Source organism: Panthera onca, chromosome B4, assembly GCF_046562875.1.
Source record: "Panthera onca isolate mPanOnc1 chromosome B4, mPanOnc1 haplotype 2, whole genome shotgun sequence".
Taxonomy (NCBI): Eukaryota; Metazoa; Chordata; class Mammalia; order Carnivora; family Felidae; genus Panthera; species Panthera onca.
The window spans coordinates 17,479,337-18,364,828 of NC_138345.1; the positions used below are offsets into that span (position 1 = coordinate 17,479,337).

At 36.4% G+C, this 885,492-nt stretch overlaps 1 protein-coding gene, 2 long non-coding RNA genes, 1 other non-coding gene and 1 pseudogene across 8 annotated transcripts; 2 read left to right on the forward strand and 3 right to left on the reverse strand.

The window, feature by feature from the left end:
* Positions 1–24,194: 24,194 nt before the first annotated feature.
* MALRD1 (MAM and LDL receptor class A domain containing 1) lies at positions 24,195–800,622 on the forward strand. 2 transcript variants are annotated; one of them, XM_078450377.2, is made up of 41 exons: positions 24,195–24,541; positions 43,848–43,988; positions 59,864–59,958; positions 60,047–60,208; positions 69,757–69,853; positions 89,169–89,270; positions 89,911–90,057; positions 103,846–104,012; positions 109,258–109,350; positions 112,846–113,053; positions 123,310–123,456; positions 130,174–130,271; positions 138,170–138,343; positions 147,708–147,828; positions 150,259–150,399; positions 203,950–204,102; positions 204,512–204,617; positions 205,304–205,671; positions 209,132–209,544; positions 280,820–280,907; positions 291,181–291,357; positions 294,573–294,735; positions 349,922–350,078; positions 353,866–353,976; positions 358,353–358,566; positions 389,139–389,386; positions 393,082–393,373; positions 467,717–467,962; positions 469,548–469,705; positions 539,664–539,847; positions 569,310–569,435; positions 578,742–578,903; positions 607,541–607,698; positions 633,331–633,532; positions 649,091–649,354; positions 660,412–660,537; positions 667,767–667,833; positions 761,954–762,033; positions 762,127–762,223; positions 797,504–797,579; positions 800,308–800,622. In XM_078450377.2, exons 1-41 carry the CDS (start codon positions 24,364–24,366, stop codon positions 800,386–800,388), a joined length of 6,588 nt encoding a protein of 2,195 aa, XP_078306503.2. In that variant the 5' UTR covers positions 24,195–24,363; the 3' UTR covers positions 800,389–800,622. The 2 variants fall into 2 exon arrangements, with proteins under 2 accessions (XP_078306503.2, XP_078306504.2); XM_078450378.2 differs by having other exon boundaries at positions 150,301–150,399.
* Positions 136,223–147,095, reverse strand: LOC132695043 (uncharacterized). Of its 4 annotated transcripts, XR_013556952.2 has the most exons (7): positions 146,850–147,095; positions 145,102–145,292; positions 143,034–143,242; positions 142,437–142,500; positions 141,767–141,845; positions 140,361–140,431; positions 136,223–136,995 (listed from the first exon to the last, which is right to left on the reverse strand). It is a non-coding gene; the product is annotated as an uncharacterized LOC132695043 (long non-coding RNA). The 4 variants fall into 4 exon arrangements; XR_013556951.2 differs by lacking the exon at positions 140,361–140,431; XR_013556953.2 differs by lacking the exons at positions 140,361–140,431; positions 146,850–147,095 and adding an exon at positions 146,234–146,437.
* On the reverse strand, positions 337,777–346,222 carry LOC132695196 (ribosome biogenesis protein NSA2 homolog pseudogene; annotated as a pseudogene).
* Positions 602,666–602,768, forward strand: LOC132660447 (U6 spliceosomal RNA). Its single transcript, XR_009601797.1, has one exon. It is a non-coding gene; the product is annotated as a U6 spliceosomal RNA (small nuclear RNA).
* Positions 749,923–766,461, reverse strand: LOC144616972 (uncharacterized). Its single transcript, XR_013556954.2, has 4 exons — positions 764,375–766,461; positions 763,536–763,634; positions 750,964–751,057; positions 749,923–749,967 (listed from the first exon to the last, which is right to left on the reverse strand). It is a non-coding gene; the product is annotated as an uncharacterized LOC144616972 (long non-coding RNA).
* Positions 800,623–885,492: the final 84,870 nt, after the last annotated feature.

The window sequence follows — 885,492 nt, forward strand, 5'->3', positions numbered from 1 at the left end:
TACACACACATTAGAATTTTATCAAATGAAGTACTACACGTGCTGTCTTGTATCCTGCTTATTATACCAACATCCTTTCGTGTCCATTTTTATCAGGGTTCAGCAAACTTGTTTTATAATGGGCCAGATAGCAAGTATGTTATTTAACTTCATGAGATATGTGCAGGCTCTGGTACATAGTGGTTCTTTGTTTTGTTGTTGTTATTTTTTGTTTTATATAGCTACAAATATGTAAAAACCACTTTTTAACTCACAGGCCATACAAAAACAGGCCTCGGGCCAAACTTGGCCTGCAGCCCATATTTTGCCAACTCTGGTCTATATAATGATTTTTCAGTAACTGAAATGTATGTGTGTATCCTATTTATTTATTTTATTAAATTTTTAAAATGTTTATTTTTGGGAAAGAGAGAGAGAGAGAGAGAGACAGAGCATGAGTGGGGGAAGGGCAGAGAGAGGGAGACACAGATTCCGAAGCAGGCTCCAGGCCCTGAGCTGTCAGCACAGAGCCAGATGCAGGGCTCAAACTCAAGGACCGCAAGATCATGACCTGAGCTAAAGTCCGATGCTTAACCGACTGAGCCACCCAGGCACCCCTGTAAGTATCATGTTTATTAAACTCTTTCACTATTTACATTTCCTCCTATTTTAAGAAATACAAAAAGTTTTGAACAGTTTTGCTCTTGCCTTAGAGAAAATTGTAGAAATGGTATGCCTTGGTTAAAAAAAGATTTTTGGCACGCATTGAAAATGTTATCTTTTAAGCTGAGTAGAAGACATTAAATTAGGAACCTGATTCTGTCATCTACATTATTAGCTATTCTCCACAGCTTCTGGTTATTGAAGAATGTCTTCAGAAGTCCCTCATCTAAGCAAGTAGTAAGGTCAAAGCAGAGTAGAACAGCATGCAATTACCTATCTACTTTTACTTTGACATCATATATTTTGGAATTGTTTGGAACATTTTTTTAAACGAGAAGGGAATTCTAAATAACTGTAGTTCACATCAGACACACATTTTTCTCAGCTAACTCCCGATATCAGAGGTTATCAAAGGACTAGGTGAAATCAGGACTGTTTTCTTCCTTAATGGTCATTACACTTTCTCTCAGCTATTCTAAAATGTTTTCCTGGATCGATATCAAACCCTAGCCTATACTTTGTAGAGTTGCCATTGTTTATTAGTTGTGAGTACGTTTTCTGTGGGGTTACTCTGTCATTGCACTGAGGACACACTGAGGAAGATCTCATCCTTGTCCTCAGTTCTCCTGGAGAGCGGGCACGTGGGTCGTTGCATGATACATGATTATATGATTACTGAGAATTAGCATGAGATTAATACTAGGCAAGGCTTCATTTGTGTGGCAGCCACATTGAAGCACCTGCCGGCTTTAAGTCTCTGCAAGATGACCAGCTGTAATGTCTTCCTTGAGTTGTCTCAGTATTCTGGGAGAGTCAAACTGACTTAGAGGCATTAATTATCTCACTGCCATCTATCAGATGGGTGCAGAGCTAAGCTTATGGGTGAACGGAAGTCTTAAGACTTACATGGATTTAACAGAAAACCCACAATATAGACTGATATACTTTTAATTAAGTAAGGTCACAGCAATAATGCTTCTGGATTCTAAGACCAGAGTGTGGATTTTCTGTTTAAGCATTAATTAAGCAAGAAAGATAAAGAAAATTGGAACATTTTGACATTACTAGAAGTGTTCAAAAGTCATACTTCAAGAAACTTTTGAAAGCGTCATTACTTAAAGAAACTCTGTGACTCTTTTCATTTGGTCTGGTGAATTCCTAGTTTCAGTAGCTGACTGCATTTTGTGTACGGAGTACCATTTATGTCACTCAATGGAGCTAAATCATTCAGAAGTTTTAAAAAGTATTGCCCTGGGCATATGTTGTTATAACCCACTGTATTAGCTTCCATATCAGGGAGACAGAGTAAGTCCTAGACTTCAGTAGATGGGTTATATAGGGGCTGTGATGGGGATGAAATCAAACTTCTTTCCTGTGATCTATTTGAGTCTTTGAGACTGTATTTCATCCCTTGAAAATAAATTTGCTGCCATATAAGTGTTTCCCTTGAGCTAGAATCAGATTCTCAGCACTAACTCAGACTTCCCTTGCTGCAATGATTGTCATTTCTTCAGATTAGATTTTGTATCGTGCTTTTAGCTACCTCGTGTAATGTATAGTTTGTAACATTATTTTTATTTTGAAACGTATTTATTAATATTTGCAAATTTTTAAAATCACACGAGTGAAATAAAAATTATCCATAACCTACCACCGGGAGGGAGTTTTAAAAGAGAGAGATGAGGATGTCATCTGCCCTTGCAATACAGCCTGCAGAGATGAGAGCCACTTAACAGTGTTGTTGATGTCCTTCTAAAAGAAGTATTCTCTGTGTCTTCCACAGAGTTCATACGGATTCTGAATGTAGACTGAATCCATCAAAATACATCCTTTATGGGATAGATTGGCGTGTGGGTCTTGAGTACTTACTGTTACTTCCATGAAGTTGGGAGAGTGCCGTAAGTAGCTTTGTATACCTAGTGCCAAGCTGAGTGCTTGGAATAGCAGGTATTTCTTACGTGGTAAATTTACAGATTTAACGTACATTTTTCTAAACTCACAAGCTAACTTCCATTTTTTGTTAAATGGGATTCTTTTTCCAAAATGGAGTTTTAGTATTGCCAAGTTTAAGGATTTCATATACCCACAAGCTTTCTTTGGTACAGATTTTACCCGGGAATATCTGTTTATATGAAAACGGAGCATTCTTTCCCTCTATAACATTCGCAGTATAATACAAAATTAATCGAGTCAACCTCAGATAAAATAATATCGGGCATGGATAACTTCCCAATTTTCCCACCTTACCGTACCGTATCCTAGTTGTTACGTGATTGTGTTGTCTTGCTTGTGGGAAATATGGAGAAGCTTCTCTTCCAGCTTGTCTCCTGTTCCAACAGGAGATCGCGAGACTTATACTTGAACTTCAAGTACTGTACTGTATTTTCTCCTCTTCTAGGATTCGTGACCCAATGAGCACCTGCTGGTTGCTCCGTCCTGCTCACAATGAAACTGAGTATGACACGGAGTGCACCCCTATTAGGAGAAGGGGCCCTATCACCTTCATCTTGTATTTACTACTTAGGTTCTCTACCATCATACTTTATCAGAGAGTCACTTTCAACTTCCAAAAACCAAAAAAATTTACATAGCTATGAGATTAGATTTTCTATGAATTTCCAGCAAGCCCATGAGTGTGCTATTGACATTCTCATTATATCGTAATGTAAACTTATCTTACGCAAACCGTTCTTTTATGTAGCCTCATATTGAAGGCCGTGAGATAAATCTCTGGCTTGGTTATAATTTTTAGGAAATAGAGAGAAACTGAGAACTAGGAGAGATTTATTTAGAAATATGTCTTTTTCCTTAAATTCAGAATCAATATTAAATATATTGAAATAAAATTGTATGTACTAGTCCAAACATTTTTGGTTGACTAGGAGAGATAGCCAACTAAATACAAAATTCTCTCAGCTTATGTAAATGAACAACCTCGGGTATGGATTCAGCTTTCAGCATGGCTGTATTTAGGAACCTAAGCAATGACACAGAAATGTATCCATTTTCATCTCTGGGCCCAGCTAGTGTCTGTATTGGCCTCAATCTAAAAGAAGTTTTCTTCAAATATTACCAAAGACAGCCACCGGACAATCTGGCCTATGGTGTCTTGGCCTAGCCACTTCAGCACAAGGAACACCCTTTTTTTTTTTTTTTTTTTTCTGATAGTTTCTGAAGTCTGGGACTTGCTCCTCCTCCATGGCTTAGCTTGGGTCACATGTTTGCCCTGCCACAAATTGCTGTGGCCAGGAGGGAAGCCGGGTCTGACTGTCCAGGACTGAGTCCTCCATCTACATCTCCAACTCCTATGAAATCTCAGGAGCTCAGAATTAGCTTGTGTGGTTTCTCAAAGGAAAAAAAAAATGAGTCTGCTATCATCAAAAGGGTGAAATGTATGCTAGGCAGGTAAACAAAAATCTAAAAACCCAGTAAGAATTAGAGGCAGTTATTTTTATAATATAATGCTTATTCATTCATGTATACATTCATTGAATATTTATAGGGCACTGATATGTGACAAATGCTATACTTAGCAGTGAGGATACGTAGATGAATAATTTCAAAGTCCTAAAGAGGTCACACAGTTTAGAGGAGAGGGTCAGACTTTGAAGCTCCCAAAATGGAGTCTAGAACAGAAATGTAAGCTGGCTGTCACAGAAACAACTATACAACAAACAAACTATAAGATCTCTCCAAAAAGTTAAATAAGTAAATGGGTACCGAAGAAACAAATTGACAGGTGAACTTGGAGGGGAGAATAAAGGGGCCCTCTGACCTCTTTTGCCTTCACCTCAGCCTGTGCTCCCGAAAGGACCATGTTTCTGGCTCTGGGATCATCCTTTCTTGGGGCAGCTGATTGGGCCATGGAGTACCTCCAGACCAGACCCACCATCACTAGGATGGCTCCTGACATGACTTTACTGGGCTGGCAGAAAATGAAGAGCTGGGCGACTCTGTTTAGGAAAGATGGGTTAATCAGCATCAAGACTGAACGAATGAAGGGATAAAACTACAACTGAAAGCTTCTGGCATCTGGGGTGTCAGAGTGGCCCAGAGAGGGATTATCTCTAAGCCACAATTGAACAGCTGAGGAAGCAAAGTCTATGCATAAACACCTGAAGCTCCCAGGAGAGAGAGGGGAAACCTGCAGCTCTTTGGCCTGAAAACCTCCATGTGTGCAAACTACCAGGGTGAGAACAAGAGAGAGAGAGTGGGAGAAGTCGTTCATCTCCAGAGACATCTCCGCTCTTGAATTTCTATCTACCTCCTCCAATACCCACGCAGACTGCCCTCCATCATCACCTTTGTCCCGCTACAGCCTTCCGGGTCATTACTCTGCTTCCACTCCTGTTCCTCACCTACCCATTCTCCAAACTGGAGCCAACATGACCTTTTAGAATGTAGATCAGTTGATGGACCGCTTCTGAAAAAAAAAAAAATTCCCCAATGGCTTTCCTTTGCTTATACACTAAAGGCAAAACTCCGTCTGTAATTTAGCTCCTTCCCACCTCTCTGGCCTCACTGCTGGCCCTTCTTTTCTTTCATCCATGGACTCAGCTGCACTGACAGGCTGCCTGTGCCCCAATCGCACTGCATTGTTCCCTCTTTTATATGTCCTAGGGGCTCATTTTTATTCCCACCTCAAGGCCTTTGCCCTTGCCATTCTGTTTGGAATACACTTCCTCCAGATCTTCCCATGGTGCCTCTTTAACCCTCAGATTAAAGGGCACCTTCTGAAAAATCACCTTGCTATCTATTTTCTGTCACCATATCTTGTTTCTTTCATAGAACTTAATAGTATTTGAAAACTTCCTCCCCCCTTCCTTCCTTCCTTCCTTCTTTCCTTCCTCCCCCCTCCCTTATTTTCTTCCTTCATTTTCTCTCTTCCCATCCCTGCCTGCTATTCTCTCTTTCTTCTTTCTATATTAACTGTTTTAGTTTTCTTTGGATGACTCCTCTATTAAAATATGAGTACACTGGGACACCTGGGTGGCTCGGTTAAGTGTCCAACTCTCAATTTCAGCTCAGGTCATGATCTCATGGTCATCAGATGTCAGAGTGGGACCCACTCTGACAGCTCAGGGCCTGCTTGGGATTCTCTCTCTCCTTCTCTCTCTGCCCCTGCCTGCTCGTGTGTGCATGTGCGTGCTCTCTCTATCAAAGTAAAATAAAATAGTGAAGAAAACGCCTTTGGGGAAAAAAAGGGATTACCTCTTTCCCTCTCCCTCTTCCCCTCCTCTGCTCACACACACTCTCTCTCTCTGTCTCAGAAAAAAAATACAAGCACACAAAACATGAAATTTGACTTATTTATCATTGTGTCCTTAAAACTTAGAAAAGTGCTTGGCTATCAGTTAGAAATGGATTGATTGAATTAACTCCAGTCCTAATAGGTATTTCCAATAAATCCTTCTTCCTTACCCATCTTTGGAGGTGACTTGAATAATGCTGTTACTGGCAACTAACAGAACTGAGATTGAAATAATGCTTGTGTTATTCTTGATATTTTGAAGCAGTTTCTTCACCTATGTTACAACATTAAATGAGTCTGGTTGTATGAGAATTCCTCTTGATGGAAACGGTTTCCCCCAAACAGCCAGAGATCCTGACCCTTTTCAATATTGTTCGAAATTCAACACCTTTAAATACATTATTTTCTTTTTAAGCTCCATTAAACGGTGCAAATTCGCTGGGAGATCCATTGTTTTCTCAGGGTGAATTAACTTATCAGAGGGTAGATGTCTTAGCACTTGGAAGTATCAGAAAGACATTCTGAGGGCAGAGTGAGGTGATTTAGGTAACTGGGTGTTGTGAGGGTGGAAGGCCAGGTGAGGCATTGCAGTGACACAAGGCTATGTATCTAGGGACAGAATGGAGGAGGTGAAAGGAGAAAAGGCCAGCTTGTAAACTCTGAACAGAACCGCCTTGTCAACCAAATACACTTGTTCCGTTACTGGGTAGTAATAGAAATGGGAGGTGTGGAAGGGGTTTCAGGAGAGAGAGGAGGGAGGAACCACAAAGATTTAACATTCAAAGCAACTCAACATCTCTTCCTTCTTCTCTTCTTATTCACAGGTTGATAGAATCTATGGAATAATTTTTTCTTGGGCCTCTGCCTTGTGGAGTGAATGCCCCCAGTCCAGAGGCCCAGTGGGAGGGGTGGTACTGCCCAGATCAGCTTCTGGTTTTTCTGGGGGGGGGAACTCAGGTCAGACGTACTGGGTTGGTGCAGGTCATGTCTTCTACTGAAGAAGAAAAAAGTCAAAATTCTAAATGCCCCGAGTGAGAAGGGGATGGAAAAGTGTAACTGTGTGCTAATAGATATCTTGAAAAGAGAAAGTCTAATATGTGTGGGAAATCTGACCTCTCTTACACTCTCTTCACTTCTGCACAGTTAGCTCTCTGTAGAGTTATATTTACTTTATGGCAGAAACCAATAATAACAGACACCCACCCCACTGCGGAGGAAAGCGGTAGAATTCCACAGTCTGAGAGATCATACAATTTTGATTACTCCAGAGTCTCCGGATGGCTCTTCTTCAACTAGGAATGTGATCATTGCACTATATGCCCAAGTCCTGTGGGAACGAAATCATCAACAAAACATTTTCAAGTCTTAAAGGCAAAAATTATATGTTTAGTTTGGGGGAAAAATGACTGTTATAATACAATACTATTTCTCTAAGGTGGTTTCATTAGGTAGTTATCACATCTAAACAGTTAAGAGATGGTTTCTGAAAATTTCTCTGTGCAATAGTCTCAGATCCTTGCTGCCCAGTCCCCTTCCCCCTTCTCTGCAAGGTATTAGAAGACACTTCCTTCTTCTCCAGCTCCCAGCCCTTTATTTATTGGTGCCCTAATCAACCTCTTGTCCTCCATTTTAGTATCTACTCCTAGGGTACCTGAGTAACACATGGTACTGTGAGTGGTCTAAGAAGACAGGTGGTAAGATGAGGTTTTAAATACTTCCAATGCATTTTCTTCCTCAAGTTCCCGAGCTGATGCATTTTCTCTCACAGAGCAGGCAGGACAGCTGGAGCGGGCTGGGGGGCAGAAGCGTTAACCCTCTTACCAGTGTGGAAATGAACAAAGATCACCCAAACGAGAACAAAAGAGCCTGTTTATTCAGAGCTTGCTATAGGAAGAGAGTCAGCCATTGCAGAGAGACTCAAAGGCAGGCAGAGGGGTAGGGAAGCTGTATAATGAAGAAAGAAGAAAGGGCTTCAGGCTTGCCCTGCTTGGACATTGCTGGCATGGGGAGGTGGCCTAGCTAAGAGTGAGGCCTGTTATATGATTGGTTTGGGGAACATACTTGACTATCTCTGGCTGATCCCCGCTTGGAAGCAGGAGCAAAAAAGGAGTGAAGCTGGTGGTCGTGGAGCAAGTCCTAAGCAGTCTGTGTCAGTCACCATGGCAGTTGTGGTTTAACTTCCTGGGCCGGTTCCTGCAGAAATGGTGGGTCAGACTCTACTGTCTTCTATGATATGGCCACCATCTCCTTGTTCGCTCAGTCACTCACCAGGGTGGCTCCAGGGGGCTCCTGTCCGGGCTGCACCGGCTGCACTTGGTGCGCTCTCTTGTCCATGGTGTCCCTTTCCCCACATGCCTTCCCAGTGCCCTCCGCCACGCCCTCCAAAATTGGATTTTGAAGGTGGCAGGATGTAAGGCCGAATAAGCAGTAATCCATTGACTTGGGTGAACTTTTTCAGAACACAGGATATTTAACCCTAGCAAGTAGCCCAGGGGATGGGGAGAACTCATAGCTAGGGTGACCCTTACAAGCCTGGAGAAAGCGATGGCCAAAGGCAGGTGGAGTGCAAGTGCCCGAGTCTCTCCCTGGTAGAGGATAGAAATGGAGAGAGATGCATTAGAGGGTTCTGGGAGGACACAGAGGGCACATCACCTGCCAAGACCGTGAGGAATGTGCTGCTGAGTAATACGTGAGCACGTTCAGTGGCAGCTCTCCTCTGCAGGCTGGAGCTTTTGGCAGGAGAAGCGGTCACAGAACTGGGCTCATTCGTACCCACGGGCATGATGAGGTCCTGGAGAAATGGAGACCAGGTGGCAGATTCCGACTGCCAGGAGCCCAGAGGCTGCAATTGAAGGTCCATAATGATTCTCAAGGTCAGAGAGGCAGCCAAGGGGTCTTGACCCACAGGGAGTTGTGAACACGGTCAGTAGGACTTGGCATCCTAAGGGGAAACACAGATGGGCAGCCAGTGAGGGTGCTGCTTAACATCTACCAATAGGGAAAGCAAACATGGAGACGCAGAAGGTTGAGGGTGGTTGGCACAGTAAAAATCATGGTCACTTGCTCAGTTCCTGAACTCATGCCAATATTTTTTTTTGTCTTCATAGACTTTATTTTTTATTATTTTTTTTTATTTTTTATTTTTATTTTTTTTATTTTTTAATATATGAAATTTACTGTCAAATTGGTTTCCATACAACACCCAGTGCTCATCCCAAAAGGTGCCCTCCTCAATACCCATCGCCCACCCTGCCCTCCCTCCCACCCCCCATCAACCCTCAGTTTGTTCTCAGTTTTTAACAGTCTCTTATGCTTTGGCTCTCTCCCACTCTAACCTCTTTTTTTTTTTTTCCTTCCCCTCCCCCATGGGTTTCTGTTACGTTTCTCAGGATCCACCTAAGAGTGAAACCATATGGTATCTGTCTTTCTCTGTATGGCTTATTTCACTTAGCATCACACTCTCCAGTTCCATCCATGTTGCTACAAAAGGCCATATTTCATTTTTTCTCATTGCCACGTAGTATTCCATTGTGTATATAAACCACAATTTCTTTATCCATTCATCAGTTGATGGACATTTAGGCTCTTTCCATAATTTGGCTATTGTTGAGAGTGCTGCTATAAACATTGGGGTACAAGTGCCCCTATGCATCAGTACTCCTGTATCCTTTGGATAAATTCCTAGAAGACTTTATTTTTTAGAGCAATTTTAGGTTCACGGAGAATTGCACATTGCACAGGAACTATAGAGAGCTTTGAGATACCCTCTCTCCCCTACCCTATAGTGTCATGTATCCCACCGTTAACAGTGTTATATGGAATAGTTTCAGCACCCTGTAAATTCTCTGTGCTCCAACAATTCGTTCCATCCTCCCTTCCTTCCCTGGAACCCCTGGCAACTACTGATCTTTTATTATCTATACAGTTTTGCCTTTTCCAAAATGTCATATAGTCAGAATCAAAGAGTGTATAACTTTTAGACCTGCTGCTTTTACTTAGAATAAACATTTAATTTCCTCTGTGTCTTTACAGGGCTTGAGAGCTTGTTTCTTCTTATCGCTTAATAATATTCCTTTGTGTGAATATACTACGACTGGTTTATCCATTCAGCTATTGAAGGACATCTTGATTATTTCTAGGTTTTGGTTATTATAAAGTGCTCTGAATATTTATGTGAAGGAGTTGTGTGGACGGTTTTCAAGTCATTTAGTTAAATACCAAGGAGTGTGCTCGTTGCATCATATGGTATGAGTATGTTTAGTTTTGTAGGAAACTGCCAAACCGTCTTTCAAAGTGACTATACCATTTAGCATTCCCACCAGCAGGGAATGAGAGTTCCTGCTATTTTGGATTTTGGCCATTTTAATAGGTGTGCAATAGTATATCATTGTTGTAATTTGCATTTTTCCAAACACATTGTTGATCATCTTTTCATGTGCTTATTTGCCACCTGTATATCCTCTTAGGTGAGGGGTCTGTTCATGTCTTTTGCCATTTAAAATTTTTTTCTAGCTTTATGGAAATAAAATTGACATAACATCGTGTAAGTTTGAGGTATAGAATGTGTTGATTTGCTATATTTATATGTTGCAAAATGATTACCCCTGTGGCATTAGCTAACCTCCCCATTGTGTCACATAATTCCCATTTATTTTTTCAGGATAAGAAGATTTAAATTCTTTCTTAGCAACTTTTAGGTATATAATATTATTAACTATAATCACTGTACCGTACATCAGATCACCAAAACTTATTTTTCTTATAACTGGATGTTTGTACTGTCTGACCAATATCTCTCCATTTCTTTTATCCCACAGCCCCTGGTAGCCACCATTCTTCTCTGTTTCTATGAGTTTCGCTTTTTTTAGATTCCACATATAAGTGATACACAGTATTTGTGTTTCTTTGTTTTATTTCATTTAGCATAATGCCCTTGTCCATCCGTAGTGTTGCAAATGACAAGATTTCCTTCTTTTTCATGGTTATAATAATATCTTATAATTATTTACTTTATTAAAAATTTTTTAATGTTTAGTTTTTGAGAGTGCGTACATGCGCGCACACATACGTGTGTGCACGCGCACCCGTGGGGGACGGGGAGAGAGAGAGGGAGGCACACAATCTGAAGCAGGCTTCAGGCTCCAAGCTGTCAACACAGAGCTCAAGCTGTCAGCATAGAGCCCAAGGTGGGGCTCAAACTCACGAACTGCGAGATCCTGACCTGAGCCCAGGTCCGACCTAACTGACTGAGCGCCCCAGGCACTCCCCTTTATCCATTCATCTGTTGATAGACACTGAAGTTATTTTTAGATCTTGGATATTGCGATAATGCTTAAATATCTTAAATGCTCAATATCTTGTTTTTTGTTTCCTTTGGATACATTCCCAGAGGTAGGACTACTGGATGATATGGCATTTCTATTTTTAATTTTTTTGAGGAAACTCCATACTGTTTTCCAAAATGGTTGCACCAATTTGCGTTCCCACCAACAATGCACAAGGGTTCTCTTTTTTCCACATCTTCAACACTTACCTCTTGTCTTCTTGATAATAGCCGTTCTAACAGTGATATGTCATCATGATTTTGATTTGCATTTCTCTGATGATTAGTGATGTTGAGTACTTTTTCATGTACCTGTTGCCATTTGTGTATCTTCTTTGGGAAAATGTCTATTCAGTTCTTCTGCCTGTTTTTAATTGGATTGTTTTGATATTGAATTGTATGGGTTCTTTACATATTTTGAATATTAATGCTTTATCCAATATATAATTTGCAAATATTTTCTCCCATTTGGTAGGTTGCCTTTTAGTCTTGTTTTTTTTTTTTTTTGCTTTTCAGAAGCTTTTTAGTTTGAGGTAGTCCCACTTGTTTAGTTTTGTTTTGTTCCCTTTGCTTTTAGTGTCAAATCCAAAAAACTTATTGCCAAGATGGATGCCAAGGACCTTACTCCTATGCTTTCTTCTAGAAGTTTACATTTCAAGTCTTTAATTCATTTTTCTTTTGCTCATTTTTGAATTTGATTATTTGTTTTCTCATTAGTGAATTTTAAGAGTTCTTAGTTTGGATACAAGCTTTTACCAGATATGTGCTTTGCAAAGGTTTTCTCCTGGTCTGTCACTGGTCTTTTAATTTTCTTAACAGCATCTTTCAGAGAGAATAAGTTTTAATTTAATGAAATCAAACATATCTATATTTTTCTTTCTTGCACACTGCTTTGGATGTTGTATATTAAAAGTCATTGCCAGGGGCAGCTGCCTGACTCAGTTGGTAGAACATGTGACTTTTGATCTTGGGGCTGTGAGTTCGAGTCTTACATTGGGTATGGAGATTACTTTTTTTAAAAAAAAGAAAAGAAAAAGCCATCATTGCCAAACCTTAGGTCACCTAGATTTTCCCCTGCGTTATTTTCTGGAAATTTTATATTTACGTTTTTAACATTTAGATTTATGACCCATTTCGAGTTAATTTTTGTGAAAAGACTAAAGTTTGTATTTATATCAATATTTTAAAAGTATTTTTATATTAATATTTTTCTAACCATTTATTGGAAAGATTATCCTTTCTTTATTCAGTTGCTTTTGCCCTTTTGTCAAGAACCAGTTGGTTATATTAATGTGGATCTATTTCTGGACTCTCCATTCTGTCCCATTGATCTATTTGGGTTTATATGTCTATTCTTTCACCAGGTCCACGCTGTCTTAATTACTGTAGCTTTACACTAATTTTTGAAGTCAGGTATTGTCACACTTCTGACACTTCTTCTTCCTCAGTATTGTGTTGGCTATTCTGGGTCTTTGCCTTTCCATAAGAACTTTACAGTCACTCTGTAGGTAAAATAACTTGCTGAAATTTTGACAGTGCTTGTGTTGAATCTGTACATCAAGTTGGGAAGGACTGTCAACTTAACATTAAATTTTTCAGTCTATAATCATGGGATATCTCTCTGTTTAAATTTTCTTTTATTTCTTTCATCAGAATTTTATTGGTTTTCTCACATTGCTTATGTACATATCTTGATAGATTTGGACTTATACCTATGTATTTCATTTCTGGGGTGCTAATAAAAATAGCTTTGTTGTTGTCTTTAATTTCAAATTTTATTATTCATTCTTGGCATATAGGAAAGCAGTTTCATATATTAACCTTGTATCCTGCAACCTTGCTATAATCATTTAGCTTTAGGGTTTTTTTTTATGTGATTTTTAAAGATATCCTATATAGAAAACTACATTACCTTTGAACATGATAGTTTTATTTCTTCCTTCCCAATCTGTGTGTCTTTTATTTATTTTTCTTACCTTACCACATTAGCTAGAACTTCCAGTATGAGGTTGAATAGGAATGGCAAGAGGGGATATCCTTGCCTTGTTTCTGATCTCAGGGAGGAAACATTTATTTTCTCATCAATAAGTATGATGTAGTTGTAGATTTTGGGTAGATATTAATTATCAAGTTGATAATTCTCCTCTGTTCTTAGTTTTCTAAGAGTTTTTATTGTAAATGGGTGTTGGATTTTGTCCAGTGCTTTTTCTTCAGTTGATATGATTATATGATTTTTATTCTTCAGACTGTTGATGTGATGGATTAAATTAATTGATTTTGAATGTTGAACTAATTTTATATACCTGAAATAAATCTCACTTGGTCATGATGTATAATATACCTGAAATAAATCTCACTTGGTCATGATATATAATTGTTTCTACATATTGATGGGCTTTATTTGCTAAAAGTTTGTTGAGGATTTTTACATCTATGTCCATGAGACATATTGGTTTGAATTTCTTTAAATGTCTTTGTCTGGTTTTGGTATTAGGGTATTGCTGTCTTAATGATGAATTAGGAGTTATTTTGTCTGCTTCTATTTTCTGGAAGAGTTTGTAGAGTATTAGAACTATTTCTTCCGTAAATGTTTGGTACAGTTTGCCAATGTTATCATCTGGGCCTGATGCTTTCTGCTTGGAAAGTTATTGGTCAATTGTATTTCCTTATTAAATATAGGCCTGGTTTGAGTCAATTTTCATATCTGTAACACATTGACTGAAAAAGTGTCCAGATCGCTGGGAAGAATAATTGTGCTCACAGGACAAATACGGGCTATGATTATTCTCCAAACTCTTCCTCAAAGTTCCTATGAACATTAACTTAGGTGTACTTTATATTGGGTGTGTTAATCCAGGTCCTTCAAAAAGTAGACTCCAAGACAGAATTGTGATTTTGGAATCTGTGAGTTATTCCTAGAAATGCCTTGTGAAGTTTACTCCTTCAGCCCTTGCATATTATTTTGAAACTATCTAAAAGCTTATAATAAATTACTTCTGCTGAAACCAATGGAATGCTTTCTATTGTTTGCTACTGATCCTTAGTTGGTAATACACTTGTTCACAAGGATGGTTGCCAACTGTAGTTTCTAAAATAAACTACTCCTAGGCTGGGGTATCTGACCTTGTTTGGGGTTTAAAGCAGTGAAAATCCTGTTAGCGTTAGACGTGGCACTAACATTTTGTGGCAAAGAGTGGTACAATTTCATCTTTGTCAATGTGGACTGTGGGACATACTGAAGGTGATCAGGTCGCTTTAGCAGATCAGGTTGCTGCTGTGAAAACCATTATGGTTGAGAATGAGGAATTCAAGAATTGTAGTATTGGGTGGGTACAATTCTTAAAAAAAAAAAAAAAAAGGGCCAAGGCATAGTGAGAGGACCAGGAAACTTTATGGTTCCCTAAAATAACCTCTGTAGGTATTATTGCTGTTGTTGTAGACTGAGTTAGCTTTTGCAATTTGTTGATTTCCAATGTAGTTTGAATTGAGAGACTCTTTAAGCCTCTTATGAAAAAGCTAGGGCATTGTTCATGAGAATGTGAGATCCTAAGAACTGGAATGGAGAATCGGGGAGCATTTGGATGACTGGAAGTTCCTCTAATGCCTGACACCCTCACTACCAGCTTCCCTTGATAAACGAAGTAGCCCTTCCTCCTCTGATAAGCCTGGTTCCACCTTGTCAGGAGATACGCCACCACCTCATTTGAGGATCACCTCACATGTGCCTGCGAGTTTTCCTCATGTCTCATTCTCACCATCCTCATTGCTCTCCAAACTAGAAGCAGATCTGTGAAGGGCAAACTAACACGCAAAAAGGATTTTGATTATTTGCTAACTCATATCAGTAGAAAATGGGAACCATGTGTGCAAATCAAGAGCCTGGTTCAGGTACGCAATTTCGAATTGGGTTGAAGATTTCTTTATTTTTGAGCATTTAGAGGGGCTTCTAATCGGTTGCTCAGTTCAACTGACTGGGATCTGGACCTTCTGGAGGTTTACGATAAATGAATTTGAGACGCTAATAGTGAAGAGACAGAAATTCAAGATTTGGGAAAACAGGAATGTTGGAGTGGATTGTCTGGTAGCCAATACCAAATGGTAACCAATAGCATTTTTGGTGTAGTTTGTTTATTCTCCTCCTATTCCATATAAACTGAGATGTCCTGCAAGGCCACGGGTAGGAAAACATTTAGAAGTAGTTTGCTGAGGAGACTGTCAGAATTCTTACGAAATGCTGTAATGGCTGACCTATTCAGATCTCACATAAAGTGGAGATGACGGTATCTCAAAGTGATGCTGGCCAGTAACAAAACGCGATTGTTAGGGGCCATGTTAGCATGGTTACTACAACGTTATCATAGTAGTCAGCAAAGCCAGGTACTCAATTTCGGGACCTTTGTTGGTGGCTAATGGAACTTGAGATCCATAGCAATAAAAGAGGTGGGCCACTTATGAAAACCCTACATGACCTGATGTACAAACAGCAACAAAAAACTCTTCTGAGTCTGGTGCCCATGCCGTTGGATGGTAATGGCTGGCTGGAAAATGGGAAATACTCCAATCCTAGTTCTAAGCTGGTATTAGTTCCTGGATATCTAGAAAATCACCATGGTTCTATTGGTCAGAGGTGGGACATATGAAGGTTAGGTGATGAGTGGAATTTAGGTCCAAGTCCACTTCTCAGTGGCTCACAGATTCTATAAAACCATGCTGTGGTTGTTTTTCTACTAGCTGAATGAGTAGTTGGAGCAGATGTACTCAATATTTGGTAGTATCTTCCCACTTATTCCTGATCCATTAAATGACTTCTGTTATGGTAGTTGTGTCAGGAGGTCCTCAAAACCCAGTTCAATGATTTTCTAGGGAGATGCACTGGACTCAGCCTACAGTTGTACTCATGGCAACAGTGAAAAAATCCAGAGCAAGATCAACAAAGGGAAAAGATATACGGGGCCCTGTCTAGGGGGAACCAGAGGCACACCTCCAGAGTCTTCTGCCAGTGGAGTCACACAGAACACACTTAATTACAGCAATGAGTTGTGACAACACAGGTGGAATGGTGACAACCAGAGGAGATCCTAAGATACTCAGTGCCATGGACTTTTTTATTGGTGGTTGATCATGTAAGCAGTTTCTGCCTGGAACATATTAAAATTCTAGACTCCCAGAAGGAAAGCAGGTGTTCAGCATAAATTATATTTTTGTTTGTACAAACAGTTTAGGCAGAGTGAGCTCCTCTTAATCGGTTAGAATGGTAGGAACTGGTAGTTCTTAGATGCTAGCCAAGGGCCAACATTGAAAGTATGCCTTTTGGACATGGATGTTAGCTGGTCCTGCCATGTTAACTCTTTCTTCATAGGTAGGAATAAATAAAGTGAAACCCCACCTCTGGGGGAACTGCAGAGATTGGTACCACCATGGGCACTAATTCCTGTCAACTAATTTGACTTGCCTTTTGTCCTTTGCAGAGGTGGCTGAGCCTTGGAAAGTAATGGATGATCGTTGAAAGGATAACCAGATGATGATTTTGATAACAGTGCTCTTTAGATGTAGTTTCTTTACTGAAGCAAGCCAGCAAAGCCTCTGTGTAGCTGTGTCTGTGGAAGATGTATGGATTTGTTCTATTCCAATAAGCAGAGAACTCTAGACAAATTTTGTTTTCAGTCAGGAGGGACAACAATATGCCTTCATTGTTGTACTGCAGAGCACGATCGACTCACTTGCTCTGAGGCATATATGGTCTGTAGATGCCCGGATTGTCTCACCATTGCACGACACATCATGCTCATTCACTGCAGACATGGCAATAATCTGACAGAATTTGATAAGCACAGGTGGGCAGCTTTTTAAAATACTTGGGAGAAGTTCATATAGGATGTTCATATAGGTTGGGTAATAAACCCCATAGATATTCGGAAGTTCATATAGAAGTTCATATAGGTTGGGTAATAAACCCCATAGATATTCAGAGTGCTAACACATTCATGAAGTTCCTTGGAATAAAGAAAGATAACTCTTACAGTGAGAGAAAATTCACCTCGTCTTGCATTTTATACCTCTAAGAAAGATACCTGATGTTCATATAGGTTGGGTAATAAACCCCATAGATATTCAGAAGTTCATATAGAAGTTCATATAGGTTGGGTAATAAACCCCATAGATATTCAGAGTGCTAACACATTCATGAAGTTCCTTGGAATAAAGAAAGATAACTCTTACAGTGAGAGAAAATTCACCTCGTCTTGCATTTTATACCTCTAAGAAAGATACAGGAAACTTGGTTGGCTTATTTGAGTTTCAGATACAAGCTATGTATAAAACAAAACATAAATCTGTGTAGTACCTAATACAAGGCAATGTTCTTGAATTTGTTAAGAGCACAGTGAAAGAATCTGTGAACATTTAGTCGCCTTGATAAGAGTATGTCCCACTCTGTCAGTGAATCACATTACAGGTTCCTATCATTTGGGAGTAAAGCCAGCGCATAGGTATCTTCCTCTCAAGAAGTAGCTGTTGGGCGCAGATTGAGACTAAATTCCTGAGCAAGCAACAGCAATGACCCTGCAAGTTGAGCCACTTGAAATAAATTGAAGGTGATGTAATTTGAGTGTGCCAAGCAGCAATCCATCATCAGGGAAAGCAGTATATACAAGACAGAGTTGAGTAGGGCCTGAAGTCCCAGATAAGCGCCACAAGCAGATGGCTCACACTCCCAGGGCGTCTGTTCACAATGCTGTATCCTTCATGGCATTTTTAAAATTTGCACCTTTATTTTTTTTTAATTTCTTTTCAATTTTCTGATTCTTCACTGAATGTCATTGCCAGCGGAGAAAGTCATCTGGGTAACACTAAGTCTTTGAAATATATTGAAATTAGTGTTATGGGACTCGTATTTTATTTCTATGTATTCTTGTTGGGTACAGAATTTAGAATGTATCCATTGCTCAGGGTGTGTTGAAAACAAAGTCCGTCAGTTTTCAATCATTTCAAAATTATTTTATCCCCTATCCTGAATAAACATTCCGGTCACGGCTAACTCTTAAGTTCCATTGTGATTTTTTCTCATCACTATAAAACCATCATTCCATTATCTTACATTTGTTACAGATGCCACTATCTTATTGGCTTATATCGTTGCTGTTGAAAAGTTACCTGCCAGTCTATGGGGTGCCTGGGTGGCTCAGTTGGCTAAGTGTCTGACTTCAGCTCAGGTCATGATCTTGTAGTCTGTGAGTTCGAGCCCTGCGTCGGGCTCTGTGCTGACAACTCAGAACCTGGAGCCTACTTCGGATTCTGTGTCTCCGTCTCTCTCTGCTCCTTCCCCCCCACCCCCACACTGTCTCTCAAAAATGAGTAAGTATTAAAAAATTAAAAAAACAAGTGGCATAAATAGGAAATATACATATAGTATATGTATTCATTGTTTTTATTTTGAGCGATTTTATTTTTCCAGGTCACTTCTGCAAAATCATACCTGGTCTTTTCTTCCCTGTGCTTATTTTTAAAATTTAATCTTGTGTATATTTGGTACATAATTTTTTTTATATTCATTATCCCATAATGCCAATGTATGAAACATCTGGGTATCTTATTGTGCCTTCGTTCATTTGATTATTTGTGCTAGCTCTGAATCATGAGCGATGTGTTTGTCATTTGCCAGTTAATTTTTCACCATGAGCCCTTATTTGGATGACTATAATTTATGGAAATTCTGACATGCCTTACGAAGGTGCTAGGGATTTTTTTTTCCTAGCAGATTCTTCCTCTGGCTTTATGCAAACATGTCAGTTGTAGTTGCTTATCTTATGCAGATCTCAATTCTTTTATTACCCTTCTCAGTTCCACGTTCATGACTGGGGTTCTAGCTTGCTTTCATCTGCAATACAGCTTCTGTCTTTCCTCACTGTTCTTGCATTTGCTAACATCTCCCAGTGATTATTTTGCATCAATTCTGGAGTTGTTCTGAAAATGTTATTGACGATGGTCATCCAGTAATAAACTGTCTATTGCGTTGGCTTGGTCTCCTCTCATCTCCCTTTCAGATCTTGGGATTTGCTTTATGTTTTACAGCCTCACGACTCAGTTATACATTTAAAGGCATTTTATATTCCACATCTAACATTTTTATAGTTAGTTGGCTTATATGTTTTTACAGAAAAAGAGTCCATTGTTGTTGCCAAAACTGGAAGCAGCATGTGTCCGTTTTTCATAAATGTTTTAGATCTCCATTCCCAGGTTGTACATTCTTTTAAGTCTGGACACTGTCTTACTCTCTATTGTACCCCTCCTGTCTTCTTGCCCCCATGCCCAGGGTCTAGTATAAATAGGTGCTCAGTCTTAAAAAAAAAAAGATAAACAGTGTATCTACTTGAAAATGAATTTGCTGTGTCACTTTTGAATATTTTGCTACTTGGAAGTCTCACTCAGAAGTTTTTAAATGCCTTGTGAAAATTGTTGGCCATATAATTCAATTAACATTGAATGGTCGTTTTTCTTCTATCGTGGATCATAGCCAAGCCCCATCATTTAAGACTCATGTGATATTGGGCAAGTGAGTGACACTTTTAAAGCAAAAGTAGGCAGCACAAGAGGGTGTTTGGGACATAATGAGACAATACGTATGAAGCACCTAGCTCAGGGATAGAACATTGGGATCTACAGGGCGTTCATCCCTTCCTCAGAAAAACAGGTAGGGAGAACCTTGCTGTTAATATCTATGTATTCCTTGTCCTTTTCAGTGCATGTAGAGAAAAAGTGATAAGGAAATATCAATTGAAAATAATTTTATTTTTTGGCAACAAAATATAAATTTGCCTTATAAAATATTATGCTACTGGATTATTCTGCTTTATTTTGGGCGATTCTAGTTCATTTCTTGTCTAAATGATGAATGCCACTTGAAACAGTATAGGGTAATGTTATTTTTAGTAGGAAGTAACAGTTAATAAAGGAGTTTTCCAGCTGAAACGAGGCAATAAACAGCTATGGCAGCAACAAAATATGTGATTTCTTTCTTCTAAATGGAAAACAGTGAACGTATACAATGTCACAGGGCCTGAATTCAGAATCAGGATATAAAATTGAAATGTTTCTGGGTTTGTATGTCTCTTTACTCTTGTTTCCCTTCCCTCTTCCCCTCTTGTCTTCCTTCTCTTTCTCCTTTATTCCTCTCTCTTTTTCACTCTTTCCCTTCTTTCCTCCCTTCCTCACTTTCTGCCTTCCTCCTCCCTCCTGTCCTTCCTTCTTTCCTTCCTTCTTTCCTCCCATCCTCCTTCTTTTCTTCCCTTCCTCCCTCCCTCCCCCTTACCCTCTTTTTTTCCTTCCTTCTTTCCTTCCCTCCCTCCTTCCCTCCCTCCCTCCCTCCCTCCTTCTCTCTTTCCCCCCTTCCTTCCCTCCTTCCTTCCAGAGGGAACCTGAAATGAGCTTTGACATTTACTTAATTAGTGCAGGGAGGATGGTGGAGCGCTTTGCTAACGTAATACAAAATTGCAATTTCAAAATCTGAAAGGCTTTTTAAAGTAGCACAAGCTTCATAGATCGATTGCTTTTTTACAATGCAACTATTACAGTACCATTGATTATATTCCCTATGCTGTACTTTTGATCCCCATGACTTAATCATTCCATAATTGGAAGCCTGTACCTCCCCGTCCCCTTCGGGAATGGAAAAGCAGCAATAAACACAACAATATAAATCTTTTATGTACCGGTGTTTTAAAGTTTCACATCTTCATTGCATGTATTTATATGTGCCTAGCACAAGTTAAAATGGTTGTAAAGCTCTCATTAATTCCATTCAATTAGCAATTACTTATGGAACAACTACTATCTGCTGGGAACTGTGCTAGTAACTGGGGATATAACAGTGAAAAAGTCACTGTCCTGCTTTATTTCACAGACTAGCAGAGGCATCACTGAAGTAAACACATAGTGACCATTCCAGAGCTGTAGGTCCTGGGAACAGCAGCCTGTGAGAGAATCCAGGAGTCAAACTTAGCTCGGCCTTGGGGAATCAGCCAAGATTTAGAGAAAGTCCCCAAAGCTGAAAAATAAAGAAAAATTAGTATTAATTTTCTTTCTGGTGAATGGAGTGGGGAAGAGATCTCAGATCAGGAGTCAAGAGATGGCATGTTCAGAAAAATGCCAGTACAGTAATTCAGTAATATTATTTTTCATTTTAGAGAGAGAGAGAGAGGACACAGTGGGGGAGAGGGGCAGAGGGAGAGAGAGAGAATCTTAAGCAGGCTCCATGCTCGGCACAGAGCCCTATGTGGGGCTCTAGCCCATGACCCTGGGATCATGACCTGAGCTGAAAATAAGAGTCAGACGTTCAACCAACTGAGTCACCCAGGTGCCCCCATAATTCAGTAATATAGTGAGTGAGAGCATAACAGAGGGCATAACAATGAACCTAGAAAGACAGGCTATGTTTCTAGGTCATGCTAAGGAATATGGCATTTATACTGATTTCAGAGGAAAATATGTAGGAATATCTTTGTGCTTTAAAATGATGATTCTGACTGAGGGATGGAAAATGAGTGTGGGTAGCAGTGACTTTTGGTTCATGGTGTTGCTGAGATGAGATTTGATAGAGTCTTTAACTGAAATACAGAATGCGGAAGACTTGATGATTGATAGGTGGAGTGGGCAAGAGTGGTCCAGGAACAATGCATAATTCCCTGGTTTGGGATGGAAGAAGGTGCCATTCACTGAAATATAGAAGGTGGGTATTAGCTAGCTGAGTGGGTTGGGGAATGCAGAAGAGCTTACTTTTGCATTCTTATGCCACCTGGCTATGTGGTGTGTGTGTGTGTGTGTGTGTGTGTGTGTGTGTGTGTTCGTGCAAGCACGTGCACGTGTGCACTAAGAAAGAAGACTTACGGTATATGGGGCACCTAGGTGGCTCAGTCTGTTGAGCATCTGATTCTTGATTTCTGCTCAGGTCATGATCTCAGGGTGATGAGGTTAAGCCCCACATCGGGCTCGGTGCTGATAGCTTGAAGCCTGCTTGAGATTCAATCTCTCTCTCTCTCTGCCCTCCCCCGCTCACCTGTGCATGCGTGCACTTTCTCTCTCTGTCTCTCCCTCTCTCTCTCTCTCTCTCAAATAAAAAAAGAAAGGGGCAGCTTGGTGGCTCAGGTGGTTAAACATCAGACTTCGGCTCAGGTCATGATCTCACAGTTTATGAGTTCGAGCCCCACGTCGGGCTCTGTGCTGACAGCTCAGAGCCGGGAGCCTGCTTCGGATTCTGTGTCTCCCTCTCTCTCTGCCCCTCCCCGCTCACACTCCATCTCTCTGTCTGTCTCTCTCTCTCAAAAAATAAACATTAAAATTTTTTTTAAAAAAGAAAGAAAGCTTACAGTATAGATTTGAGGAACATATCATATCAGCCTTCAGAAATAGATTTGGGACAATACATAGATGATGCTCAGAATCACCATAGTGAAGAAAAAGCCTAGAAAAAAAAAGTATAATCTGAGCAAAGAGAAAGACTGGGATGGAACTATGAGGATAATCAACATTTAAGAGACACACAAAAGAGAGAAGTAGGTTAGGTATGAATTAATATTCATGTATAAAACAGAGGTAAGAAGAAGAAGTATTTCTGAAATTGGAGTAAAGCACAGAGCAATGAAATGCCAGATTGAGCATGGGGTGCTCAACGATAGGGCAAAATTATGGATTTTCCTCCTAGAATCTGGAATGCCCACACATTAGACCTTTATATATACAGTGGGTCCTTTTTCTTGAATATGGAGAAAATCTTACTCTCCCAACATTGTTATTCAATGGGTGGATGCATCCCTGCCCTTGATCTGTGGTCCTTTTCACTCCACATTCCCCATTTGCTTCTTACAGTCTCATGGAGTAGCTTTTTTTTTTTTTTTTTTAATTTTTTTCAACGTTTTTTATTTATTTTTGGGACAGAGAGAGACAGAGCATGAACGGGGGAGGGGCAGAGAGAGAGAGAGGGAGACACAGAATCGGAAACAGGCTCCAGGCTCCGAGCCATCAGCCCAGAGCCTGACGCGGGGCTCGAACTCCCGGACCGCGACATCGTGACCTGGCTGAAGTCGGACGCTTAACCGACTGCGCCACCCAGGCGCCCCTCATGGAGTAGCTTTGTTTCTCGTGGTTATATTGCAGAAATGACAAAGTGGTTGAGAAAGAGCTTCAATATGCCTTTAAGAAATCAAATGTAAAGGGACATTTTGAATATTCAACTTCATATGATTTCTATGATTATTCAGCTTCATGGAATTTTATTATGAATACATCAGTGTGTCCCAAACTTCAGAATACTGTTCATTGTGAATATGCATTCTGCAATCATGTTTTGGTTGTGCAGCAAATTAAGATGAGCTGACAAGAGGATCAGGGTGCTAGACAACCAAGAATACTGCCCTCGGCCGTCAGAAACTTGCCTTCTAGTTTCTAACCCCAAGTTACTGTATTTCCCCATAAATACCCTTAACTTCTTTGGGCGCCCAAGTTGTGTGATATCTAAAACAATGACTTCCAATGTCCCTCCCGCTTTTAAAATCCTATGGTTCTCAATTCATCCAAACAAGCAGTACAGGGTTTCTGTCTAATAGCTAAGGATCTGCATTTCATGCTCACAGAGAGATTCTAATAATCAGGCCTGAAATATTTTAATAAGTTTCAGCAACCACAATGATGTTCTAAATTACATGAATGCAATTAAAGAGGCATAGGAATTAATATAGCACATTGCTATGTGACGTATAACTTTATTGTAGCCCCACACCATTTATGTGCCTGCCCTTTGGTTCTTAAAATTTTCTTTCAGGAGATAGCATGGTCATAAAGGCTGACATTGTTTACATAGGACATACACAGGGCAATAAATATCCATGTTTAGCTAGATACAGAAATGGTGCAATTGCTCAGGTTAAATATTTTCTAAAGACACTCCTCTGAAAGAGTAAGTGAACTGCTTTGGGAGTCACTTGTGAGAGTTGCAGGCATTTACCAATAGTTACCCGCTCGCTCGTAAGAGTAAGAGGCAAATCTGGAAAAGAAAGAGTAGGGAAAAGAGAAACGATGTTTCTGATTATGGATTCATCCATTACAACTGCCTGATCTCCCAGAGACCTATCAAGTGCTGCTCTTCTGCTTGGCCGAAATGGTAGCATTCCCAAGGAATGAAGCTTTTTGTTTCCTTTGGATTTCTTGTGTTTTCGTCTCTCCGTGGATTCAGCAAGGAACCGAAGCCTTTCAGTGTAGCAATGGGTTGTCCTTGCCTCCTGACAACGTGTGTGACTTTACAGATCAGTGTGGGGACAGGAGCGATGAACAGCAGTGTAAGTGTCATTCTTCTCCTTTCTCCGGTTTCAGTTCCACCTTCAAACCAGGGGCTGATGGGCAGTCCAGGGAGATTCGGCTAGATACCTGGCCCGTATGGACTTCACGGACACGCCTCTAGTGTCAATCAGAAACTAAAATATACTTTTTAATAAAGAGATGGGTTCATACATCAAAATGACTCTACTTAAACAATATACAATTGCTAAGATTCCAGCTGGAGGGAATGTATTTTAAACCAGTTTTTACAGATTATACAAAAAGTGATAAGCAGTAATATCACTTTTAATGTATTAGGGAAGCAAAATTCAAAAGAAGCTCATTGCTGAAGCTTAAAAATGCTGTGATGGAAATGATGAGCTTAAACTTAGATTCAATATGGAAATGTTCAAAATGAATTTTAGGTTGGATGAGTAGATTTTATTTTTGCTCATAGGACACTAGCTCCAAGTGAGTTGGTACGGATTTGCACACACAGCACAACTCTGGCCTGTATCCTTTGATTCTGGGGCACAGGAAACAGCACCAGCTTGCGAGTGCAGGACCTAGATTTGGATCCCGCATAAACCATGTGCTAATTGTGTGATCTTGTACCTCCTTCTCATTACAAATGGTTGTAAAGGAAGATACATTGACTCTCAGCAGTGGGAAGATGCTCCATTGCTTACTGGTCTAGTATGAAAAAGGAGCCTGTTCACCAAGGAAAGACATGGGCAAAGATGTGTATGTTTCTCTGGTTTCCCTTGTAATGTGACATCTTGAAGGAATATTGCATGTCATCAGTGGAACTCGTGCTTTTCTTACAATACGATCACCCTTTGTAAACCACATTTTCATCAAGTTAAATTGGTTCACTGTGGTTCAGAGTAACTATTGAGTCAATTACCTGGAGGCACTAATTCTAGTATTTTAGAGCACCTTGTGCTTTTCTTTTTTTTTTTTTTTTTCCCCCGGATGCTATGTGAATCCATGTTTATAGAATTGTTCATTTTCTTCTGCTAAAACAAGTTTCTATATATTCAGTTTTGCTATTGTTGTCCTCCAGTTACATATTCAGTTGTTATGATCTTAGAACAAGAACAGTGAATAGTGAAAAATTTCTTCTCTGCAGAAGAAAACGAGCTATTGATCTGTCTCCCATAGTTTGGGACACCGATGGTGCTGTTAGTGACTGTTAAATACAAAATGCAGCCGAAGACAGGGATTCATCTATATGTGTCCAATTTACCCAGAGAGGCTGAATGTGGGTGTACTGTCCGTCTCTGACCTGCCTAGGAAAGCCCTCACTGCTCTTTGGTGAGCAGCAAAGAGGAACCACTTGGCTGGTTTGACAAGTGCAAAGTCCCTTCCGCTATTAATCTCTACGCAGCTTCCTTTAGCACGCTTGCTGTGATAACATGCACGGGCCTGCTTCAGGAAAGGTTAATGTGAAAGAAGGAGGAAGCAGCTGAGTGCGAAAGGTCTTGACTGCATGAAAAATTCTAATAACTCATGGCTGTGGAGGAAAATGAAGGAACAGATCTGTCGAATAAACAGATTTCGTTTTCAGCGTTACATTAGGAGATCACCTTTTGGCGTTTCGCTTTTCATTTTCATTTCTGAGAAGTTTCCACTTTGGTATTTTATTTCAAATGTGGACCATAACCTGTAGATAAAAATCAAGAATCGCTTTGAAGTGCGAGTTTCTTTTGTACACCACAGTAGGGGGGAAATACTGTGAAGGAATAATGATGGCCAATTTTTCCCCTAAAATTTTGTGATGCGAAACTTATGGATGAGATATTTTTTTTAAAGCTAACTTTATAATGATGGTAAAATAGCTACTTTTTGAAAAAAAAATCAGTCTGTGCCCCTTTTTAGCATCCAAATGGTGTGACCTTTAAAGAAATAGATTACTATGTTGACTTTCCTTAATGAAATTGGCATAGTTGAATTTCAGATGCAACTGATCCTATTAATAGGTTTTTGAGAATTTTCTTATTTTACATGATGGGTCTCTTTTTTCAGAGTACTTGAACCTGTTGGTTTGACTCACAATTATTTTTTTAAGATATGAGGTTTATTTAGAAAGACTGAATCTTCACAATGAAATAAATTCTATTTATATCAAGCACTTAATATATAGTGATCAAGAAAAATAATTTTTAGGTATAACAACTGTTTGGCTCTAATGTTGACAAGAGTTCTTCTTCATTATAATTTATTGACATCCTGAGTCAAGGAAATAAATGCTGTAGTACTGGGTATCTTGTTTCATTTTTAAAAATTTTTAAAAATTTATTTATTTGTTTTGAAAGAGAGAGAGAAAGAGAGAAAGGGAAAGAGAGTCTCAGGGAGGGGCAGAGAGAGAGAGAGAGGGAGAGTGAGTCTCAAGCAGGCTCTGCACCATCAGCACAGAGCCCAACGTGGGGCTCGAACTCACAAACAAAACCATGCAATCATGACCTGAGCCAAAAGCGAGAGTCAGACATTCAACTGGATGAGCCACGCAGGTGGCCCCCGGGTATTTTGTTTTAAAATCATGTTCCAAGCATTGCATTGTCTGCTTTCTTGCTGACCCCCATTGCCCATTTTCCCTCATTCTCTTTGATTTGTATGTTTATTTTAATATCAGAATCATATCAAGTATAGACAGAGTCTAGCTTCTCTCCTAGCAATTTCTCAAAATTATTTGAGTACAAAGGCTTTACTCTTGTATTTTTACTTGGAGATAAAGATAGTAGTCTTGCTTATATTGCTACCATTCAGATCCAAGTCAACCAGAAGATTATAAACTGTTGATACAGTGTGGAGATATATCCCATGCAACGGATCCTCACCGCTGAAGTGTTGTCAGAAAATATTCTTAGATAATTACTTTTGCATACCAGAAGTTCGTACTAAAATTCACTGTTATATATTCACTTGCAGAGGTAAATTGACTGTGACTCAAAAGAAAAACATATATATTCCGTTAATCTGGCATTTTTTTCTCCTACCTACATGTCATACTTAAGAACTTCCCATTTGGTCTAGTATTTTTTATAGGGAATTGGTGTCTATTTTTAGACTTTGATTGGATGGGATACATCACAAGGTTTTGAGGTTTTACTTTATTTCTTTTGCACACTTTTTCAATTTAGAAACAAGAGTTTTTTTCAAAAGGTACTGACTTTTTATAAATCTAATTTTTTATGTGAAATAGGTAAAGATTACCTTAGAGGTGCGTTCTCAAAATCCGAGAGGTGACAGGGTTTAATCAGACGATGTTAAGTATAAACATTGCTTCCTCAATAGGGTGACATGTCAACTACCTGAAAAAGGAATTGGTTCATTGAAATACTTGAAGTTAAAGCATTAATAGAGTGAAATGTGAGATTTCACCTACAATGTTTAAGTTACTACTGCATTGTATGCAAAATGTTTGATGCGTATTTTCCTGAAACAACTAAAAATCCTAAGCAAAATGTCTTAGTTTGAGCTTCTATAACAAATACCATAACCTGGGTGACCTAAACAAAAAGAACATTTAATTCTTAGAGTCTAGAGGCTGAGAAGTCTAAGATCAAAGGCTGGCAGGTTTCATGTCCAATGAAGGCGCTTCTCCTGGTTTGCTGAGAGCTGTTTTTCAGTGTCCTCACCTGGGGGGGCGGGGGGGGGGTTGGTGGTGGAGAACTCTTCCTTTTCTGTAAAGGCACTAATCCCATTATGAAGACTCCATAGTTGTGACCCAATCATCTCCTAAAGGCTCCACCTCCGAATACCATAACACTGGGGATTAAGGGATTCAGCATATGAATTTTGTACTTTGTTTATTTTGAGAGAGAGAAAGAGAGAATGTGAGCAGGGGTGGGGAGGCAGAGAGAGGGGACAGAATTCCAAGCAGGTTCTGTGCTTTGAGCACAGAGCCCTATGTGGGGCTCGATCTCAGGAATAGCGAGGTCATGACCTGAACTGAAATCAGGTCAGATGCTTGACCGACTGAGTCACCCAGGCGCCCCTCAACCTATGAATTTTGAAGGGATACAAATATTCAGTCCATAGCACAGCAAAATTATATATGTGAGAAATCTAATAATAAATCTATAGAGCCTAGCTGAAGAAAATTATAAAAAATTACTGATGTATGGAAGACTCATGATAAGATTGTTTTCTTAATACGGTGTTTCAACAGTGTAAATAGATACATTTTAACGTTCATGAAATCAATCTAGTTAAATTCTAATACAGAGTATAACCAGGGTAAATTTTGGAATCTGATCAAAGGGACTTGGCAAGGTCATCCAGAAAAACGAGTGAGAATAGCTAGAAAGGGGGAGAAGAATTTGATTAACAATAGGGAATAACTTTTATTAGTAGGTTTGCAATAGGTATCATGTAAACTACCCCAACATTGTGGCAGTTCATGTTTAGAAAAGAATCTGATCACTAGAAATATTCAGCTTTCCTATATATAAGAAACATTAAGAAATATATCTATAATGTATTAAAAAATAATGGTGGCATTCCAAGTCAGTTTATAGTACTTCTTATAAGCCAAGCACTGTTAAGAAATTTCCATAGAGTATCTCATTTAATCTGCACCAAACACCAAGATAGTAGGAACTAATATAGGTCCCAACTTATAGCTTTATAAAATAAGGCTCAGGTAAAGTAAACTAAAATGCCAAAGGACACAGAGTTATTCAGTGGAAGGACTGACATTCACAGCCAATTGTCTGATTCTAGAACGCTTAACTCTAACCACCATACAACACTGACTGTGTTTTTATATGCAACAAATGAATATGAGGCAATTTCATGGAATAAATTTCTTATTTACTCCACATATCAAGACTTCCAAAAGGTAAAGTGTTAAATGTGAAAAGTAAAGCCATAGTCTTTATTATTCTTGATGGTAAGTTTTGAAGTCAGGTAAAGTTTCTCTTTTGCTTTGAGGTATAATAAATCCTCAAAATATATTTGTTGAATATTGACATTGTATAAATATTCAGATGAGGAAGGGCCTTTTTATGCTTTACATGTAAAGAAGAAAGTACAAAAATCAGTAAATCAGAATATATAAAATGTAAAATAACAATTTCAGGGTATCAAAAGCATTGTAAATAAAATGAAAGAAGAACAATGTTTTCAATGTATTTGACAAATAGTTCTCTTCCAGGTAAATATGTCAAATGAAAGATGCATTCTCTGATAGAAATATGGGTAAAAGTCCTGAAAAGGCAACTTGTAAAACTTACAGAAAGGGAAACAACCACCTATGATCAACTTCACTGTCAATCATATGTCACAGTCGAAAACCAAAAGCTCCCAATATTTTAAAAATCAATTATACATAAATTACAAAAAGGAATGTCCATGTTTGTGAAGGGTATGAGAACATGAGAATTTTTATATACTGTCGGCAGGAGTAGTACAAACTCTTACATTTTTGATAGTGTCTTTGAAATATGAATAAGATGTTTAAAGTGTTCATACCCTTTGACTAGTAATTTCACATATAGGAATTCATTCCAAGAAAGCATTTAGAAAGAGTTCATGTCAAAGGTGTCATCACAGCATTATTTAAGATGGTGGGTGGGGCACCCGGATGGCTCAGTGGTTGAGCATTTGACTTCGGCTGAAGTCACGATCTCATGGTTTGTGGGTTGGAACCCCATGTTGGGCTTTGTGCTGACAGTGAGGAGCATGCTTCAAATTCTCGGGGTTCTCTTGCTCTCTGCCCCTCCTCTGTTTGAGTGCGTGTGCGCTCTCTCTCCCTCTCTCTCTCAAAGATAAACATACATCTAAAAAAAATGCTGGAAATTGCAAATAATGTAATTTCATAATATTAGGTTAATGCTTAAAGAAGTTAGGATACATCTATACTTTGGACATCTGCGTGCCATCTATCAATTTTCGATACTACTTAAAAATGGGGAAAAGCTCATGATATATTGTCAAAGGAAAAATTACCATTACTGATCAATACATACACTTAAAAATATAGTATGGCATTGCCTATAAAATATTAGATAGGATAGGCGCACCTGGGTGGGACAGTCACTTTAGCATTTGATTCTATTTATTTATTTATTTATTTATTTATATTTTATTTATTATTTTTTGTTTTTAATATATTAAATTTATTGTCAGATTGGTTTCCATACAACACCCAGTGCTCATCCCAAAAGATGCCCTCTTCAATGCCCATTACATCCCCTCCCCTCCCTCCCACCCCCCATCAGCCCTCAGTTTGTTCTCAGTTTTTAACAGTCTCTTATGCTTTGGCTCTCTCCCACTCTAACCTCTTTTTTTTTTTTTTTCTTTCCCCTCTCCCATGGGTTTCTGTTAAGTTTCTCAGGATCCACATAAGAGTGAAACCATATGGTATCAGTCTTTCTCTGTATGGCTTATTTCACTTAGCATCACACTCTCCAGTTCCATCCACGTTGCTACAAAAGGCCAGATTTCATTCTTTCCCATTGCCACGTAGTACTCCATTGTGTATATAAACCACGATTTTTTTTATCCATTCATCAGTTGATGGACATTTAGGCTTTTTCCACAATTTGGCTATTGTTGAGAGTGCTGCTATAAACATTGGGGTACAAGTGCCCCTATGCATCAGTACTCCTGTATCCCTTGGGTAAATTCCTAGCAGTGCTATTGCTGGGTCATAGGGTAGGTCTATTTTTAATTTTTTGAGGAACCTCCACACTGCTTTCCAGAGCGGCTGCACCAATTTGCATTCCCACCAACAGTGCAAGAGGGTTCCCGTTTCTCCACATCCTCTCCAGCATCTGTAGTCTCCTGATTTGTTCATTTTGGCCACTCTGACTGGCGTGAGGTGATATCTGAGTGTGGCTTTGATTTGTATTTCCCTGATGAGGAGCGACATTGAGCATCTTTTCATGTGCCTGTTGTCCATCCGGATGTCTTCTTTAGAGAAGTGTCTAGTCATGTTTTCTGCCCATTTCTTCACTGGATTATTTGTTTTTGGGGTGTGGAGTTTGGTGAGCTCTTTATAGATTTTGGATACTAGCTCTTTGTCTGATACGTCATTTGCAAATATCTTTTCCCATTCCGTAGGTTGCCTTTTAGTTTTGTTGGTTCTTTCCTTTGCCGTGCAGAAGCTTTTTATCTTCATGAGGTTCCAATAGTTCATTTTTGCTTTTAATTCCCTTGCCTTTGGGGATGTGTCAAGTAAGAAATTTCTGTGGCTGAGGTCAGAGAGGTCTTTTCCTGCTTTCTCCTCTAGGGTTTTGATGGTTTCCTGTCTCACATTCAGGTCCTTTATCCATTTTGAGTTTATTTTTGTGAATGGTGTAAGAAAGTGATCTAGTTTCATTCTTCTGCATGTTGCTGTCCAGTTCTCCCAGCACCATTTGTTAAAGAGACTGTCTTTTTCCATTGGATGTTCTTTCCTGCTTTGTCAAAGATGAGTTGGCCATACGTTTGTGGGTCCAATTCTGGAGTCTCTATTCTATTCCATTGGTCTATGTGTCTGTTTTTGTGCCAATACCATGCTGTCTTGATGATGACAGCTTTGTAGTAGAGGCTAAAGTCTGGGATTGTGATGCCTCCTGCTTTGGTCTTCTTCTTCAAAATTACTTTGGCTATTCGGGGCCTTTTGTGGTTCCATATGAATTTTAGGATTGCTTGTTCTAGCTTCGAGAAGAATGCTGGTGCAATTTTGATTGGGATTGCATTGAATGTGTAGATAGCTTTAGGTAGTATTGACATTTTGACAATATTTATTCTTCCAACCCATGAGCACGGAATGTTTTTCCATTTCTTTGTATCTTCTTCAATTTCCTTCATAAGCTTTCTATAGTTTTCAGCATACAGATCTTTTACATCTTTGGTTAGATTTATTCCTAGGTATTTTATGCTTCTTGGTGCAATTGTGAATGGGATCAGTTTCTTTATTTGTCTTTCTGTTGCTTCATTATTAGTCTATAAGAATGCAACTGATTTCTGTACATTGATTTTGTATCCTGTGACTTTGCTGAATTCATGTATCAGTTCTAGCAGCCTTTTGGTGGAGTCTATCGGATTTTCCATGTATAATATCATGTCATCTGCAAAAAGTGAAAGCTTGACTCCATCTTTTCCCATTTTGATGCCTTTGATTTCCTTTTGTTGTCTGATTGTTGATGCCAGGATTTCCAACACTGTGTTAAACAACAGCGGTGAGAGTGGACATCCCTGTCGTATTCCTGATCTCAATGGGAAAGCTCTCAGTTTTTCCCCTGGAAATGAGGGGATGATATTTGCTGTGTGCTTTTCATAAATGGCTTTTATGATGTTTAGTTATGTTCCTTCTATCCCGACTTTCTCAAGGGTTTTTATTAAGAAAGGATGCTGAATTTTGTCAAATAGCATTTGATTCTTGATTTCAGTTCAGGTTATGATCTCACAGTTTGTGAGATTGAGCCACCAGTACAGTTCTGCACAGACAGTGTGGAACCTGCTTGGGATTCTCTCTCTCCCTCGTCTCTGCCGTAACTCTGCTCTCACTATCTCTGTCTCTGTCTCTCTCTCTCTCTCTCTCTAAAATAAATAAGTAAACTTTAAAAAGCACTAGACAGAATAATGGCTATGTGTTGGACTTATTAGTGACTTTTTTGTGCATATTTATATGTCAACTTTTCTAAAATGGCATATATTGTTTTTAAAATGAAAATAAAATGGCATTTTACAAATAATAAATAGCTTTCTGTTAGCTGCTCTATTGTGCTTATTATAGAAGTGAAGCAAAGTCATATTAGACATGTAGGTGACATGATGCTGATCAGAATTCCTTTAGTCTCTTTCTCCTATCTCTTTTTTCCCTCAAAACTCAACTGTGACTTATGATTGCCAGTGAAGTTGATCACTTCATCATGTGTGGTTGTTTCCCTTTCTGAAAGTTTTGTGAGTTGCCTTTTCAACTTTTACCCATATTTCCATGAGAGACCACATCTTTCATTTGATATATTTACCTGAAAGAGAACTATTTGTCAAACACATTGAAAGCATTGTTCCTCTTTCATTTTATTTGTAACACTTTGATATACTGAAACTGTTATTTTATATATTCCAATTTACTGCTTTTTCAATTTTTCTTCTGCCTGGGCATCACAGGCATAACTGTGGAATTCACCAAAATACACAGTCACAGCATCGGGCTCCACTGGGGAGCAAATAGTGAGACTATGAAGAATTATCTTCATATTCCAAAAGTTGGAATTTGTGTCTGAATTTTTAGGTAAGCCCAGAGAAATACTCATTTTGGGTGTGGGGCAGTGGGGCTAAGATACAATATTCTGATTTGGTTTCAGATGGGAACAGGTCCTCATTCTAGAATTCTAGTCCTTAAGATGACCCAAGAGGGTTGTAGGTTTTAGATTCATAAGACCTTTACGAAAGCACCCCAAATCTTCGAAGGCTCCAGTCTTTGCCGACATGGGTGTGAGCCTTCCAGAGCTGCCAACAGTTTCATTAATATTTTGAAGGAGGTCATGGAAAAGCAAAATATTAACTTCATAAGGAAAGGAAATTTGCCTCGCTCACCCCATTTCCTAGAAGACTGATTGACACATAGAGTCCATAAATATTAGACTGGCTAATTACTGGTTTGCTAACTGGTTGGATTTATCTGCTGCACTGTTTTCTTTCATCGTGGAATTGGATGAAACTACTCGGTCTCAGAATGCAGTCCCTGCTTGTTCTGCAAACCCAAGTGTGCAAATTGACTTTGTCCAAGAAAGACATTTGGTTTATGAGTTCCCTTAAACATTTTCTTTGTTTTTTTTTTAACGTTTATTCATTTTTGAAAGATGGAGAGAGACAGAGCATGAGTGGGGGAGGTGCAGAGTGAGAGAGGGAGACACAGAATCAGAAGCAAGCTCTGGGCTCTGAGCTGTCAACACAGAGCCTGACAGAAGACTCGAACTCATGAACTGTGAGATCATGACCTGAGCTGAAGTCGGACACCCAACCAACTGAGCCACCCAGGTGTCCCAGTTCCCTTAAAAATGTTCAAAGACACCTGATGACACCAAATAGAAGACTGTTTTTTCCACAAGCAAAATATCTTCTGAAGCCAAAATATATACATAGTCAGAACTCCTGCAATTCTTGTCATCCTACGTACCTTCTCTGTCAAAAAACACCATTTCTACACGTGCATGTTGACACTAAAGGCTTGGCTAGGAATCCTGAGAAAAGCTTTGCATTCTGTTTTTAAAGTTACCAAATTTATGAAGGCAATAACCTTGAATCACAACTTTTTAAATAAGTTTCCATAAAAGATGGAAATAAAATATAATGTTCTTTACTACCCAGAAATAATTGTGACTTTCAAGTGAATGCATAACTCTTGAAATGCTTGGTTGGATTTGGAAGAAAAATTTTGCTTATTTTGAAAGAAATTGAAAACCTATTTAGGGAAGGAAAAAAACATGACAGGAGTTTATTTGTTCCCAAATTAGTTTATGTCATGCAAAGTTCCTTCACGCAAGATGATATAACTTCCTATTAGAGTCCCTGTATTCACCATTATAGATACTACTGAAAAGCCATAAGACGCTTTGGCTAAGCTACTACTCTGGAATAGAAAATTATATGTAAACAGCTATGCGACATTTATAATACTCTAGTGAATACTGCTGTAGCCCGGAGTTAATGCCATGCCCTGTCAATATTTCTACAGAAATCACCAGGCACTCACAAACATTCCTTTGAACTTCTTTGAAGTTTACTAATCCTGAAACAATGTTAAAGTTTAAACATGGTTTGGGTATCCTTTTCTCATTGTCTTGATACTGTCAATGACTCAATTCTTATCAAAGACAGTCTCAATGACTTGAGAATAAAGGTGATTATATGACAAGAATCTAACCAAAATAATATTGGATAATTCTGGTGTGAGCTCTGAAAGTGCTAATTCCATTTGCCATCGTGTACCTTTGTGAGTTAGGATTTTTCCTGTTTCTGTCTCAATGAAAATATTAAAATTAATTCAGTATGAAAGATAAATATTTCCTTATAAAGATTAATTAATATTTTCAATTTATGAGGCCAAATAAGAGCAAACTCACTGAAATTTACTTTTCAGAATAATTAAATTTTACTTTTATTTAATTCGAAGATCTTAGATTCCTCTCATCCCTTGTAGGAACTGGCCATTGATTTTTATGTTAAATGAGAGTGAGGGAGATAATTTTTGTGGACAATGTTTTAATATGTTATCTACATGAAGGAAATAATTCTCTAAATAGTAAAATAAGTGGCATGTAAAATTTTTTGGCTATGTAATCCAGAGCTTTGCTCAAACGGGGAAGGAGTTAAAGACACTTAACAAACTTAGAATAGAAGGAAATTACCTCAACACAAAGTTTATATATGAGAAACCCACAGCTAACATCATACTCAATGTTGAAAGACTGAAAGCATTTCCTCTAAGATCTGGAACAAAGCGAAGATGCCATATTTCATCTCTTCTATCAGTGTACTACTGAAAGTCCCAGTCAGAGCATTTAGACAAGAAAAGTATTCAAATTGGAAATGAACAAGTAAAATCATCTCTTCACAGAAAATGTGATCTTAATGTAGATAACTCAAAGGTTATTTTAAACAAACCTGTTAGAACAAATAAACAAATTTAGCAAAATTGCAAGACACAAAATCAATACACAAAAACCAGTTGTGTTTCTATATACTAACAATGACCAATCTGAAAAAGAGATTCAGAAAACAATTCCATTTACAGTAGCATCAAATGGAATAAAATACTTAGGAACCACCTCAATAGATGAAAAAAAAAAGCACTTGGCAAAATTCAACATCCATTTATGATAAAAACTCTTAACCAAATGGTTATAGCGGGATTGTATGTCAACATAGTAAAGGCTGTATGTGATGAACCCATACTAACATCATACTCAATGGGAAAAAACTGAAAACTTTTCTTCTAAAAGCAGGAAAGCTTTTCCTCTAAGACAAAGATGCCCACTCTTGCCACTTTTATTCAGAATAGTGCTCGAAGTGCTAGCCATAGCAATTAGGCAAGAAAAAGAAATACAAGGCATCCAAGAACTAAGATTGTTACTCTTTGCAGATGACATGATGCTGCATATAGAAAATCATAAAGACTCCACCAAAGGAACTATTATACCTACTAAATGAATTCAGTAAAATTGTAGGGTACAAAATTAATATACAGAAATTAGTTTCTACAAACTAATAGCAGACTATCAGAAAGAGAAATTAAGAAAACAATGCAATTTACAATTGCATCAAAAAGAATAAAATACTTAGATAAATAACTTTACCCAAGATGTTGGAAGACCTTCTCTGAAAACCACAAGACATTGATGAAGAAATTGAAGGTGACACAAATAAGTAGAATGATATATTATACTCATGGATTAGAAGAATTAACATTGTTAAAATGTCCATACTACCTAAAACAATTTACAGATTCAATGCAATCCTTATCAGAATATCAATGGTAGTTTTTTTTACAGGACTAGAACAAATAATCCTAAAATTTGTGGGGAGCCATAGAAAAACCCAAATAGCCAAAGCAGTCTTAAGAAAGAAGAACATAGCTGGAGGTATCATGCTCCCAGATTTTAAACTATACTACACTCCTATTACAATCAAAACACAATGGTACTCATGCACACACACACACACACACACACAAATCAGACACATAAATCATTGGAACAGAATAGAGCACCCAGAAATAAATGTACACTTATATGGTCACTTAATGTATATAAAAAAAAAACAAGTATATACAATGAAGAAAAGATATCTTCAATAGATGGTGTTGGGAAAATTGGGTTGCAGCATACAAAATAATGGAAATGGACCACTCTCTTACACCATATAAGCAAATGAACTAAAAATGGATTAAACGTTTAAATGTAAGACCCATAACCATAAAACTCCCGGAAGAAAACATAGGCAGTAAGATCTTAGACATGTCTTATAAATATTTTTTTTGATCTGTCTCCTCCGGCAAGGACAACAAAAACAAAAATAAACAAATGGGTTGACATCAAACTAAAAAACTTTTGCACAGTGAAGGAAGCCATCAACATAATGAAAGGACAACCTCTGAATGGGGGAAGGTATTCTCAAATGATATATCTGATATGGAGTTAACATTCAAAATATATGAAGAATTCATACAACACAATATCAAGAAACAAAAACATTTCAGTTAAGAAATGGGCAGAGGTGCCTGGGTGGCTCAGTCCGTTAAGTGTCCAACTTTGCCTCAGGTCATGATCCCACGGTTCGCAGGTTTGAGCCCCATGTTGGCCTCTGCTGACAGCTCGGAGCCTGGAGCCTGCTTCAGATTCTGTGTCTTCTTCTCTCTCTCTGCCCTTCCCCTGCCCACGCTCTGTCTCTCTCTCTCAAAAATGAAATAAACATTAAACATTTTTTTTTAAAGAAATGGGCAGAGGTTCTGAACGGACATTTTTCCAAACAAGACATAGATTTGGCCAACAGGTACATGAAAAGAAGCTCAACATCACTAATTGTCAGGGAAATGCTAATCAAAACAAGGAGACACTGTCTCACACCTGTCAGAATGGCCATTATCAAAAGACAATAAGTAACAAATGTTGGTGAGGATGTGTAGAAAAGGGAATCCTTCTGCACTGTTGGTGAGAATGTCAATTGGTATGGTCACTGTGGAAAACAGTGTGGAAGTTCCTCAAAAAGCTAAAAATAGAACTATCATGCGATCCCAAAACTCCATTTCTAGGTAGTTATCTGAAGAAGGTGAAAACACTAATTTGAAAATATATATGCACTGCTGTGTTCATCATAGCATAATTTAAAATAGCCGAGATATGGAAGCCACTTGTAGCAAGCAATAGATGAATGGATAAAAAGATGTGGTATATAATGAAATATTACTTAGCCATAAAAAAGAATGAAATCTTGCCATTTGTGATGACATGGATAGACCTAAAGGGTATTATGCTAAGTGACATAAGCTAGGCAGAGAAAGACAAATGCCATATGATTTTACTTGTATGTGGAGTCTAAAGGGCAAAACAAGTGAATAAACAGAATAGAACAGAAACAGACTCATAGATATAGACAACAAACGGATGGTTGCCAGAGGGGAGAGGGACGAGGAGATAGAGGAAAATATGTGAAGGGGATTAAAAGGTACAGTCTTCCAGTTATAAAATAAAGAAGACATGGGGATGTAATGTATAGCATAGAGAATATGTAAAACAATAATGTAAAAATTTTGTACAGTGACAGATGGCAACTAGACTTTTGTGGTGATCATTTTGCAAGGTGTATACATATTGAATCACTATGTTGTACACCTGAAACTCATATAATATTGTATGTAAATGATACTTCAACAAAAATACATTTCTTCTTCCTCTACAAAATAAAACATAACCAAGGAGGCAAAAGACATGTGCATAGAAAACTAAAAATTATTGCTAAAAGAAATTAAAGAAGAAACAAATAAATGGAAAGACATCTCATGTTCACAGATTGGAAGAATCAATATTTTTTTAGATGTCAGTATCATCCAAAGTGATGTACAGATTCGGTGTAATTCCTATCAAAATCCAGAGAATATTTTTTGTGGAAATAGTAAAATCCATTCTCGAATGCATATGGAATCTCAGGGGACCCCAAATGACCAAAACGATTTTGAAAAAAAAAACCAAGCTATGGCCCTTATACTTCCTGATGTCAAAACTTGTTACAAAGCTACAGTAGTTATAAGAGTGTAGTGTTGGCATAAAGACAGACACATAAGCCAATGGAATAGAATAGTGAGCCCATAAATAAGCTTTCATATGTGCTCAAATGATTTTTGACAAGGGAGCCAAGACCATTCAGTAGAGAAAGAACAGCCGTTTGAATAAATAGTGTTGTAAAAACTGTATATCTCCATGCAAAAAAAAAAAAAAAAAAAAATTAAAGTTGGGTCCCTACCTTACACTGTATACAAAATTAACTCAAAATGGGTTGAAAACCTAAATGTAAGAACTGTAAGTATAAAACTCTTAGAAGAAAACATGGGAAAAGCTTCACAATATTGGATTTGGCAATGATTTCTTGGATATGACGCCAAAATCATAGGTACCAAAAAAAAAAACCAACTGGATAAATTAGAGTTCATCAAAATGAAAAACTTTTGTGTATCCAAGGACACCAGCAGAATGACAGGCAATCCATGGAATCAGAAAAAAAATATTTGCAAGTCATATATCTGATATGAAGTTGATATGCAGAATACATAAAGAACTCTCACAACAACTACAAACAACCTGATTTAATTTTTTAATGTTTATTTATTCTTGAGAGAGACAGAGTGCGAGGAGGGGAGGGGCAGAGAGAGAGGGAGACACAGAATCTGAAGCAGGCTCCAGGCTCTGAGCTGTCAGCACAGACCCCAACTCAGGGCTCACACCCACGAACTGTGAGATCATGACCTGAGCTGTAGTCAGACACTTAACCGACTGAGCCATCCAGGTACCCCCAAACAACCTCATTTAAAAATGAACACAGATTTGAACAGATATTTCTCCAAAGACAATATACAAATGTGAGTGAGCACATGAAAAGTTCAATATCACTGGTCACTAGGGAAAAGCAAATCAAAGTAAAAATGAGATTATCAGCTCATACCCATTAGAATGGCTATTATAAGCAAACAAACCCCCAGGAAATAACAAGTGTTGGCAAAGATGTTGAGATATTGGAACGCTTGTGCAATGTGGTGGGAATGCAAAATCTTTTAGCTTTTCTGAGAAATGGCAGATAATTAAAAGCAGAATTATTATATGATACAACAATACTATACTATATACTGTATACTGTATGGTGGGTGCCAGTAGAGTGGTGGGGTCAGGAAGGAGATAATGGGAAGTTAGTGTTATTGGGTATGGAGTTTCAGCTGGAACAAAAAAAAGACTCTGGGGTTGGATGGTGGCAATGGTTGCATAGCAATGTGAATGTATTTAGTACCATGGACCAGTACACTTAAAAATGGTTGAAAGGTACATTTTGTGTTGTGTATTTTGCCACACTTTTTCAGAAAAGAGCAGGACTCATCATTAAGACTACAATTGTGCCTCGTAGACCTTTTAGGAGGAAGAGAGATGTGCACTATTAATATAGGCCCAAGCAAAACTGTGAAATAAGTGGTTTGCTTTTAGTTTCTTCTACCTCTCCCTTTCTAGATTTTTCCTAATTCTGATATTTTCCGTCTTCTAAGAACTTTATATTGTGATGATATACCCAATCCTGAGGTCTGTACCAATTTCTTCACCATTACCACTGTTAAAAGTTTATTCTGTTCCTTCACATTTTCTCAGAAAAGTGCCCTACGTCAACTATCACTGAGGAATATAAGTTAATATTTTTCTTTCTGTGATGGTGTCAGTGATTGATTCTGAGGAACACTTCAGCGAATTTTTAATGCGAATCTGGCACTGTGGAAGACAATTCAGGGGATTATTGGGCCTTCTAAGCACCCTCAGATCACAACATGGAGACAGTCTCCTTCTTTGACTACAGCATGTCTGACCTTTGAGATCACAAATTGGAAAAATGATGAGTTCCACGCACTCAAATAGCCCAGGAACATGGATTCTACTGATAAGTTCTTGCACACTGCTCGTTATTGTTCCATATCCTGTCCAACTGTGGCCTTACTCAACACCATTTAGTGATGGCTGTGGAGGCAAAAATCTCTATGTAGGCAGATTTTAACAAATAGTTTCAGACTTGAATGTAGATGTGTGGCATATGGAATAAAAAGGCAAATCAGCTACAATTCAAGAAACATTGTTCAAACGGTTTAAAATATACAATTCTCTGTTGGGGGAAATAAATTGAAAATTTTCGGATGCAATTTTTGAATAATCCAGTGGTTATTAGGAGTTTGTGATTTTTATAAGAGTTACTTGAAAGTGTGTGCTCATTAGATTTATTTTATAACAAAAAGAACCCCTGTTGAGACTATTCCAAAGGAAAAATGTTCTATTTAGCTATTTTTCTAGTTTTAACACTTCCAGAAATCATTATCATAATCTTTATGTGTTAAAAAGAACAAAAGACATTGCAAATAGACATCAACGAAGTAATTGTAATGCAAAGTAGTTTCTTGGTATTTAAAAAATGTCTGACACTTACGTGAGAATGTATGTACATTTTATACACACAATTGCTGAAACCTGGTGATAAAAACAGTTTAGAATACTTTAGAATCACATATAGATTGTTGTAAAAATTGCTGGGAACTACAGGAAATTTGAAAATATACTAATGCAGATACATGCATAGTTCATTGAATGACACGCACACATTTATACAAATAATTATATAGTTTAGTTCCTTTTTTGTTCAATCAGATTCTCTGGGTTACGAGAGGTCCATGAGGTAATAATTGGCGTATTCCGGTTATTTTAAATATTTCAAAGGCCTTAAGGCAATTGTAAATTTAGCCATGGTATGATTCATAGACTAATCAAATTTCTTAGCTGTTGGATGGGATGACATCAATTCTGTCTGGAAATACTGGTTCCCTCAGGCCGACTAGAAATTCTCATAGAACTTTGTAGGCTTTTGATAAAAATAGAACAGCGGACTAATAATTAGGCCTCAGAAGATGAGCTTTAAGAACTCATGTTCTGAGGTCAGAAAGACCTGGGTTCTAATGTTAGTGCCAGCGCTCACTAGCTAGTCTGTCTCGGGCGAGCTACTTTATGCCTTGTAACGACACATGGCCCAAGTTTCCTCACTTTTTAAAATCGAAGAAAATGCCTCCTTCGTAAGGTTGATGTAAGGAATAAATAAACTACTGCAAATAGAATGCCTAGCACAGAACAAACTATTGTTTGTTCTTGATAAATTGTAGCTATTAAGATTCCTGTTATTACAGGGGCGCCTGGGTGGCGCAGTCGGTTAAGCGTCCGACTTCAGCCAGGTCACGATCTCACGGTCCGTGAGTTCGAGCCCCACGTCAGGCTCTGGGCTGATGGCTCGGAGCCTGGAGCCTGTTTCCGATTCTGTGTCTCCCTCTCTCTCTGCCCCTCCCCCGTTCATGCTCTGTCTCTCTCTGTCCCAAAAATAAAATAAAAAACGTTGAAAAAAAAATTAAAAAAAAAAAAAAAAAAGATTCCTGTTATTACAGAATATAGCTGGACCATGAAATTTTTCAAAATAAGGGATCTAGGCGTAAAATAAATGAAATAGACCACCGGCAAGAAAGCACGTTTACTTAATGTCATTAAGTGATATTTCTAAATCAGCTTTGAGTACTCCTGTATGATCTCAAGAACATGCACCAGATCTATTATTATTATATAATATTTTGCCCATAAGGAGCTTAAGTCAAATTATGATTTCGTGACTGGGTTGCCAAGCACAGCCTAACTATTAACCAGCATATCTATTCCCACAGTGGCTAATGCAACCAGTCAGGGCAAGAACAAACTTGTCAAAGGAAAATCTCCACAGTTGCTGAGAAGTATAGTCCAGCAGGGGCTATTTGTGGTTGAGATAATCTATTTTTTAGAGAGGGACCTTTGCAGATGTTGGATAATGAAATAAAGCCCTACCTGATTGTTATTGTGAACAACCAAATGTCCAAACCCTTCAGCTTCTACCAAGCCTCTTGGATCACTTAAACTCAGGACAAATACAAAAAGGGCCAGAAATCGCCTTTGTTGTGATAAAAGCACCCAGAATTCCAAGAACAATGATATGTAACAGGAAGGTGCTCTGTTTAGTTCCAGGAGTGCATCACAGCTATGGATCTTTGAGTTTCAGTCCTGGGTGATTTGGTCTGCCCACTCCTGAAATTCTGATATGCCTGGGGCATATCAAGGTGGAGTTGAAGATATAACAATCATAATTCCTCATATTTTATGGTTCTAAGAGTTGTATTTTATATGAATTATGTCATTAGATTCCCATAGCAATCATTTGAGCGAGAGAGGGCAGGATGTCATTATTCTAATCTTACAAGGGAAGAAAAGGGCTTGCTGTGGTTAAGTGGTTTAGCTAAAGCACTCGGGTAATAGGAGACAAAACCGAGCTTAGGTCCTCAGTCTTCTGACCCTAAGTGGCCTTCTTTCTGTTTGACCACACGGGCTTCTGTGTGTGGTGATTTATTGGAATGTCATCTGCAGAAAAAGCTCTACATTAATAAAGTAGACTTAAAATGGGGAAAATAGTCCTTATGTTAATCTACTTCTGCCATTTGTGGCTAAGCTTTTTTTTTTCTATTATTGTCTGATTTCTTAAGCCAAATGGGGTTCTGAAAGCTCATTTTTTTCCTCTCTCAATTAGGCTCCAATTATGAAAGATGTGATTTTGAGAATGGGCTCTGTAGTATGACACAAGATCGGAGTCTGCAACCTGGTTGGACAAAGAGAAATGGGATGGCCGGTCACTCACTTCCATTTTATGATCACAGTGGTAATATGTCTGGTAAATGCTTCGAATTTCTTTCTTTTTTCTTTTCTTCTTTTTTTGTTTTGGTCAAGTGGTTGATTATTTATATAGCAATTATTGGGTGATTGTATTTATCAATTATTATAATGTCTAACTTTATGCATTCTTTAACCACTTTCAAGATGTTTATTATATAAAATATCACATTGGATTCTCAAAATTGGGTTCCTGGGGTCCTAAAGGTCTATCTAAATAATCCTTGGGATTTTCTAGCTATTTTGACTCTTCATGGAAAATGTAAAATTTAATGTGATAATGCTACATAGATTAATTAATCATATTATTTTGCTCTTGGCTATGCTGATTTCAGCTCCCATGGGCTGCTCAGTAGTCCTTAAGGTGGCTCTGGGGCCAGACATTATTCATTTCTTTATTTGATAACTAACCAACTTCACATTCATTCGCCATTTTGTACCAGGTGATTAAGATATTTTAGTGAACAAAAATCAACTGTATGCCTTTCCTCATCTGATGGGCTTATACTTGATATGAAAAGAGGTCGTATATTGCCTGGCATAACTAATTGAAGGCTGGTGATTTTTTTGTAAAAGTGATGCTTTTCTCAAATAAACACAATCAAATTTTAAATGTGAGTATTTCCCTAGAGATAATTTAAAGCAAGCCAATCTTTGGGTATTAGGCATTAATTCTTTGGAAACGTTTATGTATGTTTACAAATGTTTACATGCAATTCCACGAATACTTATACATGTGGAATTAGAATCCTGGCTCCATCATTTACAAGCTATATGATCTTGAGCAATTTACTTTTTTAAGCTGTGTTTTTCTCAGCTCTGAGGAGGGGAACAATGATCCTTAGTCTGTAGGTAGTTGATATAAGAGCTAAATGGGATGTTGTTGGTAAAACTTGCCATAAAACATCTGATATTCAAAAAAAGTTGCTATTTAGTACATTTCTGAATAATTTTGGTGTTCCTGACTTTAACTTCGATATAAGTGAACTGGAGTTTGTTACTTTGCTTGGCTTTGTTATTTTGTTTGGCAAAAATACTTTTTCAAAAATAACTGTTAACAATTGTTAGGAATAAGCCAATTTTATTCAAACAAGGGACCAACTTCACAAACAGGAGCAATGACTCACTGCAATATATAACATTTTTATTACATATCCAGTTATGTTAGATGGTGATGATATTGAATCTGGTTCCCAATTTTTAGCCATTGCAATACCTTGCCAGTTGTTTGATTCTGTGTATCTCTCCTTTAGAATCTCCCTGCTGCTTCTTTCTTTTACTTAAAAACTTTTCACAGCATACATTTACTTATCCTAGTCTTCTTCATGGACAGAATATCTGATATTTTATCTTTTTGTTGCCTATGGCTCTTGTTCTATTCTTCTTTTGGGCCTCCTCATCTTGGGAGTTAGACAACCAGGATCTCTGTCATTCTGCTTCCGGCTTCCCTCTTTCCTTCCCTCCTCCATTTCCTCCCTTTTTCTTTGTTTTTCTTCCTACTCTTCTCTCATGCTGATTTGTTTGATAGTCAAGAGATAAAATGGGGGCAATTCACATCAAAATTGTGATGTTATATAGACAGACACCATTGTAGTGAGATCACTTGGTCTGAGTTCAGAGCTCTGGAGTCAGGCTAGATGGGTTTGAACCCTGCCTGTCAAACTGCTAGTTATGTAGTCTCAATTTCCTTGTCTGTAAAGTGGGAATAATCATAAGAAAAGCCTCATAGGAAAAAGCGGCAAAATATTGCCTGGCAAAGTTATTGAAGGCTGATGATTTTAATAATAGTGATGCATCTCTTGTAACTACAATTAAATGCTAAAATATGAGTATTGTCTACATATAATTTTAAATAAGCAAATGTTCTGCCTTTAGATATTAGCTATTTGAAGATGTTTATAGAAAAATAATCTTATTGGAATCATGTCTTCATTCAAAAATCCTTATTTCATGAGTATTAATAAAATTTTTGATTAATTTACTCTTGAAATAATTTGGTAGTGCTCCAAAATAATATTTTTCATCGTGTAATCAATGCCTTGAGAAGTTTTCAGAGCTAAGTTTGAAAATCTATCAGAACATTAAAAACATCACTGTGTCAATATTTGAAGTCTACTAAAGCTCAGGGCACAGTGATTAAAACATAATATTGATTTAAAAAAGTATATAGCATCACATTTAGATGAAATGGCATCACTACAAAAATTCAAATACATCTTTTCAACAATGGTAAAACTTTAATTAAAAAAAGAATTAAATATGAGTTTTTCTTGGAACTTATCAGAATATAGAGTTTTAAATAATTCTGAAGTTCAGGTGATATTAAGGGTGATACATGAGGTTGTTTTTTTTTTAATGTTTATTTATTTATGAGACACACACACACACACACAGAATCTGAAGCAGGCTCCAGGCTCTGAGCTGTCAGCACAGAGCCTGATACGGGGCTCAAACTCATGAATGGTGAGATCATGACCTGAGCCAAAGTTGGTCGCTTAACTGACTGAGCCAGCCAGTGCCCCTGTTCTCTATGGCCGCACCTGCAATGACCCATTGCTGGGCAGTTTTTTGATCATATGGGATTGCTGGGTAGCATATAATAGCTTTGAAAGTTTTGTTTACACTGTGTTTCTTAATTCATGGCCATATTAACTCTATTTTGCCTAGTAAGCTATAAGCAGGGTCTATATGTCCACTTATTTTTTATTTGTATGGCCCCTATCCCAGTTTATTACAGTTATTTCTAGCATATGAAAAGTTTCCAGAAAACTTTACTATAAATAGCCATATACCCACAATTTAGGTTATATATCTAAAATTACTGTATTTGTTTTATCAAATATCTATCTATCCATCTGCCAATCCATTTCTCCATTTATCAATCCATCATATTTTCAATGCATTCCAAAGAAGTTGCAGGAATCACTTTGCCCCAAGTATACGAGTATCTAGACACAGCGGTCAACAAAACATGGCCTGTGGGTCATTTGCCTGTTTTTGTAAATACAGTGGGTTTTTTATAGCCTTTTTCTTAAAGTTTATGTATTTATTGTGAGAGGGAGAGAGAGAGAATCCCAAGCAGGCTCTGCACCGTCAGCATGGAGCCCGACTCGGGGTTCAAGCTCACTAACTGTGAAATCATGACTTGCGCCGAAACCAAGAATCAGTAGAGACACCCAGACACCCCGGAAGAAAGTTTTATCACAACCCAGGCCCTCCTACTCATTTACAAAGTGACTGTGGCTGCTTTTGTGCTATAACTTTGGAGTTGAGTGGTTGTGACAGAGACCATATGGTCCACAAAGCCTAAACTATTCGGCACTTTAAGAAAAAGTGTGTTTGCCCTGTGCTAGAATTCAATATTCATTACAGTTTTTTTTTTTAATTTTGAGGTCATATTTACATTATATGCAAACACAATCATAAGTGTACTATTTGATAAGTTCTGACAAAGGCACTCACCTGTGCAACCTAAGCACCTCACAAAATGTAGAGCCTTATCGTCACGCCACAGAATTCCCTCATATACCTTCCTAGTCAACTTTTGCTCCCATCCTCCACTCCCAAGATAATCACCGTTTTAATTTCTTCTGCTGTGGGTTTGTCTTGCCTGTTCTGGAACTTCATATAAATCAACTCATAAAGTATACACACTTTGTTCAAAGTTTTCTTCACTTAGCCTAATGCTTCAGATTCATCCATGTTGTGGCATGTATCATGTATCATGAGTTCTTTCCTTTTTTATTTCTAGGTAGTATGCAATTATATGAATTTATTCATCCATTCTCCCATTGAAGGACATGTATGGTTTTTTCCTGTTTTGAAATATGATGAAGAAAACTGCTATAAACATTTCTATATAAGTCTTTGTGTCTTTCTGTTTTTAAATCTCTTGGGTAAATACATAGAAGTGAAATGCTGTGTCGATGTATGTTCAGTTTTACGAGAACTTCCAGATCTTTCTCTAAGGTGTTTCTAATTTAGTTTAAGTGGCTGGTTAATTTGCTTAGCCTCCAATGGAAGATGTTTTGTTTGTTGTGCACAGCAGTTCAAATATCAATTCAGTTCTTTTAACCTTTACTAGAAGTACACCTTCCCTGTACATGCATGTTTTAATTTTAGCCAGAGATTTGGGTAGTTTTTTCATAGAACACAGGCTACCTCTTTTTCTGGCTCTCCTCTTCCCAGAATTCTTCCCTTTATTCATTGCGGACCTGGCTGTCCTAGCTTCCTTTGGTTGATTCTTCTGGCCAAGAAGAGAACAGTCTTTCTATCAGGATTTTAGCCGCAGGGCGCCTGGGTGGCTCAGTCGGTTGGCCGTCCAACTTCAGCTCAGGTCACAATCTCGCGGTCCTTGAGTTCAAGCCCTGCATTGAGCTCTGCGCTGGACAGCTCAGAGCCTGGAGCCTGCTTCCGATTCTATGTCTCCCTCTCTCTCTGCCCCTCCCCCTCTCACACTCTGTCTCTCTCAAAAATAAATAAACATTCAAAAAAATTAAAAAAAAAAAAAAGAATTTAGGCTCACACTCCAGCTACCACTGCAGCCTAACCTCAGGCCATAGCCCGAAGGAATCTACCTTGTTCTGATCCTTTCCTCCAAGTTTCTGTTCTCATAAAAATATGCCGCTTCGGTTTATCTTTAAAGCCTCCTGAGATCTCAACTTGTAGGTTTTTCTGTATAAGCGTTCTGTTTATCATTGGGTGTTCTCACATCAGCATATCTAAATTGTTCCATGCTGCCCTTTGTGAAGGGCACTAGGAACCATAATGTATTTCTGAATACTTACGTAGCGAGCTGCATTATTTAGACAGTGAGTTGTATTATTTTACTAATAAATAGCAGGAGACAAAAACTGGAAAGAACCTCCTATTCACTTCCTAGATCAAGTTTTCTCAGTCTTTATAGTCTTCATCTCTGAAATCAGTGAAAAGTTAATGTTTACTTGTTATTTTATATATTTATTATTTCCACCACTTTTTACTGAGGATCTACATTGCTCTGCATATATTATAGGACCTGCAGGTATAAGAGTGTAGAAGAACACAGTTCTTGTCCCAGTGAACTCGCAATCTAGTGATGGAGACATAAACCTTATACCTTTTCTGTTCTAGGAATCTGCATATTTTTTCCTTCAAGGACCAGATAGTAAATAGTTTTGGCTTTTTAGATCATGCAGTTTATGTCCCAACTACTCAATTCTGCTATTACACTGTGAAAGTAGCCATTGGTAATACATAGAGATTAAGCATGGCTGTGTATAATAAAACTTTATTGATGGACCCTGAAGTTGATCATTCATATAATTTTCACGTGTCAGAAAATATTTTTCTTTTAAACTTTTTCAACCATTTAACCCATGTAACAACCCTCAGCTCTCAGGCTATACAAAATCTGGTGGCAAGTGGGATTTATTTTTTTTATTTTTTTTATTTAAAAAAAAATTTTTTTTAATGTTTATTTATTTTTGAGACAGAGAGAGACAGAGCATGAACGGGGGAGGGTCAGAGAGAGGGAGACACAGAATCGGAAGCAGGCTCCAGGCTCTGAGCCATCAGCCCAGAGCCCGACGCAGGGCTCGAACTCACGGATGCGAGATCGTGACCTGAGCTGAAGTCGGACGCTTAACCGACTGAGCCACCCAGGTGCCCCGGCAAGTGAGATTTATATATGAGTCATAGTTTGCTGTCAGTAAACATTAGTTGAGCATTTTTGCATCTGACAATATGCACTCCTGGGGATGTATGAGTATAAAATAAAATTCCTCCTCCAAGAACTAACAAATAAATTATAATCTTAATTTTAGTGGTTAGTGTTCACTTTTGTAGCAAACATAGGTGAGGTATACCTTGATGTATACTCTGATTCTGTGTAAGAATCAGTTTCATTATGCTATTACTTAAAAATTCACCTGAATTTTCAATTAAGGAGGAGATTTTATTTTAGTAGTTAAGCCTGTTCCCTACAATAAAATAAAAACAAGATTTGTATTATGGATGGAATTCAGTATATTCTTTTATTTGCTCCATTTTTAATATTGTAGTTACACCATTTTAAAAGTAAAAAAATAATTAAACATGGAAAATTTATGCTTATGTACATGTATTTATAAAACGTGGTGACAATTGTGAATTTCAGTTCAAAAGCTTTTTTTAACCCTAGAGTGGGTAAGCCATCATGACAAATGCTGTGAATACTATAAAGACTATTGAAATATATGTTGCATATGATATGATCTCTTTGGAAAGCATTCTTGAGAATAAAACAATTAATTATAATACAGGGGAAATTTGAAAAATGCTGTGATGTTAGTCGGAGCGTATTATTCTGTGGATGTAGGCAAATTCTGACCCTGGGAAAAAAGCCACTCTAAATGGGAACTGATGTCATCACTTTTTTTTAAGTTTATATTTATTTTGAGAGAGAGAGCACATGCACAAGCGGGGGAGGGGCAGAGAGCTAGAGGGAGACACAGAGAGAGAGACAGAGAGAGAGAATCCCAGGCAGGCTTCACACCGTCAGCACAGAGCCCGATGTAGCGCTCAAACCCATGAGCCCTAATATCATGACCGGAGCTGAAATCAAGAGTCGGACACCCAACCAACTGAGCTACCCAGGCACCCCCTGATGTCATCACTTTAAGACAGGGCTTGAGAAGGGACTTGAGAGATGAGTGGTGTTCCAGTGAATAGGGAAGTGAAAGACATGATATTCGCTACTGAAAGAACCACATAAGGACCATGTAGAGATGCTCGGTGTATCGGTGTGCTCAGGCAGTGATATACAGTCTGTTCTGGCTAGAGGATACTGTCTTTGGAAATGAAGATTAGGCCAAAAGTATATTTGGGAATGTCAAGAATTATGTCACCCAAAGGTCACTGATTTCGTGCCTCAGTACCATTGCCTTCCCTGTTTTCCCTCCTCTACCAACTCCTTCACAGTTGACGGTCCTCTTTCTGCTGCTGGCCAACCAGGCAGCAGAAATGAAAGACATTGATGGATGTGTGGCAGTGTCTGAGAAGTTGCACAAAGAATTTCAAGGGCATACATATTTGGTACTTAGTGATTCATTCTGCCTCCGGTAGTATTTTGCAGAGAGCTTTATTTCTTCCACAAATTCTTTGATTGTCAAGCTAATAATATCAAGGTCCTGGATGTGCGCCTGCATGCATGTGCATTTTAAATTAGTGAGCTACGTGAAGTTTTCAGAATTCCTGAACAAAATTGATGTCTATTTTTTATTAGATAATATAATATCTGTTTATTTTCCCAATTCTTTTATTTCAAATTCAGAGTAATACACCAGTCAGGTAATCATAGTTGACAACTTAGATGATTATTTGAATTAACTGATAGGACATCAATGAAATTTTTCCATTTAACAATAAGTAGTCAAGCTGTCAAATTTTTTTAAGGTAAGCAATATTATTCCACTGATTGGAGCTAAAAATAACACATTCCATAATTTCTCTGTAAAAATACGGAATTTTTTTCCTATGTATCATTTGTTTTTCTTTTGGCAGGAATCTTATCTTTACAGGCAGATGGCTTGTTTATTTGTTAAATTTATGTGGGTATATATTCTTCAAATTAATTTAGCCATAAGTGAAAAAATATATACTCAACAGAAATTCATAAAATCAAATAGTAGTGTATTAAAATAAATATAATACACATTTCAAAGAATATATCTTTTGAACCACAGCCAAATGGCCAGTAGCTGGCTATGTTCCCAAATGAAAGTGGGCAGGGAATTTCACCAATTAAAGCAGTTGGAAAGGACCCAGCGGATTTCATTTCTTTGCAAATGAAGTCTGGCAACACTGATGAGTAGATACATTGATTCAGTGTGTCCTACAACTGAATTAGTCAAGGAAGAATTTAGAAGAACTCAGCGAGTTTAGGCTTCATAGACTGGTCAGCCACCCTAAAATGTAGTAAGTGGAACAGGAGAACCAAACTAATGCCTACCTAATTGTGGTAGGCAGAATTCTAAAGATGTACCTCCCAAGATTCCCAACCCTTGGTTTTTCAGTCAAAACTAATCTAGGTACTTTTGTGAAAAGACTTTATAGATGTACTATGGTTGCTAATCATCTGACCTTAAAATAAATTTAATCTGGACTGTTCAAGTGAGCCCAGTGTAATCACATGGTTCCTTAGGAAAGTCTATGTGTAAGATCATGTCATTTGCAAATAGAGATAGTTTTACTTTCTGTTTCCATTCTAGATTCCTTTTATTTCATTTCCTTATCTAATTGCCTGGCTAGAAACTCCAGTGCAATGTTGAACAGAAGTAGTAACAGATATTCTTATCCTACTCCTATTAGGGGGGATATTTTTCAATCTTTTACAATCAGGTATGATGTTAGGTGAGGGTTTTTTGTGGATGTAATTTGTTAGGTAAGGATGTTCCCTTCTGTGACTCATGTATCGAGTGTTTTTATCATGAGAGTTTGTCACATGTGTTTCTGCATCTGTTGAGACGATCATGTGGTTTTGGCCTTTCCTTGATCAATGTGGTGTTTTATAGTGATGGGTTTTCATGTGTTGAGCTAACTAAATTCCTGAGATAAATTCTACCTGGTCATGGTGAATAATCCTTTTCATATCTCGCATGATGAGGCTTTCTTGTATTTTGTTTAGTTAGTATTTTTACATTTATATTAATTAGAGTTATCAATCTATAGTTTTGTTGTCATAGGTTGGGCTGGTTTTGATACCAAGGTAATAATGGTCTCACAGAGTCGACAAGTCTTCTCTCCTCTTCCAATTTGTGCAAGAGTTTGTGAAGTATTGGTTTTAATTCTTGTCTAAGTGGTTTATAGAATTCACTGGTGAATCCTGCCGTGAGTGAGAATTTCTTTGTGGGAAGTTTTTTGATTGCTGATTCATTCTTTTTACTTGTTATAATTTATTCAGATTTTATATTTCTTCTTGAGTTAGTTTTGGTCCTGAGTCAGTGTTTGTGTCTTTAAGAATTTGTCCATATCATTTATGTTATCTAATTCGTTGGCTTGCAAATGTTGATGATATTACCCTACAGTTTATTTCTATAAAGTTGGTAGTTCTGACCCTTGTTTGACTCTTCAGTTAGCAAATTGAGTCCTTTTGTCCCCCTATTAGTCAGTCTAGTAAAAGGTTTGTTAATTTTGTTGATCTTTCCAGGAACCAACTTTTGGTTTAATTGGTTTCTGTTGTCTATTTTTTATTTCATTTATCTCTGTTCTAATGTTTATTATTTTCTTCCTTTGCTGGCTTTGGGTTTGGTCTGCTCTTCTTTTACTAGCTTTGTAAGATGGAAGGTTAGACTGTGTTTAAAACTTTCTTTTTTTAAGTTTAATAATTTAGAGCTCCAAATTTATTTCTAAGCACCGATTTAACTGTGTCCCATACATTTTGATACAATGTATTTTCAATTTTATTTACCTCAAGTATTTTCTTGTTTTAATATATTTTTTTAATGTTCATTTATTTTTGAGAGAAAGAGACAGAGTGTGAGCAGGAGAGGGGCAGAGAGAGAGAAGGAGACACAGGGTCTGAAGCAGGCTCCAGACTCTGAGCTGTCAGCACAGAGCTCAACAGGGAGCTCAAACTCATGAACTGTGAGATCATGACCAACCAACTGAGCCACCGAGGCTCCCCTTTAATATTTTTTTAATGTTCATTTATTTTTGAGAGAGAGACACAGAGCACGAGCAGGATAGGGACAGAGAGAGAGAGGGAGACACAGAATCAGAGCAGGCTCCAGGCTCAGCTCAGAGACTGGGCTCAAACCCAGGAGCTGGGAGACCATGACCCTGGCTGAAGTCATATGCTTAACCTACTGAGCCACCCATGTGCCCCTATCTCAAGTATTTTTTAATTCTCTTCTGGTTTCTCCTTTGACCCATTAGTTCCTAGGAGTATGTTGTTTGATTTCCACATATTTGGGATTTTCCCACGTTTCTTTCTGCTCTTGACTCAAATGACTCCACTGTGGCTATAGAACATTACTTGTTTAATTCATATCTTCTTAAATATATTGAGACTTGTTTTATGGCTAAAATGTGGTCATTCCTGGAGAATATTCTGTGTGCACCATAGAAGCATATGTATTTTGCTGTTGTTGGATGGAGTGTTCTATATGTCTGTTAGGTCTAAGAGGAGTATCATGTTGCTCAAGTTTTTTATTTCCTTACTGATATTCTAAGTATTTTATCCAATCTTAAATGTAAGGTACTGGAGTCTCCAACTTTTATTGTTGAATTGTCTATTTTCGCTTTGTTTTTATTGACTTTTGCTTCATATACTTTAGGCTCTATTTTGAGGAACATATGTTGGTAATTATTATATTTTCTTGATGGGTTGATTCTTTTATCATTATAAATTGTACTTGTTTGTCCCTAATAGCAAATCTTTTTGTGCACGTTCATTTTTTTCCTGAATTTCCAGATCTTCTTTAGTTATTATTTGTATATTATGGTTTTCATATCCCTTTATTTTCACCCTCTTTGGATAATTATATTATTGGATCATACTTTTATACAATGTGTCAACCTTGGAGTTTTGACTGGGGACTTTCACCAATTTACATATAACATAATTACTTATGAGATGGACTTCACAGCTGCCAGTTGCTATTTGCTTTCTGTCTGTCTCCTGTTTTTCTTGTTACTCTTTTCCTCCATTACTATTTTCTGTTACACAGATATTTTGTAGTATATCATCTTAATTTATTTTTTCACTATGTATTTTTTGAATTATTTTATTAGTGGCTGCCTAGGGATTACAACAAACTAGATTGGATTCATACCAATTTAATTGCAGTAGTATATTAAGGAAAGTTGTCTTATCTATCTCCATTTTCCATACCTTTACTGCCTCAAGTACATCTTTATATATTGTGTGCCCATCAACAGTGAATTCTAATTTTTATTTTTATCAATTATAACAACCAATTATAATGATTAGTTTTTGATTTTTATGGTTTATATTTCTTGATGTTCTCAATCATCTATTTTATTGATATTCTCTATTTCGTGAGACATCATTCATACGGGGTTTTTTTTAGTACTTTAGATATGGTTTCCATTGGCTCTTTGAAAGATTTAAAATAGCTGATTTAAAGTCTTTATCCATGGGGCGCCTGGGTGGCTCAGTCAGTTAAGCAGCCGACTTCGGCTCAGGTCATGATTTCACGGTCCGTGAGTTCGAGCCCCACGTCGGGCTCTGTGCTGACAGCTCAGAGCCTGGAGCCTGTTTCAGATTCTGTGTCTCCCTCTCTCTGACCCTCCCCCGTTCATGCTCTGTCTCTCTCTGTCTCAAAAATAAACGTTAAAAAAAAAAAATTAAAAAAAAAATTAAAAAAAAAAATAAAGTCTTTATCCAGTAGGTCCAATGCCTTGGCTTCCTCAGAGACACTTTCTATTGATTTGTTTTTCTTCTGCACGGGTCATATTTTCTTGTTTCTTTATATTTCTCACAATTTCTTTTGCAACATGGACATTTAAAACAGTATAACATGACGAATCTGAGAGTCTTGCTTCCTCCCTTTCACATTTTGTTGTTATAGTTGTTTGTTTGTTGTTTTTTAGTTCAGTGACTTTTCTAGACCAATTCTGTAGTCTTTTTTTTTTTTTTTTTTTTCATGTGTAGCCACTAAATTCTCTGCATGGTCAGATTAGTGGTCAGTTAATGATTGAAAAGAGAGTTCCAGGGCACCTGGTGGTTCAGTCGGTTAAGCATCTGACTCTTGATTTTGGCTTAGGTCATGATCTCACAGTTTGTGAGATCCAGCCCTAATTGGGATTGTTTCTCTCCCCCTCTCTTCACCTCCCCTGTACTCTTTCTCACTCTCTCTTTCTCTCAAAAATAAATAAATAAACTTAAAAAAAAAAAAAAAAGAAAAGAGAGTTCCTTAAATCCCTGGAATCAATAAATCCCCCAGTGTTTGTTGAGGGACTTTGTATGCGTGTTGGGATGCACCTTCAGTAAAACCAGGAAGTTCACAGCTCTGTCTTAGTTTTAACTTTCTGCTTTCATAGAGCCTCAAAGTCAGCCAGAGATGAGGGCAGAGGGCCTTTTCAGGTCTTTCCAGAGCATGTGTACAGCCCTGTGCATGAACATGTCTATCTAGATTTGCAGGAAAAATAGGAGCATTTCAAAGCTCCTATGTGACATCTCATTCCTCAGAGTTTGCTTTAAGCTTTTTGGTTAGCCTACTTAAGCCCCAACTATTATTATCCACAGCCTCAGGCAAATGTACAGTTAAACTACTTACCTTGGGTTTCCTCCATTTCCCATGTTGTAAGTGATTACTAGGAATGCCTGGGAGCAGAAGTAACATAAATCTACTGCATGTCACAGAGTGACCAACTAGCTCGAATGCTTGCTGCAAAGAAGAATTTTTTCGGTGGACCGGGTATTAATAGGGTGAATTTCAGACAGCCTCGCAAGTGAGGTCCTTCAGGAAATGCCACACATGTCAAATGATGACAATTATTTGGTAATGGAGGTTTGACAGAGCTCTAACTCTATTCTGCTTATTGTTGTGGATGCCATGCTGGGCTGCTACTTCTCAAAGTTGTTCTGGAGCTGGCAGTGGACGACGGGAATAAGACGAGTTAAAAAAAAACCATGAAACTCACTGTTTTTACTGAGATTCCACTATTTCTTCAATAAAAGCTCTCCAGTTTGCTAAGCCTTGCTATGACTATTTTTTTTTGGGGGGGGGGGCAGTTTTTTTCCCCATTGCCTTTATAGAGGAGTAAATTTTGAGGGGTATTTTCATTGGCATTTTGGTTAACATCACCCTCATGTGTATAATCAAGTTTTATGATGCACTAAAGTGATTCCTCTAGCTCCAGATCACTGAGGCAGGCTTAAATTGATATGGCTGCGTTCAGTTATACGTTGCCAGCCATTTTAAGAGATTAGTATTTGAGGACATCCTTTAGGAGATACAGTTTTAGCAAATATTATGTGGTTGTGATGAGCTTGTTAGTTTAACAAGCAGGTATGAGACAAACTTACGATTCAATGGAAAGAGAATTTAACACATAGAACTTAACAACTTGAAGCAGTTTATATCGAAGACTATTATTTCTTCTCTGTTATCTGAACTTAGCCACATTTCTGTCATAGAAGAGAACACTTTTGCCTTTCCAAAAGTTTTGGCGCTTTAACCTTTGCTTCGGGCCTTGGACCTTGTCATGATGATCCATTCCTGCAGACTGATTTTTGGGGAAATGTTTTTGAGAACTGATATTATCTCACTGTCAGAATACTCAATTTTTTTAAGTTCCTTTGAGCCAGTTGGTTACTCTGTAACATGCCAGTAGGATTTATGTTCCTTCTGCTCCCACGCATTCCTATTAATCACTTAGAACTTGGGAAAAGGAAGAAATGCAAGGCTGCTGTCAATAATAGTTGAAGACGGTGACACTGAAAATTCTACGTTATCTTTTCCTGAGGATCAAGGCTGGTGAAATGCACTGCTGAAGTTATTGGATTTAGCCCTGCAGACTTGATTCATGGTTTTTGTTGCTTTCATATTTTATATACTTCCTTTTTTTTTTTTTTTTTTTTTGGTCATCAGTCTTGGGTTATGTTAGGATTTTATTCCAACACTTACCCAGCAACTGAGAAAAAAAAATTTTTTTGAAAGCCCTTTAATATAAACATTTAACATTATCAATAAAATGACACTATTGTTATTTTGTCATTTGAATAATTAGCAATTTGCCAAGAGATTCTTTGAAATACGTTTTAAAGATATGCTATGCAGTGGCTTTTATGGATGCAGGTATAAAATGGGAATTTATGAATGATATCAACAAACTGAAATGAATATGGTAGAGATTAATAGACAATTTACAACGGTGACAATTATATTTGTATATGTGTGTGATGTGATTGCTCATTGGGCTACTATAAGGGATGAGAGGGGTGTGTACAGAAAACATTGGATACATTTTTGGTTATCAGCTTCTTAGTCTCTTCTCAGTGGTCGGAAGCAGCAGTAGGAGGGGGTATAAGATGAAAGATGGGACATGTGGGAAAAACTTATGCTGCCAAAAATGTGCTTCTTTCTTTTATACCCGTAGACATGATGACTAAGGTCCTATGGAAAACAAGAGGGAGTTTTCTATAAGATGGTATTTGTCCCTGAGGAACATCTTCATCTATGAATTAAAGAAATTCTATACTCACCATAGGGAGCAAGGGAAAATTGAGTGTGCATTTCAAAAAATGCTTCCTATTGCCACTAAATTGGAATTGAAGGTAGAAAATAGATATTGGTATTGGGTGCATTTTGAATGCTGTTTTTGTTTTCACCCATGAAAAGAAAGTTTATTACTCGATAAATGTCAAAAGATCTCAAGCTGTTTTCTGAATTTCAAAGTTTTCTTTTTATGATAACCTGAAGATGAGTGTTTAGGTTTTTTTGACAAAATACAGAATAATTTACAGTGTTATGTACCAAATGATGTACTTTATACTTATAAAACATGCTACTTAAGTATTGAAATAATTTATTATTTTATTGTAAATGCTACCCTATTGTTTAATAGAGTCAAATCTTATTTTTAAGCCCAAACTCAAGTAATTGAGTAATTTCCTTGAAAAATGAAAATTTATCTCGAGTAATAATAAATGAAAATTACCCAAGTAATTTCCTTGATAAATGAAAATTTTCTGTATATCTCATCGATGGTTTTAATAGGTGAATACTTATAAATAATAACTTAGGGCCTGTTGAATACTATTACCGTTTGTATTGCTAATATTATTTACATAACACTTGTATGTAAATAATAATATAAAATAAATATAATATCTCATACGCTTAGTTGATTATTTACTTGCTTGACATTTGCTTTACCTTCTGAAAATGAAGCAAGAGCCAACTAGTAATTGTCCACTTGTATCGCTGTGATACCAGCAGCTCATCTAAATTATGTTTATGTCATTATTCCAGGGAATACATCCTCAGAATGGTTTTCCGTTATTGCAGGGACTTCATTTATGCCTCTGGCCATATTTATAACAATCATTAATGTCATTATTTTCTACTTAATTAGCGTACAGTTTTGGAATAGGTGTAGAGAAGAAGAGGTTTTTTAGGTTTCTTAATTTTGCTATCGATTCTCGCAACGATGTGATAATTAAATTTGATTTCCAATCCAGCTTTAAACTACCATGAATAACTCAGTAGATAGGTTGTCATAATCATGAATATCATTTTGTCATTCCTTTTGACAAATAGCAAAACGCCAAATAGAGTAGTAGAACACAGCGGTTCCCCAATTACACACTATAACCTTGTCAGGCACTGTGGAAATTTATGAAAGCCCAGGGAATGTTCTACATTTATTTTATAGTCTTCTAAACAGTAACCGTCCGCTGGCATAGTCCCTACCGCACTATGCGGGAGAACGTCAGGGCTCTGCATTGTTCTCTATGATCCCGGGGAAAGCTACGACTCTTTGATCCAATTCTTTCTCGAGAAAATCACAGCAAACAGTGAACCCCTTTGCATCTTTCATTGAATTGCTTACTTTGGTGGGCAGTCCCAGTATCATGCTCTCCCTGGATACCATCTTTGCAAGGCTCTAACTTTCTATGTGACAGGAGATAATTTGGGTTGTGGACTGCAGCCGATAATAATGTCATAGGGAGTATAATCACAATGAGCTATTTTGCTGGGTTACCTAATGAAGTAAAACTATCAGTCAGATCATTTGCAAAAGCAGATGATGTGGTTACATGTTTCATTCTTTAAACAGAAATATATTGACCTAATGTGCATATGGGCCTGAATTTTTGCATGGTGTGCTAAATAAGTTTGCCAAGGATTGCTCTGACTGTAACATGCTGACTATTGTTGCTAACAGCCCACTTCCTGTCACTGGTCTCCAAGGTGGATTCTACTTCCTCAAACTTAAGAAGCAGAGTGTTTCTTCCCACGAATATCCAACATGCCTGTCAGGTATTTGAAAAGACGCAGAATTTTCAATACTTTTCACAGTTGGGAACTTCTGTTTTATAATCATTTGGACATTCCTTATTTTTCACAGATTACATTTTATTACTTCTCCAGTCAAGTGGGTGGCAAATTAAGAGCTGGCCTTCAAACTACATGTGGTGGGCCCGTTCGGCATTTATGGCAAAACACAGCTGGGCTCCAGAATCAGTGGGAGAGAAATGTCATGAGCATCCAGAGCAACCAGAAATTTCAGGTATGTGTGGTATATTTGCTAACCTTATCATTGAAGGAAAAATGATAAAATACAGATATTTATCGGTAGGTGAATTAAAAGTAGGATGACCCCTGCCCCAGTTGGTCAAGGACTGAGGGATTTGCCAGGACTTTTGAAGCACCAAAACCAAACAGTCTTAGGATATTGCGATGGCCAGTCACCCTAAAAAACACTTTTAAAGGTAGGTTTTAGGGGCACATGGGTGACTCAGTTGTTTAAGTGTCCGACTTCAGCTCAGATCATGATCTCACAGTCTGTGGGTTCCAGCCCTGCCTCGGGCTCTGTGCTGACAGCTCAGAGCTTGGAGCCTGCTTCGGATTCTGTGTCTCCCTCTCTCTCTGCCCCTCCCCGGCTTGCACTCTGTCTCTGGCTCTCTCTCTCTCTCTCTCAAAAATAAATAAACATTAAAAAAATTTAAAGGAAGGTTTTAAATATGTGCATAAGAACTAGAGTTGATACATACTAACATATTAATATTTCAGTAAAATATAAATTTTTTATGATATTTCTCTTACTATTCCAACCTTCTCTTTCTTTTCATTCTATTCGTAAGAATTACTTGTCTTCTCGACTTCTTTCATGCTTTTGAGAGAAGGGGGTTATATTGTGTAATGAGGAAATAGACGATTTGATTTAAATACTAGTTCCAAATGCTGTTGAAGTAGAATAATTGTCATATTCATTTCATGGTTAGTCTCAAATTATTCAATACAGCCTTTATTTTCCAAAATAATTTTGAGAGTGAAAGCCTAAGCAAGCCCATAAAAGACAAACTTATTTATGCAGCCTAATAAAACTTATGTATGGTGGAAATTATAATCTAATGATTATTACCAGAGTTCTTGGTAAAGCATTGCATATTTTTACATTTGGGAAAGCCAAGAAAAATTTCCCATTAAAAACAGGATCTTAAAGCATTTTATTCTGAATGAATTTGCTTTTTAAACCTGGTTTGCAGGCCAATTTAGCCAACTCGGCTAAAGCAGGTTTCCTTTATAATCTATTATTTGAATAGTATAGTAATCATTTTTATAGTTTTGATACAGAGTAGAAAATCATCTGATATGTGATGGATTTAGCACTTGCTTAAGAATAGGGATTGAATTGGATTGAATTTTAACTTCAGTTATTTTGAGTGGCTAAGAGGAAGGATGGGAGAATGAGCAGGATTTCTATTACAAAATTGTATTGTTAGATATGCGAATGGTACATTTTCTTAATTGATCTGTCATAAATTCATTGGAGTTTGAAATTTCAGGCTTTTGTAAACTAAATGGGGATCCAAAGAGGATCAAAGAAAATCACTTAGTGAATGGTTAAATGACACGCAGAGGATAAGCCTTTAGAGGAACAGTATGGTTGGAAACACAATTCTGTCATTAGAACTTTGCACTCTGTGGAAGTCAGGTATATTGGTGTGTGTTGGGCAGGGTATCTTAAGCCATTAGGCAGTTAAGTCTTCCTGTGAATGACCAATTCATTAATTGAACAAAGACTCGCTTGGGACACTCAGGATGCACTAGGTGGGATTCAAGGAATGTTCTTAGTACATGTAAAGAAAAGACTTTTCCCCCAGCTTTATTGAGATATAATTGATATATGTGTAAGTTTAAGGTGTATAATGTGATAATTTGGTAAACCTACAGTGTGGCATGATTACCACAATAAAGTTAGTTAACATATCCATCAACATCACATAACGACAATTTTTTTCATGCAGTAAAAACATTTAAGATCTATTCTCTTAACAACTTTCTATTCTCTTAACTATTATTAGCTATATTCACCATGCTGCTTATAAGATACCCAGAACTTACTCATTTTATGGTTGGAAGTTTGTACCCTTTGGCCAGCATTTCCCCATTTCCCACACCATGCAGGCCCTTGCAACTAAAAACAACTCTTTTGGGAGGCACCTGGGTGGCTCAGTCAGTTAAGCATCTGAGTCTTGATTTCAGCTCAGGTCATGATCTCAGGGTCATGAGATCAAGCCCCATGGTGGGCTTGGTACTGGGCGTGGAGCCTGCTTAAGATTCTCTCTTTCTCCCTCTGCTTCTCTCTCTCTCTCTCTCTCTCAAAAAAATTGCTCTCTGTTTCTATGAATTTGGCTTTTATAGATTCCATATATAAGTGAATCATAGAGTATTTGTCTTTCTCTGACTTATTTCACTTAGCATAATACCATCAAAGTCTAGCCATATTGTCATAAATGACAGGATGTCCTTCTTTTCTTGGCTAAATTATTCCTTTGTATGTATACACTAAATTTTCTTTATCCATTCATCTGCTGATGGATACTTGGGTTGTTTCCATGTCTTGGCTACTGTGAATAATATTTCAATAAATATGAGAGTGTAGATATGTCTTTGAGATAGTGATTTCATTTCCATTGATTATATACCTAGAAGCGACTGCTGGATCATATGGTGGTTCTAGTTTTAATTTTTTGAAGAACTTCCATACTGTTTTCCATAATGGTTGCACAAGTTTACGTTCCCACCAACAGTGAACTAGGGTTCCTGTTTCTTTACACCCCTGTGAACACATTATCCATTGTCTTTTTGATAACAGCCATTCTAAGAGGTGTGAAGTATATCTCACTGTGGTTTTGATTTGTATTTCCCTGATGATAAGTGATGTTGAATATCTTTTAATGTACCTGTTGGGACATTTGTATGTGTTCTTTGGGATGATGTCTATATCTTTCCAGTGATGTTCTTTAACCATTTTATTTGTGTGTGTTGGGGGGGGGGGGGATCTTTTCTCTCTTTCTTTCTTTCTTTCTTTCTTTCTTTCTTTCTTTCATCAAGTTGTATGAGTTTCTTATGTATTTTGGGTATTAACCCCTTATCTGATAAATGGTTTGCAAGGAGAAGATTTTTGTTAGGCATGTGGAAGAAAAACTATGTGTTCCTGGCTTTGAGGGTGTGTGTGCAGAATGAGAGCCTTGAGTACCAATAATGCATCTAATTTGTCGTGGATGTTCAGGTGTCATTAACCACTAGAGAAGTTTCTAGTTTATTTCTTAACACTTCTCTTCCTACTCCCCTATGGCTCTCTGTCTTCTCTCAACAACAGCAACAACAACAACAACAACAACAGCAACAACAACAACAAAGCAACAGAGTAGAGCCAAGAGTGCTTTTGAGGGGATTGAGTCACACTGACTAGATGCTAAAGGATGAACTTGCTGAAGTCCCTTCCGCCTGTGTGCCCATATACACCTGAATGGCAGAAATGGAATTTTGTCTGTGTAGGAACCTTGTCAGCATTTACACATATTTTCCAACTTTGAAACAGAGTGGATGGTAAAAGAGTCTTAACCTATCTTCGCCAAGCTTTGTGCCTTCTTATCTCTGTCTCTAACTGAAGGTCAGGGTCTTTCCTAGTGAGTAGCCCAACAGAGATTTATTTGGATGTTGGCTAGAGTTGGAACCTGCTGAGTCTTGAGCGTTAAACCTTTTAAAACAACTTCCTCATTTTTCATAGCTATCCATTCCCAAATGGCACATTGCAGGGGTTGATGATTAAATATGTGTAGCCACTAGATATAAAACTTAAAACTCCCAAATATATCACCTCCAGGGCCATTCAGCTGGAGCTGAGGCAGTGTGGTTATTCACTTGAGTGCTTTAAAATACAGCAGTGGCTCCAACGAAAGCAGATGCATGTGCAATATATTAACTTGTTTGCCAAAATACTTTATTGCTGATATGAAAACAGTGCCTCTACCTTAGAGGCTTTGTAAAACTTGGGAAGCCGTATGACTCTCTGGGGATCCTTGGGCTACACCAGTCCTTAAGATGGCAGGTATGTTTTAGTTCTCTCCTGTCAGCAGGGAAGCAGAGGTTCACATGCTTTTTTTTAGCTGAGCCACAGAGATGTGCTATGTGTCTCATGCTGCCCGACACCCTCTCAAAGCTTGGTCCTGAACAGCTTTAGCAAGAGGCTTATTTGAGGGCATTTTGTAATCAGCATCTCCAGACAATATCTGCTGCCTCATCACTTTGCAAGCCTCTGAGAATTCTTCTGTTTTCTGCAATTTCTCCTCCGTGATGCTTTCTGACAGTTTCAAAGCCATTCGTGTGTTTCCTTTAGAAATGTCCATGTAAGAGACTTTAGTTTCAGCTGGACCCTCACTTAGCAGGGGTTTCTGAAAAAAAACTCTGGGGGTGCCTGAGTGGCTCAGTCGGTTAAGCCTTCGACTTCTGCTCCGGTCATGATCTCTCAGTTCGTGGGTTCGGGCCCCATGTCAGGCTCTGTGCTGACAGCTAAGGGCCTGGAGCCTACTTTAGATTCTGTGTCTCTCTTTTGTCCCTCTTCTGCTCATGCTCTCTCTCTCTCTCTCTCTCTCTCTCTCGATAAATAACATTAAAAAAAAAAAACCCTCCTTTGAAAAAGCCTCTGGATCTAGCTGCCATGTGAGGGCTTTATCACCTTTATCTGTAAAGTACTAAGTTCATCCCTTAATAAAATTGAAGCGCGTTCATTTCTGAGGGAATACTGCTACATAAACAAAGAATGGTGTTTATGCATTTAGTCAACAAAGATAGCAGCATCGAAGAAAATTTCAGAAGGTGCTTAAGGAATAATGACATCTAGTATTTACTGAGCACTTACTATGTGTAAAGCACTACGTAGTCCTTTGTGTATATTATTTTATTGATCCTTCATGGCAGTCCTCTGAATCCAAATTATAATATACCCCACTGTTTACATGAGGATTATTAGCTTTAGAGAGTGCAATAGCCTATTAAATCACATCCAGATTAGAACCCAGTATAGTGTGATTTCACATCTCAATCATTTACTCACTGAGCCATGATAATTTTTTTTATCATATTAAAGCATTATAAGGCTTTATAAAAGAAAAAAAATCCAACTTCTAGATTTGGTCAAATACGTGGCATGTGATTCATTAAGCATTCCTTTGTCTGCTGTGTTGGATAAAACATTATTAAACATTATTCTGCTAATTGACTGCAATTGCATTACTCAAAATTGTAGACTTAAGCAGTTAATTTTGCTATTGCCCTAAAATATTTGCAGAAGCAAAGAATAAACCACGCTCAACCTGTAGCAGAAATGTGGGCTCAGATGCAAGTGACACCTTCTCTCACGCTCCTTTTCTTTGTTCTTGAAAAGAGCTTAAGTATTAGTTTTATGGGTAGGAAGGAAGGAATGCTGTACTACTAAGTGCATCCCTGACCGTGGCTTTCAAGTTGAATGTTTGGATTCTTAAAGTAAACGAGAAGTTACTGCCTGAATTTTAAAAAAATGCTGCAACATTTTTCATATGCAATTATCTGCTTGTCAGTTCTTTGATATTCCATTTAGACACGCCAAAGGGTGTTTAGCAGTGTCCTATTCAGAAATAGTACATTTTATTAACACAGACAAAAGAGAAGTTATTCATAAAAATAGATACAAATCGTTAACTGAAAAAAATTTCTACTTGCAAACTTTTCTAAGGCATAACTGAGGCATTTTACCTCGTAATTTAAGAATATTGGGGCACGTAGGTGGCTCAGTCGGTTAAGCATCCAACTTTGGCTCTGGTCATGATCTCACGGTTTGTGAGTTCGAGCCCACCATCGGGTGAGCTCGAGCCCCACTCTGGGCTCTGCACTCTCTCTCCCTCTGTCTCTGCACCTCATGGGATTCTCTCTCTTTCTCTCTCTCTCTCTCTCTGCCCCTTGCTCACTTGTGCGTGCTCTCTCTCTCTCAAAAAAAAAAAAAAAAAAGAAAAAGAAAAAACATTTACTATGTGAACACATGATGGTGAAAAATTACTTTCATCTTTTTCTGTTTCACACGTTTGATAATTATATTGAATGTACACTACTAATTAAGAAAAGTCTAATACAATAAATACAGCTACAAGAGTTTCTGTTCATGCAGTTACGAGTGTCATTCAAGTCAGTTTATGTCTGTTATTTCGCTACTGTCAAAGTTTCATCGGGAATTTAAATCAAGTGGCTTGAGCGCTGACCCCTTGCCTCCCTCAGAGGCCATCTTCTCTTAAAATGTTTGGCGTGAAAGCAATTTGTGTCTTATTTACTATTGGATCAGTGCAGGCCATACTTGACTTCTGTGATGTTGCCCAACTTCTAACTTCATTATTTGCTAGTTTGCTACTCTTTCTTGATTTCCCCTAAAACAGTTAAAATGAGGTAGATGTTTGGAAAAACGTATTTGCCAAAGTTTTGAGGAAAACAAGGAATGGTAGGCATCACTTTTCTTAGAAATAAACTATCATACGCAAATATGGCTTCCGACCACAGATCTGGCTTTTTAAAAAACATGATCTCGAGGTTCCACTTTCTTGAGCTAGTTCAACCCATCCTTCTTTTCAGGATCCCAGCCAAAATCTCTGGAATGCCTTTCTGTTTAAATATGTTTAACTAGAGTATCAAGTTATGCCCGATAGGTCTTATGTTTTATAGCTACACAGACCCAATGGTGAATTTCCTACATTTGGAGAAATAACGTTCTCCCTAAGAAAAACATTTCCTCTTGCTGGACCAGTGGGCTCAAATGGCAGCCAATTTTCCCTCTAACTTTACTTCAGTTAGACAGAATTAACATATAATTTAATTGAACCAAACAAATATACATAATTGCAAACCGATGGAGAGAATTGAAGGCGAGAAGGTAATTTAAAAGCCTTTTCATTAGATCAGGTGTGAAGATACAGGAGTAGAAGTAGGAATGGAGCGGAGAGAGGGCTTAAAGCTTAACAGGTGTTGATGGACTGGAGATGTGGCTGGAAGAGAAAGTGGTTCTGCAAGTCGCTTTGGAGTTCTGAGCATTGAAAAGTGGCAGTCTTCTGGTGCCATTGTCAGAGAAAAGGAGTCAGGGACACGTCCAGTTTGAGGGGAAAAACATTTAGAAGTGACTTTGTGTCATCTGGTAAAAATGTCCAGAAGTCTGTGGAGATATGTGCAGAGAGCTCGGGGGGGGGGGGGGAGGTTGACTTTTGGGATATAAATTTGTGTTTTATCAGCCTGGGTGACAGTTGAAACCCTGAAGATTGATGGGTTTGTGGGGAGAGTGTGGAGAAAGAAGGAAGAGACTGGTGATGAGTTAACACTTAATGTTTGCTTCTGTCTTTAAATATGGCTGCTACAGGTGTGTTCTTAGTTTGGCAAGAACAAAGGAATGTATCCAACGGGAAATCTATAAACATTCATGTAATACTTAATACTTTATAAATATTTTATAAATACTTTATTACTTAAATACTTTAATAACTGTGTTACAATAACAGCTAATACTTATTTAATGTGAACTATGTAATAATTCATTTGTCCTTGAAAATCTTTTCATATAGGTAAAAACTTATTATTTTTTATCAGTACATTTTTACAAAGAAGAAAACTGAGGTACAGAGATGTTAATAACTTCCCCAAGGTCCTCTTGTTATTAAGCGGTATAGTTGGGATTTGAACCCAATTAGTCTAGTTCCAAATACATACTTCAACCACTATGCTCTACTGCCCTCACATAAAACCATTCCTATATAGCAGTCTTTTTTTTTTTCTTTCTTACCCTCTGAAACAGCTTTTTATGAAACAGCAAAGCAAAATTGCAACATGATTTTAAATGTTTATAAATTAGGTCACAAAAGGGATGCAAAATGGTTGAAGTATAACTCTTAGATTCACATAACTAAAGTCATTCATTGAATCTTACACCAATACCAAAATAAGATTATTCCATGATGAAGAGTAGCCCAGGGACACCTGGGTGGCTCAGTCAGTGAAGCATCTGGTTCTTGGTTTCGGCTCAGGTCATTATCTCATGGTTCATGGGTTCGAGCCCCGCATTGGTCTCTGTGCTGAAAGCTAGAGCCTGCTTGGAATTCTCTCTCTCCATCTCTCTCTGCCCCTACCCCGCTCCCCAACCTTGTCTCTCTCAAAATAAATAAATAAACATTAAAAACAAATAGTAGCCAAAATCTAGTAACCAAAACTATATATTAACATCAGAAATAATGTTCAAGCGTTAAGTTGGAAAAGAAAATCCACTAATTTTCTTTCCAAATGGAATCTACAAACTAAATTTTTAGAAACTGTCAAAGAATGACTAAAACTACAAACCTAGGAGTTGGGTTTACAGAGAATTCTGGAAGTGGTGAGAAAAAATACATACTGAGAAAGTATCAATTAGTATGCTTGCAAAACTCTCCCATTGTACTCATGATTCTGATACTAATGTACGATGAAGGGATTTTGCAAACGATCTGCTGGGTGCTACAAATAAACCTTGAGACTAAACTCTTTGTAACTCTTGTCTTCTAGATGTGGTATAAGGTTAGTCACACTTAACCTACTTGCATATATGTATTCCCCAAAAGATCTAGTCTCTACCAGAGATCACACAAATCTGGAGTGAAAAAAACATTTGGAGTTGGTTACTACTGTTTGCCAAGTACTTTTCCCATTCTATTTATTTTTGCTCAAAATTTTCTATTTCAAATGTATAACCAGCGCTCACCTTTTTAGATACCAAGTGGATGATTTTGCCTACACAGCAATCTTTGATAGGTCTTTTCCAACATGGTCCTGCTTTACAAGTAGTCACGTGGTCATTCTGTTTTATGTGAAGAAAAGTTGACTTTCTTAGGGCTACATATTGACACATTACCCGATAGGTTGTGGGTGTTTCACATCATATTTTTAATAGTCTAGTACATCTGGTTTGAAAGGAAATATATCAGTACATCATGTTGTACAGGAAAGAAAAGAGAATGCACCACAGCAAAATGATCTACTAGGGTCAGTTGTATTCACTGTATGCAGACTAATGGTTAAGTTAAAAAACAGTGCTGACATTTTGAAATAATAAGATGTTTATGTCATAAACAAGGCTAAACAATGCCCACAAGTTTAATGCATCCATGGATTAAGACTCAAACATCATTGGTATTCATTAGTGAGGTTGGGATAAAACTCTCCACCCACACACCAATTTTCAATGGATTTAAATAACTAGGAAATTGGAGAGTAGTTTCTTTCTAAGGTTCTAAGATTTATTATACCAGAGTATTTCCTCTTGGGGCATACTTGGGTTGCCTTCATGTCCCAGTATCACGTTCACTCATTTTAATAAGAAGTCGCTGAACAACCATATCCAGTCACTGTCCCAAGTTTTGTTTATATAATAGCAGAAAATGCACAGGAGGATACAGCACAAGGACATCCAAGTCTGTGAGCAAAATTTAGAGAACCAGAAGTGGAAATGGGACACAGTTGCAAAATGGCAAAAAACCAGAGATCAAGAGGCAGCTGGGTCCAAGATCTGGTAAATACTAAAGAGCTGGTGTATACTATTTGAGATGCATGGATGACTATATTTTCTTGTCCTTAAGAGTGTATGCTTAGATCTCTTTCCACTTGGAATTGGAATGGTCACCAAAATGCTTCTAGGAAGTGATAAGTTTTTTATTGGTAGGTTCTGTGCTGTAAGACTTCGAGACAGTGATGTTCCTTGCTTTGTGCTTTCATCTTGTTTTTCTTGTGCAGGTTGTTTTTCAAGGTCAAATAATTTCAACTCCTGAACAAGATGAAGTCATAGCTATTGATGATATATCTTTCAGTTCAGGCTGTTTGCCTGCAAATGGTAAGAACTTTTTCTCATTTTGATCCTTATTGTGTACATAAATTCAGTGCAATTTAAACATTGTGTAATGACTTTCATCTGCTCTTTCTTTCTTTGCTTTTTTTTTTTTTTTGGCCCGATGTTTTAAAGTGGGCTATTTTACATTGTATAACAATGTCTAGGTTTATGCTAGAAGTGAAAATAGGCTATTTTTCCACCGATTCTGATGCTATAGAGACCTAAAGGGGTAATTTAGTGTCAGATTTGAAACTTTGTAGCAATGTTACAAAATTCAACTGGCCAGTTAAATCACCAAGAGAGCTTCCTGCCTTCTGGGAGACTAAGTGAAAGCTGTCCTCCATAGGGTTGAAATTGTCTTCTTGGGGAACGGACTTGACTTTTCCACTGAAAGACACATATGGAGAGAGATATTAGCTATAATCTATTTTCTTTTGAGACAAACAACTCGATCAATAAGCCACATGTATCAGGTCTAAAAAAATTATCCATTATTGGTCATTTGATTATATTAACTGAATAATATTAATTCACCATGCACATTGGTCTCAATAGAACAGTTTAATGTTAAAATTATCCATTGGTCAGGATAAAATTAATTTAGTCTAATATTCAAACAAGAATCATATGTATATGATCATAGGTAGTTGATAGATCTTTTTTCCTTTTTAAATGTTATTGTACTGTAGTATGATGTAGCATAATAAAGATAGCTATTTTTGTAGAGAGGCTTCTAAATTCTAATTTTGTAGAAAGTATGATAGTTGTGGTAAATTATATTTCAAGATGAGTTGGTCTACCTAAAAGGAGACCAAGGAATCTTGATAAAGGCTGTCTGTATTATGCTTGGATTTTGAACAGCAGTTCTGCTGGTCTGATAAGAGTGTTTATAAGAATGTGTATCTTGCCACTTGGACCACGGTAGGGTTTTATAGGAGCCAATGACAGCCCCTTCCACACTGGAACACATACAATTTTTTTTCATCTTTATATTATCAGTTCTCAGTCTATATTAGGTAAGAAATCACTATATGATAAATTGAAATATAGCTACATTGAATTGCAGAACTTGAAAGGAGCGGATGGTAACCTCCACCTGTTCCTAGAAGTAAATAGTTGAAGTAGGAACCTTAATGTCTTTTTGCCAACAGAAGATAACGTTTACTGGCTTTAACAGAAGGGCAGCAATGTATCAGTATAGAATACACTGTTGACTACAAGCAGCACAGACTCAACTATTGACTCAGTTGTCCCTTATGTCCCTATAACTCAGTCTCCCTTAATCCTCTCTCTTCTGGTACCCTGCATGGTATTCCCGGGTCCAGAGAGCAGCCAGCTTATGCTTGATTTTTATTGAGGCAGCTAGTCCCTAACTGTGATCATTTTAGCAGTATCTTTATATATCCCATTTTTATAGTTTCTGCAGAAACTGAGGTCTGCCAAACTAAATGATCCCCAACTAGTCCTATTTATTGCTCAGGCTAGCTTAATCAACCCGAAAGAAAATAAGGAATGAGGTCAGCTGTTGGCTGGACTTGCCTCATTGCAAGGAAAATTAGGAACTGGCCGCTGCTATGAAGCTTTGTTTGCATTACAGACGTACACAGGAGCATGCTGGGGTTGTGCCTGGGACTTGACATCGCCTGTAATAGGACTCTGCTATCATTTCAGATATGACCTTTCTCTGCATCTCTGGACCTGGGAACCAAAGCCATTTCCTTAATTACCTGTGATCCACATACTGGGACAAAGGCCAATGTAGATGGGCCATGATAAATATTCAGAAGACAAATGCCAGGTTTTTAGTAAGCACTTAAAAGAGCTCTATAAAATCACTATAGAAGTGAAAAAACAGTAGTCACAGGAGTGAGAGCATCAGCCAGCTGGACATTCAATGAAAGGTTGTGGCCAAGTAGAAAAATATTGGTGTCTGCAATTTCTAAGACAATAGTTCCAGATAATATTATAACCATATTGTTTTTGAGGTGGTGGGGAAATAAAGTTTACTGAAGATGAGGCATGAATTTTAAAGCTAAGTTATCGGCTAACCTTTTCACATGGCTATTAAATTTGTACAACATTACTGGGTGTGGGGCTAGAGAAGATTTTGACATCCCAAACTGAAGTCTTCCATGAATATGGATTCATGAACCTAGATCTAGGGAAGTAAGTTGTGTGTTAGGAGCCAAGATATTTCTACACATGGAAGAACAAATGAATCGACACTGGGGATTTAGAAGAGTGGCAACTTTAATTGTAGGCCTTGTGTTTTATGGGGCATTGGGAAAGGATGCCATCCCTTGGGACAATTGCAAAGGAATTAGTCTGTTGTTAGAAAAAGCCAGTATATTGATCTCACTGCTCGTGGGTTCGAGCCCCACCTGCATGGGGCACCTGCATGGGGCTCCGGGCTGACAGCTCAGAGCCTGGAGCCTGCTTTGGATTTTGTGGACCCCTCTCTCTTTGCCCCTCCCCTGTCACACTGTGTCTCTTTCTCTCTCTCTCAAAAAAAAAAAAAACATTAAAAAAATTAAAAAGAAAAAAAGCCAGTATTCATTTAGGTAGGATCCTACCTATTTATTTAGGTAGGATCACACAGTATGTTCTTTGAAGGTGAGGGTGCAAGGAGTTTTATTTTTTGTTCTTCAAATAGAATGAGGGTTGATGGCACAATTAAACTTTTGGGAGGAAAACACAGCAGCATGAGGATTAATAACGGAGAAAAAGAATAAAGTGTCATGGAATAGGATTAGCACATGGATGGAGTTGCATTTTGCACATGGTAGGAATGTGAGATACGGTAAAATTATATAACATTAAATTTGCAAATGATGCTCTCCAGTCAAGTTCAGATGCTATCATGATAGACTAACCCTAGTCAGTCACCAGAATCACAAAGAGGAGTGATTGATTCTGGGCTTTACTCCAAACCTGCTAGATGGGAATCACTGAGGATAAGGCCTACATTTTAAATAAGGCACTCAGGACACTTTTGGTGAAGCCAACTGACCTTGGGTTTAAGAACCAAACTAGCATTTGTATCCCACACAGCCTGGTCCCTGGGTTGCTACACTCACAGTGACTGCTCTGAGACAGAGTTCCAGCTGACTAGAATCAGTGGTTTCAGTCTCATGCAGTCCTGATGGTGACGATCAGCGTGCATCTAAGACATGGGGGCAGAAGCCCACTCAACGTCTTCCAGACATCACCGTCAGAAATCTTAATCAAGTGGAGGGTGGAGTTAGGAATGCATTTGGATGCCAGAAAAAAGACAAGTTTTCCTAGGTGACTTAAGAAAACAGAGGAGATGGACAGTTATGGCATAGATTTTCAACTCTAATACTATTAAAGTCAAGGACTAAGGGATTTCCTTGGTATTTGCTTCATGCTTGTCACCTTATGTTCTTAAAGTGACTGTTGAGATTCTATACATCTCACATCCAAGCTAGGAGGAAGACAGAAATGGGAAAGGGCAATGTGTTTGGCCATGCCATTGGCTAGGTGATTGTCACGTGGTAACCTTGGTTGCTAGGGAGACTAATAAAATTGAGTATTTGGATTTAGCCTCTGTAACAGAGGCAGGCAAGGAGAACAGGTTTATGAATTGAGTGAGCAAACATATTTTCCAGAGAAACTCAACGTCAGCTTATTTAGAAGTAAATTTCAGTTTTCTTCCAAAATATCTTGCCTTGCCTATATTTCCCTTTTTAGATTATTGACATCTGGTCTCACTTAGTAGTCTAGGGGTCGGTCATTCTTAAATCATTCTCCTCTCTTCTTTCCCCTGTATTAATTTGGTCAAAAAATAGTATGGAGGGCATGCCCTTATATTTTTCAAATTATCTGCCCTGTTTATTATTATTATGTATCCAACCACGATTTCATTTAAGTGCATATTTTTTTCCTGCTGAATTTTAAAAACTTCTGGTTTCGATCTATTCAACTCTACCATCCAGTACTAACTACTGTCCACCAGATTATACTTTCTAACATACAAATATGACCAGTCTCTACTTTGTTAAAATCTGTCAGTCACTCTCATTGCCTCCAGGATAGAATTCAGATTTCTACGGATTCTCAAAAATTCGAATTTCTAAGCTCACCGTGACCCTGCTCTCGCACACCAGTCCAACTTCCTCCTTTACAGTCCTCTAAGAACCCAACCATTCAGGAATTCAAATAAATTCTTCTTTTCTCTGAGCTATATATGCTCCATTTCACAGAACACAGATTTAAATAGAGTATCATGGGACTATTTTTTTTTAGCAGGACTTATATTTATGCTAAGAATATATGTGATTTTTCAGTTTCTGTTTTAACATAAAAAATGAAGGTATGTCCCCAAGCTACTTAATGTGATTTTATCTGAGATTTAATCTGGACCAAACATTTTCTATATTTTAGTGCAAAATAGACGTTTTTGTCATTTTGTAGCAGAAAAATAGTACTTAGGAAGGAGTAATAGTTGGAAATGAGTGCTCTAATATAGTTATCTTTTGATAGATTATTTTGGTTTATAAAAAGGTTTTTGTTTAAGATGGTAAGGTATACTGACAAGACTTCCTTATTTTTTTTTATGTCTTCAAGCTATTGTGCTTTCAAGATTTTGTTCTGATTTTTTTTAAAACTCGAGAGAATTCGATGAACCATGCCTTTTATTTTCCATATTCTGATGCTTTGATATCTGAGGGCCTTGCTGACCCTGGAGAGAGTGTCTCTTCCAGGGTTAGCCAATTCCTAGAGCTACAAAAAACAGCTCACCCTACAAATGCAAACCAACCCATCCAGGGCCCCTATCCCCAACCACCTCTTCAGGCTCTCACACTCTGGGCACTTTGCACCTGCCATAATCACCCCAGGGTCGCTGTATTAGTATCCTTGGGCTACCATAACAAAATAACTCCAACTGGGTGGTTTAAGCAACAGAAATTTATATTCTCATGATTCTGGAGGCTAGAAGTCCAAAATCAAGATTTCAACAAGTTTGCTTTCTTTTGAGTCTTGCCTCCTTAGCCTGTGGATGGCAATCTAGTCCCTCTTGTCACATGGTATTCCCTCTGTGTGTATCTGTCTCTTAAACTCTTCTTCTTATAAGGACAGTCATATTCAATTAAGGCCCACCCACATGACCTCATTTTATCTTAGTTACCCCCTTACAGACCCTGTCTCTAAATATGGTCACATAATGAGGTAGTGGGGGGTTGGACTTCAACATATGAATTGGTGGGTCATGGGGAGATGATTCATCTTATAATAGCAAGGTACCAGACAATAAAGGACAGTCCCTTCTGCCCCAGAGCATGCTGAAATTATTCCCACCAGACAATTCTAAGCCTACATACGCTACCTTACCAGTTCCTTCCCAAAAATCCACAAGAAATGCTCTTGCCCATATTTCCCCTCTCTCCCTCTGCCTCCTGACTAACCCTGGTGTTTTCCCATGTACTTTCTCCCACCCCTAACTCATTGCATAGTGTACCCCATCTTCTTGGAGTCTGTGAGGAAAACAAACTATCTTCTCAATGGTAGTTATCTTCTGATGTGTTGGCCTTTACATTCCTAAGTAATAATGAAAGCTATATTTTAAAGTAAGAATGTTAGAATCAGTGGGAGGAGAAATTAATAACTGCTCAAATGTAATAATCACTTATTGTCTTAGTAATGAACTAAATTGTAGCAGTGCTGAAGGGCTCAGTGTGGCATGGGAGCATATCATTAACGCAGGTCAGATAGTTTTTTTTTTCCACCCTGCCTCAACATTCACTTCCTGCTTGTGCAGAGTCTCAAGGTCACCCACACATGGGAGAATAGAGTCTTCAAGGGTCTTTCCTGGGCATGTGCATAAACTTGCACTTTTTCTCTGCTTCCTATATATCCTGGGATATGTCAGAGCTTCTCAAAGCCCCCCTTGGAGACGTCTCCTTCTATGACTTTTTCCTTTAAGTTGTTTTGGTCAGCTCTTTGTTTGCCCCAGTTTGCAACGGCTGTCTCCAGGTAGCTCTGGTATCAACTAATTGCCTCTGGGAAAAGGCTCTTTTTGATGAATGAGCTCAGAATCAGGTCAAATAAAGCCAAAATGAAGCTCCTGGGCTGCTGGTTTTCATGGCCATCACGATTCCAAGGATTTCTCAACAAACCCCAACCAGGAAAATTGAAATAAAAACCATGCCCACACACATCATAATCAAACTTCTGAGAATCAACAGTACAGAAAAACTTAAAAGTGAACAAAGATAAATAACACATGCCATTCAGGAACATATTCTTGCTGTTATTATTGTTTTTATTGTTACTGTTTGTTCAGTGACTGTTATGAGCCGAATTATGTCCACCCTCCAAAATTCATATACTGAAGTCCTAACCCCCAGTACCTCAGAATGCAAATGTATTTGTAGATGGGGTCTTTAAAGGGTAAATTAAGTTAAAATGGGGTCACATGGGTGGGTACTAATCCAAAATGACTAGTGTCCTTCTAAGAAGTGGAGATTCAAACAAACACACAGAGGGAAGACCGTGGGAAAGCCCAGGGAGAAGATGGTCATCTGCAGACCCAAGGGAGCAGCCCTCGGAAGCAACCAATCTTGCTGACACCTTGATCTTGGACTTCTAGCTTCCCAAATCATGATAAAGTAAATTTACATTGTTTAAGCCACCAGATCTGTGGTGCTTTGTGATGGCAGCCCTAGCAAACTAATATAGAGGCTTTCCTGAACTAATTCTATGACATATGAGTTTTTTCTCATCTGTAGCCACTGCAGTTTCTTCTTCGGAGACATGGTAGTCTGTACGTTTTCTGTAAGCCTATAGTTTTTCCATCAGTATGGAAGCCAGAATATAGGGATGCATTTTTTAAATGCTAAAACTAAGTAACTCTGAATTCTATATCCATTGAAAATATCCTTCAGGAATTGGAGAAAAATAAAGACATTCTCAGATCAAGAGAAAGTAATAGACTTCATCACCAAATTTATTTTGAAAGAAATGCTAACGCAAGTTAGTTCGCAGGCTGAACAAAGAAAATATCAGAGGTCAATGTATCAGTAGGAAGAGAGAAAGAAAGAAAGAAAGAAAGAAAGAAAGAAAGAAAGAACAACTGAGGGGCGCCTGGGTGGCTCAGTCAGTTAAGTTTCTGAATCTTGATCTCAAGGTCATGAATTTGAGCCCAGTGTTGGGCTCCATGCTGGGTGTAGAGCCTATTGAAAACAAAAAACAAAAAAGCTGAAGTTATAAATATCAGAGTAAATATAATGGAATGTTCTTCTTCTGTAAAGATTTTTAATGTACACGGGACTCGTGAAAGCAGATATTTGAACACCCTTTTGGTGGGTTCAAAGCATGTAGATGTAAGATATGTGACAAGTATATCATAAAGTTGGGAGTGTAGAAATCCATAGGTTTAAGACACCTACATTTTATTTAAAATGTTAACAAACTCTATGTACAGTGTTAAACTGAGGTGTGCATATTATTGTGCCTGTAGTGAATGCCAAACAGGCATATATAAAGGACAATAGATACATTAAAATTGAGCATAAAAATATTAAAATATTGAAATAATCCATTAGACAAATAAAAACAGATGGTGAAGGCAGAAATGATAGCAGGGTGGTGACAAAGAGAATAATGGGTAATAAGTGCAGAAGAGACAAACTGAAAAAAATAATTTTAATTATTATTATATTATTAATGTTATATGATAATAAATTACTATTTAATAATTTAAATAATAATAAATTAGTTATGATGATAAAATAATTACATTAAACATAAGTGGCATTTATATTCCTTTTAGAAGTCAGAGATTGTCAGATTAGATAAAAGATAAGAAATAACTACATTTTGACTACAAAAGCTCATTTAAAAAATAATGATATAGATTAATTAAAAGTTAAGGGATTCAAATATAGTTAATGAATCTATGTCAAAGGAAGGAAGAATATGCAATGGGGAGAAGATAGCCTCTTCAATAAATGGTGCTGGGAAAACTGGACACCTACATGCAAAAGAACGAAACTGAATCACTTTCTTACACCGTAATACAAAAATGAACTCAAAATGGAGTAAAGACCTAAATAAGAGACATGAAGCCATTAAATTCATAGAAGTAAACATAGGTAGTAATGTCTTTGACATTGGCCTTTGCAGTGTTTTCCTAGTTACGTCTTCTTAGACAAGGGAAACAAAAACAAAAATAAATTATTTGGGCTACACAAAAATAAAAAGATTTTGTTCAGTGAAGGAGACCATCAACAAAATATAAAGGCAGCCTAATGAATAGAAAAAGATATTTGCGGGGCGCCTGGGTGGCGCAGTCGGTTAAGCGTCCGACATCAGCCAGGTCACGATCTCACGGTCCGTGAGTTCGAGCCCCGCGTTGGGCTCTGGGCTGATGGCTCGGAGCCTGGAGCCTGTTTCCGATTCTGTGTCTCCCTCTCTCTCTGCCCCTCCCCGGTTCATGCTCTGTCTCTCTCTGTCCCAAAAATAAAAATAAAAAAAGTTGAAAAAAAAAGAAAAAGATATTTGCAAATAATATATTCAATAAAGGGTTAATATCAAAATATGTAAAGAGCTTATACAACTCAACAGTCAAAAAGACAAATGATCCAATTAATAAATGGATCATTTATTAATGATCTATAATAAATGGGCAGAGGACCTGAATAGACATTTTTCCAAAGAAGACATACAAATGGCAAACAGACACATGAAAAATGTTCATCACTAATCATCCAGGAAGTGGAAATCAAAAACTGTAGTGAAATATCATTTATACCTGTCAGAATGGCTAAAATCTAAAATGACAAGAAATAACAAGCATTGATGAAGATGTGGAGAAAAAAGAACTCTCATGTGCTGTTGGTAGAAACATAAATTGGTGCAGCCACTGTGGAAAACAGTATGGAAATTCCTCAAAATATTAATATCAATATTAATATTGATGGGTCCATCAATAAATGGATAAATATGATTTTATATGTGTATATATATGAATATTATGCAGCTATAACAAAGGATGGTATAACATATATAAAGATGATTATATATATTGATCAATATATATATTGATTTATATATATGAATATTATGCAGCTATAACAAAGGATGGTACAACAAAGGATGGGATCTTGCTATTTGTGACAACATGGATGGAACTAGAAGGTATTATGCTAAGTGAATAGTCAGACTAAGAAAGAAAAATACCATATGATTTCACTTATATGTAGAATCTAAGCAAAATAAAACAAATGAATAAAAAAACAGAAAATATCCATAAATACAGAGAACAAATTGATGGGTGTCAGGGGATAGAAGGACGGATAAAATGGGTGAAGAGGAGTGGCAGGTACAGGCTTCCATTACGGAATGAATAAATCATGAAGTTAAAAAGTACAACAGGGAATATAGTCAATTGTATTTTAATAGTGTTGTATGGTGACAGATGGTAGCTACACTTGTGAGCATAATGTAGAGAGTTGCTGAATCTGTGTGTCATACACTTGAAACTAATGTAACATTGTGTTTCAACGACACTTTTAAAAAAAGAATAAACGAGCAACTAAAAAAACCTAAAGATATTAAAAGAGATACATTAAGCAATGTAATTAAAAGGAGGGTGAATGGCTATATTAATGTCAAAATGTGCTTCAGGACAAGGAAAATTAATAGGCATAGAGAGGAACATTATATAATGATAAAAGGGTAAATTCATTAAGAAAACAGAAGAGTCCTAAATATGTACGCACCTAAAAGCAGTACTCCAAAACACATGAAGTAAAACTGTTAGAACTAAAAGGAAAAATAGACAAACCACAATTATACAAGGAGACTTGCATACACATCTTTCAGGAATCAACAGAAAAAGTATACAAAAAAGTCAGCAAGAATTTGCAAAACCTGTGGGGGAAAAAAACCCTAAAATTTCTGTGGAACCACAAAAGAGCCCAGATAGCCAAGGCAATTCTGAGAAAGAACAGCAAAGCATTATACTTCCTGATTTTAAATTATACTACAAAACTATACTAATTAAAACAGTTTGATACGGGCATAAAAAATGACACACAGACCAATGAAACAGAATAGAAAACCCAGAAATAAAACACTGCATATCGATCAACTAACTTTTGATAGTGAGTCAAGAATAGTTAATGGAGAAAGGATAGTCTCTTCAATAAATGGTGCTGGGATAATTGAACCCTTATAGCACTAATGAAAATTAACCCTAAATTGATTAAAGACTTCTACATAAGACCTGAAACCATAAACCTCTTAGAAAAAAGCATAGGAGAAAATTTCTAGGACATTAACCTGGCAACTTTTTTTCTTGTTTGGATGTGACACCAAAATCACAAGCAACCAAAGAAAAAAATCAGCAAGTGGGACGAGACATCAAACTAAAAAGCTTCTGCACAGCAAAAGAGACAAACAGGAAACAAAATGAAAAGGCAATCTATGGAAAGGCAGAAAATTATCTACCTACTTGATATAATTGACATTTTAAACAAGTCATTTAAAACTATAGCAGAATACTTCTTCTTTTCAGTGCATGCTGAACGTTCACTAGTAAACTAAGACTATAGCCTGGGCCCAGTGGCAAGACTCAAGGAGGCATGGGAGATCCTCCCCCAGATGCAGAATTTAAGGGGACACTAAAAATTTGTTGTGGACCAAATTGTGCCCCGCTCCAAATTTCATATGTTGAAACTCTAGACCCCAATGTGACTATATCGGTGATAGTGTCTTAGGTAGTTAAGATTAAATTAGGTCATACAGGTGGGGTCCTAATCTAATAGAACTGTAGCCTTATAAGAAGAGGAGATCTCGCTCTCGCTTTCTCTCTCCCTCCCCGCCACCCCTGTCTTTCTGTCATCCTCTCTCTTATTCTCTCCCTGACCTTCTGTCATGTGAGGGTCACAGTGAGAAGGTAGCCAAGTGCAAGCTTGGTCTTCGTAAGAAGACCCTTACGAGAAGTCAGACACGCTGGCAACCTCATCTTGTACTTCCTGCCTCCAGAACTGTGAGAATGTAAATTTTGCTCCTTAAGCCATCCAATCTAGGTACTTTGTTATAGCAGCCCAAGCAGGGTAAGACAAGCGCTAATTAAGATAAGTAATATTTTAATACCACACATTAAAAGCTCACAATTAATGAAAAAATCAATGATAAACAAAATATAAAAATGTTAAATGACGATGGTATTAGTATTACTGAATTTTCCAGGCTCCAATATGGCTTAGCAGTACTACTGGGGCCACAGAACAAACCTTAAGAATGTTAAAACAATTGAAATGGTATAAAATATATCCTCTGAGCAAAATGAAATTAAACTACAAATCTGGGACATCCACAATCACTTGGAAATTAAATGTCACAAATTTAAATAAAACATACTTTGAAAGAACCAAATATTTTGAACTGGAAGAAAATGAAAATATAACGTACTAAAATTTGTGTAAGATAGCTAAAGCAGTGCTGAGGAAAAAATTAATAGGTATAAATTTTTTTGTTAGGAAAGAAAAAAGGTCTCAAGCCTGTAAATTTAACTATTCATCTAATGAAAGCAGAAAAAGAAGAACATATAAAAGCTAAATCAAACAGTGGGAAAATAATATATAGAGAGACAATAAATAATGGAATTTAAAATGAGAAAGTTGTAGAGAAAATTATTGAAACCAAAAGCGGGTTCTTTGAAGAGGTAAATAAAAAATGATAAAGTTCTAGCTGAATTGACCAAGACAAAAAGAGGAAAGACACATATTACCTAATTTGGAATGAAATAGAGCTAACATTAAAGACTCTACAGGTATTAGAGGATAATAGTAATTAGGAAATACTACAAAAACTCTGTACATAGATCTAACAATGTATGTGAAATGAACAAATTCCCTGAAAGTCACAAATAATCAAAAGCCATTCAAGAAGAAAGTGATCATTTGAATAGTTTTATGTTTATTAACAAAATAGGACACGTACTTTAAATCTTCCATTAAAGAAAACTCCTGGACCACGTGGTTTCACTGGAAAATTGTATAAAATATTTAGGGGAAAAAATAACACCAGTTTTATACATTCTATTTCAGAAAATATAAGGGAAGATAATACTTGTTACCTTATTCTAGAAGGGCAACTTTGCCCTAACACCAAAACTGAACAAAAATATTATAAGAAAAGAAAGCTACAGACCAACATTTCTTTCACAAAAAAATCTTTATCACAATATTAGCAAATGGAATCCAGTAATACATTAGAAAGAGATTACATTACAGTCATCCAGGAGATTACATTATAATCATCTAAACTGGTCCAATGTTTAGAAAGTAATCAATGTAATTTACCATGTAATCAGACAAAAGAAGAAAAGCATGTGATGATTTCAGTAGATACAGAAAAAGCACTTGACAAAATTCATCAAACAGCCATGATTAAAAACCTCAGCAAACTATTAACATCTTTAACCCAATAAAGAGCATATACAAAGGTCAAACAGTTAACATCATACCCATAATGAATGAGTGCTTCACCTCTAAAACTGAGAAGTAGGCAGTGATGTCCGCTCTTACCACTTGTATTCAAGGCCTACTGGAAATCCCAGCCAATGCAATAAGGCAAGACATGTAAGTAAAGGTATACACATACAGTTGCAACAGAAGAAATAAATCTTGCCGTATTTGCAGATAACGTGATTGTCTATGGATAAAATATCACAGAATTTATTTTTAAATAAATAAAAATTATTTTAAAATTATTTTATTTTTATCACAGTAGCAGTATACAAAGTCAGTATAAAATCAGTTGTATTTCTATCTAATGGCAATGAACACCTGAAAACTGACATTAGAAAAATGACGCCATTTGTAATACAATCAAAGTAAATTTTTATATATAAATCTAACAAAATACGTGCTGGATTTGTATTCTGAAACCTACAAAATAATGATCAAAGACATCAAGAATACCTGACTAAATAAATGGAGTATTGATTGATTGAAAGATCATGGGTCTATGTTTGTCAAAACTCATAGAACTGAATAACCCAAAGGATGGATTTTACTGTATGTTAAGTTAAATAAATTTAAAGAAGAAATAGTACTTTTTAAAGCTGAAAAGATTCTCATGGTGAGGAAGCTGCTACACAGAGCCCTTGGTAGTATTACCGTTAAGGAAAAAGCACGACTTTCTAGTTTTGTTCTACATATTTCTCTTTATCGTAAACATGTAAACTTTATATAAGTGCTTACAGTATAGGTATAGGCATCTTTATGGTTTCAGAACACTTTGTGAGTTGGAAAATTCAACTAAATTCTTTCTCTAATATTAGGGAAATCTTTTAGATTATGCCCACACCTTCAAACAGTATCATGCTAAATACTGCCCTTTTCCAAGAAAATTCGCTGCACATTCATTGAAAGGAGAATCTTTTTAGACTTTACCAAAGTGGCACGTGTGAAAAAAAGTCGAGCTTCGTGACTGTGAATACATATGTGTTTAGTCACTGATTCTTGAATGACACTGATTCTTGAATAAATTGCTTATTATAATTTTTTATAAAAATTGCATGCTATGGTTCATAATCAGAATATTGTGAATATTCTCTGAAGATTTTTAGATTGGTTTGCCAGGACACTGCGTTAGTCTCATTTATGAAGGCCCCAAATATACAAATCATCTTTAATGAGAACCTGAATGGTGCATACATATTATCCAGCTAAATAACCAAAGACCTAGTTACCTTTTTTGTCCTATTAATTTCTAGTTACCTTTTAAGATCTAATAACTGTCCCTTGAAATTCATTATTAAGAACATTGACAAAGAAATTGTCCTAAGTCCCTGGAGTCAAAAGTGGATGTCAATTATAACTTTTACTGCAATGGCCTTGAGACTTGCGCTTCATTCTCTACCATCTGAGAGAGAGTCTGGCCAATTTTATACAACCTGCTTGTACAAGATAAGGTTTGAAGGAAATGTGGCTTCATTGGTATAGAGACCTTGAAACGTTGGCAAAGCTGCATCCTGATGATCATGTATCATGGATGGAGGATTTTAAAATCCTCAAAGTAATTTTCTGCTGCTAGACTGTGGTGCAATGTAAGAATGAGATAGAAAGAGGGTGGGGATGTAGGAAAAATGCGTATGAATGTAAATATAGATAACTGACTTCTTGAAATAGTATTGAGCTCTGAAATTGAATGCACTGAAAGAAAAAGAAGTGTCCAGAAGATTAACTGTCAACTTATACCCCCATCTACTGTTTTTACGGTTACAAATTCCAGTTTGGGGAATGAAGGTAGTAAAAATGGTTGACATTGGTGAAAGATATTTCATACCGATTGACACAAGCTATGTTGTTAATATCATGCAATTGATACTTGACTATTTTGCTATTTTTGTTCATAGTACCTTTGTGAATTTTTTTTCTTGTATAAATAGTGAAAAATTAGAGATAATATACAACACTTAATTGAACTATGGCCAATACTTAATTATTTAGCTCCAGGAAGCAGAAGATCTGCAGCTATTATGTGAATCAACAAAAATTACAGTTTTAATTGTTTCATGTTAATTGTTATTGTGCAACCTTAGCTTCATTTATTACCTACACTCCCTTAATTGCATATGCAGTTTTATTTTCAGAGGATCTTACATTCAAAGGCTTTGCATATTCATTATTTGTAAGCTCCTATTATAAGAAATCAGCTTATGGGTGTTATTCATAAATTGTTTCATAACCAGTGGCTTCAATTGTTTTCCAAATAAAAACGTAAGCACTTTACATAGGATCGATGATATTGTCAAGTATTCTGTTGAATTATATTTATTCATTCCTTAAACAACTATGTATTGGATACTTACGTTGTGCCAAGAGTTATTTCAGACAATGGGGAGACAGCAACGAAAAACAAACACCAATCCCTGTGTTCATGGAACTTACATTTTAGTCAAAGGGAGAAAGATACTAAGCAAATAAAAAAAAAAAACTATGTCAAGTGGTGATATGTGCTGTGGGGAACAATAGAGCAGAAAGCCAAGATAAGAAGTGCCATAGATGAAGGTAAAGTGAAGTTTTCGTCAGGCATGGTCACGTGGAAAATATGTTTCTAAACAACAACAACAAAAAAACCCCAAGGAGTTGAGGGAGAAAGCCATGCATATTTTGGAAGGAACTATAAATACAAAGGTCTCAAGGCAAGAGTCAGCTTTGTCTGTATGAGGAAGATCATGGTGAGGACTTCTGTATTTATTTCATGAGGGACAGAAACCCATGTAACGATGTTGAGCCGAGGAGATGTGATCTGACTCATATATTTAAAGGTCAGAGGGAGACAAGGGCAGCAACAAGGGAGCAAAATACAGAGTTATTACTGTAATCCAGAAAGAGTGATTTTCCTTGAGTCAGAATTGGTAGTAGTAGCAGAGGCAGTAGGATGTAATGAGATTCTGGATGTGTTCCATAGAGAAAGCAAAGCTTTGCTGATGAATCGCGTGATGGGTGAGAGCGAGAGAGGGGTCATGGATCCAGATTTCCTCCTGAAATAGGTTGGATGGAATTATCACGAACTGTGATGGGGAGGAAAGTGGGAGGAGAAGCTTTGGAGGAAAGAATCAGAAGTTTAATTTTAGACCTATTTCTGTTGAGATACATGTTAGCTCTTCAAGTGAAAGGGCCAAGACAGCAACAGGATGTCTATATTGGAGACCAGTGAAACTAGGCCTAAAATATAATTTGATAAGAAGGAAATGTTTTAAAGGCATGAGGTGAGGTGATATTAACAAGGTTGTGGTGTAGAGAAGAGAAGGGAATCCAAGGACTGAGGTCTAGAGCCCCCTCATGTTTGTGTAATGTGGAGATGAGGAAAAACCAGCAAAGATGACTGAGAATGAACAGCCAGTAATTTAAGAGGAAAACCAGGGGAGAATTATGTTCTAGAACCTAGTGAAGAAAAAGTTTCAAGAAAGATTGAGTGATCGACTAGTTTCAATATTACTGCCATGTCAGGTATGATAAGGAAGAAAAATTAAATGTTGGATTTAACAATACAGAGGTCATTCTTGATATATGCACTTTCAGTGGAGTGGTAAGGGTATGAAAAAGAAAAAAAAAGTTCTGATATGTGCTACAACATGAAGGAACCTTGAAAACATTATGCCAAGTGAGAGAAGTCAAGCACAGAAGACCATATATTGTATGATTCCATTTATGTGAAATATCCAAAATAGGGAAATCTATAGAGATGGGAAGGAGATTAGTGGTTGCCAGAGTCCAAGGAGGAGCAGAGAAAGGGAGTGATATATAATGGTTATGGGTTTTATATAATTTATGGGTTTTATATATAATGGGTTTATGGGTTATGGGGTGATAATGTTTTGGAATTAGTGGTGATAACTGCACAATTATTATGAGTAAAAGCCCCTGAACTGTATACTTTAAAATAATTAAAATGGTTAAAATGGTGAATTTTATGTTATGTGAATGTTACCTCAATAAAAAAAACTTAAAAAAAAAGACCTCACTAGAGCAGGTTCAAGGAAGGATGTGGGGAGAATTGGTGTTGGAGTCAGTGTGAATAGGCAGAACTTAGAGAAGTTAGTTGGAGGGGGTTGGAGGGTCAGAGGGCTTTCCTAAGATGGATGAAATTTTGGCGCCTTTGTGTATCGAAGGGAAAAGAAAACCTGTTGATGTAAAAGAGGGGAGGAAATTACTGGAATAATTCCTAAAACAGGGAAGAGGAGATGATTTTTTGTAGAAACAAAGAGGGGCCCAGAGAAGAGCATGGCTGGTTGACCCACAGTTACAAGAAGAAAGGTACTCAGGCAGCAGTTCAGGGAGATAGGTAGTGGGACTTGTGAGGTTTTCTGCTGTTTCCTCTCATTTTCCCGATGAAATGTGGAGCAAGAATATTAGCTGAGAAGGATGATAGGGGAGGAGTTGGAATTTGAAGGAGGAAGTAAGGAGTTTTGAATAGTTGTCTAGGAGGAAAAGGAAAGAGGAAATGGAGGAAAAGGAAAGAAGGGGAAACATGGTGGACGATGAGGTGGAGTGAGTAGTCACAGACATAAAACCATTTTAATCAGCATGGTGGTGGGCTCCATCACTCATCTTCAGCCCCACAGATGCAGGCTGGAGTGGGTGACCAGTTCCCTGGTGGTCTCAGCCTACCAATAGCCATGTCTTGGGCTGGAAATGCCTGGGGCAGTCATCTGAGCCCACGCTGCTTGTGACGAGCCCCCACACATGTTTCCTTGATCAGAGCCCATGTTGTGGCTGACCCAGACCTTGTGGTTCTTGTTAGGATTGCAGGATACACCTCAGCAACAACCATCAGGGAACTCTGAGAAAACAAGTTTCATTACACATAGGTCCTGGAGGATGTACAGGGTGTCCAAGGGCAACACAGCAAGGTTGTGGAGAGAGACCATGGATCCAGGGGTCTGCCTTCATTGAGTTCAAGAGGTTCCTGATCTAGTTGTGTGGCTAGCAATGTGTTTATTCCAGATGGATATCTTTGAAATGGCGCCCTCAGCCATCAAAAGTTTAATATCAGGCACTCTCATCTGTTAAAAAGAAAACCACAGGCCTAAAATGGTGTCACTTGAACTAGGCTAAGTCACCAAACTGGGGCTTAATGTCTAACCTAATTACAGTTTCAACTTCTTCAGAAAGGTCTGTCTTAACCTGTCAATCCGGAACCTTCTGATCAGTACTAGTGAGGTATTCTATGACATGGGCCCTCTCCATCCTCCAAAGGAAGATGATGTAATCCACCTAGTAAGATCCCTTGACCTTCTCCAAGGGAACGTGACCTTGCCTGGAACAATCTTTTGTTTTCTTTTGCTAATAAGTGTCTTGTTCTACACTCCTTCCTATAAAAACCTTCCATTTGGTATGGCTCCTCAGAGCTCCCCTCTGCTTTCTACTTGGGGTGCTGTCTGATTATTGCTTTAATTTATTGCTAATGAAACCAATCAGATCTTCAAATTCATTTGGTTGAATTCTTGTCCTTTATTTTTTATTTTTTAAATACATTATTTAAACTCTTTTTAAGTTTATTTATTTATTTTGAGAGAGAAAGAGAATGAGATGGGGAGGGGCAGAGAGAGAGAGGGGGACCGAGGATCTGAAGCGGTCTCTGAACTGACATCAGAGAGCCCGATGTGGGGCTCAAACTCACAAACCACAGGATCGTGACCTGAGCTGAAGTCAGATGCTTAACCGACTGAGCCACCCAGATGCCCTGAATTCTTGTTCTTTAACACATTATGATGTAAAAAAAAAAGTGAATTGTCAGATACCTACAGTACCTGTAGGGTTGTACTTACCAGAGTTTTTGCCCTGAGAGTATGAGGAAGCACAGGAGTGCCAGAGGGAGTGGCTCTAACGTCTGTGAGAGAGGAAAAGAGAACATGAAAAAGGATGAAAGGAATTGGAAAACTGTCGGACCAGTAGCTTGTGGGACCTCGTGCTGTCAAAAAATTGTTAGCACTGATACTAGGAGGAAAGCATGGAGAGAGGTGATGGTTGAGGAGTCGGCCACTTGTAATTAAGATAAAGGAAACGTTACCACTTGTAATGATGGTACTCACAGGCGTGGTGGCAGAGGTCATTTTTCCTCAACCTTTCTTCATGACCATCAATACGAAAAAAGCAAGAGATGAAGAGACAAGATGAAAGTAGATATCAAAATGACGATGACTGCCAAGAGTCAAAATCCTCGAGGTGGAGGGGTGGTGCACCAGTGTCTGTAGGTGACTGCCACAAGCTGGCACAACGAGGGATGTCATCTGATGTCGGGAGACTCAAAGCTGAGGTGGTTGGGGAGATGGGACTGAGAATTGTGTGGAAGTGGCAAGGGAGCAGGGAGGATACCCAGTCCACTTTCCAGCCCTGTGTTGGGCGGGCAGTGGAGGGAAAAACAGACACCAAGCAGGGAGAGGATTTCAGGGACCGCGGTTCCAGGAGATCAGCTTCCAGTTAAAGAGGACAGCATATCAGCATATGTCATAGTTGACACAGGTACAATTATCCTTCTAATAATAGGCTCCTTGTTTCCACATTAGGCCATGTTACTTCCATGGAGACATGGACGGTTTGGTTTGGGGGCTTGGCGGTCACCACAGAGATCCGATTAAATCCCAGAAGCACTGGCATAGTTGTATTATTCTCTCTGACTCTCTGTGTGATGGAGCTGCCTGGGGAGCGATGCTGTTACAGAGAGGAGTTGGGTGAAGAGTGCTTTCTAGAACAAATGCTAACATTTTAGGAAATGCATGAGTCTTTCCAGTTGTACCTACATCTCCCTTCTTGCCTCTCTTTAAATTTAACAGATGAAATTTTACCATGTCAAGAAACACTGAATACCGAGCAGGAACTGTGCCATCTAGATTCACGTCTCTGCAATTTTGATTCTACAGATGAAGGATTGAGCTGTAAGTGTTAAATCGAGATGCCCACCATGATGGTATGTAGCCATCCATGAGACTTGGACCACTGCTAGGAATTCAGACCACTATGAGGGATACTCACCTGCCAACCTTTGGTGACATTTATGTCCTAATTTTAGCTGGAGTGTTGTTGGAAGTCTATGCTTTATTCAAAACATGAAAGATACTAAATATGTAATTTTAAGGTGATGTTTTATAAAGTAGTTCCATTAAAGACCAGCTTTCAATTATATAGAGTGTTTGTTCTTTAAAATTTCCATGTGATTATGAATAACAAGTGATTTAAACTAATTTCATAAGGTAGGTAAGGTCAGATTATATATGTGCCATTTAAAACGTTGTAATAGGAGCAGTGTACAAGAAAAAAATGGAAACATCTTTTCACTTTTGAATGGCAGTGGTTTCCATTTGTGAGGATGCCTATCTGGATCAAGGGAGGAACTTCTGAAAAACACATTTGCTGGTATATTCTAAGGCTTATTGAACCAAAATTTGTAGGTATGAAATTGTGTGTGTGTGTGTATGTGTGCGCGTGTTAAGCTTTGATTATAATACATAACTATGGCTAAGCAGCTACTCTAGTACACTGTGATGGTTCACCAAGATCTTTTTTGGCTTTCTGTAGTATGTCACGTCTGTGGATTTGAATCTGACATGTGTGACTGGGCATCAGAAACATCTGCTGGGCGAATTTCCTGGATGCGCACAAAAGCAAGAGAGGTTCTTGCATTAGAATCTATACCTCAGCAGGATCAAAGTAGTGATGATGAAGGTAGGAAATAAAAAATAATCTTCTGTATATATGATTTTTAGGATTTTGACTTATTGTGGGTAGTATGAAGATATTTCATCAGGGATCTTGATGTATATACTGAGTGTATTTTATTGAAGCTATATTTGCATAGATATTGAAAGTAAAAAAATCATATTATTGACAGTGTAAAGAAAGAATTATACTAGGTTAACTTTTAATTTTGTAAGTTTTATTATTTAATCATCAACAGATAGTAGATATTGTGGGAAGAAAAAGGTAAAGTATTAAAACGTTTTTATAAAGCTGACTAGCTCTCCTTTTCACTAGTGTTATCGATGATTTTCTTTCTTTTCATCTAACATTAAATTTGTGGTGTCTGTTTATTTTTCTTTCCACTGCTTTTTCTTTCTTTCTTTTTTTGAGGAGGTATTGTTAGTCTTTTCTTAATTTAGTAATTTAAAATTTTGTCACAGCAGAAAGTAATAGCTATTTTTTCTACTTCCATGTTGGTTTACTTTCTCCATAGTTTTGCCTTTTCCAGAATGTCATATAATTGGAGTTATACAGTTGGTAGCCTTTTAAGATTCGCTTCCTTCATTTAGTAATGTGCATTTAGGGTTCCTCTCTGTCCTTTTCGTGGCTTGTTGGCTTATTTTGTTTTAATAGTGAATTATATCCCATTGTCTGGATGTACCAGAGTTCATTCACCTCCCGAAGGACATTTTGGTTGCTTCCAAGTGTTTGGCAATTATGAATAAAGCTGCTATAAACATCCATGTGAAGGTTTTTGTGTCAACATAGGTTTCCATCTCTTTTGAGTAAATACTAAGGAGCCTGGCTGCTGGATCGTTTAGTAAGAATATGTGTAGTTTTATAAGAGACTCCTAAGCTGTCTTCCAAAGAGAATGTATCATTTTTCATTCCCATCAACGATGAATGAGAGATCTTGTTGCTTCACACCCTCTCCAGCATTTCGCTGATGTCAGTGTCCTGGATTCTGGCCATTCAAATAGGTGTGTAGCGATTTCTCTTGGTTTTAGTTTGCGTTTCCCTGATGCCTTATGATATGGCACATCGCTGATGCTTACTTGTCCTTTGTATGTCTTCTTTTGTGAGGTGTCTGTTAAGGCCTTTGGGTTTTGGTCTTTTATCTTTATCATTTTCTTTATTCACCATTGTTTCTTTTATTTCATGCCCTTGATTCCTTTCCTTCTTGAATAGGTTCACTTAGTAATTATTTTTTTATTCAGAAAAGATCTGTGGTGGTGGTCTTGCTAAGCATTTATAAGCTTCAAGTGTTTTTAATGGCCTCACTCCTAAATAATAATCTATTTAGTCATACAATTTTTGAATGAAAATCTGTTCATTTTATTTCTAAGTACATAGTGATGGTTCTTCTTTAGCTACTGATATCTACTGTAGTCATCATGAAGTCTGAGCTCATCTAATTTTTTTCCATTTTATGAAGATTTAATAAAATGTTTATCTCTACTGTCTGAAATGTCATCGTGATTAGTAAAGATGTAAATATATTTTATTTAAAATTTTCAGTGCTCAAAATGCATACATGTTATCACTTGTGGACATGGTATGTTAACTCTTTTCTGGTAAGTTTCTTTCAGTCCCTCTGTTCTTGTCCTCTTGAGTTCCTATTAAATACATGTCCTGGGGGCCTGTGTGTTAGTGTTTTTTAGTTGTTGCCCTTATTCTTTGTTCTTATTTTTGTCTCCCATTCCTGTTAGGCCTTTGTAGTTTTAAATGAGGATTTTATATGCTTCTTTTTTTGTTTCCTTCTTTAGTATCTCAATTATATTTCCATTTTTACCCCTTTTTTTTAGTGCTAGCTGTGAGTTTATGAAATATATTTACAACTAATCCAACTCCACTTTGAAATAACTTCATACTTCTTGGGGCACCTGGGTGGCTCAGTCGGTTAAGCGTCCGACTTCGGCTCAGGTCATGATCTCGCGGTTTGTGAGTTCAAGCCCCATGTAGGCCTTGTGCTGACAGCTCAGAGCCTGGAGCCTGTTTCAGATTCTGTGTCTCCCTCTCTCTCTGACCCTCCCCCATTCATGCTCTGTCTCTGTCTCAAAAATAAATAAACGTTAAAAAAAAAGAAATAACTTCATACTTCTTCACAAAGTGCACGTTATCTTATAATCATAAAATATTCCTAATTTCTCCCTCCTGTCCCTTGTGTCATTGTTATCACTCATTTCACTTATATGCAAACTATAATCATCAAATACATTGTGGCTATTGCTATTTTGAACTGTTCTCTTTTAGATCAATTCAGAATATTAAAAATAAAAGGTTTTGCCAAAATTTGAAGGTAACTGATTTGCTTTATTTATTGCTTTCCTAGTACTGTTCCTTTCTTTATTTAGATCCGAGTTTATGACTAATCTCTTCCCTTCTCTTTGAAGAATTTCTTTTAACATTACTTATATTCAAAGCCATTGTTTCCTTGTTTATTTTCTGTATAGGTGTGATCTGTCCATTGATCTAAGTGGGGTATTTAAGTCCCCTACTATTATTGTATTATTATCAATTAGTTCCTTTATGTTTGTTATTAATTGTTTTATATAGTTGGGTGCTATCATGTTCGAGGCATAAATATTTAAATTGTTTTGTCTTGTTGTATTGTCTCATTATAATTTAGTACATTTCTTCATTTCTTGTTACAGTTTTTGCTTTAAAGTCTATTTTGTCTAATTTAAATATTGCTGCTCTACCTTTTTTCTGATTTCCATTTGTGTGATAAATTTTTCTCCATCCCCTCACTTTCAATCCGCAGGTGTCTTTAGGTCTAAAATGAGTCTCTTGTAGGCAGCATATAGATGGGTTTTGCTTTTTTTATCCATTCTGATGCCCTGTGTCTTTTTATTGGAGCACTTAGCCCATTTACATTCAAAGTGATTCTTGATAGATATGTATTTATTGCCATTTTATTACTTGTTTTGTCATTGTTTCTGGAGATTCTCTCTGATCCTTTCTTGTCTTTGTCACTCTTAGTCTCTCCTTTGTACTCAAAGAGTCTCCTTTAATATTTCTTGCAGGGCAGGTATAGTGGTCATGAACTCCTTGAGTGTTTGTTGGTCTGGGAAGCTCTTTATCTCTCCTCCTCTTGAATGATAGCCTTCCTGGATAGAGTATTCTTGGCTGCAGCTTTTTCCCCATCAGCACTTTGTATATATCATGCCCTTCTGGCTTTCCAAGTTTTCTGCTGAGAAATCTCCAGCTAGCCTTAAAGGTCTTCTCTTGTAAGCAAAGGACTTCTTTTCTCTTGCCGCTTTCAAGATTTTTCCTTTGTTGCTATATTTTACAAATCTAATTATATGTCTTGGTGTTGGCCTGCTTTTGTTGATTGTAATGGGAGTGCTCTGTGCCTCCTGGATCTGGATGTCTGTTTCCATTTCCAGATTAGGGAAATTTTCTGCTATTATTTCTTGATATATATTTTCTGCCCCCTTTTCTCCTCTTCTAGGACTCCTATATATGAAAGTTATTATGTTTGATGGGATCACTGAATTCCCTAAATCTATTCTCATGTTGCATAATTTTTCTCTGTTGTTCAGCTCCATTGTTCTCCCTTGTTTTGTCTTCTAGGTCACTAATTCATTCCTCTGCTTCTTCCTGCCTGCTGTTTAATACATCAAGACTGTTTCCAATCTCGTTTATTGTGCCCTTTGTCCCTGATTAATTCTTTTTTAACTTTTATCTCTGTGGTAAGGGTTTCCCTGATGTCTTCTATTTTTTCCCAAGCCCAGTGGGTATCTTTACAATTGCTGCTTTAAATGTTCCATCAGAAATGTTACTCATATGTGTTACTGAGATCTCTTGTGTGGCCTTAGCTTGTACTTTCATTTGGGATCAATCCCTCTGTCTTTGTGTTTTGTCTGAATCTCTGCCTTCTTCTCCGTGTTAGAAAAGCCGATTATGTCTTCTGCTCCTGATGATAATGGCTATATGGAGAAGAGGTCATGCAGTGTCCAGGGATGGTGCTTTAGTGTGTGTCTCTGGTATGTGCTGGATGAACTCTGCTGTTGTGTTTTGGCTGCTCTGTCCTTCAGGTCAGTCATCTGCAGAGGCTCTTCTCACCTGCTGCGTGTGGGCAGTGTTGGGTGTCTGGCCTGAATGTGGTGAATTTAAACTATGTGTGCTCTCGGCTGCTTGTGAAATGAAACCTGACACCACTTCCACCAGAATTGAAGCCCCGCAGAACTCCATGGTCGGGAGATGTGGTGTGGGTAGGGGTTTGTGCTGGTCTTCTGGGGGAGGGGATGCCGTGCTGGGACCAAGACAAGCTTCACTGAGAAGGGCAGTCTGCCAAAGCACAGGGGGCTGGGGCTCAGTGTAAGCTGGTTAGGCACCCAGTGTTGGAGCTGCACTGTTTCCTGCAGGTGGCTCTGTGTTTATGTTGAGGGCAGGGGAGGAAATGGTGCTGGCCAGCTCCTTTGTCTTCACAGAGGGATCTCTGTGAACACTGCCTCCCAGGGATGTACTCTGAGAAGAAGGAATAATCTCCTCCCTGTGTTCCCTAGGTGTTTTTGGTGCTGTCTGCCCTCAGGTTGTTTGCCTGCCTTCTCTCCAGGAGCAGTGCAGTGCCCTCTGGGCTCTATCCCAGCTAAGCTCACTGACCTTTAAAACCCCAGGCTTTAAGCCCTCCTGGTTGCAAGAACTCACAGAATTCAGCTCCTTTTCTTTTCCAGGCCAATGATTCTTTGCAACTTTCTTCTCGTGCATTCCCCTGTGTGCTCCTCTCTTGCTTGCCCTTCTCTGTGACGGCAACTCCTTTCCCTCTGCAGCACTTGTGGTCTCTTTCTCCCCTAAACTATGTCTCTGCACTTTCTACTTTATTCCATGTGGTCTCATCTCTCCCTTTAGTTGTGGAGTGTGTTCTGCCAGTCTTCGCCTCAATTTCTGGGCTGTTTAAGATGATTTGATAGTTACCTAGTTGTGTTCATGGGATAAGATGAGTCTAGGGTTCTCCTAGTCTGCTGCCAACTTCCTCTCCTAACATTACTTACAAAGCAGGTCTATTGGCTACAAACTCTCTCAATTTTCATTTGTCTGAGAAAGTTTTTATTTCTCCTTCATTTTTTGAAGAACAGTTTTGCTGGATGCAGAATTCCAGATTGGGTTTTTTTTTTTTCTTTTCTTCTTCTTCTTTTTTTTAATGTTAGTTTTGAGAGGCAGAGACAGAGCATGAACACAGGTGGGTCAGAGAGAGTGGGAGACACAGAATCCAAAGCAGGTTTCAGGCTCTGAGCTATCAGCACAGAGTCCACTGTGGGGCTCCAATTCACCAACCACAAGATCATGAACTGAAGTTGGACACTTATCAGACTGAGCCACCCAGGCACCCTTCCTTTTTTTGTTGTTTTTTTTTTTTTGTTGTTGTTGTTTTTTAAGGTTTCTTCTTTGTTTTTGATCCTTTGCAGTTTGAATATGACATGCTTACATGTAGGGCTTTGGGTATTTATTTTGCTTTGTATTTTCTGAGCTTCCTGGAACTGTGGTTAAAATCTGATATTGAGGAACAGGGAAGATGGCGGCGTAGGAGGACGCGGGGCTCACAGCGCGTCCTGCCGATCACTTAGATTCCACCTACACCTGCCTAAAGAACCCAGAAAACCGCCAGAGGATTAGCAGAAGGGAGTCTCCGGAGTCAAGCGCAGACGAGAGGCCCACGGAAGAGGGTAGGAAGGGCGGCGAGGCGGTGCGCGCCCCACGGACTGGCGGGAGGGAGCCGGGGCGGAGGGGCGGCTCGCCAGCCAAGCAGAGCCCCCGAGTCTGGCTGGCAAAAGCGGAGGGGCCGGAGGGACTGTGTTCCGACAGCCAGCGCGACTTAGCGTCTGGGAGGTCATAAGTGAACAGCTCTGCTCGGAAAGCGGGAAGGCTGGAGGACAAAGGGAGGGAGAGCTGCTGAGCCCCCGGACGGCAGAGCTCAGCTTGGCGGGGAACAAAGGCGCCAGCGCCATCTCCCCCGCCCATCCCCCAGCCAAAATCCCAAAGGGAACCAGTTCCTGCCAGGGAACTTGCTCGCTCCGCGCAAACACCCAACTCTGTGCTTCTGCGGAGCCAAACCTCCGGCAGCGGATCTGACTCCCTCCCGCTGCCACAGGGCTCCTCCTGAAGTGGATCACCTAAGGAGAAGCGAGCTAAGCCTGCCCCTCCAGCCCCCGTGCACCTTGCCTACCCACCCCAGCTAATACGCCAGATCCCCAGCAACACAAGCCTGGCAGTGTGCAAGTAGCCCAGACGGGACACGCCACCCCACAGTGAATCCCGCCCCTAGGAGAGGGGAAGAGAAGGCACACACCAGTCTGACTGTGGCCCCAGCAGTGGGCTGGGGGCAGACATCGGGTCGGACTGCGGCCCCGCCCACTAACTCCAGTTATACACCACAGCACAGGGGAAGTGCCCTGCAGGTCCTCACCACGCCAGGGACTCTCCAAAATGACCAAACGGAAGAATTCCCCTCAGAAGAATCTCCAGGAAATAACAACAGCTAATGAACTGATCAAAAAGGATTTAAATAATATAACAGAAAGTGAATTTAGAATAATAGTCATAAAATTAATCGCTGGGCTTGAAAACAGTATACAGGACAGCAGAGAATCTCTTGCCACAAAGATCGAGGGACTAAGGAACAGTCACGAGGAGTTGAAAAACGCTTTAAACGAATTGCAAAACAAAATGGAATCCACGATGGCTCGGCTTGAAGAGGCAGAGGAGAGAATAGGTGAACTAGAAGATAAAGTTATGGAGAAAGAGGAAGCTGAAAGAAAGAGGGATAAAAAAATCCAGGAGTATGAGGGGAAAATTAGAGAACTAAGTGATACACTAAAAAAAAATAATATACGCATAATTGGTATCCCAGAGGAGGAAGAGAGAGGGAAGGGTGCTGAAGGGGTACTTGAACAAATTATAGCTGAGAACTTCCCTGAACTGGGGAAGGAAAAAGGCATTGAAATCCAAGAGGCACAGAGAACTCCCTTCAGACGTAACTTGAATCGATCTTCTGCACGACATATCATAGTGAAACTGGCAAAATACAAGGATAAAGAGAAAATTCTGAAAGCAGCAAGGGATAAACGTGCCCTCACATATAAAGGGAGACCTATAAGACTCGTGACTGATCTCTCCTTTGAAACTTGGCAGGCCAGAAAGGCTTGGCACGATATCTACAGTGTGCTAAACAGAAAAAATATGCAGCCGAGAATCCTTTATCCAGCAAGTCTGTCATTTAGAATAGAAGGAGAGATAAAGGTCTTCCCAAACAAACAAAAACTGAAGGAATTTGTCACCACGAAACCAGCCCTACAAGAGATCCTAAGGGGGATCCTGTGAGACAAAGTACCAGAGACATCACTACAAGCATAAAACATACAGACATCACAATGACTCTAAACCCATATCTTTCTATAATAACACTGAATGTAAATGGATTAAATGCGCCAACTAAAAGACATAGGGTATCAGAATGGATAAAAAAACAAGACCCATCTATTTGCTGTCTACAAGAGACTCATTTTAGATCTGAGGACACCTTTAGATTGAGAGTGAGGGGATGGAGAACTATTTATCATGCTCCTGGAAGCCAAAAGAAAGCTGGAGTAGCCATACTTATATCAGACAAACTAGACTTTAAATTAAAGGCTGTAACAAGAGATGAAGAAGGGCATTATATAATAATCACAGGGTCTATCCACCAGGAAGAGCTAACTATTATAAATGTCTATGCGCCAAATACCCGAGCCCCCAGATATATAAAACAATTACTCATAAACATAAGCAACCTTATTGATAAGAATGTGGTCATTGCAGGGGACTTTAACACCCCACTTACAGAAATGGATAGATCATCTAGACACACAGTCAATAAAGAAACAAGGGCCCTGAATGATACATTGGATCAGATGGACTTGACAGATATATTTAGAACTCTGCATCCCAAAGCAACAGAATATACTTTCTTCTCGAGTGCACATGGAACATTCTCCAAGATAGATCATATACTGGGTCACAAAACAGCCCTTCATAAGTTTACAAGAATTGAAATTATACCATGCATACTTTCAGACCACAATGCTATGAAGCTTGAAATCAACCACAGGAAAAAGTCTGGAAAACCTCCAAAAGCATGGAGGTTAAAGAACACCCTACTAACGAATGAGTGGGTCAACCAGGCAATTAGAGAAGAAATTAAAACATATATGGAAACAAACGAAAATGAAAATACAACAATCCAAACGCTTTGGGACGCAGCGAAGGCAGTCCTGAGAGGAAAATACATTGCAATCCAGGCCTATCTCAAGAAACAAGAAAAATCCCAAATACAAAATCTAACAGCACACCTAAAGGAAATAGAAGCAGAACAGCAAAGGCAGCCTAAACCCAGCAGAAGAAGAGAAATCATAAAGATCAGAGCAGAAATAAACAATATAGAATCTAAAAAAACTGTAGAGCAGATCAACGAAACCAAGAGTTGGTTTTTTGAAAAAATAAACAAAATTGACAAACCTCTAGCCAGGCTTCTCAAAAAGAAAAGGGAGATGACCCAAATAGATAAAATCATGAATGAAAATGGAATGATTACAACCAATCCCTCAGAGATACAAACAATTATCAGGGAATACTATGAAAAATTATATGCCAGCAAATTGGACAACCTGGAAGAAATGGACAAATTTCTAAACACCCACACTCTTCCAAAACTCAATCAGGAGGAAAGAGAAAGCTTGAACAGACCCATAACCAGCGAAGAAATTGAATCGGTTATCAAAAATCTCCCAACAAATAAGAGTCCAGGACCAGATGGCTTCCCAGGGGAGTTCTACCAGACATTTAAAGCAGAGATAATACCTATCCTTCTCAAGCTATTCCAAGAAATAGAAAGGGAAGGAAAACTTCCAGACTCATTCTATGAAGCCAGTATTACTTTGATTCCTAAACCAGACAGAGACCCAGTAAAAAAAGAGAACTACAGGCCAATATCCCTGATGAATATGGATGCAAAAATTCTTAATAAGATACTAGCAAATCGAATTCAACAGCATATAAAAAGAATTATTCACCATGATCAAGTGGGATTCATTCCTGGGATGCAGGGCTGGTTCAACATTCGCAAATCGATCAACGTGATACATCACATTAACAAAAAAAAAGAGAAGAACCATATGATCCTGTCAATCGATGCAGAAAAGGCCTTTGACAAAATCCAGCACCCTTTCTTAATAAAAACCCTTGAGAAAGTCGGGATAGAAGGAACATACTTAAAGATCATAAAGGCCATTTATGAAAAGCCCACAGCTAACATCATCCTCAACGGGGAAAAACTGAGAGCTTTTTCCCTGAGATCAGGAACACGACAGGGATGCCCACTGTCACCGCTGCTGTTTAATATAGTGCTGGAAGTTCTAGCATCAGCAATCAGACAACAAAAGGAAATCAAAGGCATCAAAATTGGCAAAGATGAAGTCAAGCTTTCGCTTTTTGCAGATGACATGATATTATACATGGAAAATCCGATAGACTCCACCAAAAGTCTGCTAGAACTGATACATGAATTCAGCAAAGTTGCAGGATACAAAATCAATGTGCAGAAATCAGTTGCATTCTTATACACTAACAATGAAGCAACAGAAAGACAAATGAAGAAACTGATCCCATTCACAATTGCACCAAGAAGCATAAAATACCTAGGAATAAATCTAACCAAAGATGTAAAAGATCTGTATGCTGAAAACTATAGAAAGCTTATGCAGGTAATTGAAGAAGATATAAAGAAATGGAAAGACATTCCCTGCTCATGGATTGGAAGAATAAATATTGTCAAAATGTCAATACTACCCAAAGCTATCTACACATTCAATGCAATCCCAATCAAAATTGCACCAGCATTCTTCTCGAAACTAGAACAAGCAATCCTAAAATTCATATGGAACCACAAAAGGCCCCGAATAGCCAAAGTAATTTTGAAGAAGAAGACCAAAGCAGGAGGCATCACAATCCCAGACTTTAGCCTCTACTACAAAGCTGTCATCATCAAGACAGCATGGTATTGGCATAAAAACAGACACATAGACCAATGGAATAGAATAGAAACCCCAGAACTAGACCCACAAACGTATGGCCAACTCATCTTTGACAAAGCAGGAAAGAACATCCAATGGAAAAAAGACAGTCTCTTTAACAAATGGTGCTGGGAGAACTGGACAGCAACATGCAGAAGGTTGAAACTAGACCACTTTCTCACACCATTCACAAAAATAAACTCAAAATGGATAAAGGACCTGAATGTGAGACAGGAAACCATCAAAACCTTAGAGGAGAAAGCAGGAAAAGACCTCTCTGACCTCAGCCGTAGCAATCTCTTACTCGGCACATCCCCAAAGGCAAGGGAATTAAAAGCAAAAGTGAATTACTGGGACCTTATGAAGATAAAAAGCTTCTGCACAGCAAAGGAAACAACCAACAAAACTAAAAGGCAACCAACGGAATGGGAAAAGATATTTGCAAATGACACATCGGACAAAGGGCTAGTATCCAAAATCTATAAAGAGCTCATCAAACTCCACACCCGAAAAACAAATAACCCAGTGAAGAAATGGGCAGAAAACATGAATAGACACTTCTCTAAAGAAGACATCCGGATGGCCAACAGGCACATGAAAAGATGTTCAACGTCGCTCCTTATCAGGGAAATACAAATCAAAACCACACTCAGATACCACCTCACGCCAGTCAGAGTGGCCAAAATGAAGAAATCAGGAGACTATAGATGCTGGAGAGGATGTGGAGAAACAGGAACCCTCTTGCACTGTTGGTGGGAATGCAAATTGGTGCAGCCGCTCTGGAAAGCAGTGTGGAGGTTCCTCAGAAAATTAAAAATAGACCTACCCTATGACCCAGCAATAGCACTGCTAGGAATTTACCCAAGGGATACAGGAGTACTGATGCATAGGGGCACCTGTACCCCAATGTTTATAGCGGCACTCTCAACAATAGCCAAATTATGGAAAGAGCCTAAATGTCCATCAACTGATGAATGGATAAAGAAATTGTGGTTTATATACACAATGGAATACTACGTGGCAATGAGAAAAAATGAAATATGGCCTTTTGTAGCAACATGGATGGAACTGGAGAGTGTGATGCTAAGTGAAATAAGCCATACAGAGAAAGACAGATACCATATGGTTTCACTCTTAGGTGGATCCTGAGAAACATAACAGAAACCCATGGGGGAGGGGAAGGAAAAAAAAAAAAAAAGAGGTTAGAGTGGGAGAGAGCCAAAGCATTAGAGACTGTTAAAAACTGAGAACAAACTGAGGGTTGATGGGGGGTGGGAGGGAGGGCAGGGTGGGTGATGGGTATTGAGGAGGGCACCTTTTGGGATGAGCACTGGGTGTTGTATGGAAACCAATTTGACAGTAAATTTCATATATTAAAAAATAAAAAAAATAAAAATAAATAAAAAAAAATAAAAAAAAAAATAAAATCTGATATTAATTTTGGGAAAATTGTCAGTCGATATTGCTTCAGATACTGCTTTTGTTCCTTTTTGTCTTTCTCATTCTTGTATTCCCATTAGGCATATGTCACTTTTGTAGTCATTCCCCAGTCCTTGAATATTCTATTCCTTTTTTTCCACTTAAAAAATATATTGGCTTTTTAGTTTTAGAAGTTTCTGTTGACATATTTTCAGTTGTACCAGTCTACTTAGTCACCCCATTAAAGACAATCTTCATTCCTGTTGGAGTGGTTTTTGTTTTTTGTTTTGATTTTTTGTCTCTAGCATTTAAAATTTTTTTCTTAGAATTTCCAGCTCTTTGACTACATTTGTCAGTCTTTTTATTTTTCATATTTTCTACTTTTTTTTTCCATTAGAGCTCTTAACTATTAATTACAGTTGTTTTAAAGTCCCAGTCTGACAATTCCATATCTGGGTCTGGTTCTGATATTTGCTCTTTCTCTTCAAACTATGGCTTTTCTTTTTCTTTTTGCCTTTCAGTATGCTTTGTAATGTTTTGCTGAAAGCCAGACGTGATGTACTACGTAAAAGCAATTAAGATCAATAGGTATTTAGCATGAATGACCTTTTATGTTTATGCAACTAGAGATTAGACTTTTTACTCTTTGCTGCAGCTGTAAATGCCTGAGGCTAAAAATTCACCTGGTATTCTTGATTTTATCTTACTTGTTGTCTTTGGGTTTCCCTGGAGACATATTCTTAAATGAGGTCTGAGACCTACAGTTCTTTGAATAGTATTCCCTTGTAGGGGGATCCCCTTTTATATGGTAACCAATTGTGAGGTGGAGGAAAAATATTCTTCAGTCTTTTAGTGAAATTGTTCCTCTGTTACAAGATCTTCAAAAATGCTTCCTTCCCCAACCTTAGATGAGACAGGAAAGCTAGACAGGGCTGGATCTGGGTATTTTCCTCCTCTCCTGTGGAAGGCTAGAGCCTACTGGAGTTGGTATCTCTCTTCTCCTAGGTCAATTAGGCTCTAGTCAAACTCCAGTTAGTAACGTGGTGGTAAAATAGTTACTTTTGAGTACAAACCTTGCTATTAATACCTGAATAATCCAGGTGTATTCTCAGGTGTATTTCCTTAAGACCAACCTTAGTAACAATATTAGTTTAGGGTTTCGTACTTCGCGATAATGGTTGGAGTTTTGCATATGCTGTCACTTAGTTGTAGCCCAAGGTAGTGAATGTTGGTGTATTTTCCACCTCAGATTAAGAGCAGAATTCCCCAACTCTAGTCTTCAACTTCATTGAGAGAATTTGACTGTTCTTCCAGCTTTTTTTGGTAATACTGAAATTAGTCAAAATCTAAGCTACCAGAGCTTGAGTCTGGTCTCAGAGTTCAAGAGTTCTGTGGGTTCAACCCTACTCACCATACTTGTTCTTTCCTTATCTTTTTAGATATGTTTTTTTGCAATGGATCTGTCTCAACTTTTATAAAAATGTGTTTTTTATCTTATTTATCATTTCTTTGTTTAAATATCAGAGGCAAAGTATTAACTTGCTATGGTATTTTGCTTAAATTCTTACATTTTAAATAAATAAGAGTTTTGCTTAAATTCATAGTTTTTAGAAATTGTAGGAATATTTACTAACTTACAGAAATAAAGAATTAAAAGTCTTCATTAATGAAAGGTGAAGTTGTAAAATCATAGAAATAACTTCACCTTGTCTATATTATTGTATTTAAGAACAGTGTAAATTGGTTTTAAGTATCAGATGTGTTAAAATTGACTGACAATATTTTCACATACTATGAAATTCATAGGTGCAGATTAATGGGGCTGTAGATATCTGATACTTTCCTGTGGTTTGGTAAGAAAGAGGGCAGTTCAAATTAAAGTCCCTTGAAACTATTAGGGTTTTTCTAAACCTAAAAAGTAAAAGAGAAATAAAAGAGGAAAGAATTCTGGGAAGAAAGGTGTGGAATTCTTGGTTAAAGAAAGGTTGAATTGTGACATTTTAAAGAAAATGGTAATGATTTGTAGCATAGAGATTTTTATATCAGCAGATTTATTTTTATAAGAATAATGAATTGAAATTTCCTAATTTCAGGAATTAGGAGCCAATTTCAATGCATTTGAAAATACATATGGAAATGAAAACCTATAATTTGTAATTGATGTAATCATTTACGACAGCATAGCCTTTTAAATACAATCTTTGTCTTTCAGGCCTGATTTTGGAAACCCCGGGAATATAATAATTTTGTCCAAACAGAAAGCAGCTGATTTTTCTAAATTGCTTCATTTCCCTTTATTTTTCAGGTTACTATATGTGGATAGGAGCTAAGGATGCTTCTACTCTTAACCGTTTAGACAGCAAGGCTTATTTAAATAGCTCTGTGTGTCACTGCCTGGGCAAGAGATGCCATCTTCAATTCTATTACTCTATGGAAAACAGTGTTCTGAGAGTAGGACTATATAGTAATAAGGTGAGAAGAAACTTGCATTTATTTCAGATTCATTGAATAAGCGAAATTTCTCTTTTGGCAATTTGTGTTTCTATTTCTCAGTTGTGCGTAGGCTTTAGATAGTCTTTAACTTGACTCTATTTAGTATAGCTTTGAAAAGAAATGTTAAGAACTAGCTTAAGAGATACGGTCACGTAGACAATTTCGTGTGATGATTTGCACCATATTATTTTACAGAATTGTTAAAATTCATGGAGATATATTAAAGAAATAATAGATCTAATAAAAATGAGATTTTTGAGATTCTGTTATGTTGGCTCTGTGTTGACATTCTGATGGGATCTGTTTTGGATTTTAGATCCACATATCTAGAGCTATAATTACGATGGAAACAAATTACTTGTTATGGTACCAGTAGATACAGTTTTTAGAGACTGGTAATTACTGATTAAATATAAACAAATGAGTCAATGGAATGGGCAAAGAAAGGCTCACTGGGTAGAGTGAAAGTTGCAGTGGTAATATTAGCAAATAGAACAAATTCAGGCCTTTTTTCTAAACCTAACTTGAAATGAAAACAATCTGCCACCAGTGGGAAAATATCTGAGATGCTTTCAGAATTTCTATTGTGAAGAAGAATTTATTTATTGATAGAAGTAAAAAAAAAATCACAGGGGTAAATAGTGGTCATTCTAGCGATGGGAAACATTTGATAATAATTGCACGAATTCTTACATAGGAAAAAGACAGTAGAAGCATCCAAGTCAAATTCTTTTGGCTTGAGGTGCTTTGAATAAATCTAGTTGTAACTTCCTCCTGACATCAGCCAAATGCATTTTCCAAGAAAAGTTTATTAATTTAGCATTTGTTCTTATCAAGTATCACTAACCATCTGTCAATAGCATTTTTTTTTTGGTTCTATTTTCTTCTGAATTCTGAAGTGCCATCATAATTAATCCTCGGGTATTGCCTATTACCTATTACTAAGAGATCTGAAAATTCCAGAGAAATTCTCCTTTTTATCCTAGTTCTATCACAACACCCCTTTCTTTTTCTTTTGTATCATTTTCTTCTTATCCAGTCTTTTTTCTTTGACCTCTTCTTTTCCAGAACATTCACAGAGTTCTAAAGCATAAAATTGGATGAGTGAGCTCATTAGATGGCCTAATATATTTTTTTCATGGATGGGACACAATTTCTAGCATTCCGTACTATGTTTTATTTTTGTGACATTTTTGCAGTAGTATTTGCCACTAGAATAGTTTTGTTGAATTTATATCATAGTTAAAGATGCTTTAAAAAATATATGATCTTATGATACTGCTTTTCACAGGTAATTGATATTCACTAAATGTTGACCAAGTTGTCTTAGAGTAGAAATTTGTGTAATATATATTCTAATACTAAAGATTATTTTAATCTACCCGGAACAACAGTGATGGATTTTAAAAGTTTATATATATATGTTTATATATATAAACTTATATATATTTTATATTTAATATAGATTATATTCATATAAATATTTTATATTTATATATTATATATAAGGGAGTTATGAATCATTGAAAGTGAACAATATCAGTGTTCTGGTGACTTTGGGACTGTATAAGAAAAGATTATAAACAAACTGACTTCAGATACACCATATAATAAGAATAGTAATCAAAACTCCATCTCCCACATTATAAGAAAAGAAGTTAATCATGGAGAACTGATCTAATGTATTAATCAGAACCAGATGGGTGTAAATCTTGGAGTACTGAGTGATGTTTGGTTCATTAGTTTACCTAGTATTCTGCAAGGCAAGATGCTATCTTTTCTCACACTCTATTTGCTCTGCTCTATATACATAACATATAACATATTGGTCACCAATGAAAAATCTGCATCAAAATACATTTAAATTACATGTTGATGTTTTATCACAGACTTAAAAAGGACTCCAATCCTATAATTAAAAAAAATAGCTCTTGATGAAAATGATCATTTATATCTTCCATGAATAGAATAAAGAAAACAACCCTTAGGATATATGCAGGTAAATCAAGAAATACCTAGTAAAATGCTGAAGGTGGTTTTCTTTATTTTCAGAGGACATTAGAATTTGAGAAGTAGAAAATACAGGGAAGTTGTTAAATAAAAAGTTGACTCTTTTTAGGGTCCCCTTACGTGTGTAGGAGTTCTAATTTCTACCATATAGAGATCCTTGAGATTAGGTCTTTATCATCTATAAAGTAATAGTCATAGTAACAGCCTGTATTTTATTCTGAAGAGAGTTTCCATTATCAATGAACCAGCCTGTGGTGCGTTGTACATATTCTGATTAACATTAAAAACCACTGGTTATTCATTAGGATTATAGCTAACAATATGGTTTTGTATATTTGAAATTTGCTAAGAGTATGGATCTTAAAAGTCAGCACAAGAAAAAAAAAATTGTAACTTCATGATGTTTTGGAGGTTCACTAAATTTATGGTGGTAATTATTTCACAACATATATGAAATCATTATATTGTACACCTTAAACATATGCATTGCTATTTGTCAGTTATAACAATAAAACTGGGAAAAAATGAAAAAAATTTAAACTGGTAAACAAACAAACAAACAAACAAACAAAAAACCTCCCAAATGTCAAATGGGAAGAACACATAGCTGGGGCAGGCAGGGACGAAAATGCCTTAGAAAGTAGTTTAAAAAGAACAAAAACAACAACCTTGAGTTTGGTACCTTTGATTTCTTTACTGGAAGAGGAAAGGAGAAGCTGAGGTCTCCAGGAGATATAGTCATTCTTTCCTTGAAAGGTAAAATGGCATTATTGATCCTGGTCTGGGAGAGTGAGGACATTTTCAGAATTTGTATTGATTGGTTGATTGAATGATTTTAAGATAACGGAAAATTAGAACTTCACGTGAACGCTTTTTCTGAGCCGAGGGTTTCTTTTTTACATTGGCACCTGTTGAAAGTAACTACATAAGAGTCTGAGATTGAAGAGAGAATAAAATAAAAGCTGACTTATTTAGTTGGAAGAAATTATTTTTCTTTTTCATTACTTGTGCTGTCAGACAGGAAAATGTGCTAGAAAAATCTGTATTTCATACACAACATACCGTTAACTTAGTGTACAAAAAGCCATGTAAGTTTAAGAAGAATGCTGCACACTTTTCAAAAAACTGTAAACACATTCTTCTTCAGGTAGAATAGAGGGGAATTAACTTGTCATTGCAAAAAAAGCAGGATTGCTCTAAGTTATCTTCCTAAATGAAAGTGAAGGGACGTGCTGAATGCAACTTGCCAAGCAGTGTCACTAAAACCGTCTGTGGAGGACGTTAAGTGTCTTGATGCTAAATAACTGAGGTTGTGTAGGAAATTATTGAAAGAAAAATTAGTTGTGTGTCCCAACTTTGGGTCGCTCTGGTTCATCCTGAAGTGACCTGGGGGCTGTCAGCTGAAAATACGTCTGCCGTGGATGTTTCACTGTCTAGTGGAAGTCTTAATAGTTGATATGAATAAGTAATAAAATGAAGTACTTTTTTAATGGGTTTAGACTATCTTCTGAAATATTCAAGACTTGGAAATTGGAGCAGACATCAGAGGGTAAAGGACTGAGTTGAAAATAGATTCGTTTTTAGAAAGTGTTGGCTATGAATGAAATAAGTGAGGCTGAGGGGAGACAAATGCTTACAGGAGTCTGAAAAAGTGTGAGTGTCATGTGAAATATGAATTACAACGAGAAGTTATCTTCCGGTGCTGTTTTCTATCTCACAGTGGAAGGAGGGCACAGGCAGTCGCAGAGCTCAACCTGAGACATATTTATGCCACTCTGCATATTCACTCTATTGAAATTTGAAATAATCAATGCATCTTACGGGTAAACATTATGAACAATCTGGTCTATCTTTAGCAGGGAACTGTCAAATTAACTTGCATGTTGGACAGAATCTAAAGAAATACGTTATTTCAGTGTAACAGCATGGTCACAAGTCATAAGGCACAATAACATAGGCCACATTTTGGAGTACATTATAGACTTTTACCTCATAGTGTATAGGAGCATAATTTTGCATGTACTTTGTAACCTAGAAGATGATCATTTTACCAATGCATGACAGAGCATTGTGCTCTAGAAGGCACAAAAAGGTCTTTGAAAGAACAAGAGAGTCGAATGGAAATATAATCTCCAGACAATAACTGTATTGTTTGGAACTTGGAGTGAATTCTCCCATAGAAAAAAATATGTTGAGATTGTGCAGAAGAATATATCTGATAACATCGTGGTTTTTATTAATGTTTGTTTATTTATTTATTTATTTATTTATTTTTGAGAGAGAGAGAGAGAGAGAGGTGCGAGTGGGGGAGGGACAGAGAGAGAGGGAAACACAGAATCCAAAGCAGGCTTCAGGCTCTGAAGTGTCAGCACAGAGCCCAACGTGGGGCTGGAACTCATGAACCCTGAGATCATGACCTGAGCTGAAGTCAGCTACTTAACTGACTGAGCCACCTGGGTGCCCCTAATGTTGTATTTTAAACTTTCATGTTTAGTGTCTTCGTGTTCTTTCTTTCTTTTCTAATGTCATGGCAATATCGTAAAGTGTAGTAGTGTTAGCGGGATCAACATTTAAATAGCTGGCATTATGAATTTCTATTTAGAGTTGTATTTTTGAAGTACAAAACTTTATTTAAGATTCTGTTCAAATTTTTGTTCTGTCCTTACTCTCCATTGTTAAAAAATAAATATATAGACATGCTTTATTTTCTTATTTGTTTAAGACTGTTTTTATAGAGCTGTTTTAGGTTCTTAGCAAAATTAGGGGGAAGGTACAGAGATTTCCCATTTTCCCCCTGGGACCACGCGTGCACAGCCTTCCCCCTTATCAACATCCTCCATCAGAGTTGTACCTTTGTTATAAATGATGAACCCGCATTGACCATCATCATCATCACCCAAAGTCCATAGTTTACATTAAGGTTCCCACTTGGTGTTGTGTATGCCATGGGTTTGGACAAATATACAATGACACGTATCCACTGTATGTTATCATCCAGAGTATTTTCACTGCCTTAAAAATCCTCTGGGCTCTGCCTTTTCATCTTCCCCTGCCTCAATTTTATTGTTCCTTTAAAAAATATTAAACACCTTTTTACCAGTACTTTAGGCTTCCTAGTATTTTCATATCAACTGAAATGTAATTGAGAGAGCACATACGCGAATATGAGAGTAGAATTTGGGGAATTAGTAATGTCATTTTCTTTGAATCAAAGGAAGAAGAAATATTTTGGACATACAGCGCATCAACTGACAGAAAATGGGTGAAAGCAGAGGTGTTAATACCAGAAGGACTGAAGACATTTAAGGTACAAAATGGAAAAACAAGCACTTTTTTCTATCATAAGTTTAATTTGTAGTTTGGCAGTAGTGAATTTTGTCATCCATTTCTAAGTTTAAATTAGCATTTAAATTAATGATATAGATTTCTATATTTGGGGAGAGCCATTGCCTGCTTCTTTTCATTGTACTTAGCCCTTCTCAGGCCACATTTCCTCTGAGTAGAAGAGCCAGAGTGTGACTCCTCATGTTTAAAGCGTCCTCATTTTACACGGGCTCCCTCTCTAGCACCCCCCACCTCCAACACCATGCACTGAAAACAAGGAAGCAAACTGCATTACGAAGCAGATAAATAATAAATTGGTATTGAAAATCAGTGAAGACTATGCAAATGTTTTGAATGCAGTAATTTACATCTTTATGAAACATGGATAACTCTACCTTTGCAAAGATATGTCTGCAATATACATGTGCTCAGTGGTAATACTATCTCTTAAGCACATTAACTCAAGATTCCATGTTGTGTATAGAGTTGAGATTGTGCAGAAAAGCATATCTGATATTTTTTTACCTTTCATATTAAATATTTACCTGTCATTTCCTTCTTTTCTAATATAGCAATATTGTAAAATGTAGTCATGTCAGTAGGATCAACATTTAAATAGCTGGTATTATTAATTGCCATTCATAATTTTGTTTTTGAAGTGCATTATTTTATTTAAGATTCCTTTCCTATTGTATTGTATATAGAGTGTATAAATATTTTTTTGCTGGGCTGTGAGTATAAAATAATAAGACTGATTGTACATGTGGCTCATGAAACCAATTTCATTCCTTTATGATAATACCACATATGTACATCTTTCTAGGTTTGAAAGGGAGAACCCGAATGAAACTGAAGTATAACCATGCAGATTTTTAGAATCCCATTTACTGCTCAGATTGGAATTTCTGAACCATAGCATTTTTGTATTAATCACAGCAAAGTTGAGGTTTATATCATAGCCTGTTGCAATAACATTTGGCACTGTTTTAATTTTCTAAGCGATATTTATCTTTATAACTTCTGAAAGAGGTACTAAATGATTAGAGTTTCATTCTTTTTACATAAACTGAATATTAAAGTTTGTTTTGTTATTTAACTCAGAGATAAAACAAAATATAAAGGGAGTAATTTGGGAGCTATTCTAGATTTCCAAGTGCATATTAAATGTAATTAACTTTTCAACAATAGCACCCTTTTGAGATCTAAGTTTAAACTCATCAATTTTGAAACACAAACTGATATCATTTATGCACATTTGATCTCTTGCTGCTGTAAAAATATACAACTGTAGATCCAATAATTTATATATATTTATACTATACATATATAGTATATTCATATGTAGAATGGTATACAGCAGCATACAAAGTTTTTCTATTATTAGATATGATTTAAGTTTAATATTATTTTCTAGGCTAAATTGTTAGCTATATTTACAAACTGAAACTTGATCATAAGTAATTCTTTTGTTTAAGTTTTTATTTATTTTTGAGAGAGAGAGAAAGAGGACAGAGTGTGAGTGGGGGAGGTGAAAGAGAGAGGGATACACAGAATCTGAAGCAAGCTCCGGGCTCTGAGCTGTCAGCACTAACTCATGAATGGCAAGATCATTACCTGGGCCGAAGCTGGACACTCAATCAACTGAGCCACCCAGGTGCCCCCTTAAGTAATTCTGAACAAACAAATATGTGTATATACATATATATATGTATACATATTCATATTTTTGCATATATATGTGTATATATGTGTATATATATGTATATATATATACATATGTATACATACATACATATATGTATAGCATTATACACATATACGTATATATGTATATACATATACATATATATGTATATGTATACATATTCATATTTTTGCAAAGGAGAAAATATATTCAGAGACTTTAAGCTGTATACATATGTATATGTATATGTATATACATATGTATGTATACATATGTGTATATACATATGTATGTATACATATGTATACATACATACATATATGTATAGCATTATACACATATATGTATATATGTATATACATATACATATATATGTATATGTATATACATATATACATATATATGTATATGTATACATATTCATATTTTTGCAAAGGAGAAAATATATTCAGAGACTTTAAGCTGGAAGAAAGTCAAAGGAATTAGTCTTTATTTCTAGTATCTTACACATTAACAACATCTCGTTCACTGCTGTTCAATAGTATTTTCTGTCATAAGGGGAAATTTAAGTATCTGTGCTCTCCAATATGGTAGCCAATAGCTACCATACACGTGGTATGGTAGTACGTGTGGCTACTGAACACTTACAATGTGGCTAGTGTGGCTGAGGAATGGAATTTTAATTTTGTTTTCGTTAACTTAATTTGAAATAGTCCTTTCTAGCTTGTGGCTACCATATTGGATGGCAGAGAAATAGTTATTTAGTAGAGTCAGGTATTCATACCTCTTGTCCACTCTGGTGGACAGCTAGCCATTGCTCTTGATAGAAGCTCAAGGATAATACTTTGATATTATCTTACATTGGACTGGCAAGTATGGTCATTGCACTTGCTAATACCGTATACTTTCAAAAAACCTCGCAATTCAGCTGGAGACAATGAGACTTATTTCTTTTAATTAGCACTTGTTTGATTATTACAGAAATTCTTCTTCTCTGAAAATAGATTTTTATATTTATTATTTTAAATGTTCTATTCTTCTGTTGTGTCCCCTTACTATTTGCCTAACATTTCCCTTCTTGCTTTCCAATGCTGATATCAGTAGTTTAAAAACCAGATGCGGTTATAGCTTTTGGTCTCTAAGTAGTGATCATATTTATTCTTTTCCCTGAATATTAAAGAAATAGAGCAGTGAAGATGATGCTCAAGTAACAAGTTTGCAGTCAGGGACATTGCCAAGGGTGAAGTGGCATGTAGTATTTCTTTTGCTCATGGGTGGGTTCTCAGAGGTGTCAGTGGATCACTGCTGTGCCCATAGTCTTTGTCCTGGTCCCTTGGGAGGCATATATTATGGACTGCTGACCTTTCTTAAGTGTAGGGCTTTTTTCATTCAGACCAATTATACATGTGGGTCAGGCTTCTCAAGTAGGAACTTTATTGGTTGTATTTGCTTCTCTTTCAACAGGTGTTTTTCTCAGTAACTATTAAATGTCTATTCTTTTTGGAGGGTTATTTTTTTTAATTATTTTTTTTACATTTACATTTATATATTTTTGATAGAGACAGAGCACAAGTGGGGGAGGGGCAGAGAGAGAAGGAGACACAGAATCCGAAGCAGGCTCCAGGCTCCGAGCTGTCAGGACAGAGCCAGACGTGGGCTCGAACTCACAAACTGCGAGATCATGACCAGAGCCGAAGTCGGACGCTTAACCGACTGAGCCACCCAGGTGCCCCTGGAGGGTTCTTTTAAAGGAGATTATCAACTCATAAATTGTTCATGTTTTGCCTTTTGAAGATTATCTTTGAAGGGACCATTCTGAGCCAGAAAGGTTTTATTGGGCTGGATCAGCTCTGGGTCTATGCCTGTGCACGTGCTCCATCCAGAAAGCTTTGCTCTACAGAGGAATTCACTTGTGCTGGTGGCCAGTGCATCGCCCAAGAATTGGTCTGTGACTCTCAGCCAGACTGTTCTGATGACAGTGATGAAGACCCGGCAACTTGCTGTAAGTGAATTAATGATTTACTTCTTCACATGCTCACATTAACGACTGTGGTTGGATTTAAAAGTCTTTGCACCGAGTGAGGTAAAGTTAACATGTATGAAATACGGTGAATGTTTATTCTCACTCTGAAGCTATTAGCACTATTCTTTGTGGGGGTCTCTAAGCTAATTTAAGGCTTTGGTACTTTTTGTTAATACTGCAAACTTTGTTGAACAAGTGCGTAATTGTATTATGGTATGTGTGCGTTTTAAAGAGGAAAATGGGTGGGAAGGGCAACCCCTTTATACTTTTCCCTTTGGAGACATATATTATGGATTGCTGACCTTTGTTAAGTGTAGGGCATTTTGCATTCTGACCAATTAGACAGAAAGCTGTGGGGAGGGTTTCAAGAGGAGGGCTGCCATTGCCTTCTAGGCAGCCATGATGCCTGTAGAAATGTCAGCCATGGTTGGTATTCACGACTGGGCAAAATTTAGGTCCAGCACCTCCCTTTTAGGATTTTTATGGAGAGGCTTTGATAGGAGTGATGACAAGAAGTCCCATTATTATTCAAGTCTAGTTGTATTTGAAAGGAAATATAATTTAATTTAAAACCCAAATGATGGTTCCCATATGAGGTAACTTAGCAACTAATATACTTGCGTCTCTTTGGAAACAATGAATTCTAACTAAATGAATCCAAATCCCATATCACAAACGAGTGGGTTTTCTTAATTATTAAAAATTTGCCATTTGTTTTGCTGCAGTTTTAGCGATGTATTATGTTGAAAGAAATATTGCAACGTGTCACCTTTTAAATGAAAAGTTCTTTGTACAAAATGCTTCTGTTGATCGGTAGAGATTTTATTAAGAGCAATGGAACAGGATGCAGGAAAGAGGAGATGGGAAAGTGAGGGAGAAATCCTCTGCCTGTTTTTATTTTTTTTAAATTTTTTGTTTTTAACGTTTATTTATTTTTGAGACAGAGAGAGACAGAGCATGAACAAGGGAGGGGCAGAGAGAGAGGGAGACACAGAATCTCAAACAGGCTGCAGGCTCTGAGCTGTCAGCACAGAGCCCGACACGGGGCTCGAACTCACGGACTGTGAGATCATGACCTGAGCCGAAGTGGACGCTTAACCGACTGAGCCACCAGGCGCCCCCCTCTGCCTGTTTTTAAACAGCAATTCCATTAATGCCTCAGACACTTGGTTTTAATACTAGATTAAAAAAAAATCTACTTACCAGTATAATCTTGGTGGAATTTTTGGGTACAGTCTTTTTTCACTCAAAAAATATGTGAGGACAATTCATTTTCTCTAATGTGTCAGTTTCTTTTCTTTTTCAAAAAAATGTATTAAGCTTATTTATTTGAGAGAGAGAGAGAGCGCGCAGGTGCGTGCACACAGTGGGGGATGGGCAGAGAGAAGGAGAAGCAGAATTCCAAGTAGGCTCCACACCATCAGCACAGAGCCTGATGCAGGTGTTGAGAACTCACTGTGAGATCATGACCTGAGCCGAGATCAAGAGTAGGTTACTTGACCGACTGCGCCACCCAGGCACCCCGTCAATGTCTTTTCTGTGCCTTAAAATTTCTTACAAACAATTTGGATCATTTCTTTTGGAGAAATTCACCTTACTAATAGTTTGCATTATTCCTGGGTTCATTGGCTGAAAGTAAATATATTTCTTTTCTTTTCAATTGCACATATTGGCACTTAGCTTTTTTCCTCCCTTTTTCCCCCTCCAGTGAAGGGTTTTTTGTGTTCTCCTTGTAATTGTTTCTTTTTTTGTAAATCAAATTCCACCCGGAGTATCAGTAGATATTTTAGCATTTGATTTTGAACATATTTTCCCATTTCTCTTTTATTCTTGTAGTTTCATTGGTTACATAGTTGGGATTTTTCCAGGGGAGTGTATCTTGATACCATTCTGCTATTTCCTTTGAGCGAAGGGACAGATGTCTGTGCTTTTCAACAAATAGTGTTATTTCCTAGTGTGTTAAATTTTCCAAATTATGTCATTTCATTTGAACAAAGAAAACCTGACATGTTTGCTTGATTGAGACCAACTTCATATAGAGGGTGTGACATACAAATGTAGCCATATTACATATTATGAAATATTTATATATTGATGCATACATGTCCATATATTTTGATGCTGACATGAGTATTTCATGTACATATTTGTTCAATCATTTTTGTTTTGAGGAAGTTATAAAGCAATCCAATTACTAGAATTTATATTACACTACTTTGGGTGCTAAAATAATATATTTGTGCATATATACACATGCTTATATATATTGTTACACACGCTTATATATATTGTTCCCTTTGAAATTTAAAACCACCTTGAAACATTCTACACCTACTTTAAATTTGTATTTTACAAATTGAGTTTGTAACGCAAACTTTTCTTATGGTTTCCCATGTTCATAAAGCACAAGCAACATGCTTTTATACCTTCCTTTTATCCCATTTTAGGATGGATCTGTAGGACTGTGTAGCTTATATATGCAGTTCGAATAGCACGAGTACTTACTGGAGACTCAGGAAATAGTAACTAAAGAATACTGTTAGTTGGGATTATGTAGTCAGTGTGCTTTTCCCAAAAGTCACACTCACTCAGGTGTTCTTTCATTACCAAGTTCCTCTTAATTTTAGATACTTTTAACAAGAGTAGTTGACCGAGCCTCTAGCCCCATTCCTTTTATAAAGCAGTTAATTGTTAAGTGAAAAGGAGTGTTGCTAGAGTTTTGCTACTCTGGTGTACTTTGTGGACCAGTGGCATCGGAATCATCTAGGAGCTCTTTTGAAATACAGAACCTCAGGCCATAGCCCAGTCTTACAGAACCCAAAGTTGGCCATTAACAATGTGTCAGGTGGTTCCTCTGCATATTAAAGTTTGAGAACCGCTGAGCCAAACAGTCTTCAGAAATGGAGCCACAGCTGAGAGAGAAAACAAACGGCATATAAAAAGTAGACTTAAGGCAAACTAGTCAAGAGACCTTTCACGACAGAAGCTAAAACTCCCATAACTAATTCCTAAGAGCATCACTATAATGCCAAACGATAGATTTTATTTTTTAAGTTTATTTATTGAGAGACAGAGACAGCACGAGTGGGAGAGGGGTAGAGAGAGAAGAAGAGAGAGAGAATCCCAAGCACACTGTCAGCGCAGAGCCCGACCTGGGGCTCGAACTCAGGAAAGCGAGATCAGGACCTGAGCCAAAACCCAGAGTCTGATGCTTAGCCTACTGGGCCACCCAGGCACCCCAGAACGATAGATTTCAAAAGCAGTTCTATTGAAGAACAATGGACGCACAACAAATGCACATACTTAATGTCTGTGATTGTTGAGTTATACACCCGGTCTTTGTCCAGGAGCTTTTCTGTGTCCTTCTTGTAAGAACAGTGAACGTGAGAGTTTTACCCTTTCAACGTGGTGGGGCGGCACGTGTGGCCGCACACATGGGGACAGACGCTGGCCGGTTACCGTAGCGTGCGCCCCCTACTCGTACCCGGGCGGCTCGCCCCGCCACCTTTCGCCGCCCCGGGCCCGGGGCGCAGCGGGTCGGGCGGCCGGCGGCACCTGGGCGGGGACTACCCTCCCGCTTCCTCTTCCGCGGCCTCGCGGTCTTCACAGGCCTCCCCGCGGCGGACGGCCGCCCTGGACTTCGACAGCTCGCGGCGGGCGGGCGCCGCTCTTGGCCCTCCAGCAGGTGGGTACTCCCCGCGGACCCAGCAGCCGCCCCCGGGCCGTGCCGGTGAACCGGCGCCGCGAGGTCTAGGGGTCGTGTTCGCTGGGAAGCACTTAACGCTGCTGTGCAGGGATCCCCGCCCCCGCCCCCGCGTTCGCGGCGGGCGGCGGCGGCCGAACGCGCCCCCCCGCCCCCCGCCTCGAGCTCTTCCCGCGCGCTGTGGCCGTGGCCTCGCCCGTGGCCTCCTGACGCCGCGCCGCCTCCCGGAAGGGGGCGACCCCGCGGCGAGCGGGCGCAGGCCGGGGGATGCGGGGAGGCGTGGCGGCCCCCAGCGGCGGGCGCCCGCGCGCTCGGAGCCCGGGCGGGCGGGAGGGCCCGGGACCGCGGTGACAGCCCCGAGGGAGCGAGGCGTCCCGCCGGGCAGCCCCCCGCCGGGCCGGGAGCTCCCGCGCTTCCAGTTCTTCGAGCAGAAGTGGGGCGGTTACTGCAAGGACTGCAGCAGCCGATGGCGCAGTGCCCAGGTATGTGGGTCCAGGGCACCCCCAAGGTTTCCTTCAGGCAGGATTGCAGAACTTGTCAGACAGAAGTCTTAGAACTCTTCTCGAGTGGAAGAGAGCACCTGTCAAAGTTGTAAACAGACTCCATGCCTCTGCTCCGTAAAACTTCGCCGCGCCGACCCTAAAAGTCCCTGTCATCGAGATTTGTGGGGGCAAACACCTGTGACAGCACTTTGAGCTTCAAATACATCGTTTAAACGAGGGGGGAAAACGGTCCTGCCGAACGTGTCTTAGCGAGCAGCTAAGTGAGGTGTTTTTTTTTTTTTTTTTCTTCCCATGTCCCTTTTCTGTCTCTCCGTTCTGAAAATAATTTATGAAAGGCCGTATTTTCGACAAAACCCTAAATAAAAGTATTGCAAAAAAAAAAAAATGCACAGTATTGTTGACTGTGTAGTGTGCAAGAGACTTCTAAACGAATTCATCTTGCATAGTTGACGCTATACCCATTGAACAACAACTCGCCATTTCCCTGTACCCTTGGCCCCTGATAACCACTGATCTGTTTTCTGCTTCTAGGAGTTTTAATATTTTAGATTCCTCATATAAGCGGAGTCATTATGCTAGGTGAAATAAGCCAGTTATCGGACAAATACCGCATGATTCCAAACAATAGATTTTTGACATTTACTAATATGGTCCTGTATAAAAGAGGGACATTGCATTGCAATGTATTTTTAAATATTTCTTTTAAAAACTTATCTATATATTTTTGTGAGAGAAAGAGCAAGCATGAGTGGGGGAGGGGCAGAGAGAGAGAGAGAAAAAGGGTGAGAATCCCAAGCAGGCTCTGCACTGTCAGCACAGAGCCTGATGTGGGGTTTGATCCCACCGACTTGTGAGATCATGAACTGAGCTGAAACCAAGAATTGGACTTCTAACAGACAAAGCCACCCAGATGCCCCTATTTTTAAATGCTTCTAATAAAATAATTAAAATATACCTTGTTCCAAACATATCTAAAGGCATATACATTTGCAAGCTGAACAATTTACATATAAAATATACCTAATTTCTAGACACATTCCACGTGGATGAACCCTAAAGCCATTATGCTAAATAGCACAAGCAAGTCACAAAAAGACAAATATTGTATAATTCTACTTACACAAGGTACACAGAGGGGTCACATTCATAGAAACAAAGCAGAATGGGGGTTGCCGGGATGAGGGGAGGGAAAGATGGGGAGTTGGTGTTTACTAGGTATAGAGTTTCACTTTGTAAAGATGAAGAAGTTTGGACTATGCCTGATGGTGATGGTTACACAACAGTGTGAATGTACTTATTCTGCTGAACTACACTTAAAATGGTTAAAAAGATAAGCTTTATGCCACCTATATTTTACCACACAAAAATACAATAATTTATATACCCTTTTCAATCATAACATGGAAAAAGACTGCATATGTGTTTCAAAAAGGATGCAAGGTTGGACAGATCTGTGTCCGAATCAAATAGTATGGGAAACTCTGGTGGAAAAAAAAGTTCTTTTAATTGTAGGATTCTTCAGAGCATTTAAAATGCTAGTACTTTAAAGTACACTTTAAAGGAGAAGTCAGAAAAAAATAAAGGAGAGGTTGATACAGTGTTCAAGTGAAGGAAGTTTTAACCAAGAATCCAATGCAGTGCATTTAATGTTCACTGTGGTGCTGTCTCCGGATGTCTTTCATATTTTGAAGAAAAATGTTATGCTAAAAATTTCCTGCAGGCAAGGGAAATAATATATGTAGTGGAGAAAAGATCCTTGTGGGTTTACAGTAAGTATTAAAATGTTTACCTAATATAATCATATTAAGATCTAATATATGCTTATGGAATGCAACATTCCCCATTTATTCCCATACATACTTTCCCCCCCTTATATAACGGAAAAGCGATTTACTTCTGAACTAGAAGATTCATAAATATTTTAATTTTTGTAATCCAGAAGAATTTTCCTCAGCTGCTACAGTGAAGTTTTTCTTTGGCCAATATGCTGCAGTGGTTAAATATGCAAGAGAAAGCTTTGTCATAATTTTAAAATATTACTCTGATGAACTCAGCAAAATTTTGCTAAAATTATGAACAGTGCCATTTCTCATGCTCTGATTAGAAATAGTGAAGTGTGTTCTATAATCACAGGAAGTTAAAATAAAAGCAACCAAATAATCAAAAATCACTGTAATGAACACTTATAATATGAATAGATGATTTTTTAGATTTTATAAATACTTAGCGTTTAACAATATGGTGTCAGGCATTTATTAGTGGCCAAAATGTGTTTGGCTCCCCTGGTTTTCTTCAGATATTTATAATTGCAACTTAAACTTTTTGAATTATGTAGGGGAATTTTAATGGAAAAACCTAAACTTTGGTGACTGGAATTTGATTTATATTTTATAGCACAGATAAATTCTAGAATACTTTAAAAAATGTCCTTTGAAGTGTACTGGGATAACTGTCATTGGTAGAAACAGCTGAGCAATTCAGCAAGATTTTTATGGAGGTGACTGTACCATTTTGCTTCCACATCCACCTATCTTTAGGGTGATGGATTTCAAAAACAAATGTTCATTTTTCAAAGGACAGGGTGTTTCTCATGTTTTGTGGAAAGTGCAACGATTGACATTTTAACTGGTGAAACATCCAGATAATGAAAGAGATCAATTTTTCTCCCAGTGCCACATTTCAACATTTACATGACCCAAAGTTATTTTGTCTTGAAATCCTCTTTATATCTTTGCCTTTCAGCGACATAGACACAGTTGTGAAGAGCCTCTGGAACAGTGGGGTGATGTTTGGGTCACATTGTACTTTCCATCCACAGTTATTGGTCTTCTTGCCAATTCACAGTATTGCCTAGTTGGGCAATAGGATGGTTACTGGTTAAATCAGTGGCTACCTGCAGTGAATAAGATTGCTATTTGCACGGATTTATTTCCTTTGTATATTAATATGTATTGCCCAACAGGGCAATGTTGAATTTATTACCCAAACAGGAATGCTTGAGAGGGAGAAAAAAAGAGGTTTTAATTGTTATGCTAGGACAACAGGCATAAACTGTGGCAACCCAGATGGGTGGTCACCCCACCCATGGAAGATTTTCTATTCCAGGGAGGTGTATTCCAGGGGAGAATTTTGGGTACCCTTGGGAGTAGGTGGAAAAGTTCCTTACCATGTCCAAAACCAAGGATTTGGAACCTTTAAGCACATTTCAAAGGTCAGATATGTATTTTGAGTCTTGTGTATTTCTACACTCTACCAACTGAGAAGAGTCTGAGGTCACCTAATAAGTGGCAAAGTTCATAGAGAACCAAGGAATTAGACCAGAGGATTTTCCAGATGGGCCAGGAAACAGTCACAGCTTGTTATTGGTGCTTAAGACTGTCAAAAACCAGAAGAGATTCTTCTTTGAGGATTAACTTTATATCAGTAGTACCCTCTGAACTCTGTAGCCAGAGCTGAGTAAAGAAAAACACATCCAGAAGATTTCCAGTTAAGTTTATGGGTGAATGGCATTTCCTTGTCATGTGGATTCACCATTAGGTAGTATGCAACATCTTTTCATTATTATAATGTAGTCGTGTTTGTTTTTTGGGAAATCCATTTCAGGGAGAAGACAATATTTGCTTGTAAAGAAAAAAATAGCATTATATATCAGTTATATGACTGTCTAAACAAGCCTGCTCTGAGATCTAAATGTTTACATGTAGAGAAAATTTAAGTGGTAGTGTTACTTGCATAGTGGACTTCAGTGTTTTAAGAGTTGACACGTTAGTGATGAACTATCTGGTCATGAAACCAGGCATCCCTGTTTATAGAAATTTGAAGATCCTTTGATTATTAAGATATAGTGAGCTCATTCAATATACTGGTCACTTTGGTCATATTATTTAAAATTGAAAATAATGGTTAGGAGCACGCATATGGTAGTGTAGTCCCTGGTTTAGGGAGGCTTCATAGTTAAAGAGCTTTGTTGACAGACATTTCAAAGCCCAGATGTTCTGTTTACTAAATTTACCACAGACAAGTACTTAGAGCTGCTTTTCTCTTTGAGGGGTGATTACACTTACTGTGTGGGGTAATTGAGAGGACTAATGGTACTGTATGCAAAACCCCCGGCACCACACTGGGTACTTCCAGTCACATGTCTGTTGTTCTTATTACTAAAGATGATAGGATTAAAAATTTTATTTTTAATGTTTGCTTATTTTTGAGAGAGAGAGACAGACAGAGCGCACGTGGGGGAGGGGCAGAGAGAGAGGGAGACACAGAATCCGAAGCAGGCTCCAGGCTCTGAGCTGTCAGCCCAGAGCCCGATGCGGGGCTCGGGCACAGGAACCACGAGATCATGACCTGAGCCGAAGTTGGATGCTCAACCGACTGAGCCCCCCAGCTGCCCCAAGATGATAGCATTTTGATCCTAGGGAGCTTGTTAAAACTTGGAGTTTGTCAAAACTTTGGGTATGTTTTGACCAAGAATTATTTTGTCCCAGTGCTGTAAAAATGCATATGCATGAAAAGGAGTATTTGGAAATAAATTCTTAAATTGTATTAATTTACTCCCCAAGCTATTACCTAAGATAGCCTGATACTATGATTCTTATTGTAGGTAAAGGGAATTTAAGCTCATAAAAACTAATTTCTCAAAAGCACAAGTCAAGTTGTTGGAATTTCTAGTTTACTGCCCAGTCTTGCTGCATTTTTCTTACTAATTTGGTGGCAAAAGTGGTAAAGATCCTATGAAGCTTACCCCAAACATTGAATTAATCTAGAACTAGTTCTTTTTTTTAAAGTTATTTTATGTATGTATGTATGTATTGCTTTTTTCCCAAGTTTTAATTTAAATTCAAGTTAGTTAACATACACTGTTATATTAGCTTCAGGTGTAGAATTTTAGTGATTCATCACTTACATACAACACCCAGTGCGTATCAGGACAAGTGCCCTCCTTGATATTCATTACCTATCTAACCCCTCCCTCCACCCACCTCCCCTCCAGTAACCATCAGTTCTCTAGATTTAAGAGTTTGTTTCCTGGTTTGCCTCTCTTCCCCCTACCCCGTTCATCGGTTTCTTGAATTCCACATATGAGTGAAATCATATGGTATTTGCCTTTCTTTGACTGAGTTATTTAGCTTAGCATATTGTCTAGCTCCATTCATGTCATTGGACATGGCAAGATTTCATTCTTTTTGAAGAATACACACACACACACACACACACACACACCCCATATCTTCTTTATCCATTCATCAGTTGATGGACATTTGGGCTCTTTCCATAATTTGGCTATTGTAAATAATGCTTCTATAAACATTGGGGTGCATGTATCCCTTCAGGTCAGTATTTTTGTGTCCCTTGGGTAAGTACAATTACAATTACTAGTGCAGTTACTAGGCCATATGATAGTTTGATTTTTAACTTTTTGAGGAACCTCCATACTGTTTTCTTTTGTGACTAATGTAGAAACATAAGTATTTCCTGACTTTTTAGTTGTGTATTAAGAGGGAAACGAAAAGCAAAGTTTAGAATGTCTAATTTACCTGCAATTCCACTGTGACTAGGCAATTTTTTTTTTTTTGAGAAACTATTAAAATAGTGTAACAGAATGAATACCAAGGCACCAACCATAAACTGTTTGGGTGTCCAGAATCAATTCCCCTCTTTCAAATGGATCTTTTTAAACTACTGACTGAGCTGTTGAATCTTGTTGGTCTTGGCAGAGGAATCAGTTACTCCCTGCAAAGAAAGCTCTACTTTGATGGTACATCACTGAGCACAGTAGAGATGGCCACAGCCAGAATGAAATGTGCCAAACTTGTAGTTAGAAGAATGTAGAAGGGCGATGCCTCACACATCACGTGGAAAACTCTGAGGGAAAAGTAAACTATTCTGATATTCAGAAAACGATTATTACTAAGTGGAATGATTGTTCTGCCCTCCGAAGTTAATTGGCTAATATAAAGTCTGTATTTCAGGAATTAAGTTTCCTCCTTAATTTCTCTTCATCTGTTTTTTCCCCCCATGCATAACAGCACAACATCTCACGTGTGATTTTGAGTCTGGTTTCTGTGGTTGGGAACCATTTCTCACAGAAGATTCACACTGGGAGTTCATGAAAAGATTGGCCAGTGGAGACAACCACCTACCTGATGCTGATCACATAGCAAACACAAATAATGGTAGGACGTTTTCCTCTTAAAACAATGTTTGTTGTCTTTCATGTTGCAGAATGGTGCTACTATGTATTTTCATTTCTAGCTATAGACTATATGCATAGAACTCTGGTTTGTCTTGCTTTAAACTGTCATGATCAACATGATAATTTGTAATTAATTGAGTTTCCTGAAAAGAACATTGTTTTAATAACCAATGTTTTTCTTGCCACATTTTTTTACTTTTTGTTTTATAATTTTTTTAATGTTTATTTTTGAGGGATAGAGCGCATGAGTGGGTGAGGAGCAGACAGAGGGGGACAGAAGATCAGAAGCTGGCTCTGTGCTGACAGCAGAAAGCCTGATGTGGGGCTCAGACTCATGAACCATGAGATCATGACCTGAGCCAAAGTCGGACACTCCACTGACTGAGCCACCCAGGCACCCCTGTTGCCACGTTTTTTACAGGGTTGAAGGCATGAGGGTGGCGGGGGGGAGTCTTCTGATAATATTCTCTAGTTGCCAGAACTCATGTACAACAGGTGTGCCTTCTTTTTAGAGCAATCCAATTTTTTCAAAACAGAAAGAAAAATAGTTTAATCTTCTTTCTGGAAACAGAGAACAGAGATTTGGCACCAGCTATAAAATAAATTGACAAATACTTGAATGCAGTTTAATCACTCTTAAAACTTCTTTGTGACAATCTTCTTTCTCATGTATTTTTAAGCACCATTACAATTTTCATATAGCATCTTAATATAGAGCAATTATAACAACACATGGCATTTCAATCAAGGTTTGGGAATCTCCAAGGAAAACAGAAGGGTTTTGTTCTGTTTTCTCTCTTTTGTGTAGATGTCATTGCCTAGGTATATTAGTATCCTATTAAAACTTTATACTAACACAACTGTATTGTCAATCCTTTTTAAGCTCATACAACCCTCTTGAACATTATTCTGTCTCTCCTTTGAGATTTCCAAGGAAGTATGCCAAACTAGCAGTGTTGACTGTATTTTAAATTATAGCCATTGCAAACTGGGGTTGGTGGGGGGGCATGTCAATGGATGGAGAGAGAGACTTTGGTCGTCCATCTGTTGTCTAAAACTATAAACCCAGATTATTATTTCACAGTGGAGTAAGGTCCTAATTTGTGTGTGTGTGTGTGTGTGTGTGTGTGCGCGCGCGTTTGTGCATGCCTGTTAACCTTATTTTTCCTTTAAGATTTTGTGATGGAGTGGATTAAAGTTTGAAACAGAAAGGACAACTCATTGTCCATCTGTTAAAGTGTAATTTAAATGCAGCAACATTCAACCTTTTTGGTGTACCGTTCACAGAATTTGAACAAACATATGTAGTTGTATAACTATCAGAAAACTCCAGATCTGAACGAGTTCCATTCTCCCCACAAATGCTATGCCACTTTGCAGTCAATGCTCATCTCACGTCTAGCCACCGGCATCTAACTGATCTGATTTCTGTCCCTATGGTTTTGCCCTTTCCATAATGTCATATAAATATACTAATGTCCTATGTAGCCTTTTGAGTCGGTCTTCTTTCAATTAGCTTAATGGATTTGACTTTTATCCTTGTTGATTGCAGCTCCTTCCTTTTTTACTACAGAGTAGTATTCAATTGCATTGATAAAGCGCAGTTTGTTTATCCATTGATCAGTTGAAGGATATTTTAGTTTCTAAATGTTGGTGATTATGAACATGCTATAAGATTTGCATACCTTTTTTTTTGTTTTGTTTTTGGACATAAGTTTTCATTTGACTTGAGTACTCTATCTAGTTCCTTTGTTTAATTAATGTTTTCCTTCTGGTGTTGAGTGAAAGGGCCTCTGATTTCTGGCCCTTTTTGACCTCTGGGAAATATTCCAGTTGGGCCTTTTAGAAGTTGAAGTTCCAGTTTCACTTAAGTTTCCTGACCTCCATGCACTGGTCAGTACTCAGGTGGAGATTTGGGGGAGGGGGAGACTGTGTGGATCTCTGGATCTCTCTCTCTGCAGCCCTGTCCTCCTGTCCTCTGCCTTGTGGACTCTAGCCACTTGAGTGTCCCCAAAGTAGCACGTCCATCTTTTCAATTTGAAGAGACTGTCACACTCCTTCTGGCTCCCCACTCCGTACACGGCAGCTGGAAACTGTTTAGGCAGTAAGCTGGGGAAATTGTATGGCATAACTCGTTTATTTTCCCTGTCTTAGAGATCATTATCCTGTGATCCTACATAGTCATTGTCTTACATTTAAAATTCTTTGTGTTTGTTTGCTTCATTTCTTTGGTCTGGATATGCTATAACGTATCTAGCTATCCTCTTATTGAGTGACAATATCATGACGGTGCTTTAAAATCCAGGGGCGCCTGGGTGGCTCAGTCGGTTAAGTGGCCGACTTCGGCTCATGTCATGATCTCGCGGTCCGTGAGTTCCAGCCCCGCGTCGGGCTCTGTGCTGACCGCTCAGAGCCTGGAGCCTGCTTCAGATTCTGGGTCTCCCTCTCTCTGACCCTCCCCCGTTCATGCTCTGTCTCTCTCTGTCTCAAAAATAAATAAACGTTAAAAAAAAAATTAAAATCCATTCTTGTACACACCTTCTTATATAGGGGGCTTTTAGTTCTATGCAGTGAACAACTATGAGTGAGACTACTAGGTTTTTACAGAAAGATATGTACTTTCCCTTCAAATCTTAACACTTAAAATTCCAGTAGCAAAAGAAGAGTGCTTTTTTCCCATTTGTCTACCAGCAGCAGGCATTATAGTCTCTTAAATTTTTCTAATCTGTGGGTATAAAATGGTTGCTCATTTGTAATCTTTATTGTATTTTACTGAAAAAGATCTTTTCAAATATTTCTAATCTCCTAGATTATTTAGAGCTTCTTTAATTTCTCTAAAATTCTGAAGCTTTTAGTGTATATATTTTAAAAATGTTTTGTTACATTTTTTAGGTTTTTGATAGGTTTTCAGCTCTTATAATATTTTAAAAACTGTTTTTGTTTGCTGGTATAGAGAAATGCCATTGTATTTTAAATATTGATCCTGTACCCAATGACCTTGCTAATTTTATTTATTATAGCTAAGTGTGTGTGTGTGTGTGTGTGTGTGTGTGTGTGTGTATGAACCTAAAATAATTGTGAATATATATGCATATATTATTTTATCTGCAAATAATGACAATTTTATTTCCTTCTATCTGAATGTGAAGCCTTCTGTTTTCTTTGTGTCATTGCACTGGCTAGTTATTCTGGGGAAATGTTGAATAGAACAGGTGATAGCTTCTAAACTTGTTCTTATTTCAGAAGAAAGCTGTTAATAACTCAACCTTAAGTGCTATATTTGCTGAAAGATTGTTTTGCTTTATCAGATAGCGATGTTCCCTTCTATTCATAATGTGTTTTTTTGTGTGTATATATATATGAATGTATGTTAAAATTTGTCAAATGTTTTTTGAATATGTGATAACCATATGGTCACCATATTATCTTTTTTGTTTATTTATAACGTGAATTTTTCAAATATTAAACCACCCTTGCATTCATGAACCAAATCTCATTTGGTTGGTTTTACTTGTTGTATTCTGACTTTTTATTCTTTATGGTAATATTTGTGATATTTATATCATATTTGATTCATTATCAAGTCCTCTATCTAATATTTTCACATCATGTAAGTAGTCCCTTCTAGACCATTACGTTAAAAGCGGATGCATGCTTTGCAAAAGATGAGGTTGAGGCTGGCATGGACAGTTTAACCCACAGAGGCTGATCTCCTCATTGTTTAATTTTTATACTGTGTTTTTCCTGTCACCCCTCTTGGGTGTGTATAAGTGTTTTACAATGAACCATGCAGATTACCAGGAACAATTTACTTGATATACTGTAATTCCATAGTTCTCTTAGTACATTCTGCAAACCAGACTTAAATCCAGAGACATATTTTTAGAAGTCCCTGGGTCTGGGTTCAGAGTTCATATTCTCTTTACTCCTTACCTGCCCATATAAATATTAATACTGTATTCTATGTTTTCAAAATATTAAAATTTTCTTAGGATTTCATTTAGCTTGCAAATAAATTTTCACTAAATTAATAATTTTATAATATCTTTCCATTTAAAAATATATTATCTATTATCTCTTTCTATTTAATAACAGGGTTTATGGTCTTCTACAAGTTTTTATAATGTTCTTCATAAAAGTTCTGTCCTTTTCTTGTTAGACTTATTCCTACATATTTTGCATTAATGTAATTGTGAAGAGAGTATTTCTCACCATTTCTATGTCTAGGGTTTTAGTGTTAAAGTTAAAAAAAATGATTTAACCTTACCAAATTCTCTTATTAATATTTGTCATTATATAAAAACATAAGTCTTGGGGATATCTACTGTTAGGAATATATTATTGGCAAAACATGGAAACTGTCTCTATTTTTTCTATTATGATTACTAAATATATTATTTTCTTGACAATTGCATTCATTAGACCTATAAGATAATGTTAGTCTAAGATAATTAATATTATCTGTTATTAATAATCATGACATAAATCTCTACTTTTTCATTTTAATGAAAATAACTTTGTTGTTTGCCATTTAGGATATTTATTTTGGGGTTGACCATTAATCTTCATTTAATTGTTTACTTTTAATATTTTTTTATTTAAAAAATTTTTATGTTTTTTTATTTTGAGAGAAAGAGACAGATTGTAAGTGGAGGAGGGACAGAGAGAGAGGGAGACACAGAATCTGAAGCTGGCTCCAGGCTCTGGGCTGTCAGCATAGAGCCCGATGTGGGGCTTGAGCTCACGAGCTGTGAGATCATGACCTGAGCTGAAGTTGGACACTTAACCGGCTGAGCCACCCAGGTGCCCCTACTTTTAATATTTTCTTAAGGTTATTTTCTTTGCAATGGCTTTTTTTTTTTGCCACAGGATTTTCAGTATTTGTTGGTACAAGTCTGATTTTACCCTTTAATTTGTTGATCTATTTGACTATGTTGATAGAGTGGCTAGATTAAACCAAGCTTCCATTCTTGGAAAGCACTGATTGGTCAGGACATATTTTTGGATAAGGGTTTCGAATGTAATTGATAAGTTCTTAATTAGAATTTTATACTATGATCATGAGTGACGTTGCTCTGCAATTTATTTTTTATGTTCCTATTTCTATAACTTTTAAATTAGAGCTATCTGGCAATGTAAAATGAGTTGAGCTCCATATATCTCTAAGACTTAAGATCCCTTGAATAATGTTACAAATATTCCTTAAAAATTGATTAAAAGTCACCTGTGGTGCCAGACATTTCCATAAGATTTTTTTTCATCACTTTACGAGTCATTTTTGTGGTAAAACCAATTTATTCAAACCTTTTGCTTCTTTTAGATTTTGCAGTTTTAGTTTGTACGTCCCATCCTTCAATTAACTGCTTGTTTGAAATTGTGCATATTGTTTTTAAATGACCAGGGGACCAAGATTTTTGAGTATTTGTTAATTTGTAGAATTTTGGTTGTCTTTTAAAAGTATTCAATTGAGTTTTGCTTGAACCTGGGGATTTTTAAGCTGGAATAAGTTTTTCAAAATCCTCTTTTCCTATGCTATTCTTTTATAGGTGAAACCATTTAATGAGCTTATATAGTTTGTATCACTCTTAGTTTGAAATTAGGGAATAAGAGGTTTTATTCTTTCCTGTTGGTTTTGGGATTTTAAACCCTGTATAAGGGTGGTTGGCTGGCTCAGTCAGTAGAGGATGTGACTCTTGGTCTCACGGTCATGAGTTTAAGTCCCACATTGGATGCAGAGACTAGGTCAGGGTAGAGCCTACTTAAAAAAAAAAAAAAAAAGCCCATATAAACTGTCCTATTTTTCTCATTCAGAGATGATACTGCTGATTTGCAGCCCTGGTTGTTTGGTTAAATACATGGTGGTATCTATAAAATAATACATTTTAATTATGAAATCTTTTCCTTTCTGCGTACTTGTATCTAGGAAAATCACCTTCTGAATATGGTATTTTTCAGTCAAAATAGTTGGCTTTCCAAGTTGCCCATCACTTCATGATTATCAAAGGGCAGGATCAGACCTTGACATTGTTCTGCGTAGCCTTCCTTGTAAATTTTCAATATTCAATGAGGCTACCCCTGACAGCAGTTCAGACTATGTGATCTTTTGAGCTGCTAAGAGATGTTATCTCCTCGTACATTTGCCATGAACACATCTACTGTAGTTAAAATCTAAAAGCAGTTATTTTGTTAATGCTCAGATTAGATCTTTAATTAAGCTTTCATCCCCACTAGCACAGACAACAATGTCAAACATGTAAGCCCCAGGAGAAACCAAACTCCACAGGCTGGCATCCTTCAGTACTTTGTGAAGAAACTTAAAAATCATGCTCTCGTGAGAATTTCATAAGGGCATGTTGGATGTCCAATTGTAAACTTAGAAGCTTCATTTAATTTCATTTGATTTCAGATTCTACTTATGACACGACGTAAGCCAATAAAAATATTTGTTTAAGGGGGTTAGACCAAGAGTTGATTTTAATCCATTGGATTTTATTTTAGATATTTAATGTTATCCATTTGAAAGAACTTTTGGTTATCTACAGAGCTAAATGGTACATAAGTAAAAATGTAATTTTCTTTATCTGATTGACAGTTGAATGTGTACAAGGATAAGGTGTAAGAGCAAAGAATTACTAATATACGATAGTAGAATTTATATCCATGTGCCTTTACAGTTTTTTTTTTTTTTTTTTTGTAGGATCATTCATTTATTTCAGGTCACGTCAATTTCCAGGAGTGGCCAAACTTGGAAGTCCTGTTCTTACAAAAGCACACACTGCCTCTACCCCATGTCAGGTAACCAGTTATTGGGATTTGCGTTGACCATTCTGTGGTTGTAAACTTTTGGGCGTGGGTTACTGCTGCCAGTAAATGCCTGCTATCTTTTACTACTGTTTTCATGATGAACTGAGAGATTTATATGAGCTATTTCAGCATGAAATGTCATGTCCTTCCAAAAGACCATTTGCAACATACAACTTCAACGGTTCTTTTTGGGGGCCTATTAACGAATTTTTCTGTCATTTTGTATTCTTTCCACGCAGTCCTTTCAAGAATCCCAAACTGGATACATGCTGCCAAAACTGCTGATTATTTTGGCCAACAGTGTTAATTGAGTAAAATAAAATAATCTACACAAGTGCTTGTTGAGAGTAAGATGAAAGGGTGGAAAAAGGGAGATAAACATGGGCCCAAAAAAAAGAATTCCATTTTGTGCAATTTTATTTTTTCATTTAGTCTTTCTGGTGCCAAGTAAACACAGACCAAGTAATACTCAGGCCATTTCAACAGCACAAGAGAGAAGAAAGCAGAGAAGGGCCCTGGAGGCAGACCTGGTTCAGATCTCAGTTTGTAGCAGGATTCTCGCACAGTCGTGACACCGAGGCTTTTCTTTCCAGGAAGCAACTTTATTTGTGCGGGCACCTCTCGGTTGGGTGCGTACCGAAGAACTGAGCCCCAAATGCCATGTGGCGTAGTTTTTTATATGGTAACACACAAACATGTAGTCTGATTAAGTGGTTTCATGTTACAAGGTCCTGAGGGATGGTGTCACCTATGCATATAGCCAGGTTGCCTTGTGTTTTTTTTTTTTTCCTTAGGGTAGGGATCCTACCACAAGTTCTGCCACAGATAACATACTCTCCTGGAGAGCATCCACACTGGAAGCCTAGTATTAGCTTTTTCACAACGCTTTTTCACAGGGTTGTCAGGATTAAAATGTCATTAAATAAAGTACCGGACAAAGGATCTGGCACATAGATGTTTACTAAACAAAATTCCTTTGTTTTCCACAAGATGAACACCTATGTTAGACGTTTCTGTTCAGCGTGCCTTGTTTTCAGTCCTTTTGAGAGTTCTAGCATGCCCATAAGCCCTTTAGGATTCCAGTTTATTTTTTTAGTTATCAGAAAGTAATGGAGATCGATACTGCAGCACACTAAATTCATCATCTGTAAGTGTAGGGGTACAGCAGTTTATTCCGGTATTCCTGGTGACAAATTACGTATCATTCAGAGGTATAAATCTAATTATATGTTCAGCTTGATATAAATCTGAATGGGAGTGCCCAGAACTCCTAATGGATTGTCCTCCCTCTTCCCCCTCCTGCCCCCTCCCCTTGTTATTTCCTGCCCATTTCTTTATGGGGATTATATTTAAAATACCTGCCTGGACTCCCCTTCACCCAAATACACTCTACGCTTGCCCACCTTTGTTTTATTTCTATTAAATCCTATGCAATAGATACGGAATTTTTTTTTTTTTTTTTTTTTTTTTGAGAACTCCTGAAGCAATTATTCGATCTGTAAAAGTACGTCACAAACTTGCTTAGCTTTAATTCAAGGCCATATACTGAAGTGATGTGATCGTGGTCACTGTTGTATACATAACACATGGGATGCAAAACAATAAAATGTATTCTTCCTGTTTTGCAGAAATTCGGAAGTAAACATTAAGAGCTTATTAGTAATTCCAGAGACTCAATTAGAAATCATATACATTTTTTTCTTTGTGAAGATGACCTACATTTCCTATTGTTTTGCGCTGGTAGCCATTAGTTCGTGGTCAGTGGGATTATGTATCAATTTACGATTGCTTCCACTTGGGAACAGTTTTCTCTATTGTCACTTAAACTTGGAGCTTAGCTGTGGTGGGGCCTCAGTGAAAGCCATGGGCAGTTTAGACACTTGATTTATTTCTCAGAACCAAGTATTCAACCCCCCAAGGCTTCAGTGTTAATGGTTTTCCTTGCTTTTTGGAAAAGGAAGAGTGTTTTAAGGAGCCATTACAGGCTGCCAGAAGAGGTATCTGTTTTTTTTCTTTTTCTTTTTTTCCCCTTTTGTCTGTTTCTGCTTGAATGTTAGTGCTTTTGAGTTAGAGGAAGGGATATTTGGGTTATTTTATAGTACTTTTTGGTCTAGGAAGTAGAATTAGCTAGAGGAGGAAGGTTATTTATAGTCTGAGATACACAAAGCTAATGTTCTTTCCCAACAAAGTATTCTAAGAATATAGTATTACTTTTTTATAAGTCTGTGGTAATGTGTGGTACTTTACAGAACAGCGAAACAACCAAATTCGTATCTTCTTGAGTAATGAGAAAATCTTGTCAATTTTCCTAACTGGAACATATTGATAATAGTTATACTTGTGGAATAGCACTGTTCTTCATTATAACATGGTAAACTGAGGCAGTGAGCTAACTATAGTTGGGTGCTTTGATACGACTAATGTCTTCATTTTATGAAATGACACTTTTCCCTACATAATCATATGAAGCTGATACACTTGAGAACATTTTTTTCGAAAGGACTTTAAAAACATGAGGCTCTCTTTTGAGTCTTCTTTTCTAACAACAGGCTTGTGGAGTCATTTTGCACAAGTTCCCTTGTCCTTAACCTATAGCCAGCACATGGCATCAACATGCACAATTTTTCTTACACCTCCCCCCGCTCCCCCACCTTGCTCAAGATGTGGACTTTAATTTAAAAGTATCAGAAGTCCCTTCAAGTCACTGTTGGAAACTCAGCACGTTTCCTTGCAATAGCCGGGATATAGGACGAACAACACATGGGAACCAGAGGCTCCCATTTCTTACTGATGTTGAAGTGTAGTTACTGTTTTGAATTAATTAGGAAATATCAAATATGAAGGATATTTGTGCTAGGTATTAATATTTTCTGAGTTCTCATATTTGAGTTACTGTACTAAATTACTTTTAGGACTTTGCAATTCATCAAAAGCAGGAAGATTGAGAATACAAAGCTTCTGCTTTCGAGCTAGTTGGCATATTCATCTGTTTAAAAAATAAATTTCAGCTTGTTTTGCACTTATTTTAATATTCTTGAACTCAAAAGAAATCGTAATTTTTTTTAAAAGTGAATGAGAATATCAGGGAAAAGATAGATGAAGCAAGAGATGGGTTGGTTCCACAAATAAAGTTTATTAGAGCCAGGCTACACGTTCGAACTAAGTTTTCCAGCAACCAGTAGAGACAGATGAGCCATCATTTGGTTTAGATTCAAGGTGGTAAAAATTACAAAGCAAAAATAGTTCTTTGGGGAATTCTCTCCTGAGTGTACATGGTGATCACAACGTAAACCTTTTTTCTCTGACTCAGTACACACACATTGCTTACCTGCTCACAGCCTGGATGCCTGGAATGCAATAGGGACCACCTAAGTATGCGCTTGCCCCAGTGAAATGTCGGTTTTAGGGATTCTGATGGCAATTCAGTGTTAAGTGCTCTAAGAGGGTGAGTACAGCATAACAATCATAATCCACTTATAACAGTTCTCTCGACAAGTTTTGAAAGACCATGTCTTGTAATGTTCTCCCAGTAGAGTGATGAACTCACATTCAACGAGAAATTTAGAAGAAAAAAAATCAAGTAATTACGGAGTGGGGCTTGGAACGGTGCAACCACACTTCGTTCCCTGATCGTTTTGTTTAATCCAAGGATAGATGTTAGCATATGGGATGGATTCTAGAGGAAACAACATGGTATGGGGGAAAGTAGAGCAGGTACTCTCTCCACCTGTGCGTGAGCAAACCACATGGAGGCTAATCATATAAATTAAAACCACAGATTATATTTAAAATATATATATATATTAAAATAAAAACCACAGATTATATTATATTATAAAACTGAGCAAAACACATGGAGGCTAATCTTATAAATTAAAACCACAGATTATATTTAAAAAAATTTGTTTTTTAACATTTATGCATCTTTGGGAGACAGAGCGTGATTGGGGGAGGAGCAGAGAGAGAGAGGGAGACACAGAATCGGAAGCAGGCTCCAGGCTCTGAGCTGTCAGCACAGAGCTCAATGTGGGACTCAAACTCACTGACTGCAAGATCACAACCTGAGCCAAAGTCGGATGCTCAACCGATTGAGCCACCCAGGCACCCCGACAACAGATTATATTTTACTGGAGATTCTAAACTTCTAATTAAGCTTATTCAGAGGAAGAATACTCAGGCAAAAACATAATTATGACTAGGAGTCAGAAAAATCACTATGGGTGTGTGTGTGCGGGCGTGTGCGTGTGTGATGAATGATCCTGTTCCCAGCACGGACCTAACTCCCAGCTGAGTTTGGAGGAACTAAAGATGTCTTCTTTTTTCTCTCTCCTCTCTCTTCTTTTTTTCTTGCCTCTTTTTTCTCTTCTCTTCCTTTCCCTTTCCTCCTTCTTCTTCTTTCTTCTATATCTTGAAGATAAGACAGGTATTGCACATACTAGGCAGGGTCCGATATGAGGCAGAGAAGGCAGGGTAGCCAAGCATTTGGAATGCAGCTTGGAAAGGGCATGAAGATCCGGCCAAGGAGTTCTAAGATGGAGGAGCCGTCGAAAGAAAGTTTCTAGGGAAGTTGAGGAAAGAAGCAGAATTTTTCAAGAGTAGAGATTCATTTGGGCACAGACCAAAATCAAATGAAACAAATAGGAAGAAATCGTTTTAGTAAACTCTTAAATAATGCCCCGTTAGGTCACTTCACAGAGTTAAGTATCAGAGAGCCTAATTACTCCTTTGTAGAGCTGGGCACTCTTCCGGAGAATGTCACGGGGCACTGTAGGAACCAAAGAGCAAGTGGTGTAGCCAAGGCCATTACCCTTGCAAGCTTAGTTGTTCACCTGTACTCATAACTATTAGCGTAAGTCACCTGAAAAGCTGTCCTTTCCTTTGGTAATAAAAATGATGATTGGAAAATTTTAAAAAATATAAATAATGCACAGAGGATGCAGTTAAAACCAATAAAATAGTTTGAGCTTCCCCCTCTTTTTTTTCCCTCTCCAATTTGCAATTAAAGGAACTGCTTTGTTGGAAGCTCTTTTAACCACATGAAATTGTCCTGAATACACTAATTCAGTGCCTTGCCCAGTCACACTCCATATAAACCGTGCCTTAATGAAAACCAAGAGAAGTAAAACATTTCTAAATATTAACATTTATCTTACTACTTTTTACTGAATCAGGCATGGATGACAAGAATAATTTCCTTTTAGAATTGTAAGTAGTAAATACATTTTAAATGGTTGGTATAATCTTAACATACCTGTTTTTGTAGTTCTGTTTAATAGAATTTTCTATGATAATAGAAGTTTTTCTTTGCTATGTCCAGAATGGTTGCAACTCACTACATATAACTCTTGAGCATATGTTGTAATGACTATAATTGAGGAAGTGGATCTTTCATTTGGTTTCATTTTAATTAATTTGTGTGTAAGTAACCACACTATGTTCATATCTTTGCCACTGTATGCATTCTAGTTAATTGTTCCCTTTTCTTTTCATTCTCCCCCATAAAACTCTGGAGTCCCTAAGGACACCTCATGCTTTGTACCTTTTCTGACACAGAGCAGTGTTTTTCATTCTCTGGTGAAGTTTACAGACGTTTACGTAAGCACTGATGCTAATAGTCCTGCTCACCTCTTCTTCTTTTCCAAAAAGTACCTATTAACAAAATCTGAATACAAACTGCCGTAATGTATTCTGCAAGGAATTCGCGACACGCCTGGTGATTTGACGTTCATGACTTAGTGTTCTAATCCCAGTGGGTAGCAGATTGAAAGGCACAGAGCTTGTGCATTTGACAGGTGCCTATCTGAAATCACAGTTGTATTAATAACTTTATTCAATGATTTCACTCTTAGCAATATTAAATTTGAAAAAAAAAAAAAAAACTTTGGAAGGTTTCTTTGTCTGTAATAAGCTGAAGAATTCTCCTTAATTCTTTACAATGCCGAGTCTGTTAAAGTAGTAAATTAAATATAAGTCTTGAGCTCTTATCCTGTGAAATATGGATCCCATTGGTATTTACTCTTAATACACTGTTGAAATACCTTAGCACTGGTGATGTACTGAATGACAGTTTGACAGCTTGAAATTCTGATAGGGCATGCATATCTCTTGTACTACTAAGTTTAAAGCTCTGTTTTGCATATTTACAAGCTAGGAATAGGCTGAGACTCTAACAGGGATCTAAAATTTAATTGTCCGTGAGGAACGTAAATCCTCCCTTTCCATAAAATCTAATCAAACACTCTGTTTGCCTTTACATTTCTTACTTACCTGCCTTGCTTACCTGAGTTTAGGGGAGCATGGTAGTCATGTCTAAAATGAAGTGAATAGCCAGAAAGAATTTTTTGATCAAGTTGTGGCCATTAAGTGGACACTGGAAAACTGTGCACTACATTGGAACAGAGAATGCTTGATCTTTTAAAGCTGGACAACTTTTTAAAAGAGCATATAAAACTTTTCACCTTTAATTTCCACTGGAATTGGTACCAACTATGAAATAAATGGGTAGACCATACATGTACTAAAATCTGTCCATGTAACAAAATAAAACGATAGCAGTGAAGGAAAAAAAAAAAAAAACAAACAACCGAAGAATTTAAAATATGGTGAAACTGAAAAGGAGTCTGTTTTAATCCAAAGAGAAGGATTTTATTTCTGAGAGGCCTCATCTCTGAACGTTGTGTTTTCTTCGAATCCTAAGGCTGCACTTTTCAAAGACCTAATGAGAAAAAGAAAAAAAAATGCCCTGTGTCTGAACTTGTTTTTATGGAGATTTTGTTGACGTGTTTTATAGAGTTAATCATCCAATTATTGAGGTTGGTCCTGCCTCACACAGTACCTGTTACTTAGTAAATGCCCACTAAATATGTGTTTGATAAATGAACGTCCTGAATTCGATGTTGTTGCTACTGCTGTCAGTACCCAAAATAATTCTCTCTTTACATTTTCTTTACTACCCAGTTAACTGCTCAAACCCTTAGATTAATTATGTCATCTTTGATAATGACTAGGAGGTGAAAGGATCACTCTCCCACTCCCAAAAAAGGATGTTTTCTTTACTTGAATTAAATTATGAATTAACAGTATTATAGGAGCTCCCAAGTTCTTTGATAATGTCCCCATGAGAAGAAATTAATGAAAAGTACTCATTACAGTTTTCTTTTATTTGAGAAAATAATTTTTCAACAAAACTTTTTTTTTGGTTTATTGTTTGAGACAGCAAAGGGAATGCATAAGTCAAACCTGATCTTGTACACTAAGAATGTGTACCTCCCCAGATTCATGAGAAGCAAGAGAGAAAGGTTCTTTCATAGAAGGAAAGAGCATGGAACCTCCTCTGGAAGCAGAGTGGAACTGCCCGTGGTGATGTGGACAAATACGTGTCCTCAAACTTGTCTTGGTTGCTAGTGTCCCATTTCCCTAGACGTCTTTACAGTAGGTGTTAAACCACTTTACCAGATAGTAGGGCTACCCTGAGCCTTTTCTTAAGGGCAGAATGCAAAGGACAGAGTTAGCATTTTCTGGGCTTGCGTGTTTGGAGGAAAGGGGAATTGGGGAGATTCTATTGAACACCAGAATGGTAGGTGATATATATATATATATTTTCAATATATGAAATTTATTGTCAAATTGGTTTCCATACAACACCCAGTGCTCATCCCAAAAGATGCCCTCTTCAATGCCTATCACCTACCATTCCCTCCCTCCCACCCACCCATCAACCCTCAGTTTGTTCTCAGTTTTTAAGAGTCTCTTATGCTTTGGCTCTCTCTCACTCTAACCTCATTTTTTTTCCCTTCCCCTCCCCCATGGGTGTGATATTTTTAATTATAGAAAAGCTCCTGGAGACAGGTAACTGGAATATTGATATCATTCAAAAACATTTTCAACAGGTGCGATTTTGGTATTATTTGTCTTGGCATTCACATCTCTTGGTTTTTACAAGAACATCACTGTCTGGAGATTTGCAAAAGCAAGGTGATCTGATTGGAATCTCCACATCTCAGTGGAAACAAGCAAAAATCAATCTCTATGTGAAGCCTGGAGAATCTACTCTACCTTTTCAGGTAAGCATGTAAGAAATTAATACAACTCAACAGAGGATGCTAATTTAATACTACTTTTTTTTTTTTCCAGAGAACAACATACATAACATATATAAGTTGTTCAGATAGTAATACAACAGGCACATTCACAATCAGGGATGAGTACAGACGTTAAACTGACTTGAGTACTCAAGACGTACGTGTGGAGGCTTAGCAAAAGTGGAGATAAGAATTGAATAGGAGGAAGAAAAGAACACAAAGAATTGAATAGGATGGCATGGCAAAGAGAAGAATAATAGGAAAATATTTATTTTTTAAGTGAGGGTGGTGGATTATATGAGGTAGTGAAAAAACCTGACCATGCTCACATTTTAATTCTGGTGCTTTATTTTCTGCTGCCCATTGATACTGAGGATTTTTTAAAAAATGATTTTTATTTGAGAGAGAGAAAGAGAGAGTGCACACACAAGACAGGGAGGGGTAGGGAGAGAGGGAGAGAGGGAGAGACAGAATCTTGAGCAGCTTCTGCATGCTGTCAGTGCAGAGCCCGATCGGGTCTCAATCTCATGAACTGTGAGGTCATTACCTGAGCCAAAATCAGGTGTCGGATGCTTAACTGCCTGTGTCACCCACCTGCCCCGATATCGAGGACTTTTAACCAAACTTTTATGTCACTTTCTTGGCTAATAATAAAAGAAGGGAACTGTAGCTAATCAAATGGATGCCCAAATGGGCATGGCTACCTTCTGGATGACGTTCGAAAGGAGCGATTATAGAAACTAGATTGGATGATATATTATAGATGAAAACACAGAGTTTTTGGAGTAAGGTGGTCTGAGTTCTGATCTCTGTTCTGCTCATGGGTTGCTAAGTGATTACAAATTACATCCTTGAGCCTCACATTTCTCTATCTGTGAAAACACATAGTGATGATAAGAGCAGTACTTTTGGGGAGTCTGAATATTAAAGAGAAAGTTAAAATGGTGGCCATGAACATGGGCTCTGGAGTCTGGGGTTCAAGCCAGGTGTATAATCATGAGGTAAGTGCTTAATCCCTCTACATTTGTTCATTCTGTGAATGGGGGTGAGGGTCATTGTTGGAGTGTTGGGAGCCCCTGATAACATACCTTATTGGTCCTCATTTCTGTACCAGTTAAGATAAATATAGATGTCAGACAGAGAGTAAAAATTTTAGAGAAGATGCCTTACAATTTTCAGCCATGTGTTTAAATAACAGTTCACCTCAGAATAAATAGATTCACCCAGAGAACAACGGACTCTGCCAGGGAAATCCAGAACTCACACACTTTGGGAGAAACCTTTTCCTATTAGCCAGAGCTAACATCAGGATGCATGCATCTAAGAGTGGGAGTTGAAGGAGAGGCAAAGAGCATGTTTAGCACATCCGGCTTATTCTAACATCACTAATTGGTTAGATCCTCCTCTCCATGGGAGAGTCATGGGTAAGTAACAGCAGTGTTACTGCAGGGAAGTTCCTGTCCCTAGAAGTTGGAGGAATAGGGAATAAGTATGGACTCCTGTCAGTATTCTTTATAGAACTCCTGTAAGCATTGAATGATTTATACACATAAAGCACATAGGGGGTATTCTGGCATAAAGTGAACACACAAAGGTAGCCATTATTATTCCTGTGATTATCACTTGGATGTCGTCTAGGAATAGTAGGCACTCAAGAAATATTAGTCTTCTTTATTTGGAAGAGGAGTCTCCTCTTCATCAGGACTCTAGGTTCAATGATTAGAAACTGCTTCACTCAGTGAAGGTCTCTAAAATCCCTGATTCTCAAGGATCGTATTTATGATTCCCCTACAATATTTGGTGGAAGGAAATACTATGAGTCTAGTGATTCTTCATAGGAAAGCAGTAAAGGCCAGTCATGGAATCGTTTAAGCATCAATCCCCATCACATGTGACAGGACAGACAAGATCAGAACAATCCAACCCTTTGCTTCAGTTATTTATATTCTGTGTTAACAGTTTTTTCACTAGGTTTGCTTTTGGTTAGAATGAAACTTACTGTGAAGACCTTTGAGAGTCCATTGTTAATTGACTTCTTGGGAATTAGAATGTCCTTCTCCACAGAAAAACCTGCACATGAATAATTATTCATGAGTTCCTTGTGATTGCCCGAACTTAGAAGCATCCCTGTTCTTCAGTAGGTGAATGGATAAACTGTCATACATCCAGACAATGGAATATTATTCAGTGTTGAAAAGAAATGAGCTATCACCTCATGAATAAACACAGGGGAACCTCAGGTGCATATTTCTAAGAGAAAGAAGCCAATCTGAAAAGGCTCCATGCTCTGTGAGTCCAACTATATGGCATTCTGGAAAAGGCAAAACTGGGGAGACAATAACAAGATCAGTGGTTGCCAGGGGTTGGAGGGGTGCAGGGAGAAAGGAGGGGTGAACAGATGGGGCACAGAGGATTTTTTAGGGTGGTAAAAATACTCTGTATGACAATACGATTATGGATAAACGTTATTTTACATTGGTCCAAACCTACAGAATGTACAACATCAAGAATGGACCACGATATAAACAATGGACTTTGGGTGATTATGAGGCTCATCAGTTGTAACAAATGTCCCGTGCTCATGGGAGATGATGATGGGGATGCTGTGCATGCGTTGGGGCAGGGGGTGTAGCACAAAACTCAGCATCGTCTCCTAAGTTTTACAGTGAGCCTAAAACTGCTCTAAAAATCTTAATAAATGAAACCAGAATGTCTTCTGTTAGAACTGGTTATTTGAGAAATATTTGGAGTTAAAATACATGCCATTCCTTTCCAGGCCTGGAGGCACTCATTAACCCATCACGTTATTGAAGAGATTCAGCAGTTCATTTTGTTTTCCTCTTTAGTATTTCTTCCTTTGGGGTTCTGGTTGTTGTTTTGTTTGGCTTTGTAGTGCAAAGTGAGATTACTTTTTATTACCCAGGGCGTATTAACTGCTTTGTAGGTTGACCAGTGGTTTGATAGGATTTTATAATTTGGCAGCAGTGGATTTGTGATGCTGTCTTTTTTTTTTTTTTTTTTTGGTATGTTTGTTTCTTTTGAGAGAGAGATTGCGGATGAGCATGACTGGGGGAGGGACAGAGAGAGAGAGAATCCCAGGCAGGCTCCATGCTCCACGTGGAGCCCGCTGAGGGGCTCAGTCTCACAACCATGAGATCATGACCTGAGCCAAAATCAAGAGTCAGGTGCTTAACCCACTGAATCACCCAGGTGCCCTAATTTGTGATGCTTCCTAAATAAGCCTGGCTCTGCTGTGTCCTTATCCCTCTCCTGGCGTCTCAGCACCTTGTGTGGGCTTCTCTCTCCAGGTGGGGATCCTAATCCACATCAATCAGCCTCAGTTTTAATTGTGGTGGCTTTTGAGGGGAGGGAATGGTCCTGGGTTCTTGCGCGGTCTTAATTCACCCTGGAGAAGTTTTTATCGTCTCCGCTTCTGTCCCCCTTAATCCTGTTACGTGGCTGTAGGACACATTTGTTTTAGAAACTGCAGGTGAGTTAAAAGAAAAATAAGAATCTTCTCAGCTTTCATCATTAAGAAGCCCGTTATGGGTCCACGATCTCTAATCAACAATTTGGAAAATTAAAATTTGGAGAACAGTAAGCTTTTGAAAAACGAATTTAGAGATCACACATGACCTCCCCTGAAGAGTTCATTTAGTGAGCTGTTTGCATGTATAGTGCCACCCTGATCTCCCTGAGAGTATCATGTGATACACACAGTATGTGTTAGATTAACATTCTCCACTCTGAACTATTCAAAGTTCAAAACCCAGCTGGCCCCAAATACTTGAGATAAGGAATCACTGGCCCGTGTTCATATTTTGATGTGAATCAGTCCAGATTTTATACAGACACACAAACACGTGATATGTAAAAATACACAGTCATACATTGATAGTCACTCAAGATTAGTTGTAGTTAATACAACTAATATGCACGTGGTAGTACTTAATACATTGTTATTACGTGTATGTTACATATTTCAAACAAGGAGAAAGTGCAGAGAGAGGCAAACATCTTTGTGTTCACACCACGAATGAACTGTTAGCATTTTGTTTGCTTATAATGATAATACCTGTTTGCATGTAAGAAATACAGCTTTTGTCCTCTTTGTACCCATTTCTTTTCCTTGTCCTCTGCTGGAAAAAAAATTGCAGATATTATGTTGGCTTTAATCTGATTTCTGTAAATGCATTTTAAAAATACGAAATATGCATAAGGATTCTAGGTAGGTGCAATTTTTTTTTTAATGTTTATTTATTTTGAGAGAGAAAGCAAAAGAGCGAGAGAGAGGGAGAGAGCGAGAGAGAACATGAACAGGGGGAGGGGCAGGGAGAAAAGAGGGAGAGAATCCCAAGCAGGCTTTGCACTGTTAGTGCAAAGACTGATGCAGAGCTCAGTCTCACAAACCTTGAGATCATTATCTGAGCTGAAATCAAGAGTCGGACACTTAGCTTACTTAGCCACACAGGCGTCCTTAGGTCGCTGCAGTTCTCTTTCATTCTTTTATCAACAACAAAAACAGAAGGTACTCTACCTACAAATAGTCTAGCTTTTAAATATTCAAATATTTAAAGTTTATATCTTGGAAACCAGCTTCTTTGGCACTTTAGTAGACAGTCATTTAAGAGTGACCTTAGTCAGCACCTAGTTATCCTGCCATGTGACTAACCTCTGAATATATTTATACAGTGTAATCCAATCTGAACACTGGAAAGGAGAAAGGCATCAAACTGTGTGACCTCTGTGTGCCCTTCAAGCCATGAACTTCTGGTGCAGTGTGGTCCTTTTACTGTTTCTGGTAGACATCACAGCAGAGTACAAATCACTTTGAGTTTCTTAGGAATAAACACCCCTAGTTAGGTAGGTTTTTCATTCTTCCTGGTGGAAAAAGAGAAAGCTGACTCTTTATTCTGTAAGAACAGCAAATTAACAACATTTCAATATTCTCTCCATTTCCTGTGTGGTTTTTATTGGAAGAATGGAAGTCAAATGAAACTTAAAACTTGAAAAATTGAGAAGAATCTTATTAACTAAGTTTTAAGTTGGCCTGCTTGCTCGGTATGTTGAGCTTTTACAGAAATCTATTCGTTTCATTTACACTTTCCCCCCTAACTGCTGTTCTTAGTTTTAATATCTAAAGGTGGTACTTCTTCTGAGTACTGCCCATTGATTTCCAGCTGATTTACTCTGAGTTTCCTATTAATACATAATTGTGTCATATTTTAGACTTCATTTTAAAACAACCCTTTTGTGAAATTTTCCACAATGATTGATGCCATGTTCACTCTGTATCAGTCCATGATATAAATCAATAACAATTTCCTGACATTATTTGAAGATTCAGGGAAGAGTAAGATTTATAGTACAATAGTAAAAGCTGGTCTAGTCTCCGTAACATTACAATGTCCTCGGCCTTCTTAATTTAGGACTGCATTGAATATTGTTTCACCAGACAGCGCTCTTCTGCAGTATCTGCTAAAGACCAGTTATCTTTTTATTTTATTCTGGCAATGCAGTATAGCGTAATCATTAATGGCACAGGTTACATATTTTTCTTATTAGATGTGTGACCTTCAACCAATTGCTTTACCTCTGAAACTTCTGTTTCTTTTGCTTTAAAATGAGGATGAGCACTGGGTGTTGTATGGAAACCAATTTGACAATAAATTTCATATATTAAAAAAAACAAAATGAGGATGAAAATAGCACCGTCTTCACAAGGCTAAAATAAGTGGATGTTCTTGGTATGTAGTAAGCTTTAGAGAAGTTTGTGGTTGCTCTTACTATTGATAGTACCATCATCCAAAACTTGCTATATTCCAGTTTTTCTTTACTTGGTATAATCCTACGTTCTCCATTTCCTCTTAGATTTGTATTTTTTTTTTTGTTAGTCCTTTTTCTTTTAAAACAAGGTATCAAAGAATCAAAATCTCAATGTGCTAGTTGAGTATTTCTCTGGAAAGGCTTACCTTGGCCTTTCAGATATAAAAAGTAATCACTTGGTTATAAGCAACATTTATAGGTTGTTTGGTTCCTGAAAGCAAAAACAAGAAATGATTTTGCTTTTTCAGGGAGTAATAGAATATCACTGAATAAAACAAGTATCAGCAAGATCCTGAAAAATAGTTTTAGAAAGGAGAGACCTCTGCCCATCCCTTGAAATTTAAATTTGCTTGAGAATCTTCCAGAATGAAGTTTTCGCTTTTCCTTCATTCATGGTTAAAATACCCATGGTTGAAACATTTCTTCTGAGTGAACTCTTTCTCATTTACTGATTATTAATTGGTTCTATATTTTCCCAAAAGGAACTGCTTTTGGTCACAAATCAAAAGATCAGCTTAGCTGAAACAAGCAATACAAAATAGAAATAGCCAAGATGATTTTGGAATCATCAGATGGTATTATTTATAGATATAAGATACATTTTTAAAGGAAGGGGTCATTTTTCTTTTTAAATGTGGAAGATTTTAATTCATGGTAGAATTATAATTTTTCATTTTATAGTTCTGAATTTAATTCTATAGAAGTAAGCAAGCAGAGGTGTAGATGACCTAAAATGATTTTTATTTGGCTTTGGAAGTAAAATATTATACTAACATTTTAATATGAATGTTCAAAAGTCTAGTGGTTCCCTTCAGACAAAAAGATATAACCATATCGAACAGACCTATTCCATAGTGCTATTTCAACTTGTCCCAGGGCCCCACCCACTTTATTCAAAGAATAGGAACATGTACCTCTCTAGAGGCATGGAGAAATACCCCAAACATTCTTTTCTTCAGCTTTCCTTTAAGTTGTGCAGAGCTTCAAATATGGTGGTCAATAAAGGTAATGAGCCTGAAAAATTATGATGGTCAATAAGGTCTTGTCTAATGAGTCCGAAGAATTAAGCATCTGTATTTTAGTTGACTTTAGTTCAAGATGAATTCTAATAATGAATAAAAGGAAAAAAAGTTTCAAAGTTAGAGCTGTCCAAAATAAATTACAATAACTTAATGTTGTTCAGCGTACTGTATTTCTCTATTACAGTGCCTGTATATGTTACCTCAACATCCTTTTTTAAAACCTGTTATTATTTTCTGCATTTTTATGAAGTCCAAATTTGTTAGTTGGTTAAGAATCTACAAAAAAAACCCAGTTCTAATCAGAATTTGAAAAATCATTAAAATTATGTACATCTCATTATAAAGTATCAGACATTGCAGATAAGGCAATAGTCCCTCCTGACCGTGGAGTCTTTATCTTGAGGTTAGTATAGACATTAGTTTATTTTTACTTCTGGACTCTGTTCTATTTATGTAATATATATGTATGTACTACATATATCTAGAAATAAAAACCATTATGATTTTAGCCTAGTAGAATCATACTATAAACTTTTTTGTGTAATTTAATTTTTCACCGAGAAACACATATTAAGGTTCTTTCCATATTAGCACATAGATATTATTTTTAACGGGCATGGTAATCCATGGTTTATATAACCAGCCATTTATTTATTTTTTGATTCACGTTTACATTTTTCTATTCATTTGCTATCAGAAGCAACATTGAAGTAAACATTCCAGGACAGGCCTTCGTGTGTATTCGTATGAATGTCTCTCTAGCATGAATGCTGAGAAGTGAGCTTAATCTTTGTAGTGTGTGCTGTTTTTCTTTTTAACAGATGACATCAACTTGCCCTCTAGTTGGGCTGCACCAGTTAATGCAGTCAGTTTGTTCCATTACTTAATTCATCGCTTTCTTAAAATCCTTCTACGTGTGGGAGGAAAATGTTTCCCTCTAACGGTTCCTTGCTGGGTCTGAAAATTAAACTAACAAAGCAGACTGAAGGAGAAAATGTACAAAATTATTTAAGGTAAATCTTACCTGACACTGGAGCCTTAATAAGGACAGAAAGACCTTAAGAAGCAGTTAATCCTGAGCCTTTTACACGAGGTTTGATGAAGAGTGGACAGCCGTGGAAAGATGTGATAGGGCAAAGAGTGTGAGCTGTGTGTAGTAAACAGGGAGAAACTTAGCAAGGCTTGTTCATCCAGGTTCCTCTGTGTGTGTGTCGTTTTGTTTTCCCAAATAAGGATGCTCCTTTCCTCCAGTTACAGAGAGGGCGGGCACCTCTTCCATGAAGGCATTGCGATCTGCTTCAGGACGCGATCAGAAAGTCAGGTCCTGCACATGCCAATTCTTAAATTCCTCCAACTTGAAGTATGCCATATGCCAAGGTGTGCCATGTTTTGGGAAAGCATGTCTGGAACCCCATAATCCTACAACACCCAGAGTGTTCTAGTATATGTGCTCCAGAGCAAGCCGTTCACCCAGAGCATTCTAAATTATTACCATACACTTTCACATCTCCTTGCTTTTGCTTGTAACGTTACCAGTTTCTCCAACAAAATCCGAAACAGCAGTTGCAACTGAGGTAATTAATTATTGGCTATTAGGTAATTAATATTTTTACCAACTTTTTTTCCATATTTTGTCTCACCTGCTTGACAGAAATAATGAAGTGTTTTCCTTTGATTCTCCTCGTATCTTATACATACGTGTGTCTTTGTAGACAACTTGCGCTGTAGTTGAGTTGTTAATGCATCACACTAAGTAAATTGTAAGATCGTTGGGATCTGAGGTCTTCGCTGATAAGATGGGGATGGGTCACCTATGGTGTCCTAGACTGGCAGTCCCGCTACATATCTTTAAGACTCCAGACATAATTTCTCTCTCTCTTTTTTTAAAATGCTGGATTAACAACAGAATAATGTGATTAACAAGAAAGAAAACAAATTATATCAGTCATTATTCAGAATGTTAGAATAAATTAAATTTAAATGCCTCTGAGTGTTTTAATTTATGAATATTAACTACTCTATGTGTGGTTATTGATTCTGTTTTACCTCATTAAGTGGGTTTCTCTATATGTATACATAATATATATTAGTATTTAAATATTCTGATTCGAAAACGAATCACTGCCTCCAGCAGACCCATTACAAATGAATTCATATCTCAATTAAATTGAGTTGTAAACCACACAGTTGATTACCCCAAAGAGCTCATTTTAAATGCATATGACTCTTAATGGCTCCAATGGGAAGGCAACCCTTCAGTCGTGATGAATGTTTCAACTTTTAATTGAAACAAGGTTACCTAAGACATTAAGGTTACATAAGATGCTGTCAGAGCCGTTATGACTTTATAAATTTATAATTTGAACGTTCTGGTCAAAACGGTTTTCTAAAATTAGGTTGAAAGGTGGGACAGATGCAAATGAGCTTCTCTACACAAAGATATAGGATTGTAAGACACTTATGGCATATTTTTAATGATTGTTTTTCTGTAATTATAGTTGATTTTAGAAGCTACGGTTTTATCATCAAATGCTACTGTTGCTCTAGATGACATCAGTATATCTCAGGAATGTGAAATTTCAAATAAGTCACTTCCAGGTACCAGCATACTAAAGAAAGGTGAGTTGGTTTTTTTTGGTTTTGTTTTTTTTTTTGTAGTTCCTGCAGTTTTAAACATTAAAATAATTAGTTCCTCCTGATACCAAAATTTAAAATATATTAGAGTCCTTCAGTAATATGGCTCACTAATAGCTAATACCAGGATGTGGATTATATCACATATCCTTCAAAAATGAAACATATTTTTGAAATATGTATGTGCTGTTTCACAGTCTAGGCTTTAGAGACTCTTCCAATAATATTCTATCCTTGTGGCTAAAACTGTCACATGCGGTTTTTTAGTTATAAAATTATGAAAGAATTTTAATTATTTTGCGTATTATAAAAACACTTATGTAAGAATTTAATTCTATCCTAATTTTGTTTGGCACTTCAAATGAAAACACAGAGAAATTCGTGTTTCAGAATTACCTAGGAGTTAAAAAAAAAAACAAAAAACTTACTGGGTTTGGAAAAGTAATTTAAGGCCAGCCAAAAATTTAAATGCTGACCCTAAAATTCTCTGTTTAAATTCAGAACATAGTATTTTCAAGTAACAGATGGAGTTTGGCTAATTCTTTGACTAAATATTTCATAGACCGTTTCAATTAAGGTACAGAAAGATTGTCATAAAAATCATATAGGCATTTTTGAAAATCGAACCATTATTTCGGCTCTGAGAATGGGTTGAAACAGCATACATTATGCCTGTGGATACTTTGTCATCCTAACACTGATGCCTTTGATCCCTCCTACTCCAGAGGGAGTAAATAGACAACATTAAAGATTTTGCCTGCAAACCACCGCACTTTATTTATTTATTTTTTGTCTGTATACACGAATATTATTTGCATTTAGAAATCAGGCACATCACATATTCTGAAGTTATGTTTCATTAAACAACATACTTAGTAAATGGAAAGTAGCGCTCTTCCAGGAACCAGGTGCAGTAATCAAGGATAATATAGGAGAAACAGTCCTGGATTGAGAACTGGATTGAAGAATTTTAATTAATAGTCCTTTTTTCTAAAGACATCTTTCACTGGTAAGATTGTACAAGTCTGTGTACTAACTTTATATGGTGCCATATATTTATTCAGAACATGTGTTCTGAACTTACAGTAAACCTTTCTAAGCTCTGTATGTGTAGTGGTTTTGATATAGACATTGAGGAGTGCAAAGCAACAGATTTAATGATTAATGTTTTTGAGGGTTTAACCAGAATTACCTTATTTATGTTATTTGATTAGCATTTTCCTTCCCCGAATCAAATACCACATGACCAGAATTGGAATTGCAGAAAGTTGACATTGAAGAGAATGCAACTGGAGGCAACAATGTGGTTAAAAGTTTTAAATTATCACTAAAATTAACATTAGCAGAAGTCTCTGAGAGTACTTGATCTCACTGACAGAGAAATCTTTTCAGAAAGGAAATCAAAACTCAGTTTATGTGTTCTTCGATCCAAGTATCATCTTAGTTGGTTAGAGCATAAATCTTTTTTTTTTTTAATTTTTTTTGATGTTTATTTAGTTTTTAAGGATAGAGACAGAGTGTGAGCGGGAGACGGTCAGAGAGAGAGGGTGACACAGAATCTGAAGTGGGCTCCAGGCTCTGAGCTGTCAGCACAGAGCCTGACATGGGGCTCGAACTCATGAGCTGTGAGATCATGACCTGAGCCGAAGTCAGACGCTTAACTGACTGAGCCACTCAGGTGCCCCATGTTAGAGCATAATTCTAATTCGGACAAAATTTTATGACTTTTTCCTGAAAGGCCAATTGTTTTACACAAAGAGAAAAAAAAAAAAAACCTTTTTTACTGTTTGTGTAGATTTGTTCAATAGGTAATTATAAGATCTCCCTTGTGGAATTTAGTGTTATTACTGGGCAGAAACTTAGGGATGGCACTAGAATAGGTCTTAAACAATAAGGCAAGTCCCACTGGTAATGAATTATGTTATATTTGTGGGGCAGGATGGCCAGAGATTTACCTAGACCCTGTGTTTGAATTAACGCCTTGGAAGGCTTTAATCAGCATGCAAATGGCTATAACAGTTGAGAGCAATTCTTAGTGCCTTATGTATACATTTGAAGCACCATCCACGGGATGAAAACAGAATTCTGATTTGGCCTTTTTTTAAAAAAAAATTTTTTTTTAACGTTTTATTTATTTTTGAGACAGAGAGAGACAGAGCATGAACAGGGGAGGGTCAGAGAGAGGGAGACACAGAATCTGAAACAGGCTCCAGGCTCTGAGCTGTCAGCACAGAGCCCAACGCGGGGCTCGAACTCACGGACCGCGAGATCATGACCCGAGCCGAAGTAGGCGGCTTGACCGACTGAGCCACCCAGGCGCCCCTGATTTGGCCTTTTTATCTAGCTTCTGTGTCCTTAGCATATTTAAAAACTAGTATTCATAAAACAATTATACATTCCATTTATTCGCTGAAGGGGAAGAGTACGTTTTGTCCTCTCCATCTCTTAATTTTGAAGCTGGATTTGTGCCACGTGAGGATGCAGGCTCTATTTCATCCAGCAAGTTCTGTGATTTTACGTCTGATTCCCCAAATGGAGCAGATGAAGCCAGCTGTGGTGAGTCAGTACTTTAATCACTTAGTCATTTGGCTGAGATTTATGTGCACAGTGGTCCCCACTTATCCATAGAGGATACTTTCCAAGACCCCCGGTGGATGCCTCAAACCACAGATAGTACCAAATCCTGTATATTCTATGTTTTTTCCTATACATATGTATCTGTGATAGAGTTTAAGTTATAAATTAGGCACAGGAAGAGATGAACAATAATAATAAAATAGAACAATTATAACACTGTACTATAATAAAAGTTGTGTGAATGTGGTCTTTCTCAAATACCTATTGTACTTACCCTTCTTGTGATGATGTGAGTTGATAAAAATTCCTCCTTGATGGGATGAAATGAGGTGAACAATGTAGTCATTGTGACATAGTATTAGGCTACTATTGACCTTTTAAAAAAATTCCAGTGTAGTTAAAATACAGTGTTATATTAGTTTCAGTTGTACAATATAGTGATTCAAGATTTCCATACATCACTAGGTTCTCATCACAACAAGTGTACTCCTTAATCCCCATTATCCATTTTACCCATCTCCCCATCTACCTCCCTTCTGGTAGCCATCAGTTTGTTCTCTGCAGCTAAGAGTCTGTTTCTTGGTTTGTTCCTTTCTCTTTTTATTTCTTTGCTCATTTGTTTTGTTTCTTAAATTCCACATATGTGTGAAATCATATGGTATTTGTCTTTCTCTGACTTATTTCACGTAGCATTATACTCTCTAGCTTCATCCATGTCACTGCAGGTGGCAAGATTTCATTCCTTTTTATGGCTGAGTAAATATAGAACAAATATGTGTACGAATATACCGCATCTTTTTTATTCCTTCATCAATCAATGGACACTTGGGCTACTTCCATAGTTTGACTATTGTAAATAATGCTGCTATAAACCTAGGGGTGCATATATCCCTTCAAATTGGTGTTTTCGTATTCTTTAGGTAAATACCCAGTAGTGTGATTGCTGGATCATAGGGTAGTTTTATTTTTATCTTTTAGGGGAACTTCCATACTGTTTTCCACAGTGGCTGCATCGGTTTGCATACCTGTCAGCCGTGCATGAAAAAAGGGTTCCTTTTTCCATGTCCTCGCCAACACTTGTTTCCTGTGTTTTTGATTGTAACTACTCTGACAGATAGGACATGATACCTCATAGTTTTGATTTGCATTTCCCTGATGATGGGTGATATTTTGGATACTAACCCTTTATTGGATATGTCATCTGCAACTATCTTCTCCCATTGAGGAGGTTGTACCAAAAATGATAAGATACCTAGGAATAAACCTAACCAAGCATGGGAAAGACTATAAAACTATAAAACATTGATGAAAGAAATTGAAGACAACACAAAGAAGTGGAAAGACATCCTATGCTCATGGATTAGAAGAACAAATATTATTGAAATGTCTATGCTACCCAAAGTAGCAGATTTAATATGGTCCCTATCAAGATTGTAACAGCATTTTTTGCAGAACTAGAACCAAAAATCCCAAAATTTATCTGGAACTACTAAAGACCTCGAATAGACCTGTTTTTCTTTTGAAAAAGAAAGCTGAAGGTATCACAATTCTGGACTTCAACTTATATTACAAAGTTGTAGTAATCAAAATAGTATGGTGCTGGCACAAAAATAGACACATAGATCAATGGAACAGAATGGAGAACCCAGAAATAAACCTACAATTATGTGGTCAGTTAATCTTTGATAAAAGGGGCAAAAAAAATTAATGGGAAAAAGACCATCTCTTCACCAAATTGTGTTGAGAAAGCTGGATGGCTATGTGCAAAAGAATGAAACTGACCACTTTCTTACTCCATACACAGAAATAAACTCAAAATGGATTAAAGACCTAAATGTGAGACCTGAAACCATAAAAATCCTAGAAGACAGCACAGACGGTAATGTCTTGGACATCAGCTGTAGCAACATTTTTCTAGATGTCTCCTGAGGCAAGGGAAACAAAAGCAAAAACGAAGTATTAGGACTCCATCAAAATAAAAAGCTTCTGCACAGTGAAGGAAACAATCAGCAAAACTAAAAGGCAACCTACTATTGACCTTTGGGCAATACATCAGAAAAAGGATCATCAGCTTCCTAACTGTGGTTGACCTTGGGTCAACGTACGTATTTACTCTCTGAATGTAAAGTGCGCACTACTCGGGTGAATATTGTTTAATGAAGACAGCCAGAATGGAGACCTCTGTACAACTGAAATGACTTGTGCTTGAAAGCAAACCAGATTAGCTTTAAAACAGTAGGAAAAAAAAAAATGAAGAGACCTCTGTAACCCTCAGTTTTGCTGTGTTGGAGTATAGAATTTGAAATAAATGCAAGATAGAACTCAAAAGACAGGAACAGGAGTGTGTTGAAGACATTCCTTTACTAAATTCTTTTTGGATATGTACTCTTCCTCTAAATAATTGCCATTCTAGTAGCAGAGGACTGTATAATGCCTAAGAACGTTCTTTCAAACTATAGTACCAATAAATTGGTCCTAAAACTATAGATCTTGGCTAGTTCTGCATGTTTTTAAATCTTTAAGAGTCTACTTTAATTTTTTCTTTTCTGAAGGCGGGGCATCTGTTCTTTCTGCATTAAACTTCTATGAGTCTAAAGTTATCCTACCATCCTTGGAAAATTATTAAAGAAGGAAAAGAAGGGGATGGTGTTGGTGGACAATATTTGCAAAAGTATTTAAAAAACTCCTGTTGAAGGGGCGCTTGGGTGGCTCAGTCGGTTAAGCATCTGTCTTCGGCTGAGGTCATGATCTTACCGTTCATGGGTTCAGGCCATGCATCGGGCTGTCTGCTGTCAGCACACAGCCTGCCTCGGATCCTTTGTCTCTCCCTCTCTCTGCCGCTCTTCTGCTTGCACTTTGTCTCTCTCTCAAAAAATAAATTAATGTTAAAAAATTAAAAAAAAAAAAAACTGTTGAAGACAATGAGGTCAGAAAAGAGGGAAGGTTATAAGAATATCACATTCTATTGATCACCCATACCTGAAATGAAGCTCAAGTAGTTTTCAGTCAAGACAGTGTAGGGTCATGGGCATTTTTATGAGCCTTGATGGAGCATCCAGTTGGATAGACTCTTCCAACAATCCATGCAGAATATAGATCAGATTGGGACACCTGGGTGCCTCATTTGGTGTCCCAATTAAGTGTCCCAGTTAAGTGTCCCAGTTAAGTGTCTGACTTTAGCTCAGGTCATGATCTTACAGTTCATGAGTTCGAGCCCCATGCCTGGCTCTCTGATGACAGCTCAGAGCCTGGAGCCTGCTTCAGAATCTGTCTCCGTATCTCTCTGACCCCTCCCCTACTCATGCTCTGTCTCTCTCTCTCAAAAATATATAAACGTAAAAAATAAAATAAAAAGAATATAGATCAGATTTATGAGAAAAATCAGGGACATTGTTAGGTTATGATACATTGGCAAGGGAGCTGTGCTATGACTCATCGCCCACTTATATCGAGCATCTATTTTATACCAAGAGATTCACTAAAGAATAAAATGTGATGATTTCCCTCAAGAATCCATTGGAGGAAGAAATACATTGTGTATAATAGTGTTGCAGTATAATTAGGTGTATAAATTTCTGTTACACCTCTAAGGATTGGAGATCATATTCCTTAGAAGGTAGATCATTTCTCAGCAGAAACTTCTTAAAATGTTTTGTTTTATCTTGCTATATCAGAAGAACTGTCCATTGAAAGTTCTGCCAGGGAGTAACAGTTGTAAGCCTGTCTCTGAATACATTAAGACTGTTACCAAAGGTACATGGTTTAAGAACTTTTTCCATATGAACTCCTGTATCATCAAAACAAATCTAAGATGTTACTATTATTAGCCTCATTTACAGACTTTCTTAACGATTAGTGTCCATTCAGGAGACAGAAACCACACTAGTAGTTTGAACAAGGCAAGTGTAATGAAAAGAGTTATTATGTAATTTTAAAAAGTGGTTATCTACAGCAAGAAATAAAAGAGCAATAAAGAAAGGAATGGCGAATGTGGACCAACTACTACCTTTAGTGCTGAGACAGAGAATCCAAGGGAGGAGTGAATTGGATGAGTGCAGCCTCCCCATATCCCAACAATGACATTTATACTTTATTGGAGAGGGTGTTACTGGGACCCATTGGAAGGTAGAGAAACTTGCTGGGATGTTGTGAGCTAGATTTGGTTAGTAGCTGGTAGGCCAAGGAAGAACTTATCCATCAAGATGCCTGCAAAACTCATTGAAGGGTGACTGTAAGTGGGTCACTTTAAATTGCGGGAAGGGGTGGGGCAAAAACAAACAAAATCCCCCAAAGTACTTGGACCCCAAAAGAGAAGCTTCTTACCCTACTGTGCTTTGTGGTATCCATCCTGTGTTGCTACTAACAAAACCAAACATCATATGAGCAGTTCAAAAGAGAAATGTTTACAAAGTCCAGCAGGGCAAGAGAGGGTAGATTTGGAACTGAGGCTAATAAATTTATGATGTGCATACTTGCCCAGCATTGCCAGGTCTGTAAGCGGTGGAAGCTCATAGTGAATCTAGGCAGTCAGCTTCCAAACCCCAAACTTAAAAAAAAAATTTTTTTAATGTTTATTTTTGAGAGGGGGAGAGGAGCAGAGAGAGGGAGACCCAGAATCTGAACCAGGCTCCAGGCTCCAAGCTGTCAGCACAGAACCTGTCACGGGGTTCAAACTCACAAACTGTGAGATCGTGACCTGAGCTGAAGTCAGATACTCAACCAACTGAGCCGCCCAGGCGTCTCCAAACCCCACACTCTTAACCACACATCATACAGCCTTTCAAAGGCATCATTAAGACTGGTACTTTTCAGAAACGAATGGTTGCCCTCATACCCACTTTGAGCAATCGGAATTATGAAGCCAGTGATGAAGACTTCAGTTTTGGAGGAGACATCATGCCCTCAGGCCCCTAGGATATCAAGTGGTCATTTTCCAAAGGTCATTTACCACTGGAATGGTAAATGCTGACTATAACTCTAATGTTCTTTTTCTTTTTTTCCCTTCAGTTTTATTATTAAATAATTGACATGCATCATTGTATAAGTTTTAGGTATATAGCATGATCGCTGCTTGATTTTCATATATTGTGAAATGATTACCACAGTAGGTTCAGCTAACACCCATCTTCTTAAACAGATGCAATAAAAAGAAAGAAGAAAAGAAAACCCTTTCCTCTTTGTGATGAGAAGGCTTAGAATTTACTTTGCTACCAGCCTCTCTTATATCGTACGACAGTGTTAGCTATGGTCATCATTTTGTACCTCAGATCCCTAGTGGTTATTTATCTTGTAACCAGAAGTTTGTTCCTTTTGGTCAACTTCTTCCAGTTCTCCTCCCACCCCCCTCCAACCTCCATCTCTGGGAGCCACAAGTCTAATCTCTTTTTCTATGAGTTTGTTTGTTTTGCATTGTACATCTAAATGCGATCATTCAGCATTTGTATTTCTCTGACTTGTTTCACTCGGCGTAATGTCTTCAATGTCTTCTCCATCCACGTTGTTGCAAATGGTAGGATTTCATTTTTTTTGGTTATGAATAAATAATATTCCATTCTATATATGTATATGTGTGTACGTATGTATGTATACCACAACTTCTTTATACATTCACTCATTGATGGACATTAAAGTTGTTTCTATGTCTTGCCGGTTGTAAATAACGCTGCTGTGAACATGGGGGTGCAGATATCTTTTTGAATTGGTGTTTTTGTTTCCTTTGGCTATGTTCCCAGAGGTGGGATTGCTGGATCGCATGCTAGTTTTAGTTTTCTGAGGATCCTCAAAGCCATTTTCCATATTGGCTGCACCAATTTACGTTCTTGCCAACAGTGCGCAACTTTTCTCCACGTTCCCTCCAGTATTTGTTCTCTTGTCTTTTTCGTAATAATCATTTTAAGAGGTGTGAAGTAATATTGTGGTTTTAATTTGCATTGCCCTAATTACTAGTGATGTTGAACACCTTTGTATATCTTCTTTGGAGAAATGTCTATTCATGTTCTTTGCACATTTTTTTAATCGATTATTTATTTTTGCCCTTGAGTTCTTTATATTTTGTATTTTAATCCCTTGGGAGATAGTTTACAAATACGTGTTTTTCCCATTTTGCAGGTAGTCTCTTCACCTTGTTGATGTTTTTGTTAAGTGTGCAGAAGATTTTTAGTTTAATGTAGTCCCACTACATTATTTTTGACTTTGTTGCTTGTGTATAGGGTGTCATATCCAAAAAAATTATCACCAAGATCTATACCAAGAAAATTAAGTTCTATGGTTATTTTAGGAGTTTCATGGTTTCAGGTCTCAAATTTGTCTTAGTTCATTTTGAGTTAATTTTTGTAAGTGGTATAAGATATGGGTCCAAGTTTCATCATTGTACATGTGAATATCCAATTACCCCAGCAGCATATATTGGAGATATTGTCTTTTCTTCATTGAGTATTCTTGTCTTCTTTGTCAGTAATGGTTGACTGTCTATGCTTGGGTTGATTTCTGGGTTTTCTGTTCTTTCCATTTGTTTCTTTGTTTTTAGCCAGTACCATATTATTTTGGTGATTGTAGCTTGAAATCAGGAAGTGTGATGCCTCCTGTTTTGTTCTTCTTTTTCAAGATTGTTTTGCCTATTTGAGTTTTTTTTTTTTTTTTGATTCCATTTTAGGTGTGTTTTTCCTACTTCTATAAAAAAAAAGGCCATTGGAATCTTGATAGGGTTTATATTGGATCTATAGATGGCTTTTGGTAGTATTGACATTTTAGGACTTAATTTTTTCAATCCATATTTTCATTTATTTGTGTCTTCCTCAGTTACTTTCATCAGTGTCTTAAAATTTTCAGAGTAGAGATCTTTCACCTTCTCAGTTAAATTTTTTCCTAAGTATTTTATTGTGTTTGATGCAATTGTAAAATGGGATCAATTTCTTTATTTTTCAGAAAATTTGTTGTGAGTGTATAGAAACTCTATTGACTTTTTCTTTTATTTATTGTGACAAGGACTAGGGCACAAGTAGGAGAGGGGCAGAGATAAGGAGAGAGAGAATCCCAAGCAGGCTCCCTGCTGTCAGTGCAGAGCCCAGCACAGGGCTGGAACTCAGGAAATGTGAGATCATGACCTGAGGTGAAATCGAGAATCAGATGCTTAACCTACTGAACCACACAGGTGCCCCTCAATTGACTTTTAAAGTATGTTGCTTTTGCATTTTGCAACTATACTGAGTTTAGTTGGTTGCCCTAACAGGTTTTTAGTTGAGTTTTTAGGATTTCTTCTATATAAAAACCTGCCATCTGCAAATAGACACCGTACATCTTCCTTTCGAATTCTGATGCCTTTTATTTCTTTTTCTTGACTGATTGTCCTAGCTAGGACTTTTAGTACTATGTTGAATAGGAGTGGTGAGAGTGGGTACCTTATCTTGTTCCTGATTTTGGAGGAAAAGTTTTCAACCTTTCACCATTAAAGGTGATGTTAGCTGTGGATTTTTCATATATGTCTTTTATTATAGTGAGATATGTTACTTCTGTGCCTGATTTCTTAACTGTTTTTATCATGAATGACCGTTGAATTTTGTCAAGTAACTTTCCTTTGTCTATAGAAATGATCATATGAGTTTTTTTCTTTCTTTCTATTAATGTAATGTATCACATGGATTCATTTCCATATTTTGAGCCATCTTTTCATCTCAGGGATAAATTCTACTTGATCATGGTGAATTATCCTTTTAATAGGCTTCTGAATTCAGTGTACTCGTATTTTGTTGAGAATTTTCACGTCTGTATTCATCAGTTTATTGGCCTGTAATTTTTTTTCTAGTAGTTCTTTTCTGATTTTGTTGTCAGGATAGTGCTGGCCTCCTAAATGAGTTTGGAAGTATTGTCTCATAATTGATTTTATGGAAGAGTTTGAGAAGTATTGATGTAAATTCTTTCTTAAATGTTGGGTAAAATTCACCAAGGAAGCCGTTTGGCCCTAGACTTTTCTTCTTTCAGGCATTTTTGTTTTCATTCAACAAATATTTATTGAACACTTTTTATGTGCCATGAGTGAGCATTGGACAAAGTGACAAAAATTCTTTGCCCTAGTGGAATTTGAGAACTGGAATGTAGGGGTGCCTGGGTGGTTCAGTCAGTTACGCATCCAACTTTGGCTCAGGTCATGATCTCAGAGTGGGTTTGAGACCTGAATCAGGCTCTCTGCTATCAGCATGGAACCCGCTTCAGGTTCTGTCTCCCTCTCTCTGCCTCTCCTCCCTCTCTCTCTTAAATATACATAAACGTTAAAAAAAGTGGGATATAGACAATAAACAAGAAATAAGTAAAATGTTTATCATATGAGGAAAATTAATCAGGTAATGGTAATGGGAGATGCCCATGTGGGGATGGAAATTGCAATGTTAAAAAATTTATTTAATTTTAAAATTCTACTGTAATTAACGTACAGTGTTAATTTCAAATGTACAATATAGTGATTCAGCAATTCTATACATTACTTAGTGATCATCATGATGAATGTTCTCTTCTAAGATTTTTATGGTTTCCAGTCTCCCAGTTAGGTCCTTAATCCGTTTTGAGTTTATTTTTGTATATGGTATATGAAAGTGGTCCAGTTTCATTTGTCTGCAGGTAGCTGTCCAGTCTTCCCAGCACCATTTCTTTAAGAGACTGTCCTCTTCCCATTGCAGATTCCTGCCTCCTTTGTTGAAGATTAGTTGATCTTATGGCTGTGGGTGTATTTCTGGGCTCTCTATTCTTTTCTTTTGATCTGAGTGTCTGTTTTTTGTGCCAGCAACATGATATTTTTGATGACTACAGCTTTGTAGCATAAATTGAAATCTGAGATTGTGCTACTTCTAGTTTTTTCTTTTTCAAGATTGCTTTGGCTATTTGGGGTCTTTTGTGACTCCATACAAATTTTAGGATTACTTGTTGTAGTTCTGTGAAAAATGCTGTTGGCATTTTGATAGAGATGTCATTAAATCTGTGGAGTGCCTGAGTAGTATGGTCACTTTAACAATATTTATTCTCCCTTGGGTCATTTTTGATTACTGATTCAGTCCTCTTACTAGAAAATGGTCTAGTCAGATTTTCTATTGTTTTCTGACTCAGTCTTGGTAATTTGTGTGTTTCAAATAATTTTTTCATTTCGTCTAGGTTGTCCAGTTCTTTGGTGGATAGTTGTTTATGACAGCCACTTATGATCTTTTGTATTTCTGTGGTGTCCCTTGTGATGTGCTTTTTACGTTTGTAATTTTAGTTATTTGTTTCCTTTCCCTTTTTCTTTGCTTAGCGTACCTAAGGGTTTGCCAATGAAATGTATGTTTTCAAGAACTAACTGTTAGTTTGGTTACTCTTTTCTATTGTTTTTCTATTCTCTATTTCATTTATGTTTGCTCTAATTTTTATTTCTTTTCTTCTATTACCTTTGAGCTCTATTCTACTTTTTTTAGTTGCTTAAGGCATAGAGTTAGGTTACTTATTTAGGATCTTTTTTGCTTCTTAATGTAGGTTATTTACTATAAACTCCCTTGTTAGAATTGCTTTTATTAAATCCCACGAGTTCTGGTATGTTGTATTTTCATTTTTGTCTGTCTCAAAAAACCTTTCTTTTCAATTTCTCCTTTAGCTTTTAATTTGGTCAAACGGCTTTTAGGCTAGTGTTGCTTAATTTACATGTGCTCATGAATTTTCCAGTTTTCCTGTTAGTATTGATTTCTAGTTTCATGCCATTGTGGTCAGAAAAGATATTTGGTGTGATTTCAGTCTTCCTGAGTTTGCTAAGACTTCTTTTGTGGCATAACATGTCGCCTGTCCTAAAAAGTATTCCCTGTGTGCTTGAGAAAAATATCTGTTCTGCTGTTGTTGATGAGAATGTTCTGTGTATGTGTCAGGTCTTTTTGGTCAGTAGTGTTTTCAGATCCACTGTTGTTGGTTCTCTGGATGATCTATCCCTTGTAATATGGTTTATTTCTCCTTTTAGCTTTGTCAGTTTTTGCCTTATATATTCAGATGCTCCAATGTAGTGCACAAAATATTTATAATTGATGTGTCTTATTAGTGTATTGACCCCTTTATCATTATATAATAACCTTCTTTGTTTATTTTATTATTTTTAGTTTAGAGTTTGGTATCTGGTATAAGTAAAAGCTAGTCTTTTTTTTTTTTTTTTTTTGATTACCATTTGCTAACAATGTCTTTTTTCATCCATTTACTCTCAGTCTGTGTGTCTTTGAGAGTAAAGTGAGTCTTTTTTTAGGCACATAATGTTGGGTCTTGTTTTTTAATCCATTCAGCCATTTTGTGCCATTTAATTGGAGAAATCTGTTTACAACTAAGGTATTTATAGGTAAGGACTAAATATTGTCATTTTGTTCATTTTCTGGTTGTTTTGTATGTCCATTATTTTTTATTTAAACCTGATATTTTTGTGTGTGTGTGCTTTGGTGCCTGTTGGCATCAGTATGCTTTGAGTTCTTATCATGTCTTATGTAATTACTATGGGATTTTCCTAGTAGTTACCATGAAGCTTACATAAAATATATTTTAACACCTCATTTTTGAAAAAAGTGTATTTATATGTTTTGAGAGAGAGAGAGAGAGAGAGAGAGAGAGAGAGAGAATGAACAGGGAAGGGGCAGAGAGAGAAGGAGAGAGAGAATCTCAAGCAGGCTCCATGCTATCAGGGCAGAACCCAAAGCAGGGCTCAAACTCACAGATCGTGAGATCATGACCTGAGCTGAATTTGAGAGTTGGATGCTTAACTGACTGAGCCACACAGGCATCCCTAACAACTCATTTTAAAATGGTAACAACTTCAATAAAATTTATAAACCTTATACTTTTACTCCCTCTCTTCCTTTTTGGTTACTGCTGGTATAATGTACATATTTTTACATTGCATAATTAGTAACAGATTATAGTTATGGTTATTTTTACTACATTTTTTAAACTTAAGCTAGAGTTTTAAGTGAATTCACCACCACCGTGACCATATTGCAAAATCTATGACTGTATGTTTACTATTACCAGTGAGATTGGCACTATCTTTTTATGCTTTATGATGTTAGTTGATGTTCTTTTACTTTTACTCAAAGAACTTCCTTTAGCATTTCTGGTAAGGTAAATATATGTATGGAAGATTCCCAATATGTGAGCCCATAGTTTCTCTGCAATCCCTGTGCAGGTGTGAGATCAGAGTCGGGGCTCCCACAAAGCACCTCCAGTGCTGAGTTGGGGAGTTAGTTGTTGTGCCCGGGCTCTTTTTGAGGAACCAGCGGCTCAGGGGAGACCTTTGGGTGGTGCTGAGCTGGCTTAGGGGTAGGGGGAGCAGTGTGGTCAGTATACAGCTGCCTCTCTTCCCAGGCACTCTGAGGGGCAGGGAGTGCTTCAGCCTCACTCCCTTGTTCTAGGATTCTCTCAATGATGTTCTGTTCTTCATTTCTTCTTAAGTTTATTTAGGAGAGAGAGAGAGTGAGCACATAGCAGGGCAGGGGCAGAGAGGGAGGGAGAGAGAGGATCCCAAGCAGACTCCCCTCTGAGCCACCCAGGCAGAATAGTTGTTAGTTGTAATTCTTACGAAGGGGGTGAAGTATAAGGAATAACCTATGTTCCCATCTTGATGACATCATTCCTTGTTTTGTTTTATTTTTTATAAAAAGAATACTTTATCCTCTTGTAATTATTTGTTTAATCACGCTGCATTTCATAAGATAGTTTTATAGACATGGAAAGACGATCGGAGACCACGGTTTGGCAATGGCCCCATGATCATAGTGAATAGAATTAAAAAATTAGTAAATGAACTCCAGCCTTCTAGTGTCTTTGTTTTCATTTCTTTGCCTGCTTTGTTTTTGCAGTTAATTTTACACTGTGAAGCTGTTTATTTATAGAAATTCTTTTCCTTTACCCCATTTTTTTGAATCTATGCATTAAAATTTCTGATGCCGAGTTGAGATGAGGTAAAGACGCTAAAAAAATTTAGGGGGGTAAGAATGGGTAGGGATCTTTTTTCTTTTTTGTAGCAAAAGGAGAAAAGGAAGCCTGTGGATTTTAGGCAGAGAGGCTGGCACTGCACTGACTAGCATATCAGTTTCCCCGTGGAGAACTTAATTGCTTGACAAAACACACGTTTCCTCTGAGGAGAAAAATACAATACCACTCTCAGGATTTCTCTTCATAAACATGAATCCTCCTTAAAAGGAATATCGGTATTCTAGAATTTCAGATACTTAATATTTTAATGCAATTTATTCTAATTTTCTCATTTTCATAAGCATCTCTAACCCAATTTGATTTCTTTTTTTTTTTTTTTAGATGAGACCAATTATGACTTACCTCAAAAGGGTTATTAAACTTCAATGAATTTAGGTTTTTAGTGCCTCCAAAATCTCTTCAAATTTTTTAGAAAAAAAATACCAAATATATGTTTTAACTCGATTTTGGTAAGGGAACAAAGTTAGTATTTATTTGAAGGTTGGGAATGTGTAGAGGTTATGGCATTTTGCAGATTATTGGTAATCTTGGATCATTTAATGAAATGTTTCCTTGTTTATATTATAATATAAAATTACAACTACTTTGGTTACAGTGTAAGTATACCTAATGAAGCCTGTCTTCCTGCCTTTTTTTTTTTTTGCCTAGGGGTTAAAAAATAGTCATACTAGCAAAGTTGGAAGTGTTCCAGTTTCTCTGTGCTTGAAGTGCATTTTAAAATTTGCTTTTCCTTCTCTCATGGTCATGAAGATACTCTTCAGAAGTTTCTATTTTTGTGAACAAATGTTAGCTTTCTTAAAGACTAAAATAGGTAATATTACTTTACACAGAGCTTGCTTTAAGTCTGGAAAGTAACTTACAGAGTGGAAAATGAAGATAGCATCAGTGGTTCCTGTTCTCAAGTCCACATTGTATCAAAAGGACATATGTAAATTATTTTGTCCTAATCCACATTATGTAATATAGATGAGATAGCCAACATTTCATAAACAACTCCATACATAGTAAAGATATTTTAATATTCCCAAACAATATTTTTTAACACTGTAACTTATTTTTGCCTACAGACTTTTATCACGTGAGATTTTTTTGTTTTGTTTTTAAAGATCTAAACCATTTCTCATGTTCTACTTTCTGTCTGCTCACAGGAAAAACCACCTAAGTCAATACTTAGTATTTGAATTCAGTAAAGACTAGGCAAAGACAGGTTGAGCAGTATAGGAAAAAGGAAAGATTTATGATTTTTCTGATTTACTTTTTCAAACTTAAATACCGGTTGTGTATTTCCTCCAAACTACTATATCTGCTAAATATAGAAATGTTGGTTAGCACATCTGCAGCTGAGATATAAAATAGAGACTTAATGAGTTTATGTGTTGGTGTTTCAGAGGCCACCTCCATGTGTATCAGAAATTCGTTACACTCCAGTAGGAGCTTTTGTATTGTGCTTTGAGATTTAGCAACTTCTTTTAACTCATGCATGCATTGGAAGAAAGCTTGAATTACCCCTAGCTATGTTTCTTTTGCTGTGTATTTTATTGAGAATATGAGTGTGTGTGTGTGTGTGTGTGTGTGTGTGTGTGTGTGTATCTTGATCCTTTAGGGCTGGCTTTTTCTGCATGTATTCTGAAAAAAAAAATGTTTTCAGAAGGTGTTTTTTTTGTGTGTGTGAGATTTGACATATTTAAACTTATAGAATTAAAGACTTTCTAAAATGCACCTCTCCTTATAACTACAAACTGCTTTTTGTTTTAATAGAAATAGAAGCTACTATTTTCTCCTTTCCAGCTCCTGCTCTTTTCTGTAGGCCTAATTACAAAATAAACCTAAATTTTCTAATTATTTAACATCTTATTTTTTTTATTAAGTGTATATTAGCAAATAAATCCTTGTAGAAAAAAGGATATTTAGTTATGTTTTTCTTAGTAAACAGAATTTTCACTGTTTTAGTCATATTGCCCTCAAATTATAATTTAGACACTTTTTTGCAGTCAACAAACACACTTCTCTAGACAAAGGCAGTTGTTAAAGACTGGAATGAGAAATTGTTGCGGTAAAGGCTCATCATTACTGTGACATAAAACCAAGAAGTGAGTGGAGAAAAAGTCCATTCTCATTTATGGAGTCACTGATCCCTGGGGTGGTGGGGGGGAAGATATTTTTGCAGACAAGTAAAATCTGGTAAATAACCCATGGTATTATGAACAATCTTTGCTGCAGACAATTATGTTGTTAGATTAGAGAAATTCAGGACAGTAGAGATAAAATAATTAAATAGATAATAAAGTACATGATAAAGAGCCAAGACAAAAAGAAATAAAGGTTTTTTTTTTTATTTCTCAGTTGAAAATTCTATTGAGGATAAAATCTGTATTTAATAATACAGTATTTTTCTATGAGTATTTAAGATTAAATTTCAATGAATTATATTAGGCATGTTATGAAGAGAGTAGGTTTTTTATCTGTCATTACTTTGAGCTCATTTGGATTTTATTTTTCTGCAGATCATTGTTCTTCACTCTGAAAATTATAAATTAGAACCATAATTGGCATTGTTTTGCTTGTATGTCAAAACTTCTTGAGTCCTTTTCTCCCATAAGTACTGCTCTTGTCCATTTTATTTCTCTTTTCATAGTAGCAATGTGTGTGATGAAAAGTATAAAAATGGATAATGATCCTCCCCTATTCAACACCACATGCTTTTAGCAATCCGTATCTCCTAGCCTTGTAGAACTTTATCACTGTAGACAGTGAAATTTACATTTCCTTCCAGTGTTGATATAAACCTCTCTCTTTGGGATAGATATTTAAAGACACTTGACATCTATGCCTGGGGTATAGATTTAAAGATGCCTAAAGATACCATGTGATAATAATATAAATACTAACACACAGTTAGCTATAAAACACTTATTTTGTACCTGACATTGTTTGGAATGTATTTATATGTGTTAATTAACTTACAGTTAGGAGAAGTAAGGCATAAAGAGAATGAATGTCGTGGCACTTCTTACACAGTTACTTCAGGGTTAGGGGTGGGAGTGTGAAATGGATCTTAGTGTTGTTTTTCCTTTCACTAAGTCTTCCAGAACAATTAAATGTGTATGGTTCACAAACAACATAAACCTCTTTACACTCATGGGATTTTAAAAGGAAGGCTTTTAAGTAGGCTAATATATCTTCATTTCCACTGACTGACTATATTTCAAGAGCGTTTGAACATTTCTGTCATTTTGCTAGGTTTGTATGTTAGACATAGAAAGGAGTTTTTCCTTTAGGGAAAAAGAATCTCGAGAGAGAATCTAAACATATGTGCATAAAAGAAGCCATAATAATCTATTGCCCTTCAAATATAATTGTTAATAATAATAATGATAAGAAGAAACTTTTTATTTATTTATTTTTAAAAATTTTTTAATGTTTATTTATTTTTGAGAGAGAGAGAGAGACAGACAAAGTATGAGTGAGGGAGGGGTAGAGAGAGAGAGAGGGAGACACAGAATCCGAAGCAGGCTCCAGGCTCTGAGCTGTCAGCACAGAGCCCGACTCGGGGCTCGAACTCACGGACCATGAGATCATGACCTGAGCCGAAGTCGGACGCTTAACCGACCGAGCCACCCAGGCGCCCAAGAAGAAACTTTTTAAATACCTGCTGAAAGAAATTGTGTAGAGTATGCAAAGACGTGAAGATAAAAAATATACACAAAAAAGTAATGACTGGAAAAAGCTGGTTTTGTTCCATGGACAATAAAAGCTGGACTAGGACAGGAATCTTTAAGAGTCTAAGATAAGGATCACAAGGAGGGTATTAATGAAAAGTTTAGGAATAAAGGCATTTTTGACATCATTTGGAAATTCTGTAAGACACAGGGGAATTGGCTACAAGCATGGTTTCAGTTGGAGAATTGAGTTGCTGAAAATGAAAGTGAGGCAGGTTGGTTAGAGTAGGTTTACCTGTGAAGTTAATTTTACATCACTGTGGTGGAGGAGTGGGTACTTGAGGAGGGTGCCTGGAAAGATGGGATAATAATAGGACGCAGGTGTTATAAAACCCTTGTCCTCAGGGTCACTTCATTCACTCATTCAATAAGTATCAAACAGTATATGTGGGTCTATAACTGTTTACAGAGAGAACAAGACATATGTGGATTCTAACTTCATAGAGATTACAGTCTATACCAACCCATATGTAATTCCAGTTTTGATGCACAGTATATAAGGTTACAGAGTCGCCCGTGAAAGTTATGATTACTCTATGATTAGCACTAGTGTGGAGATAGCATGTTTTAAAAATGCATTAACATGGGATGCCTGGGTGGCTCAGTCAGTTGGGTGTCTGACCTCAGCTCAGGTCATGATCTCATGCTCGTGAGTCCGAGACCCGCATCGGGCTCTGTGCTAATAGCTCAGTGCCTGGAGCTTCTTGGAATTCTGTGTCTCCTTCTCTCTCTGCTCCTTCCCGCTTGTGCTCTGTCTCTCTCTGTCTCTCTCTCTAAAAAATGAATATACATTAAAAAATAAAAAAAATATAAAAGTGCATTAATGTTTCTTCTTTCTTTTTTTAATGTTTATTTATTTATTTTGAGAGACAGGGAGTGAGTGGGGGAAGGGCAGAGAGAGAGGGAGACAGAGAATCCCAAGCAGGCTCTGCAGCTGTCAGCGCAGAGCCCAGTGTGGGGCTCAAACTCACAAATCGTGAGATCAAGACCTGAGCTGAAATCAAGAGTCAGTCAGATACTTACCAGACTGAACTACCCAGGGGGCTGTAATGAAGACTTTTTTTGGAGCAGTTTTAGGTTCAGAGCGAAATTGAGGGGAAGGTACAGGGATTTCCTATACAGCCTCTGTCCTGACTCTTGTAGAGCTTCCCCGTTATCAACATCCCCAATCAGAGTGGGGCCTTTGTCACAACTGATGAATCTACTTTGACACATCATAGTCATCCAAAGTCCACGATGTACCTCAAGGTTCACTCTTGGTATTGTACATTTTGTGGCTTTGGACCAATGTACAACAACATGTGTACATCACTATGGTATCCTACAGAGTATTTTCACTGCCCTAAAAATCCTCTGTGCTCTGCCTGTTCATCCCTCTCCTGCCCCCAACCATTGGCAACCACTGATCTTTTTACTGCCTACATAATATCTATTGCCTTTTCTAGAACTTCATGTTGTTGGAATCACACAGTATATAGTATTTTCAGATTTTTTTCCACTTAGTAATATGCATTTAAGTTTCCTCCCTGTTTTTTCATGTCGCATAAGCGCATTACTTTTTCACTGAGTAATATTACATTGCTCGATATTCCAAATAAATTAGGCTGCTATAAACATCCACGTGCAAGTTTTTGTGTAGACAAAAGTTGTTCATTCTTTTGGGTAAATTCCAGCAAGCATGATTTCTGGATCATATTTTAAGTATACTTTTAGTTTTATAAAAACACTGCCAAAATATCATCCAAAATGGTCCAACCATTTTTGTATTCTCACCAGCATTGCTGGGTTTCCTCACCATCATTTGTCGTTGACAGTGTTCGGGATATTAGCCATTCTAGTAGATGTTTGGTTGTATCTTGCTTTAATTTGCATTTCCTAGATGACGTATGATGTGGAGCATCATTTCGTATGCTTATTTGTTATTTGTAAATCTCTTTTGGTGAAGTCTCTGTTCAGGTCTTTGGCCCATATTTTTTTTTTATTAAATAGTTTGTTTTTGTATATTTTGTATGACAGTCCTATATCCGATGGGACTTTTGTACATATTTACTCCCCATCTGTGCCTTGTCTTCTTATTCTTGTGGCATTGTCTTTTGCAGAGAAGAAAATTTTAATTTTAATGAAGTTCAGTATGTCAGCTATTTCTTTCATGAGTTGTGCTTTGGTGTCGTATCTAAAAAATCTTTGCTTTACCCAAAGGCCTCTACATTTTCTCCCATGTTCTCTTCCAGAAGTTTCATAGTTTTGCATTTTATGTTTAGAACTGTGATCTGTTTTGACTTTATATTTGGAAAGGATGGGAAGTCTGTGTCTAGATTCAGTTTTTTGCATGTGATATTCAGTTGTCCACTACCATTTGTTGAAAATACTTTTTTTCCAATGTATTGTCTAGTCCTTTGTCAAGATCAATTGTGACTATATTTGAGTCTCATTATCTTTTAAAAGAATGGTGATAGAATATACTTGAATAGCTAAGTGAACATAAATGGGGGGTTCCAAACAGAAGAAATGGTCTGTGGTAAGGCATTGAAATGAGTGAGAAAGACAGTAGTCTTGATTTATTAAGGAAACTGTGATAATAGAGTTCGTTTAAGCATAAATGCAAGAGAAGCACAGAGATTGTTGAATATTAGCTTAACCATGGTAAGGATTATTATACTTAAACAATAGGAAATCCATTTAAGGATTTTTATTCAGTTTCATGATCAAGTTTGAATTTTAAATGTCTTTAAGTGTTTATACTTTGGCTGCAGTGTGTAGAATGAATTGAAGGGGAGAGAATGGAAATAATGGTTTCAGTTGGGAGGGTTTAAAAGGAAGGGTAAGAGATTATCAGGAACAAAAGTGACATGTAGAGATATGTCATAATAAAAATTTAAGTAGAATAAAGAAACACTTTGCTGAGTTTTGGGAGAAAGGGAAAAGGGATGTTGTAAGTAATACTCCTTAGTTTTTGTCTTGAATTAAAAATGTAGAGTGGTGGGGGGGAGCAGGATTTAGGGAGGAGATCATTATTTTCTGTTGTTTGGAGTTCTAACAAGAGAACACTCCGTTAGAGAAGTAATTTTTGGATTTATTGACAGAAAGTAATTGAAGCTTTGATACTATGCTGGGTTTACTTGGGAGAGAGTATTGAGAAAGATCCAATGTTTTTAACCACAATTTTGGCATGGTGGCACCACTTGAAGTTTTCCATTCTGGCTGAAGTATGAAAGATGAAGTATCCTCTCTTCAGAGGAGAGTGATAATTAAGGTAAATATAAATAAAGAAGTATAAAGGTTCAAATACCAAACCCTAAGGAGAAACTCACAATCAGGGAAATATGAGGAAAGATAAACCTTTGAAAAAATTAGGAGTGAATGGACTATTAAGTAGGATTGTATTGGGGTACCAACTAAATGGTCTAACTCTCTAATAAAACCAAGAATTTTGGGGAAAATGAGAAAGGAAAAAAATTCATACTGGAAAAAGTAAAGTCGTTAGTGCTCGTAACAATGCCTGCTATGTGCCAGGCATGATCTGAGATCCCCCTGCTCTTAGAGCTTGCTTCCTAATTGGGGAGGTACTGAAACTATAATAAATGAGTAAATTACACATTATTTTTGAAGGGCATATGTGCCAAAGAGAAAAACAAGGTGGAGTAAGGGTAATGGGGCAATGATGTGGTGGTTGACAAAAGACTTTGCAATTTTAAGTACGGTGGTTATAGTAGGTCTCAATGACAAAGTGATTTAAAGCAAAGACTGGAAAAAGTAAGGAAATAAGCCTTGAGGATATTTTAGGTAAAAGTGTGTCAGACACAAAGAAGGAATTGAGACAGAAACATACTTGGTGAGTCTGAGCAATAGCAAGGGGACCAATGTGATGGAAGAGAGTGTTTATGGGGAGAAAAAGTGGGATATGAGGTGAAAGGAATAAGAAGCCCATCTAGAGCTGTGGTTCGCAATCTTGGCTTCTTTTGAAAAGCTACCTAGAGAACTTCTAAAGCTCTGGATGCCATAACCAATTAAATTACAACGACTGGGAGGTGGTACCCAGGCATTTGTCAGTTTTAAAGCTCCCCATGTGAGAACTGGACAGCAACATGCAGAAGGTTGAAACTAGACCACTTTCTCACACCATTCACAAAAATAAACTCAAAATGGATAAAGGACCTGAATGTGAGACAGGAAACCATCAAAACTCTAGAGGAGAAAGCAGGAAAAGACCTCTCTGACCTCAGCCGTAGCAATCTCTTACTCGGCACATCCCCAAAGGCAAGGGAATTAAAAGCAAAAGTGAATTACTGGGACCTTATGAAGATAAAAAGCTTCTGCACAGCAAAGGAAACAACCAACAAAACTAAAAGGCAACCAACGGAATGGGAAAAGATATTTGCAAATGACACATCGGACAAAGGGCTAGTATCCAAAATCTATAAAGAGCTCATCAAACTCCACACCCGAAAAACAAATAACCCAGTGAAGAAATGGGCAGAAAACATGAATAGACACTTCTCTAAAGAAGACATCCGGATGGCCAACAGGCACATGAAAAGATGTTCAACGTCGCTCCTTATCAGGGAAATACAAATCAAAACCACACTCAGATACCACCTCACGCCAGTCAGAGTGGCCAAAATGAAGAAATCAGGAGACTATAGATGCTGGAGAGGATGTGGAGAAACAGGAACCCTCTTGCACTGTTGGTGGGAATGCAAATTGGTGCAGCCGCTCTGGAAAGCAGTGTGGAGGTTCCTCAGAAAATTAAAAATAGACCTACCCTATGACCCAGCAATAGCACTGCTAGGAATTTATCCAAGGGATACAGGAGTACTGATGCATAGGGGCACCTGTACCCCAATGTTTATAGCGGCACTCTCAACAATAGCCAAATTATGGAAAGAGCCGAAATGTCCATCAACTGATGAATGGATAAAGAAATTGTGGTTTATATACACAATGGAATACTACGTGGCAATGAGAAAAAATGAAATATGGCCTTTTGTAGCAACATGGATGGAACTGGAGAGTGTGATGCTAAGTGAAATAAGCCATACAGAGAAAGACAGATACCATATGGTTTCACTCTTAGGTGGATCCTGAGAAACATAACAGAAACCCATGGGGGAGGGGAAGGAAAAAAAAAAAAAAAAAAAAAGAGGTTAGAGTGGGAGAGAGCCAAAGCATAAGAGACTGTTAAAAACTGAGAACAAACTGAGGGTTGATGGGGGGTGGGAGGGAGGGCAGGGTGGGAGGGAGAGCAGGGTGGGTGATGGGTATTGAGGAGGGCACCTTTTGGGATGAGCACTGGGTGTTGTATGGAAATCAATTTGACAGTAAATTTCATATATTAAAAAAAAAAAAATAAAAAAAAAAAAAATAAAGCTCCCCATGTGATTTTAATATGCAACCAAGGGGGAGCCTGGGAGCTCAGCTGGTTGAGCTCCTGACTCTTGATCTCAGTTCAGGTCTGGATCTCAGGCCCCATGGTGGGCTCCATGCTGGGTGTGGCGCCTACTTAAAAAAAGAAAAAAAGCAACCAAGGTTCACAGTCATTCACCTAAGGCCTTACAGGTCATTGTAAGGACACTGGCTTTTAAATGAATGAGATGGGGAGGTACTGGAGCATTTTGTTTTTTTTGTTTTTTTTTTTTATTTTTTTTTATTTTATTTTTTATTTTTTAATATATGAAATTTACTGTCAAATTGGTTTCCATACAACACCCAGTGCTCATCCCAAAAGGTGCCCTCCTCAATACCCATCACCCACCCTGCCCTCCCTCCCACCCCCCATCAACCCTCAGTTTGTTCTCAATTTTTAACAGTCTCTAATGCTTTGGCTCTCTCCCACTCTAACCTCTTTTTTTTTTTTTTTTTTCCTTCCCCTCCCCCATGGGTTTCTGTTATGTTTCTCAGGATCCACATAAGAGTGAAACCATATGGTATCTGTCTTTCTCTGTATGGCTTATTTCACTTAGCATCACACTCTCCAGTTCCATCCATGTTGCTACAAAAGGCCATATTTCATTTTTTCTCATTGCCACGTAGTATTCCATTGTGTATATAAACCACAATTTCTTTATCCATTCATCAGTTGATGGACATTTCGGCTCTTTCCATAATTTGGCTATTGTTGAGAGTGCCGCTATAAACATTGGGGTACAGGTGCCCCTATGCATCAGTACTCCTGTATCCCTTGGATAAATTCCTAGCAGTGCTATTGCTGGGTCATAGGGTAGGTCTATTTTTAATTTTCTGAGGAACCTCCACACTGCTTTCCAGAGCGGCTGCACCAATTTGCATTCCCACCAACAGTGCAAGAGGGTTCCTGTTTCTCCACATCCTCTCCAGCATCTATAGTCTCCTGATTTCTTCATTTTGGCCACTCTGACTGGCGTGAGGTGGTATCTGAGTGTGGTTTTGATTTGTATTTCCCTGATAAGGAGCGACGTTGAACATCTTTTCATGTGCCTGTTGGCCATCCGGATGTCTTCTTTAGAGAAGTGTCTATTCATGTTTTCTGCCCATTTCTTCACTGGGTTATTTGTTTTTCTGGTGTGGAGTTTGATGAGCTCTTTATAGATTTTGGATACTAGCTCTTTGTCCGATGTGTCATTTGCAAATATCTTTTCCCATTCCGTTGGTTGCCTTTTAGTTTTGTTGGTTGTTTCCTTTGCTGTGCAGAAGCTTTTTATCTTCATAAGGTCCCAGTAATTCACTTTTGCTTTTAATTCCCTTGCCTTTGGGGATGTGCCGAGTAAGAGATTGCTACGGCTGAGGTCAGAGAGGTCTTTTCCTGCTTTCTCCTCTAAGGTTTTGATGGTTTCCTGTCTCACATTCAGGTCCTTTATCCATTTTGAGTTTATTTTTGTGAATGGTGTGAGAAAGTGGTCTAGTTTCAACCTTCTGCATGTTGCTGTCCAGTTCTCCCAGCACCATTTGTTAAAGAGACTGTCTTTTTTCCATTGGATGTTCTTTCCTGCTTTGTCAAAGATGAGTTGGCCATACGTTTGTGGGTCTAGTTCTGGGGTTTCTATTCTATTCCATTGGTCTATGTGTCTGTTTTTATGCCAATACCATGCTGTCTTGATGATGACAGCTTTGTAGTAGAGGCTAAAGTCTGGGATTGTGATGCCTCCTGCTTTGGTCTTCTTCTTCAAAATTACTTTGGCTATTCGGGGCCTTTTGTGGTTCCATATGAATTTTAGGATTGCTTGTTCTAGTTTCGAGAAGAATGCTGGTGCAATTTTGATTGGGATTGCATTGAATGTGTAGATAGCTTTGGGTAGTATTGACATTTTGACAATATTTATTCTTCCAATCCATGAGCAGGGAATGTCTTTCCATTTCTTTATATCTTCTTCAATTACCTGCATAAGCTTTCTATAGTTTTCAGCATACAGATCTTTTACATCTTTGGTTAGATTTATTCCTAGGTATTTTATGCTTCTTGGTGCAATTGTGAATGGGATCAGTTTCTTCATTTGTCTTTCTGTTGCTTCATTGTTAGTGTATAAGAATGCAACTGTTTTCTGCACGTTGATTTTGTATCCTGCAACTTTGCTGAATTCATGTATCAGTTCTAGCAGACTTTTGGTGGAGTCTATCGGATTTTCCATGTATAATATCATGTCATCTGCAAAAAGCGAATGCTTGACTTCATCTTTGCCAATTTTGATGCCTTTGATTTCCTTTTGTTGTCTGATTGCTGATGCTAGAACTTCCAGCACTATATTAAACAGCAGCGGTGACAGTGGGCATCCCTGTCGTGTTCCTGATCTCAGGGAAAAAGCTCTCAGTTTTTCCCCGTTGAGGATGATGTTAGCTGTGGGCTTTTCATAAATGGCCTTTATGATCTTTAAGTATGTTCCTTCTATCCCGACTTTCTCAAGGGTTTTTATTAAGAAAGGGTGCTGGATTTTGTCAAAGGCCTTTTCTGCATCGATTGACAGGATCATATGGTTCTTCTCTTTTTTTTTGTTAATGTGATGTATCACGTTGATCGATTTGCGAATGTTGAACCAGCCCTGCATCCCAGGAATGAATCCCACTTGATCATGGTGAATAATTCTTTTTATATGCTGTTGAATTCGATTTGCTAGTATCTTATTAAGAATTTTTGCATCCATATTCATCAGGGATATTGGCCTGTAGTTCTCTTTTTTTACTGGGTCTCTGTCTGGTTTAGGAATCAAAGTAATACTGGCTTCATAGAATGAGTCTGGAAGTTTTCCTTCCCTTTCTATTTCTTGGAATAGCTTGAGAAGGATAGGTATTATCTCTGCTTTAAATGTCTGGTAGAACTCCCCTGGGAAGCCATCTGGTCCTGGACTCTTATTTGTTGGGAGATTTTTGATAACCGATTCAATTTCTTCGCTGGTGATGGGTCTGTTCAAGCTTTCTATTTCCTCCTGATTGAGTTTTGGAAGAGTGTGGGTGTTTAGAAGTTTGTCCATTTCTTCCAGGTTGTCCAATTTGCTGGCATATAATTTTTCATAGTATTCCCTGATAATTGTTTGTATCTCTGAGGGATTGGTTGTAATCATTCCATTTTCATTCATGATTTTATCTATTTGGGTCATCTCCCTTTTCTTTTTGAGAAGCCTGGCTAGAGGTTTGTCAGTTTTGTTTATTTTTTCAAAAAACCAACTCTTGGTTTCGTTGATCTGCTCTACAGTTTTTTTAGATTCTATATTGTTTATTTCTGCTCTGATCTTTATTATTTCTCTTCTTCTGCTGGGTTTAGGCTGCCTTTGCTGTTCTGCTTCTATTTCCTTTAGGTGTGCTGTTAGATTTTGTATTTGGGATTTTTCTTGTTTCTTGAGATAGGCCTGGATTGCAATGTATTTTCCTCTCAGGACTGCCTTCGCTGCATCCCAAAGCGTTTGGATTGTTGTATTTTCATTTTCGTTTGTTTCCATATATGTTTTAATTTCTTCTCTAATTGCCTGGTTGACCCACTCATTCGTTAGTAGGGTGTTCTTTAACCTCCATGCTTTTGGAGGTTTTCCAGACTTTTTCCTGTGGTTGATTTCAAGCTTCATAGCATTGTGGTCTGAAAGTATGCATGGTATAATTTCAATTCTTGTAAACTTATGAAGGGCTGTTTTGTGACCCAGTATGTGATCTATCTTGGAGAATGTTCCATGTGCACTCGAGAAGAAAGTATATTCTGTTGCTTTGGGATGCAGAGTTCTAAATATATCTGTCAAGTCCATCTGATCCAATGTATCATTCAGGGCCCTTGTTTCTTTATTGACCGTGTGTCTAGATGATCTATCCATTTCTGTAAGTGGGGTGTTAAAGTCCCCTGCAATGACCACATTCTTATCAATAAGGTTGCTTATGTTTATGAGTAATTGTTTTATATATCTGGGGGCTCGGGTATTTGGCGCATAGACATTTATAATAGTTAGCTCTTCCTGGTGGATAGACCCTGTGATTATTATATAATGCCCTTCTTCATCTCTTGTTACAGCCTTTAATTTAAAGTCTAGTTTGTCTGATATAAGTATGGCTACTCCAGCTTTCTTTTGGCTTCCAGGAGCATGATAAATAGTTCTCCATCCCCTCACTCTCAATCTAAAGGTGTCCTCAGATCTAAAATGAGTCTCTTGTAGACAGCAAATAGATGGGTCTTGTTTTTTTATCCATTCTGATACCCTATGTCTTTTAGTTGGCGCATTTAATCCATTTACATTCAGTGTTATTATAGAAAGATATGGGTTTAGAGTCATTGTGATGTCTGTATGTTTTATGCTTGTAGTGATGTCTCTGGTACTTTGTCTCACAGGATCCCCCTTAGGATCTCTTGTAGGGCTGGTTTCGTGGTGACAAATTCCTTCAGTTTTTGTTTGTTTGGGAAGACCTTTATCTCTCCTTCTATTCTAAATGACAGACTTGCTGGATAAAGGATTCTCGGCTGCATATTTTTTCTGTTTAGCACACTGTAGATATCGTGCCAAGCCTTTCTGGCCTGCCAAGTTTCAAAGGAGAGATCAGTCACGAGTCTTCTAGGTCTCCCTTTATATGTGAGGGCACGTTTATCCCTTGCTGCTTTCAGAATTTTCTCTTTATCCTTGTATTTTGCCAGTTTCACTATGATATGTCGTGCAGAAGATCGATTCAAGTTACGTCTGAAGGGAGTTCTCTGTGCCTCTTGGATTTCAATGCCTTTTTCCTTCCCCAGTTCAGGGAAGTTCTCAGCTATAATTTGTTCAAGTACCCCTTCAGCACCCTTCCCTCTCTCTTCCTCCTCTGGGATACCAATTATGCGTATATTATTTTTTTTTAGTGTATCACTTAGTTCTCTAATTTTCCCCTCATACTCCTGGATTTTTTTATGTCTCTTTCTTTCAGCTTCCTCTTTCTCCATAACTTTATCTTCTAGTTCACCTATTCTCTCCTCTGCCTCTTCAAGCCGAGCCATCGTGGATTCCATTTTGTTTTGCAATTCGTTTAAAGCGTTTTTCAACTCCTCGTGACTGTTCCTTAGTCCCTCGATCTTTGTGGCAAGAGATTCTCTGCTGTCCTGTATACTGTTTTCAAGCCCAGCGATTAATTTTATGACTATTATTCTAAATTCACTTTCTGTTATATTATTTAAATCCTTTTTGATCAGTTCATTAGCTGTTGTTATTTCCTGGAGATTCTTCTGAGGGGAATTCTTCCGTTTGGTCATTTTGGAGAGTCCCTGGAGTGGTGCTGGCCTGCAGGGCACTTCCCCCGTGCTGTGGTGTATAACTGGAGTTGGTGGGCGTGGCCACAGTCAGACCTGCTGTCTGCCCCCACCGCTGGGGCCACAGTCAGACTGGTGTGTGCCTTCTCTTCCCCTCTCCTAGGGGCGGGAGTCACTGTGGCGTGGCGTGGCCCGTCTGTGCTACTTGCACACTGCCAGGCTTGTGGTGCTGGGGATCTGGCGTATTAGCTGGGGTGGGTAGGCAAGGTGCACGGGGGCGGGAGGGGCAGGCTTAGCTCGCTTCTCCTTAGGTGATCCACTTCAGGAGGGGCCCTGTGGCAGCGGGAGGGAGTCAGATCCGCTGCCGGAGGTTTGGCTCCGCAGAAGCACAGAGTTGGGTGTTTGCGCGGAGCGAGCAAGTTCCCTGGCAGGAACTGGTTCCCTTTGGGATTTTGGCTGGGGGATGGGCGGGGGAGATGGCGCTGGCGCCTTTGTTCCCCGCCAAGCTGAGCTCTGCCGTCCGGGAGCTCAGCAGCTCTCCCTCCTTTTGTCCTCCAGCCTTCCCGTTTTCCGAGCAGAGCTGTTCACTTCTGACCTCCCAGACGCTAAGTCGCGCTTGCTGTCGGAACACAGTCCGTCCGGCCCCTCCGCTTTTGCCAGCCAGACTCGGGGGCTCCGCTTGGCCGGCGAGCCGCCCCTCCGCCCCGGCTCCCTCCCGCCAGTCCGTGGAGCGCGCACCGCCTCGCCGCCCTTCCTACCCTCTTCCGTGGGCCTCTCGTCTGCGCTTGACTCCGGAGACTCCCTTCTGCTAATCCTCTGGCGGTTTTCTGGGTTCTTTAGGCAGGTGTAGGTGGAATCTAAGTGATCGGCAGGACGCGCTGTGAGCCCCGCGTCCTCCTACGCCGCCATCTTCCGGAACCCCCCAAGTACTGGAGCATTTTGAACAGAGGATTTATTTACAGGATCTGACTTAACAGAATTACTATGCTTGCTGTAGGGGAAACAGGAGAGCATTAATGTGCATTGAAGACCACCAATAAAATACCTGTTACAAAGTTGGGTTTATTGATACTTGGTAAACAAGGAAAATGGCTTCCCTTGGGGATCTGTGGAACACTCAGCAAGGAAGTGTTGCGAGGAACTTGTAATAGCATTTGAGCTTTTGTCGCACGATTTGCGGGAGGGTGCAAGAGAGCTGGAATTCACTCTGGATTGGATGTTTACAAAACCAGGATAATTCTATGATTGTGTGTCTAAATAAATTTTATATGGAAAGTGAGAGAAATGAAACAGTAAAGATCCAACAGTTACTCATGTTAGTCGGGAGAGTGGGATATTTACACAGTTTTTGAGTTGGCACAGTGATCCTTTTGCCTGTGCTCCAATATGATTATAGAGTGGTCCTCTTTTTGTCTGTTTTTTTCTTATTCGACATGATGTCCTTGAGGTTCGTGGTATGTGACAATCATGTTCAACAGAAGAGCACGGTAGCCCTGCTGTTATTGCCAGGCCAGCTTCTGGTAATGCCAAGATCTAGCTGACATGGCCAGGAAAGCTGACAACTAATGACCATCAGGGGCAAGGTTAGGAGCAAGAAGACCAAACAGGAGGATATTCTAAAATTGAAGACAGATATGATGGTGACTTGAACCAGCATGATGCAGTGGAGGTGGCGGGAAATGGGAAGATTCAGGATGGATTCTGCAATAGAAGAAAAAGGATTTCTTGATTGGATGTGGGGGAAGAACAAGAGAGTGGGGTTAAGGTGTCCAACCAAGGTCTTTGCCTGTAGAAACTTAGAAGGGTGGTGTTGTCATTTCTGACCTGGGAAAACTACAAGAATAACTAGTTTGAAGGAAAAGCTCAGGAGCTTAATCCTGGGTGTATTACATTTGAAATGTCAATTAGATACTCAGGTAAAGATGTCTAATAGAGAATTAGACATATGAATCTGGAGTTCAAGTGAGAGGTTCAGGCTGGAGATATAAATTGGTGAGACATCAGCATATAGATGGAATTTAAATCCTGACCCTAGAATTCTCTGAAGTAATGAATGTAAAAGATCTAAAGGTCTAGAAGCAAGGGTAAAAGGAAGAACCAGCAGAGAAGATGAAGAAAGTAACAACTAGGGAGGGAGGAGGGAAATTCAGAGGATTTACTCTCTTGGAAGCCAAGTATGCACAGTGTTTCAAGAAGTTGGAAAACATGGTTAACTGTCACCTGTTGCTGATCAAGATGAGGACTGAGAATTGACTTGGGATAATATGTGATGAGGTCATTGTGGCTCTCGATATGAGGAGTATAGCCTGATGGGAAGGGGCTCAGGAGAAAACTGGAGAAGAGAACAACTTTCATGAGTTTCTTTCTAAGACTTTAGGAAGGAAAATTGAGAAATAAAGTGGGTGGTGTTCAATGAAATGGGGTCAAGAGAGTTTAACAGCATGTTTCTATGGGCTTATGGGGAAGATAGAATAGGGAGGGATAGTGTGTGACATGAGAGAAGGGAGGATTTTCTGGAGAGATGCAGTTAGGTAGCCAACAGAGGATGTCATCTAGCGCACGAGAAGAAAATGGCCTCAGCTAGGAACCCAAACAGTTTATCTGTGGTAACAGAGGAAAGATGGAGCATATAAGGTTAGACACTGGAAGGTGGGGAGGAGTGGTGATGATAATTGTGGAAATTTTGTTTTGGAACCTGGGAATAATGAGGAAGTAGAAGCTTCTTGGGTAATACTAAGGACTCTGATAATAAAAAAAGAAGAGCACATTTTTTTTCACTCACTGGATGAATGACTCCCAATTTGGACTCCTAAGCCCCTAGGGTCCTTCAGGAAAGAGGAGTCAATAGGCTACTGCAAATATTTCAAAAAAGCTAAGTGAGAATTGTACACTTCTTCATCTTATTTTTTCCAGTTTTATTGAGAAATAGTTGACATGCATCACCGTGTGAGGCTTAAGGTACACATTATAGCATTTTCCTTTCTCTAGCTTACCTTGTTGTAAGAATACAGTATATAATTCAAACTATGTGTTAATTGACTGTTTATGTTATTTGTAAGGCTTCCAGTCAATGGTAGGCTATTAGGTTTTTAGAGACTTGAAATTTATATGCAGATTTTCAGATGTGTGTGGGATCAGCACCTATAATCCCTGTTTTGTTCAGGGACAGCTGTATACACCAAAAGTTCCCTATCCATTCATGTATCGATGGACACTTAGGCTGTTTCTCCATTTTGACTATTATAAATAATGCTGCTATTTATAGGGAAGTGCATTTATCTTTTCTAGTTAGTGTTTTCAGTTCCTTTGGATATATTCCCAGAAATCGAATTGCTGGATTGTATCTAGTTCTATTTTTAATTTTTTGAGGAACATTCATTCTCTTTTCCACAGTGGCTGCACCAATTTACAATCCTGCCAACAGTGCACAGGGTTCTCTTTTCTCTGCATCCAAGCCAGCATTTGTCATCTTTTGTCTTTCTGACGATGGCCATTCTAACAGGTGTGAGATGATATCTCATTGTGGTTTTAGTTTGCATTTCCCTAAAGACTAGTGATGTTGAACATCTTTTCATGTGTCTATTGGCCATTTGTAGATCTTTTTTTGGAAGATATCTTTTAAGTTCTTTGCTCATTTTTAAATTGGGTTATTTGTTTTTCTGCTGTTGAGCTATGTGCATTATTTATGTGGTTTGGATGTTAAGCCCTTATCACATGTATGGTTTGTAAATATTTTTCCCCATTCTGTAGGTTGTCTTTTCACTTTGTTGAAGGCTTTCTCAGGTGTGTAGAGCTTTTTAGTTTGATATAGTCCTACTGACTTATTTTTTATTTTTTGCTTATCCTTTAAGTGTGATTTCTAAAATATCATCACCAAGACCAATGTCAAGGACCTTTTTTCTTTTGTTTTTCTTGGGAGTTTTATGGTTCCAGGTCATTAAGCCTTTATTTAGTGTTGAGTTAGTTTTTGTGATGGATGTGAGATATGGGTCCACTGTCATTCTTTTACGTGTAAATGTCCAGTTGGCCCATCATTATTTGTTGAAGAGACAGTTCTTCGTTGAGCATTCTTGGCTTCCTTGTCAAATATTAGTTGACTGTATTGCTTGGGTTTATTTCCCTCTCCTTATTCCATTGGTCTCTTTGTCTATTTCTATGCCAATACCCAACTGTTTTGGTGATTATGGCTTTATAGTATATCTTAAAATCAGGAAGTATGATGCCTCCTGCTTTTTTCTTTCTCATGATTTCTTTGCCTATTGGGGTCTTTATTGGTTCCACATAAATTTTAGGAACATTTTTTCTACTTTTGTAAAAAAAAAAAGTGCACTAGAATCTTGATAGTGATTACATTGACTCTATAGATGGCATTTGGTAGTACTGACATTTTAATAATTTTCTTCCAATCCCCAGACATGGGATATCTTTCCATTTATTTGTGTCTTCTTCAATCACTTTCATCATAGTCTGTTTTAAAGGTAGAGATTTTTCACTTCCTTAGTGAAACTTATTGTTTTAATGCATTTGTAAATGGGATTAATTTTTTATATCCTTTTCAGAAAATTTGTTGTTAGAATATAGAAACTCTATTGATGTTTGTATGCTAAATTTGTATCCTGCTACATCACTGAGTTTTTTAATTAGTTCTAATAGTTTTTTGGTTGCATTTTTAGGATTTTCTCTGTATAGAATCATGTCATCTGCAAAAAGAGGCTATTTTACTTCTACCTTTTGAATTCTGATGCCTTTTCTGTTTGTTGATTGTTTGCTCTGGCTAGGAATTTTAGTACTGTATTGAATAGGAGTGGTGAGAGTAGGCACCTTATCTTGTTCTTGTTTTTACAGGAAAATTTTTCAACCTTTCACATTGAGTGTGATGTTAGCTGTGTACTTGATATATATGGCCTTTTTTATATTGAGATATGTTACTTCCATGCCTAATTTGTGAACTGTTTTTATCATGAATGACTGTTGAATTTTGTCAAATACTTTTTTTATATCTATAGAGATGACCATATGATTTTTTTTCTTTCATTCTATTAATACAACATACCACATTGATTCATTTCCATATTCTAAACCATCCTTTCATCCAAGGGATAAATCCCACTTGATCATGGTGAATGATCCTTTTAATAGGCTGTTAAATTTGGTTTGCTGATATTTTGTTGAGAATGTTTGCATCTCTAATCATCAGGGGTATTGGCCTATAGTTTTCTTTTCTAGTAGGGTTCTCATCTGGCTTTGAGTATCAAGATAGTGCTGACCCATAAGGATTATTTGGGAGTATTCTCTGCTTTTTGATTTTTTGGAAAAGTTGGAGAAAATTGATGGGTTAATTCACCAGTGAAGCCATCTGGTTGTAGGCTTTTATTCATTGGGAGATTTTTAAATTATTGATTCAATCTCCTTACTAGTAATTAGTCAAGACAGTTTTCCTATTTCTTTCCAATTCCATTTTAGTAAATTGTGTGTTTCAAAGAATTTTTCCATTTCTTCTCAGTTGTCCAGTTTGTTGGTACATAGTAACCCTTATATATTTGTACTTTTATGGTATCCATTGTAATGTCTCCTTTGTAATTTTATAATTTGGGTCGCCCCCCCCCCCCCCCCGCTTCTTTTAAACTTGTTAAAAGTTTGTCAGTTTTGTTAATCTTTTTTTTATTAAAAATTGTTTTTAAAGTTTATAAATTTTTGAGACACAGAGACAGAGTGCAAGTAAGGGAGAGGAAGAGAGAGAGGGAGACACAGTATCTGAACCAGGCTCCAGACTCTGAGCTGTCAGCACAGAGCCCAACACAGGGCTTGAACTCACAGACTGTGAGATCATGACCTGAGCTGAAGTCAGATGCTTAACCAACTGAGCCACCCAGGTGCCCCAATTTTGTTAATCTTTTTAAAGAACCAACTCATTTTGGTTAATTTTTAAAATTGTTTTTCATTTCTCCATCTTTTTCTGCATTAATTTTTATTTTTTACTTTTCTTCTCCTAACCTTTGGCTCAGTTTATTTTCTTTTTCTAATCTCTTTCTTTTTTTTTTTATAATATTTTATTTTTAATTTTTTTTTCAGTATATGAAATTTATTGTCAAATTGGTTTCCATACAACACCCAGTGCTCATCCCAAAAGGTGCCCTCCTCAATACCCATCACCCACCCTCCCCTCCACCCCACCCCCCATCAACCCTCAGTTTGTTCTCAGTTTTTAACAGTCTCTTATGCTTTGGCTCTCTCCCACTCTAACCTCTTTTTTTTTTTTTTTCCTTCCCCTCCTCCATGGGTTTCTGTTAAGTTTCTCAGGATCCACATAAGAGTGAAACCATATGGTATCTGTCTTTCTCTGTATGGCTTATTTCACTTAGCATCACACTCTCCAGTTCCATCCATGTTGCTACAAAGGGCCATATTTCGTTCTTTCTCATTGCCATGTAGTACTCCATTGTGTATATAAACCACAATTTCTTTATCCATTCATCAGTTGATGGACATTTCGGCTCTTTCCATAATTTGGCTATTGTTGAGAGTGCTGCTACAAACATTGGGGTACAAGTGCCCCTATGTATCAGTACTCCTGTATCCCTTGGATAAATTCCTAGCAGTGCTATTGCTGGGTCATAGGGTAGGTCTATTTTTAATTTTCTGAGGAACCTCCACACTGTTTTCCAGAGTGGCTGCACCAGTTTGCATTCCCACCAACAGTGCAAGAGGGTTCCCGTTTCTCCACATCCTCGCCAGCATCTATAGTCTCCTGATTTGTTCATTTTGGCCACTCTGACTGGCGTGAGGTGATATCTGAGTGTGGTTTTGATTTGTATTTCCATGATGAGGAGCGACATTGAGCATCTTTTCATGTGCCTGTTGGCCATCCGGATGTCTTCTTTAGAGAAGTGTCTATTCATGTCTTCTGCCCATTTCTTCACTGGGTTATTTGTTTTTCAGGTGTGGAGTTTGGTGAGCTCTTTATATTTTGGATACTAGCCCTTTGTCCGATATGTCATTTGCAAATATCTTTTCCCATTCTGTTGGTTGCCTTTTAGTTTTGTTGGTTGTTTCCTTTGCTGTGCAGAAGCTTTTTATCTTCATAAGGTCCCAGTAGTTCATTTTTGCTTTTAATTCCCTTGCCTTTGGGATGTGTTGAGTAAGAGATGGCTATGGCTGAGGTCAGAGAGGTCATTTCCTGCTTTCTCCTCTAGGGTTTTGATGGTTTCCTGTCTCACATTCAGGTCCTTTATCCATTTTGAGTTTATTTTTGTGAATGGTGTGAGAAAGTGGTCTAGTTTCAACTTTCTGCATGTTGCTGTCCAGTTCTCCCAGCACCATTTGTTAAAGGGACTGTCTTTTTTCCATTGGATGTTCTTTCCTGCTTTGTCAAAGATGAGTTGGCCATACATTTGTGGGTCTAGTTCTGGGGTTTCTATTCTATTCCATTGGTCTATGTGTCTGTTTTTATGCCAATACCATGCTGTCTTGATGATGACAGCTTTGTAGTAGAGGCTAAAGTCTGGGATTGTGATGCCTCCTGCTTTGGTCTTCTTCAAAATTACTTTGGCTATTCGGGCCTTTTGTGGTTCCATATGAATTTTAGAATTGCTTGTTCTAGTTTCGAGAAGAATGCTGGTGCAATTTTGATTGGGATTGCATTGAATGTGTAGATAGCTTTGGGTAGTATTGACATTTTGACAATATTTATTCTTCCAATCCATGAGCGGGGAATGTCTTTCCATTTCTTTATATCTTCTTCAATTACCTTCATAAGCTTTCTATAGTTTTCAGCATACAGATCTTTTACATCATTGGTTAGATTTATTCCTAGGTATTTTATGCTTCTTGGTGCAATTGTGAATGGGATCAGTTTCTTTATTTGTCTTTCTGTTGCTTCATTGTTAGTGTATAAGAATGCAACTGATTTCTGTACATTGATTTTGTATCCTGCGACTTTGTTGAATTCATGTATCAGTTCTAGCAGACTTTTGGTGGAGTCTACCGGATTTTCCATGTATAATATCATGTCATCTGCAAAAAGCGAAAGCTTGACTTCATCTTTGCCAATTTTGATGCCTTTGATTTCCTTTTGTTGTCTGATTGCTGATGCTAGAACTTCTAACACTATGTTAAACAACAGCGGTGAGAGTGGGCATCCCTGTCGTGTTCCTGATCTCAGGGAAAAAGCTCTCAGTTTTTCCCCATTGAGGATGATGTTAGCTGTGGGCTTTTCATAAATGGCTTTTATGATCTTTAAGTATGTTCCTTCTATCCCAACTTTCTTGAGGGTTTTTATTAAGAAAGGGTGCTGGATTTTGTCAAAGGCCTTTTCTGCATCGATTGACAGGATCATATGGTTCTTCTCTTTTCTTTTATTAATGTGATGTATCATGTTGATTAATTTGTGAATGTTGAACCAGCTCTGCATCCCAGGAATGAATCCCACTTGATCATGGTGAATAATTCTTTTTATATGCTGTTGAATTCGATTTGCTAGTATTTTATTGAGAATTTTTGCATCCATATTCATCAGGGATATTGGCCTGTAGTTCTCTTTTTACTGGGTCTCTGTCTGGTTTAGGAATCAAAGTAATACTGGCTTCATAGAATGAGTCTGGAAGTTTTCCTTCCCTTTCTATTTCTTGGAATAGCTTGAGAAGGATAGGTATTATCTCTGCTTTAAACGTCTGGTAGAACTCCTCTGGGAAGCCATCTGGTCCTGGACTCTTATTTGTTGGGAGATTTTTGATAACCGATTCAATTTCTTCGCTGGTTATGGGTCTGTTCAAGCTTTCTATTTCCTCCTGATTGAGTTTTGGAAGAGTGTGGGTGTTTAGAAATTTGTCCATTTCTTCCAGGTTGTCCAGTTTGTTGGCATATAATTTTTCATAGTATTCCCTGATAATTGTTTGTATATCTGAGGGATTGGTTGTAATCATTCCATTTTCATTCATGATTTTATCTATTTGGGTCATCTCCCTTTTCTTTTTGAGAAGCCTGGCTAGAGGTTTGTCAATTTTGTTTATTTTTTCAAAAAACCAACTCTTGGTTTCGTTGATCTGCTCTACAGTTTTTTTAGATTCTATATTGTTTATTTCTGCTCTGATCTTTATTATTTCTCTTCTTCTGCTGGGTTTAGGCTGCCTTTGCTGTTCTGCTTCTATTTCCTTTAGGTGTGCTGTTAGATTTTGTATTTGGGATTTTTCTTGTTTCTTGAGATAGGCCTGGATTGCGATGTATCTTCCTCTCAGGACTGCCTTCGCTGCATCCCAAAGCGTTTGGATTGTTGTATTTTCATTTTCGTTTGTTTCCATATATTTTTTAATTTCTTCTCTAATTGCCTGGTTGACCCACTCATTCGTTAGTAGGGTGTTCTTTAACCTCCACGCTTGTGGAGGTTTTCCAGACTTTTTCCTGTGGTTGATTTCAAGCTTCATAGCATTGTGGTCTGAAAGTATGCATGGTATAATTTCAATTCTTGTAAACTTATGAAGGGCTGTTTTGTGACCCAGTATGTGATCTATCTTGGAGAATGTTCCATGTGCACTCGAGAAGAAAGTATATTCTGTTGCTTTGGGATGCAGAGTTCTAAATATATCTGTCAAGTCCATCTGATCCAATGTATCATTCAGGGCCCTTGTTTCTTTATTGACCGTGTGTCTAGATGATCTATCCATTTCTGTAAGTGGGGTGTTAAAGTCCCCTGCAATTATCACATTCTTATCAATAAGGTTGCTTATGTTTATGAGTAATTGTTTTATATATTTGGGGGCTCCGGTATTCGGCGCATAGACATTTATAATTGTTAGCTCTTCCTGATGGATAGACCCTGTAATTATTATATAATGCCCTTCTTCATCTCTTGTAACAGCCTTTAATTTAAAGTCTAGTTTGTCTGATATAAGTATGGCTACTCCAGCTTTCTTTTGGCTTCCAGTAGCATGATAAATAGTTCTCCATCCCCTCACTCTCAATCTAAAGGTGTCCTCAGATCTAAAATGAGTCTCTTGTAGACAGCAAATAGATGGGTCTTGTTTTTCTATCCAAATTGATACCTTATGTCTTTTGGTTGGCGCATTTAATCCATTTACATTCAGTGTTATTATAGAAAGGTATGGGTTTAGAATCATTGTGATGTCTGTATGTTTTATGCTTGTAGTGATGTCTCTGGTACTTTGTCTCACAGGATCCCCCTTAGGATCTCTTGTAGGGCTGGTTTCGTGGTGACAAATTCCTTCAGTTTTTGTTTGTTTGGGAAGACCTTTATCTCTCCTTCTATTCTAAATGACAGACTTGCTGGATAAAGGATTCTCGGCTGCATATTTTTTCTGTTTAGCACACTGTAGATATCGTGCCAAGCCTTTCTGGCCTGCCAAGTTTCAAAGAAGAGATCAGTCACGAGTCTTCTAGGTCTCCCTTTATATGTGAGGGCACGTTTATCCCTTGCTGCTTTCAGAATTTTCTCTTTATCCTTGTATTTTGCCAGTTTCACTATGACATGTCGTGCAGAAGATCGATTCAAGTTACGTCTGAAGGGAGTTCTCTGTGCCTCTTGGATTTCAATGCCTTTTTCCTTCCCCAGTTCAGGGAAGTTCTCAGCTATAATTTCTTCAAGTACCCCTTCAGCACCTTTCCCTCTCTCTTCCTCCTCTGGGATACCAATTATGTGTATATTATTTCTTTTTAGTGTATCAGTTCTCTAATTTTCCCCTCATACTCCTGGATTTTTTTATCTCTTTTTCTCAGCTTCCTCTTTTTCCATAACTTTATCTTCTAGTTCACCTATTCTCTCCTCTGCCTCTTCAATCCGAGCCGTCGTGGTTTCCATTTTGTTTTGCATTTCGTTTAAAGCGTTTTTCAGCTCCTCGTGACTGTTCCTTAGTCCCTTGATCTCTGTAGCAAGAGATTCTCTGCTGTCCTCTATACTGTTTTCAAGCCCAGCGATTAATTTTATGACTATTATTCTAAATTCACTTTCTGTTATATTATTTAAATCCTTTTTGATCAGTTCGTTAGCTGTTGTTATTTCCTGGAGATTCTTCTGAGGGGAATTCTTCCGTTTGGTCATTTTGGATAGTCCCTGGAGTGGTGCTGGCCTGCAGGGCACTTCCCCTGTGCTGTGGTGTATAACTGGAGTTGGTGGGCGGGGCCGCAGTCGGCCCTGATGTCTGCCCCCAGCCCACAGCTGGGGCCACAGTCAGACTGGTGTGTGCCTCCTCTTCCCCTCTCCTAGGGGCGGGATTCACCGTGGGGTGGCGTGGCCCGTCTGGGCTACTTGTACACTGCCAGGCTTGTGTTGCTGGGGATCTGGCGTATCAGCTGGGGTGGGTAGGCAAGGTGCACGGGGGCGGGAGGGGCAGGCTTAGCTCGCTTCTCCTTAGGTGATCCACTTCAGGAGGGGCCCTGTGGCAGCGGGAGGGAGTCAGATCCGCTGCCGGAGGTTTGGCTCCGCAGAAGCACAGAGTTGGGTGTTTGCGCGGAGCGAGCAAGTTCCCTGGCAGGAACTGGTTCCCTTTGGGATTTTGGGTGGGGGATGGGCGAGGGAGATGGCGCTGGCGAGCACCTTTGTTCCCCGCCAAACTGAGCTCTGTCGTCCGGGGGCTCAGCAACTCTCCCTCCCTTTGTCCTCCAGCCTTCCCGCTTCCCAAGCAGAGCTGTTAACTTATGACCTCCCAGACGCTAAGTCGCGCTGGCTGTCGGAACACACTCCGACCGGCCCCTCTGCTTTTGCCAGCCAGACTCGGGGCTCTGCTTGGCCAGCAGGCCGCCCCTCCGCCCCGGCTCCCTCCCGCCAGTCCGTGGAGCGCGCACCGCCTCGCCGCCCTTCCTACCCTCTTCCGTGGGCCTCTGTCTGCACTTGGCTCCGGAGACTCCGTTCTGCTAGTCCTCTGGCCGTTTTCTGGGTTATTTAGGCAGGTGTAGGTGGAATCTAAGTGATCAGCAGGACGCGCGGTGAGCCCAGCGTCCTCCTACGCCGCCATCTTCCCTATTCTCTCTCTTTCTAATTTCTTAAGGATAGAGTTAGGTTATTTATGTGGGATCTTTCTTCTTAATATTATGAACTTTCCTCTTAGAACTGCTTTTGCTCCATCCTTTAATTTCTTTTATGTTTCCATTTTCATTTGACTCAAAGTACTATTATTTCCCCTTTAATTTCTTCTTTGATTCATTGGTTGTTCAGGAATGTGTATTTAATTTCTGTGTATTCATGAATTTTCTAGTTTTCCTTATTTTTGATTTCTTTCATACCATCATGGTCAGAGGAGGTATTTGGTATGATTTCAGTCACATTGAATTTGCTAGGATCTGTTTTATGGCCTAACATATAGTTCATGCTAGAAATGTTCCACGCACACTTGAGTGAATTCTGCTGTTGTTGCATAGAATGTTATGTATAGGCCTATTGGGTACATTCAGTCTCTAGTGTTGCGCAAATCTATTAACTTATTCATTCTCTGGATGATCTATCCATTGTTGAGAGTGGGGTATTAAAGTCTTCAACTGTTATTGTATTGATGTTTTTTTCTCCTTTTACCTCTGTTAGTTTTTGCTTTATTTATTACGATGCTTTGATGTTGGGTCTGTAAATATCTACAATTTTTATATCTGTTGATTTTTTCCATTCCAAAAATTGTTTTTGGGTTGTTTTATAGATGCATTGTTCCATGCTTTGTATATCCCTGTTTGGTTTTGTGTTTTAATGTCTTTTGATAATAGTATACTTTGTCTTCTTTGTCATGTTTATCTGTGTATTTGGTTCAGGGTTTTTTCTGTGGTTTTCATGAGGCTTACATAAAACATCATAAAATTATAAACCCTATTTTAAGCTTATAACAACTTTCCTTCATAAAAATCCTTAAATTATCACTTCTGTTCTTTTCTCCCTCATATTTATGTAATTTCTGATACAATTCACATATTTTTTATGTGTGTAACTGATAACAATTACGGTAGTTATGGTATTTTTACTACATTTATTTTAACTTTTACATGAGAGTTGTAAGTGAATTATGCACTATCATCACCATCTTACAGAATCTAACTTTGACTCTGTATTTACCATTACCAGTGAGTGAGTTTTATGCTTTCTTTTTATATTTTTATGAAGTTTATGTTATTTTACTTTCACTCAAACAATTCTCTTAGTCTTTCTTATAAGGCAGGTCCAGTGGTAATGAACTCCCTCATCTTTTGTTTGAGAAAGTATTTCTTCTTCATTTATAAAGGATAGTTTTGCTGGGTATAGAATTCTTGGTTATATTCTTCAATATTTTGAATATGGCATCCCATTCTATCCTGGCCTTAAAAGTCTCTCTTGAGAAATCTGCTTATCGTCTTATGGAGTTTCCCATATATGTATCTTTTCTCTCTCTTTTTTTTTTTTTCTTACTGCTTTTAAAATTCTTTCCTTGGCTTTGGCAATTTAATTATAATGTGTCTTGGTGTAGCCCTCCTCAGGTTCAGTGTATTTCTGGTACTTTGGGAATCGTGGATCTGGATGTCCGTTTTCTTTCCCAGGCTTGGGAAATTTTCAGTCACTATTGCTTTAAATTTACTTTCCATCCCTGTATCATTCTTTTCTTCTGGAATTCCCATTGAGTCTGTGAGTCCCATAGGCTTACTTTAGTCTTTGTTATCTTTTTGTTATTGTTGTTGTTGTTTCTCTGACTGGATAATTTCCTATGTCTTATTCTTTAGGTCACTAATTCTTTCTTCTGCATTGTATTTTTGAAACTTTCTGTTGAATACGTCAGCTTAATTATTTTTCCAGCTCTAGGATTTCTATTGATTTCTGTATTTTTTGTCAAACTTACTGTTTTGTTTATGCATTGTTTTCCTAACTTCATTTAATTGTCTATGTACTCTTATGGTTATCTAAACTTAAGATAATTATGAGAAATCTTTTCTGATAATTCATAGATCTCTATTTTCTTTGAGTCAGTTTTTGGAACTTTATATGTTTCCTGTGATGGTTTTTTTATTGTTGATTTCTTCCGTTGGTATCTACACATTTGAATAATTGGGCTTCTCTTCCAGATTTTACAGATTTGCTTTGGCAGACACAGATCTTCAGTAGTCAGCTCTGTTTGGATTTCTAGGTCTGTGACTTTGGGCAGGTGTGGAATGCTATTACGGTCTATTTTTTGACAGGGCAACTGTCTGAGCTCTAAGGTTGGCTGTGGGGAAGGAGTTGTGCTACCGTCTGAGAACAGTTAGGACTACTGACTTGGTTTTCTAGACAAGTGAGTCTTTGGATGGTCTCACCAGTTGTCTGGATTTTCTGGTCAGGCTGACTAGATGGTCTGTAATGGGTACTATATTTAGTAGTAGATAGAGCTGTGAGTTAATTTCCCTTCATGAGCAGGATAGTAGGACAGGATACAGGATCTGTATAGCTCATTTTGGGGGGGGGGGCTGAATCAATGCAAGAGTGCACACTGAATTTCTTGGTCATGTAAGGCCAACAGTTTTCTCTGGAAATGGAGAAAGCCATAGGCTGTTCTCTCTTTTAAAGTGCAACTGGAAGCAGGGATTTTGGATGGACTATGTGGCAGTTCCCCATGTGCTCTGGTTAGGTTCCCCAGTCACACAGGCTGAAGGCTATATGAGCAATGATTTGGGCCTATGAATTTGTTTCTCTGCCCAGGAGCATTGGGAAAAGCACCTCTAAAGGCAGTAAAGCTCTTTGCTTGTTGTCTTAACTTGAGCTAAGCTATGCCCCAAGTTCCCTGGCCAAGTAGAGTCATTGTCTTTGCTCTGCTGACTATTGGCTCTGCCTGTCTGTCTCTTAGCTGTAGCATTGCTGGCTTTCTATGGTTCCAGATATTTTCACCAGCCCTTCTGATCAGCTGGGGCTGGAAGACACTATCTACAGTGGTGGGGCTCTCTCAATTCCCTTTTCTGGATGGGAGAGTGGAGGGCTGCTCCAGGCTTCTCTGCTTTTCTCAGTCTTTTCAGTCAGCAGGGGTCAGGAACTACCCTCAATATTGGCTTTGAATTAATCCCCCTGCCTAGGGATAGCAGGCCACCCCTTTACACCTGGTGCTGGCTTTGCCCTGCTTTGCTCTTGACTCTGCCTTTCTGCTTATTGGTTTAAGCATTGTTGGTTACATAGCTTTCAGGTGTCTTGCCAGCCCTTCTGGTCAGGTGGGGCCTGGGAGCCACAGTGGGTATGGCTATGTTTCAGATCACTTGCTTGGGTAGGATTGGGAGGAGCCACTCCTGGCTTCGCTCACATTTTCTAGAAACAAGCTTTCCTTTTGAAACCATGGGCCACGAAGAACCCTCAACCTTGGCTGTGTGTTGTAGTAGGGGAATTCTTCATACGCTGTACTGGCTTTGCTCTGGGAGCTATCAGCTCCATCCACCTCCCTCTTGGTTGGAGTATTGTGGAGCTGTACAGCTTCCATGTGTTCTTGCCAGACACACTGGCCAGATGGAGCCAGGAGACACTGTCCCTGATGGCGGAGGAGGGGGGGATATGACTCCTCGCTTGGGCACGGACAAGCCAGGATCTACGGTCAGCAACACTCCTTGTGTGAGTACCCAAATCAGGCAGATCTGCCCTTCAGTGAGTTCTCTGGTCAGAGTATGTCCCCGACTTGTTTCTGGTGATGATGATCAAAGCTACTGGTTGGGGTTACTACTTAGATTACTACTTTATTTGGGGTGCTGTAGTCAGAAACTACATCTGCCAAGATCTGTATGCTGGTTGTTGCAAGCTACCCTGCCTTCACTGTCACTGTCAGATTCCTGTGGGAGAACCCCACAGTTTCCCCTGCGATTCTAATGAGGCAAGGCTAGAGTAGGGGCTGTCAGGAAGTGATCCACAATGCAAGGGGGTGATTAGCCCCCTGTGTCCTTTTTTCCCATTGGAGGAATGGAGGCTCCAGGAAGACTTCTCCATGGGTTATTGATCTTGTCTGGGAGAGGGGCAAAGCCGTCAGTGTGTAGTCTCTTCTCTTAACCATTGAGTGTAGTCTGTCCTATCTCTGTGGTGCAGGGGATGTTTCATCCCCGTGTTCTGGGATTTTCTCTTCTTTATGAGTAGTTAGTTGTTGTTTCTGTGAGGAAGAGTGAAGTCAGGAATGGCCTATGTCACCATCTTGGTGATGTCACTACCTCTTGAATTTTTAGGCTTAGCAAGAACCTGCATTTATTTTCTTTGGGTTATATGTGTGCGTGTGAGTGTGTGTGTGCATACGCATGTGCTATAAATATATATTTAGAAATAAATGTAACTTAACTCAGGCTCATCATCCCTAAGGGTCACCATATTTACATTTCGATTGTGAAATTTCATTAATGAATACATTTTAATAATAGTCATTACTATAGTTAAACTTTTTAGAAGAGTGTTAGTGCTCTGGTAATGTGGGATGGGTTGTTATTGACTTACTAGATGTACTCGATAGGGCAGAAGTGATGACCAGGATTTTGTTACAGAGGTGAAGAATCAAGTTGGGAAGCACTAAATGGGAACAATGCTGTGATCTACCAGAATGTGAGCCAGTAGGGGATACAGAAGTTTATAGTTTGTTTTATCTCCAGTCCCTATTTTAAGGCCTAGAATGTACTTGATATCCAGTAAGTAATTGTGATGCTGTCAGAGTTTATGTGCTCGCATTTCTGGGTAGCCACCAAGCACTGGAATTGGAGTGGCTACAAAAGAGATAAGAAACTATAAGTGACTGTCATGTGGCTCATGAACATACAGTTCTTTTATTTGCTTTATTGTTCATCAGACATTGTTTGAGTCCTTATTTAATTCCCTCGACTAGATTAGAATTATCATGAAGTAATAGGGAGTCTGTGTCATCAGGGAGATATATAGGAGAAGTATAAGTGAAATAAAAATTGTACACATTTGGTATGCACATTGTCTCATGTGACACAGAGGACTTACTAGTTAGGAACCAAGTAGAGAAGAGTAGATTTGGGAACTGAGAGGAGAAGAACATGTGAATCAGAAACCTATTACGGTTGTAGACAGAAACTCTTCTTAGAAGAGTAACAGAATGGATGAACTCTGTGGTTTTAAGAGGGTTGCAATGGCTTTCGTGCCCAACAAGACATGTGGGTAGTGGTCAGGACATCAGGAGCCCCCTTCTAGACTTGTGCCTCTCCTTGACTGATCCACCTAATTCTACATTTTTTTCCTGCCTCAGTTCACTGCTTTCCTAAAAGACTACATGAACTCAGCTTTAAGATTACTGATGTGGCATCCTTTCCTTCTCATTCCCCGTCCACTACTGTTTTAGTTTTTTGATTTCTTTACTTTTTCAAACTACTCAGTCTTTTTTATGTGGGGATTTAGTGAGGATATGATCTCTTATTGCTAATGTTTAAAACCTAATAATCATGTGTACTATTTGGGGACTTATTTATTATGATAGTGTGCTAGATTATGCATGTAGCATGTTTCCAGAAAAACTTAGAAATTAAAATTTAAATTCTTGCTCAAAAGACCACTTTGAGTTTCTATTATAATGAGAATATTCTTGTGTTTCGTTTTTAGTTTCAAAGAAAAAGCTAACTTTAAGTTTTGGTCATGACTTTTTTTCAGTTGATCAAATACATGCCCACAACCATTTTAGAAGGCACTGTTTTTGCTGCTGGTATTTGGGGCATCAGTTTCCTTCCAGAAAAACATGTTAGCAAGAGATGAAAGCTTTGAAATGACATTAATGTTGTTAATGCCCCCATTCATCTTTCAACCTGCAATGGCAGACACTTACTCTTCCAACCTCTCTGAATTCTGTGATCATTTAGAGACAAATGCTCTCCTAAAGGATGTATTGATTAGGTTGGCTTACACAGATATCTTCACATATCGTAAGGTCAACTGATTAGTAACCTTAGTTATGTTGGCAAAACTCCTTAGCCGTGTAACATAACCTAATAAACTTATAGCAGCAGGGGTTTGAGACCATGAGGGCTGTATTATAGTTCTTCTTTACTATAGTTTAATCTCTGGTCGCTGTGATTTCTCTCATATGCAAAATCTGTTCACCATCTCCCACGATTTCCAAGGATCTCAACCCATTAGAGCCATAGTGAAAAGGTCTAAATGCTCAATTAAATGTAGTGAGTTCAGAGGTCTAGAAATCATCACTTAAGTATCTACTCGGGTTTAGATGTGGTACGGCTTCTTGGCATCATACCTTCCATCTGTTGAGCTGTGAAATTAAGGATGTAAGTGATCTGCATCCAGCATTCTTAACATGCAGTTATAAGACAGGCATCAGGACAACACCTTACATTTTACTTCAAAAAAGAGAAGGAGAGAATGGAAGGTAAACAAGGCACTGGCTCAAAGCAGTTTTGAAATTTCACCTGGGAAAATTTTAGCTGCAGTTCCTTGATTTGGTTGCAAGATCTGGGTTCTTTTTTCCACATCTGGACTACTAGTTTCTCCCTCTGAATCATTTTTCCTCTTTCATGAAAGGTAAAGGTAACATACACACACACACACACACACAAAATACTTATGTATTTTATATATATATATATATATATATATATATATATATATATATATAAAATACTTATGCATGTGTGTATATATATATAATTTAATATATAATTTGATGTGTGTTGAGAAATGTGAAAGGTCTGACATTTACCCTTCTTACAAGCTAGCCTGCCATAGTTTCATGGATGCTGGCAGAATGGGTGAGACTCCTGGGTCAGAGACAAAGGGTGTAGTACTACTTATGGTATAACACAGCATAAACATCCTGTTTGCCTTGGTTCCTCTTGCTCCCTGAGTCCCAGGAGCAACACAGAGGGGCCCAGGTGGATGAACTGGGTTTTGCATCACAGCTAAGAAAGCCTGAGTTTATAGAACCCAAATCTTTTATATTGTGATTCAAGCAAATGTGTCTGACCTTTGTTTTAGGGGAAGACATTTTCCTTATTATATCATACAAGATAATTTGCTCTCTGTTATAGACAGAGTCACTACCTCTGTTTTTCATAACTGTTTGCTATTTAAATATCCTTGAAAAGATGGCCTGGAACAAAGGGGCAGTTAATGACAGTTTGTAAGACATGCAGAAACATAAGAGACCCATTGTGAATTGTGTCCCAAGAGTGTCTCTGTTGGTTAAATGACAGGAGACCCTTAAAACCATATGTAGGGTAATGTTATTAATCATTTTCATTTCAAGTTCAGTATTTTGAATGCCAAATGTTATTGTTATTTATGCATTGGTTCTCCTTTAAACTATTTCATTACTTCTGTTTATTTATATAGACATCTTTTATTTCATGGCAATTTTGTAAATATTTCCTTACTATTTTATGTTTTAAATAACTGATGAATATTAACTATTGATGACATCTGTAGTTCAATTATTTTAACATCATGACTCTGAACGTATAACCATTTGAATGCATGAAAAGCCTGAAACTCAAAGAAATACTATTAGTAGAGAACATGTTCTAAAATAGTATATACAGTATGAATGCCTTTGAAGTTTATAATAACCTCAGCTTAATCGAATAAAGTACAACCTCAATGAACTTAAGCCAGTGTACTGGAATACTCAATTAACTTTTGTCCTCCTTCATGCAACTTTCAGGAGGGTCATGTAATCTAGAGAGACAAAAAAAAAAAAAAAAAAAAAAAGACCTAAACAAGGAGAGTTAATCTATTGGACTTACAGTTATTACAGACATGCCTCAGAGATGTTGTGGGTGCAGTTCCAGACCACTGCTGTGAAACAAGTAGCACAATAAAGCAAATCAAATTAATGCTTTGGTTTTCCAGCACATATAAAAGTTATGTTTATACTTTATTGTAGTCCGTTAAGTGTGCAGTAGCATTATGTCTAAAATAACAATGTACATACCTTAATTAAAAAAATGCTTTATTGCTAAAAAAATTGCTACCATCTGAGCTTTCAAGGAGTCTTTCTGCTGGTGGAAGGTCTTACCTCTGTGTTGACGGTGATTGATCATGTGGTAGTAGGTGAAGGTTAGAGTGGCTATGACAATTTGTTAAAACAAGACAACAGTGAAATTCGCTGCATTAATTGGCTCTTCCTTTCCCGAACAGTTTCTCCGTAGCATGTTGATGCTGTTTGATAGCATTTTACCCCCAGTAGAACCTCTTTCAAAATTGGAATCAGTCCTCTCAAACCCTGCTGCTGCTTTATCAACTAAGTTTGTGCAGTAGTTGAAATCCTTCGTTGTCATTTCAGCAATCTTCACAGCAGATTCTCCATGAGTAGGAGTAAGTTATGTGTCAAGAAACCATTTTCTTCGCTCATCCATAAGAAGCAACTGCTCATCCATTAAAGTTTCATCAGAGATTGCAGCACTTCAGTCCCATCTTCAGGCTCCATGTCTAATTCTAGCTGTCCTGCTGTTTCCGCCCATCTGTAGTCACTTCCTACACTTAAGTCTTGAACCCCTCAAAGCCATCCATGAGGACTGGAATCAACTTCTTTCAAACCCCTGTTCATGTTGATATTTTGGTCTCTTCTCATGAATCACAAATGTTCTTAATGGCATCTAGCATGGTCAGTGCTTTCTAGAAGGCTTTCAATTTATTTTGCCCAGATCCATCACAGGAATCATTATATATGGCAGCTAGAGATTTATGAAGTGTATTTCTTAAATAATAAGCCTTGAAAGTTGAAATGACTACTTGATCTGCAGGCTGCAGAATGGGTGTTGTAATAGCAGGCATGAAAACAACATTCATCTCATTGTATGTGTCCATCAGAGCCCTGGGATGAGTGGAGGCGTTGTCACGGAGTAGCCATATTTTGAATGGAATCTTTTATTTTTGAGCAGTAGGTTCAACAGTGGGCTTAAAATATTCAGGAAACCATGTTGTAAATAGTTGCATGGTCATCTAGGCTTTGTAGTTTCATTTCTAGAGCACAGGCAGAGTAGATTTAGCAGAGTTCTTAAGGGTCCTAGGATTTTCAGAATGGTAACTGAGCATTGCCTTCCACGTACAGTCACCAGCTGCATTAGCCCCTGACTAGAGAGTCGGCCTGTTGTTTGAAGCTTTAAAGCCAGGCATTGACTTCTCCTTTCTAGCTATGAAAGTCCATAAGCATCTTCTTCTACTATAAAGCTGTTTCATCTACATTGAAAATACACTATTTATTTTTTTAAAGTTTATTTATTTTGAGAGAGTGAGGGCGAGTGTGGGGAGAGGCAGAGAGAGAGGAAGAGAGAGAATCCCAAGCAGGCTGTGTGTTGTCAGCACAGAGCCCTACATGTGGCTCGACCTCATGAATCCTGTGCCCATGACCTGAGCCAAAATTAAGAGTTGGAAGCTTAGCCAGCTGAGCCACCAGGCATCCCAGAAAGTCCCCTGTTTCGTGTAGCTCGCTTCATTGATTATCTTAGCTACATCTTCTGGATAACCTGCTGCAGTTTCTACATCAGCACCTTTCGCTTCACCTTGAACTTTTATATGATGTAAATGGCTTCTTTCTTTCAACCTCATGAACCAACCTCTGCTAGCTTTAACCTCATCTGCATCTTCCTCACCTCTCTCAGCCTTCATAGAATTGGAGAGAGTTAGGACCTTGCTCTGGATGAGGCTTTGGCTTCAGGGAATGCTGTGGCTGGTTTGATCTTCTCTCCAGACCACTCCGACTTTCTCCACATCAGCAATAAAGCTGCTTTGCTTTTTTACCATTTGTGTGTTCACTGGCAGCACTTTTAATTTCCTTCAAGAACTTCTCCTTTGCATCCACAGCTTCGTTAACTGTTGGTCTCAAAAGGCCAAAATTTTTTGCCTATCTCAGCTTTTGACATCTTCCTCACTAAATTTAATCGTTTCTAACTTCTGACCTCAAGTAAGAGACGTGTGGCTCTTCCTTTTGCTTGACCACTTAGAGGCCATTGTAGAGTTAGTAATTGGCCTCATGTCAGTATTTTGTGTCTCAGGCAATAGGGAGGCCAAAAGAGAAGGAGAGAGATGGGAGAATGGCCGGTCGGTGAAGCAGCCAGCACAGACGCATTTATTAAGTTTACCATCTTGTATGGGCATAGCTGATGGTGCTCCAAAACAATTAAAATAGGAACATCAAAGATAACTGATTCCAGATCATGGTAACAAATGTAATTGATGAGTTTGAAATACTGTGAGAATTACTAGAATATGACACAGAGACATGAAGTGAGCAAATGCTGTTGGAAAAATGGATTCAATGGACTTAATCACTGTAGGCCACAAGGCTTCAGTTTGTTAAAAAAATGCAATATTTGTGAGGCATAATAAAACAAGGTATGCCTTTAGTGTTATATAGTTTAAAGTCTACTTCCAGAGCGTGTCCTGTCCTTTGATTATACATGTTTAGATTTTATATGATCTTGCATGAAAACACATAGCACAGGGCATGGCCTGTAACAGTTCTAAAATTGTTAGCTATCATTATTATCACTCTTTTTTAACTACAAGAAGCAGCATACTTTTTTAAAAGCACAGGCTTTGACATTAGGTCTGGGTTGGAATTTTGTCCGTAATAATGAGCACTGAGAAATTATATGTTATTCCCCTTTCAACCTTATATTTCTCATCTCTAAAATGGGGAAAATAATATCTTCTGTATTTCATGAGAGTTAGGTAAGATGTGACATTTGTAGTAAATGGATGTCCCCCACACTGCAGTTATGTCTTTACTGGTTTAGATCTCTCTGCAAACCACAGTTTGGCCTTTAGCTGGGCTTCAGGTTTAATTTTTATAATTAACCACTTACATGTTTAGCCACTTTCCATTTTTCCCCTAAAATCTGAGAATTTTTTTGCTGATGTGACTAAAAACAGAGGGAGTTTGGGGTTCAAGTACATGATGTATCAGAACATATTTTTTCCTATAAATTTTTGTTTTGATTTTCTTTGTAGTACTTACATTAACTTATTAGGTAATTATTAATACTTTTTTTCAGAGCAGTTTTAGAGTCACAGATAAAGTACAGAGTTTTCATGTATACCTCCCACCCCCCCCCCCCGCCCCATTATGTGTACAGCTTCTCTGACTATCAGCCTTTCCTCCCAGAGTGGGGTATTTGTTACAAGTGAGGAACCTACACTGCTGCATCATAATTACTCGAAGCCCGTAATTTATATTAGGGTCCACACTAGCTGTTGTACATTCTGTGGGTTTGGAAGAATAGAGAGTAAAATCCATTTGTCAGCATGGTATCATACAGAATATTCTCACTGCCATAAAAATACTCTGTGCTCCGCCTAGTTAGCCCTCCCCCCACCTCCAACTTCTGGCAACCACTGTTCTTTTTACTGTCTTCACAGTTGGCCTTTTGAAAAATGTCATATAGTTGATTTATTTATTGGGGGGGGGCAAGAGAGAGAGAGAAGGAGAGAGAGAATCCTAAGCAGGCTCTACACTGTCAGCACAGAGCCCCACAAGGGGCTCAATTTCACGAAACATGAGATCATGACCTGAGCCAAAATCAAGAGTTGGACGCTCAACTAACTGAGCCACCCAGGTGTCCCTCAGAATGTCATATAGCTGAAAGCCTACGGTATAGAGCCTTTTCAGATTGGTTTCTTTCACTTAGAAATATGTATTTAAGATTCCTTCGTGTCTTTTCATGGCTTGATAGCTCATTTTTTATTTTTTTAAATAATTTTTTAAATGTTTATTTCTTTTTGAGAGAGAGAGAAAGAGAGACAGACAGACAAAGCACAAGCAGGGGAGGGAGGGGCTGAGAGAGAGGGAGACACAGAATCTGAAGCAGGCTCCATCCAGGCTCTGAGCTATCAGCACAGAGCCCCATGCAGGGGTTGAACCCATGAACCATGAGATCATGACCTGAGCTGAAGTTTGACACTTAACAGATTGACCCACCCAGGCACCCCACTAGCTCATTTTTTAGTGCTGAATAATATTCCACTGTCCAGATGTATGACAGTTTATTTATCTATTCACCTATTGAGGGACATTTCTGTCGCTGGACATTTCTGTTGCTTTCAGGTTTTAGCAATTAGGAATAAAGCTGCTGTAAATATCCATGTGAAGGTTTTGTGTGGACATAAGTTTTCAGCTCCTTTGGGTAAGTATCAAGGAGGACTCTCGTATAAATTTTTAAGTCTTTGTGTGAGACCCAAATTATCAGCTCAGACGCTTTGTACCTTTCATGTTTATTTCTTACACATGACTGCTTTTAGGCACTATCCCAAACCATCAAAGAAGTTCAACAGTGATTCTGATATGAGACAGACTGATTCTGTATTTTTTTCCCCTCTGCAGGTTCCTTAGCTCCTATATAAATTTATCTTCTTCTGTCTCAGTGAAAAGCTGTCAACACGACAGTGATAGTGTAGGATGATGGACCTGTTTGTCAGTCACCAAATATCCTCTAGTACCCTTTCCTCAGGGGCAGCTACTGTAATTATATTTAAATAACTAAGAGAGGCAACGAAGATAGTTTTACTCAAAATAATTTCAATCTGCTTTAGAGTCACTAGCTTTTTTTACCCACAGCCATAGAAACAGACAACTAATTTTTAGAAACTTTATGTCAACAGGTATCCACTTATGAACGTACCAGCCCCTAGCACAAAGTCGGTACACAGTAAACCCTGAGGTAGTGGTAACTGCAAATGTTCGTGCAAATTATGTTGTTTCTGATGATGAGGATAATTGAGAAAGTCGATAATGATGTTCCAAAAAAAGTGAACAATCCTTGAACCTCAGTTCTTAAGACGTATCCAGGATATTATATTTCTAAGACAGAAAAAGACGTATGTGGGCACCTGGCTGGTGCTGTTGGTTGAGCGTCCAGCTTTGGCTCAGGTCGTGATGTTGAGGTTCATGAGTTCAAGCCCCACCTTGCTTGCCGCTTTCAGCGGGAAGTTTGCTTCAGGTCCTCTTCCCCTTCTCTCTCTGCCCCTCCCCTACTTGCGTTCTCTCTTTCAAATATAAATAAACATTAAAAATAAGACATATATAATTTTCAAAGCTGTCCTAATAAATCTATATTTGGTTAACAGCTAACCAGATCAATTTCAGCTGATTATTACATTCTCTGATTAACTGAGGTGAGATTTTAAAATGTGTGTAGAAATCTAAATATTTAGGAACAAAATATATTAAACAGGCATATTTGAATTTAAACAACATAATCTGTTAAAAGTTGTCATCTTTGATGGACCTTATCTAAGAGAACTGGCAAATTGCTATAATGGTTTCTAAAATTTTACTCTCACTAGAACATTCATTTATTTCTACATCAGTATTTCTCTGGATAGGAGTCAACAAGGCTCCCTTTCCAGGAAGCTATGTGCAATAGCTATTATACAGCAGCAATAACTTGTTTCCTTTCTATATTTGCATAACAAGAACTCCTGGATCCTTTATTTATTTATTTATTTATTTTTTTTTGGATTGTCTGAAATAGGAATCAAAAGCATTGCTTTCCCAGGGATTGAAATGGCAACATTTGAATACTGAACATTGAAATGGCAACATATTTTGAAACCACGGGAATCTATGTATATTTATGGGTTATTTATTTATTATGCATTTGCAAACAGAGATGGCTTTTAAAAATTCAAAGTCTTCAATATTCTTAACATTTATCCCTAACTTCTCATAATTATCATGATTCTTTTTTTGCTCTTAAGCAGCATTTAATTTTGTTTCACCATAAATTTCTAAACTTGACTTGGGAGATCCTCATTCTAAATATAGCAGTAATTTGTTGATTTTTCTGGTTCCTAATATAATGAAATGGAGTTATTCCTTGCTTATTAAAGTTGATGCAATATTTAAAAAAGTATTTATTTTTAAAGGTATTTATTTTTATACATTCTCATTGACTTTTGGTCACATTTTGGGTCAGGAAACCTGACAGAAAGCAGGTATATTTTTGAAATCAGATATTTTACAGAAACTTAAGAAATAATATTGATTTCTAGTATTTGTAAATCATTTTATAATATTTTGTGTTTATAATGTTACAATTCACCTCACCTTCCTCTCTGTGTCGGTATAGCATTTTCAAAATTGAAAATGATTTTTTCACTAGGTTAAAATTCCCTTGTGAGTTTGAATTTTATAATCTCATTGAGTGATTTACTTTATACTTTTATTCCCTAAGCTTCCTGCTTTCTTCCTAAGTCTTTTTATAAAGGCACATCTATGCAGTTTAGTATTCTTTCCTTGGATAAAAATAACTAATGGCCAAGGATTCCAGTGCAAAATCATCAGATCTCATTTTGCATTGGGATATATAGTAATATCTGAATGTCCACACTGAACAAACCCAGGTTGTGCCTTTTGGGTTTATCTTTTTTTCCAGTCTCACAACAATTAACAGTTATTGTCAATAGTTGCAGAAAGAATATTAGATTTGGAGTGAAAATATCTGGATTTCAGACCATCTTACATCTTCATAATTATAGGACCTTGGTTAAGTTAATAACTTTCCTGAACTTTCTTTTTTTCTTCTTTAAAACAACTACAACAATAACACTTTCCTCTGGGCTATTGTGAAAGTTTGATCTATATAAAGCACTTGGTTCAGAGTCTATGACATAAGGTATCTGCTAAATATCAGCCATAATTTGACACTATTATTATGACTTCCCAGTCCTTCTCTTTCTTTTTTTCCTTATGGCTTTGTGGAAATTAACTGTTTCTTACATTTTTACCTGAAAAGTGGGTCAAATTCTTCTGCCCTGCACAAATTACGTAATGCATACGATGCTTTGGTAAATAATTCAGCTCTACAAAATTGCTGGTGAACATTGTATTAAATATAATCTGGAATTCTCAAATACTAAAAATTTTTAAAGTGGCTACTTTTCATGTTTTAGTGTTTAATAATCTGTAGGAACAATTAAATCTTCCAGGTGATGGAATAGTGGCAGAGAAGTAACATGAGTATCAGGATAAATTAGGCAAACCTTGGCAAATCTGTAATGAATATGGCTGACTGATGCTGTTTCCTTGAAAAAATATTTGGAAAAAAGTTTAATTTCTTGGTAATTCTGCTTTATCGATTTCCAGTATGAAAAGAACAACTCTGTTGCGTTTTAATTTTTTTAGATCAGATAGGATCCTTTTTTTCCTCAAATGTGTCCTTTAAAGTATTTAGAGAAGTATAATAAGGTGATTTCAGTTGATCTCTATCCTTTCTAAAGCGTGTGAATACTTTGGAAAGCCACCCTAAGAGTCCCATTTTGTTCTTCAGGTTCCAAATGTGACTTTGAAGCAAATAGCTGTGGTTGGTTTGAAGCAATTAGTGGTGACCATTTTGACTGGGTATGGAACTCTAGAAGTAACATTTCAGCTGAATTTGAACAACAGGCTCCACCTTGGGATCATACTCACAGAACAGCTCAAGGTAAGACACAAGGAGAGGTTCTTAGTTACTACTTCCATTCACCCTTGGTCAGGTCTGAGAAGAGAAAGAGAAGCATTTAAAGTTCTACGTTACTACGACAAATTGTATGACGTTTGAATATTGGCAATTATTCTTACGTTGTCAATATGAAATGACTCCTTTATGGGTGGTGGGGAGGGAGTCCAGTTCTCTTTTTGACTGAATTCACTGAAATTATTAACTTTTGTGGACATTTTCACCTAGATGTAGATACTAGTTTAGTATTTATAAGAGTAGACTTGACTCACAATCACTGTTATTGATTTTTAATTGTAAAGTCTTAATTTTTGTCAGGTGTAGAATTCAGTGTAGGGTTAAAAGGCAGGTGTTTCAACTCAGTTGGCTGATTTACGTATTTGTATTTCAATAGGACATTTTATGTTCATTCTGAAGAAAAGCAGAAGCTTGTCACAAGTTGCTAAACTCCAGAGCCCAACTTTCAGCCAGGCAGGACCTGGATGCACAATTTCCTTCTGGTAAATATTAAAATCCGGGATGCCTGGGTGGCTCAGTCATTTAAGCATCTGACTTCGGCTCAGGTCATGATCTCATGGTCCGTGAGTTCGAGACCAGCGTCAGGATCTATGCTGTCAGTTCAGAGCCTGGAGTCTGCTTCGGATTCTGTATCTCCCTCTCTCTCTGCCCCTCCCCCATTCATGCTCTGTCTCTCTCTGTCTCGTAAAAAACGAATAAACGTTAAAAAAAAATACTAAAATCTGTGGTCCGCTACCCTTGCAGCCCAGTGGTTGCAGGCATACTCCTGAACTTACTGGACTTTCAGATTTGCCCTCGGTTTGGCTTTAAAAATAGCTATTGCATTTGATTTACACAGTTAGCATTTTACTTAGGAGTATATTATCCATATTTGTTGTGTTCTTTCTTTAGATGAAAGGGACTCTTCCCCTCCAACAAGGGATTATAATTGAGTTAACACTGCTTTGATTTAACACTGGATTGACCTCCTTGAGACAGGCTCCCGGATCCCGCACTCCAGAGAATGCACCTCAGCAGATATGAGCAACCACAGTTACTGCAAGAAATAAAGGCATCCGTTACAATAACTAATAATGAATTGACTTTTAACCAGGCGCGAGAGTCTGTAAGTTAAATATTTAGTCGATCCCATGAATCGTTTCCATTTCTTGTGTTTGCTCTTTTTCAGGTTTTATAACTATGGTCTGTCAGTGGGAGCAGCTGAGCTACAGCTACATGTGGAAAATTCCAGTGACCCTACAGTACTCTGGAGAGTATTATATAACCAGGGCAACCAGTGGTCACAGGCGACTATTCAGCTTGGACGCCTTACTCAGCCCTTCCATTTGTCACTAGATAAAGTCAGTCTTGGCATTTATGATGGGGTCTCGGCTATTGATGACATCAGATTTGAAAATTGCACTCTTCCCCTTCCTGCGGAGAGCTGCGAGGAGCCAGATTTTTTCTGGTGTCGACACAGCAAGGCTTGCATAGAAAAGCTTCTGTTATGTGATCTGGTGGATGATTGCGGTGATCACACTGATGAGGTCAACTGTGGTAAGTTTTTTTTTTTTTTTGCTTGTGTGTTTGTTTGGGTTTTTTTTTTTTTTTTTTTTTTTTTTGGTCCTTATTTTGATAGTGGTGATCTTGATCAGGTCACTGTTTTCTAGGCAATCAAAGCAAAGACACTAAGCATTGTTCCAAAGTTGATGACTGTTCAGTTAATTGGGCTACCAGTATTTGTTATGCAGACTCATAAAATCCATACCAGAGATACAGTGATGAAACACAACTACCGAGTCTCAGACCTCATGGAGCTTACTGTTTAACTGAGGAGATATATATTGTTCAAATAGTTAAAAATTAACTACAAAATGGCAGCTTAGATAGGAATTACAGAGGGAGATGCTCTGAATTTTTATAATGTATTGAATTTTTTAGAGGTGATGATTTAGCTGAGATCTGACAAATAGTCAATTGAAGCATATATGCAAAAGCCCTGATATGTGACTGCATGGTGGGTGGAGGCCAGCCAGTGTGGCTGGAGTCGAGAGGTCAAGGGGAGACAGAGTGCAGCATAAGGACAGAGATGTGGGGGAGGCTAGGTTTGCAGATCTCGGTAGTCCATATTAGGGAGGTTTTTCTTCATTTGAAAGTTTTTGGTAAGGATGGTAACATAATAAAATTGGGCTCGTAAACCATGTCACTGTAAATACATTGTGATGAGTGGATTGGAGGAGAAAGGTTTCAGGAGACCTATCAGGAGGCCATTGTGGTAGTCAACTAAGGAGGCGGCAGGCAGCCTGCGTCCCAGCGATAGTGATGGTGATGGAGGGACTGATGTTTGGGGAGATATTTAGGAGGGACATCTGATGGTGTTTTGGCTATAGGGAGCAGAGAGTGGCATGTCAAAGATACGTCCTGACTCTTTGGTTTAAATTAACCAAGAAGTTTATGGTATCTGATGATCGTATATGGTTTGCAGTTTAATAAACCTAGCTCCAGATATATCGTGCCCAGTGTACTTGATCTTGAAAATGAATTAGAAGCTCAGAGTTGGGTTTTTTTTTCAGATTTCAAAAATCAGTCAGAAAAAGAGTTTGCATCTTTCCTTGTCTAGAAATAGCAACAGTTCTTAAAATTCAAGCTATTTGCCTATTAAATTGTGAGGCTAATTATAAACCAAAGGGAAGCCATAATATGCTCGGTACATCATAGGAAACACTGCATCAAGAAATTTCCATATAAATTATTGTAGAGAGTGTTGCATATATGTGATTTTTGATATAGGTAGATTGAAGTCAGAATTACCATGCGTCTCATTACACAGCTAATACCTTGAGTGGATATAAATAAAGTTGATAATTTAGACAGGGGCTGACATAAGAAGTGTTACTTTTCATTGAGGCAATTTATTTTTTGCAAATTCAGAAAGCTTTTTCATCTTTTCCAAGGTCTCCACATCCTACTCCTCCACAAAATGTTGATCTGTTGCTGGAAAGAAGCAAATTATCCTTCCGACTACCCAGTAGTAACTTAGTAGCAGGGAATTATGGCCGTACAAGTGTAATAGCAAAATACTTTCAGTGACTAAGTATTAATGAAAGGAAATCATAGTGGCATTAGACTGTCAGTTTCTCCTACAGCTCTCCATATAGACCTGTTACTTTATTACATAGAATGCGTTAGACATCCAGAAATCTGTGTTGTATTTCCTAAAGGTTCCTATGTTTAGAGACATAGTATTTTATTTGAAGGTGGAGCTACGTGTATTCCCTTTTGAAGCAAAGACTGAGCATGCAGTCAGTATGAAGACAGGCAGTATCGAAATCTCCTGGCTTCAGTGCCAGTTATATGTCGAAAAAGCTCACAGCTTGACGTTCTCCTTCTGCTCCGCCGCCAAAGACTGACACCTGGCGAGTGCACCGTGGGGCCCCAGTTCACGTCACAGCTGGGCTTGATTAGTCACAAGTGAGGAAATATCAAATGAAAGCTCATCTCCCATTTGACATTTACTCACTTGGTTCCCTTCAGTAGGTCTAAGCCCCTGTTCTGTGGTTTTCAAAGACAGATGATTTGTTCTTGCCTGGCTGCATTTATCCACATATGCTTGTATTTATTGTTTCAGCGTATTTATTCACCTTTGGCACCAAGTGCGCTCACTAAGATGAATAGTTAAAAGATAACTGACATTTGTTTTTTTTTTTAAATATTAGCTTATGTAAATGAAACTAAAATGTAGAACTACTCGTTAATTCTAATTCCTATTTTTTTTTCCTCCCCAACTAACGCTAGATGTACATTCTGTTGCATTTATTCTAAACCAATCCTTGGTGTCAACAAAATGCTCACATCCTGAGAAATGAATCCCTCTATTATCCTAGAAATTAATCAGCTAGTTGACAAGGGACAAGTCAGTTTTTCCTAAGTGCTTTGAATCCTTCTAGTGACTGAAAGGAGTTTAAAGTTTCAAAGCTCCGGCTCAAAGGTGCTACAATCCAGTGAGAAGAAAAAAAACGCCTCCCAGGAGACACAGCCAAGAGTCCACTGGGCACACAGCACAGCAGGAGGCATGAATAGAGGAAGGAGAGAGGGGCGAGGTGTTTAAGGCACATGTAGAAGATGGCCTATGCCAAGGGGAAGGGTATGAACAGGAAGTTCACTTGGGAAAGGTGAAGCTTGAAAGATAGAGGAATTTAGGCTTAAGTCGAAATGAGTATCTATGGAGGGATTTTGAACACAGAAGGAAAATGATAAACTGCCATGGAAGAATGGTCATTCTGGCATTGGCGTGTTACTGTGGCAAGATGGTGCCAGAAAGAAGAGTTTTTCAGCATGGGGTCTGGAAAACACTGGCATCAGGATCATCTTGGGTGCTTATTAAAATATGGATTCCTGGGCTTCACCCCATGTCTGACAAACGAGTAGTTTGTACAGGACTTCGCCGTGGACTAAGCAATTATACCATGCACCTCAGGTGATTCTGAAAGGTCGAGACCTATGAAAATATGACCGTTCTCAGTTCCGTGTGTGAGAATCACCAAGGGAGATGATGAAGTATCCTGAAGTCCAGATGCACTGTTTGTACCAATTAAATCAACGTCTCCAGAGACGAATTCTCCGCTTTAGTGTGTTTTGTTTTGTTTTGATTTTTCATGTTCACTGGGGATTGAAACATTCGGCTAAGGTTGAAATCAGCTGAACCAGAAGTTTGTTGTGTTGGGTCAGCCATGGTGTCGTGACCATTTGCATAGAGTTATAGTGCTAGAAATGATGGTGGGATGGGCATAAAAGGCATTTGGAAAATAATGGCTGAAGTGATGCCACCTTCAGTCTATAAAATATGATTACTTGATTTAAGTCTAGGATTTATTCACTTTTTAAAAACTTTAGTGTTGCATTTGAGAAAAAAGTTAAAATGGCTAACCTTGGCAGGAGCAAAATATCAACTGGTATTTTTAATCATAGTTATTTTTGTCCGTAATTCTCTTTTGCTCTCTTTTAATGCCGATTTCAGTACCTGAGCTACAGTGTAACTTTGAAAATGGAATTTGTAACTGGGAACAAGATACAGAAGACGACTTTGATTGGACCAGGAAGCACGGTCCAACCCCAACACTTAATACAGGGCCAATGAAGGATAATACTTGGGGCACAGCTAAAGGGCACTATCTCTACATAGAATCTTCGGAGCCTCAGGTTTTCCAAAACAGAGCCGCTCTGCTCAGTCCTGTCCTTAATGCCACTGATGCAGACGGCTGCACCTTCCGCTTCTATTACCACATGTTCGGGAAGCACATTTACAGGCTGGCCATCTACCAGCGGGTCTGGAGTAACACAAGAGGACAGCTGCTGTGGCAGATATTTGGGAACCAAGGCAACAGATGGACAAGGACACACCTCAACATTTCCAGCAGGCGGCCTTTTCAGGTATGGATAATGGATTTTGTAATATGTATTTAAAATGCATCAGGATGTCTAGGGAATATGAAGGATTGCTGTGTTCTTGAATGAAAAGCAAGTGGAATTTGATCAAAGTTACTTCAGTACACATTTATCATTCAATTAAGGGGGTACCAGAGCTTGTTGCTTTCCTCCCTGAATACCCCTAATAATGGGTGATTAACATTTCTAAAGGTGGACACATGTCACTGGAAGCAGCTGAAGGTCCCTCTGACTTTAAGTAATTTTTCTACTGAAAAAAAAAAAAATCTGGAGGGAAAAGGAGTTTTGCACAAATTCTGGTATTGTGCCAAAAGTTCAGATTCTTCAATCTGTTATTTTGAATACTTCATTTGACTTTTCCCACATTTTATAGGTAAGCAACAAAAATTCAAGAAGAGTGCATGCTTTGTTGGAAAAACACACAGCTACTCTGGGGCATAAAACACACAGCTAGTCTAGGTCTCCTTACACCCGGTGGAATATTCTTTATTCAGATTCTCACCTACCTTCTCCTACCTAAAAGGAAAACTTGGAATGGCAAGTTTAAATGCTTATGTGGCTTTTTCCATTTTGCGAAGGAATTTAGCATCTATTATCTATCCCTTTGATTCCCTCAGCAATTCCCTGAAGTGGGTAAGCCAGAGATCCTTTTTGTCAGTTTTACAGATACAAAGAAAAAAAACTCAAAGAGGTTATTTATATCTAGCCAAATAGATATTGAGCAGCAGAATGGGGACTTGGGCTGGGACCCACATTTCCAATTAATTCACGTTCATTCCCTTTGTAATATATCATACAGCCTGTCACATGGAGGAGGGTTGAATATTCTTTTTTTCCCTTTGCTCTAACAGATCTATGTATAATATACAAGGAGAAACTTCTTACCTATCCAGGCAAAATTGTTTTTTCCTTTTTACATGTACTAAATTTCTTTGGTACCCTAATTTAAAGCACTGTCTCTATTTTTTATTTTTTAGTGTTAATTTATTTTTGAGAGACAAAGAGAGACAGACTGTGAGCGGGGGAGGAACAGAGAGAGAGAGAGACACAGAATCCGAAGCAGGCTCCAGGCTCTGAGCTGTCAGTACAGAGCCCAACGCAGGGCTCGAACCCGTGAAGCGTGAGATCATGACCTGAGCCAAAGTCAGATGCTTAAATGACTGAGCTACCCACGTGCCCTGAGCACTGTCTCTATTTAAATGTCTTGAGTTAACAGTTTTATAGCCAAGAACTTAGCTCCAAGCCACCCGTTCAGAGCCATGGTAGATATGTATTGTACTTGGCTCGCTAGAGAATGCATTGAGAGTGGTGATTTGTCCAGACAGACATAGGCTGTAGTCATGGGAACTAATCTGCCATATGTACAGTGTTATCTTCCTGTTAGCCATAATGGTAAGATGTCTGTAATGATATGAAATGAAACTGAAGGAAGGTTCTTTGACTTTCATTTAATAATGGCTCATCCACTGCAAATTAATATTTAATCAGATGAATTGTAATTTGGGTCAAACTGGCATTCAGTAGATAAACTCTCCTTCTGATATTTACTCAAGAATCGGTTGCCAGGAGAAAATAACCTTGGCAAGGGGGCTGCTTCACATTCAGATGAATATGGAACTTTCCAAGAAATGCTTTGGTTGTGAATCTAAAACACAGAGATTGAAGTTTGAGACTCATTTTGGATTATACATGGAGTGCTCTGTTTGATTTTATGCAATGGTTCTTCTCGGCTTTTTATTTTTTTCAATGACATTCGGGCATGAAAAGGTGAAATCAGATTGTGCATGCTTTGTAGATTAATTATCCAAGATAGTAAACATTGGGTCTAATTTAAACAGCTAGATATTTTTCTTGATTGAATAATGAGTATACATAGTTGTTGCAACAGCAGGAATAAGCAAGATTTTATTTAACTCCGATATTGTAGGTGAAATTACCTACTATCAGTCCAGCAGACAACAGGTACTCATTTAATGTTTGTTTAAAAGAAAACTTCAAGGACGTATGTTGACATCCAATATTACATTAATTCCAGGTATACAACATAGTGATTCAACAAGACTATATACTGTGTTCACCACAAGTGTAGCTACTACCTGTCCTCATTTATTGCTGTTACAATATAATTAACATGTTCAATAACTAGAAGCCTGTATCTCCCACTCACCTTCAACCATTTTGCCCCGTACCCTCCCCTCTGGCAATCACCAGTTAATAGTCTGTATTTATAGGTCTGATTCTGCTTTTTGTTTATTTATTTTTTTAAAAAAATTCCACTTAGTGGAATTATATAGTTTTTGTCTTATGTATTTCACTTAAGATAATTCCCCCTAGATTAATCTATGTTGTCTCAAATGGCGCATCTCATTCTTTCTATGGCTATATAATATTTCATTGTTTGTATATGTGTGTGTCTGTGTGTGTGTGTGTCTGTATCCCACTTCTTATCCATTTGTCTATTGGTGGACATGTAGTTTGCTTCCATATCTTGACTATCTTTTGAAATTAGTGTTAGTGTGTTTTTTGGGTAAATACTAATGGAATTATTGGATATGATATTTCTATTTTTAATTTTTGAGCAACCTTCATACTATTTTCCACAGTGGCTGCTCCAGTCTGAATTCCCACCATCAGTGCATGAGGATTCCTTTTTCTCCACATTCTCACTAAACCTTTTTATTTTTTGTGTTTCGGTTTTAGCCATTCTGACAGCTATATAGTAATATCTCGTGATTTTAATTTGCATTTACATGATGATTAGTAATGTTGAGCATCTTTTTGTGTGTCTGTTGGCCATCTGAATGTCTTTGGAGAAATGTCTGTGTATGTCATCTGCCCATTTTTTAATTGATTTGTCTTTTTTTGGTATTGAGTTGTATAATTTCTTTATATATTTTGGATATTAACCCCTTATTGCATATAGCATTTGTAAATATCTTCTCCCATTCAGTAGGTTTCTTTTTGTTTTATTGATGGTAAACTTTGCTGTGTAAAAGCTTTTTATTTTGATGTAGTCCCAATAGTTTGTTTTTTATTTTGTTTCATTGCCTCAGGAGATGTATTTTAAAAAATATTGTTACAGCTGAGGTCAGAGAAATTACTTGTGTTCTCTTCTAGGATTTTTATGGTTTAGGTCTCACATTTAAGTCTTTAATCCATTTTGAGTTTGTGTGTGGTGTGAGAAAGTGGTCAAGTTTCATTCTTTTTCATGTAGCTGTCCAGTTTTCCCAGCACCGTTTTTGAAGAGACATGTTTCCCCATTGTTTATTCTTGCTTCCTTATTCATAGATTAATTGGCCGTAAATTCATGTGTTTATTTCTGAGCTCTCTCTTGTTTTTCATCGATCTATATGTTTATTACTCTACCAGTACCATACTGTTTGGATTACTACAGCTTATCTATTTTGAAATCTGGGATTGTGATACCTCTAGCTTTGTTCTTTCTCAAGATTGCTTTGGCTATTCTGAGTCTTTTGTGGTTCCATACAAATTTCAGTATTATCTATTCTAGTTCAGTATTTTTTATTCTAGTTCTGTGAAAAATGCTGTTGCATTTTCATAGGGATTGCATTAAATCTGTGAGGTGACATTTTAACAATATAATTTCTCAAGTCCATGAACATGAAATATCTTTGTTTTTTGTGTGGGTCATCTTCAGTTCCTTTTATCAGGGTTTTATAGTTTTCAGAGTACAGACCTTTCACCTCTTAGGTATTTATTGTTTTTGATACAATTTTAAATAGTGTTGTTTCTTAAATTTCTCTTTCTGCTACTTCATTTAGAATGTATAGAAACACCTCCAATTTCTGGATATCGATTTTGTATTCTGCAAATTTACTGAATTCATTTATTGCTTCTAGTAGTTTTTTGGTAGTGTTTTCAGTATTTTCACATAATCTGCAAATAGGGAAGATTTTACTTCGTCTTTACCAATATGGGTCCCCCTCATTTCTTTTTCTTGTCTGATTGCTGTAGGTAGGACTCTGGTACTATTTTGAATAAAACAGAGAGTGCATCCTTGTCTTGCACCTTATCCTAGAGGAAAAGCTCTGTCTTTCCCCATTAAAATGACGTTAGATGTGGGTTTTTCATATCTGTCCCTTATTATGTTGAAGTATGTTCCCTTGAAACCTACTTTGTTGAGGATTTCCATCATGAATGGATTTTGTGTGCTTTTTTGGCATCTATTGAAATGATCATATAGTTTTATCCTTTCTCTTATTGATATGATTTATGACACTGATTTGTGAATGTAGAACCACTCTTGCATCCCAAGAATAAATCCCACTCGATCATGGCAAATTATTTATATTGATTGATGTGAGAATAATGAACCACACTCACATCCCCGGAATAAAATCCACTTAATTGTGGAGAACTATTTGTTTAATGTATTGTTGAATTCAGTTTGCTAATTTCATGTATATTCATCAGAGATACTGACCTGTAGTTCTTTGTTGTTGCTGTTGTTGTTGTTGTTGTGTCTTTATCCGGTTTGGCTTCATGGAATGAATTTGTGACCTTTCCTTCCTCTTTTATTTTTTGGAATAATTTGAGAAGTATATTAACTGCTTGGTAGAATTCACCTGTGAAACCATGTCGTCCTAGACTTTTGTTTTTTGGGAGTTGTATGATTATTGATTCAATTTCATTGCTGGTAATTGGTCTGTTCAAATTTACATTTTTCTTCTTAAATTGGTTTTTGGAGGTCATATGTTTTTAGAAATTTATCCGTGTTTCTAGGTTGTCCATTTTGTTGGCATAAAAATTTTTATAATATGCTTTTATAATCCCTTGTATTTCTATGATGCCAGCCATTATTTCTCCTCTTTCATTTCTAGTTTGAGTCCTCACTCTTTTGGTGGGGGGTGACTCTGGATGAATGTTTATTAATTTTGTTGACCTTTTCAAAGAATCAACTCCTAATTTCATTGATCTGTTCACTTTTTTGGTTGTTCTTTCATTTCATTGATTTCTGCTCTTTGCTATTTCCTTCATTCTCCTGGTTTTGGATTTGTTTATTCTTTTTCTAGTTCTTTTAAGTGTAGGGTTAGGTTATTTATTTGAAATTTTTCTTGCTTGTTGAGGTAGACCTGTATTGCTATAAACTTCCCTGTTAGGACCACTTTTGCTGTAACACAAAGATTTTGGACTGTTGTATTTTCACTTTTATTTGTCTCAATGTATTTAAACATTTCTTTTTTTCTTTGATTTTTTTGGTGGGCCAAGAAATTGTTAACAGCATGCTATTTACCTTCCATGTATTTGTGTAATCTCCAGATTTTTTCTTGCTGTTGATTTCTAGTTTCATAGCATTGTGGTCAGAAAAGATGCATGGTATGACTGTCTTTTTGAATTTGTTTATTCTTGTTTTGTGGCCCAACACATGATCTGTTTTGGAGAATATCCCATGTGCACTTCAGAAGGATGTACATTCCACTCTTCATATGTTCTGAATTATCTTTTAGATCCGTCTTGTCCCTGTGGCATTCAAAGCCAATATTGCCTTCTTGATTTTGTCTTTGGATGATCTGTCCATTTATGCAAATTGACTGTTAAAGTCCCTATTATTGTATTACTATTGATTACTTCCTTTATGTTTGTTATTCTGCTTTATGTCATTGGATTCTCCCATGTTGGGTGCATAAATATTTATAATTGTTCTGTCTTCTTATTCCATTGTCTCCTTTATTATGATATAGTGTCCTTTATCTCCTGTTTTAAAATCTATTTTGTCTGACATCAGCATTGCTTCCCCAGTTTTCTTTTCAATTCCATTGCATGATAAATGCTTCCATCTCCTCACTTTCAATCAGTGTATTTCTTTGGGACTGGAATGAGTCTCCTGTAGGCAGAATATACATTGGTTTTCCTTGTTACCTATTCCATCACCCTATGTCTTTTGATTGGAACATTTAGTCCACCTGCATTTCAAGCAATTAATGATAGGTACATAATCATTTGCATTTTTAAACTTATTTTATCATTGTTTTTGTATTCTCCATTACTTTCTTCTGTTGCTCTTTTCTCAGGGTTTGCTAGCTTTCTTTAGTAATGTACTTGGATTTCTTCTCTTTATTATTTCCATATCTATTACTGATTTTTGATTTGTGGTTATCATTACATTTATCTATAGAATCTTATTAGGAGTCTGTATTAAGTGATGGTCACTAAGTTTGGCCCATCCTAAAATCACTAAATTTTTACTCCTTTCTCTACCACATGTTAAGTATATGCTGCCATAGTTTACATCCTTTTATTGTGAATCACTTGACTGATTTTCTATAATTATATTTAATTTTTCTGCTTTTGTGCTTCCTACTTTTCTTAATCCTGCTTATGGTCTTTCCTTTCCACTCAAGGAGTCCTTTCACCTTTTTTCTAATGCTGGTTCATTGGTGATGAAATTCTTTTATTTTTGGTTGTCTGCAGAACTCTTTATCTCTCCTGATATTTGTCATGATAGGCTGCTGGATAGGTATTATTTGTTTCAGGGTTTTGTTTTTTTTCCCCGGCACTTTGAATATATCATGCCACTCCCTTCTGTCCTGCAAAATTCTTGCTGAAAAAAATCAGCTGATAGTCTTATTTCCCTTGTATGTAGTTTTTTTTCCCTCTTGGTATTTTTAAAATTTTCTATTACTATTTTTATCATTTTGATTCTTATGTGTCTTGGTATGAACCTCCTTGGGTTGATTTTGTCAGGGGCTTTCTGTGCCTCCTGGGTCTGAATGTCTGTTTCCTTTCCTAGATAAGGAAGTTTCAGCTATTATTTCTTCAAATACATTTTCTGCCCCCTTTTCTCTCTCTTATTTTTCTGGGACTCCTATAGTATGAATGTTATCATGCTTGATGGTGTCACTTGACTTCTCTTAATCTAATTCTCATTTCTTCTTATTCTTTCTTTTCTCACCTGTTCAACTTGATTGCTTTCCGTTACTCTGTCCTCTAGGTTGCTACTTCCTCTAATCTATTTATTCCCTTTTGTGTGTTTTTAATTTCAGTTATTGAGTTCTTTATCTCTGATTGGGTCCATTTTTAATATTTTCTGTCTCTGTTGAAAGTGTCACTGAGGTCCTCCACTCCTTTCCCAAGTCCAGTGAGTATCTTTATGACTATTACTTTAAATCCTCTATTGGGCATATTACTTATCTTTGTTTCATTTAGCTCTCTTGCTGTGATTTTGTTGTGTTCTTCATTTGGGACATATTCCTCTGTCTCCATATTTTTCTAAATCTGTGTCTGTTTCGATGTGTTAGGGAAATTCTGCCTGTTTGGGGCAGAGTTTGTTCCTTTTGTTTTTATTGAGCCAGTCTGGGGCCACCTAGGGCTTGAGTTGAACCAGACCCAGTGTTTGCCAGAGCTGCATTAGCACCCAACTGCAGGGCACTCTTCCTGTGTCTTTTCAGAAACTTTCATTGGTGGGTGAGGCCTGTAATCAGATCAGATGTCTACCCACAGCCCACCGCGGTTGGTCACGGTCATGTATGTGTGGTTACCTTCCCCTTTTCCTGGGGCATGAGTCACTTTGGAGTGGTGCTAGCTCCTGTCAGGTCTGATTGCACCCTGCCATGCTTGTGGCCCCACTTTGGATGGTCTTCTGCAAAGGGCATTTTGAAGGGCACATGTCCATAAGACAACATGGAGGTAGGGTGCACGGTGCCAGGCATTGAAGGGGACCTGTAGCCCAGTGGGAAAACCCATGCTGAGGCCAGGCCATGGTTAGGGGGTGAGCCTACAGACGATCACAGAGGTTGGGTACACTCTTAGGAAGCTAGATGGAGAGTGTTTGCACTGCACTGAATCCTGCAGGTGTCCATATATCTAGGCTGGGTGCTGGGCCAAGGAAATCTTGCCCATGAGCTCTTTTATTCTTCGAGTAGTCTTCTAAAGATCCCTACCCTTTAGCACATGCTCTGAGATTAGTAAATAAATCTCCCTCCTGTATACCCCAGGCTTTTTTCAAACTTTTGCTTTTATGCTGTATCTCAGTGGGGGCTGTTTCTTGTGCTGTCTTTTTAATGGCAGGGACTTGGTTTCCTGCACTTTGGGTGGCTCTCCTGGAGCTGGATTTGCTGATCTTTAAAATTCAAGGTGTTAAGCCCTATTTACTGTAAGAACTCACAAAATTAGCCCTCTCTGGGTTCTAAAACCAAATGTTATGGGGATTTGTCTTCCCAGATGGGTCCCCTGTGCCTGGGGTGCCTGGTGTGGGGTCTGATCATCTCCCTTTCTGTGTCCTGGTGTCTTTCCTTTTGCAGACAATCCCACCAGTCAGTTGGGCTCCTGGCCACATTTCCACTCTTTCTACCTTCTCAGTGTGACCTCTCCTCTACATTTAGTTGTGGAAAATCTGTTCTGCCAGTCTTCGGGTCATTTTCTGGTTCATTTACTCTGATATAAGTGTTATCTAGGTGTATCCATGGGATGAAGTGAGCCTGGAGCCTTTCTACTCTATCTACTTTCCTAGGTCAACAAGGGATTCTCTTTTCTTTAACATTTGACATTTTAATGAATATACGTGGTGGTGCAGACCTCCTTCAGATCATCTCATTTGGAATTTTGGTTTTTGGGCTTGGATGTCTATTTCCATCCCTTGGTTAGCAAAGCTTTTAGTTATTATTTTTTCAAATCAGTTTTCCACACTTTTTTCTTCCTCTCCTGGGACCCCTATAATGTGAATGTTTGTTTGCTTAATGTTGTCCAAGAGGTCTATTAAACTACCCCCCCCCCTTTTTAAAAGTTCTTTTAGCTTTCCGCTGTTTAGTTTGTGTGCTTTCAATTCACGATTGCTCGTTTAAAGTGAAATACATAGGATAGAACTAGATTGTGCATGTAGGTATAGGAACTGTTCGGTTTATTGATGTCAGTTGAAGTAACTGACCACTGCTATTATGTGTGGCATGGTCTGTAAAGGCTCAGCTGGTCATTACATGTAAAACTTCATGCCAAACTTCTAACTGATTTTTATTATGATCTTTATTGAAGTAAAACTGACATATAACAAACTAAAAATATTGAAATTTTAAACCATCACCACGATCAAGATAATAGATAAATATGCTTCACCCCTAAACGTTTCCTTATGTCTCTTTGTAATACCTCCTTTGGGTCCTCACTCCCATTCCTTGACAACCACTGAATTGGTTTCTCTCAGTACACGTTAATTTATATTTCCCAAAATTTTATATAAATTATACAGTATGTACTTTTTCTGCTTACTGCATTCAGAAGATTCTTTTATGTTACACAATGTATCTGTAATTCATTTATTTCTATTGTTGAATAGTATTATATGGATGCAGCACAGATTATCTATTTAATTATTGATCAGTATTTGGGTTGCTTGTAGTTTGGGATATTATAAGTAAATCTGCTGTGCACATTTGCATATAAGTATTTATATAAACATTTGTTTTTATTTTTCTTGGTAAATACCCAGGAGTGGAATGGCTGTATCACATGCTAGAATTGTGTTTAACATTTTAAGAGACTCTTAAACAAGTTTTCGCAGGAACTGTGTTTTATCCCCATCAGTGGAATATATTAGTTCCAGTTCCTCCACATCTTACCCAGTGCTTGTTATTATCAGTCTTCCTAATTTTAGTGTTAGAAGTATATATTATCTTATTGTGGTGTTAATTTGCATTGCCCTAAGCATTAATTATGTTGGTTATATTTCCTATGCTTGACGAATGGAACATAATTTGAAGTGTGTATTTAAATCTTTCACCCTATTATTATTATTATTTAAATCTTGTACCCAATATTTAAATTGGATTTTTGTTTTCTCTATAGAGTTTTGAGCTTTTCTATATTTTCTGATGCAAGCCTATTTTTTTAGATATGTTAATTACAAGCTTTTTCTCCCAGTCTGTAGCTTGTGTTTTAATTCTTTTAATAGATTCTTTATAGAAGAGACTCTTTTTAATTTTGAGGAAGTCCAATTTATTACTAACTCAGATCCCCTAAGCTTTCATCTCCTCTTTCTCCTCTCCTTTGTGAACTTTGATTACATGTAAATTAAGCTGCTTGAAGTTGTCCCAGAGCATATTCTTGCTCTGTTCAGTTTTTTTTTTCTAATTTTCTTTTCCTTCTTTGTTTTATTTTGTACAGTATCTACCTTTATATCTTAATGGCTAATCTATTAATCCATTCCAGTGTATGTTTTCATCTCCTACATTGTCAATTTTACACCTAAATTTTGATTTTTGGCCTTTATTTCCCCTGTCTCTATATTAGAATATATATATTAGAATATTAGAATATATTAGAATATATAGTATATATATATATTAGAATATATATAATATATTAGAATAGTTTTAGTAACTGTTTTAGGTGTTTGAAGTGATAGAAACAAGATATAGGTAAAGGAGATTTCCTGCTTGTACCCCTCCCAACAATGATTTGGTAATCATCCAAGGACAAAGATGACTTTGAGGTAGCTTTGGGATCCAACTTCAGGCTGGGAACTGTCCTGTCTGCTCAGCGAGCTGCCAGAGGTTACATCCATGCCCCAAAAAGTTACCCCACCAATCTCAGTCCAACAATAGATCCTGAATCCGCACTATAAAATCTCCATTCCCTCTCAGTCATGGTACAGGAGTGATCCTACCTGCCCAGGGACTCACCAGGATTGTGTCCATCCATTTTCCTGGAGGTAGGCCTTCCAACTTTGGTCTAACTGTAACCCAGTTCTAACTGCTCACAGTCATGCTCAGGAGGTGTTCCTTTCCACCCAGGGACTTTCCCAGTGACCTGACAGGGGAGCCTTCTGAAGAACCACGTGGGAACCACATTGATCTGCACCCCTGGTAACAGGCCCGCATTTACAGTCCCAAATACAGACCATGAGGCAGACCTCGGTCCTGTGCCAGCCATACTGATCAAGGTTCTGGAGGAAGTTCTTTCCAATCAGGAACCAGACGTGATCTATGTCAACCCAGGCCTCTGGTAACAGGCCTGACAACTGCAAAACCCACTGAGGATTCAGGGGCAGCCACATGACCTTGCTCTAATTCTGGCCAACTGTGATGTTGGAAGCATACTGGAAGCCTGAGGACCTGACAGAAAGAGGTCTTTAACTGCTGAAAACAATCCATAATGATTGGAAGAGGGTTAGGTTTTTCAAATGCACAGATGGAAAGCAGGGCCACATGGATCATGAAGATTCAGGCAAACGTGATGCCACCAAAGTAAATGAATAAACCTCCAATAATTGACCCCCAAAGAAGTGGAAATTTACAAATTTTCTGACGAAAAAATTCGAAGTCATCTTAAGCTCACTGAGATTAAAGTGAACACATTTACACAACTAAATGAATTTGAGGAAACAGTGCATGAACAACATTAGAAATTTAGTGAAGAAATATAAATCATAAATATAAAACAAATAAGTCTGAGGCTTAAGAATAGTGACACAACTGAAAACTTCTTTAGAGAGCTTCAGCAGCAGACTTGATCATGCAGAAGAGTCAGGGAATTTAAACATGAGTGTTCAGAATTAGCCACTGAGAGGAAGAGAAAGAAAAACAAGAGTGAAGGAAGCATATGGGAACTGTGGGACATTCAACTAGAGAAAAATATATGCATTATGGGAGTCCCACAAAGGGAAGAGAGAAAGGAGCAGAAAACTTATTTAAAGAAAAATGACAGAAGACTCCTGTATCATCAAGGGATTTGACCATTCAGATAATGAAACTCAAAGGATTCCAAAGCAAGATTATCTCAAAGAAGATTACTCTGAGACCCCTATATTCAAGTTGCCAAAAGGTAAAGACAAAAACTGTGAAAGCAACAAGAGAAAAGTGACTTGTCACACACAAGGGAACTCCCACCACATGGCTATCAGTGATATTCTTAGCAGAAACTTTACAGGCCAGGTGCGAATGGGATGATATATCCAAAGTACTAAAAGAAAAAAAAAAAAACAACCTGCCCACTACTAATACTATACGTGGTAAAGCTATTCTTTTAAATGAAATAGAGACAAGACATTCCTAGATAAAAAAAAGCTGAGGGAGTTCATCTCCAGTAGACATGCCTTACAATAAATGCTGGAAGGGGCTCCTTAAATTGAAATAAAAGTATGATAAGTAACAACATGAATACAGATGGAAGTATAAAATTTACTGTAAATATAAATTTAGTCAAATTCAAACTGCTCTAATACTGTAGTGGTGCACAAATCTAGTATCACTAGTACAAAATCATAAAAATGTATTAAAAATAACTGAAGCTACAATAACTTGTTATTGGATATGCAATATAAAGAGATACAATTTATATGCAATATAAAACATCAATAGCGTAAAATATGGAGGGAGAATAGCAGTAAGTTTGGAGAGTTTTTTTTTTTTAATTTTTTTTAACGTTTTTATTTATTTTGGAGACAGAGAGAGACAGAGCATGAATGGGGGAGGGTCAGAGAGAGAGGGAGACACAGAATCCGAAACAGGCTCCAGGCTCTGAGCTGTCATCACAGAGCCCGATGCGGGGCTCGAACTCACGGACCGCGAGATCATGACCCAAGCCAAAGTCGGCTGCTTAACCGACTGAGTCACCCAGGCACCCCTGGAGAGTTTTAAAATGCAGTTGAAGTTATGGGGTGCCTGGGTGGTTCAGTTGGTTAAGCGTCTGACTTCAGCTCAGGTCATGATCTCACGGTTCGTGAGTTCGAGCCCCGCATCGGGCTCTGTGCTGACAGCTCAGAGCCTGGAGCCTGCTTCGGATTCTGTGTCTCCTCCTCACTCTGCCCCTCCCCTGCTCATTCTCTGTCTCTCAATAATAAATAAATGTTAAAAATATATACATGTATGTAATAAATAAATAAAATGCAGTTGAAGTTATCAGCTTAAAATAGATTGTTGTAACTGTAAGATGATTTATTCAAGCCTCATTGGAAACCACAAAGAAAAACTTCCAGTAGATACACAAGATATAAAGAAAAAGAAATCAGAACATACCACTACAAAACATTACAAAGGAAGACAGCAAGAGAGGAAGAAAGGAAAAGCAAAAAAATAGTAAGAAAAGAATGAAAAATTAAGTCCTTAACTATCAATAATTTTTTAAATTATTACAGTGGACTAAATTTTTCCATCAAAAGCATAGAGTGACTGAATGGCTAACAATAAGATGCAAGATACCATAATATGCAGCCTATGAGATTTGTGTTAATTTTAGGACACACAAAGGCTAGAAGTGAAGGGTTAGAAAAAGATATTCCATTCAAATGGTAACCGAAAGAGAACAGGGGTAGCTAGCTATACATATATCAGATAAAAACTCTTACAGTCACAATAGCCAAATACAGTCATTAAGTAGTGGATAGAGGGGATGATTCTTTGGGAGCATATAGCAATAGTAAATATATATGCACACAACATTGGAATACCTAAATATATAAAGCAAATAGTAACAGGATGGAAGGTGAAAAAACATGAATATAATGATTGCAGGGCTTTCAAATCCCTACTTTCATCAGTGGATAGATCATACAGATTAAATCAATAAAAAAGCAATGGGCTTACCCTACATCAGATCAGGTGGACTTAGTAGACATTTATTCAGCTATGTGTACATTCTGCCCGAGCACACGTGGAACATTCTCCAGGATAAATCATATGTTAAGTCACAAAACAGTTCTTAGTAGATTTAAGAAGATTCAAATCATGTCACATATCTTTTATAACCATGATGCTATGAAACTAAAAATCAGAAACAGGAAGAAAAGTGGACAGTTCACAAATCTGTGGGAATTACCACACTTCTGAGCAACCAATGGGTCAAAAAAAATTAAAAAAGGAAATAAGGGGTTATCTTCACACAAATGAAAATGGAAACACAACATACTAAACCTTAAAAGATGCAGCAAAAGCAGTTTTAAGAGGGAAATTAATATTGATATAAATACATATTGGAACAAAAAAAAGTTCTTAAATAACCTAACATTATTTCAAGGAACTAGATAACAGTAACAACAAACAAACAACAAAAACAACTAATCCCCAAATTAGTTGAAGAAAAGAAATAATAAAAATAAGAGTAGATATAAATGAAGAAGAGATTAGAAAAATAATAGAAAAGATCAATAAAACTTTGACCTGATGTTTTGAAAAGAAAAACAAAATTGACAAAATTTTAGATAGATTAAGAAAAGAAGACTCAAATAAATAGAATCAGAAATGGAAGAGGAGACATGGAAGTGATGCCACAGAAATACAGTTAAAAGAGACTACTATAAACAAATATATGATCAATGTTGGATAACCTAGAGAGAATGGATATGTTCCTAAAAACACACAACCAAAGAAGAACACATCATGATGAAACAGAAAATCTGCACAGACCAGTAATGAGGTGACTGAATCAGTAATCAAAACCTCCCACCAAATAAAAGTTTGGGACTAGATGTCTTTCTGGTGAATTCTAACAAACTTTGAAAAATAATACCAATCCTTCTCAAATTCTTCCAAAAATAGAAGAGGAAGGAATATTTGTAACCTTATTTTGCAAGGCCAACATTAATCCTTTTATCAAAGCAGAGACACTTTAAGAAATATTGGCCAGTATCTTTGATGACTATTGATGTAAAAATCCTCCTAAATGCTACCAAACCAAAATTAATAGCACATTGGAAAGATACAACATGATATTAGCAAAACTAAAAGGCAACCGACAGAATAGGAGAAGATATTTGCAAATGACGTATTAGATAAAGGGTTAATATCCAAAATGTATAAAGAATTTATCAAACTCAACACCCAAAAAACAAATAATCCAGTGAAGAAATGAACAAAAGACATGAAGAGATACTTATCCAGAGAAGACATCCAGATAGCTAATAGACACATGAAAAAATGCTCAATATCACTCATCATCAGGGAAATACAAATTAAAACCACAAGGAGATACCACCTAACACCAGTCAGAATGGCTAGAATTAACAACTCAGGCAACAACAGATGTTGGCGAGGATGCAGAGAAAAAGGATCTCTTTTGCCCTGCTGGTGGGAATGCAAGCTGGTGCAGCTACTCTGGAAAACAGTATGGAGGTTCCTCAAAAAATTAAAAATAGAACTACTCTATGACCCAGCAATTGCACTACTAGGTATTTATTCAAGGGATACAGGTATGGTGTTCCGAAGGGGCACATGCACTCCCATGTTTATAGCAGCACTATCAACAATAGCCAAAGTATGGAAAGAGCCCAAGTGTCCATCAACAGATGAATGGATAAAGAAGATGTGGTGTGTGTGTACACACACACACACACACACACACACACACACACACACACAATGGAGTATTACTTGGCAATCAAAAAGAATGAAATCTTGCCATTTGCAACTACATGGATGGAACTATGCTATGGAACTACGTGGAGGGTATTATACTGAGTGAAATTAGTCAGAGAAAGACGAATATCATATGACTTCACTCATATGTGGAATTTAAGATACAAAACAGATGAACATAAGGGAAGCAAAAATAATATAAAAATAGGGAGGGGGACAAAACAGAAGAGACTCTTAAACATAGAGAAGAAACAAGGTTGCTGTAGGGGTTTGGGGGGGGGTGGGCTAAATCGGTAAGGGGTATTAAGGAAGACACTTGGAATGAGCACTGGGTGTTATACATAGGGGATGAATCACTGGAATCTACTCCTGAAATCATTGTTGTACTATATGCTAAGTAACTTGGATATAAATTTAAATATATATATATATATATATATATTTTATATATATATAACAAAGAAAAGATACAACATGATCAAGTGAGATTTATCTCTGGAAAGCAAGGATGGTTGATTTTATGCAAATTAATGAATGTGATACACCATGTTAACAAAATGAAGACTAAAGTCATATGATACAAGTCATACTTATAGATAAAACACTTGACAAAATTCAAAATCTTTTCATGATAAAGATTTTTCAAATTAGCTATAGAAGAAATGCAACATAAGAAAGGCCATATATGGCACATACACAACTAATGTAACAATAGTGGAAGCTGAGAGCTTTTCTTCTAATATCAAGGAAAAAACACTGAGAATGCCCACTTTCATCAATTCTATTCAAGTTATTACCAGAAGTCCTAGCCAGAGCATTTAGACAAGAAAAAAATAAAACACATCCATATCAGAAAAGAATAAAATTGTCTGTGTTTGTTAGATGACATGCTCTTAGACAGAAAATCCTAAACAGTCCACCAAAAACTTTTAGAACTCATAAATGAATTCAGTACATTTGTATGATGTAAGTCAACATACAAGTCAGTTGCTTTTCTATACAAACAATGATCTGAAAACAAAATTAAGAAAATCTTATTTACACTAGCATCGAAAAGAGTAACATACTTAGGAAAAATTTAACAAGAAACTTAAGCATCTATACATTCAGAACTGTAAAACATTGATGAAAAAATTTATAAGAGTAGTAAATTGAAAGATACACTGTTTCCAATAATTGGAAGCATTTCTCTTGTTAAAATGTCCATACAGATTCAATGCAATTCCAATAGACATTTATTGGCACTTTTTATTGAAATAGAAAAAAAGTCCAAAAATTTGTGTGGAACCAGTAAAGACTCCACATAGCCAAAAGAAAGAGGAACAAAGCTAGAGGTATCACTGTTCCTGATTGAACAACTCTTCATAAACCTACTGACCATCTAACATGCTTTCTTTAAAAAAAATGTCTGTTCAGATCCTCTGCCCATTTTCAATTGTTTTATTGGTTTAACTGAGATTCAGTTGTAGGCGTTCTTTAAAATATTTTGAATATTAACCACTTATCAGATATGTGGTTTGTAAATATTTTCTCTCATTCTATAAGTTGCCTTTTCATTTTGTTGATTGTTTCCTTTGCTGTGCAAAAGAAAAGTTTGTTATAGCCCCACTCATTTATTGCTGCTTTTGTTGCCTGTGCTTTTGGTATCTGATGAAAAAAGTCACTGTCTAGATTATTGTCAAGGAGATTTTTCTCTGTGTGATAGAAATTTTATGGTTTTAGGTCTACGTATAATCCTTTCATCCATTTCATGTTAACTTTTGCAAGTTGTATATGATAAGGATTCAATTTCATTCTTTTGCATGTGCATTAATCATCAGGAAATACAATTCAAAACCATGATGAGATATCATCTGACACCGGTCAGGATGGCTTTTATCAAAACATCAAAAGTTAAAAAGTGTTGGGTGTGGAGAAAAGGAAACTCTTATACACTGTTGGTAGGATTGTAAATTGCTGCAGCCGTTTTGGAAAATAATGTAAAAATTACTAAAGAAATAGAACTGTCATCTGATCCAGCAGTTTCTCTTTTTAGTATATATATATTGAATGAAAATGAAATCGGTATTTTGAAAAGATATCCCCATTCCCTTGTTTGTTGCCACATTATTCACGATAGGCATGGGATGGAAATAACCTATGTGTCTGTCGGTTGATGAATAAAGAAAATATGCTATATATATAAACTATGTACTTTATTCAGCCTTAAAAAAAGAAGGATATCCCATCATTTGTGACATAAGTGAACCTGGAGGACATTATACTAAGTTAAGTCAGACAGAAAGTCAAATACTGTATGATCTCATTTATGTGTGGAATCTTAAAGTGTAAACTCAAAAAAACCACACACACACACACACACACACACACACACACACACACCTGGGAAGTGGAGGAAATGGGGAAATGTTGGTCAAAGAATTTAGTTTCAGTGACGGATAACTTATGGGGATCTAATAAACAGAAAGGTGACTATAGTTAATACTGTTATATACTTGAAATTTTCTGAGTGATCATATGTATATTCATCATACAGAGACACATACACACATGGTAACTATGCGAGATGATAGATGTTCTAATCACTTCACAGTGTGTGTGAGTGTTAAGTCATGATATAAACCCTAAATCTATAAAATTTTTGTCAATTATACCTCAATGAAGCTGGGAAAACATAATTGTTTTAATGTCCTTCACCAATATTTTTAGCAATGGTTAGTGAATAGTACCTGTTCTGGGTCACTTTCAGGTGAATACTTTTCTTCTCACCATGGGCCATATTTTCCTGCTTTTTAAAAATTCCTTGTAGGGTCACCTGGGTGGCTCAGTCAGCTCAGATCATGATCTCACAGTTCGTGAGTTCAAGCCCTATTTTGATAGTGTGGAGCCTGCTTGGGATTATCTTTCTCCTTCTCTTTCTCTGCCCCTCCCCTCATCTCTTTCTCTCTCTCTCTCTGTCTCTCTCTCTTTCTCTTAAAAATAAATAAATAAACTTAAGAAAAGCCTCCTAATTAGTGTCTGGATGGCAGATATGGTAAATTTTATCTTACTGGATGATGTGTGTGTGTGTGTGTGTGTGTGTGTTGCAACTGGCCAGGGTAGGGTGTGTGTGTGTGTGTGTGTGTGTGTGTGTGTGTCTGTGTGTCTGTGTGTCTGTGTTCCTGTGCTTATGCTGGTATGCATTTAAATTAGTTGGAAAGAGTTTGATCACTTCTGGTCTTGCTTTTAAGATTTATTAGGTGAGATCATATCAGTACTTAGTTTAGGGCTAATTATTTCCCACTACTGAGGAAAGACTCTTCTGTGTTTCCTGGAGAATACCTTGCAAAGCAAAGTTTTTCTAGTTTGGTAAAAATAGGTGCTATTCCTGGACCTTTGTGAGTACATGAAGTGTTACCTCTAATTCTTTCTAGTGGTTCTTCACCAATATGGTACTTTACCTGTTCTTTCTGACTGGTCAGTTATTCACTGCCTTTTTCCATTGCAGTCATGTGAGAAAGGCAGAGTATTAAAAAATGCAGTTTCCTTGAGGGAGCCTCTGCTAACTGGTTATGCAATACTCTACCTTTCTCTTTCTCCTTAAGATTTTTTTCTTCCCTCCTCACTTTTATCCTTCTCCCTCCCTTTCCTTTCTTTCTTATTCTTTCCAATTCTCAAGACTTGGTGAATATTTCTTGAACATTAGTTGTTATTACAAAATGTTATTTAATCTTCAAGTAACAATAAAAGTTCAGGTTCAGGTAATAGGTTTTTTTAAATTCCTGTATTACAGATGTAGAAATAGATACAGGGGGAGACTAAGCCAATTGCTCTTAAGTTCATTCCCTCAAATTCATTTATTTTTTTTAATATTAAAAAAATTTAGTGTTTATTTATTTATTTTGGGAGAGACAGCAAGCGCGGGTGGTGGGGCAGAGAGAGAGGGAGAGAGAATCCAAAGCAGGTTCCATGCTATCAGCACAGAGCCTGATGTGGAGTTCAGTCCCACGAACTGCAGGATTATGGCCTGAGCTGAGTTCAAGAGTCAGATACTTAACTGAGCCACCCAGGAGCCCCGTTTCCCTCATATTTCTTATCAGTAGTTTCACCTCAGTTGAGGTTGTCTCCAACCATGGCTAATTGTATTAGTCCTCTTTAACTGGTACTGCCATCATTCTTGTACCTACTCACTGAAACAAAATTGATCTTTCTGAAATGAAAACCTGATCTTGATACTTCTTTTTTTTTAAGTTGTTTTATTAAAACATACAGTGCACACAATGCATATATGCAACAATGATTTCAGGAGTAGATTCCTTAGTGCCCCTTACCCATTTAGCCCATCCTCCCTCCCACGACCTCTCCCGTAACCCTTAGTTTGTCCTTCATATTTATGAGACTCTTCTGTTTTGTCCCCTTCCCTGTTTTTATATTGTTTTTGTTTCCCTTCCCTTATGTTCATCTGTTTTGTCTCTTAAAGACGTCATATGAGTGAAGTTATACGATATTTGTCTTTCTCTGACTAATTTCACTTAGCATAATACCCTCCAGTTCCATCCACGTAGTTGCAAATGGCAAGATTTCATTCTTTTTGATTGCCGAATAATACTCCATTGTATATATATACACCACATCTTCTTTATCCCTTCATCAGTGGACATTTGGGCTCTTCCCATACTTTGGCTATTGCTGATAGTGCTGCTATAAACATGGGGGTGCATGTGTCCCTTCGAAACAGCACACCTGTATCCCTTGGATAAATGCCTAATAGTGCAATTTCTTGGTCATAGGGTAGTTCTATTTGTAGTTTTTTGAGGAACCTCCATACTGTTTTCCAGAGTGGCTGCACCAGCTTGCATTGCCACCAACAATGCAAAGGAGATCCTCTTTCTCTGCATCCTCGCCAACATCTGTTGTTGCCTGAGTTGTTAATGTGAGCCATTCTTACAGGTGTAAGGTGGTATCTCATTGTGGTTTTGATTTGTATTTCCCTGTTGATGAGTGGTGTTGAGCATTTTTTCATGTGTAGGTTGACCATCTGGATGTCTTCTTTGGCAACCGACAGAATGGGAGAAAATATTTGCAGATGACATAACAGATAAAGGGTTAGTATCCAAAATCTATAAAAAACTTATCAAACTCAACACCCAAAAAACAAATAATCCAGTGAAGAAATGGGCAAAAGACATGATCTTGATACTTCTTACTTATAAACCCTTAGTGGTTTTCCATGACTGATGGGATGGAGTCCAAATTCCTATATGTGTCTCCATATTTCGACTTTCTCTCCTTGTCCAAGTCTACTCCTGCTTCCTGAATGTCAGTAGTTGTCAGGAGTGCACTAAGGTCATTCTCTTCCTATGGTTGGGAAGACTTCATCTTGCACCTTTCCTTCTCCCCACGTACTTGAAATTTAGCCACTGATCTTTTTTAGATTCAGATTAGCTTTCACTTCAGTTTGTTTTACTGTTTTATGAGGTTTTTCCTAATGGCTCCATACGCCTCCATGGAATTGGCCACTTATTCTCATGTACTCTTTGTAGACAGAGTTTCATCACACAGTTTTCATGTGTATCTATTCACTTGACAATGAAATCAGTCAATGCAAGAAATATGTCTCTGTAGCCACAGCATATAGCACAGTACATCAGATCTGGCCGATGTGTAGGAAATGTTGAATAACTATTTGGCTGCATGAATGAGGTTCTGTTTAGTGAATAGAGATCCAGAACTCCTTTCCAGTTCTTTGGAGGTTTTTTGTACTTAATTTTGGTTTCTTTATTGTGTATTTATGATAGTTTCTTAGTGATTTGAAACTATGGAGCTATTATGTCAGATTCATTTAAAAAGTGATTGGCTTACACATGCAAGGGGCTTTCATAATTTGGAATTTTTATTAAAGTTTCAGTAATTGTTCTGTTAATTGATTCCCTATGTTTTGGCTTATTATGTACATTTAAAATATAAGATCAAGCTATGTTTCACCTGAAAAGTACTCGTTTATTATGGCAGGTGAGTATCATTTTAGATTTACTTTGAAGTAGTAAAAGTTCTGTTTAGACATTGACAATGCCTTCCTTTTTTCTTCTGTGCAAGCTACTGTGTACGTATAAATTATTTGAATCTTCTTCAGACATGTAAAAATTGTTGTACTTATTACTTTTAGTTCTATAGTATTTTAGAATTCCTGTGACACATGCACTTAAGTCCCTTAGAGCCATTGACTTTAATATTCGTAAGGTTAATTTCGTAAGACATGGTTGTCTTCATTTCCATCATTAATTGGTGTAGAAGATAGACTTTGTTTTCTAGGTGAAGCTCAATCATAGATTTAGAAAACTTACAGGCAGAAAGGGATTTTTTAGGACAACCCTTTTATTATATAGGTGAAAAAAAGAAGATCCAGAAAAATCTCTCTAATGTCTTTACAGGTATTTAAAAAGAAAGAGTAGACAATTCAACTCAACAGTCTTGATACTATAATACTCTAATCAACATTACTCACATAGTTAAACATAATTTCATATTAAATGAGCAAAAGTACTAAGAGATATTACACTGTGAAATATAATGTTGCATATTTTGATCTCCAGATTCAGTATGTAGCAACTCAAAGATCAATAATTCCAGTGATTCCTTGAGTAAACCATTTTTCCAATAAATGCAACAATTTTGTAAAGTAATAATTTTGACTGTTCCAGATGCTGCCCTTGTGGTCTGAAAAATGTGTTTATATGCCATAGAGAATTTATTTATCCCAAAAGGCTAATTTGCAAACATAGTTTCTAGATATATTTTAGAGGGCATTTTCAGATTTTCATGATACAGAAAAAATTATGGTATAACAGCCATATGAAGGAGAATAATGGCATTTATGATAACTTCTGGAGCTCCTAGTTATTTCTGGGATGTGTTTGGTTGTTGTAGCACTAGTTATTTGTAGTAGTTATATAATGTACTATGCTAATATTAATAGTACACTAGACTGAATTGTTTAAATCCAAATTAGTTAATATATAGTGTAGTATTGGTTTCAGGAGTAGAATTTAGTATTCATCACTTACATATAACACCCAGTGTTCATCCCACCTAGTGCCCTCTTTAATGCTCTTTACCCATTTAGCCAATCTCCCTGCCCACTCCCCCTCCAGCAGCCCTCAGTTTGTTCTCCGTATTTCAAGAGTCTCTCATGGTTTTCTTCCCTCTCTGTTTTTATCTTATTTTTGCTTCCCTTTCCTAGGTTCATCTGTTTCATTTCTTAAATTCCACATATGAGTGAAGTCATGTGATGTTTGTCTTTCTCTGACTGACTTCTCTGAGTATTATACACTCTGGTTCCATCCACATTGTTTCAAATGGAAAGATTTCATTCTTTTTGATCCCGAATAATATCTATTGTGTGTGTATATGTATATGTGTGTGTGTGTTGTGTGTGTGCGTGTGTGTGTGTATATATATATGTATATATTGTATATATATAGTATATATATAATATATATGTACATATATATAATGTTATATATACACAAACATATATATGTACATATATATATTATATAATGTAAAATATAATCTAATATATAATATACATATAATATATATGTACATATATATATGTACATATAATTTCTTTACCCATTCATTAGTCGATGGACATTTGAGCTCTTTCCATAATTTGGTTATTGTTAATACCACTGCTATAAACATTGGGGTGCATGTGCCCCTTAAAATCAGCATTTTTGTATCCTTTGGATAAATACCTAGTAGTGCAATTCCTGGGCTGTATGGTAGTTCTATTTTTAATTTCTTGAAGAATGTCAATACTGTTTTACAAAGTGGCAGACCAGTTTGGATTCCCATCAACAGTGCATAAGGGTTTCCCTTTCTCTGCATCCTCATCGACAACTGTTGTTTCCTGAGTTATTAATTTTAGCCATTCTGACAGGTGTGAGGTGGTATCTCATTATGTTTTTAATTTGTATTTCCCTGATGATGAGTAATGTTGAACATCTTTTCATGTGTGTGTTAGCCATCTGGATATCGTCTTTGGAAAAGTGTCTGTTTATGTCTTCTGCTCATTTCTTCACTGGGTAATTTGGTTTTCGGGTATTGAGTTTGATGAGTTCTTTGTAGATTTTGGATACTAACCCTTTATCAGATGTGTCATTTGCAAATATATTTTCCCATTCCATTGGTTACCTTTTAGTTTTGCTGATTGTTTCCTTTGCTGTGCAGAAGGTTTTTATCTTCATTTTTGGGGTCCCAATAATTCATTTTGCTTTTGTTTCTCTTGCCTCCGGAAACATGTCTAGTAAGATATTGCTGTGGCCAAGGTCAGAGAGGTTGATGCCTGTTTTCTCCTCTAGGATTTTGATGGTTTCCTGACTTACATTTAGGCCTTTCATCTGTTTTGAATTTATTCTTGTGTATGGTGTAAGAAAGAGGTCCAGTTTCATTCTTCTGCATGTTGCTGCCCAGTTTTCCCAACACCATTTGCTGCACATACTGTCTTTTTTCATTGGATACTCTTTTCTGCTTTGTTGAAGATCAGTTGGGCATACGTTTGTGGATTTTGGATTCTTTATTATGTTCCTTTGATTTATGTGTCTGTTTTTGACACATAGACCAATGGAATAGAATAGAAACCCCAGAACTAGACCCACAAACGTATGGCCAACTCATCTTTGACAAAGCAGGAAAGAACATCCAATGGAAAAAAGACAGTCTCTTTAACAAATGGTGCTGGGAAAACTGGACAGCAACATGCAGAAGATTGAAACTAGATCACTTTCTCACACCATTCACAAAAATAAACTCAAAATGGATAAAGGACCTGAATGTGAGACAGGAAACCATCAAAACCCTAGAGGAGAAAGCAGGAAAAGACCTCTCTGACCTCAGCCGTAGCAATCTCTTACTCGACAAATCCCCAAAGGCAAGGGAATTAAAAGCAAAAATGAACTACTGGGACCTCATGAAGATAAAAAGCTTCTGCACAGCAAAGGAAACAACCAACAAAACTAAAAGGCAACGAACGGAATGGGAAAAGATATTTGCAAATGACGTATCAGACAAAGAGCTAGTATCCAAAATCTGTAAAGAGCTCACCAAACTCCACACCCGAAAAACAAATAACCCAGTGAAGAAATGGGCAGAACACATGAATAGACACTTCTCTAAAGAAGACATCCAGATGGCCAACAGGCACATGAAAAGATGCTCAATGTCGCTCCTCATCAGGGAAATACAAATCAAAACCACACTCAGATATCACCTCACGCCAGTCAGAGTGGCCAAAATGAACAAATCAGGAGACTATAGATGCTGGAGAGGATGTGGAGAAACGGGAACCCTCTTGCACTGTTGGTGGGAATGCAAATTGGTGCAGCCACTCTGGAAAACAGTGTGGAGGTTCCTCAAAAAATTAAAAATAGACCTACCATATGACCCAGCAGTAGCACTGCTAGGAATTTACCCAAGGGATACAGGAGTACTGATGCATAGGGACACTTGTACCCCAATGTTTATAGCAGCACTCTCAACAATAGCTAAATTATGGAAAGAGCCTAAATGTCCATCAACTGATGAATGGGTAAAGAAATTGTAGTGTATATACACAATAGAATACTACATGGCAATGAGAAAGAACGAAATATGGCCCTTTGTAGCAACGTGGATGGAACTGGAGAGTGTGATGCTAAGTGAAGTAAGCCATACAGAGAAAGACAGATACCATATGTGTTCACTCTTATGTGGATCCTGAGAAACTTAACAGGAACCCATGGGGGAGGGGAAGAAAAAAAAAAGGAGGTTAGAGTGGGAGAGAGCCAAAGCATAAGAGACTCTTAAAAACAGAACAAACTGAGGGTTGATGGGGTGGGATGGAGGGAGGGTGGGTGATGGGTATTGAGGAGGGCACCTTTTGGGATGAGCACTGGGTGTTGTATGGAAACCAACTTGACAATAAATTTCATATATTAAAAAAAAATGATTTATGTGTCTTTCTTTGTGCCAGTACCATACTATCTTGATGATTACAGTTTTGTAGTACAGCTTAAAGTCTGGAATTGTGATGTCTCCCGCTTTGGTATTCTTTTTCAATATTACTGTGGCCATTTGGGGTCTTTTCTGGTTCCATACAAGATTTAGAATAGTTTATTCTAGCTCTGTGAAGAATGCTGCTGTTATTTTGATAGGAATTGCATTGAATGTGTAGATTGCTTTGGGTAGTTTTGACTTTTTAATAGTATTTGTTCTTCCAGTCAATTCATGAGCAGGGATTAGTTTTTCATTTCTTTGTGTCTTCTTCAGTATCTTTCATAAGCTTTCTGTAGTTTGCTGCTTATAGATATTTTACATCTTTGGTTAGGTTTATTCATAGGTATCTTAGGGTTTGGGGTGCAATTGTAAGTGGAATCATCAATTCCTTGATTTCTCTTTTGCTGCTTCATTATTGTTGTATAGAAACAGAACTGATTTTTGTACATTGATTTTATATCCTGCAACTTTGCTGAATTCATGTATCAGACCTAGCAGTTTTTTGGTGGAGTTTTTGGGTTTTCCATGTACAGTATCATGTCATTTGCGAAGAGTGAAAGTTTGACTTTCTCCTTGCTGATATGGATGCCTTTTATTTCTTTTTGTTGTCTGATTGCTAAGACCTGGACTTCCAGTATTATGTTGAGCCGTAGTGGTGAGAGTGGGCATCCTTGTCATGTTCCTGACCTTAGGGGTAAAGTTCGCAGTTTCTCCCCATTGAGGATGATAGTAGCTGTGGGTTTTTCATATATGGCAATTATGATCTTGAGCTATGTTGCTTCTATTTCTACTTTCTTCAGGGTTTTTATGAAGAAAGGATGCTGTGTTTTGTCAAATGCTTTTTTCTGCATCTGTTGAGAGGATCATGTAGTTCTTTTTTTTTTTTAATGTTTATTTTTGAGAGAGAGAGAGAGAGACAGACAGACAGACAGACAGACGGGAAGGGACAGAGACAGTGGGAGACACAATCTGAAGCAGGCTCCAGTCTCTGAGCTGTCAGCCCAGAGCCTGATGCCAGGCTCAAACCCACGAACCGTCAGATCATGACCTGAGCTTCAGTCAGAAGCTTAATGGACTGAGCCACTCAGGTGCCCCAGAGGATCATGTGGTCCCTTTCCTTTCTTTTATTAATGTGATTTATCACTTTTATTGATTTGCAGCTATTGAACCACCCATGCAGGCTTGGAATAAATCACACTTGATCATGATGAATAATTCCTTTAATGTACTGTTGGATTTAATTTGCTACTATCTTGTTGAGAATGTTTGCATTTATGTTGTTCATGGCAATTGCTCTGTAATTCTCGTTTTTAGTGGGGTCTTTGGTTTTGGAATTAAGGTAATGCTGACCTCATAGAATGAGTTTGGAAGGTTTCCTTTCTTTTTTCTTTTCTTTCTTTCTTTTTTTTCTTTTCTTTATTTGGAACTGCTTCAAAAGAATAGGTATTAACTCTTCCTTAAATGTTTGGTAGAATTCCCCTGGGAGGCCACCTGGCTCCTGGTTTGTTAGGAGATTTTTGATTACTGATTCAATTTACTTACTGGTTATGGGTCTGTTCAAAACTTTATTTCTTCTGGTTTCAGTTTTGGTAGTTTATGTTTTTAGGAATTTGTCCATTTCTTCCAGATTGCCCAAATTGTTGGCATATAATTGCTCATAATATTCTCTTTTTATTGTTCAAGTTTCTGCAGTGTTGGTAGTGATCTCTTTCCTTCATGATTTTATTTATTTGGGTCCTTTCTTTTTTCTTTTGATAAATCTGGCTAGGGTTTTATCAATTTTGTTAATTCTTTCCGTGAACCAGCTCTTCGCTTCATTGATCTCCTCTACTCTTTTTTTTTTTTTTTTAATATCATTGATTAATTTCCTAATCTTTATTATTTCCCTCCTTCTGCTTGTTTTGGACTTTATTTGCTGTTCTTTTTCCAGACTCTTTAGGTGTAATGTTAGGTTGAATAATATACTATACTAAATTATTAAACAATTTATATATACTGTTTATATATATATATATATATATAATTTATATATATAAAAATTTACATATACTTATAAACTAAACTAAATATTAAACAATATATTGTTCTCAATGAAATCATACAGAATATTGCAGAAAAATGGTTTGTATATGTAGGGCGTATCAGCTGTAGGGCATGTTTCCTTTACCAAAGATATTCTTCGATATTTTGTATTTCAAATGGTGTACTCTTAGAAGTGTGGATCTGAGGATGAGATAGTACGTGTAAATCTGTGATCCTGCATACTAATATCGTGGGATACTTTCGGATGTGATAAACAGATGTTCCATTTATTTCAGAATACTACCACCAGAAGAATATAACTAAACTCTATCACTAAAACGTTGGGTCCAGAGGTGTCTAGGTGGCTCAGTCAGTTGAGCATCCAACTCTTGGTTTTGGCTCCGGTCCTGATTTCAGGGTTGGTGGGTTCGTGCCTGGCATCAGGCTCTGTGCTGACAGAGTAAAACCTGTTTGTCCCGTTTCTACCCCTTCACTGTCTCTCTGTCTCTCTCAAAATAAATAAATAAACTTTAAAATAAATAGGTAACTAAATAAGTAAATACATACATACATAAATACATAAAAGTTTGGGTCCACTACAGATTACTATACTTGTTATCCTAGATTATTCTTGGATTGGTCGTCTTAAATTTTTGAAGTCCAGACAGCTATTATTTTTTTCTTTTGAAAGATTTTTATTACTTTATCTATGCTGGTTTTAGCTAATGTGTTCACTAATACTTGCTTCAATATTTTGGAAGTTATTTAGAATTTCTTAAAACTTACTATTTCATTTTTCCAGAATGATTCTTGGATAGGAGATACCTCTCTTTCTCTTGAGTCTGTATTACTAGCATGCATTTTCCATGAAAAATCAATATAGCAAAGCAACTTGTTATAAAGTACCCTATGTGTTGAACATTCATACATCAAAAAGGAAAGGTATTTGAGTCATGCTCAATTGTAGAAGCTATTGAATGAAAATAAGAGAGAAATGATACTTTACCACAACTATTTTGAAGAAAATTTCCAGTTATAACTTTTAAAGAGGTTTCAACTCTTGTGATAGTGAATTTACTACTGACTTTCTAAAAGGACTGTTTCTAACAAAGGAAATACAGTGAGATTCTTTATTATATCTGGCCTCATTTATACTATATATTACATATTTGTCTCATTTTTACTAATACTTAAATGAGAGTCTAGGTACATAATGAAAACTGACGATCTCACACAAGTAGCTGTTGTCTGATGTTCTCAATTGATGTTATTGTCGATACACCACAAATTTTACATCAGAATCATAAAATATTCTTAATTGTGCCACAGCCAAATTAGCCTAAGCACTTCCTTTCTACATATTTGACCCAGATGTATTCTAGTACCTCTAGTGTTGAGAATTTATTACATTATGGTGTTTTCTATCTTACTCGAGGACACACTGACAGAAAATGCTTTATTCTGCAGAATTGAAATCTGCCTCTCTTTGGCTTTTCTCTTGGATAATTGAGTTTCTTGGCATGAATTCAGTAATTGTAGTATTCGCTGATAAGTATTACAAAAAAAACCACTTTAATTCAACTTATTAATTCTTTGGCACCAGAGAAACTGGGACTTACTATCTTGAGCTCACTTCTTCCTAACATGACCTCTTTTCCTCAAGTGTATATTTATGTATGAGGTAAGCCTCTCGGGCTTTCAAAGAAAGGATTCTCCAGCTAGACTTTTCAATGCCATAGAACTCTCTGATTAAATCTGAAAAAATTCTGTTGTGTTCTGATAACATCCTTCAGCAATAAAGAAAAACAGACTTTTCCCAGGTAGATTCGAGGTGAAAGATATAAAAAAAAATCTTAATCCTAATTTTTTTGTTTGTGGCATATGCCTTTAAATTTTAAATGGTGCATCATTTTTCATTACTTCTAGGAAAAAATGTTTCTGGAGTTATGTTGTAAATAGAGCAGGATCGTATTTAATATTTTTTGCTTGATCCCACTTTCTGTGAAATTACACACAGAAATGCTAAAAGTATAAATTATATATGCAGCCTCATAAAACATTTTTCTTCCAAGTGTGTGTAGTTTGCTGAAATTTGCATTGAAAGGTTTTGGATGGAGTCTGCTGGCTTGAAGCCTGTGTGAGCAATACTCAAAGATTTGTTGCTTACCGAACAGCATACTAAATCTTCTTTCACAATCTTCTGTTTCTCACAGGCTATCTTCTTCAGCTGAATTCAAATGTCCACAGCTTAATATGTCAACTCTATCAATTTCTGACGCAAATTAATGAGATTGCTTTCCAGTGTGAGGAACAAATTAAAAGGGAGAAGAAAAGGCTAGGTAGAGGTTATTTACAAGAGTGTATGGACTAGAAAACCAGTCTAATATGCTAGCAAATCCATTATGTAAATTCTACTGTTATTTGTTATGACTTAAAAAAATTTTTTTTAATGTTTATTTCTGAGACAGAGAAAGACAGAACATGAGTGGGGGAGGGGCAGAGAGAGAGGGGGACACAGAATCCGAAGCAGGCTCCAGGCTATGAGCTGTCAGCACAGAGCCCGACACGGGGCTGGAACCCACAAACCGTGCGATCACAACCTGAGCCGAAGTTGGGCACTCAACCGACTGAGCCACCCAGGCGCCCCTGTTATGACTTCTATAGTACTAAATGGCATCTAATGTTTTGACCCTCCAAAATTACAGTAGAATATTATTATGGGTCATTAAATATTGGAAATATACTTTATATATATATTAATAATATATATTAATGTAGGTCATTAAGCATTGGAAAATCATAAAAATTAGTGTATCATCTGGTAATATCCAAATATTTTTATAACCCATGTTGAAAGAAAGAAAAATGAGATTTTGGTTGTTGGGTTGAATTTTTTTTAATTGGCAATTGGTTTGTAAAACAAGAGTTAGAAAACTATTAAGTACAAATGAATGCTTTCATTCCAGTGTTTCTTATCCTTTTTCAGTTTGTGCCCTATTTTGAAACTTCATGTAACTATGTTTTTGTTTGTTTCTTTTTGTCTCTGGTGTTGCAGATATAAACTGTTTGGGCCCTTTCTGCTCAGGAATACTTCCAAATCCCTTTACTGTGCCTTCTGGCTAGATTTAGTAGAATGGAATGAGAAAACATTGACCCAATTGGGGAGCTGCCATATTTGATTTTGCAAATTTTGCCGCAGCAGGGCTGTCCAGCTAAGGGGCCCAGGGTGGGCTTGAAGTCATCACTTGTGGAATTTACATGCCATTTTGGAATTTATGCAAAAGTGTTGGATATGCTAACAGCTGCCCTCCTGGCCTCTTTTTTTACAAGGAGGTATTTAACTGTACTTGTGTGAAGCTGCCATATGAAGTAAAGTACATTAGACTATTAAGGCTGAATTATTTTGCCAAAAATTATACATTCACAAAGCACACTGGATATGAATCTTCTTATTCAGATAGTATCCCTTTATCGAGCTAGGCAAATAACAGCCACCATTTATTCTCCTTCAATGTATTGTTGACTCTGTAGTAATAACCTATATGAAATTTCTTTTAAAGGTATTTTTCCTCTGCTGATCTAAACTTGTTTAATCATGTGAAATGTTTCCAATTTACCTTTTTCCTGTATTTTTTTTAAGTATAACATATCGAACCAAATAGTTTTGCTTGCTTATATTGATGACACATGATTTTGGCTTTTATCTTCAGTAGAAAATCAATGTGTCATAGTGTTCACTAAGAAAAGGTATGGGACCTTTTTTTTTTTTTTTTTTTTGTAGTTCTTTGTCAGATGATTGCTTTATCTTGATTTATGCCTTCAAACTTTTTCTCATTCAGCAAAAAATATTGTGTTGCTATGAGAGCAAAGCGATCTATATCAATTTATGCTCTCAGTGCAGCCTCCTTCCAGAATTGCTTATGGAACTTATCAACTTTATAGATTAGGAACACAATGTTTTTTTCTTTCTTAAATATTTCAGCTTGATGATTTGGGTTCATATCCATTTTTTTAATTAAAATTTTTCGTAAAAATACTTCTTTATAAGTTAAAAGGAGACTGTGGTGATTATTACTCCAACGCTTCCCAGAATTTGAAGGTCTGAAAAGAAACTCAGTATTCTTGGTCTTAACAAAATTTCTCTTACTTATATTGGGATTGCCATTTGGAACTGCTCTGGGGGCTATTCTGAAATTATTTTCAAAACAGCTTTGTCAACTATTGCCAAACTGAAATCTGATTATAAACTTTTGAAAACTAATTTCTTGAAGTGGAATTCAAGATATTATCTTTCAAGTACATTTTTACTCAAATACACATTCTAGTTTGCTTTATGATGTCATTATTTCTGTTGGAAACAGATTATTTCATTGTTACCATGTTGAACTTTTTATTGAACTTAAAAATTATTAGTCCTGCTTTGTACTTATATAGATGTTCTTTATATTTTATGATGTAAAGCCTTCTGCCAAAGGTAGAACAGCAAATATATGACTGAATGCAATTCTGAAATGTTTAGTGTTCAACTTATTTATGGATTTCTGAGCCAGTCTCCGGGAGGATTAAGAGTAGAGAATAAAGACAGAGGAAAGTCCCCAAAATGATAAAAATAGAAGTATGACTCAACATAACGCTGAACCCGTGATCTTTTGGGGGGAATTTCATGATGTACCTAAAGCCTCTGTTTGCACTGAATATCTTAGAAAGGACTTTTTTCTCCCAATATCTGTGTGAGTTGCAGTGTTTGGAAATTTCATTTATGTTTGGATCCATTAAATTTCCAGGATATTTGAGAGGTCTCTAGAAACTTCTTAGCCTATTGAAGTGAAGATTGTTCTGGAAAATCTGGAATGCATATCCCTGTACATAGCAATCCTTATTAGGTATGGCTATTTCCATATTCCTGTGTCTCTAAATTCACAGTTGTGTGGTCATCTGTATGTGTGTAAATACATACGTTAGTATTTTCTTTGTCATTAGCATGATAACCATGATTTTGACTCATATGTATTATTAGTATGATTAACCTTTTAAAGTGTTCCTATTGTTGCTTTCATCAGTCACAGAGCAGACCTTCACCCAGTGTCTCTGGCTGTAACTTCATCTAAATTATAGCACAGCAGTTAAAAGTGCCAAATCTCCAGAGAGCCACCCGGATTCTATCTTAGGATAAGGCTTTATGTTTCCTTATCATAGACATAACTACTTGTTTTGACCTCTAAGACCCCATGGCTCCTCCTGTGTTGTTGTCCCTGGCTTTCTGATCTTTGATCACATTTTAAGATTTATGTATGCTTCTCTCTTGGCTTCTCTGCTGTCTTTGCTCTTATAGGTAATGACAGCCTCCTCGATAATTCTTGACTTTATCCCTGCTCATACAGCTGCTAATAACAGAAGTAGATGTTCTACATGAGTGTCATTCTAAGTAGGCCTTATATACCTTATAACTACAGTTTGTAGTATTATACTTACATTACAAATTACAATAGTATGCTACTATTACAACTTATACAATGTCATAACTTTACATCAACTTGGAGCTACTATTGTATTTTTGGTACAATAAATTTTAGTTTTTACTTTATTATAGAGTGAATTCAAGCTATTGAACAAGATACCATATGAACTGTGGAATAAAACTACTAAAGTGTAACTCCTTTATGTCAGTAATTAGCTACTGTAGCCTTAGGAAAATTATGTAAGCTCTCTCTGTGTTGCAATTTCTTCACTCGTAATTGGTTATAGCAGTAGTACCTACCTTACATAGTTTTTGTGAAGATTGCATCTACTAATATATGTTACATATATTTATATTTATTAATACATATATTTATATATACTTGGAAAATAGGCAGACATACAGTAATTACCAAAATGTTAACAATAAAATAAAATAAAACAATAACATATTATATGTAAAAATAATAATAGATATTAATTAAGTTGAAAAATGAAAATCAAAGATTGTCACCAAACTAGAATTAACATTATATGTCTGTTCCCTTTCTAAATGGTTGAGGAGATAAAAAGCATTTCTTCTCTCTTCATGACTAATTATTCTAATTAAAGAAAGAATAGCATTTCTTTTTTTTTTTTAATTTTTTTTAACGTTTTTTTATTTTTGAGACAGAGAGAGACAGAGCATGAACGGGGGAGGGGCAGAGAGAGAGGGAGACACAGAATCGGAAGCAGGCTCCAGGCTCCAAGCCGTCAGCCCAGAGCCCGATGCGGGGCTCAACCCACAGACCGTGAGATCGTGACCTGAGCTGAAGTCAGACGCTTAACCGACTGAGCCACCCAGGCGCCCCAGAAAGAATAGCATTTCTTGATGGTAGCCAGAACAAACTGCTTGTTCCTTTTCTTGTTATGTATAAATGATAAAAGGTCAATGTGATAATAGTACTGAATGACAGTTATGGGGGTACATAATGACAGAGTTCATTCAAAGGACAGTAAAGGAATATTAAGAACTTTATACCGATTAATTGGACCATTTAGAAGAAATGAACACAAATTTCCAAAACTGACTCAAGAAAAGCTAGGAAACTCAAAAGCACCCTGTATTAACGAAATTCAATTCATGTTTAAAACTTCACACAAGGAAAATTCCAGGCCCAGGTATATTCATTTATTAAATTAAAGTCTTTCAAAGAAAAAAAAAAAAAAAAGGAGGGCCATTTCCAGCTGAGACGAATATTATCCTGACAGGAAAAACAACCAGAGACGACCTGGGAGAAAAAAATGGGAAGGCAATATCTGTAATGAAAATCTGAAAATCTATCACATTAAGAGAAGAAAGGAGACAAGATCGTCTCAATAGATTCATAAAAAGAATTTACAAAATGCAACAACCTTTTACCTTAAAATTTCTCAACAAATTGACAATAGAGAACGTTTTTCTTTTTTCTTTCTTTTTTTTTCAGAATTATGATTGACATATAGCACAATGGTTTCAAGTGTATAACTTTTTTTTTTGAGAGAGAGAGAGATTAAGAAAGAGAGCATGAGTCGGGGAGGCACAGACGGGGAGAGAGAATCTTAAGTAGGCTCCCCACCCAGTGTGAAGTCTGACATGGGCTCCATCTCATGACCCTGAGATTGTGACCTGAGCTGAAGTCAAGATCTGGACCCCCAACTGATTGAGCCACCCGGGAGCCTCAGGTGTACAACATTTGATGTATGTCTATATATATACATAGATTAGATGGATAGATATATAGATTTTTTTTTCTAGAACGTGTGTGTGAGCTGGGGGCAGGGGGAGAATCTTAAGGAGGCTCCCTGCTTAGAACCAGATTCAGAACTTGATCTCATGACCCTGGGATCATGGCCTGAGCAGCAATCATGAGTTGGATGCTCAACTGCCTGAGCCAACCAGGCATGTCTCATATAATCATCTCAATAAATCTAATTAACATTCATACCATACATAATTATACATTTTTTTCTTGTCATGAGAACTTTTAAGATCTCCCTTAACAACTTTCAAGTATGCAACATAGTATTAAATATGGTCACCATGCTGTATATTATATCCCCAGGAATTATTTTATAATGGAAAGTTAATATTTTTTGACCACAGAAGGGAATATTTTTAAGCCAATTATATGTGTTTACAAAAAATCTTAGGGTGCCTCAGTGGCTCAGTCAGTTGACGGTCTAACTCTTGGTTTCAACTCAGGTCATGATCTGATGGTTTGTGGGTTTGAGCCCCGCATGGAGATCTGTGCTGACAGTTCCGAGCCTGCTTGGGATTTTCCCTCTCTCTCACTTTGCCCCTCCCCTGCTTGTGTTCTCTCTCTTTCTCTCTTGCTCTCTCAAAATAAATAAATAAACTTAAAAATAAATCTTCAGCTAACATAATATTTAATGGTGAAAGATTTACTGCTTTCTCCCTAAGACTGGGAAAATGCAAAGATATTCTCTCCCCCCGGTTCTTTGAACTATTGTTTTAACTATTGTACTGAGGCTCAAACTAGTGCAAAAGGGAGAAAGAAAAGAGGGAGAGAGGAGGGAGGGAGGGAGGGAGGGAGAGAAGGAAGGAAGGAAGGAAGGAAGGAAGGAAGGAAGGAAGGAAAAAGAAGAGGCATACATACAAGAAAGGAAGAGCAACACTATTCTCAAGTGATATGAATGTATACAAAGAAAATCCCTAGTAATTTGAGGAAAGCTCTAGAACTAATAAGTAGGTTTAGCAAACTTGTTGGATAAAAAGTTAGTAATATTAATTGTATTTCCATATATAATCAATAAGAAATTAGAAAATAATGTAAATAATTCCACTACACTAAGTGAAAGATGATAAAATAGGAATACATTTAAGGAAGCAGGTGCTGGTATGAAATTGATAAAACACTGACATATGATATTAAAGAGAGCCTAAATAAATGGAAATATATATTGAGTTCATAGATAAAGGCTTAATAGTTACTAAATGATAATTCTCTCGAAGTTGATCTCTAGAATCAGCGCTCTCTCAATCTGACCATGTGAACCTTTTTGGAAGAATTGCAAAGTTCACTCTAAAATTTCTATGAAAATGCAAAGGTCTTAAAATAGCCAAAACATGTTTTTTAAAATAAGAACAATGTTGGAGGACTTCACATTCTAGATTTCAGGGAATAAATCTGAATTAAGCAATATAGCTTTGTATTGACATAAAACATCTGTATCAGTAAAACAATAAAACACTTAGAGATTCACCCTTATATAGCCAACTGATTTTCTCCAAAGTCACCAAAATAATTCAGTGGGGGAAATCATCTTTTTTAATGGTGCTGTTAAACTTGAATATTAAATGGAAAATAATAACTTTAACACTTATATCATAGGCTCAAAGTAACTCAAGATCTTTCATATACATAAATGTAAATATAAAATTATAAAAATTATTGATGAAAATGTTTTTATGATTTTGAAATAGGAAAATTTTCTAATTAAGAAAAGCAAAGATAAATCATAAATTAGACTTTTCAAAATTAAAACTTTTGCTATTGAAAACACCATTAGGAAATGAAAAAGCAAACCACAGATTAGGAAAAAATAATTTCAAATATATCCCAACGAGTACATGTATCTGGAACATAGGAATAAGTAACAACTCAATAATGAGAAAACAACCTAATGAGCAAATTATCTGATATTTTATTTAAAAAGACATACAGATGGCCGATCAGCAAATGAAAAGGTGCTTAACGTCTCTCATCCTCTAGGAAACGCAAGTTTAATGCAAGTTAAAGCCACATTGAAGTACCGCTTCACATCCCTTGGAATGGCCAAAATGAAAACCTACCATGCCCCATGTTGGTGTGGGTCTGAAGCAACTGGTATTCCCCATTGCTGATGGAAATTCAGACTGGAACGGCTACTTTGGATAGCAATTTGTCAGTTTATTGTAACATTAAATATGCGACTGACCCTATGGCCAAGCAGCTCCACTCCTGTGCAAACATGTCAACACAAAGCTATAAAAGCATGACAGCACAAAGGAATGACGTGTTGAAAGTTCATGACAGATAGTATCTATGAACAGATGAAAGGATAAACCAGTATTATTGAGTATACTCCCTACACTGTATATCATATCCCCTATGACTTGTTTATTTTACACTAGGAAGTTTGTACCTTCCAACCCCCTTCATCTATTTCACCTGTCCCCTCCACCCCTCTCTCCTCCGGCAACCAACAGTGTGTTTCCTGGGTCTGAGACTATTTCTATTTTGTTCGTTTTGCTTTTTAGATTCCACATGGAAATGAAATCATAGGCTATTTGTCTTTCTGTGTCTAATTTATTTCACTTGGCATAATACCTTCTAGGTCCATCCATGCTGGTGCAAATGGCAATATCTTATTCTTTTTTATAGCTGAGGGATATTCTATTGTGTGTGTATACCACATTGTCCTTATTCATTTATCTATCAGCAGGCACTTAGGTTGCCTAATATCTTAGCTATTGTAACTAATGGTGCAGTGAACACGGGATGCATATATATCTTTGAATTGGTGTTTAATATTTTTTGAATAAATACCCTGAAGTGGAATTGCTGGATCCTGAGGTAGTTCTACTTTTATTTTTTTGAGGAAACCCCATACTGATTTCCATAGTGTTCGCAAAAATTTACACTCGCGCAAATAGTGCATACACAAGAGTTCTCTTTTATCCACATCCTCACTAACACTTGTTTTGTTTTGTTTTGTCTTTTTGATACCAACTAATCTGACTGGTATGAACTGATATCTGATTGTGGTTTTGATTTGCATTTCCCTGATGATGACTATTGTTGAGCATCTTTTAATGTGCCTGTTGGCTATCCTTATGTCTTCTTTGAAAAAATGTCTATTCAGATCTTCTGCCCATTTTGTTAATTTTTTATTTTTTGATATTAAGTTGCGTAAGTCTTTAAGTATTTTGGATATTAATCCTTAACTGGATGTATGATTTGGAAGTATCTGCTCTCATTGAGTAGAATGTCCTTTTATTTTGTTGATGGTTTCCTTTTCTGTGCAAAAGCTTTTTAGTTTGATATAATCTTATTTATTTTACTTTTTATTGCCTTTGCCTGAGGAGACATACAAAAAATATTGCTAAGATTGTTGTCAAAGAGCTTACTGCCTATGTTTTCTTCTAATAGTTTTATTGTTTCAGGTCTTACATCCACATCTTAAATCTATTTTCAATTTATATTTGTGTGTGTTGTAAGATAGTGGTCCAGTTTCATTCTTTTGCATGTTGTTGTCTAGTCTTTCTAGCACTATTTATTGAAGAAAATGTCTTTTCCAAATTGTATAGTCTTGCCTTCTTAGTCATAGCCAGTCATAGACTGACTAGGTAAGTATGGGTTTATTTCTGAGTTCTCTAATCTGTTCTATCGATCTGTGTGTCTGCTTTGTGATGTTAACGTACTGTTGATTACTATAGCTATGTAGCTATGTTTAAAATGGGGAGAATGATGCCACCATTTTTGTTCTTCTTTTATAAGATTGCTTTGGCCTTTGAGGGCCTTTTGTGGTTTCATACAAATTTTCAGATGATTTGTTTTAGTTCTGTGAAAATGCCATTGGTATTTTGATGGGGATTGCATTGAATGTATAAATGGCTTTGAGTAATATGGACATTTTAACAACATTAATTCTAATTCAAGTGCATGGTGTATTTTTCCATTTGTTTCTGATTTCAGTTTTTTATTCATTGATGTTTTATACTTTTCGGAGTACAATTCTTTCACCTCCTTGGTTAAATTTATTTCTATACGCTTTAATCTTCTGGTGCAATTATAAATGGGATTATTTTTTTAATTTCTCTTACATCTCATTGTTAACATATAGAAATGCAACCCATTACTCTCTGTTGATTTTGTGTCTTGTGAACTCAATGAATCTTTATTCTTTTTATTTTATTTCATTTTATTTTATTTTATTTTGGTGAGGTCTTTAGGGTTTTCTACGTATAGTATTGTCATAAACAATTAGTGACTGTTTTAATTCTTGTTTTCCAATTTAGATGCTTTTGTTTATTTGTTTCCATACCTTATTGCTGTGGCTAGAACTTCCAATATTATGTTGAATAAAAGTGGTGAGTTTGGGCACCCTTGTCTTATTTCTAATCTTAAAGAAAAAGCTTTCATATTTTCACCAGTGAGTATGGTGCATTTGACATACATAGCCTTTGTTATATTTAGATATATTCCTGCTATATTCAGTTTGTTGAGTTTTTACTGTAACTGGATATTGAGTTTTGTCATTTGCTTTTTCTGCATTTATTGAGTTGATCATAAGAGTTTTATTCTTCCTATTGTTAATGTGGTGTATGTTGTTGATTGATTTGTGGGTATTGAACTATCCTTCCATCCCTGGAATAAATCCCACTTGATTTTGTTGTATGATCTTTTTTAACATATTGTCAAATTCCATTTGCTAATATTTTGCTGAGAATGTTTGCATAAGTTTGTCAGTGATATAGGCCTATATTCACTCTTTCTTTCTTTCTTTCTTTCTTTCTTTCTTTCTTTCTTTCCTTCCTTCCTTCCTTCCTTCCCTCCTTCCTTGTGTGTGGTGTCTTTGGTTTAGTATCAGGGTAATGCTGGTCTCAAAATGAGTTTGGGAGTGCTCCTTCCTCTTTAGTTTTTTTTTTTTTTTTTTTTAAATAATTTGAGAAGGATATGTCCTAAATTTTCTTTAAATGTTTGCTGGAATTCAGCTGTGCATCGGTTTTGTCCTGGACTTTTGTGTATTGGGAGTTTTTAAATTACTGATTCAATTTCATTACTTGTAATCAGTGTATTCAGTTTCTATTCATGGTTCTGTCTTTGAAGGTTGTGTGTTTCTGGGAATTTATTCTAGGTTTCCAATTTATTGGCAAATACTTCTTCATAATAGTGTTGTATTTCTGTGGTGCCAGTTGTAACTTCTGTTTTACTTCTGATTTTTATTATTTGAGCCCTTTCTTCTTTTCTTAATGAGTATGGCTAGAGATTTATTGAGTTCATTTGTCTTTTCAAGGAACTAGTTTTAGTTTCATTGAACGTTTCTGTTATTTTTTTAGTCTCTATTTCATTTATCTCCACATTTATCTTTTTGATTTCACTCTAACTTTAGGCTTTGCTCTTTTTTGTATTTCTTTAGATAAAAAGTTAGATTATTTATTTGAGATTTTTTAAAAAAGATTTTATTTTTAGGTATTCTTTTACATCCATTTTGGGGCTCAAACTCACAACCCCGAGATCAGAAGTTACATGCTCACTGACTGAGACAACCAGGTGCCCTGGGAGGTTTTATTTTTGTATTTTTAAGGCGGGCTTGTATCACTGTGAAATACCCTCTTAGAATTGCTTTTGTTGTATCCCATAGATTTTGGAAAGCTGTGTTTCCATTTGAATTTGTCTCAGGTATTTTTTGATTTCCTTTTGATTTCTTTACTGACCCATTTGTTGTTTAGTAGCATGTTGTTCAGTCTCCCTATGTTTGTGTTTTTCCAGTTTTCTTCTTGTAATTGATTTCCAGTTTTGTACAATTGTTAGGTTAGAAAAGATGCTTGTTGGAATTTAAATCTTGGATTTATCGAGACTTGTTTTGTGGCCTAACACGGTGCTTTATCCTGGAAGAATGTTCCTTGTGCACTTGAAAAAAAAAATGTTTATCCTGCAGTTTGGGGATGCAATGTTCGGTATGTATCTATTTATCTGGTCTAATATATTGCTTAAGGCTTTAAATTGTTTTTGTCTAGATGTTCTATCCATGATGTAAGTGGGGTATTAAAGTCCCCTGTCATTGTATTATTGTCACTTTCTCTGTTTATATATGTTACTATTTTCTTTATATATTTAGGTGCTTCTGTGTTGGGTGAATAAGTATTTATGAATACCATATTTTCTTCTTGAGTTGACCCTTTTTTCATTATGTGATACCTTCTTTGTCCTTTGTTTCTGTCTTTGTTTTAAAGTCTTTTTTGTTTGATATAAATATTGCTACTCCAGCTTTCGTTTCCTTTTCATGTGGTATTTTCGATCTCTTCACTTTCAGTTTGTGTGTGTCTTTAGATCTGAAGTGAGTCTGTTGTAGGTAGCATATATTGGATCTCTCTCTCTCTCTCTCTCTTTTTCTTTTTTTTTATCTATTCAGCTAATCATTATCTTTTGATTGGAGCATTTAAAGTAATTAATGATAGGGGCGCCTGGGTGGCTCAGTTGGTTAAACGTCTGACTTCAGCTCAGGTCATGAACTCGCGGTTCATATGTTTGAGCCCCACGTCAGGCTCTGTGCTGATAGCTCAGAGCCTGGAGCCTGCTTCCAATTCTGTGTCTCCCTCTCTCTCTGCTCCTCCCCCACTTGCAACCCGTCTGTCTGTCTCTCTCTCTCAAAAAATAAAGATTTATTTATTTATTTATTTTTAATATATGAAATTTATTGTCAAATTGGTTTCCATACAACACCCAGCGCTCATCCCAAAAGGTGCCCTCCTCAATACCGATCCCCCACCCTCCCCTCCCTCCCACCCCCCATCAACCCTCAGTTTGTTCTCAGTTTTTAACAGTCTCTTATGCTTTGGCTCTCTCCCACTCTAACCTCTTTTTTTTTTTTTTCCTTCCCCTCCCCCATGGGTTTCTGTTAAGTTTCTCAGGATCCACATAAGAGTGAAACCATATGGTATCTGTCTTTCTCTGTATGGCCTATTTCACTTAGCATCACACTCTCCAGTTCCATCCACGTTGCTACAAAAGGCCATATTTCATTCTTTCTCATTGCCACGTAGTATTCCATTGTGTATATAAACCACAATTTCTTTATCCATTCATCAGTTGATGGACATTTAGGCTCTTTCCATAATTTGGCTATTGTTGAGAGTGCTGCTATAAACATTGGGGTACAAGTGCCCCTACGCATCAGTACTCCTGTATCCCTTGGGTAAATTCCTAGCAGTGCTATTGCTGGGTCATACAGTAGGTCTATTTTTAGTTTTCTGAGGAACCTCCACACTGCTTTCCAGAGCGGCTGCACCAATTTGCATTCCCACCAACAGTGCAAGAGGGTTCCCGTTTCTCCACATCCTCTCCAGCATCTATAGTCTCCTGATTGGTTCATTTTGGCCACTCTGACTGGCGTGAGGTGATATCTGAGTGTGGTTTTGATTTGTATTTCCCTGATAAGGAGCGACGTTGAACATCTTTTCATGTGCCTGTTGGCCATCCGGATGTCTTCTTTAGAGAAGTGTCTATTCATGTTTTCTGCCCATTTCTTCACTGGGTTATTTGTTTTTCGGGTGTGGAGTTTGGTGAGCTCTTTATAGATTTTGGATACTAGCTCTTTGTCCGATATGTCATTTGCAAATATCTTTTCCCATTCCATTGGTTGCCTTTTAGTTTTGTTGGTTGTTTCCTTTGCTGTGCAGAAGCTTTTTATCTTCATAAGGTCCCAGTAATTCACTTTTGCTTTTAATTCCCTTGCCTTTGGGGATGTGTCGAGTAAGAGATTGCTACGGCTGAGGTCAGAGAGGTCTTTTCCTGCTTTCTCCTCTAGGGTTTTGATGGTTTCCTGTCTCACATTCAGGTCCTTTATCCATTTTGAGTTTATTTTTGTGAATGGTGTGAGAAAGTGGTCTAGTTTCAACCTTCTGCATGTTGCTGTCCAGTTCTCCCAGCACCATTTGTTAAAGAGACTGTCTTTTTTCCATTGGATGTTCTTTCCTGCTTTGTCAAAGATGAGTTGGCCATACGTTTGTGGGTCTAGTTCTGGGGTTTCTATTCTATTCCATTGGTCTATGTGTCTGTTTTTGTGCCAATACCATGCTGTCTTGATGATGACAGCTTTGTAGTAGAGGCTAAAGTCTGGGATTGTGATGCCTCCTGCTTTGGTCTTCTTCTTCAAAATTACTTTGGCTATTCGGGGCCTTTTGTGGTTCCATATGAATTTTAGGATGGCTTGTTCTAGTTTTGAGAAGAATGCTGGTGCAATTTTGATTGGGATTGCATTGAATGTGTAGATAGCTTTGGGTAGTATTGACATTTTGACAATATTTATTCTTCCAATCCATGAGCAGGGAATGTCTTTCCATTTCTTTATATCTTCTTCAATTACCTGCATAAGCTTTCTATAGTTTTCAGCATACAGATCTTTTACATCTTTGGTTAGATTTATTCCTAGGTATTTTATGCTTCTTGGTGCAATTGTGAATGGGATCAGTTTCTTTATTTGTCTTTCTGTTGCTTCATTGTTAGTGTATAAGAATGCAACTGATTTCTGTACATTGATTTTGTATCCTGCAACTTTGCTGAATTCATGTATCAGTTCTAGCAGACTTTTGGTGGAGTCTATCGGATTTTCCATGTATAATATCATGTCATCTGCAAAAAGTGAAAGCTTGACTTCATCTTTGCCAATTTTGATGCTTTTGATTTCTTTTTGTTGTCTGATTGCTGATGCTAGAACTTCCAACACTATGTTAAACAACAGCGGTGAGAGTGGACATCCCTGTTGTGTTCCTGATCTCAGGGAAAAAACTTTCAGTTTTTCCCCATTGAGGATGATGTTAGCTGTGGGCTTTTCATAAATGGCTTTTATGATCTTTAAGTATGTTCCTTCTATCCCGACTTTCTCGAGGGTTTTTATTAAGAAAGGGTGCTGGATTTTGTCAAAGGCCTTTTCTGCATCGATTGACAGGATCATATGGTTCTTATCTTTTCTTTTATTAATGTGATGTATCACGTTGATTGATTTGCGAATGTTGAATCAGCCCTGCATCCCAGGAATGAATCCCACTTGATCATGGTGAATAATTCTTTTTATATGCTGTTGAATTCGATTTACTAGTATCTTATTGAGAATTTTTGCATCCATATTCATCAGGGATATTGGCCTGTAGTTCTCTTTTTTTACTGGGTCTCTGTCTGGTTTAGGAATCAAAGTAATACTGGCTTCATAGAATGAGTCTGGAAGTTTTCCTTCCCTTTCTATTTCTTGGAATAGCTTGAGAAGGATAGGTATTATCTCTGCTTTAAACGTCTGGTAGAACTCCCCTGGGAAGCCATCTGGTCCTGGACTCTTATTTGTTGGGAGATTTTTGATGACTGATTCAATTTCTTTGCTGGTTATGGATCTTCTCTGTTTTAAAAAAAAACTAGTAACATTTCTTGTAAGGTTGATTTAGTGGTGATGAACTCCTTCAGTTTTTGCTTCTCTCCTTCAATTCTGAATGATAAGCTAGCTGGGCAGAGTATTCTTGGTTGTAAGTTTTTTCCTTTCAGTACTTTAAATAAATATCCTGCCACTCCTTTCTGGCCTATAAAGTTTCTGTTGAAAAATCAGCTCATAGTCGTATGGGGTTTCCCTTGTATGTGACTAGTTTTTTGTTTTTTGTTTTTTTTCTGCCTTTAAGATTCTCTTTATCTTTAACTTCTGTAGTTAATTATAACATGTCTTTGTGTGGATCTCTTTGAGTTCATCTTATTTGAGATCCTCTGCATACCCTGGATGTATGTTTCCTTCTCTAGATTAGGGAAAATTTCAGCCCTTATTTTTTTGTATAAGTTCTCTGTCTTTTTCTCTCTCTTTTCTCATTTTGAGAGTAGTATGGTGTGCATGTTAGTTCACTCGATATTGTCCTGGAGGACTCTTAAGCTATCCTCAGTTTTTAAAATTTATTTTCCTTTTTATGTTTTTGATTGTGTGATTTCCATTATTTTGTCTTAAATAGCTGATTTGTATTCTGCATCCTCTAATCTTCTGTGGGTTACCCTGGTGTATGTTTTATTTCAGTTATTATACTCCAGCTCTGATTGATTCTTTCTGAAATATTTTAAGTCTTTGCTGAAGTTCTTGTTTCTCTATTCTTCTCACAATTTTAGTGATCATCTTTATGACCATTACTTTGAAGTCTTTATCAGGCAAATTACTTGTCTCTGTTTTATTAGTTTTTTTTTTTTTTCATTCCTCCTGGGGTTTTATCTTATTCTTTGATTTGTAGCCTATTCCTCTCTCTCCTCATCCTGGTTCACTTTCTGTATTTGTTTCTGTTAATAAGGCAGAACAGCTACCTCCACCTCTCCTGGTTTTGAAGCAGTGCCCTTGTGTAGGGCCATTCACTGTGGAGATTGTATGTGCCTGGTGGCTTTGGCCAGCCTGCTGGAGCGGGAGGAGGCATGGGCCAGGGGAATAGGCCATGACAATGGGGGCATTGTCCTGGAGCACACTGTGTTGGGGCTGCTGGGTAGGTTGGCTGGAGCTAGAGTGGGTGTGGGCAGGGTTCTCAGGTCATGCCACACCAGGACTGCTTGGTGGGACAGCACAGGTGAAGTGGGTATAGGCTGGGGGGGGGGGTGCTGTCCCAAGGCACCCTTCACTGAAACCATCTTTGGGGATGGCTGGAGCTGGTATGAAACAGGGACCAAGGGCACACTAGGGTGGCCCTTACAGGCCTACTAGAGCACCTGGACCCTGCTCCCACTATCAAAATGGAGAGAGAATGTAAAAAAAATGACATTCGCTGGTACCTCTGCCCCTGGTGAGAGTTAAAACTTTCTTGCCCATTTGGTAGATGCTCTGGGTTTATGAAATGGATGTCTTTCCTTTATAATATAGTTGCCCTTTAAACTGCAATGTTTTGGTTGTATTTTAGGGTGGGTGAGTCTGCACATGGGCTTCTCAATGCTATCCCTTCCTACTGCAGGTTACTGTAGTATTGAGGGTTGGAGTTCCTATGATTACCTTGTCTTTTCTTCTACCTTTTTTTTTCTGTGGTCCTTGTATTGTTTGTTGTGCAGAAGCTGTTCAGTCAACCCTTAGGTTTTTGTTTTTCTTTTGTTGGAAGAATGGCTTTGTATATAAGTGCAGACTCCGTGTGTCCATGGAAATAGAGTGAGTTCAGGGCCTTCGTGCGTTGCTGTCTTGGACTTCCCTTCTTGCATGACTTGATGTTGTGTAATTTTTAAATTATGTTTGAAACAAAAATGAAGGAGCATGCTAAAGGAATTTGTAAAAGGTTTGTTTTGCCTGCATAAGTGCATTCTTTACCATACATCATTAACTCATGTAATTAAATATAAGAAAGTGTTGGGTAAAGAAAAAATAAACTGGCATAGGAAAGCTATATGTTTCTTAGAAGGGACCTGAGTTTAGCTTTACGTATTTTTTTCTGAAATATTTAGAGGAGAAATTTCTACCAAAATCTATTACCAATGATTAATCAAGTTATTTCAGAATGTGCTTGTTTTCCACTTATATGTGATAATACATTTCTCTTTGAGTTCCATTTCATTAGCTTTGGTAATAGAGAAGGCACCTGCTTCCAGGACTTCTGTAGCCTCTCTGGGTGTGGCATTTTCATTGTTCCTCTGGCTGATATTTAGTCTAATTACTGCCTTATATTTGCCTTCCAGGACTCTATTGGACTTGCATGTAATGCGTGACCTAAATTTATTTCATCAGTAGCTTTCACCTACAAAAAACAAGTTTTTTCTTCTCCTCTTAACTATGACCTCCAGTTTTTTGTGGTCCACGCATGACCAAAACAATGCAGCAACAAAACAAACAGCTTCTATCTGTGGTCATCGCATCATTCACTTTGTTCTAAATATCTAGATTCAACCTTTATTTCCACTACTCATAAAATTTCTTAATGTAACCCAAAGACTTCTTTGCCCGTTGAAAAAAAAGCCTAGCTATATTCAATCCACACGTGTCATCAGTGAATGCTGACAAAGTTTAGGAGGCTTAAGATCTTCAATGGTCTTGAGTTCTGGACACGGTTGAGAGAATTAGCCTCTCTCTTCCCCTTACTCTGTGCTGTTCCGTATTAGATTAGCAATTATTTCTCTGTAAATGTTTTAAACAAATAAAGAAGAGCAAAAGAAAGAAATCATAGAAGAAGACAAATGTTTCAGCCAACTTTGAGGAGTAACTTACAGATTTCAATTTATCTTTTTGATGTCTGTCACCTAACAGAAGAGATGTAGTTTTGATTCACTGGCCATGAGTTAGCTCTGCCCACAACGAAGTGTGTTCTCGTGAAAACTTTGTCCTGGATAGTTTGTTGTGCATGACCCAAATGCTGTTCAGGCGGAAGTATTCCTCCCCCAAATACTGTGATTGTTGGTAGCTAGTGTCTCCCAGCTGATTTTCTTTAGAAATTTCCCTCAAGAGAGTTGATTTGCCAAGGAGATGCCTCTCTGTGGAGACAGCCCATATCTGAAGGATGGCCATTGCCAGGTGTAAAAGTTCATTACTCTTGCTTCAGTTTAGGGCATCCCAGTTCCTGAGCTCCCTGTGTGATTGGCTGATGCGTCTGTTGTGACTGTATAGCAGCTGAACTCCTTCCACCCACTCCTCTTTCTTTCACTCTCTACAGGCTTTGATGCCAAGGGAGTTCTCTGTACCCAAATTTCCATCTCAAACCTCTTTTTCAGGAATCTGGCCTGAAACATATTTCTGTTAGATTTTGGCCATAACCTTAATTAGTTAGAAGCTCAAATCCGGATTATGGAGTTTCACCTTTGTTTTTCTGTCTAGCCTCTGTTTCTACCAAAGCTTTACTCCTGTAGGCATAAAACAAAACAATTGCCATAGCTAGTACTTAACTCTTTCTGTGTGCTATGTGCTGTGTTTGGACATTATCTTTCCATTATCCTTCTAAAGTCCAAGACAAGGGTTCTGTTTTTTCATGGAGAAAATGAGGATTGTTCACTAAAATGTTAACCTTAGGGGAAGTCGGGAGAAGGACATAAGGAGACTATTTGTGTTATTTTTGCATCTTTTCTATAAGTTTAAAATTAGGACAAAATAATTTGTTTGAAATATTGGGTAGTAGAACCAGGTTTTTAAGATTTAGAATGTGGCTTTCAGAGTTAAAGTTCTTAATTACTAATTTAAATTGCTTTTAAAATAAAAGTTCTCTTGGACTCAAACCAGGACATTATGACATGAATTTGTGCCCTTTTTTGCACAGAGTGAAATGGAGTGTGTATTCAGACAGTAGTCAGCTGAAATGTTCTGTAATGGATATTAGTTTTTATGCAAATTATCAGTCTAATATTAGCACTTAGATTATAATTACCTAAGAAAAGGGACCAATTTCTTTTTTTTTCTTTAACAGGGACCGATTTGTTTTAATTTTGCCATATCAGCTAGAATCAAAAGTATGTATGGAAGCATGCAGATGAATTTCAGTGAATATAGTGGTGACAATGCCCAAATAAGTGCCTAAGTAAATGACCTCCAACCTCTTACCTCTTGCTTTTCAGTGTTCCAAAAATGGAAATGCCAGCTTGTCCTGCCACATCTATAGTTAATAACATGATATTTTTAGCACTTTGTCACCTTTAGCATGTTTTTTCCTTTTCCTTACAGACCTGAGTTCTTGGGGTAAGGAAGAATCATTTTGTTTGAATAAAGACGTTCAATTATAAAACCTTTGTAAGAAGCTTTAAAAAATTTTAGTTGGAAACAAATAATTCTTCATACTGATTCCAACATGGTGAACCTTTGTAATTCTAGCATGTGTTAAGATGAAAAATAGATTTTATATCTTGTATGAAGCATAATGTAATGAAAACAAGATTGTAATGAAAAATGAGAATAACTCCAAATTGAATTTGCTTCAGTTTGAAGCATTGAATTAAAATGAATTGGCTTATATTGCGTCATGTTTATAAAGAATTTATCTTATTTCTTCAATGTTTCTTTTTTGGGGGGGGGAGAAAAATACCTTTGTAAGAAGTTTTCCTATTTGATTACCCCATTAATTACATTCATTTACTTTAAGATGCTTTTAATATGGAATTTTCTTCTTTTGTTTTTGATAAATACATGATTGTTATGCCTTTATGCTGAATTCAATATTTGGTGTTATACATGTAAAGCAAATTGAAGTTCTCATTTTTATAAAGTATAACTAACATACATTGATATATTAGTTTCAGGTGTACAATATAATGATTCAATAATTCTATGCATTTCTCAGTGCTCATCTAGATGAACATACTTCTAATTCCCTTTATCTGTTTTACCCATCCACCCACCCATCTCCCATCGGGCAACTACCAGTTCTCTGTATTTAAGACCGTTTTTTTGTTTGTTTGTGTGTTTGTCCCCTTTATCCTTTGTTCCTTTGTTTTATTTCTTAAATTCCACATATGAGTGAAATCATGTGATATTTGTCTTTCTATTACTGACTTATTTCACTTAGCGTTATACCCTCTAGATCCATCCATTATGGCTGAGTAATATTCCATTATATATGTATATACACACACAACCATATAATATTCCATTATATACATACATACCCATACCACTTCTTTATCCATTCATCTATGAAGGGACACTTAGGTTGCTTCCATATCTTGGCTAGTGTACATAATACTGCAGTAAACATAGAAGTGCACATATCTTTTTAAATGAGTCCTTTTCTGGCCTTTATTCAGATACTGAGCAGTGGAATTACTGAATCATATGGTAGAATTATTTTCAATTTTTGAGAAACATCCATACTGCTTTTCACAGTGGCTACACCAATTAGCATACCCATTAACGGTGCATGAGGGTTTTCTTTTCTCCACATCCTCACCAGCACTCGTCATTTCTTGTATTTTTGACTGTAGTCATTGTGAGAGATGTATAATAGTATCTCACTTTGGGTTTTAATTTTCATTTCCCTGATGATTAGTGATAGGGAGCATCTTTTCATGTGTCTGTTGGCAATTTGTATGTCTTCTTTGTAAAAATGTTTATTCCGATTGTCTGCTCATGTTTTAGTCAAGTTGTTTGGTTTTTATTTATTTGTTTTTTGGCATTGAGTTGTATACGTTCTTAATACATTTTGGATACTAACCCTTTATCAGATATGTCATTTGCAAATATCTTCTCTCATTCTGTAGATTGCCTTTTAGTTTTGTTGATAGTTGCCTTTCCTATGCAAAAGCTTTTTTATTTTGGTATAGTTCCAATAGTTTATTTTTTCCTGAAGAACTGTGTCTAGAAAAATGTTTCTGTGGCTGATATCAGAAAAATTACTGCCTGTGTTCTCTTCTAGGAGCTTTATAGTTTCAGGTCTCACATTTAGGTATTTAGTCAATTTTGAGTTAATTGTTATGTAGGGTGTAAGAAAACAAACTTTCATTCTTTTGCATGAAGCTGTCTAGTTTTACTACCACCATTTGTTAAAGATACTGCCTTTTTTTCATTATATATTCTTACTTCCCTGTTGTAGATTAATTGACCATATAGGTATGGGTTTATTTCTAGACCCTCTATTCTGTTCCATTGATCTTTGTGTCAGTTTTTGTGCCAGTACCATATTGGTTTGATTACTACAGCTTTGTAATGTATCTTGAAATCTGGGATTGTGATACCTTCAGCTTTGTTATTTATTTATTTATTTATTTATTTATTTATTTATTTATTTATTCATTTTTTCAAGATTGAATTAGCTTTGGGAATCTTTTCTGATTGATGTGGTTCTGTGCAAAATGTTGTTGGTATTTTGGTAGGTAGTGCATTAAAGTGGTAGATTGTTTTGGGTAATATGGATATTTTAACACTCTATTGGTTTTTCCAGTCCATGAGCATGGAATATCTTTCCATTTGTTTGTGTCGTCTTCTATTTCTTTCATCAACGTTTTGTGGTTCACGGAGTACAGTTCTTTCACTTGCTTGGTTTAGTTCATTCCTAGGTATTTTATTATTTTTGGTGTGATTGTAAATGGAATGGTTTCTTAATTTCTCTTTCTTATTAGTATATAGAAATACAACAGATTTCTGTATACCAGTTTTGTATCCTGTGACTTTACTGTGTTTATTTATCAGTTCCAATCAATTGTTGGTCTAATCTTTCAGGCTTTTTATATGTAATCTCAAATAAATATCAATACATTCAAGAAGTTTGAAGTCACGTTATGCCCCTTTTTTGAACACAAGTGTATGAAACTGCAAATCAGCCACAAGAAAAAATTTGGAAAGAATACAAATCCATGGAGGCTAAATGATATACTACTAAATAATTAATGTATCAACCAATAAACTGAAATTTAAAAAGTGCATGGAAACAAATGAAAATGAACACATAATGTTTCACAATCTTTGGGATGCAGCAAAATCTGTTCTAAGATGGAAAATGAGAGCAATATAGGCCTACTCAAAAATCTGGAAAAATCTCAAAGCCCTTAACCTTACACCTAAAGGAGCTAGAAAAATAAGAATAAAACCCCAAACCAGCAGAAGGAAAGGGATAACAAATATTAGAGTGGAAATAAATGAAATAGAGACTAAAAAATAATGGAGCAGATTAGTGAAGCCAAGAGCTGGTTCTTGGAAAAAAATCAACATAATTGATAAACTCTTGGAAGGACTTATTTAAAAGGAAAAAAAAGAGCACTTAAAGTCAAATGAAGGAGGAGAAATAACAACTGGCACCACAGAAATACAAAGGATTCTAAGAAAATATTATGAAAAATTATATGTCAAAGAATTGAACAACCTAGAGAAATGGATAAATTCCTAGAAACATACAACCTTCTAAAACTGAATCAGGAAGAAAGAAAATTTGAACAGACCGATTACTAGCAGTGAAATTGAATCAGTAATCATAAAACTCCCAACTAAAGTCTAGGACAAGGTGGCTTCACAGATGAACTCTACCAAACATTTAAAGAAGAGGTAATACTTATTTTTCTTAAAGTATTCCAAAAGTATTCCAAAGAAGAGGAACCAAAACTTCCCAATTCATTTTACAAGGCTAACATTGATCCTGGTACCAAAACCAGATAAAGATATTACAAAAAATGAAAAACTGCAGGCCAGTATGTCTCATGAACACAGATGGAAACATCCTCAACAAAGTATTAGCAAACTGAATCCAACAATAAAAATACGTTGACTATGATCAAGTGGGATTTATTCCTGGTATGCAAGAATGTCTCAATATTTGCAAATCAACCAATGTGATACATTAACAAGAGAAAGGATAGAAACCATATATGATCATCTAAATGGATATAGAAAAAACATTTGCCTTTTTTTAAATGTTTATCTATTTTTGAAAAAGAGAGAGAGAGAGAGAGACAGACAGAATCCAAAGCAGGCTCCAGGCTCTGAGCTGTCAGCATAGGGCCTGATGTGGGGCTTGAACTCATGAACTGTGAGATCATAACCTGAGCCAAAGTCCAATGCTTAACTGGCTGAGCCACCCAGGTGCCCGTAGAAAAAGCATTTGAGAGTATACAATATCCATTCATGATAAAGACTCTCAATAAAGTAGGTTTAGAGAGAACATACCTCAACATAATAAAAACCATATTTGAAAAACCCACAACTAACATTATACTTAGTGGTGAAGAACTTAGAGCTTTTCTTCTAAGATCAGGAACAAGACAAGGATATCCACTCTCTACTTTTATTTATCAAACAAACAAACAAAAAAAGAAAAGGCATCCAAATTGGTAAGAAAGAAGTAGAACTTTCACTATTTGCAGGTTTTTTTTAAAGTACTGGAGAAACAATATGATAAAGTGGAAATAACTTTAAGCCAGGAATTACCATACTTCAATTCATATGTTTAAAGTTTTTACTAAGGGACCTTGTGATCTTATAGATGTTCCTTAATCTTTCACTTACTTAATGCCTCATTAGAATAATGAAGTGATCTACAAACTATTTCAATTATAAAATTCTATAAATTCCAGTTGTTAAATTCACAACTGATAATTTTTTTTGTATATTTTAAGTCGCAACAATCTTTACTAGAAACTTAAACTTAGCTTTATCATATCTTTAAAGAAAGCTTTCCTTAATTTCTAGTATAAACTACTATAAATTCCAATTATTTTTAAGTATCTATAAAATATACTTAATATCACAGTGTGTTTTTAATTTCCTTTCAGATAATTCAAGTTTTATTCTTGGATGTCAAGAACTCTACTTTCATAGTCTTAGATAAGGCCATTATACTTCCTCTTTCTTTTTTATATGTGAAAAATATTGATATAATGAAAGGAAATAATTAATTTTCTGAAAGAAATGGAACATAAATAGCAAAAAATAACTTTTGAGGGGTGCCTGGGTGGCTCAGTCATTTAAGCATCTGACTTCAACTCCGGTCATGATCTTGTAGTTCATGAGTTTGAGCCCCGCATTAGACTCTGTGCTGACAGCTCAGAGCCTGGAGCCTGCTTCAGATTCTGTGTCTTCCTATCTCATTGCCCTTACCCCTGCTCATACTCTGTCTCTCTCTGTCTCTCTCTCTCAAAAGTAAATGAACATTAAAAAACTAAAAAAGAAACTTTTGAGTATAATCTCCCTGTATAAATTTTAACTTAGTTCAAAGGTAACCTTTTTATTTAAGTGTTAATTCATGTCTGTTGATACATTCATTTGTTCACTGATATTAGGTCCTACAATGCCCTAGGCACTGTGCTATTTGGCGAGGATACAAACATGAATGCTAGATGATTATTGTCTTCATAGTGCACACAGGGGACAAAGTGAGACAGAGACAAGCAAATAATTAAAATAAAAAAGGGAGTGACATCTGACTTAGCATGCTGGTTTCCATGAAGATGTTGTATGACTTATATCTTAAAGTATTAGGAGAAGACCATGTTGGGGTGGGGATCAGGGATTAAGGAGACAAGGAAACCTATGCAAATATACACACACTGGGGATAGCATGTTCAGGGCACCTGGATGGCTCAGTCTGTTAAGAGTCTGACTCTTGATTTCGGCTTAGGTCATGGTCTCGTTGTCCATGAGATTGAGACCCATGTTGGACTCTGTATTGACAGTGTAGACACTGGGATTCTCTCTCCCCTTCTCTCTGCCTCTCCCTGGCTTCCTCTCTCTCTCTGTCTCAAAATAAATAAACATTAAAAAATTAAAAAAAAAAAAGCATGCAAAGCATGCTCTTGTGAACAACCACTAAGCAGTTCTAGAATTCATGGTGCATAAAGCTTGAGGCAGGGAGAAGTTTACAGAAGCCAAATCAGGGAATGTCTCACATGTTGTGTTCAAGAATGAATGCATTGATCTGCAGGTGATGGGAGCCATTAAAGCTTTTAATCCATTAACTGAGTTAATCAGAAGAGAATTTTATATAGATTCACTTTAATGCCTGTGAGGAGGACATGTTTGAAGTAGGGCTACCATTAAATATATGCAGGCATATATAACATTAAATATACTATTAAATATATATCATAATATACTATACATACCATTAAATGTGTTATATATTTATATATTATATATATATAATGGCATATATATAGTGTACTATATACATATACATAACATATGTAATATATGATATGTATATTTTTAATGTATATATACACAAATATATATATTCGTCCAGGTGAGAGTCAATTTGGGCCTAAAAAGGGAACATAAGATAAAGATGGAGTGAAAAGGATTCAAGAAATATTTAAAAAGTGATGTCATTGAGCTTGCACATGTGACATAAATGAGGGGGAATGGTCAAAGATCATTCAGGATTCTGGTAGAGACAACTTTAGGAGCCATTGGTTGAAAGAATAGAGAAAGGGAGAGGGAGTTTTAGGGAGGAAGATGATTCGTTTCAAACATTTTAAAACTTTGACATTTCTGTGAGACATCAAAGTGGAAATGCCCAGCAAGTGCTTGGGAGAAAAGTCTGCAATTTAGGGCAGAGATACCTATGAAGTAAGATTTGGGATAATCATTCAGCATGTCAGTGGTAGTTGAAAATACAGAACTGGATCACGCAGGGAGAACATAGAGAATACATAAAGACAGCAGAAACAGGTGACTTTTCAAGCACACATTTTGATCTCAGGCTTTGACCAGATGGTGTCGGTATATATGCTTGAACTGGCCCCCATCTCAGGGTTCTGTCATAGTAGGAGGTGAGATACTCCTACAGGTGCAGCCCAGAAGTCTGGGAGAGTTTGTGCCCATGAGGCCATTCATGAGTGGGATGAAGCCCTTTTCTCCTCCCTGATTGAGAATTCTTAAATCATTTCTTAAGGTACCTCAGAAGGCCCATTAGGTCCTGGCACAGTGATAGACAAGTAATTAATCCTTATAAGCCACCCTTTCTTCCCTGTCTCACTCTGCCCATCATTCTTTCTGCCAGAGTTAATCTCTCAGATAAAATGCCATCTTTCAATACTTTCCGTCACATTAGGGAAAATAATTTTTTAATTCAATGTTTATTTATTCTGAGAGAGAGAGAGAGAGACCAGGGGAGGGGTAGAAAGAGAGGAAGAGAGAGACAAGCCCGGCACTGTCAGCACGGAGCCCAACTCGGAGCTCGATCCCACAGCATCATGATCTGAGTGGAGACCAAGAGTTGGATGCTTAACCGACTGAGCCACATAGGTGCCCCAAGGGTAGAGAAAATATTTTGATATTTTAGAGATATTTATATTTGGAGATATTTATATCTCTAAAATTAGGGCTAGTTCTACCTACAAAGCCACCACAAGCACATGAAATAGAAGATTGCTATGTAGAAAATTTGGCTTCACAGATGAAGTTGTAGTTTTCTAAAATAACTTAAATAGTATTGCAGATATCCTTTTCCTTTTTTGTGTGCCTCACCTAGGAGTTGCTTTCACCTAAGTGTATATTATATACAATGTATTTTTCATTTCACAAGTTTAGCTAGGAGTCTTAAAATTGCAAAGATCAACAGATATTTCCAATGCTTTTTTTTTTTTGCAGTTTTTCAATTGAGTTGAACACAAAGCTCTTAAATTTACTTTGATAGAAAAGAAATATGGATCCTAAAAGGGCAACTTTAAAAGAGTGTAGCCTTAATTATTCAACATTAAGCGATTTGTTAGCATATTTTTATATTTTTCAGTTATTTACTTAAAAACTCAGAGGTTCTAAAGGGCTTTTTCATTGTGTGATTGATTCTGACAGTCAAAACAGTTGTAATCTATAGCAGGCATTTGTGCACTTTTCCTACCAAGAGCTAGGTAGTAAATATTTTAGGCTCTACGGCTCTAGAGTCACTGGTAGGACTGTTCAACTCTGTCACTGTAGTATGAAAGCAGCTTAAGAGAACACAAGACAAGTTGGTATGGCTATGTTTCAATTAAAGAAAAAACTTCTTTTTTCCCCATAAGACTTCCAGTTTAAGAAAAAAACAAAAAAATATTTACAAGTTTGCTGAGCCGTGATCTTTATAATGAGTCCCTGTGGATTCCACAAGATTATTATATTGTTTCAATATATAATAGAAGAAGTGTGTTTTGCTGTTGTTGATGATCTTAGAAATTCTAAGTCATCCGTAGTCATGATTCTTTGTTGTTTTTTTTCCCAGGTTGCCACATTATCGGTTACTGCTTTCAACATAACTTTTGAATATTTTCAAGCATTATGATTTGTTTAGATTTCTTTCTTGTTTTAAAATTCTTTTTAATGTTTATTTGAGAGAGAGAGAGGGAGACAGAGTCCAAGCGGAGGAGAGGGAGAGAGAGAGAGGAAGACACAGAATCTGAAGGAGGCCCCAGGCTCTGAGCTCCAAGCTGTCAGCCCAGAGCCCAAGGCTGGGCTCGAACTCATGAACCATGAAATCATGACCTGAGCCGAAATCAGACATTTAACTGACCGAGCCACCAGGCCGCCCCTGTTTAGATTTATTTCAATGGTTTCATAATCATATAACCAACACTTGTAGGCCTTTTCTCTCTTACCTGGGAGAACAGAACACATTCATTAACTGAGAGGTATGTTGCTATATCAGTACCTCTTTGTCATCTAAGTTTGGGAAGACAGTTAAGCCTTGAACAACATGGATTTGGATTGCACAGATCCACTTATTCGTGGATTTTTTCCCATAAATACAGTAGAGTACTGTAACGGTATTTCTCTTCTTTATGACTTTCTTAATGTTTTCTTTTCTCTCGCTTACTTTATTATAAAAACACACTGTCTAATACACATAACATACAAAGGATGTGTTAATCATCTGTTTGTTGTTGTCAAGTAGTAGTCAAGGTTTAGTAGTCAAGTTTTGGAGGAGTCGGAATTTCTACCAGGATTTTCAAATGCAGAGAAGTTTGCTCCTCTGACTCCTGCACTATTCAAGGATCAACTGTATATACTAAGAAGAAACGGGGTAGAACCACTTTTCTGGTTCAGAAGGCTAAGATGTGGAGTGGCGGTTCTCTGATGAGCACATCTGTTTTATTTTCAGAAAGTTTAATAGAATAGATTGGAAAGAGGTCACTAACACAAGGATGAAGGAGATGGAAGAGGGCATAAAAGTGAGGGTTTGAGAAGGGAAACCTTCCTTTTAGCACGAAGATTCTTACGAATTACATGCAAGTGAATGTCCTCTTCTTAAGTTAAGCTGAAGGAATCCCTTTTAATCCGTTTGTTCTCCTACCTAAAAATGCATTCAAAACTAATCTGTAGTTTTCTAAGAATAGCCCTTTTACCCATATTTTAAAACACGTTAGGTGACATTCTTTTTTAGTACCACATTATGTCATGCTGTTCATGTATGATTTACTACATTTATTCCCCCACTGATTTCTTCCTGTGGTATCACCTTTCCTTGAATGCTTAGATGATTTTATGTAAAAATAGTTTTTAAGGGATTAGTGAGAGGTGAAACTTCCAATTTCCATGCAATTCAAAATTAGGAGAGCTCCAAGGCTAATGCCTTATTTTAAAAGGCCATTGCTTACTTGCATTTTCTTTCTTTTTTTAAAAAAATTGTTTTTAACATTTATTTATTTTTGAGAGAGAGGGAGACAGAGCATGAATGGGGGAGGGGCAGAGAGAGGGGAAGACACGGAATCCAAAGCAGGCTCCAGGCTCTGAGCTGTCAGCAGAGCCTGACGCAGGGCTTGAACTCACGGACCACGAGATGACCTGAGCCAAATTTGGACACTTAACTGAATGAGCCGCCCAGTATTTACTTGTATTTTCTGTAGAACTGGCAGACATGTCAATATGTCACTCAAAAGCCAGTTAATTTATATATATACACTTAGATTTTAGACTTACTTTGAGACTTAGTTATTGCAGACTTCATCTGCCAGACCAAATGTCAACTGATCATTCTGGATCTTGGTTTCCTTAGCACTTATGAAACTCTTGCAGCCTTGGGTGTGAGATGTCCCTGTCATCTGTACCTTCCTCAGGGAACAGTGAGCTGGGATGATCAGGACCCGGGGGGTGACGATGGTCTCTCAACTGATTTTAGTTAGCATTTCGGTAACTTGTGATTTCTGTCCATGAGCTTGAAGCATAGTATAAGTAAGTGTACCTTCAAAATCTTGGGAATGAAAAGCACATCTAAATAAATTCTATATTAAGTAGCTTTCATATTGTGTTAGTTCTAATTTTGTTTCAGTTTTAAAATGTCATTAAAGGAGATTGCTATTCCTTAAAAGCTTAAATGCTAAGAGCTCACTGTGAGACAGTATTATTTTAGGTATACTATAGGCAGCAGTGGAGAACTAGAGAAAACAGAATGGATTCTTAGGTAGTAGAAACTGAACAGGGAGCTTATCTAAATGGAAAACAGTTTTCTCCTAAGGCTTTAGTTGGCATGCAAGAGGCTACAAGATACAACTAGGAATCCTCCAGAGTTTAGGAAAAAGACAAAAAAATCCTTTTGAGCAATAAATAAATCTGTGCATAATATATGCTTTCTGGTAACATGATTGAATGGACAAAAATCTGGTTTAAGAGGCAGTCTTGGGGCGCCTGGGTGGCTCAGTCTGTTAAGTGTCAGAATTCGACTCAGGTCATGATTTCACAGCGTGTGAGTTTGAGCGCCGCATCAGGCTCTGTGCTGACGGCTCAGAGCCTGGACCCTGCTTTGGATTCTGTGTCTCCCTCTCTGCCCTACCCCGCTCACACTCTGTTTCTCTCTCTCAAAAATAAATAAACATGAAAAAAAAAAAAAGGCATTCTTATACTATGTTTTATCTCTACTATAAGGCAGACTATGTCTCTAGGGCATTTGTCTGTGTTTATATTCATACCCACATACATATATAAAATGCATATTAACACCTCATCTGGCAAAGGGCTTTAACTTTTCTAGGAATTTACCTTGTCCTTTTAAACACAGAATGTGGATTAGATTAGTAGTTCTGAAATTTTCCTAATTATCAGAACCATCTGATATTTTCTTTTAAGAAAAATACAGATTCTCAGTCTTTACACATATCATACCAGAAGCTCCAGAGGGAAGTCCTAAGAATCTGTATTTTTAACAAAAGCCCTTAGTGATTCTGATGGTAAAACAAGTTTAGGAAATATTGGATTAAATGATGTCTAAATTAGGAGCCACGGTTATTTTCACGTCTGAGTCTATTTTTAAAGTACCTGGAGATAACTTGTAAATGTGATTATTCCATTTAGCTTATCTCTCAAATGGCATCAAGGGGCCTATATTCTCTCTTAATTGCCTTAAAAAGACACTGACTTAGATTTAGTTAATGGAAGATAGTTGAATTATAATAACCTGATGTTTTATACTCCTAATACAAGCTTCTGTTACTGGTGAAGATTTTATCTGTGTGCTACACAAAGGACGCTATGCCTTTCAATCAGGTGGACAACTGACTATGTTAGCTTGGTGGTATGGTCTCTCCAGAGTATTCCACACCACCTTCCCTCTACTCTGTATGCACACTAAACGTGCTTCTGATCTTGGTTTTGTTCAAGTTGATTTCCTCTCCTGAAAACCTTGTTTGATGACCAGCTGACATAGGTATTGAGGCACATTTCCAGTTATGCTGCTGAATTTTATATTAATAAATTGGCATTTTTTGGTTTCTATTCTTTTTCTGTGACAAATGCCTGGGTCACTAAAGACCAGACTCAAGGTGACTGTACTGAGTTGCAGATATTGAGAGAAGGCTGGCAAGACCTTACTGTTTGTTTTCTTCGGCTATGGAGTGGCTCGGTATGAAGGAGAAAACCCAGATGTAAATTGATCTGGGATTTCCGACCCAGCACTCTAAAGTAAATTATTATTTGAAACACTGCTGGACACTAACTCGTTCTCTTGCAAAGAAGCCCCAGGGTAGAGACTGGCCACCAGAGGGAAGAACAAAATAGAGAACAAAGGAGAATTCAGGCTTATTTCCCATCAGTTGAAGCCGAGGTGTCTTGTGCTGGGGTATTTTCCTCAAGCAGAACTGGGACAAAGGGCCATCCAGCTGACCCACCTGAAAGTGCCGTCACAGAGGTTTTGATAACGAATTCCCTGTGTTCAAGGGGAGGTAATATACTAATTTGTCAGAAATTGATATCTCCTTTTTATTTTTATTTCACTTGGGTTGCAGGGACTTCCCGGATGTAAAATACAGTGTGGATTTTACTCTAGGTCTCTGTAGTTAAAATTATCCACTTTTCCAAGCATTTAGGGAGGGATATTTAATTACTGTGTGAAAGGGTGTGCAACAGCTGTGGATATTCCTGTCTGTTGTTCTTGTCATTCTGTGGTTTAGTGAGGTCCATTATATATTTTAGCCGAAGCATGAATATATGTGAAATCAGGGATTTTGATGAACCAGATTCCCCCTGCTGAAGCTACATTATAATGCCCATTATGTTAAATTTACCAATCCCAATACTCTCAAATATCTATTCAGCAATAAATAGTTGGGATGGTTACTCACATTTCCACATGTGGGTAATAAAGATGACTTCAAAATCAGATTTTAAGAGCATCTGCAAAGTGCCTGTGCGCCTAATAGTGGCAAACACCTAAAGCTATGTTGCAAATGGCGTATTACGTTTTTAGAGAGAAAAAAATGTAATTCAAAGCATTGGTTTCAAAAGCAATTACTATTTTAACTAACGTTATATTTTAAAATCTAACTTGGAAAAAGTGTTGGTTTTGAAGTATAGTGTAGAGGAAATCTCATCTATGGTAGGACTTTGAAGTATAAATACATAATGAATATAATGTACCATGAAAATTAAAGTATGACATGTTTGGAAGACATTATATTAGTAGGGTAACAGTGCTACATACTCAGTTGTTACAAATTTGTAATCAGAATTAATAATTATCTAGATACAAAGAACTATCTAAATTGATCTTGTATTATTTTCATGGATTCCCCCGTTCTTTAATTCCTATCAGTCACTGATTAGTAAACAGAAAACAAAAACAAAAACAAAACAAAACTTAGAAGCCTAATAAAGGGAAAAAGAAAAATGAAAAGTTAAATTTTGAGTAAAGTTTTTGAATTTTTAAAACTAGTTAAGAATTAGACTCTTTTGTGAACGTTTTGGACATCATTTTCCCTACAGAGTCTATATGTGGACCTATGGGTGAGTTATTTAAACCTTCTGGGTCTCATTTATTTAAATAGAAAATAAGAGTTTTGGGTTCCAGATGCTACGTGCTTAAATTATAGAATAAAAAAAAAGTTGCAAGACTGTCTGCAATTGAGATAGCTAACAAATACATGGAAATAAAATCCCTGTAACAAATGGAATGTATACTATTACAGAAAGAAAGTAATGATTCCAAAATGACTGAAGGTTAAATGGAAGAACCTGAAAGTGCAGATATATCTGCATTAGAAATGGAAAAGGGAGAAAAGCATAAGAAAGCTATGCAAATACAGGTAGAAGTTGAATTGGAATCTGGGAACAAGGCTGTGTAAAGAAGGGAAAGATCTAGGGAGTTGTAAAAGAAGAAAGAAGCAGAATTTGTCTATAACTTAGATATGTGGTGTGAAATACAAGGACAAATCAATATGTACTGTGCTTTTCTGTTTATATGATAATCATGTGTCATTTGAAACATGTGGGCAGTATGGTATTACATTATGAGTAACATCAATAGTTTTATTTTAATTTAAATGTAGTTGACATACACTATTATGTCTCTGGTGTACAACGTAGGGATTCAACATTTATATATACTACAAAGTGATCAACATGATAAATCTAGCTACCATCTGTCACTGTATAAAGTTGTTACAATATGATTAACTATATTCTCTATGGTGTATATTGCATCCTTCTGTCTTATTTTATAACTGGAAATTTGTACCTTTAATCCCTTTCCCCTATTTTACCCATCTCCCACCCTTCTCCCCTCTGGCAACCACCAGATTATTATCTGTATCTTTTTTTTTTTTTTTTTTTTTTTTAGATTCCACACATACATATACACACCACATATTCTTTATCCATTTATCTATTGATGGATATTTAGGTTGCTTCCACACCTTGGCTATTGTACATGATGCTACAGTGAACATAGGGGTATGTATATCTTTTGGAATTAGTGTTTTCATCTTCTTCACATGAATACTCAGAAGTGGAACTAGGGAGTCCTATGGTAGTTTTATTTTAAATTTTTTGAAGAACCTCCATATTGTTTTCCATTGTGTCTGTATCATTTTGCTTTCCACCAGCAGTGCACTAGGGTTCCTTCCCTAGGTTTCTCCGCATATTCACCAACACTGGTTATTTCTTGTCTTCAGTAATAGCCATTCCAACAGATGTTATGTGGTATCTTATTGGTGTTTTGATTTGCATTTCCCTGATGGTGAGTGACCCTGAGCATCTTTCTATGTGTGTGTTGATCATGTGTTTGTCGTCTTTTGAGAAATGCCTATTCAAGTCCTTTGCTCATTTTTTAAAAAAGATTTTTTGGGGACAGGGTATTGAATTGTATGAGTTCTTTATATATTTTGGATAATAACCAACCCCTTATTAGTTATTCCATTTGCAAACATCTTCTCTGATTCAGTGGGTTGAGCTTTCATTTCCTTGATGGTTTCTTTCACTGTGCAATGTGTGTGATATAATCTCATTTTTGCTTTTGTTTCCCTTGCCTGAGAAGATAGATCTAAAGAAATATTTCTGAGATCAGTATAAAAGAGCTTACTGCCTATGCCCTCTTCCAGCAATGTTATGGTTTCTAGTTTTACATTTAAATCTTTAATCCATTTGAGTTTACTTTTTAACATGGTATAACAAGGTGGTCCTGTTTCATTTTATGTGTAGCTATCCAGTTTTCCTAACACCATTACTCGAAGAGATTGTCTTTTTTCCCACTGCCTATTTTTGCCTCCTTTGTCAAAGATTAATTGACTGTATAAGTGTAGGTTTATTTTTGGACTCTATTCTGTTCCATTGGTCTGTGTGTCCATTTTTGTATCAGCGCCATACTGTTTTGATTACTATAGCCTTGTTGTATAGTTTGAAATCACAGAGTGTAATGCCTCCAACTTCCTTTTCTCAAGATTGCTTTGGGTATTGCAAGTCTTTTGTGGTTCCATGCAAATGTTAGGATTTTTGTTGTAGTGCCATGAAAAAATGCCATTGGCATTTTGATAGGGATGGCATTGAATAACATCAGTAATTTCAGTTGAAATTAGAAGTTGCATTTTTCCCTAAAAATATTCCGGTACTTGTTAAGTGTGTTTACAATGCTGTGTGTCCTCAATGAACCTCATGAAGCCCGTCCCTCAAGTCTCCTACAGGAGACAAACATTTAAATGTACAAATACTGATACAATTAAAAGTTATGAGAAATTTGTAAAGGGAAATTTCTTGAGCTTGTGTGAAGGCTTCTCTGAGGAAGTAACATTGAAAAAGGATTTTTAATTCGCAATAACTACTAGGTGAGTATTAATGGGATATTAAACCAAAGCAAAAGGCAAATGAGGGTTATTGTTTGGGTTTTAATCTGTGACCTAATTTTTGTTGCTTTAGGCCTGGGTCAGTTCTAAATTGCCACATAGAAGTAGGGGTTATTATTTGGAGCCTCCTTTCACACAGGAAGAATGAGGGATAGATGACTAGTGTTGCAAAAAGACATTGTATATGAAAATAATAAATTGCAGCATCACTTATTTTCCTCTAAGTATTCTCTTTAGTGGTGTAGGGGATGAAAAACTTGCCTGATTATTGGGTAAAAAATAGCATTTATGAATTTTAGACCTATGCCATTTAAATGAGAATTTCACTCTGGCATGTATGAACCAGTCACGAGGACAGTATTGTGTTGCATTCTATTAAAATCTTATTATACATATTGTATCATTTTTAAATGATAAAAACCTATTTTCATGAACTTTTAAATTAATAGTTCCAAACCTTCTTGACTTTTTTCTCTCTAATACCGACCAGGCTATTTTCAATTAAATGCTTCTTTGTAACCTCCAATCCAATAGGTTCCATAAATTCTTAGGACTGAAGAAATTGAGTACCATTTGTCCTCTTTCAAATAATAGATGAGATGTGAAATGGGTTGGATGGTATATGAGTCTCTGGAGGATACTTTAAAATAGGATGTGGGTTTGTAGAGTTTCAAGTAGCAAATTAGTTTAAAACTGATTAACGTTTCTCTTTTTTAAACTGAGGCATATTAGGCGACTGTATTGGAGGAGGGGGGACTCACCCAAATTTTGGCCCTTTTTGTACATCTGAAACCACCTGGAAAGAAATGTATCAGAGCAATTGTAGTTTGCCAACCCTTTCACAACCATGGAAAGCAAATCAATTTCATATGACTTGAATATTTAGAAATTATTTTTAAGGTTTCTGTTTCTTTCATTCAAGAGTAACAGAAAGAATTCTATCTAAATAAAGAAACATGAATGATATTTTGAATGACCTTATTTCCTCAACCACATTCCCCTTCCTTGATTTTTTTTTAATCTCTACTCTCAACACAACAGAAGCTCTGACGGGAAAAGATACTGTGGGTGTAAAAGGAGCTAGGCCAACGGCAGGTGGGTGGCCTTTTCTGGAAGACTACAACAAATTATGCCCATTTTGTTCCAAATAGTATGAAATTAGGTATTATGTAAGAGAAAAGGAGGCTGAGTTGATATAAACATTTTAATTTACACATACATTAAGGGGAGTCATGGTGCTTCCGCAAATTAAATGTATCAGCAGTGTAGCAACCATCCGTCTTCACTGTTGTAAGACAATTCTCCATAGATTTCTTATGTTCTTCACAGCTCAGCCTCTGAGTAAAGAGTGAATAGCTTTTACCCTGAGACATTTGCTCACTAATTCCAGATTAAGCATCCTCTCTTCCTTCCTCCTATCATCTCTCTCTGGAGTTGAAGAGAAGCAGGTGTACCAGCAGTTTATAAGAGCTAGGCTCCTAATGTCTGGGATCCTTCTCTATGGTACTACCCACTTCACGTGGAGGGGACACCTGGGCATCATCATGTTGCCCCTGGGAATTGCGGAACCAGTGGAAGGTATTTTTCTGGCTGGTGCTCTTTGCTGTCCCTCTAAATCAAGGACCTGGTATGTGTCTGTGAAACAGTGGCAGTCTGCCTTGTTAGTCTGCAAATAGGGTAAACTCTCAGATCCTTCATGGTCTTTGACCTAACATGCACAAGGAATTGCAAACTCAGATGCCTATAGGAACCAGGCAAGGGACAGGAATCGGGAGTCTGTCAGGTGTTAAATAATAAATGACAGCTGACACTCAGCCTCAGAGTTATGTTTTTGTTTTTGTTTTTAATTATAAAACTGAGCTTTATTATTGCTGCTTTCAAGTCCTTCACAAAGAAACATTAGTCATTATAGTTGTACCAAATAGCAACTCTGTAGCCAAGGATTTGCCAGCAGTTCCATTTTAGACCCTATTTTTGAAGATTTTTATATCAAAAGTAAAATATTTGCTTTAGGGTAAAATTGCAATGAGTATTCTCAACCCAGGAGCATGTTGCTTTGCTTCCTATTTTAAGAAAATCTTCCTAAAATGTTAGTTTTCCCTGAAGACTTTCATTTATATCTTACCTGATGTGAAGATTCTCAAAATTAAGGTTCAATTTATTAATTATCTAGACTCTAATTATAAAAAAGTGGCAATCTCCTAAACTCAAAATTCTCCTTCTAAGCTGTATGTGAATCATCCATGAAAATGGGAAATGAGGGTAGCATGGATAAATAAAGGACCTCATAAATTCCAAAACTTCATGTAGATTAGTAATTTTCTTCTTTCATTTTCCTGTTATTTTTTTAATATAATTTATTGTCATGTTCACTAACATACAGTGTATCCAGTGTGCTCTTGGCTTTGGGAGTAGATTCCTGTGATTTGTCGCTTACATGAAACACCCAGTGCTTATCCCAACAACTGCCCTCCTCAATGCCCATCACCCATTTTCCCCGCTTCCCCCACCCCTGCTTCCTTCCACCCTAGTTGTCACCATTTAGACTTTTCTGTCCTAGATGGTGAGAAACCAGCAGGATGGACTTTTTTTTTCTTCTTTTTGGTTACCATGGAAACACTTGGCATAATACCGAAGCACACAGTCATTGACGAATAAAAAAATCTTAGCAGGCCATATATGACATTGCCTGACATTAGCTCAAAAGAAATATGGTGAAGTATGGTAATAAGAAATATGGTGAAAAGCCAAAATAACAACAAAAATTTTGCCATGATTTTTTTCCCAAATAGGGTCTTACACAGATGAGTCAGACATCAGATGTTTTCTTTTAAGTAATTCTTTTATAGTGCTTGTCCTACTAACCTGTGTCCCAGCATGTTATTTCATCTCTGCTAGTGCTGTTATTTTATTTTTTATTATCCATTTCTGTGTTCAATGTATACACAATTTAGTTAGAGCTTTGTGGCCCATGTCTAATGATAAATGGTTTTCACATGTATATACAAATATACAAATTGGAAAACTCTAATTATTTTGCACTTTTTTTTGTATGTGATGTGGCCAGAAACATACAAGAAAAGAGATTCAGAAAACTAAAATTTGCTGGGAAGAAATCTAAGTTTTATTTCATAGAGTTTAGTTTCAAGGTTATATAAAAACTCCAACAATGATTTAAAAACCTTTTTACGTTGGGGCACCTGGGTGGCTCAGTCAGTTGACCATCAGACTCTTGATATCAGCTCAGGTCATGATCCCAGGGTCATGGAATCAAGCCTCTGAACATGGAGCCTGCTTAAGATTCTCTCTGTCCCTCTGCCCCTTTCCCCCACTCATGCTTTGTGTCTAAAACAAAGACAGCAAAACAAAACAAAACCCTTTTTTATGTTGAATCTATTTCCCTAAGTATTAGCCTAGAAAGTTTGGGATCCTAAAGTGGCTTTCTATGAGCCCCTAAAATTATAGGTTATGTGGTAAAATATTGGTGAGTTGTCTGAATGAGTTTATAGGAGTTTGGCTACCTCAGCTGTTAGTCAACTATAAAATGCATGGGAAAAGAGAATTTTATAATGTCTTTCATTTTCTTTGTTTCTGCATTTATAATTATGGAAATAGTAAATGAAAATAAGTGGGCATACTAAGAAGAGTAAGGAAAAACAGATACTCTCTGGAAAATTATTAGTGGATAGCAAGAGAATTTTCATAGCTAAATTTAAAAATACATTGAGATACTTGGGATTACTACGTGCTAATTATAAAATGCCATGCACGAAATTAGCAATTCAGGAAACAGTGAAAATACTACTTAAGATAATGATGATTTATGGCAATAAATAAAATAGAATAGAATAAATGTAAAATAGTATAGAATAGAATAAATGTAAAATAGTATAGAATAAATGTTTTTATTTGTTTATTGAGGTAGAGTGCATGTAATTAAAATTCACCTGTTTAGGTGAGCAGCTCTATGAATTTCAGCGAACTTACACACTTGTGTAACCACCACCACAACTAGGACAGTATTTCCATCATCCCCCCAGATTCCCCATTCCTTTTTGTCATCAATGACCTTCCTCCCCACACAGCCCCTGGCAACACTAATCTGATTTCTTTATCCGTAGTTCTTCCTGCTCTACATTGTTGTATAAATGGTTTCATCAAGCACGTAGCCTTTTGCGTCTGGCTTCTCCCACTTCGTATAATGCTTTTGAGATTCACAGCTGTTGTTATATGTACCATTAGTTTCTTTTTATTGCTGAGTGGAATCCCGTTGTAAAGATTTCCCATAAGTTGCCTTACTGTTTACCAGTTGAGGGATATTTGGATTGTTTTCAGCTTTTGGAGACTATAAATAAAGCTTCTATAAACTTTGTGAACAGGTTTTTGTTTGGTATGTCTTCATTTCTCTTGGATAAGCAATATTTATGTGTGGGATTGCCACATTATAGGGAAGTGTGTTTAATTTTAAAAGAAAGTGAAAAACCATTTTTCAAAGTGGCTGTGCCATTTTAGATTCCCATCAACAATGCATTGGAGTTCTAGATGCTTCATGTTGGGGGTGTGTGTGTGTGTGTGTGTGTGTGTGTTTGTATGTACACACATTTTAATTTCAAAGAAGTCCTTTCTTTCAAGTCTTTCTGAAGATGCATTATAGTAAAAATTGATATATTCTTGAATTTTGTGTTCTTTTACAAACACGGGATGGCTAAAGTAGTAGGTGTCAGGGGGAGTTAATGCCATTTTTTCTTTCTTATGAGTTAATTCACCCACATATATACATAGATGTGTCAGTAAATTGAAAATATTATAGTAAGATTATGATTAAATTGTGTGTTACACATATACAATGACAGTAGTTTCCAGATCATTTAAAATGTTTGGTCAGTAATTCAGAGATTCCTAAATATAGAGACAGATGAGTTCAGGCAAGTCTTTAGACCCTTGTTAATCTTTGGTTATAGTAAAACTAAAAGTTGCAATATAGTTGACAAGGCCATTCTGTCTTTAGTTGGAGCATCTAGATGTGGCAGCCCATGAAAAGAACAACTTAGAAGGGCTGGATGACTTTACAAAATTTCCAAGCCAGTGATAGTTCTAATGTAAATAGAATTGGTCTCTACAGATAATTCGGGTCATTTAGACCAAACTGGAATTTTCAGTTGCCCTTTAAGTAATTCAGTAAGGTACTAATGGCACTTAAGAGTGAAATGTGGCTTCTCTGATTTCTAAAATGGCAATACCGCCCTGCATACAATAATGTTTGTGTTTTAATATCCTTCCATTTATTCTGGGAAAAACACCAGAAATGAAAGTGAATTTTCCAGAACAGAGACACTTGGGTTTGTTCTTTTTTTGTGTGACTATTTTCTTAGGACTAGTTTCCTAGGCTAACATGCCAAGCTTTTTGCAAGACCACATTTAATATAGGGCAAAGGTAGAATTAAGCTTGAACATTCGTAACTTTTTCTCAAGATGTGATGTGTTATCAAATAGGCTTTTTTTTAAATGTCTGACTTAATTTAATATTCAAAAGAGGCTGGAACTGCAAATATACATGCAAACTGAGAGTTTTAGTATTTTAAGTGGAAGCTATTGTTTATTCTCAAGAATGCTAACATTTAGAGGGTTCAGAAATTGAATATATTTTGGCAAAAATTGTGATTACATTGTGTCTTAGTGCAAGACCCAAGTGTCTTCTGCCTCAAATTATTTTTGTGTCTTCTTATTGGTATCTAAATGTGAGACAAGCACTCTCAAAATGCTTCTCACGTAATATACAGTGAACTCCAGAAAAAAGCTTTGTGCAAATAGCATCCACTCGGATGCTACTTACCTGGTACGGCCCACAAATGAGAAAATTTGTAATTTTCACAAATGGCCCATTTAGAAAAAAAATTTTTTTAATGTGCATTTATTTTTGAGAGAGAGAGACAGAGTGTGAGCGGGGGAGGGGCAGACAGAGAGGGAGACACAGAATCCAAAGCAGGCTCAAGGCTCTGAGCTATCAGCACAGAGCACGAGGGGTGAGATCATAACCTGAGCCCAAGTCAGATGCTCAACTGCTCATTCGACTGAGCCACCTAGGTGCCCCTCAAATGGCCCAGTTTTTAAGTTTGTGGCTACATAATGGCAAAAAAAGAAATACTTTGGAACAGTTGAGCCCATACTCTCATGTGGAGCTATGTATGTGTATATCCTCCAAGTTAGCTTACAGATACTTTTATGTATAAGAATGGTACTTTCCATAAACTTTGAGATTTTGATATCAATTTTCTATCCTTTCTCAATAAGCTATTCTATTCATGAGCAGTGTGACAAAAGCAGTGTTTCTTATTATTTACCCTAATTTTTCCATTTTCTTGCATCTTCTGAGTCTTTGTTACAATGTCCTATGTTGTATTGCAGTGGGATAGACATACTGGTCCAGGGAATTTGTTAGTAATCAGTCTTTGCATATGCTTTTTTCCTATTGTTTACCCAACTGCAGTCTTTGTTTTTAATAGAACAAAAAATATTTTCTTACAGTGTGTTCTGCTAAATCCTGACTGCTGGTTTTTAGTTTATTAGAATAATTGTATGATTTCGTACTGAGTATTCTTTCTGCATTTTTGTTTTCCTGGCCTGTATTATTCTTTGATTCATGATTGTGGATAGCACTGCTAAATAAATGTTCCTCAGGCAATATTAGGTGGGTTATATTTGCCCATTAGTTGGATCCATAAACTTTTCCCACGTTGATTGATTTCCTTACTGACAAATTACGGAGAAAATTCTGGTAGTTCTCAAGAAACACTAGGAAGTTGGGGGAAGATGCCAAGAGGTTTGGGGTCAGTAATTTGATCTTTTAAAACTTTCTCCAAGTGAGACATCAATAAATCATGTGAGATAACTTTGAATAGAAGCACAGAATTTAAAAAAAAATGAAATAAAATTTCAGCTTCTACATATAGCATCTGTGAGGAAAAATGAAAACAGGAACGTATATTCACATAACAGTGGAAGAAAAAAATGTTTTTTAAGTTTGAGTTTGCTTGAAGTTCTTCATTATTAAACTATAGCAGGATTCCTATTCAGTATGCAACTGAATTTGCATAAGTATTAAAATAATTTATCATGATTAAGTCTATTATAGTAAATTTCAGCCCTAATCACAATCTGCCATATACTGTAGTGGTTTGTCAGTATTTCATATTTTACTGGAATTTTGGTGGAATTGCAGCTCCTGTAACAGCACAGATGTCATCTGAGTTCCCCATGATTAATGTGGTTCTGAAGGAGATCTAATAACCATTAGCCAGTTTCATAAAGTGTTACAGAATAAGGTCAGTATGGGAAAAATTTTAAAGTCTTAAGAATGTACGTTCTAGCAAGTACCTGTGGCCACAAATTGGATTCCTTGAACAATGAGGAGATTTAACCTTGGAAACAGATGAACTCCTTGGGCAAAGGTGGGAAGAGGAGACTGTGATTTGCCTTCAGATACTTAAAGGATCATGAAAAAATATGGCAAGTCTAGAACTAAAGGTTGAAAGTTATAGGGAAGTAGATATACATTTGATATGTTATAGTTTCAGAAAATCGCCGGAAACACGCTGGGCTTCATGGGTCTAATGGGCCCAAGAAGCAAAGGAGCTTCCTGTTGCTGGAAACATCTAGGTAGAGCCAAGGTGCCGACTAATAGATACTACTGGAATTTTTGTTTTCAGTGGTTCAGAAGAAAATTTTGTTTAAGTAAATTCTGATTTTTTTTCTACCATGAGTTTCCATAAATTAAAATCCTTCACAATATCAACAAATTTCTTATATTTTTCTTAGATTTTGGTGGAGGCTTCAGTAGGAGATGGCTTCACCGGAGACATTGCAATTGATGATTTGTCATTCATGGATTGTACCCTTTACCCTGGTAAGGAAGAATATTTAATTTTTTTAAAGTTTATGTATTTATTTTCAGAGAGAGAGAGAGAGAGAGAGAGCAAGCACGAGTTGGGGAGGGACAGAGAGAGAGGGAGAGAAGGAGTCCTAAGCAGGCTCTGCACTGTCAGCACGGAGCCTGACAGAGGACTCAAACCCATGAACTATGAGATCATGACCTGAGCCAAAGTCGGGTGTTTAACTGACTGAGTCACCTGGGTGCCCCAGGAAGAATATTTTAATATATGAGCATTTTCAAACCTGTTTACTTGGGAAAAAAAACTGTCAAGGAAATCAGTATTTCATTTCTGTAAGTTTTCTAAATATACCCTCACTTCTGTTCTACTAATCTGTTAACCCTGGGAGAAATTATTGAGAATCTGCTGGTAATTAGTCTTAACGTCTTTGCAAACATAGTACAGAGGTTTGAATCAGCTGTGCTTATGTCTCATCACATGGAAAACACTAGGAAATCACATCTGAAGTTAAACAGTAACATCATTATATTTGAGGGGTTATATAACCCAAACTGGTTGCCTTATAATTACATTGTTTTGGAGACTGTGTTAATCTCAGTTACCTTCAGAGATGTTTTACTGTCAGGTTACGTGAAATATTCCTAAGGATTGTTGTGAACCATTTCTTCTCTGTATCACACATTTCTTTTATTTAAAAACAAATATATGTTTCCCATATTTATATCTCCATTCTCAACCTTTAACCTGAAATCCATACTTCTATACTACCTACCTACTCAACATCTCAATTGAGATGTTTAGTAGACACCTCAAAGACGATAAAGGAAAATAGCCTAAAACAAGCTATGATAAACTCAAATAAAACTAACACCAACACCCTGGGTGAAACCCATTCCAGGCCAGTGCATAGTGCTCTAATAGGACTGGGCATCAAGCTCTTGGTGGATAATCCTGGTGCTGAGTTGGAGGCTCTTACATTGCATGGCAAGAGGGAGCAGTTTCCTTCCTGAAGGGATCAGAAGCATGTTCATTTAAAAATCAGTTGCAATAATCCATGTAGAGAGCACGCTTGAGTGCTGAAAAGTTCACCTTCATCCCTGAGCCATCACTGTAGTGTTATCGGTCAGAAGGGCACCAGCCTCTCCCAGACATCATCGGGGGGCCGATTCCAGTTGTCTTAGTTGTGTACATGTGACTCAGCTCTGTTCCTCTATCTCATCATCCTGGCAGGTTTAATGGCTTTAACTCCTCTGTGCAGTGGTTTCCACAGAGCTCTGCAGAAAGCCAAATCCTTCCCCGGATAAAGCCAGCAAAAAGGAGATCAGAATTCAACAATTTACCCTCATCTCTCAATGGCTGCAAGTAAATTCTTGATTACTAATTGGCCGCTCGATCCTGCCATTCTTCCATGCCTCCCTCTCTCAGTAAATGACAGCCTCTTTCTAGTTGCTTACTTTCATTACAAATCTGGTTAGCCACTAGCTTCAAATATATCCAAAGCTGACTACTTCTTAGTACTCTTCCCTTAGTGCCAGCCACCATCGTCTCTGCATGGATTGTTAGATTGTCTTTTAGATGATCTCTGCTTTTACCCCTGAACTGTATAATCGATTCTCAATACAGCAGGCAGAATGATCTTTTTCACACTTAGATAAGACCATGTCATCCTGTCTTCAGAGTCTACCAATAACATCCTATCACCTTCAGAGCCAAAGCCAGACTTCTGCAGTAGCTTCCATGACTGGTCCCCTCATCCCTTCTGGAATTCGCCTTCTACCACTGTGCCTCCACTTGACTTCTCTCCACTACAAGGCCTCTTAGCTAATCCTTCAACACTCTAGTCCATTTGTGCCTCAGGGCATTTACACCTTCTTTTCCCTCATCCTGGATTGTGCTGCACCCAGATATGCACTTGACTCCCTTCCTTACTTCTTTCTGATCTGCCCCAAAGTTTCTTCTTTAGTAAAGACCTCTCTGAACACTACACTACACTACATTACACACACATATACAGTTCACAGTCTCTTCCTTGTCTAACATTTTCTATCTCCTTCCCCTGTGTTATTTTTCTCTATAACACCTATCACCCTTATAGTTTTATTTCTGTTTTCCCCAACAGTGGTAACTGCATGACGGCAGGAATTTTATCTGATCACTGCCTTATCTCCAGAAACTTAAACAGTATCTGGCATGTAATATTACTCAATACACATTTGTTGGATAAATGGGTGGATAGATAGATGCTTTTATCTTTTGAAGTACTTTATATGCCTTTGGTATGTATTTTAGTTTATTATTGCTAGAATATTAATTATTTTTATGTGCAAGATTCTGTTATATGCCAGATTTGTTGAAAGCCAAAGCTCAGTGGCTTATAACTACAAGCATTTAATTTTTGCTCTCAACTATGTGGGTGGGCATAAAACAATAATGGAAAGAGTATATGTTTCTTGTCCATAGCTCTTTATAAATCTATAAAGCGAGCTTCAAGCTGTGTATTTCTGTTGCTTGTGTTTATCTGGGACCAAAGCTAAAGGATGAGGGTCTTATCTGACATTTTGTTGTCGAGCAGAAGAGTGGGAAAAAAGAAAGCGCACTTAACGCTTCTGGTGAGACGTGGTATGCATTATGTCTGCTCATGTCCAGTGACTGGAGCAAGTCATGTGGGCAAGCCTAACGAGGGGGAAGCATCCTCTACAATAAGAAGCTTGGCAAGGGTAGGGAATACAGACGGTCCTTATGAGAGAGAGAGCGAGAGCTGATAAATGGCACAATAATATAGTTTACCACTCATATGTATCATCTTATATAATCCTCTAACCTTTTAAGAGTCTAGAATAATGTCTAGTCCTTTGCAGGTGAAGAGATATTAAATGTTGGATAGGATTGATGTTTCTGTTATCCCAGTTTTATGGAGCAAGCTGAGAAGGGGATCATCCGCCCAAGGCTACCTAACTAGAAAGTGGCAAAGTACATCTGCTTCTTTGGACCACAGTGCTAACCACTGGCATACCACACATCAAATACACTAACCTCTAAAGGAAGACAATACAATTTCTACTTTATAGATACGAACAATTAAACCGCACAAGAGACCTGGATGAAAATACCCAGTTGAGGGAAAGAATGGGAGTTTCACTTAAGTGTGTTTGGTTTTAGTGACCAGGGTTTTCCCACATGGCCTCCAACTCTGAACTTATGGAGCATCACTGTGACCCCCGTGGCAGAGGGGAACATGAAAGAATACAGAAAGGGAAAACAAGTTGTGGTTGATCCTGTTGCTACTCCAGTTATCTTGATAATTAGATTCTGTGACCAATGGTTCCAAAGGAGAGGGAGAAGAGCTGCCAGACCTAGGGGCAGAGATGAGAAATATCAGTTACAGACCATGAGTCCTGGTTTTCTCGTTCAAGTTTTGGAAGAAAAATATGGACTTTAAAAAGCTGCCTGAACTGTGTGGTTTTAACATTGGCTTCATAGCAAAAGAAACATTGGGTTGAAACCACAAAGCCTGTTGAAGCTATAGGTTCCATAGAGGAATTTGATGTAATCTTGCCATCAGATGAAAATAAAAGCAAAAATGGTCAATAAAAATATTGCTCTTGATGATTACCAGTTTTTTTTCTCCTGTTAGCTGACATGGGATCAGCACTTACAGATTCACTTACAGACGTTGATTTGTTTTCAATATAAACTGATGATTTATTTACAGCATTTTTCCTCCTTGGCTAATAAAACAAAATAAAGCAAAAACTTATAAAGCACATACACACAGATGCAAAATATTGACCTGATCCCCCAGTGTGTGGATTGGCTCATTCCCTACAACTTTTATTTTATACTCAAAGTGACCGTAAGGAGTCACTTATTTCTTTTTTACCTGTTCCCTCAAAATCAACCTCTTTCCTTCATTCCTTCTTGTTCCTTCTAATGACATCACTGTTCTTTAGCAACCCAGGCTTGAAATTCCACAGCATTCTTTGCCATTCCCTTTAAAACTGCTCACTTGCAAATCCTGCTGACCTGTCTCCAAAATATTTCTCCCATCTCTTCTGTTTTTTCCCCTTGTTACCTTGGTTCAGAGTAGCGTTGACTTGAATGGTAAGCTTTTTAACCGCAAACTTTTACTAATTTTACCCCCAAAGTATGTGTGCTATAAATTAGGTTCTTCTCACTTTTTCCCAGAACATCAATTATGCACTTTTCCAGGTCAGCTCTTTCTCCTTTTCTAACTTCTGGTTGTTTCTAACTTAATTTTCAAATCCATTCTCTATTATGGATTGTACCTTCTTTGTTTCAATACTTTGATGAATATAGATTCTTGTTTTAAAACTAATCCAGGAGGATACTGGAGAGAAGACTTTTTAGGCAAGGTTAATCACATTTCTAGGGAAAGTAGACAAACTTAGCCATGCAATAGAATCCTGTGAATTTTTTGGCATCAGTGTATGATGATGTCACTCATTTCCAGAGTATGTAATAATGGAGAATGATGGCAAGGTGAAATCCCCTCACTTTGAATCCGATCTTCAGAGTAGATCTTAAGTAAGAATTGTTGCCAGACAACATTCAGATTTAAATATAAGTATCCCAAAGAATTATCTGTTTTGCACTCTTCTTTTGTCCAAACTACATTAGAAAAGCAAGACTAGTGTTCCCTTCAGAAGAACACATATGACAGTTTTCTATCTTGCACCAAGGGTTATTCGTGAGATAATTGGGTCATTTGTAAAACTAAAGCCATAACTACATGGCTTCACAACATACTGCTTACAAACTGGGAAAAACACTGCCCAAACACTTTTCATCCATCCTATTCTAAAAATTTAGACTTCCACATTATCAGAATTATTACTTGCTACAAATATCAATTATTAGAATGAATATCAGCATCCCAAGATTTTAGTGTTTTATTTCTCTCAGGCAAATTGTTACTAAGTCAGCGACATGTCTTGCAACTGATGATGGCTTAAAACTGAGAAAAGGGGCGCCTGGGTGGCGCAGTCGGTTAAGCGTCCGACTTCAGCCAGGTCACGATCTCGCGGTCCGGGAGTTCGAGCCCCACGTCAGGCTCTGTGCTGACGGCTCGGAGCCTGGAGCCTGTTTCCGATTCTGTGTCTCCCTCTCTCTCTGCCCCTCCCCCGTTCATGCTCTGTCTCTCTCTGTCCCAAAAATAAATAAAAAACGTTGAAAAAAAAAAAATTAAAAAAAAAAAAAAAAAAAAAAAACTGAGAAGGTAACCGTAGGATGCTTCAGCACAATTTTTCCGATGTCTTCTCCCACCCGCTGAATGGTTTTGGTTGTTTTCGTTGTTAAACTGATTGATTTGGTTGAATTCTTGGCATCCCTCCTCATTAACCTCAATGTCTCATCAGCTTTATCTATAAGTGCTTGTTGAAGGCTCCTTTCTTTCTGCAAACAGTAATGTTTGTTTCAGTGGGAATGAAAAGGCAAGGGAAAAAGTATGGGTACTTTTGTCTTCACTTTTAAGATCTCACCAGCAGCTTTTTACCTTATAATATTAAGCTGCTTGGTGTGTTTGTTACATTTGCCTCAGAACAATACATCCCATAAAAGCACTGGTGTTAAGGTCTTTCTACCATATTTTTCTAAAGGGAATACAATACATACCCCGAAAAAATACAAATTATTGGAAATATTTACAGTTTGATAAAAGACTTCAAGGGAACATCAAGAAATTTGACACTCATGATTGCAGTCTTAAATATTCTGGTTTTAGCATGTTTGGAGTAGTCTGGCAAAATACAGGAAGTTTATAGGAATATTAGCAATATACAGAAATATATAGAAAATATATAGGAAAAAAGTTGGCCAAAGCCTGTGGTCCATTCAATTTAGTATTTTAATTGTGCTTCTAGAAAGTGAAATTGGACAACTAAGTAACTTAATCTATTTTAAAGTTAAAAATTTACAATTTTGTCATCTTTTGTCTGAGAGAAATGCTAAATACCAAAAATGGACAAGGCTGTTAAAATACTTAGATTTTAGCTTGAAAATTGTTCAACTACTACTTCAGTCTATTTGTAGTCACTTTGATATACAATATAGTGTCTGTAAAGATGGCAAATACTTTGTACCACCTAGAAAATTTCATTGAATGCATGGGTGAAAGCACCAGTGTTTCTAAAGAGCTGATTTGTCGTTGCAGACGAGAAAAAAGACACCTCCAAAATATGTGGCAAACAGTGTATCACATAGCGGTTATAAATTCTATTCAAAGAATAGCTAACTTTTAGCAAAACCTACTCCTGGAAAGGAGACCTTATACGGACATTCAGTACGTTTATGCTGAATGTAGTTGTTTCGCCTTGTGGGTAGGACTATATTACTGTGTTCGGTGCAAAAGAAAAAAAAATACACTTTTACCCTGGAGATATTTCAGATTTTTAAATTTTCTGAAGATTGATCATGTTTAAACCTCAAGTAGACTTTTAGATTTTTTAAATTAAATATATATCTTACCATCAGAAGTCCCAGGAAAACCGTAGACATTGTTCCCTGGAGATAGATGAAGATCAACTAGACATATCAGTCAAAAAGTTCACATATTTATGGTATGTTGAAGCTGGCAATAATTTATTAAGGACTAGAAGTGTTAAAATACCGGTTTTATTTTCTTAATTACCAATGTGGGAATGGCTGTAGGGAGTGGAGTCTCATATAAAATAAATGGAAAATCTGTTTTATCAGAAAGATTACATTAGGGTAGCACGAAGTATACTTGCTACAAGCATTCACAGAGCAAGAACTTAGAATACTGAGTCCCTCTGGAGCCTGAGTCATCTACCTATGAGGACAGGTGCACAGGTGCGTTGGTTTCCCTGTGGCTTAGGGATGTGGAAGAAGATCAGCTCAAACCAGACTAATCTCTGCTTCTTAGTGTAAATTTCAGTCATTTACATTTCACCTTTGCAGTTTTGTTTAATATGCAATGTTTTTTGTGGTATTTTGTTCAAAGACACTGAACTCTATCATTGCCATCAACTCTAGCCTTTTAAGCAATTATAGATTAAAAATAACTGTCATAGCTTTTGCAATGGACTGAATGTTTGTAGGCTCCCAATATTCATATGTTGAAGCCCTCACACCCAATGTGATGGTATTTGGAGGTGGGACCTTTTAGGGGTAATTAGGACTAGAGTAGGTCATGAAAAGTGCTGCCCTCATGGTGGGATTAGTGCTCTTATTAGAAAAGGAGAGACGTAAGATCTCTCTCTCTCTCTCTGTCTATCTCTGTCTCTCTCTCTCTCTCTGTCTCTCTCTCTCTCTCTCTCTCTGCATGAGTATACAAAGCCATGAGAGGACATACCCAGAATCCGAGAATCCAACCATGCTGTCACCCTGATCTTGGACTTTCAGCCTCCATAACTCTGACAAATAAATTGTTGTTTAAGCCACCCAGTCTACAGTATTCTGTTATAGCAGTCCAAACTAAGATAGGCTTATTGTTCTAGATATGTTTCACTATTAAAATTGTTCAAAATTCATATTTAAAAAATTAACAAAACTTATCCATATACTACATGAAGTAATTTCTAGTATCCCCTGAGTTAGAGTATGATACTTTAGGAAATACTGCTTGAGGTCATTGCAGAGTAAAACAAGTTGACTTTCATGGTCGTTAGATGAAAGTCTGGGCCATCTTCACAGGCCGGAGAATGTGTCAGAAAGCTTGCAATCCTTTACATGCCTCAGTTTCCAAACTGAGTCTTGGCCTAACGATGTTTCAGGCCTCTGTTTTTCTTGTGCATGCCAGATGCCAAGGAATCAGGCACACACAACTCCATACTTATAAACACCACCGTTTCCAAAGTTTGGCTCAGGAGTAAGAGACACTTCCTCTGTTTACTCTTAAATACAAACATATTGGACTTACTTGGTTTTTAAGATGTACTCATTCTGGCAGAATAACAAGGAATAATGAGGACAGGACAAAGAATTTCAGGATCTTCCAATTTCTTTTTAACAGTACTGGTCCTTTTACCTATCATTCCTGGCTCACTTCTGATAGACTAAATGAGCTGTCTCTGTTTATCCTGAGCATTGGCTCATCAACCATCTTTTTCTAAGACATCCACTCATGTTCATGATATCTTCTTAAGGGGAACTATTACCTCATTTAAATTGAAATCAGGCCTAAGAATGCAAATATGACAACTGGTTTTAATAATATGGCAGACCAGGTGATCTGAACACTACGATACTGTATACACCTAGAAATGTCAAACACGCATTTATTTAAATGTTAAATTGGGCTTAAAAAAGAGAAATCTCCAGATGAGAGGAACCAAATATGGAAAAATAGAACAGGAGACATAATATGACTGTCAAAATTAAGAAGAAAATATAGAATAGATGAGAGGGAGGAAAAGGGTATAATGAAACCCAAGAGTGAATCCTAATGTCAGTTGTGGAAAACCAACAATGGATTGCTGAGTTTGCAAGGAAGGCCTGGACATGCATACCTGTTCTCTTAGTTTCCTCTTTTCTTTTTGGAGCTAGTTAGCTAAAGAGGGCATGAAATCTGCTTCGCTTCTTGCTGTAGTTCTCAATGGTAAGCTTCCGTACAGGAAGAGCTGGAAGTTTTCAGCACAGGTTATAACCTAGGCTGTTTCTTTCATGAGTTTTATACGTTAAAAGACCACTTGTCTATAGGTATAAATCATTTTCATCATTATCAATTTCATTATCAATCATTATCATTCATCAATATCATTACCAATATCATTATCATAACAAGTTGATATTTTGATCTCCCATCTGCTTCAGTCTTAGCTCTTAATTACTGCAAAACTTGAGCTAAGAAAGAAAGTACTACTTATTGGATTTTCCTCAGATTCCCAATAGCACCTGAATCCCCAGTCCTCTGGGTACCGGATGTTTGATATTGCTCAGGTCTCTGCTCTTTTCTCCAAACCCTGTGCTTTGGTTTATTAGTTCCCTGGGATTAAAGTAAAAGATTCACTCTTCTCTTCTGTGTCAGAACCACCTGCAAATCATTCTTCACACTAATGCTAGAAAAGTATTTCTTACAGTGGAAATTGTATACCTTGGCATTTCTCTACCAGTTTTTGTATTTATTTCAAGCCCTAAATTGGACCCACTTAGCCCTTTATGATGTGGTAATTGTCTACTGTCTAGTTCCACATCTAGTGACTATCTTATGCATTCTTACTCTATCACGAGATGTTCTCTGTGCCAAACTCTCACAGTTTTGTGAAACAAAAAACAACAGGCCAGTATATTTTTCTGCCTTCACACAAATCTTCTCTTATCATCCAAAAAGACCTTGTACCTTTTTTCATCTTGGCAGTAACTCATCATCCTTTAAAGCTAAAAACTTTTAACTTAAGCGTTACTTTTCTGGAAGTCTTCCATTTGTCCATCTGTTCATTTACTGTGTCATCCATTCATCCATCTTTCCACCTGTCTCTTAACTCATTCTACAGTGATTGTCTACCCACCATGTACTGTGGTCTGGGAATTGTGCTATGAATGCAGGAGTAAAAGGGTAGGTGTCGTTCTTCCCCCCATGGCGTCATAATCTGTATCATAAACATATCCCATGGAACCATAATGAAAGATTTACCCAAGTGCCTTATCCACTAGTCAGTAAGTTATTTTACAGCCATGATGGCATATTTGGCTTTCAATGCATTATACCTACATGTCCGTGGCACAGGGTGTTTTTAATAAATGCTGATGGACTAACTTGCTGTGTAAATTCTATAAATGTCTTCTAAGTTCTGTAATGTCATACATTATTACCTTAATTATGTAAATACATCCAGGTGACTACTTCTGGTTTAGTTCTCTCTTGCAACTTTGAATCCTGAATATCTGAAGACGTTTGAAACAGGGTGAGGAGATGTTGGATTAATTGTAGCAGGTGGAAGAACAAAGTTTCTTTACCTAATGGCCTAGAAGGTTTAACCAGGCCTTGACTCTGGTTCCTAATGCTAGCATCTGAGACTCCCTTGGTTCCCAGTGATCCTAGCCCTGCCCTCGAGCCTTCCATTTATTCAGCAAGTTTTGAGTAGTTTTTCTGTAATTTCCATCTGTACCTTCATCTATTTATATCCAGCTACTTGTTTTGCTAAGACCTAGAACTCCAACTTACATGCTTACATAAAGTTCAGCATATCACCAAAGGCCACCAAACATTCTTCATAATATTGAATGTGAAACATCTGTAGAAAAGCTTATTGTGTGAAATCTTACATGAAAAACCTGCTAAATGATGCCTGTATGTTATCTCTTATCAAGGTAATTTGCCAGTGGACCTCCCAACTCCACCTGAAATGTCAGCTCCAGTCACATTACCTCCACACAACTGTACAGACAGTGAATTTGTTTGCAGGTCCAGTGGTCACTGTGTTGAAAAAATCCAGAACTGTGATTTTAGATATGACTGTCCTGACCATTCAGATGAAGCATTCTGTGGTAGGTGAATTCCTATTTTGTGTTAAATATAGCCACAAAACAGACAGTACTAGTATAATCTCTAAGTAGCATGGCCTAGTGTCCTAGTTACAAATTTTCAACCTGGCTTAGAGCAGGTTTTAATATAAAAGCTATTCATATAGGAAATTATAGTAGAAGAATCAGCATTCATTCTTCTGTGCTGCTCAACAAGAGGTAAGTGTTTTTAAATTGAATTTTTTGGATTCAAAACACTTGTTTTTTTTTTTTTAATTTTTTAACATTTATTTATTTTTAAGACACAGAGAAAGATAGAGCACAAGTAGGGGAGGAGCAGAGAGAGAGGGAGACACAGAATCCGAAGCAGGGTCCAGGCTCCGAGCTGCCAGCACAGAGCCCAACGTGGGGCTCGAACTCACAAACCACGAGATCATGACCTGACTTGAAGTCGGACGCTCAACCACCTGAGCCACCCAGGCGCCCCAAGATTAAAAACACTCGTTTCATGGACTGTACTTGACTCCAAGACTACAGTTTACTAGTTCTTTTCTATCCATCCCTGTTTGTTTCTCTTCTACTCCTCACACTCGTGAAATGGGAATGTTTAAGGTGGAAGTATTATAAAACCCTCAAATTAGATGAATTTGTCCAAGTTTTCCATTGCCAAAATATAAAATGAATACTATGTTAAATGTGTAGAATTCATATGAACCAATACAAATGAACGCTTCAGTACCTGTGTCTCATTGAAAGATGGTTTTCATTTATTGGCATCTGCCAATCCATGGCATTTAAGGCAAATTTGTAATTTAAGAGTGAACTTCTTAGCAAAGACACAATCTTAGAGGAGAAAAATTAATCTGTGTCTGAGTGGACAAAGCACAAGATAGAGCAGAAGGAGTGAACACTTTCCCATGATTCCCCTTTCCTACTGTATATTGGATAGTATATGAATTTACTGTAATATTTCTCAAGTGTCTTGATGATATTAAGGGTTCGGGCCATGCAGAAAATACAGAGTATAGCTGAAACTGTAATTTGTCTTCTGTCAGCATTGTCAAGAAATTCTAAAACTTACAAAGTCAATTAAGGTTCATACTTAATTTAAGAAGAGAAATGCTTTTTAATGTACAAATATACAATAAATTAATCTAGACCCCAAAACTCATAAAATCAAAGCTAACTCACTGCGTGGATAAGAGGTTCTTAACCCTTAACTCAAGTTGGCGAGGAATATAGGCTACGCTTTGCAGATGGAAGATAAAGTAATGGAAGATTGTGTAGTATTCAGACTTCCTCATGGGGAGACAACATCCTCTCAGGATGGTACATAAGTTGTGGCGTTTCTAAAAGTTTACACAAAATCTAGTTAATTAATGAATGCCTTTAGCGAATACTGACTTTCTTCTTAGTTCAACTTTGTAATTTTAGTAATGTAATTTATGATGGGGTGGGAAGATTTGAGAAAGTTCTTCAAATGTCCTGACTGAAGGGCTCCTATTAAATTATTATTTTAAAAGCATGGTGTTATTTATTTATTTAAAAAAATTTTAATGTTTATTTATTTTTGAGACAGAAAGAGACAGAGCACGAGCAGGGGAGGGGCAGAGAGAGAGGGAGACACAGACTGCGAGGTAGGCTCCAGGCTCCCAGCCATCAGCACAGAGCCTGACGCGGGGCTCGAACTCATCAACCGTGAGATCATGACCTGAGCTGAAGTCAGACGCTCAACTGACTGAGCCACCCAGGCGCCCCTTATTTATTTATTTTAAATACCCATGAACTGAATTATTAAATTCTGAACAAATTATATGCTCTTGCCTCCACCATCTTTCTGTAAGATGAACTATAACTAAAAATCTGCCGGTTATGGTCTTACATTTTCCAATGTTTTTTTTTATTGTGTATAAAAAAACACAGCATGAGACCTACCCTCTTAACAAATTTTCAAGTGTACAATGCATTATGGTTGACTCTGGGTACAGTGTCTTGCAGCAAATCTTTGAGCTCATTTGTCTTGCTTGACTGAAACTTTATGCCTTCTAATTAAAAAAAAAAACAACAGTGATTCTTTTCTTTTTTAATGATATGAAAAACAAAATTCTACTGAATTTTAAATCTCTTCATAAGGGGCGCCTGGGTGGCGCAGTCGGTTAAGCGTCCGACTTCAGCCAGGTCACGATCTCGCGGTCCGGGAGTTCGAGCCCCGCGTCAGGCTCTGGGCTGATGGCTCGGAGCCTGGAGCCTGTTTCCGATTCTGTGTCTCCCTCTCTCTCTGCCCCTCCCCCGTTCATGCTCTGTCTCTCTCTGTCCCAAAAATAAAAAACGTTGAAAAAAAAAAATTAAATCTCTTCATAAGATAAATGTAATTATATGATCAATATTAACGTCAGAAATTAAATAACACACCTGAATGTCAAGATTAAAAATCACTTTTTATTTTTGATGGAGTGTTTCCTTCTCAAACTTTACACTAAATCATGAACTCAGCGATTTGCTAACACTGCTAATTCCATTTAAAAGCTGATGTGTCCACTACATCTTCTATGGCATACACAAGAACAGTGGATAATTTAAGACAGACCAAAAGGCACATGAACATGTTCAGAGAGAAAGAGGAAGAAAACATTTCGCACACAACCTATGTATTTCAAAAATCAGTGGACTTGTAATTTCATGTGATATTACAACATAGTCATTACAAGAATATTGAGAACTTTCAAGGAAAGAGGTCCAATATAGAAGTTATTGTAAATATTATTGCTTGGAACTTGAGTAGTTTGGAATTTGGACTAATTCCTTCAGAGACCAAAGTCAAGTTTAGCTCTATAATAATACTGTGGTTACAGAACAGACTTACCAGAACTTGGGTCGTGTAAGCAATGTAGGTATTATGTGAGAAGAAACTGCCAATGCTTAGATTGCTGCTTTAGGACCTGACTGAAATCTCACCTCCTTATCAAATTCTTTAGTTTTTGCATTTATTCCCATGTTATAGCTACTATAGATATTTGAATATAGTACACGCAGATTTCTTTAAAACTTTGCTAGTAACTATACAAATCATTTGCCTAATTATTTTAATGATGCTTAAATGATATAATAATAATAATAATAATAATAATGATAATAAAGAAGCCCAACAGTAAGAAAGTGCTTGATACAGGTAGAAATTGCCATTTATTGACACATTTATTGTGATTCGCTCATCTTGTCTTTATTCTTTTCTCTTCAAGCCATGAAAGTTTGCAGCTTTGAAAAAGGAAGCCTGTGTGAATGGTACCAGCCGATCCCAGAAAATTTAATTCGAGATTCAAACACATTCAGGTGGGGACTTGGCAATGGAACCAGTATTCATCATGGGGAAGAGAATCACAGGCCATCGGTGGATCATACAACGTAAGTGACTACATATTTTGAACATGTCTCTTAAGAACTGTGTGTTAAGCAGTTCCCAAATTCCTGACATACCACCTTACCGAAAGCCAATGCAATTATAAAGATGAATGTTTAAGTTACAGAGTAAGTGGGCTAAGTGCACTCTTTCATATAAAATTGAAAATAAAACCAATTATTTAGTTAAAAAAAGCTGTAAATACTCTTGTAAAAGTCATAGAAACTTGAGAAAAGTATAAGAAAAATAATTTGTAGTATCACTACTCGTTGAAAAGCACTGTTAATATATTGTTCAAAATGATCTGGGGCATCTGGCTGGCCCAGTGGGTAGAGCATGTGACTCTTGATCTCAGGGTTGTGAGTTCAAGCCCCGTGTTAGACATGGAGCCTATTTAAAAACATTTTTTTTAATTAAAAAGAATAAAATTATCTACTCTTTCCTTTCTCCCCTTCCCCCCACCCCGTGCCCCAAATCTGTTTTCCCTATTTCCTCCTTTTCTAGCTCATCTTTCTCCTTAACCCTTTTCCTCCTCTTCCAGTCTTTGATCTTCATTTATCTTGGTCTTTTGTTTCCAAGGCTTCATAGCTCATACCTTAACCTGTTTTGGAGTCCACAGATACGTTGAGTGCTGACTTCCTTAAGATCCCATCCTTCATTCTTTCCTTTTAGTGATTTCATAGAAGGACTACCGAAGACAACAAAGGGATCCCCATTTGTATTACCAAGAATGTTTTCAAAACCTTTGTACCTTCACACCTCTTTGTGGTTAAAGTTTCATGAGCCCCACTTCTGTGGCTTCTGTTTCAAAGAAAACTAATGGTGTGTCCACTGCCAGTCCATCGTTGCCTTGCCCAACGTGACCTGGTACTCAAGGAGAGCTACAATGTCTTCTGGGCTGACTTTTGCACTCTGATTTTCTGAGTTCTCTTTTGTGGTTTTGTTTTGTTAAAATGGTTCCAGTTTTACTATCATTCGATTTCAGGATTAGCAACCATGTTGCCCAAAGTATATATATATAGTAGCAGATATGAATACCAAGTGTTTTGATCATGTTTGACAGTTGGCGATTAATTTTGGAAATTTCAGTATACAAATTTTCCTTGGGCTGCTTCTAATAAAAAAGCAAAGGATAATTTCAGAAAGTTTCTCTGGCACCTGCAAATAAACCACACTGAGTCAATCATCTGTATTTCCATAAAGAAAAAGGCAGACTAGAATCTCACTTGTATGTGGGAAAGGTATACATAGAAATGTGGTAGCTTATTATAAACACAGAAATATAATTTGCTTCTAACTTGTTTGTCTCTCCCCTCCCTGCAACCCCCAATAGACTGCACATTCTCTGAGGTGTCGCAGGGTCTGTGACTTCCCTTTTTATTGCATTATTTCTAAGTGACTGATATATAAAAAGTCTCCATAATTATTTGTTGAATGAATTAGTTGATGATAAGAACTTATGTATTTATGCTTTATACTTATATGCTGCAAAGCAAAAAATTAAATATATTTTATTTTATTTTTTTTAATTTTTTTTAACGTTTTATTTATTTTTGAGACAGAGAGAGACAGAGCATGAACAGGGGAGAGTCAGAGAGAGGGAGACACAGAATCTGAAACAGACTCCAGGCTCTGAGCTGTCAGCACAGAGCCCGACGCGGGGCTGGAACTCACCGACCGCGAGATCATGACCTGAGCCGAAGTCGGAAGCTTAACTGACTGAGCCACCCAGGCGCCCCAAAATTAAATATATTTTAAAGGAGAATATTTAATAATCAGATAATGTTTAATAGATGTGTTCCACATGACAATGAATCAGGAGAAGGGAGCAGTCCCTAAGCTTGTATCTCCCCTAGACTTCTCCTCTTTTTTCCAGGCTCTTTGTGCAGCCAGGGAAGGTTTGACATTTTTTCACTTTGTCGTAAGAAATAGTTTTTATGCACCAAATATCCAGCCTGCTCACTGGCCTATAGTAGATCTCCAAACTCTATTTTCCAAATTTTATTTTTTACATTTAAAGGAAAGCTTTTCTAATTTAGAAAATGCTTTTCTCTCTCAGATGTGTGGCTCCAGAAATTTAAAGCCAGGTTTTTAAGACCATTGTGTTAGAAATCGTTTTCAAGACCGATTTTGAAAATCAAAAAGCTCTGGGGCGCCTGGGTGGCTCAGTCGGTTAAACGTCCGACTTCAGCTCAGGTCACGATCTCGCGGTCCGTGAGTTCGAGCCCCGCGTCGGGCTCTGGGCTGATGGCTCAGCGCCTGGAGCCTGCTTCCGATTCTGTGTCTCCCTCTCTCTCTCTGACCCTCCCCTGTTCATGCTCTGTCTCTCTCTGTCTCAAAAATAAATAAAAACTTAAAAAAAAAAGAAAATCAAAAAGCTCTGCACCAGTTCTTTCTCCGTCTTCACATTCTGTGATCCCAGCTTTCCTTGTGGCAAAGATTGATTCAGGCTCAGGTTGGTGAAGATCATTCATAAACAAGTGCAAAAGAAAAAGAGCACATTATTATATTTCACAATATTCTCTCACTTGACATGTTAATGAGGCAATAAAAAGTCTAGAAAAGTTATGGTGGTGTGGGATGATGTAGGGAAGTTTTCATTGTGTAGTCAGATCTTAATGTGTGTGTTTCACGCATAAACAGATGTTCCAAGTGAGATTCTGCTGTTTTGCCTTCAGACTTTAATGAACCAGTAAGCTTTGTATCTCAATATCTGAAGTGAACTTTGCGGTCTAACAAAAAGTGTGGGTGGGGGGTTTACATCTTTATTTTTCACCTTGGGGAGGGTTAACACCATTCCATACAATTGGTTTATTCAACATTTTGACATGACTTAGAAAAAGACACCTCTTCTTCTCCGGCTGGGGATATGTAGTCATGGCCTTGGCACAGGAATTGATGAGTGGATTCTTTCTTCACCTTGCTCAGCAGGGCCCAAATAAAGGCACCAAGCATGATTTTTTCACAGGATTGAAATCAAGGCATATAGAAATAATACTATTCTCAGCTATACTCTGGTGACTTAATAAAGTAAAATTCATTCATTGTAAATATCATCGATTGCAATTTGCTTGTTTTTTGAGATTGGGTATGGGTAAAATTTCCATTTCTTTTAACTTACACAGTAACGGAACATTTAATTGAAAAGTTATTTTCTTAGTATTTTGAAAAAAGAAACATTATATAGTAAAAAAAGAAAAGAAAAGCAGAAGAAAAGTGAGTATATATCCATTCTTGTTCCAGGAACTACTAGGGAACTTAGCAAAAACATTAGTCCTACTCAGCTGAGAATTTTTTTTAATTGTTATTTGCTTAACATTGGATTAAGATATTTGATCACTTAGCACCTGAGCTTTGTAGCTAATTGAGATTTAAATATGTTTAGGATATTGTACATTTGGAATTGTTGTGTGATGATTTCTCCCCATTTGTAGTTTTAGATGATCTCTGACTTCTGGACTCTTACCTCTAGAATCAGTTTAATTGGCCTAGTCTTTTAGCCCGGCCATTTTACCATAATAAATAAATTGGTTCGTAGCTAAGTACCATAAATTTATCATTCTTTTTGTGTCCTGGAAAAAGCCTTTGATTCAACTTACTGATTTTTACTACTAGAAGGCAAGGAGAGCAAAGTTTTCAGTTCGTGGCCCTCATACCTATTTATTTGACTAAATGCCCATCTGTTGGTTGAATGAGGTTTAATATTAAGATTTATCAGGAATATAAAATCATCCCTTCAGGCATAATTAAGTTCTCCACACTTCACTGTTGATATGGAATGATGTCTAGGGGAATATGGGTGCCTATTCTACATTGGTGATTTCTAACTGTGCTCATAGATGCCTTACTTAGGGAAGTTTCTCAAAATGGTGATCAGGGAACACTGTCAGTCTGTTTAAAATTTTTATTTAAATTAAAAAAAAATTAATATATTTTATTTATAAATGATAAATAATATTTAAATTTATAAATTTATACTATATTTTATTTAAATTAAAAAATTTAAAAATATTATATATATTTCATTACCAATTTTTTAAACATTTATTCATTTTTGAGAGACAGAGACAGAGCGCAAGCGGGAGTGGGGCAGAGACAGAGGGAGACATAGAATCTGAAGCAGGCTCCAGGCTCTGAGCTGTAAGCACAGCTGAAAGACAGGATGGCTTTCTCACTTTGCTTTTCCAGTTTTGTTCAGAGCAGATTCATTTTTCTCTAAATCTAGTGACTAGTTAAAAAAATAGGACAAAATGTTTCAGGAGAAAGAAAAACATTGTTCTAAGGGAATTGCATTTAAAAATAAGATTTTTGTCTTGCAAAATAACTATTATAATTGAGAAATAGTGTGCGAGAAACTTTTTCCCCCAGTCTAGAAGACATAATTTCAAGGCCCCCTCTATATTGCCTCATTCATTGTCTAATACCCAACATTTTTTTCTCAGGCCTTTTTGCCTATATGGAAAAGACAGATACTTTAAAACACACTAGATTTTAGAGTTTGCTTACAGATTGTTGAGAAACTATTTGAATACGAACTATCTCATTAAAAATGCAGATTATGTATAGAACACAATTTCTTCAGTGTTTTCTTTGTCAAGTAGAAGTACTTTCTCTTAGATTTTTCCTTTTACTTCACAACACTTGTCATTGTCTTTCAGGTGGAAATGAGTTATAGTCCTCACTGTTGCAAATGTACCTACATTACTGTATGTATTATGCATTTGTGCAGAGTTAACCTCATTATAAACTAAAAGCCACATAAATAATGCAAACTGTCCCTGTGACATAACTGTGCATATCATAATGTATCTAAGTGCTGGATGTAAATGTGAATAAAAGGTTCAGTGAGACTGAAAATATTTTAATGTTTTCTGCTCTGCAACAATAACAATTTTCAAAGCCTTAATCTCTTAGACATTCAATACCAGAATTACTGCTTTCTTAGAGCCTTCTCTGGTAAGAAGATAAGCTAGTATTTTATAGGCCAATTTAGATGCCTTAACACTCTCTCAACATAATTTCTAAAAGATCCAGTTTTATAAATCTAGAATAATGGTTAAATACAAGGCTTTAGGAACAGTTTTGCCGAAATAAAAATAAAAGTGCAGTCAAAATCTAAATTAACTGTAATTATTTTCTTTTAACTGTTGTAATCCTTGTGGGAAACAGCATTTCTGGCAGTGTGACCACAGGACTTGAGTATGAAGCAAACCTAAAGCACAAGCAAAATTGCTTTTATTTATATTGTACTTGAGTTAACTATTCTTTATATTTGCATACATATTAATAATTTGTGTTAATTAAGGGAATTAAATCATTTTAAGTGTAATTTTATTCCGTATATTTTAGCTTGATAAGTAATTTTTAAAAGTTGACTACAGTGCCTTAAAAACATGGAATTTAAGAAAAAATCTATGCTGAAAATAATACCTGTAAACCAAACCTAAAATAACATATATAATGGTTAGGTAGTATATTTGCTATACAAGGTAAAGTTTGAAGAATATATTCATCATACAGTGTATGATGTTGTTACCAAAAATCACTGTTTAATAATAAAATAATTTTATATCATGGTTATAAATGCATTCAGAAATTAAAAATGCTTTTTAATTGTGTAATTTTTTAAATATGTGTTTTGGGGCGCCTGGGTGGCTCAGTCAGTTGAGCGTCCCACTTCGGCTCAGGTCGTGATCTTGCAGTTGACGAGTTCGAGCCCCGCGTCGGGCTCTGTGCTGGCAGCTCAGAGCCTGGAGCCTGTTTCGGATTCTGTGTCTCCCTCTCTCTCTGTCCACCCCTGCTCATGCTCTGTCTCTCTCTGTCTCAAAAATAAATAAACATTAAAAAAAATAAATGTTTTGACTACATTAAAATGTAATGAATATACTTTTATTCTATCTCCTGCACAGAATTATTATTGTTATACATAATCTAGAAGAAACACCAGAGAACTTTATGGCCTGAAAGATGCAGGGGTAGCCCTGGTTAGAGCACACAATTTGTTATATTAGGCATGTATTTCCTGAGAATAGAAAACTTAATCACACATGGAACCGACATACTCATGAATAGATGTGTAATGTGTAATGGGAAGGGTTACTTGCTTGACAGAGAGGTCCACTGGGAGGCTCAGAAAAGATCTTATCAAGTCCTCAAGTCTATCTTGGTTGTACATATGTCTTTAAATTTTTTTTCATGTTTATTTTTGAGAGAGAGAGAGACAGAGTGCAAGCGGGAAAAGGGCAGAGAGAGAGGGAGACACAGAATCCAAAGCAGGCTCCAGGCTATGAGCTGTCAGCACAGAGCCCAACGGGGGCTCAAACTCACCAACTGCCAGAGCATGACCTGCGCCAAAGTCGGATGCTTAACCAAGTGAGTCGCCCAGGTGCCCCTGGTTGGGTATGTGTCTTTAATAATACCTGAGGGGAATCTCTATTTTTGGATGTTATTGGATAGTACAAATAAACTAAGATATTACTCTGGGTAAAGACCACGTACTGACTCCCTTAGGAGTTTCTTAATTTCTTAGGAATTTCTTAATTTTTTTTATTTCTACAAGAATTTTTTCCTTTTACCACAAAATAAGAAATTCATTTTTATTGTAGGAAAATGTTTAAATATAGGTAGGAAAGATAAACCACATCAATGATAATTAAACCATCCTGATAAAAGCATTGTGTGTATATGCATTTTTAATAAAAATCACCATATTGTCTTCTAATCTGCTTTTAATTTTATATACAATCTGTAAACAACTATTCACCAATACTTTTTTTTTTAATTTTTTTTTAACGCTTATTTATTTTTGAGACAGAGAGAGACAGAGCATGAATGGGGGAGGGGCAGAGAGAGAGGGAGACACAGAATCTGAAACAGGCTCCAGGCTCTGAGCTGTCAGCACAGAGCCCGACACGGGGCTTGAACTCACGGACCGTGAGATCGTGACCTGAGCCGAAGTCGGCCGCCCAACCGACTGAGCAACCCAGGCGCCCCTCACCAATACTTTTAATGAGCCAGTAGTATTCCATTAAATGAATGTACCATCATTCACTAATTCATTTCCTCACTATTTGATTTATGAGTTGCTTTTGATTATGCACAAATTTAGTCTTTCCTGAACAATATACAGGTTTTGTACACATTGCAGATTATGTCCTAAGAATTAAAAAAAAACAGGGTAGAATTTTTATATATTTTTGAAACATTTGATTTATAATTTAATATTTTTTAATGTTTATTTATTTTTGAGATGAGAGAGGGACACAATTCATTCCCAAAGAATTTTGTCAAATGCTTTATTCATGTATTATGAAGATCGTAGGATTTTTATCCTTCATCATATTAACGTGTATATCACATTTGTTGACTATGTTGGGCCTTCTTTGCATCCCAGGGATAAATCCCACTTACTCACAGTATATAATCCTTTTAATGTGCTGTTAACTTGATTTGTTAGTATTTTTTTGAGAATTTCTGCATTTATGTTCAACAGGAATATTGGCCTATAGTTTTGTTGTCTTTTAGTGTCTATATGGCTTTAATATCAGGATGGTGCTGATCTCATAAAATGAATATGGGAGTATTCCCTCCTCTTCAGTTTTTTGGAAGGGTTTCGGAAGTGTTGGCTTTAGTTCTTTAAATTCACCAGCGTTTGGTAGAATCCCACTATTGAAACCATCTGCTCCTGAGCTTTTCTGTGTTGGGAGACTTGATTACTGGTTCAATCTCTTTACTCAGTATTAATCTGTTCAGATATTCTGTTTCTTCTTGATTCAGTTTTAGTGTATTGTGCGTTTCTAGGAATTTAACACTTTCATCTAGATTATCCAATTTGTTAGCATGCAATTGTTTGTGGTAGTCTCTTTTGACATTTTGGAATTCTGTGACTTCAATTGTAATGTCTCCTCTTTCACTGATAATTTTATTCATTTGAGTCTTATCTCTTTTTTCATGGTTAGTCGAGTGAAAGGTTTGTCAATTTTGTTTAGTTTTTCAAAAAAATTAACCCCTAGTTGGTCCTATTTTCCTTATTCTATATTTCATTTATTTTTGCTCTAATCTTAATTATTTTTTCTTCTGTTAAATTTAACCTTAGTTTGTTCAAGTTCCTTGAGGTCTTGGGGTGTACAGTTAGGCTGTTTATTTGAGATCCTTCTTTTTTTAATGTAGGTGTTTATAACTGTAAACTTTCTTCCTAGATCTGCTTTTAACACATCCCATAAATTTTAGCATGTTGTATTTCCATTTTCATTTGTATCAATGTTTTTTTTAATTTTCCTTTTGATTTCCTCTTTGATCCATCATTTGCTCTATTTAAGAGTGTATGTTTGATTTCTATATATTTGTAGATTCCCAAAATGTCCTCCTGTTTTGCTAATTTCATACCATTGTGGTCAGAAAAGACTTGTGATACAATTTTAATTTTCTTGAATCTGTTAAGACTTTTTCGTGGCTGAACATATGATCTATCCTAGAAAATGTTCTGTGTGCACTTGAGAAGAATATGCATTCTTCTGCTATTGGATACAATGTTTGTATATGTCTGCTATGTCTGTTTGGTCTATAGTGTTGTTCTATTAACACTATATAGTGTTAACTCAAATAATGTATAGTCACATTACATAGTCAAGTGTTATATACAGTCATATATATACTCAAATAACACTGTAGTGCTGTTTTCTTATTGATTTTCTGTCTGAGTAATCCATCTATTATTGGATGTAGAATATTAATAATAATAGTCCCTATTAGTGTATTGTTTATTTCTCCACGCAGTTATGTTATTATTTGCCTTATATATTTAGGTGTTCTGATATTGGATGCATAAATATTTACAATCGTTAGGTCTTCTTTATGAATTAATAACCCTTTCATCATTATACAATGACCTTCTTTGTCTCTTGTGACTATTTTTAACTTAAAGTGTGTTTGCTACAAGTATAGCCACCCCTCTTCTCTTTTGGTTACCATTTGTATGGAATCTTTTTTATCCCTTAGCTCCCAGCCTATGTGAGTCCTTAAAACTAAAGTGAATCTCTTGTAGACAACTGTCGCAGACTATGAGTCTGGAGTTCTTTCTTGTCCAGCAAGAGAGTGGACGCAGAATTGAATATGAGAGAGGCCAATGTCTGGGAGAAGACAAGAGCCCCAAACAGCGGTTCTGTCTCCGTATTTATTGAGCCCTCAAGATCTTACACACATGGTAGACGTGAAGAAAACAATCAGATAGTAATCAATAACTTGTGTGTGTGAGAAGCTAAGGGTCTGGAGGGCAAGTGGCATTTGGAGTTGTGATCAGGGCACGATAGTATATTGGCGCCAGATGGAAAGTAGTTTCCTGTAACAAGTTACTCATGATCCCTTTATAATGTCTCATTCACTAACCTTGGGCGCTTTCATCCTGTGGCGGCAGCTTTCTGCCCTAAGCTTTTTTTAACCCTTAAGTGTAAGGAATTCTTGAACCTATTTCCCCACAGGCAGCATATTGTTTGATCTAGTTTTTTGCTTTTTAACCATTCGGCCTTCCTAAGTCTTTCAATCGGAGAATTTCATCAACCTATGATAAAGTAATTGATAGGTAAAGTACTGCTAGGTAAGCACTTACTATTGCCATTGTGGTAATTATTTTCTGACTGTTTTGTAGTTCTTTTATGCTGTTTTCTTTGTCTCTTGCTCTCTGCTTTTTGTGATATAATGACTTTTGTAGTGGTTTGCTTTGATTCCTCATCTCAATGTTTTGTTTAATCTACTACAGGTTTTTTTCTTCATTGTTGCCATGAGGTATACATAAACTATCTTCGAATTTCAGCATTCTCTTTTAAGCCAATAATAGCTCACCTCTGGGCTAGGATGGGTCAGATGGTAGTAATTGTGGGTAGGAGAGGCTTGCTGTCAGGGTCTCTAATTAGGTGAGGCTAGTGTCTGTTCGTCAAGGTGGGAGTGCTTCTGGCTAAAGTCTGCGATTGGGTGAGCCTGCTGACTCAGCTTGGCTTTCAAACTGGGCTGCTGGCTGGCTCCCTTGTCGAGTGGCTGTTGGTTTGGCTCCGTGGGCAGGTGGAACTACTAGCTGCACTCAGCATTCACCTCTGATTGGCTGGGGTCCCAGTCCGTGTTCCCCAGCAGAGTAGTGCTACCGGATGGACTCTGCATTTAGGTGTGGCTGCAGGATGGGTTCTGCAACTGGCCCCGCTTGGGTGAGGACCCAGCTTGTGCTCCCCATCCAAATGTGCCCCTGGCTTGACTCAGCATTGAGGTAAGGCCACTTTGAGATTAGGTGGGACCTCAGGCTGTGGTCAGCAATCAGGCAGGGCTGTGGGCTGGGTTACACTGCCGTCCAGGGCATTTGGCCATGCTCTGTGTCCGGGCAATACTGTATGTTGAGCTCTAAGGCTGCCCATGGTCACTATTCATATGTCCTGGTTAGGCAGGGCTGTAGTCTTTGCTCAACAGTTGGGAAGAGCTACTGGCTTGGCTCCCTGTCTGGGTGGGGTCATAACCTGGGCTGTGGGACCTTTCAGGGCTCAACAATTAGGCTTCCTAGTCAGGTAGGGCCAGAGGCAGTGTTCAGCCATTGGGTGGGTTTGCTCACTTCCTTCCCTGTATGGGCAGACTATAAAATTGTCTCTGTCTATAGGGACCATTGGTTGGGGACCCAGACCCAGCCTATTGAGCTCTTTTGCCAGAGTGTTCATGGTCTTGGTTCTGCAAATGGGAAGAGACACTGGCCAAGATGTCTGGTCAGGTGCTGCCCCCAGCAAGACTACAGCTCACCATGATCCCTCCCTTAGGTGCTATGAGCTCCTTTTTCCTCTCTGTTCTGATACCTGGAGGTCTAACCCCATTTATTTCCCCAGTGATCCCTGTGAGCTGAGACTGAGGTGGGCATTCTTGGAAGCACTCGTAACACTGAGAAAGCTGAATGCCCCCCTTGGGCTCTTTTTCTCACTGGAGAAACCAGAGGTCCTAGGGATACGTTTTGGTGCCATGCTGTGCTGGCTTTGGGAAGGGGTGATCGGGTCAAGGTGAAACTGCTTCTTTTACTCTTCAAATGCATTTTTTTTCTTCTTTTGTGAGCCAAAGGGGTAGTTGAGCCTCACCCTCGGTTCTGGGATTCTCACAAAGGTGACTTGTCTGTGGATACTTGCTGAAAGGTCTTTCTTTGAAGGGGACTGAACAAACCATTTTTCCTGCCATCTTACTGACATCACTCCATCTTTTATGCTTAGAAAGGCCTTCTGTATCCATGTTCATACCAAATTCACCTGTATTTTCTACTGTATTTGAGTAGTTTCAGTGTTTTGCAACTATGTACTTAATTCATCTAACAACTTATTTTGGTGAATGTTATGAGAAAAAAAAATACCTCTTTTTCCTTAATAACTGATCAGTTTAACACTTTTTTAATATGGGCATAGACATACCTCATTGTGCTTTGCAGATACTACTTTTTTTTTTTTTAAACAAGTTGAAGGTTTGTGGCAACCCTGTGTTGAGCAAGTCTATTGGTGGCATTTTTTCCCCCAACAACATTCTTTCACTTCATGTCTCTATGTCACATTTTGGTGATTCTTGCCGTATTTCAAACTGTTTTCATTATTACTTGATTTGTTATATGGCTCTATGATCAGTGATTACAACCGGCTGGAAGCTCATAGGATGGTTTACATTTGTTAGTAATAAAGTATTTTTAAATTAAGATATGTACATTGTTTTTTTAGACATAATGCTGTTGCACACTTAAGAGAACAATATAGTGTAAACATAACTTTTATATGCAGTGGGAAACCAAAAAAAAATGATTTGACTTGCTTTATTGCGATGTTTGCTTCATTGTGGTGGTCTGGCACTGAACCCCCAATATCTCCACGGTGCTCCTATAAGTTCAATCTGATTTAACTCACTATACTTTGTCACGGAAAGACGTATAGCCCTGGGTGACAAAATCTACATCTTATCCTGGTGTCTTTGTATTGATGACGCTTATTGATACATGTTGAATAGCATCAGTCAAAGCCACAGCCAAAGCTCTGTCACATGCAACCAGGGCTCTGCTTTTATGTTGCCACTTGTATGTTTATCCGGCAATGCATGCATGTGACTACATCCATCCAACCTACCTCACTAGTTTGCTGTTACATGGAAATCTCCCACTTCAGGAACAATCAGCTGTTTCCATCTTGTGGGATTAGCCCTACGAAGTTCAAGAACCAACTTTTCTTTCAGTAGAACATCTAAAGGAAGCTAACGTGAGTATTTAGGGTTACTCCTGGCCTATGTCTTCTTTGATGCCTCTCTAATTCTAATTTGATGAGTGTTCTCAGCCTGTGGGCCCCCATTTCCTTCATGTTTGGGCTGTTTGATTTTTCTCTCCAGGCTACTACACACTTGGAAGTAATGCCCTTGAACTTAGTTCTGTGGCCATCATTCTAATTCCTACGGAGATTGATTCTGACTTGGGAACCAGAGGGTTTGCCTGTAGGTGGCAGTGTAAAAACAGGGTTTCAGTTCTTGTGTTAGTTTCCAGTGGCTGCTGTAACAAACGCTTACAAATTTGGTGGCTTTAAACAACAGAAATCATTTTTTCTCAGTTCTGGAGGCCAAAAATCTGAAATAAGTATTCCTGGGCCAGAATCAAGGTATTGGCAGGGTACTCCCGCTCTGAAGGTTCTGTTGGCTGCCAACATTCTTGGTTTTGTGGCCACATCACTCCATTTTATGCCTCCATGGTCACATTATTTCTTTGTCTTCTGTGTCAAATCTCTCTCTGCCTCACTCTTAAAAGACACTTGTGATTACATGAAGAGTTCATCCAGATAATCCAGGATAATTGTCCCCACCTGAAGACTGTCAGTTTAATCACATCTGCATAGGCTTTGCTGTATACGATCGCAAATTTTATAGGTTCCAGGGTTTAGGATCTGATATCTTTGAGGGACACTGTTTAACTTACTGTAGTGAACAAACGAAGTTAATACTAAATTTAATCCCAGAGCCAGCATTCATTAACTGTGTGGATATAGGTGATGCTATGAACTCTCTCCATTTTGGTTTCTTCATCAAAAAAATGGGCAGAAGAGATTTAGTTTAATATTGGCAGGAGTGGGGGATAGTTGGGGCATACAGGAATCATTTAGGCTTCATGCAAATGAGTCAGAAGATAATAGAAGGGCATTAACAATTCTGTTGTCTGAGTGTAAAGAGGATTGAGAAAAGAAGGAGGGAAGCAAATTAGTTGAAATTATTGAGGGCCTTTTATTGACATGAACTAAAGAAAAACGGTATCTCTGGAAAGTAAAGACCTTTTGTGTCTTCTCCAGATCATAAGCTCCAGGAAGGCAGAAGCCATGCCATTTTTTTTTACCATTAATTATGAATGATTGCCTCTCCAGAGTACTAAAGGAGAATTTTCTGTTTTAATATACATTCATCCCCAATACGTTATGAATTACTATCAACCCTAATGGGAAGAGGATGGGCTTCTAAAAGGCAATAAAGAAATTCACAAAAGTAAAGGGTGCTACTTAGAAAAGACGGAAAACGAGTTAACAAGGGAAAGAAGTAAAAGGAACTTTTGCTTCTGGGGTTGGCATCATATCTCATGGTATGGAAGACAGCGTAAAAAAATACTATGGACCAAATATGTCCAGATAATAACGCTACTGATTCCCCAACGCAATGGCATTATTTTAAAGTCTAAGGGCACTGAATATTTATATCAGAATTATATTAGATGAGAATCTTGACTAGAGGTTGCTGGGATAGTGGAGAACATATTTTGCTATGGTCATGATGCTAAGAAGGAAATGAATGGTAGCATTTAAGCTTTGGAATGTTTGTCAAGTAAGCTGTATCTGCAAGTGGAGTTGAGATGGAAAGAGAGAACTTTTTTCCTGACTTTGGAATTATAATTTATTTCAGTAATATACTTTATGGCTGTCCTTATTGTACAGATACTTAGCATTAATTCCATCAGTTGAGTTTTCTGCATATATCCATGTGGGTTTATTTTCTTTCTCCTACTAGGTTGCAAGTCTCATTAGAATCCAGTAGCCTTAATATTTTCTTAAAACTCTTTTTTAAAAAAAATATTTGAGAGAGCAAAAGAGAGAGAGAAAGTGAGCAGGGGAGGGAGGAAGAGTAAGAGAGAGAGAATCGTAGGCAGCCTCTGTGCTCAGTACGCAGCTCAATGTGGGGCTCGATCCCACAACCCTGGGATCATGACCTGAGTTGAGATCAAGAGTTGGACGCTCAACCAACTGAGCCGCCCAAATGCCCCCAGTGGCCTTAATATTTTTCCTTTCCTGTCTTTCTTAAATATCAGCACTAAGAAAAGTGTTTTGAAAATGCTTCAAGTTTACTTTATAAAGTGGCTTCCTATTTAGCCAAGTGCATCTCTTACTATAATCTGCATTCTTAGATGATTTTATTCTGATGGGAACATTTCTTCACCTGCACCTGCTTGATTTAGTTCTACTTGCAATCTGACATTTTAATCTTCATTATAAACATTATTAATTTAGTTTAATATTTTCAGTCATCAAGTATTACCATAAAAGTAGGTTTTTGGACTTCTGTCTATTTAAAAGAAACTCAGTTGAATTGAAACTTTATTGAGGATTTTGAGATACTATAATAAATTGAGCAAAAGTTAACAAAATCTACATGAGGCTTAATATAAGAAGTACAGGGTGAACTTTAATAAGGCAGAAAAGAAAGCTCTATTATCTCCTCCATTTGTTGTCTATGCATTCAGTAGGCACAGAAATACAGGTAAGGGAGGACATTGCATTTTCTTTATGGAGTGAAGGTTTTTGCTTAAATCTAATGCTCATGTTTTGCATATTAAAAAGATATTTATTTGCAGGATGGTATGACTTTAATGCAGCCATCCAAATATCACTGACATTAAGAATATAAATTATTCCTGAGAGTTTATGTGATATTTAAATTAAACCATAAACTAGGAGCAAAGGTAGTTTTCATTTAGTAATCCTGTCTGGCACAGACCTTTTCTCCGAGGTACTATTTGCATTGATCTTACAAAGTCTATCTTTTAGAGCTACAGTCATAATGAAATTCAAAATATAGTTCGTTTATCTCATGGATAAATCTCATGGATTTTTTTCAGCAGAGTTGCTATTTAGAACTAATTTTCTTCAAGTTTTTAGTGACATTAGTATACAAGAAGAGTGGTATTGCCTTAGTTTACCAAGGGGTCAGATCAGATTAGTTTTTTTTTTTTTTAAATAGTCGATTACCAAAAAGGTTTGTTTATATTCTTGTTGTTTTATATATCTGTTCTGTTTGTAACCAAATAGAAGATTGAGGTGTGACATAATAAAGATTATGGAATATTATTTTTCATGCATTCATTAATAGATCCATAGATTGACTCGCTCTATAGATTGGCTACAGTATTTATTTAAAAGGTATCCATGAAAATATTTGCATGTGGGCTCCTGGGTGGCTCAGCTCTTTAAGCGACTGACTCTTGATTTCGGTTCATGTCATGATCTCATGGTCTTGAGATTGAGCCACAGTGGGCGTGGAGCCTGCTTCAGAGTCTCCCTCTGCCCTTCCCCCCTCCCACTCTCACTCATGCTCTCTCTTTCTTATAAATAAATAAATAAATAAATAAATAAATAAATAAATAAATCTTTGTATTTGTAAAAAAAAATGCATAGTCTTGTACATAATAGATACTAGCACCAATGTGCTTACCAGTTCATAGAAAATATAACTGTGTTGGCTAATGGAAAGAACTATATTAACTCAAGTATTTCTGCTTTAAATTATTTTCCTCTGGAGACTTAAAGTGATTTGTCAGTAGCAACGTTAAAATAGAATAACAATAAATTATGTCTGTGGTTTATACTTAAAGCCTACCCTTACTTTGGCTATTTCAAAGAATAATACCCAAACAATTAACTGAATGATGTTAAAGAAAATGGGGGGAAATGCCAAGTTTATAAGTAAATTCTGATAGTCAAGTAGGTGTATGTCTTCCAGCATGCCCTCTCAGATGACGCAAAGCTAACAGGTCTGATATGTGAAAAGTGGTGGCTTTCATATAATGAAGCATCTTCGAAGTGAAAGCAATACTAATTGAGTGTTTACTACATGACAGGCTTTGTGTGCATGCCTTTCATACATAATCACGTCTATTCCTCATAGGGAACTTGTAGAGGTGGTAAAATTATTCCTGTTTTACATGTGAGCAAATCCAAGTGTAACGTTAACCGGCTTGCCTAGGAGCCCACAATTCAGTCGGCTTGTGAGCTGGAACCCTTAAATCCAAATCTCACAGATGCTGAAGTCTGTGCTCTTAAACACAGCCCTACATGTTGTCGTGAATCTCTCTTGCTTAAAAGCTAAGCATTTAAAAGATTTATGACGTGATTTGCTTTCAGTTTTATGCCCTGACAGGAGACGGGAAGAGAGGAAAATGGTAGTCTGTAGTTCTGAAGAAAAAGGCAGATAAGATCAGTGAAGTGTTAGTGATGGTGACTTGAAGAGAAAACAATCATCAGGAAATGTCCAGCACCCAAAACCATTTTTGCCTTCCTTCTTTCTTAATGTCAAGACTTCAAATTTTATGGCCACCAGCCAGTCAAGGTGATCTCATTCTTCTTTGCCAAGGATTGTTTTAGTCCTGTGGTTCTCGAGCATGCATCACAATTACCTGTAGAGCTTATTAAAACACAGGAATCTTGGGCTCACTCCAGAATTTTTGATTAAGTGGGTCTGGGGTAGACTGTAAGAATTTACATTTTTAACAAGTTCCCAGGTGACGTAGTTCCCTGCTAGTCTGGGAACCACACTTTGTGGTCTCATTTATTTAGTCAAGATACTGTTCTCCCAACTGGCAGCTCATTGGAATTACCTGGAGACAGAGTTAAAAGATATGGATATCCAGGCCTCATACAGATAAAACACAAGCTCCAGGGACTCTTTCCTGCCCTGATTCTCATACAGGAATGGGCTTCTAATTGATCATGTTTCACGATTACCAACATTCTATTGTATTGAGAAATGCAGCCCATCAACAGTGGGTGTGTGTGTGTGTTCCTGACTGTAAGAATTCACTGATGCCAAAGGGCTAATGCAGCCTCTTCAGTTTGGGGTTCCCTTGAGGCTCCGAATTCTCTTACTCTTTTATGCCCCCCTGATCATATGAGCTCATAGAAAGCTCAGAATCACATATTTAATCTCATGTTAGTGATTCTGTAAAACTTAGAGAATGCATTTTGTGACCTGGTTTTATCCGGGGTTCCTTTTAGTGTTTCAACTCTTATTTCCTTTTAGTCTTACCTCATCTGTATATTTGTGTATGTGTGTCTTTTAGTTTACAGTATCACACTTTATCACTTGTATTTTTGTAAATAGCGTTATATTTTTATAACAAGGTGAGATTTTTAAAGTAACAAAAAGTAAATTGAGGAAGTGCAGGTGATGTTAATGCTCCCATGGGAAATATACTAATTCTGTGAAGTTTGTTTTAATTGAAATACCTTATTATTTACTTATAATTGTTTTCATTGTGATGAAGTGATTTCATTTTCCTCATTATTCAGCATAAAATAATTAAAAAGAGTTCTTAAAATTATACAATCATAAGATTAAAAGAGCGAGTATATGTGGATGATTTCTTTAGGCAACTGAAAATGCTTTGGTACTGTTGTGGCACAACAATACACGTAATGCATTTATGGGATAATGAGGTTTGGGTTCAGATTTTAGATTTTAAAAAGTGTATCATCTTTGCCATTTTTTTTGGAATTGTCTCTATATATCTAGTCAAATTTTTGTACGACTGTAGTGACTACACAGGCAGCTTCATAAATATGAAAACTGTAACATTATATTCCCTAAGAAACGTTACTTCTAAAGACTTGTTAAAATGTAATTTAAGAAATAATTCTGTACACGAGTTACCAGAAATGCTTTATATAAGTAACAGAAGGAGATGCAAGAATCTTAAAACTTAGGAGTACAGATAAGATAGATTTAAAAAATTCCGTATCATTTAAAACAAAATTTAAAGACCTTAAAGAAAGTACCTTGTTATCTGGCACAGAGGAGGGATCCTTGATAGTGTACAAAGAAGAAAAGCATTGTGAAAAAGGTAATTTTTGAGGTGGCTTTGGAGAGCTGCACAGAATTTCATCAAGCCAAGATAAAGTAGTGGTTACACCCCTTATGGAGGGATGATAAGCATGAGTTTTGTTATATACAAACTTAATAATTCAGAGCAAGTGGCTGGCAGGGAAATGTTTGATTTCCCGGTTCAGTGCCTTGGTGACTGGAAGAGTAGTGATAACAAAACCAGAAATAAAGATCTCATGAGGAGATGATTTGCAAGACAGCAGATAAGAAAGACAAAGAAAGAAAAATGTTATCGGAGAGGGAACATTCTACTGTATTAAGAAACATAAACCCTTAGGAATATGTGTGTATATTCTCTGTGACTATTGGAAATCATCGATGCCAAAGGGTTAATGTGGTCACTTTGTTGTAAGAGAGGAACATGACTATAGAGTATCTTCTTTTAGGATAGCAGGGCTAGAAAAGGGAAAGAAAATACATATATATGGGCCACATATTTTATAATTCCACTGATATGAAGTGTCCAGAATCGGCAAATCTGTTGATACTGTATGTAGTTACATGGTTACCCAGATGGGGGCAGGTGCAATGCAGAGTGACTGCTGATGGATAGGAAGCCACTTTTGGGGGTAATTAACATGTTGTGAAACTGAATAGTGTTAATGGATTCACAGCTCGGGGAGTGTATTAACATTCTCTGAATTATGTACTTTATAAATGTGAACTTTATGATTTGGGAGTTACATCTCAATAAGGCTATTGTAAAAATAAACAGGAAAGGGGTAAATTTATTTTAGACTCCCATGTTCAGTAGGTCTGAAGTGAATTTTTAAAGACACAATTGAATCAAGAATGTTTTAATCTCTAAAAGGATGTTAAAATTAAAAAGATATTATAACTGACAGGCTAATAGAGTGGAGGAGGAAGCAGAATAAAAAAAAAAAAGCCTTGACTAACTCAGTAGAAGGATGAAAGGAGGGAAAAGAAATGTGAAAATGTTGGAACAAAGGAAAAAATGCTCTGGAGGTAGATTAAAGTAGCAATGTTTAAATTAAACATGTGCGGACTAAATACTAAAGTCAAAGAGAAGGATAGTCAGACTGGATAAAAGGGAACATAAAACAAAACCCAACTATATGGTACATATAAGACAAATGCATTGAATAAGAATTTAGCAAGTTTAAAAAGAGTATGATTGAAAAAAAACAGACTTATGCCATTCCAAGACCAAAACAAGAAAGCTAGTGTGGCGATACTAACATTTGAGAAAATAGACATTAGGTCAAAAATGCTACCAGAAGTAGAAGACCGTTTGATAATGAGTAGATAGACATTACACCAAACATAGACTGCTGTTCTAAGTTTGTGTGTTTTATAACTTACCCTTAAATGTATAACTAAAAATTTGCAGAGTGATCAGAAGGTACAAATACACAAATTTCTAATTAAAATGGTAGATTTTGACACAGCTCTCTCAGAAGGACATTGAGCAAAAATCAGTAAGTATGTAGAAAATGTAAGCCATATAATTGACTTGAACTTATCCATATATTTAGAATGCTATTCTAGTGCTGTCCAGTGGAAATATAATGTAAGCCACATGTGTAATTTAAAATTTTCTGGTTGTCATATTACACAGAAATAAAAATAGATGAGATTATTTCTGATATATTTTACCCAGTATGTATAAACTTTTCATTTCAACATACAAGAAATATAAAATTAAGATATTATATGAGTATTTTTATGATCAATTTTCAATACCAGTGTGAATTTTACATTTCACATTGCAATTTGAATACTAAATATCTATTGGGAATAGTTTCCTATGTAGACTTCACAAGTTTTATAGTTGAAAAAGTAAATTCAGATACTCAAGTTTTTCCAGATATACTTGAGTTCAATATGAAAATACTATTTTCCTTTCAGGTTGTCATATTGAGAAATTGGTTCATTGTTTTTACAATAACCACTTTAACCTTAAAGCAACAGCATATCATTTCAAAACTTCATTTATTCAAGTTAAATACGTTCTCTAACCCTTTTACCAATGTAGTGTTATTAACATCAGTTTCAAAGAGGTATATCAGAAATTTAAAGACAACTGTATTTTTCTTAGGTGTTTTAAAAATGGTTATTTATTTATTTTGAGAAAGAGAGTGCTTATGTGCATGCATGCAAGCAGGGGAGGGACAGAGAAGGAGAAAGAGAATCCCAAGCAGGCTTCACGCTCAGTGCAGAGTCTGATGTAGGGCTAGATCTCATGACTGTAAAATCATGACCTGAGCCAAAATCAAGACTTGGACCCCTAACTGACTCAGCCACCCAGGTGCCCCTTTTAAGTTTGTATTTTAATTTCTGTTAGTTAACACACAGTGTTATATTAGTTTCAGGTGTACAATATAGTGATTCAACAGTTCCATACATCACCCGGTGCTCATCACAGCAGATGCACACCTTAATCTCCATCACATATTTAACCCAACCCTCTACCCACTTCCCCTCTGGTAACTATCGGTTCTCTATAATTCACAGTCTGTTTCTTGCTTTGTCTCTGTCTCTTTCAGTCACTCTTTTACCTTTGCTTATTTGTCTCTTAAATTCCACATATGAGTGAAATCGTATGGTATTTATCTTTCTCTGACTTAATTTGCTTAGCATTATACTCTCTAGCTTTTATCCACATTGTTGTAAATGGCAAGATCTCATTCTTTTTTAAGGCTGAATAATATCACATTGTATGTATATGTGTGTGTGTATTATATACATATACATATTATATATAATAATATAAACATATATAAAACACACACACATACATGTCTTTATCCATTCATCAATCAATGGAGACTTGGGCTACTTTCATATATTGGCTATTGTAAATGCTACTATGAGCATAGGGTGCATGTATCCCCCTTTTTTTTTTTTTTCAATATATGAAGTTTATTGTCAAATTGGTTTCCATACAACACCCAGTGCTCATCCCAAAAGGTGCCCTCCTCAATACCCATCACCCACCCTCCCCTCCCTCCCACCCCCCATCCACCCTCCGTTTGTTCTCAGTTTTTAACAGTCTCTTATGCTTTGGCTCTCTTCCACTCTAACCTCTTTTTTTTTTTTCCTTCCCCTCCCCCATGGGTTTCTGTTAAGTTTCTCAGGATCCACATAAGAGTGAAACCATATGGTATCTGAAAAACAGTGTGGAGGTTCCTCAAAAAATTAAAAATAGACCTACCCTATGACCCAGCAATAGCACTGCTAGGAATTTACCCAAGGCATGTATCCCTTTGAATTAGTGGTTTTGTATTCTTTGGGTCATACCTTTGCAGTGCAGTTGCTGGGTCATAAGGTAGTTCTATTTTTAACTTTTTAAGGAAGCTCTATACTATTTTTCAGAGTGGCTGCACCAGTTTGAATTCCCACCAACAGTGCACAAGGGTTCCTTTTTCTCCACACCAACACCTGTTGTTTCTTGAGTGTTGATTTTAGCCTTTCTGACAGGTGGGAGGTGATATCTCATTGTAGTTTTGATTTGAATTTCCCTGATGGTAAGTGATGATGAATATCTTTTCATGTGTCTTTTTGCCATCTGGATGTCGTCTTTGGAGAAATGTCTCTTCGTGTATTCTGCCTAGTTTTTAATTGGATTGTTTATTTTTTGGGTATTGTGTTTTGTAAATTATATATTTTGGATACTAGTTCGTTATAGAATATGTTATTTTCAAATATTTTCTTCCATTCTGTAGATTGCCTTTTAGTTTCGTTGACTTTTTCCCCTCACTGTGCAAAAGCTTTTTATTTTCATGTAGTCCCTATATTTTTGCTTTTGCCTCCCTTACTTCAGGAGGCATATCTAGAAAAATGTTACTATGACCGATGTTAAAGAGGTTACTGCCTGTGTTCTCTTCTAGGATTTTTATGGTTTCAGGTCTCATATCTAGGTCTTTCATCCATTTTGAATTTATTTTTGTGTATGGTGTAAGAAAGTGGCGCAGTTTTCCTAACACTTTTGTGGAAGAGACTCCCCATTGGGTATTTTTCCTGCTTTGTTGAAGGTTAATTGACCATATAATTGTTGAGTTTATTTGTGGGTTTTCTATTCTGTTCTTTTGATCTATATGCCTATTTTTTTAATTTATTTTTTAAATATATGAAGTTTATTGTCAAATTGGTTTCCATACAACACCCAGTGCTCATCCCAAAAGGTGCCCTCCTCAATACCCATCACCCACCCTCCCCTCCCTCCCACCCCCCATCAACCCTCAGTTTGTTCTCAGTTTTTAAGAGTCTCTTATGCTTTGGCTCTCTTCCACTCTAACCTCTTTTATGTGCCTATTTTTTATGCCAGTACCATACTGTCTTGATCACGACAGCTTTGTGATATAACCTGAAGTCTAGAAATGTGATGCCTCTGGCTTTGCTGTGCTTTTTCAAGATTGCCTTGGCTATTGGGGATCTTTTGTGTTTCCGTACAAATTTAAAAACAGTTTGTTCTAGTTCTGTGAAAAATGCTGTTGATATTTTGGTAGGGATTGCATTAAATGTGTAGATTGCTTTGGGTAGTATAGACATTTTAACAATATTTGTTCTTCCAATCCATGAGCATGGAATGTCTTTCCATTTCTTTGTGTTGTCTTGAATTTGTTTCTTCAGTGTTGTATAGTTTTCAGAGTACAGGTGTTTGACCTCTTGGTTTATTCGTAGGTATCTCATTATTTTGGGTACAATTGTAAATGGAATTTATTCCTTAATTTCCCTTTCTGTGGCTTCATAATTGGTGTACAGAAATGCAACATATTTCTTTACATTGATTTTGTATCCTGTGACTTTAATAAATTTGTTTATCAGTTCTTACAGGGTTTTCATGGAGTCTTTCAGATTTTCTCTATGTAGTATCATGTCATCTACAAATAATGAAAGTTTTAATTCTTCCTTACTGATTTGGTGCCTTTTGTTTCTATATGTTGTCTGATTGCTGAGGCTAGGACTCCAGCACTATGTTAAATAAAAGTAGTGAGAGTGGACATCTTTGTCTTGTTTCTGACCTAAGGGGAAATGTTCTCAGTTTTTCCCAATTAAGGATGATGCTGTGAGTTTTTCATATATGGCCTTTATTCTTTAGAGGTATATTCCCTCTAAACCTATTTTGTTGAGGGTTTTTATCATGAATAGATGTTGTACTTTGTCAAATGCTTTTCCTGCGTTTATTGAAATGAACATATTCTTATCCTTTCTCTTATTGATGTGGTGTATCCCATTGATTTGTGAATATTGAACCATCCTTGCAACCCAGGAATAAATCCTACTTGATCAGGGTGAAAGATATTTTTAATGTATCATTGGATTCAGTTTGCTAGTATTTTTTGAGGGTTTTTGCATGCATGTTCATCAGGGATATTGGCTGGTAGTTCTCTTTTTTAGTGCTGTCTTTATCTCATTTTGGTACCAAGGTAATGCTGGCCTTGTAGAATGCATTTGGAAGTTTCCCTTCCTTTTCTGTTTTTGGAATAGTTTGAGAAGAATAGGTATCAACTCCTCTTTAGATGTTGGTGGAATTCCTCTGTGAAGCCACCTGGTCTTGAACTTCTGTTTGTTGGGAGTCTTTCAATTACTGATTCAATTTATTTGTTGGTTATGGGTCTGTTCAAATTTTCTATTTCTTCCTGTTTCAGTTTATATGTTTCTTGGAATTTATCTATTTCTTCTACGTTGTCCAATTTGTTGGCGTTTAGTTTTTCATACCATTCCCTTACAATTGTTTGTATTTTTGTGGTGTTGGTTGTTATATCTCCTCTCTCATTTGTGATTTTATTTATTTAAGTCCTTTTTCTTTTTTTCTTGGTAAATGAGGCTAGAGGTTTATCAATTTTCTTTATTTTTATCAAAGAACTGACTCCTGATATCATTGCTTTGTTCTATTGTTTTTTCAGTTTCTATACCATTTACTTCTGCTTGATTTTTATTATTTCCATTCTTTTCCTGGTTTTAGGTTTTGTTGGTATTCTTTCTAGCTCCTTTAGGTGTAAAGTTAGGTTGTTTGAGATTTTTGTTCTTGAGGTAGCCCTGTATTGCTCTAAACTTCTTTCTTAGAATCACTTTTGCAGCATTCCAAAGGTTTTGGACCATTGTGTTTTCATTTGCATTTGATTTATGTACTTTTTAATTTCTTCTTTGATTACCTGCTTGAACCATTTATTGTTTAGTAGCCTATTGTTTTACATTCATATATTTGTGATCCTTCCAGATTTTTTCTTGTGGTTGACTTCTAGTTTAATAGAAGTGTTGAGGTCAGAACAAACTAGCGTAGTGGTCAGAACTAGTGTTGTGGTCAGAAAAGATGCACAATATGACTTTGATCTTTGTGAATTTGTTGAGACTGGTTTTGTGAGCTAATATGTGATCTCTTCTGTAGCATGTTCTATGTACACTTGGAAAGAATGTGTATTCTGCTATTTTAGGATGGAATGTTATGAACATTATCAGTTAAATCCATCTGTTCCAATGTGGCATTTTATTTGTTTGTTTGTTTATTTGTTTATTATTTTTAATATAATTTGTCAGATTGACTTACATATAACACCCAGTACTCATCCCAACAATTGCCCTCCTCAATGCCCATCAGTCAATTTCCCCTTTCCCCTACCCCCCATCAATGCTCAGTTTGTTCTCTGTATTTAAGAGTCTCTTATGGTTTGCCTCCCTTCCTCTCTGTTTGCAACTATTTTTTCCCATTCCCTTCCCCTGTGGTCTTCTGTTAAGTTTCTCAAGATTCACATATAAGTGAAAACATATGATATCTATCTTTCTCTGACTGACTTATTTCACTTAGCATAATACCCTCCAGTTATATCCATGTTGCTGAAAATGGCATGATTTTATTCTTTCTCATTGACAAGTAGTATTCCATTGTATATATAAACAACATCTTCTTTATCCATTCATCAGTTGATGGACATTTAGGCTCTTTCCATAATTTGGCTATTGGGGTACATGTGCCCCTATGCATTAGCAATGCTGTATGCCTTAGGAAATTCCTAGCAATGCTATTGCTGGGTCATAGGGTAGTTCTGTTTTCAGTTTTTTGAGGAACTTCCACACTGTTTTCCAGAGTGGTTGCACCAGTTTGCATTCCCACCAACAGTAAAAGAGGGTTCCCGTTTCTCCACATCCTTGCTCTACAGTTTCCTGATTTGTTCATTTTAGCCATTCTGACCAGTGTGAGGTGGTATCTCAGTGTGGTTTTGATTTGTATTTCCCTGATGATGAGTGACATCGAGCATCTTTTCATGTGTCTGTTGGCCTTCTGGATTTCTTCTTTGGAAAAGCATGTTCATGTTTTCTGCCTATTTCTTCATTGGGTTATTTGTTTTTCAGGTGTGGAGTTTGGTGAGTTCTTTATACATTTTGGATGCTAGCTCTTTATCCAATATGTTATTTGCAAATATCTTTTCCCATTCTGTTAGTTGCCTTTTGGTTTTGATTGTTTCCTTTGCAGTGCAGAAGCTTTTTATCTTCATGAGGTCCCAATAGTTCATTTTTGCTTTTAATTCCCCTGCCTTTGGAGATGTGTCGAGAAAAATTGTTGCAACTGAAGTCAAAGAGGTTTTTTCCTGCTTTCTTCTCTAGGGTTTTGATGGTTTCCTGTCTCACATTCAGGTCTTTCATTCACTTTGAGTTTATATTTGTGTATGGTGTAAGAAAGTGGTCTAGTTTCATTCTTCTGCATATGGCAGTCCAGTTTTCCCAGCACCATTTGCTAAAGAGACTGTCTTTTTTTCCATTGGATACTCTTTCCTGCTTTGTCAAAGATTAGTTGGCCATACATTTGTGGGTTCAATTCTGGGTTCTCTATTATATTCCATTGGTCTATTGTCTTTTTTTGTGCCAATACCATGCTGTCTTGATGATTACAGCTTTGTAATAGAGGCTAAAGTCTGGGATTGTGATGCCTCCCACTTTTGTTTTCTTCTTCAGTATTATTTTGGCTATTCAAGGTTTTTTGTGGTTCCATACAATTTTAGGATTGCTTGTTCTAGCTTTGAGAAAAATGCTGGTGCAATTTTGATTGGGATTGCATTGAATGTGTAGATTGCTTTGGGTAGTATTGACATTTTAACAATATTTATTCTTCCAATTCGTGAATACGGAATGTTTTCCCATTTCTTTATGTCTTCTTCAATTTCCTTCATAAGCTTTCTATAGTTTTCAGCACACAGATCTTTTACATTTTTGGTTAGGTTAATTCCTAGGTATCTTATGGTACTTGCTGTCATTGTAAATGGGATCCGTTTCTTGATTTCTCTTTCTGTTGCTTCATTATAGGTGTATAAAAATGCAACCAATTTCTGTACGTTGATTTTGTACCCTGCAACTTTGCTGAATTCATGTATTGGTTCTCGCAGTCTTTTGGTGGGCTTTTGGGTTTTCCATGTAGAGTATCATGTTGTCTGAGAAAAGTGAAAGTTTGACTCCTTCTTTGCCAATTTTGATGTCCTTTATTTGATTTTGTTGCCTGATTGCTGATGCTAGGACTTCCAACACTATGTTAAACAACAGTGGTGAGAGTGGACATACCTTTTGAGTTCCTGATCTCAGAGGGAAAGCTCCAATATTTCCCCATTGAGGATAATATTAGCTGTGGGCTTTTCATATATGGATTTATGATGTTAGGTATGTTCCTTCTATCCTGACTTTCTCAAGGGTTTTATTCAGAAAGGATGCTATATATTTTGTCAAATGCTTTTTCTGCATTGATTGACAGGATTGTATGATTCCTATCATTTCTTTTATGAATGTGATGCATCACATTGATTGATATGTGAATAGTGAACCAGGCCTGCAGCCCAGGAATGAATCCCACTTGATGATGGTGAATGACTTTTTTATATGTTGTTGAATTCGATTTGCTAGTATCTTGTTGAGAATTTTTGCATCCATGTTCATCAGGGACGCTGGCCTGTAGTTCTCCTTTTCTTTGGGGTCTCTGTCTGGTTTGGGAATCAAGGTAATGCTGGATTCATAGGATGAGTCTGGAAGTTTTCCTTCCATTTATAGTTTTGGAACAGCTTGAGAAAAAAGATATTAAATTTGCTATAAACATCTGATAGAATTCCTCAGGGAAGCCATCTGGTCCAGGACTCTTATTTGTTGGGAGATTTTTGATAATGGATTCATTTTCTTTACTTGTTATGGGTCTGTTCAAATTTTCTACTTCTTCCCGCTTGAGTTTTGGTAGTGTGTGGGTATTTAGGAATTTGTCCATTTCTTCCGGATTGTCCAGTTTGTTGGCATATAATTTTTCATAGTATTCTCTGATAATTGCCAGAAATATAAGTAGACACATGTTGGTAAAAATTCCTTGTCTTAAAAGATGCATAGTAAATAATAGAAGTAAGTAAACAAAGAAAATAAGAGATATTATAAGTCGTTAAATACTGGTCGCTGTTGTTCTTTGGAAGTTCTAATTATAAAGTCAAGAACACCATGTTAGAGAAAATGCAAGTTCTACTCTGATTTCCATGTATTCATAAATTTAAGTTGCACACATCTCTTCTGTCGGAGGAAATACATTTGGCAAACAGAAACAATAGAAATTCTGGTTCCTTTAACAATTATATAACAACCGTTAAATTTAGAATTATGGCAATAGGAAGGAAGACCTTAAACTCTGTAATTTCCAGTTGTTTGTCTTTCATAATTCTGACTTGCAATTCAAGCTCAAAACCAGGATTGCAAAGTGTAGCATCACTCCTTCAATGTTCTAAAACAAAGCAATCTTATTTCATATATTAGCTCATTGCATTGCTTTCTTAGTTTAACTTTACTTGATTTATCATATTCTTAGTGCAAAATAATTTTTTCTGAAGATTAAATTGTATTTTTTTAACTCTGAATTTGGAAATTTACATTAGCTGAGCTCTTTTGTTCCAAACATTGTATTGGAATCTGAGGTGCCTGAGACAGAAAAAAACACATCTCTACCCTTAAAGGGCTTACAGTGTAATAGGAAAAATGGGTTCTATGCTAGTTGTTACTGCCAAATACGCAGTTGGCCTCTCTGATGTCATGATGAACTCAAGCTGGTCACGGGCAGAGCTGGTGATGCACCCAAAGACCAGCCAAAAGAAACCATTATCATCTCTAAGCTTGAAGGGATGAAAGAAGGAGACTGGGTCATAGAAATCTAGGAAAACCTGGAGCTGTAGAAGAGGCATTGCCACAAAAGAGATAAACCCTCAAAAGAGCACAGTTTCTTACCATGGTGAGGCAGAGAGAAAAGTGGTTGGGGTTATGGGAGTAAATACCCTGAAAATTTTTCCTCTCACCCTCCAGTCTCCTGCTAATGTCTTAAATTAGCCAAATAGAATTGGAAGTCAGAAGCTAATGGAGCCTGGATGATGCATTCTATAGAGATCCTCAGAGTTGAGACCATTCTTCAAACAGTAGAGTGATAAGAGTTCATGAACGAAAGATGTGCTTAGATTTTTTTAAACAGAAGTCGTTGGTAACATTGATTGGGGTAGTGTATTACTTTGTGCCTGGGAGCTATTTTATTGTTGAAATACTCTAAGTGATGAGTAAGGGGCAAAATTAGGAAGAACAATAAAGAAGAAAGATGATATAAGTTGATAGGATACACAGATGAGTAAATGCAGTGCAATCTGATGATTAATTGGAAATACAAGGTGAAAAATAGCCACTAAAGAGCACCATTAGTTTTTAACTTGGAAACCTGGGTTCACAGGAGCCCAGTTAGGAATTTTCTGTGGAAACAGAAAAACGAAACCTGATTTTATTTTTGAGTTCTTTAATGCACCCAGCAGACATCCACGTAGATGTTCATCGTCTCCAACTTGGGCTTGAGATCTTTGTTTTGCTTCCAGCTTTAGTGAAATATGCTTGTCATAAAGTACTGTATAAGTTTAAGGTGTGAGAAATAGTGGTTCTATAAGGTATATTTTGCAAAATGAGTATTATCACGATAATATTGGTTAGCATACCCGTCATTAGGATCTTTACTTGTTGGACTCAGCCCTCTTATTTTGGCCTCATCATGAGCCCACTCTCCCATCCATCCAACAAATCTGTTTATTCTCAAAGTATTTCATGCCAGGGTGCTTTTGTTCAACAATTGCCTAACGTTTGAAACTGACTTGAAGGTTCTTCTGGGAGACTTTTTCTGGTCCCTCTCCTTAGTCTGATTCAAGTTCTTCTTCTCTGGGTATTATCTGTATACTACAGCATATGTCCCAGAATACCATCTACATGAATTTACTTGTCTAACTCAAAGGAAAGGCATTGACTAAGTTTACTGTTTTAGTTAACACCTAGCATAGGCCTTATCTTTTAGCAGGTGACAGTGAGAAAAAGGGATACTATCAATGATGAAAAGACAACAAAGATGAAACATCTAACATTTAGACGAAAAGAGAAGAGTACTTGAAGAAGAAAGAGCCAAAGGCAAAGCCGAAGGAGATTGGTGACCATAATAAAATCTTGAGGATAAAATTAGTTTTCTTTCCTAAGCTGCTATCGATATAACTGTAATGCCTTTATGAATTATTTCCTTATATGTTATAGTCTTAACTCATGCACAAATATATAACTTTTATTCACTTTGGATATATTTTACATGAAATATATGAAGTTTCTTGTTAAAAAAAGGACAAAGAAAAATGTTTTGAGGTAGAATTTCTTTGGGGAAGTCACTAGGTTTAAAATTAAATTTTCTCATATTCTCTTTAGAGCGGAGATCTAAATTACCTACCAGGGATTACATCTCAGTCTCGTTTAGATTAAACACAAAGTTTTCCAACCAAACACAGTCATGCTGTTGGCTAGGATATCATGAACTCAAAATAGTACTCTGGGAAAGCTTTTAGTTAATTAAAAAAAGGTATTTTAAAAATTAAATTTTATTTGTTTTATTATTACTTTAAAATATTAAATCAATACTTTTTATCAACACAACTTCTAGAACATATAAATATGAATAGCCAGTAGTTCCAGTCAATAGAATCAACATATTTCAAAGCCCAGTCTTCAATGAAAGGACATGGTAAGCTTTTTAGGAGATGGAAATATCTGGTTCTAAATTATCCTGGATTTCATCACTGTCCATGTTCAAATTAAAAAAAAGAATTCCATTTTAACAGTGCTTAACTGTTGTAGCTTGTATCATTTCCATTCATTGCTAGTTTTGCCTTTATTGTAGTTTCCAGTTGTGACATTCTGTACTCACATCATTAGAAAAACAGAATCAGCCACCAAACACTGTGGTTGGTGCTTGTTTACATTTTTAAATACTTCTTACATGATCTACATATTCAGTATATTCAGAATTCAGACTGGCCTTTCCACCGCACACCAACGATGCTATAAATAACCGATAATGGCAATTGCTGATGAGGAATGCTGTAGAATAATATAAAGGTCAAAGTATGATAATTCACTTTCATCCTTAAAGTATACAAGGCATTAAAATACTGATATTAAACCCTGGTGGCAAAGCACGGGGGAGGAATGGCATGACATGAATCCCCTAAAGTAAATGTGAATGTGAGGAGGTTAAGAACTAAAACCAAATTATCTGCTCTTTCAGTGAATGTCTAAATCTGAGGGTCAGCTTTCTGTGTATAACACAGGAGAATAGATAGTAACCATTGTAACATGATTGCTGTTAGTTACTCCTGCTCTATTACCAATTTAATCTCTGGTTTAGTATAGCACAGCTGTTTTAAAAACATGGTGTAAAAGTAGAACTGTTTTGAATCACAAGACCTTTCACATCTTGAAAGATATTTCCATTTGTGATTGTTGAAATATAGGAGTCATTTACATTTTGAGTATGTGACACTTTTTTCCCCCAGACCCCGGTAATATTGAAAGAATAAGAATCTGACTGGAAACCCTTGATTCATTTGCATACATGTGATTGTTATTTACATCTGACAAGTCTATTACCTGCTAACAGACTGTACATTTCTTTTATGCCCCTGCACTAGCAGGTTTATGCCGATTTTAGATTATGGAATAAGCAATAGTAGTTTTCTTTCTTTTTATTTTAATATTAAATTTATTGTCAGATTGGTTTCCATAAAATACCCAGTGCTCATCCCAACAGGTGCTCTCCTCAATGCCCATCACCCACTTTCCCCCCTCCCACCCCCCATAAACCCTCAGTTTATTCCCAGTTTTTAAGAGTCTCTTATAGTTTGCCTCCCTCCCTCTCTTTTTCCCCCACTTCCACTCCCTCATGGTCTTCTCTTAAGTTTCTCAGGATCCACATAAGAGTGAAAACATATGGTATCTGTCTTTCTCTGTATGACTTACTTCACTTAGCATAACACTCTCCAGTTCCATCCATGTTGCTACAAAGGGCCAGATTTCATTCTTTCTCATTGCCAAGTAGTATTCCATTGTATATATAAACCACAACTTCTTTATCCATTCATCAGTTGATGGACATTTAGGCTCTTTGCGTAATTTCGCTATTGTTGAAAGTGCTGCTATAAACATTGGGGTACAAGTGCCCTTATACACTTATGTGTATACATACATCAGCACTTATGTATCCCTTGGGTAAATTCCTAGCAGTGTTATTGCTGGGTCATAGGGTAGGTCTATTTTTAATTTTCTGAGGAACCTCCACACTGTTTTCCAGAGAAGCTGTACCAGTTTGCAATCCCACCAACAGTGCAAGAGAGTTCCCATTTCTCCACATCCTCTCCAGCATCTATAGTGTCCTGATTTGTTCATTTTAGCCACTCTGACTGGCGTGAGGTGATATCTGAGTGTGGTTTTGATTTTATTTCCCTGATGAGGAGTGACATTGAGCAACTGTTCATGTGCCTGTTGTCCATCTGAATGTCTTCTTTAGAGTAGTGTCTATTCATGTCATCTGCCCATTTCTTCACTGGATTATTTGTTTTTTGGGTGTGGAGTTTGGTGAGTTCTTTATAGATTTTCGATACTAGCCCTTTGTCCGATATGTTATTTGCAAATATCTTTTCCATCAGTTGCTTTTAGTTTTGTTGATTGTTTCCTTTGCGGTGCAGAAGCTTTTTATTTCCATGAGGTCTCAGTAGTTCATTTTTGCTTTTAATTCCCTTGCCTTTGGAGTTGTGTCAACTAAGAAATTGCTGTGGCTGAGGTCAGAGAAGTTTTTTTCCTGCTTTCTCCTCTAGGGTTTTGATGGTTTCCTGTCTCACATTCAGGTCTTTCATCCATTTTGAGTTTATTTTTGTGAATGGTGTAAGAAAGTGGTCTAGTTCATTCTTCTGCATGTGGCTGTCCAGTTCTCCCAGAACCATTCGTTAAAGAGACTTTTTTCCATTGGATGTTCTTTCCTGCTTTGTCAAAGATTAGTTGGTCATACTTTCGTGGGTCCAATTCTGGAGTCTCTATTCTATTCCATTGGTCTATGTGTCTGTTTTTGTGCCAGTACCATGCTGTCTTGATGATTACAGCTTTGTAGTAGAAGCTAAAGTCTGGGATTGTGATGCCTCCTGCTTTGGTCTTCTTCTTCAATATTACTTTGGCTAATCGGGGTCTTTTGTGGTTCCATACAAATTTTAGGATTGCTTGTTTTAGCTTCAAGAAAAATGCCGGTGCAATTTTGATTGGGATTGCATTGAATGTGTAGATTGCTTTGGGTAGTATTGACATTTTAACAATTTTTATTCTTCCAATTCATGAACACGGAATGTTTTTCCATTTCTTTGTACCTTCTTCAATTTCCTTCATAAGCTTTCTATAGTTTTCAACATACAGATCTTTGGTTAGGTTTATTCATAGGTATTTTATGATTCTTGGTGCAATTGTATGATTCTTGGTGAAATTGGATCAGTTTCTTTATCTGTTGCTTCATTATTAGTGTATAAGAATGCAACTGATTTATGTACATTAATTTTGTATCCTGCAACTTTGCTGAATTCATGTATCAGTTCTAGCAGACTTTTGGTGGAGTCTATTGGGTTTTCTATGTATAATGTCATCTGTAAAAAGTGAAAGCTTGACTTCATCTTTGCCAGTTTTGATGCCTTTGATTTCCTTTTGTTGTCTGATTGCTGATGCTAGAACTTCCAACACTATGTTAAACAACAGCAGTGAGAGTGAACATCCCTGTCATGTTCCTGATCTCAGGGGGAAGGCTCTCAGTTTTTCCCCATTGAGGATGATAGTAGCTGCAGGCTTTTCATAAATGGTTTTTATGTTTTGGTATGTCCCTTCTCTCCTGACTTTCTTGAGCGTTTTTATTAAGAAAGGAGAAAGGATGCTGAATTTTGTCAAATGCTTTTTCTGTGTTGATTGATAGGATCATATCATTCGTATCTTTTCTTTTATTAACGTGATGTATCACATTGAATGATTTGCGAATGTTGAACCAGCCAGGAATGAATCCCACTTGATCATGGTGAATAATTCTTTTTATAAGTTGTTCAATTCGATTTGCTAGTATCTTGTTGAGAATTTTTGCATCCATATTCATCAGGGATATTGGCCTGTAGTTCTCTTTTTTTGCTGGGTCTTTATTTGGGGAATCAAAGTAATGCTGGTTTCATAGAATGAGTCTGAAGTTTTCCTTCCCTTTCTATTTTTTGGACCAGCTTGAGAAGGATAGGTATTATCTCTGCTTTAAATGTCTGGTAGAATTCCACAAGGAAGCCATCTGGTCCTGGACTCTTATTTGTTGGGAGATTTTTGATAACCGATTCAATTTCTTCGCTGGTTTTGGGTCTGTTCAAGCTTTCTATTTCCTCCTGATTGAGTTTTGGAAGAGTGTGGGTGTTTAGGAATTTGTCCCTTTCTTCCAGGTTGTCCAGTTTGTTGGCATATAATTTTTCATAGTATTCCCTGATAATTGTTTGTATTTCTGAAGGACTGGTTGTAATAATTCCATTTTCATTCATGATTTTATCTATTTGGGTCCTGTCCTTTTCTTTTTGAGAAGCCTGGCTAGAGGTTTATCAATTTTGTTTATTTTTTCAAAAAAACAACTCTTGGTTTCATTGATCTGCTCTACATTTTTTTTAGATTCTATATTGTTCATTTTTGCTCTGATCTTATTATTTCTCTTCTTCTGCTGGATTTCAGCTGTCTTTGCTGTTCTGCTTCTATTTCCTTTGGGTGTGCTGTTAGATTTTGTATTTGGGATGTTTCTTGTTTCTTGAGATAGGCCTGGATTGCAATGTATTTTCCTAAGGACTGCCTTTACTGCATCCCAACACATTTGGATTGTTGTATTTTCATTTTCGTTTGTTTCCATTTATTTTTTAATTTCTTCTCTAATTGCCTGGTTGACCCATTCATTCTTTAGTAGGGTGTTCTTTAACCTCCATGCTTTTGGAGGTTTTCCAGACTTTTTCCTGTGGTTGATTTCAAGCTTCATAGCATTGTGGTCCGAAAGTATGCATGGTGTGATCTCAATTCTTGTATACTTATGAAGGGCTGTTTTGTGACCCAGTATGTGATCTATCTTGGAGAATGTTCCATGTGCACTCGAGAAGAAAGTATATTCTGTTGCTGTGGGATGCAGAGTTCTAAATATATCTGTCAAGTCCATCTCATTCAATGTATCATTCAGGGCCTTTTTTTCTTTGTTGATCCTGTGTGTAGATGATATATCCATTTCTGTAAGTGGAGTGTTAAAGTCCCCTGCAATTACCACATTCTTATCAATAAGGTTGCTTGTGTTTGTGATTAATTGTTTTATATATTTGGGGGCTGCCATATTCGGTGCATAGACATTTATAATTTTTATTTCTTCCTGATGATAGAACCTGTAATTATTATTATAATGCCCTTCTTCATCTCTTGTTACAGTCTTTAATTTAAAGTCTAGTTGGTCTGATATAAGTATGGCTACTCCAGCTTTCTTTTGACTTCCAGTAACATGATAGATAGTTCTCTATCCCCTCACTTTCAATCTGAAAGTGTCCTCAGGTCTAAAATGAGTCTCTTGTAGACAGCAAATGGATGGGTCTTTTTTTTTATCCATTCTGATACCCTATGTTTTTTGGTTGGAGCATTTAGTCCATTTACATTCAGTGTTATTATAGAAAGATACGGGTTTAGAGTCATTGTGATGTCTGTATGTTTTATGCTTGTAGTGATGTCTCTGGTACTTTGTCTCACAGGATCCCCCTTAGGATCTCTTGTAGGGCTGGTTTAGTGGTGATGAATTCCTTCAGTTTTTGTTTGTTTGGGAAAACCTTTATCTCTCCTTCTATTCTGAATGACAGACTTGCTGGATAAAGGATTCTTAGCGGCATAATTTTTCTGTTCATCACATTGAAGATTTCCTGCCATTCCTTTCTGGCCTGCCAAGTTCAGTAGAGAGATCCATCACTAGTCTTATCGGTCTCCCTTTATATGTTAGAGCACATTTATCCCTAGCTGCTTTCAGAATTCTCTCTTTATCCTTGTATTTTGCCAGTTTCACTATATGTTGTGCATAAGATTGATTCAAGTTATGTCTGAAGGAGGTTCTCTGTGCCTTCTGGATTTCAATGCCTGTTTCCTTTCCCAGATCAGGGAAGTTCTCAACTATGATTTATGCAAGTACACCTTCAGCCCCTTTCTCTTCTCTCTCCTCCTCCTCCTCCTCCTCCTCCTCCTCCTCCTCCTCCTCTTCTTCTTCTTCTTCTTCTTCTTCTTCTTCTTCGATATGGATATTGTTCCATTTGATTGCATCACTTAGTTCTCTAATTCTCCCCTCATACTCCTGGATTTTTTTTATCTCATTTTTTTCTCAGCTTCCTCTTTTTCCATAAATTTATCTTCTAATTCACCTCTTCTCTGCCTCTTCAATATTTTCTATGGCTGCCTCCATTTTATTTTGCACCTCATTTATAGCATTTTTTAGTTCCTCATGACTATGTTTTAGTCCCTTGATCTCTGTAGCAATAGATTCTCTGCTGTCCTCTATGCTTTTCTTCAAGCCCAGCAATTAATTTTATGACTATTATTCTAAATTCTTGTTCCCTTATATTGATTAAATTGGTTTTGATCAATTAGCTGTTGCTACTTCCTGGAGTTTCTCTTGAGGAGAATTCTTCTGTTTCATCATTTTGGGTATTCCCTGTGGTAACTCCAAACTGCAGGGCACTTCTCCTATGTTGTCCGAGAAACTTGTGTTGGTGGGCAGGGCCACAATCAGACCTGATGTCTGCCCCCAGCCCACCGCTGGGGCCACAGTCAGACTGGTGTATACCTTATCTTCCCCTCTGGTAGGGGCAGGACTCACTGTGGAGTGGTGTGGCCCTTATCTGGGCTTCTTGTGCACTGCCAGGCTTGTGGTGCTGCTTCGATGGGATCTGGCATATTAGCTGGGGTGGATCCGCAAGGTGCAAGGGACGGGAGGGGCAGGCTTAGCTAGTTTTGCCATGGGTAGTCCCCTGTGGGAGGGGACCTGCAGCACCAGGAGGGAGGCAGGCCCGTCGGAGGGATGGATCCACAGAAACACAATGTTGGGTGTTTGTGTGGTGCAAGCAAGTTGGGTGATGGGAACTGGTTCCCTTTGACATTCTGGCCAGGGGATGGGAGAGGGAAATGGCGCTTGCCAGCGCCTTTGTTCCCCCACCAACCTCTGTCCTTCTGGGGCTTAACAACTCTCCCTCCCCACATCCTAACGCACTCCCTGCTCTCCAAAAGCAGAGCTGTTGACTTACAACATTCCAGATGTTAAGTCCTGCTGGCTGTCAGAAATCACGGAGTCCAGCCCCTCCTCTTTTGCAAGCCAGACTTTAGGGGCTCTGCCTTGCTTGGCAGGCTGCCCCTCCACTGCCCCAGCTCCCTCCCACCAGTCCTTGTAGCACGCACTGCCTCTCCACCCTTCCTACCCTCTTCCATGGGCATCTTGTCTACCTTGGCTCCTGAGAGTCTATTCTGCTAGTCTTCTGGCATTTTTCTGGGTTATTTAGGCAGATATGGATGGAATCTAAAAGATCAGCAGGATGAGGTGAGCCCACCGTCCTCCTCTGCTGCCATATTCCTATCTCTAGCAATAGTAGTTTTCCATAATATCTCCATTACAGATATTACTTTTTTGAGACCATGCTGTATCTCTGCTCCCTTCAATTTCTCCTTTGACTTTTATTTCATATATTCCTACAATTAAATTAACTGGCCAATTAATAGGAAAGGAGGCTTGAGTATAACTGTACTTTTTTTAAGGCAATTTTTGAATTTTTAAAATGTTTATTAATTTTGAGAGAGAGACAGAATGCAAGCATGGGAGAGGCAGAGAGAGAGGAAGACACAGAATCTGAAGCAGGCTCCAGGCTCTGAGCTGTCAGCACAGAGCCTGATGGGGGGCTCGAACCCACAAACTGTGAGATCATGACCTGAGCCGATGCCAGACGCTCAACAGAATGAGCTGCCCCAACACCCTGTACTTCTTAATCCTATAGGAACTGATAATACTAGTAATACTTTGGGTAAATTACAGGAGATTTGAGGGTTTATTTATATATATAATATTTAAGATAAAATGTCTATGTTTATATTATTATGGTAAGAGAAGTAAAGTGAAATATTGGAAGATATTAAATATTGGATTTGAATAGAACTAATGCTTTTTTGAACAAGTATAATAAAAACTTGGCATCCTGGTAAAATAATTTAAAATTTTCTTAATTAAAATTTTCTTTCTTAAAATATATGTAACATAAAATTTCGCATATATAACAAGTGTTCCTGTTCTCAACATCCTTGCCAACACTTATTTTCTGTTTTGTTTTTGACAATAGCCATCTTATGCATGTGAAGTGATTTGTGGTTTTAATTAGCATTTCTCTTAGGATAGTGGCATTGACCATCCTTTTATGTGCTTATTGGTAATTTGCATGTGTGTTCAAGTCCTTTGTCCATCTTGAATTAGTTTTTATTTTTTTTGTTGTTGAATTGTAGGAGTTCCTTATATTATGGATTTTAATCTCTTATCAGAATATGATTTGTAAATATTTTATCAAATTCTGTGGGTTGAATTTTCACTTTGTTGGTAGTGTCCATTGATGCGCAAAAGCTTTAATTTTGGTCTAGTCCAATGTATTTTTTTTGTTGTTATTTTTATCTTTACCTTTGGTGTCACATCCAAGAAATTGTTGCCAAATGCAGTCATGCGGTCTTTCCCCTCGGTTTCTCCTGAGAGTTCTTTAGCTCTTGCATTCAAGGCTTTGATTCAGTTTCAATTAATATGTATATGATATATACTGATGCATATATACATATTATGTGTACATGATATAGACTGATACATATCAGTCTTGAAACCATCCTATCTGATATTAATATAATTTGTTTAGCTTTCTTATGCTCGTAGGTTACCAGTATTTTTTTCACAGCTATTTACTTTCAGTTTACATTTGTCTTTGTATTTAAAGTGTCTTGTAAATGATATATAGTGGTTTCTTGCTCTTTTATTCTAACCAACAATCTCTGTCTTTTGATGGGATATTTATTCCATTTACATTTAATGTAATTATTGATATGCTTATATTTAGGTTTTTTATTTTTTAAATGTATCTCAGTTTTTAGAATTCCCTCTTTTTACCTTTCCGGTTTTTTTTAATTTTAATTCAAAAATTTTATCATTCTATTTTTACTATATATCTTTGCAATTTTTATTGGTTGCTCTAGATGTTACAGCAAACATCTTAAATTTGACCCACTGTACCTAGTGTTAATATTGAATTAGTCAAGGTTAAATATAGGGATTTTAGTACTGTTTATTTCTATTTACTCCTACTTATTCTTAGTGCTATTATTGTCATATATATTGTCAATATAAATTACAAATCTATCAAAACGGTGTTATTATTTTTGCTTCATTCAGTCTTTTTGTCTTTTAGCAGGATTAAGAGAAAAAAAAGAACACACACACACACACACACACATATATATATGTTACATATATAATTTAAAATATATATGTGTAAGATATATAAATTATATATACATATACTTTAATATAACATATTTATCATTTTATTCAATCTGATTCCTAGCTGGTGTTATTTCATCCGTCTTTCTAAAGATAATTTCTTTAGTATTTCTTTTAGTAGAGGTTTGCTGGCAAATTATTCTCCCTGTTTCCTCAATCTAAAAATTTATTTCCCTTTCAATTTTAAAAGAAGGCTTCACTGGGTATAGAATTAATTTTTCTGTTTATTTTTATTCAGCACTGTGAACATATAATTTCAGTATCTATACTAGTTTCAGAAATAGCTGTTGTTAGTCGTATTGTTGTTTCTCTTTATGCATCATTTTTCTTTGTTTTCTTTGTTCAGTTATAAGATTTTCTCTGTATCTTTGGCTTATAACATTTTGGCTATGGTGTATCTACTATTAAGCTTACTAGATCTTTAATTGTTTTCTACCAGACTTAGGAACTTTCCAGGCACTATTTTTTCAAATACTTTATCTTTCGTCTTCTCTTCTTCTGAGATTCCACTTATATCAATTTTGGATTGTTTCATATTGTGTTACAAGTCTCGAATGGTGTTAATTTTTGTCAATCTTTGTGATTCTTGAGTTGATAACTTCACTAATGTATTTTCATGTTTACTCATTCTTCTTCAGTGATCTCCAATCTATTATTCAACCCAGCTAGCATCCTATTTTTTATTTTCTGTTATTGTAGGTTTCAGTCTCTGAGTTATAATTTGGTTATTTATTTTAGAATTCCCATTTACTCTTGAGATTATCTATGCATCCATTGATACCTAATGTTCTTCAGTTGGTTAAATAATTTTTCTTAGTTTTTTGAATGTATCTATGACAGGTACTATCAAATCTTGGTCTGATACAGTCAGCATCTTGACCCACTTGGAGTGATTTTCTATTGGCTGTTTATTTTTAGCCGATAATGATCATACTACATTTTTTTCTGTATGTCTAGAGGTTTTTGATTGAAAACTAGATATTACTGATAATACATTTTAGTGACTCTGGATTCTGTAATGTTCGTGTTAAGATTTTTGTTTTCTGTTTCCATACATAGGTAGTTAATGTACTTGGTTTTAAACTGTAAACTTGGGGCGCCTGGGTGGCTCAGTCGGTTAAGCGGCCGACTTCAGCTCAGGTCATGATCTCACGGTCCGTGAGTTCGAGCCCCGCGTCAGGCTCTGTGCTGACAGCTCAGAGCCTGGAGCCTGTTTCAGATTCTGTGTCTCCCTCTCTCTCTGCCCCTTCCCCATTCATGCTCTGTCTCTCTCTGTCGCAAAAATAAATAAACGTTAAAAAAAATATATATATAAACTGTAAACTTTATCTAGTGCACCGAATGTAGCTACTCCTTTCTCTGCTCTGTTTTTATCATTTTCCAGTGTTGCTTTTTTGTGCATTCCTTCTTTATCCATGCTGTGTCAGTTTCAGACTCTCTTTTCTGAAACTTCAAGTCCACAAGGACATAAAGCTTTGTGCCTTCTGGTGTTTGAGCTATATACGGTTAAAAACTATACTGTTAAAAAAAACCTTAACTTTGAAGATTGTGTCCACATAGCTCTAATCTTTCAGCAGAGTTTTTTCTCTGGTCCCTACCTGCATTTTGCCATGCTTCCTGTTGTCGCCCCTGTAACTGTATAGCTTTGCTGTTAGGATTTCTAGGATTTCTCTTTTAAATTTTCTTCTGAACTCTGATCTCTCATTCCTTTAGCCAGTAAGACTGTCATTGTGTCAGTTTTTACAAACATAGCCAAAGGGTAAGGTAGATTGTCAATTTTTTCAGATCAAAAAGACACAAACTCATTGTTCTCACCACTTTGAGTTGCAAGTTTGTATGTGTATTATGCTTTCCTCTGATTTTTGTCTGCTTTGGAAATTTTCCGGTTTGTATTTTAGAATTAACTTTATATATTTTGTGCCATATTTACAATTGTTATCTCTGGGGAGAGGGAGTGCACAGCCATTTCAATCCCTTCTCCTACTGGGATTTCATCTATAATATGTTTCAAAGTAAGTTTTGGCTATGTCTTGTATTGATTTCACAATCCCGAAATTTTATAAGTCCATTTCATAAAACTGGATACAGTCATGAATCTAGTGAGCAGAATCCAATTTGCTAGTTTCATTACAGGGAAATTTCAAAATCCCGGTGAGGTTACAAGTAGAATTTTGAATAAATAGCCTTAGAGATCAGTGCTGGAAAGATTGATTTCTTTTTTTTTAAATCAGGTCAGATTAATAAATAAATGTATTTACTGCAAACATGGCTAGCGCATATTGTTTCAGAAAATAGTAAGAATTCTCTCTTAGGGACGCCTGGGTGGCTCAGTTAGTGGAGCGTTCTACTCTTGATTTTAGCTCAGGTCGTAATTTCATCGTTCATGAGTTCAAGCCCTGCTGCTGGCTCTGCACTGACAGAGCAGAGCCTGCTTGGGATTCTCTCTCCCCCTTTTTCTCTGTGCCTCCCCCACTGTCACTCTCGCTCACTTTTTTTCTCTCTCTCAAAAAAGGTAAATAAACTTAAAAAAATCCCTTTTAACTTATTTTTGCCTCAAATTGAAATCAATGAATAATGGCTGTATCATTTGTGTAACAGATTGAAACTTATCAAGTAGTTTTCTGTCTTTTATTTCATTTCTGTTTGTAATGCCTCTTGCTTTGTATCAGCTTCTGTACCTTTAGATTCTTCCCTTATGTGCAAGGAGAACCCTGCTTCATTCTCTAGAATTAATGCCAGTATATTTCTTACAATTGATGATCCTACATGACATCCAAACACTCAGAATCCATATTTTACACTATAGTTCACTCTTGGTGTTATATATTCTATGGGTTTGGACAAATGCATAATTGCATATATACAGAATTATAGTACAATACAGAGTACTTTCATTGTCCTAAAAATCCTCTGTGCTCTGCCTGTTCATTCCTCCCTCCCTTTTCCCTGCCAAAGCCCTGGCAACTACTAATGTTTTACTGTTTCAATAGTTTTGCCTTTTCTAGAATGTCATGTGGTTGGAATCATAGAGCATGTAGCCTTTTCAAATTGGCTTCTTTCACTTCATAATTAATATACACTTAAGTTTCTTCCTTGTCTTTTCATGGCTTGATAGCTCATTTCGTTTTAGTGCTGAATAATATTCCATTGTTGAATGTACCAAAGTTTATTTATCCATTTGCCTACAGAAGGATATTTGCTTGCTTCCAAGTTTTTGGACTAATGAATGAAGTTGCTATAAACATCCATGTGTAGGTTTTTATCTGGACATAAATTTCATCTCCTTTGGTTATAAATACCAAGAAGCCTAATTTCTGGATCATATGATTAAGAGTGTATTTATTTGTAAGAAACCTTATCAAACAGCCTGTTAAAGTGATTATACAATTTTGCATTCCCACCATTAATGAATGAGAATTCCTATTACTTCACATTCCTACCAGCATTCGATATTGTTGGTTTCTGGATTTTGACCATTTTAATAGGTATACAGTAATATTGCATTGTTGTTTTAATTTGCATTTCTCTGATGACATATGTATGGAGCACCTGCTACCTGTATATTTTCTTTCATGAGGTGTCTTTTCAGGTGTTTGGTCTCTTTTCTTTCTTTCTCACCATCTCTTTCTTTCTTTCTTTCTTTCTTTCTTTCTTTCTTTCTTTCTTTCGGTTTATTTTTGGGAGAGAAAAAGAGAGCATGAGCAGGGGAGGGGCAGAGAGAGAGAGAGGGAGACACAGGGTCCAAAGCAGGCTCTATGTGGGGCTCAAAGTCACAAGCTGTGAGATCATGACCTGAGCCAAAGTTGGATGCCCAACCTACTGAGACACCCAGGTGCCCCTCTCTTTTTCTCTTTTTGTAAAACTGGGATGTTTTAATTTATTTCTTTTACAATGGAATAAATAATTCTGATGACAGCAGGTATATAAGGCTATTTGCTAGTATTCAGAACGAGCACAATCATAGTGGTTTTCCTGATTGGTGTGTAGTCTTTAGTACTTATGAGGAGTTATTTGTCTGAAACTGCTGTTGAACTAGCAAGACTGCATTTATGCATCCATCATTTTCAGGATTGTGTAACCTGGCTGTGTTTCTCCCATACAACCTTGCCTTCTTGTGTCACAAGGCCCAACTCACTCACACCTCAGTGATCGTACCTTTGGTAATAATACCCAAAGTTGTGTATAGTGTGGGTGAAGGATTTTTTTATACCAAGTAGTGGCAGGCAAAAAGTGGCTTTCAATTCAGGATGTGTTACATGGGCCTTTTTGAAATGTAAGGCCATTAACCTAATGAATCACTCTTATTTAGGTGATTTTCGAATAAAGCCATCTCCAGCAAAGCAATTTTAGAAACCATCTTCTACCATGCCTGCTTTTTTTTTCTTTCCTGTTCGAATAACTGTTAATACTTCCATTTGTCCCTGGGCATGAACTTTGGGCAAAGGGAATTCCCATTTTCCTGCTTTCTCTTTGTTTTTATTTAATCATGTTGGAAAGTACTTTAGCTGGGGACTGTCCCTCCCTGTCCAGAAGGTATGCAAGTAGTGCTCCTTGTAGAAACTTTTCATCATCCTTTTGTTTACTGTTTTTATTTTCCTGCATGTTGATAGTCTTTTTCATTTGTATTTTCTCAGTATGGCACTGTTTATAGTAAAGCTTGGCGTTCAGACTAATCATCTTTTTTTTTTTTTTTTTTTTTTTTTTGGCCTTCTTTGAACATTCATGAGCCTCGCCAGCTTCCTTCTTTCCCTTTTTCTCGTGGTAATACAAAAGAAATCCACTGTGCTTCGAGTATTTGTTTTGTGGCTTGGAGACAGCCACATAGATGCTGGGTGCAGCTGCTTGGGAGTGAAGCAGCTCTCAATTTTTGGGTCTCACAGACCCACGAGCTCACTCTACAAAACCCGTGACGGGAAAGAGACAACTCTAAAAACCTGGCCCATTTTTTTTTAAATTTGTTTAAATGTTTTATTGATTTTTGAGAGAGAGAGAGAGAGACATTCTGTGAGTGGGTCAGAGAGAGAGGGAGACACATTCACAGCAGGCTCCAGGCTCTGAGCTGTCAGCACAGAGCCCCACGTGGGCCTCGAACCCACAAACCGTGAGATCATGATCTGAACTAAAGTTCGACGCTCAACCAACTGAGCCACCCAGGCACCCCAAACCTGGCCCGTTTCTTAATCAGTTGTCTGTTTTCTTATTGTTAAGTATTAAGGATTTTCTGTATGTTTTGTTTAACAGTCCTTATTAGACGTAAATGTTCGCTGTAAGCTTGAGAAGAATGTATAGTCTTATGTTATTGGATAAAGCAGTGTTAGGCATCATTTACATCCAGCTGATTAATGATGTTGAGTTCACCTTTGTCCTTACTGATCTTTTGACTGTGAAATGTGTCCTTTTCTGTAAGAGGGGTGTTGAAGTCTCTAATGATGATAGTGGATTCATCTGTTTTTTGTTTTTGCTTTTTGCTTTTTTAAAAAATTCTGTTAGTTTTTGCCTCACATAGTTGGACACTCTGTTTTTAGGCTCATAAACATTAACGATTGTTAGGTCTTCTTGTACTATTGACCTCTTTATCATTATGTAATAAAATTCTTTATTCCTGATGATTTTCTTTGCCTTGAAGCCTGAAAAAAAAACATTTCTTAAACAAATAGAACTTTCAATTCATAGTAACATGGGAATACATTTTGGATTAATAATGGTCATATCTGATAAAGTATTTTTTTAATTTTAAAAATTATTTTTAAAATCTCAAAAATTTAAATTACTAAATTATTTTTTGAAATTTAGGTCAATAAGTTTTTGTTAGAAGGTATTGTTTATCTAGTAATTCTCAAAAATAAGCCTTCAGTTGTTTGTTTCATTCACTCACTTGACAAATATTTTGAGTACTTATCATGTGACAGACATTTTTTTTGGTCAAATACATTAAGGATATGTGAGTTATATAAAGAAAGAGAGAGTATAATGGAAATTGATTACACAATTCCTAAAGAATTATTTACATCAAATTCTGTGTGTGTGTGTGTGTGTGTGTGTGTGTAAATGGTACTCTGGAATTGTCCATTGAGTTTCTCAAATATATTGGACTAAGAATTCCAAATTATACCCTTCCCAGTCAACTCTTTTTTTTTTTTTAAGTAAAATGCAGTGCCTATGTTCTACACAGTATGTAATAGAAAATAAGGTGCCAGAAAAACAAGTGTAAAAAATTCTTTAATCTTACAAGTATTTGTTTTCCCCAGAGTGTTTATTTTGGGAAGAAAAATTAAGCTTGAATGTCTACTTTTCTTTTTTCTTCTTCTTCTTTTTTAATGTTTATTCATTTTTGAGAGAGAGAGGCAGAGTGTGAGTACGGGAGGGGCAGAAAGAGGGAGAACAGAATCCAAAGCAGGCTCCAGGCTCTGAGCAGTCAGCACAGAGCCTGATGCGGGGCTCAAACCCACAAACCGTGAGATCATGACCTGACCCAGAGTCGGTTGCTTAACTGATTGAGCCACCCAGGCACCCCATGAGTGTCCACTTTTCTAAGTATTCCTTTTGGATTGGTATCTTGGTTTTGCATCTTGGACTTGAAGGTACTATTTTAGCTGTTAGCATAAGTGGTTTTGAAGAGTGGATCTCAAAACTTAGCATGCACAGGAGTAAGTTGGAGAATTTGTTGAACAGATGGCTAAGCTCTGGCCCAAAGTTCTTTTTTTTTTAATGTTTATTTATTTTGAGAGAGAGAGCACTCATGGGGGACGGGCAGAGAGAGCCCGAGACACAGAATTCAAAGCAGGCTCCAGGCTCTGAGCTGTCAGCCCAGAGCCCTACTCGGGGCTCGGACTCACTAAGCAGGAGATCATGACCTGAGCCCAAGTTGGACGCTCAACTGACTGAGCCACCCAGGCACTCTTAGCCCAGAGTTCTTGATTCAGTATGTCTGCATTAGGGCCCAGGAACTAGTGACTAAACTAAGTTCTCAGGTAATCCTGATGTGCTGTTTCTGACCCCATAGTTAGAGGACAACTAGTTGAGAATATAAAACATGGGAGAAGGATAGCACTGACAAGTTACTTAATTTTACTTCTCTGTGAAGTAGTAGTGGTTATAATCCTGCCTCTCAGATTTGTTACAAATATTAAATGACAAACTATTACTTAATACTCTCTCATTGAAAGATCATTTAAAGACTGATCTAAAAACCTCAGATACTTTAGTTTATGTATCTCAGAAACTAATGGGGTTTTGGCCTAAAGTCTGTTTTACAAAGAATATAATTACTTTAATGAGCCTTTAAAAATTCTGTTTTGAAAAGAGAAAATAAATAAATAAATACAACCACATTATGTAATTTCTTCAGCTTTAAAATTTATCCATTGTTATTTTGTGTGTGTGTGTTTCTATTTGACTCGCAAAGAGTTTTTCTGTGGTGAATGTCATACAATATTGAAACAGGAACTGTGGGGGAGCCTAATTAAAATAGTTGGCTTTGATACATTTGATATTGAATTTTGAGTTGGTAAAGCCCCAGGTGGTTATATAAAATTTCAGCAAATGTTGTTCATTACTTCATTTATATTTCATGAGACTAGGAAAGAAAAACCCAAAAGCATTCTGCTAAAATTGTGTGTATGTTTTTTAAATTGAGATTCCTTGCACTTGTAAAGGAGAATTTTGATATAGAAAAGCAAGAATTCTCTAACACTTTTATTTAATCTTAAGCAACAGATTCAGGAAATATTTATTGAGTACCAGTTGAGTTTAAGTCGCTTTACAAGGCTTTCTGGATATACAAGGTGAGGTAGATAAATAAGTTAAAATCTGTGCCACGATATGGGTAGAATCTACTGGGGAATAAAGCTTTATATTCAGTGAATTAAAACGTAACATGAAAAATACATTTAAAAAGTTGTGTATAAGTGCTCTAAAATTCTTCCGTAAGGGGGTAATTTTGAATCAAGGAATTTTGAGTGTAGGCATCTAAAAAGGCTTGGAAATGAGAATATACTTGAGATATGTTGTGGAGATATGTTGAGAAAGTAGTATAGAGGAAAGACCAAGAGCACAGGTTATAAGAGTGCTCAGAAGAAGGCAGATAAAAGGGAGACGGAGAAAAGAAAGTGCATGATGTATTCAAGTAATTACACAAGCATATGCATTGGGTATATATCCGAGTGTCTGAGTAAAGTAATGTATGAAAGTTGCTGCCAAATTTTTTTTAGAAAGTTATTCGTCAGATCCCAGTGAATTGAGGCTTTATCCATAGAATGAATAGTGGTGACCAAAGGATGGCCTGTGGGCCAATTCTGGCCTGAAGCCTGTTTTTTGCAAATAGAGTTTTATTGGAGCAGGAATGTGACAATTCATTTAAGTAGTCCATGGATGCTTTCATGCTACAAAGACAGAAGTTTAATAGTTGTACCAGAGACCTTATGTCCCATAAAACCTAAAATATTTACTATATGGCCTTCACAAAAAAAATCTGACCCAGTTATGTAGCGTTGCAGTGTGGAATATCAGTCTGTGGACTATTAGTTACAAATACTTGACGATATAAGGAGCTTGCACTAGAATGCAAGTTAGTTCACTGCTTCTTTTATCAAGAAAGCTGTGCTCTGGAAAAAAAAATATGTCAGCTGATCTGGACAGTGTGTGTAGTAAGTAGATGTATAGTTGTAGAGTTCACTAAAGCTTTTTACTGTAGTCCAATAGCATACAGTTTAGTTCAAGGGTCTTACTTTGAGTTAGTGAGGATATATTGAAGATTTCTAAGCAGGATGGTAGGATCAGATGTGTATTTCAGAAAGGCCCAATAAAGTCAATGGAAACTTTTTTTTTTTTTGGACTCTTCTTCTGCATCACTAAAGCATAGTATAGACAGCCATGTGTGGAGTTTTGGAATCAGAAGGAACTGGTTTCACAACTTGGGGAGTCAGCTAGTAAGATTTGACACTGAAGAGGGAACGTTCCTTTTCCCTTTTTATATTCTAAAAATCCCACAGGAGAGGGGCGCCTGGGTGGCTCAGTCGGTTAAGCGTCCGACTTCGGCTCAGGTCATGATCTCGCTGTCCGTGAGTTCGAGCCCCGCGTCGGGCTCTGTGCTGACAGCTCGGAGCCTGGAGCCTGTTTCGGATTCTGTGTCTCCCTCTCTCTGACCCTCCCCCGTTCATGCTCTGTCTCTCTCTGTCTCAAAAATAAATAAATGTTAAAAAAAAAATTAAAAAAAAATTAAAAAAAAAATCCCACAGGAGAACTCTGATTAGTCTGGCTTGCTTAGGAAGCCTACCGCAGCAGTTGGTGGGTCAGGGATTTTGTCTTCTACAGAGAAGTTGGCGGCTGAGGTGAGGGAACAGTCAGTTTCACACCACGAGAATGGTTCACTACAGATATTAGGGTAGTGCTACGGAAACTATTATAAGAGCTGCACTATTGAGCACTTTGTATTTTCTGCTACTCACGAAGCTAAAAAAGTCCATGACAACTTTTAGTAGATTACATCTCACTCGTTATGCTAAAAAAAGGCCTATAGTGGGGCACCTGAGTGGTTCAGTTGGTTAAGCATCCGACTTCAGCTCAGGTCACGATCTGGTGGTCCGTGAGTTCGAGCCCCGCGTCGGGCTCTGGGCTGATGGCTCAGAGCCTGGAGCCTGCTTCCGATTCTGTGTCTCCCTCTCTCTCTGCCCCTCCCCCGTTCATGCTCTGTCTCTCTCTGTCTCAAAAATAAATGTTAAAAAAAAATTTTAAAAAAGGCCTATAGTATCAGAATGAATTAAAAGGTATTTTTCAACCCAAAGAATACACCTGGACAATATGTCCCTGATGTTGTATACGTACAGGATCACAGGTCAGTTTATCTCACCCAGAAATAATTTGACTTGTCCTTGCAAGGATATTTTTTTTCTTACTAATTTATTTAGGGTGAATACCCACGAGATTCTCAAATAAGGGAAAATATTCAGTATTTTAATTGGTTAATTTATGTCATGGTTAAGACTTTAGAAACTGATTATCCTATGAGGCCTTGGAGACTTTTTAAAAAATAACGCGGACAGTAAGTAAGATCTCTTTTTATAATCACTTTTTAACTGACCTGTACATCATCACCCAGTATCTTTCCTTGTGCAACTACTCGGTGTGTAACACTTTCTTTGTCTTATAACACTTCCTATGTGGTTTACGATATGTTTTATTAGAAAATATATGTGCCTATAAAACATCCTACTTCCTACCTTATATGAGAAAGGACAATTTTAAGGCCAGTAGAGAGATACTGATACTTTGTGGGTGACAGCATTGTTAGGTGTGGTCATAACTGCTTTGCCCATTCCATGGGGTGGGTTGATTTCCTCTGCAAGTACGTGCTTGGATGATCTCATCCCAAACACAAGCAAGTGTTTGTGTAATTCTTCAAGTTTCCACTAGGAATCATGCATACATCATGTGCCCACAATTAATGCATGTAATATTGGTGACCACAGGATGCAGTGCTGTGTTCTGTGTTCATAGTACGACGTGAAGACACAAATGTAGTTTTGTTGTTTGTGGTTTGCAAGTCAATCTCCTGGTATGTGTCCCTTTTTTCTTTTCCTTGCAGATGGGGGATATTTCAGGGATATATACTTATAAGGAATTTCTTTAGTAATTTATATATATCTTTGTGACTGAATTATATCAAGTTATATTGGATTGGGAAAATTACACATGAATAGTTTTTAATTGTGTTTAATTCTGGGCAATTCATACAGAGACCTCCAGTTGAAGAATTGTTGATAATTTTATCATTGCCAGAATTAATGACTTTTAGTCACTTCGTTCCTCCATGGTCTCCAGATCTGTTCACTTTGTTTTGTCTTATGTTGTTTTTCTCCCCCCAGCATGAAACACATTATCAGCTTTTCGTGAATGATTTGATCTGAATCTATAGTTCTGTCACTCCATTGGTCTTTTTATTTCCACATTTGTTCTACTAATTTTGAACTCATTTATCAAGTTTTTATCAAGTATTTTTTGAGGGCCTATGATCCAGTTTGCTGCATAGGAAACAAAATAGACATGGTCCCTACACACACACACACACACACACACACACACACACATTGTTGAACATCTAGCATAGAGCATGGTACATAGTAAGCAGTCAGTACGTGTTATATTCTATGTATGTGATATGTATGCTTTCCTCCCATTTGCTAATGATGATTCAGTGATGATTTTGATCATCATTTTGGCATCTTTGATAAACAGAAATCCTTAATTTGAATATAGTCCCATTTTTAAATATTTCCCCTATGGTTAGCAATTTTTATATATTATTAAAACTTTCTTCCACATCATAAAGATATTATTAGGTTATCTTCTTTTTTCTTTTTTTTAATGTTTATTTTTGAGAGAGAGACAGAGCATGTGTGGGAGAGGGGCAGAGAGAGAAGGAGGCCAGAATTCAAAGCAGGCTCCAGCCTCTGAGCTGTCAGCACAGAGCCCGACCTAGGGCTTGAATTCACGAACCGTGAGGTCATGACCTGATCTGAAGTCAGATGCTTAACAGACTGAGTCATCCAGGTGCCCCTATTAGGTTATTTTAGAGAAACTTTATTGTTTCACCCTCTATATTCAAGGTACAATCTACCTGGAATTCATTATTTTTTAAAGCTGTGAAATAGAGGCAAGTTTTGTTTTTCCCCCCACATTGCTACCTGATCTATTCAGTCCACATTGAAAAGCTTGTCTTTTCCTTCAGTGCTTTGAAGAATCACACTTTTCAAAATCAGGTGTACAAATATATGTGAATTGGTTTCAGGAGTCTTTTGTCCATTTATCTGGTCCATTTTCCTATCTTTACTTCAGTACTGCTCTGTCTTGATTATTCCACATTTATAATGAATTGACCTATTAAATTCTGTTTGTTTTTCTGTACATTAAAATTTGCTATTCTTAGTCCTTTAGATTTCTAGATGAAGCTTAGAATCTGTCAATAACTAGGAAGAAATGTCTGTGGAAATTGTGCTGGGTCTCAGTGAATCTATGAATAAATTATATATTCATTTCTGTCCTTGTTATCCCTAGGATCTTGGGATATTAAACACACAAGGAACAAAACTGGAAGTGCTTACTTATTGAGACATAATTCAGACTAATAGTTCTGCCTCTTAAAACGGTCTTAATTCATACCCTCTGTGGTTTATGGGACACTAAATCCTTTATTCTATTAGCAGCAACTAATGACATAAACATAACTGCAAATCACAACTATAATTTATTAAATACATAGAATGGGCCAGGTACTCTTTTAGATATTCCCTTATTTTATTTCTGATTCTTATTAAGACCATACATGGAACATCTCATAAATGAAGAAACTAACATATTCAGCAGGATTCACTAACCTCTCTAATATTGTCTACCCAGTAAATGATGAGGCCAGAGGCCACATTCTGTTGTGGGCTTCTCACAATCATGTTCCCAGTGACTTGGGCAGGCAAGACGCAAAGATCCACTCAATAACTATGTGGTAACTTCTCCATCCATTTGCTATTGGTGATTCACATTTCTTTCCTCAAAAAAGAAAAAAGATACAACTTTCAAAATAAAAATGGTTTTAATAAGTAGCAAATTTACATTCTATAGTATCTAGCATAATCTGTAGGTGAGAAAGTGGTAAGAAATCTAATTAATCAGAGTGCCAGAATGCCCATACTGTGAGAAATCACCTCTTCACTTAATACTTCGAAAGGCTGCGTATTACCTAGATGTCTTTAATGTTTTATCTCTTTTTTTTTTGAATTGATATTTAAAGTGGGAGTATAAACTCTGTCTTTTATGGCAAGATTACATTGATATTTAATTGTTTTCATCCTGATTCTTTCTCTTTGACTTGGAGCTAGGAAGGGAAAGACACATTTTAAAAATTATCTATAAGCTTATTAAAATATATTTAAATAAAATTGACCTAAATTAATAGAGACTAAATTTGAGACTTGAAAACCTTTTAGACCTATAAGGAGAACCCCAGACCAGTTTCCTGTCTATTTTCCATGCTTTATATATGTATGTGTGTGTGTGTGTGTGTGTGTGTGTGTGTGTGTGTATATGTATATACAAATGTATACACATATAGACATGTATATATGTATACATTTATATGTGTGTGTATATATATGTATATATATGTATGTATATAATTTCTTCTTTATGTGCCTCTTCTAAACATATTCAGTTCTTTAGGGCCCATTTTACCCACATGAAAATATGATTTCGCTCAAATGCGGAATCTATAAAAACGAATGAACAAAAAACAAAATGGACTCCTAAATACAGAGGACAAAGTGGTGGCCACCAGAGGGGAGGTGGATGGGGGCGGGGAATGGACAAAATAGGTGAAGGGGGTTAAGAGGTACATACTTTAAACTTCTAGTTATAAAGTAAGTAAGTCACAAAGATGAAAAGTACAGTTTAGGGACTATCATCAATAATGTTGTAATAATATTTGGTGACACATGGTGACTACATTTATCATGCTGAGCACTGAGTAATGTATACAATTGTCAAATCAGTATGTGGTACGTCTGAAACTAATATATCATTGTATGTCAATTATACTACAATAAAAAATTAAATGTTAAAAAAAAGAAAATACGCTGTACAAAGCTGACCACATTATTGGCAGTATTATTGTAAAAAAAAAACCCACACAACCAAATTATTACAGACTAGATTTGGTAATTTCAGCCTTTATCATAATTTGTGCACATTGTACCAATGATACATGGATTTAAAATCAAAATAGTAGAATAATTATTTCTTTTTTTTTTTTTTTTTTTGGTTTCTTTGATCCCATCAAATAACTTTATTCGCCAACATTCCTTAATTTACAAAGCCTTAGTCATTCATACACATTAGGGGGATCCACAGTGTTCAAGGAATTTAAATATAATGTATCCTACCAACCCAAGTAAACTAAGTACAAAAAATATTCACATAAAGTTGTTCACATGTAGGTCCTAGATTACCAGCTTCTGTGCCAGAAAAAAAAAAATAAAGAAAAATAGATTTATTAAGTGGTATTTGAAACTAACTTTGAGCCTGGGTCAAAACCTCTCTTGCACCCAAGTCAGCCGCACACGAACGTTAAAACTCTGCCACATAGTCCCTTGTTTTGAAGAAGGAGGCCCAGGGGGTACAAAAGATTTCTTTAAAATATTCTTCAATAAAGTCCCTCCCTTCTGTGGCCTCTCGTGGAAACAGATGTGGGGACCTGCAGGCGATGGGTGGCAGTGCATTCACCTCTAGATGGTGGCTGAGGCAGCTTATGATAGCCAACCCTCAAGTCCCACCTCCTGGTTTCCCCTCCGAAGGCTTCTCTCTAGACAGGAGTCCCTGTCTTCCAGGTCTAGCCGGCAAGATCAGAGACGGGCCTGGCGTCCTGAAGGCTGTGCCCCAGCCAGGTGTGGAAGGTTCGCCGAGGCACCATCTCTGGGCCTCAGCCCCAAGCTTGGCCTTTGTCAGGTTGCTGGTTCCTAAGCGACTCCAGTAGCACTGTGTCTGTATGGCCACCACACAGGCCAAGGAAGGGGAAAGGAGTCAGGGGGGAGCCATAACCCAAGAGCCAGCGATGCCCCAGATATGGGGAGTGCGCACCCAGGATTAAAGGTGAGAGATGCACTTGGTGGGCGGGGCCGGAAGCCCAGGCAACATGGAGCAAGGTGAGGGCAGAGAGTTAGGGGTCTCCCTCCTTAAGGAGTACTTTTACCAAAGGTACTCTGAGGTTGAAACTCAGACATCCATCCTATTAAAATCTCTCTTCTTGAAGAGGTACACCACAAAGGCATGGAAGGAAGATTCCCACAATGCCCGCTCTTTACCTTTTCTTAGAAAAAAGGCTGAAGCAAAAATAATCATATTGCTCCAAACACTGGTTTTGTAGGAGTCAGCCAATATGTCAAGGAGTTGAGAATCTTGGAGGAAGGGAATGATAGAGGCAGGGAATGTCCAGGCGCAAGAAGGCTGTGAGAAAGTCTGCTGAGTGATCTTAGCAACCCAGAGTTAGGGAGCAGAGGGAATGCTGGGTGTGTGCCCTTCTCTGCCATCATTTGCTCTGGGACCACTACTGGCAGGGCTGTGAAGGAGGCCAGGGACCTAGTGAGAGTCAGATCTCCACCAGTGTTGGGCACATTTCTCTTCCAGCTGTAATTAGGCTATTTCTTTAAACATTTTTTATTTATTTATTTTTATTAAAAAAAATTTTTTTTTAACGTTTATTTATTTTTGAGACAGAGAGAGACAGAGCATGAACGGGGGAGGGGCAGAGAGAGAGGGAGACACAGAATCGGAAGCAGGCTCCAGGCTCTGAGCCATCAGCCCAGAGCCCGACACGGGGCTCGAACTCACAGACCGCGAGATCGTGATCTGAGTTGAAGTCAGACGCTTAACCGACTGAGCCACCCAGGCACCCCACTTTAAACATTTTTTTAAAAGTTTTATTTATTTTTGAAAGAGCGAGAGAGACAGAGGACACAGTGGGAAGGGGCAGAGAGAGAGAGAGACAGAGACAGAGACACAGAATCTGAAGAGGCTCTGGGCCCGGGCTCCAGGCTCTAAGTTCTGGGTTCCCAGCTGTCAGCACAGAGCCAGGGGCGGCACTCGAACTCGTGAACCACAAGATTGTGATCTGGGTCGGGGTCGGTCGGATGCTCAACTCACTGAGCCACCCAGGTGCCCCCAAATAGGCTATGTCTTAAATGAACATTCAATACACTCCCTTAGAAAGGCATCCGTGGGGGCAAAACTCGTCTGGGTGGGAGGAAAGAATTCCCACTCTCCTGTCCTAATGTCTCAGGGATGAGATGAGGCCAAGGCCTGCTACCTTAGTCCCCAGTGCCCAGAAAGGGGTCAGATGTAGCCAGTCTTGAACAGACTGTGGCAACCTCTTGGCTACAAGTAAGAGGCAGTTGAATAATTATTTCTGTTGAAGATTATGAGTTATCATTATGCTATAAAACATTATTATGCTTTAGGAAAACTTACAGAGCAATAAATTGTGGTCAATGATGAACTATATAAAGTATACCCAAAAATGATGAACTGTATTATAGTTTATGATTCTCTTCTGTTTTATTGTTTTTTTTTTTAATCTGATAAATGCTTTGTACTTTCCCCAGAAATACCACAGATGGCTGGTATCTGTATGCTGATAGCTCAAATGGAAAGTTTGGTGATATGGCTGATATACTCACTCCTGTTATTTCACGCCTGGGACCAAACTGTACTCTGGTGTTCTGGACTCACATGAATGGGGCGACGGTTGGTTCTCTCCAGGTATTACTTAAGCAATTGCACTTTTTAAAACTTCTCTATAAAAACTCATACAGTACAATCTAGTGGTATTAAAATATAGTTTGCTAATATGTGACAATGGATAATTGTCAGCACCTTACTCGTTTCACCATGGTATGATTGAAAGAGAGCTTTAGCAGAATGGGACCTGAATGGCTAGTAGGATATTGGTTTTACTATTTGGTTTATGGTTATTATCTTTACTATGAGGTTACAGCTTCTGTAATACAGTTTTGTACTTGAAATGTTTCATGTAGGCTTTAGTATCAATGTTCTAAGAATACCAATGTTCTGAGAATAGTGCATATGGATTAGACACACTTTGGTGATGTTTGAATGTGCATTCTTCATACTGATGGTATTGCTGCTATGTTTCCCAATTATCTTTTTTCAATTTTTTCCTTGTGAAAAAAATTAAACTCTTTTCAGAATTACTGTTTAGACTGTCTCAAACTGTTTCAATAATCTCACAGATAACTCCAATATAACCTTTACTCAGAGTTCCTATTTTTTTTTTTTTTTTTGGTCCATTGTCCCAGTATTATCTTTTATAGGAAACATTCCATACAGGATCACTTATCGTACCCAGTTATTTCTTTGTAGTGCTTTTCAAATTGGAATAATTCCTTAATCTTCTCTAGACTCTTAGGACCTTGGTATTTTAAAATATTATAGTCTAATCCAGTATGTAGAATCTACTCATTTTAGATTTAATGTTAAATGTGTATGTTTGTTATAATATCATCAACATTGTGTTCTTTTAATTGCATCCTAATGGTAGTTTGATATCTATAGGTCTCATTATTTTTATACCCTGTGTTATCAATAAATATTTTGTGAAGAGATATTTTGATGGTATGTAAAATCCTGTTCTCAAGTCAATTTTACTTGCTAGTTTTTGCATTCTTTAATATTTTTTGCTGGAATTAATTTGACTATGATGATGGCTTAATTGTGATTTTTTAACTCCATTATTCTGTTTACATTTGTACATTGGTTTTCTATTGTACAAAACACCATCACCCACACCACCACCAACAAAATCACTTCTCCATTTAGCTCTCCATTTATTGACTTAAATCAGTGTGGATTCATGGGTTCGTTTTGTATTCAGTTTGTTATCATCTATTATTATTTATTGATTGTTACCTTGCCCCAGATATGCTCATAGGATACTCTTTAAGCTGACTTTTTGTCTCTTTGACAAGCCCATCAGTCTTTGAGCATTTCCTTCATGTCTGTCTAAGCAGATGTTCCAGACTTCTGTTACTTTTATCCTGTTCCATCCCTGGAGTTAACTGTTTTTCCAGAGGGTCCTGGTTTCTTTTAGAAGACCAAGTTATACAAGCAAACCAGAGAGAGGTTCTTGAATCTCAATGCAGATCCCTAGATCCTGTTTTCCCATATTGGCTGTGCCATATATAATATATGAGGTTTTAAGTAGTATGTAGAGATGCATCACTTACACAGAATAAGCCAACTCAGTTTTCAAACATCTCCATTTGTACCATTTCATAGCCTTTGTAGCACTTTCCAGAGAGCCATGTCTGAACGATAAATCCCAAAGTCCTAGAATTGTTTAGCTCGAGCAGTTTTAGAGCAGGGATATCTTGCTAAAAGCAGGCACAGAAAAGGGCTCTCCCCTTGTCAAATACTATCAATTTGTTTGCCAAGAAGTCCATGTTTAGCATATTTGCCAAGAGTTTACAGTTAGGTTACATGCTGTCCAATGAAGAGAGAGAAACAGACTGCAGACCAGCTGCTTAATCACGTCTTCCCCATACCTTGAGTATAATTTTAATATTAGGTACTTTGGCTCTCCATTTGATCACTGTATTAATCTAAGATTTTCCTGACTGCATTAAACATTTATTTTTCCAAATAAGTTTTAGATACACATATTTCACAAATATAGGTAGTTTTTATTGTTTACTTGTTTACCTGGAAATATGTTAAATTTATATATTGGCTTTAGAAGAATTATCTTGTTCATTATAGGTCAGACTCCTTACCTGTAATGATTTAAAAATAAACTTGTTTGTAAAGAAGTATGTGTGCATGTTTAATAATCTAAAAGCATTCAGCAGTTTTAGGAATTAAAGTTACAACTTATTTTTTTTTCTAAAAAATTTTTAGATGCTTTTATTATTTTTGAGAGAGAGAGAGAGAGAGAAAGAGCATGAGCAGGGGAGGGGCAGAAAGAGAGAGAGAAAGAGAGACAGAGAGAGAGACAGAAGATCCCAAGCAGGCTCTGTGCTGACAGCAGAGAGCCCGATGCAGGGCTTGAACTTACAAACTGTGAGATCATGACCTGAGCTGAAGTCACACACTTACCCGTCTGAGCCACCCAGGCACTCCACAGCTTATCACTTCTTTTACATTGGCTTTCAAAAAATGGTTTTTGGCAAAATTGTACAACTTACTGCAGGGTTCTCATCAGAAAAAATGAGAATTATTTAGCTGGTATATTTTATGATTAAGAATTAATTATCTGAAAATTTTTTTTTTCAGGTACAGGTTTGTATTAGTAGGTGAAAAATTATAAGATATTATTAAAATATCATAAGTAATTAGTTTTCAAATAATTAAAATAGTAATGTGTGATATTATTTTTTGTGCATGAATACATTTTCATAGTGATTTATATATAGAGTGGTATGTGTATCAAGATCTATTTCCCATATTTTTTAAAAGTATTCATCAAAAATGATTTTTATTTTTTTAGAAATTGTATTTTCTTGACCTTGATAATACGTTGTTTTAACTTAAATTATATATGTAGCAAAACTTTTGTGATATTTTTGTTAGTCTCATATTAGAAATTCTAAAGGGTCTAGAAACTCTACTTCTATAATAATTTGTTAATTATACTCCAAGAAAAATAACTGTTTGAATTTAATCATAAATAAAGCAATAACAAAACCATTACAGGATTACCTCCACTTTCGAAAGTCAAAACCCTCACAAACCCTTTACCAGAATGATTCTTTTGGTTGTACACATTGTATTTTTAAAAAGTAATGTTGTGATATAATTAAATTAGCCATCTAAGTCAATTAACTTTAAAATGTGGAATTGTTTTATCCTGTCCCTGTTCTCTTCAGTTACTCTCTTGTTGGCTCATTTTGTAGCATTCTAGGAGAGCCATGATAATTTGTCTCCTAAGACAAATCTGAATTTCCCTTTGGAATAAGGATATAGTACTGGGGAGAATTTGGGGTTTCACGGCTCTTGGGTAGGGAGCTCTTCCCATCACAGCATGAGTCAGTGCCCACACACACCACCCACGTGTGCTGTTAAAAATATTGAATGGGCTCCCACTATAACACCACTGTCCCTATTGAACCCAAGAGGATAAGGAAGTAAAGTCATCTTGAAAAAAGCGCTTTAGTAAGTAATAAGTGAAGTAATAAGTGCTTTTTAGTCGACCCCATGAATATTATTTAATTCATAAAATTCCAATAGTTACTGCTGTCAGGTTTTTAACAGCTGATGTGGTTAAGAGCTCTTAATTAAATGTTGCCCAGATCCTTTGGACTTGACTGACAGATATTCGTGTACACTTTTATTACACAAAGCTTGTGAGGTACCCTGGAGACACATTGCTGTACGGAAAACAAAGACATCTAATGAAAAATGTCCCCGCTTTTCTCCAAGGGAATTCATGTTGATATTAAAATTTTAAAAAAAATCACTGGGAGAATTCTAAATGTTTAAAATTTATCAATACAGAATATTTTAACACCTCTTACTTGATTTATTTCTGTAGGTACTCAGCAAGAAAGACAATGTTACTTCTAAATTGTGGGCTCAAAGTGGACAGCAGGGTGCACAGTGGAAAAGAGTAGAAGTGTTTTTAGGCGTTCAATCACATATACAGGTTTGTAATCCAAGTAGTTGGGTGATGAAGAAATTCTGTTGATTTTTTTCTCTAATCCTACTTTATTTCCTCTGCTCATGGCCTTCTTGCCCTCCCATCCCCTTTCTGATGTGTTACATGAATACCTCCCACTCCATGTAGAATTTCCGTAAGGAACTTACAGCTTCAGATGTCCTAATTCTTCCTAGTTAGACAACCATATTCTAGGAATATGTAATGCCAACCATGCTCCACTTCATAATCGGCCTACCTCATATAAAGAACACCTCCCCCTATTAACAAATGTATTCTCAGGGACATTGGAGTAATTATGTAAATTTATTTCAAACCTAATTAAAACGACAGACTTTTGAAAGCACATTATGTTGTTGAAATTTATTAGAGATAATTTACTTAATTCAAAAATATTTTGGGGAGGCACGAAATTGTGTGATGCTGTATTTTTGCCTTCATGGAGATGACAATAATATTAGGAGGATAAGACCTATATGTATCTAATAATTAAAGCAAAAAGAACACGTAGGGCATAGATTAAAATGTTTGAACTGAAGATAATTACTTGCCAAGGTAATTGGTATGGGTTTTGTTTTTTATGGATTATCAAGAAAATAAGAGCTCGTGGACGTGTGTGTGTTTGTGTGTGTGTGTGTGTGTGTGTGTGTGTGTGTGTGTGTGTGTGTTTCACAGAAGAGGGGTTTTATTGGAAGATAAGGCTTAGCTATTAAGATTTTTAAGACCTGGATCTGGAGAGTGAGAATCCAGAGGTATTTATGCTGGGAACATTTCTTAGTCTTAACTGCACAAAGCTTAATCTCATGAATTTAAAACCATTTATCTCTAGATAGAAGATACAATATCTTGGCTAATTATTGTGTTTCCAGTCCTCTGCATAAGTAGAAATAGTAGCCAGTTCTCCTGTGAATATTCAAGAGGTACAGTCATGTGCTGTGTCTGATAGATCAGCCCTTCTCAATTCCAGTGGAAGCCCAGACTAGCTACAGCTGTCTAAAGGCATTGATACAGAGAGCATTGTCCCCAATTTCTTGGAATGATAGGTGTTATAAATTCCATATATATTTTTTAAATGTTTATTTATTTTGAGACAGAGTGCAAGTGGGCAAGGGGCAGAGAGAGAGGGAGAGAGAGGGAATCTCAAGCAGTCACCACAATGTCAGTGCAAAGCCCAATGAGGGGCTTGAACCCACAAATGATGATATCATGACCTAAGCCGAAGTTGGACGGTTACTTGACTCAGCCACCCAGGCACCCCATGAATTCCACATATTTTTGATCTCTCACTGAAGTCCACTTTTCTTATGGGTCATTTGTATTTAATTTAGTAAACTGAGAAGAAATAAGTTCACCCTGAAGGTGTAATTTTTGGACGGCAATTTCATATTACACAACATGAAATTTAATATCAAAATGATTCCACCTGTTCAGTGTCCAAGATCTTTTAACTGAGCCTCAGCAAGAACATGTAGAAGATTTTGCTGCTGCCAGACATAGGCTCTACCCTACGCAATGAATTCTTACCTAGTTCTGTGCAAGCAGAATGCTTATATAGTAAAATCGTGTTCAAAATAACAAAAGAGATTTCAGCAGGAAGAATTAATTATTAATTTAGCCTTTCTGAAATTTGGTTTGTCATTTATTGAAATTTTATTGAAGAGGAATATGCCCATGTTGTTTGAATCTTAAACTTAGATATTAATGGCTTGTGAATATTTGATGTTTTTTGTGATTCACTCATTCCTACAATACAAACTTATTAAGCACCCTACCATGGGCAAAACTCATTCCCATGCACTGGAGATAGAGTGATGAGCCAGGCATACTCTCCATGATTCTTCCATTTTTACAATACGATTCCCTTTCACCTCAGAAAGAGGAATACCTCTAACCGTTGAGTAAGAGTAGAAGATATTTTTTGAAATAACTGAATCAGTACTGGGTGGTTTTCAGAGTTTTATTTGGGAGCCCTCAAACTTAAACAGAGTATTTATTTAAGATATTTTGTATATAACTAGAACAGTCATTCACATAGCTCTTAATAAATGCTAAGTACTATACCATGACTCTGAAATGTTTATTCCTTTAGTGTTTCCAATAATTGCATAATCACTCTCTCCATTTTCTAGGTTAGAATACGGAAAGACCTGCACATTAGGAAACTTACTCTAGTTGTATTTTACAAAATGGCTTAGATAGGCTTTAAACATAGACAGTTTTTTTTTTTTTTTGTTTTGTTTTTTAAATTTTTTTTTTCAACGTTTTTTATTTATTTTTGGGACAGAGAGAGACAGAGCATGAACGGGGGAGGGGCAGAGAGAGAGGGAGACACAGAATCGGAAACAGGCTCCAGGCTCCGAGCCATCAGCCCAGAGCCTGACGCGGGGCTCGAACTCACGGACCGCGAGATCGTGACCTGGCTGAAGTCGGACGCTTAACCGACTGCGCCACCCAGGCGCCCCTAAACATAGACAGTTTATCTACCAGTCCATAATCCAACTGCTATGCCATATTGCTTCCCAGCTTTTCCAAGATAGTTGACCCTGCTTTTATTCTACTGAAAAAAATATATAATTACTCTTTTAGAAAAGTGTAATCAGTATTCAGGTCTATGGACTCTTAACATTTTATGGACCATTGGGATCATAAGCAATGATTTGATCATTTGGACATGGCAGACACCTGAGATTCTGTCTATAGGACTGCACATGAACAAATTAATAAAGGAACACTTATCTGATTTCTTATTTACAGAACATTGCATCACATATTTAAGTGGTTAGATGTATCCAGACAATAAGGAACCCTTTTCCTTTTGTGTATCAGTATTTCCTTATAAAAACATTGTAGTCCTTATTATTTTTTCCAGTTTTGCCTCTTTTTAATAATTTCCAATCTCTCAATCTATCAAATTTATTTTTCTTTTCCAGCATATCTGTTATGAAGAACAATTTATATAAATTTGTTATATGAATTTTTGAAATTTAATTTTTATTTTTTGTTTTGATAATTTGAGAGACATTATTTGCATTTATTCTATCGTCTCATCTTAAAAGGAAAACACATAGGTTTTCATATAGTCATATAAAAGGATAACACATCTTAGGGAAAAATGATAATTCTTTCATGAAAAATGATTGTTTAGATTTGGTCATAAGGTGCTCTTGAGTTTGCACAATAAATATTTGTATAAAATCACTGAGGTAAATCTTTAGTCCTTGTTAACTCATTTCTAACTGTTCTAAATTTTCTTTAGAATATATGAATACTTCTGGGGTGCATGGGTGGCTCAGCTGGTTAAGTGTACGACTTTGGCTCAGGTCATGATCTCATAGCTCGTGAGTTCTAGCCCCACGTCAGGCTCTGTGCTGACAGCTCAGAGCCCAGAGCCTGTTTCAGATTCTGTGTCTCCCTTTCTCTCTGCCCCTCCCTCTCTCACGCTCTATCTCCTTTTCTCTCACAAAAACAAACAAACAAACAAACAAAACTTAAAAAACAATAAAACTTATGAATACTTCTTATCTTAACACACAAACAGATATTTGGCATGCAGAGAAATATAATAGAAGTACTCTGAGTTAATCTCACTCAGAAATTTGAAACTAAACAGTTTGTGACTATTTATGTTCCATGAAACAGTGTTCATTGTTCGTCTAAGCAGTGGTAATGTCACAAACTGAAGGTGGGATTTCTAAACATTTTAGCAACTCCTGTTATTATTTCTAATCATTTCTAATTCTTTTGGATTCCATATAAATGGCAGCTCGCTGTCAAACAGTGGAACACATAAGGATTTTGTTCACCACATACGTTAATCAAAGGCAAATCCAAATCTTTTCAATTTCAAAGATGTGGGAAATTAAAAAAAATAAAAACAGCTCATGTTATTGAGGTTTGATATCTTTGCTTTCACATAGTTGGGATGGATAGATCTGAGGAGTGGCAAGAATTGGGCAGAACAGAGGGTGTGTCACATCCTCATTCTCTTGGTGCTCTCTGTCACCGGATTGGCCTCCTCTCCATATGCAGTGAGGCTGTGTAAGAAATGAGCAGGTATTGTTTTGGATCAGAGAACCACAGAGGCAGCAGTGGGTGGGTTTGTGGCTCCTACAGGTTTTCGGTGCCACCTGTCCTAAAAATCTAAACAAGAGGCACTGATATTGCCATTTTCACATTTTAGGTGTTGAGGGTGGCACAGATATCACATGACCCTCAGACTTCCTGGGTCAGTTTCATTATGGGAGTATCGTTACGAGATTCCAGCCTGATAATCCTGTATTTAATGTTTGCCTCAATTTTTGAATGCTTGGATGGCTCAATTGACATCTTTCTTTTTCTTTTTTTCTTTTTTTTTTTTTTTAAAGATTGTCCTCAGGGCAAAGCGTGGTGTCAGTTACATGGGAGATGTAGCAGTGGATGATATTTCCTTTCAAGATTGTTCCCCCCTACTTAGCCCAGACAGAAAGTGTACTGCTCAAGAATTCACGTGTGCAAACAGGCACTGCATTGCAAAGGACAAGCTGTGTGATTTTGTGAATGATTGCGCTGATAATTCAGATGAGTCTCCTTTCATTTGCAGTAAGTGGAAGTTTTCTGTTTCCTTGCTTTTGCCTTTATCTCCTACAACCTTGCACTGTATGTGGTGTGTTAATTGCTGAAACATAGAAAAAGTATGTATGGTTCAGCACCCAGAGCAGGTAAGGTGATTGACCTATTTAAATATGTTTCTTTCTTTCTCTCAGCACTAAATTTAGAACTGTAATTCATTTTAAAATGAGTTGGTGGGGGTGCCTGGGTGGCTCATTCGGTTAAGCATCTGACTTCTGCTAAGGTCATGATCTCATGGTTCACGAGTTCGAGCCCCTCATCGGGCTCTGTACTGGCAGCTCAGAGCCTGGAGCCTGCCTCGGATTCTGTCTCCCTCTCTTCCTGCCCCTCCCCCGCTCACTGTCTGTCTCTGTCAAAAACAAACAAAAACATTAAAACAAGTTGGTGGGGGCACCTAGGAGGCTCAGTCGGTTGAGCATCCAACTTCAGCTCAGGTCATTATCTCACCATTCATGAATTCAAGCCCTGCATCGGGCTCACTGATGTCAGCACAGATCTTGCTTTAGATCCTCTGTCCCCCTCTCTCTCTGCACCTCCCCACTCATGCTGTGTCTCTTAAAAATAAATAAACATTTAAAAAATCGAGTTGGGAGCTTGGTGTGTTTGAGATAATTGGCTATAGATTGGGAAACAAGCGTCTTCAAAGACAAACAGAATGGAAACAAATATTTTTCATGTGAAGGCAAGTTTTGGAGAAAAGACAAGCAAAGCGTCCTTTAAAGCCATGCAGGGCTGACAAATTCATGCAGGGCCGACAAGCCTCTATCCTTTGATGCATTTTAGAGTTGTCATTCCTTTATGTAAATTATGAGATGTGATAAATTGTTAAAAAAATAAATATCCAGATAATATATTAGACAAAGTGATCTTCTAAAGGATGTACGTATCAATTATATGATATTGTAGGAGACCAACTCGTAATAAACAGCACCTATTAAGATATCCTCAGCTAAATGGGCCATATATGCTCATTTGGGTAAGTCTGTAAATTGTGCAATGCAGTCCAGTGATTACCTCATCTCATCGCAAATGAGCTGAATACAGATTGTCAAAATGAAGGTTGACAAATTATTCCATTTGTAATAATTTCTGAGCAAGAATATTATAGTTTGAGCCTTTTATTGTTTTGTTTTTGTTTTTGGTCTGTTGAACCAAATCTGGAATATCCAGAACAACTTCAGTATAAGAAGAGCTCACATTTGTATAGAACTTTTACATTTCAAAGCCCTTTTATCTACTAATCTCTACCTGATCTTCATAGAAGCCCTGCAGGGTGAGTGGGACACATATTATTAGTGCATTCCATAGATGAAGCTCTTAACAGACATGGTTATGTTTTGTCAGTTTTAAGACTGATGTTGACAGAATTGCTCATAGAATCAGGTATTTTATGATTCACTTCTTTGTCCAAGCTCCCCTTCCAGCTATGTGTAAAACCGAACCTTAAAAATACATATAAAAATGTTATACATGTAGAAGTCCTATTTATATCATGTAACAGTTCCTTTAGTTGTGGATTATTTCTTACATCTATTACCACAGATGAACCAAGCAAAACTATTTGGTAACTCTTGAATTCTATATTAATATATATCTTTACCTTATAAATATTTTCTGCATATTTAGTTACTTTCTGCATCACATGCTTTTACATTTTCTTCATTGTCATTTTCATTTCAGTTTCACAGAAATCTCTTAGGTTATCAGTCAAATAGAACAGACATTTTGCTTTTGAATTTTATGAGTCATGTGGCAAATGTATCTCTTTCTCGAGATCAAATTTGATGCCATTTTTTAATAGTTAAAGTATCGATTTATTTATGGTTAAGTTTTCCCTTTACTCTGTGTATTTATGTTCTAAGTTTGTAAATATTTCTAGGAATGCTTTATCTGTATTTAGGAAAGGATGCTGATGTACTAAGAGAGTCTGAAAATCTGGGACCTTACTGTCTTGGTAGTGTTTTGTTTTGTTTTGTTTTTGTAACGTTGGCACATACTCTTAGATTAGTTTTAGGTGTACAATATAGTGATTCAGCAACCGTGTACAATATGCTGTGCTCACAAGCTACCATCTGTCACCATACAAGGCTGATACAATACCATCGACTATATTCCCTATGCTGTATTTTTCATCCCCATGACTTATTCCATGATTGGAAGCCTATGTCTCCCACTCCCCTTCACCCATTTTGCCCCTCCCCCTCCCCTCCTCCCCTCCGGCAACCCTCAGTCTCTTCTCTGTATTTATAGGTTTGACTCTGCTTTCTGTTTGTTTCTTCATTTGTGCTTTAGATTCCACATATAAATGAAATCATATGGTATTTATCTTTCTCTGACCTATTTCACTTAGCATAATATTGGTAGTCCTTTTGTATGAAAACAAAGAAAAAAGTAATCATAAGCCTTTGGAGGGAAAGTTGTACCAGAAGGTGCTTTTTAGTGAATTGATTGCCAGATCACTCTTGTGAAAAGTTTGAGTGGGGTTACTTGTATCAATAATATTGGAGCATGATGGCTGAATTGCTTCTAGATATTACAGCATATAGAAAAAAAAAAAAGAACAACTTTTTCAGTTCATTAGAATGAATCAACGGCAACAAAAAGTCAGAACAAACCCTAAAAAGAAACCCACATTTCGATATTGGTTCTCATACGTTAATATTTTTTTTTAATCTTTATTTATTTTTGAGAGAGAGAGAAAAAAAGCGCAAGATGGGGAGGGGCAAGGAGAGAGGGAGACAGAAGATCCTCAGCCCCTGATGTGAGGCTCAAACTCATAAACCCTGACTGAGATCATGGCCCGAGCCCAAGTTGGAAGTCTGACACTTAGCTGACTGAACCACCCAGGCACCCTCATGAGTATGATTTTTTAAATAACATTGTTTATTTTTACCACGTATTATTTTTTAAGTTTATTTATTTATTTTGAGAGAGACTGAGAAAGAGAGAGAGAATCCCAAGCGGGATCTGCACTGTCAGCAGGGAGCCTGATGTGGGACTGGAGCTCACGAAACCAGGAGATCATGACCTGGGCTGAAACTGACTCAGATGCTTAATCAACTGAGCTACCTGGGTGCTCCTATTATGTATTTTTTTAAGTTTATTTAATTTTTTTTTTTTTTTTTTTTTTTTTTTTGTCATCGCTACACATGATGTGGGGCCTGAACTCACAATCCCGAGTTGCATATTGTCCCTGCTAAGCCAGCCAGGTGCCCCTTTATTATGTAGTTTTAAAAATTCTCCTAGGGACACCTGGGTGAGTCAGTGGCTTAGGCATTTGACTTTGGCTCCGGTCATGATCTCACAGTTTGTGAGTTTGAGCCCCCCATCAGGCTGTTTGCTGGCAGCGCGGAGCCTGCTTCGGATCCTCTGTCCCTCTCTCTGTCTCCCCGTCCTCTGCTCACAAGAGGAGCTTGTGAGGAGCTCTGCTCTCTCAAAAATAAACAAACATTTAAAAAATTCACCTATATTCCCATTCTACAGGATTAAATGTTTTATTTATAGAGTGGCTAGAATATGCTATATGAATTATGAGTTATTATCCTGTGTATAATGTAAACTTTGATGCTTTAATTAGACCCAGGAGAATAGGAAGAAAAAATCTTGACAATTACCATAGCAACTGATTTCAAGAAATTTGGCTGGTAACTAGTCAAATATTTAGCCTGAAATTCCACTGTATTTGGGGTGTTTAATTGTTGGTTTCTTGAGAATTCTAGGTAAAGACTGATCATATATCATGACTCTAAGAAAATTTCCCAAGTGTCCTTAAGTAGAAATACACCATGGAGGAATAGTGGCAGGAATTTAAAAACTCTTTTTACAGGAATGGATTATCTCTGATAATGTAATATTTTATATCATTTTATAAAAGAATCCTTTAAAAAACAAAAGCACTTGCTGCTTTAATTTTCTGTAGATTAGTATAGACTCTGAAAACAAAATTTGGCAGAAAGATGAAAATGTTATTTTTGGCTTTATTTAAATAACATGTCTAAAATATGGGATATGGTCAAAGAAGAAAGTGATTTGTACATCCAACAACTCTAAAATCTTATCTGAATGTATCTTTGCCACTGATATAGATGCACCTTTGGAAAGCAACCATATTTTTTGTTTCACCATATACTCCAATTAGCATATTTATTGTTCATACACAATTAAGAGGGTCTCACGCATACTGGAAATAATTTAATTCTATACCCTAATTAGTAAGGATGCTGGATATTTAATCAACACAATTAGTAAGTAATCTGAACTTAATGGGCAAATGTAACACTGTATTTACTATCTGCAGATATCGATTGTTTGCAAGCACACACAGAATACTTACCAAAAAAGAGAGATTATATTATTAAACATTAAAGCAATTGCAATTGTTTTAAGTGGATTAAAGTGACATAGACCCTGTCTTTTTAATTAGGCTTGAAATCTATTGGAAAACAAAAGCAGGAAAATACCTATTGGTTGGGAGAAACACACTTTTAATAATAACCTATGCTTCCCCTCCAAAAAAAATTACAGTAAAATAAGAAAAGGTTTTAAATAAATAGTAATAATAACAATGCTTAAAAATCTTGTGCCATTTAGCTAAGCAAGTACTTAAAGGAAAATTTATAGACTCAACTCCTTATATTAGAAACTAATTACCTAATAGTGCAAATTAATGGTATAGAACTTAGTTGTTAAGATGGAGAGGGTTGGAAAACACATAAAATTTTAAAACCCTGTCAAGAATGATCAAGGGAAGTAGAGAAAACAGAAATAGCAAATAAATTTGAGCATAAATTTATTGAGAAGTTATGTGTCAAGCAGTGTTGAAGACACCTAGTTACATCAGTAAGTAAAATAGACAAAAATCCTTTTCCTCATTTTCTTGATTTAAACAGAAAATGTTCTCCCTCCCCTTCCCCCTGCCCCACCGCCACATTTGTGTATAAATTACAGAGTTTGTTAAAAGGTGACAAGTACTTTGAGAAAATACAGTGTGGGCCACTGGGTGGCTGAGTCCCTTGAGCCATCAACTCTTGACTTCAGCTCAGGTCATGATCTCCCAGTCATGGGATCAAGCCCTGTGTAGGGGTTTACACTGAGCTGAGCACGGAGCCTTTTTGGGATTCTGTTTTGCTGCCCCTCCCCCACGCTATTCGTTTTCTCTTTCTCTCTCTCTCTCTCTCTCTCTCTCAAAATAAATAAACTTAAAAAAAATACAGAGTAAATTGAGGGACACCATAAATGGAGGGAGTGCAAATTGCAGTATTAAGGAGGTGATAAGAATAGACCTGGATGAAAAATGTACAAGCAAATCTTTGAGGCAGGTCTGGGACTTAGTACATGTTCTTTACCTTAAAAAAAAAAAATTATTATAGCCATCTTAGTGCGTATAGAAGGGAATCCCATTATGGTTTTGATTTATTTGCCTTTCTCTACTAACTAATAATGTTAAGCCATTTTCATGGCTTTTCTTGCACTTATTAGCCATTTGTATGTCTTTTTGGAGAAATGTCGAAATCCTTTGCCCATCTCTTTAGTGGATTATTTGTCTTTTATTGTTGAGTTGTAGGAATTATTTATATATTCTGGATATTAACTTGTTATCAAATACATGATTTGCAGATTTTTTTCTCATTCTGTAGGTTGCCATTTTTATTTTACTTTTTATTTTTAATAGAATTTTTTTAAAAGCAGTTTGAAATTCACAGCAAATCAGAGCTACCGTACACATACAGCCTTGCCCATTATTAGTGTGTCCCCACCAGGGTGGTGATTTGTTACAATCAATGAACCTACATCGATGTGTCCCTCACATTCCGTAGTTTACTTCAGGTTCTCTCATGGTAAAAGGATGTTTGATAAATAATGTAGTGCACTCTTATACTCAATTACAAAATAACGGTTTCATTAAAGTCATTACAAGTATTTTTAAACACATTTTTCCTACTGAATAAAATCATCCTCAAAATACCATTTTTTAGAAATATTATATCAGCGTGCAATTTATCTGTTAGAAAATAATCTAAACTCATCTACTCAAATCTGGGTCTGTGGACAAACAAATCTTTTGTTAGAGTTCAGTACCCACCCCAGAATTATAAGTTGCATTGTAACAACATTCTTCGGTGAGTCGTATGTGCATTAAAATTTGAGAAGCGTGAAAAGGCGGGCCTACGCCGGCCGACTCCATCTTGTTCCGTGTCCTCCACCTTGAGTGACTATGTCCCCGACATGACCCCTTTTCTGGAAAAATCGCAGAAACCTCAGACCGAGCCTCCTCCCCTTGAGTAACCTCTCGCTCACCCGTTCAAACTTCCTGATCAAAACCCGCCCAGCGACCTGCGTAACAGGACTCCGACCCTTCCCCAGCCAATCGGCGGAGGCCACGACCCTTCCCCAGCCAATCGGCTGAGGCCACAGCCATTACCTCACCAACTGCCCCTAGACCCCTATAAAACCTTTGTGCTTTTGAAACTCGCTGTCTCTCCCTGGTATCTCACCGCTGCGTCGGTGCAGGTAGGGGATTGAGCTCGAGCTAGCTCGAATAAAGGCTCTTTTGCTTTTGCATCGGACTTGGCTCCCTAGTGGTCTTTGGGGATCATGAATTCCGGGCATAACAAGCGCTAATCTAAACAATACACAATTTTGAAAAAGTTGTTGATGAAAAGAGAGAACTGTTATTTTCTTATTGACACATGCACATGTATCAGGCTTTTAATCATTGGCAATAACTAGTGTTTTAAAATAATTTTGTGTATATCTTCTTGATGAATTTAATTGGTACAGTTATATTGAAGTCAGGATTTAGTGGTTATGTATGTATTTGATTACCAGATATAGTTTTTTGGAGAAACTAAGAAAAATTTTAAATGACCATTCATTCATTCATTCATTCAGGAATATTTATGTAACATCTATTATGTGCCAGGGTTTGGATGCAGTGAATGATGTAGACAAATTTCCTGCATCCATGGAGCTTCCATTGGTTGGGTGGTCACTCTGGTGGTGCGGAGGGACACAAACAAACAAAATAAGTAAAATGGCACAATTTATTTCATAATGGTAAGTGCTCTAGCAAGATGTTAAATAAAGAAAAGTAGAAAAAATGTCGGGAATGGTGGCTGTAGTTTCAAATAGGGCAGTCAGAGAAGTCCTTATTGAGAAATTAAAATTTGAACAAAGTGAAAAAAATGGATTAAGCTAAGTTATATCAGGTATTTGTGACTGAATTTTTTAAAACAGTCAAAAAATATTTTAGAAGTCAGCAGTAATGAAAATAATCCTTTCTATATTTTCACCATGTCAATAACAATGTCCTTTGATTTCTATAAATGTGTGACTATAATTTCCCAACACAGTTATCCTTTAGGATTTTGTTTTGAGTTGACTTATTTATATCCTGACTTCCCTCTCTCATTTGTTATAGCAGAATTCGCACATTTTTTATGAATTTTGGGGGACCAGAGGGTGTGGTTTGATACTCTGATATATGTTTTACTTTTTGCTGACTGTAAGATTACATATAATAATTGCTTATCTACCATATCCAGTTGAGTGCTCCATACGAAACTTTTTAGCATATCAGAATTTGTGTTCATTTGTGGCAAAAATGCAATTCAAAGTGTAGGGTCCCCCAGTAGGAGGGTGACAGTGCAGTAAGGCACATCACTGAAAACCACTGACCTAGACAATTACTTCATTCTTTGTCAGTGATCATATAAAGTCTAAACAAGCACTTTGTAATTAACACTTGTAATTAAAGCACTTTGTAATTAACAAGCACTTGTAAATTCACACAAATTTACTTTCCATTTGTTTATTTGGTAAACATTAGGTACCACTGATATAAATGGCCCTGGAGCATAAACAAACAAAAACAAGATACAACCTAAATAATTGTGGCACTGCTTGTCTAGTAAAAGAGACAGGTACAAACATTTGCATTATGAATGAGAGTCAGAATAAGTACAAATCACTTTTGGAGGGGATAAGGGGAGGTAATTTAGTTATATATGAAATACTAATCCCAGCTTGACCTTTCAAAAGTAATACATCAGCTTGAAAACAACTAGTGTGTTTTTAGAGACTTTATTAATCATAGATTGTGAATAGCTTTTGGTTTCTTTGGGAGATTATGTGAGAAGCAGGCCAGGTATCATAATGTGTTAAAAAAGCAGGCTTCCTGTGATGTCTTAAGCATCAGAGATTCATTATTGTAGACTGTAGCTGAATGGGGCTCAGAAAGCTCTCATTGTCTTGTTGCATCCACGCGACTCCTGAAACAGAATGCTACGGGCACCAGTGACAGTCAAAACAAAGTTTATTACAATGAGAGGCAAGGCCGACCAATAGGGACCAACACTCTTGATAAGAGGGCGGCCCCGAACAGCCGGGGTACAGAGTTTTTATAGCCGATCACATCGTTTTATCATCACCTAGGAACAGAACAAAGAAACAGTTTCCAGATGAGTCAGAAACAGTTGCCAGATGAGTTAGAAACAGTTGCCTAATGAGGTGTTTATTTTAGACCTTCTGCCTCTAAGTTGCAACCAGTGGATCTCCTTGACCCTGCCTCTGATGCTCTTTTCTTTGAACTTTTGTTTCCTTAATTGGTGAAGCCTAATTTACAAGAGTAAAGCAAGGCTGTTATCTCTTAACACAAAGCTGTTATTTTTCAAGCTAAGCGTTAGCCCTACACTACAATTTAACCCTTACAGTCTTTCCAAAATTATCGATACTGGTCCCTGCTCTCACTATCCCAGTGTTTTAAGAGACGTGTTAGGGTAGTATTTTTTATATTTTGAAATCAAGTAGTTGTCAGAAACAATTTCTGTGTTAGGAGCATTGTTCAATCAATTTGTGCATTGCAAATTCTCAAAAGGTTGGTACTATCAATAAAATTTTCTAAATTGTCCCCCAAACCCTTTTTGTATGGGAACAAATATTTTCTGTACTGAACATTTGTTTTGTGAAACAGTCTGGAAAATTTTTCTTAGAGAATTTATTATTATTAGTTGATAGAATACGGAAATACAAAGGAAGTTAAATTCCTAGTGATGTCATCCAATGAAAATTGGAAAATGATGTTTTTTTTTAACTTTGAATTTTGAAGTAATTATAAACTCATAGGAAGTTACAAAGATAGTAGTGAGAAATCTTGTGTACCCTTCTTGCATTTCCCTCAATGCTACTATAATATTAAAACTGGGAAACTGACATTGGTTTCATATGTGTGTGTAAATTCTATGGAAATTTATTACATGTGTAAATTCATGTAAGCATTACCACAATCAAGATATCCCATATTCATTAAAAAAAGATACTCCATCTTCATAAAGATCTTCCTTGAGCTACTCGCTCATAGTTATACTTACTTCTCCCATCTCCAGCCTTGGGAAACTACTACTTTGTTACCCACTTTTATGGTTTGTCATTTTGAGAAGGTTATGTAAATGGAGCCATACAGTAGGTGCCCTTTTGAAACTTTTTTTTTTTCATTCAGCATAACCTCTTGTGATCAGTCAAAATTGTATGTATAAGTCATTTTTTATTTTATTATTTTTTTTGGTCCTGAGTCATGTCTCGTGGCATGGATGTACTATTTTTCAGAGCAGCTGTGTTATTTTACATTACCACCAACAATGCATGAGAGATGCAGTTTATATGGTTCTTTGTGAGTATTTAGTATCTTTACTATTTTTATTTTTGCTGGCTTTCTGGTATGGAGTAATAATACCTAATCGTGGTTTTAATATGCACTTTTGTGACAGCTAGTGATGTTGAATGTATTCTTGTATGTTTCTTTGCCATCTATATATCATCTTTGGTGAAATGTTTCCTCATGTCTTTTGCCTGTTTTCTAATTTAACTTTTTTAAATTGTTGAGTTTTGAAGGTTTTGTAAATATAGATATAAGTCCTTTGACAGATAAGTGAGTGGCAAATCTTTCCCCCAGGTTTTAAATTGTCTTTTCATAGTCTTAATAGGAAAAGAGCAAATGTTTATTTTTATTTTGGTATAATCCTTAGATCTTTCCTTTTAGAGATCATGATTTTGATAATGTATCTGAAAATACAAAGTCTGAAATCTCTAATTTTTTTCCGTATTTTGTTCTAAAACTCATATAGCATTATATTTTATATTTAAATTTATTACTTATGTTTTAAATTTTTATTTAAGGTGTGAGGTTTAGGTCAAGATATTTCCCCCCTATGACTATCTAATTCCTGCATCATGAATGATAAGACTGTTCTCCCTTCATTTTAGTGTTTCTGTACTTTGGCCAAGTATTGGCTGTACTTGTGTAAAGCTATGTCTGGGTTCTCTATTCGGTTTTACTGATCCAGGCATCTATTCCTCCATCATTACTATAGTCTTGTTAACTAAAGCTAGCTATATAATTTTGAAATTGGGTAGAGTGATTCCTCCTAATATTCCTCTTTTTCAAAATAATGTTATTCTAGTTCCTTTGACTTTTCATAAAAATTTTAGAAAAATCCTGTTCTATACAAATAAAATTTTGTTTAGCTTCATAAAAATTTCATGAAGCACATATATCAACTTGGGGATAGTTACATACTTTATATGTTGAGTCTTGCAGTCCTTGAGCACAGTATGTATGTATGTCCCTTCATTGTTTAGATTTCTTTTTCTTTCTTTCATCAGTGTTTGGTAGTTTTCATCTTAAAAGTCCCATACATACTGTTGAGGAGTAAGAATTTCCTCTGCCTTTCAAGGTTCTTCTGCTGGACCAAGAATCAAATTGACATGAGGCAGATTAACAGGAGAGAATTTTTTGTGTGTGTGTACAATCAACACAGACATGGAAATTCCAAAAACAGAGAGGCAACATGATGCTTCGGTGAGCTAAGGAGATGGATAGAGGTTTGAGGTTGCAAAGGTGAGAAAGAACATTAGCAGGAGAGTGGGAGAAGATGTTTGGAAAGCAAAGGTTGCCCTATTATGTAGGTGAGTTTCTTAGGGAAGGAGGAATCTCTGTTTATAGCTGTCTTCATAGTACAAGCAGGCAATTGAGGGGCAAGAGGTAAAGAGCGTTCCCTGAATCTGCTGGGTTTTTGCTTTTAATGCAAAATAATTTTCCTGCCAGAGTGGCCCAACTTGGGGTGACTTATCCTTGTCCTCTTTATAAAATAGACACCTAAATATTTCATTTTTTGAAGGATTATAAATGCTATCACATTTTTTGTTTTTTATTTATTTTTGAGAGAGAGAGAGAGAGTGTGAGTGTGCATAGGAGTGAGAGCCAGGGAGAGGCAGAGAGAGACAGAGGAGACAGAGGATCCAAAGCAGGCTTGATGGACTGAGCCCCCCAGGTGCCCAAAGGCTATTACATTTTTAATTTTGGTTTCTATGGGTTCATTGTTGGTACATAAAAATACAACTAATTTTATATATTGAACTTGTATCCTGCAACCTTGCTGACTCATTTATTAGCTTTCAGAGTTTTACAATACATTCTTTAGATTTCCTCTGTAGACATATCATCTGAAAATTGGGACTGTTGGAAGTCTTCCTTTCTGGTCTTTGTACCTTGAAGATTTGGTAGAAATGTCCAGCGATTCATCTGAGCCTAGAGATTTCTTTTTCAGGGATTTTTAAATTATGAGTTCAGTTTCCTTTATAGTTATGAATTTGTGCAAATTATTTTGTATTGGCTAAGACTGTGCTTTGCAAAGCACGGGTCCATTTCATGTCAGTTGTCAAGTGTGCATGTAGAGTTGTTTATATCATTGTTGTGTTATCTTTTTGATACCCACAAGGTTTGATATATCCTGTTTCATTCCTACTATAAGTGACTTATGTCTTCTTTCTCTTTGCTTTGCTAATCATTTTTTTTAATTGAAAATGCCAATTAATTAAAGAGGAGACATAGCTACTAACCCTTTTATAAATACAACATAAGTAATTTGTCAAAATATGATTCAAAGTTCAAGTAGTTGAATTATAAAAACAAAGAATCTTAGAATTTGAGAGGGTAAAAGAAGTTAGTCCAACCTCTTTGGAATAGGATCTAACACAAAGACTTCTGCTAAGGACTCATTTTTCTCAATTACAATTAGTCCTATATCTCCATCCTACCACATATCACACTCTATTAAAATGTGAGAGAAATCCACTAGGACATGTTTGTTGGTGGATCAGCCCCAACATTTAAATTGCTACTGCTAGTGATAAATGAATTACCAACAAATAAAGGAATCATTTCTATAACTTCCCCAACCTGGCAGACAAAGTAGGTGGGTAGGGAGATTCACCTAATTCCTGCTTAAGCGCTTTCATACGAAATAGTACACTACCTCTTTTCATCTAAAGGAAACCCTTGTCATAATGTTTTTCCTAATATTGAATCAGTATTTCCATATTTGCACAGTATGGGTTTTTAATGATAATCTTTCTTATTACTTGTAATTCTCTATGATAAAACTTGAAGAATTGGCAACAGATACCATTGATTCTGCACATCTTTTCTTATTCTTCTTTCTCATGTTTGTAGTCATAGTGTCTGTGTAAATATTCTTGAATTCTTTAATAACATCATATATGCATGATTTTAGAGCTCTACTCTCTGGCCTTCCTCTTAATGTATGGTTTCAATTCTCAAATTTTCCCTTAAACATGAGAATTAAGTATTCAGAAAATACCACAGTACTCTAATTAGAATTAGACCATCACAAAAATATTCAGTATCCCCCTTTTTTCATCTACTGTAACAGATTCATACAGCCTAGGAATTTTAGGAGTTTAGTTTTTATTCTTTTAGTTAGTCTTATGTTGATCATGACTAAGAACAATGAGTAGGAAGTTGCATGAATAAATAACAAATAAGGAAGGTTCCAAATAGTAAGAATTACAAAGATAGTAGGAAAGACTCAAAGGAAAGAGAGACCACCTGGTGAGTTTGTGGAATAGAAATCTTAGCATCTGAAGCATTTAGATTAAGAGGGGGAAATGGCTAGAAATGAGTTCAGAGAGACAAGGAGGGGAATCTGGTAGTCCACGTTAAGAAATTTGTGTTTTAACTTAGAGTAACAGAAAGTCATTTTAGGATATTAAATAGGGAAATAATATAATAAAATTTAGTGTTTAGAAAAATCACTCTGACAGCAGTGTAGTTGACAGTAATTATGAATGCATGGGGATTAGTCAGGAAACTCTATTAGTATTCCATTAAAGAGATAATAGTTTCAGGGTATATTCAATGAAGATGGAAAGAAGTGAATACATGTTTAGAAGAGAAAAATCTATAAATGTGATTGTTAACTGTGGAGGATTTCTGGGTTGGATAAGTGAGTAACTGGAAGTTTCATTTACTCTTCTTAATTAATGAAACAAGAGAATGAGGTGTTTTTAAAGGTCATTATTTCACTTTTTGATTTGTCTAGTTTGAGATATGTGTGGGTCTTCCAAATGGAGATCTGTCCAATAAACAGATGGCTAAATAGATCTTAAGCTTGGGAAGGCATTTCTGCAGCAGACATAAAATTGGGAACCATCAATATATGGCGGTAATTAACATAATCGAATGGATAATATCACATAAGGAGGGTATGTACAATGTGAAGAGAAGAAATTGCATAGGATCAAACCCTGAATTTACCAATATTTATGAGGGAGAATCTTATAAGAGAGAGAAAGGAAGTAACTAGAAGGAAAAGGAAAGAAAAAAACCCAGATCCTGGTGTCATAGAAGACAAGGAAAGTTATAATTCTGAAAGGAAAAAGTGGGTAACATTACCAAAGAAGCAAACATCAAATAAGTACTGAAAAATCTCTATTAGATTTAATAATAAGTGGGTAATTGGCAATCACCAAGTGTCATTTTCAGAAAGTGATAGAAATACGGGATTGGAAATTACTGTTAACATGCAGTGGTTTTAAATCTATTCCCCACCTGCAGTCATTCTGGATGATACCTATCTCATCCATTTACATTTAAACTGAAAAGTAGGAATTGCCACTTATTGATATTAAAATTCCATTATCAAAGTTTCTACCAATCATTGAGCCTATCCAAACTCATATAATCAGTGTAAACAGACAATCTAGTTGAATGGTTATATGCCTTCCCCATATCTTCATTCTATCATCAATCAATTTATTCCAGTTATATTAAGAAATAATTGACTTACATCATTTTTATAAGTTTAGTGTGTACAGTATGATGGTTTTATTTACATATATTGTGAAATGATACCACAACAGTTTCAGCTAACATATATCTTCAGCTAACATATATCTTCTTATTTTATTTTATTTTATTTTATTGAAATGTTTATTTTTGAGACAGTAGGAAAGGAAGAGGGAGTGGGGGGAGGGGCAGATAGAGGGAGACAGAGGATCTGAAGCAGGCTTTATGCTGACAGCAGAGAGCTCAATGTAAGGCTTGAACTCCTGAACAGTGACATCATGACCTGAGCTGAAGTCGGATGCTTAACTGACTGAGCCACGCAGGTGCTCCTGTTTTGATATCTTTTGATGTCAATATGCTTTAACAACTTTTCATTTTCTCTTGTGTTTTTACCACAGAATTTTGTTTGTGGTTACCATAGGGCTTACATAAAATTTCTTAAATTTTAGCACCTTATTTTAAACTGAAAACAACTTAACTTTTATATAATTAATAAATGTTACACTTTTGATTCCCCCCCAAATTTTTAAAAAATGTTTCTTTATTTTTGAGACAGCTAGAGAGAACAAGCAGGGGATGGGCAGAGAGAGAGAGGGAGAGAGGGAATCCAGGGCAGAGCCCAATGCAGGGCTCAGCCCACCAACTATGAGATGATGCCTTGAGCCAAAATCAAGAGTTGAATGCTCAGCCAGCTGAGCCACACAGGTGCCCCCTCCCCTTACATTTTCAAATCATTTATGTCATAATTTACATGTTTTAAAAATATTATGAAAGGAATAACATATTATGGTAGTTATCATGATTTCATTATATTTTTTAAACTTCTAAACTAGAATTGTAAATGAATTATGCATCATTATTAGCATATTGCATAATCTGACTATAATTACATAGTTAACATTACCAGTGAAATTCGCCTTTTATGTTTTGTGTTTTGTTATTAATTAGCTTTCTTTTACTTCCACTCAACTCCCTTTAACATTTCTTGTAAAGCAGGTCTGGTGGCAATATACTCCATCACATTTTGTTTGTTTGGGAAAATCTTTGTCCCTCCTTCATTTCTGAAGGACAGATTTGCTGGGTATAGAATTATTTGTTGACAGTTATTATTATATTTTTTTCCAAAATGTTAACATATGTTATCCCATTCTCTCCTAGCCTGAATAGTTTGTGTTGAGAAATACACCAAAGTCTTATGTAGATTCCCTTGTTTATATCTTTTCTGTATTCTCTTACTGCTCTTAAAATTTTTTCTTTGTGTTTGACTTCTGACAATTATAATTAAACTGTGTCTCAGTCTTGCCCTATTAAGGTCCAATGTATTCACAGTCTTTTGGGTGTTATGAATCTGAATAATTTCTCTCCCAGGCCTGGGAAGTTTTCAGCCATTAATGCTTTAAATATACGTTCTGGTTTTTTTTCTTTATCTTCTTTTTCTGGAATTCCCATAATGTACATACTGTTTCTTTTCAATGTGTTCCATATTTCCATAGACTTCCATCACTCTTTTTCATTTTTTTCTTCTTTCTCTTTTGACTGAATAATTTCTGCTGTCTTATTCTCCAGGTGGCTGATTCTTTCTTCTGAATGGTTGAATATATTTGAAACTCTAAATTGAATTGTTCAATTCAGTTATTGTATTTTTCAACTATAGAATTTGTGTGTGTGTGAGACGGCTGTTCTTTCTCTGTTGAACACCTCATTTTTGTTCATGCATTGTTCTCCAAATCTTGTTTAGTTATTGCCTGTGTTTTTGTATAGTTCATCAAACTTTCTTAAAGAATACAGAACATAATGTAGGATTAAGTGGAAAATTTTAATATACCTAACCAAAAAATAAGCCTGATTAGATGAAAAGGATCTGTCAAAAATTAACTGTTTGTAAAAGATATAACACATTTCTAAGGAGCATGACATAACTCAAATTTGCTATAATGTGCCATCTACAATTTCAGCGTATAAGTAAAAAGAAAAAAAAATTACACATGTCAAGAAACAGGAAAATTAACATACATTTGAGAGAACAAAAATAGTCAATAGAAATTGAACCTAAGATAATGGAAAACTTAGATTTAATAAACAAGGGATTTAAAGCAGGTATTACAAATGTCTTTGAAGATTTAAATAAGAATATAGCTGTAATGAGCAAAAATATTTGGAGGACCTCAGTGGAGAAATTAAAATGAAGAACGAGGAGAAGAAAAATAGGGTGAGGAAGAAGGAAGAGGAGGAGGTAAAGGAAAAAGGAAGAATACTAAAATAAATAAACAAAGGGAACTTCTAGGGTTAAAAAATGCATTATCTAAAATAAAATTTGCTCGATGGACTTAGTAATACATAGACAACAGAAGAAAGATCATTGAACTTGAAGACAGATCTAATTAGAAGTTATCTAATTAAGAAGAGAAAAAAAGAAAATAAACTGATCAATGCCTTAGTGATCTACACAACTCCATCATATATTCTTATGTACATGTACATGAAACAACACAAGGGAATGAGGAAAAATGAGGCAGCAAATTATTTGAACAAATAATTATCAAAATCTTTCCAAATTTGTGGAAAACATCACCTTAAAGTGATTAGGATGATCAAGACAACATAAACGAAAATTGGTACATCTTGGTACCTCCTAATTCACTGATAAAAATTTATTTTAAATGAAGAGAATATCTTGGAAGACACCAGAAAAATAATTCATATATAATCTAACAATCCTATGATTGAAAGCTTCTCATCAGAAAAACAACAACAACAAAAAAGGCCTAATTATATTGGAAGAATGAATTTAAATACTCAAATGGGGGAAGAGGAAAGGACGTACCAACATAGAGTTTTGTATCTACAGAAAATACCCTTCAATAATGAAGGCATAGTGAAGACGTTTTTTTAAAGACATTTTTAAATAAATGAACAGCAAGAGATATCAGCATTCATTGTAAAAGATGTTAAAGGACGTGTTTATGGCTAAAAGTTTCAGATTGAAACTTGAATCTTCAGAAAGGAATGAAGAAAAATATAAATAATAATTATGTGGGTGAATATACAAGACCACATTTTCTCTTTTCCTAACTTCTTTAAGAGGTATGTGACTTTTCTAAATAAAACATACATATTTTGTAGCTTTTATATTCAAGTGCAGATAAATATGACAAAAATTGCTCAAGGAACAGGAAGTGAGTGGAATTAAAATGTACCAAGGTTTTTAAATTTTGTATGAAGAACAGTATGAACTCTAGATAGTGATGGTAAAGTATGCACATGCAATCACTCGACCAACACTAAAATGTAAAGAGATACAGATAAAAACCAAATAGAAGAATTAAAATGGAGAATGAAGAATTAAAATTAAAAACACAGGAGAAATAGAATAATAAAAAACAAATGCGAAAATGTTTTTAAATACAAAAATATAATAAAATGAAAGATAAATCTTTCTATAACATTAATTATATCAAATGCAACTATTCTAATCATACCAATTAAAGTGTAAACATTTCTGATTGGTTAAAAAAGCATGATACAACTATTTGATAAATATTTTTCTAACCTTTTACTTTCAAACTATCACTGAATTTATATTTGAAATGGTTCTGGCGGTGCCTGGGTGGCTCAGTCAGTAAGCATCTGACTTGATTTTGGCTCAGGTCAGAATCTCATTGTTCATGGGATTGAATCCTGCATTGGGCTCTGTGCTGGCAGTGCAGAGCCTGCTTGGGATTCTCTCTCTCCTCTCTCTGCCCATCCCTTCCCCACTCTCTCTCAGAGAATTATTATGAGAACAAATAAAATGAATTAAATATATAAATAAATAAATAATAAATAAATAGAATTGTTCTGTTACAAATAGTGAGTATAATATGTACAGATTATCCAAATTGATATACGAGTTTTGAAAAATTACAAATAGTAAAACGAAAATTGTATTATCACAAAGTAATTATCAAGTTATGTCAGAAATGTGCATGTATAATAGAGTTTCAAAATGCATGAAATAAAATACGAAAGAATTAACATAAAAATAGAAATATTCACAAGTATAGTCATATCACAATCATAATCTCTGTCAATCTTATAACTATGAAAAATATTCACTGTGTTAACACGAATACCACAGATATAATCATGGGTCCTTCTCAGTACATCATATCAGGAGTTAGGATATTGATATGTCCCAGTATTCTTGGTGTTTGGACACCTGCTACTAGAACTTTCAGGACAGTTGTTGAATAAAAGGGGTGCTTTTGGACTGCCTTACCCTATTTCCAGTCTTTGGGTGAAATTATTCAATATTTCACATTTAAATATGACATGACCTGTATGTTTTTCACAGGTCACTTTTTTTCAGTTTGAGGGAGCTCCCTTTTATAGCTTGTTTACATCAAGTTTTGCATTAAGAAGTCTTGAATTTTATCAGTGCCTTTCCTGCATCTAGATGAAAACATCATATGATATTTTTTCCTTTTGTGTTAAAGTGATGAATTACATTATTTGATTTTTGAGCAGTAAGTCAAACACATTTCTTGATAAAATGTATTGTTAAAGATTTTGCACCTATGTTTGTGGGGGATATTAGTCTCTAAATTTCTGTTCTAGTAGTTGATTGTCTGGCTTTGTTATGGGTATTATACTGGCTTCTTAAGAGAGTTGAGAAGAGTTCTCTTTTCCTTATGTCCTGAGAGTTTGTGTCAGTTGGTACCATTTCATCGTTAAATGTTTGGTAGATTTTACCCATCAAGCCATCTGAAATGAAAGTTGGGTTTGTGGAAAAAGTTTTACTTTGAGTTCAATTTTGTTAATAGAGTGTCATTTAGATTTGTTTCAGTTTTAAGGTGTTTTTACAGGTATTTTTCTCATTTCTTCCAAGTTGTTGATTTTTTAGAATAAATGTATTATTCATGATGGTTTTTCCTTTCTATTATTTAAATATCAATAGGGTTTCTGGTACTGTGCTACCCTTACAATGTTTCTTTAAATATGAGTTTATTTAAAAATAAAAACTTATAAGAAATGAAATAATATTAAGAAACTGAGAAAAAAGAGAAAAAAAGAAACTCAGGAGAAAGAAGTACTAGTTTGGAAGACAAAAAATTCAAATCATAAATAGAGAAGTATGTTGTTTTTTAAAGTAGACAGATGTTAAAACACCAAAGTTTAGTTTTAAAAAGGAGGAAAACATTTAAATAATGTAGTCTTGTTAAAGGGGAATTAATAACCATGTAGAGACCAATAACTCTGTGAAAGTTTGAAGATGTCAATGAAATAGTTAATTTTCTATGAGAAAAATGACCAAAATTAACTAATGAAGCAGAAAACCTCAACAGACTATTAACTATCAAATAAAGTTATCAACAAACGTCCTTCAGTTTTGTCGCTCGAGATAGATACTACTGAGTTCTATCACATTTTAATGACCTGATAATGGCCAAAGAAGCTATTCTAACCATATAAAATGAGTAAATTTATTTTATGAAGCTAATATATCACTGATAATGAAGCCTCCAAAAATTAGAAAAGTAAGAAAACTATAGTTCAAACTGCATGTGAATATAAATGTAGAAGAACTTAAAATGCTAGCAAACCAAATTCAGCAACAGAATCATTATATCATACTCTTTGAGGTGAGGGTCTTACCCTATTTAAAGGAAGTAGTGAAAATATCATAACTGATATGAATGTGAAGGAATGAATGGAAGTATTTTCATTCAAATCAAGGTTATATCAAGAGTACTTACTATTGATGTTATTATTTAATATTCTTGTTCTGGTTCTAGTCAGTATGTAAGGCGTAAAATAAAATATAGTAACACTAAATCGTAATAATTTTCTAAAGATATGATTATATATCTCAAAAGCCCAAGAGAATAACATAAAACAATGTAAACATTCCAGCCCTGTATAGTGGCTCCCCCAAACTCATGTCCACCAAAGACCTGTGAACGTGACCTTAGTTGGAAGCAGGGTCTTTGCAGATGTACTGAATTAAAATGAGTTCATGCTAGATTAAAATAAGCCCTGACCCAGTGACTGGCATTCTTTTAAGAGGAAGGAAATTTGGACATAGGCACCCAGAGGGAAGATGGGGGAAGATGGTGTGGGAACACATAGGGAAGAATTACATGTGATTGGAGGGATGTATGTACAAACCAAGCCAAGGGATGCTCAGATTGCTGGTAAGCAAGAAATGCAAAGAGACAAGGAAGGGCCATCAGGGAGATCATGGTACTGTAGACACATTGATATCAGACTTCTAACCTTAGCAACTTTGAGGGAATAAATCTTGGTTGTTTAAAGCTGCCCTTTTTGTTGTACTTTATTATGCGAGTGCTAAGAAACGAATGCATTCCCTAAGGTCACAGGGCCCAGAAGTTACCCCATTTAGAACTGGAAACTAATTTCTCAAATTATGCTTTTTTTCTTTTTTCTTTTAATAATAGTATTTGTAAAACTTGTCCTATGCATCACCACGGTAGCAATCGACATGATATTCTTGGTTCTGTTAAACAAATAAGTAAAAAAAAAAAAAAAAAAAAGAAAAAAAAAGTACATAGCCTCCTTAGATAAGTTAAAAATATTTTTTTTATATAAAGAAATAGTTTCCTGGGGCGCCTGGGTGGCGCAGTCGGTTAAGCGTCCGACTTCAGCCAGGTCACGATCTCGCGGTCGGTGAGTTCGAAACCCCGCGTCAGGCTCTGGGCTGACGGCTCGGAGCCTGGAGCCTGTTTCCGATTCTGTGTCTCCCTCTCTCTCTGCCCCTCCCCCGTTCATGCTCTGTCTCTCTCTCTCTGTCCCAAAAAAAAGAAAAAAAAAAAAAAGTGAGGGCTGACTTCTTACACAGATTACTATAAAAAAAAAAGAAAAGAAAAAGAAATAGTTTCCATACTGTGGGAATTCTTAGACTTAGTGTGTTAATAATATACTAGTGTGTTTTTAAATCTCCCAAAGAGGGATATAATTTATAGGATTCATCATACTCATTTGACTGCAGAAACTTCTTCCTTTGGATGGCAAATTGGCATCCGCAGGACATTCATATTTAAATGTTTATTTATTTATTTATTTTGAGAGAGAGAGAGAGAGATAGAGAGAGAGAAGGGGAGGGGCAGAGAAAGAGCGAGACAGAGAACCCAAAGCAGGCTCTGTGCTGTCAGCGCAGAGCCTGAGGTGGGGCTGAAACTCACAAACTGAATCATGAGATTATGACCTGAGCCAAAGCCAGATGTTTAACTGACTGAGCCACCCAGGTGCCCGAAGACATTCATATTTAGATGAACAAAGAATTGATAAACTATGCCATGCTATCTCAAGAAAAATGAAGCCAAAGTGGATAACCGCCATATTTTCATGGGTGCCTACCTATAGACAGAGATCCCTTCAAGAATTTCCTCATAGACACATTCTCTTATCCTGTAGTAGTTGTCAATTTTTTTTTTTTTTTTGGTGAAGCCTTCACCCTGGAGTGCTGCATACCACAGTATAAAGGGGAGTAGTAGTACAGGGTTCCATCATTGTCATTATTCAACTCATAGCCCTGCTACTTACAGTGTGATACTTTGCCTAGGATCATACTCTGAACTTCAGCTTTCTCATCAAGCAAAAGAAGAATAACGACTATTATATTCAGATTTTGTGGGACTTAAATAAAATAACACAAATAAGGAGAATGCTTAGCACCCGACACACATGGTCAGTGCACGGTAGCCCCCCTTCCAGTCAGTGTTTTTATCTTCCTAAATGTGTTTTACTTATAGCATATGCTCAATAAATTTATATTAAAAGAATGATTGAATAGAATGGTGAGAACTTAATTTTAGGAATTCGCTAGTTGGGTCTTAAAAAGAATTAGGTTATGGTCTTCGAAAATTAAGAATTTTTTTTAATGAAACTGATATTTCATGCTCCTGAAGATAGTGATAGATGGAAAAATGATAGCATTTAGAAAGGTAGAAACTGGTTTGATTGATGATACAGCTGTAGACAAAGGTGGTCATTTTCTTCTTGATGGCACACCTGCCTGGCACTGGCATTAATTGCTCCGTGAAATGACAGGAATTGGCATCTTCACAGAAGACTGTTTGCTGCTTTCCTCCCTTGGCATCCATGGGAAATTGTGGAATATGAAATTATAAGTTATTCCCTCTCGCCACAGTGATGTGAAATCCAAAGTACTTAGGCCTGCTTATTGTATTTTCCCCACTGATAGGTTACAATTAAACTTTCCAAGGAAACACATCCTCAAAACTATAGTAAATTTCAAAAGAAATACAGAATTTAAATGATAGAGATTCATGTAGCAGCATTTGTATGATTTTAAAAACAGAACAGATCTGTTTTTCAACAGCACACATCATTTTTTATACAAGTGGCCTTTCTAGATGCTGGTCTATATGGCAATCTAGTCTTCATGGGCTGCTAAATTTTCCAATACAAGGTCAACTGAATTAGTCACTTCATTTTATAATGCTTAAGATAACTATTCAGATTCTAAACATGATGCTGAATATTTTTACCTCCCAGATCTCTGAAAAGATACATAGGAGAACTTTAGTATTCTGAGCTAACAGGCTGTTTACAGTCTATTCTCAGAAAGAGTAAATTACCGAAATAAGTTTCAAATGTAACTTTATTTTATTTCTTTTTTTTTAAATTTATTTATTTATTTTGAGAGGGACAGAGACAGCACAAGTGGGGGAGGGGCAGAGAGTGAGGAGAGACAGAGAATCCCAAGCGCATTCCATACCGTCAGCACAGAGCCCGACATGGGGGCTTGAACCCACGAAACTGAGATCATGACATGAGTTGCTCAACCAACTGAGCCACCCAGGTGCCCCTCAAATACAGTTTTAAAGTTGAATCAGCAATTGGATTGTAAATGCCATCTTGTTCATTTGGTGACAGAATTATGGCAGAAAATTCTGTATCCTTGAAAATATTACAAATCAGTGTTAGCCTGGCTGTTAAACTATTTTTAAAAGCACATTAGTCTTGATGCCTTTTAACTTTGTTAATTTTTAATTATCTCAAAAACTGAAAATGGTATTTTCATTGTTTGGCAAGTGTTTTTTTTTTTTTCTTTTTCCTGGAAGTTGTGATAAAGTTAACTTAAAAAAATTTTTTTTTAATGTTTATTTTTGAGAGAGAGAGAGAGAGAGAGAGAGAGACAGAGTGTGAGCTGGGGAGGGGCAAAGAGAGAGACACAGAATCCAAAGCAGGTTCCAGGCTCTGAGCTGTCAGCACAGAGCCCAATGTGGGACTTGAACTCATGAAGTGTGAGATCATGACCTGAGTTGAAGTCAGATGCTTAACTGACTGAGCCACCCAGGTACCCCAAGTTAACTTTCATCTTAGTGGTCTTTACACTCCAAAATGGTATTCAAATAATGATAAAGCCCATGTGTTTTAAAATTTTCCACCTTATTAGGTACAAATAACATAGAAGGTATTTTGTGTATTTCATTTATTCTGACCTATGCTAATTGTAAGAATAAGTCCATAAAGACGTAATTTTGATGCCTAGCATAATTGGAAATTCTTAAAGAGTTTTTTGTTATAGAACAGTGTAGGGGGTGCCTGGGTGGCTCAGTCAGCTAAGTGACTGACTCTTGATTTTGGCGCACGTTATGATCTCAGGGCCTGTGAGATCAAGCCCAGGGTCTGGCTCTGTGCTGGCAGTGCGGAAGCTGCTTGGGACTTTCTGTCTCCTTCTCTCTCTGTCCCTCTCCCGCTTGTGTGCATGCACTCTCTAAATAAATAAACATTTAAAAAGAGAAGAAAAAGAATAGTGTAGAATCTTTGTCCCAGAATGGCTGTGGCTTCAGCTGGGATGTGCACCTGCTTTCCTTTGGCATGTGCACTTATGAGCACAGGTCCCTGAGAGCTTTGTTGCCAGAATCATTCCTATTCTCATTTACGTTAACTTTCCGGAGATTTTTTGGGTACTTGTTCAAATAAGCTTTCTTTTTTAAAAAATTTTATTTTTTATTGTTTATTTATTTCTGAGAGACAGAGACAGCACGAGCAGGGGAGGGGCAGAGAGAGAGAGAGAGGAAGACACAGAATCTGAAGCAGGCTCCAGGCTCTGAGTTGTCAGCACAGAGCCCAACACCAGGCTCGAACCTGCAAACCCTGAGATCATGACCTGAGCTGAAATTGGATGCTTAACGGGCTGAGCCACCAGGCGCCCCAAATAAGCTTTTTTTTTAAAGAGATAAATCTTTATATAAATACTTATTGATGTGTTACAAGTTAGGTTCTTCTTAAGTATTTTTAGTTTTTGGGTACCATCTCACCTATAATTATGGTTTTCAAGATTTTCATTTTCAGTTTAATATTCAGGGAGAACTTAATAAAGAATTACTATTATCAAAGAATTCTAAATAGTTCATTTTATTACGTATGATCAAATGAATCACTCATGGGCTGTATGCTGCATCATGCATATATATTTAAAAATAAAGAACATGAAAAGTATCCTGAATATAATTTTATAAGATACAAACTCTTAGTAGCAGAATGCTCAGTTTTACAACATCTTCACTTAACATTATTAGCTTTATAATTTACCAGCAAAATTATAGGAAGATGTTTGTGTAATTCCTATAGTCTAGCTTGGTGTATGATGAGATTGGAACTCACAGCTCTCTTCTAACAAGGCAAAGCCTGAACAGACCGAAAGATCAACAACTCTTATTCAATCCATAAAAGAGGGGAGGACACAGAGCAAATTGCTGTCCCAAGATCGGAGAGAGGCAAGTGAACACAGGGAGTCACATATTATCAGACCTGGCACTTAGGAGAAGAATCCACTAAAGGAACCCGCACCTGGGTAGGAAAAGGTGAAATGATGCTGATGAAGTTCTGGCGTTGCCGTGTGGACAAGCCTGAGTGAAAACCTTCAGGAAACCCCCTTCTAGGGATACCTTATAAGGTGTGGCTCAGTTGGTTGAGTGTCCGACTCTTGATATCAGTTCAGGTCATGATCTCATGGTTTGTGGGATTGAGGCCCATGTCAGGCTCTGTACTGAGCTTGGAGCATGCTGAATATTCTCTCTCCCTCTGCTCCTCTCCCCTGCTCATGCACAGTCTTTCACTCTCTCTCTCAAATATATATACATACATATATATACATACGTATATACATACATATACATATATATACAAATGTATACATACATATACATATATATATACACACACATATGTATATATACATATACACACACACATATATATATATATATATGTGTGTGTGTGTGTGTATATATATATATATATATATATATATACATGTATATATATATTAGACAGAACTCTGTTGTTCCTAACAAGGTCTTCCCTCAGATAATAAAATTCTAAACTGCCAGGGTATTATCAGAGCCTAACTGACTTTGTGGAAGGGAAATATCCAGTGCTACACCTTTCTAGTTATACTGTTCCATGTAAGGGGGGAGAAAAAAATCTGAGAAACACTTGTGAATTTCATAGTCCAGAGGTATAGGTTCATTGAAAGACTGAGAACTAATAACAGAATCCTAGAATATCCCCTTTCCCCACATTAAAGGGCTATTTAAAGCAGTTTCTTTTACCCAATATATCATGTCCAGCTATTAAGAAAATATCTCAAGGCATATACTGAAAGGCAAAAAGCAGACAAAACAAAAAAACTATACTTTGAAGAGACAGAAGAAGCATCAGAAAGAGACATGGCAGGGGTGTTGGAATTATCAGACCAGGAATTTAAAACTGTATGCTAAGTCCTCTAGTGGATAAAAGAGCATGCAATAAAAGATGGGCAATGTAAACAGAGAGATGGAGATCTTAAGAAAGAATCGGAAAGAAATCCTAGCAATCAAAAACACTGTGACACCACACATGAAAATGAACTCAAAATGGATGAAAGACCTAAATGTGAGACAGGAAACCATCAAAATCCTACAGGAGAAGACAGGCAGCAACTTCTTTGACCTCGGCCACAGCAACTTCTTACTTGACATGTCTCTGAAGGCAAGGGAAAAAAAGCAAAAATGAACTGTTGGGACCTCATCAAGATAAAAAGCTTCTGTACAGCAAAGGAAACAATCATCAAAACTAAAAGGCAACCGACTGAATGGGAGAAGGTATTTGCAAATGACATATCAGATAAAGGATTAGTATCCAAAATCTATAAAGAACTTACCAAACTCAACACCTGAAAAACAAATAATCCAGTGAAGAAATGGGCAGAAGACATGAGTAGACACTTTTCCAAAGAAGACGTCCAGATGGCTAACAGACACATGAAAAGATGTTCAATGTCACTCATTATCAGGGAAATACAAATCAAAGCCATGATGAGGTACCACCTCACACCTGTCAGAATGGCTAAAATTATCAACTCAGGAAACAACAGAAGTTGGAGAGGATTTGGAGAAAGGGAAACCCTATTGCACTGTTGGTGGGAATGCCAACTGGTGCAGCCACTCTGGAAAACAATATGGAAGTTCCTCATAAAATTAAAAATAGAACTAACCCTACGACCCAGGAATTATACTGCTAGGAATTTATCCAAAGGATACAGAAATGCTGTTTTGAAAGGGCACATGCACCCCAATGTTTATAGCAGTACTATCAACAATAGCCAAATTATGGAAAGAGCCCACATGTCCATTAACTGATGATGAATGGATTAAGATGTGGTCAAAATATACAATGGAATACTACTTGGCAATGAAAAAGAATGAAATCTTTCCATTTGCAACAACATGGATGGAACTAGAGTGTATTACGCTAAGCGAAATAAGTCAGAGGAAGATAAATATATAATTTTACTCAGATGTGTAATTTATCCAGTGAGAGGGAGAGGGAAGGGAGAGGGAAGGAAAAACAAGATAAAAACAGAGAGGGAGGCAAACTGCAAGAGACATTTAAATATAGAGAACAAACTGAGGGCTGCTGGGGCGGGGGAGGCACTGGGTGATGGGCATTAAGGAGGGCACTTGTTGGGATGAGCATTTGGTGTTATATGTAAGTGACGAATCACTGGGCCCTACTCCAGAAGCCAAGTTAACTCTATGTTAACTAACTTGAGAATAAAAAAAAAAAATCATCTGATCCAGTAACAAAAATAAAGAAATAAAATAAAATAAAGGGGAAAAAAAACCCCACTGTGACAAAAGTGAAGGACGGCTTTGGTGGCCTTATTAGCCCGGACACAGTGGAGGAATACCTGAGCTAGAAGCCATCACAATAGAAACTGAAAAGTGGAGAGAACAAAGACTGAGAACACACAACAGAATATCCAAGGACTTTACAACAAAAGGTGTAATGTGCTTAGTGGGAGTATCACATGGAGAAGAAAGAGAGAAAGGAACAGAAGAAATATTTGAAAGAATAATGACTGAGAATTTCCCCCAAATTAATGTTGGATGCAAAACCACAGATCCAGATGTGCAGAAACTATGAAGCGGGATAAATACCAAAAACCCCCCACAACACCCCCCCCCAAATAAAACACAACAACTACACCTAGGTATATCATTTTCAAGCCACAGAAAATCAAAGTAAAATCCCGAGAGAAGTCCGAAGGATGAGACACTTTAACTATAGAGGAACAAAGGTAAGGATTACACTTGATGTCTCAGAAATTATGCAAGTAAAAAGAAAGAGTGAAATATTTAAGATGTTGTGTGTGTGTGGGGGGGGGGGAACAACAATAACAACAAATTACCAACCTAGATTTCGTATTCTGAAATTTTCCTTTGAAAGTGAAGAGTCAACAAAAATTTTCTCAGACAAACACAGACTGAGGGAATTTTTTTTTTTTTTTTGCCAGAAAACCTTCTTTGTTTTTAGAGGATTGAAAAACAGTATAGATTAGAAACTCAGATTTGCATAAGGGAAAGAAAGCTTTGGAGAGTGAAGGTAAAATAAAAGCTTTTAAGAGTAACCAAGGGTAAATAAAGGTATTACATAATAGTAAAGGAGTCATTCCCCAAGGAGGCATGACAATCCCTAATGTGTATGAACCTGACAATAGAATGTCAAACAACATGAGACAAAAACCTAACGGAATTGCAAGGAGAATCGATGGGCTCACTATTGTAGTTGGAGGTTTCCACCCTCATGTATCAGAAATGGATAGATCCAGCAGGCAGAAAATCAATAAGGTCATAGTCGAACTCAATAATTCTTGCTATCCTGGAAGTGGAAGAAAAGACTTAAGCAATGTTAGTAATGAAATAATTTTAAGAACCTGGGAGATAGTTGCTATTTTGTGCAAATTAACATTTTTAATTTCTGCAGCTTATTATCATAAATTCCAATTAATACACTCTTTACCTTTCTGTTGCACAATTTTCTCATCTCTAAAATAAGGATTATGTTTTAAAAACAATTGCAATGATTAATAACTTTTGCTTTAGGCAGCAGTTTCCAAGCCAAGCTGTATTGAGTAGAACAAGAAACTTCCTAAATTCTCTACCAGGGCCCGAGGAGCAAAGATGAGAAGAGAGAAGAAATAAATTACATTGATCAAATAGGTGTTTGGGGGAAGAAATGTGTGTGTAATGCTAAAGTATCTTCTTATTGATTTTGAGACTGGGAACCAGATTTGTAGAGAAATAGACTTGTACAAGCCACGGAAATAGCTTTCTGTAGGAAACTAAAATAGTGTGTGTGTGTGTGTGTGTGTGTGTGTGTGTGTGCACGTACATGTGTGTTTGTGCGTACGTGTGTGTGTGCGTGCACATACATTTTTTTTGTAGTCAAAAAGACTTTACTGAGAATTTTAAATTTTGGGGAAGTTTGTTATAAAATATCAGAAGGTTCTAAAGCACATGCCTAAATAGGATCAAAGATCACTATAAAACTTGTTTCATTATTTATTTAACCAAGCTGGCAACAAGAGATTCCAAACGCAAAAGCATTGGCTTGTCTCGCTGTTAGCAAAACTTTGCTCCTTTTATTTTGCTAAGTTTTAACCGTTTCATGTAATTAAAGAACTGATAAAGACAAAACAGAAACTTTACTTACAGTTTCTTATTAAGAACAGAGAAGTAATCCAAGAAACCTATTTGGCAGAGAGAAAGCCAGATTTCAAATTTATAGCAGTGTACTTTAAAAATTCATTTATTCTGGGGTGTCTGAGTGGCTCAGCTGGTTGAGCATCCCAATCTTGATTTCATCTCAGTTCATGATATCAACGTCATGGGGTTAAGCCCTTTGTTGAGTCCACATTGGACCCCGCGTTGGGCTCCGCACTGAGTGTCAGTCTCTCTCTCTCTCTTTCATTCTAACCCTCTTCCATTCTCTCTCCCTCTAAAATAAAATGAATAAAATAAAATAAAATAAAATAAAATAAAATAAAATAAAATAAAATTCATTTATTCCAATTATTGTCCATTCTAACCCTGGATAAATTTTTTTCCAAAGATTCCCCTTCACAAACGTTTCACAAGTTTCAATTCAGATTTTATTGTAAGCCTTCTCTATTTAAATAGCTAGTCTCATTTTAAGACAAAACTACTCTTTCCCCTTAACGAAAATATATTTCGTTGCTTATGCGTTTCTTATGCATCTTACTTTCCAAAATACATAGTGCTTCCCTTATCCATTCTAGAATTTTAATTACACTTACCAGAATTTTAACTGTTAGAAACCTTAGTTCCCAATAAAAACTAAGTAGTAACCAATTGTGAGCTGCTCTACTCCTGTGTCTCCCCAAGCCTTTCTGGATAATCAGCTTTTATTCTATCTGAATTTATTAGTTGAATTCATGTTGTACCTGGTACAAATTGCCAGCAAAAATAACTTAAGATAATGGTTTATTTTGTCTCAGGACATTTTCATGGGTAATTGTTAAGAACTTGAGGGTGGATGGGCACCTGGATGGATCAGTTAAGCGTCCGACTTCTGCTCAGGTCAGGACGATCTCAAGGTTTGTCAGTTTGAGCCCTGCATTGGGGTTTGTGCTGATAGCCTAGAACCTGCTTCAGATTCTGTGTCTCCCTCTCTCTCTCTCTGCTCTCCCCCTGCTTGCACTCTGTCTCTCTCAAAAATAGGTAGACATTAAAAAAATTTTAAAAAAAGAACAAGTGGGCTGAAAGATAAAAAAAAGGTTTATAGACTGTTAAATAGCTTTCAAAATCTTTGGTAACCTAAAACTTGGAAGCTTTGCTCAGTTAAATGATAAATTGGGTTAAATTCATTGGATATTTAAGTCTTTTCCAAATAAGATAAAATGCTGAAACATCAATTACTAAACATGGGTTTAAAATAGTCTCTTTTAATGCTAGTGTCAGGATAATATTCTTAGGTATTGAATATTACATGATGTGTCAATATCACTATAATTTGCATTGTATGTCCTAAAGTCAACTAATTTCCTTTTTCTCTCTACCATAAATTGGGAAATGTTTTCCAGGTACCTCCAGTGGGCACTGTGATTTTGAATTTGACCTTTGTTCCTGGGAGCAGGAGCAGGATGATGACTTTGACTGGAATCTGAAAGCTAGCAGCATCCCTGCTGCAGGCACGGAACCAGCTGCTGATCACACCTTCCGGAACTCCTCTGGTCATTACATCTTTATAAAGAGCTTGTTCCCTCAGCAGCCCATGAGAGCAGCCAGAATCTCAAGCCCAGTCATAAGTAGAAGAAGCAAAAACTGCAAGGTATGGAAAAAAAATGAAGCAAAACAAATACTGTAAGCGACTGCTGATAGAGCTAATAGAGAAAAATGGAATGGCCAGGACCAGGCAAAAGCCGACTTTAAATTTACTCAACCTGGGATATGTATGGGAAGGAGAAAGTGAAGTAAGGAGAAAAGGGAAGGATGCTTAGAACGGTGGAAAGAATTTATCATATCAATCAATTCCATAGATATTCTAATTTCGGAAACCACTGGGAAACTTCATGGGTATTATCCGTCACTATGGATAGTAGAAAAGTAAAATCAAGTTGCTTCCACTCAAGGAATTTAGTACTTATTGGGAATATGAGAATTCTGTCATCGGAAAATTCAACAACAAGTAGAAGATAGTTACATATTTCCAAGAATGAGTATCAGAGGTAGTTGGAGCTACTATAAAATGGTTGAAGAGTCTTTATGGAAAAGGAAAGGCTCAAGTTATCCCTTAAAAAGGGAGACTTTCTTCTGTGTCTCCCTCTCTCTCTGCCCCTTCCCTGTTCATGCTCTGTCTGTCTCTGTCTCAAAAATAAATAAACGTTAAAAAAAAATTAAAAAAAAAAAAAAAAAAAAAGGGAGACTTTCTGTAGGCAAGAAGAAAAGATGGTTTGGCCACTATCCTAGGGAAACTTAAGGAAATCATTTGTACTATTAAAATCATAAATAGGATTGTATGGTTCTTCAGGACAAGCAGCCTCCCATGATGAGTGTGTATTTTCAGGTCCTCTACTTTTTCTTTATTGATTGGTGGTCTTTAATTTCATGAAGGATTTGAGCCAGCTGAGTTAGGAACTAAACTTAGCTTTACATACAATGTAAATGAAACATTCAGAGGTGACTTCTCAAGAATCTTGCTTACAGGAGAATGGTACATGAATGAATGTGCCATTTATTTATATTTACAATGAGAAATATGATCTCCATAAGATCTGAACGCATGTATTCTGACTGGCGTGTTCTCCAGTGTCTGAACACTGAAAGGAAAGCAGATTACGTCCAGAAAGTTGATCAAAGAATCGGGCTGGGAGACAATAATGTGATTTAATCTTTGTTGTCTTCAAATTATAATATTCTTGTGTACCTGACTCCACAATAGTGAGAGCCCTACCCCTTGGAAGGAGTTGTTTTTAGCCTTTGCTCAAAGGCTCCCCACATTGCCTGCACCCATTACAGATGCTTGCTCCTCTGTTTTGTGCTGATCAGCCTTCTCTTCCTACCATTGTCATGGTCTTAATAGAAGTTAAGTCTTTAGCTTGTATTGGAAGTTTTTCTGTCTCGTCTTAAGTTGATTTTATAGTTTAACTCTCAGGGGGTAACCTCATTTCTCTTATCTCTTCAGGTGCATTTGATAGAATTTTCTGCAAGAGAGTGACATGATCAGATCAGAGTTTTAGAGAGATAACTCAGCAGTCTCGAGCAGATATAACAAATCATACAGAATAACATTAAACTTTATGTAATTAGTTTGGCCAAAGAAAATGAGTTTTAATCAAATACATTTCTTGTTTGTTTTTGTTGTTTTCCAAATTACTTGGTATTTTCTCAAAAATCAAACCCAAACACACCAGATTTTATATGCCTAGTCTTTACCTATAAATCCCTCTTTCTAAATCTGTAGATACTCTGAAATTTGCAAATGTGTTTTAGTCTTAGAAAGCTAATTAAAAATTAAGCATAAACCATATAGAATTCTAGCTTAACTTCTCAACTTTTCTATTTAGACTTTGTCTGAAAATGCTGAAAAGATTTGTTTTTCATACTGTAGCAAATAAGGATTTCATCCATCTCTCTCTTTCCCTGGTCCTGGAACTGTAGTCCCCACTGTTTTAAACATCTGTGTGAGAATGATGAAATATGCCTAGAAGAAATGTCAAAAAATTAATGATGAATGGTTCATTTTATGAATATTTATGATATAGATTGAATACAAAGAAGTGAGGAAAGGTCATGCTGGGAATGATTGTGTCTCTCATATAAAAAATATGTATATTGGGTAAGCAGAGTGACCTCCTGGATTTTCATGAAAATCCTTTCTGTCACTTGACCTTGTGGAATACCTTCAAGCAGAAAAAAAATCAAATTGAAGATTTTTCTTCCTTTTGAGGGATAGGTAGTGGGAGGGATGAGACAGATCGAGGAGGGAAGAGATGGGGACCTTTGAGTAACTCTGAAATTTCTAGTGAAAGAGCCTCGTCAGAAGAATTTGGTGCTTAGAAGACTTTTATTCCCTCACAGTGCCCTGCAACTAGACTATGTTGTTGTCAAATGTTTTCTATAGAAATGGAGGTGTTTTTATGCTTGTTTGCATGTTAACCAGATGGGATCATTCAACAAATGTCCTCAAAAAGGTAGGGAAGTGTTTACTGTGACATGAAACAAAGACCTCAGATTTGTTGTTCAAATCAGACAAAACAAGGCAGAGCACTAGAAAGACCATCTCTGTGGCAGCAGGGGCTCCACATAGCCGTGTGTGATGCCCATCATACCATTTCTTCTGGGGCTGGTTGTTGCTGGTCAAGAGGTTGTCCTTGGGCCCCTTATGTTTCTTAGTCAAGTCACAGAACCCAGATTTCATGGGTCCTCTCCCAGAGCATGTCATAATGGTCACAGAGCTGATGTTGGAAAGGTCTATCAACAGAAGAATAATTTTGGATCCTAGAAGAACACCATCAACTAGGAGATCTGAGTAGAGTCACTTGCACATGGCTTGCCTATGTTAAATTGATGCTTTTTGAAGTATGCATTGCATATATTATTTAATCATATACTTTACCCTTTAAGCACATTCATTTTTTTTCTTTCTCTAGAGAATAACATCGCTGACTGCTAGTGTTCAGAAATGTCTTTTTCCTGTGTGGAGATCACTCACCTTTGCTGTGTTCCCTCATTCATACAAATGACAAGACAAAAGCTTTAAAATGCTCTGAGTTCTTACTGTTTCTAACCTGCACTGTTTTTTTCGCCTAGAATTTCTCCCTGAATTTTCCCTTCAGTGTAACTGTTAGTAAAAATCTGGTGAACTCCACCTTTGAAACACTGAAATGTTAATCCTTGGAAATATTTCTGTTAATTTTTCTTGGGGGGAAGTGCCCAAGGTTGCTATCCTAGATCATGTTCCTAGCATTTCAACTAAATTTGGATAGCTGCTGTTTGGTGGTTTTGTGGTATATGGTGGAGCCCTAAAGATCTTGTGGAACTAAAAAATGTGTTCCAAGTACAAGAATGTATTAGAATAAGCAACAGAATACTGTTTCAGAGAAAATGATTTAAGATTTATGAGACTGGAAATGTTCTTCTTTAGTTCCTGCTATTGCTTAATCATGAAAAGTCTTTAAATGATGGATCAATTTTTAATGCTATTTTATTCCTTTGACAGTGGAGTTTAAGAGTTTATTGAGGAATTATGCATTTAGAAGTCAGAGAAAGAAAATAAAATCTGCTCATTTTTTTCCCACCTAAATTTCTATTTGATTCTGACTACACTGTCTCCCATGTATTATAGCTTAGGATTTAAGGTGGGCCTAACCTCACTCAGTATTAGAGTACTCACAGAACATTAGGATATGCAGATCTCGTGTTCCTTTGACTCTGTTAATGAAGGAGAGAACAATATGATATATTTGAAAGTAAAATGGAATCAATTGTACTATTTATATATAATATTCCTGTTTTTGGTTACAGATAATTTTTCATTATCACTTGTATGGAAATGGCATTGGGGCACTCACCTTGAGCCAGGTGTCCATCTCAAACCAAACGAAGGTCCTACTTAACCTCACTGTAGAACAGGGCAATTTCTGGCAGCGGAAAGAAATATCACTGTCTGGCGATGAAGACTTCCAACTCAAATTTGAAGGTAGAGTTGGGGAAGGACACCGTGGTGATATTGCCCTGGATGACATTGTGCTTACAAAGAGTTGTCTGCCATCCCATTGGTCCATGAAAGAAGAACCAGCAGCACCTCTCCCAACAGGTACGTTTTAAGTTGTGACTGTTTGGTATTTTCACAGAATAGAAGGTGGGAAGGAAGGAAAGAAATGGAAAAGAAATGATATAAACACCTAGTGATTCATTGCTTTCATAAAGAACAAAATCTTTCTGAATCTAACAAAAAAAATCTTTCAAGCTCAGACTCATCACACTGTCTTCCAGGCTTTCTCCAAGCCTCAGTATGTTGACCAGTGTCTGAGTTCTCTGTTGAGTCAGCTGCGTCTTAGATCCGTGAAATAAGAGAAATCTCCTTTGTTTGTTGTACGATTCAGAATTCAATCCTTAACAAATACCAATTTACTCAATAAAATATAAGAACATCAAGAACAGAGTTATTCGATTTTAATTGGGCATTTCTATGGATGGACCTTTTACTTTATCCTTTTTAGACCAGTGGACATTGCGATTTGAATGGTTGAGTTTACATATTTAAATAGTTTAGGGGATTGAATATGCTCCTAAAGTCTTTTAAACTAAAATATCTTGTGGTAATTTGCTTAAAGAATTACATTAAAATGTTGAGTTGGTAGATGTTCAATATACACATATACACAATATACACATATAGTGACAGCATTGTAAGCAGTGGAAATAACAAGCACCATTAATCCATATGATATATTAGAGGGATGGAATGAAAACAAATATGGTATATATATTAAAATGACAAGACAGCAAATTTTGTCAATTGATATGACATATTAATATTTAAACCATGAGTTTCGTGTAGATACCAAAAATGCCATTCCTTTGGTATATAAATTTTATCTCTTATAATTGGTAAAAAACAATAGTGCTTTAAAAAGAATGAAAGTTTGTTCTGGCTTTTAGCATGGCAGATGAAATAAGGAACATTGTGTTTCTTCCTTGACTTCTCCATTCATGCCAAAGGGAGTATTTTAATTTGGTTAAGAGAGCATTCCCCAGTAGACAACTAGTTGAACAGTCTTCGCCTGACCTGTTTCTAGCAATATGTGGAATACTATAGAGAAAAACAAACATATTTCAAGGCTGTTTAGGGATTAGTATCCTTATGTAAATGTAATGCAGGAGCATTTCAGATACCTCAGACTTAATCTACTTCCTTGAGAAAAGCTTTACTTTCCATTCTGTGTTGACTCTTTGGATGGCAGCTGTATCAGCTTGGGTATAGATCCAAAAAACCAAAAAAACCCTATCATATAGGCTCTGAGTACTGAGGGAGCAAGTTTTACATTGAATTGCTTCCAACTTTAATGAACAAACAAAATGGAATGCATGAGGAAAAAATCAATCTTGTTGGGAATATCATTCTTAAATTTGTGAAATCCCCAATAAAATTTATTTTAAAAAATTTCCAAAGGAAAATTTTGAAATATCTATAAACTGGTATAAAATATATGTTGATTATCAAATGAAGGGCACATATTAATAAAGGTAGAGTTCTTTTCATATCCTTACAATATTTAAGGTACTATATTAAATTTTTTTGAAGAATGGAAAATAAAAAGAAGGTCTGCTTTTAAGACCAACTCAGTATTATGGTGAGGGAGAATACGAGTAACACCTCAAATAACTCTAATATGTGGTATGATATAATTAAATGCCGGGAGAAATATGTAAAACTTTACGAGGGTGCAAAGCAAATGAAGAAAACACCCAGCTGAGGACATCGGATGTGAGATTTATTTATAGGGCATGCAGGAGTTTGGAACCATACCTGGGGCTTATTTGAAGGAAAGACTCCTTCAGTTTGTGGGATAGGGACACCAAGTGTGAGCACAGTGGAACAAATAACAAATGTGGGGAGGAATAAGGGCATGAGACAGATCAGAGATGGTGACACACAGGCTGCCAAGGTGGCCTGTGAGTGGGTGATTTGGTTGAAGCAGGAACCTAATAGCGCTGATTATCTGAGATAATACTACAAAGGAAGCAGGGAGCTAAACTGGGACCGCGTTGAATATTAGTTTGTTTTAGTTTCTTCCCCAAATGATCATACACTGAAAATGTATTGACTGCTTGGGAAACAAATAAAAAAGAAAGAAGAAAGGAAGGAAGAAAAGAAAGGGAGAGAGAGCAAAGAAAATAGTACAAGGTAAAAAGGAGGCACAGTATTCATTTATACAAAGTATGATCATTGGTAGAAATGGCTGCAGTAGAAAGACCCCAAGAGGAAAAAAACAAAAACAAAAACAAAAAACAAAACCCAGAGGTCTATACTATTATGAGTGCTCAAGTATATGCTTTCTCTTGGTAAAAGTGAAAAGCGAAAGTTTGCTTAGACTTCAACTGTGTAGTGATTCTGACAAACTATGACTTCATCATGAATTTAGAGGACTCTATTGGAGTCACTGATGATTTTATTTTTATTTATTTATTTATTTTTTAATTTTCATTTTATTTAGCAAATAGTTATATAGTTTTTGTCTCTCTCTTTGTATAGGTTTTGGGGGGTGGAGGAGGGTGATATCCTGAACACATCACTGATATCATGAATGTCTAATGGAAGTATAAAAAGAGTCACAAATGTAAGCGACGTATGTAAGTTTGCATTTTCTGGAAGTTATATTTTTAAAAGTGAAAATAATTTTAATATATTTTCATTACTTCAGTATATCAAAACTATCATTTTATTTTATTTATTTATTTATTTATTTTTTAATTTTTTTTTTAACGTTTATTTATTTTTGAGACAGAGAGAGACAGAGCATGAATGGGGGAGGGGCAGAGAGAGAGGGAGACACAGAATCAGAAGCAGGCTCCAGGCTCTGAGCCATCAGCCCAGAGCCCGACGCGGGGCTCGAACTCGTGAACCGCGAGATCGTGACCTGAGCTGAAGTCAGACGCTCAACTGACTGAGCCACCCAGGCGCCCCAAAACTATCATTTTAATATAAAACAAGACAAATATATTAATGAGATATTTTTCATTCTTGTTTTCATATTAAGTCTTTAACTCCCATGTACGTTTTACACTCACAGCACACCTCATTTGGGATTAGTTACAGTTCAGTTGCTCAATAGCCACTTAGGGTAATGGCCACCCTAGTGGACAGTACAGGAGGTGAAGTGAATATCCTAGGGCACTTTCGGGTCCGTTCCTGACAATGGGGTTCCATTAGTTAGGTTGCCATTTGTAAATTCCCAAGAATTGCAGTTGTGTTATTATTTAAATAGAAGCACAAATAGGTACCTCAAGACCACGGGTGTCATGTTTGAATGCACTAGATACTAATCTCAGACTCCCTTCTTACTAGCTGTGTATTATACAACTTTTCTGAGACCGAGTCTCCTCATCCATAAAGCAGAGAGAATATTACTTACAACTTAGGCCCTTGAGAAGAAAGAGGTCACTGCCTATGGTAATTTGCCTAGTCTCATGTCTGATACAGGGTGGATGTTTATTCAATAAAGTCAACTCATTTTATATGATTCTTTATTTTGGGTATCTTTGTCAGTATTCCTTAGGTGGTGTAGATATTTGAGAGTAAGTCTCCATTATTTGCAATTTATTAAGAACATGTTTCTACCATTGGTTTTGACAAAATTGTTTTTCTTGCATAGAGCACAAGCATCTAATTTTTTTATTGCATTGTTATCATCCAGTCTTATCATTTATTGACAACCTCTCTAATTAGGTATTTTCAATGTGTCATGGAAAATGTGTGTGTATGTGTGTATCTTTGAAATACTTAATGGTTGTTAATTACTCTTTACTGCAAAAACACCTGGAACTTGCAGAGATAGAAGAAGGGTAAATGGCATTATGTCCCACAGACAGTGGCTACATCCATTAGACTTTTGGAGATGACTCTTGTTCACCTCCTTTTCATCTGTAGTCATGTGTGTGGGCTAACAACTCCATCAAGGATAGCTTAAAATAGGGAAGACAAGAGGAGGCAAAACATAAATATTTAGGAAGACATAATTGAACTGAATCTGCTATCGGTGATTCTAACTAGTCAAGTAAGACCCAGGGCTTTATTAGCAAAAGTCATATTAAATCATTATTAAGTCTTTAGAAGTTATATTTAAGAGCTTATTATGATGGCAGTTTTGTTAATTGCTTAATGATGATGGATAAAAATAATTGTTTAATGAATTTTAGTAAGAAAAAGTCAACCAAGATTCCTCTTCTAAATGTCCACATGCAAATTTAGCCAATGTCATATTCTCTATATTGGCAGATATTTACTAAAAATTCCAAGCATAATGAAGGCAGAGACCAGGCGTGTGTGTGTGTGTGTGTGTGCGCGCGCACGTGTGTGCATGTATGTTTTAAATCCCCACAGTTATTTCCAAATATGAGTTATACAACAAATATATTTTGGGATATCACATGCTAATCAACTTTTGCTTTAAAAAATGTATGTAAGGCAATGAGGACTAAATGGATTAGCTCCTCTTTGAGGTCACTCATTTCCCTGAAATATTTGGCAGTAGTTTAAAAAAAAAATTTTTTTTTCAACATTTATTTATTTTTGGGACAGAGAGAGACAGAGCATGAACGGGGGAGGGACAGAGAAAGAGGGAGACACAGAATCGGAAACAGGCTCCAGGCTCTGAGCCATCAGCCCAGAGCCCTACGCGGGGCTCGAACTCACGGACCGTGAGATCGTGACCTGGCTGAAGTCGGACGCTCAACCGACTGCGCCACCCAGGCACCCCTTTGGCAGTAGTTTAAAGGGCTGCTACCTACTGATGAGAATGCCGGCACAGCAGCTCAGGCAGAGTCTTGAGTTAGGAAAATCCGACTGATTGTGCTTGGCTCTAATTTAGTGAACCCTGTACACAATACTTAGAGCAAAGTGTGTGTGCCTGAGGTTTAATGACATAAACTTGGATCTTTGCAAGGCCAACTACATGTTATGATTTCACCTGATCTACTTAACCTCTCTAATTCTTACCTTTCTTGTCTAAAAATGGGACTGGGGCACCTGGGTGACTCAGTCATTTGGGCAGCCAACTTCGGCTCAGGTCGTGATCTCGTGGTCTATGGGTTCGAGCCCCGCATCAGGCTCTGTGCTGACAGCTCAGAGCCTGGAGCCTGCCTTGGATTCTTCGTAACCCCCTCTCTCTGCTCCTACCCCACTCGTGAGCTGTCTCACTCTGTCTCTCAAAAATAAATGTTTAAAAAAATTTAAAAATGGGACTATTGGAATCTACTTATGAGTGATTTGAAAAATAGTTAAGATAATTATATAATGCATTTTAAACAATACTTGGCAAATAGTTGGTGGTCAGCAAATATTATTTCTTTTTTTTCTGTTAATCCTCTTCCCTGCTAGAGAGACTATGAAATTTAACTCTGCATACATTGAAATTTATTGAGAGCATATTGCCTACTTGCTATTTTCTCTCCATCATGTTCTACTTTTTGCTCAAAACAAGGGTTCAGACCTCCTCTTCCCTTCTCATTTCCTTCAAGGAAATTGCTCTCACAAAAGCCCCAAATATCTAATTGCTGAGTTTTCTGATTTAATTTTATTATTCATAGTAAGCAATGGAGAGGAAAGAAATATTAATGAGAATCACAGAAGTGAATGACTCGGTTGGGTATGATGTGGGGATAGGGAAGAGGAAAGAAGTTCTTTTTGAAATATACAGGCATACTCTCCAGAATACTTTTCAAAGTGAATGTTACATTAGAACACCTCAATTAAAAAACTGAGTTTCTAATACTCAAATTCATAGAATGCTTGTATCTCTTCTTTCTCGGTTTTTGTTGTTAGGAGGGGCACTAATATTTACACTGGAAAATATATTTACATCATCCCCAAACTCATTAGAATACTCTTTAGGTAATATATTGTACAGGAAGAGTCTCAAGTCCCATTCCAAATACAATTGGTAGACAAAGATGTTTTCAAACATCTTTCATGCAGTAGCAATACAGAATTTCAAAATTTCATGCAGTAGCAATACAGAAGATATTCATCTTGGACATTTTTATGGTTAAGAGAAGGCTATCACAGCAGCAAATGCACCACAAGCTATTATCTCATTGTATGTTTGTCGCGACTATGTTTTTTCAGTGACTTTCACATGTAGTCATGCTTTGTCCAATTTGGATAATGAATGCCCCTGGAAATTGAGAAAGTATTGAAGAAATTTGTGGAGAGAAAAACAAAGCAAGTGAAAGAGATTATGATAGAAGAGAAATTAAAATACAACAGTTTGACTAAGAGCTGGCTTTGAAGAGGTAGACCAAAAAATTAAATACATAAAACAGAGAACTCTTAGAATTTCTCATTGATTGATTCGCTTCTAAGTCTGTTCATACAACATGTAATGTTAGTCTCAGAAGGACAAAAATGAAGGCTCAGAAGACCAGCTAATCAAACTGATAGACATTGCTGGCTCCAATGAACTTATGGCTCTCAAAACACAGTAGTAAATACAATACCTTCATTGGTGTTTCACTGTGTTTCATTTGCATTTTTAGAACTTAGTTGTAGATGGATGGGTTTATGTGTATTGCATTGTCATTTTCCCCTCTGAATAATGGAGAATTGGCTATGGATGTAGCATTTTAAAACCCATTATCTGCCTTGTAGGAACACATTACTGACAGTGTGCATGAAGGGGCTATGCTTAGCTTGTTTCCAGTGGGACACAGTGATGGATACAGTTAGCCCGCGCTTGGACTTGTGAGTTCAAATTTGAGCAGTCAGGGATGGACTGGGCCTTTTCAAGTTTAAAAGTTCTGCTTTATTTTGTGCCATGTAGGTCTTTTGAAAAAAAATACCTGTCTTCATGGATGTACCAACTAATAGTGTAACTAACTCCATCGCCTCCCCTTTCTTCTTTAATACAATTAATTTTTCTGGAACCCTCCTTCTTTTTTCTATATTCCAGGAAAAACAAAACTTTTCTCATTATGGCAGCTAGGTGTCTGCGTGGCCTTCCGCTTTCTCACGTCCCACGTTTCTCTACTGCTGGCGACAGACTCTAGTTTATGAATGTTCCTTCTTCCAACCTCACAGGTTATACAGCAGATATTGTATAAAACTCAACACAACTTGTGTAAAGAACCTCTCCGGAAATGCTAGCCAATATGTTTAGAATACTTGAAATCAGTTTGGGATATATCATAACATAGTAAGCAGGTTTATAAATATTTATTCATCAGCTTCTTCCATATTACTTATCCCATGTATCAGTTTTCAGTTCATGAAATCAATACTTCTTACAAAATTATAGAATGTGTTAGTAGAAATTAGTAATGTTATGTATTGCAAATAATATTACATGTTTGCTAATATTGGCATTGTATTAATTTAAATTTTCTCTTTAGGGGTAGTTGGCTGGCTCAGTTAAGCATCCAACTCTTAATTTCAGCTCAGAGCATGATCTCAAGGTCATGAGAGGGAGCCCTGCTTCAGGCTTTGGTTTGGGTCCAGAGCCTACTTGGGATTCTCTCTCCTTCTCTCTCTGCCCCTCCCCTGTTCACATGCATGTACATGCACATTCTCTCTTAAAATAAATATTTAAAAAATAAAAAGAACACATTTTCTTTAATTGTTAGGGCAACCAATGAATATTTAATTTTTTTAAAATGTTTATTTATGTTTGAGAGAGAGAGAGAGACACACAGAGCATGGCCCGGGTGGAGTTGCAGAGACAGGCGGACCCAGAATCCAAAGCAGGCTCCAGACTCTGAGCTGTCAGCACAGAGCCTGACGCAGGACTCAAACCCACGAACTGTGAGATCATGACCTAAGCTGAAGTTGGACACAGCTGACTGAGCTACCCAGGTGCCCTGAGATAACCAATGAATTTTTTATTGAAAATTTATTCTTTCATAAAGGTTTATTACACTATATTTTTACACAAATTAACTATATAAAAGTAAGTGCTGCTGTGAAACCAAGGTGTTATTTTTTTAAGGAATCACCCAAGATTGGAGGTGTGCTAGTCTGCTATTATTCTGAAACAGACATTTTTTCTGTGTCTTATAGTGATAAAACTCTCAATATTTAGTTAGACACATAACATTTCTCTGTTGTAGTAAATGGAAAAACATGTTATTACCATGGATTGAAAGAGTTAATAGTATATTATGGTTTCATGGTAAAGGCATTTAATATTTTTATGCTGATGAAACTAATGTTTTTGTAAGTGGTATCTTTTTGAAATTTCATTTTTAGTTTTCCATGGTGTACAGACAAGCAATTAATGTTTTATAACATTAACCTTGTATATGGCAAGGGTAAGTACATTTATTTAGGTGATTTTTACTTTTTCTCAGTAATGTTTTGAAGTTTCTATACATTTTAAATATTTTTTAAATGCCAAAACAAGAATCTCATTATTTTTTTTTGTTGACATACGCTGTCATATCAGTTGCCAGTGTACAAGATAGTGATTCAACAATTCTGTGCATTACTCAGTGATGACAACTAAATGTAGTCACTCTCTGCTGCCATACAATGTTATTACAATATTATTGACAATATTTCCTGTCCTGTACTTTTGACCTCCTTATTTATTTTATAAGCGGAAGTTTGCACCTCTTAATTCTCTGTGGCTATCTTGCCCATCATGCCACTCACCTCTGGCAACACCCAGTTCTCTGTATTTAAGTGTGTTTGTTTTTGTTTGTTCATTTGTTTTGTTTTTTAAATTCCACATATAAGTGAAATAATTTGGTATTTGTCTTTCTCTGTCTGACTTATTTCACTTAGCATAACATCCTTGGGTCCATCCATGTGGTTGCAAATGACATAATTTCATTCTTTTTTATGACTAAGTAATACTCCATTTGTGTGTGTGTGTGTGTGTGTGTGTGTGTGTGTGTGTGCGTGTGTGCATTCATGTGTATTTGTATCTCACATCTTCTTTATCCATTTGTCTATTGATGGACACTTGAGTTGTTCCATATCTTGGCTTTTGTAAATAATGCTGCAATAAACATAAGTGTGCATATATCCTTCCAAATTAGTGCTTTTGTTTTCTTTGGGTAAATACACAGTAGTGGTATTTCTGGATCATATGCTATTTCTATTTTTACTCCTTTGATGGACTTCCACGGTGTTTTCCATAGTGGCTGCCCCAGTTTACATTACCACCAACAATGCATGAGGATTCATTTTTTCCCCACATTCTTGCCAACACTTGTTATTCCTTGTCTTTTTGACACTATCCCTTCTGACTGGTGTGAGGTGATATCTCATTTTGGTTTTGATTTGCACTTTCTTGATGAATAATGCTGTTAAATATCTTTTCATGAGTCTCTTGGCCATCTGTATATCTTTGGAAAAAATCCCTATTCAGGTTCTCTGCCCTTTTTTTAAAAAAATTTTCTTTAATGTTTACTTATTTTTGAGAGACAGAGACAGAATGCGAGTGGGTTAGGGGCAGAGAGAGAGGGAGACACAGAATCCGAAGCAGGCTCCAGGCTCCAAGCTGTCAGCCCAGAGCCCGATGTGGGGCTCGAACTCACTAGTTGCGAGATCATGACCTGAGCGGAAGTCAGACACTCAACCAACTGAGCTACCCAGGCACCCCAGTTCTCTGCCCTTTTTTAAATCAAATTTTTTGGCTATTGAATTGTATGAGTTCTTTATATATTTTGGCTATTAATCCCTATTGGATATAAAGTTTGCACATATTTTCTAAAATTCCATAAGTTGCTTTTTTGTTTGTTGATGGTATCATTTGCTGTGCAAAAGCTTTTTATTTTGGTGTAGTTCCAATAGTTTTTTTTTTTTTTCTTCTCCTTTGTTTACCTTTCCAAAGGAAACAACTATAAAGATGTTGCTAAGGCTGTTGTCAAAGAGATTACTGCCTACGTTTTCTTTTATGAGTTTGATGGTTTCAGGTCATACATTTAGGTCTTTAACCTGTTTTGTGTTTGTTTTTGTGTATGGTATAAGAAGGAGAGCCAGTTTCAATCTTTTGCTTGTAACTGTCCAGTTTTCCAACATCATTTATTGAAGAGACTGTTTTCCCCCCATTCTGTATTCCTGCCTCCTTTGTCATAGATTAATGTACCATATATATGTGGCTTTATTTCTGGGCTCTCTCTTATGTTACATTGATCTTTGGGTCTCTTTTGTGTCACTTCTTTAATGTTTTGATTAATATAACTTTGTAGTATTTCTTGAAATCTGGGACTGTGACACCTTCATCTTTGTTCTTTTCCCTGCCCCCCCAAGATTGCTGTAGCTGTTTGGGGTCTTTTGTGGCTCCATATAAATTAAAAAATTTTTAAGTGTTTATTTAGTTTTTGAGACAGAGAGAGATGGAACATGCGTGAGGGAAGGGAAAGAGAGAGAGGGAGACACAGAATCCTTAGCAGACTCCAGGCTCTAAACTGTCAGCACAGAGCCCGATGTGGGGCTTGAACTCACAAACTGTGAGATCATGATCTGAGCCCAAGTCAGACACTCAACTGACTGAGCCACCGAGGTACCCCTCTATATAAATTTTAGCATTATTTTTTCTAGTTCTGTAAAAAATGCTATTGGTATTTTGATAAGGATTGCATTGAATCTGTAGATTGCTTTGGATGATATGGACATTGTAACAATATTAATTCTTCCAGTCCATGAGCATGGTATATCTTTCCATTTGTTTGTGTCATCTTCAGTTTCTTTTATCAGCATCTTATTGTTTTCAGAGTATTGGTCTTTCATCTCCTTGGTTAAATTTATTCCTAGGTATTTTCTTCTTTTTGATTCAATTGTAAATGAGATTGTTTTCTTAATTTCTTTTTCTCCTACTTTATTTCTAGTTTTAGAAACATGACAGATTTCTTTATGTTAATTTTGTATTTTGCTTTGTATTTAACTTTACTAAATTCAGAGGTTTTTTGTGAAATGATTAGCCATACACACACGCACACACACACAAAAACATACACACACACACATATGTATACACACACAGATATATATAGTTTGGCATCTGCACATAGTGATAGTTTTACTTTTCCTTACAAATTTGGATCTTTTGTTTCTTTTTCTTGTCTGATAGCTGTGGCTAGGACTTCCAGTAGTATTGAATAAAAGTGATGAGATGGGATATCCTTGTCTTCTTCCTGATCTTAGAGCAAAAGTTCTCAGGTTTTCATCATTGAATGTGGGGTTTTCATATATGGACTTTATTAAGTTCAGGTATGCTTTCTCTAAACCCAAGTTGCTGGGAGTTTTTATCATGAATGGATATTGTATTTTGTCAAGTATTTTTTCTGCATTTATTGACCTAATCATATGTTTTTGTCCTTTATTTTGTTCATGTGATGTATCACATTGCTTGATTTGATAATATTGAACCACTCTTGTATACTTGGAATAAATCCTACTTGATCATGGTGAATCATTCTTTCAATGTATTGTTGAATTTAGTTTTGCTGCATTTGTTAGATGCTGCATATTATGTTTATCTGCACATTGGCTTGTCTTTAGTTATACTTAGAAGATCTCTAGTTTTCCACATGTCACCAACAAAGATGTCCTATGATTCCTGTGTTGGTAATTGGCTTCTTGGAAAGTCATTTCTGGAGTCATTCCTGGGGGACCACACAACAGATAACTCCTTTAACTATTTCAATAATTTTTAATATTTATAATTCTTTCTATAAAATCACCTTCTGTTTAAAGTACTTACAGTAATTTATCTTATCCGCCTTTAAAGCCTGATTGATCAAGCATTTGGTACCAAAGGTTTTATGTTATTGTTTTGATCACCTGTGGTATGAATTTTCTAAGTGTGCCATTCTGATTCTGAGAATATGGGCTAGTGTTTTTGCAAATAGAATTATAGCATATGATGGGAAATGTTGGAAAAAGATACTTAAGTTAAAAAAAAGAGCATAGGGGAAGAAGGGAAAACCATTTTTATATGAGAAAATAAGAAAGGATTGGACATTAGAAATCACTGGTTTTTGGATGAAGTGTTAGGAAATGATGAAAATCGAGAATGGAATTAACTAAAGACTGTGTTCTGTGAACCTTGCACAGGTAGCACTTTATACTATATTTGTTGAATTAGTACTGAAGTAATTTAAAGTGTAGTACCCAATAAACCAGTTTATAATGATTATTTCATTTCTTGTTAAATGATCAGTGATAGTGATAGCATTACATAATTCTCAAAAATATGCTTTTGTAACTTAAGTATGTTCCTTTGCATTAACAGTTTGGTTTTTAAGAACCCTACAAAAGAACACTACATTTATGATCTCTTAAGTAATGTATGTGTTTGTGTTTTTTTGTAAACTTGATCCTGATTGGAATATTTATATTATAATCAAATTTAGAAATCATAACACTATCAGCATATTATCTTGGTTATCAAAGTAAAATTAAGCTATTCTTTTTGTTTGAGCCCCCAAAATATATTTTAGTTAAATAAAAACTAAGAACGGTCATATGATAAGCTGTTTGAATGGTTGAGCGTAAGTGAAACAACAGAGATTATGTTTCTCTTGGAAGAAAAATATAATTATGTGAAATCAAATATATTTCACGACCCAATGAACTTAATATGTCGGGAAATTTCAGCCTCACTTGAACTGCCAATTGGCTCTACCCTACTTATGTAGTAATGGAGAGATGCAGTTTAAAATACTTTAACTTTTAACTATAGTCCAACAAAATGTCCTGTATTCAATTTAGGATTTTTTCCACATGAGCCATTTATTTTATTTTGTGGAAAGAATACTGAAAATTAGGATATCTGAGGGCTATTATTTTAACTATATTTGGAATTTCCAATGAACATTATCTGCTTTAACAGACATATGGATAGACAACCAAAATAAAATTACTTAATCAGAATATTATTTGAAATACCACATTTGCTAATGTAAAATTGTATGCCAGAATGCCTTTTCTATCTTTGAAATCTTTTCATCTAAAAAATGTTTTCAGAAAGAAGCTGTAACAGTTTTAGATCCAGACTTCTTGTTCATTTATTCCTATTTACATCTCTGATATTGTTTTCTGAGATTATTTACTTGTTTCCTAAAATATATCTGTAAGAAGTCCCTTTAATGATGGTCTTTTGATAATAAATTCTAATTTGATTAAATGCTTTAATTTCAACATAATGTTTGAAAGATAGTTTCATTGGGCATACAGGTTTAGTTTGGCTATTATTTTCTGTTAAATATTTTTAACGAACATTTCCCATGGTATTTTGGCTTCTATTGTTGAGATTAAGAAATCAGCTCTAATCTAATTGCTATTCCTTCATATGTAACATTTCTTTCCCTTTCTGTTCTTAAGATTTTCTCTTTTTTTCTGGTATTCCACTAAATTGTGTGAATTCAGGTAGTTCTCTTATTTATCCTGCTTGAGATTCATTGAACTTTCTGAACCTGGGGATTGATGTGCTTTCTAAATTCTTAAACATTCTAAGCTATTATGTCTTTGAATATTGCTTTCCCCCATTCAGTCTTTTCTTTCTAGATCTCTGGAAACTTATTTTGGATATTTTCATCTCTTTTTCCTTTTAAAAAATGAAGTACAATTTAGATATAGTGAAATGTGCACATTTTAGTATATAATGCAATGAATTTGGACAAATGCATACCTGTATAACCCAAACCACATCAAAATATGGAACATTTCCATCACCCCAGACATTTCCTTGTTCTCCTCATTAATATTGTCCCCTAAAAAAATACTTCCCCTATCCCGCCAGTCAGAGACAACAATGCTCTGACGTTTATCACTATATATTTTTCTGTCATGAGTTTTCCATCAATGGTATATCTGACTCCTTTTTCTCAGAATAGTTTTTAATGTTTATTTATTCATTATGAGGGAGAGAGAGGGAGAGGGAGAGAGAGATTGTGAACAGGGGAGGTACAGAGGGGGAAGGAGAGAGAGAATCCCAAGTAGGCTCCTCGCTATCATCACAGAGCCCAATGCAGGGCTTGATCCCACAAACACATGAGATCATGACCTGAGCTGAAGTCAAGAGCCAGACACCCAACCAGTTGAGCCACCTAGGGATTCCTCAGCATAGATTTTTGAAATTTATATTGTCAAGTGTATTCCTCATTAGTTTATTTTTATCAATGAATAGTATTCTATTATGTGAATATATTGTTTTTTTAATGTTTATTTTTGAGAGAGAGAGAGACAGACAGACAGAGCACGAATGGAGGAGGGGCAGAGAGAGAGGGAGACACAGAATCTGAAGCAGGCTCCAGGCTCTGATCTGTCAGCACAGGGCCTGAAGTGGGGCTCGAACCCATGAACTGTGAGATCAAGACCTGAGCCGAAGTTGGACACTTAACTGACTGAGCCCCCCAAGCGCCCCTGTGTGAATATATTTTTATGTGCTCATTCTGTTGATGAACACATGGGTTGTTTCAGATTATTGAATACTGTGCATTAAGCTGCTGTTGAAATTTGTGTATACATCATTTTGTCGACATGTGATTTCTCCTTGTAAATACCTGGGACTGCAATTGCTTGGTCATAGGACAGATGTATGTCTCATTTTATAAGAAACAAGAAAAAAGTAATGATTATATTATTTTATAATCCCAACAGCAGTGTATGAGATTGCAAGTTGCTCCTTATCCTCACCAATATTTGGTTTGTTTGTTTTTTTAATCTTAGCAGTTCTAGTGGGTGTGAAGTGATGTTTCATTGTGTTTTCAGTTTACTTTAACCTGATGGTTTTTACCTGTGCTTATTGATCCTCTGTATATATTCCTCGATAGAATGTCTGTGTATTTTTTTATCCACTTGTATGTTTAATACTGAGATATATATATATATATATATATATATATATATATATATGATGTATATATAATATATATACACATGTATGTATATAATATACATATATATTATATACTTATATTATATATATGTATATATATATATATATATATATATATATATATATAGCAATTTTTTCTTAGTGTCCTACTTCTTTACTGGTATCCAATTTCTTTAATGAGAAATGTCCAATTTATCAATTTCTTCTATAATGGTTCATACTTTCGGCCTTACGAAGGAACCTTTCCTTACCCAACGTCACAGAGATACTCTTCTATATTTTCTCATATATTTTAGGACTTTAGCTTTTATATTTAGGTCTCTGATTTATCATGAATTAATATCATGTATGTGTTCCAGAGACATTTATTGAAATGACTTTTATTTACCTATTGATGGCCTGAAAGCCTTTGTCAAAAATTAATTAATCATATAAGTGTAGAACTAAAACTGGCACTTTATTCTCTCCCGTTGGTCTATTTGTCTACTCTTACCACCTATATTCTACATCCTGTATATTTTTATCTTAATCTTAGAGTCTACTGGAACATTGGTTGTGATAGCATTATACCTGTCAATTAGGGGAGGATTGATATATGAATAATACTAAGTCTTTCCATCCAGGGGCATGACCTATCTCCAATTATTCAGATATTCTTTCATTTCTCTCAGCACTGCTTTCTAGTTTAATTGTATAGGTCTCGTCCTTGTGTAAAAAAGTTCTCTCTAACTTTTTAATGCTATTGTTGGTGGTACCGTTTTATTTTACAGAGGTTCATTGTTAGTATATTTGACTTTGTGTGATGAGTTTATATCTATGGCTTTGCAAAATTCACATGTTAATTCTTTAGTCACCTTTCATAAATTCTTTAGGACTTAAACCCATTGAACATGATAAAAGACAGTGTTATTCTTTTCCAAGCTTTGAAAGCTTTATTTATTTATTTTTCTTGCTGGCTAGAACGGATATCCAGGACAACAGCAAAGTAAGTGGAAGGCAGATACTTTTTGCCTTGCTTCGCATTTTAGGGGTAAGCAGTCTGCCTTTTTCCCTTAGGGGTGATGTTAGCTGTACATTTTTAAAGTAGAGTCCTTTTCTAGTTTGAAAAAGTTTCTTTCTGTTCCTGATCTTCTGAGAGATTTAATCATGATCGGATAGTAAATTTTGTCAAATGTTCTTTCTGGATTTATGAAGAAAATTGTGCGCTACTTCTCCTTTTATATCTGTATTTCATTAACTGGTTTTTAAATCTTGAACAAGCCTTGCATTCTTAGATTGCACCTCACTTGATTAGAGTGTGCTGTCCTGTCTACATTTTAGATTTTAGTTGAAAAGTTTCGTTGGAGATTTTGCGTATATATAAATGAAAAGCATTGTTCTGTAACTTTCTTATTTTGTACATTGTCTCCAATTATCTCATCTTTTATAGTCCATATATCACATTCATTTATATATTTCTATATCCTCTCCTGTAATTTTATTGCATGTTTTCAGGCAATTTAAAAATTCCTTCTCTCCCCCCCTCCTCCGCTTGGCACGTAATTGGAACTCAATAATTATTTTCTTTAAAAAAATTTTTTATGTTTATTTATTTTGAGAGAGAGACAGAGCACAAATGGGGGAGGGGCAGAGAGAGAGGGAGACACAGAATCCGAAGCAGGCTCCAGGCTCTAGGCTGTCGGCACAGAGCCCGATGTGGGTCTCCAACCCACAAGCCGTGAGATCATGACCTGAGCCAAAGTCAGATGCTTAACCGAGTAAACCATCCAGGCACCCTTCAATAATTATTTTCTAAATGAATTAATGAGAAAGGCAAAGGGAATTCCCACAGATGTGGGTATGGAGTTGCTTCACAAGGCAGTCAGCCAAGATTGGGTCAGGAGGAGGCATAAACTTCAGAAGCAATATCTTCAAGAAAACATACAAGTGAAGAATTAAATCATAGATTTGACTATATTCAGAGGAGATTGTAACTCTATTTTACAATCAAGTGAAAGAGAAATAGGGAATATTTGAGTACAGGGAAAGTAATAATTGTATAAATTAAGTGTAATAAACTTAAATATATATGTGGTTAAGTCAAGGACAATATGTATTTATTTTCAATAATAATGAACACCGAATATGAATTTAACCAAAAATTATAAAAACCTTTGAATATATGAGTATATGTGTTGGAGAAAAGAGTAGCGTAAGACTTATGTCCTTATTTCCCAAAGGACAAAAGCAATAGATTATACCTAAAATTAAAAAAATCAAAGATTAGCATAAATATTCTATTTATACCCATGCAGAAAATACCAGACAAAATAGATAAAAAAACTGAAAATGAATCGATCTAAAGTAATAGTAATAGACTTAGTGTGGAAGGAGACATGAGTTATCTGATATAGTATTCAACTTTTAAAACTCCATACATGTATTATTTTAATAAAAAAACAAAATTGATTCAAAGTAAATTTTATCTAGATAAGAAGGTTATATATAATGAAGATAAAACTTGTCTAGTTTATAAAAAGTCATCAGGTTTCTTAAGACTGGGGTTGTCAATCAGACAATGTATTTTTCCTTGTCATTATAGTGTTCATAAATAATCTAAGATCATTTAATGATGTAAAAATCAATATTCTTGTGAATTAAAGTCCTCTGGCCAAATGAATATTTTCAAGTGGTCTTTTAAAGATTAAATTTCTTAGAAAATGTGAATTTACACTTTTTGGAAAAAAGTAAGTCATTGCTAAAATATATGCTATTTCAGTAGAACATGAAGATAAAAGTTCATCTCATTTTTGTTTACTGAAGGTTTCTTTTGCATTTTAGTAAATACTAAATACAAAAAGAAAGAAAGAGGATGATAATGCAAAGCATGAAGGAAACATTTCTGTAAAACTTTTTAAGGAAATGTGTTCTTATAAGTTTCTTACTTTTTTATTGAAGTATAATTGGCATACATTATGTTAGTTTCAGGTGTAAAACATCAGGTTTGACATTTGTATATATTGAAAATTTATCAGCACAATGTCTCTTCAGCATCTGCCACCATACAAAATTATAACTTTTTTCTTGTGATAACTTTTAAGATTTATTTTCTTAGCAACTTTTAAATATTACTGACTTTAATCACCTTGCTGTATATTGTATCCTTATGACTTATTTATTTTATCACTGGACATTTGTGTCTCTTCATCCCTTTCACCAATTTTACCCACCCCCTCCAACCTCCTTTCTCTCTGGCAGCTGCCAATCTATTCTCTATGAGTTTTGTTTGGTTTAGTTGTATTTGTTTATTTGTATTGCCTTTTAGATTCCATACATAAGTGAAATCATATGTTATTTGTCTTTCTGTGTTTGGTTTATTTCACTTTGCATAACATTCTCAAGGTCCATCCATGTTGGGAGAAATGACAAGATTTCATTCTTTTTAATGACTGGGTAGTACTTCATTGTATGTATACACTGCATCTTTTTTATTCATTCATCTATAAATAGGTTGTTTCCATATTTTGGCTATTCTAAATAATTCTGTGATGAACATAGGGGTGCATATACCTTTTTTGACTTAGTATTGTGATTTCTTTGGATAAATACCCAAAAGTGGAATTTCTGCACTGTGGCAGTTGTTTTTAATTTTAAGGAGCGTCCATAACATTTTCCACAGCTTCTGTACCAATTTACATTCTCACCAATAATGCATGAAGGTTTCTTTTTCTCCATGTCTGCACCAACACTTAGTTATTCCTTGTCTTTTTTGAAAAATAGGCATTCTTACAAGTATGATATCTCATTATGGATTTGATTTGCATATCCCTGATGGTTAGTAATGTTGAGCATCTTTTCATGTGCCTGTTGGTCATCTGTATGTCTTTGGAAAGATGTCTATTAAGACATCTGCTCATTTTTTAATTGGATTGTTTGTTTTTGTGTTGTTCAGCTATATGATTTCTTTATATATTTTGGATATTAACCCCTTATTTGGATATATGACTTGCAAATATCTTTTCCCATTCATTAGGTTGCTTTTCGGTTTGTTGATGGTTTTCTTCACTTTGCAGAAACTGTTTAGTTTGATGTAGTCCCATATGTTTATTATCTTTACTTTTATTGTCATTGCCTTTGGAGTCAGGTAACAAAAAATGTATATTTATCACCAAGGGCAGAGCCAAGGAGTTTACCCTCTATAGGTTTTTTCTTTTCTTTTCTTTTTAATGTTTATTTATTTTTGACAGAGAGAAAGGAGGGGAGGGGCAGAGAGAGGGAGACACAGAACTCAAAGCAGGCTCCAGGCTCTGAGCTGTCAGCACAGAACCCGATGCGGGGCTCGAACTCATGAACTGTGAGGTCATGACCTGAGCCAAAGTTGGACACTTAACTGACTGAGCCACCCAGGCGCCCCATCTATAGGTTTTTTCTAATAGTTTTATGGTTTCTGGTCTTACATTCAAGTCTCTAATTCATTTCGAGTTAGTTTTTCTGTTTGATGTAAGATAGTGGTCCAGTTTCATTCTTTTGCATTGGCATCCAGTTTTCCCAGCACCATTTGTTGAAAAGACTGTCTTTTCCCCATTGTGTATTCTTGCCTATGTATCACAAATTGTCTCTGTCTGCTTGTGTTCATTCTGGACTCTCTGCTCTATTGTTCTGTGTTTTATGCCTATACCATACTGTATTGATTACTATAGTTTTGTGATATAGTTAGAAATTAGAGAGCACAATGACTTCATCTTTGTTCTTTCTCAAGATTGCTTTGGCTACTGAGGATTTTTTTTGTGCATTTCTATACGTAGTTTAAGATTGTTCTATTGTGTGAAAAATGTCATAGGGATTGCATTGAATCTGTATATTGCTTTGGGTAATATGGACATTTTTACAATATAGTCTCTGAATCCATAAGCATAGAAGAATCTTCCATTTATGTGTCTTCTTCAGTTTATTTCATCAGTGTCTTATAGTTTGCAGAATATAGGTCTTTCAGTCCTTGATTAAGTTTATTCCCAGGCATTTTATTCTTTTTGAAGCAATTGTAAATGGGGTTATTTTCTTAATTTCTCTTCTTGATAGTTTTTGTTAGTATATAAAAACACAGCATATTTTTGTATATTAATCTTGTACCCTGAAACTTTTCTGAATTCATGTATTCTAACAGGTTTTGTTTTGTTTTGTTTTGTTGTGTTGTGTTGTGTTGTGGAGTCTTCTTTCCTTTCCAGCTTGGTCCTAATTTCTTTTCCTTGCCTAATTGCTCTGGCCGAGACTTCAAATACTATGTTGAATGAAAGTGGGAAGAGTGGAGGTCCTTGTTTTGTTCTTTGTCTTAATTGAAAAGCTTTCAGCTTTTCACTGTTGAGCATGATTTTAGTGTGGAGTGTCATGTATGACCTTTATTACATTGAGATATGTTTCCTCTATACCCACCTCACTGAGAGTTTCTGTCCTAAATGAGGTTAACATTTTATCAAATGCTTTTTTCTGCATTTATTGCGATGATCACATGATTTTTGTCCTTTAATTTGCTGATGTGCTGTATCACATTGTTTGATTTGCAGATGTTGAAACATCCTTACATCTATAGAAGTCGTATTTCATGATGATGTATGATCCTTTTAGTGTACTGTTGATTTCAGTTCACTAATATTATGTTGAAGATTTTTGCCTCTATTTTCCAGGATTATTGGCCTGTGATTATTTACTTTATTGTTATTATTATTATTATTATTATTATTATTATTATTGTGTGTGTGTGTGTGTGTGTGTGTGTGTGTGTGTGTGTGTGTTTGGTGTCCTTGTCTGGTTTTGGTGTCAGGGTAATGTTGGCCTCATAAAATGAGTTTGGGACTATTCCTACTTCCTTGGTTATTGGAAGAATTTGGAAAACATAGGTATTACATCTTTTATGTTTGTTAGGGGCACCTGGGTGGCTCAGTTGGTTAAGCATCCCACTCTGGATTTTAGCTCACGTCATGATCTCATGATTTGTGAGTTTGAGTCTTACATAAGGCTCTGCACTGTAAGAGTTTGAGTCTTACATAAGGCTCTGTACTCCCTCCCTCCCTCCCTCCCTCTCTCTCTCTCTCTCTCTCTCTCAAAATAAACTTAAAGACTTTCATGTTTGCTAAACTTTACCAGGGAAACCTCCTGGTCCTGAACCTTTCTTGTTTCAAGGTGTTTTAATTTGTCATTTAATCTCCTTGCTAATATTTGTCCTATTCAGATTATCTGTTTTTTCATGATTTAGTCTTGGAAGATTGTTTCTTTCTAGGAATTTATCCACTTATTTCTTAGTTGTCTGATTTGTTGGTCTATAATTATGATCCTTTATATTTTTATGGTATCAGTTTTAATTTTTCCTTTCTCATTTTCAATTTTATTTATCTGGGCCATGTCTGTTTTTTTTCTTAGTGAAAAAACTTTGCCAATTTTATCTTTTCAAAGAACCATCTTTTACTGACTTTTTTTCCAATGTCTTTTTAGTCCCTATTTGATTTATTTCTACTCCGGTCTTGGTTATTTCCTTTCTTCTACCTAATTTAGGCTTTTTTTCCCCTTAGTTCCTAATGTGTAAATTTGGATTGCTTATTTGAGATTTGTCTTGTTTTAAAGTAGATCTGTGTTGTTATAAACTTTTCTCTTAGAACCACTTTTGCAGTGTCCCACAGATTTTTTTGCGGTATCCCACAGATTTTGGCATGTTGTATTGACATTTTTATTGTGTCAAAATATTGTTTGATTTCTCCTTTGATTTCCTTGTTGACCCATTGGTTGTTTAGTAGCATGTTGTTTAATCATTGTATATTTTTTATTTTTCCAGTTTTATTCATATAATTGGTTCGTAATCTCATACCAGTGCAGACAGAAAATTACTTGGTATGATTCCAATCTTAAATTTATTGGGGGCATCTGGGTGGCTCAGTCGGTTAAGCGTCCAACTTCGGCTCAGGTCATGGTCTCACGGTTTGTGATTTCGAGCCCTGCGTCGGGCTCTGTGCTGACAGCTCAGAGCCTGGAGCCTGTTTCAGATTCTGTGTCTCTCCATCTCTCTGCCCCTCCCCTGCTCGTTCTCTGTCTCTCAAAAATAAATAAGCATTAAAAAAAGTTTTAAAAATCTTTAATTTATTGGAACTTGTTTTGTGATAAGCATGTGATATGTTCTGGCGAATGTTCTATGTGCACTTGAGAAGAAAGTGTATTCTGCTGCTTTTGGGTAGAGTGTGGTGTATTTATTAAGTCCTTTAGGTCAAATGTGTCGTTTAAGGCCAATGTTTATGTTTCCTTATTTATTTTCTGTCTGGATGGTTTACCCATTGATGTAAGTGGGATACTAAAGACCTTTAATATTATTGTATTGCTGTCAATTTTCCCCTTTAGGTCTGTTAATATTTGCTTTATACACACACACACACACACACACACACACACACACACACACACACATATGCTTCTGTGTTAGGTGCATAAATGTTTACAAGTGCTATATGTTCTTCTTGGATTGACCCTTTTTGTTGTGTAATACACTTCTTTGTTTTCATCACAGTCTTTGTTTTGAAGTCTCTTGTCTGGTAGAAGGGTAGTTACCCTAGTTTTCCTGTGGTGTCCATCTGCACGAAACATCTCGTTCCATCCCTTTCCTTTCCATCTCTGTGTGTCCTTACATCTGACACTGTCACTTCTAGGCAGCATATAGTTGGGTCTTGTTTTTTAATCCATTCAGTCTTTCTGTGGCTTTTGATTGGAGGATTTAGTCTGTGTTTAGTCCATATGGAGCAATTACTGATGGTTATGTACTGATAGGTATGGTATTGAGAAGCCCATTCTGTTCAGTTTTCTGGCTGTTTTGTAGTTTCTCACTATCCCTTTCTTCTTTTTTCTTCTTTTGTGGTTTCATGACTTTCTATAGTATTATGCTTAAATCTCTTTTTCATTACCCTTTTATGTCTTTTTAGATTTTTGCTTTATGATTACCATGAAGGTCACATATAAGAAGGGGAGATACACTCACACACACACACACACACACACACACACACACAAACACAGCAGTCTACTTTAAATTAATAGCAAGTTAAGTTTGAATGCATTCTAAACCTGCATTTTCACTTCCTCCTATCAATATGTTTTTCATATTACATTTTACATTTTTATGTCTCCCCCATCTAATTAAAAGAGTTATTTTTTCTACTCTTTTTTCTTTTTAACCTCTGTACTAGCTTTATAAGCAATTAGTCCACCTCCTTGCCTATATATTTACCCTTGCCAGGGAGATTTTTACTTTATGTTTTGTTATTGGTAATTTAGTACCCTTTCTTTTCAGCCGAAAGCAGTTCCTTTAAACTTCTTGTAGGGCTTGTTTATTGGTGGTGAACTTCTTTAGTGTATGCTTGTCTGGAGAACTTTTTATCACTTTTCCAATTCTCTTTATAGGGTATTCTTGGTAGAGAATTCTTGGTTGCAAGTTTTTTCTTGTCAGCACTTTGAATATATCATGTTTCTCCCTTCTGGCCTGCACAATTTCTGCTGAGAAATCTGTTGATAACCTTATGGTGTTTCCTTGTATGTAACAAGTTGTTTTCTCTTGCTTTTTAAAAGAATTTCTCTTTTTAACTTTTGACATTTTAATTGTAATGTGTGTTAAGAGTTTCTTTTGGTTCTTACTATTTGAAACTCCATAGGCTTCCGGGAACTGAATGTCTGTTTTCTTCCCCAGGTTAGGGAAATTTTTAGCCATCATTTCTGCAAATATGTTTCTGTTTCAGATTCTGTGTCTCTCCATCTCTCTGCCCCTCCCCTGCTTGTTCTCTGTCTCTCAAAAATAAATAAACATTTAAAAAAAGTTTTAAAAATCTCTAATTTATTAGAACTTGTTTTGTGATAAGCATGTGATATGTTCTGGCGAATGTTCTATGTGCACTTGGGAAGAAAGTGCACCCCCCACCCTGCTTTCTTTTCATGTATCCTTCTGGGAGCCCTGTAGTATGAGTGTTACTTCATTTGATGTTGTTCTATAAATCCCATAAGCTGTCTTCACCTTTTAAAAGTTTTATTTTTATTGTTTTGTACCTCATTTGGGTGAGTTCCACAGCCCTGAATTCCAAATCACTGATCCGTCTTGTGCTTCATCTAGTCTGCTGTTGAATCCCGCCCATGTATTTTTCAGTTCAGCTATTATATATACTTTAAACTCTGTCATTTCTGTCTGGTACTTCTTCATGTTTGCTGTCTCTTTGCTGAAGTTTTCTCTGCATTCAACCATCCTTCTCAGTGAACATTCTTTATAACAATTACTTTGAATTCTGTATCATTATCAAGTAAATTACTTCTTTCCATTTCAATAAAGATTTTTTTTTTCCTGGGGATTTATCATATTCTTTTATTTGTAACATGTTCCCAGTTCCTCATTTTGGTTGACTCTGTGTTCATTTCTCTGTATAATATCTATCTTTCCCATTCCCGAATAGGTGGCCTTGTTGTGAGAGCTGTAACTTACTATTTGATCTTTTCCTTGGTTGTCCCTCATACTGTCTCGCTGATTGATTCAGACCCCTTGGGTACAGAAATGCAATCACACCTGTCCACTACAAGCTGGTGGTCAAGGGGTTAGCCCTTGGGTGGGCCCTGCATGGGGTGGCTTTGGGGTGCCGCAAGGGCAGTGGGTAGACAGAGTGTTTGCCTGCTGCCTCTGGCAGGTCTGTGTGAGTGGTGGGGGTGAAGCACTCACCTACTGCCTCTGGTGGGGCAGTGTGGGGGAGTGGGGTGCTCGGGGCTGTGGAACTAGGACGTGGGGATGTAGTGCTCACGGATTGCCTCTGGCAGGGCCACGGCACCTGGGCAAAGGGCGGAGGGGGTGGGGAAAGGCAGCGGGCACTAGCTGGAGAGAATGTGCAAAAATTGTGCTTGGCAATGGCAGCACTGACCAGATCAAGGGAGAACATAAAAATGGTGCCTGCAAGCATCTCTTTCCCTGGGTAGTGTTCCAGGAGTTCTTTGCCCCTCTTGCGGTCTCTTTAAGATTCGTGAATGAGTTTCCTTCGCATATGATTCAGATTCTTTTCAAACTACTGCTTTTGCACTGGGTCTTGAGGCTGGTGAATCTGCGTGTAACCCTTTAGGAGCAGAATCTCCATTCTTCACCGACCTGTAGTTCTCCCAGATGTTAAGTCCAGTTGCTTTTCAAATGCCAGACATTTTGGAGGCTTGTGTTTGTCACGTAGGTTTCGAGGCTGGGGGTGCCTGACGTGGAACACAAACCCCTTGTTGCAAAGGGAGAAGTTCCATATTCGAAGATCCCTCACACTTGTGGCAATCTGTGCCGAGGGTGGGGATTTGGTGAGGTAATGTCTGTGCCTCTTCTCTGTCTGATTGTGGCCCTTTTGTCCACTTTTGTGGAGGAGCTGGTTAGCTCGTTCTCACAGGGAATGGTTTCTATAAGTAGATGTACACGTGTCTATGGGAGGAGGTCATTTCAGGATCTTCCTATGACCCCATTTTGAACCACCTCCCCAACAGTGATTTATTGAGCTCCTGCTTCATGAGGCAGTTTCTACTGTAGGCCCTGGGGATACAGTGGAATGTAAAACAGACTCTGCTCTCATGGAGCTTGCATTCAGGGTGTGGCTTCCAGCACAGGTTTCACCTCTCCGGTCCTCAGTGTTACCATCTGCTTTAATGTGGGCCTTCTCTTGTTCATTGATACAAAGGAGTTGCAATGCCAATTTTTACGTTTTCTTCAGAGGAAGCTGTACCATATGTAGCTGCCTTTTCACTGTGTTTGTGGGAGGAGGTGAGTTCAGGAATCTCCTCCACGGCCATCTGAACTGGAGCCCCTCTCACGCTTTTGTATGTACTGTTCCTCACTTTGAATTGCCCTTGGATCCGTGGGCTGAACATCATTCACAGTGTTTTCCTAAAAATTACAAAGGTCAGTAAGCCAGGGGGCTTTGGAAGTTTTTTTGCACTGTTTTGTGGCTGTGACCCAGACATCAAAGTAAGAATATAGTTCAGCATGGAAATAGAAAACTTGGAATCGTCTGTCAGATTTGCACTGAATATTCAAGAAAACACATTTATTAGTTCGAAACAATTTGTGACCAGCATGTTTCTTCTTCATGTTGGACGGTGCAAAAGCGATTGAACTGAATGAAATGCAGTTCTTTACTGCTCACTTAGCATAAATTATTGTTTATACTGGTAAATTGAGAAGCTATTTGTGAAGGGACTTTAATTTTGACATCTTTATTGCCTTTTCAAAGAAAGCTCATTTAAACATGTGCATGCGTTAGCTACTTTTTAAATGTTTTCAATGACTCAGACTGCATATATAAGCACACACTACTATTTTTTACACGCTTTCGATAGACTGCATGCATAGTACAATAAAGTACTGATGTAGAAATCCATTTTCTTGTAATATAGAGAACATTTTAATATACTAGAAATTATATTGTATAATCTTTCTGGGGCATATAACTGAGATTTCAATTTATATTAATGCTATAGTTTATTTCAGATAAATTAAAAATTCTAATGTGATATTTTTCATGATAAATGTTCACATTAGAGATTTCACAATTGGTACGAAGCCCAGTAGCACAGATGGTGTCAGCTGTTTTCTATAAGCTGTCACCAACTTAGTTAGCATTTCTGAAGTTCTGTGCGATTTTTTGAGACAGTTATAAGCTTTTATTTAGTATCATATATTATTTCGTCAGTGATTTGAAGAAGCACATGCATAATATGTGTATCTAAGTATATATGCACACACATATATACATACTTTTATAGAGAGAAGGAGAGGGAGTGAGAGGGAGTTTTCAACCAAGGGAGTAGGGACCCAAGTTTCTTCCAAGTCACTGCTCTCCATTTAAGGCAATTGTTCATAGTCCTCAGTCTTCATGATCCAAGATGGTGGTAGTGAGATGGTTGGAGAAGTGGTGAAAATGACGGATGAAGAGATAAAGAATATTACTTTAAGGAACATTTTTGGAAGTTGCAACAGCACATTTGGGGTTACCTGACATTGGTGAGAACCTAGTCACATGATCACACTAAAGGTTTCTGGGAAATGGACTTTTTTTTTGGGTAGCCCTGTATCCAGCCAAAAATTATACAACAGAAGCAGAGTACAATACGTGGGGCAAAGAGGGCTGTGCTACAAAATCGTATATTGTAAAGTAAGAGTCACCACAAGAAATTCATGCCCTATAGTATTCCACACTTTCTATAGGCAAACCAGAAATGTTATCATAAGCCTCTTTTTGACCGAAAGGAAAATAAAATTATGGTAAGATATAGCATCCATAGCTGTAATTGATAATCAGTTCAATAGCAACATCGTTTCCCTTAGTTCTGGGCCTGATAGTGTCTTCCCCTGGCATACATTCAGAATTCCCAGCAGTAGGTATAATAGGTGACTTTAATGTTTCAGTTGTTTGAGTAATGCTTCTCAGTATATGCCAAGGGGAAGTTCATCAATAGCAACTTCAGAAGAATAAGAAATAAGGCAGCTGGCATAGATAGATATAGGAGGGTGCAGTTTGATCTAGTGTAATGTTTATTACAGAGAAAGAATTTTACTGTGATGGTGAGAGAAGGGGCTGTTGGGAGAAGAGAAGGCTGTTATCATAGAAAAGTATTTTGGACTTTATGATAATAGTTGGAACTATGTTGACATGACAAAATAACCTGCAAAACCTTCTAAAAATACAGACATTCTGCCACACTGACCCTTTCCTCATATCCCCTTATTAAGTTGGAAGGCCTGAAGCCCAGCCTGGCTAACTGTGTTTTTTTAAAGGATACATTGGTTGTTTTGATACATGATGTGGCTGAGAATCATTGGTATAGATGTCAGAAATTTCATTTCCTTATTATAAGAAGGGACAGAAGTCAATTCCTTGAATACCATAAACTACCAAAAGTCAACCAATATGAAATAGAAAACCTGAATAGTCAGCACTATAACCATTAAAGAACTTGAGTTAATAATTACAAAGCTCTGTAAAGTGAAATCTTCAGGCTTTCATGGTTTCCCTGGAAAATTCTTCAAAGTGCTTAAAGAAGGTCTCTTTCTTTTCCCTATCCTCATGCCCTTCAAATTGTAAGTGTGAAATATTTTATTTCATCAAATTCCTACCCCAAATTAATCTGGGCCAATGATTCTGCAGTTAATACAAGGATTTTCAGGTTGTATTGCACTGAGTTTCTGCTTATCTGAGGAGCCCCTCAAGAAGCAATTACATGTGGTGGCAAAAGAACGTCAAAAGAGAGGTCTCCAGACACCATAACCTTACTTTCCCTACAGCAGCTTGCTGGATATTCTTTGATGTGGGGCACTGTTCGAACAATTGAGAATAAAAAGGTTCTAAAGCCAAGGAGCTGATGTATTATCCCATTCAAGGGACAGTATTTTAAAAGGGAGGAATTCATTTCATTCTTTTTTTAATTTTTTTTTAACGTTTTATTTATTTTTGAGACAGGGAGAGACAGAGCATGAACGGGGGAGGGTCAGAGAGAGAGGGAGACACAGAATCTGAAACAGGCTCCAGGCTCTGAGCTGTCAGCATAGAGCCCGACGTGGGGCTCGAACTCACGGACAGTGAGATCGTGACCTGAGCCAAAGTCAGACGCTTAACCGACTGAGCCACCCAGGCGCCCCGAGGAATTCATTTCATTCTTATGAAGAGAATGTACTAACTTGATCTATCAAGAAGAAAACTACATAGAAATAGAAGAGGGACTCTCTTTTCAAATTTTATTAAATCTAAGGAGAAGATTGGCATAGTAAGATACATAAAACATATTCTACAATTCTTGCAACATGATTCTCTGTTAGTACAAAATGGTAAGTTAAAAAGTATAACATATTGGGGCACCTGGGTGGGTCACTTGGTTAAGTGGCTGACTTTGGTTCAGGTCATGATCTTGTGGTTCGTGGGTTCAAATCCTGTGTTGGGCTCTGTGCTGACAGCTCAGAGCCTTGGGCCTGCTTCATATTCTGTGTCTCCCTCTGTCTCTGCACCTCTCCTGCTCATGCTCGCTCTCGCTCTCTCTCTGTCTCTCAAAAATAAGTTAACATTAAAAAAATTTAAAAATACAGTTTAACATATTGTTGCCAAATATGTTGAGGCATAAACAAAACTAGGCAAAATGTTGGAGTTCAAAACATTATTCAAGCACTTTAATTTTTTTGGCTATCTCCATATAACTTGTTAATTAATGTTCGTAAAATGGAGAGAAAGCTTAGGGCCATTTCAAAAATAAAAAAAAAGGTGGTTTGATATTTTATTTTAAAAAAAAGGAAAAATTAAAAGATATATTGGTGGTTTTTATCCATTAAGTAAACATTAACAAGTATATGTTCCTGAACTAAAAAATTTTTATGAAGACACATTTAATGACAGGCAAGCAGCAATATGCATTGTGTTTAAGAATATGGATTTTCAGGGGCTCCTGGGTGGCTCACTTGGTTTAATGTCTGACTCTTGGTTTTGGCTCAGGTCGTGATCTCACAGTTTGTGAATTCACGCCCCAGATTGGTCTCCACACTGCTGGTGCGGAGCCTACTTGGGATTCTCTCTTTCCTTCTCTCACTCTCCCTCCCCAATTTGCATGATTTTTTCTCTCTCTCTCTCTGTCTCTGTCTCAAAATAAATATACAAACTGAAAAAAAAAGAATATGGATTTTTGGAGGCATATGGGTGGGCACATGGGTGGCTCAGTTGGTGAAAGCATCTGATTCTTGATTTTGGCTCAGGTCGTGATCTCACAGTTTGTGAGACTGAGCCCAGTGTGGGGGGGTTCTGTAAGCCTACACTTGGGATTCTCTCTCTCTCCCTCTCTCTCTCTGCCCTTTCCCCAATCTTTGTCTCTCAAAATAAATAAATAAATATTTTTAAAAAAAAGAATATGGATTTTTGAACCACATTACTTGGATTCACCTCTCACAGCTGTGCTCCTTACTAGCTGTGTGGCCCTGAACAAGGCACTCTACCCCTGTTCATAATATTTTTCACCTGTAAAATGGGGTGACTAAGCAAATCAACTCCGTGGTGTTGTAAAGCTTGAATAAGGTATGTAAAGCATTTATAAGAATGACTAGAAATTTGTAAATTCTTTTTTAAAATTTTTAATATGCATTTATTCTTGAGAGAGAGATAGAGAGAGTGAGTGGAGGAGGGGCAGAGAGAGAGAGAGGGAGAAACAGAATCTGAAACAGGCTCCAAGCTGCGAGCTGTCAGCACAGAGCCCAACATGGGGCTCGAACTCATGAGCTGTGAGATCATGACCTGAGCTAAAGTTGGATGCTTAACTGACTGAGCCATGCAGGCACCCCTAATTGGTAAATTCTTTATAAGTGTTAGTCATAATTATTGTTTTGTTATTGATATTAATAATTACCATTCATCACTTGACTCTTGTTGAATTAGGGCCAGGTTTGTTACTGTGAGCATTTATGTTCAAAGAAAGTAGCGGGTATAGTTTAAATGTGATTTGAAGAAATAGTAGATTGTGATTTCCGAGGGTTTTTTTTTTTTTAGTACTGTCAACAGTCTACAGACAAATTAATAAACCCAAAGTTGATAAAATTAATATATAGTTTATTTTTAGTAGATTTTTAAATATTCTTTGAGCATGGATTTGCTCAGTTTTATGACATTATTGGTAATTGCCAGTAATAAAATCCCAATGCAATTTAATTCACATTTTTCCCCGTTTTGTTAACCTATGAATCATCGGGGATTTCATGATAAAATAAACGTGATATACAGATTTAAAAACTTAATTTGATTAATTGACACTATCTTTCCCTACCACCCATTACATAGCTCATTAGAAAACATTAATCATTTAATTATTGAATGTGTATGATGTTTTCACACCAAAATTAAGATTCCTGGAGACCAAACACTAGAATTTATATTGTATGGAAGTCACCTCTGTATCTGGAACTAAAATTACACGGAAGCTTTAATAATATGTATTACATTCATTGAAAGACATTTAATAATTTTGAATTTCCCAAAGCCTCATTGAACAGAAGAGATTTCTTCACTCTGATTTCCTAGATGCACTTTATGATGATGCTGATGATGGTAAGATACAGTCCACTGGTAGAAGCTGATTTGCTGGAGGGAAATGTGTTTTCTAGACTCCCTTTGTACCACCTTACCAGCAGATGCTTTCCAGTTCAAATATGTATTTCTGTAGCTGCCATGGAAGCGTACTGATTTGCAGAGGCAAAGGGACAAAAGAAATGAGAGCCCATGGCGTTGTGGTGAGTTGGAAGAGAATAGAGCCTGTCACCAGCTGTGTCATCTAGCTCTTGCCCTGATACGTGTAAGATATTTTCCTGAATCTATTAAGATTTTGTGCTTTTTATTCCCCCATTATTTTGTGTGTATGGCCATTTATGTTAACATTCAGAGAAATTCCGTGCATCCTGGCATCAACATGTTCATTATTATATATATATCACTGGGTTTTATCCACTAATTTATCAAAGAATATTGTGCCGTGTTCATGAGCAATATTGATCTATTATTTTTTTGGCATTATAGTAATACTGATTTCATAAAATACACTTCCTCTTTTTCTTTTTGATGGAAATATTGGATTGATAGTCTTTTTTCTCTCTAAGTATGATATGATTCATCACCTAATTTTGTCTTAGGATCTTTTTTGTGAATAGGATTTAATTATTCAGATAAACCCTATTATCTTTTTTTTTTTTTTTTTTTTTTTGAGAGAGAGCACATGTGGGCCTGCCTATGCAAGCAGGGGGGCGGGGGCAGAGAGGGAGAGAAAGAAAGAGGGAGAATCTCAAGCAGACTCCATGCTAAGCGTGGAGCCTGTTGTGCATGGAGCCTGATGTGGGGCTGGATCTCACAACTGTGAGATCATGATCTGAGCTGAAATCAAGATTGGGATGCCTAACTGACTGAGTCTTCCATACCCCCCTAAATCCCATTATATTCTTAAAAAAAACCCCTTTTTTAAAATGTTTGTTTATTTTTGAGAGAAGGAGAGAAAGGGCGAATCAGGGAGGGGCGGAGAGAGACGATCCGAAGCAGGCTCTGTACTGACAGTGGGGAACCCGATGGGGGCTAAAACTCATAAACCGCGAGATCATGACCTGAACTGAAGTCAGGTGCTCAAACGACTGAGCACCCAGGCGCCCCCAACCAATTATCTTCTTAATGTCTGCACAGCACACAGGGATAGCCCCTCTTTCATTTCTCATGTTAGTAATTTGCATCTCATTTTTACTTTTTTCAATAAATGTAAATGGCGACTATCAATTTTACTGATACTTTCAAAGAAATAGCTTTTTGTTTCACCAATCTTTTTCACTTCTTTTTTCTTTCACTGGCTTCTCTTTATTATCTCTCTTCCTTTACTTTCTATAAGTTAAATTGCTTTTCGTAGCTTCTTATAGTAGAAACTTAGACAATTGCTTTTAGACCTTCTAAAATTTTCTAATGTAAGCACTTAAAGGTATATATATACCTACTCTGCTTTAGCTGCAGCCCATCAATTTTGAAGAGCTGTTTTCATTTTCATCCAATTCCAATATATTCGAAATGACCCTTGTGTTTCCTTTTAGACCCATGGCTTATTTATAAGCATTTTTTTTAAATTTCAGACATTTGGTGGATTCTCCAGATATATATTTGTTCCTGACTTCTAATTTAATTCTGTTGTGCTGAGAGAATATACTCTGTATGATCTCCTTTCTTTAAATTTTTTCATGGCCCTGCATGTGGTCCTACTTGGTGACCCTTCCAAATGCCCTTGAAAATAATGTGTATTCTGCTCTTGTTTGGTGCACTGTTCTATGAATGTCAACTTGCTTGATAATGAGTTCAAGTCTTTTATATCCTTAAACTTGTTCTATCAATACTAGAAGAGAAGTGGTATCATTCCCAACTAATATTGTGATTTGCCTATCCTTTCTCCTTTCGGCTCTGTTCCATTTTTGCTTTATTTAATTAGGTGCACGTACACTTAGGATTGTTATGTTTTCTTGATTAAATCAGCCTTTACCATTGTAAAATGTCCCTCTTTGCGTTTGGAAGTATTTCCCAGCTTGAATTCTACATATTCTCTTTATCCTAATGGGATGGAATCATAAGATCTCCCAGATCTGTAAGAGTAAAAAGATTTGTTTTGCGTTTTGCTTAGCCTTTTATTTAAAAAAAAATGATTTTTAAGTTTACTTATTTTGGGTGAGAGACAGAGAGCGAGAGAGAGAGCACGAGCAAGTGGGGGAGGGGTAGAGAGAGGAAGAGAAAGAATCCGAAGCAGGCTCCATGCTGTCAGCTCAGAGTCTGACGTGGGGTTCTGTCTCATGAACCATGAGATCATAACCTGAGCTGAAATCAAGAGTCAGACATTTAACTGAATGAGCCACCCAGACACCCCTAACAAAAGGATTTTTAAATTTTATTTTACACAGTTTTTATCCCTAGCTCTTTGGAAAATATACACTGAATTTAGACTAGAATTTTACTGTGCATGTATTATGTTTAATTTGATATATTCTGAATATTACATACAATTTAAAATCATTTAACCCCCATTTCCCTTCTAATCACTTACATAAAGTTGTTTTCAAGTGCTTTCTATTTTGATATTTTTACATCAAAATTTGACCTTATTGCTTTTATTGTTTTGTAATAGTTACCCTCCCTGTAGCATTTTCTTTATGTTTCTTCTCACATCTCAGATTTTTCTTCTAGGATCATTTGACTTGTTCCTAGAAAACAGCTTTTAGTATTCCATAACAGGGGTCTTTAGATGATAAACTTACATTTTACCTTAAAATGTCTTTAATAAGCACTCATTAAAATTTTTTTTGTTATGATTTTTTTTAATTTAAATTCAAGTTTGTTAATATACAGTGTAGTCATGGCTTTAGGAGTAGAACCCAATGATTCATCACTTATGTATAACCCCCCAGTGCTCATCCCAATAAGTGCTTTCCTTAATGCCCATCACCCATTTAACCCATCCCCTCACCCACCGCCCCTCCAGCAACCCTCAGTTTGTTGTCCGTGTTTAAGAGCTTCTTATGCTTTGCTTCCCTCTCTGTTTTTATCTTATTTTTCCTTCCCTCCCTTCACTCATTTTTGATGGCAGTTTCAGTGGCATGCAATTCTGGGTTGACCACTATTTTCTCTCGGGGTTCGAAGATGTCATTCCACTCATTTCAGGATTCTGCTGTTGCTGTTGAGAATTCATTATATTATTATTTATTAAGTAATCTGTAATTACTGCAGGTCCTTTTAACGTCTTCTGTTTGTGTGGGTGTGTTTAACACTGATGGTATTTATTTTTATTTAACTCTTCTTTCACCTGGAATTTTGATTAACTGTTGCCACTCTATCACTTTCTTTCTCAAACTGTTTCATGTTTCCATTTTCTTGTCTTTGTTTCATTTGAGACGAGGACTTCAGATTTGCATTCCTATTTAATTGCTATTTCACCCGTACATAATCTTCTCCTTAGTCTTTCTCTTGGAGTTTAAGTTCAGGGTCTATAAATTTTACTAATTTTTTTTTTCCCCGGACAGTTTGGATAGTGTCATGTTTCCAATCTCCTCTTTTATTTAAATCTTATTAAATGTATTTGTCTTATGTTCTGTTTTTAGTAACATCCATTTTGAAGTCTTTGTGAGTCTGTTTCAGATGCTTGGTGATTGTTTCTGCTCACACTGGCTTAGGATATGTTTTGAATTTTGATTGTGAACTAATATTTGGTAGAAGGTCACTTGTGTGATTTCTCTGAGGCTGAGGTTAAGTCTGTGTTACCCCAAGCAGATATAATTTTGCTCACATTTTGTGCCTGTGTGGTTTCAAATGTAGTTTTCAGCTTGGTCTAAAGGACTGGCCAGATAGTGTAGACAGTCAAACACACACACACACACACACACACACACACACACACACACACACATATATATTTAATTGTCAAGGAATTTTACTTCCATTTATATCTGAGGTCTAAACACACAATGATTTTTATGCTGGTTTTTCAAAAACAGTGCATTTTGTTCTCTTGAATAGTGTTCTTCTTGGCTCCAGCTTTATGAGCTTTTGTCTGTTTCTTAGCTCCCGGCAACTTCAAAGGGCCAGGGTTGACTCTAGTCTTCTTCACTACAAAGCCCTTGGCTAAAGCTTCCCAGCTGGCCCTTCATGGTACGTGGGTGTGTTTTAATCGGCTTAGCGTGTGCCGAGCCGTTGATCCCCTTAACCCTCAATTCAGACAGAATTGGACTGGGTGTCTCAATCAGCTCTGGCTTCTCTCACAAGATACCATGAAATGGGTAGCTCAAACAACCAACATGTATTTCTCGTGGAGATCGGAAGTACCAGATCAGGGTACCAGCGTAGTCAGGTTTTTGTGAGGGCCCTACTCTTGGTTCATAGAAGGTTATCATCTTTCTGTGTTTTCACATGGCTGAAAGACAACTAATTAGCACTCGGACTTCTTCTTTTGTTGGACCTTAATACTCTTGATAAGGCTCTACTCCCATGACCTAATTACTTCCCAAAGGCCCTACCTCCAAATGCCATCACATGGGGATTAGGGCTTGAGCATATACAGTTTGGGTGCTCACAAGCGTTCAGCCTACTGCATTAGGCAAGCCAGAGCATTTAGGATGGTTGCTTCTACCAGTAAATAGCCAACCATTTATCACGGCAAATAAATAAAATTAATTTTTGCATGTGTCGTGAAGTAGCAAAGTTGGGAAACATTGATTTACTCCACATGGTTCTCTACATTTCCTCAGTGGATTTAGCAGCTTCACTGCTGGATTTTCTTTCTGTTCCCTTTCTGACCTCAGTGGGTTCGACTTACATGCTGTAAAGGCTCATCTCATTGTAAGAATGGGTCTATGTATGTGCATGCTCTTAATTTAATTTTCAATTTATTATTTAATAATCACTGTTAAATGCTGTATCGCAGTAGGTTTTCAGAATTTAAGGTCCACAAAATTTCCTAGAAATAGAAGTGCCACATACATCGTTCAAATGTTAGTTATGTACATATCAGCATATCACACATCTTTACAAGTGCCAGGAAGATGTTTCCGCAGAATCTGCAGCCACAGGTATGCAAACAGGGGTTCTCAGTCTCAAAACTCAGCATCCAGCTAAGAAAAATCTACTTGTGTTTCTTCTGTGACTTTCTTTCCACATTAGGTATTTTCTACATTAGTTGTTTTCATTGTTCACATCTCTGAGTTGAAATTAAATTAATGTGGCTTCTTAACTCAATGTACAGATAACACCATTACAAAAGATTAAAATCTCAGCCTAAGGAGAATAGCATTTATAAAGAAATGTAAAAAAGAAAAAAAAAACATGGAGCTTTTTCTGAAAGACTATAAATGTAAATAGTATGTGAAATATATTGTAAACCAAACTTTGATCATGAGAAAATCGTGGTGACATCCCAGTAAATAAGTGAAAATTAAACATTCCCTGCTACCATATGACATTTCTCTCTGGTCCAACAGGTTTCAAACTCATATAGTGTAAGTGAATCACCCCTTTGCTTGGAGAAAAATACAGACATGAGATTATGACTAATCATTTGTCTCCTGATTTAAGATATAGAACAAAGCAGTATTTTGATTGAGACACGAATGACTTAAGAAATGAGGTAACCTAACAAAGCCTTGCATTTCAGAGATAATAAAATTGAGTCCTACAGCATTTAAATGACTTTTCCAAGATTACGCATTTAGTTAGTAGCAAATCTGTGACTAAAATCCAGGTCTCCTGATTCCATCCTCAATATAGGAGCACTGTTCATTCACTCTTCTATTTATTTGTTTACTCATTCAAAACCATTTTGGCATATGTAATGTGTTAAGGACTAAGTTAGGTAATTAAAATAATTAAATTCAGCATGTTTAGGGAGGCAGTGGTTGTGCTGTTGGTATACCATGGGACTACAGAGAATGAAGAAACACTTAGCACAAATTAGGAATAAAGTTGTCAATAAACAAGTGATATTTGAGCCGAAACTTGAAGAATGCATAGTAGAAACACGAAGGAAACCAGACCACAGTGAAAGAAAGGAATGCTCAGAGATCTGGATGCAGACAGGGAATGTGTTTGGCTCATGGCGGGGAGACCTTGGATATGAGAATGATAATTTGGATACACTTGAAACAGGCCTTTAATGATATGGTAAAGAGCACGAACATTCATGTTGGAGTCGATGGAGCTCATGAACCTTTGGATAGCATAAGGCTTTTTAGATCCTTGGGGGTGATATATTTATTTGTTAATTAGAAAAATTATAGAGATTGAAAACATGTAGGATGAATGAAGAGGAAGGGAAAAGCTAGCAAAGTATTCTAGATGAAAGATAAGGAATATATGAATCACGGGAGTGTGATAGGATGGGGAGAGATATTTGAGAAGTGTTGGGTAGAAACAACACAGTTTGGGGACTAGAGACAAAAGAGGATTGACCATAATGAACCTATGATTTCTCTTTGGTCCCTTTGTATAACCTAATATGTGGCAATTGGGATCAGAGGCCCAGGGAGTTCTAGACATGTTGAGTTCTAGATATCTAAGGAGGTTTCAGGTAGAGAAATATGTTAAGGAGCTATATTATATATATATATATATATATATATATATATATATATATATATATATAGGGAGTTATATATAGGGAGTCTAAAGTTCTGGAAAGACAAGGTGAATACAGGCTTTGTCTTGACTACAAATTCAGCTGCATATTCAGACAATGAGTGAGAAAATGTGTTTATTGATGATGAAAGTATAGATTAAGAGGACTAAAGACCGATCATCATAGTTTGGCTTTTATTGTCAAGGATCTGTTTTCCACTCTGTAGGATTGTTTGAGGTTTCAGAATGTTATAGAAAGTGTGGAGGAATTGAACTCAAGCCTTAACTTAATCATCATATACAGCCAGTGTCATTACTTCAAATTTTGACCCTGCATTTACATAGGAGAAACTGATTCTCTGTGATCAGTGGATATATCCTATCACAGCACTAATATTTTCCAGGCAGTTTGCTCATCAAGCGCTAGGCCAATTCCCTCTTGCCACAACACCTTGCACAGTGCCCAGAGGATGGTCTTACACATGTCCATACATGTATGGTTTATACGTAGCAGTCATGTCTTAGGGAGCAAGGTCGTTACCTGGCCCCCGGCGAATTTTGTGGTTTGTGAATCCTCTAGTTCTTTGGAAAAGATTCTCTATGGTGAATATCTAGTATCATTCAATTCTGATCCAACTGCCACCAAACTATCTAGTTCTTGCGACACCTTGGCGTATTACTTTTGTATCTCATTGCCCAAGTCCTGTACAATTTCAGTAACTTAGGATATCATATTGCACAATATAATGTACCCGATTTTTTTACGGCCTAACAACTCATTATGCCTTAATATCCATGCACTTCACAAATGAGTTTTAAATTTTTGTCCCTACACATTTATTCCTATCACTCATAAAATTGTTATCTATTACTTCGGGCATGAACCCCAAAAGGCCTTCTGTATTATATTTCTTGTAAAGGGAACCCTCACTGCGTGATTTTTACAGGAGGGATAGGGATTTTCCACAGTGGTGGTCACCTCTTTTTAATAATTTGAGATTTTTTCTGCTTTTTTTTAATAGTGGAAAATGGACAGAAAATGTCCACTATGAATGGGTCTTTCTTACTTACTGAGTTCCCCGAAAAAAAAAAGCGCATGTAAATTTATATTATAGCAACAAAATAGGATACAAGACAGTTATTTATAAATAGTTAACTTTATTTGTTATTGTATAAATTATATGACCATATAAACGTAGTAGTATAATTTCTTGTTTTCTAAAAGGACTTTTAATACTAAAATTGGGTATTATCCAGTTGTTTTTCCACTGTCAACCATTTGAAAAAAATTAAGGGAACATAATTAGCACAAGATAGCAAAGAAAAGAAGAAATGGTACCAACTCCACTTCTTACTTGATTTAAATTTTCCGTTATAGAATCTATTTCATTTTTATCTCAAGGGCTAATGTATGTGAAATCAGAGTTAATGGAAGAAATAATATCTTATCCACATTAGGAATTGTAGCCATTCTATCTTAGTAAAATATTCATAAAAATACAATATAGATTATACTATGACTGCTACTTTCATAGTATTACATTTAAGATTGAAGGTATGTAAATCTCATTTACATATTTCCCCAAGAAGATGAATGCACCTAATCTGATGGAGAGAATGCTGAACAAATTCTTGCATTAAATTTCATCTCACAGTAGTCAATTAAGTTACTGGAACTGTTGCAGGCACATTAGTCAAATGTTTTATCTCCAAGTAGTTCTCCTTAAAGATCTATAGTGTATCTGATTTTCTATAATTTTCCTTATTGCCTCTGTTAAAAATAAGGTTATTGTTAATTTCCTGGAACATAACGCAATATAAGAGTTCAGGGAAAAACATGTATTTCTATTTGAATGAAGTTTTAACTAAATTGTCTGGTATCTGTTATCTATTAAAACATGATCACAAATGCTATATAATTTGTATGTATATATATTCAGGTGTGTGTAGTTTTGAAAAATAGCTTATAGATTATTGAACTTAAAAACACTTCCCTTCTTTTAAATGCATCCTGACTTTAACAATTAAGGAAAATGATAGTCTTAGATCTCACTGCATTAAAAAAATCCAAATAACTGAAGATCACTTTCACAATGTGCTAGTTTGATACCTTTTTCAACTTGTACAATATTGTGATGTATATAACATCTGATATTTGACAGAAGTGTGTGTGTGTGTGTGCGTGTGTGTGTGGTATGCATGTCTATTTGTCTGAGAGATGGAGAGAGAAAGGAAGAGTGTGTAAAGGAGCATTGGCATAAAGTCATATTAGCCGAATGGTTTTATTCTTGGCATATCTGCTAAGGTTTATATGATTACATCCTAGGTGCCATATTTTCTTATTTATGTCTCTTAATTTTCATAACTCTGATTTTTATAATACAGTTTCATTTGTCCTGTTTTGGGTTTATATAATATAGGGGTGATGAAGTAATAACTTGGGATTTTCACCTGCTGTTTAATTCAGATAAAGGCCCTGATCCTGGCTTTGCTCTACATATGTACTTTGTGCTTTCCATAAACTTTCTTGGTCTGCTGTGGGAGTCCTTATAAAGTCAGGGAACCCTAACCTCAATTGGCCAGAAGGTACAGATAGTAGGACCCTTTTGTACACATGAATGTCTAACAATCTAGAGGCTTGCTTGTATAATGAAATTCCATTAGGAATTTCAATGTTTCTCCAGAAGTTAAAAGAATGTATACTATGTCTTCAATAATTAGAATCTTACCACGTTTCAGAAATAAATTTGTTTATAGGACCTAATACATGTTACTGAATCTTTTGGCAACAATCACTAGTATCAGAAATTAAAGAGGAAACATTGCAATGGATCACATGGACATTACAAGGACAATAAAAAATATTATAAACAACTCCGTTCCCAAAGACTTGATGACCAAGATGAACTGGACCAATTTCTTAAAAGTCAGAATCTTCCAAATTCACATAAGAAATAGACAATTTGAGTAGGCCTGTATCTATTAAAGAAATTGAATCAATAATTAATGACTTCCCAAAACAGAAAGCATTATGATCACATGGGTTCACTAGTGAATTCTCCCAAACATTTAAGGAAGACATTATACCAATTCTCTACAGTCTCTGCCAGAATATAGAAGTACTTCCCAACTCATTCTTTGAGGCCTAACATTACACAAATATCAACCCAACACAGAGGCATTACAAGAGAACTAAAGATCAATATTCCTCATGAACATAGATGCAAAAATCCTCAACAAAACATTAGATGAGTATTAGAAAACATTATAATCCAACAGTGTATAAAAAGAATTCTATACCCTGACCAAGTGGAATTTATCCCAGGTAAGCAAGCCTGGTTCAACATTCAAAAATCAATTAATATAATCCATGACATCCACAGGCTAAAAAGAAAAATCACATGATCAACTCAACAGATGCAGAAAAAACATTTGATAAAATCCAACACTCATTCATGAAAAAACTCTCAGTAAACAAAGAATAGAAGGGAATTTCTTCAGCTTGATAAAGAACATTTACAAAATGTCCTAGAGTGGTATCATAACTAATGATGAGATAATGGAAGATTTCCCGCTAAGATCAGCAACAAGGCAAGGATGTCCTTTCTCACTATTTCCTTTCAACATTGTACTAGAAATCCTAGTTACTAAAATAGGATAAAAGTATAATAAGACAAAAAAAAATGAGCAAGGAATAGATATCATGATGAGATTTGCTTTTTAGATCTATCATTCCAGCAGCGGTATTGGAAACCATATTAAAATGAGCAAAAAGATTGTTATCATCATCACAGTATAATCTTCAAAAGTTAAAAACACAACTCATAGAAATTTGGAAGGGATAAATCTCATAGAAGGAATAAAGGTTAAAGTTATTTAACAAGTTAATGAGCAGTTCAGCAAGATCTTAAAATGGATTCAATCAGCATTTTAGAACTGAGTTCTTCTCCTCCTCCCCCTCCTCCTACTCCTCCTCCTCCTTCTTCTTCTTTTTTAAATTTGAGGACTAGTCTGGTTAACTTCCAACTGGACAAAAAAGTCTAATCTTTGTTTGCATCTATCAATCTATATATTTTTACCAAAATTCTTTGTGTCTCTACTGGTTGCAAGTTTACATGTCACCATATACTGTCATTGAGTCTTATCCCTTAATAATATATAGCAAAGCGAAAAATTAAATAATTTTTGGATGAGCTTATTAATATTACAGTAGGATACTGAAAGTATGTATAGCCCTCTTTTGTGTTTTATTCCAAAATATTGGATAGTTTTCCTTAACACAATAGCCCAGAATATATTTGACCATTGCCCACTGTAGTGAGAAATGAATTAAAGAGATAATTGGATCGCAGAAGCTACTGGACATAGAGAATGGTAGAACCTGGGATATAATCAAGATAAATCTTGGGATTCTGGATTAAGAAGCAAAATAGTCAGTATTATAACTTCACCAGAACAGGCAGAATTTATGTAAGTGGAGAACTGACTAATTAAAAATGTTTATCATCCAGAGAAATCTTGAGGAGGGCTCTGGATTTTCCATGTTACATGAGATGGATGCTTGATCTAGTCTCTTTTCTCAATACTAGAGGAAATAGTGACCCCCAAAATCTGGGTACCTTGTAGACAACTAGATTAGAGCAGTCTGGATTATATCATAACAGACATGTACCATCCCCATCATAATGGTGGTTTGAGGAGAAAAAATATGAGTAACTATGCCACAAACATTGCTAGAAAGCTTACCTTTATTAGTCCTTACAAACATGCTAGTGGGTTACAGTTTTATTAAAGACATTTTAGTGTGTGTCAAACAGTTGAAGAGAGACAGGATGGATGCAAAAGCCACAATTCCAGTCCAAGCATATTCTTTAAAACAAAACAAAACAAAACAAAACCCTTTGCTAATGCTGTTGCCTTCATGATAGTTGAGTATGTGTGGCTTCTTGCTGACATACATGCTTTGTATATAAGGCACACAGATGTATTAAGAAGTTGCACACATTTTAAAAAAAAGCTTAAACAATTTTGTAAACATTGACCTTTAACAGGTGACAGAAGCACAAATACACTTACAAAACAATTGTTTTGAGTGGGTTATTTGCCTAGTGAAGGCATGCCAAGCTGAAAGGATGGGTCAACTTGACTGGAGGTCTAAAGTGAAAGCCACAAGAATAAGCTGAAAATAGCCAACACTCCACACAAAACAGACACATGGGGATTTAGTTACCAAAGGCTCAAGAGACAGTCAAATTTTGTAGCTATTTTATTTCTCACAACGAGTTGAGCCTTTCACTGAGGCCATCAAGGAAATATTTTGCATCCATGAAGGGCTGTGTGGCATAATTATTGAAATGTAGTCATATGCTTTAATCTCAGACATGACAGCATTAAAAATAACTATCAGAAATATTTAGGGCTGAATGAAAACAAGATGTTGTACACAGAAATAATTCTTGTTGCAATCCTCAAGATGCTAGAGAAATCTAGTTCTTTTTTTAAATGGAGTGTTTTGTATTTCTAACCACTGTGCTTAATATTGTCCTGGGCAAACACTAGGCCTAAATAAAGCATTCGTTGCAGGGACAAAAGAATGAGGTTAATAGCAAAGGGTTACACTTACTTCCTGGCTCTTTAATTCAATAAACATGGGAGTATCATCACAATTTAAAGTTAAGAATTCTTTTGCCAGAAAAGTGCACATACATAAAAACTATAGCATAATCTGAAAATGAAAAATAAATGGACACACAATAATGCTGAGGGAATTGAATATAATGATATAAAGATAAACATTCCGCTATAGGTACAAAAATAAGAACTGACTTGCGCTGAGATATTAAAGACACCAATGCAAAGTCAGTGAGACACAGGGAAAAATAAAAAAAAAGGCACATAATTAATATTGGGTTAGTTCCTTTTTCTGGAAAATTCACCAGGGATTATTGTGCTTAATAGAAGTAGTTATTTCTAATTCTTGTAAGCTAATTTTATTGAGAAATGGAAGAAGCAGCCAAGTCTCAGGTACACTGGTATATGTAGATAAAACAATGTGGATATTATGGACCAGATGTTTTTACACTTATTTTCCTAAATGATATTTATATATTGTGTATTTGTTAATAGATTTTTATAGTTGTAGTTATTTTTAATACTTTGTCTTTTAGCTTTCATATGAGAATTAATAGTGATTTACACATAATCGTAACACTACGACAGTATTCTGTATCTGTCTATATATTTGCCTTTACCATGGAATTGTATACTTTTATGCTTTACTGTGGTTTATCACCCTTTCAGTTTTATGTGAAGGGCTCCCATTAGCATTTCCTGTAAGTCAGTTCTAGTGGTGATGAATGCCCTCAACTTTTGTTTGTCTGTGAATGTCTTTGTCCCTCCTTCACACTTGAAGGACAGTTTTATGAGATAGAGTATTTTTGGTTGGCGGGGTTTTTTTCTTTCAGCACTTTGAATATATCATTCCATTTCCCGCTGACCAGTAAGGTTTCTGCTGAGAAATAGTCTGATAGTCTTATGGAAGATCCCTTATATGTAATGAATATTTTTGCTTTCGAAGCTTTCAAATTTGTCTTTGTGTTTAAATTTGACAGTTTACTTATAATGTGTTTTAGTGTAGGCTTCTCATGAATCATCCTCTTTGGAGTCTTTTGGGTTTCAGGAATCTGGATGCCCATTTGTTTCCTCAGATTTTGGAAGGCTTTTTTTTTTGCCATTATTTCTTTATATAAACATTCTGCTTCCTTCTCTTTAGACTCTCCTTATAGGACTTCCATAATACATATGTTGGTTGACTTGATGTTTGTCCTATAAATCCTCTTTCTCTCCTCTTTTTCGTTATTTTTCTTTTTGCTTCTCTGACTGGATAATTTCAAATTACCTCTTTTGGAATTTGCTGACACTTCTGTCTGAGCAAATCTGCTGCTGAAGCTTTCTGTGGATGGTTTTTTTTTTTTCAGTCTATTATTGTATTATTCAGTTCTAGAACTTCTGTCTGGTTCCTTTTTATACTTTCTATCTCTTTGCTGATGTCCTCATTTTGTTCAAGTATTATTTTCTTGAATTCATTTGTTTGTCCATGTTCTCTTGTAACTCACTGCACTTTAAGATAATTATTTTAAATTATTTGTCAGTAAATCCATAGATCTCCATTTATTACGGTTGGTTACTGGAGATTTATTTTGTTCCTTTGTTTGTGTCATGTTTTTTTTTTTTTTTTTTTGACTCTTCATGTTCCTTGTAACTTAGTATTGGTGTCATTTGAAGAAAACAGTCACTTCTCCCAGCTTTATAGTCTGGCTTCAACAGTGAGCCCAATTTGAGATTCCAGGAGCTACTCATTTCTTTTCAATGGATTGTACTCTCTGGATTTATGAGTATAAATTTCTAAATATAAGGATATCCTGTTTTCTTCTTTTTTTTTTTCAAGATCCCATGATCTCTTGCTCTTTGTGGCATCTTCCTGCTATGCTGGAAGATGTGCTAGGCACATTGAAGGCATTCAATGTGCTAGGCACATTGAAGGCATTCTCCACTTGTCTCCTTTCCTCTTTGTGGCAAAGGTGTGTTGGGCACAGTACAATGCTGACCATGTTTTCTGTCCTCACCAAACCCTGCTACTTCCATTAGCATTTCAAGTGAGGTGAGATAGAAACCAGTCCCTAGGGCTGTATACTGAAAGGATGGGATTTTGGAGGCGTGCTCTACCATTCTCTATTCTGCCTGGGGGAGAAGCCTCAAGGTTTTGCATCATCTTACAATCTTTTTTTCCCCTTCTCCCAATCTTAAAGAACCATGCTGGGTTCAGTAAGCTGCCCACACCTTTACTTTATTCTGATCTGTCCCTAGGCGTCTAAGCTATGCTAATTCCCTCAGCACTCCAGGTAAGAAGAGATATAAACTGGTTCCTAGGGCAGTGCACTGAAAGACAGGATGTTAGACAAGCTCCAATATTTTTTATCTCCTAGGGGAAAAGCTACAAAGTTTTGCACCTTCTCCTAGCCCTACAGAATCATGCAGGCAGCAGTAAGTTGCTTGCCTCATTGTTTTCATCTTAGCTGCCACCATCTGTCAAAACCATTCTGGTTCCATCAATGCTCCATGTGATGTGAGTTAGGATCCAGTCTCTCAGGCAGTGTACTAGACGGCTGGAACATTGGATGCGTGCTCCACTCTCTTTTCCCCAAAGAAGAAATTGAAAGTGGATACATTTTCTCCTTGTACTCAGCTCTGCCATGTTGGGGGAGGGGCTGATGCAGCTAGAGTGAAATTGCTCTTCTAGTCCATTTTAAGTCAATTATTGTCAGTTTTGTGATTGTCTGGAGTACTGTAACCAATTAACTGGGATCTAGACTTCTCATAAAGGTATTTTGGTCCATATATTTTTGGTAAATTGTTTGTGTGGTAAATTGAAGTGTTTGTGTGGGTTGACAAGGATGGGACTTCCTATTCTGCCATCTTGCTGATGCCCCTCTCAAGGCCAGACTTTTTAAATGAAAGAAATGATAGGATAATCAATAAAGTTATATTTCCAATGCCCATTATTCCACCAGAAGTTGCTAGATATGGCCAACGCACACACGCACACTACTAAAAATTAATCAATGGTAACAAAAAAATAGAATCATAGAATCATTAATAGAGAACAAAATTAAGAAAGTAATTATAAATATAATCAAAGTTTTAAAGAAAACTATGAACATAATCGGGAAAAAGTAGAATATATATATAGAAAAATACATGGAATTTTTAGAGATGAAAAATATGAAATAAAAAATTCAATCAGAGAAGTGTCTATTCAGATAGCCAACTGACACATGAAAAAATGCTCAACATCACTCATCATCAGGGAAATAGAAATCAAAACCACAATGAGATACCACCTCACGCCTGTCAGAATGGCTAACATTAACAACTCAGACAGCAACAGACGTTGGCGAGGATATGGAGAAAGAGGATCACTTTTGCACTGCTGGTGGGAATGCAAACTGGTGCAGCCACTGTAGAAAACAGTATGGAAGGTCCTCAAAAAGTTAAAAATAGAACTACCCTATGATCCAGCAACTGCGCTACTAGGTATTTATCCAAGGGATACGGGTATGCTGTTTTGAAGGGATACATGCACCCCAATGTTTATAGCCGCATTATCAACAATAGCCAAAGTATGGAAAGAGCCCAAATGTCCATCGATAGATGAATGGATAAAGAAGAGGTAGTATATACACACAATGGAGTATTACTTGGAAACCAAAAAGAATGAAATCTTGCCATTTGCAACTATGTGGACGGAACTGGAGGGTATTATGCTAAGTGAAATTAGTCCATCAGAGAAAGACGAAAATCATACGACTTCACTCGTATGAGGACTTTAAGATATAAAACAGGTGAACATAAAGGAAGGGAAGCAAAAAGAATATAAAAACAGGGAGGGGGAAAAAACATAAGAGACTCAAATATGGAGAACAAACAGAGGGTTACTGGAGGGGTTGTGGGAGGGGGGATGGGCTAAATGGCTAAGGGGCATTAAGGAATCAACTCCTGAAATCATTGTTGCACTATATGTTAACTAACTTGGATGTCAATTAAAAAAATAAATTAAATTTAAAAAAAATGAATCTTCACAAAGAATAAAAAAAAAAATCAATCAATAGGATTAACAGAATGTTAGTGCAGACCAAAAGGCCAGTAAACTTGAAGACATAGCAAAGGGAATAATCCAAATTGCAGCAGAGAGAGAAAAAGATTAAAGGAAAAAAAAAAACATAACTTTAGTAACCTGCAAGACAATATCAAATGAATTAAAATACTGCTAGTTTGAATCCTAGAATGAAAGGGAAAGTAGAAAATAATTTGAGGAAATGTCTATATCCTCATATATATATGTATATATCCTCATATATCAAATGTATATATCCTCTATATCCTCATATTTGATCAATTCTATATACCCACTGACTCAAAATTTTAGTGGACACCAAACAGGGTAAATAAAAAGAAAGCCTCTAAGATAAGCAATCTAATTGCTACAATAATGTTAAAAGAGAATTGTAAAATTAGCCTTAAAAATTAAACTGAAAGATCTTTTGTAATTTGAGAGAATTCTTCACCACTCTGCATGTGCTACAAGAATTGGTCATGGGATTTCTACAGGTGGAAGGAAATGATATCATCTAGAAAGTCAGATCTAAATAAGAAATAAAGAACACTTGGGGCGCCTGGGTGGCTCAGTCGGTTAAACGTCCGACTTAGGCTCAGGTCACGATCTCACGGTCCGTGGGTTCGAGCCCCGCGTCAGGCTCTGTGCTGACTGCTCAGAGCCTGGAGCCTGTTTCAGATTCTGTGTCTCCCTCTCTCTCTGACCCTCCCCTGTTCATGCTCTGTCTCTCTCTGTCTCAAAAATAAATAATCGTTAAAAAAAATTAAAAAAAAAAAAGAAAGAACACCAGAAATGGTAAATATGTTTATAAATATAAACATCATTTTCTCATTAAAAAAAACCTTTAAAAGATAATTGTTCAAAGGAATAATACTTAAAATGTATTGTAATAAATTTACCAAAGCAGTAATAAACGAGGAAAATATTGACAGCACAGGCACAGAGAGGGTATGGGTGAGGAAGTATGTATGTGTTTATGATTCTTACTTTTGTTTATTGACAGAGATGACAGTAGCTGAGAGTAGACTGTTATAAGTTAAAGATGCATATTTTAAATCAAAGAGGAATTCCCTAAAAAAAAAAAAAGACAGTAAATCAGTAAGCCGGGAGAGGTGATAAGTAAATTATTACAAATACTCAAAAGAAGCAAAAAAATAAAAAATAGGGGCACCTGGGTGGCTCAGTCAGTTAAGCATCTGACGTCAGCTCAGGTCATGATCTCACAGTTTGTGAGTTCAAGCCCCACATCGGGCTCTGTGCTGACAGCTCAGAGCCTGGAGCCTGCTTCGGATTCTGTGTCTCCCTCTCTCTCTGCCCCTCCCCGACTCACACTCTGTCTCTCAAGAATAAATAAAACATTAAAAAAAAAAAGAAGCAAAAAAGGAAGAAGAAGAGAAGAAGGAATGAAGGACAGGCGGAACAATTACTGTAAGAGATGAAATGCAAAATAATGCTGAATAACATGAAAAAATATAAAATAGAAGGGAACAAATATGTGGAAGAGGTGGGAACAAGGAATCCTTAGGGCAAATAGAAAACAGTTGCTAATAAGGGAGATTCAAGTTTAATCACCAACAATTTACCCTAAACACTTCATTCAAGTATTGGATTAAAAAGCAAGATTCAACTGCATACTGCTATAAGAAACCTACTTTAGGGGTGCCTGAGTGGCTCACTTAATTAAGTGTCTAATTCTTGGTTTCAGCTCAGGTCATGATCTCTTAGTTAGAGCTCTGTGCTGACAGCATAGAGCTTGCTTAGGATCCTCTCTCTCTCCGTCACTCTGCCCCATCCCCTTTGCACTCCCTCTCTCTGTCTCTCTCTCTCTTTCAAAATAAATAAACTTTAGAAACCTACTTGAAAAACAAAGAAAAAAAGTTTAAAAAAAAAAAAAGAAGAGAAAAAGATATAGAGAGCAAACACTAATAATAAGAAATCTGGAATGACTGTAATAATTTCACACAAAATAGATTTTAAAACAAAAAAATATTACCAGAAAAAAAATATTACCAGGAAAAAAGAATTTATCATAAAAGGGTCAACTCATCATAAAGGCATATATTTCTAAAAGTGTATGCTCTCAACAGCAAAGTTCCAAAATACATGAAAACACGTGAAAAACTGACAACTGGAAGGAGAAATAGAACAATTATATATGTACCAGATTTTAGTGTTCTCAGTAATTGAGAGAATGAGAGCAAAATCAGGAAACATCTAGATTTGAAAAAATAGCAACTGTATTGTTACAATTCGTATCTTTAGGACACTTCACCTCGTGTGTCACTGGCAGAATTCTGATGATGTCCTTCCACCCCATCAAGATTCCTGTTCCCTGTTTGTTCAATCAAACACGAATCCTGGTGTTTTGTCTACAAATGCAAGCTTCAAGTCAGTTGACGTGAAGATAAGCCTCTGGAGTCCCACTTAGATGACCCTTTAAAAATATAGGGATTTTTCTGGCGGGAGGGCAGAAGTTGTTGCTGGCTCTGAGAATGAAGGAGGGAGCTCGAATAGGAGCTGAGGAGCAGTCCCTGGCTGTCCCTGAGGAAGGAAGCCTGGGACCTCACACCTCCAGTTGCAAGTATTTGGACTCTGCCAACAGCCTGAATGAGCTTCCAAGTAAATTTTTCTCCAAGTTTCCAGATAGGAGTTCAGCCTACCAATACCTGGATTTCATTTTGTGAGACCTGAAGCAGAAAACCCAGTATAGCCGATCCAGACTTCTGATAACCCAAACTTTCGGATCATAAATGGGTCTTGTTAAGTTGCCAAATTTCAGGAAATCTGTAACATGACACTAGGAGGCTTATATGCAGCTATAGCAGAAACACTGATTTCAAGTGCACATAAAACATTCAACAAGATACTGAACCCTATGACTAGTCTCAGTGAATTTAAATGAATGGAAATTATGCAGCTAATTATCATAATCCTATAGCATGTTCTCTAAACATAATGGGATTTAATTAGGCATTAATATTATCATACTTGGAATATCCCAAATACACAAAATTAAGTCATAGTCTTCTAAATAAATCGATCATCAAAGAAGAAATCACAAGGGAAACTTGACAACGTTTTGAGCTGAAAATACAGCCTATCCGAATGATCACAGTAGGTGCTCCTTGCGTGGACCTCTTAACCAGCTTTAAATAAGTGTCACGTTTACCTCGATTTTCTTAATCCCAATCCTTTCTGAAAATAAATTGTTTCTAGACTTTGTTCTACAACCCGTTGTTGGGAGTAAGAGTGCTTTCGTATGCTGCCCTGCCAAGCGAGTGCACAGCCCAGAGGCCACTAATGCTAAAGAAATAGGAAGAGAAGAGCCACATAAATGAATTGCTCCACTGTGACTTTAGGCAACAAGGAGAGCTCTCAGCTCTTTGTTTACAGACTAGCCACAGAGTTTGTTTTACACACTAAGTCCAGTCCGTAGACTTCCACATAAATACCTGGTTGAAGTCATGCTGCCATTCATTTCCTTCCCTGGAAGAACCTTAAATGATGGTCATGTTTATAGAGGAGAAATATTTCTCTTTGGTGAGTACGTAACAGAAAATAGCACTAAGCGTCATGTGCCTGGAGAACGAGGAACCATAAAACACACCAAACACCAAAACCTTAACTACAGGAGCGACAGGCCTAAGGGGGTTGGAAGACCAGGATTTATGAGCACGTGGTTGTGTACCAGGTCACCATTATTCTTGGTTGTTAATATTGTTTGTTTCAGTAACAAAGAACTAAGAATAAGTGTTTTAAAATAAACTTCTTCCTCCTCCTCCTTTCCTTCTTTCCTCCTCCCCTCTCTTCATTTTAAATAATATATGCTTTATGTGGATAGTAAAACTGGAATCATAGCCTGTAGCCACGCAGGGAATTGCACTGAAAGCACATCTAAATAAATCATAAGATTTTCCCCAGCTGTCTTTGCTCTCCAAAAGCAGACCTCTCAAGGTGGACTTCTCTATGTCTGTAGCACTACTTAAAACATTTTTGGTCGTTTGACTAGTATTCATTTTATTTCATTTTGTTCATTTTCTACCTATATTCTGACTGCTCCAAGACAAACCTATTCATACGTGAGCAATTCTCATCAACACGGTAGATTATTCTTAGAACAATAATGTGGTTCAACTTAAGTACTTAGAATACCTACTACCCACAAGACGTGTGTGGGCTGTGATTGCTATACAATTACAGTGCCATTTGGTATTTACTGAGTCTCCATTTTGAGTGAATCAGATGATTCCCTTTACAGATGCCGTTGTAAATCTATGAAACATAGAAGGTATTGCTTAAGGTATTCAGAACGAGAGGCTCAGGTGACTGAGCATATGTAAGTTGTCTTATGATGTAAACGTGAGAAAAGGACAAAAGTTCCTTTCTGGCTTTTGTTTATTTTTCATGTTCTTAGGGGCAAGGTGCCATGGTGGACTGGCTGTGAAGGGGGGAGTGAAAGGGGCACATCTCACATGTGCAGTGATCTGTTACTCCCTTCAGCAAAAGGCCAGCTCTGTATACTCTTGAGTTTGTTTTTGTTGATAACTTTGCATCCTTCATTAAAAAGCAGTTCCATTAAATCAACTTATTATTAACTAAAAGCTACAGCTTGATTTCAAATTTACAGGTGTCTATTTTTACTGGCTTTACTTTGCCATATCAAAGTTTATCAACTTTATTACAATAAATAGTGTTAAAATCCAGAAAAGTGGGGTGTATAGAATATGCATCACATGATACCAGTTGGTTCCATTTTATCATTACTTCTAGAAATAATTCAACTGCTACTTTTCAGTTTTAACGTATTATTGGGACAGAAAGTGTACCATCAGCCCATCTCATGTTCTTGACGAGTGTACCAGACTGTCCCTTGACATTGAGCGCTCTCTGTAGCTAGTCACAAAGGCAATGAAGTAGGGCAAGATGACCAAAGAGTGACTCTCCTGTGACTGATTTCTCCCTAGGGGAGAAGAACTGGCTTGTTGGCTGCTTATCACAAATGGGATGAAGCCTGGGATCTTGGGTACCTCAGATGTGGCGCAGGGAGAGCCATCACTGGATGTCAAAGTGCCCCTTTGCTACTGAGGTGCTGATATATAATTAGGCAAAGAAAAAGGAAATCCAGGACCCCTTTAGATAAAAGACTGCAGAGATGTTAGAGCCTTGGCTGATGCCTCTGTGAGAAGAAGCAGTAAAAAAGGGTTGTGTTCTTAGAGGGCAAATGGCAACCACCTCACACATGACCTTATGCTTCAAGCTACTGTTATTCACTTGAGGACCAAATCTGCCCCGCAACAGAGCTTGCTACTTTGGATATCTGTTTCTATGATTATATTATAGCTAACACAGGGACACTTCTCCAAGGCCAGTAAAATTCCATGCAATCCCGTAGAGGATGCTAGTGAAAGCTGCTTCATTCTGGCTGTATAATTTGACAGAATGACAGCTCTGAACATGAGTCCCTCATACAGAGAATTTTTAAGTTTTAAGGTTGCTGCACCTATGGAGGTGCACAATACTCCACAATATGGAGGACTTCACTAAACGTGTTGCTAGTACCAGGAAGCCCTGTGTAGCAGGCCGTCATCATTTTGAGCCAAAAGATGCCCAGGGCAAAGATAGACTCTTCCCTAAACCAAGCAAAGCATGGAAGACAATCCAAGACAATCAGGCAATTATGCAACTAGTTGAAACTGAAGGCACTTGTATAGAACCAAATTCTTCCATAGAAATAAATCTTCCTTTACTGGAGAAACGAAGGGTGTGGCTCTTAGAATAAATTAATCTTTGGGCTTCTCCACTATCTGACCTTTGGACGTCAGTATTCTCATTTGACAGCCTTTAAGGAAAAGGGAGAACCAGGGTGGACCTTAGGTTTCCCAACTACAGGTGAGACAGAAAGCCTGAATTCCCAGTGAAGTTACAGTGGGGTAGGGGCAGAAAGTGATAGATACAAATATTTGTGCCCTTTGCATATCAGGTTCTTCTGCGAGTGGTAAACCAAGCATTCAATTGGCTGGATTTGGAACTGGAGTGATATCAGCAAGGGAGGTAACTACAATCATTTGGGTTACGATCGTTCTGACTCTTACATCTTCTCTTGTGCATGCTACCGAACATATAATGGACCTTGATGTTTTACCTGCTTGTACTATGAATGCTCATCAAGTCCAAGTGGGATTTTTCTGATTACAAAGAGCATCTCCTAGGGAGGCAGTAGCAGGACTAGTGCCCATAAAACCACCAAATAGGCTTCCTGTTTGTGTATAAAAAAAAAAAGAATATAACATTCTAAGAGGAGAAAAGGAGGTCACAGAGCTCCCGGGAGTTGCTCAGAGTTCCTCTCCTTCAATGCAACCCAGTTCTTGTGCAGGTGCCATGAACTCTTATTCACCTCATCCCACGGAAATTGAGACTCAGGGAGCTAACACACTTCACAAAGTGATAATGCTCTGGCTACTGCTATTACTGTGAATATTGAACTGTCCTTCATCTCTGATCCCAGAGTCCTGTGTTTTCTAATAACATCCATAAAACTATGGCAGGATAACTTACTAGCCTGCAGTGAGGGTAAACTTGCAAACCCTCCACAGTTCTTGACAACCAAGTCAGATTCTAAGGAGCAATATAGGTTTAAGGATCAAAGCTTGATCTCTGAGATAGGACAGGAAGATTTACTTGGCCCCGTGGCCCTCAATACCATAAAGGAAGCCCAGCACCTAATCAGGCTGTTTGGATATTAGAGCATATTTGCCTCATCTGGGGATTTTGTACAAGCTGACCAGAAAATGTGCTCCGTGTAGCTGGCATCTTGAGCAGCACACAGCACTGGAGGCAGTGCAACAGGCTGTCTCAGCAGCATTTGCCTTGGGGCCTAAATTCCCCAAGGTTCCTTCTGAACTGCAGGTGTCTGTTATTGATGACTACAGTGATTGGAGCCTCTGAAAAAAGGAGGCAGCTTCTGCCTGGTGGTTTCCTGTAGGTATTGGATGCATTGCCTCCCCAGTAGGCCTACCGCTACATTCATTTGAGAAATAGGTACTGGTCTACTGCTGGGAAGTCTTGGAGACCACATACCTTTCACAGGATTTCCAGGGGAAACATTGTGCCTGGATAGTCCCATGTTGGGTTGGGGGACACTCAGGTGCTAACTGCAGACTTGGAAAGGTTCAGCGGTCTTCTCTTACTAGATGGAGACGGTACATTCAAGGGAGAAGCCATCTCTGCAGTTATTCTTCATGCAGAATAGTCACAGGCACATCATTAGAGGCTTTCACTTCCCCCTTAACCAAGAACAGAAGTCTTTGACTACCTTGGGAGCCTGCTTCCAGGAATTTCTTGAGGATGCTTGGACTTGGTTTGTTGATGGCTTGGCCAGACTAAAAGTTGCTGGTGTCCACTGGGTGGCAGCAGTCATCCAGTCCCAGTAACTACGCTGAAAGACTATTATTCTTCCCTTAGACCAGTAGTCTGCAAACCGCGGTCTTTATTGTGTATGTTTCACATACACAATAGATTGGTTTATTGATCTATTAAAAAATAGATTTTTAATCTGTTAAAAAATAGATGATTTATTTTACTAGGAAGATTTTAAGCTCATAGCAGGTAGCAGTCAGATCTTACATATCACATGTTTCCATGCCCGGTCCTAGAATTGTCTCCTGGTTCAATATACATATTTTAAAAGAATTTATCATTTATTATAGATGAATTTAAGTCGAATCTTAATTTTTTAAGAATATACTTTCATTTTGTATCTTGCCTCAATGCATTTGAAGCATGTCGTCTTAGTTCACTCATTTGAACAGCTAACATCCAGATCAGTTGTTTAAAAAAAATAATCATGCCTGGGTGGCTCAGTCGGTTAAGCGGCCGACTTCGGCTCAGGTCATGATCTCGCGGTCCGTGAGTTCGAGCGCCGCATCGGGCTCTGTGCTGACAGCTCAGAACCTGGACCCTGTTTCAGATTCTGTGTCTCCCTCTCTCTGACCCTCCCCTGTTCATGCTCTGTCTCTCCCTGTCTCAAAAATAAATAAAACGTTAAAAAAAATAATCATAAGATCACACAACAGTTCACCTTATTGTTAGTAGAATATTTAGATGACTCATTGACTGAAGGTTGGGTGTAGCTAATGAGTGGTGAATTCTTGCTGTGTCCTGATGCAAATCCCCATGGTCTATTTGTCCCAATCAGATGCACTGAGAGAACGGACCGGTGTGGGCTCCTGAGAGATGGGTCTCTGATTCAAAGAATCCTGTTAGCCTGGATGATCCCTATCCATAGATTCTGCCTCCAGTAATGATTGTATTTGGTTCCTCATGAGTCTTAATGTTATTGAGTCTTATGAGACCTAATGTAACCGAAAGCTACTATTGGCATAGATCACAGAAATATCTGCATAATTTTATGTCCAGCTTCAGCCCCCTGAATCAGTCCTTCCTTGCAAAGTAAGCTGGGCCAGGGAAGGCTGTCCCTAGTTAATTTTCCATTATACTTTGGAAACTGGATACTGTTTGCAGGTGATGTTGCTTCTCAAGTTTCTGCATTAAGTTCACCACCAGACTCTAAACCATGTGTAATAATGCTATACAGCGGAAAAATATTGGAGTTGATTTTTTAATGAGTTTTAGCCCTTTGTCTCCTCAGAGCTAAAAATGTAGCCTTAAGTAAGTGACTTCAGTCTCTGCCAGTTTTCTAATGTGTCAAATTTCAAATGAAAGAAACTAATTGAGACCTAACTAGTCTTACTGCCTGTAGCCATTCCAAATCTCAATTCATTTTTCACTTTTAAAAGATTAAACTTCTTAGAACAATATTCTGACCACATCACCCCCCTGCTGAGAAAGGAATAGCTTTCCTTTGCTAAAAGATAAAAGTTCAAGCTTCTCAGATAGGTATGCACTTTGGTTCAATTCACCATACATTTATTGAATGGATACTATGTATATAATAACATTCTAGGCTTTACTGATGCAAAGATGAATGCCATAAACTTTTTCCTTTTTTTTAAGAAACTTACAGTTTCTTGTTGTTAGGCGAGACATCCTTGTAAATGAATAATTATTTAAAAAATATCACACTATGTGCAGTAGTACTGTGATAAACATAAGCATTATGAAGATCCTCCAAAAAGAAATAATTAAAATAATAATAATAATAATAATAATAATAATAATAGCATCATTTGTTGATAGCCTGCTATGTATTGTGTACCAGGGCACTGTTTGGAATTTTAGATACATTTGTTTGTGAAAGATTATCTTCTTTTTACAAATGATATAATTTCATGAAAACATGACTTACCAAATCATATAAAGAAAAGTGGGATTCATGCTCAGATTTGCCTAATTACAACATCCATGCCCCGCTGTATTACTTTTATGTGGTTGCCATAAGAAAATATCACAAATTTGGTCAGTCAGAGAAAGACAAAAATCATATGACTTCACTCATATGAGGACTTTACGAGACAAAACAGATGAACATAAGGGAAGGGAAACCAAAATAATATAAAAACAGGGAGGGGGACAAAACAGAAGAGACTCACAAATATGGAGAACGAACTGAGGGTTCCTGGAGGGGTTGTGGGAGGGGGGAAGGGCTAACTGGGTAAGGGGCATTAAAGAATCTACTCCTGAAATCATCGTTTCACTATATGCTAACTAATTTGGATGTACATTTTAAAAAATAAAAAATAAAATTAAAAAAAAATGTGGTATCTTTAAATAACACAGATTTACTATCTCATGGCTCCGTAGGTCAGCGGTCTGATTCAGGTCTCACTGAAGGAAAATCACAGTGTCTGGGGGACGCATTCCTTTCTAGAGGCTCTAGGAGAGAATCTGTTTCTTTGCTCATTCAGGCTGTTGGCCGGATTCAGTTCCTCATGGTTGTAGGACTCAGCTCCTTGTTTCCTCGCTGGCTGCCATCTGAGGGTTATAGCCAGCTTTTCAAGGCCACCCACCTGCCTTGGCCAGCGGCTCTCTTTGCTCAATCTCCGAAGCAAGTAACAGTGGACCCAGTCCCTCTCGTAATTTGAATATTTTCCGCCTCTCAGTTTTCCGACTTCACTCTTCTGCCTTCCTCTTGGACTTTATAGGATTTGTAAGATTAGGTTTCCTAGGAGAATTCAGGATAATATTCCCAGTTCAAGATCCTTACCTTTAATCACAACTGCTAAAATCACATTTTCCCCCCCACCATGTGAAGTAACACATTTGCAGAGATTTGAGCAGGTATTTGTATTCAGACTACCACACTCAGTTCCTTTCTTTATCTCTTTTCTCTAAAGAATAAGGTAACTGGTAACGTTCATTTATTTGGATCTAAAAGTAACCTTTAAATAGAGAAAGATATATCTAAAACTGGGAAGAAGATCAAGGACTCAGGTACATCAAAGTCCATTTAAAGAAAAGCGTATTTAAAGAAATGGAAAGATGCCTAGTGTGAATGAAAGGTAGATGGTGTGGCAAAGATTTGGAATAATGCCAGAAAGATGGGCCTGGCTTGTGAGTGGCTTTGAGTAATATACTCAGGGGGTGAGAATCAATAAATCCCAGTGAGGACGGGGATGAGGAAATGCTTTGGCCGTGAAGCAGACAACTAAAAATCCTATATGGTTTTATGTCCATGAATTCCGTACATGAATTTTGGAGTCTCTGAGAGGATATGGAATTTGAATTCCAGCTCCAGTACTGACTGGTTTGTTCTCTCCATGGTCGCTCTTAAAGTCTGATGCAGAATAAGTGTGATCATACACTTGTGTATGTACATGCACGTACATGTGCATATATTTCTACACATGCACGCAGATCGGAAGTGCTTTGTAAATTATCAAGTGCTATAAAAATATTAGTTTGGATCTCAAACAAGATTGATTTGATTCTTAATCCACAAGTATGCTGTGAATCATGCCTGTTTTTATTAGTCATGTCAGTTTTCAATTGCTGGAAAGGCTTTTTCTATTCTCTGTATTTCTCCCATGAAGTCTAGTCTTCTTATTAAGGCAGTTTAGCATCTGCTGCCTCTGTGGAGCCATTGCCGTGACCCCAGTGACCTCAGTGTTGTGTCTTCTGGTGTCAGCGGTCTTTTACGGCGTTGACTGTCATTCAGTTCTCTCCCCATATATTGAACTGTGTTATTAGTGAACCTTTACTGTAACTGCATACACGGGTGTTATTTTTTAACTCCGTTAGGACAGAGATGTAACCATTTGTGTCTTGTTACTTCTTAGTTTTTCTGTTTGGCCTAGGATTTTAGACAATGGACTATAATGAAAAAGAACACAATTTCAGTGTTAGATCCATTTGAGTCTAAATCCCAACTGCCCCATGTGCCAACAATATGAATATGTCCAATTTAATTAATTTTGGTGTAAAATCAAGGTAATATTTACTTTTCAAAGTTGTGAGTATTAGAAATAATATATGCAAAATGTCTGGTATTGGTTGGCATTCAATTAATTTTAGCTATGATCATGAAAGTGATGACTACTAATGAATATTTTCAGTTTTTTAATGAAAACATATATTCACCTAAATTTCTTTTGATATAGTCATTTAAGTTGTGATCTGGGGTTTTTTCCCCCCAAAATATTTTATAATTATATACTTAGACTTCAAAACAGCTTTGTAAGTGAGGTCATTTGTAATAACTGTTTTAGTAATGGAAACATTTTTATACAGAAAAGTTAAAAGAACTGATTAAGATTAGACATTGAGTTGCTGAAGCTCTGTGAATTGACCTCAGTGTGGTGATTTTTGGTGCTAGGCTTAGTTAACTATTGTGCTTCCTCCAAAGCCTTCTTATACCAAAAGTGAAATTTGTGGTGCTGAAACTATCTGGCATTTGTACATATTCATCAAAATTATTTGGTGTTTTGATTATGCAGCCAAAAATCTTTCAAAAAATAGCTTTTCTTTACATTGATTGTTATTTGTAAAAGTTTTATATTTTTTAAAAACTTTAAAAGGAAGGTACCTTTGATTACCTTCATTACTTTCTCCTTCAATTAATTTCTCAATGTATTCTTTGTAATTTATGACTATTTCCCTTTCTCTTTATAAATACATTATATATATATGTGTGTGTGTGTGTATATATATATATGTGTGTGTATATATATATATATATATATATATATATATATAGTTACTCATCAGCAAATTTCAGGGAAAGTTCAGCATTATCCTTCTCCAGAGATTACAGTTGAATACGGTGGTATAGTCAATATTTGCTAAGGCATAATTAGCTGTGATAATATACCTTGGCTGATTTATAGAGTTTGAAGCCATTTATATTTACTACCAGCTCCATTTTCTCATCTATACAAAAGGATCCTGGTCTCTACATCTCCTTGGAATTGAGATGAGACTAATATAAAATAATATATGTTAAGGGCCACCTGGGTGGCTCAGTGGGTTAAGTGTCTGACTCTTGGTTTTGGCTCAGGTCATGATCTCATGGTTTGTGAGTTCGAGCCCCGTGCTGGTCTCTGCCCTGACAGCCTGGAGCCTGCCTGGGATTCTCTCTTTCCCTCTCTGTCTCTCTCTGCACCTCCTCTGCTCTCTCTCTCAAAATAAATAAACTTAAAAAAAATTAAAATGATACATGTTAATGTCCTATAAATGTGTTTTATATTATTTTCCAGTATGATCCTAATCTCTCTCTTTTTACATATAATAATAGAACTTTATTCTGCCTCAAACTTCTCCCCTCCCCCAACTTGAGTAAAAGTTTACATCATTCACCCAGTTTCTTATGCCATTTTTGATTTCTCCCACTCTGATTGTGTGTCTGCAATCTATCAGCAATTTCTGTGGATTTTATCTTCAAAACATTTTCAAATTTTAATGCCTTTTCACTATCAACCCTGTAGTCACTCTAACAATAATAATATCTCACATTTATTGGATAATTACTATATTCCAGGCATTGCCTACTTAATAACTCTTAATACTGCTAGTGTGAATCTACTTCATTGCCTAACTGGGTTACTATAATAGCCTCTTAATTTGTCCTTTTTTATGTATTCATGTTACTCTCTATTGTCCACTTTCCATGTGCCAGCCAATTTTTTTTTTTTTTAGAATTTTTTATGCTATTTATTATCCCATTATTCTAAGTAAGAATTGCCAGTAGCTCCCATCACAGAGTAAAGCCAAAGTCCTCACAATGGCCATGGAGCCCCTCTGTTGGTCTCCTCTCTCTCTCTTCCCATGACTTAGAACCATTCTCATTAGGATCTAGCCACATGGGCTTCTTGACAGCCCTCCATAACTCCAAGCTTTTTCCCACCAGAAGGCCTTGAACTTGTGATTCTCTTGGCCTACTGTGCATGGCTTTCTGCTTTCACTTTATTCATGTTCTTTACTCCAATGTTACATCCTTAGAGATGACTACAAAGGACCACCTCCTCTTCCCCCCACACATGATTTACTGTTACTTCTTCTGTGTGTGTGTTCCATCATTATCTTTCTCCTTGGAGGAGAAACACCATGGGGACAAACACGGTCCTCTTCAACGCTATGCTCCCTATGCCAGAGCACAAAGGAGACAGTTGTTAATTCTTGATTGTATAAAGGAATAAGTGAAGCAATGACATGAAAATTCTTGTGGTACTTTTGGTCTCATCAAAAGCTTTAAAAAGCTTAATTCCCTTGGTTTAATGTTGTCATTGCCTTCTTCTTCTCCTTTTTCCTCTTCTCCTTCTTCCTCTCCTCCTTCTCCTTCTCCTTTTCTTTCTGATATGCACTTTACAATATTGAAGATCCATGGGAGAAATTTCTTTGCAGCATAGTGTCAAGGCGTGCTATGTTTCTCCTAAGCAAATAGTGTGACTTTATCTTACAGATACTCAGCTTTATAATTCCTTATGCCTCCCTTTGTATTACTCTGAATGATCTTGTATCCTAATTATTATAATTGCAGGATGATTTTTGTGTTCTAAGTTTGTATCTAGATTCATTGTACTAGTCTCTCCTTATATAGGGGTGATTCAATTAATTTACCCATTTGATCACTTCAGTTCTTATGGAAAAGAAACAAAATATTAAAACATATCTATGCTAATCTCTGAAATCATGTTTATTCATTATTTGACATGTGTACCAACTCATCTGGATTTAAGACACTAAAAGACTTGCTTGATACAAGAGGCTGGAGTTGGCCAGATGAAATCTTTGGTGATTCTAACATGTTGACTCCTCAACCTGTTTTTTCTCACACTTTGTTGAAAGATTCTCCAGCAAACCTGAATTCAGTGTACTCAAGGTTCCCATGTTCATGATAGTTGCTACCCATTCAGTGTTAAACAAAGGGTTCATATATTCTTTCCCTTCTCCTTACCACATAAAGGAATGGAAAAATCATAGTCTTTGCATTATTCTGAGAGTCACGAGTGGGCACAGCAACCAAAACAGGGGCATAGTGTGTGAATTCCCAGTTCAAATGGATATGTGACACTAGGGCTGTTAGCCCTTCCCTGGAGCATATTGGTTTGGAGTGGCTTAATCAGATTAGATGACTGATAAAGTGAGATAAATTGTCCAGCCCTAGCACAACGCCATGATAGATGTTCTTTGTACCAGTGGTATCCCCTTCATAAGGTGATTTTGATAATTACATGACATAATATATAGCAAACACCTACGACAGGGCCAGACAGAATTAAATACTTGATTATTATGTTATTGGCTATTATTGATATTTTATTATTTATTTTGTACATGTTTGATAAATTTTAATTAAGTTAGGGAATTTGGAGTCAGGCATACTAGATATAATCTTGGAAACTGCACTTGAATTTTCTTTTTAAAAATTTTTAAAAACTTTTTAAATGTTTATTTTTGAGACTGTGTGTGTGTGTGTGTGTGTGTGTGTGTGTGTGTGTGAGAGAGAGAGAGAGAGAGAGAGAGAGAGCAAGGGAGGGGCAGAGAGAGAAAGAGACAAAGGATCTGAAGCGGGCTCTGCGCTGACAGCAGAAAGCCCAATGCAGGGCTTGAATTCACAAACCGACCTCACCAACCTGAGATCATGACCTGAGTCGAAGTTGGATCCTCACCCTACTGAGTCACCCAGGCTCCCTGACACTTAAGCCTTCTTATCCTTAATTGCCATTTTTGAAAACAGAGGTACTAAAATTGTGGAAATAGCCCAAGTGTCCATCAACTGATAAATGGATTAGGAAGATGTAGTATGTGTAAATATATATATACAATGTATGTATATATGTATATAATAATATATATAATAATGTATATAATACACACACACACACACACACACACACACACAAAGGAATATTATTCAGCCATAAAAAATGAAATCTTGTATTTGCAATGACATGGATGGAGCTAGAGAATATAATGCTAAGTGAAATAAGTCAGAGAAAAACAAAAATCATATGATTTCACTTTCTTGTGGAATTTAAGGGAAAAAAAGGAGGAAAAAAAGAGGGAGAGACAAACCAAGAAAGAGACTCTTAACTATAGAGAATGAACTGATGGTTACCGGAGGGAAGGTGGGTGAAACAGGTGATGGGGAGGAAGGAGTACACTTGTTGTAACGGGTACCAGGTGTTGTATGGAAGGGTTGAGTCATGATATTGTACACCTGAAACTAACATTCTGCCGTATGTTAACTGGAATCTGAAAACTTAAAAAAAATTTGTTGAGGTAATTAACATTTCTTACAATGTTGTTATAAGGATTAGAGATAATATTCATAAAGTACCCAGCGAAAAGCGTAGCGTGTAGGAGGTGATTATCATCATGAAAAAGTAGTTTTCAGCCACTTTTCCATTGCTCTGCGGTGATTTTACCGACATCATTTATACATGTGCGAATTCATGTATGTAATACTCACACGCATGCACAACATACACATTTGTATGTAATATGTGTGAATTATGTAACACACACCCATAAATAATGTGTGTGTATACACACATACACACACACAAATACTGGAGAACACTCTTACTCTATTTTTGATAGTACGTTTTAAGGAAAAAGAGCCCTCCTAATCCTGTTTAAAAGAAGTCTGTGCTCTATTCATTATGAATGATGAATACAAAGTAAAAAATATATACCTTGAATCAAATTCAAATATAATTTATCACAGTTAATTGTGAACATACTGGAGTGGTATGTAGGCATACAAATACCATGCATTTGTTTCGCCTCCTTTGAACAGAATTTAGCTTAGGTGACTTGTTTTCTTTTATTTTCCGCTTTGAATTAGATAATTGTCTTGGTTACATTACATAGAATTTGTTTTCACCAGGTCGGCAAGGTTTAAAAATGGAAATTGCTTTGTTATAGATCAAATTATACAAAGGTATTATTAAATTGGGATTGTGACTGTAGAATTCTGTCTACAGACATAATAGGGAAGTCTTTGCTGAAAGTGTTAGAAACGCATATTTTGAACAAATGGAATAGCTGCTGTTACTATCTAAAACAGAAGAAAGAAACCCAGAAATGTTGGTCAATTTCATCACAGTAAATAAGTCAGAGGTGGTTGATTCTCTTTCTCTAATACCTTCATTCTTGACATCTCAAAGTTCAGCAATCCAGACACAGCTCCATCCCTGGCATTTTTGTCCAAAAACCAAAATGGCGACTTATCTTCTAGTGAGCCGTCTCCTGGGAGTCTCTCATTCACTCACTGATACATGCGCCTCCTCCTTGCTTTCTTCAGTTCATTCATTCATTTGTTCCTTCATTCATTTCTTTGTTTACCCAGGAGAATGTATAGTGCACGCTTTCTAAGTACATGGTAGTTTCTATCTCCCATGGGCCCTGTGGACTAGCAGAGGGGATAGTCATTATGCCCATAACCATGTAGACAAGTATGATGCTGAATGTTACAAAAGTTGTGTAAAGAAGAGTTACCTGGTATGGTGAGAGACTGTAATGGACGGTGTTGACCAGTCAAGATTTTTGCAGAAAGTAGCTATTGAGCTGAAATCTGCAAGATTTTCAAGGAGAGATTTCTAGAGGCAGGTGGCCCAGCATATGTAAGGTATCTATGGTTGGAGGAGCTATAAGAAGGTTAGTAGGTTTTTGTTGTGGGGAGGTGAGGGGTACCATGACAGGAGATGAGGCTGCAAACATGAGTAGCACACAGACTCTGAGTTGAATCTGTGTCCATTAGCCCATTAACACATTTGATCTTTATCTTAACTCTGGTAGGAAGCCATTTAACGACTTTCAAGCAGCATAGTGATCCAATTTGCATTTTGAAAACTACTCTGTTTACAATGTAGGATATGAATTTCAGGAAGACTAAAGTGGATGCAGAGCAATCAATTAGGAAGCCATTTCAATAGTCAAGGAGAGACATGAGTTTCTCTCTTGAGAAATGCGTGATTCAGGAAATATTTATGAAGTAAAATAGGATGGTGTTAGTGATTGAATGAATATGGGAAACGAAGGAGAAGCAGGGATTGAGAATGACTAACCCAATTTCTCCTGAATTATTTTACCACTACCTCCCTTCTCTCTTCTACCTGTTGCAGTTCATACTCCACTATCAATTTAGTACAGATCTTAGATATTTCATAGAGTATTTCATTCCTTATATCTACTTTTCTAAACTGGAATTTGGTTCTTCCTTAATTTCGCTATTTCCTCCACGGCCCCCCTGGAGTGGAGAGCGTGCAGGCTTCCACTTGGCATAAATCATGGTTTCCAGAAAACTGTCAACATTCTTGTCCCTCAGTCCAGGTTAATACTCATCAAAGGAGCTTCAGCCTGGTTTGAATTCCCCAAATGTAACTCTACTACTTGAATCCTTCCTTACCGTAGGTAGAGACCCTGGCATGTTGTTTTTAAATAAAACAAACGTTTAATTAAATACACACACATAGTATTGTCAAAGATGGGCTAGATTAAAAAAATTTTTTCTTCTGACTTCCATTTTTATGTTGTTTCCAGTGGAACCACTTATTTCCTATGTATCTTTCCAGAAACATCCACTAAATACACCAGCATGTGTGTATCTTGTGGGTGTGTATGTATTCCTCTCTCTCACTTTAAAAATATTGTCAGTTATTCTATATACCAAGTAAATTTCATTTGTCTCAAGAGTTTAAAATATTTAAAGAAAAAATGAAATTATACAGTAATCACAAGTACTAGAAAAAATATGAGAGAATTTCATTTACTATTGGATTGTCAAAAAACATAAAAGGAAAGATTGACAAAGTTGACTGCATAAATGTACAAAATATAATTTTCCTGAAGTGTTTTGATCTTGAGATTCATCCCTATCTCAGACTTCTAACTCTAGTTCCGCCTCATGGTAGCAGCTCCATTTGAAATGTACTTAGAGACATAACCATTTCTCTTTAAATATTCAAAGCGTCTATCAGGTATATTGAAAAACAATAAAAGATTATCATAATCACTGGAGAAAGAATTCACTCGACTGTCTTCATGTTATCCCTGGTAGTTGAATTTGAAACTTCAAAAAATAATTATTTTTAATGCTCAAACTCATTACCTTACATTCTTAAATATGATACACTAGAAACCCAGGTACGCAAATTGTTCACCACCAAAACATCCGAAATTTCCTCCAAGTCAGAATCATGAAAGAATATAGATTTTTTTTTTTTAAATAGACCTTTGGATTTCTTGTTTTAGTGCTTTTACAGCAGAGAGTTAGAACTAGTTGAATGTTAGCATGCAATGTTAGCATAACATTTCTTAACTGTTAACTGTTAAAACTGGGTAATTAAAAAACTGAGGAATAAACCATTGTTTCTGGAAATACCTTTTTGAATGACAGGAGTGGCAGTGTAGTGTAAATTTTTGCCATGCTGATCAAGACTGTAGAAAGTGTCCTTTGAATATTTGACTTGGAACCTTTTGGAATGAAGATGGAAACTGAAGGAACAGTATTTGAGCCAATTTGCAGTTTGTTTTCAGTCAAGGGCTGAGCCCAGGGCTAGTGAACATTGCCTAGGAAACATAGAAACAGAATCCGCTGTCCTCTGAACGAGAGCCTCAGCCACATTGCAGTAGTAAGCCAGTTGGAACTGTGGTAGACCTTTCTCCTCAAAGCTTAGGGGCTTCTTTTCTGCCTAGACTTCCTTCTATGTTTTTCTTGTTTTCTTAATGTAGATCACAATTCCTCTCCCTGTTTTCTTTGTCCATTCCTAATGGCTAGGATTATATTTTATGGAATTTCTTTCCACATATTACCTCCTTTTGTGCTAACGTTAAAGAAAATGCGATAGCACCTTCACATTTTCAGGTTTTTGCTGCAAACTACTAAGGGGAAATATATAGGGGCTTAAAAAATAGCAAATATGAAGGCCTTTCAAATGGTTCAGGATCTCTCAAAGCAACTGGTCTACCTTTTTTTTTTTTTTTAACCTGCCACAAAAAAAAAAAAAAAAAAAAAAAAAAAAGCACCATAAGAGTTTTATATTCTATCCTTATATCCCTTAGAAGGGTTGGCTGCTCCACAGAACTCTCTTGCTACATAAGTAGAATTACAAAGTGAGAGCAAGAAAAGCAGCTCCTGGAATCTGGGACCCGGCCTACTACTGTATCATTTAGGCTTCAGTGTTGCTATGAGCTGGTGGTTCTCCTGTTGAACATAAACAATTTCACAGAGCATCAACGTCGGACAAAGCCACTCTGGAACCATGGATCACAGTAAAAACAAGATCACTTTTGTAATTGTGACTGAGCACAGATGATACACAAACACTGTCCCAGCCACAGAAATGACCAAACATCCCTGTGTCTTGACTCATAGGAGTGTTTCCAACCAATTACAACTTTAGCCTATTCTAGTCTTCCCTTTGTTAGGTAAGAATCTTTAAGGTATCCAATCACATAATTATTTTGCTTCCTGATAGCACCTAATCTGGATCAAAACTCCATTTCCTTCGACCCTTCCCCAAAGCAACCTAACCAAAGCCCTAATCCCATAAATCATTTTTCATGCCCTCTCACTGAACGGCCCCATGGTTCCCCATGGTGTTTTTTCTCCATCACTGCAACAAATGATAAACCCAACTTTATTCAACTACAGTGTGCCTAGTAGTCTTTGGCTGGAAGACAATTAAGAGAGAATGGGGTCAAGATTATGGAGTCCTTGTGGGCCATTTTAAGAACTTTGGCTTTTACTCTGATTGAGATGGGATGACACTGGAAGGTTTTATTTTTTTAACTTTTTAACTTTTATATTTTTAGAAAATTTGGGGATAGTTTCCAATTCATGGAAATATTACAACAACTATACAGAACTTATATTTCATACAGATTTGCAGATTATTATCAGTTTGCCCTTTTATTTTATATATAATCTTACTTTCTTTCCAGTCATCTCAGAGCAAGTTGCAGATATCATCATGCCGTTTTACTTCTAAATAATTCATTGTCTCTTTCCTAAAATAGAGGACGTTCACTTACATGTATAATCAATTAACATTGATAAGTGTTATTATTCAATTTATAGGCTTCATTCATAATTTACAAATTTCCCTCAAAATGTCCTTTATGTAATTTTTGTCTTTTGCCTGGTTCAGGATCTCTTCAAGAATCATACACTGCTTTTAGGTTTTAATTATCTTTATATTTCTTTAATATACAGCAACTATTAAGCCTTTCGTTGTCTTCTTTGACATTGACATGTTTGAAAAGTATACACCTTTTATTTTGCAGAGTATCCCTCAGTTGGTGTTTGTTGATTTCTCCTTATATCTAATTTCAGTTCATTCCTTTTTGGTGAAAATACTACATTAATTTGTCACCTTTCCTTGAGAATCCATTAATCGTGTTTCTCCTTTTAATTTATTTTAAGTTTATTTATTTTGAGAGACACAAGGACAGCATGAGTGGGGGAGAAGTAGAGAGAGTGAGAGTGAGAGTGAGAGTGAGAGAGAGAGAGAAAGAGAGAGAGAGAGAGAGAGAGAGAGAATCCCAAGCAGTCTCCACACCATCAGCGAAGAGACTGACGCAGGGCTTGAACTCCTGAAACTGTGAGGTCATGACCTGAGCCAAAACCAAGAGTCAGATGCTTAACCGACTGAGCCACCCAGGTGCCCTGATCATATATTTCTGAATCCATTTCTGAATGATATATCCTGATTCACTGGTCGCTTTGTCTATACATAAATCAGTACTACACAGTGTTAATTATTATAGCTTTATAGTATTTATTGAAATCATGTGTTGTATATTTGCTAACTTCGTAGCTAATCTAGGTGCTTTACCTTTTTGTATATATTTTAGAATCATTTTGTTAATTTCTACAAAATCCTACTGAAGTTTTGATAGAGGTTATATTGAAATTATAGATAAATTTGAGGAGATGTGAGTTCTTAACAATATTAAGGTTTATGATCCATAAACCTGATATATATGTCCATGTAATTAGGGTCTCTTTCCTATCAATATTTTGTAGTTGTCAATGTAAAGGCCAGCTATCTATTTTTTTAAATTTATCCCTATAATTTCATGTTTTAAAATGCTCTTTTAAAGGACTTTTTAAAAATTTCAGATTCTGGTTGTTTACTTCTAGCATACAGAAGTGTGATTGATTTTGTATATTGATGACATATAATCTTGCTAAAATTATTTGTTATTACAAGAGCTTTCTGTAGATTTTGTATTATTGTTAGATTTATGTATTGAGCACATTTATGCTTTGCTTTCTTTGCCTGATAATTCCATCATCTTCTTTGTATCTATATTTACTTTTATTGACTAATTTTTTTCCTGGTTATTGATCACATTTCCCTGCTTCACAGCCTAGTAATCTCTAATTTGATGCTGGAATTGTGAATTCTCCGTTGCTGAGTGTTAAGACTTTGTATATTCCTTTAAAAATAATTGAACTTTGTTTTAGAGGTACTTAAGTACTGTTTGGGTCCTTTGTGATTTATTTAAAAATTTTTTTAAAGACAGGTTTAGAACAGAAGTCAGCATTTTTTTTAATTTTAATTTTTTTGAAGTATAAACACACAATACGATATTAGTTTCAGTTGTGCAACACAGTGATTTATACATTACAAAATGCATAAAAGTGTAATTAATATACATTACAAAATGTTCGCCACAATAACAGTTACCATCTCTCATCATATAACTTTATTACAATATTATTGATTATATTTCCAATGTTGTACTTTTCATCCCTGTGACTTATTTATTTTATAACTGGAAGTTTGGGGGCACCTGGGTGGTTCAGCCAGTTAAACATCCGTCTTCAGCTCAGATCATGATGTCATGGTTCGTGAGTTCGAGCCCCGTATTGAGCTCTGTGCTGTCAGTGCAGAGCCTGCTTCGGCTTCTCTGTCTCCTTCTCACTCTGCTCCTCCCCTGCTCTCTCTCTCTCAAAAATAAATAAACATTAAAAAAGACCTAAAAAGTAATAACTGGAAGTTTGTACCTCTTTATCCGTTTCCTCTTCACAAATTTTTTTTCTGTATTTTTTTTAACTCAGGAAACTTAAGTCCTCTTTTTAAAGTAATCTACTGTAAAAACAAGTTGAGGTTAAAAGAATATGTTCAGAGAGTGAATATGTTCAGCTGTGCAGGCCATATGGTCTTGATTGCAACTACTTAACTGCCATTTTAGTGTGAAAGTAACCATAGATAATGTGTAAACAAGCGGGCATGGCTAAGTCCCAATAAAACATTATTTACTTAAACAGGTGGTAGGCCAGATTTGGTCCCAAGACTGTAGGTTGCCAATCCAGTGCATAGTCTAGAGTCTATTTCCTTCAAGAGTTACTTTGCCCCATACTAAAATGTACCCTTCTGGAATTCATACTGAATGCTCTGTGTATTCACCAACGACTCCACTCATTCTGGCGGGTAGAAACTCAAAGCTATGTAACCCTTTGTGGACTCTGGTAATTTTTTTCAGTTTATAGCTCCTAGTTATTATTCTCTTAGTTGTTCTCTGTCTCTATTTTTGGATTTTATCCTACAAATATAAAAGCTAGAATTCAGACAAAGACTTAAGCGTCTCTTGATCTCCTTTTCTATATAGCTCCCTTTCCTCCCACAACCGAACATTGAAAATTTTAGCTGTCCCAGACTGTATCTCCTCAACTCAGTGTTACTCCATTTTCTGATGGGCTGACCCTTGAGAGTTACAATCTAGAACATGCTTCCATGCAGAAATCTAGGGGTGATCATAGGATGTGTCTTTTTTTCATTTTTCTAAGGGATCACCATCCTGTGTTTCCTGATGTCCGATGTTTGAAAATACTTGTTTTATATGTTTTGCCCTGGTTTCTAGTTGTTTATTGCCGAAGGATAATTTCATACTTTATTACTGTTTCTTACTGTGTATATGCTGGGAGCAGGTCTTATTACTTACTTTGATACTCAATTTGTCTCTGATTTGGCCAGTAAGTTTCTCTAAAAGCTGGCTCCTTAAACCTTTCATCATAATGCTGTAATATTTGAGTACTTTGTTATTTTCTGTGACAAAGAATATCTAGGCTCATCTTGAAAATTTTTGCTCTTAGCTCCAAATAGATCATTTTCCCAAGGAGACCTGGTTCCTTTTAGTGGGGAATATTAATTAAATAGAGTTTGGGACAGAGGAGTGATATTCAATTATGTTAAAATATCACATGGTTCTTTTTTATTTAATGGACCTTAAGGGTCACGGATAGGACACAAAGATCAGAAGGGAAAGAATTGTAATAAACTCACATAAAATGTTGGTTGCTTGGACCAAAACAGTAATTGTGAAGGAAGATTGCATATGAGTTATAATATTAAAAATTATGTATATATATGTGTGTATATATATATGCACACACGTATATATGAGTTATATATATATATAAACTATATATATATAAGCTATATATATATATACACACACACACACAAACATATATATAGCATAACTCATATGCTATGTATGTGTATAAAACTTGGGCCCATCCTCAGTTACAAGGTGGACCTCCATTCAAAATTTGGTGCAGATGTAGGGGTGCCTGGGTGGCTCAGTCAGTTGAGCCTCTGACTTCAGCTCACATCTTGATCTCATGGTTCATGTGAGTTTGAGCCCAGAGTTGGGGTCTGTGCAGACAGCTCAGAGCCTGGAGCCTAGTTCCCATTCTGTGTCTCCCTCTCTCTCTCCCCTTCCCCTACTCATGCTCGCTCTCTCTCTCTCTCTCTCACTCTCTCTCAAAAATAAATAAAATCACTTAAAGAAAATTGATAATGAAATTGGGTTCAGATGTTAAGACTGACAATACTAAGAGGATTGAAAATGTCTATTACATAATTAGGCTTCCTGGGACATTAGAGTAGCTTCAAAGCATGTCTAAAAGTAGTTTTAGAGAGTGAGAAAGGAAAACTGGCGTAGAGTTTCATTGTGGTTGATGGGACTGGGGTGAGAATTTCTGTGCACAGGTAAGGGCATGTAATGATTTGAACCTCCTGCCAATAGGGGGAGCACTGGGACTACCTTACTGTGTTTCAGCAATGACGTCAAACATCAAAAAGTAGAATCAGACTCTACTACACTACTACACAGAGCCCCTTAGAAGATTTGTAGTAACTGTAGTTATAGAATTGCCATAAACCCAGTTGAGGAAATCTGTTGGCTGGAAAAGTTTGGAGGGGAAGAATCAGAGTTTTCAGTTAACATCGTTAAGCTTCAGATGTCTTTAAGATTTATTTACATTGTAGGTTTTTGGCTTTTATAATTTGTTCTTTTTTATAGAAAGAAAGTGCCCACTAAGAAGGTCTCTGCCTAATTGAAATAAGAATATATTTTTACTAAAAATCAAAGTTATACAATTGCATAAAAGCTTTCATATCACAATCACTTAAAGATATACACTCTACCTGTAAGTAGCTGGTTTCTTTGAACAAAACAACAGGCATGGAAAATAATTTGGAAATAAGTAAATAACATTCACTGATAATTTTCCTTGATATTTAGCAAAAAAAATATTTTATGGGTAGAACACATGATAGCAGTGAAAAGGGCTTTCTGTTCAAAATTTATCTTGTGTAATATTTGAATTATTGTGTTTTTTTTAAATTGTGTAGCTATTTATGTTTTAGAAATGTAAAAAACAATCTTAATTTTTATGATTCTATATTGATTGTGTAATATATTGGGGTCTATGGTGTGTTTCCATTTTGAAACATGTTCAAAATATTTTCTTGTTTGTCTTGAAAGAATTAAATTTTAGCTTGATTTGGTCCCTTTGAAGAAAATAATCTTAGAAACCAGTTTTGCTTTTACTCCCCAAACAAGTTGGAATTGACAGAATCAATAAAAATGCCAACTTGTGTAAAACTAAATGATCTAGTAATTTTGCAGAGTCTCAACGGTCCCCTGAGAAATAATGCATCTGGTAGTCAACACCACCACTTTTGTTCCTTGGTGGGCTTGTCTTGTGATAGTTGACTTGTATCATTGCTCTTCTTTTCAAGTCAATAGATTTAAAAAATAGATCAGAAGACAATAGACCTGTGTCCAAATTGTACCTCTGCTCTTGAAAAATCATCAAGCCATTTAACATCTATAATCTTCATTTATTTTTCATCTATAAATGAGAGTTAATGTAAGTGATATCCATTTCTGTGTAGCTCAAAAATGCTTTAATGTTATGATTCTGAGTCAAGTTCTGTGATTGAAACATTAAAGGTCTTTTGCTTACCCCCAGTCTGCTAAAACTGAGTTGGGAGCCTAAATAAAAATAGCTTAATCCCACACTGCAAGAAAGGAAAATGTTAGCAATTAACCCAGACAAAAAAGTTTTGTTAAAGGCAGAATGCATGGTTGAAAGTTATTTTCAAAGGCTTTGCAGGTGTAAAGGGCATTTAATTAGGCAATTTTTTAAGAAACAACCCAGAAACAGCTTAGCACACAAAATGGCTAGAAGCCTTTGGAATACCATTCTTCTCCCTAGCGGTTTCTACATGGCATCCCACCATCTCCTCCCACTTCTTCCCTCTTAGCCGTCTATTTTCTAAAATGTGAGACTGATCTAGGACATAAAATCTTCTTTATGAGATTTTATCAGCAGGAGTTTCCAGCTCCCAGAACACCTTCGAATAAATCCCTGAGTCACCTCCCAGCTCTAATCCACACCAGTGGATTAGACAGACCAGGTGGTCTGTCAACCACCAGACAACACCAGGCTCTGGAAGCTACCATGTAGAAGTGAAGTAGGGAGGCATTATCAGCTTCTCTCCCTAGACGGTGGGGGGGACAGGAAGGAAGAAAATTTCTGATGCCATAGTGTCATAGAGCAGTTGGGAAGTGGATATCCCAAGTTGGATCTTTGACCAACCTTTCCTACTGAAATATTGGGACACTGGTGCTTATGCTCTGTTGTAATACTGGAGCAGGATAATAACAATACCTTTAATGTGTATATTGAACTACTTTGCTGTTTCCAGAGCCCTGTATTTCACACATTCATTTATTTGACTAATATTTTCTGATCCTCTACTCATGGCCAGGCACTGTTCCAGGTACTGGGGATATAAACAATAGTCTCTTTAGTTAGTTTACCTTCTGTAGGTTTTACTGTCCTTTTTTTTCTTTTTTTCTTTTTAGAAAGCTCTTCAAGTATAGGTATGATCCAAGTCTCATAACTGGGAAGTATCAATACCAGAGTTCAAACTCAGATCTTCAAAAACATTGCTTTTTATTTTAAGCTTTCTGGAAAAAAAAGTCTTTATTGTTGACATTGCTTTGTAGGGAAATTGCTTCTAAAAATCGAAACAATTGACAGGTATATATGCATTTTGGAGAAAAAAATCTGTTAGAAAGTTGAATATTATTTATATATTCATACCCCTGCTTCTGAAAAAGTACCATATAAGTATTTGGCTTCTGATAAATATTGAAATGCATGGGTGGTAATGGAATTTACTTCCAAATACACCATAATACATAAGCTCTTAATACCCTAAAGATTTTGTTTCAGGCTAAAAAAATGGAAAGCCACACTTTGGCTTTCAGATCTAATATATATTCTTGAACTCAGCTTACAGGAAATGCTCTATTTGAGGAGTCTTGGGGTACTTTCCTCGATCAGTAAAATGATACTTGATTTTTTTTTTTTTCATTTTGAATAATCCTTGTGAGTGATCTATTGGCCAGAACCCTGAGGGAGATTAGAAAAGAGATGGGGGTCAGATAACTCAAACTCTTAAGAATACCATGTTTTGTTATATGTTAAAGTAAATCCATTCTTACTAGCTATTAACCTCACTGATGTGTTAGTAGTGTCTCCTCATCTTCATTTGTTTTCTGTTTTTTAGGTCCCTGCCCTCATGGCTATCGGGAATGTCAGAATGGCAAATGTTATAAACCAGAGCAAAGCTGTAATTTCGTAGATGACTGTGGAGATTATACTGATGAAGCTGAATGTGGTACCTCCTGTACTTTTGAGAAAGGCTGGTGTGGCTGGCAAAACTCCCTGGCTGAAAACTTTGACTGGGTTTTGGGGGTTGGCTCTCATCAAAGCCTACGACCTCCCAAAGACCACACACTTGGAAACAAATATGGTAGGTTATTAGGCTGTTACAGCAATCCTAATCATATTCACAGTGAGCATCTCATTGTTTCCCCAACAGCAACTGGAGAGCTCCAGAGAGACTACCATAGTACCATGGCCAGCAAGTCAGGCATTTCACAAATATATTTGTCTCCTGGGACTGCTATAACAAATTACCAGAAATGGAAACAATAGACATTGTCTCACCCTTCTGGAAGCTGGAAGTCTGAAATCAAGGTCTCAGTAGAATTGGTTTCTTTTGAGGGCTGAGAGAGAGAATCACCTGTACCATGCGTCTCTCCTAGCTTCTGGTAGTCTTGGACATTACTTGGCTTGTAGATGATGTTATCCTGTGTCTTCACACTGCCTTCCCTCTATGCATGTCTGCCTCTTATGTCCAAATTTACCCTTTCATTACAACACAATCTTAGTGTGGACTAGGGCCCCCCTGATGACTTCATTTTAATTTGGTCATCCACAAAGGCCCTATATCCAAACAAGGTCACATTCACAGAAACTGGAATTAGGACTTCACCATCTTCGGGGGGACACAATTCAACATATAACGGGGAGCAACCACATTTTAATATGACTCTGATCATTGTAGATACATGGTAATATCGATAGAGGCACCTTTCCTCAATGACACGTGCTTATAATTAGTATCGCTGAATTCTGCCACTTCTTTGATCATTAGCACATCATGTAGCTCTTCAGATTTTCAAAACTCCCATCTGCATAGGGAGAGAATAAAGTTTTCCCTGTGTACCAAACAGGGATTACAGAAGCGAGATGACATGTATGGAGGGAAAGCAATTTGAAAACTAGAAGTGCCATGCAGATGTAACCGTAAGATCACATATGTCAGAAGTGTTGGGAGTGCCTCATTTTTGCAGTAAGTAGATGAGGTCAAGTCTCAGACTCATTGGTCAAAGGACAGAGGACGTTAGCAGAATGAAGAAAGGACCCTGAATTCCTGGATGCTACAGAATAAGAGAAGAGGTATCTAAGGGTGGAAATTCCACAGGCCTCTGATAAAACAAAGCCATCTAAGCCAAAATAACCACAACAGAGAAAGGAAGGTCTGAGTCCCATGCAAACACTCAGCTCTACATATGTAAAATGTTTTGAGTATTATATACATAAGTATAATGTACCTTTCATGTTACATATTAAAATTCTCAACATTTTATTTATATACTCAATAGATGAGTGAAGTTTTGAAAAGTACATCATATTCCTTTATTTATATTTCATAGGTAGTATCTTCCCATTGTTTTACAAGAACTCGATAGTTGGAGGAGTCCATTATATGATTTCTCTAACTATCTTGTTGATTCAGCGGCACAAATATCCTGTCAGATCGGTTAATTTGCATACTGTGAAGTCCTTTGCTAAAAGCACAGACAGTTGGAAATTGTTCTGTCAGCGAGCTAGAAGCAAGGCTATTAGATTTTGTTTCTGTTTCAAATGGAAATGCCTTTGGCACCTCATATCATATGAAATATAATTAAAAACCCTAACTAAGATGGAAAAGCTAAAATGATCCCCTCGTTGTTATTTCTGTCCTATGTGAATGCTATCCTTGTTCCTAGGGCACTTCTTGTATCTGGAGGCTACTCCGGTGGGCCTTCAGGGCGAAGAAGCACACCTCAAGAGTGCTGTGTGGAAGGAATCCAGTGCTGCCTGCACCATAAGCTTCTGGTATTTCATATCTGCAAAAGCTACAGGGTCCATTCAGATTCTCATTAAGGTAGGGTATTCATCTGTGATGCCTCTGAGCTTAGCGAGGCTTCCTACAGGCAGCACATGGCCAAAGGGACTTTATCATAGCTCTGCTAACTTGGCCAGAGGAAGCTTCCTTTCATCACGGGGAGCTTCCACTTGTGGTTCAAATGCTCGGCGGGGTTTGATAAGCGGGGCATGGGAACTAGCTTTGAGCTCAACATCATACCCTGTGGTTATGACTGAATCCCAGAGTCTCCTCTTATGATAACAGTTAGTCTAAGACTCATGAATTTCTCCTTTCTGTTTAGGCATCTCCTTCCCTAGCCTTCTCAGTAAAAGAAAATAGATTATTTGTACATCCGAAAGGAGAGTGACTATCCATTTTAACTCCTGTATGAACGATCATTAAGGGAACTAATATTAGACAGTTTGGTTCTAAGCACGCCATGCAAAGGACTGAACCCACTCAGGAGCATGATCAAGGTGTGATTACATTGAACCGCTTATTAACGATGACACAATAACGCATTTTCTTAGTGAGGATTAATTGGATGTTTCTGTCAGGGCTTTAATTTAGTATAACAAAGTGACAGTGTTCAGGGAGCAAACTAACAAAGTATATATTAATATTAATAAGACTCGGTTCATATACCTTTATTCTTTGGCAAGTTAAAACGGCAGCAAAAAAGGAGATGAGCGTGCATGCATGTGTGTGTGTGTGTATGCGTGTGTATGGCTGATTGTGTGTGTGTGTGTGTGTGTGTATGCGTGTGTCTGTTCATTTCTAGAATCTAGTTAGAATTCTGAGAAAACTCACTTTAAAAACACACTCTAGAGGCCATTGCTGTTTTATCACACACGAAGTTTGCTGAAGTGCCTTGCACTGATGGAAAATGCCTGACCACAATACCAAAGGGCTCTTACATCTGAATGGCTAATGACTGCATCGTCCATGTTTTATCTGAAACTTGAGTTAACTTTATAATTTAGGGTTCTCCTATAATCAGAAATGCCTGCCTAATAAAATACATGCAGCAAATACCACAATGATTTCTTCTTATATTTAAATAGGGAAGCTTAAATATAATGCCTAAAGTTCTCACAAGAGTATTTTGCTGGCACTCCTTTGAATGGGATACTTGATGATGTGGTGTCTACCATGTGAAGGACTTTGTACCACTTTGTGGGCTTTGCTTCACTCATAGTCACCTTTAATCTCTCTTATATCCTAGTAGCAAACTTTATATTACTATAAAATGCAAAATTAAACTATTTTGAGATACATCTTGTTATCATGTTCGGTTGAATGCCTATGGTTCCTCCAATGGAGGAATGTCTTACGGACATTTAACAGCACTTTAAAGCAACTGTCTTCCTACCATATTGAAAACAAACAAATAGTCACACTTGTTTAAAAAAACATGCTTATCCTCATTTAGTGTCATTTACTGCAAAAGAGAAATCTTTCATAGCATAGATTGATTTTATGTTCAGGAATTTTAGGGCAATCATTTTATTTTGGTAATTAATATGATACATATTTTTGATCATCATTACAAAGTACTTCTTAGGCTAGTCTCTGTGTGGAACCATGCTGGATTTTAACCTGCTCATTAATTTGAAAGCATCCTGGCCAGATGGCAAACACAATAGGGGCAGGGATTCTGCCTTTTATTTCTTTCTTTCTTTACTTCTCATCTTTTGAAATGGTCTCAATTTATGCATGTGTTGCCTCTGGCTCAGTCTCCCCTGTCTATTCTCAGGAATGCCTCCTTCTGTGTTTCCTTCTTTTGCCTCCACACCAAGCCCAACACAATCTGGTAGCTTCAGCCCTTCACAAAACTTTCCTTGACCACTTTTGCTTGTCATGATTAGTCTTTCTCAGAGTGTCCCTCACAGCTCCAGAAATTCCTCCTTCTCACTGGATGTTCAACTGTCTTTCAATAGACAGGTCATTAAATCTTGAGAGCAAGACCTTGAGGTTTTAGTCTTTATGTCCCTCTTATCTCTTCAGAGAAAGGACTGCAGGAAAAAAAGTGGTGGCCCCCTAGAGCCCACTGCCAGTCTCAGGACATCCCTTCTGGGGACAGTTCTTTTGAAAAAAGTGGCTGATTATGTGTTACATACAAGATGATAAGTTCTATTCTGGGAATGGGGGGGGGGGAGGTTCAAGATGGTGGTGTGGGAAAACCCTGCGTTCAACTCCTTCCATGGATAAAACAAACTTATAGCTACATATGTAATAATTTTTCTCTGAAAACAAGCAAACAAACAAAAAACTTGAGAATTATAAGACTAACACTTTCACAACAAAAGACAAAAGAAATACTTTGAGAAAGATAGGAGAGACAGAGACATGGCCTTCCTGAGAACCCACCCCAAATGTAGTGACCCCACAATTGGGAAAGTTCTCCAAATTTGGAATTTTCCCACAAGGAGTAAAGAGATAGTACCCCATATCAGGTACTCTTACCTTGAGGGCTAGCACTGGAAAGATGAACCACCACACACACAATGCCTGATTTAAAAAAGAAATGGGGATGAAGACCAGAAGAATCATAGAATTCTAGAGGACATATATCCCACTCTTAAAGGGCTCATATGCAAACCCACTCACCTGAGATCTAGCACAAGAGAAACAGATTGAAAAGTACCTTACTGATTTTAAAGGGACTATCAGATTTTAAAGGTTCTTGCCTTACAGGAAGCAACCTGTAAGGACTTTATCCAGGGATGGAAGTGCTGGTACAAGCCATTTTTGCAACTAAGTTCCTGGTGATGGAGTAAATGGCTGCCATTTTTGGTGCCCTCCCTCTAGCCTGCTAACACATGGAGGGCGTGTTCTGCCCTCCCCACCACATAACCAGGCTGAGAGAGTACCCCACATTTCAGCCACCCTGGGCCATACGAGAGCTGCAAAAAGACCATCCTCCCCATGCAGCAGCCGAGGTACAGCTAGATCAGAGGAGTTCTCTGAGCCCTGCCCTCCCTGTGCAGAACTGGGATGGGTAAGTGACATAAGCCCTCACCTCCCTGCACAGCAACCATGCCATGTCATAGCCGGCAGGCACACGCAGGCCATACAGCAGATGCCCATAGAGTGGGGCCGTGGAGTGGGGAGGTTGTGGGGAGTTTGTGCTTCTGGCTCACACTGTACAATGCCTACACACGACTACTCTTTGAAGACTGAAGGGGGGGAGCCACTGCATCTAATATATACAGAGAAACCGAGAGAGGCAAAAGAGGAGAGAGAGGAATATATCCGAAACCAAACAACAAGGGAAATCCCCACAGAGAGACTTTAACGAAACTGAGGTAAGCAACACAATAAAGAATTCATAGTAACGGGTGTAAAGATGCTCACTGATCTTGGGAGGAGAATGGATGAGCACAGCAAGAACTTCAACAAACAGATAGAAAATATAAGAAAATACCAAACGGAAGTTTAAAACTGAACTGAGAAATACACTAGAGGGGTTCAACAGCAGAACTGATGGAATAGAAGCATGAATCTGTGAACTGGAAACAAAGCAATGGAAAGCACCCAATCACAGCAGGAAAATAAAGGAAAAAAAAATGATTTTAAAAAGACAGGATGTCCCCTTAAGGGACAGTGTCAAGCAGATTAACATTTTCATTCTAGAAATTCCAGGAGGAAGAGAGAGAAAGAAAAGGCCAGAAAAATTCTTGAGGAAATAATGGCAGAAAACTTTCCTAATTTGGGGAAGGAAACAAATATTCCAGTCCAGAAAGCCCAGAGAGTTCCAAAATAGGATGAACCCAAAGGGAAACACACCGAGACCATTAAAATTAAAATGGTAAAAATTATGGGCGCCTGGGTGGTTCCGTCAGTTGAGCGTCTGACTTCAGCTCAGGTCATGATCTCATGGTCCGTGGGTTCGAGCCCCGCATTGGGCTCTGTGCTGACAGCTCGGAGCCTGGAGCCTGCTTCCAATTCTGTGTCTTCCTCTCTCTCTGCCCCTCCCCCAATTGCACTCTGTCAGTCTCTCTCTCTCTGAAAAACAAACATTAAAAAAATAAAATGGTAAAAATTAATAATAAAGAGAAGATATTAAAAGCAGTAAGGGAAAAGCAACATATTGTACAAGAGGGAACCCTCATAAGGCTATCAGTAGGTTTTTCAGCAGATACTTTATAGACCAGAAGGGCATGGCATGATACATTCAAAGCACTGAAGGGAAAAATTCCCAACCAAGAATTCTCTACCTGGCAAGGTTATCATTCAGAATTGAAGAAGAGATTAAGAGTTTTCCAGAAAGCAGAAGCTAAAAGAGTTCACCACCATTGAACTGAGCACACAGGAAATGTTAAAGGGGCTCTTCTAAGGTAAAAACAAACAAACAAAAAAACAAACGAAAAAACAAATGAAGGTTAAAAATCTAACTGGAAAAGACATGTAATCAAGGTTGTGGATCAACAACATTACAACAAATATGAAGAAGAAAAGGAAAAGTAGTAAAATTAACTAAAACTACAATAATTAGTTAAGGGATAAATAAAATAAAAAGACGTAAAATGTGTCATCAAAAATGCAAAATGTAGGGGAGGGAAGTAAAAATATAAAGCTTTGGCATATGTTCAACATTAACTTTCTATCAACTTAAAAGAGACTTTTATATACATAATATATATGAACTTCACAGTAACTACAAAGAAAAATCTTATAGTTAAGAGCACAACAATAAAAGACAGAAGAATCTAAATATGAAGAAAACAAACAAAATATGAGGAACAGACCAAGGAAAGAACAGAGATGATCAACAAAAACAGCCAGAAAACAATTAAAAAGATGACAGTAAGTACATGGTTATCAATAATTACTTTAAATGGAAATGGACGGTTCTTCAGTCAAAATACATAGGGTGCCTAAATGGATAAGAAAAAGCAGATTCTTCGATATGCTGCCTTACCAAACCTCAATGAGACATCACCTCACCTCTGTCAGAATGCCTATCATCGAAAACACAAGAAATAACAAGTGTTGATGAGGATGTGGGAACCCTCATGCACTCATGGTGGGAATGCAAACTGGTACAGCCACTGTGGAAAACAGTATGAACTTTTCCTCAAAAAATTAAAAATAGAACTACCGTATGATCCAGCAATTCCACTTCTGAGTTTTTATACAAAGGCAGCAAAAAAAAAAAAAAAAAAAAAAAAAAAAAAACTAATTAGAAAACATATATACATGCCTACGTTTATTGCAGCATTATTTACAATAGCTAAGATATGGAAGTAACCTAAGTGTCCATCGATAGGTAAATGTTAAAGAAGATGTGGTATATTTATAGTTTAGCCATAAAAAAAAGAATGAAATCTTGCCATTTGTGACAACATGGATGCACCTTGAGGGCATCGTGCGAAGTGAGTAAGTCAGAGAAGACAAGTACCATCTGATTTCACTTATGGGTAGAATCTAAAAAAGCAAGCAAAACAAAACAAACTGACTCATAGATACAGAGAACAAACTGATGGTTGCCAGAAAGGAGGTGGTAAGGGGACAGTTGAAATAGGTGAAGGGGATTAAGAGGTACAAACTTCCAGTTATAAAATAAATAACTCATGGGCATGAAATGCAAAGCATAGGGAATACAGTCATAAGATTGTAATAATTTTGTATACCAACAGATGGTAACTAGACCTCTTGAGGTGATCATTTCATAGCACATAAAAATATTGGATCAGTATACTATAAACCTGAACCTAGTATAGTATTGTATGTCAGGTATAATTCAATAAAAAGTCTCATCTGGAGACTTTGTTATCGAACTCCGAAATATATATATGCAATCTCATGCCAGACACATGCAACCATTGAGCAATAATTTAACAACAGTATAGATTTATTCATTGAACACCAACTATATACCAGTTGTTGAACATGAACGCTTAATACTTAATGCTATTTCATGTAATTCTTTTTTTAAAGTCTGTTTATTTATTTCAGGGGGAAGGGGCAGAAAGAGAGAAGGAGAGAGGGAAAGAGAGAGACAGAGAGAATCCCAAACAGGCTCTGAGCTGTCAGCACAGAACCTGAAGTGGGGCTTTGAACCTGCAAACTGTGAGATCATGACCTGAGCTGAAATCCAGAGTCGGATGTTTAATGGACTGAGCCACCCAGGCACCCCGATTTCATGTAATTCTTATAGTGCAATCCTTGGAGTTAAAAATGTGAACCCTATTTTACTGAAGGGTGCCCAAAGGGGTCTCATAGAAACAACCTAACCCTCTTATGGCTACATAACCAGTCAGTGACAGACTCCTGTAATAAAGGAGTGAATTTAGGGGAATACCAGCACAGCAAAGCTGTTTTTTAGGAAGCATTTAGTAAAGAACATTACAGTTATCCATATTGTATATATTATACCTCTATATTTCTTGCTTACAGTCACATGAGAACTAATTTTCTCTAAAGAGATGTATCTGGAACAAATGTAATCTTTGTGTCTGGAAGTGCTGGGTGAATTACAAGAAGATGGAGAGAGTATTTCGTTGAGAACGTAACTTTATTTTGTTCTTTCCTTTGAGTTTGGCTTAGTTACATTTGTAAGCACACATACACATAATAAAATGGATTTTTCAAGAGAAATAAATTTTTAAAATATAACTAATTTTTATAAGATTGAGTAATTTACCACATAGAAAATTTGACTATCAGTCATCTCTTGGGCCAAACCACTTTGTGAGTGGGATTTAGTCCATGGGAACTGGTTGTGATCTCTGTTATTTCATTGCCTTCAGTTAGGGTGAGTCAGTCAAAACTTAGGTGGACTTAGTTTATTAAATTCAAGGTTATAAGTGGATGAGCTAGGACCTGAACTCAGGTGATATAAAAATTAAAAATTAGAATGTTATACAATCAGTTTTGTTTCTTTCTATAGAGGAAAACTGGATGTGGATAATTACATTAAAATGCATTGGATAGGTCTTTTTTAAATGTTGCAATCCCCCCTCTTTTTTAATAATCTTGGGGGCGCCTGGGTGGCTCAGTAGGTTAAGCATCTGACTTCAGCTCAGGTCATGATCTCACAGTTTGTGGATTCAAGCCCCATGTTGGCCTCTGTGATGACAGCTCAGAGCCTGGAGCCTGCTTCAGATTCTGTGTCTCCCTCTCTCTCTACTCATGCTCGTCTGTCTCTCATGCTCAAAAATAAATAAATATTTTTAAAAAATAGTAAGCTTATTCTTGATATCATGTTCACCTATTTTATCTCATTTACATTCAGTATTAAGTATCTCATTAAATTTAAAAGTTTTGCTTTTCAGACTAAGATTTAAAACACAAAATGAAATAAGTGCTTAGGGGTAGAATAAGAGTCATATGGCATAGAAGTTAACTTGTTCTTACATATATATTTAATTTTACCTATTTTTCTAGTGACTCGTTTTCTGATGGGGTTAATTAAAGATGAGTAATACGCAGATTTTAATGCACTAAAAGCAATGTTATAGGGATTTTTAAGTTTACTTGTGTTTGACAGTTTGTTTCCATAGGTAAAAGTCTATCTAGCCTCATCAGGAAACAAAAGACTTTTGCATCTTTGCAGCTAGCCATTTGAATAACACCCAGGAACACCTGCTACCTGAAGAGCATTATCATGTTTTGGAACTACTCCATCTGTAATAAACTGTTGATATTTTAATCAAGATGACTGCGTGCTGTAGGGAATTTTAATATATTTGACTGAAGGCATTCAGGACTATCCGTTATACTGTTATGATAGAAAAAAAATAATAAATTCAAGCCAGAAGTGGAGAAAAAATAATGTATTTCAGGAGAGGCCTCCTGATTATAGCAAATGAGTTATGCTGAAAAACCATTACTAAATGAGTTCATTGTTTTATCTTGCTTAGTGGTTCAGAGAATTTTGGAGCAGATGGGGTTGCCTGTAATTTGTTCGGTCTTAACTCTTCATTTACAGATGAAGGGGCTAAGATTATGGAGGTTATATTTCCTGCCCCAGCTCACATGGTACTTTAAGAAAAAGAGTATGAGTCCAGTTTTCTTCTGACTTCTGATTGAGAGCTCTGATATTTGTCTACCTGGAAATTCTCTGTAAAGATCATATTCAATATGGAAATACAGATTTTGTTCAGTGAAAAATGTCAAATCAATGAACGGAAGGCCGGATTCCTTTGTCTGCTTAGAAGACTGTGGCTGTTCTGGGTCTGCCTTTACCCTCAGTCTAGTAAGCAATGCACCTCAGTTGTGTGTAAGGGTTAACCCCCAGAAGTGAACATTCTCTGTCCTTCCTAACTCACCATTACCCCATCCCCCTACACATATGCTCACTACAGTCTTAATCTGTGCAGATTTACAACTAATTGCTAACACTACAGGTGTCTAACTATTGGAGTGTGTCAGATGCATTTTCAGATTTAGGCGTATTTTCATCTCTTCAGCCTACTGAGCATCTGATACTATTTTAGTCATCTTGGCATATTATTCATTATTTCAGAGTTAAGGATGTAGAGAACATGGACAGAGAGGATACATAGAATCTGGATATAGAAAATTGATTTTTCAAAGACTGTCTTGTAGATTTTGGACTGTAAATCAATTAAACTGAACCTTTAGTGCCAGAACTTCACTTGCTATTCCAGAATTGTTTCAGCATGTTAACAATTCAATCTACATAGTTTGGACTGTATTATATTATTGACCTGGACCAAATTGAGAGAGAAAACAGTTTGACTTTTGCATTTTAAGCTATAGCATATGAGATATCGGTACTTCCAGAGTTTCATTAAATTTGTTGTCACAAGCTTACAGTGCCCTGATTTATATAAAATCATTGTTCCTTTTTTATCAGCTTGGAGAATGTGGCAGTATTTGTTCCAGGCATATTGTTGACTAAGTAAGATTTTCCTAAAGTTCTTGCTTTTATCCCCACATCCTTTACCCTCTTTCAGATGCCTCTAATGCTACCCACCAGGGCTCTGAGCAGCCAGTGCCCCTGGACCCCCTTGTGTCGTGAAGAGAGGGTTCCTGTTAAGATGCTAATAATTTTAGGGGCACCTGGGTGGCTCGGTCAGTTGAGCTTCCAACTTCGGCTCAGGTCATGATCTCACGGTCTGTGAGTTCAAGCCCCGCGTCGGGCTCTGTGCTGACAGCTCAGAGCCTGGAGCCTGTTTCAGATTCTGTGTCTCCCTCTCTCTCTGCCCCTCCCCCATTCATGCTGTGTCTCTGTCTGTCTCAAAACTAAATAAACATTAAAAAAAATTTTTTAAAGAGATGCTAACAATGTTATTTAATTGATTACACTAGTTTCTCTTTCAAGAGAATCATATGGCCAATTCTAAAGAATATTTGTCCACACCATATCTGCTATTTTCCTTCCATTTCTCTTCCCACTACTGCTGCTAATCTTGTGATTAGCTTCCAGTTATGAACTGATTCCTTTTTTTCCATATGATGTGTTAATTCTTTTACACTTGTTAGCTCATTTAATGTTCTTCAGAATAAATTTGCGAGGTAAATATTTTGTCCTAATTTTTTCAGGCCACAAAATTGAGACCCAGGTCACGTAAATGGTAAATGGTATAATCAGCATTAAAAGCCAATTCTAACTCCAAAATCCATCCTCTAAACCACTACATTCAACTTCTGCTATTAAATTGAAAACATTCTTATATCCAGAAAGCAGTGATGTTGCTATCAATGTTTTCCAGTGGGTCTGAACATACAAATTAGAGATTTCCTTCTCTCCATATTAATCTACAGTATTGATCTACATATGTTAGAGAGAGGAAGTGATTACTTTATGTTCAGCAACCATTATAGTTTTATTTATTTTCTAACTTAGCTTGTCAACAGCTAGTAATAATATATATTTCTCAATCATTCTTCCTCACCTCTATAATTCAAAAATTACAAAATCATACTTAATAGCTGCACATTAATGTTAATGAGGAAAGAATGAATTAGAAATAATATAATTTGATTTCTATAAGAATAAAACTATAGAAAATCCCTTAATTATGTTAATTTTTATTCAAACATGAAAACTTTAAAAAGTTGCACATATAGGGGCGCCTGGGTGGCTCAGTCGGTTAAGTGTTAGACTTCAGCTCAGGTCGTGATCTCGCGGTTTGTGAGTTTGAGCCCCGCTTTGGGTTCTGTGCTGACAGCTCAGAGCCTGGAGCCTGCTTGGGATTTTGTGTCTCCCTCTCCCTCTGCCCCTCCCCCGCTCACGCTCTGACTCTCTCTGTCTTTCAATAATAAACAAACAAATTTTTTTAATTAAAAAAATAAATAAAAAGTTGCACATATCTATTCTTTGGGAGTCTTCCTCTCTCAGCTTTTTTAGTATGGTCAAACTTGGTCAATGACAGTTTTCCCCTCTGAAAACAGAGACATTCTAATTTACAAGCAGAATTAATCATGTGTGTGTGTGTCTTTCTGTGTGTCACAGACCTCTTTGGCAGTCTGAGAACTTCTTAGTTCTCATAATACTGTTTTAAATGCATAAAATAAATGCTAGCATTACAAAGGAAACAGAATAATACCAATTATTAAAATATTTTTCAAAATCCCAAATTTAGACTTCGTAAATGTATGTTAAATGACAAGATATGAAGGAGGATAGAGTAACTATAATATTATTACGTTAAAGGACTGATAAGCATATATGACATTTTTGAGATATTCCCAGAACTGTAATGTGATATTAAAATATTTGCCATTATTATTTGTTAGAGAGTCACAGGTACTACTAAAACAATGATTTGTTGTTTGAATTCATGATTGAAGAAAATACCAAATTTTAACTGAAGCTAGTGAAAATAAAGACATAGTTCTCTCATCCATGTTACAACCTCTTGAAAACCAGTATTTTATATGTAAGGGGCCTTGAAAATTTTTAATTTTATAAGGGTATCTCTTATATGTTCAGCGTTTACAATGATTTATTAAGAAAAATCAGTGTGCCTCCCATTCCCAATACGATAAAACCTTGGATTGCGAGTGACGTGTCCTGTGAGTGTTCTGCAAGACGAGCAAACGTTCCAATGAATTTTAACTTGATAGAGGAGCCATGTCTTGCAACAGGAGTAGTACCTGACACTGAATGTCACATGATCACAACTGACCCAATGGTTCTTGAAATTCATTTTGATATGCGAGTGCTTTGGATTATAAATGTGTTTCTGAAATGAATTATGCTCTCAAACCAAGGTTTCACTGTAATTGAAGCACAAAGGCACCAAAGATGACATTCTATCTGAACCAAGTTCCAAACAGGCTAATTGTAAACAGGTGTAGGTGATGTCATGGCAAAGAACTAGTGCATCAGGCTTATAGCCAGGTACAGTCGGTTAATATGTTGAGATTTGTCATCCGAATTTTCATTTTTTCAAATGTCATAAGTAGCCATAGCTGTTGAGTTTTTATGTAATGTAAGATACGGGAGAAGGCAGAGAAGAAAAACAATATTGTAATTTACCTAGTTTAAGGTATAATTAGCTCATTGCTTCATGGGGTTACTGATCACTTGTCCACAGAAAAGTCATTGGCGCAGTTTTGTACAGAATTGCCTTATATAGGAATCCTGTGTGCTAGTTAATTTCACTTCCACATTTGTTTATTTCCTGATGATTGCATTTTAACTGTTTCAAACAAACTTATCGTGGGAAAGCAGCCCTTTTTCCTCTCACTACATTTTTTTTTAAGGACATTGACTGGAAAATCATAATAGTCTTCAGCACATGATAGTAAGTCTTTCTGGAACCCATAAGTTCCAGAATTAACTGTGCTATTAATTTTTAATAACTGTGCTGTGAATTTTCTGTGCAGTTTGTGACACAGCCTTCTGTGAAAATAGGTTAGAATTGCTTGTCTGTGGGCTGATTATTCTAATTGAATTGCATCTCTGACTCAGAGGCTGCTACAAGATTTCCAATCTGTGTTTACTAATTATAGATCACAGAACTGTGTTTACTAATTATAGATCACAGATTTTTTTATAGAGAAAACCCCCATGATTCACCCTCATATGCATTATCAAAATAAAATTCTAATAATGTTAGCAATCTTTGCTCTGTAAGACATGAATGTATCAAATAATCCTATTTGTAATCTCTGGTGAATTTCAGTAAAAACCAATGTTTAAAACCTATTTTTTAACAATGAGTAAATATTTATGCTTAAACTTACACTTTACAGATTAGTGCATCTCTTCACATCTTCACATATTTTCTATTGATGTTTAGTTTTTTTCAATAATGGCCTTTTGTAAATTCTGCTGTGATTCCACTTCTATGGATAGCATTATGTGAGAGAGAAAGAAAATCAGGGTACCTTGGGATATACTATGCACTGATTTATATAGTCTTTTGCTAACTAACAATCTCTTTAGTTGAGGACTACAGCTTTCCTTTGCAAACACCGAGTTCTAGCCCAGTCCCCACATTTTCCACCACTTGCTTCCAGTTCATGCATTCGAACACATCTTTAGGGAGCTTCCACTAAATACACTCCTAGTTGACATGGAGCTTGTGGGTTTAGAGTGAAATTAGCTGTTTGCAAAAAGCAGCAGTATGCCACTCAGCCTTTCTATCAGAAACAGTCAGAGCTCTCCCATTAGTCCCTGGATGTTCTTCAATATTTAATTGTCCTCTTTCTGAAATTATGCTCTTTCTGAGAAGGTGAGTTATGACTTCCTGTGCTCCATTCCTGGAACAGGAACCGCTCCAAGCTTCATGGGATGGGTCCTAATTGAGTGGCATAGTGTTCCCATATCACCGGGTCTTTTTTTTGTGGTCCTACTTCACTGCACGATGACCTTGTGTATAAAGTTCTATTTTCCAATGACCAGGGAGCTTTAATGACACATAGACTGCATCTGCCTTGTTTACTGTCCTATTTCTAGCCCTAGCATAGTGCCTTGTGTACAGTAGGTATTTTAATTGAATGAGTGAAAGTATGAGCAGTGCATAATTAAATGCCAATTATATACAAAAAACATTTAACATCTTAGGAGTTCAAAAGCTATTAACATGTTTATGAACTGAAAGTGTTCAGAGGAAATACAAAAGTGAACTAGATCTTAACAATCAAGAAGAATTTAAATAAATAGAGGAAAGAAGAGAGAGCATTTTTTTTTCAATATATGAAATTTATTGTCAGATTGGTTTCCATACAACACCCAGTGCTCATTCCAAAAGGTGCCCTCCTCAATACCCATCACCCACCCTCCCTCCCTCCCTCCCCCCATCAACCCTCAGTTTGTTCTCAGTTTTTAAGAGTCTCTTATGCTTTGGCTCGAAGAGAGAGCATTTCAAATGAGAGAACACATAAAGGTAGAGAAGCATAAGGTGTATTGAGTAGGCCCTGAGTTTACCAATTATTAGGTAATAAAGACATAATATTAATGCAAATAATAAAGTAAGCATTAATTAACTCTTCAGTTTATATTTAATCATGTGAAGCTACTATATTTAACACAGTATTGCTTAAATTTACTGTATTTATAATTTACAGTTGTTTCTGATGTATTAACTTATATTTTTGTCTTTTGGGGGGGATACTATATTTTATGAATGTATTTAATTTTTATTAAAGTATGATTGATATACAAAATAATAGTAGTTTCAGGTATATATGTTTACATGTTAAAAAATCATGCCCATGATAGATCTGGTTATCATCTGTCACTACACAAATTTATTATAATATTATTTATTGACTGCATTCCCTGTGCAGTACAATATATCCCCATGACTTATTTATTTTGTAACTGGAAGTTTATACCTCTTAATCTAGTTCATCCGTTTTACCTGCTTCCCCCAACTCATCTCCCTCTGGTAACCTACATTTTGTTTCTTGTACCTGTGAGACTGCTTCTGTTTTATTTTGTTTGTTTTGATTTTTAGATTTCACATGTAAGTGAAATCATACAGTATTTCTCATTTTCCGTCTGACTTATTTCACTTTGCATACTACCCTTCAAGTCCATCCATGTTGTTGCAAATAGCAAGAGGTCATTCATTTTATTTTTAATTTTTTTTTAATCTTTATTTCTGAGAGAGACAGTGTGTGAGGAGGGAGGAGCAGGGAGAGAGAGGAGACACAGAATCCGAAGCAGGCTCCAGGCTCTGAGCTGTCAGCGCAGAGCCTGACGCGGGGCCCAAACCCACAAACCCTGAGATCATGACCTGAATCGAAGTTGGACACTCAACCGACTGAGCCACCCAGGTGCCCCAAGATGTCACTCATTTTTATGGCTAATATTCCATTGTATATATATACCACATCTTCTTTATCCATTCATTTATCAGTGGACACTTAGATTGCTTCTGTACCTTGGCTATTATAAATAATGCTGCAGTAAACACAGGGTGCATATATTTCTTCAAATTGTCATGTTCATTTTCTTTGGATAAATGAACACAAGTGAAATTACTGGATCATATGATAGTTCTATTTTTTTTTAAGTTTATTTATTTTGAGAGAGAGAGAGGGAGGGAGAGAAGGAGAGAGCAGGAGAGAACGAGAGAAGGGGAGAGACAGAGAAGAGGGACACAGAGAAAATCCCAAGCAGGCTCTGCACCAGTAGTCCTGGACCTGATGCAGGGCTTGAACCCACAAACCGTGAAATCATGACCTGAGCCGAAGTTGAGTCAGATGCTTAACTGACTGAGCCACCCACCCAGGGGCCCCCATTTTTAATTTTTTTAAGAACTTCTGTAATGTTTTCCATATTGGCTGCTACCAGTTTATATTTTCACCAGCAGTGCATTAGAGTTCCCTTTTCTCCTAAGACTCACCAACGTTTGTTACTTTTTTGTCTTTTGGGTAATAGCCAGTCTGACTGGTAACATCTCATCACAGTTTTGATTTGCATTTCCTTGATGATTAGTGATGTTCAGCATCTTTTCATGTGCTTGTTAGCCATCTGTATGACCTCTTTGGGGAAAAAAATGTCTATTGGAGTTTTCTATGCATTTTTAATCAGATTGCATTTAATCAGATTGCATATACATACATATATACATATATATATATCGTGGTATAAATTCTTAATGTATTTTGGATGTTAACCCCTTATTGAATGTATGATTTGGAAATAGCTTCCCCCATTTAGTAGGTTGCCTTTTTGTTTTGCTGATGGTTTCCTTCACTGTGCAAAGTTTTTGACTTTGATATAATTTCATTTTTTTTTATTCTAGTCTTTTGTTGCCCTTTCTTGGAAGACTGATCCAAAAAATTTTGCTAGGACCAATGTCAAAAAGCTTACTGCCTCTTTTCTTCTAGGAATTTTATGTTTTCAAGCTTACATTCAAGTCTTTGATCCATTTTGAATTTATATTTGTATATGGTATAAGATAGTGGCTAAATTTCATTCTTCAAAATGTAGCTGTCCAGTTTTCCCAAAATAATTTATTGAAAAGAATGTCTTTTCTCCATTATGTATTCTTGCTTCCTTTGTCATAGATTAATTGACCATATACGTGTGGGGCTTTTTCTGGGCTCTCTATTTCATTGAACTCCATGCCTGTTTTGTGCTAGTACCATACTGTTTTGATTACTATAGCTTTGTAGTATAATTTGAAATCAGAGACCATTATACCTTCACCTTTGTTCTTTCTCAAGATTACTTTGGATATTTTGGGTCTTTCATGGTTACATACAAATTTTAGGATTATTGTTCTAGTATATGAGAAATGTCAGTGTTATATTGATTGGAATTGCATTGAATCTGTAGATTGCTTTGGGTAGTATGGAAATTTTAGCAATGTTAACATTGCCAATCCACAAGCATGGTATTTCTTTCCATTTGTTTGTGTTATCTTCAGTTTCATCAATGTTTAGAGTTTTCAGAGTACAGATCTTTCACCTCCTTGGTTAAATTTATTCCTAGGGATTTTATTTATTTTGATGTGGTTGTAAGTGAGATTGCTTCATTAATTTCTTTTTCTCATAGTTATTAGTGTATAGAAAGATGATGAATTTCTGTACATTAATTGTGTATCCTACAACTTTACTGAATTCATTAATTAGTTCTAATAGTTTTTTGTTGGAGTCTTTAGGGTTTTCTGTATATAGTGTAATGCCATCTGAAAAGAAGTTTCACATCTTTCTTTCAGTTTGGATTTTTTTTTAGTTTCTTTTTACTATCTAATTGCTGTAGCTAGGACTTCTAATATGTTGAATAAAAGTGGCAAGGTTGGGCATCCTTGTCTTTTTTCTGCTCTTAGAGGAAGAGCTCTGTTTTTCATGACTGAGTGTGATGTTAGCTATGGGTTTGACATATATGTCCTTTATTATGTTGAGATATTTCCTGCTATACCAACTTTGTTGAAAATTTTTATCCTAAACACTTTTTCTGCATATGTTGAGAAAATCATATTATTTTTATCCTTCATTTTGTTAAAGAGGTATATCATGTTGATTTGTGGGTGTTGAAGCATTCTTCCATCCCTGAAATAAATCCCACTTAAGCTTTGTTTGTGTCCCTTTTAATGTATTGTTGAATTAGGTTTGCCAATATTTTGTTGAGGGGTTTTGCATCTATGTTCATCAGAGATATTGCCACATAATTTTTTTTTTTGTATGGTGTCTTTGGATTTGATATCAGGGTAATGCTGGCCTTGTTAACTGAATTTGGAAGCATTCTTATTTTCCTTCAGTTTTTTGGTATAATTTGAGAAGTATAGGTACCAACCCTTCTTTAAATATTTGGTAGATCCATCTATGAAGCTGTCTGGTTCTAGACTTTTGTTTTGGGGTAGTTTTTATTCCTGATTCATTTTCATTGTTTGTAATTGGCCTATTAAGGTCTTCTATGTCTTTTTTATTCAGTCTTAGAAGATCATGTGTTTCTAGGAATTTATCCATTCTTTCTGGGTTTTCCTATTTGTTTGCATATAATTGTTTGTGGCAGTCTTTTATGGTCCTTTGTATTTTGTGGTGTCAGTTATAACTTATCCTCTTTCATTTCTGATTTTATTTGGGCCCTCTTTTTCTCTTGATGATTATAGCTAGTTTGTCGATATTGTTTATCTTTTCAGAGAACCAGCTCTTGATTTTATTGATCTTTTCTATTTTTTTTGTTTTTGTTTGTTTGTTTTTAGTCTCTCTTTAATTTATTTCTGCTCTGATCTTTATTATTACCTTCTTTCTATTAGCTTTGGCCTTTTTTTGTTTTGTTTTGTTTTGTTTTGTTCCTTTAAGTGTAAAGTTAAATTGTTGACTTGGGATTTTTCTTGTGTGAGGTAGACCTATACTCCTCTGAACTTGTCTTTTAGAACAGTTTTTGCTGCATCCCATAGATGATTGAAAGTTGTATTTCCATTTCACTTTTCTCAAGGTATTTTTGATTTTTTGATTTCTTCGTTGACTCGTTGGGTTTTTTTTAGTAGCATGTTGTTTAGCCTACATGTTTTTGCTTTATTGTTTTTTTTCTTCATGCAAACTATCCTGGAGTATGTTGCCTGTGCATTTGAGAATGTATATTCTGCTTGTTTTGGGTGCAGTGTTGTCCATACAGCCATTAAGTCAATCTGGTGTAATGTGTCATTTAAGGCCAATGTTTCCTTATGGATTTTCTGTCTGGGTAGTCTATCTGTTGATGTAATTAAGGTATTAACATTGTCTCTGTTATTGCATTACTGTCAATTTCTCTCTTTATGGCTGTTAATATTTGCTTTATATATTAGGTGCCCCTGTGGTGAGCACATAAATAGTTACAAATGCTGTATCCTCTTGTCTGATTGACTTCTTTATTATAATGTTCTTCTTTGCATTTTGTTACAGTCTTTGTCTTAAAGACTATTTTGTCTCTGTGAGTATTGCTACTCCAGCACTCTTTTTATTTCCATTTACATAGAATATTTTTTTTCCATCCCTTCACTTTTAATCTGTGGGTATTTTAGATCTGAAGTGCATCTCTTATAGGCAGTATATAGATGGATCTTATTTTCTTTTTGTCCCTTCAGTCACCTAATGATTTTGATTAGAGTATTTGGTCCACTTATATTTAAAGTAATTATTGATAGGTATGTGCTTACTGCATTTTGTTAATTGTTTTCTTTCTTTCTTTTTTTCCTTTTGTAGTTCTCTGTTCCTGTTGTCTTCTCGTGGTTTTTTCATTTGTGGTTTGATGGTTTTCTTTGGTGTTATGTTTAGGGGTTTTTTCCCTCTGTATTTTTTGTGCATCTATTGTGTTTGGTTTGTAGTTTCCATAATGTGCATGTATATCAGTCTTTACATAGAGTATCTGTTTAATTTGATAGTCACAAGTTCAAACACATTCTAAAAGTACTACCTTTTCACTCCATATTTTTGATGTCATATTTTACATCTTTGTATTTTGTGTATCCTTTCACTACTTTATTAATTTTAGGTACTTATAGTTGATTTTACTGTTTTTGTGTTTTAACCTCAACCCTAGCTTTTTAAGTGACCTACCTACTATCTTTACTATATATTTTTCTTTACCAGTGAATTTTTTAAATATACTTCTGGTTTCTACTTATGGACTTTTCTTTTCCACTTAAATAAGACACTTCAACATTTCTTATAAGACCTGATTAATGGCGATGGACTCCTTTAGTTTTTGTTTATCTGGGAAACCCTTTATTTCTTTCTGAGTTATAAATGATAACCTTCCTGGGTATAGTATTTCTGATGGTCTTTCCATTTCAGTACTTTAAATATACCATGCCTCTCCCTTCTGGCCTGCAAAGTTCCTGCTGAAAAATCACCTATCTTATGGGGTTTTACATGTTTGTGACTATCTGCTTTTTCTTGTTTCCTTTAAGACTATCTCTTTAATTTTTGACATTTTAATTATACTATGTGTGGACCACTTTGGGTTCATTTTCTTTGGGATGCTCTGTGCTTCCTGTATTTGAATGTCTTTTTCCTTCCCCAGGTTAGGGAAGTTTTCAGCAATTATTTCTTAAAAGTACATTTTCTGCCCCTCCCTCCCTCCCTCCTCCTTCTGGGACTCCTATGATGTGAATGCTCATATGCTTAATGTTGTCCCAGAGCTCCCTTAAACTATCTTCATTTTTAAAATTATTTTTTGTATTTGTTGTTCTGATTGGGTGACTTCCACTACCCTATCTTCTAGATCACTGATTTTTTTTTTTTTGCATCATCTAAATTGCTGCTGATTCCAACTATTGGTTTTCCATTTTAGTTATTATATTTTTCAGCATTGATGGGTTCTTTCATAAACTGTCTAACTCTGTTCAAATTCTCACTGTATTCCTCTATTCTTCTCCTGAGTTTGGTGAGCATCTTTATGGCTGTTACTTTGAACTATCAGAAAAATTACTTATTTCTTTTTCATTGTCTTTTTTTTTCTGAGTTTTATCTTGTTCTTTTATTTGGGACTCAGTTTTCTGTTTCCTCATTTTGTTTGACTTGTTGTTTTTGTTTCTAGAAATTAGGAGTCGCCTTGGGTAGGAGCATCCCCTGTGTAGATTGGGTGTCCCTGGTGGCTTTGGCAGGCAAACTGGGTCAGTGCCACATTGATAGGACACCTGGAGCTGGAGTGGGTGTAGGCTGTGAGGTCACTGGGTGCGCTGTGCCAGAACCACCTTGGTAGGATCTCAGGTCACATTTTGCTGGATGTACCTTGGCAGGCCAGCTGGAGCTGATGCAGATGTGGTCTGGTGAGAGAGTCCCATGGCACACTGTACCGGAGCCAGTTTTGCAGGATATTTAGAGATGGTATGGGTACTACCTGGGGTATCCTCGATCACTTCACATGAGGGTCGTATTTGTGAAGAGGCTGGATTGGATGCAGGCGGGGCTGGAGGGTTCCAGAGCATATGGTGCCTGGGCCATCTGTAGCTTTAACTTAACTTTATAACCATGTTTATAGAGTCACAATAAGTAAATTGTAATGCATCAAATTATAATTGGAAATTAGCAATCTGTGTAAACACTAGTAAACACTTGAAATCAAATTTAAAGATAATTCAAACTGCTTTTGGAAGAGCAAAAGGATAACACTTGAAAATTAAATTCTTAAAGATTGTTTTTAATGAATTTAACTGTTAAATTTTGCTTGATATGAGAAAACAAATTTCAACTAAGGTGTTATATATTCCTCCAAGCGTTGTTGAAATTTTATTTTAGTAATTGACATGATGGTTTGAGCAACTTTCATAGAATTAAATTTAAAAATGTATAAATTTTAGTTCTCATAGTTCAAATTATGGGTAAAATCTCCTAAGATCAAATATAAACAGCATTGATAAAAATAGGTAGTGGCAGCCAAAGACACACAATGCCTACTTTTCATGATATGACTTTAATATTGAGAAATCAGTCAATAGAGGATTCTCTAGTCAGAGCCACCCATTTACCAACATTTTGTAACACCCATCTTGTATACATTTTATGTAATTTTTAAGAACTCCATGTCAATGCTGTTCATGTGATTAAAAAACAATAGGATTAAGCAATTAATGAATAAGATTTTTCTGGGTAACATTGAGCTTTGGAAGTCCTCAAACCTTTGTGATATCTAAAATTTTAATCCCCAAGAACCAGTTTTTGGCCACGTTAAAGAAGCATGTTATACTCTTTTACTTGCCTCTCTGCAGATCTCAATTATGATGCCCCTCCTCCTCTTCTGTGGGCCATCTTTTTCCATCTTTTCTCAGGACAAGCTTTCTAACTTAATACCATTGCTAAATTTATTTTTGCTCTTTAAATATTTTTCATCTGGAAAATACAGCCACATATTATCATACAAATTTATCTTTTAAAAATAAGTGGGGTGTCTGGGTGGCTCAGTCAGTTAAGCACCTGACGATCTGGCGATTCATGAATTTGAGTCCCACATCGGGCGCTGTGCTGACAGCTCAGAATCTGGAGCCTGCTTCAGATTCTGTGTCTCTCGCTATCTCTGCCCCTCCTCTGCTTATGCTCTGTCTCTCTCTCTCCCTCAAAATAAATAAACTTTAAAAAAATTAAAACATTTATTTATTTTGAGAGAGAGAGAGAGAGAGAGAGAGAGAGAGAATATGAATCCCAAGCAGGCTCTACACTGTTAGCTAAGAGCCTGACATGGGGCTTGAACTCACGAACAGTGAGTTCATGACCTTAGCCAAAATCAAGAGTCCAGTGCTTAACTGACTAAGCCACCCAAGCATCCCCATACACATTTATCTTTTATGCTCTTATCCATGCCTTTTATTATTCATAATTTAAAAGATCAATGTCTTTTTCTACATTCTGCTGGTACTTGTCACTTTTTACCACTATCTTGAAGGTAGGATAGAACTACAATTTCTTTTATGTCCTTCATAATGAATGACTCATTGTAGGTATGTAAAATACTTATTAGAGGAAATACTTATTATTTACCTTATGTTTATTGCAGCATTATTACAACAGCCAAGGTATGGAAGCAACCCCCATCCCCATCAGTAGATGAATGGGTAAAGAAGATTGTGTGTGTGTGTGTGTGTGTGTGTGTGTGTGTGTGTGTGTGTGTCTATGTGTTTATCTATCTATCACCACAGAAAAAGAAAGAGATCCTCCCATTTCCACTAACATGGATGGATCAAGAGTGTATTTTACTAAGTGAATAAGTCAGGAAAAGACAAAACCATATGATTTCACTTATATATGGAATCTAAACAAACAAACAAAAATAAGTGAACAAAGAAAACCCAGACTCTTTAATACAGAGAACAAACTGGTGGTTGCCAGAGGGGAGGTGGGAAGGGGGATGAGTGAAATAGATAAAAGGGATTAAGAGGTACAACTTCCCAGTTATAAAATAAATAAGTCATAGAGATGAAAATTACAGCATATGGAATATAGTCAATAATACTGTAATAACATTGTATGGTAACAGATGGTAACTACACCTGTCATGGTGAACATTGATTAGCATACAGTATAGAGTTGTCAAATCAGTATGTTGTAAACCTGGAACTAATACAACATTCTATGTCATCATCCTCTAAGTGAGGTAAGGGAGAAGGGAAAGGCCTATATCTGTTAGGTTTCTAGAAGATCAGTGATGGGCCACCTGTCACAAATATCACCTCAGCATCAAGACCTAGTGCCCACACCCACCCTTTCCCAAATAGGTCTGAGATACTCTACGATCTGTGTGCTCTTCAACCTCATATCCATATGGTTTTTATATCAACCTTTATCATAATTGTTAACATTGTGTTTTTCCCTGTGTGATTTCCAGTCTTCCTGCCTTGATTTTTAAAATATCAGCTCTAGATTAGCATTTTGTTGTTCAGGTTAAGACCACTGCTATAGAGAAGACTTAGATTAGTCCCTAACCACGGAAGTCTGATGTATGTTCGGAGTGTGATCATAGCACTACTTCAGAGAGATTTGCACAGACTTGTGATAGACATAGGATGATGGAAATCTGTTTTACATGGGACAGCTGCTGTGTAACCTGTCCCCATGTAATTATCAGTAGCTGCCCTTTCATTCTCAAAAGTATCCCAGCTTAGGTGATAAAGTGTATGATTACCCCAAGTATATTATTACCTAGTACATCAGTGAAATGTTTAAATTAAAAAAAAAAATGTTGGAAAAAATAAGCCAGATTCTCAGTGTCTCAAAAAGCTTAAATATAGGCAAGGAGAACACTATATAAATACATAATAACAGGAATTTGCAAAGTGGAAGATTTGGGGTAAATTTTGAGTGGGAGCGAAGACAGAATCACCTATGCAATCTAGACAGATTGTTCATGCTATATAAAACCACTACTTTTGTGGCCCTAATTTAAAATATTCTATCATGTTGTGGTTAATATCCTTCTCTTAAGAATGGAAAAAATAGATATTAAAAGTATATTTAGCTGGAATACTGTTCTTTTTATTAATTAGACCATCTATTGGCGGATTTATTTTATGGATTAGATCATGCATATAACATTTCCATGAATGACTCATTGAAGACTTTGATATGGGTTCAAACACTGGTAAATTGTATTTTTCACTCAGTACACGCCATTTACTATGTCCCGTAGATGATCATTCTGCATCGCTCTGTCCTCTTTTATGCTAACTTGCTGGTGGCAAGAGAGAGTACTTAGTTCTTCAGTTTTATGAGCTGAGGGATCATTATTCTGAGTGCTAGTGTGGCCGTGACATAGATACTTGAGGTTAAAAAGAAGGGTAAAATAATATTTTCTGTGAATTCATGGATTTCTTTTCATCAGCATGCAGGACCCCTAAGGATTTTAGGGGTCATATTTTTAATCAGTTATCTTGACTCTTTAACTTCACTGGGGGTCAGTCAGCAAGTAAAATCTCACCAACATTAGAAGTGCCTATGGTTCCTGAATGACAGAATGGTGATAAAATTCTTCAAGTTATAGGGGGAGGACTTAATTGGTGGAGGCGATGGGGGTGGGGAGAGAGTTCATTGAAATTACTTTTGATAAAAGCTCTAAATTATAAGGTAGAATGTTGAAGTTAATAACTGTCTTAGCTACATTAGAATTGGAGCTAACTTTCCTTTGTAGTCAAAAGAATATATACATCTACAAACACATAAATTGAAAACTAGAAAATATAACTTTAAATGGCATTAAATAAGCTAAGCTTTTGAAAACAATTTTGTTCCTTTTGAGGGTTTTTTTTTTATTCCAAAGAATGTCTGAAGCGAAGATACATAGAAAAAGAAATAGTCAAAATTATAGGAAATCTTTTTTTGTTTTCATTTTCTTCCTACATTTGAGCATAAAATACGATGGGCCATAGAAATGAATTTTTTTTGCAATTTATTTTGTTTATTTAGATGTGAAGAGATTATGAACAGGTTTATTTTTATACGTATGCAGGTAGTAGTGATTTTAGAGTGTATTTATGCTTTTTTATTATTATTTCTTACTTTCCCATCCATGCAGTAATAAACATCACTAGGAAAAACTCATATGATACTTTTAAACAGATAGTTCAGTACTTGAAAAATGTTTTTGTACTTTGTAAAACAATTAAAGGCAAATTATTGAACTGGAGCTCCAGATAACTTATCTGTAGCCAAGAGGTAGTACCTTCTATTTCCTATGAGAAGTTTCTGATATATCTTGCTTTTTTGAAAATATCTCATTTTTTCCCTCCAACCTATCTAGTTCCAAATATATGGAGTTTTTTAGAGTAGTTTAGACACTACACAAATTTCTAACAAAATTTTATGAATGCAGACATAGTCAGACATTGAGCTAAAGACAAATAAATGGCAGGATGTTATTCTGACTGACTGACGGATTACTGTAGATTCATTTTGTTTTCCTAGATCTCTGGGGGAATGATAGCTCCATATTATATTTTATATTGTACACACATAATGTAAATTACTTATATTTTCTTTTAAGTTAGCACTTATAAAAGTTCTGTCCAATTTAATAACTTCAATGTGAATTGCTAAGCTCAGAATCATTATACAAGGCACAGTACTCAGTCCCTTTGTGCCTTCTTATATGTGATAATCACTGCAAATATATATGAAATTCTATATACAGAGAAAAGAAAGCAAAGTTACTGATTTTTCCTTATAGTTTCCTGTGAATGTATTCATAAATACAAAGTCTATATATGCATTCATGAAAACAATTAGCATCTTATTGAATAGGTATTTTATAATGACAACAAAAAATCAGTACTTTGGTAAAATTTGTGAAAGTCAGATTTGAAATAAGGCATTAGTGATTATTTTGTATATATTCACGTTACTCTAATTTTCTTTATATATGTGAATTTTGTAAGATACTTGAGACTCCTTCCTTGTTATTTTTGATGAAGGAAGGGGGTACTATTAGTATGTATAAGAAGCTATATGACAAATTCATTACTTTTGTAGAAATTTATGTTGGACAAGAAAGGCCACCCCTTTAAAAGGTAACAGTTTCCTAGTATTTTTGGTATTGTTTTTATATCTACCACTGGGTTGCTCACCAGGAAGCTGCTTCTCAGCGTTATGTAATTCTACTTGTAACTCTCAACAAAATTTTTGGCCATTGATTATTTTCTTCAAGTTGCTATCTGAGACTCAGGCCCCTGGCTTGATACCCTTCTGCAGTCACCTTGCTGTTTTTAACCAAGGAAGAAAATTACATTCCCCTTTGATCCCATCCAGTAATTCAAAACTAAACCACCAACACAAGTCTTACGTGTATGTCATAGATTTTACAGAACATTTGAATCTAATTTGAATTTTAGAACATAGGAAGGGAAACAAAACTAGTTCAGAGCCTTATTTTTTGCTTCACTTTTGACATTCCTTTGAGCCTTTTAAAGAATTACATGATCTATCCTTCCAGTGCACAGATAGATTCCAGTTTCAAATAACACCATCCCCTAAACATAGCAATTGATCTTGACTTGGGATGCAATTTCCTCCCTTTTTCCAGAGCAATTAAAAAGTGCCATGACCTATCTCAGCTCATTTCCAAAGTATGAGGTGTTTATCTGGCAAGAATGTCACCGTGGCCTTCTGAATATGATAAAAGAACGTTGGACATGTAGCCAGAGAGGGAGAGACTTAGATTTGAATCCTAGTTGTGCCACTTATTACTCATGACCTTGGGCAAATCACTTAGCATCCATGTTCCTCTATATAAAATGATAGTCATAACATGAACTAAAATAGTTTTAGGATCATTAGATGCTATAATAATGGGTGAGAATGTGCTTTGGAAACTCTAAAGCATTTGATAAGTTTTAGGTCATTTTTAAAATTTTTAATGGAAAGTAAGCGTAAGAAAGATAGAAATGAATAATTCAGAATTATTTATTTTTGTTACTTTGTTAAAAATAAGGTGTATATATATATATATATATATATATATATATATATTCCAAAAACTGAGAGTTTTTATTATTGGTACCATTTAAGTGTCTTTTTTTTTTTATGTCAGAACTCATTATCTGTGTTTATTCTCACACATTGTCTGCTTGGATGGGTGTGCATGGAACCTTGTCCCTCTGCTCACTGATAGCTGAGCCCTGATGAGATTCCGTCAGGTGTTAAGCTTAGAGTACAAGCTTTTATTGGTTGCTTCCCATAACCTGGCTAAGGATGTCCACCAATTAGGAGATAATGTTAAAAAAAAAAAAGCAGAATGTTGTCGTGGGGTGGGTTATTCATGACAAATAAATACCCAGGTAAAAATAAGATGTTTGCTTTTAAGGTAAAGTGAGGGCATTGAGGTATGTCGACATATCCTATTAAAAAAGCATTATTTCCCTTTTCTCACATGATGCATTTTCAAACAATCACCACATCTCACAGGTAGAAGAACACTAACATGACATGGTGCTGTGGACAACTCTTTCAGTAGCTCTCTACGCAGAAAAAACTACAATGCTCACATGTTATCAGAATGCCAGTGCTTCATAAAAGCACTGAGTATGAGAAGGATAATCTAATGATTAATTTTATTTTAGATTTTTTTGTTGGTTTTCCATGTATAACGCTGTGTCCATCTTCCACTTCCAAATACATGTATGGCTTTTATTCCTGTCTTAAATGGTGAAGGGGTATCTCCTCCTGATGTAGGCTAAGTCCTCCACCTTTGGTCTTGATTGTACCCCCATCCTAGAACCTGGCTTGACCTGAGCCTGGATTAAATCTCCAAATTTAAGCTCTGGAATCTTCATTTTTAGCCATCATACCCTATTGCATCTATAAATAAATAACTCCTAAAATTGTTGAAGGATAGCCAGATGAGCAAAAGTCATAAGTGGGTATTCCACCCAAGCAAAAGTACAAAATGGCCACTGAACATATGTAAAGATGCTTACCACTGTAGTAATCAAGGTAATGCAAATCAAAACATGGGCAGATCTTATTTCATACTCATTTGTTGAGAAAAAATTCCAAAGGCATCTTAGAACCAAAATGACAGCAATAACAAAGCCATACAAAAACAACAAATTTAAAAGGCAGTGCCACATATTGCCAAGAATGCAGAACAAGCAATGAAAGACTTTGAACACTCCTGGTGGGAGTGTAAATTGGTATAACAATTTTGGAAAAATAACTTGGTTGGATTAAGTAAAATTGAAGCTGTGCATATTCTCTTGGTTGTGTTTCTCTTTTAGACATTTTCCACAAAAATACTTGCTCATGTGTCCAGGAGTCATGAAAAAATAATTCAAAGCCAAGAGCTTATAGAAGTTGTAAGCTGGGACCGACCCAAGTATCAGACAGTAAGAGAATGATCAAATATGACTATTCCCTTAACGTAAAAGGAAAAATAAATATCAAACTTTCACACATGGATTCCCTCTTTGAGAACGTTCTGGTTCTCAGCCTTGCTCCTTTACTGCGGTTTTGACCCTCCTTTGAATATTTTCAAGGAATTACCTAACCTGTCCTCTTCATGCATAAGTAGACTCAATTAAGTAATGAGTGATATGTAAACACAATGTTAATACATTAGTGAAATACATTAACATACAAAATACTCAACTATCCAATTAGGCAACAGGCAAAAGACGTGAAGACATATTTCACTGATGAACATATATAGATGGGGAAAAAAAGCACAAGAGGGTTTTCACTGTGACTTGCTATTAGAGAAATACCAGTTAAATCCACAATGAAATATCACTGCGCACCCATCAGAATGGCTAAAATAAAAACAAATAATGTCCACACCAAATGCTGAGAAGCATGTAGGGATACTGGGTCAATTCTGTGTTGCTGAGAATATGAAATGGTACAGCCACACTGGAAAACAACTTGGCACTTTCTTGAAACAAATTGACTATAAAAACATACAACTACCATATGATCTCGTCATTGAACTTTCAGGTATTCATCCCAGAAAAAAGAAAACTTATGTTTACGCAAAAAGTTGCACACAAATGTTTACAGCAGCGTTACTTGTAATAGTCAAAGCCTAGGAATCATTCCTGTTTCTTTTAGTGGGCAAATGATTAACTGAACTGTGGCCCATCCATGGGATACTGACTCTACAATGGAAAGGAACAGATTATCGATACATGGAGCAAACTGATGTATCTCCAGAGTTATGCTGAATGGAAGAAGACAATCCGCAAACTGTATAAACTATATGATTCCATTTATATGATGTTCTCAAAGTAACAGAATTATAAAAATAATGATTAACAGATGAGTGGTTGCTAAGAGATAAGGAGGGCTGGATGTGGGAGAGAACAGTGAGGGGTAGGAGTGATCCTTGAGGTGGTAGAAACATTCTGGATCAGCAGCAGTATCCTGGTGAAGGTACTGTGCTGTAGTTTCTCCCAGAGGACCTGGGTAAAGGGCATCTGTACATTGTGTCTTAAAACTGTATGTAAACCTATAATTATCTCAAAATAAGTTCAATTAAAAATAACTATAGGGGTGCCTGAGTAGCTCAGTTGGTTGAATGTCTGACTATGGCTTAGGTCATGTTCATGAGTTTGAGCCCCATATCAGGCAGTGTCAGCAGCCTGCTTCGGATCTTCTGTCCCCCTCTCTCTTTGCCCCTTCCCTGATTTCTGTCTCTCTCTCTCTTTCTTTCTCTCTCTCTCTCTCTCTCTCTCTCTCTCTCTCAAAAATAAATAGACATTAAAAACATAACTGTAAGCTGGGGGGCAGGGCACCTGGTGGCTCAGTCAGTTGAGTGTCAGACTTGATTTCAGCTCAAGTCATGATTCCAGGGTTGTGGGATCGAGCCCTGTATTGAGCTCCTTGCTAAGTGTGGAGCCTGCTTAAGATTCTCTCTGTCTCCTTCTCCCCTCTCTCCTCTGTCTCTCTCTCTCTCTCTCAGCCCCCGCTGTTTCTCACCCCTAGTGGAACAAACACTCACTCTCCCTCTAAAAAAAAAACAAAAAAGCAAAAACAAACAAAAAGAACTGTAAGTGTTTAATTCAAATCCTAATGGTGGTTGTGTTTCACCTTATGTACAACTAAGATATCTCTGCCATTTATACAATTTGAAGGTATTTCCATCTTCTTTTTATGTAGAAAAATTTAATGTTTAGTTTTGAGAGAGAGAGAGAGAGAGAGAGAGCGTGCACACAAGGAAGGAGCAGAGAGAGAGGGAGATACAGACTCCGAAGCAGACTCCAGGCTCTAAGCTGTCAGGACAGAGCCCGACCTGTGTCTCAAACTCACTAACCACGAGATCATGACCTAAGACGAAGTCAGACATTTAACTGACTGAGTCACCCAGGCACCCCAGGATTTCCATCTTCTTAATTGTGACATTAGAGTTAGCTCTGTAGGATCTATAGTTCATGATATCATAAAATGGACACCCTAATAATTTTAGCTTATGGTATTCCAGATTTTAGTTAATTGGAAGCTTGCTCTGTGTATGTTACAGGTCATGTCTCGAAATTAGTACACAGATAATATCCCTGGCTACTTATAGTGTCTTTTCTATTTTACCCTTATCTCAACAATTCATATTTACAAATGTATATTTTCACACTCTCTGCTTTTCATATTATCTATATTACCCTGTATGAAGTTTTAGATTTTAACTGGTAGATGCTAAATGGTTTTGATATTTCATGGCCCAAGTTCAGTTTGGAAATTCTTTTTTTTTTTTACATCATTACATACAATCACTCTAAATGAAACTTGAAGCAGTTGTCACAAATGTGAAGTCTAGAAAACAGACATTTTTCTCAGTTCTTTGAAATTTTAGGTGAAATAATTCTCACTTTCTGATGAATCTGTAGTCAGGTAATTCAAACCAAAAGAATTGCATAGTACAAGCCTATCCCTTGACCCCTGGAAATCTAAATTAAATCTCTCAGCTAAGTGTGAATATTGTGCACTTCAGGAAATAACCTTGGTAATAGATGTGGGAACGTGAAAACAGGCAGAAGCTAATGAACTGATCACCTTCCTTCCTTCCTTCCTTCCTTCCTTCCTTCCTTCCTTCCTTCTTCCTTCCTTCCTTCCTTCCTTCCTTCCTTCCTTCCTTCTTCCTTCCTTCCGGTGTTTTAATGAGGACCTACTTTAAACTAGGCACATGTGGCAATAAATGTCGCATGGCAGCAGCAAATAGATGACAGATTTAATATTCTAAGAATTATTTTTAGTTCCTGGGGTACTTCACAAATTTCACACTTGGATCCCACTCTATCGAAAACTGAATTTGTGTAAAAGAACATAAAAAAGAAAGAACCTTCTTGGTGACAATATTTCCTAGCAACATAGTCTCTCATGATAAGTGATTTGGCCATAAGGATTTTTCTTCCAGGTTTATTTTACTGACTCTCTCATAACTGGGCTTTTTTGGTAAATGTGCTACCATTTCATTTTCAGAGAAGTATTATGAGTGAATACATGATTTAATATGATATCAGAGTGGACAGTTTTTTGCTTAAGAAGAAGTTGAATATTGGGTCACCCTCTTAGCCAACAGCAAGTGGAAGAAGGACATTTTTTTTTAACATTTACTTATTTTTGAGACAGAGAGAGAGCATGAACAGGGGAGGGTCAGATAAAGAGGGAGACACAGAATCTGAAACAGGCTCCAGGCTCGGAGCTGTCAGCACAGACCCCGACGCGGGACTCGAACCCACGGACGGCGAGATCATGACCTGAGCTGAAGTCGGACGCTCAACCGACTGAGCCACCCGGATGCCCCAAGAAGGACATTTTTGAAGTGTGCTGTAGCAGTTGTCTACAGGGATGAGTGGAGCAACCCTCAATGTCTCCAATTCAGGCTTGTAAGAAGATACTGTTTAGACTCCTTCCGTTTACCATTTTGAGCTAAGTAATGATATGAAGAACATAACTTGAAATGTTTGGGTTTGCGAATAGATAACGCCTAGTTCTAAAAACAAGTAGCAGCGTCAGCAGCAGCTAGTATTTATTTACCCAGTATTGCTATCACTATGGATATCTAAATTACCCAAAGACTTCCAAACACTTAATAGGCAATGAATAAATGTATGCTTAATGGAACAGTGGTGGCTAAGTCTTACTCATCTGTTCTTACTAACTGAACCCTCTTTTAATCCATCATCTCATTTAATCCTTACAATCACTCTAAGAAGAGGGCATTATTATTATATTCTTACTTCGATGGAATAGCTTACAGAGTACTCATTCACTTGCTCAACTTAGTAAGTGTTGGAGTATAAGTCGAAACAGTCCAACTTGAGGATTCAGGCTTCTAACCATCACCGCAGCTGCCTCTCAACTTGTAGGACTTGGAGATTTACGCATTCTGCATACAGCCTTCACTCAACATCTAGCAAACAGCCAAAGGGCACTAAGTACTTTCCTAGAATTCTTTGAGTGTGATAGTGAGTTGTAGTTTGGTAAGAAAACATTTTACTACTAAACTTTAGAACTATATTAAAGAATTTTAAACAAAGTATGAGCTGTGTGGGAGATATACACACATTTTTCTGATACATTTATGATATCTTTATTTCACAATGATTGTTGTGTAAGTAAAATTTGTAACTCACACTGTATTTAAAGAAGCTTAGAATGGAATCCACACTTTTAAAGAAGGGTAAGAGTTTGGGCTCATATAATTAGCCCACATATATTGCATTAACCAATAATCAATAAAAATTGTACAAGTAAAAGTACATCAACTAGCAAGGAAAGGCAACAAAAATGTTTGCCATCTCTCCGGAGGTGTGTGGGGCCTAGAAGGTCTCTGAAATAACTTGAAAACCCAGATTTGTAAAATGCTTCAGTGTTAAGTCTCAATGCACATTATCTGCATAGGGGGAGACATACTGAACTGAAAGATAAGTACCGAAAGGAATGTAGGACAACTTGAAACTTTATGTTAATGTCCTAAACTTAATGTCCTACAAGGACGTGGTCACAATTTAAACACACAACCTCCTGCAAAGGATGGATTTGCAATGAAGAAATGACAAACCAAGATAGTAAGTGAGCCACCACAAGTCTGTATCACGCATCATAAAGCCAAAGAACTATCATGCCATTTCAGTTCCCAAGATTATATCTTTCCATGTTTCTCCATGAAAATTTGCCTACCATCTGGGGAATTCCATGATTGGCATATCACTGTTCTCTCTCATGGTCATGTTAAATGTTAGATGCTTAAAACATTGAGCAAGTTCGAAGTTTACAGAGAAAGGGAAAAAAGTCATTTCTGTATGATGCATTTTATTTTATTTTATTTTATTTCTTTAATGTTTATTTTTCAGACAGAGGGAGACAGAGCATGAGTGGGGGAGGGGCAGAGAGAGACACACACACACAGAATCTGAAACAGGCTCCAGGCTCTGAGCTGTCAGCACAGATCCCATTGCGGGTCTCGAACCCACGAACCGTGAGATCATGACCTGAGCTGAAGTCGGATGCCTAACCGACTGAGCCACCCAGGAGCCTCCTGTATGATGCATTTTAGAACATAATCTTATTCTTACATGTTAAGCCCACTTGATATACCCAGACTGAAATCTTTGAATAGAAAGTCATAGTAAATACCAATTATGGAGTACCTTCTCTGTGCGGGCACATTGCACAATGTATGTAATGTATTGTAATTTCCTTAAAAACATTATGAAGCAGTTATCTGTTACGTTTTACAGATGTGGAACTGAACACAGATTTTGAATGTTTTTTTATTATTTATTTTTGAGAGAGAAAGAGAGAGAGAGAGAGGGAGAGAGAGAGAGCGCCTCAGTAGGGGAGGGACAGAGTGAGAATGAGACACAGAATCTGAAGCAGGCTCCAGGCTCTGAGCTGTCAGCACAGAGCCTGATGCGGCGCTCGAATTTATGAATTGCGAGATCATGACCTGAGCCAAAGTTGGACACTTAACCAACTAAGCCACCAGGTGCCCCAAGACACAAAGATTTTAAATCTCACATCATAGCTTTTGATAACAATGAACTACTAAATAGTTTTGAAATTTGGAGCTATTGATAATTTTATGCTGGAATTTTATAAAATCCCTTTACTTCTTTTATCATTTTGCAACACTACTTCAGTTTAGTTCTGAGACATTGATAGATTAAAATTCTCAGAGAAAGCACAATGATATTTCAATATTAATCCTCAATTTACTATGCTTTCCAATTCCCTATTTTCTATTAGGTTGCTTTTGAGAGATTCTCTTTATTCACAATTTTTGATATGTGCTTAGAAAAATATATACTGATTTTCTATTTGGTGCACACATTTCAATTGTACTATTTCTCTTTTAATCATGAAAAATGTAAGAATTTTAGAAAATGTTTATTTGCATTCCCAACTTTCTCCATTCATCTGTTGGGTTACTATTCTCTGGTTTCTCCTTGTTTTTCTACTCCAGTATACAATGAGTGGGTTGGTTTTTTGTTTGTTTGCTTTTTTTAATTGTGGGTTTACCAATTTCTTTCCTCATCACTGCTTCCCACTCCTTCCCAGTGAGCTAATTTCCTTTTAAATGGAGTTTATTATTCAGTATTTTTTTTCAGCTCTCCTTGATGGTATAGCCTTTATATGATAACATACTGTGTTCAGTAATTAGACTTCTGGATAAATATCTCTACTCCTTTTCTAGATGGTTGTTCTAATGGTAGCACGTGGGATGAACTTGAAGGAGAGAAACAATAAAGTCTGTTCAGGTGTAATGTAAAATTCATGAAGTAATTATTGATAAGCCATTTTGTCGCAAATAGGATGGGAATTAGATTTTAAAATACATTGTTAAATAAGTGTTTTGTGACTTGGAATTGGAAAGGCACGTAAAGAGAAGTATAAAATTCCTAAGTTTTGAATTTGAGTGGCCAGGGTAAAAATTGTTAAGTAGGAAGAAGAGAGAAATCAGAGGAGGACCAAGCTAATTTTAGGAAGGAAGATGATGAATTAGTTTTAGGTTTTGTCTTAGTGCTTATATGACATGGAACGTGTAATTTGAATTGTGCAGCTGTGGCCAGGAAGATGCTGAAGTGGGAGGTGAAAAATTGGTAGTTAACTCAGAAACGTACTAAAGTTGTGGCAAGGGACATAAAGGTTAATAAGGGACAGCTATTGACAATCAATATTGTAATCAGCATCTTCTGAGCCACGTATCCCTCTAAGAACTCTGTGGGTTAGCAATTTTCTGGACCATCGTGGGTCTTATAAAATTTCTTACAAAATTTATAAATGGCATAACTTTCTACATAAATGTAAGAAGAGAAGAAAGCATCTTGAATACACCGTAAGTCTTTATACTACAAGCCAGACCTTCTTCACATTGATGTTAGGCAGCCCCAAGTGCGCGGATGTTTTATTTTTCAAAAGATCATCAGTAAATCAGCTGAATGGAACTTGCAACACATTTTTCTGTAGAAACAATCTTGTAAATCATGGCTTGTTTCAGAAACCAGTCTATAAAACCCTATTGAAATTATAATGCAGTTCTATACCTGAAGTTAAAATAATAGGTATAGAAAACATCTTTTTCTTGTTTTTAAATACCAAAAATATGATGAAGCACATGGGACAGACAAAATAACCTTCAATAGATACAATAATTTTTAAAAGTGTTGAATTAGAGATAAGTAAACCAAATGGAAAATATGCCCTGAGTAAAATGGGTTTGGAGATTTACTTTTGGATGTGGGCAATTGAGAAAAAATTAAATTTATTTTGGGAGTGATAAATTAAATAGAGAGATATGGAGACTAACAGGAATTTGTGGGCAATCTCAGAGTCCTTGAACGTTTACTGTAGTTTTCTGTTCATTTAATTTTATTTCAGTACTTTCAGCTTTTTTTTCCTTGGCTTTTGAATATTGCCAACACCAACAGTTGGGTTCATTTTAATTATTTGAATTATAATTAAAGCAAATGTTTTTATTTGAAAGCACCAAACTTTTCTGACTGTCTCTCCTAACGCTTTGAGGTTAAAATTTCTTCTAATTCTCCGGTGGATTAATTTTCTCTATTTTACGTTGTTCTCTTTTCCATATTTATTTTTCTCCTTGCTTCCACAGCAGAAGGTCCTTTCTGACCCATCATTCTTCTTTTTTCTGTCACATATTTGTTTGTTTTACTTTGTGTCTCCGACTGGACTTCAGTATCTGAGCTCAGAGTCCCAGGTCTTCACATTGATGACACTGCCCTTTTAATTGACAGATGTCTCTCACTGAGAAACTCAAATCATGGCACTTCCTAGTTCTGTGTTCAAATTCATCTACCCCAGAGCTGTGGACAAAACCATAGGACTTAAGATGTTATGAAGGTTTCAGTGAACTGCTTTAAACTATTGATGGTGGGGCACTATGGCCTCTTACCAAAAATGATATTATATCCTCAAAACCAAGGAAGTAGGATTGGGATGGGAAGAAGGCCTATGAATCAATCACGTGTTGTGGGCATGGAAGATGGCTCATCCAGTCTTCTGATTCCAATAGCTAAACTTAAGAGAATGCCTGACAGGAGATGGACAGGGTATGCAGAACTTGGGTGAAGATGATAAGAGCCTTAATAGCTACCCAGATGGATGACCGACCAACTAAGCACACATACTAACAAGACACAGCCATAAAAGCATTTTTCTTTTTCTTTTTTTAAGTGTTTATGTATTTTTGAGAGGAGTATGTGCGCATGCACGCACAAGAGAGTGTATGGGAGGGGCAAAGAGAGAGGGAGAGACGGAGAATTCCAACCAGGCTCTGCACTGCCCAGAGCCCAGTGTGGGGCTTGAACTCATGAACTGTGAGATCATGGCCTGGGCCAAAATCAAGAGTAGGATGCTTAACCGACCGAGCCACCCAGGCGCCCCATAAAGGGATTTTTCTATTTGGGCATTGATCGTGTCTTCAAATCAATATAAGATCCGTATTCATTTAAATGAAGGTTAGTTGCATAAACTTTTTGAAAAATAGTTAATGGTATTGGGATTCCCCCTTCTGAGTTATTAAGCAAAATCAATAATTTAAAGATACAATCCAATTTCTGAGACTCTGTTAGTTAAAATGATTTGTCTTCTCATAAATAATGCATTATTACATGGTCTACAGGCTAATTGAGTTGATTCACATATTTAAACGTGATAAATGGCAATCAACATGCATTTCTACATGTAGATCAGACAGGAAAGCAGAATTGTTTCAATAGGACTTACACCAATTACCAGACCATTTTAATGGCTGTTTTTGTTTGTTTTCTAATTCATGAGTGTGCTCTTTTAAGAAAGAGATCCTAGGGAGTAGGTGATTTCTGCAGACTTTCACATGAGAATTACCTTTTAAAAGATCCTAGGATAGTTTTCATATTTAATAGGGATAAGAAAAGAATTTTAAGAAGTGAAAAACCCTGGCTATGTAATACTGCCAGTAGGAAAGGGCATGCTCATGGTTTTTATGATCTTTGAGCAGTTAACTTGTTTTGACATAGTCAGGGATTTTTTTTGTCTGTTTTGGACATCGACAAATTCCAAGCATCAGGAAATGCATGTAGTAAAGAGAGACACTCACCTACTTATTTACTAAACGAATAAGGCTTTTAAGGAAAAATAATCTAAGGGAAGTTTTGTTGTTTGTTTCCAGCTATAAACAAATTGTCCATATGTTTGTAAGAAAGCACTGATTGCATGGCAACTAGTTTGCCCAAGGGAGCAAGACAGAAGTCTTTTACCATCTAGGTGGGGGGGATTAGGGGCCACTCGGGAGGCTAGCTGCCACAGGGAAGGCCTGATAACCTCTACCAGATTAATCTACATTGATGTAAATTCTAACAGTTCTCGTTTGCTTATATATATTCATCATTGCCTCCTGCCCAGGTGAAAAAAAAAAAAAGGAAAATTCAAACCTGTAATCCTTGCAAATCACTCTCAGCGGTTTGACAGAAATCATCGTTCACCTCCTCATCTCAGACAATTGCTCTCATCTCCATCCAAGTATTTTTTTCTGGATTGTAATCTTTCTCCTCCTCCCTCTGTTTGCTTCCTTGACAGCATCCATTCTCCTGTGTCTTTAGTCTCACCCTCTCGCTGCGTCATCAAGTCAGCACGCAAATGTCTTCTAAAAATCCTCTATCGATCTCGTTTCTTACTTCAGTTACCATCTCTTTATTTGGCTTCCCTGCTGTCACTTCTCCAATGTGTATTCACCCCTTGAAACTTCACTGAATCTTCTCTTGGAAAGGTTACCAGTTTTATCTCACTGAAGCCAATTAACACTTTTCTATGCCCAAATCGCTTGTCTGCTCGGCAGTACTCGACATCTGTGTCCATCCCTTCGTAAAAACACTCTCTTTTTTTCTTTTCTTAGCTTACAGGATGCGATACCTTAATGGTTTTAATCTAACACCTCTATCTTTTCCTTTTCATATCCTTTTCCAAATTCTTCTGTTTCTGCTTAACTTGTAAAATACTGAGCGACCTCAGGGCATAATCCTTGTGTCCTCATTTTTTCTCTTCATGTATCCTTATGTTGTTTTGTCCTTTCATATAGTTTAAATGTCCACTGTTTTGCTGGTCTCACATCAAACTACCTAAAAAATTTGATTGCCAATAAGTTTAGCATATCCAAATTAAGCTTTGATTTTGATGTATGCTTTTATGCTCCCTTATTTTTATAATACCTTCATGTATATATGACTTATCTTCCCCAGAGTGGTTGTAAATACTTACTTTTGAAATTGGATTTTACACTTTTATATTTGTCATGACATACAACACAACCAGAAGGAGAAATTGGTGCTTAATATTCTTCTAATTCAATTAATGTATCAATATGGCAAGGAGGAATAAACTCTGTAAAATAAATGCAGTCTTAGCTCTAGGCAATGAAACAAATTTACTTCTAAGTACAGTTGTTAATTAACCTTTCTGTAATAATTTACATAGGCAGAAATATCTAAAAAGTAAGCGCATGTAACAGATTTGAATGGAGACAATATGCTTTCATGATAGGCTTAAATGAGTAAAAATTGCTTTTCCTAGATTGACCCCATTTGTTTTTATTTATGCCTTGTGCAGTTATTTTTACTGCTATTTTTATTCATTTCTTTGCCACAATGTAGAGTATAGGGATCTCATTTCAAAGTTATGACAGAGAGATGATAGATATATCATACATAGTACATACATAGTAGATACATAGATAGATAAAATAGACGACATATATATTACAATACATATCACATCATATACATTGGTGGTGTAGTGTTAATATTTAGTGTTAATATCATTTCCTTGTGTTTCAATGAATGTTTACTAAGTATTTACAGTGTGCCTGGCACTGGGGTTACAGCAAACACATACATGCATAGACCCCTGCCCTCTGGATTCATTTTTCTTAAGGCAAATAGAGTCACCTAAGAAAGATCTTACCAATTTTATATTCATGACCTCATGAATATTATGATCACAAAGAATGCAAAGATTCAGGATAAATGTAGTTCACCCTAGATAACTATCATAATGTAGGTGCTTATGAGATATATATATATATATATGTATATGTATATATATGTATATATATGTGTATATATATGTATATATGTATACATGTGTGTGTATATGTACACACATGTACACATGTGTGTATGTATATGTACACATATATGTATATATATTCAGGGATGATGCCTCAGTGGCTCAGTTGGTTGAGTGTTTGACTCTTGATTTTGGCTCCGGTCGTGGGATTGAGCCCTGTGTTGTGCTCCATGCTGAGTTCGAGCCTGTTTGAGAGTCTCCTTCTTTCTCACTCTGCCCTTCTCCCTTCTCCCCAGCATTCATTCTCTCTCTCCCTCAAATTAAAAAAGAGAGAGATATTCACCTAGCTAGATAAAAGAGACAGATGGATAAAATACACATCACTTGCCCCTATACATACATGTGCACTGGTTCCAAACATTAATGCCATAGCTTAGAAGATTCTGAACTAAAATAAATAAATAAAGAAAACAAAGATGATAGTTTTCAATCTCAGTCACTATTTTTAGGTATATTTTATATTTTGTTTGTATATTACATATTTTGTTTGTTAGCATAAGCATTTTGGAGGTTGGGGTTAAGGTTTTGTTCTCCGAATAAGCTCCAATACCCACGCTAGCGTCTAGTGTGTGATAAAATTACAATACCTGTTGGTTTCTAGTGCCCCCCTGATGTCCAAGTAGTTTCGTATCACGGATAATAATTCCAGAGTAGGATGGTAGTCACGTTGTTGTGGTCATTTGGCTTTCCTTACGTACATCTCTAGTTACTAAAATTACTATAAAATGAAGACTTGTCATATTCTATACATTAAACATGATGAAAAGCTTCTTTCCAGAGTCATATAGAGAATGTCTCCTTATCCATGAATGTAAGGAAAACGAATGTATATCTCATTTCTTAAATTGGTCTCGATTTTCTATTAATTTAATCCACAAACCTTTTATAATTTCCTCCTTCCTTATGGCCAACATCTTAGGTCGGGTCTTCATCACACAGAGACTCTGAGACTAGCCTCTCTATGTTCTGTCTTCGCATGTCCCTCAACTGCCAGGATAGCAGTCTCTGTCCAAAATTTGCCTCCTGATCCATCCACAGAAAGCAGGATTCGGAAACACATATGTGATCCGTTCATTTCGTTGTTCAGAATTGTTTGGCAGACTCCTGTAGCCCTAGAGATGAACTCAAATGGTTTTAATGTGCACAACCTTCTCTAGCTAGCTGCTTTGTTTTCCCAACTCTCTCCACTGCCAGCTGAGTCCCACACGGTCTATACTCCAGCCTCTCTGGTCTATTAATACGTACATCTCCCTCAGCAATGGATGTTCATTTGCGGTGTTCATAGTCTTATGTAAGGTCCTTTCAGAATGATATTATTTCTTTCAAATGAAAAAAAAACCCATCCCTCTTACTCTTCAAAACCAATTCAGTAGCACCACTTCCATGAAATACTCCAGCCCAAAACACAGGTGGCCTGTACCTTTTACTCATACTTCAGTTGTATTAGTTGTAGTATTTTATATTATATAAAATGTTTATATCTTCTCCCATAGTCTCTGAATTCCTAAAGCCAGTGAACTTTCCATAGTCATAGGCTCAGGGCCAGGCATGATGAATGTTTATTGAATGGGTCAGTGGACTAAATACAATGCTGTTATTAGGAAGGGAAAAAATAAAAAGAAGACCTGAAATGAAGTGTTATTTTCCCTGCCCTCTATTAAATGTAAATAGAGAAGTTATCTGCAGAAAGAGGAGCACTCATTTGTCTCCATGGTATCTTATTTGTGGAATCCCTGTTTTCTTCATCAAATATGAAGAAGAGAAGAACCAGTTTTCTCTCACATCATCTCTGTCTTTAACTAATGTTCATCAGTGAATCACGGTCTGGGTTACAAGTCATTTAATCAAGTTTCAGCTAGAAATGGAGCATGTTGTCTTTAAAGCCCTGTTATTATTGTGTCTGTTACAGTCTTCTCTGCATTTGTTCTCTTTGCCTGGATCAGATCATTGCTGTCCATGTTGGATAGCAATACTGTAAAATAAAAGAATACATTTTCTTTGCAGAAGTTTTCAGGAATGAAGATTTAAACAACAAATGTAGTGTAAAGAGGGCAGTGATGTGTCCAAAGGCTCACGACATCCCTCCTATGAGAAACTACAAAGTATGTGGGAGTGTGAAATCATCTTCACCGCTAGTATCAAATGTGTACATTCCATTTTCTTAAAAAAAAAAAAAAGTAGGGCTACTTTTATTTCATTTTTATTTTACTCACATAACTTAGCTGAGGACCCTCTGTTATACTTCCAGAATGGCTCTATCTATTGGTCCACTATGGATTCTCAAAGATGAAGATAAATCTCACTAAAGATATGAAGGGCACAATAGCTAAGTTAATGGAAAAGATCCTGTGCTATTTCCATGTCTCACAGGGCTTCCTTTCCAAACCTATCAAAACAATGATAAACTAGTATTATCTTTTTCTGTTCACTATAAATGTTTCCGGTGTGTGTGTGTGTGTGTGTGTGTGTGTTCACTCATGTGTGTTTGCATGTGTATTATTTGAACCTGGAATTTGTAACACACTGTATTCTAGAAATTCTGCTAATAAGAACCAGGATTTGAACCCTGGCTCTCTAATGCACTCTGGTTCTGAGCACTGACATTATAATGGTGGCTTTGGAGATGTGCAAAGAAACTCACTAACTTAAGTAAGGAAAAACAAGTAATACCTAATTCACTTGGGGTCGTTGTAGGACAAGACAGTCTTAAAAGAGGGCACTTTTAATTCTTGGTTAGAGGCCACAGTGAAATAAGTACAAGACATTATAGACACCAAAGTCTTATAATTACTGTGTCCCTGGATAATTACTCCAGGGTTAGAGAATGTTTAAAAGCTTTATACACTGAAGGGTATAAGAAAGAAACACATCTTATCATTGCAAATTTGACCAAATGCAGCAATTGCTGCTCTGTTAATATATCCTGTATATCCTATTCAAATTAATATGGTTAGAAATTCACCGATTTTCATCCACGCTCAGAGTGTTGGCTTGTCAGTAATTCATAAAGAAGATTTTTATAATTCATTGTATTCCTCCCAGTCTTCAAAGGCAGACGGTTATTGCATCGTCTTTCCTTTCTTTGAAACCAGGACAGGGTTAAAACCCTCAACTTGAAAGACGTGTAGAAAGATTGGCTTAGTTACAGGGATTTCAAAGACCAGAGCCAAAGTTAGTATGTTTGTGCCAAGAAGAAGGATGGAAGGAGCATATGACTGGACCCATCTGTAGCAAATTGCCTTTGATGATGCAACAAAAAATAATTAAAACACAACAAAGAGCAGTGAATGATCCCAGTAGTGAACAAAATCCTCTGGAAGGCTGATAAAGATACTGGTGCAGAAAAACAGCGTTTCTTCCAGGAAGAAATTTGGAGAAAGGAAATCCATTTGTTTAGCCTTTAAAGAAGACTCACTGTTTCTATGTGAGCTCTGCCCAATTTATATTCTCTTCTAACCTCATGCTGGCGCTAAGAATATTTAGTAAAATTGACGATGAAGCCCAGTGAGATGGAATGTCACTGTGCAATATCTTTGCAATTTTATGATCAATAAAATACCCTTATGCCAGAACATAGTAATCAATGCATGAGAAATGAATTCAAACAAAACAATAATAAAAGTATTAGCAAGATAAATATCTTAGATATTTAAAATGTCATATACAGAAAATAAACATAACAAGTAGACTACAACCAGAAGACCTACAATACTTGGAGAGGTCATGAAATGAAAACCTGAACGCTTCTGAGACAACACTTTAGAATGTAAGAATGACAAAGATAATCATTACCCCATAATATTTGTGCATATTACCGCATAGTATTTGTGCATAGAGTGGTAATTGCTTTCTGAATCCAAAGATTCAGATTTAGAGCGAAATTTAACAAATGAGAATTGCATTTTTATACCCAATGATGAGATGTAGAATATTCTGGATCTATGGTTTATTGGAACAATGTAGAATAATGACTACATTATATAATCTTCTAAGCCAGATTTTACTTCTTACCCAGAATTCTTTCCTAAAGTTTATTTGCCTGGGTTTCCATTTTCCCTTCAATGTGGGAAGTTGATGAAGCCTCACTAATTGGGCTGGAAATTTCTATGAGAAATGCCACATGTGGAATAATGATAGCATTTTCATTCTTCACTCTTGTACTTCAAGTATACCCCCAAGGGAAGTAGTTTGGGTCTGCACTCTTCTTTCTGTTCCACTTTAGGGCAATTCCATCATTAACCAGGCTCTGCCCTCACTTGTGATCAGAACTAATCTTCTCCTAAGCACCAAAGCCCCTGATGAGCTTTGCAAGCCCTTGCCGTGCTCACTCTGTATTCAATGGCTGCTGGGTTATGCTCTCAGATTGGAAGAGGCCCCTTAGGATGGAAACAATGAGAGATTCAGCCAAAAAATAATGTGCTCCTTCCAATTGAAGAAGTTTTGTGAAGCCTAGTGTTTGCTATATGAAGTTCAGCTAAATCTGGCTTGGAAGACTGTATAAGGTGTTAATTGTTTATATTGTTCCAACAAAGCATAGATCTACATATTTTATACTCTTGCCATTCTGTGGTAAAATGCAACCCTATTTCCTAAGTTTTACTCTGAATCTGTTTCTTTGGAGACAGAAATTTACTATAACTCTGTGAACAAATACCATAATAATTATTTCTACTACTTTTAAAATAGTCTATCTTAACTCAAATTGACCATGATTTAGGAATAGTAGGCTTTAAAGTTAATATGATGCAGAAGCAACCAAAAACAAACACCCTACAATGAAGTCCTCTATGCAAAAGACGATATCAAGGTTTAAACTAAATGCATTAAATCATGAGCATCCTGCTTGCAAGAAATGTAGTGCAGGTGGCACTCTGAGTGCCCACAGAAGAGTATCACAGTATTGAGAGACCCCAATGGCAGGTCGCCATGTGTTTACAGCTATGAGACAACCAACCGCCCCTGACGCCAAGAATGAAGAGAAGAGAAATCAATGGAGTGGGGCCATGGGAAGAAGGGCGAGCGTTCTTTCCACACCTGATGCCCAGAGCCTAACTCTTAACAAAGCTGAAGGGAGACTTGTATAATTGGCAGCTTCATGTCACCCTGAAGCACCTCTTTCTGCTGTTCATGAAGGCCAGGATCCAGCAGGGAATCTGATTTCAATCAGCATAAGGACAACCATCCTACCAATGAACACAGTGTGACATAGGAAGAGGCTGACAAATATCACAAGAATGAAATGAGATGACCATGTCATGTGGATCATTTATGTTTGGCATTAATCTAATTAGGGATGACAATGTAAGAATATAAATGAAACGAGTCAAAGAAGAGATTGATAGAACGTGTAGAGTCTAAAATAGAGCAAAAAAGAAAAAAAGGAAATCAATTTGTTTGGAATATATATTTAATTAAATTAATTGAAACAAGAGTTTGGAAATCTAGCTCATATTTCTGGAATTATGCCAATTGTTCCTTAATGGAATCTTAACTAATTTCAACTCAAGAAGTACCAAAAGAGAGGGAGAGAGAGAGAGAGACAGAGAGAGACAGAGAGAGACAGAGACATTACTATGAGATCTGCCTCTTTACAGAGACATTCCAAAAAGTTATTTTCAGTATGCAATTAAAATATTACAGAAATGCATTTGATACTTTTGTGAAATTGGCAATTCACTATTTCTTCTTTCGTGTTTAGAAGTTCCTCTAGTTGTGCTTGGTGTTCAGTATTAACATTTGGCTTAAAAATCACAAGTTCTTGCTCTCTAAGTCTTGAAATGGCCTTCATCCAAAAGCGACAAAATTTGAAGCTTAGTTTCCTTGGCCAGAAAACAGATTAACATCAGATACCAGAGAATTTTGGGGGTGTGGGTGAAAATGGGTGGCTGTTTAAAATTGGAGGTCGAGATTCCAAGAGTGGAATATAAAAAAAAAAAAAAAAATGCCACATAGGGGAAGAGGATAGGACTAGAACAGGAAGACCACTTTCCATAAAAGATATTAATGGTTGACATGAATTGCTTTTGAGGTTTGTCTTTTTAAACACTGTAGTTGTATATATAATCACATCATTAAAAAGTGATTGGGGGCTATGTCTTTCCTTTCTTCATCTGCCAGAGTCGTTTCCAAGGCAGTAGTGATCTGCCCTAAAACAGCTGTTAAATGACAATGTAATCTACCCCCCTCTTTATCGGTCCTTTAAAAAATCAGTCTTATTCCTAGCCTCAATAATAGATTTTGGGCTGCTTATTTTTATTTCACCCCAGCTTGATCTTTACCTGTGACTGATGATCTCTCTCTTCTTTCATCATTAGTGACTTACCCTTAGGAGAAAGCAAATGGCTTTGGTGACCCTCAAGGAACAGTAGCATTGAAAAGGCTCTGGTGGATATACATATGTGTGTGTGCATATACACGGTGTGGTAGTAGATATATACACGTGTGTACATACATGGTATAGTAGATACATATATACACATGTGTCTGTTCGTACATGTATGTATATACATGCCTACACATAGATATACTTTCAGTGGATCCGAACGAGTGGATCAGAGGGAGGATATGAATGTTCTTAGCAGGTTGTGGTAAACTGCAAGCATAGAGCAGAAGTGAATGACCTGGTGCCTCTTTGGTCTCTTGTTGTAAAGGAGCTGCAGGCATTCTCCTGAGACGGTTAGAACTGTAGAAGGAAGTAAGAGGGAAAAGATATCCAGCTGACGTTTGGCTCTCCTTCTTGACAGGACAAATGTGCAGACCTCTCTGGTCCAGGGCATCACGCAGCAGGCTGATTGCAGGGTAACCGTTTTGTCCTTAGAGTGACCTTCAAGTCACAAGCTACCAGCTCATTCATTAGTCTCCTCCCCCCCCCACCCCCCCCACCCCCACTGCCAGGAATGCTAGGGCACTAATCTAATCCTCGAGACTGAGGAGAGATCTATAGATCTCATATTTATATATTTGTACTTATAGGTTTTTCTTATTTTTCTTCGTCTCTCTCCCAAAACATCTCATTGGAAAGAAAATAGGATGAGAGATGACGTTGTTTACACAATGATAATTTCTGTTTTATAAATCTATTTTTCATTTACTAATAATAATCTTAAATATTCATGTGTGAATATGTTGGTAAAATGTTCATGCGTTCTACATGCCAGGCATTGTGTTAAAAGCTTCAAATGCTCCATCTCTAATTCTCACAAAAGGCAAGGTAATTATGACAGTTTTCATTTTTCACATAAAGAAGAGGAGGCTCACAGTGGTTAAAAACATGTCTAATTAGTAGAGAACTGGGTTATTTCTGTTACACTCCATTGAACTCAAAATAAAGCTCAAAATACTTGAGTCAGATTTGAAAAAAGTGAGAGATTGCAATTCCTCTATCGTTGACCATGTGGTTTAGGGGAAACAGCAGCACTACCCTCCCATCCAAGTCTCATGGAAGGCATCACTAATTGTTTTTTCTGCTAAGTCCACATGTAGTTTTGGAGTTTTCAGCTTTTGATAAATGAGAAGAAACTTTGGCATCTCAACTCTATGGATAGAACTTTATATCACTTTTATTCTCTTTAATATATTCACCTAATATGTTTCTAATTATGTTCCTCATTTCAGTGTGTGTGTGTGTGTGTGTGTGTGTGTGTGTGTGTGTGTGTGTCTATTTGCAGCTTCTTTTCACTAATGAATGTGGCCATGAGGAATGTCAACGGCTGACATCTAGGTCAGTGTACTAGGATCTACTTAATTTTAAATACAATTTTTTTCTTAACCATAACATTATCTCTTAGTTTTATCTTGTTTTACCCTAGTATCTCCATTTTTAAATTTTGGAACAAGAATGTGAGTAAATAAATGCTATAATTATTCCTTACATGTAGTGTTCTTCTCCTAGTAAATTTCTTACCACCTATCGCTGAGTAATTAACTCACAACAAATGGGCATTTGTGTCTCAGTGCTGTTGCCCAAGAATTTAAGGAACACACACAGCTCTTTAATATTAAACCTTAGTATGGCTCTCGGATTATATTTATATATAATGTATGTATTTTTACATATATAAATTTATATATATGCATATATATTAAATTGAAAGGCTAAACCAAATCAAACTTTCATTGTTAGTTCTCACTCTAGCATTTCAACAGTTAAAGTGCCCAGATAATAAATCACAGAGTGAATATTGTTACTATCTTTTTAAAGAGAAATAATACATTTGGCTTAGAAAGGGCATAAGCCATGTCTTACAGATGGCCTCTTCTTAGCATAGCTCTCCAATTCCAGGTAGTAGGCATCAGCATGGGCATTAGATTCAGACAAATCTGAGTTATACCCTTAAATTGCTTGCTTCAAGGTTCCTAACCACTAGACTCAGGTTTCTTATTTATAAAGATAATTAATAAAGTGAATTAATATGGTTGTTTTTATCATTATAAGACTGAATCTACGACCCCAGAATAACTACAGCTATTATTATGTTAATATTATTATAATTCATGTATAGCATATACATATATGAGAGCAAAAACTTCAATTTATTTATAATTCTATGTAGGAGATATTTTACATGCCATCTTTGATAGAAGAACACGAAAAATAAGACATGGAATTTCCCATGAAGGAATTCATCCCAATAAGATAAATACATATATATATATATATACTATATATATATAGTATATATATATATATTTAGTATATATATATTTAGTGTATGTATATATATATAATATATATATAGTATATATATTTAGTATATATATATTTAGTGTATGTATATATATATATACTAAATATACACTAAATATATATATACTATATATATATACTATATACATATACTATATAAATATATATATATACTATATAAATATATAATATATATATACTATATAAAATATAAATTATATATAATATAATAAATATATAATATATATACTATATAAATATATATATACTATATATATACACTATATATACACTAAATATATATATACTAAATATATATATGCTAAATATATATATACTAAATATATATATGTGTATATATATATATATACACACTAAAATTATATGTATACACATACAAGCAGACAAAATATCAAATCACATGCAGTAATTTCCTGAACTAGAAACATCAGGAGCTATAAATACTTAACCTGTTTCTCATCACCTGTCCAGAATCTCTGACCAGTATCAACTGTTCTAGGTCATTGTTCCTACCTTGTGGGCAGAATTCTGACCCCACATTACTTTCCTTTACTTACTTTTATGTCTTCTTGGGGTGAGGAGACAGGCTTTGGGAGATGAAGTACTGGCAGTATGGAGGTGAGTGGGTGTTTTTGAAAAGATTTAGTGGCCATTAACTGCAGGCTCCATATTTGGTGGATTCCTTCCTCTTTTCCCTTCTCTTTAAATTTCCCACAAGGCAACTGCTCAAAAGGCATTTCTTTACCTCAAATTCCTCTAAGTCTCCATTCTTTAACTCTGAAGTTCTAATCTCTGATTACTACCATCTGTCATTTTCTTTTTCAAGATACTAAATATTGTCTTCTATTCCTGGTGACCCCAAATCCTCCTCATTCTCCTAATCTCTGCCTCTTCTTCTCCATCATGACCACCACAGGCATCCTCATCATAAGAGGATCGTTTCCCACATGCTTGGTGGTCTACAAAATCCTTTATATGTATTATCTCTTTTAATCATTATAACCTTACGTATTGGATGCCACAGGTCCACGCTTCTCTAACTGTAAATTCAAAATCTAAAAAGCTCTGAAAATTAAAAACAATGTTTTTTACTAATCTGGCATCAAAACCTGACACAAACTGAGAAGAGGCTATTTGTAGTCTTTAATTATTCATTGAACATAAATAGTCATATTTTACTTTGGAAGTATTCATATATCTTATTATGGAATTGACTATACAAACTCACTGGCTATATACCTAAAATATGGTATGCGTACTGTAATGTCTTCCTAAAATCTGAAAAATTCTGAATTAAAAAACATGTTCGAGCACAAAAGTTTGAAATAACAGACCGTGAATGAGTATTGCTGTCATCTCCACTCTACAGCTAAGGAAAGAGAGGCCGAAATAAATGGAGCGACCTTCCCAAAGTCACACACTAGTAAGTGACGTAACTAAGATTCCAAAGTCACTCTGGAACCTGATCTCTAGGTATGCAGCTTCTGATAAATGCTGTAGCCATAAGTTTTCTGAACTCTGCCGTATGCATTTTACCTTCATATTTTCAACAATCTTTGTGTGATTTCTAGTTCTTAGTTTCAGGCTACTGAGAAATCCATGCACTTATATTGATCTGTTTCATAACGAATTTATGAAATCCAATTTCAGTTGGGTCATCCATGTAGCCCTTCCAGTTTTCTGTTTGTTATAAAGCTCTACCTACTCCCCGACCTCTCAGCCATTGTTCCTCAAGTTTCATACCTTCGTGATAACCTTACCCTATCCCAACCCACTTGTAATTCTGTTTCTTTTCTCCATAACTCCATGACTAGTTCTCATTAATCCATCCTGGATTAATGAGATTTAAGGGAGTAATTTAGATTACTCCCTTACTTAGTAGCTATTAGTAGCTGCCCATTGGCTATAGGACTGAGTCTTAAATTCTCACAATAGCATTAATGACTCTTTCCATGATATGGACTTGGTCTATATGGCTAGTCTTGACTACTCAGTCTTTTTATTTGTTTTTTTCTTTTTAAGAGAGAGGAAGTGCATGATTTGAGGAGAGAGGCAGAGGGAATGAGAGAGAACATTCCAAGCAGGCTTCATGCTCAGTGAGGAGCCTGACTCAGAGCTCGATTCTACACCCTGGGATCATGACCTAAACCAAAATCAAGAATTGGGTGTTAAACTGGTTCAGCAACCCAGGCATCCCTTTAATTCCCTTTTGATATTCTAATTACATCAGACTATTCAAGCCTCCCCAAATATTCAAATAGTTCTATATAGTAGTGCTTTTAATCACGTGGTAGTTCTTTGCTTGGAATGTTCTCATATACCTTATATACTTAGTGGTAGCTTGCTCAGTTTTCAAAGCTCAATTCAAATGCTACATGGTTTAATGCATCTTGCTAATTTCACACAGCCCCTTCATTTCACTACAACCTCTCCAAAGCACTGTACCATTTTCTGTCACACAAGGGAATTTGTTCACATTCAAGTGCAATATAGTGTTTTTCTTCCCTTTTTATTTGTGAGGCCTTTAAATTTTCACTTCTTAGTTTTCTTGACACTCAGCTGAATTAATGGCATATAAAAGATAGCTAATAATAATTGATTGAAATTAAAATACAGCATTCATGTGAATCATATCTGTTCAGATTTCATTACTTGTCCTCACATGCATCAGGGAATATTAAAATGTAGTTAGCAATTTAAACATGCCTCCTTTGAGTTGATGCAAAACAAACTTAAAATTTTTGTTTCTGTCATTATAACATTTTATCAGCAAGTAGAAGGATGCCTGATTTAGAGTCAATGCTCAATATATGGGTTAAGTAAGTAGAAAAATGAGTAAGTTCATATTATCAAGTTGGGGTTTTAATCTTTAATTAATAAACCATTGTTTATCCAATTTAATTCCTACCCTGTGTGAATTAATGGCTAGTCTTATCTCTTTTATTATTGACTTAATTTTCATAGTAGTTTGGTCTTTCATGTTTGGCCTCACATTTTAGGTTTATAATCTTTTTTTCAATCTATCTTTTTATTTCCTTATTATATACTTTGAGAGTAAAAGTTTGGGCATTTCTTTTTTACTTGTCTGTTAAATACCAAATGTTCTTCTTGTTTGGGGGAATCCATTGATTTATTCAGGCAAGAAAATTCTCCCATTCTTTATATATTCATAATATATACTTTCCTGAGTAGTAATACTTTCATCCATTGTATTCTGTGTTCATTAGACAGTATTAATTTTTAGAGGATTTTGAATTGAGGATATTACTTTTAATACTCTACTGAAAGATTTGTATTCATATTTTATAAACAGTGTATACTGGTGTCCCTTTGGGGTGAAACATTTGTGCAAGGATCCTAGCTCAAGTTTGCTATTCATTTGCACATTTGCTGCTTTACACTCATATATTTGTTTTATTTTCTCTCTCGTTATTCCCCACCCCTCAAGGAAGACAGCAAACTGAGTTATGTCCAATAATTTTGTCATAAAACGCTGTTCCTCTGTTTGCATTGAATGGTTATCAACTCTCATGAATAGCACTGTGCCAGGGGACAGATACAATCATTCATGACTGACATTTTGCTCCAGACCTTGCTGCCTCCTCTGATTATTCTTCCTGTCAGATGCTTCCTAAGGACTTCTCATTTTTATTTTTTCCCATTGTTCTTCTGTGTTCAACCACATGAATGTTTTTCTCCTTCAAGAACCAAATGTAGCGTGAAAGACAATAGAAACCAGCCATCAACCACTAAGTAGGAAATCACCTTGAATATCATAGACTGGGAATTTTAATTGGGTTAGTGAGCCTTTCCTATAAAGAGAATGGTAAAGACCTTGCAAGGATCATTGTGAGGATAACTTTGTCAGCTCCCTGGCCTATTCTTTATTATGGATAATTCTTACTCCTCTGTGTATCACCTACAACTTGGAATAATTGTAGTATGTCTCAGGAAAATTATATGAATGTAATAACTCACTGTCTGGAAAACATACATTTGGGTGAGTTTTTAAATGTTTATTACAGTAAGTTATGCAATTTAAACATATTAAAATTAGTTTTTACCTGTATCAGAGAATCTGAAATTGACTAGAAGTTTTATAGGGAAATTTTGAGCCAGTTTTCAGCTAGTACTAGCAATTCCACGCATATCTTAAGTCACCAAGTTGAAATTAAATATGTATTAATTAATTAAAGAAATGCTTTTTTTAGTGCCTACCCAATGCCAAGCTCTGTTTTAGGCCTTAAGACACAGAGGTGAATAAGACGGAGAAAGCTCATCCCCATGGACCTTAAATTATGGTGGGAAAGACCCGACAATGAGCAAATATTGAAGTAATTAAAACATAAGCTGGTATTGAAAAATGAGAAGTCAAAGTTACTATCAACGACAAAGTAGGGTGATACTACTGAGTGAGGAGAGAACCCACCCTGAAAGTCCTGTCCACTTCTCCAAGTTGATCCTGGAAGAAAAATATCCAATCACTAAATACAGCATTTCTGTAATTCCAGGAATTGGATTCCTGATACAGTTTTTTTCCTTTCTTCCTCCCCCAAACTCAAAATATTCTGGGTCTTTGCCAACAGTTTGAAAAGGAAATCAAAATATATTAGATGCTTTATAACAAAAACATTTTCAGAATATATTCTATATATTACATACTCACTTCGTATCAGTAATAAGGTGCTTTTGTTTCCTTTTCACACAAATATGTCTACATAGACACATGCATTCCATTTGTGGTTGTTCATTGAACACCTACTATAGGCAAAGCACTGTGCCAGGTACCGTTTATTGGATTTTGCCCAGCATTGAATTCCATGTATCTGACGGGAGAGACAGATATTTATCTGATCATCACACTTGTGACGATTTTATATATTTAAAAGTGTGGTAAGTGCTGTGAAGGAGGAGTGCGTAGATCTCTCAGAGTCTGCGGCAGGGAGGTGTGATCCTAGTTGAGATCAATGAGGGCTGCAGGAGGAAGTGATGATTCCATTGAAACATGAGTGGGAATTAACTAGATTGAAAGAAGGAAAGAAAAAGAGCATTTCATATACATGTGTTGAAATGGGAAGGAGTGTGGGCCATTAGAAGACTGCTGAAGCGGAAGGAAGGAAGAGAAGCCTGGTGGGAAATCAGGTTGGGCAGGGCGCCTCTGAGCCACTTTAATGTTGACCCTGAAAGTGTCTGCTAATCGAGCATAGCAGCCTCCTGATGTCATCATGTGAACACTGATTTTATGAGATCATTTGATAGGGCCAAATTTTATTTAACAGCATGTCAGCCATACTGCTTATTTTTTTTTTAATTTTTTTTTAACGTTTATTTATTTTTGAGACAGAGAGAGACAGAGCATGAATGGGGGAGGGTCAGAGAGAGGGAGACACAGAATTGAAACAGGCTCCAGGCTCTGAGCTGTCAGCACAGGGGCCCGATGCGGGGCTCGAACTCACGGACCGCGAGATCGTGACCTGAGCCGAAGTCGGCCGCTTAACCGACTGAGCCACCCAGGCGCCCCATACTGCTCATTGAATGTATGCACTGCTTCTCATAATCTTCTCTACCATCAGGATAGATGTGTCCATGTGACAGCTGGCCTACAAGATGGTGCACTAGCACTTCATACTTTCTTGGTTAAAGAAGTTGTTTTGTTTTGTTTTGAGAGAGAGAGAGAGAGAGAGAGAATGGAAGTGTGAGAGGGGCAGAGGGGTGGGGTGGGGGGAGAGAATCCTAAGCAGGCTCCACCCAGTACAGAGTCCAACACAGGGCTCAATCTCACAACCCTGAGATCATGACCTGAACTGAAATCCGACTTGGATGTCTTAACCAGCTGAGCCAGCCACATGCCCCTGGTTAAAGAATATCTTAATGACCTATTCACTGGATGATAAAATGGTCATGGTTCAGATATGTTGTGGCACTCTTGATGTCTAAACCCAACGAACAGGGACAATTCATTTTAGGCCATTGTCGTAGAGAAATTCCTTAGCTCTGCTAACTATATCTGAAGACCTAAAGACAGTTGTTAGGTTTCACTTTATTGACTTTCAGCAATGAACGTGAAAGAAAGTGGCCTTGTGAACATGGAAAAAAATAATATTTGTGTGGAAAATGGAAAAACTCAAGTAAGAGTCATGCATGGGATTTTGTGATCATTCTGTAAACAAACAGGGGACAAACATGGCATGAGCTTCTCTAGATTGTGTAAACATGTGGCTCCCAGTCCCAAAGGAAGATCCTGGAAGAGCTTTCAGCAGCTGTGATATGGCAAAAATACATAGGAATGTAAATAAGGATATTTATATCAGACTTATATGTTTTTACAAATGAAAAACTAATTTTCTGTGTTGTATACTGTAAATAACTTTATGATTGTAATTGGAAATCATGGAAAACAGAAGAATTGGTATGATAAAATGAAAGTGATCATAAGAAATTAATTATACAATTTCAGCTTCATTGCTCTCTATATTCGCATTAAACTGTTTACTTAAGTGGCACACATTGGTTGCCTAACATTTTAAAGAAATTTGTCAAGAAATGCATGTTTTGGATTTAAAGGAACAATATTCTAGCAAAAAAATGTAACAGTATTCTTTTTAAAATGGTTTCACCAAATGTACATTTAAAACCGCATATGTCTACCCAGTGAGTATATTGATCTAATTCTCAATATTATCACCGCCCCCCAGCAGAAAACTTTCTCTAAACACAAAAGCCACTGACTAAAATTATTACCCCAAGTATAATGACTGTTTGTAAGATATTTCTGTGGAAGAGATTTTATGCAATTTAAAAATAGCCTACACATGATTTCATTCTATTTTTGAAAATTCAAAATAGCATTAACCTCTATATAGACTATAAACAATATGTTTGCAGTTGTAAGGAAATTTCCAGCATTTATTTTTAAATACTGAATATTTTAGAAAATATTTTCTATTTTATTTTACAGAACTATATATATTTATCTGCTTGATACAGGTATTATTCTAAGTTTCAACCATTCCTTTCCATCCCTGAAAATATATTTTAAAACATTATAACTCTGGAAGGTTTTAATACCAGTAAAATCATCCATGTGGCTTCAAATTTTCAATGTTTTACTGTTGTCCAGAGGCAAAGGATGAAACTAGGCTGCTATGCCAGTGATTAGGGCCAGCCATGTATTAAATGATTTTTCTTTTATTGGTTAGGTTCAAAATGATTCCTATATGACTTTTCATCTTTTAACCTATCTTTTATGTGCTCAATCTTTTATGAGCATAATGATTATTTAAACATGTTTAAATTTTTTTTGACTGATAAAATTAGAAAAAAAGTAGCAAAAAAAAAAAAATCATGGATGTACCAGACACAAAAAGTTTAATTAGAGTATTTGGAAACTGTGCTTTGTTATCTTACAAATGAGTAAAGGTCAAATAGTTCTTACAGTTATTTTTTTTTTCTGGCCTCATAGATTTGATTCGATAAATTCTAGTTTCTCATGGGAATTATATAAAATTATATAAAATACTTAATATATATTAGTATATGCAGATATAATTACATTTATGTATATATATAGAGAGAGATTTTTAAAATTGCATTTATTAAACTGTATTAGAATAGTTTTAGAGTTATGGTAATTATTGCAAAGATAGTATAAAAAGTTCTTGTATACCCACACCCTAGTTTTTCCTATTACTAATATCTCATGCTAGTATGGCACATTTGTCACAATTAACTAACCAATGTCATATATTATTAGTAACTGAAGTTCACCCTTTATTCAGAATTCTTCAGTTTTCCCCTAATATCATTTTTCTGTTGCAACAGTCATGCCTTCTTAGCCTCCTCTTGGCTATGATAGTTTCTCAGGCTTTCCTTGGTTTTCATGACCTTGATGATCTTGAGGATTATTGGTCAGGTATTTTATAAAATGTCCACCAATTAGTATTTAACCTGGTGTTTTTCTTATGATTAGGCTGGGCATAATGTGTTGTGATTAACATATTATTATATTAAAGGTATGTATTATCAAAAGGAAACATCACTGCGTTGTTAATTTTGATCACATGGCTTGAGGTAATGTTCGACAGGTTTGGCAGGTGAAATTTACTCTTTACCCCCTTTCATATGGTAAATTTGGAATTGCACTCTTGCAGCTCACATTAAAGAAGGGAGAAATTAGTGTACTCCTTCTTAAGGGTAGAATATCTACATTAATTATTGCAATTTTTCACTATAGATTTGTCTAATTTATTCAACCATTTATTTATATCAGTATGGACTAATTGATATTTATTTTAGACTGTGGGTTATAATCCAGTACTGCTTTATTTTGTTCTCACGCTGTTCCAGCTTTGGGCATTGGGAACTCCTGTGTCCCTTTGACATGCTCCCATCATTGTGGGTATTCTGTTTTTGTTTTCCTTTTTTTGGTGGGGGTTGTGGGTGAGTATTTCTTTATTTCTGGTACTACAAGATGCCCCAGGCTCATGTTGTATATTTTCTGACCCAGTCCTATAATCACCAGTTTCTCCAAGGACACTTGGTGCCTTTTATTAAAGAAACTAGATCTGGACACTAGGCATGCTCCTTGCTAATGGGGTTTTGTTGCTTGTAGGATCTCTTAGCTGACAGAGCTAGGAGATATGTGTGTGTATACTAATCTGTACATATACACTTATCTATAAATATTTCTATTTGTGACCATCTATATCTGTATGAATCTAAATACAAATTTATATTGTCTCCAATATAATCAATCACTACATCTTTATTCTAGCCTTCTCACTTAGCTTATATGTAGCCTCTCAGTCCATGAGAAACCTGACTCTCACCATCTTCTATACATTTAATTAATTGTTCAATTGTAGAATACATGTGTAGTAGCTTAGAATTGCTCACCCCTACTCCCACAGGAAACAACTAGGATATAGTGCTAATGTGCAGTTCTTTCGCATTAGTCATTGTCTCTCTTCATTTCCAAATTAACTTGGGTGAGCACCTTATTCCCCCATCCCTTCAGTGGGCTTTTTCCATCTACTTGTAATACATTTAGGTTGTTTTGTCACATTATGCATTCTTTCCTAGGATATTTCAACCTCTTACAGGATTTTTTAAATTACATACATTAAGGTTACTCTTTGTGCCATAAAGTTCCATGGGTTTTAACAAATGCTCAATGCTCATTTACCATTATACCATACAGAAAAATTTTTGCTCTAAATAATTCCCTGTGCTTCCCCTATTCAGTTCTCTCTACCACTGACTCACTGACAGCCACTGATCTGTTTGCCATCATTATAGATTTGGCTTTTCCAGAATGTCATGACAATTGTCTTCTACAGAAGCATTTTGGAGTGACTATAATGATTCTTTAAACATTAAAGGCATTATGAATATTGGGAAAAGGGAGTGTGTGTGTGTGTTTTTTTTTGTTTTTGTTTTTGTGTTTTTTTTTTTTTTTTTTGCTAAAGAGTTCCATGACAGGAGGAAATGACAAGCACTTCCAAAGGACAAGAACACAATAATGTGCTTAAATCTTTGTAGTTGACACAAAAATGATATGTTGGCTTAGCTGTAGGTTCTAGGATCACCTTTTTTAATTTTTTGTCTTGTCTTGCTTTTTCTTTTTCTCTGTGACTCTCAGAGGCCTGAAAATTTTGTTCTATTTTTTTACATATTTAATGTTTCATTTAAGAAGACCCTGATAACAATATAATGATCATTTTTTGGTATGTAAACTACTTCTTATTTCTGGAAGTTTGTGACAGTTTCTCTTACATTTAGAGTTTAGAGGTTGCACAAGAATGTTTCGATCTTAAAATTTTGAGTTGTTCTTTAGCTCGGAAGTTTTCTTTTATTATTTTTTCTGATTATTGCTTCTCCTCAATTTATTTTTTCCTTTCTTTTTGGAACTCTTATATTCAAATATGGGTTTTCTAACTCTTTCACATCTCTTGTCTTTTCTTTCATTCATAATATTCAATTATTTACATTTTTGCTCAAAAAATAATGGTAAACATTATGATATCAATAATGAATGTAGCAGCTCTATTAAAATTACTTCTTTTTAATCCCCACAACAACCCGATGAGATAAACACATTTACTATGCATTTTATAGATGGAATAACTACTAGCACCAGGAAGAGCTGAGGTTTAAACCTAGGAGTCTGATTTCAAAGCCTGGAGACACATAAGTATTCCACATCCTGTATTTTGAGATAATTCCATTTCATATTTTGCATAACATATTTGGCTTCTAGAAATATTAACGCTCTGATTTAGTTTTAGCTTTTTCCTGAAATGACTTTTGAATATCCCCCAATCCTTCATGTTCTCAAATTACCCATTTCAATTACTTAATGAACTTCCTTAAGATTTTTGATAGTTTCTTGTTGTTAAGAATTTATTTTTTAAAGCAATTTTTAGTTTATAATACAATGGAGAGGATGGTACAGAGATTTCCCATATATACCCTGCTCCTACATATGTATAGTGTTCCCCATTATCATTATCACTCAACAGAATGGTACATTTTTGACCAAGTATAAACCTAGATTGACACATCATCATCATCCAAAGCCCATAGTTTACCCAGGGTTCACTTTTGATGTTGTACATTCTGTAGATTTGGACAAAAGTTATATAATGACAAGGAACATTTATAAAACAGAGTATTTTCACTGCCATAAAAATCTTCTGTGCTCTACCTATTCATTTCTCACTCCACTAGCTGCAGAAACACTGATCTTTTTATTATCTCCCTAATTTTGCCTTATTGAGAATACATATTGTTAGAATCATACAGTGTGGATTGGAGTCTTTGAAGACTGACTTCTTTTAATGGTAACTTGCGTTTAAGTTTCCTCCATGTCTTTTCATGTCTTTATACTCCCCTCACCCCATTTTTTACCACTGAATAATATTCCATTGTCTGGATGTACCAGAGTTTATCCATTTACCCACTGAAGGGCATCTTGATTTATTCCAAGTTTTGGCAATTAAATATCCATGGACAGATTTTTATGTGAACATAAATTTTCAACTTATTTTGTTAAATACTAAGGAACACGATTGCTGGATTATGAGAGCATGTTCAGTTTTGGAAGAAACTGCCAAACTGTCTTGCAAAGTAGCAGTATCATTTTGCATTCCCACAAGCAATGGATGAGAGTTCCTATTGCTTACATCCTTACCATCATTTGGTGTTGTCGTGTTGTGGATTTTGGCCATTCTAATAGATGCGTAGTAGCATCTCACTGTTGTGTTAATTTACATTTCTCTGATGACATATCATGTGGAACACCCCTTCATATACTTATTTGCCATCTGACTATCTTCTTTGGTGAACTATCAAGGTCTTTGCTATTTTTTAATTGAGTTCTTTATTGTTGAATTTAAGAGTTCTTTGTATAATTTGGATAACAATCCTTTATCAGAAGTATCTCCTGCAAATAATATTCTCCCAATGTGGGCTTGTCTTCTAATTCTCTTTTACAGAGCAGGTGTTTTGAGTTTTAATGAAGTCCTGCTTATCAACTAACTACTCTCACGGATCTTGTCTTTGGTGTTGTATCTAAGAAGGTATCACCATACTCTAAACTCATCTAGGATTTTTCCTATGTTATCTTTGAGGAGATTTTTAGTTTTACATTTTACATATAGGTCTATTATCCATTTGGAATTAATTTTGGTGATGGGTGTAAGGTCTGTGTCTTGGTCCATTTGTTTTCATATAGATGTCCAATTTGTTCCAGCACCATTTGTTGAAGAGACTTTTTGCTCGATTGTGTTTCTTTGTCAAAGATCAGCTCACTCTGTGGAAATCTACTTTAGGAGTCTGTTCTGTCCTATTTATCTGTCTATTCTTTCATCAATACCATTTTGTCTTGATTACTATAACTTTATAGTAAGTCTTTAAGTCAGATAGCATCAATCTTCCAAGTTTGTTCTTCTTTAATATTGTGTTAGCTGTTCTAAGTCTTTTTATGAACTTTATAAATAGGTTTGTTAGTATCCACAAAATAACTTGCTGAGATTTTGATTGGGGTTGCATTGAATTTATAGGTCAAGTTGGAAGAAATGACATGTTGCCAATATTGAGTCTTCTTATCCATGAACATGGAATATATCTCAGTTTATTTAGTCCTTTGACTTCATTCATCAGAATTTTGTAGTTTTCCTCATATAGATCTTGTATGTATTTTGTTAGACGTGTTTGGGGGGAGTGGGGTGCAGTGCTAATGTAGATGGCATTGTGTTTTTAATTCAAATCCCACTTTGTAAGAAAGCAATAGACTTTTGTATGTTAACCTGATATCCTATAACTATGCTTTAATCATGTTTTTTTTCCAGGAAGTTTTTTGTTGTTTTTGCTTGTTTTTTTGATTGGTTCAAGTTTTTCACATAGACAATCATGTCATCTATGAACAAAAGCAGTTTAATAACTTCCTTCCCAATCTGTATTATCTTTTATTGCCTTTTATTGCCTTATTGAACTGACACAGACTTAGAGTACAATGTTAAAAGGAATGGTAAGAGACAACATTCTTGCCTAAGATACAGGATCTTAAGTGGGAAAACTGAGTTTCTCACCATTAAGTATATTTCCTGTAGATTTTTTTGTAGGTATTCTTTATCAAGTTGAAGTTCCCCTATATTCCTAGTTTACTGAGATTTTTAACATAAATGGTTGCTGCATTTTTGATATAATAATGTGATTTTTATTTTTTGTCTATTCATGTGATGGATTATATTAATTTATTTTCAAATGTTGAACCAGCTTTGCATACCTGGGATAAATTATACTTGGTTATGGTATAAAATTCTTTTTATACTTTTGTGAGATTCAGTTTGCTAATATTTTGTTCTGGATTTTTGCATTCATGTTCACAAGAGATATTGGTCTATAGTTTTCTTTTCTTATAATGTCTTTGTCTGTTTTGCTATTAGGATAACCCTGTCCTCATAGGATGAATTAGAAACTATTCCCTTTGCTTCTTTTGAAAGAAAATGTAGATAATTCATATAATTTATTTCTCAAGTATTTGGTAGATTTCACGAATGAAATCATTTGGGTTAGTCTTTCAGTTTTGGTAGGTTATTAATTATTGATTCAATTTCTTTCATAGCTACAGGCATTTTTAGATCATCTGTTTCTTCTTGTGTAAGTTTTGGCAGATTGTGTCTTTCAAAGAGTAGGTACATTTTATCTAGGTTGTGAAATTAGTGGGCAAAGAGTTACTCATAGCATTCCTTTATTATCTTTTTAATTGCCATAGCCTCTACAGTGATGTCTCCTCTTTCATTTCTGGTATAAGTATTTGTACACTCTCTTTTCTGTCTTACCATGGCTAAAGATTGATCAGTTTTTGGTTTTGTTTTTAAAACAAAGCTTTTGGTTTCACTGATTTTCTCTATTCATTTTCCATTTTCAATTTCAATGAATTCTGCTGAAGTTTTTTTTTTTTTCTTCTCTGTTTTTTGGATTTAATTTCCTCTTCTTGCTCTAGTTTTCAAGATAGAAATTTCTAGGCCTAGTCACAGCAATCAGACAAGAAAAAGAAAAAGACATCTATATTGGTAAATAAAAAGTTAGGTTATTAGTTTTAGATCTCTCTTCTTTTCTAACACATGCATTTAATGCTACAAATTTCCATCTAAACACTGCTTTCACTGCATTGTACACACTTTGATGTTTTCATTTCATTTAGTTCAAAATATTTTTAAATTTCTCTTGACATTTCTTCTTTGACTCATGTGTCACTTAAGACTGTTGTTTAATCTCCATGTGTTTAAGGATTTTTTACTATCTCTCTGTTACTGATTTCTAGTTTAATGCCATTGTTGTATGAAAACATACTGTATGATTTCTTTTCGTCATCATTTTTCAATTTGATAGTTTTGTTTTATAGCCCACAACGTGATCTGTTTTGGCGACTGTTCCATGTAAGCTTGAGAGAAATCTGTGTTCTGCTGTTTTTGGATGAAGTAGTCTATAGATATCATGTGTGTCCAGCTGATTGGTTCTGCTGTTGAGTTCATCTATGTCTCTACTGATTTTCTGCCTGCTGGGTCTGTCCATTTCTGAGAGAGGTGTTGGTCTCTGTCTATGAGAGTGGATTCATCTATTTCTCCTTGCAGTTCTATCAGTTTTTGCCTTGTGTAATTGGGATGCTCTACTGTTAAGGACTCACATGTTAAGAATTGTTATGTCTTCCTAAAAAATGTATTCCTTTATCATTGATAGTTTCTTTGTAAGAACACTTCTGCTTCTGCTTTTTAATTTAATTTTATTTTAGAGAGAGAGACAGAGAGAGAGAGAGAGAGAGTGGGGGGCAGGGGGGAGAGGGAGATTGAGAATCCCAACCAGGCTCCATACTCAGCACAGAGCCTGATGCAGGACTCAATCCACAACCTTGGAATCATGACCTGAGCTGAAATCAAGTGTCAGATGCTCAAATGACTGAGCCACCCAGGTGCCCTCCCTCTGCTCTTAAATATACCTCAATAGGGCCTTTGATATGATTTTTTAAATTTATTTTTAAAATTGTGGTAAAATACATAACACACAAAATTTATCTTAACAGTTTTCAAGTGTACAATTCAGTGGTACTTAGTACATTCACATTATTGTGCAACCATCGCCATCATCCATCTAAGAATTCATGTTGGAAAACTGAAACTCTCTGCCTGTTAAAAAGAACCCCCTTTTCATTCTCCTCCAGCCCTTGGTAGCCACTGTTTTACTTTCTGTCTCTTTGGATTTGACTTCTTTAGATGCCTCATATAAGTGGAATCATACAGTATTTGTCCTTTTGTGATTGGCATATTTCACTTAGTATAATGTCTTCAAGGTTTATCCATGTTATAGGATGTGTAAGATGCCCTTCCTTTGTAGGGCAAATCATATTTCATTGTATGTGTTACTACATTTTATTTATCCATTCATCTGTTAATAGGCACTTGGGTTTCTTCCATATCTTGGTTATTGTGAATAATGCTGCTATGCACATGGATATACAAATATTTCTCTTCAAGACCTTGATTCCAAGATCTATACCTTTCAGTATATACCTAGAAGAGAAATTGCTGGATGATACTGTAGTTATATTTTTAGTCTTTGAGGAATTGCCTTACTGTGATTCATGGTGACTGCACCATTTTCACATTATCAACAACAGTTCACAAAGGTTTGTTTTTCCACATCCTTACCAACATTGGTTATTTTATTTATTTCTTATTCTTTTATTTAATAGTAGCCATTCTAATAGTGGTGAGGTCACCCTAATGTTATTTTGATTGCTCACTTTAATATCCAGCTAAGCTAATGAGTCCTCTTCAATGATGAATGAGTTTTCCTTGTACTCACTAGACCCATACCAGCTCATATAGAGAGACAACCCATTTTGGAAATTTCAATGTGAATAATGGTCCATAAAAACTCCCACAAGGTCTGTCCAATGTCCTCCTGGGTATGGGGAAGATACATCCAACTTCCACTGGCAGGTCACTTTTTCCCTGACACCACTGATTGTCTATCCTCACGGTTATGCCTCTTCTTCAGGGAACCCGGGGAGTGATTAAGTCATGAATGTGTATTCAAGGTGTAATTTCCTCAAAATTTTCACAGGTTATACTTCTAAAATACTTACAGATTAAGCTTTTGTTTGTGATAATTTTTATTTCTTTTAAAGTGGCTTGAAACAACCACTATCATGCCCATTATTTGACAGTGTTCTGGAAGTTCAAGGCAGTGTAAGAATAACATAAAAAGACAAAAGAACTGGGATGCCTGGGTGGCTCAGTCAGTTAAGCATCCAACTTCGGCTCAGGTCATAGTGCATGACTTCCAGCCCTGCATCAGGCTCTGTGCTGACAGATCAGAGCCTAGAGCCTGCTTTGGATTCTGTGTCTCCCTCTCTTTCTCTCTGCCCCTCCCCAACTCACACTCTGTCTGTCTCTTTCAAAAATGAATAAACATTTAAAAAAATTTTAAAGACAGAAGAATAAATATTATCAAGGATCAAATAAAACCTATGTAAAAAGAAAATATGATTGATTACAAAATGCTAATACTGTATATTGAGAAATTAGTACAACTACTTAGAATCAGCACATTACCCAAGGACAATATAGTTATATAAAAATAAACTCATAGGGGCGCCTGGGTGGCTCAGTTGGTTGGGCAACCGGCTTCGGCTCAGGTCATTATCTCACAGTTTGTGAGTTCAGGCCCCGCGTCGGGCTCTGTGCTGACAGCTCGGAGCCTGGAGCCTGCAGCCTGCTTTGGATTCTGTGTCTCCCCCTCTCTCTGCCCCTCCCCTGCTCACTCTCTGTGTCTCTCTGTCTCTCCATGATAAATAGACCTTTAAAAAAAAATCATAGGTTAGCCAACTTTTAATTTATGTGTGCTATTGTTTTGAGTTTGCCCTTTCACTGTGTATTGTATCAATTTTAGTTATTTTTTTATCTTCATTTTTTGTCTCATTTCTTTTCCAGGCAACCAGTCTAATATATACGCTTGGCTAAATGCATTTTATAATATGTGTCCTATTTTTTTTTTTAGTATGTCCTAACTTTCATTCTGTTTATTACTCTTTCCCCTTCAATCTGTATCTTAAAGATCCATCTTTGTTTGGGTATATGCATCCAGCTAATTATCTCCTACTGCTGCAAAACACTCTGTGAGGTGTACTCATCATATTTTACCAATTCACCCTGCCATTACCTGATTTCCACAGTCTGAGCATCTCCCTATATGTCATTTGATCTTTAAAGTTTCTTCTTATGTAAATTGTTCGTAAATATCTCTTAGATATTTTTTTTCTGCTCTTTCATTTTTCCTATTGACTTTATGGAGCTATTTTTATGATTTAGTTTTAGTCTTTAACCTTTTTATATTTCTATTATCGTTCTTATGGTAAGTCTTACTGCTATTATTTCATTTCTCTTTAAGTTTTACATTTGATTTTTGTTTTTCGGATGGTTTTGGCCTTTGAGTTAAAAACACATACTTGTGTTTATTTACCCCCGTTAATTTCTTCCTCTTAACTAGATAAGCCCTTTATAATGCTCTCATGACAATGTTATCTCTGTCCTTTCCTTTCCTTTCTCTTATGCTCCTTTCCACTGTCACAAGAACTGAAAATGTTAGTAATTTCTATATCTTTGGCTCTGGAGTATTTGTGATGACTTTCTGTATTCTTTGGTCCCAACTTTTGTATTTTAAGACAACCCTTACTTTCTATATCTTTTGCGAGATTCCCTTGGATTTCCTTTCTTGTTTTAACATCTCCAGTATTTGTAATGTGTTTTTTTATGACCAATTTGAGTTCTTGTATATCTTATGGTAATTTTTTTATGCTTTCATATTTGACAGTTTGGCTGGATATAAAACTCAAGGTTCAAGATCATTTCATTCAGTTCCTGCAGTTATTAGTTTATTATCCTCCTGTATCCAAGGTTACTATGAAGAAGTCTGATTTCCATATAATTATTGACCTTTTATTTTCTGGAAACTTTTTGCATTTTCTTCTTTCATATCCTTAAATTTTATCATAAGCACATAAGTGCATTTGTCTTCCTTTTCTATCTTGTTTGGCATTTCATGATCTCTTTCAGTCTTCTCTCACTTCTGAAGTATTATCTGTATTATTTTTATATGTTTCCATTTCTCCTCTTATTTCTTAATCTTTATAGAACTCCTTTTATATATATAGGGGCCTTTCTATTTTTATCTTTAAAATACTCTTTAGATTTTTTAAAACAATTCCTACTCTTCATTTTGTTGCTGGCTTCTCTGAGTTTCAGAATTGAATCTTTCTACTCATTTATTAATTCTTCAGTTGTAACCATCTTGCTATTTTATACCTATTTGTTCTTTATGTACATATTATATTTTTCATATGCAATATTTCTAGTTACTTTTATTATTTCCAGTTTTATTTTATATTGCCATGTCTTCAGTTCTCTTCTTAGGTGTATGCATGAAGCCTTTTATTTTTATTTTTTTAATATATATTTTAAAGTCTTTACTTAAAATCTAGATAGTTCATATATAGTGTAATACTAGTTTCATGCATACAATATAGTGTACAATATAGTGATTGAACACTTCCATACAGTACCCAGTACTAAAACTCTGATTCCATCTGTTTTTAAAATTCTGCATTAGGTATTATATTGTTCAGCTTATCGTCATCTTTTAATATTTATTTGGCCTCTCGGAGACTCGTAACTGTGGCCTATGAACTCACGCATCTATAGTGATGTGTGTTGCTGTCTCTGGTAATTTATGAAAAGGAAGAAGGCCAGTCATTTGCTGTATTCCACTCACCATTGTAAAACACGTCGTCATATGTCTAAATAAACATTATAATAAGTAGGTAACTTATTTATTAAAAAGACTAAAATTTTAGTAAGTGGCAGAGTCCTGAACAAGTCAAAAAATATATGATATCTCAGGGTAAAACAATTCAATATTTTGGTTATTCATTAAATTACTCTACGATTCATTTTGGGAGAATGAATATATGAGAAAAACAAAAGAAAAAAATTGAGGATGAAAATGTGACCTATTATAATGTAACTTTAAGACTTAATAGACTCAAGTGTAGACATTTTACCTCCCTTTATGTGTTTACTCTCTTGTATTCATAATGTTTATACCTTAACTCTTTCCTTTACATACATTAAGAACCATATTAGACAGTGTTTTAATTTTTACTCAACCATCAAAAATTATCTATCATCTATCTATCTATCTATCTATCTATCTATCTATCTATGTACTGTTTAAGAAAAAGCCTGAAATCAATACAGCTTTTATTATATCATTAAAATATCACAAATAAGTCTGAAAAATCATCTGGCATCTTACTGTTTCTAGAGCTGGACAACTTAGATCTTACTCATCAACCTGAGGAATTGTTCCTTTTTTTAGAAACATAGATACCGTCCAAAATTTTTCTGATATCCTTGTTTTTAACTGTTGTTGCTTGCTGAATCAAAGAAACTGAGCTTGATGTAAGTTCAATGTCATTTCCTTCAAGAATTAACTCATTTTCTGGCCTTGAGATACAGAACAAGCAACATCTGCATTCATCCAAACCCTGTGGATAAGAAAATTTATTGCATTTACTCATTTTTGCTGTGTGTGTGTGTGTGTGTGTGTGTGTGTGTGTGTGTGTTTGTCCCTACTTGATAGCATAAGATTCATTCTTTTATCATTTCTTTTATGCTTAAAGAAATTCCTTTAGCCATTCATTTAAGGGGTGTCTACTGGTGACAGATTTTTAGTTTTCCTTCATTTGAAAAAGTCTTGGGAAGAGGGGTCTTGGGGTCCCTGGGACCTGATGTGGGTGGAAGTCTAGGCTCTCTGCCTAGCCTTTGCTGTTGGGTTTGGGGATAGAGTATACATTTTCTATGATGTCTGGCTGTTACAGAACAGTCATTATCAAAATGTTTTCTTTCTTGCTCGATTTTCTTTTTCCTGGCCCTCTGCCTAGAGAGAGTAGTCTATGCCTGTTGGATTTTCATGTTGCCAGATTCACATACTCATTTGGCAATATATGAGACAAAAAAAAAAAAAAAAACAAAACTTAGGAAACTCACCATTTTATGATTCCTTGAGTCCTGATGTTCCCAGGTAGTCTGTCTTCTCTCTACTTTTCAGAACTTTCTTATGTTTATATAAAACTATATGTAATGTTCAGGGTTTGAATTGTTATTATTAGGAGGAGGGATATGGAAAACAGATCTGTTCAAATCTTTACAGAAAAAGAAAATATGGTAACTAAGTAAGTATGACATTGATGGAGCAATTGAGAGATTAGAGACTGATACAGAAACTCCAGAAACAGATTCCAAATATGAAAAAGATGTCAGCTGATAGAAAGTTGTTGATCCATGGGTTTTGAAAAAATGGCTAATATTTAGGGAAATTTTATATATTCACCTCAAACCTCTGAAACTAATATTCTAAATGGTATACCTTATTAATGTATATCTTGAAGGTACTCTATCATTTTAGTATTTCTTACTACTTTTCTTTTCATAGCACAAAAGGGAAATGCTGACATAAAATATGTGGTCAAATACATTGCCATAATAAATATGCAATATGTAAGATAAAGAGTCAGTATGTGCAATACATGGAATATCGGTTCAAAGTTGAGTAAAAGGCTAAATAAGAAGAAGAGAGTATTCCTTTGATTTCTATAATTTGATCATTGTTGTATTAATGTCTATTTTTACTATTATTAGCGTGGCCAATCATTTTTAATGTTTATTGCCTTGGGTTCTTGAATTGAACATCCTTATGAATGAATGTAAGAGATAAATCTTTGGCCAGTGGCAAAGTCATGAGTTGAAAGCCAGAGGTTTTTCATTTCTTAATTTAGAAACAATTAAAATAAGAATATTAGCTAAATAAATAAAGCAACAATGTGTGTGGAACAAAAATTAAATTGATATTTAACTTCTTTTTTAAAAAAGTACTCTGGGGTACCTGGGTGGCTCATTCGGGTAAGCGTCCAATTTTGGCTCAGGTCATGATCTCACAGTTCGTGGGTTTGAGCCCCACGTCGAGCTCTGTGCTGACAGCTCAGAGCCTGGAGCCTGCTTCGGATTTTGTGTTTTTCTGTCTCTCTGCCCATCTCCCACTCATGATCTGTCTCTCAAAAATAAATGAACGTTAAAAATTTTTTAGAAAATAGTCTGGTATATATTGATATGTATCAGAAAATAAATATATTAAATAAATAAAATTTATATTTATATTGCCCTTTTATAGTAAGTTATTTTTATGACTCTCTCATAATAGATCTTTACCTCCACAGGTTAGACTGTCTTTATTTTTCCACCTTTTTATTCCTGATATCTAACATTACAGTATGTGTGAACATCAAATGTTTGCTGAATAAATGAATAAATGGACATATAGGTCAAAAAGTAAATCTCTATTTTACATTTTGATGAATAATTTTGATAATTATGTGGATAAGATTTTATATGTTATATTTAAAGTGAAATAATAGTAAATATATTAGAATGATATTCTCCAGTAACCTGCCATTAGATTGATCCATGGTTGGTTTCCAAAAGAATTCACCCTCATTTTCATTTCTTCCTACATAAAATGCTAATGGATATATTATTCAAATATCCTTTTTTATTAGAAGGTCAGTTGTAAGATTTAAGAAATGGTTTTTATGTCATTGATTAAAGTGATCACACAATCTTCTGTGATGGTATTTGTGGAAAACCCTTTGGGGGCTTGTCGTAGTTAATGAGTAGCGCTAGAAACTTCAGAAGTTGATTAATAGGAAATATTAGCAAAGTGAATTGAGTTTGTAAATTAAGACAGACTTTATCAATATCTATGGCTGTTATGTTGCTATGTGTCAGACAGTCCCCCTCTACTTTAATCTTTAATTTAACTAATCATTCCTTTGATTCCACATCACCAACACATCGTTGACGTTCAAAGATTAACTTTTAAAAAGACTTCTCTTCTTTAGTCATCAAAAAAGATATGAAATTCCATTAATTAGGTGTGAATTTCCCATCCCCTTCAAGGCAAAAGTTACATGAGTCTCTGGGTGTGAAGATTTGTCATCTTTTTGGGAAAAGATGTTCAAAGATCTATCTACACACTGTTAGTTGTTTTTGCAAGGTTAATTTTGTATTAACTGATACGTGGTTCCACTTTCTCTGTAATTCAACCGAGGAGGAGCTGCTCGATTGTGTCTCCCTCAGCAGAACAAGGTGTCAGCCATATTTATCAACATTAGTGCCCTAAAAGCACAAACCTATAAAAATATAACTCCTTTGGATCTTCTTTTTGCAAATATTTCTCTTTTTCTTTAGCCTATATTAAAAAAAAAAACAACCTGTATATTATGTATTTCATAGCTGTTTGCTATGAATCTGTTGGAACAGCTTGCTTGATTTTCTGATTGCCATTCCCCTCAATACATCTTTCTGTTGAGATAGTAATTATTTGGGGGTAACCATAAACATAATCATATATGGATGGATGAATGGATGGATGGATGGATGTGTGTGTCTGTATATATATGTGTAATGCTATATATAGTAAATGTATAGTTTATTTATTTCTCTTTCTTTGCTATGTGTCCCTCATCATGATTTATGAAAACATCTAATTCTCAGGAGGAGCTAGGCCCAGAATAGCAAAGAACAATGAAACCAACCTTAAACATTCAGAGGAGATACTTATATAATTTTTTCAGAAAATTTATTTTTCCTTTGCAAGTGAAAAATGTGGTGTAGAGATAGTTGTACTTGATGCTCACATAGAAATCATATTATAATAGATTTTTTAAGCCAAAATAACAAATAATAGTATTTTTGAAATCCTACGGATCTTAGAAATCATCACTTTGCCACCATGGCTCATTTCATAATTCCTTTGTCATATCATCAGGGATAATGATTTCTCCCACACATTCTTCCTTTCATCTCTTTTTTCTCTTTGCGCATGTAAGTTATTTCAGCTCTTTGAAGGGCAATGCAATCTAAATAATTACAGAATATGAATAGACGTTTAGGTGAGCATCCCAAGCTAAAATCCAGGGCTTCTGTAAAATGTTCAGATCCCATCAGATATCGAGAAGCTTGTGTGCATACAAAAGAGAGGCAGAATGGACTGAGTAGGATACTTTTAAATAATGGTGTCTCTGAAAACACTCAAACAGAGTTACCAGTACGTCTGCTAGGAAACACTATGGAAAGTGTCAGAGTTCCAGTGTCTGTTTTTCCACCAGTTTTCACTGATCAAATACTTCCATTCTAAACGATTGGCTTTTTTTCTTCTTTTTCTCTGATGCAAACTTGTTCCCTTCAGACGGAGAAAGGACTGTCAAAAGTGTGGCAAGAAAGTGAGCGGAACTCCGGTGATCATTGGCAAAAGGCAGTCATCCTGCTGGGCAAGTTAAGGAATTTTGAAGTCATATTTCAAGGCATCAGAACAAGGGATCTGGGAGGAGGAGCCGCCATTGATGACATTGAATTTAAAAACTGCACGACTGGTGAGTTTCTGGAATTCGTTTCTATTTGGACCCACTTTCCTCGTCCAGCCATTTTATCTTCTCATTTATAAAATGTCCTGCTGTTTGTATATTTGGTGCATCCGTAAAAATCAATTGAAAGAGATAATCTCCTAATTGTCGAACTGACATGTTGAGAGAGGATTGCTTCCCCATTCCGCAACTGCCCACGCTCTTGATTCCTTTCTTCCTTTCAGACCATCCACTTTCCATCATGTAGAAGTGTTCCCTGTTGCATTTATTTTTCAACACGATTTAAAGTGCATGCCTAATATTTACATATATTTATCCAAATTAATTTGAAGTGAACCAGTAAAAACTTGTCAGAGAGCTGTCACTTAGTGGATGCATGAGAAATGAATTCAACCAGGTGTAATTCAGGCAGATCTTGTGAGAGCAAGGCTTTGGATATTTAAAATGCTACTCTAGCAAGTGAACAGCAACTTGAAAAACTTGACTATCATTTATCACACTTCCAAATGTGAAGTATAACTATACTTAGATTTTCTTTACGGAACTACCCAGAAAATGTCAAAAATAATTATAAATTCACTTGCACAATTTCACAACTGGCAAAAAGTTCTTTCTGAGAAGGCACTATTCCATCTGATTTCCAAAATAGTGCCATGTAGTGCACCCCGCCAACAAATTCGACACTGATTCACTTCTAGGCGAGCTCCTGGGACTGAGAGCTAAACTTGAGTACTGTTTAATTTTATTATTGCTCTCACATTAAAGTATCATGTCACCGAGGCAGGTCAAAAGTGTGATTCGGTATTTGGTGATGTTACAGCGGCTGCTCTTTTTATGAGCAGGGCTGTGTCAAAGATCCCAGGTGATCTAGGGAGCACAGAGCTCTGGGCATGCGCATCAAGAAGGGGATGGGATTTGGGCTCGGGGATGTTTGGAACAGGGTGCTGGACAACAGAGAATGAGGTTCTGAACATTTATTGTGAAAATGTATCTTAGAAGATATCTGCTTATTCTAGAAGAGTGTGCTTCCTCCACTCTTTGCCAGTCACCTTCCTAGTAATTTGCTAAATTTCTATTTTAGTTAGTTCTTGATCCTGGTAACTTCAAAAGAAATCTTCAATTCCCTTTTCTAAGATTTTAGAAAGAAAGAAGCTTTTATTAAACAGGAGAGATTCCTTTCCTCCCACGGGAGGCAGAATGGTTATTAGATGGGTTGATTCAGGACAGAAGAAATCTGAGAGTTATTATTCCAACTTTGCCAGTTTCATGAAGTCTGCACTATTTTTCCCCCTTTCTTGTAAAGTCCTTTGAGATTTTACTTGATTATAATTAATTTTGTTCAACTCAATCTAATGCTGAGCTTACTGAGAAATATTTTAATATCTTATGTTTAGTGGTCAACTTCTTTTAGGTCTATAGTTCTTTCTATGTCATCAAAATAAAGAGGTCAGTGGTAACCAATTGTATTTAAATATGGTCAGTTGTATATCAAATATGTTTTAGGACAAAGTAGCCATTGCTTTATCGAAAACAATTAAAACCCCATCTGCTACAGATAATGAAGGCTTTCAAATTATGTTGTAGTTAAGATAGAAGAAAAAGGCACTATAGGAAAGTTTGAAAGAATATTTATGGAACTAAAAGATTATGATTATTTTGTCCACTTAGGTTTAAATTATTTTCCAGTAAAATATCAATTACTCAGAATATGTTACCCTAAACTGCTCAACATTATCCCCAATTTAGAAGAGAATGGCATTTAACTAAACACCTAAAACTCAGGCACTATAGAAGAGTGGTTAAGAACTAGGAGACTTGAGTCAAACTATGTTTGGGATCAGCTTTGCCACTGACTAATTTGGGTGACTTTCTTTATTTTGCTTTGCCTCTGTTTCCTTATCAATAAAATGTAGATGATAATGGTAGTACTTCCATCATAAATGTCTGCGAATGTTAAATACATTCGTATATGTGACGTGCTTGGAATAGTCCAGATACATAGTGAAACTTACATATCACATTTTATAGTTACAGTTATGTCACCATTCGTATTGATCATGCTATATTTTCAAATGGTGTTTTATTGTCCTGCACTAGGTAACAGACTTCAAATCATATGCAAACACGTTGCCATAAAAAGTCTATCATGGAATTGTTGCTATTTGCCATTTAAAGTAAAGAACTTAAAACATGACGTCATATTTGTTTTCCTGCCACCTACTGCCACTAACAAAAGAGCATATATTATATGATACCATTTGGAGGGAATATCCATAACAGGCAGATGCGTAGAGGTAATTGCTTAGGGCTGAAGGAAAGAAGGGTGGGGAGTGACTGCTAATGAATATGGCCTTTTTTTGATAGGATGATGAAAATACATTTTTTTCTTTTTCTATGTTTATTATTTTTGAGACAGAGAGAAACAGAGAAACAGAGAGAGTGTGTGCGTCCAAGTAGGGGAGGGGCAGAGAGAGGAGGGGACAGAGGATCCAAAGCAGGCTCCACACTGACAGCAGCCAGTGCAGCGTGGGGCTCGAACTCGTGAACCAAACTCATGACCTGAGCCAAAGTTGGACGTTCAACCAGCTGAGCCACCAGGCGCCCCAATATTCTATATTTTTATGGCAATGGTTGCACAACTTCATGAATATTCCAAAGCTATTAAATTGTAAACTTAATATAGGTGACCTTAATGGTATGTAAATTCTAAATTATAAATCAGTGAAGTTTTTAAAAAATATATAAAGCAGGAGAGTTACGGGGATATGGTGGTGGTGGTGGTCATCGTGGTGGCAGAGTAGTTTTGGGATTTTCCCAAGTTCGCACATCTAAACAGACCACCTAGTCAGTGAGTCACGGAAAACGTAGACAACAAAATTAAGTGAAAATGCGTCCCTACCAACCCAGTATACAAGCAAATAGGGGCAAACCACCAACAACCACACGACTTGTGTTGTATTTATGTCTGTAAGGGAGAAGAGGAGAATCATCAAAGAGCCAGCAGCTATTCACTGGAAAATGCAGCCAGGTGGTTTGAGAATAACAGCTAGAACTGGAGAGTGTCACTCACTTATAGAATGAGTGGGCCCGAGGGCTCTGTGGTAGGTTCTGAGGGGTTGGAGCAGTTGACGCCATCAGCTCTCAAACTGGAGCCACCGTGAGTCTCTTCCATTCCAGCAGTTCGCACACAAAAACCAAGCAAAGAAAACAGGAGCAGACACGGCACTGAGTAGGGAAAAATGAAGGCAAGAGAAGACCCACGTCAAAGCAGGGAATGGGGACAAGCTAGAAAAATCTCAGAAAGCAAGGCACCATATGTTCTTATAGATTTATATAGCTTCTATAGACTTACAATCTTTTTCAGGGGTTTAGCAATAATCCTCTAACTTTGGCTGCGTTGTTACAGAGCTTCAGTTTTCTCGTTTGCAAAATGACAGGATCATGATAGACTATCTCTGAGATTTTCCTGGGACCATCTGACAACTCTAGAATCTATGCATATTTTTAAAGTTTCAGAATAATTGAGAACAAAGTTTAAAATTGATTAAAAGTGGGTGTGGAAGGAGTTAGAGAATATATATGGTATTTATATTTATATTTATATTTATATTTATATTTATATTTATATTTATATTTATATTTATATCTGGTGGTTATCTACTTTACCTGCAAATAAAACTTTTTGAGCTTCATAGTTACTTTTTACTTTCCATTCAAAAACTTACAATTCAATTTATTAGATAATATTTAGTACATGGCCCACATAAAGCTCTATGCGTTATTTTTTATTTCTTTACATTCAGAATACATCATGGCACTATCTTCAATTTACTATCAAATCTATTGTGTTTTTCTAAAAAGAAAAATATGGCAAAAGCATAGGCCTAGTCCTAGTCTTTGGTCTGTCCAGGGACACATCTCCTTTTTGGATAAGGTAACAAGGAAGCAAGTAGCTTATTCATAGAAAAACAAGTGACAGATTATGAACTTGATATCTCCTCTTTTTAAATTCAAGTTGATTTAAAATGGTATTTTTTAATCAAAGTCTTATAAAATGAAACTGCCATTCTATAGAAGAGAGAAGTAGGAATGAAATTTATATTGACGGGAAAGAAATAGTCCATTGTTGTAATTATAAAAGTGTCAATTCTCAATTTAAATAGTTACTCAGTTTTCAAGCGGAATATTACCTATTAAGTATAATCATTCAGCCAATACTTACAGAGTTTAGCATGAATACTAAGTAGCATTTATGTCAGCTCTTGGGAGCCTGTTCTTCAAGACCTCTAGGTGCAATCTAGGTTTCCCTCTTGCTATTTGCTTTGTGGTTTGGGGAAAATCACAGGATCTTCCTTTGTCTCATTGTTCTCAGCTCTAAAATCATTAAAATACTGCTTCCATCTCATAGACATCTCACAGAACTAGGTTGTTTACTTTATGCAAAGTGCTTTCAAGAATGCATGAGATACAGTAAACACCGAATATTTGTTAGCTGAAAGCATAAAGGAACAACAAGAGTAGAAGACTTGATAATTGTTTTAGGCAGAACAATTTTTGTATCATCGTTTAAGATCTGGTTCTGTTCTGTTCACATGTTCAGCAAACATTTATCGATTTCTAGGATTGCAGAAAACTCTGTGCAATGTACTATGAACATCTCCTCACAACAGGGCTGGAATGCATGTGTTATACAGTGTTTGGCTTTATTGATTTACCATTTCTCCTCTCAGTGCCCCTTTCTTGACTGCGGGCATTTCCCTATATGCCCCCTGTGCCTTGTATTGCCTGGACTGCTCTGTGATTTGTCTCCAAGAAACTCATAAATCTCATACCTTAGGGTGGAAGCCAGTAACAGTGTAAGATGTTGCCTTTTCACTAAAATATCTAGAAGATTGAACTGAATGATGACCAGATTTTAGTTCAGGGAAAAGGAAGGAGTAATTTAGGGAATAGAAAATGCTTCCAGAAGTCAATAAAATCTTCTAAGTAGACAGTAGCACAGTAGCTACTCTGTCTTTCTCTAAACTCCTACAGAGCAAAACACATCATGCTCCCCAAATAATCCTCAATGTGAATGGAAGGAAATACCTTGGGAGTAAAGTAAGAGAAGCCAGCATCATTATAATTTTAGATGTCTAGTGAATTGTCTTCACAGAAACCTGAAAAGGCTTTCTTTTTTATTATAACCACTTTCACACCTTTCATTTTTTTCCCCTCAAAAACTGTATGTATGACTCCTAAGTGTCCTTTAAACAGTAATTGATCTGGAGTGAAAAATAGTGGCTTGATGATAATGATTTCAGTGCAGCATTACTCTGGATTCAAATTGAACTTGGGAGATCACAAAACAGTGATTGCTCTATATAAAGTTCACGAATACATAAATCTATAAACAGAAGCCTGTAGAGTTTGACTTCAAAACTTAACCTTCTTTACTTAGTTTAGATGAAAAGCTGTTGTATTTCTGCTCAACATATGAGTGCTGCAAGTGTTGCTTTTAGATCTCAAACAATTTTCTTTTAAAGTATATGTTTCCAGGAAGAAAAGGAAAAAAAAAAAAAAGAAAGCCATGATGGCAATGAGTAAAAAAATAATAATAATGAAACACCTCACCCTAATGAAATATGTAAAAGTCACCCATTTTTAATAACTAATGGAAAGATAATTTGGAGCACCATAGAACAGAAGGATGGATGGACGGACGGCTGGATTGATGGGCAGACAGGTTGATTAATAGAAACCATTTACTCAAATCTTGGTATATGTGTGAAAATTCAGATCAGAGCGAGTTTCTGCTTCATTGAGTTACGTTCTGGTGGCAGTTGTGGATAATAAAGAAAGTAATATGTAATATTGTGTCATGTGATTACAGATGCTATGAATAATACAGGGAGAAAGTGAGGGAGAATTATTACCCTGACTAGAATGGTAAGAAACAGTCTCTTTGGAGGTAACAGTAGAACAAGGTCTTAAATGAAATAAGAGGTGACCGTGCAAACATCTCAGTGAAGCATTCCTCAGCCTCAGGACCTGCCAGGCAATTTTACTAGGAGAAAAGCACATTGCTGGAGCAGAAGGAAAAAAGGGTAGGAGGATAGCAGTGGGTCTCAGCGTTCAGAAATTTGTCATCAGAAATGCCTGCTCTGTACTGGGGATCTTCTTACAGTACGGGAGTTAAGCAAGCAGGCTGGAGTGGGTCTCCCTAGGGTTAAGTTCTGTCTCTGCCATTTACTGGCCTTGTGACCTTAAATAAATGCTTATCAATTCTGTGCCTCAGTTTCTCTATGGCAATAAAAACGAGACCTACTTTATAGGGTAATTGTGAGGATTTAACAAATTAATATGTGCCAAGAGCTTTGAGGAGAAACTCTGTATGTTGACTAGTCAATAAATGCTAAGCATATGATTATCGTCATAATCATCATCGTTGTATTTAGTTTAATTTTCAGTAAAATGCCAGAAAATTGAGGTACCCAGAGGTTGTAATAACTAATACCAGACAGGTAGATTTCCTTACTGATGCTTAACAGCATAGGACCTTAGCTATAGTGAGCCACAACAGCATGGAATATTACTAAAATCACGATAAATGCCTTAGGGGTAAAAGCAGTCACCCCGGACCTGTCATATCTACCTTCTCTATAATTTCAAATGCTCTTAAAATATCATATCAAGCATATCAGCTGATAGGAGTGTTTCAGTAATACTAATTTAAGTATCTTAAAACATTGTAAAACCTGTTTTTAAAGTTTTTAATATTCAACAAATTCTTATTGTTATGGGCTTATTTTATTTTGGATTAAAAAAAATCGATAAGGAGGGGGAGGGAAAATAAAGTAAACCTGATGTACAAATGTTACAGAAACTAAACCAGTTCCAGTTCAAGGCAGTTCTTTCTTTATCTGATTATATCTGCCTATTTTTATTCTAGGTTTCCTTATAACTGCATCATATCTTCTGTGTCTAAGGCTAAAATTTTCTGCCAAGATTTGACATAAATTTATTAAATATACTCTTTTGGTGGGGAGAGCGGTGGGATGCTAATCCTATTCTCTTTTTTGAGCTTTTACTTTAAGTCTAATTAATATACAGTGTTATGTTAATTTCAGGTGGGCAACATAATGATTCACCCATCTGCCTCCCTACTTCCCCTCTGGCAATTTGTTCTCTGTATTTAAAAGCCTGTGTTTTGTTTTGTTTTGTTTGTTTCTTCTGTTTCTTTGTTCATTTGTTTTATAAATACCACATATGAGTGAAATCATATGGTATTGGTCTTTCTCTGACTGACTTATTTTACTTAGCATCATACTTTCTAGGTCCATCCATGTGGATGCAAATGGCAAGATTTCATTCTCTTTTTATGACTAATATTCCAGCACGTGCATGTGTGTGTGTGTGTGTATGTGTGTGTGTGTCTTCGTGTGTGTATACCACATCTTCTTCATCCATTGATCTATAGATGACTTGGGCTGCTTCCATATCTTGTTTATTATAAATAATAAACAATAAACATAATGGTGCATATATATTTTTTTCAAATTAGCGTTTTCATTTCCTCTTGGCAAATACCCCAAATTTGTTAAATATACTCTTTATATCAGCACAGATAATATCTTTAAACCTGGTACTTCAAATTAAACTTTACCTATTGGCTAAGTAAAATGCCCATAGTTTCTTAAATGGAAAAATTAGCTTTATTTAAAGTAAATACTTCACATTCCTGCAAATATCTTTTATTAAAAACAAAAAGTGTGGGGGTGCCGGGTGGCTCAGGTCATGAGTTCACGGTTCAGGAGTTCGAGCCCCGCTTCAGGCTCTGAGCTGACAGTGCAGAGTCTGCTTGGGATTTTTTCTCTCTCCCTCTCTCTCTCTGCACCTCCTGTTCTCTCTCTGTCTCTCTCTGTCTCTCTCTCTCTCTCTGTCTCTCTCTCTCTCTCTCAAAAGAAATAAACTTTAAAAAAGTGTGAAGGGCAAATTTTAAGATATTTTGTCATAGTTTATATGCTTCCAACTTAAATTATCAGTATTAGTAACATGGACATATATAAATGTGTATTTTATTTAATATATGCCATAAAATGTAAAAACTCATCATTTTGACTCTGCAGTCAAATGAAGGTAACTGATTTTTATGGACTCAAAAATTTTGATTCTTCATCAATACGGAAAAGTGATATCAATTTGCTGACTTATAAACAAAGACTACAGATTTTTTAAGCCTATCATTGTTTGTTGTGGAGATTATTTACTGTTTGCAAAATATCCATTTCTTCCCATGTTTCCCAGACCCTTCTGGGTAAGTGGATTAATGTGAAAAGATGTGGCCAATGTGCTCTCAGTAAGTGACATGTCATTTCCAGGCAGAGGCGTTGACAAGCTGGTGGACAACCCTCTGGGTCTCCCTCCTAATGCTGTGGTAGAGGAGGCCTTATTTTCCGGATGTTTTGTCTCCATCTGCCTGGTCCCAGGAGAAAGTCTCTCTCACACTTTTTTTTTCAGATATGTATACTAAGTGACCCTCTAAAAATGGTGTTTCTGATATTTGGGGGTTATTTTTTTTGTGTCCTATAATCTACTTAGTCTTACCTAACATGCCATGTGATTTCCTGTATTCCAGAGGGGAATACTTCTATAGCTAGAGCTATCATAGAATTCTACTGTACATATGCAGGGTTGTATTTGACATTGGGTTGTCCAACATTGTAACCTTGGGAGCAGATACGTTTCTGTCTTTGAGGTTACATCCTGAGGATTGTGGTGGCTTGAGTAATGAGCAAAAAGAAATCACAACCAAGCTATCAATCCTTTGCAGATTTTCTCAAGCTGAAGATGTAAAAAAGAAGGATACTTACCTTTCCAATTCTAATATGCTAAATATTTTAAGAAAGAACTTTCAGCAACCCTGGCTCTAGACTTGTGGGGAAAGTAGTCAGGAGGAAAAAAGTTGACACTAAGCCAAATTCAGAAGCAAGAGGTGGAGAGTCTTTGTGGAACCAACCCCCTGCTCCCAATCATTGCCGGCTATGGCCCTCATTTTGTTTTATTGCTTGAATTGATTTGAGAAGGCCTCAGGAGAGACGCTTCATTGTCACAGTCAACCACCAACATAGTTCTTCAATAAGCCTTAGAACTGATTTATTTGCTTCTTGTAAAATCAGGGCATAGATTCTTGTTCTTGGTCCCATGCCCATATTTTTAAACACCGAACTATGCAATTGAGTTTATTATATTTTTAATCAGCTATTTTAAATTAAAAAAAAATCAAAGACATGGATAGATCCAGTTACTTCAATATTATATTGAAATCATTTATTACATACCTAGAAAATAATCAGATATTTAACTTTTAGTATGACTGATAAGATTAGTGTTCCATTGTCAAAAAGGTCCATATTTAAAGCTGTGATTATAATCATATCACAGCAATAAACTAAATATTATAATTGATGTGATTATACTTGATTATGATCCAGGCACAATGATATAACTTGATTCATTCATAATATTAAGGAAAAATAATTATTTGAGCATACATTTCCGTATGGTTGAAATATCCTTTGAAATACCCCTATTAAGGCCACTATAAATCTGAAAACTAACATTATACTTGGTTCATGTAGTTTCTAATTAGAATCTGTTTTAATTACAATGAACATTTCCACATTTAGTATCTTGGCCAGTAAGACCATTGCATAGAGTATTTATGATGATATGGCACTTCAATTTTTACTGAACTATATTTTAACAATGATTTTCTATTCAAAATTAATATTCATATCAATAAGACGTCCATTTTAAATTAATGATAAATCTTTTTTAATTTTTATATTACTCAGTTGAATGGTATGTTCTTTAGTTTTGAAACATTATTACAAATATATATACAAGCTACAGGTGTACTTTAAATAAATAGAGGTAGAACTCAAGAAACTTAATTGGATCAAACATAAAGAACTAGGTTTCAATAAAATTTGTATGTATATATTAAGCCAAGGCTAGAAACGAAATTTCTTGTCTATTTGATGGAACACATATACACAGAGGCATATATGAGTTTCTGAAAAACCTCATATTTTGAATAATCACATGAGAAAAAGGACTTATGGGAAAATAGGATTGGGGCAAGCCACTATAAGCATAGGTAACTGAGTTGTAGACTGCTAATATAAACAATAACCACCATAATAAAAATACTAGCACAGTATAAAGCATTTTAAGATTATAATAGAGGAACTTTTCAGTAAATGTATTACTTTACCTAAAAAGGGGGTTGAGTTGGCAAGCAAGAAATCGTGATGGAAGGGTGGTATAAAAAAAGCTTAAGGGGTGTCTAGGTGGCTCAGTTGGTTGAGCATCAGACTCTTAGTTTCGGCTCAGGTCATGGTTTCACAGTTCATTTCGTGACATCAAGCTCCATGTTGGGCTGTGCACTGACAGCATGGAGCCTGCTTGGGATTCTCTCTCTCGGCCCCTCCCCACTCATGCACACTCACTCTTGGCTGTCTCCCTCAGAATAAATAAATAAACTTAAACATTAAGACCATTTAATTTTGGAGACAAGGAAAAAGTGCCCAAAGACTGGGAAAACTATGCAATACATAAGTACTTCCAAAAGAGAGCATGTGGAGAATGAGTGGACTAGGTAAAGAACTTGCTGAACAGCCTGTATCTTTTCTTGGCTCTCTGGCTCAGCTGTGTTGCTATACCTCCTTGGTGGCAAAGACATTAGTGAAGAAAATCATGTAGGAATCAACACTACTTCTGTGTTGTATTGGCCCAATTCCCTCACTGGCCACTTGCATACAATCTCCATTGTTCTACGGAAACATGCATTGCATATGTAAAAATGGAGACAGTAAAAGGAAACTGATACATACTGGACACCTAGTGGGTGCCAAGGTCAAACCAGACCCCTGCACATACATAGTTTCTTTTAAGAAAGGAATAAAGATGTTTAATACAGAATGGGTTCTTGAAGGATTTGAGCAAAATAAGTCACACCAATTGTCTGGAGAGTTGCCTCAGCAGATTTGGGAAATACAAAGTTTTAAATTGTTGATTCAAAGGTCAGGAAAGAGCTCAGCAAAAGAAACCAAGTGTGGTTTGGATTTCTTTCCACTAGTTTGCTTTTTGGTCTTTTGGTCTTTATACATTCTCATGATAATTTCTGGGAAGTCTCTAGATTAATTAGGTCTAGTTTAATTGCCAATAGTATTAAACACAAAGGGAGTTTATTTAAGGATAGCAAGAATCTGAGGAAACCCAAGATCAGGAACACAGTCCAGCTTCAGGAACATTCTAAAACCAAGATTGAAGAGGGATCTTGAGTTGTGCTTTTTCTGGGCCTCTTGTCTCTTAACTGCATCTCTCTGTACATCTGTTTCACTGCCCTCACTCTGTGGAACCAGCTTTCTCCGCTTCACCATGCATAGGCAGAACACACGACTACACCTCATAATTGTTGCAGAAACCCATTAGTTATATTTCTAAGTTCTCTGTTAGGGGACTCTGATTGACTGAGCTTGTGTCAAATGACCATCATCAGACTTATGGTATACATAAGCCTACTGGGACCCCAGCCTGGTGACCATTTGGATGAGAGGGAATCATCACATGAAGGGAATGAGGTAAACAATAAACAAGTCCATGGGGAGCACATTGACAATGTATTCTTAGAATGTTCACGCAACAAATCACTCAAGCAACAAATATTAACATAATACTTCCCACAGACAAGTGTTGAAGTATAGTACACAGATGAATACATTATTCATTATCGACTTAGAGTATGCAGTAGGAACAGAGAAGGGGGGAAGGGTCTATGGACAATTGTGGGGAAGATGACAGTTCAGGATAGGCACTTTTACCTCTAGTCTTTATGTGTACCTTTCAGCTGGCAGGGAAGAAAAAAAGGTGGAGAAAGAGGCAAAGAGCATATACCAAGCGTAATTTAAAAGACGGGGCACCTGGTGTCTCAGTAAGTTGAGCATCTGACTCTTGGTTTCAGCTCAGATCATGATTTCATGGTTCGTGGGTTCAAGCCCTGTGTCACTCTGCCCTGACAGTGCTGAGCCTGCTTGGGATCTCTCTCTGCCCTTCCCCCACCCATGCTCCCCACTTCTCTGTCTCCCTCCCTCTCTCTCAAAATAAATAAAATAACCAAATAAACTTTAAAAAATTTTTTTAAAGTTTTCCTTATAAACATTGCATATCAATTTAACTTATAACTAATTAGCCAAAATTCTGTCGCATGTTCAAACCATGAGGAAATCCAAGGCATGTGTTTATTTAAAACTAAGGAAGAAGAAGGGAGTGAGTATTTGTTTAGAGACCTAATAGCCTACCAGAAGTTCCTACTAGGCAATTTCTCAGCCTAAGAGCATACAGAATTATGACTTTAAAGGTATATTGTCAAACCCTTCTTCACAACATCCTGTTCTTTGTTGTTTCTCCATATGCTCTCTGCTAAGGGTGACTACTGCTTAGTTCTCAGAATTTGGGTGTCTCCCCATAAGTCATGCCCTTAAACCTTTCTTAAACCCCCCTGTCTTCCCTCAAGATTGTTTTCCTTTTTCGTAATTTCTTGACCAGGAAATATTTTCTAATTTAGTAAGTGAATTGATAGAGTGTTTTAATTTACATACACAATTAATACTGAGGTTAAATCTTTTTTTTTAACCAATATGCTCATTATTGGTCATTCATATTTCTTTTGAGAATTGCCCATTCAAAAAAAGACAGTCTGTTTAACAAATCGTGCTGGGAAAGTTGGACAGCAACATGCAGAAGAATGGAACTAGACCACTTTCTTACACCACACACAAAAATAAACTCAAAATGGATGAAAGACCTAAATGTGAGATAGGAAAGCATCAAAACCCTAGAGGAGAAAGCAGGCAACAACTTCTTTGAGCTCAGCTTCAGCAATATCTTACTCAACACATCTCCAAAGGCAAGGGAATTAAAAGCAAAAATGAACTATTGCAACCTCATCAAGATAAAAAAGCTTCTGCACTGCAAAGGAAACAATCAACAGAATTAAAAGGCAACGATGGTATGGAGAAGATATTTACAAATGACATATCAGATAAAGGATTAGTATCCAAAATCTATGAAGAACTTACCAAACTCAACACCCGAAAAGCAAATAATCCAGTGAAGAAATGGGCAGAAGACGTGAATAGACACTTTCCAAAGAAGACATCCAGACGGCCAATAGACACATGAAAAGATGCTCAACGTCACTCATCATGAAGGAAATACAAATCAAAAGCACACTGAGATACCACCTCACACTGGTCAGAGTGGCTAAAGTGAACAAATGAGGAAACTACAGATGCTGGCGAGGATGTGGAGAAATGGGAACCCTCTTGCACTGTTGGTGGGAATGCAAACTGGTATAGCCACTTTGGAAAAGAGTACGGAGGTTCCTTAAAAAATTAAAAATAGAACTACCCTGTGACTCAGCAATAGAAGTACTAGGAATTTACCCAAGGGATACAGGAATGCTGTTACATCGGGGCACTTGTACCCCGATGTTTATAGCACTGCTTTCAACAATAGCTAAATTATGGAAAGAGCCTAAATGTCCATCAACTGATGAATGGATAAAGAAGATGTGGTTTATATATACAATTTATACTACTTGGCAATGAGAAAGAATGAAATCATGCCATTTGCAGCAACGTGGATGGAACCGGAAGGTATTATGCTGAGTGAAATAAGTCATGCAGAGAAGGACAGATATCATATGTTTTCACTCATATGTGGGTCTTGAGAAACTTAACAGAAGACCATGGGTGAAGGGAAGGGGGAAAAATAGTTACAAACAGAGAGGGAGGGAGGCAAACCACAAGAGACTCTTAAATACAGAGAAAAAACAGGGTGGATGGGGGAGTGGGGGAGAGGGGAAAATGGGTGATGGACAATGAGGAGAGCATTTGTTGGGATGAGCACTGGGTGTTGTATGTAAGCCAATTTGACACTAAATTATATTTTAAAAAATCTACAAAAAATAAATAAACCACTCTATTGGGGTATGATTGACGTAAAAAAATAAAATCAGAAAAAAAAAAAGAGAGAGAGAGAAAGAGAGAGAGAATTGCCCATTCATTTCCTTGCCAAAGATTTCTATTTAGTTGTTTGCTTTCTTGTGTTATTTGGGACATGCTCTTTCTTCACTGATTATATAAACCATTTTATAAGATATATACTAAACATGTTTTTCATGCTTTTAATTGTCTTTTCATATTGTTTATAGAACTTTCACTGAGAACATTTCATTTACTTGGTTTAATTTAATTCTGTTCTATTTAATTGAATTTAATTTAATGAAGGTTTTACTTTATAGGTTTGCTTTTGTCATTAAGTTTAAGAAATACTCTGAAATTAAAAATGTTCTTCATGTTTTTCTGTTTTTCATCTTTATATTTTAGTGCTTATATTGAAATGTCTTTGCACCATACTTCTCCATCACCATATTTTGTCTAACTTTTATTATGCTTTATATATTTTGTTGTTCCTTTTTCCCAAGTTCCCTACCCAAACAATTCACCATGTTGTTGTTGTTGTTGTTGTTGTTGTTGTTGTTGTTTTCTTTTTTACAACATGCTGGTAACATTTTACTTTCCTAGTAGTGTGATCTATTTTATTTTTTAATTTGTTGTGCTTTGCACTGAGGGAACACCCTAGTTTCATTTTAGTTGTTTATTTCTTAGTGGTTAATTAGAATTCTCTTAATTGTCTTACTCTGGTGGAAACTAAAATGTGGAATTAGGTGATTATCCTGATTATCAAGGACTCATAGGAATTCATTTGGAAGGGTGATGCTTTCATTTTCTTAATTGCTTTAAATATAAGCATAGTCCAAAGTATTAAAAGGTTCTTTTATTCTATACTAAAGCTAAATATGTTGACTGAATTATAAAACAAAGAAAGTAAACCAAAAAGAAATGAAAATGTTAAGTTCATCATTTTATTATTCACTAATCTGTTACTACTGTTAATATATCTCTAGATCATCATTAGCATGAGCTATTTTATGCCAAGATATACTTTTATGAGTTGAGTCATTGATTATTATCTCAGTACATATTAAATATTGTAAGTACTTTGAAATGAAGTTGAGTGGAATACAGTTTTTGGGAGGCATGGGGTGCACTTGCCCATAAGTTATGGAATGTCTTCAAGAGACCATGAGGACATATGCACTGTGAGGCAGGTGGAGTCCTTGTACAAAAGGTCAACTGTAGCCAGTGATCAGATGACCTGAAAAATTTAGAATCTCCAGTTGTCCAGGATCCCAGAAAGCCCATGTGCAGAAATCAGTCCTCTCCCTGCATAATTTTATAGCCTTTTTTCTCATTGTTTCTGTTGCTAATGTTAGACATAGTCTACTATGAAAACTGTGTTTTTGTGAGAAGGCAAACCTTTGTTTTCTTTCCTTTCTCTTTTTCTTTTTGTGGTTCTCTCTTGCCCTGCTCTTTCTCTCTAATTCTTCTTTGCTGAATTTGCTAAAACAATTTTACTTCCTTTTGTGAAATGCATCAGTGATTGTGGCACTCAACCCTGGCAGCACACTAAAATCTCTTGGGGAGCTTAAAATAATATCTCTACCCAGACCTCATTCCTGACCAATTAAACTTTTATCTCTGGGTATGGAGTTCAGGCTTCCATAATTTTTCAGGCTTTAGGTAATTCTAATGTGTAGCCAGTAATGTGAGCCCTTATTATGCATATAAAAGAAGAGTATTTTAAATTATATCTTCAGCTTAATGTTAGAATAAAATGATTCCCCAAGTTACTGTCCACAAATTAAGCGCATTATCTATACTTTGGAAATTTCTTATGTGTACTTAAAATGTAAAACCGTTTCCAAATTTAAGTTGAACATAAAGCCAGGCTTTGCATAACACCTGCTCCTAGCACGGTGCCCAGCCTTCAGTAGACAATCAGCAAATATTTTTGCCTTTAAACATTTTCTTAATTGTGGTAAAATCCACAGAACATAAAATTTACCATCTTAATCGTTTTTAAGTGTACAGTTCAATGACCCGAAGATATTTACATTGTTGTGTTACCATCGCCATCATCTATCTAATCACTCCTCATCCTGTAAAACTGGAACTCTGTACCCAGTAAATAGTAACTCCCCATGTCCCCCCATCCCTGGCCCCTGGCAACCAGCATTCTACTTTCTGTTTCTGTGCATTTGATTAAGTGCCTCATATAGGTGTTGTGATTTGCTTACTTCACTTGCATAAGATGCTTCTCCATGTTGTAGCATACAGCAGAATTTCCTTCATTTTACGGCTGAATTATATTCCATTTTAGGTATATAACGTATTTTATTTATCCATTCTTCTGTCAGCGTGCACTTGGATAACTTCCACCTTGTGGCTCTGGTGAATGCTGCTATGAATGTGGGTGTATAGATACCTGAGGCCTCGATTTCATTTTGGTTTTTTTGTTGTTGTTGGTTTGTTTGCTTTTTAGTTTTATGTCCAAAAGTGGAATTGTTGTGTCATATGGTAATCATATTTTAGTTTTTTCAAGGCCACCGTTCTGTTACTTGTGGTCACTGAGCCATTCTCAACAGCCGCACACAAGCATTCCAATTTCTCCATATTCCCCCCAAAACTTGATATCTTTAAAAATTTATTTATTTTGAGAGAGAGAGAGAGAAAGCAAGACTGGGGGGAGGGGCAGAGACAGAGGAGAGAGAGAATCTCAAGCAGCCTCCTTGCTGTCAGCACTGTGCCTGACATGGGACTCGATCTCACAAACGGTGAGATCATGACCTGAGCTGAAATCAAGAGTCGGTCGCTTAATAGATCAGGTGCCCCTGATTTTTTTTTTTTTTAATAACAGTCATTCTAATGGGTATGAGGTGGTATCTTATTTTGGTTTAGATTTGCATTTTTCTAATTTCCATTAGTGATGGCCAGCACCTTTTCATGTGCTTATTGGCCATTTGTCTATCTTCTTGTCAGTAACATAATTTCTTTGCTCTCACGCATAGATTTTTTTGATCTCCCATAGTCTGTGACACAGTCTGTTGAACAGTGACTTCTGATATTCATTCTTCAAGGACAGTGATGTCATTACAGAGAATCAGTTTTGTGAGGTGATGAACTTAACTTCCAAGTTGTAGTTACTAGTAATATAGTGAGCACTTTCATTTTTCCATAGATGTGTCAACTTCTCTAGCTTTTACTGTATGCAGTGCTGATTTGTATAAACTTCCAAAGGCAACGTGGATGAGAGCCTGTAAATATCAAACTTATTCACATTTGTATTTCAGCTTTCTCAATTAAAAAAATAGCTTTATTTTTAGTGATGTGCTTTGGCAGTAAATCCTATTGTATAAATGGTTTCATGCTAATTTTTTAAATTTCAATCTCATGAAATTCCGTCTAAAGCATTTTTTTTGAAAATAGGGGCTAAAACGTGTGAGACATTAAATGAGCTAAAAATATTACATCTCTACTGCCACAGCCTGCCCATATATATTTTTGAACATCAAATAGAGAGAAAGATGCAAAGGTCTGTCTTCTGTAAAGTGACAAGGATGGTTCCAAAATGAAGTGCACAAAGGAAAGCCGGGCTGATCACAGGTGCATTCACGGGCACGTCCATTTTAGGAAGCTTCATATTTAGAAATGGAGTTCTAAAGATCCGTTTCCTTAAAACTCTGTTCCTTTATCCCTATTGTAAAATCTTTACGTACTCTCTGATGTCCCTGTGCATTCCTCTCCTTCCGATCTACATGTCAGGTCTGCCAAAAATCAAATTCCTAAAGACATGAGGCTTAGTTCTAGGTCTTTTTTTATGCTTCAGTGGTCTGTCAGTCTACCCCTTTGTTATTTCCACACCAGCTTGCTTATTATAATGTTTAATTAAGTTTATTTATCTGAAGTATATAGTCTCTTGACTTTGATCTTTCACAGGAGTGTCTTGGCTTTTTGTTTGCCTTTTGTTATTCATATGTATATGATACTGGATATCATAGACATATACATACGTATACATATACATATACGTATACATATACATATACATATACGTATACGTATACATATACATATACATATACATATACATATACATATACATATATTTGTATGGCCATATGTATATGCATCCATATTCATATCCATGTATATCCATCTACCACTTCTCAGGGGCAGGTTTCCCATTAACTCTAAGGCAGCAGGTATAAGTCGGCTATTCACTTTTGTGTGGGAGGCTCCAATAAATCCCTGCCATGAGTAGGTCCTGAGCCAGTGAAGTTGTCTGCAGATTTCAATAGCAGTTTCCAGTTGGCTGAATCCATTCCATTTCTGGCTTTGAAGACTCCTATATGTGAAAACATATTTCAATATTTTGTTACACAATGTAGATATTTCCTCTTAGATGGTCTTAATAAGGTGACTAAAATCTAACACTGCCAAAACTGCTAGTCGAAAAATGATTTTCTGTCCATAATATTTTTTAAAAATGTCAAATACAGTATTAACATGAAGGTGTTTGGGATGTTTTGTAACATGTATTATGAAAAATTATAATATATTTTTTTGAAAGCTTAGCCATATAAAATGTACATCTTTTCCCCAGATGTCAGTCTTGCTTTAGTCTTTAGGAAATAATGTACTGTTTGGTGAGCTTTTCTTTAAAATAACTTATGAAACATATTAAGCAATTTAAATACAATGTTGAGTTTGACAGTGAATCTATTGATCACCCAGGTGTTTCTAGTCTAAAAGTATTATTTTGTGTTCTAAGAAAACCTCTACTATTAAATATTTTTATCATTTTCCAAATTTCCTTAAAAGTATAGAACATGCACTTTAATTATATTCTCATTTTGATTTCTTTTGATTGGAAAACCAATATCTTAGATATTATATAGCCTGATAGGCTTTGAAATCATTGCCTGAGTTTGAATTTTAATGCTACAATTTCTCAGCTGTGTGGACTGGGACAAGTTAGTTAACCACACTGTGCCTCTTCTATAAAATTGATTTACTGTGAAAATGTATTGATTTAATCTTTGCAGAGTAATTAAAACAATACATAGCATATTGTAATCAACAATTAGTACAATCTGTTAATACTGATATCATTTTCTAATTCTGTTTAGAAAGTAAATGATAATATAGGGGTGCCTGGGTGGCTCAGTTAGTTAAGTATCTGTCTTTGGCTCAGGTCATGAGCTCACGACTTGTGAGTTCAAGCCCTGCATGGAGCTCCACACTCACAGTGTGTAGCTTGCTTGGGATTCTCTCTCTCTTCTCTCTCTCCCTCTTTCTGCCCCTCCCCAACTCGTGCTTTCTCTCTCTCTCTCTCTCTCAAAATAAATAAACTTAAAAAAATGTTTTAAAAAAGTAAATGATAATATAAAATATTATTAATGTTTTCACAAATAGTGTTTTGTTATAGAAAGAATGCTGGCGTAGGATGAATGAATTACGACTTCCAACACCTATAAATCAAGGACAATTTCACCAGCTTTATATATTTTATTTCAGCTAAATCTTATAAGAACCCATTTTATACATAAAGAAATTAAGGTTTTGAGACAGCAAGCAGTCAATAATCAAGAAAATATGGAAACGCTAACATTAATAGAACATTTACCAAACTGTCCAGCATATACTGAAAACTCTGCATACATTATCTCATTTAATGTTCACATCAAATCCATATAGGAACTTGAATATCTGCATCCGTCAGAGAGGGTTCTGCTCCTCAGAAAGATCAAGTAATTTGGGGTGGCTGAGTGGGTCAGTCATTTAAGCATCTGACTCTTGATTTTGGCTTGGGTCATGATCTCACGGTTTGTGAGATCTCACGGTTGTTTGGGATTCTCTCTCTCTGCCTCTCCCCTGTTCTCTCTCTTTCTCAAAATAAATAAATAAACTTAAAAAAAAACTTAAAAGAAAGATCAATTAATTTAACCAAATCACACAGCTATTACAGATTTTACTCAGGCAGATGTTAAGATTTTGTTAAAAAATATTTTAAATATTGAAATTTTTTGTAAATTAGTTTATAATTACAGAGTACCTCCAAATGTTTGAGTCTCAACTTTAATAATCATCATCGGTCCACAGTGCTCCTATTAAATTCTGAAGATCTGATTGAAATACTCTATTGACGATAGAGCGCAGAATAAAATTTTATACATCTTACAAATATGAAGGAGTTCAATAGCAAGGGTCAAAGATAATACTGTTATTAGACTTGTTTGTATTCATTTTATGCAGAAAAGCATAACTTGATCATTGTTTGACCCTAAAATTTGCACATAAATTGAAAATTATATAACAGTGTCCTGGAGTAACCTTACTACATAAATAATAGACAAGATGAGCTAATTAAAAAGTCTGAATTAGATTGTTCAGCATTTCAAAATCTCTTATTCTTCATGAAAGTCCATTAATGATATAGAAATCAGAGAGGCGCTAGAACCTTATAAATTTAGGAAGGCTGTATATTTTTTTACATGGGATTATTTTTTATTACGTGTATTATTGGCCATTGTTGTAGTCCTCCTCCTTCTACAGTCAGACCCATACAGATCAATAATAGATGCGATTAACTGCTTATATTCTTTTTGAGTTTCTTTCTCTGAAACCAATTTTACCAACCTTAAGAAAATCAAGGTCATTTTTGCTAATGATTATGAGATGAGTGCATAGAAACGTAATAAAGGCAAAAATGGGTGAAAAAGATGTGCATCTGTGGACCATGCATAGGTGAGCATTACGAGGTATATTTGTGAGGCCGGAAGTAGGGAAAGATAAAGTAACAGGCAAAAGAAGGCAGGATGTGCATCTTTTTGTCATGTTTATCATGTGTGACATGTTGTAGAAAAATCCAACAGACAATGTATCGTAAGGTTCTCAACTCAGGAAAACATTCAGATTGAGATGTGGATAGCAGATTATCAGCCCGCAGGTGGCAAGTAAAACCATGATGCCCAAGGAAGAGCAGAGCAAAATAAAGCAGGGTTACAATTTGTCCTGCTAGCATTTAAAAGACTTGCCCTGGAAAAGGAGCCAAGATGAGAAGGAAGGTGAAGAAATGGCAGAGTAGCGGGAAAAGGATTCATTCGTTTAGCCAAGGAGCTAAAGGAACTGAGGGTTTAGAAAAAGAAGGCATTTTTGGCATATCAGAGGCAACTGTGAGGTCCAGAATGGAAAGGGTTGATGCTTCTTTTAAAATGGCAATCAGGTACTCATCAGATAGCTGAACAAGGATATGAAGGATAGAAAAGAGGTGGGAGAGAGTGAGGACGTCTGAATCACTAAACCACTGAAAGTGTTTGTTCTTGCATAAAGGTATCACATTCTGAGTTTTGTTGGTGGTGGTGTTTTGTTTTCTTCTAATTTCTCCCTCCTTCTTCTCAGGCCTTCTAATAATAATTTTTGTCTAAACCGTTAAGTCACTGATTTGATGTGTGTATGGCATAGGGTTCAGCAATCCTTGTTCTTTTTTTATTTTAATGTTCATTTATTTTTGAGAGATAGAGAGACAGAGTATGAGTGGGGGAGGGGTAGAGAGAGAGACACACACAATCCGAAGCCAGCTCCAGGCTCTGAGCTGTCAGCATAGAGCCCGATGCAGGGCTCAAACCCATGAACACTGAGATCATCACCTGAGCTAAGTCGGATGCTTAACTGACTGAGCCACCCAGGTGCCTCTATTGCTCTTAAATAATATGAAGAGTCCATAAAGAAAACTGGATATTTAACATATGTCTAGATCTAAGAAAAAAAAATCTTAAAAGTTGAAAATCTGAGTCTCATGCCTAGGAGCAGTTTATAAAGTCGCCTTTTTGCATACAAACATGAAAAATCAGTCTTTAGGATATTTCCCATTTAGTGTGCACCTTGCTTCTGTGTATCACCAGTCAAATCTCATTTTTTATGTGTCCCCAAACACTAAGACATGGCCGAGTAACTCTGATAACACTTCTGATCATTTCAACGCGAGATCACTGAGGTTGCATTTTCAGAAGTCCTGCTGTGAATTGTCTGATATGTGCACTGACCTTCTTAAAACCTAGCAATTTTTCTAACATAAGATGGATTTAAATGCTCCTGCTGAATAGAAACTATGGAAGGTATTGTTAATTTCCGGATGCTTGAAAATACAGGTCAGGCGATATTAAGCCCTCAGCAGTGTTGAGATCTCCTTTCACTTGCAAACTTGCCCCTGATAGCATTTCTAGAACCAGAGAGCACTCAAGCGAAATACGCAGTTCATCTGTGAAGGGAGGTTTGAGGTGCATGATTTTTTTTCCAAAATACTCTTTAGCCTATTTCTTCTCTACACCAGATGTTGCTCTTTCTTCAAACAGATCTGAATCTTCCATATTTTCAACATGTTGCCAAACTGACGTGTTAGGGAAACCAACAAGGATGGAGTTTTAAAAAGGAAATTCATAAGAAAGTACTTGGTCTCAGTCAGGTGGTCTGGTCTATCTTTCTAATTGGTTAAATGACCAACTGAGATGATAGACACTTTGAAAGGCCATCAACTGAATTAAATCAACTGTATTAAATATTTATTAATGCAACACTATAAGCTAGTACTACTTTTTACTGTTGTCTGAGAGCAACACATGCATACGTTTAATTATAAGGCTAAACATGTATAACTAATACGCTTTTATCACCAGGCTGTAAATTCTTTGAAGGTAAGAACTATTGCAGTATCCACCATGTTGTCTGGCAATTGCTCAATACGTGTTTCTAGGATGAATAAATAAGATTCCAAATTGATAACATCGCTGGATGTAAACATATAGTCATTATAGCTTAGGAACAATGACACCTTAATGGCAAGAAGCAATGTAGTCCCCAGAGATTGGTTTCTGATAGCATGTTCCATTAAAAAGAATCAAGGCTTCTTGGAGAAATTCTAGGACTGGGCCAGGAAACACACAAGATGAGCGTGAAGCAACCGATAGTGCTAGAAAATAAGGTAGTATGTAAAAAGAAAAGTCTACGTTGTAAAAAAAAGAGAAAAGTTTACATTGATGGGGTGTGTCATAGGGACAGAGGAGCCAATTAAAAGAGCTCCTCTTGGCCAAAGCTTGAACAGTTTGAGCAACAAAGTTGCCTTCTATTATGACTCAAATTATACATGTTCTTGAGTCCATAACAATATAAATATTGACTGAATAAATACATAAATGAGAGAGAAGAGACAACGTTCCCATGTATAAGAATTCCAAATAATTAACTTAGATTAATCAATGTAGATTCTGTGCCCTGAAGGAAGAGAGCATAGTTCACCTTAGATGTGGCCTGCACCCAGTAATTTCCTTCCAAAGAATGCAGTATGGAAAGGGATAGAAAAAGAGTAACTATACGGTGGAGAATCATGGTTCACCAGACAGGGGAACAAGGTCAACAGAAACAGTGCCAAGTCCTATTAATAGCGTGTACCCTTGTCATTAGGTGATGAAAATAACACCTCTGTATTCTTTCTTCCCCAAACCCATTAATTCTATCAAGAGGAGGAAAATAATGCCACTAGAAAGGTATCCTACAAAATACTTGGCCAGTACTCTCCAAATGTAAGTCATCAGCAACCTGGGAAACCTGAGAAACTGTCAGAGTGAAGAGTCACCTAAGAAGACATGACATTACCAACTCAATAGCATGGTCTTCAAAGGCAGGGAATATGCCCATTATGTCTTTTATGTCTTGCATATGATAAGTATATTCTGCATGAAAAATGAAGGTGCTTAAAATACACATGCCCACGTGAAACTTACTGTCTGAAACTAAGAACATATTGAATATCTTGCCTTGAAAAAGATGATAAAACTAGTGTTTGCCCACAAATATAGTCTATAGAACGATTATATCTAGTTATGTATAATGAACCCTGTGTATAAAATTATTTTAATCCATACATAAAATTAAAGGTACAAGAGCTTCTTGGTTGTAAAGTCTGTTTCAGAGCAGAATAAAATCTGTTTTAAATTGGAATTATTTTCAGGTTGGTGGCAGTTTGTTCAAATCCACAGTGGATTAGTTTTACATATACATCATGCTTTTATGGGATCCAATATTTTATGTTACAGCTATAGTATATTATAGACCTGTTCTTCTTTCTAGGATTTTTAAGTTTAGGCTTTAGTTTTAGGTCTTTAGGACTCTGTCAGGTTTTTTTTTCTAAAATAAATATTTAATCTAGTGGTTTTTATATGCCATTTTCTGCCAGCCAAATTGTCTTCAACTCTCTATTCCGAACACCAGTGTTCTTTCCATTCTTACATTATTAACTACAGAATATGTGGGATTATCTTTAATTTTGTATATTTGTCAACCCGGTTAGTAAATACTGCTTTTATCAGTTTGTCTGAATTAATAAATTGAAAATGGCTGAATACATGTAAGACATTCTCACTAAAATAATCTACCTTTTCTATTTACTGCAATGATTTTGGTAGCAACTGTCTGATTATATTCTTGTCTTAAAGAACATCTACCTTTTTTAAGAATTATAGGCTCTTTTTTGTTTTTTCTTGGTAAGACTCATATGCTATAGAAATTAGTCATTGCTTGGTTTGCTGCAATTCAAAGCTCTGACTTGATTTCTTTTCCTGTCTTTGCTATTCCGTATTGTTAAGGAAATAAGCCTCATTGAGTTATGTAGTCTATTTGAGTCATTTTTAAAAACTAAAGAACTACGTATTTAAAGTCAAAACACATTTCCTCTGTGGGATAATTATATATGGCTCCACAGCCTATGGCATGGAAAAATAAAATAATCTCCAATGCTCAGACTTGCATACTAAATAATATCCACATACTGCTCTGGGTTAACTGTAAATTCTCACTAGTGTTAATTAAAAATTATGTGGCAAAGATTCTAAACCACTCAATGAACATGACCTTTAGTTCTTCTTGTTGATGCCCACAGTTAATATATTTGCTGTTTTCTCAGATGCCTTCTCTTCATTCTTTATATTTATACTGCAATTTACTGGTAAATTATTTCTAGAAATTATACAGGCTTTAACTATTGTATTATGGGGATGATTCCAAAACTAGGGAAATGAATTTTTATCAAATCCTTAGAGATTTACCGAACCTTGAGAAAATTACCCTCCCCTCGAATGAATTACCCTCCCCTTAGGCACACCAGCTCTAAACCTATAATAATCTATGTAACAAAGGGATTGCTGAGCTTTATTTAATTTGTTGAATTAGGCAAAAGTAGTTTGGGACCTTTACTGCATACTTCTTTGAAGGTACAAAGTATCATCATTGGACTTAATTTCATTTACAATGATATTCAGATATGTGAACTGCTGTAGATTGCTTTGGGTAATATGGACTTTTAACAATATTTGTTCTTCCAATCCATGAGAGTGGAATATCTTTCCATTTTTTGGTATCATCTTCAACTTCTTTCATCAATGTTCTATAGCTTTCAGAGTACAGGTCTTTCAGTTCCATGGTTAAGTTTCTTCCTAGGTATTTTATTATTTTTGGTGAAAATTTTTTTGCTTTTTTTAAATTCTATTTATTAGAGATAGATAAAGGGGGAGCAGCAGAGAGAGAGGGAGACAGAGAATCCCAAGCAGGGTTTCACTGACAGTGCAGGATTCAAGCTCACAAACTGTGCGATCATGACCTGAGCCAAAAGCAAGAGTCAGTTGCTTAACTGACTGAGCCACCCAGGCGCCCCTATTTTTGGTGCAATTGTAAATGGAACTGTTTTCTTAATTTTTCTTTCTGCAATGTTATTATTAGTGTATAGAAATGCAACACTTTCTGTATATTAATTTTGTATGCTGTGACTTTACTGAATCCCATCTATTCTAGCAGGTTTGGTGGAGTCTTTAGGGTTTTCTATATATAGTATCACCTCATCTGCAAATAGTGAAAATTTTACCTCCTTACCAGTCTGGATGCTGTCTATTTCCTTTTCTTGTCTGATTGCTGTGGCTAGGGCTTTCAGTACTACCTTGAATAAAAGTGGTGAGAGTGGACAACCTGTCTTTTCCCTGATCTTAGAGTGAAAGCTCTTAGTTTTTCTCCATTGAGTATGATGTTAACTGTAGATTTTTCATATATGGCCCTTATTAGGTTGAAGTATGTTCTACTCTTTGTTGACAGTTTTTATCATGAATTTATGTTGTACTTCCTCAAATAATTTTTTCTGCATCTGTTGAGATGATCGTATGGTTTTTGTCCTTTCTCTATTTAATGTAATGTGTCATGTTGATTGATTTTTGAACATTGAGCCATCCTTGCATCCAGGAAATGAATCCCACGTGATTGTGGTGAATGATTTTTTTAGTGTATTGCTGGATCTGGTTTGCTAATATTTTATTGAAGATTTTTACATCCATGTTCATCAGAGATATGGGCCTGTAGTTCTCTTTTTTGGTATTGTCTATATCTGGTTTCAGTATCAGGGTAAAGCTGGCCTTATAGAATGAATTTGGAAACTTTCCTTCTTCTTTATTTATTTATTTTTTGAATAGTTTGTTTGCAAAGAATTGGTATTAACACTTCTTTAAATCTTTGGTGGAATTTGGGGCGCCTAGGTGGTTCAGTTGGTTAAGCATCTGACTTCGGCTCAGGTCATGATCTCATGGTTTGTGAGCCAGAGAACTGTGTCAGGCTCTGTGCTGACACCTCAGAGTCTGGAGCCTGCTTCAGATTCCATGTCTCCCTCTCTCTCTGCCCCTCCCCCACTCACGCTCTGTTCTCTTTCTCTCTCAAAAATAAATAAACATTTTAAAAAGTTTTAATGGTTGAATTTACTTGTTACAATTGTTAAAGTGGCCATACTACTCAAAACAATGTACAGATTTAATGCAATCCCTATCAAAATACCAATGACATTTTTCACAGAACTAGAAAAAATATTCCTAAAATTTGTATGGAACCACAAAATACCCTAAATAACCAAAGCAGTCTTGAAAAAAAAACAATGCTGGAGTATCACAATCCCAGATTTCAAGATATACTGCAAAAGTGTAGTAATCAAAATAGCATGGTGATGGCATAAAAATAAACACATACATCAATAGAACAAAATAGGAGAATCTAGAAATAAACCCGCAGTTATACAATAGAGGAGGCAACAATATACATTGGGGAAAAGACAGTCTGTTCAACAAATGGTGTTGGAAAAACTGGACAACTACATGGAAAAGAAAGAAACTGTACCACTTTCTCACACCATACACAAAAATAAACTCAGAATGGATTAAAGACCTAAATATGAGACCTGAAACTAATTCCCAGAAGAAAACATGGGCAGAAATTTCTTTGCTATCAAGCATAGAAACATTTTTCTCTATATATATATCCTGAAGGGAAGATATATATATATATAGTCAAGGGAAACAAAAGCAAAATTAATTATTGGACCTAAAAGCAAAACAACAACAACAAAAACCCACAAACTTTTGCACAACAAAGGAAACCATCAACTAAACAAAAGGCAATCTACTCAATGGGAGAAGATATTTTCAAATGATATGTCTAATAAGGGGTTAATACCCAAAATATATAAATAACTTACACAACTCAACACCAAAACTGAATAATAAAAATAATAATCATATTTTAAAAATGGGCAGAGGACACATAGACATTTTTCCAAACAAGATATACACAGGGCCTGAGGACACATGAAAAAAGTGTTCAACATCACTAACCATCAGAAAAATGCAATCAAAACAATGAGCTATCACCTTACACCTGTCAGAATGACTCAAAGGAAAGGAAAAAAACAATAACACAGCAACAGAACACAGAAGAAATAGCAAGTGTTTTTGAGGATGCAGTGAAAAAGAACCCTTGTGCATTATTGATTGGAATGAGATTGGTGCAGCCATGGCAGAAAACAGTATGGGGTTTCCTCAAAAAATTAAAAATTAAAAGTAGAACTACTGGGATGCCTGGGTGGCTCAGTGGTTTAAGCAGCAGACTCTTGATTTCAGCTCAGGTCATGATCTCATAGTTTGTGAGTTTGAGCCTCACATCAGGCTCTGTGCTGATCGTCCAGGGTCTGCTTGGGATTCTCTCTCTGTTTATCTCTCTTTATCTCTCAAAATAAATAAATAAACTTAAAAAAAAATAAAAATAGAATTACTGTAGTATCCCATAATTCCACTACTGGGTATTTATCCAAAGCAAATGAAAACACTAATTCGCAAAGATATTCACACTTATGTTTATTGCAGCATTATTTACAATAGCCAACTATATCAAAGCAACCCAAGTATCCATCCACAGATGAATGGATAAAGATGTGGAATATAAATAAAATGGAATATTACTCAGCCATGGATGGACCTAGAGGATATAATGCTAAAGACAAATACCATATGATTCCACTAAGATGTGTAATTTATTAAACAAACCAAGCAGACAAAAAAAGAGACAAACAAAATAGCAGTCTCTTAAATACAGAGAATAAACTGATGATTACGACGGGAAGTGCGTGGGGATATGGGTGAAAGACATAAAGAGGATTAAAAGTATACTTACGTTGATGAGCACTGAGTAATGTATAGAATTATTAAATCTTTGTATCATATGCCTGAAACTAATATAACACTGTATGTTAATTATGTTCAATTAATTTAATTGAACCCTGTACGTTCAATTAGAAGGTGTGGATTGCTTTGAAAATTGTGTGTTAATTCACTTTCCTAAGCTTCCTCGAGATGAAACCATTATGTCTTCAATTATTATACCCAGCATTTATTAAGTACAAACTACAGATTAGATGCTGGGTTTGGCCTCAGAAAACACATCCACCACTTGGGTTTCCAAGGGGTTTGGAGACTGGAGGGCAGACAGACATGTGATACAGCTCTTATATGAGGTGGTAAACATTTCACATAAGAATAGAAAGGTTCTTAGGGGACATTAAACGTAGGTACCCAACCTGGGGCTTGGATGACAAAGAAAAGGCAAAACAAGGGGACAGAGCAGCTGTTTCCTTGAGTCTTGAGGTTGAGCAGACCACCAGGGGCACAGGAGGGAATGGTCAGGGTAGGTAAAGGAAGCAATGTATGTGGACACGTGGAAGGATGAAGAGCCAGTGATCTATCTGTGAAACCTTATACGGTAGTTTCGTTGCAGGTGCTCGTGAGGACAGTTGCAGAAAATGAGACTAGAAAACTAAGCCAGAACCAAAGCAAAACATTTTTAGGGTCTTGAATAAGACTTATTTAGATAATAGATAATGGTCAACCCTCGGCCGATCAAAGGTGATTTTGAAAGTGCAATCCACATAAACTTACTGAAAAATTGGATGTGGTACTGAGGTGGGTGGGGTTGTCTAGAAGTCTGCCTTGGACAACTATTAAAAATCAGTCATTTATTTAAGTGTGGAATCTATAAAACCATTAAGAGACCACTAATATTGAATAACATATTATAAAAATGACTTTTTGCTTTTATCTTTTTCCCCAGTGGGAGAGACTTCTGAGATTTGCCCAGAAGCCACTGATTTTTTGTGCCGTGACAAGTGTGTTGCATCTCACCTTGTCTGTGACTATAAACCAGACTGCTCCGATAGGTCTGATGAGGCTCACTGTGGTAAGTGGACTTGGCTGCTCTAATGCAGCCCATTCAGCACAGATTTGCATTTTATTAGGAAAGTAACATATCGGCATTGGTGACTGAGAGGACGTGTTCTTTTCATGCACTGGAGTAGATTTAAAGTAGCCAAAATGTTGGGTTTTTTTTTCTCCAACTTCTCTCTCCACATATCTAAATTTCAGCTCTCTCAACCATTTTACCCCCATACTAAACACTGCAGCAAATCTCGTCACAGAAATTTCTCAACATGTCATTGTGCAGAACTGTGTCTGGGGTCAGAATTTTAATTGCCAGAAACTGACCTAGCCATCTACATTTCTTCATTGCTTTTCATTTCCTTTTCCATGCCTTTTCCAAAAGATGGTTGATTTTATACATGAGGTTAAAAATGAGCACTTTAAATAAATACTAGTTTAATGATTCATTTTATCAGTTACATTGCTCTGGGAAAAGACGACTAGATTGGCCACATTGTTTTTGTTTTTGTTTTTGTTTTTTCAATTGAAGCTTTAATTCAAGTGATGTCTAAAAGTCATGTATAAAAGCAAGTACGTAATTTTAAAACGTGAGTATGTATTTAAATCCAAAGAAGTTTTTTTCATATGTCTTACTGACGAGCGTTCAAATGGAATCTTGGTACCACACAGGCTACCTGTTGCAGTGTTTGCTGCATAGGAAACTACGCTAAAAGTTAGGGGCCTATAAAAGTTTCATTTGGCTTTTAATTTTGTGGATCATTAACTGCGAAAAGAATCAGCAATGCCAGTTGTCTCTGATTTACATGTCTTCAACTAGTATAGCTGAAACAGGAGAGTCACTTTAAAGATAGCTTTATCCCCTCCATGTTTGGCACATTGGTTCTCTTTGGTCTCTCTGTTTGGTTTGACATGGCGTCTCATCCTCCAGGGTAATCAAATGTGGCTTGGGTTTTCCATAACATAGCTATCACAAGATAATCAGATATCTTGCATGGGACTGGCTTTTACCAGAGTAAATGATCTCAAGAGCAAGCATTCTAGGGGCGCCTGGGTGGCTCAGTCGGTTGAGCGTCCGACTTCAGCTCAGCTCATGATCTCACGGTTGACAGGTTCTAGCCCCGCATCAGGTTCTGTCCTGACAGCTCACAGCCTGGCCTGCTTCGGATTCTGTGTCTCCCTCTCTCTCTGTCCCTCCCCCGCTCATGCTCTGTCTCTCTCTGTCTCAAAAATAAATAAGCATTAAAAAAAATAAAATTAAAAAAAAAGAGCAAGCATTCTAGGATCCATAGGAAAAAAACAACAAGAATTCTTATGGCTTAGCCTTGGAAAGTCTAGAATGTCACTCTTGGTTCTTTCTAATGACCATTCAAATTAAAAAGTCTAGCTTAGAGTCAAAGAGAGAAAGGGTTCAACTCTACCCCTGGGAAAATGTCATGCATGTATAGGAAGGGAGAACCACAGAAGTCATGTTTAAGTTTTTATTTTAAACTTAATATCGTTTTCATTCCTCAGCATCTTATAGTAATGATGCTTCTGAAGTGTTCATTTTCTCTTTGTTTTCATTTATTACATTTATTAAATTGTGGTAAAGTATACATAATATAAAATTTACCATTTTAACCATTCCTAACTGTACAGTTCAGTGGCCTTACGTGCATTCGCATTATTGTAGACTTCCCCACCATCCATTTCCAGAACTTCTTCATCTGGAGAAATCGAAACTCTATGCCCATTAAACAATAATCATCTAGGGGCGCCTGGGTGGCTCAGTCGGTTAAGTGTCCGACTTCAGCCCGGGTCACGATCTCGCGGTCCGTGAGTTCGAGCCCCGTGTCGGGCTCTGGGCTGATGGCTCAGAGCCTGGAGCCTGCTTCCGATTCTGTGTCTCCCTCTCTCTCTGCCCCTCTCCCGTTCATGCTCTGTCTCTCTCTGTCTCAAAAATAAATAAACGTTAAAAAAAAAATTAAAAAAAATAAATAAAATAAAATAAACAATAATCATCTATTTTCCCTCTCCCAGCCCCTGAAAGCCACCATTTTCTTTCCTGTTTCTATGCATGTGACAACTCTAGGTACTTGACACAGTATTTGGAATCCTACAGTAATTGTCTTTCTGTGACTGACTTATTTCATTTAGCATAAATTTCTCAACATTAATCCTATACTTTCATTTTAAAATCAAAATATAAAAGGGAGTGAAAATCATAGGCACTTCCTAAAATGGTACTGTCAGTGCCACAGTACTATAATAATCTTGATTTTATAAACTATTATTTATTTCCCTTATAATATATATGCAATCTGCAACAAAATTTATAATACATTGAAAAATACTTTCTAGTATTCTTTTTTTTTTTAAGTTTTTACTTAAATTCCAGTTAGTTGTTCTTTCCAGCTGTTTTCCTTAGGTGCACCAAAAAATATTTTTTTGATACTGACAGTAGAGAACTGATTCCAATGGTGCTCTAAAACAGTGCTCCAAACCATTTGTGAAATCACTAATTTTCCACCGGACCTAACAAGTAGAGTATTTAATAACCGCCAGCAAAACAAAGATTCTAAGGAAAAATACTTGGAACATTATGACATTGATATACATAATCCAGTGAGGAGAAAGGACAGCTCTCACATGCACATAGAAAAATAATTACTTAATTAAATAATTTAAAGTAATTTAATTTAAAGAATTAAAAATTTTTCTTCGTCTCATTTTAAGAGAGGAATGTTTTGAAAACATTTACATATGGAATATGTTCTTCCATTTATTCCTATTCTTAGTATGGGCTAGGAACAACTTTCTAAACAACGAATGTATAAAAATGAATAAGACTTTGTCATAAACTTCAATAACCGTAGTAACGGTGGAGGCAAAAACTGGTGTGTTGGGGGGGGGGGGGGCAGGGCAGGGGGAATATAGTAAAATATAGTGTTCTTTGTTTTTTTTTAAAGTTGGTAATAAATTTTAAAAATTCTTATTACTTTTGAAATGTAACAAGTGATAATAATAATAAGGTTATCATGGTTTATTTTGGAAGTATAGTTGCAGAATTACATGTGCCCATGCAATATAGGCTTATAAAACATAAATAGTTATTAGGTATTTTGGTTTTCAAATATGAATGTTGCTTTTGTTTCCTTGCCTTCACTCATTTTTCTTCTCGGACTGCTTTATGTGATTTTGATTTTCCCACAGTACAAAGGCCGTTTTGATTTTCAGAAACTGAGTCCGTTATGTACTTATATTTGTTCGTGTTACCTACAACTTTGGTGGACAACTGCAAGCTGTATTTGAATTTAATAAAATTGAAACAATATGTTGACAAATGAAATAGTCACTTTCCTAAAGACCTTTTTGATAGGCGTTGTTCACATCCACACACAGGAGTATACAGGTGACTTATTGATTCTGCAAATTGACTTCATCAGAATTTTATGTTGATAGTCTTTGGGATACATTGGATGCATCAGGGTTAGATTCCTGCAATCCGATAATCTATTGTGGATGATGAAATAAATGACAAAGTTTTTTAAATGACCTTTGGAGAAATAGAAGGAAGAAATGGACTTTTGGTTTATTAAACTGAAGACTTCATTTTGATATTGACCCTCACATGCTGAATGATTGTTTAAATTCTCAGAGACTCATTTTCTCATCTTTATATTAGATATAATCACATCCAACCTATAGAGTGCTTTGAGAATTAAATGCCATAAAGAACATATTTGTTCAGTCTTCAAGGATTAATAATGTTGGCCTCTTCCATTTCATTATTTTTATATTCTCTTGAAACTTATCAGTCATAGTGTATATATTTCATGGACTTTATACTTACTAGAAGTTAAATGTAGCTGTTCCTCATGAGTAAATTTTTACTGCAGGTTATAAATAAAGCTAAAATTTTTGTTTGCATCTCTAACTTCTGTTGCAAAAATGCACCATTTAGAAAAAATGAAACCACTTCTTTTTAAAATAAACAGTTGAGTTTAAAAATGTGCTCTTTTGGGGGCACCTGGGTGGCTCAGTCAGGTAAGCGTCTGACTTCAGCTCAGATCATGATCTCACGGCTCCTGAGTTCAAGCCCTTGTCGGGCTCTCTGCTGACAGCTCAGAGCTTGGAGCCTGCTTCGGATTCTGTGACGCCCTCTCTGTCTCTGCCCCTCCCCTTCTCATGCTCGGTCTCTGTCTCTCAAAAACTAAATAAACGTTAAAAAAATTGTTAAAAAAAATGTGCTCTTTTCTTACATGGAAGAACATTGTCACCTAAAGCTTGTATTAAGTGTGCTTTGTATTCTAGGCTAGGGATGTGCAAGGCGTGGGTGAAAACATTCTCGCCTGCCTTTACAACAGTTACAAACATCATTATCCAGTCAGATCCTTCTTTCCCACTGAACCGAGACTCTTTGAGATTCTTATCGATGTAGTGCTCTATGAAGCAATTTCACACTAAGGATAAAGTATTAAATATTCAAGTATGATACATTATGGTATAGCAAAATAAGGCAAATATGTGGATATGAGTAATGAACAATAATCAATTACGGGGCTAGCTCTTAAAAAATATAAATTGACCAAAATTTACACTAACCATACAACCATGTGGCTGAATACCCTCCTACTGGGAAAATGCCAGTAGTTTAAATGTTGTTAGTAATGCTTTGAATCTATTCGAGGAATCATGACAAAGGTCACAATTTAGAAAATATTTTTTTCTAAAACAATAACCATTAAAAAATACTGACCACATAATCATCACCAAGGAATATTACAGAGTTCCTTGTATCATCTATCATTTAATAGTTCTATATGGAAGCACTTATGGTTGTAACAGGGTTAAGTAGTAATACCACTCACATAGAAATGTTTTTAGTAATTCAATGGTAAACAATTACGATGACGATCTACAATGAAGAAGTAATGAATTTCCAAATGAATTCTAATGACTATAGTTGCTGTTAAGTGCCATAAACCACACATGTACACATAATTTCAGAGAACTGAAATGGTCTGAAAAGGAAAGATAAGACATAAATCGAGCATTCAAAGGTGAGTAGGATTTGCTAGGTGGAATGGAAAAGATACATTAATTAATATGCTTGTAGCAGAAATTTCGACCTCAACAAGTTTAGACATCATGGTAGTTCCTATTAGTTGCCTAGCACCCCTTTTTGTTTCTTAAAAACAGAACTCTGGTTTTATTTGGGGCACCTTTGTGACCAAATACAAATGCCATCTTTTCCAGACTTCCCTGCAGCCACCAGAGGCTAATGAGATATACATGGAAATTTTGAGAAGGTATCCCTTTTAGAAAGAAAAGCCCCAGGATAGTTAAAAAAAAAGGCTTTTCTCCTTTCTCTTTCCTTCCTTCCTTCCTTCCTTCCTTCCTTCCTTCCTTCCTTTCTTCCTCCCTCCCTCCCTTCCTTCCACCTTCCTTCCTTCCTTCCTTCCTTCCTCCCTCCCTCCCTCCCTCCCTCCCTTCCTTCCTTCCTTCCTTCCACCCACCTTCCTTCCTTCCTTCCTTCCTTCCTTCCTTCCTTCCTTCCTTCCACCTTCCTTCCTTCCTTCCTTCCTCCCTCCCTCCCTCCCTCCCTCCCTCCCTTCCTTCCTTCCTTCCACCTTCCTTCCTTCCTTCCTTCCTTCCACCCACCTTCCTTCCTTCCACCCTCCCTTCCTTCCTTCCTTCCTTCCTTCCTTCCTTCCTTCCTTCCTTCCACCTTCCTTCTTCCACCTTCCTTCCTTCCTTCCTTTCTTCCTCCCTCCCTCCCTTCCTTCCTTCCACCTTCCTTCCTTCCTTCCTTCCTTCCTTCCTTCTTCCTTCCTTCCTTCCTTCCTTCCTTCCTTCCTTCCTTCCTTCCTAAAGAGAATGAGCAGGGATGGAAGCACAGACAGAGAGGGAATCAGTCTTAAGCAGGATCCACACACAGTGCTGAGCCTGATGTGGGTCTCAACCCACGACCCTGGAATCATGACCTGAGTGGAATTCAAGAGTCAAATGCTCAACCAACTAAGCCACCCAGATACCCCTCCTCTTCCCACTTCTTTTAATGCCTTTAATATATGTGATACTGGTAAGAACAACAGTCATGCAACCATGAAGAGCCTGAGGATGACGAGATGACAGAAAAGATGGAAAATATATGCTTTACAACCACACAGTTGAACCACAATGCCGTGTTTACATGGACAACTTCCTGACTCATTTTTAATTGAGATGAGTTAATTCCTGTGTGTTTTAGCTACTATTACTTGGGTTTAGTAGTATACTTATTAGTTGGAACCAACTGCATTTTTGATTGATATAATAAGGAAAATGTGTTATCTGAAATAGCAAGAAGTGAAAAGCAAGGAGCCTTAAAGTTGGTGAATGCAACAACTTTTCTTATCAAAATATTAGAACTATATGGACTCCTTCCTTCTTTATCCTTGCCATCTTCATATAACTGACTTTTTAATCAAGTCACCTATCCATATAATCTCTTCAGTCCCAAGGATAACATGTTTATAGTGATATCCTCAGAAAGGATAAACAGATTCTCTTTCTTTTGATTGGTTCTTAAGAACAAGGCAAACTTTTCCTAGGTCCCTTTTTCACAATATGGCTCATTGTCTAGAATTGTATCCCAAGACTATGGCTAAACTAATCCGTACAAGGAAAGAAGAGAACATTGCACCTCACAATTGCTTAAATAAATTATAAGTCATCTCTAGATATCTGAGTGAATGAAGATGAGCAGTCAAATGCAATGGCAGTCTGTCCTCTACAAGAGAGGGAAGAAATGACTGATAAATGAGCATCCCACTGTGAGAGAAACATTCGTAAAAGAGAGAAAAGTAGTCCTAAACATAAAAGTTGAAAAAAAAATCTGTTTTTATTTAAGAGACAATTTTATAAAAAAATTTGTCTGGCATAGAGGCAATTTTGAGATTGAGTTTCAAGAACACTTTGCATCATAGGAAAGGTTGTTGTACGCAAGGCGAGGGGTTTAAGAGAGTATATTCAAACAATGTGAAAAACAGGATATTTTGAGCAATGGAAAAAACACAAGAGCTTTCTTAGAGATAACTAATGTGGTTCGGGTTTGTAAAGTTGATATGATGAAGGCTATACTGAAAAAAAAAAGTAGACTCTTAAAATAAACCAGGGGCTTGAACCAATGGAACTGTAATAGGGGTTATGAACTTCAAGGAAAAGAGTGAGTAAGTTCTCGAAGGGAGAACCTGCAAGTGTTGGTGATAGATTGGACATGGAAATGAGGAAAGCAGAATCAAAGATAGCTCCAAAGTTAACATCTTTAAAAAGAGAGAGAAGATTCATGCTCTGAAATTAAGCAATAATCTCAGAAGAACTAATTTCGAGAGGTGAGTGATGAGTTCACTTTAGGCTTTTTGGTTTTGAGATGATAGTTGCAGATTCCAAGTGGAATATTCAGCCCACATTTGAAGATAAACATCTCCATTTCATCCTGGCTGCAGATTTGGAGGCTATCTGCATGAAAGTGTGAAGGACCATGGGCCAGGGTGAGTGAAGCTATCTATACAGAGTGAGAAATTTAGGCATGTAAAATTAAATCAAGAGGGGCACCTGGCTATGTCTGCAAGTTATAAGAAAGGAACTGGTAGAAAATATGAGACTGAAGGGCCTGGAAAAGTTTTCTAACTGAAATCACTGAAGCTGTGGAATGCTAATAGCAGTGTTTGGTAAGGTGTTGAGATCATAAACTGAAATTAGCTCTAGAAAAGAGAAAGGAAAATGACATAATTTGAGTTAGAGAGAATGAAATATAAGAGAAATTTTATCTTGATTGTATAGATCTCTTCAGAGTCATACATAAAGTCATATATTAGACAAGGTGGGACAGAAGGTTCAAGAGTGGTTACAGAGATTCAAAAAGGATATAGAATAATTATTGTAGGTCGTATGTGTTAGGGAGTCAGTTACATAGAAATGCAATAGTGCAGAAGCTGTATGTGACATCATTCTAAAGAACACATATGGCTGTTTTTTGTATTTATATTGGAATATTCGGCATGTTTGTGGTTGTGTTAGCTAAACAGCTGGAGAACTGGATTTCTTTTAGCCATATTGTATACCATAATATAAACCTATTTTTTCACAATACTGGAATGATAAACATAAAAAGGGGATATAGAGAGCCCATAAATAAGAATATAGAATTAAATACATTATATGTCATGTAGAATAAATGAAAGAAATGTACATAATTAAAAATGATTCTAGAATTTAGGGATAAAATGCAATCATGCCTGAGAAGTAAAAATATGGATATTTAGTGAAATATTTTCAGGGATCCAGAAAATTTTCTGAAGAAATATTAAAGCTTTGTTTGCTATATGTTTGGCATCCATTTGATGCCGAGTTCTTCTTCTGATAAAGTTTCTATATGCTAGTATTAATTTTATGTTAAGAAGAAGTTATGAAGAGAAACCATCCAGAGAAGAAATATTAAAAGTAACTCAAACTTCATCTTTCTAAAAAGGAAGGAAAAAATCAATGACAATCTCAATAGATTCATACTGATTAAATAACCCAATCATTCTGTCTGTACAACAGTTTTACAGTGAATGCTCAAAAATAATAACTGTTGTGCAAAGAAAAGAAGAAAAAAAATAAAGAAAAATGAAAGTATATATCACCATGTTATGATGGTACTTTTCATAGATGACTAGGTAGTAGACATTCAGTTATTAAATAGTAATTTTTCTCATTGTAAACAACTTAATTTTTAATGAGTTATCAATCAACACTTAGAAGAGAACTTTTTTCAGTATTTCGTGACTAGCTCTGAAATGTATGTGGGTGATTGGTATGGTATGCCGAGAGCATCTGTGTCCTCTGCAGTTTACTACTTCTCCAAAGGCACCTTTTCTTTAGTTAATGACTTTGCCCCTCTAATGGTCTGTGCTGTTCAAACACCGGAGTAAACAGAGGGACTGAATTAAACATCTAGACAACTGGAGCTGTTGATCTATTTGACCTGACTTATCTGCATTATCATAATATTATGTTCATTGCTCATATGTAGACACAGTTTTATCAATCATCTATAATATTAGTCAACCCATATAACTCCTTCATGGATAAATGACAGTATTCGTGCACCACTTCTAGACTTTATGATGAAAAAAGAAAAAAAAAACCTACAGTGGACAACTGATATTACCAATGAGTGCAAATGTCCTGGTTCTTTACGTTTATTAATAAATAATTAAAATATGCAAGTATTAATTTTAAATAATCACAAGTGTAGTGTAATAAAGTATATAATATATATTTTCAGAACATTCTGTTGATATTTTCATTTCCTTAGGCCAGTACACGAGCACAATAGGAAGTTGTAATTTTGAAACAACTTCGGGAAACTGGACCACAGCCTGCAGTCTTATTCAGGACTCTCAAGATGACTTAGACTGGGCCATTGGCAGTAGAATTCCTGCAGAGGCATTGAGTCCAGACTTTGATCACACACCAGGTAAGTCTACCAGAGGCACACAGGCCAAATAATCCACTCATGGAAATCTGTATTAACAATTTGGATGAGTATCAGAGAATATTCCTTATGTCTGTGTGTGGGTAGAACTCATGAAAAGAAAGTTAGTCCTTGTTTTTAAACTCTGGATTATTGAATAGACTCAGAACTGACATTGCCACACCAAGGAAATCCACGACTCATATTTTAAGAGCCTCAAAGATTTTATTTACTATCCCATAAAGGTGGAGTCAAAAAGTGTCCAGTTGGGGCAGGAACAAGTAGGGGCATTCAGATTAATGCATATAATAGGCAAAGATGTACAATTAGCAGTAATAAGAGTTCTCCTGCTGCTGATGCAGCCACCCATTCTATTTCAGTCCCTCTGAAATGTAGGGGCAGAGACATAAAGTGATGATGGTTAAGAATGAACATCAGCATACTTTTCACAAGTTTTGCCTCCTTCCTTGTGATTTGAGGTTAATGTAATCCTTCATGGTCTTATGGGTAATAGAGTCAGAGTGGAAGTCAACTTTTATTCTTATTTACTTTTACCCTGAAGTCTTGTGTACTCTGCGATTTTCCCCCCTTAGGAATCTAACTTTTCTTAGGGGATAAACCTTTTCTAAATTCTCTTAAGGATAAAATCTAGCTCTTCTAGTGATAAAAAATGACCTTAGATATTTGCAACAGTTACTTTTCTGTGTCAACTTGGATGGTGTTTTTGGATGAGGTGAACATTTACATTTTTTTTAACGTTTATTTATTTTTGAGACAGAGAGAGACAGAGCATGAACGGAGGAGGGTCAGAGAGAGAGGGAGACACAGAATCTGATACAGGCTCTAGGCTCTGAGCTGTCAGCACAGAGCCCGATGCGGGGCTCGAACTCACGAACCGCGAGATCATGACCTGAGCCGAAGTCGGACGCTTAACCGACTGAGCAACCCAGGCACCCCGGATGAGGTGAACATTTAAACCCGTGAACTTTGAGTAGATCACCCTTCATAATGTGGGTGGGCCTCACCTAAGCAGTTGAAGGCCTAAATAGACCATAAAAGACTGGCCTCCCTGAGCAGATGTAATTCCCCACAAGCCTGCCTTAAGACTTCATCTGACACATTGGCCTTCCTGAGTCTCCAACCTGCCAGCCCACACTGCAGATTTGGGGCTTGCCAGCCTCTATAATTATGTGAGCCAATTCCTTATAGTAAATGTCTTTCTAGATTCATACATATTTTATCGGTTCTGCTTCTCCAGAGAACTCTACTTAATACAATATCGGTCAAAACAATTGAAGCATAGGTCCAATGAAAAAAGAACAAGGTTTTATGGGATTAATTAAAGTGACTTTTCAAAGAAAAAGTATGGGCAATTGTCTCCGCCGTTTTATGGTAGTAAACAGAGAAGAATACTTTTATTTCTATATTTGGGCAGCTTGAAAATAATATGACCTTCAATTACAGTGTAGCTGTCCTTTTTTGTTTTAAATTTGGTCCCTAATTCATATCCAAATTGAATATTCTTATTCCTTTTGACCTGCCAAGTTGTATTTACTCTTCCTCACCAAGTTTTTTCTTTCTTTCTTTCTTTTTTCCTTAAAAAGCATGAAGTTAGTATACACTAGATTGTAAGTTAACAAACAGGATAGAAAATTAAGACACTGAGGTCAGTAATTAGGAGACTTTAATATATAACAAAGGTCAATTATGTGGGGTAAAAGATAGAGTCTTTAGTGTGGTTTTGGCATATCTGGTTATACAGCTGAAATAAAATGAAATTAAACCCCAGGTTTTCTTTTGTGTCTTTTATATACAGAAATTCATTCAGATGGACTAAAGGCTTAAATGCAACAAATAAAAACAATAAAACTCTTGTAAGAAAATAGAGGGTAAAACTATATGCACTGTGAAGGCAGGATCTCACTTCTAAAAGCCCAGAAGCTACAAAAGAAAAGATGTACATATTTGATGGTATAAAATTATAGCTGTGGCCTAAAAATTCCATAAACAAAATCAACAGGCAAACGATAGTTTAGACAAAAAAAATGGTGCCAATTACAAGTAGGATACATATGGATAACTTACAGACTTAACTACAGGTGTCAATTTCAACAGCCAGAAAAGATTTGCATAACTGATTCACAGATGATCAAATTCAAATAATCAACAACAATATTAAATGATGCCCAAGTCCACATGTCATCAGAAAAATTCAAATCAAAATAAGCAGCTGGGAAAGGTTTTCAAAAGCCATCAGTAGATGGCTGAGCAATGGAGAGTCGGTAGCTGGAGAAGGATACTCATACATAGTTATGGGGAAATGTCCTTTTGGAAAGCATTCTGGCCATAGAGAAATAAAAAAACCAACACATAAGCACATGTGTATAATGATATTGACTTCAGCATTGTTTCTCATTCAAAATAATGGAGGGGGCACATGGGTGCCTCAGTGGGTTAAGTGTCCAACTCTTGGTTTCAGCTCAGGTCATGATCTTGCAGTTTCGTGATTTCAAGCCCTACATTGGGCTCTGTGCTGGCAGTGTGGAGCCTGCTTGGGATTCTCTCTCTCTCTCTCTCTCTCTCTCTCTCTCTCTCTCCCTCCCTCTCCCTCTCCCTCTCCCTCTCCCTCTCCCTCTCCCTCTCCCTCTCCCTCTCTCTCCGTGCCCCCCACTCTCCACCCCTCCCCCACTCATGCTGTCTCTCTCTTAAAATAAATAAATAAAAACTTTAAAAATTTTTAAAATAATGGGAAATAAAATGAATGTCTCTCATTCATACAATCATTTATTTGTTCTCTTATTCATTTATTCGCCTATTGCATACAAGGCACTGTTCTAGGTACTGGGGATACATTAGTGAATATAAAACACACCTTCCACAGTAGAGTTCCCATTCTAGGAGAAAGGAAGAGATCATTGAACATATATCATAAGTAAATAAATTATGTCCCCCATTAGAAGCTGAGTGGAAAAAGGAATAGACTAAGTAGGATTGAGTGGGCATACGGATAGTTGTGTGTGTTGCAGTAGATAGGCTGGTTAGATAGGTGGCAGTGAGAAGATGCCATTCAAAAAAGACTTGAAGGAGGTGACAAATGAGCTATTTGGATTCCTAAGGGAGGAGGATTACAGTCAGAGAGACAGCCAATGCCAAGTGCCCTGAGATCAGAATATGGTCTGCGGGTGTGCCCCATGGCCACGAGTGATGTTTTAGGTAATTTAATTAATTTTTGAGATGCTGCCCTATACACTACATAGTGTTTGGCAGTATTCCTGGCCTGTACCCACTAGATACTACTAGTGTTTTTCTCTCTGGTATTGACAGCTCAAAATGTCTTTAGAAATTGGCAGCTATCTCCTGGAGACAACATTGCCCCCTGTTGGGAACTAGAGGAACAGCCTGGAGGCTCCTGTAACTTGTTAAATCCAAGCATACAACATCATGCAGCCACTAAAAAGAGTGAGTTTAGCACTATACAGTTGATTCATAGGGATTTACAAAACGTATTAAAGGCAAAAAGCAATATGCAAAATGATTATAGTATGATACAATTTTTTTCTAAAACAATGACTCATGCCCCTTTATTTGTGCACGTGTATAATTCTACATAGATATCTCTATGAATAACTAAGCATGAAGAGAAAGATTTTTTAAAAAGGATATATATATATTATTAACTTGGATTACTTGGATGAGTGATAGGGTTGGAGTAGAGGAGAGGGAGAATAAGTCTAAAAAAAAAAAAGAAAGAAAGAAAAGAAGTAAAAATAGGAATTGCACCTCAAAAGAAAATCTAACATACATGATGGTAGCACCTACATGTGTCTGTGGAAAATTGTCATAGCCTCTGGGTCTGGAGTTCTCTCTTGTCCGGCAAGAGAGCAGGACACAGGATTAAAAGTGCAAGAGAGGCTAACGTCTGGGAGAAGATGAGAGCCCTGAAGAAGCATCTTTGCGCTGCTTTTTATTAAGATCAGAAGGCTTACAAGCATGATGGGTGTGATGGGCATGCACAGAGAGACAATGAAACTGTAAACGTTAACTCATGGCCATGAATATTAACTCATGGGCATGGAGAAAAGGGGTTTTGGAGATATGCGGTGTTAGGGGTTTGGGTCAATACAAAACAAGATTCTAGTGCTGGGTGGAAGGTTGTTTAAAGCAAACATGAGGCCCCACTTCTGATTACCTAAACTGGCCTAGGGAACAAGGAAGAGCCTGCTACCTGAGGGTCAACAAGGCATCTTTCTTTTGCTAATTAACTCCCCTCTGGGAAACTTTGCCCTGCTATGGTCTTTGGCCTTTTTACCTGTTTACCTAATTTGGTCCTTCCTTCCTGTGAAAACAGCTTTCTGCTATTGTCCTATACTGTTGTCCTACACTGGAGGCCTTTGCCCCATTTACCTAACCTTATTTACCTAATCTTGTTTACCCAAACTTGGGTGTGTTCATCCTATGCCTTTCTAATTCTTTATGCCTTGTTAACCCATCAGTGCCGGCTCAGGGAATTCCTAAGCTTGTTCCCCACAGAAAATGAGCTGGATATTTTTAATTTTACCACTTAAAAACAATGAATGATCATCTTTTCTACTCTTTTAATATTTAGTTTTTCTTTATTATTTCTTTTCATCAATTTTACATTACTAGGTAACACATCTTTTTCTAAAATTTTAAACATATAAATAAGTAGAAAAAAAAGAAAAAAGTTGTCTAGTAATTCCAATAGAGCAATATAATCGTTTATAAGCTTTATGTTTGTGTATCTTGCCATTCTTTCTTAATATACATATTTTCAAATAAAAATAGGTTTCTACTAGATTCCGTGATTTGATAAATGTCTCATGAACAAGTTTATACATTATGAAATATTTTTAACATGATATTCTACTTTTGGGATATCGTGTAATTTATAAAGTGATCTAATGGTAAACTCTTAAATTATTTCCCAACACTTTCACTATAGTAAACATCACAACAGTGAATATACATTTAGCTGAATATTTGTTTTTTTACTTTTATGATAGTTCTTGAGGATAAATCCTTGTTTCTCTCCCATGAGAACTTATGAGAAAGAAGCCAATTTTCATTTTTGCAACCAAGATCTAGACAGTGACATTTCCATACAATGTCTGTGAGGTCTCTAGATAACAGTATCTCCTTATCTTAAGACAGTATTTGAAAATTCCAGAGCATGGGTGCTAGTATAACACTTGCTAATGGCCCAAAAGTATCCTAGGCTCAGTTTAGGAAAAGTTAATAATATAATCGGTGGACATGGGAAAAGTTCTGTGCATTGTTCAAAAGAAAAGAAAACAGACATAAGTGATCAGTTAATACCTTTTAATGGAATAATTAAAGACTATTGATGGCTATATTTTCTTTTTTGAACTTTTGTAGCTTATGTGAGTTCATTAGAGGCCACATGAAAAGTTTTGAATCTGGTCATTATGCAATATTGTACACAAGTAATGTCCGCAGATAAAGAAAAGTAATCATTCTGACAGAATACTTTATTATCCCCCCCTGTTAATCAGTACTTGAGACAGGATATTTTTACAGAGCAGTCTCTTCAAAGCAGCCTGATTATATCATCCTTGATACACTAATACGGCTCACTGAACTTGTTTAGGCATCTCTGAAACAATGGGCTGCTAAATAAATTGTAGGGACATTAATTAATTTTGACCCTCTGGGAAAAACAAAATTCTTTATGAGAAGGCCAAACAGATTCAAAGGGCCTACAGTCTATTTCTAAACATCTCAACGTTGCTGTTAATTAAAACTGTATTTATGGATCTTTTCACTTATTGTTACCAAGATGAAGAATTAGATCCATAAGGAGGACATTTTCAATGCCCATCACGGGCCTATTTATGAGTCTTTTTGGAGCCATTGCAGAAGCTGTGGAGAGAAACTACAGACATTAATCCACTCTCGTGCGCCCATGAATAGTGTTTAGGCTTAGTATATATGGGACTTAATGGCAAGAGTGACATTTGGGTGACATGAACTAATGAAGGTATAAAACAAAAGCTTCTGTCTCTTTTTTTCCCCCCTTTCTTCACTACTTTATTTTCTTTTTAATGGTATAATTGAGCATATCCACAATTAAACTCTAAAATCTGGTAGGATAGGAGTCACATATTTTGCTCTTTTTATATTCCCTCCAGCATTTAAGACTGAAAACCACTTGATAAATACTTATGCAGGTCTCACGTTCCCTGTCTGTCTCTTTCTGTATTTATTAACAGCAATGTATTTCGGACTAATGAATGCAACAAGCACTTCCTGAGTGCCCGCTAAATACACAGCGCGTTGCTAACTGAGGGTATGAATTAACTAGATGTTTGTAAAGTAACTGGGATGAAATATGCTGGCTGATTATAGCCCACATGCAGTTACTATTGTGCAATTCAGTATTCACCACACAAGGTCAAAAAATACTCCAAAACAATCTTAGTGATACTAATGCCTTGATGTGTACAATAGCAGTTTAAGGTACTGAGTGTTCAACAAATATAACTTACTTGATACTTGGTTGACAGAGCCTTGGGGGCTAGACGGAGGATAATTGTACTTCCTTTTCAGTAGATGGTACAGGCATTATTATTATTCCTACAGATGACGAACAAGAAAAGCTAAATGACTTGTGTAAGCCTGTATCGCAAATGACAAACCCAGAACTGAATCCCTGGTGTATGGAGCCTAACCCAAGGCCACTCCAGGACATCTGGTAGCGTGCTTTGTCCTTAATGGGTATTAACGATTGTGTTGTTTACTGTAGTGAAAGTGTTAGGAAATAATTTAGGAGTTTACCATTACGTAATGTTATAAATTATGATATATCAAGCTCTTGCTTGAATCTCCTTAATCTCTATATTTAGGGCCACTTAATCTCTATTTTGGTCTAGGTGATATTACCATCTCACTCTGGTCTCCGACAGAGTAGAGGGAGACCCTCATATTCATTTCCTTGGGATGGTTAGGGCTTGGTCAAGGATACAGTTAGATATATAAAACTCAGCCTTTGTGGGGTGCCTGGGTTGCTCAGTCAGTTGAGCCTCTGGTTCTTGATTTTGGCTCAGGTCATGATCTCACTGTTTGTGGGATCGGCCCCACATTCAACTCTGTGCTGACAGCACAGAGCCTGCTTGGGATCCTCTCTCTTGCTTTCTCTCTCTCTCTTTCTCTCTCTGCCTCTCCCCTGCTTGTGTGCTTGTGCACTGTCTGTCTGTCTCCCTCTCTCTCTGTCACTCACAAAAAATAAAAAAATTTGTTAAAGCCAATCTTAATTCAATAGTTTACTAGACTCACTGATCTTACTCGCATACACTCATGTACACACACACACACATGGTTATCAGTTATTAAAGAGACTATAAAATAACTGTACTGTATCACATTTTTTAAATAATCACATTTCAAATCTAATTATTGGACCAGAAATTTTTGAGATATTCCAGGAAGAGGCAGGCAAGATGGGATCAGGATGAATTGAGTAAAAACAGCAGAAATTCCAGCCCAGGAAAGCATGGTTCACTACACGTCTTTCCAGGGAAGCTACACAGATATTCTAAGATCAAAGTAAAAAATACTGTTCTGGACAGAATTGTGTCACCCCAAAATTCATATATTGAAGCCCCAGTGCCCAATGTGACTACATTCTGAGATAGGACAAGAAGGTGATTAAGGTTAAATGAGGTCTTAAGCATGGGTCCCTAATCCAATAGGACTAGTGTCCTTATAAAAAGAGTAAGGGGCACCAGGGATATGCACACACAGAGGAAAGACCATGTGAGGCTATGAGGAGGAGCCTCCAAGCCAGAGAGAGAAGCCTCAGGAAAATCCAACCCTCTAGCACCTCCATCTTGAATGTTAGCCTCCACCGCTGTGTGGAAATAACTTTCTGTTTTTGAAGCCACCCAGTTTGTGGCATTTTTGGGGGGGTCAGGCTGAACTGACATACAAATACCAACAAAGGTGGTGAAGAGTTCTTCAGAGGAGCTCCCTGAAAACCAGCACTCAGGTCCCGTTGTGTGCCCCTCCCATGACCACAGAAGCGCTTTAACTCATAAAGTAAAATCAGATCCCTGCCATCTAAAGATAATCGGACATGGGCCTAGGAAGAGATTATCATGACGTAATTACAACATAAAAAAGAGGCAAAGTCATGTTTGGATTTGCACAGGATCAACACTATAGGTTTGCAGGGGGAAATAAAGAAAGAGAACCTCATCCAAGAAGAAAAAATTGGGGCATCGCTGTTTGCCTGTCTGCTTGCTTACTAACTTACCCCTTAGTCCCCCCACCAAAGAACGTGGTTCTCAAATGTGGGTTCCTATCAGAACCATATGAAGAGTTAAAAAAAAATACTAGTATCTGTATCTGTCCACAGAGATCCTGGTTAATTGGTTAGTATCATGGCCTAGGCATCAAGATTTTTAAGACTTAGTCACAAGATTTTAGTGTGTAGCTGAGGCCAGGAACTACTTCCCTACAGGAAAGCATACACCCCCAGCCCACCTCTATAGCACCTGCTTTTCCTTCTCCCAAAGGAGAAGGCTTTCAGGAAAACAGTTCTGTATTAACAGCAGTGGAAATTCTTTCAAGTTACCTACATTAAGCAACAAAATCCTTCATTCAGCACTTTCACTGAATAACCAAAACTCATCAGGCAATTAAAGACAAGCAGTATCACAAAAGAGAGAGATGAAAATGTGAAAAGAACAGTTATCCCCGGAGGAAATGGATGACTCAATGTAGTGGACATTTGTTATATTTTCTTCTTGCTTTCAGGGTTGTGAGTTCAAGCCCCACATTGGGCATAGAGCCTACTTAAAATAAAAAATTTTTAAATAATAAAATATGCATACTATGGACCAAAAATGTAATTATAAAAAGGAAACATAGTTATTTTTAAGTATAAGATGCTAGTTATGAAAAAAGTAAGTCTAATCTTGTAGAACTATATACTGATGTGCTTAAAGGAGATCTAATTTGACATCCAGGATTACTTCAAAATTAGTGGTGTTGAGGGTATAGGTGGTAATACAGAGGAAGCAAGACAGACTGTGGGTTGAAATTACTGAAGCAAGGCCTTGAGTAGGTGGAAGTTCATTATAATATTTCTTCTACTTTGGTAGAAATTTGAGATTTTCCAGAAAAGATGTTTAAAAAAAATTGTTCCCTCAAAATATGAATATGACTTAAACAACCAATTTGGCAATAGATTTCATATTAAAAAAATAAAAAGTCAAAATATAAAAAAATGAATAGATATGTAAGAAAATAAATAAACAAAGTGAGAGATACTGACAGTATGACATCTAGCGTGAAATAAGAACTGGGTAGTAGGAAAACAACAAAGGAGTTGGAAACAGGTAGAAGAGAAGACACAGAAATGATAATAATAAAACTAATCTCTTCCCTAGATCTTCAAATTATACTGAGATAGATCAAAGACTGTAATTTGTAAATCCTTCTTTTATCTAATCCTTCAGTAATACATTGGACTTTATTATGATACCAAGTCAGAACAGATTTCTGTTTAAAATTGGATGTTTTTCGGATACTCCAAGGGGAGTTAATTACTAATGTACCGTAATAATAATAATCACATTAAAGTCTGAGAAGAGTATTAAGAGGAAATGTGATTTGTGTGATGCTTCAGCCACCACTTTAAAAATACATGTGACTAAATGGAAAACAAAATGCTATTCATTGGCATGGTGAAAAAATGGCTTTTTTCCCCCGTTCATTCATTTAACAAATAATCGTTGAGTCCATTTTTTGTCAGCCACTGTTTTAGGTACTTAGAATACATGTAGGTCAAATCAGAGAATGATCTCTGCCATCACATGGCTAACATTGTAGCAGAGGGATAGAAAATCAATATCAAGCATTATAAATAAATTATATAATATATATTAATATATAATACTTAAATATATATTAATCATATTAATATCAACTAATATATTAATTATATTAATAGATGTTAATTAATTATATTAATTAATTACATTGTGTTATAATTAATATAATTATATCATATTATAATGTGTTATATTAAATATATTAATTATACTAATATATTTATATTACATTAATTATATTGTATTAATATATTAATATTATATTAATTATATTATATTGATATGTTAATATTATATTAATATATTATATTAATATTATATTAATAGATGTTAATTAATTTATATAATATATATTAAATATACAATAATTTGTTGGAAGTTGATAAATGCCATGGGGAGAAAATGGAAAAAGTAGAGTGGTAAAAGAAGAATCGATCAGGAGCCAGAGACCGGGGCGGGGGAGGGGGGGGAGGGGGTGGCTTAGGAGTTTTGGGCTTGGGGGAAGGGCAGGTAAATTAAAGGAATGTTCATGTGGAGCCACTGGGATGAAGGGGCCTGCATTACTGCTTTCAGTTTTATAAAGGGTTGAATGGGTGTTGAATAGTTGCTCTTTTTATCCATTCATTCCAGTCCAAGCAAAATAATTTTTTTAAACAAAATGAGGAGAAATTTCAAAGGGATATAGAAAAAGGGTATTAAAATCAGTTAAATGTCTCCTAAGAGTCAGGCAGTGTAAAAGAAGATAGGCATGTTGTCTGATTTAATATTTTTAAAATATTGTGATGTGGAAGATATAAATTCTTAGAAAGATTTAAAAAGCTGATGAAGTCCATGGGCGTGACTGAGCAGGGGGACTTGAATATTAAACTCTCTGACTCAAAAGACTTTTCTTCTATTGCCTACACTGTCCAATATGATAGCCACTAGCCACACAAACTGTTGAGCCCTTGAGCTGTGGCTGGTCCAAATTGAGATGTGCTATAAAAGTAAAACACACATTGGACTTCAAAGATGTAGTACAAAAAAACAACATAAAAATATATCAATAATTTTTTGTATATTCATTATATATTGAAATCACACTTTGGATACATTGGGTTAAAAAAATATATTACTAAAATGTCACCTATTTCTTTTACTCTTTTATTTTTTTTAATTTTTTAATGTTTATTTAGTTCTGAGAGAGACAGAGAAAGAGAGAGACAGAGTGCAAGTGGGGGAGGGGCAAGAGAGAGGGAGACAGAATCCAAAGCAGGCTCAAGGCTTTGAGCTGTCAGCACAGAGCCCCATGCAGGGCTCAAACTCATGGACACTGAGATCATGACCTGAGCTGAAGTCAGACGTTTAACCAACTGAGCCACCCAGGAGCCCCTCTTTTTACTCTCTTAAATGTGGCTACTAAAAATTCAAAGACTCCATATATGGCTCACAGTATGTTTCTATTGGACAGCCCTGTTCTGTAGTACACACACATAGGGAAGACTTTCTTGTATACAAAGTGACTAAAACACTAGCCTCGACTAAGGAAATACTGGAAAGTACACGCCTCTGGATATCTTTGAAGATGAGCAATCTCTTGTTCATGAATTCACACTCTGCCAGCTAAGACCTGCAAAGATGATCTATTCAGCTTCCAAGCTCCTTTAAGAGGAAGCTGCTTATAAAGCAAAGTGGTGTAATTATAATAATTTAGTCCAATATATTATCTTCAGAATATTTCATTATGTATATTAACAGAGTACATCCATTAAACAGTGACACAGTCTTCTTATGATATCAGCAATTTCCACGTCCAAAAATAATGGTTTTGGCATTATTGCTCAAATATGATACTACCTTGTTCCATAATTTTCAGGTTCATTATTTCATCGTTTTATAAGTATCTGGGCATTATAGTTTCTCTAAAAGGAATTTACCAAATTCATATTTATTTATAGACTTTATTTCTCAGTAAAATAATGAACCATTAAACTTATTCCTTTCTATCTTCTCAAAAACTTTTCTCTTTGTATTAACTCCTTTTTTTCTAAGTGTTCTCAAACTGCCTCTCTATTACCATATCATACTTTTTGCTTTCAAGCATCACAATTCTCTTACCTTGAAAAAAAAAAACCAAAAAACTAATCTCTTAACTTCACTTTAAAGTACTATTGTTTTGTTTTTGGTTTTTTTCTCATATCTCAAATTGCCTTTCCCCACACATTGATTTATATTCTATACCAACTTACATCTTTGGTGGCCTAAAATCTGTTTTCTACAAAAATTATTTTCTCAGCAAATAATTATTGGCCACCCCCTCTTGATCACTGATCTTCACACTGTAGTGAGGTGTGTTTACTAAATATAGTCCCAGGTCTCATGGAGCTTATGTCCTAGCTTCTTTGAAGACTTCGTGATTTTATAACCATACTGACCTGATTCTTCTCATGTTGCACTTTATATTACTGATATAGCACACCTTCTTGAAGTTTCCACCTGCAGTGGACTGTGATGTGTATTTCCTAATGTTACGTATGTCTTTGATGCTTTCTCTTCTTCCTTCCAAAACCTAAATGTGGGTCTAACCCTGTATTCTGACTTTTACTTTTTATACCTCTTCCTATACTTTTTGCTGGCTCAGGGTTTTTATTCTTTCCATGCTCAAAATTTGCAAATTTCTGCCTGCCTCTAGTCTCTATTTCCATGTTCGGCTCTCACATTTTCAGTTGTCAGCTGGATAATTTCTGACGTCTCCAAGTCCCATATCCAAACTCAAACTTACCTTCCTTTAAGAAAGAATCGCCTCCTCCTGCTCCTAATATTTCTGTGATTGACATTGTTATTGTTTAACACAATTCTTCCTCATTTTCACGTTCATTCACCTCTTTATTCTCAATTTACATGTTTTTACTTCTCTGCATTTTCACTTCTATCATCTTAAGTCACTCTTGGGCTATTGCAAATGTCAAAGAAACTCATCTCCAATGCAAATACTCTCCTAAACCAGGCCACTCTTCACACAGATGCAGAATTAATACTCTTGAATGGTGACTCCTGATCCTGCAAATGATCAGAAGCCCTTCATTGACTTTTAGGGCATCATTAAGGGCTTTCCAAGTTCTTCCCCAAGTTGAATTTCTGATTTGTATTCTCCCACAAACTCTGTGTTCTTGTTCCTCAGATATGTTCTGGGTGTTATAAATGTCAATTTTCGGTCATATCATTGTTTTAGCATGACTTGTAATTTGTGGTTGATAGTGGATGCAATGTGCCAGGTAAAAGGAACTAAGGTAAACAGGCCTACTTTGTGAATTTTTCTGTTTAAGGAAGTAAGGTCATGTTTAGTATATTCTGTTTACACTATTACTGCAGGAGTCAGAAAGTATAACGTCCTCTGACATCCTGGTTCCTCTGGCATCTCCCTTGGGTTTTGGTTTCTCTAGCAACTTTTATTTCTTTTTATTTTCTTTTCTTTATTTTAGAGAGAGAGTGTGTGTGTGTGCGTGCACAAGCAGTGGGGGGAGGCAGAGGGAGAGAGAATCTTCTTTTTTTAATTTTTTTATGTTTTTTTTTTGTGGGGGGAGGGGCAGAGAGATAGGGAGACAGAGAATCTGAAGCAGGTTCCAGGCTCTGAGCTGTCAGCACAGAGCCCAACCCAGGGATCTAACTCATGAACTGCAAGATCATGACCTGAGCCTAAGTTGGATGCTTAACAAACTGAGCCACCCAGGGACCCCAAGAGAGAGAGAGTCTTAAGCAGGCTCCATGCTCAGTGTGGAGCCCAACACAGGATCTTATAATCCTGGGATTTTGACCTAAGCCAAAATCAAGAGTCAGATAGATACTCAACCAACTGAGCCACCCAGGTGCCCCTCCCTAGCAACTTCTTCTTAAATAAGGCTAGAGAGGGGTGCCAGCGCGGCTCAGGAAGTTAAGCAGCCGGTGGACTCTTGATTTCAGCTCAGGTCATGACCTCAGAGTTTGTGGGTTCGAGCCCCGCATTGGGCTCTGTGCTGACAGTGCAGAGCCTGCTTGGAATTCTCTCTCTCCCGTCTCTCTTTCTGCTCCTACACCACTTGCTCTCTTTCTCAAAATAAATAAATAAACTTAATTAAAATAAAAAATAAGGCCTGAGAGATGGAGTTATTTCCATTGCAGCCCCCTGCTAATATATAGGATCCTATTGACGCGGTGGTAAAGACTAGAGGCCCTGAGTGGAAAGGTCATCGGAATGGAAGCCTTTCAGGATTCTATGTTCTTTCAGTCTTCCAGTGAGCTTGTGCTCTCTCATTGGGACCTTCACACGTGTTTCCCAGTTCTCCCGCCCTCTTAGGTAAGATAGGAAGTCTAGACCTTTTTTTTATTTAAAAAAAATATTTTTTTAATGTTTATTTATTCTTGAGGGAGAGAGAAAATGGAGGAGGGGCAGAGAGAGGGAGACACAGAATCTGAAGCAGGCTCCAGGCTCTGAGCTGTCAGCCTGATGCGGGGCTTGATCTCATGAGCCATGAGATCATGACCTGAAGTCAGACACTTAACCAACTGAGCCACCCAGGTGCTCCGCAGACCATTTTAAGAAAAATAGGCACATGTCAAAATGGCTACTTTTCCCCTCCCCACGGGAAGGAAACAGAGGGGATTTTTACAGTCTTCACTGTGGGAATCTGGTAGGGCTTCTGGAGATAACACTTTGGAGATGCCCTTTAGACTCATCCCCAGGGAGTTCTTATCTCTCAAGCTTTTCCACAATAAGCCTCCAGCAATTTCTTAATTACAGGTTAAGTTTCCCTCACCCAGGGCTGGCTGGCTCCATTAGTGGTTCCTGCTCCTGTGGTTTTGCTGCACTAAATTCTGATTCTCTGTATCTGCCTTTCTGTCTCCAGTGGTTTCCCTGTGATGTCTACTCTAATTCTCTGCTAGATCTAAGAAGAGTTTTTAATTTTTATTTTGTCTGGCTTTTTTGTTGTTGTGAAGATGAGACTGTGCTGCCTAAGCTTCTTACATGCTACAGTGGAAACCACTGTAGTGGAAACCAGAAGTATCCTCTTACTCATTTTTTTTTAAGAATGAACTTTTGCCACTCTAAACTGTTTTCTTTGCCTATTACAATCTCCATTATATTCTTTAACATGTTAATAAAATGACATGTTTTCTATAAAGTCTACTCTGAGTCTCCCAATTTAAGCCATCTTTTACCAGTTGAACTACATGGCATTTACAACCTACATCAACATTTAGTATTATAGGCTCACAATAAACCCAGTGAGCTGTTTTATAATTATAATTATTATTATTATTATCATCCTACCTGATAGATGATGAATATGAGACATAGTGGGAATTCAGTGATTTTCCCAAAGTCACAAAGCTTGCAAGTATCAGAGTTTGGATTTGAACCCAGATAGTCTGACCCAGAATTTGTCTTCTGAATACTACCTGCTGCTAGCTTTTTTGTTGTTGTTAGATTCTTTCGGGTGTGTTTCATATTTTCCCAGCGATAACTTGTCCATATCCTTAACATCCAAATACAGGACTTGGTGCCTTCTCTGTAGTAGTTATCCAATCAATAACTTGTGATGGGTTATCTTTCTTGTACTACTAGAATCATCTTTATATCCATTTTCTGAATTCCCCAGGAGAGTAGCAGTAATTTGCACCTTTGGCCTAAGCACTTTACATGTAGTGTGTCACATATAAACCCCATGAGGTCAAGTATCTACTTACTATAATAATCTCTTTTTGCTTCTCAGTCTGAGAGAATTTGCATAGGTTGCCTAAGGTCACATACCTAATAAGCGGTGTAGTCAGGATTTGAATGGAAACCTTCAGCTAAAGTGCCTGCAAGCTTAACCATTGGACAACACCGCCCACAGTTTCTGCTCATTACATATTCATTAAAATAACCGACAGTACTGTTTTCTGTTTCAATGAAAATAAATCTTCCTCTGTTCTCATATGCTTTTCATGCTCTTTCGGGTAAAATGGCTGTGAAATTGAAAAATGGCAAAACTCATACCATTTCTCAATTACCTAAAGGGATTATATTATGCTTTATTAATTCTGCCTTCCTACATGACTAGGAAACAAGTTTTCTTTTTAATCTCAATTTGGCAAATAAAATCAAGTTACATAAATGCTATTAAGCAAATGCACGTTTCTAAAGGCATCTTGACAAGACAATGATATATAAAGAGGTTCTTCAGGGTTCTTTCATTATGAACATTAAGAGATTCAGAATCCTTTGTCTCTACCTCGACTTATAGGAAGTGCCAACTAATTCGATTCATATAGCACCTTCATGTGATTGAGGTATTCTTGCTGCTGAGCAAATTAAAAGCTTTCACCATAGACGGATATATCCCATTTTGGCATGTCTCAACTATAAGCTTCATTTTTATATCAGATCAGTGATTACTTGAGAGGGGACAGTTTATAGAACCAAAATTTGGTGAATGGTATTAAAATGCTACATCCCTGTGAAAAGTATTTTTTTTAAATAGGTGATAATTACTCTCAACAGAGAGTGATGCCTGAAAAATAAACTGTTAGAAAAGGTAGAAATAAAGAAATGCCAAATCTATTCATTATACAGCTTTTCAAAAAGCAAATCGAAATGATATATTGAAAGACATTTTCATCAAATACCATGAAAAAATTTCATTTGACTCTAGAGTCACAGTATCTGTGGTTGCCATTTTGACAACTTTAAGGAAATTTTTGTTCTCTCTCTGAGCATGTTTACATTTCATAGCCTTTAAAACTTGCAGACGAAAAGAGATTGAGGGCATTTCAACAGATAATCATTGTATCCCCTCTGTTGTAGATTGAGGGACAGGCAGAAATTATAGAGGATTTGGAACCAAGCTAAGTAAGTCTAACTCTGAACAAGGGAGCATTTGCTGTTTTGAAAGAGAGGCATACTGCATCGCATTTTAAAAAACCATTAGGCAGCTTTATTTTATGAGCAAGAAAAAAAAAGACTAAAATTGCCTACAATTTAAAGCTGGAAGTGAATTCAGATCACTTGAAGTGGGAAATTGTCTTTTATGATGTGACCCTAGTACAAGTGAGTATGATTCTTCTGAGGGCACTGGAGCTGAAAAAAATATGGTATTAACTGTCTTTTTATAAAAGAAATGTCAAATTTATTACCTTATGACATAATAACCTGATGAAACATTTTCAAAAACTCAAGATTGTAGCTAATAACATCTAAAAGACAAATTGGAGTCTTTACTGCATGCCAACCCCAAAGTGAGAAAGAATGGCCATGAAGCACGCTGATAGATTCTGAAGGTGGCTAATATATTTTGGAACTCTAACGTCAAATAACAATGGTATTCCGAACAAAGTGATGCTGAATTTACACTATTTCACACTAAGTGGCCCCAGTTTTTTAAAATGTGTGTAATTCTTTACAGCTTTTAAGGTAAAAATTGCATATTAATGAGAAATTTCCATCCAGTGCCTGATTTTAACTAATTAAGATCTGACATATAAAATCTGTACACTAGGAATCTTAAGAATTTGTAATCCTAAAACCTGTACAAGCAAAATTGAAATATTACACTGAAATGTAAAGAAAATGTCAGGAGGCTGAGTGTAGAGAGAGGTTAACATTCAGACATGGATAATAAATGCCCACATTCCAGAGTACTACATCTGGCAGTATTTAATTCCAGTTTTACAAACCTAAGTGAACACTTTCTGATACAATATGTCAGAATTAAGTAACTTTTAAAATGGCCAGCCGAAAGCTGTAAAACTGCCTCAAACCAGCAATCAAAAAATTCTGCTTCCATAGAAGTGTATTTCATGAATGTTGGGAAAAGTAAGCATTGGGGAAAATAAATGTAGTTAGTATAGGAAATGAAGGTGGTTGATCATTCCAGAGTCACATATAGATAAAGTCAAGTGGTTCAATGATTTACCATTAAATCCTAAATATGTTGTGGCAGTTGAGACTTTTAAGTTTTATTATCTGCTTTAACAAATTCGGAACTTTGTGTGGGAAGCTAGATTGACCTTCCCCAAGGATTTTGCTACATATATAAATAGGTGGCTCTCAATGGAGCAACTGAAAGTTTATAAATGTTTGAAAGTGGGTCTAGTCTGAGTGTGCTAGATAAAAAATGAGTCTATTTCTGAAAATATAATTCAATGTAAGCTTTTATAACTTTGTGATACAGTACATAGTTCCTGGATAATTCATATATTTCTATTAATAATTTCAAGAGGCTAAGCAACTTTTCACCTTTATGATTCTGAAGAAAAAATACGGCATTGCAACACATCCATTCCCCTTACAAAACCAAGCTTGGATATGCTAGAGTTCTAGAATTAAAAATCCACAATGACTATATTTGCAATGGTTGCTTCTAAATTGCCAGGCATAGTTTTGTATTCTTAAATTTTAAGATGGATAAAAGTTCACATTTGCATGCATTAATACATCAGCCAGGAACTAACTTTGGTAATTTTTGTGTTTGACTGCAGGATTTTATTAGACCAAATTGAATATGCAAATTAGACGAGGCTAGGTGGAGTAGACTTTGAAAACTCACCCAGAGTCCCCTAACTAATAATCGGAATTGCTGCCTTTGATGCTGAGTCTTACATAACACTGTTTGTCTTGTGCTGAAATAAATATACTGCAGTGAATGGATGGATTATTATCATCCCCAGTGAATTTACTTTTTTTTTTTTACATTAAGTACGTATGTATGATACAGCCCTAAATGCAAACATTACATTGTTCTACATTCCTTTCAATGGCGTCATATCTTTACCAAGCTGGTTTTCAGTAGTTACTATGATAAAAGTAAGTACTTGGGAAAATAAGAGTGAGATAGGAAATAAAGGTGGTGATGTTCACTTTGATTTCAAGGATTGAGAGTTCAGGCCATGCCTAATAAGTACACTCTCCAGGGGCAAGTGATTGTAGTTATTTAGGAATGATTTTTTTTTTTCAATCTGTGTGTATTAGTCTTTCAAATGCCTGCAGTGTTGTTAGAATATTAACAAGTATTAAGTCGTTTGGACTTACTTAATAAACAAAACCAAAATATTGCTTCCCACCTGGGGTGCCATGAAAAAATTACTGAGACCCTGAGGATGCTGGGACCAGAGTTACATGAGGAGCCCATAGGCAGTGACAAAGGATGGAGAATTCGGGTAGACTGCATTCGGGTTGCCATGCAAACGTAAAACCTACCTTTTAAAAATAAATATCACATGATTAAAATTATTCAAAAGAGACATCTGAGTTAGTGAAAGGTTAATGCATTTATGCAATTAAAGGAAGAAATTTACCAAAATACAAGGTTTTAAACCAGAATTCCTAATTTTTAAAACATATTAAATTTGTGCCCATGAACACAATCATTTCTTTTTCCATTGCTCTATTTGATTTTCAACATCAGGTTAGCAGTAAAGCATGGAAAGATATATATTTAAAGTCTGAGTTATACATGATTTGCTTTTGAGATAGAAGTATATTAGTTCTCATTATGTATGTCATACTAATTAAGAGCTGAGCTATGAAATGCAGTTTTATACAAACATACTTAAAGGTAATTTGCCTTATTTGGAATTAGGTCAGAGCTATTTCTTCATACCCAAAATAGGATGAGTAGATTCCATGATATGCTTTAACTATATAAGTAAAGTTATAATTGAGCTAGTTGGGCTATTCTGTATTATCCTTATTCAGGATAATGTTGTAAAATTTGTCTGATATTGTAGTCCAGATGCATTGGGAATCCTTAAGGGTGTAAAAGGCAATAAAATGAGGGAACATTTAGATGTTCTTATTTAATCAAAGATAGCATAGATTTAAAGAATGGATGTTCTTAATGAATAAGCCATAGTTTTTAGTAGATTTGACAGACAGAGTCTAGGTGTATCTAGGCTGTGCATGCCATGTGTATGTTTTCATTTTCCAAATAAGAAAACAAACATATGACATCTTTGGAAAGAAATAGGAAAGAATACCTTTCTGTGGCTGCACTAAAAATTGTGTACAATTTTCCTAATCCAATATTTGTTAGTACATGTGTTTCATAAAACAGTGAGGATAGAAAACAGTTCACTCATGCAAGCCAGGAAAATTTTCAACTTGTTTCCACCACTATTTTATATTGAGGAAAATCTTGCAGCAATAATTCACATGTCATGTTCCTTGGTTATTTTTCTTGATTTTTTTTTTATTTTTCCAGACTTTATGAAGCGTTCTAAGTGAAGAAAATATTTTCAGTAAGGAACTTTAAAAAAAAAAAAAATAGATGCAAGTTTCTTCCAGTGTCCAGTCTGGCATTTAAGGAGTTTGGAAGTCATTATTCCCTTCTTCCTAATAAGAAAAAGTTATAAAAAAGCTGAATGAACTAAAATCAACAACTTTTTTTAGATTTATTAGAAAATTGAGGTCTCAAGGCAAACCACAATCCCCAGCTTGGAGATGAGAAGGTGGAAACAGAAAATCACAACTTACTGGAGGAGGCACCCATGAACAGAAACCTCTACAGGAGTCAGTATGGGGCAAGAAATCCTAAACTGTAACCAATGGATTGCTGCAGTCTCAATGTGGATAAGTTGGAGAGATAGTCCAGGGGGATTCAGTGTTAGGGAGCCCCCACACTTTTCTCAGTTTTGATTTCAGGAGTCTTATTAGTTTCTCACAGTGAGGATAAGAGGAAAGTCCTTTCTACTTTCAGAAAGTGGAGGGGAAGAATAGCCATTCTGAAAATTTCCCAGAGCATTCTGCACTTCATAACAAAGCCTGCCTTCAAGAGAAGCTATTTTACCAGCACCTAACTGACCTCAGGGAAGAAATACCCAATAATGTTTAAGAGATGGGAGAGATTACTGGGAAATTCTGTTGTTTCTTGTACTGTTCATGAAGTGGCATAGTGATATTTTAAAGAGAACTTGGGTTAATTGTAATGTATATTGCAAACCCACTCTCAACTACTAGAAAAAGTTTAAAAAGGTTATAAACAATTGGTATGAATAAGAGATGATAAAAAATGAAATCATATGCTCAATTAAATTCAGAGAAGACCAAAAAAGAGTGAACAACAACAACAGAACAATAGCAGTGATTCGCAAATAATAAACAAATAAGGTAAATGTTAATTCCAACTATCTCAATAATCAGCTTAAATGTTGCTTATCTATATTTACCAGTTAAAAGACTGAGACAGAGAAGATGAAGCCAAAACAAAACTAAAGAACCACATATCATCATCAGTAGGAAATCCACTTGCAGTATAAATACATAGGTAAATTAAAGGTGAAGAATGGGGGAAAAAATGAAAGAATGGAAAAAGGTGTAGTATGTCAACATTAATAAAGAGAAAGTAGCAGTGGCCACGTTAATTTCAGACAAAGAAGACTTCAGAGGAAGGAGAATTATCAGGGATAAAGGTGGGGATTACAAAATGATAAAAAGGTCATTACTCTAAGAAGACCAAACACCCTTCATGGTGTAAGCACGTGACATCAGACCTTCAAAATACACACAAAAAAACCCTAATAGCACTGCAAGGAGAAATAGATGACTCCACTATTATAGATGGAGACTTCAACACCCCTCTGTCAGTAAATGGGCTACCAAGCAGAAATCAGTAAGGACATAGTTAAACTGAACCACACCATCAATCAACCGGATATTTTTGGCATCTATAGAATACTTCATCCAACAATAGCAGAATATACATTCTACTCAAGTTCACATGAAACATTCACCAAGATAGACCACATTTGGGCCATAAAACACACTTAACAAACTTAAATCCTAAATGTGTGCTCTCAGACCACACTGGAATTAAGGTAGAAATCAATAACAGAAATATAACTGGAAAATTCCATGATACTTGAAGATTAAACAAGTAGCCTTCTAAATAACATGAGTCAAAGAAAAACATCTCAAGAGAAATTTTGAAATATTTTGAATTAAATGAAAAAGCAAATACAACTTATACAAATGTGTGGGATCCAATGAAAGTGGTGTATAGAGGGAAATTTTTAGCATTGAATGCATATATTAGAAGAAAGATATAAAAATCAGTAATGTGTACTTAGGAAACTAGGAAAATAAGAGTAATTTAAATCCGAAATAAGCAGAAGAAAAGAAGTAATAAAAATTAAAGTAGAAATTAATAAAGCTGAAATCAGGAAATCACAAAATAATCCAGTTAAGAAATGAGCAGAAGATATGAATAGACATTTTTCCAAGGAAGACATCCAGATGGCTAGCAGACACATAAAAAATGCTCCACATCACTCATTATCAGGGAAATACAAATCAAAATTACAATGTGATACCACCTCATACCTGTCAGATTGACTAGAATTAACAGCACAGGAAACAACAGTTGTTCTTCAAGGATGTGGAGAAAGGAGAGCCCTCTTAAACTGTTAGTGGACATGCAAACTGGTGCTGCCACTCTGGAAAACAGTATGGAGGTTCCTCAGTTACAAATAGAACTACCCTATGATCCAGAAATTGTATTACTAGGTATTTATCCAAAGGAACAAAAATATTGATTCGAAGGGGCACATGCACCGTGATGTTTATAGCAGAATTATGAACAGTAGTCAAATACGGAAGGAGTTCAAATGTCCATCAACTGTTGAATGGATAAAGAAGTTGTGTGTGTATATACATACATTTATATATATATAACAATATTACTCAGCCATGAAAAGAATGAAATCTTGCCATTTGCAATGATGTGGATGGAGCTAGAGTGTATTATGCTAAGCAAAATAACTCAGAGAAAGACAAATATCATATGATTCACCCAAGTAGAATTTAAGAAATGAAAGAGATGAGCACAGGGGGAAAAAGAGAGAGAGGCAAACCATAGAATAGATTGCTAACTATAGAGGACAAACTGAGGGGTACAGGTGTGGAGGTGAGTGAGAGGATAGATTAAATGGGTGATGAGTATTAAGGAGGGCACTTGTGATGAGCACTTGGTGTTATATGTAAGTGATGAATCACTAAATCCTACTCCTGAAACTAAGATTGCACTATATGTTAACTAACTAGAATTTAAATTAAATCTTGAACTTTAAAATAAAATAAAATAAAATAAAATCATAGAGAAAATCAAAGCCAAAAGCTAGTTATTTGAAAAGATTAATAAAATTGAAGAGCTTCTTGCCATACAAACTAAAAATAAATTTTAAAAAATTTGTAATTATCAGAAATAAAAGGTAAACCATCATTACCTACCCATGGGCACTAAAAGGATAATAGAGAAATATTATGTACAACTATATGCCCACAAATCTGATAATCTAAGTAGATGAATTCCTTCAAAGACACAATCTACCAAATTCACATGAGAAATAGATAATCTGATGCAACCCTGTATCTAATAAAGAATTGCATACATAATTAAAAATCTTCTAAATCAGAAAGCACTAGACTTAAATGGATTCACTGGTGAATTCTCCCAAACATTTAAAGAAGAAATTATACCACCTATATATATTCCGGAAAATACAAACAAAGGGAACATTTCTGTCCTTATTCTATAAGACCAGCATTTCAAATCAAAAACAAAGGCCTTACGAGAAAGGAGAACTAAAAATTAATATCTCTCATTAACACAGATGCAAAAATTCTCCACAAAATATTAGCAAATCGAATCTAATGAAAACAAATATGTGCAGCACAACCAAGTGGGAATTATTCCAAGTATGTCAGCCTGGTTTAATATTTGAAATGCAATTAGTTTAATCCATTACATCAACAGAGTAAAGCAGAAAAATGTAATGGTCATATCAATAAATGAAGAAAAAAGCATTTGACCAAATCCAACATTCATTTGTGATAAAATACCTCAGTAAACTAAGAATTAAGGTGAACGCGCTTAACTTGATAAAGAATATCTTCAGTGCTTGCTTCTGCAGCAGAGTAAAATTTAAATGAAACAGAGAATATTAGCATGGTCCCTACATAAAGATGACACATGAATTCATGATATATATATTCCATATTTTTATGGTGACTATCATTGATAATACCATATTATATATTTGAAATTTGCTGCGAGAGTATATCTTAAGTATTCACACACACACACACACACACACACACACACATAATAAATATGTTTGGTGATGGATGGATGTGTGAATTAACTCAGTTGTGGGAATCCTTTCACAGTGTGTACGTGTATCAAATCATCATGTACATTTTAAATATATTTCAATTGTGTAGTCAGCAAGGCAGTATGGTACTGGCACAAAAACAGACACATAGATCAATGGAACAGAATAGAAAGTCCAGAAATGAACCTACAACTATATGGTCAACTCATTTTCAGCAAAAAGCAGAAAAGAATATCCAATGGAAAAGAGACACTCTCTTCAGCCATTGGTGTTGAGAATACTGGATGGCAACATGCAGAAGAATGAAACTGGACCACTTTCTTAACACCATACGCAAAAATAAATTCAAAATGGATGAAAGACCTAAAAGTGAGACAGAAAACAATCAAAATCCTAGAGGAGAACACAGGCAACAGCCTCTTTGACCTCAGCTGCAGCAACTTATTACTAGACACGACACCGAAGGCAAGGGAAACAAAAGAAAAAAATGAACTATTGAGACTTCATCAAGATAAAAAGCTCTGCACAGCAAAGGAAACAATCAACAAAACTAAAAGGCAGCCTATGGAATGGGAGAAGATATTTGCAAATGACATCTCTAATAAATGGTTAGTATCCAAAATCTATAAAGAACTTGTCAAACTCAACAACCAAAAAATAAACAACCCAGTTAAGAAATGTGCAGAAGATATGAACAGACATTTTTCCAAAGAAGACATCCAGATGGCTAAGAGGAACATGAAAACATGCTCAACATAATTCATCATCAGGGAAATACAAATCAAAACCACAATGAGATATCACCACACACCTGTCAGATTGGCTAAAATTAAGAACACAAGAAACAATAGGTTTTGGCCAGGATGTAGAGAAAGGGGAACCCTCTTGCACTGTTGGTGGGAATGAAAACTGGTGCAACCATTCTGGAGGTAGGGAGGTTCCTCAAAAAACTAAAATAGAACTATGCTATGATCCAGCAATTGCACTATTAGGTATTTGCCCAGGGGATACAAAATACAGATTCAAAGGGGTACCTGCACCCGAGTGTTTACAGCAGCAGCAATATCAACAAAACCAAACTATGGAGAGAGCCCAGATGTCCATCAATTCATGAATGGATAAGGAAGATGTGGTATGTGTGTACACACACACACACAGAATGGGATATTACTCAGCCATCAAAAAGAATGAAATCTTGCCATTTTCAATGACATGGATGGAGCTAGAATATATTATGCTAAGCAAAGTAAGTCAATCAGAGAAAGACAAATACCATATGGTTTCACTCACCAAGAATATCTAAATAAATAGGAATGCATTCCATGTTCATGGATAGGAAGAATGGATATTTTGAAGATATCAATTCTTCCTGATTTGATGTATACATATAATGTAATTCCAATCAAAACTCTAGCACACAATTTTGTGGATATCAATAAACTTACTTCAAAGTTTACATGGAGAGACAAAAGACCCAAAATAACCAACACACTATTGGAGTTAAAAAACAAAGCTGGAGGAGTTATAATACCTTATTTCAAGACTTACCATAAGGCTATAGTAATCAAGACAGCGTGATATTAGCAAAATGATAGACAAATAGATAAAAGGTATGGAACAGAGCGCTCAGAAATAGACCTACACAAATAGGATCATTTGATATTTGACAAAGGAACAAAGGTAATTCAATAGAGAAAGTATTGTCTTTTCAACAAATGGTGTGGAAACAACCGAACATCCATACGCCAAAAAAAAAAAAAAAAAAAAAAAAAAATCTTGACACAGAACTTAAAATTTTCATGAAAATTAACCAAGGTGGATTATAAACCTAAAAGTAAAATGTAAAACTATAAAACTCCTAAAAGACAAAATTGGAGAACATTTAGGTGTCTTTGGGTTTGGTGATGATTTTTCAGATGCATTACCACAGTTGTGAATGAAAAAGAGTTTGTGAGTTGGACTTCATTAAAAGTAAAATTTCTAGGGGCACCTGGGTGACTCAGTCAGTTGAACATCCAACTCTTGATTTTGGCTTAGGTCATGATCCCAGAGTCGTGGGATCAAGCCTTATGTCAGGCTCTGCAAGGAGCATGGAGCCTCCTTAGGATTCTTTCTCTCAGTCCCTCCACCCCTTTCCCCTGCTCACATGCACTCTTTCTCTCTCTCTCAAAATTAGAAAAAAGATAAATGAAAACTTCTGGTCTGTATAAGACACTGTTAAGAAAAATAAAAGATAAGACAGCAACTGGGAGAAAATTTGCAAACACATATCTGAGAAAGCACTGTGCCCAAAATATAAAAAGAATGCTTAAGCATAACAATAAAAAAACAACCCCAATAAAGCATAGACTAAAGATCTGAGCACATACCTTATTGAAGAACATATACAAGTGGCAGAGAAGTATAAGAACAAAAATGGTGACAAGATGTTATCAGGAAAATGCAAGTTGAAATGAAAATGAGATACCAGTGCATACCTATTACAGTAGCTGCAATCCAGAACACGGACAACACCAAATGATGATGAGGATAAAGGGGAATGAGGACTCTCCTTCATTGTTCATGGGAGTGCAGAATGGTACAGCCAACTTTGGAAGACAAGTTGGCAGTGTTTTACAGAACTAAACATACTCTTACTATCAGATCCAATACTTGTGCTCCTTATTATATACACAGACGAATTGAAAACTTATGTTTACACAGAAATGTGCACACCGTGGCTCTCAGAGCTTTATTCATCATTGCTAAAGCTTAGAAGAAACCAAGATGTTCTTCGTAGGTGAATGAATAAACAAACAGTGGTATATCTATACAAAGGAGTATTATTCAGTCTGTGATAAAAAGAAATGAGCTAGAAAGCCACAAGAAGATATGGAAAAACTTTAGATGCATATTGCTAAGTGAAAGAAGCTAACTGTAAAGGCTACATACTGTATAATTCCAACTATATGGCAGAATAAAAAGATGAAACAATGGATATACTTGAAAGATCAGTTGCCAGGTGTTTGGTGGGGAGAGAGGGAGGAAAAGATGAAGAGGTGGAACACAGGGGATTTTAGAACAGAGAAACTATCCTGTACAATACTGTAATGGTGGGTGCATGTCATTATAAATTTGTCAAAGTCCATGGAATACACAAGGGAAAGAATGGACCCTAATGTAAACTATGGACTTTACTTAATAATTATGCATCAATGTTGGCTCATTCATTAACTGTAACAAATGTACTGCACTAATGCAAGGTGTTAATAATAGGTGAATTACATGTGGTAGGGGGGAGGAGGAGGAGGAGGGAGTATAGAGAACTCTGTGATTCCTTTCAACTTCCTTTAAGCTTAAAACTGCTCAAAAACATAAAGCCCATTATTATTACTTTTTTTTTAATGGGCGCAAGATCAAGCAATCCCTTAAGACTTTCATCTCTATTTAGGCTGTATAAGGACTACATCCAGGCTGTCTCATTTGCCACATATTTGTATTTACCAACAATCCATATGGTGAAGTAATGTTCTCTATGAACATGAACAGGCAGAAACTCATGGCATCAGTTGGTGCGAATGTGGTCACCTAACTCTCCTTTGCAATTCACTCTGGCTACTTCTATTTTTAACTCTATTCAAGGGTGTAATGCATGAGTGTTCCTTCCATTGAAGAATTCAGTGTTGGGGCAGATAAAGGTAACTAACATACTGATTCCTCAGAGGGTACTAAATTTACCTGACAACCAGCTCTTAAATAGGAAAGCTTCATAAAAGAAGCCTCTTTTACTATTAACTCACAATTCATGGTTTGAAACCACGTATCTCAGTAACAATACCAAAATGTCACAGGAAAAAAGGAATACGTTTAATTAGAAAATATTTTAATAGCTTTGATTTAAAGCTACAAATATTTAACCTAAGAAAAGGTTTATATATAAATATATATATTTATATATAGGTTATATAAAGGTTTATATATATATATTTTTTTTTTTCATTCTTTCATAGTAAAAGCCATGAAGGGAATAGCAGCTATGATGAATTATGACAATGATGTCTGTAGGAAAAAAGATCCATTGGTGTTTAAATGAAGAGATCTTTCACATACTGATGCAGTTGAGGAGAATAGAAGTTATCACTCAGAAAAAAATAGTATGGTCACTTTTAGAATTATATATATATATATATATATATATATATATATATATATATATATATATATATGTTTTTTACTGGTACTCCATTACATTCACTACTATTCTGATCAGTGTGGGAATCAGAGCAACTGAAAATGAGATACAGTACCAATCAGCCTCTAATACCCTGTGTCCCTGCTCTACTCACAGCATACAAAATATTTTACTTACTTGAAACTGACAGGTTTGAGCAAATTAGAAGAAAAGGAATAGACCTTCAGAGTCAACAGAAATATCTGATCACTTAATTCAAGAGTCACCTATTGAGGTGAATTTTGTGAATCATATAATCGTAGTGACTTTCTTTTTCTTCTTTTTTGGTCCAAAAGAATTGAACCCTATTGATATATGACTCCACAGAAAGAAAATGAGTTGTGTTTAATTGTGTGTTGGGGGGGTGAAATTTGCACATGGTTTAAATATATTCTTCCTCATGCTATAGCACATATCATTGTACTGATAGTGTTGCATTCATCTGTTTCAAGGTAGTGGCCAGCACTTCCTGTATGTCAACTCATCTGGCCCCAAAGAAGGCTACACGGCAAGAATCACTACTTCCCAGTACTTTCCAGCAAGCCTCGGAGTGTGTACTGTTCGGTTCTGGTTCTACATGGTTGATCCCAGGAATATGGGGATATTAAAGGTACAGAAGGAAGGGAGAGATTTCTGTTTCACTGAAATATTCATAGAATGTGTTTAAACATTTTTTCTTGTTAAATCACACAACACCAATGCTGATTCCATTAATCTCTCGTTTCTTTCTGGGACAGTGGGACTCTGGCAAGCAGTCCTGTCATTCATCTTAATCTCATTCAAGATTTATCTCATTCATGGCTGCCACCTGAACTCAATTATGGTGCATGCTATTTAAAAGATCATCTAGAGATAAAAGAGTATGGGCATATTGTGCATGAGTCCTCTACTAACAATTTAGATAGGGAAAATGAAGAACTGTGATGGGAGGGATAATGATAAAAAGAATTTTCTTCCCCAAACAAGGTAAAGGCAAAGACATTTAAGATCTTCAGCATATGTCAGCTTACCCTAAAAACAGTAGGCTTGCTCCCTTTTTGATTAATTTAAGACAAGAATCTGCCTCAAACACAAATGTCTTTGAAGAAGCAGGTTGCTACATTTTTAGTTCATCATATGAAATATCAGCAAGCTTTTCAATCAGCCAGAAGCAATTTTGAAATCTTGATTTCTAATTGAAAGATTATACATCAGAACACAGAACCTGGTGTTATTGCTTTGTAATTATACAACCACCTGTTGTCTGAATAAATATAATTGGAATCATTGACTTTATCTCAAACATTGTCCCTTGTAAACAATAGCAGTTGGTAAGTGATTCCTATCTTTCAGGCTGGGTATTTAAACTTTGTGTGCACTCTCCCTTTTGATTCTTCCATTCACCTCATGAAGTAGAGTATTTTCCCCAATTTTACAATACAAAAACTAGCCGTTGATAGAAAAGAGAGCTTTTCAAGTAAAAATATAGAGAATTTGTACTGATTCTACATGGATGTCTATTTTCCTAAAGAGAAACCAGTAAAAAACAACAGAGAGAGATTCATTATTAACAGTTTCAGAAGGTGAGTAAATGAAGATCTTGTGAGGATTTTGGATTTTTTTTTTCATTGTTTTTATATACAATATATGAAAACTCAGTAGATTGGTCTATTGTTTATGTTAAAACGCTCTTTATTCAAAAAGAGCATCCTTATTTCTTTTTTTTTTTTTTTAATGTTTACTTACTTTTGAGACAGAGAGAGACACAGCATGAGCAGGGAAGGGGCAGAGAGAGAGAGAGGGTGACACAGAATGTGAAGCAGGTTCCAGGCTCTGAGCTGTCAGCACAGAGCCTGACGCGGGGCTCAAACTCACGAACTGTGAGATCATGACCTGAGCCAAAGTCGGACACTTAACCGACTGAGCCACCCAGGCGCCCCAAGAGCGTCCTTATTTCTTGTAGCCGTTCACCAGCTAGTTAGTACTACAGACTAAAAGTACCCCCCCACCACCAAATTCATATGTGAAATCCTAAGACAGCTATTTCCATTACCCATTGCTTTTAGCCATGTTTCTATAAATATGTAAACTTTGAAAAGAAACATTGCCCTCAAGTCTTGATTTTTGAGACCTTGCTCTTGGTGACTATCGTTTTTTCTAACCAGAGAGCGGCAGGTAAGTGTAGCAATGCTTTTATGCTCCAGGTAATCTTCAGACAGGTCTCCTGAGAAGAAGAGGGGAAATTATAAAGCCTGACATCTGCCTCTTGTGGAGAAATCACCCTCCCGTACTACAAATTGTTTTGATAGGGTTGACCATCATTGTAGGTTGCTTTTCCCACCCCGACAGCTGACTCAAGGCATAGCCTTCTCCAATAGTTGGTGCAGGTGATAGGAGGATTTGTCTTTCTTCTGTATTATAAGGCACAAGGTTGTAGGCTGGATTTGGGTTATTGGAGGCCATCTTTCCCAACATGGGGAGAGATATTGAGAAAGAAGCTAATATAGAGAAGGACTCCGACTGAAGAAAGAGGAAGAAACAGAATGGTTTTTGCTCTGTTCAAATCCTGGATCCTACTGTGTCTGAGCCAATAAAATTCTCTTTTTGTTACTTGCTACTGAAAAGTCCTAAGTGTAACAGAAATCTAAGAGAAATTGTTTTCATGATGTATCCTTATGTCGCTGATGAGCATAAGGATAAGTCTCACTTTCTCAACTATTGGTCTGGAAAATCTTGTGTGTATATATATATGTGTGTGTGTGTGTGTGTGTGTGTGTATACACATAAACATTTATATATTTATATATGTATATGTATGTGGTTCTGAAGCACATGGTATAATTATGCTCGTCTGAAACTTTTTTTTTAACATTTTTTAATGTTTATTCTGGACAGAGAGAGAGAGACAGAACATGAGTGGGGGAGGGACAGAACCAGAGAGGGATACAGAATCTGAAGCAGGCTCCAGGCTCTGAGCTGTCAGCACAGAGCCCAACGCGGGGCTCAAACTCACAAACTGTGAGATCATGACCTGAGCCGAAGTCGGATGCTTAACCAACTGAGCCACTCAGGTGCCCCTGAAACTATTTCTTAAGTTAATTACATAAATCCTTTAGAAAGGATATGGCAAAGAAAATACCTAAGGTGAAGATTTTTAGTAGAGAGCCTAGGAGGCAATACAAATAGCAAGGCACTCCTAAGAGAGATTTAAAATTGTAGTTTGTGGTAGGATGCTTTCTGGTCCGCACAAATTTTATGTAATTGTATTAAGCGCTAGGCATCCCTAGCCCTTCTGTGTTTTGTTCTGTATCCCAGAGAACTCCACTTCCCAAGCTCCTTTGCTCTCTGCTTTCCTGCATGGGTTTGGCCAGAGGAAGGCACTGGCCAAAGATCTGAGAGCAGGAAGACTAGACAGGCCTTTCTCTTCCCCGTATCCTTTCCTCCCCCTCTTCCTCCTTTCTCCCTCCTCTTCCTCCTCCTCCTGTTCTACCCTTCCCCTCCTTTCTCATGTCCTTTGTCTAGGCTGAGTTTCTAACTGAATTCCATTTATGACCCAGACAAGCCCTCCCTCCACTAAGTGTGGCTGCCAGACTCCATCTTCTAAGCAACTCAGTTTCAGTGATTACCTCCCTTTGACTCTAGTTTTAGAAGTGAGACTATGTTCCTAGAATACTTCATGATTTCCTTGGTGATTTCTCACCTTTTCCATAAGCTTTGTGACCAGTTCTCTACATTAAGATTTCTCTAATGAAATCCTGTCATTTGCAGCAACATGGATGGAACTGGAGGGTATTTTGCTAAGTAAAATAAGTCAGTTGGAGAAAGACAGATATCATGTTTTCACTCACATGTGGAGCTTGGGAAACTTAACAGAAGACCATGGGGGCAGGGAAGAGGAAAATAGTTTCAAACAGAGAGGGAGACAAACCATAAAAGACTCTTAAATACAAAGAGCAAACTGAGGGGTGGGGGGGGGGTGGCGGGGAGAGGGGAAAATGGGTGGTGGGCATTAAGGAGGGCACTTGTTGGGATGAGAACTGGGTGTTGTATGTAAGCAATGAATCACAGGAATTTACCCCCAAACCAAGAGCATAGTGTATACACTGTATGTTAGCTAACGTGACAATACATTATATTAAAAAAAATTAATAATAAATTTTTAGAGTGTCAAAATAAAGAAGAAATACATTAGATTAGTTTATATTTTCTAGTTTGGCCCTATCTGGTATAAGTGCCCGCCCCAAAGAAAACACAAATCTTTTGAAGATATTAACTTGTAACATAATGAAAACATTTGACTGAAGCCCAGTCAGTTTAAATTTGTCCTCCTTATAGTAACTTATTAAAAACTTGCCCTTCAGCTGGGGAAGACAGAAAACACAGTTTTAAAAAATGCAAATATGAAAACCTCAATTTGTGATACAATACTCTGGAGCAAATAAAACAGTTTTCTGTAATAAATAGTTACTCGTGGTCTGCTGAGAGAGTTATTTTACACTGAATGGTAGGAAAGTCTCTCTGAGAAAGAGGACATTTGATTTTAGGCTTAAAAAAAAAGAAGGAGCCAGCCTTGTGAACATCTGGAGTAAGAATGTTCTAGGAAGACAGAACAGGCTAGTGAAAAAGCTCGACGTAGAAGGTATCTGAAGGCCAGTATAGCCGGAGCAAAATAAACAAGAGAGAACGAGATGATGAAACAGGCAAGATCCGGCTCGTGTATGTGGGGCCTAGTAGGGACACAGGAAATTAGATTTTATTCTAAGAACCATAGGGAGTCATTGGAGACGGTCTTGGTCCTCTTGGACTGCTATTACAGGTTACTGCGTACTGGGTGATTTAAACAACAGAAATTTACTTCTCACGATTCTAGAGGCTGAGAAGTCCAAGTTTGAGGTACTGACCAATTTGGTGCCTGGTGTGGACCCTCTTCCTGGTTTGCAGATGTTGCTTCTCGCTGTGTGCTCACCTGACACAAAGAGAGATCATCTCTCACATGTCTCTTCTTATAAGGACATTCATCCCATTCATGGGGCCTCTACCCTAATGACCTAATTGCCTCCCCAAAACCCCACCTCCAAAAATCAAAACATTGGGGTTTGGAGCTTTGATACGTGAATTGGGGTTGGGGGGACATGTTCAGTCTGTAGCAAGAGTATGAAATTGTGGAATAATGTAACCTCATTTGAAAGTTTAAAAGATCTGTCTGGCTGCTGTGTGGGAAGGGGTGGGGACTGGTGGGTGGGAGGAGGCCAGACGTAGCAGGGCAACAGGAGGCGAGTTAGAAGACGATTTCTAGGAGTCCAGAGCAGAGAAGATGTGGCTTCATTTACAGTGAAGTCTAGGGATAAACTGGTAAGCAATTTCTACACATGATGAATATTTAGATCTTCACTGGCATAGATTATTTTCTAAATAAAACACGCTCTAATTTTATTAGCGTATTAATGAAGAGTAGCATATAAAGCCAAAGTAGATAAGACACGTACAATGAGATCAAGGTGAAATTCAATTATGATTTTTATTATATTTTAGGATAAAAAGTCAAACAATTCAGATTTATCCCAGCCTGATAAGTTGGCAAAATAGCCTGCATAAAGAAGGCGTGTGTTTTATAGAAACTAGGAACCCTGATCTAAAGGAGTAATATTTGGAATAGTAAATGGATAATATTCGGAATAATAAAATGTTCATATAGACATCAGTGTTCTTTGATTCAAAGTCTTGGGAAATAAGAGAATAATAGTAAAACATACTTTATTTTCTAGGTCAGTTTTTTTCTGTCTTTCAATTACCTACCTACATACAAAATTAAAAGCACTCCTTAAAATGGTGCTGGCCACATTTTGATCCACGTTGCTAATAGAGCCCTGAGTGAACCAGATAATTTCCCGTGAGATTACTTAGTTCCATTAGTTCAGCTTCCTAGCTTCTGGCTGGTTTTGAAATTTAGCTAATTCAGGTGAGTTATTTAATATCTACAAAAAGCAGTAAAGTTTGTCACAGGAAAAGAGAATTTCTTTAAAAATGACCGATATCCTTTTATTATTCCAGACTCATTTTTAAAGACACAGAAAGGAAATGAGGGAACTTTTGGAACTGATACTTTTCATAACATTTTTTTGTCATTTACAGAAATTTCTAATTGCTCAGGGGGAAAAAAAAATGAACTACTTCCTAAAACTTCCTTCAGCAATAACAGATGAATTAATACATCTGAATGGACTTCAAGAAGCCGATTGTTCATATTTCAGAGAAGTTGGCCTACTGTGATAAGATGATCTTTACCTTAGAGTTGAGTTTTAGACCCAAATGATTTCTGCTAAAACCTATGGAAATTACCGTGTAGAAGTTCCACTCAGGAAACTATTGTTCTTGTGGGACCATGCTTGTGAATTTTGTCTTGTTTTTTTTTTTTTCAATTTTTTTTTTTTAACGTTTATTTATTTTTGAGACAGAGAGAGACAGAGCATGAACGGGAGAGGGTCAGAGAGAGCGGGAGACACAGAATCGGAAGCAGGCTCCAGGCTCTGAGCCATCAGCCCAGAGCCCGACGCGGGGCTCGAACTCACGGACGAACTCACGGACCGCGAGATCTTGACCTGAGCCGAAGTCGGCCGCTTAACCGACTGAGCCACCCAGGCGCCCCTGTCTTGTTTTGTTTTAATGTGACATTTAGGAAGATAGTAAGAGCAGAGGGAAAAAAAAGACTGGGAAAAATATCAGATGGTTACTATGTGCCATACACTGAAGTCCTAGATAGATAGATTAGATAGATAGATCAATCTAATCTTCACAACCTCCAGTGAGGCAGATACTGACATTATGTACATTTTAACACAGGAGGAAAATGAGATCAAGAAAGCTCCAGGAACTTGTGAAAGGTCATAGAGCTAGGAGATGGCAGGCCAGGGTGTCCCCAGATCCAGTGGCTCCAGTCTGCACTTTTAATTACTTTGCTACACTGCCTCTTAGAACTAGATGGTTACTTTTACGGTACATTTTATGCTCTATATTTTTATTATTAAAACTCATATTTTCAGGGCACCTGGGTGGCTCAGTTGGTTAAGTGTCGAACTTCGGCTCAGGTCATGATCTCACGGTTCATGGTTGGAACCCTACATCGGGCTCTGTGCTGACAGCTCAGAGCCTGGAGCCTCCTTCAGATTCTGTGTCTCCCTCTTTCTCTGCCCCTCCCCTGCTTGCACTGTCTGTCTCTCTCAAACATTAAAAATGAACATTAAAAAAACCCGAAGTCATATTTTATTTTACACCAATAGTTATTCTCTAAAAGGTACTTTGCATATTTTATAATTCTGCATATTGTATTTTTCAGAATAAATTCAGATTGAATTGCAAGTTTTACAAAAAAATGACACAATCGTTATTTAAATGGTCAGATGTGCCTCCTTAAATGTGTAGTGTGTGTGAGATGCCATGGGGGATGCCTAAGGTATTTGTCTTACGTATCATTTAATCCTTCTTTTCTGTTGTTTCTAGTGATTAACTTTTATTTTTTAATTTTTATTTATTTTTGAGAGAGAGAGACAGTGTGAGCAGGGGAGGGGCAGAGTGAGGGAAACACAGAATCTGAAGCAGGCCCCAGGCTCTGAGCTGTCAGCACAGAGACTGATGCAGGGCTCAAAACCACCAACCGCGAGATCATGACCTGAGCAGAAGTTAGCCGCTTAACCAACTGAGTGAGCCACCCATGCGCCCTGAACCGTTGTATTTTTTTAACAATGTCCTCCCTGAGAATAGACTCAAGTGTCTTCCTATATAATATCAGTATCCTTTATTTTAATTTGATAGGTCTCATTGATTAGAAGAGAAAGGTAAGATTATATCCGTGTGCCAGGCATTTTGTTAGGTAGTTTACCACTTAGGCCCCTGTGATTGGCTACATATAGGAGAGTGGGTCAAACACACACGTGTTACCTCTCACATAGTAAGAATCACAGGCTTATGTGAACAGCCTAGCAAAGGTAGGCATGCAGATGTTTACAGCAATGATACTTTAAATAAATTTTTTTTAATGTTTATTCATTTTTGAGAGACAGAGTGTGAGCAGGGGAGGGGCAGAAATAGGGAGACACAGAATCTAGAATCTGAAGAAGGCTTCAGGCTCTGAGCTGTCCACTCAGAGCCGGATGCAAGGCTCGAACTCACAAGCCGTGAGATCATGACCTGAGCCAAAGTCGGACGCCCAACCGACTGAGCCACCCAGATGCCCCAGCAATGATACTTTGATAGCTCTGTGCTGACTTGTGCTGTGTATCTTCCATTGTAGAATACAGAAAAATTAACTTTGGGATGGTAAAAACACTTGCCTAAGTTGCTGTTAAATTATAAATGATGAGGCTGGAAAATTACCACAGAGAATGCAATGGTTGACGCTTGAGAGTTGGAGCTAATCTAAGCTGACCTTCAAATTAGACTTTCCCTCTAGAATATAATAAGAGCATCAAAAGAAGAGTGACCTCAAGTCAAAGAGCTGTGCTGCTAAATATTAAAATCAAGTCACAGTTTTAAGACAGAGATGTGGGAATTTGCCGGAGAAGGTATTTCTTACACCTGCCTGCGAACGGACTCGGTGCAAAGTCACCTTGAGGAAGAACCAAAAGTCAGCTTTGCCTAGAAGTCTGAGTCCCAAGCTGAATATGACTTCTTAAAAAAAAAAAAAAATTAACATAGTCAAAGATAAAGCAACCTTCTTTTACATTTTTATTTTGAGAAAGCTGTCAATGTCTTATAGACCCTGACTTTAATGCTTTGCTTAGCCCTTTCCTGTCATAAAGTAACAAAATATTCTCATTAGTTTTAGTTATTACTACGTAATTTTGATTTCTAGACTTAACTAATTAAGCCACTTATAATTCATTTTGTGTATATATGGCGAGAGGTTAGAAGCTCATTTTTGTTTGAGAAGGTATATTACTTTGCCAGGGCTGCCTTAACAAAATACCACAGACTGGGTGATTTATGCAACAGAAATTTATTTTCTCACACTTCTGGAGGCTAGTGGTCCAAAATCCAGGTATAGGCAGGTTTGATTTCTTGAGTCCTCTCTCCTTGGCATACAGATGATTGCCTTCTAGACATGGCCTCATGTTGTGTTTCCTCTGTGTGTGTCCCCCATATGTCTTCCTGTGTCCAAATTTCCTCTTCTTATGAGGACACCAGCAAGATTAGATTAAGGCCCATCTTAATGGTCTCCTTTTAATGTACTCACCTCTTTAAAGGCCCTATCTGCAAATACAGTCATCTTTTAAAGTACTGAGGTTTAGGGGTCAATATATGAACTCTGTGTGGGGGCCTATTCAGTCCTAACATGTTTTGCTCATACATTTCAGAAACTGTGCATGGGTGGTACACTTTTTTAGTTCCTTATTGAAAAAAAAAATGTGTATGTGTGTATGTGTATATATACACATACACACACACACCTATATTACAAGGGTGATTTGATTGTTCTTGGTCCGAAATTAGTTTTTCTTAAGTAATTGAAGGCATTGCTGCGATGTATTCTAACATCCATTATCCACCTGCCTTAATAGAAGACCAATGTCTGATTATTTCCCCACCAGGATTTTTACATATTTTACTTTTCTCTCAGGAAGTGGGTAAATATTCTTTTTATCCTTGGAGTTCATAAATCCCTACAGAAATTGGATGGGTCCTTATTTTTCATCTCAGGGAGATTTTCATCTGTAATTTATCTGATTATCTTCTTCTAGAAAAGTCTATGAAATACATGTGGAAAATTCTGTATCTATCCTTGCTAACCCTTCATAAATATTCTCAAAGTTTCTCTGTCTTGGTTCTCTGGTATTGTGGTCTTAGAAGGATCGCTTTGTTTCATTTTCCAATCTACTGTTTGGAATTTAATCTGCATTGATACTGCGAGTCAGTTCTCTGAGGGTTTTGTTTTAGCAATAATTTTGTTAATTTCTAGGAACTCTAAATGCTTCTTTTTCCTATCAGCCTGTTCTATCTTATAGAAATGATGGATGCCCAAATATCACAAGGAAATTAATGATATTTCTTTATTTTCTTTCCCATTTATTCTGTTAGCAGCCATCCTCATGGTGTTCAGTATTCTGTTGAATATAATGTCTCTCCTTAAGAATTTTTCTCCATTCTCAGGTTATTTACTATCAGTTTTCTGTTCCTATATGTAGATAAATCTAGGCTGAATACTATTACTGTATGTATTTTATTGCCTCAGGCTCAATAAGAAACTTTGTTCCCCGAGCAGGGAATACGTGTTCTGATTCAAGATCTCTGGTTTTTTGCTCTAGTGTAAAGGTGCACTGGTAGCTTCTTTATTTGTTGGAGGAGGTAAACTTCTTCATAGCAGTCATAAGAGACTATCATCTCACTTCTGGGGTCCCTTTGTCCCCTCGTGGAAACTCATGAGTGAGTTTACCCGCCCTGGGTGTTCTAGCTATGAATGCTAGAATCAACAACTTCTCACACAAAGGATTGACCTAGGTTTTTATTTATTTTTTATTTTTATTTTTTTAACATTTATTTATTTTTGAGACAGAGAGAGACAGAGCATGAACAGGGGAGGGGCAGAGAGAGAGGGAGACACAGAATCTGAAACGGGCTCCAGGCTCTGAGCCGTCAGCACAGAGTCCCATGTGGGGCTCGAACTCACGGACCGTGAGATCGTGACCTGAGCCGAAGTCGGACGCTTAACCGACTGAGCCACCCAGGCGCCCCTAATCTAGGTTTTTAGAAAGTTCTTTGAATAATTTGGTGACACATGCACAGCTCCTTCAATTTGTTCTCCACCAGTTCGGGTTATTCTGAAATTCTGCTGGGAACACTTTCTTGTTCATCTTTATTTCACCTATGTGTTTGTAAGTGTCTCAATTTTGTGTATTTTTATCAGTTTCCCTTTGGTTTAAATTTTTTTTTTTACATTTATTTATTTTTGAGAAACAGAGTGAGACAAAGCGTGAGCAGGGGAGGGGCAGAGAGAGAAGGAGACACAGAATCTGAAGCAGGCTCCAGGCTCTGAGCAGGAGGTCAGCACAGAGCCTGCTGCGGGGCTCGAACCCACCAACTGTGAGATCATGACCTGAGCTGAAGTTGGACGCTCAACCGACTGAGCCATCCAGGTGCCCCCAGTTTCCCGTTGGTTTAAAACTTGCAGAAAGTCATTAAAAAACTATTTTTTTTTTGTATATTGGTACCTGTACCCATGATTTTCCAGGTTCTGTGGATTTATTTCAGGATTTTTCCTGTCTTTGTGGTGGAATATTTTTGAGGAATATAAGGTAAATATATGTTTTCAGTTAGCCATCAGAACCAGAGACCATTTTTTTTCCATATATTTACAATTTTGCAGAATACTCTAAAAGTAAATCAGGTCACAGTTCCATTTTTTTCCTCTTTGCTGTTCTGCAGGGTAAATTCTCCTTCACTTTGAGAGAAGTTATTTGGAAAGCATTTTGAAGTTGATCTGTACGGTGATACTGTTAGGTGAGAAAAACATGTGTGAGCATCAGCCTAATACTGAATGCCACCCAGGTCATTCTGCTATTAAGAAACATTTGGTTGTTTCTTTATTTCTGATTACTCCTAAATAGTCTGCCCCTTTCAAAGAAAGTGAAGTTAATGTTGTAGAACTACATACAAATCAGCCATTTCAATTGCTACATGGATAGTAGCTGTAATTTTTCTCAGCAAATCCTTCTCTGATGTAGCCTGTGCTGTTTATTGAAAACTGAGTGATTTTCAGGAAAAGTAATCAACTGGAATATAGGAAACCTGTGTCCCAGACCCAGCTTTCTAAGTTACTAATGACTGGAAACTTAGAATATTTCCAAAACTCTCTGGTTCTTGTTCCCTTTATTTAAAGTGCTTTTGTAAAAGATCTGAAAAACCTGAAATTGCATCCTGAAATCATTTTTTCAAATTCCATGAAAGAGTATCAGCTTTTCATAATGGAGTCATCCAGTTAACATTCTCTTTAACATACTTATCCTGATACATTAAATCTTTTTTTAGAATAGGCAAAATAGGGTATTTAATAGCACACACATGAATAATAAATCATAAAAAGGAAGGGTACTTACTTTATATACATTATTTTAATTTGTACTTATCAAATAAGGATTAATATTTCTTCTGCTTAATAGAGAAGAAATCAAAGTTGAAAGAGATTAAATAATTCAGCCTAAGACATCCAATTAATATTGGCATGGCCAGGATTAGAATCGGGTTCTAGCCCCTGATCATAATAAGAAGGTTCAGCCTTCTTATTGCTAGGTAACTTAAACACTAAAGCAAGGCTTTATGCTTTTTAAATATGAAATAGATGACCAGAAATGCCTCCCTATAGCACAAATAATCACCAACCAATTTTGGGTAGTCCTTTTGAATTTTAACAATGACTCCATGTGAATGAAGTTATTTTATTTTCTTTGAGATATTAGATAACAGGCTGGGGTTCTGTATCTCCTATCTCAAATGAGAAAGACAAAGAGAAAAGAGTGATATGTTTCTTCAACTTTTAAAGACAGAGCTGAAATGTAGATTGTTCTTCAATTCAAATTCTGATTGTTCCAAGTTTTTTTTTTGGGGGGGGGGAGGGGTTGTTCATTGTTGTTGTTCATTTTTTAGCCACTCATTCCTCTACTTAACCTATGGTAAATTCCATGTTTTAAGACACCATAAGTTATTTATAACTCAGTGACCTCCAAGCCCAAAAAGCTGTGGTGATGTTTTACTGTGAACAAGCAATTTTTTGTAAACTTAGTGATGAGAACATTGGTAACTCTCACTGCAGTACCTGAAAACACTTGGTTCTTATAAGTAGATATATTTCTTTTTCAGATAAAATAGTGAATCTGCTAAGGTAGAAACTGCACAATGAGAAACATGGGATTCTGCTTCCATCACTGACTAATGAGTCAGGCGTTCTCCCTGGTCCCCTCTGAAGTTATTGACTAGCAAGTCTCTGAAATGGCTTTCCAACCCTAAAGTTCTTAAATCTTGAACTTTTCTATTCTTTCATTTTTAGCAAATGTTTACTGAGCACTTACTATGTGCAGGACAGTATTCTAGGCATACCTAAGTAAACAAAACAAATTCCCTTCCCCAAGAGGATATGCTATGATGAGGAGACAGACATTAAACAGGAAATGTGATAAATAAGTAGGTTGGGTAGTCTTTGCAAAGACCATGTAACAAAAGTGTGGCCAAGTAAGAGGATTGGTAGAGCTGGGTATAGTCAGAGGAGGCCACACTGAGAATGTAAATTTTGACCCAACTCTTGAAAGAGACCAGGGAGTGAGCCATGCAAATATGGGCGCCGAGATGGGAGAACATTTCAAACAGAGAGAGAGAGTAAAAAAAAACCAACAGTGCAACACTCCAAGTTGGGAGTGTCCCTGGTGTTTAGGAGGAGTGGCAAGGGATCCTCATGGAGAGAGTAGTGAGATGTGGAAGAAGGGGTGGGGCAGAGAGAGCTTGAAGAAATTTTGATTCCATTGGAAGGACATTTTTATTACCTGTGTTGTGAGGCTCAGTTCTAGAAAACTGCTAGCTTAACATACCTGCTACTTTGATCAGGGCAATCTGCCTCTGATCAGGCAAAGATGCTTGGTTTCTTTAGAGGAAATTGGGGTAAGTAGTTGACCTTTGTAAGGTAAGAGATTGTGTGCCACCTGACTTTTTTAAATGTCCAATACTGGAAGTAGAAAGCTTGATGGAATGAGACAAGGGAGAAAAGAACGAATGTGTTTAGAAGACCAAGTGACCATTTGAATAGTGCTTAATTGGTGTTGAAATGAATGAGACATTTATGTTTTTCCAATAAAATAGGTAACTGAGTGGGGGCATCTGGTGGCTCAGTCAGTTAAGTTTCTGACTTTGGCTCAGGTCATGATATCACATTTTGTGAGTTCAAGCCCCACTTCAGGCTCTCTGCTGTGAGCACAGAGCCAGCTTCAGATCCTCTGTCCCTGTCTCTCTCTCTCTCTCTCTCTCTCTGCCCCTCCCCTGCTCTTATTCTCTCTGTCAAAAATAAACCTTTCAAAACTAGGCAATTGAGTGAATTAAAGAAAATAAGGAAAATTCCATATTAGCTCCATAATTTCTATACTGTGTATAGTTGTATTTTTTAGTATTTTGTAAATTAATACTTTATTTTTTAGCAGTTTTAGGTTTACAGAGAAAATGAGCAGAATGCACACAGTTCCCATATTATTAATCAAGTTTCATGATTATTAATATTTTACACATCAAGTTTCCATGTTATTAATATTTTACATTACTTTGGCACACTTTTTTGTAATTGAGGAGTCAGTATTATTATTTATTTATTATTATTATTATTTTAATTTTAATGTTCATTTGAGAGAGAGAAAAAAACGCGAGTGGGGGAGGGGCAGAGAGCGAGGGAGACAGAATCTGAAGCAGGCTCCAGGCTCTGAGCTGTCGGCACAGAGCCCGATGCGGGGCTCAAACCCATGAACTGTGAGATCATGACCTGAGCCGAAGTTGGAGGCTCAACTGAGGCCCCCAGGTGCCCCTTAACACTTTATTATTAAAGTCTGTAGAGTACATTAGGGCTTACTCCTGGTGTTGTACATTCTACAGATTTTCACATATGTGTAATGACCTATAGCTACAATATTATACACTATAATTTCATTGCCCTGAATATTCCCTATGCTCAACCTATTCAACCCACTCCCTCCCTCCCTCCTTCCCTCCCTCCCTCCCTCCCTCCCTCCCTCCCTTCCTCTCCCACGTCCCTGGCAATCACTGATCTTCCTTACTATGTCTATAGTTTTACATGTTCCAGAAATTTATAAAGTTAGAATTACCCTTGAAACTTTATTTACCTCACCATGTTGGTGTGGTGGACGGGGTGTGGGGGACACATTTTCCAGACACAGAGGTCCTACTGAGTGTATTCTCCCCCTTGTTGCTTTTAACCCCACATCACCCAGGCCTCCACCTCCCCAGGGAGTCTCCAAGACATTTGGCCCTTTGTGTCCCTGTACTCCTGGAACAACTGTTCCATAGTCTAGGAAACCACAGGGAAAACGTCCCCTGGCTTCAAGGAGTGAGGAGATAGAGTGAAGAGAATGAACACTATGAGAACTGAGGCCCATGCCAGCCCTGCCCATATTCTAGGTCTCTAGGGCAGAACTGGATCTGAAGCCCATCGACAGGTGCGGAGGCTGGTCCTGGCCTCTTACCCATTCGGCTTTGTTTTCCTGTCCCTCTGTCTGTCTGTCTGTCTGTCTGCTTATCTGTCTGGACTATTCCTGTCTGTTTGTCTATTACTGGGAAGCTCATTACTACAAGCCCTGACATCGACCCACTCTGTTCCATACTATTATCCATAAACTTGTCTCTTACTCGAAAACTAAAACCAGCAAAACCAAAAACAACAACAACAACCCCCCCCCCCACACACACACACAGAAACCAAAACCAAAACCCAAGGTCACCTAGATTTTTTCCTACATTACCTCTAGAAGTTTTATAGCCTTTTCCAATTAGTTTCTTTCACTTAGAAATATACAGTTAAGTTCCCTCGTGTCTTTGTGTGGCTTGATAGCTCATTTTTCTTTTATCCCTAAATAAGATTTCAATGTACACATGCACCAGTGTTTGTTGGCCCATTTACTTATTGAACCTCTTGGTTGCTTCCAAGTTTTGACAATTATAAATAAAGCTTCTCTAATCATTCAGGAGCAATTTCTTGTATGGATGTGAGTTTTCAACTCCTCTGGGAGCAGAATTGCTAGATCATATGGTAAGAGTATGTTCAATTTTGTGAGAAATTGTAAAATTGGCTCCTAAGGTATTTATACCATTTTGCACCCCCATCCACAATGAGAAAGAGTTCCTTGCTGGGATTTGATGTTTTCGGTGATTTGGATTGTGGCTGTCCTCATAGGTGTTTTAGCTGTTTTAACTTGTATTTCCCTGATGATATCTGATGTCGAGTGTTTCTCCTCTGCTTTTTTGCCATCTGTATTGCTGCTTTGGTGAGGTGTCTGTTCAGATCTTTTGTCCCTTTTTAAATTGGGTTGTTTGTTTTCTTATTTTTGAGTTATAAGAGTTTAGTGTTTTGGATACTAGGCCTTTATTAGATTTGTATTTTAAAATATTTTCTTCAGTTTTTGTGTTGTCTTTTTATTGTTATAAGGGTGTCCTTAACAGAGAAGTTTTTAATTGCTTTTTTAAATGTTTGTTTGTTTATTTATTTAGAGAGCATGTGTGAGTGGGGGAGGGCCAGAGAGAGAGAGAGAGGGAGAGAGAGAATCCCAAGCAGGCTCCCTGCTGATTCAGGGCTCTATCTCACAAACACTGAGATCGAGACCCGAGCTGAGATGAAGTGTCAGATGCTCAACCAACTAAGCCACCCAGGCACCTCAGAAGTTTTTAATTTCAGTGAGGTTCGCCTCACTCATAGATCACGATACTGGTTTTATAGCTAAGTCATCTCACAACCCAAGACCACATAGAATTTTCTCCTATATAATCTCTTAGTATTTTTATAGTTTGCCAGTGGGCATTTAAGTCTGTAAGCCATTTTTTAATTAATTTGGGTGAGATATGGAAGTTCTGTATCTAGGATTGCCTTTTTTGCAGTTGGAATCAGTTGTTTTGGTATCATGTGTTGAAAATACTAATCCTTCTCATTGAGTTGCCTTTGTTCCTTTATCAAAAATCAGTTGACTATATGGGGGTCTGTGCCCAGGCTGCCTTTTCGGTTCTGTTGATCAATTCATCTGTTCTTTCACCAGTCCACCTTGCCTTGATTACTGTAGCTTTAAAATGTCTTGCAGTCGGGTAGTATCAGTTCTCTGACTTTGTTTCTTCTTCTCCAATATTGTATTGGCTGTTGTATGTCTTTTGTCTTTCCTTATAAACTTTAAAAGAGTTTGACAGATGCCTCACACTTACTTGCTGAGGTTTTGACTGGGATTTTAACGTATATATCAAGTTGAGAACTTACATCTTGACAATATTGAGGCTGCCTCATGGAATATCATGCATTTATTTATACCTTCCATGTTCTTTTCATTAGTTTTATAATGCTCTTCATATGAATCATGTACTTTTGTGCTAATATAAATAGTATTGTCTTTTTAATTTCAAATCCAGTCGTTCATTGCTGGATTATAAGAAAATCAATGACTTTTGTATATTAACCTTGTATCCTTCAACCTTGCTTTATTATAAATTACTTAGTAGTTTTAGGAGTTTTTTGTTGTTATTGATTCTGTGGGATTTTCTATATAGTCAATCATGTCACTGGCACACAAAGGCATTTTTATTTGTTCATGATCAGTATATCTTTTTTTTTCTTATTGCATTAGCTAGAACTTCCAGTACAATGTTGAATGGAAGCAGTGAAGGCACCTGTTTTTGCTTGTTCCCTGATCTGAGCAGGAGAGTGTATAGTTTCTCACCATGAAGAATGGGGTTTTCACTAGGTTCTTTAAAGATGTTCTTTAGGGGCGCCTGGGTGGCTCAGTCGGTTAAGCGTCCGACTTCAGCTCAGGTCACCATCTCACAGTCCGTGAGTTCGAGCCCCGCGTCGGGCTCTGGGCTGATGGCTCAGAGCCTGGAGCCTGCTTCCGATTCTGTCTCCCTCTCTCTCTGCCCCTCCCCGTTCATGCTCTGTCTCTCTCTGTCTCAAAAATAAATAAACGTTAAAAAAAAATTTAAAACAAAAATAAAGATGTTCTTTATCAAGTTGAGGAAGCTTCTTTCCTTTTTCTAGTTTCCTAAGAGTTGTTATCATGAATAGGTATAGGATTTTGTCATCTGCTTCTTGTGCATCTATCAATATTATTATATGATTTTTCTTCTATAACCTGCTGACATAATAGATTACATTAATTGATTTTCCAATGTTTGTCAGCCTAGCATACCTGGAATAAATCTCGCCTAATGTTATTTATGATTTTTTTACACAATACTTGACTCAATTTGCCAATATTTTGGTGAAATTTTTGAATCTATATGAGATCTCGGTGTATAGGTTTTATTTCTAGTGATGTCTTTGCCTGGTTTTGATGTTAGGGTAAAACTGCCCTCATAGAATGAATTTGGAAATGTTTCCTTTGCTTCTGTTTTGTGGTTGTGATCGTAGATAATTGGTATAATTTCTTAAATGTGTGGTAGAATTCACCAGTGAATCTGTCTGGGCTTGGTGCTTTCTCTTTAAATAATTCATTTCATTTCTCTAATATTATAGGCCTAATCAGATTATCTATTCGTCCTTGTGTGAAATTTGAGAAGATACGCCTTTTCGAGGAATTAGTACATTTCATCTAGTTTATCAGATTTGTGGACATAGAGTTGTTAATAATCCTTTCTTATCTTTTTACAGGATCAGTAAAGATAGCTCCCCTTTCATTTCTGATATTTATTCTTGCCTCTTCTTTTTCTTGCTTAGGTAGCCTGACTAGAAGTTTTATCACTCTTTTCAAAGAAGCAGCTCAGATGCTTGATTTTAGATCTTTCTTCCTTTCTACTACCCGCATTTAATTCTATAAAATGACCCCGTAAGCACTGTTTCACTGTGTCCCACAAATTTTAATTAATTTTACTTCCATTTTCATTTAGTTTGAAATAATTTTAGGTTTTTTTTTCCTTGTAATTTCTTCTTTAACCCATGTGTTATTAAGAAGTATGTTGTGTAATCTCCGAGTAGATTTGGGTTTCCCAGCTATTTTCCTGTTACTGGTTTCTAGTTAAACTCCGCTGTGATCTGAGAGCATATATTGTATGACTTGTATTCTTTTAAATTTACTACAGTGTATTTGATTGCTCAGAATGTCATCAGTCTTTCTGAGTGTTCCCCGTGAATTTTAGAGGAATATGAGTTCTGCTGTTGCTGAAGTATTCTACAAACGTAAAGTTGACTGATACTGCTCAGTTCAGCTATAACCTTACCGATTTGCTGCCTGTTGATCTGATTGCTGACAGAGGGATGTTGAAGTCTCCAACTGTATGAGTGGATTAATCTATTTCTCCTTGTAGTTCTTCCAGTTTTTGCCTCAGGTATTTGATGTGCTGTTAGCTGCATACACATTTAGGATTGTTATGTCTTCTTAGAGATTTGTCCACTGTCTTCGTTATGTTATACCCTGTTTGTCCCTGATAATTTTCCTTTCTCTGAATTTGCTCTGTCCAAAGTTAAGATAGGTTTTCCAGATTTGTTTTCATTCATATTAACATGGTGTATCTTTATCCCTTTACTTTTCATCTATCTGTGCCTTGATACCTGGGTTTCTTATAGAAAACATATAGTTGGGTCTTTTTTTTTTTTTAAATTCACTATAACAATCCCTTTTAATTGGTATATTTAGAAAACAAACATTTAAAGTGATTATTCATACTTGGCTTAATATCTAGCATATTTATTTCTCTTTTATACTGGGAGCTGTTGTTCTTTCTTTTCTTTCCTTTGCCTCTTTCTTTTCTTTTCTTTTCTTTTTCTTTCTTTCTTTCTTTCTTATCCTCCACTCTGTTTTGCTTTTGTCTTAATTGAGCATTTTATATGATTCCTTTTTTTTCTCTTTTCATAGCATATCAGTTATACTTTTTAACTTTTTTTTAATTTTTGGCCCATGAGTTTGCAGTATGCATTTACACTTGTAAATCTAGGTCCACTTTCAAATAGCACTATGCCACTTTATAGGTAGTGTAAGTACATTATAAACAATATTCTCAAGTCCTCCTTTCCATCTCCTAGATATGCTGCCATTCATTTATTTCACTTATGCCAAAACTAAAATCACTGAATACAATATTGCTATTATTATTTTGCACAAACTCTTACTTATTAGATCAATTAATAATAAAAAATAAACTATTTTATTAACCTCATATGTTCCTCTCTAACATCCTTCTTTATGTAGATCTGATTTTCTGACTGATATCATTTTCCTCCTCTCTAAAGAATTTATTTTAACTTTACTTGCAAGGCAAGTGTACTAATGAAAAATTGCTTTAACTCATGTTTGAGAAAAATTTTATTTCTTCTTTATTTTGATAAATAATTTTATTGGATACAGAATTCTAATTTGGAGTCTTTTTCTCCATCTCTCTCTCTCTCTCTCTCTCTCTCTCTCTCTCTTTCAGCGTTTTAAATATTTTATTCCACTGTCTTTTTGTTTGCATGGCTCTAAAGAGAATTTGATGTAATTCTTATCCTTGCTTCTCTATAAGTAAGGTATTCCCCCACAACCTGGCTTCTTTCAAGATTTTCACTTTTGTCTTTGATATCTGCAGTTTTAATATCATATGACCAGGTGTAGACAAATATTTGGTGTTCAGAGATCTTCCAGGATCTATGGTTTGGGATTTGTCATTAATTTTGGGAAAGCATCATTCATTATCACTTGAAATATTTCTTCTTTTCTTTCTCTTTCTTCTCCTTTTGGTATTTACATTATGCATATTATACCTTTTGTAGCCATTCCACAGTTCTTAGATATTCTGTTCCATTTTTTTCAGTCTTTTTTTTCTTTGCATTTCAGATTTGGGGGTTTCTCTTGACATATCTTCAAGCTGACTGATTCTTTCCCGTGTGCAGTCTATTGATGAACCCATCAAAGGCATGCTTAATTTCTTTTAGTGTTTTTATTTATTTCCAGTATTTCCTTTTGATTGTTTCTTAAAATTTCCATCTCTCTGTTTATACTATCCATCTATTTTTGCCTACTGTCTACTTTTTCCATTAGAGCCCTTATCTTATTAATAATACTTGTATTACTTCCCTGCTTGATAATTCCCATGTCTTTAGTATATCTAAACCAGTTTCTGATGCTTGCTCTGTCTCTTCAAACTGTGTTTTTTGTCTTTTTTGACAGACTGCCATGATGTACTGGGTAGAAGGAATTAGGCCTTTTATGTGAGGTTTTATGTGTATCTGGCTAGAGGTTAGGATATGTTTACTCTCTGTTGTAACTATAGATGTCAGTTATAATTTCCTCTGTTGTCTTTCTTTTTGTCTTCCCTGTTATCTTGGGGTTCCCAGAGAGATTTATTTCTAAACAAGGCCTTCAGTGTGCTATTATTTCATTGTATTTCCCTGTTCTTACACAGAAGCCCTCCTCATGTGTTGGTAAGTTTGGAGCCTATGATTAGGTCTCAGTGAGTCCTTTAGTATCCGTGGGTTGTATCCTTCACAATTGCTTTTCCAGTTTTTGGTTTGTTTGTTTGTTTGTTTGTTTGTTTGTGTTTCCACTCCTGATGTAAGACAGGAAGGGTAGACGTGGCTGGAATTTCTCTTTCCCCACCTGGAAAGGTACCAGGAGTTGGAATTAGGTATTTTCTTTTCTCCAGTGAGGTTGTTTTCTTTAAGTAGTTTGTCTTAAGGGCAAGTCTTGCCAGGAAGAACAGAATGCTTTGTGCCTATTTCAAAATGGCTACTTTTCCTCTTTATTTGCCAGAATTTTCTCTGATTTTCGACGTGAGAGACTGGTAGGGCTCCTAGAAGTCAAGTTCACAAAAGTGTGGGATCCCTTCAAGAATGTTTGCCTTTGAAACTTATCCAGAGTGACAAGCCCAGCAATTCATCAATTTCAATCCAGGTTCTCCTACCCTACTACTGGTCCCCACAGGAGTTTCTTTGCCTGGGCTTCTGCCCTGGTAAGTTGTGATTCTTTGTGTCTGCCTATTTTTCTCCCCAAATTGGGAGGCAGTGGTCATGATTACTCTGTGACAATAATTATCTGATGGATCTAAGAACAATTGTTGGTTTTCAGCTCAGCCTTTTCCTTGTTGCGAAGACTGGAATGATGATTTCTAATCTCCTTACATGCTATATGGAGGACTGTAAGTCTGTGCTGTGTACGACTAATGAATTGTTTAATATCTCTCTACAACTCGAATCCAGATTTGTAGAGGGCAGTCAATAGGCCCACATGTGTAGTAGGGTTCACATAACATAATGTATGTGAATGTACTAAATTCTCATTAATATGGATTATTTCTATCTTTAATTAAATGAGTTTATAGCCTCTAACTTCTTTTTGAGGCAAATTTCTGCTTTCATTGCTTTTGATTTTTTCTTTCTTCTATTATATAAATTAAAGTGTTTGCAAATGAATCAAGAGAAACTGCACTGATATGGACTAAGTGTAGCTCAGTTCACTGCTTTGTGCTATCAGTGGTGATTAATGAACAGACATCTAGCAGAATAGCTGGGAATTACTGGGACCATGTATAGGCAAGGTTTCATCTTACTGATGCATTTCATGCACTAATTTCGATAAGATAAATATATAGTGAAATAGATAAATTGTTTCTAATATCCAGAAGTGTCCATTAAGAGAGTTTAAGTCAGCATCAGCCTACCTTCTGTGTTGTAGGCCCTTAGAGATTGTGACTGGCTTCAGGAGAGGAACTTCAGGAAAATCTACTATTCAGACTCTTCCAATTTTTTTACCTGGAAAACCTACAAACTCGGACATTATCGAAATGGCTTCTCTCTCATTTCCATACTGTCCTGTAATTTAATTATTAACACTCATATTTTCTATTACTTCTTTATATCTGTTGATATTTTCCTCCAAAGGTATGCTTGTCCTAAATAAATGTTGAGGAGTTTCCTCCTCAAAAAACTTAACATAAATTTAATTGGATATTATTATAATATTTGTATGTATATGACACATAATTCTATTCTGCGTTTTGATTTAGCAAGTTCTCTTCAAGTTTCCCCTGCCCTGTATCATAAATAGTTTCAGTTATGACATCATCTTTGAATACAATATAATCTTGATTATAATGTCTAAACATAATATGCTTATATATTTCTTTGAATCCATTTTGTTTTGTGATAAAAATCATGATAAAATGTTTTATAACGTATAATGTTGACTATTATGATATCAATGGGTAAGCATCCAACCAAAATTTAGAATATCAAAATAGAAGTAGCCAAATTATTTGTCCAGTTGCAGATTTGAGAAGCTATTTCAAGTAGTAAGTTATTATTGCAACATAAATTGTTTTTCAGTAAAATATGTGTAATAAACTATAAAATTAGGAACAAATTAAACTATTTTTCAAGGATATTAGCCATTCTACTTTTTCAAAGAAGTAAGTGTTTTAAAAAAAAATTTAAGTTTATTTATTTAGAAAGAGTGTGTGCATGTGCATGCACACTAGTGGTTCAGGAGCACAGAGAGAGAGGGTGAGAGAGACCCCAGGCAGTCTCTGAGCTGATCAGAGCCCGATATGGGGCTCCATCTCAGGAACCATGAAACCATGACCTGAACCAAAATTGAGAGTTGGACACTTAACTGACTGAGCCACGCAGGTGCCCCTAAAAAGTTTTTTAAACATAATTATTTTGCTGATGGTTATCACAACAATTTTTCTGGACAGCGAACATTATTTTCATTGAAAGACAGAAATACATAATGTTATCCTTTTGTGGGTTTCTCATTGGCCATATAAAAAAAAATCACCATCTGGAATCTTTACATGATCCTCTTACTTTTACCATTGGCCATTGTGGCTACAGAAACACTGGACATAACATGCAATTATTCAATTTAATAATACATGTTACGATTGAAACAGCCCGTGAGATTGTCAAAAAGTTTCACTGGCATTAAATAATGAATTGGTGAAATTGCTCAGAATTAATGTGGACTATACTAGGGTGAAATAATGAGATGACATGGGTTGAAGTTTATTGGAGAGTTGATAGGCTTGATGGGGCGCAGGGGGAGGGAGAACGGGCAGGGATGTGGTGGTGGATTTGGGAGAAGCAGAGTAAAAGAAGGATGGAGGAAATGGAATTTGGCATGAGCACGTAAGATCAACTGAAGATTAAGAAGACTGAAAGCAGAGAGAAAAATGAGGTGAAAAACAATAAAAATAGATATATTAATAAAATACATTTATACTAGGGTTTTGAAAAACAGGAAGTATGGGGTTTTATTTTCATGTAATTTGATCTTCTAAATTGGTTTTTCCAGAAAAAAGAGTTATAAAATAAATAAAATAAAACCAACCCCTTTTAAATCTTTGTGATGTAACCTAGGATTTATGAAGAAAAAAAAAAGAGAGAGAGAGACTGAGACAGTTCAGTTTAGGTTGATTTTGTAAAGTTGTCCTGGTATTATATTGAATTGGAAGCTTCTTACCTTTTTAGTTCTTTTTAAAAATTTTAATTTAATTTTAGAAATAGGTACCCACCAGATCCTTAAACTGAATGCTCTTTGGGATGAGTGTTTGCTTATGTGTGAGATGGGAAACACTCAAATGACCCAAATTCCTTTCATATTGATTCAGCTTATTTCGCTTATTGAGGAATCAATATAAAAAGTGATTTTTGCTAGAAAATGTGTGTTTTTCCACACTGTTGATGTTAGATCTCACTTTTCATGTTTCCTAACCTTGGGCAATTTTTTCTGTTTTTCTTTGTCTATGATCATCTTGATGTATTTTATTGTTTTAGCTTCCATTAAGAGGTGGATTTTTTTGAAACTTAAATCTGAGTTGGTTAACATATAGTGTTATAATGATTTCAGGAATAGAATTTAGTGATTCATCACTTACATGTAGCACCAGTGCTCATCCCAGCAAGTGCCCTCCTTAACGCCCATCTCCCTTTTAGCCCATCCCCCCACCCAGCACCTCACCAGGAGCCCTCAATTTGTTCTCTGTATTTTAGAGTCCCTTAAGGTCTGTCTCCCTCTCTGTTTTTATTTTATTTTTGCTTCCCTTCCCCTATGTTCATATGTTTTGTTTCTTAAATTCCACATATGAGTGAAATCATATGATATTTGTCTTTCTCTGACTTATTTTGCTTAGCATTATACTCTCCAGCTCCACCCATGTTGTTGCAAATGGCAAGATTTCATTCTTTCGGATCACTGACTAATATTACATTGTGTGTGTGTGTGTGTGTGTGTGTGTGTGTGTGTATAGCACATTTTCTTTATCCATTCATCAGTCGATGAACATTTGGGCTCTTTCCATACTTTGGCTATTGTCAGTAGTGCTGCTATAAATATCAGGGTGTGTGTGCCCCTTCGAATCAGCATTTTTGTATCCTTTGGATAAATATCTATGGATTTCAGACTTAGACTTTTTGTAATAGTGAACATTAGCAGCGTGCTAATTTCTGACTCTAGATTATTTAGTGGCTCTTGGGAATATTTGTGGAATGCCAGTATTAACATTACATGCAACAGAATGAGTGGTATCATTTTTTCCTGGTAGTATAAAATTTGGATAAACTTTTATAGGATAAATTATCTTTAGATATTAAGAGAGAAAGTAAGACTTTTTTAGTAGGGAGGAATTTCATTGGACAAAAACACCATTGCGATAGAAGAAAATTACTGTCCATGGGTTTTCATTCCTCTGGGTCATATTTTTTTCCCGTGTAAAAGAAAGAGTTGTGTAAGTGATTATTAAATTATATTACAAACTATAATATATATAACTATCATTTCTAGGGAAATGATAACTGAAAGTTAGGTACAAAAAGGTAATACAGAAAAATATGTTTACAACCTTACTTGTTTTTGTTGTCGTTTAAAATACAGATTCTTTTGAAGAGCACTAGGAAGTGGCATTTTTTGTTTTGTTTTGAATTGTTTTTACAGTTTAAAAAGATTATTGGGACTTGGCATGGTGGTTGGTTTTAAAGCTAACTTTATTGCTATTTCACTTTTTATTTGTTAAATATGTTAGTCCTTGCACTTAAAAAAAAAGGTCTTAGATACTGATGTTAGTTAATTCAGGAAGATTTCCTGTTTGTGAAAATAATATGTTCTGCACATTGTTTTGGCTTCTGAAATACGTATGTATATGTACATACATAGGTACATATACATAAATATGTATACGATCATGTTCACTTACTGTAAGCGTTCTCTTCTTTTAAAACAACCTCAGTGAAACATGGTTGAAGTCCTTTAGCAATGAGAAATTCTAGTTTAATATTTTCTACAGCTCTTATAGATTCTTAAGATTGTTTAGGTTTTGGCCATACCTAATATGATACACGGAAATTGACATGACAAAACGAAACCAAACGAAGATCTAACAACTTAAAGAAAACACAACTCACTTTGTAATCCCCATATGTACAGATAGAAATATCATAGTCAAGGTGTTGTGTTGTCACGTTGGCAGACTCCATTCTTTCATTAAACCTGGATGCCATATATGTACAACATGCAAACCATAAAAGGGTGCCTTTTCTTTTCTTTCTTTTTTTTTTTTTCCATCCCATTATTAGGTATATACCATTGAGGAATCTGGGCTGAACATCCTGGTGTGGTCAGTGATTGGAAATAAAAGAACTGGTTGGATGTATGGATATGTACCGCTCTCTAGTAACAGTGCATTTAAAGTGGCATTTGAAGCTGATTTGGCTGGAAGTGAAGACGTTTTTATAGCCCTTGATGACATCTCTTTCACCCCAGAATGTGTCTTTGGAGGTGAGTAATTTCGTCAGTAGATGGGATGTGCAAATGTTGCTTTTATTATCTAAAAATAGAAGAACTGGCAATTCCTGATGAATAACATTTGTGTCCAGGTACAGTACCATTCGTCCGTTGAAGGAAGAACAAAATATGTTGTAGGAGGTAAAGTTTTTCTGGCAGTGAGCTTAACCATAAAGTTTTCATGTCCTCTAGGCAACCAAATTACTTCAATTACAGTTCTTTAAGAGACATAGAGGAAAGTTAATTCTATTAAAAGAGCATTATTGTCTGCTTTCTTTATTTCTGAAGGTTCGCAATAGTATACAAGGTAAAGATTCTTCTGGTCACCCATCGTCTTCCAAACCATCATTTCCATCCACATTCACTTTCCCTCATTCTCTAGGCTATTTCCCTTCTCTTCAGTGTTTCTACTGTATAATCTAGAATTCTAGAATTCTTTATTGTATAAAGAATCCTAGAATCTTGTCAGTAACTCTTTTTGTAAGAAATCATTCCCTGAACTGAAATCTGAATTTCTGCTGTTTACGACGCTCCCACTGAAGTAGCCATATGTTCTTTATAAAGTCTTCAGATTTTCAAAGTTAAATAATAGGGTTATTGCCTTTATGGCTATGCTATGCCTCTTTCAAAAAATTTTTTTTATAGAACCATTTAATAGTTTCTTCTTTTGAGGATCCCTGGCTGGCTCAGTCAGTAGAGCATCCAACTCTTGATCTTGGGGTTGTAAGTTTGGGCCCCAATTGAGAGTAGAGATTAGTTTAAAAAAATAAAAATTTTTAAAAATTTAAAAACATAAAAACGTTTCTTCTTTTTAAGGCCACAGATATGGGTTCTTATCCTTCTAATGGTTTTTCTCTGGAACCTAAATCCTGGGCAATTTCACCTTCCAGGTTATTCAGCCTGTGTGAAATATTAACCTTCTCAATTCTAGTCACCTTCATAAGTCTTCCTCCTCCATAACCAGCTCCCACACTTACATCCTGAGTCCTATCATTCCATCTGAAATTTTAGGGCTGAAAATCTCATCTGATCATTATATCCTCTACTTCCTGATTACTCTTCCTAAACCTGTTTTCCAGCATAATAAGAAAAAATATAATCCCAGATTCTCAATGCTTCCTGCTTCCCGCCCCCCCCCCCAGTAAAACAGCTTCTTTATACTTTTCCCGCTAATAATCCCAGATCTAATGATCCAAATCTCAATACCACTGTCAGTCAGCACTTTGAATTATTTTATGTCCAACTTTTTAGAGATAAATTTGGGTTCTAATTATGTGCCAGGCATTGTGCTGACTACTTTGCATGTATTAACACATTTATTTATCAGACCAACTCTGTAGAATAAATACAAGTATCTATGTCATTCTCCGTCATAATGACCTTACCAGTCTTCGAAACTGGGTTACTATAACCCTTTGCATTTTCCAGGCTGCTGCTAGTCATGCTGTTGAGGCCATTGAAAATGTTGGTTTATCACCTTAGCTGGGCAGTCCAGGGTCCTGCACACATCTTCTTCCCATTCCTGGCACTGCTTTTCTACAACAATTCTCAAATCTCCCAGCTGCTCCCTTGAACTTTGTTCACTCTGCCAATGTTCCCGTATCCTTTGAATAGAAAATAACTGCCGTTTGTAACAAACTCCCTTAAACCTCTTTTCCACCTGCAAATGTGCCTGTCTCCACAACCACACTCTGTGTTGTCACCATGTGTCTGAGGGAAGGAACAAAAACAAACCTCTGTCTTTCCAACAGTAAATGTGCTTGGTCATTTCTATTCTTAGCTCCTCCCAGTCGCCATTCCATTGAAGCCTTCTCTGTCCTTCCTTCCGTTTCTTTCCTTCCCCTACTTATTCTTAGCTCTTGTCACACACATGCGAACATGCCTTTATGTACGTACACATACATGCGTTATCACTTCCGACTAATTTTGAGCTCCTCAAGAGCAGGAGAAACATGTCTGTTTCATCTCCAGAACCCATCACAAGGTGTAGGAAACATGGGCTGAAACATCAGTATTCTAAATAATCACAGTAATGGTGATAACTGATCGTATGAGCAGGATCTCTAACATTTGCATCAGTATAATTGGGTTGTTGCCTACTATATTACAGAACAGATTATACTTTCAAGGGTAGTAAAAAAAGAAACAGTAAGACATTTGGCATTAAACCACAAGTTGTCTTCTTTCTGTACATTTCTGTAAAAGAAGTGCCTCCACCAACCCCCCCACCCCGTCCCCATCCAAAATCCAGAATCTCTAGGCATAGTTTTTACAACAGTGCTTCATGGTTGATTCAAGCAGATGTTTTTAGAAAATCCTGCATTAAACCAATGTTTCTCAAATGGGGGTATGTGGAACCCCATAGTGACATGCCAGGGAGCATGCAACACCACCAAATAAACAGTTGCAACCTCATTGGATCTACTTGAAGGTATGGAGAGAGTAGTTACCTAAAGTGTTATATCTGACATTTGGAGCAAACATGTATTGAGTGGTGGAGAGGTGACAAATGGACTAAAATATTGGAGACATGAGTCTAATCATGCCTAAATGTATAATTTTGAGAAAATCATTTCAGCTCTTGAGACCACGTTTTATCATCAGGAAAATGAAGTAGATGATCTCTTAAGTCCCTTCCAAACCTGCCATTTTATGATCAGGACTGGATTTGTACAAGAGAATCAGGAAAGCAGAAGGAATGCATAGAGAATGACCAAGAGAGGGAGAGAGTCCAGGGAGAAGGAGGAGGGGTGCAGTTAAGGAGGTTTCAGGGGTTAGGGCCGGCAGGTGAAAGCAGAGGTGTCATTGTAGTTAGAGAAGACTCATCACTGCACAGTGTGTTGTGAACTTGAGCAGGCCTGCCCTTTACTGAGTCAGTGTTTGTTGAGAATGTGCTGTGTGCTGTCCTGGATTTGGGTTGGAAGGGAAGATAAGAATATAAGTTTTTTTGTTTTGGGGTGTGTGTGTGTGTGTGTGTGTGTGTGTGTGTGTGTTTACCCCTGCATTCCCTTACTGTAAACACACCTCAAGCAGCGAATTCTATAGATTTTGCCTTCTTCCCACGCCCCACCCCCTGCTTCCATTTTACTGCCCAAACTCTAGTTCAAGGCATCCTTATTATTCACAGGAATCTCCATAATGGCTGCATAACTGATTTATCTAATTTACTGTCACATATACTGCTACCAAATTCATCTTCTAACACCTATTATAAAGTAAGTTCCAGAAAAGTAGACCTTACATCTTTCTTATTCAACACATCAAAAATAATTTTTTTTTATTACAAGCCACACAATCTGACTGGGGCTAACTTAAGTAGAAGCTAAGTTTATTGGAAGGATTTTGGGTAGTTCCAAAATTAAATGTAATACTGAAAATCTAACACAGAAAAATGAGAGGGAAGCAAGTAAGATGAACTAAATCAGAGGGTAAAACTGGCTAATTCCACGGTCTTTGAAGATTTGTTTAGGAAGCTGGTCTATCTACTCCCCTGCCATGCACACTATGAACAATCTCTAATGGTCCCTGTGTCACTCCATCATAATTAAAAGAGCTGGTTGGAAGCATAGCATTGACCAAGCCCATACTTCAGAGTCCCCTAAAAGTTATACTCTTTCATATCTAATCTCCACATCATTCATGTCTGCATGATGGCCATTCCTCTTCTTGTTTTAATCATAATCAAGCTTGGATAGTCTGCAGTATATGGACCAAATTATAAAGCTGACCAGGAATAATAAATTATCTGTCTGTACTTCAATGTAGAGAGAAGAAATAAAAGGGAAACTAATCAAAATATACAAACTCATACAAGTTATAAAGAAGAAGAAAAATCCATAGCGGCTCTCAATTGCATACTCAATATATTTCTTATCCTTTAGTACAACTCTTGGCTTATCTTTCTCTGTCCATAAAATAATCCCTTAAAGTAGGACCTCCTGCTTCTATTCAGCTGTGCGCCATATTCTCTCACTTCCATGATTTTAGTCCTACCACTTCTCTGGCTGGGAATGCCCTGCCCTTTATCTCCTCTTGTATAAATGCTTTTCCACTTTCAAGGGCAGATCAAAGCCACCTTTTATCATGAATTTATCCTTAATACTCCCCACAGGAAGCCAGCCCCTTTTGCAGATTCTCTTAACTTGAACTTTGCAGTTCTCCTCTAATATATCTTACATGGTATTTTGTGATATGCATAGCTTATTTTCTGTCATTTTTGGGGTCCTCTATGTTGAAAAATCCCCATTGCCATTATCCTGTCATTGTTGCTGTTGTTGTTGTTGGTGGTGGTGGTGGTGGTGGTGGTGGTGGTGGTGTGTGTGTGTGTTTTAATTCTAGTGACAATGAGTGATCTTTAACTTTTAGGTTGCTGGGGAAAAATATAAAATAAATTTAAATCAGTATATGATACAGAGTAGATATTCATTTTATATCAGAAGTGGTAGAGCAATTGTAGAGAAATTACTTAAAACACTTTAATGTGTGGTTCATTCTTATAATTTTGATTCATTTAGTGATCATGGGTCTAATTTTAAAATTAATAGTGATTAATGTACAAAAAGCCGAAAGAAAATGAAAATCAGTCAACCCCAGTTCACTTACTGGCTTTTGGATATTGTTAGCCTTTATATCTATTATTGTGGGCCATGAAGTCCTCATAGTTTATCAAAGGATGGGATAATTCCTTTTTACTCTGGGAAGGACATTACATTTAAAGGAACACACACACACACACACACACGCACACACACAAGAACCAGAAAATGGCACTAAAAGCTAATACCAAGCAGGCTTGTGGGAGCAAGACCCGGATTCCCCCTTCACTACATTTGGAGAAACTTGAATATTATACTATGCAATGGTTCTTGCTTGATTTCCTGCTGATGGTCAGGCCGGAAGGAATGTTTTAAATTAGGGGGAAGAAATCCAAATGAAAACCATAGAAAAATCAGTCCCAATATGAACCATACTCCATTAGCCTGTTTTTGACAAGTACCTTATACTGAACCTGAAGATAAACCACAAGTTACTGTTCTAACTCTCTGTCTTAAAGATGAATGCTTTTATGTAAACACTGATGTTGTCATATAAACGTATTTATTTATGATCATATAAACATATGCATCTATGTATGTATGACATATAAATGTATACATAATATTTAATGTATAAGTTTTATATATATATATTATATATATGTGTGTGTTTTATATATATATATATATATATATATATATATATATATATATAATCATGGTGTGGTGATTTAGTAATTTCTCTATCATATGGAAACAATAATCAATTCCTAAATTCCTAGTCATTTTTGGAAATTATCATAACCTTTGCTAAATCCTTTCTTTTCACTCAGAAATACTCAGCAGGCCAACTGTTTTACCAGGCCAAGTGTGTCTGAGAGATTTTGTGAGCTTTTCATTGCCAAGGTCAATTTGGCTCTGTTTTGTTCTCTTGGGCTATTAGAGTCTACTTTTATTATGGTTTTCCTGATTCCCTGGAACACATATGTTGTTATCTGGAAAATATCCAGACTTTATGAAAACAAGTTTGTTTGTTTGTTGCCTAAGAAATTGAATAAGAAAGTGACACTGCTTCACTAAAAAATCTGTTTTAAGAAGTTTTTTTAAATTAAAAACCAGGTGACTTCAACAATTCTGATAACAGTTTTTCTGATAACATCTTACTGGCATGTGAGAACATTTTACCCAGAAAGAACTGGTCACTCTTTGTGGAAACAGTTGGAAATGGGAAAAATAGAAAACAAACAAATAAAACACACAACTTTCTTGGTTTAACAAAGAATAAATGGGTTTATATGTATGAGTTATTTTTCACTAATATAAACTTACTCAAAATAGAAAACATGAAGTTAGAGAAATAGCCAGGTTTTGGTAAAAACAGGTCTAAAGAAATGGTGGGCTAGATTGTTTATGCCAGATGGAGCACATGATTAATCAATTAGGAAATCAGTCCAAGTTCTAAAATATACTGACCTTGCTTTTTTGCCCCTTCTGGTCTTTTTGATTGTAATATAATTAACATAATGTTAGTCATGCCTTCTGTAGAATCGCGCATGGGACAAGATAACCCAATATATTTTAAAGTAATCACTTTTTGTAAAGATTTTATTTTTAAGTAATCTCTACACCCAGTGGGTGTCTCATATTCACAACCCCAACATCAAGAGTCACATGCTCCGCGGACTGAGCCAGCCAGGAGCCCCTAGTAATCACTTTTAATCATTTTATCAGAAAGGCAAAAATTAGTCTTAAAAATTACGTGTTTTTTAAGTAATGATAATTCAACACTACAAACTTTAGGTAAAGCTACTTATTAATATTTCTCAAAAGTTAATACTGATTCAATTAAACAGCTATGTTTATCTCTGTCTTTAGTGCCAGTGCCCTATTAATCGGAAGTTGTGGTATCACAACCACTTTCTCTGGTTGGCTCATAGAAGTGGTCAAGATACTACAACTGAGAGGTCTCTGAAAGACCACGTAGAATTATATTTGACTCCTGAGTGGTCTTCTCTACCACCAGCCATCATCTCTCTCTCCTTTGACCTTCCCGAGACATGTACAGCAGCTATTTCCAAAGTGTGCGTGAAATTGAACAATATTCCCTCACAGGTTGCTTAAAACTCTTTATAGATGTCCTTCAGTTGTATATGGAGTGTGATGGAGAGAGAGCTTCCCACTCTCTATCTCAAGCCTTCTGCACTTAGAGAAAAAATCTAGTAACTGATCGGTGCCAACATACTTAAAATTTCTGTTAAGTAAAAGTTTTCCCACTCACAGGATTGACAATGACATTTTCTTTCCTGGTCCCTTCCCAGCCAGCAAAGAGTATAATACCGTCATATCTGAAACATTCATTATTCCTTGGCTGTTTTAGATTTGATAGGGAGAACACAGGTGAGGCTGAGTCAGGCATTAGGACAGTGGTACTTCATCCTGTAAGGACAGTGGATTTAATCCTGTAAGGCACTAGAGAACCATTTTCGAGCAGGAATCTTCCTTTGGGAAATGTATACTGGAAGCAATATGAAGCATGAATTTAAAAAGGAATGCATTTAATAATAATGGCCCCGAATTTAGAAGTCAAGAGTTCAGCATTTGGGGAATTTTTAAACTATTAAATAAAGTTGCAGTTAATATGGGATAGAGCCATCAAGTGAATAGCATTAAATTAGGTCAAGTACGTAACCTGGTCCAACATCGTGTGTAGTAGAGGTCACGCTAGCATAGATATATCTGACCAGGAGCGTAGCACCATCTGGAAATGATAAAATAGGAATGAATCTGTTATCCACTAGGGTCTCTCTGGGTTCCAGGCTTCATGACAAGAAACAAATGACCAGCAGCAACTCTACCATTTTATATTTTTATATATGTTCCCACATTCACACACGTTTTAGATTATTTGGGGTTATATGATGGCAGAAAATTCTTCATTTATGCAATTTCAGTCATTTATCGTGCTATCACTGTTTTTGTAGTTAGGAAGCGGTTTGATATAATCGTAGCAAACCTTGATGTTGAGTAGAAGTGATAACTCTTTGGGGGCCTCTGAAATATGTTCTGTTTCCTCAGCTCTTGATTTTCCATAAATATCTTCTTGATTTTCTTTCAAGTCTGCAACCTCCATATGAGCTGGGGGAGAGCAGGAGATCCAGCGGTGGGCTATTCACTCCTCTATCACAGTCTCAGGTTTTTTGTTTTTTGTTTTTGTTTTGTTTTTGTTTTTGTTCTTGTTTTTTTGCTTCTGTTGCTCAATATCCCCTGCCAGGCCTTCTCCACCTTTCTATCACTAGTGAAGAGCTTCATGGCTTCAAACAACCCTCCGGTGTGTGCATGTGCGTGCCTGCGCAAAATTTATATATAAATTTTGAATTTCTTTCAGCTTTCTCCTGTATTTATCTTAGCTTTGCCTTGAGTGGCTATAGCTCTTCACTTGGAAAATAATGATTACTTTCTGTTTGGCATCTGGCATCTCGGGTTCTTATCAGCTTCCACACTGGATCCAACTTCTGGAAAATTTTAGATTTCCCTTACTTTTGTCTCTTCTGTCAGACTCTTGACTTTGCTCTTTCATGTAGCCCTTCTGACAAGCCAGATTAGCCCTCCTGACTTATCATATACTCTGCATGCTCCCCACATGTCTCTATAAGTGCCACACACTTCTGTTTCCTTTAGACCAAACAAAGGTCACATTCCATCTTTCTGGGAATATTTCAGCTATCAGATATTGAAATTAAATAAGACCAAAATGATTCCGTTATACTCCCAATTAGAGATAACTATTATTAATGTAAAAAGAAATGGAAATTTTTGTACTTTATGAAGGGTACTTCAGGGAATAGGAACATAAAATTATAAGTCAAAATATCCTCCAATCAAGAATTCTGAAGTATTTATATATATATATATATGTGTGTGTGTGTGTGTGTGTGTGTGTGTGTGTGTGTGTGTGTAAAATCTTTTCCCCCTCCTATAGTCCTACAGTGATCTTTTTGTGATATTTTTGAGTATTATTAATGATATATGTTGGAGACAATTAATTACCAATTTATATTTGATATATTTTGCAATGAACATTTTACCATTTATGTCATTGAGTATGGCAATATTTGGCAAGAGCTTAATTCCTGCCCTTTAAAACTGAAGTTCCCTTCAAAACAGGAAATCAATTTTTCTTTCATTAAACATATTAATCATAAAGATAAAAATCCATCAGATTATCCTTGAGACTTAAGGTTCTTATTGAACTTCTATGAAAATCATAAAAGCATTCATTGTGTTTCAGTGTAAATTATCAGTGTGAAATAATTTTCATTGCTGTAAGAAAGGTATTTCAACTGCTTCCCAAACTAAGTGAGTGAACAGTGAAACTCAACATCCTGTAGGACAAAGAAAGACCCAAAACGTCAGGAATCGTAACTTTCTGTAGAGCACAGAATGAAGCAGAAGGCGGTGATCAGAGGACTGTCTTAGTTACTGGGAATATGGAAGTTAGTTAACAATGCCAGTTCCTCACCCCTTATCTCAGGTGTTTTAGTTTTAGTTTTTGTTTTTCCTTTTCCCTATCCTGAGACTTACTACAAAACAAAAAGAGCAGATTTATTCATATCTGGAGAGAGCATTGTTTGCAAAAGTCCTTTATGTAAAATTTCATGAAATTACTGAAGCAGTTGGTAAAAACCCATAATGTCCATATGAATGTATGATAGCTTTAATTGGTAAAGGTTTATTAAAATCCATTGGGAGGATATTTTTTAAATAAGTTCCCAGTTTCTCTTTTTCTGATCTACCCTATTTTGTGGCTTATTAAACCAATGGAAATAGTTTGTCAACTCATTCATTATTTTATCCATTTTTGTTATTTAACTGCCTATTATCAAGGAAAGTAAAATTTCCTTGATTTAGTATTCATCAATTTGAGAACTATTTATTGAATACATACCTCTTGCCATTAACTCTTTGGACATTAAGATGTCACTGTATTTTCAAGTTTGAAACTTTTGCATCTCTGACTTGGAATGTCCAAACTCAACACGAAATCACAAGTCAGAGCAAGAAATGGGTAAAGACCTGGAAAATATATGGTGGCAAGGATGGAATTGCTATTTCTTGATGGAACTAGTATGGCTTTGATTCTGGGATTTTCTGCCAGTTTCAGATTCATTCTTTCTTTCTTTCTTTCTTTCTTTCTTTCTTTCTTTCTTTTTCTTTCTTTCTTCTTTCTTTCTTTCTTTCTTTCTTTCTTCTTTGTTTCTTTCTTCTTTCTTTCTTTTTTTCTCTCTTTCTTTCTTTTCCTGGTTTCAGTTTATTTCTTGATGGAACTAGTGTAGCTTTGATTCTGGGATTTTCTGCCGGTTTCAGATTCTTTATTTCTTCCTTTCTTTTTCTTTCTTTCTTTCTTTCTTTCTTTCTTTCTTTCTTTCTCTTTCTTTCTTTCCTTCTTCTTTTTTCTTTCTCTTTCTTTCTTTCTTCTTTCTTTCTTTCTTTCTTCTTTCTTTCTTCTTTCTTTCTTTCTTTCTTTCTTCTTTCTTTCTTCTTTCTTTCTTTCTTTCTTTCTTTCTTTCTTTCTTTCTTCTTTCTTTCTTTCTTTCTTTCTTTTCCTGGTTTCAGTTTATTTCTTGATGGAACTAGTATAGCTTTGATTCTGGGATTTTCTGCTGGTTTCAGATTCTTTCTTTATTTCTTCCTTTTTCTTTCTTTCTTTCTTTCTTTCTTTCTTTCTTTCTTTCTTTCTCTGGTTTCACTTTACTTCTTGATGGACCTAGTATAGCTCTGATTGTGGGATTTTCTGCTTGTTTCAGAATCACTTTTCTCAAAATCAGCTTGCCTACAAATCCCCTGCACTCTAAAGCAGCCTTTCTAACTTACTTCCTGTTGAAACACACAGAAGCAAGTGCTCATGTGTTTATCATACTCCTCATGTGATACAGACAAGAGAGCAGTGACTTATGTATAATTTATAATGCTCTCTATAAAGGCACACCTATTCCCCACTAGAGGAAGCATACTTGGTGGGGTACAGCGAGTGAGTGTAACTTTATTGTTGGTACAGCTTTGAATCAGCTCTAACATCCAGAGAGAAAATCCATTGCAAGCTACAACTTGAGATAGACTTTATTATTGATCCCAGCACACTTTAGGCTTGTAATTCATTTGAGAACCATTCCCCTACAGCTAGTATGAGAGAGTATATTAGTGTGTCTACGTGTGCGTGTGTGCATGCATGTACACTAAATTTTCACAGCAGCCTTTTACCCCTTCCTGCCCCAGCATCAGATCTGGTCAATATCTCTAATCAGATACAGCCTCAGGAATGTTGGCTTAACAACAACAAGAAGAAACAACGTTAAATTCAACAGTGAATTGTACTGTCAAAATGAGTCCACATTTTCTTGGAGTGTCTCTTCCTGCTTCTCTCTCTCCCTCCTTCACAGTCTCCAATTTGTGAGCAACCGCCCTCTATCTCTCTTACTTTCTTTCATTTTTTCCCCTATTCTAACAATGCTCCTTGGGGCATATTAAAATGACACTCTGGGCACTGAATGTGCTGTTTCAGCTTGATTTCCTGGTTTCACTTTTGCCCTTATCACGTTATGCTGTCCCGCAGAGTAACTCTCTCACATAGTGAACAACATACATTTCCAAGGAAGCTTCCTAGGGTTGGGGCTGATCTGGTATTCCTCCCCTCGTGTGTTCACTGGCCTTGCACTTCAGTTCCATTGTTTCTAAACAACCCGACTAAATAGCTCACCGGGCGTGGTAAGTCATGGGCCAGTGTGATTGACCTATGCACCCTACATTTGTCAAAGTATCGCATATTTTAAATGTTGTATTTTATTTTCAGCGCTTTTATTTATTTTTGAGACAGAGAGAGAGCATGAGTGGGGAAAGGACAGAGAGAGAGGGACAAGGATCCGAAGCAGGCTCCGCACGGACAGCAGCGTGCCCGTGTGGGGCTCAAACCCACGAACTGTGAGATCTTACCTAAGCTGAGATCAAGAACAAGACGCTTAACTGACTGGGCCCCTAAATGTTGAATTTTAAAAGGGATTTGGAGAGGAGCAGCTGGGTGGCTCTGTCGGCCAACTTCAGCACAGGTCACGATCTCCCAGCACGTGGGTTCTAGCCCTGTATTGGGTTCTGGGCTGGAAGCTCAGAAGCTGGTGCTTACTTCAAATTCTGCCTCCCCCCTCTCTCTGCACGTCCTCTGCTCGCTCTCTCTCAAAACAAAATAAACATTTAAAAAAAATTTTTAATAAATAAATAAATTAATTAATTTAAATTAAATTAAATTAAAGGGATTAGGAGAAATCAGAACATAGAAATTTCAGAAGTCAAACATCAGATATGAGTTACTGGCTAAAATTCAGATTCTGAGGTATATTGTGGCTGTTTTCTCTTAGATGATGCCTTCTTACTGTGTCCTCACTAGGTGCAAGTAGCAAGAGCTATTTTTATATTCATGAGGGTTCTGCCTTCATGAGCCCATCAGTCATGAGCCAATCACCTCCGGAAGACCCCACTTCCAAATATCATCCCATTTCAGCATGAAATTTGGGGGGACACATTCAGCCTATGGTGTGGCATGTGTCCACCCTTACGGTGTCATACAGAATAATTTCACTGCTCTAAAAATCCCCTGCGCCCCTCTTATTTATGTCCTCTTTCGCCTCGTCCCCTGGCAACCAGTGATCATTTTTCTGTCTCCACAGTTTCACCTTTTCCAGAATATCATACGGTTAGAATGTGGTAATATGTAGCCTTTTCAGATTGACTTTGTTTGTTTTTTTTTTCTTTAATTTAGTAATATGTATGTAAGGTGGTACTGAGAATATTCAGTTTATAAAAGAGAACAATTAATATTGTTCATTTAAAAAATGTTTAATGTTTTATTTATTTTTGAGAGCGAGAGAGAGACAGAGTATGAGTGGGGGAGGAACAGAGAGAGAGAGAGACACAGAATCTGAAGCAGGCTCCAGGCTGTCAGCACAGAGCCCGACGCAGGGCTCGAACCCACAAACTGTGAGATCATGACCTGAGCTGAAGTCTGACACTTAATCGACGAGCCACCCAGGCACCCCAATATTGTTCATTTTTTACAGAATTATATGAGAATTACATTACCTGTAATGATTAGCTAACTCCATGGGTGACACCCAAGAATAAATACATCGTTATTAAAATTTTAGGAGAACTTTTTTTAACTTCTCAAAGGGATTATAGAGCAGAATGCATTGAATTCAGAAGATTAATACACTATATCTTCCCTGAGTACTTGTTTCATTTGAATACCTGGAGGAAGTTTTTTTTTTTTTTTTATATGAAGAAAGCATGGATATATTATGTAGTAGAATACAGAATTTTCATTAGAGAAAACAAGAGACTTAAGAGAAATGCTGAGCTTGTGGAGAACTGCTTCTGGCTAAGAGCCTATTTAGACTCCCCTAGGGATGCAAGTTCATGTTCCTCTTGCATCAGAAATACTTCAGTGGAAAATCTGAGATGTGATTTAGGGGAATTCAATTTAAAACAAAATACATTTTGATGGCTGGAGAGTATCTTAGGTCGGGTTCCCAGGGAAGCAGACTCGGAGGCACAGATTCTCATGCACAAGGTTTATTGGAAATTGTGTGAGCAGCACCCCCTGCGAAGTGGAGGAAACTGGTCTGGGTAGGGGGACAGTTGGGCTGAGATGCAGGTGCAGTAGGGGCCTCAGACGATGTCACGGGAGTTCTGGGGCTGCACCATCCCTTTCCTAGATGTCCCAAACCGAGGCTTAGGGGCCGGGCCATTTTATCCCCAGAGCACTAGACAGTGAATGGAGATGATCCTCGGAGGGTGTATAACTTTAGAGGGAAATTCCTGGGGCTGGACTCAGTTGTGAACTGTTGGGAAACTTCCCAGGAGCTGTGGGAATTAACACCTTGATCTTGCTGTTAGAACCTGGGAAGCACAAGACAAGAGTCCATGAAAGTCAATATAAGCCCACCAGCTTCCCTGTAAAGAAGGACCTAGGACAAGTGAGTTCTGACTACCTTTTGATATAAATAATTCTAGAATAATGGAATCACTGCCTCCACATAAAAGAGATTATTTTGTATTTCTGTATCTAATATAAAGAAAAAAGTAACAGAGCACACACACAAACACACACACACGCACACTGTTTTGAACAGGAGAGTAAAAAATCATGAAGGGAGTAAAATTACTTCCTTAATGTTTTTTTTTCCAGAAAGGGTTAGTACCTTAGCTAAGTATTAGATGTATAACTAAATCTGATTCTGAATTTTTATCATACACAGAGTTTATCCAAACTTCTCAACCTTCAGTGAGTTCATAAAGATAAGAGTTCAGTGTATAAAATATTTTAGAAAAAAATAAAAGAAAGGATTGTCGCATTTTCTGAAATGTGAGATTAATGGAAAGAAAAAAAATAAACTATCTGACCATGGTTAAATACTATAAGAGCTGTATTATATAAATATAATTATATATATAGGGGTATAGAAAAAATATATAAAGGGATACACACACACACACACATACACACATACATACATGAAGGTGTAAAAATTTAAATCTAATTTACTTTCTCAGTTTGAGTTTAGGATGTTTACACTGAGCCCTACAACTGTATGTGCTGCTGTGACCTGTTAGTCGTTAAATAAGAACATGGTAATAATGTCTCAAAGTCACACTTTTACCCCAGTTAAATATGCTGGTTTCCATGAAAGGATCTCTGAAATATATGGCTTTCACTGCAGAGTTTGGGTGTAAATATATTCTAGATACATTACCACTACTGAGTGAGTGAGGAGGAAGAGGAACTTGGAAATTTAAGTTCAAATGAATTCACAGCACCATCTTCATGCATCAGACAGATCATTCTTATATAATATTAAATAGAATATATAGCTTACATATATATATTCTATATAAGACATATAATCTTATATGTAATTTAACTAATATATAAATAAAAGTTGTTTTAAAATGTAAAGAATACAAAGCGATTCCTGAACTGATCCCCGCTATTACCTATTTGTTTCCCTTAATATACTGATGAGCCCATCAACAACTGTCACAGAGGCAATATGAAGTGTAAGGACCATTCCACTAATAATGGTCCAGCATGTTAGTGTAATTATGTATATTCTCTGACCACGGAAAACAGCAGCAAGTCAACATTCTTTGCTCATGCTTTAAGTTTTGGCTTAGAGTTGATTTAAACCTTTGCTACAGAATACTTTCATGTGTCAAAAATTTATTAAACTAGTATTATGTCTTTGGACACCCAAAATTTATGGGACTCAGTATCCTCATTTGTAACATGAGTCAGTTGGATTTGAACCACATTATCTTCAAGGTTTTAAAAACTTTTGTGCCTCCAACTTGGGAAATTTGGCTTCTGACACCCTGGTCAGGGCTGAGTCACAGAAGTAGATGTCACCTTTGGGTTTGTCACACTGCTCTTTGACCTTCGGTCCTGATGACAGCTCAAAGGTCATGCGTTGCCATATCTAAAGCACCAATGAAATCATAATGGATGGCAAGATGAAATCCTGCACTGGCAGGAACCTTGAAGATAATGTGGCTCAGATCCAACTGACTCATTTACTAGTATGACAATCCCTTCACAAAACTCTAAAATGATGAATTCAGCTTTCCAAAGTGCTTAACTTACTGTGTAAAATGTCTTTACTCTCAGGGAAAACCTGACTCAGTGGTCAAATTTAAGATGCACAAACCAAAAATTCTTCTTTAATTTCAATGTGTCATTTTTAACAATGTTGTTTCAAAAAAAAAAAATGTTGTTTCTGAGGTTAAGACGAGGCATATTCTCTAATAGCATCTGGATGTTTTGTAGAGCTCATATTATTCCTCACTGGAAATTAAATTACTTAAATTATCAAAATGTTTCATTTTTACCCAAGAACAAATGTATCCTATGATGTTTCAACACTAAACAGGGTGATGATTCTCCTAATACGAAAATGACTTGCTCTCTCTTTAGGTCCTGTGGCACCACAGCCATCACCTTGTGAAGCCGATCAATTTTCTTGTATCTACACACTCCAGTGTGTCCCTCTCTCAGGGAAATGTAATGGACAGGAAGATTGCATAGATGGCTCTGATGAAATGGATTGTTCTCTCAGCCCCCCTTCTCAGCGTTGTGGTGAAATGGAGTTCCAGTGCTCGAGCGGTGAATGTATCCCATCCCTCCTGCTTTGTGATGGAGTGCCTGACTGTCACTTTAATGAAGATGAATCCAGCTGCTGTGAGTTATTTTCACTAACTCAGTGTGCCAGGGAAGAAATGCAGTTTAGAAATTATAAAGAGAGCTTGACAGGTGAAACAAACTTGTCTATAGTCTTACCATGATCCTAGCATCCGTAACATAGTGGTTTGTATTGTATTACTAAACAAAGCATGTAGACCTTGCTTAGCATATCTGGAAACATTCCGTTTGTAGTCACTCTAATCTCTGTTAAACTTCTCTGACTTCCTTTTGTATTTACATCTGGGCCATTCATGTGGGGGAATGCTACTATGTGTTTGTTATCTTTTTTTGTGGTTGCTATGACCATCTTTCACCATGCAAAGTTGTTATTATTAACTTTATTTCCTGTACTTTTCATCCTCGTGGCTTATTTATTTTATAACTGGAAGCTTGTACCTCTTAATCCCCTTGACTTACTTTGCCCAACACCCAAACCCCCACGCCTCTGGCGGCCAGCAGTTTGTTCTCTGTGTTTATGAGTCTGTTTCTGTTTTTATTTGTTTTGTTTTTTGGATTCCACATACGAGTGAAATCGTATGGTATGTGTCATTCTCCATCTGACTTAATTCATTTAGCATTAATACACTCTATGTGCATCCATATTGTCACAAATGGCAGGATTTCATTCTCTTTTATGGCTGCATAATATTCCATTGTATATATATACATCTTTATCCATTCATCTATTGATGGGCTTTTGGTTTGTTTCCATATATAATGGAAACATTGAAGCATTGTATATAATGCTTCAGTAAACATAGGGTGCATGCATTTTTTTGAATGAGTGTTTTTGTTTTCTTTAGGTAAATACCCAGATGCCAAATTACCAGATCATATATATGATAGTTCTATTTTTAATTTTTTGATAAACCTCTGTACTGTTTCTTGGGAATTTTTTTGTGTTGTTGTGTTTTGTTTTATTTTTTGTTTTATTGTGGCTGCACCATTTTACATTCTCACCAACAGTACTCAAGCATTCCTTTTTTTCTGTGTCCTTAACAACACTTGTCATTTCTTGTCTTTTTTACACTAGTCATTCTGACAGGTGTGAAGTGGTATCTCATTGTAGTTTTGATTTGTATTTCCTTGATGATGAGTAATGGTGAGCATCTTTTCATGTGTCTATTAGCCATCTGGATGACTTCTTTGGCAAAAATTTCTATTCAGGTCCTCTGCCCAATTTTAATCAGATCATTCGTGTGTGTGTATGTGTGTGTGTTGAGTTGTATATTTGGATATTAAGCACTTATCAAGTATATCATTTGCAAATATCTTTTCCCATTAAATTGATTGCTTTTTAGTTTTGTTGGTAGTATTCTTCTCTGTGCAAAAGCTTTTTAGTTTCCTGTTGTCCTAATGAATAATTTTTGCTTTTGTTTCCCTTGCCTGGGGAAGCAAATCCAGAAAAATATGCTAAGGCGAATGTCCAAAAGTTTCTGCCTATGTTTTCTTTTAGCTGTATGGTTTCAGGTCTTAAATTTAGGTCCTTCATCCATTTTGAGTTTATTTTTGTGGATGGTGTAAGAAAATGGTCCAGATTTATCCTTTTGCATGTTGCTGTCCCATCTTTCTGTGCCCTTTATTTAAGAGAGTGTCTCTTCCCTATTGTGTACTCTTGTCTCCTTTGGCATGGACTAGTTGACTGTATATGCATGGGCTTACTGCTAAACTCTATTCTATTCCATTGATCTGTGTATCTGATTTTGTGCTGGTACCCTACTGTTTTGATTATTATAGCTCTGTAGTATAGTTTGAAATCTGGCATTGTGATATCTCCAGCTTTGTTCTTCATTCTCAAGATTGCTTTGGCAATTTGGAGTCTGTTGTGGTTCCATACAAATTTTATCATTATTTGTTCTAGTCTTGTGAAAAATACTATTGGTATTTCGGTAGGGATTGCATTGAATTTGTAGATTGCTTTAAGTATTTTGGACCTTTTAGCAATATTAATTCTTTCAGTCCATGAACATGATATATCTTTCCATTTATTTGCATTGTCTTCAATTTCTTTCATCAATATCTTATAGTTTTCAGAGTACAGATCTTTCACCTCCTTGGTTAAATTTATTTTTAGAGGGGCGCCTGGGTGGTTCAGTCAGTTGGGCGTCCGACTTCGGCTCAGGTCATGATCTCACGGTCCGTGAGTTCGAGCCCCGCATCGGGCTCTGTGCTGACAGCTCAGAGCCTGGAGCCTGTTTTGGATTCTGTGTCTCCCTCTCTCTCTGACCCTCCCCCATTCATGCTCTGTCTCTCTCTGTCTCAAAAATAAATAAAACGTTAAAAAAAATTTTTAAAAATTTACTTTTAGATATATTTTTTAAGTTGAATTTTATTTTAGAGAGAGAGAGAGCATGATCAGGGGTGAGAGGCAAGGGAGCAAGAGAGAGAATCTCAAGCAGACTCTATGCTCATCCCAGAGCGTGATGCGGGGCTCCATCCCATGACCCTGGGATCATGACCTGAGCTGAAATCAAGAGGTGGACACTTAACCGACTGAGCCACGTAGGCGCCCCTTTAGGTATTTTTTGATGCAGCTGTAAATGGGACTTGATATCATTTTAACAAATGTTTATGGAAATGGATTGTAGACATGTAGTTATTAATATTTATGAAGATGGCTCAAGTACAGGACTCTAGGCAAATATTCACTTTAATATATATATAATTTATATATATTTATTTCACACACACATATATATGTATGTATTATATGGGGTATGTAGTTAGGGGTTGGACCTGGACCACTATGTAGGTAGATATCATGTCATTATGAGTTCATGGAGGGATGGAAGGGCACCTGGGTGGCTCAGTCAGTTAAGTGTCCAACTCTTGGTTTTGGCTCAGGTCATGAGATCATGGTTTATGAGTTCTAGTCCTGTGTTGGGCTCCATGCTTACAGTGCAGGGCCTGCTTGGGATTCTTTCTCTCTCTCTTTCCATCTTTCTGCCCCCACCCCCAGTCTCTTAAAATAAATAAAGAAACTTAAAAAGGTTCATAGAATAGGAGCACCTGGGTGGCTCAGTTGCTGAGCATCCAACTCTTGATTTTGGCTCACATCATGTTCTCATGGTTCGTGGGATCACGCCCCATGTCGGGCTCTGCATTGGCAGCCTGGAGCCTGCTTGGATTCCCTCCCTACCTCTCTCTCTCTGTCCCTCCTCTGTCCCCCCTCTCTCATAAAGCAAATAAACATTAAAAAAGAATAATTGTTACAAAATTCAAAAAAAAAAGAGTCCATAGAATAGTAAATCCTAAGGTCATAGGCTTGAATCTCATTCTTGTCACCTATTACCTATGCAAACTTGGAAAAGTTATTAGAATCAGTCATCATTCATGTAATACCTACCTTATAGGACGGTGAGGATTTGAGAGAATACATGAAATCCTCAGTCCTGCATTCTGTACTTTCTACTTTTATTATAACTATCCTATTTCATATAGGGAAGGAAGAGTATTGGTTATGAAGTAATTTCACAAATCATTAAGGCGATCATGAAAGCATGGTGAGTCACAGCACCACTAACATTTAATTATTTGTTTGGTTTTATATTATACTATATTATATATTTTGGCATAGTTGGCAGTGATAGAACTACATAAACCACATGCTAATGGCCACTTTTTATTTTTAAGTAGTAAAAAGCAGCTTGAAATATGAGTGTTAAGAGTGGATACTGAAAGAAATATAAGGCTATTTCGGTGTCTTGTTTAGGTTGGACATCAGGAATTAAAACTATCGGAAAAGGAGTACAGACAAATTCAAGAAAGAGGAGATAGCGTTTGGATATTTAAAGGTTTCAGTCTTAAATAAGTGAACTTCTTTTCCTAGTTTAGGCTGAGAGATTGGTTTTCCATGTTCCTGTTGTTTCCTGTGACATTCTTTCTGTAATAAAGCCAACCTGTCAAGTTTTAGAATATTTTCTTAGAGAAAGGTAAACAAATGGAAGAGAATGAAGAAGAGAAAGCCTGCCAAATTATTTATCCCTATTCCCATGAGGACTCTAATGTAATTTGGTTGATAGAAATCTTATTAAGTTCAATATAGTCATATGATATTTGACTTCAAATAAGAATGCTATTTAAATAGAAGCTTAGGAAAGTACAGTATCCTTATACTTTCAGACACTCGTTGCAAAATTGGCATTTGATGAGGTAGGAACATAGGAAGTTCTCTTCCTAAAGGGAAATAAGCCCATGCTAGGAATAGACTGGTATCATGAGAGTATTGCTTCTGTCCCTCTCTAAAATATTTAATTAAGTTATGACTCTATAGAAAAAACTGTGTCAGAATAAACTGCAGTAAAAATGCTAGGGCAAATTTACAGAATAAAAGCCTCTAATGATGACAGTTTACCAAACAATTAAAGGTATGTTTTTTGGTTTTTGGTTTTTGTTTTGTTTTGTTTTATTCTGGGCTTACCTATTGATTTAGAAGGGTATGTTTTGTTTTGTTTTTTTTTAACTCACACTCATTTATTCATTCATAAACTCTCATTTACGTAATTTATGCCACATATTGTATTGGCCATTAATGATACAGATGGATGTGGTATTAGACCAACTCAGGTTGTAAAGACAGTATATATTCCTGAAGGAGACTAGTAAGCGATAGTTGAAAATAAAATGTGATAAGTTCTGTGACAGAGATAAATGCAGGGTTATTGAATACATAGGGTATTTCCTAACCGTGGTGCTGGGGAATCTGTAAATTTTAATAAGAAAAATGTTCACAGAGGCAAATTTGGAAAGACGGTTGTCATTAGGCAAGTGAGGTAGAGATGCTTGATTGCCCTAAAGAATGTTCCAGAAATAGGGGTGCCAGGGTGGCTCAGTTGGTTAAACATCCGACTTCAGCTCAGGTCATGATCTCACAGTTTGTGAGTTCGAACCTCGCATAGGGCCCTGTGCTGTCAGCACAGAGCCCGCTTTGGACCCTCTGCCCCCCTCTCTTTCTCTCTGTCTCAAAAATAAATAAACATGGAAAAAAAGTATTTAAAAAAAGAATGTTCCAGAAATAGAGAAAAAGTTGTTTGCCTGAAGCATATTTGGTATAACTAGTGTAGAGTTTATGGTGAGAAATGTAGAAATAAGTCTGGAGAGATGAGCAGGACTAGATCTTGAAGGGTCCCTCCTCGCCCATCATGCCCCTACCAGCTGCGGTTCAGGTGGTACATAGAATACACTGGAGTAAAGGAGGGGGCTGGTTAGGAGGTATCACAACTGAAGTATAAAAGAATTGACTGGGTAACCCAATGTGTAAAGATTTTGACTAGGCTTTAGAGACACTCAGGTGAAGAGAAGAGTGTGTGATCAAGAGTTTCCAAGTTTCTGATTTGGGCAATAGGACAGCTAATGTGCCATTTCTCCTGAGCTGGGGAAAATGGGAGGAGAAGTACCTCTTAGTGGAAGATTGTGACTTCATTTTTAAACATGTTGTGTTTGTGACATTTGTGGCACATCTGCACAGAAATGTTCAGAATGTATTCAGGATGGATATGTGGAGCTCTGGAGAGAGAGAGGGGAAGGCATAGAAGACACATGGCCTTCAGTATACATACAAGGCTTGAAGCTGTGGGTGTGGATGAGATAATATAGAGAGGAAAACATAAGGTGACGGACAGTTTAGAAAAAGCAAACATTGAAAGACACTGAGATGTGGTCACAGACACAAGCCAGAAAAAAAAGAGAATAATAACCATAAATGAAATTTAGAAAGCCTTAAGTACAGAGAGTATTTACAGGTTGGAATATTTCTGAGAGATCATGTAAGCTTAGGCTTAAAAATATATAAATCGAGAAAAGCAACACATAATTCCTGGTGAGCTTGGAGAGAGAACTTGCTGTGGATGGAAAGGGCAGAATTCTGATGCCAATCTTTTGTAGAGAAAGTAGGCAAGGAGAGAAATCAACTGTAGACAACCCTTTCGATAAGTTTGCACCTACAGTGTGATCTAGGACAAAATAAGAGGTTTTTTGGTTGGTTGTTTGGTTTGGAGAGGCCTGCACATGTTTAAATGTGGTGTAGGAATAAGGATTCTGAAGTGGTTACAGTTTAAGCAGAGAAATCAATAGCAATTGGTTTTTAAAGGCCTTTTATTCTTGCAAAGATAAATATTCCAGTTATAAGAACGTTTATGCAAACCTGAGATGAGTTCAACATTTAAAAATAATTCATATTCCATAGTCTTTCCTGTGGAAACATGTTTTTTTTTAAATAAACTGAAGGGGTACATTTTTACCAAAAATATCTCCTTTCCCTTAAAAAAAAGAAAAAAGAAATAAAGAAGGGAAAAATAAGTATGGTTTAATTATATGGGAACAGAGTACCTAACTAGGGGCACTCCTCTTACCCATATTCCTCCATTTCATCAGATCTTGTGTCAGTCAATATCCTGACAAGACATACATGGCACATAGATGTTATAAAATTTGAGAATATTTTCATAAAGAGGTTGTACATAGGGAACTAGCATGCATAAAGAAACTGCAACAAATGGTAAAAGCAGGAGCTGTTATCACCCATAGACCAAAGCGTGTGGGAGAAGGGAAGATGTGTCTTAACCTGGAATCAGAGAGAGCTACTTGATAAAAGGTGTGGCTTGCAAAACATAAGAGACTCTTAAAAACTGAGAACACACTGAGGGTTGATGGGGGATGGGAGGAAGGGGAGGGTGGGTGATGGGCATTGAGGAGGGCACCTGTTGGGATGAGCACTGGGTGTTGTATGGAAACCAATTTGACAATAAATTTCATATTAAAAAATAAAATAAAACTAGAACAAATTAAAAAAAAAAAGGTATGGCTTGATAAAAGGTTGGGGAACAGCTAGCGATCTTCCAGTCTCTTCCCTCCATGTTATCTCTTGCTGGTTCTACACATCAGCCAAACCCAACTAGTAGCTAGTGGGCAAGAAGCATGCTGATATATCTTTATAGTTCATCCTTTAGATCCGGAACAGAGAGAGGGGTTGCAGAATGTTTGAGGAGAGGCACATAGAAGCTATCCGTCACTGACGGATATGACTGTGAAAAGGATAGGGAAGTGGACAGTCTGCCTGCTTTCTAACTTTAACTTATATTCCAGTAGTAGTTGATGTGTCTTATGTAGTTGAGTGCCATTTAGAGGATTTACAATGGGTCACACTCCTCAGATTTATGAATCAACCTTTATCATCAGGATATTTTTATTATTAGCCTTTAAATATACTAGCTGGGATTCCAGCATCCTATGGTACTTTTCAATCAATGATACTGTAAAGATTATCCCTCTGCATTCGACAGCTTCTTACAAAAGCGTTGCTCAGTTTTATTCAGCATGAAAATCGTGGTGATTGTCTCTTTTACAGAGATACTGAAGAATCGGATGATTATGGTGCATCGCATAATACTCATAATAAATTAATACTCTTTCCCCATTAAATTGTTTTTAGAGTTTTACAAAATTTACTCAAACTGCTAAGATAGTTCAGTAAGAGTAGTAGTTTGTTTTAGTTTAAGGAGAGAGTAAAAATCCATCCTTCCCTGTACTGGGTACGTATATGCCTTAAAGGACCGATGGCCTTCATTCTCAGGTTTCAAGACCACATCGCTCTGCTCTTAGAAATGTGGGCTGCATACGTGAGTTTTCATCTTAATAGTAAATGGACACACACCCCTAGTCACATGTACTTTACTTTTGCGTATATTTTGTAAGCAGCAATTATAATCTATAAAAGGAATTTTGTTTTAGGGAAATTTAACTCCAGTAAACGATTCATGAATTGCTTCTGTTTAATGTATCTCTAACACTTGAGTGAAAGAACTAAAAGCCACAGCATGCTCTGTGTTACCTGGCTTATTTTTGTATGAATGAGTGTCAACCTCTATGATGACAGATTGAAATAAGTGTTTTTATAGACATTAACTATGTTTGAATGTGGCAAAAGTAGATATTGTCCAGGGAAACGTTTTGAAATCCTGGTTTCCTATAAATTTTATATATAGATTATTTAGGCTATTTTTTGTCCTTGTTGTCTATGCGGTACGTGAAGGAGAGAAGGAAAGTAATGATTTAATTTATTTTCTGTTTTCAGAACAATGTCCATTGCTGTGTGGGTTTCAATAAATATTGATTGCATTCATAATTTGCCACCTGCTTTTAGAAGGAAGTTGATAAATATCCATTAGCTTTAATGTTATAGTGTTTTAAATGCCATAGAAACTACGATTTTAGTTTTAAATTTCATAATATTTTTTAACTCTTAACTGAAAACTTTCTATAAAAGGGAAAAAGTAAAACTTTTTCTAAATCGAAACAGTTTATTTGCTTACGTATTTTTATGTATTTCAATCCTATTTGGGCCAAAGTTGAGGACTTACACCTCATACAGTTTAGGGCTCTTCACTGTACAGCTAACTTGAAAACTAAACTATCAGTCACCCTGGAAATTGGGTGAAGGAATATGGATGGATTAGTATTCTCAAAAGTAGATGTGTTCAAAATAATGCTTCAACACTAGATCTGTATTATCAGCTTTGTATGCAAATCTCAACCTATTATTTAAAACCTTAAAACTGCCATCTTTTATGAATGCTCAGCCCCTTGCAACGCAAAATAATGGTGATAAAATTGTGTGTATATACACAAACACACATATAAATGCATGAATATATATATATATTTATATATATATATATATACACACACATACGTTTTCATTTTTTTTTTACAAATACCTCTTATAAGAGTTAGATTATTCGATATAGTAGTTCACTTGGTTTGCAATATCATCTATCTTGCCAATGTATATCTTAAAATTATTTGACCTCTTGAAAAAGCTTAAAGATCATCTCTTCTGGGATCTTAGCCATTTCTACAATCTGGTTTCAGCCTTGTTTTCTAAGTTTGTCTGTGCTGCCTCCTTACACAAACTTCCCAGTGAAAGGCAAACCGCTTTGCTCACTGTTCCAATGCCAAACTTACTGATGCCCCATTTATAGATCTAATCTCACTCTGCTGAATGAGTTTTTACTGGACACATGAAAATTTAAAACATTTCAAGACTCTACTCTTTCAGTCTTTATATACTTCCATGCACTAAAGGAATCTCTTATTTTTATAATGCTTATCTGTACCAATGAAGCCTGGACTTATGGCATTTCTGTTGTTATTATTTTGAGCTGTTAACTGCTTTCTATTTTCATTTTGCTTTCGTTGCTGTGTATGTCCTGATCACTCTTTCTAAAAAGTGTCCCCTGTACTCTCCAGTTAAAGGGCTAAGCATAGTCTCACATGTAGCACCAGCTCAATAATAATATTTATTAGTGGGAATTGATGTTCTAGTACCTCAGGAAAGATGACTCAATGAAAAGCATCACTTTAATTTTAATTTTCATTCATTTTTAAAAAAATTTTTTTAATGTTTATTTTTTGAGAAAGAGAGACAGAGTGTGAGCAGGGAAGGGGCAGAGAAAGAGGGAGACACAGAATCCGAAGCAGGCTCCAGGCTCTGAGCTATCAGCACAGAGCCCGATGCGGGCCTTGAACTCATAAGCTGTGAGATCATGACGTGAGCTGAAGTCAGACGCTTAACTGACTGAGCCACCCAGGCACCCCATCACTTTAATTCTCAGAGCTGGTATTTTTAGTCAGTAGAAAGACACACTCTTAAAAGCATCATTTTATTCCAACTTGAAAATTAAGTTTGATAGACAATTGTCAAACTGTATCAGTAACCTATGATAACTCAACAATTCCAGCCCATAAAAATACTTGAAGAAAGAAAAGAAATCGTGATGATACTGACAAAATCTGCAAGACCCGTCCATGAGGATATTTATTCCCAAGTGTTCTAAGCTATCAATTTAGCTTGAGAAGTTTAAACTTAATTGTCTTTGTTTCAGTAGAAGTGACTTCCCAGGTAAATCCTTTCTTGAAATTGTCACAGCAGGTTTAGATTAAAATGTTCAAATAAGGTATTATGAATGACACTACTAGATAAGTCGAGAAAAGCACAGCCATTCTTGTTGGACTTGGATTAAGTTTGTTAATATCATTATTATTTAGTACTTTTCAAATCTATCCAGAACTCCTGGTGAGATGGTGCAATGGGTTCATGCTTCAACATTCCCTCTATTCCAAACACAGAGCAATGCTAGATAGAACAGCTGGCACATAAAAAGGCTCAGAGGCATGACAGACACCAGCATGGGACAAAACTGGAGTAGAACCAGAGAGCAGAGATCAGGACTGAAACCTAGGCCTGCTGGTTGCCAGGTTCTTGAGCAAACAGGAGACAAGAGACGCCTGATGGCAGCCTGGAGTGAAGGGCTCTGATTCAGCTCTAACTTGTAAAAAAAAAAAAAAGCCTAAACATTATGACTGCTTTAGGAAATTGTAGTCCTAATGAGTAAATGAGAGAGGAAGACAGAAATACAGTTTCAGGACTAAGAGTAGCGTCCAGGGGAGGTTGAGTACTTGGCAGGACTAGTTTGCTATTGAAGGATCAGCCCTCTTGATCACCATCAGTGAAGTCATCTTTCTGAAGCAACCCAAATGTGAAGAGCAAGACCTGTTCTTGTCTCTTGAAGTCAGGCTGACAAGAGACTCTGGAATGAGCCCAATGCACCATGCTATAAAGGCACATAGTCACACTACATTGAGCTGCAGTGACCTACGTCATGTACCCAGTGACTATCCATGACGTCCAATCTGGAAATTGATAAACATTCAAACAAGTAATGGTTGCTGTCATTTCAGTTGCACATAACGTTAGGGACATTAAGGGAGCAATAGAAGCACAGAGAACTCTGCCTTGGAGTAAAAATTTAGTCTAAAAACAATTCAGACTACATAGTGTGCACAGTGTAGTGTATACATACATACCTGTATGATACTGCAGGATGCACAGCTGGGAAACAATTCTATCAAAAAACTTCTTTTTGAAGAAGCAAGAACAACTGTAATATATAATTTAAACAGGGGACTAGAAAGATGAAGGGTGATGCAATAAACTGTCTTATTATTTCATTAGAAGAAATTCATTTAAAAAATGGTTATTGTTCTTCTTCTTGCAGCCAATAAGAGCTGTTCTGATGGCGCGTTGAGGTGTCCCTCCTTGAACAGCTGTATCCCAGTGCACGAGCGCTGTGATGGTTTTGCCAGCTGCACGGATTTCCAGCTTGATGAGTCCAGCTGCTCAGGTATTCTATTTCCAGTAAAATATTCTTTACAATATAAGCCATTAACTTAACCTTGTAGATGATGCAAATATTAAAACCTGAAATTCTAAATAATTGCAAGCATGGGATAACTGAATTCCTAGTATTGGTTGGGGGCAGGAAGGATATTAACATGGCTACACGTATAAAAACTTGTATAATATAATGGACTCATGCTTACTCTATATAAACAATGTCTCCAAGTAAAGAAGAATCACACCCTTAATTTTAATTCAATATAACTTAAAGTTATTGGTATTTGATAGTCCCTTTGATGTGAATTGCTTGATTTCTGAAAGAAGGAAGCACAATCTAACATGTTAATTTTTTTCATTGTAATTTTTCCCACTTCATTAAGAGCCACCTTTTGTATGATCTAGTCATGATTAAAAAGCCAATTTATTAAGCTTTAGACTGACTTTTAAACATTTTTCTCTCATGACTGGAATATTTATAAGAGTCGATAATGGATGTTTGTGATTATACTTTTATCAATACTGCTTTTAAATTCTCTAATTTATTGTAGTCCATTGTTAACATCTCTCCTTAGTAATTGAATTTTTATTTCATGCAGGAGGCACAAAATAATAGATAGGGTCAATATAAATCTCTCACAACTAATAGGTAATATAAATTGGTAATAAAAGATATATTCAATCGTATTTTCTAAACAAATTGGAGATATTTAATATCGAAACTAGGTGAGAATATATTCTTCATATCTTTCAAGAGAGAAGACTATTATAAGTGACAAAAACATGGTAATTACAATCAAATCACAGTGCAAAAAAAATCTTATTTTTTTGTACTGTTGAAATGAATACTCACAGAGCACTGAATTTTATGACTACAAAAGGAAATCAAGAAGCAAGCAAATCTGGTCCCATAAAATATGCAAAGATGAATGCTCTTTGCCATTATTTCTGTACCAGGCATGCTTTTCTATCAGATTGATGCCCGAAAGGAAACGCTTTCGGTTTCTTTTCAGAGTAAGAAAGATACTAATGAGTTTCATTCTTTGAAACTATTAAGAAAAAGCACTGATGTCCAGCATCCAAATTTATTTTCATAAAGATGGGATTTTGTTCAGCGGAGTCCTCTAGGAGAACAAATATATCATACCATGATATGGTTTATTGTCTGATTTTACCTATTCCACCTTTAAAAATGTGGCCAGGAAAACAGAAGAGTGACTAGCCTTCCTGAGTGATCGACAACCTGTAGGTAATAACAGAGAACACGTTCTGGCTGCCCCATCTATTTTAGTCATTCACCAGTTCACTCACACAGTTCATTTACAAAGTATGGGTCATACTGCCCCAGGTACTGGGTTATAGTAATATGAAGAACTAATGAAACACTTTTCAGAAATAAAATCCACATTATATTTTTTGTTCTCTATTTATATTGCATGTACTTCTTAGTTTGCCACACTAACATGATGAAGTCAACACTTCTGTGTTTAAGAAGGCGTCTAAGCTTAATCCATGCTAAAATGCCCATGACGCCTTCCTCTTTCTTTCCAAACATTATTTCCCTTTATGGTCAGCATTTCACAGACTTTATAAGACCAATCCTGACAGCGTCCAATAACATCTCTGGTCACACAGCAGGTGGTGAGCATCTGGTCTCCCCTCACCTGAGGTTTAAGTCATTAACAGTAACATTGACCTCAGACTCTGCGTAGGTGTTTCAGGTTAAGTAGATTTCAACAAGGCCTGTGTGTCCCCAAGTTATGTTATAAAGGCATATTATTTTCAAGTTCTGGTTGCTTATGCAACAGAAAATTATTGAGCAGGATGTGTCTGGCCTCATTTAAATAGGGAGTCACTTTCCAGTCATCTGCAGTAGTAGAGGTTAATGAAAGTTATGTTAAGGTGATACTACAACTATGATAACTGTCCATTTGAAGGAGAATTAGGAAAAGGCATTAAAAATATAAACTTGTAGGATTGGGTATTATGAATGCAATACAACAACAACAACAACAACAACAACAACAACATAATGATAATAATGCCTAAAACCGTTTCAGAAGGTTTTTTAAAATTTTTTTCTATCAAGTTTTTTTTAATTTTAATTCCAGTATAGTCAACATACAGTGTTATATTAGTTTCAGGTGTACAATATGGTGATTCAACAATTCCATATATGACTCAGTGCTCATCATGGTTAAGTGTACTCTTTCATTCCCATCTTGTTTCACCCAACTTGTTTCACCCACCCACCCCCACCTCCCCTCTGATATGCTCTATTTTAAATGGGTACCCTCAGTTAAAATTATTTTTTTTTCAACAAGAACATTTTTGTACTTGGAGCATACACCAAACCAAAATAAAAACTTCTCATGTAAAGTACTATGGAGCTATTCCAAATTTCTAAGCCATAGTTAATCTTCCCTGCAGTCCCTGTGCTGGGATTTCAAGATAAAGAGAACAGTCTCTGCCCACTGGGAATTTGGTTTCCTGCACCAAAACATTTGGTTTTCTGGAAGACTCTTAGATCCGTACAGCTCCTGAAACTATGCAAGTTATTGTGTTTGCGTGTATTTAATCCATGACAGTGCATAAATACCTTACGATTCAGAGAGGTTTATGATCATAATATCGGGAACAGTAAGGGGTTATAGAAATTCTGAACTGAATAGCATCAGATCATTTGAAATGTTTAGACTAACAGGCTTTGGAGTTAGAGGACTGGAATTCAGTTCACTATTAGCTGTTCCCTTGCTGTTCACTTGAGCAAGTTATATTATTTACCATTTTACTTGTATGTAAAAAAGGGTATATATGGGATATATCACATAATGCTATGAGGACTGAATGAGGTAATGGCAGTACAAGTCTTAGGACAGTCTTGACACAGAGCAGGTCTTCAGTAAATGGAGTGGTAATGGTGTTCCTGATGGTAGAAGGAGAAGAGGAAAAGATGGAGAGAGCAATGGTAATGAAAATGAGGTTTCATGGGCAATTTAAAGAACTTCCAAATATAGAGAACTGGGTGAGAACGATTATTTAATGTGTTATGCATACCATTCAATAGTATAGAAATATTATAAATACATTTCATTTTAGTCTCTCAGCAGCCCTGGAAGGCAAGGTGATACAATCCTCACTTTAAATACATAAAACTTTATACTTGAAGTACCTAGCCCAAAGTTCCATAACACATTAACTGAGCAAGGTATCAATGAGGGAAAACCAGGATTCATGTGACTATCAGTCTTCTCAGCAATCCACAATACAATAGCTGTCACTTCCTGGGTTCCATATACACTGAAAGAGACACCCCCCTCCCCCACACACACAAAGATAGGTGTCCAATTTCTATGTTTTCCTGCTTTTCCAGAGTGATACACCAGAGTGGAATTGAACTTGAATTCTTTACAGAATGCTGTTTCTAGGCAGTCAGTTGAATCATATTGGCCTCCAGATACATGGTCATAATAACCAATACAAGAGGGTACAAGGCAGTGAGACACTGACGTGGCTAAAGAGCCTGGGAACCCATACTGATTCTAATATCAACCCCGTAGATCCCTACTTCCCATTTGAAACTCTACTTATCTACTGGAAATATTACATCTCTTCATTGCTAACTACTCATATGTATCTCCTTCCTCCATTTTATCTGTTCTCTACTTTGAATTGTTCTGAGTAAATTAAAGGTGATATTACATTGTACTGTGCCTTTCCATCTTATGGACAAAGAACCTGGGTTTAAGCAGAAACTGGAAAGAACTTCTTGTAGAGGTAATCTACAAATTGTCTGACCTCCAAAACACCAAGCATTATTCCTTGTTCTGGCCAACGCATGTGTTTTTTCCACTGTGTTCTATTATCTGGTGTAAGAGGTTATATATGTAAATTTCCACAGAATTATTTTGATGTAAAGCAAGCCTCTGTTTTACTCTCAGCAGTCAAAGTAAATATTAATGACCCCAGGAAAAAAAATGTGCAGCTGTGTATATTTTGATGTTCTGCAGTTTCAGACACTCTACTGGTTTTTCTTCAAAAAAAGCAAAGCCCTTATGTGAGGAAGACTAAAATTGTACTTAAGACCAAACATGAGCATAAAATGGTTTATCTAAAAGGTTTTTAGATATTTATGCTTTATCATCCTAGTGGGCTATTTTTAGTCAAACCAGCTAATTTCTTGTTTATGAAGGAAATTTCACATCTGTTCTGTTCAGTAGAGCATGCCCCGGAAGCCTGAGGGATGTAGCTGTATTCCCATATTTAATACCACACTCTCCTGTTGTAATTAGTTAAATAGGGAAGAGTAAGGGAAGGCAAGATGAGATACACAGTTGACTCTTGAGCAACACAGGGTTGAACTGTGTGGGTCTACTTATGCGTAGATTTTTTACAGTCCTGTAAATGTAATTTCTCTTCCTTATGGTTTTCCTGATAACATTTTATCTAGCTTACTTTATTGCAGTAATGCAGTATATGATACATTTAACATACTAAATATGTGTTCCCTACCTATCTGTTAAGGCTTCCAGTTCACAGTAGGCTATTAGTAGTTAAGTTTGGGGGGAATCAGTAGTTATATATGGATTTTAAAATTTTTTAATGGTTATTTATTTTTGAGAGAGAGAAAGGGAGAGAGACAGAGTGAGAGCAGGGGAGAGGCAGAGAGAGAAAGTCAGAGCAACTGAAGCAGGCTACAGGCCCTGGGCTGTCATCACCGAGCCTGACACGGGGCTATAACTCATGAACCGCGAGATCATGACCTGAGCAGAAGTCGGACGCTTAACTGACTGAGCCACCCAGGAGCCCCAGTTATATGTAGATTTTTAACTGTGTGAGGGTCAATGCTCCAAACCCCCTCATTGTTCAGGGGCCAACTGTGTACCCCTGGAAAAGCAAATCACTGGAAACTTTTAAAAACAAAAAGGACACCAGACATATGGCATATTGTGAGTCTGTTCCCACACTGCAACCTCTCTGCTTCCTGATTTTTCCTCTTTCCTCCTGCCCCATCCGTCCCCTTCTAATATTCAATGACTGGCTCCACAATCTGACTCTCTGTAGTTGACCTTCAGAGTTTTCCTCCAATGGATTATTTTCCTGTATAAAATTTCTGTTTCTTCTTATTACTTTTCTACTACTGTTCATAATCATCAGCCTTTCTCTGCCCAAGTAAATGGTTTCTCTCTCTGCTAAGGTTTGTATGCTCCTGTAAAGACAAACACTGTATCTTTGTAACACCATGACACCTAAAAACATGATACCAAGTGATTTGGGGAGAGGAGGGGGCAAGCCTGAAAGGCAGAGGAAGAAATCCGAGGCCTCAAATCCATGCCCTAGGCTGTGTTTTACCTGGAATTCATACCTGTAAATCGTATTGTCCAAGGAATACTTCCACTTTGATGTCCCCTTAGGCACTTCAAACACAAGTGTCTTTCCCTTTAAATTCTCCATTCCCCTAAAAAAAAACATTTCTCCATTCCCCACAAATCCCCCAATTCTGTGGCCCAGCCAGAAACTTGAACATCATTCTTGACTCCTCCAAATGATCACCAGGATGTTTCAATCTCAGCATTTCAATATCTCACAAATCCCCACAATTCTCAACTCCCTACCCCACCCCTTTCATTCAGGCAGCTATAATTTTTTATAGGACTATTACAAAAACTCTTAACTGGGCTCCCAAATTTTAGTTTTAGCCCTTCTGTTAACTGTATATACTGGATCCAGAATTGTCTTTTTAAAGCGTGAAACATCCACTTCCTGTCTTAAAATTATGGCCTCCTAGGTTAAAGTTTAAACTCCTCACTGAGCCTATATGATCTGGCCCCTGTGTGTCTGTGACCTTCTCTCATACTTGCTTCACATTATCAGTCCAATCAGGCTGAACTTCCTTCAGTTCCTCAAACACACCACACTCTCTTCTTGGGCCTCTGAGTCTTTATGCTTATCTTTACACGCACGCACACACACACACACACACACACACCACCTACCTTCCCCAGATGAATGCCTGATTCTCTTCTGGAAAGATTTTCTTTATTCCCCAAATTTGATTTAGGTGCTCTCCTTGGTATTTTCGTAAACCTTATTATATCCATCCCAAATTATATTACCCTCACTACTGTATTTTAATGTCCTAGTCACTTTTTTGCATTTTCCATGAAGCTGGAAGGCCAATGAGAGCAAAGACCACACTTATATCTTTTTTTAGGTCGACATTGCCTAAAAACTATGAGCTGGCTGTTTCCGAACATTCTCAGCAACTCTATGAGATGGGTACTCTTTTTAACCCTGTTTGACAGAGAGGAACCAGAGGCATAGAGAAATTAACAATCTTAGCTGATATTACACAGCAAGTAAATTGAGTCGAGATTCTTACTCAGACAGTCTGTCTCTGGTGCCTGCAGCTTTAGCAACTATCTAAACTTCCTAGATTATTTAATGGTACATATCCAGTGCCTAGCCTAGTACCAGACATTAATAGGTGTTCAGAATCGGTGTGTTGGCTTACAAATTAAAGGAAGTGGAGGCTTCCATCGAGTATTAGAGTTAGGATAGCCCAGCTAGGGAAAAATGGTATCCTGCAAGAGAGGAGGTGTCAAAAAAGCCAAGGAGAGCGATCTGGGGGGTAAGTGAGTAGAGAAAGTGATAGGTCTTTGTGGATCAGAATGGTTTGTTACAAAGAGACTGTAAAGAACCCTGAAGACCTAAAGGCACTAACCACTTCCAGAGTCATGACTATGGGACAATATCTACCTTCTTTTTAGTCTATAAGCAAACTACCTTTGAAAATAAATGTTCATGCTAACCTGGAAGTAGGGAATGATACAAGCAGCAAAGAGCAGGGCCGGGGCAGTGTCCGCCATGATGGTGGCTACTGTGTGGAACGGAAGACAATCAATGTTCCACTAAAGAACAAATTTCAGTACAATTAAAGTATGTCGTGCAGACGTGTTCTAAATAAGTAGATTTTCCTTAATCCAGGGGAGAAGAAAAAAGTCTTCTCTTGTGGTCACTCAGGCATGTGAAGAGAATGAACACATCAAGGGCAGCAAGGGCCACTGAACAAATTTGTGGGGTACAGGGAAGTAGTCTGGGAGAATTCTTGTGCTTGTGGCAAATGGGAAGAAATACTCTCAATGACTAGATTTAATGCAATAACTAACAGTAATGTGTCCTCCTCCTTCCTAATAATATTTATAATTAACTTGTTTTTATGACGCTTCCTTTTAGAATGTCCATTGGGTTACTGCAGAAATGGTGGGAATTGTGTAGTGGAGAAGAATGGCCCTATGTGTCGGTAAGGAACATCATCTACTTTTTCTCCTACCAGTTATTGCCATTGGCTTACTTATTTTTTCTTGAAGCTGATACAGTACATCATAATGAACATGAAGTTATTAAGGTAAACATAGTGGATAATGGCATTTTATGCATTTGTCTGTCTGAACAAGAGAAGGGGAGATATGAGTATATTTTAGAAAAAAAATTCAATTACTTAACATGATTTTATATCTTAACATTTTGTATAGGACATAGTTTTAATAGTAGCCATTATTTCTTGTTTTTAATACTTATACGAGGCTATAAAAAGATTTTTTATATGGGTGTCATCCTATTTCAGATGAACTTAGTGTGTGTGTTTCCTGACTCCCCTTTTATTTTACATTTCATATTTCTCTTTTCTAACAACAAAGGATAAAATTAATTCATAAATAAGATCTTTTTCTAGTTTATGCAATGGATGTTTTTGAGCAGCTAAAGTTAAGGTACAGATAAGGAATATATCTGCATACTTAAGGCAAACATAAACAAAAACAGTCCTTGTGATTTCTTTGGGGAATTATTTATATTGCATATCAAAGATTGCTTGATTTTTCCCTCACCCTTTAGGGAATTGTGCAAAACAGTTTCATAAATTCCAAAGGAAATGATGCATAGTCCATTATATTTGTGTTTATGACTTTTTAATCTAGCAGACCAATGGATATATTGCTCTGCTTATTAGACAACTGATTGTAGGTTGATACTCAAGTCATAACAAAACACATTGCAGTATCTGGAAAAGACTGATTAATAGTTGTTTAAATACTTACATCCGTCTGAGTCAACACTCATATTTTAGGAAAAGTTGTTTATCCCTTAAAAAAGCAAAAATCTCTACCAATTAAAACAACAAAAATTTTTTATGAGGAGGTAAGTTCAGACACTGCCTTAACATTGTTGACACTGAATTATTAGTGGGTTTCTGCAAGTGTTTTGTCTATTTCATGATGTAATTTGTTTTACATCTCCACAAGATTATACTTTCTCCTGTATCAGTTTCCATGGAAATTAACTTGTCACAAGCTGCATGTTGATGGAAGGACAGGATACATAGTACTAATTTCTAAATGTCTTCTGAAAGAAAGTGCGAATGATGCCATAAGTAACGTTTATTGAATGTCAGCTGAGTGGATAATGTTATTTAGTGTCAACTGTTTACAGTAAGGAGGTTTGCATTTTGGTCTCCTCTAGCCCAGATAGACAATAAAGTTCTCGACTGTAGCTAGTCTCAGCTGAGCAAGCAGAGTTTTGCATTCTTGGCAACATCCTCTTGTACTTAAATAAACTTTAAAACTTGAAATCCAGATGGTGACATCTGAAATGTGTTTCTCTCACATGAGAAAACTCTAACGTGGGGGAGAAGATTCAATGGGAGGATTAAGAGGCAAAGGGACTAGAGGCAGGAAATCGATGCAGCAAAATGTGGAAAGAAATCCACCAATCACATATTTTAAAATCGTATTTTTGATAGTAAATAATGCTTTTCAAATAGTGAAATAACTAATGACCATCACACGAACAAATGTGTGGAATTAGTGTTCTTTACAACATAGGTGTGAAAAATGACTTAAGGGTTTTTTTCATATTATATGTAATATGGTAATTTCTCCATCCAAACTCTAATAACATTAAAATTGTGAACTGCAAAAGTAACTATGTGTATATTATAATAAATTTTGGAAGATGTTCAGTAGTGTATCAGGCAAAAGGCAGAATCCCCGATGTTTAAATCCTACTCATTAGTATTATGGTTTATATCCACTTGAATATGGTTTTCCTTTCAGAAACACATGTGCACGCATAAGCATGCATTTGTTTCTTGCAGAAATGTGAATTATACTTTACACATTCACTTTGCACCTTGTTTATGGGTTTTTCTTTTCTCTTCATAAAATATTTTGCTGTTGTTGCACGTGGGTACATATGGCTCTAGACCTCTCACTTCCTGGCTGTGTAGTATTGGGCAAGTTTCTTAATCTGTGTTTCAGCTTCTTCTTTGGCAAGTTGGAGAAAATAATAGCACCTGCCTCCTGGAGTAGTTGTGAAATTTAAAGGGGTTAAAATGTGTAAGATGCTCTGTGCCATGCCTGACATACAAAAGATACTACAGGAATACTAGCCATCAGAACTATTATATAATTTTAAAAATTCTGTGTAGTATACAATGTGTAATATATAGGGTGTGTCATCATTTAAAAACCTCATGAATCCTATTAATGCTTGTTTAGTTCCAATATTAAGTATTTGCTTTCACAGATAACATCCATCCTTTGACTAATCCTTGCACAATTCTTTAAGTGTAACATATCTTACTGAAATGCAAAATAACAATGTAAATTATTTCTAATTGCATTTAGTATCAAATTCATTTCCAATTAAATGTCATATCCACGTCATTTGTCACACACAGGTGTTCTTTTTTTGGATTTAAGGTTAAATGAGGATGGCTTTAGAATACAAAGTTTTAGAGTGAATATAGGGCATCATGGAAAGACAATGGCTTTATGTCAAACCCCTATCATTCCCAAATGTGGGAATTCTAGATCTTTGTCACCCAGAGATGTAAGGCCAGAAAACTCAAGCCCACCTCTCATCTGGGATATTGTGAATATAAGAACGTCATGGTCACAAAGAGGGGGCCTATCACCAAAGCCTCTGGATTTTCTCTTTGGATCTTGGGTGCCTTGAGAAAGACCTTCAGTTTTTACCTATGATCCTGGAGAAGAGACTTTTAAAAATACCATTTGGGATGCTAGAAGTTTATAATTATCCACAAGAGTAGAAACTACTAGATGAATCATGGTTTTCCATTTCTTGAGGAACACCAATAATGCGGCATGTTTGAGGGCTGAAGAAGCAAACCATGAACCAAAAGAGGGAAATTATCCCTCACCTAAGGAGGCTTGATTATTACATTTTTTTGACATATCGATATGTTTGGAAAATAAACTGAGCTACGTAATATAAATTCTAAAGGATTAGAAAGATGTTACAAGGAAAGAAAAACAAAGAAAAAAAAGTAAGGTAGTTAGTGAAGGTAGGAAGAAAAATATTAAAGCTTGGGTTAATTTATAGACTTTGAAGACAACTTGTCTGCAGCCACCCTATCCCACTAGACTCTTTGCCCCTCCCTACTTGCATGCATGCTGTCTCTCTCTCTCGCTCAAAATAAATGCATAAACTTTAAAAAAAAAGAAAAGGAAAGCAATGGAGTAACTCTCCTCTTGTTAAAGCAGTATGGTACAGGCACTTGAAAGCATTTAGAGGAGCGGAGTAGAAAATCTAGAAATATATTCAAGTGCATATGAAAAGCTAATAAATAATAACAGTGGCATCTCAAATCATTGGACAGGATGGACTTTTTTGCAAGAAATGTTAGGGCAACAAGTTAGCTATTTAGAAAAGGTTAAATTAGAACCATACGTCACATCATACACACACACACAAATAATCTTCAGGTGGAGCAGAATGCAGGCTGAAACCACATATATACTAGAGAAATACATGGTTAAATTCTCTATATTCTGAATGTAAGAAAATGATTTTTTTCAATGACTCAAGCCTAAATGCAATCAAAGGTAATATTGATACATTTGACTACATAAAAAATTTGACTAAAAAGAATTTTTTGCATTGTAAAAAATACCATAAGCAATATCAAAAGGCAAATGGCAATCTGAAAGAAAATACTTATGTCAGATATCTCAGGAAAAGGACAAATATCCCTAATATTTAAAGAACTATTTTAAGACATGGGAAAACACCAACCTTCATATTAAAAATTTGACAATTATTTTTGAAATACATAAAATGATGATCAAACATTTGAAAAAAATTCAACTCATAACAGCGAGGCACATTTAAATGGTACTAACACGCTTTTTTCTCACCTCTCTGACGAGTAACATATTCTGTGGGTAAGGATGTGAAAAAACAAGCATTTTGCCAGGAGAAGTGTAAATTGGTATAATTTCTATGGAGATGATTTTGGCAATATCTAAAAAAACTACATATCCATATACTTTTTGACTTAGCAATATCATTTCTAGAATTTATATTACTGGTACAGCTCCAACACTACAAGAATGTATGTCCACAGAATTACTCACTGTAGCATTTTTATAATTTCAAAATATTGGAAACAACCTAAATGCCCACGTATAGCAGAGTAAACCACATGATGGAGTCTAACTGGAATATGGGTGGTTAAGGAGTGCTCTGTAAGCCAGCTGAAGAAAGGTATTGCCTGGGGCAGCATAAAGGAAAATGAAGAAATGTAGAATTGTTCCTGGAACTCTTCTGTAGTTCGTTCATTTGACTTAAATGTTAAAAATCTGGAGGGGATGTTATTGTTGACAATAATATGTCAGAACCTCTTAAGCGTTTGTCATGCCTTTGGCCTTCACATAAACCTACAAGGTACATGACCGTGTACTAACTGAGCAGTAAAGGAAATGAGACTTGGAAATATCTAACAAAACTATAATTTTTGGAAAAAAAATATTTAAAAAGTGAAATTAAGTAATTTTCTCAGATACAAAAAGCAAGAAAATGATGGAGTTCAGATTCAAACCTAAGTCTTTTGCCAAAGTCTATACTCCTAGGTTATCACCCCCTGTGGCATGTTTCCTCTTTGGAGATTTGATGTGATGGCTCCTGATTCTATGATTGCAAGATTCTATGAGTAGAGATATTAATCAAATGCTTAAAGAAAATCTAGGGGTGCCTGGGTAGCTCAGTCAGTTAAACGTCCAACTTCAGCTCAGGTCATGATCTCACAGTTTGTGAGTTTGAGTCCTGCGTCAGGCTGTGTGCTGATAGCTCAGAGCCTGGAGCCTGCTTCAGATTCTGTCCCTCTCTCTCTGTCCCTCCCCCACTTACTCATGCGCTCGCTCGTGCTCTCTCTCTCTCTCTCTCTCTGTCTCAAATATAAAATAAAACATTAAAAAAGTTTTAAAAATCTAGAACTAAGCTTTATTTGTACTTGGCCGTTTGCTGCTTTTTAATACACTGTGCACTTTTATTCCTCTGAATGTTCATATTGTTCCTTTTTGCCCATTTTACACTTTCCCACCTGGACTACCTGAAAAAATTCCAGATTCATCTATCATGTCCAAACCTCCTCTCTAGAACTTTCCCTGAGCCCACATGCTTATGACTCATATCCTGTATGCCATGTAGAGATATGAATCTAAAAACATATGTACCGGGGCACCTGGGTGGCGCAGTCGGTTAAGCGTCTGACTTCAGCCAGGTCACGATCTCGCGGTCCGTGAGTTCCAGCCCCGCGTCAGGCTCTGGGCTGATGGCTCGGAGCCTGGAGCCTGTTTCCGATTCTGTGTCTCCCTCTCTCTCTGCCCCTCCCCCGTTCATGCTCTGTCTCTCTCTGTCCCAAAAATAAATAAAAAACGTTGAAAAAAAAAATTAAAAAAAAAATAAAAAAATAAAAAAAAATAAATAAATAAAAACATATGTACCTGAGTTTAGGTATGAATTCCATCCACCACTTACTAATGCCATGAATTTGAATAAATTACTTAACCTTTTTCTATGGAGAAAAAGGAAAATGACTATATACTAAGGAACTAACGTTCTCTGCCACAATGCAGCTATAAATTGAAAAGGGCTTCTATATTACTGAAATGTACAATTTGTAATTGTTTTATTTACTTAAGAACATTTTTAAAATGTTGTATCTAAGTGGGAAGCATTAGTAATCTTTTTGCTAATTTCTTATTTAACATCATCAAAATCATCTCCATAGCAACCAACAGTAGTTCTTTACGAGGTCAAAAACAGAACAAGGCATAAACATTTAAGATCATGGCCTCTGTTGTTATTTTTTCACACACAGTACTCAAGTGCTAAGGACTAACAAATATTCATAGTAAACTTGAATGTTTTGGAAACGAAAATCATTGCAAAATTTCAAAAAGTCTATTTAAAGAGGAGGACATTTAGCTGTCTTTTGTGCAATAAGCTTGAGAGGCCATGAGAGTGTATGTTTTTCAAATCCAACACACGGAAGAAACAATTTCATGGTTAAATATAAATTACCAAAATTGTCCCAAGAAGAGGAGATGTTAAAATTGAGTAGATTGAGTGACATAGTAGAAATTTTAAAAGTCAAAAGTGTAGCCCCTCTCTTCCAAAAAATTTAAATGTGTATATCTATTTAAAAAACTCAAAGCATTTCTCTTAAAGCCAGGAGTAAGAACAAGAACAGTCTGCTATCACTGGGATTCTTCTATTTGCTTAAGAGGTTTTAGCCAAAAGAACAAGTGCAAAGAAATAAGAGTTAAACGTATTGAAAAAGAAGCAACACAAATACTGTTGCATATTCTCACAGCCTAGGAGATTCAAGTAAATTAACTGTAATACTTTTAGAATGATATATTTAAAAAAAGGTTCAGAAAGATAGATGGATATATGAAAAGTATGCAAGACTAGGTAAATTTCCTTTTTACCAGTAGGGATGATGATTGAATAAGATAATTGGAAAAGAACTCAATTCTGAAATGGCAGCAATTATTATAATATATACAGGCCTACACTGAACAGTAGATGTTGAAGACCTACATAAAGAAAAGAGAAAAGCTCAGATGAAGGATGTCCAAAGACCTGATTCCATAGATAGGAAAAAGATATGGGTGAATTTACTTTCTAGAATTAGAAATATTCAGTAGTGTACAAATGACAACCAAAGAACATTCTCAGGGTTTTAGGTTTTTGCTTGTTTTTCAAATAGACCAGTGGATTTTAATGTTCGCCTGAAAACACAAATATAATATTTAAAGACAAAATTAAGAATTGGTATTTATTGTACTTGATAATTAAAGTTTGCTATAAAGTCATGGGTAATATATGTTGAGGAGCCAGGACACAAAGACAAAGAGGATATTGCAACAGAATAAAGCTTCTGCAAATAGATTAATGTAGCTATGTGAAATTAGGATAAAATAGGTAGCATTTCAGGTAGATGAGAATGGGTGGGTTGGACTAATAATAATTCATATTAGGACGACTGGTTAGCCATTTATTTAAAATAGAAATTATTATTGATATTTCATGTGAGGAATTAATCCCAGACTTAATAAAGGGATGAACAGGGAAAAAACTATAAAAATTTTTAGAGAAAATACAGAATAAAGGACTCTTTTTAAATCTTGAAGTATGGAAGTCATTTTTAAGTTTACTAGCAGTCATAAAGGAAAAGATGAAGAGATTTGAAAATTTGACCACATGGATAATTCTTAAGCAGAATGAAAACTGCAGTATGGTGAAAGATCATAAATTTTATTAATAACACAATAACAGGCCACAAAAATATACATAAGGTATATACTATAGATAGGGATTCATTATTGTATTAATTATTTACTTATATGTAAAGTGTTCCCTCAAAACAATAAAAATTAGGTAATAGCTAGGCAAAGGTTATTCACAGAAGAAGGAATATAAATGGTCAATACATACCTGAAAAAAATTCAACCCTCATTAATAGGTAAGTACAAGGTAACCCTTGAAAATCCTAGTTTTACCTAAAGTGGCAAAAAAAATAAGTTTAATAATATCCACTATTTATGAGAGTGTAGAAGCCCTGGCACTTTTATACATAGATTATGTGAATATAATCTGTATATTTAGGAAGCTAAATATACAACATTTAGGTAAAGAAATTTTTAGGAAAGACAAATGGAAATACCCATTCAAGATTTTAATATTCACAGTGTTTAACTCAGCAACCTCCATCCTAGGAATCTAGCCTGCCGACATACTTACATGAAATATGTACGTAAATGTGTTGAAATTGGTATTTTATGGTAGTGTTTTGGAAACAAACTTCAGTGTTCAAAATAGTGTAATGGGATATGATAGAACCATTTTTTTTAAATGGAAAATAAAAATCCTGACATAGAAAAGTATCTACATTGTTAGGTGAAAAATGCAAATTCCACAATAATATGCACTTTAAAATTCTATGGGGGAAGAAGATGAGTAAATGTGAGTGTAGAAAATGAAAAAAAAATGAGTCTAGCAGTGCACACATCAAAGTATTAACAGTTGTAAGTGACCTCTTCAGAAGGAGATTAGCTTTGGGAGAGAGAGCAATTTCATATTTTAGCTTCTCCATTTTTATTTTAACCAATACTCCTTCTGTAACTTAGAAATGCAGTTTTTTAAAAAGGCCTTAAAAACAGTTACAGTATTAAAAAAATAATAACATCGCTTACAGTAAAAGGCAGAGCCAACTGGCTGCTTTTCACAGTGTCTCCAAGATAAATGGGCCTGTCCCTTGGTTTTTTTCCCCTGTTGTCAGAAAGTATTACACACTTTCTGCCTCGTGCAGAGCCAAACAAGCCAGACAGACTAGGAATGTGATTGAAGATGAAGCAAATAACCCCTCTCACCAAGGCTCCCTCCCTGTCTCACTCCCAACGCTGGATCCTTCTCTCGTCACCTATGCCAAAAGAGTCATGAAAATGAAAAGCACAGTAATACCTAATTTTCCCTCACTGCCCCTTTCCCAGAAAGAAAGCATTGTGACGTGTTTGTACACTTGAATTGTTTTTGGATTTTTCATGCCAGGCATACGTTTTCACAGCTGAAAACTGCATTGCTTTGACAATCTGATGTAAGTGCCTCTTGAATGACCTGTTGACTCATCCAGGGAGGGCATTCTGCAAGGACGGACATGGCCCAGATTTCGTTTACTGGTCATTGGTGACAAGGGATTTGTGATCCAGATATTTTCCAAAGTCTCTGGTATGACCTGACTGTTAAGTAGATATTTCTTTCCTCCTGGAAGAAAAGTGGTGGGTTATTTCTGGGGCAGTATCTAATGCCAAAGGACTTGCTTTAAAAGAGAGAACAAGAGATAGCTGTCTATATTATAAGGAGCAGGAACTTGAAAAACCGCCCCTAAAATAGCTGTATAGGAAAATGGTTCCTGTTCATCCACACAGTTTTCATTTGATCAGTTTTCCTAGCATGTGCACGACCACATTTTCATGGGATAGTTGATTGGAAATGGCATCTTTTCTTTCTTTGCTGTGCATGCTGTGTATGTGTGCTCTTGAATGGGAGAGTAAAGCACAGCCCAGTGGAGGTGCTCAGAGACCCGAGCCTGGAAGAATGCTGAGAAAAAGTCATTCCTCAGAACGGATTTCACAATTTCCCAAACCAGGCTCCCTAGTGGCACGGGAACTGCGGGCCATCCAGCTCTGCCCTGATCCTACATAGCTTTTCTTCCTGCTCAGCCAGCATGAGTTTAACTATGTCAGAGTAGAATCTTTTGTGCTGTTGCTAGGTGGCTGATCTTTGCCTTACAGAAGCAAAATCTAGCAAATGAGGTAGAACTTTTTGAACCTATCCCTCTTACTAGTGAAATGTTGACAGATCTAAGTAGTTCAATGCATTTTAATTTTGAAACCCCCGTGGGACTTTTCTTACCCTCTGAAAGCCCTAGTTTATGTTTGCCATTGCCTTAATCTGCTGTTCATCTATACCTCTGAGATGTAGGGCATCTCTTTGTTTTCTTCATAGACTTAGTTTATTTTCCTTTTTTTCATGAGGAGGAAGAAGGAGGTAATGGAAACTGTTTATGTCTTCAAGTTTAAGATTAAATTATGACTATTCATGATCAGTGGCTAGACTTTATATGATCTATCCATCTATAGGTCCATATTATCCTTCTGTTTACTATGTACTGAAAAATAAAGAATTTTGAGGGACACATATACAAAAATCGGAAAATTTAACACACAATATAGAAAAATAATTGTCTAGAGATTACAGTGGTAGTGTTGATAGAACTCGTACTTGCCTTTTCATTCTCTATGTGTAGAGGCAATAACTGAACACACAAATGCATTGTAGCAAATGCCACAAGAGCAGCAAAAAACAAAAAGACAAAACGAGAGAACACGCATTTTAGTATTGAACAAAGAGAAATGCATACCTTTTGAATTTACGGCTCCAGGATCCAGAATAAAACACATAAGATCACTTCGCAGCCAATCTTTTCATTTTAGGGTTCCCACCATCTAACAATGCTGAGAACTAAAAGGGCATGCTTGCTGCACATATACATGGAGAATTCTAATTTTGGAATAAATATCTTCTAATAATTGCATTTTTCATTTTGTAGATAAAAAATAAAAAGCACCATTTTCTTGTTAGAGTGTCGGACTGAGAATGCGTTTAGTGTGAAAACAGATTTCAATATGGGAAATAAGGCTTTACATATATTATTCTTTTCCACTCTGTAGGAATTAAAAGCGATATTATAAGAATTTTCTCTGTAATAAGGTAAATTATAATGCATTATGTTTTCCTGTTATGCATTTTATGATGCTGAGGGAATACAAGCTATATACATAAAAAGGTGTACGTTGATAAACAGTGTATGTTATATTATTTTTAGAATATATTGCTTACCAGGATAGATCACCCTAGTGAACACATATGTATTCATATTGACAAGTATTTTGCCAAGTCCCTTTGTTTTTTTTTAATGGTAAAACATCACAATATATAAATCTTAGTCATTGAAAACCAGTTTATGAAATACTGTGTGGTGCAAGGAAAGGAAGAATAGGCTTGGAATTACAAGTTCTGCCTTGACTACACTTAATACTTACATAGCAGTGTCAGTCAGGGACCCACCAGGAAAGATAATTCATCCCAGATGGCTAACATAACAAAACTTTGAAGAATACTTACTTTAATGAAGGTACAGGCAAGATTGAAGTAATGACAAGGGATGTTGGGACTCCAAGAGACTGGCAGCAGTAGAAAGCCAAAATTGGAGGGCCAAGGGGTAGATCATGGGTAACCAGTTCCCAGTGAGAGCTGGAACTGTGTGTGGGGGAGGAGGGGGGTGTGGGTGTGTGCGCGGGTGGTGGGGGCAGTGCCGAAGGAGGAAGGGTAGTTGGGGAAGGTGCTGCACTGCCCTGGCAGAGAAGCTGAAGGAAACAGACAAAACATACTCAAATTTTCTCTCGTTCTACCATCCAGACTCCAGTTTCTGTCCTCCATTGGCTAAACCCAAAAGAAAGGCAACAAGGAAACAGAGATAAGGATGCACCCTGAGCAATTTTCTCCCAGGCCACAGATTAAAGCATAGAAAGGTGTCTGAGGCAGCAGACGGACCTTGGCAATTCTCTGAACCTCTCTGTATGTGTATCAGTTAGAAAGCCCATTCAGCTTCTAGTAAAAGATACCTAGCTATAGTGAAATTAAAACCTAAGGAAAATTATTTTTCTTATAAAAATTCTAGAGATAAATGATTACTGGCATCATTTCACCTATTCAAGGATGCCAAAAGCAAATCTGTGATTCTCTTGACCTTGCAGCCTAGGCCTGGTACTCTATCACAACCCCTTCCTAGACAACTCAAAAAAAAAAAAAAAAAAAAAAAAAAAAGAAAAGAAAAACGGCAGAAAGGAAAAAGGAGCTTAACCAGAATCTCACATGACAATTTCCACATATATCTCATTTTCCTAAGAAATGTACTGTGACAGATTTTTCAGTGGAAGTTTGGATTAAGAGGTAAAGATCAGTAAGAATATCAAATTATAAGAGGCTGATTTTTGGACACCTTGTGCAACACTGAGGTTATTAAAAATGTTTAGAGAGGACTTTCGAGGGAGTTGATTTATGAAGCTTTCTTGGCCATACTGAGTCCCACCCTATTCCTCAAGGAAAAGCACAGTGAGATTGGCTTCAAAGAGACCTCTCAGAGAGCACTGATATAGTTCCCTTAGTCATAAGAGTCATGGGACTAGTGTTTGTCATACACACGAGGTACCTAGAGGTACTTGGTGGTGGCTATTGCCTTATAATGGCAGGCAGTGAAACAGTAGCCGGGGCATTGGAAAACAACTGTATGCCTTCCCTAGAAGTAGGTCAAAAGTACACAAATCCTGGAGACAGAATTCTACTCAGTAATGTTACTCTGACACACAAAACAAAACAAAACAAGACAAAACAAAACAAAACAAAGCAAAACATGTTTCCCCAGAGTGTTTTTGCCAGAAGATGAGGGAACCTGAAAGTAAAGGGACAAAATAGCTTTCTGAAAAATCCACAGATTCTTTAAAAGCTTGGTAGGCCCAGAGAACTGGAAGCACAGCCCAAGGAAGGATGCTTTTTATCTGCTTCCCAGACTCCAGTGCCAGATGAACCAAAGTAGTTGAGGGAGAAGGAAAATGCCAACTCAACCTGCTCCCAAATTTTGGCAACCCTCCAGCCTCCTGGCTGGCTCCTGCTAGGAGAATGGAAGAAATACAACTTTAAGTTTAGGGTTTTGATTATTACAGAAAATTGAGCATTTAAATTGCCAACATGATGATTTTATCACTTAAAGTGACCATCACATTACTAATTTACCTAAACTGAGCAGGAGAGTCGTGAGGTCTATTAGTATTTTGATGTATATGTAGATTTGAAGACTATGGAAGACAAAATGGGTTTTATTTTTACTATACTCCAAAATCCATGCTTATTTAAGATACAGGTTTAATAATTTTTCAGCTAGGAGTTTTTCAGGGTTCTTCTGGTGAGGAAGAAGGAGAAAATGGATATGGCTAGGTAGCAAGAAGTCTCTTAAATAGAACTCATCTACAAATGGAGCAGGATGAACTAGACAGGGGACCTCAAATATGACTGCACAGCTATAAAAAAAATGATGAAATAAAAAATTAAACTATAAAAATTTACCAAGAGCAGTTTGATTCCAGAGACCTGATTGGACAATGGACAACAACCTAAGAAAGGTAACCTAAAACAACTCCATGGCAAGAATCATGAGAGAAAACTCCAATGCGAGATGAGCCCCCAAAGTGAAGCTGAAAGGCAGTAAGAAAATCTAATGATAGAATAGACAGTAAGCAAAATCAAATACTGGGAAATATACTCCTGGTAAAATAAAAAGAAAAATACAATTTAAAATATGTTTAAAATAGATATGTTAAAGGTTCTCAAAAATCTAAAGAAAGGAATACAATCCATAAAATGCAAAATAAGTTTTTTAAGTAATTAGGCATCTATGATTTTTTAAAAATTGGACTAAAAAGTAGTCATGGAAATTAAAAATAAAATCTAATTCTAAGTTGAACACAGTTAAAGGGAGAATTTATAATTGTAAGGTATTTTAAAACAATTACTCAGAATATAACACAGAAAGACAAAAAGTAAACATATGAAATAATTGTTAAAATATATAAAGAAATATAAAGGACAGATTAATGAACTTTAGTAATGCCACTATAATATCTTAAAACATAGAAAATAGAATATTAGAAAAGCAATATTGAAAGAATAAAGTAGCTAAGAATATTTCTGATTTAATAAAATCATGAATTCAAATCTAGCACATAAAATGCTACACACACATGTGCATGCAAAACAAAGCAAAAAACTAAAATCCACACGTTAATGTGGCATGAAAAAGTTGTAGGATATCATGAGAAAGGGAATATTTGAAAAGTATTCAGAAGAAAATCTACATAGTACTGATGAAGTTTTAGCAAGTAAACTGATCATGGAATTCTCTCAGGAATATAGACATCAGCTGATAACAGAGAACGCTAAGGGAACATAATTGTCAAACTAGAATTTTACACCTGAGTAAATTGAGATAAAAAACACTCTCCATCATAAAGAGATTAGGAATATTCACTACACATAGACTTTCCAATAAAAGAAATAATTCCTCAAGCATCTGGGTGGCTCAGCTGGTTTGAGCAACTGACTCTTGATTTTGGCTCAGGTCATGATCCCAGGGTAGTGGAATTGAGCCCTGTGTCGGGCTCTGTGCTGAGTGTGGAACCTGCTTGGGATTCTCTCTCTTGCTCCCTGTACCCCTTTCCCCAACTCACACACTCTCTCTCTAAAATAAATAAAGTGGAAAAATTATTTTGTAAAAAATAAATAATTCCTTGGGAAATACTTAAGCAAAATGAAATGTTTAGCCCAAAGTGAAAGTGAGGATGCACCAAACAGTGATGATTAAAGAAACAGGTAAAGTCTTCTATATACTTATTAACTATTAACTCTAAAAATAATAACCCATTTTTAAAATTTGTTTTAAAAAGGCAGAACTAAAATCTAGAAAGGAATAGCATGAAAAAGAGGAAAGAGTTGAGTTCAGAGTGTAGTTACATGTGCTGCAATTCCTTTTTCCTTTCGGAAGATAGACATTCCAAAATTAGAATCTGAGAAATATTATATTTACATAACATTTATAAAGATATTATAAATACATTTTTCATTTTTATTGCAGTAAAATATGTATAACATTAAATGTACATTTTACAATTTGTAAGTGTAGAGTTAGGGACTATTAAGTCTATTCACACTGTTGTGCAACCATCACCACCATTCATTTCCAGAACACTTTTTATTTTGTAATACTGAAACTCCCACTCATTAAAAAATAACTCCCCACCCTACTGCCAGCCTTTGGCAACCACCTTCTACTTCGCCTCCTGTAAATGTGACTACTCGAAGCACTTTATGTAAATGGAATCATATAGTATTTGTACTTCTGTGATTGTCTTAGTTCACTAAGTATATACACCTACCACGATTTCATTTATCCAATCCTCCATCAGTGGGTACTGCTGGTGCTTACACCTTTTGGTAATATTGCCATGAACGTGGGTGTAAAATATCTTTTCAAGTCCCTGGTTTCAAATGTATGAATATATTTTAAACCTTAAAGATTACCACCAAAGAATAAAAATAAAACGTATAATTTCCAATATTAGCAGAAGAAAAGGAAAGGAAAAAAATAGCCTACCGGCCAGAGAAACCATGAGAAGAGAAAAAAAAGAAACATAAAAAAATATTAAACAGGGGTGCCTGGGTGGCTTAGTCTGTTAAGCGTCCGACTCTTGACCTCACCATTGGTGAGTTCAAGCCCCGCATCCGGCTCTGTGCTGACTGGGCAGAGCCTACTTGGGCTTCTCTCTCCTTCTCTCTCTGCCCCTCCCCTGTTCACATTCTCTTTGTCTGTCAAAGTAAGTAAATAAACTTTAAAATATTTAAAAAATACTAAATAGGAAGCACAAAATAATATAATAGAAATATTAAAATATCAGTAATTACAATACATTTAAATGGGTAAAAAGTAGCTATCTAATGGTATCAATTATATTATTGCTTTAAAAATAATCAGTTATCTGCTGCTTAAAGAGATACATACAGACAGATTGAAGAGAAATTGGTTGGAAAACATATCCAAGAACAAAATAATAAGAATAATGCTGCTATAGCAGTAGACAAAGTAAAAATGAGGCAAAAATTAATTTAAGATAGGAACACAAAGGCTAGGAAAACTATAACAGGAATAAAAGTGGATAAAAGAACAATTCCTCATGAACTTAAACACACATGACAACACAACATCAAAATGTATATATTAAAAATTGATCAAAAGGAAAATTTATTTCCCTGATTGAAAAAAAGAATATAAGTACAGATAGAGTAGATATTTTTCAAAGTATGAGATTACTATATTACTTTGTTAATCATTTTTAAATATAAAATTGGGAATTATCTGGAAAAAAATTAAAAAATGACATGAAGAAATAAAAATAATCACCTTTAGATAAACTGATAAACAGTGTCCCTATCAATTGGCCATTGAAACCAGACACATTTTTCTTATGTCTTTTAATGTGAAAGATGGCACAAATAATAGACACATAGATCAATAGAACAGAACAGAAGACCTAGAAATGAACCCACAACTATATGGTAATTAAATCTTTGACAAAGCAAGAAAGATTATCCAATGACAAAAGATAGTCTCTTTAACAAATGGTGTTGGGAAAACTGGACAGCAACATGCAAGAGAATGAAACTGAGCCACTTTCTTCACCATACACAAAAATAAAATCAAAATGGATTAAAGACCTAAATGTGAGACCTGAAACCATAAAAATCCTAGAAGAGAACATAGGCAGCAATGTCTGACATCAGCAATAGCAACATTTTTCTAGATATGCCTCCTCAGGCAAGGGAAACAAAATCAAAATAAACTACTGGAACTATATTAAAATAGAAGTCTTCTGCAGGGCAAAGGGAATAATCAAGAAAACTAAAAGACAATCTACTGAATTGACAAAGATATTTGCAAATGACATATTTGATAAGGCATTAGTATCCAAAATATATAGAGAACTTATAAAACTCAACAAAGAATGAATAATCCAATTTAAAAATGGGCAGAAGACATGAATAGAAATTTTTTCCAAAAAGGACATACACATGGTCAACAGATACATGAAAAGATGTTCAGCATCACTGATTATCGGGGAAATAGAAATGAAAACTACAATAAGATATCCCCTCACATCTGTCAAAATGGCTGAATTCAAAATATAAGAAACAACAGGTATTGGCAAGGATGTAGAGAAAGGGGAAGCATCCTGCCCTGTTGGTGGGGATGCAAACTTGTGTAGCCACTGTAGAAAACAGTATGGAGGATCCTCAAAGAGTGAAAAATAGAACTACCCTACGATCTAGCAATTGCACTACTAGGTATTTACCCCAAGAATACAAAAATACCAATTAAAAGGGATACACACACACCCTGATATTTATAGCAGCATTATCTACAATAGCCTAATTATGTAAACAGCCCAAGTGCCCGTTAACTGATGAATGGATAAAGAAGATGTGGCATGGAATATTTAACACAATGGAATATTACTCAGCCATAAAAAAGCGAAATCTTGCCAAGTACCGCAACACAGATGGAGCTCGAGAGGATTATGCTAAGCAAAGTAAGTCAATCAGAAGAATACAAATACCATATGATTTCACTCGTGTAATTTAAGAAACATAACAAATGAGAAAAGGGAAAAAAAAAAGAGAAACAGAAAGGAAAACCAGGAAACAGACTTTTTTAAGGGTGTCATTATCTATAAGGTTGCAATTGTTTATTGTGCTGCTTTTTTTCTTTCTTTTTAATGTTTCAAGTTTTTATTTAAATTCTAGTTACCAGGGGCTCCTGGGTGGCTCAGTCGGTTAAGCGTCCGACTTCAGCTCAGGTCACGATCTCGCGGTCCGTGAGTTCGAGCCCCGCGTCAGGCTCTGGGCTGATGGCTCAGAGCCTGGAGCCTGCTTCTGATTCTGTGTCTCCCTCTCTCTCTCTCTGCCCCTGCCCCGTTCATGCTCTGTCTCTCTCTGTCTCAAAAATAAATAAAACGTTACAAAAAAATTAAAAAAAAAATTCTAGTTACTCAACTTACAGTGTAATATTGGTTTCAGGAGTAAAATTCATCACTTACATGTAACACTCAGGGCCCATCATTTAAGTACACTCCTTAATCCCCATCATTCATTTAGCCCATCGCCCCATTCACTTCCCTTCTAGCAACCTTCAGTTTGTTCTCTATAGTTAAGAGTCTGTTTCTTCTAGACAGCAGCATGCAGAAGAAAGAAACAGATTCTTAATGTAGAGAAGAAAATGATGGTTACCAGAGGGGAGGTGGGGGGGGGGGGTTATGGATGAAAAGAGGTGATTGGGATTAAGGAGTGCACTTGTACTTATTGTGATAAGCACTGGGCATTGTATGGAAGTGTTAAATCACTATTTTGTACACTTGAAAGTAATATTACACTGTATGTTAACTGGAATTTAAACGAAAACTTAAAAGAGAAAAAAGAAGTGTTAAGGGAGACTCTGTAAGTAGAAAAGAAAGAAGCATAAGAATAAGAAAACTAGCAAGCACAAAAGCCAAAAAAAAATACATCTGTAAAAATTAGTAAAGCAAAGGACATAATTAAAGGATATAAAATATTTAAAAAAGGGAAACTGAAGAAAATATATATGTTAACTTCATAAACAGTTACAAAGCAAACTCCCATATCTGGTGATTTTTAAAACGAATTTTACTAAATCTTCATGGAACAATAATCCCTATTTTATACCAATTGTTTCAGAAATGTAAAAGGGAGAGTGAAAAACCATCCTACTCATTTTATGAGACAGGATAATGTTGATACCAACAGTGGATAAGGATAGAGCAAAGAAATTATAGACCAATTTGACTTCTAGACACAAGAGCAAAAATCCAAAATGAAATATTTGCAAGCAATTTATCAATTGTTACCAAAGTAATTAGTCATAGAGAGGTTCAGGAGCTTGCCACCATGCTAGTGAGTGACAAGACTGGATACTGGGCCTACCTGGGTCCAGAATCAGAGTCAAAGGGGAGTCATTGATGGTTTATTACCACATTAGCCATATCGTCAAAATTCTATTTTAGGAAGGTCAATGTCCCATTCCCTTCACAGAAATAGCAAATGAATCCACAGATATACCAGCCATATGATGTGATAAGCACCTGGCGTTAAGTCCTAATACTGGTATGCCTGGATAGATGCAATCTCCAAAACAAGTTTAAGATCACTTTCATAGAGAGGAACCACATAGTGCTACAAAGACAGTAGCACATGACAGGTCAAAGAATTCAGGAGAGAAGGCAAAAGTGTTAGTCCAGCAGCATTTAGACAAGGCAGTGCACAAGGCCATGTGCCTTCTTTTTTCCTTCTTGGTTTCTCTCCACGGATTATGAAAACATGTCAAATGTGTTAAAGGCACAAGATAAACAGAGTGGAGACGAAAGTGGAGAGAATGTTTAGAGAGATTGAAATTAATCATAAAACTTAACAGGCACACCGCTAGTCTAAAAGTAAAGTGATACCGTGGTAAAAGAGTAGCAGAAGATTAATTTTGGAAAAGATATGTTAGAACTTAATAATTAATTGAATATGAAGTGAGGGATGATGAAGAAGGAACGTTCAAATGTTATCCTAAACCCTTTCTAATAACTTGGAAAATGGTGGCACTGAAGCCGGAACTTGAATGTCTGGAAGAAGAGTTGTTTTTAAGAGAAGAGACCTACTATTCTATTAAACTATCCAGGAAGTAGATTTCCAGCTACTTCAGGAATGTGAACCAAGCAATCCTTCACCAGAGCTAGGGTTTGTTTGCAATTATTATGGCATATTTTTTTTTTTAGCCTTTGCTCTTAGATTCCAGTGAGGTCACCTCCCACAAAAGATTGTCTGTGGAAGCTGAGTGTTTGGCAAGACTCCTTGTGAAGGAAGCCCAGACTCAAACCATGAGAAACATGTCAGCAAACAGTTCAACTTCCTTTTTGTCATGTGGGTGACCAGAGTAACAGGAAGGTTGGTTGTCTGTTGTTGTTGTTGTTGTTGTTTTAATAGAAGCCTCATGAAAACTAAATTCCTAATTTGCTTTATCTGAGGGAAAGAAAGAAAGAAAGAAAGAGAGAAAGAAAGAAAGAAAGAAAGAAAGAAAGAAAGAAAGAAAGAAAGAAAAAAGAAAGAAAGAAATAGCTCAGAGCTTCAAAGGTATACAACTAACAGAAAGTAAGTTAGGAAATAGAAGTAAGGAATGGCCCAGCAGTTCAAATACAGAGACAGATAATAGTGTCAAAAACATGTAACGTTTTTCTCCTCATTAAAAAAAAAAAAGAAACTATAGCAAAGAAAAAAAATTAGTCTTAAGACTGCTTTTATTTCAGAAAAAGCATCCATTATATCACCAGGTAGGGTTCAATTATATATAGATGGATGAAACTTACATGTTTATTTTTCTGTAGAACCGTGGCATGGTATAGTCATCTTTAAATGGTCTTGATTAGGAAAATGGCTGAAATGAAATAGTTCAACGGACACATCTCTTAGTCAAAGAGATGACTTGTGGAAGCCATCCACAAGAATCCTTTGAAATAACTCTCTGCCCACCACACATGGAGGCTCCCATACCCTTTTGAAGCAACTTTCCCCTAGCTCATACTATACATTTTGGGAAATACACAATCAACAATCACTAACAGAAATAAAATAACACTTCAAAATCAGAGTTTGGCCTTCCACAATATTCCTGAAGGAGCCACTGATATCTCAGTGTTCCATTCCTTTAGTGCACAGAAATCAGCATGCATTTCTAGTCTTTTAGCATAAAATCAGGGTGAGAAATGCCTTACTAATTATTTTATTGGCAGAGGGATTTAAATAAGAGAGTATGAATGTATGACAATTGAACATTAATATTTTCTCCTATCATATTTGCAATGTACATGACTCTGGCCAGAAGCTAACCACTGTATTACTTTCAGAACACAGATACTTTAAATAGTTTCAACTCAACAGGGCAAGCTATAGTTTGAGTCACCATTAATTAAACCTTAGAGTTGCTACTGCCTTAAAAAGTCAATGTGTGGTTTTGTATCAATATATCAGAAAATATGGGGGTTTTTTTCGGGGGGGGGGGTAGTGGCAGTAGTGGTGATAGAGTCTATTTCTACAGCAAAGCTGCACAAATTAAATTGAAATTAGCTCAGGTCACTTCCCTTGCCCTCAATGCAGTAACTCCCCATTGAATATGATGCCCACCAGAGGGTACTGCTTGTCTTCTCCTCAGCTGTTACTTCTGACGTCTAAGATTGTAGTACCAAGGGTGTCTCCAATCCTGAAAAAGGAGAAGGAGAAGAAAAAAAAGCTTAGTTTTTTTTTTAATAATTAAATGTCTATGAAGTCTTCAAAAAAAATTGAAACTGAATATCCAACATTTTATTAATATTCCTTGCCACCCTAAACATATCTGTATCACATTCTTTTGTGGGGTTTCATAGCACTGGACTATTTTGGAAAATGTGGTATCCAACAGCATCTAATTCTAATTCATATCTCTCTGGGTCACTATTACTCTGTGGTTAAAAAGTTCCTTTCATTTCATTTCTTGCACTTTTCTCATTTCTACCTTTCCCCTCTCTACACAATCTAGAAATAACCACATTCATGTTATTACACAACAAAAGAGCTGTGATGTGAAAATTATAGAATAATTTTTTGTTTTTCAAATAAAAACAAAAAAGACTAATAAGGAACTTGTGACAATAATGGAGTTTTGTTTAAAAATCATGGTGCTACATAGTTTTCATATCCAACTAGAAGTCATCTAGGAATTGCTTTCTACTATTATTATCATCTTAATGCCATGTGTATTTATTTTTCTTGGATATTCACTTTTATTAATGAATAAAAGGAAGAAAATATATAGGCTTAAATAAGAGGAAGAGGCTAAAATTATCAGATTTAAATATCCCAAAGTTATGTTTCTTATAAATTTATAAGACTTAAACATCCCAAAGTTTGGGGTTTTTTTAAATTTTTTTTAACGTTTATTTATTTTTGAGAGAGAGAGAGACAGAGCATGAACGGGGCCTCCCCGTTCTCAGAGAGAAAGCGAGACACAGAATCTGAAACCGGCTCCAGGCTCTGAGCGGTCAGCACAGAGCCCAACGCGGGGTTTGAACTCACGGACCGCGAGATCATGACCCGAGCCGAAGTCGGACGCTCAACCGACTGAGCCACCCAGGCGCCCCCCAAAGTTTTTTTTGAAGTACAGTTAACATACAATATCCTATCAGTTTCAGATGTACATCATAGTGATTCAATATTTTTATACATTACAAAATGATGCCCACAATAAGTTAGCTACCTCCTGTCACCATACAAAGTTGTTACAATATTATTGACTCTATTGCTTATGCTGTACATTACATCTCCATTCCTTATTTATTTTGTAACTGGAAATTTGTACCTATTAATCACTTTGTTCACTCCCCAAAGCCTTTGCCGTCTGGTAACCAACAGTTTGGTTCCTGTAGGTACATGAGTCTGTTTCTGTTTTGTTTATTTGTTTTGATTTCTAGATTCCTCATATAAATCAAATCAAATGGTATATGTCTTTGTCTGTCTGACTTGTTGCACTTAGCATAATACCCTCTAGGTACATCCATGTTGTCACGAATGGCAAAATTTCATTTATATTTTATGGCTGAGTTATATTCCTGTGTGTATGTGTATGTGTCCATTTATTTCTCAGTGGATACTTAAGTTTTCCATATCTTGGCTATTATAAATAATTCTTCAGTGAACATTGAGCAGTATATATGTCTTCAAAAGTGTGGTTTTGGGGGCACATGGGTGGCTCAGTCAGTTAAGCATCCAGCTTTGGCTCAGGTCATGATCTCACAGTTCATGAGTTCTAGCCCCACATCAGGCTGTGTGCCCTCTTCAGATTCTGTGTCTCCCTCTCTCTACCCCTTCCCTGCTCACACTCTGTCTCTCTCTGTCTCAAAAATAAATAAATGTTAATTTTTTTTTAAACTGTGTTCTTGTTTTCTTTGGATTAATACCCAGAAGTAGAATTGTTGGATCATATGGCATTGCTATTTTTAATTTTTTGAGGGACTTCTATTATATTTTCCATAGTGGTTGCACCAATTTACATTCTCACCAACAGTTCATAAAGGTTCCTTTTTCTCCACATACTTGCCAGTACTTGTGATTTTTTGTCTTTTTGATAATAACCAATTTGACAGGAATGAGATGATATTTTATTGTGGTTTTGATTTGCATTTCCCTGATAATTAGTGATGTTGAGCATCTTTTCATGTATCTGTTGGTCGTCTGTATACCTTATTTGGGGAAAAATGTCTATTCAAGTCTTCTGCTCATTGTCTAGTGATATTGTTTATTTTTTTAAATTAACTTGTATAAATTCCATATATTTTGGATACTAACCTCTCTTTAAATGTATGACTTGCAAATGTCTTCTCCCATTCAGTAAGCTGCGTTTTCATTTTGTTGATGGTTTACTTCACTGTACAGAAGCTTTTTAGTTTGATATAATCCCAGTTGTCTTTGCTGTTGTTGTGTTGTTGCCCTTGCCTGAGGAGACTGGCCCCCCAGGATATTGCTAAGACTGATATCAGACAGCTTACTACCTGTTTTCTTCCAGAAGTTTTGCGATTTCAGGTCTTACATTCAAATCTTTAATGAATTTTGAATTTATTTTTGGATATGGTGTTAGGTAGCGGTAGTGAAAATAATTTCATAATTTTGTATGTAGCTGTCCAATTCTTCCAGTACTATTTATTGAAGGGAATGCTTTTCCCATTGTATATCCATGGCTCCTTTGTCATAGATTAATTTACTGTATATTTATGAGTTTATTTCTGGGCTCTGTTCTATTCCATTGATCTATCTATGTTTAGATAGATCTATGTTTAGATAGATCTATCTATGTTCCATTGATCTATCTCTGTTTTTGTGCCACAACCATCCTGTTTTAAGTACTATAGCTACGTAGTCCAGTTTATAATCTGAGATGGTGAAACTTCCAGCATTGTTCCTCTTAAGATTTATTTATTTATTTATTTATTTATTTATTTATTTATTTATTTTTTTGGCTATTCAGGATCTTTGTGTTTCCATATACATTTTAGGATTTTTTGTTCTAGTTCTGTGAAAAACACCATTGGTATTTTGATGACAATTAGAATGAATTTGTAGATTACTTTGGATAGAGTGGACATTTTAACAGTATTAATTCTCCTAATCCGTGAGCACAGTAAAGCATTTCATTTACCTGTCTTTTGTTCACTTTCTTTCATCAGTGTTTTACAGTATTGAAAGTATAGGTCTTTCACCTCCTTGGTTAAATTTATTCCTGGGCATTTTATTCTTTTTTGTTCAATTGTAAATGGAGTTGTTTTCTTAATTTCTCTTTTGCTACTTCATCATTAAGTGCACAGAAATGCAACTGATTTCTGTATATTGATTTGTATCCTGCACCTTTACAGAATTCATTTATTAATTTTAGGAATTTTGTGATGGAGTCTCTAAGGTTTTAATTTTTGTTTTTGTTTGTTTTGTTTTATTTTGTTGTTTGAGTCTTTGGTGTTTTCTGTATATAGTGCCATGTTACTGCAAATAGTGACAGTTTTACTTCTTCCTTTCTAAATTAGATGCTTTTTATTTCTTTTTCTTGCCTCATTGCTATGGCTAGGACTTCCAGTGCTGTATTGAATGGAAATGGTGAGGATGGGCATCCTTGTCTTGTTCCTTAGAGGACACGTTCTCAGTTTTTCACCACTGAGTATGATGTTAGGTGTGGGCTTGTCTTATATGGCCTTTATTATGTTGAGGTATGTTGAGGTACATTTCTTCTATACCCACTTTGATGAGAGTTTTCTTTTTAATGTTAAGTGGATGTTGAATTTAGGTACTTCCCTTTTTCTACATATATTAAAATCATATGATGATTTTTATCCTTCATTTTTGCTAATGGTATATATCACGTTGACTGATTTGCAGATGTTGAACCATCCTTGCATCACTGAAGTAAGCCCTGCTTGATCAAGGCGTATGACCCTTTTACTTTATTATTGCACTTTAGTTTATAAATATTTTGTTGAGGAATTTTTCAACTATGTTCATCAGGAATATTGGCCTATAATTTCCTTGTTTGTGGTGACTGTCTGGTTTTATCATCAGGGTAATGCCTATGAAATGAGTTTGGAAGTGTTCCTTCTTCAATTTGTTGCAATAATTTGGGGAGAATAGATACTAACTCTTCTTTAAATGTTTGGTAGAATTCATCTGTGAAGCCATCTGGTCCTAGACCTTTGTTTCCTGGGAGTTTTTAAATTACTGATACAATTTAATCACTTGTAAATGATCTATTCAATTCTCTATTTTTTTATGACTCAGTCTTGATAGGTTGTTTATTTCTAGGAATTTATTAATTTCTTCTAGCTTTTCCAGTTTGTTGGTGTGTAATTGTTTTTAGTAGTTTCTTACAATCATCTGTATTCGTGTAGTGTCAGTCGTAACTTCTCTTTTATTTCTGATTTTATTTGGGCCCTCTCTCTTTTCTCTAGATGAGTGTGGCTAGAAATTTAGTGAATTTCTTTAACTTTTCAAAGAACCGTCTTTTAGTTGTATTGATATTTCCTTTTTTTTCTTTTGTCTGTAGTTCATGTATTTCTGCTCTGATCTGTATTATCCTCTTCCTTCTACTAACTTCAGGTTTTATTTTCTCCCCCTCCCCCTTCTTTTTTTTTTTTTTTTTTGGTAGGCCTGTATCACTATAAACTTACCTCTTAGAACTGTTTTTGCTATATCTGATAGATCTTTAAAAGTTATATTTCCATTTTCATTTGTCTCAAGACAGTATTTTTTTCTTCAATTTCTTTGTTGACTCATTGGTTGTTTCATAGCATACTGGTAAGTCTCCACATGTTTGTGTTTTTCCAGTTTTCTTCTTGAAATTGATTTCTAGTTTCATACCATTGTGGTTGGAAAAAATGCCTGATATGATTTTAGTCTTCTTAAATTTATTGAGACTTGTTTTGTGGTCTAACATGTGATCCGTCTTGGAGAATATTCCATGTGCACTTGAAAAGAATGTGTATTCTGCAGTTGTTGGATGAAATTCTCTGTATATATCTATTAAATCCATCTGGCCTAATGATTTAAGTCCAAATTTTCATTACTTATTTTCTATTTGGAAGATCTACCCATTGATGTAAGTGGGGTATTAAAGTCTACTGCCATTATTTTATTACATCAGTTCTCTCTTTATGTCTATGACTATTTGCTTTATATATTTAGTCTTTATATACATATATATATACTTTATATATATATATATATACACACATATATAGATGTGTATATATACATATATATACTTTATATATATGTATAATATATATTTATACATATAAATGTATATGTTGGAGTACATCAATATTTACAATATTATATCTTCTTGGATCGAACTCTTTATGTACTATCCTTGTCTTTTGTACAGCCTTTGTTTCAAACTCTTATTTTGTTTGATATGAGTATTACTATTCCAGTTTTCTGTTAGGTTCCATTTGAATGGAATATCTTTTTCCATCCCTTCACTTTCAGTTTGTGTGTGTCTTTAGATCTGAAGTGAATCTCTTGTAGCCAGCATAAAAATGGGTCTTATTTATTTTATTCATTTAACCACCTTATACATTTGATTGGAGCATTTAGTTCATTTACATTTAAAGTAATTATTGATAGCTATGTACTTATTGTCATTTTGTTAATTGTTTTCTGGTTGCTCCAAAGATATATTTAGTATAGTTTCTTTGATGGTGGGCTATGTTTTGATATGGTAGCATACATAGTATGATGGATGTGATAAGCTGCAAGTAATGCATAGTGACATTTAGAACATTAGAACATTCAAAATATTATTGTTAGATAAAATGATGAAAGTGAATAATGCACAACACTGAAAATATTATAAATAAAGTATACATATTAGGGTGCCAAGCAATAACTATATGCACATTCATTGCCCTTTTCTCATCAAAGACTTTGCATGAGGGGCGCCTGGGTGGCGCAGTCGGTTAAGCGTCCGACTTCAGCCAGGTCACGATCTCGCGGTCCGTGAGTTCGAGCCCCGCGTCAGGCTCTGGGCTGATGGCTCGGAGCCTGGAGCCTGTTTCCGATTCTGTGTCTCCCTCTCTCTCCGCCCCTCCCCCGTTCATGCTATGTCTCTCTCTGTCCCAAAAATAAATAAAAAACGTTGGAAAAAAAAAAAAAAAAAAGACTTTGCATGAAAAAGGAAAAGGTTTATTCTAAAATACAAATAAAATGGAAGTGGATAATACTTTATAAAAAAGTGTGGTACTTATAAGCATAGAATCTTGAAACCTATTAATAATTTTGTCTTCCTGTTGAAGATATTATTTTTCCCTTCACAACATTAGACTTTGCTTAGGATTTTTTTTGTTAGGGGTGCTCTAGTTCTCCATTATAGATTATAGGACCCAATAAAAAAAGGATGCAACAATAATAATACCTTCAAGGAATCTTAGAAACCATTTGCTACATTCCTAGAGTGGAAAGCTTTTGTTAGGAGAGAATGAACCTTGCAGCCGTGTTCCTCTACTTACAGTCTAATGTGAATTTGCCTGTTTCTTATGCAAGCTCATTAGTTGATTTTATTCCTGTTATAAGCAGCCTAAATTTTATGACAAGTGTGCTTTACAAAATATTTCCCAATCACTAGGCATAAGTTTCCCAAAGTTAAATGGTAAATTCAATACTCATGTATGTGAAATAACACAAGTTGTGTTGCAGTCCATATGTCCACACCATGTCCTTTTATTTTTGGTAATAACAAGTAAGCTCATAGTGGTAGGAGTTGGAGATTATCTTTGAGCAAAATAAAGATTAATAAGTACTCTCCCTCAAAATGAAAACTGATGTTGGTCATCTGAAGCATATTTTAAAAATAGATCTTCAAATGATGGATTTTGAGCTTAATCCTATACTAAATTTATCATTAACTATACAATATAGTTTGTTTTTTAAGGGTTATGTCAATCAAAACAATTGTTTTGGTTTCTGTATGCATCTCCCTATATTGGCTCAGTTCACTCAGGAAACAGGTAACAGACTACTTCAGAAAATCTGTTGAGATGTCTTGTCATTCTGCTATACTGGTATATCGGATTCCATGATTTTCAGGGTTAGCAAAATGTGCTCTTGCTTTTGAAATCCACTTAGAGACACAGAAAGTACTTATGCTAAGCTAAGCAACCAATAATAGTGAGTTTGTTTATTAAAACTCAACCTACCTGCATAGTTGACTTTCCACTTTATCAGTAAAAGAGAAAGATAAAAAGAGAAAGTAATATATATTATATAATAATATATAAATTATATATTATTATACATAATTATATAATATAATACACATAATATATAATATAATTAATTATATAATAATTTATATTTATATTATAAATTATATATAATATATTAAATATATATTAATATGTTTATATTAATATATAATATAATATAATATACAATAATTATATAATTAATTATATTATAATTAATTTAATGTGAGTAATTAATATAATATATAGTATATATATATAATTATATAATATAATATATATAATATAATATATATATTATATATATATATATATATATGAACAAGCTAGAAATGTACTGAGCAGAATGGAAGAGGGGAGATCAAAATAATTAGTACTGTAAATACACATATAATCCAACTAGACAAGCCTATATTTAAGATAGGCACCATACTCTGAATAATTTAGAAAGATCTAAGAACAACAAGAGCAACAAATAACAGAAAAACACAATCTATATAGAAATCCTGTAATTCGATTTAGATAAGATTCCTTAAAAATGTGGGTCCTTTAAAATTTGAAGTCCTTTGTTAGGTGCTCAAGTTTGAGAGCCTAAGGTGAAAGAATCCATCATTTCTGGCATCCATGTATTACTAATAAGGGATATGAGACTGTGAGATTAGAGGGAAACCATGAGAGAAAGTGTTTCTGATTGTCTTTAGGGAGTAGTCTCAGATTTATGTAAACACAGGTGTTACCGTAATTGACTCCAGAGAGCTCCTTCTTCTTGGGGCTTTCATTGAACTTGATTCATAGTATTACTTAATAATTATAATGATTTTGTAGTTAGCTATCTCTCATTCCCTTGTGGACAATGATCACGTCCACTCTGCCTTTGCATTTCCTTTGTTTATTCTTATTTGTAGGAAAATTTTCTGTATACCAACTAGCATAATTACTAGTAATCCTGGTAAAATAAAAATTTTAAAAAACTCATCATAATAAGACTGTGCATAATATTTACTGAGTTAACCACAGTTGTACTTGGCTAAACTGGCCAATAATTTTAACGTATTTTTTATAATGGAAACTTCTATTAATTCTGACAACAGAGGGGAGAAATCAGCACCCATTCTTACAATTTTAGCCTTTGACTCCACTAGCACATCAAATTAAATTTTGACATTATGATTTTTCCAAAAGATTTTTTTTATTAATATGCAGTATCAACAATAGAAATATGCATATTCTGTCCCCTCCTTGAAGCATACATTCCATCCCCCACCCCCACTCTATTCTCCACCCTCTTTTCCCACACTGTGTGCCTGGGATGCTGACCTCCATGGACTGCATCAACAGGTACCCTTGCCCTTTGGCTTCTAGTTGAATTCGGCCAGTGGGATGCACTAGTGGGGATCAGAGGGTGAAAGGAGTGTTTTCCCTGGCCCACTCCCTCCTGGGATCTTGCAGACTGACTACCGTTCTGAAACATAGTTTCTGACAGGGGGCCCTTCCTTCCACAATTCTACTTTTGAGCTCAGCAAAGAGCTCCCTGCTTCTGCCTCTTCAAACTTTCTGCTGGTACTTGTCCTCCTATACTGTTCCACCCCTTGTTGCTTTGCCTAAGCCTTGCCTTCACTTTTACAAAATTTCCCTTTAACAAACCCTCCTTAATAAACAAAATTGTCTATGTCATCTGTTTCTTGGGACACCCCTGACTGAACACTTCTCCTCCAAACTCTTGATTTGAAGGAGTGAGAACACTCAAACGTAGTGCTTGTAAGCTTATAGGGCCCCTAAGTATGGAAACCAGAGATCTGGTGGGATAGTACCTTTCTGAATTCATTTTAGATACCTGGTCTGGTAAAGAAGCCTTATTGTTACTCATTTGACAAAGACATTGAAGTTTGTATCAAGGTTCAGCAGATGCTCACCATAACTGCCTATCAGCCTGCTTTGCTAAAAGGAAATTACACCTCCCAGTGCTTTGCTTGTGGGTGTCAGGGTTGGACACAAGGAGACAGTTCATTCATTTGGGCCATATGCAGTGATGGAAGGCCATTTATACTGATGTAAATATGTATACCCATATGACTTTATGCTTACATGCAAGACATCTTCAGATTCTAAGTGATAAAATCCTTAAAATTAGCATTTTCCAAGAAGATCTTAACTTCATGACAAGACCGAAACATTTGTGTTAGTAGACGGTATTCATCTAATTAATGATGATGATTTTCTATAATACTTTGGGTCAGGTAGCACTGACCTATATGAGATGGACTGTCTCATTTAAGAAAAAAATCCATGAGGGTGTTGTTCTCAGATATTGGACCTGAGGATCAAACATTTTATTAACTTTCTCAAATCATGTAGCAACAAGGAGCAAAACTGGAATATAAACTGAAACTGACTCTAAATAATAATCTCTTAATAATCAACCTCATGATTAGCGTTTTGGTGCATTTGTAGAAAAGCAACTGTTTATAAAGCCATTCATTGTCCCTTTAGGGGTAAGTAACAGAGCGTATAAAATAAGTTGTATGTTGATAGCTGGATGTAAACAGTTATCTGGTACTGATTAGAACTTGGCATAAATTATATATCAATTCTAACTCAAAGACATTTTCAAATAATTTTCATCATTTTTGTATGTTTAATAGTTTCATTGTATCTTACAAAATCTTGGACAATGATTTCTGAATTCAGTAAATAAGACATGGGTAGGAATCAAATTATTTTCTTAACTCTGAAACAGTATGTTAAATAACAGTGTATCTTCTTTCCTACAAAAACAGATTCTGATTGTCCTTCATTTGCATTTCTTTTGTTAACTACATACAAGTTTTGTAGCTCATGTAAATAAGGAAAAGCAAAGTTTTGTTATCTGGAATGTGGATGAAGTCATCCTGTACTTTTTCTTTCTTTTCTTTTTAAAAATATGACACTGTTTTTCTTTTATTTTCTCTGGGACACATCCAAAGGTTAGTATTTCCTTTTTCAGCAGTTTTCATTAGGAAGGGTACCGGCATGTGGCTTTTGGCTGGGATTATTAATAGGGGAACTCATTCTAATGTCTCATCTACTGCATTGTTTCCAACTTTTGGTTAACCATTAGTCCAAAATATTTGTAGAATATAAAATATTTTAGCTTTAAAGTAGGTTTTAAAGCTTCCTCTGTTAGTTTCTCAATTACAGGGCTGAGTACGTGTTTATGTCTGTGTCCCCAGCATTCAGGACAGTGTTTGGCACATGTGTGCTTTAAAAAAGTAATATAGAAAATCATAATAATAATAATAATAATAATAATAATAGACAAAGAAGAAGAAGAAAAGAAGAGGAAGAAGAAGAAGAAGACGACGACGACGAAGAAGAAATTTTTTCACGAATTTCTTTTTTTTTTTTAAATATTTTTGAGAGAGAGAGAGCATAAGCAGGGGAGGGGCAGAGAAACAGGGGGACAGAGGATCTGAGGTGGGCTCTGTGATGACCACAGCAAGCTCATTGACGGGCTTGAATTCATTATGAGATCATGACCTGATCCAAAGTCAGATGCTCAACCAACTGAGCCACCCAAGCGCCCCCTAAAGTTGTTTTCTGTATTGAATGAGATAAGCTTAGGATAGCCTTTCCCTCTCCCTGGTTCAGGAATACCGGGGACAGAAGTATGCATTGCTTTGTTGTTGAAGACATAAAATGTGCTGGGTACATATGTAGTCTTTAACAGAAAAGTTATAACAGCTGTGCTGACCACTGAGTGATAAAAGACCTATGAGAGGTTATTGGGCAGAGGAAAAGCACAGAGAGAATTAAAAAAAATTTTTCTTAACGTTTATTTATTTTTGAGACAGAGAGAGACAGAGCATGAACGGGGGAGGGTCAGAGAGAGGGAGACACAGAATCTGAAACAGGCTCCAGGCTCTGAGCTGTCAGCACAGAGCCCGACGCGGGGCTTGAACTCACCGACCGCGAGATCATGACCTGAGCCGAAGTCGGCGGCTTAACCGACTGAGCCACCCAGGCGCCCCAGCACAGAGAAAATTTTAAAAGCTGGGTAGGACTTGAAAAATACCCTCAAATGACCTAGAAGTAAGTCTTCCTTAATTTTTTTTCCCCACCAAAAGACTTCTAGTAGCAGAAAGAAACAAATATGTATCCCTTGAGAAGTTTTAGGGGTACAGCTTGGAGCAGCTCATTTCAAGTGTGTCATTTCCTGATAGTCTCCTGCTTTATTTTTAAAAAGAGCAAAAATTACAATATGTACCATATTATATCTGTTTTCTGTCTATGTTATAATGTTTTCCAAAACTCTTTTAGTATAATTGATGCCACAAAGTTAGATATGACATTTCTATCATGTTTAGCATACCAGTTTTATACCAATGTGTTTGAATAAAACTAACCTAAAGGAGTCCCACATGCCCAGTCTCTTTGGGCATACATGACAATTAAGCTTTACATTATTAAAAAGTCACTACTATGGATTAACTACCCATGAGCAGGGTTATATCGCTAAGTAGAATATAATTTATAATTATAATTTATTCTCCTAACTAGAACATGTTTGAATATCAAAGAGGGCACACTTGGGCAAGATAAACTAGCCAAGACTGTCCCAGGTAAACCAGGCCTGACCTGTTTTTGCTCACACTTATGGCACCAATTGTGTGGGTATTTTCCTCACACCAACCATTTCTGCAACTCTTCAGACACTAGCTGGGTGTCTAACAATTCAGTTTCCACAAGTTAAAGGGCTCAGTCCCATAAGATGGCCCCCACTACAAAATTCAAAAAAAAAATTTTATGTTTAATATTTTTGAGAGAGACAGAGAGCAAGCAGGGGAGGGGCAGAGAGAGAGGGAGTCACAGAATCTGAAGCAGGCTCCAGACTCTGGAGCTGTCAGCACAGAGCCTGACACAGGGCTCAAATCCATGAATTACGAGATCATGACCTGAACCAAAGTCAGACACTTAACTGACTGAGCCACCCAGTACCAAGCATAAGTGCTGAGCTTCCCACACTTCTTACCAACCAGCTGTAAATTGGGGCTTTCCACAACCCCCTCCTCAGTTTCAATAATTTTCTAGAATAACTCACAGAACTCAGGAAAGCAGTTTGCTTACTATAAACAATTTATTATAAAGGATAAAATTCAGGAATAACCAAATGGAATATATGCATTGAACAAGGTATGGAAAAGAGGCATGGAACTCACATGCTTTCTCTTAGTGTGCAATCCTACAACACTTCAATGTGTTCACCAACTCAGATGCTCTCACAACCCCATTTAAGAGTATTTTTTATTTTAATCAAGTTTCTATTACACAGTCATGATTGATTAAATCATTGGCCATTGGTGTTTGAACTCAATCTGCAACCCTTGTCTCCTATGGTCCAGGGATGGGGCTGAAATTCGCGTGGTGGGTTTCTTTGGCAACCATATTCTAGGCTGAAGCTATCTAGGAACGTACCAAGAGTTACCTCATTAGGATAAACTCAGTTATGGTTGAAAGAACCTGGTTATGAATACCAAATGATATTCCTGTCACCTGTATTACTCAGGAAATTCCAAGAGTTTTAGAAACTGTGTCAGGAACTGAGGACAGTGACCAACATATATATTTTCTACTGTATCACACCAGAACATATAGTAATCTAAGTTATATATGGAAATTCTCGGTACAGCTGCTTAAGCAAGAAAGTCATAGACTGGAATGTAGACATCTTATATATCAAAAATACTTGCAGGAAGTAGACTAGGTGGAACATCTTAATCAACAATATAAAATATTAGGACTTTTACTTTCAGCTATTCTGGATGAACTGATACCAAACTAGCCATCTCATTGTAAGCAATGATACAACTGGGCAAAAAATATGATGGAAATATTTTTTTCAATACTGGCTTAACAGGCAGCACAAGTCTATAATACCTGGAAGAAGGGAAACTCATGAGGTAGGCCTCATGATTTCATACACTCTCTGCCTGGACATAATTTCCCAACTGTGGCACAGGAAGCAGGCGTCTAAGCAGAGCATGATGTTTAGAGCATTTGAAGCTACTGGCATTTGCAAAGTAGGGCACCACTTAAGAAGAAGCTATGAAGGGGAGAGGTCCAGAAATCTGTGAATGTTGTACTCTATAGGCACAGTGTCAAACTACTTAAGGATTACCAGAGAACAATTGTTAAGGGGTCAAAAATGGAAGAGAAATTATAGAGGTCAAGTAGTGCTGGCGGCAGTGTCATGAATCTGGTTCAGCCACAGTAGAAAGACCTTGTTAACACCTTGTTAATACCACTGCATTCATCTGAAACACATACAATCAGATCTGAGCTAAAACCTCAATATATTTTATTTTTAATATAATTTATTGTCAAATTGCTGTACATCCAACACCCAGTGCTCATCCCAACAAGTGCCCTCCTCAATGCCCATCATCCATTTTCCCCTCTCTCCATCCCCTCCCCCCCCATCCACCCTCCATTTGTTCTCAGTAAAACCTCATTTTAGGATTAAGGACCACACTCCCAAATGAGGCCTAATCTACTCTATTCTAACAAAGTCAAAAACCAAACCTTAGCAAATATGCCAAGGAGAAAGTTTGAAGGTAGAGACATGCCAAGTTAGAGGAGCTTGGGAAATTCTTTGAGGAGCAGATCAGCTTTAACATACCTTAAAACCAAGACTTTACAAGTTTAAAGGTAATGAAACAGTAATTGAACTGTCTTCTAAAAAAAAAAAAAAAAAGAAAAAAAAGAAAAACAAAAGAAGATCAACACTCTTCAAAAGAAAATTACCAGGGTCTCTACAATATGTGATGAACAATCATACAGTATACAAAAATGCAGAGATAAAAAAAAAAAAGATTACCCATAGTCAAGGAAAAATGTACTCAGTAGAAACTAATTCCTAAATACTCCAATTGTTGCACTTAACAAAGACTATAATGGAACTATTACAAATATGTTCAAGAAATTAAAGGAAAATATGGTCTTAATTTGTAAACAGACATGGCATCTCAGCAGAGAAATGGAAGCTACTAAAAAAAGAACAAAATGGAAGTTCTAGAACTTAAAATTCCAATAATTGGAATGAAAAAGTCCCTGGGTAGTAGAAGTGGCAAAAGAAAAAATTCAGTGAGGATAGAAATTATCCCCTTAAAAAAAAATAACAAATAAGATGAATAGAGCCTTAGGAACATATTAAGTAACCTGACATATGGAATGACTTCACATACTTGTAACAAGAATCCAAGATGAAGAGAATTGGAATTGCGCATAAAAATATTTAAGTACATAAGACCAAAATATTACCAAATTTAGTGAAAACCATCAATTTACAGATTCAAATAACTTAGCAAACGCCAAGTAAGATAAATATGAAGAAAGCCACATCAAGTACATCATAGTAAAAGTGCTGAAAATCAAATTTAAAAAGAAAGAAAAAAATCTTGAAAACTGCTTGAGAAAAAAAATGCATTATATATAGAAAAACAGTAATACAAATTAAGGCTGACTTCCTGTCAGAAGTAACAGAAGGAAAAATAATGTTGGGCCAAAATCTAGTGATGAAATAAAAAGAAACTGTTCAGTAAAAAATATCATTCAAAACAGAGGTGAAATACAGTACATTTTCAGATAAACAAAAATTGAAAATTGAAAAAAATTATCACCAGCCATGCAGTATAAGAAATATAAAAGAATATCTGTCTGAAGAGAAATGGGATGGAAATATGGGATGGAAGCTTGCATCTATAGAGAAAAATAAGGGTATCAGGAATGGAAAATAATAAATAAAAATACAATGTTTTTCTCATTTTTCCTTAAAAGACAACTGACCGTTTAAAGGAAAATAGTAATATTGTGAGGTAGGAAACTTTAAAAAAATGGGAGTGAGAGAAATAATAATGGCAAAAGGACAAGTTGAAATGTGTAAATGAAATTATACTGTTTTGAGTTTATTACATTTGTAAAGTGGGGAATAAGAAGTTTAAGTGGGAAGTAGAAGTGTGAAGCTTCCCTAATTAGAATTGATAAGAATGCATTATTTGTAGTCCTAGAAAAATTACTAAAACAATATAAAAAGGTATAACTAGGGGTGCCTGGGAGGCTCATTCAGTTAAATGTCTTAGTCTTGATTTCGGCTCAAGTCATGATCTCATGGTTTGTGAGTTCGAGCTCTGTACTGGGCTCTGCACTGACAGCATGGAGTCTGCTTGGGATTCTCTCTCTCCCTCTCTCTTTGTCCCTCCTCTGCTCGGGTGCATGTGCTTACTTTTTCTCCCTCTCTCTTTCTCAAAAATAAATAAACATTAAAAAATTTTTAAAAAGGTATAACTAAAAAAATCAATAGAAAAACTAAAACGTACCACCAAAAAATATTCAATTAACCCCGAAAATCTAAAAGTAGGATTGAAGCATTACAAGAATCAAAAACAAACAAAAAAGCAAGAAAAGCAATGAATGGGAAAAAATGTCAATAATTGTATTGAATTACATTAAATGTAAATGGACTAAACACTCAAATTAGAAGCAAGATTCTCAGATTGGATAAAAAAGCAAGACCCAACTGTATCCTGTCTACAAGAGATACTAATTCTAAAGGCACAACTATATTGAAAGTAACAGAATAGGAAAGGATATATTATACAAACAGAAAGAATGAGAAAGATGGAATGGCTCTATTAGTAGGTAAAGAAGACTTTAAGTACTGCAAGAAATAAAGAGAGACATTTATGTTGATAAAAGGGACAATTAACTAAGAAGGCCTAATGATATAAATAATTTAACTGATAACGGAGCTTCAAAATTCATAAATCCAACAGTGGCTAAAGTGAGAAATAGATAAATTCACAACCATAGTTGAAGATTTTAAATGCCAGTCACACAGTAAATGATAAGTATACAAAAATTAAGAATAAAGATTATCTGAAAGTGCTATCAACCAAATTAACTTAAATGATATTCATAGAACATACACTCAACAACTACAGAACAAATATTTGGAACCTATACTAAGTTAAAAAATTGAGATGAACTAGGTTATAAAAAAAAGCTAAATGCTGAACAGACTGAAAAATGAACAGCTCTTCTTGGAGCCACAAGAGAAGGTAGGACACAAAGGAAACTGATGCTCCCAGGATTGAAGAGACAGGCAGATACAGGCAGGCTAGGTTTACTAGAGCAGAGACTTAAGAGCAGAAACCACTGCAGAAATCAGTGCTGGTAGAGGAGAACCTGAATTATGTTGACACATTGCTAGAGGTCACTGTGGACAAGGCTGAGAGTTGAAAACTCTAGGGAAACACAGTCATATCAAATCTTCACAATATTCTGAGATTTACCTCCAGGAGATTGACATGGTTCCCATGATGAATGTCAGAGAAATCTTCCAGCAGGGGTAGGGGAAAAAAAAGAGAAACTATTTTAAAATACCCAGACCATTCTATTCTTAACAAGGACTACATTCAGGAAAAACTAGTTAAACAGAGTCTAACTGACCTGGAGGGAGAGAAATCTCCAACTCTAGCCCATTCTAGCTATCCTGTGTCACATTGAGTAAGAAAAACAACCAAACATCTGAGAAACACTTGTGAAGTTCGTAAGTCCAGAGACCAAAAGACAGAGATGTAACCATAGGGCTGTAGAATGCTTCCCATTCCCCTATGCCTCTCTACCTCATTGCTAAAGGCCTATCTATATGCAGCAGTTCATTTTACCCAGTATATAATGTCTGGCTCTGTGGAAGAAAAAAAAATATAAGGCATACCAAAAGGCAAAAACACAATTTTAAGAGACATAGCAAGCATCTGAGCCAAACAGGACAGGGGTATTAAAATGATCATGCCAGGAATTTAAAGCAATTATGATTAATATGTTAAGGGCTCTAATGCATAAAGTACATGATATGCAAGAACAAAGGGGAAATGCAAGTAGAAAGATGGAAATTCTAAGAAAGAACCAAAAAGAAGTGCTAGAAATTAAAAAAAATAGTAATCATAGAAATAATGTGTTTGATGGGCTTATCAGTAGACTGGAAACAGCTGAGGAAAGACTCTCTGAACTGGAGGATATATCATTAGAATCCTCAAAAAACTAAAAAACAAAGAAAACAAAGACTCAAAAAACGGAATAAGATATCCAAGGACTATAGGACAATTACAAAAGTTTGTAACATATGCATAATAATGATACCCAAAGGTGAAGAAAGAAAGGAACAGAAGAAATATTTGAAAAAGATAATGGCTAAGAATTTCCCCAAGTTAATGTGAAACACAAAACCATGGATCCAGGAAGCTCAGAGAACCCTAAGCAGGGTTTATATATATGTGTGTGTGTATATTTAATGTGTGTGTATGTATGTATGTGTGTGTGTGTGTGTGTGTGCATGTATATGTATACACATATACATGTATATATGGTGTTTTACAGCACTGGGCACTTTTCTGGGCCCTTTTTATGCATTATCTTAGTTAATCCTCACAGCTTCTCTACGAAATAATACTATGGCTATCCCCATGTTAGGGAGGAGAAAATCAAAACTTTTGGAAATGAAACAATTTAAGTCATAATATTAGCAGCAAGCAAAGCCAGGACTGTGATCCAATTTGGGCTTGAGATTCAGAAGGGCCAATCCACATTGTCAGTGCACCTCAGAAATCTTGTGACAAAGATTTCTTTTAAAAATTGGTGTTTTGAACAGTTCATCCTTTGGGCTCTTTGTGTATCATCTGGGTAGCCCTACAATGGTATTTGAATTTGAGAAAGATGCTTTGTTTTGAAAATCAGTTAAGTATTTTAGATGTTTATTATGTTTAATAAATAACATTATCATATATATTAGCATTAATTAAAATTTTAAGTTTGCATATGTTTATTGTCAGCTATGATCATAGTACTGTTAAATTTTTCACATGCTACAAAACCAAAGCAAAATATTGCTTAGCATTTCTTAGAATAATAAAAGAAAAAAAACTGGTTAAAACAATATAGAAATCACTGGAAAGGATAAAGTGGATATTATTGAATAGTCTCTAAACCATTAAATGGGTCATAGAAAAAAAAATGAATTGACTTGTAGAAAGCAGCTTTTAAACTGTAAGAATTGGCCTATGGGCTTTATCTTAATCATGGATTATTTACTTTTAAAAATTTGCCAAGCATAGTACTTATTCTTAGAAATATGAAGATGAATGACAAAATCCTACAAAATTCTTATCCTCAAGGTAGAAACTGTGGCAGAGACAGACACATCAATTTATAATTGTAATACAGAGTTGTTTAAGGTCAATGAAATTAGATTTCAGCCTCAACAAATATCTTTGTAATAGCCTTTTGGTATTTCTTAACAATCCAGATTCCCAACCAATTCATATGCATCTTTTTAAGTCAGCTAGGCCTCTACTAACTGCTTCCTCTGTGTCCCATTAGGTTAAATCTGCAACAACAGTTCCTACTGAGAGTGAGAATTGGTGTTAGTTCAACCTGACAGTCAGTCCTGACAGTAGACTGTACTGGGTGTTGTTTGTAAGTGTACTGAGTGGTCAGTAGAAAACCGTTTCCTCATCCTCTCCAGGAGCATTGTCCATATCAAAGGGCAGTCTCTATTCTTGAACCAAATGGAATAATTGAAGTCAGTAATGGAATACTTTCCATAATCCATTTCTCTCCTTTTCCTGTTTAAAAAAAAAAGTAAATGGTCACAAGTGCAAATAATTTAAGCATTAGTGTAATTAGAGTAATTTTTAAAGTTAACTATCATGGTTAAGAAATTGATATTTCTAGTTAAGAAGAGTTGGTAAAACTGATTGGGACTGGAACACCTTTGAATTAGTTGAGATGTCCTATGTTAATCTGTATCTTAATTTCAGAAACATTTTTTACAAGATAAACAGTGTCGTTTGATTTCTCAACTTTTTGTATCTTTAGAAAACACTTTAAATCATCAGATTCAATGTAGGCAGATTGAGCTTACTTAGGCTTCATTGTTATTTTTAAAAGAAGGTCATTATTTGAAGGAGAAAATGCATAAAGTAGAAAAGCAAACTACTTCAGAATCATAATTATTCATTAAATAGTATCCTCATTCAAAACAAACAAACACTTAAACACTTACTGAACACTATTACGTATCAGGACCTGTGATAGGATGTAGACAGAAACATAAAGAAGGCAATTATCCTAGCTTCAGAATGATTAATATAGTGGAGAAAACAGATGAGCATGAGAGACACAATATAATGAAAGATGTGCATAACAGCTCTGCAAAAAAATGCTATGAGATCAGGGTAGGCTTACTTAATTCTGCCTGGGCATGACAATCAAGGCTTTTAGTTGCAAGCAACAGAAATGACTCTGATAAATTTAAGTAGAAAGGAATTTATTTTTAAAATATTGCATTATCTACAGAAACGCTTGAAGGGCTGAAGAACACTGCTCAGGGGCTATGAAGCCAGGAACAATGGCCAACTTAATGAGCTTGAACTGTTGGTAAAAGGGCATCATCATGGCTGCCATGCAAAACCAGTGTTGAGCCTATAGCACTATTGCACAATATTGTCCCAGAAACTAACAGATGATGAAACTGCCAACACCTCCAGCAAGGGTGCCCATGATGCATCACTACCTCCAAATTCAAAGTCTAGAGTGAGAGCCTCTCTTCGGCAGAGCCTAAGTCATAGGCTGACATCTTGGCTGCCATGGAAGCTGGAAAAACAAGCATCTGGAGTGTTCAATTTCTATAATGGAATGTGGGTTCTGCCTCTCACTTATGACAGGAAGCACTTTTGAGGTGAATCTTGAAAAATAAATAGATATTTACTAAGCAGACAAGGAGTTATATATTCTAAGAAAAACAGTTTTCTCAATGTGCTACAAGAACATAGCCCATGTGTGAGAGGCATGGAAGGTAAAATTCTAAAGGCAAGCACTATCAAGATTATGAAAGTTCATATATGCCATGATAAGAAGGGTAAGGCTTACCCTCATTTCTCAATGAGGAGGGATATTCTTGGATGCTAATATTGTAAAACCCCATATGCACAGTGAAGGATGCTCTGAGAGTGGAGTTTGGATGAGTACTTCACAGAAGCAAGAAGCATCTTTTAGGAAATTACTGAAGTAAATTAAGGTGAGGAAAGATGAAAGACTGGATGATGGTTAGTTATAACTATGGGAACAAAAGATGATATATAGATGTAAGAGTAATCAGTAAGATTTGAAAACTGATAAGGTATAAGGATGAGTGAAAAGAAATGGCTTAAGATAATGCTCAGATTTGCACAGCTAGGCTGCTAGGAGTGACAATCTCTGAAAAAAGTGAGGCAGATATTAGAAGGTTTTGCAGGGTGATGTTGAATTCAGCCTTGAATATAGTGACCCAGAAGCACCTGTAGAATAGCCACATGGAGGTGTCTTCTGGAGAGTTCAGTATAAACAGCTTAGACGAGATGGTTGATCAGAAGCAGTGCATTGTGGTGGCAAGGGCTGATGGTTTTGGTCAGACTTCTTTTGGTTTGAGTCACCACAGGCTGTGTGACCTATGGGAGTTACCTAAACTCTCTGCGTTTCTTTTTTTCAACCATAAAATGGGAATAACTTCTACCTTTAGCGTTCATATATATGAAGAAATATGTATCAATCACAATCTATACCTGCTAAGCAAGTAGCTCTTAACATTTAGAACTAGAGGTTTTAATTTTGAAGTTATCAGAATATAATGCAAGGGACAGAAGGAGTGTAGAAAAGAACATAAGGAACAATCTGAGTAAAGGAGGTAACTGGGAGAGTTGGTGTCATGAAATCCTAGGGAAGATTCAATAGGAGTCATCTGAATTGTCCAAAGAGCCCAGAAAGATGTCCACTTGTGAACAACTACAGTGCTATTAGCAACCTGAGAGCAGTCTCAGTGAACTGGGGAGGTACGTGGGATATAGATGTGATAAATGTTTCAAAAAATGTACGGAGTAAACATGAGAGGTTAATAACGATTTGTTAAAAAGGAGAAAACTGAAAATTTCTTTCAGCTTAAAAATGCAAAGAATCCTCTAGATCCCTGGCGAGAATAAAACTAAACAAGTAATGAATATTATTTTCCCTCAGATCAAAGTTCCATTTTCCACAGGTTTAAAAGCAGAAAAAAAAGGTGGGGGGGGGGATAGAGATGAATCCTTGGGAAAGAGTTTAAAGTTCATTTCCCCCTTTCTATTCAAGTTTTTCTTTGTTCACTTGTGATTTTTTCATAGTACTCTTAGAAGACTTTGTTCTTCTTTACCTCTACGCAAATAATTCAAAGGCAACTTCTAAATAGTCTAATCTTCAGATATTATCTCAGCTATTCTTTGATGGCCCATGGTGATCTATTTTAACATAGTTTTTCCATTATTGAGGCACCTGGGTGGTTCACTCACTTAAGTGCTGGACTCTTGGTATCAGCTCAGGTCATGATCTCGTGGATTATGAGATCAAGCCCCATGTTAGACTCTGTGCTGACAGCATGGAGCCTGCTTGAGATTCTCTCTCTCCCTCTCTCTCTGCTCCTCTTCCACTTGTGCTCTCTCTCTCTTAAAATAAATAAACTTTAAAAATTTTTAATAGTTTTCCATTATTAATAAAAACAAATTCTATACCACTGTGTGTGGCTCCTAATTACCCTTATGAATATATATATATATATATATATATATATATATATATGTATGTATGCAAATGTATGCATAAAGTTTTCAGTTGTCTAAAGACTTAATCCAGTCTGTTTTCCTGTGACATCCTTTGGATATTCTACAAATTGTAGACATCCTACCCTTAAACCTCTGTGCCTTTCAGTTCGCTAAAGTACCGACTACCCATGAAGATAAATATGACTTCTTCACCGTTACAGCTCTCACACTTAGTTTAGGGTTTAATTAATTAACTGATTAACTTTGTAATGAGAGGAACAGGATAGTAGAAACAGAGAGAAAAATAGGGATGATACAAAGGAACTTTCAGTATCACTTAGGCCTTTTCTCTCTTGTCTATTTTTTTTTTTTTTTGAAACCTTAATGAGGATATGATTTGAGCACTCTTCTGCTCCTGAGCAGCAATCCCAGATCCCAGCAGTCGCCCAGAGGGTCAAATCCAAGTAGAACTGTAATCACATGTTAACAGTTTAATTAAGCTTTTTGTTAACAGTGAGTAGGATTATCATTGATATACTGAGTGTCCTCCTGACATGTATAGCATTAGTAAAAGGCAGCCACAGACTTTATAGCATAATATTGTCTCCTGTGGGAGCAGATGAATTTGTGATTTTCTTGAAATGACAAAATGATTTATCACCTCCCATATGCACTGCCATCCACCTGGTACGAGTAATGCTTCCCCTGGCAGGCTCCCTCCAATAAGAAAAAACAAAAGAAAACAATTTTGATGGATAAAAACTAAACCAAGATTAAGAGAAGTGAAAGAAAAAATTTTATCAAAAACTGTGGTTTTTTTATGCATCTTATTAGGATGTACAGCATAGTACATTTCATCAGACACAGTCATAATTCAAGCCTTTAAGTGAAGGCTTGTTTATCAATGCTTTGCTGATTTATAAGGTAAGCATCAGTAAGGAAGATATAAGAAAATAGATAGAAAGGCTGTCTTTGGCTGGGACAAATGACCATTATTCATATTTCTACATAGATGAACTCAAAAGAAGAGTCCTATTAAATAGTGCAGTCTCTTGTTCTCACTATATTCTGGAAAGGAAACCTTTGCTGTAATAAATGGCTGACTTTCTTTGCATTCACTACTCCCAGTTGCAAACAAATAACTCAGTTGAATCTAAAATTCAATGTTCTTAAAGTAAAAAGAGGTTAGGGAACAAAGTTCCCATAAGAAACTACCTTTGTCGTTGAATACAGTAAAAAAGAAAATGAGATAGCATGAAAATTGAAGCTGAAAATATCCACAGACAGAGGGGAAATCAGGGAGTGACTATCAAGAGAATCAGATGCAAGAAAGAAATGTGAAAGAGAGACACAGCAGTGTGTACTGGGGCTAAGTTCTTGAATATTTATGGATGGTTGCAGTTCCTGCCACACCTACTACATAAAGGTCTTAAGAAGATTTGACGTATTTGGCTTAGATGAAGAGTAAAGAACTATAACATTTTCCGTTTTTTTTTTTTTTTTTTTTTTTTTTAACACAAAGGAATAGTCCTCCTCTGATAAATAACTTGAAATTAAACTCACAGAAGTTAGTGAAACTTCAGACTCATTTTAGAGAGAAGGACACATGATGCAATTGGTCAATATTTTGCTATGTTCTGTGGGATAAAAATCACACATAGTGAAAATGTGTAGACAGAATAAAGCTGCAAACATGGGAAGAACTGTATTTGAGATTTAAAAAAAGTAACCTATGCATCTGTTTGGGGATTTTTTGGTGGTGGTTATTCTCCCAGTCTTCTGTTCAAATTAATTTTTAAAAATGCAAATTAAAGAATGTTTTAATTTCTCCAATAAGATTTGAAAGAAGGGTCGTTTCTAGGAGTTTGCCATTTATACACACAGAAAAGTGATTTGATAGACCATTACTGGCCCTACTTGCTCCATATTATTTATTACTCTACGCCTGTCCTTCAGTGTAACTACAGTTGACTTTTGAACAAAATAGGGATTAGGGTTGCCACCCCCCACACGGTCAAAAAATTTTGACTCCCCCAAAACTTTACCAATATAGTCTATTGACCAGAAGCCTTACTGATAACATAAAGTCGATCAAAACATATTTTGTATATGTATTTTATATTGTACTCTTACAATAAAGAAAGCGATAGAAAAGAAAATGTTATAAAGAACATCATAAGGAAGAGAAAATACATTTGCAGTGCTGTATTGTATTAATTGAAAAAAATCTGCCTTTAAGTGGACCCAAGCAGTTCAAACTCATGTTGTTTAAGGGTCAGCTCTTTTGATGATTTGAAGATACACTTGATTTTATTTATTTATTTTAATATAATTTATTGTCAAATTGGTTTCCATACAACACCCAGTGCTCATCCCCAACAACTGCCCTCCTCAATGCCCATCACCCACTGTCCCTTCTCCTCCACCCCCCATCAACCCTCAGTTTGTTCTCAGTATTTAAGAGTCTCTTATGGTTTGCCTCCCTCCCTCTCTGTAACATTTTTCCCCTTCCCCTCCCCCACAGTCTTCTGTTGGTGAAGATACACTTAATATTAAAGAACCCAGAGATCTAGAAAGTCATTATATTTGTGGAAATAAGACAATGAATGGTGTTATCCAAGATCATTCCTGTTATACCTGAGATAAAATGGTTGCTATATGAGATACATCTAGACATATGACATAGGCATTGCTAAAAAATACCAGATATAATTTTTTTAAGGTAGGTAGTGACTCTAATAGGAAGACCTATCACATTTCTGATTTATCTTCTTATAATTTCCACAGATTCCTGCTTTACTAGAGAGTCACAATACTGAACTAACTTGCAAAAAATCTTGATTTAAGACAGTAGAATATCATGATTGAGTGCATAGAGTTTGGGATTTAGGGTGTCTGAATTGATATACCCTGGCTCTTATGCTAATTGGCTACATAAGCTTGGGCAAGTTCATTACTACCTTTAAAATTATCATGTGAAAATTGAAGACTGTAATAGAACCTACCTCATAGTGTAGGCGTGAAGGCTAAATGGGTTAATGTTGGTAAAACGCTGAAAACAATGCCTAGCACATATCAATTCTTGCAGCTATTATAATTATTTTGGTGGATTGGCATTAAGAAAAAGTTCTGTATTACAGAGGTTATGAAAAAACAGAGAACTAGATCTGATATCCTAACCCAAATTTATTAGACCTAATATATCCTAGAGTGTCTAATGGTTCCAGGTCATTTTTATGTTTAATTATGCTAACCAGATTTAACATCATATTTGAAAAATATCTGTACAAGATAAATTATCTTAGAATGCTTTATTTTATATTGTTCACAATAGTCAATATAGTGCTGTTATAATTAATATTTGTGAGAACAATAATCAGGCATATTCACCAAAATTTTCCAATTTACTAATTCTATAAATAGATATTTTTTCTTTATTAAATAGAATTAAAATAATATTAAGGGCCAATTACTTCTTGCTGAATTACCACTATTCATTCTCAGTATTCCTTTTGCTGGTTGTGGCCCAGAAAACTCTGGCAATATTTCACACAACAAACTTTGTTTTTTTCTGTCTGACCCAAACTAATCTTCAACCCTATGCATTTATTTATCTGCAGTCTCCATGTAGTCTTATAAAAAACTTCCTAAAGAGACAAAAAATTGGCATTCTAGGAAATGTTTCTAAGCTATATACTTTATGAGTAACATGATGATTTTACAGCAGGCAACAATTTATTCATTTGTTGTCCCTCAGATTGCCCAATATTGCTCTTGACCCTGTCTTCAGGAAACATTTTCCTTTGGGACTCTTCCCTTTATGACATCCTCAATCTTTTGCACTCAGTGGCTTTCCTCACTCTGCTTGCAAACCCTTGTAGTTCTGTCCTATTGCAAACCAGCTCTTAGATTTTTTTTTTTTTTACTTTGTAAGATGTAAGTGGATAGTTGCTGCCAAATCTGTATATTATACCAATATAGATATGGATCAAATAATATTTGGCCAAAATTGTTATGTTTTTGTATACCTGCTACCTTCCATCACCAAATGCCTCCATTTGTAGATTAAACCTGCTACCCCACATCCCCTCACAATCTTTTCCCTACTTTACCTTTATATTTTCGTATATTTTTGATCACAGTTGTCCAACCACTCTTGGTTATCCAATTCAATCCTTTTTCTCTTTGACCTGTCCAGCCTCTGCTTTATTGTCTGATTTGGCCTTTACACTTAGATTTTTATCCTTCGTTGAATTAATTCCGTTCTTCCACCTCCTAGCAATGTATATTCTTCTACACAGTCCTCGGGGCTTTATTTTTCTCTTTCTTCAGAATGCAGAGTTCAGAGCAACTTCCCCCCAAAAACCAAGAGAAAGCATATTCCAGTGTCTGTGTCAGCAGCCTCTGCATCTAGAGATCTGGCAGATCTAGTCAAAAAGGAGCCCTGCCTAGTCACCAAGAAATGACTACAAGGACAGTATAGTGTTTTGTTTAACTGTAGAAGTAAAGGAAGTAAGAAAGTGTAATCAAATATTACAGATTATATACATATTTATTCAGTAACTGGTTAAATATACCACTAATTTCAAAATGAACAAGCCATGAATCATTAAAAATCTCCATGGTCACCTAAGAGCTTAGGTGATTATTCCTGTCTTTTGCTATTATTATTTGTGAGACTTCTGTAAATATTAATTTCTTTATCTTTAAAATGGGATGACAGTGTTTGCCTTGGCTGCTTCATAGGGCTATTCTAAGAACTGAGTAAAATAACATGTACAGAAGTTCTCTGAAAATTCTATTATGTAGATATAGGACATCAAACAGATGATAGGTTTTGAAAGAGAAGAGTCTATTTTTTTTTTATACTTCTTGATATCTCTTCCACTCCGCTCATGGTGTTCAGCCAGTATTTGTTGATTAAACTCACATTAATAGTATATGTGTATTATATTTTGATACTCAGGTAAAGGATATTAAATTTTTAAGAAAAGATCAAAATTTATTTGAGAATCCTATGTACAATGAAAATAATAGTACTACCTTATAACTGTATGGTCATTTTTCCTGGATCTTGTAGATAAATTGTTGATATTCTTGTCAGTCCAAAATAAAACCTGAGAGTATAGACATCACAGACACTTAATTGTGAGAGGCAGAAATGTAATGAGCCACAATGAATGTTAGAAAAGGTCACTGAAATTTTCTTGTCTTTGTGTTCCATTTTCAAACAAAGGACAATTAAAGCATTCAACACTTTGGAATAGTAGAGAGATCTTGATTCTTAAAGAGTTGTGGGTTTTGATGGCTGCTCAGTCACAAGCTGGGTCATTTCTACCTGCTTACTTCACTTCTCTGATCTCCAGTTTCCTTATATGTAAATGGGGATAGAGGTATTGACTTAGACCAGAGGAGCAAGCAGGGCTCTTTCAGTGTATACTTTTATCACTCTCTCCTATATACCCACCATGGTACTTGGCATAACCTCTAATTTTGTATCATTTATTTTTCACTGTAATGTTAGCCACAGTTGAAAAATACTCTAGGTCTCTCTTGGTGGTTTACCTCTCAAAATAATCATATTGCTGCACTGATTTTGTTAGAAAGATGGCATATAAAAAAACGTAATTTTTTTAGGGAAAAAATGAAAAATCAGCAGATCTAAATGTTTAATGTGGAAAACAAATGGTTTGATATCTTCTGTTTTAACTTGCAAAGTGGAAAACTGACTGTTTGCCAAACTGACCATAAAAATGACTTGTCTGTGTATTTTCCTCCTTTCTCCTTCTAAGCCATCGGTATTATTTTAGGGCAGGGAGCTCTCCCCTACCTGTTTGGTATTTACTCTTCCAGGCATTTGATTAAGTTTTTATTAATATGTCAGTTGCTTTAGCTTTTGTATTTCTAACAATTAGCACTGCTCACTGCATACATTAGGAGCTTAATAAAATCTTTGTGATAATAATACCTAATTTTAATAGACTTCTTTAATATGTGCCAGGTACAATTATAAGCACATTGATATATATTGGTTAAGCTCTATAATACAGGTGTTATGTTTATGTATTTTATAGATGAGGAAACCGAAGCACAAATAGATTAAGTAATTATCTTTATGTTCTACATAGTGGATGAGATTTTTGAGTTTACTCTCCACCAATAAACTATTTTTTGAAATATCTATTTCTGGGGCGCCTGGGTGGCTCAGTCGGTTAAGTGGCCGACTTCGGCTCAGGTCATGATTTCACGGTCCGTGAGTTCGAGCCCCGCATCGGGCTCTGTGCTGACAGCTTGGAGCCTGGAGCCTGTTTCGGATTCTGTATCTCCCTCTCTCTGACCCTCCCCCGTTCATGCTCTGTCTCTCTCTGTCTCAAAAATAAATAAACGTTAAAAAAAATTTAAAAAAAATATCTATTTCTATATCCACTACCTCCAATATGTATTCTAATTTTAATTTTTTTACTCTTGTTTTAAATTTCCACATAATCTTCCTTATCTTATACCTCTATTTCATTTTCTTCTCTCTTCATCAATGGTCTGCTTCATAGAAGCCATTTCTTCTTTCAGCAGATCATTCTCTGGATCTTTAGGATACTGTTCTCTTCAGCTTTCCCTGATGTAATTTTTTAGGAATATTTATTTTTCCTTGTGGATTAGGAACAATAGAGTATATAAGTTGCCCTTGTCCCCTCTCCACTTTTGCCCCGATGATTTGAAATCCATTGCAAATCAAACTGTGAACATATTGATGGGCACAAACAGTCTGGTTTCTGGCTTCCCCTCAGGTGCTAAGCTGAATTTCCTATCCTTGCCAGCTGGCCCTTGGATCTGTTGGACTCATGAATCACAGTTACTGAATTGTGTAAGGAACAATGCATATCCTGAGTTATTGTGAGGATTTTCTCCCCAACTCCATCCCTGCCTTCAGTGACTTGAGCTGTGGCGACATTATCTCACAGGACACAATGTGCCCCAATCGGTATCTTTGTGTCATGTTGCTTTCTGGGGGTGGGGGGGGATCACGCAGAAAAAGACAGAGATAAAAGCACACCGTGGCAGTAACAGAATGACTCCTTGTTCTCTGCTAGGCACATACCGTGAACTCACAGTTCAGGTCTGCCTATACAAGATGTTAAAGCTTGGGTATGTTTGTCTCAATCTGCCTGATTTGTTACTTGAGCAAATTTCTCCCGGTCTCTGGCAATAGGTGGGTTATCAGTCTTAGTTTTGGGTTTCTGAATTTTCTTCTTTTTCTGAGTCATCAGAGATACCAAAAAAGAAGTTACAAGCATTTAGAATAGTTTAATTTAAAATGTGTATCCTGGATGACCACAAAGTGCTTCTTGTCTCAGGCTGTGGTGAACAAACCAGTAAACAAGACAGACTTTACTGCTGCCTTCATAGGCTTTAGAGGTTAGAAGGGAACAAGAAACAAAACCAAAAACACTGTTAATAAGTTGTTATATCTGAATTCTGACTATATGAAAATGGGAGAACAGGACACTAGGCATATTTATGGTAGTCAGGTATCATTTCAAAATGTCCTAATTATTTTATAAGCTACCTTCATCTTTCTCCATGTGAAAAAGTTGTTTTATTTTTCTTTCTTTTTAATTTTTTTACTGTTTGTTATTTTTGAGAGAGAGACAGAGTGCAAGTGGGGAAAGGGCAGAGAGAGAGGGAGACACAGAATCTGAAGCAGGTTCCAGGCTCTGAGCTGTCAGCACAGAGCCCCACGCGGGGCTCCAACTCACAAGCCATGAGATCATGACCAGAGCTGAAGTCGACCCTCAACTCACTGAGCCATCCAGGCCCCTCGGTTTTATTTTTCTTTGGTTTGCTTTGCTTTTGAGAGTCCAAAGCAATTGTAATCACTTGCTTGAAATATTGAATATTTTCAAATTCAAATTTCAAAATATTGAGTATTTTCTCTCGCAAGCACTTGATTAAAAAAATAGCATGCTATAAAAACAGTGGCATTAATACTTCTTTACATTTTTATGAAAGAGAAACCTAATTAGGAACAGTGATCACTGTTCTTTAAAGAACTGTTCTTGCCTGTTAAACTGTCTTTCCATGCAGGAGAGGCGGTAGAGGCTTCAGTTACTCCAATCCCATCACACCTACCACACTTAACAACTTTTCTTTGGTAGAAAGACAAACAAATCCAGATTAATATTTAACAACAATGTAATCACAGAGAACAAACCAAGGAAAAGAGTGTCACGTGCTTTTGTGAGAAAATCCGAGGTTTCGAATAACTTCCTAATGTGAGAACAGATTCAGTGTAACACCCATTTTTTTACTCTTTCTTTATTCTTTACAGTTTTAAAAATGTGTCAAAAATGTAGCATCTGTTAACAGAATCACAGATTACTTTAATATGAAAGAGTATAGTAATTAGTACCTACTACAGTCAGTTCTGGAGAGAAAAAAGTTAACTGGACAAGGCTTTGTCACATATTTTTGCTACTGATTAGGTACTATTCAATAGCAGCACTATACTGTATTTAGAATTGAATACGTGTAAACGAACTTATTATTTGAAGCAAAGTGCATACAGTGAAATGGTGGCTTGAATGGAACTTAAAGAACATTAAAGGTGAAAGTATTCATTTAGTCTGTGCCTAACCAGCTCCGTGTGGAGAAGGACAAGGCACAACAAGTACATTTCAGAGTACCAGTGTGCAGCCGGAAAAAGGCAAAGAGAGAGAGAGAATCTTTTTATTCATCACTCGTTACTGCACGAAATCATACATTCCTATTGAATTTATACACTGTCATTCTTTTTGAAATAGAATAGTTTTCCACTCTTGAAACAATTATATATTCATAGCATTTCTGGGACTTTAAAAAGTATACTGTAGGTATTTGCAGACAAAGGTAGAGAGAGTTTAAATGATTTACTCAAGGTCATCAAATTACCCAAAGAAAGAGAAAAGTCAAGTTTTAACATTTCCAACTGCTTGTGCTTTAGCACTATTTTGTGCAGTTCTGTATATAACTTAGTAAAACATGATTCCTGATTACAGTTCATCACAGGCTTTTCCTGTCACCTAAGTCACCTCTGTCACAAAAGCAGTAAGGGCAAAGAAAGTGAATCAGTTAATCTGAAAACTCTCCATGATAGCCTTTAATTTGTAGATAAATGAGGTGAAGAGGTGACTAGGTTTTTCTAGAGAATGTCAAGGTGAAAACCCTCAAGAGACAAGTCTTATATTCATCTAATATGACAGCCCACAGAAGAGTTTGATCATGGCGGGGGGGGGGGGGCAGGGGGCAAGAGCATGATCACGGTTGGGCTGAGTGGGTCCTACTACAGAACTTTTAATGGAATCTCAAAAAGGAAAGCAGAACCCGGGTTTCACAGCAAAGATTATATTCAGTGTCCAGAGGACTCCCCCAACCCTCAGAGAGACATTGGCTCCCCAGCTCACAATCTGGGTGCTTTTAGACAATTTCAAAAGAATTCACCCCATGGGATGGGGAAAGGGCACAATTTCTTCCCTGGTATTGGTCTAGGCAACAGGTCGGTATGGTTAAAAGGTTTTTGTTCTGCTGGGCCACCTTTGGCCAGTTTTGTGAATAAAGAGAGAGGAGGCTTTGCAGGGAGTCTTTACTGATTAAAACTATGGATATTTATTTATGGGGTTGTGGTCTTTCCTACTTCCCAGTCAGATATATACCAGAGGCAAGGAAAAAATAAACAAAGCAATAGGAGACTCATCTCCACGGGGTGACTCCATCCCTGGCTCCTTAGCCAGACAGCCTTCTGTTCTTTTCCATTTACAATCTTCTGAAGGTGACTCTGGTATTTGTCCACAGTTTTTTCTTGTGGTAAGCTGGAGGAGTAAAATGACATGCCTTTACTCCACTTAAGATTCTAGTGTTAAAACAAAACAAAACAAAAAAACAAGAAAAAAGGAGGAAAAAAAAACACATGATAACTAGTTCAGTTTACCTGCTAATTAGATCATTAATTAAATGATTCATTAGATTCAATACAATTATCATTTTATACTGTATTTCTTCATTTTATGTTGTTTTATAACAGCATTCCAAAATGCTAATCATCAGAAAGTTACCTCACTTCAGTAATTCTCAGGTGAGGCCATTAGATAGTGCTCTATTTCTCTCGTTTAAAAAAAAAAAAGTTTTCTTAGTGACCCTGATGTTAAGTCCAGTTTGGAAATCATTGATTTAAAGTTCTTGTTCAATGTTATGATGAAAGTGTCATGACCTTTGTGTATCTCAAAGTGAACTGGTTTATTAATCTGAAGGTTTCACACAGTAACTTTTTTTTTTTTTTTAAGTAAGGCCGTATCTAAATAAAAGATTTAATTTTTAAGAGTCTTATTGTTTGGCTCCCTCACTCTCTTTTTTTTTTTTTTTCCTTCCCCTCCCCCGTGGTCTTCTGTTAAGTTTCTCAGGATCCACATAAGAGTGAAAACATATGGTATCTGTCTTTCTTTGTGTGACTTATTTCACTTAGCATCACACTCTCCAGTTCCATCCACGTTGCTACAAAAGGCCATATTTCATTCTTTCTCATTGCCAGATACTATTCCATTGGGTATGGTGATGGGTATTGAGGAGGGCACCCGTTGGGATGAGCATTGGGTGTTGTGTGGAAACCAATTTGACAATAAATTTCATATTAAAAAAATAAAAATAAATAAATACATAAATAAATAAATGATTTAATTCATGGTGTGATATGTTTTTAAAGATTCTGGTTGTTTCTTTTTAAAATTCTTTTTCCCCCCAAGATGTTATTTACATTCAAGTCAGTTAACATATAGACATATAGTACTGGTTTCAGGAGTAAAATTTAATGATTCATCACTTACATATAACACCCAGTGCTCATCATAACAACTGTACTCCTTAATGCCTACCACTCATCTAGCCCATCCCCCACTCATCTCCCTCCATCAACCATCAGTTTCTTCTCTAGAGTTAAGAGTCTCTTATGGTTTGCTTCCCTGTTTTTATCTTATTTTTCCTTCCCTTCCCCTATGTTCACCTGTTTTGTTTCTTAAATTCCACATTTGAGTTAAATCATATGGTAGTTGTCTTTTTCTGACTTATTTCACTTAATACACTCCAGTTCCATCCATTTCATTGTAAATGACAAGATTTTATTCTTTTTGGTGGCTAAGTAATATTTCATTGCATATATATACCACATCTTTGTCCATTCATCACTCGATGGACTTCTGGGCTCTTTCCATAATTTGACTATTGTTGAAACTACTTCTATAAACATTGGGGTCCACGTGCCCCTTCAAATCAGTATTTTTTAACCCTTTGGATAAATACCTACCAGTGCAATTGCTGGATCGTAAGGTAGTTCTATTTTTAACTTTCTGAGGAACTTCCATACTCTTTTCCAGAGTGGCTGTGCCAGCTTGCATTCCCACCAACAGTGTAAGAAGGTTCCCCTTTCTCCACATCCTCACCAACACCTGTTGTTAACTGAGTTGTTAATTTTTATCCATACTGATAGATGTGAGATGGTACATCATTGTGGTTTTGACTTCTATTTCCCTGATGATGAGTAACATTGAGCATTTTTTCACTTATCTGTTAGCCAGTTGTAAGTCTTCTTTGGAGAAATATCTGTTCATGTCTTCTACCCATTTCTTACTTGGATGATTTTTTGGGTGTTCAGTTTGAGAAACTCTTTATAGATTTTGGATACTAGCCCTTCATCCAATATGCCATTTGCAAGTATCTTCTCCCATTCCATAATTGCCTTTTAGTTTTGTTGTTTCCTTCACTGGGCAGAAGCTTTTTATCTTGGTGAAGTCAGTAGTTGATTTTTGCTTTTGTTTTCCTTACATCTGGAGATCTGTCTAGTAAGAGTTGCTACAGCCAAAGTAGCTACAGCCAAGGTCAAAGACTTTGGTGCCTGTGTTCTCCTCTAGAATTGTGGTGGTTTCCTGTCTCATATTTAGGTCTTTCAATCATTTTGAATTTATTTTTGTGTATGGTATAAGAAAGTGGGCCATTCTTCTGCATGTAACTGCCCAGTTTTCCCAACACTATTTGTTGAAGAGACTGTCTTTTTTATGCTGGATATTCTTTCTTGTTTTGTCAAAGATAAGTTGACCATATAGTTGTGAGTCCATTTCTGAGTTCTTTATCCTGTTCCTTTGATCTATGTGTCTGTTTTTATGCTAGTACCATACTATCTTGATGATTACAGTTTTGTAATACAGCTTAAAGTCTGGAATTGTGATGACTCTTGCTTTACCTTGCTTTTCCAAGATTAATTTGGCTATTCATGGTCTTTTCTGGTTCCATACAAATTTAGAATTGTTTGTTCTAGCTCTGTGAAAAATGCTGGTTTATTTTGATAGGGATTGCATTGTATGTGTAGATTGCATTGGATAGTAAACACATTTTAACAATCCATGAGCATGGAATACTTTTCCATTTCTTTGTGTCTTCTTCAGTTTCTTTCAATAAGTGTTCTATAGTTTTCAGAGTATAAATCTTTTACCTTTCGGTTAAGTTTATTCCTAGGTATCTTAAAGTTTTGGTGGAATTGTAAATGGGACTGGTTCCTTGATTTCTCTTTCTCTTGCTTCAATATTGAGGTACAGAAATGCAACAGGTTTCTGTATGTTGAATTTATATCCTGCAGTGTTGTTGAATTCATACATCAGTTCTAGCAATTTTTTGGTGGACTCTTTCAGGTCTCTCACATAGAGTATCATGTCATCTGTGAAGCATGAGCGTTTGACTTTTTCCTTGCCAATTTGGATGCCTTTTATTTCTTTTTGTTGTCTGATTGCTATGGTTAGGACTTCCAGTACTATGTTGAATACCGGTGGTGAGAGTGGACATCCCTAATGTGTTCCTGACCATAGGGGGAAAGCTCTCAGTTTTTCCCCACTGAGTATGATATTAGCGGTGGGTCTTTCATATATGGCCCATATGATCTTGAGGTTTATGCCTTCTATCCATACTTTCTTGAGGGCTTTTATCAAGAAAGAATGCTGTATTTTGTCAAATGCTTTTTCTGCATTTATTGACAGGGTCATATAGTTCTTACTCTTTCTTTTATTAATGTGGTGTGTCACAATGATTGATTTGTGGACACTGAAACACCCCTGCAGCCCAGGTATAAATCCCACTTGATTGTGGTGAATCATTATTTTAATGTACTGTTGGATTCTATTTCATAATTTTTTCCAGATTGCCCAATTTATTGGCATATAATTTTTCATCATATTTTCTTATAATTGTATTGCTGTGGTGTTGGTTGTGATCTCTCCTCTTTCATTCATATTTTATTTATTTGGGTCCTTTCTCTTCTCTTTTTGATAAGTCTGGCTAGGGGTTTATCACTTTTGTTAATTCTTTCAAAGAACCAGCTCCTATTTTATTGTTGTTGATCTGTTCTATTTTTCTTTCTTTTTTTTTTTTTTTTTGGTTTCAGCATCATTTATTTCTACTCTAATTTTTACTATTTTCTTTCTTCTATTGGTTTGGGCTTTATAAAGCCCAATTCTTTCACTCTTTTGGCCATTCTTTTTCAATCTCCTTTAGATGTAAGCTTAGTTTGTATATTTGAGACTTTTCTTGCTTCTTGAGGAGGACCTGTATTACTATATACTTCCTTCTTATGTCTACTTTTGCTGCATCCCAAAGGTTTTGGACTGTCATGTTTTCATTTTCACTTGCTTCCATGTAACTTTTAATTTCTTCTTTAAATATCTGGTTAACCCATTAATTCTTTAGTAGTAAGTTCTTTAATTTCCATTATTTCTGGTCTTTCCAAATTTTTTCTTGTGGTTGACTTCAAGTTTCATAGCATTGTGGTCTGAAAATATGCATGGCATGATCTGTCTTTTGGTACTTGGTGAGGCCTGATTTGTGACCCAGTATGTGATCTATTCTGGAAAATATTCCATGTGCAGTCGAAAACAATGTGTATTCTGCTACTTTAGGATGAAATGTTATGACTGTATCTGTTAAGTCCCTCTGGTCCAGTGTGTCCTTCAAAGCCATTGTTTCCTTGTTGATTTGCTTAGACGATCTGTCCATTGTTGTAAATGGGGTGTTAAAATCCCCTACTACTATTGTATTATTATCAATGAGTTTATGTTTGTTATATATCTATATCTATATTTTTAGATTTATTTATATAGATATATGCCAAGTTGGGGACATAAATATTTACAATTATTAAATCTTCTTGTCATATAGACCCCTTTATTATGATATAATGCCCTTCTTCATCTCTTATTATAGTTTTGTTTTATAGTTTTTATAAGTATGACTACCCCAGCTTTCTTTTATTGTCTATTAGCATGGTAAATGGTCTCCACCCCCTCACTTTCAATCTGGAGGTGTCTTTAGGTTTCAAATTAGTCTCCTGTAAGTAGCATTATCAGTGGGTCTTTTTTTTTTCTCCATTCTGGTACCCTGTATATTTTGATTGGAGAATTTAGAGCATTTACATCCAGAGTAATTATTGATAAACATGAAGTTAGTGCCATTATATTACCTGTAAAGTCGCTGTTCCTGTAGATTGTCTATTCCTTCTAGTCTTTGTTGCTTTTGGTATTTCTGCCACTCAGAGGGTCCCCCTTAATAATTCTGGCTGAGCTGGTTTAGTGTTATGAACTCCTTTAGTTTTTATTGTCTTGGAAACTCTTTGTCTCTCCTTCTATTCTGAAAGACAGCCTTGCTGGATAAAGTATTCTTGGCTACATATTTTTCCCATAGCACGTTGAATATATCATGCCACTCCTTTCTGGCCTACCAAGTTTCTGTGGACAGGTTTGCTGTCCTGGTGTGTCTTATGTGTCTACCCTTATAGGTAAGGACCTTTTGACTCTAGCGGCTTTCAGAATCTCTCTTTTTTGCAGGTTTCACTATGAAATATCTTGATACTGACCTCTATTTGTTGATTTTAATGGGAGTTCTCTGTGCCTGTTGGACTTAAATGCCTGTTCCCTTCTCCAGATTAGGGATGTTCTCAGCTATAATTTGTTCAAATAAACTTTCTGCCCCCTGTTCCTACTCTTCTGGGACTCTTTTGATACAGATATTGTGCTTTATGGAATTGCTGAGTTCTCTAAGTCTATATTCATGATCTAAAAGTTTTCTGTCCCTCTTCTTTTCAGCTTCATTATTTTCCATAAGTTTATCTTCTATATCACCTATTCATTCCTCTCCTTCTTCTCATGATTATATCCAATTGGTTTTCCAACTTAGTTACAGCATTTTAAACTTCAGCCTGACTAATTTTTACGTCTTTAATCTCTGCAGCAAAGGTTTCTCTTTTCAAGCCTAGCAAGGCTTTTTTCAAGCCCAGATAGTATTATGACGTTGCTTTAAATTCTTGTTCAGATGTATTGTTTATATCTGTTTTGAGCAAATCCCTGGCTGTAGTTTCTTCTTGATCTTTCTTTTGGGGAGAATTCCTCTGTCTTGTCATTTTGTCTAGGTTTCTATCTTTCACAGGTCCTGAAAGCTTGTTATGTTTCCTGCTCCTGAGAGTAATGCTATGTTAAGAAGGGGTGATACACTGTCCAGGGCCTAGCACTTCAGGAGTGTTTCTGGTGCATGCTGTGTGCACTCTGCTGTTCTGATTTGGCTGCTTTTTCCCACAGGTGAGTCCTTTACAGAACTCCTCCTTGCTTGCGGTGGGGAGTGTTTGACCTTTAACTAGGTGTATTTTCATTTGTTTGTTAAAATAAGACTTCCAGGTTCTCTCTCTCAAATTATGTAGATGGACCTCTTAAGCCTCAGATCAGTTTCCTAGGTGTTCAAAATGATTTGCTGTGCTCTCACTGTGTTCCAGGGGTGAGGCAAGGCCATGATCCTCCTACTATTCTGCCATCTTAAGTCCCTCCCCCTGTATTTTTCTCTTATAAAAAAGTAATATTTTAATGTATTTATTGTAGAAAAATGTAAAATTCAGAAGTGCACCAATAAATACATTGATGTATCTTTACTTTTAAAATTAAAATCATACTGTGTACTATTGAAACGTTTTTACTTTTCATTTTATTATAAACATTTTATTGCATTTTATTACAAATATTATTTTTAAATAATACTAAGATTTCATGTATCATCAAGAATTTAGATTTAATCCAAAGGTCATTACCAAAGTCTTGGTAGATAAACAAGCACTTACTTGGATTGATTATGTTCATTCCCTTCCTCCCCTAAGACAGCTCATGACCTTACACTATTGAATAGAGCAGCTGCCTTGAACTCTATCAAAACTTAGTCATTCAAGACATTAGCTTAAACTTTAACTTTTTTACATTTTGTCTTCCATCTATTATGACCAAGGAATTTCAATCTCGTTTTGTGAAATATATTGGCTAATTGAAATCAAACCCCACCTCTCTCTATTTTCCTGGGTTATTTCCTTCTGTTCCATCTGCAGAGTGTGATCAACAAACTTTCCCATGACCACAACATCTTCTAGAGTGATTTTTTTTTTTTTTTTTTTTTTTTTTTTTTTTGTGCTATAACAGAAAACAGACTGTCCCTTGACAACTGTGCTATCTGGCTTCGCCATTGGCCACTCTGCACTGTTCCTGGCATCTGCCTCCCTGAAGAGGTTTGGCTTTTAGCTGTATTCATTTACATCCCCGTACTCATTCTTGGTGAGCTAAGAGTCAGTGAGTGTATCTTAAAAATACTCGCAATCCTTTCAGTTTTCTGAGTTCTCCCCAATTAGCTTTTTTTTTTTTTTTATACTTGCAGATCTATTCATTTTTATGGTCACATTCTGTACATTGTCACCACCTACAGCTACATTATTTAGATTTCAAATAACACTCTTTTTGACCAGTGCCCTATAATGTCCAGACCACAGAATCTACATAGTATATTCACTCCAGTATTCTCTATTCTTATTCAGATTCCCAAACCATTGACCTCAAACCAGTTTTTACATCCTTTATCATCTTCCTCCTGTCTTTACTTCCATTCTTACCAAATTTAAAATCCCATGGTCCATTATTGAAAGTATTTTCTCCGTGATATTGTCAATTCCCTTTCCAACTTTCTTTCTGAATCATTTTTTGGGAAAAAACTCACTTCTGAGTGAAACTGAATATGTGTCTTTTCTATGAGTACACCAGAGCAGATAAATGTAGATGAAGAAAAGTTATAAAAGCTGGTAGGTCAAGCAGATGCATTTATCCCATCTTCTTTCCACACCCACCAACATAACAACAATAATGCAAATAAGAGCCCTATAAATCTGGGGTGCCTGAGTGGCCCAGTTCATTAAGCATCTGACTCTTGATCTTGGCTCAGGTCATAATCTCACGGTTTGTGGGATCAATTCCTATGTTGGGCTCTGTGCTCAGAGCATGAAGCCTACTTGGTATTCTCTCTCTCCCTCACTCTCTGCCCTTCCCTGACTCTCTCTTTCAAAATAAAATAAATTATACATAAAAAAAAATTAAGGTGGAGGGTGACTTACCTGAGTGGAACAAACTGAAATCTAAGCACATGCAGAAGAGGTCCCAATGACATGCAAGTGCATTCACTCTACAAATACCCTAGAATGCCCAGTAGTTAGAGGTACTGAGTACCTGAGTACCTCAATGTCAGACTGGAACACTCAGTTGGAAAATAATTGTGAAATAACTTTTTGAAAGTCTGTGAGGAGTTCTTAGAGACTCCTAAATACAGAGAACAAACTGAGGGTTGATGGAGTGGGGGTAAGGGAGAGGGGAAAATGGGTGATGGGCAATGAGGAGGGCACTTGTTGAGATGAGCACTGGGTGTTGTATGTAAGCGATGAACCACGGGAATCTACCCCCAAAACCAAGAGCAATCTGTACACACTGTATGTTAGCCAATTTGACAATAAATTATATTAAATTTTAAAAAATCTAAAAAATACAAAGAAAAAAAAAGATGTCCAGACCCCGCAGCTGCATACTCCCATTCAGGAGATCTAGTCTCTGAAGAAATTGTGCCAAAGACTCTGGATACAGGAAGAACAGGTTTAGCAGAGAGCAGTCATGAAGTGCTACTCCTAGAATGGCCTGTTTTGCATGTTTCATGGTGAAATCCCCATTTTTCCTTTCCTTCAGAGTCCAGAGCAGCAGCAGTTAATCTTATATGTTCCCCATGTCAAATTCCCACCCTCACCACAATGTGAAAGATTGAAATCTCTCTCAAGTGAGAGGCTAAATGGCAGCAGAATAAAGAACTATAAATTCTACAATAGGGCAGTGCCAAAAAAAGGAGGCTGTAGCCTTAAACTTTAGCTCCCTCAATGAACCAGTTCAGTCAATGCCAGACACCCAGCTTTCATCTTGTTTAGGACTTTACTCTTAAATACACCTAAAAAGCTGGAGAATAACCAATGTGTAGCAAAGACACTAATATGAAAGACAGAATCAGTAGATTCAAATAGAAAAACAGAACATATATGAAACAAACAATGTGGAGATCTAAAGAAAATGTTTAATTCTATTCAGTGTTCTCAGAAACTAAGGAAATATAGTATGCATGATATCTATAAAAATAGAGAAAAACAGCTTTAGGAAATATAATTATTAAAATTTTTGAACATTAATAAAAATGTAAAATCAGAGCATTCTTCTAAAATAAATATATATAAAAACAAGGAAGTAAGTGATAAAAGTAAGAAAATTTAAGGATCAATTCAAGATGTTCAATATCCAAACACAAAGAGTTCTAGAAAGAACAGAGAAAATAAAGCAGAGAAAAAAGAATTTTGATGAAATAATGCAAAAAAACCTGTGAAGTATCAGGTACTGTGAATGAAAAAAGAATTATACTAAGATTCTCCATGGGGAAATTTCAGAAAACCTGGGATGACAACACTATATGTGAATGTAAAGTTTGCATACAAAGAATGAAGAATAATCAGAGAAATACTGGAAACTAGAAGATAATGGAAATATCTAGAAATTAGTAAATCTTCTGATTGAAGGGAGGACATGATTTTCAAACCTGAGTTCCAAAACCAGCCAAACCAAAAACTGAATACAAGTATAGTATTTCAAACAATAGATTTTTAAAAATGAACATCCCATGCACATGGTGACGTAGTGAAATGAGGGAGGAAACTAAAGAACAGGATAAAATGGGATCCAGGACACAGGGTTGATGGTGAACAAAAGTCTTAGAACTTCTTGAAAAGCAGCCTACACAGTAAGTGGTCCAGGCTGGCCTAACAGAAGAGGGGGTTTTGGAAGTTTCCAAAAGAAATAGAGTACTAATAATCTATCTGATATTTTAATCTGGTGGAAAATTGTATTGAGAAGTTGTTGGAGGGCTGGAGGGTTCAAGAATTAGCCACAAAGCACAGAAAACTAAATAAATGTAAATAAACTGGATAATTAATTCCAGAAAGAAAGCAAAAAAAGGAAATGGATGTTTACTCTTCGTATGCTATTGGCTCAATGATGAACAGCAATATTTACTTAGTAATAACATTAAAAATTCTGAATATGGATTTAATTATATTGAGTGGTGGAGGGAGGTCTTTAAGAGGCAGTGAGTAGGAGTAAGGAGATGCTGGTTATATAACGCAATAAAATAGATAAATAAAAAAACACATATGTATATTAATAATAAAAATGGAAGTTCACACTGGAAAAAACAGTTACAGAAATTGAAAGTATTTGTCTTAGGACAATACTTGGGAGCCTAAGTCTGAGTTTCTGAACAGTTTGTATGCAGTAATTTATGAAAATCTACATATAGCAAAATGCCCACTGTTCTTCCCCTCTCTCTCTCTCCCTCTCTCTCCCTCCCTCTCTCTCTCTCTCCCCTTTCTCCTCTCTCCTCTCTCTCTCTCACACACACAATTTTGACCTCGAATAGGCACTCACTACTGCATGAAAATACCATTGTGTTTCTAGATTGAGTGCTTTCTCAAAGTCAGAAATTACTCCAATTTTATTCTTTCTCCCCTGACTCTCCAGTCCCCACCCCCATTATATCATCTCTGTCAATTACCCTCCAATGTCTTTAAAAGATTCATTAACAGAGAACTCCCAAGTTGTTCCATCAGCAAATGATCTGTTCTCATGCTCCAGGTCTTCTCTCAGAAAAGACCCTGTTCCTCCATGGGCTCTGGAACCCATTCTGTCTCATCCCAGGGATTTCTCTTATGTCACCCCTCTCATCAAACACCAACCCCTTCTTGTTTACTTCATTACTAATAAACAATGCTCTTGTAGGTATACTCTTAAAAAAAAAAAAGAAGACAACTCTCACTTGTTCCCACTTTCTGTTCCAGCTTCCAGCAGTCATCTTCTCCAACTCATAATAAAAATTCTCAAAAGAGTTGTTCATATTCACTGTTTCCAACTCAGTCCTTCCATTGGCATTGCAACCTCTCTGACTGCATCATAGTTACTTATAGATTTGCTTATTGTCTTTCTCCACACACCTTCCGCAATAAAATATACACTTCATGAGTTCAGGACTCTGTCTATTGTGCTGCTATCCTAACAGTTAGGACTTAGCATCACCCCCCAATAAATATTTTTAAACAAATGAATCAAGTATAAAATCCTTATTTCAAAACAACTCAAGGATTTTTTTTAAAAAGATGTTTTAGTACATAATGTGTGGTGCAAAGTAGAGAACAGTGCAACAGTTACTTGAATAAAATTTTTCAATCTATGCTTATTTAAAAATCCCTAAACATCTGAATTTTAGCACATCTTTGTTTCCTTGCAAATGTGGTAAAGTGCTCAGAAATAATTAAAACTAAACATTTCAAATTTAACAGGAAATACCTGTTGCTTTGTAGATGGAGGGCAGTAAAATCATTAGCAGGATTTATTGTAACAAAACTGCTGAAACATAAGACTCTAAGACAATGTCTCTAGTAAAGATGCATCAGCATCACCAGCTGGCTCTTGACTTGCGTCTTTTCTTTTTGCTTTTTCTTTTCTACACTTTCTCTTTCACCCTATGCACCTAGCATATCCCTGGCCAGGTGGTTAATGACATATTATCCTTAAGTTTATGAGATTTGTACAACAGGAAATAGTCCCTAAAAGTAATTTTTCTTCTACTGGCCACACCACCCTTTATTTATTTATTTTTAACTCTGGTGTAAAATATAGTATTATATTTGTCTCAGCTGTACCATATAATAAATTCAACAGCTCCACATACTATTCAGTGCCCATCAAAATAAGGGTACTATAAGTGTACTATTAACAGTATATCCCCTTCACCTCTCACCCATCCCCCTCCCCCACACCTCCCTCTGGTAACCATCTATTTGTTCTCTATAGTTAAGGGTCTGATTTTTTTTGTTTGTCTTTTTTTTATCCTTTGTTCATTTATTTTGTTTCTTCACTTAGCATTTCACTTAGCATTATACTCTCTAGCTCTATCCATATCATTGCAAATGACAAGATTTCATACTTTTTTATGCCTAGATAATATTCCATTTTATACACACACACACACACACGTATATAATATGTACATATGTGTGTGTGTGTGTGTGTGTGTGTGTGTGTGTATACACATACCCACTTCTTTGTCCATTCATCAACTGATGGACAGTTGGGCTGCTTCCATAATTTGGCTATTATCAATAATGCTGCAATAAGCATAGGAGTGCATGTCACTTGAAATTAGTGTTCTGGTATTCTTTAGGTAAATATCCAGTAGTGTGATTGCTGGATCATAGGGTAGTTCTATTTTTAATTTTTGAGGAATCTCCATACTGTTTTCCACAGCAGCTGCACCAGTTTGCATTCCCACCAACAGTACAAGAGGGTTCCTTTTTCTCCACATCCTTGCCAACACTTCTTGTTCTGTGTTTTTTATTTTAGCCATTCTGACAGGTATGAGGTGATAATACATTGTGGTTCTTATTTGCATTTCCCTGATGATGAGTGATGTCGAGTATCTTTTCATGTCCGTTGGCCATCTGTATGTCTTCTTTGGAGAAATGTCTGTTCCTGTCTTCTGCCCATTTTTAATTGGATTATTTGTGGGTTTGGTGTTGAGTTGTATAAATTCTTTATATATTTTGGATACTAATCCTTTATCGGCTATGCCATTTATAAATATCTTCTCCCATTCAGTAGGCTGTCTTAGTTTTCTTGATGGTTTCCTTTGCTGTGCTGAAGGTTTAAAAAAAAAAAAAAAACTTTATTTATTTTGAGAGAAAGTGTATGGGGGAGAGTCAGATAGGGGAGGAGAGAGAGAATCCCAAGCAGGCTCTGTGATGTCAGCGTGGAGCCTGTCCTGGGGCTCGTCATGGGGCTCAACCTCACAAACTGTGGTATCATGACCTGAGCTGAAATTAAGAGTCAGATGCTTAACCAACTGAGCCACCCAGGAGCTCCAGAGAAGCTTTTTATTTTGATATAGTTTCCATAGTTTATTTGTGCTTTTGTTTCCCTTACCTTAGGAGATACTTCTAGAAAGATGCCATTATGGCAGATGTCAGGGAAACTATTGCCTGTGTTCTCTTCTAGGATTTTTATGGTTTCATGTCTCACATTTAGGTCCTTGGTCCATTTTGCACTTATTTTTGTGTATGGTGAAAGAAAGTAGTCCAGTATCATTTTTTACATGTAACTGTCCAGTTTTCCTGATACCATTTGTTGAAGAGACTTTTTCCCATTGCATATTCTTGCCTCTTTTGTTGAAGATTAATTGACTACATAATTTTAGGTTTATTTCTGGGCTATTCTGTTCCACTGATCTATGTATCTATTTTTGTGCCAGTACCATACTGTTTTAATTACTGCCACTTTGTAATATGACTTGAAGTTTGGAATTGTGATACTGCTAGCTTTTTTTTTTTTTTTTGGTATTTTAACATTTTTTATTTTTAAATTTAGTATTTTTAAATTTAGTTTATATATATTGAAATATTGGTTTTAGGAGCAGAATTTAGTAACTCATCACTTACATACAACACCAAATGCTCTCTCAAGATTTCTTTGGGTATTTGGAGGGTCTTTTGTGTTCATACAAATTTTAGAATTGCTTGTTCTAGTTCTGTGAAAAATGCAATCTGTAGATTGCTTTTGAACAATATTTCTTTTTCCAATCCACGAGCATGGAATATCTTTCCATTTTGTTGTGTGTCATCTTCACTATCTTTCATCACTGTTTTATAGTTTTCAGAGTACAGGTCTTTCACCACTTTGGTTAAGTTTATTCTCCAGGTGTTTTATTATTTTGGTGCAATTACAAGTGGGGTTGTTTTCTTAATGTCCCTCTCTGCCGCTTCATAATTAGTGTATAGAAATGAAACAGATTTCTGCATATCGATTTTGTATCCTATGACATTAGTGAATTCACCTAACAGTTCTAGTAATTTTTTGGTAGTGTTTATTTTGTTTTCAAGTTTATTTATTTATTTTGATAGAGAGACAAGTAGGGGAGAGGCAGAGAAAGAGGCAGAGAGAGAATCCCAAGTCGGTTCCATGCTGTCAGCATGGAGCCTGATGTGGGTCTCAATCTCATGAACTGTGAAATCATGATGTGCCCTGAAACCAAGAGTTGGATGCTGAACCAAATGAAACACCCAGGAGCCCCAAGAATTTTCTATAGATGGCATCATGTTATTTGAAAATAAAAAAAGTTCTACTTGTTCCTTACTGATTTTGATTCATTTCTTTTTGTTGTCTAATTGCTCAGGCTAGGACTTCCAGTAGCATGTGGTACAAAAGTGGTGAGAGTGAACATCTTTGTCTTGTCTTTAGAGAAGAAGCTCTCAGTTTTTCCTCATTGAGTATGATGTGTACTGTGGACTTTTAATATAAGGCCTCTATTATGTTGAGGTGTGTTCCCTCTAGACCTACTTTGTTGAGGGTTTTTATCATGAATTGATAATGCACTTGATCAGATGCTTTTTCTTCAGCTATTGAAATGATAATGTGGTTTTTATCCTTTCTCTTACTGATACATTACATTGATTTGTGTAGAGTGAACCACTCTTGTATCACAGAAATAAATCCCACTTGATTGTGGTGAATGATTTTGTTAATGTATTGTTGGATTTGGTTTGCAGTTTTTTATAGAGGATTTTTGCATCTATTTTCAACAGAGATATTGGCCTATAGTTCTTTTCTTTTCTTTCTTTCTTTTTTTTTTTTTTTTTTTTCTTTTTGGTGTCTTTATCTGGATTTGGTATCTGGGTAATGCTGGCCTCACAGAATGAATTCAGAAGCTTTCCTTACTCTCCTGTTTTTGGAAGAGTCTGAGAAGAATAAGTATTAACTCTTGAAACGTTTGGTAGAATTCACTTGTGAAGCCATCTGGTCCTGGGCTTCTGTACGTGGGCACACCGCCCAATTCTTATTCAGAGATTCTGCATCTGTGCCAACTCCAGCTGGTTACCTAAAGTTCCATCAACACCAGAGCTACACATTAAGGACTACCATTCTTCATTTTCTCCAAGAATGTGTAGTCCTAAAAGATCATCATATACTCTACCATATTTATAAACAATGGAATTATACACACACACACACACACACACACACACACACACACAGCTGTCCACTGTTTAGACTTCTTAATAGAATTTTTTCCCTGCATTTTGCATCTTTGAGTGAGATCGATCTATGCTTTTATGGATATGCTAGATGTTATTTATATACCAGATACATGTAGCTTTATGAAACAAATTAAATAACCTTCATCTTTTCATATGTTTAGAAGGGTTTATACAATCTGGGAATTATCTGTTTATTAAGAAATTTGAGAGAATTCACCAAGAAATTGATGTAAGCCCAAGAAATATGTTAAAGGATTTTTCATTAATAATAAAATAGTTTAATGCTATTACCAACTTTATATATTTAGGAGAATTTGTATAACACAAAGATTATTCACTTAGCACCTGAGAATATTCAGTAAAGTGACTTCAAGATGGAAACATTATTGAAAGGAATCTCCTGGTAACATAGAACAGTGGGTTTTCTGCTATATTTATACTACTAACCCACAATGCCTCCTGCTCCCTATACAGATTGATTTGTCTATTCTTCATGGATTATAACTGCATAACCCAGGGAAGAGGCAATTTTTACTAAACCTTATAGCACAGTGTATTTAGATTTCTGGGAATTTATTTAGGATTTTAACATCTATAAGTGACATTGTTCTTAGTTTCTCTTCTGAGAAAAATTATTTCTTGAGGTTCTGTTATCAGGCAAACATTTGCTCTATGAAGTAATTTGGGTAAATTTTTATATTCTGAAACAGCATGTAAAGCATGAGAATTACCTTTTCCTGAAACGTTGATAGAACAAAACTGCAAAATGGCCTCAGCTTGAAACAATTTTTAAGACTTTTTCAGGATCATGTGTTATTAAGTGTTATTGAACTCTGAGTTTTTACTGCTAACATTAATTTTATAATTTATATTATCATTGCAAAATCATTCATTGAGATTTTCAAGCTTCTATTCATATAATTTAACATAATATATAAATTTACTTTTCATATATATTACATATAATGTGTACTTCCAAATTAATACTTACAAATACATTTTAAATGTTTACATATAGATGTACATGTGTGTGTGCATAAAATTGAGGTAGTAACAAATGTAATGACGGAAATTAATTAAGGTAAGCAGATTACTGGAAAGGCATGGGGTAGGAATGATGGCAGTGGTGTATATTAGATAGACTTGTTGATTAAGGCCTTTCTGAGAAAGTATAATGTGAGCCAAGAACATAATTCCATGAAAATTTAAGCTAGTCCATAATTTGGGCAAGCTGCTTACCCATCAGACGAAGCAGAAAACATGAAGTCTCTGAGACAAGAACAAACTTAGTGTGTTTAGGGAAGAACATTACCATATTGTGAGTGAGTGAGTTTATAGGTCAGAAAGCATGGGATTTAATAGACAGTGATGCACTGAGAAAAGGCCTAGCAAACAGAAGACACTCAATAACGACTTAGTGAATAAAGAGTGCAGAGTGTAGTCTTTTCTCTCAGTTTGATGGAAAGCCATTAGAAGATTCTTTGTTTTGTACTGAGCAAATAAAGGGCCTTGTTACTTTACCAAAAGGTCACCGTGAGTCTTAGACACCCATGGATGCTAAACCTGGCCTTTAAGGATACTGTGGTTAGTGGAAGTTCTTTCTAGAGCCCAACAACCCATTGCCTTTTCTTCCCAATTTTGAGCCCTACCATTTGTGCTTGTGTGTGTGTCTGTAGGTATTTCAGTGTGACAGTTCACTGAGAAGAACCATGAAGATGATCTTGCTGGACCTAAATTACAACCTGTGTTTTACAGAAAAATTCTTTCATACTCTGTATGATGACAGAGAAAATTTTCAAATACCTATGTCTTGCTAGTACTATATTCCACAGGAAAAAAAAAAAAACACCAAAATAACATCTTTAACCTTCTTCATCTTAGAACAAGACTACTTTCTATTGATTTGTAACCCACTTTCAGTTGCCCAGTTTGTGAATTATCTAGTTTCCTTGCTATTTTCTTCCTTTTTTTCCCCCTTCCATTCAACTCCAGGGAAATATTACTTCATAACAGATGAAGAAAAAAATAAGTAGAAGTGGAAAACTCAAAACATCAACTTGAGGATTTTTCTTTTTTTGTATTACATTAGCTACAACACCATACACCAATCTGTTTGAACAAAAGGAAAACCAAAGAACACTTCTTATCTGCTTGGTTTTTACTCTGAAGCAATTAGGGTTTTCTGTGGTGCTATAATTTGAAATAATTAAGGTGCTTCCTTCCTACATTTGCAACCCTCTACCACTTGACTACCAGCTGAAGTGGAATTGCAATAGAAGTCACACAGGACAATGTCATTTGCATTATCAAATTTTTCTCCCCTAAGGACCGAATCTGATATTATATATACTGCTTTTTATGAGGAAATGGAATATAGTATTTCACAAATGTTCATATGGAACAATGACCAGATCACAACCTAAGCAGTTCCCAGAAACCAAATTCACCACTTACAAAGCCATTGCTCTCTGAGCTTCAGTTTCTTTTGTAAATTGGGGATAATAATATTTAACCACACAGGAACGTTCTAAGGCACTGGTTCTGAAAGTGTGGCCCTGCACAGTTAGCATCACCTGCAAATTGTTAAAAATGAAATTCTTGGGTCACCCCAGACCTACTGAATAAGAAACTCTGGGGATTGACTGAACAATCTATGATGTAACAAAACTTCCAGGTAATTTTGATGCATCTACAAGTTGTAAGTAACTGTCCCAATGATCCAACAAAATAATGCATGTGAAAATAAAAGTACTTTGATCACTGTAACACATTATCCACATGTTAACTACTATTATGATGACTGTAAGGAATATTTTCAGCAAATATCTATGAGAAGAATTGTGCTAACTATACAAGAGTATAACAGGTACAGTACTTCCCTTCAATAATTTAGCATTTATAAGAAAACGGACAATTGCTGTACTGTATGGTAAGTGCTGTCATAGGAGTTTGCAGGGTGCCATGGGAGCAAAGAGGGTACACTTAACTCAGGGCACAAAAGAAGCTCTTCAAGGGTAAATGCTGTTTGGTCTATGGCCTTATTGGTAAATATAAGTTAGCCAGATTGATAAGGAGTGAAGCCATTTTGGCCAATAAGAATAGATGTCATGGCAAGTCCTAGAAGTGTGGAAGATTATATCTCTCAGGTGAAGGGGTTTCAAATTAGAGTAAAGGTTTGATGAGCAAAAGGAGAATTGAAATCAAACCAGCTGTGCTATCAAGAGGTTGTATCAGATATGAGCCTCTGTGTAAAACTGCTTTATCTGGACAGGATTCTGAAAATCATGAGAAAGTGGTAAAGGGCTTAAACTAGTAAAATTATACAATGTGACATCAGTCTGAAGGCAAGGCATCCAGTTATGAACCTGTTACTAGTGTGATGAGTGACTTTGGCCACATGGTCAGAGAAGAATGGGGCAGGAGGCCATACATTAGACATTCAGGAAGTAATTTTATGGAATTTTTGTGACTGAGATGATGAAGTGGAGAAATGGATATGGGAATTCAAAAATTGTGTTTATACATATTTTTTAGCATAAAATTCTTATTTCTGATGCTTTGAAAGTCCTATTTCAGAATCAGATTAAGATTCCCTTTAGTTTCATAATTGTTAGGAAAAATGCAGTCAAATGCATTCTCCCCCTTATCCTGAATCAGTGAAAAATACTGGATCACATCAGCTAATTTATATTTATAATCTCCTCTAAATTTGAATATGCAGTATCTACAATTTTATGAAATTACTGTGCCTCTACATTAGCACTTGATTTGTCTTTTTATTACTTTATACTTATCAGAACAATGCAAATAGTTTAAAAAACAGAGTAAAGCCTCTACCAGTTCCCACCAAATTATGCCATGAACACATGCTTAGAAAATGTATAGGTCCTCGTTTGTTTTCCCTGGCAATGAGACATTTAAGCTAGGCCTGGCACACAAATAAGGATGGAAAGAGCTTTTTTCAGGTGTTAGTGAGTGATGAATGGGTGTTACCAAACAGACCGAGAAGTAAGTTGTTTCGTAACTCCTTGGTTAGAACCTATTAATAGCAGAAGACCTGTTCGAATTTCGAGAAGAGTAAGGTGTTGGCTCTGACTGAAAGAGTCTCATTATATTTTATTTCTCCTTCTCTCCTGTTTGTGCTAAGAAAACAGGCCCTTATGCATGAATGGGGTGGGACATTTATCTTTCTGTTTCAGGTGGACTCTACCTAATACTTAATGTTTAAAATATGCTGGAGCTAATTAATCAAGAGGAAATTAGTCCAAACAAATTAATCACCGGTGCTCAATGTGGAATTTCAGAGCTTTGTGGCTCAGAGATTATTTAGGGGCTTTTCCTTTTTTGTTGTTGTTGTTTTCTATTAAAATGAATTCACCCATGGTAATAAGGAGGTCTTTTAAGGATGTACCTCAACTGTCCCATTCCCCTTCTGCTGACACAGGCTCAGCACATGACCCAGAAAACACTTGGTTTGAGCTGATGCTTTCATGCTACGTTGAGATAGCACTCCTGTCTCCTTGCCTGCAGTACTCTAATAGGTAGAAACCAGAGGGGGGTATTGGGAAGAGGAATGAGCATGGCAGGCAGTGAGCATCTTCAACACCTGCTTTTTCTTCCCTTGTATGGGATGAAGAATCTTTAGGCATATTCATATGTAAAAAAATGGCATAATTAATAAGCCACAAAAACAGAGTCTGTGGCAAAGGCTTTTCCCTGTTTCCTAATTCTTAACTGATGCTCAGGCAACAATGGGAAATAGGGCAGGTATGTGGAGGACCAATCTGTTTAGGGCATGTGGGCATAAAATCAGCAGGAACAGGCGTGACCATGATATACACTAGAAAGTAAAAGACTGGGTGTCGAACAACTTGGCATAGATAACACTTTACAGTTAACAGTATGCTCTCTTGTCACTGTTTTATTTAATTTTCATCTACATTCTATGAGGTGAGTTGTAATTTTTATTGCTTACAACAAGAAACTGAAATTATCTGACTCTTCCAAAACCAAACTGGCAGAGTCTAGCCTCAAATCCATTTGCCCTGATATTATTATTTACTTTCTTTTCCTGAGCCACTTCTGTGCCCTCTACACCTAGAGATGCTTCCAGAGTGAACCTTAATGTGAAAATGGACATTTTCAGACCATTAAGACAAAAAATTTCTCCTAGTGTTTCTGTCCTAGCAGACAAAAATTGTCAGGTTAACCACCATTATAAATTTCAGGAAGAATAATGGGAAGGAAAGCCAGGCAGTGAACAGAGAATATCCTGATAAGCCAGAGACATAATGTAAAACTCAGAATATACCTCTGGGTGACTTCCTACTCAACCTCTCTGTGCCTTTATTTACTCAACTATCAAATGGGGAAATAACTCCTATCTAGTAATATTACTGTATTATAAATATTAGAGTATTTAGAAATTTTTAGCATGTGGCAGGCATTCAATACATAATTCCTATTGGGCTTTGTATATTGGAGTTTTCTGAAGCATGGAATGTAAATGTAGAATTAAACATGTTTCTATAAACAAACAAAAATATAAACATGAATTTAATATACATGATGTTATGACAGAAATGCCTAATAAACAGAAAAAAAAGTCTCATGCTATTATGCTGTAAATCTAATCTGCAATATATCCAAAATGCATGCTGCTTCTGAAGGGATTTTCTTTATTATTAAAAAAACTGTAAGATTAGAGTAAGTCTAGCTGAAAAAATATACTGCAATAAAGGATTGGGAAATCTAGATTAGTTTAGGATCCCATTAACAATTTGAAACCAATTTGAGCGTATCTCTTCAGATCCCATGAGTATAGATGATTTATGTATATATTACATAACCAGTTTTTCTGAGACAGTTATATAATACATATATAAGCACTTCATTTTTGGAATAAATATTATCACCTATTCCATAAAAGTCTAGTTGAGATAGCACATTTTAAATTTTCTGGGTCTGAGAAAATAAAGATTCTTTAAGCAATTCTTTCATTTTCTCCTTCAGCAGTTTTTTTTTTTAAAGATTTCTTATAGTCATATATATTTTTTACTTTGTCTTAATTTTTAAATTATTTTATTTCTTTAAATTTATGACGCTATAAATTCTCAAACACATCTTCTCCATTCTTTACATATCTAGTCGAGTACCCTGTACATAGTAGACATTCAATAAATATCTTATCAATATTAAATCATTGATTGATTAAATCACTAAATCAATATTGATTTAATGAAGAAAACTTTAGAGATCGAAATGGAAAAGCAGAAAAATTAAAGTTCTATATGTGCTTATAATAGAAGACCCAAATCAAACTGACATAAATAATAAAGAACACTTACTAATTTGTATAACAAAAAAAGTCTAAATGTACAGCAGCATTGTTGAAAGATGAACTGACTGAGATGTTTACAATGCCATTAAGGTTTTTCCTCCATTTCTCAGTGATTCCCCAGTCTCTATCTTCCTATTATTTTATCTTCAGGCTGGCTTGTGTTCCAAAATGGTAACAAGAGTACTTCCTGAGCTTAACAGGGATACATGCTTCCTTTTGCACATCAGAGTTGGAAAGAGGTTGCCTTTTACCACAATTATGCAACAAAATGTACACCTGACAAAACTGATCCTGGAAAAATGTATGTCTGTGTCTATGAATGAATCCCTATTTTATTTTTTTTAAAACAGCTAACACACAATGCTACATTAGTACATTAGTATCAGGTGTACAACACAGTGACTCAACCTCTCTATATGTTATGCTACATTCACAAGTGCAGCTACTATCTGTCACCTGACTATGCAATTACAGGATCACTGACTATATTCCGAATGTTATGGTTTTTATTCCTGTGACTTATTCATTCCATACCTGGAAGTCTATAGTGCTCACCCTCCTTAATCTATTTTGCCCATCCCTCCACATCTGTTATGCTCTGTCAACCATCCATTTGTTCTATTAGTTTCCTTTTTTAGATTCCACATGTAAATGAAATCATATGGTATTTGTCTTTCTCAGTCTGACTTATTGTGCTTAGCATAAAACACCCTAGGCCTATCCATGTTGTCTCAAATGGAAGATTTCATCCTTTTATATGGCTGCATGAAATTCCTGTGTCTGTGTATACATCACATCTTTTTTATCCATTCATTTCTCAGTGGACACTTGAGATTGCTTCTATAATTCAGTATTGTGAATAATGCTGTAATGAACAAAGAGGTGCATATATCTTCTGAAATTAGTATTATCATGTATTTTGGGTAAATACCCAGTAGCGAAATTACTTGATCATACGGCATTTCTATTTTTAATGTTTTAAGAAACCTCCACACTATTTCCCACATTAGCTGCACCAACTTACATTCCTACCAATAATGCATAAGGGTTCCTTTTTCTCCACATCCTTGCCAGCAGTTATTATTTCTTGTCTTTTTAATTTTAGCCATTTTGACAGGTGTGAAGTGGTATTTCATTGTGGTTTTGATTTGCATTTCCCTCATGAGGTTGAGCATCTTTTCATGTGTCTTTTGGCCATCTGTATGTCTTCTTTGGAAGACTGTCTCTTCAGGTCCTCTGCTCATTTTTTAATTGGATTTTTGGGTGTTGAGTTGTATAAATTATATATTTTGATATTAACCCCTTATGCATTATATCATTTCCAAATATCTTCTCCCATTCAGTAGGCTGCCTTTTTGATTTGTTTCTTTTGCTGTGCAAAAGCTTTTTACTTTGGCACAGTCTCAATAGTTTATTTTTGCTTTTCTTTCCCTTGCCTCAGACTTATCTAGAAAAATGTTGCTGTAGTCAATGTCAGAAAAATTTATGCCTATATTCTCTTAATAAAGACTTCAAGTCTCACATTTAGATCTTTAATCCAGGTTGAGTTTATTTTTGTGTATGGTGTAAAAAAGTAGCCGAGTTTCACTTTTTTCCATGTATCTGTCCAGTATTCTCAGCACCATTTATTGAAAACACTCTCTTTATCTCATTGTACATTCTTGCCTCTTTTTTTCATAAACTAATTGACCATGTAAATTTGGGTTTATTTCTGAGCTCCCTATTCTGTTCCATTGATCTATGTATCTATTTTTGTGCCAGTACCACACTGTTTTGATTAGCACAACTCTGTAATGTATCTTGAAATCTGGGATTATGACACCTCCACCTTTGTTCTTTTTCAAGATTGCTCTATTTGGGGTCTTTTGTGGTTCCATACAAATTTCAGGATTATTTGTTCTAGTTCTGTGAAAAATACTATTGATATTTTGATAGGGACTGCATTAAATCTATAGATTGCTTTCCATAGGATGGACATTTTAACAAAATTATTCTTGCAATTCATGAGCATGGAATGTTTTTCCACTTGTGTGCGTCATCTTCATTGTTTTCATGACTATTTTATTGTTTTCAGAGTATAGGTCTTTTACCTCCTTGGTTAAATTTATTTCTAGATATGTTCATGATTTTGGTGCAACTGTAATTTTTTTTTTTTTATCTTTCTGCTACTTTGTTAGTGTGTAGAAACTGTACTTATTTCTGAAACTTCACTGATTCACTTATTAGTTCTAGTAAATTTTTAAATATTTATTCATATATATACAGAGAGAACATAAACATGAGTGTGGGAGGGGCAGAGAGAGGGAGAGAGAGAATCCCAAGCAGGCTCTGCATTGATGCAGGTCTCAGTGTCACGAACCATGAGATCATGACCAGAGACAAAACCAAGAGTCAGATGCTTAACCAACTGAGCCACCCAAGCACCCCACTTCTAGTAATTTTTTGGTGGAGTCCTTAGGGTTATCTATGAATAGTATCATGCCATCTACAAATAGTGAAAGTTTTACTTCTTCTTTACCAGTATGGATGCCTTTTGTTTAGTTCTCTTGTCTGATTTCCATGGCTATGATTTCCAGTACTTTGTGGATCAAAACTGGTAAGAATGATCCATGTCTTGTTCCTGATCTTAGAGACAATCTCTCAGTTTTTCACCATTGGGTAGGATGTTAGCTATTGTTTTTCATATATGAAATATTATATTGAGGTATGTTTCCTCATTGCCACTTTGTTGAATCTTTATCATGAATGGATATTGAATTTTGTAAAATATTTTTTTCTGCATCTATTGAAATCATCATATGATTTTTATCCTTTGTTCTGTTGCTATGGTATATCATGTTGACTGATTTGTGAATACTGACACATCCTTGCATCTGAAGGATAAATCCCACTTGATTGTGGCAAATAGTATTTTTAATTTATTTTTAAATGTGGTGTGATAATATTTTATTGAGCATTTTTCCATCTATGTTTATCAGAGAGATAGGTCTGTAATTTTCATTTTTGTAGTGACTTTTCAGTTTTGGTTAACACCTCTTTAAATGGTTGGTAGAATTCATCTGTGAAGATATCTGATCCTGGACTTTTGCTTGTTGACAGTTTTTGATTATTTATTCAATTTCATTACTAGTAATCAGTCTTCGCAGATTTCCTATTTCTCCATGGTTTAGTTTTGGAAGTTTGTATTTTCTAGAAGTTTGCACATTTCTTCTAGGTTATCTAATTTGTTGGCATATAATTTTTCATAGTTTTCTCTTTTAATCCTTTGTATTTCTGTGGTGTCAGTTATTCTCCTTCATTTCTTATTTTATTTGGGTCCTTTCTCTCCTTTTTCTTAATGAGTCTAGATAAAAGTTTATCAATTTTATTTATCTTTTCAAAGAACTAGCTGCTGGTTTCTTTTTTTTTTTTTAATTTTAGTCTCCATATCATTTATTTTTGCTCTGATTTTTATTATTTCTGTCTTTCACCTTGGGCTTCATTTCTTCTTCTTTTTTAGTTCCTTTAGGTGTAAGGTTAGATTGTTATTTGAGCTTTTTTTTTGTTTCTTGAGTTAGGCCTGTATTAATATATATATTCCTTCTTAGAGCTGTTTTCACTCTGTCCCAACAATTTTGTACCATCGTGTTTTAATTTACACTTGTCTTAATGTATTTTTTTTTTAATTTCCTCTTGGATTCTTTGTTGTCTCCAAAGAGTCATTGGTTGTTTAGTGTCACGTTGTTTGGCTTCCATGTGTTTTTTCTTTTTCCTTGTGATTTATTTCTACGTTCATACAATTGCGGTGGCAAAGATGCATGGGATTATTACAATCTTCTTAATTTGTTGAGCCTTGTTTTGTGGCCTCACATGTGATCTATTTTGCAGAATGTTCCGTGTGCCCTTGAAAAGAATCCTGTTGTTTTTGGATGGAATGTTCTGTGTGTGTGTGTGTGTGTGTGTGTGTGTGTATGTTATGTCCATCTGGTCTAAAGCATCAGACATTTATATTGACTTTCTGCATAGGTAATCTATCCACTGATGTAAATGAAGTATTAAAGTCCTCTACTAATATTGTATTACTATAAATTTCTCTCTTTATGTCCATTAATACTTGCTTTATGTTTAGGTGCTCCATTGTTGGGTGCATATGTTATATCCTCTTGCTGGATTGATCCCTTTATAATTATGTAATGCCTTTGTCCCTTGTTACAGTCTTTGTTTCAAAGTCTATTTTCCCTGATATAAATAATGCTATACTGACTTTTATTCCCTCCCACTTGCATGGTAAATATTTCTCTATCCCTTCACTTTCAGTCCACTTGTGTCTTTAGGTCTGAGGTGAGTCTCTTGTAAGCAACATATAGATGTGTCTTTTTTTTTCTCTAATAATCATTCTGCCAACGTGTTTTTTGGTTAGAACGTTTAGGGCATTTAAAGTAATTATTGATAAGTACGTACTTATTGCCACTTTGTTTTCTAATGATATTTATAGTTCTCTGTTCCTTTCTATTCATGTGTTCTCTTTTCTTTGTGATTGGTGGGTTTCTGTAGTGTTTATGTGTGGCTTTCTGGTCTGTGTGTATGTGTGTCTATTACAGGTTTAGGGTTTGTGGTTAACATGAGGTACATACATAACACCCCAAGAATATAGCAGTCTGTATTAAATATATGATCATTTGAGCTCAAAAACATTCTGAAAAAAAGCCTCTTATTTTTAAACTCTCCTCCACATTTGATGTATATGTTATTACACCTTACATCTTTTTATTCATAACTTTCTTATATCTGATTATGACCATTTATTTTCCACTTAAAGAAGTCCCTTTAACATTTCTTGTGAGGCTTGTTTACGGATAATAAACTCTTTCACTTTTTTGTTTAGGAAACTTTCTTCTTCATATCTGAATGAAGCCTTTCTGGGTCCAGTAGTCTTTGTTGTAGGTTTTTCCTTTCAGGCCTTTGAATATATCATGTCACTTTCTTCCTGCGAAGGTTTTCCACTGAAAAATCAGCTGGGAACCTTACTTGGGTTTCCCTTGTATGTAACTTTTTGCTTCTGTATTGCTGCTTTTAAAATTCTCTAACTTTAGCCTTTGACATTTTAATATGTGTTGTGGTGTGGATTTCCTTGTATTCATCTATTTGGAATTCTGTGCTTTTTGAACTTGGATGTCTATTTCTTTCCCCAGGTTAGACCAACTCAGTTATTTCTTCAGATAAGTTTTCTGCCTCTTCCTCTCTTGTTCTGGGACCCCTAGAATGCAAATGTTTGTTCATTTGATGTTGTCCAAGAGATCCCTTAACCATTCCTAATGTTTTAAAATGATTTTCTCTTTGCTGTCCAGCTTGAGTGCTTTCCATTTATTTGTCTTCCAGACAACTGATACATTCTTCTGCATCCACTAATCTGTTGATTCCCTCTAGAGGATTTTTTTAATGTTTATTTTTGAGAGTAGGGAGGGGCAGAGAGAGAGGGAGACAGAGAATCCCAAGGAGCTCCACAATGTCAGGCTCCACAAAGCCCAACACAGGGCTCTAGCCAACGAACCATGAGATATCCAAGCTGAAGTCAGGGCTCTTAATTGACTGAACCACCCAGATGCCCCATAGAATATTTTTTTAATATTCTTCTACTATGATTGTTTTTTTTTTAATGTTTAATTATTTTGAGAGAAGGTGCATGTGTGTACGGGAGAGTGGGGGGTGGGGCAGAGAGGGAAAGAGAGAATCCCAAGCAGACTCTGCATGGTCAGTGCAGAGCCTGACCTGGAGCTCACTCTCACAAACCGTGAGATCATGACCCGAGCCAAAATCGAGTTAAGTGCTTAACCAACTGAGCCACTCAGGCACCCCTGATTGGTTATTATATACGTGTGTGTGTGTGTGTGTGTGTATAATTTTTATTGAAGGTCTTTCTCCCAGTCTTCTCTGCAGCCCAGTGAGCATTTTTATAATCATTACTTTTAAGTTTTTTTATCAGGTACATTGCTTATCTCCATTTCACTTAGTTGTCTGAAACTTTGTCTTATTCTTTTGCAGAATATTCCTGTTTTCCTATACTTTCTGTTTTTCTGTGGATTAGGTAGAATAGCTACTTCTGAACTTAAAGGAACGGTCTTGTGTATGGTCATCCCCTATGTAGACTGTGTGTTCTTGGTCTCTTTTCCTGGTTGGCTAGAACTGTGGCTGGCATGGGCTGGGGATCCTGGAGCTCTCCACCCAGTGAGCATCCTAGTATGGCAGCTAAAGTTTAAGTGGGCACAGAGCAGTGCAGTCCCTGGGCTCTCCAAACGGTAGGTGCCCTGGCAGGACAGCTAAAGCTAAACTGGATGCGAGCTGGGTGCCTCTAGGCTCTCCATGTAGAGGAAGCCTTGGCAGGATAAGTAAAGCTGTGAAGTGGGTGTAAACCAGCATGTTCCAGGAGTCTCCACACAGAGGGTTCCCTGGAGAGGTGGGTGGCTAGAGCTGAGGCAGGGTACACACAGGGGGTCCTGGGGCACTCTGTGTAGGGGGCACTCTGGCAAGGCAGCTAAATCTAAAGTGGGTATGGGCCAGTGTAGTCTCTGAGCTCTTTGTGCAAAGTCTGCCCTGGCAGAACAGCTGAAGCTGAGTGATTGCAAGCTGGCTTGTCCTGGGGCTCTCCACTCTGAGGGTGCCCTGACCGGCCACCTGAAGTTGAAGTGGATAAAAGCTGAATGTCCTTGAATGCTCAGCACAGGTGGTGCCCTCGCCATATGATTGGAGCTGAGGCCACTGTGGATGGGAGTGTCCCAAAGTACTCCACACAGGAAGTAACCCCCTGGCTGGGTAAAGGGAAATAATGTAGGCAAGGGCCAGGGGTTCTTGGGGTGCTTTATACAGGGGTGCCCTGGCAGCACAGCAGGTTCTGGAGCACTTTGAACCAGGGGTGCCCTAGCAAGCTGTCTGAAGTAAAGTGGTGTGGGCCTGGAGTGTTCCATGGTGCTTTGTGCCTGTGTCACCTTGGCTTAAAGGCTGGATCAGTAGTAAGCACTAACCAGGGGTATCCCACTGTGTATCGCCCTGTGGCCTTCTTGTGGCATAGCTGGAGCTGGTGTGAGCTAGGGGTCCAGGGTTCACTGAGGTGCCAGGCCAGTTAGGGCGCCTGGGTTGTCCACTGGTCCCTGCTGTCAAGGTATAGGGGGAGCGCAGATTGTGTCCAGCAGCCCCTCCTACCTGGAGAGAATTTCAGCAGCTTCCTCCACTTGATTGAGTTCTAGGGCTGGCTCTTTTATATGCTCATTATTCTTTTAAACCCTGGCTTTTTTGTTTTTCTTTTCTTTTTTTTTTTTTTCTGTGCCTTGCCACAACCAGAGCTGGTGTGGCCTAGGGGACTTGGCCTTGTTGAAGGTCAATCAGGTTAGGGTGTGCTGACCCTGCTCCAGTATGCACTTTCAACATGGGGTGGGGGTGGGCGCATAAATTATGTCATTTTCCAGTCCCTTTGACCCAGAGAGTTCTAGTAGCTTCTCCATTTGATAGAGTTCCAGGGTTGGCTCTTTTATAAACCAGTTGCAGCTTTTTTTTTTCTTTTTCCTGTGCCTAAGGACAAAGGAATCTCTCCTGTGTCCCTCAATACTATCCCTCCCCACTGCAGTTTGCAGTGTTAAAGGTGGGTGTTCCCTTTGTTAGCATTTCTCCATCTCTCTTGCTTTTCTTTTTTTTACTCTTCTCCCTTTCCTTGTGTATAATTGGGTAGTACTGTGAAATTCCATAGTTGTAAAAATAAAAGTGAAATACCCCAATGTCAGTATATATTCATCAGGTATGTGAAATAAATGACAAAATAGCCCTATATTACAATAAATTACTTTCCTCATATACTTTTTCCTTATGGGTGCTTTCTGAATAAATTAACAACTGATTTTCTTCCCTTTTCTCAAACTTAACAATTAATTTTATTGATTAAATTGGCTCTAATGACTCACTATGAAAATAACAGCCCTCCAAAATAACTGTATCATGTCCAGCATTTATTTTCATTCTTCTTGACATTAAAACAAAAAAAGCATTCTAATTCAGATTGATGCATTTCAATCTTAACACAAGTATTATATAATGTTCACGGTCTTCATGGATCCTTTTGGATTATATGAGGTAAAAACCACAATTGCATTCATCCTTGTTTAGTCCTAAAATAGCCAGGAGATTACCTAGAAAGGATAATTCTGGTTCTTAACTGTCAAGCAAATAAGGTGAATCTCATTACCCCATTCTTTTAGGTACCTCAGTGGTGGCATTAGACAATCTGCAGCAGTCTCCACACCTACCCTACATTAATGGCCACCCAGCTCCGTATACATGTGTCTAGAATGCACACTCACAGTCTCTGGTTGGCATTCACAAAGCCACAGCCCACCAAGTTCTGTTCAATACCTCATGTACTCCCCTACCCTATTTCTCCTCACAAGAACCTTTACCCCCAACAAGTCTAAAAACACCCAACATGCTAGTACTAAAGGGAAAAATTTTTGCATTCTCTCTTCAGGATTACAAATTTTCTTAATTTTCATTTATTCTGATACGGCTGATTTGCTAAGCAAAAATGAAGTTGATTATGATATCTTTTGCCACCAAGATTGCATGTGAAAAATAACAGAGAAAAAGACTACCCTTTTCCTTTGAAAACACCTTAATGATTTTTAATAGACATTTATGGTTACCTTGGAGGAAAAGAATCCACCAAACTGTAGTTACAGCAGACAAAATTTTCTGTTTTCCCCTCCAGCTCATAGTCCCAAGGGGTGGATTGGGGGGAGTATATTAGTTTCATCGTTGTTGCTCAAAGGATGGATGGAACTTCAGTGTGCTATTCTTGTATCCCATTACTGCTGGCCTCACCGCTTCATTGCAAGGGTTGAGGACCTACCTACCCCTTTCAAGGATGTTTTTAAAGAGTCTAGGGTTTAGACAGCTGTAATTACTTTGAACACTGAATAACCTGTGGAAGAGGATTAGGATAAAAATAGATGAAAATGTTAAATATTCTTACCTGCCTCTTTCTGCAGCCCAACAATTATTTTTCTACTTTCTCCTCCTTTTCATCCATCCAATATATTGGGGTGAAGAGGGAAGGACAAGAATAAGAGAAAGATGGAACTAAAAATGTATATATAATATGCTAATTTCTGAAAATTTCATGTCTATATGGGTTGTTTATATAGATACCTGACCTCAAAAAAGTCCACCAAGAATTGTTCCAAGTAAAAGCTATTTAAAGAGAGGTGTAGATGTTTCTGTTACAATGGACACACACACACACACACACACACACGCGCACACACAAACACCCATATATATACAATGCATGTGTGTGTTCTACGACAAAGTGAAAGAAGTGGAAGGAGGCATATCTGGCTGTTTATAATATATTACATCAGGAGGATGAAAGTGCATATGGGGATGATGAGTAATGTTTTAACATGTTTGTGCATAACTTCATTTAAGACTTGAAGCATGTATTATTTTTAATCTGAGAAATATCAATTAACTGAGAAAAAAGTAATCACTTGAGAATCACTTGGGTGTCAAGATTATAATTTTTACTTCATTTATATTCACACTTATTGATTAGATTATACTTCATGATATAATTTTTACTTTCCAGTAATTTTTACTATTTCAAAATTAATTGAAACCTATCAATATTTACAGAAGATAAGCCCTGCTGAAAACATGCATAGAGATAATTTGTTTCAGGATGGCAGACAAGTGAGACTTTTCTGTAGTAGCATACTCAATTTCCTGTAATATAATCATCTTCTTTGAAGGATTTTGTAGTGTAAGTGCCTAAATCAAAATTTCATTCATAGTTTTTAAATTCAAAATTCCTTTGGCAAAGGTGACAAAATTCAGCATATTTTGAAACTAATTTTGAAACTAATTTTGACCCTTAAACTACATTCCTTCCCATTACTTTTCTCATATTAGCTGAGATGATTACATGACTTTGACCTATACTTTAACAAAATTGATCTTTAGTAATAAATAAGTAAATAAACAAAAAAAATCAGTGATATATTTATGTACTTACTGAAAGGAAGATTATTTCCTGTTATTTTCATAGGTAAACTTTCAACTGAATCTGTTTTTATTTTTCCTTTTATCCATCACATTTATACCTGTTTCTGAAAAAGAATTAACATCAAAATTTTTTCAGTATAAACTCCTCAAAGAAACATCAAAGAAGAGGCCATGCGATATTCCCATTTGTTCACCACCAGGTTTTATATATATAAATCTATAAATACATATGCATAGCTAAATATAAAAAAGATATAGATAGGTAAGAGGTGCACAGGGAGGATACATAGTACTTCCCCATATGGTTTGTATTTTCTCCCTTTTTTTTTATTCCCAGTACAGTGAATGTATACTGTTATATTAGTTTCAGTTGTACAATAGAGTGATTCAACAATTCTATACATTATTCGGTGCCTATCATAAGGGCACAAATAATTCCCTTCACCAATTTCTGTATCCTTCCCACACACTTCCCTCTAGTAAACAACCACCAGTTGCTTTTCCTCATTTAAGAGTCTGTTTTTGTCTTTTTCCTTTATTCCTTTGTTTTGTTTTTCAAATGCCACATGAATGCAATCATATGATATTTTTCTTCCTCTGTCTTATTTCAGTTAGCATTATTCCCTCGAGGTACATACATGTTGTTGCAAATGGCAAGATTTCATTCTTTCTTAAGGCTGAGTAATGTTCCTGTGTGTGCGTATGTATCTTGTTTATCCATTCATCTATGGATGGACAATTGGGTTGTTTCCATAATTTGGCTATTGTAAATAATGCTACAGTAAACATAGGGTTGCCTATATTTTTTCAAATTAGTGTTTTCATATTCTTTGGGTAAATAATCAGTAGTAAGATTATTGGATCCTATGGTAATTCTATTTTTAATTTTTTGAAGAAATGCCATACTGTTTTTCATAGTGGTTGAACCAATCTGCATTCCCATCAACAGTGAACAGGAGTTCCTTTTTCTCCACATCCTTGCCAACTATTTCTTGTATTTTTTTTAATTTTAGCCATTCTGACAAGTGTGAGGTGATACCTCATTGTGGTTTTCATTTGCATTTCCCTGATGATTAGTGATGCTGTGTATCTTTTCATGTGTCCATGGACTGCCTGTATGTCTTTTTTGAAGAAGTGTCTGTTAATGTCTTCTCCCCACCTTTAAACTGGATTATTGTGTTTTTGGTGTTGAGTTGTAGAAGTTATTTATATATTTTGGATACTAACCTTTTATCAGATAGATCATTTGTAAATTTCATCTTCCATTCAGTAGGTTGCCTTTTTGTTTCATTGGGTTTCCTTTGCTTTATAGAAGCTTTTTATTTTAATGTAATCCCAGTAGCTTATTTTTGGTTTTGTTTCTCTTGCCTGCACTTTACCTAGAAAAGACTCAATGACCAATGTGAAAGAAATCACTGTCATTGTTTTCTTTATGAATCTTATGGTTTCAAGTCTAAAATTTAGGTCCTTAATCTATTTTGACTTTATTTTTATGTATGCTGTAAGAAAGTGGTCCAGTTTTCCTAGCATTATTTGTTGACTTCTTTTTCCCATTACATATTATTGCCTCCTTTGTTAGAGATTAATTCACCATATAACTGTGGGTTTATTTCTGAGCTCTCTATTCTGTTACACTGATCTATGTATCTGTTTTTGTGGCAGTAACATACTGTTTAGATTACTACCCTTTGTAGTATATCTTGAAATTTGTAATTGTGATACCACCAGTTTTTTTGTTTGTTTGTTTTTTCTTTCTCAAGGTCACTCTATTTAGGGTCTTTTGTGGTTCAACACAAATTTTAGGATTGTTTGTCCTAGTTGTGTGAAAAATGATGTTGGTATTTTCAGAGGGATTGCCTTAAATCTGTATATTGCTTTGGGTAGAATGGACACTTGAACATTTGTTCTCCCAATCCATGATCATGGAATAGCATTCCACTTGTTTGTGTCATCTTCAATTTCTTTCATCAAAGTTTTAATAGCTTGCAAAATTCAGGTGGCACCTGACTGGCTCAGGTGGTAGAGTATGTGACTCTTGATCTCAAGGTTGTAAGTTCAAGCCCCATGTTTGGTGTAGAGGTTACTTATGAACAAGCAAACAACAACAAAAACAAAGTACAAATATTTCACCTCATTAGTTAAGTTTCTTTCTAGGTATTTTATTATTTTTGGTGTAATTGTAAATGGGATTGTATTCTTAATTTCTCTTTGCTACTTCATTATTAGTGTGTAGAAATGCAACAGATTACTGCTTATTGATTTTGTATCCAATGACCTTACACAACTCAGTTATCAGTTCTAAGGGTTTTTTTTTTTTTTGTTTTGTTTTGTTTTTTTGGGTGGAATCTTCAGGACTTTCTGTGGATACTATCATGTCATCTGAAAATAGTGAAAGTTTCAATTCTTCCTTACCAATATGAATGCCTTTTATTTCTTTTTCTTATTGATTGCTGGGCTTGGACTTCCACTACCGTGTTGTATAAAACTGATGATGTGTTTTGTTCCTGATCCTAGGAGAAAAGCTCTGGTTTTCACCGCTGAGTATAATGTTAGCTATGGGTGTTTTTACATATGATCTTTATTATGTTATGTTCAGATATATTCCCTCTAAATGTAGATGGTTGAGCGCTTTTATCATGAATGTTGTACTTGGTCAAATGATTTTTCTGCCTCTGTTGAGATGTGCATATGGTTTTTAACCATTCTCTTGCTGATGTGATGTATCACATTGATTGGTGAATAATGAATCATCCTTGCATCCCAAAAATAAATCCCATTTGATTGTGGTGAATGATTTTTTTAATGTATTGTTGGATTCACTTTGGAAGTATTTTGTTGAGGATTTTTGCATCTTTGTTTATCAGAAATGTGGACCTGTAGATCTGTGTCTTTATAGTGTCTTTATCTGATATCAGGGTAATACTGGCCTTATAGAATTAATTTGAAAGGTTTCCTTCCTCTTCTCTTTTTGAAATAGTTTTAGAAGAATAGGTATTAACTTTACTTTAAATGTTTGACAGAATTTACCTTTGAAGCCATCTGGTCTTGGACTATCCTGATTCATTCTGGGGAGGTTATTTGTTTCTAGGAATTCATCTGTTCCTTCTATGTAGACCAATTTGTTGGCAAACAATTTTTAATAACAAATATTCTTATAATCCTTAGTGCTTCTGTCATATTGGTTAATTTTCTGCTTTCATTTCTGATATTGCTTGAGTTCTCCCTCTCTCTCTTTTTGATTAGATTGGCTAATAATCGTTTATCAATTTTATTGACAAATCAGCTGCTGGTTTCATTGATCTGTTCTATTATTTTTGTTTGTTTTTTAGTTTCTATTTTTTTAAAATTCTGTTCTAATCTTTGTTATTTCCTTCCTTCTACTAGTTGTGTGTTTTCTTTGTTCTTTTTCTAGATCTATTAGAAATAAGGTTAGGTTGTTTATTTGAGATTCTTTTTGCTTCTTGAGGTAGGCCTTTCTCTGAAAACAACTTTTGCTGTGCCCTAAAGATTTTGGACCACTGTGTTTCATTTTAATTTGTCTCCATGTATTTTTTTTTTATTTCCTCTTTGCCCTTTTGGTTTACCCATTAATTGTTTAGTAGTATGTTATTTAAACCCCATGTATTTGTGTTCTTTTCAGATTTTCTTCTTGGTGTCCATTTCTACTTTAATATTGTTGTGGTCCAAATTTCACATGGTGTGACTTCAATTTCTTGAATTTGTTGAGACTTGTTTTGTGGCTTAATATGGGATCTATTCTGGAAATGTGCCCTTGAAAGAATGTGTTTTCTTCTGTTTTAAGATGGGATGTTCTGAGTATATTTGTTAGATCCATCTAGTCCAGTGTGTCATTAAAAGCCACCATTTCCTTGCTGATTTTCTGTCTGGATGATCTGTCCATTGATACAAGTGGGGTGTTAAAGTGCCTTATTATTATTGTACTATTGATTACTTCCTTTGTGTTAATAGCTGCTTTAAATACATGGGTACTTTCATGTTGGGTGCATAAATATTTACAATCATTATATCTTCTTGTTGGATTTTTCCCTTTACATACTATCCTTTTTTGTCTTCTGTTGCAGTCTTTATTTTATAGTCAATTTTCTCTGATACAAGTATTGCTATCCCAGATTTCTTTTCACTCACATTTTGCATGACAAAAGCTTTCCCATTCCTTCACTTTCAATGTGCATGCATCTTTAGGTCTGAATTGAGTATCTTGTATGCAGCATATAGATGGGTCTTGCTTTTTTATCCATTCTGTCAAACTTGTGTGTTTTGATTGGAGCATTTAGTCCATTTACATTCAAAGTAATTATTGATAGGTACTTATTACCCTTCTGTTACTTGTTTTATGGTTGTTTTATAGTTCTTCCTCTGTTCCTTCTCTTGCTATCTTCTCTCATGCTTTGCTGGCTTTCTTTAGTTGTTTGTTTGGATTCCTTTATCTTTACTCATGTATCTATAACCAGTTTTTGATTTGTGTTTACCAATAGGTTTATATATAACACTGATGCATATAGCAGACTGTATTCAGTTGATGGTCACTTTAGGTTTGAACCCATTGTAAAAGCACTAACTTTTTACTCATCTCCTCCACACATTTTAGGTATATGGTGTCATTCATGCTTTACATTCTTTCATTTTGTGAATCCATTGATGGATTTTTATTAATATACTTAATTTTATTGCTTTTGTGCTTTCTACTTTTCTAACTGCTGCTTATAGTCTTTCTTTTCAACTCAAAGAGTCCGAATTTAATATATCTTGTAAAACTGGTTTAGTGTTGATGAACTCCTTTAACTTTTGTTTGTCTGGAAAACTCTTCATCTACTTGGCGTGATAGCCCTGATGGTTAAAGTATTCTTGGTTTTAGGGCTTGTTTTTTTGTTTTGTTTTTTTGTTTTTTTTCCTTTCAGCACTTTGAATATGCCACGTCCCTTCTGGCCTGCAAAATTTCTGCTAAAAAGTCATCTGATAGCTTATGGGGTTTCCTTTGTAAGTACCTATTTTCTTTTCTCTTGCTGCTTTTAGAATTTTCTTTATCACTACTTTTGCCAGTTTATTATGTATCTTGATGTGAAGCTCCTTGGGTTGATTTTGTTGCAGGTTCTCTGTGCCTCCTGGATCTGGTTTTGTTTCCTTCCCCAGATTAGGGAAGTTTTCAGCTATTACTTATTTATATAGATGTTCTTCTCCCTTTTCTCTTTTTCTTCTAGGATCTCAATAATGTGAATAGTATTACACATGATGGTGTTGCTGAGTTCCCTTAATCTATCTCACTTTTTTTCTCCTGTTCAGCTTCATTGCTTTCTATTACTCTGTCTTCCAGGTCGCTAATCCATTATTTTGCTTCCACTAGTCTACAATTTATTCTCTCAGGTGTATTTTTAATTTCACATATTAATTCATCTCTCATTGGTTCTTTTATGTTTTCTATCCCTTTGTTGAAGGTGGCACTGAGATTCTCTACTCTTTTCCTCAAGTTTAGTATCTTTATGGCCATTATTCTGAATTCTTTATGAGGCATATTATCTCCATTTCGTTTAGCTCTCTTGCTGAGATTTTGTTCAGTTCTTTCATATGGGACATATTTCTCACATTTTGTCTAACTCACTTTGAGTCTGTTTCTATGTGTTAGAAAATTCAGATACATCTCCTTCTCTTGAAAGTACTGGCTTTATTAAAAAGAACCCCTATAGAGCTTTATAGTACAATGTCCCCCATTCATGAGAACCTGATGCTTCAGAAGTGTATCTGATATGTTATATGCTTCCTACCAATATGTCTGAACCACATTTACTTTCATTCCAGTTGCCTGCAATGGTTCTCTTTTCTTGCTATGCACAGGAGTTGATCCTTCTGTTTAAGGGCCAGTCTAGGGTCTCCTTGGGCTTCAGTTGGATCAGACTGGGCATTTGCCAGAGCTGTGGTATCACCCTGGTGCTGTCCCCACAGCAGCTTTCATTGGTGGGCAGAGCCTGAATCCAGAGCAGATGTCTGCCCCCAGCCTACGGCTGTGACCACAAAACTGGTATGTTTTGTTTTCTTTTTCCCTCCCCACAGTGCAGGACTTTGAAGTGGTGCTGGTACCTGTCTGTGCTGCTTGCACAGTGCACGCTTTGGTACAGCTTTGGATGGACTCCAGTCAAGTGCATGTTGAAAGGGGCAGGTCCACAGGAGAACACAGTGGGAAGGGAGGGACATCAGTTTTAGCAAGGTTTGTACAAGTTGGCTGTAGGAGGAGACCTGAAGTTGCTTTGGAAACTCCTGCCAGCACCAGTTTGGAGGGAGGAGGTGGGTACAGAGAAAAATGCAGGGACAAGGTGAGTGGTATTAGCAAGGTTAGCACTGGTCAGCTGTGGGAGGGGACCTGTGGCTGCTTTGGAAAACTGCTGAGTGAGTGGGGGTAGAACCACTAACTAGGTCGTGAGTGTTCAAGCTGTGCTGGTTCATGGAGGTATCACTGTTATCTAGGCAGGGGATGGTACAAGGAAATGGTGCCACCAGTTCTTTTGTTTTTGGAGTAGTCTCCCAGATCCCTGTCCCTCCAGCAAATGTTCTGAGATTAGTAAACAAATCTCCTTACCATATACCCCAGTGTTTTTCAAACTGCTGCTTCTATGTTGTATCTCAGGGAGGTTGTTATGCCGTCCCTTTAAGGGCAGGGACTGAGTTTCCTATAGCCCTCTGGCTCTCCCAAAGCCAAACCCACTAATTTATTTACTTATTTTAAATTTATTTACTTTGGAGAGAAAGTGTGAGTGAGGTGGGGGGGGGGGGGGGGGAGGGAATCCCAAGCAGGCTCTGCACTGTCACGCAGAGCCTGATGTGGCACATGATCTCACAAACTGTAACATCATGACCTGAGCCAAAATCAAGACTTAGACACTTAACAAAGTGAGCCATCCAGGTGCCCCAAAACAAAATGATTTTTAAAGTTTCAGATGTCGAGCCCCAGTGATTGTTAAAAAACTCATGAAGTTAAGCCTATCTAGTTTTCAAAGCCAAATTTTAAATGGATTCCTCTTCCCAGTGAAGGTCTCCTGTCTGGGTGTCTGTTGTGTTCCTCTCCCCTCTCCACACCAGCATCCGTCCCTCCCACATACATTCATGGATCAGTTTGGCTTCCAACCTGATCTCTGCCCTTCCTACCCTCTTCAAAATGACCTTTTCTCTACATTTAGCTGTGGAGAGTCTGTTCTGACAGTCTTTGGGTCATTCTCTGGGTTATTTACATTGATATGTTGTTACCTACATGTATCTGTGGGATGAAGTGAGCTTAGGATCTTCCTACTCTGCCATCTTACCCAGAAGTCTCTCCAGTATTTTTTTGAACTGGTATTCCAAGGTACTTCCCACTGGAATTTATCTTAAAAGACACATTCAAGCAGACACTTGTCAGATGTATTATTTGCAAATTTCTTCTCCCACTCAGTAACTTGCCCTTTTGTTGATGGTTTCCTTTGCTGAGCAAAAGCTTTTTAATTTTTGTATAGTCCCAATAGTTTAATTTTGCTTTTGTTTCCCTTGCCTGAGGAGATTTATCCAGAAGAATGTTGCTAAGGTCAATGCAAAGAAATTATTGCTTATGTTTTCCTCAAGGAGTTTTATGGTTTCAGGTCTCACAACTAGGTCTTTAATCCATTTTGAGTTTATTTTTGTGTATGGTGTAAGAAAGTGTTCAATTTCATTCTTTTGCTTTTAACTGTTCAGTTTTCCCAGCACCATTTATTGAAGAGACTGTCTTTTCCGCATGTATATTCTTGCCTCCTTTTTCAAAGACTTCTTGACCACATAAACATGGGTTTATTTCTGGGCTGTCTATTCTTTTCCATTCATCTATGTATTTTTGTGCCAGTACCATACTGTTTTGATTACTACTTCTTTGTAGTACATCTTGAAATCTGGGATTGTGATACCTGCAGCATTGTTCTGTTTTAAGACTGCTTTGGACATTCAGGGTCTCTTGTGGTTTCATATATATTTTAGTATTATTCTAGTTCTGTGAAGGAAAAATGGCATTCTAATGGACTTCCTTGAATCAGTAAGCTTTCTATATTGAAAGAAGCTACTGCTTTTGTGAAGGAATTGCCATTAAGCCTTCAAATTCTAGGGGCGCCTGGGTGGCTCAGTTGGTTAAGTGTCCAACTCTTGGTATTGGCCCAGGTCATAATCTCATGGTTCATGAGTTTGAGCCCCATATCGAGCTCTGTGCTGACAGCAAGGAGCCTGCTCAGGATCCTCTGCCTCCCTCTCTCTTTTACCCTCCCCAGCTTGCTCTCTCTCCAAATAAATAAACATTAAAAAGCATTCAAGTTTTCAAATTCAAAAAGATTGAGGGAAAATACAGTAACTGTGTACTGAAGAAGCATTGCTTGTAACACACAGCTTTAAAGCACAGAACATTCAAAAGCTACTTTTTAATCCTGTTTTGTGGCATGTACCATGAACTTGGCAGAAAATTCAACCAAACATAAATACAAATAATCATTTCTATTCTGATATTTTTGGGAAAAAATGAGTATGTAAGTTTTCACACTTCCATGCAAACACATTTATACCAGAAAAAAAAAATGACATACTTACTGCTTAAGAATAAACCTTATTTCCCTTTGATGTACAAACTAATCCCATTTCTGAACATTCAGAAAGCCACCCATAAAAGAAATACTCCCCGTGTTCTAGGTTTCATTATGACATCCCTAAATAAAGCAAAGTTAATTAAATCCTAGTAGTAGTATAGGTATATCCAATGAGATTATTTACCTGATTTCAAATCTATGTACTTGGAGGATCATCCTGATTTTTGGGATAAATATTCTCTCCGATATGTAAATCTTCAATTTGAATATTCCCATCAGTATTGGAAAACAGAAATCCATTCACTACTGAAAAGAGTGCTAGCTTTAAGGTTTGAGACAAATGATCAATAAAGTAATATTGGATTGGACACTGGTAAAAATCAAGTAACTTTTTTTGTTTTTAATTTACATCCAAGTTAGCATATAGTACAACAATGATTTCAGGACTAGATTCCTTAATTCCCCTTACCCATTTAGCCCATCCCCCTCCCTCAGCCCCTCCAGCAACCCTGTGTTTGTTCTCCATATTTAAGAGTCTTTTATATTTTGTCCCCTTCCCTGTTCTTATATTATTTTTACTTCCCTTCCCTTATGTTCATCTGTTTTGTATCTTAAGGTCCTCATATGAGTGAAGTCATATGATATTTGTCTTTCTCTGGCTAATTTCACTTAGCCTAATACCCTCCAGTTCCATCCGTGTAGCTGCAAATGGCAAGATTTCATTCTTTTTGATTGCCGAGTAATACTCCATTCTTTATATATACCACATCTTCTTTATCCATTCATCTGCTGATGGACATTTGGGCTCTTTCCATACTTTGGCTGTTGTTGATAGTGCTGCTATAAACATTGGGGTGCATGTGCCCCTTCAAAACAGCACACCTGTATCACTTAAATACCTGGTAGTTCAATTGCTGGGTTGTAGGGTAGTTCTATTTTTAATTTTTTGAGGACCTTCCATACTGTTTTCCAGAGTGGCTGCACCAGTTTGCATTCCCACCAGCAGTGCAAAAGAGATCCTCTTTCTCCGCATCCTCGCCAACATCTGTCATTGCCTGAGTTGTTAATTTTAGCCATTTTCACTGGAGTAAATGGTATCTCATTATGGTTTTACTTTGTATTTCCCTATGATGAGTGATGTTGAGCATCTTTTCATGTGTCTGTTTGCCATTTGGATGTCTTCTTTGGAAGTGTCTATTCATTCTTTTGCCCATTTCTTCACTGGATTATTTTTGTTTTGGGTGTTGAGTTTGATTAAGTTCTTTATAGATTTTGGATACTAACCCTTTATCTGATATGTCGTTTGCAAATATCTTCTCCCATTCTGTCACTTGCCTTTTAGTTTTCCTGATTGTTTCCTTCGCTGTGCAGAAGCTTTTTATTTTGATGAAGTCCCAATAGGTCATTTTTGCTTTGGTTTCTCTTGGCTCTGGAGACATGTTGAGTAAGAAGTTGCTGTGGCTGAATCAAAGAGGTTTTGTCTGATTTCTCCTCTAGAATTTTTATGGCATCTTGTCTATGTTTAGGTCTTTCATCCATTTTGAGTTTATTTTTGTGTATGGTGTAAGAAAGTGGTTCAGGTTCATTTTTCTGCATATCACTGTCCAGTTTTCCCAGCACCATTTGCTGAAGAGACTGTCTTTATTCCATTGGGTATTCTTTCCTGCTTTGTCAAAGATTAGTTGGCCATACGTTTATGGGTCCATTTCTTGGATCTCTATTCTGTTCCACTGATCTGAGTGTCTGTTTTTGTGCCAGTACCATACTGTCTTGATGATTACAGCTTTGTAATACATCTTCAAGTCCGGGATTGTGATGCCTCCAGCTTCGGTTTTCTTTTTTGGGATTGCTTTAGCTATTCAGGTTCTTTTCTGGTTCCATACAAATTTTAGGGCTGTTTATGCTAGCTCCGTGAAGAATGCTGGTGTTATTTTGATAGGGATTGCAAAAATCAAGTCACACTTTTGAAAACAACAAAGGAGAATGTGAAAGCTGAGCTCCTATCTTATAAATAAAATCAAGAAGGTGATAAATATATATTTTTAATTTATTGATTTATTTTGAGAGAGAGAGGCTCAGGTAGGCTCCATGCTGTCAGTGCAGAGCCTGATGTGGGGATCAATTTCATGAACCATGAGATCATGACCTAAACTGAGATCGAGCCAGATGCTTAACTGACTGAGCCACCCAGCTACCCCAAGGAGGTAATAAGTAGTTTTATGAAAGTCATCTTACACAATTATGAAAACAGAAAAATTTTGCTTTTGCTTTGGTTTAATATTTTTGGTTTCTTATCAAAGTTACTCATACTCCCTTGTACGATTATTGACATTCATCATTTTATTCCATGATAGTACTGCTAAACTATGTTTCCACTTATTTTTTTTTTAACTTAAGTTTTTATCTTATTTTCAGTTGTGGACAAGGATGGAAAGGAAATCGATGCCACATCAAGGTTAACCCTTCTCCTGCAGATTTCATATACCCTCAGAATAGTAGGTGACATTGTGACTAAATATTTCCTTCAATTTGGAATTTGTAATGGTTTTCACTACATATTTATCTTTTTAATTGGTTTGAAATTCCAGACATATGGACTTTCCTGGGCATTGGATCAGCTTTCTTGATGATTCATATTACAGTTGCAGTCTTGTGTTTTCTTGCAAACAGAAAAGGACCAGTCAGGTAAGCCTTTGATTACTGAGTAAAAGGTACTGTGGTAAAACAATTTTCTGAAACATTTCATTTGCTCTATTTTTCTTTTACTCCATTTTATATGCAGGTAACTTTGTGTTTCTATACTTTATGGATTTTTTTTTCTTTCTGGGCATAATGTAGGAGCTCCTTAATAATAATCATTTTTTTTTCAGTAAAAAGCCTTAAGTTTACTTTTCACATTATGTTAAAAGCAGTTTAGATAATGACATGAAAGGGAAAGTGGCATTCTGCACAGATTAAAAGACATGAGTGTCCCACTTGCTGGTGATGCCTGGGGAACTGCACAACAGATATTTTCTTGGCTCTCCCAGTGAACTCTTAACATCAGTGTTTCAGGCTAAGACTCCCATGGTCCAAGTAATATACAGAACAGAGACCAACAGCTGCCGCACCTAAAGGAACTAATGCAAAACCAAGAAGACCCCAATTGGAAGGAGAGCCTGGGAAGACAGCAGAGAAAGAGGATCCTAAGTCCACCTCCTCCCATGGATATACTTACATAATAGCCACATCAGTACAACTAACTCAGAAAATGACCCAAAGAATGGCAGAAGAGGCCCCATGCAGTTAATTCTAGAGCAGAGGCCACATTAAAAATGGCAGAAAGGACAGAAAACAGTCAGGAACCAAACTCCCGCAAGATTAACCACAAACAGGAGGGATACCACAATCACAAAGCAGGTAGATGAACAGACCTCACAATAGGCACCCCAGATATGGTGGTCCTGCACTGGAAACACAAGCCCCCATAATATTTGACTTTGAAAACCAGTGGGGCTTAACTATTGGAGTTTTTATAACCAGCAGAGCTTAAAATTGGGTGCTTTAAAAATCAGCAGGCTCTACTCTGGAAGAGCTAGAGGACAGTATGAAACTGACTCCACACCCTTAAAGACAGAGTGTAACAAACACCCCTCCAAAATATACAGCATAGAAGCAGCAGTTTAAAAAGTACCTGGGGTATGCATAAAGTAGGTATCTTTACTAATCTCAGAATGGATGTTGGAAGGGCAGGGATCATCAGGAGACTTATCCAAGAAAATAAGAGCCAGAAGGTGACATTTTTCCCCCCTGACATCTTAGACAACCAGACACCTTCAAGAATGAGTATGAACACTCTTTACCTAGCTTTCTAACACTACATACCCTGCCCCAGTGTCCTCCTATGGATATGCCTCATCATACCTGCACAACTGGGCAGGAGTCACGCCAAAGCAGCGACTGTCAAGTCTCATTCTACAAGTAGCCCTGCTAGGAACCGGTAACACTTTCCACTTACCTTGCTAACACCACACACCCTGTGTTCTACTGAAGACTCACTCCATTCAACCTGCTCCACTGGGGTGGAGTCTCTCCATAGCTTCTGATGAATATCACCCTGCAAACAACACAACTGTGAACAGCACCACTCCGAAGTGACTCCTGCTCTGGGGAGAAGGGAAAATAACCACACACATCAATCCCACTGCAGCTCTAGCAGGGCACTGTGGGCAGATATCTACTCAGACTGCCAACACCACCCACCAACACAAACCTCACAGGGGACAGCACAAGGAAAAAGCCCTGTAGTTCAGGGTAACTGCAACCCTAAAAGATAGGGGGCAGAGATTTTGTCTCACTGAAGACCCCACTCACCAATGAAAAGCTCTCAGGGGACAATGCAGGGAGAGTGTCCTGCAATCTCATGATTCCACAGCCCCAGAAAATGGGCTGATGGCAGGCATTTGGTCTAACCCAAGTTCATGTCCAGGACAGACTCAGATTAGCCTCTTAACAGCACAAGGACCAAATCCTACCCACAAAAGAGAAAGGGGGCCACTGCAGCTGAATGGACAGAAGGCAAATGAGGCTCAGCCACAACAGTGGGGCATATGCAATACACAGGTCACCTCTATAGTCACTGGCTCTGGTGAACAGGAGACAGTGCTGTACAAAGCGCCACAGGACCTCTTCTTCATCAGGCCCCAATTTCAAGTCAGAATATAACTGACTTTCCTATTACATAATAAGAAGTATAAAGACTTAGACAAAATGAGGAGATGGAAGAATAGATCACAAATGAGAGAAGAGGACAAAATGACAACAGAAGAGCTAAAGAAATGGAGATAAGCAATATACCTGATAGAGGTGGTCATAAAGATACTGGATGAGAGAAGAGAGTGGAGGATCTCACTGACACCTTCAACAAAGAGACAGAAAACCTAAAATAAGCAAACAACCAATCAGAAATGAAGAACTAAATAACTGAAATTAAAATACGCTATAGGGAGGGGTGCGTGTGTGGCTCAGTCGGTTGAGTGTTGGACTCTTCGTTTCAGCTCAGGTCATGATCTCACAGTTCCTGGGATTGAGCCCCACGTTGTTGTCCATGCTGACATCACAGAGCCTGCTTGGGATTCTCTCTCTTTCTCTGCCCTCCCCCACTCACTCAGTCTCTCAAAATAAATAAACAAACATTTAAAACTACATATAGGAAATAAATAGTAAACTAAAGAGGAAGCAGAAGAATGGATCAGCAGCCTGGAGGACAGCAACCAGCTGAAAAGCAATAAGAAAAATAATAATAAAAATGGAGAATAGATTAAAGGAACTCAGGATCATTATCAAGTGTAATAACAATCACATTATAGGGATCTTAGAAGGAGAACAGAATGAAAAGAGGGGAGAAAATGTATTTAAGGAAATAATAGCTGAAAACTTCCCTAATCTGGGGAAGGAAACAAATCCAAATCTAGGAGGTACAGAGAGACCCCAACAAAATCAACTCAAGGAGGTTCACACCAAGACATATAATAATTAGAATGGCAAAAAGTAGTGATAAAAAGTGAATCTTAAGAACAGCAAGAGAAAAGAAAACAGGCACCTACAAGGGAAACCCATCAGGCTGTCAGCTGATTTTTTTCATCAGAAACTTTGCAGGCCAGAAAGGAGGGAGATGGATCTATTCAGAGTGCTGAAAGGGAAAGAACCTGCAACTAAAAATATTCTACCCAGCAAGGCTATCATTCAAAATACAAACAGAAACAAAGAGTTCACAGACACAAGTTAAAAATGTTCATCACCACTAAATCAGTCATACAAGAAATGTTAAAATGGACTGTGAGTGGAAAGAAAAGGCTATAAACAGAAGAAAATATGAAAAAAACCTGGCATAAGCAAATAAAAACAAGAAAAGTACCAGATTTGAGGCACCTGGCTGGCTCAGTGGGAAGAGCATATGACTCTTGATCTCAGGGTCATGAGTTTGAGCTCTGTATACACTGTGTGTAGAGATTAAATAAATTTAAAAATAAAGTGAAATAAAATACGTACATGTACTAGATATGTACATATGATACAAATACAGAGATAAAACAGAAGAACAGTGAAATCAATTATATGTATAAACATCAGTTAAGGGATTCACAAATAAAAGGATATATAAAATATACACATAAAACTTGGAGGGGGGTAAAAATCTGGTGCTTTTAGAATGGATCCCAATTTAAGCAACCACCAATCTAATGTAGATTGCTGTATGCGTAAGATGTTATATATAACCAAATGGTAACCACAAATCACAAATCTATAGCAGATACACAAAAAAAATAAAAAGGAAGGAAGACAAGTATATCATTAAAGAAGGCCAGAGCACCACAAGGGAAGAGAGCAAGCAAAGAAAGAAACAGGGAAGAACTACACAAACAACCATAAAACAAGTTACAAAATGTCAGTAAAGACATACCTATTGATAATTACTTTGAATGTAAATGGAATAATAACTCCAATCAAAAGACATAAGAGTGACTGGATTAAAAAGCAAGACCTATATACATGCTGCCTACAAGAGACTTACTTCAGACCTAAAGACACATGCAGATTGAAAGCAAAGGGATGTAAAAACATTTACCATGCAAATGCAAGCACTAAAAAAAATTGGGTAACTGTACCTGATATTAGATAAAATAGACCTTAAGCAACAACTGTAACAAGAGACAACAACATTAGCTAGTTAATGATAAAGGGAGTAATCCAACAAGAGAATAAAACAATTGTAAAAATGTACGTACCCAGGGTGCCTGGTTGACTCATTCAGTTAAGCATCCTACTTCAGCTCAGGTCATGATCTCACAGTCCATGAGTTCGAGCCCTGCGTCAGGGCTCTGTGCTGACAACTCAGAGCCTGGAGCCTGCTTTGGATTCTATGTCTCCCTCTCTCTCTACCCGCCCCCCCCCCCCCCCCCGCCCCCTGCTCATGCTGTCTCTCTCTCAAAAATGAATGTTAAAATTTTTTTTTAAATAATAAAAAATGTATGTACCCAACACAGAAGTACCTAATACATAAAGCAACTATTGAAAGATATTAAAGAAAAAAACTTACCATAATAAAATAATATTAGGGGACTTTAATACCCCATTTATATCAATGGATAGATCATCCAGACAGAAAATCAACATACAAACAGTGGCTTTGAATGACACATTGGGCTAGATGGATCTAATAAGTATATTCAGAACATTCTATCCCAAAACAAAAAAACAAATATTGTTTTCAAGGGCACATGGGACATTCTCCAGAACAGATCACATGTTAGGCCACAAAATAAGTCCCAACAATTTCAAAAGAACTGAAATCATATCATGCCTCTTCTCTGACCACAATGGTATGAATGTATAAATCAATCACAAAAAAATCTGGAAAGAACACAAATACATGGAAGCTAAATAACATGCTACTAAACCAATAAATCAAATAAAAATCAACAAGTACATTGATACAAATGTAAATGAAAACCCAACAGGCCAAAATATTTTGGATGCAGCAAAAGCTGTTCTAAAAGGGAAGTTTATAGCAACAGAGGTCTACCTCAAGAATAAAAGTCTCAAATAAGCAACAACCTTACACCTAAAGAGCAAGAAAAACAAAGCCCAAAGCCAGTAGAAGGAATAAATTAATAAAGATGACAGCAGAACTAAGTGAAAGACCAAGAAAACAAGAGAACACATCAATTAAACCAGGTACTGTTTTTTGAAAAGATTAACAAAACTGATATACTTTGATCCAGACTCTGCCAATAGAGACAGGACTCAAATATATAAAAGCAAAATGAAGAGGAGAAATAACTGAAACCACAGAAATACAAAGAATTATAGCAATTATGAAAAATTATATGCCAACAAATTGGACACCTAGAAGAAATGGATAAATTCCTAGGAACATGTAACCATCAAATCTGAATCAGGAAGAAATACAAAATTTGAACAGATCAATTACTACCAAATAAATTGATTCAATAATCAAAAAAAAAAAAAAAAAAATTCCCAGCAAACAAAAGTCCAGGACCAGATGGCTTCAAAGGTGAATTCTACCAAACATTTAATGAAAAGTTAATACCTAGTCTTCTCAAAGTATTCCAAAAAATAGAAGATGAAAAAAAGATTTCTATTCATTGGACAAAGCCAGCATTACCCTCATAACAAGACCAGCTAAAGGCACTACAAAAAAACCAAACTACAGGCCAGTCTCTCTGATGACATAGGTTTAAAAATCCTCAACAAATATTAGCAAATCAAATCCAACAATACCTCTAAAAATGCATTTACCATGATCCAGTGGGCTTTATTCCAGAGATAACTGCGGTTCAGTATTTACAAATCAATCAATATGATCTATCACATTAACAAGAGAAAGAATAATAACCATAGGATTATCTCAATAAATGCAGAAAAACCATTTGACAAAGCATGACACTGACTCATGATAAACACTCAAGAAAATGGGTTTAGAGGAACATACCCCAACATAATAAAGGCCATATATGAAAAAAACCCCACAATTTACAACATACTCAATGGTGAAAAACTGAGAGCTTGTCCCATTAGATAAGGAATAAGACAAGGATGTCCACTCTCACCACTTTTATTCAATAGAGTACTGGAAATCCTAGCCATAGCAATCAGACAGGAAAAAGAAATAAAAGGCATCCAAATTTGTAATGAAGAAGTAAAAGGTTCAATATTTGCAGATGACAGGATACTATCTATAGAAAACCCTAAATACTCCACCAAAAACTAATAGAAGTGATAAATTAATTCAGTAAAGTTACAAGATACATACTTAACATTTGGAAATCGACTGCATTTCTATACACTAATAATGAAGTAGCAGAAAGGGAAATTAATAAAATAATCCTGTTTATAACTGCACCAAAAATAATAAAATACCAAGAATAAACTTAACCAAAGTGAAAGATCCTTACTCTGAAACCTCTTTTAACACATTCATGAATGAAATTAAAGATCACAGAAACAAATGGAATGACATTCCAAGCTCATGAACTGGGAGAACCAACACTGTTAAAATGTCCATACTACCCAAGTAATCTATAGTTTTAAAGCAATCACTATCAAAATACCAATATCATTTTTCATGGAACTAGAACACATAATCCTAAAATTTATATGGTGCTACAAAAGACCCCAAATAGCCGAAGTCATCTTGAAAACAGAAGAAAACTGGAGGTATCACAATCCCAGATATCAAGATAAACTACAAAGCTGTAGTAATCAAAACAGTATGCTACTGGCATAAAAACAGACACATAGATCAACAGAATAGAGAGCCCAAAAGTAAACCCATTCTTATATGGTCAATTAATCTACAACAAAAGTAGACAAGAGGATACAGTGGGAAAAAGAACATCTCTTCAATAAATGGTGCTGGGAAAACTGGACAGTTATATGCAAAAGAAAGAAATTGACCACACCAAAAACAAACAAAAAAGACAACCTCAAAATGGACTGAAAATCTAAATGTGACACCTGAAACCAACAAATTCATACAAGAAAACATAGGCAGTAATCCTTGAAGACAGCCATTGAAACATTTTTCTAGATATGTCTCTTCAGGCAAGAGAAACAAAAGTAAAATTAAACTATTGGAACTATACCATAAAAAAGGCTTTTGCACTGCAAAGGAAACAGCTGACAAAATAAGGCAACTTACTGAATAGAAGATATCTGCAAACGATATATGTGATAAAGGGTTAATATCCAAGTAAATAAAGAACTTCTATAAATCAACACCCAAACAACAATCTACTTAGTAATGGGCAGGGGATCTGACCATTTAGGTCCTCAGTGTCAGGTCATGACATTTTACCAAAGGAGACACAGATGGCCAACAGACACGTGAAAAGATGTTCAACATCACTAATCATAAGTGAAATGCAGATGGAAATCACAATGAGATATCACCTTATAGCTGTCAGAATAGTTAAAATTAAAAAAAGACAAAAAATAACAAGTGTTGGTGAGGATGAGGAGAATGAGGAACCTTCATACACTGCAGGTGGTAATGCATGTTGGTGCAGCCACTCTACAGTATGGAGGTTCGTCGAAAAAAATGAAAAATAGCACTACCATCTGATCCAGTAATCCCACTACTGAGTATTTACCCAGTAAAGGTATATGCATCTTTATGTTTACTGCAGCATTATTTACAATAGCCAAATTATGAAAGCAACCCAAGTGTCCATCATAGACGGACAGTATTCTGTCCACACACACAATGGCATATTTCTCAGCTGTAAGGAAGAAGTAAATCTTCCCATTTGCAACAACACGGATGGATCTATAGGGTATAATGCTAAGTGATAGAAGTTTGTCAGAGAAAGACAAATACCATATGATTTCACTCATATGTGTAATTTTATAAACAAAACAAAGAAAAAGGAAACAAAAAATCAGACTCATACAGAGAACAAACTGGTGGTTGTCGCAGGGAGGTGGGTGGGCAATGGGTGAAATAGATAAAATGGAAGAAGAGTACACTTATCCTAATAAGCACTGAGAAATGTGTAGAACTTTTTGATTCATTATAATATATACCTGAAACTTAATATAAGGCTGTATGTTTTGCATAATTGAATTCAAAATCAAATCAAAACAAAACAAAACAAAACAAAAAACCAAGAAGAGCTTACAATCTACAGTGCCACTGAGGACCCTGGGAGTTCTTACCCAATACCCATCTATCCACCCATATGGGATACAGGTCACCTCGATAATGAAAGTGATTGACTTTTCCATGAACTGAGCAAGATAAGGACTCAGAATTAGATTTAGTGAAATTTTAAGAAATTAAAGAAAAATATATCATCTCTTGCATGCCAGAATTTGCGATCAAAGATTTAGATTTGCAGCAACACCAATGTGTCACAGAATACTGGATAACTGCATTTGCGTTGGTGCCAACTTGTATGACTCCTACTTGATGAATTCTTCTCAGATCTCCAGCCTGCAATCATGGTAATTAGCAGGCACCAATCTTGACATCATCAATTAAGGAAGTTATTACAGAATTATGGTGTTCATCAGAAAAAAGAGATATGACATTTTCAATCTATTACTATCAAGAAGATCTTACTCATCTATTAATTCTTTAATTTCTTATGTGCCTAAAATATACCAGACAAAATGGATACAAACATGAATGAGAAACAGTCTGGACTTAAAGGAATTTGTAATCTAGTGAGAAAGATATACACAAAGCTATTAAATGAAATACTGACTTTGTGCTAGAATGCACACTTATATTAGGGTTCTCCAGAGTTCCAGAAATAATTAGATGAGTACTGTAATGTTTCTCTTTGTGTGTGTATATGTACATCTTTAAATATCTTAATATATTAACATATATAATATAGGACATTAATACATAAACATATTAATACATTTTAATAGAATAAGATATATTAAGATAAACATATTTCTATAAGATATGTTCATTTATATCATACTTATATAAAAATATACTTATGAAATAATCTTTTAAGTGTATTAATATAATTTGGAATACTAATATATGAAACAGATTTATCTTAAAAAATTCTCTCATGTGATCATGGGGGCTGCCAAGCATGAAACTTGTAGGGCAGGCTGGTAAGTCGGAAATTCATGTAAGAGTTGATGGTGCCAGCTTGAGTCCAAAATCTGTCAGGCAACTATCAGACTAGAAACAAATATAGGTTTCTATATTTGTAGAATATAGAATTTGTAGCCCTGAGGCAGAGTTCCTTCTTTGGAAACCTCAATCTTTGCTGTTAAAGTCTTCAAATGATTAAACAAGGTCCACCCACATTATGGAAGTAATCTGCTTTACTTAAACTTGGCTGATTGAAAATGTTAATCATACCTAAAAAGACCTTCATGGCAACATCCAGACCAGTGTTTGGATAAACAATTGGGCATTACAGACTAGCCAGGCTGACATATAAAATTAAACATCACAATATGTATAAGTTCTCATATTAACACAACCCATGAGAACATTCAAAAAGCAGCCTAAATTTCACTCCTACAGATGTGTGTTGGACAGCCTGTATAACTGGGGCTATGGAGACATCTCTCAAGCAAATTCCGTTGGCATTATGCCACAGCCTGACAGCCATTTCTCCTTTTCTTTCCCATTTCTGTCCTTCAGTTTTATACTTTCCCTTTGTCCTTGTTCTTCATACTCTTTCTTCAAGGAACTCTATTTCTGTGTTCCCTTCATCTGTTTCTTTGTTCATTCTCTTTTTTCTTTTTTTTTAAACATTTATTTTTAGGAGAGAGACACACACAGAGTGCAAGCGGGGCAGGGCACACGAGAGAGGGAGACACAGAATGTGAAGCTGGCTCCAGGCTCTGAGCTGTCAGCACACAGCCCAATGTGGGGCTGGAACCCAGGAGCGGTGAGATCATGACCTGAGCCAAAGCTGGACACTTAACCCACTGAGCCACCCAGGAGCCCTTGTTCATTCTCTCTTAACCTTTCCTCTGCTTTTTTTTTTTTTTTTTTTTTTTTTTTTCAACTTCTGGTCTCTTTTCTCCTTCTTTCCAAACCTTATTAATGCTCCTCTTGCCTCTATATCTGCTTCCCTTCCCCTTCTACACATTCTCCATGGAGATGTCATTCATTTCCAAGGCTTTATGCCGTCTATATGTTAATGGCTTCAAATCATCTTTCTCTTCCTGAAATTCTGTTCCAAGCTCCAGATCCATATTATGTTTCAACCATTTCCTACACTTCTACATAGACTTTTTTTTTCTAGATACATTGACTTTACACATCGTAAGACATTAGTATCCGTCATTTCCATATTCTGGAACCTAACTTTGAGGTCCCCCAAATAAAGGGTAACTTCATTATTTAAGCTGAAAAGCTTAGATATAATTGCCTTTATCACCCTGTCTGAACACATCGAACTCTTAGGTGACAATAATAACCCCTCTCACAGAAGAGTCACAAGAAATTCAGTGAAACTGGCTACATTCCGCAAATAAAAGGTCCACAGAACACACATTTTGAAGAACTTTCAAAGACTACTGATAATTGGGGTCAGATACAACCCACTGAGGCTTACTAATGGAAGAAGTAGAATCATTTATACTGCCATTACCCAATCTTTCATCTCTCTAGTCTACCATAAAGAAAGGACTGGAAAGAAGAGAGAAAGGCATTCTTGGAGTCATTGTCTTTGGGGTAGTGCAATATTTATGGTAAGAGGTTTTACCACTTTCCTATGAAGAAAGGGAGTGATATACAACCACTAGCTCTACCCAATATCAAACGATGGGAGGCTCCCAAGAGAATCAACAGTTCAGATTGGTAATGCCCAGAACAAAGGTGAAAAATCTTCAAAATTTGCTTCCTAGTGCTCATTAAAGCGAAGTGTAGAAGAAAAAAAGTTCTTAGGAGTATTTGACACATGTACCTTTTGCAGAAAGACACTAAGATAATTTTTGGCTTAGTGTTCTGAAAATAGATAGCCATGTGGGAGTATTCTGCATCTGTTGGCCTTAAAAGGTCTGTGGCATAATATATCCTGGAACAGTAAGAGGGCAGGAGATGGGAATAGAGATTATACTGTATCACAGTTATGCATGACCCTCCAAAGGAATGGAAGAGAACCCAGAACTTCCTTCTTCAGTCCATTTGAAAAAGCACAGAGAACGGAGATAAACTGGAGTTGTAGGGTTGTTTGGGTACCTGTCAGTTTAGGTGAGGTAATGCCCCTCCTGGAAGGGAAGCAGGGGCCAGGCTGAGCTGAAGGCTGACACAACTGTCTTTCTTTTCTTTCTTTTATTTGATAGATATTTATGATAGAAGGGGTCCAAATGAAACTGACTTATACACACACAAACACACACATACACACAAACACACATAATCCATATACTATCACCATGGAGTCCATGACAGGGGAAGTCCACCTAAACAAGTCAGAACTACATAAACTCATTGTGCAATGGGCAGGGGTGGGGTGGGGGCCCCCTACTGATAGTTGACTAGATATTAAGAATATTCCAGAGGTGCTTGGGTGGCTTAGTCGGTTAAGTTTCTGACTTGATTTTGGCTCCAGTTCATGAGTTGGAGCCCTGTGTGGGGCTTAGTGCTGAGCATGGGACTGCTTGGGATTCTTGCTCTCCCATTCTCTCTGCCCCTCCCCAACCTGCACATGGTCAATCTCTCTCTCACACAAAATAAATAAACATTAAAAAAAAAAAAAAAGGATATTTCAGCCTCCCATTTCCTCTCTTTCTGTGTCCACACCAGAAAGTTAACCCTCGAGAAAAGGGATAGGGGGTCTTAAAGCCAGATCATGACCTTCATCATCTTCCTTACTGTAAGCAGTGTCTCATGGTCAAATGTCAAGTGTGAAATGGGAAAGGAGCAGGACACAAACTGAGGTTAGAATCTGATATTACAGCTTTCAAGTGGACTGGACTATGTTTCAATCATTAAAAACTTTTAATCATTAAAAGCGACAATATAGTTATAAAATTTGCCCAAGATATGTGAACTGGACCAAGATCAAAGAATGATAGAACACAGTAGAAGTAAATGACTGTAAACGAAAACAAGCACTTTGATGTTTTTAAACTACCTCCCTGGAAGAGGCAGGCAAGGTCCAGTGCTTGAGGTTCCACAGCATCTCTGTCTGTGACCCTCTGAATTACCTCCCTGTCCACTTTATCGTAGTACCTTCTCTTCTATTTCCAAAATCTCAAAAGGTTTTATTCCCTATTACTGCCTAACAATAATATCACTCAGGACTGTACTCTCAGTCTGGTTAATGCTCTTCTGAATTGCTCACTACACATCTGCCCTGAGGTCACTTGTGGGGCTGAGGAGCCCCTCAAAGGAACCAGAGAGAATAGAACTGGAGTTGATCCCGTTCTCTCTACCAGGGGTCTCCTGACTGGAGGATGCTTACCAGAAGTCTCAAATACTTCTCTCCAAGGTACATGCCACAAGCAGTTTCTAGGTGATGTTCAAATTTCACATACTTTCTTCCGACTGAGAAAGGTACATCCGGCCTGCCACTTCTCCTCTCTCATTTCTTCTTTCACAGGTGGTCGCTTTACCTCACACCTATCCTGAATCTCTTTAAAATAAATTATAAGGGGGAGGACAGGGGAGGACATGGGGGGGGGGGGGGGGCAGACAAATAGAGGCATGACATGAGAATATAGCCTCCCAAAAAGAGATTCGTGTAGCAAGATATTGTAGTTAAGAAGTACTGAAAGGGGGAGCAGAAGAGAAATCTTTTGCCAAGTTACTTTTCTCTCTCCTTTCCCACTTAGAATGTGAAATTTCAATTAATTGAGATGATTGCTCTGGAACACATTTTAACATATCTATTTGAGTTGAACAATGAAGTCCGTCTTTTTCTGAAAATCAAGTTTTATTTGATTAGAAAGCAGGAGTGACTTTGTCATTTAGATTTCATGGCAGACAAATTCAATAATTTGAAAGAGCTCACCTAAAATATTTCAGAAATTATATCCTTTGCAACCACGAAACTTACAATAAAGATTTTAGATGCTAGCTTAAACATATAAGAGGAGATGCATAGTTTTTCTCTTCTAAGTTACTTAGAGAAACTCAAGTGACAGTGTTCAAAGACCACTGTACCAAGTTTAACTTTCCACCACCCCGCCCCTTCCAGCCCCTACACTTGACTAAAGTCTCACCTTTTCCCCAAAACACGTGGCTTTCCACACCTTCTGCCTGGCAGAGCTATCAAAACCCATATATTTTGGATACCAAGCAAAAACATCCTGGCATTCCTTCAGGTTTAGTCACTGAGCTGTCAGAATGTCCTCAGGAAGACAATTACAGCATCATCATGTAGTGTTATTACTTAACTATTTCCATATTAACCAGTCTTTATGTCCCCAGTATCTACCTCTGTATGCATAATCGGTGCCCAATACAGGACACTTTATTGACCATCATTTCTTCTGAGCATCACCAAAAACACTGCTTCTGTCTATTGATTACATTTAAATAAAAAAGTTGCATGTCAAATTTTAAGTCTGTTGATTCTCCCTGAAAATAATACCAAATTGAGTTGCACAGGAATAAATGTAAGTAGGAAACTTGTCACTCTCTCTAAATAAAACTTATGATTTTCCATTAGATTTTATAAAAACAATCTGTAGCATAAGAAACCCTTCAATGACTTGAAAGAAATTTTATTAATTTTTTTAAAAAATATAGGATGGAGCACTGCAGGCTCAGTGCTACATACAGCAATAAGCCTCTTAAAGTTGTTTTTAGAGATTTGTTTCCTAGATTTTATTATACATTCTGTGATCCTTCTGTTAGCTACTTGCTACCAAATATATTAGTGAGGACCCTTTGCAGGGGAAGAAAGAATCCCAAGCTAGCTTAATCAAAACAAAGAATTTAGTGTAAAAATGTACATTTCCCAGGGCTCAAAGACAGCAATGAATGGGGATGGGAAGGCCTGGACCCAATGGTATTCTTATCTGCTTCTCATCTCTGCTTCTTTTTACTTCTCTGCTTGGTGATTCTCTCTCTGATGACATATTTCCTCTACTCCCTGTCTTTATTACTAAATGGTTTCTCCTAGTAGCTAGGTATCAGTACCCATTACATGTCCAGACATGTGGAGAAACTAAATGTTTATCTTTTTGTCCCCAGTACATATTCCAAAGGTAGATCTTCTGATTAGCCTACTTGGGGTCAAGACTCCATTTCTGGTCAAATTAACTATGGAAGAGATATGAGGCAGGGCCAGTACTACAAACATGACTGCAGGGACTCTATACAAGGCACTGTAATGTGGGGCCATATGGGGGTCATCATGAAAGGCCTCTGTAAGGTATCTAGTATCCCTTTCCCCATGGCCCAATATCTACCAGATTTATACTCCTGCTACTTTAGAGGAAGTAACAAATATGGCAGCCTTCTAGAGTTGTTTCACTAATCAAAAGAGTAGATGTAATAATCAAACATGTACTTAAAAATCAAGTATAAAGAATACAAATGGTGGACTATTTATTTTTACCTTACCTGAAGCCACATAATACACCCACTTCTTTTCTATTTTAGATGATATCTTCTTTACCTGGGGAAAAAATGGCAATATAGCTGTTTATTATGCTGCACTGTGGTAGTTACTCATGAAAGAATGTGTTAATTTAATAAATACACTAATTAAAGTTAAAAATAAACAATGTGACCTGAATGCGATCTTGGGAATGCCTCATGATTCAACTCCACAAACATTTATTAAGATGTGCTAATCTTGAGAAAGTTCCAAGATATATGATACCCCTGCTTTCTGACTCATAATACATGTTTAACTGTGATGAGTATAATAGAAATGTAAACCAAAATATTTGGGGGGTAAGATGGAAGGAAAGAATAATCAAGAGAATGGCTGGTATTTGTATTTCTGATAAGAAAGGAGGTGATTAGGATCCCAAAAGCTGAATCAGCTGCCTGTAACCCCATGGGAGATGCAGATGTTCTTATTATTTGAGATGGGTGAATGAGTGGCCCTGGCCCCTAAATAACGTATCTATCCCTATAATATTATATCCTGTCTACCGGACCTTTTGCCAGTACAAACACCATGTTGATAATGTGTACCTTTGGAGGAAAGTTTAGCTCTTCTAGTTCGAAATCCCTGGATAGACCTAACTTGGGCCCAGGAATGAATACTTATCCTTAACAAAAATCAAAACCCCACTTACCCTATGCCTCAAGGAATTCAGTTGCTTTTACAGCTACGGTGTCACTATTGAGCCTGCCCTGGTCCCGGGGCAACAATCAAGGTCATTTCATAATTCTTGCAAACCTTTTCTCTTTCCACTGTGCATTTGCCCACAAGAAATACTGCTGTTAAGATCTAGGAACCTAACTCCCCAATCTCAGTCCCTGTGTATACTGTAGCCATGTCCTGCCAATCTTGCTAAGTGTTTGCTTTGAGCTAGAAAAGGGAAATTGAGAACAGGGTTTCAAAATCCTCCCCTTCTCCACAGGGAGCATGGAGCCTGCTTGAGATTTTATCTTTCTCTCCCTCTGCCTGTCTCCCTTGCTCTCTCACAAATGAATGAGTCAATCAATGAATACAAAATCCTCCCCTTAAAAATGGTATTGGGTCACATGTGATTCCTCCTCTTCTGCCTCTCTCTTCTTCTCTATTTTAAAGAGAAGCCTAGGCCACCTGTTCCCTGATACTTTTCCCCTAATTCTCATCTGTTTTCTTTTCCTGAAATGGTAGAAAAGAGACAGAGTATTTAGAGGAAAAAGTATTTGTCCCAAGACTGTCACATTTCTACTCCTCTTGTAACCCACTTCCTACCCTGTGACCAGAGACTTCCTGGAGCCAGAGCTCCTCTCACGTGAGTGGAGTGAGTGGTATACAGGTCAAGTCTTGAGCCACCACATGGAGGCAGCATATTCAAGGGAGCTCGCAATTCAGATGGATAGATGAAGAGGGCTACAAAAGGGATATGGAATTTGTATGGGGACTTGAAAGATAAACCAGGTGGAGACGTGGAAAGGGGTTCAAAAAAAAAAGAAAATGTAGAAACTCATGGTTTAAAAAATGGTTCATGTAACTATAGAATATGGGAGGGGAACAATAAATTACAGATAGTAAAGTATGTTGTATAGAGAGGTGATTAGGGTTTTGAATACCTACTTATGAGATTTCAATTCACTTAAGAAAAAAAAAAAAAAAAGAGCTGAGTGCTGGCCATTTTGTCTTTCCCCTCAGGTCCACCCCTCCACTCTTTTCCATTAAAGAGGGTAGAGAAAGGTAGAAGGTGCCTCTGGAGACTTGGCCTTCAGGGATTGCATTTATGGACTTCTTTGTCATCTGAATTTACATTATGTTTGGCCAAAGTGAGGTACTTTGAGGGAGGAAAAAGAGAAGAGCTGGGTTTTCATCACCCTGGCTGCTTCCTGCAGTGAAGTTCCTGCTGGCTGCTAGAAGTCACAGGGCTGTCAAAAGGCCCTATGCAAACTGCAGCTACCTTCTCCAGTACCTCTCTTCTTCCTCCTTCCAGCCTACGGTGATAACAGGCCTGATGACTGGCCCAGTCTACTGTGCTATTGCTTACTGTTTCTCTACACCCTGGCCATACCTTTGTAAACTTTCCCTTTATCAAATATTCAATTTCCCAATTTGAGTATGTCAGCTATTTCCTGGCAGGGCCTTAACTGATACAAGCTAGGAAAGTGTTTTAAGCAGAAGAATGACAAGATCATATCTGTGTTTAAAAAAAAAAAAAAAAAAAAAAAAAAAAAAAAACGCAGAGCATGAGAATAGATTAGAAAAAGATCTAATCTTTTGGGACATAACCCTTCATACTCAAGAGGTTTAGATGAGAGATGATGAATACTTGAACCTGAACAGTGATGAATGCCTTAATATAGGAGATGAGGAAAAAGCAATTGTCAAAGTTGATTTGAGGGTATTGTACTTAGGCGCTGTGTGATTGGTAACACCACTAACAGAGATCCAAAAACTCAGGACTAAAGATGGATTTGGGCAACTGGAAGAAAACTATTTTGATATTCTGTATTTTCTTATGTATAAAAGCCCAAACTATAATCATTTACAGGCTGCCCCCACAATTTAGGGCCTATGTATTATGTTTACTATCACTCTTATTTATATATTTATCTCTAGTTAGATTTATTTATTTTTTTTTTTGTACTGAGCCTTCTCCTAAGAAACACTAATCATGAAAGCATGGTTTTGAAGTGCCATCCATATATTTTTGTCCCACCTTTAATATAAAATATAACTATAGGGTTAAAATGTTAACATTGCACAAATTACTCCTTCTTATAACCCACGTTACACCTTCTACATAATGGGAAATAATAAATTATTTTAAAGTTTTCTCCTATCTCCAAAACTGCATTATTCAAACAGAATATTGAACTTGGTTCTTTAGGCCCTGATTATTCTCTGGTTGTAATGTAACTGTATTACACCTTCACATATTAGGGTGTCTTCAATCTGAGTGGTGTCCTACCTTTATATTTGTATTATAATTCCCTGAGATAGTTAATGCTTAAATTTGTTTATTTATTTTTGAGAGAGAGAGAGTACAAGTAGGGTAGGGGCAGAGAGAGAGGGAGACAAAGAATCTGAAGCAGGCTCCAGGCCCTGAGCTGTCAGCACAAAGCCCAACACAGGGCTCGAACTTACAAGCTGTGAGAAGATGACCTGAGCCGAAGTTGGACGCTCAACCTACTGAACCACCCAGGCACCCCGAGACAGGTTAAGGCTTATTTTAAAAAATTCCTAAATGACAATTCAACTATTAGACAAGATAGTTGACAAATCTATTTGTATGGTGGTCTTGACCAAACAACAACTGATGGTTAAAAACAACAATGTCTGGAACTCACTCATAATTCTATTTGTAGATAAATCTCTGGAAAGCAGGGACAGCATTATTTGTTTATCCTGTACCCAGCCTAACACAAACTATGAATTTCATAAATAACATGTAGGGCAGATGAAAAATCAGATGGTTTGGATCTGTAGGTTTACAATAATATATGAGTCTTCGGACTGAGGCTCTATGGGCTAAATACGCCCAAGACATAGAATGAGTGATTCCAGTTGCCATCTTTCCAGACTATAATGGCCAAGAACTTATTAGTCAAAGAAATATAGGGCAAGTTTCCAGAAATGCTATGTTTACTTCTTCCTTTACCATAGAAATAAAATGTAAAAGGGAAGACTTTCAAAGGCTAATCACAAAAGTGGTATTCTGTGAATCTTCCCAGATCACCTTGGACAGAAAGAAGTAACCACTCCTAAGCTTTCAAAGCTTTGTTCTTAGCCTTGTTTTTCACTTACCATATTGACTTTTGGTTTGATGCCTCATAACATATTTTGAGCCTCTTGATGGCAAGATCTTTGTTCTATTCATATTTATATTCCTAAATTCAACAAGTAGCAATTAGGAATTCATTTCAGTAATGATTTTATTGAATTGAATCTTTCAAACTATTTACCATAGGGTGTTGGAATCCAAATGAACATTTTATATTCCAAAGCAATATTTTACTTGCCTTAGTGCTCCAGAATTTATTTGTACTAGAATCCTTGCAGAAGACTCTAAACATTGGGATATCATTGTTGGGTTTTCCTGAAGAATTTCCATCCAGCTTGACCGAATTGTATCATATTCTGTGGAAGCTGAAAGCAAATAAAGGAATACCAAATGATGCCTACATGTGTAACCCTTGGAAGACTCATTAATGAGGCCCATGATGGGCTACAAATTCAGTCCATAATCAGAAGCTTAAATCCTAGAATATTAATAACAAACATTAGAGGATACCAAAAAACCTACAAGTATAATCATTTAAAATTTATGGAAAAAACTGAGCATCCAAAAGCCTGGGAATTTCAGGAAACTGAATTTAATTGAAAGAGTAATCGTGTCTGCTCTCAATACTGTCCTCATACTAGACCATTTCATTGAGATGTCTATTCATATGACAGATTTTGCCCTGAAGTTTCTGAAAACACTACCTGGTATCTGACACCTAATCTTATCAATCTGATTGGTAATCTGATTAACAATTTTATTTATATTATTACTCTCATTCTATTTTCTTAGAGAAATCTTTTCCAAATGAGTGTATAGATGAACTCTTTTTAAGAAAGTAATATTCATATTTTATACAGGAACAAAATTAGAAATTCCATTTGAATTTATAATACATTTGCTATTTGTACTAAATATCTAGTAATTCTTTAAATAACTAATTCCCTGATCATTTAAGATACTGACTAAACAAAATCAGTTTATATGCAATTATGAGTAATACAAGTCTTGAACAATGCAAGCTTTATGGTATAAGTGTATATATTGCTGTTGCTAACTATCCTATTTCAAATCTATAGTCATTGGACACAGACTCCAAATAGTCTAATAAAATCTGTGTAAAACTTATAAAGTGCACTCTACTGCATAACAGCCCCATGTTCTAATTATTTGATCTGAAGACAGGCATTTTGCCATATTAATACAGGTGACTGTTTGGTAGAAATAGTCCCCAGGGAAGGATTCAAACCTTCACAGCAACCTGTCCCTGTTTACTATAAATCTTACATAGCAAGAAGACCTTGTTTCATTTGTTTTCTTTGTCCAAGAAATCAAAGTGGATGAAAGTGTTGTATGAAAATCAGAGTTGCTCCTCGAAAGAGGGAGCCTGTTTCAATGAGAAAGGACAGGATGCAGAAGATAAGTGAGGGGGTGTGTTATTAGTAAATCCTATAGCTTTACCACGGCATGCAGCAGACACATTCAGCACCTTTGGAGAATCAGAATGCTAAATGTTTTTCTTCATTAGAGTTTACTAAAGGGTAGGATGGGATCAGTTTCATAATTTTTCTTCAATAATCGCTTTGCTATCCTCCTGAGAGATTCTTTTCTGCTTTCAAACCATATTTCACACGATTTCCCCTTAAAGCATCCTTAGGGATACTCTTACTAGTTCAACAATCTGTTTACTGTGTTAAAATTTCTAGCTAACTAATGAATCAAAAGACAGAATGACAACAGAATATAAAAGACCAGTTTATATGCATCTTTATAAAAACGAAACCCATAATTCATAAACTGTTAGCAACCCATCCATGTATTTGTTGGCAAACATTTATTAAGCACCTATTTTGTGGTAGGCATTGTGCTAAAGATGGGAATACAAAAATAAATAATAATTTATACTCTGGTGAAGAAGGAATATAGAAAAGCAGATAATTCCAATTCTTCAAGAAGCATATATTAAGCACATACAGTCACTTCCTACCCAGCAACGGAGAAACACAGGTAAAGAGGCTCACGTTGCTTCAGAGGTGAGAGTAATGTGGTGGAGAGATTGAAGGGTGTGTTGTATTTATCAAATCTGAATTCATGAACTAAAATCTACCAGATGGAAAGGAGGAAGAACATCACAAAGACAGAACAACTTGTGTAAAGGCACAAATTGTGACAGAGAACAGCATGGTTAGTGTGAATAAAACACAGGTAATGTAAGAAAAAATGGTGGGAAATTTATTGGGCATCAACAGGGAATGATTATTTGCAAGAAACCTATATAAAATGCTAATTTGTATGCTTGGGTGCTTATAATTTCTAATTATGTTTTTAAAATAGGTTGTTTGAGAATAAACAAAATACAATTTTATTTTTCTCCTGTTTTTTAAAGTATAAGCTAAACTTATTCATAGATCTGAGAGCTTTAACTGTATATATTAATAAATCCAAAATAGAGTACATATATATTTTTAAATGTTTATTTATTTATTTTGAGAGAGAGAGACAGCAAGGGAGGGGCAGAGAGAGAGGGAGACAGAGAATCCCAAGCAAGCTCCACACTGTCAGTGCAGAGCCCGACACAGGGCTCGAACCCACGAATCATGAGATCATGACCTGAGCCAAAAACCAAGAGTCAGACACTTAACTGACTGAGCCACCCAGGCATCCCCCAAAATAGAGTATATTTTTAAAAATTTGTGGAAACTCATGAGTCATAATAAAATAAGCCCATTTTTTTCTAGACAGATTTTCATATAATGCTGTAAGTTTTAAATTGTCTAAAAAGATTTAAAAAGCGGTAAGTTGCTAGGTGATTGCTAAGGGAAATCATGAAGACTGATAATTAACTTCAACATTGCAATCAGTTTCAATCAAAGAGATTATGTATCTAAGAGAATTCAATAAGGAAATTAGAGAGAGTTTTCATATACAGCAATTTACATGGAAAAATATTTCATTCCAATTAAAAAAGTACTATATGTTCTGACAGTAAAACGCACCACACGCAGCGGAATACAAAGAAGAGAAGTTTATTTGGCTCCAGAGTGAACGAAGGGTCTGGCCAGTGAAGAGAGCACTTAAGAGCAAAAGCAAGATTTATGAAAAAGCACAGCCCTCCAAAAACTTTAAGTAGTGCTGCAAGGCTGAACTGTAAACTTTGAGAAGAAATGCTAACAGAGGACAATCAGGAAAAACTGGTGAGGGGGGCAGATCTTAGCTTAGGTAAATGACTTCCCAGGGGTTGGGGCAGGGTGGTACAAAGCTCAAGCAGGGGAAATGCCTCCTGGTATCCTCCAAATTGTAAAACCATCTCACCTCCCCCAAGAATCTTAATACATAACAACTTAATGAAGATCAACTGGGAAATACAACAAAGTGCCAGAAAAGAATTTAAAATTATCTTTAATGTCACATTAAGAGGGGCGCCTGGGTGGCTCAGTCGCTTAAGCGTCCGACTTTGCCTCAGGTCATGATCTCACAGTCCTTGGGTTTGAGCCCCGCCATCGGGCTCTGTGCTGACTGCTCAGAGCCTGGAGCCTGTTTCAGATTCTGTCTCCCTCTTTCTCTGACCCTCCCCTGTTCATGCTGTCTCTCTGTCTCAAAAATAAATAAATGTTAATAAAAAATAAAAAATAAAAAAAAAATAAAAATAGTAACGTCACATTAAGAGATACATATGGTTACCATTTTGATGGATCTTCTTCCAAACTTTTATCAGTGTGCACACACATAAACACACGTACACACACTTGCATCTTGAAATCTGAGTTGTTGTCTGCAATTTTCTTTTTTCCCTATGCTGATCATTCTCAAATATTTTACTTTCAAGATACCTTTTTTACATCTTTAAAAGTTATTGAGAACCCCAAAGAATTTTTTATGTGGTTTGTAGCTAGGGAAATTTATATTAAAAATTAAATTTGAGAAGAATTTTAAATTATGTTAATTCACTTTAAAATATATCCACTAAATGTTAAGAAAAAACACATAAACATAATTATATATATACATATATGTTATACACATATAATATACATAGCATTTTATGAAAAGTGACCTTTATCAACTGTAGGACTTATGGCGTCACATTTATAGAATAAAGAAAAAGGAAATATTTTTAGAAGAGATAGCAAAATCTTACTGAAGGAAAAGTATGTGTTAGCAAGGTAAAGAATTCAATCTTACATATATCTGTGTGTGTGTGTATATATATATATATATATATGTGTGTGTGTGTGTGTGTGTATATTTTTTTTTTTTTGAAAAGGGAGATATATTTTCATAGCTTTTTGAGTAATCATGGATAGTTTTTACTACACCAAAACTTGACATTGTGGTAGTTTCTTGAAGTGTAGTTGTAAAGTGGAATCTGAAATACTATCAGTAAAGTTTTTGCATTGTTACATTAAAAATTCATTGGTCTATCTAGCACTTTGTATAGATCTTTTACCTATGTATGATTTTGTAGTGCCAAACATTTTTCATTTAGAAAATTACCAGTTCAGTGAGTTATGTAGCTTGTCAAATGTTGAAACAATTCATTAGGCAACTTAAGAAAAAAATCTCATCAGACAAGTCTTAAAAATGATGGGAAGCTGTTGTGCTCATGATAGAAAACGTAAGTTTTTCAAAATTCTAATTTTTGTATGAAAGTTCAGATTTCATCATTAACAAGAGATATTGTCAGGTATTTTCTCTGAGATTATCAGCCTTTCTTGTTCATTTTCAATAAAATGTCTGCCAAATGCTCTAGTCTGAATGACCACAGGTTGTAAGACATTCTTTTAAATAAAAATGTTATTCCATGAAAAAAGAAGTTAGTTGAGCATGCAACTCAATCTTGCAGTGCTTTCCATAAGATAACATGCACTTTAATATGGCATAAAAGTACTTTATGCATACTTCTCATAATATTAAAAAAAATTACCTGAACAAGTTGAGATTCAGTATAATCAGTTTTTGTTGTTTCATCAAGGTCATTTTGAAATGAAACTGACTTTTCAAAAAGTTTACTCTGAATATATGGTGGTGAAGAATGCAATGTACATGTGGGTACCATTGCCTCATTTCCTGCCAAGGCCACTGACAGTTTTACCCATCACTGCATTTACACCATCTGTGCAAATATCAACACGATGAAAAAGTCTGTTAAAATAAAAATTCATTGATCTAGCTCACACTTTGGATCTTTACCAATGGGTATTATTATTATTATTATTATTATTATTATTATTTTGAATTTGTACACCTCCTTAAGAGGTCCTAGGACCCCTAGTAGTTCACAGACCATACTTGGAGAAACATTGCCCTTAAACAATTATTACCTGAAAGAGCTATTTAATGTCCTCTCAAGTATATGTATCATCATTTAACCATTTTCCTATTATTAGACATTTAAGTTGTATCTAATGTTTCATTATTACCAATAATTTGTGATGAGCCTCTTTCTGTATAAATCTTTGTCTTCCTCTCTATTTCTTAAAGATTGACTCCTAGTAATTTTACTAGGTCAGGAGAGATTCTCAGAGTGTGCTATCAAACACATTTCCACAGGAACCCCAGCTCTGCATCTGGTTCGCATTAGGCAGCTGTGAATGTGCTAACACTGCACTCAGATGAGGAGAAGCCGAGTAGAGACTATCTCACATTGGCAGCATGGGGTCTCCTTAAGGTTAAGCTACAGGAACCTGGGTCAGCTTTATTCATACTAATCGTGTCCATATTCCTGGGCATGTTCCCATTTAGGCACTCTGCCACAGCAAGATCGCGTTGAACAGTGACAGGTTTTGTAGTCCGTGATATTTATTTCCTGCCTGAAAAGAGTAGGAGAAAAATATGGCAGCTGCTGTATCATGTGAATGAGTTTAGCAAAATTCAGTGTCCCAGTTGTTTGGTTTTGTGACCCCAGATGATTAATCCTTTCCTCTCCTTTTTGTGGCATTTCTGGTTATGTTTGCAAACCCAATTCTTTCTGAACTTTTTCACCCAAACATTTGGTTCAGCTTGTTCCTTAAAGAGTTGGAAATGAAAACTTAAGGTCACAGACATTCCCCCCTAATTTATTCCTGCTTTTTAAAAATTGGCTTGGTTCTTCTTTTTCCTTTTTTCCCTCCTAGTTTGTCTTCTTAAAAAAAAAAGTCAATATATTGCTAGAAATAGAGACTATTATATCGCTGAATATTTCCATTTGCCACACTTCATGATATTTTTTCTTTAGCAGTAGTCGGATTATATAGTATTTTATAGAAGTATACTTTCAATAAAAAAAGTTGATTTAACAGACTCAACTTATTCTTATAATGCCTCATGGTGTCATGTGATTTCATTCTACCAACAGATTCTTATAACACATTTAATGTTTGCTCTGTAATTACCTACAACAAAAGTAATCTCGGTGTTGACTTTTTTTGGTAATAAATACAAACATATGAAAATGCTCCCCAAAATCAAATTCTCTGAGACACTGTAGTGCTTCAAAAATTCCATAAAATTCAGCCCCCTCCTTGCTACCACCTTCTTCTAGATAGTTTTTACTGAAGCACAAGTTGGTATTCTCGCCTAGACAATTTTTACTGAAGCACATTTTGGCATTCAGTATGATTATTTTGAAAAATATCAACTGAAACAACCTAGTAAAACCCATTATGTCCTCTCTTAAATAATGTTGTGGGGACTTGTTACTCTTTTAGCCTAGATTACACCAAGAAGATACACAGATATTTATGTCTTTCTCCTGAGTTAGAGATGTGCTACTTAAGTACCTGGTCTGTTTCTTCTTGAAAGTACTACCTATGTAGCTGATTGTCCTGTTTAAATTTAAATTTAAATAATTTAAAGAAGAATCTGAAAGTCAAAGTTGTATCCTTCAGTTAGTAAATATATTGACTCTCATGATATCCATTTCATGTACTGTCCATCTCCTCACCTCTGGCTCTATTTTCCAGTTATCAGAATTCCTTTCTTCAACTTCCTATGTACTTCTTACTTATTTTACATTCTTCTATTGTACTTATCTTTGCACACTGCAAGGAAAATATGTCCTTACTACAAAAAGAACAAAATAAGGTCTAAATTTTATAATTTGTAATAATTCTCCTTAAAAACAGTTTATTCAAACTGGCTAAAATTTGAACTGGAAATGAACAGATAGCAGGTATAAAATAAAACTTGTTTAAGGCTTTGAGAGAAAAAAAAAGATGATATATGTGAATCATATGGCACTGACAACTCCATAGGAAACACAATACATCAATCTAAAATCAGGAAGCAAAAAAAATTATCATTCATTAATCTGTATGATGGGACAGAGAAAAAAATTAGTGGTACCCAAATTAAGAAACAAGTATTTCTTTAAAAAGATCTCTTCTTGACAGAGAGAAATGTGTTTAATGAAATTAAAAACAGATGAATAAGGGGTGCCTGGGTGGTTCAGACAGTTAGGCATCCAACTTTGGTTCAGGTCATGATCTCGTGAATTTGTGGGTTCAGGCCCCGTGTCGGGCTCTGTGCTGACAGCTCAGAACCTGGAGCCTGCTTCAGTTTCTGTGTCTCCCTCTCTCTCTGCCCCTACTCCACTCACATTCTGTCTCTCTTGCTTTCAAAAATAATGAATATTTTAAAAAGTAGATGAATAAAAGTGGTAACCCAGAAATACTTTATTTTATTAAGATTTTATATTTTCCTTTTATCTGAAGATTAGCACACTCAGAAAGGCTGAGGCATACTAACAAAGTCTTAAGACTGGGAACATTTGGAAAAACCAAATTAAAGAGTTTTAAATGACAGAGGTGGAAACAGGGAGAGTAGAGTTGAGATTTACCTTTGTGGGACACCACAGATTCACCATTCATCAGACTAAGCAAAATTTAACAAAATAGGCATGATTCCCAGAATAAATGAATTCTATTTCAATCTCTTAAATGACTGTATTTCATAATTGAGATGGATCCTTTTTTTAAAAAAAAGGTCACATGTACTTTTATGGTTAGAAAACATTTTTCCCCAGCAGTAGCAAATCAAATACTTCATAGCCTGAAAATTTATTTCAAGATCCTCGTATTTATACATGGATGTTTCATACCTCTCATTTTTCAGAGATACATATGACATATGAGGAACTCAGACCTGTACTTTTCAAATACTTTAATATGAGTTATTTGTACCAAATTATTTTTTCTCTAATCATATGACTGTTTCAGTTTCTATGTCATAGAAGGAGATAGAAGGTCCACACCTATCCTTTTCCTCTCATCTTCAGGGAAGCCCCCAAATTACTCCTCTGGGCTGGCCCTTAATGAACTGAAAAACGAATGCAAAGAGAGGGCAAAAGTAGGCCCCTGGCTCACTTAAAATCTTGGGCTAAGTGGAAGGCTCCATGACAACAATAGTAAAAATGATTCCCTTTTCTCTCTGGGTATTGATGAAGTGTATTGTTGGGAGTGGACATGAGGGAACAGAACAGAGAGCAGGTTAGTGGATTTTGTTCCATCATCATTAATGCTTTGGAGTATATGCATTCACTAAGTTATTCTTTCTATAAATATTCAGTTGATTCCTACTGCATTAGGTACTGTGATAGAAGAGTAAACCAGACAAGACTTTATCCACCAGAAGACTTGTGGTTTAGTAGAAGAGTCTCACCTGCCCTATCTGTAAAATAGGTATGAACAAGATGACTGCAAAGGTCTTGCTAGCTCTTAAAATTAGTAAATTGATATATTTTTTAAAAAGTATTACACTGATTATTACTAATTTGATACTTCCTTATTATTTTTATTTATCCCAACACCCCTTCATTGAAATCAGGCTTTGAGGTCAGGAGAAAGAAGCAGGAAACTTAAAAGAAAGATACAGATACAAAAGGAGGGAAGAGTAAGAAAAAAAGGTAAAGAGAATAGCACTCAACTATTACTGGGCACCTTCTTGTGGTAGGCACTGTGCAGACATGTAATTTCATCTGAGAGACAGAAGTCCAGTAGCTGCCACACTCCAAAAAAAGTTCTAGAGGCAGGAACCATATACTGAACAACTCTGTAAGTCCAGGAACTAACACAATATTTTAGTACATAGTATGTGTCCTAGAATTATTGGACACGTTTAAATAAATATAAAATATAAACAACATCATCAACATTCTATCATTTGAACATCTTTAGAAATGAGTCATCACTTTGTAGAGCACAATTTTCCTTCAGGCACTTAACTCAGAATGATCATTTCTTGTATTTTAGAATATTCTTCAACATTTTGAAACAATATATACGAATAATTTCATTGGTGGAAGAATGAGAACAGAACACACACACACACAAAGAGCAATATATTTGGTAAATAAATTATGTTTATTCCTTCAAATCACCTTGATAGCTGCATTACCTCAATTTCAGAGATCATAGTTCTCCATACTTTTTAGCATAGAGGTTTGTACAACAGAGTTTTATGATACTGTCCACATATATGTAACAGGAATCATCATGCACTGCCATCTCAAATGATATTTCCTTTTACTTTTGTAATTTGTACTAAAGTTTTGAGCTCATTTTCCTCTATGCATTTTCTAAGCCTTTTTTTTTTTTAATATGAGAAAAAAACTGTGACAGCTTGTTCCCATGAGATAGTAGTGGGGACTAAGGTGTTTGATTGATTAGACTAAGAAGGCTGACTAGTTTGTCAGACACACAAATGACATACTAGTAGCTTAGAGAAAAACATGTCTGTTGTTAATAAAAAGAAATTAACCCACTGATAGCCAAAAATAGCAATTAATTTAGTAAGTAATATAAGACACTCCCAATAAAACTAATTATAAAAGTAGATTACAATTACTAATTAATAAACTTCTGATGTGTGTAAACAGATGTTCATTTTGAAACATGGACTTTTCAGCAGAAACACCTTAGGCACTGTCTTTCCTATCATTTTCCTGACAACCATTCTTCAACATTCAGAGTGATACTTAAACTCACTGTCACCTTTACTTTCAACCTACATAAAGGTTACTACTCACTTATCGAGTCTAAAGATGGTCACATTAAGTGACAGTCAGACTCTACCATAACACTATGCAACACTGCCATAATAATCTTTCTACTACAGTATCATTACAATTTAGTTTTATATTATTAAAGGTTTTATAGCCCCAAGAAGCTAGAGATAAATGTATCTATCAATAAGAAACTTAAACAGAGAAATTAGACAAAATAATTGGAAAGGAAAATATTTACCTATCTCTATTTACAAATGACATGATCACAGAGAATCCTAAAGAATCCAAAAAAAAAGCACCTAAAGCAAATAAATGAATTCAGCAATGTTGCAAGATACAAATTCAAAACACAGAATCAGCTGTGCTCCTAAACCAGCAACGAGAAAGCAGAAAAAGAAATTAAGAAAGCAATCCCATTGACAATGACATATAAAAGAATAAAATACCTGGGAATAAATCTAACCAGGGAAGTGAAAAATTTCTACACTTAAAATTACAAAGCATTACCAAAAGAAATTAAAGAAAACTTAAATAAATTGAAAGACATCTCCAGTTCACAGAAAGACTTAATATTGTCAAGATGTCAATGCTACCCAAAGTGATCTAGATTGAACATAATCTCCAACAACCTTTCTTTGCAGAAATGGAAAACTGATCCTCAAATTCATCTGGAATTGTAAGGGCACCAAAGAATCATAACAGTCTTGATATAGGACAAAGTGGAGAACTCATACTTTCTGATTTCAAACTTACCACAAAGCAAGCAAGCAAGCAAGCAAACAAACAAACCTTACCACACAGCTACAGCAAACAAAATACTTGGTATTGGCAAGTGAATATACATGTAGATCAATGGACTAAAAATGAGAAGACAAATGTAAACCAAACCCATTCAACGGGGAAAGAACAGTCTCTTCAACAAATGGTTCTGGGACAGCTGGATGGCTACATGCAAAAGAATGGAGTTAAACCCCTACCTCACATCACACAAAAAAGTAACACAAAATGGATGTAAGACCTAAATATAAGAGCTAAAACCATAAAATATTTAGAAGAATATGTAAGAGTGAATCTTCAAGACCTGGTATTTAGCAGTGCTATTTATTTAGATATTTATTAATTCATTCATTCAAACATAATTATACAGTGCTATATTAATTTCAGGTGTACAACATAATGATTCAGCAATTCTATGCATTTCTCAGTGTTCGCCAAGATGAGCATACTCTTATTCCCCTTTTATCTATCTATCCTCTCACTCACCAGCCCTCTAGTAACTACCAGTTTTTTCTCTGTATTTAAGAGTCTGGGTTTTTTGTCTTTTTTTTTTTTTTTTTTTTCATTTTGTTTCTTAAATTCCACATATGAGTAAAATGATATGGTATTTCTCTTTGTCTAACTTATTTCACTTAGCCTTATACTTTTTAGGTCCCACATGGTTGCAAATAGCAAGATTTCATCCCCCCTTTTTAAAATATTTCATTCTTTTCTTTTATGGCTATGTTACTCCAATATATGTGTAACACACACACACATTACTTCTTTATCTATGTATGGACACTTGTGTAGCTTCCATATCTTGGTTATTAGAAATTATGCTGAAATAAACATAGGGTGCATGTATCTTTCTGAATTAGTGTTTCTGTTTTCTTTGGGTAAATACCCAGTAGTGGAATTACTGGATCATATAGTAATTCCATTTTTGTTTTAAGTGTTTTCAGGAACATCCGTACTGTTTTCCCACAGTGGCTATCCCAATCTTCATTTCCATCAAGAGTGCACAAAGTTTCCTTTTTCTCCACATCCTTTCCAACAATTGCTATTTCTTTTCATTTTAGCCATCCTGACAAGTTTGAGGTATTATCTCATTGTGGTTTTAATTTGCATCTCCCTGGTTATGTGATAGAGACCTGACACCATAAAAGTCCCAGAAGAAAACATAGGCACAGAAACATTTTTCTAGATGTGTCTCCTCCAGCAAGGGAAACAAAAACAAAATTAAGCTATTGAGGCTATGCCAAAATAAAAAGCTTTTTGCATAGCGAAGGAAACCATCAACAAAACAAAAAAACAACCTACTGATTGGGAAGATATTTGCAAATCATATACTCTGACAAGGGGTTAATATCCAAAATATATAAAGAACTTCTACAACTCAACATCCAAAAATCAACCCAATTAAAAAATGGTTAGAGGACATGAATAAACATTTTTTTCAAAGAAGACATACAGATGATCAACAGACACATGAAAAGATAGCAATGTATTCTTAGGTATGACACCAAAAGCCCAAGAAACAAACAAACAAAGATAAACTGGACTTCATCATAAGCTTTCATATATCAAAGGACATTATCCAAAAAGTCAAAGAACAACCTACAGAAGAAAATATTTGAAATCATACATCTGATAATAGTTTAATATCCAGAATATATATCAACTCCTACAACTCAACAGAGAAAAACAACGTGATTAAAAGAAGCAGACTTTTATAGACATTTCTTCAGTAAAGATATACAAATGCAAACACACACATGAAAAGATATATAACTTAAATGGGGACTCAAACATTTTTTTGCCAACATTTGTAACATTATTCACGATAACCAAAAGGTGAAAACAACTCAAGTGTCTATCATCTGATGAATGAGTAAACAAAGTACAACATATGCACACAATGGAATATTATTCAGCCATAAAAATCACTGACGTTTATATACATGCTATACAATATGGGTGGATCATGAAAACATTATACCAAGTGAAATAAGCAGACACAAAAAGATAACTATTATAATGATTCTATCTATGCAAAGTACCTAGAATAGGCAAATTCATAGAGACAGAAAGTAAAGCAGGGGTAAAGAAGGAAAAGGGGCTGGAAGAAAAGGAGAATGGGAAGAAATGGGAAATCATGGTTTAATGATTACAAAATTTCTATTTCTGGTGATGAAAACATTTTGTGAGTAGAAGTGATGGTTGCATAACACTATGAATATAATGAATGCCACTGAATTATACACGGAAAAATGGTTGAAATGTCAAGTTGTATGTTATATATATATATATATGTGTATATATATACATATACATATATGTACATATATACACACACCACAGTATTTAAAATAATAAAATTTTAAGAAACATTTAATTACATGTTTATATGTGTAAATTTTTATGGTGTATGAATTATAATTTAATAAAGCTGTTAATAAATACATATAATAAACATTTACCTCAAAGTCATGTTTAACTATGTTACATCCAGTAACATAGATGAGTTTTTTAGTTTTTCTTCATTGACCATTTACAATAATTTCAGATACCTAAGATAAACACTTCTGTGTTTTTTTTTTTAATTTTTTAACATTTATTTTTATTTTTGAGAGAGACAGAGCATGAGCAGGGGCAGGGCAGTGAGAGAGAGACACACACAGAATCTGAAGCAGGCTCCAGGCTCTGAGCTGTGAGCACAGAGCACAATGTGGGGTTTGAACCCACGAACCACCAGATCATGACCTGAGCAGAAATCAGATGTTTAACCAACTTAGCCACCCAGGTGCCCCAATACTTCCATGTTTTTAATCAACACTAAAACAATTTTGTTAGTTAATAAGCCATGAAGTGAATTCCTTTAGAGTTATACATATGCTCACTAAATTTAAAGTCGAAATTTCCATCAGAATTATCCTAGTTCTACACTGACATCTCTCTTTAGCCCACTCAAAATGCCACTGTATACAGTGTCTGTACATATTGGATACAGAAGCTTAATAATAATTTAAGGGAATGAAAGATTAAGTTATAGATGGAAAACTCATGTGATCCATGCTACCTTTTCTCTCTACTCTGAAATTCTAAGTCAATTCCTTGCTGATTCCTGAAGGTGGTGAGATTCTTTGAAACCTCAACTTTATTAGAGCCGTCTGCCTATTAACAAATACAGTAAGTTAAACATAGCATATTTTAGCCTAATACAGGTTTATCACTGTACCATACAATGTTAGAAATGGCAGAAAACTTGATAATCAAACATTTTGTTTTCCTCATTTTAATTTCTATCATTTCTATCATTTTTTTTTCAATATATGAAGTTTATTGTCAAATTGGTTTCCATACAACACCCATGCTCATCCCAAAAGGTGCCCTCCTCAATACCCATCACCCACCCTCCCCTCCCTCCCACCCCCCATCAACCCTCAGTTTGTTCTCAGTTTTTAAGAGTCTCTTATGCTTTGGCTCTCTTCCACTCTAACCTCTTTTTTTTTTTTCCTTCCCCTCCCCCATGGGTTTCTATTAAGTTTCTCAGGATCCACATAAGAGTGAAACCATATGGTATCTGTCTTTCTCTGTATGGCTTATTTCACTTAGCGTAACACTCTCCAGTTCCATCCACGTTGCTACAAAGGGCCATATTTCATTCTTTCTCATTGCCACGTAGTACTCCATTGTGTATATAAACCACAATAAACTCAAAATGGATAAAGGACCTGAATGTGAGACAGGAAACCATCAAAACCCTAGAGGAGAAAGCAGGAAAAGACCTCTCTGACCTCAGCCGTAGCAATTTCTTACTTGACACATCCCCAAAGGCAAGGGAATCATTTTTATCATTTTAAGATTTCCTCATTTCTATCATTTTAAGTAAAATTATGTTTGAATATCAAACATAGATAACTGATACAGATGGAAAATTATAGTACTTAAAATAGTAAACGTATGGAGTTGACACTAGCTAGAAATTTACTTAATGGAACTCTCTATGGATGATGGGTAATATTTTACCCTATAAACAGGAAAGCTATTAAGAATTAAGCCTAACAATTCAGAAGTTTCTAATGTTGGGAGACATAGCTTTGATGTGGGAAAAATAGTCGTCTGTGATTGCTAATAAACATAATTTAAAGTAGGAAGAATTTACCATTGCTCACATACTACTCATACTGTGACCCTTTCCTCTTTTACTACAACTTCACGTCCTTAAGTATCACCTTTTTTTCTTTGTGGTCACCCAATCCCCAAAGGCTAGGCACCTATAGTTGTTTGTTTTTTTTTTTTGCTTTTGTCATTTTAAGAGAACATTAGTTAAGACCTAAAATTCTCTCAGAAGTAGCTCCCATAGCTGAATTTAACAGGACTGGAAGATTGATCAGTTTACCTTCCTTCTGCCTGCCAATCTTGGTCTAGGTCACCTGGGGTCCCAGCAAAGCCAAAAATAATTCTCTCACATCAAGATCTTTAGTGTTGCCTGTACCTCACTTCTATCCAATTGACTTCCAAGCCTATTCCTTCAGTTCCTGGTTGTCTGCCTGGCTTTTGGATCATCTGTCCTGTCTGACCCTATGGTTTAGATTTCCTCTTGCTTCCTGATTCCATGCCTGATTTCAGCTGAGATTAATTTTTCTGAGCTGTGCTGAGCTGTGTCTGCAGTTGTCTGATCTTTATCTAGTTCCTAATTTCCATTTTGTTTTGTTACTCCCTACCCCCATGTGCTCTCTCTCCAGCCTTCGTTTTGGCATCTTGAAACTTCTCTTCAACTCCCTACCCAGTCTCAACCCTAAAAGCAACCCTGCCGAGGCCTGTGCCTAACTACATCACTTACTGAGCTTACTACTCTGAGAACTTGGATTTACTAGTCTTGGAGGAGGGAAAGGCAAAGACTCAAATACCATTTATTCAACCTAACTGTAGCAACTCATAAGTATTCACTTGATACAGTTAAGGAATTAACAGATACTTGTTGACTCACTAATAGTGTCTCTATGATTTCTTTCAAATAATAATCCACAAATATAGATGGTATATATGTCCCTATGCATTGATAGCCACAGACACAATAAGTGTGAACTGGTTAAGCTATTGAATATTTAAGCCAGTTGTATAGAAATAGTGGAAATTAGGAAGCTTTGAAGACTGAATCCACAGGAGAAACGTATTGCCAGTCAAACACTATTACCCAGATTAGGCTGCTGGACTCACTAATACTGTTCTTTCTTAGAAGAGGATTATGTGGTTTGGTAAATGACAATAAGAGGTTATAACTCTGACAATTTCTTTTGAAAAAACAAATAAGTAAGAGTTTCGTCTTCATAACCTTTTCCCTTAGGATTTACAGGTATATTATTGACAGACTTATTGCCATTATACCCTGACTAGGCAAAAATATTCACACACACACACACACACACACACACACACACATATTTATATATGTTTGTTTTTTCCCTCCTGGCTGCCTTCAAGACACTGGCAAGTATCCTACAATTGGTCTTCCATTCTCCATTATGTGTGTGTGTGTGTGTGTGTGTGTGTGTGTACATGTATGGGATCTTTCCAGGAATCTTTAATGAAGTATCTTTAGTTATCTGGTTATATTTTTTTGTTCCTGTCATGAATACATTTTTTATTCCATTTGTGGCCAACTATTCCAGGGCTTGTTGTCTTCTAATAAGTCTATTGACCCTTAAGTAATTAAGAATAAAAAGAAAGTGATCATCAGGAGTGCAGTTAATCAGAGTAAATTAAGCAGACCTAGACCACTATGTGAGATTATCAAGGACATTATCAAACACATATTTCTTATGATTCATTAAAGAAAAAACACTAACATTAAGAACTCTTCAAAACACTCATATTTCCATTTGCTATTTAAAATGTTAAACACTGATTCATTGCTATAGATCTTTGTAACAGACACTGTCATGAAAAATAGTCCTCAGGATTTGGTGGTTTGGTACTTTTGAAATCTAAGGTGGCCTTTCCGTATAGGCAGCACTTTTTAAAGTTGTATCCTTTGTATTACTTGAGTAACATTTTAAGAAATCAACTTTAATACTGATTTATGCCACTTTTTATTTGCCTGTGTTTATTTGGATCTAAATATCCAGAGTTCAAATTACATTTGCTTTCAAGAATGTGGTTGCCTTGGTGTCCTTAAAAAAAAAAGAAAAGAAAAAAAAGAAGTTTACTTATGATAATACATTCATAAAAATAAGTATGCTGTTTAGACAATGTGTCTCTCAAATATGTCTATCAGATAATAACCTGAAAAAGGACGGTGCTACATTTAATACTTCTTCTTCTTCTTTTTTTCTTTTAATGGCCCTGTGTGCTTTAAGGAAAACTAAAGCAAGTGTTAACCAAGCATTTGTTAATCCAGTTTATGGGAACTGGAGGGACCCAGAGAAAACGGAGGTAAGTGCTAATGGTGAACTGTATTGTTTCAGAAGCAGAAACACACACACACACAGGGTCATCTGGACATGTTTCCACATCATGGCTAAGAGGAATGTTTTAGCAGAGTCAGTTCATTGGAAATGGGAAGGAATTTCAGTTGCTCTAAATGTGCAGTGAGAATTTTCCATTCCAGGACAGATTCAATCTGCTTGTAAAGTCAGTTCACTGTTAAGTGGCTTTGTGGTCACTATTCATACTCAACGAGAGCTGACAAATCTGGAAAATATCAGTTTAACCCAGAGTATTAGTCAGCTACCCATAGTAACTCTTTATTGACTGTTCTTTGTATTCTATTCCCAAAGACAAAAGGGAGGATAGCATTCTGTGCTCCCTTTAAATTTAGGTGTGAGCAGTAAAAGGCAATTACCTGATAACTCAGAAGACTAAAGGAAAAATTAAAGTGTATTACATCTTTCTTGGGCCTTTTTAGGGTCATTCCTTATTTAGTGCAATAAGTAGTCTAGAGAGAAAATGGGCAATAAAATCTTTTTCATCTCTTTAAGTAGATAATATGAGCATTCATTTGGGTATAAAATAGGATTAGCCTGACATGTCACTTCTTATCTATGAAAACCTCCTTACATCCGATTTTAGAAATATATCTGATTCATTCTCTTGTCAAAGTGAGCATATAGAAAACAAAAGTGTTGATCCCCCCCCTATTTTTTTAAATGAAAATAGGCCATGAACAGTTGTTACCATTACTGAAATGAGTAACAAGGTGCCAGATCAGACAGTTTCTAGTAGTTCTGGAGAGTTGGTTGATATGGCTGAAGGTTAACACAACACTTGACTTTTTTGTGTGTTTTATTTACTAATGATGTCATACATACTTTTAGTATTGTTTTGGTAGGAATGAAAACAAGAAGATATTTCACAGAGCACAGAGAGAATTAATTTGGATGATACGTCAAGTTAATCAAGACACAGCAAAAATTAAAATGTAGCCCCTCCAATGAATAAATAAATGGATATTTAAGAAGCCTAATGTAATTTATCTTCTTGGCAAAGTAGATAGGCGTAACACAAAGCTACTTCATTTTTAGTAAAGGAAGGAAAATTTACTTTTTTTAAATCTTTAACATTTAGTATCTGAAAGATATAAATGATATAAAATGTAGTCTTAAATTTAGCATTTTTATATTAATATCTTATAAACTTGTAGTAATTAAAAAGCTGCTAGGAAGGTGTTGTACATCTTTTCTTTCTATTGAGAAATGGCTTCTCTGGCACACAGGTGGGGGTTCATATCAAGACCCACCCTTCAAGGTGCTTTCAAGACTCTACTATGTATGCATATGAGTGCAGTCAGTGACTCTAGAGAACCTTGGAAACAATTTCCTTTTCTCTATCCTAATTAAAAACAATTCCTCTTTCACATTTTTTTTCCTTTCCATTAAGAAAGGCTAGAGAAGAAATCTGTCACAGTTCTTGAGCTTTGTTGCTGCTTTGATTTCTGTTGTTTCAGAAACAATAACTTTATTTTAAACCAAATGTACCTTTCCTGACTTTGTAATAGTGAAATTGACCTCTCCAAAAAATACTCCTCTAAAAACTCAGAGAACATTCTCATATCCTGATATAGAGAGAATAGTATAATGAACTGCTGTATATCCATCACCCGACTTCAGTAATAGCCAACCCATGGTCATTCTTGTTTCACCTCTACTGCTACCCATTCCCACTACACATCAGAGCGGTGATGGTGGTTTGCTTTTTTTTTTTTTTTTTTCTTAAGACTTTGTTTTGTTTAGAGCTGTTTTAGGTTCATAGCAAAATTGAGCAGAGGGCACACAGAGCTCTCCTATATCCCCTCCCCCGCCTCACACACACACATGGCCTACCCCATTATCAACATCCTGCACCAGAGGTGGTACATTTGTTACACAGACAAATCTGTATCTCCATATCATCCAGAGTCCATAATTTACATTAGGGCTCACTTGGTGTCAACCAGAGTATTTTTAAGCAAATCCCAGATATCATTTCATTTCACATGTAAAGACTTCAGTTGTACCATTAAGGAATAAAGACTTTTAAAAAATATGACCATAATATCACAGGTAAACATTTAATAATAATTCCTTGATATCATCAAATATTCAATGTTCAACTGCTGTTGTTGCTGTATTTTTAAAATCAGGATAGATATATGGTATATACATCCAAATTGACAGGTATGTTTCCTAAGACTCTTAATCTCTAGGTTCCATTTTCTTTCTCTCTCATGTTTTCTTTGTGATTTGTTGAAGAAATCAAGGTGTCTGTCCTAAAAAAAACTCCACATTTTAGGTTTCCTAATATATTCTGTAAACTGTAAGTCTCTGAACTAAAAGCTGGGGTTTTTTGTTGTTGGCGGTGGTAGTGGTTTTGTATTTTTTGTTTGTTTGTTTGTTTTGTTTAACTCAACTGTGATCAATACAGCAGACTTAGAGAAACCAGCACCCTAGAAAGAGTCAAGATTCTGGCCACTGCACTCCCCTGTCTCACCAGAGGTGAGGATAAGGCAGTCCTATGCCCCAATGGCCTTGGATACACACACCAACATTAGGCCTGTCAACAGTAAGTGTGGACTAAAGGTACTAGGGAGAGAGTCAGGAATGCTCACTTCATTCTGCATGATCTAGAAAGAGGTCTATTATTTTAATGCCTAAAATCCTAACCTTTTCAATGTGTTTTTCTTTAGAGTTCTGTATACTCCTTCTCAAACCCATTATATGGCACAACATCAGGATGCCTGGAGACCATATCTAATCATCTGAAATAGTACCATCAAGATCAAGTATGATCTAGGGTATGTAGTTTATAGAAAATTCTAGTCTGTGAAATCTGATGGAAACTCATCTTATGCAATAGTAGAAATAGAAGGGATTCAGAATACTAATTATTACATTTACAAATAAATTTTCTTAACTGAATATATTAAATGTTTTCATGGCATCTGAATCAGAACCTTAAGTTCATTATACATCTGAATATTTTAATAAAATGTTCTAACTGATGTTGTTTTCCTTTGATTTTATCATGGTCATTTAAAAAAACACAAATCAAACTGCTTTATATCCTGAATATTAAATAAGTTTTAAAATTCTTATTTATATGAGATAGAACTTAGAAACAAAAAGGTGAACTAATTCAGCATACAAGCTAGCAGGCATGGACAAATCATAGTAATCCTAATCCAGATAACCATGAGTAAAAGGTATTTCTGTATCTGGAAAAAAATGTGAAATTATCATCCTAAACTTGCCTTTATTCAAATAATTATTTAACACCTATCTTCATTTACACATAAAAATAATACTGAAATATATGAGTTATGAAACTTTGGACCACAAGAAACTGAAAATCCCTACTCCTATGGTTTAAATAATGTGGCAATTATTATACACAAAACCGGGAAATTGGGAGAACACTTCTTTTGATTGGTTATTGCAAAAGCTCCGTGCCTTTAGCAAGGACTCTGGTTATTTACAAGTTTCAGTTCATAGGCTATGTTCTCAAATTAGCTCCCTGACAGGTTAGATGGTAGCTACACAAGCTGCATCACTGTTGTGTTCCCAGTGAAGTTCAGAGGCAGAACAGGGCCCATTTTTTTCTTGTATCTTTTCACCAACAAAAAAACCCTTCTCAGGATGCACTCCCAGCAACAGCACTCTTATTGGCCAGGAGAGACATGGAGCCCATGCCAAGTCAACCTCTTCAAAGGTGATGAGGACAACATGGCTGGCTGACACCCTTCACCTCTAGGCTGAGAATAGACCTATGAAGCTCACTGACAAGTATATGAAGGTAGATCCTTGAACAAAATCAGAGGACAGTTAGGATAAAGGGGACACAGCCAGGAAGTAAGCAACCATCAGTATCTGTTCTAAATAAGGTCAGCTGTATTCAGTGTAAGTTATACTACCAACATTAGTGCCTTTTGTGAGAATACAGACTGGAAAAAATACATATCATTGTTGATCAGCCTTGCAATAGATTAATTTCAAATTTTATCCCAGTTAATTTTTTGAAGCCCATTAACTATATTCTAGTTGTGCTCTCTATGAATATCTTTTCCTAACTGCTGCTTTCCTACTGACATCACAATTTCTGGTCCTAGAAAACTTCACACAAAAGAGGATCAGTTATTCTTGTTGTTGAAGTCTGGCCTCTGGCATTGTGGGACATAAGCATTTTGGGAAGCTGCATTTATTGTAGCTTAAAACTATCAGCCAGTTACATTCAGGATCTTTGCCTAAGCTTATAGAACAGCAGAAGGTTAAAATCTAAGTATGGTTTTGTAAAGGACCTCAAGGCGACTACATGAAAAATGTAGTAAAAGTGCAATTAAAAAAAAAAAAGATAATAGCAATGATTATCCAAGTTAAATTGGCTTGTTTCACAGGAATATTGAGGGAATTCATGACCTCATATTGAGGTAGCTCCAAACTGAGGATAACAACAGAAAATCAACAGACTAGAAACGAAGGTATTCTTAGTTAAAATTATCTTCAGGTGCAAGTTATGTGCCCCTTAAAATGTTTAAATCAAACATTTTGTGAGGTCTTATAAATACATATGGCAGGGGCACCTGAGTGGCTCAGTCGGTTCAGTGTCTAATTCCTCATCTCAGCTCAGGTCACCATCTCTGGTTGGTGAGTTCAAGCCCTGCATGGGGTCTGTGCTAACAACGTGGACCTGCTTGGGATTCTCTCTCTCCCCCTCTCTGCCCCTCCCCCTGCTAGCTCACACACACTCTCTCAAAGTAAATAAACATTAATAAATAAATGAATATTGCAATTCTATGAAACTTAAAGGACAAAACTGATTTTTCTTATCCAGTAGATAGAAGAGGTATGTGCTTATGTTGTTTTCATCATTTAATGTGAGATTCAGAAATAAAAAACTTATTTTTATTTGCATTGTTCTTCCTCTGACAACTTACTGATGTAAATCCAAATCTTCCCCGTTGTGATTTTAAAAATATAAAAGAAATAAGAAAATAGAGAAAGAAAGAACAAGAAGTATAGAGAGTTCACAATTTATATAATTCAGCTTTTAAATCATGAAAAGATCTCAAATTTCACACCAGAGAATCCAATGAAACCATTTTTTTTAAGCCAGTGGATGTCAGGAGAATGGATACCAAAGAGTACTGCTGACAGATTCTTAGAGCTTTTAGTGCATAAATATTTAAGACAATATCTTGTTAGCTGGATTCATGTGACCAGCCTATTTCCCAAAATATACTATAAAATAAAATATACTATAAATATACTATACTATACTATACATAAATATACTATAAAATATACAGATAATAATGTTAATAACAATAGCAACAAGTGATAAGTACTGATTATCTAAAAAATACTGTTCTAAGTATTTTAACATGTTTTAACTCAGATAAATGTAAAACAGCATGCTGTTGACTATGCTAATCAGCCACATGTGGACATTTAATGTGAAATTTACATTAACTAAAATTAAATAAAATTTTAACAATGCATTTCCTCAATTGCACTTGTCACATGCCAAGTGCTCAATAGCCATGTGTTGCCAGTAAACACTATAATGGAAAACACTGAGAACATTTTCATCCCATAAAGTTCTCTCAGCACTGGTTTAAAACAATGTTGAAATATTTTCTTATAAATAGAACAACAGTAATCTCTATAAACCCAATAAGTGCTAAAAATATTTCCCAATATATGTATTTTAACTAGAACTGACCAATTTCTAGATTAATAAATTACAAATAAGACAAGGCATATTTATCTGTAAGCAAACTAGCAAATATGTGATAAACAAGTACAGGTTAACACTGTTCTCTTGACATATAAATGTCATACATCATTCTATTATACCATTTCATCTTTGCCTATTCCTTTTTCTACATTTAGATGGTACCCTGAAGAAACTGTGTAAGAATTTGTTTTGCTCTATTAATCTTCCTGACCATCAATCATTTTTCACATATGTCACAATAAGAACTGAAGATTCACACATCCTTTAAATAACTGCCTTGTGTTTAGCATGTTAAGGGCATGTGCTTCAGGTAAACCAACAGCTATGTTCATGGCAATATCTTTTTCAGTAAGTAGTCTTAAATTTAATTCTTAAAAATAAGAAACAGGAAAAATCCATAAAAAGACTGTGAGATATGTTTTTTTGTTTGTTTCCAACATACCTCTTAAAAATAAGATTTCAAATATGTATTTTCACTGTCAAACCAATGACATCTTTTTGAAACTTAATGTTATTCTGGTTTTCTTTGTATCAACTTGCAAAATGTTCTCCATTTCACTGCTAATGTGTCTGTCAACTAATGCAAGGGTTAATATCTAAGTCATCATCAAACTCAAGATCCTGCTCTTTAATTATTACAAGTGGAAAGGCAACACACTTCTATAAGCACCCACTGTGACATTTCAGTGAAACTAGACACACACCACATCTTGAAATGAAGAACTCTATAACTAGGAATCAGTTAAAGCAGTCACAAAAGTAAATAAATAACTTAAAGATCCACTTAAAAATGGACACTGATTCATGTCATTAAACATTCTGATCACAGTTCATGAGTTTGAGCCCTGCATTGGGCTCCACACTGACAGCATGGAGCCTACCTGAGATTCTCTCTCTCTCTGCTTCTCCCCTGCTCATGCTCTCTCTCTTTCTCTCTCTCTCAAATAAATAAAACTTAAAGAAATTTTTTTAAAGAAAAAGGAGTAAACCTGATTCCCACAATGTATTTCACCATGCAAATAAATTCTAGGTGTATTTTGATGTATACATAAAGGTAAACAATAACACAAAACAGACAATAATAAACATCCTATACTGACTTAGTCATAGAAGATATGGAAAAACGTGATAATTATTTCCATGAAGGCAAAGACTTTCTGAAACAATCAAATAACTAAGAATAAAGGAAAAGAATATTAAATCAGACATTAACTTTAGAAATTTCTGTGCAATAAAATACACCATTAAGAGACAACAAAGAATGAACCACAGAGCGGAAGAAGTTATTTACAATACGTAAAACCAAAAAAGTACCTATACATCAAATATATTTGAAAACCCTACAAATCAATAAGAAAAAAACAACCAAAATTTATTCCAAAGTCATTCTATGAGGCCAGCATTTCCCTGATAGCAAAACTAGATAAAAACTATACCAAAAAAGAGGAATATATGTAAATATGCCTGATGAATATAGATGTAAAATTCTCAACAAAATATTAGCAAATCAAATTCAACAATGCATTTAAAATAATCATTCACAATGATCCAGAAGGATTTATTCCAGGGATGCAAGGGTGGCTCAATATTCACAAATTAATCAACATAATACACCATTTTAACAAGAAAAAAAAAAAAAACATGATCATTTCAATAGATGCAGAAAAAGCATCTGACAAAATGCACCACCCACTCATGATAAAAACTCTCAACAATGTGGGTTTAGAGGGATCTTACCTCAACATAATAAAGCCCTCCCCCCAAATAATAAAGGCCATATATGAAAAGACCACAACTAATACCAAAATCAATAGTGAAAAACTGAGAGCTTTTCCCCTAAGATCAGGAAGAGATAAAGATGTCCACTCTCACCATTTGTATTAAACACAGTACTGGAAATCCTAGCCACAGCAATCAGAGAAGAAAAAGAAATAAAAGGCATCAAAATTGGTAAGGAAAAAATAAAACTTTGAGTATTTGCTGACGACATGATACTATCTATAGAAAACTCTAAAAACTCCACCAAAAAACTACCAGTACTGATAAATGAATTCAATAAGGTTTCAGAATATAAAATCAATATAGAGAAATCTGTTGCAATACTATACACTAATAATGAAGTAGCAGAAAAAGAAATTGAGAAAGCAATCAGGTTTAAATTGCACCAAATATAATACCTAGGGATAAACTAAACCAAGAAGGTGAAAGTTTATATTCTGAAACTATAAACACTGATGAAATAAATTGAAGATGACAAACTAGTGTAAAGATATTCCATGTTAATGGACTGGGAGAATGAATATTGTTAAAATGTCATACTACCCAATGCAATCTACAAATTTAATTCAATCCCTATGAAAATATCAACAGCATTTTTCACAGACTGAACAAAGAATCCTAAAATGGTAGGGGACCATAAAATACCCTGAACAACCAGATTGATCTTGAAAAATAAGAATACTGGAGGTATCACAATCCCAGATTTTAAGATCTATTACAAAGATAAAGTAATCAAAACAGTAAGGGACTGGCACAAAGACAGATACATAAATCAGTGGAATAGAAGAGAGCCCAGAAATAAACCCATGTGTTTGACAAAGGAGGCAAGAACACTTAATGGAAAAAAGATACTCTCTTCAACAAACACTGTTGAGAAAAATGGCCAACTACATGCAAATGAATAAAACTGGACCACTTTCTTTCACCATACACAAAATAAACTCAAAATGGATTAAAAACTTAAATATAATACCTGAAACCATAAAAACCCTGGAAGAGAGCACAGGCAGCAATGTCTCTGATGTTAGGCATAGCAGCATTTTTCTAGATAGGTCTCCTGAGGAAAAGGAAACAAAATCAAAATAAACTACTGGGGCTATATCAAAATAAAATGCTTCTGCAGAGAAAAGGAAACAAGAAAGCTAGAAGACAATCTAGTGAATGGGAGAAGATATTTGGAAATGACATATCTGATAAAGGGTTAGTACCCAAAATATACAAAAAACTTATACAACTCAATACCAAATAACCCAAATAATAAATTTTTTTTAACGTTTATTTATTTTTGAGACAGAGAGAGAGACAGAGCATGAATGGGGGAGGGTCAGAGAGAGAGGGAGACACAGAATCTGAAACAGGCTCCAGGCTCTGAGCTGTCAGCACAGAGCCCTATGTGGGGCTCGAACTCACGGACTGCAAGATCATGACCTGAGCTGAAGTCGGACGCCCAACCGACTGAGCAACTCAGGTGCCCCCAAATAAAAGAAGAAGAAGAAGAAGAAGAAGAAGAAGAAGAAGAAGAAGAAGAAATGAACAGATATTTCTCTAAAGAAGACATACAGATGGCCAACAGACACAAAAAAAGATGCTCAACATCACTAATAATCTGGGAAATGTAAATCAAAACCACAATAAGATATCACCCCACACCTGTCAGAATGGCTAAAATCAAAAACACAGGAAACAAGTGTTGGCAAGGTTGTGGAGAAAAAGGAACCCTCTTGCACTGTTGGTGGGAATGCAAACTAATGCAACCACTGTGGATAACAGTATGGAAGTTTCTCACAAAATTAAAAATAGACTTACCACAGGTATTTATCCAAAGAATATGAAAACACTAAGTCAAAAAGATATATGCACCCCGATGTTTAATGCAGCATTATTTATAAAAGTCAAATTATGGAAGCAACCCAAGTGTCCATCTATAGATGAATGGATAAAGATGTGGCGTGTACACATGCACATGTGCACATGCACGCCCACGTACACAGACACACACACACACACACACACACACACACACACACACAGGAATATTACTCAGCCATTAAAAGAAAGAAATATTGCTATTTGCAACAACATGGACAGACCTAGAGGGTATAATGCTAAGTGATATAAGTCAGTTGAGAAAGACAAATCCCACATGATTTAACTCATGTGTGGAATTTAAGAAACAAAACAAAGAAAAAAGGAGACAAACCAGTAAACAGACACTTAACTATAGAAAACAAACTGATGGCTACCAGAGGGGAGGTAGGTGGGGGGAATGGGTGAAATAGGTAAAGGGGATTAAGAGAAAACTTATTGTGAGGAACACTAAGTAATGTATAGGGTTGCTGATCACTTTATTGTACACCTGAAATTAATATAACACTGCATGTTCACTGAACTAGAATTTAAAAAAAATTAAAAAGAACATTTCTAGTAACCATACTAAAAAAATGCATAAAAAAGAAAAAAAAAGCAACCAAAAAGTTGGCAAGCCATTTGAATATAAAATTCACAAAAGATTCAATACACATATGAATAAATCCTCAACCTTATAAATCATCAGGTAAATCTAAATTAAATGTATACTATGTACCAGTAAATATTAGGTTAATATGTACTACCATGTCAGACAGAATAGCTAAATTAAAAAAGACTGACAATGCTAATTACTGCTATGACTGAATGTTTGTGTCCCTCTCCCCTTATCCATACTTTGAAACTCCAATGCTCAGGGCGCCTGGGTGGCTCAGTCGGTTAAGCATCTGACTTTGGCTCAGGTCATGATCTCATGCTTCATGAGTTCAAGCCCCACATTGGGCTCTGGGCTGACAGCTCAGAGCTGGAGCCTGTTTCGGATTCTGTGTCTCCCCTGCTCCTGCTCTCTCTCTCAAAAATATATAAATATTAAAAAAAAAAAAAAAAAAAAAAGAAACTCCAATGCTCAATGTAATGGTATTTTGAGATAAGACCTTTGGGAGGTCAGTAGGTGTGAGTGTGGGTCCTTCATTATGGAATTAGCATCCTTTTAAGAAGGGACACCAGAAAACCTGCTTTTCTCTCTCCTCTCATAAGCACACAAAGAGGAGATCATGTTAAACATACAGTGAGATGGTGGCGGCCTGCAAGCCAAGAAAAGAGGCCTCGGAATGAAACCTAAATTTCCAGCACCTTAATAGTGGACTTCAGCTTCCAAAATTGTGAGAAATTTGTTGTTTAAGCCACCTGGTCTGTGATACAGCAGCCAGAGCTGACTAAAACAGTAAGCAAATACCAAGTATTCTGCAAACACAAAGTGTTGACAACGCTAAGGAAATAAAGCAGCTGGACCCTTTATACTTGCTGGTGATGGTATAAATTTCCTTGTCATTATCTCCTAAAGCTAGGCTTAGGTATACCCATAATCCAGCAATTCAGCCTGTTAGGAATCGCATTCATATGCACATCCAAAAAAATATGCAATCAACAAAACTGATGCATATGTGCATCAAAAAACATATACAAGATTACTGCATTATTTGTAATACAAAAAACTCCAAATTCTGTCAATTGAATATGCATATATTAAATCAAATGTAGTATAATAAAATAGAAAAAAATATATTGCAATGAAAGTGAACATACTATAGCTACTTGCAACAACTTTAATGAACCTCACATGCATAATTTGGAGTAATAGAGTATAGGCAAAAACATCATATATATTAGTAATACAGTACTTTGGTGTGCAAACATCGATTTTAAAACCTTGAAAACAACATTAAAGTAGATATGCAATATTTTTCTAAGGTTTTATTTTATTTGTGTGAGAGAAAGAGCACAAGCAGGGGAGAGGCAGAGAGAGAGACACACACACATAATCTGAAATAGATCCCAGGCTCTGAGCTGTCAGCACAGAACGCAACTCGGGGCTCAAACTCACAAGCCACAAGATCATGACCTGAGCAGAAGTCGGACGCTTAACCGACTGAGCCGCCCAGGCACCCCAAAAGGAGATATGCAATATTGACAATGCCCTACTTTTTTTGGCTTAAATATTGTTACACAAGTATTATCATTGTGAAAATTAATAAACTATGCATTTTTAAATGTTTTTAGTTGAGATATGATTTATATACCATAAAATTCACTATTTTATTAGTTTCAAGTTTTTATTTAAATTCATTAGTTAACATGTATGGTCAAATTGGTTTTAGGTGTAGAATTCAGTGATTCCTTACATATAACACCCAATGCTCATCACACTAATTACCCTCTTTTATACCCCATCACCCCTTTAGCCCATCCCTCATCCACCTCCCTCCATGAACCCTCAGTTTGTTCTCTATAGTTAAGAAAGTTTCTGATGGTTTGCTTCTCACTTTTTTTCCTTACTCTAGGTTCATCTGTTTCATTTCTTAAATTCCACCTGAGTGAAATTATCTGGTATCTGTCTTTCTCTGATTGATTTACTTCATTAGCTCCATCCATGACATTACAAAAGACAAGATTTCATTTCTTTTGATGGCTGAGTAATATTCCATTGTGTATATATACCACATCTTCTTTATCAATTCATCTGCAATGAACATTTGGGCTCTTTCCATAGTTTGGCTATTGTTGACAATGCTGCTATAAACGTTGGGGTGTATGCACCCTTTTGAATATGTATTTTTGTATCCTTTGGGTATATACCTACTAGTGCAATTGTTGAGTCATAGGTAGTTCTACTTTTTACTTTTTTGAGGAACCTTCATACTGTTTTCCAGAATGGCTGCAAAGGTGTAAGAGGTTCTCCTTTCCCCACATCCTCACCAATAACTCTATTACGTACTCTGTTAATTTTAGCCATTCTGACAGGTGTGAGATGGTATCTCACTCATCATTAGGGAAATACAAATCAAAAGCACGGTGAAAGTTCTCTATTTTAAACTGCAAAAATCAAGGACTTTTAGTGTATTTACATTCTTTGGCAATCATTAATCTTTCTGTCTCTATTGATTTGTCAATTCTAGACACTTAACATAAATGAATACATCTGTGATCTTTTACGTCAGGCTCTTTCACTTAGGGTAATGTTTTTAAGATTATCCATTATGTACCATTTATCAATACTTCATTGTTGAATATAGCAGGTAAAGAAGGCGAGGAAAAAGAGGAAAGGGACAGAAAGGTTATGTGAAGAAATATGGGCACATTACTGAACACATTTATAAAGCTCAAGAAACTGTATAACTCTTAGAAGAAAAGTGGCAAGACTTTCTTAGATATTGCACCTGAAGCATAAACAAAGGAAAAATAGAGAAGTGTGATTTTCACTGTTGAATAAAATTCCATTGTATGGATATACCACACCTGTTTATCCATTCATCAGTTGATGGACATCAGGACTGTTTCCATATTCTGGCTGATACTGAATAGAACTGCTATAAACATTCATGTATAAGTTTTTGTGTGAATATGTGCTTTCAGTTCTTTTGTTATATATTAAAGAGTGCAACTGCTGGATCGTATAGTAACTCTATGTTTGACTCTTTCAAGTACCAAGAAACATCTTCACAAAGATATGTTATTGCCCATATATTTTATTATAGCAACTCTAGTGGTTATGAGGTGGTACTTCTGATTTTACCTTGGATTTCCTGAATAATTTATAATGTTGAGCATCTTTTTATGTGTTTTTTGGCCATTTGTGTATTTTCTTTGGAGAAATGTCTATTCAAATATTTTCTCCATTTTTTAATAGATTCTTTTTATTGTTGAATTATAAGAACTCTTCATATGTTCTGAATAATAAACTGTTATCAGATAAATGATTTGCAAACATTTTCTGCCATTGTTTGTGTTGTCTTTTCACCTTCTTAATAGTGCCCTTCAATGTACATTTTTTTAATTATGCTGAAATCAAACTTATCTATTTTTCCTGTGTTTATGCTTTAGGTGCAATATCTAAGAAACTCTTGCCACTTGGAAGGTCAAGAAGTTTTATATCTATGTTTTCTTCTAAGAGTTATACAGTTTCTTGAGCTTTATAAACGTGTTCAGTAATGTGCCCGTATTTCTTCATATAATCTTTCTGTCCCTTTCCTCTTTTTCCCCGCCTTCTTTACCTGCTATATGTATGTGTTTGCATACCCACTGGTATCGCACAGGCCTGTGAGGTTTTCATTTTTCCTTCTGTTTCTTAGAGTGGAAAACTGTCCTATGCTAAAGTGCACTACTACTTTCTTCTGCATGCTTGAACCTGCTGGTGAGCCTTGATAGTAAATTTTTTTTTCAGTTAGTTTTCATCTCTCTAATTTCAATTTGGTTCCATTTTATAATTTGTATCTCTTCATTGAGATTCTATTTGGTGAGATATCATTCTCATACTTTCCTTCAGTTATTTACACATAGTTTCTTTAGTTCTTCGAGCACAGTTTAAATCATTTTGTCTTTGTCTAGTAAGTCCAACATCTAAGGTTCTTCAGATGGAATTTGTATCGACTGCTTTTTTTGTATTATACTTTCTTCTTCATTACAAGCCTCGTAAATTTTGTTGAAAATGGGACCTCTGGGTAAAATCAAAAGACATTTTGAACCTTACTGTCAAGCTGCCAGGTGTTGAAATAGTCCATTAGGATAACAAGCCCAACTAAAAATACCAATCAAATCTTTACTCACTTATTGAAACAGTGCAGTCAAGAGGCAAAAGATAAAGGTGCCAGCTCCCCAGTGTTCCATTTATCCCACAGAAAGCACTGTGGGAGGGTCATATGACATGTAGTACAGATGGATGGAACTGACTCACTACCCAAAACCAGGTAAAAAAAGAGGAAAAATAACTATTCAATTGTGTAATATATGGAGATGGAAAAAAAAACACACAAATACACATACGACAATGACAAAACTTTGTATTAGTTATCCCAAAGCTGTGTGCACATGAAATTTTATTACTTTAATTATTCTTTACCAATAAATATGAATTTACTTATACAGTCAATTTAAATTGTCAAAAGAACAAATTGAACCATTAAATTCTATAAAAAAGTGTCTAATGAAGGCTAACTGCACAATTTAAAAATACTGTTAACACACACACATATATATATAACTGACCAAAAAAACCCATGCACTACAGCAACATAATAAAAGAAATAAGCCATTAATTTAGTCTAATGAACTAAAGAAAATACATATAAAAACAAGAAGAATAAGAAAGAGAAAGCTTTCACAAATACTGGGCAGATTTTGAAATTTGAGAGGCAGAGGGACTATACCAAAATAAAAAGCTTCTGCACAGCAAAAGGTAATCAGCCATATGAAAAGGTAATCTACAGGATGGGAGAAAAAATTTATAAATCATATATCTGAGAAGGGGTTAATATCTAAAATATATAAAGAACTGATACAATTCAACAAATGAACAATCGAATTAAAAAATGAGCAGAGGAACTAAATACACATTTTTTTCCAAAGAAGATAGATAAATGGCCAACAGGTATATGAATAGGTATTTAACATCACTAATCAACAGAGAAATACAAATTAAAACAACACTGAGCTATCACTTTACCCCTGAGCTATCACATTACCCTGTAATCAAAAAGACAAGAGATAACAAGTGTTGGTGAGAATGTGGAGAAAAGAGAATCCTTGTGCACTGTAGGTGGGAATATAAATTGGTGCAGTCATGTGGAAAACAGTATAGAAGTTCCTCAAAGAGGAAAAGCAGAAGTACCATAATATCCAGCAATTCCACTGTTGGATATATACCTCAAGGAAACAAAGTCACTATCTCAAAGAGTTATCTGCACCCCATGTTCACTGCAGCATTATTTACAATAGCCAAGACATGGAAATAACCTAAGTGTTCGTCGAAGGATGAATGATAAAGGAAATATGCTGTGTGCTGTGTATATACAATGGACTATAATTTAACCGTGAGAAATAAGAAAATCCTGCCAGTTGCAACAACATGGATGGACCTTTAGGGTATTATGCTAAGTGAAACAAGCCAGATAGGAGAGAAAAAACAAAAAAACAAAAAGAAAAACAACACTGAAATTGGAAAAAACCAACCAACCAAACAAACAAAAAGCTCACAGAAACAAAAAAACAGATTGTTGTTTGCCAGAAATGGGGTATTGGGAATTTAGGGGTGGCAGAAAATAGGTAAAAGATACAAAATTCTACTTCTGAAAAGATGACATCATAGAAGGACCCTAAGCTTACCTACCTCCAGGGACCTACCTAGATAACAGGTACATCAGTGCATCCAACCTGAAAAATGACCAAAGGACTGGCAGAACAGACTTTCCACAGTTAACCCTAGAGAGGACGACACCAAAAAGGGTAACAAGGGCAGAGATGCTGTCATGAAACAAACTCCTAAAAGACTAACTATAAACTGGAGGGACACCACAGCACAAAAAAGGGAGAAGAGCAGATCTAACAGTAGGCATCCCAGATACAAGGGATCTGCACTGAAAAGACAAGTTCCCATTAACATTTGGCTTTGAAAACCAGTGGAGCTTAACTTTGCCAGCTTTTAAAAGAAGCAGAGCTTAAATCTGGGTACTTTAAAAATGAGCAGGCTTACTCTGGGATAACTGGAGGGTGACAGGAAACTGAGGTCCCGCCCTTAGAGAAAGAAAGCATAACAAACAACCCTGCCAAGATAGAGCATAGAGAGAGCAGTCTGAAAAGCACCCTGAGAACACAGGAAGTAGATTCACTACAAATCTCAGAACTCAAGCTGGAGGGGCCTTCTCCAAGAACAAAAGAGCTCACAAACGCCATTTCTGCCCCTGACTCCCAATGTAGATAGCCAGACACTGCAGGAAATAACAGTAACACCCTTTACCTAACTTGCTAACAGCGTGGGTCCTGTCCCTCCCTCCAATTTTCCTGCAGATTTGCCCCATCTAACCAGCCTAATCAGCAGGAGTCCTTCCAAAGCAGCTCTTGCCACATCCCATTACTGCAAGCAGCCCCATCAGAGGCATCAAAGGGATTCTTGCACTGAGGAAAGGGAAAGGTAACCCCACATTCCAGTACCCTGGAAGTCCTGACACCCAAATCTTGTAATTGACAATAGAAAGTGCCCTGACCGTCAGTGCACCTGCAGCCCAGGCAGCATCTGGTTTAAGTGCTGGCTCCATCCACCAACAAATGTCTCTCAGGGGACAAAGACAGGGAGAAAACCATGCCACTCTGTGCTACTGCAGCCACAACAGATAGACAGGGAAAGACCTCTGGTCTGACTGCTGACACTGCCTAAGTACAAGCCCACAGTGGCCCCAGACTAGCCTCTTAAGAGCACAAGAACCAAACCGTGCCCAAAATAGGCAAAGTGGGTCATTGCAGCCCCCTGGACTGAAAGCAAATGAGGGTCAGACACCACAGGAGGGCACATACAACTCACATAGGAGAGACCCCTGAAGCACCTACTTCTGATGAACAGGGGACACTGAGCTACAAGGCAACATAGGAACTCTGCTTTATAAAGTCACCACTTTAAGATCACAAGATACAACTGACTTTCCTAATACACAGCAACAAACACACAAAGTTAGACAAAATGAGACCAAGGAATATGTTCCAAATGAAAGAACAAGACAAAATAACAGGAAAAGAACTAAATGAAACAGAGAAAAGCAATATACCTGATACAGAACTCAAAGTAACGGTCATAAAGATACTTACTGGCCTAGAGAAAAGAGTGGAAGACCTCAATGAAACATTCAACAGAGAGAATACAAAAAAAGAACCAATCACAGATGAAGAATTCAATAAGTGAGGTTAAAAATACACTAGAGAAAATCAACAGATTAGAGGAGAAAGAAGAACCAATCAGTGAACTGGAAGACAGAGTAATAGAAAACAATCAAATTTAACAGCAAAAAGAAAAAAGTAATTAAAAAATGAGAATAGGTTAAGGGAATCCAGCAACATCATCAAACAAAAGAACATTTGCATTATAGGGATCTCAGAAGGAGAAGAGATAGAAATACGGCAAAATATTTATTTCAAGAAATATCTGAAAATGTCCATAATCTGGGAAGGAAAAGATGCCCAGATCCAAGAGGCACAGAGAGCCCCCAACAAAATCAACCCAAGGAAGTCTACATCAAGATACATAATAATTAAAATGACAAAAAGTAGTGATAAAGAATTTGAAAAGCAGCAAGAGAAAATAGTTACATACTATTTTATGGGAAACCCTATAAAACTATCAACTGATATTTTCCAGCAGAAAATTTGCAGGCCAGAAGAAAGTGGCAAAGTATGGAAAGTATGTATGTATGTATGTATAAATAAATAAATACATAAATACATACATAAATTAATAAATAAATAAAACAAACCAAGAATACTCCACCCACCAAGGCTATCATTCAAAATACAAGGAGAAACAAGAATTACCCAAACAAAAGAGTTCACCACCACTATACCAGCCTTGCAGAACACATTAAGTGTAAAGAAAAGGCCATAAACTGAGAATATCAGTCAAGGGACTCACAAAATAAAAGGATATAAAGTATGACATTACATGTACAAAAAGTTGGGGGGGGGGGTGTGAAAATTTAGTGCTTTTAGAATGAGTTCAAACTTCAGTGACCATCAGCTTACTGTAGACTACTATACACAGAACGCTATTATGTCAACCTCACAGTAACCACAAATCAAATCTGTAGAAGAGATGCAAAAAATAGAGAAAAGGGAATCCAAGCACATTACTAAAGAAAGCCAGCAAACTACAAGAGAGCAAGAAAAGAAAGACAGGGAAAAAACACACAAACACAACAAAACAAGCAACAAAATGTCAATAAGTATACAACTATTAATAGTGTAAATATCATTACAATGATAATGTGTGTAAATGAACTAAATGTAAATGAATGTAAATGAACTAAAACCTCCAATCAAAGACACAGGGTGACTGAAAGGACAAAAAGCGAGACGAGGGGACACCTGTGCAGCACAGCTGATTAAGTGGCTAAACATCTGACTCTTGATTTTGGCTCCCATCATGATCTCACGGTCATGAGACTGAGTCCCACATCATGCTCTATACTCAGCATGGAGTCCACTTAAGATGTTCTCTCTCTCTCTCTCTCTCTCTCTCTCTCTCTCTTTCTCTCCACCCCCCTGCCTCACACGCGCTCTCTCTCTCTCTCTCAAAAAAAACAAAACAAAAAAAACACAAGACCTATGTATATGCTACCTACAAGAGACCCATTTCGGACATAAAGACACATGCAGCTTGAAAGCAGAGGGATGGAAAAATATTTACCATGCAAATGGAAGTGAAAAGAAAGCTGGGTAACAGTAATTAATATCAGAAAGAATAGACCTTAAACAAAGACTGTAACAAGATACAAAAAAGGACATTACCAAATGATAAAGGGAACAATCCAACAAGAGAATATAACAATTGTAAGTATTTATGCACCCAATATGGAGGCACCTGATACAGAAAGAAACTATTAAGAGATATTAAGGAAGAAATTGACAGAAATAAAATGATAGTAGGGGACCTTAATACCCCACTTACATCAGTGGATAGATCATCCAGACAGAAAATCGATAGTGACACATTGGACTAGATAGATCTAATAGATATATTCAGAATATCCCATCCCAAGACAACAGAATACACATTGTTTCAAGTGCACATGGGACATTCTCCAGAACAGATCATGTTAGGCCACAAGTCTCAACAAATTCAAAAGGACTGAAATCATATTATGCCTCTTCTCTGACCACAATGGTCTGAATGTACACGGTAATCACAAGAAAAAATCTGGAAAGAACACAAATGCATGGAGGCTAAATAACATGCTACTAAACAGTGAATGGGTCAGCCAATAAATCAAAGAAAAATCAACAAATACATTGAAACAGATGGAAATGAAAACCTAATAGTCCAAAATCTTTGGGATATACAAAGGCTGTTCTAAAAGGAAAGTTTATAGCAATGCAGGTCCATCTCAAGAAGAAAATTCTCAAATAAGCAATCTAACCCTACACTTAAAGGAGGGAAAAAAGAGAATCAAAGCCCAAAGCCAGTTGAAGGAACAGAATAATAACTATTAGAGCAGAATTAAATGAAACAGAGATTGAGAAAAAAAGAGAACAGATGAGTGAAATCAGGTACTGTTTTTTTTTAATACCAAAAAAACTGATACACCTTTTTCCAGACTCATCCAATAAGAGAGAAGACTCAATATATAAAATCAGAAATGAATAGGAGAAATAACAACTGAAACCACAGAAATACAAAGGATCAAAGAGCTTATGAAAAATTATACACCAACAAAGCGGACAGCCTAGAAGAAATGGATAAATTCCTAGGAACATATAACCTTCAAATCAGGAATAAATACAAAATTTAAACAGACCAATTACTACCAATGAAACTGAATCAATAATCAAAATCTTCTAATAAATAAAAGTTTAGGACCAGATGGTTTCGAAGGTGAATTCTACCAAACATTTAAAGAGCTGATACTATTCTTGTCACACTATTCCAAAAAATAGAAGATGAAGAAAAGATTCCAAATTCATTGGACAAAGCCAGCATTACCCTGATATCAAGACCAGTTAAAGACACTTGGGGAAAACAAAAACAAAACAAACAAACAAACAAAAAAAACTATAGGCCAAAACTAGAGGCTTTTCTATAGCTTTATAGGTACTACAAAAAACATAATTTTCTAAGACACATTAAGAATGTAAATCAACCAACTTCAGATTAAAAAGGGAAAAAAATCTATAAAAGCTGCCCTTAAACTTCTCTGTAAGTTCTTCAATATTTTCCCCTATGATACCTATATGGGAAAGATCTGCCTCTGGACCGTCACAATTGGTCCTTATTGAGCAGCAAAGCTCTTAAACCCAACAACTGTGCAAACATAGAGGAGGTGATTGATAAAAGAGTTTGACCATCAAGAGCACTTTCTGTCTTGGCTCAGGTAGGCAGGTACGGAGAAGTGACTTCTCTCTATAAGGCCATGGTAAAGCTGTCTTAATTAGATTTGGATAGACTAAAGAAAGGTATCAAAAGAAAGGATTCAGGCCTGAATCTCAAGATCAGACACAAACCAGCATATGATCTTTTTCTCTCTAGATCTATTTACTTGCCAACTTACCTGCCTACACACAGATCTATATATACCAATCTGCACTGATAAATATAGATACCTTTATTAATAACTGCATCTACATATATATCTTTATTGTTCTTGAGAGCCCTAGACTTGTATCAATAGTTTGTACCATCACTACAAATCTCTTTATTGAATCACACATTGTCTAGACATAAAGACTTTTCCTTTCTATTTAATGTAGTACCTGAATACAGACATAGCATAGAATTAGTGGGATTAAGTGGGCTACTTACCTACCTGCACAGAACTAATGTCCCTTAAATGAATACATTTCCTGCTAACTGAAGCTGGGAAATCATCCCTAATTTGTGGACACACATAAATTATCATTCTTGATAATTGTAACTTGGCATTAAATACCCCTCGTTTCTTGAAAATTATTGTCATGTACAGATTAATATCAAGGCCTTTGTTTTTTATTTGAGAGACAGCATGCACACATGAGTGGCTGAGGGGCACAAGGGGAGAGGGGGAGAGGGGGAGAGGGGGAGAGGGGGAGAGAGGGAGAGGGGGAGAGAGGGAGAGACAGAGGAAGGAAGGAAGGGAGGGAGGGAGAAGGAGAGGGAGGGAAGGGGGTGGAAAGAGAGAGAGAGAGAGAGAGAGAGAGAGAGAGAGAGAGAGAATCGCAAGCAGGCTTCATGCTCACCATGGAGCCCAACACAGGGCTTGATCCCACAACCCTGGGATCATGACCTGAGCCAAAATCAAAAGTCAGATGTTCAACTGACTGAGGCACCCAGGTGCCCCTTAGGCCTTTATTTTATTTATTTGGCTTCCAAGTTTAATGTAGTTCAATACTTGACAAATTTGCATCTGAAATAAAAGCAAGACCCTATAAATTGGTTACTGAGGAATAACATATTTCCAAATCTCCACCACAGAATGTTTATTAGAAAGTAAATGTTAAGTGGAATTGTATTTGTTGGGAATGAAAACAATGGCAAAGTTAAACTGAAGTATGTTCTACTAAATCTAATCTATGAAAATTTGGCAAATACTATGATTCGTCATTGTTTACTTTAAAAGCAGTTTAATAACTTTACTAATCCAGTGTTAATTTACCTTCACCAGTGAGTTTTTATTTTGAAAGTAGTTTCCAAAGAAAGTTGCTTTTATCTGTCCTGCTCTTACATGTTATTTTCATATCACAGAAAGCTTTCTGAAAATCTACAAAGGTATTTTATATTACTTTAATTACCTTTTTAAAAACTTAACTTTTGATTAATACAATTAATCCATAATAGTGGACAGTGTGCAGAATTTATCTGTAAAGAAGACTGAAGGAATTGTTAGAAACCTAAAGGGGTAAATACCCTAATCCATCCTTGATCTGTAATTACAGGTCATTCTCTAAATCAGAATCTGAACTTTACGTTCTTATTCTATTTTCAGCCAATTCTTAGTTTATTTCCCCCCTCTATTAACGATGAGCTAATAACAGCACACACACACACACACACACACACACACACAAAACAACATTGCAGGCTCTGTATAATAAGAGTAGTAACAGTATTACTGCTTGTATCTTCCAAAATTCACATATGAAAGGCCTAACCATAACTTGATGGTATTTGGAGATGAGGCCTTTAGGAAGTAATTTGATATGGATGAAGTAGAGGCCTTGTGATGTGACTAGTACCCTCATAGAACCACTTTCACAGAACAGAAAGCCTACTTCTCCTGCTCTCTCCCCTCACACAAGGAAGAGATTATGTGAGCACATAGTGAGATGGCAGCTGCCTGTAAGTCAAAAGCAGAGGCTTCAGGATGAAACCTACCTTGTGAGCACTTTGATCTTGGACTTCCCAGCCTTCAGAACTGGGAAAAGAATTTCCATTGTTTAAGCCATCCAGTGTAAGGTATTTTTGTAAAGGCACTTCCAGCTGACAAAGGCAAGCCCTAATTTATGATTAATTTGGTTTCTTTGGTTGTTAGCAACAAAAACTGTGCCCAACTTAATTAAGCAAGACAAAAGGATATACTACAAAAATACTAGGAAGTTCACAAAATTAAAGAAAAACGACAATAACAAGAACATGTGAAGTATTTGCAGAGTTGCTTTGAATATCATAGTAGCAGGAAGGAGGTCACAATCATCAAGGCTTTATCTATTTCTATTACTTTCAGTTCAACCACCTTTCATTCTCATGTGTCTTTGCTTAAGATGTAAATTCCCATCAAAGAGAACTAAATTAGCCTGAAAATAGATAAAATTTAATTCAAGATATTTGTGTCAATTTTTATAAGTGACATGAGTCAAAATTATATTTTTCTTTGCCATCTTCTAGTTTTGTTAACGGTGTAATGCAGGTATTATAACTGGAAAGGGGAATGGTGGTTAAGAATATTTTAAATAGCATAGAAATCTGATCCTAGAAGATTTGATGTGATTTCCTTGGAAGCCAATTGTGCCTTCTGAGTTATCAATTCCTCTATGGTTACTACATACTTTTCAATCATCTCTTGAATCAATTTTTTGTGACTGGAATTTCCCTAGAATATCACCAATTTTATCTGGATTTTCAAGCTTGTTAGCATTCAGTAATGCAAATTATTTTTTATAGTGAAGAATTATGTTTATGCTAGGTTTATTGAGTCATAATTTACATACAGCACTGTATTAAACTATATAACATAATAATTTGCTATATATATGTATGTATGTATATATATATATAATGATTTGATATATATATGTATATATGTATGTATATATATCAAATCATTATATATATTTATATATATCAAATCATTTTTGATATATATATCATATTTGATATATATATCAAATCTATATATATATATATATATATTGATTTGATATATATACATTTTTTTGAAAGGATCACCATGATAAGTTTAGTTAACATTTGTCAGCTCCTGTAGCTACAACTTTTTTCTTGTGATGAGATCCCCTAATATTTCCTCTTAGCAACTTCTGAGTATGTTTTATAAGGTATTAAATATAATCACCATGCTGTAAAATTTATCCACAGAACTTACTCATCTTTGTAACTTTTTTCTATTTTCATTAAAATTAGAAAATGAAATAAAATTAAAATGTTATTTATTTAAGTATAATTAACATACAATGTTATTAACAACTGTTCATCAATCTAAAATTAGTTGATTTACATTCTAAATTATGTGTCTATGGGGTACCCGGTTGGCTTAGCCAGTGAAGCATCCAACTTCAGCTCACAGTCTCACGGTTTATGGGTTTGAGCCCAGCATCAGGTTCTGTGCTAACAGCTCAGAGCTTGGAGCCTGTTTCAGATTCTTTATCTCCCTTTTTCTCTCCCCCTTCCCCACTTGCGTTCTCTCAAAATAAGAGTAAATGTTAAAAAACGAATAATGTGTCTATTGAAAAATTATGCTTTTTGTACCTTATAAAATTATAAATAATAAATGTTTTTAATTTAATATTTTTTAATAAATAAATATTTATTTATAAATAAGTAAAAATATTTATAAATAAGTAAATAAAATATTTATTTATAAATAATAAATAAATATTTAATTATAAATAAATATAAATAAATAAAATATTTATTAAATTAATAAATAATAAATATAATTATTATGTTATATAAATATATTGTAATATGTCATATAAATATAGTAAATATAAATATTTATTAAATTTAAAAATATTTATTAAATGAATAAAAATATTTATTAAATAATGTTTTTATTTATTTAACAAAAGGTTTTTAATAAATTTGTATATCTTCCTACAAAATGAATCCCTGAAGGGGCGCCTGGGTGGCTCTGTTGGTTAAGCATCCGACTGCAGCTCAGGTCATGATCTTGGAGTTTGTGGGTTCAAGCCCCACATCGGGCTCTGTACTAACAGCTCAGAACCTAGAGCCTGCTTCAGAATCTATGTCTCCCCCTCTCTCTGCCCCTCCCATGCTCATGCTCTGTCTCTGTCCCTCAATATTAAACGTTAAAAAAAATTTTTTTAATGAGTCCCTGAAAAACTGTTAGAAAAAGATCTTGAATTTCACTTTTTGAAGGACATTTGATGACATATGCCATAATCAGATATTTTATAAGATTAATTAGAATAAAATATTTAACATTTTCATTTAAATCATAAATGTGAACATAAGAAAATGGTGCCAAGTAACCTGTGCCCTAAGTATGTATACAAGACAAAGTATGCATGTGTCAGGTAGGACATTTGTGACCTAGAGATTTCTGAAAACAAATTTCAAGACTCTTAAGAGCATCAGATATTTTACTCTTAATGGATACCTACTTGGCAGATACCCACTTGCAGTTCCGTGAAGCATTTGCATTTCTCCACATTTAAGCTACTTGCCAGATAAAAAAAATATATATGAAAATAGACAATTTCTAATTCAGAGGACTGCCAGTTCATTGCGTAGTATTATCCATTTCAATGCTTGATCATTTAGTATTGCCACAGTAATTAAAACCAATTCTTTGAAATTGAATTACTCATTTGCTGTGCCTTACGTTAATTGCAGAACCACCTACCGCACTGAAAATGCACGTCCAAGAGACAGAGGATATCTTTCCCAGGAAAGCCTGCCTCAGAATGATTATTTCTATCTGATGTTACAGAAAAAGCTTTGACAATAGGCACATATCAATTCCACACAATTCAGCTCATCCTTCTATGATTGATGCATAATAGATACTATTATAGCTGTTCCAAACATTCTTGTTCTTCTTTGTCACTCTCTATCGTACCATGACTCGAAAGACAATGAGCACGATGCTGCTTCTGAAAAGCTTTGATCTACTGCAGCATCTAGAGGCAGAACTGAAAAGAAAGGGGGATGGAAAGACACTGCAGAAAACCAGTCACTACTATTCCCATGTAGAGCATAAAAACATCATCAAACCCAAGATTGAAATAAATGTAGTTCAATTAATGCCAAAAAAATGTTTGACGTGATTCTATTAATCATATTACAATAACTATAATTTGAAAGCTTAAAAACCAGGAAAGTTTGTATTAGGATTAAAAATTCAACTTGTTGTTTTGTTCCATTGGGACCAAATATGTTTTATGACAACTGGAAAGACAAATATTCTATTTCTCCAATGTCTTCTGGATCCAAAATATCAGTGTAAGTAAAAATAAAAAATATTAGGAAAAAATGACCAGTGTTATTTCTTCACATGGAAAACTCTACATTTAACATTCCTCTTATCGCCTGGGGCTCTTCACACTGTCTACAGATTTTTGATGTTATATTTTGAAACATGATGTCCTGAAAGGTGATTTTATAATGCAAATTCACTATTTTTCCTACTATAGTAAGGAATGGAAAGACCTCATCTTACTGCTTGCTGTTTAGAACAAAATATTTCTAAACTTTGATAGTGCTGTAAGTATGAAGAGAACAAAATGGTGGTCACCTTTTCCATTAAATTCTTTGCCATAGTAATCACAGGTAGTTTAGGGAAAGTTTACTGATTTGGGGATTAAAGACAATTAAAATGCATTTGTATTTTCAATGCATAACAAATGCATTTTAAGAAGCGATGAGGTCTTCATTATTTAACAACTTGTTTTTAGACTACAGCATTTTTTTTCCATAGATTTTCCTATACTAGATAGGAATACTGTTAAATTATTTTAAGTGACTGCCATCATTAATGATGACTAATGACTACACATCATTAATGTATCATAATCAACCTTCAAATATCATTTCATATATAGTGTAAGGCATTGTTACTACTACTGCATTATCTCTTAAAGCAATTAAGATTATGTAAAATATGTTGTATTTTACCTTTAATTTTTTAATGTTATTTTTGAGAGGAGGGGGTCAGCAGAGAGAGGGGGACAGAGGATCCAAAGTGAGCATTGTGCTGACAGCAGCGAGCCCAATGCAGGGCTTCAACTCATGAACTGCAAGACCATGACCTGATTTGAAGTTGGACACTTAACCAACTGGGCCACCCAGGTGCCCATATCTTACTATTATTTTTATGCTTTCTGCTACACTATTTCTCTGAGGAGGTCTCAATTTCTATATGACAGAATATTCCTTTGTCTAAAGAACTGCCTACACATTTCTTTTAGCACAGGCCTGAGGCAGTAAATCCTCCCAGCTGTTGTTTGCCTGACAAAGTCTTTATTGTGCATTTTTTATTAATGTTTTTTTTTTTAATTTATTTTTGAGACAGAGTATCAGTGGGGGAGGAGCAGAGAGAGAGGGAGACAGGATCCATGAAGTAGGTTCCAGGCTCTGAGCTGTAAGCACAGAGTCTGACACGGGGCTTGAACCTGTGAACCATGAGATCGTGACCTGAACAGAAGTCAGATGCTTAACCAACTGAGCCACCCACGTGCCCCATTTTGCATTCATTTTTAAAGACATGTTTGCTGAACATGGATGGAACTGGAGAGTGTTATGCTAAGTGAAATAAGCCATACAGAGAAAGACAGATTACCATATGGTTTCACTCTTATGTGGATCCTGAGAAACCTAACACAAACCCATGGGAGAGGGGAGGAAAAAAAAAGAGGTTAGAGTGGGAGAGAGTCAAAGCACTCTTAAAAACTGAGAACAAACTGAGGGTTGATGGGGGGTGGGAGGGAGGGGAGGGTGGGTGATGGGTATTGAGGAGGGCACCTTTTGGGAGGAGCACTGGGTGTTGTATGGAAACCAATTTGACAATAAACTTCATATACTGAAAAAAAAAATAAAAAAAAATAAAGACATGTTTTCTGAGTAACCAAGTCTAAGTTGAGAGATTTTTCATTTATTAAAGATGTCCTTTCATTTTATTCTCAAGTGTACACTTCCCAATGAAAGTGATGAAATTATTACCTTTGTCCCTTTGTATGTAGTTTTTGTTTTTGCTTACTTTCCAAATTTTTCTTTTTATCACTGAGTTTTAGCTATTTGACTATGATGTATATAGGTGTGTTGTGGGAAATTTATCTTACTAAGAGTTTTTATGGTTCATGTATCTGGGCTTTTATTTTCCCCATACATTTTTAGAAAAAATTGAGGACATTATCTCTTGACATTGTGATTCATTCTCTCTCTCTCTCTCTCTCTCTTCTTTTGAGACTCCAATTCCATGTATGTTAGACCACTTGTGATTGTCTTGAAGTTCTTGAATGCTCTGTTCTATTTTGGATGATTTTTTCTTTCTTTTTTTCCTTTCTTTTTTTTTAATCCATGGGTTTCTGTTTTGGTAATGACTACTGATTTACCTGCAAATTTAGTTATTTTGTCCCCAGCTATGGTTGGTTTGCTTATAAGCCCACTGGAGAAATTCTTCATCTCTATGTTATAGGTTTTAGTTTTAGTATTCTTATTTGATGCTTAAAAAAAGTTACTTCCAGTCTTCTGAAAATTGCCACCTGCTCCTACATGATGCCCAGTTTTTCAATAGCTATTATTTTATTTTTTTAATATTTATTAATTTTTGAGACAGAGACAGCGAGACAGAGGATGAGTGAGGTAGGGGCAGAGAGAGAGAGTGGGAGACACAGAACCCAAAGCAGGCTCCAGACTGCTATCAGCCCAGAGCCCAACGCAGGGCTTGAACTCACAAACCATGAGATCGTGACCTGAGCCGAAGTCAGGAGCTTAACTGACTGAGCCACCCAGGTGCCCTTAATTCCAGTTATTTAAAATTTTCTTTTTTTTTTTTTTTTACCCCTCTGGGAAAAGCCACAGTTAGAGAAATAAAATTTTCATAACATTTCAACATCTGGGTCATTCTGAGACTGGATCTTTTGATTACCTTGTCTCTTCATTATTGATTGGCTTTCTTTTTATCTGATAATTTTTTACTAAATTCTTGGTTATCATATATGGAATAGTCGAGACTGAGCAAAGTAGTATTTATGCCTAACAAAGCAGCATGACTTTTTTTTGTTGTTGTTATACTGCCGGTATGTGGGATTGTTATTTTAATCAGGAGTTTGACTATTTATGGATTTTATTACTTATCTCATAACCTTCTCTTTGCCACAGATTTCAAATACTATTGGCTATTATTACCTTGCACTTAGAATGGGGCTTGAGGTGCCAAAGTTTTTCTAAGCATTCCAGCTTCACCTTCATGTTCAGCAATATCTACAAGATTTGCAATTGTTTTCTGCCATTCTGGGTGTTGTCTTTTTACTTCTAGATGGTGTTCTTATAAGCAAAAAAAGTTTTTAATTTTCATTCACGATCAAAACCCTCAAAAAAGTAGGCTTAGGGAAACATACCTCAACATAATAAAGGCCATATATGAAAAACCTGAAGCTAACATCAAACTGGAGGGCGAAAAACAGAGTTTTTCCCCTAACAGACAAAATAAGAAAAGGATGTCCAATGTCACCACTGTATTCAACATAGCACTGAAAGTCCTAGCCACAGCAATCAGACAAGAAAAGAAATAAAAGACATCCAAATTCATAACAAAGAAGTGAAACTTTCACTATTGGATGATCACATGATACTATCTATAGAAAACCCTAAAGACTCCACCAAAAAACTACTAGAACTGATGAATGAATTCAGTAAGGTCTCAGTACACAAAATCAATATATAGAAATACATTCATTTCTACACACTAATAATGAAGTAGCAGAAAGAGACATTAAGAAAATCCCAATTACAAGTGCCAAAAATCATAAAATACCTAGAGGTAAATTTAACCAAGGAAATTATCTAACACTGATAAAATAAATTGCAGAGAACACAAACAAATGGAACGATATTCCATGCTCATGGATTGGGAGAACAAGTATTGTTAAAATCTTCATACTATCCAAGTAAATCTAAATATTTAAAGCAATGTCTATCAAAATACCCACAGCATTTTTCACAGAACTAGAACAAAGAATCCCAAAATTTGTATGGAACCACAAAAGACCCCAAAGAAAGCAATCTCGAGAAAGAAAACTAAAACTGGAAGTATAACAATTGCAGATTTCAAGATATACTACAAAACTACAGTAATCATCATAATCCCGTATTTCAAGATATACTACACAAAGCTTTAATTATCAAAACAGTATGGTATTGGCACAAAAATAGATACACAGATCAATGGCATAGATTAGAGAGCCCAGAATAAACCCACAATTATATGGTCAATTAAACTATGACAAAGGAAGCAAGGATATGCAATGGGAAAAAGACACTCTCTTCAACAAATAGTGTTGGGAAAACTGAACAACTATACTATAAGCAAAAGACTGAAACTGGACCACTTTCTTACACCATACACAAAAATAAACTCAAAATGATTAAAGTCCTAAATGTGAGACCTGAAACCATAAATATCCCAGAAGAGAGCACAGGCATCAATATCTCTAACATCAGCCATAGCAACCTTCTTCTAGAAATGTCTCCTCAGGCAAGGGAAACAAAATCAAAATAAACTACTGGGACTACATCAAAATAAAAAGCGTCTGCATAGCAAAAGAAACAATCAAGAAAACTAAAAGACAATCTACTGAGTGGGCAAAGATATTTGCATATGACATACTGGATAGGCATTAGTATCCAAAAAAAGAAAAAATATATATATATATACATATATATATATATATATATATATATATATATATATATTTTGCCATATATATGTGTATACATATGTATATTTATTTGTATATATGTATATATATATATGTGTGTATACATATACACATATATATAAATACACACAACTCAACACCAAAAAAGCAAATAATCGAAATAAAAAATGGGCAGAAGACATGAACAGATAGTTTTCTAGAAGAAGACATACAGATGGCCATTAGACACAGAAGAAGATGCTCAACATCACTAATCATTAGGGAAATAAATAAAATACCATATCACCCCACACCTGTCAGAATGGCTAAAATCAAAAACACATGAAATAACAGGTGTTGGCAAGGATGTGGTGAAAAAGGAATCCTCCGGTACTGTTGGTGGAAATGCAAAGTGAGGCAGCCACTGTGGGAAACAGTATGTGGGTTGCTCAAAAATTTAAACATAGAACTACCCTACAACTCAGTAATTGCAGTACTGGGAATTTACCCAAAGAACACAAAAACACCAATTAAATGCATATATGCATACCTATGTTTACTGCAGCATTATTTTACAAGAGCAAAATTATGGAGGCAACCCAAGTGTCCATCAATTAATGAATGGATAAAAAAAGTGGCATATACACAATGGAATATTCCTCAGTAAGTCTTGCTATTTGCAACAACATGGATACAGCTAGAGAATATAATGCAAAGTGATTATGTCTATAAGAGGAAGACAAATACCGTAAGATTTCACTCATGTGGAATTTAAGAAATAAACAAAAAAATACTCTTAAACATAGAGAATAAACTCATAGTTACCATATGGAAGGTAGACGGGAGACTGGTGAAATAGGTGAAGGTGATCACTTACCATCATGAGCACTAAATATAGAGAATTGCCGAATCACTGTACTGTACACTTTAAATTAATATAATGCAACATTAACTACACCGGAATTAAAATTGAAAAAAGAATACACTTATGATGAGCAACAAGTAATGTATAGAATTGGTGAATCACTCTATGGTACACCTGAAACTAATAGAACACTGTACATTAAATACACTGACCTATTTATTTATTTTTTTGTTTTCTTCTCAGAGTTTCATAGCTGTAGCTCTTGCATTTAGGCTTTGATGCATTTTGAGTAAATTACTGTATATGGTGGGAGGAAGGGGGGCAATTCTTTGCAAATCCAGTTGTATCAGCCATTTTTGTTGAAAAGATTCTTGCTTTCCCACTGAATGGTCTTGGCACCCTTGTTGCAAACCAGCCGACCACAGATGTGCAGGCGTTCTATTCCACTGATCTGTATATCCTTGTGCCGGTATGACACTGTCTTGGTTACTCAAGATTTGAAGTTAATTTCAAAATAGGGAAATGTGAGTCTTCTATATGTAATTCTTTCAAATTTATTTTGACTATTCTCGGGGTCTTGAAATCCTGTATGCATTATAGAATCGAATTGTTAATTTCTATAAACAAGTCCATTGAAACTTCGATGTGGATTATGTTACATCTGTGGATTAGTTTTAGGAGTACTGCATCATAAAAAAATTTAATATTAAGTGTTTTGATCCATGAACATGGGATTTTTCCAATTATTACATCTTCTTTAGCTTTCCCCCTTTTATAAGTTTTGTCCTTCTCTTGTAAAATTCATTCTTAAATAATTTACTATTTCCTACACGATCACAAATGAATTTTTAATTTCATTTTTGGAGTATTATTTCCAAGCAGCCAGAAGTACAAATGATGTCTGTATATCGATCATGTATACTGCAAACTTAACTGAACTCGTTTTATTAGTTCTAATTATTTTAGTTCAATTAGTCTTGTTATTTATTATTCTAATTCATTTTAGTGAAATATTTAGGATTTTCTATGTATTAAATGATGTCTTCTGCAAATAGAGATAATCTTACTATTTCCTTTCCATTCTTGGTATCTTTTATTTCTTTTGCTTGCATAACTGCCCTGAAACATCCAGTACAATGCTGAATAAAAGCTGAGACAACATACTTATGTTTTTCTGATGTTAAGGGAAACATCCAGTTTTTCATCATTAAATGTCATATTAGTTGTGGTTTTTCAATAGATGCTCTTTGTCAAGTTAAGGATATCCCCTTCTAATCCTACTATGTTGAGTGCCTTTTCTATCAAAAGATATTGGATTCTGTCAAATGCCTTTTCTACATCTATTGAGAGAACCATGTAATTTTTGTTTTTTATTGTACTACTGTAATATATAATATTCATTGATTTTCAAATGTTGAGCCTGCCTTATGTTCCCAGGATAAATCCCATTGGTCATGGTGTGTTTTTTTTTCTTTTTTTTTTTTTTTCTTCATGTTTCTGGATTTGGTTTAATATTTTGAGGGTTTTGTCTACATTCATAGGGATACTTATGTTTTATTTTTTTGTGTGATATATCTTTGATTTTGATATTATAGTAATACTGGCCTCAAAGATGAGTTGTGAAGTATTCCCTCCTCTTCTAATTTTTTTAGAAAAGTTTGTGAATAATTGGATTTAATTTTTCTTGAAATATTAGGTAGAATTCAGTGGTGAAGTCACCTGGGCTTCTTTGGTGGATTTTAAAAAAATTACTTACTCAATCTTTTCACATATTATATAAGTCAAGTTCAAATGTCTTTTTTTTTTCCTCCCAGAGTTTTGGTAGTTAGTGCATTTCTAGGAATTTTCCCATTTATCTATTTTGTTGGCATACAAGTTTATACAGGATTCTTCCAAAATTCATTTTACTTCTTCAGGATCAGCAGTTAAGCTCCCTCTTTCATTTCTGATTCCAATAATTTGAGTCTTTTTCTTCTTGATCAATATAAAGACTTATTAATTTTAGCAACCTTTTCAAAGAACCAACGTTTTGGTTTCATTGATTTTTCTCTATTGTTTGTCTATTCACTATTTCCTTAATTTCTGCTCTAATCTTTATTATTTTATTTTTCCTTCTCACTTTTAGGTTTAGGTATCTTTTCAGTGTTCACAAGTGAAAGTTTAGGTTACTGATTTTCAATCTTTCTTCTTAATATAGACATTTACTACTATAAATCTACCTCTATTATGTTAGTCTCATTCTATAAATTTTAGTATGTTGTCTTCATTTTTATTAATGGCATAGTATTTTCTTATTTCTTTTCTGATTCCTTCTTTGACCCATTGGATATTTAGGAGCGTGATGTTTAATTTCCAAATATTTAGGAGTTCCCAAAATTTTCCAGCTATCAGTTTTTAATTTCATTCCATTGTGGCCAGAGAGCATACTTTGTATTATTTTTATCCTTTTAAAGTCATCAAGATTCATTTTATGACTTAGCATATGGTCTATCCTGGGGAATGTTTTGTGAGCACTTAAGAAGAATGCATATTCTGCTTTTGTTGGGTGAGCGTTCCAAAAATGTCTGAAGTTCTAGTTGGTTTATAGTGTGGTTCAAGTTTTCTATTTATTTGCTGATCTATCTAGATTTTCTACCCATTATTGAAAATGGGATGTTCAAGTCTCTCTTATTGTTGAATTACCTACTTCTCTTGTTTTTGCTTCATGTTGAGTGCATATATGCCTATAATCATTTTATCTTGATGGATTGACCTTTTTACCAATATAGTCCTGTTTCTTTACATTCTCATCATTTTCTTTTGGAAACTGGCAATTTTATATAATATATAGTAGCAACTCAACATTATTCCACCCCTTACCATTGGGCTTGTTATTATTATTTGTTTGTCTAGTGACTTACCGGATTATTTTAGTGAAGTTAATCTCTCCCTACCCTTAATGTCAGCCTGTGATGTTGTTCCCCAGGGTAGTACAAATTCAGGTATGCCCAGTCACACTGAGATGACAGTGGTACTCGTAGGACTTTTTCCATCTATTTCCCCTAATCATCTCTAAAAGTTAAACTTTACCAATTACCAGCTAGCTGATCTATTTTGTTAATAATGCCCTGGGGCATAACTTGTTCTATAAATGAATCCAATCAAATATGACTCCTCTGAAGGAACAATTTCTGATAAACATTTCATTTTGTTCTGATGCCAGGACTTCTCCTCCCCGAATTATTCCCTAGTTCTCTCCTTGAAACAAACTGACCTATAGTTTAGCCTGTAGCTTGAATCTCCTCCCAAATGGCTTCACCACAACCTCCATTATTCTTGAAATTGAGTTTAGCCTGGAATTTCTTCACTCTGTTGCAAATGAAGTCAGTGCCTTGGGAAGAAATTAGTAGCTGTCTGTTTTTTTGGCCTGTTTCTCCTGCTAAGGCAAAATCTCTGAGCCAGAGTTCTGGATTTAAGGATAGGGACAATAGCAGTCTTCTGAGTGACACCATGCTCTAGGAATTCAGCATTCGGTAGGTGAGAACAGGAGCACAGGGTTCTCTTGGCTTGTCTCTCTTAGTGGGAAACCACCAGCTCCAAAGTCAGGGCAAAACTGACCAGGCCCCTGTATTTTAGTGTGCTGCACCCAAGGCAGAGTCTGTCCCATGAGTGGGGGCTGAGTAGAAGAAGGGACCTATCCGCCTCTCAAATGCACCCACCCAGGACATGACCTTAGTAACAAGCAGCTGGGGATGAAAAGGGAAACAACAATGCTCCACTCCTCCTGGGAAGAAAGTCTCCCTCTTGGAGCTGAGAGGAAGATGTCTGGTTCTTGAAAGCAGTAGTGTGGAACAGAGTATCTGCCTCACTGAGCTGGGAACAGGGAGCAAGACACAAGTCTTGGTTCAGATACTACAGACTCTCACCTTTGTTACTGAATTGTCATAGATGTTCTTAAATAGATGTTTCTTTTTTTTTTTTTTTTTTAAAGTTTATTTATTTTTGAGACGGAGAGAGACAGAGCATGAACGGGGGAGGGGCAGAGAGAGAGGGAGACACAGAATCTGAAACAGGCTCCAGGCTCTGAGCCATCAGTCAGCACAGAGCCCGACGCGGGGCTCGAACTCACGGACCGCGAGATCGTGACCTGAGCTGAAGTCGGACGCTTAACCGACTGAGCCACCCAGGCGCCCCAAATAGATGTTTCTTTACTCACTATCTGTCTTTGGGGCCATGTCCAGAGTTTTTTTTCCCTCTTACCGACTTGTATGGTAATCATCTCTATCACCTTCATTCTGTCAAGACAAAATAGTTGTTTTGTCCTCTTTCTCCTTTGAGAGACAACTAAGGAATTTAGTCAACTTGCTTTACCTTACATCCTCAGCTTTCTAGTAGATTCCCCCCAAATCCTGGTTTTGTAGGTTGTCTGCACTTTTTACACTGTTAGGTTGGGAGTGATATTTTCTTTGCTTTCTATATATGCTAAGTTATAATTTGTTTTTTAAAAAATATTTTTTAACGTTTATTTATTTTTGAGACAGAGAGTGACAGAGCATGGGCAGGGGAGGGGCAGAGAGAGAGGGGGAGACACACACTCTGAAGCAGGCTCCAGGTTCTGAGCTGTCAGCAGAGACCGACGTGGGGCTCAAACTCATCAACTATGAGATCATTACCTAAGCCGAAGTTGGACGCTTAACTGACTGAGCCACCCAGGCGCCCTAGTTATAATTTGTTTTTATTTTTCACACTAAGAAGCATTTAACTCTCCTACTTTGTCGATGGTAAAACTACAATATGTGCAGTTTAGGAGGAAGACTGGGAGAAAATAAAATCTTCCTAAGCTTTCTACATCTAAACAATATTATTAAGTATGAATATGTCCAGACCTTATTAAAGTAATCTGTGTTTTTCATTGTCCTTTACATTTCTAGTGTATTCAGAAATGGGTTATTAACTCAATTGTTTATTTAGCAACCATTTCTATATACAATGCTCTGTACTGCAGTTGTCAGAAAATAAATATCGAGTCTTATCTTTTAAGAGATGTTAGTCTACTAGAAGAAACACATGTAGACATAAAACTAAGGGACTCAACAGACTGCATGCCTGCCCTGAAGTCCCATCCCTATGCCGGAAGCTGCCCATCGCCCACACAGAGCCAGCTCCCTGAGCTTCCTGGGCGGCAGGCAGGGGAAGGGAGCAGAAGAGAACAGTCTTCAGTAAGCCAGAGGAGGTACAGACCTGCCCGGGGCCCTACAGGCCTGTGTCTGTTCCCAGCATTTTGCAAGGCTAGAAAAGGAAGAAGAACCTGCCCAGGACAAGCGGGGGAGGGGCAGAGAGAAGGAGAGAGAGAATCTCAAGCAGGCTCCATCAGCACAGAGTCCAATGCCGGGATGGAGCTCACAAACTGTGAGATCACGACCTGAGCCAAGATCAAGGGTCGGAGGCTTAACCGACTGCACCACCCAGGCACCCCAAAATTGCACTTCTTGTTAGTTCTATGACAACATAAAAAATGAGGTTCAAAATGAAGAAAAAAAAAAAAAAAAACACAAAAAAACCCCCTATGTTATATATTGCTTTTACCCTTTTATCATTTGAACACTAAAATTTTTTTCTTGGGTTTAAAAGATAGGTATTCTCACATATGAATAAAGTCGAAGCATATGAACAGTATTGTTACCAAGTCCATGATACAATATTTCTTGAAAACCTATTTCTCTAGAGGCAATACTACTCACTGTCATGTGTACAGTTTCACTACATGTAAAATGGAGATTATTTTTATACATGAATTAATAGTGGTATCTGACAGTTTCCTATCTTTTAGTAACCTCAAAGAATTCCCAAAATGCCACTTTTTCTATCTTGAGAAAAATTTTTCTTCATGCTAGTTTTTACTTCACTCTCATCTTCCATGAGGTAATATCCTATGACACGGGATGATGGAAACTTAATTCTGCTCAGGCACATAACTGCTCCAGTCCATGGAAAATAACAGCAATAAGATGTGGAATTCATCTAAAAGGTGTAATTACACATTAAATGATGCAGTTTATGCTGGACATCTGCAGCATATCATTGTAATTAATCGAGAATGGGTAAGCGTAAAAATATTAAGAGAACACTCATGTTCTGTCTCTTGCATTTTTCCCTCCATGTAAATAGGAAACAAACAGCCTAGAAGAATGAGAAAATTATGAAAAGGTTTATAGGAGGGAAAATCTTGAATCTTCAGAGTTCTTACACATAAATAATTCTCAAAAGAAATGATGCTAGGTCCAAAAATTCATTCAAAATTGGTCCAAAATGGAAGCAGTAAAGAGGGGAAACATGGTGGGAAGAGAAAATAGAATAAGAGAATGGAGGAAGGAGGCATTTTGGGGAAGCTTCAGGCTACTGGTAGAAAGTTAAATGATCAAACCTAATTCGAACATTCTTTGTCTACCCAGGTAGTTCTAGGAAAAACTACTAGAGATGCAAAGCGAACCAGGTAAAACAATCCAATATAAGTCTCAAAATTATGTACATTTCATAAATACATGTGGATTCCCCAAAAAGTATAATTGTACTGGGAGATTTCTAGATACTCTGTTATTTGCACAGAAAAGTAATTTAAATCATTAAACAACCGTGGGGCACCTATCATGTTACCAGTACTGTTCTCAATACTGGGAATAGAGATGAGTAATATTTGGTCCCTCCCCTTGATAAACTAAGAATCCAGGCACTATGTTAAAGCATACCAACCAACAAACAATCCAAAACTATAATCAACTATTACAATAGCAGTCTGAACAAATTATCATCAGGACACCAAGAAGTAAGCGCTTACCTCTTTAGCCTAGAGGAAGCAGAAATGCAGAATAGTGAGCGGCTCTCAGAGGAAGTGGCACTTGAGCTGGCATTTGATGAATAATTGTCTCCAGGTAGCCCTAGGAAAGAGGTCCTTCATAAGCTCTAGGCATTCTTTGAAATGCATAATGTCACATCAAACATGTTTCAAATGTACTCATCAGATATTAAAATACACTTTATAAGTGACACAAAATCATGAGTCGAACCACGTTTGCCAAAATACTGTAATGCTACATTTTGCAGACAAAGAATTAAAAGTTGACTAATTTTGTGATTTTCCCATATATATTGTCCCCTTTCTCCAACATTTTCTTAGACTCTTGGAATACTTATAGTCTCTAAGCGCTGTTCCTGCGGTACCTCGTGAAAAATAATGACTAGGGAGAATATGGCTACCAGCCTCGGTTGCTCTAAGAAAATGTATATTTGAGTCAGAAAACCTCTCAAATAAGAGCATTTATTAATCCTTGTAGGCAAACTCATTGTCATATTTGTACAAGTCATTTTCTCTACCCTGTGGTCAGATGATCTCAACAAAATGACTGAGTGAGGATCCACTCTTGAGAATTTACTTCCTTACTATGATTCCATGACCTGTGATCATGGATAGTCCCTTAGTCTTCAGCCTTTGTTTCACTATTCATAAAATAAGAATAGTACTACAATACTATAAATGTGAAGTATCTAAAGTTTCATATGGAAGACTCTAGAGATGTAAGGCAGTATAGCAGGCATGATAACCCAGTGCTTGTTAATCTAGCACTTTCCTTTGGATCCAAGAAAGGCAAACGTTCTTAAACTGTTACCTTTACTAGAACACTAGTATATAACAGGATGAGAAAGATTCCTCCCTTAAGAAATCATTGAAAGTGAATTTTTTACTTCTTACTTTTAAATTTTTATTTATTTTTTCAATATATGAAATTTATTGTCAAATTGGTTTCCATACAACACCCAGTGCTCATCCCAAAAGGTGCCCTCCTCAATACCCATCACCCACCCTCCCCTCCCTCCCACCCCCCAACAACCCTCAGTTTGTTCTCAGTTTTTAACAGTCTCTTATGCTTTGGCTCTCTCCCACTCTAAACTTTTTTTTTTTTTCCTTCCCCTCCCCCATGGGTTTCTGTTAAGTTTCTCAGGATCCACATAAGAGTGAAGGTATCTGTCTTTCTCTGTATGGCTTATTTCACTTAGCATCACACTCTCCAGTTTATTTCTTTAAGGTTTATTTTGAGAGAGACCACACACAGGTGCACGCAAGTGGGGGAGGGGAAGAGAGAGAGAGAGAGAGGGGGAATATCCCAAGCAGGCTCTACACTGTCAGCACAGGGCCTAATGCTGGGCTCAAACTCACAAAACATGAGATCATGACCTGAGCCCAAAGTCCCATGTTTAACCAACTAAGGCACCCAGGCCCCCTGAAAATTTCTTTTTGAATAGAAAACACCTGGGAATACTTATTTTCTTTGTGAATTAACACACAGAAAGTCATACTGAGTGATGTATGGACGCTCCTGGTTTGAACACTTTTCTTTTTGGCCAGGAGGGACTTCTCTTCCTCATTTCGAGGGGGTTTTTGAAACACGGTGCAGCTTTAGAGTGGAGGGTGCCAAGAACGTGAGCCTGCCACGTGCACAGAAACAAGAGGAGCTTGTGGAACCTCCTGGCCCAATTGGTACCCTCAACTCCCTGTGGCCGCCGCCGCTGGAAGGGGCCAATCGGACCTCCAAACAAGCTCAGACCCACATCTGTCTTTCCTCTCACGTACAACCGTGTGCCCGAAAAAAATCTGAAATTACCATCACACATGATCACAGAGTAGGCTCCCCTCGGCGTCTTTTGACCTAAGAGCCGTTCTGGCTGTGTTTCCATCCATCCAGTTTCCATCCATCCAGGCGCAGGGCCTCGCCAGGTGCGTCTGCGGCTGCTGGCCCGGCCTTCACTCGGGTATCCCCTCTGCCACCTTCTTCTGGAGTCCCGCGGTTAGTGGCAAGCACTGGGGTGTTCTCGGAGGAGCCCCGCGTCCCTGCTCTCCGGAATGCTCTCTGGGCGGCCCTTCTCCACTCAGAGCACAGACAGCAAGGGCAGCGGGCCGAGATGGGCTTCGGCTTCCAGAGAAGGAAAATGGGGAAGAAGGCGAAAGGAACGACCGTGAGCCCTAGGCCTCCAGCCACGGAGGCGGAAGTTTCCCAGGGCGGCGCAGGCACGGCCAGCCTAGATGGCGCCCGCGGCGTGAGGAACCGGAAGCACCACGTGCGCACGCAGCCCGGAGTCCCGCCCTCGGCCGAGGCCTCGCCTTCCTCAGCGCAGCTGGGAGCCGCAGGGTCAGCTTCGCACCTGCAAACGCCGTGTTGCACAGCTCCTCGGAGCTGGCGCCGGACGAGGACAGCCACCTCAGGGTGGCTTGCGCTGGGTGCCCAAAGCGGTGAGACGGCAAGCTCCTCCCGCTCCCTCGCGGCAGATCCGGGACAGGGGACCATGTCTTGGTGTGGCCTAGGCCCGGATGATGGTTGAGAGGGGCAGGCCAATCCCAAGTAGTCACCTGCATTATGTGGTGGGTGGCCTCCACGCCCTTGCAGAAGTCCTGCTGGAGCCGATCGTTCACCTGTTGCCGTAGACACCTGTCCACGTGTCCTCTCGTCCCAGGAGCCTGATCCGTGGTCTGCCTGGCTCGCCGGTGTCCCTACCTGGCTGGTGTCCTGAGCGCTGCTGTCTCCGCTCCTGCCAGCACCTGCGTCTGGACCCCAGTTAAGTATGCAATACAACCTATAACCTTGGTTCGAGCCTTGAGACATTGTGTTGGTGCTTTCCATGTAAATATAGTGATAGCTGTATGGTCTGAGGAAGTTGGTGTAGGGAAAGGTGGCTAATGCTACTAATGTGGCAAATAAGTAAATATTTAAAAACATGCTAAGCAGAAATTTTAAAATGCGTCAGCTCAATATTCTGCGGGAAAAGCCTGCAGTTCAAGTATCTTGTCTAATTGATACACACATAACCAGCAACATTTGCTACATGTTGCAGCTCCTACAAAGTTCCACTCTAAAATTCTCATTGAAATTGAAGGATAATTTTGTTCTTTCCAGTTATGTTATTGTTACTGCTGCTGTTGTCTGATTAAGTGACTACAATTATGTGCTTCAAACACCAAAAAGCATTGAAAGGTATATAGTGAGGGGACACCTGGGTGGTTCGGTCGTTGAGTCTCCGGCTGGGCTCAGGTCGTGATCTCATGGTTTGTGAGTTCCAGCCCCACATCGAGCTTTCTGCTGTCAGCCTGTGTCAGCGCAGAGCCGGCTTCAGATCCTCTCTGTCCCCCTCTCTCTGCCTCTGCTCTGCTTGTACTCTCTCAAAAAAAAAAAAAAAAAAAAGACATATAAGTGAGAAGTCTCTGTCCCCAAAACAGCCAAGTCACCCCTCTCTCCCATCTTCGCAGTCCCATTCACTCCCCCCAACACAAGTAACCACCATTATTGATGCCAGCTTTAAACACTTACATAAAATAATTAGAATTTGAACATTTAGTCACTTGTAGGATAAACATGATGAAGTTTTTTGTTAATTCAGAGAAGTTAATTACAGAAGAAAAGTCCCTAGAAAAGTGGGGGAAGGAAAGGGATGTAGGAGCAAGTCAAAGGACCAAATCGTGGTTAGAGCCATCACCTTTAACAAATTCTTCTCAGAGAAGAAATTATGGCACTTCACGTTGTGTGTGACTACTGCTGTCGTTTTTATTTTTACAAGGAAAATTCAAAACACTCTGAAAATTGATGGCATTGGGTTTATGCACTGTCAATTTCACATTGTAAAAATTTCTCACAGGAAGTAATGTCAGAATTCTGTCACCACCTTTTTTAGTTTGTAGACAAGGAAACAAGGAGCTCATTGGCATTTATGAATCTTCTAAAGTTTTTATTCCTTTGCTTCCAATAAATGAATATTATAAATTCTAAATAAATAGTTACATGATAAATTTGGTCACCTCTGTAAGCTAGGAATAATCAATATAATTTAAATATCCTGACTGACAATTATAAAAATGTATTTGTTTAATGAAAGTAATAATCATGTATCAAGAAAGATTCGATATTAATAAATCAATGTAAGAAAAATTTTCAGATTTTGGGAGGGGATAAAGTAAGTAAATATAAATTGCAATACTCTTCAGTTCCTAGAAAGACCTATTTATATTATTTTATTGACTGAGTCATTGTCAATACCCAAAACCAGTGTTTCTTATTCTGCTCAGAGACCATTTATTTATATCTACCCCCACATCGACCACAGAGCCTAGCACATAGTAGGTACCAAATGAATTTTTGCTAGGAGACCAATTATATATATCACAAAATTATTTTTATTTGATATTTAATATCATCCAGTGCTTTAAGGGGTTTTAGTACAGAGATACCATTTGTTTACTGTATGAAATTAATCCAAAATGGAAAACGTTATAGTGATTTTTTTCAGTTTCATATTCCATTAAGTACATAATGCAATTAGAAAACTACAAAAACAAGCAATTAATACCATTGCCAGAATGAGTTCATTCCATAGAGCACTCTGTGTTTCTTAGTTTGAGATTTTTTTCACAGGAGAGTGGGGAATGGATGGATCGTAGGCACACTGCAACGTACTTGCCCAAACTTTTCTTGTGCTTTCTAATTCTCCTTAAAACTTTTGTTTTTTTTCATGTTGCTGCATCTGGCCTTCATCACTAAAAATCATTGCCATGATTACCAATTAAAACTCCGTGTCTTGTCTTCACTGCCATCCAGTTCGTACCTTGTCTTTACTATCCAGCCGAAGTCCTCCCTCCGGCAGTCCTTCCCTCCAGCACTCAGCTTGCAGCAAACTCTCCTCTGAACTCACTCACCGTACAGGTGCCGTTCTTTATATCTTGACATTGTTGGCTAAGTTTTCCGTGCACACACTGGACCATTCTGGTTAGACTGATTAGCAGAGTGAAAACAATCACAGAGGTGTTCAACCTTGTTTTGTATGAAACTGGAAACTGAGGCCCATCCAGAGAGATTAAGCAGATAGCCCAAATTCATAGCCCTACACAGCAGGAATGAAAACATCTCGTTTCCCATTGCTTCTGCTTTGTTTTGCATACCTAGTGAATATGGGTCTTTGCGTGTATCTTCATGCCCATGTGCTAAGCATGGTGCCTTGTATATATTACATTCTGGGGTTTTCGTTGTTTTGTTGTAATCTTGATATCAAACATGCATCCCACTATAGATTTTAAAAATACTTGCTCAATGATTTGATAGAGAGATGTTTGTGCTAATGCACTCCCCCGTGATGAACACATAGTTGTTTTTTTCAAGGCTCTTTGGCAACCGTCTATCTATATATTTTGACAGTTTCACCACGACTCATTCATTTGATGAAACAAATTCTGTGTCAAAACAGATAGAAATGGGGCAAGAAGCTTAGAAAATTGATACAATTTACAATTTTTTAAAACAGAATAAGGTGCATTTTTATAACCCCATGCCATCCCTCTCTACCACACACAGCAGAAGAACTGGAGATATATACACTCACACTGTACTTAAAACTGTAGCACAAGTAAATGCATACAAAAGCACCTGGAGTATATGGGGAACAGGGGGAAAGGTAAGGGATACTGGCAAAAAAAAAAAAAAAAAAAAAAAAAAAAGAGTTCACTGCTCTACAATAAAGTTATTTATTTGAATCTGTATCAAAAAAAAAAAAAGTGTTTCCTTTTAAATATTCACAAGATGTTCTGACATTTTGAGCCACAAAGGGAGATCTTTAACAGATGCTGGGCCAGAGACAGGACATCTACCCTCACACCTGCCCTTCACCCTCCACTAGTAGCACATTCTTTCAGTAATGCATAACTGAGGAGAGTATTGTGTCCCAAGTGCTAAAAAACAGATTGCCGAAATTCCCGTTTGCCACTACCTTTAATGAAAGTCAAACTTCATTAAGTCTAGACACTTTGCAGTTCCCTCCTAATGAGGCATTTTTTTTTTCCTACCACAAGTCTTAAACCTGAAGTCTTTGGCAAAGTTGCATGGGAGAGTCAGGAACTCAAGCAGATAGCTACCGAGGTTGGATCTTAACCCCATAGCTACCAATGAAAGGCTTGAGGCATCTGCCATCACCTAGGCAGGGGATGGGAGGTGCACAGAAGAGATGGTCTAAGTGTGACAAAAACGTTAAAACTTATGCAAGTTGCTACAGCAATGTCAGACTCTGAATGTGTGCCCCAGTTTCCCTCCACTGGTCTCACCTGTGCCTCATTCTCACTCTTCGTCTGGGCGGCTTTCATACTGCCTGACCTCAAGGCATTACCACCAGCCTTACAATTTATTTGTCTCCTTTCACATGGGTATTGGGTAGAATCTTATGACCGAGGTTTCCATTTCTTTTTCCACTCTCTGTGCACAAGACAGAGTTGAAATTGCTTCCATGCTAGTAGAATATCTGCCTTAAAGACCAGGAAATAACGGAGAAAGCCTTTTTGGATACTGAATCTTGCACATTCAAGCCCCACAGCAGCCCTAGTTTCCAGTGCAATGCTTGCTTGTGTCTTTGAGCTTGTCCTACTATCTTGCTTACACGGTAGTAGTAATAAAAATAATAATGATGGTAATTAACATGTATTGAGGACTTTCTAAAAGCTAGATACTAAGCATATACTTTTTTACATATATTAACTGATTAACCCCTGTGTTAGTCAGCGTCCTCCAGGTATATACCTCCTATTGGTTCTGTTTCACAGTATTTGTATTATGAAAAAAACAGATCATGTGATTTTGAAGTCTGAGAAGTCCCATAATGTGCTGTCTGCAAGCTAGAGACCCAGGGAAATCAGTGATGTAATTCATTTTGAGTCCAAAGGCCTGAGATACAGGGGAGCTGGTAGTATGAATCCCAGTCTGAGGGCAGGAAAAGATGAGATCCCAAGAAAAGGGACAAATCCTTCCTTCTTCTGTCTTTCATTCTGTTCAGGCCCTCAGTGGATTGGATGATGCCCACACACATTAAGAAGTGCAGTCTACTGAACTCACCAATCCCAATGCTAATCTCATCCAGAAATATCCCCACAGGCATTCCCAACAATAGTGTTTAATCTTGGCACCCTGTGGCAAGATTCAAACTCAGTCTGTCTCTAGAGAATGTACTCTGAGCCGTGAGACTTAGCTGCCTCTTACAGTGTGCATTTTGTGATAGTAATGATAATAAATGACAATATATTTTTAAATGAGTTTAATTGATGCTCTAACATACATCATTTACACTCTCTCTCCTGGTTCCTCTGAATAGCAGCACCCTCATGGAGATGGCTGCCTGGAACTGGAAGAATGGGCTGTAGCTATGGAGCGTTAGGTTTTCTTGTTAAATCTCAGGCATTTATCTATTAACAATCTCTATATATTTGAATATAAAGTAGTATTACAATCTGAGTCTACTCCAAAGTCTATCTGGAGTTCTTCCTTCTCCCTCAACATGATACTATACAAGGGAATCCACTTTTTACCTACAAGTAGAAAACCTGAAATTTGATTATAGGAAAAGAGCATAATAATGCAAACTTGTTTTTTTCCCCTTCCCTTTGAACTTCATCTTTCCTATGGAGACAAAAGATTATTAGAAAACTTTTTTTGTTTCATGTGTAAAACTTACTGGCTTTCATATTTCATAAATTTGAATCTTCTGAATTTTTATGGCTTGGTAGTTCTTAGGGAAGTGCTTACTTTTGTGTTTGTTTTTCTGAGAGAATTTAGAAGGAAATACTTTAATTTGTTATGTTGTCACGCTTTCTAAGCGTTTTAATTTATTCTTTAGACCCCATTATTGTAAAGTTGGAAGCCTTATTATTTTAGGGACATATTTAAGTTTCTCTATTTTTCTTTCTTGGCACCTTCTAACCTTCCAGAGTTAACTTTAATACTCCATTCCTGAAATTCAGTGAAAAGTATTTAATTCTTGGTTATCCCCTCTAAAAACCAATTTAGTAACCAAATACACATATTTTCACTTCCACTACCTCATTTATCTGGAATTGTCAGGGAAAAAATAATCAGAATAAGAAAATTCCCAGAAACTTTAAGCTTTCTAATTTAAATATTTAGATTTTGAAAAATATATGTGATTGACAAATATTTTCTTGCTTTAAGAAAGATCTGTGAATCACAGTCTAACCATTTTGGGTTTCTTAGTTTCAGTAAAGAGAAATATTATGGAGTGCTGAAATAATATGACTAATAATACAACTGTGATCTCATTGATAAGACTCCTCCTTCTCACCTTAAATTCAACAAAATGTATTCAACAAACTTATTTAATGAACACCTGTAATATTGGATCCTATATAAGTTGCTACAATTGCAGAAATGAATAAGACAATTCATGTAAATATCACTCAGATCAAAACATCACCAGCACTCAGAAATATCCCTCATGGTTTTTTTCCAATCATTAGCCTTGCCTTCTTCCCAAAGGTAACTAATCTTTTGACTTCTTGTGTCTTTTTGTTCAACATTATTTGTGACATTTATTCATTTTGTCGAATTTTACAACAGTTTCCATTGTAAAGTATTGGATATAGGGACATATCAAAAATTATTTATCTGTTTTACCATTCATGGATATTTTTGGTTTGGAGTTACGTGAGTAATGCTTCTCTGATCATTCTTGGATATACCTCTTGGTAAACATATATATACATTTTTGCTAGGTATGTGCCTAAGAATAGAAACACCATGTATGAGGATAAATGGATGCTTAACTTTAATACAAATTGCCAATGAGCATTCCAAAGTTTCTGTATTAATTTATTATCCCACCAACATAGCAATTTCTGTTGTACCACATCTTCTCTAACATTTAGAATTGTCATCTGAAATTGTATATATTCTATTGTATAACTCATGAGGTTTTCATTTGTATTTGCCTGATGAGTAAAGAGGTCAAGACCTTTGGCTATAAATTTTGGCCATTCAGTTACTCTCTTATAGTTTATTTTACTTTATTTTATTTCATTTCATTTTATTTTATATTTTTTAGAGAGATCAAGAGAGCAAAAGAGAGAAAGTAAGTTGGGCAGGAGCAGAGAGAGAGGGAGAGAATTTCAAGCAGGCTTCATGCCCAGCACAGACTCAATCTCACAACCGTGAGATCATGACCTGAACTGAAATCAAGAGTTGGATGCTTAACCTACTGACTCACCAGGTGCCCTTATTTTTCTTTTCTCTTTTCTCTTATAGTTATTAATCAGATTTATTACTAAATGTTCTATTCGGTTGCCAGACTCTTATTGGTTTGTAAAAAATTCTTTAAATATTTTTCATTAGAAACTCATTGTTGGATACATATGTTGCAAATGCTTTTCTCCACTGTCTCACTCTTAGTAGTCTTTGGATGAACAAAAATTTCTAATTTTAATGTGTTCCTTTTTATCAGTCTTTTTCTTTATGACCAATGATTTTTGCATCTGATTTAGGAAATATATTCATACCCAATGTTACGAAGATTTTCTCCTGTGTAATCTTTTAGAATCTCATTGTTTTATATTTAGATCTTGAATCCACCATTTTTATTTTTTTGTGAGATGAGTGAAGTAGGGGTTACATTTTTATTTTCCATTTTGCCTATGCATTTATGGACAAAAACACCTTTTTCCACAGCTCTGCAGTGTTACTTTTGTCATTAGCTATTGAATTATGTCTTCATGTAACAACATCAATTAACACCAGGGAAATACTAGTAAGCCCAAGAAAGCAAGTTGCATTAGAAGATAAAGACTGTGAATTTGTTTAAATATAGATTAAAGCTTGTTATGAATAAGTGATAAACAGTAACTTGTTTGGGGTTACGACTCTGATGAATCTATAAAGAAAGTGAAGGTAGTAATAAAATATTCAGGACTGGGTTAATTCAGAGCGGGGATAGAGAGGGGTAGTATTAATAGGGGGCAAAAAGGAGACTTTAAAAGATGTCCTAAGTATTCATTTTATCACGATTATTTCCATACATTACCAATGCTAATAAATAGTTTCATTATCTCTTTAATATTTGAGGGAAAAAATTAAACAGTGATTGGCTAATTACCCAAGGGCAACTATACAGTTACAGTTGCAGCTTCTCTCTCTGGCAGCTAGGTCCCTCTTCATCCTTCTTCATGCTCTGCCCTTTAGGATTCTCCTTAGTTTCTTATAGCTTAGCTGTACATTTAAGAAGGTGTTTGTTATGCTTTGTTTAGCATTTCCAAGTTTTTTGTTGAGAGGCTTTGTAAGATTTGGGTGTTTCCACATTGCAGGAAACTACAGCCCTCCCATCACTCCTTCTCCCTCTCTCCACTACCCCATCCCATTGCAGCTGTTCTTGTCAAAGATGAAATGTCTTCCACATTAGCCAGTCTTAAAGATATTTTCTTTCTTTCCATTCAGTACATTTGACAACTTCCTGTATCTTGGTGTATCTTCTTTGCTGATACGAAACCACAATTTCTAAATTCTTATACTACTTTGCTGAACTCCTTTTATTAGCCTCATTCCCTGCCTCCTCCTCTTGTGCTCCTACTTCAGTGTCAGGAGACCCAGTGCTCAATGCTGGACTCTTTTTTCTATCTACGCTTTTTTCCTACAAGATCTCATCAGTCCCATTGCTTTAACTTGCCCAGTGTTTTCTAAATTTACATCTTCCACCTTTGTTTCCATTTTAGGATAAGATTTCTATATCCAGTTGCTTTACTTGACATCCTGAGTGTCTATAATAGACCTCTCAAATTAGCATTTTATTTATTTATTAAAATGTTTGTTTATTTTTATTTATTTATTTAGACAGAAAAAAATGTGTTCACAGGGGAGAGACAGAGGGAGAGAGAGAGAATCCCAAGCAGGTTTCATACTGTCAGTGCAGAGCCCAGTACAGGCCTTGATCCCATGAAATAAGCATGCGATAATGACCTGAGCTGAAACCAAGAGTCAGACGCTTAGCTGACCCAGCTATCCAGGTGCCCCTCAAATTAGCATTTTAAAACATCGTTCTTGATTTTCTTCATCTCTCTTCCTTAAGCCATTTGGTATCAGTGGGTCTGAATTTAGCTGCAAGTAAAATATATTTATATATATATATATATATGTATATATATATATATATATATAACTATCTATCTATATATTTATATATAGATAGCTATATATAGATAGTTATATATATATATATAAAACTATATATGTTATATGTAACTATATGTAGCTATATGTGTGTGTGTGTGTGTGTGTGTGTATATATATATATAGTTTCTCTTATATGGTGAAGGTCTGCATTCAGAGATATTATGAAGTCTCCTTGGTCATCAGGTTTCTTTTTATGTTTCTGATTCACTGTCTTAGCAGGTGCTTCCATCTGTCAGATCACTTCAGTATCCATGGTTGTCTTGGCATGCTGCCCATCCTGCCAAAGTTTCAGGAGGGAAGTTGGGAAAGATAACAGGGTGAAAAGGGCACATCACTCAGATTGAAGCAACCTTTCCAAACTCTTACACGATATTTCCAAATATATCCCTTTGGCCAAAGGGCACACACCTAGCTACAAGGAAGGTAATGGAAAAATGTAGCTGGACCTGTTTCCATCATTAATAAAATTTGAATTGTGTTACCAAGAAAGAAGGGAAAATTGGTACTTTGTGGCAAGTAGAGGTTTCCTACTCACTATTTTTCTTTTAATCCTTGCCATCTCAGTAAATAGAACTATCATCCATCTGTCTATTCAAATAAAAACCCTAGGACCATTCATGATTCCTTCCCGAGTCCTATCTGTCAGATAGTCCTCTTAGTTCTATTATCAAAGTATCATCTTGAATCTATCATCTTTTCTCCTTCTTTTCTTTTGCTCGCTTAATATAAACCATTCTCATTGCTTGGGTAGATATATTATTGCAGGGGCCTCCTGTAGGCTTTTCTTCTGCCAGTTTGGATCCCCTGTCATCCTTATAGCAGCCAGCCTGCCTGAGCATCCTATGTTCTTACCCTCTGTTCACCTTTTCTAGCCACAAAGTTTCATACACATCAAGTTCTTTCCACTTCCGACCTTTGTGCCACCTCCTTCTACCTGTTTCAGGTTTTGTTTGTTTGTTTTCTCTATGGTCTGTCTCCCACCACTGAAACATAGGCATCATGAAAACAGTGCCTTGTTGGAACTCCCCCCCACCCACCCCGTTTCACTCACACCTGGAATAGGATCTGCCTAAACCCTGGTAGTGCTCAATATTGTTGAATGAACAAGTGCACCTCTTATTTGTGAGGCTATGAGGGTTTTTTTTTATTATTTCTTATTATGGTTTATACTATATTTTGAATATTCTGTATCAAACATGGATTGCTTCTGAATGTTAAAAAATTTCTTTTAGTGACACCATTAAATAATTTGTAATATATAATTATGAAGTCCGAAGTTAAATAGTTAAAGTCTACTAATATTTTGCACCAGCACTTATAAAATGTAAGAAATGAGCTAGGAACGTCAGGTAGCAAACAAATTAGGCATTCATTGTAACCTCAAGGAGTTCACAATCCAAAATGGGAACTAGAGAAAACTACATTTTCTGTATTTTAGCCCAGACTTTCGTAAGCATTAACAAAGATACATAAATTAGATGTGAGTTACTACTATAAATGCTATATAATCTGCCCCCACACTTTATACAGCTAGTATATTATACTAGATATAATCATGACCTTCCATGTAGTTGCTGTATAGACCAATTCACGTGGTCACTTTTTCTCACAGTAAAAAGTTCCTTCCATCCCGATTCACCTTTTTTGTTAGTACTTACACCAAGAGCAAATCCAAAACCAAAAAATACCCAAATAACCCACAAAAAAGCAAACAAAGCAATTAATAAAGGAAACCACCCTCTCTGAAGCAAGTTTCCAAGCATTTCTGCCATTACTGTGCAGTTATTGAGGAAGTTCCTTTCCAACACTCCGTCTAATTTAGGGATTCTACTTAGCTTACTTCAGAGAAAGTGAGCAGTAAGTGATGTATGCTGATTAATCTGCCTCTTTACAAGGTAGCAGCCTCAGTAAAAGACACCTTTAGAAAATCAAAGCAAAAAAAACTTTAAGGACTCCACAGTGCTCTAAAGATAAGGTATAGGTGAATTCAACAAGGAAACAGTTAATAGCTCTAGTTTATCTGAAAGAATAAATGCTTCATGATATTGAAAGATGTTTAGTAAGCTGTTTATTTATAAGAACCAAGACTAATATCATATTAAGCATTGCAAAATTTAGTAATGTTATGGTGCTATTTTAAATTAGCTTTGATGATTCTTTCATCTTTTATTTTCCTAGTTACTTCTTGACAGGTATTTGTAGCTACAGTTTTATTAATATGAAGCATTCTCAGAATTCTAGGTATAAACTACTTAATAATAATAGATTCCATTTATTGTGAAACACTGTACAATGCAGAGATTAGAATATAGTTAATATCTTATTCTTCCTATATCCTTTATAAAGCCTGATTCTGGTTGGGTGCTTCTTAAGTAGTTAATACATATTTGTTTATTCCACTGTAATGTTGAGAAAATGCTGTATTGAGAACTATAAATAAAATGTTATCTTAACTCTCACTTATTAGATGGAATAACCTGTTTGGTTTACGTAGACTATATAACTGCTAAGGTTTCCCCAGGTGTAGATCCTTTAGTTTTCTAAGGAAACGAAGGAAAGTTTCTAAGGAAACTTTCTTCTTTCCCTCCCTCTCTCCCTTCCTTCCCACTTCCTTCTTTCCTTCCTTTCTTTGTCTATGAGCACATTCTCCTATTTTTAGATATATTCATCCATTCAACAAGTATTTGTTGAGTGCCTACTGCTAGTATACCAGCCATTGTTCCTTACTGGGATTCAACAGTGAAGGAGATAAGAACAAGCAGTGAACAACCAAGTCTTTGCATTCTTGTGGACTTCAGAGTTTGTAGTCCCTTGAGGGGAGACTGCTTCCTCATTCATATGTTCTTCCATGGTGCCTGGAGGAGGGCATTTACTCTGTTGATAACTTCATGGCAAAAACAACAACAACACCAAAAAAAAAAAACCAAAAAAACAAAAACCACCTTAATGAATGTAGAAAAGAAAGGAAAGAAGGAAAGAGAGATGAAGTGAACTTTTGACCCCTTCAGATTTGAAAAAGCAGCCCTGTCCTTGATGAATTATGATTAAAGGAACACTGGATGGCCTCAGAGAGATTAAACCAAGAGGACAAAGGGTAGGTGATCAGAGGCAGTTTGTTTTTTCACTTGTTCATCGTTCTTCTATAGAAATTTCATCATCACAAATTACACATCAGCATCCCTAACAGCCTTTCTGTTATAGGCTGTTATAACAGCCTTATAGAATAGGCTGAATAACAGCCTATTCTGAATTTAGACCTTCATGATCAGCTGACAAACATTTCAAGCTGTCACAAAAAGGAACTCTTCTTAGGCCATAGTTTAATTTCAGTAACATCACCATTTATGTACAACAGTATTTGTAATTATTTTAATATCATTGCATTTTGTCCTTATCACTTTATGAAAAATATGAAAACCGGAAACAAATGTGCTGGCTCAGCTGACAAGAAGTACGACTCTTATAAACCTAATTAATAGGTTTTAGATAACAGTTTTAAAAAATCACATTATAACCAGATTCTCATGAGATTTAAGCAAGTCTACTATGAGTCTGATTGCCAAATTAAAGCAAAAAAAAAAAAAAATTAAGAGCGTTTATGTAATGTTGGAATTTTACCATTTAAAATTAGATCTAACAAAAAAGAGGTAGTTTTTTCCCTGCTTAAACTCTCTGGGAAGGCAAACTCACTATGTTTAATTGTTATTTGAGTACTGCACATGAGACTTTTGATACCCTTTTTTCAGAAATGCATTAGGTATGAAAGTAACCTACAAATGGGGGTATCTGGTAGCTAGTTGGTTGTGATAGTCTCACTTCTCACCAAAAGTATCCCTCCCCTTTATCTCTTTCTTTTCTTTTTTTTTTCTCTCACCTTTATTGTTCCTCTCTGCTTTTTTTTTTTTCTCACTCATACGTTAGGCCTGCTAGTGACACCTAAAGGTGCCCTCAGGCAATGCACACCTGTGGGTAGAGCCAGAGGACCTAGAGTGGGTTGACATCTGCTGTGGACCGTAAATATTCAGAGATTCTGGAACCTGTATGCTTTTTCTCCCATTTGTAGTAAGCTCCAGCGACTTGAGATTTGTTAACCTTAGATATAGCCTGACTAGCATAACATGGCATCCTGGGAAATGTGTATGTGTGCTTAAAAATTTGTTCATCCACATAACCTTGTGCTAGTTTCTTCGCTACATAGAAAGTCAGTTTCCTCATTTATAAAATGTGCAGATGATCAATCAGTATCATTGTGAAAATTGTGAAGATTTATGTTACATGAAGCATCTGGCATATAGCAGACATTCAATAGGTATTGTTATACTAGTTATAATGTATTGGAGCAAATTACTGTTGTGTTTAAAACATGGATACAGTCTAATGAAAGTAAACGTTCTCCCTTCAAAACACCTTAAAAATTAAAAGCAAGAATAACTTCCTTTCCATATTTTTTCCTGGTCCTTAAGAAAGCATTAATCAGTTTCTAAGTGTACAACAATGGAGTCTTGGGAATCTGTGACAATTACTCAAATAATTAAAACAATGAGTAAGTTAATTATTAAAGCACAGCTCTTTCTTAAAAGTAAGGCACCTGCGTGGCTCAGTCGATTGAGCGTCCGACTCTCGATTTTGTTTCAGGTCATGATCCCAGGGTCGTGAGATTGAGCCCCGAGTCCAGCTCTGTGCTGAGCATGGAGACTGCTTGGGATTCTTGCTCTCCATCTCCCTCAGCCCCTCTTCCCCACTCGTGCTCTCTCTCTCCTCTCTCTCGCTCTCTCTCTCTCTCTCTCTCTCAAACAAAAAAAAAAGTAAAATAATGTATATTATACTGTATGTTAGCTAATTAGAGTTTAAATAAGAACTTTAAAAGAATAAGACAATGAACAAGATATTTATAGATTTTCTTATAATACAAAGATTAAAATTGGTACTGACTCGTGACTACTCTTATTATCTTTACTTGGTGAAACAAGAAAACTCCCCAGAAATAGTAAGATTCAAAGGACTTCTATCTGAAAATGAAACAACAATTAGTATTGAGTGCCCACTTCTTTCATTTACCTAGCACTGTAAAAACCTTTAAATATTCCAGGGAACACAAAGGGTAACTGTTAAAACGAACAAAATCCAACAGTCAAGGGAAGAATGTAGATCTTTTCATTTCTTTGTTATACATACTTACTGCTTTCTTCAATATATTTTTTCTCTCCCCAAAATTGTCTTCTCCTCTGTCTCAGATAATGACTTATTTCCCCAGTATATCAAAACTCTCTCTCAACTTTTGTTTTCATCCTCCCTCATGACTTTTCTTTTTTTCATTTGTAGTCAATCTGTTGGTTCTACACTGTAAGATATGTCCTAAGCCTAGCACCAATATTGTCAATCAGATAAAATATGGGTTCTGAAAAGCAAATCCTATGCATGCAAACCATTGATCATTTAAAAAGCAATGGACAGGTAGAGAAAAATCAGTCTGCCCCAGGATTTCTTTCACAAAGGTGATGAATTAGATCTTCAGTAATGAGTAGAGTAAGAAGCAAAGATGCAATAAGAGGTTGGATGTAAATTTTGGGAAAAGTTAATGACAAGAGCAAAGAAAAGCAGAAAAAATAACAGGTTTTGGCACAAAGAACAAGTAGTCAAGTTTCAGGGCTACTGGGAGAAGAGCCTAGAAAGATGGTCAATCCTAAGGATAGCATTGAATGCAGTCTAAGGAGGCTCAGCTGTAGTGAAGGCTTCTGAGATGGGAACGAGCATAAATTCTCCAAGAAATTACCATAGCAATAGAGTGGAGAAGAATTGTAGGAAGAACTATCATTATTAATACTTGCAAATAACCCAGGCCCAAGATTTTATGTGCCCCAAATATGAAATTCATAAAATGGGAAACAATGTTAGTGATAGAATGGAAGGAAGAGGAAAGCAAAAATGTGAGGTCAGAGACACAAAAACTTCTCAAACTAGGGGGCCATGGGGAATGGTGTTGACATTAATAGGGATAGTGAAATCAGAAAGAGGAGCTTAAGGGTGGGAAAGGGAGGTGATAAGGGCAGTCTGAGTCCTATTGATGCTGAGACATCAACAGAGTAACCAAGTGGAACTACAGACCTTGGGAGAGTTGTGGTACAAAAAGTATGTAAACTTACATTTTCTTTTAGTGAACATGAGCTTCTTAGAGTCAGTATGGTTTCGCCATTGTGAAAATCACAGTAAAGGTGAGAGTGAAGCAAGAAACAGGTGGGGGACATGGATCTTTATTATCAAAAATCATTAAATACAGAGTCAGCATCAAAGTGAGAAATTCTTGCTTTAGCACTAGAGTTAGAATTTGTGAATACCTCTAACTTAAAGCATTTGTATTCCCCACATAGGAAAACAGTGGCTGCTTAGGGTATCTTTAAAGAAAGGCCAGCTAAAAATCAGCACTCAATATTTGTTGAGGGGATGCATGTTTGTGTTTATTTTAAGGTCGGATAATTGATCGAGGAGAAAAAAAGGAATTTCATGGCCCCCTATTTTCCTTTTCTTTTTTTAAGTTTATTTGTTTTTGAGAGAGAGAGGGAGCATGAGCAGGGGACGAGCAGAGAGAGAGAGAGATAGAAAAAGCTGAAGCAGGCTCCACACTGTGAGAACAGAGCCCAGCATGGGGTTTTATCTCACGAAGTGTGAAATCATGACCTGAGCCATAATCAAGAGTCAGATGCTTAACCGACAGCCACCCAGGAGCCCCTCATGACCCCCTAATTTCTTTCCTTTTTTATTGTGGTAAAATATACATAATCTAAAATTTACCACTTTAATCATTTTTAAAAGTACCATTCCATGGCATTTATTACATTCACAGTATTGTACAATCATCACTATTTCCAGAACATTTTTATCACCCCAAACAGAAACTCTATACTGATTAGCCCCCCATTATTCCCTCTTCCCAGCCTCTGATAACCTCAAATCTGCTTTCTGTTTCTATGGATTTGCCTGTTCTGGATATTTCATATCAGTGGAATCATATAATCACACAATAGTGTATTTTCTTTTTTATTTTATCATGGTAAGAATACTTGACATGAGATCTGTCCTCTTAACAAATTTTGTGTGTATAATACAGTATTGTTGACTAAAGTTACAATGTTGTACAGCAGATCTCTAGAGCTTACTCATCTTCCTTAACTGAAACTTTGTGCCTGTTAGTTAATAACTTCCCATTTCTTCTTAGCCCCTGATAATCACCATCCCAGTCTTTGATTTTATGAATTCAGCTATTTTAGTTACCTCATATAAGTGGAATTATGCAATAGCTGTCTTTATGTATCTCATGACATCCCATTTTCTAAAAAAGGTAATCTGAAAAAAAGGAGGGGGGAGAACATTTTAGTTATACTTAAGCTGAGAACACTTAACCAAGCATTTAATATCTCTGATAGAAAATAATATGAAATATTAATTAATTAATTAATAGAAATTAATAATAATTTATTAATAATAATTTATTAACAATAATAATTATAATAAATAATTAATTAATTAATAGAAAATAATAATTTCTAGTTACTGTAGCGCTTATAACATGCCTCCATATTGTTACATTTTTACAACCCTCCTGTGAAGTAGGTCAGAAGTAATTATCTGCATATCATAGATGAAGTGATGCTCAGAGATACTGAGTGGCTTATTCTGGGACACATTACTAATAAATTACTCTCAGGTCTCAGATTTCTTTATTGAAACTAGAAAATAAGGAAAAAACAAAAACAAACATGAATAATCATGGTCAGTTATTTAGACGATATCAGTGATTGAGTTTAAAAGTTGTGGACTTTAGCATTTGTGTTTTCAAGCAAGATATAATTTCTTTTTTTTTTAAATATAATTTATTGTCAAATTGGCTAACATACAGTGTGTAAAGTGTGCTCTTGGTTTTTGGGGTAGATTTCCATGGTTCATCACTTACATACAACACGCAGTGCTCATTCCAACAGGTGCCCTCCTCAGTGCCCATCACCCATTTTCTCCTCTCCCCAAACCCATCATCCACCCTCAGTTTATTCTCTGTATTTAAGAGTCTCTTATGGTTTGCCTCCCTCCCTCTCTGTTTGTAACTATTTTTTTCCCCTTCTCTTCCCCCATGGTCTTAAGTTTCTCAAGATCCACATACAAATGAAAACATATGATATCTGTCCTTCCCTGAATGACTTATTTCACTCAGCATAATACCTTCCAGTTCCATCCACATTGCTGCAAATGGCATGATTTCATTCTTTCTTGTTGCCAAGTAGTTTTCCATTGTATATATAAACCACATCTTCTTTATCTATTTTCAGTTGATGGACATTTAGGCTCTTTCCATAATTTGGCTACTGTTGAAAGCACTGCTATAAACATTGGGGTATATGTGCCCCTATGCATCAGCACTCCTGTGTGCTTTGGATAAATTCCTAGTAGTGCTATTGCTGGGTCATAGCGTAGTTCTGTTTTTAATTTTTTTGAGGAACCTCCGCACTTGTTTCCAGAGCGGCTACACCAGTTTGCATTCCCACCAATAATGCAAGAGGGTTCCCGTTTTTCCACAACCTTGCCAGCATCTGTAGTTTCCTGATTTGTTCATTTTAGCCACTCTGACCAGTGTGAGGTGGTATCTCAGTGTGGTTTTGATTTGTATTTCCCTGATGATGAGTGATGTTGAGCATCTTTTCATGTGTCTATTGGCCATCTGGATGTCTTCTTTGGAAAAGTGTCTAAATTCATCACTTCTGCTTATTTTTTCACTGGATTATTTGTTTTTTGGGTGTTGAGTTTGGTAAGTTCTTTATAGATTTTGGATACTAGCCCTTTATCTGATATGTCATTTGCAAATATCTTTTCCCATTCCGTCGGTTGCCTTTTAGTTTTGTTGATTGTTTCCTTTGCAGTGCAGAAGCTTTTTATCTTGATGAAGTTGCAATAGTTCATTTTTGCTTTTAATTCCCTTGCCTTTGGAGATGTGTCGAGTAAGAAATTGCTGTGGCTGAGGTCAAAGAGGTTGTTGCCTGCCTTCTCCTCTAGGGTTTTGATGGTTTCTTGTCTCACAGTTAGGTCTTTCATCCATTTTGAGTTTATAAGCAAGATATAATTTCTGTATAAAACTGTAAAATATCACTACATAAAAAAGTTAAAATGAATTTATCTGATGAGTATTTAACTGTCCCTTATTTAATAACACTATTGTTATTGCCTTGGGAGTGTAATTAGAAAATACCTACATATGAAGATACTAAAATTATAGTTGATGATAGAATGAGTCAGAATTTACCAACATTTCAAAAATATAGGTGCCTTCTCAAATCTTATTTTTTAAAAGTCCTCAATAATATTTTTTTAAAAAGAGTAATTTTCATGGAAAAAAAGTACATAAAATAATGGACACCCTTTAAGATTTCATAGTTTTCAAATGTCTGATGAGGTTTAGAGGAGATACTGATACTTGCTCCTATTTTCTCACAAAATGTGAAGGGAATGTCTTGGTGAATATTTTAAACCAAGAGGACATGACTGGCTGTAGTAACCATAGTGTTGAATTTTTTCAAATTTTGCTTTTTAGTGAATCTTTAAAACATAGTATTCTTTGATACCTACACTTGGCAACTTGAATAAGACATTGATTGCAATACAAAAAATTAAAACCAAGTAGAACAGCACATTAAATTATTTGGTCTTTGTTAATCTCATCTGTGGGAAGCCTGATGGTTGAGATCAGAAAGTTGGAAGTTGCATGACAATCATTCAGGGTATTCTGGCCCTGCACTCTCTGATTTAAAGAAATTTTGGGAGGTGCCTGGGGTGGTTCAGTGGGTTAAGTGTTCGACTCTTAAATTTGGCTCAGGTCATGATCTCATGGTCATGGGTTCGAGTCCCATGTTGAGCCCTGTGCTGACAGCGTGGAGCTTGCTTGGGATCCTCCCTCCCTCTCCACCCCTCCCCCACTCTCTCACTCTCTCTCAAAGTAAATTTTAAAAGATACTAACCTTTAAAGAAATTTTGGAATGATGCAGCGTCAGCCTTTTTCTTCTAAAATTTAACTGTATTTGATATATAGAAATGAATGGCAAAGTGTGAATCAGCTGGTTTAAACCTTTTGCTTACTAATGATTTATTTCCCTGCTTTGCTTGACTTCTAAAGACAGCTGCTATCTGTGTGGTGTGTGGAAAAACACATGAAAAAATCCCAACCTAAAGTCACCTGATAAGTGTCAGGACTTATGTAACTTACTAAAGGATGCACTTCAGACAGAGGTTTATACTTATGCAGTTTAAATATGATAGTCCATAAGAACATATTTTTTGAAAACGGCTAATTCACTTTGTAGTCAATTCTACCTCAATATGGGAATATATCTGATAAGTAAGATATATATAGATACATATATATCTGATAAGTAAGATATATATATATATCTGATAAGTAAGATATATATATCTGATAAGTAAGATATATATATATCTGATAAGTAAGATATATATATATATCTGGTAAGTAAGATATATATATACGTATATATAAAATATGTGTGTCTCTGTGTATGTGTGTGTGTGTGTGTGTGTGTAAAATAATGTAATGTTAAAGAGACTATTCTCCCACTGGTTTATTCTGTGACACTTAGACAGATTACCATGTTGTTTTTTGTTTGTTTTTGGTGGAGCCATCAATTAGCAACTGCATCCATTAAAATTAATCTCCAAAACATCAGTAAAACAATATCCAGTAATTGGGACAGAAGTATAGGAGTGGTAAGGGTGGTGATGGTTTGTAAAGAAAGCAAGGCTAATTAATAATTTCCAGTCTTACCACTTCCCATCAAGTGTTTTCTTCTCTCGGTCAACGTGGAGACTTGGGCAGAGTAGATTTTGATAGACAACTTGAAATCAATTCCAGTAAAGGAGAAATTCTCTGTCGAGTTTATTCATGTGGCCCCTCAGGACTTAAGACAGAACCTGGCATGTAGTAGGATCTTATCACTCATTCAGCAGTTATTTACTGAGTGCTTACTGTGTGCCACATAGTATTCAAGGAAATGAAAATACATCATTGAACAAAGCATGCAACATTCCTTGTCCCTTGGAATTTATATTTCAGTCGGGGATATGGAAATACAAGCTTTAAAAAAATATATAGAGGGGCGCCTGGGTGGCTCAGTCAGTAAAGCGGCTGACTTCGGCTCAGGTCATGATCTCACGGTCCGTGAGTTCAAGCCCCACGTCAGGCTCTGTGCTGACAGCTCAGAGCCTGGAACCTGTTTCAGATTCTGTGTCTCCCTCTCTCTGACCCTCCCCCGTTCATGCTCTGTCTGTCTCTGTCTCAAAAATAAATAAACGTTAAAAAAAAAAATTAAAAAATTAAAATAAATAAAAAAATATATAGAATACCAAAAGGTGTTGTGCTATGGAAAAATAACAGAAGAGGATTAGGAGCATAGAAATGGGTGGCCAGGGTAGGCCTCAGTGAGCAGATATGAAGAAATGGGGGTATGAGCCAAATGAGTATCTAGGAGAAGTGTATTGTAGGCAGGGGAAACCACAGGTGAAAAAGTCCTGAGATGGGGATGAGGCTAGTGTTTTGGAGAAACAATAAGGGGACTGACCAAATAAAAGTGTAGTTTGTTTAAATAGGTCACATTAGAGGGAGCATATGGTGTAGGGCTATGGAGGTCACCCAAAGAGATGAATTAAATGGGGGAAAACAGACAGTGCAGGGTTTTAAGCAAAGGAGAAATGCAATCTGGTTTATGTTTTAAACAGATCACTGGCTGTTTTGCTGAGACTAGATGAAGGTGAGGGTAGAAGCAGGGAGGCATGTGAGGAGACTGCTGGAATTATTCAGGCAAGAGATGATGGTTTAGATCAGTCTGTGAAAGCAGTGAGTTCATGTATCCACCCGTTCCTTTTACAAATCACAGTGGATGGTATTTTGTTCCAGGCACTGTTCTAAACACTTTAAATATTCACACGCTCGTATTTGCTTACAAAATGTGTTAGGCTGAATACCAACCAACCCCCCTCACCCCCCGCCGGCCATTGAAGGGTGCCCACATCCTAATCCCCAGAACCTGTGAATATGTTACTTTACATGGCAAAAGCGGCCTTGCAGATGTGGTTAATTTAATGCACCTGGAGATGGGGACGTTCTCCTGGGTATTTCTAGTGGGCACAGTGTAACCACAAGGATCTTTCTAAGAGGGAGACGTGAGGGTCAGAGTCCGTGGTAGGAGAAGTGAGGATGGAAACAAAAGGTTGGGGTGATGTGAGCAAAGGGCCAAGAGGCAGCACATGCAGTAGCCTCTAAAAGCTGAAAAAGGCAAGGAAAAGTATTCTCCCCAGAAAGAATTCAGCCCCACTGACATCTTCATTTTTCCCAGTGAGGTCTATTTCAGACTTGCAGTCTCCAGAATTGTTCGATAATAAATTTGTGTTATTTTAAGCCGCTAAGTCAGTGGTGATTTTTTATAGTGGCAATAGGGAACTAGTATAGAAAATAAGATTTCCAAATAAATACATAATAATCGTGTTAATCTACTCTAATTTACTTAGCCATTCCTGTATTCAAATTTTAGATTGTTTCCAATTTTCCCTATTACAGATATTGCAGGAGAGAGTATCATTAAGAATAAATCTTAATATGCACTTCTGATAATTTTCATAGGTTTGGAAATTGACTACTATGGTGATAGATTTTTATATTTAAAAGTACAGAGAAAGTAAAGAGAATCATACAACACTGTATTCATACACCAAGATGGTGTAGCACTGGTGTTTTATATGTTAAAATGAATGAAATATAAGTGGTAGAGATTAGTTACCCTTTAATCACCCTTGTCATCCTGCGTCCCCACCCCCATCTCTTCTAGGACAAAGAGTGACAAATACAAAATGATTCACAAATGTGTGAATCATCCTTGCACACAGCTGTGTTAATCTTATGTGTACTGTTCCAATTTTAGTGTGTGTGTATGTATGTATGTATGTATGCATATATTGATAAAGCAAGCACTGGGATTTTCTTCTTTCAAGAAAAACTTGAAGACGCATAGCCACAGTTATAATTATAGCTTGTTTATTACAATAACACTTTGGGACTTAGCAATATGTGAATCTTCTTGATTTTCTGTTTATTTTACCTTACATTCAAAGTATTAAAATATAAGTTAAACATATGAAATCCTCAGATGATGCACGTACAAGCCATTACTAATTTTGTCACAGTTCCCAAATTAGTCAAATTGGCTTGTGTTCTGAACTGGGAAGAAAAGGGTATTGTTTCCCTTACTGTAACTCTACTGTTTTGTTAGGGTGTCCCAGTGGCTACTTTACAATCCAGTTTGAGAATAGGTCTCTTTGTCAAGCCTGGTCATAATTTGGGCAAACCCTCTACTTAAACGGAACACAACTCAGTTGTGAGGATGAAGATTCATTCTTATTGTAAGATATCACAAAACTAGAAGTTTGACTTAATAGACCCACCAAATAAAAAAATGTCTCAAATAAAAGATACTTTTAAGGTCTGTAATTTTTAATAGCTTTTACATTCCAAATTGTATGTATGATGTTGTCAGCTTTTATTGAAACAATCATTTTGATTTATTTTGAAGAGCAATTCTTTCACCCTGGCCAATGTAAAAATATTCTCACACTTAAGTTTTTACATAATAGAAATTATATAATATAAGAACCACAAAGTAAGAAATACATCATTGGAATGGTACACATTTGGCATTAATCTCTATAAAATATCAAATAAGCAAAAAAAAAATTAGTAAGGCTAAAGTGGTTTTTGTGCAACACTAGAAACACAAAATACTTACTTTATTTCTTATAGTTCACAATAAAACCAGTAAGTACTATCTTTTCAGATAAAGATATGAACAATGTGGTTTATTAACAACTTCACTAATAAAAATTTTTAAGAGTCAAAATGAATAATAGCTAAATAGATGTCTGTTTGTCTACATGCTATACATATACACGCAGTGAGAGATTTTATTTGTAATTAAGAGGGTAATCTTTTTGCTAGACAGAAATTATATTTCTCTTTAAAATAATTAAAACATATGAATAATGGCCTGCCCCATATAGATATTTTCTGTTTATGCTGATCAATGAAACAAGAGGGAGAAAAGTTCCCACAAATATCTCTAAAAAGCCCTGAAAGTGAAACTATTGTTTTAGAATTAAAAGGATTTAAGCTCTGACTGATAACCAACCAAGGAGGGGCAATTAAATGAGAAGGGCTTGTCCTCAACTTGGCTGTTACTTTCTAAATTCTGAATTACGACACCTCATTATATAAATGAAGTTAATCTTAGAGGAATGTGCTTTATAGTTAATTTTTAATTTATGCTTCTTTCTCATCTGACTAATAAAACTGACTTCAGAAATTTAGATGCTAGAGAAGATCTTTTAAAAAATATATCATGTATTATTATAATATAAAGGTACAATTTCTTTTTTTTCTTTTAAGCTTACTGTTTGCACGAACAATTGACAGGTAGTAAAAAAATGCATTTATATACACATGTACGATGAAAGGGATGTTTACTGTCATCCCTCACTCTAGGCCAATGTTCTCCAAGTGCGGTGTCAGGGTAACTTGCTTCACTCAATCACCTGAAAGGCTTCTTAAAGAATGAGTTTCCGCCGTTCCACCCCAACTCACGTTCATTGAATCAACTCAGCAGGCAGAGGCATGGATCAGAAATTTGTGTACACACCCAGCATACTTGATGATACTGATAGAGTTCAAGGAGAGATCTCAAAGCAACACTGCTTTAGGAGCTAATGTCACATTTTTCTAACGTTTATTCTATAGATCTTTATTTTTTAATGTTTGTTTATTTATTTATTTATAATATTTATTTAGTTTTGAGACAGAGAGAGACAGAACGCAAGCAGGGGAGGGACACAGAGAGAGGGAGACACAGAATCCGAAGCAGGCTCCAGAATCTGAGCTGTCAGCGCAGAGCCCTGTGTGGGGCTCGAACTCTCTAACGCGAGATCCTGACCTGAGCCAAAGTCAGAGGCTTAACTGACTGAGCCACCCAGGTGCCCCATACTCTATAGATCTTTAAAGTACACTTTCATATAATGTCAGTTGTGTGTCTATCGTATATTTTGTGGGTATCAATTTTAAACTGAGGATTGACAATTTGTGGAACTACCTATAATGATGATGATAATTACGGATTTTTAAGTACCACTAAATGAGCCCAATTCCTACTTTGATCATTAGGCCAATCCAAGCCACTCAATTGTTGACTGCTGTAATTTGAGTGACCACTGGGTTAGTCATTATGCAACACTGATATTATTTTCTTCTTTATTTCATGACTTCCTTTGATAAACAAGAACCTTATTCTTTTCCCATGAAAATTCTGATATGACCCTTTCCAGTGTGTGCCAGCTGTGCCCCAGTGAAGGATCATGACCTTTTTTTTGTATTCCAGTTGGCAGAGAAGATGTTACTTCTGTAGTTTGTATTTTTAAAAGTAGATTTTCTTCGCTCCCCCAATACAGAATTACAACATTATTTTTTCTGCCATTACAGCCTTCTTTCTTCAAATATCCCTTAGTCTCGCAAGAAATAATAATAAGCTCATCCTATTGAGAATTACATTTATATAAAATACTATCAGCTTAGAATACAGATATTGATTCAAGTTGCAATTATTAATCTTGGGCCCAGTTTTACAGTTCACAAGATTGACTCCACAAGTCATGAGGCTAGTTGATGATGCTAGGACTTTGGGGTATCAATTGGAAGAGAGAAAGAGAAAAAAATACCATATTGTTGTAACTTCATGACTATCTTTAATGATGTTTTCTCTGTATATCTTTTTGTCCTTTACCTGGAATCATTCTTTGGTGCCATTTCCAGAAACTCGCTGTATACTGTTTCACATGTCAGTCACCCATGGGCACCATTTGCTAATGTGTATGTGTCTACCTAAACCACGATCCATCCTCATATCTTCTTAAGATCTTCTGAGTCTTTAAAATGCAACCTCTCGATTTTTACCTTTCACTTTACTTCTCTTCACTGAGGCATGAGTTCTTCTATTCCTCTACCTCCACACATTTTCTGGGTCCGTGTTTAGATATTGCCAACCTAATTATCATGTATCCTGTGTACTGCCAAACACACATTTCTGGTGTGGATTTTGATCTTGGTTGACCTTCATTGGGTAAGTTGAAGAGTTAATCCTCCATCCCCATAAAGTATATCTCTTTACTTGCCATGTTGCACAAAACACAAAATTTGTTTGGTCTTTTCAGGGTTAATATAAAACATTCCTTAGTCCATAAAAGAAGGAAAAATAAGCAGCTACTCTAATCATCCAAATCCAATACATTAGAAAGTTCTTACTCCTAAGTGTCACAGGATTTAAGGTTTATGGAATATTTACAAACTATGTAATGATAATATAGCATAACATTTATTATGGGGGGGGCTGGTTATTTTAACGAAGGTCCCAAATAGAAATAGAAATCCAAAATTTAAACACCTGATGAAAAGATACAGGAAGCATGAAGGATAAGAAATAGAAAAATGAACTGACACTAAAATGAAACTAAAATGCTATTATAAAATTTAATATAAGAAAGTCACTGAAATATTTTCAAAGTGACATATCAGGAAGAGAAAGGAGCAAATAGCTAAAACCAGTGAGGCAGTACCAGAAAACCAATAAGAGAAAAATCTTCCTAAAAATGATGGATGATTTAATCAGGACAACTAGAATTAAATCAGAAGAAGAGAACACACACAGGTAGTAAAATATGTTGGACCAAATTCTGTAGAGCTGGGAAAAAAATGGTTTATTGGATTCTTTAATAATAAATGGAATCTTCTAAGTATTAAAAGGAATTAATAGACTTTTCCAGTTGTGTGCAAAAAGCATTCGTTAACAATAGCACATTAGCATTCATTAAAAAAAATTTTTTTTGATGCTCTAAGAGTTTCTAAAGCTTCCATTTGCTTTTCACTACACAAACTATACTGTGATTTCTCTGTCATTTTAAGTAGGTCATAAAATACCTGAATTTGAATGTTCCATCATTCTTTTTTTTGCAGAATTTCGATAAACACTGCATATTTCAGTGAATCGGCCACAATTAAATAATACTAATGTTCTATCACAAAAATACAGTGACAACAAAACCTATATATTTGAAAGTAACTTACTGTGACAAACTCAGCAGAAATCTGTTGGAAATCTCAAAGTGGACAATACTTAGAGATTACTTTGGTTGCTCTTGTTGTTTATAGTTAAAGTATTTATTAAATCACTCTATTATGCCATGAGGCTCTCTGAAACACCCTTCACCCTAAAGTTCTGGTTATTAATAGTCTGCTCTTGGATAGGCATTCAATATATAATACTAATGCTTGTTATGTTTTTCTTTTGACAATCTTTTTTTTTCTTTTTTAATAAATACAATTTCAATTGTATAATGAAAAAAAAAGGTATTTTATACCGTCCTGGCAATTTATTTATGATATTAACATACTTCACAATATATATGCTGTAGGAATATTTTTTTCTAGATTAAAATTTTAAAATGACATGCTTGGACCTTTTGAACACAATGCCTTCTCACCAGGATTTTACGTCTTCCTCTCTTGAAAGATGCTGGCTACATTTACCTGGTTGTAAAACATGGTGGAAGGAATCCTCTACCCAATTTGACCATACCGTCTTCATCAGTCCTATTTGAAACCTATTTGAAACTTCTTTTCCATTAAAATGGGGATTGCCCACTAGATTACTTGAACTAATTTCCTATATATTTGTCTCCTAATCCTCTTCCAGTATGATGGTATCTATCGAATATTTATTTAACAGAGCAAGAAGGAATAAAAATATACTGCTTTAACTTTTGAAATTTTAGTTCAGATCTGCTGAGGATCGCATGTGAAGTGAATATGATCTCTTAAAAAATAGTGGCTTTACTTTCATTCTGACCAAAAAAGGGCAGCTACTGGTTGACATTAGCTTATTTATGTGGGTGTGTAGAAACTCCCTGGAGCCATCAAGTTTCAGTTGACTGAGTGTACAGCTGAAAAGAGTTTTCACCACACCCTTTTTTGACTTCTCAAGCTTTTACATCACATTGCATGAGCAATCCTGCCTCTAACATATGTTGATTTTAATCAATCAAATCCCGGGAGGTTTGGCCTTCGTTCCTCAGTAAAGGTGGCAGTAGTTGTGATAACCCATTAACACTTCTTAAATTTAGCACGTACTTGTATTATGAATTTTTTTTCCTAATTGTAATAAAGTGTTTATAGTAAACCAACCTTATGATATTTTCTTGTTGAAGAATAAAAGAAAAGAGAGGCTAGAAATGGAAATAGAGTCTCTAGAAAGAAAAAAATAGTAATGTTTTAGGAAGCAAAACAGAGCTTCAGGGGGAAACCAGATAGCCAGGAAAATTCTGAAACATGTCATTGGAAACCTAGGTTAGAATAAAAGATACAACCGGACTAACAGGATACAGAACAAAACATGCTTATTGCAAAATAGGTGCCAAACAGGATATATTATCAAGTTGTCCTTAAGACTTCTGGTGTGCGTTTTGTGAATCTTAATGTTGAGAATAATTACAGATTTTTACATAGAGTATATTAACCTGAAACAAACAAAAAACAGGTAAAAGTTGCATTTCAGCCAGCAAATCAGTATTGCATCCATATCCAGCCGAATAGATGAAAATTCCATTTTTTCTACATAGTAGCCATACAGATCTGGTATCATAACACGTGAATGTCTCCTAAGAGGTTTATATTCAGTGTGATTTTTAACTTGCTGATGGTAATTTTCTTTTTTTTCCAACTGAGTTTTTGATTGTGTATATAGACTTATTATATGTCCTTGTTGAAATAATCTCCAATATCTGTGAGCAATGAATGGATTAAAAAAGTGGCGTGTGTGTGTATATATGTACACACACACGTATATATTAGAATATATATATTCACAATAAAATTATTCCGCTTTAAGAAGAATGAAATTCTGACACATGCTACAATATGGATGAACTTTCAATACAGTATGCTAAGTGAAATAAGCCAGATGTAAAAGAACATATACTGTATGATTCCACTTCAGTGAGGTGCCTAGTACAGGCAGATTCGTAAGACAAAAAATAGAATAGTGGTCACTAGAAGTTGTAGGGAAGGAAGAGTGGGAATTATTGTTGAATAGATTCAGAGTTCCAGTTTGGGATGATGAAAAAGTTCTGGATATAAATAGCGGTATGGACTGTACAACAGTGTGAATGTACTTAATGCCACTGATTCATACGTTGAAAAAGGGTTAATATGGGAATTGTATGTTACATATGTATCTTACCACAGTTTTTAAAAAAAGGAGTTTGACACCTTGAAGAATCTTGAGCTCATTTGAGATTTTAAAGCCATTTCAAGGACCTGGTGAAATCCAACTGGGAAACGCGTGCAGAAACACAAAACAATGGGCCGAAGTCCACAACAGTTAGCGTTAAAATAGCTGCGATCTAATAAAATTGATCATTTTAATGAAAATTTGCATGTAAAGAAACACCTATCTCAAAAGAAATATTCAGAATCCTGTATTGTGCTCTTTATCTGTTCACTTGTTGAAACTGGAGTAGGAAAAGATTTTTATTTGCTAAAAAAGATACTTTCAGAAAAAGCCAAGTGGAAAAATAAAATTTATAAATTTAGTTCAATTATATGCTGGGATGTCTAATAACAAATAAGTTAAGTTCCATGCATGTAGTTTATTTCTCTTTTAAGGATTGAAAGTGAACAACTAATTAAAAATTATGCAAGGGGGGCTAAGCAGTAGATGGCAAAGCTGCGTAGTACGGGAGCAGACTCCATGAGGCCGCTGAGTTTAAAGATAGGAACAGTTAGCACTGTGACACACATAAGATTTTTTAAAGCAAAGTATAGTAAAGGTAAGAGAAAATCAGTGTATTTTGTAAATCTCTTAACAAGCTTTCTCAAATAAAAATACATAAGTGTAATCCCATTCTCCTTTCCCACATTTTAAAAGAATTCACTTACTTAAAATTTAAATCAGGTATTTTAGACTTTACATAATATTCTGTGATATTTAATTTCTTTCAGATTTATTTATTTATTACCCTTCATGATCTCAGACATCTTTAGACTATTGTAAAATGTGCAGAGGTGGATATCAGCAGAAACAGTGGAGTAAAGACCTCCAAAAATTTGCTCTTCCATAATAGCAACTGCTACAATTACCAGAAGAATCTTTTTAGAATTCTGAAAATTAACTAAAGGTTTGCAGCAATTAGAGAGTGTCTATTCAAGAAAAAATGGTTGAATCTCAACAAGAACAGTACAGTTTTTTGGCGTTTTATCTTGCTTTAGTGTGATCCCCAGCTCTCTAGCTCAGTGGTAGCCATGAAAAATAACAGTCTGCATTCCCAGCACAGGAATGGATGAGTAAATATAGCCGGATCTCTTTCAAAGCCTCATTTCCCAAGAACTTGTATTATCTTATCTGTCTAAAGGGTCCCTGGGAGACTGACTTACAAGGCTGACTTGGGAGACACACTCTGTACTAAAAGCCTTCTCCCTTGTGGCACTGTAGAGGGTGGGTAAAGGAGCATTTATCAGAAACAATTACAGGCAAGGGTTTTACCATTACAGCTGTCTGGGAAGATTGATAACTGTTGGGACAAACCATAGACTAACCAAAAATCTTAAAAAGGAAAACTGGAAAATGATATATCTATAGTGGTTTCATAAAACTCCAACATATTCCTGGGAATCTAGAAGGCCAAATGCATATGTAGAACTGTGTGCCTGCTGAGGAGAGTCCTTACCAGGCTATAACTGCTCACCTTTGGCTGAACATAAGGGCATGAACAAGCAGGAAATGAAGACTTGAGATGGAATTGTAAACTGCCCTGGCTAGGTTTGAAGGCATACAACAGGCACATAGAGCCACTCAGCAAAAAATGAGAGCATTTTTGGTTCCATTTGTTTAAATGTATCTCTGTTCAATCATTAGCCATCCCTGGGCTGAGTAAAGACTTAAGTGGTCACACATGACAGAGAATACAGATTTATGGAATTAATTCAGGAAAATTACTAACCAAATAATAGCTATATAAAAATAGCAACAACAATCCCTGGGGAGGGTAGATATCTTAATTTACAGAGTTGTCACAATAGATTATTTAAAAATCAGGTTGTAGCAGCAAAAAAAAATACGAGACATGCCAAGAAGCAAGAAAATAGTCCATGCGTAGATTAAAAAGCAATCAATAAAATCAATATATTAGGAAGCTCAAATGTTTATTTTACTAGATGAATACTTTAAATCAGGTATTTTAACTATGTTCAAAGAGCTAAAGGAAAAGTGGTAAAATGGTAAAAGTTAAAGAGATAATTTAAAAACACCAAGTGAGGGCACCTGGATGGCTGTCAGTTAAGCATTGAACTTCAGCTCAGGCCATGATCTCACAGTTCATGAGTTTGAGCCCCACATCTGGCTCTGTGCTGACAACTCAGAGCCTGGAGCCTGCTTTGGGTTCTGTGTCTCCCTCTTTCTCTCCCCTTTCCCCACTTGGGTTCTGTCTGTCTCTCAAAAATAAATAAACATTAAAAAAATAATAATAATAAATGAAAGCACTAAGGGCTAGAAGGGAAACCCCATAAAGTTGTCAATAGATTTATTAGCAGAAACTTTGCTGGTCAGAAGGGAATGGCATGACATACTTCAAATGCTAAACCGAACGAGAAAAAACTTCCAACCAAGAATTCACTACCAGGGTTCTTGGGTGGTGTCTGACTCTTGATTTCAGCTCAGGTTATGTCTCAAAGTTTGTGAGACTGAACCTCTCATCAGGCTCTGCACTGACAGCACAGAGCCTGCTTAGGATTCTTTCTCTCCCTCTGTCTGCCCCTCCCCTGCTTGTGTGCACATTCACATGTTCTCTCTTTCTCTCTCTCTCAAAAAATAAATAAACATTAAAAAAAAAAGAATTCACTATTTGGCAAGGTTATCACTTAGAACTCAAGGGGAGATTAAAAGTTTTCCAAATAAGCAAAAACTATAGTAGTTCATCACCCCTAAACCAGCGTTACAAGAAATGTTTAAGGTACTTTTTTTCAACCAGAAGTAAAAGTCATTAATTAATAACAAGAAAACATAGGAAAGTAAAAATCTCACTGGCGAAGATAAATATAGTAAGATCAGCCACTTATAGAGAAAATGTGAAGGTTAAAAGACAATAGTAAGCAGTAAGATCAGCCACTTACAGAGAAAGTATGAAGGTTAAAAGACAATAGTAGTAAAGTTGACTAAGACTATAATAATTACTGAAGAGATACATAAAATAAAAACATGTAAAATGTGACATCAGAAATACAGTATGTGGGGGTCTAAAAATGTACGTTTTAATGGGTTCAAATTAAATCCCTGTTAACTAAAGTTGACCTACACACACACACACACACACACACACACACAGACACACACACACACACACACACACATATGCATGCATGTGTGTATAGGATGCTGTACACTAACCTCCTAGTTAACCACAAAGCAACAACTTTAATTAATATACAAAAGAAAATGAGAAAGAAAACGATAACACCAAAGGAAGCCATCAAAACACAAGGGAAGAGAGAAAAGAAGAAAGGAAAGAGAGAAACTAAAAAAACAGCTCCAAAACAACAAAATGGCAGTAAGTACAAAACTATCAAGAATTATTTGAAATGTAAAGGGAGTAAATTCTCCAATCAAAAGACAGAGTGGCTAAATGGATTAAAAAACATGACTCATCTATATGTTGCCTCCAAGAGACTCACTTTAGAAGTAAGGACACATACTTGCACACTGAAAGTGAAGGGATGGAGAAATTTATACCATGCAAGTGGAAGTGAAAAGAAAGACAGTATAGCTATACTCATATCAGAGAAAATAGACTTTAAAACAAACACCGTACTAAAATTTTCTCATTACATAATGAGAAAAGAGTCCAGCCAGAAGATACAACATTTACAAATATATGTGCACCACACATAGGAGAACCAAAATATATAAAGCAAATTCTAACAGACTTAAAGGGAGAAATTGGCAGCTATAAAATAATAGCAAGGTAATTTAACACAATATTTACATCACTGAATAGATCATCCAGACAGAAAATCAATGGGGAACATCAACTTTAAATGACACATTAAGCCAGATAGATTTAATAGATAATTTAATAGATACATAAAGAACATTCCATTCAAAAGGAACAAAATACATACTCTTCTTAAGTGTGCATGGAACATTCTAACCATAATGGTAAGAAAGTAGAAATTACAAGAAAACAGGGAAAAAAAAACACAAAAATGTGGAAATTAAACAACATGCTACTGAACAATTGAGTCATCAAGGAAATGAAAGGAGAAATAAAAAAATTCCTAGAGACAAATAAAAACAAATAGAGTGTACCACATCCAAGGGATATAGCAAAAATGGTTCTAAGAGGGAAGTTCATAGCAATTCAGGCCTACCTCCAGAAACAAACAAACAAGATAAAAAGTAGGCCATTTAATGTTACACTGAAAGGAACTCCAAAAAGAAGAACAGAGTCTAAAGTTAGAAGAAGAATGGAAATCAAGATCAGAGCAGAAATAAATGAAGGACAGACTAAAAAGAAAATTGAAAAAAATCAATGAAACTAAGAGCTAGTTCTTTGAAAATACAAAGTTGACAAATCTTTAGCTAGACTCATCAAGAAATAAAAAGGACTTAAATAAAATCAGAAATGAAAGAGAAGTCACAACTGCCACCAAACAAATACCAAGGATCATTATAAATTACTATGATGAATTATATGCCAACAAATTGGACAATCTAGAAGAAATGGATAAATTCCTAGATGCATACAATCTTTGAAGACTGAATCATGAAGAAATATAAAATCTAAATAGGCCAATTTCTACTAAGCAGATTGAATCAGTAATGAAAAATCTCTCGACAAACAGAAGTTCAGAACCGTATGGTTTCCGTGGTTAATTTGTCAAACATTCAAAGATTGAATACCTATCCCTCTCAAATTCTTCTAAAAAATTGAAGAGGAGGGAATGCTTCCAAATTCATTTTACAAGGCCAACATTACCCTGTTACACAGAGAAGAACACTACAAAAAAAAAAAAAAAAGATACAGAACAATATCATTTATTAGCATTGATGTAAAAATCCTCAAAGAGAATTCGCAAAGGCTATTCAATAATACAGTAAAATAATCATATACCCATATCAACTGGTATTCATTCCAGGGATGCAAACGTAGTTCAACATCTGAAAAACAACATAATGTGCCACGTTAACAAAATGAAGGCTAAAAATGAAAAGATCATCTCAATAGATACAGAAAAAAACATTTGACAAAATTCAACATCCATTTATGATAAAAACTCTCAACAAAGTGGGTATAAAGGCAATGTACCTCAACATAATAAAGGACATATTTGACAGACTCACAGCTGACACCACACTTTATGGTGAAAAACTGAAAGCTTTTCCTCTAAAATCAAGAATAAGATAAGGTTGCCCACTCTTGCCGTTTTTACCCAACATACTACTCTAGGTCCTAGCCACAGCAATAAGGAAAGAAAAAGAAATAAAAATTTTCCAAGTTGGAAAGGAAGAAGTAGAACTGTCACTAATTGTAAATGAAATGGTACTATATATATAGAAAACCCTAAAGTCCTGCCAAAAACCTGTTAAAATTAATAAATTCAGTTAAGTTGCATGACATAAAATCAATATGTGAAATCTGTGGTGTTTCTATACACTAATAATGAACTATCAAACAGAAGTGAAGAAAACAATCCCATTTACAGTTGCATCAAACAGAATATATAAGCATACATTTATTTTTTTTAATTTTTTTTAACGTTTATTTATTTTTGAGACAGAGAGAGACAGAGCATGAACTGGGGAGGAGCAGAGAGAGAGGGAGACACAGAATCTGAAACAGGCTCTAGGCTCTGAACTGTCAGCACAGAGCCCGACGCGGGGCTTGAACTCACGGACCGTGAGATCATGACCTGAGCCAAAGTCTGATGCCCAACCGACCAAGCCACCCAGGTGCCCCTATAAGCATACATTTAAACAAGGAAGTGAAAGACCTGTACCCTGAAAACTATAAGGTACTGATGAAAGAAACTAAAGAAGATGCAAATGAATAGAAGATATTCCATGTTCATGGATTAGAAGAATTAATATTGTTAAAATGTTCATACTACCCAAAACCTTCTGGAGATTCAGTGGCAGTTCCTATCAAAATTCCAACAGGATTTTTCACAAAAGTAGAACAAATAATTCTGAAATTTGTATAGAACCACAAAAGTTCCTGGATAGACAAAGCATTCTTTTTTTTTTTTTTTTAATGTTTATTTATTTTTGAGAGAGAGAGAGAGAGACAGAGCACGAACAGGGGAGGACCAGAGAGAGAGGGAGACACAGAATCCGAAATAGGCTTCAGGCTCCGAGCTGTTAGCACAGAGCCTGACACGGGGCTCGAACTCAAAACCGTGAGATCATGACCTGAGCCTGACACGGGGCTCGAACTCAAAACCGTTAGATCATGACCTGAGCCGAAGCCAGACGCTCAACTGACTGAGCCACCCAGATGCCCCTAGACAAAGCATTCTTGAGAAAGAAGAACAAAACTGGTAGTATGACCATCACCCTCCCTCATCAAAATATATTACAAAGCTACAGTAATCAAAACAATGTAGTATTGGCATGAAAACCAACATACAGATCAATAGACTAGAATGGAGAACCCAGAAAATATGCCTGTATATAAATCTGTATGTGTGTATACACACACACACACACACACACACACACACGGACAAATAATTTACAACAGAGGAACCTAAGAACATACAATGGAGAAAAGACGGTGTCTTGAATAAATGGTGTTGGGAAAAACTGGACAGCCACATAAAAATTAATGAAAGTAGACCATTGTCTTACACTATAAACAAAAATTAACACAAAATTGAAGACTGTAAAACTGAAACCTTAAAATTACTGGAAGAAAAGATGTAGGTGGCAAACTCTTTGACAATGGTCTTAGTGATATTTTTGTGAATCTGACCTAAAGGCATGGAAACAAAACAGAAATAAACAATGGAACTGCATCAAACTAAAAGTCTTAAGCACAATGTAGGAAACCATCATCAAATTGCAAAGGCAACCTACTGAATAGAAGAAGATATTTGCAAATGATATATCCAATAATATCCAAAATATATAAAGAACACATACAACTCAACAATAAAAACCCAAACAACTCAATTGAAAAATGTGCACAGAATCTAGACATTTTTCCAAAGAAGACATACAGATGGCCAAAAGGCACATGAAAAGATGTTCAACATCACTAATTATTAGAGGAATCCAAATCAAAACCACAATGAGATACCATCTTATACCTGTTAGAATAGCTATTATCAACAAGACAAGGAATAACAAATGTTGGAGAGAATGTGAAGAAATGCAAACCCTCGTACATTCTTGTTGGAAATGTAAGTTGATGTAGCTTCTCTGAAAACTAGTATGAAGGTTCCTCAAAAAATTGAGAATAGATCTACCATATGATCAAGCTATTCCACTTCTGGATTTTTATCCAAAGAATATGAAAACACTAATCTGAAAAGATATGTGGTCCCCTATGTTTACTGCAGCATTATTTATAAGCAAGATATGGAAACGACTGAAGTGCCCATCCACAGATGAATGGATAACGAGGAAGTGAGATACACAAACACACAATGGAACACTACTCAGCCATAAAGAAGAATGAAATTTTGCTATTTGTGACAACATGGATAGAACTTGAATGTATAATGCAAAGTGAAATAACTCAAAGGCAAATAGCATGTTGTTTCATTCATGTGGAATTTAAGAAAACAAATGAAAATCAAATGAACAAATAAACACTACTTAGTATGTGTCTACAGCCAGTCCCTGCCACTACACAGTGGCTCCCACAGCTGGCCCTCACAGCCCACCATGTGCATGTCACCAACTCCAGGCAACATTATTGCCTGCTAGTCCCCAGTTACTGGAACTAGAGGTGCTGCTGAGGACTCCAGTAGCCTTTGCTGCTAATGGGAACCTCCACAGCTCTCAACAGGGATCCTGCTTTATCAATGCTGTGGACCACAGTGGTCTGAGCCAACAAATCATGGCACACTCACCTCTGGATCCAAAGCTATCATGTGCACCTGCGCTTGGTGCTCTACACCACTAAACCAAGGGTCACAGCATACTCCAGCATGCTCCCCATCCACGGGTGAAGATATTTCCTTACCAAAGTTATTCCCTGAAATCTGAAAGAGGTGAATGCTTCTTCATATGCACAGATACCTATGCAAGGCTAGAGGAACCACAAAGACGTGACACCACCAAATGAATGGAATAAACTTGTAGTAACTGACCCCAAAGAAATGGAGATATACAAATTGCCAACAAATAAGTCAAAGTAATTGTGTTAATGCTGCCCAAAGGGCTATAGGAAACCACAAATAAACAACTTAACAAAATCGGGAAATTGATAGAAGGACACAGTGAGAAGTTCAACAAAGAAATAGAAAACATAATAAAGCAAGCAAAAAAATTTTATAATAAAGAATACAATGACTAAAGAATTCAGTAGGGAGCTACAACAGACTGAATCAAGCAGAAGAAAGAATCAGTGAACTCCAAAAGAGATCATTTGAAATTATTGTGTTTGAGGATCAAAAAGACCAAAGCATGAAAAAGAATGAAGAAAGCTTCTGGGACTTATAGGGCACTGATAAGAGAAACAATCTATGCATTATTGGAGATCCAAAAGAGGAAGAGAGGGAGAGAGAAAAAGGCAGAAAGCTTATTTAAAGAAATAATGGATGGATGACTCAGTCAGTTAGACAACTGACTTTGGTTCAGGTCATGATCTGATGGTTGTGAGTTAGAGCCCTGTGTTGGGCTCTGTGCTGACAGCTCAGAGCATGGAGCCTGCTTCGGATTCTTTGTCTCCCCCTCTCTCTGCCCCTCCCCTGTTCACACTCTGTCTCTCTCTCGCTCAAAAATTAATATTACAAAAATTAAATTAAAAAAAAAGAAATAATGGCTGAGAATTTATCAATCTGAGATTTGCACGTTCGAGTTCATGAAGCTCATAGATCCCAAGTAAAGAGATCTTCTCAAAAACACATTATAATCAAACTGTCAAAAATCAAAGAAAGAGAATCTTAAATGGAGCAACAGAAGTTTGTCACTTACAAGAGAACCAACTCTGTGAAGCTATCAGAGAGTTTCTCAGCAGAAACCATACAGGTCAGGAGTGACTGGGATAATATATTCAAAGTGCTGAAAAGAAAAATGTGCCAACCAGTAATATCTGGAAAAGCTGTCCTTCAGAAATGAAGGTGAGATAAAAGCTTTCCAAGACAAATCCAAGCTGAAGGAGTTCATCACCCCTACACTGGTCTTATAAGAAATGCTGAAAGGAATTATTCAAGCTAAAATGAAAGAATACTAATTAGTAACATGAAAACGAGTGTAAGTAGAAAACATACTGGTAAAGTGTATAGTCAAATTCAAAATGTGCACTCCAATGTTGTAATATGGGGGTGTGTTAATCACTTAACTCTAGCATAAAGATTATAAGAGGTATGTATTAAAAATAGCTACATCTACAATTATTAATGGATATACAATATAAAAATGTAAATTTTGTGACATGAAAACATAAAATATGGTGGATGGAGTAAAAGAGCAATTATTGAACATGATCTAAGTTGTTAGAAGCTTAAAACACAGTTATGTTTATAAAATGTTTTATTTAAGCTTCTGGGTAACCATAAAGCAAATACCTACAGTAGATATACGCAAGATAAAGAGGAAGCAATCATTATCTACCACTGCAGAAAATCATCAAATCACAAAGAAAGACAAGAAAAGAAGAAAGGAATTACAAATCAGCCAGAAAACAAGATGGTATAGTAAGTCCTTACATATTAGTATTTACTCTAAATGTAAATGGATTTGTTGAATTCTCCAATCAAAAAGTATAGAATGGATCAGTGTATAAAAACACAAAAGCCAACTGTATGCTGCCTACAAAAGAGTCACTTCAGATTAAGGATAAACATAGGCTCAAAGTAAAAGGATAGACAAAGATATTCCATGGAAATGGAAAGTTTAAAAGAGCAGAGATGCATATATCATATCAGACAAAAATTGTTTAATTAAAAATTACAATAGAATATAATCGTAGAGAGGCAAATTCATCAAGTGGATATAACAGTTGTATATACGGATATACACAATGTTAGAACACCTAAATATATTAAGCAAATACTAACAAATCTGAAGGGAGAAACAGATAACAATACAATAACAATAGGGAACTTCAGTATTCACTTTCAACAGTGGATAGATCAGACAGAATAAAGAAATAATGGACTTGAACTATACTGTAGATCAAATGAACCTAACAGGTAGAGGATAATTCTTACAATAGAAGCAAAATATACATTCCTCTCAAGCACACATGGAACATTCTCTAGATGAGATGATGTGTTAGGTCACAAAACAGGTCCCAGTATATTTTTAAAGACTGAGATTATGCTAAGTATCTTTTCCAATCACATGATAAGAAACTAGAAATCAATAATAGGCAGACAAGGGGAAGTTAGCAATTATGAGGAAATTAAACAATGCACTACTGAAAAACCAATAGTCAAAGAAGAAATAAAAAAGGAAATCAAAAAATATATGAAGATGGAAACACAACAGATCAAAACTGATGGGATGCAGCAAAAACCATTTTAAGAGGGAAATTTTGTGATAAATCCCTATATGAAGAAAAAAATTTAAATAATCTAACTTTATACCTTGAGGAAATATAAAAAGAAGACCAAAGTTAGCCAAAAAAGGTAACAAAGGTCAGAGCAAAAATAAGTGAACTAAAGAATAGAAAAAAAAATTGAAAAGGGCATTGAAACTAAGAGCTCTTTTAAAAAAAAAAATAAAAATAACGAAACTGACAAACCTTTAACCAGACTCACCAAAAAATAAGAGAGGACTCAAAAAAAAATTAGAAAAAAAGAGGAGCCATTACAATTGATAGCACAAGAATACAAAAGATCATACTGGACTACTATGAGCAATTATATGTCAATAAATTTAACAGTCCAGAAGAAATGGATATATCCCAACAAACATATAACTTAGCAAGTCTAAATCATGAAGAAATAGAAAATCTAAATAGATCAATAAGTAAAGAGATTTAATCAGTAATCAAGAACTTTGCAACAACAACCACCAAAAAAAAAAAAAAACAAAAAAACAAAAAACCCAGGACCAGATGGCTTCATGGGTGAATTCCATGGGTGAACACCAATTATTTGCAAACTCTTCCAAAAATTGAAGAATAGGGAATACTCCCAAACTCATGTTAAGAGGCTTGACTTTCCCTGATAACAAAGGCAGGTAAACATACTGCAAGAAAAGAAACTACAGACAATATCCCAGATGAATATAGATGCAAAAATTCTCAACAAAATATTACCAAATTGAATTCAACAACATATTAAAAGGAACATGTACTATGATCAAGTGGGATTTATCCCTGGGATGCAAGGTTGTTTACAATATGCAAATCAATAAATACAGTATACCACATTAATAGAATGGAAGGTAACAATCAGATGATCATCTCAATAGATGCAGAAATAGCATTTGACAAAATTCAACATTTTTTTAAAGGCAAATTTCATGTTTTGATTTTTGTTTTTTGTTTTTTGTATTTCTTTTTGTTTTTTGAAAGAGAGCCCAGCACAGAGCCTGACATGAGGCTGGATCTCAAGACTGTGAGATCATGATTTGAGCCAAAATCACAAGACCGATGCTTAACTGACTTAACCACGCAGGCACCCCAACATTCTTTCATAATAATAACTCAGTAAGTGTATATAGAAGAAACATAACTCAACATAATAAAGTTCATACACAATAAGCCCATAGCTAACATCATACTCAATGATGAAAAATTGACAGCTTTTCCTCTAAGATCAGGAACGAGACAATGGTGCCCACTTTCAGAACTTCTTTTCAACCTAGTACTGGAAGTCCTAAGAGAAATTAGGCAAGGAAAAGAAGTAAAAGACATCCAAACCATAAAGGAAGAAGTAAAATTGTCTCTGGCATAATCTTGCATATAGAAAATTGCAAAGATTCCACCAAAAAAACTGTTAGAACTAATAAACAAATTCAGTAAAGTTTCAAGATACAAAATCAACATATGATTGATATCCTTTTCTATATACTTATGATACTTCTATATACTTATGATAAACTATCTGTAAAAGATAAATTTGGAAAATAGGGACACCTGTTTGGCTCAGTTGGTTAAGCGTACAACTTCAGGTCAGGTCATGATCTCAGTTCGTGGGTTTCAGCCCTTCATCAGGCTCTGTGCTGACAGCTCAGAGCCTGGAGCCTGCTTTGGATTCTGTGTCTCCCCCTCTGCCTCTCTCCGGCTTGCACTCTCTGTCTCTTTATGTCTCTCTCTCCCCAAAATAAATAAACATTAAAAAAAAATTTTAAGCCATTTACAGTAGAGTCAAAAACAATAAAATAGCAATAAATCAAATGTCTGAAAACTATGACATGAATGAAAGAAATTGAAGAAACTACAAATAAGTGGAAAGATACCCTGTGTTTATGGTTCAGAAGAGTTAACATTTAAAAAGTCCATACTAGGGTCATCTGGCAACTGGGTGGCTCAGTAGGTTAAATATCTGACTTTGGCTCAGGTCATGATCTCATGGTTTGTGAGTTCGTGAGCAAAGAGCCCCATGCCAGGCTCTGTGCTGACAGGTCAGAGCCTGGAGCCTGCTTCGGATTCTGTGTCTCCCTCTCTCTCTGCACCTCCCCCCTACTCTTTCAAAAATCAAAAAACATTTTAAAAATGTTTAAATAAAAAATAAAATAAAGTTTAAAAAATAAATAAAAAGTCCATACTACCCAAAGCCATCTGTGGGTTCCACATAAAATTCCAATGGCATTTTTCACAGAAATAGAAAAAACAATCCTAAAATTCAGATGGAACCACAAAAGGCCCCATGTTTCCACAGCAATTGTAAGAAAGAACAAAGCTGGAGGCATCATACTTCCTGATTTTAGACTATATTACAAAGCTATAGTCATCAAAACAGTATTGCATTGGCATTAAAACAGACACATAAACCAGTGGAACACAACTGATACTCAGAAATAAACCTGCACATGTATGGTCAACTAGTATTTGACAAATGATCCAAGAAGACTCAACGAAAAAAAAGACAGTCTTTTTAATGAATGGTGCTAGAAAAATTGGATATTCGTAGCAAAGAATGAAACTAGATACCTATCTTACAAACAATAACTCGATATGGATTGAAGAATTAAATGTAAGACCTGAAACTATAAAACTCCAAGAAAACATAGGGAAAAATCTTCTTGATACTGGTTTTGACAATGATGTTTTTGGAAATGATACCTAAAGCACAAGCAACAAAATAATAATAAAAAAAATTGACAAGCGGGACTCCATTAAAGGAAAAAGCTTCTGTGCAGTGAAAGTTATGATCAACAAAATGAAAAGGCAACCTATATAATGGGAGAAAGTACTTGCAAGTCATATATCTGATAAGGAGTTAATATCCAAAATATTTAAGGGACGTATACAATTTATTAGCAAAAAAAAAAGGCAAAACAAAAATAAATAATGAGATTAAAATGGACAAAGGTTTTGAGTAGATATTTTCTCTAAGAAGACATAGATGGCCAACAGTTGCATGAATAGGTGCTGAGCATCACTAATGATCAGGGAAATGCAAATTAAAACCATAAGATATCCCTTCATACTTGTATGAAAGGCATTTATCAAAATGGTAAATGATAAGTATTGGCTAGGATATGGAGAAAATGGAATGAAATCCTTGTGCAGTGTTGATGAGAATATATATTAGAATACCCATTAGGAAAACAGTATGGAGGCTTCTTAAAATATTAAATAGAAAACTACCATATGATCCTGCAATTCCACTTCTGGATATATATCCAAAGGAAATGAAATCAAGATCTTCAAGGGGTATCTATACCCCCATGTTAATTGCAGCATTATTCACAATGGCCAAGATATAGTAACAACCTAAATGTCTGTCAATAAATGGATGAATAAAGGAAATGTGTATGTACACACACACACACACACACACACTGGAATATCATACAGCCTTAAGAAGAAAATCTTATCATTTGCAACAACATAGATGAAACTTGAGGGCATTATGCTAAGTGATAAAAGTGATAGAAGTCAGAGAATAATACAAATAATGTATGATTCTGCTTATTTATGGAATTTTAAAAGTCAAACTCATGAAACAGAGTAGAGTGGTCATTGCCAAGAACTGAGGGTTAGGTGAAATGAGGAAGATACTAATCATTGGGTATGACATACCCAACATTTCTCAGTATATTCTTAGATCATCACACTGTACATCTTAAATTTACACAATGTTATATGTCAGTATATCTCAATAAGCTGAAAAAATACCAAAAATCAATTATCTAACTTTCTACCATAGGAAATTAGAGAAAGAAAGTACGTTAAACCCAAAGGAAACAGAATGAAGTAAATAATAAATATTAGAAGGAAATAAATGAAAAAATATTAAATGTAGAGAAAAATAGAGAAAATCAACAAAACCAAAAGTTTCTTTTTTGATGATCAAAATTGACAAACCTTTAGCTCCATTGACCAGTAATAAAAGATTTGTTACTAATATCAGTAATGAAAAAGTGGACATTACCACCCAACTTACAGAAGTAATTTTAATTTTATTTTTTTAATTTACATCCAAATTAGTTAGCATATAGTGCAACAATGATTTCAGGAGTAGATTCCTTAATGCCCCTTACCCATTTAGCCCATCCCCCCTCCCACAACCCCTCTAGTAACCCTTGTTTGTTCTCCATATTTAAGAGTCTCTTCTGTTTTGTCCCCCTCCCTGTTTTTATATTATGTTTGCTTCCCTTCCCTTATGAACATTGAATTATTAATCAAAATAACTTTACACAAAGAAAAACCCAGACTCAGGTAGCTTCATTGGTGCAATCAACCAAGTGTTTCAAAACTTGATAACACTTCTTCAAACTTTGTGAAAAATAGGAGAGGGAGAACTTCCTAACTCATTCTATGAGTTCATTTTTTTCCTGATACTAAATGAGAAAAAGACCACACAAAACAAAGAAAATACAGACCAATATCCCTTAGGAATATGGTTACAATAATCCTCAAAATACTAGAAAATTGATTACAGAGTCTTAGTAAAAGTAGTGTATATCATTACTAAGTGGAATTTATCTCATGAATGCAAGGTTTGTTCAACTTACAAAAAGTAAGCAATGTTATACCAATAGAACAAAGGGAACAAATGCATAGTCATATCAACAAATATAGAAAAAGGAATTTGACAAAATCTAGGACCTATTCATAATAAAAGAAAGACTGGAATAGAAGGTATCTTGCTCAACCTGATGAAGGGCATCAATGAACAACCTGCAATTAGCATAACATATACTGGTGAAAGAATTAAAGCTTTCTCTCTAAGATTAAAAACAAGACAAGGTGCCCACTCAACATTTCTACTCCATATTCTGGAGATTCTAGCCTGGGTAACTAGGCAAGAAAATAAAAGGCATTCATTTGGGAAAGGAAGATGTCAAACTATATTTGCTGATAGAATGATATTACATGTAGAAAACTATAAAAAAATATACACACATTAAAAAAAACTATTAGAGCTAATTAATGAGTTCAGCAAGGTTGGTTGCAGGATAAAGAAGCAATAAGCAAGTATCATTTCTATTGCTATATACTAGCTGTTATTGGCTGAATTGTATCCCCTCCCTCAATGCATATGTTGAAATACTAATCCCCATATTTCAGAATGTGACTATATTTGGAGATAGGTCCTTTAAAGAGGATATTAATGTTAAAATGAGGCCTGGAGGGTAGGCCTTTATCCAGTTGTTTTTTTTTTTAAGATTTTATTTTTAAATAATCTCGACACCTTAAGAGGACTCTAACTTATACCTGGAGATAAGAGTCACACGCTCTACTGACTGAGCCAGCCGGGCACCCCTGGCCCTTATCCAATCCAACTAGTGTCTTCATAAGAAGAGGGTATTTGGACACACAGAGAGAAACTAGGGATGTACTTGCATGGACCAAAGACCACGTGAGGGTACGGAACATGGCTAGCTGCAAGCCAAGGAGAGAGAGGCCTGAGAGAAAATGAAACCTGCTGACATGTTGATCTTGGACTTCTCATTTCCAGAACTGTGAGGAAATCAATTTATGTTGTTTGAGCCACCCAGTCTGTAGCAATTTTGTTTTGGCTGCCTGGGAAACTAATATACTAGCCATGAACACTTTAGAAGTGAAATTAAGAAAACAATGTCATTCATAATAGTAGCAAAAATAATGAAACACTTAGGAATAAGTATAGCAAATAAGTGCAAGGTCAAATACACTGAAACTTCAGAACAATTTTGAAAGAGGGGAAAAACATCCCATGTAAATGGATTACAAGATTTGATATTGTCAAAATGGCAGTTGTCTCCAAATTAATTTACAGATTAAATGTAATCCCTACTAGAATTCCAACTACCATTTTTGCACAGTAACCAAAACAGTTTGGTACTGGCACTAGGCTAGGCATATAGATTAATGGGATAGAATTGAGAGTCAAGATACAAACTCCACGTATTTATGGCCAGCCGATTTTCAACAATGATGCCAAGTTCATTCAATGAGAAAACAATACCCTTGTCAACAAATAGCTGAGGCAATTATTTACCCATATTCAAAAGAATAATTTTAGCCCCCTTCCTTACACTGTATACAAATATGTAATCAGGATGATCAAAGACCTTAATGTAAGAGCTGGAGCAAATTGTAATAATATTACAAATTGTACTATACAATAGTCCCTACAAATTGCAATAATAGTACCTGGATGTTCATAGCATCATTCATAACATCCATAAAGTGGGAACAGATCAAATATTCATCAACTGATGTATATAAAAAAGTCATAGATCCCTTCAGTGGAATATTATTTGGCATTAAAAAGGAAGAGAGTACTGATACAGGTTACAACATGGATGAACCTTGAAACCATGCTAAGTGAAGGAAGTGAGACACAAAAGGCCACATATTGTAGATTCCATTTAAGTGAAATGTTTAGAATAGGAAGATCCATCGAGTCAGAGAGTAAGTTAGTGGTTGCCAAGCGTTGTGGAGGAAATGAGAACAGGGAGTGACTGCTAATGGGTATGATTTTTTTTTGGGCGGGGGGGTGAGGAAAATGTTCTGGAATTAGATGGTTGCTTTGATTTCGTAATGTGATTATACGAAAAACCTCTGTAACTTTAAAAGGGTTAATCTTTTTTTTTTTTTTTTTTTTTTGATAGAGAGAGAGAGAGTGCAAGCGGGGGAGAGGCAGAAGGAGAGAGAGAATCTCAAGCAGGCTCCATGCTTAGCGCTGAGCCCTACGCAAGGCTTGATCTCAGGACTGTGAGATCATGCACTGAACTGAAATCAAGAGTCAGATGTAACTGACTGGGCTACCCAGTCACCCCTAAAAGGGTTAATCTTAAATTATGTGAATTACATATTGATAAAAATTCATATAGTAAAAATGAAAATAAAAAGAGATAATTTATAGGACAGGAAGACAAGATGAATGCAAGATAAGTAAAGGAAATGCAGAACAAAGCATCGGGACTGAAGATCAGAGGTCGGTCCTGGCAACATGTGGTGTTGAGCATTCCAGCAGCAGACACAACAGCCTTGTCAACTGTGCTGGAGCGATATAGCCTCCACCAGGGGCTCCACAGAAGCACAACTGCTGGTGGGGCTGACCCTTGGGAGACAGATTTCCTGTACTTCAGACACTTTTATCAGTTCAGAAAACTCTGGATAGTGTATACGGCTAACAACGACGTCCACAACAGTCCACATTTTCAGAACTTTTCCACGTGCTCCATTATTACACATTGTGCAAAATATTCTTTAACATGTTCATTTCATTTGTTAATTCACTAAGTGCTTGCTGAACACTTGCCCATTTTTCCTTTTTTGAAAAATGCAGGATTTTAACTTATCCTTGAGTACAGTTGAGGAATGAATAAGGTATATGTTTCTATTACACATTATTGCTATTTAAAAAGAAATGTAAGATGATGCTCCTACTTTTTAATACTTATTTTTAATAATCCCATTTTAGTAGTTCCTTTTCTACTACTACAAATTGCATATTTTTGTATTTTGCTGTTTACTGATTAAGAACACTTTAGCTTATTCACTTTAGAAGGAAGACAGTATAAACATGAATGAAATTTTAATGCAGTATGTTGTTTCATTATGAATGAGCAAAATGTAATTGTGTTGTTAATTTCATCTAAATAGTAAATGTAGTATTGATATGAGGAGAAAGGGCATTAAGTATTCTTTCATGTTAAATGTTTCTATAAAAAAAGTGATACTAGCTGTTAGGTGATTTTTTTAATGCTCATTTGATCCAGAAACACTCTATTCACAAAATTTTTACTTAAAACTACAAAAGAGAAAAAAGCTGAAATATCCATCAACAGTATAATGTAATTCTGGTTGATTCTGAGAGCAGAAGTCAGCCAAGGTGAACAAATGAGTCTTGTAATTTTGTATCAGAGATCAAAAAAAAATAGCCCTATCAAATGAGAAGGGAGAGGAAATGCCATAGACCTAGGGGAAAAGGTTATAATATTAGCTTAGGACTCAGTAAAAGCAATCCACTGATAGCAATTTCCCTTTATCTGACTGACTTGTAGAAAATTTTAACAGATCTTATTAAAATGGACAAAAACTATTTCCTGAAATAACAATAAAAAATATATTGTAATAAGTGGTAGGTACTCTACAGCCTAAGCTGCATCTTGTTTTTTTTCCAAGGAAGCATGATATTTTCTTGAGTATCTCGTTAGCCAAGTTTCAATTTAGGACAGGTCCTTGGAAACATAGCAAGATTAGAGTTGGAGGTAGGATGAGATGGGTAATTGTAATCGCCTTTATACAGATAGTACGGCCCTTGGAATGTGAAAAAATCTTCCTGAAGGTTGGTATAAATGAAGGGTTGCAAACAGATTTGAAATCTATACAGACATTAGCTTGGGTCTGCTTAAAGTTCTATGTTGCTGACAATGATTCTGATATATGATCTTAAGATTTTAAAGAAGAGTGTTCTATGAATTCCAGATCTTTGTCATGGACAAAGAACTCAAGTATTACTCCTTTAAGATTCCGGATTCATTTGTTCCTTGAGAGGTTAGCTAACATTAAGCTAGTGAGTAAAAAAACAGCAATTCAGGTCTTGTATCTATAGTAAATAGAAATGAGCCTCACTCATTAGAACTCCTCTTTCAAGTCAGGTGGAAAAGGAACCTTTCTTCACAAAGACACCTTAATTTGTCTCCATGAAGTTGAAATAGACAATAATACTGTGGTGAAACGTATACTGCAAACTGAAATCATTTAGGCCACAAAATATGCTGCTTTTAATTAGCCAGGATTGTATGAGGACAGTCAACTTTTTCCATTTAACTCTGAATGACTGTCCTACAGTTTATTTATTTTTGCTTGTTATAATGTAAAGGTTATATATATATATTTATATATATTTATATATATATATATATTTATA

Bases quoted from the DNA above. Each gene is read 5' to 3' on its own strand.
- MALRD1 (XM_078450377.2), top strand. From the start codon at position 24,364: ATGGTAGCATTCCCAAGGAATGAAGCTTTTTGTTTCCTTTGGATTTCT. The intron at 60,209-69,756 runs GTATGTGTGGTA...TTTCTTGTGCAG, and splicing joins AGAGCAACCAGAAATTTCAG to GTTGTTTTTCAAGGTCAAAT. The intron at 762,224-797,503 runs GTAAGCCTTTGA...GTGTGCTTTAAG, and splicing joins AACAGAAAAGGACCAGTCAG to GAAAACTAAAGCAAGTGTTA.